This window comes from Lissotriton vulgaris, chromosome 10 (genome assembly GCF_964263255.1).
Source record: "Lissotriton vulgaris chromosome 10, aLisVul1.2, whole genome shotgun sequence".
Lineage (NCBI taxonomy): Eukaryota > Metazoa > Chordata > Amphibia > Caudata > Salamandridae > Lissotriton > Lissotriton vulgaris.
Window position 1 is genome coordinate 162532557 of NC_141698.1, and position 1006147 is coordinate 163538703.

Here is a 1006147-nt window from a genome sequence, read left to right on the forward strand (position 1 = left end):
TACCTCCCACACCGGTTAACAGTGTGGGAATATGATTCCAACATGTTTGACACCAAACACGATAGGGTTTGTTTCAGCCATTTTAGAGTTGGTCATCATGCCGTCGCATAATGCCACTCTATATGTCTTAAATTGCTGCTTGACTGACAACCTGGGAGAATAGACTCTGTAGGCCGTAGGGGTGTTCTGCTCATGCAGTAGCACCCTCTCACTTAGAACAAAGCACCCTGCCCTCAGGATTGTAAAGGCCGGCCAGAGGGGTGATTTATAGTTTTTAAGTGCAGTGACCCTTAGATATAGTAAACCTATATCTTAAGTAAGTGGTGCATGCACCAACTTACACAGGCTGCAATGGCAGGCCTGTAGGTTCCTTTTTGGATGGCCTCTCATGGGTGACATAATACATGCTTCAGCCCAAGGGAGGCCTCTGGGGTACCCATGCCCTGGGTACATGGGTACCATATACTAGGAATTGGCAAAGGTACCCCAGTATCCAATCTGAAGTGTACCAAAGTACATAGCACAACCAATTTAGGGAGAAAGCAAATAGACTGGGTTTCTGATTAGCAAGATCGCAGTCAGACCAGTCAAAAACCAACACAGCACCAGGCAAAAAAGCAGAGGGTAGCCATGCTGAAGGATCCTACCTACAGTGACTGATTTGAAGAGACCGTAATTGTACCAAAACCAGTTATTTTAAGTCAAATTCACAGTACGTGTGTTGGATAAGCTAACAATAGTACAAGGGAGAAAATGTGCACCAGTGTTACCGTGAAATGCTGGTGGAGCTATTGGTATCTGTCTTGCTTCTAGGCAAATAAGCTGAGGGAATGTTTCTGAAAATACCATTCTCCAAGGATATAGGGCCTGATTTAGAGAAGATTTGATAACATACTATCATCTGAAGGGGAAAGGCAATCTCATTTTATCCATAAGCGAATTTTCCAATAGGAGATTCTCTGCTGGAGGATTTGCTACACAAATTTGCCCCAGCAAAGTAGTGGTAAGTGGGGAATTCTCCGATGGCGTTTACACTTGTAATGATGGTTTACTGATCTGAATATATTGATTAAGATGGCATTCTGATGTAATCACATTTACTGGATTGGTGTTTACTTGCTAGAGTCCTCCGGTTTCTTCGTTAGGGAGTGCACTCCATGTATAGTAGTTGGGTTCCTATTGCATGCCATTTGTAGTTGAAACTTTGCAAAAAAGGGAAATCAGCCAACAGTTTTTTTTCCTGTAGTAAATATTATTATTTGTTTTCCTTATAACGCCTCATACCCATTCTTTTTATGAGAGGTAAATGTATTTTATTTTTATTCCAGGTGAGAACATTGGAATACATCAAGAAGCAAAGTAAACGACCTGGAATGAGTCACTTTAATGAGCTGGCCCCAAGACTCCCTCTGCAGTCTAGAACGTGATGCCTGTTTTGTGTTCTTTTTATAAACTACAGGACAAAATGACGTCATGGTTCACTTTCGTTTCCTATATTCATCGAAAAATCATGTCATCTGATGAACCGAAGGCAGGGCCCGGGGGTAGAACACGAATCTTAAGAATTACCAGCATTCACTCTTCACCAGTATTGACTGTCTCCGGAAACTTTCATGAAGACCACACATTTTTATATTTTCAATGTTAACATATTTGTTTCGCTGTTCTAAATCAAAGGAATTTCACTTCAGGTTTAGCCAATTTAAGTTAAAGAAACGTAAGGCTGCTGCTTGGAATGCGTACGCAATAGGACAATTAAACAGTTGCATTTTCTCGGCAAAAGTGATTCGGTTAAAATTAGAAGTATTAATATTCACTCTTTATAATAAAAACAGTGTATGTCTTGTTATTACAAAGCAAACCTTTGTACCTCATGCTTTAGTGAAAAATAGACAAGAGCACTTTCAATGCAGTCAAAAATGTATTATTTTGAAATTGTAGTTCGTTAAAGAACTGATCTGCTGAAATATTTTGGGAGAATGTAAAATTCCTCGGCTGACTTAAAATGTTCTTATTGCCTGAGAAACGCTTAGCTGTAAGCTAGATGCTGAAATGTTGCTATTGCACTGATTCTGCCTTAAATCACTAACGTCATTCTACCTATTCTCATAATGATAGAGACGGTGTTAAACTCAACGTTATCAGCTCTATTTCTTCTGTTGTTTCTTACCTAATATTAGGTACTTTTTCACAGACTTCAAGCAAGGAGTATTTATTTTATTTTACAGTGTGATAAAAAAATACACACTAATGCACGTTGATGGGAGTGGATGCTTCAGGGGTAATCATGTTCACTTTTTCTGTTTTTTTTTTCTCCCTTTAGACCTGTTTATAGTTTGAGGTTATTACCTAGATGGAGTAGTTCATTGTCATCTCTACCCCACTTACCAAAACAATGATAAAAAAAATCAGTAAAGGAATGCAGATTTTCTAAATTCTGTTTATTTGCCACACGGTGCAAAATTAATTTATGCAAAATCTGAGTAGTACTGTCGACCATTTCCATTTGATTAAAATAAAATAAATACTTTTTGTAGCATTTTGTTCAAATTCCTAATGCGGAGTTGTTCATAAATAAATGCATTGACTTTATCTCATGGAAAATATTTTGCCCAATAGCCACTCAAGTGTATGTTTGCAGGTTCGTATGTGTTTGATTAATATTTCATCTATGCATTCCCCACCTCTTTCTACCATGGCAGGTATTTTTGAGTACTTGTTGAAGATCTAATAATAGTGAGGTTTGATGCATGTAGAATTACCTGCTGTCTATGGTTAGGTTCAGATTATCCAATATGTTGTTTTTAGTTTTGATGTCAGGTGTACATCGAATAACTTTTGATTGTGTTTCCTGTAACCCATAATGCACAATTTTCCCATCTTCTGAAACATCCCCTGGTGTCAGACTCGAACCAGGAACTTTTAATCAAGCAATGGAAGCTAGTTAGGGGCAGATCAACATTGGTCACACAGCTGTCAAGGTGTCGCCCGTTGTGCTGACAGCTCCATACAGGTGCCAAGGGACTCCCATAATGTTAGTTTCTGATAGATACATCTGCCGTGTGGATTCCTCAACTTATGAATATCCCCCTTGCGTCAGCAACATTCGGAAATTCTTTTCGTAGCCTCGCGCCGACGTGGATAGGACGTCACAGAGACACGGCTCCGCTCGCGACTCCGCTGACGTCACCGACGCCTATATTAGGCCCACGCCGGCGTGATGACATCAGTTCCCTTTTTTCCGCGTCGTCGACGCTAACGGTTATCGGGAATCTCTGTAGCCTACTGGTACATTGTTGCCATTTTGTTGCATATTTCTGCTTCTCTGTATCCTGTCTCTTCGACGATGTCATCCAAGAAGACCGGCTTCAAGCCCTGCAGGGAGTGCGGTAAAATGATGTCCATTACCGACCCCCATGAAGACTGCATCTGGTGTTTAAGTTCCGACCATGATGTGGAGGATTGTTCTTCATGTCGGAAGATGAATCCGAAGGCCCTGAGGGAGAGAGAAGCCAAACTTCTGGTTGCTAAGGTGAAAGCTGGAAAGGAGAAGTCGTCGAGGTCTCGTTCTCGAAGAGCGAGGTCGAAGTCCAGGGCGAGGTCGAGATCTGCTTCTCGAGAGAGGTCGTCTTCGAAGTCGGCGTCGGATCATGTTTCGAAGTCGAAGAAGAAGCACAAGAAGAGGAGACATGAGTCCCGACGTCGGTCTGGTAAGGAGTCGGGCTCGAGGTCGAGGTCACCGAAGAAGGTACGTTCGAAGGTGGTTACTCTCGAAGTCTCTGAGCATGAAGGTGAGGCCTCTCCTTCCGAGTCGCATGGGCGGTCTCCCACTCCGGCTCCGAATACTTCTCCGGTTCTGAATCCGTCTCCGGCGCCGTCCCCGGCCCGTGAAGAGGAAGAGGCTCGGGAGGTTGTGGATTCTGCGCCTGTTGATGAGCCGAATCCGATCCCTCCTCAGGACCGGCCTGATGGTTTTCAGCCGCCCTTTCCTGCTCCAGGCCAGGACCCTTCAGCGTTTCTTAACGCTATGTATGGCGTCTTCTCAAGGGCGTGGTACCCCTCTGGTGCACCTTCGGGCCCCATGGGTCCTTTGGCATTCAGCCTGGGAGTTCCTCACTCCTATCCTCCGGCTCCGTTTGTGCCTTACATGCCGGCTCCGACGCCGCATTGGCAGTTCCCGGCTCCGCCGAAGTCGTCGACGCCGATTCCAGCGTCGCCTGCTCGTGATCGTCCTCGAGGGCATTCTTCTGTGCCATCGGATTTGATACCGGCGCCGGCCCCGAATCCGTCGGAGCCGCAGGTGGATCCGTCTGCGAGGCGTGTAAGGGAGAGATCCAGAAGGGAAGCTCAACGCCTTTTGGAAGAGCAGAGATACATGGACTCAGTCTGATGTTGAAGAAGGTGAATTAGAAGAGAGCTGTTTTGAGGAATTGGCGGATTCAGGGACTCTTGATTTCTCTCCAGAGTGGGAGTTGCCCTCAGGCTCAGGTGCTCCTTCTAAGGATATCCAGCCTTACCATCTGGTTATGAGGAAGGCTGCTGAGCTTCTTCAATTGACTCTGCCTACAGTGGAGTTCAAGTCTAATATCCTCACTGAGGTCTTGCATTCACCGAATTCTGTGGTTGAGCCTTTACTTCCATTCAATGATGCTTTGACAGATCCTATAATGGAGGTGTGGAAGAAACCTTTGTCGGCTCCTGCGGTTTCTAAGAGTGTTGCGAGGAGGTACAGGGCTGCTCCTGAGGACCCGGCTTTTCTGTCTTCTCATCCTTCGCCTGAGAGCCTGGTCATTCAGGCTGCCTGTTCAAAGAAGAGTCTTAGTGCCTTTCCTCAGGTTCCTTGTGAGAAGGAAGCAAAGAAACAGGACCAGGTTGCAAAAAGACCTTTTCATCGGCTAGTATGGCGTTGAAGTCAACTAATGCCACATGTCTTATGGGAAGGTATGTGCATGCCCTGATGGACTCTTTGCGTATCCTGGCTCCAAAAATTCCTGACGCCAACCGGAAGGATTTTGAGGAGGTGATTTCTGACACTCAGGCGGCAGCCCGCCAGGTTATTCAAAGTGGTCTGGACACTGCTGACTCTGTGGCTCGTATTATGGGCACTGCTGTCGCCACTAGGAGGTCAGCCTGGTTGAAGTCATCGGACTTTTCGGCTGATGTTCAGGCGACTTTGCTTGATCTTCCTTTTGATGGATCAGGAATCTTTGGGAAGAAGGCAGATGCGGCTCTTGAGAGATTCAAGGATTGCAGAGCAACAGCTAAGTCTTTGGGTCTCCAGATCAGAGGCACTTCTTCCAACAGAAGGTTCAGGGGCTTTGGTCGTTCCTTTCGGAATTTCCGGCAAGGCCAACAGCAGCAACAGCAGCAGCAGCAAAATTCAGTGTACAGATCGTACAGGGGAAAGCAAAGAGCGCGTCCTCGTGGACGTCAGCCCTCCTCTTCCTCCACCTCTTCCAACCCCCCTGCCGCAGAAAAGCAGCCCTAGATCCGCTATTCTGGATCATGTAGGTCCGGTTGGGGGTCGGCTTACCCATTTTCTACAGGATTGGGAATCGGTTACGACAGATCTTTGGGTTCTCAATCTTGTAGAAAATGGGTATGCCCTTCCCTTTCGGGAATTCCCCCCTGTTTACTCTCCTTGTCAAAGTTTTTGCACCGAGGAACATCTGTCTCTTCTGCAGGAGGAGGTTCTAACTCTGTTGCGAAAGGGTGCGATAGAGGTGGTCCCAGAGCAGGAAAGGGGTCAGGGATGCTACTCCCGGTATTTCTTGATCCCCAAAAAGGATGGCAGGCTTCGTCCAATCCTGGATCTCAGGATCTTGAATCTCTATCTGAAGCAGGAGAAATTCAAGATGCTCACCCTTGTTCAGGTTCTTCAAGCGTTGATGGAAGGAGACTGGATGGTGTCGCTCGACTTGCAGGACGCGTATTTCCACATACCCATCCTGAAGTCGCACAGGAAGTATCTCCGTTTCACGGTTGGGTCGCAGCACTACCAGTTTGCGGTCCTTCCGTTTGGTCTTACTACTGCGCCTCGAGTCTTCACCAAGGTGATGGCGGTGGTGGCAGCTCATCTCAGGAGGTCGGGGATACCTGTATTCCCTTATTTGGACGACTGGCTGATCAAAGCGGAGTCGTCAGAGAAGGTGCTCCATCATCTGCAAGAGACAACTCAGTTGTTGTTCAGGTTGGGTTTTTCGATAAATGTACCCAAGTCTCACCTGGTGCCCTCCCAGCACAACCTGTTCATAGGTGCCGTACTGGACACTACTGTTTGTCGTGCATTTCCGCCTCCTCAAAGGATTCGCGACATTCAGGAAATGATTCCTTTATTTTACAATGGAGCGGTCGTTCCAGTCCTGAAGGTCCTTCGCCTGCTCGGTCTGATGGCTTCTTGCATTCTGTTGGTCAACCATGCATGAGGGCACTCCAGTGGTGTCTCCGCAGGCAGTGGTATCAGCACAACGGAGATCTCGGGGAGTCGGTGAAGATCTCCAGAGAAACTGCGGCGGATCTGTCTTGGTGGAGCGTGGTAGGCAACCTGTCGCAAGGAAAGCCTTTCCATCTACCTCCATCGGTGGCCACGGTGATAGCGGATGCATCCACTCTAGGGTGGGGTGCTCATCTGGGGGATCTGGAGGTCAAGGGTCTTTGGTCTCCAGAGGAAAGGTTGCTTCACATCAACCTTCTAGAGTTGCGGGCGATACGTTTGGCGCTCAAGGCCTTCCTCCCTTCCCTTCGCGGTCGGTCGATCCAAGTCCTGACGGACAACACAACCGCGATGTGTTACATCAACAAGCAGGGAGAAGTGGGGTCGCAGTGTCTCTGCAGAGAGGCTCTGCGTCTCTGGTCCTGGGTTCAGGACCGCCAGATTTGTCTGATGGCAAATCATCTGGCCGGAGTTCTGAACGTGCGTGCAGACCGTCTCAGCCGGCAGTTCTCTGCCGACCACGAGTGGAGGCTTCACCCGGAGGTGGTTCGTCACGTCTTTCGGACGTGGGGGACTCCTCGGGTGGACCTGTTTGCCACTCGCGAGAATGCTCACTGCCCGTCTTTCTGCAGTCTCCAGTATCCGATGCAAGGAGCCTTGGGGGACGCGTTTCAGTTGAGTTGGGGAAATCAACTCCTTTACGCGTTTCCTCCCATACACTTGATTCCTCGGGTTCTGAGGAAAATTCGCCAAGACCGGGCCCAAGTTTTATTGGTCGCCCCGGATTGGCCAAGAAGGGTGTGGTATACAGATCTACTCCACCTCTCCTCTCACCCGCCGCTCCGTCTCCCTCTCAGGGCAGACCTCCTCTCTCAGATGGAGGGGCAGGTTCTACACCCCCACCTCCAGACATTGCACCTTCATGCCTGGAGATTGAACGGGGCAACCTGATTTCCTATTCTCTCACTCCTGACGTGGTGGATGTCATTTTGTCTGCCAGACGTGACTCAACTAAGACTGTCTATTCATATAGTTGGTCTAGGTTTGTTATTTGGTGTGGTGAGAATGATATTGACCCGTTGAGAGCCCATTTATCAGATGTGCTCCGGTTTGCTTTGACTTTGGCGCAGCAGGGGCTTGCAGTTGCCACGGTTAAGGGCTATCTTTCGGCGCTGTCGGCTTTTATTTGTTTGCCTGATCAGCCCTCTCTTTTTAAGTCTCCTGTAGTTATGAGGTTTTTGAAGGGTCTAGTAAACAAGTTCCCTCCTACTCCTTTTATTGTTCCTCAGTGGGACTTGAATCTTGTCTTGACTTTTCTGATGGGCTCTCCCTTTGAGCCTCTTCATAAATGTCCAATGAGGCTTTTAACCTTTAAGGCAGTTTTCCTAGTTGCAATTACCTCGGCAAGGAGGGTGAGTGAGCTTCAAGCTCTTAGTTCCAAGCCCCCGTTCCTGACCATACATGCTGATCGGATGGTTCTAAGGACCAGGGCTGCTTTTCTTCCTAAGGTGGTGACTCCTTTCCACCTTGGTCAATCCATTACCCTCCCTACCTTTTATTCTCCCCCGCACCCTTCCAAGGAGGAGGAGAGGTTACACCGTCTGGACCTTAAGAGGGCGGTGTCTTTTTATTTGGACAGAACTAAAGACTGTCGCTTGGATGATCAACTCTTCATTGGCTTTGCTGGCTGCAAGAAGGGAAGAGCGGTCCATAAAAGGATTTTATCAAGATGGATCATCCTCTGCATTAAGATCTGCTACTCTTTGGCCAGTAAGGAACCTCCAGAGGGTATTAGGGCTCATTCAACTAGAGCTAAGTCGTCAACCTCAGCTTTGGCTAGAGTTGCTCCTGTGGAGGACATTTGTAGAGCGGCGACTTGGTCTTCCCTCCACACTTTCGCGAAGCATTACTGCTTGGATTCCGAAGTGAGGAGGGACGGTCACTTTGCGCGCTCTGTCCTTCAGGATTTCCTGGTTTAGAAGAGTGGACACCCTCCTCCGGGAGTGGGGACTGCTGTGGGACTCTATTCACAAGGTGAGGAATCCACATGGCAGATGTATCTATCAGAAGAACAAGTTACTTACCTTCGGTAACGCTTTTTCTGGTAGATACTATATCTGCCTGTGGATTCCTCACTGACCCACCCGCCTCCCCGTTGTCCACTCTTCTATGCCAGAGTTATTGTACTGTAATGTATATTTATTTTGATGTCAAGGAAATGTTTCAATTGCTTTCCTGCATTTGCTTTGCTCTGTGTGTTTTGCCTTGGCTATTGTGTACTGTGTATACTTTGTATATATCTACTGTCATTGGTCCGTCCGTGTGCCTCGATGGCACGGAAAAAAGGCGGAACTGATGTCATCACGCCGGCGTGGGCCTATTATAGGCGTCGGTGACGTCAGCGGAGTCGCGAGCGGAGCCGTGTCTCTGTGACGTCCTATCCACGTCGGCGCGAGGCTACGAAAAGAATTTCCGAATGTTGCTGACGCAAGGGGGATATTCACAAGGTGAGGAATCCACAGGCAGATATAGTATCTACCAGAAAAAGCGTTACCGAAGGTAAGTAACTTGTTCTTCACCGCCACTAACTAAGTTCTTATTCTCGCCTTGCTTCAAATGCAGGAACCATAGATTGGTGACTGACCCTTATAATGATTCATGATGTGTCTGTGGGCTTGTTCATGACCACCACGCCTGCACCACATGCGGCTAGATGCACCTAAAAAACTTGAGGGTGAATAAAGGCACACTGATGATTGCTGGATAAGGGAGTCTATGAAACCTCTTCAGATTGAAGTTCAAAATGCATGAGAAGAAGCATTGATCAGAGGTACAAATAGGATGATGAAAGCACCAAAGGTCCTCTTCATGTTCCGTAGTACATAAACAAAAGCAGGCGCCAGAGATAGCGATGCCATTTGAGGAATTGAAGTATCGTCCTCTTTAGAAAGGTTGCCCAGATTGGTGCACATCACTTGCTGTAAAGAATGTGACATAGATTATTTTTAATCTCATTGCAATTAAGAAAACGCATTTAAATAACCTAAAACATTCATCATTTGTAGGCCAAACATTGTCTTGCCCAAAAAAGAAAACTATGGATTAGCACATCTAAAACTTGCACACCTCCATTTCTAATGGTTGTTTATACCTGCTGATTTCCTCGCCTGTAGAAAAAGACCAGGCTTAAAACTGGATCTGTAAACTTCAGCGCCATCAAGCGGCATGAGGCAAAACTCTTCATGACCCGAGCCAGGAGTGAGAAGAGAAGTCAACTCCAGACCTCGCTCAAGGTCGCCGTTGTCGCACTCTTGAGGCGGTACAAGTTAAAATACAGAAGGCACTAGAAACATTTTAAAGGTAAGTCACCTCAACGTCCTTCAACTCCCACAGGATCTTCTTCCTCGAAATTAGAGTTGGTTGTCATGGAAACGGTTGACCCATCTCCGATCAGCCCTGCTCTAGTGACTTTACTGGATCCGGCCCCCAAAAACATTACGAACGCCAGTGAAGTCCTCTTCAAACTTTCTGGATCCCTCGGTGCCAGGGCTATCTCTTCTGACAGTTTTGATGCCGACACCTGCCTTCCCTGAGTTCCCAGCTTCAGATATGGCAGCATTTCTTAATGCCATGTACTCTAGTTTCACCAGAGCATTGGCGTCATACCATGCTCCTCATAGTCTGCCCATGTTTGTCACGAACTCCAATGCTGATCCTTTCAAGACCTAGGCCCACTCAATTTATCGATCATGCGCTCAGATAGTCAACTCAACATCCTCCTCCTACATGGCTGGCCCCATCAATACTGATGCTGCCACCACACCCACCTATGGCGCCAAAGGCACTAGTCCCTAAAGTTGTACCTCATAATAAGTCATGCGTGGAGCGAAAATACTTTTGAAGGATGAAAAGCCTGTAATAGGATATACAGCCTGTTTGGATCAGATTCAGACCCCTTGAATTTATATGCCTTGGCTTGCTATGATGGCACTGACCATGGACAAGAATTTGCGGCCTATCCGCTTAAAGAAGGCTAGATAATGCTCTGGAGATAGAAATGGAAATACTGGCTGGGCCCCCCATGCCGGAAGTGATATCTGCCCATTCAATAGTGAAGAAAGCAGCTGAGGTTCTGGATCTGCAGCTCCCGACAGTGGAAGAGAAGACTAAAGTCCTCACAGAGGTGCTCTTGCAGACAGCACCTACTGCTAAGCCCGTAATGCCCTTCTTTAAGGCTCTGCTGGATCCAGTGTTGGTGGCCCGGAACAGATCAACCTAGGGACTAGGCTATTGTCCTTCCCTAGGAGACCCTCCATTTCTCTCTTCCTATCCTTCACCTGAGAGCCTGGTTGTCCAGAAATCCTGCTCATCCATATAGGGGGCCTTCCCAACTGATCCGTCTAAGCGACTGAAGGGAACAAACCTTCTCAATTACATAATGTCTCTAAACTCCCTGAACGCAGTCTTGCTGCTAGTGTACTACACCTCCCCTATAGGATATGGCTCATATGGTTGAGCCTCATGTGCCAGAGGAGATGTGGGCGCAGTTCCTTGAGGTGGTCATGGATGATCCTTACGCGCCACCACACAAAATAAATTTAGTTCTGGACAGCCAATACTGCAGCCAGGTCCATGGGTACTTTTATCTCTATTCACAGACATGCCTGGCCTGCGTTTGTGCTTTCCAGGCCAACCTCATGAACCTTCCATTTGATGAGGCAAGTCTGTTTGGAGATGAGGCAGATTCGGTATTGGAAAAGTTCAAGGTAATTAAAGCTACAAGCCATCTTGGTGCGCAACACCAACTTGTCATGATAAAAGTTTGTGAAAAGTGGACAAGAATGAATGGCTTGCAACTCACTCCTCTGGCTGAGGTAATTGCCACTAACAAGTTACAACATGGTCTTTAAGGTCAACATTCCTAAAGGACAATCATGCAGGGGTTCAAACAAACATTTGAAAAGATCAAACAAGGCTATCATCCCATTGGGGTACAACAAAGGGAGTTGGGGGATACACATTTTTTAACCCTTTCAGGAGAAACATTCTAATTTAGGACTTGAATAAGGAAGCCTGGACTGGAAGACAGAGGAATGCCAACACCGCAGACAAATACTCCTTGACAGTGCCTATTTCACATTACCACTGAGAAAAGGAATAGGCAAACTGCAATACATGGGAATTTATCCTGTAAGGCGGTCTATGTTTTCTCCACACCCAACAACAAAGATATGCCGTCTTCCAAAGCAAGCACATTTACAGAAGGGGTGACCGGACCAAAGAGAAGGTCCAGTCTGAATGGTAGCTTGAGCCGGGACATATGAAGAAGACTTGAATGTCGCCATACCAAATACACCCTTCTTGGCCAATCTAGGGTGATGAGAATGACTTGGGCCTAGTCTTGGCAAATCTACCTTAGAACTTGAGAAATCTAGGGTATGCGGGGAAACGCAGAGTGCAGCTAAAAGTTCCACCTTAACTGAAACATGTCCTCCAAGGCTTTCCTCAATAGATGCTGGAGGGCATAGAACGTCTAGCATTAAGCATTTTCTAAAGAGATGAGAAAGTCCACTCAAGGTGTACCCCAGTGGGCAAAGATGTGCTGGACTAGCTCCGGCAGGAGATGCCACTCGTGATCAGCAAGATAATACAAGCTCAGGCTATCAGGTCTGACATTCAAAGAACTTATCAGGTGATTGGTCGTTAGCCAGATCCCTTGGTGGTGTGCCCAAGACCACAGTCTAAATACTTCCAAGCAAAGGAGACAAAACCCTACAATACCTTGCTTGTTTACCGACCAGATTGCTGTTGTGTTGTTCATGAGGATCTGGACATCTAGCGGTGAAGAAAAAGACGTTGTATAGGTTGATCATCCTCTGTATTACGACCTGTTCTGCTTTAGCTAAGAAATACCCCCACGGAGGACATCCAGGCCCATTCCACCATGGCAAAATCAACTATTTCACCTGTTGACAGGTGAGTTCCAATAGTAGAGATTTGCAAAGTGTTGACGTAGATGTCCCTACACAACTTGGCCAAGCATTGCTGCTTGGACTCTGAAGTGAGTAGGACACTTTGCCAGATATGATATGCAGGATTTCCTCATTTAACCATCCATCAACCCTCCACCTGGGCAAAATATTGTTTTGGAATCCATTCTACAGGAGTGGAATCTGCTGTTAAAGTATCCTTCAGAAGAGAAAATTACTTAGCTGCAGTAGCAATCCTACAGATTGCTCGCAGACCAGTCCTGCATCCCCATTTGATCGATGTGTTATAGGGAAAGTTAATAAGATACTGTTGTAACTAGTGCTTTTCCCCCTGCCTGTACCTCTCTCCTTTGCTTGGTTCATTCCTTCCCTCCTCCTCCCTTTTCCTCTCTCCTCTCAGTAGTACATTCCATTCTAGTAGAATCTTGGAGTGAAGCTCACCTTGGAATGTTGGTGTACTTCACTTGGTCAGCTGGTGCTAGAGGATCTGAAGGTGAATAAATGCCCTTCTCTTCTTCTACTTGTGTAGAGGCGATTTATTTAACAGATATTTAATCAGTTATGGTACTGCACCACTCTATCAAGATCAGCCCATTGGCTCCCCTCGAAGGCAGGAGAAAATGGATAGGAACTGAGTTTGCGCCTGAGGGGATTCAGTAGCGTGATCTGACCACTTCTTGCGACAATTGGAAATCTGCACTCCCTACTGTGAACATTAGAGGTTTGAAATTTCCAGATTCAGTCTAAAGCCTGGGGTTATTTTACAGGTGAGGTAGATAACATAGACACCAAAAAAATGCTTCAGTAGATAAGCAACTTTCTGATAGATAAATCTGCCAGTGGATTCCTCACCTTGTGAATATCCCCTTGCTTCAGCAACATTCAGAATCTTTTGTAGCTTTGCGCCGACATGGACGACGTCAGAGGCACGGCATCGCACGCGACTCCGCTGACATCACCGACACTACAATAGGCCCACGCCGGCGTGATGACATCAGCTCCCTTTTTTCCGCGTCGTCGACGCTAACGGTTTTGGGGAATCTCAGTAGCTATCTAGTGACTTTGTTGCCTTTGTCTTTGCTTTTCTGCTTCTTTGTTTCAACACAATGTCGACAAAGAAGACCAGTTTCAAGCCCTGCAGGGAATGCGGAAAAATGATGTCCATCACGAACCCGCACGAGGACTGCATATGGTGCGGGAAAGAGAGACCAAACTTCTGGTGGTGAAGCTGAAGGGTGACAAGGGAAGAACATTTCGAGATCTCGTTCGAGAAGGGCGAGGTAGAGGTCGAAGTCAAGATCCAGATCTCGAGAGTCGACGACTTCGAAGTCCGCTTCAGACCATGCTTCGAAGTCGAGGAGGAGACATAAGAAGAAGAGACATGAGTCCCGGCGTCATTCCGGTAAGGAGTCTGACTCGAGGTCGAGTTCACTGAAGAAGGTACGTTCCAAGGTGGTCACGCTGGATGTCTCGGATCAGGAATGTGAGGCTTTGCCGGAGTCGCAAGCTCAGTCACCGACTCGGGCTTCGAATCCGTCTCCGGCGCCGTCCCCGGGCCGAGAGGAGGAAGAAGTTCATGTGGATGAGGATTCTGCACCTGTAGAAGAGCCGAATCCGAACCCTCCTCAAGACCAGCCTGAGGGTCTTCAGCGACCTTTTCCAGCCCCATGCCAGGACCCATCAGCGTTTTTAAACGCAATGAATGGTGGCTTTTCAAGGGCGTGGTACCCCTCTGGCGCACCTTCGGGTCCTATGGGTCCCCTGGCCTTCAATTTAGGAGTTCCCCACTCCTATGCTCCGGCTCCATTCATGCCGGCTCCGACGCCCAATGGCAATACCCGGCTCCGCCGAGGTCGTTAACGCCGGTACCGGCGTCGCCCGCTCCAGGTCGACCTCGAGGGCAACCCACTGGACCATCGGATTCGATACCGACGTCGGTCCCGGCTCGGTCGGAGTCGTTGGTAGATCCGGCGGCGAGGCGTGTTAAGGAGAGGTCCAGGAGGGAGGCACAGCGCCTTAAGGAGGAGCAGAGATATATGGAGTCACATCCTGATATGGAGGAAGGTGAGCTGGAGGATGACTGCTTTGAGGATCTAGCTGATGCTAGTGGCCTGGACTTTTCTCCAGAGTGGGAGTTACCATCCAGTTCTGATGCGCCTTCAAAGGACGTCCAGCCTTCTCATGTGGTGATGAGGAAGGCAGCGAAACTTCTGCAATTGACTTTGCCAACAGTGGAGTTTAAGTCCAATCTTCTTACAGAAGTTTTACATTCGCCCAGCTCTGTGGTGGAAACATTGCTTCCGTTTAATGAGGCCTTACGGAGCCTATTATGAAGGTATGGAAAAAGCCTCTAACAGCACCGGCGGTTTCCAAGAGTGTGGCGAGAAGGTACAGGGTTGCGCCTGAAGACCCTGCTTTTCTGACGTCTTATCCTTCTCCTGAGAGTCTGGTCATACAAGCAGCCTGTTCTAAAAAGACTGAGTGCGTTTCCTCAAGTGCCTGGTGATAAGGATGCCAAGAAGAAAGATCAGGTGGCTAAAAAGACCTCCTCTGCGAGTATGGCGTTGAAGTCAACTAATGCCACTTGCCTTATGGGGAGGTATGTACATGCCCTTATGGATACTATGCGTTCTTTGGCTCCTAAGATCCCTGACGACAGCAGGAAGGGTTTTGAGGAGGTGTTATCAGGCGCACAGGCAGCGGCACGTCAAGTGATACAAAGCGGATTGGACACTGCAGACTCGGTGGCACGTATCTTGGGCACTGCAGTTGCCACAAGGATATCGGCTTGGCTGAAAACGTCAGACTTTTCAGCAGATGTTCAAGCTGCTTTGCTGGATCTACCGTTCAATGGATCTGGTCTCTTTGGCAAAACGGCTGATACAGCCGTGGAAAGATTTAAGGACAGTAGGGCTACTGCCAAATCTTTAGGGCTTCAAGTCAGAGGTTCTACAGCTAAGATGTTCAGAGACTTTGGACGCCCTTCCTTTCGCAACTATCTGCAAGGTCAGCAGCAGCAGCAGAATCCCTTGTACAAGACATATAGGGGAAGACAAAGGGCTCGAGATCGTTAAGCCTCTTCCTCCTCTACCTCCTCCAACCCCCCAGCCTCAGAAAAGCAGCCCTAGACCCGCCATTCAGGATCATGTGGGTCCGGTGGGGGGTCGGCTTACCTACTTTCTACAGGATTGGGAATCGATTACATCAGATCTTTGGGTTCTCAATCTGGTAGAAAATGGGTATGCCCTTCCCTTTCGGGAATTCCCTCCCAATTACCCTCCTTGCCAAGGTTTTTGCACGGAGGAACATCTGTTACTTCTACAGGAGGAAGTACAGACACTGTTAAGAAAGGGTGCGATAGAGGTGGTCCCAGAGCAGGAAAGGGGTCAGGGATGCTACTCCCGGTATTTTCCGATACCCAAAAAGGATGGCAGGCTTCGTCCAATCCTTGATCTCAGGATCTTGAATCTCTATCTGAAACAAGAGAAATTCAAGATGCTCACCCTTGCACAGGTTCTTCAAGCGCTGCTGGAAGAAGACTGGATGGTGTCGCTCGACTTGCAAGATGCGTATTTCCACATCCCAATCCTGAAGTCGCACCGGAAGTATCTCCGTTTTACGGTAGGATCGCAACACTATCAGTTTGCGGTCCTTCCTTTTGGAATTACTACGGCGCCTGAGTCTTCACCAACGTGATGGCAGTGGTGGCAGCACATCTCAGAAGGTCGGGGATTCCAGTATTCCCCTATTTAGACGACTGGCTGATCAAAGCAGAGTCGTCAGAGAAAGTGCTCCAGCATCTGCAGGAGACAACTCAGTTGTTGTACCAGTTGGGTTTTTCAATAAATGTACCCAAGTCTCACCTGGTGCCCTCCCAGCGCAACCTGTTCATAGGTGCTGTACTGGACAAAACTGTATGTCGTGCATTCCCTCCACCTCAAAGGATTCGCAACATACAGGAAATTATTCCTTTATTCTACAATGGAGCGGTCGTTCCAGTCCTGAAGGTCCTTCGCCTGCTCGGTCTGATGGCTTCCTGCATTCTGTTGGTCAACCATGCACGCTGGCACATGAGGGCGCTCCAGTGGTGCCTCCGCAGGCAGTGGTATCAACACAACGGAGATCTCCGGGAGTCAGTGAGGATCTCCAGAGAAACTGTGGCGGATCTGTCTTGGTGGAGTGTGGAAGGCAATCTGTCTCAGGGAAAGCCTTTTGATCTACCTCCTCCGGTGGCCACAGTGATAACAGATGCATCCACTCTAGGGTGGGGTGCTCATCTAGGGGATCTGGAGGTCAAGGGTCTTTGGTCTTCAGAGGAAAGGTTGCTTCACATCAACCTTCTGGAATTGCGGGCGATACGTTTGGCGCTCAAGGCCTTCCTCCCTTCCCGGTCTGTCGGTACAAGTCCGGACGGACAACACGACCGCGATGTGGTAGATCAACAAGCAGGGAGGAGTGGGGTCGCAGTGTCTCTGCAGGGAGGCTCTGCCCCTCTGGTCCTGGGTTCAGGACCATCAAATTAGTCTGATGGCAAATCATCTGGCTGGGGTTCTGAACGTGGGAGCAGACAGTCTGTCAGCAGTTCTCGGCCGTCCACGAGTGGAGGCTTCACCCAGAGGTGGTTCGTCACGTCTTTCGGGCGTGGGGGACTCATCAGGTGGACCTGTTCGCCACTCGCGAGAATGCTCACTGCCCGTCATTCTGCAGTCTCCAGTATCCGATGCAAGGAGCCTTGGGGGACGCGTTTCAGTTGAGTTGGGGAAGTCAACTCCTTTACGCGTTTCCTCCCATACCTTTGATTCCTCGGGTTCTGAGGAAGATTCGCCAAGACCAGGCCCAAGTTATTCTGGTCGCCCTGGATTGGCCAAGAAGGGTGTGGTACACGGATCTTCTCCACCTCTCCTCTCGCCCACCGCTCCGTCTACCGTTCAGGGCAGATCTCCTCTCTCAAATGGAGGGGCAGGTTCTACACCCCCACCTCCAGACATTACACCTATATGCCTGGAGATTGAACGGGGCAAACTGAATTCCTTTTCTCTCCCACACGATGTGGTGGATGTCATATTATCGGCTAGGCGTGACTCAACTAAATCCATTTATCCTTATAGATGGTCTAAATTTGTCTCTTGGTGTGGGAAGAAGTCTGTTGACCCTTTGAAAGCCCATTTATCTGATATACTACAGTTTGCTCTTTCTTTGGCGCAGCAAGGGTTTGCGGTTGCTACGGTAAAGGGTTATCTTTCGGCATTGTCGGCATTTCTCTGTTTGCCGGACCAGCCGTCTCTTTTCAAATCTCCTGTGGTTTAGAGGTTTTTGAAGGGCCTCACAAATAGGTTCCCTCCGACTCCTTTTATTGTACCTCAGTGGGACTTAACCTATTTGATGGGTTCTCCCTTCGAACCCTTGCACAAGTGTCCCATGAGGCTTTTGTCTTTTAAGACAGTCTTTCTGGTTGCGATTACCTCAGCAAGGAGGGTAAGTGAGCTTCAAGCTCTTAGTTCCAAGCCCCCATTCATGCTGAACGAATGGTTCTCAGGACCAGGGCTGCTTTTCTTCCTAGGGTGGTGACTCCCTTCCACCTAGGTTAATCCATTACCCTTCCTACCTTTTATCCTCCCCCTCACCCTTCCAAGGAGGAGGAGAGACTACACCGTCTGGACCCCAAGAGGGCGTGAGTTTTTATCTTGATAGAACTAAAGACTATCGAATAGATGACCAGCTCTTTGTTGGGTTTGCTGGCTGCAAGAAAGGAAGAGCGGTACATAAGAGGACTCTTTCAAAATGGATCATCCTCTGTATAAATATCGGTTACTCTTTGTCCGGTAAGGATCCTCAAGAGGGTATAAGAGCTCACTCTACTAGAGCTAAGTCTTCGACATCTGCACTTTCAAGAGGTGTGCCGTTTGAGGACATTTGTAGAGCGGCGACTTGCGCCTCCCTCCACACTTTCGCAAAGCATTATTGCTTGGACACTGAGGTGAGGAGGGACGGCCACTTTGCGCGCTCTGTCCTCCAGGATTTTCTGATGTAGAGGAGTGGACACCCTCCTCCGGGAGTGGGGACTGCTGTGGGACTCTATTCACAAGGTGAGGAATCCACATGGCAGATGTATCTATCAGAAGAACAAGTTACTTACCTTCGGTAACGCTTTTTCTGGTAGATACAGTATCTGCCTGTGGATTCCTCACTGACCCACCCGCCCCACTGTTGTCCACTCTTCTATACCAGAGTAATTGTAATGTAATGTGTGTATATATATATATATATATATATATATTATTTTCAAAGGAAATGTTTCATTTTAAATGTTTTCCTGCATTGGCTTCACACTGTGTGTGTGTGTTTTATCTTGACATTTGTGTACTGTGTATACTGTGTATATATCTACTGTCATCGGTCCGTCCGTGTGCCTCGAAGGCACGGAAAAAAGGGCGGAACTGATATCATTACGCTGGCGCGGGCCTATTGTAGTGTCTGTGACGTCAGCGGAGTCGCGTGCGATGCCGTGCCTCTATGACGTCGTCCACGTCGGCGAGAAGCTACAAAAGAATTTCCAAATGCTGCTGACGCAAGGGGATATTCACAAGGTGAGGAATCCACAGGCAGATACTGTATCTACCAGAAAAAGCTTTACCAAAGGTAAGTAACTTGTTCTTTACTTCTAGTGCCTAGCACAAATCCGTCATTAAATAAGCTAAGGATCAAGGTGTTACAGCAGAAAGGGATGTAGTAAGAAATTTATGGATTTCCTTAGTAGGATCTTAGACTGGGCTATTATGCAGTCAATAAAACTGTATTTAATAGTCCAATTTTTATGGTGAGTTCTGAGTAAACTACAACGTTTCTGGCTGTATGGTTGGGGTAGCCAAATGTTGTTTTGCCATGAAATAGAACTAAACACTTGTGTCTAAACTCAAAGGCTTAATGCATGATATGAGAACGTGGGCCCATCGTCCCTGCCTACATTCTGTGACTAAAATGAGGTATGATTTTTCTGGTTTCAAAGTTGGAATTAGCACTATAATGAAATCATAGAACATAGTTTATGACCCCACAGAAATTTACATCACGTTACCCACATCCGACCATGGGAAACAGTCAAGGAATACACCTGGTAATAAAAAAAATGAAAACTCATGGAGTTAGGTTACATTTCTTTGGTCATACATTTGCATTTAGACCGACTTAATGGATTGACTTACTGGACATAATGTGTACTTTTAGAACATCAAAATACACAAGATGATGGACGGAATGTTGCACAATGCCAAAACATTCACCCCCAGTCACAGATCTGGGTTTAATCCATTGTTATTTTGTTCACCAAGCCACCCCAGATCAGACATGGCCATATGCAAATCTGTCTTGACCCTGTGCCTCATGGGAACAGTCCAGACCGAACTGCCAAGCCATGTCTTTCCTGGACCGGAATCAAGCATCCTAAGACTGGTTTCTGGCGATCAGCCGTCTTCAGCCAGGATAGCTTGACTCCAGTGGCTTAGTGAGCATGGGACCCACGTCTGGGCATACCCTTCCCACATAGGGTGAACAGCAAAATACACAAGATGATGGACGGAATGTTGCACAATGGCAAAACATTCACCCCCAGTCACAGATCTGGGTTTAATCCATTGTTATTTTGCTCACCAAGCCACCCCAGATCAGACATGGCCATATGCAAATCAATCTTGACCCTGTGCCTCATGGGAACAGTCCAGACCGAACTGCCAATTGATGGATTTAGGCCCAGATCTCTGTACTGGGGTGAATGTATGACTTTGTTCTGCATTCTGTCCATCATTTGTTGTTTTTACTTTTAGAACATGCCTTGAGTGACGTATATTGGGCAACTTCCTAAACTGTTTACAAATTGCTGGAGAGACCTGGCCACAGACATGAAAAGTATATTACCTGGTAGGGGAAGGGTGACACTACCATGCAAATGTCAATATGGTCATCTGAAGAAAGAAGTAATCCTAGAGTCCAAATCATTTGTCCAACTGAACCAGGAGACCATCAGGAAAGCAGGATAATACTCTGACGATAGAGAAAGAAAATAAGATGCTGGCACATGTACCAATATACTAGCCTTCAGGCTTGTAGTGGTTGGAGTTGGAGCACTGTAACTGCTCTGAGTTTTTGATTATTTCATAAGATTTTAGGGCTTGGATCTTATCCAGTGATCTAGTCACGCAATGTATTAAAGAGGGACTTAACTTGGGTCGCCAAGGCTTATAAAAGCCTGATGCCCACCCTTGCCCCATCCCACTGTCGTATGCCAGGTGATCGCCACCCCAAACCAGGGATAAGGAGTGCTGTTGGTAGGAAGGACACACAAAGTATTCTCCTCTGTGGAAAGAGAAACATTGGCTTCTCGGAGGACTCTGATCTCCACAGGTCCTCACAAGCTGGAGGTGGCCTTGCTACACTCCTTGGCTGGGACTACTGGCTACACTCCCTATGCTCTCTGTGCATGATATCTGTGTGGGACTGAAATAGTATCCTTGTACAACGTTGAGGATCAAGGAAGAAATGGTAGAGAAAAGCAACAAAGGCTTTTTATAAAGCCTAGAATTGTGCAAATGAAGGAAGCATCTACGTGCTTTCATTTGAAGAACGGGATGGCGTTAATTGCGAAAGTGACAATATATTCTTCTGCCAGGCTCCATCTGGTTTGCTCTCGGTTCACCGGGTTAATACTGTTCACCGGGTTAATATAGGTTTAGAAATTATTCATGCTGACAAATGTAATTGGCAAGAGAGCTTTGTGGCAAAGTATTTCTGACTGTCAATTGTGTTGTGCATTTAGCATAAAATCAATAGGCGCAAGTATAATTTTATGCAAAAGTATGCACATATATTTATTTTATTTCATTGGTGGTGGCATAGGACCATAATATTCTGAAAGAAGTATAGCTGGAGAATCAAAAACATTGCTTCGGCTGTTCGGACTGCAGTAGATGCTGGGACACCTACTGTATTTGAGACTTGACCATCTCATTAAAGTTAAGGTTAATGGCTCTCAAATTAGTCTAGCCTGTCTATTTCTTACTTGTTTTTCTAAAGCAAGTACACCATGCATTTACCTTCGCATTCTCTGTAGTACTGTTTGCAGCGGTCAATTGAACTTCTAGCTGAAATGAAGACATTTGTGAAGGAAGCTTACTAGTTCTTCATAGTGTGATTCAGTCTGACCTTAGCTGTGCCTCTGGCTGTAAATGTGTTGGATAACTAACCTGTAGTTTTAGGTGCACGCCCCATATATGTTTAACAAACCTTCAGTTTTCAGGACCTGTGGGCTAGTGGGTCCCATGTTTTGAGAACCTTCGAATTACAAACCATCATCCCTGCGTCTTTTCCCAAATGTAATAACCCACGTCATTCTATGAAGGCAGTCCACCTGTGCCACAAAGCCTTCAATGTTTAGGGCATCAATCATTTAATATTACAATTCACTTCTTAGAGGGTGGTCTTAAGTTACGGAACTCAACGGTGATAAGATGCTGGAAGTGGAACATGATGGATGCATTTAAGGAATTTCTAGAGATTTAAAAGCAGTCTACAAGGTAGGAGGTTAAAACCAGCGTTAGACTGTAGGACAACGGTATGGTCACATAAGCATCACTGGTCTGGAACCGCCTTGAACAAGATTCTGACTTCCATGTGCGTAGAGTGGCCTCCCACTGGCAAGTTCCACACCTTACTAATGCGATTAAGCACGGTTCAGTTTTTACCAGGAGTGGAATTTGTAACTCATTCCATTTATTTGTTTGTTTATATATTAATAGATGATTATTAATGTAGCGTGTCTAGATATTGGGCACAAGGTTAAAAAGCACCTTATCGTATTCCATAGAACAGTGAACAAGCATATGCATATAATTAAAAAAAGAAGTCCAGTATTCAGAGAGCTATTGGCATCTTTGTAGTGCCCGATCTGAAAGAGACTGTAGTTATAGATTCCTTACCTTAGAATTACCCCCAGGCGTCAGACTGGATACAGAGAATTTTTTTTGTAGCACTACCCCTGCGCGTTGGTAGGTGGCATCGGTCAACTCGGCGTCGTGGTCACTGGGGATGACGTTGCGGTGTCTACTTAGACGCCGCCCCTGTGCGCTGACGTCAGTTCTTTATTTTTCCGCGCCACCTTCCGTGTTCTTTATTTTTCCGCAGAGAGGGCGTGCCCCAAGTCACTTTTTGACTAAACCTTGTTAGACTTTTGTCGACATCTTTTTGAGTAGTGGACTCCTGGTGCACCAGGGATGTCCAGCCATCGGCCCAGTTTCAAGCCCTGTTACTCCTGTCACAAGTTGATGATGACCACCGAGCCGCACCTCATGTGTCTCTAGTGGCTGGAGCCACTACCCAAAGTCGTGCTCCGCCTGCCGGGCCCTGTACCTGAAGTCTTTGCGGGAGCAGTCCTGAAAACTTTTATAGCCCCGGCAGTCTGCTCTGAGCCGTTAAAGGTCCCTGTTGAGGGGAATGTCGCGGGACCGGTCACGGAGCCACCACCGTTCATCCTCTAAGTCTTCGCACTCCTCAGGTAAGTCGAAGCACAAGAAGAAGGCGAAGAAGTATCAATGATCTTTCCCTTCTCCACATCCCCCGATGCGACTCAGGACCCGGAGCATCGTCGCTCTCCGGCTTCTTCCCCAGAGCTCGCTAGGATGGCTCCTCGCTTCCCTCCCTTACCCGGAGCCGGAGCGTCCCCTGCCCAGCTTCAGGAATTTTACAAAGCGCTGCACAGAATACTTGGGCAACCCGACTCCACAGGCGCGCCTTTGGGCCCCACAGACTCGGCCGGGGGCCCTGGACCTTAAATGATAGTGGCTTCAGCCTCGGCGCCGCAGGGCGCCCCAGGATCCAGGCCTGGATCCGGATTGGTGCCGGTCGACCTCACAGTACCTTCCCTGGCGCTGATTCCAGTGATGACGCCCCCAATATCAGTTGCATCCCCAACAAGCGTTGACCTCAGCCTCACTCCCACCCCCGACTTGGACACGGTGCTGGACCGACGTCCTTATTCGGCCAGAGGGTACTTAGGTACCGTTGTTCATCCCTGGTGTTCCCTACTGCCCTTAGTGGCAGCCAGAGGAGAATGAGGAGGACTGGGAGGGGTCTGTTGACCCTTTAGCAGACCAACGTGAGGTGCTGGATTGGCGAGAGGTGTTGGGTGATGCCAGTGGTCTGGATACCTCTCCAGACCTTGGGATGCTTTCTCCCACCATGAGGCCCTCAATGACATCCTTCTGGGCACTTGGTCCAAGCCAAGCACTGGGGCTCCTGTGGACAGGATGATTGCCCGACGCCACTGCCCGGCCTTGGGCAACCCACTTTTCCTCTCCCACCACCCTATCCCTGAGAGGTTTGTAGTCCAAGCCTCATCCTCAAAAGACACATTCCCTACTGCTGCCCCGGATAGGGAATCTAAGAAGCTGGACCATCTTGGGGAGAAGATTGTTTCTTCCGCCATCTTAGGACTGCAGTCGGTGACCACCGCAAGTCTCTTGGGCCGTTATACACACACGATGTGAGATACGGTCATGCAAGTGCTGCCACAGTGCTCGGAGGAGGCCCGGGCTGTGCTCACCCACCTTGTTGCTGAGGGTCGGGACGCAGCTAAGTCCAGCATCCGGTGTGGGTTAGATACCGCCGATTCTCTGGGTAGGACGGTTTCCACGTAGGCGCTACTCCTGGCTGAGAACATCTGACTAATCTGGCGATGTCCAATCCACACTTCTGGACATGCCTTATGATGGCTGTCGCCTGTTTGGTTTCAAGGCAGACAACGCGCTTGAGCGCTTCAAGGACTCTAGGGCTACGGCCAGATCCTTGAGCAACTTCTCGCCCCACGCAGTCTGCCTTTTTCCCCTTTCGTGGCTACGGAAGGAGTGCCCACCATGTTCCACCCAGGACCACTGGTCGGCACAAGTGGGCGGCAGGATCCGCCATCACCTCCCCCACTGGCACAACATATTGTGGGACAGGTGGGTTTTGCAGATAGTTTGAAGGGGCTACTACCTCTCCTTCAAGACTACCCCTCCCTCCATGCCGCCAACACTCCATCGCATGTCGGAGGATCACTTAGCCCTTCTCCGTCAGGAAGTTACGGCTCTCTTGGCCAAAGGGGCTATCGAATGAGCCCCTGTGCCAGAAGTAGGTCGTGGTTGCTACTCCTACTACTTCCTGGTAACCAAGAAGGCCGAAGACCTGCATCCTATCTTAGACCTCAAGGACGTCAACCGCTTCCTCCAGAAGGAGAAGTTCAAAATGTTAGCCTTGTCTCAGGAGTTGTCTGCCTTTGACCCGGGAGACTGGATGGCAGCGTTAGACTTGCAGGCTGCTTATTTTCACATCCCCATCTTGCCTGCCCACCGGCGTTACCTATGGTTCATGGTAGGCCACAAGCATTTTCAGTTTACCTTGCTCCCCTTTGGCCTTAACAGCACCCCTCTGGTGTTCACAAATGTGAAGGCAGTAGTCGCAGCTCATCTGCGTAGATCAGGTATTCCAGTCTTCCCTATCTCGACGAGTGGCTGTTAAAGGTGTCACCCCCCTCCAGACTATGGTGGCCCTCCTGCATTCGCTGGGGTTCACTATCAACATGCCGAAGTCTCACCTGATTTCCTCTCAGAAGCTCCTTTTCATCGGAGCAGTTCTGGATACAGCACAGTTTTGTGCTTATCCTCCCAAGCAGCGAGTCCGGGCTGTGATACCGATGTATCAGCTCTGACCTTGAGGCTGCTGGGCCTCATGGCCTCCTGCATACTGCTGGTGGACCATGCCAGGTGGCATATGCGGGCGCTGTAGTGGGACCTGAAGTTCCAGTGGGCGCAGCATCAGGGGAATCTTTCCGATGTTGTCCAAATCTCAGAGGGCACTTGCGGTGGTGGCTAACAAACCAAGATTGGGTCAACAGCCGATCCCTCTCCATTCCCCAACCAGACTTCACAGTGGTGACAGATGTGTCTCTTTTGGGATCGGGTAGCCACATAGGAGAGGCGGAGATCAGAGGCCTCTGGTCTCCGGCGGAGTTACGGGCTCCACATCAACCTTCTGGAGCTTTGGGCGATTCGTCTTGCACTGAAAGCAGTCCTTCCTTCTGTCAATGGAAGAGTAGTGCAGGTGTTCATGGACAATACCACCTCCATGTGGTACTGCAACAAACAAAGCGGGGTGGGGTCGTGGACCCTCAGTCAAGAGGCTCTTCGCCTCTGGCTGGAACATCAGGGCATGTCCTTGGTGGTTAGACACCTGGCAGGTTCCCTGAACGCCAGGGCAGACTAACTCAGCCGCGGGTGCATGATGGATCACGAATGGCTTCTTCACTCGGAGGTGGTGCAAGTTCTCGTTCAGCAGTGGGGAGAGCCTTGGTTAGATTGTTCGCCACCGATGAGAATGTGCAATGTCGGCAGTTCTGCACGTTGGAATTTTCAAGACAGCACGATTAACTGCAACGCTTTTAGTTGCGAGTGGAATTGCAGTATTCTATACGCCTTTCCACCTATATCACTTCTGCCCAGAGTGCTGAAGAAGATCAAGCCCGACTGGGCCCAAGACATTCTTGTGGCTCTGGATTGGGAAGAGTCTGGTATCCTGAGCTCTTGAACATGGCCATCGATCCTCGGATCACACTGCCTATTCGGGAGGATCTTCTGTCACAGCAGCAGGGGACGGTCCTCCCCCCGAACCTGTCCAGCCTCCACCTCCATGCATGGAGATTAAGCAGTGACAGTTGACAGCTTTTGACCTTCCTCCCGAAGTCTGTAACATCATCTTGGCAGCCAGGCATCCCTCCACTAAAACGGTATGCGCCTGTAGATGGAGCAAATTTGTGGCATGGTGCCTTGCAAAGGCTGTGGATCCCCTTTCTGCCCCTCTTTCAGAGTTTCTCCTCTTTATTCTTTCTTTGGTCCAGCAGGGCTCTGCTCTAGGCACACTTAAAGGCTATATTTGGGTCATTTCGGCCCTTCTTCGCCTTCCTGGTCAGACTTCTCTTTTCAAGTCCCCTATTGTTAACAGATTTCTGAAGGGAATTACCTCATTTCTTTCCTCCTTCTCCTTTCGTAATGCCCTATGGGACTTGAATCTTGTCCTTACTTATCTTATGTGTGCTCCTTTGAGCCACTATATGTCCTCTTCGTCGCCTTACTTTAAGAACTGCTTTCCTGCTTGCCATCACCACTGCTGGCAGGGTGAGTGAGCTTCAGGCTCTGTCTTCCAAACCTACCTTTCTTGCTGTCCATCTGGACAAAGTGGTCCTTCGCACATGACCTTCTTTTCTGCCCAAAGTGGTTACCTCTTTCCACATAGGCCAGTCCATCACATTGCCCACCTTCTTCCTGCCTCTGCACCCTTCCAAAAAGGAGGAGAAGCTCCACCATCTGGACCCAAAACAAAACGTCCGCTGTCCTTCTACCTTGACCATACTAAACACTTCTGGGTGGACGATCAACTCTTCATGGGTTATGTGGGTGCCAAGAAAGGTTGGGCAGTGCACAAGCGTACCCTATCAATGGGTTGTCTTATGCATTAAGATCTGATATTCTTTGGCAACAAAGGAACCTCCAGTAGGACTGCGTGCCCACTCTATCAGTGCGACGGCTGCCATCACTGCTGTGAGACGTGGAGTTTGGTTGGTTTACATCAGCCAGGCGGCCACGTTGGCATCCCTGCACATGTTAACAAAGCATTACTGCCTGGACATCCAAGTCTGGAGAGACCGCTTTTTCAGCCATTCTGTTCTCCAGGACTTCCTGGTGTGAACTTTGTTCGCAGACCCACCTCGGTGGTTTCAATTGCTGGGGTATCTATTCTATTCTAAGGTAAGGAATCTATAACTACAGTCTCTTTCAGATGAACAATTTACTTGCCTTCTGTAACAATGTATCTGTAAGAGACATATGTAGTTCTAGATTCCTTACCGCCCCACCCATCCTCCCAGTTCTGCAAACTGAATTCTAGGGATAGGGTCTCCCTTACAGGGCCCTAGTTATGTGCACAAGGGGTCAGTGCCTTTCATGGCTATGCGCTTCTGGTGTGGAAAGTCGTGTCAGAACTGACGTCAGCGCGCAGGGGGCGGCGTCTAAGTAGACACTTTGACATCATACCGGCAACCACACTGCCGACGACGGACGCCACCTACCGACACTCAGAGGTACTGCTACGAAAAAAATTCTCCGGATCCAGTCGGACGCCTGGGGGTAATTCTAAGGTAAGGAATTCTATAACTACCTATGTCTCTGACAGATAGATTGTTACTGAAGGTAAATAAATTGTTCTTGAGGGAGACCATTAATGCAGGAAGTGTGTAGATTATATAAAGTCTATTAAGAAAGCGCTGTTTGATTTGTCTTTTAAAGGCAGCCATTGTCATGGCCTCTGTTGTGACTTGATCTACACTGAGGTTGCGCCCCCGCGCCTCAGTGGTATGTTCCAACATTCCAAGGTGAGCGCCGCTCGTTGACAGCCAGTGACCTTTCGCCGGCTGAAGACGGCGGGCGCGCTGGTGTTGTGTCTGTTACCTGAATAAAACTTAATTGAACAAAGTGATGTCTACGCCTCTCGATGTGATTACAACATCTTCTTGGCAACAAGGACGTTCTTCAGACGGCGGACGACACAACACACAGCGAAGAAACTGACAGAGAGGATCGGCGAAGACATCAGAAGCTATCAGCTGACAGAAGTAAGATGAAGTGAGAGAGCACATTCCTGTCAGTGGTGTCGCGGCTGTGAGAGTAGTAGCGGTGCCTGCAGAGCTATTGTCGACGACAACGTTTATGCGGCAAGCGGCGATGGTGAGAAGTGCCTGAGAACAGCTGAGTGCCCAGCGCTAGTATTCACACGCGTCACCGTGACGAAAAGCGGCATAGAGGTGTGCAGAGCGAGTGAGGAAAGCGCAGCGGAGACGGTGAAAGTTATACTGCGACTGGAAGTGAAGGCGAGAGCGCAAAGACACACAATGAGGGGCACTTTTTGAGAGAAAACATTGAGCGAAGCGAGAGCATTACCATCAAGCGCTGCGAATGCGGGAATGGAAAAGCGGTGAGGCAGAAATATAAAAACTAGGAGCAGTAGCGATCTGGAAGGGCATGCAGATCAGCAGAAATATAAAACTGTCACACGCTAAGCAAAGGTTCGTCATTCTGTAACGCCACAGCTGTGAGAATGGAAGCGCTGCGTGCGTGGGAAATGCCAGAATACTGTTGAATGCCCAGAATGGAAATAACATATGTTTTGTGGAGAAAAGCAGAGTGGGAATACAATTATACAAGCGAAAGGAACGAGTTGAAGGTGAAGTAACATCTGCTGTGAGGAAAACCATCGAGCACAAGATTTTGAACTGTGATTTAAGACAGAAAGTTGAGGGATGTTTGGCGCTGTAATATGATGGACTAGAGACTATCTTTTACAGTGATTTTCGCCTTATCACAGGTGTTTAGGTTTATAAAGTAACGCTGCCATTTTCTGGTGGAAAGTGGTACACACTGTTCACTTAAGGTATCACATAAGCACACATTCAGCAGAACATAATAGGTAGTGTAGCGCAAGGCATGTGTTACTGTGACAAAGCTTCATTTTGTTTTTGTCCATGATGAGTCCTCATATCAGATAAATATAAAAACAAGAAGAAAGGTATTTTTGTCAGACAATTTGGGCGACGCATTCAAATAGAATATGGATGTTAATGCCCTTGATCTTTATGCTGTGTCTACACCTCCTCATTTTTTAAATCAACCAGGTAATCCAAGTATAGAATGGGAGGAGTGGGTTGAAATGTTCGATAATTACCCAAAGGCATTAGACGCACAGGACTATGCTAGCAGTAGGAAGAAAGCTATCCTACTTACTAATCTAGGGAAGGAAGGTCAACACATTTTTAAATATTTACCTGTTGCTAATGATGAAAGAGGCCAACCCATTGCAGATGTGTTTGAAGAGGCACGAAAAAGGTTGGAATTGCGCTTTGCAAAAGAATCTGACATAGCACTGAGGAGATATAAGTTTTATACTCGGCCACAAAGAGTAGGTGAGTCCATTGATGACTTTGTCACTAGATTTAGGGAACTTTCATTGAAATGTAAATTTGGACCCATGACAGAGGAGATGATTAGAGACCAATTAATTGTCCAATGTAGGAACAGGAAGACACAGGAACGTCTATGGGCTGCAAAAGATCCCTCTCTTAAGGACGCCATTGACATTGCAAAAATAATAAAAGAGTCTGATTCATGTATGAAGGAAATGGATCGCAGAGATTCAAATGCCAACATGTCTGGCGAAAGCGAAACTTCTGTTGTGGAGGGTAGTGAAGGTGAAGTGGCTGCTTCAACGAGGTTTAAAGGCATAAGGAATACCCCCTGGTGGTAGGACATATCCCAAAAGAGCCAGTAACAAAATTTGTGGAAAGTGCGGAGGTGCCTACCATGCATCTGACTCCAGGCAATGTTGGGCCATAGGGAAAGAGTGTTTGAAATGCAAGGGTCATTTTGCTAGAATGTGTAGGGATGTCAGCAAAGGTAAAGTAGCTATGTTATCTGAGGAGCCTGCTGACCATTACAAACCAGACAGAATCTTGTGTGTGGAACCATCATCATGTGAGGGTAGCGAAAATGATGAGATTCTTCTCACCGAATCATAATTCTAATGATAAGAGGAGACACAGGCCAAAGGCAGGATTTATCATTGGGGATAAGAGCGTTGAGCTAATGGTTGATTCAGGGTCACTGTATACCATTATTCCCAAGAGAATTTTCAAGCAGGAGTGGCCTAACAAGAAGCTGATGCCCAAAGACATAAATCCGGGTGGATATCATGGTGAACAAAAAGACATTTTGGGTTACATGGCAACAGACATGTTTAAAGGAAAATCTGTGAAGGGGAAGGTGTATGTTGCAGAATCTGGACCCTCCATATTAGGGTGGCATCATCAATTTGACCTACACATCAGAATTGACCCACACGCTATCGAGCAAGTCATGGTAGTAGATGACCTCTCGGTAGAAGACATCTTAGAAGGAAGAAAAGGTGTATTCAGAGAACAACTAGGCAATTTGAAAGGTTATGTACACAAAATTAAACTCAAACCCAATGCTGTCCCTGTACAACACAAGTTGAGAAAGGTTCCAATTACAGTAAGGGGGGAGGTGAAGAGAATGTTGGATGATATGCTGTCCAGCGGAGTTATAGAGCCTATCGAATGCTCTTCATGGATTTCCCCGGTTGTAATTTCACAGAAAGCCGATGGCAAATTACGCTTCTGTGTGGACCTCAGAAGTCTGAACCAGAACGTAATCCCCGACACCTTTCCCCTGTCCAATATAAACGAGATGATGGTGTTGCTAAAAGGGGTGAAGTACTTTTCAAAGCTTGACCTTTGTCACGCCTATCACCAAATACGTTTGCATGAATCTTCCAAACACTTGACAGCTTTTTTCACCAATGAAGGCATATTTCAATTCACGAGGATGCCCTTCGGGCTATGTTCAGCTGCAAGCGAATTTCAGAGGATGGTCACAGAAATTTTTAAAGGTGTGGAAAATATAATATACTTCCAAGATGACATCTTAGTGTTTGGTGAGAGTGTGAGTGACCACAATTCTGCCTTGAAGAATGCTCTTGCGAGAATTTTAGAATCTGGCTTGACTCTGCGCAGGGAGAAATGCTCTTTTTTGGCAACAGAGGTAGAATATCTGGGGCATTCCATCTCGTCAGAGGGTGTGAAACCAAAGAGAGATCTCCTAGCTTCCATTAAGTTGGCTCCAGCCCCCACAAATAAAGACCAAGTGCGCTCATTTATTGGGCTTATTGAGTACTACTCTAAGTTTGTAAAGAACTTTGCAAGTAAAACTGAACAACTCAAAGTGCTCTTGAGGAAAGGGGTCAAATTCATTTGGGGGGATGAACAAGAGAAATGCTTTAAGGAAATAACATTTGAGATATGCAATGCAGGAATTCTAGTTCCATTTGATGTGCAGGGAAGGACAATCGTCACTGTGGATGCGAGTGATACCGGCTTAGGAGCTGTGTTATCACAGAGTGACGGAAACAGCGAAAGAACAGTAGCGTTCTCATCCCGCACCTTGACAACAACTGAGAGATGTTACTCAGTTATAGAAAAAGAGACCTTAGCAGCTGCTTGGGGCGTGGAATATTTCAGAATGTATGTGTGGGGGAGTAGATTTAAGCTTCGCACCGATTACAAGCCCTTGCTGAAAATACTCTCACCAGGAGAAATAGGAAAGGGGTCAGCCAGACTAGCCAGGTTTGCCTCAAGATTACAAGAGTACAACTTTGATCGTGAGTTCATTTCCGGCTGGCGCAACATTCAGGCTGATTGCATGTCACGTTTGTCTTTGAAGTGGGAGGAGGTGGACAGGACAGGTGTGTCTAAGAAAGAGTGTGAAGGAGCTATTTCGTGTGTTGATGAGGTAGTTCAGTGGAGTTGCGGTGCTGCCAGCAAGGAAGAGTGGGCTGAAGCTATGTCTCATGATGAGGTTTTGAGAAATATCAGGGGCCTCATCTCTAAAGGCAGACGTAGGGAGAGTACCTTACCTATTAGTGTCCGACCCTATAATGCAGTCGTTGACGTGTTATCCACCGTCAATGATCAGATCATCATGCGCGAGGATAAGTTGATTCCCCCTGTTGACGTCCGCAAAAGACTCTTCGATTTAGCCCATGAAAGGCATCTGGGCCAAACCATAACAAAAAAAAGTTTGAGGAATGAGTTCTGGTGGCCAGGAATGGATGGTGACGTCGTTAGGTGGGTGGAGAGGTGCAGTGAATGCTGTGAATCTGAGAAGCGACTCCGAGTAGGACCCCAATCCGTCCCTAGTTCCATCCGGGACCCTGGTGTGGTGTGGCACAGTATATGCCTTGATTTTATTGGACCAATGCCCGGCGTCCACCCCAGTAAAAGGTTTGGCCTAGTAGTTATGGATGTTCACACTCGGTGGCTTATTGCTTATCTACTTCCTGAAATTACCACCTGCATCACTATCAAAGTTTTGCGCAACATTTTCAAGGAGGAAGGCTGTCCCTCGGTCCTCATCACGAATAATGGGACCCAATTGTCTTCAAATGAGATGAGGGAATTTCTGAGTGAGTGTGGTATAAAACATTCGTTCACGTCTTTGTACAATCCACAATCTAATGGGATTGTCGAGAGGGCCAATCGCATGATCAAGGGTGCGATAAGTCTGGCACTTAGCAACAATCTTGATGTTGGAATGACTTGGTATGGGCGTATCGCACGACTAAGAATTCTACAACTGGTATGATCCCCTTTGCGGGGCAGGAAACCAGCCTCCAAACTGGTGCCTGCTTGGATCTGGAATGTGATTGATTGGAAAAGTGGAGATTGTGATGCAAGCATTCACGGGCGTGATTAAAAGGAGAATATGTCTAACATACTGGTTGGTGGGTCAAGGTTCGTTCTGGACGGGTGGTCAGAGGTCTGCGTAAGTTCCTTTGACCATTCCAGGTTAAAGAAGTATATCCCTTCTATGTTGTTTTAGAGAATGGTGACAAATGGAATCTGCGTAGGGAAGCAAAGTATTGTTCTGGAGACCATTCTTCTGGAACCTTTAATGGAAATGCAGTCAACAAAGATACATGCTCAGGATACATGCTAGCCCATGATCACCAATTGCTTGACAGTGCCCGCAGAGGTACTGAGACGAGGGCACCAGGCCCCGGTGGGGATAACTTAGGCACAGGCCAAAGAGCAACCAATTCAAATTATGTGCCTCAGAACCCTCCTGGCGCTCAGACATATCAGAGACCCTTACGGGCCAGGAGGCTGCCTCAACACTTGCATGACTTCCTTGTTGGCTGATCTGTTGGTTATTTTACTTGCTTGTGTTTCCTATCATCCCTGTTCCTTTATTGTTCACCACTCATTCCCTACCTGCGTGTAGAGGAAAGGGGGGTATGTTGTGACTTGATCTACGCTGCGGTCGCGCCCCCGCGCTGCAGTGGTATGTTCCAACATTCCGAACGTTCCAAGGTGAGCGCCGCTCGTTGACAGCCAGTGACCTTTCACCGGCTGAAGACGGCGGGCGCGCTGATGTTGTGTCTGTTACCTGAATAAACCTTAATTGAACAAAGTGATGTCTACGCCTCTTGGTGTGATTTCAACAGCCTCATATACCTAGTCAATTTGCTTGGTGCATTGCCAGAGTAAGAATTTAGATAAGTTGGGTTATCAGAAAGAAATGGCCTAAACAATTCTCGCACTATTCTTTCAATATGCATTGTAATTTTTAAGATTTTATTTTGCGGAAGGTAGCTTTCATCAAAGAGATGCAGTGTTTTGACCCACAAATGTGAGGATAGAGGTTTCAGTGCGTGGTCACATTGAAAGCAAGATTGGAAACCGGCTATGTGGTTACTGTTACATTTTTGCTCCTCTAGCTTTTATTTCTTTACTCAGATTTCAGATTTGTTCTTTATTGTTTGTTAGTTGAAACTAAACCATAACAATATACCAATAAAACTAAGTGTGTGCACCAGATAAAATTTATATATAAAAACATTTTTTTCATTTTCCAATAATATATAAAATTCAAGAAGTGTTACAAGGTCTGCTTTGGGCCATATTAGCTTAAAGTGATGTGCTTATCCAATCAGTCTGGTTGCTAGTAGTTTTTCGCACTCTAGTAGAAATGTTACCAGGTTACAATTTAGTTGTGGGTCAGTAGGGTCGAGACATCTTTATATCGCGGATCGACAGGTGCGATACCCCTAATAAAGATTTTTTTAAATAATAAACGTTGGTGTGATTTTAAGTCTGGACAGATACATATTAGATGGAAAAAGTCCTGTTTTGAAGCTCCACAGACACTGCATGACTTGGGTCCATTGTATTTCTGGTTTGAATGATCTGCATTGGACGGTAGCATGACAAATCGTATAGCTGGCAGCTTCGTTTTTTAAGAAAGGGGAGTATGTTATGGCCAAGTATTTTGCATGTTGCAGTTTAGTGTATGTTTGCAGGACCATCTATCCGTGAGGACACTTACTTCAAATGATTTTGTACCACTTTTTTTTTATAGATACATATCTTCTTTGTAGATGCTGTTGTAGACCAAACTCATACAAGACCTGCACCGGTGAGGAGTTTCAATTTTGTAGGTCTGCGTATGTAGACTTTCCAGGATTGCTGCATCTTTCCCATGCTGGACTTCACTTGCGTATGCCCCAGCCGACATAAGTTTTGCTTTGATTTATATTTGCTAGCAATAATATTTAGAAAAGGATGTTAAATAAATGGGCTAGCATTTATTAACCTGCAAATAAATGCTTGCCCGTTTATTTAACGTGTTTTTAAACCTCCTCACACAATCCATGACTCACCCAGACCCCCTTCCGCCACCCTGCTGGTATCAATGTGACCCTCGGACACACCACAAACCGCACTTTGTGGCCCCTGGGCAAATGTTTGGGAGTACCCATGACCTAGTCCTAGATACTTATAATTGCTGGCTGCTTCCAGATTTATATTGCCGAGTTTGAAGGGCCATTGTATTTGGGCACGATGGCTTATGATCATCGTTTTTGTAGTGTTTATTTCTGGCATATTTGCCTTGGGAAAGTGTCCCAATGTCTCAATCGCTCTTGGGAAGCCTACTCTTGTGTGGATTAATAGTACCATGTCGTCAGCATAAGATAGATGTGTGCTGGGTAATACACCTAGGTGCGGGGGATGCGAGTTAATCTGGTCTAGTATTGGTGAGAGATCAGCCATAAAAAGGTTGAAGGGGTGTGGTGCCAAAACGCAACCTTCTTTTAACCCAATCTCCGTACCAATTATTCTGGTCAGCCCCTTACCCTCAGCTATTTTAACTTGCATCCACGTGAGTGTTTATTATTGCATTATGTCTCAGAGAGTTGGTTCCGGAAGACCCCAGTGCTTTAGTTTGTTCCGCATAAGACCTCTTAACTCGGTCAAATGCCACTTTAAAATCTATGAAACATAAATATAGATTTTTTCGTTGCCGTAGACTCTTGTCTGCCATTAGTCCTAGGGCAAGGATGTTTGTTGCAGTGCTATCGCCCCTGAGGAACCCGGACTTGTTTCTTTACTCATGTTCTCATTTCTAAAAACGTCTTTTTATTTTGTCGTAATTTATTCTGTCACAGTCTATGGCAAAGAAAAAATGAGAAGAACACGAATAAAGAAATGAACTTTTAAAGAAAGGTAGCATTGAGTCTGTGCATTATGTGATTAAGTTATAATTGAATTCTTTTAATCTGAATTGATTTGCATATCATTTCAAACCATGATAACTAGTGGTGGCTGAGTCTTTCTTTGTGTTAAAACCATGCCATGACTTCAGAATGCAGATGATATTGAAAGACCTGCACCAGGTGTGTGCCCTCGAAGGCGATTTGGAATTTAGAAGCTATAAGTTTTACATTGCAGAACATAAGTTGTCATTGCATAAGTCCCGCTTTTGCTCCAAGTTGCAGGCACTGACTTGTTCTCTTTCCTGAGGCCTTTTCAGCGAGAGATGGACTATGGTCTAGGGGCCCGTTGTAGGTAAATCTTTTTTACCACTTCATAAATACCGATTCATACCGAATCGGTATTTAAGAAGTGGTAAAAAAGAGAAGGGCAGATGTAGGTAAAATTATTTTAAAAATTACCGAATCGGGAGGAATCGGTATTTACCGATTCGGTAAATACCGAATCGGTAATGCCCATTGATTCCTATGGGCATTGAAGCCCATAGGAATCAATGGGCATTACCGAATCGGTATTTACCGATTCGGTAATTACCGATTTCTGCAAGGGTGCAGGGGGTGTCACTTTGACACCCTCTAGCACCCCCAATACTGGCTTGTGTGCCATGTGGCACACGGACATGCCCTAAGGGCATGTCTGTCTGTCACATGGCATAGGTGTGCATGCACACATGTGCATGCACACCTGGATTCGGTATTTTAACACCCAATTGGATTGGGTGTTAAAATACCGAATCTGAAGGGCTGGTGGGACTGAAAGTGGTCCCACCTACATCCCGAATTTTAAAAATCGGTAAACTTACCGATTCGGTATTTTTCCGATTCGGTAATTTTACCGAATTGGTAAAATACCGAATCAGACAAAAAAACGTCCCCTACATCTCAGTAGGCCAAATACCGGTCGGAAACGGCCGAAATCGGCCGTTTCCGACCGGTATTTGGCACCTACATCGGGCCCTAGGTGTTCTGGAAGTTTAAACGCAAACATAAATAAGTGAATTGAAACTCAACCCTATTCCGCTCTCTGCCCAAAGAGAAGGCACAAGGGCGTCCAAATGACACTTTGTCTCCTTCTAGGTTCCTGGCCGATTCCCCACCGAGTCTGTGCCCTTAGTTTTCCGGGCCATTGCTGATGCTGCAGCAGATGGAAACCTTCAATGAGGCTGTGTTGCAGATTTTTGGCGTACTTCTGGCTCCCTCTGGCACACCTTTGAGCCCCAAGGAATCGCAGAGGCGTGCAGTTGGGTTACTGCCAGCGGATGTGTCTTCAGTACCATCTGACTCCTTAAGACCCACTCTGGGTCTCATACCGACTCAGGTACAGATGTCTACTCCGGCTTCAAGATCTAAGCCAGACCCTTGATCTCAGATGCAGGTATTGGCACTAGGAGGATTCGGGACTGATTCTGATGTCTGAAACTGTACCAACTTCAGTCTGGTTTTGCTCGATGTTGCACTACAAATTACAAAAGTGCAACCAGTCATCATGCATCCTCACTCTGAACTAGTGTTTCTACCTGGGTGAACGTGGCAACAGAGACTCCATCATCTTTTTGGCTCTGTCTCTGAACCAGGTATTCCCCAAGATGGGGATAATGATGGTTGTAGTGAGGGCAAGAAAGACCCATCCCTTCCAGAGACAACAACTTTTACATGGACTTACAGGAGGGCTTTGGTCTGGATACCTCCCTGGTAACAGGTATTGGGGTCCCCACTTGGAGCACCAATGGAAGAGTGCATCATTTGTTCTAATGATCTGACAGGCAGCAGAAGTGCTGGATTTGCAGCTATCTTCAGTCGTGACCAAGATAAACATCCGTACGGACATTTTGAAGCCTGGGCCAGCCACGGCTAAGCCCTTATTCCCCTTTAACAAATCCCTCACCAATACCTTGAAGGACATCTGGGCAAACCTGGTTTCTGCCCATATGCAGGTGGCCAGGGGTAACATACAAGCGCCTAGTGATCCTAATTTTCTCACAAAACATATATTCCAGATACCTCAGTGGTTCAGGCTTCAACAAGCAAGATCACCCCCTAATCCCCGCCCCCTTTCCCCACCCCCAACAACTCTTCAGGGTAGAGAGTCCAAGAAGATTGAAGCATTTGGAAAATGTGCATTCTCCGCTAGCTTGGCATTGACTAAAGCTGAATCGGGAAAGGAAGGAGGCGCTGCTAAGCCTCAGAGAAACCTTTTAAAATTGCACTGAAATACTTTATTTGCACAATTTGTATTTTTAATAGCTGAGAGCATTTTATGACCGACGACAGCGTCGCAACTGAAACCGCTTGGGAAATTTGTTATTTGCACACAGCATTGGGGGCATAACATTGTTACCAGCTAAATTATGTTTTGCTCGCCTGCACACTTCCGGCTACCACCGGTTAGCGGTCTAGCTTGATCGGCGCGAGGTCCCGCCCACCACACTTCAAAAGTGAATGCGCAGAGCGGACACGCGCAGCGGCGCGTCTAAGTCGCGTCAAAGTCAAGGCCTGTCCTCGCCTGTCACCGCCTGAGAACCGACGCACGACGTCACGTTCGTCTGTCTTCCAGGTACCACAGCCAATACTTCAAAATGATAACTTATCCGAGGGACCAGCTACTAGCTCTAAACACCAGCCCCTCGAACCCTCCCCAAACAATCGCACCCCCTGTCCTAACTTGCATTTATGGCAACGTGCGCTCCCTCCCAAAGCACGCCATACAAATCTGGGCAGTGCTCGATCAAGAAGATCCTGACCTGTTTTTTATGACAGAGACATGGATTCAAGACCACTCCACCCCAGATATAGCCACAGCCTTACCTGAGGGTTATAAGATCATCAGGCTGGACAGAAAATCTAAAAGAGGCGGAGGAACCGCCATCATATTTAAAGAGCACATAAAAATCACTACCATAGAGACTCATCTGGCGCCCTGGGGCGAATTCTTACTTTTCTCCTTGCTACTCAATAACACCGAATACTGGAAGGGTGCTTTGGTCTACAGACCTCCCACTACTAAAGTGGACTTCGCCACCCAAATGCTAGACATTCTTGCACCCCACGTCCTTGCATGTAAAAATTTCTTGCTATTAGGGGACATAAATTACCACCTAGAATGTCAAACCGATCACCATACAGTTGAGTTGAACGGAATATTCGACCCATTCATGGTGGATCTGAAAGAGGACATGTTAACGTTAGACGCAAATGTATTTGTGGTAAATTTTAATTACCCATGCTTAATTTATGCGGTAAAGTTCAATAAGAATAACTCAGAAAAAATAAGAGGCAAAATCCGTGATATTTGAGGTTTTCAAAAAGGGGTTTTATTCCTTAAAAAGGAATGGGTATTTGGCTCGAGCCAAAGGTGGCATACCATTCCGTCACCACGTAGGTTCGGGAAGGGACTGACAGACAATACTTTATTGACAATCATTCATATATATAGTCAATGCATTACAGTAAAGGCAGATGCAGAAGGCGTAACAGCTGAGAGGAGAGATAAGAATACACATACGTAATGAAAAGGAGTTACAATAGGCGTGCATGAAGGCGTGTACTAGAAACGTCATTAACATGATGTCACAAGTAGGTGGATCCATAAGTGAATCCTGCAGTGTCAGCAGAAATACATGGCAGAGATGCGCGCGCAGCAGCATGACGTGTGATTGACGTGTAACTGGAGGGTGAAGGGGACTTGACATTTATCCCTACATGTGGAGACAGAAGTCTGGGATCTCAGATCAACCTAATCCCAAATCGTATCTAATATCTCATGTGTAAGGAACTGTATTATCTGGAAGGAAAGGTCTCTCGGACAGAGGCTATTCTATACTGACTGTGAGTGCGTGTATAAGCGTCTACGTGTCTACATGAGATGCGAGGGGGCATGGGCCTACCATGGTAACAGGAGCTATGAATTACTTGCACAGAGACAGTGAGGCCGGGCCCTTTGCTCTGCAGCTGGAAGGATGTTTACTTGAACTACTAGACAGGAATGTATTTTTCGAGGAGCGGAGCAGACAACTTGAATGTTGAATTCAGTCTTGGCAGGCAACAGGCTGAGCCAAGCGCCGTTAGCCGCGCAGGGAGTAAGGCAGAGGTCACGGGTACAGATGCAGGCCCAGGCTGAGGTATTCAGAGTCAGAAGGCAGAAAAAGGCTTAATGGCAGAATTCAGGGCCTACTTCGCCAGAGCTGAAAAACGTGTAAAGTACACCACATAAAGACGTTGGCAAGGCATACTTAGGAACGGAATATTCGACCCATTCATGGTGGATCTGAAAGAGGACATGTTAACGTTGGACGCAAATGTATTTGCGTCTTCATAGCTGGAAGTGGAGGGAACATACATGTACTTGTAGCGCGTACACGGAGTCGTTGGGGTCTAAGATAGGGGACACAATTGATCATAAAAATTCATATTTCCTCAAGTATACATGCATTAGATCTGAAAATACTAGAGACAGGCCCGACGCACATTGCGGGACACTGCCTCGACATCATCTGCTCCAATTCGCAACAATTATCCATTAATGACCTTACCCCTGTACTATGGACCGATCACTCACTCATAAACTTTTCTATCAAACTAAACTCACAGCACCCCAGACCCCCCAAACAATTGAATTTAACCAGATCATGGACAAAAATACAGATAGACACATTTCAGAGGCATTTCATTCCTCCCCCTGCCACCCAATCGGCGAATCAGATGGCAGTGGACCTAGACAAAGCCATCGTAAAGGCCCTTGACATAATAGCCCCCAAGCGCCCAACTAAATGCCCTACAAAAAGCAGTCCCTGGTTTACCCCGGACCTTAAGAGATTAAAAGTAGCTACTAGGGCTCTAGAAAGGCGTTGGAGAAAAACCAAAAACTTAGACGACAAAGCCAAATACAAAACCTCACACCACGAATATATGGCGAATATAGCAACAGCAAAAAAAACCTATCTTGCTGATAAAATAAATCAAGCAGGGAGCTGCCAAAAAACACTATACAAAATAGTGAAAGACTTCACGAATCCCCTACCTTGCCAAGCTACCGCACCTGAATCCCAGAAATGGGCAAACCAGCTATCCGAATATTTTAAGGACAAAATAAATAATATATACATGACCTTCCCTAATTCGACCCCCAATACAGATGCTCCACACCCCCTGTCCCCTTCACATATGGAGAACCTGACACCCACCATGCAGCTACTAGAATTCAATCCCTTCACTATAGACATGGTAATAAGTAATCTAGGAAAAATTAAATCAGGATCCCCAAATGACTCAGCATCATCACAAATTCTAGCCAAAATTGGACCAGCCATTGCGACTGAACTCACCACAATTTTTAACACTTCCCTTGCACAAAGTACATTCCCAAGCAGCTGGAAGGAAGCTACGATTAGGCCCATTCTCAAAAAAATCAATGCTGACCACACAGCTCCTTCAAACTACCGCCCAATAGCCCTCCTCCCCCTGTTTGGTAAAATGATGGAGGCAACTATTAACTCCCAACTAATGAAACATCTAGAAGACAATAAGATACTGGACGCCACCCAATCAGGCTTTAGAGCCCACCATAGCACTGAAACAGCTTTACTCGAAATAGTAGATAATATCCGCCTGGCCATTGATTCGAAGAAATCAGCAATCCTGATTCTGTTGTATCTCTCTGCAGCTTTCGACACCATCTCCCACACAGTACTAATAGAGCGGCTGGTGGGGGTTGGTGTCGGGGGCAAGGCGCTGGGCTGGCTACAAAGCTACCTGGCAGACAGGAAATCCAGAGTAAAAACCGGTCCTTTCCTGTCCGGTACTACAGATAACAACATCGGCGTCCCCCAGGGCTCAATCCTGAGCCCAACGTTATTCAACGTTTATATGTCCCCCCTAGCCAAGATAATCCGGGATCATGGCTTCCAAACTGTCTTGACTGTCTTGGCTATCTGACGCCTCGGGTCCGGATGTGGTTACAGCGCTAGCGCCGGGATATTTGATCTACCATCTTGACAGAGGCGCAGGGAGGGGGGGGGGGCTTGGCCATTATCTATAGGGAATCACTGGGCTGTAAAGCATGGGAGGCAGGGGTGAAAGATTGTGAGAGCTGCCAATTTTCCCTTAAATTCTCCCCTACCTGCACGTTGACAGGCCTCCTAGTTTATCGTCCACCTGGGAGTGTGGGGGAGTTTACATCTTCGCTTATGGAAACTACCACTCTCCTGGCCTCAGCTTCGTCCAACTTTATTCTGTTGAGAGATCTCAACTGCCATTTTGATGAGGCAACTGACCCAATGGCAACTAATTTAATGAGCGAGCTGACCGCCCTGGAGATGAATTTGATAAACACCGGGCCCACACATGTTAAAGGGCACCTTTTGGACCCCTTTTTTACGAACATGGGGGGTTTATTAGCTATGCCCCCTCTCGTTCTTCCCTGGTCTGACCATTCACTGATCATGGCAAACTGGGAGGTAAAGGAAGATGATACCCTCCCACCCAGGAAATTTAGAATAGACAGGGCATGGTCAAGGCTCCCGGTAGAGGCCTGGAATGCCCGGTTGGAGGGCTCCCAGCCTGAGAAAGGTCAGGATCCAGTGACTGCAGACGCTATGATGAGGAACTGGCTGACCAACGCAGTGGACCATGTGCTTCCACTCAAGAAGATGCTTATTAGGGATAAGAGAGTGGGGTCTGCCCCATGGTACTCCCCAGAGCTTAGAACCCTGAGAAAGAACTGTAAACGGGCGGAGAGACTATGGAGGAAGAACCCAGAGACAGAGAGCAGGGAAAAATACCGTAGGGAATTAAGGACGTATAAACTTGCTATACGCGCAGCAAAGGCCTCTTTTTTTGGGGAGAGAGTGAGTCATGCTGCGTCCTCATCCAGGGAAGCCTTTCTAGTGATGAAGGAGCTTCTTAAACCACAGGATCCCATTCTTGTCCACGACAGACCACAGGAAAAATGTCTGGAATTGGCCACTTACTTCAAAGATAAAATTGACACCATTATTAGTTCTCTCCCTCCGGTGATGGGAACCCCGACTCCGTCTAAAGACTTAAGCATGTCGGAAAATTTATTGACGTCTTTTGGCCCCGTAACCTCAGGCGAAGTACTGAAGGTCCTCGGGAGCTTGAAGAGTGGCTCGCCTCGAGACCCAGTCCCAATGCGGTATTTAAAGCAGGCTGCCCCATCGATAGGAGAGCCTTTGACCGATTTGGTCAATCTCTCCTTCGCTCATGGCACGGTACCGCCAGACTGGAAGAGCGCAGTCGTTAAAGCGCTTCTGAAGAAGCCTGGCTTAGATCCACAGAACTTAGCCAATTTCAGGCCCATCTCCTTGCTACCAGGGATTAGTAAGGTTGCCGAGAAACTGGTTAACCGCCAACTGTCCAACTTTCTCGAGGAGAATGGTCGGTTGAGAGACTCCCAGACGGGATTCCGACCGGGTCACGGAACCGACACGGCTCTGCTAGCAGTTGTAGAGGAGGCCAGAAGCACTTTGGATACAGGGGGGTCAGTGGCAGTGATCCTCCTGGACCTAAGTGCGGCCTTCGATACTGTCAACCATGGAGTGTTGACACAACGCCTAGCAGAGACAGGAGTCACAGGAGCGGCCCTGAAATGGCTGGCCTCTTTTCTGGAGGGGCGTACCTTCGAGGTTTGGGAAGGCAACGCAAAATCTCCTCCCCTTCCACTTCACTGTGGGGTGCCTCAGGGCTCATCCCTGAGCCCCACGTTATTTAACGTGTATATGGCACCCCTGGAGGGTGTGGTGTCTCCGTTTGGCTTTAAGACCATAAGCTATGCGGATGACACTCAGCTAGTGGTGGGTCTGACACAGCTGGAGAAACAGCCTGAAACGCTCCATTCATGCCTAAGAGAGGTGTTTGACTGGATGACCAGGTCATCGCTCAAATTGAACGGCTCAAAAACTGAGCTGATGATCTTGGGCCACTCAAGCTTTGCCCTCTCGCCGAGCAGCTGGCCCAACTGTATGGGCACTCCGCCTGACCCAAAGAAGGAAATTAAGAGCCTGGGGGTCTGGCTGGAGCCTGATCTGTCCTTTAGGACACACGCCAAGAAGATCGCTGGCGTGTGTTATGGACTGCTCCGTTCGGCCCGTAAGGTTCTCCCCCTCTTACCTGAACTCTCCCGGAAGCTGTTAGTCCAAGGTCTAATCATCTCACGCCTGGACTACAGTAATGCACTCTTTCTCGGAGCACCGGAATCAACGTTCAAAATCCTGCAACAAGTGCAGAACGCGGCAGCCAGGCTGCTGCGGAACGTTCCGGCCAGGCAATCAGCCAGGCCCGCTCTAAAGGCACTCCATTGGCTCCCGGTCAAAGAGAGAGTGACCTTCAAAGCCCTCTGTATTGCTCACAAGAGCATTCAGGGGAAAGGACCTGCTATTCTGAAGGACATGATTCGGCCCTATAAGCCCACCAGAGCCTTACGCTCCGATAATAAACACCTCCTTCAGATAAAGAGAATTAGGAGAGCCCGTTCAGGTGGCAGGAGCTTTTCTATCCATACTGCACACGCCTGGAACTCCCTCCCACTCTCACTACGCTCTGAACCAAACCTGCTCAGGTTCAGGAAACATTTGAAAACTTATCTATTTCCAGAATAATTCTAAATCTGTTCTGCTTCACATAGGCAGCTTGCTCTGATTCTCTATAAGTGCTGGGATGCCTCTGGGTAACCGTGCGCGGTACAAAATTCGTTAATAATAATAATAATAACTGTCTCATACGCTGACGATACACAGATCCTGGTCACCATAGGCCCCGACCCAGGCGACACCAAAATCAGATTTCGGTCCTGCATGGTGGCCATCAAAAAAATGGATGACTGAGAACTTTCTAATGCTTAATGCAGAAAAGTCTGAAATAATGCTGTTCGGAAAGGCACACCAATTATGGGAACAGGACTGGTGGCCCATTGAACTTGGTCAATGCCCCCCCCCCTAAAGGTACAGTCCGAAACTTAGGAATCACAATGGATGACCAACTCACAATGCAACCGCACATTAATAAAGTGGTACACACCTGTATAGGCCTAATGAGAAGCCTTAGAAAAATATTCAAATGGCTTCTTTTAACCAGCAGAAGACCACTAATCCAAGGCTTAATAACTAGCCGTCTGGATTACGGCAATGCATGGTTTGCTGACATAAATGCCTCTAACATAGCCAAACTACAGACCATTCAGAACAGCGCGGCTAGGCTCGCACTGGACCTTCCACCAAGAACCCCGTCTGCCCCCTGTTTGAATCAACTACACTGGTTACCAGTTAACAGACGCATAAAGTTCAAGGTCTGCTGCCTAGTCCACAAATCTTTAAACGGACAAGGACCAGCATATATCAGAGATAAACTGCACCGATACAGCCCAACGAGAAATCTTCGCTCCTCCAACCAGCTACTGTTAAAGACGCCTAGAGTCCGCACAGTGAGGAATGGTGATAGATGCTTTTCAAAAATTGGTCCTTCCATCTGGAATTCACTTCCCCTAGATCTGAGAGCAGAACCCAATTTGACTGTCTTCCGTAAGAACTTAAAAACTCTGCTCTTCAAACCTTAGTCAACCACCTTCCATACCTATCGGTTCTGTTTTATCTATCTGTCAGCGCTATGAGACCTAACGGGTGAGCTATGCGCGATACAAAAACAAATACAAATACAAAATACAAATAGAGATTGGTCTATGCTGTTTGTTTATTAGGTCGCTACACACATGCTTTCTGGGATATGACTGGTGAGATCTTGCTGGTGGTCTTCAAAGACCACAGGGCCTCTCTGGCGATTTGTAACTGACAAGATGCAGTAAAATATGCGATTCTTCTTGTCATAGATATTACTGGTTGTCTGGGACGTCTTCTGACACATGCAGATGTGTTCCACAGGATTTTGCGAGATGTACAAGCCTCTTTAATGCCTTTTTTTGCTACCAGGAGCATTTTAAAGAAAGTGTAGCCATGGCACACCCACTGCATCTATTGACTCCTACCAAGCAGATCCCACATCACTTCAGAGGCTACTCCATGGGCTGGCCTATAGGCAACACGTCGCCACTACAGCACTCGCCCTAGTCCTTTTGAAGCTGGGGACTTGGGTCTGGCAGGGGATGCACAGGTCAGCAGGGGCATTTGTCCTCACAGTCACCATCCTCTGTGGCAATATCCACCAAGTTGCTGTAGTTTGTGCTCATCCACCCTTTAGGGGAATGGATTAAGCACTTCTTCACTGTGGGTCACTTATATGCGGGGTGGTACAGAATCAACGCAGAGCTGCATGATACACCCAGCAGCGCTTAGGAGCATTGCTGGAAATAAGTTTCCAGATCCTCTCTGGTGTCTGAGAAGTTTTCTAAGGTGAAGAAACAATGGTTAGAGTGTGCACCAGAAAAAGCGATAACGAAAGTAAGTAATTTGCTTGTTTTAACTGAAGATGGATGCCTTACCAAATACATTTTTATCGGCAACATATTTAAGAACCATCAGGCAGATTGACTGTTTGCGTCGCTTGTGCATTTCAAAAGTGGGGCAAAATGTTTATTTGGGATTTACTTGCTGTTGCAAACCTTTATTATTCACCTGAAAGTAGCCCTAATGTAGCACTCAGTAGTGTAGGGCTGTTTTGTGCCAAAGGGGCCTTCCATGGATGTTCTTATGAAACACTCATGGCTTTTATATGCAAAGCTCTTTCTACTAACATTTTTAGGCAGGGCTTTGGACAAATAACACCTCCTTGAGGTTGGCATTGAAAATGAAAAATTGTATAATTTCTATTCATTTATTTGACTTCTAGGCATTGTGTATTGTAATTGAATGCTACCCCTCAGCTTTCCTAGGTGGTGCAAAGGTGTGTTTGTGGTGCTCGGCAGCCTGATTGTGCACCAGCGCTAGGGAGAGAGCAGGAAAGTGACATATCTAGTACACATGGCGCAAGAGAGCAGGAAAATACCATCCCCTCGATTCATCAAAGTCCCGTTTTGCGAGTCCTTAATAGCGATTATTAAGGAATCGCTATTAAGGACTTGCAAAACGGGATTCATGTAGGAATCGCTAAAAAATTTGCGATTCCTACACATTCCTGATTTGTGATTAGCAAATTGCTAGTCGCAAATAAGGAATAACTCCCCATTCATTCCTACGGGCCTAAGGCCCATAGGAATGAATGGGGAGTTATTCCTTATTTGCGATTAGCAATTTGCTAATCGCAAATAAGGATGCGATTTCAAGGGTGCTAGGGGTGTCCAAAGGACACCCTGTAGCACCCCTGAAATGTAATCTACATTGGTGTTGCGCACACATGTCCAAAGGACATGTGTGTGTGCAACATGCAACTTAGAGAAATGCATTTAAAAGCATTTTTCTAAGTTTTCGCTATTTACCACGAGGTTTGACCTCGCGGTAAATAGCGGCCCGAAATTGCGATTTCGCAATTTAAACATGGTTAATGAATTGCATTTAAGGAATCTCAAATAGAGATTACTTAAATGTAATTCCTCGCAATTTAGCGAAGTCGCAATTACCGATTTTTGCATTTGGGATGATGAATCCCAAATGCAAAAATTGTGCCCCCAAAGGGCCAGATTCTCAGAATCTGGCCCTTTGCGAGCCGATTTTTCAATGATGAATCTACCTGTAAATCTCAGTAGAAATGCACTTTCCTTCTCTCCATCACCCAACCCCCGCGAAGCAATTTTGGTTGCTGTGCTGGATGAGTTTTTATTAAATCTACCCCTGTGAATTGTGTATATGGGAAATATAAGCCATCAAGAGACCTCTTCGAGGTAGTGTCCGTGTTAAAGTTTTTTAATGAGTCAATCAGTATAATGGAAAACTTATGCAAAGAAATCATCTTTGAAAATGTTTTGTAAAGCTCTTGAACTAAAGCTCTTGTCTGCAAGATGACAGTAATAGTTGCACAACGCGTCTGGAATCTCGATCTGTCAGATGACTACGTGGAAAATCTGTACAGTGATCCATGGGTCACACATTGTAAAAAAAGAATTGTGTGGAATGACTTAGAATCAAGAACAAATGGAAAAAGCAATTCTTGGTTTATCTTATCCAATTCACTGGTTCATCAATCATGAAGATACTCTTCAGTGGCATCTTTATTGAGGTAAAAAAAGAACAAGTATCCCATTTCTTAAACTTTGACTGCCACTAAGCCAAAAATAGTGCTGATTCTAATGTCCCAATGCCATCTGACATTAGCACTGACCTACTGTGGCTGCTGGGGTAACTATTCTTTATAGCCCCATCAGGGTTGGGATAAATTACCAGGTTAAAGTCCTAGGAAATTCCCCCTGGTCCGCTGACTGTAAGTGTATGCAATATCTTCTGTGAGACAATATAAATCAGGAATACATAAGACATACACAATGCTTTCTGTAAGAAGGAAAATCCAAAAGGCTGCATTCACAAGACACTTGTCCGAAAGGGATCTATTGAGTCATAAGCACTAACAGTTGTCTTTTTTGTAGCTCATTAACTTTGGCCTTATTTGCTAGTACTTGATCTGCCTTAGGCCCCTCTCGTGTACCTAGCTACATTTAAGCCATAGTGGTATAGGAGATTTACAGTATACGAGGGCAAAGGTAGGGGGAGGCGGAGATGACATTTATGGCAAATTTTACTAACATTTTGCGCTGGGTTTGCATCACAAAATGTTTTTTTTGTATTATAGTAATTTACTTTCCACTGCAAAACTTGTTTTGCGCTGGAAAGTAGTCTGAAATGAATGCATCCCAGTGACAAGCACTGCTTGGCTTTATTTAGCATCAGGGGGACACAATCCATGGGTGGAACATGGCAATCCCATGCAATCACCCATGGTTTTTAACACAAAACCCTATCTACTAACAATAGTAGACAGGGTTTTGCATCAAAAGTTAATGGCTCTTGAAAGTAGGTGTTAAAACGAGAAATGTTTTCATTTCTCGTTTCTTTTTCTATTTTGCATTTGTGCTGCACAATACAGCACACATACAAAGTAACAAAAGTTTTAAAAGTTGTCTAGGCATAGGGGCCTATTTAGGAGAACTGATGCAATGCTGTTTTTCGGCAAACATTGTGAACAGAAAGTTGTGCTGCGTTATGTGCGACATGGATGCGCCCTATATTTATGATACAGGGCGCCATAAAGCAAGCAGCGACGGTGCGTTAGAAATACCGATGCATCAAAGAGTAAAGCGACGTGAAGTGTTGTAAAGATACTGCAACCTACGTGACACAAATCTGATTTGCATGTTGTAAAGCAACTTTACACACTGCAAATCCGCTTTGCTCACGTAGGAGTGCGTTGCGTGATGTGAAGCTTCAAAAAGCTATGCATTTGCAGGAAAAAAATGATGCACTGGAATTCACAGCATTTCTGGACCACAACAAAACTCACAGATGGAGGCCAACTATACCAACCCCAGCTAAGATGACCAGACAGCAGCCCAGATGAAGACCAGTTTCAGTGAGGAGGAAAATCGGATATTAATAGCTGAGGTGACAAAGAGAGAAGACTTCTCTTTGTCACCTCCAAATTGCCATTAGGGAAGAAGGAAGACATTTGGAAGTCCATATTGGATGAAATCAACAGTGCAGGGCAAACAAAAAGGACAGTGCCGGAGTGCAAGAAGCGATGGCATAATTATAAGCCCAGGACCAAAGAGAAACTGGCCAAGAACCTGAGGGCAGTTATGAGGACCAGGGAGGACCTGATCTCCAGGAGGAGTTGAACCCATTGGAGGAGCAGGTGGCTCCTGTCATACACACAGAGTTGGTGGCAGGAGTGGAATGACAGCACAGTGTTTCAGTCGAGGACTAGGAAGAACTAGAGGGTAAGTCAAGAAGAGGGACCATATGGTCACAACAGTCATGCAGCACAGCGCAGCAACACACTTGGCTGCACTGCACTGTGTGCAAAGTAAAGGGTATGAATGTCTCACTTGTCGACTACCACATCACATTAATGTAAGTTACTTGGGCAGTGATAGCCCAGCCCTTAGCTTCTCAGGGCCATGCGTAATGTGCTGGCCCCGTCAAAGTTGTCCTTTGATTCTTGGGACTTGTAGTCCTGGTCAATCATGTCAAACATTACACTACAAGTCCCACAATACCAAGCAGAAACCCTGGACTGGAGCAGCATGGACCTTGGAAACTTATGATATGTCAGTGATAATGCAGGCCCCCTTGCACCATGAGGTAAGTGTGCATGTCTAGGTGCCATGAAGCCAACAGTAGAATGGAATGCGGTATGCCAGAGGGTAAAATCCTCACACAAGAGGAAATTTAGGTGCTGAGTATTTGAAGGAACAAATAAACTTTTCTGGAGTTCCCTTGGTGTCTTCATACTTGGATTTTACTACATTCTTCATGGTGACGAGCTAATGAGCTGCCAACACGGACTCGTTTCACCATGTCTTCTGGATGAAGCAGTTTGAGATTGGTGCCCGACACAGTTTGATACTGGTTGGCACACAAGCCTTCACACACGCAGGAACAGGAATGTGGATATTGCTAAGGAAATCTATACTGACATCTGGTGGGTCAGCACCCGCTTGCACCTGTGTAATAGTTTGGGGCCTACTTCAGTGACGCATGATCGTCCCCTCAAGGAACAAGTTGTGTCTCCTACGGTGGAAAGGCAGTGAGGAGACGCCACACTACGAGCTTCTACATACTCGTGCCAATTTTGAGGAGCAATGATGCCTGGCAAACGATAGAACGCACTCTCTCCTGGGAGTGCGCAACTGAACTATCTTACATGCTAGATGTAAAAAAAAACATGGCGGCCATCTTAGTTGTACTGAGATTATTCATGGTTTTCGGGGAACGGTCCAGCTTCCTGCTTTAGATTGCCTTTCCTCTGACACTGATCTGCACAGCATGCAAGCGTGTTTATGACCACTTGTTCACACGCGGACCTGCACAGCAAATGACAGTGGGTCACTCGACTTCCAATCATGGCGAAACTGTTCATTTTAGCACCATTGTTACAAAGCTTTGGGCAAATATATATTTCTTTCAAACAGTGACGCACACACCATGATTTCAGCATGTTACTGGTCACAACAAGACGGTGACTCGTACACCAGGAGATTGATGCATGTCAGGGAATTTACTTTGTACAGTGACTTGCACATTAAGAATTTAAACTCTTCCTTCAATAAACTGTTTGGTGACACACACACTGCTGATCCGCACACCTTTATGACATATCAGGTTTACTTTATTGGCTAAAGACGTTGGCTTACAAGGTCCATAATACATATAGGGGGTGATTTACTAAGATTTTGTGCCGTGTTTGCATCACAAAAGTGACGCAAAATGGCACAAAATCTTTTTCTCCTAATTCACTTTCGCGCACTAAACTTGTTTCGAGGTGGAAATAACGTAAAAGTAATGCAAAGCAGTGCGCTGCTTCACATTGCTTTGCACCATGGGGGTGTACCAAGGGTGGTGTAGGGGCATTCCTATGCAATCCCCCAGGGTTTCTTACGCTAAACCAAATTTACTAAAAACAGTAGATTAGTTTACTGTCGCAAAACTGCGCCCTTTTCAACAAGGCGCAAGGAAGGTGAAAATGCTTTACTTTCTCTTTCGTTTTCCGGACTTTGCATGCATGCTGCACTGTGCAGCACGTATGCAAAGTGGGAAAAGCTTTGCATCTTGCCTAGCATAATATTTTGTACAGAAAGAGTACCCTTGCTGTACAACATCTATGCTACACTCATGCACGTGCACTAGCGTTATGGTGCTAAGGTATGTGCATGGCGCACAGCAGCTGAAATCAATGCCGGGTCTAGGGAAATGGGAGGATAGAGCCATATCTTAAAAAATATGGCGCTCTCTTGCTCCCTCCGTCCCACAATGCAGCGCAGCGCAGCCTCGCGGGGGGTTGTGCTGCGTTGTGTGGAGATTTTGTAAATCTTCCCCTTATTGTTTTCAATTCCCTTCTGAACAGTTATATGTTGATCATAGGTGTTTCCAGCCTACTATAATTATGCAAACCCCTTTATAATATTATGGTAACGGTGTGCGTTGCTTAGCTGTTAGGTCACTTTTCTTACTGGTGCTGTCCCATTTATTACTATAATTATGTGTAGATAACTTGTGGGCAACATGATGCAGGCAGTAACCCCACCTCCACCTTTTCTAGAAATGCCGGGCGAGCCACCAATAAGATTGAACTAATGGTTTGGCACCTTCGAAACGTATTTAGGTGCACTCGGGGCACTTTGTTTTTGGTCTGAACAGAGGAAATATTTACTTCTTCATTCATTAGGTTTTGAAGGCAGGGCTATATTAAAACATTTACCTGATGCAACAATAGAAGAAGGGAACAAGTTAGATGAATATTAGGAGACAGTAAAATAATTTGAGACTAGATTTAATGTTCAGCCAAGTTTACTTGTGATTCAGCAGAATTTTTTTTTAAATAGTTCAAGACCCAGGTGAGGATGTGGACATGTATATAACCGCACTTAGGAGGCTTGTTGCGGAAAGCCGGTTTGACACATGTGCGGATCAATTAGTGAGGGATGAGTTTATATGCCATTGCAACGATAAAATGATCAAACAGAAGTTATTGTCAATGGGTAATCATTAGTTGGAGGATACTATCAAAAGCACGAAAAGTAGTGAGACCTCACAAGTGTCAGCCAATGAATTGGAAGGGAAAGACCCAAATCCTGTTGACCTGGTTAAACAACTAATGGTAAAGGTGTTGAAGTCTATAAGCATAGTCATAAAACCAATTATTTTTTTCTTAACTAAATGTATGTTTAAGGTGTGGTAGTTGCATGCATGTAAAAGGAGGAAAGCAATACCCAGCTAAATATATAACATGCTGATTATGGAACAGACGAGGACATTTTCCTTAAGTGTGTTAGTCTTCCAAAACAACAATCATCAGTTAAATGTGTCACCGATGCTTGCATTCAGGAGGAAGAAGATGTGAACTTCGGGAAAGATTTATTAGACATGTGTAGATCCATATGGTGAAATCATGGTGAGTGACAAAAGTTGAGATTGTTAGTATGCTCCGGGGCACGAATGTCCATGATCTGACCCTATTCATTCTCTCGACCAGTCCATTGGTTTGAGGGTGGTACAATGAGCTCTTCAGATGTTTAACACCACTAGTCTTCAAGAAACGCTCCACCTCACCCAACACAAATTGTGTTCCATTATCCAACCCCAAGATAGCAGGGAAACCTTCCTTCAAGAACACATCTTTTAACAAGCATTGGAAATGCAATAGGTCTCGCAGCATTAGAGTTAGTGCTTTTAGAATTGTTTATGGGTTTTTTTGTATATCTTTAGCATTTTTGTTTCCTGTAGCCAATGCTAAAGAATTAAAAAAAAAAAGCCATAAACATTTCTAAAAGCTCTAACTCAAATGCTCTGAGACCTATTGCACTGTGTGAGGGTGAGGGGTTGAGGGTGAGTGAGGGTGAGTGAGGGTGAGGGTGGGTGAGGGTGAGTGAGGGTGAGTGAGGGGTTGAGGGTGAGTGAGAGTGAGGGTGAGTGAGAGTGAGTGAGAGTGAGGGTGAGTGAGGGTGAGTGAGGGTGAGTGAGGGTGAGGGTGAGTGAGGGTGAGTGAGGGTGAGTGAGGGTGAGGGTGAGTGAGGGTGAGTGAGGGTGAGGGTGGGTGAGGGTGAGTGAGGGTGAGGGTGGGTGAGGGGAGGGGAGGGAGGGTGAGTGAGGGTGAGTGAGAGTGAGGGTGAGAGTGGGTGAGGGTGAGAGTGGGTGAGGGTGAGTGAGGGTGAGGGTGAGTGAGGGTGAGTGAGGGTGAGTGAGGGTGAGTGAGGGTGAGTGAGTGAGGGTGAGTGAGGGTGAGTGAGAGTGAGGGTGAGTGAGGGTGAGTGAGGGTGAGAGTGGGTGAGGGAGGGTGAGGGTGAGTGAGGGTGAGAGTGGGTGAGAGAGTGAGGGTGAGTGAGTGAGGGTGAGTGAGGGTGAGGGAGGGTGAGTGAGGGTGAGTGAGGGTGAGTGAGTGTGAGTGAGGGTGAGTGTGAGTGAGGGTGAGTGAGGGTGAGGGTGAGTGAGGGTGAGGGGTTGATGTTGAGGGGTTGAGGGTGAGTGAGGGTGAGTGAGGGGTTGAGGGTGAGTGAGGGTGAGTTAGGGTGAGGGGTTGAGGGTGAGTGAGGATGAGTGAGAGTGAGGGTGAGTGAGGGGTTGAGGGTGAGGGGGTGAGTGAGGGTGAGTGAGTGAGGGTGAGTGAGGGTGAGTGAGGGTGAGTGAGTGAGGGTGAGTGAGGGTGAGTGAGTGAGGGTGAGTGAGAGTGAGGGTGAGGGGTTGTGTGTGAGTGAGGGTGGGTGAGGGTGGGTGAGGGTGAGTGAGGGTGAGTGAGGGTGAGGGGTTGAGGGTGAGTGAGGGTGAGGGTGAGTGAGGGTGAGTGTGAGTTAGGGTGAGGGGTTGAGGGTGGGTGAGGGTGAGGGGTTGAGGGTGAGTGAGGGTGAGGGGTTGAAGGTGAGTGAGAGTGAGGGGTGTGAGGGTGAGGGGTGTGAGGGTGAGGGGGGGAGGGTGAGGGTGAGGAGGGTGAGGGGGGTTAGTATGCGGGAGTTGAGGGTGAGGGGGGGTGAGGGTGAGGGGAGGGTGAGGGAGGGTGAGGGGGTGAGGGAGTGTAAGGGAGAGTGAGGGTGAGGCTGAGCGGGTGTGAGAGGGTCAGTGAGGGTGTGTGTGAGAGGGTGAGTGAGGTGGTGTGTGAGAGCGTGAGTGAGGGGGTGTGTGAGGGGTGTTGTTGTTACTGTCTTAGCAAGTATGCTAAAACTTTGTGGGAATTAGCCATTTATTTCAATGAGCCAATTGGACAAAACCCGTGAAAACAATTATTTGCAAAATAGGACGCTGGCCGGCGTTTAAAATATTATGTAAGACGACCTCCCAAAAATCTGTTGATGACCCTCCTAACACATGTGTCTGAACTGCAATTCTACAGTTGTAAGTGATCAAATATATTCTGCCCTTCTACTCCTAAATAATAGTACATTAGACTTGGTTTTCTTTCTGGCCTAAACCTTGGAGCATCAATAGTGTGTAAATGCCATTTGTAGGATCTTAACCATAACTACCATTCAAGTTATGATTCTTCTGGTTGTTGAAGGAATGGAGCTGGTGGAGTCACATTTTGCACATTAAAGAAATAGAACAGATACACCATAATGTTCAAAACCATGCAGATCGTTGTGAAGATATTCTGCAGATATGCCAAATGTGGAATTGACTGTACATGAATATCAAACTGGTGCCGAGTAGAAAAGAGCCAAATGTTTAAAAGCATGCAAAATCCTCAAAATGAGACCATGTGCACGCTCCTACTCTGCTCTTTTAAGACATTTGGTGTAATCATTTCTCTGTGTTTTTCCCTACAGAGACGTCGTGAAAAGCTGTCAGGAACTGCACCTCCAGGGCGCCAGTATGAAAAGGGAAGTGAATGTTCAGTGTTTGTCGATCCTTGAAACTGACCTGAAGAGGCTGAAATGAGAACTGGAATTACAGTAATTAACGCTGCGCTACACATAGCCCGTGACTGCGTGTTCGAGGGATGCAGTGAAATTCGAGGCCGTGGATGAGCAGTCGCTGATCGGGAAGGCCTGAAGGAGCTGTGCGCCAGTTGTTTATACACGCGCGTGGTTCAGCTGTTCGAGCCCTGCGCGCGCAGCTTAGATCCTCCTTCGCTTCACGTTAATGAAGCTGTGCACAAGCAATTGAGGCTTGACTTAATACAGGCTACACGTTGAGAGGTGCGCACGCCTACAAATCTTCAGGGCTGAAGGCGGTAAACTGTTCACAGCATCTTAAATCGCCACGGTCAATAATCAAAGGCGTGCCACGCACTAACGACCTCTGGCCCCGGCTGGGCTGGGTGCTGCACAAAGCGCACAGAAACACGAGTTGCGCAGAAAACCTTTACTCACAAAACATTGAGCCTGTAGCAGGACAGTGGAAGTGCTGTCTTGATCCTAAAATTAACAAGACAGAGGGGAGGGGGGAGGAGAGATGCGACACGGCGGGAAGGGGAGGGGGCGGAGCGGGTCAAATAAACAAACAAGCCGGAGGGAAGAGAGGGGAGGGGGGAGGAGAAATGCGACACGGCGGGAAGGGGAGGGGGCGGAGCGGGTAAACAAAGACGGACATGCACGCGCTTTTAAGCTCAATGCGCATGCGCATTGAGCTTAAAAGTCACGGGCACTGCAAGGAATCGCCACGATTCCTTGCAGTGTGGATAAAGAGTAGATAAGTCCCAATACTCTCGCCTTGCTCGATGCGCATGCGCATCGACAGGCGAGACCTAAAAATCAACCTCCACTCCTGACGTAACCTCTTTAACAAATTTGACCTCTGCCCACCTGGTATAATAATCCTTCTTGAGCAGGGCAAACCTAGTTGATCTGAAGAGTTAAATGACCCTACAATATCAAGCCCCACTCTCTGCCATGATGCAGAAAGTAAATTCATTGAACACAAAGGTAGTGTATGCACTCGCATTGCTTTATCACAGCTAGGACATACAACACACTCTTTTACAACTTGATCTATTTCCCTGTCCATGGAAGGCCACCAAAAGGTTAATCATAAATATTTTTTAGTCATGTTAGCCCTGAAATGACCTTCATGGGTTCTAATTAGATCAGCATCCCTCAAGGCAATAGGTGGCACCACCTTGGCAGCTCTCACTAACAGAGCATCTTCAAATTACAGCTCCTCCACAACCTTTATGTAAGTGTTTAAATCAAAATTGTGATTCTTCTCCCTTGTCCAACCTGACTCTACATACTTCAAGAGTATGGTCAAGGAAGTCATTGTGCCATTCCTGCTCTGAGAAAGAACACATTTGTGGTAAAGCTACAACTATACAATCTTCCTTGTCCTCATCACTCACACCATAATTGTTCACCTCAACACATTCAGAAAACCATGATAAGCAGTCCGCCCAACCATTCTTACTACCAGGGATGTATTCCAGTACAAAATGGAATTAAAAGAGTTTCGAAGATAATTGGCCATGCCTCTAGCATTCTTCCTACTCAGAATATGTCAGGAGTTTGTGGTCGGTCTGAATAACACATTTTGCTCCCCACACAATTCCTAAACTTTATAATCACCCACCAAAAGGCAAGAAGTTTCTTTTCAATGACTGAATACTGCTTTTCTGTACCTATCAAAACATGTGAAGCATAGCAATTCGTCCTCACATCACTATTCCCTTCCTAATACAAGACCATCTTACATGAAGTACCCCTAGACTTCTTCAGACTTTGATCCTGTCAGCTATACACCAAATCGAAACGTGAGAAATTTCTGATTCCACCCAATCAGTCATGCCTGCATTTCAACATGCAGGTATCCAATAAACTTTGAATAATTCTCCCTTAATCTTTTCTTAGGTAATGGCAATTATGTGGGATCTCAAATTCCTAGTGAACCACCTCTCTCCAATAACAGGTGTTTCGTCTTACAGGGAGTACCCCTAGACTTCTACAGAGCTACAAAACAAAAACAGTTCACCCTCCTCACCTAGTCATCGACCGTGACATTTTTAACAACATGATGAAGTGGAGTACTTGGGACACATGGCTTTCAGCAGAGATATTGTGCCCAAATCAAGTCTGTTGGAGAGCATCATTCAGACTAAACAAAGCTGAAGTAACATCTTTTCTAGGCTTGTGTGAATTCTATTCACGTTTCATTCTGAATTTTGAAACCAGGTTGAGACCTTTATCACATATGTTAATGAAGAATGTTGTGTTTGAGTGGAATGATGAATGACAAGAGGTGTTCAAATGGGTAAAAGAACAATTGATATTTCCAAAGGTTTTGAAACACTATGATTGAGAATTCCAGTTCATCATAATTGTTGATGCCAGCAATGTAGGGTTAGGAGCAGTTCTCTATTTGATTGGAATGGGTGTTTTGTCGGGGATTTGGCGCTCAGGTACAACTGCACTGAAAGTGCGCACCCAGTCTCTTCGTCATTGATCTTTACAAGCAGTGGTCAAAGAGGGGGAGGAAATTCAACCTACTTCCCCAAAACCGATTAGATTAATCAGATAATTACCACACAAATCTCTAGCACACGCTAATTCAAGAGTCCAGATTCAATAAATACATATCAAGTCAAGTGATTTTGCCTGTGCTCAGGAATTCTTTTCTTTTCTATATTCTTTTGATCTCTTGCTGGACTCTTGTCCTGTTTCTGTAGCCAACACGTGTTTTGTCTTACAGGGAGTACCCCTAGACTTCTCCAGAGCGTTGATTCTGTCAGCTATACACCAAATCGAAACCAGAGTAGGTTCTGATTTCACCCGATCAGTCACGTCCTGACCCATGACGACAAGCAGGTATCCAATAATCTTTGAATAATTCTCCCTTAATCTTTTCGTGGCTAAAGCCAACGTTGTGGTATCTTCAATTCCTAGCGAACCACCTCTCTCTAATAAGGTTTGGGTTTTTCTCCAATTAGTTGGGGCGATTAATGCAGACATAAAATTGACATTTACAAGTTTATCAGGCGTTTAAAAATTAAAAAGAGCTTCAAAATGAATCCTGTAATGAATAAAGGTTCTACTTTAATGCAATCAAATTGTGTGTCTAGTATGTTATCTATACAAGATATACAGGACACTCAAACATTACTTTCCAGCACAGAACATGAGGGTGATCCTATCACTATCTCAAACATTTTGGAAGACTTGGAAGTGGTGGTGGACACCAGTATCACAAGTGGTTTAAACAATAGGTAAAAATGGTCACCCACACTTACGGCTGGTAATAATATAGACCGACTGGTTACGGGTGACATGGACAAATTGGAACAACGTGGTAAATTCCAGTGTCACGGAGCTAGACGGAATTTAAGCAATGGGGAGCTGAAAGCCCTTGAGGCTTTGATCACTATCAAAGAAGCGGACCAGGGTGGCAATATAGTGATAATAAATAGAATGGACTATGAACAATCAACTATGATGCGAAAAACTAACCCAAAATCCCGGTTGGACACTTACGGCAACCATTATTAAACATTCCAAAATATGGAATCAAAACTGTTTACTGGACGATGATGAGTATTAGTATCTAAAAGTGAACCAGCCACAGATTGTAAAGCAAGAAAATGCCCACTTTCCAAAAATTTGAAAGACAGAATGCACTCCTTCCCTTTTCATTTCAAAAGTTAATCTAACTCAATGGAAAAATTACTCGTGATTGCGTGCTAACATAATGCGATCTGTCCCAACAATCACAATTCTAAAAGAGTGTCCAAAAGGGTGCGAACTTACGCACCCATATGTCACACTGCGAATTCAGGAATGTATCCTTGCCAGCAACAACTTCTCTTTTCCTTTTCCTTATAGCACTCTTTTTTTTCCACACAGTAGACCAATCTGTAATCAAACATTTTTTCCAGAAATTCATCCATACTTCCAGCATCACTGTGATAGCAGCGAAATTCCAGCATGATTCATTTTAATATTTTCACATATCTCCTGCATGCCCTCCAGGCCTTCAACAGCGACACGTCGAAAAGAACCATTGGAAACTAGTTCAGCTCAAAAGATGTTTATTTCTTATCACCCAATGCATTTTAGGCCGCAAGGGCCCTTCGTCAGGGGTCACTGAAATGGATAACAAAAGACTTCTCAACGTTTTGTGCGATGCAAACTCTGCAATATGATGAAATTATATCCTTAGTGTAACATAAACCCACATATTCAAAACCAGCTGCAATTTAAACCTTAAAGCTCCTAATACTAATCTCCACCCTCCCACAATTTACCCCCTGCCCAAACTAAAAATTAAATACTACGCGGTAAATACAACATTTGGAAACCAATTGGTGAACACGTTAAACCACAAACCTTTCTCGCATACCCTTTAAAATACATAGCCTTCCACGATTGAAACCCACAGTTAGATTCACCCATTACGCTGTTATTGACGATAACCATCCCCAAAGTGCACTGCAAGATACGAACAGATCAATCACCTTAAAGAACCACGAATGGCAGTTTCATCGTAACTTTTAATTCACATTACCAATGTCAGCATTCGGTTTGAGTGAAGACCTTTCGACCGCGCTTTTAAATTCATACTCTATGGTAAACAGGTGTGGTTCTACTCGATGACCCAAACCCCCTCGAGTTTCAAATCCTTAAAGAAACAGGTCCCAAAGTGTTACTGAAAAGCTAAACAAAAGCAATCACACCCATGCTTCACGTCAAATACCAACCGGACCATGCTTTTAAATTATTAAAATGACAATGCAACCCTCCCACATTAAAACCATAAAATAAACGATGAAATAGTGCATGAAATACAATCAGGTGTGAATCCAAATACATAAAAATAACACAACTACAAATAAAATACGACTCTGAATGAAAAGCAATAATATTTGCAGAGTCGTTAATGCCCCTTGCAACAGAATCCGTTGTGTCCTTTCAGTTCGTTCACAATATCCATACATGAGCATCACTGATGTTCTTCATATTCTCGCGCTGCCTTCGGAGTGATGTATGTTGCTAAATACTTTAATTAATAATCTTCAATGATTTAACCTCGGGGTGCAAACTGACATAGGGGCAGTCTGTTTTGTTTTACAAAAATTTGAAAGACAGAATGCACTCCTTCCCTTTTCATTTCAAAAGTTCATCTAACTCAATGGAAAAATTACTCGTTGTGATTGCGTGCAAACATAATGCGATCTGTCCCAACAATCGCAATTCTAAAAGATTGTCCAAAAGGGTGCGAACTTACGCACCCAAATGTCGCACTGCGAATTCAGGAATGCATCCTTTCCAGCAACAACTTCTCTTTTCCTTATAGCACTCTTTTTTTCACACAGTAGACCAACCTGTAATCAAAAACTTTTTCCAGAAATTCATCCATACTTCCAGCATCACTGTGATAGCAGCGAAATTCCAGTATGATTCATTTTAATATTTTCACATATCTCCTGCATGCCTTCCATGCCTTCAACAGCGACACGTCGAAAAGAACCATTGGAAACTAGTTCAGCTCAAAAGATGTTTATTTCTTATCACCCAATGCATTTCAGGCCGGAAGGGCCCTTAGTCAGGAGTCACTGAAATGGAAAACAAAAGACTTCTCAACGTTTTGTGCGATGCAAACTCTCTGCAATATGATGAAATTATATCCTTGGTGAAACATAAACCCACATATTCAAAACCTGCTGCAATTTAAACCTTAAAGCTCCCAATACTAATCTCCACCCTCCCACTATTCACCCCCTGCCCAAACTAAAAATTAAATACTATGCGGTAAATACAACATTTGGAAACCAATTGGTGAACACGTTAAACCACAAACCTTGCTCGCATACCCTTTAAAATACATAGCCTTCCACGATTGAAACCCACAGTTAGATTCACCCATTACGCTGTTATTGACGATAACCATCCCCAAAGTGCACTGCAAGATACGAACAGATTAATCACCTTAAAGAACCATTTTCAAACACAATTTCAAAACCACCTTTCCTAAAAGATGTGTTTTTAAATCCTGAGCTCAGAGCCCAAACTCCAAATCTCTAGCTCTTCCCCATGGAAAGTTACACTTGTAAAATGTTACGAGCAGCTCCAATGATAACCTATGGGAGGGCTAGTCTTTGCAATAGTGAAAAACAAAGTTGGCGGCAGTTCAATCTGTACATGTAAAACACATGAGTACATGTCCTACCTTTCACATACATTGCACCCTGACCATGGGTCTATCTAGGGCCTACGTAGGGGTGCCTTACATGTAATAAAAGAGTAGGCTTGGTCGTGGCATGTGGTTGCACTCGCATGGTCGACATGTCAGTTTAAAACCACACTTACAGACACTGCAGTGGAATGCCTGAGGCATGTTTATAGGACTACCCGCGGGTGCCACGACCAGTGCTGCATGCCCACTAGTAGTATTTGTATTACAGGCCCTGGGCGCACACAGTGCACTTTACTAGGGACTTACCAGTAAATCAAATATGCCAATCATGGATAAACCAATCACAAATACAATTTACACAGTGAGCACTTGCGCAATGATCAGCAGTGGTTAACCCCTTCCCTGCTGGCCCGTTTCCGCCGCTGTGCGGTAAACAAATGAACAGGGGCGGGCCATGACGAACCCCAGCCGTCATCAGCACACGAGCACCGTAGTGCATGACGGCTGGGGTTCGTCATCAGCATGGAAGGGGTTAAACTGCCCAGAGTACACAAATCAGCAAAAACTAAGTCCAGCATAAAGTCAAAAATACAGGTGTAGAGGCAAAAATAGAGGGGAAACCACACCAAGGATGCCAGGTCTAACACTGACCCTCTTCAGAAAGGGACTCGAGACCTGGCTTTTTGACCGAAACCTGCAGCACAGCGCCTGGATACCCTCTAGGGTGATAATCCGTCCTATACAAGTACTACTTGATTAATTGATTGATGGTGGAAGCTCGGACCCCCATATTCTCAAGAGTAGGATGCTTCGTAAGGGGCTCAGACCAAGAACCCATCATAGTGTCAGTTAGGGCTTCACTGAATTGGGAGTAAGGACTTGAAGGAAGCAGGACCTGGTTGTAGGACCTCTACAAGGACATTTGTGGTAACTTCAACAGAAGGCAGTTGTGTGTCCAGGACCTCAGTATCATGTCTAATTACCTTAGCAAAGGAAACACTCTCTTCCATTGGTGGACCAAGGGTGGATCGCAACCCTGTATCAGGGTAAGCATCAAGACCACTGGCCTCCTGTAAATCCATGTACAAACTGTCATCATCATAATGTGGGGTTAATTCATCCCCATCATCACCATTGTCATCTCTGTTAGGTGGTAAACTCTCGGCAGAATTGGAACTAAAAAGCTGATGGAGCCTCTGAGGACAGCTCCGTGGTAGTGTATTGTTTGAAGCAGGCAGTACAGAAACCGGGGGTGCCGGAGTGGAGTCAGCGCACAACCTCAGTTGATAATGAGATGGATTAAGTTCAGAGTTCAACATTGAAGTCATCAAAGGATCCCCCTCCGGTAGCGTTGGGACTGGCATTGATGAAAGGGAGACCAGCACAGGTTTTAGAGGTTAAGATGGCACAGAGAATGGATAAACCATTGGTAACCCAAAGGACATTCCAGAAGATCCTTGGCCCCGAAGGTCTATCAGAGGGACCCGGAAGAGTGCTATGTATACAAAGCATGACCTATTTAAAGGCGTCAACCTGCATCGTCGATGGACCACAGAACTTGGAGCGCATCAGGGTCAATTGTAGAATCGTTTTCTTGATCAGGAACAAGATTGAGAGGGACCTTCACACTTCAAAGATTCTCCTTAGATATAAAGTGGAAGGATGGGGTCAAGTCCTGCTTCGGTTTCTTTTGTTTCAGGTTCAATTTGGACTTTTATTGTGAAGAAGACCTGTCGCGTGACTAGCCTCAAGAGTGGGATCAAGTCCACGCCATTAACTAGGAGTGAGAGCAGGACTTGCACAAGGTACATGACTTTTTCCTATGTTTGGCTGTGTACAGCTGTGCTTCACAGTCCCAGATCACCTTTGGGTACATGAGGGCACACTCATTGCATGTCTTGGAGTCGTGCCTTGTGCCTTGAGCCCAAACACCACACCCACACCTTGTGCAGGTCCCTTACTAACAGTGAAAGCATGGTTTGAATCCTGTAGTTTGAAGCAGGGATACAGTTCCCTTGCACACTGGATTTCAAGTTGAAAAATTGTCAAAACCGACAAAAGAGTGAGCGGAGATCTGGATGATCATTCTAAGAAGTGAAAAGGAAGGAAACGATGTTGGCACACAAGGGGGGTGCTTACATGGGTCTCCGCTCTGTCACTATTGGAGTGGAACAAAGCCAACATGCATCCACACAGCACACCAGTAGGCGTACTATGTGGCGTGCAAGAGCACTAGCGGCATGTAGGGGTACTGCCATAAAAAAACTCTAAATCCAGTCTGGCACCTGGGGAAATCCTGAAGATGAGGAATCTGAGGTTTGAAGTTTCCATCTGAATACATGGACTTAATCATCAGTACAGTTGTTTCTAATGTTGAACACCTTACTAAATGTTTTATTAATGACAAACATGGCATTTGCCAAACTCATTCGTGGCTCATAGAAGTATCACCTAGTCAATGGGAATATAGTGCTAAACGCCATTTTGATATTCAGATTATATTTTCTACAAACAATTGCTGGCAGGTAAATTCTTGGACACAACTCTCAGAATACTGCATACTTAATTCTAGTCAACCTATAACTAAGGTGGGCTACGAGCTTAATGATACTACCAGATTTCCTGCACACAGATGGTGCCTTACTTTCTTATCAGTGCAACTTGTCAGACAAAGATTGATTAGCCATCTCTGCGTTCAATGCCAATATGAATTTGACAATGTATACTTCCATATGTGCCTGCACATCTGGTCAAGCTTTGTCAGCTTGTGGATTACGGCTTCTGGTTCTGACATATGAGAGGTTATTTATGAAGGGTTTTCATTTGGCACAAAGTGTCGCAAGGCATTGCATTTTTTAACTTACCATTTAAAGAGCCTGCAGGCACAGCCCGTGTCACTCTTAGTTTATATTCCCCAGGCTGTTCAAGGTGTCATACAGACATGGCAGGATTTGGGTCTTCTTTGCAACCCTCAGTTTGAGAGTGATCTTTCCTGGCTGGCTCTTCCAGAAGGTTTTGTGATGAAGAGTGTAAACAGAGTGGGTAATAGAGGGGGCGGTATTGCAGTCATTGTCGAGGACGCATACGCCTGCAGTTTTATTAAGGAGAATGTAGCGGACTGCGAAAGTGCCCTTTACAAAATTATGCTGAACCATAACCTGACTGGTACCGGCCTCCGTATTTATCGTCCCCCAGGACCATCTAGTGTGTTTAGGGAAGATCTACTAATAAAGTCATGTTACACGCAAGTAGAGCAGCGAATTGTACCATCTTAGAGGACTTAAATCTTCATCTTGAGAATAGTAGGAAAGCGGAGTTTGCCAGTTTTCTGGCTGATCTAGAGGTTTATCAGCTGGCTCAGAGTGTCCCTGAGTGTACGCATGCTGCAGGGCACACACTGGACCCCATATTCTCTAACCTAATTTCGCTAAAGGTTCGGCCACCTGTTCTGCAGGTCTGGACAGATCACTTTTTGGTTTCTTTCGCCTTGCGGTGGCAGGGAAAGCCGGTCCTGAACCGTCCCGCTCCAGTTTTAAAACGTCCCAGGCACAAGCTGGACATTAGTCATTTGTCAGTCTTTTTGACCAGCCTCAGGCCTCAGCTGCCTCCGGATATGGAGGCTGCAAATATGCGTTTCCATGACTGGCTGACGCTAGGCTTGGATAGCTGCATCCCGGCTAAACTGAGTGGTAATAATCGGGAGCAGTCTAACCCCTGGTTCAATGACTCGTTGACCAAAGCCAAAAACTATTGTAAACAGCTTGAGCGTGCTTGGAGACACTCGTATGATTTGGTAGCAAAAAGCAAAGACACAGTGTCTATGAAGCACTATCATAAATTAATCCGGAGATCACGAGTTGAGTTTATTGCCGAAAAGATTTTGGTAAGCACCAACCCCTCTAAGACAATATTCTGTCTGCTCAAGGGTAGGAAAGGCACGTGCGCAACAGGGGACTCTCCGATTTCATCGAATCGTCAGTGTAATGATCTGAACAGCTATTTTGTGAACAAGGTAGAGAAGATATATAAAATCCTTCCTACCACGGCCTTCTCTAATGTTGTGGTTGGGCCAGGGGATACTGGACCCTCGGTGGGCAACAGTTTGTCATCTTTTCCCCTATTGTCCTCCACTGATTTTTAGTCCCTCTGTTTGAAAATCAAATCGGGCTCGCCGGCCGACCCTTTGACACCCGGCCACTTCCGTCAGTTTCATGTTTTGATTTCACCGGTGACCAAAGATCCGGTTAACCTCTCCCTGTCTACAGCATCTGTACCAGTGGTGTGGAACCATGCTAAAGTCATCCCTCTTCTAAAGAAACCGTCTCTGGATCCTTCTGAGCCGGGCAATTATCGCCCTATTTCGAAGCTGCCTTTTTTGGCTAAGTTAGTTGAATCTCATGTGAACACTACTCTCACTGAGTTTATGGAGCATAATGCCATCTTGGACCCTTCGCAGAACGGTTTCTGAGCTCGCCACAGAACAGAGTCTGCTCTGCTGGCAGTGACGGAAGAAATCCGGGGGAGTCTTGATGTCGGTGATTCCGCGGCCTTAGTTCTTTTGGACCTAAGTGCCGCCTTCGACGGTCTTCCACGTGAGACTTTTAAAGCGCTTACAGGAAATTGGAATCAGGGGCTCGGCTTTGGCCTGGTTTCGGTCCTTCTTGGAGGGGAGATCCTTCCAAGTCCTGGTGCCACCTTTTTATTCGCAGGAGTGCGCCCTGCAGCACGGGGTGCCCCAGGCTCAATACTGAGCCCCTTACTGTTTAACATTTATGTTCAACCCCTTGTGTTGGTGGCTAAAAGAAGAGGGATGTCACTGGTGTCGTATGCCGACGACACCCAACTGGTGATTGCCTTCTCTAAGATATGTAGTTTTAACCTGGAAAAGTTTAAGGAGGACCTGTTAGAGGTTGCGGATTGGATGGCTGCAAACTGTTTGCAGTTGAATGCCAGTAAGTCAGAGGTTCCGCTGTTCAGGAAGGACCGGGATATGTGGTCCGAGCAGTGCTGGCCGGATCGTCTCAATCCGGCTCCTTCGCCCAAAGAGGCAGTAAAGAACCTTGGTGTTTGGATCGACAGTGGTCTTACCTTCGACACTCAATCGAAGGCTGTGGCAGGGACCTGCTTTGGGCTCCTGAGAGGTTTGAAACCTCTCTTGGGTTTTTTTCCTTTCAAAGTGCGTCAAACCATTGTCCAGGCGACAATTTTATCTAGACTGGACTATGGTAATTCTCTCTATCTTGGTGCTAGTAAGTCCAGTATTAGGCGCCTGCAGAGAATACAGAACGCAGCAGCACGCATTCTGGTGGCACTCCCGAAATCTTGCTCCATTTCTCATGTTCTTCCTAAATTACATTGGTTGCTAGTCGAAAAGCGAATCCAGTTTGAAACACTTAGTGTGTCTCACAGGATTCTGACTCAACAAGCACCTTAGAGGCTGGCTAATTTGCAAGAGTTCTATGTGCTGCGGTGCACCTTAAGGTCTGCTGACCAAGCCTTGGTCAGTATTCCTCGCATCTTGAGAGCTAGAGCCGGAGGTCGCTCTTTCCGCAGTCTTGCGGCGAAACTCTGGAATTCGCTCCCTGTTTCTATCAGAGGGATCCAGAATCCCTTTGCATTTCATAAAGCCATAAAGACCTGGCTCTTCCCGGCCTAACTTTTTTCCTCCATGCTTACTCTCAATGTATTTGGTGGCGCTGGGACGCCACATCGCTGGGGCAGCCATGCACATTACAATTCCGACTATAATAATAATTATCTGCACTAGTACTCTTGTCATCGGCAACTTGATAAGCTTGATCCAGTTGATGTTTTAGTTTCTGAATATTTTATAGACACCTGTGGACAATTGCAATCAGGACTGGTTCCAAAACACAGGCCAACTGGGGAATGAGCATCTCATCTAAACATCAGATAGTATGGAGTAGATCAGCCATTTAATGTCTCCATCTTGGCTTCTTTCAGATGTACTTTTTCAACAAAAGCATTATGCTTGTGTGTGAAACAGTGACCTAGGATTTGTATCTCGCTAACTCCGGTTGTGTGATCTACTGATCATTCCTTGCCTTGTAATGGCTAGCATGTTGGTAGCACTAGTGTACAAACTAGTGTTAATATTGATAAAACTAATGCAGATGTTAATGATCCACTCGCATATACAAGAAAAATTGCATCACTATTATCAAATTTGCCTGACATGAACACACCATCAACCCCGGCTCAGAAATAAGTGGTCTGGCAGGCTCTACGACCTAGGTTTGAGGTTACTGATTGACAGGTTGTAGGTGGGATAGCACATAGCCAGTAGACAAACGCACAATACCCCAGATAAGCGCAGCAACATCACAAAGGTCCAGGGAGATTGGCTCCAATAAAGCACATATGGCAAGAGGGGTGTGTGCTTTCCCAAAATACGACAAAGTCAGATGCCACTTGTAGGTAGGAACACACAGCCAATCCGGACACTGCCAGACATGTTACCCACTGGCCCCCATTGTGTCCACGCAAGGTCAAGGCCCACCTGCATTTGTTATCAGGGACCTTATTTATGACTCCAAAGACAAGGCCCGCATTCCTTTACCAAAAAAGGATTGTCTGAAGTACTTTATGATACCCAAAGAAATGTATAAAAATTTGTTCAGGCTAATTGCACTTTGAGATAGTACTCAGACCCGTTTCTGTAACTGTGCTCCCGGCTGAAGTGTTTAATTAAACCAACAGTATCTATTTTGCCAAATGCCTCTTGTCTTTTGTTTTTTTCAAGGCAAATTCATATTCAAGCAAGACTAGATCACCTACATTCAGGGAAATATTAATCCTCAAATGTATATCTGGGTCTAATATTGAAATGAGGCACTCTTTCACACGGACATATTCTACGTTCCCTCTTCAGACTGGGGCTCCACCAGCCATCCGAGAGAATAATTGTGCAAGTCTGCCAGACTTGGCCTAATTGTACTGGATTTCACTGTGTTCATGGTATAACGCAGAGCCTACCCCATGCGTATGAGTGGGCCCAGCTATATCCACTCACCAGGTCACTACCCACAAAGAAGTGACAAGATACCAGTGAAATATAATAAAAGACACCCTGCAGTCTTGCACCCCAATGTAGCGGGCTTGTAAGTACGAGACTGGAGTCCCATTCTTACTTACATAGTCGTTAAGATGAGAACATTAAAAAAGAAATCAAGTCGGAAAAAATTGTGTAAAAACATGAGGAACAAAGGAAAAACACCCCACTGCAACATGAAACTAAAAAACAAAATAAAGCATATCATTATGCCCGCTCCATATTGTAAAATTAAAATGGTGTAAATCATATATAACAATATTTTAATATGCACTTCCAAATTAAATGAAATAGCAGTGCGATATCTGTAAGGAAGGAGTATCTGAATGGAGAATTCCCTTGCAGATACCAGAATGTCAATTTATTAGAGCCTATACCATAGCTCAGTGTTTTCGTGAACCGTGATCACTACTACGTGATAGGAAGGTGCAGTCTCAGTTTCAAAATTATATGCATACAAATTATTAAAGGCTAGCACAAGGTGATGAAATAGCAATCAGCAATACTACGAACAAACCCGATTAGTCAACGGTGGTCTCATTTGAACCGGAAGTACAGAAAAAAATGACTATGTGTGAATTTCAGGACCTTTTCATAGAACCAATGGCCACAAAATGATGACCTAATGCCAACCTGCAATTTATTTTGATAATGCAGTATGAGCATTAGTAATTATCTTAAATAATGTCTACAACTACTGTAGTTATACAGCCCTTTGACATAAAGTAACATCAAGCTAAACTCAAATATAATATTATCATCAGGGAAGGAACTGAATGAAATAAAAAAAAAGAAGGAACTATAGGAGACAAATGACCACAAAAAGCATTGCCAACATACAAATTACTTCCCTTTAATTTTCATAAGGTGTCATTTTGAATTCGCACTCAAGTTTCTAACTTTCAGAACTCAAAGCGGTCTCTCTACATACTTTGTAGCACAGGTAAATGAACATTTGATACGTTTAGAACTTAATTTAAAAAAGTAGAAATTTGTTGGTGTGTAAATCATTAAAAACAATAATCCCATTTCATGTTTAATAATCAAACTTTATAGAAGTGGACTTATTTTTATCTATGGAAAATGTTTTCTTAGTAGTCGGCTGGAATCCAAGGCCTATTCCACGGTTTTGCTTCAGATCTATTGCCTTCTCAAACTCGGAAAGCAGGTTCTGTTTCAAAGTCTCCTCTCCAGTCCGGCTGAGAGCCATGATTGGTTTTTCTGTTACTGCCGACGAGAGAGGTGTCAACGGGCTAGACTTCTTGAAGCCACCCATAAGTCTCAAGAATTTCATCTTCTGTTCTGGATTGTCAAAAGTAGCTGTCTGCCACTGGCCAACGTTCACACTCTGTTGGAAAAAGGGATATAATTAGAAAGACCTAATGCACAAACTCAACAGCAATAGAGGAATATTGGCCAAGAACGGGAGAAGATCAAATATCCTGCAATTAAACAAATGTGCACGGCCTTATCCAACACATTAACTACTGGCGAGCAATGTCATTGTGGGTGTTGTGCTATGGTATGTCGGAGGAAGGCTCTGGATAATATCAACAAAAACTATGACACAGCAAATCAGTCATGAGAATACACTGGAGCCTCTGGCACCCCAGCCAACTACCATGTTAGTAGGTGACACATGCTTCTCTCCTTAGACCATGTGAACAGTTGGGCCTCCGCCCGCATGCCAAACTGTCAAATCTATAAGTAGGTCTTAGACAGCAAAGGCATCTTGCATCGAATCCCCCTCCCATCCCACCCAAAGACAATTAAAAGAAAAAAACGTTCTGATCCCACCGGTTTATAGACAGGTTGGTAAATTAATCAACTAGGATGAACCGAAAACTGCCTAGACTCCGACAAGTTTTTCTAGAATGCAAGGAAAATGAGAAGAATACCATTTATATGCACCTGCAGGTTCAGTAGCCAATGAGAACCTTTCAGACCGTACCAACTTGACATTCTCCCAACTCGTTGGAGGTGAACCAGTGGATCTAACAGCAAAGGCGTGCAGCAACAGCAGATGTCATTGTGATTGGTACTTATATCCAAACATACCGAAAAAAGAATCACAAACCAAATGGTTCATATTCATTTTAAATTACTTGACTGGCTAAGCTGTCTAAGAAGGCTGAATGAAATCCTTACCAAATGTATCTTCTGGTTTCCAAATATGTTGTGCCTCATTTTGTGGCCACCTGCTGCACTGGTTTGCTTTTCATTTATATTTTTTTTACAACTATGCATGCTGCCTTTAGATGGTTTAATGTTTACTGGTTACCTTTTGACTTCTCTTGCATGTGCTTGGAATTTTTATTTTTTAAATGGCACCCAGCCAAGGTCAAACCTATTGATTTTGCCAATGCTTTTTAATCATTGTTAATGTTTGAAATTAATACTGTAGAGGAAAGACAAAGTGAAGGAAGTGTAACATAGCCTCCAGCATCAATATCAAATTTTCAGTCTTGTGGTTTTTGAGTGATTCCCTAATACGTTAAGTTACTGGCATTTGTTTTTTGCACAATCTGTCACTGTTATGGCATCTTAGTGCTTTCGGTAGTCTTGGTGACTTCACAAACATGAGGCAGGGATTCTGAAACACATTTTAAAGCGACCCCTTCCTTTACTAAGTCCTTTTCCTCATACACCATAGGGCTCCATTTCATGATTTCGGAGGCTTCCTAATAGGATTTGCCTCTCTAGGCCAAATCCTTTTTCTGAGCATTCAATTAAATTCAGTTGTATCTGTATTGCGCATAGCTACCCCAATGGGCCTCCCAGCGCTAGATGGCACACAAATATAAATGTAAATGTAAATGTAGGTGTACTTATATAGCGCAACCTGTCACCCAAAGGGCATCCTGGCGCTTGCTTAGGGAACCCGTCCTGGCATTCCCCTGTGAGAAGCCCCGGCAGGGTGTCCACAGGGTGAAAGCCAGGCATCACGCCGCGAGGGGCCGTAGTGGAGATTAAGCAAGCTATTGCCCAGAGTTGCAGAGTGAGACCCCGTGAGTCGAGTAGGCACCGGAGCGAGAATTGTCGAGGCCGTGGAATTTTGAGCCGAGACCCGCTGAGGCGGGGAATCGAACCCTGGTCCACGGTCGATCCCAGCTTCCGGGTCTGCCGCCTCTAACCACTGAGCCACACTTCTCCACAACTCTTCCACTCAATCAGAGCATTTCCTTAACCAGTTTAGAATAGGTGGGGCTTCAGCATTTCCCTAAAGCAAGCTTCTCTGGCTGATTTCTAAGGAAAGCGTGAAGAGCATTCCAGAGTTTAAGAGTAAGAAATGCAAAGGAACGGCCTCCACTTTTTGCTCTTTTGATCTTGGGCACCACCATGGGTCCTTAGTTGCTAGAGCGGCGGGCCCTTCCTGATGCATAAGGAATGAGCGCAGAGCGAATAATGGGTAGGCCTGTTTCCCCGTTAGGCACTGCAGGGAGCTTTAAACTGAATTATATTCTGAACTGGCAGCCAATGCAAGGCAACCATAGCTGGAGTGGCTAACTGATGGTTCGGAGCTTTTTGAAGGATTTTTGCAGCGGCATTTTGTACCACTTGGAGCCTTTGATACCGTATTTCGAGCTCCCAAGGTACAGCGAGTTGCCATAATCGAAGTGAGAATTTACTAGACTCTGCATCACTAATCTTCTAGTGGGAGCAGGTAACATCTTCAAGAATTTCCTTACGGATCGTATAATGCCAAAGCATGAGCCTGCCAGTTTCCTTACTTGAGTCTCCATTGTAAGCTTGTCATCAATCCAGACTCCCAAGCTTTTCGCTGCTTGAGCTCCAGCCACCCAGGACTGTTATTGCTTACTACTAGAACCTCTGTTTTCTCGCCATTGAGCTTTACCCTACTGCTAGTCATTCAATCTGTTGCATAAAAAGGACACTGAATGATAAGATGCCTTTGTTGATGAGGAGGCAGGTAGGAATGCATAGGACTCTTGAATAAATGTCAGGTGAAGAAAAAACATAACATCTCTACTTCAAGGAGGAGAAACTTAAAAATATCTATACATTGAACTGGGTTTCTGCAGCTTTAAACCCACTGTGTGTACTACATTGTATTGCGTGCAGGACTATGGTGCACATGTCTGTGCGTTCTCTGGTGTGGAAGTCACACTTCTTTGTTTTGGCCGGGTACAAGGTTGAGTAGTGGGGCTGACCGATGATTGATGTGTTGCATAGTATGGTTGGTTGTGCTTTAACCCCTTCCTTGCTGCCGTCGGCCATTGGCCGACGGCAGCACTACCTCCCCAGTGCTGCCGTCGGCCAATGGCCGACGCGGCCCCGCCCGTTTTGCGGAAGTGCTGCACTGCGGGAAAATCGGGGCTGCAGTAAACGGGTTAATGTCACTGTCATGCAACGTTTAGGCATAGTTTGATTTTGTAGTACTCATTGGTATGTCCCATTTTGATCATCTATGCAAGTGTGCCATACATTTCTAGGCTTTTTAGTTGTCCTGCGCTGTTGTCGTCCTTAGACAGAACCTATTTTTTTTTAGTACCACAAAATACTCTGCAGGCCAGAGGCCAGTAATGACACCTTCTTTGTGTTTTGTTATGCAAGATAAACTTTTGAATTAAGAGATTAACGAATGGATGTAAATAAACACTCTCCCCCCTGTGGCTGTATGAAAACCTGTATGATGGCATGGAGTTGGTCGAGTGAGAGTTCATGTTACATTTTGTAAAATACTTTGGGAGAAGCGTGAAACGTGGGCTGAAAAACTCCCTGTCAGTTTGTGCATGCACAATGTGGCCTATAAATTGCTCCAGCACTGGTCTTTGTAATACACACTTCCTGCTTTGCTAAACAACGGGTTGTAAGATGCTCTTTTGTAAAGTGTTGCTCTATGCTCATTCCTCTAGGTTGAGTGTGGGGTTAAAAGGATAAATCAGGATCGGAGAAGGGTTACTGTCATGCCTTGTAGTCCCAGTGGAGGTCAAATGTGGTTAATGGGCCCCTTGTGTTAAGTTGGAGGTCTGTGGTTCTCTCTATCTGAAAAGGAAGCGACGATTACATCTTGTAAACCTGTGTGTTTACCATTCCAGACCAGCTCATTCTAACAGGTATGATATAAGACTGAATGCTGTAGTAGCAACTGTTTGAGAAACAGCAGAGTGGACTTGGAGGATCTGCTATTCCTAGCGGGGTGTCCATAATAATAAAGAGACCCTGTTGAATATGCTGAATCTAGCTGAATGCTTCTTTACTATGAACCTCTAGAATTATAACCCTTCAAATGTGCTGGGATTAAGTTCCTTAGGTTCCTCTTGGATAAAAGGAGAGATTTAGCTACCACAAAAATGATGCAACTCAGGCTAAAGCATCTATGGCGTTTGAATTATAACAGAAAGAGCTTGAGCAAAAACCTTATTGCTGTGTATGCACTGCAGTTACAACCAGAGATACACACGACCACACTGAAAACTGCGCTTGCGTCCCTCCAGCAAGCACACGCAGTCCCAGCCCTCTTGTCTGATCTCATTAGTTGAAAGAGACCCTCTGGGGCCTTTCCACTCATGAAACAACCCTAGGCTTCAAGCTAAGAGAGTGTGTCCATTTTTAAATATAATGGCTTTAGGTATAGGTTTATAAAACGTCCATTTATGGACACTATTATGACACTTCTACACGAACTATCAAAAGGGGTCGTTTAGACGGCTAAGTACAAAAGAAGATAAAATGGGAAGTTTTCAGATTATATACCCCATTGGTACAGCTGGATGGACTGGACAGGGCAGGCAAATCAACATAGGTCATAGCAGTTTGTGTCTGGCCACGAGAGGGAGAGGGCAAACTCCGCCAGCATTACTTGAATGCTGCGTCCCATTGAGGATGGACTTAAGACACTAAGCGTTCTGCCTCTGCATTTGCTGTTAAGCATTTCAGTTGAAAGGATTGATAGGCTGTCCCAAATATTTCTCCGGTATAGGGCTAACACGAATGAGGTAGACTTTGTTACCTACTTTAGTATTAAGATAAAACTATTGGCCAATGAAAGCAGGGCACCGTATGGTTAATGGCAGATACAAAAAATTGTTGGAAATCTATAGACGGAAAGATATTTTCACCGGTATGGTATGTTGTACATACATTTGTTTATGAAAATGTAATGAGAAAACTCAATGAAAGTAACTAATTAATTACAATTCGTGCACGCTCCATGAAAATCCATTTTTAGGCCAGACTCTGGGGCAAGTTTGTTAAATGTCTGAGATGTAATAAATAACACATCTAGCTATGAACGAATATTCAGGGTCTCTAACAGGTTGTCTCTTTGAAAGTGGTCCAAATGTTGATGTAATTACAGCTCATTAAATCCTCGGTTTTAAGTCAATTTAGCAATTACTTTGCAAGCAGTATTACAGTAATCTTCTTTGGCTCGCTTTACGCAGCTGGATAACTAAAGTTATTGTTCCCCTGTCTTCTCTATCACAAAAATGCTGATATCGCCAAGTAATTTATTTTGAATTGCAAGCGAACATCATTTCTGCCTTATTTAACAGATGATTAAATAACTTCTTCTTCAAAATCTGAGAAGCTTCAATTTATTTTAATTTTGTTTCCTCGCCCTTTTAGAGTTCTCCTAGGTTCTTTGATGTTGGCAATAAGCAGGCACACATGCCTCATAAGGTTACTCATCTACTTACACTTCAAAGAGCCAATCATTGAGATAATTTTAGATGTTAATAAAGGGGTGCTGCTAAAGACCCACCCCCTCTTAAAGACAGTGATTACATCTGCTAAGACCAAAGCGCTATTGTTGAGAACAACGCCGGAACCAGACTGTATTGTAGATTGATGGACACGAATCAAGATGTCAGATACAGGGAAGCAAAACACTAAGGGGCACATGCATCAACCTATTTAGGTAGTGCAAACGGTGCGTATCAGTAAATTCGGCCGTTTGCGATTCCTAAACAGGTTTTTGGGATGCATCAAACATTTTTGGGAAAATCGCTATTTTTAGCGAATTCCAAAAATGCGTTTGCTTTTAAGGAATCGCAAATTTGCGATTCCTTAAAAGCAATGCATGATTGCTTTTAAAATTGCGAATTCGCAATTAGGGGGTGCAAATTACCACAAGGGTGAACCTCTTGGTAATTTGCGAAGAACTATTAAAATGCTCAAATTAGCATTTTAAACACTGTCATGTTACAGACACACATGTCCTTAGGACATGTGTGTGTGACACATGCCCTTTAAAATACATTTCAGGGGTGGGGTCCTTTGGACCCCCCCTTCACCCATGGAATGCATTAACATTTTGCGAATCGCTAATTGAAATTCGCAAAATGTCAGTGCTTTTCCATTGATTCCTAGAGGAATCAATGGGAATTGTGAAATCGCAAATTAGAATTCGCATAATATTTGCGATTCAGTAAAAATTGCGATTTTTACCAAATCGCAAAAATTATGCGAATAAATTGATGCATCCCGTTTTGCGATTCCTTATTTGCGATTCCCTAATTTTCGCAAATAAGGAATCGCAAAACCTTACATTGATGCATGTGGCCCTAAAACTGTTAAGAAAAAACTACACAGATTTTAGGAACATTTAGACTTGAAAATAGATTGAAGGGGCTTGTCCTTCACTGTCCTTCTGCATGCATGATCTCAATATGTTCACATTGCCAATATATCTTCAGACAAGGCAATCAATTTGTCTTTTTCATCTTTAAGAGGTAATCTGAAAGGGGATAAATTATACAGACTATTTGTTCAAACTAGGTCTCTGAGCAGAAAAGGGAACCCGGGGGATCGCGGAGGCTCCACGCGACAGAGGCAGGATGCTCAATCTAAAGAACTGTGGTACCATGAACAAGAACAGCATCACATGGTGACTGCACTTGACAGCATCCAACACCCTGCACCTGAACGATGCCATTAGGAAGCGTAATATGGTTGTGCGAGGGCACAGGCTGCGAAAACAAATAGGTTTACCCAACATGTAAAAAATCACTAAAACGTTAACAGGGCCTGAGGGGATGCAGGTCAGACATTTCCCTGGTGCCCAAAGGAAACTCAGTGAACCACAATAAACAGCTGTCTGCCCTAGTTCCTCAAGTTGGATATGCTAAAGCAGTGCACAGGTAAGTCCCAGTTGGCAGAATAATGAGGGTGGTGTGACTAAATATGGTATCTTGAATGTTCAAGTCAAAAGAATAAGTCACCAACCAAACAAACAGGATTCCATTGTTTCTTCTGAAGTTTTATAGAGCGCTGCACATGTTCTTTCACAGCCCAGGATGAGGTTTCCAGTGCTCTTCTGACTCTCACTTCAAATACTCTCTTCCCTATGCAAAGGCTTAGCATTCCACCATCACCCTAAACATCAGTAACGCTCATCTCTGCATACCTTAGCCACACACAAATGTGCACACACTGGACATGCACAAGCCTGCATTCTCTTTTCACAATGCCTAATAAAAAGTGGGCAATAGTGGTGTGCCCTTGGTCTTTCTTACTGTGGAAACACAAGGCTCTTCAAATGTTTTGGCGTTCAGTTCTTTAGATAGCAATTTAGATGCAGCTACCACATAAAATCGTAAATCTCAAAGCAATGCTAGTACCCATTCAAGAGAATAATACTATAGAAGAAATGAGACGAAAAGTGATTACTGAGATGATGGTACCTTGGGAAGGACACAATTCTCCTGTGGCTAGATCGAGGTGGTGTGTTCAAGAGAGGAGCTGGAACCTCTGTGCGTTTCCAAGCATCGATCTGTCTGCATTCAAAGTAACGCGGACAACCCATATTTAAGTGACCGCTCCAGGGCGAGCAGTGGCCTTTGCTCCCTATGTGACACCCTTCCACATAAGTAAGTGACAAAAAGCCTCAGTTAGGCTTGAGGATGTCCCTGGTGTCTAGGCTAGTGAGGGCAGTCGAGAGCATAAGGACAGTGAGGCAGCTGAATGCAACCTATTGGTCACCAACTGGACTGGAAATGTCTGCTGCACAGATATTTAACATGTGTTCATAGTGCGCCCCTGATGAGCATAACCAGATCGCTTACCCATGCTAGAGAACAAGACAACCTGTGCTATCCTCTTTCTATGAGCCTGGGTGCTAACAGATTAAAATGCAGCTTTTCTGAGGCATGGTTTGGTTTCATCAAGGAAATACCCAACTAATCAGATTTGCTGCTATACATGAAAGTGGTTCTTTAAATGCCATGTAAGTAATTATTCAATTTGTATATTTAACACTGGGTTTAACTTTGGAATAATTGTGTATACTTGGCTAGTCCAGGCCAAATTATTACCTCTTTTATAGTTTACAGCATCTTCTTTTGAAGGAGGTAATTCTCTATCTCATGGGAATTGATCATGCTATAGATTCACATGCTGTGTCCAATCACGCTCCGCCATCTAGTGTTGGGCTCCGAGTATTGCAGCTTACTACTCAAAATCAGTCATGTGAGTTGGCTGTACCCACAATAACAGGCACCCTGAGACCCACATTGCACTTTGGGACACAGGTTTTAATGTTCACATGGTATGGGGCTTCTGACAGGACCAGAAAAAACAGAGGACATTCAATAAGCAGATCACAGCAAGTATGGGAGAAGAAGGACTGCAACAGAACATTGATAAAAAAGATACTGAGTGCGGATGATGAGGACTGCCAGCCATATGTGTTCAACCAGTTTTCCTGTAGCAACATCAGAAGGAAAATCATGTGTTTGTCTCTGCTTTTTTGAATCAAGTATTGTTTTACTTATAAAAGGTGGATCCCACCCTTCGTGTGAAGAACTTCCTTAGATCACGCTTACGTCTTCTCCACCAATTTCATCAGAGTAAGGACATCATTTAGTATTCAGCTGAAAATAAAAGTCACTGATGGCCTCAGACCAATGCCCATGGTGTACAAACTCCAGCAGGAGGAAGCAATGGGTGTCATGGATCAAATGCACACGGGTAACTTCGGGAGGAAGCAATCATAAGTCTCTTCGAGATATGCCTTCAGCTCAGCGTCAATGCTGTGCTATTTCATGACAGTTTAAAGGCTGACACCCTGACATGCTGGCATCTGACTTGCATTGTCTCTGCCTGAAACTCAACTCAGCCTGCTAAACCGTGCCAAAATTTGAGATGCTAATCAATGGATACTCCCCGCATAAGTTGCTTTGCACATGACAGTCGTATTCACTAGAAACTGTTCTTGGACCGCTGGTCAATGGAGCTGTTTTAGCATCAGTGACGCGTAGTCTGGCCTCCGACATATGAACTCTATGGAACGGGAGGAGAGCTCATTTTGAGAGTATAAATATGCAGGGTGCTCGAACACCTGCGGCAAGTCCCCCCCTCTCAAATGAACCAAATGTCTAATTGCATTTCTCATATCTAATGACAGGGAATTAAAATTCATTCTGATCCCATTTGTGGTGGGCGGAATTATGGGCCATTCCCTTTGCCCCCAGAGAATCAACTCAATTATTCCGCAGCATGACCTCAAATGTGCAATCAGGAAGGAGGCGGGTCTGCCGAATGGTGCACGTGACAGGGCTGCAGATGACAGGTGGATGGTTCTAACAAGGCACATGGATCAGAAACAGTACTGTTTAATATGAATTTCACATTTATGAATACAACCTTTATTTTGCCAGATTCTCTGTCCACTTCATCTTGTAAAGCCTGTCTTCGGATCTAGATGGAAACAACACATGAAAGCACTGGTCTAAAACATACAGTCACAAACCATATTACAAATCTACTTCATGCTAACTCTTACAAGCAACCGTGTTTAATTTAATATAAGCCGAAACACATTTCTCAAGTCATCACAAGCCATTTTAAAATATCTTGGTTTCCGAGCTGATGGCACCACTGTGTTGGTTATGAAAATATACCACGTGAGAGGCTCTTTATAATTGCAAATATCTTAATCAATACAAATATTGTAAATATATTCGTTTAAATACTGTTGATGTTCATATGTTACTTAAATAACGTGGTTCTATAGTTTTTTTTATTCACTTGATATTATTTGAATGAATTTTCTGATAGATATATTGTACAAAAATGTATCTTAGCTTTTACAATAAATAATATATATGTTCAGATCTGCATTGAGTTTATTGCAGACTAAACACAAATGTAAAAAATTATACATATATGTTATATATTTAGACAAAATTGGAGTTAAACAAAACTTACTATGGCTTTTAAACAAACTTGCTTTTGCCCGTGTAGCCTTTATTATTGGTAATTGTTTATGGTATTAGATCTCTTTCGATACCGGGGAAATGCTTGAATTTTCTGTACAATTGCCAAACTTTTTCCTTCAGAGATGTGCTTTGGTAAACAGTTGAAGGCCTAGTATTTACCCCTTTGTTTTAGCAGAAACAGGTTTGGTAAAACATTCGACCGCCAGGGCACTGAAACGTTGTTCCAACGTGAAAAACAGTACGAATCTCTGAAACAACATTTCTAGAAACGGTACAGCATACTTTTCTTTGTTTCAACTCTTTACTGGACTTTCTGTTTGTTAGTACATAAAACAATAGAACAGATAGACACTCGCAGTACACGATGCAGCAGCACATACTTACCCGTATGATGGGAAAATACAACTATAATAGTCAGTGCCTACAATCATTCCTCTACCAGACCCGTACTTAACACATCTGAAAAATATCAGTATATTCGAGTAGAGAGCCATTTTTCGCTAACAGAATTGTGGGTATTAATTTGGCCCCTCCCCTATATATTTCCCATTTCTCTCAGACCCTGACATTTTTTTGTGGTAACCCCAAGCTTCCTATATCAGGAGCCCCAGGAAAAGACAGGTATTCATTCATCCACTTGTCCATCTCACTATACCAGGATTGGTGGGGTCAGTTTCCTCTGATTTTGGGTAAATGGTCTAGCATACTGATACCATTTGAAGGTGGTTCATATTAGAGAGAAATGGATTTTCCAAATGGGATATAAACAGATTGTTGTTAACTTGGTTTATTAAAGGTCAACGCAGGGGGAGGAGCCAAGATGGCGGTCGGAACGGACGTGTGGGCTCCCGGCTCCGCAACCCGCCTGCTTTCAGACTAAAATCCTGCTGTTTATTCTTGCCTGCACCGTCTTTCACCGAGGCCATGGACACACTGTGACTAATGGCGTTCTCCTGAGGTCTCTCCCGGCTGGATTTATTGGGAACTCGTGGCGTTTGCCGACCTCCGGCGCAGCCCCTGGGACCTGCCCCGATGTGCGCTGCCGGTCGCCGCTGGACTTGGTCGGTGAGACTGGCTGTGGCAGAGCCGATCTCTTTGGGAGTGTATTGACTACAGAACTGGGCTGAATGCTCTTAATTATTTGATGCGACCCTGATTGACGGCTGAGCGTTTATTTGAGGGACTGGAGCTGTGCAGGCGACACTTTCCTTTGTTCAGGGACGGGCAGCCGAAGCGGACTCCATCTTTGACCGTCTTCACCGCCGTGAACGCCCGCACCCACAGCGAGCGAGGAGGCTCTCGCTCCGCTCAGCCCCCAGTCTCTGAGCCGAGCTACCTTTAGTGGCCCTATCTGCTGCCTCACTTGGTGCTGTGGTCGCCCCCCCCCCCCCCCTCACTCCATTGTGGGTGGTCTGGACGGGTGGTAATGGCGCCTGCATATCGGAATGGAAACATTGTGGCTCCCCTGTTTTCCACTTCTGCCGCCCTGCCTGTCCCAGAGTTCGAGGCTGTTCTGAGGGCGCCACTGAGCAGCGCTGCTCGGCCAGTACTGCGAAGGGACCTGACTTATGGCGACATCCTGATGGCCCTCACGGATCTGAGGGCGGCATGGCTAGGGAACGCCCGAGAACTGGAGTGGAAGATCGATAATGCTACTTCTGGCGTGGAACAACTACGGCTGGAGAAATTAGTTACACCTACTGATACTGTCCAAGTTATCAATCTTTCTTCATTACCTTTGACACCTGACATGATTTCCCTACTAAGCAAAGGCCTTAACTTTAACCCCTATGCCACAGGTGATTTGTGTCAAACTAAAATTGATTTATTCAAATTCACACGTAACTTGAAACTTAAAAAACATTTTGTGGGATCACAACAGTCACAAAGACAGCCGACTCTTGTTCCAACTGTATTTGACGATGTACCTGTAACGATTAAAGATGTACAAGCAACACATCTGCTTCTTTCTTTGACGGACAGGGAAGACAGTCCTTTAGAAATGGAGCAGTTACTAGAAGAACTGGATATAGAAACAGACTACAATATTACTAGTGGTCTGAAATGTAAATCAAAATGGATACCAACACTATCAGGTTGTAACTCTATAGACAGCTTTCACAAACGTGTTCTAGAAGATCTAGATAAAACCAACACCAGAAACCTAGACAACAAATTCAAATACAAGGACAATCTGACTAGAGGTGAACGATCGGCCCTCTCCACTCTCAGTAAGAACTCCAACATCATTATCAGGGAGGCTGACAAAGGGGGGAATGTAGTGGTCATGGATTTAGTTGACTACAACAACGAGATCCATGGCCAATTGAGCGACCTCGCTTGCTACGAGTCACTCAACTACAACCCTACAGGTCCACTTACCAAGCTAATCAATGAACAACTGTTACATTGGAAACAATCAGGTCTTTTAGATGACAACGAATATCTATATCTCAAGGTCCACAGACCAACACATCCTTGGCTCTACACCCTTCCCGAGATCCACAAGGACCAACCATTCCCACCTGGCAGACCCATAGTGTCAGGGATTGGTGGTCCCACTGAAAGGGTCGCGGAATACGTAGACCTATTCTTGGGACCATTAGTGAAAAACCTTCCCTCGTACATACAGGATTCAAAACATATACTAAATATCATGGCTGACGTAGATTGGCAGAAGGACACCATACTGGTCACCATGGACGTGGTGTCCCTTTACACCAGCATCAACTTAGATCTAGGAATTGAAGCCATCACTAAGGTTCTCTCTAACAGACCGGCTTCACTATGGGCACACACAAACATGTTGATTCAAATGATGAAGATCATATTGGAGAACAACTTCTTCATGTTTGATCGCAAATGGTACAGACAAAAGAAAGGAGTAGCGATGGGCTCTAAGTTTTCACCCTCCTTTGCAAATCTCTTTATGGGAGCATTGGAGGCTGATCTCATATGGGGCACCAAAGGAACACAATACACTGACTCCATAGTGTTTTGGGGTCGATACATAGATGACTGCTTTCTCCTGTGGTCCGGGACAGAGGAACAGCTCAATTCCTTTTTCGATTTTCTCAACACCAACACCTGGGAAATCAGTTTCACCATGAAACACAGTCTGACTCACATAGAATTTTTAGACTTAGAATTTTATGTAAAAAACGAGCAGTTACACTCAAGACTTTACAGAAAACCTACTGCATGCAATTCTATTTTGCATGCTTCAAGTTTTCATCCCGAACATCAGATACGATCAATTCCCTATGGAGAATTCCTTAGGGCCAAACGCAACTGTAGTGAAGCCTGTGAACTTGACAACTGCATTACGAACATGAAGAAAAGGTTTCAGACCAGGGGCTATACCAAAACTTGCCTTAAAAAAGCAGAGTCGAAAACTAGAGCTACCACTAGACCTGATTGTCTAAAGACACGTACTGAGATGAAATCCACTGACAAACACGTCAGATTCATTGCTGAATATAATGCCCTAAACCAACAGACAAAAAAGAGTCTGAACAAACATTGGAAACTCTTACTAGAGGATCCCACACTGAGAGAATTCATCCCAGAGAGACCATCTATCACCTACAAGAAAGGTTTCACTTTGAGGAACAAACTAAGTCCTACCGTTCCCAACAATGCCGCAGCTCAGAACTGGCTTTCTACACGTGGCATTGGTTTCTATAGATGTGGATTCTGCTCTATGTGCATATGGGGTAAACACGGTACAAAAAACTTTACAGGACATGATGGTATGGTCTATCAGATTAAACACAACATCACTTGCCTCAGCAAGTTTGTAGTGTACGTCATTGAATGCCAATGTGGCAAGAAATATGTGGGTAGCACCATTAGAGCTCTCAAAGAGAGGGTAGCTGAACACATGAGAGCTATACAAAAGAGGGACCCCAGATACCCAGTAGCCCTTCATGTGGCAGAATGTCAACCCAATGAAGATGACATCAAAGTACGTGTCTTTGGAATCGATCTAATTCCCCTCAACATTAGGGGGGGCAACCGCGAACTGACGCTCAGGCGTAGGGAGGCCACGTGGATCATGCGCTTACGTAGCGTAGAACACGGGCTTAACTATGATTCTGAGCTCCAGTATTTCCTTGGAGACTAATAATGTACCGGGGGGATCCTTGGTGCACACAGGATGACATACAGCACAAACACCCGGAGCCCTAGAGTGAGGTTAACAAAGGACTACGTGAAGGTTTTCCCACTCTTTAGGGGCCAAATGTATTCTACTACTATGCTTGTACATGTAAAGTAATCTTGAAAAAATGTACCGTTTAACATGGGCAAAAAAAGTCTCTTTTTCAACTATGTTATGTAATTTTGAGTATTAGGAGTGATGGCGCTGACATCTTTTACTATGTCGTTAACTTACTGTTCATATGCATATCCATAGTCCTGTATACGCAATATTTTAAGGACTGTAATTATGTACTAGTATAGATGGACAGGATGTCTCACTATTTCTTTCACTTTGGCGCACAATCTACAATTCTTTGCACTCCCAATACACATGCACAATACATCTAAACCAATCCGGCCGCACCCAGGCCTTGCCCTGCATGTTTTTAACGTCACATTTACTCTTTAATTTCTATTTGCGTTTTAAGGATTACTCTCACGGAAGTAAAAATGACAATAGTGTTTTTTGGTCGCCTTGCGACTCATTAACGTTGCTGACTATACAACATCATGCATCTAATCAAAATGAGCAGTTAGTAGGAATTTACTCATTACTTGCATTCTAGTAGCATGCATTCATTCCTTTTTCACCAGTTCCCTTCTTTTGGCGACCATTAAATTATAGGACGATTATCATTTTTTTACACATAGACTCAACACGCCCACCCTTTTCGCCAAAAGTTTCTCCCTTTCCAAAATGGCGCGGCGTTTTTACTTTCAGTGAATTACTTTTTCTATTTCGCTCTTTCTCTTCATAATCCCTCCTCCCCCGGGGTCACGTGTCCGTACACGAGAGACGACCGCCGGGAACTGCAAGAGGAGGGATTGCCTAGAGCGGGTAAGTTTCGTTTTCCTTACCGCATACTGAAACACCGCGCACCGGCGTCTTATACTCTAAGCGTTGGGTGCGCTACGATATACGCGTTCACACAAGAAAACGTTTCTCATCGTAGAATCTGCTTTTCTTGACAGAACACCACCGCTAAAGAAACGTACCCGTTTCTTCTTTTGGCGCCATTCAAGAATCCCCTCCCGGCTTTTCTGTTTACACCATAGCAACAAACAGGTAACCCTGCACATTCCTGTCAGTAAATTTTATTTTTATTCCTGTAGAGCATTTTGGCAAACGGTAAATCCAACCCATAAGAACTAGCAAACCTGCTTTTAATAATCCAATAGCACTTTGTAATATTAACTTGTGTCTCACTCATTTCCCCTTTCTGCTCATGCATAGTGCTATTTCGTTTTATGAAAATTACCAAAGGAAAAAGAAAGTCACTGTCCATAAACTACTACAGAATACGGTACCACACAGCACCTGCTGTAATACAAGCGTATAGAAAACCCATTGGTAAGGGATAGTTTGTTGTTTTTTCCACCGTTGCCCTAACTCTACAGAGTTATAAATACAATTCTCTCCTTCAGAAGCCTTCCTAAAAATCCCTTCTTCTTTTCCCTCCTTTTCCTCTTTGCACTCTAGTTTGATTTTGAGCAATCAGAGGTCCAGACTTACTCCATCCATTCTTTGGAATTAGAGTGGAAGGTAATGGCTGTTATCCATTGCACAATAGATAATGCATGATGTATGCCTTCTGGATCTTTATCACATATAGGCACCCGTATCATCACCACTTCATGAGGCCACACATACACCTCTTGACGCAATATATTAAATAGAATGTTTTGACATCTCACTTTTTTCACCCACCATCACTATAGATGCCCTCGATAATATAGGACCACTGTGTACGAGTGACACATGACCACACATGGGTCTTCTTTAATTTCCTTCTCACTCACTACGTACACGCTAGCACAATTGATTAATCACTTGCTCTACCATGCAAGTGTTATCACCATTGTTTCACCAACCATGTGCGACATCCACGCACGTCACAAACTGCATGTTGGTTGCACAAGTGTCACCATATGCAGTATTTAGCTGAATATGTTTGGTCAGTAAAATGCATACACTATTTTGTATTACTAGCCCTGAAGAGTCGTGTGACTCAACCGCACACGACGAAACACGTGTCGGCGTTTGTATCATTTCCAAGTCTGGAGAAAATTAAACATCTTGCAGAGACAAGAAGAATCACATCAAAGAACCTGCTTCTGCGTTTCCTTTTTGAACTTTTGGTCATTGTACCTTGTTTTATGAACATAAATGTAGTTGCGAGAGCCTAGCTATGTATCATTGTTTTGTCTTTTGACTTACCTAGACGGTTAAGGGTGTTTATCCGTCTGCTCTTTACGCACTACATAAACAACTATCTTGTATCTCACACACTTTGTAACGTAGCAACCCAGGCAGCGCGCCCATCTAGTCCTTTTGTCTAAAAAACCCCCACGTCTCATAACTACGGCTGGCTGATCCCCTGCTGCCCCTCACTGCTCCCGGGGTGGATACAGTGTTGCAGCGTGAGGATCCGGAGGGCTGCTCTATCCCTGGCTACAGTGTTGAGTGTTTACTAATTGACGATGCTACTGTTACAGAGTCTCCCTCCACTCCGACAACTGAGACTTTGCCTTTACAATTGCTGTCATCGTCCTTTCTACATTATCGGAGTGTATGCCATCCTGGGACAAAAGGAGAATCCGTCACTTTGGACGCTGCACTGGTGGGAGCCCGGGGACACTCCCCTCTTCTTCCCCTGCTTCTCTTATGTCGAGAGCGGCCATCTTGCTCCTTTGTCCGGTCTGAAGTGCGCTCACAGCAGCGGCTGTGCCTGGTGAGATTTCGACGTTCAGGACAGGGCTGATGACTCTTCCCTCGCTGGTTCTGATTGATTGCCTGGTTGTGACATTGGACTGCCACACTTGTATTGATCACGTATTATACGCAATTGTCACCCATTTCAGATTGTGATTCCTGTTCTGCGTGTTGGCCTCCTCTCTATCTCAAGCCGCAATTGTTGTGCTTGCTTAGTTCTGTTTCTTTTGTATGGGGTGACTGTTTATGCGGGCTGGTGGTTCAGGAGCGAATGTTATGATTGATGGTTATGGACCTTGTACCTGTTCAGTTGAGGGGATCCGGACTGGAACGCTAATTTGATAAGTATAAGATTTCTTCTTGTGATATCCCTCCTCGTTGGTGGCTGCCCGCTGGCGCTGTTGCTATTTGTCTTGCCCGTGGATCACATGTGGGGTGAGACTTTCCTCGATTATTTTACCCAAGGTAGGGCGACATGGGGAGCAGCGCTCTGGATCGCTATCGTTACATCTGACTGGTGGTGTCCATTTTGTGTTATGGGACCTTCTGTTACTTTCCTTTGATGTGCGGCCATGTTGGTTCTTTGTCCTGGTGGGGGCGGGCCTTCTTCATGTGCTTCTTTTCTGGGTCTGTCTGAGGTCGGGTCGAGGCTAGGTTCTCCTTGGATTGTCGGTTGCTGGGCGGGTGGGACCGGGATTGGACGTTGTACATTCTTGTTTAAGTCGCACAAGTTATAATGTCTTTCCCTAGCGCTTTTGTACTAATAACTGGTTTTCAATGACTGTAAATTGTATGGGGACTGTGTTTCTGACTGGGGTACTGGGAATGGCTCGGTTGGCTCCTCCTCCCGCTTCACTTGTGGGGTTTTTTGAGGGTTGTAGATTAGGATGGCCTTTTCTCACTCTCTATATTTCATGGTAACGTTTTTATTACTTTTCTTCTTTTTTCTTTCTTCTTCCTTTGCTTGAACTATATTTCGGGTTCTTTATGGGGCGACAGGCACATTGTCGGGGGGGGTAGGCCGTAGCCTCCGCGTTGGTGCAGGGTGGGGGGGTAGATTTTAATTTCTGTATTTGGTTTCTATGGGCCTTTTCTCTTCTTTTCCTGCGCTTTCTTATACTGTTTTCCTTTCTGGGTCTGTGATAGAGGATGGTTGGGAGTGGGTGGCACTGGGAGCGGCACGAGTTTGGCTTCTGCTGTCCGCTTTGTTTTTCCTATTGTCCTGTCGCTTTGACGAAGAGCTCTACGTAATTGATATTATTTCTATTGTTGCCTACTCATGTGGACTTAATGTACGGACTCGGATATCCTTTATACCTATCCTTTATTGCCTTTATTTCATTTAAAACTTAAAAATTTGACCTCACTGATCCTTCTTCCTGGCGGCATGCCCTTTCCAGTGTAACTGTTATTAATAGTTGTTGTATCACTTGATGCCGTCGGAAGGCTGTAATGTTGACACCTGTGCTCATAAGTGTTGTGGCCGGCCGGATGGTTGTAGGCCCGTATTTGTTATTCTGCAACATGCACAATAAAGGTCTTCAAAAATTAAAAAAAAAAAAAAAAAAAAAAAAAAGGTCAACGCATATGTGAGTGGCGCGTTAAACAGCCTATTCTTGCGCATGGACTGATAGCTGTCGTGACTGATATTCTCATACTGCATTTCCTCCACTCAAGGTTCCCCTTCACTCATATTGTCCCAGGCAGTTACAGGTTTTGACCATATCAGCCCCATTTCTTACCCCGCTGCTCTCCACGGATGGCAGAAGCATTTATAAAATAGTTCATTGGTGCGTGCAGGCCTGCACTCTGGCTCCACCCACTGCACAAACGAAACATGTCAGTGGATCTTTACTCTACTGAGCATAAAGACTCTTCTGTAGACAACTGGCCTGAAGAGACACCGCACCATTGTGCCTCGAGAATCTGGAAGATACCAACATTGCCCCCTCCCCATGCACCCAAAAGGTCTAACTTTTGTGTGCTAACACATAAAAAACCTGCATTCACAAATGCTGCTTCGATGGACTGCATGCACAAATTATGCTAATCAGATCAAGATGTGCCTTACTGGCTTTGCCAAAACTAGAAAAAGGTAGCAAACATATTGTGTGATGTACAGAACGCGTACAGGAGGTAAAGAACTGAATCTGAAACAATGCAATTGGGCATATTTTTCAGATGTAAAATAGTCCATCAGGTACTTCACTGGCAGCACTCCTTGGAAGGTGGAATGAAACAGCAGCTAGTCAAAATCATTAGATGGGAGAGTCAAACGTCTCTGGGTGTAGCCAAAGCCCATTCTATGTACATGTGTTACAGACATCTGCACAGTCACGCCAGACCTAAACCCTTCCTTGTTAGAGGTAAAACCATCTTGGGGGTCCTGTTGTTGCCCAAATTTTATACAAGGTAACTAAAAGGGTTTGGGGATACTCATTAATCTTATAGCTGCTGCTCTACTGCACTCACCGCATGACTATTTCCCTCAGTTTGACCTATAGTGCATTTTACTTTTGTACAGTGCACATGTAAATAATAGAAATGTTTCATGAATACCATCTTGTGTGAACGTGACGCTAAATTAGAACTAGTGAGTGATCTCTGTGTAGCTGTGAAACCCTCAACTTCCAGGCTTGTGCTTAACAAAAGTATAAATAAATAAATACTTAAAAATACTACAAGAAACATCGAAATGCAGTACATTTCTTTTAAGGAACAAATGTCATTATTAGGTTGACAGTCCCTCTGACTAATTTTGTTACTGTGTATTCTTTACCAGCGACCAATTTTAATAATAAATTGGCATCAATTTACCCATTACGGAAGGATGTAATGCTGAATCTGCCTTGCAAGGATTCCACCAAATTACCTCTGGCACACTAAATTTTGTCTGTGCTCACAGAGCCACCCTCCCTGTGTAAATCCCTAAGAAAATCAGGTAAATGTCAATTTCATTCCGCAAGGCTACAATGCTTTTTCAGCCTAAAAGATGGATGGGCCTAGGTCCAACCAATGCTGGATGTGAGCCAGTGGTCTTTTTTAGGTCTCGCCTAAGTAGCGCTTGCGGTGTCTCATTTGAGACATGCTGTGTTTAGGATATGGGCTTTAACCTCCGCCCATTGACCACCCATATTTTCAATTGGCTCTTGTGTCTTTCTTTAGTAAATGTTTTTTTCCTTTTGTTAGTTTGCTTAGTAGTCCCTCCTCATTCTCTCCTTTGCTACTCTTGTAACTTCCCAAAAGGACTGCCTCTCTTACATGTGCTCTTATTTCATTGACAAATGCAGAGCACTACTTTCTTAATAACCTGGTGAGAATGCACGAAGCTACCATTTCCCGACTGCACTTCCCCAACCCTAATTGTATTTTTAATGTATTTTATTTCTTTTAGTGCAGCGTGCCATGCTGCGCTTTATCTTGAAATATGGCAGCCGCGCCTTTCTTTTGTTCTGCACGGCGCAACTCGCTCATCTCCATTTTTTAAATAAATAACTTCAAAAATACTTTTACTCTCAGTGCTTTATCTCCCGGTTCGGTGCCCTCCTTCCCTCCACAGAACAAAACCCTGCCTATTCTACACTCTTCCTGCCCTGCTGCCTGCTTATGGAGACAGCACCTTTAACTTCAGACAGCCGCTCTGCTTGGAATGGATGCACAACGGCTGCCACTTTTTTCTTTTGTTGCTGCGCAGCATTTTTGCAGAATCTTATGAAATGGGATTTTTTTTATTATTTACTTTCTTTTGCTGCAACGTGGCATGCCACTTTTATTCTATAAATGCAGTTTCTGTCGCTGAGCATGATCCCTCACAGGGTGCAGTACCTTATGTGGCCAAAAGAGGTCCTAAGGGAAACCTAGTAATAACCTGTGGTACTTCACCCTTTCACTGCTTCGTGCACAGTAAAAAATTACATGTTGCCGTACCCACAATAAAATGCTGCATAGCTAAATACTTCTAAGGTTCAAAGGTGGGACATATTACATTCCAAATGCTTGTTTTAATACAATGTTTTGGTCTTATCTAAGACAACGCATGCAGTGTCTCTTGCAAGACCTTTTTTTACCTTACAGGAGGCTTAGAGGCCACCCATTGCCTACTACTGGTTGGTTTCATTATAATTCTCATTTGCTTGCTTCTTAATTGTCAGCTTTCATAGGTTTCTTTCCTTTTTGTGTGTTCGACCCACCCCTGGAGCATGGACGCATTACTTGTGTCCTGCAACTGCTCATTTTTCAGGCTCTACTTTTTTCTTTTTGCTTAAACACCGTACAAGAGTCTGTATGTTTTTTCTGCTGTTTCCCTAAATCCCACTCTGTTGTCTGTGTGCTTGACCCAGCTCTCCTGCCCTACACCCTCTATTATCTCTGTGTGCTTATCCCAGCATCCTCCCAACCCTATGTTTCCTGTGTGCTTGTCCCAAACTCTGCCCAACCTTCTGTTGTCTGTGTGCATGCCCCAGCCCCTCCTACCCGTCCCCTGTTGTCCTTGTGCTTGCCCGAGACCCCCCACCAATCCTCTGTTGTTCGTCTGCTTGCCCAGCCCCACCAGCCTTCCATTTTTCATATGGTTCCCCCACCCCTTCCGCTCACTGTCCGTTGTCCATCAGCTTGCCCCCACTCCTTCCGCCCACTGTCTGTTGACGATGTGCTATCACCCAGTCAGTGCTTAATTTTGATGGTGTTTGCAGGTGGGGCCCACCAGCATTTAATTTTGGGCACATGCACTTATTATTCCTCATCAGACTTAGGCCCAGAACAAAAGAGAGAAAAACACAAAAGGGGAAAAGAAGAAGGAAGATTAAGACATAAAATGACCGACAACGACGGAAAACAGGGACGAAAAGGACGTGCAGGAATGAGATGGAGGCCAGGGATGGTCTGCTGATGGTTGCGTCATAATGCTTAAAAAAAATGTTTTAGCCATGTTGCACAGCAGCTGCGTCATTGTACAACATGGCTATGAAACATTGTCAAAACCAATAGCTCTCGTGTGTGAGACCTATTGGTTTTGCCAATGCTGGTTAGTGACGTTATACAGTTGAGATACTGTCTGTTGGGGGGGGGGGGGGGGGGGGGGGGGGGGTCTAAGATTCTGTGTGTCTTTTGCTTTCTCACCCTAAGTGCGCTGGGCATGCCCAGACGTGGGTACTGGGCTCACCGTGCCACTGGATTCAAGCTAGCCTGGCTGATCAGCGGTGATGCCCCGAAACCGGTCCCAGGAGGCTTGTTTCCGGTACAGGGAGGACCTGGCTTGGCAGTTTGGGCTAGACTGTTCCCATGATGCATAGGGTCAAGACTGATTTGCATATGGCTGGGTCTAAACTGGGGTGGCATGGTGAGCACAAGTACAATGGATTTAACCCAGGTCTCTTGACTGGTGGTGAATGTTTGAATTGCTCTGCATTTTGTCCATCATCTGTGTGTCTTTTGCCTTCTCGCTCTAAGATTCAGACATAGCATTTGCCAAAGTTATGAAATCCCCAGCATAAGGAGTTCAATGAGATGCCAGTAACAGAGTGAAATTCTCAAACAGCGTCTCATTCATGGTCCCAAACATGTCACGTGGATACCTCCTGATGGGAGATCTATTGGGGTCTGTGATCTCGACTGGCCTGGGTGTCAGGTGACTCACATTTTCCTTCAATGCAGCAGTGGAGTTTAGCAAAGGGTTCGCTGCGGTCACCCACTGTGCACATCCTTAATGCTCAGGTGTACGTGGTCTTCCTCGCCCTGGAGATCCTGCATTTAGCCAGTAGCACGGTGAGATCTATAAACTCAACGTGTTTCGACCCAGTGACATTCCTGCAGAATGTGGTGAGAGGCCCCTGAGACACTCATATCTCACAGATATTCACAGTCCTTAGGATGAATCAGCAGGCCCCTACAAGATGGTGTCTTCCCTGCGCCACAGGGGCCTCCGTTACACCTGTTTGGACCCTTTTGGATTCAGTACGTCTAACAGATTTGCCCCTAGGTTGTTTAGGCCAGAACTTTCAGTCAGAGTTTCCAGTTCACCTATGACCTGGAGCCAAAATAGATGAATTACCGGGCACAACCAAATCATATGCATAAGGTCTGCCTTTCCTGACCAATGTATGGGGTGTTGATGCACCAATTGTATGGAAGCTTGCCAGGGGGCTCGCATTGTCACCTGTACTAATACAAATACACATTAGCTCTCCTGGCATTCCCCAGGTCCACTGGAGTGTGTAGACCCTGGTGTGTGGGCATTTTCAGTGTGTAGTTCCCCCAGGATAGACTGGCTGCATACATTAATGTACATAAACAAAAAGTTCAAGTTCAAGTTCGGGCATTTGTAAAGCGCACTACTCACCCAGAGGGTCTCAAGGCGCTAGGGGAAGGGGTTCATTATTTGTCGAATAGCCAGGTTTTGAGTTCTTTTCTGAAGGCGATGTGGTTCTGAGTAAGGCGGAGGTGGGTGGGGAGTGAGTTCCAGGTCTGGGCAGCCAGGAAGGAGAAGGATCTGCCACCCATGGTGGATTTTCGGATGCGCGGGACTGCGGCGAGGGCTTGATTGGACGATCTTAGTTGGCGGGTGGGTTTGTAGAAGGACAGTCGAGTGTTGAGGCATTCGGGTGCTAGATTGTAGAGGGCCTTGTGTGCGTGGGTGAGAAGGCGGAAAGTAATTCTTTTGTTGACGGGAATCCAGTGGAGGTCTTTTAGATGTCCGGTGATGTGATCTTGGCGAGGGATGTCTAATATGAGTCTCGCTGACGCATTTTGGATGCGCTGGAGTTTTTTCTGTAATTTTGCTGCGATTCCGGCGTATAGTGTGTTACCATAATCCAGTCGGCTCGTGACCAGTGCGTGGGTGACAGTCTTTCTTGTCTCGAGGGGGATCCAGCGAAAGATCTTTTTGAGAATGCGAAGTACGTTGAAGCAGGAGGACAAGACTTCGTTGACTTGTCTGGACATCGAGAGAGAGGAGTCTAGGATGAAGCCGAGGTTACGTGCATGGTCTGTGGGTGTGGATGCTGTGCCCAGAGCAGAAGGCCACCAAGAGTCGTCCCAAGCTGAGGGGGAAGATCCCAGGATGAGTACCTCCGTCTTGTCTGAGTTGAGTTTTAGGCTAAGAATCCACTCCTTGAGTGTAGAGCGTATCCTCCAAATGTGGGGAACACCCTTGTTGTTTTTGGTCCCCTCACACATCTACAGGCCCCTTGGTGTCATGCTTCATCATCGGGGTCATCGTACCCCTCTACGTGGTACGGCGTGCTGCGACCTACGGATACGCGGGAGCACTTAAGATGACTATGTGTGGTGAGGATGGGATATTTTAAATGTGAGTGTATAGTGGGGTTTAGATCTAAGTGAGTGAAGTTTAAAAAGAACCTGGCGCGTGGGGTAACAAAAAACTTTTAATGGGCCCCCAGGCTGGTGCTATTAAAATAGAGTGTGGGAGGTTAATAACGCAAACAATGTGTATTACCTCCTCTCTGTGTGCGTCAACATGTTTCGGTGAAAACACCTTCTTCAGGACGGGGTACACAAATCCCCATCTTACTCACGTTTCTCCATCTTATATCAGGATTTCTAATAAAAGTGAGATTTTTAAAGTGCAGGTAATAATGTACCTAACAAAAACGTCGCTTATTGGTCGACTGTTTTGTAGGGGTAGAAATGCCTCATGAGCCCAACGTCAGGGTCCCTTTCTGCTTTTTAGCACGATTTCAGCGAGGAAATTCCTCCCGACCGACCCCTCCGTGGCTCCGGAGCCACGGAGGGAACGAGGAAGAGGAACTAGGGTCAGAGTAAGCCCTATAGCTTTATATATATCAGCCATTAAATGAAGCAAAGCAGTCCAGGTCCCAGTGGTTATGCTATTTACCACAGCACATACCAGCAAACAAACCAGACTACCCTCCATAGTAGGCTGAACATATTATCAACAGAGTCAATAATTGTTTTTGATGTCCATACTTAAAATAATTGCAAATAGTGTAGAACGTGGATTTGAAAATATCCAATCATACCTTGTCGATCTTCACCTCATCTTTGTTTCCCTTCTTTACTGAAACAATTTCCACATCTGGATCATCCTCCTGCAGCACAAAAAAAATCACAATGAAATTGCGTTGGTTGCTAAATCTAAAGCATCTTTCCAAACTGGATATTACTGTGCAGTCCAATAATGCTATGTTGGTGTGGTTTCCAATTACTACACAAGGAAAGATGTGTGTACTTTCAGAAACTCCAAAGCATTAATTTTTACCCTGTGGGCCTAGTCTTTAACTGCTCTGTTCTCTTTGGCTTTGGGGGTCACAAAAAAATGCTGCTTTTATAAAAACAATATATATATTATATAAAGAAGCACACAACTGCTGTCACATACACACAGGTAGATGCAGGCATGTGGATGTCGGTGAAATATACTGATCGTTCTAAGGTTTTTCACACAGATGAATAAATGTAGATGGCTCGGGGGGGGAGATGGATGCGTGTGGGTGTATGAGGATGTTATGTTAGGTTATGTTAATTGGATTTTTGAACGCAGCGGTTACCCTGGGGTGTCCTGGCGCTAAGTACTGCCTGTGCGTCAGCGGAGTGAAGGTCAATGAGTAAACAGCCATGTCTTCAGTCCCTTTCTAAAAGAGAGGAGATCTGTAGCATTCCTCAAATGGAATAGCAGGTCATTCCAAGCCTTGGATTTACATGTAATAAAACTCCTGCCTCCCCAACTGTTTTTTTAAAAAGTGGGTATTTGGACATTTTTTGCTCCAGCGGACCGAAGAGTTCTACCGGGAACATACCACTTGATCTTTTTCCACAAATGGTCAGGGCCTGTTCCATAAGGGCCTTGAAGGCTGTGCATAGGCCCTTAATGCAAACCCTTTATTTCACAGGAAGCCAATGTAGCCTAGTTAATTCTTTTTTCACCTAGACAAATTTGGGAATACCTGACAACAGCCTGGCTGCTGCATTTTGAGCTATCTGAAGCCTATTGATGTGCTGTTTTTGGGCATTCAGATAGATACTATTGCAGTAATCCAGTCTAGACATTACAAGTACCATGACCACTGTCCTGAGATTTCCTTCTGAGAGATAGGGTTTTATTTTCCTTAGGATTCGTAATATCAGGAAACATGCGGATACCACGGAACTTATATGATCACTAAATGTCAGGTCTGTTATCTAATGTCTACCCCAAATTCTTTGCTTTCAGAGTCGGGGGAGGACAGTTGCCCAAATCTGCTGGCCACCAGTCAGGTGTCCATGAATGAGAATTATTTCCGAATACAATAATCTCAGTTTTGCTGGAGTTTAATTTTAAACAGTTTGTCGCCATCCATCCTGCTATATCCTTCATACAATCATCCAAGCGTACTTCCGTTTCTTTTTCCTCTCCATCATTGAAGGATAAAACTATTTGGGTGTCATCCGCATACGAGGTTAATTGGAAGCCGAAAAATCTTATCAAGCCCGCCAAAGATATCATATAAATATTAAAGAGGGTTGGGCTCAGTGAGGACCCCTGGGGGACCCCACAAGGAACGCAGTACGGAAGGGATTTGTTATTGTCCAAGTCAACAGTTTGTGTTCTATCGGATAAAAAGGATTGCAGGAGTTTCCCAGCAATCCCGTGTACCCCTACCTTCGACAGTCGGTCCATCAAAACCATATGATGGACCGTGTCGAAGGCTGCTGATAGGTCTAACAAAATCAGTAAAGCCTTCCCTCCACCATCCAAAGCCTCCCTTACCTCTTCTAGAGATTTAATTAGGGCCAGTTCTGTGCTATTTTCTGCTCTGAAACCGTATTGAGTTGGATCAAGTAGATTATTGGTTTGGAGAGAAGTGCTAAGCTGGGTATTCATAGCCTTTTCTATGATTTTTGCAGGCAGTGGAAGCAGCAAAATTGGCCTGTAGCTGCTAGGGTCTGTGGGGTCCTAAGTAGGTTTTTTTCAGTAGAGGATGGACTCAAAACGTAGTGCATTGATGGGTAACTAGATAACTGCTTGGATGTGGCTGGATAGATAAAAGCCTGGGTGCAAGTAAAAGAGCTAGATGAATGCAGGATTGTGAGCAAAGGTAATTTAGGATGTAATTCATCCATTTACAGTTAGTGAGATACAGGTCTGGCTGACCTCATTCAAATCAGTTTCTCTAGCTGACCCCGGCTAGTGTCGGTCTTAAAAGTGATGGCCCTTATCGTTCCTTCTACCTTAAGAGCCCTGCGGAACACATTTTCTCCTCATGGGTAGTCCTGCCCACAATATGTCTGAACACAAAAGAGTCAAACTATAAGCTAATCTCCCTGTAGCAAGCATTTAAGAAGATTGGGGAATATATTTGGGCTCTTGGCTCACAAAGCATCATGAAACTCTTCACATATTAGACTCTGTTAAGATGGGATTACAGCCTGGAATGGGAACTGAAACTATCCTGGTAACTATGCTGAAATATCTCAGAATGTTTCTGGAGGCTGGTCACCCTACCACTCTCATCGTGTTGATGCCCTTGATACAGTTAACCAAGTCTTCCCAATCCACAGTTTAGAGGAGATTGGTTTGCAGGGTTCCGCGCTGACCGTTTTATATCTTTCATATGGGGACGTAGTTATTCCCTGGCCCTTGTCCTAATTTAGTGTCTGTTTATGCAGAGCCCGACCAAGTTTCAGACTTAAAAAATAATTTTGGTTAGTCACTACATTGATCTTCTTTTTGCTTATTTCGAAGGGAGATTAGATGTTTAGTTATGGAGTAATGAATATAATAGATTGTTATTCAATTACTGAATCATTGCCTCAACGAGTACATTTTCCTAAAACAGGATAACAAATCCCTCACACATGAGCAATATTATAAAGTACAACTAGCCCAAAAGACTACTTTGAAGGACTCTACAATTACTGAGCCTTCTATCCCACTAGCAGAACTGCGTAAACAAGAAAGATTTTGCAAGAAGCCCCAACTAATAATATTCACTTTTTTAAGTTTGAGACAATATTGCTTTGAAATTGGGTTGTCTATAGTTTTATTTAACTCATTACCTTTCACTAGATTGCAACATCAGTAAAATGCTAGACATTAAGATCCCTTGTAGTGAAACAGAGAGAGCTGAACTGATGAGCAGGGACTGATGAGAGCTAAAAATTATGCAATTCCCTACTTGCGAGGTCTGCTAAGCTATTATAGCTGATGGTGTTACCACTATGCAGGCCATAACTTCTATGCAATTATAGCCCCTAAGAAACTGAGCTCAGTGACAAGAAATATCCCCACTACATTCAGTGACTCTCACATCATCAACTTCGACCTTAACCATCAAACGGCACCCACCACCAGCCTCTTATGAAATACATTCATCAGATGATGGACTAAAACTGAAGCTGAATGGCTTCATGTAGGTGTCTACTAAGCAGTCGCTGGACTGTCTAATGAGAGTTAAACAATTCTAATAAAGGCTTTCAGACACCTCGGATAAAGTGGTTCCCCTGAAAGGCTCACAAAACCAACATCATCATCGAGAGAAGGGCTTGCTCAACCTGGATGTGAGCTAACAAGTGATGTCCTTATTCAGTGTACCTCTGTTTTAAGAAACAAACTGATACAGAACATGGTGTCCTATAGGCAAAGATCATACCATAAGTGTTATATAGGTAAGCTAGAGTGGGGTTTAAATTAAATGAAATGAAATCCAGTATTTGTAAAGCGCACAATTACCAGAGGGTCTGAAAGCGCTGGAGGCCATCGGGAAGCTTAAGTGAGCTACTGCCCAGAGTCACATGGTGCTGGGCTAGCCTGCCGCTGACGCCGAGGATCGAACAGTGAACCCCAGAGTCAGGTGCCCTGGCCGCTGTGCCACACATCTTCCCTAAAGGTGTAAAGGTTGCAGACGATAAGGAAGGCAAAATACCAACTTTTGCATTAAAGTCACACACCAGTATTAAAGTAAAAGGTCCTCGTGAGTGAGCATAATTTGCTGCTAGTTCACCTATTGGTATCAGGGGTGTGGAATTTTTGAAAAACTGTACTTGTCCAAGGGACAAAGGGATACAATAATCTTCTAGCCCTGTAAAGAAATCCACTAGTCCCACGCACTCTATAAAACCAAAAGCTATACAGACTAGCAAGGACTTATTACTAGTCAACTATAAAACCCAAAGTATACATGACCATCTCTACCTCTTTGCCCTTGCAAACTCTCTTATTATAAAGTATTACCTTCCACACTGTTTTCTTGCTATCAGCAGTAATCATTTGCCTTTCCACTAACTTGCCATACGGCCCATACCAACTCCACATCTTCATCATAGGGTTCATAACCCGCCTGTTCTCTTTACTCATAACAAGGGTTTCACACACTTACTGTTAAATTACACCACTTCCTTACTACAAATATACCTTCACACTATAGACATTGGAATGGATATCCCTCTCAGTACCCATCCCATGACCTTCTCTCCACTCCCTCATCACAGGCTCTGTACCCCTTGCACATTTCACTACAAGTTCTCCTCCCCTCTCATAAGAGGTTTTATTCCATCTCCAGTTTCACCATAGGCTTCGTCCCTTCTAAAACCCTCTCTTGTCTACTGTTGCTACCTTGCCTCCACTTATCACAGGCTGCTCTGCCTTCTTTACCCCCTCTGCAATCTCATCTAAGCGCTCTGAGCAACCCTTTTACCTTAACCAGCTCACTCTGCTTCCTGCTTTCCATCAGCCCTGCCAACTGCGTCCACAGAAACAGAGAAAGAGTCAAAATTAAGAAGCCCGCACAATACAGCTCTGAGAGGGGATATTTCAATAGCATCATACCCGAATCAATGAAGGGAATGTTATGAGACTCACAGATGGCACGGAGGTAGACCTCAAGGGGACCAGGCTTGATTGAGGTGGAGATAACAAACACCCAAGCTGTGAGTTATTGAAGAAATCAACAGGCAATATTCAGTGAGCTATAAACTGGCATCAATCACCTGCATGCAAACTGCAAGACATGGGTTTAGAACCTTGTTTGTTCTCAATCTGTTATTATAAGGCTGCTAAAAAGTTTTTGGGAGCATTATTAATAGACCATCCAGGCAGTGTCATATTTTAAACTCCAACTTTCAATTTCTACCAGCCAAACAATCCTGGCATATAATCCCTACCAGTAAAGACTGTTTATGACACTACACACTTGTATGATTAATAGTCAGTGTATAATGTGTGTGAGATGTAAAGCGCTCTGGCATCTTACAGTGGGATAAGTAGTGCTATGAAAGTATTAAATTAAAAATGTTAGGAATTGCTATTTATTTTGTCATTCCTATAAATACTCATACGTACTTATACAGCTGAAATTATACTCTGAACAGAAGGAGGGATGATGGCACTTTAAATGTTGTCTTAGTTTTGGGCTCGAGCTGGAAGAGAATATTACTAAAATCCTGGCAGGGCAGCCTCCGTCATTCAGCCTTCTAAGGTCACTGATTATCATCTGATTAAGTAGTGGTAAAGTCTGTTTTTATAGTGCTTGAAAAAAACACGAGTGAAGTGTGAAGCACTATACTATCAACAAGTACTGGCTAGTAGGGGAGAACTTGTGAACGACTGAGATATAGCACTGTAGAATATGGTGCTAAAAGTTCAGTGAAAGTGGCGGGAGGAAGAGACAGGCTGGGCACAGGCAGCTGAAGGATTCAAAGCAGATATGTGGGCACTAGAGAACAGCTTGAGGTGGGCATTTATGATTATGGGTTGGCATTAAACAAAGGAGGTATTTAGAGAAAAGGATCCAAATACCTGAGGAAAGTGGGGGAGAGCGCGCAGAGCGGGTCAGACTACTAGCGTTTCGCCCGGGGAGCCTGATCATCCCCATGAGAGTCTAGGCTCGAGCTCAGGGTAAGTGAGCCACGTATGGTGAAACACAAATTGTAGCAGCTGATCAGATAGGTTACTTGAACGGGAACAGAAAACAGTGAAGTTAGAAAACTGGGAAAGACAGGGAGAAGGAGGAATGGGCACCTTAGGGGATTCAGAGGGTGCATCAACCACCAACAGCGAGCTCCCAGTGAAGAAAGGTCAGTACCACCTCCATTGGGAAACATATGCCTTTAAGACAATGTACTAAAAGAAGCATTGAGCATTTTGAAACGCCAACTGAAGGACTGGGTTCTTTTGGACCCAGCGGTGCCAGGGCACAACACCTGAAACCTTCGTGGGTAACCTGCTCCGGCGTACAAGTCACAGAGACACGGGACACTTCCTTCGGCGTCAAAGAGTCAAGGTTTATTTACTGCAGGGAACACAGAAGTCACAGGAAGTACATCGAGTGTAGTTCGGGGAGACTGCTTCAAATTGGTTCTGTGGATCGCTCCTTTTATACAGTTTTTACCCATAGGATAACATGATACACAATAGTTTACAACCCGGTTCCCACATTTAGCTCTCAGAGGGGTCGCTTTGGTCACTTTGAAACACATAAGGTCCGGAACATAAGTGCGGAAACATTTGGCGGTTCCCAACTGTAAAAACCCATCTTCCCACCATTAGCAAATTCCAATCAGCAGTAAAGTAGATCGAAATAGGAACGAAGACAGGTGCAGAGGAAGACGGAGACAGTGGGGAGATCGGAAAGGGTGTAAAAGGGGAGGTATCGAGAAGCACGAGATACAGGCATCAAAGGGACGTGCCTAATGAGATGCACGGCTGAGACAATAAGTCCGTGCGGCAAGATGAGCCTCGAGCGGCGCCATCTGCCTTACAGCAGCAACCCCCTCGTCATAAAGACACTTACAAAGAACATGTGTCTTCCGCAAATATCTTGGGAGTCCCAGGGTCGCGAAGCGGACAGCGTCCGTTCGCTGACTACTTGAGGGCAAGAGACAAAATGGATGCCGTATCTAAAATGGAACCCGTGGGTACAGATGAAAAACCCACGTAACAAACGAACGGTTTAAGTTAGCACAGCGAAACTGCGCACACTTACTAAACTCGTCATTTGCGGTTCATAGATACCAGACTCGACCATATTCGTGCGAGTCGAAAACACCACTTACAATTGTCACGGAACCTCAGCTGCCTGCCTCTTTGTTGGGATTTTGTTCCCACTAGTTGAGTTTTTTGCGCTTTCGGTAATTGCCTCCTGGAAGCTCCTGCATTTCATATTTATCAACCTTGACACTGAGCCTACGCAAATGAGACGATCTATTCCCCGGGACAGAAACTGCTTTCCTGTGGAAAATGGCATCACAAATAGCAGCATGCATCTTTCTGCAAAGTAAATTGAGGAATGTCCCAGCAGTTCCTTGAATCGGGGACTTCAGAACTCTCTACAAGTGCATCAAATATTTCCTGCATTACTGGTTTTAAGGCTCTCTGGTGTTAGTTCACACACAGCTGACTTCAGGGGCTTTTAAGCAGTGAGAAATCTGTATATGTTTATCAAACAAGTACATCTTATATCCGTAACCCTTTATGTAATTGAGGGTGTCCAGTGGCACCACATCCTCCTTGTTCAGCTTCCTTGCCTTCAACTTCAGCTCGCAGGGCTCCTCTGACTTCTTACTCTTTTCGAGAATTTGCATACAGAGCATTCCTGTACACTCTCAAGGAATTGAAACGTACGACATGCACCTTCCCTGACCCCACTCACGTAGGCATCTACCACTGCAGGGGAATCCACCCAGCACCACTAGTGGCATATCTTTATTGTTTAACTAAGAGCGCATGTGCAGCAACTTTTAGCACCTGGAAGCAAAACTAACATGGGAGCCGGTGTTCTATCACAGACCTCAGGGCCGGCTTTAGCATTGTTGGCGCCCTGTGCGACAATGTTTGTTGGCGCCCTCGAGTGACCATCTCCACCACAGATTCCTATTCCCTCACTACCACCAGTTAACAGTGCCCCTCAAACCTCCATAACCAGTCTCTCAGATTTATTTCGTTTTATAGCGCCACTCGTACCAGTGTGAGGTGTCAGAGCACTGTACATCATACACACATTTAACAGAGACAATCACGCGTGTAAATCAGTGTATAAGAAACACGTTACATAAGACAGAGGATTACAAGATGTAAGACTCACAAGTCATCCATACTTTACTGATAGGCAGATATAGTCCTTGGTCTGGAAAAGCACAAATTCAGAATTTAAATAACACATAATTGTTAGGGGTTTTCTTCAATAGTAATAATTCATTTCTACCCAAATTACCCTTTTTAGCTAGATCAGGTTAAGGAAAAGCCGGGCAAAAAAAAACATGTAGGTCTGATATAAACCCTGCAGTTTGCATGCAGAGCTTTGATGACAGTTAATACCTCATTGTTCTCTATTAGGATTCTAACTTATAAACTACAAAATAACAAAAATATCTCTCTGACAATACCAGTAACCTATTTACCTATTAATATTACATGCACTTTGCAATCTGCATGGCACACGTTTTTAGCAGCAGGCATAGTAACCCTCTGAGCTAACTTACGAGTTCAAACTTCCACTAGACAAAACTCCTTCTCTCTCCAAGAAGAACATTAATCACCGGAGTAATCTTGACATTTTTATTGATATCTGAAAATTGCTGGAGGGAAAGAACGAGGCAGCAGGTGGTTTTTAAGCCAGAATATATTTCCAAACAGGGCGCCCTTTCCAAGTCAACGCCCGGTACGGTGGCACTGATCGCACCGCCCTAGAGCCAGCCCTGACGGACCTTACAGATACAGTGAGCAATAATGGTATTTTTTGGCTTTTTGGCAGGGCCGGCTGGGGAGCTCAAAGACATGCCAAAAGTGTATTTTTGCAAATGCACTTGCAGGGTTAAATACGCGTGCAGATGCGAAGGGGAGATCATTCCGATGGGGAGATTAAAACAACGGAGGGAAGATTAAAACAACGAAAGGAGATTAAAACAACAGCACAAACTTTCTCACAGCTGCAGCCAGGCTTTTAGTAGTTACCGTAATTACCTTAAAAAAAGGTGCATTCGCTAAGATTGCATATTCCAATCGGATACAAACTGGTTTGTGATTATATTAGAGGCACAAGGGTTAAAGAGAATGTCTACTTGTCCGGAGGACTAAGCAGACAATAAAACTTCTTGTCTGCAACAAGAATCCTCATGTCCAGGGCGTCGGGCGATACAAATTCCCCACCCCTGCTGGTATAAACAGTCCAATCAGAATCCAATTATCCCTATCAGAGATATCATCATTATTATAAAAATGAACCATTATAACGCCAAGTTAGTTCAAACACCTGCATGTATTCCGCATACAACCATATTGGATTGATTTTGCAGCCAATACCTACTCTAAACCATGCAGCCAAGCTACTGTTTTCTCATCCCCTACTGGACTGAAGAGGCAGAAAGATTAAAACAGGTATACCCATCAAAGCAAATATCCTCCTGCAGGGGTGTGGAATTAAATAAAATATCTACTTGTCCCTGGGGCAGGTTGCTTCATAAATCTACTTGTCCTGTAACAAAATCCACTTGCCCCTTTGGTGCCATTTAGTGCAGCGACACATTATGGAAGCAATCTCATATAAGAGCTCAGATATAGCCTCTCTGATTATGCCAGGGCTCATGTCCTAGTAGTGTTCGAAAACTTGAAATCTCTTTATGTTGCCACGTTTCTGCAGATCTACATACTGGGGCTGAAGGTAGAGGTAAGCAATAGTTCCAACTATTCTCTTATCTTTTCCCATACTGAGAAATGTTGCAAATTTACTCCTGACAATGGCAGACGCGAACCTTATTCCAGAGTTGGAGATAAAGTGGTTGGAGGGAAAGTGAACTTGCAAACACTCACATGAGCAAATCTACACATGCATTTTGCTCAGGCTAAAATGCATTTCACAAATTTTTTCTAGGAGTACTATTTTTTGTCCTACTTCTGTAAATTCTTGGGAATTCACGAAAGCCATATAGCTGCACTTAATGTAAGGACATATACAATAGGAGTACTTTTGAGACTTTCTTTAATAATTGGGCACCTCATTGTGTCTGCCGTGGACAGTGACCTTTTGTGTTTATTAAAATTCTTTCCCTCTCTCTGTATCGGCTGGTTTCACTGTGAGTGACCACATTCTGCTCTTTCACAAGGAGCATATCGGCACACAAAGTAGTTTTGTTCAGTGCCAGTAACTACTGTGGCAGTGTGTGCTTTTTGAGACCAAAAAACTATTTTTGCTTTTGCCAATGTTAGTTATAATGGTGAGGGCCCGGCAACTCCCACACCAATAAGGTTTTACAAAAACTATGCCAAAACAAGCCACACATTGACAAAACTAAAAAGCTGACCACCAATTTCAGACCTACTGGCTTTGCCATTGCTTGTTTATTTTTGTTTCCCATAATCTTATTGAAACTGGTTACACTGATTTTCCATTATGAATATTTTTGGGAAATACTAGCATGCATCAACACATGTTACTAAATGATGCTGCAAAGAAATGGTACCTGAAAGCTTACAGTATTTCAGCAAAAATACATTATTCCTGCTTTCATTTTTTAATGAACATTTTATTTTGAAAGCAAAGAATCATCAATCGTGCTTTCAAGCTTCTGCAAATATTTCCATCAAATTAGAGAGCATTCTGGGAGCATTATACATAGCCTCATATTGCTAAACTTTGAAAACGTGTGTACACATTTTTATACTGGAACCACTGTGAGCACTGCAGTCAGAGCTTAATACATGTACTTAGAACACTCACCCTAATAATAAAGGTTTTCAAATAATGAACCATAAATACAAGTTTGAACAACATTAACAGATGGACAAAAATATTTCCTTATCTGCAGACAGTACATTTCCCTGATCCATAATGTGGTACTGCAAACTAGCAGCCAAAGGGTTTGTGCTGCAGGGGGTTGGGCCTACTTGTTCCAAGGACAAAAAAAAACATGAAAACGTGTTGCCCTTGACCCCAAACAATATGTCCTGGGCGTTGGGCTATAGGAATTCCACGTCCCTGCTCCTGTAACCATGTCTACTGAAAAAATACAATATCGTAGGCCTTAACAAGGGTAGTCCACTCGTCAATATGTAATTTAGAAGACAGGCCAGAGATATTCCTGCTAAGAAATTTAAGATTGGTATTGTCCTTGTAAGTGACAGGTGACACCTGACCCTTCAGACTCACCTCCAGGTACAGATTGTCCCTCGAACACAAGTCCAGGGGCACATCCGGGTGACATAGCTCAGAGGGGGAAGTCAGGGAGTATGTCAATGGATTATGGGGAGCTCTACATTGGTATAGGAGGTGTGGTATGTTTAGGTGAGAGATGATGAATTTATAATTTATAAACAATAACAATCTACTTGACGACACCCAATTTGGGTTTAGACAAGGCCATGGAACGGAGACAGCGCTTCTCAAAGCAGCAGATGAGATAAGAATTACAATGGACAAGGGAGGATCCGCGGTATTAATACTTTTAGATCTCTCCGCAGCTATTGACACAGTTGATCATGTCACCTTGATCGACCGTGTCTCGGCCTTAGGAATAAAAAACAAAGCTAAAGAACTCCTTGCCTCATTCTTGGCCAACCGTCCTCAGACAGTTAAGATAGGCAATTATACCTCCCAGACCTTCTCTCTCCCTTGCGGAGTACCACAGGGCTCCTCGCTAAGTCCGACACTTTTCAACATTTATGTTTCGGACTTAGCGAGGGTTATAAAATCTTATGGAATTGCCCTAACAACCTATGCGGACGACACCCAACTGGTGTTATCTGTATACAATGATGGTACTTCGGTCGCGGCTAACTTCTAGGAGGGAATGAAGGCAATAAGTTCCTGAATGTCATCTAACTGTCTTAAACTAAACTCTGACAAGACAGAGGTGATGACATTCGGGAACTTGCAACCTAGCTGGTCACCCCCAATGGTGGCCACCTCAGATGGGAGTGCCCCCCCCACCGGTAGCCAAGGTACGCAATTTAGCAGTCATATTTGACAACAAAATGACTTTCCTCCAACATGCCAACTCTGTGGTCTCCTCATCCTTTTATATTTTAAAAAGGATTAAAAAACTTCTTCCATATCTACCTCCGTCTGCGGGCAAAACTCTAATTAGTACCTTGGTGTTCTCGAGAACAGATTACTGCAATGCCCTCTTACTGAATGCCCAAGAAAAGGTCCTCAACAGACTGCAGACGGTTCAAAATGCCGCGGCCAGGATTCTACTAACCATCCCCAAATTCACATCCATTTCCCCTTACATCCGTCAGCTGCATTGGCTCCCAGTGAGGAGTCGGATTAAATTCAAGTCTTTACGCATAGCCTACAAAGCCATCAATAATCTAGGCCCACTATTTCTAAAAAAAGCCTTTTGCCCGCTTGAGCATTCAAGAACTCTACGTTCATCATCAGCCCATCTGTTGAGGGTTTCTCGTACAAGAAGGGCCAATTGGGGAGACAGATGTTTTACCACATCGACAGCCAAACTTTGGAATACGTTACCCCTCCATATTAAAACCGCTCCTACGCTCATTAACTTCAGAAAGAAACTCAAGACTTGGCTGTTTTCAGCATAAATTACCATTTTTCTTCACAGGAAGAGTTCTGTTACGCTAGCGCCGAGACACCCTCCTGGGTATTTTCGCGCTTTAAAAATCGCATAAAATAAATAAATAAATAAATGAATGAATAACCGCATGTGTTACGTTTTTAGCAACCACAGCTTTGCTAGAGACACATTTCCTCTTTCTCACGGAGAAACCGACCTGGGTGCTGCTGGTCTGCCAAAAACGCCAACTTCTCTCACACTCAGCCTCCCCTCATCCCTGGAGGGATCCGCCGCCTTGCCGCTTGACAACAACTTGCAGCACCTGCTTCGCGGGTGCCGCTGCGCGGCGTGTGGCGAGGGGTTGAGGCTGCAGGAGCGTCTGCTGGTCTAAGGAAGGAGGAGGGAGCACCTGCGAGTCTGCTGAGGGAGCACGCCAGCAGGGACTCACAAGACCAGGAGTCCCTGCGCTGCACAGGTGTGCACGGCCGCGCCCCCAGCAAGACACGCCCCCCTGTCTGTCCAGGTCACAAAAAGCGGGAGCCTCCTAACTATCAGCGGGACCCTTCTCACGGAGAAACCGACCTGGGTGCTGCTAGTCTGCCGAAAACGACAACTTCTCTCCCACTCAGCCTCCCCTCATCCCTGGAGGGATCCGCCGTCTTGCCGCTTGACAACAACTTGCAGCACCCGCTTCGCGGGTGCCGCTGCGCGGTGTGTGGCGAGGGGTTGAGGCTGCTGGAGCGTCTGCTGGTCTAAGGAAGGAAGAGGGAGCACCGCGAGTCTGCCGAGGGAGCGCGCCCAGCAGGGACTCACAAGACCAGGAGTCCCTGCACTGCACAGGTGTGCACGGCCGCGCCACTAGCAAGACACGCCCCCCTGGCTGCAACGCCCCCTATTTAACCAACGGACTGCCGCTCAGCGGGACGCGAGCAGGATGCCGAGCGAAGCCAGAGCAAAGGGCGGGCAGTCTGTGGCAGTCAGGGGCTGACAGAGGCTGGGCTGGGCCACCCTCCTTTTCAACCACCGCTTCTGGTCCAAGAGCCTGGGTTCTCCCTGCGGATACAGTGGCCCACATGTCTACCCGTTCTGGAAAAGCACTGAGGGGTGGGGGAGAAAGTGCTACGGGGAGCACAATGATAGGCACAATGGACAAATTTATTACAAGGGTAGCAGTGGTTATTGAAAAAGAAATTGTGATGACGGAACGTCGTCTCTCACAAGATTCCTTCCCTTCCAAACGCTCCTCCTTGGGAGCTGTTGCACATGCCCTGTCTCCAATCTCCACCTACCCTACCTCCCCTCTGTCCAAGAACCTGTCCGTACAGCCACGGATTGCAGCTATAGGGGCAGGTATTGACTGGCTGGAAAGTTTAATAATAAATCCCCTTCCCCCCAGCCCTAGCCTAGTGGCTGCTGATCCCCGCCCTGACTCTCTCATAACTACCTCCTCTGGCCACAATTCCCAACTATCCACTCAGGTTCCCTCACCAGTTCATAACCCGTTGCCCCAGGCGCAAGCTTGTCTGGTCCACAAGAAAAGAAAAAGGGTTATTAGTACACGGAAGGGGAGTTACTCCTCGCTCCTCAAGCGACCAAGGAAACATGTCCCCAGAGGTTCTACGCAATTGGATGCTGGAGGGCCAGGACCATCTGGGGGTACTGCTCCACTAGTACCAGCGGCAGAAACTCCCCTATCTCATTACTCGGTCCCGGCATTACCCACATTACCACACGAGGAGCCCTCCCCTGAACTCATTGAGAAACTGGTCAAGTCCTTGCTGGCACCGCTTATTGACCAAGTCAAGAGTCTGGGGGACAGGCTAGATAGATTTGAACAGACCACCCGGGACAATTGTTTCTCCCTGAAAACCTTCATTAAACTACAGTCTAAGCTCAGGGAGGACACTGCGGATGGGAATGATGGGAAAGGGGATTCTGGGGGTCTATTACAGGGAACCTCACCGTCAACGTCCGCTCATGCATAAGCCACTGGGAAGGCTTTGACATCTGCGCCCCCTGCTAGTGCAAAGCCGACACCCACTACCCATGTTGTCCAGGTCCATGCCAGTGCCCCCCCAGTAGAGAGGATTGCAAAGTGTAACCCTGACCAAAAGAAGCTGCAAGAGGGAGGGGCTGGCTCTAAGTCTAAACCACTGGTCGTTCCACCCACTGAAGTCAGGGGAGTAGCCATGGCTCTAAAGGCAAAATCAACTACTTGCCAACCTAAAATCCCTAGCCCAGTGGTTATACCACATAAGGTGGCACGAAAGTGTCCCCCAGTTAATCTCCCCCCTGAGTGCCAACCATATGTTGTTGTCCTTATCAAGGTTCCCGCCTTGAGGGACGCCCAGCAGGAAACCCATCAGGCACTGAAGAATAAAGTCATCCACTGGTTGAAAGCCAACAGACCCCTTCCCTTGGGAGTGGATGGCTTGATTCTTGGCGTGCGCAGGGTGGGATGGATTGGTCAGGGGAAAAAACTGTTCGAGGGGGACTGTGTGGTGGTTAATTTCCAAGACGTGAGAGCTGCCCACACAATATGTAGCTTAGGGCAGGCCACGGCTGGTCCTGGTGTTGAAGCAGTTGATTTAACATACTTCTACCCGCGGCCGGTCATGAACTGCTCAGGCCAACCCCCCGTGTATACCTCCCAAAATAGTGCTTGTGGCCAATGGCATTTAGCAACAACCGTAGCCCAGCCACACGCAGTTTGGCCAATGCTGAGCTGGGGTCCCAGGGGGTACTGACTCCCTGTTGGACAGGCCACATGAAGGGCTCGTTCCCTCCCCGCACGACCAGGCCCAAGCCCGGCTCCTCCAGTGTTACACACCACCACGACCCGGTTGCCGTCCCCTCCGGGACCCCTGCCTCTGAACATCTCGACCTCGTGGGCACGATTCCCTACCGGCCTGCTCGCCCGACCTGGGCGCCATCTTGGACACAGCACCACGCGGCCGCGTGGCCTCCGATCGACCCTAACCCTGGGCCTGGCCAGGCCCCGACATTCCGGCACCACCATCCACCCAGGAGGTGAGCGGCCCACTTGGCAGGTCAATGGGAGAAAGAGGTGTAGATGGCTCTCCCCCGCCAAGTGCCGATCGCCCCCAGCTCCCCCAGGCGCTGGCTCCACCCCCCTGCTGGGTGTCTGGACTCCCTCATCCCGGACCTCCCGACCCCCAAGTACGAGGGTCCGGACATCAAAGGGCGCCAGACCTATAACTGGGGCAGCTCCAGAGCAGGAAGGCAGTTGTATCCTGGAGTCGAGAGACGCAGTGAAGAACTCATCCTTGACGGACTACTGGCGCTGCCGTAGCCCTGCCTTGCGAACTATCGTCCTGCCTGCTGGCGCTGCCGCAACCTTCTGAAACCTTCATCGTCGTCGGGACCTGCTGGCGTGGCCGCGGACCGTTTGTAACCACCACCTTCATCGGGACCAGCTGGCTCCGCCGCGGACCGTCGCCTTCAACCATCTCGGGACCTGCCGGCTCCGCCGCGGCCCGATCATCTAGAACGCCGAGCTCGAGGATTGAGAGCTATTTCATCTAACCAATTGGTAACAAGACTGTCCCGCTACCCCCTCTTCCCATCCAGAGACCAGAACCGAGGGGACCCCTGAGTCCAGACCTCCTTGTACCATTTTACCGTACTTAAAGAATTGCTATAAAGTATCGTTGAACCTTATCCTTGTGTGGTGTACGTCTGTGGGGGGGAAGTTACTAGTCTGTACGATCGTTGGAGACGGCTCTCCCCGGAGACCTCTCCCCCTATCCTCGGCCGACCCTCCCGGTCCGTCTAACATTGGTGGCCAGCGGCGCGATCCGAATCACCGCATAATCGTACAGAGAGTAGCTCACCCCACGACGAAATCACAATGACAACCAAAGAAAGCGGATCCACCGAGAAATTCCAGATGGAGAAATTGGAAGAATATAGCCATCGTGAGTTGAAACAATTCTGCATCGAACTAGGTATCGCTACCACCGGTCTAAGTACTAAAGACGATTTCAAGCACGCCCTTGAGTCCTGGGCAGAAACCGGGGCCGTCAGACCCCCGGACCAAAATGTCGCAGCAGCAGAAAAAGACACCACGGCTCCCGAGGAGCGAAGAACGGGTCTCTCGCAAGACGAGATCCAAGAACGAGAAAGAACCCGACTACACGAACTAGAAATGGCCCGGCTCAAAATGGATGGTGAACTCAAGTTAGCAGAACAGAAACTAAACCTAGAACATCTGCGGCTCCGAGAAGAACGGGAAGAGAAACAGAGACAAAGGGAGCTCGAGGAAAAGAGACTGGCATATGAACATGAGCGCAAATTAGCTGAGATAGACTTACGCAAGCAAAACAAAGAAGTAGGGGTGCCCGAGCAACCTCGCACCCCAGGGACAACAGAGAAAAAGGTACACATCCCCAAGGATGTCGTCCGAGAATATTTCCGAGAGGACGACATCCAGCAATGGTTCAAGGCCTACGAAATCGTTATGACCTCCCACCGGATCGATCGAAGCGACTGGGGAGCCGGACTATGGGGGAGGTTCCTCAATGAGGGCCGCGATGCCCTGCTACAGCTCCCAGACCATCTAATGACCTCCTATGACCACATGAAAGCTGCCCTCCTCACCCGCTATGGGCTCACACCCGAAATGTACCGCCAGAGGTTCCGAGACTGCACCCGAATCCCGGGTACGACTTGGGTGGAATACGTGAACTATTTCAGCCGGGCCTTCGAGGGTTGGATCAAAGGAAGCAACGTCACAACTTATGAACAGCTCTTCAATCTCATGGTATGGGAGCATCTATCAAACAACTGCTTCGTCGAGCTCAGGCAGCACCTCCTCGACAGTAAATTGACTGATCCACGGCAGCTCGCCGCCGAGGCTGACCGGTGGGAAATCACCCGAGTGGGCCGAAATGGGTCCTATGAACAGAACCGGAACCACCACGGTCAGCACCGTCCCCGAGGTGGAGGAGGGGGCCAAGGACGAGGAAAAGACAATGCTCCGGCCGCACCCGCTACCAGCACCCCACCCCCGGCCAACCGGGGCAACACCCCGGCGCGGCCGGGATACAGAGCCAATGTCACGTGTCACCGATGCCAGCGAGTCGGCCACTACGCAAACGACCCAAATTGTCCACAGAGCCAGACTCTGAGGCCCCGCCAGATGGCTGCCGCCGCCCTGGGGGAAGAACAAATCTCCGAGGAACATGAAGAATATGAGCAAGAACACCAAGAATGGGAGCCAGCCGCCATGGCTCTAGCCTGCTTAGGGGGGAAAGACATGGTCCCGCGGGTCCCCCTCCCCGCCAACACCCGGAAGTACAGTCAATGGGTGAGCATTAATGGACGCCGGGCCGAAGCCCTACGTGACACCGGGGCCAGTGTGACAGCCGTCCGCTGTCACCTGGTGACCCCAGAACAGATCCTGCCGAACATTCTCTGCCCTGTCCGTTCAGCCGACAATTCGGAGAGTCTATGTCGGATGGCTTGCGTCCCCTTCGAGTGGGGAGGAGTCTCCGGCATGTTAAAAGTGACGGTCCGAGATGACGCCCCCGTAGACTGTCTCCTGGGGAATGACCTTGAAAGCTCCCCGTGGGCCGCCGTCGAAAGAAGAGAGCACCTGGGGATGTTGGGCATCCCGGACTGGGCGTGCGTCACCACCCGGTCCATGGCTGCCCGTGCCATCCCCTGACCCGAAGAACCTGAATGGCCGGCACCTCCTCCACCGGTTGCTCCAGTAGAAGACGCCGACCGTGCTGCCTCCCCAGAACCAACTCCCGAGGGGCCCGTTCAGTCTCCGGACCTCTCCGGCCTGGATCAGTGGCAGCAAGAGGGGGGGCCCACCCAGGAACAGTTTCGCCAAGAACAGAAAACCTGTCCCTCCCTCGAGGGACTCCGCCAACAAGCCTTCGCTCAGAGCGCAGGGGATACTTCCGGAACACATTGGGTCTATTGGGACAATGACCTGCTGTACAGCGAACAGAGAATCGCGGAGTTAGGGGCCAGTCGAGTGCTAGTGGTGCCCCTCCGCTTTAGAGACTTCTTGCTAAACCTGGCCCACGATGTCCCCCTGGCTGGCCACCTGGGTCAGGATAAAACCTACAGTCGCCTAGTGACCCACTTCTTCTGGCCTAAGATGAGGAACGACGTACTCCAACACTGCCGGTCTTGCCCCACGTGCCAAGCCAGTGGGAAGAGCGGCCGCAAACTGAAAGCCCCCCTGCAACCATTTCCAGTGGTCACCACCCCGTTCGAGAGGGTGGGGATAGACATTGTGGGGCCCCTCGACCCCCGTACAGCACAAGGACATCGGTTCATCCTGGTACTAGTGGACCACGCCACCCGCTACCCTGAGGCTGTTCCCCTGCGAACTGTGACAGCCCCGGTAGTCGGCCGGGCCTTGATGGGGATCTTCTCCCGTGTGGGCTTCCCCCGAGAAGTCGTCAATGACCGGGGCACAAACTTTATTTCGAAATACATGAAGTCCCTCTGGCAACAGTGTGGGGTCACCTACCGATTCACGACCCCCTATCACCCTCAAGGAAACGGACTCGTTGAGCGGTTCAACCGCACGCTCAAAGGGATGATTGGGGGGTTGGAAGAGCCCCTCCGTCGCCAGTGGGATGTGCTACTACCGTGCCTTCTCTTTGCCTACCGAGAAGTCCCCCAGAAGTCCCTCGGCTTCAGCCCGTTTGAACTCTTGTATGGACACCCGGTACGAGGGCCGCTCAGCCTAGTCAAAGAAGGCTGGGAAATGCCTCCTCTAAAGAACCCTCCAGATGTTTTCAAGTACCTCCTAACCCTCCGCAACCAGACCCGACGATTCCGAGAGATGGCAAAAGCAAACTTGGAGGCCAGTCAGGAAGACATGAAAAGGTGGTACGACCAAAATGCCTCCTCCATCGAATTTGAACCCGGCCAACAAGTATGGGTGATGTCCCCCACCGAACCATGCGCCCTGCAAGACAAATGGACGGGGCCCTTCAAAGTAATCGAGCGCAAGGGCCCTGTCACCTATCTCATCGATATGGAATCTTCACGGAACCCCCTCCGGGTTCTCCACGCTAATAGACTGAAACCCCATTTTGTGCGTTCAGAACTCAGCCTCCTGATGGCAACAGACAATGGGGCCGAGGAGGACTCCGAACCCCTCCCTGACCTCCTACGGACCCGGGAGAAGGACGGCTCCGTGGACGGGGTCCGACTTTCAGAGGCCCTCACCCTGGAACAACGCCAAGGATGCCGAGACCTCCTGTTGCAGTTCGCCAGCCTGTTCTCCCTCACCCCCGGGGTCACCCCCTGGTGCGTACACGATGTAGACACTGGGGACAGTCCCCCTATCCGCCACCGGGCCTACCGCGTACCAGATCGGGTACGGGCCTGCATCCAAGAGGAGGTGACCCGGATGCTCACGCTCGGAGTCATCGAGCCCTCCGACAGCCCCTGGGCCAGCCCAGTAGTACTGGTCCCCAAAGCAGCCGCCCCCGGCGCCACCCCAGAACTCCGGTTCTGCGTCGACTACCGGGGCCTGAATGCGGTCACCAGAACAGACGCGCATCCCATTCCCCGGGCAGATGAACTAATCGACCGCATGGGAGCTGCCCGCTACCTCAGTATCTTCGACCTGACAGCGGGCTACTGGCAGATCGGCCTCACACCCCGGGCCCAAGAACGATCTGCATTTTCCACTCCGGATGGACACTATCACTTCAAAGTCATGCCCTTCGGCATGAAGAATGCCCCAGCAACGTTCCAGCGGCTAGTAAACCAGGTCCTGGCGGGACTCGAAGGATTCAGCGCCGCCTACCTGGACGATATCGCTGTGTACAGCCACCACTGGTCCGACCACCTCCACCACCTCCGAGAGGTGCTACAGGCCCTCCAACGAGCTGGCCTCACGATCAAGGCCAGCAAATGCCAAATTGGCCAGGGGTCCGTGACCTATCTCGGACACCAGGTGGGAAGCGGTCTGGTGGCCCCTCTGCAACTCAAGATCGCTGCCATCCAGTCCTGGCAGCCCCCCATCACCCAGACCGAGGTACGCGCCTTTTTGGGACTCACAGGCTACTACCGGCGGTTTGTGAGAGACTATGGCAGTATTGTGGGGCCTCTCACGGAACTCACATCCAAAAATCACCCAAAGAAGGTCAACTGGACCCCAGACTGTCAAGCGGCCTTCGAGAAGCTGAAGGCCGCCATGTGCTCCGCCCCGGTGCTCCAGGCTCCCGACTACAGTCGGGAATTTATCGTCCAGACGGACGCCTCCGACCATGGCATTGGGGCAGTCCTTTCCCAGTTGAACACCGAAGGACTTGACCAGCCAGTGGCTTTCATCAGCAGGCGTCTCCTGGCCCGAGAACAACGCTGGAGCACCATCGAGAGGGAGGCCTTCGCCGTGGTATGGGCCCTCAAAAAGCTCCGGCCCTACCTCTTCGGCACCCACTTCCGGGTACAGACCGATCATCGGCCCCTGCAGTGGCTAATGCAGATGCGGGGGGAAAACCCGAAACTACTACGCTGGTCCATCTCCCTGGAGGGGATGGACTTCACTGTGGAACATCGACCTGGGCAAGACCACGCCAACGCAGATGGCCTGTCACGCTTTTTCCGCCTCGACGAGGAGAGTCCCCAAGAGGATGGGTGACTCTCCCCGCCTTATTTTATTTTATTTTATTTTATTTCGCGATTTCTAAAGCGCCTGGTGACCCGTGGGCATCCCCGCGCTATTGAAACCTGTCACTGTCCGAAGAGGGGGGAGGGAAAGAATTAGTTAGGAAACAAGAATGTTTTGAGTTTCCTACGGAACACTATGTGGGAGGGTTCCAGACGTAGGCTGAGGGGGAGTAGGTTCCAGGCTGTGGAGGCTTTTACCGAGAAGCGGCGTCCGCCAGAACGAGCCTTCCTGAATTTGGGCACCGTTGCAAGGTGTTCGGCGTCGGAGCGGAGGGATCTTGAGGCCTTATATGGGGTAACCATATGTCTAAGTGCGTCAGGGCCGGCTCCATTCATAAGCTTGTGAGTGGTACATAGGGCCTTGAACTCTACTCTCTGGCGAACAGGGAGCCAGTGTAGGGCTTTGAGGGCGGGCTTAGCCGACACTCTGGAGGAAAGGTTCATGATAAGCCTGGCCGCCGCATTCTGAGTACGTTGGAGTTTGGACAGAGAGTACTCAGGGGCCCCCAGATAGATGGCATTACTATAATCGATCCGGGCCAAGACAAGGCCCTGGACCAGTAGTTTCCTGGATGGGAGGGGAAGAAGAGGCAGGATTTTGCGAACGGACCGTAGTAGACCGAAGCAGATGCCTGCTGTCTTGGTTGCCTGCGTTTTCATAGTGAGCTCCGGTTCTAACCATACTCCTAGAGTCTTAATTTCATTTTTAGGGGATGGGATTTCACCGAAGGAGTCGGGCCAGGAAGAAGGCGGAAGGGTTATCCGTTTATTACCTAGGAGCATAATCTCTGTCTTTGCGCCATTTAGTTTCAAGGCCGAGTCACACATCCAGGTATGAATGTCCTGGAGACAGTGGAGCAAACTGTCCGGATGGTTATTCAGGTGGGACAGGGATACGACAAGTTGGGTGTCGTCGGCGTAGTTAACTATTTTAATACCGTAGGGGGCTACTACGTCTTCCAGGGGCGCCATGTAAACATTAAAGAGAGTTGGGCTGAGCGACGACCCCTGGGGAACTCCGTTCTTCAGTGGAAGAGGGTCAGACCGAGAGTTGCCGTCCCACACCTGGAAGGATCGATGGGATAGGAAAGATTCGATCCATGCTCGCGCCGAGCCCTCAATTCCTGCCTTGGCCAGGCGATGTAATAGGACACGGTGATCCACCGTATCGAAAGCGGCGCTAAGATCCAGGAGGATCACTGCCACTGAGCCCCCTGAGTCTAGGATGCACCTTGCCTCCTCGATGACGGCGAGGAGTGCAGTGTCCGTGCCATGGCCAGGTCGAAACCCAGTTTGGGATTGGCGCAGGATGCTGTGGGTTTCGAGAAATTGGGATATCTGAGCATTGACCAATTTTTCCGCCAGCTTACTGATGCAGGGGAGCAGAGAGATCGGTCTGTAGTTGGACATGTCGTCCGGATTTAGTTGGGGCTTTTTGAGCAGAGCCTTAACGACTGCGTTCTTCCAGTTAGGGGGGACCGTTCCACTGACTAGGGAGGAGTTGATCAGATCCCTGATGATGGGGGCTATGGTAGCGGACACCTTTTTTAGGAATCTTACCGGGGCTGGGTCCAGGGGGGAGCCACTTTTCATTTTAGCAAGCGTGGCCGTCACCTCGGGGAGGGAGACTGCTCTGAAAGATTTCAGCTGTGGCCCCTTATTTTCATCCGCTGTGGTAAGTATAGGGGGGCTGATGGTCGGAAGGGAGTCAAGTATCCGTAGAATTTTAGAGTCGAAGTATTTGGCTAGATCCTTGCTTCTGTCTGTGGCGGGGGAATGAGGGGGAGGTGCTGTAGGGGTGTTTAATAATTCCTTGACAATCTGGTAGGATTCTTTGGCTGAGTTGGTCGAGGTTCTTATTCTGTTGTCGTAGTGTAACGATTTAGCTGATTTCAGGGCAGTCTTGTATTGTCTGACCGCGTTGCGGTAGGTATCCTTGTTGCTGTGGAGCCAATCTTTCCTCCAGGCTCTCTCAGCCTTTTTGCATATTTTGCGCAAGGCTGTAAGCTCAGCATTGTACCAGGGGGCATGTCCTTTGGCTTTTATTTTCACCTCTCGGTTTTTAATTGGGATAAGGCTGTCGAGGGAGGAGGATATCCAGTCTCTGAACTGAGTATCCGCCGTGGTAGAGTCGACTGCTAGAGTGGGGGTGGAAGCGTCGAGCGCCAAGGCCCAGTTGTCAGTTGAAAGTCTGGCCCAGGCTCTGTCTTTGGTGAAGGTTGGAGGGTTATGGGGTTTCTTGAAGGCCCCCGGGAGATGAGTCAAAACAAGGAAGTGGTCTGACCACGGGAGGGGAATGGATTTGGTGAAATGGAGGGAAGGGATGTTCGAGAGTACAGGGTCGAGAAGGTGACCTTTCACGTGCGTGGCTCCTGCGTTAGTTAGGGAAAAGCCAAGGGCACCAAGTTCGCTGATTAGATCGGACGCCCCGGTGTCGGAAGGGTCATCGAAATGCATGTTGAGGTCGCCTGTAATCAGGAAGTTGGAAGTGTGGAGGGCCAGGGAGGATACGGATTCCAAGAGAGCGGAGGAGAAAGGGCCGGAGTGACCAGGGGGTCTGTAGACCAAAAGGCCTGACAGGGAGTAGGTCGGGGAGAGCGTCAGCGTGAACCAGCAGCTCTCCGACTCCTTACTCTGGATCTCTGTAGAGCGGCAGGAGAAGTGGTCTCGGTAGACGATGGCTATCCCGCCACCTCGACCAACCGGGCGGGGTTGGGACATGATGAGGAAGCCCGGGGGGAGGGTAGTGACTATGTCAGTGTTCGAGTGGCTAGTGACCCAGGTTTCGGTGAGAAAAAGTATGTCCAGGTCGTGGTCGACAATTAAATGATTGATGAGTAGGGCATGTTTGGGAAGCGATCTACAGTTAAGTGTCGCTAATTTGAGGCCCGGTAGCGAAACAGCCAACCTGGGAAGGAGCAAGTTTCCAGGTATGCAGGTGTTACGGCCGACGAAGGGGACATTAGGGTCGTGTAAGTCGTGACAGTTGTTGTTTTTCGACGGTCTGAGGCTGAGGAGATCACGCCGAGAGTAGAGTCTCCTAGTGGTGGTGGAATCCGGCATAGGGGCTGGCCCTAGGCCCGGTCGTGCGCGGACGGGCGCAGACGGGCTTGCCTTAGGCGCGCCTTCGGCGCGCAAACGGCGCTCCCGCTGCGCTCGTCCGCTGCGCTGGTATGGCCGGCACATTTGTGTTGGTTAAGGGGGCGTGGCCTCGCAGGGGGCGTGGCTACACCTTAGCCGCGCTAGCGGTGAAGTCGTTTGCTCGAGGCTGGGCTCTGTCAGGCGCTGGGGAATGGCGCTTGAGCACAGGTAAGCCTGGATGTCTTTAGTGAGTCTAAAAGCAGTGAAAAGTGAAACAAATTTTAAAAATCGAGCGAAGGAGTTACACTAAACCTCCGGCTTCCGCCTCAGAGGGGTGCAGGTGAGTGAGGAATCGTTGCGCTGAAGGCGTTTTTTATACTCGGATTAGATTGGTGGGCGTGGCCTCGCAGGGGGCGTGGCTACACCTTTAGCCGCGCTAGCGGTGAAGTCGTTTGCTCGAGGCTGGGCTCTATCAGGCGCTGGGGAATGGCGCTTGAGCATAGGTAAGCCTGGATGTCTTTAGTGAGTCTAAAAGCAGTGAAAAGTGAAACAAATTTTAAAAATCGAGCGAAGGAGTTACACTAAACCTCCGGCTTCCGCCTCAGAGGGGTGCAGGTGAGTGAGGAATCGTTGCGCTGAAGGCGTTTTTTATACTCGGATTAGATTGGTGGGCGTGGCCTCGCAGGGGGCGTGGCTACACCTTTAGCCGCGCTAGCGGTGAAGTCGTTTGCTCGAGGCTGGGCTCTGTCAGGCGCTGGGGAATGGCGCTTGAGCACAGGTAAGCCTGGATGTCTTTAGTGAGTCTAAAAGCAGTGAAAAGTGAAACAAATTTTAAAAATCGAGCGAAGGAGTTACACTAAACCTCCGGCTTCCGCCTCAGAGGGGTGCAGGTGAGTCTTCAGCTGGGGGGGACGCATGTTGGACAGGCCACATGAAGGGCTCGTTCCCTCCCCGCACGATCAGGCCCAAGCCGCGCTCCTCCAGTGTTACACACCACCACGACCCGGTTGCCGTCCCCTCCGGGACCCCTGCCTCTGAACATCTCGACCTCGTGGGCACGATTCCCTACCGGCCTGCTCGCCCGACCTGGGCGCCATCTTGGACACAGCACCACGCGGCCGCGTGGCCTCCGATCGACCCTAACCCTGGGCCTGGCCAGGCCCCGACATTCCGGCACCACCATCCACCCAGGAGGTGAGCGGCCCACTTGGCAGGTCAATGGGAGAAAGAGGTGTAGATGGCTCTCCCCCGCCAAGTGCCGACCGCCCCCAGCTCCCCCAGGCGCTGGCTCCACCCCCCTGCTGGGTGTCTGGACTCCCTCATCCCGGACCTCCCGACCCCCAAGTACGAGGGTCCGGACATCAAAGGGCGCCAGACCTATAACTGGGGCAGCTCCAGAGCAGGAAGGCAGTTGTATCCTGGAGTCGAGAGACGCAGCGAAGAACTCATCCTTGACGGACTACTGGCGCTGCCGTAGCCCTGCCTTGCGAACTATCGTCCTGCCTGCTGGCGCTGCTGCAACCTTCTGAAACCTTCATCGTCGTCGGGACCTGCTGGCGTGGCCGCGGACCGTTTGTAACCACCACCTTCATCGGGACCAGCTGGCTCCGCCGCGGACCGTCGCCTTCAACCATCTCGGGACCTGCCGGCTCCGCCGCGGCCCGATCATCTAGAACGTCGAGCTCGAGGATTGAGAGCTATTTCATCTAACCAATTGGTAACAAGACTGTCCCGCTACCCCCTCTTCCCATCCAGAGACCAGAACCGAGGGGACCCCTGAGTCCAGACCTCCTTGTACCATTTTACCGTACTTAAAGAATTGCTATAAAGTATCGTTGAACCTTATCCTTGTGTGGTGTACGTCTGTGGGGGGGAAGTTACTAGTCTGTACGATCGTTGGAGACGGCTCTCCCCGGAGACCTCTCCCCCTATCCTCGGCAGACCCTCCCGGTCCGTCTAACACTCCCGGACTCCCCTGAGGTTCGGGTGGTCCGAACATCTGATGCCCAGTCCTCTTCATCTGTAGAATGTATTGATCCCCCGACCACTCCAGGGGAGCAGGTTGTCTTAGTGGATACAGGGGAACCAGGGGTGGGGAGGGACCTAACTGAGCCTGCCATTGTCTGCCCTCCCTTGGGAGAGACAGACTCGGATGGCTCTGTCGAGCCCCGTAACATTGCGGCTGTGGCGGACCCATCTATCAGGGTTCTCAGCTGGAATGTGGCTGGTCTGGACAGGAAGCTGGCCCTGCCTGACTGGAACGCACTTGTGGAGGAGTACTCCATATGTCTGTTCCAGGAAACCTGGAGTAAGGAGCCCCTACACAAGGTAGGATATTCTTCCCACCATATACCAGCTGTACACTCCGAGACTGGCAGGGGCCGCCCCTCGGGTGGCCTCCTTGTTTGGGTAGCTTCCTCGCTTAATTGTAGGGTGTAGGAGCACGATACAAAATGCCCGGACCTCCTTAATATCATCCTAAAAACCCCCAAGGGACGTGCTATTTTAAACATCTTCAATATTTATGCACGAGGTACGAAGGGGGGTAGAGAATCCCCCACCATAGCCTGTCTTGAGGATCTGGTTCGATCCTCTCCCCACAAGTCCTGTACCCTGGTAGCGGGTGACTTCAATTGCACCTTTGAGCCCCTTGGCTCAGAAGTCACCCAAGACCAAGAGGATGATGACTACAGAAGGGGGATACCGGCTCTAGAGCTTAGCCCCATTAAAAGATGGACGGAAGTGGCGCTCCAGGTTAATTCCCTAACAATGGAGTTCGACCTGAGGGCCCTCAATGGTAGGACTAGTTCTGACAAAAAGGGAGCACATACATATAATAGGCCCAGCCATACGTCAAGAATTGACTATATTCTTCTTGACGTCCACCTATGGAGTTCGGTAAAAGACATGGAGATTATACCTTCCGTCGAGAGCGATCACAACCTGCTCTCGCTTGCCTTGACTCCTTGGTGGTTAGAAGGTATAGGGAGCCGAACCCCATGTGCCACCGTCCCGGACCTGTCATCTGTCTCTAGCTGTGGTCGACGGCTAAAGTGGGCCAAGCTGTCGCTCTCAGTCGAGAAAATATCCTCCATAACGCAGCTCTTAGCCGCAGCCCTAGATAATCTCGACTCTCTTGAGAGTGGGTTGGCGGAGGTGTCCGACAGGTTTTGTAACCTAACCCAGGCTCTAAGCGACCTTTTCATTGTCCCAGTTAGTCCCAACGGGAAGAAACTACGTCCCCGGGCCAGACAGGGCTGGTTTAATCGTAAATGCAGGGAAGCAAAGACTCTGCTTGTTGAAGCAGTAACATCTAAATCACAAATTAGGACCAGGGAGGCCAGAAGGCTAGACTCACACTGCCTAAAAAATGCCAAAAAGGAATGGGAGGATAATTTTTGGCTGGACCTCTTGGCCGCTAGCCGAGGGAGAGATGCCAAAGGGTTCTGGGACTTGGTGGGTAGTAGGAATCGTCCAGATGACACCTTGAGGACCTGCACTATCACTTCCCTGGTGTGGTTTAATCATTTTAAGGCTCTTTATTCTGCCGTTGAAGGCACACTCAATGACCCCTTCTTCCTTCCCCCCCCTTATCCTTGGACAGAGGCACTGACCTCTTTTCTGCACGGGAGGTTACGAATCTGATTAAATCTCTAACACCACTAAAAGCAGCTGGTCCGGATGGGTTGCCAGGGGACCTTCTTCGAGCCTATCCGGGTGAATGGGGGGTCTTGATCTCTGCCCTTCTTAATGCTATCATCGAGGGAGGTTCTGTGCCAGAGTCTTGGAAGGGGGCAGAGGTAGTCCCAATTTTTAAAAAGGGTTGTCGGGACCTACCGGGGAATTACAGGCCAATAAGCCTCATTGACTCAACCCAGAAGGTGGCGGGAAAAGCTATTCTAGGGAGGATTCTCCAATGGGTGGATGATAACCACATATTGTCTGACATGCAAGCTGGTTTTCGCTCAGGTACAGGAACTATCGAGCAAGTCTTTAGACTCCTGTTACTTTACTGGAAGGTGGTGGAGCTGGGCAAAGGCAGTCTCTACTTGGCCTTTATAGACCTGAAGACTGCCTTTGACCTGGTTCCCAGGGAGGAACTTTGGAGGGTGTTGTATGGTCTTGGGATGCCCCCTTACATCTTAATGCTCCTCATCAAACTGCACAACGCCAACTATCCTCAGGTGCGATGGGGACTGAACGGGGAAAAGACCAATAGGATCCCGGTTGTTAGGGGCGTCCGGCAGGGCTGTGTACTAGCTCCCACCTTATTCTCTCTGTATGTGAACGGGGTGGTAGAGCACCTGCTTGGTGAACCAGCAGACGCCCCCTCCTTGGGGGGCGTAAGGATTCCAACCCTGTTGTTTGCCGACGACACCCTCCTCATCTCCAAAACCCCCCAGGGCCTTCAGAAGCTTTTGAACCGCTTCCAGGACTTTTGTGCAAAAAGAGGACTTGTCATCAATGTGGACAAAACCAAATATCTAACCATGCACCCCCCCCCCCCCCCCCCGTAAGCTTGGCCGCCCTCCTATCCTGAACTCTATCCCTCTTGAAAGAGTGTCAGAATTTGACAATTTTGGAATTCGTATGAGCGATGTCATGAGCTGGACTCCCCATATCAACAAAATGACCATCAGCCACAAAAGGGCGGGGGAGCTTTGTTGAAGGAGTATAACAATTCATCTAAACAATGTGTAGCTCCAATAATTGACATCTACAAAGCCCGAGCTGTAACCGCATCACTCTACGGAGCTGAGTTATGGGGCCTAGGTAACATGGAGACTTTGTCCAAGGCAGAGAACAAATTTCTAAAGGACCTCTTGGCCATCCCGATGAGCACCCCGACAGTTCTGGTGCTTCTGGATGCGGGTTGTAAAGCAATTAAGGACCAGGCCCGCCTCCGGCCTCTTCTCCTTTGGGCTCGCCTGTGGAGGGTTCCGGAACTAAAATCATATGCAGACGGGCTGTCAGCGGTGATGGGTTCGGACGGCTGGCAGAAGATTAAATGGCTGAGGGACATTAAAAATCTCCCAGGGGACCTAGGATTGGGGTCTTGTTGGTCTACCCACTCTGCTCCCCCGAAGGCGACCCTAAAAAAACTATGCTGGGAATGGGTCTCTGCCAAGCTCATCAGCAACCAGCGTCACTGCAATTCCACCGCAGCTTACCTGAAAATAAAAGAAGTCGTTGCCTTCGAGCCTTATCTGGACATAATCACAATATCTGTGGACCGGGCACTCTTTATCAAATTTAGACTAGGCACTTTACCTCTAGCTGACCTCCTCTCTAGATGGAATATGCCTATGCAGGCATCACGCCACTGCGCCCTATGTACTAATAGGCCCGAAACCGTGGCCCACTTCCTTTTTGAATGTCCTGACTACGCCCGCCCAAGATCCCACTGGCTTAAACCACTTTGTAGACAATTGGGTACTCGCCAGCATCTGGTGGCTCTACGGATTTTACTAACTGATACATCCTCTCCCATTGTTTGTGCTGTATCCAAATTTTTAAAATGGGCATGGTTGATCCGCTCAAAAAGACTGTCCATATCAATTTAATTCACCTTTTAATTAATTTATTTCTGATCAAATTGCCACTTTTTATCTGTTCTGTTTTTAAAATGTACAGTTTTTTTTACGATGTGCTGTTTTATATACTTTTGTAATGCTTTTAAGATATTTGCATATCGAAATAAAGCAATCAACCAACCAACCTTTCTTTATCAATCAATATCCTCAAGGTTAGCAAGGACGGTGTATCTGTTCCCATACAGGGGTTGATTATGACAACAGAGTTGGGGTTGACATCTACTCGACATGGGGGGTATATAACGCCAGATGCCAATAAAAGTATCCCACAGGGAGAACTTTTATTGCTCCGGGATATGAGGCACCTGTTGTGGCCTGGAGCAAAGTTTCCTCCGCAAATGGTGGCTTAAGAAAGTTTATAATGATACAATCACCCTGAAATATTCTGGGTAGTGGCTGTGTGGGATTTTGGTGAACTTGGTGCTGAGAGTGACTGCCCTTTACTTTTATAGTTTTAGGATCACCCCCTTGAATTTAGATGGAACTTTGCTGTGCTTAGCCACAGGATCAGGGCCAGGTGAATGGGCATTATTGATAGACCTGCTAGAGACCTCTCCATCATAAATCCCTCCAGTGTTGTTATTGCCAGAGGCTATTGTACCCCCAGGAGTTGCAACTTGAGCACTACAACTGGTGCTACCATCAGTGTGGACCTCTCTGCAAGATTCAGCCAATGGTAGGGGCATAAGAGAGGGTAGTCCGTATGGCTCATCAGATCAGGAGCAACTCCTCCACACTGCCCCAAAAGCCCCAGAGATGAAAAATAAAATGGTAAAAAAATGACCATTGTATTTTTTATCCACCAGTCCCGATCCGTCCCAAACCGAGGGGCGGGGCTTGCTGAGTCAGCAGTAGTGAGGAGGGTGGGCTGTCTAGGCACTTTTCAAAGTGAACATGCCCCTTTTGGCCAGCTATCTTGCGAAGGCCAGCCAGACAAGCTCTAACCCAGCTGTCTTGTTAGAGCAAGTGCAGGCCTCCAGTGTGCAGCAGTGTGCCGGTAGAGGCCACTCTCACCAATCCTGGCACTTCTCCCATGCTGGTTGCGAGTAGCACCATGATTGGTTAAGGCAGTTGGCTGGGGCCCATGCTGAACTCCGGACTGCAGCAGCAGAAGGACATGTAGCGAGGAGGAGGATGTGTTGAAGGTAACTTTTTTTTTTATCCTCCACCCATTAGCCTGCCCTACCACTCCCCATTGATGCCAGCCGTAACTGATTATCCCTCTGTTTGTCCTAATAATCTTTCTGAAACAATCTAGACAGCTCTCAAATACTTTCTAACTCATTTATTTGTGAAGTGCTGTTTTAGGTATATCATACAGAAGGGGTAATATTGGCCAGTTTTGCAGTGTCTTTACTGCACTGGACTTCATAATACAGGTCAAGGTGTTACAGAAATGGCCCTGAGGCTATCCTAACAACCACAGATCAATCAAGTGACAAAAAATGCATTCTTTGCCACAAGTATGCTATGCAAGTTGTTCTCACCTTGGACTTTATTACAGGGTCTGGCCTGTAGCACTCTAGTGTCGTCAGGTCCACCTCCAGAGACACTTAATCAGCTAATTACAATGGATCCACAATATAACAGCAAACCTAGAGAAACTTGAGCATGCATGTCCACTTCGCTCAAGGCTATGCACTGGCTCCGGATAGTTTAAAGGATCCCAAGCTCTTTTCAGTGCACACAGGACAACCATGGGGAAAAGACCACTCTTCCTTCTATCAAATCTAAGATTCTACTAGCAAAGGAGAATTATCAGTCTTGCAATGGCACCATTCCTTACCACCCACCCATATTAAAAAAAAACTAAAACAAATTTGATTGTGGGTAGACTTACATGCTCTGGAACAACCCCCTAAAGAATATAAGTATGACTAGTAGTCTACCTGAGTTTATATGGGCTATAAAAACCTTGCTGTTTCTCTGAAACATAATATTAACTAGAAGGGAACTCTTATGAACTGCTGGTCATTATTGTGCACATACAATCCTTATTCAACACACTCCTTCTGCTACACACATTCCCTAAAACTGTGCAGTGACATAACTCCCAGCCACAGACAAATGCACAGCGATGCACAATGTAGCATCCTTACACGACGTCTCAAACCTCATGCAACCCACCTACCAGCTCCACTTCACAACCTTGCCTGGGATACGAATCACTATATACCGATACTACATATTTCACCATATTAATTCACCACTAATCCTTTATGGGCTTCCTGAATAGCGTGTCAACACCCCATCAGGGGTAACAAGCGCTATATAAATACAAACCTTTTTCCTACTCTATCCTCCTGCTATCACTCCAAATCCAAATAAGTGACTAGCCTATCCACTACTTAAAATGTACTTGCATGTTTCACTATACTAATTCAACACTAATCCCTCTATGGGTCCCAGAGTAATGAAATGAAATGAAATGAAATTGGATTTATAAAGCGCATGGCTGCCCGTAAGCGTCCCAGCGCTACCATGCGAAAATAAGAAGCTCTGAAGGGGGGCAGGGGAATTTAAGAGGCTTTGGGAAAAAGAAGGAATTTAAGACATTTGCGGAATTTGCTAAGGGATGGTGTCTACTCGCCAAAAAAGCGCGTTGACGCCTCGTCATGGGTAGTAAGCACTATATAAATGCAATTAAAATACAATACAATACATAATAGAAGTGGAGTAGTTTACTTACTTAGCCCCCACAAAGCGCCTTGGACCAAAGTAAGGGGTAAGAAATAACTATACAAATACCGATAAAATACAATAGGAGTTAGTCCAGTAATGAATTCAAAGCCTACTTAGGTTTTTTGGAGTATGCTGGAGTGCCTATTGCTTGACCTGGATGCTACGATACTCAATATGTCTTCAGCTGCTGAATATCGGATTCTACCATCACTATGGTAACATTTGGGAGGCAGAAGATAGGATGGAAATTTACAGAGGAGGAGGAGGGTTCATTTTTCAAGGGTTTAAAATAATTATTTTTAATATTGCAGAATTCTTTCTGTCAATAAAGAGGAGTTGATAGTAATGAAGTGCGGTGAAAAGTTTCCTAACAGAATGACTACTATCGTTGGAAAGTGGGCTGAAAGAATCCATGTAAGTTGGACTAAGCCCTTTGTCAGAATTCAAGTAAGATTCTGTATACAAAAAACCTAAGATGCTACATAAAATAACTGATTTCGTTTTTCTTAATTTGCCTGATAAATATATAATGCATACAAAATAATGATCTTACCATGGTAAATTTTCTCAGTAGGTCCTACTTGTGATTGTAATGTTCAGCAGGGATAAGGTTCCCAAACTATGCTAAAAATAAAAGCAGTGTTCTACAGGCCTGCTGGATCCGGACCTGCCGCATACCCAGCAAAAGCTGCCATTTTAAGCCGTATATTACTGTTATATCATAGTTTCTGGAATTCTACCCTCGATGCAGTCAGTATTGCCTAAAAAGAAGGCAGGCGGTGGGTCTTGTGGAGAGATGAAACTATATGTCAAGTACAGAACAATTGTAATTAAGTAGGTAACATGCTCCTAAATATTGCCCTAAACTAGAATACACTGGGCTGGATCACAGAGCACAGTTTAGTCGGCAAACACCTTTTACTACTATGTCGAGAAAGTGTCTTTGAGGAGGTGGTGTGCGACAAGTGTGTTTGTGCACGTTTCAGCAGAAGAACTGCAGTTGAGGTGCAAATGAATGCAGTGCAAGAACACAAGACAAAAGCAGAACAATATAGCCAAGCACCTAATTACACAACAGTGCAATATGCAGCACCACAAATGCAAGAGTACTCAGCACAAATGCTCACAATCACACTGCACACAACAATGCAAAACACAATGGCAACACACCCCCACAATGCAACAACACAAACCACAAACCTCTCCACAAGAACTTAGCACAATACACCACATTATAGACTAACCCACACCAAAATAATACCAATAAACACAACTAAACAGCAGAGCAACAACACACAAGAACTCAACTGATGTATAATTGTGTTTTTGTGATATGTTGTATTGTGGTGCATTTTATGTAACTGTATTTGGGGCGGTTATTACGACGTTATAATATTGTGCTGTGGTGTGTTGTATGTGAGCTGAGCTGCTATTTTGTGGTTTCATTGTACTTTGATCTCATGGTGCTGTTTTGCTGTGGTGCTTTGCAGTGTTCCATAGTTCTGTTTCTGTTGTGCACCTATTGAGTTGTTGTAAGCACAGCAATTGCATTTAACATACAACAATCCTATGCTTAAAAACACCAGTATTAACAATGTAAATCGAGGTTTTAATTTTCACATATATCAGGGGTGTGGCATTTAATAAAATAGCTAGTAATCCATGGAGCAGGTTGCTTCATAAATATACTTGTCCTGTAACAAAATCCACTTGTCCCTTTTGTGCCATGTAACACAGCGACAAATTACGGCAGCAATCTCATAATATAAGAGCTCTGATATACCCTCTCTGATTATGCCAGGGCTCATACCATAGTAGGGTTTGAATAGTAGCAATACTTTTATGTTGCCATGTTTCTGCACATCTACAACTGGGTCTGAATGTAGTGGTAAGCAATAGTTCCATGGTTGGAATGCCCTTTTTAGTATGTACAAACCTACTAACTTGCTTATTTTAAGGGTTTTCACCAACTCTTCTCTAATTAAGTTTTAACATACAGGTCTTAGCAGAGAGCAAAGGAGAAATTTGGAGGGAAAACTGAATTGTCACCAGGAATGCGAGGGATAAACTACAGAGTTTGGGCTGCAAATCCCACAATTCAACACGTTAAATGGAAGCAATCATGGGCAGGGAAACCCACTAGTTTAAAACACAAAACAGGTGATAAAATATGCAATCACAGGCAGGTTATAACTACAATTTTAAACTGTAACAATCACAGGCAAAGACAGTAATCACAGGAAGGGAAAATGTTTTTTTTAACAACTTTTGTTTTGGAGAAGAGACAGCACTAGTCTGTCTCTTTACCACTTCCTGGACTCTGATCACTGCAATGTGGGGCACAGGTGGTCTGCAACTCATATGAAGAGAGAATCATAGCAGCCGCTAACTCCCCACGTGAAATCTTTGACATTACGAAAGCACTGCTTATTCCCCTCTCTCCTCCTATTGTACCCGATGATACTTTAGTTCTTTCCAATAATATACAAGTTATATATAGCTCCTTTTCACTGGTGGTAGCCCAAAAATACAGTATTGAGGGATAATAGGTCCCAAGACAGGGATGGTTTAAATAAAGAAATTCCCCCTCTTGATCTGACTACTCTGCTCTCCTATAGACCCGGCCTCCCCCAGCATTTTAGACTTAGTTTCAGAGATGATGTGTCCAGTCATTCTTAATCTGATCAATGCTTCATTTACATCAGGACTTGTCCCCCCTTTATGGAAGCGGGCAACGGTGAAAGCACTCCGAAAAAAACCTGATTTGGACCCGGAAGTGTGGAGTAATTATTGTCACTTCTCTCTGTTACCAGGCATCAGTAAGATTGCAGAGAAACATGTGAACTTTGTACTCTGCTTTCCCGGAAAACAACAATTGTCTCCACCCTCGCAGATGGGTTTTAGACCGCAACAGGGCACGGAAACTGCACTGGTGGCAGTGGTGGAGGAGTCCAGAAAAATTCTAGATGCTGCTATTATTCTTCTAGATTTTAGCGCAGCCTTTGACACGGTTAACCATCAACTGCTGATCCAGAGGCAAGGTGAGGTGGGATTGTCCGGGACAATGCTTAAATGTCTTCACTCCTTCCTGGGAGATTGATTCTTTGAAGTCTTTGAGGATGGAATTACTTCAAAACAGACGCCTCTTAAATGTGGGGTCCCACAGGGGTCCTCCCTGAGCCCCACTCTTTTTAATGTTTATCGAAGTTCTTTGCGCGTATCAAGAGAGAGAGAGAGAGCGGACTAGAAAGCTAGTCCGTGTACCCTCTGGATTATATGTATTATCTAAGAAGACTAGCTCAATATGACCATTAGTGTCAAGACTCTGATTAGTTTTGTCATGGGCGCCTTGTTGGTGAGTTCATAAAGCCCTCACCCACCAACCTAGTTGGTGGCATGCTTCATCATCGGGCCCACCCAGTAACACCTAATGTGTCCCGGGTGTGCTACAACGCCTGATTACAGCGGCCGTTTTAACTGACATTTCACTAAACACCCCACACTGCACTCTCAGTAACATACCAGCTCCGCTGTAATCAGGCGTCGTAGCACACCCCGGACACCTTAGGTGTTACTGGGTGGGCCCGATGATGAAGCATGCCACCAACTAGGTTGGTGGGTGAGGGCCACCCTCACCCACAGTAAGTTTGAGAATAGAGGTATACAGTAATGGGAAAGGGAGTAGTGACAGGAAAGGTGGCTGATATGAGAGATGATCATTGATAAGAGAGAGGGACATTAACAGGTGCAAGAAACAGAAAGGTAGAGGTGAACAGCGACAAAGGAAAGGGGTAAAATGACAGGAGAGAGTTGGGCTGTGGTGTGGAGAAATAGATACTGAGCAGTTGTATAAGATTTGGATAGTGGGCAGTACTGAAGAGATATGCCATGCCAGAAAAGGCTGTGATAGGAGGGGATTCACAAGGGAATTAACAAGAGAGTTTACATGGAAAGTAGGAATAGGGCATAATGAAGAGAGAGGTCCTTGAGCCCCCACTTGCCCTACTACAAACCAACTGTGAAAATAATAAACTTCCTTTCCTTCAACACCATCTGCGCTCTGCATCATTTTATCCTGTCCATTACTATCTCATCCCGAGGATATTCAACTGAAACAAAGCCTATTGTCTCTACTGACAAGCATCATAAGCTAACCCTCTTCCAAACCCCCATCTCCGCTTTATCACATTCACAGCCTCAAAGAACAAAATCAGACAGTAAAACACCAGTAATAAATAAAAAGTAGCCTGTAATATAAACTGGAACACGAAAAAAGCCAAAACACTGTCTAGGACCAAACCTACAACAATCCAGGTAGCCACTACCACCATCTTGAAACAACTTCCCTCTGTCAACCAACTTCTTGGTTTTGCCAAGCTACATTAAAACATCACACAAACTGACTTTCCACTGAAGGACCAATCACCCACATGTATGATTCATATTTTAGTTGTGATTTCATGTCTCAGACTTCATTTGAGAGACTTACTACTGACCAGAGCACAAATTGCTATCCACTGGCTGAAATGAACTGCTTGACGTTAAGTTGAAACTGGGTCACCTTCATGAGATGATACAAAGTCTGCATATTGCACTCTCCATCTGCCTTTACCCCCACACACTCCCCTCCCAGGGACTGCTCTCCTGACCTTCTTCCAGTGGCCCTTCATTTGACACATCTATTCCTGAACAGCCCAACAAGCGAGTCAACCTCAATGCTTTTGAGTGTTTCCTAAACAAATGACCTTCAAATACACTTTCTTAGCGCATTCTCTACATTTAAATGCCTAAGATCAATCTGCCCAAACAAGAAATGTCACCTCCTCTAAAAGCAGTGTCCGATCTCCTAATCATCTCATTAAACCTGCCTTCTCGGACTGTAGATCTGCAGGTTCAATACAATATCTGCCTTCATCAAAGACAGTGAAAGTTGATGCTACTACATTCAGAAAAAGCTTTTCTGCTCATCCTCCATACCAGTATCTAACCACTAGCCATTAACATCCTCCAATTTTCTACAACAAATGGGGAGTTGCCTTTATGCCCTATGAGTGCCTTAAATGTAAAATGATTAACTCAATAGGCTCTTGCTCTTTCTAGTGTCTGACTGTGGAGATTACAAACATGACCACCTAAACTGCTTTTGCTGAATATCTTACACTGTATACTCTGCAGCAAAGAGAGATCTATTGACAGTTTCCTTGCTTATAATGGTGATCCACTCATCTACACTTGTAATCTGTATTTTTTTGGGAGATTTTAAGCTTTATTAGAAAAAAACCTCAAACAAATCCACACAACCTTCCACGAGTCCTTCCATTCAGAAGATAACCTATTAAAACATTGCACCTTTCCTAAAAAACAATTAAGGTATTTTCTTAAAGCTGATTTTCGTAAAGAAACACCACACAAACCTCTCCTCTTTCCGACTAGACCAGTCAGACCACTTTCTTTATTCGTTTCAATATAACTAACTTAAAAACCTAGCGCACTCCCCATGCGAAACCAGAGGTGGAAATAGTAAAACGTAGAGATGTCAAATAAACTTACAAAAAGCATTGCAGACTGCCCTGGCTTTACTGGGCTTAGATAGGCATGCACGTGATAAAGCTTAAACAAATAGTTGTTCCGTATCTGTATGTAACCCGTCTCTTTTAGTCCATCCTTTGTCGGTGTCATGTGTTTTATTACCAAAGACCTCAGTGCTGCTGTTTTTACCATTCTCCATACATGCTGTACTGGTGCCAAGCAGTAACATAAGCTTGGGTAACAGAAAATAAAGTTCAGACAGGAGACACAGACAGACGCAGATTTCACAATGACATGGCACCAATGGTCTGTACCAATTGAGCATGACTGTATTTGAAGCAGGGAGATAAAATGAGGCACAGTCTATCACATTTTCTTGCTTGACATATGCCTCAGCCATCTTTTTCATAACTCAGTCAGACTAAAAGAGAAAGAGTCACTGGGAACACCTACTTCTTAGGAGGGTGACAGCCTTCATTCGGGAAATCTGGCCCCAGGATATGTAATTTAGATAACATGTTTGGAATCAAACAAACCAGCGAGGCTCAGCCCGTAGAGAGCCTTACAAACAATGTTTTTCATAATTTGTGCCAGTTTGTTTCTTTCTGGAACACCCATGATAAACATATTATTTATATGCATGTGATTATCAAGCTCCTCAAGCTTAACATTTTTCTCCTAGTCATGAGGAGGCCTGATTAATAAGGTGTTCGCCTCCCGCCATTAATCACATTCATGTACTGATTGTTCATGTTTATCAGTGTTTATTCTCTTGATATGTAACCTTTACGGATCCCAGGAAATACTCTACATCGCTGAGAAATCATACTTGATCTAAGGGTGTTCAACAACCTTTGGCTACGAAATACCTGTATCTGACTTTTGTTTAATACAATACAGAAGTGTGGAAAAAAAAGTCTGTCTTAAACTCTCAGCTCAGTGTTTTACTGCAATACCCGTGTTTCTGACTCAGGACAGTACAAGGCATCATTTTATTATTTTGATATTTCTCAGAAATATGAATATTTTTGTGAATATTTTGGGTAGTAGAGAGATGACAAAATTCAGGTTTTCATAATGATACAATCTGAAAACACCTGCATTTTTGTTTCATGTCACAATGCCTGCTAAACTTACCGTTACTTCTTGCGCTCCTTCTTGCTTCACTTGGGCATTCTTTTTTTTCTTAGATGTTGAGATTTCTTTCGGAACTGCGCATTCTGGTGTGGGTCGTTTCTTACTATTTTTCATTGTGCATTTGTCAGCCTCTATTGTATTCTTACTCAAAGTTCCTTCTTCACTGTCCAAAGTCCTGTCCAACTTTTTCTTTTTTTTCTTTTTAGTGATGTTGTGTTCAATAAATTCGCATTCCTCCTTTTCAGTCCTATTTTCAGACAGGTCAGACTGGATTATTTCCTCTTTCTTTTTTCGTTTTCTCTTCTTCTTTTTCTTTGTTATGTTATTGTGGTCTTCTTCAGTATCCCTCTCAATAGACTCCGGCAATATACTGCTGAGAACATTTTCCTGAGTAGCAGAGACTCTTTTTTTCTTTTTGAGCATGGAACTTGTATGAGCACTCTCCATTTCCAATTCCTCTTGGTCTACTTCTTCTGTGAGGTGTAAAATTTGTTTGTCTTTTTTTTTCTTCCTTTTCTTTTTAAAAATTTCAGATTCGGCATTTTCATCATTAGGCACCAAACAGTTTTGATCTAGAGTGTCATTGCCCAGTTCCTCATTTTCTGCAGAGATAAGTGAGTCAGTTATGTTTTCGTTCTTAAACTTCAATTTTTTCTTTTTTTTCTTTTTTTTAACAGGAGACTCTGCAACATGTTCTTCCTCTGGTTTAGGGACTATTTCCTCTGCCAAATAGTGCTTTCTTTTGCGTTTAACCAAACCTTCATTTTCTACTTCAATGTGTGATTGTGCCTCCGAAGAAGGCTCATTTTCTGCTTCTAGAGCTTTCTTTTTCTTCTTTTTCTTTTTCTTCTGAATTGGCTCTTCGTAAGTGACTGAGTTTGCTTTCTTTTTAGTAATCATGCTGTAAAAAAATAAAACATACATTTTGTCTCCCCAAATGAAGGCGATGCTGTGGAATGACATACTTTACTTAAATTCCCAAAGGCAAACACGTTTTCAGACAAACACATTTTCAAAACATGAAACATTTATGTCTCATGTTACTGGAATGTACTTTTCTTGAAATACAACATGAATGTTTGTTTGTTTAGTTTAGCTATTTATATTAAGTAAAAAACAAATGTTTATGTTCCGCTTTGAAAGTATATTAATACCTATTAAACATGTATAAAGTGCTCAACTGCCAACAGCTTCTTGGTGCTTGCTGAGCAAGAGCAACATAGAGTACAATAATTAAAGACAGGTACTTACTGGGTGAACTGCTAGACTTGAGAAGTATGTAACTTGAGAATTGGGGAGTGTGGGTGGAAATGTATTCCATAGTGCTGCCACCAGAATCATGAATGCATGAACCTTGGTGCACATCTTGGAGGAGTGCTGTATCTTGACAACTTTCTGTCTTGGAAACCAAAGAGAGCAGGAAGATTGCTAGCACTCTAAGCAGTTTAACAAAAGGTGTCTATATAACTCAGCCAGAGACACTTTAAGGTACAGTGAAAGTGGCTCTGGCCCAGGGCCCCAGGCTTCCAGGGGCCCCCTGATAGAGCCAGCTCTGTTCTGCAAACAAGCCTGCCCTGATAAAATTGACGGATTCTTAAACATAGATGGTTATAAATCCTGTAGTCCTTTCATTTATTTTTAATGTAGGTAACATGTGGGACTCTATCACAGATATTTTGTAGAGACATGTTGTGTTTAAGTTTTTCAACACCATGCATCGTCCATAAAAAAGTTTCTTTTACATTGAAAAAGGACACCACATATTAGCAACGGGAGAGGGTCACAGAGATTATCTGTAGTAATATTAGTGTGCTGCTGATGTGACAATATTGAAACCCATGTTACTATCCCTGCACATTTAAAATGTGGACCAGTGTGTTTGTCAGTGTGTCAGGGACCTGGCCCAAGAGGACCTGCGAGAGCTGAAACTGGCTCATCAATTCAAAACTTTCCCAAACAGGAGCTCCCAAAATACAATTGGCCCAAAGCCCCAATAACTCTTAAGACGTGCCTGAATTCAGCACATTTAACACCTGACAAAGGGCCTTGAATGTAACACATTGCGCCTCGGAAATAATTAAAGCTGCCTGACCAGTGGTTATGCATTCTCATGCCACAAAGCGTGTGCGACCAGGTGCACTGACACATTTGCAGCCCGTCCTTGGAATAAGAGGCAGTGTGATACTTCAGCAACAAAGGTCCACTGAATAACACTGTGTGCCAAATGTAAGGAGCCCTGCCCTGTGCAGCCTTTCTTGCCTCTCAAGAACACCACTGTCAGGCCCTTATAGCATTTACAAAGGTGCTGTACACTCCCGGAACACCGTGTGCCTGGTACCCAACTGTATTCTTGATGTGTTGCAATATCGATTGGCAAGCTGCTTCCATCTGGAAAGGAAATGGTTTGCAAAAGGAAGTGATGTCGCCCCAAACACTGCCCCTTAATCTGCTGTCAGATTTTGCCAAATTTTTCAATCTACTCGGCCTACAGATGCAGTACATTTGTATGGTTTTTATTGCAGGGGCTAAGCTGGATATTTAAAAATAAAGCACCTGATCTTCACAACACTGAAACAGTAACAACTTGACGTTCTTTTATGAACACTCCAGTGATCCTAATCATTAAACCAATAACACGTATAGATAAGTATTGCATTACACAAATCTCATTAGCCAGACCAGACCTCACGTCATGCAAAATGCATAGCCTGGGACTCATAACAAATCTTGTGTGTCAAAAACACAAAATGAGCCCTGACATAAGTAATGGTTAGTTTGGCCAAAGAATAGCTCCTGAACCCCTTTATTTGATCTCATTTACTATGGTTGGAACCCCAATTGCAGCCACAAGATTGACATAAGTTTAGGAATATAGCTCCCTGGATATCTTCTAAGTGCCCAATTTTGTAAAACAAAATGTGTCATAGTATAGTGATCACATACACCCCATAAACTACAAGCACTATTGGGATTTTTGAATTTCAACAGACATAATTGTCGCAGTACACAAAAGTTCCAAGCCCCTATAAAAATACATTTCACCCACGTTTTCAGAAGCAGACTAGAAGGAAAAGTACATGAGCAGTTAAAAGCATTGCAGGCATAACGTTAGCAGCTTAATACCTATAAGCTAGGGATAAAAATGTGCTTTATTAATTAATGTGGTCCCTAGAACTACCGGAAATACTACAGTATGTTCTTCATAATGAAGGACAGGCGACATATTCCATTACATACAAATCACCTCTACACTAGCGCAAGAGAGAAAAACAGTAGAAAACTATTACAACATTAAAGACAGCCATTGTTAAAGAAAAAGCAACAGTGCAGGGAAAGGAGTATTGGAGCTCTCCTATACCTATATTGAAAGCTGATATCAAAGAATGCATTCCTAATTCTAAAGCCTTTTCCCTTCTTGTGGTGCAGTGGGCTTTAACATGAAGCACAATTTGAGAAAGAGCTATACTGAGGCATTAGAAACTTTTGCTACACCAACAGACATTTCAACACACTTCTCAGATATTGAATTAGAAGCCTCCCCTGCTGTCTTTTACCTAGATGGGAAAAACAAGGGTGTGCTGTTCCTAATGGCGGCAACAGGGTGGGTCTAGGGGGTTGGAGGGGGAGGAGAAAGGTTCTATTCCAGGTGTCAAAAAGAGAGAAGGACAGATGAGGAGTAGCTTCTTTAAGAGCAAGGGCCCTCACACAGCCCAAGGGGTGCCATGCTTCATCATTGTAAGCAAACAGTGGTCCAAAGCAGTGGATGAATAAAAAAGAAATATTAAGCAAAGCCTTAATAAGCCGCTTGCATTAATCCAAGTCTAGCTGGACAAGGAATTTATTTTCTCAATGTAGGAATATTTGTAAATCACGTTACAAAAATGTACAAGAGCACAATCCTGTGCTTTACCACAAAACAGAAAAGGTTAGGGAGAGTTAGAGGTAAGAAGAGGTTTTACAGGCAAGAAAAGGAGCAAACTGGACACTTTTTAAATCAAAAGTGCAAGTGTTTTGCCAGAGTAGTATATGCAGAGAATGGTACACATTGTTTTATACTGTACAACTACTGTAAAAGGTCGACGTTTCGATCCCCCGCTCTAAGGTACATGGGGATCATCTTCAGGACTTATTAATATTGTATTGCCTGTTGGGAAAAGTTTTATACGCCTCTTTGGAGGAGAGGTGCATGTGAAGAGGCTTTGGTATCAAATGTCTCGATCCTTGGGTTAGTAGCCAGCAATCCTGCAGGGTTATGCCGCATGAGTGGGCGAGCAAGGTCGGCAGACGATGCTAATGGCCGGGGCCACGTTTATCGCGTCGGGGAACTGCTAATTAGTTAATCCTGTGAGAATCCAGTTATTTTGCCGAAATGCGTATACCCCGGTGCGGCTGATGCTGCAGACGGACTAACTGCAGCATCAGCCGCACCGGGGTATACGAGGACATCGCTCCCGTTACCAGCGGATCCGTGTATTGACCCGGCACCGCTATCATTTTTGCGACTCTGCAAAATAACTGGATTCTCAAAGGATTACCTGAATAACAAAAAAGCCTGTAGGTCAAGTGGTGCTGAGATATATCAATTAACACTGGTATAATTGCAGAAAAAGTGAATCAAACAAAGACTATCAACTGTTGCTGATTAAGTCCTATCAGCCCACCTGATGCCGGAGCCTCATCATCTAGGACTTCCGAAACTAGGTCTGTGTGCGATCACCCAGTTGTATATTAGCGACGCAACACAAGACCAAGGTATGGTCACCACAGTTGTTAGTCCAGAAGGTGGGACTGATATGTGCAGTGCAAAAAATTAAAGTAAAGTGAAGTGTATTAAAATGGCTATCAAAGCAAACAAAGACCTTTAATAGTGTTTGCCTGGACGTCAGATTAAAAAATAGTGGAATGACAGTGTGAAAAAAATCACTGTCTAACTTGCTTGGTAGAAATCAAACAAAGATCTATACAGGGCCAACATGTTTCTGCCTTACTGTGAAGTGTCACTGGCATTCGTCAGGGCCAAGCTATAATCTGCTACTGCAAGGGCACTATCATATGTGCTCAAACTAAGGAAATAAGAAAATAAACATGAGAGTGATCAATTAAAGACCATCCTACCACATCTTCTCAGTATTGTTCTGTTGATGCAATAGGTCTTTCCTGTGTGAGAACAAGAAAGGAAAGAGAACATTGTAGACATTGCATGTGTATAATCCTCATAATTACATCTACAGCAAAAATTATGTAGAAGTTGCTGTAACTGTGCAAAACCAGTGATAATTTAAAATACCCTCAGACTAGACCATCACGCCTCTGTGATAGTCACATATAAAGTGCATTGTATTACATCACCAAAAGATAATAAACATACAAAAGTTTGACACTTACCCATCAGTTTGTGGGAAGTGAACCTCACCTCACCCGGCAACTGCTCTAAACAATATAAAGACAATCTCTGTGATAGATGCATGTCTTGAGGATACGACCTCAATGTGCTGTTAAAGAAACCCACCTATTTTCTTATCTGTCTATAACATGTAACCCACCGGTGTCTCTGATGGCTACATCGGACGACTAAGGTATCTGATCCCCTTCAATGTGTACAATGGGGTACTCCATGGTTGTACCACGGCATCTGCTGATGCCTATGTAAACAGCTGAGTGATATTGCTGTTTATAACTGGTGGAAAAGTGTCCCCCCAATCTTAACTATACATCAAGTAGAGTGGCCAAATTATGAACTGTTAAGCCCCCTAGGTCTAGGCAACCCGGTCCCATCTTACCTGTCCGTCGGTACCTTGCGGCGGAATCACGAGCCGAAGGGGAGGCACCGCTTAGTTGTGCGCACACGCGGGGTATAGTTGTCCTACACAGCGCAATGGCAGCGCAATAGTAGATTGGCCCAGCTGAGTTCAATCTCATACTTAGCTGCGCTATAAATAGACGCCAGACCTGCCCATCGGTGCCTCCCCTTCGGCTCGTGATTCCGCCGCAAGGTAAGATTGGGGGGACACTTTTCCACCAGTTATAAACAGCAACATCACTCAGCTGTTTACATAGGCATCAGTTGATGCCTTGGCACAACTATGGAGTACCCCCCCTTGAACACATTGAAGGGGATCAGATACCTGAGTCGCTTGATGTACCGGGTTGTTTAGGCCCAAGGGACTAATCAGTTTATAGTTTGGCCATTCCACGTGAGGAATAGATAAGTTTTGGGGAGACACTTTTCCATCAGTTGTAAACAGCAACATCACTCAGCTGTTTACATAGGCATCAGCAGATGCCGTGGTACAACCATGGAGTACCCCATTGTACACATTGAAGGGGATCAGATACCTTAGTCGTCCGATGTAGCCATCAGAGACACCGGTGGGTTACATGTTATAGACAGATAAGAAAATAGGTGGGTTTCTTTAACAGCACATTGAGGTCGTATCCTCAAGACATGCATCTATCACAGAGATTGTCTTTATATTGTTTAGAGCAGTTGCCGGGTGAGGTGAGGTTCACTTCCCACAAACTGATGGGTAAGTGTCAAACTTTTGTATGTTTATTATCTTTTGGTGATGTAATACAATGCACTTTATATGTGACTATCACAGAGGCGTGATGGTCTAGTCTGAGGGTATTTTAAATTATCACTGGTTTTGCACAGTTACAGCAACTTCTACATAATTTTTGCTGTAGATGTAATTATGAGGATTATACACATGCAATGTCTACAATGTTCTCTTTCCTTTCTTGTTCTCACACAGGAAAGACCTATTGCATCAACAGAACAATACTGAGAAGATGTGGTAGGATGGTCTTTAATTGATCACTCTCATGTTTATTTTCTTATTTCCTTAGTTTGAGCACATATGATAGTGCCCTTGCAGTAGCAGATTATAGCTTGGCCCTGACGAATGCCAGTGACACTTCACAGTAAGGCAGAAACATGTTGGCCCTGTATAGATCTTTGTTTGATTTCTACCAAGCAAGTTAGACAGTGATTTTTTCACACTGTCATTCCACTATTTTTTAATCTGACGTCCAGGCAAACACTATTAAAGGTCTTTGTTTGCTTTGATAGCCATTTTAATACACTTCACTTTACTTTAATTTTTTGCACTGCACATATCAGTCCCACCTTCTGGACTAACAACTGTGGTGACCATACCTTGGTCTTGTGTTGCGTCGCTAATATACAACTGGGTGATCGCACACAGACCTAGTTTCGGAAGTCCTAGATGATGAGGCTCCGCCATCAGGTGGGCTGATAGGACTTAATCAGCAACAGTTGATAGTCTTTGTTTGATTCACTTTTTCTGCAATTATACCAGTGTTAATTGATATATCTCAGCACCACTTGACCTACAGGCTTTTTTGTTATTCAGGTAGTTATACAGGGGGTATTAGCCTGTTTGGTCGTTAAACACCTCCCTCGGACCCTCTCTTACGAGTTGTTATGATATTCTCAAAGGATTAACCAATTAGCAGTATTGTGCTCTTGTACATTTTTGTAACGTGATTTACAAATATTCCTACATTGAGAAAATAAATTCCTTGTCCGGCTGGACTTGGATAAATACAAGCGGCTTATTAAGGCTTTGCTTAATATTTCTTTTTTATTCATCCACTGCTTTGGACCACTGTTTGCTTACAAATTGTTAATAACCCTTGGTCCACAGCCAATAATAGGGTCCCCCTTGTTTCCTAAAAAAATGCTTCATCATTGGGCAGCTCCTCGTTGGGCCGGCGCTGCAATGTCCAATGGGCCCCACAAAGGGGCTCTTTGCAGGAGGTCTTTTCTCCAAAGACGTCATTACCTGTGTCACATCATTTACACCGCAGTCAAACTACATACAGAAAATCATCAAGAAACACTGGGTCATACTTCACTCGGAGCAATGTCTCCTGCCACACCCTGTTTTGCCTACAAATGGACTAATAGCATTAAGGACATCATTGTGCACACAAGACCTCTCACTAAGAAACCAGGGTCCCAACACTTCCTGTGGGGCCTGCCTCCAGTGACAGGCCACCACCCTTGTGGCTCATGTAGTGTATGCCCCCTAACGCGTTCCTCAAAAGAGATTAATTTGAGCCCCACTGACATATGAATTCAAAAAGCCCACACAAACTGCAACACAAAGAACTGTATCTAAGTTATCACCTGTCCTTGCTGCAAACGCTATATAGGGATGACGACAAGGGCAGTGAAAACAAGAATAACTGAATACTGCAGTAATCTAAGATACGGTAGAACAACAACTTAGATGCTTACCCATTACACAGAAATGGGACAAATGCCAGAAGACATACACTGGACAATACTTGAAGCCCATGCACACATAACCAAGGATGTCCTTTTTTTAAAAATAAAGAACAAAAATGGCTCTACCGTCTCGTGACACACTGCACAGGGCTCAACAACAACATACTTCAGGTAAAGGTATCATGGTAACACTATCTGTTACCTCTTGATTTCTGCCCCAATGGCATACTGATATCAGCACATGAACACACACCCCTAAGCAGCGCATGACTCTCTGCTATCCGGCTTAGCTTGCCATGTATCCCTAATCCCTCCCATTCCATCTAGGAATGAGATGTCCCACTCAAAATTGGCTACCTCCATAAGCCTCCTACCAGCTAGTTGAGCTCAGCTTCCCATGTATACCTAACCCCTTCTAGTCCACCAAGGAATGAGATGTTCCTCTCCCAATTGGCTACATCTACAAGCCTCCAACCAACCCAACCAAGTGATTGAGCACTATTGTAGGTGCCACCCCTTTAAGTGATATCTAATAAGAGTATGGGAGCCCCGACATCTCCTGGCACTTCAAATTACTAACTATTCAATTGATTCACATGTGAGCTCCTGTTTGCACTATTCTCTTGAGTACTGTCATGCAGGACATACCCATAGGGCCCACATACCATCTGACCAACGTGACACACACACACACACGTTAATAGCTCAATTGGGAAGCCTATTCCTCGTTTAGGGCTCCGGTTCACTTACTTATCCTTATTTATTTTTAATTCCTTAAATTCTGAATTCTCCTGTCCCAAACGACTTCCCTCGACACCACTCCAAGATGATGCCCGAATATGGAATCACAACAGGAAGCCTAATTGATGGCCACTTTCAAAACCCCGTCCCCACTCTAGCTGTTTAGATCTTGTCCTCCCCGGTGATGTCAACTTCCCTGTCCAACTTGGACTCCATCACATTCCGTGACACCTGGATAAAGAGTAGGCTCCCTACCATACGGAGTACTAACTGATATGAGTATTAGCTGGATCTACCCACTCATACTTCGGCACCATGAGTGTTCTCAACAGCCTGCTGCTTCGCTGACGCTTGAGCATGTGGTGCGGCTGTATTATTGCTGCCCGCACCTTCGCACTTTAAGAATCCAGCCGGTACCCATGGCCCGCATTTCCCTTCCGGCGAGTGAGCCCTGCTAGAGAGTCCCCCGAGGCCCAGCGTTCCCGTCTCTCCCGGAGCTCTCACAGGCCGCTACCACTTGGCTTCTTTTGATCATGGCCCTCATCAGGGTCCCCCGCCTGCCTGACTATTCCTGCACCGAGAACCGGATCTGTCAGTCTAAGTTACCAGTTCTATGGCTAATCAGCTGGCCACCAGACAAGTCGTGTTACAGAAAGTAGGGAAGAGAAAGGCATCTTCTGACCACACCTGACTCCACTTTGCATAACCATCGGCAACTGCAATCCCTAACTGTACTTTTCCTTGCAGGCTCCTGTTCATGCCAAAGTGCTAGCGCCCTAGCCATAACGACAGGCGCAAGTAGCCCTCTCCACTGAGTAAGTCATCATGAAGCCTACATGCTATTGTTTGGAAATTAATATGGCATGATTTCAGGGGAGCATGCGCTGAGGCTCACCTGCGATGGCATACCACCACTGCCCTCGCAGTCGAGCCTCAGACTAAGTGATACACTAACTTACTTGCACCATCATTACCTTATTCATATCAATAAGATCAACTGCATGAGTGACTAACAAATGTTTTTCTCTGTATTTCTATAGGTTCATACCGGTTTTTAAATTAATCTTCTTAATTTTATAAACACTAGTACATTTTTCACCACCAATATGATTATTTACTGTTTTTAGAGTGATGTGCAATGATCTCTAGCCAATTATCATCCACCTAGGCATGACATCAAAGAGGCCTTGATTACTTAATTGTGTCATTATTTGTTTCACCCTCTAGGGGTATCCAGAAGGTACATTGTATGTCTATATAAATTATATAGCACCACAAGTTAAAATTATAGGGTACAGTACCACACAGACACACACCTAAATCTCTACATGAGTAGACAAGGATTCCGAGGGGTGTGGCTTGATGCCGATGTAGGGAGAAGCGGACCTCGGAGCTCCTCCGTGGTCTCCCTCCATTGTAACTGATCCTGACATGCTGATGGGGCCCCTTGTCACCCATTCTGTGGTGGAACACCTGGTGCCACTGCGGAATATCTGTTGACGAGCGAGGTGGCTGTAGCGCAGAGAAAAAAGCAATTCCTTGCTCATCTCGCACTCCGACCGTGGCGACCCAAGATGGTGGCCGCGACCGGACGGGGAGGTCTCCGCGGGCTGCGGCGACGAGAGTGAGGTTGGCTTTATCTGAGCCGAGGCAAAGTGCTCCGGACCTGCACTCACGCCAGAGGATTACGGAGGCACTGGTGTGGGGAGAGTGCGTTCAAGCGACGGAGCATCAAGACCCGGCGCTGAGTGGCGACCCCAAGATGGCAGCTCCGGGAGCTGGAAGAGAGACCTGGCGAGCGTGTGTGCAATCGGCGAGTGCGGCGCTGTGCTGGTGACCACTGTCTCCGGAACGGCGAACAAGCATTTCCAAAGTGCTCCCTGGGACTGGAGTGGCTTCACGGACGGCGGATCAGGGAAGACACCAGCGGAGACGCTCCGAGATCGGACCCTACTGGGTGCCCAAAGGCCCATGAGCGGGGTTGCACGCGAGGGCGCAGAGCTTATGTGAGATGGCGATTGAGGGCCGAGCAACACCTGAAATCTACTTGGGACATCAGTGAGCCCTCAAGAGTCTTGACGCCCCCCCCCAACCTGGTTACGATCGGATGAGAGGTGCAGGTGGGCAAGGCGACCCCTCTGGTGACACAGGAGCCAGACGCAGGTGCTGACAGAGAGGCCAGACCTGCAGGATTGATAGTTGCGCAGGTGATGAGCTGCGGGGGCCTCAGTGGATTGGAGGGCCTCGGTGGGTGTGCGCTGAGCTACCTGAAGAGGGGACGTCCACCCTGTTTCCCTGCTGAGCTGGCACTCCTAGATGGTGCTTACTCCCTGCTGCGATGCCCAGGGAGAACGGACTACTGTGCTGGAGTGCATCCCGTGACCTTCCCTGTGTTCCCTGCCTGCTCTGAATTTCCCTGAACGTCCCTGTGCTCTCTACCTGGAGGCCCGGCATGACCCAGCACAATTGATCAAAATGGTCCGATGTCTAGCCGGAAGGGCTTTGCGGCCTTGCATGTGGACCCAACGGGGCACTGATTTGATGATGAGGAGGAAAGGGCAGACAGTCGGAGGGACGAGGCAGCAGAGGGCCCTAGCTCGTGGACATAATGGAATGGAATGGAATGGAATGGAAATCGATTTATTAAGCGCGATTGCTGCCCGGGGGCGTCCAAGCGCTAGGGGTAAGAATCGGAGGGACAATGCCGTGACACATTAAAGCTCGGAGGCTTGGGAAAATAATAAAGTCTTCAGTTTTTTGCGGAATGACAGCAGGTCCGAGTTGGAACGGAGTGAGAGGGGGAGGGTGTTCCAGAGTTTAGCGGTATTCAATGAGAACAGCCTACCCCCGGATCTAGCTCTCTTCACTCGAGGAACCACTGCCAGGAGAGCCTCGGAGGAGCGGAGATTCCTGTTTGGGAGGTAGGGAATGACAAGCTTGCTGTTAATAGCAGGTCCTGTTTTCCAAAATGCCCGGTGTGCGATGCACAGCGCCTTGAATGACACTCTGTGTTTAACTGGCAGCCAGTGAAGACTTTTCAATGCCGGTCTGGCTGACTGGGTTCGTGGAATCTTTAACAGGGTGCGTGCTGCGAAGTTCTGCACTATCTGGAGTTTCCGGAGAGTCATCTCGGGGGCCCCTACGTATAGAGCATTGTTTGAGTCGAGGCGGGACTGGATGAGGCCTTGGATTGCCACTTTTTTTGCTTCTAAACGTAGCAGTGGAAGGACCTTCCTTAGCGTTTTGAGAATACCGAAGCAAGTGGCGGACAGCTTAGTCGCCTGGGTGGAAAAGGACATCTTGCTGTCCAGCCACACTCCTAGGCTCTTAACGCTTTCCTTGGGGGTGGGAGGAGTGCCCAGGGCTTGGGGCCACAAGGAGATAAAAGATGTTGGTGAAGCTGGGCCTAGGAGCATAAGCTCTGTTTTATCTCCATTTAATTTGAGGGAGGAGCTGGTCATCCACTCCTTGATGTCCTCTAGGCAGCTCAGCAGGCCTCCTTGGGGGTGACTGATGTTTTCTTGAGCCAATGACACCACTAACTGAGTGTCGTCGGCGTACGACACAATTTGCAGGCAATCACCTCCTCGAGAGAGGGCTTGGAAACCAAAATGGATGCCATAGGGGTGGATCTCTACCTGCTGAAGGACGATCACCGCAAGCTCAAGGAGCGTGTGAAAGCTACTAAGAAGTCCTTAGAGGAGGTACCGGACGCACTCTCTACCTAAAACTGGTGGAGGCCAAGTTCAGGATCTTAGAGGTGATAGCGAAGGACAGCGAAAGGCGTGCTCACAGGAATAACCTGCGCATAGTGGGGATTCCGGAACGGGAGGAGGGAGATGACGACGTTCAGTACATGGAGAATTGGCTCTGGGCTGCGGTGGCACCGGAGAGTCTCTCCCCCTTCTTCGCCCTTGAGTGCGCACACAGAGTCCCGGCCAGGCCTCCTAAGCCGGGTGCGCCCCCGATGGTTGTGCGCTTGCTTCACTACCGCAACAGGGACCACTTCTTACAGCAAGCGCGGGGAAGCAGAATCTCCACATCGTGAATGCCAGGGTGATGACCTTCCCGGACTTCACCAGGGAGGTGCCAAAACAACGCGCTTCCTTCCTTGCGCTAAAGCGGAAACTCCGGCAGCTGCAGCTACCATACGCTATGTTGTTCCCAGCACACCTCAGAGTGGTAGACGGGCCCACTACACATTTCTTCACTGCCCCGCAGGATGCATGGCAATGGCTAGAGGCACGCAAACCAAGAACAAGGCCTGCTTCTTCGTCGAGCACTGCGGACCGCGGATCTCTTGCACGTTCGGGGACACAGAGGTCCATAACATCACCGGATCTTCAACTTGAGAGGGACAGAGCTGTGCAGGCGGTTGCAGAGATCAGCCGAGGTGAGACTAGCCCGATTTCCACTGTCGCTAGCCATGGCATGAGTAGACTTGATAGTAGAGGTTAACAGTTTCCCTTGGTAAATTGTCTAGAGAATTAAGCCCAAATATTGATCTTGGACACAAGACTCAAATTAGTAAAAATATAAACATAAACAACATTGTATATAAAAAAGTAGGAACATTTTATTAAAACAATATTAGCATAAATTTAAAAAGCACATACACAAAGCTTAAAATAGAGTTTGTCACTCTTTACACTATTCCTTTGGACATAATCAAGTATTTGTCCTGTAGTTCATACACACCCTATCTAAACAGCAATATTACACCAATGTGGGAGAGGGAGCCTACACACATACTCTAATTCATCCAATATAAGATAGTAGGGAAAAGGGAGAGAAGGAGGGACACAGACATTCACAATTTGTCATACAGTTTATGCACATTAAAACCCTCAATGTGACTCAAGCCCAGACTTGTCTTGTTTTCTCAATGTTCATGGGATGAGTTGGGTTGTTTAATTGTGCAAAGGAAGGGCGTCGACGCGTTTCCATGGACTCATTGGATGTGGGCCATCTTTTTCAAGACTTTCTAATAAGCTTCTCTCCTATTGAGGCACTGGATGGTTGCCTATACCTTGAGGTCCTGTTGGTAGATATATTTGTATCAATACATCACTTCATGGTATTATTCAACAGTACATTTAAATAGTCATGTTACAGTTCAGATTTACTTTTGTCAACTTAACTTATTGTCAACGATCATCTATTTATCCACATTTTACACTGATACACTCTTTACTTGAGTACAGCTCTTGTTGGTTTACTCTCGGTCTTTACTCATACCAATATGTGGGCTTTCATTATAGGGGATATCTTTAAATAAAGGTTGTGATTTTAGAGCCCCCAAAGAGGTGGAGATTACTGTGGGTTTGTCTTCCCATGTCAGCCATACAAAAACCTCCCACTGATTAGCTGGCCTGGTTAGTCAGAAGTGTTACCTTATTGCATGGTCCTTCTAGAGTTCATTCTGATAGGATTGTTGTGGGAAGATATTTGCATCCTCACTCTTATGTTTGCGGTTGAATCTAGAAATGTTTTTAAGGGGTAGAATTATTATAGCCCCATGGTTGTACCTGATGCTTTCTCTATGATCTAAGGTTTCTTGTAATGGTTTTTTTACCTGTTTTTTTTAAAAAGTCCCTCGGTATCTTGAGACACACCTACAGTCTTCATGGGGAGGATGGGTGAGTATCTGCCTCCTGTTGGAAATAGTTGAGAGTGGTTTGTAAATATACTATGGTTTATGTTGGTAAAGCTTTTGCCATCTGCTGTTCCTATTTATCCATATACCTTTTTTTTAAAATGTTCACGTTCGTTGGTTTCGATACTCCGCCCCGCTTGCACCTCGTCCTATGCTGATATTCTGTGCCTCGCGTTGTAATCTGGGGAATGGTTTGATATAATGATATAATTGTTACTTTGGTGTTTTCTATAGACCTTCGCTACAATATAATACAGCATTGGTGTTTCCCTTACCCGGTCTTTGTTTTTATCGCATCCTGGGGTGGGTCGGGTGAGATATTGTTCTTTAAACAGATTCGGCTGGCGTCCCTTCAAAACAGAGTAGTGAGAGGCTCCGTTAGTTAGGGCTCCGTTAGTTAAGGTCCCCCCTCTTATGGGTTCTAAATCTCTGCATCTCTCGGCTCGGACTCCTTACCTTGGCTGTTAGTAGTCTGTTCGCTACACCCGACCGAGTCACTTCATCCGCCTCGCTTTCTGTCAGGGAGTGTTGGTTTCCCAATGCTGTTTAGAGCCTCTCACTACTCTGTTTTGAAGGGACGCCAGCCGAATCTGTTTAAAGAACGTAGCGTGCCCAATATCTCACCCGACCCACCCCAGGATGCGATAAAAACAAAGACCGGGTAAGAGAAACACCAATGCTGTATTATATTGTAGCGAAGGTCTATAGAAAACACCGAAGTAACAATTATATCATTATATCAAACCATTCCCCAGATTACAACGCGAGGCACAGAATATCAGCATAGGACGAGGTGCAAGCGGGGCGGAGTATCGAAACCAACGAACGTGAAAAATTTTAAAAAAAGGTATATGGATAAATAGGAACAGCAGATGGCAAAAGCTTTACAACATAAACCATAGTATATTTACAAACCACTCTCAACTATTTCCAACAGGAGGCAGATACTCACCCATCCTCCCCATGAAGACTGTAGGTGTGTCTCAAGATACCGAGGGACTTTTTTAAAAAAAACAGGTAAAAAAACCATTACAAGAAACCTTAGATCATAGAGAAAGCATCAGGTACAACCATGGGGCTATAATAATTCTACCCCTTAAAAACATTTCTAGATTCAACCGCAAACATAAGAGTGAGGATGCAAATATCTTCCCACAACAATCCTATCAGAATGAACTCTAGAAGGACCATGCAATAAGGTAACACTTCTGACTAACCAGGCCAGCTAATCAGTGGGAGGTTTTTGTATGGCTGACATGGGAAGACAAACCCACAGTAATCTCCACCTCTTTGGGGGCTCTAAAATCACAACCTTTATTTAAAGATATCCCCTATAATGAAAGCCCACATATTGGTATGAGTAAAGACCGAGAGTAAACCAACAAGAGCTGTACTCAAGTAAAGAGTGTATCAGTGTAAAATGTGGATAAATAGATGATCGTTGACAATAAGTTAAGTTGACAAAAGTAAATCTGAACTGTAACATGGCTATTTAAATGTACTGTTGAATAATACCATGAAGTGATGTATTGATACAAATATATCTACCAACAGGACCTCAAGGTATAGGCAACCATCCAGTGCCTCAATAGGAGAGAAGCTTATTAGAAAGTCTTGAAAAAGATGGCCCACATCCAATGAGTCCATCGAAACGCGTCGACGCCCTTCCTTTGCACAATTAAACAACCCAACTCATCCCATGAACATTGAGAAAACAAGACAAGTCTGGGCTTGAGTCACATTGAGGGTTTTAATGTGCATAAACTGTATGACAAATTGTGAATGTCTGTGTCCCTCCTTCTCTCCCTTTTCCCTACTATCTTATATTGGATGAATTAGAGTATGTGTGTAGGCTCCCTCTCCCACATTGGTGTAATATTGCTGTTTAGATAGGGTGTGTATGAACTACAGGACAAATACTTGATTATGTCCAAAGGAATAGTGTAAAGAGTGACAAACTCTATTTTAAGCTTTGTGTATGTGCTTTTTAAATGTATGCTAATATTGTTTTAATAAAATGTTCCTACTTTTTTATATACAATGTTGTTTATGTTTATATTTTTACTAATTTGAGTCTTGTGTCCAAGATCAATATTTGGGCTTAATTCTCTAGACAATTTACCAAGGGAAACTGTTGAACTCTACTATTTGGTAGTACCCTATTCCCCTGGTTTCCAAAGGGGTCTCTCTCTATTCTTCTTCAAACTATGAGTAGACTTGAGCCTTCTCCTACCAGCAGCACGGATGGGGACACTGAGCCTGAACTTCCCGAGGTTACACCCCAGACGGCGGATCTACTCATGTAAGATGGGTGCATGAAGTTGGGTGAGAGAAGGCTCGGTTGGTGCCAGGGGCTGGCTTTTAATTATGCAAACCTCTGGGGGAGGAAGGACGAAGGCACCAGACATGTAATGTAACTGGGGGCTCCCCTGTTTGGTATGGGCGGGGGGTGGACGGAGGGTCTTTGGGTCCTATTGGGACAGCACACGCCTCACCACGGTCAGTGAACAGTTGATTGTTGCATTAGTTTTGATGGGAGCTCGTTTGATTGTACCTGTACTGGTGAGCTGGAGTTGGGGAGTTCAAGGGGTTGATGGGGTTCTTATCCGGGCAGGCATGCCGCTGGGGGTGTTCAGGATGAGAAGACGCTGAAGAAAGTGCCATGGGATCCACCGTAGGTATTAAATGTGTGACCTGGAATGTCAGGGGAATGCACACTATGGCCTTGCTGAGTGCACCCCAAATCATTCTTCTCCATCTTGTGAGTTGCAGCCTACCTGTGCCCCAGATTGCAGTGAGCAGAGTCCAGGAAGCGGTAAGGAGACAGACTAGTGCTGTCTCTTCCCAAGACAAAAAGTTGTTTAAAAAACGATTTTCACTTTCTGTGTTTACTGTCTATGCCTGTGGTTGTTAGTTTAAAAATTGTAGTTTTAGCCTGCCTGTAATTGCATATTTTATCACCTGTGTTGTGTTTTAAATTTGTGGTTTTCCCTGCCCATGATTGTCTCTATTTAGTGTGCTGAATTGTGGGATTTGCAGTCCAACCTCTGTAGTTGGTCCTTCTCATTCCTTGGTGACAATTCTGTTTTCCCTCCAAATTTCTCCTTTGCTCTGTGCTAAGACCTGTATGTTAAAACAGTGCACTCCCAGCCACCATTTTGTGTTCTCAAGCCAGTGAAACCAGCCCCCCTGCCTCCCCCCCAGCCACAGTGATTTTGTTTCTGCATCAGAGGGTGCTTTTGTGAGCTGTTTGAACTGTGTTTTACTAGGGCATGTGCACTTCGTTTTTTTGGCCAGCAAGGGGAGTAGAGTTTTATTCAAGCAGTATTGTTGGATTTCAAGTTAGTGAGGCCCTTGCCTGCTGAGGTCCAAGGTGTGGATTGAGCCTGTCTTCTGGGAGATTCTGAACGGAAGGGGCGGCTGCCCAACCCCCACCCCCAGGCCAGCAGACCTTTGGCTGTTCAGCTGCCAGGCAGGTCTGGGCCCTCCTCTCACACCTGCCTAGGCCCCTTGGTGCCTTGCTGGGTGCACCCCAGTTTGTTTTCCTCCGTCTTGTGAGGTTGCAGCCTGCCTGTGCCCCGGATTGCAATGGGCAGAGTCTTGGAAGTGGTGGGGAGACAGACTAGTGCTGTCTCTTCCCAAGACAAGGGGTTGTTTGAAGGGCGATTTTCACTTTGTGTTTGCTGTCTATACCTGTGGCTGTTGCAGTTGAAGGTTGTAGTTTTGGCCTGCCTGTGGTTGTATGTTTTGTCGCCTGTGTTGTGTTTTGGATTTGTGGTTTTCCCTGCCCATGATTGCCTCCATTTGGTGTGTTGAATTGTGGGATTTGCAGTCCAGCCTCTGTGGTTTGTCCCTCTCGTTCCTTGATGACGGTTCTGTTTTCCCTCTGGGTTCCTCCTTTGCTCTGTGCTAGTACCTGTGTGCTGAAGCAGTGCACTTGCAGCCACCATTTTGTGTTCGCGGGCCAGTGAGGCCAGCCCCCCTGCCTCCCCGCACCCCAGCGGCAGGAATTTTTTTCTGCATCGGATGTTGCTTCTGTGAGCTGTTTAGGCTGTGTTTTGCTGGGGCCTGTGCACTTCGTTTTTTGGCCAGCGGGGGGAGTAGGGTTTTGTTCAGGCAGTGTTGTTGGATTTCAAGTTGGTGAGGCCCTTGCCTGCTGAGGTCGAGGGTATGGATTGGGCCGGTCTGTCTCCTAAGAGATTCTAAACAGGAGAAGCAGCTGCCCAACCCCCAGACCAGCAGACCATTGGCCATTCAGCTACAGGCAAGTCTGAGCCCTCCTCTCACACCTGCCCAACCCCCTTAAGGCCTTGCTGGGTGCACCCCAAATCATTCTCCTCCATCTTGTGAGTTGCAGCCTACCTGTGCCTCAGATTGCAGTAAGCAGAGTCCAGGAAGTGGTAAGGAGACAGACTAGTGCTCTCTTCCCAAGACAAAAGGTGTTTAAACAAGCATTTACAATGCAATAGGTCTCACAGTTGTTAGAGTTTGAGCTATTGGCATTGTAAATGGCAATGTCTTTTATTTATGTGTTGGTTTTTAAAACATAAATAAAAGGCATTGTCATTTACAATGCCAATAGGTTAAACTCTCACAAATGCGAGACCTATTGCATTGCAAATGCTTTTTTTTATGTAGTTGTCTGTGAACTTCCACTTGCAAGTCATGGAGCACGCCCAGGTCAAGCAGAATCTGTGGTGTTTCTAGACAACTGAAACAGCCAATTGTTTTATGGCCATTTCTTGCAGGGGCTTCACAAAAAACAACCACGAGGATTGACAGGGGAGACCCCTCAGCAATCCTGCATATTAATGTTTTAGGAGAAAAGATAGTTGCAAAAAAATACTAGGCGTGACCGTCTGGACAAGATTGGACAAAACCAAAGAAAAACAGCAGTCTTTTCCACGTTTGGGGTGTCTTTAAAGCCCTAGCCTAGCAACATTTTAACTGCACTCTGCATCTGCACTCTAAATCTGCACTCTGAATCTTGAATCTGCACTCTGAATCTTGAATCTGCACTCTGAATCTTGAATCTGCACTCACAATCTGCACTCTGCACTCTGAATCTGCACCCGCAATCTGCACCCGCAATCTGCACCCGCAATCTGCACCCGCAATCTGCACCCGCAATCTGCACCCGCAATCTGCACCCGCAATCTGCACTCGCAATCTGCACTCGCAATCTGCACTCGCAATCTGCACTCTGCACTCGCAATCTGCACTCTGCACTCGCAATCTGCACCCTGAATCTGCACCCTGAATCTGCACCCTGAATCTGCACTCGCAATCTGCACCCGCAATCTGCACCCGCAATCTGCACCCGCAATCTGCACCCGCAATCTGCACCCGCAATCTGCACCCGCAATCTGCACCCGCAATCTGCACCCGCAATCTGCACTCGCAATCTGCACTCGCAATCTGCACTTGCACTCTGCACTCGCAATCTGAATCTGCACTCTGAATCTGCACCCGCAATCTGCACTCGCAATCTGCACTTGCAATCTGCACTCGCAATCTGCACTCGCAATCTGCACTCGCAATCTGCACTCGCAATCTGCACTCGCAATCTGCACTCGCAATCTGCACTCTGCACTCTGAATCTGCACTCTGAATCTGCACTCTGAATCTGCACCCTGAATCTGCACCCTGAATCTGCACCCTAAATCTGCACCCTGAATCTGCACCCTGAATCTGCACTCGCAATCTGCACTCGCAATCTGCAATCGCAATCTGCACTCGCAATCTGCACTCGCAATCTGCACTCGCAATCTGCACTCGCAATCTGCAATCGCAATCTGCACTCGCAATCTGCACTCGCAATCTGCACTCGCAATCTGCACTCGCAATCTGCACTCTGCACTCGCAATCTGAATCTGCACTCTGAATCTGCACTCTGAATCTGCACCCGCAATCTGCACTCGCAATCTGCACCCTGAATCTGCACCCTGAATCTGCACTCGCAATCTGCACTCGCAATCTGCAATCTGCACTCGCAATCTGCACTCGCAATCTGCACTCGCAATCTGCACTCGCAATCTGCACTCGCAATCTGCACTCGCAATCTGCACTCGCAATCTGCACTCGCAATCTGCAATCTGCACTCGCAATCTGCACTCGCAATCTGCAATCTGCACTCGCAATCTGCACTCGCAATCTGCACTCGCAATCTGCACTCGCAATCTGCACTCGCAATCTGCACTCGCAATCTGCACTCGCAATCTGCACTCGCAATCTGCACTCGCAATCTGCACTCTGCATCTGCACTCTGAATCTGCACCCTGAATCTGCACCCTGAATCTGCACCCTGAATCTGCACCCTGAATCTGCACCCTGAATCTGCACCCTGAACCTGCACTCGCAATCTGCACTCGCAATCTGCAATCTGCACTCGCAATCTGCACTCGCAATCTGCACTCGCAATCTGCACTCGCAATCTGCACTCGCAATCTGCACTCGCAATCTGCACTCTGCACTCGCAATCTGCACTCTGCACTCGCAATCTGCACTCTGAATCTGCACCCGCAATCTGCACTCGCAATCTGCACTCGCAATCTGCACTCGCAATCTGCAATCTGCACTCGCAATCTGCACTCGCAATCTGCACTCGCAATCTGCACTCGCAATCTGCACTCGCAATCTGCACTCGCAATCTGCACTCGCAATCTGCACTCGCAATCTGCACTCGCAATCTGCACTCGCAATCTGCACCCTGAATCTGCACTCGCAAGCTGCACTCGCAAGCTGCACTCGCAAGCTGCACTCGCAATCTGCACTCGCAATCTGCACTCGCAATCTGCATTCGCAATCTGCACTTTGCACTCGCAATCTGCACTCTGCAATCTGCACTCTGCAATCTGCACTCGCAATCTGCACTCGCAATCTGCACTCGCAATCTGCACTCGCAATCTGCACTCGCAATCTGCACTCGCAATCTGCGCTCTGCACTCGCAATCTGCACTCGCAATCTGCACTCGCAATCTGCACCCTGAATCTGCACCCTGAATCTGCACTCGCAATCTGCACTCGCAAGCTGCACTCGCAAGCTGCACTCGCAAGCTGCACTCGCAATCTGCATTCGCAATCTGCACTTTGCACTCGCAATCTACACTCTGCAATCTGCACTCTGCAATCTGCACTCGCAATCTGCACTCGCAATCTGCACTCGCAATCTGCACTCGCAATCTGCACTCGCAATCTGCACTCGCAATCTGCGCTCTGCACTCGCAATCTGCACCCTGAATCTGCACTCGCAATCTGCACTCGCAATCTGCACTCGCAATCTGCACTCGCAATCTGCAATCTGCACTCGCAATCTGCACTCGCAATCTGCACTCGCAATCTGCACTCTGCACTCTGAATCTGCACCCGCAATCTGCACCCGCAATCTGCACTCGCAATCTGCACTCGCAATCTGCACTCGCAATCTGCACTCGCAATCTGCACTCGCAATCTGCACTCGCAATCTGCACTCGCAATCTGCACTCTGCACTCGCACTCTGCACTCGCAATCTGCACTCGCAATCTGCACTCGCAATCTGCACTCGCAATCTGCACTCGCAATCTGCACTCGCAATCTGCACCCTGAATCTGCACTCGCAATCTGCACTCGCAATCTGCACTCGCAATCTGCACCCTGAATCTGCACCCTGAATCTGCACTCGCAATCTGCAATCTGCACTCGCAATCTGCAATCTGCACTCGCAATCTGCACTCGCAATCTGCACTCGCAATCTGCACTCGCAATCTGCACTCGCAATCTGCACTCGCAATCTGCACTCGCAATCTGCACTCGCAATCTGCACTCGCAATCTGCACTCGCAATCTGCACCCGCAATCTGCACCCGCAATCTGCACCCTGAATCTGCACTCGCAATCTGCACTCGCAATCTGCACTCTGCAATCTGCACTCTGCAATCTGCACTCTGCAATCTGCACTCTGCACTCGCAATCTGCACTCGCAATCTGCACTCGCAATCTTGCACTCACAATCTGCACTCACAATCTGCACTCACAATCTGCACTCACAATCTGCACTCACAATCTGCACTCGCAATCTGCACTCGCAATCTGCACTCGCAATCTGCACTCGCAATCTGCACCCTGAATCTGCACCCTGAATCTGCAATCTGCACTCGCAATCTGCACTCGCAATCTGCACTCGCAATCTGCACTCGCAATCTGCACTCGCAATCTGCACTCGCAATCTGCACTCGCAATCTGCACTCGCAATCTGCACTCGCAATCTGCACCCTGAATCTGCACTCGCAATCTGCACTCGCAATCTGCACTCGCAATCTGCACTCGCAATCTGCACTCGCAATCTGCACTCGCAATCTGCACTCGCAATCTGCACTCGCAATCTGCACTCGCAATCTGCACCCTGAATCTGCACTCGCAATCTGCACTCGCAATCTGCACTCGCAATCTGCACTCGCAATCTGCACTCGCAATCTGCACTCGCAATCTGCACTCGCAATCTGCACCCGCAATCTGCACCCGCAATCTGCACCCTGAATCTGCACTCGCAATCTGCACTCTGCAATCTGCACTCTGCACTCGCAATCTGCACTCGCAATCTGCACTCGCAATCTGCACTCACAATCTGCACTCACAATCTGCACTCACAATCTGCACTCACAATCTGCACTCACAATCTGCACTCACAATCTGCACTCACAATCTGCAACTGCAAAGCTGTGGGGCGTAGGGCAAGGCCGAGTGTGTTTTTTTGTGTTTTTACATTGGCACACAAACACTACTCTGTGTTTGGGAAACGTTGCTGCTATTGGTAAAACCAAACCACATTCGTGATAAACCTGTATGTGTTTGCATTCCGGAGGAAGCCTGGACCACGCAATGAGCTTGTGAATTGTTTGCGATTGGCATGCTGCATTCCTCATTCTGTAATATGAGCTCTTGGGCCACTCGTCCCCCTGAGTTTATGTGACTTTTGCGTTCTCTTCAAAAGATTTACGACAAACACTACATAGGAAAAGCGATGACATCACTCACCTACGAAACCGAAAGCAGCCCGGGCTGAGAGTGAGGGCGGGGGCTGCCCGCGCATGTGAGATCCCAGCCCCGGCGCCAAAGCTGAGAGCGGCATCTGATGTCCCGGGTCCCAGGAGGGGGCCCGGGTGAAGACCAGAGCTGCGGAGGGAGATCGAGGATCGAGACTGACACCCTGGCTGACGAGAGACAGAGACACGGAACACGCTAAAAGAGCCGGTGAGTTTGGGGGGGGGGTGAGGGGGGGGGATGTGTGTGCGTGCGTCTGTCTGTGTGTGTGCCTGCCTGTGCCTGCCTGTGCCTGCGGGTGTGCCTGCCTGCGTGTGTGCCTGCCTGTGCCTGCGTGTGTGCCTGCCTGTGTGTGTGCCTGCGTGTGCATGTGTGCATGTGTTGTGAACAGCCGGCCGGGATCGGAGCGCGTGACCTGATCCGATTCCGGACGGCTACGTGCGCGTGACAGTCTGTTGTCTCTGCCTAGTCCTTGAACGGGAAAAGGACTGAAATGATTACAATAGATCGCTTTGCAACAGCAGGCGCGACCTAAAAACGATTTTCACTTTGTTATGTTATGTTAAAATAAATGTATCAAGCGCGCGTTCACCAAAAGGTTTCATGGCGCTAATCATACAAAAGACTACTGCGAGAGACTAATTTAGCAGGGTTGCCCGAAGCCAAGTTTTCAAGGCCTTTCTAAAGCCCAATAGGCTGTCACAGTTCCTAACTGAGAGTGGGAATGAGTTCCAAAGCCTGGGAGCCAAATAAGAGAACCTACGTCCACCCTGCCTTTTTAGTTTAATTGATGGAGTAGTGAGGAGATGGAGATGAGCGGAACGAAGGTTACGCATGGGGACATGTCTGGTGATCAGGCTGTTAAGGAATTTAGGGCTCGTGCAATGCAATGCTTTAAAGACTATACAGCCCGTCTTAAAAGCAGTGCGTTGTACTATGGGCAGCCTGTGTAGTTTAGACAGTAAAGGCCTGGCCGATTGCCATCTCGGCTGTTTGTAAATCAGTCTCGCTGCCTGATTCTGAATTATTTGAAGGCGGTTAAACATGCCCTGAGGAAGGTCAGTGTAAAGAGAGTTGGAAAAATTGAGACGAGAAAGCACCAAGGCTATTACTACCTGGACCAAAGCTTGGTGTGACAGCAGGTATGCGATTTTCCTTATTTTGCGTAATTGAAAAAGGCTGGTGGAGACCACGGTGCCCACATGTCCCCTCAGTGAGAGATCGGAGTCTATAGTCACCCCTAGACTTTTTACTGATGGGGAAGGGACAGGAGGAGGGCCTAGTTCGCCCGGCCAAAAATGAGGTCCCCAGCAGGTGGAGCTCTTTCCCGGCAGCACCAGTTCTGTCTTGCCAGGGTTGAGCTTCAATTGATTCAGATCCATCCAGCGTTGAAGATGTAGCATTGTAGCTTGGAATTCGACAACTGCGTTTGGAGAATCCAACTTAAAGACCAGCTGGAGATCAACAGCATAATTGAAAAGAATAGTTCTCATGGCTTTGAGTGAGTGAATCAAAGGACGAATATACAGATTAAACAATAGTGGGGAGAGGGACGAGCCTTGTGGAACTCCACATGGGGTGGAAAAGTTAGGGGCAGTATAGTTCCCAAGACGCACTGCTTGGGGTCTGCCAGTTAGAAAAGACTTTATCCACCTAAAGGCTGTTCCTCGGATGCCAGCTTGTTCGACACGGTGCACTAAGATGTTATGGTCGACCGTGTCGAGTGCAGCCGACAAATCCAGGAGCAGAAGTGCCTGCGGGGTCCCCATGTCAGCGTTGGCCCTCAAGGTATCCATCACAGCCAGGATGACTGACACTGTAGAATGAGCAGGCCGAAATCCGGCTTGATTAGGTTCGAGGTAATCAGATTTTTCAATAAACTTGGAGAGGCACCTAGCCACGTGGGCCTCTAAGATTTTTGAGAAAAAGGAGAGAAGGGAAATAGGACGTTAATTAGAGGAATTAGAGGGATCTACTCCTGGCTTCTTAAGAAGAGGGACTAATGTAGCGTTTTTGAAAGCTCTGGGTACTTCTCCTTTACTAAGAGATTCATTAAGGAAGGAGAGGATACTATGAGGTAAGGCTGAAAATATTACCCTCAAGATAGAGGGGGGCAACAGTCTTTAGGAGAGCCCGACTTTACTCAGGACATTAACTCCAGTAGAATGTCGGGGCCTATGATCATGAATTGATTCATAGTAGATGAATTATAAGGATTGTCATCTAAAGGTTTCCCATAGGCTGTGGAGGGAATACTGGCCCTGATGGTTTCTATTTTATCCACAAAGAAGCTGTTCGATGAGTCGGACAGCTTTTGAGTGGGGGCCAGATAGGTTGAAATTCTGTCACTGCTACTGAGGTCATTTACAATCCTAAAAATCTCATGATTTGTTAGGGGCCGTAAGAATCCTTGTGAAAAAGTACGAGGTCTTAGCAGCCAATAAAGCTTTCTTATAGTCCCTGCGAGCTGACAGAGTTGTCTATCTTCGCTAGCGTAACAGTGCCTCCATTTCCTCTCGGACTGACGCAGCAATAATTTTTGTATTTTAAGTTCAGTGGTGAACCATTTATGTCTGGCCCGTGAGAATTTAATAAGCGCGGCATGGATATCACTGGCCGCCAATAGCCAGTAGGTGATATTTATTTCCATGGAATCAACATTAGAGTTAGAATTAGCAGTGGGGAGGGAACTAGCCAGTGTATCGATAAATTCCTGGGTGTCGAGTGTTCTCCACTTTCTGGTCAGGCCTCCTGCTACCTTCGGAGTCTTTACCCTACCATTAAAGGTGGCTGTGAATTCGATTAAAAATGATGGTCCGACCATATGCACGACTTTCTGTGTTTACTGTATATGCCTGAGGTTGTTACAGTTATGTAGTTTTAGCCTGCCTGTAATTGCATATTTTATCACCTGTGTGGTGTTTTAAATTTGTGGTGTTCCCTGCCCATGATTGCCTCAATTTAGTGTGTTGAATTGTGCGCTTTGCAGTCCAACCTCTGTAGTTTGTCCCTCTCATTCCTTGGTGACAATTCTGTTTTCCCTCAAAAATTTCTCCTTTGCTCTGTGCTAAGACCTGTATGTTAAAACAGTGCACTCCCAGCCACCATTTTGTGTTCACAATTAGTGAGGCCCTTACCTGCTGAAGTCCAAAGTGTGGATTGAACCTGTCTGTCTCCTAGGAGATTCTGAACAGGAGAAGCAGCTTCCAACTCCTTGGCCGGCAAACCTTGTCTGAGGTCGCTGGGACCTTATATGGTCTGCTAGTGGTTGGTACATGTCTACACTGATTGGTGGCTGTATCTGGTGTTTCCATTGGATTAGGGGTTGTATCTGGTGTTTCTATTGGATTAGGGTTAATGTCCTCATCGGTTAGGTATTTGAGGGTTCTGATGGTTTCTGGGTCTGTGATTCAATCATAGTAGGGTTGGGACTAGGGCTAGGGTTAGGCTTTCTATTGGAAGTAGGGACTAGGACTACCTGTGCCATTGGTTGCATGGACTTGTTTTGGGACTACTGGTAAGGCTAGGGCCTTTATTGGACGTGGAGATCAGGGTTTTTGAACTGATTGGGTGCTAAGATTGCTGTAAGGTTCTGGTCTCCTATTGGTTCCTAGATTTTAGGGCGAGTGTTGTGATTGGATAGTGTTATGTCTAGGGTTCCCATTGGCAGAAGTGGTCACCTGATTACTAGGGCTATAAAAAAGGCCAGGCTTAGGGCGTCTCAGCCCAGGCGGAGAGGCTAAGGGCAAAGAGGAGAAGGGCAGTTGCCTGTTTGATCCTGTTCGAGACTGGTCAGGATTAGGGCCAGAAATGCTGCACTTTTTCTCATTCAGCAATACCCACCCACACCATCCACATCCACAAACAGAGCAACAGACTCACACCCAATGTACACCACGCACAACACTATGCATAGATTAATGTACCAACCTGCACTACAAACTCAACCAAACCACATCTACACACCCTACTATCCCAACTACCACACATATCCACCATCACCTACAAACAGTATACACAACTCTATCCTATACCACTAACCAATACACTCATCACTAACTTCTACCGTAATAACACTAACGCACAACACACACACTGCACACCACCACATTTAGTAACTCTTGCAAAACATATACGTTCAATGTAATTATGGATCTATACATTTATCACTTTCTTCTAATTTAGCATTTCCCATGCACTACCCTATTTCTCAGCCTATACTTCGCTCAATATATCTTCTAGCCCAACCTTCTGACTCATCTCAAACTTCTTCTACTACTCCTTCCAATGCACTACCCTATCTCTCATCCTATACATCTATCAATATATCCTCTACATCCACTCTCTCACTTATCCCAAACCCCATACTACTACTATGATTGCCAAAATAACCCTTTCTAGACTCTCTCCTACTCTACCCCTCCTTGTATCATCTGACACCTCTTTTACTATACCGATCCCCTAAAATAAACCTTTCTAACCTCTTTCCTGAGTCCTCCCCCCAAACCTCCTTTTTACTCATCCAAAAACCTCCTCCTATTGCTATGACCTAAAAAAAAAAAATCTTTCACTCTTTTATCCCTCCACTATCCTTTCAATCGAAATTATCAGACTAACATGTTCACTTCTCAAATTCCATATTAAACTATACTAATATACTACCCACATAACTGAATAACATATCCACTACTCAAATTACTTCATATTTTTTTTTTGACTATACTAATTTTCAACAGTAATCCTTTATGGGTTCCAAATCCAAATAACTGACTAACCTATCCACCACTTAAAATGTACTTGCATGTTTCACTGTACTAATTTAACACTAATCCTCTATGGGTCCCAGAGTAGCGTGCTACTCGCCGAAAAAGCGATTAGACGCCTCGTCAGGGGTAGTACGCGCTATATAATTGCAATTACAATACAATACAATAAGATGCACGCTTACCGTGTGTGGAGAGGGGTGCAGATTGCACTACTACAGGAGACGCACCTCACAAAACAAAGAGGGGGAGGTTCTACAGAGAAGATGGCGGAGATAGGTGTTCTGTACAGCTTATTCGGCCTTTGCTAGGGGTACTTTAGTTTGGATTCGTGTAGGGGTTCCATTTTAGAGTACTAGACAGCTGATTGTGCCGGACGGGAGGTACGTGTTGGTTGCAGGGGGGCGCCTTAACGGCAGGAACATTGTGTTGGGCAGTATCTATACCCCTAACATAGATCAGGCTGCATTTTTTTCGCGTCTCTCAAGGCAGCTGGCGACCATGCTAACAGGGTCGGTATTACAGGGGGGAGACTTCAATTGTACTGAGGACGTTGACCTGAACCACTCGCATCCCCCTCTTGCGGATGCCCCAGCGACCAGGCTAGCGGCAAAAAGACGAATGTGGCGGAACCAGTAGAGACTAACGGACACTTGGAGGGCTTCTCATCCAGGGGAAACGGACTACTCTTATTTCTCTTCAGTGCATGACTTACATGTTCCCCTAGATTCCATTCTTAGTTCGCTGGACGTGCATGGAGGGATTGTCCACAGTGAATACTTAACTAGAACGATATCAGACCATAATCCCCTGGTTACGGGGTCGCCCCGCTATTCCGACTTGGCGGCTGCGGCTGGAGGCATTGAAAAATCCAGTGTTTCAGGGCACAATAGGCGCAGCGATAGAGGAGTATTTCAGGGCAAGTGCTGGGTCGGCAACAAGTCCACTAGTAGAACGGGATGCTTTAAGGCGGTGATCAGGGGGCGCTGAATTGGGGAAGTGGTGGGAGTGAGGAGGGTACTGTTACAGGAGGTCCAAAGTGCACAACCTGACAAGCAGGATGATCTCATTGCGGGTCGTGAGGCTCTGGCGGTACAAATAGAACGATTATGATGCTTTGACTATAAGACTTTGCTTTGACTACAAGGCTTACACTGCTCAGGCGCATGCCGACCAAGACAAATCTGGAGCACTACTGGCATGGCTGGCCAATCCAGCGACGAGGGGGATGTCGATATTGGAGTTGAGGGATCCGGGTGGTGACGCAGTGTATACTCAGTGTGCAATTAATGAGCAATTACTGTGGTACTATACGGGGCTCTACCAGAGTAAGCTTGCCCCAGGGCTCCTGGGCGATGGAGATTTCCTGACTGCTGTGGAACTCCCCAGGATTGAGGAAGAGGCGTCTCTCAAGGCAGCTGGCGACCATGCTACAGGGGGGAGACTTCAATTGTACTGAGGACTTTGACCTGAACCGCTCGCATCCCCCTCTTGCGGATGCCCCAGCGACCAGGCTAGCGGCAAAAAGACGAATGTGGCGGAACCAGTAGAGACTAACGGACACTTGGAGGGCTTCTCATCCAGGGGAAACGGACTACTCTTATTTCTCTTCAGTGCATGACTTACATGTTCCCCTAGATTCCATTCTTAGTTCGCTGGACGTGCATGGAGGGATTGTCCACAGTGAATACTTAACTAGAACGATATCAGACCATAATCCGCTGGTTACGGGGTCGCCCCGCTATTCCGACTTGGCGGCTGCGGCTGGAGGCATTGAAAAATCCAGTGTTTCAGGGCACAATAGGCGCAGCGATAGAGGACTTTTTCAGGGCAAGTGCTGGGTCGGCAACAAGTCCACTAGTAGAATGGGATGCTTTTAAGGCGGTGATCAGGGGGCGCTGCATTGGGGGAGTGGTGGGAGTGAGGAGGGTACTGTTACAGGAGGTCCAAAGTGCACAACCTGACAAGCAAGATGATCTCATTGCGGGCCGTGAGGCTCTGGCGGTACAAATAGAACGATTATGATGCTTTGACTATAAACCTTTGCTTTGACTATAAGGCTTACACTGCTCAGGCGCATGCCGACCAAGACCAATCTGGAGCACTACTGGCATGGCTGGCCAATCAAGCGCCGAGGGGGATGTCGATATTGGAGTTGAGGGATCCGGGTGGTGACGCAGTGTATACTCAGTGTGCCATTAATGAGCAATTACTGTCGTACTATATGGGGCTCTACCAGAGTAAGCTTGCCCCAGGGCTCCTGGGCGATGGAGATTTCCTGACTGCTGTGGAACTCCCCAATATTGAGGAAGAGGAGGAACTTGGCAGGGATATTGAGGTGAGGAAAGTTCGTAGCGCCATCAAGCACATGGCTAGATACAAGACGCCGGGGACCGATGGGCTTCCCATGGAATTCTACTCTGCATACATCGACTCACTGGCCCCGCGCTTGGTAGCCCTGTATTATAGAGCCTGACAGGAAGGTGTCCTCATGGCCTCTAGGCGAGAGGCAACAATTGTCACCCTTCTGAAACCGGGAAAACCGGCCTGGGATCGGACCTCTTACAGGTCACTGGCCATACTCAACTTGGATCACAAGATACTGAGCCGTGTGTTGGCTAGTAGATTGCGTACCCATATGTCAACCTTAATACACTTGGACCAGGCCGGGTTCATTCCGTCTCAGAATACAGCGATGAATGTTCGGAAACTCCTACGCATTTTAGGGGCCGATACTTATTACAAGGAAGAGGCCTGTATTTTCACGGTCGACATGGAGAAGGCTTTTGATAGCCTGGAATGGCCGTATCTTTTTAATGTTTTGAGGGTATTTGGTTTGGGGGACCGATTTGTGGTGTGGACGGCGATCTTGTACAATAATTCCACTGCCAGGGTCAAGACAGGGGGACTGATCTCCGCTACCTGTCCAGTGGATAGGGGTACAAGACAGGGGTGACTGCGGTCCCCCCTGTTATTTGCTTGGCACTGGAGCCCATGGCCCCATGGCGGTCCATGCCAGGACGGGTAGACATTATCAGGGGCTGCTAGTAGACGGTCAGGTGCAGCAAATAGACCTTTATGCAGACGATCTGCTTTTGTTCCTAGCCAACTCGGGTGAAGCGTTTCGGAGCGCTAAAGACTTGTTAAGCACACGGGGAGGATTGCGGGGCTCCGGGTCAATTGGGCCAAATCATGTCTGTTCCCTGCCAGTCCTGGAAGAGTTTATATGCAGAGTGTGGAGGGGGTTTCATGGGAGTCCAATTGCTTGCCGTATCTGGGGACTCGAAGCTGCCACGACCCCGCGGATCTCCTGGAGGGTAATGTAGGGAGAGCGGTGCACAGAGTTAAGAGCTGCTTTGAATTCTGGGTGACACTCCCGCTGTCTGTACCAAGGGTTCTGTGTAGGGTTTTCACGTATACAGGAAGATTGGCGCCTGGCTGATAGCTGTAGGAATTTAGCGAAAAAGCAACAGTAATGACACGGTGCTACAAGGTCAGAGGAGACCCCAAAACCTCTGCAAGGAGTGGCAAGGGCCCACACCCGGTGAATACAACAAAAGTCCTGTGCACACCTCAAAGAAAACAACCAGCCGACACGTGTTTCGTCAAGCGGGTAGTTAACCCGTGACTCTTCAGGGCTGTGTTAAGTCATAGGGTAAAGATTTGTTAGGCCAGTGATGCTTCCAACCCGGCGTAAAGCGTAATGGTAAAGTATCAGCGCAGGTGCCTCACTGAATGCGCAGGGTGACGGGCGGGTAGATCCGTCCAACCAGGGATCTATGGTTGTGAAGCAGGAGAGACGGGTGGTGTCTTTCTCGGAGTTGGAGTCGAACTCCGAGGAAGACACCACCCAATACTTTACCCTATGACTTAACACAGCCCTGAAGAGTCACTGGTTAACTACCCGCTTGACGAAACACGTGACGGCTGGTTGTTTTCTTTGACGTCATCCTTCCAGAAAGGAAGGTCCAAATACATTTCCAATTTTGAAAACTATTCAAGTGTGTCCACCTCTCGTGGGGCCTGTTGGGCTTTGCAATGCCAGGCCAACGAGGAGCAGCCTGATGATGAAGCATGACACCCCTTGAGGTGTGTGGGGGCCCTTGCTCCTATAGGAGCTACTCCCCATCTGTCCTCCTCTCTTTTTGGCACATGGAATACAACCTCCCCCCCTAATCCCAACATGTTGCCGCAATTAGGAGCTGCATAACCTGCCTAGTTATTTCTACTGACACATAGGGGAACGTATACTGGACCTGTCAAGCCCAAGTCCCTTTCTTTGTGAATTTTACCCAGATGGGTCAGCTCAGCCAGATAAGCACAAATAGTCTGCAGCAAATGCCATAGTTCAGAGGAAATCTGAAGGATTAGAATAGAACATTTGTGGATACAAAGACACAAAACAGAGCGGAAGAGAATAAGAATAATGTTAGGTATCAAACTTAATAGATCTCCTAGCTGACGCTATTTTATTTAAGGCAGAAAGCATTGTACACATATTCATTTCACAGGGATGCAGACTAACAAATAGATCAGTGAAAGCTATATTTAAGCACTAGTGTTTCAGGGAAGTGCTCTGAATCAGTCTGTGGTATTTCAGTGTAATTTTACTGATTTCGCCAATTGCAGCATTTGGAATTTCTTGTAATGTACCGCAATGTGAAGAGGATATGTTGATGAATAAAATCCAAGAAGTATTTAGCAAAACTAGTTGATCTGGCTTTTATTTAGTGAAACACCCTTCAGCTAGGTTTGCAAAACATAAATACCACACAGACACATAGTGAGATGAATGAAGCATGATGGCAGAAAGATAATTTCTGACAGCCTGCCCTGAAATATGGCTTTTGCATATTACAAGTTAAAAATGTGAGCATTGTATATCAGTGGGTTAATATCTAAACCTGAGATTTGTGCATGCAGCTCACTAGTTACAGAACAATAGTTTAATTCAAATGCAACACATCTGTTTGCAAACTGCACCTCACAGGTTCTAATCCTAGTATGACCTCTCAGACCCACATTTACTAATTATTTATGTTGCTGTGACACAAACCAGGGGAAAAGTATCATGGTGGGATTTACTTTCCAACACAAATCAACATTTGCAGTGGAAAGTTGCCTATAGTAACCAGATGCGTGGAATTTAATAAAATATCTACTTGTCCACTGGGCAGGTTGCATCATAAATCTCCTTGCCCTGGAACAAAATCCACTTGCCCCGGAACAAAATCCACTTGCCCCTTTGGTGCCATGTAGTGCAGTGACAAATTATGGCAGCAATCTCATTAAATAGGAGCTCTGATATAGCCTCTCTGATTATGCCAGGACTCATACCATAGTAGTGTTTAAATACTTGCCATCCACTTATGTTGCCACGTTTCCGCAGATCTACATGCTGGGGCTGAAGGTAGTACTAAGCAATAGTTCCAGGGTTAGAATGCCATTTTGAGTCCGTGCAACCCTACTAACTTGCATGTTTTGAGGGTTTTCAACAACTCTTCTCTAAACTTTTACCATACTGAGAAATTTTAAAAATGTACTCCTGGCAATGGCAAATGTAAACCTTCTTCCAGAGTTGGGAAAAAAAGTGGTTGAAGGGAAAGTAAACTTGCAAACACTCAGATTTTCGCATGAGCAAATCTACACATGCATATTTGATCGTGCTAAAATGCAGTTGACAAATATTTTCAAGGAGTACTATTTCTTGTCTTACTTCTTTAAATTCTTGGGAATTCATGAAAGCCATATAGCTGCACTTAATGCAAGGAAATATACCATGGGTGCACTTTTGAGACTTTCTTTGATAATTGGGCGCCTAATTTGGTCTGGCGTTGACTGTGTCCTTTTGTGTTTATTAAAATTCTGTCTCTCTCTCTCTCTCTGTATCGGCTGGCTTCACAAGGACCACCAAAGTAGTTTTGTTCAGTGCCAGTAACTACTGTGGCAGTAGGTGCTTTTTGAGACCAAAATCTATTTTTGCTTTTGCCAATGGTTGTTGTAATGGTGAGGGCCCAGCAGCTCTCACACCAATAAAGTTTTACAAAAACCATGCCAAAACAAGTCACACATTGACAAAACTAAAAAGCTGACCACAAATTCCAGACCTAGTGGATTTGTAAATGCTTGTTTATTTTTGTTTCCTATAATCTTATTGAAACTGGCTTCACTGATTTTCCATTATAAATATTTTTGGGAAATACTAGCATGCATCACATGTTACTAAATGAGGCTGCAAGGAAATGTTATCTGCAATTTTACAGTAGTTTAGCAAAATGTTTTTTTTCCTGCTTTCAAGTTTTTGCTCACTTTGCCACTGGATTCAAGCAAGCCCGGCTGAAGACGACTGTAATGCCAGAAACCGTTTCTGGGAAGCTTGATTCCGGTCCAGGGAAGACATGGCTTGGCAGTTCGGGCTGGACTGTTCCCATGAGGCACAAGGTCAGACTGATTTGCATATCGCCATGTCTGAACTGGAGTGGCGGAGTGAGCTAAAGAACGACGATGGATTAACCCCTTCAGTGCTGCGAACGTCCAACGGTTGTCGCGTGCACTACCTCCCCAGTGCTGCGCACGACCATTGGACGTCCATTCAGCACTAGTTCCAATGGACAGCGCAGCACTGGGGAGGGATATTTGCGCCGCATCAGAGGGGTTAAACCCAGATCAGTTGACTGGGGGTGAGTGTTTGTATTGTCAACGCTCCGTCCATCATCCCATTTGGTTTTTCTTTGTTCGCCCTAAGTTGGCAGGGTATGCTCAGACGTGAGTCCCTTGTTCACTTTGCCACTGGATTCAAGCAAGCCCGGCTGAAGACGGCTGTAATGCCAGAAACCGGTCCTGGGAAGCTTGATTCCAGTCCAGGGAAGACATGGCTTGGCAGTTCGGGCTTGACTGTTCCCATGAGGCACAGGGTCGGACTGATTTGCATATCGCCATGTCTGAACTGGAGTGGCGGAGTGAGCTAAAGAACGACGATGGATTAACCCCTTCAGTGCTGCGAACGTCCAACGGTTGTCGCGTGCACTACCTCCCCAGTGCTGCGCACGACCATTGGACGTCCATTCAGCACTAGTTCCAATGGACAGCGCAGCACTGGGGAGGGATATTTGCGCCGCATCAGAGGGGTTAAACCCAGATCAGTTGACTGGGGGTGAGTGTTTGTATTGTCAACGCTCCGTCCATCATCCCATTTGGTTTTTCTTTGTTCGCCCTAAGTTGGCAGGGTATGCTCAGACGTGAGTCCCTTGTTCACTTTGCCACTGGATTCAAGCAAGCCCGGCTGAAGACGGCTGTAATGCCAGAAACCGGTCCTGGGAAGCTTGATTCCAGTCCAGGGAAGACATGGCTTGGCAGTTCGGGCTTGACTGTTCCCATGAGGCACAGGGTCGGACTGATTTGCATATGGCCATGTCTGAACTGGGGTGGCGGAGTGAGCTAAAGAACGGTGATGGATTAAACCCAGATCAATTGACTGGGGGTGAGTGTTTGTGTTGTCAACACTCCATCCATCATCCCCTTTGATTTTTCAAGTTTTTATGAACTTGTTATTTTTAAAGCAAAGAATCATCAATCCTGCTTTCAAGCTTCTGCAAATATTTGCATCAAATCAGAGAGCATTCTGGAAGCCTTATGCATAGCCTAATATTGCTAAACTTTGAAAATGTGTTTACCCATTTTCATACTGAAACCACTGTCAGTAATGCTCACCCTAATAATAAAGGCTTTCAATTATGAACAGCATTAGCATATGGGCACACATATTACCTTAACTGCAGACAGTGCCCACCCTGATCCATATTGTGGTACTGCACACTGACAGACAAAGGGTTTGTGCTGCAGGGGGTTGGGCCTACTTGTCCCAAGGGCAAAATACACATGAAAACGTGTTGCCGTTGACCACAAACAATATGTCCTAGACTACCAGCGGCTAGGCATCAAGGGGGTGTAACATGGGTTCTACTCTACAAGTTTCAGGCAGCGTAGAAACTTTTGTTGCTGCGTTGGTGTGAAGTTAGTAAATCTGCCCCATAGCAATGCTAGAATGAAAGGCGGCCCGTCTGGATCCCAGATCCGACCGTTATTATTGCGCTGATTCAGGGATCTGTCTGGCCCCAGTGAAATATGCTGAATTTATACCCATGTAATTTGCCAACACTGGGGCATAATTCAGCAGCGATTGCACGTTGTCTGCGAGGAGAAGAAAAATGCAGGCAGCAAGAAGGCTTTCCTACGTAAGGTTCCAGCTGGTCCCAAAACAAAGGGCAAATTTAAGGGGCCATAGGCCCTCCTTTTGCTAGAGCATGATCCTGGCTGGGAGCTATCTGGAGCCTAACACCTAAGTGCCAAAGCAATGTAGGGAAACAAAGGCATACAGCTTGTTATCACTACGCAAGTACTTAAGAGATACTACAATTTGGAGCCAAGTTTTGACTTTGTTCAATTGCTGTATATAAGAGCTATGCAAACACTTTATGATTACCAGATGTATGGTTATATATGAGTATCTACATGAAATCAATTTTAAATAGCCTTTCTTAATTTGATTTACATTTAATTATTTTATAGCGCTTCTCATTGCTGCATAGAGTCTGAGCTATTTACATCAAACGTACACAATATACATTGCCAATAAATCATACAAGTGTGTAAATCAATGTGCAGGATGCTACTACATAAGACATCGAAGGTTTCGAAGTGTACGAGTCACACATTACATTGTCTTTACTGGTAGGGATTATTTGTTAATAGTGCAAGGGCAGGAGAAACACACACTCAGGATTTAAAACGTAGAGCATTGCTTGGGACTGTCTGTACTAATAACATGATCTGTGTGTCAAAAGCAGTGACCTACTTACCTATCTAGATAAAATGAAAACCTGTCATCTGCATTTGCAAGATGAGCTTGGCTGGAGACACATGCTATTTCCGTGCTATTTTATAAGTCAAATCTCTTAATAGACAAAACACAGATCTGGACAAGCAAAGCTCTCTGGGCTTTACTACCTCATGCATTTTTGGTTGCTCACAATTTTTACTACCTCAAGTATTTTGTTTGCTCACAATTGTCACTATTACCTTTACTACCTCATGTATTTTTGGTTGCTCACAATTTTTACTACCTCATGTATTTTGTTTGCTCACAATTGTCACTATTACCTTATGTAAGTAACGTATGCTTTTGTAATCTGCTCTTTTGTAATGTTTCTCATTATGTTTCATTTCTGTTCCTAATGTGAAGCGCTCTGACGCCTTCGGGTAAAGTCCGCGCTATATAAAAATACATAAATAAATAAATAAACAGCTGTCATAACCCCACAAAATATTGTGAGATACAGCCTTTGCCACCCATTTAGTCAGAACAGATTTATTTCCCCGCTTCTCCTTGTTGACCATTTCTTTGAGGCAGAGATTTTTAAATAATAAATGTTTACATTGACTGTCAGACTGCTTTTCACGACTCCGCCCCCTTTTTATTGCCAAGCACTGAATTCCAATGTATTAAAGTTTTTCCCAATTTCAGCACTGCCCCCTTCCAATTTAAGAGGGTAACCTGAAAATGCCAGGTTAAAATCCCAGTGATGCATCTGAAGAGCCTAAAAGGAGAAATGGAAAACTCACGAATAAACAGTTCACGTTTTGAGGGGGGGTGGCAGGAAGCAGTACCGATCTCCCGGTCCCTGTGAGTATAGAAGGGTTTCTTCGCGCGCCCCTGCCTGCGGATGTGTTTTCAAGCCTATTTTTACTAAAAAACCAGGTCTCCTTATGCTTATGCTCCCGCTGCTCCCCTCTCGTACCTTTCTTCCCGAGCCATTCCAAGAAGCACGACCGGCCCACGTGTGAAAACACCACGCTCCCTAACCCGGAAGTGATAGACGGGCTTGCCGCTGTGATTTCTGGGTAGTTCCCAACAGCGTTTACCGGTTGCCTGGTAACCCGCTCTTGCAGCAAGGCTGGACCATGGCTGCAGACAGTGTAGAAGCTGAAAAAAGCCCTGGAGACGATGGAGGGGTGGCAGCGGAAGGGAGCGCGACTGTCAAGACCAGCCTAGCAGAGCGGAAAAGCGTGGGGGCAGAAGGGATTATGCCAGTCCAAGGAATCCTGGAATTGTATGGGCGCATCCCAACCAATGGGAGCATCGGAGTCGAGAGCGTCGGACTGGAGGGGAGCGTGGTACCCAAGCCCATGAGCCTCTGGGAACGGGTCTGCTTAGGTGAGATGAGGGGTGTGACTGTGAGCCCACCTTGGAGCCCAGAATAGCCGTGACTTCAGAGTGGGGCGGGCATTAGAGAGGGGAGAGCCTGTAGTATGTTGACCCAAAGTCTGTACTGAACTGCTCCCGTGCATCTCTAGGATTATGGATTAAATGAAAGCAAAATTAATGTATGGGCTGTTTCTTCTGAATTAAAGGTGTGCACCTGTTATTGAAATCACACCTGCTGTACGTGCCACAGAGTTAGTTTGGAACGGTCTGTGTTACTGTGCTGCCACATGATGTGATTATACCAGACCCTAAATTTTTCTAGTGTTAGACGAGGAAACTATACTCCTAGGTAGGACATGTAGTGCAGATTTTCCACAGTTTTAATGGGTAGACAATCACGATTTTATTAAAGGGAGACAGGCTAATATTATGCAATGTACCTTTTTATTGCCCTAAAACACAGCAGCAAACAAACACTAGAATTAGAACACATATAAACTGCATATAATCATAGAACATGCAGCCATCTTCCTCTTTTAAACGCTGCTAAATCAACAGAGTCCAAAAAACATAGATCCATCTGCTGGGTCAAAATGTGCAAGCCAGAACTTGTCCCTGACATCCAATTCTTCTTCTTTAACCCAAATAAAAAAAAGTATAAAAAAACATTAAAAACTGTGCGGGTCAGTGGAGGGATAATATTAGCCTCGGTGCCTTTAATAAAATCATGAATTTCTACCCATTAAAACTGTGGAAAATCTGCACTTTATGGCAAAGCCCGGAGGCCAATATTATGCATGTTCAAAGTTCATCTTAAAACTCTTTCCAACACATTTTTCACAGGTTTAAAATAGAATCTTTTAAACGTTGAATCGTTCGGACTATCACCAGCCCTCAAAATACCACTCAAACTACAACCTCTCATAAATGCCTTACTAGCCAAAGCACCGTAACAGAGTGTGCCCCAAAGAAACTCACATCCACACCAGCCTTACACATAACTTCCTTCACCAACCTCGCCAAGGTAGGAGCTGAAACACCCTTAAATGGCTTCCTAACAGAAATTAACAACTGAGAACAACCACTCTGCCTCAATCCTATTGCCCTCTTCTCATATTCTGTTAGACAACTAACCACACACAAATTACTATGCTCCTCCAAAAGAGGATAAAAATAGTCCTAGACATCGTCTTCGTCCTCTTCCTCAACTCAAAACACACACTTTCCAGTTGATAAGATCTAGAAATCACCTCTAAAGCCCTAATATCGGAAACACTCCTAAAAGAGACCAAACACAAAAGCAAAGCCAATTTCCAAGACAAACACTTCAGATCCAAAACCGAATTTGCACTCCAACTGTCCAACTCCTTCAGAACAACTGAAACATCCCACAGAACACCATGCTTTGCTCTTTGAGGGAAACCTACCCGAACGCTCTTAACCAACCTTTTAACCAAGGCATGCTTTCCCAACGGCAAAACATCCGCCAAAACATGCCTTGCTGAAATCGCAGACCTGATTACATTCACAGTACTATATGCCAAGACACTATTATATTGAACCGATAAAAAATTCACAACCTCCATTAGAGGTGCTGATACAGGATCCAAACCCCTTTCAACACACCAACCACACCATTTTCTACATGATGACTTTTAGATCCTTGTTGTCCCTGTAGACCATGATCCCGCAATGAGTTCCGCAGCCTCCTTTGATAGGCCATGCACTTGCCAAACTCTCCTGAAATCAGTCAAGCTATAAGCCTCAACTGACCTGACACTACCAACTCGTAGGAGTTCCCTTGCACATCCAAAATTACTTCTCTGAAATCCGGCAACAATACTGGATCCTCCATCAACAAACTCATCACATCTGGGAACCACACTAGGGCTTTCCAAAATGGTGATACCAGAACTAACTCCGCTTTCTCCCTCCTGACTTTCGTCAACATGCTCTGAATCATTGAGAATGGTGGGAATGCATAATGCCTCCCCACATTCCACTCCTGAAGGAAAGCATCTTTGCCCTTTCACATCCGGATCCGGTTTCCAACTATGTAACTCCATCAGTTGAGTATTCAGTCTGTCTGCAAACACATCCACCTGCAGAGGACCCCACCTCTGCTGTAACCTCTGGAATACCCCCTTGTTCAACATCCAATTGTTCACATCTCTGCGATACCTTGAATTGTTCACATAACGCACCGCCAACAAGTTGTCCATTTTTAACCTACCACAACATTTCACCTGATCCTTCTTGAAACTCTTGATTGCAAACGATCCTACCAGAAGCTCCAGATAGTTTATGTGTAGCTCTCTTTCTTCTTCGACCACTGTCCCCCTGTAGACACTGTGCCACAGCTTGCTCCCCAACCGTGCAGACTTGCATCTGACTCTATCTCTTTCTCTGGTACCTCTCCAAATATAGCCCTTCCATTCCAAGCTTCCAGACTCATTAACTACCAATCCAACTCTTCCTCAGTCTCCTGATTCATCCTCACTTTCTTCGAGTATTTTGCCCTCTGTCTCAAATGAAAAGCTTTCAACTTCTGCAATGCTCTGTAATGAAGGGGGGAGGGAATGATGGCTTGTATCGACGCTGATAACAGACCCAACAGCCGAGTTAACTGCTGCAAAGTAATCCACTCTGCATTCTTCACTCTTTTCACCTCTTTCCATATTTTTTTCACCTTCTACATTGGTAACCTCAACACACATTCCAATGTCTGTATCAGAAAACCTAAAAACTGCATCACTTGCTCGGACTCCACACATGACTTCTTGTTCACCACAAAACTCAGATCCTCCAGAACCTTCACTGCAAACTCCGTCTGCTCCTTTGCCAAAATCCTCTCTTCTGTCATAATTAAAATATCATCCAGATAAACAATTAATCGAATTCCCCCGAACCTCAGCCACACTACCACTGGCCTCATTACCTTGGTAAAACACCAAGGAGCTGACGTCAACCCGAACTGGAGACTTTTGAACCTCCATCTTACTCCCTTCCATCTGAACTGAAGGTAGTCCCTTTGCTCCTCGGACATCGGCATGGTCAGATAAGCATCCTTCAGATCTAAACGGGTCAACCAATCCCCTTTCCTCAGCAAATCCCTCAACATATGTATTCCCTCCATCTTGAAATGGTTGTAACATACCCAATTGTTTAGCTCTCTGAGATGTATTACAGGACTCATTCCTTTCTCCTTCTTCTCCACTAAAAACAAATTGCGTACGAAACAACCTGAAACCATCCTTGCAGGCTCTATCACCCCTTTTGCTTCCAAAGCTTCCACTTCCTTCATTACCAGATCTTCCATCTCTTTCGAAAACCTTAAAATAGTGGGACTCTTTACCTGTACTGGCGTCTGTATAAAATCTACTCAATAACCTACCACTGTTTCAAAGACCCAAGGATCTTGAGTTATTTCTTTCTATCTCAAAACAAACTGGTCTAGTCTGCCGCCCGATTTTACATGGATAGAAATAGGGTCTGGTAAACAACTGCCCTGAAGCACCTCTCGTTCTCCTCTCTGAACGCATGCTTCTCGTCCTGGCCCTCTGTCTCTGTGTGTAGAAACTACCCTGCTCCGTACATGGCTATCCATAGTTCGCTGCATAGTTTACTCCATAGGGCCTAAAACCTCTACCAAAGGAACCCTTGGTAAACCCCTGTCCACGGCCAGGGAATCAACCCCGTATTCTCCCGGCCATTCTAAAAACCTCACGGATATCTTTCTGTGCTTTCTCTAGAGAGTTAAAGGTACCCACGTACCTTGACATGTCCTTTACTAATGTATCCCCGAAGAGCAAACCCTCGCTTTGCTCCCCCAATTCCACGTTAGCCAACTCCGCCAGCTTAGGGTCAATCTTAAATAGGATGTTTTTACGTCTTTCCACACATAGGGCTGCATCAGAATTCCCCAGAAGACAAATCGCCCTCTGCACCCATTGACCCAACTCAACTACATCAATTCCTGTGTTAGAAGAGTGTGCCTCCTCACATAAATCATCAACTATCTTTGTAAGAAGACCAAGCACAACCAGCAGCCTATCTTGGCATCCTTTCAGCCCTTTGTCCAGACCCCTTATTGGATCTGTCCCTGATTTATTCAGAAAGGCCTTCATTTTCGGATCTAACTCTGGCGTATACGCTACTTTGCAGTCCAAACTTGGACTTGGGCACTCTGATCTCAACCTAGTTCTCACCTCTTTTGGAATCTCTCTCCTTATCCAAAAGCTCACATACTTAGCCACATGCTCCGCAGGAGTCCACTGAGGAGACAGATGGTGCTGAATCAAGAGAGGATCAAATATCTCCTCTCCCTGAGGATCTGCAAAATCCCCTAACTCTATCTTAATTTTCTTTTCAGCCACCTTTTCTCTTTTTGAGCGGAACTTCTTCCACGTCCGAATCCTCAAAACTTTTAGTACACGTCAACTCTACATCACCACTAGTAGAGGAGGAATCACAAGCCACCACACTGTGGCTTCTCTTACGGGCCTTTGTTGCACCTCCTTTTGCCTTTATAGCATCATCCATTTGAACCTTATGTTAATTCTCCTTTTCTTTTCCTCTCTGCATGTTTTCTTTTTTGCTTTATTTACGCCCTGACCAGATCCTCCTGCGACAACCTCCACTTCTTCTGTTGTCCAGAACCTCTCATCCTCTCCAGACAACTTTCTAGAGTCCCTTTTCATTGCACACTTCTCCACACCACTCTCAATCTTTTTATCAAGAGGTGCTGACATTTCTTCAAACATCTTCTCCATATATTGCTTCATCCTATCCTCAAATCCTGTCTCACTATTTTCCATCTTGACAAATTGAATTAAAGTTTCCTCACACAAAGTTATCCTATTTATTTATTTTCAATCCACCTATCTCTTTAAATCAACCAAAACAACCTACTAACAACACACCTAGTCTGTTCTTCAACCCAATGTCTTGCACAAAATACTACTCAATAATAAATCCTCACTGCGCTACGAAACAACCTCTTCCTTAACTCCTGACAAAAGTCTGTCAGAAACTGACTCACGTCCTGACAGACTCTACGATATTTGCCCAAAACATGTCCGTTTATTTCCACATTTAATATAAAGGCTTATCCCCAATCATCCAAGATGGTTGCCATATGTAGCGTATACACAGTGGCCTCGTTTGTCCAAAAACTCCCCAAAAATCCTTCTTCGCACTCCACAATACCAGAGTTACAATAGGAAACAGACGCGCTCGAGCACAGCATCCGAACACAGAAGCCTGCTCGAGTGCTCAAACCGATTTGAGTTGCTTTCCGCTACAAACGATCCCACGCACTCTGAGCGTGCTACGCTTTGAACATCAATACTCCAACGCTAACCAGCTAAGACTATAATAAAAAAATACTCCTAACTCTTGAACGCAACTATTTTCGTCCGTAAATAAGCCAAAATAAACGCGATGCTAACCAACGAAGCAAAAGTCTTTAAACTTTTTTAACAAAACAAATAAAATGACATTTGTAAAAGGAATATCTAAATAACAACAGCAAAGCTTTCTCCTCTCAATACTCAAAATCAAAAATACCAAATCATTTATAAACCTACTCAAAGCCAAACATACCAATTATTAACCAAGATATCAAAGGACTTATCTGTGCTTGAGCAGCAACAAAAGAGGAAGATGGCTGTCTGTTCTATGATTATATGTGTGTTCAATGTTCTAGAGTTTATATGTGTTCTAATTCTAGTGTTTGTTGCTGCTGTGTTTGAGGGCAATAAAAGGTACATTGCATAATATTAGCTTCCGGGCCTTGCCATACAATTCAGTTCATGAGGGTCAGCATCCAGATATTGCCCATCATCAATGTGATAAACATGAAAAATGGTCCTAGACCTATATTTTGTATTGAAAGCAAATCAATTATTTGAAAAATACTGGTAAACAGGAATTAATCCTAAACAAAGGAAGAAAAATGTTCTTGTCTATACATAAATATACAAAGCACCCACCAAATGTTCCAAAAGATGTTCTGTGCGAACATCAACATTTATTGGAATATTTACAGTTGCATAAAAATACTTTATACATAAATCAAGAAAAAAGTACTGCCAGGCGCAATAGCAAGGTGCAAGAAAAAATGCTCGTGAAAAAGAGAAGATTAATGAAAGAATTTAAACAATTCACATAAAAAAGTAAGGTACAATTCCTTATAACCGAAACCTGACCCAAACAATTAAATCAAAAAACTATATCTTATTCCAGAGACAGAATATAATGAACAGGGAAGGGCAGGGAATGGATTCAGGTTTCAAAAATTGGGGTGGAAGGATGTCGATGTTTCGACCCTGGCGCATTGGTGGGTGGGTTAACACCTCAGCTACGGGTCTTCATCAGGACAAGGACGGACAAGGGAACCTGGGGTAAAACGAATAGATCATCAGATCAAAAGTTCTATATGAATAAAAAAAAGTTCAAAAGGCCCAATAAATAAGTAGGGTACATTACCTAAATTGTAAAAAAAGGCAGCACTGCAGATGGATGAGTCACCTAAGGATAGACAAGAACAATGGACTTAGTGCCAAGATTAAATATTGGCACTAGACAACTTTGTGGAATGCTCATTTATGATATTGAGAGAAAAAAGAAGAAGAAGCACTCGCCAATCAATGATGTGCTCCACCAGTAAAAGATGTCTACACTGGGTGACCTCAGGTCTATCAATTACGAGGTTTGTCTTGAAAGAAACTCAATTCATAGAGCTACAATATAAAATGGGTAATATGAGTCCTATGTACATACCACACAAATAGTTAGTGTACAAGAATGCCCCGGTCCAGATATAACGAACTCACCACATGAGTGTATTAATTTGAAAGGCACTCATAAGTTGATTGTGCAACAGGCAAAGCGAATCTCCCCGTCAGTTCTAGGGAAATATGCATACAAACATATAAGAATGGTTTTAACCAGTGGGTCTTAACAATTAAAATGCCACACTGGCGAGCATGTCCCTGATCATGCATACCCTTTAGAATCGATCGAAGAGGCAGCACATAAATGGGGTAACCACAGATAGACAGCCGAAGTGTTCTTGGCGAGGTACCTCGTTAAGCTCTAAAAACATAATGTAGAACGCTCCATTAGTTCAAAAACGGCGTTCAAGGGTACACTCATTGTCCTCAAAGAACGTTGGAATAGAATATATATTTATGTCACCATAAAGCCTACCTCTAAATATTCAGTAGGTGGGTTTCCTTCGTATTCACAAAGTGCCAAAGGTAGACAACCGAGGTGTATGGCGTTCTTGGCGAGGTACCTCGTTAGGCTCTACAAACGGAAAATGTAAAGCGCCCCATTACATTGGCACATTGGCACTATAAATATATATTCTATTCCGACGTTCTTTGAGGACAATGAGTGTACCCTTGAACGCCGTTTTTGAACTAATGGAGCGTTCTACATTATCTGTTTTTAGAGCTTAACGAGGTACCTCGCCAAGAACCCCTTACACTTCGGCTGTCTATCTGTGGTTACCCCATTTATGTGCTGCCTCTTCGATCAATTCTATAAGGTATGCATATTTGTGTGGTATGTACATAGGACTCATATTACCCATTTTATATTGTAGCTCTTTGAATTGAGTTTCTTTCAAGACAAACCTCGTCAATGATAGACCTGAGGTGTCCCAGTGTAGATATCTTTTACTGGTGGAGCACATCATTGATTGGTGAGTGCTTCTTCTTCTTTTCTCTCTCATTATTATAAATGAGCATTCCACAAAGTTGTCTAGTGCCAATATTTAATCTTGGCACTAAGTCCATTGTTCTTGTCTATCCTTAGGTGGCTCATCCATCTGTAGTGCTGCCTTTTTTACGATTTAGGTAATGTACCCTACTCATTTATTGGGCCTTTTTGAACTTTTTTTTATTCATATAGAACTTTTGATCTGATGATCTATTCGTTTTACCCCAGGTTCCCTTGTCCGTCCTTGTCCTGATGAAGACCCGTAGCTGAGGTGTTAACCCACCCACCAATGCGCCAGGGTCGAAACGTCGACATCCTTCCACCCAAATTTTTGAAACCTGAATCCATTCCCTGCCCTTCCCTGTTCCTTATATTCTATCTCTGGAATAAGATATTGTTTTTTGATTTAATTGTTTGGGTCAGGTTTCGGTTATAAGGAATTGTACCTTACTTTTTTATGTGAATTGTTTAAATTCTTTCATTAATCTCTTTTTCACGAGCACTTTTTCTTGCACCTTGCTATTGCGCCTGGCAGTACTTTTTTCTTGATTTATGTATAAAGTATTTTTATGCAACTGGAAATATTCAAATAAATGTTGATGTTCGCATAGAACATCTTTTGGAACATTTGATGGGTGCTTTGTATATATATATATGTATAGACAAGAACATTTTTCTTCCTTTGTTTAGGATTAATTCCTGTTTACCAGTAGTTTTTCAAATAATTGATTTGCTTTCAATACAAAATATAGGTCTAGGACCATTTTTCATGTTTATCATTTGATACCCAGGTCCTTTGACTGTGTTGGGTGATACCCCATTTTCTTAATCATCATCAATGTGGGCAAGGTAATGCCCAGACGTGAGTACCTTGCTCGCTGTGCCACTGGATTCAAGATAGCCTGGCTGATGCCCTGAAACCGGTCCCAGGATGCTTGTTTCCGGTCCAGGGAGGATCTGGCCTTGCAGTTCGGGCTGGACTGTTCTCATGAGGAGTAGGGTCAAGACTGATTTGCATGTGAGACAGATAGACACACACACACACAAACACACACACACACTCTCTCTCTCTCTCTCTCTCTCTCTTTATTTCTTATTGCAATACAATACAATATTTACAATTTTCAAAGTTACAGTTATAACTTTTATTTATATGTTCTGCCCTGTCCAAAAAATACTATAAGTCACAGAGTTTGGAAAATAGTGCTATGAAATCAGTTGCCACACACCATAAATTATACCTTGGGCCTTCTACATGCAAACTCTAAAATTCTACCAATTGTATTCTTCATGGGCAATTCTTCTTCAACTAATTGTCTAGACCCAGCAACATTTCTCAGTCAACAGTGAGTCTCATGTCCCCTTCTTCAAAACACTTTTTAATACATCCTACTCAGAGTATCATGATCCAAACTCACTGAATCATGCAATGCCATAGCAATATCTGTGCTAAAGGGAAAACTAACCTTGCCACTTTTTTCCCAACCAACTAATGATCCATTGCCAACACATTTTCCACATCTGTTTTTTGCCCACATAATTCAGAAGGAGAACAATTGTCAAAATCATTGGAAAATAGTTTTTAGGTTTCAGCATGACAATGAATCCACCTTGCTCACTACTAGAGAAGAAATCCTTATTGCCTTAGATGTGACTAACCAACACTCCATTACTTACTAGCCCTGTAGATTGTATTAGATGCCATAAATAAAGACGTCTTAAACTGACCTACCAATCTTTTTACTATCAACGGTCCTGCCCATATCTGGGTTTTAAATATTTCCTTAAACATTAGATTCAGGTGGCAGAAATTTGGTGACTACTTGTCCACTATCAATAATCTTGATTATTTAGGCATAGATGCATCAAGCGAAATTGCGATCGCAATCGCTGCGAAACTGCGATTTCGATTGCAAATACCACTTCCACAATGCATCAAGTTGAAAAGCAACAATTTGCGAATTCGCGAAACAAAGAATCGCTAAACCCGTCCAAACCCCCAGTGCAATTCCTTAAAAGCGATTCCCCACATAATCTGCAAATTAGATAGCAAATTCACAGTCAAATAGCGAATTTGCAAACAAATCGCTATCCACATGCATCAGAAATCGCAAATAGCGAAAACACCATAATTCGCAATATACGAGTCGCAATTTAAGGAGAAGCCAAACCAGATGGTAACCATGAAGTCAAATTGGCAACATCAAAAAAATGTAGGAAATAACAAACAGGTGTTGGCTAAATCAAACACACTTAAAGAGACTCATTAGGAGCATGAGGAAAGTCACAATGGCAGGTCTATACATTGTGGCAAGGCGGCTGAGGCTCCAGGCTGCAGCCCAGAACAGACGCAGGATCCATGAACACATCTTCAAGCTGCGGATTACACTACTGAGACAGACTGAAGAAGAGATCTACTCCAAATACAGGCTCAATGGGCCAATGATTAAGAAGCTCATCAGAGACCATGACCCCCTGATGCAGCACCCAACACGGAGGACCAATGCCGTGCCCACCCATGTCCAGGTCCTGTACTGCCTGCACCTCCTGGCCTCTGGCAGCTTCCAGGGGATAGTCGCAGTTGCAGGGGGTATATCCCAGAGTACACTTTCATGCTGCCTACAGAGTTTCCTGGATGCCATGCTGAGCCGGATACATCACTACATTACCTTCCCAACAACCCAACAGGACTTAATGCAAACTAAACTGGACTTCTATCCTACTGCCCATTTCCCCCATGTAAGTGGCTGCATCGACTGCACCCACATGCACATCTGTCCACCCGCAGAGACCGAATATATGTACCGGAACCGCAAGTCATATAACTCCCTCAACATTCAGGTGGTCTGCAATGCGAAGACCATCATTGCAGACATTGTGGCACAATACCCAAGGAGCACGCATGATTCGTTTATCTTCCAGCACAGCGGCATACACACCCGCTTGGCCAGGGGTGATTTTGGCGAGGGACATCTCCTAGGTAAGTACACATGCCCACATACAGTATGTTAAGACCATGCTGCTGCGCATTACAGGCACTGACCCTCTGCTCCACCTTTCAGGTGACAGCGCCAACGCCCTTCGTGAATACCTCCTCACCCCATACCTCAACCCAGCAACACCACAGGAACGGAGGTACAATGTTGCGCATATACACACCAGAAATTTGATAGAGCGAACATTTGGCATGTTAAAGAGTAGATTCCGCATCCTCCACAAGACTGGCGGGGCCCTCAAATACCGGCCCGAGGTCTGCTGCTGCATCGTGGCTGTGTGCACCATGCTTCACAATATTGCCACCAAGCGGAGGATACCTGTTGAGGTGTCTGGTAGTGACTCGGAGGGGGACAACCTGCCACCTGCACATGTGCATGATGCACACGGGGGGAATCCTGCTGAAGGTCACAGGTGCCGCACGCACTTCACACAGAACTATTTCTAGTGCATCCATACCCATCACACAACACTGCACTCATGCAAGCCACATAAAAGATTGACATGAGGATGATTTGTTATCAAAATAAAGCTTGTGTTGATTTCACACAGTCTCAATGAGCTTCCATCAGCAACAAATAAGGGTACTGCATTTAAACAAGGTCATGTAACCTGAGTTGGTGTGAATGGTTGCCTCACCACGGCACAGCCTGAAATGTAATAGAACTAGCGCCTCCTGCTGCGCGCAACCTGTCCCCTCTCACCCTTCACGTTAGGCTGGTTCTGTCGGGATGCAGTGTTGGGCCCGGCACAGCACCTCCTGTCTGTTTGCACCGGCACAGACAGGCTGCTGAGGCTAGATGCCTCTTCGCTGGCATCATTCCCCCCCCCCCTTGCATTGCTATGGTCTGCCGCCTGTTGGTGCTCCACAGCGTTGGTGACCTGCTCCAGGGCCCTCGCTACGTCAGCACAGCATTGGACCATCTAGATTTGCATGGCCAATGATCTTCTCAAGAGCTAGGATGTGGCGTTTCCGATCAGGTGATTTGAACGGGTGTAGGCTGACAGCCATGTGAGCAGCTGCCTGTGGCGTCTGACGTCCTGCTGAGCTACCATCAGCTGGTTGCTCTCCCTCACCGCTGTGGTCAGTTCCTGCACACTCTCTGTGAGGAGACTGATGTTGCGTGCTGTTTTGTATCGCTGCAGCTGCATTGCTGCCATGTGCTGCACCTGTTTGCGGTGTACATGCAGCACCTGAGCCTCAATGCCCAGGCCCACGTTGTGTGCGTGTTGCTCCATGGCTGCTGTGGTGGGCACGGAGCGCTGCTGCCTTGACCTGCTGCTGGCGTGGGCCCGCACACTTGCTGTGGTTTGTGTCTGCCTCCTGAGTGGGGGTAGGGTCTGCTCCACTTCCTTATGTGCCGAGACGTAATGTTGTGCTCCGGCTGTAGCTGCAGGGGTGCCTCTCCCCCTCCATCTCTTCAGGTGTCTCCACGATGTGGAGGATGTCACTGTTGGAAGTGTCCGTATCCGCAGCACCTGTGATGTGGATGAGTGCATGATTACTGGTATGATTAAGGCACCTGGGATGTTGCAACATGCATGCAGGCTCGCTATTGGTTAATGCCTGCATTCCCTGGCTGGCTTTAGGGATCTGTGCATCTTTACTAATCTGCCTGTGTTTGGCTATCAAGGCACCTTTACACACTACAGGTTCCACAATGCATTTGGGCGTTTAGGAGGAGCAGGGACTGGAATACTGTGCTCACAAATATGGATTGCACTGGGGGCATGGGCATTTTTAGGGTACAGGGTTTCAGTAGAATGCCTCTTACCTTGAGATTGTTGTGTGGTGTGGGAGGTGTCCAGTTGTGTGACGCGCACGCAGGCTTCAGGGTGTATGGTGTCCTCCACTAGGTCCTCCATGGGGGTGTTTTCAGGCACTGTGGAGTGTCCCCCTCCCGTAGCCAATCTCTCCCCCAGTCTCTCAGCTAATTACTCCTTGGCACGGCCTCTGAGGTCATCTCACCTCTTTCTTTAAATCATTGATGGACCGGTGGGTGACTCCCACCGCGTTCACCTTTGCCTTGTTGCGCACCCAGATGCGCCTCTTGGTTGCCTCGGACACCTTCCGGGTCAACTTCCCGAACAGTTGGTCATGGTCCCTGCTCACTCCTTCAATGAGGTACTCAAGTTCTTTCTCACTGAACTTGATTTTGCGCTTGCGGGCTTTTTCACTTGGTCCTGCAGCTTCCTGGGACATTGTGGTGTGATTTCCACTCCTGTATGGGCACTGCAGGGTGTGGCTCCTGGAGCTCAGTTCTATGCCTCCTCCTGTATCCAGCTCTGTGCTCTGAATGACGCATGGAGCAGGCTGTTTCCTGGTAGTGATGTCATCATTGTGCTCGAAATGCGACTTCACGTTTTTGCGATCTCGCAATGTGTGAGATCGCTATTAGCGAAATCAGTATTTGCGATTTCGCAATTAGGGTGTTGGAAACAGCCGGTTTTGCGATTTTTGAAGGATTTCTGAGAAGTCGCATTTGGAGATTGCGGCAGGGTGCGAATCGCAAATATTTAGCAATTTTGATGTTGCATTCCATTCTGCGAATTCTTAATAGCGATTCGTTATGTTTCACTATTTGGAATTCACAGAATGGATGCTTGATGCATCTATAGGTTAGTTCCCAAGGCTAATCCATGGATTTCCTCTGTTTCAACACCAACCTGAAACCACTGAGGTCATCCAAAATGCAGGTTAACATTCAGTGCTATGCCGATGGCTTTCAGCTTTGTATTCGACTTAACACGTCTACCTCATGTGCTACCTCAGTCTCTAACCCATGTGGCTCAGTAACTTGTTTCCCTACATATATTTGTATGCATGCAAAAGAATTATCTTAAAACCATTTAATTGAAAATGGAGATCATTAACATCAGCATACCCAACATATTGTTGCTTTTCACGTGCCCCTTTTTCTGTTAGCTAAGCTCCCAAACAAAACAATATGGGTAACAAATATTGGCTTTATTTCTGACACATGGTTATCAGGTACTGAACAGATCAATGGTGTAATCAAACAAGCTAACTTCAAAAGTAAGTAGGCGTAAGTCCCAATACCAGATCTGTTATCCAGGCACCATTTGATCCAAGCACCGGCATCTCCACATTTGGTTATTGCACCTCTTAATATCACCCTCTTGTCAATCATCCTACTAAGTGGTTCAAAACTGAGAAGCCCAACTAATTTTCTGAATCAAAGTATCAGACCATATTCACACACCACTGCAAACTCCATGTAAAAGAAAGGATTTATTTCAACACTCGCAATGGTCCACAAAGATATTTGGGATTTAGATCACTGATGTTTTCAAGCACTCTGCACTATATCTCATTGGTCATTTCCAAATGTAGTGAGACAGTCTAGTGCTGTATGAAAGCAAGCAACAATGATAATACTACGAACTAATGACCTTTCTCATATTTTTGGGACCTTCAAGCTTTCTAATTCTGCCCTGTTCTGAGAACATTACATTATTTGTTCTGCCCTACAGGGACTAATCCTGTTCCACAATCACCCCACAGAACCTCCCATTGGCACAATTTCCACTCTTCCATGTCTGGCATTGTCACATGTCACACTGTAGTACGAAGAACCCACAAACTTTGTTAAGATACCTTCAATGCAGCTCTTATTCTACCAACAAAAGAGGAGCGAAGAGGCTCAGAAACATCCCTTTCAGTTCAATTGGTCTCTTCACTTTCAAGTATTCAAGCGTTGCCCCACTGCTTTTAAGCAATGGGAAGCAGAAACAAAATGATAATAACTTTCCCTTATTATCGTTTCAGGCTGCTCCTGCTGCTTTGCGGGCGGGTGAGTGGTCGGGGTTGCTTTGCTCTTGGAGCAGGGCAGGGGAGGAGTGGTTTGCTCACTCCTAAGTGCACAATTACTGTTTGGACGGCCCTCTCGGGCCAACCAAACCAGTCATTCGCACTTTCCCCTTCTCCATGCAGGCTGCATTACAGCCTGCATGGAGAACATGCCCACCCCTACAGCTCAGACCAATCGCAGCGCTGCATTGCAGTTTTGTGATTGGCTTAGGGGAGGGAGCCTGGCTGCCTGCTTCCCTTTCCTCTCAGAGACAGATTTGAGGGTATAAGGAAGGGTTTTTAGTAAGGTTCTAGAAAAGGGCGCACAGCTGGGTATTAACAAAATATTAACTCGTTAGTTCCTGTCAGAGACAGAGGCAGGAGAGCAGAAGCAGAGAAGACACTGGAACCGACTACCACCCGCAAGCCATGCCGGCCCCCACTGTTTCTATATATATGACCCTTTTGCACAGAAGAAGGGGTTTAAGTATTGACGAAATATGATGCCACCTTCAAAGCCCAGCTATTAGTCCAGCAGCACCAGTTTGTACCAGTTGCAGGCGAAACAGGATTTTCTCATATGCTGCAAGATATATCGAGTTCCTGTAGTACAGATAAGACTGAATGAGTGTGTTGGCTGCAGTGGCATGTAGGTGAATGTTCAAGGAAGGGCAAGAGCAGGGCACGTCTGGGGAATGAAAAGGAACCCAGGCAACAATGCCCGTTCCGTTTATCTCTCTCTTTCCATCAACCCTTTCTCTCACTCTCCTTCTCTACTCTCTCTCTTACCCCTCTTCTCTTCTTTAAAATCCTCTTTTCGCCCTCTCTTTCTCTGTTTCTTGAAGCCACCTTGTGCCTGCTGTAAATACCTCAGTGAGTTGGGAAAGTGACGGTGGCACCAGGAGTGGGCCTGGACTTTCACAACCGGCCTCCATGGTCTCCATCCCATCAGGGAAATGCCTGGTGGATTAAAAGACCTGTCAGGTCATGGGGAAGAATCTTTTCAGAATTTTGAGCGGACATGACAAACTTATGCGGGCGGAACATTGTCTCATAACTGCTCACTAGACGCATCTTCCCAGGTGATGGTGGTACCTGTTGTCAGTAGGACCACTGTTTCTTCTGGTGTGAAATTGAACTGAATTGTTTCTGCTTTCAAGTACTTTTTGGAGTGCTCTTTCTTAGTAACAGGATGTACGGGTTACTTTGTTGCATGTTTTTTGAACAATGGTTTCCATTTTCTGCAAAAATATTTTCTTTCAGTAGTTGTAATTGGTACAACACAACCAGTATTTCATAATAAGTTTAAAAAAACATTTATGAGTATAGTAAGCATGTGGCGGGCTGTACTGCGTTCCACCAGGGTGGCAGAGGGGTGGATCCGTGGCCTTGGCAGACTTCTGCTTGCCGTATATAGAGTCCTGTCCCAGGCAGGGGGAGAATTCTGTACCTCCAGAAGAGCTTCTGCCACGGTAGCTTCTTCAGAGGCACTGAAGATTTGCTGTGCACATGCCATGTTAAATGAGACCACACAGCAAATAATTTAGTTTTTTTTTAAAAAAACTCCCAAAGCAGGAGTTATATTTAATTAATAATAAGTGTCCCTCTCATGCTGGGGGTTTTCCTTTGAGTGTGGTGGTCATTTGTTTGATTTCTTTTGCGGGACCACCAGTCTTTCCCTGGCAGCCTAAGTCCCAAATATGCAAATAATATGTTAGAACATGTGCCCTTAAGGGAAACAGCCTCTACAACGAAGCCGTTTCCACGAAAACCTTAACCACGCATGCATTACAACGCATGCGTGGTTACCACGAAAGCCTTTACCACGCATACCTTTACTACGAGGTACGTAGTAAAGGCATGTGTAGTAAAGGCTAACATTAAAAAGGGGGCTTGGGGGGGTCTCCCCCCCCCAAAAAAGAAACTCACCTAAAGTCACTCAGCGTCATTTAAGAGGAAACGGAAAGAAACTTCCGCTTCCTCTTAACGACGTACGACGTCACCACGAACAAAGAGAGGAAAAGGTTCTACGTTGAAATAGCATTCCGTTGTAACGCATGCGTGGTAAAGGCATGCGTTGCAACGGAATTCGTTGTAATAACATACAACCGCCCTTAATAGGACGGATAGCCTGAGGTACTTTGACCAATGACCCAACGTCAACTGGGCTACCAGTCCAAGGTTTTCACAAGCGAAGCCTGTGGAGGCTCTGCCAACAGAAACATGGCATTCCCCGGCTCTAAACAAAGCAAGAGAACGGTGAGCTTGACAGGCAGGGCACTCTAGTGAGTTTATGCAGAGGTTGGTATCCCCTAGAAACCTAATATTGCCCTCAGTTTTTATTAATTGAACATAAAGTAAAAAGTCACATTCAGCACAAAAGAGTGTTTCGCAGATTCCCTTACAGCAACATTGATTATTTTGCAGAGACTTTTTCAGATATCAAATGCACTGTCACAAACAATCCCGTACACCGTCTTTTTGATAGACCCTCTCATGCAGACTTTCTCTTCCTCTTACACAAGCATGTTCTCAACAACTAATGTCTCAAGATCACTTCTTCTCTCCTGGTCAACAGACCGCCTTAGATGGGGACTGTACTGGAGACTGTTTGTTGCTATGTGGTACCTTTGCATTCCTTTTGCCCAGAAGCAGTACTCTTGACAACACCACACACCATAATGGCCCTGCTTTCCCAAGTGCTTAAATTGGAAATATATTTGCTCTAGTACTGCTTATCTCAGAGTACCTGTATGCTACTGAGAAATCTGGGACTCTTCAATTAAAAGTATTGAACCCCCACGTCACCTTTTAAATAAACACGCTGACGGAAAAAGTTAGTATATTTTTTTAAGAGGAAGCAGGGGGTGACATCTGTTATAGCCCGCCGTAGAGGGCTATACCGGCTATTAAAGGCCCTCTCCAGCGTTAAAGGCCCCGAGCCGAAGGCGAGGGCCTTTAACAAGGGAGAGGGACTTTAATAGCGGTATAGCCCATCTACGAAGGAATATAAGGCTATTAGAACATTCTGTCACTAGAGGGCAGAATGTTCTAACAAAAAAAAACAAATCCCTATGGGAGCCTGAGGGGATTGGAATCCCCTCACGTTCCCTGAAGCCTTTGTTCACAGCCAGAGCTGTGAACAAAGAAACATTGGATATTGGAGCTCCAGGTTTATACCAGCCATTATAAGCCCAGAGCACTCCATTGTTTTCAATGGAGCTCCCAACATTCCAATGTTCTAATTTAAATTGAAGCATCGCAGACACCGTAAGAACGCCAAAGATGAAAATGTTTACAGTGCAGATTGTTGTTAGGATATAACACTACTGCTGATTGAGTTTTGTGAGTTTGTCAGTGACTCAAAAGCTCTATATTACTGGCCTTGTGCCCACCAGCCTTTTGTGTGCTGAGTTGTGAGATCACTGTGGAATCAGGTTGAATACGAAACTCACATAAGCATTATTAAAAATCATGGCAGAATGGAAATGATGTACTGGAGGTTACACTTAATACTTTCTCCTTCAACTGTATCACTCCAGTCGCCCTCTGACACTGTAAACATCGAGGACAAATATTTTAAAATATGCTTACTGAGTATTCTTTTGTTTTTTGTTGTAGAGTACGATATAGAGCAACTCAAGCTGCCAGAAGGAATAAAAACTGACAAGGCACCAGTAAGTAACTTGTTTGCTATTTGTATTTCGGTCTAAATCAGACAAATGAATATCCATTTAAATGTTAGAAATAACTACTTTGCATGGTAAGAAATTAATCAATGTTATTCTTAACAAAAAGGCTGAAGACTCCAGTGACATCAGAAGATAACATTATAAGAAACCATTCAAAAGCTTTAAATCAGACATTATACTATATTTCCCATAGGGTGGCGGACGATACATCGCATTTACATTGCTAACCCCTGGGCAGGGAATAACAAAGTGAAGTATATTATAAGGGTATTATTTTATTGCAACTGCAGACCTCTGGATATTGCTCCCCATAATGTTTATTTAGTTGCCTAGGGAACAATCCTCTGTAGGGAAGTTTTAGTGGTGAAATATGGGTCATTGCTTTCAAAAGAACACACATCCGAAATAACTTAAATCGTTAAATTGCCATCTTCAATTAAATAACAAGGAGTGTCCCGAGTGTAAAGTATGGAATTCATCTCATAATTTTCCTACAACTTAAGCAAAAAGTTACGTTTCAATACTACCCACATATTTACAGTAGGCTGTAAAGCCAAACCGGCTCTTATTAGGTTTGGCTTAACGGTTGGCAAATCGTTAGGAGAGAAGTGAAGGGACTCACATTTTCGAGGCTTCCTGAATGGAAAAGGAGAGGTATGTAAGCAGCTTGGCAAGTGGAGTGTAGCTTTTGCACCATTCTCATGTAGTGTCAACTGTTTTTCTTTAGATTTTGACATTTACTATGGTAACCCCTCTGTATGTCACTGCGTTACCTGATAACAGAAGTCCGCTGCGGAATGTAGCGCGTATGTGGGTCTTGCTTCCTATTGCGTTACAATGTATTGCAGATGGCCCTTTGCCTCTGTAGGGAAACTTAACCACACCTAATGAAAATGTTTCTGAGCCAGGAGCCACGTAACTCCGTCTTTTCCCATTACAAATTCAGAATATGAGATTTTTACTGCACGCCTTTAATACCTACTACTGCATAGGAGAATTTATTGGAGGAAGTAAATGCTACTTCCTATTTCGACAATCTCAAAATTGAAGCCATACTCTCCTAATGCTTAGCTCTGCCCCTGTGAAGAAAATAGGGAGAACAAGGCTCTCTCTCCCAGTCCATCCCTGAGGAGCCCTATTGTGCTGTAGGTGGCCAGTCTCAGTTCTCAACGCCCACCTGTGCCCAGTGTGCACACATGATAGAGAAAGGAACAAGCCAATTTACCAGTGCATCATTCTGTTCCTATCTATATATATATATATATATATATATATATATATAAAAACGAAAGTACGTCTGTCTGTTTGTCCTTTATGCATTACGACACCATTCATCCGATCGGCATAAAACTTTGGGGAAGTTGTTGAGTACACTTCCGCGAAGGTTTCTGGCAAAAATAAATAAATACATTTGTTAAAAGTTGTTGAGTACACTCCCGCAAAGGTTTCTGTAAAAAAAAAAGGAACATTTGTTAAATATCGCGCCCCCCCCCCCCAGGCCCCCCAGGACCCTCATAATCTTTCCAATACTGAACGTTTACAGTTTCCGGTGTGACTCGCTTTTGCAATGACCATCAACAAAGCGCAAAGACAATCGCTGCAAGTGTGTGGACTAGATTTGGAGAATCCGTGCTTCTCACATGGACAACTGTATGTGGCCAGCTCACGCGTTGGAAAACCTTCGGATTTTTTCGTGTACGCACCAGACGGAAAAACAAAAAATACCGTGTATCCACAAGCACTCGAATAAATAAACAGAATTAAAACAACACTTTAAAATGTTTTCCATATTAAAATGAATAAGTTTCAATACAAATGGCACAATGTAAATTGAATGTTATCATAACAAGTTTCCTTAAATTTCCTTCTTCTGAGATCGTAGCAACACGCGACGGGTGAGCTAGTGTGTCTTAAAAAAGACCTGGATGCTTACACCTTGGAGAACATATATGTCTTTCCTGTATACCACACTTTCTATACTCCTCAAAATCAATTCTTTCTTTACTGCCATTAGTTTTCATTTCCTGAGTAGGCTATCAAGAGCCAAGCTATCCAGACCCAAATCTGGGACCTTGAGAAAGTGGTTATTTTCATACATTACCATCTTGGTATGCACTAATGCTCTCTTGCAGTTGTCTGTCTAGTCCAGATTTACATTACAAATCCGCCTGTCAACCAGCTTTCACTTTGCCTTTTCATATGGAAAATGTAAGCACTAGGTACTTTAGTTTGTCCAACCACACCATCATATCCTAGCAGTTTCATGGGCATTCCTGACATCTAGACTTTTAGTAGCAAGTGCAGGACAAAAACAGGCACACTCCACACTTGAAGCTGGGTGCCCGTTTTTAAATTGTCTTGAATTTGACATTTTTGCTCCAGACCTCACCAGGATTTCCATAGCACAGTTCTTAAACATTGTCAACTGGTCCAAGGCCGCCTTGGTCATACCATCCTGATTGTTCTTTCATCGCCTTCATAGTTATTGACTTTGTTCCTCAAGGATTCTAGCTGCCAATTGGTCTTTCTTTCTTTTCTTCCACACACTCCGCTGCTGTGTCTTTGCTAGTCCTCTTATTCATATCAGCAGGAAGGTCATCAATAGAGTATAGGAAGGTTTTTTTCCCTTTACGCAGTCCAGCATTCTGGTAGGTGTATTCATCTCCTGTCCCTCACAATTTTCCATGCAAGTTTGTGGTCTGAAAAAAATTGCCAGTTCACTTCTCTGCCTTGTTGTGAAGAGGCATCTGTTGAGGCAAAAAATGTGTGTGCACTGAAGATGTCAAGTCAAGATCAATGACAGCAACGTGAGGCTGTGAGAGCAGAACTATTTTTTCTGATCACTCTCTGTGTTTGGGAGTGCAGCCCACAGAACCCACAAAAAAGGTAAAAAGACCACTTCAACTCAAAGTTGGGGCAAGTTCTGAGGATTGCGTGAGCGCCACGCCACCTACGTCAACCTCGGTTCGCTCCTGGTCCTGCTTTCTGCCACCTCAGCACATGATAGTTCTGTGTCTAGTCAGTTTTGAACAGTGTGCCCCATCATCATCTAAAAAAACAAGGCTTCCCCTGTGCCACATATCCCATTTGATGCCCTCTGATTCTCCTGAGGCCATACCGCAGCAGGGTTGTTCATTCTGGACTTACTTGCATCCATCTGATCAATAACGTATTCTGATTGAGTTTATAGCCTAGCATTAATCTCCAGGACTACTCTTAGATCACCTACCACTTGCATGCCTCAGTTTTTTTTCCATGTAGCCATTTAGAACATGCTGCTTTTCAATCATTCGGGATGTTCTATTGGGTTGTGCCCTCAACATTGCAAAATAAAATTAACTCTTTATTTAGCATTCTCTGTGTAAAGAATAAAATAATGAAACCAAATAAATAAATGAAGGAATTAAGCAATAAATTCAACAGCTTAATTCACCAAAGAGATAGAAAAAGAGCACACTCTAATCACAATGTTTACAGAAAAGCTATCCACCACAGATGAAAGCAAAACACTGCATTAGTGGAGGTCAACCAGCCCATTGGATCCCGAGCTGTCACTCACTATTAAAAGAGGATCCTGCCAAAAAGGTCAACAAATAATTAAAAAATATATATATTAAAACGAAAACGACATTTATAAACGGTTGTATGACGTTACAACGCATGCTTTTACCCCGTATTCCGTTACAACGCAAGTTTTTACAACGACTTGCTGTCGGGGGTGTGCTGGAGTTTGGAACAGTATAATTTACTATTCCATCTCCAGTCTGTGCAACATTAGGGAAGGTGTTGGAGTTAAATCCAACCCCTTATACCCCTCCAGCAAGCCATTTCATTGTAATGGCATGCAGGATAAAAGCATGCGTTGTAAAGCATGCGTTGTAACAGTTGATTCCCTTTATAAACTGTTATATTAAATGTATATCGCTAGTACATATCAACACTGAAAACCAACAACAACCTAAAAAGAAAAAACCTTCGACAGGTACCAATAACAAAGGCACACAAAAAAACAAGAAAAAATAAGGCACGTCAAAATTTATAAAACAATAACATTTTTCATAATTGTTACTAACACATAAACAGATGTAATTAAAATAAATAGAAATTATATTTATATTCTTAAATTATTCACAGATGCAAAATGGCCAACACAGCCACATAGATCACTTCACAAAAATAGAAACCTTTCCTCACATATATGGGGTACATATACACCAAGGAGAGCACCACTAATGAGAGAACACAGTGGACGTGTACCAAAATATTGTGAAGAAGCTGCTATTTTAGAGCAAGCTCAATGATGTAGTAGAAAATATAAAAGAACATAACCATCATCCAAATGCAACAGAATTCTTAATTAGAAATATAGCTGAAGACCTCAAAGAAGCAAGCAATTTCTCTTTGTAACTCACTGGAACAATTTTAAAGGACTACATTCCGAATATTCCTGAAGAAGTAATGGGACAATTACCATCAATCCCAAATCATAAAAGAATAATAACGAAACCCTGTAGAGCACAAATAAAACCTCCTAAAGCTCGTAAAACATTTAGAAACATAGACATAACAGACCACTTGACAGTAACTCATACACATGAAATCTTTATCATATATGACAGCAAAACAATGAAAACATACTAATGTGCATCACTACTAACAATATACACAACATAGTTAAAGGACAGCACATTTAAATCATATCCAGCACACTTCTACACAAGACATAAGCAGTATAAAAAAAACTGTCATACCTCTAATATATATCTACTACTACCAAATAAACAAAAGAGTTCATATCAAGAACTACTAAATGTCATAAAAAGTAACGATTATTAACCCTCAAAAATAATCATGGTCTTTGAACAAACCATGACTGAAACCATCCTAAAGATTTATCACACACATCAATACAAGACAGCTACTTCCATTTCAGTCAAGCTCTTTGGAAACACCTGCAGTAAATAACTTTAAGCACTGATTACTCCACAAACACTAAAGGCCTGATTATGAGTTTTGTGGTCTTCGAGCCTGGCCCCTGCTGTAGCAGTTCGAGGCAGACCGCCAAGCCTGCAGCATCTAGCGCGCCTAATTACAAGTTTGTATCTAGGCTGGTAGGGCCGCAGAAAGCTTCGGCTGAGGATTACTGCTGGCAGTCATGCCGCCGCTGTGAGACCGCTGCCATGTTGGGCGCACTGTGTGGCATGCACCATGTTGTGCATTCAGAACGGTGAAATTCTAGGAGGGCATAATATGTGCCCCCCTCACGCATCCCCATGGGCAGATTCGCCCAGGGGCCCTGTTTTTGCCCCCTGCCTTTCCGCCACCCTTTTCATGGCAAGGTCCCCACCATGAATTGGGCGGTGGAAATGCAGGCTTTAATCTGCTTGGCGGTGCGCGTATTAGCACCACCACCATTTTAAGCTCTTCTCACCAACCGCAGGATCCTGAATCCCGGTGGTGGTCTTTTGGCGGTCCCACCATCGTAAAACGGTGGGAGGCCTAACGTAATGGCAGCGGTCAGACCACCGTTGTTGTAATTCAGGCCTAATTTTCTTATGAAACAAAGAAAGAAATTTCCCTAGCTTTGTACCACCAACAGAAGCAGTAAAACATTATGATGTACTGCTTGAATCCCATCTCTAATGACCGCCCGCCAATGTTACGGGGGTCCGTCATTGTCATTAGGATGCGCCCGCCACACTGGCGCGCGCATCCTGCATTCCTGACATTGTGGCGGGCGGTGCCCTCAGCGCCGCCGGGCTACAATGCCAGGAAGGCATGTTGTGCATTGGACTGCAGGGGGGTACCATAGGTACCCCCCAATGTGCACCCCCCCGAATCCCAGGGGGCCCGCTACAGGCCCCCAATTGCGGAAAAACGCCTGCCCAATGCCGCCACGGAAAGGCACAACCCTGCAGACATGCTAATATGGATGGCGGTGTCTCCCAGACACCGCCACCATGTTAGCAGCTTTTCCGCCTGTCCGACTCTGCGACCGGGCAGAAAACCGGCAGACGGTCTTTCCGTCCACCCGGTTCTCCCCTGCCATGGTAATGTGGCGGGTGGTGGCGATCCTCCCGCAATCCTAATGGACCCCTTGGATTGAAGGAATGTACCGTTCAGTTCACTGCTCCAACCGAAATTCTACATCCTCTGGTGGAATGTATAACAAAGCAAAAAATCACAATAAGCAAAATACAGTAGTGCGATGGAACGGTGGCACAATTAATTTCAAGGGATTCTAGGAATAAACCATTCTACACTCTATCCAATTTATAGGAATACTTAAAAAAGAACACAGCCACGGGACGTACTACAAAAAGAATCCTTTGCATAATGACTGAGGCATAAATTATTAAAGCAAACTAGACAAATGCATTACATATTAGCCTCCAAAGCACACTTATTATAAAATAACCAAAGTCTGCCCTACTTTCAAACAATTGCCCTAACATTACTGTAATTCTAGGCAAGTCATCCGTTATCTATATATAACAAAGCATTACAATAAAACAAAAATGCATTAAAAGTATCAAAGATTATATATTTTTTACTTATTAGTGAAAATATAATCTATAATAGTCCATTCTGGAAACAACCATTGACATATGAACAAAAATAAGTATCAGAATGATATAAAATAAAGTATACTTGATAAACTGAAAACTTTATCCAAACAATTGAAATAACATATAAAGCATAAGATTATTTTAGTATAGCTACAAGCCAATCACAAGCTCTATATTTAAAGTGAAAACAGGACAACAAAATAAATATTAGAAGCACATTTAATATAGCAATGCATTCAGGTACATGGTAACAACATCAATTAATGAAAGGACAGATTTCAGTTATCATATTACAATTAAATAAAATCCCACTGCACATGTCCAAGATAAGTATAAAATAAAACAAATAGTTCAGTAGCAGATAATCAATGGAACCAAAATTCCCAAAAATAGATACATAAAAAGAAATTCCTAAAAAAAATGAAATCCATCTTTAAAAAGATAAAGAAAATGATATTAAAAACGTTGACAAAGAATGGCTAATCATTTATGTTCTTTAAAAAACCCTAAGCACACTTTTAAACTCTTCTCCAAATAATAGCATTATATCTGTTCAAAAAATTCCTGTTCTCAAATGACCCTAAAAACAATATCATGAAATACATAAACATAATATACATGCTAAAAATAAATTAACTGAAACACAATACTCCTAAAAACGTAATACACCACACACTAGGTCCTACTGTAACTATGAAAAAAACTGTAAATTATTTAATTACCTTGACTAACTCATGATAACTCGAGTAACTAACCTTACTAACAATCTACTGTCCCATTTGTACTACTTAGGAAGAGTAAAATAAAGACCTTGTAGAAAACATAAAGCCACTTCCCCGATTCTGCCATCCACACCATCATTTGCTTCAACAAAAAAGACCAAATGGAGTAACCAAAATAATAATTGTGGCAAAATTGAAATATGAGTGGACCTCCAAACAGTGAAAAAGTCTTTGTAAAAATATCACGTGAAAAAAAAGTATTATGTTGTGATTTTTTTCTATAAATCAAATCTATTGATTTGTATATTTGCGATAAACATTGGAAACAAAATCAAACAAAGTAACCAGTTATTACATCACTGCTACGTATATATGTGTCTGTAGACACAATTCCATCATATCTCATAGTGCTCATTAAGCAGTCCAAAGTAATGCTATAAATGCCTCCAGATTATGGAATGTTTTTGGGTGCAGCCCCTAGCTCAGTAGTGGGTCCTTTTTGCTTTGCACACCAGTAAAAAAGAAGTAATTCATGTTTTCAAGGTAACTTTCCCCACCAGGGCCTATTATCTGTTCATCTGTGATGCCACCCTGGGTGGGCGGTGTATGAGGTTCACTACTAAAGTTGATTCTGGATCGACTCTTATCAGTGTCAGATGAATCTAGGGATTACCTGGGTTGTTGTCAGCCCCTGTAGGATCTCGGTATTCGCAGTGTGGCCCGGTAAAAAACTGGAGATGGCTGAGCACGGCGTTCAGATTGATCTCATCTGGGTTGGGTATGGCACCGGAGTTCTTTTTTCTCAGCTGCCCTGCCCCAAGCTTCTTTAGGTGTCTCAGAAAGTGGGCGTATGAATTCTGGGTCACCATTAGCTTAGCGGTCAGAATCAGCATATATTTAGGTTCATAGCTCAGAGTTTCTGTTTAATCGCATCAAAGGATTTCCTTCACTGTAGGACAAGTTTAGTATAGTCAGGAAAGACTGTGATGCAGGTAGATTGGAAGAGCTGTTGCCGGCCTTACTCGACTCACAGAGTATTGTGTTATGGCCCTGAAAGTTAAAAATACAGGAACTCATGGGATTTGGGGACTCTGAGCCATGGATCTATGGGCCCTTCCAGTGGCAAACCATTGCGAAATATTTACAATGGGATCTATGATTTAAGCGAGAGTCCCAGGAATTTCTCTGAGTTGGTGAATTCAACGTCGTTCGGGAAGCCTACAATTCTAAGGTTATTGCACTGTGATCAATTTTCAGCATCTTCTGTGTCAAGACGTTTATTGGAGAAGTGTAGTTTAGTCTTATTAGATAAGGCCCTCAGCTTCAGCGACCTGGCCAGCCATATTGCGTATTTCTTGATGGTGAAAAGACACATCCGTCCCTACCAGAACAAATCTTTGTGTCTACGGCCTCCTGCAAGGCCTGAATCACCTGCAGAATAGCCCTGGCAGCACTTCGGTCTGTCAAATGCTGGCTCGAAGGACCCCTAGTGTGAGGGCCTGAAGCGTCTGGAGGTGAAATGCTGAATTTGTCGATATTTGAACATTCATGGATGGTCGTTTCCCAATGTTCAGACCAGAATGAGGACAGGTCTAGTCGGTACATAGGGGGGGTAAAACGGCTCTAGAAAGCCACCATGGCAATTTATTTATTTATTTATGACATTTAATTAAGTGCGAACAATTGCCCTTGGGCGTCTCGGCGCTGCGACTTCTGCAAAATTCTCCCGAGCTAGTTCCTGGGGGTTTACTGATTAAACAGCCAAGTTTTTAGCTTTTTACGAAATAACCAGAGAGAGTGACTAGTCTTGATCGACTGAGGTAAGGTATTCCACAGTCTTGGTGCCTTGACCATGAACCAGCGGTCTCCCCAGGAGACGGTCTTTGTACGAGGCACCACCAGATCATTATAGGTAGTGGATCTCAGTAATCTGGGGGGGCAGTAGGGAGTCAACTGGTCTTTAAGGAACTGAGGTCCTTGCTTATGCAGTGCTTTGTATATGATATATAGAGTCTTGAACTTGATCGGGTTTCTGATTGAGAGCCAGTGATAGTTTCTAATTGTATCAGCAATGGGCTTATGTTTGGGAATTCTGGCGAGGAGTCTTGCTGCCGCATTTTGTATAGTCTGCATTTTGTTGATTTCACGGATCTGAGCGTTGGCAAAAAGGCCGTTGCAATAGTCCAGTGAGGATAAAACCAGGAAACTTATCAGGGTTTTGCCGGCACTATCAGGTAGGAAGGGAATAATTTTCCTTACTAGTCGCAGTTTATGAAAAGCTGTAGCCGCTATTGGTTGGCATGAGCAACAAAGTTGAGTTTTTCGTCAAAGACAACTCCTAAGTTACTTACTTTGGGAACCGGTTTGGGCAGTGTTCCGAAAGACACGGGCCACCAAACAGGCAACTAACTTGGGGTAAGTTGTCCAAATATGACAACCTCCGTCTTTTCGGAATTGAGCTTGAGACAATTGGAGGCCATCCAGTCTCCAATTGCCAGCATACCTGCTTTAAAACTCTCGGCCACCCTTTTACCATTGTTTTTGATGGCTAAGACTAACTGAGTATCATCTGCATATGAGGTAAGGCTCATCCCATGCGCTTTGATGATTTTGGCTAGGTCCGACACGTAGATATTAATGAGTGTCGGACTCAGGGATGAGCCTTGTGGGACCCCACATGGCAGAGACAGATTAGTCGACTGGAACGTTCCCAGGGTGACAGCGTGAGTTCTTTCGGACAAAAGGAGGCCAATAGGTCCTTAGCTGCCTGTTGAATGCCCATTTTTTCGACACGATCGACCAAGATCGAATGGCCGACTGTGTCGAAAGCTGCAGATAGATCTAGTAGCAATAGTACTGCTGTTCCTCCTTGATCTCGAATGACTCTGATGTCATCGGCGGCTTTGATCAAGGCAGTTTCTGTGCCGTGAAACTTTCGGAACCCAAATTGGGTACTATCCAGTTGGTGATGTTCCTCAATGAATTCTGATAACTGGGAATTCATCGCTTTTTCTACAACTTTTGCCAAGAATGGGAGGCTGTAAAAAAGGGGGTGGTGATGGACGGAGCATCTTAACCAATCAAACACTCACACCCAGTCAAAAGATCTGGGTTTAATCCATCACCGTTCTTTAGCCCACTCTGCCACCCCAGTTCAGACATGGCTATATGCAAATCAGTCTGACCCTGTGCCTCATGGGAACAGTCCAGCCCGAACTGCCAAGCCATGTCTTCCCTGGACCGGAAACAAGCTTCCGAGGACCGGTTTCTAGCATTCCAGCCGTCTTCAGCCCGGCTTGCTTGAATCCAGTGGCAAAGTGAGCAAGGGACTCACGTCTGAGCATACCCTGCCACACTTATGACGGCCAAAAGCGGTAAAAAAGGAGGTGGTGATGGACGGAGCATCTGAATCAATCAAACACTCACACCCAGTCAAAAGATCTGGGTTTAATCCTTCACCGTTCTTTAGCCCACTCTGCCACCCCAGTTCAGACATGGCTATATGCAATTCAGTCTGACCCTCTACCTCATGGGAACAGTCCAGCCCGAACTGCCTAGCCATGTCTTCCCTGGACCGGAAACAAGCTTCCGAGGACCGGTTCTGGCATTTCACCGTCTTCAGCCCGGCTTGCTTGAATCCAGTGGCAAAGTGAGCAAGGGACTCACGTCTGAGCATACCCTGCCACACTTATGGCGGCCAAAAGCGGTTAAACAGGGGGTGGTGATGGACAGCGCATCTGAATCAATCAAACACTCACACCCAGTCAAAAGATCTGGGTTTAATCCATCACCGTTCTTTAGCCCACTTTGTCACCCCAGTTCAGACATGGCTATATGCAAATCAGTCTGACCCTGTGCCTCATGGGAACAGTCCAGACCGAACTGCCAAGCCATGTCTTCCCTGGACCGAAACAAGCTTCCGAGGACCGGTTTCTGGCATTCCAGCCGTCTTCAGCCCGGCTTGCTTAAATCCGGTGGCAAAGTGAGCAAGGGACTCACGTCTGAGCATACCCTGCCACACTTATGGCGGCCAAAAGCGATAAAAAAGGGGGTGGTGATGGACGGAGCATCTGAATCAATCAAACACTCACACCCAGTCAAAAGATCTGGGTTTAATCCATCACCGTTCTTTAGCCCACTCTGCCACCCCAGTTCAGACATGGCTATATGCAAATCAGTCTGACCCTGTGCCTCATGGGAACAGTCCAGCCCGAACTACCAAGCCATGTCTTCCCTGGACCAGAAACAAGCTTCCAAGGACCGGTTTCTGGCATTCCAGCCGTCTTCAGCCCGGCTTGCTTGAACCCAGTGGCAAAGTGAGCAAGGGACTCACGTCTGAGTATACCCTGCCACACTTATGGTGGCCAAAAGCGGTAAAAAAGGGGGTGGTGATGGACGGAGCATCTGAATCAATCAAACACTCACACCCAGTCAAAAGATCTGGGTTTAATCCATGACCGCTCTTTAGCCCACTCTGCCACCCCAGTTCAGACATGGCTATATGCAAATCAGTCTGACCCTGTGCCTCTTGGGAACAGTCCAGCCCGAACTGCCAAGCCATGTCTTCCCTGGTCCGGTTTCTGGCATTCAGCCGTCTTCAGCCCGGCTTGCTTGAATCCAGTGGCAAAGTGAGCAAGGGACTCACGTCTGAGCATATCCTGCCACACATATGGTGGCCAACAGCGGTAAAAAAGGGGGTGGTGATGGACGGAGCATCTGAATCAATCAAACACTCACACCAGTCAAAAGATCTGGGTTTAATCCATCACCGTTCTTTAGCCCACTCTGCCACCCCAGTTCAGACATGGCTATATGCAAATCAGTCTGACCCTGTGCCTTATGGGAACAGTCCAGCCCGAACTGCCAAGCCATGTCTTTCCTGGACCGGAAACAAGCTTCAGAGGACCGGTTTCTGGCATTCCAGCCGTCTTCAGCCCGGCTTGCTTGAATCCAATGGCAAAGTGAGCAAGGGACTCACGTCTGAGCATACCCTGCCACACTTATGGCGGCCAAAAGCGGTAAAAAAAGGGGGCTGGTGATGGACGGAGCATCTGAATCAATCAAACACTCACACCCAGTCAAAAGATCTGGGTTTAATCCATCATCGTTCTTTAGCCCACTCTGCCACCCCAGTTCAGACATGGCTATATGCAAATCAGTCTGACCCTGTGCCTCATGGGAACAGTCCAGCCCGAACTGCCAAGCCATGTCTTCCCTGGACCGGAAACAAGCTTCCGAGGACCGGTTTCTGGCATTCCAGCCGTCTTCAGCCCGGCTTGCTTGAATCCAGTGGCAAAGTGAGCAAGGGACTCACGTCTGAGCAAGAATGGGAGGCTGGCTACCGGTCGATAGTTTTTCAAATCGTCCTTGTCTAGATGTGGTTTTTTTAAGAGTGGTTTGAGGAGAGTTTTTTTGAGCATGTTCGGATAGATCCCTGATCTAAACTTAGAGTTGCAGATTTGAGTGATGACCGTTATCAAGGAGTCCATGACCGGGGGTAGAATTTTAAAAGGGCACGGGTCCAAGGCTAAGCCGCATTTGATGGTAGTGATAATGTCCGCTGTTTATGCCTCCGTAATGTCTCTGAACTGGGTGAATAAGGAAACTGTAGGGGTGGAGTTTATGGTATATGTGGGTTTATTGGTATTGGAGGAGAAAGCTGAATAGATATCATTAACTTTTATAAAAAAGAAGTTTGCCAGTGTGTCACAGAGGGATTGAGAGGGAGGAGGGTTTAAATCAGGGGTATTCCCTACTAGCTGCTTAGTGATATCATAGAGTTGTTTGTCGGAATTCTTAGCTTTCTCAAATCAAATCAAAAAGGCTTTATTCGATTTTAGGTTTAAAATCATAAAAGCATACAGACAAATAATACAATACATTTTAAAAAACATTTTAAAATAAATCTCATAATGGCTTTAAATTGCACAGTTAAAAGATTAAGCATGCTTTACACAACCTTTAGGCAACGTTGTAGGTAACAGTGTTCTGAAAGATTTAGTAATTACAATACATAAAACTGTTGTACGACGGTTTGGGACAATTAAAAGCCACTGAAAAACTACTGCCATTACTTAAATGGGTTCCTCTACCCACTGGGTTGTTGTCAATGCTCCGGGGACTAGGGGAAAGCATGTAGGACGTATTAGGGTAAAATCATGTAGATTCCAGGTAGAAATAAGTCCATCGCCATTTTGAGATAGCCATGTGTGCATGTATGGCACAATGTGTCTGCTCCTAAATCGTATCAGGATCAAATCGCCCAAGATGTCTTTTTTAAGGGGTCCAAGCCAGCCCACCCTCCGGACACTTATTATTCGGCCATCAAGATGGTAGGGCAAAGGTCTGTTTTTAGATAGCCAGAACTTGACCTTGTTCATAAGTTCATGTTGTCTCTCAGCTTTACCTTTTGTTATTTCAGGAACTCCAGAGAGAACAATTACAAAAGGCGCAGCTTCTGGAGGTAAGTGTATATGGGTGGTACGCACATGTTTAAATGGAATGTGACGTGCTGTTGTCAATTTCGGGGGGGCTTTGGGATTGATAGGCAACAAGGAGGTGGGAGTTGGCAATTGAGTAGGCACCGCTTCATAAGGTGTGATCAGATTAGATAGGTTTAAAAGAGCGGTTGTCGGCGGGCATTGAGTTGTTGCAACGTGGGTTGAGGATTTCAGGAGAGATTCAACAGAGTTCTCCAACCCCGTCAGCTTCTCCCTCAACGTAGTGATTTTGTCCATCAAGGGGTGTATTAAAGATTTGATCAGGTGCTCGATCATAGTCAGAAGAGCCTGATGGGAGGATGGTGGTAAGTCGTCTAGGTTAGCAACAGGTGGCGAAATAAAGGACGAATTAATTAAAGGTGGTATAGGACTTAGAGAAGGTTTATCAAGTTTTTGTGTTTTAGGAAGACTCCCGTTGTCTTTGTCCCCATCGATCTTCCTTTTGGCAGGTGTAACCCTGGGAGGTATTTTATGGGTATCAGGAAAGGATTTCAGCTCCCTTGGACATGGTGATAAGCTGCAGCATTTTAACGTGGGGGAAAGTGCTGCTGGAACGTACTTAACCTTACACAGGCTATTTAAGTCATCCAGCCATAGAAAACTAGATGGAGAATGTATAAATATATCACCCGGGATTTTGTCGGACATATCCCCTGTTTTGTGCTTAAGCATAGTTTAAAAAAGTACAAGTCGGAAATTTACCTCTAAACAGACAAAGGGGGTGGCCCGTCCCCGTCCTCCTCAGTCCGATGAGGGCCGTAGAGGGCCCGCCCTTTGCCCGGGCTTAGCCCGGCGTCCCGCAAAGCGGAGCGGAGCTCCCCTTTTTGGCGCCTCCTGGCGCTTCCCTGGTGAATCAGGAAGCAGCGCCGCCGGGAGATGCAGTCCCGGAGCGGCGGCGCTGTGGGCTGCACAATTGGACTCCTGGCGGTGGCGTCAATATTGGGGTCCTGCTCTTCTCTCCCCTCCTCCTGGCCGGTAAGTAGAAAATGCCCCCGCGCTCCGCCGAGCGGAGCTCCCCTTTTAGGCGCCTCCTGGCGCTTCCCTGGTGAATCAGGAAGCAGCGCCGCCGCTAGGGCCGCCGGTAGAAGTAGTCCCGGAGCGGCGGCGCTGTGGGCTGCACAATTGGATTCCTGGCGGTGGCGGCAATATTGGGGTCCTGCTCTTCTCTCCCCTCCTCCTGGCCGGTAAGTAGAAAATGCCCCCGCGCTCCGCCGAGCGGAGCTCCCCTTTTAGGCGCCTCCTGCTGCTTCCCTGGTGAATCAGGAAGCAGCGCCTAGGGCCGCCGGGAGATGTAGTCCCGGAGCGGCGGCGCTGTGGGCTGCACAATTGGACTCCTGGCGGTGGCGGCAATATTGGGGTCCTGCTCTTCTCTCCCCTCCTCCTGGCTGGTAAGTGGAAAATGCCCCCGCGCTCCGCCGAGCGGAGCTCCCCTTTTAGGCGCCTCCTGGCGCTTCCCTGGTGAATCAGGAAGCAGCGCCGCCGCTAGGGCCGCCGGGAGATGTAGTCCCGGAGCGGCGGCGCTGTGGGCTGCACAATTGGACTCCTGGCGGTGGCGGCAATATTGGGGTCCTACTCTTCTTTCCCCTCCTCCTGGCCGGTAAGTAGAAAATGCCCCCGCGCTCCGTCGAGCGGAGCTCCCCTTTTAGGCGCCTCCTGGCGCTTCCCTGGTGAATCAGCTTAGCTTTCTCTATTTGTTCGCTAAAATACTTCCTCTTTGCATCTGTGATCATAGATTTGTATTTAGCGAGCATCTCCTTGTGGCGGGATTTACTTTCTTCATTGTAAGATTTCCGCCAATGCCTCTCCCTATTCCTACAGAGTTGTTTCTGATTCCTGAGATCTTCGGTAAACGAAGGCGCCGAAGGGGCCATCCTGTTTCTGGTCACTGTTTTGAGGGGAACCAGAGAATTTGTGGCAAGACCTAACCAATCCTGGTGTTGCTTGGTGGCTATATTAGGATCAGTGGATAAGATAGGCTGAGTGCTGTCAAGTAGGTGTTTTAGGCTTGAGTTGTTTATATCTTTCCAAGCCTTAAAAGGTTCGCGACTGGGGATTGAAACGCTAGCAGTGGGGGCCTCATTGGTTGTGATTGTACCAAGAATTACATGGTGGTCCGACCATGGGAGCGGGAGGATATCGGTTATTTGGATGTCCTTTAGATTGGAAAAGATGCCGTCCAGGATGTGACCGGCATCATGGGTGGGGGAGTTAACCAATTGAGGGAGCCCCAGGGTTTCCATGTCTGATAAAAGAGAGAGCGTGTCCCTATCATCTGGTTTCTCTAGATGGAAATTAAGATCACCAAGTACCGTTAGTGACTCTTCAATTGCTAGGGATTCCAAGATGGTGCTTAGGTCGGAAAGGAATCCTGAGTGTGCTCCTGGTGGTCTGTATAGGAGCATACCTCTAAAATTATGGGACGGGTTACAGATTGATGGCAAATTGTTCTGGCTCCTCCTTCACCTATGCCTCATAGCCTCTATGGCTCCTCCCAAGGAATCCACAACCATGGTCCAAAACACATGTATCTAGGGAAGCAGGCCGCTCAGCATCATGGCCCACCCAAGCTGAAGAGGATCCAGGATAGCTTGACCCTTCTTGCCTCCCACTCAAAGGACTTTGGAGGAGGATAGGCAGCATGAACATCCGGGGATCACCAGAGGCCCACACACTGTACAGGAATTCTGGGACAATCCACTTGTAGAGGTAGTATCAGACAAAACTCTCTAGAAGAAAAGCACTGGTTTCAGTCAGCTGGTCACTGCAGCGCCTACCCTCAGACAACTCCAGCCCACAGGTCCCTGGGAACTAGATAGAGTCTGACCTGCCTGGTCTGGATCAGCACAGCCTCACCTATAGTCATTTGCAGGTCCAAAGCTGCACGAGTCAAAGTGGGGCGTACAGTCACATCACGGTCTGCAACCCGTGGCACCAGGTGTAGAATTATCTATGGCCTCAGTCGTTTGCCAGTCTCCAAGCGGGTGGGGGGGTGTAAGAGGTGGAGTGGCCCATGCCCTGGGATATTCCAAGTGCTGCCATACCTCGCCGGCCTTCAGAATCACATTCTAGGTGGGGGCCAACATAGAATGACAAAGAGGCCACAAGATCAGACCGGGCAAGGCCGGAAGCCAAGCTACACGCAGCAAGTCACAGGGAGGGGACAGTGAGGAAAACCCCCTACTCACCACCCAAAAGATTGGGCATTCAGGCCATGAACTTGTCCAGGAGACCTCTTTGTGGCTTCAAACAAGATCTCCGTCGATGTGGCCATCTAAGTCCCAGGCTGTGCAGCGACGCAGTTAAAGTCTGCGGTGCTACCTCCAGCTACACCTCCCAAGGAATCTGCACTGCAGCCTGTTTTGTCAAGCTGCATTCAGCGCCGATTGCCAGCACTAGAACTGCCACCCCTTCTACCAGTTCCGCAGAGTCAGTGAGTCCAAATTGTTCAATGTGGCCTGGGAGTCTGGACACCATCCATCGGCGAAGACAGGGGAAAGAGATTTAGGACGTGGGCCCCAGCTACCCGGCCCTCCCACAGCAGTGACAGCTAGCCACCACACTACCAGACCACAAGGTCAGTGTCTGGGGGCTTCTAGATAAACAACTGAGGGACCCTGAGAAAATTACTTCTAGGGAACATCCAACCAGGGGAAGAAACAAACTAAAGAACGTCAAAAGATGTCCCCAAATATAGGTAACAAAGGGCAGTAGCTCCAAAATATTGAAAATTCAACAACAGATCAGCTCATATGCTTTTTATTTATTTATCATCATGAAATGTTTTATCATTTTTTTTAAAAAAAAGAGTCAGCCAAACAAGTAGGAAATATTCATCAATAAAGGTACATAAAGTGTCACATGCAAACATATTCATATATATTAGCCACAAATATTCATAAAACATGGAAACAGCCCACAGCTAACTATGTGCAACATTAGAGGTACACACTATGGGCCAGATGTAGGTAATCTACATTTACAGATTCTAAAATACAGAATGTTACCGATTCAGTATTTTAGAATCGGTAAATGGTATGTAGGGAAAGATTCGGTAAAATGTACCGAATTGGTAAGATACGGTATTTAAGAATCGGTATTTACCGATTCGGTAATTCCCATTCATTCCGATGGGCCTGGAGGCCCATAGGAATGAATGGGAAGCCATAATAGGGGGCACATATTCAAGGGTGGCAGGGTGTCACATTGACACCCTGTTGCACCCCTGAATAGTGCATGGGTGCACATGTGGCACACATACATTCCCTAAGGGCATGTATGTCTGCCACATGGCACTTCAAATTAAATTCAAAAGTGAATTTTTAAAAAAGAATTCTGTAATTACCACCACCTTGAAGTTGGTGGTAATTAACAAATTCTTACCGCACATAAGCCCTCTTTAATATGCTTTCTACATAGCATTTACCGATGCAGGAAATACCAATTCGGTATTTACCGAATCGTCACCTACATTGGAAGGGGCTAAATACCGGTCGGTAATGCCGAAATTCGGAAATTACTGAATTTCAGCCGTTACCGACCGGTATTGGACTACCTGCATCTGGCTCTTAATGTCCAGCAACCTAAAGGCAAGTACAGTCAACACATACAATAAATATGATTCACATACAATTACAAAGATAAAAAACATAAGACATTACATTACAACAAAATCTACAGTTCACAATATAACATACAAAAGGCACACGAAGAGAAGCGCCGACGTGCGTTTCGGAAAGTACCAAAATGTTACACAAATTCCTTTGTCAGGGCACACATTTCATGCTTTCATTTTTTATTTGTGACCCAAAGGTGGTCATCAATATATAGAAGTGAAATACAATGTGCAACCGCAGGGCTGAGAAGGTTGTCTTAAAATTCATAAAGCTCAGGCTCACTCTAAGCCTGGGGTCCGGTCTGAACTGGATTATGCCCCGGAGAAGATTTTTCTTGAAGAAATAGAAAACTGTGCTTGGGGTCCTATTGTGGATACACGTAACCTGGGCTCCAAAGAAAAGCGGAGAGTATAGTCGTGCCCCAACGATAAAATAACTCCTACTACCTCAGAGATGGCAGGCCACTGAAAGCCAATATTAGAAGGCTTGATTATTTGTGGAAAAATATGCAGGCACAATCTTGATTGGAAAGCCCGAATAGTCAGTGCAGGGGGGCCCCAGATGTAGACAAAAAAAATTGCCCGAATTTGATGAGAACGGAGATATATGGAGTTGGGGCCTTGCCACAGAGTCCCGATGTGACGGACCGCCGATGGTGCCAAAAAGAGCAGGCCAGTGTCTGGGGGCTTTCATCATGGTGGAGAAGGCTTCAACTGGAGGTCAGGGGTATCAGCGGACATCCAATGGGGTCAGTGAAGCGCTGCAGAGGATGAAGAAGGATTATCAAGAAGGCCCAGGAGCATTTTCAAAGCGCTTTTTCTATCTTGGCTGCACAGACTACACCCTTCTGTTGTACATTTTTTTAAAACCTTTTAATTAAAAAAAAATGCTGACTATGTTTAATATGATCAATAAAATTCTGTTCATAGATATTTCCTTTAATTTTTAATACAACGTTTATTACTTTAAAATTTAATAAACTATGTACAATTTCATCTTCCTTATTGTTGAAAAAATATTATATTATAGGGAACATTATTATTATTTCTTAATGAAGTAACCAAATTTCTTTAATTGTTTAAAAATATGAAGAAAGTTTATTCATTTGAAAAAAAATATAGGTGCATATATATGAATGTTATACATATATATGTATATGTAATTACATATATAAGGAGTAGTGGGGAAACAAAAAAATGAGTAAGTATTTATGTCTTATTCTAGTATAGTTTGTATTTCATAAAAATGTATACATATTCACAGTAAACATTTGTTTTTTTAAAAGTTTTAATTGTATTAACTATGTTTACTCTAACTCCAATTATATTTGAAGAAGTATTTTTATATGGCGGGTATACTTACTACTCTAACTCCAAAGCCACACATATTGATGAAAATGTCTCATGTGGGAAGCTCTGTTTAAATTTACCATACTAAACCCAGCTCCACACATTTACTATTGAACTGCATACCCAAAAATAACTGGGAAAAGGCTTAAAGTTGGGGGGTCATATTCACTATTCTGACCCACTCATATTAGAGCAATTGTTTAGTTTTGGCAGTAATATTTATGGTTCTACGTGCAATCCAAAACACAATTTGAGAAAGTATTTTCATCTTTGGAAAGTGTATTAATAGTCTAACTTAAAACCCAAACATATTAGAAAAAGTGTTTTGTAAATGGGAGTTTCTTTCTGTTAATCTCACTCAATCTTTAAACATAATTGGCAAGACATTTAGAGTAGAGTTAGTTTATGAATAATGTTCTATCTACATATATTGGATGAAAGTGATTAATGTTGGGGGATCATATTTACTACTCTAACTCCAACTCTGAACAAAATTGTGAAAGCGTTTAAAGTTTAGGGGATTGTATTTATAATTCTATTGGCAAACCCAGCATATATTGGAGAAAATATTTAACATTGGTGCACATGGATGGGGAAGTGGCAAGAAAATGTCATATTCGAAACTCAACTCCAGACAGTAAAATATTTTGGGGTTGGTGGGGTTTAAAAACAGAACTCAGCTCCATACAAACACACTTTTAATCTATTACATGAGTGTAAAACATTTCAAAAAAGCTAACTTTTTAACATAAAAAATACTCTAAAGTAGAGTGATTTACTATCTTTAATTTTACTAAAAAAGTACAAAAATATCTAATCCTAAATTTGAATATATAATCTACAAAAATGTTTTAACATGTATCTATCTTAACAAAAACATGGTTTATGTAGCTGTTTTGTAAAAACATCTCATTGAACCATTAATAATTTACAGAAATTACATACTAAAAATATTGCAAATATTTATATTCATTTTAAATAACAGAACATTACATAATCTTCCAAATGCCACACAAATGTATAATGCCCAAAGATGAATTAGCAAACAAAAAATTCAATAATTAATTCATCAAAATGAAAAACAATCAATTATGCTTTTTTATTTGAAAACCATTCCCACCCTATTTCTCTACAAACCCAACAACCTGCTACATAAACAAATTAAGAAGATACACAAATATCTAAATTCCTTAGTAAAAAATTCAAACTCCATTAAAAAACGTAATAAATTACTGTTATACAAAATATATATTGAGCAAAATTAGTATTGCAAAATTTAAATAAAATAAACTTTACATTAATTTAAAAAAACTAAAAACAAACGTATAACATAACAAAAAAAATAATACACAACATTTAAGTAAATGATATTATTAAAAATAAAATTTTAAACATAGTATATCATCTCCCACAATGATTTTGACACCATAATATTAAGGTGGCGGTATTATGCCCCAATGATATTTTTCATTTGACATTTTGAGAGAACACCAGCCGTGAGTAATAAGAAAAAGTAAAACTTAAATCCATCGGGTCTTCCTGAGCCAAACTGTTGTCTGCCTTATTTCAAGCTTCATGCCTATCTCCTAATCTGTTCAACATTTGCCTCGTCCAGCTGTAATCGGTGTGTCTTCCAAATCCATTTCCGGATGTATGCAGTGATACCAAGGTTGTAATGAAAAAGAACTGGTTCCATGACATTTCCACCTCTCCCTGCCTTCAAGCCATTCATACCTGAACTAACCAAAATTTTCTAGCCTTGAATGGAGATAAAACTAGAATTCTGGTAGTGTGATTACCCAAGTCTCCAAACCTTATTCTTCTGTTCTTCCATTGTGGGTGTCCAATCCTATTCCCATTTAAGACGGGCAAACATCTAAGCGTAGTATATGCTCATAAAATCACCTTCATTAGCGCAGTGAACAATGTGGTCAAGACCCGCAACTAATATCCTTAAACACATAACATCACTGGCTTCCTCCACTCCAAACACAAAGGGCCTGATTGCGAGTTTGGCGGATGGGTTACTCCATCACAAACGTGACGGATATCCCGTCCGCCCTATTAAGAGTTCCATTATATCCAATGGAACTTGTAATAGGATAGCCATCACATTTGTGATGGAATAACCTTCCCATCAAACTCATAATCAGTCCAAAATATCAGCTCATTAGATTCACAATCCTAACATTTGGGGGCCGATTCCGATCCTGGAAAAAAAACTTCCGTACGATTTTCATCCGGAGCCATCGCCATACAATTCCTACCCGTCCGTCCGATTCGCGTAGTACGATCCGTATTCCGTCAAACCGTCCGAATCTTCGCGATCCGTACGTATTGCAAGGCTGAAACAGTGAACCGTACGACTCGTACACATGCTGTATGACCCGACAAGTACGATCCGGACCGGGGTATGAGGACGCGATTTGTACGGTCTACTTCAGGTAAGGGCGATTTGTGCGGAAAAGCACACATTCACTCACACGGTACGTGCACCCCATGATAGCAGGAGTACGGTGCGTCCTGCTCCTGGTACGAATCGTACGTCGTCGTACGTATGGGGGACGTTGCAGGGTACGATTCGTATGGGAAAAAAGCTCCAAACTGCTATTCGGAGCGGTTTTTCCCGAATCGGAATCGACCCCCTGGTGTTTACAGCAGTAGGTGTTACGTCATAGTCATACCTCCTCGGGATCTATTATAAATGTGCAAACCATGCAAAACTGAGCTGTCAAACTAATCTTTGTCCTGATATCTTTGGGACCTTATCTAAATTACTTTCAAATGGCTTCACCGGCTTCCAGTTTCTACCTCCTTTCAATTCAAACCCTTGACATTGCCAGCACAATAATTTGACAAAAGGGTCCCTTCTACCTCAGCTTATATGTCCAAATATAAAACCTAACTGAGGGCCTAATTAGGATGGCAGTCGGACGGACCTCCATCCCTTCAGGAACGGGACAGACCAACTAGTCATCGGTGGTCCCGCCATAGGAATTATGATGCGACCGCCTGCAAGGTGGTTGCACCGTGTATTCTTTGTATTTGGGCGGGTGATGCAGGCTGTAGAACATGCCGCAGTACAAAAAATGAACCCTGTACATATCCCTGCACTATGTGGCAGGCACCATGCAGTGCCTGCCACATGGTGCAGGGACATGTAGAGGGCCTGAAGAAAGGGGGGCCCGCTACGGCTCCCTAGTTTCCCTTTCTGCCAGCCTTTTCATGGCAGATAAACCTCCATGAGGTTGCCCTTTGAGCCACTCATAGCCTGTCAACAGCCTCTTAATTGCTGTTGATGAGTTAGGAGTAACTAGATGGGTAAGAAGTGGCAAATACAGGAAGTAAATGCCACTGTTATTGCACTGTTCACTCAGTAGTGGCTGCTACGGGGCAGCAGTGGTGGGGGTATAAAAAAAGAAATGTAAACTTACCTTACCGACAGCCGCCTCTCCTCTGTCTTCTTGCCACGATGCTGGAAACAAGAAGCACACAGGTTCCCAGACTTCCTTAGCCAATCACAATGCTGCTGAGCAGCGCCATAATTCGTCTGAGCGCCATGGTTTGGTGCTCAGACTGGTACTGGGGACCTGTGCATGTCCTCCACCCAGGCTGTGTAAAGTTACCACTTCTTAGTGCAATGCCTTAATCCTACCCTTCTGCCGCTCCGAGGGATACGTGCTCCCTGTCTCTGCCGTCTTACACGTATCCCTCGGAGCGGCAGAAGGGTAGGATTAAGGCATTGCAATAAGAAGTGGTAACTTTACTGTGTGGAACACCCTTCGTTTGCCAGCTCATGAGGCACGTTACACTAGCCTCACCAAGACCACAATAGGTCTGTTTTTCTACGCTTCGCTTTGAGCCCACTCATGCCCAGAAGCTCAACCAGGTAGCTAATTTGTGTTACCTAGTTGTAGGACTTTAGGCTTACTTCTTTGGAATCAAAAAACGGAGTATTTGTCTGTAGGGACCATCTGAGGTCCTGATGAATAAGCAGTAGGGGACTGCTTATGAAACATGTTGACCGGGTAGCAAGCTAATAGCTCTACCACAAACCCCCCCCCCTTTTTTAACGTTCCCAGCCAGAGAAGTTAATAAATAATTTTTTTCTACTAGCCAAGGAATTTTTAAGTTTTATTTTCACATACACATATTTAGGTCCCTACACTTCATTGATATCACCCACACTGCACTACACATAGCCTTTTGTCATAACAAAATCAGTGCTCCCACGAAGCTCGTAGGTCGCAGCACGCCCCGCCTCGTAGAGGGACGGGATGACCCCATGATGAAGCATGACCCTAAGGGATTCTTAGTGTGTGAGGGGTATTTTAAAATCACATAGTGCCCTCATCTTGTCATCCTAACAGAGAGCCTAGTTCCACACCTAAAAAACAGATAACCATCACAATTTTTTATTTTTATTTTAGTCACTATAACACATTGATAGAATCCTGTTGTTTATATAGATCAGTTAGGAGGGTGATTCTATCATTACCTCTACACTTCCTCTATTGTTGTTCTGAGTATACTAATGACCCTCATGTGAGGTGGGTCGGTCACAGGATGGAGTCTTTATGTTGAGGTAGTATGACTGGGGCAGTGGGTACCAATTATGATCAGAATTCGAAAAAAGTACTTCCTACGAATATGTGAATGCTTATTTTACTATTTTAGATTCCACCTGTCTTCATATTTTTTTCTGTTTGTATCATTTGGAACAAAAGCGAAGATTATTTGCCCAGAACACTTTCAATGTGAACAGATTCTGTGACTGTATTTCATTTAAAACAATATTTTGACAGTAATTGCCATTATACTCTTTTTCTTTTTTAAAGTCACTTATCAGTTTAGAAGAGTTTCCGCTGGATTTTACCTGTCTGCTAGAACAGCAACCAGCACAACGGCTTCCAGTTCGTTCTCCTTCAAAAACACGTAAGAATCAAAATGGGGTATATTATTTATCTGCCCATGTACTGTTTTGTTTTTACATTATTTAATTTAATGTAATATTCGTATTTATGCCTTCTACTCCTATATTTGCTATTGACAGACATATTCTCTGTGAGTGTGTAGTAATGGTTCAGCTGCACATTGAAAATAGATTTTTTGATCTGCCAATGGCTTTGGCACCATTTGACGAATTTGCATGAAATGTGCCACTTGCTTGCAGGTTCTGCTTTGGCGCTGGTGGCGCCCTGTACAACAATGTTTGTTGACTGCCCCCTCCACCCCGCCCCCAATCGACCACCTCCGCCACAGATTCCCTCACTACCACCATTTGACAATGCCCTCAAGTCTCCATAACCACTGTCCCTTAGATTAATTTAGTTTTATAGCGCCACTTATACCAGTTTAAGGTGTCAGAACACTATATCACACACACATTGCACAGAGACAATCATATGTGTGTAAATGAGTGTATAGGAAATGCTACATAACACAGAGGTCTACAAGGTGTAGGAGTCACATGTCATCCATACTGGTAGGCAGTATACTTGGAAAAACGCAAATTCGGAATTTAAAATGTAACTCAATTGTTAGGGTTTTTTTATTAATAAGATTCTACCTATATGAACCCTTTTTGCAATATTAGGATAATGATAGACTAGGCAGAAAAACACATAGCTCTAATACATTCCTTGCAGTTTGCATGCTGCTCTTTGATAACATTTATATATATTAGGATTTTAACTTATAAACTGCAGGTAACAAAAGGATCTCTCCGACAAAAGAGGTAACCCATTGACCAATTTATATTATATGCACTTTGTGATCTGAATGGGACACATTCTTTTCAGCAGAAGATAATCCCTCTGAACTAAGAGTCAACATTTTTTAGACAAAACTCTGGTTTCTTTCCAGGAAGAACATTAATCAAATGAGTTATCTTGACATTTTTATTGCTGGGACTAGGAACGCGGCATCAGGTACTTTTAGGACAATAAACATGGCGCCCCCACCCCAAGTCAGTGCCATGTGCGACAGCACCGATCGCACCGCCCTAGAGCCGGCCCTGCTCGCTTGATGCAAACACCTCTGAAAGACGTTGCTCCAAACTTGGCCTGAAAGTAGTATGTTATTGGGAAAGCCTGCTTTGGTGTAAGCCATTCAGTAGATGTTGTGGCATTTGCATTACAAAAAGGTGTCAGACATGCTTTGAAGAATTAATTATTTCTTTATTCCTTTTTTGCTGATTTCTTAAGTATGAAACTCAGAGTTCTGTTAATCACATCTGGATTTTTAATTAGTGTGATGGGCCGATGAAGCGCTTGAATTATTTTTTTCTGCCATCTTGAAGCTCACGTGTTCAGCCAAACTCGTTCGCTCGGCGTTGTAAATAAGAGAGTACAGCAGGCGAGGGAACCATTTATGAGCAATAGAGGGGAGGGAAATAAGTGGAACGAGACATCGTAAAAGTATTCTAAAATAAGAGAGAAAACCCATTTTGAATACAGTAAGCGTACATTAATCTTTAAAAAGTTGTAAACTCATGCCCACCATTTTGTATTTGTTAACACTTAAAAAAGCCATTTGAAATGTCTTGAAATTAATTTAAAGAGGGGTACATGTAGGGCCTCATATAAAAGTGCTGGGGCCACTTGCAGAGGTCATATTATGCATACATTCACACACACACACACACTCTCTCTCTCTCATTCTCTCTCTCTCTCTCTCTCTCTCTCTCGTTGGGGCCAAAGTTTCCATAGGAAAAGAGTTCTTTGTCTTGCCAATAACTTTGGCGCTGCCTGACGAATCGTTACAAAATGTTGAAAGAACTTCCACTTTTTGGTTCAGCAGCTGTCTTGAAAGTTTTAGGGTGACCCGTCAAGCGGGACCTGAGAGAAAAGGGGGATCCCAAAACATGATTTCCCTTGCTATATCCCTGGGGATTGTTCATTTTTAGGTCTCGCCTATGCAGTGCTTGCACTGTCTGTTCGAGAGATGCTGTATTAAGGATATGTGGATAAAGCTCCACTTACTTCCTACCCATCTTTTTAAATGGCTTCTGTCCCTTTCCTTTGTAAATGGTGGCTTTTCATTGGTGATTAGGCTTTGTAGTCCCTCCCTAGTACCGCCTTCTCTCTTCTTGTAACCTCCCAAGAGGACACCCCCTGTTACATGTGTTGTTACACCCTAGGTTTTAATTACAGCCTCAAGGCACTACTTTCTTACAGGCCTTCAGACAGGACACTCACTTGGTCCTAAACTAGATTGGCTGAGATTACTTTACTCACTAGCACATCTCACATTTATATTAGACCTTCTATAAATTTCCCTTCATCATCTCCACATAGAGTACAACGTAATCTGGAATAAATATAATTATTTTGTCACATTTCAAAGCTACTAATTGTATACATGGACATTGCTATTTCAATGTACTCATGGTACTGTCTTGCATGCAATGCATTATCGGTAGGGTAGATTTACCATATCTTTAAAGTTCATGATGCTCACTAGGGACCTCTAGGTACAGATTGTGCTACTGTACCTAGACAAGCAGTGCTGGTGCTGTGTTCACTAGGGACATCTAGTTGCAGCATGCTGTACTGCACCTGCCACATCTCATTCATATTAGACCTTCTATAAATTTCCCTTCATCAGCTCCACATAAAGTACAACCGAATCTGGAATTAAAATGATAAATTATTTTGTCACATTTCAAAGCTACTAATTGTATACATAGACATAGCTATTAGAATGCACTTGTGGTACTGTCTTGCATGCAATGCATTATGGGTAGGGTAGATTAATCAATCATTCAATCAATCGGAGTACTTGTAAAGCACGCTACTTACCCATGAGGGTCCAAATGCGCTGAGGGGAGGCGGGGTGCTGCTACTGCTCGAAGAGCCAGGTCTCGGGTCTGCCGTATGTGGGTAGGGAGCGTGTTCCAGGTCTTGGTGGCGAGGTAGGAGAAGGATCTGCCGCCGGAGGTCGTTCGTTGGATGCGGGGGACAGCGGCGAGGGCAAAGCTGGCAGAGCAGAGCTGGCGGGTGGGGGTATGGAAGCTGAGTCTGCTGTTCAGGTAGGCTGGTCCGGCGTTGTGGAGTGCTTTGTGTGTGTGGGTGAGGAGCTTGAAGGTGATCCTCTTGTCGATGGGGAGCCAGTGTAGGTCTCTCAGGTGGGGGGTGATGTGGCTGCAGCGGGAGACGTTGACGATCAGTCGGGCTGAGGCGTTTTGGATGCGTTGTAGTCGTCGTAGGTGTTTGGCTGGGATTCCTGCATAGTCTGCGTTGCCGTAGTCCAGTCTGCTGCTGACGAGGGCCTGTGTCACCGATTTGCTTGTTTCGGTCGGGATCCACTTGTAGATCCTGCGGAGCATGCTGAGGGTGTTGTAGCAGCAGTAGGAGGAGACTGCGTTGACCTGCTTAGACACGGAGAGGGAGGAGTCGAGGATGAATCCTAGATTGCGTGCATGGTCGGTGGGTGTTGGTGCTGTTCCCAGTGTGGTCGGCCACCAGGAGTCGTCCCAGGCTGAGGGGGTGGGTCAGAGGATGACGACCTCCATCTTGTCCGAGTTCAGCTTCAGACGGCTGCTCCTAATCCAATCGGCGACGGCCTTCATTCCCTTGTGGAGGTTGGTTTTGGCGGTGTGTGGGTCCTTGGTGAGGGAGAGGATGAGCTGGGTGTCGTCAGCGTAGGAGATGATGTTGAGGTCGTGATGGCTGGCCACTTGTGTGAGGGGGGCCATGTAGACGTTGAACAGCGTTAAGCTGAGGGATGAGCCCTGGGGACACCGCAGATGATGCCGGTGGCTTTGGATCGTAAGGGTGGGAGGCGGACGCTCTGGGTTCTGCTAGAGAGGAAGGAGGTGGTCCAGTCAAGAGCCTTCTCATGGATTCCGGCTTCTAGGAGGCGTGTCTTTAGAGTGCGATGGCAGACCGTGTCGAAGGCGGCTGACAGGTCCAGGAGGATGAGGGCTGATGTTTCGCCGTTGTCTAGTTGGCGTCTGATGTCGTCTGCGCAGCGATGAGGGCTGTTTCGGTGCTGTGGTTTCATCTGAATCCGGACTGGGACGGGTCCAAGATGTTGTTGTCTATTAACCATATATTCAAAGTTTATGATGCTCACTAGGGACCATTAGGCACAGCTTGTGCTTTTTTTTTTCTTGTCAGTGCACCGTTGTGGTTCAGATACATCAATCGTTACCACAAAAACAACAAAAGCCCCTGCTCTAGGAAAATAGCAATAAAATCACAGTAGTTTCTGGTTGTGGAAACAGTAGTAAAATATGCACATCAACATGTTTCAAAGTCAATAGATAGCGGTGTGCCAAGAAAAAGTTTGAAATGGAGTAGAATCTTTGTTATGGAAAACAGTTTATTGTTCCTCTTGTTGTGGCCAAGCAATATAAGTGGTTGGTGAACCCTTCGTGATAAATTGCGGGCATGCCATAAAGTGACATAGTGTCATATACGTGTGACTTGAATTCTGTAGCATTGGTGACTTCAGTGTATGTGAATGGTGATGTTTTTATACCGTGATTATACAGGTTGTGTGAAAGTGACTATAGACAATCTATGGTTGGGTCACTCTTAAAAAGCAAACACATTGACCAGTATGCGTAGATACACTTTGAATTCGAAAATAAATCGGAACGAGTGAAAAAATGTATGTGCTAGTGATCAGGTATACACCCCATTGTAACCTGTAGTGACTTCTTAGTGAGTTCTTTTAAAATCAAAACATATGTCAGGACATTTTGTAGAAGACATCGACAATTTTATAAATTACGACCGGCAAGCGTTGTATAACCTGTTGTACATGCAGAAAGGGGTGTTTTGAGGTTGTATAAGTTTTTGTATTTGATTGATGGATATTGTCGATTTACACTACAGAGGATGCAGATGGATTGAGTAATGCTACTCTTCCCCTGGTGTTTAGGACACCCACGAAATGCTCAAGTTATCGGTTTGTTGTACAGCCATGTGGTGGTGTCAACCTATTTTATGGAAACAAACGGTCATTCCGTACGCCACTGGTCAATGTGAGCGTTTAGCACGGAAAAGGAGGATAGTTGCTATAAAGGTGTGTTAGAGAAAAGCACTAATATATCTTGTATCAGAACACCAGACGCGAAATATTTCTTGTTCATGAAGAACACATTATTTCGTTGAAGTTGTTTAGGCACGTTCCCTAGTGGTGGTGGGTAGTTAGATTATAGAAAAAGGGAACGATCAGGTCCTAATCTTAGACAGAATTTGAAACACCAAAACTAAGTAACTCACCCTTTTAAAGTCAAAAGCCGGGATTAGTGTTGTGGCCAACGCCCAGAGGGGCGAGAGTATGAAGAATGCGCTGTAAACGCGTAGTTAGTTAGTTCCTATGAGCAAAAAAAGTTTATACCATGAGAACATGATGAACCCTTGTGGGAATTAGTGTCCACAGGAACGACGAAAACGTAGAAATGTACTCACACCTTATGGGGCTCATAGAGGTGGCCATTACCGGGAGGAGAATAGGTTAAAGCTGTAACGCTCGGAAAAAGGAAATCAGGCGGGTGCACCTGTAGAGAGAGTAAATGAAGAACCAAGCGGTGTGGTATGATTCCCTTCTATTCAATTTTGGGGCGTTTCGAAGAAGCGCAATGGCCGGTGTATAAGGCTAGATGAATTTACCTGTTTCGATTCGTTCCCCCTCCTGTGGTTCCCGGCGCCGTTTTTCGAAAACGGTCACCTGACAGGAAGTGGGGACGTCTATTTAAGCTTCGCTTCCGTTTTTTTGCCCTCAAGGTTAGAGAGAGACTAGAGCGGCGACTTGTCGTTTTCTAAACTAAAATATTGGCTATGTTTAGAAAAAATACTACAAATGAAAAAACGGAGAGGGTGAACCACCGGTATTCAGGTTACCGGGAGAAAACCAGTATGTATTAGAAGTATTAATTAGCATGTCGGTGTTCTGATGGGCAGTGTCTATTAGCCAGTCGGTGTTCCGATAGGCAATGTAAATTATACGGAAACCAAGAATCGGTGCTTGGTTGCTTAATTAGACGTTTGTTTAAGATTAAGATTCATGGTTTCTAAGGAAAGAGGTGGTTATCTGGTTATCAAGTGTATCAATCAGCAGACGATTTGACAGCAAAATACATAAATGTTCAGTACAGTAATACACTGAGTTTATATAGTTAAATAAGTATGGTTCAAGAAAACAATAATAAAAAGGCGTTTATGTCTACAAGCTTAGCAGACATATTGTGGTATGTAAGTAGGGTTGTGACCTATGAGAACATTTTTGTAATTGTTATAATGTGGAAATGGGTTTTTAGTTTATGCTGACTTCAAGACTAGTCCTAGTTTTAGTCCCCTAGGAAATATTGCATCTCAGGGTCATAGTTCAAGCCGAATTCAATACTGCGCAGACGCATGATCCAGGTTGCTTCTTTGCGTCTCAGGGTCAGCTCACGATTGCCACCCCTAATGTGGATGGGTACTGTATCAATGCCGTAAAAACTGATGCGAAAATCTTCTGTGGTTGATTGGCATTTGGCTACATGTAAGGCAACAGGATATTTAGGGTCTTGCTTATGTATCGCCCTCATGTGTTCAGAGATTCTGTCTTTTAGACACCTTATTGTGCTACCCACATATTGTTTTCCGCAGTGACACTCAATTATGTAAATGACATATTTCGTAGTACAGTTAATGTTCACTCTGATGTCAAATGTGTCTCCATTGGGACCAGTAAACATCATTGTCTTGTGTTTCGCCCATTTACACATTGCACAAAAGCCGCATTTGAAAAACCCTTTACTGCGTTGTGTCAGCCAGTCCGGAGTTGTGTCTGTTCTAGGAACAGTTGGACTGAGTCTGTTTCTCAGAGTTCTTCCTCTACGGAACGTTATTTGGGGAGTTGGAGGAATGAGATCCTTGAGTACTGGATCATTTTTTAGCAGACTCCAGTGCTTGGTCATGCTAGTGCGAATTGGTCTGTGTAGGCTGTTGAATTCAGTAATCATCCTCACTGTGGAATCTTTCGCCTTATTATGGTTGTTACATTTGAGTGTCTCTGGTCTCGTGATTTTGTTAAGTCTCTTTTTGGCTGTGGACAGGATGGATGGGGGATATCCACGTCTTTCGAATCTCCGTTCCATGTCTTGTATGCTGTCTGCCAGGTCGCTGTCCTTGCTGCAGTTTCTTCTGGCTCTGAGGAATTCTCCAAAAGGTATTGATCTAATCTGGTGTGGTGGGTGGTAGCTGTCCGCTCGAAGAATAGCATTACACGACGAGGGTTTTCTGTACAGTTTGCTGTGCAGTTTATTGTCGTGTACATAGAATTCCAGGTCTAGAAACTCTATACTGGTTTTGCTGGACTTCATGGTGAAGTTCAGTTCCCATTCGTTGTGGTTAAGATGCTCGAAGAAACTTTGGAGATGATCGTCTGAGCCTGCCCACAGTAAAATACAGTCATCAATGTAACGACCCCAAAATAGTATGGAGTCGGTGTATTCGCTGCCCTTGGTGCCCCAGATGTGGTCGGATTCAAAAGCACCCATGAACAGATTGGCAAAAGACGGCGAGAATTTAGAGCCCATGGCTACTCCACGTTTTTGTTTGTACCAGTTCTTTTGAAACATAAAGAAATTGTTGTTGAGAATAAGGGTCATCATAGATGTTAACATTTGGGTATGTGCCCACAGGGTTGCTGGTCTGTTGGACAGAACTCGTGTTATAGCTTCTATACCTAGGACAGGATTGATGCTCGTGTACAGGGCAACTACATCCATAGTCACTATGGTGGTGTTGGGTTGCCATTCTAGGTCACTGAGTACACTCAGTATATGTTTGGAGTCCTGAATGAATGAGGGTAAGTTTTTGACCAGTGGGCCTAGAAACAAATCCACATACTCTGCTAATTTCTCAGTTGGTCCCCCTATGCCCGAGACAATGGGTCTGCCTGGTGGGAAGGGGAGATCTTTGTGGATTTTAGGGAGGGTGTAAAGCCATGGAAATGTCGGTTTGTGTACCTTGAGGTACAAGTATTCTTCTTCATTCAGTAAGCCATCTTCTTTCCACTTGTGCAGATGGTCGTTAATTGATGTTGTTAGAGTGCCCATTGGGTTGAGTGTAATCGGTTCATAACAAGAGGTGTCAGCTAGTTGGCTTAGTACTTCATTGTTATAATCGTCTGCATTCATGATCACAATGTTCCCTCCTTTATCCGCTTCGCGGATCACAATGGTGGAAGTCTGTGTTAGTGTGGCGAGGGCAAGACGCTCTCCTTTGGTGAGGTTATCTTTGAATGTGAATGTCGCATTGAGTTTTTTTGTATTGAGTTTGTTGATGTCATCAAGAACTCGCTTGTGGAAATTGTCGATGTTGTTACCACCTGGTAGTGTTGGTGTCCAAGTGGATCTGTTTTTTAAACCACTAACAACCCCCAGATCTGTGTCTATGTTTAGTTCTTCTAAAAGTTGTCCCATCTCTACGGGGCTGTCTTCACATTCAGTAATGGATAACAATAGGTGAATTGCTTGTATATCTTTTATTGTCGTTACATTGTCTGTTAATACATCAGGAATATTTTTAACATTTCTTGTGTTTGTGGTTTTTCCTGCAAAATATTTTTTCAATTTCAGGCTCCGTACAAATTTAAAGAGATCTATTTTCGTTTGGCATGTGTCTCCTATTGAAAAGGGATTGAAATTCAAACCTCTGGAAAGGAGATTGGTCATATCGGGAGTTAGAGGAAAGGAAGAAAGGTTAACTACTTGGACCTCGTTGTGTCCGCTCCCTATTTCCTTGCTGTTCCTGACCTCAGTTTTTTTCTGTAGTCTTCGTTTGCCACCCCTGCTGCCTCTATGGGTCTTTGATCCGTTGTATCTCGTTGGGGTTGGGCCTTGTTCCCTTTGCGCATCCTTTCTAGCTCCACTAAAAAAGGGGTACTGTTGGTGTCTAGTAAGTCCCGATCGGGTTCGCTTATACCCGCTGAGTTAAGTGAAGCATTACTGGATGAGACAGAACTTGGGGCGGATGCTATATTGCCACCTTTCTTAGGGTTTTGTGGTCGAATCAGAGAGTCGTATTTTCGATCGTAGGTGAAAATACGACCATTGCGGTAATCGGCGTCATCTCTTTTTATTTGTCTGGCCTTTCTGTTCTTTATTTCTTCCTGATGTTTAAATAGTACCTCATCCAAAATGGTGTAATTTTTCACAGTTGGTTCTGGTAGGTTGAGGTCTTTAATTTCTTGCTCCAGTATCGCAATTTCCCCCAGTAGTTTGCTGGACTTGCGATCTGCACTTTCTATCAGAATGTCCATCAGGGAAAAAGAGTTATTAGTGACAGACTCTTCCCATTTTTTCACTAGATCTAGATCGAGATCATCATATGTTGGGAACGTATTGGAGCGCAAGCCTCTCGGTATTTGTTTAAGACGCATGTATTGTTTTAGGGTCGTAGAGTCCCACCAACGTGAGTTCTCTTGTTTTTTTAATCTCTCTAATTTCTTGAATTTGTCTTTAAGGCCCTCCATACGGGGGGGACCAGCATTCGCCGTAGCAGTGTGAGTGGGCATGCCTTTGGCTAGATTTTCGAACAGATCTGCCGCTATTTTATCTCTATCCATGTTGGTATAGAGATGTTTTCAATTGGTTCTAAGTCGATGTGCTTGATGTATAGATTTGATTAGTGAAAGGTAGGATTGCGTGGGGCAGCCTTAACTGGAAATCAATAAGCTATTGATCTACTGGGAGGGTTTCAGGTATTCCAGATTAGGACAGGCGCACAGCCGTGTGACCGCAGGGTATTGAAGTGTAGTAAAGTAACAGTTTCCAGGCAAAGGGGCGGGCGGTAATCCCTCGTAACCGCTCAAAGGTGGATAAATCCACACAGATAGCACAAAAACAACAAAAGCCCCTGCTCTAGGAAAATAGCAATAAAATCACAGTAGTTTCTGGTTGTGGAAACAGTAGTAAAATATGCACATCAACATGTTTCAAAGTCAATAGATAGCGGTGTGCCAAGAAAAAGTTTGAAATGGAGTAGAATCTTTGTTATGGAAAACAGTTTATTGTTCCTCTTGTTGTGGCCAAGCAATATAAGTGGTTGGTGAACCCTTCGTGATAAATTGCGGGCATGCCATAAAGTGACATAGTGTCATATACGTGTGACTTGAATTCTGTAGCATTGGTGACTTCAGTGTATGTGAATGGTGATGTTTTTATACCGTGATTATACAGGTTGTGTGAAAGTGACTATAGACAATCTATGGTTGGGTCACTCTTAAAAAGCAAACACATTGACCAGTATGCGTAGATACACTTTGAATTCGAAAATAAATCGGAACGAGTGAAAAAATGTATGTGCTAGTGATCAGGTATACACCCCATTGTAACCTGTAGTGACTTCTTAGTGAGTTCTTTTAAAATCAAAACATATGTCAGGACATTTTGTAGAAGACATCGACAATTTTATAAATTACGACCGGCAAGCGTTGTATAACCTGTTGTACATGCAGAAAGGGGTGTTTTGAGGTTGTATAAGTTTTTGTATTTGATTGATGGATATTGTCGATTTACACTACAGAGGATGCAGATGGATTGAGTAATACTACTCTTCCCCTGGTGTTTAGGACACCCACGAAATGCTCAAGTTATCGGTTTGTTGTACAGCCATGTGGTGGTGTCAACCTATTTTATGGAAACAAACGGTCATTCCGTACGCCACTGGTCAATGTGAGCGTTTAGCACGGAAAAGGAGGATAGTTGCTATAAAGGTCTGTTAGAGAAAAGCACTAATATATCTTGTATCAGAACACCAGACGCGAAATATTTCTTGTTCATGAAGAACACATTATTTCGTTGAAGTTGTTTAGGCACGTTCCCTAGTGGTGGTGGGTAGTTAGATTATAGAAAAAGGGAACGATCAGGTCCTAATCTTAGACAGAATTTGAAACACCAAAACTAAGTAACTCAGCATAAACTTTTTTTGCTCATAGGAACTAACTAACTACGCGTTTACAGCGCATTCTTCATACTCTAGCCCCTCTGGGCGTTGGCCACAACACTAATCCCGGCTTTTGACTTTAAAAGGGTGAGTTACTTAGTTTTGGCGTTTCAAATTCTGTCTAAGATTAGGACCTGATCGTTCCCTTTTTCTATAATCTAACTACCCACCACCACTAGGGAACGTGCCTAAACAACTTCAACGAAATAATGTGTTCTTCATGAACAAGAAATATTTCGCGTCTGGTGTTCTGATACAAGATATATTAGTGCTTTTCTCTAACACACCTTTATAGCAACTATCCTCCTTTTCCGTGCTAAACGCTCACATTGACCAGTGGCGTACGGAATGACCGTTTGTTTCCATAAAATAGGTTGACACCACCACATGGCTGTACAACAAACCGATAACTTGAGCATTTCGTGGGTGTCCTAAACACCAGGGGAAGAGTAGTATTACTCAATCCATCTGCATCCTCTGTAGTGTAAATCGACAATATCCATCAATCAAATACAAAAACTTATACAACCTCAAAACACCCCTTTCTGCATGTACAACAGGTTATACAACGCTTGCCGGTCGTAATTTATAAAATTGTCGATGTCTTCTACAAAATGTCCTGACATATGTTTTGATTTTAAAAGAACTCACTAAGAAGTCACTACAGGTTACAATGGGGTGTATACCTGATCACTAGCACATACATTTTTTCACTCGTTCCGATTTATTTTCGAATTCAAAGTGTATCTACGCATACTGGTCAATGTGTTTGCTTTTTAAGAGTGACCCAACCATAGATTGTCTATAGTCACTTTCACACAACCTGTATAATCACGGTATAAAAACATCACCATTCACATACACTGAAGTCACCAATGCTACAGAATTCAAGTCACACGTATATGACACTATGTCACTTTATGGCATGCCCGCAATTTATCACGAAGGGTTCACCAACCACTTATATTGCTTGGCCACAACAAGAGGAACAATAAACTGTTTTCCATAACAAAGATTCTACTCCATTTCAAACTTTTTCTTGGCACACCGCTATCTATTGACTTTGAAACATGTTGATGTGCATATTTTACTACTGTTTCCACAACCAGAAACTACTGTGATTTTATTGCTATTTTCCTAGAGCAGGGGCTTTTGTTGTTTTTGTGCTATCTGTGTGGATTTATCCACCTTTGAGCGGTTACGAGGGATTACCGCCCGCCCCTTTGCCTGGAAACTGTTACTTTACTACACTTCAATACCCTGCGGTCACACGGCTGTGCGCCTGTCCTAATCTGGAATACCTGAAACCCTCCCAGTAGATCAACATCAATCGTTACCTTCCACAACACTCTATTTATTCATCAGCCATTGGTAACAAACTTGGCAACCAGTGCGCACGCTATCCCATTGACCTTTTCCTGTGAAGGGAAAAGGTCACGTTAGTTAAATACATACAGTAAATAACTACATTTATTCCACCTGTCTTCATCCGCCTCCTTCTCTCCCCTATCGCCAACCGGTTCCTGAGTTAAAGAAAAAAAAGGACAAAACAAGGTAAGTGCCCCCTCCAGGGACCCCCCAACCAGGGTACAAGGGGACCCCTTTGGGTTCTCAGTCGTAGTTTTCATTTGATCCGTCCAGTGCTGCGTAGATGCACAGGAGGCTGTGGACCATCTTATGGCATGCCAGGGTCGATGTCTCCTTCTTCCCTATTACCAGGCCATTTCTGCAAAACAGAAGAACATTTTTAAAACAGCACAGGAGCCTCCAGCAGTTCTGGAGGTCACTCAGTGGGTGTGTCCCTGGGAACAAACCATACATCACAGAGTCCACAGTGATGCAGGGTTAGGTATCCAGGCCCTAAACCTTGCGCCTAGGGCCTTCAGCAGGTTCTGTGCGTACGTGCAGTCCTAGAAGAGACAATATGTCGTCTTGTCTGCAATGCACCCTCTTGGGAAGGACTTGTATCGGTTGAATCCTCTTGCGTGCATGAAGGCTTTCACGGGAAGTCCTCCTTGGATGTCCATCCAGGCAACGTCTTTGTGCTGGCTGGTCAGGCTCTTGGATTCAGCGTTTTCCCACATGTGGTCCACTGTGACAGAGGGGAGGTGCCGATCGGTTCGCTGATGTCTTTTGTTCATATCTGGAGTTAGATAAGCTACGGGGTTCATGTGGTGGGGTGGCAGCCTCCAGCCCGAACTCCTTCATGAACTTCTCCACTTCCTTGTAGAACCAGGGGTCTCCCAGTTGTACGGGATAGCGCTCACCCACTCTGCCCATCAGAGGCACCTCCACGTTGGCAACAGGAAGAATCATGCCATCAGAAAGCCGATGTGGCTCTCGTCTTTGTTCCTCAGGGTGATCCTCACACAGTGGCACACAAAGATTCCCCTCAGGATGATAGTGATTTCTGGCACTCCCTTGCCTCCCTTGTCGTGGATCTTGAACATCACTGCCCTCTTCACCCTGTCCATCTTTGAGCTCCAGATGAAGTAGAAGATCATTCTTATGATGGCCCTGGCTGAGCGGAACGGCAAAGGTCCCACTTGGGTGACTTACTGGAGCAATGGTAGGGTCTCGTACCGTAGGACCAAAGACTTTCCTTCAATCGTCAACTTCCGGAGGCTCCAGAGTTCCAGCATCTGCCTTCTCATTTCCATTGTCTTCTCTGCTGTACGTTCTCTGCCAAACCAGGCTGCCAGGATCTTCAGGAAGTCCTGATTGTTGGGGAATGGCAGTGGGTCTTGGGTGGGGGGTCCAGTGTCCTAAGAGTAGGGTTTCCGACCTGGCGCTGATCCAAACTTGATACAAATCCTCTCCAGTTCTCTCACAGATGGTTCATCTGCGCAGAAGACTGAGATGTCGACCATGTAGAGGGAACAATTCACTTCGCCCTTTCCATTGCTTCCTGGGGCTATCACTCCTCTTACGTTCCTGTTCTCTCTGATGCGTTCAGCGAAGGGTTCAATCACGGGGAGGAGAGAGTGGAAAGCCTTGCCTGACAGGACAGGGAAGGGGTCGGTTTTCCAGCTGTTAACCAACACCATGCTAGAGATCTCTCTATACATTGTGGTCACCACGTCACTGAAGAAGTCCCCCAGCCCCAGTGCTCTGGGTGTCCGGTCCATGAACTCATGAGAAAAGTGGTTGAACGCCTTCTCCTGATCCAAGCTGATCAAGTCCATCGAAACCTTGCGGCTCTTGACATACTCGATCGTGTCCCGAACCAGGGCCAGGCTGTCCATGATTTGCCGACCTGATATCCCGCAAGTCTGGTCTAGGTGGACTATATTCGCTATTACCTTCTTTAGGCGGTTGGCCATAACCTTCATGAGAATTTTGTAGTCCGCATTGAGGAGAGAGATGGATCTCCAGTTCTTGAGGTCTTCTCTCTTTGCTTTCTTCTTGTACAAAAGTGTTATCATACCCACTCAGAGGGATTGCGGCATACTGCCCTAGCCCACCATTTCCTCGTAGATGTCCAGCAAGTCCGGCCCAATTAGGTCCCATAGTTCGGCATAAAGTTCCACTGAGAGACCATCAGATCCAGGCGTCATGCCTCTCTTGGAGGTCCTACCGGCCAAGTGCAGCTCTTCCAGGGTGAAGGGCACGTTAAGGCTCTGTCTCTCTTCCCGACCCAGTGTCTTTGAGATGCCCTCCAGGAACCTATCCACCTGGGCTCTCTCTTGACGACTTCGGTGAGTAAACTCGCCATAAAAGTCGGCTTCCGACTATCATGACTTGCTCTTTCTCACCTTGAAGGTTGCCCTCTGAGTCCCAAAGCTCTATCAGCGGTGTGTGGGCTGAGTGAAGTTTCTTGAAGAAGAATGAGTTGCATTTCTCGTCCTTCTCGAGGTTCTCGATTTTGGTCCGGAAGATGATTTTCCTGGATTCCTCCCTGAAGTACTCGGTAAGCCCTTTTCTGGTTTCCTCCAGTTCGTCATCCACGTCCCATCCCCCGAGCTCGAGTTTGTACAGTTGCTGCAGTTTGCGCTGCAGCTTCCTGAACGACCTCTTCTTTTCCAATGCAGCAGCTCTGTTTGCATCCTGGAAAAAGTTCCGGAAACTGTCCTTCACACATTCCCACCACTTACTGGCGGAGTGGAAGAGGTCCTCCATGTCTCTCCACTCTATATACGAGACTCTAAGGTTCACCACTATCTCCTCATTTTCCAGCAACAAGCAGTTCAGTTTCCACGATCCTGGGCTGGCGGGGAACTTCCCTGAAAGTTCCCCCTCAAAACTGACTGCTCTGTGGTCATAGAACTGGACGGCGACCATGGAGCTTCGCCTAGGCTTTACCGTCGGGGAGGTTAATAGGAAGTCGATCTGTGAACACACGGATCTGTCCGGCTTACTCCAGGAAAAATTCCTGGTGTTCGGCCCCATGCTCCATGTGAAATCCCGGAGGGGCGCCTCATCTACCATCTCCACCAACAGCCTGGACATCACGTCCATCCCAACAGAGTCTGACCCAGTGCGTCCATCCAACTCTAATATGCAGTTGAAATCACCAACCATCAGATGGATCTGGAGGTCACGAGTTGCATCCTGAGCACTCTGAACATCTCGAGTTGCTCATTCTTCCCTGGGAGGCATAGACATGACCTGCTTAGTGACCTTGTCCACGGTGAAATGCCTCTCCTTGATCAGAATGGCCACTCCAGATGATTTGTACTTGTTTCCTCCAGACCAAAATGATGGCCCATGTGCCCACTGCCATTGGGCTGGCTGTACGACTGGGCGTACGGAATCCCTCATCCCTTCAGAAAGTAGATATCTCTGTTCTGAGCGGCAAGGAAGCACAATGTGCCAACCCGCCTAACCTGTTCCTTCACACCTCTGACGTTCAGGGTGAACAATGATACAGCCATTGTCTGTGCTAACCGTCAGTGTCCGTTTCGAAACCTACTGGGGTTGAAGGCCCTGGGATGCTCTACTTGGGGTGCTGAGCCACCTGCTGGTCCTGCTCTCCATCTCCTGTGCAGTCTTCAGTGTTACCGATGAACATCTCAGATCCCACGCCTGGGAACCACTGTGCTGTCTCTTCTGTGGTTCCCATGATGTTGAGCTGCTGATGGAGTTCTTGGAGTACCGACTGGAGCTCCTCCTTGTCTTCTTCCTCGTCCTCCATCTCTTCGTTGTTGTCATCTTCCTTGCTTTCAAGCTTGTGCTACTGCACCAAGACAAGCAGTGCTGGTGCCTTGCTTACTAGGGACATCTAGGTGCAGCTTGCTGTACTGCACCTACCACATCTTATAGAGTACAACCTAATCTGGAATTAATATAATAATTATTTTGTCACGTTTCAAAGCTACTAATTGTATACATGGATATAACTATTTGAATGTACTCGTGGTACTGTCTTGCATGCAATGCATTATGGGTAGGGTTGATTTACCATATTTTCAAAGTTTATGATGCTCACTAGGGACCTCTAGGCACACTTGCTTGTGCTGCTGCACCTAGACAATTAGTGCAGGCGCCAGGGATATCTAGGTGCAGCTTGCTGTACTGCACCTTACACATCTCATTTATATTAGACCTTCATCAGCTCCACATAGAGTACAACCTAATCTGGAATTAATATAATAATTATTTTGTCACATTTCAAAGCGACTAATTGTATTTGTACTTTGTACTTATAGTTGTTGCTTATAAGAAGCAAGGCTGGCAGTAACTGCGCTTCTTTACTGCCTGTCTTGCTGTTCATAAGCGAGTACTATAAGTACAAAGCACCGCTTGCAGGTTTTCAAAACACATAAATACAAGACATTGTCACTTACAATGGCAATAGCTCAAATTCTCGATTTGCGAGACCTATTGCATTGTAAATGCTTGTTTTTTAACATGACTACAGCCAGAACCGCTGACCAGAATACACCCACTTTGGCAGAAAGCTAGATGTTGATCCAGAAACCGTGCTTTTTGATTTAGAGTAAATCCGTTCAGTAGTTCCGCAGAACATTCAGGCCTGTGCTGAGCTATCCAGTTTTAAGAAACTACTAAAGACCTGGCTGTTCTAGGTGATCCTTACCTAGGAGTATCCATTTCTCGAAGCACCAAGAAATCCCCCAGGGGATGACTTGTTCACGCTCTACAAATGAGTAAATAAATAAATAAATAAAATGTAAATAAAAAAACATAGATATCTGGTAGCCCAAAATCCTACTGAAATGCTACTGTATGGCCTCCTCCGCTGCCATGGGGACCACCATCTCCCCGGGGGATATTTCTTTTTAAACAGGGGGGCCTCTCGGACCACTCCTCCAACCCTGGGGCACGACACCTCCCCGGGGCTTTATTGTAAATTATAACAGGGCCCCCCCTGCAGCCCCAAGGGCCGATACCTCCCCGGAGCTTTAATTTGAAAAAATGTAGGGGGCCACATGGACCTCTCCTGCAGCCCTGCGGATATCCACCTGTCTGGGGCTTTTTGTTACTTTTAGTGCGGGGGCTGCGTGGTCCCCCGCAGCCTGTGGGACCACCACCTCCCCAAGGCACATATAAACAAAGGAGGGGGCTGCACAGAGCCCCTCCTGGAGCCAATAGATGTCCCTGGAGACTGCCACCCCCCCAGGGCCGGCTCCAGCAATGTCCTGGAGTGCCTACCCCTGGGACATTGCAGCTTGTTATGGCTGCTTTTCAACAGAGGGAGCAGCATGTAAGCAGCTCCCTCTTTCCACAAGCAATGCCGGCTCCCACAGGATGTGGGGACCCGGCAGGGACTGCTGGGCCTTCAGGCTCCCCCTGCGGTTCCCAGCTTGAAAAACTGGGTGCACTGGATGGGACCTGCGCTCCTGGGGATGGGGCCCCCAGGGCAAAAATCGGCCCAGGAGGGGGGGCGTGTGGCCGCCTTCCTATGTTTTAAAAAGGGCAGGCCCCAGGGAATGGGATCCTGGGACCAAAATCAGCCTAGGGAAGAGGCAAACGCGCCCCCCTTCCTTTATTAAAAATAAAAAAATTTAAAAAAGGAAAGGCCGGGCCCTGGGAGAATGGAGTCTCAAGGTCATAATCGGTCTGGGGAGGGGCGCCAGCCGTCCACCCCTCCCCATTTCATAAAAGGCTGGCCCCGGGGGATGGGGTCCCAAGGTCCAAAATCGGCCCAGAGAAAAAAGATATTTAAAAAACTCTGGCAAGTCGCCGAAGGCCACACCCCCTTCACCACCACTCTGCAAACCCTCCTCCTGGTGCATGGATGGTTGGGGAATGCAGTTCCCTTGAATGCTGATGGTCTGTAGGGGCCAACAAGCCCTCCTGTTACCTACAATAAGTTAAAAACAGCGGTATTGCGGAGAAGACTTAGAGCTCACGCCCCCTTTCTCCACCACTGTGCAAATATGTCTCCTGGTGCGCTGCTGGTTGGGGAATGAATTCCACTTTACTCCTGAGGGCCTCAGGACTAAAGTGGACTTCTTTCCCCATCTAGTAGGGTGCCAGGAGGCGCGTTTGCAGAGTGGTGGAGAAAGGGGGCGTGGCCATCAAAAACCTTTCAGCAAATCCACGATGGGGGACTTACTGGAGGGGTAGTTGGCCCTCAAGGACCCTCCGGAGCCAAGGGGACTTTATCCCCCTAATAGTAGAGTGCCAGGCGGCACGTTTGCAGAGTTATGGAGAAAGGGGGCGTGGCCTACAACAACCTCTCAGCAATCCTGCTGTGTGGGAGAATGGGGTCTCAGGGCCATAATCTGCCTGGGGAGGGGGGCCAGTCAACCCCCTCCCCATTTCATAAAAGGCTGGCCCTGGGGGATGGGGTCCCCAGGGCCGAAATCGGCCCAGGGAATGGGGGCGGCACAGCCTCCCTTTCCTAGAAAGAAAAAAGATTTTAAAACACTCTGGAAAGTCGCCGGAGGCCTCACCACCACTCTGCAAACGCTCCTCCTGGTGCATGGATGGTTAGGGAATGCAGTTCCCTTGAATGCTGAGGGTCTGTAGGGGCCAACAAGCCCTCCTGTTACCTCCAATAAGTTCAAAACAGCGGGATTGCTGAGAAGACTTAGAGCTCATGCCCCCTTTCTCCACCACTGTGCAAATATGCCTCCTGGTGCGCTGCTGGTTGGGGAATGAATTCCTCTTTACTCCTGAGGGTCTCAGGACTAAAGTGAACTTCTTCCCCCAACTAATAGTGTGCCAGGAGGCGCGTTTGCAGAGTGGTGGAGAAAGGGGGCGTGGCCACCAAAAACCTTTCAGCAAATCCACGATGGGGGACCTACTGGAGGGGTAGTTGGCCCCCCAAGGACCCTCCAGAGCCAAGGGGACTTTATCCCCCTAATAGTAGCGTACTAGGCGGCACGTTTGCAGAGTTATGGAGAAAGGGGGCGTGGCCTCCAACAACCTCTCAGCAATCCTGCTGTGTGGGAGAATGGGGTCTCAGGGCCATAATCGGCATGGGGAGGGGGGCCAGTCGTCCCCCCCCCTCCCCATTTCATAAAAGGCTGGCCCTGGGGGATGGGGTCCCCAGGGCAGAAATCGGCCCAGGGAATGGGGGCTGCACAGCCTATCTTTCCTAGAAAGAAAAAAGATTTTAAAAAACTCTGTCAAGTCGCCGGAGGCCCCACCACCACTCTGCAAACGTTCCTCTTGGTGCATGGATGGTTAGGGAATGCAGTTCCCTTGAATGCTGAGGGTCTGTAGGGGCCAACAAGCCCTCCTGTTACCTCCAATAAGTTCAAAACAGCGGGATTGCTGAGAAGACTTAGAGCTCATGCCCCCTTTCTCCACCACTGTGCAAATATGCCTCCTGGTGCGCTGCTGGTTGGGGAATGAATTCCTCTTTACTCCTGAGGGTCTCAGGACTAAAGTGGACTTCTTCCCCCAACTAATAGTGTGCCAGGAGGCCCGTTTGCAGAGTGGTGGAGAAAGGGGGCGTGGCCACCAAAAACCTTTCAGCAAATCCACGATGGGAGATTTACTGGAGGGGTAGTTGGCCCCCAAGGACCCTTTGGAGCCAAGGGGACTTCATCCCCCTACTAGTAGCGTGCCAGGCGGCACGTTTGCAGAGTTATGGAGAAAGTGGGCATGGCCTCCGACAACCTCTCCGCAATCCTGCTGTGTGGGACTTACTGAAGGTAACAGGAGGGGTAGTTGGACCCCAAGGGCGAACTGAGCCTAACTATAACGTCCCTGTAACCTGTGGCTTTTTCTTTGAATTTCTAAGGTTTTTTTATATGCTAATTCCTAACCATAATTTTTCTATAACCTTTGGTTTTTTCAGTGAATAAATATATAAATATAAACATATTCACGGAAAAAAAACAAAGGTTAAAGTGACGTTATAGTTAGGTGAAAATTACAGTTAAAACTTGCCATTTTAAACGTACAAAACCACTGAAATTCACTAGTTATAGTTATACTCAAGTAACTATAACTTGCCTTAAGGTAGCTGTATAGCTCGTGCCCCTGCCATGCACAGTTTTCCCATCAATAATTTCATTGAAAATGTTGCTGTGATATCATCAAGGATGTCATAGAAGATGTAATGAGTGATGTAATAAGGAGGGTAATTCACAGATTTGAGGATCCTCTGCACATTTGTCGTGAAATTAATAACAAAAAATGTTTGGGAGGCCCTATGGTGGTCCTCAGAGACCCCACCACCAGGGCTGGGGGATCTGGGTATCCCTACCCTTCCCCCTTATGTCTTTTTCTCACTTTTTGCTAGGACTTGGGCTGAGTCCCGAGTACTAAGATGACTGGAGATATGTGGGCCCTTTGAAATTCACCAGTTACAGTTATTTCTTATAACTATAACTTATGCTTCCGCCATGTACAGTACGTGTTGGCCTCAGTAATGTTATCAATGATGTGGAGGTACAGAGGGAGAACATAGTGCCCAAAGAAATTTTCAATTAACGTTTTCATGTAGCGACGTAATCCAAAACACATTCCGCAGTGTTTGTGATTATTTATTTGAAACAGATCCAATGAGTCAAGACAAAAAGAGAACAGCCGACACGTGTTTCACCCGTGGGGTAATAGGCCAAGGGCTTTTTCAAGGCAAAGAGTGATGTTAAAGGTCATGTGCCTAGAGAAAGTTTCTTCTAGCAGTCTTTGCGGTTCTAAGGAATGGAGATCAGTGATGTTATCAATGATGTAATAGAACATGTCATCAGCAGTGCATTGCAAGGGGGCAATGTGGATGAACTTTTTTGGAAGGTTTATCAAGATTTATCAAACGGCACCAAAGGTTTCTAGAAACCATCTATCTATCTACCAAACTATCTATCTATCTATCTATCTATCTATCTATCTATCTATCTATCTATCTATCTATCTATCTATCTATCTATCTATCTATCTATCTATCTATCTATCTATCTATCTATCTATCTATCTATCTATCTATCTATCTATACACACACACCATATATTCATAAATGTTTAAATCTGAACTAACATGTTTCTATTGAACTCTATATTTATAAGTATATTTAGGTATTTACATACATCCAAAGTCAGATTTACATTTTTTCTACAAACAGTGCTTCGAAGTAAAAGGAATTTGGACATTGATAGAATCATAAGGAAGCAAGTGCCGTAGAGGATTAGTACATGAAGATGTGCTACTGAAAGCAGAGTTATCTTTTGTCCAGCAATGATACTCAGAGGGAAACTCCATGCGTGTTGTTGAAATGTGTCATGTATGCTTTCATACCAATCATCATGCCAAGTTTGGTGTAATCCCATTCAGCATTTTATTCTGCATTGGAGAACAAATATTCCTATGGGAATTAAAATGTGAAATTCCTATAGAAATCAAAATGGGAAACCTTTTTGACCCACGCACTATTTTTTGTCTCCCACTTGATAGAACTAAACAAAACTTGTCATGCCAAATCCAAATTGGATGTACTTTCTTATTGCAAAGCTTCATGCAGATTCGTTTAAAACCGCCAAAATTATTAAGAGAACCAAAAATGCCTTTTCACTGGAAAGTCAGACCTACCATAGCCACACAGGCTCTTCTGCCACCTGTCTAATACTTATAACATTTGTGCATGCACAGCTATACAAAAATGCCATGAATATATAAGTTTATTCAAAGAAAATGTTGCGTAAATTCACAACAAATGCAATACTATGCAATAAAATTAATAACTTCAATATGTGTGTTTGAGTGACATAGAGGACTGGCTGGAAGAATCAGAGAGCTAGTTCATTAATAATAATGAATTGCACTGTACTAGCCGCGTCAAAAGGTAACAATTCAAGCTTTTGAAAATTGAATAGCTCAAAGCTTGAGAGTTAGTTTACAGATTTATTTTATAACAAATGTTATTGGGTTTTTGCAGAAAAGCGTGGCCGCACTGGCAGATTGAGTACACATAGGATGAGGAAATTGGTATACCCATCAACATGAACAAACAAATCTGCACAGATGACCCCACCCATCCCCCCAAACACCAAGTGACAATGCAAATGTCCAGCGCCAATCATGTGTAGCATTCCCCTGTTCACCCGTCCCATACCCCTGAATTTCTGCCTCAAGTAATGAGCTTACTGTGTTAATGGGTGGCAAAACAATCCCTCTGTAATATGCCAATTTTTGCCAGATTTTGGGCTGCTTCTAAAGACATCCCTTTGCCTGGTACATCACAACCTCTAGCCCCATACAATATTCCATCCCCTTTTTCCATGCTGCAAGAGACTGTGGGGATTCAGCCTTCCACTCCCTGGCTATATCCCTTTGCTAGTATTAGTCCCAGAAATAGGAGCAACCATTTATATTTGTCCCCCCATGCTGTCAGTAATATGAAGGAGAATATGTTTTGGGTCCAGGGGGATGGTCCAGTAGAGAACCTCCCCAAGGTAGGAGGTGCAAGAACCTGGCCAGAGCCGTGTAACTCCACACAGCATAAAGGAATGTACCCTCTTCTGTCCCACACAAAAATATTGATGTAAAAAACATAGATGTAAAAAAAATATATATATATATATATATATATATATATATATATATATATATATATATAAATAAATTAATATATATTAAATATTAATATTATGTTAACAAAATTAATTCATTAAATTTAATATACATTTTTACAAAATTTAACAAACGATGTAAGGAAGGCACTGACTCCATGAATTATACTCAAGAAAAAGTTTTTAATCCAACATGCTGCACAGACACGTTTCGGCGGAAGCCCCCGCCTTGCTCACTTACTCTGCTGTTAGTAACGTCAGTATATATAACACATGAAATGCTGACACATCAAAAACAGAACCTATGGCTTGATTGGTTGTCAATTGCCATAGTTACCATGAGTCATGAAAATAGCAGTGATAAACATAGAAGAATTTTTACCTCTACGTCATGCTACAAACACCATGTTTAAACTATAACCAACACGAAAATAAAAAGAGAATGTTGATTAAATAATATATGTGTCCTTCGTGTGAAGAAGGGTTGCGAAAAGACATTACATTTGGTTAACTGTGTTTCAACATTATATACGTAAATGAACATAACAGGGCCTCGCAACAAATTACACAATAACGCTCATTAAATGGCCGGTAACATTCTCAAGCACAAACATGGTCAGCTCATCTTCGAGACATTTTCATAACATGAGTCAAAGAAATAAAAAGTTATGCCATACCGCTCCTATGTTAGCGAGTCTTTATACCTGGCATATAGACATTTTCATAGATTGCTCGGGGTGGCTAGCCTATTAAACATTTTTTGGGGAGATAAGGCTTTATTTTTAACTTGTGTTTGCTACGGTCTCATAAATATTACAGACTCTCCCTGAATATAGAATCAACTATATTATAATATTACTTTACTTATACACATCGTCTCCCAGTGGAGTAAGTGAACCATAGGCGTATATGTAAGAACGCTGAATTGGCGTTGTTACACTCTATGAGGTTTACATGGCAGTAAGCAATGTCTCTTACAAGTATTCATGGCATACTGTTATTGACTATGCATCATAAGAAATCAAATAATAACATTAATCAAACAGAATTATTTACAAATATTTGTGTGCAGAGTTGTTCATGGAATGGATTATTAAGCAGGAGAGGCCTATCACTGGATTATAAATGTACTGTTAAAGCTTCGTCTGAGTTAAGACCATTAGGCAACTTGGAGTTTAAAAAGATAATGTATCTTGATTCAAGATGTCTTGATGTTCCCTTCATGTTGTGTATTGATGTGCCTGGCCACTGGATAGGTTGGGTCATTGTTAGTGATAGCGCGCAGGTGTTGAAGAATCCTAATGTGAGCTTGATGGATTGTGCTGCCCACATAGCGCTTACCACAACTACAGACCAGAACATATACGGCATACTCGGTCTTGCACGAGTATCCGCCCCTGATGATATAGGGTTTCTTCCTGAATGGCACTATTACCTCTTTCATGTTTATACCCTGTTTACAGGCTTTGCACTTCGTGCATTTTCTAAACCCTTTTTGAGGTGGGGGCCATGTGGCGGGTTTTACCAATGTTGGTGCATTACAGACTAATTGGCTGCGCATTGACTTCGCCTTCCTAAATGTTATGGAAGGTTTGTTGCCATTCAGGTGTCCTATCACTGGGTCATTTCTTATTAGTGGCCAGTGTTTTTGTAAGATTCTCCTCACGTGATTATGGTACATATTATATCCCGTTATCATCCTAGGGATATTCGATGCGGACTTTGATTGTTTCTCTTTATTTTCCAAATCTTTGGAGAATAACAAATCCTTCCTGTTTTTGGTTTTGCAATTTTGTTCAGCCTTAGCTAATGTTCGAGATTTGTAACCCCTCTTACTCAGTCTCTCAAATAGGTCAGTTTTAGCCTTCTCTGCGCCTGCTTCAGTGCTGCAATTGCGTGTCATGCGTAAGCATTCTGCATAGGGGATAGACTCTTTCAATTTTGAAGGGTGAAGGCTGAGTGCATGAAGCACTGCGTTCCCCGCTGTCTCTTTTCTGTAGGTCCTTGTCTGTATTTTATTATGCTCTACATAGAGTTTCTATGTCTAAGAATTGGAGCATTTGTTTACTTGTAGAGCACGTGAATTTCAGGTTTAGGGCATTCTCATTTAGATCTTTAGCAAAGGACTCGGCACTCGCTGTTGACCCTCTCCATAGAACATAGGTACTCACAAACTTTCTCTCGGGGGCCAAATTTACAGTTTGGTTTGTGTCCGAGGGCCGCATCGGTGGGGGGCGGGGTCAGTGGGGGAGGGGCGGGGCTAGAGCAACAACATAAAACTGACCATGAGGTTGATCACAGGTCCCTGCAGCGGACGCCTTCGTCCACTGAGCTGTCACAGCATACACACATCTCTCTCTCTCTTTCTCTCTCGGTCTCCCTCCCTCTCTATAGCTCTCTTTCCCTTTCTCTTGCTCTTTCTCCCTCTCTCCCTCCCTCTCTCCTGTCTTTCTCTGTCTCACTCCCTCTCTCTCACTCCCACTCTCTCTCACTCCCTCTCTCTCTCCCTCTCTCTCTCCCTCTCCGTCTCCCTCCCTCTCACTCTCCGTCTCACTCGCTTTCACTCCCTTTCCCTCCCTCTCCCTCCATTTCCCTCCCTCTCACTTCCTCTCCATCTCCCTCCATTTCCCTCCCTCTCACTCCCTCTCCCTCCCTTTCACTCCCTCTCCGTCTCCCTCCCTTTCCCTCCCTCTCTTTCCCTCCCTCTCCCTCCCTTTCCTTCCCTCTCCCTCCCTTTCCCTCCCTCTCCCTTCAATTCCCTCCCTTTCCCTCCCTTTCCCTCCATCTCACTCCCCATCAGTCTCCCTCCCTTTCCCTCAATCTCACTCCCCATCAGTCTCCCTCCCGTTCCCTACATGTCATTCCCCATCAGTCTCCCTCTGTTTCCCTCCATCTCACTCCCTATCAGTCTCCCTCCCTTTCCCTCCCTCTCACTCCCTCTCCGTCTCCCTCCCTTTCCGTCTCCCTCCCTCTCACTCTCCGTCTCACTCCCTTTCCCTCCCTCTCCATCTCCCTCCATCTCCCTCCCTTTCCCTCCCTCTCCCTCCCTCTCCCTCCCTCTCACTCCCCCTCCCTTTCACTCCCTCTCCGTCTCCCTCCCTTTCCCTCCCTCTCACTCCCTCTCCGTCTCCCTCCTTTTCCCTTCGTCTCCCTCCATTTCCCTCACTTTCCCTCCCTCCATTTCCCTACCTTTCCCTCCATCTCACTCCCCATCAGTTTCCCTCCCTTTCCCTCCATCTCACTCCCCATCAGTCTCCCTCCCTTTCCCTCCCTCTCTCTCCCTCTCTGTCTCCCTCCCTTTCCATCTCCCTCCCTTTCCGTCTCCCTCCCTTTCCGTCTCCCTCTCCCTCCCTCTCTATCTCCACCTCACTCCCTCCCCCTCCCTGTCCGTCTCACTCCCTGTCTGTCTCTCTCATTACCTCCCTCTCACTCCCTCCCTCTCACTCTCTCCCTCTCACTCTCTCCCACTCACTCCCTCCCACTCACTCCCTCCGACTCCCTCCCTCCCTCCCACACCCTCCTTCCCTCCCTCCCACACCCTCCCTCCCACTCCCTCCCTCTCACTAACTCCCTCCCACTCACTCACTCCCTCCCTCTCACTCTCTAACTCAACCCCTCCCACCCACTCACTCACTCACTCCCACTCACTCACTCCCACTCACTCACTCCCACTCCCTCCCTCTCACTCCCACTCCCTCCCACTCCCACCCCTCCCTCTCACTCCCACCCCCTCTCTCTCACTCCCTCCCTCTCACTCCCTCCCTCCCACTCACTCACTCCATCCCACTCACTCCCTCCTTCTCACTCCCTCCCTCCCTCTCACTCCCTCACTCCCTCTCCCACTCACTCACTCTCTCTCACTCACTCACTCACTCTCTCACTCCCTCCCTCTCTCCCTCTCACTCACTCACTCCCTCTCACTCACTCCCTCTCACTCACTCCCTCCTTCTCACTCACTCACTCACTCCCTCCCTCTCACTCCCTCCCTCTCACTCCCTCCCTCCATCCCACTCCTTCCCTCTCACTCCCTCCCCCTCCCTCTCACTCACTTTCTCCCTCCCTCCCTCTCACTCACTCACTCCTCCCTCTCACTCACTCCCTCTCACTCCCTCTCTCCCTCTCACTCACTCCCTCTCACTCACTCACTCCCTCTCACTCCCTCCTTTTCACTCACTCCCTCCTTTTCACTCACTCACTCCCTCCCTCTCACTCACTCCCTCTCTCTCACTCCCTCCCTCCCTCCCACTCCTTCCCTCTCACTCCCTCCCCCTCCCTCTCACTCACTTACTCCCTCCCTCCCTCTCACTCACTCACTCCTCCCTCTCACTCACTCCCTCTCACTCACTCTCTCTCCCTCACTCCCTCTCACTCACTCCCTCTCACTCACTCTCTCCCTCTCACTCCCTCTCCGTCCCCCTCCCCCTCCCTTTCCCTCCCACTCCCTCTGTCATTTCACCCTGCCTGTGTGCCAGCTGGGGCGCACACAACTCACAGCCGCACCCGAGCACTTAACAGGCCATTTGCATGTTAATGTGGCCTTTGTATTTCACCTCTTCTTAGGCCCCTGCAGCTTTACTCTGGCCATTGCTTGGATCGCCCTGCCGGCAGCTCCCACAGAGCAGCAGAGTCTCTCGCGCTGCTGCAGACACTTACAAAAAAAAACGTTAAACACAGGTATGATGTCTCGGGGGTCCGCGGGCCGCCAGGAAAGGCTTGCCGGGCCGCCACAGGCCCGCGGGCCGTACTATGAGTACCCCTGCCATAGAATGAAAATATCATCTATGTAGCGTTTATATAATACTACATTTTCAGATAAAATTTCAGCATGAGTGGTTGCTAGTACTTGCTCCTCCCACCAGCCCATATGCAGATTCGCATAGCTGGGGGAGAAGCAAGTACCCATAGCCGAACCCTGTAGTTGTTTGTAATGCAATTTGTCGAACAAGAATGGATTATTGTTCAGACACCATTCTACCATTTGTAATATCATTATCGAGTGTTGGTATAGCGCTATTTGTCTTTTATTTAGATAGTATTCTAATGCTCCTAGACCATCTTTATGGCGGATGCTCGTGTATAGTGATTGAACATCTAACGTCATAAACACATACTCATCATTCCAATCAAGGTCATACAATTGTTTGAGAAAATCCCCACTGTCCTGTATGTAAGTGGGTAGGTCTTTTACAAATGGCTGCAGGAAGTTGTCCACATAGGTGCTGGTATTTTCGAACAAACCGCCAATGGCGGATATGATTGATCTTCCAGGCGGTCGCGTTGGGTTTTTGTGTATCTTTGGTATCAAGTATAGTTGTGGTGTGGTGGGATAATCGTTTTTCAAAAAGTTAAATTCAAGCTTACTGATTAAGCCCATATTCCTCCACCTGTATAGTTCTGCATGATACCTTTCTTGTATTCCAATGATTAGATTGGGGCTCACTCTGCAGTAACATTCCTGATCCTGCAATTGTAACATTGCTTCCTCATTGTACATTTTTAGTGGCCACAGTACTATATTCCCACCTTTGTCCGACCATCGTACCACAATATCAGACCTGGCTTGTATTTTTGCAATTAGAGCATTGTATTCCAGTCTCTGGTTATGGTTTTTGGTGCAAAATTGTCTTGTACTTAGAAGTGACAGTTCTTTTAAATCCTTTATAACATTTTCAGAAAAAAGATCTAGACCATCTTTTAATAAAACTGGCATAAACACAGATTTCGGTTTGAAATGTGTTTGCGTTGTTTGGTATGTATTCGAATTGGCTTGATTTGCTATTTCACCGGGTGTCAGTTGGCTTAGTGATTCTTCATATTCCAGGGCATTTAGATCTCCTAGGGTTGCCATGTCCGCAATACATAAGATATTATCAATTTCTTGGCCAGGTTCCAAAATGTTAGTTTTTTTGTTTGTCCAATTTATAAAATATTTTTGTAATTTTAGTTTTCGTGTAAATTGGAACAGGTCTATTCTGGTCTGGGCATGGTCAAAATTGGTAGCTGTACAGTATGTTAGTCCTAATGAAAGTATTTTTGTTTCACTCGGTGTCAATTCAAGGTCGGTTAAATTAATAACCGTATTGTCCAGGTTACTCTTTAATTCGTCATCCATTATCGTTTCTTGTTCTTTCTGTATTTTGGCTTGGTTTGTTTTGTGGCACCGCCACCCCCAGCGTCTGTCCTTTCTTCTTCTGCTTTTTGTTTTTTGTCTTGATTGGACTTGCCTTTATATATATATTTACTTTAACATAATTAAGAAACTTATCTTGAATTTATTTTAAGTGTTTAAAATAATATAAAAATAAAATATAAAAAAATCTACAATAATTTAAGACATTAACTATTAAAAAATATTTAAACTTAAATTCCCCCACACAATCAGTGCAATAGTAGGGAAAATGTTGGATAGCTAAATAATTAAAACTACTATTCCAACTCCAGTGAGTGTAACAGTAGGTAAAGTGTTGGATAGGAAAGGGGTACAAATTACTTTTTCCACTCCCGTGAGAGCAACAGTAGGGAAAGTGTTGGGTAGCGGAGGGGAAAAAATTACTTTTCCCACTCAAGTGAATGCAACAGTAGGTAAAGTGTTGGATAGCGGAGGGGTAAAAATTACTATTCCCACTCCAAGCAGTGCAACAGTAGGGAAAGTGTTGGATAGCGGAGGGGTAAAAATTATTATTCCTACTCCAGTGATGGCAACAGTAGGGAAAGTGTTGGATTTCGGAAGGGTAAAAATGACTATGTCCACTCCAGTGAGTGCAACAGTAGGGAAAGTGTTGGATAGCAAAGAGACAGAAAATATGATTCAAACTCCAAAAAGTGAAAACTAAAATTCATTAAAGATTATTAAAAAAATCATTTAAAAAAATGAGCAATATTTAAAAATGAATAATTAAATAAATTAAATATATATACATTAACATTATTATAATATTAATTACATATAAAAAAACTAAAAATAATATACAATAATAAATAAATGAATAAATAAAAAAGTTTTTAACTAGAAAATATTTACAAACAAATAAATTAATTAATACATAGATGTATTTATTGTATTTATCACCACACTAATAACAAACACTTTAACATTTCTAATAAATGTTGTCCAAAATTAACATAATTAATAATCAATTAAAAAGATATTATTAATAAAGGGAAAAACGAATAAACATTAATTGACTACAAACACTTTAACACTATGATATCCACAACACACACCTAAATTAAACTCTAATACACAAAACGTATTTATAAATAAAAACTATTGCTATTAACAACTAATAAAGAAGTAATTACATGCATTTAATACCCACCTGTTACCCCGTTAAAAGTAAAAACAACAGACAAAAAATTAAATTACCCAAAATACATATCAAATAATTAACATTAATTAACAAGTATATATTAATTGATTAAATACAAATTACTTCCCACTCTTTACTCCTATAAACATCAAAACAAACACCTAAAATTAATTACACAATTCCCATAATTAATTACCAATTTTTTAAAATTAATTAACATCTAATTATTAATTCATCAATTAAAAATAAATTACTTCTCACCCTTTACACCTATATTCACCACAACACACCCCTAAAATAATTATACAATTACCATAATTAATTAATTACAAATTAATTAATTTAATTAATTGATGGGCAATTATTAATCCATCAATTAAAGAATGACTTCACACCCTTAACACCTATAAACACCTCAAAACACACCTAAAATTAATTACACAACTACCATAATTACTGATTTATGAATTTAAATAAATTAACAATTACTAATTAATTAATAATACATTACTTTATACATTTAACACAATAACATCTTAATTAAACAAATAATAATAAAAAAATCAATAAATGTAATATAATTAAATTACTTTCCACCCTATTCCCCTATAAACCCACAACCCGCTATGGAACTAAAATGCAAAATTAAAATATTTTTTTATAACTAGTAAAATTAATTAACATCTAATTATTAATTCATCAATTAAAAATAAATTACTTCTCACCCTTTACACCTATAATCATCACAACACACACCTAAAATAATTATACAATTACCATAATTAATTAATTACAAATTAATTAATTTAATTAATTGATGGGCAATTATTAATACATCAATTAAAGAATGACTTCACACCCTTAACACCTATAAACACCTCAAAACACACCTAAAATTAATTACACAATTACCATAATTACCGATTTATGAATTTAAATAAATTAACAATTACTAATTAATTAATAATACATTACTTTATACATTTAACACAATAACATCTTAATTAAACAAATATTAATAAAAAAATCAATAAATGTAATATAATTAAATCACTTTCCACCCTATTCCCCTATAAACCCACAACCCGCTATGAAACTAAAATGCAAAATTAAAATATATTTTTTTATAACTAGTAAAAATGTAACACATATATTAAAAATATAAACAATTCTGATACAAAAAAATACAACACATACATATAAAATAAATTCTAAAATACATAACATTAATATTTGTAACAACTATATTTTTGCAAACGATATTAAACAATTAGATATTTTTAACATTGAAATTACTTACCTAAAATCGATATTCTTGACCACGAGAATTTGTATGTCGATATTTCTGACCCACGATATTTGCAACTCGATATTTGTGCAAGTAGATATTTTTGCATCAATATTCTGTGTCTGCACCGAGCTGTATCATGTGATATTTGGCTGAGATTGCCGCCTCACTATGAGTCCCCAATGCCTCTGTCCAGTCGCCGTTGTCTAGTGCCCTAATGTCTGCCTCCCATGTCACTATGAGGGTGGGTAATGTGTTCAAGCTATTTGTGACTAGTGTCTGGTAGACTTTTGCTATTTTGTGAGGCCCCAAGTCTCCCAGGAGGAGTTTACCCTCCAATGGGCTAAATTCTGGATGTCCGTGAGATCTTAAGATAGGGAGTGAGACCATGGCGGAGCTGTAGGCATGGATGGAATTGGCTGCAATGCAGTTGGTGACCAGTTTCCAGCTCTTGAAACGATTTCAGAACTGTACCCCACATTACATCCCCCAGAGTGGAGATCCCATTCATGTCCCACTCCCGAAAGGCCTCCAATTGGGCCACCTGCCTGAGCATGCCACCCTTGCCATAATGGCGTCCTCTCCATCAGCTTCCCCCACCAGCCCATTCACTGCAGAGAGCTCCTCCAAACATTAAATAGCACCTGCGTCCCCCCAGCATACAGGTAGGCGAGTATGGGGGTGTCACCCATCTCCCACCTCTCAACTGCATATGTTGGGCCGCTTTGTGGGCCATACCACCAACAGTTTAGAATCAAGAGGAGGGATAAGGAGTAGTATGAGTATATGTCAGCTGTGGCAATACTCCACAATATGTGGATTGAAAACAGGTTCTGAGGGTAATGCAGGCAGCCCCCCTTTACAGGAATGCACCCGAGAACAGCATCCACCTGTCTGAACCACGACCAAGGAATAGCAAAAGTATAGTTTTGTAAATGATATACGAATCGGGGCAAGGAGGCCATCTTAAAGATTGCTGACCAACCAGTCAGTGACAATGGCAGGAGCGACCAGACGCTCACCTCCTCTCTAACGCGTTCCAATGCATCCCCTAAGTTTCGAGACCATGCCAGCCTCGCGTCCGGAGAGACATATAGCCCCAAATATTTAAAACAACCATTGGTTAAAGTCAGTCCTGATGCCCACTCTGTCATCTCAACATAGCCATTTGCAGGGAATATCATGGATTTCGAGGCATTCATATAGAGACCAGAGGTCTCGCTAAAAATACGCTTGATCTGCAGGATTCAGGCCTGAGGTTTCTGGGCTGGTAAAGAAGAAAAGGGCGTCATCCACGTAAAGGGCGAACCTATCAAATAGCCTTGCACTCCAGTCAAAGCCACTCACCTGTCTATCCAACCTGATCCATAGGGCCAGTGGCTACATGGCTTGTTCAAACAACAGTGGTGATAAGGGACAACCCTGCCTCATCCCCTGACTGATTGGAAATGGGTCGGATGAGGCACCCGCACCCCTCAACATTGCCAAAAGATCTGTATGCAAGAGCACAATATAGGAGAGAAATTGGGGGCCCAAGTTCAACTTCTGGAGCAGAGTAAACAAGTAATCCCAGCTGTTTTGGTAGAAATGGGGAGATAAGACTGAGGGTCAAAACTATGAGAAGAGACCAAAAACAAGAACGTGGGGGAGAAGATGGCAAGAACACAAACAGAAACAAGAGAGTAAGGAATGAGACCATCGCCATGACGACCAGGTCCAAAAAGAACTAGCAAGTCTATATCAGAGGAACACACTGAGCCTACCACACAGGAGCTAACCATTATAAACCTTTCAGACAGAGTTTTGACTGAATCTGATTTATCTGTATTGAAAAAAGGTTTGGGGCTTTGTCCGACCCAATATGGCAATGATGTGGACATATTTTTGTTGATTTATACAAATGTGTACGTTTAGTAAAGCTGAAAGATCACTTAAAAAAAAAAAGATATCCCAGTTGACGGAGTTGAATGCCCTGTCGATGTCAGCAAGAAGCACTGCCGACGGCCTCCCCAGTGGACCAGCAAGAGCGAGAGCATTGTATACATGCTAATGTTATGTCGCATGGCCCGGTTTGGCATGAAGCCCGCCTGGTCAGGGTGGACCTGGTCTGACATGTACTGCATCAGCCTATTGGGCAATGTTTTAGCAAGGAGTTTCAACTCTAAATTCAGGAGGGAGATCGGGCTGTACGAGGAGTGCTCCTCTGGTGGTCAGCCCTGTTAAACTACAATTTCTGCTTGCTGCCAGTCTGGTGGAGGTAACGCCATCTCACATGCCAAATGGAGTGCCCCAAAAGGTGTTTTCCAAGCTGAGGCATAAAATCTTTAAAAGAAAGTTGGCATGGGAATCCATTTGGACTGGGAGCCTTCCCCGGCTGTAGCTCCGCAAGGGCCATGGAGAGCTAATCTACAAACACGGCAATAGGATCATGGATCAGGACCTCTTTCGGGTGTAAACCACTATAAAATAGATGGCAAAGCTCTGAGCTACCTTGCGAGAGCACTCCAGCAGTCGCCCTTGCGCTTCTCGGAGTATGGGTAAAAAAGATTGGTGTTGGGTGGCTTGACACAGCCTGTGTAGTATTTTGCTTGATTTGTTCCCCTATTGGTCTATTAGACTCTGCGCTGCTTCGCCTCCTCTAAAAGCAGTTACTGGTACTGCTGTTGAGAAAGGCTCAGCTGTCACCACACAGCATGCCTGTCAGCCAGACGACTATGGTTGTCAAGCATCCACATTTGCAATTCAAGGTCTGCATAGCCCTGTGCCTGACGTTGGGGCTCCCCATACAGTAACAGATATCTACTCCGTCGGCTTAAAGGCCTTCCGCAACACCACTGCTGAGGACACCATGTCAACATTGAGGGTCAGGCACTCTTCTATAGAGCATGCGATATATAAACCATAAGCAGGGTTCCACAGATGCCACGACGAGAGCCCCCAGCGGAAGGTCGACCGCCTAGGCCCCATATGAAGCTTAAGGGTTATCGGGCAATGATCAACAGACCCATTGTTAGGATGTTGACATCTGACCCCCTATGTCTATGGGATTATGCGCTAGGGAGTAGAAAGCAATTGTGATGGGAAAAAAAACATGAACTGTGAAGAAGTAGGTGAGGCCTCTTCTGGAGGGGTATCACACTTGCCACACGTCAATTAGGCCTAACACAGAGACCCAGGACCCAAGCTTGGACCTGCCTATCTCCACGGTGCTGCCCTGGGTGCACCACCAATCCACCTGGGGATCCATCACGTTGTTCCAGTCTCCCCCCCAGTACTATCTGGCTCCCTCGGCAGATCCCTCCACAATCACTCAACCAGCTCTACAAATGTCTGCCCCAAGGAGGGAGGGGCATACATACAACCGAGAGTAAGTGAATCTCTGTATGTGGTGCCAGTGACTAGCATATATTTACTGTGGCAGTAAGCCCATGTCTTAACGGGGACACTAGGATGGATCAGTATGGCTATAGCCCTGGATCCCCCTGTGAACCCGGAATGGAATCCCTGATTGTAGCCTTGTCTGGCAAGCCAGGGGGTCTTAGTATCAAGGAGATGTGTCTCCTGCAGCAACAAGATATCAGTCCCCATTCCTTCAGCATGTTTTAAAACTACCCCTCATTTGATCTTATCAAGAACACCCTGAACATTCCACGATATTACACAGAGGCTTCCTGCGGGATCCCCACACCTTGTGTTACTCATCATGGGCAGGGTGTGTGTGTTCCAAGTGCTGCATGTTGGCCTGGGACGTTGTGTACAATGGGTCTGTGCAGTTCAACCATATAAACATATATTGTTCCCCAAACCATCCACCCCATACTTAAATAAACAAATAGTACCTATCGCGGGAGGTGTTGACGATGAGCTCCAATGAGGGTTGCTGCATGGCCATTCTCAATGGATCGCCACACCCCACTAAGAAAAACTACTAGAGATTATGGACCTGTATCTAAATGATTGTGGTCCTGCATACTGTGTCCCACACTGCTACCCATGCAAATATTAACAGACACTCCAAGGGTACTGAGTCTCTGCACTGTCCCACTGTTCAGAAGTGAGCAAGAGCCTCTAGGAGGCCAACCATGCCCGAATCTACGGCCTCTCCTCGCATCGCAAACCTGGTCAGGATTTTTTGTTGAGCAGTCTCTCTTGTCCCCTTGTGACAAATCAGAGTCCATGCATGGGGGGGTGAGACTTCAATGTCACAGTTTAGTCTTCCCAACGAAAGACCTTCTTTGGTGAGTCGAAGAACAAAGTCTGCAAATTATACACTACTCTCAAACATGCTGGATATAGAGGCATGTATTAAAGCTTCAATTCCCATAGATGTTGTTTGGATGCTGTAAAAGATTGGTGCTGCTCTTGGACAATTTTCGTGTAGTCGGGGAAGATCATGATTTTTTGAGACTGGAACTTGATCTCACCCTGAAGCCTGGCATGTTTGAGAATTGCATTGTGGGTCCGATCCAACACAGAGCAAGAGTAGAGGCTCCAGCGAGCACCACAGATTGGATCCATTGTGTCAGGAACGTGTCCATGGAGGACCCTTCACAGCCCTCCGAAAAGCCGACGAATCGCAAGTTGTTAAGGCGAGTGCGGTCCTCGGCTTCCTCAACCCGTGCAGTCAGTTATTTTGTGACCACCGTAAGTGTGTTTACCTTCTGCTGTAGGGTCGCCACGGTATACACCTGTTACAACGCAACTTTTACAACTACCTACCATTACAACGCAACTTTTACAACGCATACCATTACAACGCATTGCGCTGGGGGGCGCTCTAGGATAGGGAATAAGTTTAATTTACTATCCAACACCTTCCCTAGTGTCCACGGGGACTGGAGTTGGAATAGTAAATTATACTTACCACTATCCAGCACCTCTAAGCGCTATGCGTTGTAATGGTATGCGTTGTAATGGTCGCGTTGTAATGGTAGGTAGTTGTAATGGTATGCGTTATAACGTCATACATCCTTCGCCACTGAATCGGTCTACCGGCTTCCTGAGGTCCTGATAGAGCATATTTACGTCGGAGCACACTGTCCCAGTCCTGGCCGTGAGCATATCACAGGACTATGTGATGGCTGCCTGGAACATTGCATTATCCGGGGGGTCCGCTGCCGGTCTGCCTGCCCCAGTGGCCGGGGCTGCACCCCTGTGCTGCACATATTTGTCCCTTGTCATGGTGAGTGGTGATCCTTTGGCTAACCAAAGCCACTCACAACGCTCCAGCCATGCAGCCAACCCGCCAGGCCCCCTGTTAGCAAGCACGAGGGGTGGCACAAGCAGCCGACAGCCAAGGATCCTGCCACAGGCTCCCCGCACAGAACAATAGAAGGCCCCAAGCACGAGCAGGTCGGCCCACTTTCAGGTATTAGCGGATGCCGCACCGTAAGCCACACCAGGGCCTGGCCCGTCTGCTTTTGCAACATAGGCACCCACTGTCAATGACACTCCCTAAAGGAGTCTTGACCCAGCTGATCCGATTTCTGGGCCGAGTGCCGGGGGCAGGCCAGCGCCCCCGGTGGGAATGTCCTCCACAAGTCTGCCGGTTGGCTCACCTCCACAAGAAGTACAAAGGGACGCTCCTCTCAGGGGGAGGGGCAAAGTTCGTGCAGACAGCTAGTAGTCAAGACAGCACCATATCCAACTTTTTTCGTAAGCCAGAGCGACCAAGGCTAGCAATCCGCGTGTGTATGTCCAAGGGTATATCGACACCCCAGGCCTCTGCAGGGCCTGCAGCACCAACTGCCAGGCAAAGGGGGGGTGGGGCACAGGGTGTCCCACTTAGATCTTCACATGCAAGGAGCAGCCCTCCAGCCCCCCTCACCAGGATCCTTATCCACTCGTACCTGTATGAGGGCCCACACCATCCTCCAATGTCCCTGGCCAAGGTAAGACCCACCCAATGCACAGCTGGGCTCCACAGTTCCTGGGGGGGGGGAAGGGTCCATCTATGCCAGCTGATGCCCGGCACTCCAGGGCTGCAGGGCAGGGTGCCAACCACCCAGCAGGGCCTCACTCAGCCCCTCCAAGCCCAAGCCTGGGCTCCCTGTGGCCTCAGCCACACCTCTGACAGGGCTGAGTCCTTCCGCCTCAGCAGCCCCAAGGACTGGCAACTCCTCCTCTGGAGGCCAAACACAGTGGGCGGGAAAGGAGAACAAGGACAGCACCTCCAGCACTGCGCATCCCGTGCAGCGTCACCCTCATATACGGACACAGGCGTTGGGCGGTATATGTTGATTCTCCACCTTAGTGTACCGTAACAGCATGATCATTGGGTCTTTTCCTTTGTTCAGTATGCTGCCCTGCGCATGGACGAAGACCAACTGGGTTGACAGTAGTGGCCAGGAATAAAAAAGAGGGCTTGCTTGTGCTAAAAAATGTGAGATAAAATTCCTAACACCAAGTCTTGTGTAGTTTATTCCTGAGATCTATGATGTGGGAAACTAAAAACAAAGTTGTGCGTGTATAGACCCAGCTACTGGTCTATCGCTCTGGTGATCGTGGTCAACATGTTTCAGCCTCTTGGGACTTCTAGAGGCTTTCGTCAGGACCAGTAGGTTAAGAGTTCTTTTGTGGCTCTTAAGGTGAAAGAAAGGGGAGTTTGTAATCATCACCCTTGTTGTTTAAGGTCAGATCTATGGTATCTGTACCTCCGAACTTGGTGTATATTGCTACTTCGGGACACCAACTAGCCAGAAGGACCTATTACGGTACTCTGTGAGAACAACTTGTTCTGACTCTGCTCGTGGTTCCCCGGGTGGAAAAAATTAAATGCCGGATGTTTAACACTACATGTGGGGAAAACTATAATTTAAATAGTCAGGCCACCATATGGCCATTCTCTAGGGTCTGTGTTATCCTCCCTACTAAAAGGTGGCTACCCCTATTTGAAAGCTGGTGAGGTGGCCCATGTTCTGCAGTACTTTGCCAGTCATCCGAAGGAACCTCAAGACATGGTTCTTCCAGCCAAAACAGGCATGATCTCTTCCTCCCTCCTCAGGCCTGCCCTACTCAGCGCCTGGATACCCTTACGGGAGATTAGGCGCACTCTACAAATTTAAACAACAGTATTCATTGTCTAGTTTTGAAGGGAGACCTGCAATGTTCCATGGGACTACATGTAAAGCAAAAAGTGTGCCCTCCAAGTTGGCTGCCACATTTGTCTTCCACTCAGGCTGCAGTGTAATTATTGTAACCCTTTTGCCCTGAGAGCTATTCTAAAAAACATGGAACTGAAAAAGTAGGACAGAATATGGAAAAGAATGGCGACTAAACCCAAGAACTGGGAAGGCAAGACAAACACCGAAAACTAGGGAAGTTAGGTAAGCAAATGGAGCAAAGGTGGGTAGTATGGTGGTACAACAAGGAACTCTAGAATACTGTGCAAGAACTCTGCTCACAGAAAAGAGTAAACATGGAACTATCGTGACAGAACAGGCAGCTCTGGAAAGAAAGACAAATGGTGATACAAAATCAGGGGCAAAGGGGCTAAAGAAGCAAGACTGTTTCTGGGGAGATCAAGTACGAATGAAAAGTGCTAAGCACGCAGACACTAGGAACAAGCCTTCAAGTCAAGCAGCAAGTCAGACCAGGTCACACAGAGTCTCTGCAGCAAGACAGTTGCAAGAACACTGATCACTGAACTCACTGCGAGGATATAGCTGGCAGCTCTGGGGAGGAGCATAGGTGCATAGAGAGCTAGATGAAAGCAATTAACCAGGTGCTGGAAAACAGAGATGCACCTAGAGAAGGAAGGCTGCATTGGAACTTGAAGAGGACTCAAAAAGCCACAAACACAGGAAGGGAAACAGAAAAATCAGAAACAGAGTGTGATTTGGAGTTGGGACAGAGGAAGGTTGAGCAAGCATATGTGTGTGAGCCAGAGAATCCCTAGGGACTAGGAACCATAACACACAGAGCTTTATCTGTAGGAAGTAATTTTGCCACGTTTTGTCAATGGAAAGAATGGTGCTGCAGCATCCCCGCCAATAATATTGTGACCTGGTGGTCGGACCACCGGTGTGGCTGTGCCCACACAGCCATCATGGCTACTGTGGTCCATCGGACCACTGTAGTCATAATTAGGCCCTACATCTGGAATGATATGTGGAGCAAGATGTGCAATGTGCCATGCAGAGGTCTGTGATAAACTGAGGCGAGAGGCATGACCCCACAGGATCTCATGGGTGACACCTGTTGACAGAATTGTAGCATCTAATATCAGCCTACAGACTTGTATTTCTCAACCAGTTGACCCATTGGTGTTGAACCCCTATCTAGCTTAACTCAGCCCTCCCAAACATCTCAATATTATGAATACATTATCTTTCATCATATAACTTCCAGCTTTATATACATAAGCTGGATAAAAGGACAGCAGGCAATGCAGGCCATTATTCTGAGTTTGACCGATACAGGCCATCACCAAACAGTGGCAGATGTCCTGTTGCAAATGTATTGAGTGTATAGATGCCCTATATATTCTAAATAAGGAGTATGGGACAAAGCTTTGGTTGATGTCCGGCATGACCCACACTATAAATAAAGTCTGTAAACACAGAGCAGGGTCTCACACAGAGGAGACGCATCCACAATGGAGGACAACCTTACGTAGAAAGGAAATAGCAGTGTTCCCACTAACATTTTCGCATGCCTTGTACATCACGCAATCTTCCAAAGACAATTTATATCAGAACTCTCTCTTCCATTCTTTTTCATGCTCTTTCAGTCATATTTTTCTAACAGGTTTCACAAATATTTCCTCAATAAGTGTTTCCACACCACCTTCTTTCCTAAGCACATTCCTCACTTTGGTATTTCCTTTTTCCCAAGGGCAGTTTCTACTACACAGATAAATTCTGAAAGCAATTCAGTCTTCCTCTCCTGTTCAGGAGTCCTCCTTCTAGTTGGCACCTATGCTGGTGAGAGATGTTTGCTGCAGGGCCCCAACATAGGCTGATGGCTGGACCAAAGCTATTGATAGCGCAACAGGCTCTATTGCACTGGCAGACATGTTGTTGTTCACCAAACCAGATGATTGGGGACCCATTTATCTTTCTTGCACTGGGGTCCATGCACCTTTGCTAAACCACTAACTAATGCTGCAGCCTATGTGCTCTCTTCAGCGGAGAACATGTACAGTGTCATGTCCCTTACCAAAACCCCATTGGCAGGCATTTCCACATCAGGATGATGCCATTGGAGCGAAAGTAGGTAGTAAAGAGCAAATTTCTCACATGATTGTTCAACCTCCTCTTACCTTGGCATTTCCCAAATGTCTGATTTCACTAGAACAAAAAAAAGTATCATAGCCACAAAGAAGACATGGTTCAAATTATATATTTGATTTAGAATAATACATCAACACAAACAGTACTTTCTTTACCATGCTTTTTAAAAGTTCTCTTTTTCTTAGTCCTAGGTCCAAATCCCTTAAAAAACCTTATAAAAACCTCTTTAGATTTAATTGGGAATCACTGCATAGTTAAAATGGTACAGTCCACATAGCATTTGATACCTTAAGGTACTCCAGCCAAACTCTCATACTGTAAAGATCACGCATAAATGTTTAAAATGTGATGCTTATTACTCCTTTTTGTTTTTTTTTGTTCTAGATCTCGAACTAGAGCGGACGTTATCAACTGTGAGTAAAATGTTTGCTGCTCATATTTAGGTTTGACTTGAGAAACCTTAAATCTTTTAAGAATGTACTCAGTGCGCTAAGTGAAACTGTAGGCTTTGTGAAGCTTTGCGAGCAAGTGAGGTATGCAAGTGTCATGCATGTCTTATGCTGCACTATGCTACCATACAACTGACTGTTTTCTCTTAGGGCAATGTTACTGCTGTTTCAAAGCTAGAAACTAACCTTAATAGCCTGTGTGAATTTCACTATATGGCCTGACATCACACGCATTAAAGTACCTCTGGGGGTTGTACTTCCGTATCCAAGAACCATGATTTTTATAGCATGTAGCATTGTGTCTGTAGATATATGTAACAACAGGCTAATGAAACACATTTGGAGCCATCTGTCATTGCAAAAACCACAGTATGACACAATGTATTCCATTGATAATATAAAAATAAAAATAAGTGGAATTGTCAAAATCACAAACAGCTGTTTATTTTGTGAAGAAAATGAAGACTGGCAAAGTGGATGCAAGCAGACTGAAGGGTAAAATAAACAGGTCGTTTTTGATAACAGCTCAGGGCTGTTGTTGGGTGTACATGACGCTGTTTGGTATCCCCAAGCCTTTTATATCTTGGTATTACAAAGATGCATATAAAGAATTGCAGTGCTTCATCTGTACAATTATACCAAAAATGCCAAGACTGAAATGGCCACACAGAATGCACCGAATTTTTACCTAAAGATGATCTATACAATGAGAGCATGGGGGAAATGGGAATGTATCATTAAATATCTTGTCATTCAGTTGAAGTGATGTCTTCAATGGAGTGCCCAAGGATTGAGTTGGCATTGGCAATCCTTTCTTCACTACAAATGTTATTTATTTGCGTAGGCAGTGAGTTATAGCTTTAAGTGGACATTAAGCTTGCATCACCACAGTAGTATTAGCACCAATTATGCATTGATCTGCCCATTCATCTGTATTTCCTGCTTTCATTCTTCCCACCAGCCATGTGTGCCTGTTCTTGTTATCTGTGACTCTGTGTGTGTGTGTGTGTGTGTCTTATGTCTGTATCTCCGTCTATATGAGTGTCAGAGTGTATGTTATCTGTTTTGTGTCTGCATACATTTCCTGGGTACCTTTACGTCTATTGATCTGTGTGCAAGGGACACTTTGAGCCCCATTACGAGCCTGGTGGTCTATGGACCACTGCAGTGGCGGTCTCCCGACTGCCCTATTAGGAGTCGGGCAGTCTGACCATCACAGCCCACTACAGTCTCCTGGGAACCGCTGTTCCCTGGCGGTATTATGATGGTCAGGAGACCGCAATATGGTTGGCGGGACTACCGCGGTCCCGTCAAGCATATTACAAGTCTCCTCTTCGCCAGCGGTGTCATGGAGGTTCCACCTCTATGAATACCGTGCCTCCCCCACATGGGGATGCATGCAGAGGGCACAACCTGTGTGAATGCACCCGGGTCTCGAGCCCCACCGCTTCTTATATTTTTTATTACCTTTATGAGCTTCCTGTGCTGCAACTCATATGACAAGACCTCTTCCTCTGCGGCCGTTCATTCTGGTCATGGGGTTCTCCTACTGATTTGGGACCCAGTTTTCATCGTGTAGATTTGTGCCGTATGTGCTAACCAGGCTTCCACCGTCACTGAGTTTCGCCTGTCCGTTTTTTCATTTTCCATCTTGGCTATGCATTCCCAGAATTGCTTCTGTTTGTTGTTTTTACACAGATCAAATACTTTAATCCATTCCCTCTTAATCATCAAAAGTTTTTGTTTCCATATTAGGTGTTTATGATTCTGATGGGCTTCTTTGTACGCACTCTCTGCCTCCATGGTCCCTTTTTTTGATATTCCCATTCAATGTGTCTGAGAGTGCAGGTGCTGTCCCTCCGGCTTCTGTTGTATTTCCAGTTTCGTTCTGGATTCCCAGCCATCTTGTGTGTTGTCTTCCTGGCTCCACTTAACAAGACCGCTCGCAGCTCTTTTATCCAGGTTATCCAACACCAGATGGATGGAGTGGATGGCACACTGTTTCTGTGGATCTTGGTTCCTGAGTCCAAGTCTCCCAATTTACTGCAGTAAATGGATTCCATCTGATCCTCCTTAGTAATTTATATTCCTCCACTCCTCCTGTGTGACTTATGAGCTCCAGTTTTTCTCGATGTTCACTCTGGAAATTGAATTCTGGAATGAGCATTGCGGGGTCGCTTGCTCCTTGTTAGTATGTCCCTAGGCCTAAGATCCAGTGCCTGATGCTTTTCCTAATGAAGGTGTAGTCAATTATTGTTTGATTGTTGAAGGTGAGAAAATTTGATTCCATAGGACTCAATTGCTCGAGCCAGACCTGAGCTGAAAATTTGTTCAAAAGCACTTAGGGAAGTTATTAAATGCTCTCTCTGCCGGCGTACCATTTCCGTTATTCAAGCTGAGATGGTGAAGGTTAAAATTCCCTGTAATGGTCATATAAATGGGGGCATGTTCGCATAGCACTTCCTCTAAAATTGCAATAATCCGTTTTGTTGTCCCCAGCTTCGAGGAGCCATTGCTAATGAGATATGAATTGATGATTAAAAGTTCCTTTCTGGATTTGCCATCAAATAGCCCATTTATCACGATATACTGTAGCATATCCAGAGGTTTCCTAATCTCTTTGATGGAAATTTTGAGGGGAGAGGAAGTCGCCTTACGGCTAGAGCGGGCGACCTCGAAGCTGGGGAACCGCGTTTGAGTCTCTGCAAGAACGCTCAACATCCTGTGATTCTAAGCAAATCACCTAATCTCCCCGTTCCTACCAAAAATGAATGTGTCCATCTGTAACGAAATTAGTGCTCATGTAAAGCGCTCTGATTTCCGATTTCTCGAGTCTAGTTCACGCTATATGAAACTCAAAAAAAAAAACAACAATGAAAATCTTCTATTGCATGTTTTACATATATTGCAATGCCGCCCAAGGGCTTGCTGTAGGAGTGTAATTTTCTGGCTTGTATGTATGTGCTAAAAAGCCGTGTATGTGTACTTCCGTAGTTGCTCTGGTTTCCTGCATGCAGAGAAGGTCACCCTGCTGCATCTTTTCCATTGCCGAATTGCTGTTTAATGTACTTGTGATTCCTGCCACGTACCATGTTATAAGCTTGAGGCTAGGTTTTTTTGTTCTCTTTGAGGGGCCTTCACTGTTGTTTCTTAGTGTAATTGCTGTTTTTTGCCCTTTTTGGCATCTTTGGGCTAGGAGTAATTATCGTGCCTGCCCTGCATCGTAGTGGCCTTGTGGGTCTGGTTACTGTGCTAGCCTTTATCTGCTGTGTTACCTTCAGTTACTTTTCTCTCAATGTGGCCTTAATTTTCACTATATTCTATGATGAAATTGTGTAAGGAAGAAGAGATTTCTAAGTGATGGGTCCCCCTTAGCAAACGTTCTCAATTTTTTTGTTGTTCGGGGCAACCAACCTCTTGGATATCGAGCACGTGCGGGTATTTTTCGTCGCCTGGCTTCTGGACCACAATGCCCCATTTTTCAAAGCTGATCATTTCCCGCAGGCCAAATGAGCGTGGGCAGTTGTCTTCCATATTGTTATCGTGTTTTCTGTGGTACTTCACTGTCAGTAAGTAATAACTTTATTCGCCATAGTAGTATGGGCTCAGCCCTTATGATGTCAGTGATATAGGGCAAACCCAACTCTAAATGGCATCCAAATTTAGAAGAACCCTGGGGAACGGCAAGCAAATACCTTAGAAAACTATTTTCTATTTTTTGGAGGGTTTCTACCTGGACATAGCCCCACACCCCTGCCCCATATGTAGCAGTACTGATACATTTTGCTTTATAAATATGTGTCAGCTCTTCAGGCGCTCTTTTTCCCAATTTCTGTGTACATTTTACCAGGGCCATAGTTGATTTTAAAAACTGCAATTTTCTTGCCTCAATGGCTTTTTTCCAAGTGCCCTTCTCGTCTATTAGGACTCCAAGGTATGGATAGGTCAGGGAGTGCTCTATTCTGGTATTTTCAAGATAAATTGCTTGGGTTTTACCTCTTTTATGGCTACAATTCATAATGAAAGTTTTTTTAACATTAATTTTTAGATCAAGATTTGACATAAACAAATTGTATCGGACAGTGAGCGCTGGAGTGCGGGCGTGCGGGCAATAATCACTGCGTCATCCGCGTAGAGGAGAGCGGGGATCTGACGATGTTGATTTAAGGGTAGATCCTTGGGCCCCTCCAACATGGCTTCTTCTAGGCCATTGGTGTAGAGAATAAAAAGGAAGGGGGCCAATACACAACCTTGTCTGACTCCCCACTCAACTGTAAACGGTGCCGTCAGCTCACCACCCGTGCCAAATCTAACTCTTGCTGTGGCATTTTAGTACATCTCCCGCAAGAATTTAACCAGCAGTAGGTGACTCCCATTTCTTCCAAAATAATCCATAGCTTCGAATGGCCCACGCAGTTGAACGCAGCAGTAAGATCAACGTCAGCCAGATGAAGGCTTCCCCCTTTGCGTCCACATATTTACCCTTGATCAGGGACAGATTTAGAACCTGCTCAACGGTGCCCAGACCTTCCCTAAATCCGTACTGAATGTCGGATATGATCTTATTTTCCTTGGACCAAAATTGTAATCGTTCTAAAAGGATACGCCCCACAGTTTTTCCAAAAGTATCCAGTAGGGAAATAGGGCGGTAACAGGTTGGATTCTGACGGTCGCCCTTTTTGAATACTGGTACCAAAATTGATTTTGACCATGAATCCAACAGGCCGATTTTACAGGTTGCTTCCAAAACCCTAAATAATATTGGGGCCCAGAGATCTATGTTAAATTTATAGAAATCAACCGGGACCCCATCGGGGCCTGGGGCTTTTCCCCCTTTACTGGCTCCTAATGCATTCTCCACTTCGTTTAAAGTAAGTTCCAAGATGAGTGGAAAAGAGGGGAGGCTATTTATACTTGAGTTTGTCCCCGAGAGGGGGAGTTCAACGAGCGTGGCATCCACGATCCTGAACATTTTACAAAAATGAACAAGCCATGACGGTTCATCTGTTGTAACCTCTATTTTTTTTGAGTCACTGGGACCTGAGAGAAATGGGGTATTTAACACTTTCCAAAAAGCGGCACTGTCTTTTAAACGGCAGCTTTTATGCAATTCTGCCCAAAGTTCCTCCTTTAGTTCCGACTTTCTTAGTTGTATGGCTTTATGGTAAATTTTCCTAAATTGCTCAATCTGTTTTCTATCTCTAGTCTGTGCATTAAGAGCTTTTTTCAAATTTGAGTAGGCTTTGGTGCAGTTAAAGTTAAACCAGTCATACTGGTTATTTTTTACTCCTTTCAATTTTATAATTAATGCACGTTTTATGGAGTCAATTATCAATAATCTCCTGTGGGGAAGATTGGTCTGCCAAACAAGTGGTTATTTCTCTCATAGAGCTCTTCACTGCTTTTTCTGTAACCTCTACCAGATCGACCTTTGCCCGCTTCAATGCATAACCATTCAATCTGCTCATTAATAAGTTTTCCTCCCCATAGAGATAATTCTGTTTATTTCTTCCTCCTATTGTCGGGAGGGAGAGGATAACTGATATAGCGAAATGATCGCTAAATGCACAGTCATGGGTTATAAAGTTCGAGATAAGAGAAGAAGATGTCCCAGTTAAGAAAATAAAGTCTATACAGCTAAAAGCATCGTTACCGTTAAAGGTTGGTGACAGCGGAACCATAGGGGATACTAATTCATTGGCCAAAGTTAGTTGAAGGCTCGTAATCGTTTCATTTAGACAGGCCCAACCTTGGGAGTGATTAAAATGGGTGATAGTTATATAATTCTCATCTAAGAGGCCGCATGTTATATTTTCATTTTTTAGGCAAAGTGTCAAATTAAAGTCACCCCCCAGATGATGATAGGGTTCTTTCCTTGGTGATGAGTGTTAAAATCTAAAAGAAATTTACTGATTTCCTTTAATGTGGCAATCAGCTGAAGCTGGGTTAGATTATTATAAAAGTTAACTAACACAAGGAGATCAGCTTTGTTTATATCAATTAAGATTATCTGGTAATTAGTCTCTATTTTTAGAGAAGTGATTTCCCGGATTTCAATTAAGTTTGTAATGTATACTGCTAGTCCCTCTTTTACGCGCCCCGATGATGATGGTAGTGCGGGAGAATGGTATGTTTAATAGCCACTTAGATGTATAGGTGCAACAGCCCAGGTTTTTTGTAAACGTACAATTTCGTAATCCCGGATAAAAGTGAGCCATTCTCCTAAGTTTGCTTTTGAGAGGAGTCCAGCGATGTTCCAAAAAATAATTTTAAGCGGGACTCCTTAAACATAGGCGGGTGACGGACCCCCCTGTCTAGTGGCGGTGCGGGTTTAGAGAGAGAAATCAGGTGGTAAACCCCACTGCTTGCTTCCCTTGTCCCTGGTATAAGCCCACCGCTTTGAGCTGGTTGTCAGTCTATTTCCTCAAGGGAAGATAGCTGCTCAAATCTATTTGTTGTTAATACTGAGCCATTCCCTTCTCTCCTCAAGGTTACTTGGGGTTTATAGAAAAAGCCCAAGGGAAGCGCCGAAATACTTGGGTGAAAAGATGAACGGACCTCTTTGTTGTTTAGAAGAAGGCAAACCAATTGTAGGGACCTAAAATGTACAACAATACAATCACCCTCAATTGTTTTATGTGTAAATGTAAATGTAAATGTATTGCGATTTATATAGCGCACGTATCACCCGAAGGCATCAAGGCGCTTGCTTAGGGAACCCGTCCTGGTATTCCCCTGTGAGAGGCCCCAACAGGGTATCCGCAAGGTGAAAGCCAGGCATCCCGCCGCGAGGGGCTGTTGTGGAGATTAAGCAAGCTATTGCCCAGAGTCGCAGAGTGTGAACCCGTGAATCCAGTAGGCACCGGAGCGAGAATTGTCGAGTCCGTGGACATTTTAGGACTCAAGACCCCGCTGAGCCGGGAATTGAACCCTGGTCCCGGGCTGACCTCTGCTTCCAGGTCTGCCTCCTTTAACCAGTGAGCCACACTTCCCATGTCCCATGTGAGGGACCTAACCAGCCCACCCTACAAACCATAAGTATTTCATTGGAATAATCAGGATTGAAACACTTATATTTGGACAGCCAGTCTACCACCTTGTTTCGAAGTGATAACCAAGATTCATTTTGTCCCTGTTTTAAGGCTGGGACCCCTGAAAGAATGAGAACATATGGACAAGAGGCTGGCAGTAAATCCAATGTCACTGTGTTCAATAGAGGTCTGGCATTCGGTTCATTTACCCTATGTAATAACTCTTGACTACTTGTATTCTTAAGACTGGAAGTGGGCATTGAGGTGTGAGGTAGTGCGTTGTGTCTTAAGGGGGTTCTCAAATCTAGTTCCCTTTGTGGTCCTAAGATAACCTCCCGGGAGGTCTGGTTTAAGCCTTCGCTTTGTGCTATAGGATCATCACTACCATGTATAATGGGATTTAGATTAGCTGTGGGTGTTTTGAATGATTCTAAATCCTTCTTTAATAGGTCTAACGTCTGCTCGATGGCGCTATATCTTTCATTAATAAGAGAGGTTAGTGTGGTCATCATGGACTGCATGTGTACTTCCACGATACCTTTAATAAGGTCTTCTATGGCTGTGTTTGAATCATTTGGGGATTGTGAAGGGGTATTAAAGATCGTAGTAGGTGGATCAATGCTAGCAGTTGCTCCACTGCTTATTCTCCTCAAAGTGGATGCTGAGGAGGTCTTTACTCGTTATATGTGCCAACGAAGGGATGTATTGAAACGGTTTCAAGATATTTGGCCTTCCTGGTGACGTAAACTGTGAGCAAAACAACACTTTCTGTGGGGCCACTATGTAGACCAGAGGAGCAAATTCTTTATTTCTAAAGAGTTGTTTGGCCCTATTTTCTGTCTGGACCCCATTCATTCAGTCGCTTGGCAGTGCCCAGTTTGGCCAGTCTCTATTTGTCTCCACTTGCCCGTTGGTCATTCTTCTTGTTTCATTTAGCTCTTCCTGCATCGCCTGACAGGCTACATCTGTGCTCAGAGCTCCTACTTGTCTCATGGACCCTCCAGTATCCTCATGCATGGGCCTGCAATCTTGTTCCAGGCCCCTTCTGGCCGCCACTTGGGCTAGCTTGAGCTCTTTTCTTTCTGGGTTTTAGCCGGGGGCTTGAACCGCTCTCTCTCCGTCTTCCTCAATGGTCATTTATTCGTGGTCTCGTATAACCCTCTAGGGGGCCTCTTTTGTTTTTAAAAAATTGGGAAGAATTTTTTTTCTTGCGGGCATCTTCTTTCTTGACTGTTTTTTCTTCAGTCTTGAGATACTACTCCCAACTCCTCTGTGCTTGGGTTTGCCGCAGCGTTTTTTGCCTTTTCTTTAGCCTTTTTTCTCTCATCTTGACAACAGTTTATTGTCCTTATTTGTGGGGCTTGTGTTGTTAGTGCTCCCAGTTTTGTTGCCCTCTGAGGTCCCACTCATCCACTGGGGTCGTTTGTTGTTATTAATGGTATTAGGGCTACTGGTTCTCTTTACCTCAGCTATATTTGTGTTGCCGTAACTCTGTAGGATGGTGGCAGTTGCTTGGACCTCACCTGAGTTTGCTTCTTACCTTCGGCTCCTTGGGCTTGTTTGAATTTCATGTGCCTTATTTCTTGTGGCCATTACCTCTATTTCAGTGTTTGTTTCTGAGTTTATTTTGAGTCCATTGTTTAAATTCAGATTTTTCAGATCTGTGATCAAGGTTGTCAAAACGTCCGGCACTGTTGAGAGCTTCACCACAATATCTCTACAGTGGCAGTCCTGTATGATGACTTGTTTTTCCAGGTTTTCCAGCTTAATGATGATGTTTGCAATGGCCAAGGCTATAGTTTGCATTGTGTTCATTTGGACCTCAAATTTGTGTGTCTGCCTGTTGAGGGTGTTAGTGGATGATGCAAATGTGTCGTTTCTCGAAGACAACCGGTTGTCTTGATCTTTGAGCAGGTCCTGGCTTATCTCTTTGCCCTCCTCCTGATAATTTTCGGGTTGCATGTCTATTGTATCCCTCCTGTTGAACAACCTTGGTCCTTGCTGTAGCTCTTTCTCATATGACCATGCCGAGGGTAACCTCTGCTCAGGTCATCCCATTCCCTTGAGGACTGTGCGCTGGTTTGTGTGGCTTCAATTAGTTCAATTTTATCACTTTCTACGTCGGCTGCTTTCATATGTGTTTCCGTCGCGGGACCTCCATCGCCTGTCTGTTGTAATGACCTTTAGCACGACGGCTTTAAAGGCAGCTCACTGAATAGATCACGCTCTGCACAAGGCATTACTAATAAACCAGAACAAAGTTCTTTCACACTGGTGTCATCCACACTTGCCTGTGGGAATTGGAAAATGGTATAGGCACCGCCTTTGTTGGTGTTGTCCGTAATGTATATTTCATGCGTTGGGACTACAGCTATGTTTTCGCCTTCAGCGTCATGGCTGGCAGCCTGGCTGGCACCTCTTGATACCTTCAAATTTCCCCACAGGTCCAGCTTATTGCCCGTGACTTGCTGGTCTTTACTGTTCTATTTAAGAAAAACGTCAATAACCACATAACATACACACACACACAACAAAGTAGCTTCAAACCATCACATAAATGTGTGCAACAAGAAAGAAGAAAAAAGTGTGAGAAATGGTTAGAAAACACCTCACATACGCAAACCTAAGGAGCTGTTGGATGGTACTCGTCATTATGCCCACGCTATCATCATCTGTTGCTTTCGTGGCCAAAAAGAAAAAAGGGTGTGTGTGCTTAGACTTCCTCAGAGGTGAGAAATCAAACAAGAAAAGAATCAAGAAAATGTGACAAACAACACTGAGAATGTATGACTTACTTAGTGCCCACTGGTCCACAACCGTGAAAAGAGAAAAATCATTCTCACAATTAAAATGGGGTACCCCTCACATGCAAAACATACCTTGATTGAGTGCCGTGAGTGTCCTCAGGTTAAAAGAAAGGCATGTATATGGTCACTCCCACCTACAAAAGGATATCTGTGCCTGTATGCTTTATCTGTGACTGATACACTCCATTGGAGCTAATTTCTCCACTTCACTTACAGTAAGCGTCTGTTGCTAAAAAATAATGTCATCAACTTCATAGAAGCCAAATATATCCTCTGCCTGTCTCTTGGTCTGCGGCCCACCAAATCTCAGGCTGCCTGAAATCTGATTCTTGCTACTTCCTTCCCGTGTCCTGATTATAAGAAATCTGGGTTATGTTTTAGGATACAAAGGCGATTCTGTCATTGCCTCAATCAAATGAGACAAGAGGTTCCTTGTACCTTTAGAAAACAAACTGGTGTCAACTTGCCTTCCTGCATAGAGTGCTGGAGATAATGGCACTCATGCTCCCTAGCTGGACCTTACAATATTGAGTATTTATGATTCCTCTCACAATCTGCTTAAAATGCTGTGCCTACAGAATGTGGTAGTGACAGCCCTGTTGTATCTGAGACGTACGAAGATCAATACATATTTTTGATTAATTCATTGAGTTCTACTTAGCAACTACCCCAACCTCCCTGGTCAATTGATTCAACTGATACAGGACACATATGAATCTCTAATAGACTCCTTCACACCGCTTGTCTGTTCTTGGTTTCAAGGAGGCTGTTGTTGGCGGTTTAGACTTCTCGGAGGCTGGTGTTGGCGGTTTAGACTTCTCGGTCCAGACTGCGTGACTTTAGAACTCTGTCTTTTAGCATTAAAGCAGTAATGACGACCATTTATTCCCATAGGTTATTAAGATCTTCCCCTTTAATATCTAAGCCATTAATACTATCCACTGATTTTCAGTAATATCTTTGACATTATTCCAGAACACTGGTGGGCAGTTTGATTACTGGACTGGATATGAGGAAGGAGTTCTATCTTTCTCTTGAAAGAACACTGAGAATGTTTCACTTCTTTATTTGGTGGCGTTAACATGTAACTTAGAAAGTGTCATGTTCCATCCTATTGTCAAAAAGATTATGTGGCGTTTTTTTGCTTGGTCTATCTAGCATCTGAAATTTGAGACCTTGGCCTCAAGGATGCCCATTATATATCTTTTTCTCTAATTTCAGGTTGTTCAGGTTTGCTGTAGATGGATGTTGTTGCCATAAAAGTTCTGCCGCTCAGTAAGGCTTCCTTGCTTCTGTCAGATCTTTGGAATACCATTGTGTAGATTTTATTGTTTCATTTTTTTAGAACTTGGCTACAGACAGTTTTAGCTTTCAGTGACCTGACTTATCATTTCCAGTACACACACAGTGGGCTTTGGGTCAACACCCTGCTTATGAGTGATTGGGTTTATTGTCTCTCTCAATTGTCTCTTCCTGATTTAAATATTTTCTCCCTATTCTTGTGTTTGTCCCTGCCAGGAACATTTTCAGTCTCACAGTGTTCTAATTGGTTGACTTGTATTCTCACTGCTGATGTTGAGAACTACTTTTTTCTTTCATTCTATGCCCTCAGTGGCAGCGCGTGGGTTTTCATGCTCTCGCCCTGCTTCCTTCTTGCTTATGTACATACATGTGAGCAGAGCTGCAACTTGCACTGCCAGTGTGCTACGTGTATCTCCGTTCATTGAACTATGAAACAACAGCCAAAGGCCTCTTCCTGCCCATCCGTTGTTCTAGACAACCTCCCTCCCTCCCTCCCTCCCTCCCTTCCTTCCTTCCTTCCTTCCTTCCTTCCTTCCTTCCTTCCTTCCTTCCTTCCTTCCTTCCTTCCTTCCTTCCTTCCTTCCTCCCTCCCTCCCTTCCTTCCTTCCTTCCTTCCTTCCTCCCTTCCTCCCTCCCTTCCTTCCTTCCTTCCTTCCTTCCTTCCTTCCTTCCCCTTTTCTGTATTTAAGCTAGGCCTGCCTCCCCACATGATGTAATAGTTGTGTTTATGTGAGTACCAACTGCTGTTGCTATGCACATATTTCTCCTCTTTTCTGTGTGTGATGAAGGCCTGCCCTGCTGCTGTCCATGCTGTACCAGTGTGTTAGAGAAGCTTTTTGTTCCTATTGGAACTAAAGATAAGTGCATGTACCCCGAATGCTATTAATATAAACAACCTTCTGTAGCTTCTATTATATTTAAGAGAGATATTCATGACATTGATTTCCGTGTATATATATTTTTAATTAAAAAGCAGGCTTCCTTGGAGTCGTCACCAGGTCTGCATGTGGAGCGAGGACAGACTCATTTGGCTCTGACAGATCTGACCAGTTTGACAGACCAGCATGTTGCAGAACCACTCTCACAAGTGCCTGCATCAAAAATATGTAAGAACCAAAAATGTATATTGTATTTTATATCCTGTATTTTTTTTGTCCTTTATTTTCTCTATCTATCTATCTATCTATCTATCTATCTATCTATCTATCTATCTATCTATCTATCTATCTATCTATCTATCTATCTATCTATCTATCTATCTATCTATCTATCTATCTATCTATCTATCTATCTATCTGTCTATCTGTCTATCTGTCTGTCTGTCTGTCTATCTAAAAAAAACAAAGGTTAAAGTAAAGTTATAGTTAGGTCAATATCTCGGTGACAATAATAATGTTTTGAACCGAAACAAATGCAGAAATAACTCTAACTTGCACTCCCGCCATGCACTGCTTAATACCTCGCCTATGACATCATTCATGATATGTTGTAGAGGCATTGAAGAGTTAGGGCAGCCGAGTGGGCCACCCATGCCAGACACAGACAAGAAATGGCCAAAAGGAAGCTAGAAAGAAAATGGGGTCTGACAGGAGCCCGTTTAGCCCCTGTATAGTGAGAACTTGCACAAGAATCCCCATCGAATTATCGCAGATTCCCATCTTCCTCGCTCTGTGACCTGGTTCTTCCTTTTCATCCAGTTTTCTTCCCAGCACCCTTGTGCTTTTCATTGGGTTTTTTGGGCACACAGTTTACATGGCAGTTTATATACATTGCTCTGCATTTTAGCACGGAAAGTAGTCACGAAAGAAACTGCTGTCAGCACATCAGGCGATGGCTTATATGGACTCTGACGATGTCATATCCGGTGGACGACATCATGTGGAGTCATCTGGTGCCCTCTACAGACAGACAAGGCACTGGTGTAAAAAAATCTCTGGATCCGGCCTGGTGCCGGGGTATAATTCTAAGGTAAGGAATCTGCAGCTAGATCTAGTCTCTACCAGATAAGGCGTTACCAAAGGTAAGTAACTTATTCTTTAAGGTGTTTCATTACTCTTGCAAGAGGCTTGCGATCTCCTTGTGGGACACTTTTCCAGAGTTACACATTTCATTTTAAGGTATTGTATAGAGTTCTGTTTATGTGTTCAGTTATTGATTAATGGTAATCTATAATAAGGGAGTCATTTAGATATGTTTGTTATATTTATTAATTTAGAAACTGACAACTCTCATGAGATGCTCATGGGAGTTGAATACACAGTCCTCTGCATGGACTCTGAGGGGGCTGTACTTCCTTTTTAGCGGTTGCGAAGCACCTGTGAGATCGTACATTTGGAATTAAGTTAATTACAGTGTTTTCTTGTTATTCTGAATAAAGGAAGACATTAGAGGTGGTGATTAAGTTAGAAAACATAATTATGAATTGTTTGATTCAATGTATAAAGCAATAATTTATTTGCGATCTCGCAAGATGATCGCGAAAGTCTCACAGTAGGTCCAGGAAAAGAAACACACCCCAAGCAAGAGTTGTGATTGGTTGATATGGATGTCTTTATTTGCAAAAGGCAGAATCTATCTTTTCGGTTTATTTGCTTATTGGAGATGGTTTAGGTAGACCTTGTTGTTGTGATCTGTGTGCCTTTCTGTTTTGGAATCGAAGAATGCCTTCCTGAGAAACTGGTGAGCAACCTGGTGCTGTAGCAGAAACGGTGCTGTGGCAGAAACTCAGCCACCTAAGCCTGCCAAAGAGTCTTTGATATGACAATTTATTGACATGAGGCCAGGCAGCAAAAAAAATATCTGCAAAGTATGTCATCTACAAACTTTGCATGAAGGATTTTAGTCAGCATGAAAACGATAGGCTTGTGGAGGCGCTTCAGATCTGTGCATCCACAAAGGCTTGCTCGGGCAGAGTTAGCTTGTGCTATGGAACTGGACAACTCTTCAGGGGTTTCCACCTCTTTTGCACCTAGAGATACTGTGCCTGCCCAGGTACTGAGTGCTGAAGCAGATAACAACCCTGCTTATCTTAATAAAGCACTTTTTTGCTACTTATTTAAGCAGATCATTTTTCATCGTACGCGAGCAGGTCTGCACAGGGCAAGCTTGTCCAAGATCTCAAATGCCACCCTAAGCCGTAGCTTTTTTTTATAACAGTTATTTTTTCCTGAATTTTCTTCTTTTTGTTTTTAAGGTGATGTTGTTGTCCCCACCCCAATTTGTATGTTTTAGTCTACCCTATTCCAAGTACTTGAAAAGACAAAAAAAGTTTTTAAAAAGTTAGAAAGCACAAAAGAAAATTTTAAATTGTTAAAACATGTTAACAAAAATGGCTCTTTTTAGAGCTACTTTATAATTTCATTATTTATGTTGTATGTAGTATATTTCCCTTTTTTTCCTTCTTAAAAACTCTTGGGAGGTCTCGCAAAAGCCAGGCAATGTACATTATAGTCCGTGGCTCTCACAAGTCTCTCACCAGATTTTGTAAGAAGCCAGAGCGAGCCAAGTAGACAATCCCTTGCGTGCAGTTCGTGGGGGCAGTGCTGCCTGCTTTACTCGGGTGAGCCTCTCACGAGACCGTGACAAAATGTGAAAATCACCCAATAGAAAAGCTCATACTGTTTACCATGAAACTGTGCACCAATGCAAATAGATGTTGGTCTCAACCTAACCTACTTTTGTAACTGCCAAAAATCTATCAATTTCATTTACACTTTTGCCATCGTCCCATTTTATCCCTCCTCATATAACAGTGCCCTGTTTCTGGAGCTTACTCATTCTGCTGACCACTCGTTTTGTGACTGCGATATCCATTCTGTGCCATGGTTCACTTCTAAATTTTAGGACACAGATTAAACCACTGGGCTAGAGATGATGCCATCAAATTTTGTGGTATGAACAATAATCTTGGATTTCCAAACTTGGACATAACTTGGATTGGTTCTAGAGGTGTGAAGTGGCATCAGTTGTTACCAATGGTTGAAAGAATTCCGGATTGTGAGCACCCAGACCTGTTGATTGTGCACTGTTGTGGAAATTACCTAGGCACAATCACAGGGGCTGTGCTTGAAATCAAAATAATGGAGACCTTTTCACAGTTGATGTCTCCCTTACCTCACACTGCGTTTGTATATTCTAATATATATCAAAGGCGACAAATGCAATGGTCAAATGAGTTTTGGCCTAAGATTGAGAAATCACAGAATCATCTCAATAACACAGTTTCTGCATTTCTTTATGACCATGGCATGGGCTTTATATATCCATAAATACAAATGAGGGAAAAGGGGCGCTTGTAGGGCTGGTATACAGGCCCCAAATAATACAACGTAGCTATGAAGGAGTACGTAGTTCCAATAGGTGGGGGAGAAAGATGTAGGAGACTGGGTTGGTCAACACCCCTTCTTGTTCCATTAGACCTTTAACATATTAGCGCGCACATGCACACACATTACCCAGGCTCTTCCGGGTCTATTGTAACGCTGACTGGGAGCGGGTTACTTAAGCCTACCGGCCGCTCTCACCATGCTTCCTAATGAGGTAGAGCAAGGAGTAGGTTCTCGGCACCTATTTTCCATGAAAACTGTTAGTAAAAGAACTCTATGACATCCCGCACCAAAGAGCCTTGTCACTTTAGCAGAACGCCTCTTGTGGGCTGCTCATTATTGTCTCTCATATCCATCGTGTTTTTTATCTTCCCCTCTCCTCCTCAAACCAGCATGACGTTAACTTTAGTAACGTTTGTTGCTCTGCCTACTAATTGATGAGGTGTGACTTGAAACCAAATTGGGTGAGTTTTAACACGCCATGTTCTACAGTGGTTGGTATCACCGATGGCATTAGAATGTTCTGTGTATGTTACGTGTGCAACAATTTTGCTTATTATGTCTGTCCGGCCATACACCTCTTATGTTGCACTAACCATTTGTGGATGTGTTTGTGGCTTGCTTTTACATTTTGTTTTGGAGGTATAATTACAGTATGTGAATACCTTAATCATGTATCGTTGTTTCTTTCTTTGTTTTTTGATCTCATTAAGTGGGACCTACTATATGATTAATTAAAGTACCTCATTGTCAGTTCGACTGAGTGATTGGTTAATTTCTATAACCAACCACCTGTGTAGATAGTGCATCACTATAGGTCCTGAATTGCCAAATGACTTTTACACATAAGGCGAGAAACATGTTGACCACGACTACACACACCTCCGACCAGTACAATTGGCGGTGACTTTCCTGTTGGTTTTAATTGAGACGAGTGGGCTCACAGATCAAACTCATTTTGGAGCACCACGTGGCCTCATTTTATTTTCCCTCACATTACTTCACATCTACACCACTAGGCCCCTCACACATACCTTACCCATACGGCTTGGGAAAAAGATCTCTGACAAAGAGCTCCTCATAGGGTGCCGGTCAGGCATTGCAGCGCCGGCCTGACGAGGAGCAAGCCCTGTGATCAAGCCTGACACCCAATTGGGTGTGTGAGGGCCCCACTTCCCAAATTGGGAGTCACCCACACTCCTCTCTAGAGTAGGGGTGTTGACTAACCCAGCCTCCTTCCTCTTTCTCCCCACCTTATTAGAACTGCATACGCCTTCGTTGCTACTCTAAATATCATAACCAGGGGTCTGCGGAGTTTGTGGAGTTGGACTTCGTGGAATCCTGTGGAGTTGCAGAAAAACTCAGTGGAATTCCGTTGAGTACCACTCCGTCCTAGAAACGAGTACGGATACACACTGTAAAGCAAAGCATGCCCCACCAGTGCATTGCTGCAGAGTCTGTACCCTCCCTGCCCCCACTGGCACTGCCCCATCTCCCACAGAGGTCCCCCTTACCAGTCATGCCCGCTGCTGGTCCTGCCATTCCAGGATCATGGCTGCCTCAGGTAAGGTCTCCACGCAGTCCAAGCTCAGCACAAAGTAGGGTAACAACAATATGAAGGGAGCGTAGGAGAGCAGGGGAGGGACAAAGCCTGAGCAGGAATAAGGGAGGAGTGCTGGGCTATAGGGGAGGGAGTGGAGACTGGAGATGCGCTGATAAAAATGCCCGTCAATTCTGTTACGGGTATGGGACGTTGAGAAAAGAACACATGCAGATTGTTCAGCAGGCTTTGCAAACGGCATGCGTTTGATTGGCTGCTATATGATATCGCGTTTTGTTTCGAGTGTTTTTTTTTATTTGTTTTTTTATTTATTGGCATTTCAATAGTTGACAGTAACAACCCTTGTCAAACTCATAGTTTACACAAACTTCAACAACTCCACTGCATTACAACACTCCTTCTCCATCCGGGTCTGTACATGTATCTGTACTGGTAATACATCGTAAAAATTGTCCGCCGACATTTACAATTGCATCTCCAATTCAGCTAGATAAGTTATTAAATACTGCCAGTAGTCTTAAGGCCTCAATCGTAATGGCAATTCCTCTTCATAGGTTTGCAAATTGTCTTTACAATATACCAAGTCTTGTATTCATTGTTTGCTCTGAGGTGCCAGTTTACTACCCCAACACATTGATTCTCTACGTTTGGCCATGAGCAGGGCTATAACGCAAAATTTACGTTTCAATGCACGTATACCTGGCAACAGTCTCAATAAACATGATCGAACATTGCATTCAATCTCGACTCCCACCATCTCACCCAGCATTTGTGTCACCTTCTGCCAGTATGTCGCCACCCCTCCACAGTACCATGCCAGATGTATAAAATCAGCCTCCTCCGCTCCACACCTCTGACACTTTGAGTCTGCCCGTAAACCACATTTGTGTAACCTTCTTGGCGTGTGATAGGTTTTATGCAGGTATTTAATATGTCCCATTCGTAAATTCCCATTTGGGGTCAATAGCCCTGGTTTTGCTCCTGTCACAGACCACTCGTCCTCTGTCAACGGCGTGTCTAGACAGCTATCCCATCTTTGTATCGCTCTTCTTGCCGTGTGTCCTATCTTAACCTGCAGTGCCGTGTAGAGCTTAGATACTAGGTGTCTAGGGTCTGGTGTCGTAAGCAGTAACTGCAGGGTTGCCATAATTGGCGGTTCCAATGGATACGTCGGGCATAGTGCCTTTACCGCCCTTTGCAACCTATAGTATGTGAATTTGAACAGCATTGTCTGATTAGTCACATATGCTATGTCTTCCAGTGTCTTGAAGTTCCCCTCTTGATATAGGTCTCCCATGGAGTCTATGCCCGCTAGTTTTAGTAGCTCCATCCCCACCTTCTCTTGCGTTACCGAGATTTCTGGGTGATGATGTAGTGGCAAGTCGGGGGCATATAGTGGCTTCTTTGCCTTACGGGCCATAATCTTCCAGGCTTCAATAGTCGCAACTATAGTATTTATATCCTGCTTGTGTAGAAGGGATCGTTAGTGCGTTATTACCGCATCTAAGGGGATGGGCAACGCGTCACCTTCTTCAATGGCCACATGGGTAAGGAAGGGCACCTTGTGATACCAGAAATGCGCATACTGGGCCTGGGCGCATAAATAGTATAATAGGAAATCCGGTACCCTGAATCCCGCCTTAGTGAACGGTAGTGTTAGCGACTGTAGGTCAATACGAGCTAATTTCCCAGCCCAAATTAGTTTCAGCGCCATAGTGGTTATCCTACGAAACACCTCTGACGGTGGTTTTATAGGGATATTGTTAAATAAATATAATAGTTTCGGCAGTATCACCATCTTAACAATCGCCAGTCTATCTGCTAGAGAAAGGGGCAGTTGGATCCATCTATCTATTTTAGTGTCTAGAGCCGATATCACTCTGCCATAATTTGTGTAATCACCACTTCTGGGTCTCTATGGAACCACACCCCTAAGTATCGCACTGGATCGTTCTGCCAGTCTAGTGGGTATTCTGTTTGGAAGGTCTGTGTAGTATCGGTTAGTGGTAATATAGATGATTTTGCCCAATTGATTTTAAGTCCTGAGTGCCTCCCGAATTTGACATATTCTCTCAGTAAGGGATTTAGGTTATCTGCTGGGTCTCGCACATCTAACAGCATGTCGTCAGCATACAACGATATATATACAGTGGCCTCTGAGGGAATTGTAGTGCTGAGTAATGGTGTCTCTGCCTTATTTTACAGGCTAGTGGCTCCAGCACTATGGGGAACAAGAGGGGGGACAGGGGGCATCCCTGCCTAGTTCCTCTGCCTATAGGTATGGCATCAGATATGAATTTATTAATCCGGATGCGTGCGGTGGGTGCTGTGTATAACAGTCGTATCCACTGGAGAAACATCTGCGGGAATCCCATTCTGGCTAGAATCGTGTGCAGATAAGTCCATGCTATAGTATCGAACCCTTTAGCAGCATCTAGCAACACCGCTGCTGCTTTTGTAGAGGGGGTAAGGTAGTGGGACACTGCGAATAGTGTTCTGGTATTGTGGGACGTTGATAGTGTTGGAATAAAGCCCGACTGGTCAGGCAATATTAGCTTAGTCATCAACTGTTGAAGTCTATTCGCCAATAATTTAGATATTATTTTAGTGTCCATATTGATTAATGACAGTGGTCTATACGATTCACAGTCTTCCAGATCTTTGTCCGGTTTTAGGAGTGCCAGGATTAGAGCTTCTCCCAGGGTTTGTGGTAGTGTCATTTTCTCGTGAGAATCCCCTAGCATGGCCACTATGTGCGGTGCTAATAAGTCTGCATATGCCTTATAGAATTCCCCCGTGTAACCATCTGGGCCAGGTGCCTTTCCATTGGGAAGGGATTGAATGACCTCAGTTACCTCTTCAATTGTTACTGGGAGCGATAGATATTTTCTCTGTTCATCGGATAGCCAGGCTAAGGCTATGTCATCACAAAACTCCGCTATCTCTTCGACTGTCGCCGTATTTTCAGCCGCATATAGTTTCCCAAATGTATGCATGAAGGCCTGTAGTATCCCCTGCGTGTCCTGTCTCAGTTCCCCACCCGCTCCTCTCACTGCTAGCACTACAGGCGGCGGCTTCTTTGAACAGATTTTGTCCGCCAGCACTGCCCCCGGTCTGCCACCTTCCCCGTACCGTCTTGCTACATGGCGTTTTTCGACATATTTGAGTTCCTTCTCTGCACTATCCTGATATTCAGAAATGGCTGTCCTGATCTGACCTAATATGGAGGGATCTTGTGTGCGTTCATAGTCACGTTCCAGACTTTGTATCGTAGCTTCTCTGCGTGTCAGCTGTTGCCTTAAATCTCGCAATATACCTGCGTTTGTGCTGATGCAAACATCCCTAATTGTAGCCTTAAACGCTTCCCAGAGGAGGCCATGATCTTCTGTTGCTGGTGCGTTAATCTCAAAGTATTCTACTATAGCTTTCCTAATCGCTTCTTAGTATTGTGGGTCTAGCGGCGCTTTCCCATTAAATCTCCAACTGAACGGTGGGGGTATGTACTTTGGCAGTTTAATCGTCAACACTACTGGATTGTGATCAGACAAGGTCCGGGGCTGATGCTCAATCGTTTCCACCCATTGGACACGTCTGGGGAACCCAGCCAATAATCTATGCGTGACCAGCTGCCATGTGTCGCTGTTGTATGTGTTGATTCTAATTGAGTTGGGTGTTGCATTCTCCAGAGGTCTGTGAGGCGTTTTTCCTGCATTATATCACGTAGCATCAACGCCCTCTTATGTGTTTCAGACGACGTTTGAGATCGATCTACCTCTTCATTCAGTGCGATGTTAAAATCCCCTCCCCACAATATAAGGACATCTGGCAGATCAATTAGTTTCAGCCAGAGTGTATGATAGAAGTCAGGATCGTCTGTGTTTGGTGCATATATGTTAAGTAGATTAAGTCTATGCCCTCTTATCATGCCTGTGACCGCTATATATCTACCCTCACTGTCCGAATGAACCTGTTCAACCCTAAACTGTAGTCCTTTCCGAAATAGAATTAGCACCCCTCTGGAGTACGACGAGTATGCTGCCCCATGTGCAGTTTCCGCCCATCTCTTCCCTATCTGTGACGTGGCAGCAGGGTCAATATGCGTTTCCTGTATCATCGCAATGTCTATATGTAGCCTCGTGAAGTAGGCCAGCACTAAACTTATTTTTTTCGGATTGTTTAGGCCCCGTACATTCCACCTGATCAATCTCAGTTTGTTGGACATCAGTATCTCAGCCATGTCTTAGCCTTTCCTTATGCCTTTCCACCATTTCTAGTTGCATATCGCTCACAGTCCACCAGTACAGTATATTTTGTAATTATAAACCTTTTGTGTCCCCTTCCTGGATTTTGGCAGTGTTTCTCAAATACAGCAGTACATTACTAACATCCCCCACATCCCCTTCCCACCCCCCACCCACTTCAGCACCCCAATCATGCCAAAGCCATTCCCCTCTGTAACCAAACAACACAACATAACTTTGGTAGGGGAACTCCCTGTTGGGGGGTCCACTCAGGTCACACACTCTCATCCAACATAGTGGATGTGGCCAGGTTCCTAATAGTATTAGCATTCCACACCAACGGTCTTCTCTCATAACATAACCTTGTAGACCAATCTGATCGTTCCTGATTTTCTTAGTCTCTGATTGTAATATTTTACTCTGTAAAACTATGGACTTCTCACCCAGGCTAACCCTCCGAGTACACCACAACAACAACCCCTGCAACTATAATATAACTCCAGGATAGTGCGGTAATGTGTATAGTCCAGTACCCAATAGTTCCAGGCGTGCCCGTGTTCACATATCTCGTCTATCATGCTGTAGTCTTGTGGTGGCCTCAAGTATCGCTGCCACATTAGTCCCTCCGCAGTTCCTGCGTAGCAGGTCTCTCAAGTCTCTGAGTGCCACACACATCAACGTTACACTATACTCACTTTTTATGGTGCAGTTCTGTACCTTCTGATCTACAACGCCGACTTGTACCACCTGTGAGGGAGTGCTGACTCATCCACCCGCCATTCCCTTGCTTCATGGGATCACGGATAGTTCCTAAAATGCATAGTCCTTAGATCTGAAATTGCCTTCCTGCCATTGTGGTGGTCCGGGTAGCCGTTCGTCATCTCTGCTTGACGTTCCCTGTGGATAATCATTCCAAGTCATGTTGTTGTTCCGCTTTACGCTGTTCTCGTCTCCGCTTTCCACATTTTTTGACATATTCCATCGCCTCTTTAGGTGTCTGGCAGATCACCGCTTTGCCCTCCTGCGTGATTTTAAACGTGCTGGGTACAACATGGCATATTCTACTCCCAGGTCACGGAGTTTTTGTTTTGCGGTATTAAATTCTCTTCGCGCCATTGGATGTTCATTGTGAAGTCCGGATAGAACTCCAGCCTATTGCCCTGGTATTCTATTGCTTTCTTTTCCCTCGCAAGTCTGAGAACCGTATCACGATCTCTGTAATTAACAGGCGCGCAACTACCGGTCTCGGTGTGGCCCCAGGTTTCGGTCTCGGCGCTAGGGTTCTGTGCGCCCTTTCGACAATAAATACTTCGGACAGTTGTTCAGCCCCAAAAATGTTCTTTAACATGTCCTTCACATACTTCTCCATCTTACCAGTGTTCGTTGACTCCGGAATTCCCGCAATTCGGACGTTGTTGCGGCAGGATCTCGCTTCTAAATCCTCCGACTTGTTTTTAATGACCTCTAGTAATCTGTCCATTTCAGAGCACTTTTGCGTTGTGGTACGTGATTCATCCTCTACCGCTGACAGCCGGGTTTCAGCTTCCTCGAGGCGCTCTCCATGTATGTCAAGTTTAGCTCACAATTATAGCGTTATTCCAGTCGGGAATGACGTCCTCACATGCACACTGGAAGAAATTTCCTTAGCAACTTTGTGTTATGTTCAAAATAAAGTTTTATTGAAACTTTTCTTTCAATTTCAATCTCATTTTTTCATGATATTCTTGTTCATCCAATATTTTTATCACATGGCCCAATGCATTTCGGGCAAGTCTGCCCTTCCTCAGGAGCATAAATAAAGCTGTACAAAAATAAATGAACACGACTGTAATATATTCATATCTGTAAACACAATATAGAGTTCAAAGAAATAATCATCTAGCTTTCAAAGGCCAATATCCCTTCAAATCATGCAATGCAGTTCAATATGGACAGGTAAATAAGGAGAATAATGATAAACAATAAACAGTGTATGTAAATACCCATCACATCGCATGTATTCAATTTTCCATATCTGTTTCATGAGTGTTATTCACGGTATAGTCATTAGATCGATCAATGAAAACAAACAGCATCACTCGGGTGTTGCATAGTTTTTTCATGTTTAAAAAAACCTGCTATTCCTCGCTATGTCAATAAACAGTCGATTCTAGTACGTGTTAGGTTCAGGAGCGCAAATTTGAATCGTACCTGTACTGTTTTAAACATCTGTTAAAGGTCGATCTTTGGGTTAAAATGTATACGCGATGTCATCAAGGTTTCACAAATCGCGTACTAGAAAAAAGAGGGACCCCCGGTTTAATGTGAGGTATTCGTAAAATAGCCTCCAACAAACAATGCATCTCGATTGAACTAATGAAATAGTGGAGCTCCACTCACCTAGTTTGAACGGCTTGTTCCGCGCTAAGTTGAAGCGGGAGACGAGGATACGTGGTTGTTTACACGGGCGTCGGATATAAACACTCTAACCCCGGAAATGTTTCGGAGTTCAATGGAAACGGAAAAAATACTAATGGCTAAGTTTATCGTGCGAGGTTATGATAAACGTAAACAAACACATCGAGTGTTTAGAAATTAATTTAAATTGATATGAAGGGTGTACGAGCGATTACATGTCTAAAAAAGGTGAACGGAATTATATGTCTGAATACTAATAGTCAATCTGTTATCGACTCAAAATTCATGGTTAAGTATGTATTATACCAATCACTAAAACACAATTTTATAAATCATACGGGAAGCACAACAATGTTTCAATCACATAAATACAGGAGTTGTGTGAGGCACAACTGTTATTCTATGGTGTTCCATTTAAACTCCTGTCAAGTTTAGCTGCCATATTGTCCACCCTTTGTGTAATGGTGTCCAACTTACTGTGCACATCCTGTAGACTTTTCTCTATAGCTCTAAGCACTTGCTCCATACCATTTCATGCCTCAGAGTCGTTGTCTAGCTCCGTATCCGAGTGTGTAGTTGCTCCTTTCGCAGTCTTCTTGGTATCAAAGAACAGTTTAGTTTGTAGTTTCTCCGGCTTTTCCATGTTAGCGATAGTTGAGGTACTCCTCCTGCGTTGGCTATAGAAGATTTTATCGTCGCACCTTTGACGCTGATCTCCTCGTGCGTCAGATTCCACCTGTGTCCCCTGTTCTGCTCCGGTGTTTTGTTCCTGTCTGTATGGATTTGTACCCCGCAATTACAGAAGTTCTCGCTATGGCACTCACTCCCGGCCTGCACCTCAGTCTCTGTAGAAGTTGGGATTGTACTCACGTAGTAGCTATGTCCAGCTCGTGCCCTCTCGCTTCGGCGGAACCACCCGCTAATTGTAGTGGTGGATCGGTTCAGGTACGACGCGCTTTATTCCAGCGGTGCTTGTTACTGTGTGTACCAATATATTTTCAGTAGCTCTTCGCCGCCGCAGTAGACCACGGTAACCTCTTGCCACTGCTACATGCACCTGCCTTTGCGATGCGAGATGTTTTAGACCACCTACTGCTGCAGCTCCTGCTCAATGTGAGTGTTCACAGCTCTTTGCGCATTTCACACGCTCTCCTCTCTGGACATAGATCTATCATGTCGCGCTCCGTAGGGATACTTTGGCGCCGCCATCTTGTGTTGTTCACACATCGTACACGTTATGCGCTCAACGTTATGGTAGCCACTCACACCCTCACGATCTACATGGTACCTCTTGATTGATGCAATCGCACCTTCAGCTTATCCGCAATCCCGTATGTTCCGTTGTCCTACAAAGCATCAGCCTCCGGTGTTATGCATTTATGGGCGCTGCCATATTACCGCTCGCTTCTCTGTGTGTTGCGGTGTCTTTGCGCTGATAGTACTTTCTGTCCCCCTTATGCCGCGCTCAGTGCTCCCATGATTTCTGCACATCGGCCGCTCGTGACAGCATGACTATATTTTCCCTCCATATTGAATTCAGTACGGCAATGTGCACTTTCCTCACCGCCGGTCGGGCGCCGCCATTTTGTGAGAGCAGTATGCGCCTAGTTAGTCTAATAACAACACCGACTTACTGCCTTCCACTCCACTGTGTGAATTCGGCGTTCTGCCGCGTATATCATCAAAATTATTACCGCGTTGCTTCGGACACTTCCGCAGCTGTGACGGGGGATCAGCGTTCTTGTCCGGTGCATCCTCGGTACTCCGCCATTTTGCCCCGTTCTGTAGCTCCGAGTCTCAGGACTTCTATCTCGATTTCATGTGCGCTACCCGCTGTATTAATCTTGAAGTCCTCTCATCCTGTTCTCCACACCTTCCGATATGTCTCGTTACCATTATGCCGTTTTTACAACCTGGCCGGTGGAGCTGTCTCACGAGGCAGCCATTCCGCTGTGCGCCCTCTAGCACCCCCCTTGTTTAGAGTGTTTTATTGGTGTGGGCTCCTTGGTCCACGCCCCGGTGAATATATACCATATTACAGAAAGCACAATCTGTAGACCAAAACCTAGAGTCCTGCTGAATTTCGTGCAATTTCGTTCAACATTTTTCACTGTAGCCTGTCTTTAAGAAGTCTATGGTGATTTTGCATTTTGGGACCCCCTTTTTTTTACCTCCTGCTTGATGCCTTGACGGATCACCCCGAAACTTTCCAGGAAGGAGCTGATATGAATTTTAAAAAAAATCCCAAAGTTTTGTGAAGATTTTTCAAACGGGCCAAGTTATTAGCAAACCAAAAAATGCTCCTCTAGGGAAAGGAAGGCCTAACTATAACTACCTAGCAGAAACCACCACTAGGATATATATATATATATATATATATATATGTGTGTGGGTGTGTGTGTGTGTGTGGGTGTGTGTGTGTATGTGTGTGTGTGTGTGTGTATATATATATATATACACATATATATATATATATATATACACATATATATATATATTCCGATTACCACATTAACGATAGGTAAACGTCAAAGATTTCCAGGACACGGACCAGTTAGGTGCTCAAACTTTTATTCAAAGCAGAGTATGCCGCATGACGTTTCAGCTCCCTGGAGCCTTGCTCAATTGACAAAGTGCTAGTGACTGATTAGATCAACATCACGTGACGTGAATATCGAATGATAATAATTAATCAGAGGAGGGATAAGGGATCGAGGTCTCCGTTTCGTTCCCCAAGGTTAGTTGCTGGTTATCAAAAATAGAAACGGACACTAGTTACACCTTATGACCATTGGCATAAGGAATAAAGGTCAGAGTAGCCTCAAAAAACTCGATGTTTTTTTGTTGGAAAGAGGTGCGGTATATCTGGTTCGTCCGCCCCACATTAGAGTTATGGCAGTTATCATTGGCTACTCCGAAGTGAATGTGCCAGCCTCACCCGAGGCGCCTCTGGTCTAGGGTGCAGTGTCCAGAGATTTGGAGTGAAAAAAGGGGTGCGAAGTAAAAATGTGCAAAAAAGGAAGAAATGGTTAAAAGGGGGAAAAACAACCCGAAAGTTCTTTAATGGGGGTTGTTTCTACCACATTAAAAATTGGGTGGTACGATTTTAGACCGAGTTACTAGGTCTGATAGTATGATTTTATAAAATACGTCGACATGTTTCAGCTCCGTTGGGCCTGGAAGGGTCTGCGGAGCTTTCGTCAGGACTCACAAACATAAAGGTATGGTACTTACACAATTTGTGTAGTCAAATTTGGCGTACAAGTACTCTTGTTTTGGTTATACAGTTAGGGAAATTTTCCTTCTTAATCTGTGGCCAAGAGAGCTTCGCTTTTCCGGGGTATCGCTTTTATGGTAGTGTGGAGCTCAGAGCAGCGTGTATGGAGGATTTCGCCTTGTGCTGACTCTGCCCCGGGGTGTGGCTGTTTTTTGAGGCTACTCTGACCTTTATTCCTTATGCCAATGGTCATAAGGTGTAACTAGTGTCCGTTTCTATTTTTGATAACCAGTGAATATCGAATGGACATAGAAAAAATACTTACACTCAAATACATTTCATAGTTAAATATAGTACATTATTCAGTGACCACTCCTCTGATTGTAATACAATATTGGTACAATACCTAACCCAATCAATATTAAATATTAAAATAGGGCAAATATGTGCAAACATCTGAAAAAATTCCCATGCAATCATAGTCAGATTTACTCGCATTATAATGATGATCTTATTCTGTGTAAACTATCGCAATATGTGCAAAGTACGCAATGTAAACAATTTCTTACCACGAAAACCTATTATGGTTATCAAGAGTGTAACTCCATTTGATAATGTGCAAAATCGCCAATCGTGTTACAGGTTACAGTTAAGAAATCACATTTTTAAAAATGTTGAAATTCACTGAAAAAAACGATGGTTAAACGGATGGTATAGCTAGGAAATATAATTTTAGTAGAAATTCCTTGAAAACATCAAAGGTTACAGGCACGTTATAGTTAGGCTCAGATTTCCCTCGTACAAAACCGGTTAAATTCAGCAGTTATAGTTACCTGAGCCAACTATAACTGACGCCCCCACAATGCACTGCTTAAGACCTCACATATTACATCACTCATTACGTGGTCAGTGCCATCACTGCCGGGCCAGTTGTCGGCATAAGGCCTTTAGCCCATCTGACTGTAACAGACTGAAGGGGAAGAGTACCATAGCGTAGTTGCAAGAACAGACGTCTAGCTGAAGGAGGTTCGATCTCATCCAAGAAGTCTTCTCTGCTGTATGAATCCTATACAATAAGAAATCCTTCAGTCCTAGAACCTGGGCCTTCCTTGGAGTGTATTGCGAGATCTTTATGCTACCAGTAGGCTGTTTTAATGATGTTCTTAGATATCCCTTTAGATTCACTAGGTGCAGTCCATATAATTGTAAACCCAATTTCTCCAAGGATAGCTTTTACATACTTAACCCAGGGTATTTTACTGGAACCCGCAGTATCTCTATTTGACCTGCACAATACATTTGGCTCGCTGGGGTAACCCAGATCCTAATCCAGTACAGGACAGGTGCATGCCAATCTTATCTGACAATGCTCTCAACCCAAAATCAAGTCTGAGGGTAAGTAAGGGAGTGTTTATTGGAACACCTACCAGTTGCCGAATGAACTGATTTTCCACTAAGCTAGATGACCCCATAGCTCTGCGCCATACGATGCTGCTCCCAGGGCGTGAAGTTAATAGACTTGTAGGACCGGGGAAACAGGTCGAAATTGCTATCTAAGTACCATATTACATATATACCCCGCAACTTTATCTAACTTTAGCCTATGTTGGGTGACATGTGCCTGCCACCCAAAGCGTTCAGTCAAATAATGCCCAGATAGGTAACAGTATGAACCCATTCTAAGGAAATCCCTTCAAAGACTGGGTTGGCCCTTGTTGAGTGCCCTGGGAAGGCTGCAAATGCTACAAAAATGTTCAAAGCGATCCAGGAGCTTTTGAAGACCTATGGGAGATTTAGACAGTAAGAGGGTATCGTTGACAAACCTGAGGACAGGAATCCTCATGTTCACCAACCTGGGAGCATCATTGTCATTCTGCACCAGAAAATCTATAATACCATTAATATAAAGAGAGAAGAGCGTCAGGGCAAGTACGCAACCCTGCCTTACCCCCTGTTGGGGGGTAATGAGTAAGCACACCTCACAATAATATCAAGTAGGTAGCTCTGTACCCCTAACTCTTGAAGCACCCGCCACAGGATTGACCTGGGGACTAAGTGGAATGCAAAACGAAGGTTGACAAACACAATGTACAGGCGTCCACCCTCCAAGATGACCTCCTTCCAGTACACCATCAGGAGCCGTAACACCTGATCAATCATGCTTGTTGCCTCCCTAAAGCACGCCTGAAGAGGTGACAAAATGTCATTTCCATCCATTCACTCCTGTAATCAGCCAAGTATGACCCTACAAAACAGCTTTTGTGAGCTGTTGATTAAACTTATAGGTCTATAGTTGGCAAGTGAATCACAAGGGCCTTTCTTGTATATGGGAATAATTTCAGTCCCAGCCCAAGTGGGGGTCAAGTGGGGGGGGTGGAGGGGGGCTTTTAGGAAAGCTGTAAATAATGGTGAAAAATAAGCACCCCAGATGTCTACCTCTTTCCGAAATACATCCCCAGGGATTTTATTTAAGCCTGGTGCCTTTTTGGTTACAGTACCCTGTATGGCTAAGCAGATTTCCTGAGCTGAAATTCCCTGATCATTAAGAACATCCCCAGGATTGACACTTCAATGCCACCCTCCTTATCACCTGGGTCCAGAATTGTTGGCCCCGGGCCTGTGAGATCATTAGCTATCAAGGTAAATTCAATTTATTTATTTATGATTTTGAACTCCAATGCGTTCCACATAAAAAAGAAGAAACTTTCCAATATATCATATCACACTGTGCTTAATAACAGAATAAAATACATTTGGGGACATAGCAATTATAATTTCACTGTACAATTGAAAATTAAAACATATTTTAAGAAAAAGCAACCTGTGTCCATGTAGAGGAGTGCAATGCAATGATCAATCTTATCAGATGCCCCGGAATATCCATTGCGGCCAGTTTCCTCCACAGCATCCCCTGGTCAACCCGGCAGAAGTCTGTGGCGAAATCTAGAAAGGCGGCATATAAGGCCATTCCTTTACCTATTGGATATTTTTCAATCAAGGTTTGTGAGACAGAGATGTTATCCAAAGTACCGCTGTGCTTACGGAATCCCACTTGCTCGCCAGGTACAAGGTCATTACCAAAAGCCTGATCGTGGAGGTGAAGAAGTATTCTCTTGGTAAACAGTTTTCCAGTTGCGTCCAGTAAGGAAATCTTCCTAAAACAGGCTGGAGAAGTCTTAGGGCCCTTTTTAGGTCTCGCCTGCCAATGCACCTGCGCATTGCTGGCGAGAGATATAGAAGGGCTCCAGCAAATCCTACCAAGAGGGCTTTGGAATGCGGATTATGCCCAATGCATGTGAGGCATTCAAGCGCGAAGCTTCGCCAGCGCGCGCTCGGCCTCACTTCCTGCTCCCCCTCTTATTTCGTTATCGCTCACACCCCATATGCTTGTTCCGTCCCACCCTTCTAACTTCAAAGGAATGCCGCTCTCCTGCCCCCTGCCACGCAATGCCGAGAGCTTGTTAAGCAGTGCGGCACGCCACACTTACTCTAATGTTTTTTTTTAAATCCGCGCTTTCTGCCCACCCCCCCGCCACAGCAATGCTGAGAGCTTGTTTTTTAAGCAGTGCGGCACGCCGCACTTACTCTAATGTTTTTTTTTTTAATCCGCGCTTTGTTTTTTACCAGTGTGGCATGCTTCGGGTACAATAATGGAGACCGCGGCTTTCTTTTCCTATTTGCGGCTCACCCATAAGACAAGGACATGAACAACATGAAAGGCAAAATTATTTTGTTTACAAAGAGGCCCACCGCGCTAGAACTTTAACAATGGTGGCTGCATCCTTTATTTTGTTGAGTGTGGCTGTCAAAATACATTCAGTCCTTGTGCGGCAACATTCTAAATTATATTTCCCATCGTGGCACGTGGCATATAATTCTACACAATGGCGTCCGCGCGTCTTCTGTGCACTGAATGTTTGTTCTTTCCTTCATTGCATCCCCTCCTTCAGCCTACAGTGACTATACTTTCGACACAGTGGAACTGGAATAGAATTGTCATGGTGGCTTAGCGCATGTGCTCATCTAGTTCTACTTGGAATAGCAAGGCAGACAATAGGCGTTTGAAAGGTATCATGTAACTCCTTGCCCCTGTAGTGGATCAAACCAGATTCATTATGCACACGACTTGCATGGTCTAGTGCTTGTTAGAGTGACAAGTTGCTGTTTCTGTTGCACATGCACGTGGTGGATCAGAGGCGCTGAGGGCTTGCATCGTGTTTTAAGTTTCTGGATCGCGAATTGAGCCTCTCTTACTACTGACATCATGAATACTGCCCTATGCCAAGCCAACTCTCTCTTCACTTTCTCCATAAGCACCATTGCCGAGAGGTTCGTCCCTGTTGGCATCCACGTATCACAGGTCATGCTGTGAGTACTGTGCATACTGGAGCTAGTTGTTAAGCCCCAATAGCCTCAGGCACTAGCATCATCACTCTCCTCTTGCTAACATTATAACTCAAGCTTATTGCCACAAACTCAAAGCATTGGGAGCCAAAACAGGCAACCTCTATCCTACATAACTTCCTTTCTTTCCCCCTCGTACTGCGGTCTTCTACATCACTGTGCTTTTCTGTATCACTGTGCTTTATTTAGAAAATGTTTTTCCCTTTCTCTTATTTTGCATGGCTCGAACAAGGACATTTTGTAAAAGTTACATTGTGCTCTTTTAGTAACATTAATGGCGGGCGCAAATGCACTAAGCTAGTAAAGGGTGCAGTGCCACAAGCTATTACTAGTTTTTTTTTACAACTCTCATGCCTGCCTGGCTGCCCTTCTCATCTCAATTCTGACCCCAAAGCTGGTCGTCCGCAACAAGGACTCAGGCCCTGCCGGCCCTCTCTTTTATTAAACACGGTCCCCCCTGATTTTGTTTTTTACAACTCTCATTCCTGGCTGCCCTTCTCATCTCAGCTCTCACCCCAAAGCTGGTCGCCTGCAACAAGGACTCAGACCCTGCCCGTCCTCTCTTCCCAATCCTTTGTCAACTCTCCGGATCACCAGGGGCTGCATTAGGCTACAACCCACCCCCATTCACTCCAACTCGACCATCCAACTCGACCATCCAACTCCACCCTCCAACTCCAAATCCACCCTCCAACTCCAACTCCACCCTCCAACACAACCCTCCAACTCCACCCTCCAACTCCAACTCCACCCTCCAACTCCAACTCAAACTCCACCCTCCAACTCAAACTCCACCCTCCAACTCAAACTCCACCCTCCAACTCCAACCTCCAATTCCAACTCCACCCTCCAACTCCACCCTCCAACTCCACCCTCCAACTCCAATTCCACCCTCCAACTCCACCCTAAACCCTCCAACTCCACCCTCCAACTCCAAATCCACCCTCCAACTCCAACTCCACCCTCTAACTCCACCCTCCAACTCCACCCTCCAACTCCACCCTAAACCCTCCAACTGCAACTCTACCCTCCATTTCCACCCTCCAACCCCACCCTCCAACTCCACCCTCCAACTCCACCCTCCAACTCCAAACTCCAACTCCACCCTCCAACTCCACCCTTCAACTCCAACTCTAACTCCACCCTCCAACTCCACAGTCCAACTCCACCCTCCAACTCCTAACTCCAACTCCACCCTCCAACTCCAAATCAAACTTCACCCTCCAACTCCAACCTCCAATACCAACTCCACCCTCCAACTCCAACTCCACCCTCCAACTCCAACTCCACCCTCCAACTCCAACTCCACCCTCCAACTCCAACTCCACCCTCCAACTCCACCCTAAACCCTCCAACTCCAACTCCACCCTCCATTTCCACCCTCCAACTCCACCCTCCAACTCCACCCTCCAACTCCATCTCCACCCTTCAACTTCACCCTCCACCTCCACCCTCCAACTCCACCCTCCACCCTCCAACTCCAACTCCACCCTCCAACTCCAACTCCACCCTCCAACACTACCCTCCAACTCCACCCTCCAATGCCACCCTCCAACGCCACCCTCCAACTCCACCCTCCAACTCCACCCTCCAACTCCACCCTCCAACTCCACCCTCCATCTCCAACTCCACCCTCCAACTCCTCCCTCCAACTCCACCATCCAACTCCACCCTCCAACTCCACCCTCCACCCTCTAACTCCACCCTCCATCACTTAGGGGCACCACCACATCACTCGGGGACACCACCACATCACTTTGGGACACCACCACATCACTTGGGGACACCACCACATCCCTCGGGGACACCACCACATCACTCAGGGGCACCACCACATCACTCAGGGGCACCACCACATCATTCAGAGGCATCACCACATCACTCAGTCCAACCACATCATCACTCAGCACCACAACAGCACTGTCCTTGCTTGCTACCAACAAGCATTGCCAAAGCCAATAGGACTCGCATTAGGAAAGTGTAAGCTATTGGCTTTGTGAATAATAATGCTATTAATTTATATATTTTCAAAGCCAACACATATTTAAAAAATGTGCCATTTACATTACCAATAGCTCACACTTTCCTGATGCGAGACCTATTGCATTGCAAATGTTTGTTATATAGTGGAACTACTATGCTTCCTCTCCAAGAAACCAGAATAATCCCTTAAGTGTTGCAGTAGAAAAACATCGACTGAAGGAAATGAGCCCATGCCAAGCTATCTTTTTTTAATGATGGCTATCGGGAGATCGTCCGGAACCATCGCACCAGAGTACCTTGCCCCTTTAATAAAGCTCTCTATTTCCTTACAGGAAGGAGGGCCATAGGTATTCTCCAGGGAAGGCTTAGGAATTGATTCCAAATGTAACCTGTGCCACGTGTTTACTGCATATAGCTGTGAAACATATTGTGTCCATTCTGCATCAGATATTAAAATGGCTTTTACCTTAGTTCTGCTATCACAGAATTCAGCTAATAGATTCCAATATTTACGTGAGTCACCAGAATGTGCGACCTCTCTCAGTTTGATCCATTTGGATTCCTCCACCCATACATTCATAAGACTTGAGTCTGGTTCTTACCCACTTTAATCTCTTAATTCCCTTTGCCTAGACAATGATGCCTGCTTCAATTGGTCCCTTACTAAAGCCTTCAATTCCGAATGTAGCTTTTTTTTTTAACCTTTTTTACCTTCTAGCAATTAACCGCCGGGAGGTCAGTACTATTGACTACTTTTTCACTTCAACATGATATAAATGGAGCCAAATACCTCTCAAACCAACTAATGGGATTTTTCTGACCAGGACCAGAGCTCACATTTTTAACATATCTCCCTAAGCATGTCAGATTTTTATTAGACCAAAAGGTACACCCATTTGTTCTATTGAACATAATAGTTTCATTTCTCGGATTCCAAGGATCAAGCATCTTAAATTCCAAATTAACATCCATTGATATAATACTATGGTCACTCAGATCCGTCCTCAGTATCTTAAACTGAGTGCATGCTCCAAATAGTTGATATGTTGCCACCATATAGTAAATTAATGAAAGCCCCAAGCAGCATGGAAAGTAAGGGAGGCGGGGGAGTCCTCTGGAAATCTACCATTTAATATAACTAAGTCATTGGTTCTCAAACAATCCAAAAGACTCAACCCTCGCCTATTCGATCATGTATGGACTGGCAACATTATTTCAGCGATAGACCATACATCTTCCAATTCTCTGTTGCTAAAGGCCAACGAAAAAAAAATTGAGAATTTAGCAATAAAATCATCTACCAAAATTATCAATGTGCAATCTTCAGAGGTGCTGATTCTATGCAAAAAAGAAAAGAGGGAGGAGGAGCTACGCGGGCATCCAAGATGGTCGCGTGAGCAGAGAGCTCCCGAGACCCGCGCCGCCCTCATCGATCTATCCTTTCGATATCCTGATTATTTTGATGGGCTTTTGAAGTGCTACTCTTGCTGCTACTGCTGCACTTTTCAGGGCTGGGATCGGACTCTGGGAACCATCTCTACGTCGTCCTACGTTTTCTGGCCTAGCCCCGGACGGGACCGGGGTCTCTGCTGCTCTGGATGGCTGAGACGTAATTCAACAACAACGGTCGCCTGGCATCTGCTCAACCGGTGATGTTGTCACTTTCACTTTCGGTTTTCCTTCCACCTCCGAGCTGACTACCTAGGAAGCAGTCCGCATTCCTGGCTCCGGTAGTCTAGCCAGCTGTGCTCTCTGACTATAGCCCTGGGCCGGCAGGATGCGATTCTTCGTGTAAGTGCTGCTTTGGTGACCAGCGGTTCGCTGCCATTTTCACCAGATCCAGGAAGACCCTTCGGGGTGCTGATTCCAATATGGCGACTACACCCGAGACGGAGAAACGCAGGACGAAGGTGACCACCCGTGGGGGATCAGTCCAGTCCAACGTAATGGACGCTACACTCAACCAAAAGGCTCACCCAATGCTGCCGGCCGTAGTCTTGAGGACCAGAGGACGTACCTGGTGGCTACATCGAAGGTGTCCCTTCAAGATCTCATGGCCGCCATTGCTGGGATCAGGACGGACATGGGACAACAGTATGAGGCCATCGTATCCAAGATTGACACGGTGGCGGTAGATGTTACCCTTATTAGAGCTGATTTGGCTAAGACCAATGAGAGGGTCAAAGCCTTGGACCTTAAAGCCACCAGTCTGGTTACCGACATAGCGGACGCACAATCGGAGATCGGTAATTTGCGGTCATCGCACGATCTACTGGCCAGACGCATGGAAGAGTATGATAATAGGGCCCGACGGAACAACATTCGCCTGGTTGGGGTGCCAGAGGACAGCAGTGCTGCTTCTATCGATCTCTTGGTCGAAGAATTAATTGTGACCAAACTTGCTCCCGCAGGCCTCAGTAAGTTCTTTGCGGTCGAGCGTGCGTACCGCTTCCCGGGTGGACAAACCAAGCCGGGGGCTCCCCCGAGGCCTATTATTGCTAGGCTATTCCACTTTCGGGACAGGGACGCCATCCTTCAGGCCTCTCGCAGACATGGCCCGCTGAAATTTGAGAACAGCTCCATTTCCATCTACCCTGACTTCACTCCTCAAGTGCAGCGGCAACGATCGGGATTCCTGGGTGTGAAACGTCGACTGCGGGACTTGGGACTTAAGTACGCGATGCTGTTCCCAGCTCGCCTTCGCATCGAGTATAGAGAACGTACTTTCTTTTTTGATCAACCGGACAGTGTTGGCGATTGGTTGGACTCATTGCCCAAAGAGGACACCGAGAGCGGAGGCCTCGGAGGCGCGGACGGAGGTGCATCGGCACAGGAGTGACATTTTGGTTCCTGAGGTTCAATTCTGGGTCGTAGTTATCTACAGAGTATTGTCTATATGCTTTCACTGTTAGGCCCGGGGGTGGGGCGGGGTGGGATTGTCTCTCCCTTCCTCCTCAGGCGTTCTTTGTGTAGAGTTTGATGAAGGGGCGACAGGCACACTGCAGTTTGGGGTGGCTTCTAAGTCAGCAGGGGTGCAGGGTGGGGGGTGTTGTAACGGGTTCTTGGTTGGGGTGGGGAGGGGGTTCTGGTTGTTCTTTGTGTTTTGTATATGGTTTCTCACATGGTACTTTTTCATTTGCTTGCATCCTTAGTTCTGGGGTTCCGGGAGAGGGTGGTTTGGGGGTTTTACGGGGATGGTGGGGGTGACATAAAAGTGCTGTCTTGGAACGTTAATGGTCTGGGAGACAGGATTAAGCGTGGTATTGTGCTTCAATTTATTAGACGCCATTCCCCTGATGTAGTTTTGCTACAGGAGACCCACTTGATAGGGAACGCTTGTAAAGCCCTAGATCGCCGAGGTTACCGACTGGTGGCACATGCGGGTTTCACATCCGGTTCCCGGGGGGTTGGTATAATGGTTAAATCCTCCCTGTCCCTTGAGATAGACGAAGTCTCCCTTGACGATCGGAGCCGATATGCTGCTGTTTCGGGGAGGTGGGAGGGGATGCTGATTATAATTGTTGCTGTTTATGTTCCTCCGGGACTCCAGGCTACTACTTATGCTGATCTTGGTAGGACCCTCCAAGGGCTTCCGGACGGTGTCCTTATACTGGGTGGGGACTTTAATTTGGTGGTTTCGGGTGAATGTGACCGGCTACCCCCTACGGTTTTGCCGTCATCCCAGTTGTGGCTGACTGAGCTGATTGAGACTTTTGGGTTAGTGGATGTCTGGCGGATGTTACACCCTACACAAACTCAGTATACTTTCCACTCTGGTGCCCACGGCAGCCTCTCGAGGATTGATTACTTTCTGATGTTAACTGCTAATACCTCCTTGGTGCGTGGGGTCCGACATCTTCCATGGGGTATCTCTGACCATTCCCCCCTGTTACTTGAGGTTTCGGTGGGAGGCTTTTCTGGAGGTAGGGTCCCCCTTCTTCATCCCTGGCACTTTAGGAATCCCCAGCTTCATTCAGACCTGGTTAAGGCCATTGACTGTTATTTTGATGAGAATGAGGGATCCGTCTCTTCCCCTACTATCTTGTGGGAGGCTTTTAAGTCCGTCATACGGGGTTCCGCGCTGTCCTTTATCGCTGCTGATAAGAATGCCAGGAGAGAAAATGTGGCAGAAATTACTTTGCTTGAAAGTGACTTGGGTGGTGACGATACCCCAGCAATCTTGCACTCCTTAGCGCTGAAACAGGCAGACTATAGGGCCCTGGTGACTGACGCTGCTAAAGTGATGCGTGTGAATCAGCTGGGCCGGCTCTATGATGTGGGCGATAAGGCTAGTAAGTTGTTGGCGTGGTTGGATAAATCTGAGCTACTGAATCGTGTGGTGCCCGTAATAACCCGTGAGACTGGAGTGTGTGTGACTGATCCGGGGGAGATTGTCGAATATTTTGTGGACCATTTTCAAACAGTATACCGGTCTGTGAGTGATCGGGATGAGGCTGACTCCCGCTTGCTTTTGCGTGATATCACGCTTCCCTGCGTGTCGGAGGAGGATAGCTCCGCTCTAGATGCGCCTATTACGGTGGATGAGATTGCCATTGCCATTCGGTCCTTGCGATCAGGTAAGGCTATGGGGCCCAACGGTTTACCTATCGAGCTATACAAACTGCGACCGGACAAAATGGCGCCCATCTGCGCACTATGTTTGTTGATGCATTTGAGGCGGGCCGCCTCCCTTCCGACCAGCGTTTGGCCACTATAGTAGTCATTTGCAAGGACGGCAAGCCTCGTGATCGATGCACCTCTTATCGCCCTATCTCGTTGCTTAACGCCGAGCCTAAGATCCTGGCTAAGGTCCTTTCTAATCGCTTCCTGACAGTTATCTGTGACTTGATCCACCCGGATCAGTCCGGTTTCATTCCTCATCGGAATACGGCGCTCAATCTTCGTAGACTCCACAGCATTCTCGCGAGAGCTGGGACCCTCACGGAACCCGCTGTCGTGGCCTCCCTGGATGCCATGATGGCTTTTGACACCATTGAGTGGCCATATTTGTGGGCGGCCCTTTCGAAGTTTGGTTTTGGCCCTAACTTTATCGCGTGGGTGCGGCTCCTGTATGAACAACCGTTGGCCCAAGTCGTATTTAACGGCAGAGTTTCTGGACCGTTCACATTGGGGCGTGGCACCCGCCAGGGATGCCCGCTCTCTCCACTTCTCTTTGCTTTGGCATTGGAACCACTGTCGGCGTGACTTCGATGGGAGCCCTCGATTAAGGGGATCCGGTGGGCACTGGACCTGGAGGATCGCGTCTCTCTATACGCTGACGATATTCTTCTCTATTTTACCTCACCTCAGAAATCCCTCAACGTGCTCTTTGATGTTCTTACCTCTTTTGGGAAGAACTCGGGGCTCGTTATTAACTGGACCAAATCGTGTGTGTATGTTATAGCGGGGGACCTGCCTACGCTACCTCGTAGATTCCCGATCCAGGTGGCAGAGACTGGGTTCAAGTATTTGGGAATTTCATTTCTATGGATTCCTTTGTGCGGTATGATCGTAACCTCTATGCTCCTCTTCGTCGCCTTAAACAGGATGTGCGGAGGTGGCGTGGCTTGCCTCTGTCCCCATTGGGACGCGCGGCACTTTTTAAAATGATGTCCCTTCCTAGATTTTTGTATGCCTTGCAAAAATTTTTTGATCCTGTTCCCTCCCGTTACTTTCGCGAGGTTGAAGGTCTTCAGAGGCAGTTAATCTGGGACGGACGAGCTCGCATCTCCTTATCTAAACTCACGCTCCCGTGGTATGATGGTGGCATAGCCCTCCCGGACATCAGACGTTACTATTGGGCCTCACAGCTCAGTGCGATTAACCACGTGACGTATTCCCCGGGGCCCACTCCCGCCTTCGCTATGGAGAAACTCCTGTTGCCGGGCGGCAACTTTAATAGGGCCTTATATTCGAAGGCACCACTCCGCCTTCTGACTGGACCTACGAAATGCGCCGTGCGTGCATGGAAAGATGCGACTGTGGCCACAGGTTGGAGTGATAGATTGACGCGAATGACTCCGATATATGACTCAGAGCGGTTGGGTGGCCTGTGGCGTACGAGAGGGTTTGACAGATGGGAAATGATCGGTATTAGCAAGGTGGAGGATCTTTGGGCCAGAGGCACAATTAAGTCCTTCGAGGCCCTGAAGGTGGAGTATCAACTGGATGACAGGGAATATTTTCGTTATCTTCAGGTGCGTCACGCCCTGCTCTCTGTTTTCCCTCCTGGGACGGAAATCCCCCAATCATCCCCGCTCGAGGATCGGATTCTGGACGGCCCTGTGCCGGACAGTACGATTTCTCTAATTTATAAAAAGCTTATTAATACCAGGGCTGATCTTCTGGTGAAACTTAGGACCTCTTGGACAGCAGATGGCCTCGAACTGGATGACGAGGACTGGCAAATGGCGATTTCCTCCCCCAGGGAGGTGGCTATTCCGGCCCGCCTTCGCTTTGTGCAGTTAAAGATCCTCCACCGAGTTTACATAACTGGTACGCATCTGGTTCGGATGGGGTTTTTGACTGATGGGTTGTGTAAGCGTGGCTGTGGTATGGATGGCACCTTTCTTCACATTCTATGGGAATGTCCGGTGATTTCCGCTTTCTGGTCCAGAGTGCATGATGTAATGGGGCGAGTCACCGGGGTCTCTCTCCTCCCTAAGGCGAGGCGCTGCCTGCTTAATGTGTGGGAGCCTACGGATTGTACGGCTGCTCAGACCTTTTGGATCACTCTTGGCAACATGCTTGCCAAGAGGGACCTAGCGCAACTCTGGGGCTCCCACAGACCACCTGGGATACGTGCTTGGAAAGAAAACATGGACTGGTGCATGTTTCGGGAACAGACGGTATATGACGCTCGGGCCGGCTCAGGAAATGTGGTAGATTTTGGTCACAATGGAATGAATGCCGTGGAGACATCTGTACCCCACCACTTGATTTCACTGCTAACATTCCCTCGTCCCCGTAATTGACGTTCCTATAGACTGACCACTATGCTTTTTCAATAATCCTCTTCACCTTCTCCCCGCCCCTCAGAAAGTTGCTTTTATTCTTGGAGATTGATTCCCCCTACCCCTCTCCCGTGCCCTAGACACTGTTCTCACCATGTGAATGTTTGTGTTGTTTGTTTCAAATTTCATCAAAATTATAAAATGAAACCTACGTGATCCTTCCTATGATGTTTGATGCCAATGCACCGAAGAGATGCTATTTCTTGCTTTTTCCGCAGCGCAATGTGGTCTGGTATCCTGTCGATTGTCATAGCGGCCGACCCGATTGGGTTGTAGGCAGACGCTGTGTACTGTGCATACGATAATAAAGGTTTAAAAAAAAAAAAAAAGGGACCTAAAAGAAAATCGAACATCCTACCAGGAGGAATGTATACGTTTACCAATTAAAGGGTTGCATACTGACCTCACATTACATCACCCAAGGTCAGTTTAAAACACATACAGAGATCGGACGGGTGAATAAAAACCAAAGGATTCTAATTTATGCTGCTACTAAGTAGGATAGCTACCCCCACTTGTGTGACCTTTTGGTGAAATCAATGAGCTTGGTGGTTATAACTGGCACCCTAAATATCAAAATTAGGATTCTCTTTCCTCAGAGAGTTGTCTCAAACGCCCCAGAACAAACACTGTGGGGTTGATTGTAGCTTTGACCCTGGGGATTTAGAGGACATTACACTACCGGATATTGTTTCGACTTAATATATATTACAAATATTACTGTATAGCATTCTACCTAAAAGTAAAAATTGTAGGAGTGTTATTTTATACATTTGTAAAACCACATTGGTTTGAAGCAGTACATTGTATCTATAGCTTCACGTGGCATGATTTCCCGATTCTGCTTGCATTCATTATGTGTGTAAAATTATGTTTGTGCACATGTGAAATGAACAAAACGTTGGTCTCCGTTTACAAACTTGCTTCCAAATATTGTGCAAGAGGGTAACTGCTGGCCTGTGATTCATATAAAGCAAGGCCAGCATTAATGCCAAAGGTGTAAGCTAGAACAGAGGCACCGCTGGACCAGCTGTGTTATCATTAGGACCCTTTCCACCGACGATTGAGAACATCTGATTTCTTTTTAACAAAGGGGTTCTTCTTTTGCATGACAGCAAACTGTTTACTCAGTTGTTTAATTCTGGACAAGATCCATTTTTGCTGCTTTTCAAGTCTTGTTTGCAGCCTTGTTCTACATTTCACATCTCAGCATCCAGGACCCTATTCGAGTAGGCGTTTTGGAGTAGTAAGGCAGTAATCCTGCAGGACTCTTTCACATACTCTTACATACTCTTCTGAATGGGAATCAAACAATCTGAAATGGCTATGAAATTGGATCACTCAGTTAATATTCAAATACAATAGTATATATAGAAAGGACTGTACCCTCTATGCACTTTTATTAATAAATAGTTGGACATTTCGGGGCCGATTCACAAAGGCATGTAAAAGGAGATAAAAGAGTAATGCAGTAGTACCAATTCCCCTACTCATAAATGCTTTTGTGAATAGACTTCTCGCGCCTGTTAATTGCAAGTGTTTCTGCTTTTCCCCACTTTGGGTGTTTTGTTATCAAATTATGGTACCGATTACGGAGTTTATTTATTTATTTATTTATAATGTTTTATGTAGCGCGAACTTAAAATGGATTCAATAAAAAAAATTTTTTTAATGAGGACTTGCAAAGGTTGCAAAGCGGTTAAAATTCACAATCTATGTGACTCTGTAGCTGGTCCCATGGCACCAGTGGTCTGCATGTACCTTTGATACTTTTAAGTTTGCACTTTAATAGCAGTAGTGGAGGGACTTTAGAGCAGGTGTCATATGGTCATTGCAGTTCAGGGCAACTAGGAGATCAGTGGTAGGATTTTTAAGTCTTTGGACTTTGGAGGTTCATTTCTTGGTGATAACAATATGAAAAGCAGGAGATAACCACCCTGTGTATTATGACAGCTGTCAGAGAGAGGTGCATGAGTGATAGAACACCTCTTAACAGACGTAAGTAGTGGAAAGACAACTTTGAAATACCACTTAATTGGGGGAGTGAAGAGAAGATCACTGTCAGACTGTGTCACAGGGTTGCAAACTTTTACCACAGGATCTGGTGGTGGATTAACCCAAGGTCTCAGCCCAAGAGAACGGCATGGACCATGATCGACAAGCATCGGAAGCTGATTTTCACACAATGAAGGCATAGCTCGTTTTTCTCCATCCAGTGGTTACTTGGGGATAGAGGGTGTTATAAGTTTGGTAAGTTTCCATGGTTCTCAACAAGTTTGGCCGTCAACAATGGGATCTCCTCCCACTCCCTCTCTCTCGGTGATCACCATCAACTCCGATCTCTCTTTGAAAAGCCAGGTGGGAGCGGTGATCTCGTCCAGCTTCCTTCAGCTACGCAAAATTAAGAAAATTGCCCATCTACTCACACACCCTGCTCTCATTCAGGTGGTTCTCGCGTTGGTCCTCTCCCGACTAGACTTTTCAAATTCTATCTATTTGGGCCTTGCCCTGTTTTTGTCTAAGCGCTTGCAAATTGTGCAGAATCAGGCGGCCAGATGAATCTTCAAAAGCCACGGTAGGAGTTCAGCGAAACCACTGCTGGTTACTCTTCACTGGCTACCAATAGCCCAATGGGTAATATTCAAAGTAGGATGCCTGGCCTTTAAGGCTTTCCACGGGAAAAGCCCCATGTTTATCAACAGCCTCATAATCAAACATGAGCCGACCCGCAATCTCTGCTCTGCCTATCAGTCCCTTCTCACTCTGCCCTCCTTTAAACGGAAACGTCTTGGTGGGTGTCGATTCGCTCATCTTTCTCCAAAGGTTTGGAACTCTTTCCCCTTGTCGCTCAGGAGATGTACGAATCTCATGGAGTTCAGGAGCGCACTGAAGACCTGGTTATTCAAGCAAGCTTCGGGTTGGGTTAACTGTTGTGTTATCTCTCCTCACTACCAGCGCCATGAAACCCCTGGGTGCCCGAGCGATTAACAAATTCAGAAAAACATAACATAACATAACATAACATAACATAACATAACATAAGATAGAGCTGGGTATCATTTGCATACATGTGATTGACTATCTCAGAGGAGTCTAGGATCTTGGCAAGAGGGGTCATGTGAACCTTGAATAGTGTCTGTGATTATGCAGAGCCTGGAGTTACCATTCACACAATGTTGGTAGGTTTGGGAGTGTTTAGACCCAAGTTCACATGATGAGTGGGGTTGTGTTGGAAAAAATAAAACCAAGATAACAAAATCTGCTCACCTGCCAGTCGTAGTCTTAAAGGGTTTATCAACTAAAGAAATAATAATAGACCTGTGAATCATGGGTCCAGCTGGCCAGAGGTTACCCTAGAAACCTGGAATGGAGCATGCTCATTGTGTGAAAGCAAGATACACATAGCGCGTCATAAGCCATTCCGGACGTGGTACATGTAAACAAAGGAAGCATACAGGTTACCAAAAGTGAGATCACGAGAAAGAGAGAAGATTACCTTTATTTAGTTTGTGACAAGAATCGAATGTAAGCATTTCGACTGAGCAAGCTAATCAACTCAACAAAGACACCAGGATTTGCAATTTACACAAAAAAACGCTCAAAATCTGATTTGACTGAATGACACCGACTTGAAGATGCTGTTGATGTTGACAGTCATTCAATAAATGCATTTATGCAGCACTACTGGTGGCGATCCAAACCTCCAGGAAAGCCTTGTAATCCAGAACTGGGGAAGCGCGCTTTAAGGTGTTGCTCCTGCACTCGGACTTGCGCAATGTTGCGGATTGAAAAATCACAGCCGAGGGCAGAATTGCTGACCTGGAGAATGTGTTCCATAGGTGACTGAGGTCATGGGGACATGAAAGATCTGGCCTGGAGAGCTGATGATGCTCACAACGGGAAACCGCGTTTACAACGCTGCCATTACATCGCGTTACACCTACAACACCCGCTATGTTAGAACGCGATACCTTTACATCGCAAGTCATTAGATCGACTTGCTGTAGGAGGCACTCTAACCCAGGGAATATTATAATTTACTATTCTAACACCTTCCCTACTGTTGCGCACGCTGGAGTTGGAATAGTAAATTTTACTATTCCTAAGTCCAGCGCGCCCCCCTACAGCAAGTCGATCTAAGGACTTGCGATGTAAAGGTATTGCGTTTTAACAATGTGGTCGTTGTTACGACCGCGTTGTAATAGAACGCGATGTAATAGCATGCATTTTAACATGCTATATTCACTTACAACAGGTCAAGGAGGAATAACCTACACCTGGTAGGCTTTCCAGATGGGTTTGAAAGGGTGATATGGTGAGATTTTTGGACCAGTGACTCTGCTTCACCTTCTCAGCTGATAAATTATCAACTTTTTTTGTCATTGAAAGGGCTTGTAGGGCGCTCGGCGGTAGGCCTCCACCTAGGGACCCCCAAGGCCAGTCTTTGTGTGCTTCCTTAACTTTCAAGACTGATACACGATCCTCAGGGAAGCCAGGCTCCTGGAGGTCATCAAATATGACAGCTCCACACTCATGATATTCCCGGACTATTCTAGAGAAGTGCAGAAACAAAGTAGGACATACGATGCACTTAAGGCCAAGCTTCATGCTCTAAAGTTGTAACGCATGATGTAATTCCTGGCAAAACTGAAGGTGCTCTGTCAGGAAAAGGCTTTTGTTTTCTAATCACCCGAGGATGCATGGCAGTGGCTTGAGGAATGGCCTCAGCTCAAGGTAGTTCGATAGCGTCCGCTGCCATTGACGGGGCTGGAGGATTTGGGAGCCCAACCTAAACCTTTGCACACAGTGAAGAGGAAGAAAAAGCGGTGCAGAATGGGCAATGTGAGAGGCACGCCGAGCGGCCCCCAGGGACAGGGCGATGGGATGACTGATTTGGAGGTGGGCGTGCCGCTGTGAGTGCATTGGACTCTCTTGGAGGGAATTGAGGGGGCCAGGACTCAGCACGAAACAGACGCCGGAATCTTTCAAAACTTAAATGTAGCTGCAGTGACTCCTGACATGGAAGGCAGATCCTTGGATGAACATGTTGAACCCTAACATCGGTGTGAACTGGATGGGTCCTCGGTGGTTCAGTTAAGTGGACATTATAGGTGTCTCTCTCTAGGCTCGGGCGTGTCCCTCCTCAACACCCAGACACCTGGGCTCGGCTGAGATAGCTAAGCCAACCAGTTGGTGAGTGTGTCTAGGACATTCAAGCCCTGTTCTTCTTGTACAGAACTTGAAGTAGTTGTTCTTATCTGTTGGAAGGGTGGGGTGTGCTACAGACCTCTCTAACCTTGCTTGCAAGTAGCTGTGGTTCGGTAATAAGGTTGTACACTCACAGGCGTGGGGGGGGAGGTGGGAAATTAGTTATGTTATTGTTTTCATTTTCAATATGTTATATTGTTCATGGAAGTTTGGAGACTGGACTGGGTGCAGCACACTGGGATTCACAACAGGCAATCACTTGAGCACTACTACACTCCACATCAATATTACAGCCTAGAACCTCAGTGGATGTGAGAAACTCAGTATTAACATGGAACGTCAATGGGCTAGGGAATAAGGTCAATCAGGGATTGGCAGCGCAGTATTTATGCAGACCAAAGCCTGACATAGTTCTTCTTTAGGGAACACATCTTCTGGGGACCCAATGTCGCTTCGTTGGTAGAGTAGCATACACAGCACTGACAAATGGATTTTACCTCAAACTCATGTGTGTAGCTATTTTGATAAAAAAAAATAATTCCCCCTTCCTGGTCATGCACACATGGATTGACACACAAGGTACCTATGTGGGAGTCCAGGGCTTTTAAGGAAGAACCATATAACTTTGCTGAGTGTGTATGGGCCCCCTCAGTTGCAAGCACCCACATTGGAAAAGGTGTCAGCCATACTCTTGGATTTTCAATGATATTTTGGCCCCTGATTTGGACCGTTCTGGGTCCAATGTGGTGCCTGACGAGACACACCTCTGGGGTGATTTGCAGTCACTCCTGGACCTGTGGAGGCATCATCATTCAGAGATATGCTATTCATATTTTTCTGGACTACACAGGGTCTTCTCCAGGCTAGACCATGTGTTTGTCCCGGCGGGGAAGGTAGACCATGTAGACAGGGCTGAGTATCTGGTGCGGGTCTATCTGATCACTTCCCCCTTTTGGTCTCCGTGGGTAGGAAAGGGAGAAGGCTGGGAACTAGTTGGAAACTGAATCCCTGGGAATTGCGCGATGTGGAGTTGGCCCGGGAGCCCCAGTTTGACACAGATCTCTACTTTATACTTTACTGAGAATGAAAAGTCAGTGGACTCTGCGATCGTTCTCTGTGATTCGCAAAGATGGTAAGCCAAAGAACAGTTTTGATTCATATCGTCCATTTTCGTTGTTGAATACTGAAGTCAAAATATTGGCCACGATATTGGCCATCCGGCTCCTGAAGGTTATGGTCTCAGGTATACACGGAGAACTGTCTGATTTTATGCCTGGTAGGTCTACCAGATTCAACTAGGGATGGCCCCATAACTGGATGGCTGAGGTTTGGGATAGGCGGGAGCCTCGTGTATTCCTCTTGTTAAATGCTGAAAAAGCATTTGACGCTATACACTTGCCCTTCCTAAAACAGGCGCTACAGACATTTTGTTTTGGACCCAAATACAGGAAGTGGATAACATTGCTTTATCAAGCCCGGCAGCAGCGGTGAGGGTTAGCGGTATTGTTTCATCAGTGTTCCAGATTGAGTGGGGGGCCCCACATGGATGCCCCCTATCCCCTCTTCTCTTCACCTTCACCATTGAGCCCCCTGCATGTATGGTTCAAAAATATCCTGACATACGAGGCTTTAAGATAGAGCCCTCTGACGTTAAGGAAGACTGTAAGAGATGATATTCTCCTCTACATCACCAAAACCACAACAATGATCCCGGTCATTTTTCAGACTTTTGAAACATATGGTGACTGCTCCAGGTATAGAATAAATTGAGGAAAGTCAGCACTTTGTCAGCCCTGCGGCTCACCAGATTTGACCGTCCTACCCAGTGGTTGGTGGTAGATGGAGAGGGCTTTCAATGCCTTGGCATCTAGGTGACCCCCCTGTAGAGAACTATGCGTAGCCCAGAACCTGGGGCAGTGAGCCCAGCCATTTCAGGGAGATGCAGCGAGATGGTGAGGGGTTGACCCTGATGATTCTTGGGCGTGCTGCTATCTTTAAGATGGTTACACTTTCCAAGCTCCTATATGCCCTCCGAAACACATATTTCAAAATTCCGGAGTAAATGCTCCCCAAAATGGAGGGAAAGCTGAGGACCCTACTGTGGAACAAGGGTCACCCCAGAGTATCACAACAGACGTTGCAGCACACCCTTAAGGCGTGGCCATCACAGGTAAGAGCGGTGGGGACGGGCGAGGTGGGGGTAAGTCGACAGACGACGGGATAAGTAAAATTAAATAAAGAATAAAAATTAAACCACTGAACTTGCGCTCGCCGCATCACACCGCCCTACCGCACTTACCTGTGCCAGCCACTCCTGCAACCCCTACAATGGCAGTATTGCCCTCCCAGACGTTAGGGTCTACTATTGGTCTACACATTTGATAACTATCAACAACTGGATATTTACACCCCACACTCACCCAACATACCATCTAGAAAGGGCTCGACTGCGGGCGCGATCACACATGCACTTTCTTTATGGAAGGAAAGGGGCCCAGCAGCTGATGCCAACTACACAAGTGGCCCTGGAGGTGTGGGCGAAGGCCACCAGACACATAAGGTGGGGGAGCACAGAAGGTGACCAAGGAAAAGCACTGTGGGAGGGGTCAATGCCTTATGAGAATTGGGAAAGGGGATGGACAAGTACATGGCCGCAGAGAAAGTCGCCTACAAGAGCAGGGGATGTCCTCGCACATTTTACACAGTCGGGGGTCTGGGTAAAATATTATGAGCTGGACCTTAGTGACGGTGAGACTGGGTCTTGACTGTGGCCCGATGTATGTGGATATAATGATGTTGATGTGCCAATCACAAGTCTCTTACTGTCGTTAATGTATTGCTGGAAGACCTGCTTTATCTGTGTACACTGTGCTACTGCATTGTTAAGTCCCCTCTGCTGTTTATAATTGTTATGGGTGTGTGTTTGCATCCTGTTATGTTGTGTCTTTAAATGATAAAAAAAAAATACGACTCCACAGCAAATATTTGGTGCAGACAAGTCAAATAATCCTGAATTCTGTACCTGAGCATATGTACGTGAAATATAACTTTGCTCGTCCCATCCAACCCTCAAAAATGGCTTCTGCCGGCCAGAGTGTTCATTCGTTTCCAGAGTTTAAATGCGCAGTGTGTGTTTGATTATTCCATACCTGTTTGTTGCTGTACTTCAGAAAGTTCTAGTGTGCCTTGCTTGGGCTTTTGGCTAGTCTGCTTCCCAATGTTTATGCTGCTGTAGACGGTTTGATTTGCCACTCCGCTATCACGTTACCAGTTTTGGGCTTTCATTTAACTTATTGGTGCATTCTGGGAGTTGTATTCTTCATTTGCTTCCATCCGATACATGTAAGCACTGAAATATTTTATATAGTGAATTGTTGTTATGGAATCATCTGGCAACCTTGAAAGCAACCAGGGGCGGCTCTAGGCTCATGGCGGCCCTGGGCGGGGAGCATAGGTAGAGGGCCCCAAAAGAGGGGGTCCAGGCGGGGCGGAGCGCGGAGGGAAGTGAAGAGGGGGGTTTCAGGGTGTTCGGAAGTGGAACAGAGGCCCCCAAATCCCTGCCAGGGTCCACCACGCAAATATGCATCCATCCTCAGAGGATTATTATATTAAGGCTATATATTGGCATGGTGGCTCCTGGGGTTTGGTGGCCCTGTGCAGGTGCACAACTTGCACATGCCTAAGGTCGCCCCTGAAGCAACATCACCCTCCACCGCTCTCAGTGATGGAAACAAAAGCTACCTGCGAAGCCGCTGTGAAACAAGGCAGTTCATTTACTCCACCTCCCTGACGCACTGGCCGCCTGTGAAGCCACACTGCTGGTGATAGTGCAGTTCACACGGTGGACGAATACGATAACAGCTGTGCAGGGGTGCTGGCATCTGTGCAGGGGTGCTGGCATCCGTGCAGGGGTGCTGGCATTGGCTCTGTGGAAGAGACCCGGGAGGCATTTGCAGAAGGTCACATTGGAGAAGAGAGACTTGATTCTGAGGGTGGAGGGAACCCTGAGAAACACAAACAGCCAGTGACAGCATGACAGCCACGTGGCAGATCTGCAGAGCCATGGTTGGAAGCAGTGCTTAATTTGAGCCGGTGATATCCAGTGCTTGACACCAGCACTTAACTGTCAACACCGGTGCTTGTGACAGGCTGCCACAAGGTGGCGCTGTCTTTCTTCTTTAGAGAGGAGCACAACAACAGTTAATTATTAATGCAATGTACATTAAAAATGATTATTACTTGCTGCTCATTACACTCATAGCTTTGGGGGTCTGAAATTGTCACACTTGTAGCAGTGTGATGGTTAATAGTTGTGTTGTAAAGAAGGGTGGCCAACCATCCATAAATTTCACGGACCGTCCGTAGTTTGGACCTCACTTCTGATGTCCGTGAGGATCCATTTTTCGGACGCCTTGTGTCCGTTATTTTGGGCCTTGCAGGGCAACAGAGCTGTTCCCTGGGAGAGGCCTCAGCTCCCCGATGGGGCCAACTCGCACTCAGTTTAGGAGCATAAGCAGCCACACCCCGCCCATTGTCATTCTCTGTGCCGCTGATTGCCACATACAGAATGACAATGGGCCAGTTTAGGCTCTTACAGCATGTAGTGGCCTCCTCCTGCTGTGGTCTAGGGCAGTGCATTCGGTTAGGGTTAGATGGAAGAAATGTACAAAACAAAACAAACGTACAAAGTTAAAAAGAAGAGGCTATAGTTCTTACCGAGTCTCATCATTTCAGAGCTGAAGCATTTTTATTATTATATAAAACGAAGATATAGTTGCTGCTTTTCTTTTTTTAAAGACCTTTATTGTACCGTCAAAAATACACAGCTTCTGGCCTACAACCCCTGGGGCCGGCCGCAACATTTTCTCATGTATGTAGTAATATCTGTATTACACAGCCCATGTGCCGACAACCCGGGGGGACGGCGGCGGTATACATCCATGTGTGTATATGGTTCACGTTCATAATGCGGATTTGTGTAGGTCCGATTTTATATTTTTATAACATTAAACAGTATTAACAAAAGTTAACACATTCGGTCGTGAGTCATATAAGTAACAAGTGCACATCCCATATTCGGCTTGCAGTCGCCGAGCGTCTGTTATATGTAAGTGGAACCGAGACCACTTAGTTTGCCGTTACCATATTTACAGTTGGGATTCTGTATAGAGATCAAATGTTTTAGGTTAATCCGCCCGCCCTCCTCTCCCCTTCCTACTCATGCATCTGGTTATGTCCCTGGGTCCCTACCCCTTCCCCCACTATCACACCCCCTAGTCTTCTTCCCCCTCCTCTTCTGATGTCAATGCGTCATCTTTCTCCAGATGTTCACATATTTCCCCCCTGAAAACATTCCACGGGGTCCATATCTTATTCCATTTGCGTGGACACGCTCTATTGGTGTACACTGTCCTCTCTATTATCATGACCCTGTCCATATTTGTGCACCATTGTGTCAATGTGGGGGTATCTACCGCTCCCCATTTCTGTGCTATGTCGCGTTTTGCTATTATCATGCCTATCATGGACCACTGTTGTCCGTGTCTGGATAGGTCATTAGGCTCCCATATGTTTAACAAGCATTTCCGTGGTTCAGGGACCAAGGATACCCCCAATGTTGGTGATATAGTACGCATTGTTTGTCTCCAGAACTCCTGTATGCGGGGGCATTCCCAGATAGTGTGAAACAGTGTTTCCTCCTCTCCACAGCCGCGAAGACAATATGGATGTTGTGCCCTCTGTATTGTGTGTAGCATCTTCCTCGTATAGTACACCCTGTGTAAGATTTTAAGCTGCACAAGCTGAAATTTTGCCGATATGCCCACCTCCTTAGGTGACGCCAGCGCTTCGTTCCACTCGGACTCGTCCATTTCCCCTATGTCCTCCACCCATTTGGCTCTCAGTTTTACCGTCGGATCCGCTAGGTTATTAATCAATTTACGATAGGTGAGTGACGTTGCCTGCTCCTGCATGTAGTCTGTGAGTAGGCGATCTTCAAGGGGAGATGCCTCTGGGACCTCTGTGCCACGTGGAATGGCCGTTAGCAGAGCGTGCCGCACCTGTGCGTATCGAAACGATTCCGTGGGCCTCAGCTCATACCGTTGTCGCAGCTGGTCAAAGGAGGTTACTGTGCCTTTTTACCACAGGTCTCCCACTGTGGATAGACCAATATTATCCCAACGTGTGAATCCCTTACTGCGTCTCAGATTACCCAAGGCCCGCGTGTCCCACAAAGGGGTGAGTTTCGTGAGACTCCCCTTCCACCCCAGTTTAGCCTGTGCCGTATGCCACAGTGATGCGGTAAGCTTCGTGGGTCCCGTGAGTGAGCGCACTCTTCGCTGGTCATAAAGAGGTGCTAGTATGCTGTTGGTACCCAATTGCACCCTATCTGCCTTGTATGCTGGGTCCTCCTGAGGTGTATGCAGCCACTGGTTAATGGGCTTCAGTTGGGCGGCCCAGTAGTATAGTTGCAAGTTCGGCAACGCAATCCCTCCATCATACTACCCCCTGTGCAATTTTGCCTGAGCTATGCGTGCCGGACGATTGTTCCACATGAGACCGGCCATCAACGCAGACACCCGCCTGAAGTACCCCGGTGCCACCGGATATGGCGTATTTTCTAGGATATACAAAAACCGGGGCAGTGACATCATCTTGTAGAGCGCCGCTCTGCCCAACAATGTCAGCGGCAGCGCTGCCCAGAATTTAACGTCTTGTTTCAGTCGTTCCAACGGCGGTGTTAGGTTCTTCTGAAAGAATTCAGTTGGATCTTTAGTGACAAGGACACCCAGGTATCGAAAGGAGGACCCTGCCATCCTCAGGGGGCAATCATCGCGTAGTGCGGGGGCCGGGCCTTGTAGGACATATATCTCCGACTTTGCCCAGTTCAGAGTGTATCCCGATACTCTCCCCTGTTCGTCGCACAACGCCAGCAGCGCCGGTATACTGCGCTCCGGTTCCGTCAGGTACACCAGCATATCCTGTTGTCAGGTTGCCCCTGCAAGAGCTAATCACAACATCCAGTTGTTTCTAGAATAAAATCGATATATGCGTGTTTCGCTCTTGTAATGAATTGGCTCTTTTCGTGTCAATAATTTTGATTGTTAAATGAATTAATGTATCACAGATATTGCTATATTGCGATGTGGATTGTTTGTTGGATGTAATGTTGAAGTTTCTTTTTGAAAATTTTTGTAAAGTATTGTTGTGTCAAGTATTATTGAATAAGATTGTTAATAATTTTGATTGTTAAATGAATTAATGTATCACAGATATTGCTATATTGCGATGTGGATTGTTTGTTGGATGTAATGTTGAAGTTTCTTTTTGAATATTTTTGTAAAGTATTGTTGTGTCAAGTATTATTGAATAAGATTGTTAATTGTCTTTTTTTACTGTGTATCCTTTTTGTGCCATTTTTTGAAAAGTTGTTTTGTACAAAGAAAAAAGTAAAAGGTATAAATAAATATACCGGACCAGATTTAATTCATTTGTTTATTTGGTCTTCACTTAAAACTATAGAGAAAGGGGGCATTTTTCTTGGTGCTACATTTATATAGGGTCCAGCCCTCCCTCAACCCCGTTAAGGACCTATCTCCGTTTGTGTGCGGGCCTATTAATGCAGCGGTCCCTCGCCGTCTTCCACTGCTAAGGCGCCACAGGTCGCGCTGCGCACCTCCACCCGACGCCTTTTCCAAGTTGCCGAGCGGAGGGAGTAACAGCGTTGCCGCTCCCCCCTGTCGATTACCGGCCTCCCGCAGGGTCTTTTCCCGATGCCGGTGTGGGTCGTGCTGCACTCCCACTCCGTTCTTGGAGTCTCCGAGCAGTGTCGCCGCTTCTTTGCTGCCCGACGGGCCCCCGTTTATGTCTGCTCCCTCCGCTGGTCTTTCGGTCGGCGGCGGCTGGTGCTTGGTTCCCTCCGTCGCGGGTCTCACTCGTGGTTTCGTTTTCTGCGCTGGCTTCCGGCGCCGGGGTCCCGCTGCACCTCTACTTCCGCCCGGCCAGTTGCTGTGGGACAGTCCGCTGCTTGAAGCCGCTTCCAGGTCTCACCGTGTAGGGTTTCACTGCTGCGTTTCCCGGTGTCGAACGGCGTTTAGACTTTCCCTGCCGGGCGCCACTCGGTCCTCGACCCAGTTCGCCCATTCGGGGTAATTATTTTATTGGATATACATGCAGGATTGCCGGGGATGCCGCCTCGCTCCTGGAGCCTCGCTGTTAAGCTGCCGCCATGAACGGCTTCTAGCCACGCCCGGCTTTTTTATTTATTTTATGCAACTAACACCAATTGACAAAGTCAATAGTCCTGGCTTGTTGTAAGTCTAATGTTACTGGATGCAATGATAGAAACAGCAAAATACCAGTCGGGCGGCACATTATGCTCAGCATATATTTTACGGTGAGGTGTTTTAAATCATCCCCTTAATTACATCAGACACACCCCATGGAGAGACCCCCAGATTTTTCATCAACATAAAGCCCTGGAAACAACACCATGCCACAGTCACCTCGCATCCTGGCACTGTGCATCATGCATGATACATGACTTCCACGTTTTCAGATTGCCTATGTACAGGGGATAGTGAACCCTCCCCCACCCCACCCTTTGCTTTAGGTACTACAGCATGGGCGAAGTTCTAGATGGGCCTCTCCTGTCTGCAACTAGATGGGTGAAGGATGGGTGGCTAAGTGAAAGGGGAATGGAAAGAGAAAGGTGATGATTACAAGATGTAGAAATCGTCCATACCAGTAGGCAGTATATTTTAAGAGCGGTTGGTTTGGAGAAGCACAAACGCAGGATTTAAAAAGTACCACAATGGTTCGGGTTGGGTTTACTAATAAGACTGTATTTCTACCCTAATAAACCCTTTTTAGAAACATTAAAATAATGAAAGAATTTGAAAAAATATATAACACTCTAATCTATTGTATGCAGTTAGCATGCTGCTCTTTGATGACAGTCCTTACCACATTGTGTACTGTGCTATATTAGGATTATAATTTATGAACTGCAAGTAATAAAAGGATCTCTGTGACAAAGGAGTAACCCACTGAGCTATCCCCGTAAAATGCAGCTCTGTGATCCAAATGTTGCAGGTTCTTCGCAGCAGGAACTTTAGCCCTCTGCCCTACATTATCTTGAGCCAGAACTGGCACTTGACACAACTCAATCTCTCTCCAGTACGAACACGAATCAAAGTTATTTTAACATTTTCATTGCTGCCTGGAAACTGTCCAACACACAAGGAACTCTGCAGCAGGCGCTTCCAAACCCATAAAGTTTTTCTAAACACGCCCCCCAACCCCCCACACAGGCCTGCACCAGGTGCGGCTGCACCGGTCTCACTGCCTGCAGGCAGATGGGTGGCTCGGCAGGACTGTTCTGAAACGACTCATTCAGCACATAGGACTAAGAGCCCCCACCCCCAAAAAATACACTCATCCCACAAAAAAATCCATATGAAATTGTGAGCCCTGTATTTTTCGTCCTTTAAAGTTTCTCACTTCTACCTCAAACTGTAAGGCTCAAGCATAAGTATTTCAAACTTGTCTATTGGTTTTTTTCGTTTTTGTTGTAGACTTCCAACGAGCTCAAGCTGTACCATCAGAGGAATTTAAACCAGACTCACAGTTTGGGTCATCTGTAAGTACATATTTTGTACATATTTAGATGTGGTTTAAGGAATGTCAAATGTTTTGAACATACAAGAAGACAAAACTGGGGTGTGTTGTTTGGAAATAGAGGCTTTGTAATTGGAAGAGCAAGGGTGAGATGGAAGGGCCATGCAGGCCTTGTACAGTTTATCAGCTGCCCTATGCTCAGTCGCATCTGCTGTTTTTTTGGGGGCATAGTTCAAGTTTCAAGCTTATTAACGATTTAGACCCCTACAGAGACAATGCAATAATAAATAACAATGAATACAAAATGCACAAAGACGTCTTCGCGGTTCTATTTACAGTTAAAATATATAATTTGTAAACTTTTTTTAAATTTAACTTAAATAATTGTAATAAGTACTTCTCAATGCAGTGCAAAAATGTGCCCCATTAGTGCCTCATTAATGTTAAAGCGAACATATATTAAAGAAATACACTTTTTTGGATTTTGAAGAGACTTTATCACATTTCAGATTTGTACTTTTATGTGTGTGAATTCTTTTGCAAAGACTTTAAATAACTATGCAATAAACATTTCCACTTGGAAAATGACTTTATCATATTTTACGTCATGTTTGTTGCTTGATTTACATCTCAGTGGAACACTTAGTGCTGGACAATTATACAGTCCAAGATACGGATCTTGTTTTCCTCCTTAACAAAGGTAGCAACTTCAGGGGTAAGTTTGTTTTGTCCATTTGCTTGGTACTGGTTTATATGGCAAATTGTCTACTCTAAATGTTATTATCAGTCTTCTAACTCCATGCTCAAGAAAAAATGACAAATATGACTGTGCCTGGTTGAACAGTTCTTTATATATGTTTTTAGATTTGCACCAGGCTCACCATCAACCGACTAGCTTGATAGAGGGCAGATTTCTCAGTAATAATCGTAGCTATCATGGAGACCAGAGTGGAAGTGATTCAATTTCACAGCCAAACGTATCTAGTGCATATTGAATGTTGGAAGAAATGGTACTTATGGTATTAGTGACATTAAACATTTTATATGTAGAATTTTTCTCAAGGTTCTCTTTAGGGCATGAATTCTACAAAGTCCCATCAGACTATTTGTGCAACTGCCTGTTAATAAATTCGACAAAGTACAAATTTGTAGCTCAAAGTTCGAATTGAAATTGCAATTCCTAACGTACACAATTTTGCAAACTCTTTCCCTCATAAAGATTTTATAAGAATCAGTTATCATAATATTCTAAGGCCTCACTTAGAATGGGAGGTATTTTTATATTTTAGACTTTTAATAGTTTAAATGTCTACTCTCCAAATACTTACACAGATTCTTTAAAGTACCAGCATAGGCCAAACCCTACTTCCTAATTGGCTATAAGAATGTTTCTGAATCATACATATGCCTGTGGATTCCTCACCGTTTGAATGACCCTTTGTACAGCATTCCATGGACAGATCCCTCCCATAAGAGAAGAATGGACTTTTCTCCGGTGCTGTCGGGCTCCGTTCTGGTGCTGTCTCAACTTCAGGTGGTGCTGCTGCCCTCTACTGAAGGACCTCTGTCAATGCCGGCTCCGAGGTCATAGGCGCCGCGTCTGGCGGCGCATACGCTGATTCCGGTTCTGAAGTCGAGATCAAGGATGAAGGCTCAGTGGCTTCTGGAAAAAGAGGGATTCCAGGAACAGGAGGAGCGGGCTGAGGAGGAGGAGATACTGGAGCCTATGGATGACTTTGAAGGGCTTCAAGAAGCCAGTGGACTGGACATATCGCAAAAGAGGGAAATCTCTTCTCCCAAAGCTCTTCCTTCTCAGGATGTGACCTCATACCATTCAGTCATAGGAAAGGCTGCTGACCTTCTAGATTTGCAGTTGGCAACTGCAGAGGTCAAGTCTAACATTATAACTGAGGAATTGCACTCCCCTTCATCAGCGGTGGAATCTTTGCTTCCGTTCAATGAAGCCTTGACAGATCCAATCATAGAAGTTTGGCAGGAGCCAATGTCTGTTCCTGCTGTGTTGCGAAGAGTGGCAAGGTTGCACCTGGGGATCCAGCATTTTTATCATCGCACCCTTCACCTGAAAGCTAGATGGTTCAAGTGTCTTGTTCCCCTAAGCAATCCACTGGTTCCGTCCCCTCCACTACGGGGGATAGAGACTTCAAGAAATTGGAACAATCTGCAAAAAAGCTGTTTTCATCGGCCAGCATTGCCTCGAAGCCAACTAATGCCACATGCTTGTTGGGGCATTACATCCATGCATTGATGGACTCAGCTAAGAAGGTGATACCTAAGCAGTCAGAGGATGTCCAAGGTCATTTTGCTGAGGTACTGTCAGACATGCAGGATGCAGCTAATCAGGTGATCAAGTACGGGCTCGATACGGCTGACATTGCCAGGATAATGGGCTCTTTGGTGGCAGCTAGGAGGCATGCCTGGTTGAGAGGGTCAGGATTCTCTCCGAATGTCCAGGCCACGTTGTTGTATCTTCCCTTAATGGCTCAAGACTCTTTGAAACCAAGGCTGACTCAGCCCTTCAACGATTTAAGGATAGAAGAGCTACTTAGCTCCTTAGGCTTACAATCCCAGCCTAGGGAGTTTGGTTACTGGAGATTTCGGGGCTTTGGGAAGGCTGCTTCATTTTGGGGCCGACAGAAACAGCAACAACAGAACCCATTGTATAGATCATACAGAGGGAAAGGAAGAGGTCATCTGTGAGGGACTGCTCGCCAACAGGTCTCATCCGCCTCCTCCCTGTCCCCACCACTGGCTCCGCAGGTAAGCAGCTCTAGATCCCACACCTTGAGGTCGGGTGTCCCATTTTCTACTAAATTGGAAATCTGTTAAGTCAGATCTTTGGGTATTGAATCTTGTAGAAAATTGGTACGCCCTTCCATTCTGGGGTTTCCCCCTCCTTATCCTCCTCACTATGGTAGGTGTTCAGGAGACCATCTGTTGCTTCTGCAACAGAAGGTCCTGTCCTTGTTACAGAACGGTACAATATAGGTTTTTCCGGAGCAGGAATGAGGTCTGGGATGCTACTCTTGGTATTTCCTGATCCCAAAAATGATGGGTGGTTGAGGCCGATCCTAGACTTCAGGGTCTTGAATTTTTAAATCAAACAGGAGAAATTCAAGATGTTGACCCTAGCTCAGTTTCTTCCGACGCTGCAGCAGGAAGACTGGATGGCGTCGATCGATTTACAGGATGCGTATTTTCACATTCCCATCTAAAAGTCGCATCGGAAGTATCTCCTTTTTACGGTGGGGTCTCAACATTATCAGTTTGCGGTCCTTCTGTTCGGTCTTGCATCTGCACTACGGGTCTTCACGAAAGTGATGGTAGTTATGTTATGTTAGTTTATATTTATAGAGCGCCAAATCACCAAAATGTCTCTAGGCGCTAGCAGCATAGACCAGGAACCCGGGGATCCCTTAATCCTGCTGATACTCAGCACACAAAGAGATGGATTATTCAAAAGCCTCAGTAAACAGGATGGTCTTAAGTTTCCTCCTGAACGGGAGTAAGGTGGCTTCCCTGTGCATACTATCCGGGACAATCCTGTCCGTGAGCAAACACTGTCCAGGTGGATCATCCTCTGCAGCAAGATCTGCTATGCCTTGGCCAAGAAGGAGCCGCCTGAAGGTATTAGAGCTCATTCCACTAGAGCTAAGTCTTCTTCTTTGGCTTTGGTTAGAGGTGTCCCTGTTGTAGACATCTGTAAGGCGGCAACTTGGGCCTCCCTCCACACTTTTGCGATGCATTACTACTTGGATTCAGAGGTGAGGAGGGACAGCCATTTTGAAATATCTGTTCTGTAGGATTTTTTGGTATATCAGGTGGACACCCTCCCCCGGTAGCATGCCTGCTTGGGAATTCAATTTAGGTTTAAGTATTTTATTAAGGAAGTACAATGGTACAGCAATGTAAAACAGGAAATCATAGACAGTTCCTAGCGTGAAAAACTGATGCGTCCTCCAGAGCACGCCGCCACCTGCAGAGTTCTACCGTCCTTGCTAGGCAAGAGCCGCCATGGGTGGTGTCCTTGAGCATTGCATTCGAATGTCGATCAGAAAGCAAATAACAATCCCTCTGTACCTCACATTTAATGTAACAAACTACCCCAACAGTCCCTCATGCCCACCCCAACCCCACCCCTTAACTCCCCGTCCGGTGTTCTGCAAAGAAGATCTCTGGAACCCACAAGTCCTCTCCTGTTATGTACCCAACATGCGTATCCGACCTTCCCCCTCCCTACCGGCCGTTCAAGTGATCGGTGGTGTAAGCCTAAGGAGTCTCAGGTATCTGGGGCACGTAAGCTCCCTGAATTCAGTAGCTAGTAGTGTATGAAATCGTTGCCACAACTCAGTGAACTGGTCGACCTCCCCAGCCAGTGTAAGCGAAATTTTCTCCATGCTCAGTACGTGCCACAGCCTATGCAGCCAACCCGTGATCGAGGGAATAGTAGAGGTGCGCCAATGTATTAGAATGTTCTGCACAGCCGAGCCCAAAGCGATGGCTATGTGTCTCCCTCTCCGGGAGTTCAGCGGGAACATTAAGGCATTAGGCAGGCCCAGTAAAGTATAGGCCGGGAAACGGGGTAACTCTATCTCAAAACATTTATCAATTTCATCGATCACCTCCCTCCAGTAGTCCTGTATCAGTGGGCAGTCCCATAAAATATGTGTCAGTGTCCCAGTGTGTCCACAAGCGCGCCAACATGTTGAATCTATGAGCCTGTTCATTTTGTGCAGGCCCTCGGGAGTGCGATACCAGTACGTTGACACCTTGGTGAAGGTTTCTGTGAGCCCCACGTGATAGGCAGAATGTCGCGCCCGGTATGAGATGTGTTCCCATTCCTTGTGGCTGAGCGCTCTCCCCAATTCCCTGTACCATCTCTCCCTACCTGGATTATAAATGTGTGTAGGTGGAGGCTGTAGCATTTTATATAGATCTGATATGAGTTTTGCATCCGATGTACGCGTCGCCATCCATCGTTCATAAGGGAGCAGGTTCCTGTCCGCCGCGTCCCGCACCTGTGGTTGTAGTGCCCAATGTCTGACTTGCCAATATCGCATCCTATCCGCCTCGGCTAGCTGGTAACTTTCTTTAAGGTCCTCAAAGGGGAGGATCCCATCCCTCCCGTACATATGAAAAAGCGCTCTGCAGCCTTTCTCTCGCCAGTGCGCAAAGGCACCCGGTTCCGTCCCTGGCGTAAAGTCTGGATTGTTCACAATGGGAGTGAACGGAGAAGGGATCGAGGTAAGCTCGAATAGTTCACAAGTGGCATCCCACACCCTCAGCAGCACCCTAGTAACATGGGAGGCATAGAGATTCGGGGGTCTGTGTTGTCTGCGCAGGAACAGTATTTCCTGCAATGGCCGGCCCGCCACTGCCTGATCCTGGAAGAGCCAGTGCTTGTCCGATTCCCACCTGCTCCATTCTACCAAGTACCGCAGCTGTGACGCCTGGAAGTATTTGTGTAGGTCAGGGACTCCCAGTCCACCCGCTTCCGGCGCTAGAGTCGTCAATGCTCTCTTCATTCGGGGTTTACGGCCTTGCCAGACGAATTGGGATAGAGCAGTCTGCATCATCCGTATCCAGCCTTTAGGGGGCTGCAGCGGAAGTGCCCGGAAGAGATATAGGATCTGTGGTAGCACTGTCATCTTCAGCGCTGCTATCCTACCCAGCCACGATATCGTCCCCTTATTCCACCTTCCCAGTTCCTCTTTCACCTTCTTGCCTAACGTCTCGTAGTTAACTGCCACCATCGCTGACAGCGTGGGAGCCAGCAGGATGCCTAAATAAGGCACGTGTTCTCGTGACCACCCTAGTGGGTAACGCCTCTGCAGCTCTCGTCTCGTTCCAGGTGTCAGGGAGATATCTAATGCCGTGGATTTCCCCAGATTCATCCTAAACCCGGCTGTTCTCGCGAAAGCCCGAGCTCCTCCAGACACGCGGGTAAAGCCCTCTGCGGATCTTCTAGCGCAAAAATGACATTGTCTGCATATAAGCTGACCGTGTGGGTATAACCCCCCATCCGCACTCCCCTAACATCTAGGTTTTGTCTCACTCTCTGGGCAAAAGGCTCCATATAGAGAGCGAAGAGTAGAGGAGATAGCGGGCATCCCTGCCTCGTGCCGCGCTCAATAAAAAAGGGCTTCGATCCGCAGCCATTGACACGCACCGTTGCCGACGGGAACTTATAACAGTTAAAGATCATGCACCTAAATTTCTCCCCTATGCCCATTCGAGCTATCACTCGCTCAAGATACGGCCAGTGCACCCGGTCAAATGCCTTCTCGGCGTCGACTGAGAGTAGCATCCTCTCCCCAGGGATCCGCGAAGCTTTCTCCAGTATGTGTACCAGCCGCTTGGTGTTATCTACCGTTTGCCTGCCGGGTACAAAGCCGGACTGGTCCGGTTCAATCAGCCCGGGGAGATACTGTGCCAGACTCGCAGCCAGGATCCCCGTGTAGATTTTAAGGTCAACGTTTAGGAGTGAGATCGGCCTGTACGAGCCACACTGAGCACTGTCCTTCCCCGGTTTCGGAATGACTGATACCGTGGCATGCAGAAGATCCGGTGGGATAGCGCCGGGGCAGTCGAAAGAGTTAAACAGCTTGGTCAATATTGGAGCCAGGGTAGTGCAAAACGTCCTATAGAAGAGGGTGGTGTACCCATCTGGTCCCGGAGCCTTCCCGAGTTTCAGCCTAGCGATCGCTGTAATAACCTCCTCTATCCTAATCTCTCGGTCTAGGTAGTCAGTCTGTATTTGAGCTAGGGATGGGAGAGTCACTGAGTCCAGATATTCATCAGGGTCTCCAGTCGTTGCGCCGTCCTCCGCATAGAGCTCAGAATATAACTGTCTAAATGCTTCAGCTATTTCGACGTCCTCTGTGACTGTGCGCTCACCCGGCACCGCAAGTTCTTTGACTCGGCGGCTTTGGTGTGCGATTCTGAGCTTAGCTGCTAACAGCCTGCCACAGCGGTCCCCTCCCGTGTAGTATGCGTGCTTCAGACGAAGAGCCGCATATTCAGCTCTGTCTAGGTCTAGAGACGACAGGAGTTTCCTCGCCGCCTTTAGTTGTTTCCAAATTCTAGGAGCCCCCGTACGGCGATGCACCTGCTCTAATTCCCTGACCTTGTGCGTGAGTTCATCCCGTTTAACTTTCCTCTCTTTATTTTCAGCCGCCGATATTGTTATAAATTCTCCCCGTAGAACCGCCTTAAGTGCTCCCCATTGAGTCGCCAATGTGGTGTCGGGGTTAGAGTTATGCAGTTGAAATTCAGTCACTGCGTCAGTAATACGCTGCACCACTACTTTTTTGTGCAGAAGGGTGTCCCGCAAACGCCAGACTCCGCGCTGAACCGGGGTCGACGGGGCCAGGAAGGTCCCCGAGACCGGAGCGTGATCTGATAGGGAGATGACCCCTACCTCAGAGGCAGTGGCCATGTCCCGAACTGGGCCCGAGACCAGCAGATAATCCAGCCGTGCATATGTTTTGTGTGCGTGCGAGAAATAAGAATAGTCCCTATCTGTGGGGTGAAATCCTCTCCAAAGATCGTGCAGATCGAGGTCAGTTAAATGTGTTTTCATAGTGGACGACAGCTCCCCGGTCTGTGGAAAGCGCTGCGCTGATCTATCTAGTGAGGAATCAAACACCAGGTTCAGGTCCCCCCCCAGAATGAGATGCCTGTCGGGAGAGGCCGTGACATCCATCAATGTAGTGTGGAGGAAATGTTCCTGACGCTCGTTTGGGCAGTAGACCGACCCCACCGTGAATTGCAAAGGCCCCAACTTGAATCTGTACGCCAGCAATCTCCCTTTTTGCTCAGCCAATTTGTGTAGCACCTCACCCCTAAAAGAATTAGAGACCAGTATAGCCACTCCTGCCGTTTTAGTGTTGTTTGAGGAGAAGAGTTGTGTGGGGAAGGAACGGGACCGCAACCTGTGACAGTCCCCAGCCAGCAAGTGCGTCTCTTGCAGCAGACAAATGTCTGCCCGTGAGGCCTCCAACAAGGAGAGAACAGCCCTACGCTTCGTGGGATTATTTAGCCCTTTCACATTCAAAGTCACTACTTTCAATCCTGCCATACCAGATTAATGTGACCCTCCAGCACTTGACGGGCAAAAGCAGCAAGCACCAATCCCGCCTTTGGATCGGCCCGTGAGGTTTGGCTAAGCTGAGCGAACATTACAGCAACACCGGACAGAACTTCCCCGAACTCCCCCACCCGGATCCCGCGGCCCCTGGACCCCAACTCCCCGATCCCCGCAGTCCCTTCCCCCCAACCCCAACTTGAACCTCCCAACCCATCCTTACCAACCGTCAGTAGTCCAAGTAGTCCCAGGCCTGCCCCTCTCGGACAAGTCTGTGGTGAGTTACCTTAGTGGGCGACTTGCCACCAGCACTCCTCCCTCGCCTACCCGCGCCCACCCCCCCCAAAAAGCCCACTCCATCAGTAATGCATTGTCAATCTCCCCCCGGAGACATGTTATGCGGTCAGCGCCACTTCCTCCTCAACCACCGAGGACTCAGCCGCTGTTCGAATGGCGTCCGCCATCCCGGACCTAATTGTAGGCGAAGCCGGTCTTTGCGAGGCTCTCTGTGTCCTGCGTCTCGAGACTCTCCGCCAGCCTCCGTCGGTCGAATTCCTCCTCCCCTGTGGCGTGGACGATTCCTCTTCTTCTGCCGTGATCCCTAGCACTTCACAGACATCCTGAAGAGACCGCAGCTGGTGCGACTCTCCATTCCAGCGGAATATGAGGCGGAAAGGATGCCCCCAGGAGTAGGGCGTGTCGTGTTGCCTCAGGAAGTCCGTCGCAATCTTGAATGCCCTGCGCTTCTGGAGCGTGGTTGCAGCTAGGTCTTGATACAGCGCGATCTGGTGACCTCTGAAGGCTATTGTCTGTTTCTTCCTTGCCTCATACATAATCCGCTCTTTCAACGGGAAGTCCGGAAGGAAAGCCAAGACATCCGGCGGAGGCCCAGTTGCTCGCCGTTGCGGGCCTACTCTGTGAGCTCTATCGATCTTGACGGGGAAATCTGCAGGTTCGCCAAGGACAGTGCGAAATAGTTCCTGCAAGTTGTTCATCATGCCGGAGGCCTCTTCTGTGGACGGCACTCCCCGGACCCTAATGTTGTTCCGTCTTGATCTGTTTTCCAGATCCTCATTGTGCAGCTGAAGGTCTATGTGCTGGTCCCTGAGGCGGAGTACCTCCTGCTGCAAGTGCGTAATCTCCTCATCTTGTCTTTGTGTCGAGCTCTCAACTGCTTCCACCCTCTCCCCGAGTCCATCCACCTCTCTGCGCAGTTCACGGACTTCGCCTGCCACTTCCTTTTTCAACTCTTGAAAGTCGTCTCTCAGTGTCCCGAAGAGGGATTCCAGAAAGGATCTGGTGACCGGGGGTTCTCCGCTGCTCCCCCCTTGAGATCCGCATGCGCCTCCCGACTGCGTTGAGGTCTTGTCCCCTTTGCCAGGTGGTTTGTTGAGCATTTCCGTGAGCGTGCGGTTATTGCCCTTGCCGCCCTTCTGCCCAGCCATCGCCCTCTCTGCTCCGCAGCTCCTGAGTAAACTACAGTAGGCCCCGGCCAATCCGTCCCCCGACCAAGCTCTTGTCCCTGGCGTGAGCCCCCGATAGTTCCTGCTACGTGGGCTTGTCCCTGTCGGCCTCCGCAACTCAGGGCCGGGTCCCCTGCATTCGTTCACTCGTTGGGAGCCCAGTGCCACTTATCAGTCCCCAGGCCTCTCCCCCAGCCCTGCTGTGCACCAGGTATCAGGCGTCGTCGTGCACTCCAGGCCCCTTTGGAGCGATATATCGCCAACTCTGCACTCCGCTTGGGGCAGTCTGTAACTCCTCTGGGAGCTCCGCTTCCCTATGCACACACCCAGCTCACACCTCACCTCGTCCGCTGAAATCGTGGGGGGAGGGGAAAGCTCTGTCCAGGGCCTGGTCCAAGGAACCCGACTCAGCTGCTCCAACCTGCGCCTCTCCGTCTCCAGGCGCGATCCACAGGGCACTGCGGATCCTCCGCTACCAGAAGTCGACCACTCTAGGGGGGCCCCCTTCCCAGCCACGCACCGCTCTCCTGGGTAGCGCCCCTGTTCAGGCTCGGCCCTTAGGCCCTGGGTCGCAACGGTGCCAGCCCCCTGCCGAGGTCGAGCTCCGCCAGCTCTGGCTCACCTTGCTGTCTATTCGCAATGCCTCCGGTCGCTCTGTACTCCCCTCGGCACCCCGGGGGCGCTTCTGCCAGGTCCTGGGGGGAGATATCGCCTGGGGCCCGGCTTCACCACAATCCGGCCCCGTTATCCCTGGCCAGGAACACTGCAGTGCTCGGGGCAGGCCGCCGAACGCCGGTGATCAGCCTGACAGGACTCGCTGCTCCTCTGTCGCCGCCTCACTGACGGCCTCCTCCGTCGGGCGTCTCCAGCTGGGCCGCAGCCGCGGCCTCGCGTAGGTTCTGGGCCGGGATCGAGCCTCTCTCACCACCGGGAAGCCGATCAGCGACTGGAAATCCAGGTACACTGCGCCAGCGGGACGCCAAAGTCCTTCCGCGCCCCCCCTGAGCTTTCGCCCGTACCGGCTGTTGCACCTGTGCGGCCTTCAGTGGACCCGGCTTGCGTCTTCTTCCAGCACTGCCGCAGCCGCGGCCTCGATTAGCTCTGGGGGCGTACCCGGGGCCCGCCACACCGACCACGGGCCGCCCAGCTCACAGCGGTCCCGGGTCACCGGCACCTTCGGTCCTTTTGCGGGCGAATCCGTCGTAGCAGACCTTCCGCCGCAGCCCCTGGGTCTGTATTAGCAACAGCCGGGCTTCCAGGCGGGGCCGCTCCGCCACCGCTGCCCGGGGCACCAGCAGTCGGGGTCGCTGCACTCGACACCGCAGCCGGCGAGGGAGCCGGAACGCCACTCAGCTGCGCTCCTACGCTCTCCCGATCGCACCCGGACCTCCGGGCCGATCAGGGGGGAGAAAGGCGTAAATTCAGGGCTCAAGGCCTGGGCGGACGCGGGAGCTCAGGAGGAACCCGTCCGTTCACTCCGCCATCTTGGCCACGCCCCCGGGAATTCAATTTAAAAGGTGAGGAATCCGCAGGCAGATGTATTCATCAGAAGAACAAGTTACTTACCTTCGGTAACGCTTTTTTTGGTGGATAAATTATCTGCCTGTGGATTCCTGACTGACCCACCCACCTCTGCGTGGCCTACCTACTTATACCGAAAACAAAATTGGGTATGCCCGTCTTGTATTCATTGTCATTGCAAATCATATGTTACTAGTCGCTAGGAATTTCCACGTTCCTTTCTTTTTGAATAGTATGTGTATATTTTGTATACTATGTATACTTGTGAAATGTTGTCTGTTCACCCGTTCGCCTCTATGACACAGAAAAAATTGTTGGAACTGATGTCAGCATGCTGAAGAGGCCTTCTTATGGCTCCGATGATGTCACTAGAAGTCGTGAGTGGAGCCGTGCCATTGTGACATCCTCATCGACGCGGGAGAGCTATGAAAAACGTTTCAGTGGAATGCTGCGCACGGGGTAATTCAAAAGGTGAGAATCCACAGGCAGATAGATCTGTATCCTCCAGAAAAAGTGTTACCGAAGTTAAGTAATATGTTCTTATAGCTCAAGTCATGAGAAAAAATCCTACCCATATATGTGTATGTGTTTACAATCTCGAGATTTTCATGACCTAAGACCCAAATACAAGATTTACATTGTTTCTGTTCACTAAAAGTCACAATCTTTCTTTCAGAAACATTGATACATTTTTTACAGCATATTCGTTAAATGTCTCTAGGTTGAGTTGCAGACCATTAGGGGGTAGGTCAAAAAATAACTATGTTGTCTAGATACATCAGTAAGTGCAGTAAGTAAATACCTAATTTCGGGCGGGGGGAGGGGAGGAATTCTTCAAGTTTAAAAGTTAAATTTGCACATCATACAAAAACACAAAGAACAAAAGAGGAGGTAATATGCAGGCTTGTTTTAGGCCATTCACCGTTTTTTAGATCTAGCTTGGGCAGCGCATGCTCTGTGAGGCATGTTGTATTAAGTCTATGGGCTTATAACACGCCCAGAGCTTCTGGTTAGTTGGTGGGCCTGCCTTTCGAAATTCCTTTACTCAGGTTGGTCAGTAGTGTCCATCTGTACTGGCTTTGGCTGCTTGGGTTCTTCCCAGGGGACGTCACTGATTGTTTCTTTTGATTGGCCAGCTCTGGCGCTCTGTTGCCTCCTCACTTGCACCCCCTCTCTCCCGTCTTTGCTGCTGTCCTTCCTGCGCCACATCTTGTTTGTTGATAACCGCAGCTGTGTCTGCTGAGCTTGCTGTGCCGGTGCTCCAACCATTTCACAACACAGGACACCGGCAAACAATGACAAACAGCTTGTTACAGTGAGACACCCACTCGCCTCCTTTGCCACCCCGCACCACAGCAGTCTTACATTTGGAAGACAGAGCAGGTTAAAACAAGCTTCTAGAAGAGAGTGGAGCCTAGAGTTGCTCCAGCATAGCAGCCTATCTGTGGCAACAGCAACTCCAAGAGCCGCAGAGAGGGAAGATCAGCAAGGACAGGTAAGTAACTAGAGTGCCTCACTAGAAACATGCCTTTGCTTTCGCCACCATGGCCTCTGAGGGGGGGTGTAAGGGACACATAGCACTGAGCAACTTACTATACCAGGACCAGTCCATGTCACATGTACTGTATCTTTAGCATCAGACCCAGAGGGGAGGCCAGAGACACATATAGCATTTCATCAGCATCCTGTCTTGAGGCTAGTGGTTAGCTGTGCAACGTATACCTATGGTAACATCATCAATCCAAGCTGAAACCTTGTGGTTCATATAACACAACACTTTGCAGTCCCAAAACGACATCATCATGTGCGCGCATAGCATGTCTTGTTCATCAAGTCAGTTGCATCATCATGCAAAGGTCCTGCTTTTGCAATGAAGAAGATATTCCTATGCTAAGGGATAGCCTGCTCCACATAAAGCATTCTATCATTATTTCAAGTTTCTTGCCATTGGCAGCTAATACAGTGAGCTTCCTTTCCAGCTGCGCTATGTGACTGGCTATGTAATAAGCATGCTGTAAAAAAGTTCTACAGACAAAGACTACAACGAAGTTCCTTGTTCTATTAAGATGGGGAGGACAGATCCTTACCAAGTGTATTAATATTTGGATGTTTACTTCATGTATTATGTAATTCTAAAAGTATTATTTATATGTGTTTTTGTGCCATGGAAGGCTGCCCACAACAGCACATCACTTCATTAAACTCCACTACATACCACTCCACAACACAAAATACCATTCCACATAATTACACTCCAGAACACCCAATCACACCCCTCATAATTCCAGTACACTCAATACCACATAATTATTGTCCACATAAGTAATTCCATAGCACACCATGACACATAATTCAAATGTACAAATCCACTCCACACCACACAATGATACACCACATAATTACACAACTAACTAATCCAATCCAACCCACATAATTCCACACCGCATACATACACTCCATAACAAACATTGCCATTTACAATTGCAATTTTATATTTATTAATTTATATATGGGCCCGATGTAGGTAAATCTAATTTACCACTTCTAAAATACCGAATCATACCGAATCGGTATTTAAGAAGTGGTAAATTAGAGGGGGGGAAATGTAGGTAATTCTGATTCGGTAAATACCGAATTTGTAAGATTCGGTATTTACCGATTCTGTAAATACCGAATAGGTATCCCCCATTGATTCCTATGGGCCTTGAAGCCCATAGGAATCAATGTGGAATACCGAATCGGTATTTACCGATTCGGTAATTACCTATTCTTGCAAGGGTGCAGGGGGTGTCACTTTGACACCCTCTAGCACCCCAATTACAGGCTTGTGTGCCATGTGGCACACATACATGCCCTAAGGGCATGTCTGTGTGTCACATGGCACAGGTGTGCATGCATGCACAGATGTGAATGCACACCTGGATTCGGTATTTTACCACCCAATTGGATTGGGTGGTAAAATACCGACTCTTGAAGGCCTGTGGCACTCTTCAGAGTGCCACCTACATCTCTATTTACCGATTCTGTACATTTACCAATTCGGTATTTTACCGAATCGGTAAATGTACAGAATCGGTAAAATTACTGAATCTGTACTTATGTAGCCCCCTACATAAGAAAACCGTAATACCGGTCGGAAACGTCCGAATTCGGCCGTTTCCGACCGGTATCAGGGCTCCTAAATCGGGCCCCTAGTGTTTTATATAGCAGAAACGTGACCTGTTAGGGCATCAGAGCAATTCACAGTAATATAGTAATCCCACTCGGTAGCAAGCATTCATACCTAACTCTCAAGCGTAACATTACATAAATGAACAAGAAGACATATGCGATTACAATAAAACCTGAGCCTAAAGGATACGTCGTATTACCTTTTTTTTTATAATCAACTGAACCCCATGAAAATACTAGCCTCTGTGAATTACGTGGTTAGACTATCTGATGAGGGTTGTATAGTTCCTATGAGCTTCTATTTGGAAGTCCCGAGGGGCTACCAGATTACATACCCGTAGAGGACAGGTGATAATCACTAAGAAAAATATTAGATGATTGCTCTAAAGAGAGTTATGGCCGGAATTTGCCCATTAGAAATATCTTAGCTTCCTTCTTGAATCTTGACGTGGTCAGGATTCTTCTGATGTTTGGAGGTAGCGAATTCCAGATTCTAGATGCGGCACCTGAGAAAGGTCTATTGTATGTTTTCTTCTTCCTGAAGAACAGCGCTTTTAGTACTAGATCTCTGGCACTCCGGCAATACCTGCCTCCTCCGGATATCTCAATTTTCTGAGCTAGATACGGCAGATCGGTGTGTGATAACACCAGTTTGAGTTGGATTCTGGCTTTGTATGGCAGCGTATTCGGAGTCTTCAAGTGCAGAGAGATGTGGCCTAATTTTCTAGAACCTTTTATGAGTCTTGTGGCTGCATTGAGACAGGCTTTTAGAGGCGCTGTTGAGATCTTGGGAAGTCCTGATAGAGTTGTACATTCTTATTCGATCCTCGCGATCACTAAAGCTTGGACTGCCTTTCTGAGGTCCGACGTTTCTAAGAATGGTTTCAATTTTCTAAGATAACCTAGGTGAAACCGGGTGTTTTTAGCCAACAAGTTGATGTGGGTTCACAAGTTCAGGTTATTCTCCAGCGTGATTCGGTTGAGTCCACTATGATCGGTTGCAGTTTAGGGTGGTGATCAGCTTGGTCCATTTCTTTATATCAGAAGAGCTTTTGGGCGGAGATATTAGCAGGAATTCTTTTTATATGGCGGTTCGTTTAAGCTGATTACCTTTTAATTATTAAATGGTCATTTTTAATGCTTCATTCATTGTTTTGATCTCCTCCAGAGACGAAGTTCTAATGTAGATGTGTGTGTTATCTGCGTAAATATGGAAAGAGAGGTTAGCGTGACGAAGTATTTCAGTTTGTGGTTCCATACAGAGGTTAAATAGTGTTGGGGAAAGAGTTGAGCCATGCGATACTCCAGTTGTATTAGGGGACGGTGATGACAGTTTTTGATTTACTAAAAATCTTTGCATTCTGTTCCACAAGAAAGATTGAAACCATTCGAGAAAGGTTCCTGTTAAACCCACCCTGTTTTCAAGTCAATCTAGCAATGTATCATTGTTTACTGTATCGAAAGCAGACAACAGGTCCGGAATAATTAAGAAACAAGTATTATCTTGGCCCAGTGCTTGTCAGGCGTCATCCACTGTATGAAGTATTGTAGTTTCCGTACTATGATCTGGCTTGAAACCCGAATGGTAGTCATCTAGCAATTTAAAATTAGCAATGTGTTGGCTCAGCTGTTATTGCACACATTTTTGTAGAACTTCTGCTAGTAAGGGAATATTGTTTACCGGCCTAAAATGATTTGGGTCAGAAGGAGTCACTGTCGGTTTTGTTATGATGGGGATGACTTGACCTATTTTAGGCAGTCTGGTATGGAGCCTTGGGACAAAGAATCGTTTATTATCTCTGTCCAAATGGGTATGACAAATTGCTTGGTTGTCGTCATACATTGCGAAGGTAGGGAATCATTGAAGTGGTTATTTGGTTTTTGGGCGATGCCTAACAGGAGTGTATTGATTCATTAAATTGTGAAGTCGCGCCACGCAGATTGAATATCTCTGACCTAAGCCCACTATCTTTCTGGGACAGGCCAGTTACACCAGGGTAAACAAGCGATTAAACCCATTCTGGTAAATTAAGAGCAAGCTCAAGCAGGTTGTGATAGTTAAAACTAGATTTAGTCACCCCTCTCCCCGAGTGGGCAAATGGTTTCAGATTCTTAGATGTAAGAATATAATCTATTACTAAATCTTTGCCCCCACCAATAGAGGTGGGAGACTGTTTGTGAAGATCTCCCACAATTTCCACTATATTAAGTAGGCCGAAGTTACATAAAGCAAGAAACAACTTCAAACCCCTGTAGTCAAACACTTGGGTACATAATGGATTAGCAGTTTTCAGAAAGGGGTCATACATTATTGAGTTAGTGCCCAACTTGGCACTGAAATTACCCCCAACAACCATATAAAAAGTCATTGAAGAAGCTAAAGTGCCTTGATTTTAAAGCCGATAGCGCCTGAAATAAAAGGTCTATCTGTCAATCTATGTCAATGACTGCAATATAAAAATTAACAAGAACAAAATTAAGCTTGTTAGATAAAACAATCCACGACATTTGGATCCCACCATGATTACAGACAAGTGGGGCACTATTATAAAACTTTGAGACTCAAATCATAATGGCTAGGCCCAACCGCCCTCTCTGTCCAGGTGATCCACCAGCAGAAACTGAAATTCTTTCATAACCATCTCACACAATTTCCACTAAGGACTAAGGGCCCGATGTAGGTAATTCCGATTTACCGACTCTTAAATACCGAATCATACCGATTCGGTATTTAAGAGTCGGTAAATTGGAAGTAGGCAGATGTAGGTAATTATCATTTTCCAATTACCGAATCTGTAAGATTCGGTATTTACCGAATCGGTATTTCCCATTGATTCCTATGGGCCTTGAAGGCCATAGGAATCAATGGGAAATACCGAATCGGTATTTACTGATTCGGTAAATACCGAATCCTGGCAGGGGGGACGGGGTGTCACTTTGACACCCTGTAGCACCCCAATTGCAGGCTTGTGTGCCATGTGGCACACATACATGCCCTAAGGGCATGTCTGTGTGTCACATGGCACAGATGTGCATGTACACTGGAATTCTGTATTTTTCCACCCAATAGGATTGGGTGGTAAAATAAGAATTCCTAGGCTCCTGTGGCACTGCAAACTGTGCCACCTACATCTGGAATTACCGATTCGGTAAATATACTGAGTCAGTATTTTACCGAATCGGTAAATTTACAGATTTGTAAAATTCTGGCCCCCTACATCTCAGTAACCAATTACCGGTCGGTAACGGATGAAATCGTCCGTTACCGACCAGTAATTGGCGACCTACATCTGGCCCTAAGTCTTTTGTAGCATTATAATATCAAACATAGTAACAACGGGCCTGAATACGATTGCGGTGGAACCGCCACCGTCAGGCCGTAGTTGGCGGGCCCACCACCATCGCCCCCTGCAGGTCCGCCTACCGCATTAGGATGAGGCTGGTGGAGACATCTGCTGGAGAGACTGTCTGACGTACAACCGACGGGCTCATTAGGGAGGACAGTAATCCCTACAATAGGGGTGGTGCAAGCTCAGGCACTGCTTTAGGGATTACAATGTCCCTTTCCGCCTTCCCTTTCAAGTCGTTCCGCCCACCATGAAAAAGGCAGGTGGAAAGTGACTTTTCGCCACTGGCCAGTCGCTACGGGGTCTCAGGAGTACCTATGGTGCTACCCTAAACATCCCTGCACCATGTGGCAGGCACTGCTTGGTGCCTATCACAAGGTAAAGGGATGTTTCAAAACCTGCCTCGTAGCAGGGAGGCTTGTGCTGCAGCCCTTTTTCGGGCGGCAGCACAAGCCTCAGTGCTAAGAGGCATGTTTCCGAACACCTCCATGGCGGTCAGATTGTAATTTGCCTGGCGGGACCTCCGACTCCCTGTCGGCGGTTCTCGTTCCTAACAGGATGGCAGTTGAATGCTCGTCCGACCGCCATCATAATCAGCCCCAAAGTCCAACTACATTGTGCCGTGCTGTTTACACCGAGTGCCAGCCATATTCCAACTGACAAACTTTGCAATGGGCCCTTTTGCAGAATCCAAATCTGTTGATAACCGACCTACAAAGACAATGGCAGGTCAGTGATGTCATAGTTCATTCTTGGGTGGGGTGGAATCCAATGCAAGTCAGTCAATAGATTCTAAGTCTGACAGAGGAGAAAATGCTTAAGAACAAAGAAAGTGTGCACTGCTATTACATTTTTGTGTGTAAAGGATGCGTATATTGTTGTTGCTTCCAGTCCTATAACTGTTTTGTGTGTCTGAGGGAAATTTACATTGCAGCTTGTAATGCTGTACTTATTTGTGTGTGTGTGTGTGATGGAAGCTGGCAGTGCAACCTTCCATCTGCTTGTACTGTGCTTTTTAGGTCTCGTGACCTATCAATGTGCATGCGCATTGAGCGGAGCGAGAGATAAAGGGGCTTAAACAGAGCTTACCAAGATCGGGCGATTCCATCCAGTGCCCGTGAAAAGCTCGCTCAATGCACATGCGCATTGACATACAAAGCGCGTGCACATCAAAGCGAGCCATCTGCCGCCAGCAGCTTCACTTGAAAGGTATCCACCGCTCCGCCCCCTGCTGCATCAAAGGCTTTCGGCCGTGTTGCATTTCCCGGTGTGGCAGACTTGTTCGCTGCTCCTTTTGTTCCAACTCCACTATCCGCATGCGCAACTGTCTTAACCGAATGTCTCTCCTCAGCATCAACGGACAAGAGCTGTTTTCCGAGGGTCGGCACCGCTCACAGGATGTTAACAGATGCGTTTCATCACTGTAGTACAGCAGTGATTGTTGCAGGGAATAGTTGCAGTGCTGCTGAAGGGGGTAGGACGCTGGTTTATGCGAGGTCATGCTGGCTGTGGTTGGTATTTTCAGCAGTCGCCATAACTCGTTTCCTTTGCCTCGGCTTCAAATGTTAATTGCCTGCTCCAAGCCCTCTTTTCATACAACGCAGCCTGTTTTCTTTCACGGGGTGTTCGGTGTCGGTGTTGGGTTGCCTTTAGTCCCTCCCCATGCCGTTCAAGTTGTACATTTTCCACTCCCCTCCTGTTTTCCATGTTTCTCTTTACTCCAAGCATGCCCCATATTTCACTTTTCCCATCACCTGGTAGTGTTGCCTTTAGCCCCTCCCTCCCCGCCTCATGCTGTTCAATTTGTATATTACTCGCTCCCCTCGTGTTGTCCATGTTTTTTCTGTGGCTTGTTTTCTTTCTAACTCTCATATCCCAGCCGTTTTTGTAAGTATTGCCGAGTTTGAAGCCAGCCTGGAGTTGACCATGCTTCTTCTTAGCTTTCTCTGCTTGCCGCTAACTAGGTCGCCATTATTATTATCGGAGCACTGCAAGGGGGGAAGTTGAGATGTTGGTTTGTCGTCCTATCTGTCTAAGACATTATTCTGAATGTTGACTGGAGTTCTTCGAAAGCGTGTACTATGTTGCGCAACATGATTTGCTCTCCAGGCTCCCCTGTGCCTTACCAGAACGGAAAGCTGGACAGTGTACTGCGCTCTGTGTATACTGATTTCAAACAGTGACTTGTGCATAGTGATTAGCATTTTTTTCAGCACTGAAATCATAGAGGAGGGAAGTGAAATAACCCACATTTTCTGCTAGAAACGTAATTTGACTAGTTGTACGTGGTTTCTGTTGGATACATTTAGAGCATTTCTGGACATTGTACTATCGAAAAAAAACAAGGGGGCCAATTACTCGGCCTCACTTACTTCTCCCCCCCCCAATTACATCCCTGCTGTCTTTCACGGCCTCAAGGCCGTGCTCTGCCGAGAGCTTCACTTCAAAGGGCAAAGGGATCCGCCCCTCCCCCCACCTGCTCACACCTTGTTAATGTTTGAATCATTTTGGCCTCTAGACTTTTCTGGTAGAATATTGTCAGCCTCGGACAAACTCAGTGGGGCTCAAAATATAGGTTTGTGTAGCAAGAGCTGAAGAAGGCTCCTCAATGTCTGCACTTTCTATAGTTGATCACACTCCATTCGTATTGATCAGAAGCAGTCACGTATTTTTTAGAGCAGCCTAGTTTTTGACTACCAACACTACAACCCAGGTCTCAATGGATGTCTTTGAAATGAGCACACAACCCCTGGCTCCTGGGCACTACGTCAACGAGCGTCTGACGAGTCAGCTTCTCACCTCTGAACCCATTGTGAAACATAGTTTGTGTGAGCCATTGATGGATGCAGTAACTGAGAAAATCTTTATTATAATCAGCTTGTTAAATGCACACTTACAATTTCTTATTTCAACATTGAGACGGAGAAAGTGCGTTTTTTTCTTGACACTTTAAAATTATGCTCAACTGAAAAAAAAGTAATCAATGACGATTTTGGAGCTTTATTGGGGGCACGGGTTGGGTCGCCAAAAAGTTACATAGAATGAGAAGGTGAAAATTGATGCCCAGAGTGCTTGTAAAATAATTCACATACATATATGAAGAACAGAGCCCACAGTTTCCGGTTTTACATGTTGTATGTGCACCACACACAGTGCAGTTGTTCCTTGTGTTGCATTTTACTCAATGCTCTGTTGTTGGCTTTTTTCAGTGTGTGTGTTACTGAGTGCATGCTCAGCTCTAGGAAGGCAAAAACCTTGTAATCAAAATGGCATCTAAACATTTATGTTGAAGACCTATTTCCTGCAGTCAAGAATAATATTTTATGCTTATATCATTAATCTCTACCACCCTCACTCTACCACTCTAGTGCCCTCACTCTACCGCCCTCACTCTACCACTCTACTGCCCTCACGCCCTCACTCTACCACTGTACCGCACTCATGCCCTCACTCTACCGCCCTCACTCTACTGGCCACACACAACCGCCCTCACTCTATCACTCTACCGCCCTCACTCTACCACTCTACTGCCCTCACTCTACCGCCCTCACTCTACCGCTCTACCGCCCTCACTCTACCGCCCTCACTCGACCACTCTACCGCCCTCACTCTACCACTCTAGCGCCCTCACTCTACCGCCCTCACTCTACCACTCTACCGCCCTCACTCCACTACCCTCACTCTACCACTCTACTGTCCTCACGCCTTCACTCTACCGCCCTCACTCTACTGCCCTCACTCGACCACTCTACTTCCCTCACGCCCTCACTCTACCGCCCTCACTCTACCACTCTACCACCCTCACTCTACCGCCCTCACTCTCCCACTCTACCGCCCTCACTCTCCCACTCTACCGCCCTCACTCTACCACTCTACCGCCCTCACTCCCTCACTCTACCGCCCTCAATCTACCACTCTACCGCCCTCACTCCCTCACTCTACTGCCCTCACTGTACCGCTATCCCTCTACAAATCTACCGCCCTCACTCTACCGCCATCACTCAACCACTCTAACGCCCTCACGCCCTCACTCTACCACAATACTGCCCTCACTCTACCACCCTCACTCTACCGCCCTCACGCCTTCACTCTACCGCCCTCACTCTACCACTCTATCGCCCTCACTCACTCTATCGCCCTCACTCTATCACCCTCACTCACTCTATCGCCCTCACTCTATCTATCGCCCTCCCTCCCTTTATCTAGTGCCCTCCCTTTATCTATCGCCCTCCCTCTATCTATCGCCCTCACTCTATCGCCCTCCCTCCCTCCCTCTATCTATCGCCCTCCCTCTCTTCCACCCACCTCCTTCTCTAACTCCCTGTTCTCTTCTCTTCTCCCATGCTGATCTGCTGCTCTTTTCCACCCTGCCTCCTTCTATAACTCCCTATTCTCTTCTCCTGTGCTGATCTGCTGCTCTCTTCCACCCCGCCTCCTTCTTTAACTCCCTGTTTTCTTCTGCTGATCTGCTGCTCTCTTCCACCTCGCCTCCTTCTCTCACTCCCTGTTCTATTTTCCTCTGATAATCTGCTGCTCTCTTCCACCCCACCTCCTTCTTTAACTCCCTGTTCTCTTCTCCTGTGCTGATCTGCTGCTCTCTTCAACCCGCCTCCTTCTTTAACTCCCTGTTTTCTTCTCCTGTGCTAATCTGCTGCTCTCTTCTACCCGCCTCCTTCTTTAACTCCTTGTTCTCTTCTGCTGTGCTGTTATGCTGCTCTCTTCCACCCGACCTCTTCTCTAGCTCCCTGTTCTCTTCTCTTCTCCTGTGCTGATCTGCTGCTCTCTTCCACCCGCCTCCTTCTTTAACTCCCTGTTCTCTTTTGCTGTGCTGATCTGCTGCTCTCTTCCATGCCGCCTCATTCTCTAACTCCCTGTTCTCTTCTCCTGTGATGGTCTTTCTGCTATCTTCCATCCGCCTCCTTCTCTAACTCCCTGTTCTCTTATCCTGTGCTGATCTGCTGTTCTCTTTCACCCCGCCTCCTTCTCTAACTCCCTTTTCTCTTCTCCTGTGCTGATCTGCTGTTCTCTTTTACCCCGCCTCCTTCTCTAACTCCTTGTTCTTTTCTCCTGTGCTAATATGCTTTTCTCTTCCACCCGCTTCCTTCCTTAACTCCCTGTTCTCTTCTCCCATGCAGCACCACTCAGCACCACCACAGCACCACCACAGCACCACCACAGCACCACCCAGCACCACCACAGCACCACTCTGCACCACTCTGCACCACCACAGCATCACTCAGCACCACCACAGCATCACTCAGCAACAGCACAGCAGCAATAAGCACAACACCAGCATCACTCAGCGCAACACCAGCATCACTCAGCGACACCCCAACATCACTCAGCGCCACACCAGCATCAGTCAGCAACAACACAGCATCACTCAGCACCACCCAAAAATCACCATTAGCGCCAACACTGCATCACACAGCACCAACACAGCACTGCTCTGCGCCACCACATTATCACTAGGCAGCAACACATTAACACTCAGCGCAACACCAGCAACACCACAGCACCACTCTACACCACAACAACACAAATCAGCACCACCACAGCAACACTCAAAGCAAAGACCAAAGCCATTGGGATTTGTAATATCAATACATGTAAGTCAGGGAAAAAATAAACTTTGAGCTTTACTAATGCTATAGGTGTCACATTTGCTAATTTTATAACTATTGGCATTTCAAAGAACAATATTAATAATTTTAATATTTTAAAAACCTAAACATAACTTTAAAAAAATTATATTTACAATACCAATAGCTCCAACTTTTCTAATGCGAGACCTATTGCATTTCCAATGCTTGTTAATCTTTCTTCACAAGCTAATTAGCGCTCCCCTATCTTTGGCAGACCACAGCTACTACATCTGCTTACTGAAATCCTCAGAGGTGGTTTTGGTTTCTGTAGGAAGCTGGCTCTGTATGTTGTGTATCAAAAATCTGATATACAGTGTAAAGATTCCAGGGGTTCCCTTATAAGTGGACATGGGCTTGCTATGCAATCCCAATGTGCTCTATTAGGGGGGTTAGTGTGGTTGAGCAGCCTTAGGCACACAGAGTAGTGCAAGACATTTGCAAAATTCACAAAATGATTAATAAATGACAACACGACTCAAGAAGGAGATCCACACCAATCTATGACAAGCAGTTACAATGCAATAGGTCTCGCATTTCTGAAAGTTTGAGCTATTGGCGTTGCTAATAATAATGCAATGCCAATAGCTTAAACTTTCAGTAATGCGAGAACTACTGCATTGCAAATGCCTTTTTTTTAGGTCTCGCCAGTCAATGCGCTTGCGAGAATATAGGGGCTTACCCAGAGCTTATTCATCAGGCGATTCCATGCAGTGCCCCTGATAAGCAAGCTCAATGCGCAAGCGCCTCCCACCACATCCTGCCCCAGCGCCATCGGCAGTGCCTGCATACCACTCCCGCCTCCCACCACAGCCTGCCCCAGTGCCATCGGCAGTGCCTGCATACCCCTCCCGCCTCCCACCACAGCCTGCCCCAGCACCATCGGCAGTGCCTACAGGCGCCTCCCGCCTCCCACCACAGCCTGCCCCAGCGCCATCGGCAGTGCCTGCATACCCCTCCCGCCTCCCACCACAGCCTGCCCCAGCGCCATCGGCAGTGCCTGCATACCCCTCCCGCCTCCCACCACAGCCTGCCCCAGCGCCAGTGACAGTGCCTGCATACCCCTCCCGTCTCCCATCACAGCCTGCCCCAGCGCCATCGGCAATGCCTGCATACTCCTCCTGCCTCCCACCACAGCCTGCCCCAGCGCCATCGGCAATGCCTACAGGCGCCTCCCGCCTCCCACCACAGCCTGCCCCAGCGCCATCGGCAGTGCCTGCAGACCCCTCCCGCCTCCAACCACAGCATGCCCAAGCGCGAGATGCGTGAGGTTCGAAACCTCACGCAAGATGCGTGAGGTTTAGCACGTCACGCGAGATGCGTGAGGTTCTGCACCTCACGCGAGATGCGTGAGGTTCGGCAGCTCACGCGAGATGCGTGAGGTTCGGCACCTCACGCGAGAGGCATTTGGTACGGCACCTCACGCGAGATGCGTGAGGTTCGGCACCTCACGCGAGATGCGTGAGGTTCGGCGCCTCACGCGAGATGCGTGAGGTTCGGCGCCTCAAGCGAGATGCGTGAGGTTCTCACGCGAGATGCGTGAGGTTCGGCAGCTCACGCGAGATGCGTGAGGTTCGGCACCTCACGCGCGATGCGTTAGGTCTAGCCCCTCACGCGAGATGCGTGAGGTTCGACACCTCACGCGAGATGCGTGAGGTTCGGCACCTCACGCGAGATGCGTGAAGTTAGGCACCTCACGCGAGATGCGTGAAGTTAGGCACCTCACGCGAGATGCATGAGGTTCGACACCTCACGCGAGATGCGTGAGGTTCAGCACCTCACGCGAGATGCGTGAGGTTCGGCACCTCACGCGAGAAGCGTGAGGTTCGGCACCTCACGCGAGAAGCGTGAGGTTCGGCACCTCACGTGAGAAGCGTGAGGTTCGGCACCTCACGCGAGATGCGTGAGGTTAGGCCCCTCACGCGAGATGCGTGAGGTTCGGCATCTCACCCGAGATGACCTTACGCGAGATGCGTGAGGTTCGGCACCTCACGCAAGATGCGTGAGGTTCGGCGCCTTACGCGAGATGCGTGAGGTTCGGCGCCTCACGCGGGATGCGTGAGGTTCGGCGCCTTACGCGAGATGCGTGAGGTTCGGCACCTCACGCGAGATGCGTTAGTTTCGACGCCTCACGCGGGATGCGAGAGGTTCGGCTCCTCACGCGAGATGCGTGAGGTTCGGCTCCTCACGCGAGATACGTCTTGCGAGATGCATGAGGTTCGGCACCTCACGCGAGATGCGTGAGGTTCAGCACCTCACGCGAGATGCGTGAGGTTCGGCACCTCACGCGAGAAGCGTTAGTTTCGGCGCCTGTTAGACGGGGATCCGGAGGGTCGGCCAAGGACAGGGGGAGAGGCCTCCGGTGAGGGCCGTCTCCAGCGATCGTACAGACGAGTAACTTCCCCCCCACAGATGGACACCACACAAGGATGAGGTCAACACTCTTTATATACGATTCTTGAAGCAAGGTTATCAGCGATACAGTGAGGTCGGGACACTAGGGTCCTCTCAATTCTAGTCTCTGAAGGGGAAAGGGTAGCGGGACAGTCTTGGTACCGGTCTGGTACGGAGGTGGCAAGATGGATAGCTCACAATCCTCGAGCTCGGAGTTCTGGAAGGTCGGGCCGCGGCAGCGCCGGCAGGCTAGGATGATAAGTCTCGTTTGAGAAGGGCCGCGGCAGCGCCAGCAGGCAAGGCGATGGTTCACACAAGGATGGGCCGCGGCAGCGCCAGCAGGTCCCGACGAAGGTGTAGGTTGCAGAGGGCCGCGGCAGCGCCAGCAGGCAGGAACGATGGTTCACGAGGATGGGCCGCGGCAGCGCCAGCAGGTCCCGACGAAGGTGTAGGTTGCAGAGGGCCGCGGCAGCGCCAGCAGGCAGGAATGATGGTTCACGAGGATGGACCGCGGCAGCGCCAGCAGGTCCCGACGAAGGTGTAGGTGGCAGAGGGCCACGGCAGCGCCAGCAGGCAGGAACGATGATTCACAAGGCAGGGCTGCGGCAGCGCCAGCAGTCCGTCAAGGATGAGTTCTTCTAGGTGTCTCTCGACTCCAGGATACAACTGCCTTCCTGCTCTGGAGCTGCCCCAGTTATAGGTCTGGCCTCCTTTGATGTCCGGACCCTCGCTCTTGGAGGTCGGGAGGTCCGGGATGAGGGAGTCCAGACACCCAGCAGGGGGGTGGAGCCATCAACACTCCTCTCTCCCATTGACCTGCCAAGTGGTCTCTTCACCTCCTGGGTGGATGGTGGTGCCTCGATGTCGGGGCCTGGCCAGGCCCAGGGTTGGAGTCGAGCTGAGGCCACACGGCCTCGTGGTGCAGTGTCCAAGATGGCGGCTGGGCCGGGGCATTGATGCTGAGGGTGTCCCGGGCCGGCTGATGTCGGGGTGTTCGGGAGCAGGCGTCCCGTTGGGGACGGGTTGCGGGTTGCTTCTGTGGGTTGCCAGGGTGGTTCTTCTGGTGACACCGGGAGAGCCGGTGTTCGGGCTTTATTATGCGGGGAGGGAGCGGCCCCTTCACGAGGCCTGTCCAACATGCGTCCCCCCCCAGCTGAAGGCAGGGAGAGTCACCCATCTTCTTGGGTACTCTCCTCGCCGAGGCGGAAAAAGCGTGACAGGCCGTCCGCGTTGGCGTGGTCTTGGCCAGGGCGATGCTCCACAGTGAAGTCCATTCCCTGCAAGGAGATGGACCATCGCAACAGTTTTGGGTTCTCCCCCCGCATCTGCATCAGCCATTGCAGGGGTCTATGGTCTGTTTGTACCCTGAAATGGGTACCAAAGAGGTAGGGCCGGAGTTTCTTGAGGGCCCATACTACTGCGAAGGCCTCCCGCTCGATGGTGCTCCAGCGCTGCTCTCGGGCCAGCAGGCGTCGGCTGATGAAGGCCACTGGTTGATCGACTCCCTCGGCGTTGAGTTGAGAGAGTACTGCCCCAACGCCATGATCTGAGGCGTCCGTCTGGACGATGAATTCCCGGCTGTAGTCGGGGGCCTGGAGCACGGGGATGGTGCACATGGCGGCCTTCAACTTCTCGAAGGCCGCTTGGCAGTCCGGAGTCCAGTTGACGGTTTTGGGGTTTTTCTTGGAGGTGAGTTCTGTGAGGGGCCCCACAATGCTGCCATAGTCCTTTACAAACCGCCGGTAGTATCCGGTGAGCCCTAGGAAGGCTCGGACCTCGGTTTGGGTGACAGGAGGTTGCCAGGACTGGATGGCAGCGATCTTGAGCTGAAGGGGGGCCACCAGACCGCTCCCCACTTGGTGTCCGAGATAGGTCACGGACCCCTGGCCAATCTGACATTTGCTGGCTTTGATGGTGAGGCCGGCCTGCTGTAGGGCGTGCAGGACTTCTCGGAGGTGGTGAAGGTGGTCTGCCCAGTGACGACTGTACACAGCGATATCGTCCAGGTAGGCGGCGCTGAATTCTTCGAGGCCCGCCAATACCTGGTTCACGAGTCGTTGGAAAGTAGCTGGAGCATTTTTCATGCCGAATGGCATCACTTTGAAGTGGTAGTGGCCATCCGGGGTAGAGAAGGCGGATCGTTCTTGGGCCCTGGGGGTGAGGCCGATCTGCCAGTAGCCTGCTGTTAGATCGAAGATGCTCAGATAGCGGGCAGCCCCCATGCGGTCAACCAGCTCATGCGCCCGGTTAATGGGGTGAGCGTCGGTTCGGGTAACAGCGTTCAGGCCCCGATAGTCTACACAGAACCGGAGGTCGGGGCGACGCCCGGGGCGGCAGCCTTGGAGACCAGTACGACTGGGCTGGCCCAGGGGCTGTCGGATAGCTTGATCACTCCTAGGGCCAGCATTTTAGAGACTTCGTCCTGGATGCAGGTGCGCACCTGATCTGGCACTCGGTACGCCCCGTGTCGAATAGGTGGACTATCCCCAGTGTCCACGTCGTGAAGGCACCAGGGGGTGACCCCTGGGGTGAGGGAGAACAGATTCGCAAATTGTAGCAGGAGAGCCCGGCAGTCTTGGCGTTGTTCCGGGGACAAGGCCTCGGAGAGTCTGACCCCTTCCACTGAGCCATCTTTTTCACAGGTCCTCAGTAGGTCAGGGAGGGGCTCGGAGTCTTCTTCCGTCCCACTATCTGTTGCCATTAGTAGGCTGAGCTCCGAGCGTACGAAGTGGGGTTTGAGTCTGTTGGCGTGGAGGACTCGGAGTGGGTTCCGGGGGGACTCCATGTCTATTAGGTAGGTGACAGGGCCCTTGCGCTCTATCACCTTGAAGGGTCCTGTCCATTTGTCCTGCAGGGCACAAGGTTCGACTGGAGACATCACCCATACTTGCTGGCCTGGTTCGAACTTGATGGAGGAGGCATGTTGATCGTACCATTTCTTCATGTCCTCCTGAATGGCCTCAAGGTTGGCTTTGGCGAGCTCCCTGAATCGCCGGGTCTGGTTGCGGAGGGTCAGGAGATACTTATATACGTCCGGAGGGGTCTTCTGGGGGGCCATCTCCCATCCTTCCTTGACCAGGCTGAGGGGGCCCCGGACGGGGTGTCCGTACAGGAGCTCGAAGGGGCTGAAGCCGAGGGATTTCTGGGAAACTTCTCGATAGGCGAAGAGGAGGCACGGGAGCAGCACGTCCCATTGGCGACGTAGGGGTTCTTCTAGGCCCATGATCATTCCCTTGAGAGTGCGGTTAAACCGCTCGACCAGTCCGTTTCCTTGCGGGTGATAAGGGGTCGTGAACCGGTAGGTGACCCCGCACTGCTGCCAGAGAGACGTCATGTACTTTGAGATAAAGTTTGTGCCCCTGTCGCTGACGACCTTCCGGGGGAAGCCCACTCGAGAGAAGATCCCCATGAGGGTTCGGCCTACCACGGGTGCTGTCACGGTCCGAAGAGGAATGGCCTCGGGGTACCGGGTGGCGTGGTCCACCAGGGCTAGGATGAACCGGTGCCCCTGGGCCGTTCGGGGGTCTAGGGGCCCCACAATGTCTATTCCCACCCGTTCGAACGGGGTGGTGACGACGGGAAAGGGTTGCAAGGGTGCTTTGATCTTTCGGCCGCTCTTCCTGCTGGCCTGGCAGGTGGGGCAGGCCCGGCAGTGGTTGGAGACATCATTTCGCATTTTGGGCCAGTAAAAGTGTGTTACCAGGCGGTTGTATGTTTTGTCTTGTCCCAAGTGTCCAGCAAGGGGGACATCGTGCGCTAAGTTCAAAAGGAAGTCTCTGAAGAGGAGGGGCACCACCAGCACCCGACTGGCCCCCAGCTCAGCAATTCTTTGCTCGCTGTAGAGCAGGTCATTGTCCCAATAAATCCAGTGGGCCCCTGCGGTGTCTCCTGCGCTCTGGGCGAGGGATTGCTGCCGGAGTCCCTCGAGGGAGGGACAGGTCTTCTGTTCTTGTCGGAATTGTTCCTGGGTGGGACCACCCTCTTGACGCCACTGGGCCAGTTCGGGAAGGTCCTGGAGTTGAACGGGCCCTTCTCCGGTTTGTTCTGGGGGATTGGCACTTAGGGCGTCTCCCTCCGGGACAATCGGGGGAGGAGGTTCTGGCCACTCGGGTTCTTCGGGACTGGAGATGGCGCGGGCGGCCATGGACCGGGTCGTTATGCAGGCCCATTCAGGGAGGCCCAACATCCCCAGGTGCTCTCTTCTTTCAACGGCTGCCCAGGGGGAACTTTCGAGGTCGTTTCCCAGGAGGCAGTCCACTGGGGCATCATCGCGGACAGTCACCTTCAGCATTCCGGACACTCCTCCCCACTCGAAGGGGACGCAGGCCATCCGACACAGGCTTTCTGAGTTGTCGGCTGATCGGACGGGGCAAAGGACGTTTGGCAAGATCTGCTCCGGGGTTACCAGATGACAGCGGACTGCTGTCACACTGGCCCCGGTGTCGCGTAGGGCTTCAGCCTTGCGCCCATTTATGTTTACCCACTGGCTGTATTTTCTCGTATTGGCGGGTAGGGGAGCCCGCGGAATCATGGCTCTTTCCCCTAGGCAGACCAGGGACATGGCGGCTGGTTCCCACTCGGGCTGTTCCTGTTCGTATTCTTCATAATCCTCTGGGGCTTGCTCTTCTCCCAGGGCGGCGGCAGCGACCTGGCGGGGTATAGGATTCTGGTTCTTCGGGCAATTAGGGTCGTTGGCATAGTGGCCGGTCCGCTGGCACCGGTGGCAAGTAACGTTGGCTCGGAACCCCGGACGCATCGGGGGGTTCCCCCTGCCGGCCGGGGGCGGGGTGTTGCTGGCGGGAGCCGCCGGGACGGCGTCTCTGCCCCGACCCTGGCCTCCTCCTCCTCGGGGGCGATGGGGACCTTGATTGGTTCGGTTTGGCTCGCTGGGCCCGCTTCGGGCAACTCGAGTGCTTTCCCATCGGTCAGCTTCGGCGGCGAGTTGCTGAGGTTCAGTCAGTTTACTGTCGAGGAGGTGCTGCCTGAGCTCGACGAAGCAATTGTTGGAGAGGTGCTCCCACACATTGAGGTTAAAGAGTTGTTCGTAGGTGGTTACCTGGCTGCCCTTGATCCACCCCTCGAAGGCTCGGCTGAAAAAGTTCACGTACTCCACCCAAGTTGTACCCGGGATCCGTTTGCAGTCGCGGAACCGCTGGCGGTACATCTCGGGCGTGAGTCCGTATCGAGTGAGGAGGGCGGCCTTCATGTGGTCATAGGACGTCATCTGATGGTCAGGGAGTTGCAGCAGGGCGTCGCGCCCTTCGTTGACGAACCTCCCCCATAACCCGGCTCCCCAGTCACTTCGAGAAATCCGGTGGGAGGTCATGGCTATCTCGTAGGCTTTGAACCATTGCTGGATATCGTCGTTCCGATAATATTCTCTAACGATATCCTTGGGGATGTGGACTTTAGGGTCTGTAGTGCCAGGAGTGTTTGGGCGCTCGGGCACCCCGAGATCTTTATTCTGTTTCCGAAGCTCTATTTCTGCTAGATTGCGCTCATGTTCGTAGGCCAGTTTTTTCTCTTCTAACTCCCTCTGTTTTTGCTTCTCTTCCCGCTCCTCTCGGAGCCGCAAGTGTTCCAATGTTATCTTTTGTTCCGCCAATTTCAGTTCTCCGTCCAACCGAAGTCGTGCCAGCTCTAATTCATGGAGTCTGCTTTTCTCTCGTTCTCGGATCTCCTCAGGGGAAAGACCCGATCTCCTTCCTTCTGTCGGAGTGGTGCTCGTTTCTGGTGCCTCGAGGCTTTGGTTTTGGGGTACAGTCGTACCAGTCTCCGCCCAAGATTCTAGGGCCTTTTTGAAGTCTTCTTTCGTGCTCAGTCCTGTGGTAGCAATGCCTAGTTCTATGCAAAATTGTTTTAGCTCTCTGTGGTTGTACTCTTCTAATTTCTCCATCTGGAATTTTTCTGTGGATCCGCTCTCTTTGGTTGTCATTGTGGTTGAGTCGTGGGGTGAGTTACTCTCTGTACGATTACGCGTTGGTTCGGATCCCGCCGCTGGCCACCAATGTTAGACGGGAACCCGGAGGGTCGGCCGAGGACAGGGGGAGAGGCCTCCGGTGAGGGCCGTCTCCAGCGATCGTACAGACGAGTAACTTCCCCCCCACAGATGGACACCACACAAGGATGAGGTCAACACTCTTTATATACGATTCTTGAGGCAAGGTTATCAGCGATACAGTGAGGTCGGGACACGAGGGTCCTCTCAATTCTAGTCTCTGAAGGGGAAAGGGTAGCGGGACAGTCTTGGTACCGGTCTGGTACGGAGGTGGCAAGATGGATAGCTCACAATCCTCGAGCTCGGAGTTCTGGAAGGTCGGGCCGCGGCAGCGCCGGCAGGCTAGGATGATAAGTCTCGTTTGAGAAGGGCCGCGGCAGCGCCAGCAGGCAAGGCGATGGTTCACACAAGGATGGGCCGCGGCAGCGCCAGCAGGTCCCGACGAAGGTGTAGGTTGGAGAGGGCCGCGGCAGCGCCAGCAGGCAGGAACGATGGTTCACGAGGATGGGCCTCGGCAGCGCCAGCAGGTCCCGACGAACGTGTAGGTTGCAGAGGGCCGTGGCAGCGCCAGCAGGCAGGAACGATGGTTCACGAGGATGGGCCGCAGCAGCGCCAGCAGGTCCAGACGAAGGTGTAGGTGGCAGAGGGCCGCGGCAGCGCCAGCAGGCAGGAACGATGATTCACAAGGCAGGGCTGCGGCAGCGCCAGCAGTCCGTCAAGGATGAGTTCTTCTAGGTGTCTCTCGACTCCAGGATACAACTGCCTTCCTGCTCTGGAGCTGCCCCAGTTATAGGTCTGGCCTCCTTTGATGTCCGGACCCTCGCTCTTGGAGGTCGGGAGGTCCCGGATGAGGGAGTCCAGACACCCAGCAGGGGGGTGGAGCCAGCGCCCGGGGAGGCTAGGGGCGATCGGCACCTGGCGGGGGGAGAGCCATCGACACTCCTCTCTCCCATTGACCTGCCAAGTGGTCTCTTCACCTCCTGGGTGGATGGTGGTGCCTCGATGTCGGGGCCTGGCCAGGCCCAGGGTTGGGGTCGAGCTGAGGCCACGCGGCCTCGTGGTGCAGTGTCCAAGATGGCGGCTGGGCCGGGGCAATGCTGCTGAGGGTGGCCCGGGCCGGCCGATGTCGGGGTGTTCGGGAGCAGGCGTCCCGTTGGGGACGGGTTGCGGGTTGCTTCTGTGGGTTGCCGGGGTGGTTCTTCTGGTGACACCGGGAGAGCCGGTGTTCGGGCTTTATTATGCGGGGAGGGAGCGGCCCCTTCACGAGGCCTGTCCAACAGCGCCTCACGCAGGATGCGAGAGGTTCGGCTCCTCACGCGAGATGCGTGAGGTTCGGCTCCTCACGCGAAATACGTCTTGCGAGATGCATGAGGTTCGGCACCTCACGCGAGATGCGTGAGGTTCAGCACCTCACGCGAGATGCGTGAGGTTCGGCACCTCACGCGAGAAGCGTGAGGTTCGGCACCTCACGCGAGAAGGTTCGGAACCTCACGCGAGATGCGTGAGTTAGGCCCTCACGCGAGATGCGTGAGGTTCGGCACCTCACCCGAGATGACCTTACGCGAGATGCGTGAGGTTCGGCACCTCACGCAAGATGCGTGAGGTTCGGCGCCTTACAGGAGATGCGTGAGGTTTGGCGCCTCACGCGGGATGCGTGAGGTTCGGCGCCTTACGCGAGATGCGTGAGGTTCGGCACCTCATGCGAGATGCATGTGGTTTGGCGCCTCACGCGAGATGCGTAAGTTTCGGCGCCTCACGCGAGATGCCTGAGGTTCGGCGCCTCACGCGGGATGCGTGATGTTCGGCGCCTCATGCGGGATGCGTGAGGTTCAGTGCCTCACGCGAGATGCGTTAGTTTCGGCGCCTCATGCGGGATGCGAGAGGTTCGGCTCCTCACGCGAGATGCGTGAGGTTCGGCTCCTCACGCGAGATACGTCAGGTTCGGCTCCTCACGCGAGATACGTCAGGTTCGGCACCTCACGCGAGATGCGTCAGGTTCGGCACCTCACGCGAGATGCGTCAGGTTTGGCACCTCAGGCGAGATGCGTCAGGTTCGGCACCTCACGCGAGATGAGTGAGATTCGCTGATGCGTGTGATTTGGCATCTCACGCGAGATGCTTGAGATTCGGCACCTCAAACGAGATACATACACATGGATGTGGGATGTTCTTAACTAAACTGCAACTAACAATCGTTATTCACTTTGTTTTAATAACATTATTTTTGTACCTTACAAGTCACGGGATTGGAGGTGTTTTGTTTGGGTGCAATCACTAGCGCGCTAATGCTGCTAGAGTTAAAACGTTGGTGCTGAAACTGCATGCAAGCATCACGTTCTCAAGACGAATGGAAACGGAAGTGTGCGGCCGATCCCTGCACTCAGCCCATGTGTTTGAACCACAGCACGGTGTAAGGTGCAACACCCATTCTTTTACTCGTTATAGCAAGTACGTAGCTGAATTTGAACAGACTCGTTCTTTTATTAGAAGAATACATCTAAGTCACGTACATACAAAACATGTTGCATAACAAATGCTATAGGTGTCACATTTGAAAAAGTTTAAAGTATTGGCATTGTAAATGACAAAGCTATTAATTTGGCTATTTTCAAGACCAACACATTAAAAAAAATTGTCATTTACAAAACCAATAGCTCCAACTTTTCAAATGCGAGACCTATTGCATTTCCAATGCTTGTTTTGTTAGGTAAGATCTTATCTCCTTTTGTGACTGAATATTTGTACCTTTGGAACAAAAATGAGGATCAAGGTACTCTAAACACTACTAATATGAAAACCTTCTGCAAATTGTATTCCTTGAAGAAAAAAGCAATATTTTTCTAGTTGTAATCTTTTAAAACCGACTTCTTTGCAGCCTTCAGTAGAAGTGCTTTTCAGACGAGAACTGTCTCAGTTGGCACCAGCAGGTTCAACAAGGGTGTCTCAAGCAGCTTTGACCAGAGAGGGTCCAGAAGGTTTGACCAGTGTGGCTGAGCCAGGTTCGACTACTGTGATCGACCAGCCTCCTCAAGAACAACTTCCGGTTCTTCCTGATCCAAAAAAATGTAAGAACCACAACGGTAATAAATTATTCATTCATGCTGCATCACATAATTGTGTTTTTTTGTTTACTTTTATTGCATTTTGCTTAGTGTTCTTTTTCTTCTAATCATACTTTTGCTGCTGTAAGCAGGTGTTGGTATACATTAATGTCATAAGTTGGCAAAAGAATCAGAGCTATGGGATTTTTTTTTATTTTAAAAACCTTTATTGTGCAATTCAAATACGGTTACAACTATGGGCCTACAACCACAGGGGCCGGCCGCTAGAGCACAGAAAAGCAATCATTGAATATCACAAAACTACGGCCAATCTCCTAAAGGTCTGGCAATAACATAGGATACAGTTCTCAGCAACACAGGATGGAGTCAGGATAGAGTTATTTTTGTTTTTTAGAAAAGAACAGAGAGAAAAACAAACAAGTCTCAAGGAAGAAAACATTATGATCAAAGTGGTGCTCCAACGGGGAGACCTTCAATACAAGATGAACAACTAGGTAAGCAATAGAGATGTCCGGGGGGGGGAGTCAGTGGGGAGGTAAAAAAAATAAAAAAAATCAGTAGAGAGAGTAGACTATACCAGGAATGTCGGATCAGGGGGATAGGGAAATGTCCGGATTCTCCTCAAACGGGGGTGTACAAATGTTCCCTCGATATGCGTTCCATTGGCCCCAGATTCTATTCCACGCCCCAGGCTTGCCCCTAGCCAAATACACAGTCTTCTCTCTAAACATACAGCAGTCCATATTCTCCTTCTATACCGACACGGTGGGGGGCCGTTGGGAACCCCACAACTGCGCAATGTCTCTCTTTGCGATCATGTTCCCAAGGGCCGCCCACCGGGCCTGAGCAACGTTGTAATCATTCGGCTCCCACACATTCAACAAACATCTCCGGGCCTCAGGCAGCAGAGCAACCCCAGTGACACACTCCATTACAGCATGGACCCTAGTCCAATACGCAGCCACCTCCCAGCATTCCCAAATGATATGGAGAAAAGTAGCACTCAAACCGCATCCTCACTTACATAACCCATCCGGGGAGAAACCCATGGCAACCAAACGAGGACCGGTTACATACACCCGATGAAGAATTTTGAGTTGGACGAGATGGAGACGGGCGGGAATGGCTACCTCTTTCGGGGAAGACAATGCTGACAACCAGTCTTCATCATCCAGTTCCAACCCGTCTCCAGTCCAGGCCTCCCGGAGACGCACTAGGAGATCTGCCCGATTGTTGATTAACTTCTTATATATCAATGAAATCGTACCATCGGGCAGATGACCATCAAGTATTTGGTCCTCCAGTGGGGAGGACTCAGGAACATTGGCATCGGCAGCGAAGACCGATGTCAAGGCATGGCGGACCTGTGCATACCTAAAAAACTCTCTGGCACTCAGCTCATACTCATTCTGCAGTGCCTCAAAAGTCTTAACCGCACCCTTCACCCAAAGATCACCTAAAGATCACCTACTCTGCTTATACCAATCATATCCCATTTCTCAAAACTTTCGTTGTCCAGAGGCACCCCAATCTTTCCGACGCATACAAAGGGGTCGCTCGTGACAATCGATCATTCCACCGCATTTGCAGGAGAGCAAAAAAGAGATTAAGAACACGTTGGAGAGATTAAGGGCACGGGGATACCCCCCACCGATCCTGGATTTGGCTGCCGACAGAAGCGAGAAAATGATGAGGAGAGAACTCCTTCACCCTAAACCTAAAAAACATTCAGACCACATGGTGGTGGTCTCGAAATACTCTGTGATCTCCAACCATTTTCAACGCATTATTCGCAAACACTGGCCAATCCTCACCATGGAACCAGATTTCCATGGCCTTTTCAGCCACCCTCCGATGTTTGCCTTCACCAGAGGCAGAAATGTGAAAGAAATCCTAACCAAACCCAGTGGATCAGACACACAGACTACGTATAAAGGCTTAAAACCCTGGTACAATTGTAGTAATTGTAATAACTGTATTCCAGGTAATATGACCAACCATCCCATAAAAGGCCATCCGATCAAACTAGGAGTCAATGCCACCTGCAACAGTAGTAATGTCATCTATTTATTAAAATGCCCCTGTGGGAAATGTTACATAGGTCACACAGAAAGAAAGATCCGTGTCAGGATCCTCGAACATAAGAATAACATTAGAACCCAGAACTTGAAATCCACAGTGGCGACACACTTCCATGAGAATCGACACAGTGTTGCTCAGCTTAAATTCCAAGTGTTGGAGCAAGTCAAGGTTACCCCGAACAATAAGAACACTCTACTTAAAAGAGAGAATTTCTGGATCCGATTTATGTCCACCATGGTGCCCCATGGGTTAAATGACCGTATGGAATTCCAATGTTATTTGTAATCATCACACTGACTATGTTCTTGTTCATTTCTGTATCCTTAGCATTGTCTGACATTGATTTATTTGTTTACCTTTTTAGCCCATGTTTCATATATTCACACGGTGAAACTTGCCCGTTACATCATGGCGCCCACAATAGTGCTCTTTCCACCGTAGTCTGTTTACTACGTTGACTCCTCCGTGCACTTTAACATAGCTGCTCAGCTGTTAGCCTGGTTCACTGTCTGCGGCTCGGAACTCCGCGGAGTTCTTGCGTAGTTACGCTATTGTAAGTACCCTGTTGGGACCTTAGTGTTTTATACGTTTACCAGTATGTCGAGCGTTGATGCATGTTTGGCACACGTAGTTTGGCCTTACCATACGGATGTATGACGTTAGAACGCATACATTGACAACGCGTACCTTTACAACGCGTTCGTAACAACGAAAGTTGTTACCACGCATTGCGCTGGGGGGCGCAAAATTGATTAATTTAATTTACTATTCCAACACCAGTCCCCGTGGATAGTAGGGAAGGTGTTGGGATAGTAAATTAAATCATTTACTATCCTTGAGCGCCCCCCAGTGCAATGCGTGGTAACAACTTTCGTTGTTACGCCCGCGTTTTAAAGGTATTCCGTGGTAATGCTTGCGTTCTAAACGCTGCATACCTACCATACGCACCGCGAGTGCTCATCATTACTTTAGACGCCTTGCTTTCACTCCCTCGGGGTGAATATGGGGTACCTTGGGATTGAGTTTTTTCCGTGAATACAATGGGTTCTTGTATTTTTACATGTTATTTTCTTTACACCCCTTAGAGTCCTTTGCTCACTGGTTGTATATTGCTTAATTTTTCTTTAAGTTTTCTCTTCGCAAATAGGAGATGTGTTGCATTGATTGATTTACTTATTGACTGTCAGAATGAGGATGCATAGCTGATGCTTTGACTTTGTTTTTGCTTGTAGAGTAAACCCCTGAGGAAGGGCGTGACCCGAAATGCATCGGGATTTGCTATTATGTGTAACAATGCATTACTGATCAAGATATTTTGAATACCAACTACCCAGTGATTCACTTTAAACCATGAACATACAATGAGTTTAATAAACTGTGAATGTTGGAAGAACACCATCGTGTGTCTGGAATAAACTTTTGTTGAACCTTACATTTATGGAATAAGACCGCGTGATCCCCCTTAAGTTATGCTTGAAGGTGCTCTCTCCCAAGAGGGGGAGCAATGTATTAGTTCTTATACCAATCTTATCCCATTTCTCAAAACTTTCGTTGTCCAGAGGCACCCCAATCTTTCCGACGCATACAAAGGGGTCGCTCGTGTCAATCGATCATTCCACCGCATTTGCATCATTCCACACACGCACAGCAATCTTAGTGGGTCCCGTCAGGTTCCTCCCTGCTGCCCTAGAGTAAAGCGCCCTGTTGTAGTTACCACCCGGCAATTGATGCTTGTCCATCTCAAAAGCCGGATTTGGGCTGGGTGCATACATCGCGTGATTGATCGCGCTCAGTTGGGAGGCCCAATAGTACCGCCTGATATCCGGGTGTGCCATGCCCTCATCATGACAGGCGGAGGGTTAGTTAAGCAAGAGCAATCCGTGGGCGGCCATCCCAAATGAGCCGCCTCTGCAGGCCTTCCGCCTTCCGAAAGTAACTCGCCGGAATGATGTCAAACGAATTCTGGAGTGCGTATAAAAACCGGGGCAGGGACATCGTTTTAAAGAGCGCGGCGCGGCCGAGCTGCGACAACGGCAATCTACGCCACCGAGCCACGTCTAGCTTCAACCTCTGGAGTGGGGTAAGAAGATTGTGCTCATAGCGGGCAACTGGATCTAGCGATATAAAAATCCCCAAATATTTGAAGCCGGACCGGGATACCTGAATGGGAAATCTACTTGGCAAGGGAGGGAGGCCACCTGAAATGACATATACACACGACTTAGACCAATTTATGACCAGACCAGAGTTCCTGCTGAGCGAAGTGAGAAAGTCAAACAAGACATTAAGGGATTTACGAGGGGAGGTAAGATACAAGAGAATATCGTCGGCATACAACGAGATTCGGTCCTCAAAATCGGGAGCCCACTGAATGCCCTTTATCGACGGCTCCCATCGGAGCCAGGCTGCAAGGGGCTCTAAAGCAAGAGCAAAGAGCAGGGGGGACAGCGGGCATCCTTGTCTCGTACCCCTCCCAAGAGTGAAGGACTTGGACACTCCACCGTTGACGACAACCTGAGCCAGCGGTTCCCTATATAAAAGCTTCACCCACCCGATAAATTCGGAACCGAAGCCAAATTTCGCGAGGGCGGCCCAGAGATAAGGCCATTCTATTGTGTTAAAGGCCATCGTGGCGTCCAAGGAAGCCTAGATGGCCGGTTCCAGAAGAGACCCCGCCCTCGCGAGAACACCATGTAAGCGCCGCAAGTTGAGAACGGTGTTCCGATGCGGGATAAAACCGGATTGGTCCGGATGGATCAGGTCACACATCACTGTAAGCAGACGATTGGCGAGAACCTTGGCTAGGATTTTAGGTTCAGCGTTCAACAGGGAGATGGGCCTGTACGATGCGCAGCGATCCCGAGGCTTGCCCTCCTTAGGAATTACCACGATTGTTGCCAAACGCTGATCACAAGGGAGGGTGCCAAGGTCACGTGACTCTATGAACATATCGCGGAGATATGGTGCGACTTTATCGGGGCGCAGTTTGTACAGCTCAATAGGCAAGCCGTTCGGGCCCATAGCCTTGCCCGAATGGACAGAACGAAGTGCGATCGCAATCTCCTCTGCAGACAACGGAGCCTCCATGCACTCTCGGTCCTCCTCGGATAGGCAGGGCAGCGCAATATCACGCAGCAATAGGTGGGGGTCATCCTCATCTCTATCAGACACCGGGGAGTACACAGTACGAAAGTAATCCGCAAAACACTCCACAATCTCACTTGGGTCAGTCACACACTCACCATCTAAAGTCTGAATCACGGGGACCACACGATTCGCTCTTTCCTTCTTGTAAAGCCACGCAATCAATTTTCCCGCCTTATCCCCAACATCATACAGTCTACCCTGCTGCTCCCTGTACATTGTCTTGGCAGCATCTGTGACAAGGGATTTATAATCTAGTTGCTTCAAACCAAGGGCGTGGAGTCCATCATGGGTAACGCCTGATTCTAGGTCATTCTCTAGTTCCAATAGTTCCGCCTCAAGATGCACAACCTCTTGATTCCTAGCTTTCTTGGTTTCAGCAATTAAGGATAAAGCCTGTCCACGAATAACAGTCTTGAAAGCTTCCCACAGGGACACAGAAGAGGAAACAGACCCTTCGTTTTCCAGGAAACATTGGTCTAGGGGCTTTACCAAACTGTTACAGGTCTTGGGATTACGCAAATACCAGGGGTTAACAGGGCGACACGCCCCGCAGCATTCACCCCAGTGTCCATACAAAGCCACAATGGAGAGTGATCTGAAATGCCCCGGGCCAGGTGTCTGATCTCTCTAACAGAAGGAGACTGGGCAGCGGGCATGAGAATGTTGTCAAGTCTGGAGAGACTCCCATGGGCCCAAGAGGGAAAGGTGTACTGACTCTGTGTCGGATGCATCAACCTCCAGCAGTCTACCAAACCAAAGGTGTCCAAGAACCCACCTAGTCATGACTGGGACTTAGGAAGATCCCTGGGGGGTTGACGATCTACAGTACCAGAGAGCACAGAGTTAAAATCCCCACCCATAAGGAGAGTGCAATCAGGGAGCTCTAGCATCACACGGCCGATATCTGAGAAAGTGGATGTCTGGAGACCCGGGGGAACATATACAGTAAGCAGAGAAAGAGTCTTACCCTCCCACTTACCAGTGAGGGTGGCGTAACGCCCTCTGTCGTCGAGAATTACACCATCAATCTCCAGGGGGAGGGAAGACCGAACCAGGATACCCCCACCCCTAGAACCAGTAGTGAACCCGGAGTGTGCGGCCAGACGATAACCCCACCTATTCATGGCCTGACACATATTTCCCACCAGATGCGTCTCCTGCAAGAGTACCACTTCAGGAGACAGGCAACGCAAATACTGCAGTACCACTCCCCGTTTTATGCGATCACCCAATCCATTGACATTCCAAGATATTAACCTCAACCCACTACCCCCCATCCCAACAAGTGATGCAGAATTCACCCCACAAAGAGCAGAACACTCGAAGCATAGAAGAAACCAATATGTCGCCTTGAGAAAGAAAAACAAACTCACAAACACCCCTTCCCACCCCCCAACCAACTCCTGTTACAACTCCCCCCTCCCTGCACCCCTGCAGTATACTAAAAAGCCACCCCAACATGCAGTGTGCCTGTCGCCCTAACATTTCCCACTCTACAAAAAGACCCTGGAGGGAAGGGAACACCAGTGAAACATGTGCATACAGAAGGAACAGAACCCAGTTGAACAATGTCTAGTATTCGGAGATCGGGGGCCGAAGCATAATTTCTGTTATGGCCCACCACCTTCGGCACCACCAGGGTGCTCAGTCCGGTCGGTCCGGGCAGGCAGGGAATCCAGCCAGTCACTCACATTTTCCGGCCGGTCAAAGAAGAATGTTCGTTCCTCGTACTCCACACGAAGCCTGGTAGGGAAAAGCATAGCGTATTTCAGTCCGAGGTCTCGAAGACGTCGCTTTACACTCCGTTACCTCTGGATGAGCTGAGTAAAGTCCGGGTAAAAGTTAACTGTGGAGTTCTCGAATTTCACCGGGCCGCTCACCCTCGACGCCTGCAGGATAACATCACGGTCCCTGAAATGAAAAAGTTTGGCGATGATAGGCCTCGGGGGTGCGCCCGGTTTAGGCTTTCCACCCGGAACGCGATGGGCACGCTCCACTGCAAAGAACTTGCTCAGTCCAGAAGGGGCAAGATGATTCAGGACAAAATCCTCCACCAGGAGATCCATCGAGTGAATCTCAGGATTTTCCGGAACACCTATGACGCGGATGTTGTTGCGTCTTGCCCTATTCTCAAAATCCTCCAGCCGATGAGACATAAGATCATTGGCTGATTTCAAATTACCAAGTTCGGTTTGAAGTTCCGACACATCGGCCGTGAGGCTAGAAGTCTTCAGATCCAGCGATTTCACCTTCTCGTTGGTTTTAGAGAGATCGGCTCTGATCAGGGTGACATCGACGGCAACCGTATCGATTTTATGAGCAAGAGCCTCATACTGTTGGCCGAAGGTCTCCCTCATGTTGGTGATGGCGCCCATGATGTCCTGCAGAGACGGATCAGTAGGGGCGGTTGAGTCCTCCTTGGCGTCCTCTGGGGTACGGCTCGTGACTCCAGGGGAGCCTTTGGATTGAGTATACCGGTCCATACTGTTGGATTGGACCGGTCCCCCACGAAGGGGCGTCTTAGTCTTCCGTTTCTCTGCTTCGCCCCTGGCTGCCATACTAGAAGATGCGCCCCGGAGGGGCCCGCGAGACCTAGTGAAAATGGCCGCCTACAAGCAAGTCACCAACAGTTCACAAAAACAGACTCGTGTGGCCAAGGCAGAGACACAACTTGACCCAACTGCATAGAGGATAGAGTCTCACTCAAGCTGAACAGGGGCTGGACAGATCCCAGGCCGAACGGAACCTTCTCGCAATCAGACCATGCCAGGGTCCAGAAATGAAACCGAAAGTTGAAGTAGGGCTGCTGGGGAGACCCTCTGCCATTGTTCTTCAACTCCGTCTCGGCATCACAATTCGCCAAGTCCCCGGCTTGCCGCTGTGTGGGACTCAAAAGTTCAAATCGATGTAGTTTCGGTTCCCAGAGTCCGAATTAAAATTTGAAAAGAGTTATGGAATCAGCCAAGGTTCCTCTTCAATAATCCGTCCAAGAATTCAGGATGTTGTCAGGATAAGTTGCGAAGAGTGGCGAGGGTGCGGGGAGCTCTGTGCTCACGCGGCCATCTCGGATGCTCGCGTAACTCCTCCCCAGAGCTATGGGATTTGTTTCTCCAAGTTGTTATTTTTCCAAATAATTCATGCATAATAATAAAGAGGGGCTTTTGGGGGGGCTTGGCTTGCAGCCAAGAGCGATGGCTACAGCCTTAGAGTGCTCCTGCCCTTCCGTGGCTGTTTCCCAACATTTAGCCATCCAAAACCGAGTGCGGAGAGTCAGAGGCTGGGAGCATAACATCTAGGCCTCCCCCCACTCCGTATCGTGGATGACTGTCTGACCCCCTGGTGCGACATCAGCTAGCTGGTGCAGCCCGGGCCATGAAGCTCTAAGAATCGAGGATGGCGGCTCCGGCACGTGTCCGCTGACTGCGGCCGCCCGGTGCGATCCCTATTGCCCCTCTGAAGTGTTGCAGCCTGCCGGCGCACTACCGGTGAGCAAGAAACAGCAGCGGAGGTCACGTGGAGGCGAAGTGGAGACGCCCCAAGAGGTACGGCGCGAACTGGCTTGCAGCGCCGGGAGCAGCCAAAATCGAGGCCCCGACTTTTGGGCCTAAGCGAAGCCCCGGGGATAGCTAGATGCAGAGCGGGAGAGAGATGTGATTGGGGCCCAGCCTGGCAACCAGTAAGAAAGCGAAGCGAGTGCGTGCCACAGGGGTGGGGGGGGTGGCGCTGCAGTCGGCCCGCCCCTCCCTTCTATAGTGAGGAGTATTTTGAAGGTCTAAGATGGAGGTGCAGTGTTGCTCCAGTCTCGGGTGGTCTTGTGGTAGCGCTGAAGGGGCCCTGTGGAGAGATCCTGGTGGCGGCAAGCGATTACAGCGGCAAAAATCCTGGGAAGCAGCTGTGTGGACCACACGGATTGAGACCGTAGCCACCCAGCGTGAAGTTTTGGTGTCCAGTTTGAAGGTGAGTAGAGCCAAGGGGGTGGCACGCCAGTGACAAGAGTGGTGTGAGGGATGGCCAGAAGAGGTTAAAGTGAAGCCCAATAATCAATCCCAGCAGAAGATAGGTGCGCGGATAACGGCCTTTGTACAGAGGGGAGGTTTACTGGAAGACGTTGACCGGCCTGATAGTCCTGCTTGGGGCCGATGGGTGGGCCCCTAAATGCGGATCCCAGAACCGTGCTGCGACTTCCAGCGGCTCCTTTCCGAAGTTCTAGAGGGGAGCAGTGAGTGGTGGATCTTCCAGGTGGGCCTGGCTGAAAAGCTTCCTAAAAGAGGTGGTGTGTTGTTGCGAATACTACCCGGCCTCTGGGGCAGGACCGGAGGTGACGAGCCCTAAGATGTAACAGGGACTGATCGCTCTACTACCTGGTGGTGAGAGTGAAAGACGGCTGGACCAAACTTCGATAGGTGGTGTACCCGGGCAGTATAAATCTACGAGGCCTGCTGTCCGCATCCAGCTGTGAGAGGTTAATGGACATCTGTAAAATGGCGGCAGGAGGAAAAGGAGCAAAATCCAACACCCAGAGGCCGCTAGCGAAATTTGCTTGGGCTAAAGGGGGAGAAAAAGGTGATTCCCCGCGATCGGACAAGAAGGGACCAGTGGTGACCCAGGCACCAGGACCAGAGTCGACTCTACATGATGTTATGGCGGCGATAGGTGGAATACGTACCTTGGTTGACTCGGTCACAGTACAGGTCTTGTTGCTCAGAGCTGACTTTAGGAAAATGGATGAGAAGGTGAAGGAATTGAAAATTGTGACGAGTGCCCTGCAGGTGGACACCTCGGAGCTCCAGAGCCAGATGCTAGAGCTGCAGAAAAAAACAGGAAAGGATGTCGCAACAGCTGGATGATTATGAAGGGTGGGCCCGCAGCAACAACATTCGAATTTTGGGGGTTCCGGAACGGCGGAAGGGCCAGCAGCAGATCTATATGTGGAGGACTTAATCATGAAGCACCTGAAGCCCAAGACATTGTCTAGCTATTTCTCTATCGAGCGAGCTCACAGGGTGCCAGGTGGACGTCCTAAACCGGGCACGCCCCCGAGGCCGGTGATTGCCAGAGGGTTCGACTACCGGGACAGGGATATAATCTTGCAAACTTCGAGGTCCGGCCCCCCTCTGAAAGTGGATAACTACGAGGTGTTGTTCTTTCCGGACTTCACGGCCAAGGTCCAGGTGCAGAGGAGAAGTTTTCAAGCGGTCAAAAAGGAACTGAGGGAACAAGAGGTGAAATATGCGATGTTCTTCCCGGCGCGGCTGAGAGTGGAATCAGATGGCAAACTGTGGTTCTTTGACTCACCAGAGGCCATGTAGGACTGGATGGAGGGCTGGAGCACGGTAGGAAACTGGAGGAGAAACCGACCTGATAGACCTGGACTGCAAAAAGCCACTCGCGCAGAGGCGGCGGGTACGGAGGCTGCTGTGGAAACAAGCTGGCTGGAGGATCAGGAATGAGCAGCTCCTGTGTTCCACGGCGAGACCTGGATTTGCATCTATACGCAAGTAAGGGGTTTATTAGGGGGAGAGACTCTGGTTCATTGACCTGAGACTGTTTTTTGCACTCGGAGTAAATTATGTAAATTATCTGTTGACTATATTGATGTGATATGATGTTGCTTAACTTTGGCATTACAAGGATGGCTGTGACTTTAGATAACTGTATAGTGTATCTGCGGGAGAGGGGACCGGTTCCCTCTGCATTTCTAGCATTTTCGCGGGGTTGAGAGGCACTCTGCGATGTTTGGGGGTGGGTAGTTCTAAATCCTCAGGCAGGAAAGCAGGGTGGGGGGGGGGTATGAGGGAAGGGGGGGTGTTGGAGGAATTGTGGTTATTTTCAAAGTTCTGATATGTGTTTTCATGGTGGACAAGCTTATTTCTTTACCAAGGGTCTGATAGACTGTCCTCACTGTGATTGTAACGCGCTATACTGTTGTATTTCTTATGTTTAGTTTATATATGACAGACTTCAGAATGTTGCGAATTACTTTCTATGCAAGTTGCCAATGATATTGTTGACCGTGTTTCCGACCTGGGATATGATGTGTATCATGTTGTTAGATGATGGCTGACCGTGATTCCGTGCTCTCTGTCCTTACCTGGAATGTTAATGGTCTGGGTGATAAAATAAAAAGAGGTATTATTCAACAATACCTAAAGAGACAAACCCCGGACTTAGTCCTCTTACAGAAAACCCACTTGGTTGGTAACAAAAGTAAGGCCCTAAATACATTGGGGTACAAGCTCCTTGTGGATGCTGACTACACCACTGGCTCTCGGGGTACAGTTCCCTTGATAGTTTGTAATACATGGGCAGACTCTGCTGGGCGATTTTTAGTGGTTGAGGCTCAGTGGGAGGGGAGAGCCTTAAACATAGTTTCAGTTTACTTGCCGCCGGCGCTGGGTAGGGCGGCCTTGTTAGAGCTGTGCCGGGTGCTAACTGATCTTCCAGATGGGGTTCTATTAATGGGGGGGGATTACAATATGACCATGAACGACGCAACTGATAGGCACCCAAGACGGCAGGGCACAAGGCCTAATGAGCGCATGGCAGAGTTTCCCACGGCACTGGGTCTCTCAAATGTGGGACCGGAGATACAAGGTGCTCCTATAGACTTTACCTATTTCTCTAATGTGCGTGGCAGCCTTTCCCGGATTGACTACTTTCTAACGTACGCGGCCTCGGATGGCAACTTTAGGCGGCCTAGGACATATCCTCGAGACCTATCGGATCATTCCCCAGTAGGGATAGACTTTACTCATGGGGAAAGGCAGCAGAGTCGAACTATAGTTATTAACCCATGGTTGCTCAAAATCCCAGATATCAGGGAGGAGCTCGGGGTGCAGACTGGATACTTTCTGGAGGAAAATGTGGGCTCGGTAGCGTCGGCACAGACGATCTGGGAGGCTTACAAGGTGGTTTTGAAGGGATATGTCCTATCGCTTGATGTGTTTTATCCAGGAACCCGAATCAATATTGCTATTTTATGCCCTTGTACGGCTATAATCAATAATATCCCTATAATGGCATAAAGAATCAGATCCATATTTAGTAAATAGCCCCTGCAGTCCAAAGCACGACAGGAGCTACTTCCTTGGATTCCTAGAAAGCACAACGAGTTCTTTCGACACACCAAACCTCCAGCAACCTGGGAAATCCCCGTTTGCTTTTGTTTTGATTTGTCATTAAAACTCCTGCGAACATTAAAGGAACAGTCAGTTCTTAGTGACATCTTTATTGACATCTTATGTCCAAACCTTACGTCAAACTCAGCACCTTTCAGGTATAAATATACCAACGTTGCCTTAAGCAAACACACAGTGGTGGTTTTGGAGCCGAGCAGCCATCTACTTGCCCGAGAGCCCAGCTGATGCGAGAGCCCACGGACGCTGCCCCTCCTCTTTGACGCGCTGAGAAAGACGCTGTCTTTTTCTCCAGCCGAGAAAATCCAGCTCCGGCGTTTCCAGCCTACCCTTGCGGGTTGCTGGAATATCGAGTCCTGAGGAAAGAGATACCAGACCTCCTACATTCTATTCCCAAGGTACGGTGCTGACTAAACCCTTAAAGAGAATTCTTGAGTCAGATTCTTGGCAAAACCAACTTAACTTAAACTACTACTTACTTACTCCTTCCCACGTATTAGGCTTAGGTCAGGTACACCGGGGTAGGCGTATTTAGAAGCACCAGTTGAGTACGTTAGTCAATGCATATATATATGTATATATTTTATCCATTTTAAAGTGTCGTATGGCTAAGAAACCATATCAATGCTTTTACAGTATTATTTCATAATACTCCTTTTACTGTACGCACTTTACTTTACATTAAGTATTGCAATTGTGGCAATTCATTTCTCTTGCATGAGAAGGAAGACTGCGCAATAAATTATACCTTTTATTGAAAACGCCCGTCTCTCTCTTCTCTGCACTCTGGTGAAACTTAGAACGCACAATGACTGAGTGAAATAGCTGTCTATTCTTTTCACACGACTCTAGAGATACACTCTTATTCTGGGGGAGCAAAGTTGTCATGTTATATGGTTGTCAGAAGCTAATCCCTTCTTGTCTATCCAGGGAGGTTAAACTCCTCCTCGTTTATTCGAGAAAGTTTCTAGTGACCTCTGAGCTAGCTGGCAAACCTTAAGTCTAATATAGTCAGTAGAGACCTAGTCGACCTCAGTCCTACGTCTACACTGCTGAATATATTATTCCAATGCGCAGAGCCTATTGGGAACATAGGAACTGCACTACATGGCGCCCAACGTTTGGTAAGGCGATAAAACTAACTCAACGCGTTAGAGTAACTCAGTCGTGCTTTTTCACACAGACCCTTTTTCCCGTAAATACTCCAAAAGACGTCTGGAGTGGGTAAAAGGTTAAATATCCGCCGGAACTTAGTAGGAAGAGATTCCTATGTATAGTTTTTGGTTTAGTCAACATTGAAGGATACAGTGTTCCAAAATATTGTGTACCTAATCTTTGTTTCCTTGAAACCTGATCTGCAACAAAAAACTTTCGACCAGTAAAAATGGTGGAAAGTGAAGACGAGAGGGAGACAGCTAGAATAGCAGCTCAACTCCTAGAGGAAGACACGAGTCTCCTACAGACTGACCCGAATGCCATACTCATTCCGGTCAACATAAGAAAAACTATAACTATTAAACTTAATGAAAAGGGACTGACACCACGAGGTGGTACAGTCATATTCGTGGTAGAGGCCCATGAATATCGGCAGACAGGTATTCTATTCCTGGATAAACTTTCTAGCAGCAAATGCTGTAACACACGAATTCCACTATTAGAAAATAGAAGAACCTCTGGATGAATACACTCCTTTCGAGGACGTTTAAATCCCACTAAATTACCAAGAGCACCTGCTCTGGTTTAAAGGCGCCCTAAAACATAATAATCACATAACCAGGCTTGGTCCACTAGGTAGACCAGGAGCAACGTGGCCGGTACTAGCCAGCTACTCACCACATCCAGACATCGAAAAAATGTCAGACCAGGAACTTTTAGCCCAACTAAAAATACTAATTAAAATAAACAGACAATTAGTCCAATATGTAATGCGGACTTCAACAGTCCAACCAGCTATTAACATTCCACAGCTGACCCCTCATCCGGGAAACACAAACAAAATTACACCACAAAACATACAATCATGTCTTGGCAAAACACCCGCAAAACGGGAACAAATTCCATTCTGGCTAGCACAAAAAATAACTCAAATAGAGGCTGTATTTCCGAATACTACCCCTAGTGAGAAACACAGAATTCTGACTATCTGCCTTCCAATGGGGGTCGCACCACATGTGGAGGATTGTGACACTTGGGGCACAGTCTTTGCTTCCATTTACACAAAAACACATGGTGTTCCGTCCATGGCGGTAATACCAGATGAACTAAGACAAATTCAAAATGAATACGGTCCCGAACCTGCTTTAACTCTGGGTATGAAATTACTGAAAGACTTCAAGCAGGTCTCAGCTATATTATTAGCCAACATTAAAGGAGAAGCAGCATCTGTGGCGATCCGCCAGAAACTGAAGGAAACAGATATAGCAGAACACCCATTTGAACTTGCCAGAATCATAGAAAAATCCTATGAAGAACTAGGAAGAGATAGTCTGGGTGGTAAACCGGTAAAACCCCAACTAACTGAAAATCCTGAAAAGATAATTAATAAAAATAATTTAAACACTCCAAGAAAGAGCTGGGATGGAAATAAACAATCCACTCCCAAAGGGAAAAGATTCCAGTCCAGAGGAAGGTCTCCTCAGCGTAGAGAGAGGTCTCCAGGCCGAGAAGACAAGTCTCCCCAAAGGGAGCCCTCTGAAAAAAGATACAACCTTAGAGATAGGGATAAAAGGAAGAGCACGTCAAGTCCAAAGACAAGGAACCTGCTCAAAATAAAAAATTACAGTTTCCAAGAAAGAAGGTAGCCAGTAGTAAAATATTCAAACATGCCGAGAATACTGAGGACACAGCTGAAAAACGGAGAGTGGGCCCAGACAATGCTAGACAGCGCAGCGGAAGTGACAATAGCTCGCAAGATCCTGATGAATCATCTGGAGACAGTGGACACAAATGAATATATTCTGGTGGAAACTGCAGATACCAGAGTTAGCAAACCTCATAAAATATACGAAATAACATTGCGTATAGAGGGTGATAAGACTAGGAAAGTAAGGGGTCTGTTTTGGGATAACCTTTCAAAAGGATATGACATCCTATTAGCTGAGAAAGTCTGGCCACCAGAGTTTGTAAGGGAGTGCCCTCATGGCGAAGAAATGATTATGCCTGCCTTCTCAAATCATATTCCAATTCATAGAAAATACATATATGCAAGAAAATGGGCAGTAGCTCAAGCTCCTGCATTATATAAAAATCATGTAGGATGGGATGAGGACTCTCCTCCTCACAAAATCCAGTTAAAATGTCAACCAACTGCACAAAGGCAGTACCCAATTAAGCAAGAAGCTAAAAAACAAGTCAGGGAGATATTAGATCAACTTGAATACCAAGGGGTGATCGAAACATGCACCTCTCAAATGAACAATCCTTTGTTTCCTGTCTCCAAACGATTCATATCGTCTAGTCTTGGACTACAGACATCTTAACTCATGTTGCAAAACATTTGCTGTACAAAACTCACACAGTGCAGCACTAATGAATAACATAGTTCGCAAAAAATACAAAACAACATTAGACATCTCTAATGGTTTCTTTTGTCAAAATATTGCACCTGAAAGCATTTATTAAACCGCTTTCTCAATAATGGGGTCACAGAAACATTTCTGTCGACTCCCACAGGGATTCAAGAATAGCCCAGGATTATTCTCAACAAGGGTAACAGAGTTACTACAAATATATTATGATGAGGCATTATCTTATGTCGATGACATCTATCTCACAGATGATGACCTGGATACTCACTTGAAAAGAGTAAACACCATAATACTTGGGTTTGCAGCTGAGGGTTACAAATTCAACTTTAAAAAGTCACGAATTGCCCATTTAACAGTCCTGTTTTAAGGATATGAAATATCAAGTGAAGGCAAAAGCCTAGCAGACAACTTCTTAGAGAAGTGTGCTGTACTCCAAGTACTAAGAAGGCTGAAGCACTTACAATCAATACTAGGTTTCCTGAATTTCGGAAGAACTTACATCCTAAATTATGCAGAGAGGGTTAAACCTCTCTATGAAATAATAAAACCTGATTTTAAACCAATCAATTGGACTCAGAAACACACAGAAATTTTGAGATCATTGCAAACAGACATGTTAGCTAAAACAAAATTACAGACTCGTGACAACACAAGCAACCTTGTAATCAGAATCATCCCAGGAAGATGCGGATTCACGTACCTGACCTCTAATGAGGGAGAAACGGTACCAATAGCTTACACACACATGCTGAAAAAACATTCAGTCTTACAGAAAATATAGTAAATGCGGTTCAAACTATTGTAGCAAAAGAAAGAGCCCAAGCCCAAGGCAAAAGACTAACAGGTACATGCATCAAAGGATTTTGCTATCGCAAACAGTGCGAATCGCAAAAATCGGCCGTTTGCGATCGGAAAATCCTCTTTTGGAATGCATGAAAGTTCAAGGCCCTCGCAATTTAAGAATTCGCAAATATTTGCGAATTCTCAAATTGCGATTGCATTTAAGGAATCGCATTTTGCGATTCCTTAAATGCAATGCAAGAAACCTTTTTAAATTGCGAATTCGCAATTAGGGGTTTCAAATTACCACGAGGGTGAACCTCGTGGTAATTTGCGAAAAATTATTAAAATGCTCAAATTAGCATTTTAAACACTGTCATGTTACAGACACACATGTCCTTAGGACATGTGTGTGTGAAACATGCACTTTAAAATAAATTTCAGGGGTGCAGGAGGGGGTCCTTTGGACCCCCCCTGCACCCATGGAATGCATTAACATTTTGCGAATCGCTAATTGCAATTCGCAAAATGTCAATGCCTTCCCATTGATTCCTATGGGCCTTTTGGCCCATAGGAATCAATGGGAATTGCGAAATCACAAATTAGAATCTGCATAATATTTGCGATTCGGTAAAAATTGCGATTTTTACTGATTCGCAAAAATTATGTGAATAAATTGATGCATCCCGTTTTGCGATTCCTTATTTGCGATTCCTTAAAAATCGCTAATAAGGAATCGCAAAACGTTTTGTTGATGCATGTCAGTGCAACTGTTTTTACAGCAGAATCAGCCCTTGAGGCGTTGTTTACGCCAGTTAATCTAAAAACGGTGGCATTAGATCCAAAATGGATACAGTGGGAAAATTCTCTTGCTGCAAAAGACGTGACACACTATTTTGACCCGAACATGAAAAAACTGAAAGATCTAAAATATGAAGAAGAATATCCTCTGCCAATCAAAATTCTGCCTCTCCAACAGTACTCTTGTGTAATCTATATGGACCGACTTGCACAACATTACGATGTGGGTAATAAATCCTACAATGCAGCATGCGCGATTGTTAAAGGCCGCTGGCGCTGTGGTAAATTCAGACCAAAAATAACAAAAACGGAATCACTGGGAAACTGTTCGGCTCAGCGAGCTGAAATCAAATCTTTAAAGATGGCGCTTGAAAATGCCAATTGTGAATTCCCGACACTAATAGTGTGCGATTCACATTTCTGCGTCAAATCTTACAATAATGACTTGCAGAGCTGGATTCAAAACGATTACAAGGATGATACAGGTACCACAATAAAGCATAAGAAGCTTTGGGAACAAGTAGTTCTTTTGCAGAAAGAACTACGAAAGACTCACGTGATACATACACTGAGTCATCAACGTGATGGCGTTCACGTTGCAGGGAATTCATTGGCCAATACAGCCACAGCGGAAGCAACTAAACCGGCTTCCGTAGCCACAAAAAAGCGTTCAGAAAAATACATAGACGGGAAAGCCATGCTGGCGGTAAAAACGTCTTCAAAAAACGACTGTGCATAATTGATGCAAACTCTGTTCCTTTTGCTCGAATCCCTGGAGTGGGGGATAGGGTGATTCCAAACACGAACAGGAGAGTCTTCTTAATAGCGGACGCACACATGGGATTGGGTCTAAGGCACCAAGAGATCAAAGAATCTCTGAAAGAATTACAATCGGAATACTGGTGGCCGGGGATGAGCCTACAACATTACAAATTTGTAAAGAGCTGTCCAAACTGCAACAGAGATCGCAGCAGTAAACCGACCGGAGTAATGCCATGGCCATTCTTATAGTTAGCATAAGGCTATCTATACGTAAAATCCAGCATCCCATTAAATTCCTTTTAAGACTAGATATACTTAAAAATGTAGACACCAGCGCTCGGCTGACGCCAGAACTGTTATAAAAGATTTGCGAGTCTATATCGGCACATACGCAATTGGCATGCTACATTCTGACCAGGGTCCTGCTTTTAGCTCTCGAGCTTATAAGGAGGCCATGACCAGCATGGGCATTGCGTTGCGGTACTCTTGTCCCTTCCATCCTGAGGGAAATGGGATTGTGGAAAGAAAAAACCGGGACATAAAGCAATCTATAACGGCAAGGGTATTAGGTTCGGGTGATGGGTGGGTCCAACATTTAACAAGTGTCCAACGTAGTCTTAACAATCTGCCAAGAAATTCTCTAAAAGGTTTCAGCCCGTACGAACTATTGTTCGGAACTAGAATGTATAATTCAGGATTTAGATAGTCAGACTTCAGTGGTAGAAGATAAGAAAAAATGCTTTGACATCAAAGATCGTTTGGCTGTTTTACAGGACTTAAATGAAACAAGAAAGGCCCTGAGCAACATAAAGTTAAACAGCAGCCAACAGCCACTGAAGATAAACCACCTGTCCCAGCAAGGCCTGTCTGGATTCCAAAGATTGGGGATCTGGTCAGAGAGAAGATGGCGGTGAAGAAGGAATTTGTGCCTTCTAACAGAAAAGCAGTACCTGTCTTAGCTGTCAGCGGAACAAGATCAGTAGTACTACCGCCCCTTGCTGGTAAAAAGGAGAACTGAGTTGTATCCATCGACCTGGTAAAACCACAATCATGTGGCCAATAATAAGTAGTAGGCCCAGTGGACTCCCAAGAAATAGCAGAATACCAAAATTTGCTACAATACAAGAGGTTCAAACTGAGATACTAATCACATTTGATAAACCTGCAGTGAATAAAAAAAGGACTATGCAACAATGCCATGGAACTTGTGCCTCTTGAAACCCAAATTGAAACAGTTCGTCAAAAAACACCTGTCTACGACGATGTAGCTACAGACTATGCTAATGAAATTGAAAATGAAATAACAAAAGAAAATCCGGAAGCAATTCCAACAATTGACAGAACTGCATCTGGCTACTTCATCAATTTCGATAACTTTTCTGAAGATCCAAGCGAACCTGAAGAAATGCCAAAAATAAATACCTTCAAAGACAAATTAACTGAACTTTTTCATAAACTCAAAGAAACATATCTGATTTCTCCATGGATTGAATTTTGGATTGTGTTAGGTGTACTTTTCCTCCGGCTTTGGCTCATCATGGTACTTTGTTTGGGAAAATTCATTGAGGGAAAATACAGTACAATGGACACAGCAAGTCAGAACATCAACTTGGTCCTAAAGCCACACAAGTCATCTCACATCGAGAAAAGAGAACTATCATCAGTAAATGTCACAGCCCTTCCAATACCCGGTGGGGTAGCTTGGGACAAAACGGATTACGAAATCTATGGCCCGGTTGAACTCATGAAATATCCACATCAGTTCAAGGTTTCATTAAGTGACTTTGTAAAACCAAGTACATTCTCTGATGATTGGGACTTTGAAAGCATAAATAATATGATGTCTGATTTAGTAATGTCAGCAAAATTTACAGACCATGATTATTTACAGGGTTCATCGAACTATGAACAGATGAATTGCTATAACCACTTCGCACATCACTATTTGCATAAATCTGATCAACCTAGAAATGTTTTTAAGTATAATCAATGGGAACATTGTGCAATTCTACCTAAAAGCAGTTCGAAAACATTCTATGAGAAATTCCCATACTTCTCAGGGTTTAACACAAGTGATGCAGAAACATTTTATTTTAAACTGTTTAATAAGACAGGGATAAAAACTATGTTGACAAATACTAAACTGATTTATCCTGAAACATTTTATGAAAAAATTATTACATTTGGTTTTGATTTCTGGAAAAACAACATTGAAACAAAAACCATCTGGGGTACAAAAGAATGACAGGTCCGAGATTTAGAAGCATTATTTAGAGCCTGCATGATCCCAGAACAAATAATATTCTTAAATGACACCATCCAACAGACTACTTGTCTTGGCCTAGCTAAGATTAAAGACTTAAACAAACTGTCTATTCCAAAGCCAATACCTGATAGTAATACCACTACAGATGTTGAGATAGACGTATCCCATATTTTACAGCAAAACAGAACACATCCTGATTAGAAAAAATGGTTGATCTGGCCAGCAGACACAAACAACTGTCAAGATAGATTCCTGAACAAAAAACAGGGGTTCAAAATGACCAGACCAGACCCTAGATACTCCCAGAGACAACATCTGGGGATAGTAACAACATACAGTGTAGGGGCAACTATGCCTTGAATGGCTACAGACATCCACACTGGCTGAAATTAAGCAACACTTGACTTTACTTAAAGACTGTGCTGACTTGCGTGATTTCATAATGGGACCGCGCAAACAGCATCAAAAACGTTTCATAGCGACCGGTATATATGCTGCATACAACGAAGCTTGGAAAATAACTCAAATTGAGACAGCAGAACAAATACGAGAAATTGATCGTATTAATTTGGAAAAATCACTTTCTGTTGTGGACAATGGGTTAATGACTCTGTCCTCCAGAATATATTCACTGGACAGTATTGTATCATCTGCTATCGATATAATAGATCAGGACTTACTAATGTTACAACACGGTCAGTCCCAATTACGTTCTATTGTACAGCTTGGCTGGACGTTGCAAAACCTGCGTTCAGGCTACGTGCCATGGCGTCTGATAAACACAACGTCATTATTCTCTATCTTTAACCTTACTGATAAACAAATCAGTTTGGCACAAAAAGGAGCAGACTATACAATTCTGAGCATTGAAAAACTTGAGAGAGTACCATTGACAATGTCAGAAAGACCTGTCATTGAATGGATAATACATGGGATAATTACAATTCCGATTACAACATTCCAATTTAAATACTGCAAAGAGTATATACCAGCAGGCCAGTATGAAAGGTTGGGTAAAGGGTACATTAAGTCATCATGGAAATTGCCTTACACACACACATGTTATAGTGAAAAGAAACCGAATGTATTTCTTAGTGGTAACAATTGTAAACAATCACTAAGCGGTATACTTCTGTGCCAAGGTATTAATTTGCATGGGGCCTGTGAGGGGACTTCAAATAACCTTTCATGTCACCAGCACGGCACATCTGCAGCACAGATAGAGCCATTCTTTAGACGGCTTTCTAACGGGAGCTATATTCTAATAATGGACCACAGCTGTTGTGGCATGGTGCCAGGGAAAGCCTATCTCGTAAGCGTTACTTCCATGGTCACTTGCTGTATGCAAGTATTGTATCCAAACAGCTCTCCAGATACGGAGGCGACAATTTGGCCTTCTTTGAATATCTCTTCTATACGAATTGATACTTTAAGCAGAATGAAGTCTGTTCTTTTACAGACAACAGTGCCTTTAACGTCATCAAAAGAAACGTATGATCTCCTAGTTGCAAGGACAACAGAAGAGATACATACCCTTTTATCAACAAATTGCCCCGTGCATTTTGTAGAAATGCTAAGCCAAATCCTAAATATGTCTGATGCCAGTGGTATCCCACATATATTTAAGACGATTTTTTCGGGACTGCTAACACCCTTCGAAGCAGTTCTGGGCATCTTTCCCAATTTTGTCCATTCTGTCTTTGGCGGCCTACCACTACTTTTGGGACTCGTAGCAGGAATTTTATTTTTGACCCTTCTGCTCCGATATGGCAAGCCGAGTCGCAGACAAGACTCCAGCAACGATGGAAGAAACGATCCTAGCTATACGCTATCGGGACCGCATAACTAAAGTCCTTGGATTAGCCCGGCTGAGAGATCTGAATATGACCTGGTTTCTTTCATTCAGACCTATCTGGCAAAATTGCATCTTACCTGTGCTTCGATGTATGCTATGCGGAGAAGAATGCGTGTTGGACACCTGTCTTACACTACAATCAACATTACCAATGGATATCGATACTTTGCTAAGTCCAGTGCATCGTGTTGTCCCCAGCGGTTACCAATCCTGATGACGGCATTTGTTGAGACTTCACCACTACGATTAGGTGGCAGTGAAGTACGAGATGAGAGCAACATCACCCAGGTACGACCTTCTGTGAGCATTGCTGATCCTGACATCGATGATAGCAATCATTCTCACGACTGCACTGTTGCGGCATTTGCGAGTCTGTCTGAAATTATTTTCTCCCCTGAACCGAAAGAATAACTTTTTAAGCAACAAGCACACAGCGTTCCCCTGAACTCTGAATTCGGCCTTCAGCTTTGATAAACAAGAGCTACTGAAAACATTTGGAACTATTTTTTCCCCTGAAAGCGAAATAATTCTTTAAAATCTCCAAAATATTTACCTCTTTTTCTGGCACATGAACTTTGCTTAAAGTAGAACCATTCTTAAAGAACAGAGCTTCTATTTTTAGAAAACTCTAGAGACAAAATATTACCTCAGCCTCTAGCACATTTTACAGCAACTGTATTTATATGTGATGGAATGGTCTCGACCTTCTTTTCTGTATTAAGAGCCATTTCATGTGTAATTTTCGCAAATCATTTAGCTAAATCTATATAAGCATGCTTAACTGAATGATTACACTGCTTGAAAAGCGTACAGTACCAGTAATCATTTTCGTGTATTCTGCATACACCATTTCAAATGCATAAAATGTATTTTGGGGTGGGTTGAAATACACATGCACATTTAAATGTTTACTATTGCTTAGTTTTAGTAAAGATGGACATTAGATCGTGGAGTGGGTGATGTGTTTTATCCAGGAACCCGAATCAATATTGCTATTTTATGCCTTTTTACAGCTATAATCAATAATATCCCTATAATGGCATAAAGAATCAGATCCATATTTAGTAAATAGCCCCTGCAGTCCAAAGCACAACAGGAGCTACTTCCTTGGATTCCTAGAAAGCACAACGAGTTCTTTCGACACACCAAACCTCCAGCAACCTGGGAAATCCCCGTTTGCTTTTGTTTTGATTTGTCATTAAAACTCCTGCGAACACTAAAGGAACAGTCAGTTCTTAGTGACATCTTTATTGACGTCTTATGTCCAAACCTTACGTCAAACTCGGCACCTTTCAGGTATAAATATACCAACATTGCCTTAAGCAAACACACGGTGGTGGTTTTGGAGCCGAGCAGCCATCTGCTTGCCCGAGAGCCCATCTGATGCGAGAGCCCACGGACACTGCTCCTCCTCTTTGACGCGCTGAGAAAAACGCTGTCTTTTTCTCCAGCCGAGAAAATCCAGCTCTGGCGTTTCCAGCCTACCCTTGCCGGGTTGCTGGAATATCGAGTCCTGAGGAAAGAGATACCAGACCTCCTACAATCTATTCCCAAGGTACGGTGCTGGCTTGACTTTACTAAAAGACTGTGCTGACTTGCGTGATTTCATAATGGGACCGCGCAAACAGCATCAAAAACGTTTCATAGCGACCGGTATATATGCTGCATACAACGAAGCTTGGAAAATAACTCAAATTGAGACAGCAGAACAAATACGAGAAATTGATCGTATTAATTTGGAAAAATCACTTTCTGTTGTGGACAATGGGTTAATGACTCTGTCCTCCAGAATATATTCACTGGACAGTATTGTATCATCTGCTATCGATATAATAGATCAGGACTTACTAATGTTACAACACGGTCAGTCCCAATTACGTTCTATTGTACAGCTTGGCTGGACGTTGCAAAACCTGCGTTCAGGCTACGTGCCATGGCGTCTGATAAACACAACGTCATTATTCTCTATCTTTAACCTTACTGATAAACAAATCAGTTTGGCACAAAAAGGAGCAGACTATACAATTCTGAGCATTGAAAAACTTGAGAGAGTACCATTGACAATGTCAGAAAGACCTGTCATTGAATGGATAATACATGGGATAATTACAATTCCGATTACAACATTCCAATTTAAATACTGCAAAGAGTATATACCAGCAGGCCAGTATGAAAGGTTGGGTAAAGGGTACATTAAGTCATCATGGAAATTGCCTTACACACACACATGTTATAGTGAAAAGAAACCGAATGTATTTCTTAGTGGTAACAATTGTAAACAATCACTAAGCGGTATACTTCTGTGCCAAGGTATTAATTTGCATGGGGCCTGTGAGTGGACTTCAAATAACATTTCATGTCACCAGCACGGCACATCTGCAGCACAGATAGAGCCATTCTTTAGACGGCTTTCTAACGGGAGCTATATTCTAATAATGGACCACAGCTGTTGTGGCATGGTGCCAGGGAAAGCCTATCTCGTAAGCGTTACTTCCATGGTCACTTGCTGTATGCAAGTATTGTATCCAAACAGCTCTCCAGATACGGAGGGGAAAATTTGGCCTTCTTTGAATATCTCTTCTGTACGAATTGATACTTTAAGCAGAATGAAGTCTGTTCTTTTACAGACAACAGTGCCTTTAACGTCATCAAAAGAAACGTATGATCTCCTAGTTGCAAGGACAACAGAAGAGATACATACCCTTTTATCAACAAATTGCCCCGTGCATTTTGTAGAAATGCTAAGCCAAATCCTAAATATGTCTGATGCCAGTGGTATCCCACATATATTTAAGACGATTTTTTCGGGACTGCTAACACCCTTCGAAGCAGTTCTGGGCATCTTTCCCAATTTTGTCCATTCTGTCTTTGGCGGCCTACCACTACTTTTGGGACTCGTAGCAGGAATTTTATTTTTGACCCTTCTGCTCCGATATGGCAAGCCGAGTCGCAGACAAGACTCCAGCAACGATGGAAGAAACGATCCTAGCTATACGCTATCGGGACCGCATAACTAAAGTCCTTGGATTAGCCCGGCTGAGAGATCTGAATATGACCTGGTTTCTTTCATTCAGACCTATCTGGCAAAATTGCATCTTACCTGTGCTTCGATGTATGCTATGCGGAGAAGAATGCGTGTTGGACACCTGTCTTACACTACAATCAACATTACCAATGGATATCGATACTTTGCTAAGTCCAGTGCATCGTGTTGTCCCCAGCGGTTACCAATCCTGATGACGGCATTTGTTGAGACTTCACCACTACGATTAGGTGGCAGTGAAGTACGAGATGAGAGCAACATCACCCAGGTACGACCTTCTGTGAGCATTGCTGATCCTGACATCGATGATAGCAATCATTCTCACGACTGCACTGTTGCGGCATTTGCGAGTCTGTCTGAAATTATTTTCTCCCCTGAACCGAAAGAATAACTTTTTAAGCAACAAGCACACAGCGTTCCCCTGAACTCTGAATTCGGCCTTCAGCTTTGATAAACAAGAGCTACTAAAAACATTTAGAACTATTTTTTCCCCTGAAAGCGAAATAATTCTTTAAAATCTCCAAAATATTTACCTCTTTTTCTGGCACATGAACTTTGCTTAAAGTAGAACCATTCTTAAAGAACAGAGCTTCTATTTTTAGAAAACTCTAGAGACAAAATATTACCTCAGCCTCTAGCACATTTTACAGCAACTGTATTTATATGTGATGGAATGGTCTCGACCTTCTTTTCTGTATTAAGAGCCATTTCATGTGTAATTTTCGCAAATCATTTAGCTAAATCTATATAAGCATGCTTAACTGAATGATTACACTGCTTGAAAAGCGTACAGTACCAGTAATCATTTTCGTGTATTCTGCATACACCATTTCAAATGCATAAAAGTATTTTGGGGTGGGTTGAAATACACATGCACATTTAAATGTTTACTATTGCTTAGTTTTAGTAAAGATGGACATTAGATCGTGGAGTGGGTGATGTGTTTTATCCAGGAACCCGAATCAATATTGCTATTTTATGCCTTTTTACAGCTATAATCAATAATATCCCTATAATGGCATAAAGAATCAGATCCATATTTAGTAAATAGCCCCTGCAGTCCAAAGCACAACAGGAGCTACTTCCTTGGATTCCTAGAAAGCACAACGAGTTCTTTCGACACACCAAACCTCCAGCAACCTGGGAAATCCCCGTTTGCTTTTGTTTTGATTTGTCATTAAAACTCCTGCGAACACTAAAGGAACAGTCAGTTCTTAGTGACATCTTTATTGACGTCTTATGTCCAAACCTTACGTCAAACTCGGCACCTTTCAGGTATAAATATACCAACATTGCCTTAAGCAAACACACGGTGGTGGTTTTGGAGCCGAGCAGCCATCTGCTTGCCCGAGAGCCCAGCTGATGCGAGAGCCCACGGACGCTGCTCCTCCTCTTTGACGCGCTGAGAAAGACGCTGTCTTTTTCTCCAGCCGAGAAAATCCAGCTCCGGCGTTTCCAGCCTACCCTTGCCGGGTTGCTGGAATATCGAGTCCTGAGGAAAGAGATACCAGACCTCCTACATTCTATTCCCAAGGTACGGTGCTGACTAAACCCTTAAAGAGAATTCTTGAGTTAGATTCTTGGCAAAACCAACTTAACTCAAACTGCTACGTACTTACTCCTTCCCACGTATTAGGCTTAGGTCAGGTACACCGGGTAAGGCGTATTTAGAAGCACCAGTTGAGTACGTTAGTCAATGTATATATGTATGTATATATTTTATCCATTTTAAAGTGTCTTATGGCTAAGAAACCATATCAATGCTTTTACAGTATTATTTCATAATACTTCTTTTACTGTACGCACTTTACTTTACATTAAGTATTGCAATTGTGGCAATTCATTTCTCTTGCATGAGAAGGAAGACTGCTCAATAAATTATACCTTTTATTGAAAACGCCCGTCTCTCTCTTCTCTGCACTCTGGTGAAACTAAGAACGCACAATGACTGAGTGAAATAGCTGTCTATTGTTTTCACACGACTCTAGAGATACACTCTTATTCTGGGGGAGCAAAGTTGTCATGTTATATGGTTGTCGGAAGCTAATCCCTTCTTGTCTATCCAGGGAGGTTAAACTCCTTCTCGTTTATTCGAGAAAGTTTCTAGTGACCTCTGAGCTAGCTGGCAAACCTTAAGTCTAATACAGTCAGTAGAGACCTAGTCGACCTCAGTCCTACGTCTACACTGCTGAATATATTATTCCAATGCGCAGAGCCTATTGGGAATATAGGAACTACACTACACGCTGAAAGTGCAATATGTTGTGAAACGGAGTGAGATTTTGGAACAGCTGGAGGATGCACTTAGACAGCTTGAGGCGGAATATGCGATACATCCTTCGGATGGGGCACTCCATAGCCTGGTGCTTAAAAAGGAGGAATACAAACTAAAGGCTCGGGAACATATGTTGGCTAAGCAGGCGGCTACCCACCACAGGCTGTATGAGCTTGGAGATAGGGCAGGAAAAACGCTGGCATGGTTGGAAAGGAAGGAGCAAGGTGCTAGATAGGTGCCCCGATTGACGATGCTGAGTGGGGAAGTTCTTTACCGCCCAGGTGAAATAGCAGAATCATTTGCTACTTATTTCTAAAAAGTATTCTCGCCCTCTGCTGTATATACCGTGGAAGACTCACACCAATTGCTGGCAGAATGCGACGTGCCGACTCTTTCGGAAGGGGATAGGGAGCTACTGGAGGCGGACCTTTCCGACAAGGAAATTCGGAAGGCCATTGGTCAAATTAAATCTGGAAAGGCGATGGGGCCCAATGGTACCCCAGTAGAATTTCTTAAGGCAGTGGCTTCCCAGATGGTCCAGCAGTTGCGAGGAATGTATCAGGAAAGCTGGGAAAAGGGAACCCTACCGCCAGATCAGCGACTGGCAAGCATTGTGGTGATACACAAAGCTGGTAAACCGGTGGATGATTGTCGGTCATACAGACCGATTTAATTGATTAATGTAGAGGTGAAGGTCTTGGTGAAAGTGCTCGCCACGCGGCTGGGAACAGTGATATCCTCCCTTGTGCACCCAGACCAGTCTGGATTTATGCCAGGTAGAAATACGGCCCTTAATATCCGTCGGCTTCATTTTTTTTTTGTAAACTGTGTTTTTATTGCAGATTCGGAAAATATTCAATCACTTGTACTGACATGCCAGCCGCTAAGAGCTTTTTCCCATATGTCAACCAGAAAGCATCACACAGCCATTCAGCCCACATCCCGGGGGCCGGGTGGCGTTAGCTAGCAGTTACCAGAGACATAAAAGTGAGAAACAATGGCATCAGTTTGGCATTATAATCATGCTTCTGCTTTTCTTTATCTCCCTGTTCCCCATTTTCAACAGTCAATCTGTCACAATCCCATTAGGTAATTACTGATTGTTAGCGCAAGCACAACTCGGTCACCCTAACCCACAGTTAACCTCCCCTGTAGGAGTCTCCCGATATGTCATACTCAACGTACCATACCCCAATGCGGAAAACATATTTAACAATTAAGCATCCCAAGGGTCAACAAAGGACTCAGTAGACCTGCAGTTACCCCACCTGTCCACATTTGAACCCCCAACTTGCTCCCCCTCAACCCCCCCCCCAACTGCTGCTGGTGTGGGTGTCGTACACTCATCTATAATCATATTCGTAAAGGACCTGATTGATCAACACTCATCTGCCACTGTATCCCCTCGAACGCCATTTACTGCACTCTTTCCCTAGTCCACTCCCTCTGCTTGACGATTCTGTAGCGCCTGCACTAGCTCCTCCCATGCCGGTGCCATTTCTAAACTCTTTTCATTCTCTGTGCGAGTGGCCTGTCTAAGTCTGACTGTACTTTCACTACGGGCCCATTTACATAACTCAGTCGCCCACTTCTTACTAGATGGACCTTCTTTCGACTTCCAATGCCAGGTTATTTCCCTCTGGGCTAAAATGAGGCCTAATTCAATGAACTTGCTAGTGATTTTTGTTTTAGACGTGTGAGGAAACCAAAGCAACAGACACGTCGCCATATCATATTCAACCTGCCGTTCAGTAACCCCATTGAGAAGCGCCCCCACCTCAGACCAGGACAGCCCCAGTTACGGGCAATCCCACATCATATGATCTAGTTCCACATCAGGCATCGAGCATTTAGGGCACGCTGCATCCTGTACGTGGAAATACCTCCGGATCTTCCCCGGGGTAAGGTAAGCTCTATGTACTATAAACAAATGCACTTGTTGAAACCTCGCATTTCTACTCCCTTTCCAAGTCCTCCTCAGAATATGGCCCCATGGTGTGTCCGGTATGGGTTTCCCCACGCTCTCCTCTCATTTTAGTTTCAGCTCAGTCAGTGGTTCTAAGCCCTCATTCAACATTTGAGAATGTAGACAGGTGACTGCTTTAAATGTACCCGCTGCCATGACCACATATTGGCAAGCCATAGTGGTCGGTGGTTCCGACTGCCCAGTCTTCCAGTGCGTTCGTATCGCCGATGTTATTGCCGCATGTAATAGGAAGCCCCCATCAGGAAGGCCAAATTGTCCTTACACCGCCCTGAATGGCAATAATACGCCATCTGTATACAGATCGCCTATCATGTTAAGTCCCAATTCCTCCCAGTCCATGAGCGGGGACCAGTCCCCCCATGTGGAAATGCTGTCAGCATACCCAGGGGAATATCGGGTGCGTATGGATGTGCTACCCCTCCTCTCTTTTGGCTTCTGTTCCAGCATAATCGCAAAGTCCTCTCCTCTAACGTTAAGTCCCGGAGATCAAGCTTCTGCTGCATGACAATATATGAGAGTACATGTCTCTGTATCCCTGCCCCTCGGGCCTGGACAGGGCCCCTAAATTCTTTTGCCACATGTTGTGTAAGGATCTGCAGTTGCGCTGCCAAATAATAGATTTCAAAATTAGGGACTGCCAGTCCCCCCTCCACCTTTGGCCTCATCAGCTTATTCAGTGCTACTCGCCGCCTTCCGTGTCCCCATAAAAAGTCAGTGGTGAGCATTCTCAGTTCTCGGAAGATCCGTACCATCTTAAGCAGCGCCGCTCTCCCCATCACTGAGAGGGGAAGAGTTGCCCAGAACGCCATACAGACAGTCAGGGCTCTAATACAGCGCCCTATGTTCCCCTCCAACATGTCGTCAACCCCATGGTAGATACGGACTCCCAGATAGGTGAAGCACGATTGTTCCCATAGAATGTCCCTTTCCGTCTGTGGTTGGGGCAAATCCTCTCGCATTGGGAAAATGCACGTTTTACTCCAGTTAACCCTGAGGCCCGACAGTTTCCCAAATTGTGACAGCATGTCAACCGCCCCCTGCAGTGCTTCCACCGTATCCTCCAAGAACAACAGCAGATCGTCCGCATATAATGATATGTACTGCGGGATCCTGCTACACACAAGACCCTTATATGCCATCCCTGTCCTAGCCTGGGCTGCCAGAGGTTCAATCGCTAGCGCAAACAGCAAGGGGGAAAGTGAACACCCTTGCCTCGTTCCTCTCCGTACCGGATATTTGGCAGATACTACTGATCCCAACCGCATCCTGGCAGTCGCTGAGGAGTATAGGACCTTCGTCCAATGTCCAAATTGAGCTCCTAAGCCGAATTTCTCCAGTAGCCTATTAAGGTATTCCCACTCCAGGCGATCAAATGCCTTTTCTATATCGATTGACAACACGGCCGGTCTCATGTCCACGCCCACGTCGCTCCCCAGCACCCGCATTAAGTGTCGGATATTAGTCGTGGTGTTCCTGGTTGGAATGAACCCAGCCTGATCCTCGTGGACCAAGGTGGTCATGTGTGGTAGCAGTCTTGTGGCTAGTATGCGACTCAGAATTTTATAATCCACTGTCAACATGGACAGCGGTCTATAGGATGCCACATCATTGCTTTCTCTTCCAGGTTTTAACAGGGGAACAACCAGTGCTTCTCTCATCGACCTGGGCAAATACCCCAGCTTCGCAGCTTCTGCATAGACCTCCAACAAGTGAGGTGCCAAGATGTCAATATATTTTGCATAAAATTCTATTGGTAGGCCATCTACCCCCGGCGTCTTATTCCGGGCCATCTTCTTGATCGCACCCTTAATCTCTGTCAATGTTATATCTTGACCCAGACCCTTAGCGTTTTCCTCATGCAGAACAGAGATGGATGCAGGAGGCAGAGCCGCCTTGATCCTGTTGAACCTCTCCACGGCCTTTGATACGGTCCACCACAGGTTACTGGTGGTCCGTTTAGGGGCCTGTGGGATTCAGTGTAAAGCTCTCAAGATATTGCAGGCTTTCCTTTCCAACAGAAGCCAGGTGGTGGCCTTAGGAGATCTAGAGTCGGACCCGTTTGCGCTCCCTTGTGGGGTCCCTCAGGGGTCATCCCTGAGTCCGACACTTTTTAACATATATGTCTCCACTCTGGCCTCAGTTATTAGATCATTCAGCTTTAATTTAACATTATATGCGGACGACACGCAGATTGTGGTGTCACTGCTACCTGGGGAAGAGGTATGCACGGCCAACAGGTTTAAAAACTGCATGCGTGCGGTCAGCAGTTGGATGGCAGGGAACTGCCTAAAGCTGAACTCATCAAAGACAGAGGTTCTGCTGTTTGGGGCCAGAGAGAATTTCTGGACACCAAGGTGGTGGCCAGAGGAAATGGGCGTCCCACCCATCCCAGTCGCTAAGGCTAAAAATCTTGGGATCCTGATGGACGATACATTGTCATTCAGGCCTCAAGTAAATGCGCTGTCCTCTGCAACCCACTACGTTCTGAAAACAGTACGTAAAGTCTTGCCTTTTCTTCCGGATGAGTGCAGGAAGACAGTGGTGACGGGACTGATTATGTCCCGCCTGGATTACTGCAATAGCTTGCTGCTTTATGCTCAACAAGGGCTGCTCAACAAACTCCAAATCCTGCAGAACGCGGCAGCCCGGCTGATTACGGGTACACTGAAATTTGCCTCGGTCACCCAGGATTTGGTGAAACTATACTGGCTACCCGTGCTCAAAAAAATTATATTCAAAGCGCTCTGTGTAGTATTTAAGGCACTCAAAGGAGTAGGCCCTCACTGTATGGCCCAGCTCTTCCAGTGGTACAAACCAGCCAGATCGCTGAGATCAGCCGACCAGGGGACAATTGTGGTTCCAAGAGTCAGGAAAGCCCGGTGGGGGGGAAGGAGTTTCTCCCTGGGAGCAGCGAAAGCCTGGAACGCCCTGCCACTGGTCCTCAGACTAGTACCGCATCTGATGTCCTTCCGGAGGGCCCTGAAAACATGGCTCTTTAAACAATAAGCTTCAGGTCAGGTTAAGGAGTGGTCAGTCAGCGCCAGGACACCGTCTGGTAACAGTGCGCTTTAAAAATGTGAAAATAAATAAATAAATAAATAGTTGTGGGAGCTGAATCTCTGCCAAGTAGTCTTCAATGTCTGAGTCCTCAGACTCCAGGTTGCTTTGATAGAGGGTCGTATAGTACCCTAAGGAGCGTGAGAGGATTGCCATCTGGGAATAGACCGTTTCCCCCGTCGCCGCGCGCACTGTCATAATCGGGCAACCTCTCGGCACTGGACTCTTCAGTTGCGCCAGAAGTGTACCCACCTTATCACCCTCATCATGAACCTTCGCTATATACTGTTTATAATCATAGCTCCTCAATCTCTCCGTTTCCGCTGCCACTAATCCGTCGGTTTCATAACGTTCTGGCGCGTCAGAGATATCTAGAAGAGGATGCAGTCATACTGTCCCTTGATGCCTCCATGGCGTTTGACTCGATTGAATGGCCATATATGTTTGAAGTTCTGAAAAGAGGAGGATTAGGCCCTAAATTCATACGGTGGGTACGGCTACTTTATACGGACATTTTTGGGCAGGTCATAGTGAACAATTACACATCCAGGCAGTTCTCTCTCCGAAGAGGCACCAGACAGGATTGCCCTCTATCGCCACTGTTGTTCTCGCTCATGCTTGGGCCCTTGGCGGCCTGGATACGGCGTGATGTTATGACAACGGGTCTGAGGTGGTCCCCAGATTGTGAAGATAGAATATCACTCTATGCAGATGATATACTGTTATATCTTGCGAACCCATACAGGTCCATCCATATGGTCCTCAATATTTTCACAAATTTTGGGAAATATTCGGGGTACGCGATTAATTGGGGCAAGTCGGTGTTGTATGTGCTTCATAAACAGAACCCACGTCTTCCAAAAGACTGTGCTTTAATGGTCTCGGATGACTGTTTTAGATACCTGGGAATTTTTTGTCACGCCGGATCAGGCCCTCTTTCATAGTCGCAATTTAGCGCCCTTGTTGGCACGGTTGCGGGCTGACGTCCAACATTGGAGATCTTTGCCATTGTCACTGGTTGGCCGTGCTGCTCTTTTTAAGATGCTCGCCCTTCCGAGGTTTCTTTATATTCTACAAAATTGTCCACATAGAGTACCAGATGCCTATTTTACGGCAGTGGAAGGGGAGGTGAGTACGGTACTATGGGATGGGAAGGCCCCGAGGATTGAGCTTCAGAAATTGATGAAGGGATGGTATGATGGGAGCATTGCGCTACCTGACATACCGCTGTATTACTGGGCCTCGCAACTGGTGACTGTGAATAGGTGGCTATACGCCCACCGGATGATCCGACATGTCCTTTGGATAGATATCAGATGGTTAGGTCTGGATATCTTGGGACACTTTACTCTAGTACTAGGAAGAAGCATTTTGTGGGTCCCACTCAACACACGAAGCAGATATGGAGACTAGCCAATTCTCGTTTGGGTTGGACAGGCAGGCTTACCAAAATGACGCCGCTGTGGTATTCCCAGAAGTTAGGTATGCTTTGCCAGTACCCGAGATTCGATAAATGGGATATGATCGGTATCTCGACGGTTGGTGACTTGATTAAGAAGGGTAAAATCTTTCGGTTTGAGGAGCTACAGAAGACATACCGGTTGGCGCCCAGTGAGGTATTTCGCTATCTACAAATACGGCATGCTTTCATGACGGCGTTCCCTAGTTGTGTAGATATACCGGAGTCGTCCCCTCTGGAGGACCGTCTGTTGGATGGACAGCTGCACACCAAGGCGACCTCCCTCACTTAAAGGAAACTTAGTAATAATGTACCTGATTCCTTCGGAAAGCTTAAAGAGAAGTGGGAGGGGGACATAGGGACAATGGAGGCAGGTATTAATGTCTCCCAGAGAGGCTGCCATCACGCTTAGATTCCGCCTTATCCAACTCCGTGTTTTCCACCGCTCATATATTTGACTGGGGTCACTCTTGCGAGGATTAGGTCTAGGTCGGATGATCTTTGTCTAAGGGGCTGCCGGCAGTCAACCACCTTTTACCATATGATATGGGAATTCCCGATTGTGCAGAGCCGTTGGGAGAGGATCACAACACATATGCATTCCGCGCTGGGAAAGCCGCTTACATTGATGCCACAACTGGGCCTGCTCAATATATGGGAGGCGACTGATCATACGGAGACAGAACAGCAGTTTGTAACATTAGGTTTTACACTATTTAAGAGGGAAATTGCTAGGGAATGGGGTGGAATACGACCGGCTGCAGTGGCGGTTTGGTAGAGGGAGCTAGATAGTTGCATGATAGCTGAGAAAGAAGTGTTTGTTGCGAGGGGGTGCCCGAAGAAGTGGTGCAGGAAATGGTCCAAATGGAACTTGTATAGGGGGAGATTTGTGTATCGCCTGTGGTGGAATTGGAATTGCGAAGGAACAGAGATGGGGAGCAAAATGTGTAATATGTATGTCTAACTGAACTTGATTCCTAATAGGACACTAAATGTAACTTGCATTGTGAATTGTGTGAGTAACAGTGAATTTGTCTGTCATCTTTCAAATAAAAATATTTTTTTAAAAAGAGGGGCTTTTGGTCAGTGGATTTCATCTATTGGTCGGCTGAATTGTCCACCAATATGTTGCTTCTGCCCACCCCAGCAAATCAGATGGGGTTATAGGCCAGCCCACTTTACCTACAGACTCCCTTCAATTTGATTGGCTGCACAAAGCCTGTAGGTGTTGTAAACATCTCCTACAATAGTGTTTTTCTTCAGTGATATAACTGATTCAAATAACTGCTATTTATTTTGCCTGCAGTTGGGTGCCCAGGGATATGTGATTTATTTTCCGTCTCCTTGTAAATGTGGTTTCGGAAGTGCTTAAGTGATATTGTAATATTGTAGTTGCCTGTGATGAGTGCTTGGTCATGTCCTTATTTATTTGTGTCTATTTCTCATAATAAAACACAAGTCTCAACCTAAAGTCTTGTTTTTAAAAACATCACTATTAAAGATGGTACATCAGTGAATGGGTTTTACATATCAATTTGTTATCACCAGCATTTGCCTACAAGTTTAGGTGGCAACATTTTCTATTCATTTTGGATTAGTGCCATTTTCTTGCAATAAAACTTTTTTACAAATGTAATCATTGCTCGAGGTTGCCAAGGTCAGACTTTTTGGCTTTGCCAAAGCTTGTTTTTTTGGATAATCTTTTACTTATTACTCTTTTTAGTCCCACAAAGTCCAATTAAGAATATTTTGTTGCGCACAACTCACTATGCAGAACTTCAAAGGGGCAAATTAAACTGCTGTTAATATAAGGTTACGATTAAAGGTGCGCTACATATATTATGTATCCTCGCATCACAAAAAATGGTGAAATTAGTTTGTAGGTTTATTTTTCGTATTCTATGAATATTTATCATTGTTATTCACCTCATTACTTCAATAAGCTTTACGAAATGCGCTTTGTATGTCCGACAAAATGTCACTCAAAATGAGTTTGTAGGAGCTCCTGTGTGTGTAATCCTGCCAGATTTAATTTGAAATGATCTAAACATGATTAAATTCACATGTTGTGACCTTGTGCCCGCTTAATGCAATGTTGGCATTAAACTGGAGTATATTTGTCCAGTGGCATCGACTCGACCATTTCTGCATAGATGGTGCTCCTTCACTATGTCTCCATAACTCAGAGTTAGACTCCCACAGGATCAAATGGTTTGGCACAGCCTTGGCAGAACCCAAACTCTTCATACTGAGAAAATCTGTGTGAATCTTGAATATTGAAACCAGACTACCAATGGCACCGAATATAGAGGACAAAATATCGAAACTGGTATATCAACAGGCAAGTACGTATAGATTTTCTATACCTAACTCCACATATATGAACCTAGGCGATCTATATGTCTTCAAGGTACGTAAATGTATAATTATGATGGCTAAATCTATAGTCCCTTGTAAGCACTTACCATTCAATATTTTGGACCTCTATATTCTGACCATAAATATACTTGTTGGTCTGGGGGTCAATATTCATTGCAACCGAGAAAATCGAGGACTGATGCTGTGACACCTCTAAATGGCTGAATGAGAGAAATGGTGACAATTGCTTCTTATGAGACTGGTTTTCATTCATCAGCTCCTGATATTTTATGCAGATTGGAGATACTCTTTGCAAGAAGACGAAGCTGGATTAGAGGCTACATTACTAGAATGTGAAGAATCATATGCAACTGTATAATTTTGTGCTGGTTTAGTTTTATGTATAGTCGGTTGCATCATGTTTTTGCACAGGAGACTTGATTTGGACAGAAAATGTCCTGCCAAGGTTGTGAAAATACTTGTGTATTTCAACCACATGTCCTGCACTTAACAAGGTTTCCCACATGACTTATCAAAATGGATGGACATATGTAGGACCTTTCTAACACAAGGACATTAGCCAGCTACGATGTTCATGTTGGCCCACGCGTAGCATGCGTGCATCCTATTAAATGTATATGTGCTACACTTGAGAAACATTACTCAGCTTCAAATGGCTGACACCGGCGTTGCTTCCCTTATTTTTTATGCATTTTAATCAATTTACCTAGTTTAGGAATGTAAAGTCCTAGCATTGTTTATGGAGACACTCCAATATCACTGATGTTGGAAATGTCCCTTTCTGCAGCCCCCATCCCCAAACATTTTGCCTTCCTTCTCCCCTTTTCGCTGGATTTGTTTTTGTTGCCCTTAGGACTCTGTGCACTTTACCACTCTTAAACTGTGATTCAGTGCTTGTGCTCTTTCCTTAAAACATGGTAGAATTGGCTTATACTCAATTGGCATATTTAATTTACTTATACGTCCTTAGTAAAGTGGTACGATAAGTGCCCCGGGCCTGTAAATTATATGTTACTAATCGTCCATCGGCACTGATTGTGCCATGCACTTAAGTATGTTATGTTATGTTATGTTATTATGAGCTTGTAAAGCGCTATATCACCCAGGGGTATCTAAGCGCTGAAGTAGCCCTTCAAACATGTCAAAGGCCTGCAATTGCAAAGCCTTCGTGTGCAGTTTAAACTGCCATTTCGACCTGACAAAATAAATATTTTCCCGGGCCCAAACCTTTCTTTTTAATACCTATAGGTCACACCTAGGGTAGTCCCTAGACAGCCCGAGGGCAGGGTGCAATGTATTTAAAAAGCAGGACATGTACTTTTAAGTTTTGGATGTCCTGGTAGTGAAAAACTCTCAAATGTGTTTCTCACTACTGCAGGTACTATATCTCCTATTGGATAACAATGGGATTACCCTTTTTCCATTTTATAATTGTAATTTCCAAATGAGAAGATATAACTGATTCAAGTTTGGTGTCTGCATTATTAATGTAAAATCCTAATTTTGGTGAAGTTGGATTTTAACTTACAATTCTGAAGTGCACTTTTAGAAAGTTGGCATTTTCTTGTCTCTGGTCACATGACTGTGTCCTCCTAGACAGCGGCAGACAATGGACCCTATATCACTTACACCTGAATAGTCTGTGTTTTGTCCCCACACAAAGGGCTGTATAACCCCTGTAATTAGTCTTGAGGCAGAGCTGGGGAGACAGGGCATCTGTGCACTTCACAGGCATGCCTCTGGAAGCTTCTCCCCACTTCCAAGGCACAACTATGTATAAAAAAGGACCTCTGCCACCACCAATTCACTACACTTCAGGACCTGCGGATACTCTGCCAGGAAGTACTGTTGGGCTGCTGAAGGACTGTTACTCTGCTAGACTCCTGCTTTGCTGTGCTGGTCTGTGCATGCAGCCTTCTTGCCTGGGTGAGGGACTAGTCCTGCTTCTCTTGAACCCAGAACTCAGAGGGGCTAGTTGGTTGGCCTCCTCATCTGAAGCCTCAGGGACATAATATGCTTCCAAACATCTTACATTTGTACTTGGACTCTGCCTTTCGTGTGTCTGCCATGCCAAGTGGTGCCACCCCACTCGGGTTCCCTTTGAAGTGAGCCTAAAGTGCTTGCCAGCAGAACCAACACATCTTCTCTGCTGAGTGGGGCATCCCCCAGCAGAACTGACACATCTCCTCAGCTGAACAGCTCATCCCGAGCACAACCGACGCATCGCCAATGATGTGTGGATTAGGCCCGTCGCAAAGACCCGCATCTCCCGCCACAGCTTCTCAGAACTGACAAATCGCCATGGTGGTGCATTGCATCCACAGCCCAGTTTCTCGCATCTCTCGTCAAAGGCAGCCTCGACGACGGTGACGGACTCCGCATCTCAGCCTCACAGCTCCTCGGAAAGGATGCATCACCAGATGCCTGCCCCATCCCCTAAACTGAACTACGCATTGCAAGCCCCATCAACAGGACCCTCCATGACTAAGCAACAGGACCTCACACAAGAGCCTTGCTTGTTTTATTTATTACATATTGCTTTATTTTTCTAACTTTGTTGTGGGTTCCTTTTGTGGTGTGTTTTCACTATTTTACTGTTTGAAGTGTTGCACAGATACTTTAAACAATGTCTCTAAGTTAAGCCTCAACTGCTCTGTGCAAAGCTACCAAGGGTGTGAGCAGGTTCATTTGGAGTTTGCTTATGCTTTACCCTAACAAGGATTTTGGTTATTGCTTGACCAGGGCTTACACCCCAGTCAACCAACAACCCAATTTCTTACAGCTGACTTCCCATCATACCTGGTTCTGCTTTAGGACTGATGGTTCTGCTATGAAAAAGATGAACTTTGTTGCTTTCATAATTCAGAAATGATGTAAGGCAAGCATGGGTGATATCATTCTGGCTCAGAGTGCCGGGTCTTTCAGCACCTTGTGACCGAACTGTGCATGCTGGAACCCTTTTCATCATACGAGCATAGTTTCCAAGTTTCTCATCCTTACACCGCAATTCAAGGATACACAACAGTTGAACATTATTAAAAGTCCTATTAACTAGGAGAACTTGGGCTCTAAGCCAAAAAGTACGAGATTTGTTTTCTGCTTGCTCTCTTAATGTTGAGTTCTTGGAAGTTTGTTTGTACACTGGGTTTAATACCAAGTTCAGATGTTCTATTTTTTTGGCAGGGTCTTTAATTTGGTTCACATGTATCGGTCTTATATGTATTCAACGTGGACTCAGCAGTTACAATTTCTTCTGTTGCATATTTAGACTTTTACAGAAAGTATTCTGACAATGTCTTTATAAGTGAATGTTTAAGTTGGCAGTGTATTCTTTCCTGACAAATTTGATTATTGTTAAATGTTTCTTTTTCTTTCAGTACAAAAAGTTGAGCTATAAGTATGTTTAACCTAAAACATTCATTTTCCAGGTCCCACTCGAGAATATCTGGAAACCTTTATATTTCCAATTCTCCTTCCAGGAATGGATGAAATGCTAAGGGAGGCTTACAGGCAAAAATGTTTTGAGGTAATTACATGTTACGTTGTACGATGTTAAGCAATGTTTTTTTGGCTCATAATAGTCCCTTTCTGTACAATCTGACTGCTGCCTTTGTTCATTTTTGCAGGGTTTTCCCTTTAGTTTCCTGTTAAGTACCATTTCCTTTAGAAATATGAGCCTTATCAGACCTATGTTCTACATCCACAGGTTGAGGTTTGCCACCTTTTCTTTGACAGTGTAAATCAGGGGTCTCCAAACCGGTCCTGGAGGGCCGGATCCATGCCAGATTTTTAAAATTACTACATGTATCTCAATGGGGATATCCAAAAAATCAGGCATGGATCCGGCCCTCCAGGACCGGTTTGGAGACCCCTGGTGTAAATGACCTCAGTGACAAGCAGACTTAAGACTAGACAGACTTATATCAGGGAAACTATTCAGTATACTTTTAGTAAATGCAAGGGAGCACGCCTTCAAAGAAGAAGGGGACAACTAAAATGGCCAATCAATATTTCAAACGAAATTAAAAGATACGTACTGAACTGGATTATATTTTGAGTATGTATGTTTAGACTACGATTGAGAATCCAGGCCATTTCAAGATATTTATCAAGGTAAAGCTTATGAGACATTTGTAATTTGCTTTTCTTTGGAGGTGGCTGTATTTTACACCTCCAATTGCTAAATACAACCAAACACAGAGATGCACAAAGTTGAGGGGTATTGGAATTTTTCAGTGGTATTTCTGTTATTTTGTCATATTTGTGTTGTCTCCAGGCTGTGATAAACAGTTGATAACATGCTGCTAGCCTAATTGATCTTCATTGCGTGTTAACTGGGGCTTGTGTGGTATTTTCCATCCAGTTCTTATTCATTCGTTTATTTTATGGCTGTTATGTGGCTACCATCCTAAGTCCTTTTTCTAAAACTGGAGACTTCAGGGGATTTACAATTAAGGTTCTACTATTTCTATTATTTTGTACAGTCACAAATAGTAATTTTATTATCTCATTTATACCTGTCAAGCTACAATTATGGCTGTCATTCTATCCCTTGTTTTTATTATATTTATTACTGTTGGAAAATGTTCCTCCTAAACATTTTGCCTTCCTCCTCTTTTTCTGACCTTGTTTTGTTGGCCTTGGGATTCTGGGCATTTTCTCACTGCTAACCTGTGCCAAATTGCATGTGCTCTCTCCCTAAAATGTCATAATATTGGCTTGTCCACAATTAGCATATTCAACTTACATATAAGTCCCTAGTAAAGTGCACTACATGTGCCCAGGGCCAACACATTGAATGCTACTAGTGGGCCTGCAGCACTGATTGTGCCACCCACACAAGTAGCCCTTTAAGCATGTCTCAGGTCTGCCACTGCAAAGCCTATATGTGCAGTTGTATTGACATGTCGACTTGGCATTTAAAACCCCTTGCCAAGCCTTAAACTGCTGTTTTATTACACATGAATCACCCCTAAGGTAGGCCCTAGGTAGCCCATAGGGCAGGGTGCGGTGTAAGTAAAAGGTAGAGCTTGTACTTTTTAGTTTTACATGTCCTGGTAGTGAAAAATACCTACATTTGTTGTTCACTACTGTGAGGCCTACTCCTCTCATAGGTTAACGTTCGTAATTCATTTTTAGACTTTTAAGCTGTAATTCTTGATTGTGAAAGAAGTAGTTGCTCTTTTTTTATTTTTTTATTTAAAACATTTTTATTGAAGTACTTTGGAATCAAAATAAACATAACGTATATAAGACCAATAAGCAGATAAAAAGAATGGAATATCAAAGATTCCGGATAACAGATACAAGGAAAAATCATAATATACTTTTTAGACACCAAACATATATACAATTAATCAAAGAATGATTTCCAAATTTTGTCAAACTTTCTAATCCCTCCAATTCGTTGGGCATATAGAAACTCAGTCTTTCTGACTCTTTTCATTTTATGCAACCATTCCTGGAACAAGGGAACCTGTGTTGACTGCCAGTTCTGTAGTATCAAAGATCTTGCTACAGCTGAAACTATGTACAGCAGTTTAACCAAATGATCTGCTAAGCCAAGATCGGGGTCGTAGCCATAAAGCATTAATTGAAGGCTGTGAGCAATCCTAATATTGTAGTCGGTACAGAGGGTATCAAAAATGTCATTCCAGAATGTCAGGATTTTCGGACACAATGCCATTATATGGGACCAATTGGCTGGAGCAAAATGCTGACATCTAAAGCAGTTAGCAGAAGTGTTGTCGTACATTTTAGCGATAAGAGCAGGAGTGCGATATAATAACCATCTATTAAAAAAGAGCATTCTGCGCCACTTGGACCCTCTCAATACACAGAAGTTTAATTTATTTAAGGTCTTCCAAGTATTAAGAGATATGTTATGATTCTCATGTTCCTGTCATTTTTTGATTGCTTTTAAACTAAGGTCTTTCTCAATGCTCTGAGCGAGACAACGTTTCCATTTCCCTGGCTTTCTAACCAGTGAGGCTACAAAGAGATCATTCCATAACTGATTAGGGGTGCTAATATGTGTAAGATCAAGTAGTTCCAGCATTTTGTAAATCCTAATATAAAAGCCACTTAAGAGAAAGTTTCCTTGAATAAGTCGTGACATCTGTACTGGAGTTATCCATCTGCCATCTTTGCAAAAGTCTGCTAATATATGAAACCCTGCGCGATGCCAGTTACCTACGATTTCCGAGCTGATTTTTAACTCAGTATGTGCAAAAACATATCTTAAAGGAGTCATAAGGTTAAACTGCGAAAGAGAGCATCTTTTAAGCATGGCATCTCTTCTTTTAAGAAACCAGTTCATAATCTTATATCTGACGAGTTTCGGAGATGTAGGCACATATAGCGGGAGGGAATTTGAGCTTCAAGATCAAGACACATTAAATCCACAAAAAAGTTAATAAATAAATCTGGGCCTTGTATTTCAGGTTTAAATCTGTTTAGGTATTGTGCTAAATAGGCATTATAGTAATCTTTAATGTTTGGTAGCGCAAGACCTCCTTGCTCTGTATCCGCATATAGTGTCCCTATTGCTATACGAGGAGTCTTCTTACCCCATATAAAACCAGAAAACAAAGACTCTACTTTTGAGAAAAAAGAGCCTGGAAGAAAACAAGGAATTGTTGAAAATAAAAAATTAAAAAGTGGGAGAATAGACATTTTAATCAGAGCGACTCGGCACAAAATGGATAATGGGAGCGAGTTCCATCTAATAAACATGGAGCGAACCTTCTGAAGAAGCGGGTCAAAATTGAGCACATATAGATCCGAAACAAGCACGGAAAACAGAACTCCTAAATACCTTTTAGGCCTAGGATTAATACAACTAACTAGATCTGGGTGTAACTCTGGATCTGTGCCCCCGCAGACCAAAATTTCATTTTTTTCTTTTTATTGATCCGATAGCCTCCTAGAGCTTCAAATTCTTCAAAAATCTGTAAGACCTGAGTCTGGGATTGCAGGTCAGGTTGGATTAATAACATAATGTCATCCGCATACAATTTAATTTTTGACATAGAGGTAATCGGAGGAGTAATGTTCTCGGAATTCCGAATTGCAGTGGCGAATGGTTCACTATAAAAAGCAAAAAGAATAGGTGACAGAGGACATCCTTGTCTGGTTCCACGTTGCACTACCACTGAGCCCACCATGACGGAATTAATAATGATATTAGCTTTGGCACCAGTGTATACATTTTTAATTAAAGTAATAATCTGTAAAGGAATTCTAAAGTGCGTTAAAATAGAAAAAAGAGTTTCCCACACCACCAAATCAAAAGCTTTTTCTGCATCTAAAAACAGAATTAATGCAGGAATACTCCTTATCTGCAAAAAATCTAATGCCTCAATTTAAAAGTGTGTGCTAGTGATTAATTGACGACCTGCTATGAAACCGTTTTGATCAGAGTGTATTAAATCAGCAGCAATGGTGTTAAAACGAATAGATAGTAGTTTAGTAGTAATTTTATAGTCGGAGTTTAACAAAGTAATCAGTCTGTATGAACTAGGATCGTTAGAGTCTTTCCCCTTCTTCAGAAAGCTTACTACCATGTCTTCATGAAAATAATCTGGAACTCGACCACCATTTAGCATAGAATTTAATAATTTTAATAACAAGTCGGAAAAAGAATTTTAAAAAACTTTTAAAAATTCAGAGGTCAGCCCATCCGGGCCGCAAGCCTTACAGAGCGGTAAATTCTCAATCACCAATTCTAGTTCAGTTTTAGTGAATTGACTCGACATTTTCTCCTGCTCAATCTTTGAAAGGAAGAGAATTGGATATCTACCAAGAAAATTAGAGAGCTTTTGATGGTCTATAACTTGATGTTTACTTTAAATCTGTTGTTAGTGTGAGAGCATTATGGAGCAGATTGCCGCCGGTTGTGATATCTCACTATTTTGAACGGGACATTTTAAACAGCGAATCTGGTTTGCAGCAGCTTGTTCTTTAGCCTGCCAAGCTAGAAATTTTCCTGTGAAATTGCTTTCCTCGTAAATTTTTTGGGTTTGTCTGCGAAAAAATTGCTTCACTTTGCGAGAATAAATTAGAGCAAAGTTCACATTTGGCTTCATTCAATTGGTTCTGAACCTGACTAGAAAAATCAACTTGTCGTTTCAAAATTAAAATCTGAATTTTTTCTTGTAGGTAAGTTCTATCTTTCTTTTTTTTTTTTATTCTTTTTATTGTAAAACATAAAAAACCAACAGCAGGTGCCTTACATCAGGAAGTCAACCACAATATTCAGTCAACATGGCTGGACAGACGGGTAACCCCTCAGGGAACAGAAGTCATATTGCATGCCGGTGGGCAGCCCAAGAACATACAGTAGATTACGGGCAGTGCTAATAGCGACTTTGTGAGTCCCACCACCCGAAACAACAGGATATTGGGAGACAGGATAATAATGAGTGGCAAGAGAGTAAAACATGTTTGAGAAGCAAGCAATCGATTAGCACAACCGATACCAATAAAACGCCGGCACGTAAGTAAAAACAAAGGAAATAACGCCACCCGAGGCCTGTCCACCCGATGGCTAGGATCATCCGTCTAATGGCACCCAATAACAAAAGCGATACAGGAGATTGAACATACAGAACAAAAAGGGAGACAATACAACAAACCCCAACCCCCCACCCTGCACCCCTGCACCCCTGCATAAGGCTTCCGTCCCACCCCAACTAGCAGTGTGCCTGTCGCCCCGACGAACTGGGTACTAAAAGTAGAAAAAAGAGTGAGGGAGGAAATCGACATATAGGCTCCCGGACTCCCCTCCCCCCCCCGCCAGAGACAAACAACCCCCAACTATAACCAACAGCTTCAGGATATTTAGTCAAAACAATCAGGGGAAGTTATAAGCATCACCCAACCCTCCGCAAAATAAGGTAGCAAATCCCGTATCCATCGTTGCCATAGTACCAGCCCCGTTTAGACAATCTCATCCTTGGCCCTTCCGATCTGCAATGCGGGCTCTCACAGGCGGAACCACTCCCTCAACAGGAGAAGCGAAATGAAAAAGGAGTTTAACAAAGTTCAGTCCAACAAAAGTCAAGAGTGGTAGGCCATCCGGAACTTCAGGCGCGCTCAAACACCCCCTCTCCGACACTGAATCCCGACGCTGTTTCCTCTGAAAGTATGATGAAACTGCCAGGGAGGAAAAACAGTCCAAAAGTCAGAAAAGAGAGACACCGGAAACAGAGAGCCGAGTGGTTCCACCTCCATTGAACAAGATATCAATTGCAGCATTGCGCACACGAGTACAAGGGTATCCGCGGGTACTTTCTCACTGGCCAAGGGCTCCGATACTGCATCCAACTCGGGCCATCATCTACCGACCAGGCGAGCACCGCGGGAGACCCCGCTCGCGAAAAATCATACAGCAAATCAGTGTCCATTCTCAGGCCCACAGACCATGTCTTCCACATGCCAATGTAGAGCCCCGATGGCCGCCAAGACGGTCCTCAGCGACAGTTCGCAGTCCGTCCGACCGATCTCTGCTCGCTCACTGGCAGGCAAGTTCTACGTCCCCAGAGTGACCAACTCTCTGAGGGAACAGGCGAGAACGGAGCGGACGGCCACGCAGGGTGGCCAATCAAGTACCGCCACAGCAAGCGATCCTCCGTTGCCGCGAGCGAGGACCCCAACCCTTCGAACCTGGGGAGGGACCGCACCCGGTCTCCGGGACAGGAGACTCCCGCCCATGGCCACAACAGCCTTGCGGCACCACTTCTTCGATGTTAACCAGGCCGATTGACCGCCATCAGAATCGGGCAAAATGACCTCCGCAGCGAGAGACCGGACCCCGTCCAGGTCCCACAGCCGATGTTGTTCAACTGCAACCCGGCCGGGCCAGTACTCGAGGTCCCGGCTCACCAGCTGGGCTAGGCCGAGAATTACAACAGGTTGTAACTCCGTCGATCGAGTCGGTAGAACACTCGGGATTGTACCATCAGACTTAGCAACTGTTCCTACAGATGGAGGTCGGGCTTAAAATCAGGATATCTAGCAGGATAGTCCGGCGGGAGACGGAGGCCGGCGGAGCCGGGAGCCTAAGCGGCCATCTTGTTTGCGAGCGTAGCTCCTCCCCCAGTTTCTATCTTTCTTAATATTTGACCACTCAGTTGCGTCCTTACCTATAACAATACCACGGATAAACGCTTTCAGGGAGTCCCAAATGATATGTAAAGGGGCGGTATCAAAATTACGAGCTATGAAGTCTGAAATTTCTAATTTAAGGAAAGTGACCCAATCATCATCTGGTAGTTATAGTTTGTTAAATATCCATCGCTTCGGAGTTCTGGAATCTTCTCCCAGAACAAACTCGGCTACCAGCATTGCGTGGTCTGAGAAACCATTATAAAGAATTCTTTGATGGGAAAATTTTAATTGCCTGGAAGCCAGAAAAAAATCAATGCGTGAGGAAGATTTGAACCTGCCTGACCAGCAAGTAAACTCTTTTTTTTGTGGGTTCTGTACTCGCCATGGATCACAAAGATCAAAAGTAAACATATTATTATTAATTGATCGATGTGACTTAGGTTTAAGCTGTTTTTTAGAAAGTGTGGTGGAATCCAGCTTTGTGTCCATCAGAATATTAAAATCTCCCCCAATGACAATATCCCCCCCCTACCATAAGCAGTGATTGAAACAAATCCTCATAGTCTTTTGGGTTATCGTCCACCGGAGCATAAAAAGAAACAAAAGTAATCGGTCTACGTCTATTCATAACTGAACATGTAGCCCACCACCACCTGCCTCCGCTACCCTCCTCTGACTGCATAATTTCTGCATTCAGATTCCGATTTAAGAAAAGGGCGACACCTCGTTGGGATACTGTAGTGGACGAAAATCCACGGAATGTGGCCCATGTCTTAAACATAGAAAAAGCATAATTTTTTGCGGCGGGATATGAGTCTCTTGTAGCATGATAACTGCAGGATTTTCTGTTTTAATCCATATTTCGATGGCTCTCATTTTTCTCTTATTATTTAGGCCATTGACGTTAAAAGAAATTATTTTAAGCCCCCTATTGATAGATATTCTGATTCTGATTTATACAAACTTCCAGTACGCATTCCAACAAGATATACGTTTTTTCTGTCCAAATAGTTCTTTCCCTATTAATAATATATGGTGAAAAAAATCTTCAGCCAAAAGTACAAAAAAAATCCAAAATACGTCAATATTTTTTCTTTTTTCACCCCCAGCACCAGTGGTCCCCCCCATACTACACCCACCCCTATGGCCCTGTCTCCACGCTGGCCATACAGGAAAGCCCCTAATCATTGAGGCGCCTTGTTATTGCGCCCCTTAACCCCTCTAAGAGTCCTATCCTGGTCCCCCAACCCCTCCCCCGAGAAAATAAAAGAAAATAAAAGTACTCTACAGCACTACCTTGAAAATCATTGAGTCCGAGTAGAAATCCCCCAGCAAAACACAAGACTGAATCAGAGAAATTATTCAAAACACGTCAATTCTCACTAATCTTGTGAGATCTTATGAAGCAATGCTTGTGCTTCGTCTATATCAGTCAACATATGAAATTTGCCTTTAACAAGAACTTTTAAGTATGATTGCTGGGCAATCATGGCTTGAGCGCCCTTATCTTTAAAAAGTTGAAGGATCTTTACAAATTCCTTCCTCCTCCTGGCTGCGGCAGCGGACATATCTGAAAAAATCCTACATTTAGTGGTAGCATTAGCTGCAAATTGCCTTTGTTTAAAGGCTTTAGAAATAATTATCTCTTTGACATGAACATCCGCAAAATTCACCAGAATAGTTCGAGGAAGTGTAGAGTTTGAGAGGGGCTGCGCTGGAACTCGGTGAGCACGAGTAATCGTCAGATCTCCTTTGTATTCCGATATAACCACGTGAAGGAAGAAGGAAGTGATCCATTGTTTCATATCTCATCCCTCAATTTTCTCAGGAACTCCAACAATTCTGAGATTCGACCTCCTATTATAGTTTTCCAAGTCGTCAAGCTTGCATTCAAGTGATTTTGAGTTTGTAGAAAGGCTTTTAACCTCCTTTTTCACTTCAGTCATGTGATCTTCAAAGCCCGATATCCTGGTTGCGGCTTCTTGCAAACGGGCGGGGAGGGAAGACATAGATTCTTCAATTTTGTCTAAGCGTTGATTAATAACAGCAAGTTCCGTCCTTTGAAATTGCTTCATTTCCCTCACCTCACCTAGTATCATATTTAGCATGTCTTTGACCGAGATCTGAAACTCTCCTGTGGTCTCGGTTTCCATCCCAAAGATTGGACTATGAGAGTCAGTGAAAGGAGAGGATGCAAGATCAATATGGGATATTGCAGTGACTTGAATTCCTGTGCTCTTTTCCATTTCCTTTAAATCGGCAGGACTGGGTAACAAACCCAAAGTCTTGGAGACAGGTGTGGGAGCTCCAGTGGCTCCCACAGCAGGAATCTCCGGAAAGGAACTGGAAGTCATGCCAGAAACTGACGGTACAGGAGTAAAAGACGTCGGAATGATGGATTTTCTCTCAAATAAGGGAAATTGTTTAGGAGTTTTAGGGGCTACCGGAATCGTCCCCTCTTTAGATACCTGTGCACCAATTTGAGGAGGAGGTTCAGTCAACTCTGTCAACGTAGTTCCATGATTGTTGTTAGCCACCGCAGATAGCTCTGGCGCCGAATTGTTCCCTGGATTAGGTTGAGTCAAGAGGGTGGAGACAGTATCCGGAGACTCCTCCTCCTCTTCCCCAGAGTTTTCAGAGATATCAGCTCCTCTGTCTGCATTTTTTGCGACATCAGCTTCATCTTTCATTTGCTGGCGGCGGATTCGCGCCTTTGCGCGTGCAGTTAATTGTTTCTCCATCACCGAACTGCTTGTGCGCTAGATAAATGATCAAGAAAGAATCGAAATATATTTTAATTTTAATTTTTAAGAGTATACCCGTTGAATGGTGATAGTGGAAAGTCCAGATTTATAACCCCCCAACTGCTGCTCTCTCAGCGCCTGTCCGCTGCTAATGCCACAAGGAATGCTGGAACTTGTAGTTAACCCAAACTGCGGCCGCTGCTTGGTTGTATGCAGCTTCAGCGGCAGGGGAGACTCTCAGCACGGCAATAGAGCAGGTTCCAGGGACAGTATGCAGACAGTACAAAAAGTAGAAGAAGAAGCAGGCAAGAGACACACTGCGAGCGTTATCAGCAATAGCAGTTCCTTCAGTCCCACACTAATACAGTGTGTCCCAAGTCTGTTTAGAATGCAGAGCCGCCCACCTCACATCTCCACGTGAAACAAGCTCAGTCTCAGGCTCAGGCTCAGTCTCTCTCAGGGCTTGTCTGCTGTGAAGACCGCAAGGAGTGCAGGAACTTATAGTTAGCCCCAACTACAGCCGCTGCCTGATTGTATGCAGTGTATCACAAGTCCGTTGAAATGCAGGGCCGCGCACTAGATTTTCTAAACTCCAGCTGCTGCTCTCTCAGGGGTTCTCTAAAGGTGCATTATTGGATTAGTGGTATTTATCTGCTGCGAATCTGCTACGAAGATCACAAGGAAAGCCACAAGGAATGCTGGAACTTAGAGTTCACCCAGACTACTGCCTGATTGTATGCAGCTTCAGAGGCAGGGGAGACTCTCAACACGACAATAGAGAAGCGCCTGTATGAAGACAGTATGCAGAGAGTAAGAAAAGCCAAAGAAGAAGCAGGAGATACACTCGTTCTCAGCGTTGTCAGCAATGAGAGTTTCTTCGATCCTGCCCTGATACAATGTATTTAAGTCCGTTTTGAAATGCAGAGCCGCTCACCTCACATCTCCATGTGAAACAGGCTCAGTATCAGTCGGTCTCCCTGTCGGCGCTGTAAGGGCGGCTACCGGCTACCGGTGGCGGGATCAACAGGAATTCAAAGCCGATTCAGCAAGCGCACAACAAGCAGCGGGCGACCCGCCAAATCGCAGCAGTCGCCATCAGTCTCGAGGTGAGGGGGAGGAGCCAGGAACAGGAAACCCCGGGCTACGTGGAGGCGTGGAACTCCACCGTAGCGGCCAAAGAAGTAGTTGCTCTGTCAAGTTTCATGTCATTGGAATGGTAATGATAAATCCTCTTTGCAGGCAAAGTTGGATTTAACATTACTATTTTAGAAATGGCACTTTTAGAAAGTTGCAAAAAGTTTTGTTTGAAGCAGAATGCTCTCCTTTCCTTGAACTGATTCATTATCTCACTCAATAATTGCGTGCAAACAGATTCCATGAACTATCTCGAATTTCACGGGTTACGATAAGTAATCAAAAAAGGCACGTGTCTGGCGCGCCGATCAGTTGCACTGCGAAATGTAGGACCTGATCCTCAAGATAAACAAGTTTAGTAGTCGTACTCCACATTAAACCAGTAGTTTCACAAAATTCTTCTTTCAAAAATGAATCCAAAAATTAATCCAATATATCATAATCACAACGAGGACAGCGTGATGCCACTGTAGTTCTTTATTTCATGTAATTTTCAACTGCCTTCTGCGTGCCCAAGTAGGCTTCAACATCGACATGAAAACATGGACAATTCATGCTGAAAGCCCTCCTGCTGTTTTACCTAATGGAAGAGATAGACCTTCCTTAAACCCAGAGTGAGCACCAAGGCCTTGTTGGCTTGTCTCCTGCTTCCTGAGGCTCAGCAATATCAAAGTCTCATCATCTGATCCTGTGCCTGGTCCATTAGAAGTGGACCCAGGTGCTTGCTACAGTAAAATCGATGCATCTCTAGTCTGCGTGTAGTAGAACCGGTGCATCGACCCTGTTGCAGAAGCAGAATCGGCCATCGCACTCAGAACCAGCACTTTACCTAATGAACCGATGCATTGGAACTGCTGCATCTCCACCACTGCAGTGTAGGAAGTTTGACGTATCCCCTCGAGTGCGTGGAGAAACCTGCCACATATTCTACGGAACCAACGCCTCTCGGCTCAGTACATTGTCATCGGAACGGGTGCATCGCCACCACAACGTTAAGAAAATCAACACATCCCCTCGACTGCGGAATAGACACCACCACATAACTCAGCTGCATGCCAAATCTCGCAGTTGCGACCAGGATCAAAGTACTTTGTTCAGCGGGCCTTGCGTGGCTCCTGCCTCTGGCCAGCACTCGATTGCGGTCGGCCTGAACTCTTGACTTTGCCCTGGTCCAGAGCATCCTGTTAACCCCCTCAGGTGCGTATTGCTTTAATCGCTATTTTTCCTTTTAATCTTCAGAAATTCATGTTTCGACTTTTACTAATTGGATTTTTGTCGTTCTGGTCTTGTTTTACTTATAAACATCAGATCTTTTTTTTAAACTGATGTGGAGTCTTTTTGTGGTGTTTTCATTGTGTTACTGTCTGTTGAGTTGTACAAACACTTTACACGTTGTTTCGTAAGATAGGCCTGCCTGCTCTGTGCCAATCTAGCAGACGGTGAGCACAGGTTATTTTCAAGTTTGTATCTGACTTACCCTGACTAGGATTGTGTTTCCTGCCTGGATAGATTTCTAGAAATTACTATGAGCTACTAGAATGATAATATTTTATGTGAAGAAAGAAGGCTCCTATTTAAGGGCCTAGACTTTTATTACCCCCAGGTCCTTCCTGCCCTCGTCTCATTCTGTAACTAAGTGGAGATTACCATCTCCGCGACAGAATAAAATAATAGGAGCATGCTGGGATACCCAACCCACTCCCTCTCACTGGGGGTACATAAGCGGTACCAGCCCAGCATGCAGCCTGTTCTTTTTTTCTGTCTTCCGACAGTATGAGACGTGTTTGGATTCACCTGCTGGGATTCTTTGCTGGACTTCTTGTCGGGCTGCTGGGCTGTCCTCCCCGTCCTCTTACTGCATTCTTCTGGCCTGCCATGCTTGCCAGGAGCCGCATTGATTGCCAACCGGCCCTTTACAGCTGGGTGACTGTTCCTCTCGGTCTCTTCCGGGTTGCAGTGCGCATCTCTCTGTGGCTTGGCTGGTCTGGGGGACTCGCTACTGTGCCTGTTTGGCGGGTCCTGGGGCTCTTTTGGGCGATACTCCTGGACTCCCTGCCTGGCATTTTGTATCCCGCCGGCCTCCTCTTCTTCCTGGCGCCCCTGCTGTTGTTCAGATGGTGCAGGGCTGGCCTTACTGTGGCATCGGAGGCCGTTTTCGGCTGGCTTCTCTGCCCGGCGCTGGTTTCCTGGATGGCGCCTGGGCTGGCAATTGGAGAGGCAATGAGCTTGTGGTGCGCTCTTTCTGCCCCCTTGGTGAGTACTGCGTAGCGGTTCCATTTTTTTCCTGGTATGGCACATTAAGTCCATGGTGTGGTGTTTTCCACATGCCCTCTTCTATTGTTTGGGATGTTGGCAGGATGGCCTTCTGGGGGATACATAGTTGGGCGGCTGAGCTTCCAGGAGTTGTTGGGGTTGCACCCGGGGCCTCTTACATGCACTCTTCCACATTGCGCTGGCCACGGCTGGTCTCCCTGCGGCCTTGCCATGTGGGTTCCTTGCTTTCTTTCAGGTGCCGGTGTATCCCGTCATCCTCAGGTCCCTCCCGGTGCTGGTGGATTCCTGTTTGGGTTTTCTTTGCAGGCTCCTGTTCCTGCGTACTGGCCCTCTGTGCTTTGCTGGTTGTGTGAGGCGTAGGTCCGAGTGCTGTCTATGACCGGGGCCCTGGTTGTCTCCGGCCAGGTTCTCTGCCCCCTGCTCCCGGGGTCCTCGCAGACATTCGGCGTCTTCGGCGGCCTGGGGCTTTGACTCCCCTGCCTTCTCTGTGGGTCCTCTGTTCTGTCTTGGGCCGTGGTTTCCCCTGTGTCGCTACCTTTTGTTTTGGGTTCTACCTGGGGCTGGTCCTTCAGTGGGCTTCCTCCATGTGTGTTCCCAAGCCTTCTGGCTTTTCGCTTGCTCAGCGCTTTTTGCTGATTGGCGTCTGGGCTGGGGGTCGGTCTCTGTGGGACTGCTGTTGGCCTGTCCCCCTGGTGCATGCCGCCTGGTAGGTTCTTGCTTGCTGTGCTGGCCTGCGGCCTTGGCTTCTGTTCCTCCTGCTGCCCGCTCTGTGGTTCGACCACGTCGGCCCTGGTTCGTCCCTGGTGTGGTGTCAGCTGCTGGGCTGTGGCTCGGTTTGATGCGATCTCTCCCGGGGATTGTTGGCTTCTTTTTGTGGCTTCTTTGCTCTGTCCTCTGGACCTCCGGCCGTCCTGCCCCGCAGGTTCTGTTCTCCCTGTTCGGCCCTAGTTGCTGCCTGGTTCTGGGTCCACCGGGGTTTGCCTGTTGCTGTGGCCTGCTCTGGTCGTCACTGGCAGCTTGTCGGGCGTTTTTGGCTTATTTTCGGGTCCTGGTGCCTTGCTATTCTTGGGCTTCCTTCAGCTGCCTGCTGCCCTTCTGCCCATTGGTTCCTGCCCTTCTGTGGGTTCGGGCCTGGTGCATGCCTGTCTGGGTGCCTACCTGCATCTCGCCTGCCGCTCCCTTTGTCTCCTGTGGTGGCTGGGTGTTATTGGTCTTCCTTGGGTGGCCCCTTGTTCCTCGGGTGCTCGGCCCCTGTGCCCCGCCCGGTCTGCTGTGCCATTTTCCTGCTTTGTGGTTGTTGGGTGTCAGTCTTTCTTACTATGTGTGGGCTGTTTTGCTGTTTCCCGCTTCTCTCTTTCCACCTTGGGGTTGCGTTAGGAATTGCCTCGGGCCGGGTGCTCTGGCATTTTAATTTTGGGGGCTTGTCGTTGGGCCTGTGCGATTTTCTCGCTCTTGTGCGGGCTGCTTCCGGCCTGTGGTGTCTGTGGCCCTTGCTGTCTTGTTGGCTCTGGGGTATTCGTTCTCCCCTTGTTTGAGTCTGTTCCCGTGCCCCTGGTTAGTGGTGCACCTCTGGCTTCTCCAGGCTGCTCTCCTTTGGTTTCTGGTGCCTGGGTTGTTCCTGTGTGCTTTGGGGCCTGGGCTCTGCCTCTGTTGGGTTTGCCCTTGCAGTCCCTGTGTTTGGCCTCCGTTCGCTTGTGGGTGTGGGTCGCAGGTGAGTCTCTCGGCTTGGCTGGGTCGGGCTTTGTGCTGTGGGGCCCTTGGTTGCTTTGGGGTCCTCTTTTAGTCCCTGCTTGTGTCCTTTCCTGGCCGCTCATTCTCTTGGCTTTTGGCGTTCTTTTGGCTTCTTGGTGCCCGGTGGTTCTGGCCCTGGTGTTCTCGGTCCTGGAGTGGTCTTCTGTCCTTTCCTGTTCTGCTCCTTTGCGGCTAGCTGTTGCATTGGGGCCGTTGTGTGGGCTGCTGTGCTCCCTCCCTGTATTCCTACTGCTTCTCCTTTCTGGGTGGCCTGGATGTGGTTGGCTGCTGTGCCTTTACCTGTGCCCCTTCTTGGTTTGGGGTTTTTTGCCTCACCTTCCGGGTCCTGGTGGTGCCGTGTTGGGAGCTTCCTGGCTGGCTGGCCTGTCGGTTTCTCCGGCTGGCTTCTTGGGCGTTTGTGGGTCTCCTGCGGGGTTAGGCTATTGGCCTCCCTGCTAGTCCTTCCTGTTTTGCCTTTCTGCAGCTCCTCTTGGGGTTCGCCTTCGGTGGTTCCTTGGTGTCCTCCTTTGTCCTCCTGGTGGGTGGTTCGACTCTTGGTTGGTGGCTGTTCCTCCTTCCCGGTTCTGGAGTTTGGTTTCCCCGGTTCTGTGTTTGGCCCCTGTTGTTGTCTTGGTTGTGCCCTGGTTTTGTCAGGTCCGCTTCGGGCTGCGCTTCTTTGCGCTCCCTGGCTTCCGTTGGGCAGGTTGCTGGGTTTCGTGTCCAAGTGTCTCCTGCTTTGGTTGTGTGTCTCGGGCCCGACCTCTTGGCTGGTTCCTGTACCCCCGGTTCTTCTCCCGGTGTGGCGGACTTTTTGTTCCTGCGGCTCTTCGGTGTCTTGGCTGGGTTTGGCTGCTGGTCGTTCCTGCCTTGTGGCCTGGACCTTCTGTGTGTTTCTGAGCCTCCTGGTTCCCTGATGCTGCTGTTGTCGGCTGGGGGCGTGGCCTTGCTTGGGTTCCCTGACCCCTTTCTTTCTCCTGACTGTTCCTCTGGGTTGGTGCCTGTTTTCTTGTCCAGTTCTGCCCTTTTTAGGGCTCGCCTGCTGATGCGCATAGCGCATAGCTGGCGAAGCTCTAAAGCGGCTTATCCAGGGCTTACCAAGCACGATTCCACTGGCGATTTCTTGAAGTGCATGTGCTTTTTAGGTCATTGCTCAAGCGCAAGCCCTAAAAAGCGCGTGCACAATGCCACCAGCCGCCTGCCTGCCTGCCTCGCATTACCACATCAAAGGCAGCTTCTCAGCTTGCGCTCATCCCCTAATTATTCACGGCCGGCCGGCCGTACTTTCAGTTTCGCACCATGTCTCCTTTTATGCTCTCTTCCTAGTAAAGGAAAGTTCATCTGCAGAACAGCTGAACTTCAGATGTGGAGGCCTGTAAAATGACATCAAACGTTGTGGGTGACCCACACACGTTTCTTCGGCTTCTGTTGTTGTTTTCGCTCTTTTCCTGTTGAGCTTTCCTGGAATCGGCCTGTTTCTTTTGCAAGGGGAAGCCAGTGATATTAACATAAAAATAGTGCTTCATGTCTTGCCGTCTCTTCCATAAAACGCTGTGTTTTTCTTCATATAGATTGATTTAACATATGATATGCAAATTTATCTAACATGTTCTAAGTTATCTCCTGAATGAATTAAACACAAAGCTATGACCTTCGGTTTTGAACAGAAGAATGAAGGCTATTAAGACCCTTTGGCTGCATCACACTATGTGTAACCAGTGAACCTAGTCTCACATCCTAGCTCTGATACTTGACCACATTCCGTGACCCTGGGCACATCTTTTACTACTTTTATGTGCCTCATTTTCCTTGGCAGCCAAATCTCAGAACAGTCTTAAACGATGTAAACTTTGAAGTATTGATCAATTCAGCTCCATATCTAATAACAATATCGACACCATACATAGTGCACGTGACAAAGACGAAACAAAGTCGTGTAACTCATGGGAACGCCATTAGTGCAATGGCGAGATGTGATAATAAATATTTCCACGCTTGTGTTCAGAAACTATTATTTTTAATAAATTGCACTCCGTGTAGTGAAACCGTCTAGTATATTAAATTGGCACACAGATATTGAAAAAATGCACGTTTTTGTAATTACCGTATTTATCATATTTTGGATGCCGCTTGTTGCGCGCACTACAAACCAATGTTTACCATACGGTGTGTGTTTGCAGCTGGGCGAGCACAGCTCCATTGTGGCCTCTGGCCGGTGTGTCTCTTCTCTGGCCCCCTCCTCGTGTCAGGGGGGAGTGCGGTACTCACCCTGTACCTGCTACCCAGACACAGAGGAAGCATATTGCCGCTGCCCCCAAAGCACAAACTCTTTTTCTTTCTGCTCGTTCCAGTTAAAGACAATCAGCGCGTCCGATCATATAATTAAAACCGAGATAAAGGGGGGAGGAGCCTAGCCTGCAGCCGAGATGGCCGCCTAGCTCCTCGGCTCCGTCGGCCCTGGCGCCCTTCGCTGAGATCCTGCTCGACATCCTGTGCCTCCTGGCAACACGTTTCCCGGCGCTGCTCTCCTGACCACGTTGCAGTGTCCCCGGTCCGAAACGGAGCTGCCAGGGCGGAGTTCCACCCCGGTCACCACTCCGGCCTTCAGCAGAGGGAGCGGCCGGGCCATTGTTAGTGGGGACGGCCGGAGGAAATTGCGACAGCGGCGGCCGCTGCGGAGAGGGAGGAGCTGGGGCACCGGCCTCGGAGCTCGGCGCTGGTGTAATTTTCGTAGCAGCCTTCTCCTTGCCAGCAGCCCAGCGCGATTCGATCGCAACATTGTTGCCGGCTCCTGCTTCATGTATCCCGGCCCGGCTGCGAGGGTCCGGGATTGTTTCTTTGTCGCAGTTTGTAGCAGCGGTCGCCATCTTCTGCAACAGGCGCCCTGCTCCTGCCGGTGGGTCTCCCAGCGCCACAGTTGCTCCTAGCATTCCTGCCTCTTCATATTCGGCTGCCTTCACGTTTTCTGCACCACCGGGGCCTCACAGAGGTTTCATGGATTGCCTGATGTCGATGGCTGATGCCGGGGGCTTGATCCCGAGGGCGCTCCATGGCAGATTACCCAAGATGGCGGACACAGCAGCACCTTCCGTCCTCTATCCACCGCTGAGGCTCTGTGACATCCTGGCGGCACTGGGGGACCTGAGATTGGCCTTTCGTGATTTTGCTACCGATTTGGGGGCCCAGCTCGATGGGGCCCTGTTGGCTGGCCAAGATGACTCTCCAGAGCGGTGCGTTAAGCCATACCCTGAGCCGACTGTCGGCGGATTGCCCGAATTGGGGTGCGGATCGGTGGCGGAGGGACGTGCCCCGGGACCCACTGCGGTACTCCTCGGTCCTTTTCTGGAGGAGTCTGACGACGTTGCCTCTCTTGTGCTGCCGGGGCTCGGGTCCCCGTCGCCGCCTCGCCCATTTCTTTTGTTCACGGGTGCCATGTTGCCGAGCGCCCTCCTGGACTTGCTCTCTGTGCACCGGCCGGCTGCTATCTTGGAACCTATACACCGTTCTGCCCCCTGGAGCTTTAGTCGTGGATTAGCGATGGTACGTCCTCTGGTTCCTTACAGTCAAGCAACGATCCAGTTTGCCTTGTCTCCTGCACCCCAACTTTCACGATGGTCTCCAAGGTGGTCCATTTCGTCCATACTGGCTGTGCTGCGACTAGTTTCGATTGGACTACGGATTCGAAGGGGACAAGGCTGAGGATGGGGACTTTCTTGCTGCACACCGGGACATATAAGACTGAGACTGGGACTTGTGATTGCTGGAGGTACAAGTTGTATGGGTGTTAGGTTGGGGCCGGGGGTTGGGTGGCCGCAGGTATCGCTTATGTTTTGCTTACATTAATCCTTGGCCCTCCTCCGATCAACCGTGACATTTTATTCTTTTCCTTATTTTTCTCTTTATCTTCGTCTATATTTCGGGTACTCTTTTGGGGCGACAGACACTCTGCTAGGGGGGGGTAGGCCGTAGCCTCTGCATGTGTGTAGGGTGGGGGGTATATCTTCTTGTTGGTTTTTTCTTTCTATGGGCCTCATTTTCCTTTCTTTCTTCTTCCTTCCTCTCTTTTTTCTTTCTGCACTTATTCTTCTGGCTAGCTCTTTCATCACTTCTTTCTTGGGTCTGTGGGTGGAGTGGGTGCTTTTGGGTAGCGTTTTGAGATCGCCATTTGCTATGCTTTTAACTATCCTGGTTCCATTGAGTGCGATCGCTTGCCTGTTGGATAATGTTTGCTAGTCCTCCTTGAGACTGCTGCCCTGTATAAGTCCTAACTGCATTGCCCTGATTCATCTCCTTCCGGACCTGTTGCTATGGACTCATTTTGGATCTTTATTTTAAAATTAAACCTCATCATCCTGTTGCCTAGCGGCATGACTTCGTTGGACGTGACTTGACGTATATGTGGTTCTATCGCTTTGCCGCTGGGGGTTGCCTTTACTTGCTGATGTGACCATTATTGTCGAGGCCGGCCTGAGGGTTGTAGGCCCGTATTTGTCTGCACATACTGTTCAATAAAGGTTTTCCAAAAAAAAACAAAAAAACGAGATAAAGCGCTGGTGGGGCTCGCGCCAGAACGTGACCAAACTTCCTGGCTTGTAAATTTCAGCGCGCGCCGCTCCTGGCAGCTCCGGGGCCTGCCCTGGAGAAGAGGGGCTAAAGGTGAGGGGGGCAGGGGGTAAAATTGGATTAGAGGGGCCCAATGTCCGCGGTTCGGGTGGATGCTCGAGTCGGTGTGCTGGGGGCTAAATTTATTATTTTACAGATGTGCACGAGATACCTAACCTGCAGCGCACCGAGGCTCAGGTGATAGTCCAAATATTATCGGATAAATCTGTCATAGTTATCGCATGCCTCCTTCGGTGCAGCAGCTTTTCTTCCTGCATGACATTTAGAGTGCAAGTTTTGACTTGCATGGTGTTTGTACTTCCCACTCCTCTGCAGCTCCTACCGTGCACGTCTTCGCTTCTCATAACATTTTAAGATACACGCGAGTTTGGTTCAGGTCGGTGGGAGATAGTGCGTTGCACCTTTGGCGAAAGGCTCTGTTTACTGGGACAGAGCTGTGCGGTCCAAACCTGGCGAATGTCAGCGGTCACACCGGGTGCCTACGGGTGCGCCCGTGACAGTGCATGTGCTGCTGCAGAAGGGGCACAATGATGAAGTGTATAGCAGGCATATCACAAATAAGTGTTTCTCGTGTGATAGCCTATGTTGTGTCCTGATCGTTCAGGCTTCCATGACATAGCATCTGGTTTAGAGAGTTGTACAAAACGACAGAGAGGGAGACAGACCGGTAGATGCTTGGTCAGAGACAGGCACGAGAGGGACTGCAGACAAACAAGTTGCTGGCAATAACTGAGAGATGCAGGCAAAGCATAGGCGGCGAGGGGGACAGACAGACAGCGATAGATAGATAGATAGATAGATAGATAGATAGATAGATAGATAGATAGATAGATAGATAGATAGATAGATAGATAGATAGAGAGCTCTGCCGATGCACCCACCACACAGCTCCGCCGAGGCACCCACCACACAGCTCCATCGATGCAGCCACCACACAGCTCCACCGACACAGCTACAACGATGCACCCACCACCCAGTTCCACTGATGCACCCACCACACAGCTCCACCAACACAGCTCCACCAATGCACCCACCACACAGCTCCACCGATGCACCCACCACACAGCTCCACCGAGGCACCCACCACACAGCTTCACCGAGGCACCCACCACACAGCTCCACCGAGGCACGCACCACAGAGCTCCACCGATGCACCCACAACACAGCTCCACCGAGGCACCCACCACACAGCTCCACAGAAGCACCCACCACACAGCTCCACAGATGCACCCACCACACAGCTCCACAGATGCACCCACCACACAGCTCCACAGATGCACCCACCACACAGCTCCACAGATGCACCCACCACACAGCTCCACAGATGCACCCACCATACAGCTCCACCAAGGCACCCACCATACAGCTCCACCGAGGCACCCACCACACAGCTCCACCCACCACACAGCTCCACAGATGCACCCACCACACAGCTCCACAGATGCACCCACCACACAGCTCCACCGAAGCACCCACCACACAGCTCCACCGATGCACCCACCACACAGCTCCACAGATGCACCCACCACCCAGCTCCACCGATGTACCCACCACACAGCTCCACCGATGCACCCACCACACAGCTCCACCAAGGCACCCACCACACAGCTCCACCAATGCAGCCACCACACAGCTCCACCAACACAGCTCCAATGAGGCACCCACCACGCAGCTCCACCGATGCACCCACCACACAGCTCCACCGGCACAGCTCCACCGATGCACCCACCACCCAGCTCCACCGATGCACCCACCACAGCTCCACCGGCACAGCTCCACCGATGCACCCACCACACAGCTCCACCGATGCACCCACCACACAGCTCCACCTACACAGCTCCACCGATGCACCCACCACACAGCTCCACCTACACAGCTCCGCCGATGCACCCACCACACAGCTCCGCCGAGGCACCCACCACACAGCTCCGCCGAGGCACCCACCACACAGCTCCACCGATGCAGCCACCACACAGCTCCACCGACACAGCTACAACGATGCACCCACCACCCAGTTCCACCGATGCACCCACCACACAGCTCCACCGACACAGCTCCACCAATGCACCCAGCTCCACCGATGCACCCACCACACAGCTCCACCGAGGCACCCACCATACAGCTCCACCAAGGCACCCACCACACAGCTCCACCGATGCACCCACAACACAGCTCCACCGAGGCACCCACCACACAGCTCCACAGATGCACTCACCACACAGCTCCACAGATGCACCCACCACACAGCTCCACCGAAGCACCCACCACACAGCTCCACCGATGCACCTACCACACAGCTCCACAGATGCACCCACCACCCAGCTCCACCGATGTACCCACCACACAGCTCCACCGATGCACCCACAACACAGCTCCACCGAGGCACCCACCACACAGCTCCGAGGCAACCACCACACAGCTCCACCGAGGCACCCACCACACAGCTCCACAGATGTACCCACCACACAGCTCCACAGATGCACCCACCTCACAGCTCCACCAATGCACCCACCACTAGCTCCACAGATGCACACACCACCCAGATCCACCGATGTACCCACCACCCAGCTCTGCCGACGCAGCCACCACACAGCTCCACCGATGCAGCCACCACACAGCTCCACCGATGCAGCCACCACACAGCTCCACCGATGCAGCCACCACACAGCTCCACCGACACATCTCCAACGAGGCACCCACCACCCAGCTACACCGATGCACCCACCACACAGCTCCACCGACACAGCTCCACCGATGCACCCACCACACAGCTCCACCGATGCACCCACCACACAGCTCCACCGATGCACCCACCACACAGCTCCACTGAGGCACCCACCACACAGCTCCACCGAGGCACCCACCACACAGCTCCACCGAGGCACCCACCACACAGCTCTACCGAGGCATGCACCACACAGCTCCACCGAGGCACCCACCACACAGCTCCACCGAGGCACCCACCACACAGCTCCACCGAGGCACCCACCACACAGCTCCACCGAGGCACCCAACACACAGCTCCATCGATGCACCCACCACCCAGCTCCACCGATGCACCCACCACCCAGCTCCACCGATGCACCCACCACACAGCTCCGCCGAGGCACCCACCACACAGCTCCACAGATGCACCCACCACCCAGCTCCACCGATGTACCCAGCACACAGCTCTGCCAAGGCACCCACCACACAGCTCCACAGATGCACCCACCACCCAGCTCCACCGATACACCCACCACACAGCTCCACCGATGATCCAACTAAGCTCCACCAATGCACCCACCACACAGCTCCATCAATGCACCCACTAAGCTCCACCGATGCACACACCACTCAGCGCAACCACAGCATCACTCAGCGCAACCACAGCATCACTCAGCGCAACCACAGCATCACTCAGCGCAACCACAGCATCACTGGTTCAAATATGTTCTTTCAATGTTTCAAGCTGTTTTCAAGCTTTCACGCTTTATTACAAATCACAAAAAGATGTTAATATTTCATTTCTGTTCTTGGATTTTCGTCACAATAAAAAACACTGAACATAATCTTCACAAAATTTATTTACAAAAGTTTAAGCTATTGCCATTGCCATTGTTATTTGTAATATCAATACATCTAAGTCACGTAAATACACAACATGTTGCATTACAAATGCTATACGTGTTTGCGGAAGTTATAACTATTGGCATTGTAAATGACAAAGCTATTAATTTAGCTATTTTAAAAAATAACACATAAATTTAAAAAAAATCATTTATAAGACCAATAGCTCAAACTTTCCTAATGCGAGCCCTATTGCATTTCCAATGCTTGTTGGTCTTTGTGACTTTGCTGGTGGCTTCCTCTGGTGTGTTGGGGTTGGTCGTGTCTTTCCTTGCTCTCTTGCTTTGACGTGCTTCTTCGGTTTTGTCTTCCTTCTCCTCGATTTTTGGTGTGGTCCTCTGTGGTTCCTATGCCTTTGGGTCACCTTCTTCCCTGTGTTGGGGGGGTGTTCATTCTCGCCTCTGCTGTGTTCCTTCCTGGTCCTTCGGTCCTGCTGCCCTGTGCGACCTGTTCTCCTCTGCTCTTGGCCGTTGGCCTGGTCTGGCCTGTTTGGTCCCTGGTTGGGTGGCTGCCTTGTGGTGCCTGGGGCCGTGGGTTCCGCCTTAGGCGGTGTCTCCCTGGTCGGTTGCCCTTCCTGGCTCAATTGCTCCGTTGGGGCGCTTCCATTTCTCCTGGGGCCCCTTTCGTCGTTCAGGGTGGTGGGGCTTTGTTTTGACTCCTCTGGTTGTTCCCTTGGGGCTTGGCTCTGCGTGTAGGGCCTCCTTCAGTCTTGCCTGGGGGGTTATTGTGCCTTTTTGCTGGTCGTCCCCTGCTGGTTTGGGGGTCTCGGCTCTGTCCGCTTGGTTGGGAGAGTGGTTGGTTGTGTGCTCCTGCCTGCGTTTTTCTCCTTTCTTGTGGGCTCCTTTTGCTCCTGTGGGGTGCCGCTTTTCGGTCTGGTGCCCCTGGCGTTGGTGGGAGTCCGGAAAGTCCGGGTTGTCTGCTTTGGTATTCTCCACGTAGTTACGGAATGGGACGAGGACCGGAGTGACCTAGGGGTAATGTCATATTACTTACCGGTAATCTTCATTACTCCTGGTCCCGTTGTCCTCGTCCCATTCCTTATGCCCCTCCCTCCCTCCCTGGCGGACGGCTTTCCGGTTGTTGGCTTGGTATTTCCAGGCTGCATGCTGGACTGGTACTGCTTATGCACTCCCAGTGGGAGTGGGTTGGGTATCCCAGCATTCTCCTGTTCGTTTTTTCTGTCGCGGAGATGGTCAACTCCACTTAGTTACAAGATGGGACGAGGACAACTGGACAAGGAGGAATGAAGAAAACCAGTAACTAATTGGACATTACTACTCTCAAAGTGTCCAGTCTTTTATGGCTACTCTCAAAAACCATTCTTAATGATAGAGCACTATATAATTTGGCAAAGCTAAATCCTATACTGGAGTCTGACTTATTAACAAGGTTGTGGCCGTGCTGGAGAGGAGGGGGAGTTTAGTTTAAAATCGTGATCATTTATCCAACCAATCACAGAGTGGATCTGGTCTTCTCCAGTCATTATCTGGCAACTGATGCACGAAAATGAGCAAGATATAGTCTGGGTATTCACAGCAGACAGTGCAGCTCAGACAGACTGGGCACAAGAGATAGACAAGTTTCGAAAGGAGTGCTAGAATATTTCATCAGAAATCTAACTCCTGCAAGAGGTAAAACTGAGCAGCATCTAAAATTAACTTTTATCATATTTTCAAAGGGACCACATGTTTTAGCTACTTTCTTGAAGTAGGAACCCACCCTGTAGGAAATGCATAATGACTTCATATTCCATTTTATTTTATTCTTCGACTTTTGTTTCACGGTAGGCCATTCTTTACAATGATCATTATCTGCACTTACAAGGGACTCGGAATAGGTTAATGTCATTTTTATTTCCTCTTCTTGAAAAGCCATTGTGTCCCAGGCAGTTCAACAGATGTTTAGAAAGTGTCTCATTTGTCAACCCAAATTGATCTTCATATGTTTGGAAAGTTCAAAGTATGCTTTATAATTCTATAACTATAAATACATGGCAGTATACATGCACATTGTTCTTCTTTGAAGTTGTATAAATAAATAAGAAAATAATTTAATAGAATGACACGGCTCATTATTTTTTGTATCTTTAATTTAATATTAATATGTTCCACCTTCTGTTTTGTGTAATCGAGGTTTCACTTTCTAAATTGCTTCAGTTGTAGCAACTGAAAGATCACTGTGCTTTTGGTTTGTTTCCCATTCGTAGCATTCAACACTGACAAAGTGAAATATCACGAATAAAGAATGAAAGATTAAAAGAGTTACTGTATCTGGTACATTTTCATTCAAATTTGGTACCAAGTTTTAGGAATTTCATATTGTTGTTGCTCATTTACTAGTAATGCAGTAATGTGCGATTATGCTGCTTTTCAGAAAGCTGTTAGAGTGAAATCACCCAATTCCTACTTAGTTGGTCGGTTTAACCTCTTCGAGGCTATTGACGGAACCGTTCCGTCACGGCTCGCGGGTGAGCTGTGCTCATGACGGAACGGTACTGTCACGGCCCGGCTGCCGCGCCTGCGCGGCGCGTTTAATTGAGCGGGCGGGGCCGTGACGGAACCGTTCCGTCATGAGCACAGCTCACCCGCGAGCCGTGACGGAACGGTTCTGTCACCCGCGCAGCTCACCTGCGCGCCCCCCCCCCCGCGACTGTTAGCGCTGCGACGGAATAGCCGCCGCAGCGAAAGAGCTAAAGAAATCTTAGGCTATTTTGACTAAAGCAGGGATGCTACTGCAGAAGAATCACGTATTTTGCCCCTTTTTCAAAGAAATACATTGAGATAATTTCCTCATATCGTGTGTTTCTAATCCTTATTCTTGACCTTATTGAAGCCTCTTTTAAGTATATGGTCTGTTGTGTGTGTCCTCAGCAATAAATTCTAACTTTATATCTGAAAAGTGCCTCTATTGAGGAAGACTGTTGTATGGCCTTGTGATATATGCTTACCATGCGGGCAAATTCAGCTTCACACCACATTGCAACTGCATTAAAATATTGAGGTGGAAGCAGACCATGCACACATCAGTATAGCTTTTTAAATTCTGAAACGACTTTGATTCTAGTTCGTTATTTTGTAGAACTTTCCAAACCGTACTCTTCTTTTCAGTCAGAAGTTGTATGTGGGTATCCATATGAAAGTCAATAATAGTTTAGGATTCCTCTCATAAGCAATTAACTGGAAGAACCTTCCTTTGGTCACACTGGTGGAGAGGACAGGGACCTTCCTCAGTCTACCCTTACTTGAGAGCATCTTTAGTAAAATGATCTTTGACAAAAGGGCTCACGCAACAATCTTCTCAAACATGAGTCAAAACTATAGAATCACTTGCAAGAATGTTACGATTGAATTAGTTGAAAGCTGGCTTTGTTGTATTTGCATGGGGGAGACGATGCGTAACACCATATTTCCACCAATGCAGAGAAGCTATTAAATTGTGCCACCTGGAAACCAGTAATACTACTACTTTGTAGCTTTCTTCCATCCTCCACATGTGGAACCGTGTCACTTATTAACAAGGTAATGAGCTATTCAATTTTAGCACTGAACGGCTGGTAATAGATGTACAGACATGCATCATATGTGCCCATGGCCCTCTTTCCCTACATCAGTGCACACCTTTCCCCTGTTCCCTTTTGTTTGCTCACTTGTGTGGTTCGGAGCCCCTCCTGATGAAAGTTGTTGTCATCCTTAGTGATGAGAACCAGCGGGAGCTAGTAACACTAGCAACAGTTATAGTCCCCTGGTATCCTGCAGTTTGTTTCAGCCTTTCCTCCTTACCCTACTTCAGACAGTGTTTAGAATTTAGTGCTAAATCCTCTAAAAGGCCGAGAAAGCCTAGAAGAAGCCACTTTCTGAGTAACTTATTTCAATATCTTCGGACAACAAAATGTGTGCACCCATTAACGTTATGGTTTTTGTCTCAGGTAGCTCCCAAACTCATTTGCTGGTGATAATGGTGGCTTCACTAAAATATAAACTTCCTCACATGTGGAAAATTCAGAAAAATTTATTGAGTCTTGCGGCAAGAAAACCTTATCACTTCTTCAGCTTTTGAATCAAGCAGCCTTATTTATTTCATTGTATCTTTAGAACAGTAGCAAGAGATTGGCGGCAAGAATTGCTCTACATAGCATCATATTTTGTAGTGCAGGGGTAAAAAGTGAACAGTTTATTATAGATCATAAACAGGATGATCTTACTAGGGTTGATAAGTGAGTGGAGTCCAAGACAATGCATACATTAGAAGACTTTATGTACATTAATATATCTTACAGCTTGTATATTTACGTGGGGATATGATTGGCATAAGCACATGGCAACAGGGGCAAAGGGAGGTGAATATGGTGCTGATGTCCAAGCTGGTTAAACGACTAGAATTTTGACTTTGGTCATGGAGGTTTGGGATTGAGTAAAAGATAATGGTTAGCTGAGCAAAGCTGGCATGAGGTTGATTACCATTTTGAAAACAAAAGTAAGTAGTTTGAAGTAGGTCCTGGTTTTGGCACAGAGCCCTCCAACTTGGTGACAATAGTGTACAGTAGTGATGTGTCTAGGTACTTTTTAGAGATTCCTGGCGGTGAAATGTATTACCGTATCCAGTCCGCAGTCCACAAAGTTAAAAATACAAGTGACCATAGGTTGTGGTGGCTCTCTTGGTGGCAGGCATTGGGCCAGTGACCTGTCAGCGCTCTCAAGCAGAAAGCAGACTGATACTTCATCCGCTGGGACCCAGAATTTCAACCAAGTGGGGATGGATTGTGTAGGAGATGGGCCCTCAGATGCCTCCGCAATGCCAAAGATCCTGATATTTCTCCGGTGTAAACGCCCTTCAGCATCCTCCAGATGGGCCTATAGTTGGCAAATTACTTTCTTGAGTCCTGTAAGTGTTGTCCAGAATGATTTGATAGAGACCTCAGCCTCGGACACTCTTACCTCATTTATGCTGTCAATTGAGTTTTTCAGGTCTTGTTAGAGCTGAGGGAGATCAAGGCTCAGCTCCCTGGTTTTTCTCTCCCATGATGTGAAGGAGTCTTGTATCTCCTGTAGAATCAATGACGTTGACGTGGGGTCCAGGGGAGGCTCACCTGCTGGTCGCTGAAGCCTATGTAGGGTCTTCCCACCTGACACACTGCCAGGCCTGGCAAATTGTCTTGTCTTGTTTTGCCTATGAGGGCTGTTACATGTTCCTGCCCAAGAGAGCAAAGTGCTGCAGGCGGGATGATTGACAGTGCTTGGTTAGTGCCACAAGCAAGAGTGGCACGATAACCCCCACCAATGATGCTCAAATACGTCATGTTAATCAGTGCACAGGAGGTGGGAGATGTGTGCGGGCCCCCAGAGAAGGTCTGCTGTTTTGCCAGCATGTACAAGTGTGTAACAGCAGTGTAATTCTTCCAGCAAGGAGGGGGAGATGTCACTCGACATCATGGGAGTCAAAGGGAAGTTCAGGCATGCCATCCCGTAAGGCCAGGGGCCTACCCAGCCCCCTAGAGCCCTCTCATTTCAGGAGCAAGGCTCATTCGCAGACTTCACCAGGTCCAGAAATAGGCTGGGCACTTTTCTGGAGTATTGCATCCCACCTGCACTCACCCAAGACTTACAGGGCTGCCAGCTGGCACCACTTCTCTCCCTGCAGGTCCCTCACCTTGTGTGGCTCCTTAGTGCTCAGTCAAGCATTAGCAGGAGCACCAAAACCAGATCCGCTCTGGCGATTCTGTCTCTCCCTCATTACGAAGTGCCAAAGGAGACAAGAAATTAGTATCCCCAGCCGCGTTCACCGCCAGCACTTGGGAGCTGCCCGGCTGGCTTCCTCTCACAGGATAATGCCGGAATACAGGTTATGAAATGAGAGCTCAGCAAACACCATCGCCATCTACAGCCCGCTGGTCACGCCTAACCTTTTTTTTTCTTAGTGGCAGGATGTAGAGTTAAAAGGGGAAATGGTAGGGATTGTTTTAAAATGTGTTTGGCAAGGTAATGTTAGTTTCTTTTTATATCTGTTGTTTTAATATTAATTATTTAGAATTTTATGTGCATTAAGAGATTTCTTTAGAATGTAGATTTTTTAAGAAATATTCTATATTATATATTCAGTTTTTGTTCATAAAATGTTATTCTATGTATAATATTTTGTGTTTTTTTATTTTATTTTTTAAAAGAGGTTTTAGATTGGATTTAATGTAAAATTAATGTAAAATAAAAAAAAATATTTTTAAGAAGTTTATTTTAGAGATCTATTGTTTACTTTTTATGCTAATTGTTATTTTTTTAAATAAATGTGTAAGGTTTTTTTTCAGAAAAATTGAAAAGTGTATTCTAAAGATACATAATTAAAAAGATTATTTTGCAATTCTGTTAAAATTCTAAATAATATTAATGTATTTAAATTAAATTGTATAAATAATATAGTACATTTAAGATTATTTCTTATTACTTTTAATACATTGTTTTTTTACAATCAATAAATGTTTACTTTTGGTGTTTTTTTTTAATAAAACATTGCTTATTTGAGTGGGTATGGTAAATATAACCTCATTAAAGTCCAACACTTTTCTCAGTGTAGACTTCTTTGGTTAGGAAATCGTAATTCTAACTACTTTAATTACCAACACCTTCCCCAATGTAGCTTAGATTGGAGTAGGAGTAGTAAATCTACCCCGTCGAACACTGTCCCCAGTGTGGCTTGGATTGGTGTGTGACTAGCAAATCTATCCCTTTCAATGTCCAACTCTTTTCCCATTAGACTAGATTGGGAATAGTAAACAACCCCATATTCTAGTGTGTAGCTTTCCCCCATGTGGGTTAGGATGTGGTGTTGTTGTATGATCAAAAATAATTATGACACGATTTTATAAGTCACCTTCATTTTTAAAATAGCAGTAACTTTTTCACAGACAGTACTACATTTTAATAATTGTTACGTATTTCTATTCTCTATTATATTTTCATTACAATTATGTTCACATTCATTGTTATAATAAATTGTTTTGCATTTTTTTATATTTTTACTTTTTAAACAAAAAATTTACATATATTTTATCAAACAATATTTTGTACAAACACATATTTAAATACTCTAAATTGATACATATAATTATGTTGGATTCATCTTTGGATTACTCCTGAATTGAGGGATGTGATGATCGCGCCAAAGAGATCCTGTGGTTAAGGTCTGTATAGGACTGGGGCAAAAAATTGGGTTTGATCAGAATGTGGGATTCGCCGAAAGTACTTTGTAGGGCAGATAAGCAAATTTTATAATCGACTTATTGGCCCCTGGTGTGGCAAGAGACAAGTAGGGGGCTCTCTGGGCAACTTTACCAAGCAGTTCTTGGCATTTAAACCGATTTCCAGCTTTTGAGAACGACATGGACATTATTATGCCACCACTGGCCAAGAGCTTGTTTTTCAGATTTAGAATAGGTTGTTGTAGTAACATGATGCAGTCTAGTGGTTGGGGTGGAGCTAAGGAGAGGAACAGGAACAGGAGGAGCCGGGGGACAGGAAGTAGGGCAGTTAGAGTAGGGACGGGGAACCCAGAGGAAGCATAATAAAGCACTGTGTGACATGTGCTGATCCTGTGACGCTGCATGACCCTGTTCCCCGGCGGCGTGAGTGAAAAGCCCGCCATCGCGACTGTCGCGATTAAGAAAAGTGTTGCGGCGAAGAGCAAGCCGTCAGACATACTGGTCCTGAAGCTCCATGGCTGCGTGGAGCGGTAAATGCCGTGAATGAGCATTTGAGCATGATCGTGCGCAAGAGGACCGGAGCTCGCCTGCGTGTGGGGGTTGGAGCGTAAGGACAGAAGAGCCCACCGGGAGCCTACCCCGGCGGCGATTAACCTGAAGCTCGCCCCGCGTGTGGGGCTGGAGCGTGAAGTTGAAAACGCCCACCGGGAGCTCACCCCAGCGGCGACTGACCCGAAGCTGCTCGCCCGCGTGTGGGAGCTGGAGCGTGGAGCCTGAAGCGCCTGCCGGGAGTCCACCCCGGCGGCAATGGCGAAAAGACAGCGATAAAGGACAAAACAGCCTCACCTACAGCGGTGGCTGTGCCTGAAGGCGGAGACCGGTGAGTGACATCCAGCGCTGATGGACCCGGTGCCCCGGTGAAGGAAAAGACGAAATCTCATTGCACACGAGAGTCAGGCGTGAGATTTGCCCAATCCCTTGTTAAAGATCCTCGGCGGCCATCTTTAAGTCAGGCCAAGCAGAGTTTGGAGACAAGCACTGGAGAATACAAGAAACAAGCATTGGCCCATACCAAACAAGCATTGGCACATACAAAACAAACATTGGCAAGTGTAAGAAACAAATAAAGACAAGAGATGAAACAAATAAATAAGCACAAGTAAATGCAAGAAGTGCAATATGTACACAAGCACAAGGAAATGCAAGAGCTGAAACAAGTGGCCAGGCACAAACAAGGACAACAGTAAGCACAACAAGCATTGGTGAAGGCAAGAAATACAAATGAAGCAAGCACGAGCAAGCACAAGTAACAAACAAAGACGACCTTCAGCACAATTGAGCACTGATACAAGCAACAAGAAGTGTGATGAATCGAAGTGACTTTAGCAACAAGCACAAGCCAAGGCAACGATAAACACAACAAGCGCTGGCAAAGGTAAATGAACGAACATTGACAAACGTGAAGGAACGAGCAGTGATGAATATAGATGAACAAGCTGTGGCAAACGTAATAGAACAAGCCCTGACAAACATACAAGAACGCGCAGTAGCAAATGCAAGAATTGCAACGAAACAAGTACAAGCAAATGTAAGGCGCGATTACAAAGAACGCAGGTAAATACAAGTCGCGCATGCAACACGCATGCCAATACCAAGTACAAAGGCAACAAGCACCAGCTCATACAAGCCTCAGATGCAACAAGCCTGAGCAAATGTTAGTCTGGAATGCAACAGGCACAAACGAATCCCGGTCCCGAAGTAAGTTCCAGCGCTAAGTGAAAGCAAGCGATTAAAATCAAAGAGGAAACAATTATACATAAGACCTCGACTGCAGAGAGTTCTAGAATAACGCGGAAAGCATAAGGGAACAGTCTTGTGACGATAGCATACTAGGACTCTCCTCCGCCATGTCGGTGAGAAAAGGAAAACACAAATCCAATATCCACATTGAGGTGCCACCCCCAGTGACACAGACCAGTGACCAGAGTCTGGGTTCTAGATGGAACCGGTGGCTAGAATCACTAGATGCATTTCTTGAAACAACCGGAGAGCAAAGAGATAACAACCGTCTACAGTTATTACTACGGCTGGTGGGTCACGAAGGCCGACGCCTAATCAGGACATTCTCAGCAAAGGACACAGAGACTTATAGAAACCTCAAAGAGACGCTACGCACTCATTTCAACGCACAGAAAAGCGTAGATCATTAGCGCATGGTTTTCAATACAGCACGGCAGGAACCAGGAGAATCATTGCCAAGCTTCATCACAAGGCTGAAAGGTCTGGTACAATGCTGTCATTTCAACATATTCTCAAATGAGGAGGCAGTTCGGCTATGGGTAATCGAAGGCTGCTCGGGTTCTAATACAAAGCGCAAGATCCTTCGAGGGCAGTGGTCACTAAAGGAAATCATCAAGAAGGCCGAAGTTGGAGTGCGGGTCAAAGCAGGAGAATTATCAAAAGAATTAGCCCCAGAAACAAACAAAACAAGAAACAGGGAGAGTGAAGGCGAACCAGAGATAAGACAGCGGGAGAGACAAAGTGACATGAAATACTCTGAGACGAAGACCGGGAGGATCCAGGATTACGACAGCCGCAGTGATACAACCTCAAGGAGTTCTTCAACCTCAAGGAGTTATTCAACCTCAAAGAGTCATTCAATGTATGGTGCAAACGATTCTGAAGCCGACAAAGTATCCAGTAGGACAGATCGCATTAATGGACCAGATGACAGTCTACCCAAAAAAGGGGCAAGAAAGACAAAGTATGGAAGACCGGACCAGCCACGTCAACACTGGAAATCGGTACACGAACACGCCAGAGCACCTCACCGCTCGCCAAAGTCTGGAGATGAGTCGGAGAAAGCATCAAGCAGTGAGACACATCGCACCTGTAGCCCAGATGTCAGAGCACCAAACAAGCGTGAAAAAGAAGCAAACCACATAAGACGGAATGAGTCACTCAGGCACCGAAAAAGGGAAGACAAACGCATACACGACACCCGAGACAACGAGGCAAGTGAGAGGAGGCCATCACCATCATACGAGAGAGGCAGAGACAAAGTGCCCCACGATCAACCACAAGAAATAAGCATGTGGTTATCGAACAACCTCTCCATCGAAATGACAACAAAGGCACATCGAGAAAAGTACCCGGAGAAATATCCGAAAGATAACTCTGACTCGAGGAGCAGCTCGTCATGGCCTACCCGTTTCCGAAATCTACCATTCAAGACACCCTCAAAGGAACGTTCTCAAAGAGCATCAACAAAAGACTCCTCCGATCCAGAAAGCATGTCTGTCCAATCTCGGGTCGACCGAGTCATGGTCCCGACAATGGCCATGGCATCAGCCACTCGAACACACCACAGAACCACCGGACATTCTTCCCATCCAGAGCGACACAGCTCTCACCAATGTCTCTAAATACCCACTCACCCCACAAGACAACATGTCACGTCAGTCGCAGGTATGTCAAGACATCAGTAATATACCGTTACCCCTAAAGGGGTCAGCGAGGCTGACTCAAAGGGCCTACAGAAGGAAAACAGACATAAGGGGCATTACCAACTGGATGGGAAAAGGCTATCCAGTCACTCTGCAAGGAAGGCCGGGTGTGGTGAGAGCGACAGATCATCATCGGATGAGAGAGAAACAGGGCCATGCCCAGATAGTTAAAGGGTTCACCAGTCTCGGGGCGAGACAACCAGAGGCAGCAGATGAGACCCCTAACAAAATTAGGATGACCCTTTCAGATAGTGCCCTACCGGCTGCCATGCATGACTCTGAACAGGAGGACAGTGTTGCCCTCGACCGGACGAGACAAAAGGAAGTAGAATTATATGCGGGTGCTCGGAAGAGAACCAGAACAACATCCACTCACAGAGGAGATCGAGTGTCAATCGAACAAGAGCCACAAAAGAAGACGGAGTGCCGCCATCAAGCTGAGCCCTTCACGGTCACCTCCCGAGGGGCAATCATGGTCGCCTCAGAAACTGAAAATGAGTGGATAACCCAGAAGCTCATGGAAAACCGCCACGGATCTAGGAACAAGAAGATCACACGAGACATTTCGCAACTTCAAAGATGCACTCCTGTGTTCAAAGACGATCTTGTCAACGGAAAGACACACCAAGGAAATGGATACGCGTCTCCAGAGCCTAAACAGGCGGCCTGCAGACCCGTGTCGCTGATTGAGGAACTATAGACATGGGGGACGCGAAGTTTATTTTTTGTTAACAAGGGGGGAGATGTAGTAACGTGATGCAGTCTAGTGGTTGGGGTGGAGCTAAGGAGAGGAACAGGAACAGGAGGAGCTGGGGTACAGGAACTAGGGCAGTTAGAGTAGGGGCGGGGAACCCAGAGGAACATAATAAAGAGCTCCTAAATACATATCTTTGTGTAGCGTCATCATTAGTAGATAGATGCTACAGTTGTTTGCCCCTTCGATCTTTATCATGTGATGTTTGTAAGTCCTGAATATTGTGGTGCATGCAGAAAATGGTTACACCCAATATGTTTGTCCTTGGGGGTACTTCATTTTAGAGAGGCAAAAAGAATAGTAATGACTGATACATCTGGTCTGGTTTTTTTGTGAGCTGGTTCTTGTTTAACATCTGGATCAAGCAGAAGTTTTTTGAAAGTATTGCAAAGTCAAGTATCCTCAGTGCATGTGTTGTCTTGAGTAAACAATTTTCAGTATTTATGCGTCATGTATACATGTTTTATAGTTTTTACTTATTGACTATTTTCCATTAATACACTTTTTGGAACTTTGCACTTTTCAATACATAACAAATTTTAGCCATCAGGACCTGGGGAAAATGTAAACATTTTTGCAGCCGTAAGATTATAACATGATCGACTAGTTGCCAAGTTTTACAATTGCATTTTATTGTTTTTATTCGTTATATTTATATCGCAAGTTATTGAATGTAGCAGAATTTGTTGTATGTATTATATGGTCGTTTTTTTGTTGTTCCTTTGATGGTTCGACACCGAAAAAAGAATTGTGAAGAATTATCTTGGTACCTTTTATGATATTTTCTTTATGTTACCGTTAGTACATTTATTACAAATTTGATAACATTTGCAAACATTTAATAGCATTTTATTCCAACACAGGAAAGCAATCATTAAAGTTTATTAAGTATTTTCAATGGATAGGTAGTTTTTTTTAATGTACATTTAACAGTCATATTTTTTTTACCATAAGCTTTATTTCTTAGTTCCAACCCAACCTCATTTTGGAGGTTACACCACTCAACTATAAGCTAATACACTCTACACCACTCCATTCTATGACACTGCAGTTTACGCCACTCCACTCTATGCTATTCGACTCTAGGCCACTCCGCTTTATGGCACTCCACTGTATGCCACTCCACTCTACCATCCCACTGTATGCCACTTTACTCTTTGCCCCACTACACCACACCACTCTACAATACCCCACTGTACAGTAGGACACTACATTGTTGTACAACACTGTCCTCCACTGTACTCTATAATACTTCACTCGAACACAGTACACTCTATAGTTTAAAGCACTATTTTATTAAAAAATACAAACCATTAAAATTCAGTGAGAAAAACAAAAGTTGACAGTTATAGATAGGAAAATTCTATTTACTCTTTCTATATAAAATAAACATAAACTACACAAACATTAGAAATACTAGTTATAGTTATAACTTAAATTTATCATTTATGCAACAGCTCTAAATTATTATAACTCACGCACGTCCGTGCACAGTGTGGTCAACTTGCTAGCCACACTACATTAACTATAACTAATGCCCTTAAGTAACTGTAACTCGCGCCTTGTATGCATAGTTTTGGCATCGATGATGTCATTTGAAATGTTGCAGTGATGTTATTAGTCATGCCATAGAATGTGTCATGAGTAATGTAATATGTGGAGTAATTAGCAGTGTATGGTGAGGGCGTGAGTTATAGTTACTTTAGGTCACGAATTATAGTTAATATGGTGTGGCTAGCGAGTTGAGAACACTGTGTATGGAGGTGTGCAAATTAGAATAATTCAGAGATCTTAACAAAAATCTTTAAAAATTAGAAGGACATCAAATCTGTAAGTATAAAATATATTACAAATTTAAAGCACATTCAAATGTTAATTCTATTTATAAGATATAGTTATTACAAACACATAGTTATTATATGATTTTATAATTCCCAGTTATAATGTTGGAAAAAGCGACTTACATAAAATGTTAATAAAAGTGTTATTGACTCACATGGGATGTACTTAGTCAAGAGACTAAGTAAAAAGTAAAAAGGATTAATCAAATGCATGTCATGGGAGAACTATGCTGGGAAATGCAAGTGTACAAAATGTTAAACAGCATAATCATCTGACGGGTATTCCAAACTTTAAATAGTGAGATCCAGAAAAGCCGCCACAGAAACTATGGTGCCCCTAAAAAATTTGAAGACATAAATATTTCTGAAAATGTAACTACCACATACAGAGGGACCTTTCCTATTTTTTTTATTAAGGAGGAGCCCCCTCCCTGAGCCTTGTTTGACCCTGGAGACCCCAACCTCCAGAGCTATTTCTAAAACTAAAGAGGAGGAGGGCCGCGTGCCCCCCCCCTTCCAGAGACATTATCATCATTGAGGCTCCATCCGCCGGGGCCACTTATTCAAATAAAGGGGAGGGGTCTGCACGGCCCCCATCCCTGAGTCTTGTTTGGTCTTGGGGACCCAATTCCCCTGAGCCATACCTAAAAATAAAAGGGAGAGGGCCAATGTGGCCCCCCTCCCGGGGCCATTATTGGCCTTGAGGATCAATGGAATGGTCCGTACTATCCTTACGAATAGTGTAACTTAGGGTTTGGCCATGAACAAAAGCCTACCAAGTCCATCGACAAGGTGAAACAGAACCGACGAGCTTATTTGACATCACAAATAATGACACCAGATTATTGCCTGACACGATCCTTGGATTATTTCTAATAGTCAAACCAGGTATATATTGTGGCTAGTCCAGAGTATGTTGATGCAAGATGAAGTGCCGTGTGGAGTTGAATAATGCTTAAAACTACATTTACCCCCCACCACCTGGCAAGCACACCAGACATCACTCAAACATGAGTCTCCAAGATTTGTTTGAATGCCACTCTGACTCTACTGTACACCCCTGGCTTGAAATGGGCCCCGCTGTTGAATCCACCCATCGGTGGATGGTCAAATTAAAAGTTAAATACGGCTGGAACATCTATATTCAGGTTGTATATTGTACAAATTGTGAAGCGTTGGCTACCATTACAAATATCTGCAATCAGCCAACACCCAGACTGGTCCAGTTTGACCTAATGTGTGACCCACTCCTTACTCTTAGACAATAAGGTGGCCCCTCATTTAGGAGCATCAATCCCAGCTGCTGTGAGGCAATACAAGCACAAATCATGGAGTTTGAGGCACTCACTAGTGGTAAGATGGGTCTCTTGAAGACAAAGAATATGTGGGTTTAAAGCGGAGAGTTCTTCCTTCATATATTTACCCTTTAAGGCAGAATACATGCCATTGATATTCCAAATAAGAATATTAACCCCCTGGTTACGTGTACCAAGAATGCAACCAATCAAAGAACATAATTAGCACATGCATGACATCCAATGCACCTTAATATATACTGTCTGGTTTCCTTTTCTGCCCTTATACCTCTGAACTCCCACTTTAACAGTTAGAGATTGAAATAAATATCTTGCCCAAGCCATACCAGAACCCAACCTCAGCTCAACCCCAAGCCACCTTATCCCACCCACATCTCAGCAAAATCAAACCATCCACAGCCCTACCCCACCCTTACCCGTTCCTATCCAGCTCTCCCACCAGAGATCAGAACTCATGGGAATAAGGTGTGAAACAACACTGAACCCTCAAGCTCCACAGAAAGCCAAAAATATGGTAACCCCGCCCCCCCATAGGTCAATAAAAGTTTTAGCAAATCATTGACCTTTTCAGGATCTTGGCAATAGTTAATCTGACCCTTGTGATATATTGTTAAGTTAGCTGGCTCTAATAATGAAATGGTGGTGACAAGTTTCTGGAAAGACCCAATTGTCTTTTATAATCGCCATCTGCATGCGCCAGTTTCATTATAAAAATCCAACCTGACGAAGAATTCAACCCCACAGGCCTTTAACAGGTTGCGAGTATGCCCCAGCTAAAATATAAGCTGCCTGAGATTAAAATTCCCCACATAGAATAATGTGACATGAGGGTACTGAGCTGCCGATCCTGGAGCGGCTTACGAAAGGGAAACCTATAGGCACACTGAATCCGGCAGTCAATGTTCCAGTAACTAAGCTGAGGAAACGGCTGTTTGAACAGATGTAACCACTGGGATTATCGCCCTCATTACCCTCTTGGATTCCCAATATCCATAGGTTATTCCACCTCATACAATTTTCAATGTCCTCCACCTTACATGAAACATCCCTGATTTCCCATCATGTTGAGCTGTCTGGTTTGTAGTAGCTTGAAATGATTCATTGCGAGCACCAAATTGCGATTCTATGTTATTTTGGCGACCCTACAATAGTTATATATTTTTTTCTATTTTCCTCATAATTGCATGCTTTTTCAGATGGGAAGTTTTTAGAGCCATAGAATCCTTCTTATACTTCTCTCAATGTAACTTGTGTTGGTTGAAAATAGATGAAAGAGAGGGTGAAGAACCCTCCGGCCTGTGGACCTAGTGATCGGAATTGGAGTGAGCCATAATTTCATATGTTTTTATCTCACGCCTGTCCTGAATTTTAGTACCAAATTACATTGATGCACTGTTTTCACTTTTTACCCTGACATATGTGTTTGATTGTCTTTTGAGATTTCCTACTTTACCTTTCTAGCGTACCATATTAGAAATATTCCTGTCCATCTTCCCTCCATTCTGAGCTTCATTTTTGCATGTGCCCCTACCCCTTCCATACCTGCCAACCTAAGACTATGTTTAGTGCCACTTGAAATATGCGACTCTGCAGCTACTGTTTTTTTCTCATAATTATGGATTTGCCACATCTGCCACATTTGCCGCATGGCTCATCATCTACTGCATAATCTGCAGATTAAAAAAAATTATTATTCTACCTTAATCAGATCAGACAAAATGCAGCAGCATGTGTTCGCACAGTGGAAGGCCCTTCGTGAAGGTTATCTGGCCTTGTTTTATTTTCTTATTTCTGTATTGGTTGTTAAACTGGTGCTAATGAGGTGAACTATTTGCCCAGACAGTATTACCATGCGTAAAAATGACAAAATAGTGAAGTAACACTGTAAAAAAAATCCTCTTTATCCTTCATAATTTGCCATTTCTTTCTGCAAAATTTAGTCAACCCTGCCCATTATTTGGTGTTCCCCTGCACATAATGTCAGTGGGTCTGAATATATTTCATTGCTGGAGTGTACAATAAGAAGCAGGTGTGGTCTTTTTGGGAGGGTGTGGCCATTTGACCCTTTATTCTGCCCAAACAGCCACAGCTACACTCCCCTAAAAGTAATAAGGAACTCATGTGGCACCACTTGCCGTGCTCTCAGAGGTTTACACTGGAGCTCAGCTGTGTAGAGTGTTCTTCACGAAAAGACAGGCTAAATGGAAGATGGCTTTCTACTCAATGCTCAAAATCGTCACATCCAATAAGACTCCCCACTGGCTTAGACTTATCGTTGTCCCCTCTCCCTCTACAAACTCGATGCAACCATCTTACGCTACAACAATGGTACCATCCTCGTACAATCATGTGATCACAACCTGGGCATCTTCGACAACATCTTCCCCAACATCAAGAACACTTTGTCTAAGTACAAACCTTCACCCTCCCCAGATCCCCCTTCCCCTGCTAGCAACCCCCTTAAGTCTCAGCTGGTGTACTCTCACATCCTCAATAGCCCAAGCAACCCTACCCCTCCCCTCCAGAGCTCCGCTATAGAAACCTGCGAACTAAATAGCAACTCTCCCTAGACAAGAGCCAGGTCAGACCACATCTCTCTCTCCTCCACAATTTGCCAGCAGGATCGCCAACCCCCTGAGACTACTGGGTCAGAGGTCCAGAACCCAATTAGGCAAACCATCCCCGTCTTACTTCCCTGTCCTCCTCGTTCATGCCTATAGTACACACGGCTCTCCCTCTCACCACACCGGTGTTACCCCCACTTTCATACCTACCTAACCAGGCCAATAACATGACGGATAAACCCCAGGTACCTCTTCACAACCAGACTCCTCCCTTACCACCGTATGATGCATCCTATGTATCTATTATGACTTTAAACCTCTCTAACCTTTCCCCCTCCCACTTTCCTACCTCCCTATCCTGTCCACCAACGGGGCACCGAAACCCTTGGTACTTCTTCACAACCAGGTACCTCCCCTACCACCGCATGATGCATCCCATATATCTATCCAGTCTACGATCCTCTCTAACCTTCCCCCTGTGATGCATCTCCTCCGCTAAGCTCCTGTTCCCAAGTACCAGGAACATGTCCCCACACCAGACTGAAAGCTAGGATAGATAATATCTCACGTACCCTTCAGCAACTCAAGGCAGTTGTCCAAAGCCTCTTTCTCCTCACATCGGAATTGTAAGGTATTGAGAAGTCTAGGGGGTCTTCGAAGTCTTTGCCACATAACTACACACATCCCTTGAATTCCGGGACTAGGCTGTCTGTATGTACCATACCCAACTTGACATCACCTCTAGGATGGAAAACATCACCCTTCCCTAATGACCCCTCTCAACCTTTCAGAGTAAAAGTCTCACTTCTAGACTTGAGTTTTAGAACTCTTCTTCGGTCCTTTGACCCATCATTTGCTGTGAAGATACATAAAATGTGCCAAATCGAAATAACCCGTTCTGACCCGTCTAGAGAACCTACGGATAGCGTAGATCTTTAAATAGGAGCAACCTCACCATAGTCCCCACCACTATTCTTTTCTCAGATGATCCCAAACCCCAACTTAAATAAATGCTTCTCAACTGCAGATCTGCAGTTCGACATGCTGCAGACATTGCTACCCTTATCCTGGCACATGATCCAGACATTTTAGTGCCGACGGAAACCTGGCTTAACGAATCTTCTGCACCAATAATCGACATTCTAATGCCCCTTAACTGTAACATAATCAGGCTTGTTAGACTGAGTGGACTTGGGGGAGGAATAGCATGTACTCATCGTACCAATCTATCGGTTAGACAACTACTTACTGATTCCCTATCATCTTGCAAATACATGTGTTTTGAGGCCTCATCCAACAGCAAGCATGCTTGCAAATTCCACTCATTCTATCATCCTCCAGGAGACAATCCCCCTTTCATATACCAGATCATGGAAATCATCTCGACGAATGTGGATGATCCTGTCATCCAGATCTTCCTGGGAGACTTTAACCTTCACTGGAATGACCGGAATGACTTGTCAGTCAAATGCCTCAAATCCTTCATCTCTGACCTCAACCTCACCCAAATATGTGATAGCCTATGCACATCAAGGGAGCTGCTTTAGATCTGGTCATTAGCAAGAGCAGCTCCATTCAACTTGAATCTATCGGACCATGTGACTGGATGGATCGTCATTGCATCTCCTTCCTTGTCTTAGAACTGGTGAGAACCATCAAATCACCACCAAAGAAACCAAGACGCTAGCAAAGAAACATGAAAAACATTAACCTATATGACCTGTCCTCCCACATGGACAGCATCCTGCTTCTCCTCCGGACATGGCTGATGTTGGCACCCTAGTTTAGTTTAGTTTAGTTTATGACATTTGTTAAGCGCTTGGTTGCACAGAGAACAGTGCGTCCCCACGCTGTCAACCCTACCTACATCTCTTCAGCTTAGCTCACAGAGGGTGAGCAAAGGGACACGGCCGAACTATGCTGAGTTTAACATGGGGAAAAGATGGGTTTTCAGCCTCTGTCTGAACCTGGTTTCAGACGACTCCATCCTCAATTTGATAGGTAGGTTATTCCAGTCGTTGCTGGCATGGTGTCTGAATGAACGTCCTCCCATCCTTGCTCTATGTATCCGCGGCACCACTAATAGCATGCTACCCATCGACCTCAAAGGACGTGAAGGGCGGTAGACTGGGAGCAGGTCCTGAAGATATGTAGGTGCTTTTTTGTGAGCTATACGGTGGGTGATGCACATAGTTTTAAATTTGATTCTTTCCTTTATTGGGAGCCAATGAAGGGAGCGTAATGCATGTTTCCCAGAGGCTCTCCTAGGGAGGTTAAGGACCAGCCTAGCAGCTGCGTTCTGGACGCGTTGTAGCTGTGTTAGGCCCTTTTTGCTAAGTCCACATAGGAGGGAGTTCCCATAATCTAACTGGGAGGTGACCAAGGCGTGTACCATAGTTTTTCTGGAGCTGGGGGGCAATAGGTCCAGGATTTTCCTTAGGACCTTCAGAAGTCCATAGCATTTTCCCGTGACCTTACCAACATGATTGGTTTAGGCTAGATTAGAGTCAAGAAGAAAGCCAAGGTTCTTAACTGTGTCTACTGGGGTCGGGACAGAGCCCAGTTCAGTGGGCCACCAGGCAGAGGTCCAGATGGAAGGACATGGACCTACAATAAGAACTTCCGTCTTGTTACCATTAAGGCGGAAACAGTTCTGTTTCATCCAGCCGTCAAGTGCCACAAGACAAGCCGAGAAATTCTCAGCATCTACAACTGGATCACGGGACAGATTGATCACCAGTTGTGTATCAACTGCATAGGAGACTATTGCCACACCATATGACTCCACCAGTTTGGCAAGGGGTTCCATGTACAGATTGAATAATGTAGGGCTCAGAATCGAGCCCTGTGGAACCCCTTGCCTAAGACACCTTACACTGGATTTGCATGGTGGGCAATGCACTTGAAATCTCCTGTTCTTAAGAAAGGATACCAGCCACTCATGAGCAGGTCCGGTTATTCCCTTTTCACTCAGGCGGTCCAGTAATACGGGATGTGATACGGTATCAAACGCCGCACTTAAGTCCAATAGGACCAGTGCGGCCGTGTGACCTTCATCCGCCTTGCTCCGCAGCAATTCTGTAGATAGGAGGAGGGCGGTCTCTGTCGAGTGTTTAGCTCTGAAACCCGATTGAGACGTGTGCAGGAGCAAGTTTTCCTCCATAAAGCTCACCAGCTGTCGGTTAGCCAATTTTTTTACTACCTTCGCACAGTAGGGGAGAAGGGAGATTGGTCTTAGGTTGTCTAATTGCGTTATGCTTATGTGGGCTTTCTTTTTTATTGGGACGACTTGGGCCAGCTTCCAGCTCTCCGGAACTAAACATTCATGGAATGAAAGTGAGGCCATATTGCCTATGTGCTTCGCTACCTGGGGAAGATGACGTCGAAGAATTCTCGCTGGTACCGCATCCAGGGGAGAACCTGAGTGAATGTTCGATAGGATGTTGATAAGCTCCTCAGTTTGGGGAACCACAAATTTCCTACGTTCTTTTCTGACCTTATTTCCGTGGTTAGGGTAGGGCAAATTAGTAGCATCCGAATTAGTCTGAAACAACGCATAGATCTTCTCTACCTTCCCTATAAAGAAGTCTGCGATCTCATTGCATGACTCGGTCGTGGGTGGGACTTCCCCTGAACTCGCTGGAGGGGCGGAGAGTTCCTTCAGAATCATAAAGAGCTCTTTCGATGTATTCTCTGCACAGTCTATCCTGTTGTTATAGTACTCTCTTTTAGATTTCCTGATCTGGCCAATCACTCGATGTCCAACATACTAGTCTCTATGGCACCACTACAACTGGAAAGAATGCCCGCCAAAATCTCCAAACCTTGGTATAACGGGAGCCTAAATATGGAGAGAAGAAATCTAAGACTAGCTAAACGGATCTGGAGATCCTCACCCTCCGTGGACCATCTTACTTGGCTGTGAGCTTTGAGAAACCCATATAACAAATGCATCAGAAGCTCTAAAGCTAGCTATTTCAGTGAACAACTAGATCAAGCAAAGAAACGGCCAAAAAAACAGTTTGAACTCCTCAAGTTTCAATCTAACAACCAACGTATCCCCCCCCTCCTTAGAACCCTGTCAGCAGCCGAACTGTGAAGAGTTTGCTTCCTTCTTCCGTGATAAAGCAACAAATTGAACAGGAACTACTGGCAGCCTGTGAGAGTATTCATGCCACCTCTCCATCCCGTGGGCTGGATTTGTCCTCACAAAGACTGATTCTCCCTCCCAAAAACTATGCCTCTTAGAGCTTATTCCAAACCATGGATGAGAGCACCATTCGAAAAACTCTGTCTACTCTGAAACCTTCCAACCATTTTAGCGACCCCGTACCTCCGATCCTCTTCAAGGACATAAGATCATCCATACTCCCTATCTGGATGAAGATAGTTAACGCCTCACTGCTCCAAGGGTCAATCCTGGATTGCCAAAAGTCAGGGCAAGTCACCCCATCCTAAAAAACCGACTGCTGACCAGACTAACCGCCACAATTTTCGTCCATTCTCCACCAATTCTACGCTAGCAAAGCTCATTGAGAAATGCGTTCGCACCCAACTATGTAGCTATATTGAACAATTCCAAATACTAGATAAATTCCAATCCGGCTTCAGACAGGGGCATAGCACGGAATCCGCTATTACTCTCATTGTAGATGATGCACTACGAATGCTGAACCAGAAGGAGTCATCTCTTTTGAACCTCCTCGAACTCTCGTCTGCTTTTGATAGTCAAACACGATACCATCACAGGTCTACTGGAGCACAGGATGGGGCTATCAGGGACTGTGCTCAACTGGTTTTCCTCATTTCTACACAATAGAAGCCAAATGCTGAAGGTAAATAAGTCTCTGTCCAACCTCTCTCCGCTCACTGGGGGTTCCTCAGGGGTCCATTCTTTCTCCCACACTCTTCAAGTTGTTCATGGAGCAGAAATTCTGAACCCATCCAACATCCATTATCACATGTATGCCGACAACACACAACTGTTCATGAAAATTTCCTCCCCAGAGGACATCAGATCTCTCAACTCTGTACTTCAGGAAACGCAAAGTTGGCTGACACTCAATCATCTGAAATTAAATGCTCTCAAAACTGAATTCCCCCTCATCGCCTGACAAGCAGTCTTCAGTCATTGCGAAATGGTTGCAACAACTAACAGCCCTTAACTGTACTCTAAATATCATCGATTCCATAAGCTCACTCAGAATAACACTGAACAAACATCTAAACATGCAGAATCACATTAGTGCTCTTACTAAAGGAGCAAACGTCCATCTGAGCATCCTAAGGAAAATACAACTGTTCATTCCACACAACAAACCTTTTGGGTGTATGGGAGAATCTTGGCGCTCATGTGACAATACACTCATAAATATATATAGACAAACTCCTTATTCCCTTGGGTGCTTGCAATGTCAATGGGAGAAGAGAACATCCTACTTCTCACTACACAATCCTAGGATTGAAGACAATTTTATAACAATGATCGCAGCACACCACTTATCACAACAATAATACTCATTTCGCAAAAAAAACATAGGACATTTAATTGGGCTCTTGAAGAGTTCTTCTTTTTCTTTTTTTTTTTTCAAACTCCAATCCCCTTTTGTCATGCCAACGTGTTTCGCCGAGGTTTACTCAAACCAACCGGCTTCGTCAGGGCTCAATCCTTATGTTACTCCTTGGTACCTCCATAGTAAATTTCCTTTTCTTTCTCTTCAATCACTACTTTTCTATGAAGCAAACCAGGTCGCCTGTACTCGGGTGAGCAGGAGCACTTTGAAAGGGGAAGACCTTATGAAAGAAGCAAGCGGCGCCGTGTTACTAAGGAGTGGAGTATAATCTGTGGATCACGGAAAAACTGGGAGTGTTTGGCATCTTTTGGAATAGAATTTTACGACAGCAGCCCAAAATTTCCTGCCCGTCTTTTATGAAGTTGGAAGAAACAAACACAGGCGCCTTTTGGATTGGTCGGAGTAACCTTCAGAGCAAAGTAGTGATTGAAGAGAAAGAAAAGGAAATTTACTACGGATGTACCAAGGAGTAACATAAGGATTGAGCCCTGACGAAGCCGGTTGGTTTGTGTAAACCTCGGCGAAACGCGTTGGCATGACAAAAGGGGATTGGAGTTTGAAAAAATAAAAGAAAAAGAAGAACTCTTCAAGAGCCCAATTAACTGTCCTATGTTTTTTTGCGAAATGAGTATTATTGTTGTGATAAGTGGTGTGCTGCGATCATTGTTATAACATTCCACACAACAACCTCAAGACCACAGTGCAAACATTAGTGATCTCTAAACTGGACTATGGCAGTGCAACCCTTTGCGGACTTCCGAGATCGAAGATGGCTCCACTTAAGGCCTCTCTCAATTCCGCTTCAAGGCTCATTACAGTCTCCAAACGCTATCATCTTATCTTGCCCGAGTTAAAAGCTCTCAACTGGCTCCCGTAAAAAGCAAGGATTCATCTAAAAATTGCTTGCATGACCACAAAGCTCTACACTTCAACACCCTGTTATACCTTGCACAAAAACTTGAGCTCTCTGGAGGCTCCAGATCATCTGGGGGATCCAAAACCTTACTACTTCAACCTCAGTAATTCCATAAAAAGAAGACTTACAATCGAGCAGTCTCAGGTATTGCACCCATAATTTGGAACTTCTTACCTCCTGAACAAGTCTGAATAATTACACAGCCTCCTTCAAAAGGGAAGTCAAACGGATTCTGAAGAATAAATTCCTGGGCTAGTCCCCTAGCCGACCTGAGGTCTCGCTATCTCACTCTTCTCTCTAGCGATTCTACTAAGATGGTTATTATTGGTTTTGCCCCTGTACTGTTCTCTTCTGTTATGATCTTTGGCTTCCTTCGCAAGAAAGTTCAAATATTTTTGTTCTGAAGAAATCCTGGGTTAGACCTTCAGTTTCACCCTAGGATTTGCTTTCTTACTCTTGCCTTTATTCAAATGTTGGATTGTTTTAACTGATGTTGGCCTTTCCTCGCTGTCCGTGTGCTAATGTCGTTATTTCTTGCACCACCATAACTACCCATCTGTAAAGCGCTCTGATACCCCCTGTGGTCTTGTTCGCGCTATAGAAAACTCTTAAAATAAATAAATCCCCAGGGTTTGGATGTACCTCCTTTCTAATGAGCTGGGCTCTGTTGTTGAATAGCTGCTGGTGAATGGTTGAGCACCTAAAGTGGGCTAAGTCCACATAAAATGGTTAGATGAAAATGGCCAGTTAGTGTAGCACTGCTTTTTAGGTCTCGCACTGCGAACCGGATCGCGAAAGCGATCCGTCGCTGCGAGACTTATTGTGATCATTTCATCTTTCAAGGGCTCAAGGGGAACAGACAGCGGACAAGCAATGTGAACGCGCAGCTCCTTGACTGGGATTAGGTCGCGCGCGTCAACTGTGGCAGTTTCAGTTTTACACGCGACCCTCTACAGTTTGTGCCTCATGCACTTCTCGCATACACACACACAGCCACAGCTTTTCGCACAAGCACGCACACACACACACGAGCACACACACAGAGAGACACACGAGCGCACATGCACGCAGACACACACACGCACACATACCGCCCGCCTGCCTGCCGCCACCCCCACCCGCCCAGGGGTGAGATGTTCCCCCCCCTTTCCTCACACTCACCGGAGAGGTCGGCGGGGGCCCCGCCGAGCAGCAGGAGGCAGGCGGTGAGCAGCAGCAGCGGCTCCATGGCGCTCGGTCCGTCTGTCTGCCTGACTGACTGCCGGCGCGTGCCCCCTCTCGCCCTCCTATACAGCTGCGAAAGCTCCTACGCACTGAGTGAGCGCGCGCGTGCCCGCCCGCCGCGGAAAGAGAGACCCGGATCTAATATCAGCTGCGCCTGCGCCCGACCGAGCCCGAGGACAGCGGGCAGACCAGGGCCATGGAAGTACAAGGTACAAGGGCCGCGGGCCCGCCTGCGCTCGTTTGAATCTGTGGTTGGTTACCTTGTTTAATTACCAATTCATCATTGCACCTATTGTCCTTTTGTTCATGCTGTACAGCATCAGCGTTTTTATGCCGAGCCTAGAGACAGCGTGCATTCGCTGTGTCGTGAGGAATGCTGTAATACCACTGTGGAGTTTGAACACATCATCACACGTCCACTGTTGTTCATTGGTTGCTGGTCTGCCTTCATAATTTTCATAGTTTTCATTTATGACTAGAGGACATTTGTCCCGCATTGTGGTTGTTTTGTTCCCGCCCTGCGGACCGCCCGTGCTACATGGATCCTTTCAATATGGGCCATACGTTTTGGTATGCGCACTACTTTTTCTTTTGCCTCGGCCTGTTTTGTAACGTTCCTATTCGTGTTTTGCTTTGCTCCTGGCCCCCTCCGATTACCTGTGTTCACTTTGCTCCCGCCTCCCCTCCTGCAGTAGTTTGTTTTGTCTTTGTTCCTGCCCTCTCCCTTTGTTCGTATTCCTTTGTTCCCGCACCCCTCCCCATTGTCCTTGTTGTCTTTATTCCTTCCCAGTCCTGTTGTCCTTGTTCTATCTCAGGGTTACCTTTACATTTTCTTCTATGTAGGGTTACTGAAGCTATAGTAGAAGTTTTTGGGGGGTGAGTATATAGTCATATACCTACCCTTTCATCTTGCACCTCTGCTTGCCGTACGCCTTTTTAGGATTTTTCATGTATCCACATGTATAGCAGCCTTGATGTTTTGTCATAAAGAATTTTTATCAGGTCCATTTTTTAGAGTGACGTGCGTTAAGAGGATTTGGCACACCTTTGTTTTAAGAGTTAAGATACGGAAGGGAGGGGGTGTACCGCATTCGGCAGGTGTCTGTGGGGGAGTCTTCCACATGTTTTTAATGATACAGACAATCAGAGACTGCATGAGCACCGTATCTGTGTAAGTCCTGGCAGAGAGTGCACAGGCCTATGCTATCCCCTTTCACCCACTTAGTGCCATATTAAACAGAGAGTCTAGCGGGATGTGCCTCGACGCTGCCCGCAGCGCTGTCACCCGGAGTGCCCCCCCGCCCCCCCCCCCCCTGTCGTCTCGGTATTCCTAAAGTGTCAACAAAACCACAAGATCCAATGCAATGCTAAGCAACTAAGGTGAAAAAAGAGGTAGAGCGAGATGTTCACGCGATTTGCCTTAAGCTGTGGGCAGTCATACATGAATATTGTGTGTAGTGTGTTATGAGCACACACATGTACATATAACACTTGTCAGTAACCGTATACAGTTGCACACACTTGCATTCTATTACTGTACTATATTTAAACCACAGCCCGAGGAAGTTGTGGGCAAAGTTATTTATAATGAATACATCTTTAAGCCCCTTCGCTGCACTCCACACTAGCCGATAATCCTTTAGCCAACTCCATACTTGCGCATAGCAGAATCATGCCCGGCCTGCAGCACTGCCCACTGTCTCCAAGAAAAATCCCTTACCCTAATCTACCACACCATCTATCGCCCGCCCTCAATTACAAACAACAAACATCTACCCGTTATATTTGCTGTTTTGCATTCCCACAAATGTTGTACTCGCAGTTACGCAAGTTTCAGCTATTGGCATTGAAAATAACCATGCCTTTTATTGGTTTTTCAAACAAAAAAAAGAAAGGCATTATTATTTGCAATGTCAATAGCTCAAACTCGTTTTTGTACAGCCCTCTCAACACTGACTGGCAACCAAGCTTTAAGGAACCCTTTCCAATGCCACTCAAGGGAGCATAGAGCGAGGATACCTAGGGTGAGGTGTCTACTTCTGAAAGGGTGAGGCCTGGTGCTTTAAAACACTGACGCACGCACGCAATGAAACGCCTCAATTCAGTCGTCATCGAGCGCCAAGAATCTGCCTTTCTGATTTAGGAGCACTCGGGCCATTTGTAGTACAGTGCATGCAGTAAGGACACCGTGTTCAAGCTGCATGAACATACCACAGGCCTTTGCAAGCGTGTCAGCACTTCCTTTAGGTATACAAAGATGTTTTTGTTAACTTCATGTTGTAATCGAATTAGTTCCTCGTTATTAACAGGCGAACTATCCCTTCTGGCCTCGAGTATATACATACTTGGAAGGAGTTAATCCCCAGGGTGTGAATACTTGAAAGAATTAAAGCATTACACCCACCTTCGAATAGTGTTTCAGGTTTACTATAAACCGCCACTGACCAGCTAATCGTTTTAGCATTTGTATAGCGAAAATGTTTTTAGCAAGCATTGGAGCAGCAGTGCAACCTTCCCTAACATAAAAGGACTGGTGCATGCAGGAGGCAGCTGAACCATTCCCAGTCTCTTGTCCCCTCATTTTACATGCAGCAAAGTCGGCTCCTATTTCGCTCCTCCTGCGCTCAGCAATGTGACCTCCTCTTCCCTCTGCCCCCCTCATTCTTTTTCCCACATCCTGCTTTATTTCAAACTTGAGATGGGGCTGCTCCTTTGTTAAAAAAAAAAAAAGAAATGTTTAGTGGGCCGCTCTTAACAGTTTTTGTTTTAATTTAGCCCTCCAATGTGGGTGTCTAACCATCTTAAAATGGTAAATTAGAACATAAAGGACACCATCTCGTGGTGTATTTGTATGTATATATACTTAAACATGAATCCCTATCTGTCTGTCACCGCGTTGGTGCCAGCCACTTTCCTGAAGTTCCCAGGTTTCACATTCTATGTAGGTGCTTTTTCTATATGTATTTTTATTAAACGATAGGTAGTCGCTGTCACCTGCAACACATTATATCTTGCATTTTAAGACCCTTTTTTTTATTTTCATTCATCCATTCGCACCCCTTTATTTTAACATAGCCATAACTTTACTGCAGAGTTCCTATAAAAGCTTATAATGTGGTATATGTATATGTGTGTGTGTGTGTGTATATATATATATATATATATATATATATATATATATATATATATATATATATATACACACACACATATACCACATTATAAGTATATATATATATATATATATATATATATATATATATAGTCCACTGAAACAAAAAATTGCCATTTACAATGCCAATAGCTCAAAGTCCAACTAATGCGAGACCTATTGCATTGCAAATGCTTGTTCAGGTTCTGCAGATTACTTTTGTCCCAACACAGGGCACACATAGCTCAGAGCTGTAGTAGCACTTTGATCTTCGTCTGTGCGAGTTTGGAGCACTTGCAAGATGAGAAGTTCCCCTTTCCAGGTTGGTGGTACTGCACTCTCCAGACCCAGTGGTCTAATTTCATCCCAGCACCTTGTTGCAGCACTGAATATAAAGGACAAAAGTTAGGGCTGAGGGGGACAACTGACCCAAAATATTGCCCACAAAGGCAGTGGATAGTTAGGGGTCCATTAGGATGACGGACGGACTTTGTCTGTCCGCCATCCTGGTGGAAACGGGACCGTCTGCCACGTGTGCGGCGATCCCGCCATAGCAATTATGATGCGCCGCCACAGTGGCGGGCGCATCCAGCATTTTTAACATTGTGGTGGGCGGTGCTCTGAGCACCGCCCGCCGCAATGCTAAAAATACACGTTGTACATTTCAATGCACAACATGACAGGCACCGTGCGGTGCCTGTCATGTTGTTTTTTTTTTTTTAATTATATTTTTATTGCAGAGTTATAAACCACAGGATACAATTAAACAGCCAGCACACTTGTGGGCTCCCCCCATCCAATGATAGTTCACAGTCGTACACAGCCATTCAGCCCGCATCCCGGAGGCCGGGCGGCATGTCACATCGCTCAAAAAGGAACACATCACAGTGTACGTCCCATTGGGACCCTGGCTGGAAGGTCGTTTTGTGTATCCGCTTTTACCCCCCCACCCACAACAACAGTCCCGTCAGCCATCTCCGTGATAATCAATGAAATCGCCCTTACCGGGCCTGCCCTAGGCTATATGGACCTTCGCACCTGGCCGTTCCACCCAGTCGGTCTACCCTCCACTCAGTGCCCACCGTCCCAGTAGATCCAAGGCCCTAACAAGCAACCCTCCCAATGGCTTCCGGCCCTCCCCAAACCCCCTACAACCAACCCCCCCAACGCCCCCCCTCCCCTGGCAACTGCTAAGGTGTGTGCTTCGCCCTATCGAATTGGATGGGTCCACTACAGTGCGTAGGACCATACTTCTGTGTTCGCCCCGCGGTGTCCAGCGGCTTAGTTCTCGCCTTCCTCATCCTCAACCAAAGAATCACGCAAAGCCTGTACCACTAACTCCCATGCACGCGCCGCATCCAGTGCCTTCTCATTCCCCAACTTTACTGCTTGCTTCATCCGGAGCACACTCTCGCAGTCAGACCACCGCAGCAGCTCATTCTTCCATCTACGCAGTGAGGGACCTCCCCTGGACTTCCAGTGCCACGATATTTCCCTCTGCGCCAATATCAGACCCAGGTCTATGAATTTACTTGTCACCTTGGTGTGCTTAGTATGCGGGAACCAGAGCAGTAGGCACGCCGCCATGTCGAATTCTACCTCCCTGTCAGTCACTTCATTCAGGAGCTCCCCTACCTCTGCCCAATAGGTCCCCAGTTGTGGACACCCCCAAAACAAGTGGTCCATGTCCGCCCCTAGGGACGAACACCGGGGGCAACAGGCATCCGGCACCCGAAAGTACCGCTGTAGTTTCTCAGGAGTTAAATAGGCCCTATGGAGCACATAGAAATGGACCTGCTGAAAGCGCGCGTTTCTAGTGCCCTTCCATGTGCGTCGCAGGATATGGCCCCATGCCGTATCCGGTATGGGCCGGCCAACGCTCGCCTCCCATTTAGCTTTGAGCCCGTGGAGTGGTTCCAGCCCTTCGTTCAGCATCCTATTATGGAGGCACGTCACGGCTTTGAATGTGCCAGCCGCCATCACTACATATTGGCACGCCATAGTCGTCGTGGGTTCCAAGAGCCCCTCTTTCCAGTGCTTTTGCACGGCAGCCACAACTGCCGCATGTAGGAGGAAACCCCCCTCAGGCAGTCCGAACTGGTCCCGGAGCACTTCGTACGGCGCCAAAGCCCCATCTACGTACAAGTCGCCCACCACCTGCAACCCCGCCTCCTCCCAATCCAACAACGGGGACCAATCTCCTCCGTGCGGCAATGCCGTCAACATCCCGATCGGGATCTCCGGGGCATAAGGCCGCGATGCCCTCGCTCTCCGAAGGCTCCTCTGCCAGCACAGCCGGAGCGTCCGCTCTTCCATGGTGAGGGCCCGTAGCTCGAGCCGCTGCTGCATGATGATGTAGGACAGCACGTGGCGCTGTATACCCCGGTCCCGGTCCTCCTCCGGACCCCGGAACACCCTGGCTACGTTCTGCGTGAGGACCTGCAACTGCGCCGCTAGATAATACAGCTCCAGGTCGGGCACGGCCATGCCCCCTTCCAGCTTGGGGCGAAATAGCGTGCTCAGGGCTATTCTGCGGCGGCCATGCCCCCATAGAAAGCTAGTTATCATTGACCGCAGTTCCTTAAATACCCCCTGGGGTATCCAGACAGGCAGCGTCCGGAAATAATATAGGAAGCGGGGGAGCGCCACCATTTTCAACAGTGCTATCCTGCCCAGAACTGTCAGCGGGAGGGTCGACCAGAAAGTCAAGCTGCCCCGCAGCGCCCGGACACAGCGGCCAATGTTACCCTCCAATAGGTCCGCGGCCGAGTGGTAAATGCGGACGCCCAAGTAGGTGATGCAAGAGGGTTCCCATACCAAACCCAAATCGCTGCTAGGGGCTGGGGATCCCGCTCTCAGCGGAAACACGCAAGTCTTCGCCCGATTGACCTTAAGGCCCGACAGCCGGCCGAACTCAGACAGCAGATCCATCGCTCCAACCAATGCCCCCGAGGTGTCAGCTAGGTACAGGAGCAAGTCATCCGCATAGAGCGATATATAATGCCATTGCCCATCACTCACTATCCCCGCGTATCGGTCGCCTGACCTCGCATGGACCGCCAAGGGTTCCTTCGCCAGGGCAAACAACAGAGGGGAGAGGGAGCACCCCTGTCGTGTTCCCCTGCCCACCGGGTACGCTTCAGACACCAGGCCGCCCAATCGTACTCTCGCCGTCGCCGAGGTATATAAGACCCTCGTCCACCTTCGGAACCCGTCACCCATGCCAAACCTCTCCAGCACACCATCCAGGAAAGGCCATTCCAAGCTATCGAAGGCCTTCTCGATGTCCACAGACAGAACCGCCGGCACTCCCTCCCCATCCAAGATGGCGTCCATTATTCCCACCAGGCGGCGGATATTCATCGCTGTACTCCTCGTGGGTATAAACCCGGCCTGGTCCCTGTGCACCAGGCCCGTCATATGCGGGGCCAGTCTGGTGGCTAGTATGCGACTCAGGATTTTATAGTCCACCGTCAGCATGGACAGCGGGCGATAAGACCTCACGTCCGCGGCATCCCGGCCAGGCTTGAGGAGCGGTACTATCAAAGCCTCCCGCATGGATCCAGGCAATGCCCCCTTCTCGAAGGCTTCCGTATACACCACCAGCAGCCTGGGCGCCAGGTTGTCCACATAGTGTTGATAGAACTCAATGGGCAGTCCGTCCACCCCGGGCGTCTTGTTACGGGCCATATGTTTGATGGCCACCCGAATTTCCGTAAGCGTGACTGGGCTACCCAGTTCCCTCGCGTCCTCCTCGTCCAGGACCGGGAGCGGCCTCTCCCCCAAGTACTCCGCGATGTCCTGAACCCCCACTCCCAGCTGGCTCCGGTACAGTTCCTCATAGTATCCCCTGAAGCGGTCCAATACAGCCGCCTGGGAGTACACCATCTCTCCCTGCGCATTATTAATGCTGAGAATCGGGCAGCCCCTAAGTTCCGGGTTAGCTAGTCTGGCCAAAAGGGTACCCACCTTGTCCCTCTCTGCGTGTGCCCTGATAATGTACTGCCTATAGTCATAACATCTCAACCGTTCCGTCTCCGCTGCTACCACTTCCTTCGCCTCCAACAACTGGGCCTGTAGGCCCGGCCTAGCTGGCCTGCGGCGCTCCAAGTCCCTCAAAGTTTCCTCCGCTTTCATTAGGTCATTCAGCACAGTCGTACGAGCATTCGAGAACCTGCCCAAACACACCCCTCTCACCACCACTTTCATTGTATCCCATTCAGTAGATCTACTCGCAGCCGTGCCTTCATTCACACCGAAATAACTATCAATGCCCTGCCGGACCGCATCGGCAAACACAGAATCCTCTAGCGTCTCCGGGCGAAGCCGCCATGTTGGTATCACTGAGCGCTCCCTCTGCCACTGAATATGCACCAATAGGGGGTTATGATCGGATATAGTCCTAGCCAGGTACTCCGCATGGGTAATCAATGGGGCTAGGGATCCCCCGCAAAGCACCGAATCGATCCTGACATGTAGATCATGGAGAGCGGAATAGAAGGAATAATCCCTGGTTCCCCTGTGCCCCTCCCTCCAAACATCCAGCAACCCCCATCGTTCTTGCCAGTCCTTCCTGTGCGCGGCCAGCCTGCGCACAGGAGAGTCTACCAGGGGGGGATGGGACCTATCCAGAGCAACATCCGTAATCGAGTTGAAGTCCCCCCCTAGCACTATCGGACCCGCCAGGAAAGAGGCCAAGGACCCCGAGAGGCTATCAAAGTATCGGCCTTGGTCAGTGTTCGGTGCATAAACACAACAGAAAACCACATCCCGTCCATATAATCTCCCCTCCACCGCTACAAACCTGCCATCCGGATCTACTACTTGATTCAGCACTTGAAAGGGTATCCCCGCCCTCACCCAGATCAATACCCCCCTGGCATACGCCGAGTAAGTGGTGCCAAAGACCTGGCCCCGCCATCTTTTCTGCAAGGCAGCGCACTCTTTTTTGGTGAGATGAGTCTCCTGGAGCATAGCAATCTGAACCCCCCTGCGTACCAGGTATGCATGTACTTTGTGACGTTTCACCATAGTCCGCAGCCCCCGGACATTCCACGTTAGGCATTTCAAGTTAGGTAATGTCCCCATTCCAACTCCGTACAATCCGAATCAAATAACAACGATCCACGGCCCCCCCAATGCAGTTGCCCCCCCCCAAACAGTCCCAAAACTGAAACATTACCCAAACCCCACTCCCCAGGACAGAGTACACGAACCCAATGGCCGCCCCCATCCAAACCTTGATCCAACTTCCCATACACTTACCCTGTGGTCTCCACCACAGTCGACCTTAAGGGCCTAGGGGGGGTGAGTCGCCGCCGACCCCAGCTTGCGGAGCCCGCGTCCCGCACTTCATCCCCTCCAAACACACAGCTCCCCCTCCCGGCAACCCGCCCCCCGTCAACAGGATATCACCCTACCATGAAGTCCCGATATAGTCCCAATTCTATCTCAGCCGCAGAAAACAACATCCGAAGTCTGTGGGGTTACTATCGGCCCCTTCTGGCTCTCCGCCTCCGAAAGTTCCTCTCCTGTTCTGCTGCCTTCCCCTCCCGAGTCCGTTCACTGTTCTGTTGCGACCCTGTAATGGCCGCCGTCGCTGCGAGTGCATCCCTCTTCTCCGCCGCCATTTGAGCCTCCCGTTTCTCCCGCTGGCGCCTGTTGCGGGATCTGATGCGTTGTGACTGCCGCACCCGGGGCTGCTTGGGTTGGTCTCGCCGACTTTGGTGTGATCTGTCCGTCCCCGCTCTATACGACTCAAGCCATTGCCAGACTTCGTCCGGAGTCTGGAAAAAGTGCGTGGTGCCATCCATGATAATCCGCAGTTTGGCCGGGTAGAGCAAGGAGTACTGGATGCCTTCCTCCCTGAGCACCTTCTTCACAGCAAGGAACGATGCCCTGTCCTTCTGGACCGCCTGCGTATAATCCGGAAAGATCGTTACCTTGCTGTTCTCCACCTCATAAGGGCCCGACATCCTGGCCCGCTGGATGAGGAGATCTCGGTCCTTGTAGTGGAGGAGCCGCACCACCATCGGTCGGGGGGGGCGGCCAAGTCCTGGCGGGCGAGCGGGCACCCGGTGAGCTCGCTCCAGAGTAAAAAATGGAGTAAGCCCCTCCGGCGCCACCACAGTGCGGAACCAGTTCTCCATGTAGGCCACCGCATCCTCCCCCTCAATCCTTTCCGGCAGGCCTACGACCCGCACGTTGTTCCGCCTATTGCGGCCTTCGGCATCCTCCGCCCTCCGCTCCAGTGTGTCCAGTCGGGCCAAAATGTCCGTGATCCTGTGCTCCGCGGTCACCACCGATGGCTTCAGGTCCAGCAACAGTTGGTCATGATCCTTGACCCGATCCGCCAGCTTCGCGTGATCCGCGCGTAGCAGCCCCAGGCCCGTGGCCACTTGGGCAATGTCATTGTGCAATGCCTCCTTAGTGGAGGTAATCGCCTCAAGGATGGCATCCAAACGCCGGTTCAGCCGCTGTTCCTGATCAAGCTCCGGGGAGGGACTCTCACCCAGCCGAGTCGATGTCGCCGAATCCCCCCCGCGGCTCCCGGGCATCGGCCCTCCGATCGCCGCCATGTCAGGTCCGGCCACCCGTACTGCGGGTACACCCGTGGGTCCGTGCCTGCCGCCGGGCACCGGGCAGTGCTATGTACCCGCCGACGTTCTCAGGAACAATGGCCAGGCGGACGAGCTCCGTTCCGTGTCCCCTCTGTGGCCTGCGGGGGGAAGGACGGGTCTTAGGGTGGCGGCCAGCAAGGGGCCCCGGTCTTCTGGGTGAGTCGGGTCAGCGTCCCCTGGTCTCAGGACATCGCGCCGCCAATCCTAGTGTATCGGGCAGCCGGGTGCAGGGTCCCTTGCTACTTGGCGACAACCGAACTCAGGGCTGAAGTTCGGGGCCGTCCGACCTCCTCGCTGCCATTTTCTTCACACCCTAGGTTACACCTCGGCCACCTCTTCTCTCGATCTCCTCGGGGCCAGCAGTCCCCCAGCGACTCCCCGATTACGCCCGGCTGTCCCCTTACACTTCAGAGGACAGGAGCGTCGTCTCCGGGTCGCCTAGGGTCCCGAAAAACAGGAGAATTAGCGGGATTCCGCGCGGAGCTGCGAGCTCACGCCGCCATCCCGATCGGCGTCCAAGCCACGCCCGTGCCTGTCATGTTGTACATTGAAATGCTGGGGGGTACCATAGATACCCCCCATGTGCACCCCCCATCACCCCTTCACCCTGGGGGCCCACAACGTAGACCATATGCCTTTCCGTGGCGGCATTGCCGCCACGGAAAGGCATACCCCGAAGCCCATCCTAATATAGCTGGCGGTGTCTGATAGACACCGCCACCATATTAGACCTTTTCCGTTGCGACCGCGGCAGAAAAGCGGTGGATGGTCTATCCATCCGCCGTGGTCCCCCCGCCACTTTAATATGGTGGGGGGTAAATTGCTGGCGGACGGTGACGGATGGCGGACAGATCGCCACCGCCTGCATGGCGGTGGCGATCCGTCTGCCATCCTAATCGGCCCCCTAGTTTCTGTAATCACGTAGTATGTATGCGAGGGTTAAGGACCAGTTTAATAGTAAGGCAATACTGAACTTGTCTAAAACATTTGTAGGAGGTAGGGGCAACCAAAAGGTAAAATATAGCACCTTTGCCAGGATGGAGTATGAAAAATAGCACTTGGTTTCAGGTGGCCAAATTCATCTCAATTACTAGTTATATCGCCCTCATGACTAGTGGCCCGGGAAATGGGCTGGCTCTCCTGTAGTTACCAGTAGTGGGGTTACCATGTAACTCAGTGGAGGGGGTGAATAGGGCCCATTTCGAGTTGGACCATGAGGATAAACTAAGAAATGAGACATTTCCTGGGGAATTGGTGATTCGGAGTCTTATTACCCCCTGCAATTCTACATTTTGCCTCAGATGTTCGTTCACCTGTTGATAAAAATCTCTAGGACAAAATAAACAGGTCGGAGTGTTCCCACAGATCTCCTAATTCCAATGGGCTGGTAGCTGACATTCGTAATGAGGGCCCATGTTGGTATTCATACTGTGCTGTGTATAAACAGAATGATGTAAAATTGAGGGTGTTAATAAAATGGCTTGAGATCACATACTATTGAAGAGAAAGATGGAGTCTCTTCTTTTAAAGGCTGGTTAAGCATATGGTTTGGGGAATTCTTTATCCATGATTGGTGAGATGCTCCTTGAAGAGATGATTCTGCAACACTTTTCTGAACAGCAAGTGAGTCTGTGGAAGCCTGAAACGTAGATTGTGTTGTTTCTCTACTCCTTGATTTACTGCCCTATGTATGCGATAGAGCCCATAGGGCTTAGTTATCTATACTACTATTATAAAGAGAGAACACAAACCTTTGAGCTAGGTAAACTCGGGAACCACAGCGCCAATCTACACACTCGATACATCGTCGAAATTGTCAGGGTGTGCAGATGGACATAGGCTATAAAATTTTTTAAATAAACGTAAATTTAAAAATATAAGTTTTTAAAAAAAGTAGTGCCCTGAAAGTAGCGCCGGCCGCGACGCTGCGCTGGCCGCGACGTAGCGCTGGCAGCGACGTGCGTGATGACGAGGAGGAGCGGCGGACATGGAGCGGCGGTGAAGTGAGGAGTGTGGGGAGAAGCGGCGGCTCAGGTGCGTCATGACGAGGAGGAGCGGCGGACATGGAGCGGCGGTGAAGTGAGGAGTGCGGGGAGGAGCGGCGGCTCAGGTAAGGTAAAGGCACACATTGGAGTCGGGCGGGAGGGGGTCGGGGCAGGAGTGGGTGCACACACAGGGACGGGCGGGAGCCCTTACTGCACGCAAGCCTCAAATGCTGCCCCCAGCCCCCAACGGCGGCTAAGGGAAGGTAAAGACATACATTGGAGTCGGGCGGGAGGTGGTCGGGCAGGAGCAGGTGAACACAGAGGGACGGCCGGGAGCCCTTAGAGCACGCAAGCCTCAAATGCTGCCCCCAGCCCCCTTCTGCCTGGGCAACGCTGGGGCGGGCTGCTGGTTACCTATAAGATGGTTCTGGGAATTAAGGGCTAGATGTACGAGACATTTTACTAGTTGGAAACCCTGTGATTTACTACATTGTTGGGTTTGCGACCACTGAAATCTTTTTCTCTGTGTGCTGAATCTATTTTAGGAATAAGTCAAACTTTACTGATTCCTAAAATTAGTTTAGAATGGCTTATAAGCCATTATTGGGAAGGGGAATGTTGTGGGTGTCTCTTCTAAATGGCGAATCAGTACCCCATGTATCAGTCAGTCAGATTTTCTTTATTCGATTTTCAATAGCAATCATAAAAGCTCAGTATAAATCATTAAAACTGTTAAAAATCTTTAGTAAATACATGGGATATCCAGATGCTACAAATTCATATATAAGAATGAAAAGCCCCATTCTGAAAATCTAGATGAGTAGCAACATACATCACAATTATCTAAACATAGCAAAATGAGAAACATCTGATAATAAGACACAGGTGGTTGTGAGTAAACTGTAAGGAGGCTCATCCTAATAAAACCTAACAAACTAACACCTCAATTTTAGGGTCCGCTATGGTGGTAGGAAATAAAGGGGGCCATCTAGATCCATTAATCTAATCACCATCATCATAAATATCTTTGTACAATTTGCGTATGTAATCTTGAAGGGCACAGTATCAAGAGAACTTATTATTAAAATGACATTGTAAGACAGAATTAATATTATGATCACAAATTAGCAGAATACACCTTTGCCAGAAACCGCAATAAAAAGCAGCAGATTTAGATGAGTCTGATAATTGCAGGTACAAAAAGGCTGGTCTCACTTGATAAAAATTTAAAGGCACTAACAAAGGGCGAACACACTTATGTCTTAAGGCTGGCCAGTTAGGACAAATAAAAACAACGTACATAGGGAGTCATTATGATGACGGGCGGACTTAGTCCGCCCGCCATCATACCGGGACTCGGGACCGCCCGCCATAAGGGCGGGAGTTCCGATCAGGGCATTAGGATGCGCCCGCCACACAGGCGGGCGCATCCTGTATATGTACCAGTGCAGCGGGTGGAGCAGAAATCTCCGCCCGCCGCAATGGTAAAAGTGCAAGTTGTGCTTTTCTAAGCGCGACATGACAGGCACCGCGCGGCGCCTGCCATGTTGCACTTAGAAATGCGGGGGGGTACCATAGGTACCCCCAATGTGCACTCCCCAAGCCACGGACTCCCAGGGGGCCCGCAAGGGGCCCCTGCAGGGAGTCTCCACATGCCTTTCCGTGGCTGCATTGCCGCCACCGAAAAGCATCAGCAAAAGCCCATTGTAATATGGCGGGCGGTGTCTAACAGACACTGCCTCCATATTAATCATTTTCCGCCCCGGCCACAAGGCGACCGGGGCAGAAAACAGGCGGGCGGTGTTTCACACCGCCACGGTCCCCTCCGCCATCCTAATATGGCGGGGGGAATTGGGCAATAGATGTCTGGCGGATATTCCTCCGCCAGGCTGGCAGTGGCCACTGCCAGCCTGGCGGAGGAAATCCGCCCGACATCCTAATGACCCCCAAAGTGTCTAGAGCAATAGTTTATCACATGAGCAGAGAGGGTGATCTGATGGTTTATGCCACCCCGTCAACAGCTGTGGGAACAGGTTTAATCGAAAATATGTTAACATCCTTCTGTGCTCAATGTATCAATTCCAGTTGCAAACCATTCATAAGATACAGACTCCCAAGTTGTGCTGGTAAGTAATTCACAAAGGGGAAATGTCCAGTGGGAAAGGGTCCTTTCGGGACCCTTTCCCCTTTTCAAATTGTGTTACAGGTTTCAGCGGGAGTAGGTAGAGGTCCAGGGGACTACTGCCAACTCTTATTGAAACTTTTCAACAAAACTTTTTTTCCCAACAGCATTCCAGTTCCCTTTGAGGAAATCAGACTGCTTTAAAAAATATTATTTTTCCAAAAGCAATCACAGTGGATGTGTTCTGCTGACGCTTGCATGCCATCATCCCTGTGACTAATCTTAGTAAGTCACAAATGAATGACTATCCTTTTCAAACAAAATAACAGACTAATATGTCCACTTCTCAAATGTCATATTTCACTATACTAACACACCACTAATACTTTATGGGTTCCAGTATGGGTTCCAGAGTAGAGTGCTACTCGCCGAAAAAGCGCTTCAACACCCCATCAGGGGTAACAAGCGCTACATATATATATATGAAAACCTTTGTCCCTCTTCTATCCCTCTGCTACCCTTCTGAATCCAAATAACTGACTAACATACCCACCTCTCAAATTACTTTCATATTTCACTATACTAATTCAACACTAATCTTTTAATGGGTTCCGGAGTAGCGTGGTACTCGCCAAAAAGCGCTTCAACACCCCATCAGGGGTAACAAGCGCTATATAAATGCAAACCTTTTCCCTCCTCTATCCCTCTGCTATCCGTCTTTATGCTAATAACTGATTAATATCCGCCACTCAAATTACTTTCATATTTCACTATACTAATTCACCACTAATCCTTATGGTTCCGGAGAAGCATGCTACTCGACAACAAAGTGCTTCAACAACCCATTAGGGGTAGCAAGCGCTATATAAATGCAAACCTTTTTCCCCTCTTCTATTCCTCCGCTGTCCTTCTCAATCCAAATAACTGACTAATATCCACCACTCAAATTACTTTCCTATTTCACTATACTAATTCAACACTAATCCTTAATGGGTTCCGGAGTAGCGTGCTTCTCGCCGAAAAAGCGCTTCGACGCTTCGTCAGGGGTAGTTAGCGCTATATAAATGCAATACTATACAATGACCGTTAAGTCTGTCACTCAGTACAGTTCCTTATTTTTTGCCAACCCCTTAATACATGAGTCAGTTCGAAATATAAGTTTCTAGTCGCCCAAAAACGGAAAGTTAGTAAATCTGGCCCCAGGTGCCTACAGGAGAGTTTTCTGTGATTGTGTGGTCCAAATTTGATTCCCTGTGAGGTCCCCTTAGCAGTTCACCTTTCCAAGGTCAACAGATTCAACATGATGGAGATAGGTGACATGCTAGTGCAGCTGTTAGACCGTGAGCAATCCAGGTTGAAAACTTATTTAGACGTCATGTGTATGCTTTTCTCTTCGGACTGATTATTCTCATGGGCTAACCGTGGTCGGGCTGACCAGAACTGCCTGGGTCGTTCTTTGGTCGTTTGTCTCGCTTGAGGCTAATATATGTACGTACTTACAAGTCTTCGCAGCTGACTGTGCATTGATCCGGTGGTTGGAACTAAATAAAGGACTAATTATTCGGAAGCACATGGGACTCCATTACATTGTAACATATGACAGCCTGCGCTCTTCGTATTAAAGCTGTCTCTAATTTTCCAGTTACGGTCTAATTGTGGCATCTATAGTCAACTGTAATAAGAAAATGATAATGTTACTCTGCTGTAATAACTTGTTACATTTGAGTAGTGACTTTACACTGCCAGAATCTGCTGGGAATGCAAAAGGCCGGTAAAAGAGCAGAATTATGATCGCTGCTTAAAAAAAATACAAAGCTAACTTTTTTGACGTTCTGAATGTTCTTGCTAGAAATTCAACTCATTGGGGATAAAAAGTAGACATTGATGCTAGCTGGTGGGTTGATTTATTAAACTGCAAAAGTTTATTTTAAAAAATCTGAAATATTATCTACTTGCTACCTCACATTTGGAAAGTGACTTACATTAAACTGCTTAGTTTATGTTTGCAACAAATTACAAACTACATTTCGACATGCTCATGTTTCAGCAGAACAGATTTCAAATGTGTTCTACATACTTGCAATCAAAGGGTGTCTTTCGTGAGGAGAATCGCATTCACAATGCATGAATTTAAAAGTGGATTACGTGGAGACTGATGGCGTGTTTGCTAGCATGCATTGAAGGGAATAAAATAGCCCACCATAAGTGTAAAGGATACTACAAATCACCTTAATGTTCCATAACTATTTAAAGGAACTTGACCTTCAGCTTCGCTCCTTAAAATGTTAAATGTACAGATTCCTTGGTGAATTGCAATATCCTTTTTTTTGTCGTAATTCTTTATTGAGAGATTAAAGGTATATACATTCATAAAAGTATAATACATTACAGTAGACCCATACAAGTCTAGGTATTGAACATATATAGTATAATATGAAAAAGAAAAAACTTGCATATAATAACGGAAAGGGGAGGAAATAGGAGAAATGAAATAAAAGACAAAGTGTAAAGAAGAGAAAAGGAGAATAGTGGGCATTGTAAGTTAGGATATCTACTTGTGTGTGCAGCAGGGGGTACTTTATCCTGTATATTTTGAAAGATTCTTTCACATGTATTATTTTTTTCAGAATCATAAAACGAGTGCCTTTTCCTATTTCTTCCACTAACAACACATGCTTGCCTTGCATGGGAGAGCCTCTTCATAAGACATAAGAGGATCCTTTCTTGGAGGAATTAAACCTTCTTAATGGTTAATTCGCAGCGAACAGTTGTAAGTTAAGCAGCATTGATCCTCGAAGTCATGCTGTTCTCCAAGGCTGTCGTTGCCTCATTTTAAGTTCCCACACCAATGTGCCGCCCCTCCCCCGCCCGCCTTTTTGACATTTCTTTATCTGGCCCGCCACCCCTGTCTCTCTTCGTACCGCCGCACCCCCTCCCTCTCCCCGGCCTCCTCATGCGGCAAAGAGGAGAAGGGAATGAGCGGCGAATGCTATGTGTATAGTGAGGCCCCCCAGTGGAACCCTTGCGCGGAAAGGCCTACAAGCCGGGCTCGAGTCGGGGGTACCACGCGGGTGGACGGCGTCCCCCCCACTTATTGTACCGGGAGCTCGATAACTGGAGCTAACGGAGACACACATTCATTCTTTGGCCTCTCTGGGGTGAGATCAGAGCCCATTCAGTGCGCTGCCCATGGGCTGGCTTTCTGATGCAATCGCATCTAAGGGGTGAGCGTGAGGAGGCAATGAGTTTGATGGTGCATGGCACCTTTTGTGACGTCACTTCCTGTCGTGACGTCAGCATCCCCCACTTTTTTCTTTAGGACTTGTGCCCTGCCTACAAGGCCTAACTTTAATTTACCATAAGAGCAATATCTTTTTTTAAAAAAAACGTCTCCTTCCTAACATTGTTACCATTTTACCCACTTCCTGCTCAGAGCGAGTTTGCGCTGAGAACAATGAACCACAAAATGTTTTATTATTTTCAATTTCCAGAAATTACACGAAAGAGGCGCATAATGCTCGGCTTTACCCGCCGGGCATATATTTTAATTAGTCTAAAATACACTTTCAGCGAAGACCCGTGACGAATGTATCCTTGCCCCCAATGGCGCACTCTTAATTCTGATGCAGACAGTGTCCATATTTCAAATCACAACCTAAATAAAAAGACCTTCCCTCAGATTCTCTGCGTTTAATTTCAATTAATAGCTGCCACGCCGTTTATTGTTCTGGGCAGCTATATTTTCTTTTCAACGCGTCTCAAAATAGCAATTAATGCCTCTACATCACGGGTATTATTTGGACTTCGCTATTTAATCAATGCAGTTTTCGAAGGTGCATCTATTTTATTATTTTCAAGGCGGGTCTTTTGGTATATTCTCCTTCGCACATGCCAACACGCACTCGAAGCTTGCCCCTTTGTCCTTTAGCATTTGGTTTTGTGCCAGTATTGTATTTTATTAGAAACACAAAACACGCGGGAGATCTCCCCCATAAGGTTACGGCTCCCAATGAGTTCCACATGTGCTGTGTGCACGACTCCTAAATTCAGGGTAATTTTCCATGCTGCTTCCTGGACAGAGCCGGTCTTCCTGCTGCAGCCGGCGCAGCTGTGCTGTTCGTCGCAGCCCCCCTCATTAACCAAGAGGCAGCCCGAATTCACACGGATTTAATAATAGGTATTAGGCGAGACTGTCGTGATTTGAGTCCTGTCTCTTATTGTGTGCTTCTGTTGTCTTTCGCGTAGGCCTGTGAATTTTAATTACATGTTCGGCTGTGTCATAGTTTACCAGGGGCGGCCTTAGGCATGTGCAAGCTGTGCACCTGCACAGGGCCACCAAACCCCAGGGGCCACCACACCCCAGGGGCCACCACGCCAATATATATCCTTAATATAATAATCCTCTGAGGATGGATACATATTTGCGTGCGCAGCCCCTGGCAGGGATTTGGCGGCTTCCGGCTCTGTTCCACTTCCAAACACCCTGACCCCCCCCCCCCCCCCCCCCTTTTCACTGGCCTACGCGCTCCGCCCCGCCCGGACCCCCTCTTCCGGGGACCCCTACCTGCGCTCCCCGCCCAGGGCCGCCATGAGCCTAGAGCCTCCCCTGTAGCTTACACACACAGTGAGACACGCAGTGTTTCCTTTTGTCATCTGAAATTCGTTTAGTTGTAAGAGGTAAGCTGTTATGACCTAACCAACGCGTTCACTTCCTGTAAGTGGGATATTCCATTGGGTGTAACTGCCTCCTTGGCACCGACACACTCTGTGTAACGTTTTTGGAACACGTTTGCAAAGTCCACATGCGTCATCCTGAAGGTCTTTAAGACATCTGTGGATCGCCCACACAATACATCATTTCTTAATCAAACTTGGAATCCATTATCATGAAGGAAACACTTAAGAAGTGGCTGTTGTCCACTTTTGGTGTGGAGGCTTCACTGCTTGCCCTCATTACCAGCAGCCTAGTAGCTATTTTCCCTCTTATTTCCGCCTTTCTTTCCTGTATCCCAAGCTTTTTTTTTTAGCTTATTTTGGTTCCTGCTCCCCGAGGATGCTAATTTTGGCACGTGGTGCTTTTGTCCAACCCGCGAACAACTGCACATTGGTAATTTTAGTTATTAAAGAACGGTTGCTGTTTTGCGATGAATTAGTACTTCTTTCGAGCACATTTGCTGCTTCTTGAACATGAGGAAAATGCAGTGAATAGTATTGTATTACGATGATAGTATTGCCTTATTCTAAAATAATGAGCTTTGCCAATCCTCCACCTCTTCTAGGCATATAAAAGGCGCAATCCTGGAGCTTGTGGTTGCTAAAAACAGTCTAATCAAAATAGAACCCATGATACCAGTGAACTGGTCTGACCATTTCCTAATTCCATCCTCACTCGATTCCTCCAAAACGATCACCAAAGGCCAAGCTTAACACCTCAAGCAGTGGGTCAGAGACTTTTCAATATAAGCTCAATGGGTCTACGTAGCAGCATTTCCACATTTCTCTGTACCATTCCTTCCTCCCGCAGGGTATATATCTAGATACCATGTCCCTGATCATCAGTGACGCGGCCTCATGAAAGTATGTCAAAGCTAAGCCCCTGCATGATGGTTCACTACATGCTTGAATCTTGACCGTAAAGCTATGAGATTAGTCAAAAGGAGATGGCACCAATGTCCCACCATATAAAACATTGAGTAACTATGGGTTGAGAGAAAACAATGGCAAAACACATCTTGGTAGTTAAAGCCTCATATACATTTGATGAGAGACCATCTTGCCAAAAATCGACCTAAAAAACTATTTGAACTCATCAGACATTCTATACGTCCTTCATTAATCGCCCTCCCTAACAATAACCCTGAAACAATCTGCAAGAACTTTGCTGTATTTTTTAAGGACAAAAGTGAAAATGTTTAGCTCTCTCTCAACCAGACTGAATGTACTTACTTCCCTTAATGATCTTACATAGAAATCTGCTGTCACCTTTCTCAAGCAGATCTTTGCGGCACCATCTTCAAACTGAAAACATCCTCACACTTCTCAGATCTCATTCCTCCTTCCATCATAAAGAATACGAGCCCAGTCATTGAACCTTTTTAGACAAAGCTTATCAATGCCTCCATTTTCCAAGGCAGCATAGCTCACACCCTGAAAACCAGTCAAGTTACCTCCATTCTGAAGAAAACAAGGATCTGACCCAGAAAAAATGAAATAAATACCAGCCGATCCCAAACCTTCCCTTTCTGGCCAAAAATCTCAAAAACTGGGTTGAAACTCAACTGAAACAATTCATACACAACAACATTCTACTCAACCAATTACAATCAGTTTTCCGAGCATGCTGCAACACCAAAATGGCAATACTCCATATTGTTGATGATCCTCCACTTATGTTGGACAACAGTGACTCCTACCTTGTCATCCTCCCTGACCTCTGTATGGTGTTTGACACAATCCACAAACCCATTCGACTAAAATTTCTGGAAGTACGATCAGGACTGAAAGGAACGGTGCTTAATTGATTAGCCTCCCAGCTAGACTATTGCCCCCAAACCATAAACGTCCTAAGTGCCACTTCTTACCCCATTTCTCTCCACCAAGGTGTCTTCCAAAGATCTATCATTTTACTCTCTATCTTTAACGAATACATAAGCCACTAGGTGCCTTCCTTAACAATTCCAACATCTCCTAGCACTTCTATGCAAAAAAAAACATTTTTTCTATATGTACCTAGTATTGTAAATACCGTTGATTGTTGCTCTGTCTATTCTGGTACTGTGCAAGCTTCATTGACTCTTAGTCTGTGCTGTATTGAACCTACAGTACATAGGGCCAGATGTATCAAAGGGTTTTGCCCATTCTGTGTCTATTGGGAAATGTGTTGATACATATGGCCCATAAATACATGCCTTATTAACCCCTTCCATGCGGCCGCGATTCCCCTGGTGTGCACAGGGGCGGGCCGTGACGAACCCCAGCCGTCATCAGCACACGAGCACCGTAGTGCATGACGGCTGGGGTTCGTCATCAGCATGGAAGGGGTTAAATTGTGCTGTAGCATTTATATAACGCTTCATAAACCTAACCAGGCCTGGAAGTCCTCCGATTTGCATCAGTTTCCTGGCACCTTTTCGAAGTACATGTTTATAGGGTGTTGGAAGTAGTTTGGACTATGTGGGAGGAGTTGTGCATGAGGTTTAAAGATGAGCTTCAAACAGGGTGCAGAAAGCACCGCTGTCCATAAACATCAGATGTTATGGAGAGCATAAGAACTGAACACCCTATCATGCTCCTTCCATTTTAGGTGTGATCATAGGCCCATAATAATCCCTCGTGGATAAGGTGAGCCTTCTAAGATAGAATCTTAAGTAAGAATTGTTGGTGTAACAGCTGTGCATAGAACCTTCCCGTCCTGGTCTTTTAGGTACAGTTCTCAGGATTGTGTTCTCCGTTTTGATTTTGCTCCAGAATGTGTTATGGCCCTGTCAAGTTCTCCATAACAGTCTGCCATGCCACTCTCAATTTCTTTGCTACTAAGCCGAAGATTTGGGTTTAAAATAAAAATGTGATATGAAGCATGGAAGAAGCCCAACAAACAATCACCATGGATTGTCTAAAAAGGGAGCTGTGCAAAATACAGTCATGCTTTTACTCAGGCATGATTCATTTATGTAGGAATTTCAATTGTTTTGCAGTTTTATACAGTGCGAACTCGACCCGAAAGTATTGGCGCGCTATACATGAGCACCATTTATGTTGCATAAGGATGCATTCATTTACGTTAGGCAAAGGGATATTAAATGATTTGCCCATAATCACAGGATGTTGAGCCGATGCCAAGACGCAAATCTGGTTCTCCAGCTCCAAAGTTGGCAGCTCTGCTCGTTACACCACATCCTTTTTTTCTCCAATTGTAGGATAGTATACAGTACCAATATAATGGTTTATGATTTGCTTTCTAGACACTTTTATTCCCCTTCCCCCAAATAAGGCCTTCCACATATAGAATGATATTCTTGTTAAATAAGAGCTTCCTTAGTAGCATTAAACATGAACACAATTGAAATCCTGTTATTCACTGCAGTGACGTCACAACAGTTGGTAACCAAAGTGCTTACCCACTTTACTTACAACATAAAGAGAAGTGCTTGCTTCTTCTTTGTTCCGTTGCCTTGCCCTCCAGAAACACGACCAATGGCAGCGAAATGGCGGTCTCACCTGCCGTCAACAGGTCTACATAGACACACTGTGTCTACAACTACCTTCTCCCATGTGAGCAGGCGTCTCGGCACATCCACACTGAGAACACAGAACTTGTAGCACTGACAAGCTACTCTCACCGAGCCACTTGTCATTGCAGTACTGTCTCTCCGTTCTCAGTATGAGAGTAGAAAGCACAGCTTTGGGCAGGGAGGGGACAATATGGGGCTGAAAGTGGTGGGTGGCAGGAAGCCATGTATTTTTTTATTTAAAATATAGATTTCGGTGGGGTGCATACTTTCTCATAACAGATTTAACCAAATAGGATGCCGAAGCAGGGTTATCTACAGGTCCCCTTGCACAGTATGCCAACAACATTTTGATCTGAAATAGAACCTTCATCTATCTTTTTCATCAATTTAGATCTGTGCAACACTATAGACATTTGAATAGATGAGGGTAAATATAACTAAAAGTAACATCATGAAATTTGGTGAAGAACACTGGCCCGCTGATAAATGGTAAACGAGCAGTTTACCCTGGATCACACATCTTCTTAAAATAATGTGGGTGTTTGGTTTAAGAACTCAGATTTCCAACACTTACATCTTTCCACTGTAAAGAAGAAGTATTGGGAAGGCCAGTAGGTCTTCCCTATATAATATGAGTGCTGAACTGTTGGCTTTGCCAGTGTTTGTATATATAGTTTAATAAAAGAAGCAGAAAAAATATTTAAACAGTACAGGAGGAAAAGCAAACACATATCTGGTATCTGAAAACTATTCACTCAATTAAATGTTTCACATTGTATGAATGGCATTTTTTTATTTTTCAAATATTTTTCTCTCAGGAAACTGAACAGAATGTAAAAACAATAAGGAAGTGCCAGAATGTCGAGGGAAACAGTTGCCAAGACCTATTTTGTTTTCCACAGGATTCAGCCATTTGATTCTTTCTACTAACTCAGAGAGCAGATTTATAGAACAGGTGAAGTGTCATGCTAAGTACACCTTCTGCATCAGTCGTCAGCTAAGCAAGTGCATCAGGTGTGCCTTCCACCAGTGCCATTTAAGCCTTTTGTATGAGAAATGATGTGCTTTCATGCAAAGTGTGAAATACAGGAGCCAAAATATAACAATTATTAAAGTCTGCTTTTCTGTTGTATCCCAGCAAAAATATCCTTCTTGCTGTGCGTTTTGAGACAAGCTTGGAGGAGGATATTTGGAAGGGGAAGCAGAAAACAAGGGCGAAAGCTCGAAAACACATGTACTCTTACAGAGTGCTGAATGAAAAGGAAAACAAGTAGTTCCCTAAATGTGTGTAGTGGAACAATACAAGTCAGTGGATCAAAAGGATCTTAAAGAGGTGGTGCATCAGGGAAGGGATGACAGACACAGGAAGAAAAAGGCAAGCCATCGAATAAAAAACAAGCAAATGAGAGGGATAATAAAGTCAACCAGTGGGTGGCCTGCAAGCCCACTGTAAGCTCACAATAGGTCTTTAGCTGCCAGACAGCTTACACTGTTTGGTAAGCTTGACCTAAATAGAATGGGGAGCCTTGTTAATATTTGTCATGGGCACACTGTACAAAAAATTGCAAAACCCTTCAGCAGCCCCATTCATGAAGGTAGCTGACACCAAACCACTCCCCTCAATAACATATAGAAAAGAGGCCTTTCCTGCCAGGATCACAAAGAGTCTTGGAATGATTAAGAGCTCCACATTTGGGAAGATTTTTTACCATCCCTAGAGTGCCAGTTAATCTTACATTTGAATGGAGTTTGGCCTGGTTAGACCAGCACTGATATGCATGGCATCTTTGTGTTAGAGAATTAGGCCTGCTGATCCAAATTAACTGAAAGTTCCCTATGAGAAATCCTTGTATAGGAAGCAAGTTCTATGGTGTTTTCCTGGGTCCAATGACTAAAGTGCTCTTTAGAGATGCTAGAAAGTGGCGAGGCATTGCAAAACAAGAATCAGTCCCTGTTTTTAACTATCTGGCATGATCTCAATTGAGAATGACATTTCTGGCCATTGATTAAGCACAATTTTCATGAATAAAACGCCCATTGTGTCAGTCAATTGTAGGAGTCTCCCGGTGGACAGAATATCTGTCCCAAGGTTGGATCAAATAAATGGTACAAAATCATAAAAATGTGCTTTGTTCAGGCACAGGTTACAAACTAAGACAAAACTGATATACTTTGAAATTACATAGCGATAAACGTAGACTGTGCAATTTTAGGAAAGAGCCCCATGTCCATATCTTCTGATGCTGCACTAGTTTTTCAGAAGAAAGGAAAAAATAATGCTCCAACATGATTCCCCGAAGTGTGAATTAGGAATTGCTTTGATGCAGCCTGTTTCAGTCTAAATATTCAAGACATATACAGGCTGCAAAATTATTTAATTTTGACTTTGTGACGCAAGGAAAGAGATTAATTAATTAAGCATTATCTGGATCGAAGAAACACAGAAGAAAGGGTCCTTTTTTAACTTAGATGCATTGGTTTCTCTTAATATGTCATTCTCATATTGTGACTAGCTTAAGGCAATTACTGGAAACTTGCCCATCTGGACCTGATTATTCAATGTTTATTTTCTTCAAATCAGGACCAGTAGATGTTCCTTGCCTTTTGTTTTGAAATCCTTTATTAATGCATTCATTTTCAGATGGTTTTGAATTTTAAGATTGTAATTATTATGGGGGGTAAGGGGTTGAGGTTGAAGAGTTAGAATGTAAATGGGTTGGGGGACAAGATCAAACGCGGAGTGGTGTTGCAACTCTTGAAGCGGCACTCTCCGGATGCGGTTTTGCTTCAAGAAACCCATTTAGTGGGTAATATGTGTCACTCCATGGATAGAAAGGGATACCGTTTGGTGGCTCATGCAGGGTTCTCATCTGGGACCCGGGGGTTTGGAATTCTCCTTAAGAACTCTTTTCCATTTGAAGTAGAATCCTCGGTCCTTGATGAGAGGGGGCGCTATGTAGCGGTTTCTGGAAAGTGGGAGAGCTGTGTGCTTTCCCTTCTGTCTGTTTATGTTCCTCCTGGCCTGCAGTCTACGACTTTTGCTGATCTGGGACGGGTTCTACTAGATCTCCCTGGGGGGCTTCTGATTCTGGGGGGGGACTTTAATGCAGTGGTATCTGGAGAATTAGATAGGCACCCTCCTCAGACTCACAAGGGGGCTCAGGGTTGGTTGCCAGACTTCATTGACACGATGGGCCTAATGGACGGCTGGAGGTTGCTACACGCTACTCAACGACAATACACTTTTCATTCCGGTGCCCATTGTAGTCTCTCCAGGATAGACTATGTTTTGGTGCCAGCGGCACAGGCGTCCTATATTGCCGAGGTCAGACATATGGCTCAGGGTATTTCCGATCACTCCCCACTTTGGTTGCGGTTTGAACTGGCGTCGGGCTCTGGGGGGAGAATAGCTCCCATTAATCCTTGGTATCTCAGGAACCCCAAGACTCGCAGCTCTCTAATTAAGGCGCTGGACCAATATTTTCAAGAGAATGTGGGTTCGGTCTCTTCTTCGGTATCGCTATGGGAGGCTTTTAAGACAGTGATTAGAGGTCAAGCTCTCTCTTTAATAGTTGGTGCTAAAAAACAGAAGGAGGAGGATGTGGTTAGGATGGAAACGGTGATAGCTGCCTTGGAATTGGAATTGGAGCTAGAGGTTACCCCCTCTAGTTTGCATGTCCTGCACTTAAACCAGTCGGATTACAGAACGTTAGAAACAGATGGTGCGAAGGCTCTTAGTCGGGAACAACAGGGGCGCATTTATGATGTAGGGGATAAGGCCGGCAAATTGATTGCATGGTTAGATAGGAAGGACAGGGCTAGTCGTGTGGTACCCGAAATTGAGATGGAAGACGGAGCTCTGCTCACCGACCCGCAAGAAATAGTAACATGCTTTGCCTAACACTTTCACTCTGTTTACTCTTCCGCATCGGATAGACCGGAGGAAGATTCATGCTTGTTGTTGCGAGACATCGCTCTTCCGTGTCTGTCCGAGGCGGACCGGGACCTTCTGGATAGTAAGATCTCTGCTGATGAAGTGGCATTGGCAATGCGCTCCCTGCATTCAGGAAAAGCGACGGGTCCCGATGGTCTAGCGATTGAATTATATAAGCTTCGACCGGATAGGATTGCTCCGTACTTGAGGGACATGTTCCTGGAATCCCGGGATCGTGGTCTCCTCCCCCGTAATCAGAGATTGGCTTCGATAGTTGTAATTCACAAGGAGGGAAAACCGAGGAATAGATGTGCCTCATACCGACCGATCTCACTGTTGAATTCTGTGCCTAAAATTTTAGCAAAGTTGTTGGCTAATAGGCTCATAAAAGTTATCATTGATCCGGTTCACCCAGACCAGTCTGGCTTTATCCCACACAGAAATACGGCACTTAACCTTAGGCGTCTTCATGGGGTCCTAACGCGGGCCTCGACGCTACGTGAGCCGGCCATTTTGGCGTCGTTAGACGCCACGATGGCATTCAATACTGTTGAATGGCCATATCTGTGGGCCGTGCTAGCTAAATTCGGTTTCGGTTCGGATTTTTTTTAGCTGGGTGCGCCTTCTTTATGTAGATCCTCTTGCCCAGGTCGTAGTTAATTGTCGCGTATCGGAGCCGTTTTGCCTCGGGCGAGGTACTCGTCAGGGTTGCCCATTATCTCCTCTTTTATTTGCGTTAGCTCTCGAGCCTCTTGCGGCTTGGATCCGCTGGGAGCCCTCGATGAGGGACATTTATTGGTCGCCGCAATTTGAAGATCGTATTTCCTTTTATGTGGACAACATTTTATTGTATCTGACCTCTCCCAAGAAATCTCTAATGGTACTTTGTGATGTTCTGGCCTCCTTCGGAAGAAACTCTGGTCTGGTCATTAATTGGGCGAAATCCTATGTCTACTCTCTCAGCGGCGAAATACCGAGCTTGCCTCGTAACTGCCCTATCCAAATAGCACAAGAGGGGTTCAAATACCTTGGAATCTATATTTCCATAGACCCTATGATTCGATACGAGAAGAACCTCCTCCCTCCCTTGGCTCGATTACGGCGAGATGTTGCGGGCTGGCGAAAACTTCCGTTGTCTATGCTCGGGCGGGCGGCCCTTTTTAAAATGATGTCGCTCCCTCGTTTTCTGTACGCCCTTCAGAACACGTTGGATGTTGTTCCGGCTGGTTACTTTAGTTTGGTAGAGGATTTGCAGAGGAAGTTATTATGGGAAGGTAGACCGCGTATTGCGCTTGCTAAATTAACTCTCCCATGGTATGATGGGGGCATCGCTCTCCCTGATATTAAGAGATATTATTGGGCGTCGCAGTTGGCGGGCATTAATCACGGTATGTATGGCCCTGTGTCAAATCCTGGTTTCGCCATGGATAGGTGGTTGCTGCCTGGTGGCAATTATTATAGAGCGCTCTATTCTAAATCTGGGATGAGGGCTTTGACTGGACCGACCAGGACGGCTGTACGGGTCTGGCGCAATGCCACCAGTTCATTAGGGTGGAAGGACCGTTTAACTTTGGCTATCCCATATTTCGGCTCGGACAAGTTCGTCAAACTGTGGAACACTAAAGCGTTCGACAAATGGGATCTTATTGTTATCTCCAAGGTCGGAGACATGTGGGTGAAGGGACAGGTGAAATCATTTGCGGCCTTGCAGACCGAGTTTGAATTGGGAGGGACGGAATACTTTCGTTATGCTCAGATCAGACACGCACTGACTTCCGTTCTTTCGGAAGGGGAAGAGATTCCGGAATCTACCCCATTAGAGGATCGTGTCTTGGATGGCCATATGCCTGACAGCACTATATCCCTAGTATACAAGAAATTGATTAATCATAGAGCGGACTATTTTTTGCGGCTGCGTGATCAATGGACCTGTGACGGCCTTGAGCTTGATGACGAGGACTGGCAATCGGCGATCTCCTCTCCGAAGGAGGTCGCGATTCCAGCGCGATTGAGTTTGGTTCAACTGAAAATATTGCATAGAGTATACGTCACGGTTCCCCGTTTGATTCGGATGGGGCTATCAGAGGAAGGTCTGTGTCGGGTCTGTGTCGGAGGGGTTGTGGTCAACTGGGAACGTTCGTCCATATCATCTGGGAATGTCAGGAAGTATTTGTCTATTGGAGCAGAGTGCATGCAGTAATGCAGAAAGTCACTGGTGTGGCTCTCTTACCAGAGGCCAGACGCTGTTTGCTGAATGTCTGGGAACCTACTGATCATAATGTGGCACAAACCAAGTGGGTGACTCTAGGGGTCATGATTGCCAAACGGAATATTGCGCAGTTATGGGTGTCCCAGAAGCCTCCTACGCTTGATGTGTGGATAAAAAACATGGATTGGTGTATGTTCCGAGAGAAAACAGTGTACTTGGCTCGGGGGCGCCCCCGGAAATGGAGCAAGATTTGGGGCCCTTGGAATAGATATAGAGGGGATATATGTGTACCACCAGTTACCGCGGTCCTCGATGTTTCGCTTTCTCCCTGACCCCTTGTTTTTTATTGGTAACTTTTGATGTTCCTATGTGTCCTCTCCCCTCCCCCTCCCCCCCCTTCAATATATTGTTTATTGTAACATTTGAGGATATGATGCTCGACCCTCGTAAAGTCTTTGCAGTCCTATGTTTTGTATATGCCTTGCTTGTTTTTTTCAATAAAAAGAAAAAAAAAAAGATTGTAATTATTCAAACTACCACCTTTTTACTTATTTGTGAGACCCGGTGGAAGCATCAGAAAAGGGTATCGCCATTCTAAACAGTAAATTACAACAAGTAATATCCTACGCTGATGTCTCCAGTGCAGTACTCAATGCTCCATGCTAAAAAATCTTTGTAAATTGATACCAAATACAATTTATGTTTAAAGCACAGGCCTTTTCAACAGATCTAGACAAAATAGCATGACCGAGGAATCTCATGGTTGATGGCCCCTTGTGCACGACAACTTTAATCATCAATGGCCAGCACGCATTGTTTGTGTCATTTGCTGCATTTGAAAAATAATTCTGACTAACTCTTAAAGGGCCTGTTGTGGAACATGCTTCTATAGGAGTTTATTTGAAGTTGGATGAAGAAAACCAAGATCTGATTAGCAACATAGCCCAGTTCAAACACCTACTTGTAGGTTTAGATAGGAACAATACACCAGTTGTTGCCTATTTCTGCCGTGAGTTATGAGATGACAGTAAGAGTGAGATATCCAAGGGTCTAATATCCCATACTAGCTTGATAGATCTAAAAGTTCAGATCGACCAGCACATACAAGAAAGACTACAAGAGAGGAAGGCATCCAGTGTTCCACTTGGGAGACAGCGTTTACATCGCTGTGAGATCCATTTTCGTTGGTAACAACGCGGAAGTTACATCGTCGGCGTTGTTACCACACATGGCATTACATCGCAATTCGTTTTAACGACTTGCGCTAGATGGCGTGCAACACCAGGGAATGTGTTGGATTTTAAGATCAACACATTCCCTGCTGTTGCGCTAACTGGAGTAGGAATACTAATTTATACTATTCCTAACAAACGCTGTGGGGGGAAACTAATTCCAAACAAATGCTGTGGAGACCCTACCTGGGACGCTGCTGAGGAGACCCTGCTTGGGACGCTGTTGCCGTTTTCCCTCTAACACCGCGTCAACAACTTGCAGCACCCGCTTCGCGGACGCTGCAGCGCGGCTTGCTGACTGCCGCTATCTGGAATCTAGCTGACCTGTGCCTGGGGCTGAGGAGACATCACATCAGGGGCGGTGCGCTGCAGGGACTACATTTCCCAGGAGTCCCTGCCTGACCTGGGTCATCTGGTCTGCGCCCCCTGGTAGCCACGCCCCCCGGACGGCACTACCTACAAATCCCCCAGCACTTCCTGAAACAGGCGGGAAACTAATTCCAAACAAACGCTGTGGAGACCCTACCTGGGACGCTGCTGAGGAGACCCTGCTTGGGACGCTGTTGCCGTTTTCCCTCTAACACCGCGTCAACAACTTGCAGCACCCGCTTCGCGGGCGCTGCTGCGCGGCTTGCTGACTGCCGCTATCTGGACTCTAGCTGACCTGTGCCTGGGGCTGAGGAGACATCACATCAGGGGCGGTGCGCTGCAGGGACTCCATTTCCCAGGAGTCCCTACCTGGCCTGGGTCATCTGGTCTGCGCCCCCTGGTAGCCACGCCCCCCGGACGGCACTACCTACAAATCCCCCAGCACTTCCTGAAACAGGCGGGAAACTAATTCCAAACAAACGCTGTGGAGACCCTACCTGGGACGCTGCTGAGGAGACCCTGCTTGGGACGCTGTTGCCGTTTTCCCTCTAACACCTCGTCAACAACTTGCAGCACCCGCTTCGCGGGCGCTGCAGCGCGGCTTGCTGACTGCCGCTATCTGGAATGTAGCTGACCTGTGCCTGGGGCTGAGGAGACATCACATCAGGGGCGGTGCGCTGCAGGGACTCCATTTCCCAGGAGTCCCTGCCTGACCTGGGTCATCTGGTCTGCGCCCCCTGGTAGCCACGCCCCCCGGACGGCACTACCTACAAATCCCCCAGCATTTCCTGAAACAGGCGGGAAACTAATTCCAAACAAACGCTGTGGAGACCCTACCTGGGACGCTGCTGAGGAGACCCTGCTTGGGACGCTGTTGCCGTTTTCCCTCTAACACTGCGTCAACAACTTGCAGCACCCGCTTCGCGGGCGCTGCTGCGCGGCTTGCTGACTGCCGCTATCTGGACTCTAGCTGACCTGTGCCTGGGGCTGAGGAGACATCACATCAGGGGCGGTGCGCTGCAGGGACTCCATTTCCCAGGAGTCCCTACCTGGCCTGGGTCATCTGGTCTGCGCCCCCTGGTAGCCACGCCCCCCGGACGGCACTACCTAAAAATCCCCCAGCACTTCCTGAAACAGGCGGGAAACTAATTCCAAACAAACGCTGTGGAGACCCTACCTGGGACGCTGCTGAGGAGACCCTGCTTGGGACGCTGTTGCCGTTTTCCCTCTAACACCTCGTCAACAACTTGCAGCACCCGCTTCGCGGGCGCTGCAGCGCGGCTTGCTGACTGCCGCTATCTGGAATGTAGCTGACCTGTGCCTGGGGCTGAGGAGACATCACATCAGGGGCGGTGCGCTGCAGGGACTCCATTTCCCAGGAGTCCCTGCCTGACCTGGGTCATCTGGTCTGCGCCCCCTGGTAGCCACGCCCCCCGGACGGCACTACCTACAAATCCCCCAGCATTTCCTGAAACAGGCGGGAAACTAATTCCAAACAAACGCTGTGGAGACCCTACCTGGGACGCTGCTGAGGAGACCCTGCTTGGGACGCTGTTGCCGTTTTCCCTCTAACACCGCGTCAACAACTTGCAGCACCCGCTTCGCGGGCGCTGCAGCGCGGCTTGCTGACCGCCGCTATCTGGAATCTAGCTGACCTGTGCCTGGGGCTGAGGAGACATCACATCAGGGGCGGTGCGCTGCAGGGACTCCATTTCCCAGGAGTCCCTGCCTGACCTGGGTCATCTGGTCTGCGCCCCCTGGTAGCCACGCTCCCCGGTCGCCTTAGATAGCAACAATAAAAGGACCAAATACACGCTCCGCGGGAGCGCGCGGGAGCGCGCGGGAGCGCCCGGGGCTAAGCCCGGGCAAAGGGCGGGCCCTCTACGGCCCTCATCGGCCAGAAGAGGCTGGGCTGGGCAACCCCTCTAAAGGCTTCCAAGACGTCGCGCTAACAAGGTAATTGTTTGTGTATTACATCATCTGGCTTATTGAAGCTATTGACATTATATCCCTTTTGTCATACTATGAGGAAGCCAGTCAAAAAGTCAAAGATGCCCACACTTAGATCAAGTACAAAATTGAAATCGGACCCACCGCAACCACTACCAACTCTAACCGCCATCGATAAGATGTTGAAACAAACAATAGGGGCGGTATCTAATGCCATTGCAAATACGGAGAGAAGGATGTCTCTACCACCAGTGACTATCATCCAAGACACGCAGGAAGCACCCATTAACCTATCAGTAGTCACTTTAGACCCCGCAGAAGACCCTGATATTAGTCTGGCGAGCACTCCTTCCTCCTTTGTTGATCTCCTGAGTGCCCAGGCTCCCACCGAAACTAGGAGGGAGCAAACGGCCGCACACAAAAAAAAGAGGAAAACAAACACTATGGCAAATAAAGGGCCCAGGGAAGATCTGAATGGCGGGAAAAATAAAAGCCAAAGCAAAACCACAAATCACAACCTGGTGACACCTATAAACCCACCAACAGCAGGAATACCTTGCTGGATCACCAACATGGTGGCTGATCTAAAAACGGACCTTGAACATACCATCACCGTGCTGATTAAACATCTTATGGTCAAAATCGACAGGCTAACATCGCTGTTAAATAATAAAGGTGTTGGCCCCAAAGGTCAACCAGCCCAAGATGGAGTACCAACAACAGTAAAACAGGATGGGGGCCCAACCAAAAAACCAACAAAAGATAAGTCTACCCCTACAACGGAACCTGCATCAAACAACCCCCCTAGGGCACCACAAATGAACTTAAAAGATGCACAAAATGATATCACAACATCGAAGACTGGCAAGACCAATTGCCAAACAACCCCCCAGACAAATAAAACACGTCAAGGAACCGCCCAAACAAAAGCTGGAACTACCGATCAAACCACAAAAGTCGACCCCAAGACAATTCCGACCCCATCAGTAAAGGCTACGGATAAAAAAACAGCAACCCGCTTCAGGACAATCAACCTGCCTCCTGAAGCTCTGCCTTTTGTAGTAGTGCTGACAGGAGTCCCCCCATTAAGAGAAGGCAAAAGGGAAACACAAGTGGAGTTAAAAAGCAAATGTGCACAGTGGCTACAAATACACAGACCGCTACCCCCCACCATTTACGGAGAAATTCTGTCAGTAAGAAGGGGTGAGTGGATTGGTAGCGGAATAAAAACAATAGCAGGGGATATAATCACAGTGAATTTTAGAGACATGGCAGCAGTTAACTTTATTTGCAACGCACCCCCCAGTAGTGCCCACTCACAAATCCACCCTGTACATTTATCTTACTTTTATCCCTACGCAACTCAAAGATCTGCGCAGAGAAACAGACCCCTGACAAATAGGACCTATCAAATGGAACCCCAATATAGACCTGTCCAGTGGCAAATGCCATTCCATGTGACCCCAAATCATGATCCTTTTCTAATGCAGCATGCGCACTGGAACAGGTTTAGTGCACTCGAAGAGGTCGATTGACATGCATGGGGATATCCCCCTGGCATACCAATAAGACCAAGGGAGAAGGACACTCGATAATAGGAATGGGAATAGGGGCTGTGAATAGCATAGGATCCGCAGACAGTGAGGGAAGTAACAAACAGGCCGCAGAAACTAGGAAGGGAAGATGCGATCCGATAGAACCCCCAGAGCATAGGATAAATAACGAACAAAGCAGACTTGATATTAATAGCAGTCCACAACCCCGTATTGACACATTAACCACAGAAGTAGATCAGGTAGTGTATCTAGGGAGCGGAACAACAGAACAACACAGGGTGGACAACCATGAAAATTTACGAATTGTATCCTGGAATATAGCAGGATTAGCGGCCAAATTTGAATCCCAAGAATGGATTAACTATATAAATAAATTTCAAATTATATGCCTGCAGGAAACCTGGGCTGCTGAGCCAAACGACTATAGCCTAGAAGGATACAAAAGCTTTTTCGTACCGGCTAGAAAGGCATCAACAGGGAGAGCTAGCGGGGGTTTAGTAATATATGTTAATTTACACATCCAGGGTACATGGGCAAATCTTAACTGGGACTCACACAATTTACAAGTAATAAGGTTTCGTTTTAAAAGACTAAACCTTTATTTGGTTAACTGGTACAATGCCACTGGCACAATGGCAAAAGGAGCAGCAGTTAATGAGCTGGACTCATGTTTAGAAAAACTGATTATTTCGAACAAGACACCAAACCCCCCAAGTTTAATACTTTTGGGGGATTTTAACTGTCACCTCTGTGACAAACTAAAACCATTTAACAAAGACTGGTCAGGTTGCACCATAGTGAAAGGGCCGCATTTTGCTCATGTAAAAGAGGGATGGGACCCTGAGAGACTAACTAAAAGGTATAATTTGGTCCACACCTTGGATCTTGTTGAGCTGGGCGAAAATGGAGACCTCAACCCAACATTTAGAGGTAGAGGTTGCCAGTCTTATATAGATTTTATCTTAGTCTCGCCCCCACTAAAAAGAAACATTAGTAAAATTATAATTGATGCAAGTATCTTTAGTGACCATAACCCGCTAATACTTACCATTAAAGGGTTTGACTTTAAAATAGGTCCAAAGAGAACGGACGTGATAGAAAAGGCAGTGGATCAAGGAAGGAAAATCAAGTGGGCAAGGACTGACGGGGATCAATTCTATAAAAAATTGATATTAGAGGGTCTAAAGGCAATAAACATATGCCTTGACCCCAGAGTGGAAGGAGCTTTAGTGGTTAGGGCATTTGAAGAAATTGCATGCCACGTAAATAATCTCCTGACGACCTCTAAATCTGGCAAAGCGTCCTCCACCCCTCGCTGGTTCGATTCCCTCTGTACCAAGGCGCATAAAAAACTGAAACTCAGCCTTCATGCCAAACCAAGAGATAAATCTGTAATAGCACAGAACAGATTAGAATATAAAAAAGCCCTAAACACTCGCAAAAAGAGCCTACAAACTCAAGCCTGGGAGGACTTAAGGGACGCCGCAGAAAGGCGAGACACATCAGGTTTTTGGAAGATCATCAACACCCCATGCTTCCAGGACCAAGGAGCACCGAAAATAACGAACACCATCCTACCAGAACAATGGCAGAATCATTTTCAGGGCCTTTATAGCCACACAGGACATCCAACCCAGGGTGAGGAACCAAGGTTAACACAGCCCAGAAAACTGGTCTTTTCCCTAAAAGAAGTCGAAATGGGAATAACAGGGCTTAGCAAAAACAAAGCACCCGGCCCGGACGGAATACCACCGGACCTCTTCCTAAGCAAAATCGAACTATGGGCCCCGTTACTAACAAGGGTACTGAATGAGGCAGTGGTGGCAGGACTGCCTCGTTCCTGGTCAACAGCAACCATAGTACCGATTTATAAAAAGGGGAACCGTGACGACCCTCAATGCTATCGCCCCATCTCCCTCATCGATGTGACAGCGAAAGTACTGGGGGGAGTCATTTTACACCGCCTGCAGGAATGGGCAGTGGAGCACCAGGTTTTCTCAGACATCCAATATGGTTTCAGGGAGGGCAGATCCACCACAGATCAATGTCTGAACCTATATCTTCTGGCAGCAAAATATACCATAGCTGGCAAGGGGTCCATTTTCATGGGGTTCATGGACCTTTCCACGGCCTTTGACCGTGTAAACAGAAGAAAACTCTGGTCACTATTGATAGAGCTAGGAGTGGATCAACCCCTTGTGGATACCCTACAATCTCTTCACTGGAATACATCGGCATGCGTGAGGTATAACCAAGAGGGAAACAAGACCGACCCCTTTGCTTGCACCAGCGGAGTGAGGCAGGGCTGTATCCTAGCGCCTTTCCTTTTCTCCATTTATATCAACTCTTTGGAAAAAGAACTCCTCAAACTAAAGGTGGATTCGCCCCGAATTGGCCACCGTGCAGTGTCGGTATTACTTTATGGCGACAACGCAGTACTACTAGCCAGAACCCCCCTAGGCCTACAAAAGCTGATTGACGGTTTTGTCGAGTTTATGGATAAACTGGATTTATCGACAAACCTGGAAAAATCCTATATCATGTCAACAGGGCCAATGAAAAAGGGGAATTTCATTTACCATATTGGATCACATAAGATTGACCAGGTCAAAACCTTTAAATATTTGGGTGTACTGTTCGACAGCCTTCTTAACTTTAAACCCTTGGCGGAGAAACACGCAACAAAACTGGCGGCCTCAACAGGAGCCATCATGGGGTACGGCCAAAGACTAGGAAGGTGGTCTCCTGAGCAAATACTAAACTTGTATAGATCAATTTGCTGTGCGAAGGTAACTTACGGTGCAGAAATTTTGGGTTTTATTGACAACAAAATACAGCAAATACAGGTAGAAGAAAATAAATTCCTGAGAAGAATCCTGAAAGTGCCACAGAGTGTCCTGGCCTATGTCATTCACGAGGAAGTCGGAGAGCCATTTATAGAAGATCGCATTAAAGTTAAACCTTAATTGGCTTGGGTCAAAATATGGATCAACCCTGAGGCGGCTCTAACCAGACAAATCATTAAGGACTGCCTCAAACGCGATAAAGGACATAACATCCCCTGGCTAAAGTATGTTAAGGACTCTCTAGAAGAAATTGATTGTATAAACTTTTTCACATCCCCAGAAGCCCTAACTGTTGAAAGTAAAACAATGGTAAAAAAACTTTTTCCAGAACGGTTACGGATGATCAGGACAGAGAGAGAAAGGTACAAACCTACTGTTTTTTCCTACTGTCAACTCACTGCGAAGCAGGGAATGGAACCATACCTGAGGGTCATGTTCAATGCTCAGGATCGTTATCATATGACTCGTTTCAGACTCAACATGCTCCATCACCTATTTGCGGTTCCTCCTGGATTCACTCACACCGTGGCGGAGAAGGGTACCTGCGGCTGCGACAACAGGTCTCCGCAGGATACCCTTCACTTTGTCTTATTGTGTTCCTCTTACTCAGTTCCAAGACGCAAGTTTTTAGTGGGGATTCTCAAAGAATCTAAGCTAAGACAAGCAAAATTGGCTGTGAAGTTCCTACAAGAAGCAGAAGATGCCCACACACTATTTTGTATTATAAACTTTATTCGGGTAGCACTTCGGCTAAGAAATACCAGAGAAATTGGACTCTAATACTAGCAGATCCCCGAAAAATGAATTCCTTTCCCCACCAGTCTAAATTGTATTACAGTTTTAGCTAATTTTTAACATTTATACTCTTTTTAATAGAAATTGTTTTTATTAATGTGTGTATAATGTACATGTGCTTTTATGGTGTCTTTTTAAGCATCGAATAAAGATTACAAATTGAATTGATACTATTCCTAAGTCCAGTGCGCCATCTAATGCAAGTCGTAGAAACGACTTGCGTTGTAATGCCATGCGTGGTAACAACGCAGGCGATGTAACGTCTGCGTTGTTACCTACCGCAATGTAATATGTGGCGTTGTAACGTCACATATTCGTTCCACTCACACATGTTCCTTGAAGTAGGAGGATATTATTAGGCTAACTGAAAAAAATATTGAACCAACTAAGCCAAGCCTAGCATCATGTACGAAGTAATCCTTTCCTACTATAGACGCCAGCATTACAAAACAACCAACAAAGCAGCCAGTATCATTAAGGGGTTGAGTCTATCTCTTGCAATGGGGACTGTTTCTAGTAAACTGAATCACACCATCATCATGTGCCTTTGAAAAAATGATGGCAAGCTATCAATCTTGGTCAGCTGCTAGTTGATCTTGAACATAAAGTATATTAGTAAACATTTCCAAAGAGAGATGGTTGGCAGCTTCAAGAACAGCTGGAAAAAGATCTCTTGTCCCCAAATTTTGGTGAGATGCTTTCTGTTCTTGAATGTGACATATGCTAGTAAAAACCTGCAAAGGGAGGTGACTAGGTAGTTCACAAAAAATCTGGAAAAAGATCCCCATCTCCACAGTCAACAATCTGGTTTTGCCTCCAGGGTGGGAAGCAAAATAACTCTGGCAGACATAAGAGAGGAACTCCTCCCTACCTTGGACAGAGACAAAGAGGTACCGTTGTACTTCCAGGAACATATGATGTCGTGGACTATAAAATCCACCTTTTCAAAACTACAAGACTGTGTCTGAAACTGTTTTAAAATAGTTCTACTGCTTTCTCACCGAGTAAAAACTGCAGATGTGGATTGGCTCTTTGGCATCTTCCTCACTTATTATTATTATTATTATTATTATTATTATTATTATTATTATTATTATTATTATTATTATTATTATTATATCACTTACTGTAATGTTTGGATTACCGCAGTGTACTCCCTGCTCTTCACCATTGCTGAATATCTATATGTACCCACTGGGTGCCGTTGCTGAAGCAGCACTTGGTGCATTTTAAAAGTGTGTGCACCGTACCCATATTTACATCTGCTGAGAGAATGACTAAGGCAACCAGACAAACAGCATCAACTGCCTTGATCACATCTACAAATAGTTCCTCCTCTTAAATGGAGATAAACCTGAGATATTAGTTCTAGGTGGTAGTGAACCAGAATCCAGTCCCCTTGAATGGCCATTAAGACTGGATTTACCCCATGTCATATACAAAATAAAGTAAAACAGCAGGTCTGATCTTCAGCGTAGATTCCATCTTTACTTCTCTAAATCAAACACCATTGTAAATAGCATCAGTTATAATCTCTCCCTGGCTCAGAATACACCCCCCACTCCTTCAAAACAAAACTGAGTAGAACCAATAAGGACTCTGGTGATGATGTGCCTTGAATTTTCTAATGTAGTTTATACTGGCCTACCCGCAAAACGTAAGACTAAGGCCAGGTCTAGTGGCCTATTTGGCTAATGCCTCTGCTTCTCTGTCTAACCCACATGGTAACAGTTCAAAATCCAGGTTCTCTTAGTCTTTCAATCTTTTGTAGCTGATAAAAATGTGTCAAACTGTAAACAACTGTTGTCTGTAGGGAGAGGATGTGCCCTAACGGCTAGCGCAGTCATCCATGAAGCTAAGAAATCGGGTTCGAGTCTCGGCAGGAACGCTCAACATCCAGTGATTCTTGGCAAATCACTTAATCTTCCTGTGCCTATAAAAAAGTGAATGACTGTATTCTTCTGTAACGCAACTGGTTCTCATGTAAAGCGCTCTGATACCTTCGGGTCTAGTTCACGCCATATAAAACTCCCCCCCAAAAAAGAAATCTATCATTTGCACCATGAGGCCTCGAAGGAGGTGGACAAGTGCTCTAAAGATACACTAGGTATTATTAACAGGAAGCGAGATGGTGTGAAACTTGCCGTGAAATTTCTGCACGGGCTGCTGATGGAACGCAGAATTAAATTCAAGATTCTGTGCATCATTCACAAGGCCTACTTGTACAAATCTCTGGCTACTTACAGAAACCCTACTTTGAGGTCTTCAAGTAATCAAACATAAAAACAAACTGTGTAGGCTGATCCGTGTAAATCCAAGTCTCTAGACTTTGGAATAGCCAACAACCTCATCTTTATGGTAGACCTCAACACCTTTCACTGCGATTCAGAACATTATTGAATCAGAAGCTGATCGTCCAGGCTTTCAACGCAGAACATGCCCTTAAGAATGTAGCGACGGAAGGATATAGGATGTGGGATCACTGGACACAACAAACCACCCGCTGAGTGCCATTTATGCAGCTTCCGGTTATCCTGAAGTGCACCCAGTGCTCCTTAGTTACCACAAGGGGACCTTGTAGCTCTGCAAACTTAAGAGATACACATTTTACATCCATTTTTCCGTGTTACTATTGGTGGACGGAATTGAGTTCATAATTTACTTGTATTCAGTTTTTCAGAATATAAAGTCAGTACTTTAAGTTACAGAATTTAAATTCATTTTTTTTAAAATTCTATGAAATATATAAAAGGAAGTTATCCAAGTGTCCCATTGCACGCAAGGGAAACTGTGGTAAAGCCTGATCCACGCTACAGTATTTTATTGACACCATGTGTTGCAGATTTAAAGCCAGTTTATTTACAGTATGTGAGGTTTGGCGTTCCCCGAAGCTTTTTGGTTGTCGTTTTCGTATCCGATAATTTATTAAGTGTAGTTTGGGCTGCAGCTAAAACTTGGCAGCAGATGTTTTTTTCCTTGGGCTTCTCGCCTCTTACCGAAGAGTCAGACCTGGCCAAACAATGAATATTTCTTGAACTGAGATCCCCCCTGACTTCACATTCCTGCCAGAATATTTGCTTCACGAAAGAAACAATGCACATTGTGCAGGAGCTTCCGGTGTGTTTCCTGATATGAGCGATGGAGACAAGCTGAGCCAAAGGTAAGAGCGAGCAGGGGTCATTTCATGGTCATTGCTTCCCTGCCGCCATCAGAGGAAGCCTCCCTGGCTGCTAGCAAGTGTCAGCAGAGAGGCCTTTCATTTCCATTGCAGATTATGTAATCGTGTTGTTTATTTGAGCTACATGGGTTTCTTTTGAGTTTAATCAGGGGAAAGAGGAACTACATAGATTACTTTGCAGATGTCTTGTTTGCAGATCTTCGTTTTAGTTTGTTTCCGAAGGAAAATAATTAGCTGTATATGTTATTATATGGATAAAACAGTGCCAAAGACAGAGGATGAAACTGATTGCCTTTGCCCAGATAGCGGCATCGTCATTGATTTCCTCCCAGGCCAGTGGCACTCTAAGATGGGACTTTTGTTTTCTGCAAACAGCTCACAGGGGCGCCCAGAGTTGGCTCGCCCCCACATAACTACAATACTCAAACATAAATATACAGCATATCCCTGTGTATATAAGCATTGCTTTGGATTATATATGCGTACCTAAGTATGTGTGTTCTTTTTATAAAAGATTATAATAGTTATGCTCATAAATATATAGATATTCGTTTGTTTCTGCTTAGCAATTGTACATATTACTTATGGTTATATTACTCAATTTTTAACATGTATATAGGTCACTGCAAAAATAAGTAAATGTTTATCATAACTATTATCTGCAATTGCCTCACTACTGAATTATACTTCTTATTTATTACTTTTCTCGTAATTCAGCATCTCCAGTGCCCTCCCCTATATCTCACCCTATACCTCCCTCAATATATCATCTACCTCCACTCTCTGACTCATCCCAAACCTCATTCTATTGCTCTCTCCAATGGACTGCGCTATTTCTCACCCTATACCTCACTCAATATATTCTCTACCTCCACTCTCTGGCTCATCCCAAACCCCATTCTACTACTATGATCCCCAAATTAACCCTTTATGGACTCCTCTCCCCTTGTTGCATCATCTCAAACCTCTTTTACTATTCAGATCTCCCAAACAAGCCTTTCTAAATCCTTCTCTCTGGCTCCTCCCCGCGCCACCTCACCTCTACTCACCCCAAACCTCCTCCTACTTCTATGATCTCCAAATAAACACTTCAGTTGACCATACCCTCTTCTATCCCTCCACTATCCTTTTCAATCCTACTAACAGACTCACATGTCCACCGCTCAAATTAATTTGATGTTTCCCTAATCTAATTCATCACTAATCCTGTTTGGTTTCTGAGTGGCGTGCTACTCGCCAAAAAGCTCTTCGATGCCTCATCAGAGGTAGCAAGCACTATATAAATGCAATTACAATTACAATGACTTGGAATAGCGTTAGACATGAACCTAATCTGCTGCTATATTTTAGTGTGGCTCTCCCAATGAGGATTCCTTTGTCCGAAATGTCCAAAAGAGATAGGACATGGGAAAATATCCAATTTCTGGGGGGGGGGGAGATGTGTTTAAATTATTTTTCTCTTCAACCACATTCAAATGGACAAAGACAATTAGAAGCATAAAAGTTTAGCAACAAACTGATTCACAAAGCAACAATCAAGAGTGTTTGATCTTTACCATAAGACAGAGAATTTTGAGAGTGAATGCATTGCAAGCGAGTTCCATTTCCTTTTTCTGTTGCATATCTTCCATTCTAGTTTCCGTTCCTTTTAACCCCTCTTTTCTGCTGTTGTGTATATTGGCCTCTCTTATTCTCCGTAATTTTTCATGGCTAACCAATTATTGGATCTCACTTTCAATAACATCCCTTCTTACTTTCACTAATATTCCGCGTCTATCGTCCTATTGTCCCTCATTTTGATGCATTTCCCTCTTACTATCTGCAGTGTTCAAAAGCTATCAATGACTACCTCCATTAATTCACATTGTTTTCCATTAGTTTGCTTTCTACTATTCCCTGTTTTGGTGGCTGTCCTCTTACTTTCATCATTTGACATGGCTATCTCTCTTCCTCTTCTATATTTTTGATGGCTATTTCTACTCCTGTCTTCTCTCATTTGGCATGACTTCCCTTCTAACATTACCTTATTTTTTCATGCTCTCTCTCTGTCTCTAATATTTACCTAGCTATTCCTTTGGTCCCCATTTTGCCACAGCTGCCCCTCTTGCATCAACCTCAGTTTCTATGATTATTCCAGCTAGTTTTCCCTCTTGACTATGGCTTCTTTCCATGGCCATCCCGTTTTACTTTCCCTCTTTCTTGTATGGCTATCCACCTTTGTTGTTGCTATCCATCTTACTATACCTAATTTTCAATGGTTATCTATCTTAGTTTCCCTAATCTTGTAACAGCTATCTGTTTCTTAGTTTTCTACATTTTCCAAATGTACACTTCTTATTTTCGCTCCTAGTCAGGGGCCATCCCTCTTGCATGGTCCCTTTTTCAGTTGGTTTTCATTGGTATCCTTCTTTCTTACAATCCCTTTTGCTAGATTCCTTTTTTTCTTTCCTGCATTTCCTATGGCCACATTACTTACTTTCCCTTGTTCTCTACAATTATCTCTTTAGATTGTTTCATACCTTCCTGTACATGTTAGAAGTTCTCCTCTTCCCTCTATTCTTTCACATGTGATTGCACCTCCTTTACAATAAGTCTGCATAAAACCGGTGTTCAAAGCTCTTAATTATCAAGGCCAGAAGCAGTTTCCTTCCTGCCGGTAGATGGCATGGTGATGCAAACTTTGATAGGAGCAATGGGTCTATGAACCGAGAGTAACAGGGTCGCCTTATACGCGAGTTTGCACTTCAGAATTTCAATTTGAGTACTTTTTGATTTCACTGTGTACAAATTGCTAAAAAGACTCATAACTTGGAAAGTCCACTAAACACCAGTGAATATGTATACATTTCATTGGGGGCTGTCCACCATATTAATGGCCATGCCTCCACTCCAAAAAAGGTGCAACTGTCTTTCTGCTTCCCGCCCCTTTTGTGGCAGATTCGATATTTGCCCCAATCTGCCTCCTCAAGGGTGGCAGAAGCCCACTAGACACCAGGGAATTTACAAAGAAAATAGGGGTAGCGGCTATGGGCATGGCCATGCCCCCAACCCTAAGAGTATGCAACAGTCTATTGGAAGTTTGCCCCAATCTACCTCCCATGGGAGGGGTTAGAAAGTCCACTAAACTCCGGGGATATTGATTAAAAAAAGAAAGCATGTGGGTGGGGGATGTCCCATTGGCATGGGCCCTGCCCCCTCCCCAAAAAGGGTGCAACCGTCTTTCTGCTCCCCGGGGGACAGATTGGAGGTTTGCCCCAAAGTACTTCTCCTGGGGTGCGGAGATGGTAGGAATCTTACTATACACCATGGGTTAGGAAGCCCAAAAGACACCAAGGATTTTGCCTTTGGGGCAAAAGAAAAAGGTGCAGGTGTCGAACTGACATTGGGCAACACTTCCACCGCAAAAGAGGCAAACCATTATTTTGGCCTCCATGGAGGCAGAGAGGCGGTTTGCCCCCAGTTTCCCCACAGGGTGCAAAAAAGCCCACTGGATGACAGGAATTTTTTGAAATAAAATAATAGTGTGGGTCAGGCCCATCCTGACATCACACCTCAACCACACCCCTGAAGCCTAAACGGTCTTTCCACTCCCCTGCAGACTAAGACGTCCCAATCCCAATGGCAAGGGAGGGGATATTTGATTCTTCCGCTTGTTGTTTTTACATATGGGCCTGGAGGGTAGGGCTAAATCCCAATATCGTCCCACTGGCTTTGCTGAACTGATGCACATTTTGGGATTGTGTAGGCCACCACCTGGGGAAACCTACCAGACCCAGATTTTTTTTTTTAACTAAGCATTGATGGGAGTCTAAATTAGTATGTCTAGTGTGGATTCCATTACATTTTCCTACATATAATGCTCTGCATACCTCAAACTCTGCCAGAAATCACACATTTCCCTTGCTTTTCTGTGATGTAAGCTTCTTGAATACATAGGTACCCACAAACCTTCCACTGCCTAGTGTTCACCCACTTGTTCTGATAAAACACTACTTTGCTTGCATGGGTGGACCTAGCATCCAAAACAGGAATAGCACAAAACATAATATGGAGACATCAACATTTTCTGTCAAAAACTGATCTGATTTGGCAATTGGGGTAGCTGAGCTAACTGGGCCTGAGCCTGGGCTCAGCCGCTACCAATGGAAAGCTACAAAACCCAGACATTTCTGAAAACTAAACACTTGGAGGAGACCAAGCTGGTGCGCTTTTCATTGATTCCATGATCTTTTCTTACCTAGAATACCCTGCTAACCTCAAACTTTGCCTAAAATCACAAATCGTCCTGCATCTCGGCGATGTAAACTTCCAGCATCCACAGGGATCTTTAAAAGTCCTATAAACATGCGTTCCCCCACTTATCCTGATAAAAATGCTATCCCAATATTGTGACTGGGCCTAGTGCCCATAACAGGAAAGGATTAAACCAGGGTCAAGCTAATTTTATCTGTCCATGTTGCATTTTGAGCCCTCTTATGTCGAGAGCACTAAGCCCACCCACACAAGTGAGGAAACATTTTTATCGAGCGACATGGAGAAACACTGGTGCTAGAAACCGTGCTCCCCGCAGATTCCTGACTTTTCCTCACAGAAATATGAGGAATAAAAGGGTTTTAGCCAAAAATGTGAGGTTTACAAGGGCTTATGGGTAAGAAAAACTGATGTGAGCCACACAATGCACCCCACCGTGGACTCCCCTGGGTATTTAGTTTACAGTCATGTGCAGGTTTGGTAGGTTCCCCTAGGTGTCGGCTGAGTTAGGGCCCAAATCCACAACTGCTCAAATTGGAAAAAAGTATTAGTTTTGTGAGGAAAAATGTGATCTGTCCATGTTGCATTTTGGGTCATTCCTGTAGTGGGTTTCTGATAGATACATCTGCCGTGTGGATTCCTCACCTTGTGAATATCCCCCTTGCGTCAGCAACATTCGGAAATTCTTTTGTAGCCTCGCGCCGACGTGGACTCGGACGTCATAGAGTCACGGCTTCGTCCGCGACTCCGCTGACGTCACCGACGCCTACAATAGGCCCACGCCGGCGTGATGACATCAGTTCCCTTTTTTCCGCGTCGCCGACGCTAACGGTTTTTGGGATACTCTGTAGCTTCCAGTTACTCTGTAGCTTAATTTCTTCGTTGTTTCCAGTCCTCTTGTTACTTTGTTCGTAAAAATGTCGACAAAGAAGACGGGTTTTAAGCCCTGCAGGGAATGTGGAAAAATGATGTCCGTTACGGACCCGCACCAGGACTGTATTTGGTGCTTGAGCTCCGACCACGACGTGGATGGGTGTTCGTCGTGTCAAAAAATGAATCCTAAGGCCCTGCGAGAAAGGGAGTCTAAGCTTCTTGTTGCTAAATTGAAGGCCGATAAAGAAAGAAAGTCTTCGAAGTCCCATTCGAAGAAGTCGAGATCGAGATCGAGGTCTCGGGAGGCGTCGGCTTCGAAGTCTTCCTCGGATCATGTTTCGAGGTCGCGAAGGAAGCACAAGAAGAGGAGACGTGAGTCTCGACGTCATTCAGGTGATAAGTCTGGCTCGAGGTCGAGATCACCTAAGAAGATAAGATCCAAGGTAATTCCTCCACAAGAGGCTTCGGATCAGGAGGGCGAGGCTTCGCCTTCGGAGTCGCCAGCTCATTCACCGGCTCCGGCACCCGATCCGACTCCGGCTCCGTCTCCGGTCCAGGAAGAGGAAGAGGAGGTTCCTGAAGAGGTTGAGAATTCGACTCCTGTTGTTGAGACAGATTCGAATCTACCTCGAGGTCGACCTGAGCATCCACCATTTCCAGCTCCAGGTCAGGATCCTTCTGCGTTTCTTAACGCTATGTATGATGTCTTCTCTAAGTCTTGGTACCCCTCTGGAGCGCCTTCGGGTCCTATGGGTCCAATGGCATTTAATTTGGGGGTGCCTCATTCATATGCTCCGGCACCTTTCATGCCGTTTTTGCCGGCTCCGACCCCGCTGTGGCTGTACCAGGCTCCACCGAGGTCGACGCCGATGTCGACGCCGGCTCGTCCGAAGTCGACGACTCCAGCACCGGCGTCGCCCGCTCCAAGCAAGTCTTTGGAACATCCTTCTAAGCCTTCGGGTTCGGTTCCGACGTCGGCTCCGGCGCCGTCGGAGTCGACAGTGGATCCGGCTGCACTTCGAGTTAAGCAGAGATCTAGAAGGGAGGCTCAACGTCTGCTAGAAGAGCAGAGGTACTGTGAGTCTCATTCTGACTTGGAAGAAGGTGAGCTGGATGAAAATTATTTCGAGGATCTAGCAGAGGCTAGTGGACTTGAGTTTTCTCCAGAGTGGTCCTGCAATCAGGCTCTGATGTGCCGTCTAAGGATATTCAGCCATATCACGTGGTAATGAGAAAAGCAGCGGGTCTTTTAGGCTTAAAATTGCCTACTGTTGAGTTCAAATCGAATCTGCTTACAGAGGTTCTTCATTCTCCGAGCTCGGCAGTGGAGCCTTTGCTTCCTTTTAATGATGCTTTGACTGATCCCATTATGGAGGTGTGGAAGAAGCCTCTTTCTGCTCCTGCAGTCTCGAAAGGTGTGGCTCGGAGGTATAGAGTGGCTCCTGAGGACCCTGCCTTTTTGTCGACACACCGTTCACCTGAGAGTTTGGTGATCCAAGTGGCATGTTCCAAGAAATCAGTGGGTGCTTTTCCCCAAGTTCCTGGTGACAAGGAGGCTAAAAAGCAAGATCAGGTGGCCAAGAAGACTTTCTCTTCCGCTAGTATGGCGTTGAAGTCCACAAATGCCACTTGCCTTATGGGAAGATATATCCATGCTCTTATGGACTCAGTACGTACTTTGATCCAAAGGTTCCTGAAGACTGTAGAGGTGACTTTGAGGAAGCCTTATCTGACACTCAGGCAGCAGCTCGTCAGGTTATTCAGAGCGGCCTTGATACTGCAGACTCTGTGGCGAGGATTATGGGCACTGCTTTGCCACAAGGCGGTCTGCATGGTTGAAATCCTCAGATTTTTCTGCTGATGTGCAATCTGCTTTGCTTGATCTGCCTTTCGATGGAGAGGGACTCTTTGGCAAAAAGGCGGATTCGGCCTTGGTGAGATTTAAGGACAGCAGGGCGACTGCTAGATCTCTTGGTCTGCAAGTGAGAGGCTCTACGACCAGGAAATTCAGAGGCTTTGGTTGCTCTTCCTTTCGTACATTTAGACAAGGACAGCAGCAGCAGCAGCAACAGCAGCAGCAGTCTAACACCTTGTATAAGTCGTACAGGGGAAGGCAAAGGGCGCGTCCTAGAGGGCGTCAGACCTCTTCCTCCTCCACCTCCTCCAACCCCCCAGCCACAGAAAAGCAGCCCTGGATCCGCCATCCAGGATCATGTGAGTCCGGTGGGGGGTCGGTTTACTCACTTTCTACGGGATTGGGAATCGGTTACATCAGATCTTTGGGTTCTCAATCTCGTAGAAAAGGGGTATGCCCTTCCCTTTCGAGAATTCCCTCCCAATTACCCTCCTTGCCAGGGATATTGCTCAGAGGAACATCTGCTACTCCTACAGGAGGAAGTTCAAACTCTGTTGAGGAAGGGTGCGATAGAGGTGGTCCCGGAGCAGGAAAAAGGTCAGGGATGCTACTCCCGGTATTTTCTGATTCCCAAGAAGGATGGCAGGCTTCGGCCGATTTTGGATCTCAGGATCTTGAATTTTTATCTAAAACAGGAGAAATTCAAGATGCTCACCCTTGCTCAGGTTCTTCAGGCTCTGCTGGAAGAAGACTGGATGGTGTCGCTCGACTTGCAGGATGCGTACTTTCACATCCCTATCCTCAAGTCGCACAGGAAGTATCACCGTTTTACGGTGGGTTCGCAGCACTATCAGTTTGCGGTCCTTCCGTTTGGGATTACTACTGCGCCTCGAGTCTTCACCAAGGTGATGGCAGTGGTGGCGGCGCATCTCAGAAGGTCGGGGATTCCAGTATTCCCTTATCTAGACGACTGGCTGATCAAAGCGGAGTCGGTCGAGAAAGTGCTCCATCACCTGCAGGAGACAACCCAGTTGTTGTTCAGGTTGGGTTTTTCAATAAATGTGCCCAAATCTCACCTGGTGCCCTCCCAGCGCAACCTGTTCATAGGTGCAGTACTGGACACAACTGTATTTCGTGCATTCCCTCCTCCTCAAAGGATTCGCGACATACAGGTTATGGTTCCTTTATTCTACAATGGAGCGGTTGTTCCAGTCCTGAAGGTCCTTCGCCTGCTCGGTCTGATGGCTTCTTGCATTCTGTTGGTCAACCATGCACGCTGGCACATGAGGGCGCTCCAGTGGTGCCTCCGCAGGCAGTGGTATCAGCACAACGGAGATCTCAGGGAGTCAGTGAGGATCTCCAGAGAAGCTGCGGCGGATGTGTCTTGGTGGGGCGTGGAAGGCAACCTGTCTCAGGGGAAGCCTTTTCAGCTACCTCCTCCGGTGGCCACAGTGATTATGGATGCATCCACTCTAGGGTGGGGTGCTCATCTGGGGGACCTGGAGGTCAAAGGTCTTTGGTCTCCAGAGGAAAGGTTGCTTCACATCAACCTTCTGGAATTGCGGGCGATACGTCTGGCGCTCAAGGCCTTCCTCCCTTCCCTTCGCGGTCAGTCGGTTCAAGTCCTGACGGACAACACGACCGCGATGTGGTACATCAACAAGCAGGGAGGAGTGGGGTCGCAGTGTCTCTGCAGAGAGGCTCTGCGTCTCTGGTCCTGGGTTCAGGGCCACCAGATTTGTCTGATGGCAAATCATCTGGCCGGAGTTCTGAACGTTCGTGCAGACGTTCTCAGTCGGCAGTTCTCTGCCGATCACGAGTGGAGGCTTCACCCAGAGGTGGTGCGTCATGTCTTTCGGACGTGGGGGACTCCTCAGGTGGACCTGTTCGCTACTTGCGAGAATGCTCACTGCCCGTCATTCTGCAGTCTCCAGTATCCGATGCAGGGAGTCTTGGGGGGCGCATTTCAGTTGAGTTGGGGAGATCAACTCCTTTACGCGTTTCCTCCCATACCCTTGAATCCTCGGGTTCTGAGGAAGATTCGCCAAGACCGGGCCCAAGTCATATTGATCGCCCCGGACTGGCCAAGAAGGGTGTGGTATACAGATCTACTCCACCTCTCCTCTCACCCGCCGCTCTGTCTCCCTCTCAGGGCAGACCTCCTCTCTCAGATGGAGGGGCAGGTTCTACACCCCCCACCTCCAGACATTGCACCTTCATGCCTGGAGATTGAACGGGGCAACCTGATTTCCTTATCCCTCACACCTGACGTGGTGGATGTCATCTTGTCAGCCAGGCGTGACTCCACTAAATCTGTCTATTCGTATAGATGGTCTAAATTTGTCAATTGGTGTGGTGGGTATTCTATTGACCCTTTGAGAGCCCGTTTTTTTCGTTCTCCGGTTTGCTCTTTCTCTGGCACAGCAGGGGCTTGCTGTTGCTACGGTTAAGGGTTATCTTTCGGCACTGTCGGCTTTTCTTTGTTTGCCTGACCAGCCGTCTCTTTTTAAGTCTCCAGTTGTTTTAAGGTTTTTGAAGGGGCTCACGAATATGTTCCCTCCTACTCCTTTTATTGTGCCTCAGTGGGACTTAAATCTTGTCTTGACTTTTCTGATGGGTGCTCCCTTTGTGCCTCTTCATAAATGTCCTATGAGGTTTTTAACCTTTAAGGTAGTCTTCCTCGTTGCAATAACCTCGGCAAGGAGGGTAAGTGAGCTTCAAGCTCTTAGTTCCAAGCCCCCTTTCTTGACCATTCATGCTGATCGGATGGTTCTTAGGACCAGGGCTGCTTTTCTCCCTAAGGTGGTGACTCCTTTCCACCTTGGTCAATCTATTACCCTCCCTACCTTTTATCCTTCCCCACATCCTTCCAAGGAGGAGGAGAGGTTGCACCGTCGGGACCCTAAGAGGGCGGTGTCTTTTTTTTTGGACAGAACTAAGGACTGTCGGTTGGATGATCAGCTCTTCATTGGCTTTGCTGGCTGCAAGAAAGGAAGAGCGGTCCATAAAAGGACTTTATCGAGATGGATAGTCCTCTGTATAAAGATCTGCTACTCTTTGGCCGGTAAGGAACCACCAGAGGGTATAAGGGCTCATTCTACAAGGGCTAAGTCGTCTACCTCTGCATTGGCTAGAGGTGTTCCTGTGGAGGACATTTCTAGGGCGGCAACTTGGTCCTCCCTCCACACGTTCGCAAAGCATTACTGCTTGGACACTGAGGTGAGGAGGGATGGCCATTTTGCGCGCTCTGTCCTCCAGGATTTCCTGGTTTAAGAAGAGTGGACACCCTCCTCCGGGAGTGTGGACTGCTGTGGGACTCTATTCACAAGGTGAGGAATCCACACGGCAGATGTATCTATCAGAAGAACAAGTTACTTACCTTCGGTAACGCTTTTTCTGGTATATACTATATCTGCCTGTGGATTCCTCACTGACCCACCCGCCTCCCCGTTGTCCACTCTTCTTTACCAGAGTTACTGTATTGTATTTTATAAGGTAATGTTAAGGAGTTGTTTTGGTTGCATTTGCTTCACACTGTGTGTGTTTTTCTCCTTGATTATTGTATATTATGTATACTATGTATATTTCTGCTTACATTGGTCCGTCCGTGTGCCTCGATGGCACGGAAAAAAGGGAGGAACTGATGTCATCACGCCGGCGTGGGCCTATTGTAGGCGGAGTCGCGGGCGAAGCCGTGACTCTATGACGTCCGAGTCCACGTCGGCGCGAGGCTACAAAAGAATTTCCGAATGTTGCTGACGCAAGGGGGATATTCACAAGGTGAGGAATCCACAGGCAGATATAGTATCTACCAGAAAAAGCGTTACCGAAGGTAAGTAACTTGTTCGTTAGCCCACCCACACAAGTGAGGTACCATTTTTATTGGAAGACATGGGGAATGCTGGGTAGTAGAAAATATGTCTCTCCCTGCAGTTCCCGAAACTTTTCGTCACAGAAATGGGAGGAAAATTTTTATTTTTAACCAAAGTTAGAGGTTTGCAATGGCTTCTGGGTAAGATAACCTGGTGATAGTCACACAGGCCACACCTCCCTGGACACCCCTTGGTGTCTAGTTTTCAGAAATGTCTGGGTATGGTAGGTTCCCTTGTGGGGCGACTGAGCTAGTGCACAAAATCTCCAGCTACCCACATTCCAAAACAAGCTTTGGCATAGCCAATAGATCTCCCCTTTGGGAACTAATGAGTGTTTAGGCAGAGATATTGAATTTGTGTTTGTTTTTAAGCTCTGTTGTTCTAAAGTCTGCAGTATGCTGAAAAGTTATAATAAAGAAGTGTGAGAAGCATTTTGTTACCTTAAATATGACCAAGAAAGTATTATGTACAACAGAATGACCATAATAAAAAAGTATTAATAATAAGTAATGACTTGAATGCTGGCTACTTGTATCTGCCTGTCCCAGTGGCTGTTTATTATTTTTTTATTGTTAAATGGGTGGGTATAAATAACAGGAGAGTGAAGGTTAGTTAATTAGTTAGTGAGAGTGATAGATTTATTGAGTTAGCTAGTGAGAGTTAGTGAGAGAGTTAGTTACTTAGTGAGAGAGAGTGAGTGAGAGAGTTAGTTAGTGAGAGTGATAGTATTAGTTAGTGAGAGAGAGAGATTTAGTTAGTTAGTGAGAGTGAGAGAGTTAGTGAGTGAGTTAGTTAGTGAGAGAGAGGGAGAGTTAGCGATTTAGTGAGAGAGATTGAGACTTAGTTATTGAGTATCGCGCCGTAAGTCAGTCATGGGTGTATGAACAGATATTACTGTAGGATTCAATACTACACAGCGCTGTGTGAAGAGAAGATTGTTATAGTGCCTAAAGCCAGAAGAGTACAGAGTGAACGGATATTACTATAGAACGTAATGCCAAGTAGCGCTGCATGCATTTAGAAATATATGCGACAATCCCCTATTGGCAAGCAAGCTGTGTGGACAGATAGCACTGTACCTAACGCCATACAGCGCTATAGGGACAGACAGTACTATGGCACCTAGCGCCAAGTAGTGCTGCATTGGTGCATTCTTGGCTCTCCAACAGATTTCTCGGGGACCTGTGATACTAGCAGATATCCAGGGGTACAGGTGAAGTTTTTCTCAGATGTTGTTCATGGGAGGGGGCGTCTCGCGGTGCTTGGACTCGAGGCGCGCAGCGCGTGCGTCTGCCGCGCAGGGTCCCTCTGAAGATAAAATTACCCCGCTGGTGAATATGCGCAGATATCCCTTCTTATCCCAGCAAGTGGTGTGTCAATCTCCCCCCAAATGGCTTCTTAGCCGTATGATTTGCTGGACGGCGGCGCTGCTAAGATGTCGTCTACACAATGCCGGTGCTGGCGATGAGCCTTTTCTGGTAAACATCGGGTCCACAGGTAGCCATTTAAGTGCGCAGAGAGCAGCGCACACATAATGTGGTAGTTTGTTAAGTCCTACATATAATTACCGTAAGTGTGTGTCTAAACACGAGGGAAGAAACCGCGGCAATCTTATGTCCTGGGAAATTTAAATGAGCCCAAAGCTTTCAGCTGCTGCTTCCCTGGGGAGAGCCAGAGATCAAACATGGCTCTGTGAGGCACTGCGTGGCCCGAAATGCAAGGTAGTGGGTCGTCCCGCTGCTCGCCTCGGCAGACCACGGACTGCAGAGCGGAGGGAGGAGTGGCCACTTCTAGAGACTGCCTCGTCGAAAAGAAGCAGGCCAAGGAGAGCGGAGTCAGACACACGGAGAGGCCCATCTGCGTCAATCCGCGAGACGCCCATTATGTGTCTAGAAGCCCAACGAGCCGACCTACCCAGTGAGACGGTTGGCAGGGCTTTCAAAGTCCTACACTTGGTGTAACAGTAACACTAGAAGGTGTGGTGTGCCACGATCGTTTCAATGCGCGCTCTGGGTGCTAGAGTGTCACGCAGCGTGGGCTCCGGCACCTCCTCCTCTGGTGTCACTTCCATAACCTGCCAGTCAAGATGATTAAAAAAGCGGGTGCGGTCGCACTGCGAGAAATGTGAGGTATGCAGCTGGCACCCGGCCGCGCTGCTGCTCGCTCCCGAGCTTCCTAGGCCAGGGGAGAGAGAAACCGGGACATGCACCCGCCTTTGGCCAATTGCATGCTGTCTTTCTTAGAAAGGTGCATGCAAAGGCCAGTAGCGTGTGAGCAAAAAAAAAAGCACATGCACGAGAATGTGGTCTGAGTTGAAAGTCCTTATTAGAAGCCTCGCAGAGCAGCGCGTGCGCGCTGGCTCAGGCGAGACCTAAAAAGCGTAGATTCTGCAGAGTGAACTGTCTCCAGGTTGGGTTTTGGTGCATTAGGTGTCACAGGCGCTTGCCATACAAGTGGGGTGCCATTTTTAGCAGGAGGTGTGTAAACACAGAATAGTAGGACATTTGTTATTACCAACTGGAATTATCAACTGGATTTCTCTGCATTTGTGGTCTCCAAATGGAATCCTGTGTGCAAGAAAGAAGATATTTAGCAAAATGCCCTATAAATCACATGATGATATCAGTAACCCCAAATTCAGAGGTGTAAAAATAAACACTGCTCCAAAACTCAGTATCTGGTGAACATTTGAGAAATACATAAGTTTCTTTCCTACACACAATGAAAAACCATTGTAAGGGGTAGCTCAGTTTGAGGCTCTGGTCTCTTTGGATTCTTGACCAACCTACAAACTCAACATATCCATTCGACCAGAAGGGTCTAGTGGAAATAATGGTATATTTCTTTTGTAAATTGGCCATTGTGACAAGAAGGTACAGATGAAAACACTGTCACAAATGGGTGTTTTTTCCTGCTCATTTTCTGTTTTTGTTTAAATTTCAACAGTTAGTTTCATTGGGAAAACCTTGAGGAATCTACTCAAATGTCCCCCTGCTGAATTTAGAAGAATTGTGTCTACTTTTCATAAATATACAGCTTTCTAGGATCGCCCATGTGTTTCACACCTGTTTCTACCACAAAATGGAAGTAGGTTGAAAATACAGAAATTAGAAAAATGGACTGCCTCTTAGACAAATGTCAACACTGTGGTAAAATATGTTTTTCATTCAGGTTTGCTTATTCATGAAAGCTGGGAAGATGGTGATGTTAGCACAGCAACATTTTCATTTATGCTGTTTTTAAATAAAATTGAATCACTTTCTTGCGCTGCAGTTTTTTCCCACAAAAAGAAAATGTAGCTATATTTTAGCTATTTTTTCAGTCCCCACCTGAGGGATCCACAAACGCTGGGCACAAAGTACCCCATATAACCAAAAAAGAGTTCATCACGGGGATGGAAAGCCTCAGAAGATAAGGGGCTATTGAATGGTTTTGTCATGGCTCCTCTGAATCAAAATGTAAATATAAAAGTTCTGGGGATGTTGTGCAATTAAAGCAACACAGACTATTTTCTGTTTCTTTATAAGTCCGCCATTGTTGCAGTGATCACACCCAATTCCACACTTAGGGGCCGATTAGGATGGCGGTGAATCCGCATCCTCCGGGCCGGCGGAAGCCACCGCCGGCCTGGAGGATGCGGATTCACCACTGCGGACATTGGAAACACCCACTGCCACATTAGAATGGCGGTGGGATCAGCGGCGTACGGCAAGTCCGTCCGCCGCTGATCCGCGGTGTATGCACGCAAATATGGTGGCGGTGTCTGCAGCGGAAACATGCTTTTCCACGGTGGCTTTTCCGCCGTGGAAAAGCATGTGGTCTTTTGTGTTTGGGGGCCCGTTGCGGGCCCCCAGGGTGTTGGGGGGTGGGGGGTGCACATGGGGGGTACCTATGGTACCCCCCTGCTTTGGCATGCACAAGGTGGTAGGCACCACGCGGTGCCTGCCAAGTTGTGCATGCCAAAGTTAGACATGAATATTTTACATTGCGGCCGGTGCTGCTCAAAGCAGCATCCGCGCAATGTAAAATATACGGGATGTGACCGCCAGGGTGGCGGTCACATCCTAATTGCTACGGAGGGACCGCCGCTGCCCCTGCGGTCGGTCCCTCCACCTCAGGGGTGGCGGACGGACGCAAGTCCGTTCGCCATCCTAATCGACCACTTAGTTCAGCCATCAAAAAACAATTTAAATATAACGCTTCTGCTTTTCTCATTATAGAATTATGACAAATGAGGTAGGTTTTAGAACTGGACTGAACAAATACAGTGTGAATTAAACTGCAATTAGTCTTGTATTTATTTATTGATTGTTTGATTTGTTGATTGATTGTTATTAACTAATCTATGGATCTTGTGCACACAAACGAACACATTGCCAGGTATCACATAGCTTAAAACTATATTTCTTTTCTAGAGAAAAAAGACCAAATTTATTGCCTTGGATTTCCTTTCTCAGTGGTTATACAAGTGAGTATGTACCTTTTTTCGATGACCATGTAGGACACATAACAGTTTTTATAACTGACACTGTTTAATGTTTTACTGTTTCTAAAACGTATTTTTGTTATCAGCTATAATCAGAAGAGGAAGGATCAGCAGTCTACCGACTTCTTTCAGATTCCATTTGTGGCTGCCTGGCTCAAGGATCAGTAAGTATTGTAGATACTCAATGTTCTTTTATTGAGGAATTACAGATGGGATGTGTTCAACTAATTACACCTTGGTTTCTAGAGGCTCAAAACTCTACCCTCACTTTCTCAGATTTGTCAACTTTGCACAATCTGTCCATGAGCCTTCTGTGTATCCAATGTGAATACCTTTCGTGGTTTCCAAAATACCAGATCACCCAGACCATTTACCCCCTGGTTCTTCAAGCCCTACAGATCCAGTCTATTGCATTCAGATAAAGTGTGCACGTTCATCAGAAGGACATTCCCCTATGTTTCTTAGGGACAGAATTATGACGCATTTTACCAGTTGCTAACGGCCCATCGGGCTGTCTGCAAGTGGTAAAATGCCTTTTCCTATGGACCAACCCTATTTTGCGAGTCTGCAACTCACAAAATAGGGTTTGCTAGTCGGTGTTAGGAAGAGGCGTTTAAAGGGTATCCCTTCCTAATAGGGAGTCGCACTGGTATGTATGAATGTTTTGCAACCGGGAATACGGTCACAAAACGTTCACAGATTACTACCAATTTCAAATTGGTGGTAAACCATTCGCAAACGGGAAGGGCTCTTCAAGTGACCCCTTCCCCTTTGTGAATAGGGCGCCAACATTTTTTCAGAGCAGGCCGTGGTCCGTGGGAAAAGGAAACTTTTAATTTGTCTATTGTAAATGCATCCCATTTTCCTTTAAGGAAAACGGCTGCATTTTTTTTTAAAAAAAGCTTTATTTAAAAACCTGTCCCAGACATGGTGGTCTGCTGACCCTAGAAGGGAACCATCCCTGTGAGTGCTGGATAATCTTCCCAATGGGTCGCAAATTGTGACCTGCCTCGTGAATATTAATGAGGCAGGTCATTTGAGATCCATTTACAAATCCCAAAATGTGATTTTGTGAGTCTCCAAAAATCACAATTATTGTCTCGCTAGATCAAATGGTTGTACATCTGGCCCTATAAATTCAGCCAACACCGCATACTCGTTTGATCAAATGCTGGTTTTGCACTATGGCAAAATTTATTTAAAAAGTATAATAAAGAATTTGATCAAACTTCACAGTCCATGCTGTTCTGGAAGTTCTTTTGTGTTCCCATTGCGGTGCCCGTTTTCAGGGCACTGACGTGGGAACAGCAAAAGAAAAGCCCACCAGACACAAGTTGTACTCGTAATCTGGTGGGCGGTTCCTGTACGGCTACGGCGGTGGTGTGCTGGCGCAGAGTCAACGCAGCACCACCAAAGTCATAATCGGGCTCTTAGTCATTAACATTTCAGATCATCTTTTATCTTTTCAACAATTAGAATTATTGAACCAAGGCTCATCTTTTGCTCTAACATATTACACTCATCCTTTGGCATCAGATATTGCAATGTTCAAATTCATGTGAAATTTAAGGCTGAAATATTTTTTCACTACTATAGTAGATTCGAGCAGGGGTGTAACAAACACCCCCGCAGCCCCCGCGGTGCGGGGGCCCCCAGTCTTCAGTAGGTGAAGGGGGGCCCCCTCAGCTCATCCGTCGAGATCTGAGCCAGCTCTGAGCCCCTCGCTCTGACCCAGGACTGAAGAGAAACAATGTAACAACTTACATTGTTTCTCTTCATTTAGAGCCAGGAGCCCTGAAAGAGGATGGGGTGGGGGCCCCAGAGAGCAGAAGACAGCACGGAGCACTGCTCAGGACCCTGACAAGGGTGGGAGTGGGGGCCCTCAGAGACAGCATTCTCTGCAGGGCACAGCCTCTGAGAAGGGAGAGGACAAGGGTGGGGGTGGGGCCCCAGAGAGAGCAGGAGGCAGCACAGAGGAGAGCTGACAGAGGAAAGGATGGGGGTGGGGGCCCCAGAGAGCAGGAGGCAGCACAGAGGAGAGCTGACAGGGGAAAGGATGGGGTGGGGGCCTCAGAGAGCAGGAGGCAGGACAGAGGAGAGCTGACAGGGGAAAGGATGGGGGTGGGAGCCCCAGAGACAGCATTCTCCACAGGGCACTGCTCCTCTGAGGCAGCACAAAGCTGACTTCAGCCAGAAAGTTTGCAGCTCCAGAAACAGGATTTGCTGGGACACATTGGAAGGTGAGAGTTTGAGCTATTGATGTTGTAAAGGACAATGTGTTTACCTATTTGTTTTCTGTTTGGAGTGGAGGGAATGTGTGTGGGGTGAAGTGGACATTTATGGTTTGGATTGGAATTGTTTGTTGTGGAATTGTGTGGAGTGGATTGGATCTGTGTAATGAAATAATGTGGCATAGTGTGCAGTGTAATTATGTGGTATTGAATGGTGTGTTGTGCATTTGTGGTGTTAGTCTGAATTATGTAGTTTGTTGTGAATTATGTGGTGTGGAATGGAAATGTGTAGAGTTGAATTGTGTGATGTGGAATTCGCGGTGTTGAGTGAAATTATGTTGAGTGGTATTATGAGGCTTGGTGTGAACTGTAGCTATGTGGAGTTTTGCTATGTGGCATAGACTGGATTTTTGTGGAGTGTATGTATGCAGTACGGAGTAGAGCATAATTATGTGGAGCTGAGTGGTATTATGTGGAGTGTTATCATGCTATGTGATAAATTGTGTGGGGATGAATTGTGGAATTGTGTGACGTGTGAAATTATGTGGCATGGTGTGGTGTATAATTATGCAGAGTGGAATTATGCAACATGTTGCAGAGTTGTATTTTGTGGAGGGTAATTATGTGTTTTAGAGTTGAGTGTAAATATGTTGTGTGAAGTGTAATTATGTAGGTTGAAGTTCAAATATGTGTAGTTGAGTTGTGTGGAGTGTAATTATGTGGTTGGGAGTGGTATTAAGTTGTGTGGAATGTTATTCTGTGATGTGGAAATATGTGGTATGGAGTGAAGTGGAAATATGTTTTTTTTTAGGATTGCAATTATGTGGTATGGAATGTTGTAGGGTTAAATTATTTATAGTTTAATTGTGTGGCGTGGAATTATATGCAAGACCTTAACACAGGCCCCAGGGTAGTAACACAGGCCTCCGCAGGCCCCGCTTTGAGGGGGACCCCTGCGCTCCAGGTGCCCCCTCAGCAGTGCCAGCAAGCACTACACATCCATGACCTTCTGGGATAGGTGAATAATTAATATAGGCAGGTTATGTAACTTACGCTCGCTCTAGACTTTTCTTCATAAATTAAATGGTAAAATGTAAAAAAAATGGTAATGGCGCACACAGCACAGCGTGCAGATGTCTTTGCCGCCACGTCGGCGCGGTCTTACTCCTAACCCTTAGGGTGGGGCTGGTGACCAATTGTCATGCGCATTGCTGACTGGTGAAGCGAGGAGGCATCCCAGAGTGGAGACAATTGAGAGGTAACGTACGACGGCGACCACCGGCCATAATTTAAATTATTACTCTGGCTACCCTTGTTTGCCCTGTCTTCTGCTGCCCGCGCAGGTGAGTCTGTCTGTTCCCCCAGTGCATGCTACCCCCCGCAGACAAGTGCACCCCACCCAAAATTCATTGCGATGACCACTTGTGTGCGTATGGTCTCCAGTTTAGAGTGAAGTCATTTAATAAAAGAAAAGAGCCTTTGGTACATGAAGGTTGGTTGGAAAAGAGGGGGGGTGTTATGTTACACATTAAAGATTAAAAGTGTGTGTCATCAGTGCGATTTATGTTGATTTGCGGATTTTAAGAAAACACAAAAATTGTCATTGAAGTTTGTGGGTGCAAGAAAAGGTACCCTTCACCTATGAATTTACACCTTTGTCTGTGACTTTGGGAGAAGTTTCCCGGTTTCTCCCGACTTTTTCAAGGTAAAGTGGTACCCACTTCCCCCCCAAAAACTCACCCGATTTCTTGTTGCTGGTTTCTAGTTGCTGAGTGATGTCAGTTATGAAGGGGCGGGACCAGCTGAACTGGACATCAGGGTGTGAGTGGGTGGAGTGGGAGGGAGGGAGGGAGGATTCGGACAGAGAGGGTGAGGATTGGGGCTGTGGTTGCAGTGGTGCTACATAAATTGCAGCTTGCAGAAAAATGTTTTCTAGCTGAAACAGATAAAAGTTACTAAAATACAGCAACATGCATTGCTGCACAGTCGAATGCCCTTCGCTAAAATTGACAGGCCACCTTTCAGTTACTCTTTGCTATTTGGTTGTTAAACTGAGGTGAAACGTTTGCCAGAACAGTCTTAAAAGGTGCAAAAATTACATAAAACTAAGTATAAGTATCACAAAATGTGCGGCATTAGACCGCATAATTTGCCTTTTCCTGCTGCATAATTGAGTACCTGCAGCATAATTCTCATGGTACTGCATACCATGTACTTCCCCTCTGTTTACTGCTGTCGCAAAGAGCCACCAATCCTACCCCATTGATATGAAAGGAAAAAAATAACATTTACAGCCTTTCTACGTTATGGAGCATGTTCTACCAGAGGTTGCACATGACTTCCGTGGAAACAGGCACCAAAGCGTGTAACTCTCTTCTCTTTCTGGACTTTTATTTTAACACCACCACAACAACCTACCTCACTTGCGATCTTTGAACTGTGGGGTGCTTCGTGCACTTTTCCGCCCTGAAGCCGTTGTACTCCGCTCAGTAGCAGTAAAAGGATCAATGTTTCTGGTCCATAAATGTCTCCAAATCCTTGACTCTGTGGTGTGACAAGATCACCCAGCATCCTCCCCCAGAAACCTGCCAGCCTCACAGACCTCTCCGGGCACAGAAACCGGCCAGCCCCACAGACCTCTCCGGGCACAGAAACCTGCCATCCTCACAGACCTCTCCAGGCAGAGAAACCTGCCAGCCTCACAGACCTCTCCAAAAAGAGAATCCAGCCAGCTCCACAGACCTCCCCAGGCACAGAAACCTGCCAGTCCCAACGACCTCTCCGGGCACAGAAACCTGCCAGCCCCACAGACCTCTCCAGGCAGAGAAACCTGCCAGTCCCACACACCTTTCTGGGCACAGAAACCTGCCAGCCCCACAGACCTCTCCAGGCAGATGAACCTGCCAGTCCCACAGACCTCTCTGGGCACAGAAACCTGCCAGCCCCACAGACCTCCCGGGCACAGAAACCTGCCAGTCCCTCAGACCTCCCAGGGCACAGGAACCTGCCAGTCCCACAGACCTCACTGGCAGGCACATGAGAACGTTTTTCTATTTTGTGCTGTGGCCAAAATAGAATAAGCTTACTATGGGCTAATTATTGTTGCAATGTCAGTGCAAAATAAATTTGTTCTGTTTTTTTACCTGGTGTCAAAGTGGATGTCTTATGGCCCGAAGTTGTAGGTCTGTTGTTTTTCTAATGAGATAGCTCCATAACTGAAATAGGAGGCCTTTCTGGCATCTTCACAGTGGCGTAAGATAAGCCCCCACAGCCCCCTCGGTGCAGGGTGGGCCCTCAAGCTCCAGGGGGCCTCCTCTGTAAAAGTGGTAGATGGTGGCACAGGGAGGGGGCTCCCCTCCATGTACTTTGCAGGGGGGCCCCCTCAACTTTCGTTACGCCACTGGATTCGAGCATAGAAGCAAAAGATGAAATATACAAAAAAATGTAACCCAAAAGTTCTTTTATCAGTCAGATATCCCACAAAACCTTAGAAACATTTGAAACCTTGGTACAACATGATTTACAGACGTTTCACCCTGATAAAAAAAATCATTGAATTAAACAAGCAAAGAATGGAAGTTATTGCAATATGTGACTGGAAATGACAAAATAATTTTCTTACCGGCTGACAAAGGAGGAGGATTAGTACTGTTGACCACATCTATCTATGAAGCTAAAGTTTGGGCTTATGTTAATGATGAATGAATTTACATGAAATTGGATAAGGATCCCACCATCTCCATTCAGAAAACCTTGGATGAAATTCTATAGAAAGTCATGGAAATAGATTGTAGCTCAGAATAAAAGTGAGATATTTATCTACAGCATTTCTCTGTAGACCAAAATTGTATCCCCTAGATTCATCAAAGTCCCGTTTTGCGAGTCTGTAATAGCGATTATTAAGGAATCGCTATTACAGACTCGCAAAATGGGATTCATGTACAAATCGCAATTTTATGTGCGATTCCTACGGCTTCCTTATTTGCGATTAGCAAATTGCTAATCGCAAATAAGGAATAACTCCCCAGTCATCCCTATGGGCCTAAAGGCCCATAGGAATGAATGGGATGACAAATCAAAGTGCGAATCGCTATTAGCGAATCGCATTTTGAGTTTGCGATTTCAAGGGTGCAGGGGTGCACCCCTGAAATGACATTGGACGCTGGTGTTACGCACACACATGTCCCAAGGACATGTGTGTGTGTAACATACAACTTAGAAAAATGCACTTAAGTGCATTTTTCTAAATTTCCGCTATTTACCACGAGGTTTGAGTTTGCGGTAAATAGCGGCCCAAAATTGCGAATTCGCTTTTTTTAAATGTATCATGAATTGCATTTAAGGTATCTAAAAAAGAGATTCCTTAAATGCAATTGCTCGCAAATTTGCGAATTCTATAATAGTGATTTTTGCATTTTGGATGATGAATCCCAAATGCAAAAATTGTGCTTGCAAATGGCCAGATTCTCAGAATCTGGCCCTTTGCGAGCCGATTTTCGTTTCATGAATCTGGCCGATAATGCTTCCTCAGATACAAAAGGATTTGAAAGACCCCCCCTTTCAGACCTAAAGTGTGTGCATGTGTTTCCATCCACGAACCATTGGGAAAATACTTGGATTATTTTCTCCAGCCAATAGTGCAATCCATGTGTTCTTATGTAAAAGACATTGCTTCTCAAAAATTGATCTGTAATGTAGTTGCAACCTGAGCAAGAAACTTGGTTATGCACTTTTGACCTTTTAACTTTAGGCATGTTTATTTCACCTCATGAAGGCATTGAGGCAGTATATTGGACATTGTTGCATTAAGATGACATCAAGGCGAATAAGGGTTTTCTTCTTGAGTTATTGCATTTTCTTTTATATCACAGTTACTTTGCATGGAAAAAAGATTCTTCATCCAAAAGACCAGAACTTCAATGAATTCACTGGGGCCCCAAGTTACACCAACATCATTATCGTCAAGTTTAAAACTGATTACATAATAATAACTGTGAGAAGTTGGCCTGGTATGTGATGCTCACTAGTTCTAGTGATCACCTTGTACCATGCCAAGCAACCCTTATGATGATTGGTTGTAAGTCAACCTTATAGACCAGCTATCCTAGTGGTAGCGTGGATGTAAGTCAACCTTATAGACCAGCTATCCTAGTGGTAGCGTGGACAAAGCAGTCTTAGGCTTAACTCTGAAAGGCATGTGAAGCAAGCTGCTTTACCATATACAACCCCCTTGAATACCAAATGAAAGGACACCACACAGATATATATTGAAAATATATATATATTTATTAACTACAAATATCCCCTATACTCTTTATGAGCACAGAAGCACAAGCGTTAAAACAAAACACAGTTAAAATACACAAAAGTTGCACAATATGGATGAGGGCGGGGGGCCACTCAAACCATATATTAAGAAAGTGGTATAAGAGATACCAATCGAAAAGGAAATAGGCCTAGGGCCTTGGGAATCACTGGAGCTGATCGGGACTAGCAGTGACTAAGTCGGGAAAGGCTCGCGGGACTCGGGTGCAGTGTTTAAAGTGCACGCATTCACCAATGCATTGTCTATGGTGCGTAAAAGTTACAAAGTTAGTGTTTTAGGAACCTTCCGAGTGACCTAGAGGAGTGAAACTTTAGACACAGACACTAGAGGTGTGTACCAGTGTAGAAACACCGGCGTTGATGAGTTACCTCACCCACAGGTAGCGGGTGCACAGGTGCGAAGTAGTGTCGGGTTTCGTCACGCAATTCGATGGTGCTTGGAGCTGAAGATGCTGCAGGCGGCTCGATGTGAAGAGTTCCGGTGCATCCAAGGGTGGATCTGAAGTGGTGAAGACCTGAAAGCAGAGGGGACAATGTTCAAAGTCACTAGCCAGTGACTACCGTGGAACCAGATTGGAACCAGGCGATGTCGGGTGCAAACAGGCGATGAGGTGTAGCTTCTCTCTGCAGCCACGTGGACATGAAGAGGTCGAGGACGTCCAGGCGTCGGTCACGAGCTGTACCAGGAAGGCTCTAGCTGATGGCGGTGTCGGCAACTTGATCGGAGCAAACAGGCCTTGGCTAATGCAAGCCACACAGGAATCGAAAAAGGCTTATCACTCGGACCAGCACGGTCAGAGCAGGTGCTCCTTTTTACAGGAGCGAGGGCAAGTCTGGAGCAACCAGACCCGCAGTGTAATTTGTAGGTTTTGTCGCCAAGATGGCCGCTGACCACGTGGCAAGTGGCCGGGATGGCGCGTCGAGTGGCACAATGCAAAAGGGCCCCACGCAGATCGTGGAGATGCTGGGGGGCTGATCTTCGGTGCAAGGGCTGCTCGGTTGTGGGGCATCTCAATCCCTAAGCACAGCATCGAGGGTGCCTCGGGTGCTGCACAGTCAGCTTTTCGGGGGTCTTCCGAGATGTCCGGTCCCACGTCTCTCGATGCCTCCACGGGTCTCTTCTTTGCAAGGACTGTGGATCGGGCGGTGAGAAGTCTGGGAGTCTCGTCAGGCTCTGGGCTCGGGCTCCGGCAGGAGGCGGCGGCAAAGCAGACGTCGAGTTGCTGGATGGTGCCTGTGTTCACAGGGTGGCCACTCCTAGGCCACAAGGGAGATGCTCTTCAGTCTTCTGTGCAGCAGAATGTCGAAGTCCGGCGTCTTCTTAATTTTAAGTTGATTTCAGGATGATCTGAGGTGCTAGGGCACTGCTCCCACTCTTATTCCCAATCTGAGGGGTGGATCACCTGCTAGGTCCCTCCTCTGGGTGGGACCAGGAAGGGGGGCGGTTACACCCCCTTTCCTTTGTCCAGCTCCTCGCCAGGCCTGGGTCTGGAAAGTCCCAGGACCGGTTTGGACTGGCTTATGCACGGGGACACCTTGTGTGCCCCGGGCATCTCTGATTCTATTCAGCCCTGTCCTACCCAATACACAAAATCCTGTCTGGGGTATTGCTTGCACCTCCCAAGGCAGGAAACCCTTTGTCCAAGCCTCTCTCGCTGGAAGGACTCCCAGCAGCAGGAGGTCAGACTTGTGTCTGTGGTGGCAGCATCCATTTTGTGATGCTGAGGCTGTGGCTGTGGTTAACTTTAACCGGGGTTAAGGGTATGTACATGTCGTGTCCCTCTAGAAGGGTGGAATGCTATCCCCGTCGACAGAACTGTCGAGGGGATAGTATTCCAAATCGTATGACACCTTACTCGACATGTTTTGATAAAGCCAAACCAAAGTTAGCATATAACCGCGAGGATTATAATGCACTTAAGAGTATATGGTATGGCAATATCCCGGAACAGCTAAGGGAGTTGTTCCCGACAGCTGCAGACAGGCTCAGCTCATGCTAGAGCACCATCTCACATGAAACCACGCACTCTGCCCCTAGGATTGCAGGGGCCTTCCATAGGAATGGCTTATAGGTTAACATGTGTCCATTTAAGGTTAGATATAGGGATACTATATCTAAGCAAGAGGTGATTACACCAACTTACCCCAGCTGAGTGATCAGCCAGTTGTGTCAAAATATGGAGGCCAGGCCAGGGGTGGCACAATACCTGCTGCAGCCCCTGGTAGGCCTTGGCTACACCTATGCCCTGGGTACCTATGGCACACTGTTACAGGGGCCTATAAGGTGAACCAGTTCCAATTCGTAATGCACCTAGAGTGCATTGGCAATAATTTTGAGAGAGAACAGCAGGCTGTGGGTCTGATTAGCAGGCCTACAGCCATATTAAGTCATAAACCAGTGAAGCAAAAAGCAAACATTTGGGGTGACCATAGGATAGCAGACCCTACTCTCCTACACAACCCCCCCCCCCCCAAATGCAGGGACATTAGACTAACCTTGACCAGTTGTGTCTTCATGTTCTAAGTGGAAGTACCTGGAGAGACCATCTGCGTTGCCATGGTCAGTCCCTGGTCTGTGCTCCACTGTAAAGTCTATCCACTGTAGGGAAATGGACCACCTGAGTAGTTTGGGGTTTTCACCCTTCATCTGATTAAGCCATAAGAGGGGCTTATGGTCGGTCTGAATCTTGAAGTGAGTGCCAAACAAGTATGGTCTCAACTTCTTCAGGGCCCACACCACAGCAAAGGCCTCCCTCTCAATGGCTGACCAACGTTTCTCTCTGGGGGTCAGCCTTCTGCTAATAAAAGCAATGGGCTGGTCTTGACCATCTACATTAAGTTGTGAAAGCACAGCTCCCACTCCCAACTCAGAAGCATCTGTTTGGACAATGAACTCTCTTGAGTAGTCAGGACTCTTCAGGATAGGTGCAGAGCACATGGCCTTCTTCAGGTCATCAAATGCCTTTTGACAGTTTACTGTCCACTGAACCTTTTTGGGCATCTTCTTGGATGTCAGATCATTAAGAGGAGTCACAATGGACCCATAGTTCTTAACAAACTTCCTGTAGTACCCAGTCAGGCCCAAGAAAGCTCTGACCTGAGTCTGGGTAGTTGGAGGGGACCAGTCCTTGATGGTCTGGATCTTACTCTCCAGTGGATGAACTTGGCCTCCACCTACAAGGTGGCCCAAGTACACAACCTTACTCTGCCCTATCTGGCACTTTGTGGCCTTGATAGTGAGGCCTGCCTTTTGCAGAGCCTCAAGTACTTCCTTCAGGTGGACCAGGTGATCCTCCCAGGTGGAGCTGAAGACAGCAATATCATCCAGATATGCTGCGCAAAAGTCATCCAACCCAGTAAGGACTTGATTCACCAACCTTCGGAAGGTGGCAGGTGCATTTTTCAAACCAAAGGGCATCACCACAAATTGATAATGCCCACCTGGGGTAGAAAATGTAGTTTTGGCTTTAGACTCCTCAGCTAACCTGATTTGCCAGTAGCCAGCTGTCAAGTCAAATGTGCTCAAATATTTGGCAGAAGCCAACTTGTCAATGAGCTCATCTGCCCTTGGAATAGGGTGTGCATCTGTCCTAGTGACAGCATTGAGTCCTCTGTAATCCACACAGAACCTCATCTCTCTCTTGCCATCTTTGGTGTGAGGTTTGGGGACCAGAACCACTGGGCTAGCCCAGGGGCTCTCTGAAGGCTCAATAACACCTAATTCCAGCATCTTTTGCACCTCAGTCTTTATACAGTCCCTGACGTGGTCAGGTTGCCTGTAAATCTTGCTTTTTACAGGAAGACTGTCACCAGTGTCCACCACATGGGTACACCAGTTAGTCTGACTGGGTGTCCAGGAGAACATATGTCTGTATGACTGCAAAACTTGTCTGCAGTCATGTTGCTGATGTTCAGTGAGGCTTCCATCTAAGGCCACACCATCAACTGAGCCATCCTCAGGGTTCTGAGTGAGCAGGTCTGGGAGAGGGTCACTCTCTTCCTCCTGTCCCTCATCTGTAGCCATGAGCAAGCCCATGTCTTCCCTGTTAACATATGCCTTCAGTCTGTTGACATGGAGCACCCTATGGGGGCTCCTGGGAGTTCCTAGGTCCACCAAGTAGGTAACCTCTCCCTTTTTCTCAACAATTGTTTGGGGTCCAGACCATTTGTCTTGGAGTGCTGCTGGGGCCACTGGCTCCAACACCCATACCTTCTGTCGTGGCTGATACTCAATCAAGACAGCCTTTTGGTCATGCCAAGCTTTCTGCAATTATTGGCTAGCCTCAAGGTTTTTGGATGCCTCTTCCATATACTCAGCCATCCTGGAGCGGAGACCAAGTACATATTCCACTATGTCCTGTTTAGGCTTTTTGAGAGGTAACTCCCATCCTTCCTTCACCAGACATAGGGGTCCTCTTACAGGGTGCCCAAACAACAATTCAAAGGGGCTGAAGCCAACCCCCTTTTGAGGGACCTCTATGTAAGCAAACAAAAGGCAGGGTAGAAGAATGTCCCATCTCCGCCTGAGCTTTTCTGGTAATCCTTTGATCATACCCTTTAGGGTCTTGTTAAACCTTTCAACAAGCCCATTACACTGTGGATGATAAGGAGTGCTGAACTTGTAGTTGACACCACATTCCTTCCACATAGCTGTCAAGTATCCTGACATGAAGTTGGCACCTCTGTCAGATACTACCTCCTTAGGAAACCCCACTCTGGAGAAAACTCCAAGTAAGGCCCTGGCCACAACAGGAGCTGTTGTGGTCCTAAGTGGAATTGCCTCTGGGTACCTGGTGGCATGGTCCACCACCACCAGTATGAAACTGTGCCCAGATGCTGTAGGGGGATCCATTGGACCTACAATATCAATCCCCACTCTTTCAAAGGGAACCCCCACCACAGGTAGTGGTATCAGGGGGGCCTTTGTGGTGCTACCTGCTTTACCACTGGCTTGGCAGGTTACACAGGAGTGACAAAACTCCTTGGTGTCTTCAGACATGTGAGGCCAGTGAAAGTGAGGGACAAGCCTGTCCCAAGTCTTATTCTGGCCTAAGTGTCCTGCTAAAGGAATATCATGGGCCAAGGCAAGAAGGAAGCCCCTAAATTGCAGAAGTATAACCAACCTCCTGATTGTACCAGGCTTGGGGTCTCTACCCTCTGAATAAAGGAGCCCATCATCCCAATATACTTTATGGGTACCTTGAGCATTCCCAGCAGCCTCAGCAGCAGCCTGCTGTCTGAGGAGTTCAAGAGAAGGACAGGTTAACCCCTTGGACGCTCATGACGAGCTCAGCTCGTCATGATGTACACCTCCATACACTCATGGCGAGCTGTCATGAACAATGGGAATCAAGAAATGTCAGCATTGACGATGATTCTCCTAAGCATTGATGTGGTTAACTGAGCCTGCCCAAGTGTGCCCTAGAAGGTCCCCTGTCCCCAGAAACTCAACCTGATCAGGTTCAAGTTCTTCAGAGACAGTTCCTTCAGGGGTCTCAAGATCAGCTTCCTGTGAAGGCTGATCCTCACTTGTAGGCAGTTGGGAAGGCACAGCCTTTACCCTCCTGTTCTTCTTCTTGGAAGGTGCTTGGTCCATTGTTGCAGGATCCAAGACCTGAGGTTCAGAGAGGCACTTTTTGGCCTGTGACCTGGTCACAGGAAGGACATGTGATGATATCCCTAACATCTCTGCATGAGTCCTGTACTCAACTTCTGACCATAGAGAGCTCTCCAGGTCATTGCCCAACAAACATTCAACTGGGAGATCAGCACTAACCACAACTCTTTTTAGGCCAGTTACCCCTCCCCAGGAAAAGTTAACAATTGCCACACTATGTGTAGTGGTGACATTGCTGGCATTGGTCACCAGGTAATTATCACCTGGCATGTATTGTCCAGGGTCCACAAAGCTAGGTGTCACCATAGTGACACTGGCACATGTGTCCCTGTATGCTTGAGCCACTTTGTCATTAATCAAAGGCGTCTATCTGTATTTGCCCAGATTACTGGGACTTATGGTAGGGGCCAAATCTATGTCCCCCTCACAAATCAGAACAGCCTGTGTAGGGGTTCTGACTAGGCCAGAATCTCCCTCAGTTCCTAAGGTGATACCCACTACCCCCTTAGTTTGTGGACCAACACTGCTAACTGTACTAGTGGGTGCAGGTGCCTTAGGGGCTGCAGTGTTGGGGGCTCCACCCTTTTTACACTCACTTGTCCAGTGAGAGGTGTTTTTACATGTACTACACCAGGGTTTTCTTTGACCTTCTTTCTTCTTCTTCTTGGAAGTTTGGGACCCACCCTCTGTATTAGTTTGGGGCCCTGTTGAAGACTTCTGGTCTTTAGCTTTCCGCTCCCCACCCTTCTGGTCTGTTTTCTTCTGGTCACCACCCTGGTTCTGGTTCTGGTTATTTTGCTAAACTCTGGTTCTAACCCATTTATCTGCCCTCTTTCCCAATTCTTGGGGAGAGGTCAAATCTGAGTCAACCAAATGTTGATGCAACTGCTGGTTCTGACAATTATTTAAAATTTGTTCTCTCATAAGCACATTGTACAATCCTTCATAGTCTGTAACCTTGCTTCCCAGCAACCATCCCTCCAGAGCCTTAGTGGCACATTCAACAAATTCAGACCAGTCCTGAGTCTGTGTCTTCTGGGTATCTCTGAACATTAACCTGTACTGTTCAGTGGTTAAGCCTAACCCATGATTTAGAGCACTCTTCAGGACCAGGTAGTTTCTAGAATCCCCATCACTAACTGTGAGGAGTCTGTATCGGCCTCTACCTTCAAAGGAGAGCCACAAGATTGCTGCCCACTGCTCCTGAGGGATCTGCTGTACTTTGCAGGCTCTCTCAAGTGCAGTCATCCATTTGTGGATATCATCCCCAGCTTTGTAGGGGGGCATAATCTTACTCAGGTTTCTGTTATCAAAAGACCTGTCTTTATCCTTAGGGATAATGCTGCCACCAGTGGGTTCTAACCCACTCTCTCTAGACTACCTTGCTCTAGCAAGTTTCTCTTGGGCCAGGGCAACCTCTAACTCTTGCTTCTGGATCCTAAGTTCAGCCTCTCTCATTTTGGCCTCATGTTCCCTTCTCTGAAGGCTAGTCAACCCCCTTCTGGAATGACCATGAGAACTTCTAGAAGCCTGGGAGGTATTGGATTCGCCTGAGTGATTCCTCCTCCTCCTATGCTCCTGGTTAGGTCCACCTGGGTGTCTGGGCAAGGTCATCTTTGCTTCAGTCCCAAATACACTTAAGTTAGTCTGGTTAAGCCTGCTGACTAGCACCTGACTATTTCTGCCATCATCAGAATCACTGCTCCCCCCTTCTGTCTCCTCTTCTTCTTCCTCCTCATCAGGCTGAATATCTCCAGTGACTTGGTCACCCTCATCTACCTGGACTATGGGGACAGGGGCATCAGTATTGTCATCATCAGTGGGAGAGCCTCCTTCAGCATTCCCTGTGGGGTCTGCTTTAGAGGTCTTTATGTTTATGTTTGAGCCATTTTTAGAGCGCGCAAATACCCGGGGGTGTCTCGGCGCTAGAGCCGAGAGCTAGGCTTTAGAGCCTCAGACTGGTCTAAGAGCTCTCTAAGGTGGTCTGTAGTAGGGGTTGGCCCTGTCCTAAGACCTCTTAAGGCACAAAGCTGCCTTAGTTCCTTAAAGGAGAATATAGCAAATTTGGATGGTGCCCTTGGAGGGTCACTCTCAACAGAGACATTCCCAGTGGAACCCTCTGCTCCAGACATTGCTCTAGTGTGGGTGGATATGTTGCAATCTACCTACACTGGTGTTTACCTACTAAACCTATCTAGTAGTTGTAGTCAGGGTGTGCTACTCCCTATCCTCTACAACAACTAAGTTCAGTAGAACTTAAGTATACTAGTCTTGTTTTATATGTACCTAGCAGGTACCTGTATGATCTTTCAAATGATACTCTCAAAGATTGTAATGGTAAAACAAACAGCAAGCTCAGATCCCAATCCGCTGCTCACCAATGTGAGAAGTTGGCCTGGTATGTGATGCTCACTAGTTCTAGTAATCACCTTGTACCATGCCAAGCAACCCTTATGATGATTGGTTGTAAGTCAACCTTATAGACCAGCTATCCTAGTGGTAGCGTGGACAAAGCAGTCTTAGGCTAAACTCTGAAAGGCATGTGAAGCAAGCTGTTTTACCATATAAAACCCCCTTGAATACCAAATGAAAGGACACCACACAGATATATATTGAAAATATATATATATTTATTAACTACAAATATCCCCTATACTCTTTATGAGCACAGAAGCACAAGCGTTAAAACAAAACACAGTTAAAATACACAAAAGTTGCACAATATGGATGAGGGCGGGGGGCCACTCAAACCATATATTAAGAAAGTGGTATAAGAGATACCAATCGAAAAGGAAATAGGCCTAGGGCCTTGGGAATCGCTGGAGCTGATCGGGACTAGCAGTGACTAAGTCGGGAAAGGCCCGCGGGACTCGGGAGCAGTGTTTAAAGTGCACGCATTCACCAATGCATTGTCTATGGTGCGTAAAAGTTACAAAGTTAGTGTTTTAGGAACCTTCCGAGTGACCTAGTGGAGTGAAACTTTAGACACAGACACTAGAGGTGTGTACCAGTGTAGGAACACCGGCGTTGATGAGTTACCTCACCCACAGGAAGCGGGTGCACAGGTGCGAAGTAGTGTCGGGTTTCGTCACGCAGGTCGATGGTGCTTGGAGCTGAAGATGCTGCAGGCGGCTCGATGTGAAGAGATCCGGTGGATCCAAGGGTGGATCTGAAGTGGTGAAGACCTGAAAGCAGAGGGGACAATGTTCAAAGTCACTAGCCAGTGACTACCGTGGAACCAGATTGGAACCAGGCGATGTCGGGGGCAAACAGGCGATGAGGTGTAGCTTCTCTCTGCAGCCACGTGGACACGAAGAGGTCGAGGACGTCCAGGCGTCGATCACGAGCTGTCCCACGAAGGCACTAGCTGATGGCGGTGTCGGCAACTTGATCGGAGCAAACAGGCCTTGGCTAATGCAAGCCACACAGGAATCGAAAAAGGCTTATCACTCGGACCAGCACAGTCAGAGCAGGTGCTCCTTTTTACAGGAGCGAGGGCAAGTCTGGAGCAACTAGACCCGCTGTGCAATTTGTAGGTTTCGTCGCCAAGATGGCCGCTGACCACGTGGCAAGTGGCAGGGATGGCGCGTCGAGTGGCACGATGCAAAAGGGGCTGATCTTCGGTGCAAGGGCTGCTCGGTTGTGGGGCTTCTCAATCCCCAAAGCACAGCGTCGAGGGTGCCTCGGGTGCTGCGCAGTCAGCTTTTCGTGGGTCTTCCGAGATGTCCGGTTCCACGTCTCTCGATGCCTCCACAGGTCCCTTCTTTGCAAGGACTGTGGCTCGGGCGGTGAGAAATCTGGGAGTCTGGGTCTCGTCAGGCTCTGGGCTCCGGCAGAGGCAGAGGCGGCGGCAAAGCAGACGTCGAGTTGCTGGATGGTGCCTGTGTTCACAGGGTGGCCACTCCTAGGCCACAAGGGAGATGCTCTTCAGTCTTCTGTGCAGCAGAATGTCGAAGTCCGGCGTCTTCTTAGTTTTAAGTTGATTTCAGGATGATCTGAGGTGCTAGGGCACTGCTCCCACTCTTATTCCCAATCTGAGGGGTGGATCACCTGCTAGGTCCCTCCTCTGGGTGGGACCAGGAAGGGGTGCGGTTACACCCCCTTTCCTTTGTCCAGCTCCTCGCCAGGCCTGGGTCTGGAAAGTCCCAGGACCGGTTTGGACTGGCTTATGCACGGGGACACCTTGTGTGCCCCGGGCATGTCTGATTCTATTCAGCCCTGTCCTACCCAATACACAAAATCCTGTCTGGGGTGGTGCTCGCACCTCCCAAGGCAGGAAACACTTTGTCCAAGCCTCCCTCGCTGGAAGGACTCCCAGCAGCAGGAGGTCAGACTTGTGTCTGTGGTGGCAGCATCCATTTTGTGATGCTGAGGCTCTGGTTAACTTTAACCGGGGTTAAGGTTATGTACATGTCGTGTCCCTCTAGAAGGGTGGAATGCTATCCCCGTCGACAGAACTGTCGAGGGGATAGTATTCCACATCGTATGACACCTTACTCAACATGTTTTGATAAAGCCAAACCAAAGTTAGCATATAACCGCGAGGATTATAATGCACTTAAGAGTATATGGTATGGCAATATCCCGGAACAGCTAAGGGAGTTGTTCCCGACAGCTGCAGACAGGCTCAGCTCATGCTAGAGCACCATCTCACATGAAACCACGCACTCTGCCCCCAGGATTGCAGGGGCCTTCCATAGGAATGGCTTATAGGTTAACATGTGTCCAGTTAAGGTTAGATATAGGGATACTATATCTAAGCAAGAGGTGATTACACCAACTTACCCCAGCTGAGTGATCAGCCAGTTGTGTCAAAATATGGAGGCCAGGCCAGGGGTGGCACAATACATGCTGCAGCCCCTGGTAGGTCTTGGCTACACCTATCCCCTGGGTACTTATGGTACACTGTTACAGGGGCCTATAAGGTGAACCAGTTGCAATTCGTAATGCACCTAGAGTGCATTGGCAATAATTTAGAGAGAGAACAGCAGGCTGTGGGTCTGATTAGCAGGCCCACAGCCACATTAAGTCATAAACCAGTGAAGCAAAAAGCAAAAATTTGGGGTGACCATAGGATAGCAGACCTTACTCTCCTACAATAACATCCAATGAATTAACAATCTGAAGCTTTATTTAAGACACATAGAAGATAAACTCATCATGTGGATTGGGGCGTTCAATGTGTTGCTAAGAAACGTTGTTGAACTAAACAACAAATACTGCAACATTATGTTCATGCACAGGAAACAAAAGCACATGATTTCATTTCTAGATGTTGAAATATATATATAGAAGGGGACACAATGTTCCCCGAATGACAGCAGGGTCTCTGCAGGCCATGGCACCAGCTGCTATCTGGTGCCTCCTGTGATTGTGGCCTGTGTGGGAGAGGAGTGCTGGCCCTGCTGACGGAAGACTGAGGGAAGCGCCTAGTGCCTAAGGACATGGGGGGCTTTGTCCTGTGGTGAGCCCCCTCTGCTGGATTCCCTAGGACCTGACTAGAGGGACACTTGAGGCCTTGGCTGAAGTGGCCACGGGTGGGACGGAGGGTATCTGAGGCAGTGGAGCAGAGAAGAGAGACAGCCGCTAAAGCCTCCCTGGGTGAACTGATGGCCCTCCCATGCGAAAGTGGAAATTGGCGCTGGTTACAGGCACTTGGTGGGGCCTGGTGCTTTGACTGTGGGCCTCATGCTGCCACCTTCATAGGAGTAAGCGGGTCAGTGAGCACTAGAGGTTCCACCTCGCACCTCGACGGCTCTAGCCTGTACGTGGCCTTGGCAGCGTACTTGTCTGCCGGTGACTGAGAAACCCCCTCAAGGTACATGCCACCCATGCCGGGTGAAGGAGCGAAGAAGCAATGAACAGTTGAGGCCCCGGGGAACTTGGCCCTAATGTGGTCCACCTATTATTAATATTAAGCAGCTTGTATTATTATTTAGCAACTGGTTACTCCCTTATGGAGTGTCTCCACGCTGGATTCCTTCAAAGCTGAGTTCATTTTAAGAAAAGACGGGGCGAAGTATAGCCAGGGAGTGAGATTTTTTCTCAAAACAGCCAAGTTTTCAGATGTTTCCTAAAGGCTTATTCTGATGTCTCCAGTCTAAGGTGCAGAGGTAGAGAATTCCACTGCTTGGCCGCCAAGTGCCTAAAGGAGATGCCACCAAAGCATTTTCTATTGTATTTTGGAATGCTAACCAGTCCAATTCCAGCCGATCTCAGACAATGCTTAGGGTGGTAAGAATGTATCATAGGGCCCATGCCCTTTAGTATTCTATGGACATAGCACAAGGCTTTATAGGAGATCCTCTCCTCAATAGGGAGCCATTGGAGAGTTTCCGGGGCCCGGCCTATGGGTGCAAATCTAGGGATATTTAGCAGCATCCAAGCTGCTGCTTTTTGCACCAGTTGGTGCATATATATGCTCCTTTTTGGTGCCCCCAGATAGAGAACATTGCAGTAATCTAATCGGGATGCCACCAAAGCCTGGACCACTGTTTTTTTAGAACTGTCCAGGAGGAGCACTAGAATTTCTTTAAGCATTTTTAAAATCCTGAAACAGGTGCCTGTGAGAGCGGAGATTTGGTCGAAGAAGGATAGTGTGGAATCCAACCAGACTCCAAGATTTCTGACTTTATGTCTCAGAGAGGGTGGAGACCCTAATATACTAGGCCACCAACTTGGGGATCAAATGGAAGGTTGTTTCCCTACCACTAAAATATCCGTTTTACTGCCATTTATTCGAAGGCAATTGTGTTTCATCCAGTTAGCCATGTCCTCAAAGCAGAGCTTAAAATCCTCTGCCGCTAGTCCGTTGTCCTGAACCAAGGTGAGGATCAGTTGCGTGTCATCAGCATATGATACTGTCTGCACCCCATGCTTGTCCAACAAGTCTACCAGTGGAACTTCATTAAGGCTGCAAGGTACGTAAGTTTATGATGTTCTTTGTACTCTTAGCACCATGCATGCTCAAATCTTTTACAGGATCTCTATTTCTTGGAGAACCAGGGTGCAGAGCGTTTGGACCTCTTGCTGGTAACTGGCTTGAGAGGTGCTAGGGTATTTAGGGCACGATTGATCCAGCCCTTGATCTGTCCATTGGCTGATGATGGACAAACTTCAAGAGGTGGACTATTGGAGTTTAACCCCTTCCCTGCTCATGACGAGCTCAGCTCGTCATGCAGTACACTGGTCGTGTGCTTATGATGAGCTGAGCTTGTCATGAAATAAAGCCTTTCAAGCTTTTCCTGCACAGGAGGGGAAAAGCCATAGCAGTCATGTGGTTAAGACCCTAGTAAAAGAGGTGGGCGTGATCCGGGCCCATTTACGCGAACTGCGTTTTAGAGACGATGCCACTGACTGAGGGGGATTTGTGGTCCCATATGGAATCAAGTTGTTATCTGACCATGCCACGGGATGGGTTCGGCCACAGCTAAGGAGTGTGAATTAGTAAAAATGAGGTCTAGAATACGGCCAAAAGCATGTGTGGGGTATTAAACAATTGGGAAAGCTGGAGCATGCTCAAATCTTCCATTACGTTTTTCGTGGTTGACCAGTTCTTATTATCTATATGTATATGGAGGTCACCTAAAACTAAAAAGTTGGCGTATCTAACTGCATAATATGGGATTGTGTCTGCTAAACTTTTTTATAAAAGTCGCAGCTGGGCCTAGAGGGCGATAGATTAAGAACCCAGCTAGCATTAACGGACTATTCAGGGTTAGGCTGAAAAAGGCTGCCTCAGAATTAGTGAAATTTATTGGTTTTAGCTGGCAATGCAAATTACGTTTAAAAATGATCGCCTGGCTCCCCCCCTGAGTATGGGGCGGTCAAGTCGAAGCATAGCGTAGCTGTGAGGTACTGCATCTAATATGTCAGGGGCTGAGGCTTCTGTCAGCCATGTTTCAGTTAGAAAAAGTGCATCGGACTGGAGTTCTAAGATTAAGTCTGCTATCTCCGTTTTGTGTTTGCTTAGAGAACAGCAGTTAAGTAGTAGACATTGCTTATTCCCAAGGTCTGACTGGCAAGTCCTATCGGGGAGATTTGCTGTATGGGGTTCGTTCAGATGGAAATTGCAGCTGCGCATTCGTTGGGGCTTAGAGATAGGTTTAAAATGTGAGAGCACATATCTCTCACCGGGCAGTTAAGCTTCATTAGTTTGTTTCTTGAGTAGCAACCAAGCCTTCCTACCTTTGACCTGCTAGCGAGAAACTGGCCGGGTTGTGGAGCATTGGTCCTGGCGCCGTCCAGGCGCGGACGGGTGTGCCCTGGGCGTGGCCGCGCAGCTGCCATGAATTTGTAGCCCGCCTCAAGGAGCGTGGCTACGGTCCGACTTCGGAGATAGGAGCCGCTAACTGATACACAGGTTGGCAGGCAGGAAAGGAACAGGCCAAACTGCAAATTAGCAACAAGAAGAAAAAACAAGCCTCACAAGGTGAGATTAATTAAAACCATGCGGTCTATACACATAGTGCAAGGGAGCCAGGCACCTCCAAGTGCCTAGTACGCTTACAAGGAACAAAACACAAAAGATAGATAATGAGGACAAAAACAAAAGTGAGAGTGATGCAGGAGCCAAGCAACTCCCAGCGCCTAGTGCGCTTACAAGGAACATAAAAGATAACGGTTTAAAAAACATGGGCCAGTTAGGCTCAGTGAGTTTCTCACCAGGAAGGAATCCCTGCTAGGTGGACAACACCAGCCGCGGGCTTCTGGAAAAAACGGTTGAAGATCCAGCATTGGAGCCCTGGAGGACACTGACTGATTGCCTGGGCTGCCTGCTGCGGACTCCCAGGTGTGCAGGATGAAGTACAGCGGCCCCAGTTTTGTCTCAACAAGGGAGTGACACTGGATGCTAATATGATAACCCTGGCCTGCACAGCAATCACTTGGCAATTAACAGATCCTGCTACCCCCCTAGGGGGACCAACCTAATCTCAAATAGAAATACACTGAGCCTCCCCTCTTTCTGGCACCAAGATGAGGAAGGATAAGGCTACAATGCCCCACACCAAGTCCAAGATTGGCAAATTTGCTGCTCCATCTGGTGGTGTGGGTCAACTGGACCCGAATCCATGGCCCTCATAGACGTTTGCCCCTACGGACATGGACGCTATTCTCTCGGCTATCCGATTATCCAGAGAAGTGGTTGAGACCAAAGTAGGAGAAGTTAGGACTGTTATAGTGCTCCTCCGGCAGGACCTTTGCAACATGGCTGCTAGGGTGACTGATGTGGAGGATAATATCGCCATGGTTGAAGACAATGTCACCACCCTTAAAACTAACATTACAAAGACACTCTCCTTAACTGCTACTCTCGAGCACAGCTGGGGGAGGCTGAAAATAGATCAAGGGGGAATGACCTGTGCTCTGTGGGGTTCCCTGAGGGGGGGGGGGGTGCAGTCCCCTGTGACACTTCTCAAAACCTGGCTAAAACAGTGGATCCCATAGTGGGAGCTGTCGCCATGGTTTATGCTGGAAGAAGCACACCGCTCCCTGGTCCCTCGACCTCCCTCAGGGCCCCCGCACCCAATGATTGCCTGGTTGCTTAATTACCGGGACAGAGATTCTATCCTTTGGGAGGCCTGCAAGGCAGGAATCCTGAAGTTCCAGCCTAACCATGTCATGACCTTCCCAGACTACTCCAGCTCGAACCAGCTGTAAAGGAAGTCATTCGACAGGGTCAAGCAAAAACTCAGAGCTTTAAATATCCAATACATGCTGATCTATCCTGTGTGGCTCAAAGTGCTTTTCCAAGACCGTGTACACTTCTTCGATACCCTGGAGGCGGCATGGGAGTGGGTGACAGAACACTGAAACCTCCATTCGCTGAAGATGCAGCCCCAGTGGAGCCCCACTAGGCTGTGGGAAGACCCTGGCCCCACACCTGGCACTGGTATTCCCCAGAAATCGCTCTCCCTGAGAAATCGTACCGAAATAGGAGACAATTGGGATCCTTGTAATCCGAAGCATGTAATAAATCTGTTCCCCGGAGGTGGGGTCTCTCCCTGAGAAAGGGACAGGCCTCCGGCCGGTATTGGAACCTAGAGGCCATCGCTCTGGAGGGGGATGAGATGCCTGGGAACAGTCAAGCAATTACAGGTCCCATGTCTCGAAATCCTTACTATTTCAGGAGGTCCATTCCACACGTTTACCAACGGTTTGACTGTTTTTCTTGTTCTTACTGAAGGGAATGTTAAGGTGACAGATGCTTCTGGGAGGGAAGTATGGGGAGGGATAAATTCGGGGTATTGTGTATGGTTTGTGGTTTGTTGTTTATTAGTGCCTTCTACACCCTCAGCCAAGCCTAGAAAATCTCCTAGAGACAAGGACCAAACACTGCCTACCAAACCCAAAATGATCCTGAACACTCTTATATAGTCACATCTACACATACGCTTCATCCTCCCTTTTCTCTGCACAAACTTAGGAAATGAGGCTCCGCGTTATGTCTTGGAACGTGAATGGCCTCCTAGATTACATTAAGAGAACAGCGGTCCGGTAATATGCCAAGCGCTACCAGTCCCTCATCCTGATGCTTCAAGAAATCCACCTATTTGGGTCGCACTGTCTCATTATCCGACACTATGGCTATGAGAGGGTGTTCCATGGGGGAGTTACCCAGAGCAGGTAAAACCTGCTCAAGTGTGCACTGTTCCTAATGAACTCACTGTTCACAATTTTTAACTCGCAATTAATTCCAGTATCAAATTATACTTAAACTGAATATACCACAAACATCACTTTTGTTTGTACTGTTGTTTACTTCATTATTTTTTTCAACATTTAATCATATAACCTGTATTTATACTGATCTGCAGTAGTTCAACATACAATTACAATTACTATGTTGCAATGATTTTCCATATTATATACACTCATATGCATTTCCTCATTGAATAGTTTAACATCATTATTTAACTGCTGAACCACGATTAATAGCTGGCCCAATGCATTTCGTAACCGAGGTTCCTTCCTCAGGGGCTGTATTCTGTAAATTAAAGAATTACAATTACTGAACGCATATCACAACCATTAATATTTACAATACATAAATTCTAGAAATTTATTTTTGGATCTAACAATGCATTAATCAAACCTTCACTTACGCTAACGATATTATGCCTAGATATCTCAATTTGCAATCTGTCATTACTCTAAAACAACATTAACATGTATATGGTTCCTCATGTTGAATTGTCCTATAACAAACTTACATAGACCTGCAATGCATTATCCTGCCAGTGTGTGTCTAGCTCATAATAACCAGTCAATGATAACATACACCCATATGTAAAAAATTAGACAACTCATTAATAATATTGCATCAAATCTGTATTGTGCTGTATACTCATTGAACCATGAATGCCTGCCTATTACACCCATTAATTTACGTACCTATGACATACGAGGGAGAACCCTTCCTGATTTCATAGCCTCACTGAATATTTAAACAACCATATGTAACTAGTCTAGAGACTCGATAGATTTGAACCCCATTAAGATAGTGTTACTACATAATTGCTAGGATTATCAACTGCCTGTAAAGTGATGACTTACTCTAATAACGAAGATACGGCTCGTGTAGCGACCTAGTAGTAGGTAAGGTGAAAGAACCCGGTCGTCAGTTCTTCTTAATGACGTGCTATAAAAATAGACATGAAGCTATTATCGCTAACTTATTCAGATAAAATCTAGAGAAACTGATAACTAATCTTGTGTGATGTGCACTTACTTGTGTGCTTGCCAACTAGACATATACATGTGGAGCCAACACATAAGTTAAGTGTAGCACCCTTGTTAAAAAAGTTAAAGCAAGGAAAATTTTAGAGTGCGCCTCTCTACCCCTAGTGGGTACACTTGGGAGTTACCCAGAGCTCCATGGGGTGACTGGCTATCATCCTTCATAGGAACCCACCTTTCACCATGACTGCTATGACTCTGGTTCCATTATGTAGATAGAAAGGGATGGCAGGTATTCGGGAAGGGAAATACTATAACTTCCTCAGTGTATACGTTCCTCCCCTCCTATATCATTATAGACTTTTACCACCCTGACACATGTTGCTTTCTAAGATGCCCCCTGGGACAACATTGATTGAGGTGACTTTAATGCCGCCCCAAGACTCAATTTGAGCACCTCTGACCACCCAACAGCAACCTGCCGGCCCTACCAAGTAAACTGGGAGATTGAATGCATACCCTGGGTCTGTGCGATAGCTGGAGATCCCACCATGGTTCCAAGAGAGAATACACTCACACTTCAGCCTCCCATAAGGCACTGTCATGTATTGACCTCATACTTCTCTCCAAGACATATATGTTAAAGGTTACTTCGGCAGACATACACCCCAGGGGTATTTCTGATCGCTCTTCGATGGTAGTGGAACTAGGGGGCGGGACGAGGCACTATGATCAATACGACACCTCAGCGCTTGATACCTCCAGGATGAAAAATGCATTGAATTGCTCTCCACTGAACTGGAACTACTTTGCACCCAGTGAAGGAACAGTGGACTCCCCAAGCATCCTGTAGGCAGCAGGCAAAGGCCATCATTAGGGGGTTTGCCAAGAGCTATGTAAGACGAGCCGAATAGAAAAGGCAAGCACAGTGATTACCCTTGAAATACAGGTTTTGGACTTTGAACAGGAATACACTGGGCGTCCGAGTTAGATCCTCCACCACCGGTTGATGGCAGTGAAATAGACCCTCTGACAAACTACAATGGAGGAGGCCCACCAATGCTGGATGGCCTCCACGCAACGGTTCTATGAACATGGTACAAAATCAGGAAAACGTACATACTGGCTAGTTACCAGGGGTATGGAGTCCCGAATAGTGCCCACAATATGTAGTGATCCCCATTCCCTGTGACAACATCTACAGCTATAGCCACAGTTTTTGCCTCCTACTTTGAATCACTCTGGGTCCACCAACAACGCTCACAATGCAAAAGACAACACTCAATCCTTGACGATATCCCCCTTGTCACACTTCCCTCGGTGGACCGTGCATCTATAGATGGCCTGATTACTGAGGACGAGATTAGGGATGCGATCCAAGAGCTAAACTCTGGCAGGACACCGGGCCCTGAGTGCTTCCCTGCAAATACTGCCATAGGTATTCTACCCAGTTAGTCCCCCATCTGCTTAATTTGTGTCAGGATGTGGCTGAAAAGGGTAAATTCTTCTCAGCCAGTGACACAGCCACAATCATGGACATACCCAAACCAGGGAGCCCAGTGGATCAATGCACCTCCTGTAGGCCCATCAAATTGATCAATGCAGAGGTCAAGATCTTCACCAAACTCCTAGCAAATAAACTCTGCCCAGTATTACCTACATTGATCCACCTAGACCAATGCGGCTTCCTGCCGGAACGCGGCACACAGCATTGTATCCGACAGCTCCGCTTGGCCATACCCTGCATGGCTGACCTCCGAGACCCAATGGCTCTTCTCCTTCAGGACTTTGAAAAATCCTTTGATACTGTAAACTGGTCCGTCTTGATCTGAGTACCTGAAGGGAATGGGTCCCAGGCTTTGTTGCTATATTGCCGTCAGAGCTGCAGGCACGAGTACTGGTGAATGGGGTTCTGTCACGCACCTTCCCTATCTGTAGGGGCAACAGATAAGGCTGCCCCTTCTCGCTTCTCCTTTTTGCCTTAGCAATAGAACCTCTAGATTGACTGATACACTGTGTTGCCCGAATGACGGGCTGGGAAAGGGTAAATGGCTCGGAAGACAGGTTTGTCCTGTATGTGGAGAACATGCTGCTCTACCTGTCCTAACCCCAGAGCTCTGGTCCCCCGGTGTATGGAAATACTGGATCTCTATGAAGAAGCATCAGGCCTTCGAAGTAACCTGAAGAAATCCCTGCTGGTGCTGATGACTGAGGGAGGCAGGGACACAAATTGAAAACCACCAATGCCTATTTGCACCACTAGTTTGAAATACCTGGTGCTCCACATTGCCAGGAACACCACTGTGACTGAAATCTTCATCTTCATCTTCCCTGCCTGACCCATAAGATGAAAACAGAACTCAAGCTGATGCTTCTCAGAGAGATCTCCCTAGTTAAAATGATGGTACTCCCCAGGTATCTCTATGTCTTTCAAAAACTAGTGGTTTTGTGAACTGACATCCACACTGCGCTCGTTTCTTCTGGACGTGCGGCCCTTCCCGCATTTTACGACAGGCTGAGTAAATCGGTATATGACGGGGTGTGAGTATGGCAGATCTCCAGCTCTATTATAAAGACAGGCAACTACTGGTTATTAATGAATGGTTGAATGGGGGATGGGACGATTCTGCCTATCGCCATGAACTCTTTCTCCCTGGTCTTGACAGGCTCTCGGAGATTCTATATGATAACCACATCCCCAACAATCTCCCCAAAGCTACTAAGTTGGTCCTCCATAGCTGGAGGAATGTGACCCGGGGTGTGGGCTGAATGTAACACTCTGACATGCCAAACCCCACTGTGGTGAGTACGCCATCTCATGCACGCAGCCCAACTGCAAGGCTTTGCAGAAAATGATAGGATCTGTATCTGAACCCTTGGGGACATCTGCACGATGGGTGTGATTGGGTCCTTTCATGATCTTCAGACACATTTCTCTCTCGTAGCGGCAATTTTACAAGTACCTCCAATTGCGGCATGCCCTACAGCCATATAAATCTCAGATCTCCGCTCATCCTGATCATAGTCCACTTGAGGCGAAGATATTAATGGAAACATTTGGCAAGGGAGAGTCTCCCAAATCTGCCTTACACTAGTGATAAATGCCCCCAACAATTTCTGTCCGTGAGACAAAAGTGGGAGGGATGGCTTGGGAAACTCGATGACACAGATTGGACTCTGGCATGAATAGCCCTATGTAGACTATAGCAATGTCCGCAAGGCTTCGGCTCATAGAACTAAACTACCTCCACAACAACTACCTCACTCTGATCTAATTCTGTCAAGCTGACAAGACTCCGTCCCTGCAGTGCTGCCAATGCCCATGCCCGAGCATGGACTTTTATCATGTGTGGTTATGTCCCCGTATTGCATCCTGCTGGCAGTGTATTCTGGTCGTCCTACCAGGGTATTAGAGACCCATATCATGCTTATACCCACACAGGCACTCTCGGGCATTCTTGACAAAGTTGGTAACAACCATGGGGATCGCTTCCTGTTCAGATTGACAATGGTGGTGGCAAAGAAGGAAATAGCTCGGAGATGGAGATATGACGCATTGCCTACTATCATCAAGTGGTGTAGGGTCCTGGACTGGTGCGCGCGATTGAAAAAACCTATAGATGTCGCCAGAGGCAGGCCCACACAAGCACTCCCTGATTTGGGACAAATGAATGGACTACTACAGACAGGGCAGCTAAGCTTCTTATATGTTGTGCCATGTATTACCAGCGAGCCACACAGGGCTGTGGGGGGTGAAGGTGCAATTTTAGGTTGCTGTTGTAATTGTTAAACTGTACATTCGGTAACTGACAAATCAATAAAATTGTTTATCAATAAAAAAGTGGGACACAATACACACAAGAGTACATTGAAAACTCACTGACAGGGCTAACACCCAGGATCACTTAAAAAAAAACATCTCCCTTACTCACAGTTCATAATCCTAAAGTGCATAACATCGGATGAATTGTTTTTTGAGTACACTCATGATAAATATTTAGAGCCGTTTGGGGCAAAAGGGTACCCAAAGACTCTCATACAGGATTTGGCTAATTTACTAAAATTGATAAACAAAGGGACACTTCTGAAACAACACTAGAAAAATTGACAGATAAGATTTACATTTGTACTTACATTTTCCACCATTTCCAATTAAATTAAAAGAATTATTTTGAGGCGTTGGGGAATCTTGCCGCGTGAGAAAGATTTTCATAATTTATATAAAAAGAGACTGTTATTTGATTTCCAGCGATCAAAGAATTTAAAAGACATTATATCCAGGAAAAACTGCACAGTTATCCATAAATATTTTCAAACGGCACAATGAGATGTGATAACTGTATCTACTCTAATAACGTAATTTTGGGTAACACAGTCATCTATCCACATCGAGGACATGAAATCATTTTGGAACACACAGCAAGTTGTGATAGTAACAATTGGATACATATGCTTTAAAATGTCCATATAGTTACTTGTACATAGGTAAAACTACACGTAAAATCGAAGTCAGAATCACTTCAAACATCTAGTGTTACAACACACTGGCTCAACTTCAATCATCCAGTTACGTCTTCAGGTTCTAGAAATTATACCATTCAACCCTGAGATAGGTATAAACAAAAAACTATTGCAGAGAGAAATCCATTGGATAAAACTGTTGAACATTATTCAACCAGATGGTTTGAATGACAGATTAGAAATGTCATGCTTTTTGTAAAGTTTAATTTTGTCATTAAATAGCTTTTTTTGTGTGATTTGTGAATCACATTCTGTTTGTTGGTTTTCGTTTACTCAACAGATACTCACATTATAATATTTTTTTCTACGACTGGGTGTATTTTTGCAGTTGACACCATGTATTTACTAGGTTCATATGGGTCATATTTATTAGCTCAGGACACCTGCATTTTACATTGCACACGGTTTGACTTTTAAAGGTGTAACACATCATCTTAGTTCACAGTGAAGTATTTTGCTGTATTTTTTTCTGTGGGCTTCATATTGCACGGTTAAACTTCAGAGTTAGCAGCAGTTACAGATAGGCTTATTCAGTTTGCAGGAGTTGCATGTTGTTTTGGTTTTCACACTTATTTTTTTCTTTTTATCATCACTATTTATTATAAAGGTAGCATGAGGTATTGTTTCTTTTGTGCCACGTAACACACTCTAAGATGGTGTTAACAGCACCAAGCAGTAGCATCACTCACATGTCATCAAATAGCCTGAGTAAATTTATTCATAAGCAAACGAGGTTCGGGCTATAATGACGGCCATCTGGAAACTTTCAACTAGAGCACAATTCACAGATTAGGTAAGACTCAGGGGCATTCATGCACAATCTGTTTTACTTACTGTCAGAGATTTTGTGGATAGTGATTGGAGTTCACATGGCACTAAATGGATTTACCGTATGTCATTGTTCCCAGTGACGGTTTCATTCATTCTTCTTGGCGGGCAAACTTTGGAATACTCTGGCTTCCTCCCTCAGGTCTCAACCGAACAGGCTCTTTTTTAGGAAATCGCTCAAAACTTGGCTCTTTACCACTAAGCCTATGTCACACTTTTTCCTGACTAGTAGCAGCATCACTTTTAGCACTAAGACGCCTCAGCATATGTACACTATTTTCTTACTTACTTACTTTATATGCTAATGGACGTGAGATATACTATTGGCACAGATCACGGAGGTGAAATGAAGGATTTGTGGTTCACAGTGTTTCAACACGTCTCAACAGTGGGACAGAAAGTGGTTGCGATCTTCTAGAGTAAAATGTACTATCTCATAACTTAGTGGAGCTCATTCACATTGGATACTGGGTGTCTAACAGGTGGTGGTTCTAGCCACTGGTTATCGTTTACTTTGTTATACATATGGTTGCAATTTTTTGGTAGCTTTTTTACCCTGATGAAGGCAGGAGTTTTCCTAAATGCATTGTAAAATACGTAACTTCATGAAATAGAATGGGAAAATTATGTAATCTCATGATACAAAATGTTCAGATTGCATCATTATTATAATCGATACATTATGAAAAAGGATTCAGCTTGGATATGTATGTAAAATCATTGAAGTCAATTATTGCATCCAATTTATTGAATATTTGATGAAAACGCTTTTTTAAAGCAAGAATGAAACGTTTGGGAATGTTTCCCTTAGCTTGAGTGCAGTAGGTTTTCAATCTAGTTGGCATAAAGCAATATTTTCAGTTTCTCCTGATGTGTCTCGGAGCAGAGAGCACACTACTGCAGCTCAGAAAAATCGGCCAAATAACAGATAATAGAAAAGCAGATAAAGATTTGGTTGACTGGGAAGTGAAATTTAGGGGCTTTTTGATTTTTGAGAGGAAAATAAGAGCATTCAGAGAACCGTACGACCCCCAGCTTACACTGTATTTAAGTGGAACAGATTAAATAAGGCTATCACTGTGTTTTAGCTCGAAAATAATGTTAACTATTATTGTAACGTATTGAAGGGGGGTCTCCAGAGATAAAATGGACTCTGCTGGCTCTCCATCAGGTTCTCTCTCGGTTAGTTGGATACTTCAGTTCAGTCCATCCAGGAAACTGGCACCAAGGGAATTAACAGCTTTTTGCAGTCAGTTCTTCTGACTTTAGGCAAGTGTCTGTCAGTGTCATGACTTCTGTTAATTCTATATGAATTTCTCCTGATATTATCCAGTTTTGCTCCTAGATTATCATCAGTAACTATGGTCCAGACGTACTAAACACTGGCCACAATTTGCAACCATTATATTTGAGAGCAGTGTGGTATTTTGTGAACTGACCTGCCTCCTAATAGGGTGGTTTGTAAAATACCTAATCGTAGTGGGTGACAGACTAGTTCGAACTATCTTATCAATGTTAAAAATGAGGTAGCAAATTGCGACCCACTATGATTCTCTGCATTCACAACAATGGTGCCCTGCTGGGGTAAGCAGATCACCATGTTGGTGATTGCGTTTAAATAAAGCTTTTTTTTTAAATCCAGTCCGTGGTCCTTAAAGGAAAACAGGATGTGTTAAAAAAATTAAATGAACATTTTAGAAACATTGCCACTGCCTTCTCTTAAAAATATTTTAGCCAACATTTCACACAAAAGGGAAGGGGTCCCTATGGTAATATTTTGAGGGGCACAATTGGACATTCCCTTCCAAGTGATAGGATCAGGCTCTTCCATCCATGATTCCTCTGGCCTAGACAGCAGCATCCTCTTGCATCTTCCCACAGCCCTATGCAGAGTCAGAGATGCCTTATCTTTTCTATGGGTGGATGCAGTGCAATGTCTACCTTGCAGAAGGTGTTGCGGTATGAAGAAAGTGTGTTGTGACTTACTAGTTTTGTTTCCTTTTCTTGATGCGCTACATCTGACATATTATAGTTTGTTAGCTAGATTTATCAATGAAATTCTATCAATTAAATTCTAGTGGCTCCTACCATCTAGTGTGTATTGGATATAGCACTTTGATGGCTTATGAACAAAACATTGCAATTAAAGAAATACATGAAAGTTCATAGCTTCAGCGTAATACACACATACCCTTTTATCTTAATTTTTAGATGTAGCACTTCCAAGGCTAATGGTTGAAGCTTTCTGATTAAAGAAATACATGAAATACCATAGCTTCAGTGTAATCACACAAATACCTGTGTTCCATACTTTTTGGATATAGCCCTTTGAAGGCTAATGATTAAAACGTTACGATGAAAGAAGTACATGAAATACAATAGCTTCAGTGTAATAGCAAAAACACCCATGTTCCATCTTTTTCGATGGAGGGATTTGAAAACTAATGGATGGAACTTAAGAATTAAAGAAATACATTAAATACTATAGCTTCAGTGCAATAACACACACACCCATGTTCCATAATGTTTGGGTGTATCATTTTGAAGGCTAATGGTTGGAACTTAAGAATTAAAGAAATACATGAATTATTATAGCTTCAGTGTAATAACACACACACACACCTACTTCTATAATGTTTTGGGTATATTACTTTGAAACCTAATGGTTGGATCTTTATCATAGCACAAACAGCAATGTTGTCAAATTAAAAAAAAAAAAATTATAGTCGGTTGCTCTTTCATTTTCTTCCTTTCTCTGCCAAAAGCCATTTTCATTGTCTGTCTATACAGTTAGCTTTTCCATCGCATCAACTGGATAAGAGGAACACATTTCTGTGCCTGACTTCAGTCTTTCCAGGATGTGCTTTGTTTTCGCCAGTTCTGAACCATGGAAACTACAGTGTTTTATTTGCTGTCACTGAGCCTTTCATTTGATAGCTTTGTTTTTCAATTATTCATACCGCAAGCATTTCATTTTTCTTACATTTGAACTTGGCCCAGCGCTCTTAATGCAGAGATGACAAAACAAAGATTTTTTTGTTTAGTGAAGGTTTCCAGAGGAACAAGAGCTTATGACTCTGCCTAACTAAGCAGTTAAGTTTGTTCAGGGATCAATGGAAGGACTCATCGTATTTCACAGACCAGATGGGCACATAGCTGGAAAATTGCAATGAACCTAAAAGGAAGTTGTGTAAAGAAAGAAGGTCATGGTGTTGGAAAAAGAAAAACAATAAGTAAAGCCAACATAAATACGAAGTGCTAGCTGAATAATAAGTGAATTTATAAACCTGTGTCCCTGGTCTAATAAATTAGTACATTTGCGTGTCCCAGGCTCAAGCCTTCTATTTGCATAGAATTAGTAGATTCGATTTAAAGCCTTTATTTTATTTTCAAATAAAACCATAAAAGTACAAATAACATTTCCCAAAATACATAAAAAGAAATACCTTGTCATATCGGTGTTGCATCTGACGTAGTACGACAACATTGAGTGGAATATTTTTACCATGCATTAAATGTATTAAAACTCGCGGTTGATAGATGACAAAATATAAAACATAATATATAAAATACAGAGTATAAAGTAAAATAACAAATTACTGGCAGTAAAAACAGAATCAAAAACACATTAGAACAGAGGGGTGAGAGGAAATATACCCCCTTCGACCTCCCGCTCAGGCTTTTATCACAAAAAGAAGGGGAAACAGTAATAAAACAAAGAGAAAGAGTGACTAAAAGTGTGTCAATGGAAAAGAACCTTATTTTTTTTAAACTGCCCTCACACACAGCAAGCTGTCTCATGCTTCATCATAGGGCTGCTAACACACCTCCGTGTTTACCCAACAACGGAGGTGGAGCAATAGGGAGGGGGAGACAATACAACATACTGTGCAATGTTAGTACGAACTCAAAGGTGAAGAAATAATGTGCAGGAACAGTGTGATTAAAAGCTGGTCCCAAGGGATCCTTATTACAATTTTAATATTAGGTACCCTGTCCAGGGTTAAAAGAAAAAAGACGTGGATGCTAGGAAGGAGAACTTTTTATGAGATTCCTCCTGTTCCACCCTGCTTCAATGTCGAAATGTTTCAGCCGTCGAATGGCAGTGCCTCGGCTTTCTTCAGGACTTTCACCTTTGTGAACCTAGGTGACACCCCTAATCCTTCTACCAAATCAGCAGTGATAAAGGTAAAAAATCACCTTTTAGAAGAGCCCTTCTCTATGTGAAGGGGAACCGAGTTTATGTTAATAAAAAACTCGAAATGGCGGGGAAGGGGAACAGCTTCTTATAGCTCCCTTGCTTGCCAGGTAAGCTGTTGGCCGACTTCCGAATATCCCACGATTCTTAACATATTCCAAGACTCATCAGCTGCAAGTTATAAGGCCAGCCAACTCACTGTAAAGCGCTAATGCGGTTGGGTAAGTTTAAACCAGACCGATAGTGTGACAAGGTTTCCTGTGCAGCTTAGTGCATTAAAATATCTCTGGTTAGAACCTATCGACAACTGATGAGGTTGCCGTGCTATGATGACCTCTGGTTAACCACTATACTCTTTAAAACAAAAACCTCTAACCACTGATTAATATGTAAAAAAAATAAGTGCCGGGCTGTCGTGAGGAGGCAGCTTGCACCAGCATTTCCTTAAAACAGAACCAACTACAAACAAAGAAAGTGGGGAGAGGATGTAGTTAATTGGCTGGAGCTGCCGACTTTGGAGCTGGGGAACCAGGTTAGAGTCTCGGCATAAAGGAAAACGGGATGCATTTAAAATGGAAAAATTAAACTTTGAAGTTTCATTTTTTAAGAGTAGGCACTGGCCCATGGGACCTCTGCCTGCTCTTAAAAAATATTTAAATTTACATTCTTAAATGTGGAAGGAGTCCCCAGGGGACCCCTTCCCCATTGTAAATGGGTTACCACCAGTTTTAAGCTGGTGGTAAAGTATTACTGTATTGCGACCGGAATTCAGTTGCAAAATAGTAATGCATACTATATCGATTCAGTATTTGGAAGTGACGCCCTAAACACGCCCCTTCCAAATACTGACTTCCAAATGCAAAATGCGATTCGGAAATAAGTTACTGAATTGCATTTTGCATATTGTACAATTAAAAAAGAATTTCCCTGCCACAAACGTCCCGATTCGCAGCGACAGAAAACATGCTTTATACATCTGGCCCTAGCTCTCTAATTCCTAATATTGTTTATTTATTTATTTATTTTGACAGTTTTGTATAGCGCGAACAAGACCCTTGCGGGTTTCAGAGCGCTTTACAGGGCACATAACGATGATTGACAAATACATAAGAATACAATGGGTTAAGTGAGTACATACATGGTAAAAATTTAGCGACTAGCACATAGCAACAAGAATATATAAGAAAGTTCCAGTGAATCTGGATAAGAGGATCACTTTCACTTCTTTTTTGAAGAAAGCAGCGGACGGATTCAATCTTGTTTCTGGAGGCAGGGCGTTCCAGATCCTGGGGGCCATTCCTGAGAAGGTACGATTGTAAGATTTTTTTGGGGAGAAACGTTGTGGTTTTAATAGAAGATTATCAGCGCTCCTAGTAGTTCAGCTACCACCCGATAGTACTAGTTTTTCGGCAAGGTATCTCAAGTGTTTTTGGTGCAATGCCTTATGAGTCATACATGCGATTTTCAACAGGATTCTGGCCTCATAAGCTAACCAGTTGAGGGCATGGAGGTCAGGGGAAATGTGTCAATTTCATATGGAGCCTGTGATGAGTCTGGCAGCTGTGTTGATTGAGGCTCTTAGCGGAGTGGTTGTTGATCTGGGAAGACTGCAGAGAGCGCCACTCCTGTAATCCACTCTGGGAATTACTAGGGTTTGGACTGCCTGTTTAAAGTCATTCGTGGGTATGAATGGTTTCAGTCTTCTTAGTGTGTTCATCTGGAAATTGGCTGCTTTAGTAGCCGCGCTGATGTGTTTCTGCATGTTTAGATTGTTATCCAGAGTTATTCCTAGGGATTTTGCCGACTCAATAATGCAAGGTTGACCATCGAGTGCAGTTAGGTGCTGCATCCATTTGCAGATCGTGTTTGTTTGTTTTTGGGGGGAGCGATAAGGAGGTATTCAGTTTTTTGTGTGTTAAGTTTTAAATGGTTGTTTGCCAGCCAGATCTGTGTTTTATGGAGCGTTGAGTTAAGGGACTTGATGTCTTCAATAGAGTCGATCTTAATGTAGAGCTGTGTGTCGTCGGCATACATGTGATATTGGATGTTTGAGGAGTTGAGAAGCACAGTGAGTGGTTAAATAAACAGATTGAAGAGTGTAGTGGAGAGGGAGGATCCCTGGGGTACTCCCAAGGTGACTGGGGTGGGATTGGATAAGGATTGGTTAATCTTGAAGCGTTGCGTTCTGTCTTGGAGGAAAGAAGTGAACCAGTTTAACACTGTTCCAGATAGACCCATTCTATGTTTTAGGAGGTCTAGTAAGTTGCTGTGATTGACTGTATCGAAGGCTGAGGATAAATCAAGTAGGATTAACAAATAGGCTTTGTTTAGATCCCGTAAGGCGTCATCTATGATGTTGGTCATGGCTGATTTGGTACTATGCCTCGATCGAAAGCCTGATTAGAATTGATCTAACAGATTGAAGTAGCTGATGTGGTTACTAAGCTGCATGTGGGCACATTTTTCTAGCAATTTGGCCAGGGTCGAAATGTTGGATATAGGGCGATAGTTATTCAAGTTTGACGAGTCAGCTGATACTTTCTTTAGAATGGGAGATACCTGACCCATTTTGAGGATGTCGGGGATGGTTCCTTGAAGAGGAGAGGTGTTTATAATCCTGGTCCATAGCGGCACTAGCTGTGGCAGGAAGATCTTTATATGGGATACAGGGAGAGGATCTGTGAAATGGTTAGAGGGATTCAAGGCCATGAGCGTATTTAAGATAGTTTCTTCACTATAGAAGTTGAAGGTGGACCAGGAAGCGTTGTTCTTGAGGTTGAGCTTTGAAGAGCAATTAGGCGGGGTCACTGGTATGCTCAGTGTGGTAATATTGTGTGTGTGGGTGTGGGATAGTAGGTCATTACGTAGGTCTGTCTTTAAATTTTCAGTCTTTGTATTGAAAAAAACTGCAAGCTCCACGCAATTGGGGAGTGTCTCTAGACTAGCTTGTGGGGAGTGGGAGACTCCCTTTGATTGTTTTTTGATTATTTCAAATGGTTTTTTGGGGCGGTTCTCGGCTTGGTCTAATTGTTTACATATGAAGTCCGCTTTTGAGCATCTAACCTTTCTGTAATAGGAGTTTCTGGTGCTTCTTAATAGTTTGAGGTGGGCAGCGGATGGAGCTAATCTCCATTGTCTTTCAATTGCTCTCAGGGTTCTTCTGTCATCGTTTAGCCTGCCATCGTACCAAGGGTTTGCGTCTTTTGTGGTGACTCTTTTCAGTTGTAGGGGTGCTAGGTCGTCGAGTATCGTGTCATGGAGTTGAAGTAGTGATTGGTCAAGTCCTGTACATCATCCAAGCCATCCAGTGGTGGCGTGAAGATGTGGCTGGCGGTTGTGGTAGGATTGAGGTTATCTAGGCTCCTCCTCCAGATTGTTGTTCTCTTAGGTTGGATAGAGAGTAATTCTTTGATACAGAATGTGATTATTTGATGGTCGGACCAGTCGCAAGGAAGAATCGAGTCAAGTTGAATAGAGTCTGCTTTGGAGATCACTAGATCAAGGGTTGAGCCCTTATCGTGGGTGAGACTATCGCAAAATTAGGACAGGTTGAGGTCGGACAGGAAATCTTTGTGGCTTTTGACCTATGGGTCATTTAGATCGTTCCAGTGGAGGTTGAAGTCCCCCAGGAAGATCTGAGTAGTCTGTTTACCGACATTTGTTGCTAAAATATCCATGATGTGCTCGATGAAGGTAAGGTTGTTGCCTGGATGATGGCAGAGAGAGTGAAATGAGCATATTGGTTTGTTATTGCTCGAGATGTCTAGGCAGAGGTATTCACATGAAGAGAATACCGGGGAGTTAATGCGGTTCACAGAGAGGTTATTCCTATGAATGCAGGCAATGCTACCCCACTAGTTTATCAGGTCGATCCAATCTTGAGATGTAATAGTTTGGGGTAACTAAAATGTCTATGACGGGTTTCCGTCAGGATGATATGGTCAGGTTCGTTAGTTATAATGAGGTCACCTATATCGGTGGCATGCCGAGATGCAAAATTGGATAAAATGCATTGTTGTTTGACTGGATCTTCCATCACATGTGAATTTGACAGTTGCCCCAGGCAATTGTTTCAGTTTTGGAAAGGCAACCAAAGCATGGGCTGTACTCTTCATAGACATGTCAACACAAAATGATGTTGGGTGTTAGATGTAAGTGTAAGATACCTCTGGAGGCCCTCCTATCGTGCAACAAAGAGGTATCTAACAACTGAGGGTTTAGTACTATCTTTGGCACGTCTAACTTCAGCCTTTTTTTAAGTAATAAAAGTTTTAATGCTCTTTTACTATAGTGTATTATACTATAAAGTTAATTCTGTAATGGAGAACCATTAAACTGGGCTAGCTGTCTTGAGATAAACGAGAGCCACAGGATTCTCAAGGCATTGTCTAGACCTAAACAATCCCTTATAATTGCTTTGTGAACTTTGTCTATCTTTGCTTCAAATAGAATGCCACATTTGGACGGACTTTATTGCTAGTAGATCCTCCAAATATTGTATGCCCAATTCCCTGTGTATTATATAGGCTGATGTAGATTGTGTTGTGGCAAGCAGTCGGCGAAAAAAATATTATCTTGCATTTGTGAAGTAGGGAATTCTCTGTAACCCCATAACTCATTCCCATAAAAAGCTGCAGATGCACATTTGATTCTATTTATTGAGACCATCTCCCGAATTGGTTTACAGCCTAACTTAGGGGGTCATTAGGATGGCGGACGGACCTGTGTCCGTCCGCCACCCCGAGGTAGAGGGACCGTCCGCAGGGGCAGCGGCAGTCCCTCCATGCCAATTAGGATGTGACCGCCAACTTGGCGGTCACATCCCGTATCTTTAACCTTTCGGCGGGTGCTGCTTGAAGCAGCACCCGCCGCAAGGTTAAAAATGCATGTATTGCATTTACATGCACAAAGTGGCAGGCACCGCGCGGTGCCTGCCGCTTTGTGCATGTAAATGCAGGGGGGTACCATAGGTAGCCCCCATGTGCACCCCTCACCCCCTGACACCCTGGGGGCCCGCAACAGGCCCCCAAACTAAAAAAACCACATGCTTTTCCACGGCGGAAAAGCCGCTGTGGAAAAGCATGTTTCCTGCCCCATCCTAATATGGCTGGCGGTGTCTGATAGACACCGCCACCATATTAGGGCTTTTCCGCCACGGTCGGAAGGCGACCGCGGCGGAAAAGCGGCGGTCGGTTTTCCCATCCGTCGATGACGCCCCAGCCATCCTAATCTGGCGGGGGGGTCTTTAAAGGCACTGCTGCGGTGATTCCGCATCCTCCGGGCCGGCGGTGGCTTCCGCCGGCCCGGAGGATGCGGAATCACAGCAATCCTAATCGGCCCCTTAGTGGCAATCCTGCAAATGCCTCCTCAGATACGTATCATCTTTAGCCTATTATTTTCTATATGCTTGATCCAGGAACCATTACATCTACAGGGAATACACAGATAGGAAAATTAAGTGACTGTTTCAATTGGTGTGCCATTGATATAATGAACATGTGATTTACAAGCTTGCTTTCTATAGATGATCGTAACATTTGCATCAGAAATGTTGTTCACAAGAGTAATTATCATACATTCCAAGAAAAGCAAATTAGATGGATAACATAAACCAGAGTGCCGAGTTATTGTACGCTGGTGCTGTTGTGGGTCAATTAAACTGAAAATACAAAAAAACTTTTTTTTAAAATCTGCATTAGAGTTTTACATATGACATACTTTGGATACATTGAATTAGTTACTCCTTTTTTTGTGGTCGCATGAGGTGACTTTTCAGGGAAGTTGTAAATTAACCAAGAGGCAAGGCTTGATATCAAGACCATACTCTTGGAGTGTTACATTTTAAAACTCACGTTGCAAAACTTTTGTAAGCAGAATATCATCTACAAAAATATCAATGCTGTAAGTATATGTAGGTAATTATAAATTTATCATACTTATCTCCATATGTTTGTACCTTGACGACAAGTATATTTCCAGTGTACATAGGTACTTACATTTATAAACGTACCTTCATATTTTGGTACCAAATATTCTGGCTACATTATTTTTGACATAGAACTAGAGGTAGCAAGTTCCAGTGAAGGCATCTTAGTAGGTGGTGCGATCGAAACCTGATTGCTACATAAGATGTGTTGGGTGCAACTAGAAGATTCACATTGACATTTCATAGATTATTGTTAAGGACTTGGCAGGCCAAATTGTCAGCAATGTACTGAGAGGAAAGGCCATGAACTTCTCTGAATTATAGTGTCAATAGTTTTTTGCTGCAAGCTATCCGCTCTTGTGTCGAAAAGGTGTGGTAGCGTGTGCATTGAAAGGCTCAGTATGTAGTATGAGTAGCACAGTTTGTCCATGATTATTGTTTTGACAGTGTGTAATGTGAGAGATTGGCATGGTTTTCTGTTTATTTAATACTTGATACTGTGCTGTTGTGGAAAAAATTTGAGCCCCTTGCACCTATGTTTTTTTTACAAACCCAGCACTGGAGGAGGTGTAAAGGAGTGGGCATAAGACTAAGCCCTTGGAACACCAGCTAATATAGATCTTATTGAGGATAGGTTGTATCCCTACACCACAGTGAAAGAGTAGTCTAAGAGATAAGCTAAGCACTATCATAGAGTATAGGCCAGATGCCGATAACGTGAAAGCAGGAAATTTTGTTAACTAATCTACTGTGTCAAATGCAACAGAGCAAGGAGGGTGAAGGTAGATGATAGGTGGTTGTAATGAGCTGTGGTAATTAAAGTTGGCTACATCAGATAATTCAGTGCCTCATTAAAGCCTGATTGGACTAAGAAGCTTATCAGGAGGGAGGTGTTTTGTGAGACAGTTAAAAACTGGTTATTCCATTATCTTGGAAAAGACAATGAGCTGGGATACTGAGTGATAGTGGAAGAGAAGGGATCTGCAGTAGGCTCTTTTTGTAAATGCATATTTAAAACATTGGGGGCAGCTAGCAGATGAAAGGGAGTAGTTGATTAGTTATTTACGGCAGAGGAGAACCTGAAGGAGGAAGCCAAATGCTCGCCAAATTGTGTGCTAAAGTTATCATGTGCATTACGCAATTGATTTGCAGATTTCAGTATAGGGATAAACTGCAAAGGTGAAGTTTGTAGAGAAATCAGATAGTAAAGCTGAGTGAGATTGGGAGTGTGTGGTGAGGGAGAAGGGAGGCATTGCCCTAATTACACTGGTGAGGATGTCTCTGATAGTGGTGATCTTGGAAAAAACATATGGTGCAAAATGTTATAAGTAATTGAAGAATCAGTTATAGAAGACTAGGACAGAAGATTATGTTGATAGTTGTATGCGCAAGATATTGAGAATGCGTCCACCGTGACCATATGAGATTTGGTGTTGTTTCCAGCTATTGGCAGTGTGCCCAAAACTTCTTTGTAAAACGTCAACATCTTCTAGAGTTTCATGTTTATGCAATTAGTGAAGAAACGTCATAATTTCATTGAAAATCTATCCGGTGATGCTGAGTTGTAGGCATGACATAAGGGATAGTTTTGTCAAATTGGTCAAAGGATGTAATGTGCTGCAAACGTGTGCAATTGTGCATAAGGTTGTTGAGAGCAGGAAAGGAATCAAGAGAATGATTCCTTCTTAAGATAGGAGAGGAGGTGATAGATAAGATAGGGTGAGGGTTGTTAACAGTAGTATGTAGTATGTTATGGTAAGATGGCTAGGGGTCAAAAATTGGACGACGTAATGGAAATTTGATTGATCAGATGATGTCTTTGGCTCCTCCAACCTGCTTTGTAAGATACGGGAAATGGGTAAAGAGCATCCCATGTCTGTTTCATTCAATTTCATTGATGCCCACCCCCAAATTAAAAGCTAGACACCACGAAGTGCTAAATGGGGAGAGAGCCAATAAGCTAACAAATAACAGATGGACACATTTCTTATTTTTTGCATTTTTTATATAGCGTGAACTTGGCCCAAGGGTATTAGAGCACTGTACCTGAGAATCAAATTACATTACGCAAGGTCAGACATCGGGCGATTGAGTTATTTTCTCAGATTTACAGGATATTAAGTTGATTACGGCACTCAAACCTGGCTCCTCAGTTCCAAATTTGGCAGCTCTGACTTGTTTGCCACATTTATTTTTATTTTTTATTTATTTAGTGTTTTCTATAGCGCGAACAGGACCCTGCATAGGGTGTCAGAGCGCTTTACAGGAGCATGTCAACAAACCGACACTTACATATTACAAGACATTACTGCTTTGCGACATTTACACTTCCGGAAAGTAAATAAACATATATAGCATGCAACAGATAGATTACTGTCATTGGACAGTGAGCTGCTTGCGTGAAAATTAGAACAACATGACAGGTTAATATACAGATTGTTCAGCTGTAAGGATTTAGGGGAGAAATTTCCTCATATAAAACAATTTTCCTTCCTTTTTAGGTTTTGCCTGGCGTAGGACTGCGCAGCAGTGCTCGCGCAGGCGAAATCTTATGTTTACCAGTATGGGGCTTTGTCGCGCCTCTCTCTTCCATTGGCTAGCTCCATAAATGGAGGCTAGCCATTGGAAGAGAGATATGTCCGTCGTTGTCGGAGCAGATTCGTGGGCGTTCCGGGGATTTTTTCGCTCTCCGCCCCTTTTAGAACGTCATTGCGGCGGTGTTTTTTTTTTTAAGGTTTGTTTTGTCATTCTTTCAGGTCGACCGCCGCCGGAAGAAGTCCAGGTGAGTGCTCCCCTCCCCTCCCGCTGTCCGTGTGCCCGTTCCCGCCCCCCCCTCCCGCTGTCCGTGTGCCCGTTCCCGTCCCCCCTCCCGCTGTCCGTGTCTCTGGCCCCACTTGTAAATGCTTGTGTTTCGTATTGCACTCCAAATTGACTAATTTGGTTAGTTTCCATGGTGGAGGAGAGGCGGTACTGTGTTTTCTCTAACTGATGCTTCACGGGGGTTACTTGCTTTAAGAAGTTTGGGTGTAGTCACATTATATCTTAAACCACCACTTTTATAGTCCGCAATGTCAACTGCCTTTCCTAACTTTTAATTTAGCATGTCTGACTGACGAGGTGGGGTTAATGTCAGCTTATTTGACGCTTTGCTCTTCCTAATATCACATTACGCATCTCTAATCTTTGTGACACTTTGTTTTGTGAGTGTCCATTAGCATAGTCAACTTCTATCGTTATCTGGGTTGGTTTAGTTGGGGCTTCTTTTCACAGTCCTTGGCTCTCCTTTTAGGACTCTGCTTTTGGACTGGAGACATTGGCGGTAATGGCTCTTGCTATTAAGAAGGGGAGTAAGTAGATGTTTCTGGAGTCCAACTAGGTTCCCCCTCAGCCACACCTGCAGGTACTAGGTGACTCCGTGCGCGCATGCATGATCTGTTTGTGCGTCGAAGCTCAACGAGCCACGGCGAGTTCCCCGCAAGACTGCTTGTTGTATTTCTAATCTTACCTCCTTCGTCAAAGTTCTGCTGTTTCGGGACCCGATCATGTCACAGTCACAGCGAGAGAGGCAGCTACCTAATATAGGAGTGACGTTTTAACTGAGGGAAACCTATTTTGAATGTTGATAATTATGTCTTTATTCTTTACATTTTATTAGTTGTAGATTCCTTTTTCACAGCCAGCAGTACTAAACTCCAAAGTCTAAAACAAAATGAAATTAACTACTCTCATTTAACATTCTTTTGTCTGCTGTGGTATAACACAGGCTTGGCTCTAGGAGCTTGCTTCTTGGAGAACCTTGAAGAAGTAAACGGAGTGGGCTACAGAGAAAGGTTGGCAGGTGAATGTCAGTAAATGGCTTCAGAGTCAGTTTTAGACAAATTCTGTTCAATGTGTATAGGTCTAAAAACCTTTTTGAAATGGTAACTTTGACTTTACGGATATTGTGTTCATATGTTTTCAGGGTAGGCCGCTTCCCACGCCGCACAGCACCGCCTTTGTGTGCGTGCCTCAGCCTGCTGCTAATGTAAGTTTACTGCTGCTGTTGTTAGCTCCCTGACTCTCCTCTCACGCCTGTGGTACCCTGCGCCAGGCTGGCTGGTTATGAATGGTTTCTGTGACCTGTGACACTTGCTTCCCTTGGTGGCTTATTCCTGTGTGATCAGTCGTGCGGTGAACGACACAGCCCGATGCTCCTCGAGCTTTCTGACCTCAAGAAACAAAGCCTCACGAGGGCAGAGGGCCTCTGCTCCCTGCCCCCTCCCTGAAAACAACATGTCACGGGATGCCGATATTCTCGGGGTGTAAGAGGGGGCTGCGCGACTCCAGCCCCCAGTAACCCATCGCATTCCAAGAGCGGTGCGGGACGATATCGGGAGGGCATCCCCGCACACACGAGAAAGGCAGGCTTATGCTCCACGGCCTCCAGGAGCCTCCAGGATCAGGGGGGCATCAGAGTCTTTCCAAAAGCAAGTCTCCCTCCCCGGGCCGGGAGCCCGACTTGATCCCAGGCAGTTCCTTCCCCCGGCTAGCGGGCTCTGAGCCAGTCACCCCCTAGGAGCCCCGGGCGCGGACAGCTCCCAATGCAGGTCCCATCTCCCGCAGGCTGGAGAGCTTCATGGGGGACAGCGATGGCGAGGATGGTCGGACCCCGGCCACTGGGACCGGCTCTATCCAGCCTCCCGAGGGGCCTGCTCCAGCCTGCAGCCTTCCCGACAAGAAGCCGAGCACAGAACAAGAACCGGTTACTGCACAGCGGAGCCCCCGGCCGGCCTCCCGCAGCCACAGGTGGCTGTGGTCCGGGCCGAGATGGTGGTACTGCTCAATGAGACTTTGGACAGCGGCCCCATCACGTTGAGTTTTGTTGTTGTTGTTGTTGTCGACTTTGTTTCCTTTTTGTTAAGTTTATTTTTTTATTTAATGTTATCCTAAACCGGTTTTATGTGCTACGTGCAATGATGCTTTGATCGTTACTTAAACAACATGTAACCAACGGGTGATTTGCATAACACGTGATCTAAAGCTACAAACATACTAACCTGATTTACTGCATTCCGCACTAACGAGTAGACACGCTGCACGCAGGTTGAATCCACAGTAATGGGTATTTTAGAGTGTTGCATGCCAGATAAGTAATGTCCTGGTAACGTAATTCATAAGTGTTTGAATCATCAGCGTAGTTCTCAGGGGCCAACGTATGTTTTTCTTTGAGGTACCCCAGTCACTGCCACACCGCCGTTACTTTGACGGACGCGCTAAACTGGCATCCAATTATTTACAAATTAGGCACCGATTTTATCAACGGACCACGTCTGGGTGAAAGGCTGAGACGGCTCTGTCTGTATTTATGCCACTGACTTGCACACCATACCCAGATCTCACTTACTAGCGTTTATTTCGTTTTATTTGTTTTACGGAATGAAGTAGGTCTGTGTTGAGCATAGGAGAGCTACATTTTATTTAGCCGCGAGTCTTCCTGTGTGTGTGTGGCTCTGTGTGTGTGTGTGTGGCTCTGTGTGTGTGTGGCTCTGTGTGTGTGTGTGGCTCTGTGTGTGTGGCTCTGTGTGTGCCTCTGTGTGTGTGGCTCTGTGTGTGGCTCTGTGTGTGCGCGTGGCTCTGTGTGTGTGTGGTTAGTTATTAGCAAAAATGATGGGACCCCCTCAAGACTTGTTCAAGCCAGGGAAGGAGGGGAATAGAGCAACATGACAAAGAGAGCAGATTTCCCTTACCTACCACATAATTATAATATAACAATAATTCAAATAATTAATCAAATGTTGGTGACAAAGGCTGAACCACAACTTACAATCTTTCAAAAAATACATAATGTATTCCATATTTATAAATATAAATTCCATAAGTGTGTATCAGTTAACATTCCTTTGTGAATTCATCAAATATTATGAGACTTGCAATTTTTATAAAGACAAGGCATTCTTTTATAAAAAGTGAAAACATAGAAAAGCATAATAAAGTGCAAATAAGTCAGACATGTAAACCAAATTAAATGGCTACAAATTGATACATAATTCATTGGAGCCCTGGTAAAAGAAAATAGTGCTAACATCTACACACATTCATAGCAGTCTCCACATTCTCACTCAAACTCACACACTCCCACAAAATTTGAAACAAGGAAGTAAGATCATGAATACAGGTCTCCAAGATCAATGTGAGACCCCGCACTTGGTCGACGCGCGTTTCGGCGGCTCAAGGCCACCTTCTTCAGGACCACTTCCAATAGAACAACTCAGATATCCAGGGGTTCTACAATATACAAAGAGTAACATTGTCACCAAACAGTAAAATACCATATATATATATTTCACATTGTTGAAAGCAACAGTTAGACATCCCGATAAAATCGTCCAGAAGAACAGATTAGAAAGAACAACTGAAGTAATCCCTACACATAGTCACAATACTAATATGCATAGGTACAGCAACACAAACAAATTAAAAGACATTCACTGATTTGCTAGATCAGATAATCAAAAATCCTATTGTTACTATCAATATCTACCCTCAGTTTAGAGATCAAGGACTCCCTGTTGTAAATTGTACGTGCATGGTACTTACACAAAAGAATAAGTATTGGCGATTCAGAAGGAGTTCTAATGGAATAATCCAAATATAAAGTTCAGATGTTCATTTTGTATCTATTTTCCAAATTAAGATCTGAAAGAAGAAAATACAAAGAACCATGCCATAAGCCTAAAGTGTGACTGGGCTATCTCGTCAACAAAGATGAGTAAAGTATGCACAGATAGCTCTTACCCCTTTGTAGGTTGTTGTTGGAGTAAGTTAGAATTTCAGTTGTTACTTCATGTAACCCGATTCTTGACTTTCTTTTTTTAAAAAGACCAATTTTTTGTTCCCAGCTGAGGACAAGAAGGAAAGAGGACTACATTGAAGGGTCATTGTTGGTTTCTGACTATCTAAAGCTGGTCTACGAATATATTATAGTCCTTACCTCTGGTCGGTGACAAGAGTGTCCACAGGGTTTTATAAATCCATTTTCTACACAGAGACCTGAGAGGGTATGCCAACCAAACCTTTAAATGTCCTATTAAGTAAAGGGTACAGTTCTCTGTGGGATGAAACTATCGTATACAGGGGTACATCCCCTTCATCGTGCATGCATATTTAAAACACAGATGTATATCTGCTCCAGTGATGTATTAAAAACGTTTCTAGCATCTGGTTGCTTCAACTAGTTGATAAATGACGAACACGAAACAAAACTCAGTACAACTGTTATCAGCATTTGTAAGCAATTATGATTGATTGAAAAAGCTTTATTCGAGTTATTCACTCATAAAAGCACAAACATCTATTTATACATTAAAAAACACTTTACATGCACAAAATAACATATTACAATTAAAATTCATAATTTCATAGATAAAATATTTAACAATGATGATTAGAACAAGCTTTCTTAAAAATGCGAAGGCACAATATATGATGGCAGTTGGAGCCCTCTGCCTTACGGATCACGCCCAAAATCCATACAGACGGTACTCTTTGCATACATTTAGCAACATATCGCGATTTAAAATTCACAATTCACATACATAAGATATTTAACAGTTTAACAATGCAAGCTTTCACGTGGAGTGGTGGAACTCAATGCGTGTCGGGAGATAGAGCCCTTCGCCTTATGGACCATGCCCACCCCAAGTATTTTGCTGTTCCTACTACGATGGACATTTCGGTGGAGGTACAAATAATTCTCAACCCCTCAACACCACTTAGAACACCAAGGTTTCTACAGACGTTTCTAGCATCTGGTTGCTTCAACTAGTTGATAAATGACGAACACGAAACAAAACTCAGTACAACTGTTATCAGCATTTGTAAGCAATTATGACTCATCTCCTAATGCGACTATATATTTGGAAATTCCTTAACTCATTGTGCCAATAACAATATGAAGATAGAATATATTCGTGGAAAGAACCGCAAAGTACCCATGCAGAGTTGAAGAAGGGAGGAGCAACTGGATGTAAGACTGTAAAGGCATTTAGGAAATATCGACCAAAAGGCGGCGCACGTCATTGGTGATTCCTTAACAGATCGTGCCTTTGTGTGTGTGTGTGTGGCTCTGTGTGTGTGTGTGTGGCTCTGTGTGTGTGTGTGTGGCTCTGTGTGTGTGTGTGTGGCTCTGTGATTGGTTCCGTGTGTGTGGCTCTATGTGTGTGTGTGGCTCTGTGTGTGTGTGTGGCTCTGTGTGTGTGTGTGTGGCTATGTGTGTGGCTCTGTTTGTGGCTCTGTGTGTGTGTGGCTCTGTGTGTGTGTGGCTGTGTGTGTGTGTGGCTCTGTGTGTGTGTGTGTGTGGCTCTGTGTGTGGTTCCGTGCGTGTGTGGCTCTATGTGTGTGTTTGGCTCTGTGTGTGTGTGGCTCTGTGTGTGTGTGGCTCTGTGTGTGTGTGTGGCTCTGTGTGTGTGTGGCTGTGTGTGTGTGGCTGTGTGTGTGGCTCTGTGTGTGTGTGGCTCTGTGTGTGTGTGTGTGTGTGGCCCTGTGTGTGCTTGGCTCTGTGTGTGTGTGGGGGTGCTCTGTGTGTGTGGAGGGGCTCTGTGTGTGTGTGTGTGGCTCTGTGTGTGTGTGTGTGTGTGGCTCTGTGTGTGTGTGTGTGTGTGTGTGTGTGGCACTGTGTGTGTGTGGCTCTGTGTGTGTGTGTGGCTCTGTGTGTGTGTGTGTGTGTGTGTGTGGCACTGTGTGTGTGTGTGTGGCTCTGTGTGTGTGTGTGTGTGTGTGTGTGTGTGTGTGTGTGTGTGTGTGGCTGGGTGTGTGTGTGTGTGTGGCTGTGTGTGTGTGTGTGTGTGGCTCTCTGTGTGTGGGTGCAAATGCAATAGGTCTCGTATTTGTGAGAGATTAAGCTATTGGGATTGTAAATGACAATTACATTTATTTATCTGTTTTCAAAACCAACACATAAATAAAAAGTTTGTCATTTACAATGCCAATAGCTCTACCTTTTCCGAAGGCGAGACCGTTGCATTGTAAATGCTTGTTGAAAGTTGCGATGGATGGAATTCTTGTAATGTAAGGGGGGAGGGCATTCCAAATTCTCGGTGCTGCCCCTGAGAACGCTCGGTCATAGGTTCTTTTCTTACAGAAATGCCGGTTTCAGTAGTAGTTCCGCTTTACTCCTAGGGGGTTTGTGTCCCTCCCGAAAGCGTGAGTTTCTGAGCAAGGTAGACTGGAGTTTTGTTGTGTATTACTTTATGAGTGATGCATGCCAGCTTGAAATGAATTTGTGCTTCGAAGGGTAGCCAGTTGAGAGCTTTCAAGTGAGGGGAGATATGGTCGAAATTTTTGGATCCAGCTATAAGTCTTGTGGCTGCATTAAGACAAGCTTTTAATGGGGCTGTTGGGATCTTAGGGAGCCCTGCTAAGGGTGTGCAACCATATTCGATCCTTGAAATGACCAGTGCCTGAAATGCTGTTTTGAGGTCTGCTTTATTTATAAAAGGTTTTAGTTTTCGGAAGTAGCTTAAGTGGAACCTGGCGTTTTTTGCCATGTGCTGACATGTTCAGGTTTTTGTCCAGAATGATACCCAGTGATTTAGTTGAATTAACAATCTTCGGAGTGCACTTTAGAGCAGTGATGAGGTTGGACCATTCTGCTATCATTATTTTTCTTTTCTGGGGTGTAATCAGTAGGAATTCAGTTTTCTGAGGATTTAGCTTTAGGTGGTTCTTGGTTAGCCATAGAAGTGTTCTCATTAGAGCTAGGTTCATTGTATTTATATCATCAGTCGAAGCGACCTTGATGTACAGCTGAGTGTCATCAGCATACATGTGGAAAGAAATGTTAGCTTTTTGTAGTATTTCTGTAAGAGGTTCTACGTATAGATTGAAAAGTGCCGGAGATAGCGTTGACCCTTGCGGAACTCCTACAGTATTGTTGGTTGCGCTTGAAAGGATTTTGGTTGACAATGACTTTTTGCGATCTATTCTCCAGAAAGGAGCTAAACCAGGGTAGCACTGTACCCTCAAATCCCATTCTGTTTTTCAATGGATCAAGTATTTTGGCATGGTTCACGTGTCGAAAGCTGCCGACAGGTCCAACAAGATTAAGAGGCATGTTTCGTTCTGGTCGAGAGCCAATAAAGCGTCATCTACTATGTGCAGAATTGCAATTTCAGTGCTGTGGTTTGGGCGGAAACCGGATTGGCAATCGTTTAACAGCTTGAAATCAGAGATGTGTAGACTCAGTTGTTGTTGGACCCATTTTTCCAGAATTTTGGCCAATATGGGAATATTAGTTACCGGTCTGAAATTGTTCGGATCTGAAGGGTTCTCTGCTGGTTTTTTAAGGAGTGGAATGACTTGCCCTGTTTTTAAGCCCGCCAGTATTTGGCCTGTGACAATTAGGCATTAATGACCTTAGTTCAATACTGGATTAGCAGGTGGTTTATGGAAGACCAGCACTTCGCCAGTAATGGATCGTTATAGTGATTGTTTGGTTTAGTGGTCGACATGATCTTTGAAATGTCTAATTCCCTGACCGGTATAAAACCTGACCATCGGGTATTGTTTTTAGGTTTGACTAATTCTTGTTCATCCGGAACTTCCTCCCCCATACCCTTCTCCATTTCAATGTCTTCAGAGGCTTTTTAGGTTTAAAGCATTTTATTGATACAAAGAAAACATAGGGAAAGGGAACAGGAGGTTAGGGTTACATACAGTGCAATAAAGGGAAGAAGCGCAACTCCTGGGTATTGGCGAGGAACAGTTCTTCAGTCCAAAGGAGAAGCAATGATAAATGGCAAAAGAAAGTGCAACCCGTGCATCCCCTGTGCGCATATCCAACACCCCAATCTGAGCAGTGAAAGCCATTAGCAACCCCACGAAACACAGCCCAATCCCCCTGCCCCCCCCCCTAGAAAAGGAAACAATTCCCAAACTCCCCCCAACCCCCCGTCCAATGGCCCATCGCTAGCAATATTCGCCCCAAGAAAACGCACCCCCCACCCCCAGGAACCCAACCCCCACTCATCCTACTCTGCCGGGACTACCGGTGGCGTCAACCTAAGAAGCCTGAGGTACCTTGGGCAGGTGAGCTCCCTGAATTCGGTGGACAGCAGCGCAAGGAAGGGTTGCCACAGCTCCTCAAATTGATCTCTCTCCCCCGCCACTGTGAGCGACAGTTTCTCCATCCCTAACACATGCCATAGCCTATGCAACCAGCCCGTAATGGAGGGGACAGTGGCGGTGCGCCAGTGGATAAGGATGTTCTGGACCGCAGATCCCAGCGCAATTGCAATCTGCCTACCCCTGCGGGACTTCAGTGGATACATCAGATCATTGGGGAGGCCCAGCAAGACATACGCCGGGAGGCGTGGCAGCTCGATTTCAAAGTGCTTATCCACCTCATCCAAAACCTCCTTCCAATAGGTAGTCAGCACCTGCCCGCAGCCCCGCCAGCACCCCTTGTCGGTGTGTCTATGCATCTCATACAATCTATCCGGGGTATAGTACCAGTATGTGGACACCTTGGTGAAGGTCTCCGTAAGGCCAGTATGGTACGCTGAGTGCCGTGCCCGGTATGCTATCTTATCCCATTCCTTGTGGCTAAGTGTCCTACCCAATTCCCTGTGCCATCGCTCCCTCCCTGGGTTGTAATAGTGAAACGGCGGGGGCTGCAGATACTTGTATAGATCGGAAATCAGTTTAGCATCGGAGGTCCGAGTCACCAGCCACCGCTCATACGGTGTAATTTGACGAGCAGCGGAGTCTCGCACCTGGGGCTGGAGGGCCCAATGCCGAACCTGCATATAGCGCAATCTATCCAGCTCCGTCAGGCCGAAGTCCTGCCGAAGTTGCTGAAAAGGAATCACGCCTTCCGGCCCGTAGAGCTGGAAGAGCACCCTGCAGCCCGCGGTCGTCCAATGGGAAAAAGCCCCCGGCTCCATCCCCGGGGAGAAATCCGGGTTGCCCACTATGGGCGTGAACGGCGAAGGGAAGGTGGTAAGGCCCCGAACCTCGCAGACCGCATCCCACACCCTCAGGGGGACCCGCGTGACAAAAAAAGCGTAGAGGTTAGGGGGACGGTGCGCGCGGCGCAAAAACGGAACCTCCTGCAGGGTGCGGCCCGCCACCGCCTGATCTTGAAAAAGCCAGTGCTTGTCGGACTCCCACCTGCTCCATTCCACTAAGTATCGTAGCTGCGCCGCTTGAAAGTATTTACGGAGGTCCGGGATACCAAGCCCCCCCGCCTCCGGGGCAAGCGTGGAGAGGACCCTCTTCATCCGCGGTTTGCGGCCTTGCCAGACAAAGCGGGAGATGTCGGCCTGAGTCTGTCGAATCCAGCCCACCGGGGGCTGGAGAGGCAGAGCACGAAAAAGATACAGTATCTGGGGCAGCACCGTCATCTTAACCGCCGCGATTCGTCCCAGCCAGGACAACAGGCCCTTACTCCAGCGGCCGAGCTCCTCCTTGATCTTCCTGCCAAGGGAAGCGTAATTAGCCGCCACCATCTCCGATAACGTAGGTGCTAGGAGAATCCCTAAGTATGGCACTGTGGACGAGGACCATTTCATGGGGAAGAGGCGCTGAAGGTCCCTCCTAGTATCCGCAGACAAAGACACGTCCAGGGCCGCCGACTTGCTCATGTTCATATTGAAGCCGGCCACTCGTGCAAAGGTTTCCAGCTCCTGCACGCAAGCGGGCAGTGATCTCCTAGGGTCGTCCAAGGTCAGCAGGACATCGTCCGCATAGAGGCTGACTGTGTGGACATACTGGCCCATTTTAACCCCGACAGCATCCGGGTTGTTACGAATCCTCTGGGCAAACGGCTCCATATAGAGGGCAAACGGGAGCGGCGAGAGGGGGCAACCCTGCCTCGTGCCGCGTTCGATGGCGAAGCCGCGAGAGCTACATCCATTGACCCGCACCGACGCCGAAGGATGTTTATAGCAGTTGAATACCATAGTGCGGAATTTATCACCGATTCCCAGTTTCCTGAGAACCAGTTCGAGATATGGCCAATGAACCCTATCGAAGGCCTTCTCCGCATCAACTGACAGCAGCATTCGCTCCCCCGGGATCCTCGAGGCCTTCTCCAGAACATGCACCGCCCGCTTGGTATTGTCGACCGTCTGCCTTCCGGGTACAAAGCCAGCCTGGTCCGCTTCCACCAGACCGGGGAGATGCCGGGCCAGCCTGGACGCTAGAATCCCCGTATACAGCTTGAGGTCAACATTTAGGAGCGAGATGGGTCTATACGAACCGCATAAGGCCCGGTCCTTCCCAGGTTTCGGAATCACCGAGACCGTCGCATTCAGGAGATCCGGTGGGATGGCTCCCGGGTCGGAGAAGGAATTATACAATCGAGCCAGCACAGGGGCCACGACCGGGCAAAAAGTCTTGTAAAACAGGGACGTGTATCCGTCCGGGCCCGGGGCCTTACCATGCTTCAGTCGAGCTATAGCGGAAATCACCTCCTCCACATGGATGTCCCGCTCCAGATACTCCGCTTGAGCGGGATCCAGCACCGGGAGGGTCACCGACTCCAAATAGTCTTCAGCGTCTCGAGGCGAGGAGGGCTCCCCAGCGTATAGCGACTCATAGAAGCTGCGGAAGGTTTCCGCCACCTCGGCGTCCCCGGAAACGGCCACCCCGTCCGCACCCATCAGTTCCTTCACTACACTACGCTGCTGCGCAACCCGGAGCCGATGTGCCAAAAGCTTGCCACATCTGTCCCCCCCTGTGTAATAGGTATGCCTCAAGCGCAAGGCAGCATATTCCGCTCTATCAAGGTCCAGCGCTGACAGGAGCTTCCTTGCAGCCTTCAGCTGCCTCCACACCCTTGGAGCCCCCGTACGGCGGTGGACCTGCTCAAGCTCCCGAACCTGAACAGTCAGTTCATCCCTCTTCCGCTGCCGTTCCTTATTTTCGGCCGAGGAGATGGAGATGAACTCCCCCCGGAGGACTGCCTTCAATGCTGCCCATTGTGTTGCTTGGGAAGTATCGGTGTTGCTATTGTGAGTCTGATAGTCCTGTATGACCTCCTCAATGCGTTTCACTACCGACTTTTTGTGTAAGAGTGTATCTCTGAGGCGCCACATCCCCCGAGAGGGGGAGGACGTCGGCCACACGAACTCGCCAGCAACCGGTGCATGGTCAGACAAAGTCAGGACCCCAATGTCCGTCGCCGTGGCGGAGGCACGCACTGGACCGCTAACAAGGAGGTAATCCAATCGAGAGTAAGTGCGGTGTGCATGCGAAAAATAAGAGTAGTCCCTATCCGTGGGATGCATGGAGCACCAAAGGTCGTGTAGGTCCATGTCTGCAATCCGGCCCTTCACAGCCTGGGACAATTCTCCTGTCTGCGGGGAACGCTGCGCCGACCTATCCAGAACAGAGTCAAAAACAATATTAAGGTCCCCCCCTAAGATGACATGCCGGTCGGGAGAGGCAGTGACGTCCACCAGCACAGAATCCAAGAAGCGCTCCTGGTGATCATTTGGGCTATAAACGGAGCCAACTGTGAACGCTATGCCTCCCAAGCGCAGGCGATATGCAAGAAGCCTCCCCTTCTGCTCAGCATACTTATACAATACCTCCCCCTTAAAGGAGCGCGCTATAAGAATGGCCACCCCCGCGGTTTTGGTCGCTGCAGAGGAGAAAAACTGGGTGGGAAATTTCGCAGAGCGCAACCTGTGGCAGTCCCGGGACAGTAAGTGGGTCTCCTGCAAAAGGCAGATGTCAGCCTGCTTCCCCTCTAGCAAAGACAAAATCGCCCTGCGCTTCACGGGATTATTCAGTCCCTTAACATTAAGGGTCACCACCTTCAGGGACGACATGCCTCCCAGGGAACAGGAACGCTATGTTGCGGGTGGGGCGCGCGGGGCCGCTGCGCGGGATAGGCCAAAGTAGGCCAAGCACGGGCATGGACAAAATCGGACGGGACTTCCCCCAACTTTGAAACAACCCCTAACCCCCCCCGAAACACACTCATGGCAACCAGCCAAATACCAACTTAAACACCCCATTGTCCCAGTCAAGCCCCAAAACGGGCAAGTCCGTAGTGGACGTTCAGCCACTCACCTCCGTCCGCTCCCTCCCGACCCCCCCCAGCCCCGAACCAGGCATCGAAGAAGCTAAGAACATCTCCCCCCGGAGTGAGTTTAAGCCGTCATTGCCACGCCGTTGGAGTCGGCCAAGTCCCTGGCTGCCGCCCTCAAAGCGTCGGCCATGTCAGCTCTGATAGTAGGGGAATCAGGGCGCCCAGCGCCAGCCGTCGACTGTCTCCTTGCTGACCTTCGCCGGCTCCTTCTCTCCGAGCGCCTCCACGACGGAGTGGCTCCCTCCTCCTCTGTGGCCGTAAGCCCTAGGACCCCACAGATGTCCTGCAAAGAGCGTAGTTGATGCAACACTCCATTCCATCGGAAGATCAGGCGAAAGGGATGTCCCCAGGAATACGGTGTCTCGTTTCGCGCAAAAAGTCAGTGGCGATCCTGAAGGACCTGCGTTTCTGCAGAGTGATGGCGGACAAATCCTGATAGAGCGCGACAGGCCGCTCCCGGAAAGTCAGGGGCTGCTTCCTACGGGCCTCAGCCATGATGCGTTCCTTAAGCGGAAAGTCGGGCAGGAAAGCCAAGATATCTGGGGGGGGCGCCGATGACTGGCGCTGTCGACCAACCCTGTGCGCTCTGTCAATGCGAATAGGGAAGTCTGCCGCTTCCCCCAGGATCTCTCGAAACAGGTCTTGCAGATAGCCCACCAAATCAGCCCCGTCGTCCGTGGACGGCACACCCCGTCCTCGGATGTTGTTCCTCCGTGACCTGTTCTCCAGGTCCTCAGAGTGGGCCTGAAGTTCAACACACTGCTCCCGGAGTCGGAGAACGTCCTGCTGGAGGTGGACTATCTCGTCGTCCCGGCGCTGGACCGCCGTCTCCACTCGCTCACCGAGGCCCTCCACTTCCCTGCGCACTTCACGGACCTCACTGGCCACCTCACGTTTTAGCGTTTGGAAGTCCTCTTTGAGGGAGCTAACAGTTCTTCCATAAAAGACCTCGTGACCGGGGGTTCTCCCCCAGTCGCATCCGCCGAGGCCCGGGAGGACCCCGGCGACGGCTGCGTCCTGTCCCGCAGCTGCTGGGCCCTGCCAAGCATGTCCGGCAGGGTGCGGTCCCCCTTCCTCGATCCACCTCTTCCAGTCATTTCAGGCGCTGTAGTCGATGAGTGGGCACAGGGCCGGTCGCTTCAGGAATGTCCTGCAGCTAGGAAGCACTCGGCATGGGAGCTCCCAGCGGATTCGGAGTGCTGCGTCACAGGCGACAAAATGGCGGGCAGCCCTGGCACTGCCAGCCATTGGCGCCAAGTCGAGGCGGCTGTAGGGAGCAAAATCAGGGGCCACCCGTCAGTGTGCTTCACCCAGAGGTAGCCTTGCAGCGGCGAAGGGTGCAGACACCCGCCAGCAAAGGACTCCGGAGGAGGCCGACGACACCGATCCCTCGGGGACAAGATGGCGGCCGGGTGGGACCCGGCAGAGCGACCAAGTTCGGCGACACCACCCGGGCACCTCAGGAACCAAGCAATCCGAGAAGTTCCACAGCCGGCACCATACTGTTATGGCGAAAGGCCGGTAGATCCAATCCCGGCCCTCAGCCGAACGTCCCCCGGGCACGGGACCGGGTCCCTCGCAGTTCGGGGTGGCACCGCCTCAGGTCCGGGCGCCAGAGAACACGGCCAAGGTCCTCCGCGTAGTCGGTTCTCAATCTGTAGCTCCCTTCGAGTCTCCGGCAAGTGCTGGGACGGACTCCCTCCAGACGTTAGCTTTCAGCACCAGGCCCAGCCGGGACGCCTGGTCAGCACACCAAAGCGCTCCGCCTCCCGGGCGCTCTGTTGGTCCTCGATCTTCAATCGATCTTTTGAGGTGCTTTCGCCGGGGCGATTGTGACCAAAGTGACCTCAATGTGCGCGCCAGGTTCTCCGCCACTCTCCTCTCACACGCTGAGCATCAGCGGGGGGAGAAAAGCGTAAGAAAAGGGCTCGAGCCTAGTCGGGTCGGAGGAGCTGCAGGAGGAAGCGTCCGCTCACCCCGCCATCTTGGCCACGCCCCCCTCAGAGGCTTTTTTGAGTTCCCTCTCCAATGAGTTAGCTTTGTCTGTAAAGAAGACCGAGAAATCTTTGCTATTTAAGCTTGTTTTGGGAATGACTGGTGCCGCTTTGGCCGATTTATTTGATTGTTCTTTAAGTAGATCGAATAATTTCCTAGGTCTATTTACTGCGTTATCCAATTCTTTCCTGAAGAATTATTTTTTTGATTTAATACTGCTTTTATTATACGCTTTCCTGGATTGTCTCAGTAGGGTTAGATGGGACGAAGAAGGGTGTTGTCGCCATTTACGTTCTGATAATCTCAGTGCCCTTCTTTCTTCATTCAGGGTACCATTGAACCACGGGTTTTTGTCTTTGTCCGAGATCCTTTTCAGTTTTAGCGGGGCTATGTCCTCAATAATGCTGGACATGGATTTGTTATAATGCAGCGTGAGGTCATTGACGTTAACCATGCTCTTGGGTGGCTGCAAATCAATTTTGCAGCGCGCTGCTATGCTTTCCATATTAATTCCTCTAGTGTCCCATTTTTTGGGTTTAAAAGCTTGTGAAGATGATTTAGTTTTTCTGAGAGGAATTTCGAATGTAATTATGTGGTGGTCCGACCAATCGCAGGGTGTGATTACAATGTTCTCAATTGATTTCTCATTAGCTATGATCCAATCTAGGATGGAGCCTTTATTGTGGGTGGGGAGATGACATCCTTGGACTAAAGATTGCTCATCCAGGAAGGTTTTAAACAGGATGATTTGATTGCCATCTTGATCCTCCTAATGAATATTGAAGTCTCCTAAGAAAATATTGTTAGACTGCAGATTAGAGTTAGTTGTAATGATTTCTATCATCTGGTTGATGAATTTGGTCTTTGTACCTGGGGGGTGGTATAGTGCATGGAGGTTACAGTTCTGGTTATCTGCTGATCTTAAGGACATGCCTAGATATTCACAGGACTCTAAAGGATCCGCCTGTATTTTTGTGATGGAAATGTCATATCTATGTATACAAGCAATGCCTCCACACTTTCTGATATTTCTATCATGCCTCAAAATCTGGTAGTTCGGGGGGACTAAAAGGTCTAGGCAGGGCGAAGAAGAGTCAGAAAGCCATGTTTCCGTTAGAAGGATTACGTCAATTTCATGGTTAAGTATGAGGTCACCTATGTCAGCCGCGTGTCTATTTTCTGAGCGACAGTTAAGTAGGTTGCAGCGAAAATGTTTCTGCTCATTGCTCAAAGGTGGCAAATATTCTTCAGGCATTAATGACACTTTCATAAGATTGTTGGCATTGATCCTTCTATTGTTTGCCTGTGAAGTTCTACCAGCGTTCGTTAGTTTGAATATTGTTTTCGCCTATCTTAGTTTGAGAGGTAGGAGTGGGTTCATATGTAGACACAATGGTTAATATCTCACTATCAGCCAGATAGTTCAGTTGCGTGCGTGGACGGTAAATTCTGTTAGAAAATGCCATTGGGGTGGGACGGTGTTTAACTTGAGTTTCAGGGGAGGAAGACTGAAAAACCTCAATTTTTGCAAGCCATTTTTTAGACAAGCACAGCAGGTTTTTCATATCTTTAATAGCGGCGAGAATGGATTTGTAAGTTTTGCTAGATTGCAAGCGGAGGTTTATGAAATCACTATTTGTTCATGGGGTTCTGATCCTTTCCGAGTATAACCTATAGGGGGTGCTAGTGGGCTGTTGAGTGGGAGTTTCTCTTGGAAGGTTTACTTTGGTTATCACAGCAGGATCTGAGCATGTTAGAGACAGTTCCTCAACTCCCTTTGGGGTTCACCAATGCTCCATTCTCTTTTTTTTTTTTTTTTTGGTTCCAACGCTCCATTCTCGATAACTTGATTGTGATCTACTTGTGAGATTTCCACCCTGCTAACTGTTCCCAATAGTGGGTCTAGATCTGTGTTAGGGGTAGGATGGGAGCTCAAGTCAAGAGTTGACGGAACAATTTGCTAGGTGTATGTTGTTGTCCCTATCTACTACTTGATTGGAATCATGACATAGATGTTGTTCAACATTGGGTGAGATGATTTTAAATGCCAAAGCAAGATCCGTCTGCTGTGATTCTATAGCCTTGGCGGATTCAGTTTCCTTATCATTCAAGTAATTGTCATCTTGACGTAATAATTGGGGTTCATTATTGGTGTTTATGCTGATTAGCGCAAAAGCGCTACCATTAGCATTAGTCTGTGAATTACTGATTTCCTGGTATAATGTTTGAGTTTCATCATTATTGTTTTTGCAATCAATCGATATAATTTAAGTAGGTTGATTAGGTTCACTCTCCCGGACGATTTCAGCCATAGCCGGTATGTTCCCAGGTGGGACGGTGATGGCTTGGGACGTAATGTTAGGATGGATTCTTTTTAGATTGGAGCTCCTGAGGACGTGTGTTTTTTAATGTTGAGAAACTTTCGTCAAAGCGTTCCAGGTCTTTATTTGCCGCTTGAATGAGAAACGTGCCATTTTTATAACACGTTATATTTAACCCCTTTGATGCTGATGACGGCTGGGAGGCGTCATGGCACACAGTGCTCGTGTGCTGATAACGGCTCCCAACCGTCATGACCACGCCCGCGATCGGAATGTGCCGCACAGGAGCGGAATTCCGGCCGCGGGCAAGGGGTTAATGTAGCCCTAAGTTTTCCCGAAGGAGTAATGAGCAACTTAGTTCCATAGGGAATGTTTTTTGTTTCCTGAATTTTCAGTAGGTTATTTATTGCGCTTCTCCATTTGGCTGTTTTAAGGGTAAAGAAAATAAAGTCATTAATAAATGCGCCTTTTTTTAGGTTAAAGGATGGGTCTAGTATAAGGGGTTCTGGATTAGTTCTGAGAAGGTTGTGTTTAAAGGCTTTGGAGGCATTTTTAGAGCTAGTGGGAGGGTAAATTATAGAGTATGAGTTCGTTCCTTCCGGTTTTAGGTGGTGACCTGACATTATTATAGACTAAAAGGATTCGGATCATAATATACTGAAATGCTACTGTATGTAGTGACACTTTCTCTAGATTAAATGGCGGAAGTCCATGCTTGCGACTGAAATACTATAGCTTAAAATACGTGCAAGTAGTCTCAGGAGTTACGCATACTAATGCTTACCATCTAAACAACATATGCAAACTGTAGCAAAGTTTTGCCCAACTTCTCAGCTTCACTAGTAAGCGAAAAGACAGAGTTTCTGTTCTTAGCAGTGTTCTGCCCCTTTCAAGATGGCTACCAAGTAGTATTAACCTGGAGTGAAGTCCTATGTCTCTGTTAGTGAGACCGATTCCCTGAGCGTCTTCGTCCTCTGTTTATTTCTATATCACCTTCTCCTTGGTGTAGTCCTCTGTTAACTTCTATTCCTGAGACCTACTATTGAAGACCTCTGATGATTTCAAGGTACACAAGTCCAGCCTCTATTTTCTTTCTACTCCATTATGCACACTGCCAGAGTTGAGTACAAACAAAGCAGCTAAATAGCTCCCCAAAATGGTGGCTGCACTTCTTGGATCAGTCACTTACAGCCTGAAAAGTGGATCATGAAAGCTGACCAGCCTGTGTGCAAATAGTCCAGGTAGCTGATCCAGTTACTCAGTCCTGGGGATGATTATTAACACAACATGAATAAATAAACTATACAAGTAGAGCCTGCATTGAGAGGTCCCTCTGAGCCTCCCCAGCTCACAGCCTGACCTGAACCAGAGTGTCCGCGTAAACCGACCAGACTCGCCCCTCTTTATTGACAAAGAACTATTGCCACCTACTAGCATCCATAAGACCGAACTAAACTAAGCAAAGCCCCTCACCACTTAGGGGTACAGCAAAGCGCCTCCCCGTCAGTACTGAAGGTGGTTGTCGTCTTTTCTCCCGCCACCTGCTGTGATCATGCTGCAGCCTCCTGTTTCACATCCCCGCCCTTACTCACTCCTGCCGAGTCCACATAACCTCGCATTTCTAGTGAGGGACGCATAAGGAGGAGGGCTAGCTGGACATGCTCTTGTTCCTTCGCCTTCCCGGGATAGAGGTTAATGGCGGACCAGCTCCCCGACGTGCTCCTGCATTTTCGACGTCGTCCAAGGATTTCAGCCTTGTGTCGCATATCCCGCCTCCATTACTTTTCTTTTCCTCAGTAGCGAGCGGTCTCCTCTTGCCTTCTCCACTCTCTTCACTGGCTCCACGGGCTCTTGGCACTGCCCGCCGGCTTGCACCGCTGCCTCTGCTCCACGGACCTCTTGAAATGCCGGGGGCTCTTGGCTTTGCCTACCGGCTCGCACCGCTGCCTCTGCTCCACCGACCTCTTGAGATGCCGGGGCCTCTTGGCTCTGCCCACCGGCTCACACCGCTGCTTCCGCTGCCAATGCTGCACGACCCCGATGCAGGGGGCGCAATGACTTCCAGGTGTAGAGCCAGGGGGCTCTTGGATCTGCCCTCCGCCTCACCTCACGTCGCAACTGCCCTCAGCCGATGCCCGGCACCGATGTAGGGCTCGAGCGGGTCGTATTAGGACACCGATTTCGCTATGGACGCACCAGCCTCGGGACCTCCTCTTCTTTTTCGCCGCAGTCGGGAGGATCCCGTCAGCTAATTGATTGAGCCCTCTCATCCACGATCACCTCCCCAGCTTTCAAACCGTAGGTAAGTTTCTTCCATTGACTTTCAATTACTTTATTTCCAGTTTAACTCCAGTTTCGTTTCTGCACGGGATTCTTTCTGGCGAAATGAGGCTAAATTGGGATAAAATCGGTATTTAGATCCCAAGCCAGCGGAGCTCATCTCCCGAGCTCCATTCCGACCGCCATCTTGGATCGTCTCCCTCTTTACTTATCATCTCACTCTCTAGCCAGATGTGATTCGGAGGAAATTATCACCTCACCGAACTATCCAGTTATCAACTAGACCTGTTTCCCCGAAACCTAGCTATATATGCCATCACCTACCTAAGCCTCCACAGGTTCAAATTTGCTCCACTTGACTAAAGCATTGTTCACACCACAGTAATGAAGGAAGTAATCAGTCCGATATTCAGAACCCCAAGACTAACCCTAAATGCAACAAAAATGATTTTCACACCATCGGTTTATGTATTGTTGCAAACATCTTGGAGAAGTACATCCCCTGGGGTAACAGCCTCTTATACAACTATCAACCAGGGTTTTATTGAGGGCATAGCAATGCAAATGGTCACACCCAACGTCATAGAGGACACCTACCAAACCAAAAGTTGAATACAAATTAAACGTTGCTGTTAATCCTGCTTGACATAGTCACAGCAACCAATGGGCCAGATGTATGATGCATTTTACTGGCCGCGAATGGCTGATCGGGCCATTTGCGACCAGTAAGATGCATTTTTTGATGTATAAACCCTATTTTGCGATTTGGTAACCTATCACCGACTCACAAAATAGGGTTTGAGACTCACTATTAGGAAGAGGCATGCCAAGGGCGTCCCTTCCTAATAGTGAGCAGCAGAGGGATGTACAATTGTTTTGCAACCGGAATGCGGTCGCAAAACAATCATAGTTCACCACCTACTTCAAGTAGGTGGTAAGCCAGTCGCAAATGAAAAGGGTCCCATGGAGACCCCTTCCTTTTTGTGAATGGTAGCGATAACGTTTTTTAAGAGCTGGCAGTAGTCCCATGGACCACTGCCTACCCTTAAAAATGTAAACAGAAATGTTTCATTTTCCTTTTAGAAATGCATCCAGTTTTCTTTTAAGGCAAATGGGCTGCATTAAAAAAAAAGTTGCTTTATTAAAAAGCAAACAGAGCCATGGTGGTCTGCTGTCCCCATCACCATGAGGCCACAAATTGCAGCCTGCCTCATGAATATTGGTAATGTGTCTGAGGCACATTAGTACATTTCTTTGAGAGTCTCTAATTGCGAGTCACAAAAAAATCACAATAAGAGACTCGCAAAATGAAATGTTCGTACATCTGGCCCAACATGCTTAGCTTTGATGTAGTGCTGATTCCCCTCTTGTCGCGTTTTGATATGGTGGGGCTTCTTCACCAGTGAGTCAAGTGTTATTCATGTGATAGCTGCCAGATGGTGAAAATAAATGACTCCCGGACAAACCTTGTAAAAACACTTTTTTGGACCTACCAGGCTCAACACTGGCCCTACCATTATTCATCTACTATATTGAACGTCTTTGGAAATTCTTAAATACTTTTGGCCTCTTTTACCACAAATACGCAAATGACACCCAGCTTTAGGATTAGAAATGACAATTCCATCAATAACTGTAAAGAATACTGTTGGGAACATTGTATGCTGACACGAGTAGACACGAGCGTGACACTTTGTCTTAGCTCGTGACTGACTCGTGTCATTGGAAGAATGTTGTGTTTCAAAATAGGTTGGAAAGTTGGGGATTGGTCTGATGGGAGGTTAGCTTATTCTTGACTTGTACTTCTTTACGAATAGACGTGCCATTAAATGACGTCGCTTTTACCTTTGACTTTGTGTCTTCTTTTATGGACCTTTGGATTTTCTAACAAATACATTTCCAAAAATCAAAATTGGAAGACCAGAAGGAAACTTGTAACAAGGTGGCGCATTCCCCTCAAAGAAGCAGGTCTTCGCTTTGAGGTGATACACTATTTATCGGCAAATCTGTAGGTTTAGTATTAGGAACTGAAATAAACCTAAGCGCCCACTTCACGCTGTTGATAAAAGGGGCTCAACACCCACTAAGACACATTAAATTGGTACAAGATTTTTTCGTAAAGACGATCTTAAATAGTTTGTGTATTGGTTGGCCACCTTCAGACTGGAATACAGGATCTCTGTCTTCAGCGGCCTTACCACCAACCGCTCAGCCCCACTCAAAGTTGCCTTTCCTTGCATGCAACTAACCGAAGGGCCGACTTTGGAGCTGGAGACCCAGGTTCGAGTGTCGGCATAGGCTCAAAGTTCTGTGATTCTGGGCGAATCACTTAATCTCCCCGTGCCTAACAAAAATTAATGTGTCCATCTGTAACGAAAACTGGTGCTCATGTAAAGCGCTCTGATGCCCGATGTCTTGGGTCTAGTTCGCGATATATAAAAACTTTTTTTTTTTTTAACTTTTTTAAAAAGCTGGAGAAGTATTTTGTGCGCCTGGTATGAGGAAGTGTGCTCTGGAAAATGTGAACAGCTCCAAAGTCGGCCTATCATTTTTCCTCTCTAGCCTGTTTTTTTTCCCTGAAAAGTATTCCTTGCAAGCATCAAATATGACCTTGCCTTCTGATTTTATAAAAACAGGGCAAAATATAACCTGCTCCTGAAACTTCTGGCCTCCTCCTGGTGGGCCCCTTTTAACTCTCTTGAAACAACTCGCAGCTACCCCTCATAATTCCTTAATGCGTGTAGCTCCCTGAAACCCCACCCCTTGGCCAAATACATGGACCTCTGGCCTACTAAATTGTAATTGGATTATTGGAACCTATTTTGTTGTATTCCGTCATCATCTGCCTATAAGCTGCCAAAATGTAACCATAACAACAAAAATTATTAGAACAACAATTATAATTATTCTTTCTGAGAATTGCAGTAAAACTGTCATGTTTATTATTTTGCCACATCTATTATTCAAGTGTTTTGGGTCACTTTATATCTTAAAATTGGTTTTGTACTGCATACATTTTATTTAATGTTAAACGCTCAAATTTGCGCTTGGATTATGTCTGTACTGTATAAAGATCTATATAAATAAATAAAATACTAGTTAAAAAAAACCTGGTATAAACCAGAGAAATATAGCTGACGTAAGAGAAACCAGTGGGAGAGTTTTGAGCGCTGAGCTAAGCCTGAGACATGCCATGGGTTTCCAAATGGTTTTTCTTTGAACAGCACAAACGTGGGGATGTCTCCACTCTGTGCTGGGACAAGGCCCAAGGCTGCAGGAAGGCCGGCCATTCGATCAGGAGTACAGGTGGGGTTAACCCCTAGCCAATGCCATACCCATAATCTATCGCCATTGCTGTTGATATGGTAACCATGGAGATCTTTGATTTCTGCCCCAGTCACGTGCATTTAAGGCATCTCTGGAAGCTGGGGACGCTTTGGTGCTCAGGATAAACAGGCAGGCCTCGTGTTTGTCTTGCCTGCACTCTGCCTGTCAGTTCTGATCTCTCGTGGTGTGTCACAGCTGTCGCCTGCCGTCAGTGACATCCCCTCCTCCTCCCCGGCGCCCTCTTTGAGGATGGCTGATTGCGCGCGCTCGCTTTCTATTTTTATTTGACCCGAAGCCAGTTGCATATTTTTCAGTCGCCCAAAGAACGGGCTGGCGCGGCTTCTGTTCCATCAGGCTGGCCCGCTGGAGTGAGGAATATTTAACGGCGACTACCGCTTCCACACTGTGAAATCCTCTTCCAGCGTTTAGTTCATAAATTGGCCTTTTTGATATATTCCATCTCCCGGTGCCAGACGAATCCCCATTATTGTGCAATTTAGAGGTAGCCTTGCCTTCAGGCTTCATAGGCCACCTGACGTCACATTCTTTCCGAGTGGAACTACTGTTCTGATGTGATGTGCTAGATGTTTATTTATAGTTTTCTCTTTTGCTGTCTCGAGCCATGATGCTTTGTCACAGAATGTGTTTTTAATCGACATAAAATGTTTACTATAAAAAGATAATACAAAAAAGCGTGCACTCCTAGGCAATCTACGCCCCTGTGTGAATTGATTGCCTTCGCCTTCTCACCGAGCCTAATCTTGAATGTCCAGACGTCTGATTTCCCCCGAGGATGGACATGCTAATGTGAGAGTTATTACCGTGCAGCGTTCTGTAGACAGCCCTTTCTGCGCTCTTTATGCCTATCAATAGCCTCCAGCTTCCTTAAACCACAGATAAATAAATGCCTTTTCTGAATCTCCTAACAGGGACGGGCCTGGCTCCTCAGAGGTACCTTACCAGAATAAAGAGTTTTAAATATTGTTTTACAAAAATATGGTTTCCAGAATACCGGCTACAAAAATATTGTCAAGGTAAATATACACAGTAGAGATTCATAATAAGTAACTGCACATATACGTACCTTGCAGTGCATAATTTGAGCCGGTGGTTTCCCGGTGCTCAGCACCGGCACTTAATCGTCAACACAGGCAGCTATAGCGCAATCTCCACCCAAAGCACCTGTTAAGGACACATTTATTTTTCAGTTTTTGTAGGCCCGGGGAGGTTAAGTGATTTGCCCAGACTCACAGGATGTTGAGCCTATGCCGAGACTCGAACCTGGGTCCCCAGCTCCAAATTAGGCCGATCAGGCCTTTATGCCACATCTGCTCCCCACTTGTAGGGTTTCGGTTAGTTCTGTTATAGGCAGCGCTTACAGGAGCAATGGTCTGGTGGAAGCTGCCACCTGACGAGAGCCCCAGCACTTAGTATTTTCACAAATTAACCACTGGTACCTTGACGATCTACATACCTTTGTGGCACGTAAATGTGGGCTTAACTATAGTAAATCTATATTGTCCGATGTCCACTTACCTTCCCAGAAGTTTGACGGTGTGATACTCTGGCTATGATATTTTCGCACTAACGTCATCCCAGTCCATCGTTATGTTGCACACCGCTCAGTTTACTCTAGACCCAGTCATTTTTCTTTTGAAAAATATTTTTATTGGCATTTTATGTATTCACGTACATCACAATAGTAACAATGGCATTGGTAGACACGAGAAATCTCACATTCATTTTACATCTTGGCATGAGGGTAGGTAACATCGTGGTCTATAACTCTTGCGTAGCTTCAGAGTCGATGTCTCCAAACCGGTCCTAGAGGGCCGGATCCATGCCAGATTTTTTGGATATCCCCATTGAGATACATGTAGTTATTTTAAAAATCTGGCATGGATCCGGCCCTCCAGGACCGGTTTGGGGACCCCTGAGGGATAAGTGGTGGGGTAGTGTCAGCACCCAAGCGAGGCAGCCTTTGGTGTACGCTGGGAGGATGTGAGGCGTGCTGTGCTCTCTCTGCTAGCACTATATCGTAGGGGTGGTGATATGCCAGCATTAATATAAACTTGAACAAACTTGGGGTGTAGAACTGGGGTACACTGTGTCGCACACTGCTGCAGTTTGGGGGTGATCGCCTGTTTGGTGCATTGCGGCAGGCGGCTGGGCCGGCATGGGGGGAGGAGGGGGGAGAGTGCCGGAGGTCACCTCCATCGAGACATGGTTATGGTCCGCTCACGGCTGCCAGTTGTGACCCGCCGGGCGACCTGGCCCTCCGCAAGTCTCCCCGGGCAGCCGCAGGGGCCACGAGCGCCCCCGGAGAACCGGTAGACTGGGATCCCAGTGTCGGCAGTGTTTCTTGTGTGAAGGGGTGGAGTAACACGGCCCAGTCAGTATGATATTTTCGCATCACAATATTTTTGTGCTTGGTATTCTGACATACAATTCATTCCAGCCTGTATCCCTGTCACACTTGGAATGTCTCATCCAAATTGTTGTGCAACTGTTACTTGGTTAGTTAGGTACAGTTAATATCCAGGGATGTGCTGGACGGACGCAGAGCTATATTTGCTAAGCAAATTGACACTGGTATTTTCTGCCTGGCTTTGCCAAATTATGAGGGAATAATTAATTTGCTTTGGCGCCTTGAAGATGGTGAGCCCCATGTACAGAGCAGAGCATCAAGAGATATTTATTTGTCATGCCTCCCAGAGATGCTGTCATATGTTAAAGTCGGTGCATAGTCCAGGGTGAAATGAGAAACAAAGAATGTTTAGGGCTGGTGGCAGGAAAGCATTGGGCGGGCACAAAAAAAGAATACAAACTAAAGTGACTAAGTACTCTAGCTACAGAATTACTTGCAAAGAAAAACATCACAAGCATGGAAATAAAATCTACAGTTTTATAGCGGCTGTTAGTTCCCTTATGTTTGACCTGGCCCTTTTTTCAGGGTTATCCCCAAACGTTTTGCCTTCTTCCTCCTATTTTTTCGGACCTGTTTTTGTTGGCTTTATGACTCGAGCAGTTTACCTCCTCTAACCAGTGTTAAAGTGCATATACTCTCTGTCTAAATTGTATTGGTGGTTGGTTTATCCATGATTGGCATATTTGATTTACTGGTAAGTCCCTAGTCAAGTGCTCCGGGTGTGCCTAGGGCCTCTAAATCAAATGCTACTAGTAGGCCAGCACCACTGATTATGCCACCCACAGCTAAGGCAGCGTTCTGGGAGGATGTGCGTTTCCTGCGGAAGGAGGACGGAGGAAGAAGAGGCGGCGGTTGGTGGTCGGCGGTATAGGGAAGTGCTTTTTAAAATTAATTTTTATTTCCTAACACCTCCCTCCGTCGGGAGGACTCACCACCCTTGTTCGGTAACAGCCTCTACTGGATTACTAGTGTGTCGGGGGCATTGGGTGGAGTTAATAGGTCTCCCAGTGGATTTTCTGCAACCAGGGATTATGAGATGGAATCTAATGCAGGCTCTTAACTAACCCGTTCCACTGCAATCTTACCACCCTTTTGCCACCCCACCATCCCATCCTTACTTAGCAGAGGTTCGACAGGCCCCTGTCCGAGATGGGCATATCGCCAACTAACTGGTACTATCACTGCCTCTGCCACCGCTTTGTAAATTCTACTTGGTTGGCAGGTGGGGGAACCAAAGGGCTTCCTCCCAGCATCAAGGTATCAACGGCGCTAAATGATTTTGTTTTACATGGAAGTCCAGGAGCTCAAAGTACGTATTTATGTTTATTTGTTGATTAATAAAAATCATACAAATAAAATCATCAAGAATTAAATGCTAATTGCATTGGTGAGATAATTCAGAACAAAAAGAAATCCGCAACTGGCGGCCCTAGAATACAGACATTTTAAAGTGCTTCATCATGATAGGTTGGCAAATTTACCGGTATGACCAGTAAAGCATGTGGCCACTTAAACAATCATTCAAATTAGAGACCTCGTCAAAAAACAGACATTCTATTCATAAAAGACAGCATTATTTAATGTGACGAAATCCCGAATAATTAAAATACAATATAAAAGTATACATACTTTTGATTAAAATGCTTCAATTAATTCTCTTCTATCAAGCCTCATACCAGCACGATTAAAAATTGTCACCGCACTACTGAGTATAACAGTGTCCTGATTATTAAAACTGAAACAAATTTCACTTGGACAGTTCCTAATTCCTGTTTAAAATGTGTGGCGAGAGCAGTTTCCTACGTACCTCCTGGTGAGTAGGGTAATAGCAGAAAATGTGGACCTGCTACTCATATTTACAATTTGCACCGTCTGCATTTGCCACCATAACAGATAAAACAATCTCAGTTTCCCTTTATCTCTTTAATGAGACTTTGAGTAAACCGTATTAACATAATTTCACGCGCTATTACGCAATTCATGGAGTGAGACATCTATTCTGTTTGCTGAAGACTCATAAGATTGTAAAATCCAACTGACATATTCTTTTTACAAGAAACTCTACAAATCTGCCACCAAAGATTTCATTCTCAATTGAGGTCTGACTTGATGTTTAAAAGCAGATAATGATTTGCCATGCCTCATCAATCTCATACTCCTTTCATTGAGTCCAGTCATTTTTTTCCAGGGTATCATACATTGCCCCTTTTCCATCGAAAGAGGGGACCTCATTCTGTGACATAGGTTTGTGAACGAATGAAGCTATGGACATCAGATCTTGCCCAATCAGAACAAACTCCAACAGGATTTGACTCTGCTTTAGGCTCCTAGGGAGATTACAGATTTTCCTGGATGCAGCATACTGAACCAGATCTAAGCATTGTGATATCTGGTCAGGAAAATCTACCTTTAATAATGGGGCAGCAGGATGACTTATTAATTTTGATAGTCTTCCTAATGCAAAGGTTGACGAGGCCCAATTTTTTGTCATGGTGCAAAGGTATAAACAAGGAAGGCCAGAGTAATTAAATCCCAGCCCCCAAATACTGGAAAGGTGAAGCGTATAATAGGGTTATGCTTCCCATATACCATTTTTTTATATTTCTGCAACCTTTTCCGAATATTATGATGATAAGTTTATTTATGTTTACACTCAGTCTATTCTGAATGATCTAGTGTTCCAGGGCTTTGAGAGAGAGCAGGAGGTCAATGTGAGCTCAATCTAGGATCTCAATATTGTTGGCATGTTGTAAAATTTGTATGGCCTTCCCCCAAGTACTTGGGTGGATAAGCTCTCCTAGATTCCAACTGAGAGCTGAGGTCGGCAGTGCAAAGGGACTAGAACTACGGGTCTTATTTCAGACTTCTGTTTGTATCAGTCCAAACTGAGACATGCAAACTTTGACCCAATTTTACTCTGAACCATGTGTTAGAAACTTGTCATGTGGTTCCCTTCCCAGACGCCACCCAGCTGGAAAATGTAAATCCCATCCCAAGCCTGAAGCCTTCTAGATCCGCCGCAAAGCCCAGCCAACTGCCCACCCATAGGACAGTCTCCAGCATCACCCACCGGTCCCACCCAGTCCACCACAGCACTGCATTCCAGGCCAGTAGGATGGGCTTGGTAATCTCTGGAAGTGAGTGATGGATCCGGGCGCCGTACAGCATACCCATGAAGTCATCACGGCCTATCAGTGATAGCTCCATTCCTGCTGCTGGATGTGCCCACCTCTGATCAGCCAGTTGTTCACCACTAGGATGTGCCCCGCACACTAATATGGGTGGATGTCGGCCATGGCTAGACCTCCATCATAGATAGATCTGACCCATCTTTCACAGAAGATCTATGGGGCTTTATTAGCTTAGAGTAATTTTCACACCTGGGAAGCCAAAATTGAAAACCACCGGCAGGGTAGGGAGAGAGGAAAAGTTTGGACAATGTACAGGAGTTGCGGGAAGACCATCATTTCTTTTAGAAGGCCACCCTTCCCAATATATTAAGGGGCAGTTTAGCCCACGTATCAAGATCCGCCTGTATTGTGCGGGTGAGGGGCCGATATTGAGGCTTCAGGCCCTGCAGCTCTGATCTTATGGAGCCTTTCTGTAACAGCTTGGGAAGTTATGTTCTGGAAATCTGGTTCTATAAAACTACTAATGGTAGAAAAAAGTGTGAGGTTACTGTGGGAGACCGCAATTATGCATGTATCTTTTTCTATAGTATTGGTGTAGAGGAGTTAAACATGTCCCACCCATTTTGCCAAATTTACACCATTCCTAATGACGGAGCTACAAGTCCCATCGAATGCATTAATGGAATCCCAGAATTTCTTTTGATCGATTTAATTTATTGATGCGTAACCATTGAAACTTTTTCTGTTCCATTATTTCCACTGATCATTTATTTTTTACAGTTTTTTCTGGATTTTTATATTATCGGGAACACCTAACGTCCTACTCTGGTGTAAAACAAGCCTCTTTTTGCGCATTTACCTACTTTCTCCACTGTTACAGTGATTCTGATGGAGTTTAATTGGGATTTGATTTCCTGGATAGTTACATTATGTACATCATTCGTATAGAGATGCTCAGATAATAATATATACAGGATAAAAATAGACAGGTCAGAACAGCCAATTTACTCTTAGAAATATTGGTGTAGTGGCATCTAAGGTCATTCATTCATTAACACCTCTCATATTAAGTGCACGTATTGTATCAATAACTGTTTCTTCTGGCGCATCCTTTTTTTGGAGTGCTACTTGACTTTCGTTTATCCCTTATTGTGCGTCAATTAAACAGAGGCAATAAGAGTGAGAGGTAGATTAAAGTCTCCTACCATGATTACATTTTTGTCTTGTGCTTGCATGCTATGCCTTCTATGGCAGATTGAAAGGATTCCATTATTGACCATTTGATTCCCTTATAGATGTATAAATATCTATTTATTATGATAACAGAAGGGCCCATAGCGCCCCAGATCCAATCACGTATCAGGATTGAAATTTGGATTTATCTGTGACAAAGGATGCACCTTTGTGTTTGTGGCTGTTCATTTGTATATCGCAAGCCACCAGAGGGTCTGTTACATTTCTGTTATTTTTGTTGTTGCTGCAGAAAAGTATTGAAACCCCAAAATGGGAGGGATTCCAGGCAACAAATGTTTTATGGAAGCTGTAAATGTTGCATTTTGCCAGGAAACTCAGTATGTCATGAGACTTTTAAATTGTCCATAAGCCAGCTATGCTACAATAGATCCATTTAGAAAGACGCCATTTTGCCTCTAAAGAAATGAATGTTCTTGTCCCAGGGCTAGCCATGTAATCTTGTGTCCATAGAGCACTTGTGACCAAGCCCTAATCCTGTTATTTTATTTCAGTAATAAAGATGCTATTTCTCACTAGGCAGCTTTTGCCACAATTATATATGTTTATTAATTGTGGGGTAATTACCATGCAGGGTATTTGCCACTTGGGGTCAGAGTGCACCCTTTTATATGGAGTAGCTAATAGTCCAGGTAGCTTTGTTTAGCACTGCTGCATGACAGTATAGTTGGATTTTGTTCTGGAGATGCCCCAATCCTGAAATAACTCCTTTATTTTCTAAAAAACTAGCTCTGTTTTGCGCGTCAACAAAGTAACCAGAATTTGCTCTTTTTAGGGTACACCAGCAATTAGTAAGAATTCAATTGATGTTATATCATTGGATTTAAGATGTACTAGGCCATTTATATTATGTAGTAACCTCAAATGATTATTTGGATTTAATAAGTAATGTTGGCCAATGGAGGTGTGTTGTGGGCTAAAATATACTTCACTGCTATTGGATGACGAACGGGTAGGGTATGAAATCTATCCTATTTTCTGATGGCTTACTCCACAAGAAATCCGGATTTCATGTGGCTTATAACAGCCTTCCCCTTTTGTGGGTTGTTAGTGGAATCGCCTTGGTACCATCTATGAGTCAAAGGCAGCGAATATCGAAGCCGATCTAGCTACACCAGACATCAGGACTTTGGTGAGTTTTAACGCCTTGGAGGCTGAAACATTTTTAGGATACTTTACATAATTAGTTGACTGCCAGACCATGGAGTGAGAGGATAACGGGTGTATGGCAGTGGTGTAGCTCAAAACATAGGGTTTCCTGCAGAATGAGGTGAGGAGCCTGAGTCTCTCATGTCTCACAGATATTCATTAGACTTGGGCTGAATGGGGCCCTCCTTGAAGTGACTTGGGGCCCCTGGAGGGTAAGGGTCCCCTAGACTGCAGGGACCAGTGTTACATCCATGGTGTATTGTGTGAATGACTGTATAGTCAGTTGCCGTATTTGACGTTGAGCTTGAAGGATATACCCACCACGAGCACTGCAGGAATATTCCTGTGTCCTGTCAAAAGTGTGAAATACCGGCTTCTAGGGTTTTAGTTACTGGGATCCCTGGCAAGTTCTTAAGTGGATGATCTCATTGTATCTGGGAATCTCTACCATAATATGGTTTCTTTTAGTGTAAGGGCTAACTATAGTGCTGTCATTTCTCTCCTGTCTAGAAGCTTGGTGATTTTGAAAGTGCAAAGCTCTAACCTTGAGAACCCAGCCTTCCTATTTTGCCCTGTTCTTTGTGTCTTAGGCTAGTTTTCCACAGAGTGTGCCTTTCCTCATTTCAATTCAACTTTTTTGACAGGTCTGCAGAGGTTATTGCAGAAAATCGACGAACAGTTTGGCCGCTGTGTTGTCTTGCAAACTTAATTTTAATCTACAGTTCCCTGAAACTTTGGACATTTGCAGGATGGACTAATTTCAGCTTTTACAGCATGAATGATTTTCTGGATTCACTTCCTATGCGTTATTCTGCCAGCCGGTAATTGGGTGTAGAACTGTCTTTTTTTAATTCTTTTTTTCCTCTCAGTGTTCTTGGCCATTTGGTGGTAAGTCCATCCTCCTTTGATCTCATGGTCACCATCTTCCAATTGTTGTTTTTGACATTGGGTCAGGAAGCATATGTAGGAGCTCCAGGAATGTCGCAACGGAGTTGAGAAGTCATTGATGGATCTTCGAGGAAGTAACCAGTAAACAGTATGAAAATGATGAATCAACCATGCATGTCAAAGAAACATTAAACAACTCTAAGAGAAGCCAAATTCAACATCAGATATACTGTCATGAGAATGCCGTCACTTATGTCGGAGAATGCAAAGCTGGGCAGTCGGAGATGTCGACTGAGATGAAAAACACCCCCTTTTAGTCGTGACAACAGTGCTAAGGGATGGGGGGGGGGGCGAAGCTTCTGCAGAATTATAACCCAAGACCCTTAAATTCAGAAGAAACATAATTGGGCACACTATGTAATGATGCAGTTGCAACAGAAACAGACCACCATCATAGACCTTGATCTGTCCATAGACAAAGAGAAAAATTCAGAAGAGACTGAGCTGCCACAAGGAGAAGGATTTGACAATTAAGAGGGAGTCGTCGGACTACAGAAACGGGGTGCCTCATTTACAACAAAATGAAGCAGTGCGTTGTGCCAAGCCATGTTTCTCCGCCAAACTGCATCATTTTAAAAGCACAAGGATGCGTCGTATTTACAATACAATGCATCCCCGTGCTGGTGCACAGTTGGCTGCTAGCACCAACACAGGCACCGTTGCACCATGGTGCCAGGGTGCCAGCGTTGCGGGGATCATTGTTGTTGTGCAGGTAGAGACACCTTCCTGCACAAAAACAATCATTAATGGCATTTTCCTCTTTCTATACAAGCTGCAGAATGCAACATGCATAGAAGGAGGAAAAAACTAGGAGAAATTAAAGTATTTCTCCGTGTTGCGCCTTCCTACGCCTCCCCTGGGGAGGTGTAGGATTCTGATGCATTGCCAGGTTTACGCGTTGTAAACCTGGGAGTGTGGGAGAATCCATGGGTGTTGAGTTGGAACACCCACAGCAACACCCATGGCACGCCCCTTTCACGCAAAGTGATGAGTGTGAAGGGACCGTATTTACAAGCCCATGAAAAGCCACGCAAGGTGGCTTTGCATGATTTTGTAAATACTGGCCAGCATACTGTGCCGCCGGTGCATCAAAAAAGGTGACGCACCAGCGGTGCAAGGGGCTTGTAAATATGCCCCATAATTCTTTGAGAAAGAAATTTAGAGAAGGAGAGTTCAAAAGGTGACCTCAGGTAACATCGCAAAGAGAGAGAGGCCAGACCTCAAGGAGATCAATGCCCACAACCAAGTGATTTTTTGCTAAAAGGCCCCCCAACATGCAATGCCAGTAGAGGGAAGTATAGGGAGATTCTTTCAAGAGCAGAGAGCAATCACCTCAGAAAATTTGATGCTAAGCATCACAGAACACAGTTACTGTATAAAACTTTTACAACCACCACTGAGGAGATGTTCAAATTGTCAAACCAAGGAGGAGCTAATCCACTTGCAATAGGAAGTGCAGGAACTCTTAGCAAAGCAATAGAAAAGGTGCCAAACAAAGCAATCAACCAAAGAGTATACTCAGGTTTTTTCCTGGTACCAAACCCAGATCCGATACTAAGACCTACTAAGATTTCTGAACAAGTTCATCAAAACGCCGAAGTTCAAAATGTCGACATTGCAAGAGATCATCCCACTCCTGGGGAAAGTAGATTACATAGTGACCACAGATTCTTGCCTACACGGAGTAAAGAGATTCCTGGAAGCAAGGTTAAATTCACGGGAGGTCAAAGCACTTTCCATCCCAAAGAGGGTCACGGCATTGACAGAACAAATTCGTCTATTCTGGAAGGGATAATCTCAGAGTGAGGACTGTAATAAAATTAATAGCCATGATGGCATCCTGCATACCCCTCATTCCCTATGTCAGGCTCCACATAAGACCAATAAAGAACTGGCTCCAACAACAAAGGTTGTAGGCAGCCAGGAGTCTGGCGGATCTAGTGGTTGTCACTGAGTGTGCAAAAAGAAATACCGTGGTTGAGTACTGAGAACATTACAATAGGCAGACACTTTAAACAGCCAACTCCCTCTGTAATCATCCTCACTTGATGCATCTCACATGGGGTGAGGAGCACACATGGGAAAAGTGAACTTCAGGGGCCAAGGAGTAAATTATATATATGTGTTGGAATTCAAAGAGTGGCTTCCTAGCTCTGAGGGGCTTTCGGGCACAGGTCATGGTGGAAACAGTACAAATCCAGATAGACAATACAACCACAATGGTTTATCTCAACAAACATGGTGGAACACGATCACATGCTCTGTCCAAACTAGCCCAGGAAATTTGAAAATGGATCATTTAGAGAAACATAACTCTACTGCTTTTATATCTTCCAGGCATTCAAAATACAGAGGTAGAAAGGATAAGCAGAGAAATAGGCTCCTCGCATAAATAGGAGCGAAAAAAAGACATAGGGATAAAAGTGTTTCAAAGGTGGGGCACACCACAAATAGATCTCTTCATAGCACAAGGGAACACAAAATTCCAAAGCTTTGCATCCGGTACCCATTCTACTAGTCACAGAGGAATCCCCTATCAATGGATTGGTCTGAGGAATTTGGATACACTTTCCCCCAATTCCACTTGTACAGTTAGTGCTAAGAAAGTGCAAACACACATTTATGGCACTAACACTAATAATCGTGAAAGTGCTCTCCTGGAAGAAAGAGGGGCGTCTCCTGCTTGCACTCAAAGGAATATGTTCAATCTTTTCTCTTTTGTTGAATTAAACTTTTCACAAAACCTTAGTTTTTAGTGAATTATTTATTTATCATTTGTTTTTCAAGGAATTCAACGATTTTCCATCCAAATTCGTTATTATTATGTCATAAAAACTGATGATGTAAAATGAACTATTGTTTATGCCCAATGCATTTCGGGCAAAAAATGCCTTTCTTCAGGGGCTATACACTGAAATATAGAGGAAATTAGATTTTAGTACCAGACATTCAATTAAACTACTTTTATGTCAGTTGTGCAGACAATGTTCACAAACACAGTGAACCCATCTCCGGTGATACACTCGGTTGGTACCCTAGTGTCACATGCATGTGGAAGTAATGAAGCTTGTGAGAAGTCTCCATTTCGTGACATTCTGGGTAACGTCATGCGATAAACCAAAGTGGAAAACGAAAATGAAAAGTGCTCGGTGTACTACCATAAAAAAAAAGACACAACGTCAATTTGTGCTTTCAGTGACTTAGACCAGGCGTGTGAAAGAATTTAAAACAAACTCACATAGGCTTCATTAAAGTATGTGTCATCACAAGACCCCTGTAAGCTAAACATGGTGAGCGAATGGTTACCAAACACGTTTACCATGGTGGCCAAGATAAATGACGGGGACAGGAAACGAGTGCACTTACCCAACTGAGTACCTGAGTTTGTTGTCTGTTTCTATGATTACATTACGCTGACTTATTATTTACTTCAGGTCGCGAACCGTGTTCACATATCGAAGCACTTCACACTCTCGTAGGAAATGCCGGTACACAGTTTGGTAAGTGCACTCGTTTTGTGTTCTTTCCATCTGTTAGCTGCAGACGGCGTTCTGAAGCTGGCTGACCGCTCACCCGTTCACCCACACACCCACTCGCTGACAATAACAAGCAGCGACGGTAGCGGGAATCACACTGCTTTGAAAAAGCTCCAATAAAATGGGCACAGCTCCTATTGTTTACCTCCTATGCAGAAAGTTAAACAAGCTGTCGCCATTGCCCGAGTCTGGAGCCAGGAGGAATAAAGCAGAAGCAAAAACAAAATCCTCACATTAGTGAGAGGTTTCCCTGTGCAGTACAAGCATGTAAACAAGCTGGCGCCATTGCCCGAATGAGTAAAAAAAAGTGCGCACAGAGTAATTAAAACAGACTGTAACGCCGCGAGTAAAAGATCCAGTCCGGGTGGGCGGGGCTAAAAGAGGACAGGGAGGTAACCAGGAGGGACTAAAAACCTCCTTTTTCAATCAAAAGACACCATTTAGCATAACTTATGACGCAAACCAACCAAAATAACGGGCAGAGACGAAACACCACTTCTGAAACTGTATTGATTCCAAGAAGCCCTCGTAGAGCGAGTAGCGTATGCGTGCTGCAACGCCAGGCGAGACCTAAAAATGGGCAGAACATTGGCAGAGCTTAATGCCCATATACTGAATCCAGCCTGTCACAAAGAGACAGCGCAAGCACTGCCTAGGCGAGACCTAAAAAGTGGGAGCACTAGCCTTCACCTCCAACAGTCTTATAAACATCTGTATGGCAGCTTCATGATCATCCAAACATACATTCACAGAACACGGAGGTGCAGGTGGGACACCTGTTTACAAATACTTTTTTCATTACAGCAGGAGTGAGAACACTGCTATAAATCAAATGCACAACATAGTGGCATTGGAAGTAGGTGTGAAAAAGTAGGAAACCCAAAGAACAAGGGGTCCCCAAAGGAGAAAAGAGAATCTGAAGATGGTGACCCACTTATGAGGATTCCATGCTATACTTCTGACATCACAGGAAGATGGACTTACCAACAAATGGCCGACAACACCCGAAAGGAAATGACATGGGCTAGAAAGAAGACCAACCGCTAAATGGTGGAATAATGCACAGCATGTGAATCCAGAAATTTCTTCAAGCTGCAAAACTATTCCTAATAGTAGGTAACCACATGACACAAGCTTTCAATCTAGTGGTCAAAGTTGCTTTTCTTTTTCTTAGCTTCTTTTACTCCTTTATAGAGAGCTGTGGTCTCAAGTCATTACTATCCAAATTGCTTTCCTTCTTACGTTGTTTTGGGCTGGTTGTCAGTTGGTGTTGGGTCACCACATTGTCACCTTCAGGGTCATTGTGCACTGAAGTGGAGTGAATTGTTACTTGTTCCTACTTTACCTGTCAATTTGCTTCTGTTTCGAATATTTATGAATTTTAAACTACCATTTGGAGCATTTGAGGCAGCAAACAAATGTTTTCTTCTATTTCTGAACAACCAGAATTTTACACAGTCCTCTTGTGTACCGCCACACTTTTTACTTTTCTGTGCAAACTTTGTAATTAAAATCAATTATGGCTCCTTAATTTGCTATAGATTGCAGTAAATCTATTTGCAATGCAATTCTAATTTATTTAATTGCCAGCTTAGGGTATCTGTTGTGGTGGTTAGAGTAGCAGGGTGGATGAAAGAGTGGTCAATAGTGATTCAGATCCTACAGTTTCCAGATAGGTTTGATCTGGACCTTTTAAAGACATCCTATTCAGTCTTATGTAATAGCTCAACATCAGAGTTGTTCTCTAATTGTGAGTGGGACATATGAGGTTTAATGTGTATTCTGTCACTGTTGTCAAATTAAAGTATGCTATAGAGGTATTGGGGCATCCCTAGTCAACCACATGAACTTTGGCAACAGTTTAAATAGTAGGAATATTAGTAGAAAAGGTCTGCTGACTAGAGTGTGTAGCTGTTGCTGAATGCCCTAAGTAAAAGAACAAGTGTGCATGCTCTTTGTCAAGCTCCTAAGGAAGAGGCTCGTTTAATTTTCCAGACTTCTTTTATCGGGATTGCCTCTGGCGGTATACACACACACAGGTTTAACCATTTTAGAGGGGATTTGCATGAGTGGGTCTATTATGGCATGCTTACCCCTGAGTTGTCCTATCTTCAGACAGAGCGTATAAATACACCTCTGTTGGAAGCTCCACTGGGCAACAAAGGGTGAGTGCTACAACACAGCGGATAGCATGGCTGGCCCTTGAACCCCTGGCCTTCTGGACTTCCTGCCACAATAATAGCACATGCCACCATCACACCTCCATCTCACTGCTCCATCGCTTCCCTTTATTCTATACTCTTTGAGGGCCAAACACAGAGAAATGGCACCAGGCTGTGCCTCCTCCGACATATTACCCTGCTAAGCTGCTACAATCTTCAGGGGTGAGAGCTTACTTTCAAGGGGCAGCTCACAGTAACACCATTTTATGAACACTAGAGTTTTTACCCCAATAGTAAACACGTTTGCACAAAAGATATATAATTTATATGCACTTATCAGAAAACCAGCCTGCATGTGAATCATTCTCCTAATACAAGAAGTGCCTCTTTTTTTCAGCTTTTCAAAATCATAATTTTAAAGTTGTTTGTGGTTTTAGGTTTACACTGTATTATCACTATGGGTCGTCTAGAAGCACCTCTTTCCATTAAGAGCCAGCCCTGTAGAACATTATTGCACATTGTTTATTTATTTGCTATTTAATTATTTACTATCAAGTTGAATTGTATTCATGTTCGATTACTTAAAATCATTACATGTAAATTACATACACAGTACTATCTCATATATACAATAAGAAGCAATAATTAAAGCTTATAAAAAATATAAAATGCAATCTGTGATATTTCTTAAAAGGAAGCAACCTTTGTGAGTAGAGTTAAAATTATTAAGAGAAAGGATATCATGAAATGTTATCACTCGTATTATTGCGTGAAAATTGTAACCATAGCCACGGGGGTGTGCAATGAGGGAGAAAAAGTCTGAGGTGCTTGAAATGCACACATGACGCCAAAGGAGCCGGATTGCATCAGCTTGTGACTCTTAGGGTAAAAAGGGAAAAATTCTTGAGACACTTTGAAATTAGCCCATTGTTGCTTTGATGATGTATTAACGACTTCAGGATTCTTAAAGGAAAAGAGCATGGTGGGTTTTTTCTAATCTGATACTGCATTCCAGCTACTCTGTATGAAAAAGTCCACAGGGTTGGTGCAAAAAATTGGTAGAAAGCACAATGTTCGTGTCGCAGTTCTCTTGACCACCTGGGCTGGGCTGACTTTACTTGTGGCCCTCTGGATGTTCAATGTGAGATGTCTCTAGTCCCCTGAGAGGGAGAGAAATAAGTAAATTTGGCACACATCGGCTGTGCCCTTATCGCTCTGTTGAGACTTTGAGAAGTGCAGATTTTTTTATAAAGTTTTATATAGCGCCAAGAAGATCCCGAAGGATATCAGAGCGCTTTACAAAAGTATGAAAGCGAGGACAAGAATGAGATATCACTATCAATTGGGAAAAGGGAAATAATATAGTAAATGTAGTGCATTGTGATTGTATACTTTTAATTTAAAATATGATAATGTTCAGTTTACTGATATTGCCCTATCATGACAAATTTTGGAACATTACCGGGAAGTTGTTCCCACAATTGGGATAGCGTCTGTGAATGTCCCCAGCCTAGCTAGGATCTTGGGTGAATTGGGGGAGAAACATAGATCTGTAGTGGACTGGTTTGTGACTTAAGGGGATTAAGGGAATGTTGTGCATGTCAGTTCATTTAAAATGCTTGGATTCGATCAGCTGTTGGTGATCGTGATCCGAGGGAACACACTGCTCCGCACGTGGCTTAACAAACCTTTGAATTGATTAAAGAAGAATACGCTCTTCAATCTACCTTTTGTGAACTTTCTTCTTTTAACAAGATCCAAAGCTTTTTTACAGATTCTGGTGCCGTTGGCCCGGCATAAAGGAACTAGTAGACGGTGGCGGTTGCTAGTATGTTTGGGGCAACAGCACAACAGGTGAAGCCAGAATTCTCTGCTGCAGTTGCATAATCTGCAAGATGTTGCCTCGTCCCATCTCGCCCAGGCAGGGTTGAAATCCATATTTGGTAGGGCGAAGAGCTAATGAAAAAGACTTTTCCTGCATTCATGGGCTGGGAGAGCTTGCGGGAGTAGGGCTGGGACCTTCCCAGATGTGTAAGAGGTGTCCAGTGTCTCAGAGATAGAACTGCGACAGAGCCGTTCGATGTCTTGCTCGAATGAGGTTTTCATAGCCTGCCCATTCACTACTTTTTTCATGTACTATTATATGGCTCAGAAGACAACATAAAGCTTTAAATGGGATTCGGCCATCAACTTGTGCACTTGAAATAAATTAATACAAATAGAAAATATAACAAAAAGGAATCATTCTTTCGATTTATTGAACGACCTTTGAGTGTGTTAGAATTTTGCAGTGTGCGCAGATTCGTGACCCTCTCCATGGGTTGGGGAAATTAATACCACCAGGTTAAAATTTTATGTTGTTAATCGCCTAAAAGTGGATCTCAATTTTCACTGCCTGTCACCGCCAGAAAAACCCTTGCGGTTAGGGTCAGTTAAAACAGATAAATGCCATGGCAAGGGGAGCATTTTATTTCTTATTTTCAAAAGGAAAAACCCGCTTTGGGATTTTCTTTTTGAAAATAAAAAAGAATACAGTTTGTTGCAGGGCTTCATCATGTTGACAGAGCCCAGCAACAAACTGTAACAAGCATTTACAATGCAATGGTTTTGCCTTTGTTAAAGTTAGAGCTATTGGCATTGCTCTTGACACTCTGAAGCTCCACTCTGCACTCTGAAGCTCCACTCTGAAGCTCCACTCTGAAGCTCCACTCTGAAGCTCCACTCTGAAGCTCCACTCTGAAGCTCCACTCTGCACTCTGAAGCTCCACTCTGAAGCTCCACTCTGCACTCTGAAGCTCCACTCTGAAGCTCCACTCTGCACTCTGAAGCTCCACTCTGAAGCTCCACTCTGAAGCTCCACTCTGAAGCTCCACTCTGCACTCTGAAGCTCCACTCTGAAGCTCCACTCTGCACTCTGAAGCTCCACTCTGAATCTGCACTCTGAAGCTCCACTCTGCACTCTGAAGCTCCACTCTGAATCTGCACTCTGAAGCTCCACTCTGCACTCTGAAGCTCCACTCTGAATCTGCACTCTGAAGCTCCACTCTGAATCTGCACTCTGAAGCTCCACTCTGCACTCTGAATCTGCACTCTGCAGCTCCACTCTGAATCTGCAGCTCCACTCTGAATCTGCAGCTCCACTCTGCACTCTGAAGCTCCACTCTGAATCTCCACTCTGAATCTGCACTCTGAAGCTCCACTCTGAATCTGCACTCTGAAGCTCCACTCTGAATCTGCACTCTGAAGCTCCACTCTGAATCTGCACTCTGAAGCTCCACTCTGAAGCTCCACTCTGCACTCTGAAGCTCCACTCTGAAGCTCCACTCTGCACTCTGAAGCTCCACTCTGAAGCTGCACTCTGAAGCTCCACTCTGAAGCTCCACTCTGAAGCTCCACTCTGAAGCTCCACTCTGAAGCTCCACTCTGAAGCTGCGCTCTGAAGCTCCACTCTGAATCTGCACTCTGAATCTGCACTCTGAAGCTCCACTCTGAAGCTCCACTCTGAAGCTCCACTCTGAATCTCCACTCTGAAGCTCCACTCTGCACTCTGAAGCTCCACTCTGAATCTGCACTCTGAAGCTCCATTCTGAATCTGCACTCTGAAGCTCCACTCTGAATCTGCACTCTGAAGCTCCACTCTGAATCTGCACTCTGAAGCTCCACTCTGAATCTGCACTCTGAAGCTCCACTCTGCACTCTGAAGCTCCACTCTGAAGCTCCACTCTGCACTCTGAAGCTCCACTCTGAAGCTCCACTCTGCACTCTGAAGCTCCACTCTGAAGCTCCACTCTGAAGCTCCACTCTGAAGCTCCACTCTGAAGCTCCACTCTGAATCTCCACTCTGAATCTCCACTCTGAATCTCCACTCTGAATCTCCACTCTAAAGCTCCACTCCGAAGCTCCACTCTGCACTCTGAAGCTCCACTCTGCACTCTGAAGCTCCACTCTGCACTCTGAAGCTCCACTCTGCACTCTGAAGCTCCACTCTGCACTCTGAAGCTCCACTCTGCACTCTGAAGCTCCACTCTGCACTCTGAAGCTCCACTCTGCACTCTGAAGCTCCACTCTGAAGCTCCACTCTGCACTCTGAAGCTCCACTCTGAAGCTCCACTCTGCACTCTGAAGCTCCACTCTGAATCTGCACTCTGAAGCTCCACTCTGCACTCTGAAGCTCCACTCTGAATCTGCACTCTGAAGCTCCACTCTGCACTCTGAAGCTCCACTCTGCACTCTGAAGCTCCACTCTGCAGCTCCACTCTGAATCTGCAGCTCCACTCTGAATCTGCAGCTCCACTCTGCACTCTGAATCTGCACTCTGAAGCTCCACTCTGAATCTGCACTCTGAAGCTCCACTCTGAATCTGCACTCTGAAGCTCCACTCTGCACTCTGAAGCTCCACTCTGCACTCTGAAGCTCCACTCTGAAGCTCCACTCTGCACTCTGAAGCTCCACTCTGAAGCTCCACTCTGCACTCTGAAGCTCCACTCTGCACTCTGAAGCTCCACTCTGAAGCTCCACTCTGCACTCTGAAGCTCCACTCTGAAGCTCCACTCTGCACTCTGAAGCTCCACTCTGCACTCTGAAGCTCCACTCTGAAGCTCCACTCTGCACTCTGAAGCTCCACTCTGCACTCTGAAGCTCCACTCTGAAGCTCCACTCTGCACTCTGAAGCTCCACTCTGAAGCTCCACTCTGAAGCTCCACTCTGAAGCTCCACTCTGAAGCTCCACTCAGAAGCTCCACTCTGCACTCTGAAGCTCCACTCTGAAGCTCCACTCTGAAGCTCCACTCTGAAGCTCCACTCTGAAGCTCCACTCTGCACTCTGAAGCTCCACTCTGCACTCTGAAGCTCCACTCTGCACTCTGAAGCTCCACTCTGAAGCTCCACTCTGAAGCTCCACTCTGAAGCTCCACTCTGAAGCTCCACTCTGCACTCTGAAGCTCCACTCTGCACTCTGAAGCTCCACTCTGCACTCTGAAGCTCCACTCTGAAGCTCCACTCTGCACTCTGAAGCTCCACTCTGAAGCTCCACTCTGAAGCTCCACTCTGAAGCTCCAATCTGCACTCTGAAGCTCCACTCTGCACTCTGAAGCTCCACTCTGCACTCTGAAGCTCCACTCTGAAGCTCCACTCTGAAGCTCCACTCTGAAGCTCCACTCTGAAGCTCCACTCTGCACTCTGAAGCTCCACTCTGAAGCTCCACTCTGAAGCTCCACTCTGAAGCTCCACTCTGCACTCTGAAGCTCCACTCTGCACTCTGAAGCTCCACTCTGCACTCTGAAGCTCCACTCTGAAGCTCCACTCTGCACTCTGAAGCTCCACTCTGCACTCTGAAGCTCCACTCTGCACTCTGAAGCTCCACTCTGAAGCTCCACTCTGCACTCTGAAGCTCCACTCTGAAGCTCCACTCTGAAGCTCCACTCTGAAGCTCCAATCTGCACTCTGAAGCTCCACTCTGCACTCTGAATCTGCACTCTGAATCTGCACTCTGAATCTGCACTCTGAAGCTCCACTCTGAATCTGCAGCCTAGGTCATGTGCTCTACTGTTTTACAGACTAGCGCCACGAGTCTGGGTTCTAAGAGCAATCCATCAGAAGGGCTGACATCTTTGTCTCACAAATAATATTTTTAAACAGCACTTAATGCTTCCGTGCATTGATTTCTAAGCACTCTAAATAACTGACAGGGTCTTCCTATTTTGGGATAAAATGAGAATTTCTTCAGTCTGTAAGGTACCTTCTCCTGTGAGTACTCTGCATCGTGCAGATTACGGGCTCCAGAAACAGATCAGTGGTTCCGGAGTCAGGTCAGATGTTCCAGAGACAGATCAGTGGTACGCCTACTGAAGAACTGCCTGAAGTGCACAGGACACTGCTTCTGAGCCCAGAGAGAACATTCAAGAGGGTCAGAGCCTTCAAGGCAATATGTGCGTTTCTGTCACCTATATATATATGTTGAGGTGGCCAACTCTCCCCCTTCCATGCCCACTGTCAAATAGGGTCCCAAACTAAAACTCAGAATCCCTATAGAGCTACGAATTATGGATGAAGACCACCCACAGCAAAATGTATGCAGTTTTAGAATTTAGTTTACAACCCTTTACATAACTTTAGACAGAAGTGGCTCTCCCAACTTTGGACTATCATTCATGAAACGACCTGAACAGACCCTTCACATAATCGCTCACTAGACGCCGCCTGCATTATTTCAGTGACAAATCTAATGTCCTTGCCCCTTCATGCATATACTGAGTATGTATTGTTCGAGTCTCTAAACACACCTGAGTCTAAGGAAAGGCCTCCTGACACAAATGAAACAGGGGCCAGCTGTTTATTGAAGTGCTGAAGCTTACAGGGACCGCTTTCCGAAGTCATTCATGCAACCAGTGCCAATGACCGTGCGCACAGCGAACATGCTAAGCATCTTTTCGAAACCAACGGGAGGGTTACTTTTATGCAGTGACCGTGGTTTAGATAATCAGGGTCGAATTCACAAAAGGTGTGAACCCGAATGACTCAAAAACACTATTCTTTTTTGCAGGGCCCCGTGGCTCCAGGAAATGCGAGCAGCCTAGTTTGTAATATTTGTGTGGTGATTTACCCTCCCAGTAACACTTAACTAGTGAGGAAAGCCCTTGAAAACGTGCCATTGACGAATGGCTAATATTGCTGCTGAGGGTATGAGCGAATAGCTGACCCTGAAGTGGCAGACAAATATAGGAAAAAGTGCTTGGCGAAGTACATAGACGGATAATTGAGGGAATCGATGAACACACGCTTGAAGCAGGTTGACAATTTATAGGGGGAATGTAAGAGATGTGCAGATAAACGGGGGGTGCAGGAGAAGGAACAGGTGGGTCGAAGGGGAGATATCAATAAGGAGACATGTACACAAAAGCAGATACGAACGACTGGGTGAATTAATCACTATTCAAAAGAACGAATAAGTGAACTTGATGGCTTAATGCGACAACAAACAGCGTAATTAACAAGTGGACGGCTATATTACTAAGGTCACAGGGGATTAACTGGTTCAGTGAGTGAACTGACAGGGGACCAGACGAACACATGAGGTGAATGTATGGTAGAGTCGTGGATAAACAAAAGAACAAGCTGTGCAAGGAGTCGCAGGTCATGTTAATGAGAAGGTAACCTGTGTGTGCGAACGAATAGATAAATAAACGCCCCGTACCTCCCCACGCTGGTAGAGCTTGTCAAGGGCCGCCCTGGGTGCCAGGAAGTCCAGGTGCCGCAGATTCTTGGCGCTGCTCTCCTTGAACTACATGCCCGGCACTGGAGAGGCGCCACCAGGAAGTAATGCAAGGCTGCGCACCCGGAGAGTATCTGACACTCGGAGGCCTTGGTGAAGCGGGTTCCCGCCTACCGACTCCATAGTAGCAGACCCCCAGCGGGCCGAGAGCGGCGCCCTACAGGTGGGGATAACGGAAAGTGGGACCGGTAACCATAGACACGAGGGGCTAGAGCGGCTCAACCAACTGCAGCTCAGGATACCAGAGTGAATAGAGCCTAGAAGGGGCTAGAGCGTCTCAACCAACGACTACAGCCGCCTAGAACCTAGAAAGTCGGCAGCTTGGGCCGGAGCAGGAAGGCGGGCATCAGAGAGAAGCGGGAGGGGGCGGGAAAGGGGGAGGAGAGAGCTGACGACGGCCGGCCGGAGCAGAAGATGGGCACCAAAACAAGCGGGAGGGGGCGGGAAAGGAGAGGCCGGAGCAGGAAGGCGGGCATTAGAGAGAAGCGGGAGGGGGCGGGAAAGGGGGAGGAGAGAGCTGACGACGGCCGGCCGGAGCAGAAGACGGGCACCAAAACAAGCGGGAGGGGGAGCAAGGGAGGTGCCGGCAATGCCGGACCAGAATCGGGGGCGTTCCCGGCGTCGCGTGACGTCGGCAAAAGCCAAAGAATGTCGGGAACGCCCCCGTGTCTGGTCCGGCATTGACGGACAGGCCCCTCGTCCAATGGCTAGGCTCCATTTATGGAGCCAGCCAATGAATGACGAGGGCCGACCCAAACCCACACACACAACTCAAGAGGTTTTTTGGCACATGCGCAAAGCGCATGGCCAGTCAAAACCTAAAAAGGTATTGCTTTCTCTCGACAAAAAAATGTGATATAAAGACATGCAATGATTCATTGTATTTTAAGATGACGTAGCTCTCCAATGCATGACACTGTAAGCACTCTTTTGGAGGCGGAATGATACATTAAACAGCTCCATCATGAGGGAAGAACTACTATTCCGCCGAGCAACCCCAAACTTCACTCTCTGTATATTTTAAAGAACTGTAGGTCTGACAGCTGTGCCTGTCAAGCAGCCAGACCTAAAAACACACAACTTCCTCTGATTTTACCCACCTGAGTACCTGAAGGGCTCCCGGGGCGGGATGCCGAAGGAGCTCCGGCGCAGGCCGCCGTGGTCCAGGGCCCGCGTGCTCTCCATCAGCGGCTCGAAGCAGCTGGGCTCACCCGAGGAGTTGGAACCGAAAGCACTGTAGCGCTGCGAGGAGCGGTAGGTGGACGAGGAGCTGCGGGAGGACATGACGAGCGACGAGTGAAGGTAGGAGACAGGGGGAGAGAGGTTGGGGCAGGAAGGCAGGGGAAGAGAGGAGGGGAACAAGTTTAGGAAAGCCGGGCCACGAGGGACGGGCGAACGGGGAAGTGTCAACAGAGGTGTGCAGAGGAAAAAACAACGAGAGATGGAGGCAGAAAGATGCGCAGGGAACAGGAGACGCGGCGAGCCTGGCCGAGAGACCGTGAAGGGGCAAGTCAGGGGCGCTGCTCTCGGGGAGGCACCTCTGGGAGAGATCTGCGGTGGGGGGCCTCGACATGCCTATTTTAAGATGACGTAGCTCTCCAATGCATGACACTGTAAGCACTCTTTTGGAGGCGGAATGATACATTAAACAGCTCCATCATGAGGGAAGAACTACTATTCCGCCGAGCAACCCCAAACTTCACTCTCTGTATATTTTAAAGAACTGTAGGTCTGACAGCTGTGCCTGTCAAGCAGCCAGACCTAAAAAAACACAACTTCCTCTGATTTTACCCACCTGAGTACCTGAAGGGCTCCCGGGGCGGGATGCCGAAGGAGCTCCGGCGCAGGCCGCCGTGGTCCAGGGCCCGCGTGCTCTCCATCAGCGGCTCGAAGCAGCTGGGCTCACCCGAGGAGTTGGAACCGAAAGCGCTGTAGCGCTGCGAGGAGCGGTAGGTGGACGAGGAGCTGCGGGAGGACATGACGAGCGACGAGTGAAGGTAGGAGACAGGGGGAGAGAGGTTGGGGCAGGAAGGCAGGGGAAGAGAGGAGGGGAACAAGTTTAGGAAAGCCGGGCCACGAGGGACGGGCGAACGGGGAAGTGTCAACAGAGGTGTGCAGAGGAAAAAACAACGAGAGATGGAGGCAGAAAGATGCGCAGGGAACAGGAGACGCGGCGAGCCTGGCCGAGAGACCGTGAAGGGGCAAGTCAGGGGCGCTGCTCTCGGGGAGGAACCTCTGGGAGAGATCTGCGGTGGGGGGCCTCGACATGCCCATACTTAGAGGTGGCACTCCGCAGAGACCGCTCCTCTTCACAGAATCAGAGTGAGGTGCCCGCGTCGGACTCCGAGGAATGTCAGATAAGCAGAAGACGGGCACCAAAACAAGCGGGAGGGGGCGGGAAAGGAGAGGCCGGAGCAGGAAGGCGGGCATTAGAGAGAAGCGGGAGGGGGCGGGAAAGGGGGAGGAGAGAGCTGACGACGGCCGGCCGGAGCAGAAGACGGGCACCAAAACAAGCGGGAGGGGGAGCAAGGGAGGTGCCGGCAATGCCGGACCAGAATCGGGGGCGTTCCCGGCGTCGCGTGACGTCGGCAAAAGCCAAAGAATGTCGGGAACGCCCCCGTGTCTGGTCCGGCATTGACGGACAGGCCCCTCGTCCAATGGCTAGGCTCCATTTATGGAGCCAGCCAATGAATGACGAGGGCCGACCCAAACCCACACACACAACTCAAGAGGTTTTTTGGCACATGCGCAAAGCGCATGGCCAGTCAAAACCTAAAAAGTATTGACAAGAACCGCCCTCACAGTGGTTCCTGACAATTCTTTATAAATGACCACCTGCTTGGCAGTCATTTATAAATGTGGCGGGTGGTACCTCATCCAAGGTGACGGAGTAATTTACTCTGCCGCCAGGATATAAATGAGACCCTCTGTATTATTTCATCTAGATATCCTGACATTAACACTGTTATGCAAATCTGTGTGATTATTTTTTGTAATTATGCACAGCCGCTTGGGTGGGAGGGTTGCTGTGATTTTTAGTAGTCAAAACAATTCTGCCAACATGGATGCTCACTGAAACATTTGTTATAGAAAGGAATGTTTCTGGAACACTGACTCTTCACTCCCTCATTGTGAATACTGGATGGGTCTTTTCCTATACGCTACGCAGCAGGTATTTTTTAAAGTTTTCAACTTTTTCCAGAAAACATGTGACACAGCATTTACTTAGTCTCCATCAATTTATGATAAAGAAAAGTAAGAGGATAGCAATGGGTGCTGTGTTGGACTAATAGAGCAAAACATGGACTGCACCCGTCCTGTATGCAATTTACAACTATTTACTGTACTCCACTATGCAGTTATCCCAGAAATTCAGGATCTCTTTTTTAAATTCCCTGGATAAAAATATCAAGAACGGGAGGATGAGCCTTCTTCTACAATGCTCCGTCCCAGATTATGGTACAGGCTCCCTCTTGACATCAGAAGAATAAAGATCAGACCCTCTCTGAACTGAGCTTCTAAATCTATCTCTATAGTTATGAAGTCTGGCATTACCAATCACTAATGTGTTCCCAAGATTACTGTCCTCTACATTGTTAAGTAGAATTAGCAACATGCAACAGTGTCATGCCAAGTTCACTTTTCCTCCATCACAGCCATATGCGATTGAATTTCTGTTTAGGTGACCACAGTTAACTGTTAGCAAATATGTTGTTGTTTACTCTATTGATCTAGAGCATTGATACTCAAAGTACGGCCAGGGAGGAGCATTCGTACCTCCTGATCTTTACATGCGGCTGCTTGGTCAATAGCAGCACTGGGCTGCTGTTTACTCGACTCAGCACTAACAATAAAAAGATTTCAAATAAACAGGCAAGCATTTATTCAAAGGTTAATTGGAGTTAAAGAAAGGAAGTTATTGGGGAGCTCTTCACCGCTTCACTTTAGGTACACCTTCATTTTGAAAGACCTTTTGCAGCAAAAGTGTAAAAATAAGTCTCTTCAAAATTCAAAAAGTGTATTTCATTAGCACGCAGAACCTTTTCACCTTAGCACATCAAATAACATCAGTGCATTGAGAAGTATGATTTAAAAGTGACAGTTTTCAAACATGAATTTAGAAACATTAACTCTTCCCCTCCCATCCTTACAACAAAGTCAATAGTGAACTTAAAGGCAAGTGAGTTGTTACGTGCACTCTTTGAACAATATTATGGCTTAGTAGATCAAACACAGGGGAAGGATTTGTACAATGCACATCCTGAAGTCATGTATTTCAAGGTCTTCTTATATGTGATATTGAACAAAAAGGAGGGAAAGTGAAATAAAACAATTGCTTAGGATCACACAATTTGGTAATGTTAGGAAGCTGGAATTAATTCCTGTTTTTCTAGTTTCACATTGTTCAATTCAGCCATTAGATATATATCCTTCGCTTCTCGGGCACCCACCTTACCGCCACCCCACTGGCATTAATGCGACCCACAGACCAAAAGTTTTGGCCCTTGGGAAAATGTTTGCGAGCACCCATGATCTAGAGCATCATGTAATCGTGTAAACTTGTGTAAAAGGACCTACAAGGGGCATAACACATAATAAAAATACCAATATCACTGTGTAAACTGTTTCATTGCTTGTTTGGTGCAATCATTTTTTAATCTAGTTTTGGCTCTTTACCAATTTTCATGACACAATGGGTCTCTGCGATCTAGTTGGGATTCTGTCACCTCCTTTCCAAGCATTTTAAGTCTAAAATAGCCCAAAGGAGGGAAGCTCCGAGCCAAACTTTTTTCTGCTTCCTTATTCTCTTTGGCGCTAATGTAAATGAATAAGGGGGCTGAAAATACATTGTTAAACCAGGAACATTCATAAGGCACAGAAATCTACAATTTGGTCTAAACGATCGTCTGTCATTAGCTCGTTGTTCAATTTCGAAGTTGTATCACTCCTTTGTTTTATTTCTTACTTAGTTTGTTTCTCACTTTGAAATGTAATGTTTTACTTTTTGCTGTTTTCATTTTGGTCAGATGTTCATATCAGTATGGTGCTAGTTCACAGTTTTGTCTGGGTGGGGAACTCAAAGCTCTCTTTTCTGGGAGTTGAACTTCAACTATATATTTTCATTCAGTCATGCATTTTAGACATGCATGTGGTTATGCTTATGAGACTGTTTGTGCATTCCATTTTCAGGTATATCTGGGGGTCAACCGAGCAGTCTGTATGTTCATCCTGGCGTTCTCTTTTCCTTGGTCAATCTGAAATCCATTGATCGTCTTGTACAGTGGTTGTATCCTTGCTGTAACTTTGAGTTAAATCGCAAAAGAGTACAAAGTTCCCCCACTTTGAGTTGCCTGTTTATCCGCGTTCCTAGAACTTTGACCTAAATTAGGAAGGATGAAGTTAACTGACAGTTGAACAGATTGTTTAAATCCAAAGTTGTTTCTTTAGGCAGGTGGATCATTAACACCCTTTTTATGTGCTCAAGGGCCATATTGTGGTGTAGGGATGCAATTGTGATTTCTGATAATGCTCAGTTGAAGGTGAGTATTGACTCTTTGGTGCAGCTGGCAGCAAATGGTTCTGTTGTTAGGGTGACCATGGTGTAAACCTTCCTACTTCCGACAAGACTACACTACAGCCTTAGATTACAGATCTAAAGCACAGAGGAGAAGACTTGTGAAAATGTTTTCCTTGTCAGTGCTAGCAGAGAGTGGAAAAAGTGCCTTTTTGACTTATGCTGATATGCAACGTGAATATGTACACATGCAAATGCCCCGGCACAAAATGGGTGCTCAGGGACAGATCATGTGTGTTGCAGGCGCATCTTGCTGTGTCCATTATTCATGTAGGAATGCAGTATGATCACGAGCGGGCCTTGCAGGTAAGCGCAGCGGGACGGTGGGGCTGGGTTGGGGGGGATTCAACAGACAACCACAGGGGGAAATTAAATAAATAATTAATTGTACCTCCCTGTCATCGTCTGTCAAAATCCCACCCCACCTGACCCCACCGCTTTTATATGCACGGGCCGCGGCTGAGTATGATGTGTGCCGCTGTATAACCCATTCCACTCTGCTAGTGTGTTGTGGTGCAGGGCTGGTGCATAGACATGTGAAAAACTCACAGCAGACTGAAATATCTTCTGTTACAATTACAGCCCCAGTTTACTCCACTGCTTATGGGCAGCAGACTACACCATTGCATTTCTACCCCTCACTTAGGGGTAGAAATGTAATTCCATGGAGTCATAGCAAAGCCTTTAGAAAGCCTTTAGATGTGAGCAGCTCCAGGAGTTGATGTCGGTGAAGGGTCCAGAGAATTCACAAACTGACAGGCTCCTCATACTGACCTCCACTTGGCTCATGAGATATAAGGTATTCAAAAATATATTATTCACTGCTCACTGCTATACTATGCTAGCAGCACTAGAAGGGAAATTTGAGGTGTCCTTGTCCCAACCCTGCCTGTCAACCATAAGGAAAACAATGTTCCTCGGGCGCCTGCTTCCTTTAACACCCAATGTATGAAAGCATCCAGTACTTGGGACTCAGTAATACTGCATGTAAGCAGTGAAGTAGTCACACCTGTTAGTGACTAAGAGGCAAGTCTTTGCCTTCTCAGTACAAAACCCTAGTTAGATGCTTTACAGTACTTCTCAAGAACCATGATGGCCAGAACACATGCCAGACACGAGTCAGTGGTTTTGCAATGCATTGCTTTGCGTATGGGTAAATGTTTGTATGACAAAGCCTTCCTGCAGCCCTTTGACTTCAACAGGACCTTACATCTTCAAGATTTCTATTTGCTAGTTCAACAGGCTGATGAAATTGTCACTGGTTGGCACGTGGTACATTTGGATTAATAGTTTACCTGCTTTGGCTAACACTGCCTGTCGCCGTCTTATTCTTAAGGTGGAGATAATAAAATACAAGATAATAAGAGGTTACTTTGGACGGGAAACAATCAAATATGCTTGCTATATAGTATTATTTTATAAAGTGTATTTCAGAAGACTGCCAGCATTCCAAATAGCACTGAGCAGCCTTATCACTGCATTACCTGATTATGAGGCGCTATTTAGCAGATGAGTAAATTAAATCGAAGTGTGGTCTGATCAATGTTCTTGTTTTCCTTTACAGTCCAAGACCACCAATTCCTTTGTCTCTGCTGTTAGAAGATGAAGAAGCAGCCTTGATTATTCAGTCTTTCTGGAGAGGTTATAAGGTATGAGCCATCAAAAATGTTTCCTGTGCAGTAGACCACTGTGCCTCATCTAAAGCCTGGTGTGGGAGACTTTGGGTAATGATCAATTACTTGATCGATTACTTGACTTGACATAACTACATACATATTATTTGGCATTGATATAGTATTCCCAGTGGATAGGTGTGGCGTATTGTGCAGCATATGTGCACCACAACAAGATTTTGGTCTTCAACCTGGTCCTCTTTGCCCCTCTCAATTTCAGCTCTCGATTTATGATGTGGGGATTTACAGCTTGTTGGTGGTTTGACAGTTGTCCCAGCAATGAAGGTATGGGATTAGTGCAGAGGTTGGCTGCCCATTTTAACACCTAAAATATGATTACCTAATCACAGCTGTGACTTCAGGTGCTCTTTTTTTATTTCAAAAGATTTTATTAAAGAGATTTTAACAGAACATGTGAAGTGAAGGCAATACTGGTGTCTTATGCGCCGTAAGGTTACAGTGGGCATAAAGTTGACATAGCCTAAGAAGATGCATTTTTTTTTCTAGCAATGTTTGTTGGGTGTGAGGTAAATCGTGAAGCTAACAGACCCAAGTGACTGAATTGTGGATTGTGAGAAGTGTGAGTCTCACCATCTAGTCTTAATCTGTTGCTGTATATTCAATCTCAGTTTGCATTTATACTCGCAATTGAAAGTTTTTTATGTTTTTTTCTGAATATCAATGTAGAAAAACTTTTAAATGATTTATTTCGGGATTTTAATACTGACGTGCACTTTTGCCCACTTGGATATTTAAAGACTGCCTGCTTCTGCCTCATGGGAATCAATATGTGATATTAGACTGGTCCCTTGGATGTGCAATAAGAGTTGCAAATCGGTGATTCTGCAGAATGTGCTTGAAAATGGCAGGTGGATAGATGGATTAAGAGAGGGTAGTTTCATTAAAAACAATGATATATATATATATATATATATATATATATATATATATATATATATGAGAGAGAGAGAGAGAGAGAGAGAGAGAGAGAGAGATTTTGATGAATTATCTTCTGCGTTTTGTCAAAAGGGAAATGTTCTTGTGTAAAAGGTAGATAAACAAATTCGGAGAATCAGTTCAGTAATCTTCGGGCTGTGAAGCTGTGTCATAGGGCGTGAGAGGATTTGCTCTTCGCTGAGCTGAATAGGGTTGTTAATCTTATGTCCTGCGGCTGCAACAATAAGGCTCCGCAGGACAAGCTACATTTGATGATGTTTTCTATTTTCTATAAAGTACCCAGGAAACATTATATTCTCCCTTTACCGAAAAAGGCAAATTTTACTCCGGTTCGCCCCGCACTCATATTCTTGCAAATGCTTTCGGTAGACATTAATCTTAACGTTCTTAGTTTAAGTCGCTGTTAGGTTGAGAAACAGCTGCGATTAAACCCCTTGGAGAGTGGGACATTCGTCATCTTTTATATCTTTGTAGGACCTTTTTAACTGTGTATTTATTCTATGTATTTTTAAATTGCTGATATTGAGGATGATTTTAAAGTGTGTGTCATGGATTGTTTTACTTTTATGGTATTTATTTCAAAGACCGAATAAAGTTTATATTGGTTGATTGATTGAATTTGTTGGAACTAAGAAGATGGGATTTGTTGCGATTATGTGGTCAAAGGCAATCCTGTCCCAGAATCAAAGTGGAAACCTCTTTTGCAGAAAAAGAAAACTGAATTAAGCTAACCTGACCTGTGAGAAGGAGGGGAAACACATAAATTCAGAATGGGGAAACGCGATAAGGCATTTCCAAGTTAGAGTTACTTTGTGATGAATCTTCATGGTCGAAAGGAGACAGTTGGTTCCAGGGTCTAAATGTGCGAGCAGAGAGAGTGCAATACATCTCGCAAAAGGAGCGCAAGTGGCAGGTGCAATGGAAAATGTGCGGTAAAAAGTAATTTTGTTCATAATGGGAACAATGGAACAATGAGTTAAGGGTCAGAATTTACCACTTTCACACCGAATGGGCCGAATCCAGATTTTTTCTGTGGTCCCCTCCAGGATTGTGTCTTGAACTTTTCTTCATTATATTACTAAAGAACAAGGGAACCCTCTAGGTAAGCAAGGACCTGGGGTATCAATTAAGTAAAGAACAACGGTCCTTGACAAGGAAGAATAACAATTTCAATAATTATAGGCCACAATATGCACTATAATGAATATAAAGTCCAGCCGGACTTCAGAATTTATTCGATAACTAAATAAGTCAAATCAAACAAAACAACAATAAAGCAGTGGGACACAGTCCTGTATTCACAGTGCTAAACATACAATACACAGTACAATTAACTAGAGGTTTTCAGGCATTTAGAAGGTACAGGAGCAAAGAGGTAATTTTTCAATCTATTTGCTTCACATATGTAGAAAACACATGATTTTTGGCACATGATAGTGAACTAGTGTTTAGACCACATTTGTCGACGGCTTTTCGATCCAGTTAAAATTGTGGATCATCATCAGGACATTCAATGCTTGCCTGAATTGAAAGCCTGTATTAACAGGAGGGAACAAGGAGACATATAACAGACGATTAACCAGCTGTATTACTCATAGAACAATTTCAACACGTTAACATACCATGCTCCGAGGTGGTATTTGCCATTCATGTGAAAGAGTGTCAGGCAACCAGTGCCAGGCAAACACGGCGCATTTCTTATTGGTGACCAAAACATGCCAAGATGGTACATATCAACCGTGACGCAAACACAACGCATTTCTTATTGGTGTACCATCTTGGCATGTTTTGGTCACCAATAAGAAATGCGTCGTGTTTGCGTCACGGTTGATATGTACCATCTTGGCATGTTTTGGTCACCAATAAGAAATGCGCCGTGTTTGCCTGGCACTGGTTGCCTGACACTCTTTCACATGAATGGCTAATACCACCTCAGAGCATGGCCTGCGACTTATGCACCTCCGTACGCGTGAAAGCCGTCAGGCAGCGGGAAAACAAAGTATAGTTTACTTTGACCCGCAGGATCTATAGCCATAATGTAAGTCACCTTCTAAGGGATGTTCTCATAAGAGTTCTTCCCACGAAAAACAACCCACCAAAAATGGCATTTTAAAGAGAAGTGTTCTCCTTCTAATAAACAGTCCCATTCCCGGGACCATTTATAGTTTCAATATCATTCCCGGACACCAAATTCTTCCTTGACAACGGCCACTCCGAGGCATTTAAGAGGATGAGACTAGAGAGTCTTGGTTGTTGACCAAAGTAGCGCAGGTCAAAGCCTTCTGGCTAGTGATACTGGATCTTTTCAGAATGACTCCACAACTCCATTTGAGGTCCCTGCATGCTTGAGGATTCCGGTGGCTCACACTCCAATGCCTTCTGACGACATGCCTCTACAGTCTTCAGGCAACGTTGAAACAAGCTACGATGCCATCTTCTTTTTCTTTAGTACCAATTTCAAAGCTGATGACAACAACACCAATTGAGTCAGCTCTGGTGCCAACCAAGCACATGTTATGGGAAAGTATCATCTGTGAGTCAAAGGGAAGATCAAGGCTATTTTAATGATTAACTTAATTATAAGTTTCTCATCAGAGCTCAAAGATTTGGCCCATTGGAGGAGTTTTTCAATTCAAATGTTTGGCTATAAAGACTATGAACGGACGGAGGATTAAGACTTCGAGAATGATCGCCTCCTGCCATCCTACAGTACTTATGCTGACATCTACTTGGACTTGGGCTTGGAAAATGCCTGTGGCCTAGCTATTTCTCCATAAGGGGTTATTTCATACCACTCTAGTCCTGCCTCAGAGGATGTCTCCTCTTTTACAACAGTTGTTCAGAAGGCAGCAGAGGCCTTGAATCTGTGGAAGTGAAGTCTGATATTCTGACTGAAATCATGCAGTCCTCTACACCTCTCCTAGAGCCTATAATGTCTTAAAAGGAGACATCTTTGTCTAGCTGGCAGCCCATGGGCAATTTGCTAGATGCCATAGTCCCCACCCCCTTGGGTGACTCGCACATTTTGTACTCTCAATCGTCACTGGAGAGTCTGGTTATTCAAAAATTGTCTTCAAGGTAGCACTCTAATGCTTTCGCACTGCTCCCCTGAATAGGGAATCCATGGAACGTTGAGTTGCAAACTTTTAGCCTCTGACAAATTGGTTCACTGCACAGCTATTGCTACTTGTCTTTTAGGTCAGTAATTTAATGCCTAGTGGTAAATGGCAAAATTAGTCACTATCAGCCAACCAGTTGATCTGGAGAAGCCATTCTCTGACCTTGTGAGTGATGGACAAGATGCATCAAAAATGTGGGTGGTTCCAGTCGTATCTCATAGCCCTTTCTCAGTGAGAAACTATTCACAGAGAAGGCCAACTCCTTCTTAGAAAGCGGCCTCTACTGCAAAACAATTTTCAACAACAGTTTAGGGTGTTTTGTGGTTAATTGGCAGATGTGTCAGTCCATACAACCACCACAGCAACAATATTGCTTCATTTGCAGTCAGGGTGGCATGGAGTGGAGTGTCATTGCTTACAGTCTCATTACAGAGATCAAATCTACAGAATGCCAATGGCTGTCTCTGCAACACGTTCCTACTCTATCAGTAGTGTTTTCCTCCCTTCCTTTTAATTTTGGGATAGCGTAACTGCATTTTTCTGTTCATACAATGGGTACTGTTAAATTATTTTGCATTGACTGGAGTCTGTATTATTATATTCTGAGGTGGTGACATGATGCTCACAAAAGAGATGGACTGCAGGTGTGACGTGTTTCCTCTCTTTCCTACTCTATAACAGTGCCTTTTGGTTTAATGCAAGGCTCCTTTGGCAGTTAAAATCTGAATTTTTAATGTATAAGATGCATATTCATTAAGGAGTTATTTCCTATTAATACAGTTAACACATTCAATACAAATGCTAATATGATAATTATGAAAAGAAAATATCAACATTGCTACTTTTTTATTTTTATCAAGATGGTTCTTGTCTGTAAACATCTGTCTGGCAAATACTAGACTGGCATTTTCACTTGTATTTGTCGAAATACTTTCTTTCTGCAAACAATTCCTGAAAAGAGATGTTTCTTCTGCACCTCAGTATCAAAGCAGACATCTCATACATATGCAATAGACATTTGAGAAAGGTATTTTGTATGACATTTTTGCAGACAAAATTGTCTCTTGGCTTGTGATGAATCTTACATCACATTTTTTTTGTCCCAGCAACATATGCGGAATTTGTTATACTACACCAGTTGACAGATTGGGTCAATTTCCCCGTCTTGTTGTATTTGTGCTTTTAATAGCTCCATTCCAGTTTTCAAAAATTCTAATTTCTCTTATCAAAGATAACAGTGCACAATATGATTATACCACTGCAAACGCTGCTGGTGAATTTGTTTTATGACATTACAGAGAGCAAATCTACAGAACGGCAACAACATTATGGAAGAACAGTTGTTTGACGCAGTAAACAACAAGGGACCTGTTAAATTTGGGGTTATGCCTTCAAACAAATTGATTTCATGTCATATATTGTGAACTTTTCTACCCTTCAGAGAACTTCACTACAAAAATACTCTTGCATGTTATGTTGGTAATTTATGTAACATTTACCAAATTCTCTTGGCGAAGTGAAATAAAGAGATCCAAATACGTTAACCCCTTAAGCGCTGCCGTCGGCCAACGGTCGTTGCATGCACTACCTTGCCAGTGCTGCGCACGACCGTTGGCCGACGCGGCCCCACCCGTTATTCGAACGTTCAGCACTGGGCGCTGAACGTTCGACTCTCTAAACGGGTTAAGAAAGCATGATTGTGATACAAGTATGGAAACAACCAGGTTTCAAACTCTTTCTAAATTTCTGGAGCCTCCACACCTACCAAATGGAGAGGGGTAGAGTTTTCCAGAGCCTTGCTTCGGTCACAGAAAAAGCTTCACACCTAGGTCTGGCTAATCTGAATTTTCATTTACTAATCCGATCTAGGAGCCCAGAAGTGAGATTGTCAAAGGTTGGACTTTCAATGTAAATCAGAGAAAGCCATGAACAAATTAGTTTGTGGTTATTAATGCACTCAGCACGTGAATTCACTGGAAAACCCACAGTGTCCTTTCTAACTATATCAAAATTGAGGATCAAGCCACCTAATGGACACTTCCTTAATTTCCATCGCCTACTCCGTAAATCCTCTGCTTAGTGGGTAGATTAGCCCTTTGCAGCATGCAGTAACCGTTGAACACTGTGAAACCTACATTTCTTTAAATTTGGTAAATGTAAAAGATGTAAGTTAAAAGGAAGGACCGCCGGTTTAGATCTCGACCACAGTGATGCAGCCTTCGATTGGTATTAGGAGGATATAATGGACTCTAATTGCAATTGGGTCTATTCCATTTGTCTTCTAATGCTGCAAGAAGTGGAATGGAAGTACATTACCCTAAATAGTGTCATTGGTGAACTGTGCAATACAACTGGGAACGAGCTTCACCTACATCAGAAGTGTCAGAGGACCATACCCTCCTGAGTGGTTTAGTTTGACTTGAATTGTGTGCCTTGCTCATGTCCAGGCTGAACCATCCTCCTCAAAACAATTTTCCATTGCATTGTAATTGGTCATGGATTTTAGTTTACTCAATTAAACACTGTAATAATGGAATGGTAAATGCTTAAGCAATTTTCTTGCTTAGTGTGAGTAGAATTTCACTCACCCATTGCTCAAAGAATCTGATTAAAACTAGCACTTGGGTAGGCAGAGTATAATTGCTGGTAGATTTAGGGTGTTTCACTGGGATTGAATACCCCTACATTTGCGGTGCCCCGAAGTCCCTTCTGTGTTCTGCATAATTTTAATTTTTTGAAGTATGCAACACTCTCCGTAATCAGAAGGTTTGCTTCCACATTTCTAGAGTAATTAGCATTTGTACGATATTATTAATCACCACTGTGCTATAATTATGTGAGACAGGCCAAGGCTATTTTATATGCTAATGACTTTCTAATTGTTGGGTATCACATATCAACTGCTTATTTCATGGCATGCATAATTGTATTTGAAAGAAGTGCAATTAGAAATAGACTATATCAATAGACGAGATATTGTGTGATTATGTTCCATTTCGTTGTAGCGGCTGTTCACGAAATCAGTTGTAGTGTTTTATTTTCCACTTTAAAACTGAATGTAGACATGGCGCACTTAGGACAAGCGAGATGTGACTAGAATGCGCGCCGACAGAAGCCATTGTCTGTTTAACAAGCAGCAACCAACGTCTGCTCATTATTTTGTAAAAGAAAAAGACGATTTTAAACCAGTGTTGGCTGGCCCAAATAGTACTGAGACGACTCGGTATAAAATATTCGTCTGAAAACTAACACGCTTTGTGTTTCGCTTGCTGTGGTGTTTTCCTTGCTCTCTCAACTTTCAGCCACTGAGGCGCGTGACGTTAATAAACGCTGACAGCGTCACTGCGTGCCCCTTTCCATCTCCGTGACACGGAGTCAGCCATTACACAGTGACTCTCTGAGCCGCCTTAACGCCACAAGGCGTCTCCGATTGCTAATTCCCAGGCCAAAGGTTCAGAAGGGCGTCCGTTGGCAGGAAGGTCGACAGTTCAAGGCTCCCTGCTTTCCTCCAGAGTAGACCAGAATGACAGTATTGTTCACGAAACGGTCATGCGAGTCATATTTTCAGACATGCCAAGTTGGAGGCCAGCGCACTTAAAAATAAACTCTGCTCCTCGCGGCAGATTTAATATTTAGCATGCCGTTTTTTTTTCAAATAATTGCTACATACACAACTGTAGGAAATTACATTGGGACCGACCATACACTTCTGATGAACAAAGAGTGTATGTGGTGATTTTAGAGAATTTCAAACATCTGTTTGCATAACTGGGAAGTGAAAAAAATCAATATTTCCATGTTTTAACTGTCAAGATACTGTGCACAGAAATGATTTTTCCCCACACACAGAGCTAAAAATAAATGTAAGTTACATTGTTAATTTAGGTAAAAATAAGCTGTAAGAGTCTATGTGGATCTTAAACCAGGTAAAACATAATAACTCTTTGGTTCCCATGACACATTCCCAAGATGAAATGAAATTGAAAGGATGCCAGGTTAGCGCTCGGGTATCTGACAGGTGGCTTGTAACATTCTCATTTTTAAAGCAAAAGAGAAACACTTTTTATTGGACTTTGAGGATTTTATGGACAAAAGGTGTTTGAATAATGCAACATATTGGGGGATTATCAATTCTTTCAGGTTTCTGATGTTTGCCTGCTAAACCGTCCTCAGTCTATTACCTCTGCTGGTTAGTCTCTGCATGAGTACACGATTGATGAAGTGAGACACCTACCATCAAAGAACAGAAAGCGAGAGATTGTTTAAACACACAAACATAACCCACAAAGCATACTTTTTAAACATTCTATTTAGAAACAACATGCTGATTTTTTAAAAAGCACAGCTACTACTAATTGTGGGACCATGCCATTAGTTGCAGTCAACAAACACTTGAATCATTATTGTAAAAATAAATACTATAGTAGAGAGGTGTGGCTCACTGGTTAGAGGTGGCAGACCTGTAAGCAGAGAACGGCCCGGGACCAGGGTTCAATTCCCGACGCGGCAGGGTTGTGGACCAGGGGTCAACGGACTCGATAATTCTCGCCTCAGTGCCTACTCTAACCAGGGAACACACTTGGTAACTCTGGGCATTAAGCTTGCCTCATCTCTACAACGGCCCCCCACAGACGCCGGGGATGCCTGGTTTCACCCTGGAGATTCCCAGAAAGGGACCATCTCACAGGGAAAACCAGGACGGGTTCCCCAGCGGTCTACAGCGCCAGGACACTCGGGTAGAGTAACAGTGCGCTTTACAAGAATCCCACATTTACATTTACATATATGGTGGTCCTTCCCATTGATAGATAGTCAGAAAAAGAAAGGAAAGGTAGTTCTCCCAATATAAATAAAAATAGTTTAGTAATTTCCAATAACTCTTCATACAACGAGAGACAGATAAACTAATGGTGGAAAGGCAAGGTGGAAGAGTTATACATGTGAGAATTAACCAGTCAGTTGGGAAAAACAATATGGCTGAGATACCCGCCACCCCCTCTCGACACAATCCCCAAGGATGGGAAACCGGAAACCGTAATGAACTTTTGGAAGGCGGGAGGGAGTGACCCTCCCGGCCGCATTTATTAAAATATGAAACAAAATCAAAACATTAAAATTAACAGTTTCATATTATGTACAATTTCATTTCCACATTACGATGTTTGGCTAACCTTAACATATTTCTAATACAAAGGTTCTCCTAGCCGAACTAACATCCTTCAAAACATTTTAACTTGAAATTGTACATCCTAACGTTAAGGGCCAACGGCAAGGTCGTAACCGGTGTCAGATCCCTAAACCAGAATTACCCCCCCCACTTGCGAGGGGCGACCGCACAGAGGCTGTACCTCATGTGCATCTACCAATTTCCCTTGACTTGACGGGGGCCCCAATGAACTCGACGCCATTTAATGGTCGTCCGAGGACTCGTGTGAGGTGTCTAGAAGGTAGCGTAAACCCCCCTCCCCACCCCACACAACTTACCACATCTGCCGTCGCAGGTGTCCTGGCCCCGGGAAATTCCCAGGAGGGGCCCGTAGCCCCTCCTATCCAGGAAGGGGCCTTGACCGCCTTCCCTTTCCTTTCGGCGGCCCATCCTTAGAAGGGACCGCCTCCCCGTTGAGGGGCCAATGGCCACCTCCCCCGGGCGCTCCCATCCGTAATGGGTGACGCCCCCCCCCATAGGGATCTTCCAATTACTGCTCACCGATCATGACCTTACCGCCCGACCAAAATAAATACGACAATTAACTAGAATTACTAAAATTAAAAAAAAAAAAAACAACCATAACTGCTTCACGTATGATTACTGATCAACACTAGTGCAAAATACTTTATTCGAAAAAACATACTGAAAAGAACCATTCACTTTATTGCATACTCAAATAACACTTCAATCGTAACAACCTGTAAGAAATAGAGTTACCACATCAAAACTTTATTTCAAAACCACTTGCTGTCTTCAGGGGCTGGTGGGTGGGTCAAAATTGGCTCTTCGTTCCGTCTCGAGCTCACGTGCAGCGGGGAGGTGCAGCTTCAGAGCACAGGAACAAGAGGATGCTTTCTTGGCTTGTTGCTCCTTTTATCCGTCTTCGGGCGGGCGTAAACCCGCCTCCGCCCGCCTCCGGGGGCGTGGCTGGCGGCTTCAGTGTCTAGGACAACCCACTCCAGGGCGGGAAAAAGCGCGCCCCGGCTACGCCACTTCGGGCATACCAGCCGAGACTCGCCTCCCGCCCAAGATGGCCTCCCGGGGGGATCGGGGTACTCCACCATACGTTCGGGGGGACCGGGTGGTCGCCCCTTTCCATATGGCTGAGATACCCGCCACCCCCTCTCGACACAATCCCCAAGGATGGGAAACCGGAAACCGTACTGAACTTTTGGAAGGCGGGAGGGAGTGACCCTCCCGGCCGTATTTATTAAAATATGAAACAAAATCAAAACATTAAAATTAACAGTTTCATATTATGTACAATTTCATTTCCACATTACGATGTTTGGCTAACCTTAACATATTTCTAATACAAAGGTTCTCCTAGCCGAACTAACATCCTTCAAAACATTTTAACTTGAAATTGTACATCCTAACGTTAAGGGCCAACGGCAAGGTCGTAACCGGTGTCAGATCCCTAAACCAGAATTACCCCCCCCACTTGCAAGGGGCGACCGCACAGAGGCTGTACCTCATGTGCATCTACCAATTTCCCTTGACTTGACGGGGGCCCCAATGAACTCGACGCCATTTAATGGTCGTCCGAGGACTCGTGTGAGGTGTCTAGAAGGTAGCGTAAACCCCCCTCCCCACCCCACACAACTTACCACATCTGCCGTCGCAGGTGTCCTGGCCCCGGGAAATTCCCAGGAGGGGCCCGTAGCCCCTCCTATCCAGGAAGGGGCCTTGACCGCCTTCCCTTTCCTTTCGGCGGCCCATCCTTAGAAGGGACCGCCTCCCCGTTGAGGGGCCAATGGCCACCTCCCCCGGGCGCTCCCATCCGTAATGGGTGACCCCCCCCATAGGGATCTTCCAATTACTGCTCACCGATCATGACCTTACCGCCACAGGCCGGATAGTTGACCGGCTATCCGGACCCCCCACAAAACTCCTGCCTAAAGGTCATGCTTTAAACTCTTTAGCCAAGCTATGAGGTCTCCTATGAGTAACTCATTCCCCACCCGGGACAAATGGACCCCATCACCCAAATACATACTGTCCCCCTTGATACAACCATGAGGAATACAATGCAGTGCACTTGAACGAAACAATCTACCCAATTTGTTATTTACTTTCTTCACAGAATGATTTAAAGCAGAAACCGAATTCGCCCCCCGCCACACTTTACGTGGAATCATATGGGACCATGCAATTGTGCACCCTGGAACCCTTCTCGCCAACCAACTTACTGTGGAAAGTATCGCCTCGAGAAGAAGTCGTCTACCAGTGGTCACCAAATCGTTGCCCCCAAGATGAACTATGATTATAGATGGCGGTGACCTTGTCCGCCCTAACAAGCCCTCGAATAAGGATTGAAACTGGTCAATACAGAGCCCGCCCCTTCCGTAGAAGGTCACCCTGTACCCGTATTCCCCAGCCATGTGAATCATGTCACCTGCTTTGAATACGTCCGCGGCACGCCTCACGTATGAGTGGCCCACGACCCACACCACTTTTTCCGCAGCCGGTGATGTTTGACCGCTGGTTCCCAGGTGTCGGGTCGACTGCACAGTCCGCCCCGCCTCGTAAGCTTGCGAAACTGTAAACCAAACAAAAAACAAGAAGCGTGAGTACATAATAGCAGCTTCACAACATGTGCAACCGCACATACCTTTTGTAACAATTCGAGGACCAACGCCCCAAACGTTTCACTTTTTCTACACTCAGACCCCTGGCTGTAGCCTCAGTAGCAGCCCCTATCCGAAAGGAATGGGTCCCAAACTCGCCGCGGTTCAAGCCCGCGGCCGAAATTGCCATTGTAAGCACCCGCTGGAACTGAAACCTCGTCAGTGGGGTGGCATCAGCGTGCCTCAACAAGGTCCCCCCCCATGATGACGCCCTCTGCGCTAAATATTCCTCTACGCAAACAACAGGGCACATGGGAGATCCGGGAATCCGATGTATGACTACACAATCCCCAATCGCACCCTGATCGGCCTTGGACCTGACAAACGAGACAGTCATCTTCTCCCCCTTAACCTGAATGTGCTCTCGGCACAGTCCCCCCACCGTATCCAGCTTGTTCTTCGCCACCAGTTCGCTTACCCGCATTGCCCCATGGAATGCTAACGCAAAGGCGGCCCGGAATAACACTGTTTCATACTGGGACGAACATGTCGCAGGGAGTACGGATAATAACAGGGCCAACCTATCCAGACCTATCGGGTGCCTCTCATCTACTCTGCGACCCTCAAGGCGTTGCCACCCACGTAGCGCTTTCTGCACCACGAAAGACGCTGTCGGGTCCTGGATCCCATGAGCCCTTGCCATAAAGGAAATGGCGGCCCGATGCCTCTGGGCCGTAGCTACTGATTTGCCTGCCTGATGTAAAGACAGCAAAAATTTTACGACAAGCTCTTCCTGGCCCCAAAGCTCCCCCCTAGCAGAACCCAAAAAGGACCAATAGGAACGGAACGCCCCTTCATATGCCTTCCTTGTCCTGGGTGCTAAACTCTCTCCCACGAGGTTTTGTAGTTCGGGGCACCGAGAGACCAGAGAGCTTCGGGAAAGGGTGCCGCTACCGGGTCCGCTGTGGGCAGAAAACCCCAGAAGGCCTGCATACGGAAACGAGAAAGCGCATCAGCCGCTTGGTTCAGTACCCCCGGGACATGTCTTGCCCTAAAGAGCACATTCAACTGCATACACAATAACACAATTTCTTTGAGCAGTCTCAGAATCCATTTGCAACGTGCTGCCTGACTATTGATACACTCAACCACGGTCATGTTATCAGACCAGAACACCACAGAGTGATCCCGAAACCCCTCAGGCCATGTTTTCAGGGCCACCAAAATAGGGAAGAGTTCAAGAAAAGCAATGTTACTCGTCAGCCCGCACTCGTGCCACCATGACGGCCATTTTTGAGCCGACCATTGCGTACCGAATATGGCGCCAAAACCCATACTCCCCGCCGAATCTGTCCACAGCCCCAGCTCCTCGGAGGACACCGCCGGCTTGTTCCAGACAATTCGACCATTGAAATCCGCCAGAAATGCCAACCAAATGCGCATGTCCTGGCGAATCTCTGCCGAGAGCCTCGTGCGGTGGTGTCCTTCCTTAAGACCGACCATGGCTTGTGCAATCGAGCGGGAAAAGGGGCGGGCCATTGGCATTACTCTAAGGGCAAAATTCAACTGGCCCACCGTTTGCTGCAATTGATGCAAGTTTACCTTAGTCTCTCGAATACATGTTTCAAGGGAGGCCCTGAATTTTACCACCTTTTCTTTGGGTAACCGAAAGCAACCTTCCTCTGAATCGAGCTCTATCCCCAGAAACTCGAGTGAAGTCGAGGGACCCACAGTCTTACCGGGTGCCAATGGCACACCAAAATGATTCATTAAGCCACAAAATTCTTTTAAAGCCTGTCCACATTCTGGATCCCCGGCTGCTCCAGGAACAGAAAGTCATCGAGATAATGCATAACATGCTGACAACCCGTCTTTCTCGTGAATACCCATTGCAGAAAACAACTGAACTTTTCAAAATAAGCACAAGATATGGAGCATCCCATTGGCATACATTTATCCATGTAATAGCGACCCTGAAACATGAAACCAAGGAGACGCTGATCGTCTGGGTGTACCGGGAGCAACCGGAACGCTGACTCGATGTCTGATTTTGCCATCAGCGCCCCGGGCCCCAGGCGATTCAACATGGCGACGGCCTCATCGAAAGATGCGTACCGCACCGAACACACTTCCGGGTCTATCGCATCATTCACGGAAAGACCTCGCGGGGCTGACAAATTATGTATTAGCCTAAACTCACCCGGGTCCTTCTTGGGGACCACCCCTAAGGGGGAACAAACAAAGTTAGCAACCGGTGGTAAATCGAATGGACCGGCAACCCGCCCTCGAGTCACCTCTTTCCCAATCTTTACCTGTACCACCGCCGTATGCTGCAGTACCGACAGTTGGTTCTTACAACTTGTTTTACCCTGAAAATTCCCCACTGGAATGCGGAAACCATACGAAAACCCGTCTCGCAACACCCCAGCGGAGACATGATCCGGGTATTCATTGAGCCAAGGAATCATTGCCATGGTATCAACCGGGGTAGGTAAAGGCGCCCCTCGGACTATTTTAGACCTGTTTGGCGCTTCCCCTACCACCGTTATCACCCGTTTTGGCTCTGCACATGGTCTCGGGATGGGAGGACTGTCCACACCCCCCACAGTCGTGTCTAAACTTGCATGACCCCTGGGGCCTCGTACATTTTCCCCTGTTAAAATTCCAACAAATCCCCTTTTTACCTGTGTTGCCACTCGACTTCGAGTGATGCTCGTTACCTGCACCCGTCCGAAAGGGCGTCCCAGAGGATTGGCGGGAAGACTCACCCCCGTTACCCCCCGACAATGGTACCTTTAACATGCCTGAATTCTCCATTTTTTGCCAAGAAATAGAGTCATAACAATCCCAGGTCAGAGCTGGGTCGTGCTCTTTGGCCTTCCTAAAAACATTGTCATAACAAAACCACTGATTGCCCTCGTATGATTGAGAATACTCCATGATCCGTGTCTGATATATGGGTAACTCGGACAACAACTCAGGCCTCCGCTCCCCCATAATTGAGGTGAATATGCCAAACGCTCTGCCCCAAGTACCTATGTTCTCATCAACCTTAAAGGCGGCCATTTTGGCGCGCCAAACACTCGGATGCAGAAGCTCTTTTTGGCCCTTCACATGTTCGATCTCGTAATGGTCGGTAAGCAAAGAAAACATGTTCACATACTTATCAGCCCAAATCTTTTCCTTAACTTCGAGTGGAACATGCTGGGCCACTTTCTCCCTTCGTGAGGGTACAGACCCCTCCCCCGCAATCTGCAGTAGCCGCTTACCTGAACTAGGAGCTGTAATTGCTGCCGAACTCGTGCCCGCTGCGGTCTCGGCCACCGGAACCTGTGGGGGAACAGAAGATGGTGCCTTCGCAGCCTCTCTAGATTCTCGCAATTGCCTTATTACTGCCCTGGCGTCATCCGCCGTGGTGCCCTCACTATCTTTTCCCAACCACGCTGCCAGTTGTGCAGCCAACTCGGGAGGCATATCCTCCCCGTTCACAGGGGTGACTACCACGGGGATCGGATGCCCCTCCTTCGGAACCGGGATTGGCTCCTCTATCGGTGCATCGGGAACCGGGGCCTGCCCCCCAGGTGCCCCCCTCTTGGACCTCTTGCCTCTCCCACTGGGGACTACTCCCGGCAATGCTGGTCCGATGATTAGCTTCGGGCCTCCCACCCCGTTCATTGCCGCCATCTGCTTTTTCAACTCGGCTATGTCCTTTACGAGCATGCGGAGCATCTGATCGGTACCGACCCGCTTTCCGACCCTCTTGCCCGGCATTCTCCAACGAAGATATCTGAAAGAACAAGAACAAAATTACAACGCTCAAAATTGGCTCTTCGTTCCGTCTCGAGCTCACGTGCAGCGGGGAGGTGCAGCTTCAGAGCACAGGAACAAGAGGATGCTTTCTTGGCTTGTTGCTCCTTTTATCCGTCTTCGGGCGGGCGTAAACCCGCCTCCGCCCGCCTCCGGGGGCGTGGCTGGCGGCTTCAGTGTCTAGGACAACCCACTCCAGGGCGGGAAAAAGCGCGCCCCGGCTACGCCACTTCGGGCATACCAGCCGAGACTCGCCTCCCGCCCAAGATGGCCTCCCGGGGGGATCGGGGTACTCCACCATACGTTCGGGGGGACCGAGTGGTCGCCCCTTTCCATAAGATCAAGTCAAACATAAATTATTTCAAATTCATTCTACATTGTTTCGTATTCATTTGAGTTGCTGGTGCTAAATAGAGATTTCTCAAAGTTCCTAAACAGCATAAATCTTGCATCCAACTTTACACTGCACGTTTTAAGCTGATTTCTTCGCTCTTTGTATCAACTTTTTGCCATGAGTTTAGATCTATTCCAGAAGATCTGCAAAGATTCATTAAAGTGAAGAGTAATCAATGTAGGCATGACCACCGACTGGAGATACACCTTCTTTCTAGTTGTTTGTTATCGGGGTTTAGGTCCCACGCATCAGAATGAATGTAGATAGGAGCCCTTTTCCTTTTACAAGTTAATCAAAGGCTACTCTCCTTAAGTTGTCAGTAGTGCAACTGAAGTGGTTTACAGTATTTTAGAAAACAGTGATTTGTGCCGATAAAACTAGAATAGCAAGTGTGTGCTTCAGTATTACAAGCCAGTGTTCCTTGTCCTTACACTTAAAGACAATCAGCCCAGCATTTATTATTATCATAGCTAATTTAAATCGATTTCCCTTGCATTTTCACAAAATCAGTGGAATCCTCTGGCTATATCACTCCTGTTTATTTTCTAGGGACACATTAGTAAATTAGCCAACTTTTTAGTTTAGTTATGGGAGAGCAACTTCTTTTCCTTAGTAGCTAAAAACGTATCTGCCTTTGATGGTCTTTAAGAGATTTAATAAAAATGTCCTAAGTATTCAGCTGTAAGATGGATTCCACAATTTATATTGGCTACCCCTGCCTTCTGGGATACATTTCATGTTACTGAAATGTGGAGTAGAATGGCAACAAGGAAAATAAGTTGAATTCTTCCACTGAATCAAGATGACATGTTAATCAACCAGTGTCCTGAGACAGGTGAGAGGACTGTTCATGAGCTAGAGTTAAGCAGCTTTCTCCTTAGTCTGCTGACTCTGGAATCCAGCACAAATCCACACGGAAAGCATTTTATGTACACACTTCCAAATCAGCATACACTTTCATTCAGTTAGGCTGTCTCTCTGCTACTCTGATGCCCCTCGTGTCACTGATATACTGCTGTACCCTATCACCACATCTTGCATGGTTCATCTCGCTCCATAAAACCTCTCCCCTTACCACCTTAAGCCCTATAAGGCTCACACTTAGAGAACAGGGCTGCAACCAAACCTATCCTGGCCAGATACCTTTGCGACCAGCTCAACCACCCACTTCATTCAGTATCCCCTGTCCCCCATGAAGACCATCATGGGTTACAAAGTTAGTGTCCAAATTGCAGATTTTGCCAAGTAACTCCACGTCCCCGTTTCTGCCAAACTATCGGCATATCCTTCCAATACCTCATTTCATGCATGTTGTTCACAGAGAAGAGGTTCAGTGACTTAACATCCAGAACATCTTGTCATTTTACACATAACAATACCGTTATCTAGGGTGCTAAACCATCCAACTGGAAAGGAGAGTGAATTGAAACCATTGTGGAAACATGTCTGTTTGGTTTCTGAAAACACTTGCTTTATATTTATGTAATGCTTACACTACACCTATTTTAAACACCTTCATAGATTATTTCTGAGATTCATGGGATTGAAGGGTTGGCTCTGCTTGTTTCGATTTCTTCTTATCTAACAAGCCTCAATCTGTATCTCTTCCCACTTTTCTTTATGCAATCACGACGTCTCACTGCAGAGCCCACAAAGCATCTCTCACTCGCCCATTTTGTTCAATCTGTATATCCAGCCTCTCTGTCGACTTAACCGGTCTTTTGGATTTAGCACATTATTGTATGCCAGTGATAGCTAGTTGCTACGGGAATCTGATCAGCATACCTCCACTTGTGTCGGACAGCAGCAGGAGTGTGTACTGGGTATCCAATGTTCAATGTTTAGAAATGTCCTAAAACTAAATGGTGAGGAAACGGAGATCTTGGCAATAGTAGATGATACTGGGTGCTCTACTGATGACTTGTGGCTTCCTTCATTCTGCTAATGTCCTACCTAAAATTAAGAACTTGGGCATCCTGTTCGATCAGGAACTGTCTTTTCAGCCACAGATCCAAAAAGGATGATCAACAAGTTTTGTCCAAGTTAAAATGCTGAGAAAACCCTTTCCTTTGTCTCTGAAGACACATGGACAAGTGGTTTGGGCCTGTCTTATGACCCATTTAGGTTATGGTAATACCCTTTACCAGGGGCTCCCAGAACAACATGTCTCTAGTCTTCATTGCCTCCAATATGTGGCTGTGAGATTGCTGGGTGGCCTGTGCAATTCAATTCTCTCTCTCAGACATACCAGACCCTGAAGTGGCTGGCAGTATAACAGATAACTCAACTGAAAGTACTATGCTTGATTCACAGAGCATTCTTAAACATTGGTCTGGCTTCTCTACCTCGAAACAGTGACCTCCGTAAAGAGCAGCCAGAGTTCTGCGGTCCAGCTCCTCTCTCCTTCTGGAAGATTCACGATTACAACATGTGATGTGAAGCAGAGCATTCTGAGTTTGAGGATCCAAGATTTAGAACTGCTTGCCATTTGACCTCCAAAGAACCCCCAATGTCACATCAATTCAAAGCTGATTTCCCTTTTTTAATTTTCAGGGATGTTTTGAATTCTTTTTATATTTCTTTTAATGTCATTTTTAATGTTTGTTCTTCTTCGACCTAAGGTGATCTGGTGAAAGAGCAATTAATATTAACAATAATAATAGTAAGAAAAACAACAGCAATAACTCAATGAGGAATACTTGTTAATCTATCTGGATGCTCTTAATATCTATGCCATCATTTCATTGACCAAATGTCAATGCCAAAAACTCATTGCACCCAATAAAAGTTCACACTTTCCCCAGCCAGATTTAGTACCCAAATCTGAATCACAACTATGTTACCCATTAACACATAAGTGATTTTATGTTCGTTATAAAACCTTTGGGTGCAATGAACAGTGTGAACTTTGTTAAAAAAAAAACGAAAAATAAATAATTTCTGGGCCTAAAGTTTTGGTTAGAAGCCCACTACAGACAAGGTTGAAGATCGGAGTGCCAAGTACCAAGGCTACGTAAACTTGATTTCACCTCATGGCTCTTTATTCTATCACCAGACACTCTCTGCCCCTAAACTCACTCTTGCATTTTATTTTTCGTTTCTGCTTCCTCCCTTTGTCACTGTTTTCCTTCTTCTTTTTCCTCTTTGCTTCCCCTTTTACGGTTGTCTCTATTTTGCTCTGTATCAATGTTTGTTGAGGAGAAATGAGTGCTGGCGGGCTCCCACCTCCAACCATCAGCTCATACTAAGCACTGGCTGTACGTCTGATGTAGTATCACAAGTCTACAACACAATAAGAATGGACTATTTACAAATACGAGAAAATAGCCTAGCACAGGCTTCTCCCAACAAGAAGCTTGTGAGCTACTGGTAGCTCTGCAGCCACCTGTAAGTAGCTCTCCTGTGTGCAGCCAACCCTATTAACCCTTTAAGTGCCGCCGTCGGCCAACGGTCGTCACGAGCACTACCTTGCCAGTGCTGCGCACGACCGTTGGCCGACGGGTCAGCATTCGTTATTCGAACGTTCAGCACTGGGCGCTGAACGTTCGACGCTCCTAAGAGGTTACATTAGAAACTTTTGCTTGGTTGAATTAATATATGTATACCAAAACTGAGGATGTGTATTAGAGATGAAAATCAGTTTATTTTCAGTACTCATGACTGATATTTGAAGGAAAATGGCTTAATTTCTAAAATGTATTTAAAGTTGATAATTGAGTGATATATCATGTGGCAATGAGGTGAGTTTTTACAAATGTTATTACCTTAGTGGCAGAGGCATTGCTGCTATGGCTGTTTATGAATAACCCATGTAGAGGCATTCCATATTGACAGATCCTTTTTTAACCCGTTCTGTGCTCCCGTCGGCCGACGGCAGACAGGAGCACCCCCTCCCTGGTGCTGGGAACGACCGTTGGCCGTCGCACCCCCGCCCACCCTTCAAAACGCCCGCACCGCTGCGGAATTGCCGCCGCGGTAAAGGCGCTAATTACATTTCAGCTGGCAACCGAGCCTGATGCACTGAGATGAACGCTAGTAGTAACCCTGCAAATGGTGCCCATTGATGTAACATTGTCTGATGGGGACACTGTTACAATATTAGTAACATTGGTAGCTCCCGATGAGTTTCATTGAACATAAGTAGCTCGCATTACAGAAAAGGTTGGAGATCCTGGCCTAGCACATACCATTCTGTGATTTGCTTTAGGTCTGTAACGCATTTTCTGTCTGAAAACATTTGTAGTCAGTGTGTAATGACCTAAGACTACAGTGAGCCAGATCAGCTGATTTAACCTGTTCCTCCTTTTCAAAGGAATTTTGAATATAACATACTTGACAAGTTCCATGTGCCACAGGGAAAGAACAACTGAGAAAAGCAGTGAAACGCTGGGTGTTGTATAAAGCATGGAATTGTGCAGACAACAAAAGAATATCCGCGGGCCATTAAATACAAAGTTCCCCTGAAACTCCAGATGTTTTCAATGACTCCACAGGGGCCTCAGTATTCATATTTTCCATGAACAGGAAGGGATATGGTAATGACACACGTCGTTCCCCTTGCTGGTGGTTACTGTAAATAATCTAATATTTCCAGTGTGTGTTCTACTGTAAATATTACAGAGCTGCCGAGGTATTTTTGATACTTGTGCATTTCCTTTTAACTACACTTTTTGGGGAAAATTAGATCCTATGCATCTAGGCGAATGCTGGACACATTCCTGATTCCACTTAATTTATTTGTTGTACCTGTTCCTTTCCTATTCTTATTCATATTTAATATAGTGATTGTTTTTGTAATACTTTTTGGGTGCATTTATATAAAGGGGTGGAAAGCTGATTGTGTTCTGCAGTTACCACTTTAGAAGCCAGGTAAACGAATTCCTATTTATTTGTATTTATTATAATTGTATTTCTTTGTAAAAGGAGCACTTCTACCAGAAACGCCTTACATAGTAACAACATTGAAAATTGTTAGAGTTTTTCATACACAGAAAGAGGGTGTGATTTTTTTGCTACTGGAAGGCTGTTGGAATTTTCCTCAGCCTCCGAACCCTATAACCAGTCTCTCGTGATTGTGAATACCTGGCTAACTAAGACGTGGTGACATATTTGACACTGTTAATGGCAAAATATTTTAAGATCTTGTCATACAATAATGTAATATTATATGAATTGATTTCACTTGAAAAATGTAAATGTAAATGTAAATTCAAGTGTACTTGTAAAGCGCACTGCGACTCCATGGAGTATCCTGGCGCTGAAGACCGCTGGGGAACCCGTCCTGGTTTTCCCTGTGAGATGGTCCCTTACTAGGTATCTCCAGGGTGAAACCAGGCATCCCGGGCATCTGTGGGGGGCCGTTGTAGAGATGAGGCAAGCCTAATGCCCCGAGTTGCCGAGTGTGTTCCCTGGTTAGAGTATCTTAAAAGACAGGGATGTCCCCACGAGAGAACAGTCTTAGACTGAATTTCACACCTAGTTCTTAAGTTCTAGGGTGAACATTTCATTCTAAAAGAAAAATATTTATGAAGCATGTCATTAATATGGCGGGAGAGGTAAAGTTACAATGATTTATATATGACTTCTATCAGTGTATGGTAAGACCAATTACTTGCTTATATCCCTACAGATGCCAGATTCATAAGGAGATGACTGTTATACACCCTTGTTCGAACTGCAGTTATTAAGTACTCCCCACTATGAACACAATATTTGGTTTTTAAACAGAGAGTATAAACAAGACACAATGTCAACAATGCAAAAGATAAAGTAAAAATTTAAAATAAAATTTTTCACACCATGAGTTACTCTGTCAAACATTTATTGTATATATACATTGTTAAAATTTCATTGTTACACAGTATAAAATTTTTTCAAAAAAACATCATTAAATACATTTGAATAAACACAGTTAAAAACAAAGAATCACAGGTCGACGCGGCGTTTCGGTTTCTTGGATTAGTACCTTCTTCAGGACAGATTCTTAAAACCAGTGGAATAGATTCTCCACCGGACAGCGTTTTCTGTTCAAAAACTTGTTGCCGTCTTACTTATGGGCTTAATAACAGTTTCTGTTTGGTATTTCACCTTTCATTTGCACTTGATATGCTTTGTCTTTGACTACCAGGAGGAGCCACCGTATTTTTCGTATTTGGGTTTCTTCAATGACCCAAAGAAGTATTTCTGCTTGTTGCAGTTCCTTGAATGTTCTGATTTTCAGTCCCTTTTGTGGATATCAGAGTTCGTGGCTTTTAATTAGTAATCGGCCTCCCTGCTCCTTCGTCCTGGCAGTCTATTCTGGCGTCTCTTCGTCGGTCTGCTCCGATCCGGTAACAAGAACTTTATTGTTATTAAGCCCATAAGTAAGACGGCAACAAGTTTTTGAACAGAAAACGCTGTCCGGTGGAGAATCTATTCCACTGGTTTTAAGAATCTGTCCTGAAGAAGGTACTAATCCAAGAAACCGAAACGCCGCGTCGACCTGTGATTCTTTGTTTTTAACTGTGTTTATTCAAATGTATTTAATGATGTTTTTTTGAAAATTTTTTATACTGTGTAACAATGAAATTTTAACAATGTATATATACAATAAATGTTTGACAGAGTAACTCATGGTGTGAAAAATTTTATTTTAAATTTTTACTTTATCTTTTGCATTGTTGACATTGTGTCTTGTTTATACTCTCTGTTTAAAAACCAAATATTGTGTTCATAGTGGGGAGTACTTAATAACTGCAGTTCGAACAAGGGTGTATAACAGTCATCTCCTTATGAATCTGGCATCTGTAGGGATATAAGCATGTAATTGGTCTTACCATACACTGATAGAAGTCATATATAAATCATTGTAACTTTACCTCTCCCGCCATATTAATGGCATGCTTCATAAATATTTTTCTTTTAGAATTAAATGTTCACCCTAGAACTTAAGAACTAGGTGTGAAATTCAGTCTAAGACTGTTCTCTCGTGGGGACATCCCTGTCTTTTAAGATTCACTATCCCCCCAGTCCCCTATTAGCCTGTGCGGGGTCCTCCTTTACTTTTGAACCCTGGTTAGAGTAGGCACCGAGGTGAGAATTATCGAGTCCGTTTCGACCCTGGTCCACGACCCTGCCCGGTCGGGAATTGAACCCTGGTCCCGGGCCGTTCTCTGCTTCCGGGTCTGCTGCCTCTAACCAGTGAGCCACACCACTCCACAGGCTATATGTTGCTATTGCTTGTTTTTTGTTTCATTGAGTTGGCTTGCTGGTGAGAGAAACTTACAGCGGACTGAAGGAAAAGTGCTGGCTCTTCCCTAACTCTCACTGCACTGCAGGATCCTGTGTTGAAGGGCAGATCATAATAATTAAGGCTCCCTGTTTTCCGTTGTTACTCATTTTTACAGATAAATACAGACAGAAAACATTCATTTTCTTGTCTATTTATTTTTAAATGTGGATAAAAAAACGGAAATTGGGTTGCTTTTTGAGTAATTCTAAATACTGTCTGCCATATCTGCCAGGCCAATTGATGCGTGTGGATTGATAGGTAAGCGGGTTAAAAAATAAATGAATTTTAGTAATGAGGCTTTAACAGCAGCAAAAATGCACAAGGCTAAAATTTGTATCTTTTCATATAAGTGCACTGATTTATCTTCTGCGGGTGCCCACAGCACTGAAACCTGGCAGACCTTCAAGCATGAGTGCATATTTATCGGTTAAATAAATGTGGAAATATGCAAATTTTAGCTTACATTTTCCACAAAATCCAAATTAAATATGGATAAATACAGATAAAATTAGCAAAAAATAAATATGGATAAATACAGACTGAAATGGCAGAAAAATAAATACCATAAAACCGGGAGCCCTGATCATAATTCTTGGTGCTAGATTATGCACTGACGTTGTGAGTGTTGTGTAAACTTGGAGCATGCCCTGCAGCAGGGAGGGCCCTGTTATTAATAGGGAAGTCTTTGATGGATGTGCTGCAGGTGCCTTTGACGCCTGTCCCACGTGGGGGCTCCAGGCTTCAATGTCATCCCTTGCATGTTGTTCCTCTTTACATGCATGGCGACATCTTCAGCAGGTGTCCTGGTGGGAGAAGCCACAACTACAGTAGTGATGCTGACTGCTTTTGGGAGTCACAGTGGCAGCAGATATTGGTTGGGAGGGAGTAGAAGTGGTTGCATCCTGTACAAATCAGAGGCTTGTTGGTGGTGGTGTGGTGACACTGACTGTGGCAGGCTGGGTGGTCCTTGGGAGATGATTGGTGGTTTGGGAAATGGTGCAGTGGTCGCAGAAGAGCCACCCAAAGTGGGTCTTGAAGTTCCAACTGCCTGATTGGTGGATGGTGGTGTGAAGGAAGAGGTAGGGCCTAAAAGCGATAACCTGCTTGTTATTCTTCGGGTGTGGAGGTGCACAGCTTGTAGCGAGCTGCTCATTTTTCTTGTGTGCAGTGTTGTCTGCAATTACAGTAGAGGGTGAGATGCTGTGCAGGTACTGCCTTTGACATTCCCATTGCGGTGCTATTTTATAGGCATCGTTGTGGAAACGCCAACGAACTGCCTGGCAGTGACTGGAAACATCTTAATCTGGCGGGTGGTGCGCACACCAGTTTGGTGGTGCGGCGGGTGCGAAGGGGTGGTTTCGGTCCCGCAGTGCCAAACCCGTAACCAGGCCCTAGGTACGGTAATGTACCTCATAACTCTGACTCCGTGGGATCGGAAAAAAAGTGGTAAATGCATTTCCAGAATTCGGATTTTCTAGCTATAATTGTTAATCCCTAGAGTGGCAGTAATTTACACGTTTAATCACTCGTATTTGAAGCCTTCGTATGAGTCAGTGGGCAAGCTACCCACCATACTTCATCATTAAACTAGATGTTGTTTGGGAAGGGCAACCTATATTGTAGAGGGCTTCGAATGGCCCAGACCGGTGATTATATCAATATGGCGGGGTCCTAAGTGTTAGTCCAGACATTTGCCTCTGTTAAATATTAATTATTTAAGCCGGACACATTATAGGGAACACACAGGCACAGATAGTTTTAATCGGATGGAACACTATGTAAGGCGCATAAAGAGTTAAAACCTTGTTGATCACCTGGATTTCTGTGAAAGTAAGAATCTTAAGGTATTTGTTTGCAAAAGGGACTTTGGACAGTTTACACATAAAACTGCAAAAACGACAATTACATTAATAATGTAAAATGGTAAATATGTTGAGGTAAAAATCTGTTTTGGTGTTTTTTTTACAGTTTTATATAGCACAGGGAATTTAATTGATTTCCCCAAAAAAAAGGATGTTGAGCGACGCCGCCCCAATTCCGAAAATGGAACTCTTTCATTTTCTAAAACGGTCAGGTTTCCCTTGTTTGTTATTGAGATTAGAGTCTAAAAGACTCAGATGTAAAATGTACTAGCTGAGAAAACCATGAAAAAGGAAGAGCATGTAGAAAGAGATGGAAGTTCCACGAATAGCAGTATACCGGCTACCACAGAGAAATATTCTTGACATTCAGTTCTTGTATGTAGTTTATTATTCAGGCAATTGCATCTGGCTAAGTAACATGTAAAAGAGTTCTGTTGGTCACTATTCTACATCAAATATTTACTTGGTCACTTAGATTATCGGTGTTTCATGCTTTCTAATATTATTCTAGGATGGGGCTCTTTTATTGATTTTTATTGTTAAATGAGGTTTCAGAATGTTTTATGAAGAATTACCTAAATAAACTTGTTTTCTACCTACCTACCTACCTACCAACCTATTACATTAAAATGTATTCTTGAAATATATTTCTTGCTTATACATTGAGGTGCAACCAGAATACTAGGGACCTTTATTCCTTTAAAAGCACTACATTCCCCAGGCCACTATGGATTCCAGGACTGCCTTGTGTTATTAAATGTACATTTCTGGGGGCGTGGACAAGGGAGCCAGCATGGCGGACGCAGCCTAAAAGAGCTCCGTCCCGCCGATCCTTCATCCGCCTTATTATCCTGGTCCCCCTTCACCTCTTTGTGCCCCGGAGGTGTAGAGCGAGTGTGGAGGCCAGCGGCAGACCCTGGGAGCAATCCTGGCTGACGGAGTGTACACGGGGCCGGAGAAGGCGATCCGGTGCTGTTGGGCCTACCCTGGGAGGGGCAGCCGGGGACCTTTCGTGGACCCCGGAGGCGGCTGTATGCCGGTGCGGGCGGCGAGGGACGAGTGACGCTGGCCTGGACTGGGCGCCCCTGATCTCCGGGCTGTTTGGACCGGCCCTGGGCCCCACTGGATACCCGGGAGTGGCGCGGATAGGAGGCTGAGGAGCCAGCCTTGGGAGCAGACGCGGTGGTGCGGCCTGGTCCGCCCAGTGAAGCTGGGCCACGATTTTGGTGCTTCCCCCGGGGGGCTGACCCGGGCACCGGTGTATGTGGGACCGCAAGTAAGAGGGTGCCTTTTTCATCTCCCCCCCCCCCCCCCCCCCCTACGCTTGGGGTGCAGGCAGCAGCAGCTCCGGCGGTCGGCTCGGGCCGCAGTGGCGACGAGGGGTAGGCGGGGGGGGGGGGGCCTCCTATTGGTGTGCCGTTGGTCCCGCGACCTGACACTTGGTGGCAGCTGTGGAGAGTCCTAGTCCTCCCTGTATAGTGCGGACTGTGGGGGCCCACTTGCACAGACTCCAGGGCTTCCCACGAGGCTGTTATTGAGGGGGCTGGCCTCTGACCTGTGCTGGACTTAGGCGCGACTGGTCGAAGAGGGGCTGCATGGAGCGGGCATACATTGGCCGCATTGGGATCCTATAGGAGGCTTGGAGGCAGAACGTGGCACCCTGTGGAGGACTGACATAGCAACGGGCGGCACGCCCTGGAGCGGGGGAACTGATCACTTCGGTGGAAGGCCAGCAAGGGGCTTGGAGGGGCCAAAGCGCGCAACGGAGGTCTCAACGTGGTGGAGCATAGTGCTTGGTCTCATCGTTGGTATCCGACAGATTGCTGGGGGATGCCTGAATACTCTTTCAACCGTTGGGGTGCCGGAAACAGGCACTGGTGAGGGATATAGCGGCGCCCTCAGCGGGGGACTTTGCCAATAGCCTACGATGACGAGGGGTGGGAGTGGTGGCGCAGACACGAAACATGGACCCATAGACAAATACACGGGACAGGGTGGAGGTGCCGGGGCGACTGGGGGCCCCCCAATCCGGGGCCTGATAATGCGGCGTTGATGGCAGCCATAACGCAATCTAGGGACATGTTAGATGCGAAGATCGGGGCTGTGCGTGCGGATGTTACCCTCCTGCGTCAAGACTTGCGCAAGGCAGTGCCCCGTATTACAGAGGTGGAAACAAGGATTTCTGGCATGGAAGACAACGTAGTGACCTTGAAACGCAAAGTTGCAACCATGGAAAGTATCCAGAAAAACCTGGCGCTCCGGGCAGAGGATGCAGAAGGGCAGGCCCAGTGGAACAATCTACGCTTCGTTGGACTCCCGGAAGGCTGCGAGAAGGGCAACATGGAGAAATTCTTGGCCCAATGGCTGGAGAGCTGGCTCCCCCCGGATTCCCTCTCAAGATGCTTTGTGAAAAAGCGGGCACACAGGGCTCTGATCCAGAAGCCTCCCATGGTGTCCCGTCCTCGACCGGTGATAGCTAAGCTGCTGAACTATCATGATCGGGATGTTATCCTGCAGCAGGAGCGGGCAAAGGAGCCTCTAATGTATGACAATCAGCGGATTCTTATCTTTCCTGACTATACGAGGCTTGTGCAACAGCAAGCGCAGTCCTTTATGGCGGCGAAGGCACGACTCAGGGATCTCAAGCTCCCCTATGCATTGCTCTATACGGCCCGCCTGAGGGTAGTATTTCAATCTCGTACTCATTTCTTTGATACCTCGGAGGAAGTATTTCAATGGACTGATGAGACAGTGAAGGTTAGGGCACATACCCCGCCAGGCCTTGACTCCGACTCTTCACAAAATGAGACCCGCTCCCACACGGCCCGGGGGCCGAAAGGGGGCAGGCATTGGCGGTCCAGATCTAGGAAACGCTCTAACTCAAGGGGGGCTGCTGAGGATGCGCCTGATCTCCAGATGGTGGAACCCTGAGCTTTGGACGCACAGCCGGAGAAACGCTAGCCATTGCAGCGATTTGCTGTGTTTGGCCTGCCTGAGGCGCCGGTATGGCGCAGGTCCTGGAGGGATCAGAGACATACGTGACTTCTGGCTATAGTGCATAACACTTTCAATGTATATGGGGCGGTGGGGTGGGGGGGACGTGTGGGGGGCGGGACCATTTTTCCCCATTAGTTTAGGGGTTGTTAGGGGGGAGTTGGGTACATGGGTAGGTTGACGGGGATCCATTGGTGTGGCTGTTCTCTGGGCTCCCGTTTTGGGCCGAGGGGTGTCTATACCGCAACAGGTACTTCATTGTTTTTGAGGTATGGGGGGGCTGGGGATGGGGGGGAGCAGTTTAATGGGTTGCAGGGGGGATTTGTGGAAGTTCGATCGCATGACAGTAAGAGAGTTTCCAGTGTTCCTGTGTGCTTCCTTTCGTGGCCCGCCTTGGAGCGATTTCCCTTCCTGGGTTCTGAATGGTGACTGCTGGGTTGAAGGCCTTAGGTCCTAGAGCATCCCTCCGGGTCCTGAGCTGGAATGTGAGGGGTATGCTAGACAAGATCAAGAGGGGCGCAGTATTGCGGCAGGCGAAAAGAGAATGTGCTGATGTACTGTTTCTGCAGGAAACTCACCTGTTGGGCAACAAAATCCTCTGCCTACAGCGCTTTGGCTATTAGCAGGTATATCATGCAGGCTTTGTTAGGGGATCCCGGGGGGTAGCTATTCTAGTCCACCGTAGGCTCTCATATGTTCACTTCACCCAATGGGTTGATACACAGGGCAGGTACATATACATTAGGGGCATGGTGGGGGAAGAGTCCCTGGTTCTGGGTAGTGTGTATGCCCCGCCCCCGCTGCAGTGGTCATTAGTGGAGCAGTTGTTCACGATCTGAGCTGATATCCCCGAGACGCCGGCGATAGTTGGGTGGACTGGAATGATGTCATGGATACGTTGTTGGGTAGATGCAGGCCCGGGGAAGGCCAGCTGACTGGTGGGGCCACAAAATTGGGGGATTTAGTACGAGGTCTAGACTGGGTGGACACATGGCGATACTTGCATGCGCGCAGGCGGGAATACACATACCTTTAGGCTGTCCACAAATCCTTCTCTAGGCTGGATTATATATTTGTCCCCCGCTCGGTTATTGGCAGGGTGGAGTCGGCGGCAATGTTGTCCAGGGGGCTCTCAGATCATTCCCCTGTGGCTATAGAATTTGCCCTGGATAGGGGGCGACAGCCGTTTCAATGGCGCCTCTCTACATGGCATCTCCAGAACGAGGACTATCAGAGGCATATTAGAGAAGCCATAGCTCACTATTGGGTGGAGAATGCAGGATCTGTTTTGGAGGCTGGTACTATGTGGGAGGCTTTGAAGCCCACGCTCCGAGGAGTGGATATTGCGTGGTGTGCGGTGGCGCGCCGGCGGCGTAAGGCAGAGTTGATCCGGGCGGCGGCAGAGATGGAGGCCCTGGAGAGCCGCTGTAGCATGGGCGGTGATGGCTAAGCGGTAGGGCAGCTCCTCTTGGCGCAGCAATCCTATGCGGAGATATTGTTGGACGAGGCGCGGCAGGTTTGGCTGGCGACGCGTGGCATAGTTTATCAGTGGGGAGATAAGTCTGGGACGATGTTGCAACGCCTCTGCCAGAATACGTTTCAGGTGCAGGCCTTACCGGGACTCCTAGATGTGGCGGGAGATCCGATCATGGACCCGCGGGAACTAGCAGAGAGCTTCGCGGCATACTACGCGGTCCAATATGCTCAGAATGAGTGTCTATCGGCGGACATGGTGGACAAATTTATAGCGGACTTGCCGCCGCGGGCGGTAACGGATGATGTACGTGACCGTCTGGAGCTCCCTCTCACTGCGGAGGAGCTGGGCCAAGTGCTAGGGGAGCTTAACACCGGGAAAGCCCCTGGGCCCAATGGGTTCCCTAGTGAATTTTTTAAGAAATATCACTTACAGTTGGGCGCCTCGTACAGAGCTGCTCTGGAGGAAGCGAGGGAGAGAAGTACCCTTCCGGCAGATTGACAACATGCAGAGGTGGTGCTCCTCCATAAACCGGAACAGCACGTGTCGTACCGCCCCATATCTCTCCTAAAAATTGAGGCTAAGATTCTGGCTAAAGCGCTTGCTAACCGGCTCAAGCCTTATATTATGGGGCTTGTCCACCCTTATCAGGCCGGGTGTATGCCCGGTAGGGCAACTAGGCATAATATACGAAGGGCACACGTCGCGGTGGCGGCTATTCAAGGCACTGGGGTCCAAGCGGCACTCCTTCTGGCGGACATTGACAGAGCCTTTGACTCCCTGAGCTGGACTTATTTATTTGCGCTTCTGCCTCGGCTTAACCTAGGACCTCACTTTTTGTCCTATTTGAGACTCTTGTATACGGATCTGACGGCGTCGGTCAGGGTGGCAGGGGCCGTATCATCCAAATTTTCCATTGCACGCGGTACGCGTCAGGGGTGCCCCCTTTCCCCGTACCTGTTTGGCCTGGCGATGGAGCCGCTGGTGGCTTGGGTGCGGCTGGATGCGCAGCTTCATGGCTTCGTGTGGGAGCGAGGCCTGGCCGACAAGATTGCCCTCTATGCCGATGACGTCTTGTTCTTTCTCACGCAGTTTGATAGGTCGGGGCAGCGCTTATTAGAAATTATGCAGGTATTCGGCGAGACCTCGGTCTCTACTTAAATCCTCGTAAATCAGTCATATGGGTGCTGGGGGACGGCCCAGGTGTCGGGGAGTGGGCTTCCACGCTGCAAACGGCGGTGGGAGGTATTAAGTATTTGGGGGTGTTCATCTCCGCGAGTCCCGCGCTCTCCTGGGAGCGCAACCTGATGCCGGTTTGGGATAGAGTCCGCGTGGAGATGAAGACGTGGTCCAGAATGCCCCTTACTATATTTGGCAGATCAGCCATTTTTAAGATGGTGGCTCTCCCCCGATTACTCTATCAACTGCAAAATCACCCATACCCGATCTCGCCCTAGTGGTTCCGACAAGTAAATTCAGCATTGGGACAGTATTTGTGGGCCGGGGAAATGGTGCGCACCTGTTTCCTGTCCACCTATGATGGGGGTCTGGCAACCTCCGATATATTGTCGTACTAGCACAAAGAATTCACCAATAAGTTTCTTCAGTCTGAAGAAACTTATTCATTTTACTATTTTGAACTTGGACTGGATAATTGAGTGCTTGGTGAATTCTTTGTGCTGGTTGTTAGCCACTTTGTGGCTATTCATGAGAGTCTTGGTGACAGACTCTTGTTCACTTTGGGCACCACCGATACTTGTAACCTAATTTACTTACACACGCTGTGCGCTCCGTGTAAACTGTTACCTTTGCTGTTATATTGTCGTACTATCAGGCTTCTCAACTCTTAGTTCTAAATGAATGGTGGTATGGAGATAGGGGGTATCCGGCATATGCTCTGGAGAGACATCTCATGGGCTCCAATACGTTACATACGGGTCTCTATGCGCCGCGGTTGCGAAGGGGACTGCCCCCGGCCACCCAGGTAATTTTTCAAGTTTGGAGACAGGCTCTACGTCGCATGGGATGGTGGGATAGGCTGACGCAAGAGACCTCGCTGTGGCGCAACGGCCGTCTGTCTGCTCTGGCGTCCCTCCAAGGCTTTGGGGGCTGGGATGCCATCGGCATCTCGTCCTTGGGAGATGTGATGTCAGGGACGACGCTCAAATCCTTCCAAGATTTGCGAGGGGAGTATGATATGCCCCAGTCCTAATTTTTTAGGTACCTACAGTTCCGCCATGCCATCAGGCCGAGTCTTGAGGGTCTGGATTCCCTACCGGAGTTTAGCCCACTGGAGGCCAAAGTTTTTTTGGGGGATCTGGTGGACAAAAAGATCTCCCGTATTTATCGCACGCTGGTAGTACATTGTTCAACGACACTTCAGAAACTTCGGGAGTTGTGGGAGCGTGATGTAGGGGCACTTGAAGAGGAGGATTGGAGGGAGGCGCTGGAGGCCCCAAGAGGCACGGCAATAGCGATAAGTCTGCGACTGATCCAATTTAAATACTTGCACAGAGTATACTTTACAAGGGAAAGGTTGTGGGAGGCTGGCCTCATTGCTTCCCCAGACTGTCTCAGGTGTGGTAAGGAGATGGGGACACTGATCCATACGGATTGGAGCTGTGGTGCGCTGGTTGGATTCTGGAATGGGGTGTGGAACTGTATGGCCGAGGTGTTGGGGTGGGAACTTCTCCGCACACCACATTTAGGATTACTGCACGTCTTGGAAGGGGTGGGGGGTAACATATATATGAGGCATCTACTGCTGTTGGGTCTTACCCTTGCCAAAATGGATATAGCCAAGGCGTGGAAGGACCCCCGCTCTCCCTCAGTTTCGGTGTGGAAGAAGGGCCTTGATTTCTGTATGGGGCTGGAGCAGTCAATCTTTGTGGCCCGTGGGTGCCAGCGAAAGCATTATAAGATATGGAAGCAGTGGGCAGAGTATCGGGCCTTTGGCTGGAGCTCCTGATAGGCCGGGAGATGGATCAGGAGATGGGATAGGCGGGTCATGAGGAAGGGGTACACATGCTATTGGATGGTGGTTTATATTGGAGAAACTGGGAAGTGCTGTCATGCGACCGGGATGGGTGGGATCCGGTGGGGGGCGTTGGAGGGGGGTTGGGGGGAAGGGGGGGGGGGATGTTTGGTCAGTTTGATGAAACATTGGATTCTAAAATGCTGCCTAGATTGCCGATTTCCTGATGCTTCATATTTGATGTGCAGTTAACTTCGGTGTGCGAGGTGCTGCTTTTACTGTGCGATCTATCAATAAAATCTGTTTTCAAAAAAAAGAAAACGTACATTTCTAATCCTAGATGTAAAAAGGGGCAATAACGAATATCATGGGTGCATTTGAAACAGACACAGAATTTGTACCAAGGTGTCTGTGAAATCCAGTATGGGCGCTGTCATGTTGAAAATAAAGTTATTTAAACAAGGTTAACTACTTTTTTGACATTTGTGCAGCAAAATTGCATTCCTTTCCGTTTGTAGTCTTTACGATAAGTGAGGCAAATATTACGTTTGTATAATTTGTATTTGTAAAAAGCTTTATTTCGATATGAAATATCTTAAAAAGCACATGGCAGTTAAAATACAATTCATTTATAAAAGACAATACATGAGCACTTAAACGAGGATACAAGAATAAAGAATCATTAAACCAATTACAGCTTTGGACATGATTAAGAAGCAGTCGCCTTATAAAATTATCTTAGGACTTTCAGTCTGATCACCCATGCCCAACTAAGAAATTTGGCCACCCCACAAGCTAGGGTGGTGTTAGGATCTGTCTGCAAGATTCTAAGGGCAGAGGCATGATTCTTGATCTCAAGCTGACGGCAAACAGGTTTTAACCATTTCGACCTAGGTTTGTTATAGGCGCGACATACAAAGAAAAAATGTGGGATGGTTTCAGGTGCATCAGTACAAAACGGGCAATTGGCAGGTGTTTGGTTGGGGGGTTTCCACTTGCAGGTGCGTTCACGAACCGGAAGAGTTCCCAGTCTGAAATGAATATATAAGGCCCTATCTCTGGGTTTCCTAATGAAATCCAGATAGGGTTCAAGACGATGTACTGTCTTGTGTAGACGGAACTCATCTGTCAACCTGCCCAGGTTGGTATCTCTAGAATCTTGGACATCAACCCATAGCCAATAAGCTCTGTTGATCTCCAGTTTAGACACCGATACACCTGTCTCCATGCAATATTAAAACCAATAGCCAATAACTTCTTTACCCCAGTAAGCCAAACAATTTTATGGGACCCCTGCATGTTCATGACTTCTCTAAGACCATCTGCGTAGCTAGATAGCTCAGGTGTACCCCACAGACGAGCCCAATAGAGAAGTGGGCGCAAGATAATAAGATCTTTAATTGATCGGCGTCCAAGGTCATATTGGAGTGGTTTGCTAGGAGTACCCCTAGGTAGTGAAACAAGCTCCCTAAAAAACTTATTTTCAGCCATAACAAGGAGATCAACATTGTTGAAACCCCAGAGCTCCGTTTGTATAATTGATATTGCACTCGTCCACCACTAAAAAAAGGTTTATCTTGGAAAGAAACAACTTTAGTTGAAATTGATGTCGTTGTAGGTTTTCTGACAGCTGTGTAACCTACCATCCAAAATAACTCTGCCGTCCATTAAGTTTTTATTGAGAGCTGTGTAACCCAAATCAACTTGCGTGGGGCTGTGATAAAAAGGAAATTAGCTAGGGCTCTCCGCTCCCCAAATTATTCTGTTGCCTGCCTTTTCCTTTGTCATTCTGTTTAGCTCTCTGAAGTCATTGCATGATGGAACCGAGAGCTTTACCTTTCACGTTAAATTACTGAACCACATCACATTTATCACCCTTCTAGCACCTCACTTGTCACTAACTCATCCCAAGTCTTAATGGCCATTCATTGAAATTAACCTACTAAGGTGCATTCTCCAGGTTAATGCCCTAAGAGCACTGCTCAGTGGGTTAATGCCTCCAGTTCAGGGGTTTGTGTGCAGTCAGCAGGTCTCAGGTTTCAAGCTCCTTTGGGTGAACTTAGCCTGTCATTTTTGGAGATCAAACACTACTTACTTGGATATTTATTATCTTATGAGTATTTGTTTGGGAAACAGCATTTACAACGCTGTCATTACATTGCAGTACTATTACAACGCAGTTGTTACAACAACTGCGTTGTTAGTACGAGATGCATTTACATCGCAAGTCATTACAACGACTTGCTGTAAGGGGCGCTGAGGTATTGGAAATGAATTCCAACACCTTCCCTACTGTTGCGCAAAGTGGAGAAAGAATAGTAAATAATACTATCCCTAAGTCCAGCGCCCCCTACTGCAAGTCGTTGTTCTGACTTGCGATGTAAATGCATCGCGTAGTAACAACGCGGTCGTTGTAACAACCACGTTGTAAAAGCACGCGATGTAATAGATCGCATTGCAATGTACTTTACTCCTCAGGTTACCATTACACACTGCCACCTGCTTCAGCTCATGATTATGTGTAAAAGGTGTTCTGTTCTGGCCCTGTTTTCAGATGGGTGGCTGTCTCCTATTGTTTGAGGCATTGTTTTTTTTAAAGAATTAAGGCAGAGGTCTTTGGCATTTGTTTGTGCAAGTTCTCAGTCCATAAGTAGGCCTACTCCCACCATGGATGGAGATGATGTTGCCTCTGTGTGCATGTGTGGTGTTTCTTGGTGGCAAGTTTTGTTGGGTACAGTGACTGGCATATTTAGGTTGTGTTTGATTTACATAAGATGATCTGTCCATTATGTTCTACTGGGTATTGAAGTGTGGCTATTCGTGGTGGGAAGTGCTATTGTGAGCATTATGATAGCCGCCTATATAAGGCATATATATATCTGTGCTGTATTGGATGTATGTCAGGTATTATGTATAACCGGTGCTTAATTTGTAAAAACATTTGTGCAGGCCCCCAAAGTTTCTATTAGGTGACCCACAGCAAGACTAGCCAGCATGGTACTCCTTTTATCCAGGCTGAAGGCTCCAGGAAGACGAGTTGGCTTCTGAGCAAGTTGGGGGTGTAGACCGAGAATGCAGGTCCTACTTCGCTTACTTTTTGAACCGGTCAGGTCCAGTCAAGAGCTCCAGCGCCATGGCCCCCGGCCGCCTCAGATACCTGCTTGCTCTAAGATGTGCACTCACCCTCAACGGACAATAGCAAGCATGCCATCCTGGAGGGAGAGCAACAGTCCTTCTTTTATTTCTATTGGGGATTGTGGAAACAGAAGAAGCGCTGCTAATACACTGAATGATGAGGGATCACAGGGTTGGCTGCCCTATTCGATTCGAATGCTTGGGTCTCCGTTTTTTTGTGTCAACTTTAAGAATGCCCTGCAACACAGACAAATGCATGCACTGATTGCTATAAAATGAACAAATAAATTATTACATTTTTTAAAAAGCATTCTATAATGAATTTGTTAATTTATTCATTTTTTGCTTACTCGTCGCTTCTCTATATGCCCGTTCGTTGTATATCCCAAAAATTTGACAAGATCTTTATATCCTTCAAGTATTATTAAAATTGCTGTATAAATTGCAATACAATGCAATCTCCAAAGGAACAAAGGTTTTCTAACATCAAGTTACTTCCTGCAGCTACCTTTGACCTCAAGAAATGGAGTATTTATACCGCTCTTTTTGTAAGATGATCTGCCACACTGTCTTTCATGGAGGGCTGTTCCATTGACATGCTGTGGATGGAGTAAGTGGATTGACAGTCATCACATCTAGCGATGCCGCCATGAAGTTGGGTCATTGAGGACCGTGGAACGGGATTTGCTAATGATGGAGGATCTTCCGCCAGTGCGTAATCCAAAGAATCACAGCATTGGTTCAACTATTGACTCGAACTCTTAAGAAGAGTCTTACCGGGCGATGGAGCTCTCACGTAATGTTGTTTGACACGACAGGCGAGAGAGTAAGGCTTACACAGATTGGATGCTGGACACTTTGCGCTGACCTGGAAATGCACTGTGAGTAGCAAACAGAATTAAAGGTTTTCAGTGAGGAGAGACGAATTGTGAGATTGACACCGCATGCATTTATAGATATATAATGACTGACATTTTTTTCTCAAACTAAATAAAGGGCCTAGTTACAAGTGTCCCTAGAAGTGATGACTATCGCACCCTATAAAATCTAACACCTTTGTATTCTGAATTTATCAGTGCAATATTCATCACCTATTCTGACTTTTTTGGGGAATAACATGCAGATATTGATGCTTAACACACCAAAATCTACATGGCTCTGTACATAATGGACCTTTTTTTCTCTTTTAATATGTTCCGGCCGGTTTGACCTGCCAAAATGTAAGGGAGAGTGCAAAATTAATTGCAACCAGAAAATTACCAGTTGTGATAAACATAGCAGCATTTGTAATTGTGCACGGATTGCAATTGAATGGGTCACTTATAATCTGGACCCAAGTGTATGTATAACTTAATTTAAATAATATGACAATCCTTGTCTTAAACTGTAAACCGTTTTCAACAGTCTATCTCTTTTCCCAAGACAAACCAGGTCCAGGCAAAACATTCTCCATGTAAATATATCTTTTTTTTCAATAAAAAATTACTGAAATAAAAAAAAGAAAAAAAAAAGATGACCAGGCACTGAAAAATCATGCCTGGACTCAAACCACTATCTCCTTATAGTGTAGACTAAGGTTTTTGTTGCTCAACAATGCAAAGATGTCTCTTATTCTCAAACAGCCGTTCTTGTTCCGTACAGTATTGCCTTACATAAGTAAATATCATTTTTAGAATGTTTTTATAGGGAAATAAAAATACGACACACACGTAGGATGAGCGTTTCGAGATTTACAAAGGAGGATTAGGAAAGGGCGGGAGCGGCTCCTATGAGCAGATTGTGCATTATCCCTAAACTCTTTTAAAATCTTGGAAAACGGGCTCAGCCTGCTGCGCGCGCCAGTTCAGTCGGTGTCAGCACTAAGCAGATATCACGAGCTTTGTCGGCGCTGCGCGTCCATATTTGCATAAGAAGGGCAGTTTGTTAAGAATTTGTCTAGTGGACTAGATATTAACAGGATTTTCTGAAGTGGCCCCCAACCATGCCCTCTATTTGCATATTCATGAGTAAGCTGGGAACAGCCCGCATTACACGGCTTTGTGTGATCTGGTGCTTTTGAAGAGCTAATGAAAGAAAGTTCCAGCATCTTGGCTGTTCACAGTAAAACAGATTTTCCTAGCGCTGGTGTAAAATGTTTACTCTGTGGGGATGTGAACGGTGCCACCGGAAGTGCGCCGAGGATGAAAGCCGGCATATTTTAGGGATCTGGGCAGCACGAGAAGTGGGGTGCAAGCTTGCCCTAGGTACAGGGCCCACAGCCAGGGATTAACCCTATGTGTGCACACTTCAGCAATAACGCACAATTCCCAAGCCTTACTGAGCCAAATGCACAAAAGCATTAGCAAATAGGTGCTGCTTCTGTTCGGCCAAGCCATGGAAACTATACCCTGGCCTGACTGACAAGAGCAATTGGCCATTTCGAGGTAACTGAACAGAGCAGAACGGATCTAAGCTGATGGACTGCTAAAGAAAGATTATCACTGAAAAAAATCTTGGTTACAAATGTTATGGTTACCGAGTGTTTTAAATATAATGTAAAATCCCATTTAACGTGCCCTTCACTGTATTTTTTTTTACATAATAATGTTTTTATTTTTTCATATTTTCCAATCGTTAAATTGATTTGATGCCTGTCTCTGACCCACCAAACTATCCAAGAGCCAATAATTGACTACCTCACATTCCACAAAGGCTTAGGAGGTTAAATCGAGACTGACAGATTCTCAATTTTCTTTAAATTTGATTTCAGCATTGAAATAGCTGAAGCGCTTGCCTACTTGGGTAGCACACTAGACCATGTAGGGTGTGTGGTTGGAAGGATGTTGTCTTTGTTTTGATCTTATGTTGGCAGTTTCCAGGTCCTGCGTGATGACAACCGAGGTGCAGTTATTGTCGGATGCAGCACGTAGCAGTGTGGTGGATTATAAAGTGTGAGAGACAGACGTTCATTTTTATGGTCTTCAGTATGCTGGTATCTTTAAAAAGCCCTGCAGGTCTCATTATGGTATTTCATGACATGCAGTCTGCTAAACTGGGTTGTCCAGTGGGGGATTGTGTGTGTAGTTGTGGTCCTGAGTTGGAATAGTTGAAGACCAAGAGAAGTGGAGAGATCTGTTGGGATTGGCATTGTTATTATCATATGATATCTGAGCGATTTTTGTAAGATGTAAAGAAGCGGTGAGATTGTGTAGATGTTTGGTACCTTCAGTGATGGACTATATTAAAGTCCTCAGAATTGTCCAGCAATGGCTGACTCATCTCTTTGGTTATTCTATGTCTGGTAATTTGGTGATGCTTGTTTTTTGGTTTTAAAGATCAGTCTCATATGAATGGAAGAGGTATAAATCACAATTTATTGCTGACCGCTTCGTATGATGGTCTTAGTATTAATGTGGGCTATAGCTGTTAAATATGAAAGTACAAAACTTTATAATGGCACTGCGAACCATATTACCATTTACCTGTTTCTTTGTGCATTAGGTTTATTGTGCTCTCTTGTACATGCTCTTCCTTGCCTGGAGCGGAGGAGTGTTTAGCTTACCCCGCAAGGCCCCTCAAATGGTTTTGTAGAACGGTATACACCTGTTACAACGCATTCGTTACTCCGCACTACCATTACAACGCGACTTTTACAACGCATACCATTACAAAGCATTGCGCTGGGGGGCGCTCTAGGATAGGGAATAAGTATAATTTACTATCCAACACCTTCCCTAGGGTCCACGGGGACTGGAGTTAGAATAGTAAATTATACTTACCACTATCCAGCACCTCAAAGCGCTATGCGTTGTAATGGTATGCGTTGTAATGGTCGCGTTGTAACGGTAGGTAGTTGTAATAGTATGCGTTGTAACATGGTACATCCTTGTAGAACAGATTCTTGTATCAAATGTTTTGATCTGACAACTCTGTAATGGTCCGTGCAGTGAAATATTTCATTCCTCTTGAAGCTGTAAGGTGCTTTTTGATTCTTGGAGCAATACAAAAACAGCAAAGAGCTCTTGGCTAATTGGTTTCCACTTCATGTTTGAAAATATTCATTCTGGAATCTAACGGTAGAGGCTGCTCAAAAATAAATCCTTTGGCTTGTTTTCAATTTGTACACAACTCAGAAACCAACGTCTAGATTTACACCAATCTTCAAAACCAACTTATGTTGAGCCAAACCCTTCATTCCTGCTAAGCCTCTAGAATTCTGCCCTGCAGTTTCGGCCACAGTTATTGGACATCAAAAAATACTTCTTCCTGTGTAAATTGCAGTGGCGGTTGGTGAACTTTCAAATAGGTGGGGCGTAAATGCCTACACTGGATGGTCCCGTATGTCCATAACGAGGTAGCCCAAAGTCCATGCGGTGAGTTTGGGGTTCTCCCCTTTCCCAAGAAATGTTAGTGAAAAATGTAGATGCCGACCACTGCATTTATGGCATTTTTTTAAATGATCTACCACCAAATGGTTCAACAAGTCGATATGAGGAGGAACTGTTGAAATATACTAAAAGGTCAGACTGCAACAGCAGACACTATGTACTTCCCTGGCTTTGTTCACTAGAAAGTAATGCCTATATCACAGCATTTTTATATACCTGTGCAGCGTCAGTTGTAACTCACTGATCTTTGACAATGCACAAAGAGAAGATACAGAGAATACTACAAACCGTATCCAGACCTTGCCCTGTACAGACAGGACCATGTTTCCCTAATTTACCAAATATAACAGCACACTGGCATAGTAAAGCCACCATGAGGCTTAAATGCGAGCAAGAAAATGTGGCCTCCCTGTCGCAGATTGGCTGCAAAAACGGGTGAAGAGGTCCAGAGGTGCAACTAGAGCCAAATTTCGGGGGGGGGGCCTGAACCTTTAATCAGTAGTAAACAAGAAAAGAGTGTCAAATGGTGATACCAGACCATAGTCAGGAGCAGCTAAGAAAGGGGTTGACGGCCTCACTCAGGACGTTAAGGAATCAGTAGGCAGAGTGGAGCTGCAGGGGCTCTTAGAAGGGGTGAAACAACTGCAAGGCCTAATTAGCATTCAAATGGTCTTTTAAAGACCTGTAAAACGTTCGGGTGTGGCTGTGTGTGTGTGTGCCCGGGATCTGTCTCATCCCGGGCTGCCACACACGAGCGGGGGGGGGGGCTGAAGCCCGGTGAGTCCAATGGGTGTTGCGCGCCTGAAGAGGTCCCATTACACTACAGGGTCCCAGTTCAACGGCACCTTTTGCACTATTGGTAGCTACACGCATTTAATCTCAAGTGCTAACAGTTCCTATGTTACACAGATTTATTTTGCATTCTGGTTTGTGTGGTAGTAATAGTGGTAGAAATAAACAGGTTCGTAAAAACCATAAAGGTCTATGAAATCTGCACTCAGATTCGTTCACCAATTTAGCAGACTGTTTTTTCACAGGCCTTTTTATTATGCAACCTGGATTATTTCGCTATTTTTACCGACAGGTTAAACTGCAGGCTCCTGTCCTGGCTATCCACTGGGCGCAAGACCTCCTACCTCCATTAGCCTCACCACGCCCCTCTTACCAGATAAATACATTAGACACAGTTTTAACTGGTTGTCTAAAAGAAATATTTACAAAGCAGACTTTTGTGATTTTTTTTTTAAATGTACAGAGATCCGTTTCAGGCTTCCATCTTGGAGGAAACCCAAAGCTTGGCAGCTGCGTTGACATCGAAAACAAGCAGGAAAACGGTAAACCTGAAAGCAGTTCACCTTTAATTACCCTTTGCTAGTACTCTTCCACCCTACAGGCTTTCCTATAGCACGCACTTATGCATATAATCATATACACTCCCAGACACGCATTCGATGACAATCATACTGACATACATGCACAGTCATGGGCGTCCGCAGACATTTTTCCAGGGGTGGACAAAATGTTAACATCATCACCATCCTCCGACATGATGTGTGCCAGGTGGGGCACAAGAAACACTGGGGTGCAGAACTGGGATAGACTCAATTAAATGCCAGGAATCCAGGACATGTGACTGACCCTGCCACAGGCCAACAAACACCACCTGTATGGAAAACGCTAAACTTTCTGACAAGGTGCTTTATCTTGGTCTGCTAGGTGTGGAGACTTCCGGGTCCTCAATCCAACACCAATCAAGGCTGTCTTCGGCACAATTCGATTTTTATCAGAATACTTTAAAACAGCCTATGATTAAAGCACCAGATTGAATATACTGTATGCACAGTGTATGTTAGGAATTATTTGTAGCACACATATGTACCAATATTGGCTTCTTAGTGCTAGAATTCATGATAACTCAAACATATCAAAAGTTAATATAAAATGTGACTTGTTTTGCTGCGGAGTGGATGGATGGCCTATTGTAAAGGTTGATTGGTCACCTTTCTCACTGCTGCGTTTGTATGTTACACTGGTACTAATAAGGCAAAATCAAGCATGTGTACACACGTCAAAATAAAAAAAATCTGAAAATATACTGCATTACGCTGCAGCCTTTTTTTAATGCAAAATTTAGTCAACAGTACGGCATAATGTTGTCATCCTTTACTGCATAATTAATTCCAGTGGCCCCACAGCAGGCAACACATGTTAAAAGTGCTTGTGAATGAAGCCGGGTGACTGTAAGTTTGCGAACTTAGTTTGGTGTGCGTGCAAGTCCTGCATTGCCAATCCCTGGTGAGTTGCAGCTACTACTGCTGAAACAAGGCCAATGGAGGTACCTATGGGTGAGGCAGACTGGCCTCAAGGGCCGGGCCAGCCATAGCACTGGTGGTGTCCTGTGCATTAATGTTTGTTAGTGCCCCCCAATGACCACCTCTTCCATGGATTCCCTCACTACCACCCTTTAACTGTGCCCCCAAGTTTCCATAACTACTCTCTATCAGATGCATTTAATTTGGTTTACAGCACCACTCATACCATTGTAGGGTATCAGAGCACTTTACATCACACACATTACACAGAGACAATCACTATGTGTGTAAATAACTGTATAGAAAATGTTACATAAGACGTAGGACTACAAGGTGTAGGAGTCACATGACAACCATACTAGTAGCCCGTATAGTTTTATAGTTATTGGTTTGTAGAAACACAATACCCAGAATTTAAAACGTAATACCATGGTTGGGGGTTCTCCTTCATAATCAGAATTGATTTCTGTCCAAAAGAACACTTTTTGGGACATTAGGATAATCAAAGACTGGGGTGGGGGGGCTCCGGGGGGTTGGAACATAACGCTCTAACTTATACCTTGCAGTTTGTATGCAGCTCTTACATGACAGTTAATAGCTCACTGTTCTAAGTTAGGATTTTAACTCATAAACTGCAAGTAACAAAAGGATCTCTCTGACAAAAGCAGTAGCCCACTGACCTATTTACATTATGTGCACTTTGTGATCTGCATGGCGCATGTTCTTTGCAGCCAGTACATTAACCCTCTGAGCTACCTTTCCATGAGTCAAAACTTCCACTAGACAAAATTCTGATCTCTCTCTAGGAAGAACATTCCTCACCAGAGTCATCATGACATTTTTATTGTTGCCGAAAATTGCTGGAGGCCAGGAAGGAGGCAGCAAGCGTTTTTAAAACCATAATATACTTGCAAACATGATGCCTCCACCTAAAGTCAGCACCCGGGGCGGTCACACTGGTTGCACCGCCCTAGAGCTGGCCCTACTCAAGTGGTGTTTGTTGGCCTGTGGCAGGGTCAGTCACATGTCCTGGATTCCTGGCATTTAATTGAGTCTATCCCAGTTCTGCGCCCCAGTGTTTCGTGTGCCCCACCTGGCACACATCATGTCGGAGGATGGTGATGATGTTAACATTTTGACCCCCCTGGAAAAATGTCTGCGGACGCCCATGCAAGCAGCTCATCAGAGCTAGGTCGAAGAGCTTCTACCCAATCAGAAGCTGGGATAGGGTTAGAGGTAAACTCCTTTTCTCTATTCTGACTTTTGATAGGGTAAAAGGACGCATGATGTACAAGCCGGATCACTGACATAATATAGAATGACAAAATATAGACTTACCAAAAAATAGTCACCAAAATATAGAATGCCAAAATATCGAATTCCTATCTACAAACAGGTAAGTACAAAAATATCGAATCCAAAATATAGTCTGTAAAAAATATAGTCAGTCAAAATATCGATTTTTTTTAAATGTCTTAAAAGTAATTTAAAATTAATGAAATAATAAATATAATTAACTAAAACATACTTAAAAATACTCAAATAACCTTAAAATTAAGATATAATTAATTTAAGTTATTAATAAAAAATGTACAATATTTTACCGTAGGATAGCAGGAGGGTAACATTTAATATTACCACTCCAGTGAGTGCAACAGTAGGGAAAGCGTTGGATAGCGTAGGGGAAAAAAATACTATTCCCACTCCAGTGAGTGCAACAGTAGGGAAAGCGTTGGATAGCATAAGGGTAAAAATGACTATTTCCACTCCAGAGAGTGCACCAGTAGGGAAAGCGTTGGATAGCGGGAGGGTAAAAAATACTATTCCCACTCCAGTGAGTGCAACAGTAGGGAAAGCGTTGGATAGCGTATGGGTAAAAAATACTATTCCCACTCCAGAGAGTGCAACAGTAGGGAAGGCGTTGGATAGCATAGGGGTAAAAATTACTATTCCCACTCCAGAGAGTGCAACAGTAGGGAAAGCGTTGGATAGCATAAGGGTAAAAATTCCTATTCCCACTCCAGAGAGTGCAACAGTAGGGAAAGCGTTGGATAGCGGGAGGGTAAAAATTACTATTCCAAGTCCAGAGCGTGCAACAGTAGGGAAAGCGTTGGATAGCGTAGGGGTAAGAATTACTATTCCCACTCCAGAGAGTGCAACAGTAGGGAAAGCGTTGGATAGCGTAGGGGTAAAAATTACTATTCCCACTCCAGAGAGTGCAACAGTAGGGAAAGCGTTGGATAGCGTAGGGGTAAAAAATACTATTCCCACTCCAGAGAGTGCAACAGTAGGGAAAGCGTTGGATAGCGGGAGTGTGAAAATTACTATTCCCACTCCAGATAGTGCAACAGTAGGGAAAGCTTTGGATAGCGTAGGGGTAAAAATTACTATTCCCACTCCAGAGAGTGCAACAGTAGGGAAAGCGTTGGATAGCGTAGGGGTAAAAAATACTATTCCCACTCCAGAGAGTGCAACAGTAGGGAAAGCGTTGGATAGCGGGAGGGTGAAAATTACTATTCCCACTCCAGTGAGTTTAACAGTAGGGAAAGTAATGATTTAATATATTATTAAAAATAAATTAAATATCAATACCAATAAAACATTAATTGAAATTGATAACCAATTTAATATTATGTAATCATTAATTAGAAATACAACTACATATTAGTTATTAAAAATTAATAACGTATTCATAATTATTCAACAACGAATTAATTTTAAATAACAAAAACTAATTAATAATAAAAATTAACACCAATTAAAAATTAACAGTAAATTAATTATCAATACACAAAAAGTATTTTTAATATGTAATTAATTACAATTACATTACTTCCCACCCTATTCCCCTATAAACCCACATCCCACTACAGAAAATACATTAATACAATTATCATAATTATCAAATATTTAATTAATACAAAATAATTACCAATTAATAAACATTAATTGCCAATTAATAGAAATTAATTACCAATTAAAAATTAATTAACAATAAATTTAAAATCAATACGAATAAATGAAAAAAATTATTTACTTTATTACAATTAAATTACTTCCCACCCTATTCCCCTATAAACTACAACCCGCTACAGAAAAGAAATTTAGAAAATTAACATAATTAACAATTAATCAATTAATACAAATTAATTGGCAATTAATAAAAATTAATTACCAATTACAAAATAACAATAAATTCAAAATGAATACCAATAAATAAATACAAATATTTAATTAATTACAATTAAATTACTTCCCACCCTATTCCCCTATAAACCCACAACCCGCTACAGAATTAATTTACGCAAAAATTAAATAACATAAAATTCATTACTTAAAATACATTTCACATACTTTACAAAAATTAATATACACTTTTTCACACATATACTAACATACAAAACACTTTAAAAAAATGATATTATTAAAAAATCGATATATTTAATGCCTATATTGTATATTTCGATATTTTGACTTCTATATTTTGAAAATCGATATTACTTACCTTAAATTCGATATTTATATTTATAACCACTATATTGTGTCCATTCGATATTTTGTCCATTCTATATTTTTACTTCGATATTATGTCCATTCTATATTTTGGAATAGATATTATGACTGTTTACCGTACAAGCCCTGAAGCTCCATTATCTGACATGCTGCACTGCGTGACGCTTGTACAGCATGTAAGATATGTATTTTAATTGTGTGAGGCCGGGCTGTAACAGCCCCTGCCTGACACATGCGCAATACAACTAGTGAAGCTCTCTTCTGCTGCGAAGTGCACATTACAGCTTTTATATGCTAAAAAATGCTCTGAGATCGTTTGTTTTCATGTAAAATCTGTATGCCACACCTGAAGCAATTATCTCCAGAGCGAGGCAGTGAGTTAACGCCCTGGCACCCCCAATGGAGGTGCCGCTCCTGGTAAATTGAAATTAACTGTAACTACAGAGGAGCAACATGTGCATCCACCCCACCACTGTGGGCCTCCAGAGATTCCAGGAAAGTAGAGGAGAGGTGATTCTAATCCACCACCTCCTCCACAAGCCATATTAAATATACGGCACACTTTTCCAGTTTGCACCACAGTGCACCTTTCATAAGGTGCACCAGGCGGAAACAAGGAAAATGCACCTATTATGCAGAATTGAAATATGGACCGGCTGTTTCGAAGCCAATCTGTGTTTCACTGTGCAGGCGGCATGCCGCCTCCACTTTCAAGAGGGAAAGAGATCCCTGACTGCACCCACTTGCAAGGGGGATATCTTGGAGGTCCATTGCACTCCCTTTATTCCCCTCGAGGGCTGCCTTTAGGAGGCGCACTTTCAGGGTGCCACCTTTTTGTGGTGTACTTTCAGTGCACCTCCTAAACACCTGTTTGCCTCTGTGCCCAAGTTGGTAATACGATGAGGGTGCAGAGGCAAAGTGATTCGCTTGTTTGATGGGGCCACACTCTCTCCTGATATTGCTGGTGCTTAATGTGTGCCAGCACTATTAGTATTTCAGAAGGGTACACACAAGCGTCTGCAGCCCCTCCTGAAATACAATTGTGACCCAGGTGTGCACAAAACGGGCACACACGCCCATTGATCCCCCAGGGCACAATGTATTAATGGCCCCAGGTGTCCTGAGACCTGAAGAAGGTACTGGATGTTGGATGGTGATCTGTAGTCTGCCCGGCGTTTCCTATTTTATTAAGGTCCCCACAAAAAGAGGATAGTGTGCTAGCAGATGACACTGAGGTGCCATCAACTTCCTTCAAACATTTAACTCAGACCCAGTAAAGGCGGCAGATCTAGGTCTCTTTGACAGAACCACTGCCAGCATAGTGGCTGTGCCTGCTCCACCAGTCTGAGAGTGAAAAAGCAACACAGTCATGGAGTGAGGCGAGATACATGCATAAGGAAGAGAAAGTAGCAAGATAAGAGTAGTTAAGGACAGTAATTTGTAAGTGGAAATTTCAGGACTAGAGGCAGTGTCCCTAATGACCTGGTGCAAGGTTGTCCTCCTATGAATTGAGAAGAGCTGCTATGTGACATTGGAGAAAATGGTGACAGGATGTCAGGTAGCAGGGCGGACTGGGAACCAAAACCGGCCCTGGTAAAGTGCTCAGCCCCCCCTCCGGGAGTTGGGGGTGTCGCCGAGCTCTTTGCCAGGGCCGATTTTCTTACAGGGCCTATTTTGCAAAAAAGGCCCTGGAACAATATCGGCCCCCAGGGGCCCAAAACTGGCCCCCACCCGTGCGGCGCACCGGGGGATTGCCCGGTGCTTGCTACTGCCAGTCCGGGCCTGTCAGGTAACCAGGCATTTTTAATAATTCAAAAGAAGGAAAGAAAGAAAAACCTGAGGATGGTGGAAGACGGGAAAAAGTATTTCTTTTAATATGGTTTCTGTTCTGCTGGTGGGGGTTTAGGACTCATCGGGGGCACTTTGAATAGTATTAGACAACTACAGGCTCTTTCAGGAAGACATATATTTTATGAGTTGAGAGGGAATTTGTAGAGCGCTACTGTGCCCAAGGGCGTCAAGGCGCTAGAGATGGAATAAAGAGCTGTTTGGTGAAAGAGGGGAGGGAAGATCAGTGGTAAGCCTGCCTGAAGAGCCAGGTCTTCAGAGCCTTTCGGAAGAGGGGGTGGGAGGTGAGTTCCTTAATCTCAGCCGGAAGACTATTCCAAATTTTAGGAGCACAAGAGCTAAGGGCTCTGTTGCCCCATCTGACTTTGCTGGTTTTAGGAACAAGCAAAATGTGTTTATTGGAGTGGAGAAGTGTGGCTCAGGGGTTAGAGGCGGCAGACCCGGAAGCTGAGATCGGCCCTGGACCAGGGTTTGATTCCCCGCCTCGGCGGGTCTTGGGCTAAAAATTCCACGGACTCAATAATTCTCGCTCCGGTGCCTTCTCGACTCACGGGTTCACACTCTGCGGCTCTGGGCAATAGCTTGCTTAATCTCCACAACGGCCCCTCGCGGCGGGATGCCTGGCTTTCACCTTGTGGATACCCTACCGGGGTTATCTCACAGGGGAATACCAGGACGGGTTCCCTAAGCAAGCGCCGGGAAACCCACTGCGGGTAGCTGTGCGCTATATAAGCTCAAATACATTTACATTTACATTTACATTGGCTGACCGAAGTGCCCTGCCGGGGACATACAGAGTTACCAGGGGTTTAATGTTTTCAGAGCCAAGCCCGTGCAAGGCACGATGGGTGAGACATAAGACCTTGAATTCTATTCTGGCCTGGATAGGAAGCCAGTTAAGGTCCTTCCTAATAAGAGTGGCTGAGGCGAGTTTCGGGGCATCAATGACAAACCGAGCTGCTGCGTTTTGAACCATTTGCAAACGCTGTATCTGGGATTTGTTAATTCCCAGGTACAGTGAATTACAATAGTCTATCCTTGAGGAGATTAGGGCTGTCGTAACCAGTTTACGGGCATCGGTGGAAAGATAATGAACTAATCTCCTCAAGGTTCTGAGAACACCACAGCAGGTAGAGGTCGTTCTGCTGACTTGTTTTTGAAAGGAGAGTTTGGTATCAAAGATGACGCCTAGGTTCCGGGCGGATTGAGAGGGCAATGGACAGGTTCCTAAAGAAGAAGGCCACCAATTAATTGACCAGATCTCCTCCTTGCCTTCGAAAACCAACACCTCCGTTTTTTCCCCATTCAATTTAAGGGAATTCCTCACCATCCAGTTTGCAACCGATTCCATGCAATTCCTGAAGTTTCGAGATGTAATTTCAACCGTTTGAGAAAGGGAGACCAAAATCTGAGTGTCGTCAGCATAGGAGAGAACTTCCAGCCCAAACGATCTTACAAGCCTGGCAAGAGGTGTAACGTAGATATTAAAGAGCGTGGGGCTCAAGGACGAACCCTGAGGCACCCCGCACTGCACAGGCTTGGCTGGGGAAAGAAAGTCACCCAGCTTGACCCTCTGTGCACGGCCATCCAGTAAAGATTTTAAGAGACTGAGTGCAGGTCCGTCCACTCGTATCTCCTTGAGCCGTTCGACTAAGATGGAGGGGGATAGGGTGTCGAAAGCGGCGGTAAGGTCGAGCAGGACCAGAAGTGTAGCCTGGCCACTGTCGACCTTAGCACGGATGTTATTGGTGACGACAGTCAGGGCGGACTCAGTGCTGTGAGACCTGCGAAAGCCGTGCTGAGAGGGATCGAGAAGCCTGGAGTTCTCCAGGAAGGCACTCAGATGGTGATTTAAGTGGGCCTCTAGCATTTTTGCGGGTGCTGGGAGTAGTGAGATAGGCCAAAAGTTTTTAAGGATCCTAGGATCAAGTGAGGCCTTTTTAAGAAGGGGCTTAACTATGGCCATTTTCCAGAGGGTCGGGAAAACACCTTGATGGATGGCCAGATTGATGACTTCTAGGAACACAGGGAGTAGGACATCTCTGCACTCTTTGAAGACCTTCAGAGGGCAGGGATCAGGAGGGGAGCCTGATTTAAGCCTATCCAAGTACCCGTTGAGTTGCTCTAATGTGATCGGGGGGAAAGTAAGAGAGCTACCCTGTAGTGACTCTGTGGGGTCTTCGGTGAGAGGATAGGGCGGAGGGGTAGGGGGGATCCTAATGCTTGGTTGCAAGCTTCTAAGCTGGTGTAAATATCAGCTATCTTTGTATGAAAGAAGGTTGATATCTGGTCACATAGCTCCTGAAATTCTGTTACCGGACTGGGGGCTTGCAGAACTGACAGAGAGTCAACAATTTTGAATAGTTCCCTGGAGGAGGTGAGGGAAGCAGTCAGTTTAGAGAAATGTGATTTTTTTCTGCGAGCACCGCAATTTTATAATCTTTAAGTAAGAGTTTGTGTTTGATCTTTTCATCTGGGTCTCGATTGACTCTCCAGAGCCTCTCTTGTCTCCTACATCCCTGCCTCAGAGATCTGAGAGAATCGGAGTACCAAGGGGCCGAGGGACGTTTTCTAGCGGAATAGGTCTGTTTAATAGGAGCAAGTTTATACACCGCTTTTGAAATAGCGTTATGCAGATCGGAAGCTGCAGAGTCAATGTCATTTGTAAGAGATTGGGGTTGGGTGGGCAAAAAGGGGGCTAATAGGTGACTATTTAACGCTGTGAAGTTTCTTTTGAATTCCCACTTGCAGGGGCTTGCTAGGGATATGGGGAGGTTGGGATGTATAAAATCCAGGGGGATTTTATACATGTGGTCTGACCAAGACAGAGGAAGGGGGGTCCCGGGTTCTACCCTGGGGTCATTAGTGAAGACCCCGTCCAGGGTATGGCCGGCTGAGTGTGTGGGGCCTTTTACGATCTGGTTAAGACCGAAGGATGCCAAAGAATCCATCAAGGAGGCGGTATCAGTGGAGTCCTCTATGTCTAAGTGAAAGTTAAAATCTCCAAGAATGGTGAAATTAGGGCTGTCTATGTAGGGTTCAAGCAGCTTGAGAAGCTTCTGAATGAAAGGAGGCCGGGGGCCAGGAGGCCTATATATCAAGATCCCCGCAAAAGAGATTGATGGGGAAGGGTTGAGTACAAAATAAAGAGCCTGAAAGGAATTGGATGGCAGGGAGAGGGGCTCAGTTCTGCATCTTATAGAAGATCTATGTAAGATGCCCAATCCTCCACCAATTCGCCCGACTCTATCCATTCTGGACAGTGAGTAACCCTCCGGGATCGCATCCAGGAGTTCAGGTCCAGAATGGTCTGCAGCCCTGGTCTCCGTAATGAAGACCCAGGGAGGTCTCTTATTGGAAGTAAAGTCTCTGAAGGCGAGATTATTTTTAATGAGGGATCTGGTGTTCATAAGGAACCCTGTCTCAATAGTGGGCTGGGGAAGCTTGTGCCTTCCCGATCTCGAGTGTCTACTTCGGGGGAGATGTGGGCGGTGGCTAGCCTTATTTCCCGAGCATGAGCAGTTAAGTGCTTCCGTAAAGCCCGCTGGAGGGACCGAAAGATGACAAGGCATCTCTGAGGATTTGAAAGACAGCAGGGTATGTAATGGATAAGTGCATCTACCAGGGATGAGGGGTACAGGCTGGGCAGCGAGGCCGGCTTCCAGCGTTTCCTCAGCGCTGACGGGCGCAGACGGGCAGGACTCTGGCACGACTCCGGCACAGGTCCGGCGCGTCCGCTGGTCGCGTCCGCTGCGCGGAGGCATGCCCGCCCCCCTATGTACGTGACTAGAACGCGTCACAAGCACTCCAGCACACCCACTATGTCTGCCGTGCAAATCCTGGCCGGGACCAACTCGACAGCGTCAACGCTCGGCTGCGAGTGGCCCGGGAAGCAGGGAGGAAAGGAAGGGGAGAAAAGGCTTTGCAATCAAGCCTGAGCCCTTGGAAATACATTTAAAAATTCGTTCCTCAGTTTTAAAATACGTTCGTTTTAAGATCTGATCGTGGCTAACAACATGCACAACCTCCCGGCTTCCGCCTCAGGAGCATACACACACACACAAACAGCTATGAGTGTCATATGACTCCCATCCTCTTCCATGGCGGGTTCATCGGATCAGATTGAGGGCGAAGGGCCATCAACTCACAGGGGAATACCCAACCTAAAAGTATGAATTGGAAGCTACAAACAATGGGATTTATTTCACTTTGCAGTTATTAGTGATAATTCACTCTCATTCTCTATGCCTATGGTATCACTTAGAATCCTTTGGTGAAAATTAACCCTGTTAGTGATAGCTGCCCAGTGCTACATTTTATATAATCACCATGAAGACATCTGTAGGCTGACAGTGGAACTACAACCTGATAATTCCATGTAATATCCATAAGGACATTCATAACTTCAGAGTGAAACTGCAGCAGTCTTTCTTCCCTACATGGTGCCTGCGGGAACATCTAATTGCTGACAATGCCATACCATCATTATCACTGTAATGAGATCCAATACTTGAGAATGGATCTGCAGCAGCCTTTCCATTCTCTCTATAATCTCACAAGCACTCCTGGGTCTCGATTACAGAACATGCGCACTGGCCTGTTCTGTGCCAGGCACGCCTTTCAAAAGGTGTGCATGGCACACAAAAGCAGTCTGCCATATTGTGAGAAAGGAACTGGCCCGATGGCAGCCGCAAACACGTGACTCCCCTGGAGTAGCCTATTCAGTTAAAGACAGAGCGGCTGCTTACAATTCTCTCCATGTTTCACAGTACAGGTGGCAGCTGCCTCCATTTTTTTTGTCAAAGGTGTTTTTATTGGTATTTTTAGAACAGAAAACAAGCGACAGTCCCGCACAACTTCCCACGCAGGGGGCAGATATGGAATCAAAATAGTACAAAGCCCACGACTCTAGAGCGGCACCGTGAGTCCAGGCCTGAGCAAGGCTGCCTCCATTTTAAAGACATAACAGAGATCCCGCTGCATCCGTTTGCAGTGAGTTATTGCACCCACCTGCGGTAAGGTATCTGGTAGTTCCCTGGGGCTTCTTTTGCCCCCTCAAGATGTCTGCCCTCAGTTGGCGCAGTAAGAGTGCACCACCTAGAGGCCTGTTTGGATCTGCATCTGCACCCATATCAGGCAGATGGAATGTTATTCTCTTATTTTCATGGGGCTGTGCCCCCATGACTAGTTATCACTCAGTCCAACCCCTTGGAACAGGGTGTGTGGGAGAAGGGGTAAAGTCACCTCAGTGGAAAAATACCCGGTGTGGTATTGCATTTACCCATGGCGGTTTTACCTCCTGGGGCCGTATTACACATGTCTGCGCGGTGCTGGTTGTCGCTGTGCGCCAGAGTATGCGCCCGATGGCTTTACAGAGGATCGGTTTCTAATGCGCCGTGATGTTGGTGCAGACTTTGAGCTCTGTGTTTATGTGCGTTTGCGTCTGTGCGCATATTGTATTAGTGCACAGATGCCAAAGCACATAAACACAAACATACTCTGGCGCACAGCGACAACTAGCGCTAGCGCAGTCATGTGTAATACAGCCCCAGATATTTCTGCTGGATTAATCCACAGTTGATACTGAGATACACAAGTAAAGATATTTGTATGCTGATGCTTGAGCCACCAAGATATGAGAGTCATATTTTCACGTGCTTCCTGTCACTTTTGAATTTATATTCAGAATGGGTCAAAGCTTCAAGAAACTTTGCATGGGTGAACAGAACCCAAACTATTATGCTGAGTCATTTTATATTCGTGATGTTAATTGAATATTGTTCATTCTTGCTTAGAACTGCTCCATTTGCATTATTAATGATCGTTGAGGATGTCATAGTGTCAGTGTGCAGCACAACATAAAATTCACTTAATACCTTGAATCTCTCGAGCTGTTCTATTTATATGTACCTATTGATTAGTTTGAGGCATTACATCTGAAAAGGGCTGACTTGCATACTTGCCCTGAAACCTAATCTAATGCTATGAACGTGAAAAAGGGAGGCACCAAATATTCATCAAATATACATCAAAACTCTTCTTAGTGTAGGCAATGGTGATCTGCAACTGATCAAATCATATATATTCCCTAAACAGTGAGATTGTTGATAGTGTATCCCACAACAGTGCTAGTCTCAGGAGAGTAAATTTGCACAGATTATTGTCAAACTAAGTCACTGCGTGGGTGGCTGTGGTCCCACACCCAGAGCTGAATCAAGAATTGAAGTCTTCACGTTAACACTTGGACTCAAGAAAACCTACTGTTCAGTAAAATGCCTAGTTTGTGATCTTTGTCAGTTATGATGGGTGTACTGGCCCATCTAACGACGCACTGTACTCTTGGTGCTCCGCACCCATGGGCGTCCGCAGACATTTTTCCAGGGGGGGGCAAAATGTTAACGTCATCACCATCCTTCGACATGATGTGTGCCAGGTGGGGCACACGAAACACTGGGGCACAGAACTAGGATAGACTCAATTAAATGTCAGGAATCCAGGACATGTGACTGACCCTGCCAGGGCAACACCACCTGTAGGGAAAACGCTAAACTTTCTGACAAGGTGCTTTATCTCTGTCTGCTAGGTGTGCAGACTTCTGGGTCCTCGATCCAACACCAATCAAGGCTGTCTTCAGCATGATTCGATTTTTATCAGAATACTCTAAAACAGCCTATGATTAAAGCCCCAGATTAAATATACTGTATGCACAGTGTATGTTAGGGATTATTTGTAGCACACATAGTTACCAATATTGGCTTCTTGATGCTAGAATTCATGATAACTTTTACCCAAAGTTAAAGCACTACGTCAAAGTTAGTAATAAATAATGTAGCAATCACACACGCTAGTAATTTGACAGTGGGTGCTCCCTTTACTAGAATTCCCCGGGCATTGCTAAATTTTACACACATTCAATTAATTTATACAAAATAAAATGCATAGGTCCAAATGTTAGCTATATTTTTAAAAAGAAACTTAGAGTCCCTCTACGTGTAGTCAATGTCAAACTTACATCGTGCGCACGTTTAGGGGTACAATAATGGCCTGCTCCCTTATGCGGAAACCCAGCACCGTAAATGTGTGGCACATGCGGCACCCGCAGCTGCGCCACATCACAGGTCCAGGGATGCTGAGTCTTACACAGTGGTCGAAGTTCAGTGAAAAAAAGTAGGGGAACAGAGGGCGGAGAATCAGAGGGCGGGAATAACCCAAGGATTGGATCTGTGGGTGGAACCAGAGGTGTGGCTTGAATGCGCAGACATCCCCATTTTTTGTATTTGTTTGGCATTTCACTGCCCATTTTAATCAACCAATGGATACACATGATTATTTAAGGTTATAATGAGTTATTGACATTAAAATATATTCACAAAGTGGGATATGCGTCTAATCACAGAATGTACCAAATACGATAAAATGCGGAAACACAAGCCATTTCTCTCCGAGCCATGGAGTTTCTGTCATCATCACTTCACCCTTTTTCAACAACAGCAGTTCAAACATGAATGGCAAAATATCCTAGTTTGCAAATGTTTTCTCTAAAATTATGGCTCTGCCATATTTGCCTCATAATGCAAGATCTGCTGCATGATCTGACCATTTAAACTAATAAATTGTTTGTAGCTCAAACATATCAAAAGTTAATATAAAATGTGGCTTGTGTTGCTGCGGAGTGGATGGCCTATTGTAAAGGTTGACTGGTCAACTTTCTCACTGCTGCATTTGTATGTTACACTGGTACTAATAAGGCAAAATCTTTCCAGCGACTGTTAGCATGTGTACACTTTGCTGCATACTTAATTCCAGTGGCCCCACAGCAGGCAGCACATGTTAAAAGTGCTTGTGAATGAAGCAGAGAGACTGTGAAGTTTGCGAACTTAGTTTGATGTGTGCAAATCCTGCATTTCCAATCCCTGGTGAATTGCAGCTACTGCTGCTGAAACAAGGCCAATGGAGGTACCTTTGGGTGAGGCAGACTGGCCTCAAGGGCAGGGCCAGCCATAGCACTGGTGGTGTCCTGTGCATTAATGTGTGTTAGTGCCCCCCAATGGCCACCTCTGCCATGGATTCCCTCATTACCACCCTATAACTGTGCCCCCCAAGTCTCCATAACCATTCTCCTCAGATGCATTTAATTTGATTTACAGCGCCACTCATACCATTGTAGGGAGCACTTTACATCGCACACATTACACAGAGACAATCAATATGTATGTAAATCACTGTATAGAAAATGTTACATAAAACTAAGGACTACAAGGTGTAGGAGTCACATGACAACCATACTAGTAGCCCGCATAGTTTTATAGTGATTGGTCTGGAGAAACACAATACCCGGAATTTAAAACGTAATACCATGGTTGGGGGTTCCCCTTAATAATCAGAATTGATTTCTGTCCAAAAGAACACTTTTTGGGACATTAGGATAATCAAAGACTGGGGAACAGGGGAGGGTGGGGGGGCCACATAACGCTCAAATGTATACCTTGCAGTTTGTATGCAGCTCTTAGATGACAGTTAATAGCTCACTGTTCTAAGTTAGGATTTTAACTTATAAACTGCAAGTAACAAAAGGATCTCTGACAAAAGCAGTAGCCCACTGACCTATTTACATTATGTGCACTTTGTGATCCGCATGGCGCATGTTCTTTGCAGCCGGTACATTAACCCTCTGAGCTACCTTTCCATGAGTCAAAACTTCCACTAGACAAAATTCTGATCTCTCTCTAGGAAGAGCATTAATCACCAGAGTCATCGTGACATTTTTTATTGTTGCCGAAAATTGCTGGAAGCCAGGAAGGAGGCCGCAAGCATTTTTAAAACCATAATATACTTGCAAACATGATGCCTTCACCTAAAGTCAGCACCCATTGCGGTCACACTGGTTGCACCGCCCTAGAGCTGACCCTTCTCAAGGGCCCTGTGACCTCAGTGACTGTTGTTCTATGGTGTGCTGCTTCATAGGCCTGCCCGCAAGACTGGAGGGGAAATTCAGTATGGATAGTGGTGGACAAGTGTTGAAGGTTAACCTACACTTGTCATGCTAGGTCCACCTGCTGGTGCGAAGACACCAGGACTCTAAGGTGTTGTGAAGCCTTCTAAGGTCTAGCATGTGATTGTGCTCTCGCAGGAGAGCGGTCTGGTGGGTTGGTTATTAAGGCTGAACCTGGTTCCCAGTTACAAATTCAGCAGCTCTGACCATAGTGCCACATCCTCTCCCCCACTGAACACCGTACTGCCCCACTGAGAAAAACTTCCACTGTTTTCAACTACAACCCAATTGTTGCCCGCTATAAACACCTGAATGCGCAATTTAAATTACGCACTAGAAAAGAGCAATATGCGGCCTACAAAAAAAAAGGGAACAACATCCTGGAAGAAGCAAACACTTATAGGGAATGCAAAATTTAGCAAACCATGGGAAATGTAAGCGGGAACAACATGGTTACCTTAATGCTTTTACACTCACTATTCAGAAATCAGTGAGTGCTTTTGCCTGAAAAGTTAAGGACACGACTACAGGGCCCTGAATGGACCCATTTCAATGGCCATTGCTTATATCTTTACAAAACATACGCAGTATGGAAAAAAGACCACATCCCTGGACGCAGTGCCGCAGCACAAATTTGTTTTCCAATCCACACTAGCTCCAAGTCCAGGGAAAACAAAGACAAGAAAACAAAAATAGCGCTTCACTGGCAAACTCTGGAAAAGTGGCGCTAATGTATTTCAGTGTGAATAAAATCAGTTTGGCCAGTTTGCTACCACTCTGTCTTACTTTATTTAGTTATTTATCTATTTCTCATATTTTTAGCCTTTTTTCCCAATGCTGCACTTTGGAATTAGAATGTCAGAAAAATACTACATTTCCATCAAAAGCATCTTTCTTTTTTGGATCCATTTCACAGGGAAGCAAATAAAAGAAAGGAGAGGAAAGAGAGTGAGAACAGCGTCTTGAAGTCACGGTTTTCATGGGCGTCTGCAGGGGGCAAGGAGGGTTGCTCCAGGGGGGGCAAGCGCCCCTCCTTGCCCCCCCTGCGGACGCCCATGACTGTTGCTGCAGATTATTTTTAATCCAACATATAATTTTCACCATTTCTCATAATGCATTCAATATTCAAACAATATACATTTGCAACAATTACATTTCTAGTGAAACATTATTTCTCAGATACTCATTTCAGCGTTACATTACAATGTGACCATAGAACTTTTTTGCTGAGCCCAATGCATTTCGGCACCTTACTGGTACCTTCATCAGGGAAAATTCTGTGAAAAAATAAAAATTTCAAAATATAAGTGTTCGTGTATTATTGCCCATGGGAGCTTTTGCTAATGTGTTTTATGTTTGATTCATACCCGAGTGAAACAACCTCTCAAAATGATGTAACCACGTCAATGTCACAGTAACCGCTATTTTTCTGTCAAAAGAAAATGGTAGGAACTCATTTGTAACAATTCCTTGTTTAGATAAATGATAACTTCTCGTTGTAACTACTCACTTCCAGATTCACAATAGTAAGACATACCTTTCTCTGATTCCCGAAATTATGCCACTGCAAAAACAAATTACATGCGCTTAGTTAACGTCTCTTTCACTGCTATGTTACCTCCGGAACACAGCTTAATTATGTAAATACCTCGTTCTCTTGTACTGAATCTCATCTGAAAATATACCAGAGAGATTTGTGTCATTATCTCAGACACCCGCAATGAATCGTTATCACCACTATATAGAAAATCGCCGCTTTCTGTACCTGTATTCACGAAAGTTGCTCGTTAAAAGAGAAAACGCTACTCAGGGTCAGACGCTACCGATCTCCGCCATACGCCGCCATCAATGCACCTATTGTTAAACCCGACGAGGTGGTGTGAAATAAACATAGGACTATGACCATTGATACTTCTTCTGATAATCTTCACTACATTGGGCGCCATCTTGGTGTGGTAGATTATTGTAAAAACTTGTTTACGATCCCGTGTTACTTTGCCTACTCCTTCGTGGTCCCCTTTTAGTCTCTTACCCTTTCACAGGTGGACTCAGCCCTCATAGGTCACTTCAGCCTGCCTTAGGGCATGCGCACATATCCAATGAGTGGGGGCATGTCAGCAGGCACTCCTTGGGTGTGTCCCTCCTCAGTCACTGCCCGCCTGCAGTGATGTGCTCGCTCCAAGGCTTCTGGTTCACATAAGTGGGTAGTAGACAAAGAGGAGCTTAGAGGGAAAAATTGGTCATTGGTCACCCTCCACTCAGTTATAAACTGATATTTCAATGCCTGGTCGGTCTAGGTCTTGTTTTGGAATTAAATCACATAAGTGGGTGCCAGCAGCTCTGAGGTGGCGCGGTCCTCCTGAACTGACGGTGAGCGTCGGCGTCCTATCACCTCTGAGACTGGTGGAGGGCCCATACAGGGGTGAGAGGGGCCACTACAAGCTCTTGACAGGGCCTGGTGGCACTAGGCAGATGTAGCCCCCTAGTGGGCTGATCAATATTTTAGCTGAAGCAGCCCTATTTGTGCCGCTCACACCTACAGCAATTGTAGCCCTGCATTTGCCAATCGCAACTTCAGAAGTTGCAGTTCTGCATGGGCTAATCACAATTTTGGCAGCTGAAGCCCTGACAATCTGATCACTGCTTCAGCAGTTTGGGCTCGTATGCAATGATCACGACTTCAGCAGTTGCAGCCCTGTAAGCGGATACAAAATTTGGCAATTACAGCTCCAACCGGGCCTCTGCAATGGTGCTGTTGTGGGGTCACATGTCCCACTTGGGGGGGAAGGGTCCTCCCGCTAGATCGCTCTCCAGCTATCTGCTCCTCTGAGCACCCTACAGCCACCAGGGCTGCACTGCACCTTGCTTCTTCCTGTACAGTCTCTATGGCTGCAGGGTAGACAGGCTCCTTCCCTCTCTAAGCAGGTAGTCAGGCAGACTTCTAAGTGCTTCTGGACAGGCATACAGGTCTTCCAGCAAGTTACCCAGACTTTAGTGATGTCCCCATACCCACGGGAGACTGGCTATCAAGCAGACTCAGCCCTGGTTGCTCAGCAGCCTTCCGAATACTTTGAGGAGCAATACTTTTCTTGCCCATAGAGATCTTGGAACTAGAATAGGGTTGGGAGTGTGGTCCTACTTTTATGCATATCTTGGAGACAGGAGATGTGGATCCTCTGTCTGAAACAGTAGAACCAATTTAGGGTAATTCTTACAAGTGTCCTTTCTAGGCGTTCTAGGTGTTCTCCAGACACCCATCTTGTTTGGAGTGATGCTCCTGACAACAGGTTTATCTCTATTCTGCTGCACCATTAAGAGAGGCACAAAGAGATGTGAAGGCTGTATACTAAGCTGTCTTTACCTCTAGTGAAGAAGTAATTGGGGAAAGAGAAAAGGGCAGGCCTCATCTAAAGATTTCCTCGTGTTTTGCAACAGAGACTGCAGTCCTTCCCCTCATCGCCACCACCCCCCAAGTAGCCCACTGTCAGTAAAAGGGCAAGCTAACTTGTTGCTCCCCACCTAACGGTGGGACAAGTCTAAGACCTACTTATAGCAGGGGATGGGCCTTGGCCTTTGCGCATAGTCTAGATTAGTTTTACGGCAGGGCTAAAATCAAAACATCAGGTATATCAGATAAACACAGTTGGGCACTTAGGGAAGGACACCAAGTCCATTTGCTATACAGGAGGCATTCCTATCCCAGTATATGTGCTAAGGTAAAAAAGGGTCAAATACCAGAGACTTACTTCATGGGTCAGTCGGTGCAGAGGTGTTTGTTTGAAAAGTCATGCAGGTGGACGTTCTCATACCCACTACGTCTCCGTCAAATAGATGCCAAACTGGAACTTTCGTCTCTCTTGTATCTGCTTCCTAAATCAATTTGTCGTGAGCATCAAACAATGTTGAAAACAACCACAAATCGTCCAATTGTTGTAAGATCTGTTTCTACTCGTTTTTGCCTTATTTCTGGAATTGTTGTATATATTATGCATCATTTTGAGACCCTTAAGGCCTGGTTTGCTTCTTTAAAGTAAATAAATAAAAAGTATTGCAGGTACCAAACATCTCTAATCTGTGGCATGTAGTCAATGATATCCCAAATCAATGTATATACTATTATACTACCCAAATAACTGAATAACATATCTACTACTCAAATTAATTCATATTTATGCTATACTAATTTTCAACACTAATCCTTTATGGGTTCCGGAGTGGCGTGCTATTCGCCAGAAAAGCCCCTCCACACCTATCAGGGGTAACAAGTGCTATATGAATGCAAATCTTTCTTCCCCTTTTATCCCTCCGCTATCCTTCTCACTCCAAGTAACAGACTAATATCCACCACTGAAATTACTTCAAATTTCATCATATTAATTCACCACTAATCCTTTACAGGCTTTCTGAATAGTGTGCGTCAACACACGCTAAATAAATACAAACCTTTGTCCTCCTCTATCCTTCTGCTACAATTCTAAATCCAAATAACTGACTAACCCATCCACCACATGAACTTGCATGTTTCACTATACTAATTCAACACTAATCCTCTATGGGTCCCGGAGTAGCGTGCTACTCGCCGGAAAAGCACTTCTACGCCTCGTCAGGGGTAGTAAGCGCTATATAAATGCAATTACAATACAATACAATACAATATATCAAGGTGTAAATCACTGTTCGAGGCATATGGGCTGCAGATGGTACATTATGAATAGATCGCCATCTGGTGTTGGCCTCGGATGATTGCACTTTGTTTTTCTCTTGGAGAGTCTTTTGTATCTTGGTGACTCCTCCCTTGGTTGGTAGTGCGCATGGGCATCGGCTCCATCCTTAGATTGTTTTTTTCCGCCATCGGGTTCGGATGAGGATCGAGACGCTCCAGATCAACTTCAGAGAAAAGTGATTAATCGGCGCGTATTCCCTTTCCAATTCGACGGTATTGTTATCGAACGCGTTTCATTTCCATTCCGACGCGTTGCAAATTCAAAATCGAAGAAAAAACTTAGACCTACGTCGACGAACAGGAGAACTTTCTCGACGCAGTCAAGCCCGGAGTCCATGGAAAGGACTCCATTCAAGAAATGTCCAACGTGTGGTGCTAAGTTCCCACACAAGGACCTACACGAGGTGTGCAACCTCTGTCTATCGCCTGAACACGAATCCAGGGACTGCGAAGCCTGCGCAGCATTCTCCTCCAAGCTAACGATTAGAAATCGTCGAGCTCGAAGACACGAGGTTTCAAGAATGCAGTCGGAGGCGATCTCGGAGCTGTTCGGAGACGAGCTAATGGAAGAAGAAGAGGATCAGTCGGGGTCGGAAGGGGACCAGTCGGAGGTTGAAGAACTCAACGAGCAACAAACCGTGAGTGACAACGTCCCCTTACCGAAAAACCGACCCCGTGCGGTAACGACCCCGCCTTCGAGCCCGGTCAAACCGCAGAAAAAAGTTTCCGACGCCCCGCCCTCGGGCCCGGCAACGAAACCGAAACTGAAACCGAAACACTCGGACTCCCACCATGTCGGATCCGAGAAAAGGGCGACATCGACTTCGACACCGAGGCTACATACAAGGGAAAGCTCGGTACCGAAACATTCCATGTCGAAACATAAACATGGTTCGTCGTCCAAGATTCACTCGATACCCAGGAAGCCGGAATCGAGTAGACACTCGGTGCAGAAAGCACCGAACACTGACGATCGAAAACATAAGCACCTTTCGGAACCAGGGCCTTCGGTACCGATTCAGGAGCAACAGACAGATCCCAAACAAAAGATCTTGTTTATCGATCCGCAAACTGGCAAAGTTGTGACGAAGAAGAGAAAGAATGAACAGACAGAAGATAAATCTCTTCCTTCAAAAAAGAGAACACTGGGGACAAATACAACTCCTCCTACTTCTCCTAGACATAAAGTCACACCCTCTTCTCCTATTCCTCACACTATGCCAAATATTCCTACACCTTCCACACCAAGACCATCTACACCTCAGTCTGATGTAGACAGTGATCTAGGGGAGGGAGAACCTCAAGGGGATGACGAAACCATCCCAGATGAGGAGGACCCATGGGAAAATTATGACGTAGGGTCAGATGAAGACAACGACCCAGAGTTATATCCCTCAAAGCCTTCACCACCTGATGATAACACAGGGTTTGCGCAGCTCATTAATAGGGCAGCAAAATACCATAAGGTAGATATACATACAGAACCCCAAATAGAGGATTTCCTGTTAGAGACGCTACCTAATGCACAAAGAACATCAGGTACCCTTCCTATGTTGAAGGGTCTTCTCAATCACACAGAAGAAATATTCAAAGACCCAGTGAGGGCTAGGGTGTTAAACCCAAGAATTGATAAAAAATATAAGGCGGCTCCAAAGGATCCAATCTTTATTAAAGGACATGTACCCTTGGACTCGCTGGTGGTCTCAAACGCTCGTAAAAGAGCAAACTCATTATCTACAGGAGAGGCTCCTCCACCTGATAAAGAGTCAAAATTAATAGATGCATCAGGCAAAAGAGTAGCATCACAGGCGGCAAATAGCTGGTGTATAGCCAATACACAAGCATTACTCGCACGTTATGACAGGGCACATTATGATGAATTAGAAAAACTCATCACACATCTCCCCAAGGAACATCAGAAAAAGGCAGATCAGTTAATACAGGAAGGTAAAATAATAACTAATACTTCCATTAAGTGCGCCCTAGACGCAGCAGACACTGCAGCAAGATCCATAAACACCAGTGTAATGTTGAGGAGACATGCATGGCTTAGAATCTCAGGATTCAAACAGGAAGTACAAACGGCACTACTGAACAAACCATTTGATCAAAAGACACTGTTTGGTTCAAGCACAGATGAGACCTTAGAGAAAATGAAAAAAGATACAGAAACGGCTAAGTCAATGGGAGCATTGCAACAGCCAACACAAAGAGGTTCCTTTCGTAGATCCACCTATAGAGGGGGCTCAAAGAATACAGGAAAAAATCAGCAATCCACCTCTTTCCCACCAACATCACCCAGAGGTAATTCAAGAGGAAGTTACAGAGGTAACAACAACAAGGGTAGAGGCCGCGGAAATAATAACAACCGCAACGCCTCAACCCCAAAACAGTGACTTCATAGAACTCCCCCCAGACCACATTACACCGGTCGGGGGACGTCTAGCACAGTTCCTACCTGTCTGGGAAAACATCACATCAGACAAGTGGGTGAGACAAATTATCCAACATGGTTATTGCCTGGAACTCACAGCTACCCCACCAAACATCCCCCCCAAACAGCGTTCAATGAGTCAAGATCATCTGACGTTATTAAGAGAAGAAGTACTAGCACTTCTACAAAAGCATGCAATAGAGAAGGTCCCAAAAGATCAACAAGGAACAGGAGTATACTCTCTATACTTCCTAATCCCCAAAAAAGACGGGTCCCTAAGACCAATATTAGACCTCAGACCTCTCAATGCTTACATAAATTTGGAGCATTTCCACATGGTCACGCTCCAACAAGTACTCCCTTTACTGAAGAAAGGGGACTTTCTTTCTACACTGGATCTAAAAGACGCTTACTTTCATATCCCAATTCACAAAGCCCACAGAAAATACCTAAGGTTTGTTTTAGAAGGACAACACTATCAGTTCAAAATCCTTCCGTTCGGTGTCACAACAGCACCGAGAGTGTTCACAAAATGCCTAGCTGTGGTGGCAGCACACCTAAGAAGACAACAAATACATGTCTTCCCATACTTGGACGACTGGCTAATAAAAGCCAAGTCAAAAGAGGAATGTCTTCACAACACACAGAAGACAATTCAATTGCTGCACCACCTAGGGTTTACGGTGAACTACAAGAAATCACACCTGCAACCAAACCAGATTCAGCAATACCTGGGGGCTACGATAGACACAGAAAAGGCAATAGCATACCCCAACCCAATCAGGATACAGACAATGGTCGGGTTAATACAAAGATTTCAACCACAACACTCACTACCAGCACGAGTGTTTATGCAACTATTAGGCATGATGTCCTCCTGCATACTGCTAATACCACATGCAAGGCTACAAATGCGTCCACTACAAGAGTGTCTAGCGACACAGTGGAATCAGGCTCAAGGTCAGATTACAGATCTGGTGTTGGTAAACGACCGGACGTATCGCTCTCTGAAGTGGTGGAACACAGAAAACATTTCCAAGGGACGGTCGTTCCTAGAGCCAATTCCACAAGTGATAATAACAGCGGACGCATCGCTCTCCGGATGGGGAGCGCATATGGACAAATACACAGTGCAGGGGAAGTGGAGTGTGCAGCAAAAGAAACTGCACATCAACTACCTAGAATTATTAGCAGTATTTCTAGCACTAAAAGCTTTCCAAATACAAATAAAAGGCAAAGCAGTCCTGATCAGAACAGACAACATGACTGCAATGTATTATATTCAAAAACAGGGGGGGACACACTCTCTCCAACTATCCAAACTAGCACAGGACATATGGAGATGGGCCATTCCTCAAAAGATCTACCTGTTAGCGGAACACCTACCAGGAGTTCAAAATCAGATAGCAGACATCCTAAGCAGACAGTCAGAACAGGTACACGAATGGGAGCTGCACGACCAAATACTGCAGCCATTCTTCCAAAAATGGGGGCAACCAGAGATAGATCTGTTTGCCAACCATCAGAACGCAAAATGCAAAAACTTCGCATCCAGGTACCCACACCAACGGTCCCAGGGCAATGCACTATGGATAAATTGGTCCAACAAATTTGCTTACGCGTTCCCTCCTCTACCACTAATTCCGTTACTGGTTCGGAAACTGCAGCAACACTCAATGACAATGATACTAGTGGCACCCACGTGGGCAAGACAGCCGTGGTTCACCACGCTGCTACAACTCTCACAAGTACCACATCAAAGCTAAAATTATTACCCATGCATCTTACACAGAACCATGGAGAAATAATGCACCCAGACCCCAAACAACTGAACCTAGCGATCTGGCTCCTGAGGTCATAGAGTTTGGATATTTAGATTTACCTCCAGAATGCATGGAAATCATTAAACAAGCAAGACGTCCTACCACCAGAGCATGCTATGCAGCAAAATGGAAGAGGTTTGCTATACACTGTAACAGTAAGCACATCAACCCTCTGGACGCATCCACTAAACAAATCATTTGCTATTTACTACACTTGCAGCAATGTAACTTAGCATATACCTCTATCAGAGTTCATCTCGCAGCCATAGCGGCGTACCTACAAAACAGGCAACATCTTTCACTGTTTAAAGTACCAGCAATTAAAGCTTTCATGGAAGGACTCAAAAGAGTCATTCCACCAAGAAGACCACCTTCCTCAGTCTGGAATCTCAACATAGTACTTACCAGACTAATGGGGCCACCATTTGAACCTATGCATAGGTGTGAAATACAATTCCTCACATGGAAGGTGGCCTTCCTCATAGCTATCACGTCACTTAGAAGAGTAAGTGAACTGCAGGCTTTTACGATTCAAGAACCATTTATGCAGTTACACCAAAACAAAGTGGTTCTTAGAACAAACCCAAAATTCTTACCAAAGGTAATTTCAGCATTCCACATCAATCAGTCAGTGGAATTACCGGTTTTCTTTCCAAAACCACAAACGGTAGCAGAAAGAGCCCTACATACATTGGATGTTAGAAGGGCCATATTGTACTACATAGAAAGGACACAAACTTTCAGAAAGACAAAACAGCTATTTGTTACGTTTTCTCCTACACATAAAGGCAATCCCATCTCCAAAGCGGGCATTGCCAGATGGATTGTAAAATGCATCCAAATATGCTACTTAAAGGCAAAGAGAACATTAACTGTTCCTCCTAGAGCTCACTCTACACGTAAACTAGGAGCATCTATGGCATTTTTGGGAAACATTCCACTAGATGACATATGCAAAGCAGCTACCTGGGTTACACCGCACACCTTCACAAAACACTATTGTGTAGATGTGCACACAACACAACAAGCTAGAGTGGGACAAGCAGTATTAAAAACCTTGTTTCAAACAGTTGCAACAGACACGGGCGACCACCGCTAGGGAGAGAACTGCTGTATAGTCTATTCATAATGTACCATCTGCAGCCCATATGCCTCGAACGGAATATGCTACTTACCAGTATGCATCTGTTCTTGGCATAGAGGGCTGCAGAGTGGTACATGCCCTCCCAGCCTCCCCGGAAACCTGTGTCTGTTCCAACATTATCTTATTTAGATACACTTACATGGGCATTCTTATCTGTATTCTACTATACTACTCCATCTAACCCTACTATGGCAAAACAATCTAAGGATGGAGCCGATGCCCATGCGCACTACCAACCAAGGGAGGAGTCACCAAGATACAAAAGACTCTCCAAGAGAAAAACAAAGTGCAATCATCCGAGCCCAACACCAGATGGCGATCTATTCATAATGTACCACTCTGCAGCCCTCTATGCCAAGAACAGATGCATACTGGTAAGTAGCATATTCCATATTATCGTGATCATGGTGAGTTGCTTTGCTGTCTTATCTAGGAAAAACACACATTCTCCAGGATAACAAGACTCCATCAAATCAAAATAAAACTAATAGTATTAGACTCAAAAGTAGAAGAAGTTTAATCTTGTAATGACTTTGCTTGCCATATTCAATCATATGCTCAGCAGTTCACGTTTAAAAGAAACTTAAACAAACAGCTTTAGAGCTGGAATGAAACACTTTAATCGCATTAATGGTGGATTTACAATGACTCCTGTTTAAAAGGCACACACTAGGTTTGAAACTTTTATACTGCAGTGCTGTATTAGAGTCAATAAGATATTGGATACAATTGCTTTTAATTTTATTTGTTGTATGTAATGTTCAATCTTCACAATCTACGTCTAAAGCAATAGAATAGAATTTGGCTTTCCTGCCGTTTCTACAAATCCTGAATTAATACTGATATTATATTCCCGAGAGGCAGAGAACATCTGTTTGCCTGTTTAAAGAAATTGCTTGTAATGAACTATTACAGTAGTAGGAAATGTACCACAGTATTTTTAGGCATAGGTTACAGACAGCTGTGAAAACTCATGTCGTCATACACCCATGTATCTACATAGTACAAAGCAGGAGCATATATATAACAAAGGTTAAAGTAACGTTATAGTTAGGTGAATATGTCAGTGACAATGTTAACGTTTTGAACTGAAAAAAAAACAGAAATTGACCAGTGTTAGCAGAGCTGCTTATGACCCCACATATTACATCATTCATGACACGCTCTATGACAACATGTATGACATCGCTGATGACATCATGGGTGAGACAAAGTGGTGCATTGGTGCTGTGCCAAAATGAGGGTGGCATATAAAGGCCCGGGTATCATGCCGCAACATGTATATGCTTTATGATGCATGCATGTCAGGCATCCTCACGGTGCCTGCCTGATTAAAAAAATATAATAAATTATGTGAGTGGGTGTTGAGACTTCTTTTGAAGTGCTTGCATCCTCGAAATGCTGTAGGCAGATAACCAACTCTGATAGATAGCACTAATAGCAAATGGCTAAAATCAGTACAATCACAATAGCTAATGAGAGCTAATAGGGGAAGTCCAAAAGCCCTTTTCCATATATATATTATATGTGTGTATATATATGTATGGGCATGCTGTGGATGGTCTAGGTATATGGGTGTGTGATGATGTGAGTTCTCAGACAGACAGCTACAGCTGTCTATAATCTAGACCTAAAATTCAGAGGTACATTTCTTACTATTGTAACATAATTAATCACAAGCAATGTCTTTAGGGGGCAAACAGATGTCCCCTACCTCTCGGAGAATATAACACCAGAATTTGTTCGGCTTAGGTAGAAATGGCAGGAGAGGCATAATCTAATCTATTGGTTTAGAAGTAGAATGCAGAAAATTGAAGATAAACAAATAAAATTAAAAGTAATTTTGCCCAATACCTTATTGACTTCACCTCAAAGGCAGCAGTGCAGTGTAAAAGTTTGACCTAAGTAGGACTCTAGGCTGTATTTATCAGCAGGCACCTAGTAGGTGTTCATGAAGCCCTCACCCACCAACCTAGTTGGTGGCATGCTTCATCATCGGGCCCACCCAGTGACACCTAGCGTGTCCCAGGTGTGCTACGACGCTTGATTACAGCGGAGCAGGTATGTTACTGAGAGTGCAGTGTGGTGAGTGAAGTAGTGAAGATTAAAACGGCTTCACTGTGATCCCAGTACCCGAGGGTAAATAACATTTTAATAACTGGGTCTCCATGAGCGGTTAAAAACAAGGCAGTTGGATGTTGTGGTGGTGAAGTTAAGACCACCTGTATCCGGTGTAGGTCGACATGTTTCAGCCAGTGCCTTTTGTTATGCTTGCTTTCTTCAGGACCATAAAGAGTTCTGCATCATTGACATGGGTGGCCTCTGCCTCTTGAACCTCATAGCACCCTGTAATATTGTTGATAACAAGTAACTTATCAACATCACCCACTTGCGTAATCATACATGACAAATTCCTAGAATATTGCTAGTAATTTCTAGGCAATTGACAACAGACCATCCACGTGAACCCTACTAGGCAGTGACATCCCTTTGCCTATAGTAGTGTTTCCCAAACTGTGGGTCGATCCTAAGCTGATTTTGGTGTGTCCCGAAAGTCAGAGCAATACGTAAAAATGCCTTTAAATACAGGGCCTGATTCACACAGTGCCTCTGCACTCATGAAGAAGGCCCGCAGTTGTGGCGGGGGGCCTGCATTCATTGCAAGACCTCCAGAATGAGAAACTGCAATGTGGAGGTCCCACCACAAGTGCAAGTCCCCCTCCACCACTGCAGCGCCTCTGTCACAAGTGCGGAGTGAGCCCCTTTGTGAATTGATCCCTCTGTGTTTATCTTGTCACAGAGAGAGGTCAAATATCAGGACACTTTATTCTTTTAACAAGGGTATTGGTGTTTACTTTTCTTTCTCTGACTGCAAAGTGAGAGTTTTTAAAGTGAAGTATGTGACAAAGTGTTGTCTTTTTGCAATACACAACAAAATCTAATTCCCTGTAAGTGAACTGTATGCATCCAGCAGTTAGACATGTAAAAATGAAGCACAGTTTGCTGGAAACAGTTGTTAATATGATGAAAACAAATCAAGACACTTAGGGGCTGATTAGGATGTCGGTCGGACTTTTGTCCCACCACCATACTATCAGAGGTGGGGCCGCCCAACAGGATGTCTTCGGTCTCGCCAATGAAATTACAATGCAACCGCCTCCAAGGCGGTCACAATGTATTTGTTTTGTATTGTGACCGGTGCTGCAGCACACACCGCAGTGCAAAACATAGACATAAAACATATCCCTGCTCTACATGGCAGCCACCATGCGGTGCTTGCCACATGGTGCTGGGATATGTAGGGAGGCACCATAGGTGCCCCCCAACACCCAAGATCAAGGGCCAGGGCAGAAGGGCGGCCCGCTACGGGCCACCAATGTCCCTTTCTGTCAACCTTTTCATGGCTGGTGAACCGCCATCAAACGGCTGGCAGGAAGGAACATCATAATCCCTATTGCGGTGCCTGGCAGGCATCGCCAACAGTGGAGGGATTATGGCAGCCTCCAAAGCACCGGCTGGCTCAAGGAGCCCGTCAAATGGGTGGCAGTCGGTCTTTCGGACCGCCATCACACTGTGCGCCATTGAATATGGCGGGCGGGAAACTTGACTACGATGGCGGTGAGACCGCCACCAATCGGCATATTGGTGGCGGTCTCACCACCATAATAATCGGCCCCTTAGTGATGAACAAATGATAAAAATATTCACATAAAACCTATTTCCATACAATATAATTTGTGTGTTATGTAGTTTTATCAGTAAAACTGCATGTCTGTGCAAATTTAATGGCCATTTCAATGTACATGTTCTGTCTGTAAGTGACAATGCTCTACCATACAATGTTTTATTTATATAAAAAAATCATCCTGCCTCATGTCCATTAACCCCTTCCATGCTGGTGACGAACCCCAGCAGTCACGCTCTGCGGCGCTCGTGTGCTGATGACGGCTGGGATTCGTCACGGCCCCGCCCTGTTCTTTTGTTTACCGCACAGCGGCGGAAACGGCCCAGCACGGAAGGGGTTAAAGGTAGGAGGGTCGCAAAACGTTTGTTATTCTAAAAAGTGGGTCTTGGTTCTAAAAAGTTTGTGAACCACTGATCTATAGAGTGCTGCAGGGCTCCTTTGTCTGCAGTGATTGTCAGTCATTCTATTCCTCCCAAATAGAACATTTATATTCACCAGTACAGCAAGCAATCACTCTCTGATAAGGCCTAAGTAGGCTGAAACTGTTTTGCTGTTGCTTGTGTTCCAGTCTGGAGGGGTCTGGCAATGTCGACTGAATTGTTTCTGTTGAAGCAGGACCAACACTGATTTACATGATGTCCAGTGACTGAGATTAGTTTAAGGATTCCTTCCATCACCTTGTTTTTCCTTTTGTCCCATCAATCCCCATCCCGCTCAGCTTTTTTTTACCCTGTTCCACTGACTCCTCTGTTGCACCCCAACATTCCCTGCTAACTGCTGCTTGTCAGGTGTGGGTGAGTTGATACCCCCCACCTCCTATTCCTAAATTGTACCTCAGCCCCTCCATTCCCTATTTTTTAATGTAAACCTTTTTTTTTTACTTTTAACGGAGGGACTGCTAGGTGTAATTTGCTATTCTGACACTCATTTGCTTAATGCACATTCACACACTATTTCTCTTTAAATTATGTTACTTCTCTAGGACTTGCATCTTCCATTTGGAAACAGTAATTTATTTTAAAAAAAATGACCGCTGCACCATAAGATTTGCACATCATGCATCATCTTGCTGGGAGATTTTTGTTTTTTTTATTGATGCTATTCAACAAATACAAAATGCATTGGCAAGGTCAAAAGATCAGCAAACGTCTTTCAAAGCTGAGATCCATTGGCTTTGAGATTCTTGTTTTAAAAAAAAAACACAAGATAGCTATGAAAGGAAATGCCACCAAGCATAGGGCCAGATGTAGGTCGCCCAATACCGGTCGGTAACAGCCGAAATTACTGAATTTTGGCTGTTACCGACCGTTATTAGGCTACTGAGATGTAGGTGGCCTAATTTGCAAAATCGGTAATTTACCGATTCGGTATTTTAAGGAATCGGTAAATTACCGATTCCTTAAAATACCGAGTCGGTAAATTACCGAATTTGCAATGTAGGGAGCACTCAAATGAGTGCTTTTCCCATTTAAGGATTCGTTATTTACCACCAACTATAAGTTGGTGATAAATAACGAATACCTTTGAAAATGCAAATCTGTGCATTTTCAACTGTGCCATGTGGCAGACATACATGCCCTTAGGGCATGTATGTATGCCACATCTGCAATCAAGCACGATTCAGGGGTGCAACAGGGTGTCAAAGTGACACCCTGGTACCCTTGAATGTTTCCCCCATTTTACCGAATCGGTATTTACTGATTCGGTAATTGCCATTCATTCCTATGGGCCTCCAGGCCCATAGGAATGAATGGCAATTACCAAATCGGTAAATACTGATTCGGTAAATACCTAATCTTACCGATTCGGTAATGTTTACCGATTTTTTTGCTAAATAGCATTTACCGATTCTAAAATACCGAATCGGTAAAATTTGGTATTTTAGAATCGGTAAATGTACTTTACCTACATCTGGCCCATAGTCTTTCATTACAAGTTGAGCGAAACAGGATGGGGAATTTACCACACCCATAAATACCACTGTCCCAGTGTGGGGTATTTACTGGATGGGGTAAGTATTGTAACTATACCAAGTTTTCAACATGAAAATTAAGCATAACAAGCACATTTGCTTTTAACAGACTGAGTTTTGCATGTTTTGTTTTTTTGTTGGTCTGTTTTTTTGATAAATTTTACCAGATTTGACCTGCCGGAATCCAACAGGGAAAAAGTGCAAGGGTGTGGTAATTATCACACAACTCATAATTCTGATACCTGTGAAAACTCTTACTTGCACAAGGGTCAGAATTCGGCCTTGATCTTGTACTGAGGGGTCCGATCTCCTTTGATTTGGGTAGAATGGAGGCACTGTAGTTTGCTAAGAAAACAAGAAGGCACTATCATGGGAAGTCCATCTTCCCCAGGTGTAGTTTTTTGGCAGTTCTTTAGATTGTCACTTTAGGTTGCTTTAATATAGAAGAGACTGAGGTGCTGACTATCTGCACAAAAAACACCCCTGTTCTGCTGTCTATGTTGCAGTTAATCTTTTACTTTGACTAAGTCGATGACGCAGATGTTGGTTGTTTGACTAAAAACAATTCCAAACCTTGATCTCCGGTGAATTATGGTTATTGAAGAGGACCCCAATTAATGTTAGATTTCAAAAACTGTCCATATGTAGAACTGGGGCTCATCTAATTTCCCCAAACCTGATTGCGGTCGTCATTCGTGCAATTTAAAATTGAACGGTTTACAAGGTAAATCCTGTTTTTCATAGATAAGACAGCTTGTTGTTTACACGTTCAGTGCATTATGATATTTCGACGATAAATGGTGAGGTCATCACAAAAGCCCATCTTCTGGCAAAGTGGCCTACGCTATTGATACTCGATATACAAAGGCAAGTGAAGCAGAAAGGTACATCCCTGGCTTCTGTTTACATTTCTAATCTGGGGCAGGGAGTGGTGTACCGGTGTCTGTTCATGCTGTGACGCACCTCACCTGTTCCTCTTGTCACGCGTTGCTTGTACACATACACTTTTTGTTGGCCCTTGGCGCGTGCTCAGGAGGTGAATGGAAAAAGCGCGAGAACAGCAGGCGTCTGGGGACCTGTTGCGTACGCGAATTAAATAAGCATTTTATTTGACTGAATATTTTTTTTTATAAAATGAGGAAAGCTAACCAGCAGTAAGTTTAAATGCACGTGAGAAGGCGACAGTCTTAAGAGCACTGCGTACATTTTGCCTGTCAGCGCCGAAAGATTGTCCCAAATTGACAACCACTCAGTCTTAACGAGACAAACATTGTCCGATCACTGGTACTTCATCTCTGTTCATTACTGAATGCCACTGGTCAAAAAAATCCAACGTCACATATGACGTAAGAAAAGTAGTGAAAGAAAAAGAAAGAAAGCAGAATCATGCAAAAGTTTTTTTTCTGTTTTGGACATATAGCGTGAACAATGTAAATAAAGCAGTGTATGCAGCGTGACGCTCCTATATTTTTTTGTGTAAGACAATACCTTTCATTTGCACAGCTTCTTGCCGCCGATTTGCAATGCTCTGCAGATTGCCATCTGCTTTGGTGGCTGGGACTTCTGTGGCCAGCGGGTGTGCTTTGGGATTTCTCTATGGCAGTAGGTTCATGGGGTATTCAGATCTTGCCATGTCCCCCTACACAGGAGTGGTCAGTAGGTATTGAGCTTGACAGTGGCTTTGCAAGGACACCATGGGCCCTAATGCATGGTGGAAATTGCCCTTCAACACCTTCTGTGGTAATAAAAAACAACCACTAACTCGTTTCATGTGGACCCTTCTCACCCCGTTGCCCAAGTGCCACCGCACCTGCGGCACTGGTGATAGCTAAGCCTCTGGTCCTTGCGACATTTAATTTCCCATCAATGGATTCTCTTTACGTAGGCTGGTTCTCATGATCTTTAAAAAGTGTGGTCAGCGCCAAGGTGATGCACACATTTGTTTTGGGATTCCCTATGTTGGCGCCTACAGGTGGATTGGGTCTTTCAACCTAAATCAAAGCCTACTTATGTGAGGAAAAAAGAAATTGCGGGCCTTAATTGTAGTTTATCATACTGCCTCTGTACAATAGCCAGTGTCTCGCAGCGCCAGTCTGTGTCGCCCTGCCCCGTTGCTCATATCTCCAGGAAGTAATGTTTGTGACTCCCTGCCTCAGTATCCATGTGTCCCTTTTTTCTTGCCCCACTTGCCAAGTTTCCTGCCCCATTTTCTGAATTTGCTTGTCCCAGTGTAATAGTAAGTCTTCTTGCCTCAGAGGTATGGATCCCCAACCACATTCGGTAGAAACCCAGTAAGGCTTGCCTTCCTTTCCATTAGGTTAAGGAGGGTTACCTGAGAAAGTGGAATGATATACCCGCTGCAACCAAATCTCCCTTGATTGCTCACACTGTTGGCCCTTTGACAGAGTTCCCTTTCTTTCTTGCCCTTGATAGGGTAAATATCACAGGGCATTGGGGGTGTAAGGTTTGTGGGGGGTAATTGAGGTGTGGGTTCAGGAGTGAGCTGCAGCCAAGAGACTGAGGGGCATATTTACAAGCCTCTAACCCCACTGGAGCATCACTTTTTCTGATGCTTCGGTGGTGTTGCTCTCTACTTCATATTTAAAAGGTGGTGTTAAGCCACTTAATGTGTTTTAACACCACCTTGTAAATACGCCTTGTAGGGCAGCAGTTCGCTGCCGAAAAAGGGCAGGCATTGGGTGTTGTTGTGGGCGTTCAACCATAACACTTGGTGCTTTATGACGCTGCCCCATATTTACATGGATGGGGCAGAGCCAAAAATTAAGACCAGGTAAAAGCTGGTTTTAGGATGGCGTTAAGTGGAGAAATTATTAATTTCCCTTCGTATTTTGCTATTTCTATGTTTGCTGCATTATGCAGCACACATAGAAACAGCAAATCGCCTTTCAAGATTGTGTATGTGCAATATCCCCAGAGTTCTCACTGAGGGAGGGTACCAGCAATGGCCATGTGAGGTGGGGTTTCAGGGAGACAACACAAAACTGGAGTGGCCCAATGCGCAGTAGTTATGGGGCAAGCAGGTAAAACGACCCAGTAGATGTTGGGATTGTGTACAGTATGCATTTCATGGTATTTCTTTAGTGTGAACCAAGGTGGAGCGTAAAGAAAAGCTCAAAACAGGGCCTGGCCAGGGTACACTTCTGATCGTTCATAACACATAATCGTTCACAATAAGCCACATTAAAAATGTTCCCATTGAGGGGGCAGGCAGTGCTCTTTGAAGGGACGGGCCTTCTGTTCCTTTCTGAATTGCAGGAGGGTAAAATCCATTATGATTTTTCTGAGGATGTGGTTTGAGATCTAGGGTGTGTAGGTGGAGAAGATACGTCTTCTGTACTTTTCGATTGTGCATTTCTTCAACCCCGGGCTGTTGAAGTTCCACCTCTTAATTTGGCAGTGATTGGATGTGCTTTATTTCTCGTCTAAGTATGCTAAGGGATCAATTTCTGATGGCTTTGTATGTAATGCAGTGGAATTCCCTCAGTGCTGGGATAAAGTGATACGTATTTGTGTGTATTGGGGGTTTGACACAGATGAGTGATGGACTAGGTTTTTTGTTTTGTTTTTTTTAAACCATTTTATTGGGTTTTCCATTTCGTATATGATATACAACAACATTTGCAAAATATGTCCATTTTAGTCTTGGTTTGTGTTTGAGGAGGTTATCGATTGTGCAGGTCTGAGTGGAGATGTATTGGTTATCCAGTATTAGGGGTGTCTTTCATAGATTCACATGCCTGAATCATTCCCCGTTGTCGGAATGGGAGTCCCCGGTACATAAATAAAGTAATGTCCCATAGACATATAGATAAATAGGCCTAAAGGCCTCACATTAATAACCTAACCATGTCCTTTTGTAAAAAGGACCAAACTCTAGAAAAGAGCCAATCAGCTGTCACCTCCCTCTAGAACCCTCCTGGAAGGAGCCTCAGTCCCTCAGATTTTCTACCGCACGTTGTGCTAAGGGAGTCTCCTCTGAGCTATGCTCAGTTTTTTCTTGACAACTGGTTTTCAGTGTTCTTTGGTATTTTATTCTGTTCCATCTGTGATTGCTGATATCATCATGGCTGACACACCAAAAAAGGGTCTTTTTAGGTCCTGTGGTTCCTGTGGAAAGAAAAGGTTGCATATAGATGACCAACATCAAGACTGTCTGTATTGCCTATACCCAGACCATTCTTCCAAGGACTGCAAGGTATGTCGTACCTTTTCCACTAAAACCCTCAAAGACCGTGAGGGACGCCTCTTAATCTGGCCCCAGAGGCTAAAAGACAGAGACAACCTGGAATCTTCTGAGGAAAGTGAAGGTTCTTCAGTCTCTTCTAAATCTTCACTAAAGAGACCAAGGGTGGCTTCTCCTAGCCCTACGGTGCCTCCTCAAAAGAAGACGTCAAAAAAGTCTTCAGAGGTTCTCTCCAAAGCTACTTCTGCGAAGGTTTCCTATCAGGAAGTTCCCACCTTCAAAAAGCCTGTTTCGACTCCGTCGACGACAGTGTCGTCTACGACGCCTTCATCGTCGAGGAGAGCTGTGTCTACTGCATTGTATGTTTCAAAATCGACGACAACTGTTTCTACGTCGATGGCTTTGACGTCATTGTCCTCGTCGACGACTGCGACCCCGTCGTCGACGGCAGGTAAGACTGTGTCGTCGACGATACACATCAAGAAAACGCCGTCAATGTATAAGCACCCGTCGACGCTGCACTCTCCGTAGACGGAATCAGCGACAACCTCGACGACGAAGTCAACATCGTCGACATCGGCACTATCGACTAAGACATAGTCGACGAAGATAGTGTCGACGAAGGCACCGTGGACGAAAATACCGTCGACGAAGTCTCTAGTGATGTCTCCACCGTCGATGGTGGCCCCGTCGACGATGAATCCTCCGGCTACGACACCCGTCGATGCTCTGATGTGCACTTAAAGATTACAAAAAAGGCGATTACGCCGGCTTTAACATCGCCAAGCAGAGTCCAGCCACTGCCTCCAGCATGTCTTCTTCAGGAGGAGGATTCAGATGAAGGGGATATGTTTCAGACGGCGACAAGCCCGAGCTTTACGTCAAATGTCAGAGTTCAGACGAAGAAGGGATCAGGAGGAGGAATATCATCCACCACCTCCAATGGTTTGCCTTCCAGCCTCTTTGGTTTCGTACTTGCGGTACCTCATACAAGACCATAAACAGAGGTTTCCAGAGTCTCCTGCTCCTCAACCTTCCACAGTATCGCCCTCACCAAGACCACGGCCTCCACCTTTAAGTGTACAGCCGGAGCGGATTGATCTACCGCATCCTCCTCCTACTGATGAGGAGGAGGAAGAAGAGCAGCAGGAAGAGGGGGAACTACAAGATACACAATCGAACCATGATGACTGGGATTACTATGTCTTTACCTCTCCCGCATCTCCAGTACCTTAGCCCGCAGATTCACCACCCGGCGACATTGGAGGGTTCCATAATGTGGTTGAGAGGGCCGCTCAACGTTTCAAAATTCCAATGGTCATTCAACAGCAAGACTGCTTCTTATATGATTTTAAGGTGCCTCTTAAAAAATCAGTAAGATCAATACCTATTATTGAATACCTGTGGGAGCAGGGTGTTAAGGTCATGCAGAACCCTTCCTCGGTCCCTCCTGTAGTACCTCGCTTAGATAAGAAGTATAGGGCGCCTGATACTGCACGGCGTGTTTAATAGGACACCCCAAGCCGGATTCGGTTGTTACACAGGCAGCCCAGAAGAAGTCCAAAAACCCTTCTGCCCCGTTATCAGCCCCTCCAGATAAGGAAGGCCGAAGATTAAACAACATTGGGAAGCGGTTCTCGTCAATGTCTGCAGTAACAGTGAAGGCGGCCAATGCTTTGGCGCTTTTGGGTCGCTACAATAGACAACTATGGGCAGATATAGCTCCATATCTATCAGAATTGCCTAACGAGTCAAAAGAAGAGGCTAAGAAGATATTGCTAGAGGGTGAAGCCTCGGCGTCAGAGATAATAGACTGTGTGATGGATATCGCAACTACAGGGTTTTGTCAGCTGGCTGGGGCAGCAGTCCTGCGGCGACAAGGTTGGCTAAGGGCAACTTCCTTTCGTCCCGATATACAAACAAAAATACTGGATATGCCCTATGATGGCCCATTTCTCTTCGGCTCACAGATTGATGAAGCGCTGCAGAGTATAAAAAAGGACACTGACACCGCTAGAGCATGGGGCACTCTCCAGTACAAAAGTCAGTCCTTTCGTGGGTCTAGAGGTAGAGGACAGTCCTCTTATAGAGGGGACTACAGTACCGGTCTTCATATTCTTCAGGCCAGAATCGATCCATGTATCAATAGCGCCAGCAACATAGCCAACAATCCTCTTCTGGCAAGACGTCCTTTCGTGGTAAAGGCCAACGAAAAACTAACGGACGTAGACAATGACCTCTCACTTCAGCCAGTCTCAGATTCATTTCCATCATTAAAGATTGGAGGAAAGATCTTCCATTTCATAAAAAATTGGAAGCAAATTACCACGGACTGTTGGGTTCTACAATTAGTTCAATTCGGCCATTCGATTCTGGCATTCGGAGTCACGATCGTCAGCTACGCTGACGACACCCAGCTGGTGGTGACTCTCTCACACCCCAAGCTAAAACCCTCCAACCTGCGTGACTGCCTCTCCACCGTCCACCAATGGATGAGCGACTCTGACTTAAAACTCAACGGGTCAAAAACGGAGATCCTTATCCTCGGCCATAAAACCTCGAGTCTCCCACCTGACATCTGGCCCGCCTGTATGGGCGACCCCCCGTCCCCCAAAACAGAGGTCAAGAGTCTAGGAGTGTGGCTGGAGACAGACCTAACCTTCAGGACTCAGGCGAGGAAAACTGCTGGCATCTGCTATGGGCTTCTGAGATCATGCAGAAAGGTACTCCCCCTACTACCATTCCAGTCTCGCCTTCTGCTAATTCAAGGTCTAGTGCTAGCAAGGCTAGACTACAGCAACGCCATTTACCTCGGCGCGCCGGAAGCCACCTACCAGATCCTACAAAAAACCCAAAATGCCGCAGCCCGCCTGCTCACAAACACCCCATCAAGAACATCGGCCAAACCAGCGTTGAGAAAACTTCATTGGCTCCCCGTGAGAGAAAGAGTCGTATTTAAGGCCCTCTGCCTAGCCCATAAGACCCTGCACAACGCTGGCCCCCCCATCTTGAGCACGTGGATCACCCCCTACAGACCACCGAGAGCGCTCCGGTCTGAACAGGGCAACCTTATCGTTGTCCCTAGGGTGAAGAAAGCCCGCTTTGGCGGTCGCAGATTCTCGGTAAACACGGCCAGAAAATGGAACGCTCTTCCCCCGAACCTTAGAGCAGAACCTAACCTCCTAAAATTTAGGAAGTCCCTCAAAACCCTCCTTTTTCCTTGATCTACTTGAAGTTTCCCTTGCCCCCCCCTGTAGGAATACGAGGTTCAGCGCTGGGATACTCGAGGGTGACTATGCGCTCTACAAAAACCTAAATTAAATTAAATTAAATTAAATTAACTTATGCATATACCTCCCCAGACACCTCCCCGCCCTATGCATCACAAAAATCTAAAACTGCTTTTCCGAGAAGTCTCTCTTATGCTCCATAAAGGGGCGATAGAGAAGCTTCCTCTGTCTCAGCGAGGGAAAGGATTTTATTCCAGCTTCTTTTTAGTTCAGAAAAAAGAGAAGAAGTGGAGACCAATTTTGGATCTCAGAGCCCTCAACAAATTCCTGAAGAAGCAGTCGTTTTGCATGGTAACAATCCAGGAGGTCCTGCAACTCCTGGAGGGGGGAGATGACATGGCGTCCCTGGACCTTCAGGACGCTTACTTCCATATCCCGATTCACAGAAATCACAAAAATTATTTAAGATTTGCAGTGGCAGGCAGACACTTTCAATTTCGCGTCCTGCCCTTCGGGCTCAAGTCTGCACCTCGCATCTTTACAAAGTGTCTCTCCCCAGTAGCTGCAAATCTCAGACAGCACCATCATCAAGTCTTTCCATATCTGGACGACTGGCTGATCAAGGCTGCATCCTAAGAAGACGCGTCCAGGTCTTCCAACGCCTGTCTGCAGCTTTTCAATTGTTTAGGACTCACGCTCAATCTGGAGAAATCAGTCCTTCTACCTTTCTCAGCGCATCAACTTCCTAGGTGCAACCCTCGACACACAACTGAGGGAAGCCTTCCCATCTCAAGAGAGGAAGGACAAGCTTTTGGCACTGGCTATTCTCGTGGCTTCAAAGAAGACCTCAACTGTCTGCCTTCTCAAATCCCTTCTGGGGATGATGTCATCATGTATCCTCTTATTACCTCAGTGCCGTCTGCGGATGCGCCCCTCGACAGGAGGCACTCTCAAAGCAATGGGTCCAATGCACAGGGTCATTCGACGATCTCATAAAAGTGACACCTCAGATGGTCAAGGCCCTGCAATGGTGGATGTCTTTTCGGAACCTTTCTCTAGGCATTCCTGCTTCCAGCTGCACTGCATATCATCACAACAGATGCCTCCTTGGAAGGTTGGGGAGCTTTTCTCCAGGAGCTACAGATAAGCGGAAAGTGGTCCCCCTTAGAAAAAGGGCTCCATATCAATCTCCTCGAACTGTGGGCAGTCTTCCCTGCCCTTCAGGCCTTTCTTCCAAATATAAAAAATTCCCTGGTGCTCGTCGTACAGACAACACTACGAAGATGCACTACCTCAACAAACAGGGAGGGACTCGCTCTCTGGCACTCTCGCACAAGTCGCAGAGGATCTGGAACTGGTTAATCGGACACAATATATCTCTTCGGGCGGAGTACGTCCCAGGCATGGACAATGTACTCGCCGACTCATTAAGCAGACAGAGGACAACGTCTCACGAGTGGGAACTGGATCAAGAGATCCTCAACCAAGTCTTCTCACGATGGGGCACTCCTCGGATCGACCTGTTCGCCACAAGATCCAACGCCAAATGCCCACACTTCGGAAGTTGGCATCCCCAGAAAGGGTCTCCATTTTCGATCGCATGGTGCAACGTCTTTGCATACGCCTTTCCACCATTTCCAATGATTCCCAGAGTCCTCAGGAAATTGAAGGCGGAGCCTTGTACACTCATTTCGATAGCCCCAACCTGGCAATGCCAACATTGGTTCACCGAACTTCACCGCCTGTGTCTGGAGCCGCCAATACGCTTGAAACAGTTTCCGTCTCTACTCACGATGAGCAACCAGCAAGTCCAGCATCCGAATCTAGCTTCACTCAAATTAGCCGCTTGGCTCCTGAGTTCAGAGAACTTTGGAATTTGAATATTCCGCCAGACTGTAGAGCCATCCTGGCTCGAGCATGAGCAGATAGTACCAACAAAACATACTCTTTGAAATGGAAGAGGTTTTGCATCTGGTGAAAGGCTCAAGGGATACATCCTTTCTCTTCCTCTCCGGAACAAGTATTGCCTTATCTTCTCCATCTGGGAACCTCAGGCCTTGCTCATGCTTCCCCCAGGGTCCACTTGGCTGCGATATCCCGTTAGAGAAGATCTTCTACGGGTCCTTCTCTTTGGTCTCACAGATTGATCAAAGAATTTTTGAAAGGACTCTACAGGACCTTTCCCCCTGTGGAAGTTTTGCCGCCTACCTGGCACCTTAATCAGCTCATGAAGCATCCCTTTGAGCCGGTACACAGGGCTGACCTGAAATACCTCTCTTGGAAGACAGCCCTCCTGCTTGCACTCACCTCCGTAAGGCGGGTGAGTGAACTCCAAGCCTTCTCGATACAGGATCCCTTTCTGCAATTCAAGCAGGACAGGGTAATTTTACGGACAAATCCAAAATGTATTCCAAAAGTCTCGTCGGACTTCCATCTCAACGAACCTGTGGTCTTGCACTCTTTCTTCCTGAATCCCAGTACTGCAGCGGAAAGGTCGTTACACTCTCTGGATCTTAAACGTTGCCTGAAATTCTATATCGACAAGACAAAAGCCTTCAGAAAGTCGAATCAGCTATTCGTGGCTTACAGTAGGCCCAGGAGGGGCCTTCCACTCACCAAACAAAGTATTTCCCGCTGGATTTCGGCAGCTATTTCATTTTGTCATGAACAAGCAGGGCAACCCCTACAATCTAAAGTACGAGCCCACTCTACCAGGGCAATATCTACATCCATGGCGCTTTTTGAAGGAGTGCTGGTCATAGACATTTGTCGAGGGGCAACATGGAAGTCGCCACATACCTTCACTAGGCATTTATGCCTGGATACAGAACTCATGAAGGATGCTGCGGTGGGACAAGCAGTACTTCGTCATCTGTTTCAGTAGAGGTGAGCCTCTTTTCATCCATCCATCCTTCTCATACATGCACATTTCTCTATTGTATAATTTGGTAGTATTTCCTGCTTGCAAATGCATGATTAGTCGTTTGATATGTTGTTATCTAATGATATTATACTATCCGAAATGTGCTTTATTCATTGCTTGCTATTCTGATTCAGGCATGTGAATCTATGAAAGATACCCCTAATACTGGATGAGAAATGCGTTACTTACCTGTAACTGCAGTTATCCAGTGCATTGGAATACGGCGCCGCAATCCAGGGTGGATCTTCGCAGCGGGAAGAAAGTCCCACAAGAAACCGCAGGGACGAGCAACACAACAGCCTCGTAATGAACCTCAGTTCCTACACCTTATCCCCAAATGAGGAACGTCTCTTAAACAAAGGTCTGGGCTTTGTGGCAACCCAAAAAGGAGATCCTTTTGTAGCACAGATGGAACTGGCCAAACTGTTTAGGAAAATAAGATTGCATTATTTTTTCTTGAAACCTACAAACACTGAATCTATTGTGTTGGACAAAAACACGGGCCTGAAAAAACCATCTACATTCAACCCACCAAGTGTTGGTCTACTACCTAAAGTCCTTACTTTTGAAACAGCAGTAGAAAATGACATCAAGCCTCTCTACCAAACCGACAACAGACCTTTCATGAATCTCTCCAGAGACGAACAATCAGCTCTACGTTCATTATCCTCCAATGAACAAATTATCATCAAACCAACCGATAAGGGCGGGGCGATTGTAATCTTAGACACCGAAACATACAGAAACGAGTGCCTTAGACAACTAGGCGATCGCAGATCCTACCTGCCTTTGAATGAGGATCCCACTGAGAGATTAAAAGTGAAAATAGCCAATCTTGTAGAAGAAGCGACAGCTGAAAGCTGGATTACTCCACAAGAGGGACAATATCTATTGACTAGCCACCCTACTACACCTTACTTCTACTGCCTACCAAAGGTTCACAAGCCACAGAGACCGCCACCAGGGAGGCCAATCATCTCAGGGATTGGGTCAATACTCGAGCCTTTGTCGACCTTTGTTGACCACTTTCTAAATCCTATGGTAAAGGCCATGCCCACATACCTTCAGGATACCAAGGACGTTTTGAGACTCCTTCCGACAATAATGTTCAACACCGATACCGATATACTGGTATCGTTTGATGTAGAGTCACTCTACACCTCCATCCCGCAGACCGAGACCCTGGAGGTTGTAGGGAGTCTTCTAGAACAAAGTGACCATCAATCAATCACACCAATACGGTTCATCATGACCCTTGTAGAGATCGCTATGAAAGAGAATTACTTTCGCTTTGAAGACACTACCTACCTACAAACATCTGGGACAAGTATGGGTAGTGTCTTTGCGCCGAGCCTAGCGAATCTGTATGTTCATAACTTCGAACAACAAGATGTCTTCACGCCTGACAACCCCTACCTACAGTCGCTACATGTATGGAAGCGTTATATCGATGATATTCTGGTGGTATGGCGGGGGACTGAAGAAGATCTTATTTCCTTCCATGCTTGGCTTAACACCAGAAATACATATCTTAGGTTCACCATTGAGTCCAGTCGCACATCACTGTTTTCCTGGACTTGAGAATCAACGCAACTGCCAACGGTCTGGAGTCTGAACTCTATGGTAAACCTATGGCGCGCAATGCCCTCTTAAAATATGATAGCTGTCATCCTCGCGCACTAAGGGACAATTTACCGTTTGGCCAATTTCTGAAGGTCCAAAGGAATTGCTCGAATAAAGAAACCTTCAAAAACCATTCAAATAACTTGGAACAACAATTGATTGCAAAGGACTATCCCAAGAAAATAATACGCAAATCCAAAAAGAGGGCTTCGAACAACAATCGAGAATCTCTACTTGAGATCCAGCCACCTAAAGAGCAAACAAACCGCATAACCTTTGTGAATACCTTCAATACCAGATCTAATCAAGTCCAAAAGATCGTGAAAAGACACTGGTCGATCTTGAAAACAGGTGGAGACGACATCCCTTTACCTCTTTTTGCCTATAAAAGAGGAAAAAATCTAAAGGACCAGTTAGTTCATACACGCCCACGCAATAAGGAACCCAGACAAGTGGGCACTCTGTGGGACTTACCACCGGTTCAAGGCCATCACCCCTGCGGGGCATGTACTGTATGTCCCCAAACCTGCAAATCCACAAGTGTAGACATTGGCACTAACCGACCATGGATCCAAACCAGGTTCACAAATTGCAACAGCAATAACTTAATCTATCTGATTACCTGCCCTTGTAAACTCCAATACGTTGGCATGACAAGTATGAAGGTTAGAACAAGAATTCAAGAGCACAAAAGCACAGTGCGGTGTCGTAAACAAGCGACCCGCCTAACCGCACACTTCCTAGAGAAGGGGCATGGTCCCAACAATTTCCACTGGACCGATTTAGAACAACCACCCATTCCGGAATCCTGTCCAGATGCCAGCCGATTTCTGTTCAAGATTGAACAGAAATGGGTTTACAGACTAAATAGCGATAAAGCGGGACTGAACGAGCCAATACCGTGGATGTCCCTGTAATAGCTTACGCATTTTGCAGGCTTTAAGGTATACACCTTGAATATTCCTTGCTGTCATTGATGTATATCCAACACACGATAATGATCACACACCATAGGTACCAACGCTAGCTTTTACTAGATCTATTGAAACTACAACACCTTGTACCTAGAACTACATTTCCCGGCATTACCTGTGACCACGTGATTGTAGCCGGTCATGTGACTCGATCTTCAGAAACAACTGCATATAACACAAAGCGAGTCGCACAATCGGTGCCCCCCCAGACAGCTCGGATGACTGTCGGAGACACCGACGGATAGGTAAGCAGTGTGCATGTATTGATTATATCACATACAAACATCATACTCGGTGTGGTATAACACCACGCGATCACACCGCGATAGACCTTAGTCTCAGCCCACCCGATAATATCCAGACTCCCTATGAGCAGGGGTATATAACATACAATAGGCAGGTCTTATATTTATGATCAGCGTACTTCCCAATTATAATCGGCAAAGACAGCGATTGTTCTTAGATATAATCCATTTAACACCGATGGATTCTAAATGAGCGATGACTGTCTCTTTTCTTTCATTTAATCTTCCTTCTGTAGAGCGGTGCTCCTCAAACCTGAGCCGCAGCCAGGTGGGGGGAAGCTCCTCAACCATCATTTATGGGTGAGTGTTGATAATGGAATCTGTTCCCTCCTATACATATGGATTTGGTACCTTATATTGCAGGTTGTATCTGACATTGTTTCAAAAAACCGCGGGAAAAAGAAATACTGATGTTCTCCCATTTTGTTGTTTGTTTGTCTTTCTCTGTGGATCCTATGTTCTGATGCGATGCGATATCAGTCCTTGGTTGAGCATAACCTGATCCTTGCAGGTGATATCTTTTACCTTTCACTAAAAGCAGTAGTTTTAAAATCTTGGTCCTGAGGAATGCATGAAAAATCTTTTTCAATCAATGCTGAAACATGTCGACCACTACTCAACGCGGTTATTATTTCTAACACCGCTTTTGCACATATCTTTTTAGCCTGAGGGACTGGGAGACACTAATAAACTCCGTTTTTCTACCCAGTTCACCTAATTTTACACTCACTTTCTCTTCTTTTCACCCTACACTGCTTTTTTCAGTTGCCATTCATTTCTTGTGTTACTCTCCTCTCACATCTCCATTTCGGCACTGGTAATATCTGCCGGCCGTTGTGTTTAGTCTCCTGGGCAAGGAGATCCCAAATGATGTAAAAGAGGGCAGTACAGTGTGGCTTCTGATGGGAATTTTTCCATATGTCCTTGAGTCCTAACTTGGCCAATTTTGCACTTAAAAAACTGGTGTGTTGTGTTCCTGTGGGTGTTATCTGCACTGCACTTACGTTATGATTCCGGATGATTGACTCCCTTGACCACTAGGTACCATTGGTTGTTTGGGTATTGCTTTCTGGGGCACGTACCTTGGTGGTCGTTAAACTTGCCCTTGGGCCCTCCTCAAAAATTGTGTGTTGTGTGAACAGTACAGCTCAGGCTGTGGGCCCCTTGTTTTACAATAGTAGATCAATCTTGGTCTTCTACACTCTATGAGAGTTTGCCTTTCATTGCCTTCTTTTGAACTTTTTCTGTCTTTGCTGATTCCCCTACAGTACGCTAGCTATGGCCACCAACTGGGGCTTAGCCTTTGAGAATGCTGAAATTCAAAACATCCTAGACGAGAACCCAAGTCTTTTAGATAACGTCCCAGTCCCAGTAACGACTAACGATGATGGATGGGCAAAAGTTCTAGTCCTAAAAAAATCACACTCTAGAACCACAGTCCACGGTATTGTCATGGCCCAATATCTCCGTGACAATTGTGCACCCTCTGGCCTCATTGTTAACAACGCGCCACAACTATTCCTTGATGATAAGGGTTTTCTCAAGGATTGGTCGATGATTGCCTGGAGGTGCACAAGGGACTGGCTGGTCCTTATTATCAAGACTGCAAAAAGAGTAGCAGATAACATACTTATTGAAATCCAAGTACTAGAGGGCCAGATAAAAGCCACATTAAAAAGTGGCCTCTTCAAGAAAGGACAGGACGACAGTGATAAGAATAATAAGGATTTTAAAGAATCGATTCTCTTCACGAAATTAGAAAAATTTAAAAAGGACCTAGCCAAATTTTCAACTGAGAAAGTATACCCCTACACTAGTGAGTCATACACAGCACCCACATTCAATCGAGGTGGCAAGAAAGGTCGCTCAACATATGGAACATCCAGCTCAGATGGAGCATCCAGTGACTCAGACTCTTCAAACAATGGGTCTACAAACAATACTCCAAGAGGACGTGGGAACCGTAGAAACTGGAGAGGTGGACAACACCCACAAAACTATAACAGCTACCAACCATGGTGGCCGGCTAACCCCTGGATGTTTGGGCCGTCGTATCCCCCTCAAATGGGTCCTTTCGGTCAACCCCAACCACAACAAGGCCCCGGAGCATTTCCTTTTATAGGGTTTGGCCAGAATCGAGGCAGAGGCAGGAGGAGACAAGGAACAACACCTCAAGTGCATTGGAATACGACGCCGCAATCCAGGATGGATCTTCGCAGCGGGAAGAAAGTCCCACAAGAAACCGCAGGGACGAGCAACACAACAGCCTCGTAATGAACCTCAGTTCCTACACCTTATCCCCAAATGAGGAACGTCTCTTAAACAAAGGTCTGGGCTTTGTGGCAACCCAAAAAGGAGATCCTTTTGTAGCACAGATGGAACTGGCCAAACTGTTTAGGAAAATAAGATTGCATTATTTTTTCTTGAAACCTACAAACACTGAATCTATTGTGTTGGACAAAAACACGGGCCTGAAAAAACCATCTACATTCAACCCACCAAGTGTTGGTCTACCACCTAAAGTCCTTACTTTTGAAACAGCAGTAGAAAATGACATCAAGCATCTCTACCAAACCGACAACAGACCTTTCATGAATCTCTCCAGAGACGAACAATCAGCTCTACGTTCATTATCCTCCAATGAACAAATTATCATCAAACCAGCCGATAAGGGCGGGGCGATTGTAATCTTAGACACCGAAACATACAGAAACGAGTGCCTTAGACAACTAGGCGATCGCAGATCCTACCTGCCTTTGAATGAGGATCCCACTGAGAAATTAAAAGTGAAAATAGCCAATCTTGTAGAAGAAGCGACAGCTGAAAGCTGGATTACTCCACAAGAGGGACAATATCTATTGACTAGCCACCCTACTACACCTTACTTCTACTGCCTACCGAAGGTTCACAAGCCACAGAGACCGCCACCAGGGAGGCCAATCATCTCAGGGATTGGGTCAATACTCGAGCCTTTGTCGACCTTTGTTGACCACTTTCTAAATCCTATGGTAAAGGCCATGTCCACGTACCTTCAGGATACCAAGGACGTTTTGAGACTCCTTCCGACAATAATGTTCAACACCGATACCGATATACTGGTATCGTTTGATGTAGAGTCACTCTACACCTCCATCCCGCAGACCGAGACCCTGGAGGTTGTAGGGAGTCTTCTAGAACAAAGTGACCATCAATCAATCACACCAATACGGTTCATCATGACCCTTGCAGAGATCGCTATGAAAGAGAATTACTTTCGCTTTGAAGACACTACCTACCTACAAACATCTGGGACAAGTATGGGTAGTGTCTTTGCGCCGAGCCTAGCGAATCTGTATGTTCATAACTTCAAACAACAAGATGTCTTCACGCCTGACAACCCCTACCTACAGTCGCTACATGTATGGAAGCCTTATATCGATGATATTCTGGTGGTATGGCGGGGGACTGAAGAAGATCTTATTTCCTTCCATGCTTGGCTTAACACCAGAAATACATATCTTAGGTTCACCATTGAGTCCAGTCGAACATCACTGGCTTTCCTGGACTTGAGAATCAACGCAACTGCCAACGGTCTGGAGTCTGAACTCTATCGTAAACCTATGGCGCGCAATGCCCTCTTAAGATATGATAGCTGTCATCCTCGCGCACTAAGGGACAATTTACCGTTTGGCCAATTTCTGAGGGTCCAAAGGAATTGCTCGAATAAAGAAACCTTCAAAAACCATTCAAATAACTTGGAACAACAATTGATTGCAAAGGACTATCCCAAGAAAATAATACGCAAATCCAAAAAGAGGGCTTCGAACAACAATCGAGAATCTCTACTTGAGATCCAGCCACCTAAAGAGCAAACAAACCACATAACCTTTGTGAATACCTTCAATACCAGATCTAATCAAGTCCAAAAGATCGTGAAAAGACACTGGTCGATCTTGAAAACAGGTGGAGACGACATCCCTTTACCTCTTTTTGCCTATAAAAGAGGAAAAAATCTAAAGGACCAGTTAGTTCATACACGCCCACGCAATAAGGAACCCAGACAAGTTGGCACTCTGTGGGACTTACCACCGGTTCAAGGCCATCACCCCTGCGGGGCATGTACTGTATGTCCCCAAACCTGCAAATCCACAAGTGTAGACATTGGCACTAACCGACCATGGATCCAAACCAGGTTCACAAATTGCAACAGCAATAACTTATTCTATCTGATTATCTGCCCTTATAAACTCCAATACATTGGCATGACAACTAGGAAGGTTAGAACAAGAATTCAAGAGCAAAAAAGCACAGTGCGGTGTCGTAAACAAGCGACCCGCCTAACCGCACACTTCCTAGAGAAGGGGCATGGTCCCAACGATTTCCACTGGACCGTTTTAGAACAACCACCCATTCCAAAATCCTGTCCAGATGCCAGCCGATTTCTGTTCAAGATTGAACAGAAATGGGTTTACAGACTAAATAGCGATAAAGCGGGACTGAAAGAGCCAATACCGTGGATGTCCCTGTAATAGCTTACGCATTTTGCAGGCTTTAAGGTATACACCTTGAATATTCCTTGCTGTCATTGATGTATATCCAACACACGATAATGATCACACACCATAGGTACCAACGCTAGCTTTTACTAGATCTATTGAAACTACAACACCTTGTACCTAGAACTACATTTCCCGGCATTACCTGTGACCACGTGATTGTAGCCGGTCATGTGACTCGATCTTCAGAAACAACTGCATATAACACAAAGCGAGTCGCACAATCGGTGCCCCCCCAGACATTTCGGATGACTGTCGGGAGACACCGACGGATAGGTAAGCAGTGTGCATGTATTGATTATATCACATACAAACATCATACTCGGTGTGGTATAACACCACGCGATCACACCGCGATAGACCTTAGTCTCAGCCCACCTGATAATATCCCGACTCCCTATGAGCAGGGGTATATAACATACAATAGGCAGGTCTTATATTTATGATCAGCGTACTTCCCAATTATAATCGGCAAAGACAGCGATTGTTCTTAGATATAATCCATTTAACACCGATGGATTCTAAATGAGCGATGACTGTCTCTTTTCTTTCATTTAATCTTCCTTCTGTAGAGCGGTGCTCCTCAAACCTGAGCCGCAGCCAGGTGGGGTGAAGCTCCTCAACCATCATTTATGGGTGAGTGTTGATAATGGAATCTGTTCCCTCCTATACATATGGATTTGGTACCTTATATTGCAGGTTGTATCTGACATTGTTTCAAAAAACAGCGGGAAAAAGAAATACTGATGTTCTCCCATTTTGTTGTTTGTTTGTCTTTCTCTGTGGATCCTATGTTCTGATGCGATGCGATATCAGTCCTTGGTTGAGCATAACCTGATCCTTGCAGGTGATATCTTTTACCTTTCACTAAAAGCAGTAGTTTTAAAATCTTGGTCCTGAGGAATGCATGAAAAATCTTTTTCAATCAATGCTGAAACATGTCGACCACTACTCAACGCGGTTATTATTTCTAACACCGCTTTTGCACATATCTTTTTAGCCTTAGGGACTGGGAGACACTAATAAACTCCGTTTTTCTACCCAGTTCACCTAATTTTACACTCACTTTCTCTTCTTTTCACCCTACACTGCTTTTTTCAGTTGCCATTCATTTCTTGTGTTACTCTCCTCTCACATCTCCATTTCGGCACTGGTAATATCTGCCGGCCGTTAAGTTTAGTCTCCTGGGCAAGGAGATCCCAAATGATGTAAAAGAGGGCAGTACAGTGTGGCTTCTGATGGGAATTTTTCCATATGTCCTTGAGTCCTAACTTGGCCAATTTTGCACTTAAAAAACTTGTGTGTTGTGTTCCTGTGGGTGTTATCTGCACTGCACTTACGTTGTGATTCCGGATGATTGACTCCCTTGACCACTAGGTACCATTGGTTGTTTGGGTCTTTCATAGATTCACATGCAACCCTCTCGCCTCCCCTGGAAGGGCTCAGCTACTTCTCTCAGTAATTCGCCTACTTAGCATTGTGCGTACGAAAATCTGAGGGACTGAGGCTCCTTCCAGGAGGGTTCTAGAGGGAGATGACAGCGTATTGGCTCTTTTCTAGAGTTTGGTCCTTTTTACAAAAGGACATGGTTAGGTTACTAATGTGAGGCCTTTAGGCCTATTTATCTATATGTCTATGGGACATTACTTTATTTATGTACCGGGGACTCCCATTCCGATGACAGGGAATGATTCAGGCATGTGAATCTATGAAATACACCAATACTGGATAACTGCAGTTACAGGTAAGTAACGCATTTCGCCTGCTTGCACTGTCTCGGATGCTAAGGCTCAGATGTTGGGCCTGTATGCAGTAGGTGCGAGGGGTACTATTGCCCAACTGGAGGTTAAACTGGGCGTGGGTGGATGGGGGAGGGGTGTGGGCCGGGCAGTTACAGATTCTCCTTTTTATAGAACTACTGCGTTGGGTGCGACTTTGTGATGATGGTACTAGAGTGATGGACTAGGTAACAACATGGAAACCTGCTGAGATGCAAGTGCCATGGGTTTAACCGTTTACCATTCGAGGCCATAACGCAGCAAATCAGGCGTCATACCAGTGTTGCGCATAAATGGGTCGGCCCTTTGCTCGTACCCCTTAGGAGCTCAACAAGGAAATGATGCATTGGGGCACGTGCCCAGACTGGGATAATCATAGGAACTAAAGACCAGCAGGGTTCTGCTGGTAAGATAGTGGGAGAGGCAGAGAGAACAAGGTGTCATTGTAACCTCCCGATAGGGAAACGAGGTCCTGCTCATGATTTGCAACTGGACTTCTTCTCCCATAATGCTCTCTGATTTACTCACTACACCCACTACTCCACTGAAAGGTGAAAGAGAACATGACGTGAAAGTAGATATTCCTGTGGGTGCCAGGGAACCAGTACAGATCAAGATACAAACAAACACAGCTAAAACAAATGGAAAGAAAGTAAACAGTTAAGTAAATGCAAATATAATACATGCCATATCTTCCGACAGTCATTAAATACTATAATGCAGTGGTTGCTAAACTTCTTGGACACACAACCCACTTTTTAGAAAGCAAACGTTTGTGACCAACCTACCTTTTCATGGGCAAGTGGAGGGGTGTTTTTTTAATGTAATCAAAGCATTGTGTGGTAGCCCATTTTCAATTACAGACAGCTCATTTTCCATTGAAATGGCCACTAACTTTGAACAGACATATAGTTTTACGAATACAACTGTATAGTGCTTAAATGATAATGTGTGGAAATCGGGTTTTTGTGAATATTCATCATTTGTGCATCGCCAAGCAAAGTGTTTTGATTTGAATAACATCTCTGCAGCACACTTCAGGCTTAAAAAAATATGCTTCATTTTTGCTTTCTCTGGTGCTAAATGCATGCAATTCATTAACAGATATTTACTTTTTGTTGTGTGTTGCAAAGCACGCAAAATCCTACAGCCTCTCTTTTCACATTCCCTCTATCACAGAAAAATGGTCACATAATTAGGGTGCTGAAATATAACAGAGCACCACCAACTCGTATGTAGCAAGAGAGCCAATATGAAAGATGATTGGAAATTAAGGGTCAATAAGTCAAAAGATAAACAGGAAGTGCAGGCAGGTGGAAGAAAGACCCATGAGGTGAAATCAAAAGTTTGGTATGTAGCAGCCTTGACATTCAGTAGTGCTGGTAGTGGCATGGATGTCCACCAGTGGTCACAGCTGCGACCCCTGGCTTGCCCCTTGTGACCCCTGACCTTAGAGGTTGCAAAATCAATGCCAAAATAACAGATAAAACCCGTCCATATTGGTGTCGGTGATAACCCTTGTTTTCTGCCCATTTTCTAATACACTAATTGTGAATAATCGTTTATTATTCCCAGTTAGTGTTATAAAAGTGGAGCACCAGGATATGGAATGAAATCTCCAGGGGCAGATGAAGTAAGTAAAATATTTTTTTTTAAATGTATGTTTTGTGCGTGCTTCTTGATTGAATGTGTGCTTGTGAGAAAGAGAGGGTGTGTTTGTGAGGGAAACATCCTTTACGACGCAACTTTTACCACGCAGTGCCTTTACAACACAGGTTTTTCAACGCAAGTCATTACAACGAATTGCGCTGGGAGGCACTGTAGGATAGGTAATAGTTTAATTTACTATCCAACACCTTCCCTACTATCCACGGGGACTGGAGTTGGAATAGTAAATTAAACTATTCACTATCCAGCACCCCCCAACGCAAGTCGTTGTAACGACTTGCGTTGAAAAACCTGCGTTGTAAAGGCATGTGTGGTAAAAGCATGCGTTGTAACAACGAACATCCGTTTGTGAGCATGTAACTGTATGTGTGAGTATGTGTGAGTGAAAGTGAGTGAGAATCAGTGATAGCTAGTGAGTGATAGTTAGTGACAGGTAGTGGGTGACATTAAGTGAGAAGGAGTGTAAGAAAATATGAGTGAGTCATTGAGTAAATAAGAACGAGTGCAAGATAATGAATCAAAGTGAATGAGTGCAAGTAAGTAAGATTGATTCAGGGCATGAGTGTGAGTGTGTGAATGCATGTGAGCGTGGGTAAGAATGGGGTTTTTTGGTCGTGAACCAGCTGTTGGCCCTGGCATTTTGATGGTAATTCTTGGCTCATACAGGCATCCATGTAAAAATACAGCTGCTGGCATACTGCGAATGGTAAGCATGTCGGTCACCTCTACCAAAAATACTGACTCTGGCATACTGCAATGAATTCTTAGACTTTTGGTCACCCTTGGTAATACACTGGCATTGGCATACCGGAGGCAATTCTTGGCATGCGGGCACCCATTGAAAAATTTGTGTACTGGCATACTTGAGGACATTTTTAGCATGGGGCACCTATGGCAAAATACTGAAACAACCTCATTGGAGATACTTTTTGACATAAGGAAGAAACCCATGGCATATTGGGAGGGAAGGAACCATGACAAAATACTGGCCCTGACATACTAGGCATGATTTTCACATAAGGTATATGGATGGCATTAATAGCAAAATTCTGACACTGGCATTCTGACACTGACAAGAAACCCAAGGCGGACCCTAAGGACCTCAAGAACTTCCGGCCCATCTCCCTACTCCCGTTCCTGGTGAAAGTGATTGAGAAAATTGGCAACAGGCAACTGACCTCCTTCCTCGAAGAGAACAACATATTGGACCCGTCCCAATCCGGATTTCGCAGCAACCACAGCACCAAAACAGCCCTCATCACTGCCACCGATGACATCAGAGCCCTGCTGGACAACGGAGAAACCACAGCCCTCATCCTCCTGGACCTTTCAGCCGCATTCAACACCATCTGCCACCACACTCTTCGTACACTCCTGCACAACACAGGGATCCACGACAAAGCCCTGGACTGGACCTCCTCCCTCCTCACCGGCAGAACCCAGAATGTCCGCCTCCTTCCATTCCGATCTAAAGACACCAAGATCATATGCGGCGTACCCCAAGGATCGTCTCTCAGTCCGACACTCTTCAACGTCTACATGGCACCTATCACCAAGATCGTCCGATTGCACGACCTTAACATCATCTCATACTCCAATGACACCCAGCTCATTCTCTCCCTCACCAAGGCCCCCACCACCGCCAAAACCAACCTCCATAAAGGTATGAAGGCCATCGCAAAATGGATGAAGAACAGCCGCCTGAAACTGAACTTGGACAAGACGGAGGTCCTCGTCATCGATCCACTCCCTCCGCCTGGGACGACTCATGATGGCCGGCGGCACTGGGAGCTGCACCAATGCCCACCGACCACGTACGCAACCTGGGGGTCATCCTGGACTTATCCCTGTCTATGACCCAGCAAGTCAACGCTGTCTCCTCCTCCTGCTTCAACACCCTCTGCATGCTCCGCAAGATCTACAGATGGATCCCCACCGAAACGAGGACGGTCACCCAGGCCCTCGTCAGCAGCAGGCTGGACTACGGCAATGCCCTCTACGCGGGAACCTCAGCCAAACTCCAGAAACTACTACAACGTATACAGTACACCTCTGCACATCTCATCCTCGACATCCAGAGCCACAGCCACATCACAGCCCACCTGGAAGGCCTGCACTGGCTCCCCGTCAACAAGAGGATCACCATCAAGCTCCTTACCCACCCTCACAAAGCACTCCACAACGCCGGACCAGCGTACCTCAACGAACGACTCACCTTTTACACCCCGAACAGCCAGCTTTGCTCCGCTGACCTCGCCCTCGCCACCGTCCCCCGCATCTGATGAGTGACTGTCGGAAGCAGATCCTTTCCCCACCTCGCCGCCAAGACTTGGAACACCCTCCCCCTCCGCCTACAACAGACCCAGGACCTCCTGACCTTCAGGAGACTTCTCAAGACATGGCTGTTCGAGCAGCAGCAGCCCCCTCCTAACCCCCGTGCCTTGAGAGTTGAGACCCTCACGGGTGAGTAGTGCGCTCTATAAAATGGAATGATTGATTGATATTGTGGGTAATTTTTAGCATATGGGGTCACTTATGGCATATGAGTGGCTCCAATTTGTTTGAACATTGCTTTTAAATACACTATTTGACCAACGTTTATTCAAACATTTCTCCGGGGAGTACTACCCTGAGCCCGCCTAGAAGACATATGGCTGCTACAATTCAGCATAATTACTGCTTTTCACCACTTTCAAAGATCATATCAGTGCCCTATTTTATTTGGTTACTAAAATGGAAATGTATCTTATGGTGATCATGCAGTTATGGAACTTTAGCAATGTCAATTATTCTGATATCTTTAGGGTTAAGGCCATGTGACACTACTTCCTGGGGATTTTTCAGGGTCAAGGTAATATGATGTCACTTCCTGTGATGACATTAAGGTCAAAGGTTGTGTGATGTCACATCAGCTACCCTAGGTGTTTTGGTGAATCGACGCTAATGGGCATTGGGGCTCCTATGAAAAATGTTGGGCTCCTGCATTTATTATTATCGTCATTAATATTTTATTATTATTTTTACAACTCAGGCACTCCCGCCTAAACTTCTATGCTGTTTTTTAAAAAATGGTAAACAACTTCTTTTGTATGAGTACTCTATTGTTTTCATCAGCGGTGGGGGCGGCGGCAAGCAGGGCTTCATTTGTAAAAGAAAAAAAAATATGCAGGGGCCCAAACTTATACCGCCTCCTTTTTATCCTTACTGTAGGTTCTCAAATCAAACTATTCTTTCTTCCTCTTTCCCTCACCCAACAGATTCTTTTTCATCCCTGTGTCTTGGCTTCCTGGCTTTCTCTACCTCCTTTTATCTCCCTTTTCTGCCGTTCTCACTCTTGTTCAGGGTTAAAGTGAAGTTGGAGAGGATATGGGTTTACGCCCAGAGTCCCCAACTTTGGAATTAGGCAACCAGGTTTGAAACTCGGTGTTGGAACAACATCCTGTGATTCTGGGCAAATTACTTAACCTCCACGTGTCTAAAAATGAATGTGACCGTGTTTAATGTAACCAGTGCCCATGTAAAGCTCTGCAATACCTTCGGGTCAAGTTCGCAATATACAAAACTGCAAAAAAATAAAATTAAAAAAACAGTCGCAAAAAGGAGTGCCAAACTCACCCCCTGCAACTATAGGCAGAATAAAGCACTTTCTTTAAAAAAAAGATTGTATTTCTTGGCAGAAATGAAGCACTTAGGAAGCCGTGCTTGAGGTTTCCTCTGAAGGGTGAGAGTTTGGGATTGTGGGCTCGCTGCTCATTGAGTTTCAGGCAGCGTCCTGCCACTTAGCTTTCCTCTTTGTTGTGTGTATGAAGAGCGAAGATTGAGAGCTTTTAGCTGTCAATACAGCTGCCAACACAGCCTACGCATGCGCATTCCGTCCTCCAGTCCCCACGTTGCTCCACTTCTTTTAGTTCTATAAGCTGAAGCGGAAAAGGGGCCTTTAGAATCAGAAAGGATGTTAACTCCATTTTCGCTCTTCGGATGTGTCATGCCCTCCATTACGTGCCCTGTATTTTGAGGGGCACACAATGGCAGCCCAAGGAGAGATCCCTGTGGTGAGGCTGATAATTTCTCATGCTTGTAGATTGAAAGCCCCACAGAAGAGAAGCCCATTGAAGCTGTCCTTGTGAAACCAATTTATGTGCTGCTTGCCTGTCGCCCAGACAAAGCGCCCATCACAGAGAGAAGGTGGAGGAAGGGCGAGCGCAGGGAGACCAAACCCCGGCTCATGTCCAACATTATCAACCACATCAAGATAGAAGCGTATTTCCCAATCTACAGATGCATCTGCTCTTAGTCGATTAGGCAAGACTGTTCAACCTGACTGAAGTGGTTTAAACATTATAAGTTTTCTAAACATTTGCTACTCAACTAAATCATTCCGCAGCATTCAGACCTGGCGACACCCTATTTACTTCCTTTCCCCAACTAAATTGCTGAGGCCTGAAGTCTACTCCTGCAAACCCCATTACCCATCAAAATGTTGTGCTACCTATAGACTATACATAGTTCCTGGCCAATTCTAGATGTTGATACACACTTCTTGCTTTGTGAGTTAGAACCTCACCTTCCATTCCACAAATGTATTCATCTCATTTGCTTGCATTTCCTTAGAGGCCCCACTCTCACATTTTACCTCCTATCCAATGGTGTACGATTCCATGCGCCCTCTCAAAACTGATTGGTTGACTACAGTCTACTTCGAGGCCACCCTTTGGTAAGCGCGCATACGCTCTAATTTCTGCTTGCGTGGTGCCCCTGCGACCTTAACGTGTTGTCAGCTTTCTGTGATCGAGCCCTTTTCCCACAGTGAGCCAATATCTATAAGTCAGCAATCTGAATAGGACACTGACTATTTCTATTGCCTAGATGTGGCTTTTTGCCCCACTTGCTTACCTCATCATGTATATTCTCATTTCTAATAGTTAGCAGCTCTGTTATCATTGCAAAGTTTTATATGTGATAACCTAACAGCATTTTGTATGCAAATGCCTTTCTTGCTTAGATGTTTCTCACAAGTACTTAGGAACCATGCTCTGCTGGAAACTAGATATTTTCCACTCTGGGATACTTTTCTTTTTTAGCCTAGGAAACTTTTGTTCTATGAAAATGATTGAATAACCCTGCGTAGGGAGCGGTAAGGCCCAACAAAGGTCAACAAAAACATACATTTAAAAAAAAGGACCAAATTCCTTACCCACAGTAGGTGGCATCCTTCGTCATAGGGCCTGTGTGAGTTGGAGGTTGCTCAATTGTTGTGAGTGGTGTAACCGTAAATCCCTTTGTAGCTTTCAATTTCATCGTTAAAATTGCCGAAGTGCTTCTCTTAATCAAGATCTCTTTGGATCCAGAGGATTTGCCTAATGTACCTGAATGTAATCCTGTCTTGCCCTGCAAGGGTATTAAAAGTAGGTAAAGTTTTTTCAAATTTCTCGCCTGTCCCAACACAATCTTTACATTTTTGCCAGTAACAATTTCTCTCTCACTGTAACATTGATGCAGCTACCATTCAGGTTATGGATGATGTTGTGAGCTTTCTGGAAGCAGTAGCTTCTGGAGCTCCTTGAATGTTCATAACCTTTTGATTCTGTCTGCTATCAGGACTTATTTTTGTCTTCATCATCGTTTGAAGTCTCGGGAGCTACAGAGATGCATTGAGCACAATTCTAGGGCTTCCCTTCATCTGTATATTATTTTGAAGTGTCTTCCTTTGCAAATGTCCTCCACATGAGTGACTACCTCTGTGCCACATAGGGCTTGATGTGCATACACTCCTAAAGCATGTCTTAGTATAAGCTGCTCTTCTGTGTTAAGCTTTGGCTCTGTATTTTGTAGTCTTCCCCATCCTCGTTCCTTTATCCTTATCTCTATTGTTCACTCTTGACCTGCCACTTTCTTTTAAAACTTCTTTATTTTTTGAGCTTAACATTTCTTAAAGGATATTTAGAAAACACAACATCAGTCATATCATTAGCAACAGATATGTCAAATAAAATAGTGGCGAAAACAAACATTTAAGTACCGTATTTTCCGGCTTCTAAGACGACTTTTGAACCCCTGAACATGTTTTGGAAAGTCGCGGGGCCTTTTATACGCCGGCTGCCAAATTAGACCCTTTGTTTTTATGGGTTTTTCAATAGCGCGGACTACTCTTGGATGCGAGTTCGAGCTGCACCATTTCCCGCCCACGCTTCCGACGCAGCGGCGGGGTGGGGGGGGGGGGGTGGGCTCTAATCCGCCATCCGACACAAACGGGTAAAGTCCGCGCTATATAAAATCGCATACCATCTAAAGATTGCAGCCGGGGATACCGAGCAGCTTCCACAGGCGTTTCTGTAGGCACAACTACCGTGGAGCGGAACCGTTTATTTCATAAACCCAAACTACGAGCATATACCGGTAATAGGTAATAGTACAAAATGAACAAATTAGAAAAAGCAAACGTTAAGTTACATGGATCAAAAGTGCCTAGACTGACCTGCACACGCGCCTCCACATCCCCAGGCAGATGAGGCAGCAGGATGAGGCAGCAGGAGGTCCTGAAATATAACAGGCAGCTCTGAAGATGGCGGCCCCCACTGTGTTCCACATGTGCTGATCTCTCTCTCCTTCCAGAAATCTCATGCTCATCGGAAGGAGGGGAGTGTCAGTACCATGTGATCTCCTCAGTCCATGGAGATAGAAAGTTGGACTGCGCTGGAAGTGGGGGTAGTCTTATACGGCGAGTATAGCACGAAACCTAAATTTTATCAAGCAAAGTAGGGGGTCGTCTTATACGCCGGGTAGTCTTATACGCCGGAAAATACGGTACCCAACATTCCAGTTTGGTGGACTGAACATTTAGCTTTAGGAAAATACTTTGTAGCTTCATGACAAATTAAGGATATGCACAGAAGTTGGGTATGCTTTCTAGGCATAGATTTCTAATTATATGACCATATAGCAGTGAATATTGATTTCTTATTTTGAGACAATAGGAAATGCTCTCCGAACAAGCTTGTTTAATTATATCTCCGATCATGTCCTCACTTCGCAACTTCTATGGGGATTTACAATTACATAGGGTAATTATTTTTGTAATAACTAAACATTTGAAAATGCAAAGAACACAAAGTACCTAGAATGGCAATGGAAAGGAGAAGTCCTTACCCATTAGGATCAAGGGAGATATCCATAGCTGTATGCTGACAATCGATTTACGTCTGTTTAGGATTTCTGCTCACCAATTCTGACCTGTATGACATTCACCATACATGTATAAAACTAGTGTTCTACCTTTTACATTTCCAACATTGAAAATTCTCTTTTAGTTGGAGCTTGTGAAGTTTCAAAGATGATCGATAATGTCTGCCTATTGTTCAACTATTGGAAAATATAAGGGCCTAATTATGATGGCTTGATATCGGAGACGGGACCGCCCAACTTGCTGTCGGCGGTCCCGCCAATGGTATTACAATGCAACCACCTTCTAGGTGGTCGCAAAGTGTATCTTTTGTATTGCGGCGTGTGCTGCAGGCTGCAGCACATAATGCAGTACAAAAAATACACTTTTAACATATCCCTGCACTAGGTGGAAGGCACCCGACCGCCACCCATCCATTTCCCACCCATATGTGGCGGGCGGAAAACATGGCTGTAGGTGGCGGTCCCACCATCATAGTAATCAAGCCCTACGTTAGGATTGAGTTTTAGTAAAGGGCTAAGTTCTTTAACTCCGATGACACATATTTGGACTGATTTAGTTCACTATTCAAACCCTTAGAGTTTTTGAGACATATAGTAATATCCTTATACAAAAACCTATAAAATTAAGAACCTTACCTTTTCTTCCAGTTTTCATTCAGAAGCAAATTTATGAGTTCAGGTGGTACACATAATAGCCATTCTGCCCTTTCATATTTAAATGTCCAAACGTTTTTCAACTGAATAATTCCACATATCAGCTTTTGCAAGATTATATTTTCTACATACTTTATTGAAGGGTATTACTTTGCCACTTTTCTGTGCTTGGTTGACATGATATATTCACTCACTATTTTAAGTGCTTTATTTCACCTGAGGAGTGAGCCATAGTAGCACCTTATCGTGTAACTAAAAGTTACAGTTGGGTTGCTTGGCTATTCTTAGAAAACCTGTCTTGTTGAATTTACAGTGTGTAGCAACTCATTATATATTTGATATGCAGGGGGAATAATACTGTATCCGCACTATGGTCAGGCAAAAATACTTGGCCAACATATACCTACGTAGGGGTTTTGCCAGTTATTTGTTCGAAGAAAGTGTCATGCTTGGTGCAGAACGTAGCTAATGTGGCATCTTTTAATGTCAGCAAAGCTAAAATCACCTATATCTAACACAATACTCACCCTATTTGTAGATGTCTTGGCTTTCATATCTTGTCCGTATGTCAAAGATGTTCACAGTTTCTCAAATTCAGGGTGTATCTATCTTGGTAATAATAGTAATCACCAGGTAGGGAGGAGGAATATCTGTCCATTCAGTTCCCCATAAAGACATTCAAAAAATCAGGATTAGAATGGATACTTGTAACTGTGTTACCTTGGTTTTCTTAGGAAACCCTCATAAACGCGGTGGTCAAGTCGTTTGCGATGTATCTTGTTTCTCCGCCCCACACACGCGTTATGGCATTATCATTGGGTTTCTTAATTGTGCTGTATGCCGGCCTAAAGCCTGAAGCAACCTCTGGAGAATGCAAAAGTGTCCAGAGATAGGTAAGCGCCCACAAAAAATTTATAAAAAGCAAACCTGCATCCTGAAGTGAATTTCAATTAAAAAATTGGATGGGGTTTGTGATTAAAATATACTCATTGGGTATACTGGTAGATCGTGTTACTAGATCATGTTATACCACTTTAAAAAACTGTCCGGTCTCAAGCTTGAGGCAACCTCTGGAGAACGCAGTAGTGTCCAGAGATAGGTAAGCGCCCACAAAAAATTTATAAAAAGCAAACCTGCATCCTGAAGTGAATTTTAATGAAAAAATTGGATGGGGTTTGTGATTAAAATATACTAATTGGGTATACTGGTAGATCGTGTTACTAGATCCTGTTATACCACTTTAAAAAACTGTCAACATGTTTCTGCCCCTCCTTGCCCAGCCGGGTCTAGGGGGCATTCGTCAGGACTAAACAATTATACTTACACGGTTTGTGCAGTAATGGAAGTGGATTTTGTGTGACTACTATGTTTCTTGTCGAGGTAATTGTGTACCTGTAATTATAGAAACATAAACAAACAATGTGGGGTGCACATACATCACTGTTTACATTAATTTTTAACTATAACCTCAATTTAAGGTAAACGTATCATTGGCCTAATTTAGCCCTCATTATCACTAGAGAAGTCCCTGTAAGGAGACCTTCATGTTTCAGCTATACTTGGAAGAATTCTTAAAGTTTCTTAAATGACCCATAAGCTTTACTACTCTCCTTAGGGATCGTGTTCATTCTGTGTCTGGTGGTGTATTCTTCAGTAAAATACGATTCCATTTAGTTTGTCTATACTGTTATTAAGAGTATCTGGTTACATACGGTTCAACTCGACTTGTCTCTACTGTTATTAAGAGTCTCTGGCTAAGTACTGCGCTCGTTAGTAAACACTTATACTTGGCCCATTCACTACCCGTATCGTTAAATTTACCTCCCTCCTCTTTATGGCACGTGTCTTCAGGGGTTTAAAGGATACGTTGATCCCAGGCTGTAAATAAAGGATCAAAGGTATCCATAAATACAAAGCTCTCGGCAAGATTGAGAACTTTCACTCCGGTACCCGTCTTACCCGCGTAGGGAGTCTTCTCCGCGTCTTGTGCTGGCTCTGCCCCGGACGCGGAAGCCGCCTCTCGAGAGTCTTTTTACTCCGTGTACTTGTCGTGATAGAAATAGGACTGAGTTCTCCTCCACCGTATCTATTCTCGTTTCCGAACTATCGGGAATAGTTTTAGTCTATATTGTTTGGCAGAGGTTGTAATACAATTTCAGTTTACATTTTATGTGAATGCACATTCATTCATTAGAACGCATTGCAGACTATTGTTTTCATTTTGTGGGCCTCGTTCTACATTGGGGCAAACGTACTTCGTGTCAAATTAATCACTATGCTCTAAGTTATTGTGAAATACTGCTCAGACGTGATATGATCTAACTGTTTATCTTCTGATAGGCCATGAACGCTAGTAGCACACTAATTTTTTAACGTCATGTCGCCCAGTTCTTCTTTTGCCTCCAAGTTTTTGACTTGAATACTATCCAAGTATTCTAGATCTATTGTGGAACGGTCTATTTTGGGGCGAAGATCCTATATAGACATTTATCATGAGGTACTCCTTTCAAATGGCTATAGATATTCTTAGATATCTATCTTGGGCCATGGATTAGTAAATGTGAGGGAATATATACAAATTTAGGTAGTAGACACATTTTGATAGTATTGTGTTTAGCTCAAAGAGACAATCCAAACGTGGTCAACCTAGTCACCCCCTTTATTGGCTATCTTCATAACCTGATGTATATAAAGTGAAACCAGGTTCTCTACATTGGACCCTAACACAAATTCTAGGGTTTGAAAAACGTCTTTTGTTCAAATCAAATTCCAGGCTGTAAAATAATTCTTTCCAATTTCTGCTCATAGTAGTAGGCATTTGACTTAGACCAGTCGATGGGGGAAACAGCCATTACAACGAGGTCATAACCACGCGTGACCGTCACCACGAAGCCATTACCACGCATATGCCTTTACCACGCATGCCTTTACCATGCATGCTTTTACCACAGGTATGCATTTACCACGCATGATAAAGGCATATGCATGGTAATGGCTTTGTGGTGACGATCACAAGCGGTTACTGTCATTCGTTGTCATGGCTGTGGCTCATTAAAACTAACTGTGGGCTTCAAGGACCCACACCGGGGTGTCTGTGGCTGGGGATCTCCTGACTCTAGGGGGTGTGTGGCAGGTAAATTAAGATTGACTGCGGGAAACTACTAAAATGGCGGTGGTCGGCGTTTGCACTCCTGGTTTGGCGCCCCAGACGACACAACGCAAATACGCTGAAACAGGTTGAACATAGAGGGCGGACTACACTAATCACCTGTGTTGCAGCGGATATGCCCCACGGCCCGGGAGAACAAAGCGGCATGACAAAAAACGTACAATTTAGTACCTGCAATGACGAGAGGGTGGCTTGGCGAACTTGCAGCTCATGAGAGTAGCGTAGTCTTGGGAACGAGGCTGCACTTGGGTGGACACTACAACTGCTGAACCTCAACCGGAAACTAACGGTCTTGGAGGTGTGGCCATGGCACATGGTGGAGCACACAAGGAACTGCTGGGTATATCACTGTGCTGGCTAAGTGGTAGGTGCATCGGCATGAGAGGGAGTATGGGGGCAAGAGTGCATGTTTGCCGCATAAACGGTAACCTTGGCACGGAGCCGATGAGCTGCCCTGAGTGAAACTTTCAGCGCTTTAGGTAGTTTTGTACATACCACAATTTCATTATAAAAATTTGCATGAAAGTGGTATGCGTGGTTAGTGTATGCATTGTAATGGCACTTTCAATGTGTCCTGATGCATGTGTGATGAAATGGTATGCGTGGTAATGGGATGCATGGTAGTGGGTCATGCGTAGGAGTGGGCGCGTTGTAAAGGCATATGTGATGAATGTGTGCGTTGTTCAATCATACAACCGTCGATGGTGTAACTTTAAAAAATCCAAATCTATCAATTGTATTTAAGAGGTGTGGAATCGATAATTAGAGTGAGGTTAGCAATACATTTAAGCTTTATGGCGTTGGAAAACATTGATATTTACCTTATTACTTATTGTCATTGTCATAAGTTCTAATGCTAGTATAAACATAGGTGAAAAAGAATAAAGAACAGCATTCCTTTGTCCCTTTAAATAGTTCAATTGGGTCAGATTTATTTCCATTTATTCAAATTACAGAGCTGAAACTGTCATAGAAAGCCTGAACGGTCCTTAAAGAGCCCCCATATTAATTTTAAGTAGAACCCAAAATAGCTATTCCCAGTTAATGCTGTCAAGTGCCTTTGAGCATCTGAGCTGAGTGTTGCCTCCTTCTGATCGTTAATTTATTTATTTGTAACATATTAACTACTTGTCTAATGGCATTAAAGTCATGCCTTACTATTATCTCTCGTATTTGCGAATTTACAAAATACTCAGATTACCAGAGCAAGTTAAGGCTCAACTAAAATGAGATATCACAATAACAGGAATTGTCAAAATCAGCAAGGTTCTCAGGTCCTAAAAGCCCCATGACTGATGGCTTAAATAATTAAATATTTTTTAACCAAAATATTTAATAAGTAATGAAACAATCAAATATCATCATAAGGAAAGCAATGATCTCTTTAGTTTGCTAGTTACAGAACAGTGTTCAGAGACTATAAAAGCCTCACAAAAACATAGGCCGAAATCCTACAACATTTTATTTAAAAAAAAATGGTTCACAAAGATTAAACTGAAAGCTCATGTTTGTTAACGTCGATTGTTGCTTTCAGTTGCATTTACGTCGCCAGACGAAAACCTTCACAGTGCTTTTTTTCCCCTTTGTTTGGGTTTATGCAATATGCATGGTGACAGCCCGGACGCGGATCCTGATGTCGCGGTTGTTACTTCTTATCAAGGGGGTTATATGCATATTGTTCATTAATTGTTTGCATTGTTCTTTCTGATGTCTGCAGGATTGGGATTGCTTTCATACTTCTTACAATACGAATTTGTGGAGACTTACTTGTCTTCACACAAGTCAACCTCATCATCTTATTTGACAACTATACCTTTTTGTCCATTGAGTACCATGATATGTGTTTGTTTTCCCTGAAGAAGTCTTATTCAAGACAATACACGTGCATTGAACATACCGCAACAACTATGTTTATGATTACATGTGTTTATTGCTACCTGTATTAGGGACATATACCTTGTGTATCTGTCTACTAGATCATTATAAATGCATCATGTATTTGTGTGCCCTGTTGAATGCCTTTGTACTACATACAGACTAAGAGAACCATATGTGTCATGCTTTACAACTAGAAGAATATTGACAATAAATCAGACTTTTTTGCCATCAAATTAGGTTTTGATTGGATTTATTGAAACTGGGCATGTGCTCCAGACACTTATCGAACATTGTATGAGTCCGGCAGTGTATCCGAGTGCACCTCTTTGCAGCAGGGGTGCTGTCTGTGGCAGCACATTACATTTTATTTGTTCTTCTTATTACTGGCCACACTTGTGGGGAGGTCATTGTGCTGGAGATTCTCTTCCACTGCTGCTACGTTTGTAATGTGTGACTGTATGTATGTGCATAAGTTGCATGTGAATGTTTGTGGGTGTGTGCACATGTATGTGCAAAAATCTGTGTTCGAATCTGAGCAGCTCCACTCAGCCTTTCATCCTTCCGAAGTCAATAAAATGAGTACTACCATTGAGCTGGCTAACAATAAAAACCTGTTATTCAGTGCCCTTATACCTCACAGGGTGAATGCAGATGTTGATGCACTTGAGTATGTGCATGCGCACATGTGTTAAACACCTACGTCTATCACAATGGCTAGTGCAGAATACAGCAGTTCACAATTGAGTAAATTAGCAAAACTATTAATATGCAAGTCATGAATGGATGTGTGAACGGCTTCTCCAGGTAGGGAACAATTCATTCTTTGGAAGGTGCAGGGAAGGAAAAATAGGGTAGATTTGTAGCTAGATGCTAAGGTATGTGATAGGCCTTGTGCATTTAATGAACTCATTCTATACCCTATAACCTTTTAGAAATTAAAAAAAATGCACAATCTTACCACTATTTTCTCCAAATTCTCTTGAGAGGAGTAAATCTGCAACGCTTTTGGGAAGGGTGAGGCATACTGGAAGATGAACAAGTGCCCTTTAAGGGCATATAGCTTTTTAGCAAATTACCTTAGAGTTAAACGTTCCAATATTATACAGGAGTTGTTGGTGACTTATGTTGGTAGATGCTGCTAGGTGTTTGGCATATAGAATGTGTAGCTGTTGTTCTTGTTTCACCTCTAAAAGCTCTTTCTTCACTACCTAGCATTCTCTTCAGCTGTTGCTTGGCCTGGTTTCCCTACTTCTGGTCTGGTCTACTGCTCAGTACCTAGCTTTTGAACATGTGATGGTAGTGGCAGGGTGTGGGTATTAAGAGATAATGTGCCATTGGTACTTGTATTTGTTTAAGTTTGCATAAGTACACGTCTTGATCCTTTAAATGCCTAGCAAAGATGTTTCATATGTCACCCTGCATTGACCCTTTTTTTAAAATTAGGGCCTGTTTTAAAAAAACATTAAAAAATACAAAATTCAGTCATCCAAGCTAAGCACACATTGTAATACTGGAGTGGTAGAATGCTTCACCTCTTGTGTATAAATGCTAGCGGTTGCCTATTAAGTAGCATTGCACTGTGCCACTGTGTAAAAGCGTCACTGTGTTATTTGCTTGACCCTCACAGTTGTCTAGCATTAATGTATTATTCTACAGGTCTGTTGTGCAAAGTTTCTTTGTCAGCTTGTGGTTCTATTTATTCATTAAAGCTACCAAGAATGTTCCTCGCATTTCCAAATGCCAAACAAATTCCTCTAATTCCGACAAGATACAATCCATGCGGATGTATGACGTTACGACGCATACTTTAACAACGCGTACCATTACAACGCAATTTTTACAACGCAGGATCCTTTACAACGAATGCCTTTACAACGCATGACATTACATCGCAGATGCTATTACAACGCATGCCATTAAAACGTAAGTATAGGTAAGTATATCATTTTAATTAAAAATGTAATTATTAAATATTGAATTAATTTAATTTATTTAATAATTTTTGTAATGTATTTTTAAATATATATATATATATATTTTAAAAATAGTGTAGGTTGTTTAAAATTACTATTCTAACTCCAGGGGGGAGTAATAGTAGGGTAAGTGGTGGATAGTGTAGGGGTAAAAATTACTATTCTAACTCCAGGGGTTGTAATAGTAGGGTAAGTGCTGGATAATGTAGGTGTGAAAAATTACTATTCTAACTCCAGGGGGGTGTAATAGTAGGGTAAGTGCTGGATAGTGTAGGGGTAAAAATTACTATTCTAACTCCAGGGGGGGTGTAATAGTAGGGTAAGTGCTGGATAGTGTAGGGGTAAAAATTACTATTCTAACTCCTGGGGGGTGTAAAAGTAGGGTAAGTGCTGGATAGATTAGGGGTAAAAATTACTATTCTAACTCCAGGGGGGTGTAATAGTAGGGTAAGTGCTGGATAGTGTAGGTGTAAAAATTACTTTTTTTATTTTTAGAATTTTTTTTAATTAATATTAAAATTACTTAAATTAATTTATTTAATTTATTTTAAGTACTTTTTTTAATAATTATTTTTATTTTTAATATTGATTAAATTATTAATATTTAATTAATTATTTTTTTTAAATTAAATAAATGTTTTCATAAAATGATATACTTACCTATACTTACATTGTAATGGCATGCGTTGTAATAGCATCTGCGATGTAATGTCATGCGTTGTAAAGGCATTCGTTGTAAAGGATCCTGCGTTGTAGTAGCGTAAAAGTAGTCCGTTGTAATAGTTGCGTTGTAACGGTTTTTTCCCAATCCATGCCACAGACCGCCACTGTCTTTTTTAGTTGGATGCCCTAAGTCGCTGACTTGAAAAACTCAGGCTCACACAGCCTAATGTTATTGTCTGTGATGCACTCCTGGATATCGGTAATTTCCTGTGCAGTATTACCCCATAACTTTACCATTGCACCCTTGCTGATATTGTGAGGAAGTATGGATTCACACCGGTGTCCTACGCCGATGACACCCAACTTCTCTAACCCTTCCACTCCCTTAACTCTAATGTTAGGGAAAACTTTGCTGAAGGTATGAGGGCTGTTTCTAATTGGATGGCCTCCAACTGCCTCCAATGTAACGTCGGGAAGACAGAGGTAATGCTCTTTGGAAAAGCTACTATACTCTGGTCCCCCGACTGGTGGCCTCTGGACTTAGGACCAGTGCCCTCCACAAAACTGACTGTCAAAAATTTGGGTGTGAAACTCGACCAAAACCTAACCTTAAAGGAGCACGCAAATGTGATCGTAGGAGCCTGCTTCCGCACCATTGGCCTGCTGAGACGAGTCTTCCCTCTCCTGCCTGACACCTACAGAAAGACCTTTGTACAGGCCCTGGTGATAAGTCGATTAGACTATTGTAACGGGCTCCTGACATTAGCTAACGAGGATGCCATTAATCGACTACAGGTGGTTCAGAACACAGCGGCAAGACTGATTCTGAACGCTTCTGCAAGAACCCCTTCCAGACCCCTGCTGAGAGAACTTCATTGGCTCCCAATACGGCAACGTGTTAAATTTAAAATCTGCTGTACCGTTCACAAATGTCTGTTTGGAAATGGCCCCAACTATTTGACCCAAAAGCTACAACTTTACAAACCAGACCGCTCTCTGCGTTCAAGCAATCAACTGCTTTTAAAACCCCCTCTTATCAAAAAGTCCAGACAAGGCGGCCGCGCCCTTTCCCTTGTGGGGACGGCCCTGTGGAATAACCTGCCCTTCAGCCTCAGACAAATCTCTAACCATCTATCCTTTAGAAAAATGCTTAAAACCAACCTGTTCCTAGAGGAATAACTAGCTGTAGCTCAACCACTAAAACTCCTGCTCATCTGCAAAGTCCTCCTCTTACCATCTTGGCGAGTAAAAGCGCGGAGATACCCCGACCGGGGTCGATTCTTGCGCTATACAAGAAATTAATTAAATAAATAAAATAAATAAAGAGGCACTAACCAGGGAATAGATGTGCAAAGCCATTTCTGATGGATAAATCTGCCTGTAGATTCCTCACCTTATGAATATCCCCTGAAAGCAGATACTGTATCCACCAGAAAAAGCGTTACCAAAGGTAAGTTACTTGTTCTTTGCGATCATAAACCAGGCGAGTCACAAAATTACAGGGGTTGTGACTGCAAAATGACTTTTTTTGTATGTATTCCATCTAATTTAGCTAATCAGAAAAGCATTTCCAATTTGCAAAATGGGTTTATCGACCTTTACCTAATCACAATTGGGGCGGGAGTAAAAGGGGCATTGCCGCTTAATCACGATCTGGTAGTCTGTAGCAATTATTTGCAACCACAACAATTATGGTTGCCAGACACTGATCACTTAGGGCCTGATTTTAAGTCTGGCGGTCCGAGAACTGCCAGACTCGTGGTGGTGCGGTGGTGGCGGTCCAGCCACCACCACACTGGCGACTGCCGCTAGGGAACTGGCGTTCCCTGGCGGTGCAATGGTGGTCCATATGCTGCATTATACTTGACGGGACCACTGTGGTCCCTCTAAGCATATTACGAGTTTCTTCTCCGCCAGGGTTTTCATTTCGGTTCCACCGCCCTGAAAACCCGGGCAGAGAGGAAATAAAGGGGGTCCTACAGGGCCCCCTTTGCCTCCACCGCATTTGCATTTACACAGGGGGGCATAACAAGTGCCCCCATGTGTGCATGCACATAGGTTCTTGCCTGGCATGGATTTTCAATTCAGTGCCTTGCAGGAACCTTGTTGTGCGGCCCCATTGTGGTGCCTTTTTCAATGGCACACCTGCCTTTGAAAGAGGCACCGCCGCGCGACCGCTACACTGCCCGCTTGCCAGACTGCATAAAAGTCGTAATCTGGTGGGTGGCGATCTTCTGCGGAGTGGTGGCGCAGTGGTTTGCACCTCCGCACCATCGCTCCGCCAAAGGTAATTATCAGGCCCTGAATTACACCTCAGAGGAGGTGGTATTTGATTCCCAAATGGGAAGGCGTCCTCGTGAGACTTCTTATCCTTTGAGAATCGCTGCCTGTTCCGCCAATGCTCACCCAAATTTGGAAAATATTAATTTTTTAAACAGCTTCCGCTCCTTTAGGGAACATGGGCTTCTTTAAAAAAATATTTCCCTATTAGGAAATGCAACTACAGTGAAAGTCGTCTGCTGTTTCTTGCGAGTCACTACCTCAGTGTTTGTAACCAGATCGTCAGGTGATCCCCTGTGATTGGAGATATTCTGATGTGACCTATAATATACAAGGTCACTTCTCAAAATGACAGACTGCTTGTCAAAAGTCAGTGAGTGGTGGCACCACGTTTTTGGACCAGTCTTTTAAAACATCTGACCCTAGATTCCTCTGATTTTTTTCTTACATAACTGGCTGAGAAAGAGGAGTCGTTGCAGTAAGTGCCTATTTGATTAAATTATATTAACTGCTCTTTATCCTAGGCTCGCTTTTAAGTGCTGAGGCTCTGAAATCCTATTAGTGCATTTATTGACTGAATCTTCCTCTATGATTCACTTTGTTAAGGTTTCTGGCAGCTCATTCGTATCAATGTGTATTTAAAATTAGATGGACAGTTTATATCAAGTGTGTTTTAATATTTAATAAGTTCCTGTTTGTCTGCTGTTGGCCTTGGCGTGCTGCCATCCTTATAACACTGGCTGGTTGGTCTCTGTTGTTGCTTCTTCTGTTTGTACTTTCTATCGTTCAACCTTGAGCCCTTCTGCACTCCTGGATACTAGGTCCCCACTGTTTAGCAATATATCAGATATCCTTTTCGCCCATGATCACATCATAACGCTTTTAAAGTAGTTGCTAGGTGACAAAATGTGTTTTTATTTCCCTGTGCCACTGCACCAACCGATTGATAGCAATTCACGAGCTAATCCTTTTATGTGCTGATAAAACCTGGAACCTGTGCTTATTTTTACATTCTACCGACCCTTTTCACAATAGGCTTTTGGACTACACTTATATGCCTGTGAAGAGGGGCCCCAAAGATTTAAAATAGAAATATTCAGGGAATATTCAGTTAATATTCATATATAATTAGTACAGATGGAAAGGATTGTGCACTCTGTGCACTGCTGCTAAGAGTGAGTTTGACATTTCGGGGCGGATTCACAAAGGAATATAGAAATACGCAAAATACTACTCCTGTACTACTACTACTTGCCGTAGTCATAAATGCTTTTAAAAATCAGCCACTATGTTTGAATATGAAAAGTAACTTATGTAGACGGTTCTGTTTTTTATACGCTCAATGTTGATGTGACTACATTTTGCTTTTTTCAAATATTCCCATTATTGATCCTGGCAGTTCGCTTCAGGTGATCATGGAATGCCTTGTCATGGACGTCGATTCACTAGAATGCCAGAGGTAGCCGAAGTGACCTCATATACCCTTTGACCTTAATGATGTCACAAGAAGTGACATCATATGACCTTTGACCCTGCATTGTCCCAAGAAGTCATGTCTCATAAACTTAATCTCAATGCCATCACATTAATTAACATTGCTGAAGTTATATAATTGCATAATTAATATTATATATTCTTCTAGGGAAGAACAAAGAGGGGCTGGGAGTTTCTGTTCCCTGAGAAAAGTTTGAAAAAAATGGGTTTTACCTAGTGCATTTTTTTTTTCACAACCAATTTTATTGAGCAAATGAGCAGTGAGAACGTGGCGTCCCCAAAATCGAAGACCACCACGGCAGTATCAATACAGCAAATCATGCAGGCAGCAAGTGATGAGACAGATTCAAGAATAGGCTCAGTATAAAAACCCCCCATTTACCCAACCCATCCCACAACTCTGGCCCCCCCCCCGCCCCAAAACTCCCCCCCCCTACCACCCCAACCACACGTGTAGAGAAAGCAAAGAATAAAGTGCGTAAGGTGCAGTGCAACCAGAGCGTCGCTGCTTCGGGCCAACAATGACCTAGTGCATTTTAATGCACAATTTTCACATAACTTTGCTAAAAAGCCATAGGCTCTACAAAAACACTCACTAAATATTCAAGTCCTTTCATGGTGTGCCAAGCCACTGAAATCTGACAGTCCCCATGAGTTCAACCAGTTAAGTTTTTTACATGTGCTATGGTTGCCCCCTTATATCAAGAATTACCTCAATTTCAAGGACCAGCATTTTCCCATGATGACCCTTTTCCCCGAACATTACATACTATGCAGTGCTAAAATGTTCCTAATACTGCTTCTCTTGCACTATGGAAGTCCCTTAAGTCAAAGGTTATGTCTAATATATCAAGGACCACATTTTGTCATGGATGGCCCCATAACCTTGCCACAGTTGTCTTCTCATATGCCAAGAATTTCCTCTAATGTGCGATCATAAGCGATTTGGCACGGGTGCCAATTATGCCAAGCATTTCCCTCAGGAGCCAGCACGGGCATTTTCTTCATGGGTCCCCCATGCCAAAATGTACCTACTGAGTGCCAGCAGTAGCATTTTCCCGAGGGTATCCCATATGCAAGTATAGCCCCCAGTATTCCAGTGCCAACATTTTGTCAAGAGTGCTTCTATAAGCCGAGAAGCATGCCAGGTCCAACAGTGGATCTGCAAGGATACCAACATATGCTCACTTACATTCACTTATTCACACTCATTCTATCATTAGCCCTGACCTGCAATCATTCATTTCCACATACCAACTTGCACTCCCTCTCACCCCGAATCACCTATTCACACTCTCACTCACTCTTACACTGACTCATGTATACTTACTCAATCAGAGCAAAATGAAGCCAACTTAGCTGGAGAGTCTTCCGGTCTTTTTCTCATAAAAAAAGTTTAGGTACAAAACCCAACCGAGTTTAAAGGGCTTTGTCAGGAAAATTGTTACATTTGTACCTGAGCACTTTTTCTAGTGTAATCCACACCAGGCGCGCAACACCCATTGGACTCACCCGGCTTCAGCCCCCCCCACGTCGTTTGTGGCAGCCCGGGATGAAACAGATCCCGGGCACACACACAGACACACCCGAACGTTTCACAGGTCTTTAAAAGACCATTTGAATGTTAATTAGGCCTTGCTGTTGTTTCACCCCTTGTTGGAGGCCCTGCAGCTCCACTCTGCCTACTGATTAAAGGTTCAGCCCCCCCCGAAATTTTTTCTTAGCCCCCCCCCCGAAATTTGGCTCTAGTTGCGCCTCTGATCCACACTGACATCACCTCGGGTGCGCATGGTGTAACATCTGTGCACCTTTTATGTATTAGGTTGATGGTGCTGGAGTCTCAAGTTCTCCACAGCAAAGCATTCTTCTTACGTGGCCCCTTACTGCCCATCAACTGCTGAAGCATGGTTCAAAGAAGTTCAGAATTTACTCTCGTTTAGTTGTGAAGAGAATAGTTTGTTCTCTGTGAAGAGAACGGTTTGGGTTTTGTTGGAAAATGCAATGTGAGGGCCCCCAACTATGTAACAAATGAAAGATCAGCAAGGAGGTGGTAAAATTGTTGCTTCATCTAGGGTAGTAGTAATACACCTCTCCACCATTGGGAGTCTTGAGTGATGAGAGTGAAGTGGCAGGTTGTTTAGGGCACAGTAAGCAACAGTCAGAAACATTACTGATACATGTGAAATGCCTTTCTAATGGAGATTGTTGATGTTAACCAAACATGATTTGATTTGCTTGTTGTGGAAGGATGCAAAAACAACAGTTGATGGACAGAATGCAGAACAATGTCATACATTCACCCCAGTACAGAGATCTGGGCCTAAATCCATCGTTTATTTGCTCACCATGCCATTCCAGTTTGAACCCTGCCATATGCAAATCAGTCTTGACCCTGTGCCTCATGGGAACAGTCCAGCCCGAACTGCCAAGCCAGGTCCTCCCTGGACTGGAAACAAGCATCCTAGAACTGGTTTTGGGGTTTCACCCCTCTTCAGCCAGGATAGCTTGATTCCAGAGGTATGAAGAGCACAGAACCCACGTCTGAGCATGCCCGTCCCACTCAGGGTGACAAATGCAAAAACAACAGTTGATGGACAGAATGCATGACAATGTCATACATTTACCCCAGTACAGAGATCTGGGCCTAAATCCATTGTTTTATTGCTCACCATGCCATTCCAGTTTGAACCCAGCCATATGCAAATCAGTCTTGACCCTGTGCCTCATGGGAACAGGCCAGCATGTTGCATGTTGTGGAAGGAAGCAACAAAGAAAGGGTATAATGACATAAAGCACCAGTGGGATACAGGGACAATCAAGCCTTCTGTCTCCAGTTTCAGTCTCTTCCAGATATGTTCTCATGGAGTTTTCGGATATGTTGCATTGATCCAACTATGCTTGTCATGCAAACAAGGTGACATTTAAAAAGAAATTGAAAGCAACAATGTAAATCAGAAGCCTGATTTAAAAAATGTTTGTTCATCTTTATAGGAAGAAATAGTAGCCAAGCATTGCAGTGAATGCCTGCTATGCATGTCAGCATCGAAGATCTTTGTCTCAACCACTCAGACTTGGACGTCAAGCAAGCCTATTGCTTTCAGATTTGAACATATTTGTATTGTCTCAGAGGTATAGGGAGAGACCAACCATTAGGGCAAACAACTGTGTCTCAGGAGTCCAGACCTAATACCCAATAACATTAATCACATGCCATATTGGACGAAATTATTTATGTTTACTCGTGGAAAGCTATTGTATCTTATTAACACTATGCTTCAACACCTTTCCTTTAGCTAGGTGTCCAGAAGCCATCAACAAGTGAAGGATGGCGATGAAGGGAGGGAGATGTAGTGTGTAAGAATACACCTTTAAAAAACTGCCGTCTAGTGTTAATACCATGGAACTGGTCAAAAATGTTTAAACAAGCATTTACAATGCAACAGTTTCGCCTTTGTAAAAGTTAGAGTTATTGGCATTGTAAATGACAAATTTTTTATTTATGTGTTGGTTTTGAAAACAGATAAATAAATGGCATTGTCATTTACAATGCCAATAGCTTAATCTCTCACAAATGCGAGACCTATTGCATTTGCACCCACACGCACACACACAGAGAGCCACCCACACGCACACAGAGCCACCCACACACAGAGCCACCCACACACAGAGCCACCTACAAAAAAAAGCTAGCCACACAGACAGAGCCCCAACACACACAGAGCCCCAACACACACAGAGCCCCAACACACACAGTACAGAAAATAAGTTGAGGACTGTGCACAAACGCTCTGTAATGAGTACACATTTGCAGGCAGCTGCACACTGTAAAGAATGCATGCTTATTTTGTACATATATATTCAACCTAGCTCGTTCACATATTGTAAGCACTCTGCTATGTGACCTATACTGAGCAGACCTATGTCACCAAAATACACTGCAAGCACCCACCTATGTAGCCTATGATGTGCAGTTCAACGACCATACCCTACACTTGAAGCTTTATACCAAAACACACTGCATGCCCAGGCACGTCACCCACGATACACAGTGGAAAATCAGCTCCACCAGCTGGAAAACAAAAACCTAGCTGCCAACCACAATACTTTTCTGAGCACGCTGACATCTGTGTCATACTGAGCACTCAGCTTACAGCCACGGGGCATTACGCACATCAACCTAGAGTACAAAACAGAATGCAATCACATACAGTAAACTGCTCGCTATCTGCCGCAAACTGACCAAATCCAATTGTCATACATGATACACGCAAATCCAGGTGTGACTTACAGCAAACTACAGCCGGCTCTTGCTAACTTTTCTACGCAGTGCACAACCAGTTGTTACTATTTTTGCACAGGAACCTGCTATGCACTGTACAATGCAAGCAGTTGTTACTTTACTTTATGTACATCCATGTGTCACCCATATCATAGTATGCACAGCTGGATGACAACCACTGTGCAGACAGATGTCACTAATGGTGCACAATCAGCTGTCACTCCTAGTACACTGCACAGCCAGCTGTCACCTGTAAAATGTACGACTAGGAGTTGCCTACAGTAACTGTTCCCAACCAGCTTTCAACAATGCACAATCAATCGTCATAAGCAGCACACTTACCCGCCGTCCACAGTACAGCTGTCACCTATAGTCCAATTACACAACCAGCTGTCACCCACCATACACAGTCATCACTACAGTACACTGGGCCAGGCAAGTGCTGTGAACTGCAATCCACTGCACATCCAGGAGACACTGACAGCGGGAGGGGGGAGGGAACGGGCACACGGACAGCGGGAGGGGGGGGCGGGAATGGGCACACGGGCAGCGGGAGGGGGGGCGGGAACGGGCACACGGATAGCGGGAGGGGGGGTGGGAACGGGCACACGGACAGCGGGAGGGGGCGGGGAAGTATGCTTTCAGCAGCATGGACAACTTGAGTGCATGAGGGAGGGAAGCAGCAGCATGAACAACTGGAGGGTGTGAGGGAGGAAGGCAGCAGCATAGACAACTGAAGGGAGGGAAGCAGCAGCAAGGAAAACTCGAGGGACAGAAGCAGCATGGACAACAGGAGGGTGGGAGGAAAGCAGCAGCATGGACAACAGGCAGGTTGGAGGGAGGGAAGCAGCAGTATAGACAACAGGAGGGTGGAGAGATTTAAGCAGCAGCATGGACAACTGTAATGTGGGAGGGAAGCAGCAGCATAGACAACGGGAGGGTGGGGGGATTTAAGCAGCAGCATGGACTACAGTAGGGTGTAAGCGAGGGAAGCATCAGCATGGACAACGGAAGGGTGGGAGGGATGTTAAGCAGTAGCATGGACAACGGGAGGGTGGGAGGAGGGAAGCTGCAACATGGACAACAGGGTGGTGGGAGGGGGAAGCTGCAACATGGCCAACGGAAGGGTGGGAGGTGGGAAGCTGCAGCATGGACAACAGGATGGTGGGAGGGGGAAGCTGCAGCATGGACAACGGGAGGGTGGGAGGGAGGGAAAGAAGGAATGAGGGAAGCAGCAGCATGGACCACGGGAGGGTGGGAGGGAAGCAGCAGTACAGACAACAGGAGGGAGCAGCACTGACAATGAGCAGCACAACGACGGAAAGAAAAACATCATAGCGCTCGATTTCTTGCAGTGTCTAAAATGTGGCCACATCTTGACTGCATCCAGTGACATACAACTTTTCTCCGTTTAGTGACATCTCTTCCTCCCCAAGTTAAAGTTTTACTTTTGTTAATGTCTAAGCCATTTTTTTCTTGAGAGGAGACAAATGGGAGAGTGTGTGGCGTTGCGGACAGACTTTGGAACAAGGGAACCACATTTGAGTCTCGGCGTCGGGCACACGGACAGCGGGAGTCACGGGGGGGGGCGAACAAAGACACGGACAGCGGGAGGGGGGACGGACAGCGGGATACAACCATGCGGGACCAGGACGATCGAACAAATGAAGAAAAACAGCCATGTAAAAAAATAATAATAAGTACACGCCCACAGTGGACACGTCTTCATGACGTTGCGAAAAGCCTAAAAATCGCCGGAACGCCCACGAATCTGCTCCGGCATTGACGGACAGATCTCTGTTCCAATGGCTAGCCTCCATTTATGGAGCTAGCCAATGGAACAGAGGGGCGGGACAACACTCACAAACTGTACACATAAGATTTCGCCTGCGCCGAAAATATGCGCAGTGCGCAGCTTTCGACAGGCGAAACCTAAAAAGGAGGAGTTGGTTTTTATATGAAAAAACATATTTTAGCAAACTTCGCCAAGGCAAAGAGTTTATCTTTGGGGAATCATTGAAGCAAAAAGTGCCCAAATATAGATCATTTCCTATTGGGAAGCATTTCAGCACAGTAAAAGGTGTCTTTGATATCACTCAGATTGTGGAAATTGTTCGAAAGATCCTCGTCTTAGTGCCTACAATGCTAAAGTCAACTTCCTAGTACCTATGGGTGCATCCAAGCGTAGAAACCACCCAAAAAAGCTTGTACTGTGCAGTAAAGGGTTTACTACAAAAGGTAATAACAAAATTAAACGCCAGGCCAATCCTCGCTTTTAATTTTATGTTAGACGCACTGTCAACTGCGTCAAAAATACAGCTCTTCACATTCTATTATTGGCCAGGTCTAGAGGCAACGCAGGAACCACTTTCTTGAAATAAACTTTAAAACCTGGAATAGGATGAGACTTTGTACTGCTTAAAAACTGCTGTTTATTTATGCTGTCCGTTTATGCTGTATATTTGCATTCTTATTTTAAAATACTGAAGCTAAGAGAGAGAAAAAGAAAAAGAGAGAAAAAGGCATTTTAAAGCTTAACTAGAATAAATAGTATAAAGATTGAAAACAAATTTAGAAGGCATAGCATTCCTAGAAATTTCTATTCAAAATCTTTTTATGATCTTTGACCAAAGGTCTTTTGGTTCCCTACAATATTAAACCCGTTCTCTAATTCAATCCTACAGGGAGGAACCCTCTCAGAGTTGTATCATATCCCAACATTTCAGAGGTTGGCTATAAACGTACTGTTACACTACTAGGTTATACCCCATATTTCAGAGTTTGGTATTCCAACTCTTTTTGTTTTGATATAGGATACCGGCGATTCACCATTGCACAGCTAGGTTATTCCACCAATCCTTTTATAAATGGGTTATGCCCTCCCTCTATTCAAATCGGAGTTAATGCCACATCTGTTTTGGGATGGTTCATACCCTCAACCTTTCTTGGCTAGGTCATTCTTTTATAGATGGTTATACACTCATCTTCCTTTAAGAATAGGGCTATATACTCAGGGTCTCAGGAATTATGCCATTCTGCAGCACGTTCCACATAATTATGGACTTGTTGCCTTAGCCCCATAATCCATCATCTCCTGCATAATGTGAAGATTTATACAATCAATGTATTTCTAGCTCATACAGATCAAAAGGTACTAAAATGCAGTGGTGTGAATAAAAGGCTGTTTCTATAGGTTGACTGGTCACATTTCGTTGCTTATTGCTGCCTTTGGGTGTTAAACTGCTACTAATGGAATGAAAGCTTTGCCCAGACAGAGTTAACATTTTTAATAATATGAAAGTAATCAAATACTACTAACACAAAATGTGCTCCATTGCGCCACATAATTTGCCTGTTCTTGCTACATACTTCAGTCAACCCTGCCGCATAAACCGGCCATCACGTCGCAAATCCCAATCTCCCTGGTTAAACACTCATCCTTTCATATTTGGTTGTACGGTCAAGGTTTCGGAGTTGCATTATATCCTTTTCAGCGCTGGATTTTCATGCATCCCACGTTTTAAGACTGGAGTTATACCATCCCCTTGCCAGAGTTGGGATGCGCCCGAGGCTCTCAAAGTTGGGTTCCATGCCCATCATCAAAGTTTGGGACAAGCACCTACCAGAACTGTGATAAGCCATCACTGTTTCAGAGTTGTATTACACCACACTCTTTGAAGGATGGTTTGATACTCTCTCCCTTTTAGAGCAATTATGAGAACTTTCTCCTTCAGAGCGGGGGTGCAACTCCTTTTCAGAGTTCAGAAACGTACCCCCACTTTAAGAGTCGGCTTGGACTCTCCCATTTTCGCCGTTCAGAGCGGTGTTGGATTTATTATGCGCTCCCCCCTTCTAGTGTTGGATTAAGTTCTCCTCCCAAGAATCAACTGGTGTAAGCCTCCACCCCTTTCCCCGCAGGATAGGATGCCCCTCTCCCCCCTTTCAGAGCTGCCTGTGATATCTTTCTGTGAACCACTACCACCCTCGACATTTCCAGGAACTCCCACTCGCACTTTTAGAGCCAGTTCAGACCCCTCACCTCTTAGCCAGGCTGCGCTCTCTCCGGGGCCCCACCCTCGGATAGACTCCATGTCCCGGCTCCTGTTGTGGTTCCGGAAAAGACAAAGGGGCGGGGCTATCCCTTGGGGCGGAGCTATACTCGGACTCACCGCACCTGCCTGTGGGCCGGACTACACCTGGGAGGGTGGGGCCTAAAGCATGATCGAAGGAAGCAGGGCATATCGCGGCGTAAACATGGTGGTAAGTCGCCATGCCCTCAGCGGGCAGTGTCAACACCAAGGGGTGGGAACACCGCGGAGAGGAAGGACTGGCAGGTAAACCCGGCGGGAGAAACTTTCTGACGCCAGCCTTCCTAGAAGGCTAAACCCTGCCAGAGAGGCGGGGCCCGAAACAGGAAGCAACTGAAAGGGGAGGCGTCTGTGCTTATCGCCCTCGCATAACCTCCTTTATCTGAGAGATTTGGAATTTCCTTTTAACTTCCTAATGATTTTCCTCTTTAAAAAAACGTCCTATTATTGGTTTGAAAGCGCTGTTTCTGAACACAAATTTCAATTGCCGGCCAATAATGGCTATGATACACAGCCTTGCGGTCACCTTGCTGCAGCCTACTGGCTGCTAAGCCGACCTGGGCCTCTTACGTCTAGCCTCTAAAATACTACACCGCCACCAGAGAGAACTTTATTGGCATACTTCCCCAGACAGCAGTACCACAATAACAAGTCTGGAACAGAGCAACAGGTCGTTTCGGGATTCGGGGGCGTGTTTGCGTGCTCTCCCCTTCCCATTGGCTGGAAGGTAAAATTCCAGCCAATGGGAAGAGGAGAGGGCGGGACTTAAAAAAAGACCCAGAAACGCCCCCGAATCGCGTTCTGACTGGGAAAGACTGATTGACAACGATGTCTTCCAATGGCTAGCCTCCATTTATGGAGCTAGCCAATGAAAGAAGGGGCGGATTCAAGTCCCCCATACTGTAAACAAAAGTTTTCGCCTGGGCGGAGCACTGCTTCGCAGTGCTATGACCAGGTCGAAACCTAAAAATTGAGTACTGTGCATATTTGCTCTCTCAGTACCATGAAACCCTACGTGATTCCAAGTACTATTCTGAAAAGCCTTTTTTTCTGAAACTGTTTTCAGTGGGAGCAAGGTTAGCTGTTGTATAGGAAGGCATTGGGATAAAATAGTAAGTATAACAAATGCTATCTCTACCTAGGAAACTAGTACACATTTAATTTTGGACTTTTGGAAGTATGTATTACGAGCTCAATGTACTGGTAAAGTTGGATTTGTAATAAATATTTTGGAAAGATGACTTTTAAAAGTCACCTTTGCCCTGCCTGAAATCCCCTCTAAAAGGTTTGTCAGTTTGGTGTAATTTTGTTTAATAAAATTGACTTTATTTTTATAATCCGTTTGGGATTTTCATTGTTTTGCATTTCAGCTTTATTACTATTTTAGTACTGCATACATACTTTACATATTTCCTTTAAGGTAGGCCTGTGTGCTCTGTGTATTAACTATAAGGGGGAGGAGTGGTTCAGCTCAGGTTAATCTAGTAACTTTAAGGGTTCACCCTGACAAGAATTGTGAATATTACTTGAGGTGGGTGCATATGCCCCTCAATTTATAACCCAATTTTCTACAGTGGCTACTGGGGTGACAGTTGGTATGGTAAGTTGTAAGAGTAGCTTTTCAGATGAGTTTGGATTTGTCCAGTTTCACTGCTTTTGGGAAGATGCCCCCAGAAAAAATCAGGTTGCTGTGGCAAAGAGGGATATACGATGTTCTCCAGGAAAGGATTTCATAACTGAAGAATAGATGATGCTTTCTTCGTAAGCGTGGCCTCGAGATGGGTGACACATGATACAATATTATCTCACTATTGCCAGTCCCATAGTTCTGCAAACGTCAATTTCGGAAGTAAAACATTTTCTGTGGTGTTTTGCCACTTGTATAGCTTCTGTAAAAGATAATCATCTTTTTTCTTTTTTTGTGCTTCTTTTGCAAATTCTAATGTTTCTTCCACCACCCTTCTTTTACCTTTGTTATCGGTATTCTTTCAGGAAAGTGTTTGCATGTCACCACAATAATCTTGGTACTGCACTCTCCTTTTTAGTGGCAAGTGTTTTTCCTTGCCTATGGCCTTTTGTTATTGCTTTGATCGTGTAGCTAGTTATTCCACAGGGCAGTTCACTTTTTCATAATTCCGCACTAGCCTTGTTCAAGGGTGATTACTCGGAGAGTCAAAGTGATCATTTCATCTTGAGGAATTCATGAAACGTATGCTTTTTTCGACTACCAAATATTTGCCTCTTATTCCTTTCTTTCAGTCTATGCATGTACTTACGCAGATGAGTTTGTGGTTTATCTAAAACTTTCACATTTTTCTCCAAGTATCATAGGACAACAACCTTTTTTTTGTATTTGAGCTCTCCCATCTTGAGCTTCAAGAGCCATAAATACTTAAATTCCTCCATCCTGCAACAGCAAAGCAAATCATACAATGTTGTTCATTGCCTTTTCCTGAGACAACATTGGCCATGTCACCTCTAAATATTCAACACTTCCATTATCTCTTGTCAATCAATTTTCTATCTGTGTTTCATTTTGATTGCTCACTATTCCACTTTTCCCAGCCATATCAACACTACCTCACTAGAAATGTGGAGAAGAATTGCCTATCCTCCTTATCTGATATGTGATTCTTGCTCCCTCTACCTGCATAAAAATGCTGTTTGTTTTTGTACTCCAAGTACACTTAGAGCCTTCTGCGTCAGCTTCTCTGTTGGTGGGCCATATCAGCAGCAGAAATCTCATGTAATTTAACGTATTGATGCTGAGTTACAACACTTAATCACAAAGAATGAACAAACATATATTTTTGCTTCTCTGTCACTTGTCCTTTAGTATACTTTAGAGAGCATACCTCCATTTTCTGGTTTCGTTACTCTAGTATTAGACAGTTTTAACATCAATCGACAAAGGGATTTGTGGAATCACTTTATGTATTTTAAGAGGCACCTGGGTTTCATGATTGTCACTTTTCGTGCCCAGTTAGTTAATCATGATAATTGTATTGCTCGTTCTTAGTTGTATTTTTACTTTCTAATAGATCATTTATAGTGTATATCCTAGTGAGGTCCAATGTAGGTCAAGAATGCATATTGTAATATTTTACAACTCTGGTTACAATGAAACGTATGTTAGATCACTTCATCATCTGGCTTGAATGCCCAACTCTAATTCCATATCAGAATTCTGTTACCACCACCAATGTTCTATCCTTCTCGCTCACAAACTAAAGATCTCTCTCCCAAGATAAAGTAGGGGACCCTATTCCTTTGGACTGATCATGTGTTAAAACCTTTTTATGAGAATTTGTTTCTTCTAACAAAGGCCTTGGTCTTCCCCTCGTATTCTCCCGGCTCTAGGCTAAAGTGTTTATCATAAATTCAAGACCCTTCTAAATGACAAACTGTGATCCTTGGAGGCATCTGCCACTCTTTTAACAATAACCTCCCGGAGCCCTCAAACATCACTGCACCCATGTGCATCATTAAAGTTGCACCTGTAATCCAATTTGGTTCACTTGGAGCTAGCTGTTCTTCCATACAAACACTGATGTCTTGAATCCCACTGGAAAATATCCTTACCTGGATCATAGCTCACCATGATAAGGATCCTAGGGCCAGATGTAGGTGGCCAAATACGGGTCGGTAACGGCCGATTTCGGCTGTTACCGACCGGTATTTGGAGTTTGAGATGTAGGGCCCTTAAATATTACCGAATCAGTAAATTTACTGAATCGGTAAATGTACCGATTCTGTAAAATACCGATTCCATAAATTTACTGAATCGGTAAATCTAGATATAGGTGGCACTGAAAACAGTTCCACAGGCCCTTAAGAATTTGTTATTTGCCACGAAATAATATTTCGTGGTAAATAACGAATTCCAGTGTACATGCACATCTGTGCATGTACACCTGTGCCATGTGGTCTGACCTGACCTGACCTGGTTGGCCCGGTCGCTCCTCCTGCCACGTGGCCACCCCGAGTGTGCCCGCTCTCCTCCCGCTGCTGCCGCCACTGCCGAGCTCAAGACTGCCCCTGTCCTGGCTGGCCCCTCGTTCTGTAACTGTACCTTCTTGCTGCCGTGCCTGTGCCTGTTTTTAATCGTTTTGCTTTTTATTCTGTAACTGTACTTTCTTGCTGCCGTGCCTGTGCCCGTTTTAATCGTTTTGCTTTCCGTTCTGTAACTGTACCTTCTTGCTGCCGGTGTCGTGTGTGCCCTTTAGTTGTCCTTCTGTCCCTCGTTGCTGCCTGCCCCACCCCGCTCCCTGCCGCTGCTCCCCCGCGGCCCCACCCCCACTCCCTCCGGCATCCCCGCACGCCCCCCCCCCACTCGCTACCCCGCTCCCGCCTCCCAGCTGCTCCTCCCTCCCACTTAGGTATTTAAGGAGTGGCTCACGGGTCCAGGAGCTGTGACCTGACCTGACCTGGTCGGCCCGGTCGCTCCCCCTGCCACGTGGCCACCCCGAGTGTGCCCGCTCTCCTCCCGCTGCTGCTGCCGAGCTCAAGACTGCCCCTGTCCTGGCTGGCCCCTCGTTCTGTAACTGTACCTTCTTGCTGCCGAGCCTGTGCCTGTTTTTAATAGTTTTGCTTTTTATTCTATAACTGTACTTTCTTGCTGCCGTGCCTGTGCCCGTTTTAATCGTTTTGCCTTCCATTCTGTAACTGTACCTTCTTGCTGCCATTGTCGTGTGTGCCCTTTAGTTGTCCCTCTGTCCCTCGTTGCTGCCTACCCCACCCCGCTTCCTGCCGCTGCTCCCCCGCGGCCCCACCCCCGCTCCCTCCGGCATCCCCACACGCTCCCCCCCACTCACCACCCCGCTCCCGCCTCCCACCTGCTCCTCCCTCGCCCCCCCCTCCACTCTCCATTTATGGCAGAGTGCATGCGTACGTGCAGCAGGCGCGCCAATGGTGCGCCGAAGGCGCTCCAAAGGTAAGCGCGTCTGCGCCCGTCCGCGCCTGGACCGCGCCCAGTGCTAGGACCCCTGGCCCCCACCGATGCAAGGCGACCCGACAGACCTACGACGCCGCCACCCTCAACGCACTCAATGCCGGCCGGAACCCCGCCTGCTGCCGGGCCGCCCCGAAACGCATTCACGGACCCTTCACCTGCAGAACCTGCAAGTTCACCTGCCTCCGAACCTGCACCGCACCCGCTAAGCCAAGCACCAGCAGCAACCTCAAGTGCATCCTGCTCAACACCCACTCCGTCCACAGACACGCCGTGGAACTCTGGAACCTGCTCGACACAACATCACCAGACGTCGCCTTCCTCACGGAAACATGGATGAACGCCTCCTCAGCCCCCGACATCGCCATCGCCATCCCGGGCGGGTACAAGATCATCAGGAGGGACCGCGTCAACCAGACCGGAGGAGGCATCGCCATCATCCACAAGAACACCATCCGCATCACGACCGACTCCAACGACACCTTCGCCGCCGCCGAGCACCTCCACTTCCAGATCCACACCGACCCAAAGACAACCCTCAGAGGCACCCTCGTCTACAGACCCCCGGGACCCCGCACACAATTCAGCGAAGACATCACAGACTTCATCAGCCCACACGCCCTCCCCTCCGCCGACTACATCCTCCTAGGGGATCTCAACTTCCACCTGGAGAACAACAAGGACCGCAACACCGCCGCCCTGCTGGACAGCCTCGCCAACCTCGGACTCAAGCAACTGGTCAGCACCCCCACCCACTACGCCGGCCACACAACTTGATCCCGTCTTCTCATCCAGCTAGCACATCACCTTCAGCCACTCCACCGGACTCCACTGGACCGACCACAGCTGCGTCCACTTCTGCTTCAGAAGAACCACAACCCACCACCACCCGCAACAGGTTCCTCACAGAAGCTGTAGCAAGATCACCACCGACCAGCTCACCACCTTCCTCAGCCAGAACCCACCCGCCAGCACAACGGACCCCAACGAAGCAGCCCTCAACTTCACCCAGTGGCTGACCGCCTGCGCCGACGAACTCGCACCACTGAAGAACCCCCCAGCAGACCCAGAAGCAAGAAGGCCTCCTGGTTCACCGACGAACTCAAGGACTCCAAGAAGACCTGCCGCACCCTCGAGAAAGCCTGGCTCCTCGACCGGACCACTGACAACATGACCGCCCTCAAACACGCCACCCGCAAGCACCACCAGCTCATCCGCACCACCAAGAAGAAATCACTGAAGGAACGACTGGACAACAATGCCGACGACAGCAAGGAACTCTTCACCATCGTCAAGGAGTTCTCCAACCCCAGCACCAGCAACAACAACATCACTCCCTCACAAGATCTCTGCGACTCTCTCGCCTCGTTCTTCCACCGCAAGATTGCCGACATCCACAACAGTTTCGGCGCTCCACCCACGCACCCAACCGTCAAACCAACGCCCCCACCGCCACCCTCCGCACCTGGACCACGGTGACCACCGAAGACACAGCCCGCACGATGAACACCATCCACTCCGGATCTCCGACTGACCCCTGCCCCCACCACGTCTTCAACAAGGCCGACTCCACCATCGCACCCCAACTCCGAGACGTCATCAACACCTCCTTCGACACCGCCACCTTCCCGGAGAGCAGGAAGCATGCCGAGATCAGCGCCCTACTGAAAAAACCAACAGCGGACCCCACCGACCTCAAAAACTTCCGCCCCATCTCGCTCCTTCATTTTCCTGCCAAAGTCATCGAGAAGATCGTCAACAGACAGCTTGCCGCCTTCCTCGAGACGAACGGATCCCTCGACCCCTCGCAGTCCGGTTTAAGAGCCAACCACATCACCGAGACCATCCTCATCGCAGCCACCGACGACATCAGAGCCCTGCTCGACAACGGGGAAACAGCGGCACTCATCCTCCTGGACCTCTCCGCAGCGTTCGACACTGTCTGCCACCGCACCCTAATACAGCGCCTCAGCAACATCGGCATCCAAGAGAAGGCACTGGAATGGATCGTCTCGTTCCTCGCCGGAAGAGCACAGAGAGTCCGCCTCCCCCCGTTTCGATCCGAGGCCACCGAAGTCATCTGCGGCGTTCCGCAAGGATCATCACTCAGCCCCACCCTCTTTAACGTCTACATGAGTCCTCTTGCCGCCATCGCACGCCAACACAACCTCAACATCATCTCCTACGCCGACGACACCCAGCTGATCCTCTCCCTCACCAGAGACCCCGACACCGCCAGAACCAGCCTACACGAAGGGATGAAAGACGTCACCGAGTGGATAAAGTACAGCCGCCTGAAACTGAACTCAGACAAGACGGAAGTCCTCATCCTAGGACCATCGCCCTCCGCCTGGGACGACTCCCGGTGGCCCCCAGCCCTGGGCACAGCTCCCAAGCCAACAGACCACGCACGCAACCTGGGCTTCATCCTGGACTCCTCCCTCTCGATGACCAGACAAGCCAACGCCGTCTCCTCATCATGCTTTCACACCCTACGCATGCTTCGCAAGATCTTCCGATGGATCCCTACCGAAACCAGGAAGACGGTCGCCCAGGCCCTCGTCACCAGCCGATTGGACTACGGAAACACCCTCTACGCCGGAACCACAGCCAAGCTACAGAAAAGACCCTCGTCACCAGCCGATTGGACTACGGAAACACCCTCTACGCCGGAACCACAGCCAAGCTACAGAAAAGACTCCAACGCATCCATAACGCCTCTGCCCGACTCATCCTGGACATCCCCCGACGCAGCCACATCTCCGGCCACCTGAGGGACCTGCACTGGCTCCCCGTCAACAAGAGGATCACGTTCAGGCTCCTCACCCACAAACACAAGTCTCTCCACGACCTGGGCCCCAAGTACCTCAACGACCGCCTGACCTTCTACACGCCCACCCGCCAGCTACGGTCTACTAGCCTCGCCCTCGCCGCCGTACCACGCATCCGAAGAGCAACCGCCGGAGGCAGATCCTTCTCCTACCTGGCGGCCAAGACATGGAACTCCCTCCCCATCCACCTTCGGCTGACCCAGGACCATCTCGCCTTCAGGAGCCAACTCAAGACCTGGCTGTTCGAGCAGTAGACGACCCCTTCCCCCAAGCGCCTTGAGACCCTTCCGGGTGAGTAGTGCGCTATACAAGTGTTATGATTGATTGATTGATTGAAGGGCATGTATGTGTGTCACATGGCACACAAGCCAGAATCAGGGGTGCAATAGGCTGTCAAAGTGACACCCTGTCCCCCTTGACAATTCGTAAATTTTACTGAATCGGTATTTACCCATAGGCCCTTAGGAGTCCATGGCAATTACCGAATCGGTAAATACTGATTCGGTAATTACCGAATCATACCGATTCGGTAAAAATTACCGAATATTTTCCTTCATCTCATTTACCGAATCTAGAATACCGAATCAGTAAAATTCGGTATTCTAGAGTCGGTAAATGAGATTTACCTACATTGGGCCCCTACTTTCCAATCCATTAGTATTGTGAAAAGCACTAGTCAGTTGCATATTCATCTGGAACGCATAGAACCTTATCCCAGCATGCACATACTATCACTGTACATATGGCATGCTGATTTTTGAGCATTGTGTACCCACAAACTCATCACTACTTCATGAACTCTGCTTACAAGACTGATATCACATGTGACAGGACAGTGGTACCTAACCTTGTCCGTGGTAACTAATGTTTCATATATTTATCTCATTACCCATCATCCTCGATGTAATCTCCTTTGCATACAAAATTTTGCAGATGTAAATTATACCTCTACCAATTTATGATATTGAAGATATTGAGAAGGAGCTCCCCTCTCTTATAGTAGTCACCTCATTTAAAAAACGGTAGCCCTAGTTCTTTCTCACTGAACTCATGGGCTCCAAAGAAAGATTTCCTGGAATATCAGGTAATACAAAGTGTAGCAGTCAGCTTCTGCTTGAACATAATGAAATTGATCAATATCAGCCCAGCAATGAAATGTTTGCAGTGGCTCCTAGTTAACCATAGAATAAAATTACATATATTTATCTTGTATTCAATGCATCTGATACCAAGACCCCAAAATACCACCTGAAACCTGTTCAGTGCTATTCCGATGGATATAGCCATTGATTACACAATGAAATTATGAACACCCAGACAAGATACAACCAGAAAAGGCATTGTGGCAAATCTTTGAGAATGCTGGGGTCTTAAATTGTGATGCCTTAGCTGTTACTCTTCCGAAGAGCCAAATGTCATACCATCTTGAATGTAGCATTTACCCTTGTTGAGACATTATCAAGACCACCTTGAATACTCTAAACAAAAATGAGGCCAGAACCCACCAGCAAGCTCATTTTGGGCCCCACTTAAAAAACACTTGAAACCTCCTGACACAGGAAACCTCACCATCTACAGCATGCTTCATTTATCACTTAGAAAGGGATGCCTCCAGGGTACCTATTCAAGAACTGTTTAGGTTTGTCAAGTGGATTTTCAGGTAAATACAGTGTATGTATTTCATCATAATTAATAATGTGATGGATCTGGTTGGTAATCTAAAGGGCACACTATGCCTTAAACCAGCTTCTGGTGCATTACATATGGCATAAAGTAAACTCTCCTATATATAAGCTGATTCCAAGACACTGAGTAGTTCTATGACCATTGAGCGGAACGAGGTTGAAGGCTGGTTGCCTTTATAAGGGCATGGAACTCCAAGGTGGCTTCCAGTATCATTTTATCATACAGCAGAGGGCATTACATTCCTTATAATTAAGGCTCCCAGTTTTCCGTTTTTATTGATTTTTACAGATAAATACATTCAGAAAAACATTTATCTTCTTGTCGTGTTTATTTTGAAATGTGGATAAAAACAGAAGTTGGATTGCTTTTTGAGTGATTATAAATACTGTTTGCCATGACTACAGGCCAAAAGCTGTGAGGATTGATAGGTAAGGGTGTTAAAAAAAGAACATCATTTTAGTAAAGAGGCTTAAACGGCAGTAGATATGCACAAGGTTGACATTGAAATGTGCATATTTTCATATAAGCGCATTGATTTACATTCTGCTGTTGTTCATAGCATTGAAACTTGGCAGGTATTCAAGCATGAGTGCATATTTATCAGTTAAATAAATGTGGAAAGATACTAATTTGAGCTTCATGTTTTCACAAAACCTAAAATAACTATGGATAAAAACAGTAACAAAAAATAAATATGGATAAATACAGACGGAAATGTCTAAAAAAATAAATACCATAAAACTGGGAGCCCTACTTGTAATACAGGGTTGTATCATTAGCCTTCCAAAGAAAATCTTAAATAATTGGTCTCTTTTCTTTTCACGTGCAAGAAGATTATGGTGCCAAATATAGGTAAACAATGTGGAATCTGTACTGCAAAATTAAACAGAGCATTACATAGTAATTTGTTGAAATAACATAATATATACACTTTTAAAGTAATCCCCTTACAAAAACAATCCCAATTCTTAATGTATGGTAATATGCAGAGAGATTCCTGCTTTCGTTTAATCAACTATATCTGTGCTAAAGATGAACATGCGGCCATAAATGGCTCCCTTCTGCTAATGACCGTTCATTTACATAAAACAGACCAGAAGAGCTGGAAACAGCTCCTTTTTTAGGGAACTGTTCTTTCTGCTCGATGACCTTCCTTTCGCACTGTCTGCCTGCACTGGCAGCAGGCAGTGTGAGGTTAAAACTGCACTTAATAAGTTATTACAGTCGAGTAACCCTGCCATTCTCTTTTTACAGGTGAGTAGTTCTGTCACAACTAGGCAAGACAATTCAACGCCGAGTACTATTCAGGGATTGCAGTCTTTAACTGAATGACTTAGAAAGTGCTTGTAGAGTGAGCACAGCTTGAGTCTGGAGCCCACACGTGTGATCAGAATATTATGTAACTGACTCATCTCCACACAGCAGGAGACAGATGCAGTCACAAGTCTCCTGAGGGGTGAGGCTGATCTCCTGTGGATTTAGGAAGACGAATGGTATTTTTGCATGGTTTATTGTGAGTCAGAGGTCCAACAGGACTCTGCCCTCCAGGATATCTTACACCACGCCGAATTCTCAGGAACCACACGTAATGTTTTTCCTCGAAATGAGATTTTGATGAGGTTGCAGCATAGAATTGATAGCGTGCCAAGGGGCTCATTAATTGAGAAGCTGAGCACTAGATTCCCTTAGACGTGCAGAAATCTGCTGAGTCAGCACTTGCACTGCACAAAAACCAGCACCTCACAAAAGCCCTACGGACGTACAGGAGTTGCACGGTGCATTAGATCAGCCCTGGGTGCAGGCTGGAGTCTTTCCTTAAGCATTTGTATAAAATGAGGTTCTTGCATGCAAATGTCAGGGTGTCCTGCTGGAGTACTGGGGAAAGGAGGTTAAGCAGGACTCCAGGTCCTACCTTTATCTCTCCACCTCTTTCCTTCTTTCCTTTCTCCAGCTCTCTTTTTTTCCTCTCTCCGCCTCTCCTTTTGCGCTCTGTTCGTATTCAACTCCTGTAGAGTTCCTATTCAACCCCTGTAGATTTAAGAAATGCTTTATATGCATCACTGGAGACATGACCTTCGATAAAAGCAAGTGTGGTCGCCTCAATTCGGGGAGCGCAGCAATCAGAAAGTGTTGGGGAGGACCAGAACTGCAGCTGACTCAATGGAGGTGTCACCAAAGTAATGTGTCTCCTTCATTTGTGTACATAGGGTTCTGTAATGGGTACAGCTCATTTTGCTTTGGTAAAACCAGTGGCGGTTGGCATCTACGGGGAGTGGGGGTGGGGGCAGGGGTGCACGCAAATAAAATAAAAATTAAATATTAAAACACTTACTGGACACATCCTCCGCTCTGGACCTCTTCTTTTCATGACTGCATTGCGGGCATCAGCAAACTCCCTGGCCCAATCCTCGAAATTATGGAGTGGTGTTATTGTATAATGATACTATCACAGACTGATTATTGTAAGTTGCATAGGCACTGGGGTAATCCTTAAACAAGTATATCACAGAAAGGAGATTGTTCCTCTATCAAGCCGGTGCATATCCAGATGCGATGGAGATGAGTAGGTGAGACGGCACTGCCCGATCTTCTCACCAAGTGTCCCCTACAGAGATCGGGACCCTCCTATCCACCTATGAATTAGCACACTCCAACCTTTGAGGTGGAGGTATCATACTGGTTCCACATTGGGGACCAGATACACACTTCATTTGGTTATCCTCAAATAGCGGGGAGACCCCCCCGCCCCACTATGGGGTATTACTTTTTTATTAAGGTCCTGAAGAAGTGCTGTTGGGCCAGACTGGCACGAAACATGTCGACCATGCGCCTATAATGCTATACTGGGACCTAGGGACCCCAAGATACCACCACTGTGTTTACTTAGTCCTGGACCCATATTGAATTAACCCACCACGTACGGCATCCTCAGATCAATAGAACTCCTAAAAGTAGCATCACAATCTGAAATTCATATCTCCCAGCGACTTAATCTCTGGCCAGGCAGCACCCACTAGTGCACCGACTTGATAGAGGAACAAGCTAATTTCTGTGATATACTTGATACTAGAACTTGGAGGAGCTTAGGCGTAGTACCTCTTTAAATATCTTGCTCTTCCGTCCCCCCTTTTTGATTTAAGGTAATCCCTAAACAGCCATGTTACCAGACCACTGTCAGGTAGTGTCGGCTCTATTGAGTAGCTGAGAGTGCATTTTTGTTTACCACACTTGGCCAACCACTGGTACTGCAACACCTTCCCATAGAAATCAATGGTGCAGAGATGGGTAGCCAACATTTGTGTGGACAAATAGTAGCTTCCCATTTTTGAGCCAAGCCCTATAGACGTGGCTCTTGCATGCTAAGTCAGTTTCTGGATAACCCCATCATTCCACCCAGTTGAACTGCAGATGTGTGCAATTGGGTTCCTAGACATACCTGTTCTCAAACCAGTTCCTACTGCCTTGACATCTACCATTGTGTAGAAGGCTATCAAAGTAGACTGAAAAAATGTATTTTCTGTTAACTTTTTGACCCTTTCAAATTTGAAGCACTCTCTACTTTTGTTTGGTAGCTGGACTTATGTTCGACTTCCTGGACCTCGCCATATATATTGCCAGCTGTTTGAATTACTCTAGACTCAAGATGGAAACTCTGAAGGCAAGTGGCATTTTAAGACCTATCATTGTTCTCACCAAAGTTGGGTCCAGGCCTGGAAGTCCTCCTGAAGAAGCCATTATCTGGGTTGATGTGCTGCCTGACATGCACTTTTTAGCGAACCGTACGCTGTGCCCACAAACGGAGGACACTAGTCCACAAAATGGAGCTGTTTAATGGATAGCCTTAAAATCAACAAAGGAAAGCAGCCAAGCTGTCCAGAGCACAAGAAGTATATTACAGCCAGTAGCAGGACTTGCTCTTATTATACGGCGCGTTTATTAAAAAACCTTACTGTGCCTTGAAGAGGTGGCACCGAGGTACTGAAAACATGCCAGTTTTCTGACATTATATTTTGCCTCAAGTGTCTGTAATTATCATATCCTGTAGCCTGTCCCATTTGGAGGGTAGGCATGGCATATCCATGGTTAAATAGGCAGTGTAGGTGTCTGGGGACAAAGTGAGTTTTATACTTCCTAAAACCTCGACTTTTTTGCTGTCACCCATTGGTGAAACACATTTTCAACAGTGCACAGTCATTCTCGAGATATGGTGAACATAGGGCAACAAAATATTTCAATAGTGTCAAAGTTGAGAGCCCATATAGATTGAATTTCAGGAAACCAGGAAATTGCAACTGCGAACATCCAATGCAGAGATACTGCTGCATGATAATTTCCTGGAAATTTATTGCCATCACTTAGAGCCACAAAAGGTTCTGGGGCTCTGAGACTTGAGAAACCTTTGTGGTCTCCAAGACATCCAAGTTCTCTCATCCTATTCTGACTCTTGCAAGCTTATTGGCCTTAGCTGACTGACCAAATCAAGCACTAAATGTGTGTTCCCAGATTGAGGTTACAATTTTACAACATGGTAACAGTTAATTGACTAGCTCAAGAACAGGTTACTGTAGGCTGAAGTCCCATTGGCTAGGAACCTCAGAGATCCAGGGCTCGGCAACAGCTTTTTGATGATCGCTATCAACTGTCAATAAAAAAGCATTACAGTAGGAATACCTCTAGGTTTTGAAGTACAATAATAGTTTCTGGGAGTGATATATCAGTACATACAAATTACAGAGACTTTGGACCTGATGATTCACAAAAGGAAATCTTCACTTTTAAAGCACTGCTGTGTACAAGTGCAGATTTATTTACCCAATGTGGAATTGTATGTATGGTGCAATTCCGCATTGGGGAGAAGCAGCCCTGTGTAATTGTATATGGAAAAATACATAAGATGTTGCGGAAGTGCACTTGATGCTTTAGTGAAACTGAAGTGGTGCATAATCCTCTAGGGATGTGCTTCCCTATCATATTCCTTCCAGCTTAGGAGTAACAACAATAAGAGGTTCAGCAAACCCCTGAGAGGCTGACTCTGAAGGCATAGTTTGATTGCGTGAATAAAGGCATAAATATGTTTTTTTACAGTCATATCATTTTACTCCAGAAATACAGAATTCTATATCTTGATATTGAGTGAAACAACTGTAAGCCATTTAATGTAACAGTATCATGAATATTTGTATCCACAATTCTCAGTGGGTCAAATAATGCTCCAGTGCCTTTTGGAGAACCGTTTGCTAGTCTAATTATAGAGTGTGCTGAACTGCCACTGGGAAATTGCAGGGTTTTTTGTATGTTCTTTTTTAGGTTGAGCCTACTAGACAGCAAAGCTGTCGGGTTGCGAAATATATATTTGGGCTTAACAAGAACAGACAGGGGCTTGGAGCCTGCCCACTACTTGGCTTTCCGGTTGCTCTCATTTGCCTGCTTCTTATTCATGTCCCAGCTTGTCAAACTTGTCTTTGTCCCTCCCATGGAGCATAGCCACTTTACCACATTTTTTGATTGGCTTCCACTAATTACCTTTCAAGCTCCACATTTTTCTTTTTGGTTAAGCATTCCACAAGAGTGTGTTTTCCAGCTGTCTCCCTTGTGTACCTCTCTCCTCTGCACTTTGTGTTACCCTCAATTGCCTGTGTGCTACTCTCCGCCCGTCCATGTTGTATGCGCATTGTGTCCTCCTATCACTGTAACTTTCTTGCCCATGTGTTCTCCCTACCCGCTCCACGTTGCTCTCTCGCCCATTGCTTCTCCCAACCACTACCCTCCGTGTTGTTTCTGTCCCCACGCTCTCTGTAACTTCCCCCACCCACGTTGTCCTTTCTGTAGCCCTGTTTTTTCTCCCCACCCTGTTGCTACCCAGTCCTGCACCCTCTGTTTTGCCCCACCAGCCAATGCTGTGTTGCACCCCCAATTTGCATTTAAAAAGCATTTTTTGTTTTATTTTCCCATCCATCTCAGATCAGCAAAAAACGGTGGTGTTGTTTTGGAGCCATGCATGCCTACAAAATGACTCAGCAAAATAGCATGGCGCTACACATGTAGCCATACTGCTACCACCGAGGATGCTGGTATTCTACATAAGCTTGCTATTCCAATGACTGGATTCTCCTATTGGACATAATAATACTTTTTTCACTGTTGGTGTCACTCTGAATTTTCAAGCTATTGCAATCAGCATGGAACCAGGGAAACGATTTGGGCAAAGCTTCAAGCTCCGAGGGGCCTCAAATTTAGACAGATGATCCTCTTTTTAGAATTTAATAAAGCTAGTAGCATGGTTAAGAACGGTGTGTAATTTGTAATAAATAAATAAAAAATAAGTGCTGGGGCCCACAGTATTTCTGAGAAGCCCATTGCCAAATGAAGGGTCTGTCAAATACCATGGCTACCTCATCTTGATTCCTACTCATGCCTCTTTCATCCAATACTCTAATCTTCCCCTCTCTTTATTGTACTCTTGCAGGTTCTTTTTCATCCCTGCTTTCTACTTGTCACAGTTTTTTTATGTTGAGCCTAGGCAGTGTGCATGCGCTGACTTCAAGACATGCTGTATTAACTCTATGGGCTTTGAACACACCCAGCACTTTTCATTGGTTTTTTCGTCTGCCTTTTGAAATTCCTTTGGTACCGTTGGTGAAGTTAACATTTGTCCCGCCTTTTGGCTTTTATGTTTCTGCCCTGGAGACTGCTCCAGCTCCATGGATCCTTTCACTATCAGCCATGTTTAGTTTCTCTGCACTCCTTTTTTATTAGCCTTTGTTGCAACTGGCTTCTATCTAACACAATTTGCACTCAACCTTGGCCTCTTCGCCGCTATCTTCCTCCATTGGGTGCCCTGTTCACCTTCACCGTTCCTCCTCCTGTCTCATGCCTTCCCTGATTCTCAGGGCCCAACCCAGCTTTTTCTCCCCTTCCTTCTCCCCCTTCCTCGCTTCGGGCAGTGAGGGAGAAGGAGTACTTATAGATCTCGCTTCTGTTGGCAGACGCGATCCATCATAGTCTGGCCAGTTCCTCCCAGGGAAAGTTCATTCTGTCCACCTGCTTCATCATGGCCCCTAACTGGCTCTCTGCTTTCCTCCTCTTCCTATCTTTGTTCACATTCCATCGACCCCCCAAATCCTTGATTCCCCAGCTAATTCACACTTTTAATTCCACAGTGCTTTATTATTTTATTGTCTGAGCTTTGCTTGCAGCAGTCTTCCTTATACGTTTATAACTAGCTGATGTGATGGATGTGTTTTCCTTCACCTCAGCAACTTTGTTGTGTCCCTCCCATGTATTAAGGTTCCTTGCTCCACCCTCCTCTTCCTTGGCCCTCATCTATCCCTCCCATCCTCTGACTCTCCATACTCTCTGTGTCACATCCTCTGTCCGTTGGCCATCCCTCCTCCCATCCAGTAATCCTGCCTGTCCTCTATGGTTTTGCCTTTCCTCCTTGGCCTTCCTCTCTCCCCTGTGCCTCTTTAAACTGGGCTGTGCTGGTGCCCATCCGGCCCAGGCTGGTTGTGTTCCTCAGCCCCCGCCACAGCCTGGTCTCTCCCTTCACTCAAATCTACAGCAGAGCGACGTAGTTGACAGCCTCCGTGGAAGGATCATCTCCGGCGTGAGGTACTGCCCATTTGTAAAGTGTGGTGCAGGCTGTGAGTGAGCCAGGTACCCAGGTGTCTGTACTGGAGCCTCAGTATGATGTGGAGTTGAGAAGTCCATTGGCGTGTCTTTCTCTGAGCACTCTGCTCTAAAGTCGAGGTCGGTGTATGTCCCTTTTTCTAATCTCGAACCCTGCAAATCTCTCTTCTCTTGTCTTGTCTGAAACTAGAGTTTTGTGCCCCTTTTTATTTAAGGTTATCTCTGGGGACATGCTTGTGTCTTCACCCCTGTGACTTTATCCCCCATGTGAGTGAATTGGTGTGTAATTGATCTTGCAATTGTTTCTATGTTTGACTGTATGCGTTTGGTAGACATAGCCTTGCACTTTTCTGGAAATTCCTCCTTGAGTTTCTCATCCAAACCATCTGATGGATGGAAGTGTATCTGCATTAGATTTTTTGTATGCTTTCTAATGTGACCTTGTGGTGGGTGGGTGCATTTCTAACCCTTAGTAAACCCATTGTGTAACTGAGTCATTTTGTTTTTATGACTGGCGCAGCAGGGAGAGGAGCAGGCAGTGGGGGCTTTCGGTGCAATAGTTACTTTCTTTTCCGGGGTTCCTTTGGACTGGATCTGAGTGTACGGCGCATGGGAGGCTGCTGCCCCCCTGGTTGCAGTTCTCTCTCACTAACCCTTTTATGCCCATGTATGCACCTGGTGAGGCGAAACCAGTTCTTTTTACTGACCCTTGTATTTACCTTTCTGCAGCTTAGGATCAGGAGGGCACGCGTTGCATGCAGAGGTGACTACATCTGGAAATTGTGAATGCATAAACTGCCAGTGTCGGTGGATGGTGGCCAGCTAGGCCGACATTCTACTCCCAGGTGTTTATTGTTGTAGATGGACTAGCACCGGTAGATCATTTATAGCCTACTGGCTAACAAGTTGGGGCTGAATTCTGACTTCTTTGTTTGTGTTCGGACCCCAGCAGGAAAGTGGAACCTTCTTAAAAGTGGAATTAGTTTTAATCAATGGTTGAATGTGCTCATTCTTGGGATTCTGTCGCCACTGCTCTGCCCAAAAAATTTTGAGCTCCACTGTTGCAAAGTTTAATCCATTGCTGCCTTGTTTTGCGCACTGTACACCCGCACATCCACACACTTGACACCCTTTGTTATTGGTGAACAGGAACTACAATGCAGAAATATGCAAGTCCCAGAATGTAATGGGCGGGAGCTATTCACACCTGACGTGGGGCGTCTCGGTATCTCTGGCAATGTAATTCCGGATTTATAAAGCAACAGCCAAGTATCAAAGAGCTTGTGAAGGCAACAACCTTTAAAGTTGATTAAGTAAAACTCTCTTTCCTAAATCTTTCTGTCCCACCTCGCGCTGTACAATAATCCTCCTTTCGCCACTCCCACCATCTGGGTGCCCCTCCTACTTGTCCCCCTCTCTCTCTCACACCTCTCCCTCACTCTCTCATGCACACTTCCTGCCACTCTCATATTAGTTCACCTCAAGTCTTCAAACACAATTTCTTTCCTCAGCCTTTTCAACATTTCCGTCCCTCGAAATCATGCTCTCTTCCTCCTCTTCTTTGAGTCACTTCTGCGTGCAAGGGTAGTCTCTCTTTATGCATCTGTAGCCTGCTCTTCCCTTCTTTCTCACACACTCCTTTTGCTTCTCTATCTAGAGTTCATTCACCACTTCGTGCACAAACTACCTATTCCCCCCTATCTTCCTTTCTATCTATCCTGTGCAGCTCTCACCCCTATCTATTCACCATGTCACATGATTCCACTACACGAATACACTACACACCACACAATTCCACCCCACACAATTCCACAACTAACAACTCCAATTCAACCCACATAATTCAACTCCAAACCACATACATCCACTCCACTCTTAACCAAAACAGATAGATAAAAGACATTGGGCCACATGTATCAAAATTGGAAATTGTGATGACCTAATTGCGATTTTCTGAGAATTGCAGTTAGGTAATCGCAAATTCCAATGTATGAAACTCCAAGAGTTTCATATACCGATTCCTAGGGGGTCGCAAATCGACCTACCTCATTAAGATTAATGAGGTATGTCGCAATTTGCGATCCCCTAAGAATCACTAAAATCACAGGGATGGCGGCCTGCTGTGGTCAGCAGACCGATTCAGAAAAGGGGGGTGGTGATGGACAGAGTTCTGAATTAAACAGAACACTCCTACCCAGTCAACAGATCAGGGCTTGATCCATCACCGTTTTTTAGCTCACTGCACCATCCCAGCTCAGAACCTGGCTACATGCAAATTAGTCTGTCCCATGCCAGAAACCGGTCCCAGGAAGCTTGTTTCCTTTCCAGTTAAAAAATTGGCTTGGTAGTTTGGTCTGCCCTGTTCCCATGATGCACTGGGCCAGGGACAGACTAATTTGCATGTAGCCAGGTTCTGAGATGGCATGGTGCAGTGAGCTAAAAAACGGTGATGGATCAAGCCCTCATCTGTTGACTGGGTACGAGTGTTCTGCTTAATTCAGATACTCTGTCCATCACCACCCCCTTTTCTGAATCGTTTTGTCCACCATAAGCGTGGAAGGGTATGCTCAGACATGAGTCCCTTGCTCACTGCACCATCAGGATTCAAGCAAGCCGGGCCGAAGACGGCTGTAATGCCAGAAACCGGTCCCCGCAAGCTTGTTTCCTTTCCAGTAAAAGAATTGGCTTGTAGTTTGGTCTGCCCTGTTACCATGATGCACTGGGCCAGGGACAGACTAATTTGCATGTAGCCAGGTTCTGAGCTGGGATGGTGCAGTGAGCTAAAAAACGGTGATGGATCAAGCCCTGATCTGTTGACTGGGTACGAGTGTTCTACTTAATTCAGATACTCTGTCCATCACCTACCCCTTTTCTGAATCGTTTTGTCCACCATAAGCGTGGAAGGGTATGCTCAGACATGAGTCCCTTGCTCACTGCACCATCAGGATTCAAGCAAGCCCGGCCGAAGACGGCTGTAATGCCAGAAACCGGTCCTCGGAAGCTTGTTTCCTTTCCAGTAAAAGAATTGGCTTGGTAGTTTGGTCTGCCCTGTTCCCATGATGCACTGGGCCAGGGACAGACTAATTTGCATGTAGCCAGGTTCTGAGCTGGGATGGTGCAGTGAGCTAAAAAACGGTGATGGATCAAGCCTGATCTGTTGACTGGGTATGAGTGTTCTGCTTAATTCAGATACTCTGTCCATCACCACCCCCTTTTCTGAATCGTTTTGTCCACCATAAGCGTGGAAGGGTATGCTCAGACATGAGCCCCTTGCTCACTGCACCATCAGGATTCAAGCAAGCCGGGCCGAAGACGGCTGTAATGCCAGAAACCGGTCCCCGGAAGCTTGTTTCCTTTCCAGTAAAAGAATTGGCTTGGTAGTTTGGTTTGCCCTGTTCCCATGATGCACTGGGCCAGGAACAGACTAATTTGCATGTAGACAGGTTCTGAGCTGGGATGGTGCAGTGAGCTAAAAAACGGTGATGGATCAAGCCCTGATCTGTTGACTGGGTACGAGTGTTCTGCTTAATTCAGATACTCTGTCCATCACCTCCCCCTTTTCTGAATCGTTTTGTCCACCATAAGCGTGGAAGGGTATGCTCAGACATGAGTCCCTTGCTCACTGCACCATTAGGATTCAAGCAAGCCGGGCCGAAGACGGCTGTAATGCCAGAAACCGGTCCCCGGAAGCTTGTTTCCTTTCCAGTAAAAGAATTGGCTTGGTAGTTTGGTCTGCCCTGTTCCCATGATGCACTGGGCCAGGGACAGACTAATTTGCATGTAGCCAGGTTCTGAGCTGGGATGGTGCAGTAAGCTAAAAACGGTGATGGATCAAGCCCTGATCTGTTGACTGGGTACGAGTGTTCTGCTTAACTCAGATACTCTGTCCATCACCACCCCCTTTTCTGAATCGTTTTGTCCACCATAAGCGTGGAAGGGTATGCTCAGTCATGAGTCCCTTTCTCACTGCACCATCAGGATTCAAGCAAGCCGGGCCGAAGACGGCTGTAATGCCAGAAACCGGTCCCCGGAAGCTTTTTTCCTTTCCAGTAAAAGAATTGGCTTGGTAGTTTGGTCTGCCCTGTTCCCATGATGCACTGGGCCAGGGACAGACTAATTTGCATGTAGCCAGGTTCTGAGCTGGGATGGTGCAGTGAGCTAAAAAACGATGATGGATCAAGCCCTGATATGTTGACTGGGTACGAGTGTTCTGCTTAATTCAGATACTCTGTCCATCACCACCCCCTTTTCTGAATCGTTTTGTCCACCATAAGCGTGGAAGGGTATGCTCAGACATGAGTCCCTTGCTCACTGCACCATCAGGATTCAAGCAAGCTGGGCCGAAGACGGCTGTAATACCAGAAACCGGTCCCCGGAAGCTTGTTTCCTTTCCAGTAAAAGAATTGGCTTGGTAGTTTGGTCTGCCCTGTTCCCATGATGCACTGGGCCAGGGACAGACTAATTTGCATGTAGCCAGGTTCTGAGCTGGGATGGTGCAGTGAGCTAAAAAACGGTGATGGAACAAGCCCTCATCTGTTGACTGGGTACGAGCGTTCTGCTTAATTCAGATACTCTGTCCATCACCACCCCCTTTTCTGAATCGTTTTGTCCACCATAAGCGTGGAAGGGTATGCTCAGACATGAGTCCCTTGCTCACTGCACCATCAGGATTCAAGCAAGCCGGGCCGAAGACGGCTGTAATGCCAGAAACCGGTCCCCGGAAGCTTTTTTCCTTTTCAGTAAAAGAATTGGCTTGGTAGTTTGGTCTGCCCTGTTCCCATGATGCACTGGGCCAGGGACAAACTAATTTGCATGTAGCCAGGTTCTGAGCTGGGATGGTGCAGTGAGCTAAAAAACGGTGATGGAACAAGCCCTCATCTGTTGACTGGGTACGAGCGTTCTGCTTAATTCAGATACTCTGTCCATCACCACCCCCTTTTCTGAATCGTTTTGTCCACCATAAGCGTGGAAGGGTATGCTCAGACATGAGTCCCTTGCTCACTGCACCATCAGGATTCAAGCAAGCCGGGCCGAAGACGGCTGTAATGCCAGAAACCGGTCCCCGGAAGCTTTTTTCCTTTTCAGTAAAAGAATTGGCTTGGTAGTTTGGTCTGCCCTGTTCCCATGATGCACTGGGCCAGGGACAAACTAATTTGCATGTAGCCAGGTTCTGAGCTGGGATGGTGCAGTGAGCTAAAAAACGGTGATGGATCAGGCCCTGATCTGTTGACTGGGTACGAGTGTTCTGCTTAATTCAGATACTCTGTCCATCACCACCCACTTTTCTGAATCGTTTTGTCCACCATAAGCGTGGAAGGGTATGCTCAGACATGAGTCCCTTGCTCACTGCACCATCAGGATTCAAGCAAGCCGGGCCGAAGACGGCTGTAATACCAGAAACCGGTCCCCGGAAGCTTGTTTCCTTTCCAGTAAAAGAATTGGCTTGGTAGTTTGGTCTGCCCTGTTCCCATGATGCACTGGGCCAGGGACAGACTAATTTGCATGTAGCCAGGTTCTGAGCTGGGATGGTGCAGTGAGCTAAAAAACGGTGATGGATCAAGCCCTCATCTGTTGACTGGGTACGAGCGTTCTGCTTAATTCAGATACTCTGTCCATCACCACCCCCTTTTCTGAATCGTTTTGTCCACCATAAGCGTGGAAGGGTATGCTCAGACATGAGTCCCTTGCTCACTGCACCATCAGGATTCAAGCAAGCCGGGCCGAAGACGGCTGTAATACCAGAAACCGGTCCCCGGAAGCTTGTTTCCTTTCCAGTAAAAGAATTGGCTTGGTAGTTTGGTCTGCCCTGTTCCCATGATACACTGGGCCAGGGACAGACTAATTTGCATGTAGCCAGGTTCTGAGCTGGGATGGTGCAGTGAGCTAAAAAACGGTGATGGATCAAGCCCTCATCTGTTGACTGGGTACGAGCGTTCTGCTTAATTCAGATACTCTGTCCATCACCACCCCCTTTTCTGAATCGTTTTGTCCACCATAAGCGTGGAAGGGTATGCTCAGACATGAGTCCCTTGCTCACTGCACCATCAGGATTCAAGCAAGCCGGGCCGAAGACGGCTGTAATGCCAGAAACCGGTCCCCGGAAGCTTATTTCCTTTTCAATAAAAGAATTGGCTTGGTAGTTTGGTCTGCCCTGTTCCCATGATGCACTGGGCCAGGGACAGACTAATTTGCATGTAGCCAGGTTCTGAGCTGGGATGGTGCAGTGAGCTAAAAAACGGTGATGGATCAGGCCCTGATCTGTTGACTGGGTACGAGTGTACTCTGTCCATCACCACCCCCTTTTCTGAATCGTGGTCAGCAGACCATCATGTCCGTGATTGCTTTTAAATAAAGCAAGCTTTTTTTTGTTATGCAGCTCGTTTTCCTCAAAGGAAAATGGGTTGCTTTTGAAAAGGAAAAAATGAAAAGTTTTCTTTTCATTTTTTAAGATTAACCTGTGGTCCATGGGACCACTGTCTGCTCTTAAAAACCTTTTTTACAACCATTCCCAAAGGGGGAAGGGGTCCTTGGGGACCCCTTACCATTTGTTAATAGGTTGCAACCTACTTGAAGTAGGTGGTAAAATGTGAATGTTTTGGGTCCGCATTCACGGTCACAACACATTCATACATACCATTAGGATTCACTATTTGGAAGGGATGACCTAAACACGCCCCTTCCAAATACCGAATCGCAAAATGGGTTTTGATACATGAGTTCCAATGCCCACCACTACCAGCCTTAAAGGTTGCAAGTGGTATGCTTTTCTCTGGACCTCAGAGGATACCACCATCAGTAAAAGTTAATACCAGGGATACTGCCTACTACGTAAAATAGCTGAGTTGGCCACCAATCAAGACATACAAATACCAGTCACTGGTGTCCTACATAAACTTTAGGGACAGCTTGTTTCAACATTCACACAGGTGGCCCTTCTCATAATTCTATTCAGTTTTAATCCAGGAGGTGTGTTGTTTTGGTGATTGTCGCTTGGGTCTTTGTTAGTGGAAGGTACACACTGTCGTCTGATGTCCTCAGGCTTCCACCGTTTCCATGACAGGCAGTCGAGTTCACTGAAACGTTCATGTGCGTGCTTTTAAATTTCGCAAAACGCATATTATATTAGTTGCATTGGTAATTCTAAGGAGAAACAATGAATGGAATATATTGTTTAATGTAAATGAAGCTGAGGTGCTGTACAGATTTAAAAAGGAGTTATGTAGGACCTGTATTATTTGGGTGTACACATTTAAGAGTGACGTTGGTAGCTGAGGTAGAATAATGCGCATAACATTGTTAAACAAAAAAGTAGACTTTGAGAGGCGGTGGACAAAGCATATTAGACACATAACACAGGTGATATATTTATTTCAGATATAAGTGTGCTATGTTACAAGGAGTGATAGTTCTGTGGGCATCTGCTGTTGCGGGACTCTGTTAGTAGCTGCTACAGGTCTTCTTTCAAAGAGGGTATGACTGTATGGCAATCTTCTGGAGGAAAAGTAGGGGGCTATACTTTACAGCTCATTAGGGGGTCTAAGAGGGGGAAGGTTTGGAATCTAGGAGAGGTGCCCAGGGTTTGGCATGTTTGAGGTTGTAGCTGGCCCAGCCAAATTACAAGAAGTTGTGTAGCCACAGTGTGTGTGGATAAGATGTATTCAAGCATGTTTGTGTTTGGTTTTAAATACAAGGCTTCACATTTTAAATCGAGCCTTGTTTTTGCAGCCGTCCTGTATGGTGTTGAACACTGGTGGTGGGGGTTTTCTAGGGAGCTAAAAAAAAAGGGTATATGTAGCAAAATGTATCACCTTATCAAGCGGTATGAAGGCACAATGAGGGAGGCCATTATGTAGACTATTATCGTTTCTGATGAGGGCTCGAGCATTTATTATGCCTTTAACTATGTACAATGTGCTACGCAAACAATTTGTTTGTGTAGCACTTTTCACCCTAAGTGGGATGGGCAGGCCCAGACCTGGGTCCCTTGCTCACTGTGCCACCGGATTCAAGCTAGCCTGGCTGATGAAGGGTAATACCCAGAAACCGGTCCCAGGATGCTTGTTTCTGGTCCAGGGAAGGACCTGGCTTGGCAGTTCGGTCTGGACTGTTCCCATGAGGCACAGGGTCAATACTGATTTGCATATGGCTGGGTCTAAACTGGGGTGGCATGGTGAGCAAAAGAACGATGGATTTAACCCAGATCTCTTGACTGGGGGTGAATGTATGATTTATTCAGCATTCCGTCCATCATTTGTTTGTGTGGCACTTTTCACCCTAAGTGGGATGGGTATGCCCAGACGTGGGTCTCTAGCTCACTGTGCCACTGGATTCAACCTAGCCTGACTGATGAAGGGCATTTGTTTGCGTAGCACTTTAACTATGTAGATGGCTGGTGGTGTCAATTTTACGGGTCATACCTAGCAGCTGTGGCAGTAGTTGGGATGAAGGTGACCATCCTCATATAGGAGTTAAACAGCAGAGGAAGGTGGCAAGCGTATGTGGCTGAAGAGAGTGCATAGCTCTGTTGATTTGGAGTAGTAGAATCATTTCTGTTTTGTACAAATTCTGCAAAAGTAAAGCGAGGGCAGAGTAGCATACAGAAGTTAGACAATCTCAAACATGGGATTCAAGAAGAGTTGTGAAGGATGGAAAAGGGAATTCTGTATTTCATCCGATTCGTTTCAGTAGGAGAATCCTAATAAAGATATTATGGAAGTAAATGCTCACCAATTTGATAACTTGTTGAGCCAGTCTCATTGTTGCCACATTCATCATCTTTCTTTTATTTACTGCTCCCTCTGCCTTTCTGTCTTTCCTACATTCACTTGTACCTTCCACCGCCCTTGACGTCTCTGTCATTTTTAGGTCGAGACTGAGCAGCGCATGCGCTGCCCTGTGAGGCATGCTGTATTCAGGTATGGACTTGGAGCTCTGCCCACTCTCCGCCCATATTTTTCATTGGCTAGTGTGATTGTCCTTTGTAAACTGTAGCTTTTCTTTGCTCAATAGGCTTAGTAGCGCCTTGTCTCATCTTGTAACCTCAGTAAGGACTGGCCCTCTTACTTGTGTTGGTACTCAGTAGGCTTTAATTACAGCCTCCGAGCACTATTTTGTTATATGTTTCTTACCTGCCTGCTGTTGCAGGCAAGACACGCTCTTCCCTAATGTTTATTTTGACTTTTTATAGCACGGCACGCCGCAGTGACGGCCGCGCCTTTGGTTTATATGCGGCGCTGAACGCGGCCACATGTTTTTTATTATTTATTCACTTTTTTGTTGTTGTTGTTTACAAGCGCCCATGCCACGCTTTCACGTTAATAGAGGCCGCTGTCCTTTCTTTAGAAGAGCTGCGTCCAAAGAAAAGTCCGCAGCCACTATTAAATTGAAACAGTGGCATGGGGTGCTTTTAGGAAAAAAAGCATTTGTTTGTCAAGTTGACAAACAAATGCTTTTTTTGCAAAAGCGCCCCATACCATGCTTTCACTTTACTGGCGGCCGCGCCCCTTTCTTTAGATGCAGCTCGTCTAAAGAAAGGGGTGCAGCGTCTATTGACGTAAAAGCGCTGAATGGTGCGCTTGTAAACAACAACAAATATTTGCAATGCAATAGGTCTCGCATTTGCGAGAATTTAAGCTACTGTCATTCACAAGGCCAATAGCTAAAACCCTCGTAAATGCGAGACCTATTGCATTACAAATGCTTGTATTTAATGAAGGTGCTCCATGTTTCCCACCATTGTACATTGTTCATTCGTTCCTCCATCCCGTTTATAGTTTCCCTAGTCTCACTTTTCTTGTTTACTTATTGAATTCCTGTGGGTGGCCATGCTTGCCCCTTTATGTCTCACTTCAGCCCTTTTCTCCTGTATAGCAGAGAGACTGGCATATCCTGCGCACCGAAGCGCAAACATTCGCATTTTCACACAGTTTCTTTGAACGTCATGATTATCCCATAGGCGTTTGGGAACCATGCTGTTCACCAAGTCGAATTTATGTCACAGTCAAAAATGTGCTGGATCTGGAGGCGAGTGACTATAGGAAACATAAAAGCAGTGATGAGAGAGTGATTTCAGTTGGCAACCCGCTGCTTGTATGCTTTCCTGATAAAAACAAACTGTGCATCAAAACATGTGAAAGTTACAAAGCCCTCTGCTCTGCAAGCTGTGTAGCATATTAACCAGAGCAAAGATAATGTAGTTTTGTCAGGTCACTGAGTAGCTGATTTATACAGGCATTATGCAACCATGGGCTGCTGTGGCATTATATAACATTGCATTGCATGAAAAGCTTGTCACAGCATTACCAGGCTCAAAAATAATGTGCATAATGAGAACTTTGTATGTTATTTAAGATCCAGCAGATGTATAGTTAACCAGTAGCCAGAAAGAGAGGAACAGCTATTGTCCCTTGTTTACCCTTCTAATCCAGTGCAACAGAAGATCAGTGAGCAATGCTTTGTGAATTCAGAATCTGCCTGTACATGCTCTGTAGGAACAAAATGGCCGCCACACATCCTTGTGCAGCTACACATATAACAGTTGAGTAATCTCATTGTTAGGTTATAGGTATCACAGAGTTGAGTTATCAGACTCCATAAAATATCCAATAGGCCAGCTAGTTGCTCAAACAATTACACGCGAAATTAATTAGAAGGTTATTGGTATTGCAAACTCAAACAAGCCCACAGTACCGAGTAGTTTACACTGTATCAGAGTCTTGTTATCTTATGGAACTCAAGCAATTAGGATCTCTATATAGTCAGTGAGGCACACAGGGGCTATTTCAGCTTTTGCTCCATTTCATATACTTTAATGGATGTAGCACTGTGCATGATTTCCCCCCTACATAATAGGATTGTAGGAAAGGGAGTGAACAGTTTTTTAAAATTTTCAGCTTATGCTTCAGAAAATAACCAGTCACTCCGATCTTGACGCCAATGAAAACGTTCATTATTCTTCCATTGAAAAAGCTTGATGCACGCCAAGACCGTCTTAAATGGCTGAAAACTGTTATTTTCTATGTTTTAGAGGCCACATTAAAATGATTTAGAAGATGGCTGCCCCCCCGCCCAATGAAATTAAAATGTATATTTAAACATTCTTCTGGAGAGTGGCAGACTATCTCTACACAAACTCCAAAAATACAACACAACCCCTATTCAAAAGATATTATAAAAAATGTTAATAGCAAGCTTTATGGGAGATTTAGGAGAGGAAAGTCAAACAGTTTAGTTAGTACTCGCAGTGAGCTCGTCCCGTACCTCTATTCTGCCTAAAAGAGCAACTAAGATATTGGGAAAGAGATAAAGTGACAGGCTTCTTCCAATTTCTGCAAAAACATTCTGCCAAAAATGTATTAGGTGGGTGCATGTGAACACCACATGCGTCCAGTCCCCAATTGCTTGTCTGCATATAAAACACCGAGAGTCTACCGCCGTATAGATGTTATGGAGTCTGGCAGGGGTATAGTAAACCATCCATTTATTAAAAAAGCCATCCTTTTTAAATTTGCCTCTCTTACTGCTTTACGGCTCATTCTGTTAAATCCTTGCCAGTGTTGGAGGTTAAGGCGGCCGCCAGTAGATGTAAAAATTATTTCTAAGTGATCTAAAACTCTTTGATTATTCTCTACAGATTTAAATATCATATACCAGTTCCCCAGTCCTTTAGTTCTAAGTATTAAATGGGCTTTCCCAAGTTGAGAACCATTACAATTTGCTGAGGTTATTAAGCCTGAGCAAAATTTCTTAATCTGAATATAACTGAAGAGGAAAAGCATGTTTATATTGGCGTTCTGTTCTCTGATTTTCTGCCTGGATAAGAAATTCTCATTTTTAAAAAGTCTTGTATTTTATGGAACCCAAGTTTAGCTTACTGACCACAGCTCTGTGTAGACCACTGGTGCCTCAAGGGGATGCATTCTACTAAAGTCAGTTGAGGATGCAGTCAAGGAGTTCTGTGCGCTTCCCAAAACTTTTGAAAGTGAGATGTTATAACTCAGGGGATCTTATAACGTAATTTTGTTGGTAGTTTGTGGATTCGTAAGAAAGGAGCAGGGCCAATCTCAGCATTAGAGTAAGGGAAAAATTGGCATAGAACATGTCCTCCATGTTGTTATAATGTCTTATATCTGAATTTATCTGATCAAAAAAAGATTGAGGAACCTTAACCCTTATATTTGAAAATAGGAATAGAAACACTGGGAGAATATTATTTTTAATAGGTACCACTTGTCCCATGTTTGTTAAACGAAGATCCTTCCATTGCTTAAAACATTACGCATCTTATTAAATGTAGAGATAAAATTTAGCAAAAATAAGTCGTCCAAGCGAAATGTTATAAATACCTTATGGGCTGAGTCGTTGAATTATGTCTTTTCATTGGGAGGGGCAATATAACAGGAGAGCAGTAAAAAACTGGTGCTTCTGACTTTGCGTGATTTATTTTATACCACCAATTGCCATAAATTCACTTTATTTTAGAGAACGTTCTCGATATGTTGTCTACCTTGGCAGCCAGATACAGGGCCATATCATTCTCAAACAACTTATGTTTTGTGGATCCAGGGTCAGGAACTAGGATGGCATGGTCCTGCCTAATGATACAAGCCAATGGTTCAATAAACAAGGAAAAGAGTGTTGGAGATAGGGGACATCCTTGTCACGTCCCCCGGCTAATGGAAATAGAGCCGGCCATATTCCTATTAACAACTATAGAGGCCTGGGCATCACAGTATAGATTCTTCACTACTTGGCAGAATTTAGATGGAATCGTAAACTTATTCATAATAGTGAAAAGTACATTTCACTGCACTCTGTCAAAAGCTTTTTTGGCATCTAGCATTATTATTGTTGTTTTTATTTTTCTTAGTGCTGAAATAGTCAATTGAATTAAGTAAGTAGTGAGTATTAAAAGCTAAGAGCCTACCTTGCACAAAGCCATTTTGGTCACAATTTATAAGAGAAGGAGTCACTTGTGCTTATCGATTTGCAAGATTTTTTGAAAAGATCTTGTAGTCAACATTCAGTAGGCTTATTGGTCGATAAGAGTTACCTCTTCCTCGGGTTTCCCCTTCTTAGCAAAGCTAATCACCGCACCTTGAGTAAAAGTGTTGGGCACTGTGTCTCTTTTTAGAATCCCTTTAAATAATGATCTCAAAAAGGTATTCAGTTGGAAAGAGAAAATCTTATAGACCTCGATTGGAATCCCATCTAGCCTGCATGATTTGGCAGATAGTGATGTATCCACTGCCTAACTGACTTCTTCAGATAAAATATCATCAAGCAGGGATTCTCTCTGTTCAGTAGATAATATAGGGAAATTAATCCCATTTAACCAGTTTATAGCTTTCTCTGAAGAGGTGTTATGAGACTCCAAATAAAGCTCATGTAATGATTAAGAAAAATGGCAGCAATTTCAAGAGGCTGAGATATAGATCTCTTAGTGGCTGAGTCCTTTATGTTTTTGCTGACCAAGCCTGATATGATCATTTTTTTAATATCTTTTTTGCAAGACTGAATCATGGGCTACAATCTCTTTGGATGTAAAAAATTCTTGTAATTTATACTTTGCATGACCAAGCTTATGTTTAATTTTCTGAGAAGGTAAAGCAAGCTAGCTTGCCGTAGCTATAAAAAGTTATTTTTCTAACTGTGATCTTTCTTTGTTCTATTTTTTCCTCTTTTTGGTTCTTTAGGAAATTACTTCCCCTTTAAAGAAGGCTTTAAGAGCACCCCATACTGCACATTCTGAAGCAGTATCAGCATTAAAGTTCAAGGAGTCCTTTAGTGCCAAGCGCATATTGGCAACCCACATCTCGTCTACTAGTAGAGCCTTGTCAAATACCAATCTGTACCCAGTTTGGGCTTGAGTTCGAAATTTAAATGTTACTACATGGTCAAAGAAGGGATTTTCAATAATCTCGGATTCGTTGTTAAGGAGAGCGTGGGAGATGAAAGTTGATATGGGCACAGAGCACAAGAAACCTAGACTGATTCGTAGCAAAGTCATAAAGAGATTGCAGTACCTCGGGAGAGCACTGAATAGGACTATAGTAGCTCATGAAGTTAAAGAGTTGTTCAGAGATCTTCATCTGCACCCAAAGCCTTCTAGCACTGTAGTCTCTTTGTACCATTGTAATTTAACACTGTAAATGTTTGCCTACTAGTATCGCTACCCCCCTGATGGCTGCATTAGAGGAAGCGTAGAATTCATGTTGAATAAAGCTGGGGTCTTTATCCCGTAATGATCCTTCATTACAGTGTGTCTCTTGAAGGAAGATTATATTAACTTGTAGGCCCTTGAACCATGCCATCATAGATCATAGCTTCACTCTATTGTTGAAGCTGTTTATGTCACACACTATTACCTTTAGTGATCTATAAGACATCTTTGTGCAAAGGTGAGAACCAAATAAACTATTTTACTCCCTTGAGTTACCTCACTTCTGCTACATTTTACTTTTATCCCCCCTCCCCCAGGGGCTCCCAGCCCCCTTTTATCCACCACCCCCCAGTGACCCCCTCTACCCTAATCCCATGCACTCCCTTGGCTCCAGAGCCCCTTCGTCCAGGGCTCCCTGGGTGCTCCTCCCTCTAAATCCCAATGACCCTACCCCCCTCCTTCCCTCCCAAACCATGCCCACTCCTGCCCTTCCACTCCCCTAAATTGAGGTGCTGTGACATGGCACCCAACAGTGTGGACGAGCGGCTGGTGAAGAAGAAAACAAAAAACCAAACGCAAACAAGAGAAGAACGTTTCAGACACATATATCCACCATCATTCTACCTAGGGGCTTAAAAACAAAGCTATCCCTTATTTCCGCTGTTTGGATCTTCATGACCGATTTACTGCATCATCACCTTAATTTGCCATTTGATAAGCTCGGATTGTAGTTTGGTGAATTGATCTTTTTGCCAAGGTACCTTGTCTTCATGGTCTGAAACGAGCTGTTCTGCGTCAGTAATGCATGATGAAAGTTGCTGGGTAAGATATATAATGGAGCCCAGCTGAGATTTTTTTCTTTTCAGCTTCTTCCTGCAACAGTTTCATACTTTTTAGCTTTACCAATATTTGTTGTAGGAGGATATGAGAGGTGCCCTCTGACCCAGCCATGCTCTTCGAAACTCCAGGCATGGGGGAAGTTTGTGGAACCGATTGGCTTAAAGATGCACTCTGGGCTGGGATTTCAGGCACTATTTCTATGGCAGTGGTGAATAGGGAAGTGTCAACGATCAGACTTGTCGGGGTCTCTCCAGGAGAACTTTCGTCATGGTTGTTCTTGGCATGAAGTTGACTTAGATGTATGATGACTGGTCGAATTATGCGAGTCTTTGCATTGAGACCTGAGAACAGTGAGTAGCTGACCTGATCCATGATGCCTGAGGGCGCCTTCATTACTTCCTTTGATGCTGGCAGGCTTACTTCCATTCCTGGGGGAGAGGTGTGGCTTAATGCATGCACTGGGCCCCAAGCAGTAGCTGGCTCTTGAGTCCCCTGTTGCCCACCCAACTTTTTAGGGCCCCATTGCCCCAGGGCACCATTCAGGGAGTCATTCCTTGGTTCACTGCTAAATAACCTGAATTCCATTTCTTATTCAGAGGGATTCCGGCAGCGATACTTTGTAGTCCGTGTAGAATTCGCTACTAACCGAGTTCTAATGGTATTTTCACTGGAGATACTTTTCATGATGTTCTTAGTGTATTCATTTATTAATTTATCCTCCTCTCTCCCTCCCCCCTTTTCTTTTTTTCCTCTTTTCCCTCTCCCCTCTACATTGGGACGGTGACCTAAAAGAGTGGACGCAAGCAACACCTAACCTGGCTAGGCCGCTTCTGCTTGCACCCCTGGCCCAAAGCCAACCCCTACAGTATCTTAGTCAAAGATGGCAGTCCAGGAGGAGTAGTAGTGCAGATGGTAAAAGATTGAAGTATCCAGTGTAGTGAAAACACTGTTTAGTAGGGTAAACAACAAAGGATATCTCTGATCTGAAAATGTATGTTTTCAAACTTACAGGCCTTAGAGCTGCTCTTGACCGCAGCGTGGTGTCAGCCCCAACTCCAAAAAGGCACCAAACTCACGATCCAAGAGAAACAGACAGGCACTGCAGCAGCTACAACAGACCTGTCTGTGTCTGTGACCTGTCCATGTCTGCCTGCAGATGGTTCAAACTTCCCCCTTCAGCACAACCAGCATCCGCCTCTTCCACCGCTGCATTACGCCATCCCTCTACCAAGACTGCCCCGGCCAAACTGAAAGCCCCTTGCAGCGGCGTAAACTCTGCTGCGTCCTTCTCAGCAGAAACCGCCAGATGTAGTTTGTACGAACTCCCACCAATTGCCGACGCCGCCACGCCTTCAGTCGTGGAGCATGACGGGAGCTCCTGCGACCTCCAATAACATCACTTACATCATCATTGTGCTAGTCCTCTGATCTAGGAGTCACCTTTGGAAATTGATTGTTTTTTGTCTTCATGTGAACAATGTGGTGAATCAAGCACTCTTTCATATATGCTCTCTCAAAGGGAAATGCACCTGTGATTAATGTCAGCTGAGTAACTGGGGTCCTTGAAGCTTTCATCCCCCTAATCGACTACTGCTTTAACATCCGTGGAGCTATCTTTCCAAAACATGGGCTAGCTTTAGGGATAGCAAAGTGATAATCCCAGGGCACATTCTTAATGCACTCATTGTGCTCCTTTGCATATTAATCAAAGAGCCATGTTGAAAGTCTTACTTCTCAAGCACAAAGTCTTGCATGCCCATGCACCTAAACTATTGCTCAGTCGCCAAGAACACACTACATCCCAGCACGGTTCAATAAAAACGTTTTGGTGGGAGATCAATTCACTCTCAGGGCTCATCCTTATAGAGTAGCTTCAGCTTTAAAGTAAAATATTGTAAGTACCATACATGACTGAAAACTCATTACCGCTACCAATCATTCGGACTTGTCGATTATTTGCTGCGTATTGTACTGCCCAACTACGCTGCTCGAGTTCCCCTTTCCCATGATACCATCTGATGCAGCTGAAATGCATTGTGATGGCTGTACAAAAACAAACATCTCAAAGCATGTTCCTCTACATTTGTTGTTCTTCCTATTTATTTTACTTCATGAAGGTAGTGCCATTGGGCATGGTAATAGGACATGCTCAGGGTTCTAGGCAATTCAAAATCAGATTGTAGACTCAAAGCTGTATTCGGTCTCTGGCATTGGTCAATATTTACTTGCATGTTCTGGATGACATTCATATCATGTCTGCAGCTGGTTACCAGATGTATGTGGATTTACTGACAAGCTCTGAAACCTCCTGCATCAGCCCAAACCTACTCAATGAATACCTATGCTGTTGATAAAGCCAAGAGTCTCAGAGTGGCACTCTATCCGACTCTGTTCTTTGTGGCTCACCTAAACACTAGAATGACTTCCAGACCTACTAACCCTTTTATTCTTACCCCAATTGGAATACTGCAGTGCTATCCTAGAATCTGTCAATGATGCAGTTTTTTTAAAGAAACTTCAAGCCCTACAAAATAAGTCAGAAGGACTCATCGAGGAAGAGCATTTATATAAAACCTTCAAATAAATAAATAAATTATTACACCTCTTTGTTGGCCCGAGTGAAAGAGTGGTGCCAATTTAGGTTTATAGACGTCTTACACAAAGCACTGTATAATATGTTCACATAATACGTGCCAGGCCTTATCCCACACACCTGTAAAGCCCTCTCTGCCTGTCCGCCAGGAACTTAGGGCCCGATTATGAAGGCAGGCGGACTTATGTCTGCCTGTCACTCTATCGGGGATTGGGACTACCTGACAGGCTGGCGGCGGTCCCGCAGTAGGCATAAAGATGCGACTGCCACCACGGCGGTTGCAATGTTATGGTATGTTATGTTATTTTTATTTGTATCGCGCACAGCTGCCCCAGCAAAGGGGCGTCCTGCCTATATTTTGCATCGTGGCAGGTGTCGTTGGCTGCAGCACCCGCCGCAATGCAAAAAAGGGACTGTATATATCCCTACACTATGTGGGAGGCACCATGCGGTACCTGCCTCATGGTGCAGGGGTATATGGTGCCCCCCAAGTCCCATGCCCCTTTCCAACAGCCTTATCATGGCGGGCTCACTGCCATGAAAGGGCAAATGAAAAAGATTATAGTAATGCCTCGGTGGTGCCTGGTAGGCACTGCTGCCATTGTAGCCATTACAGACCGTCCGACGGGCTCCTTGAGACTGTCGGATTAGTGTTGTACAGTGTTTCTGCCACTGTCTGCCCGCCATCCTAATATGGCGGGCGCTATTCTTTATTGCAATGGCGGTGGGGCGGTGGCGGTCCCAAGGTCATTGTAATCGGGCCCTTAGTAACTAATTCTTTACATGAGGAAATAGGCTCTTGGTGAGGAGCGTCTGCCTGTTGGATTCAATGCAAACATGCACGATTCAGAAAATCTGAATGTTCTGGCAAGTTTTTCATTAACTGGCATCTGCTCTTCTGTTTTCACCTTTCCTCCTCTCCTACTACTATAGTTCAAATTTTGTTCAATGGGCCTTGACTCATTAGCAAGATGTTTCACCTTATAAATCTTCAAAATGAATACATCAATAAATAGATCATCTAGATGTATCATCCTCCTTAAAGGCACATTTGTAAGGCATAAAAAGACATTCCAAAATGACATTACCAAATAAAATACACAGTCATTTTCACCCGAGGGCTTCTTGGTGCTAAAAGTACTAAAAAGTAGACAATACAAGTGGAGGTTGCACAAGAGGTATGCTTTCAAACCTGTGCAAAACTATGTGTATTGTTAAAGCACGCATGCCCAAAAACAGTGCATTCTACTGCTGGGTACCCAGGATACGAAAGGATTGGTCATCATACCAGGCTCTGTAACAATGCAGAGCTCCAAGGAGAATAAGAACCACTTATTTTGGGAATTTCTAAGGTTTTTCAAATTATTTTTCCTAAACTTTAGCATCCCTGTAACCTTTATTTTGTACGTGAATTTCTATGGTTTTTTAACTAGCAGTTGTGTTTGCAAAGTGGTGGAGAAAGGAGGTGGGTCCTCCGACCAGCTATCAGGAATCCCACTGTGTTGGACCTACTGGACGTAACAGGATGACTACTTGGCCCCCAAGGCCCCTCAGCATCCCAGAGGACTTCATCCCCCAACCAGTAGTGCACCAGGAGGCACATTTGCAGAGTGGTGGGAATAGGGGGGACCCTCTACCAGCTCTCACCAATCATGCTGTGTGGGAATTACTGGAGGTAAAAAGAGGGGTTCTTCCCCCCAAAGACCCTCAGTATTCAAGGGGAATTCATCCCCCAACCAGTAGTGTGCAAGGAGGCTCATTTGCAGCGTGGTGGAGAAAGGGGTGGGGCCTCTGACCAGCTCATAGCAATCCCACTGTGTGGGACTTACTGGAGGTAATAGAAGGGGTTGTTTGCCCCCAAAGACCCTCAGCAGCCAAGGGGACTTTATCCCTCAACCAGTAGTGCACCAGGAAGTGTGTTTGCAGAGTGGTGGAGAAAGGAGGCATGGCCTCCGAAGACCTCTTAGCAATCGCACTGTGTGGGACTTACTGGAGGTAGCAGGAGAGGTTCTTGGACCCTAAAGACACTCAGCATCCATGGAGACTTCGTCGCCCAGCCAGTAGTGCGCCCGGAGGCGCATTTGCAGAGTGGGGAAGAAAGAGGTCGAGCCTCCATGACTATGACTTCTCAGCAATCTTTCGTGTAGGACTTGCTGGAGGTAACAGTAGGGCTAGTTGGCCCCCGAGGACCCTCAGGAGTCAAGTGAACTTCAATCCCTAACTAGTATTGTGCCAAGAGGTGTGCTTGCAGAGTGGTGATAAAAGGGTGCTGCGCCTCCAGCGATTTGCTGGAGCTAGCTTTTTTTTAAACAATTTTTTTAAAGAACAGACGCGGGCTCCCCTTCCCTGGCCCGATTTCGGGCCCAGTGACCCCATCATCCAGCCTTTGATTTATTTATTTATTTATTTTTTTGGGGTGTAAGACTTTATTTGCAGTTGCCAAAAATACATTGCATTCTGTTACAACCCGGAGGTCCGTCATCTTTCACATAATAGTTCACCCTCATTGTTACACAGCTCTTCAGCCGACAACCTTCCGGTCCGGCAGCATTTGTCGACAAATTACAAGGCATTTGTATAATGTCTATTTAATATGTATCGTCTTACTTTTATATATTTCTTAACAAAACTTTAGACTCGGTAAGATTAGATGTTTCCTTGCATCAAAGTCAATGTATGTTCAGCACCACACGCTGGTCGGGATTCCCGGGCATTTATCCTATCCCCTCTTGTCCCCAAGTCCTACAGTAACTCAGATATGTTCGTGTCCCAGTCCTCCTCCCGACTCCTCTCGACGACCTCCCAGTGCATCAGTCATCCATCTCCTCCTCGTCCCCTGAACTATCTATATCTTCTTCAGGAAGAGGTTCGCACAGATCTCCCCTATAACTGTTCCATGGTTGCCAGATCTTATTCCATTTGCGAGGGTTAGCTCTCATTTTGTATACTGCTCGCTCAATCATCATAAGTCTGTCCATAGTCCTGCACCATTATGCTAAAGTCGGTGTCTCTGCCACTCCCCATTTCGGCGCTATGTCTCGCTTGGCAACCATGACCCCAACCGTCACCCATTGCTGCCCCTGACGCGTCAGATCATTCCTTCCCCACACATTCAACAGGCATACCCGTGGGTCCGGTTTCAGTGATGTCTCTAGAGTTTGGGAAATGGTGCGCATGATTTGTCGCCAGTAGTCAGTGATAATTGGGCAACCCCAAAGTGTGTGTAGCAGCGTCCCTTCCTCTCCACAACCTCTAAGGCAGTTCGGGTGATCTGCCCTGTGTATTTTATGCAGGGTGGTTCTAGTGTAGTAGACTCTGTGCAGTATCTTAAATTGCACCAGTCTAAATTGGGCCGAAACGCCTGCTTCTCGCGGTGATGCCAGCACGGCTTTCCAATCTGTCTCATCCATGGCACCTAGCTCATCCTCCCATTTCTCTTTTAGTTTAACCAGAGGGTCTGGTAGATTATTCAGTAGTTTTCGGTAAGTGAGGGACGTGGCGCCTGTTTGCATGAAGTCAGTGAGCAGATGGTCCTCCAGCGGCGAAGATTCCGGGATTTTCGACCCTGGCTCGATGGCTGCCATCAATGCATGCCGTATTTGTATGTATCTGTAGGTTTTATTGGGGCCCAGCTCATACTGCTGCTGTAGGTGTGAGAAAGAGACCATTCCATTGCTGGTCCATAAATCTCCCACTGTTGTGATTCCAATATTATCCCATTGGGTAAATCCCTTACTAAATCTCAGGCAGCCTAGTTGTTCGGCGTCCCACATTGGTGTAAGTTTAGTTATAACCCCTCTCCATTTGAGTCGTGTCTGTGCCCTGTGCCAGAGCATCACAGTGTGTTTGGTTGGGCCTATTAGCTTCGCCGTGAGACCATGGTTATATAGTGGGGCCAGCAGGCTGTGTGTACGTAGCTGCGCTCTGTCTGCTAGATATGCCGGGTCGTCCTGTGGGGCGTGGATCCACTGGTTTATCACCTTAAGTTGTGATGCCCAATAATACAATTGTATATTCGGCAAGGCTATCCCCCCCGTCATACCACCCTCGATTGAGTTTTATATGCCCTACCCTGGCTGGGCGCTCTCCCCATAACAGACCTGTCACCACTGCCGTCACTCTCCGGAAATAAGAAGGTGGTATCACAATTGGAGTGTTCTCTAATATATACAGGAGACGTGGTAACGCCATCATTTTAAACAATGCCGCTCGCCCCAGCAGCGTTAGAGGGAGGGCTTTCCAATGTCTCGCGTCTGCTTTCAAGCGAGTGAGTGGCGGTAGTAAGTTCTGCTCATAGAATACCTCTGCGTCTCGAGTGACGTAGACACCCAGATATTTAAACGAGGTGTTTGCTATCGTCAATGGGCAGTCACTAGGAAGATTCGGAGCAGGACCCTTTAATACATAGATGACCGATTTTGTCCAGTTAATCGTATAACCAGAGTTTATTCCATGTGTATCACATAGTGCCAGCAACTTCGGGATGCCGGCCTCCGGGTCAGACAGATAGATTAGCATGTCATCGGCATATAGGGAAACTCTATCTTCCCATATGTCTCCCCAATGCACTCCTTTTAATAATGGGGTAGTCCTAAGGACAGTGGCCAGTGGTTCTAGGACCAAAGCGAACAGTAGGGGGGAGAGTGGGCAACCTTGCCGTGTCCCTCTAGCTAGAGGGATTTCTCGGGAGATGTGGCCATTTGCTGCTACGTGTGCGACAGGATTCGTGTACAATAGTCTTATCCAGGAAATGAACCTAGGGCCGAAGCCCATATGGGCTAATACTGCGAAGAGATATTGCCATTCCACCATATCAAACGCCATTCTGGCATCTAATGATAGTATGGCCGCCGGTTCTGTCAGCAAGGGGGCTCGCGCTAGTGCTCCGTGCACACGTCGGAGGTTCAACGCCGTGCTTCTATGTGGCATGAAGCCCGACTGGTCTGGGTGAATCAGGTGTGAGAGGTGGGGCATCAGTCTGTTGGCCAGCATTTTTGCCAAAAACTTTGCTTCTGCATTAAGATGTGAAATCGGACGGTATGATGTACATTCAGTGGGTAACTTACCCGGTTTCGGAATGGTCACGATGGTCGCCATCCGTTGATCCAGGGGCAAGGTTCCCCTCACTTGACTCTCCATAAACATGGTCAGCAAGGGTTTGCTCAGTACGTCTGCCATAGTCTGAAATCATTCAATCGGGATCCCGTTGGGGCCCAGCGCCTTGCCCGTGCGAAGCGCATTGATTGCCGTCTGTATCTCTTCCACCAATAGGTCCGCCTCTAGCTCATCCACAGCCTCCTGTGGCAGAGTCACGGTTTGTACAGTACTAAGCGCCGATATTGCCGCTTCCGCTGTGACTTCTCCTTCTGGGGTATATACCCCTTGAAAGTGATCAGCTAAGATTTCTATAATTTCGGAGGGGCGTGAGTGTAACATCCCCTCTGCGTTTCTTAATTGCAATATGTTTCTGCAGCCTTCCTTTTTTTATCTAGCCATGGCAGGAGTTTACTGGCTTTGTCCCCTATATCATATACCCTGTGCGCTGTCGCCTCTATGTTCTCAACCGTCCGTCGCCTAAGGTGGTCGTCATGTAATTGTTGGCAGAGGTGAAGCGTGTGAAGCGTATCCTCTGTTGGGTTTGCCATGTGGTCCGCGTTAGCCTTTTCTAGTTTTAGTTCTAAATCTAGCAGTTCCTTTTTTTGCATACGTCTGTGTCCTGCTATTGTCGTAATCGCCTGCCCTCGTAGCACTGTTTTATAGGCCTCCCATAAGGTCGTGGGGGGATATTACAGAATCTATATTTTCTGTAAAGTAGTACCTGGCCGTCTTTATCAATTCCTTACGGATGTGCGGTACCCTAAGATACCCTGGGTAAATTGGATATACTCTTTTGCGGGCTCTTTCAGAGCATGACAAGCTCAGCGTTAGAGGAGAATGATCTGAGATACCCCGGGGCCTAATCTTCATGTCATTTATCGTGAGGCGGCCCTCTCCCAATGTAAGGAAATAGTCAATACGGGATAGGCTGTTATGGGTTGCTGAGTAATAAGTGTATTGTTGGCCTTCAGGGTTAAGATGTCGCCATATGTCCTGTAGTCCCTGCGCCTCCATGAATTCACTGAAGCGGGACGGGCCAGGCGTCTTTGTCCGGACCGGAAACCTATCCTGTGTATTATGAGCCACTGCGTTAAAGTCTCCCCCCACTACAATATCTCCCTCCGGGAGTTCCAACAGGAACTTTCCCAAGTCTGGAAGTGCAGCCGCATGTAGCACCGGTGGAATGTAGACAGACACTACGTTGAGGAATTTTCCTTCCCATTGCCCACATGCTGCTGCAAAGTGGCCATGATCATCAATTTTGGTGGTCTGTAGTATGAACCGGGATGTCTTCTTCATTAAAATGCCTGTCCCCCGGGATCCCGAAGTGAAGTCTGAGTGTACTATCATGCGGTAACCTCGTCTGTCTAGGGCCTTGCTGGCCTCACTCACTAGATGTGTTTCCTGAAGAAGGATCAGATCGTGATTTATTCTTCTGATACCCTGCAGAACCAACCCTCTCTTTATCTTGTCTCCCAGCCCCTTGCATTCCAGGACATCAATTGTAGTGGAGTTACCGGCCCCGAGTGAGGACTCCCCTCTATGTTATCAGTCTGTGCATCTTGTGCCATCGCTTGTTTGTAAAGACAGACATGATCCCCATATGGAACGGCACCAGTATTCCTGGCCTATGCCCATCCATATGATTGTTATTTCTTGCCTGTAGTGACGGGCCTATTTGTACTTTGGACTGATGCCGTTGTGTCCAGCGTGTATCGACCAGCACATTGTGCCGTTTGTTGTACCTCGCATAATCTTTAAGAGTCAAACAGTTCAAACAATTAAACTTTGTTACCCCCCCTTTCCCCTGAATTCCCCCCTCCCTGCCCCCCTGCTACACGGACTTTGAACTGCCTGCCACCCCAACTTAGCAGAGTGCCTAACCCAACCCACATAGAAACACAAAGTTACTTGCTCGTTGTCGGTAAAGAACACTCCGGAGTCAGCGACCCCTCTTACCCTCCTCGGAGGTCCTCAGCCCAGTGTCCATGGCAGCCCACGCGGCATTTCCATTACTAATAAATGTTCCGTACCCACCGGACTGCTATTCCTCCGTCTCTATCTCCCCGTTAACACTGTCTCTCGTTGGTGAGCGTCTCGCCTCCTCTGGTCCCACCGCTTGGATGTCCGCGCGGTCTCCCGTACGTTGATCATTTGTGTTCCTGCCCGAGCGGCGGGGTTGAGAAGTCGGTCTCCAGCCGTCTAGCCAGTCTGGGGCTACTTCTGGATTGTCAAAAAACCATGTCCTGTTTTCCACCACCCGCAGTTTAGCTGGGAACAACATGGAGTACGGGATCTCTCTTTGTCTTAGTTCTATTTTAACTTCCAGAAACGTCCTCCGTTTACGGGCCACCTCCGCTGTATAGTCCGGGAAGAAGGCCAGAGTGGAGTTCTGGATCTTCACTGGAGGGGATACCCTCGCTGCCTGTAGGATGGCATCCCTGTCCCGGAAGTTAAATAGTCTTGCCAGAATAGGTCTTGGAGATGCTCCTGGTTTTGGCCGTCCTCCCGGCACCCTATGCGCCCTCTCGACCAAGAAGAAGGTCGAGAGACCCTTAGGTTGGAGTTTTGACTTAATCATGTCTTCCACGAAGAGATCAGTTGCTCTGGTACCTTCAGATTCAGGAACTCCGAGGATTCTTATGTTGCTCCTCCGAGAGTGCCCTTTTTGGTCGTCCAGCTTTTCTTTCAGTGCTTTATTTTCTGCCGTTATTTTCTCCATCGCCGTTTGTAGTTCTGACACATCCTCCACCAATGATTTCGTGACCAGTTCCAGCGACCCCACTTCGCTCTTATGAGAGTTATCTCGGTGGAAATGGAGCCCACCGTGGTTTGTGCCTGCATTAGTGTCCGCATCACATCGTCCAGTGTCGCTTTTTTTACCCCTGCACCGTCTGCCGTTCTCGTGGCGTTTAATCTTCCGTCCGCTGGGGGAGAGGCACTTTTGTCGCAGGCGTATCGTTCGATACGAGTTTGTGTCGTGCCACTTTTGGAGCCTTTACCCGCCATGGTGCCTATTATTTCTCTACTGCTTACCAGTACCGATTGGTATTCGCGAGGGACGGTCCAGGGGGGGGAGCAGCCGTGTTTTCCCCGTTTAGCCGTCACTCAGGCTCATACCCGCACTCCTCCGTTCATCCAGCCGGGTCTCGGTTGATGCAGGCTCCACACGTGTCTCACTCAGATCCTCTATGGTACCTCAGCGTAGGCGCTCACGGTCAGTTCTCCGGTCTTTCCTGCTTGTCACGTGCGGCTATGTAGCAGCGCTCCTACTCAGGTCAGCGTGGCGTAGGGCAGAGGCGCTCCTGGTGATGGCACCTCTCGTCGCTGTCTCTACCGGGACTGCGCCCCGTAACTGCATTTAATGGCGCTCAGCTGTCTGTTCAGGGCAGATGCGCATCCCGGCGCGTTCGCGGCCTCCTCCGATTGTTTGCGCTGTGTGCTCTGGTGCGCCACCGAGGTCACTGATCCACAGGGCTTATGTTAGTTCTGTCCGGGCTGGTCAGTAGGGCCCCCAGCAACTCGCGTCGGTCACCACTGTCACCAGGTTTGTGCCCGTTTTCTGAGCCGCAAATGCCACCGGAACCCGCCCGCCACTCAGCCAGGTTCAGTACGGAGGGAGGGGGGATCTCTCTGAGTTTGTCCGCCGCCTTCGCGGTCTCCGTTCCTGCTCCGATGCTCCCCTGTGTCGGCACCCGACCGTCCGGCCGTGCCTCGTTTCTTTTCAGTGTGTTGGCGGCGGCTCTCTCCGCTGCCCCACCGCCGATGGTTCGCTACCTGTTGTGTCACTTCTCCGCCTCATTCAGGGTCGCCGCAGCAATCTTGCAGGTCGCCGCGATCTCCACTCTCCGGTCACCGGGCACTTCCGGTTCTTCCTTACCGGCTCGATGGCACTTCCGGTCGGCTTCTCCGATCACTGGAGTCCCCGGATCCTGGTCAGATCCCGGGCCGTTGGGACACTCGGCTGTATCTCTGCCGTCCAGTGTCGGATTTGTGTCGGAGTTCTTGCCGCCAGCACTGCCCGGTCCTAGGCCTTCGGTCCCTCCTTTAGAGTTCGAAATTAGCCACGGATTAGGTTACGTATTTCAGGAAAGGCCGCTTCTCTCTCGGAGCTGGTCCTCTAGGCTGCCGCCATGCTCGGCTGCTAGCCACGCCCCATCCAGCCTTTTTTTTTAATTTTGTTTTTTAGAGGATCGTAGGGGGCAGCATGCCCCTCCTCCTGGGCCAATTTCTACCTCAGGGCCCACATTCCCCTGGGCCTGGCCTTTTTTTTTTTCTAAAGAGTTGGGGAGGGGGGCCTTCCCAAGCTGATATCATCCCTGGGGACCCAATCCCTCGTATGGGTCTGTTAATGGGTATTTGAGTAGTTTTGTGAGTGTGAGTACGAGAGTTTGTATGGAGGTGTGAGTGGGTTTATGAGTGGTTCTGTGGATGGGGTCATCAGTGATTTCATCAGTGGTGTCCCTGACCAGGTCATGAGTGATGTAATATGTGAGCTCATAAGCAGTTGCATTGCTGGGGCGTAAGGTACAGTTAGCTCAGGCAACTTTAACGGCTGAATTCCTCTGGTTTTATGCTAATGAAATCTGAGTATAATTATAACGTCCCTGTAACCTTTGTTTTTTTTAAGTGAATGTCTATATTTTTTTAACTAGTACTTGCATTCGCAAAGTGGTGGAGAAAGGGGGCAGGCCTTTTGCCAGCTCTCAGCAATCATGATGTGTGGGACTTACTGGAGGTAACAGGAGCGGTTCTTGGTCCCAAGGACCCTCAGCATCCAAGGGGACTTCATACCCCAACCAGTAGTGCGCCAGGAGGTTTGTTTGCAGAGTGGTGGAGAGAGAGGGCATGTCCTGTGAAGACCTCTCAGCGATCCTGGTGTGTGGGACTTAAAGGAGGTAGCAGGAGGGGTTCCTTGTGCCAGAAGACCCTCAGCACCCCAGCCAGTATTGCGCCAAGAGGCCATTGTGGTTGCCCTGGTCCCACCTAGGACACCCACTCACATCTGTTGGGGGCTCTGGGGGAAGCATCAAGGCCCCTGCGGTCCCTGCCTCCTGCGGGAGCCTGGATTGCTTTCACACACAGGGAGCTGCTAGAAAGGCCGCTCCCTGTGTGTGAAAGCAATTCTGCTCCACTTCCAGCAAGCAAGAGCATTTTTTGTGCTCCCACTTGCTGGAAGTAGATGTAAAGTTGCCGCCAAGCCACGGCAAACAGCTATGTCCTGCAGGTGGGCACCCCGGGACATAGCAGGAGCCTGCCCTGGGGGCCTGCCCTGGGGGACCCCCCAGAGCCATCTTTGGCTCCGGGGGGTGGCATGCGGCCACCCTACTTTATTCTTGTAGGGCCTGCTTCGAGGAGGTGGCAGTTACCGGGCTGAGAAAATATAATGCAGTTTACACATGCAAATTTGTATTAAACAGTTTAGGTCAACTGGGTTCTCAGTAATAGTATCCCATGATTTGTTATCTATGAAGTCATATATATCTTTGTATAGTAACAAAAACTCTATCACAATCATTGACTGGTGCACATTTACCACCAAAATGGATCTTGTGCATCTTTATCCGCCATCTCAGTAGTATTGATTGTATTGCGTTGTTTTGTTGGGCCCTTTCAGTTGGAGTGTGGTGTTTACGTTGGATCTTGACAATGTGTACTGTATGATTGTCGTTGCAGGTACGTCGTAGCCCAGAAGTGCAGGAATTGCGTCAGTGGCAGAAGTCCCTCAGAGAGAGTGAACACATTCATGAGAAGGTGGAAGCATTTTGGGCTAAACAAGCAACCAAAAGTAGGTGATGTGTGTAACAATACAGACTTACAATCAAATCTGAATGTTAATAGATTTTTATTCTTTATTTTACAAAGTTGTGCATGTCTTTTTTCCCTTGGGAGAACCAAAACAGCCAAAAGCCAGCATTTTTTAAATTCCCATCATTTAGAGAGAAGAATAAAACATAAGGCAAAATAAACTCCTAACACATTTTTTATAAATCTAAATTGGTAGTGACACAGACGTCAATGATAACATAGAATACCTTGTCACATAGATCAGAGTTTAGAGTGTCCTTAGTCACACAAAAAAAATTGGTTTATGCTGGGATATCAACATTGTAGGTGATTGTTTGAATAACTTTGGGGAGGAGTTTCAGAATTTATCTGCGTGCACCAGTAAGGAAAAGGTTTGCAGCCAAGAGTTTTCATATTTTCATCTGTCAGCCAACTTCTCCTGATCCTGCAAACATTTGCAGAAGATGCACATGACATACCTTTTGCACCGCACATGTTTCACTTTGTGAGTCAGGTACCAAGGGTTAGGGCTTACATGGCATCAGAATGTTGAAGGCAACATCTGCACACTGTCTTATCCGCCAGTAGCTCTTTTCATAAAATGAGGCACAGCCAGAAGAATTAGCGGCAAAGTTACAATGAATATGATTTTGGCTTGAAACCAACTGGGGATTTATGGCTAGGGTTGCAAGAAGTGCACGTTCTAGGACATGTACTAAGCATGATATGTCTGTGAAGTGCTTCAAAAGAGAACAAAGTTATCAAAGGGGTTTAAGAAAGAAAATGCTTTTACCACCTAAGAGAATATCATTGTTCATGTGATCAAAAGCACAAACTTTTATTCAAGCAACTGGGAACTAGTGGGAGTCCTCATTTTAAAGTGAAGCTTTGCTTTTCCACCGAAATTGATTTAGCATCAATACAGAGCCTGCCAAAGTCAGCTTTGTTTTTGGGGTGATTTACTAAGGGTCAATCCGTCCAAAAAGCAGCATCAGACATCAGAAACTGAAGACCTTTTGATAACGAACCCAGTCAATAGCATGTCGAGCGTATGTTAGTACTAGCAAGTCTTCCACTTACTGTATATATGGGAAATTCAGTACACACAGAAGGGGGTGGAATCATGAAGCTTTCAGTGGAAATCTGATCAGTGGTTCTCAAGTCACTTTGTCCTTTGAACTAAAAATACAAAGGAAGCGTGTCTCGGGATCCATCGTGCCCTTTAGAATGCAAAAATATCTTTGCATGCGTTTCTTTTATCATACAAGGTTTCCTTTTTGTGTACAGGCACATCAGTAAAATGCCTCTTTTTAGCGGCTCTTTCTCAATGTTCTCACGTTTTCCTTCTTGCGATTCTTGACTTTTTTTTCCCACACTCTCCTATGATTAGCTGAACACGGTAAGGCAGTGTGGCATGATCAGGTTCCAATAGTTGACAACTCTTAGAGTAGGTACATTTCCCAACTTTTGAGAGGACCAGGTGCCGGGTCTGAAACTCCTCAGATATGATTGAAGAGTTTGCGTTTTGACATAGGGAAAAACTCAACCAGTCTCTGTACAGTGGGTGTAAATTATTTAAGTATTTCCATAATAGTTCATACCACAGTGCATTAACTTACAAATTATGGCACATTTTCAATGTGATGTTTTTCTTTTTACAGCGTATGTAGGTGTTGCCCCCTATGCTACAAGTTTAAGGAACAGTTTAGTGGTCATATTCAGGCAAACTTTCAGGAAATCCAGAGTCACGGTGCAAGGGTCAGATGGCTTTGTACATGCGTATTCGCAAGCCGCTTGGCTTCCTATACAGAATTGTGAGCATAAGTAGAAGGATGCAAGTCAAAAGTGAGTGTAGGGGCACAATCACCCAGTGGCGCATACCCAAGTGCATAATTACCCTAGTCCAGATTAATGTAGATAAACAGATGCATTTACCAGGTCTTTGCCTTCTGTGGCGAGAGCAAATCCTTACACACCATGGACATGCTTCTACTGCCTATGCAAGTGAATCCAGTTGAAAATGGTATCTATATATGCCAGTACTTACTTTCTGCCATTCTCTGTACCATGGCTAACTTCCTTTGTTAGTATTCTCCCTGATGCTCAATACAGCCAGAAAGAAAATGGAGTATGTATAGTGCAGATAACAGAAAGTTTCCTAAAATCTTGTATTAGTTCATTGCATGTGTGTTCGTTTGTGGGGTCTCCTATGGAGACAATGTGCCTTCTTCTTCAAGCTTTTCCTTAGTCCCGGCTGGGTCATAAGGCATTACAGTCAGTAACCTCTTGTAAGACCGGGCATTGATTTCATTTGTCGATCAGCCAGTGCTTCAGACCTGGCTTTTTGTTCCTTCCTTCTGGTTGAGGATGAACTGCAGCATATCCTATAAGAGAAGAAAATGTTGAGATATTCAGGCGCACAATTTACTCCTATGCAACACATGTATTAATATAGGTGTGTTTGTATGTTGCGGAAATGTCGCTTTGCAGACATCTTAAGAGTGCTTAAAACATTATACAGATACAGAACTACAAAACGCATAACGGAACGTAGAAATAATCCAATAACAGAAGCAAACTGAAAGGAATATGCCTCCTTTTCACGCATGCCTTCACTCCGCATGCAATTACAACGCGGTCGTTACAACGGCCGCGTTGTAACAACGCATACCATTAGCCCACAAGTCGGAACAACGACTTGCGGAGGGGGGCGCTGGATGTTGGAATATTATTATTTACTATTCCTACTCCAGTCTGTGCGGACAGTAGGGAAGGTGTTGGATTTTAAATCCAACACCTTATCCCCCTTTTGCAAGTCGTTGTTTCGACTTGCGGGGTAATGGAATGCGTTGTTACAACGAGTCGTTGTAACAACCGCGTTGTAATTGCATGCGGGGTGACAGCTTAGTTGTGAGGGCTGTTTACGAACTGAAAGTGCTGGGTATCAAGGGTCTACAGAGGGCAGTGGAATCAGAGCATTTACCACTGTGTAATCGCCATTTAAGGTATAAATTGCCTTATTAAGTGACAGAAAAACAAGACCACTTTACTGTTTTAGTACCTGGATAACTTAACTAGTCCAGGTTTTTCTATTAGCCCCCACTGGTTGAACATTTTGTGGTCTCCTCCGAAGACAGTTTTAGCACTGTCATAGATAGCATTGTATCCAGTACTTTAAAATATGCGTAGAGAAGGCTTCAGGATAGGCCAGTGCTTGTGACAGATGGCTTTCTCATCTATCTCAATTTCCTGCTCCTTATTCAGTGGCTTTTCTCCCCATTTTTCTTTGTAATTCCCCCCAGGAATATTTCTTCTGCACCATGGTCTGTGTGTGGAGAAGTTGTATCCTTCCCAGTTTCCACTGCTGACGTGAGGAAATTATTATTTTTATTTGTTTGATTTCTTTTTACTCCCTTCTGAACCCCACTCCCTTCAGCTCAACTGATATCTTCTGCATCTGCTTTTTCTTTTCTCCCACTCACTATTTTGACCAATTTTTGCAAGAGCACGACAGATGCACATGGCTACCTCACCGATCACTTCTGTATATTTGTGTATCATCTCACGCATACTTTATTTGTTAATTTTATATTCCTAGTGGCCCTTGGCCATCTTAGACCAGTACAATAATACTAAAAGATTACAAAATAAATTAAAGATTACTTCTGGCGTGTGAGCACGCATGAGTTGACATCTTGGAATGTTTATCTGAAAATAAATTCCAAGATGGCCGCCACCTTGTGCACTTGTATTGAAAGACACTGGCGGGCACTTTAGATTTTGGCTATGAAGTAAAAAAAAGTATTCCAATCTTTTTTCATGCTTTGCATGTCTGCAAAGCAAACAGGCATTATTTTGTATTGTATTTTGCTCACATTTATATAGTGCTTACCAGTAACAATGAGGTGTTGAAGAGCTTTACACCAGCCAGCACTGCTCTGAGAACCTAAGGTTAGTGATAGTCCTGTGTTTATTGGGATTAATTATGTAGTCTTGAGGAAACCATTCTGTGCATTACTTAAGTTTCCTATTGGTACATGAAATTGATATGAGTTAGGTGTGATCATTAGTAGGCGAGTATCTGAGTTCATGCAGATGGTTGGTGGGATTAATATATTAGCTAAAGAGGATGCAGTACTATTCCTTGCAAAAGAGATTGTAATGATTTAAGGAATGTTGAATAAACAGCTGTTGTTGTGCTCATATCTAAATTAAAAAAAAAACAGACTGTCATAAGTGCTGGTATTGTCAATTAAGTGCTGGTGCAGTGCACCAGAAACCACTGGCTGGCTCAAATTAAGCACTATAACCAGGCCATATCCCAGTTATAAGATTCTTAACTCCTGTGAACAGACATTAGGCACACTCCACGGAGACAGATGACTTGGCTCTTTACTGTGGGTTGGCTGATATGCAAAGTCATGGCAGGCCCTTGGGCTGGTGATTGCGATAGCACTTTCTTAAACACAAAGGAGTTTAAAACACCAGCCAGTTCACCATATTCCACATTGTCCACAAAATGGAAGCCATCCTTAAGTTCACAAACTGCTTGTAAGAGTTAAAATAAGTTAAATTGAGTACATGTATAGGTGTAAACAAGAAGATAATTTGTTTTGAAAAAAGCATGTCTCCTTTTCATAAAAGAAAAACTTCAGTATATTCGATTTGGTCCTAGAATAGTGCAATAAATATATTTTTTAAATAAAGACTTCAGTAGCTAATTCTGTTACATCCTTTACTTTAATACGTATAGCTTGTAGAAACTTGCAGTGTTTGCATGCCTGTGTCTTTACATTTTAACTCAACGGAGAATGTGTGCACTTTGTTTACATAAAACTGCTTACTCACGTCTCATTATACATTTGCAAAACTTTTACTCATATATTCATGGTCTCTCCTATCCTAACAGTTGGGTGTCCAGTCTCACAGTGTGGGGCCTGGAAAATACTACTTTGGTGCAAATCTCTCCATGCATGCGTCAATGCATATATACTGCCATGTTGCATTTCTTAGCATAGGTTGCCCTCTTGTATGCTTGCTTTTGTATCATTAAATCTAGAAGGCAAACTACCTCATCAATTTTGTGCAGCAGGACTCCTCCTGCATAGTGCCTTTTTAGGTCTGGCCTTTGAGCCAGCTTTAGCTGTTTCATCGGTCCACTGGTTTAAAAAAACACATTAACAATACAATGGACCAACAGTTTTTTTTTTATTAAGGCCCATCTATTAGTCTGTTATATTGTCATTCACATTTTGCTTTCTGCCCACTACCGCATCCAGCACAGGGCAACGGGTCGATCCTCTTTACCCATTCGGTTCTTTCACTTTGAGTGACTTCACAAACCCTGTGCATATTGTTCACCTCCACCTAAAAATATTTCCTTTCTTTTCAGTGATATACCTTATTCCAAGTATGGTTTTTCATTTTAGTTTTTTTATATCAACTTTAAATAGTTATACCCGTCTAAATGGTGATTTATTTTCTGTTTCCTTTATAAAGTTAGAAAGTGTTTAGGGAACATTGTGGCAGCCTTTGATCTGTATGCTTGATTATCCGGTGATTGATTCTTTCTCCGTCAAAGATAATAATGAAATTCATGGCACAGCTGAAAGACTAGTTAATAAAAACACTAATAAAATGGCCATATCAGTGAATGTTTCTTAACTATAATATTTTTAATGCAAACACATGCTGGCCACGTTTAGGTATTTACCTTTTCTTTTTTGTGATACTTTCTTGCAGTAAAAAAAATGTACCTTCTCTCTAGCCTGCCAAGGTCAAACCTATTGGCATTGCCAGTGCTTGTTACATTTTGTTCCACAAAGCCAGCATAGTGATGTTGGCATGAAGATGACCCCTCGGCAGGAGGCATTTCGAGCCAACACATCTTGCTGCATCTGCCGAAGAATTAACCTATTTTCCATTGATTTAAGAATGACAGTTCTGATAGATACATCTGCCGTGTGGATTCCTCACCTTGTGAATATCCCCCTTGCGCCAGCAACGTTCGGAAAATTCTTCGTAGCACGCCGGCGTGGACGACGTCATAGGAGCACGGCATCGCTCACGACTCCGTCTGACGTCACCGACTCCATATAAGGACCACGTCGGCGTGATGACGTCAGTTCCCTTTTTTCCGCGTCGTCGACGCTAACGGTTTCTGGGATCTTCTGCGATACTTTTGTATCTTTTCGCTGTTTAGCTGATTCTGTTTCTCTGTTGGAGTTCACTTCAACGCCGAAGATGTCGTCGAGGAAGACAGGTTTCAAACAATGTGGTTCCTGTTCCCGGATGATGTCGATCACCGATCCGCATTCCGACTGTCTGTGGTGTCTTGGTTCGGGTCACGATGTTAAGAACTGTCGTTCCTGTGACAAGATGAACCCCAAAGCCTTGCGTGAGCGGGAGGCGAAGCTTCTGCTTGCAAAGGTGAAGGAAAGGGAAGCCGGAAGGTCTTCGAGGTCAGTGTCCAGGCGCTCGAAGTCGAGACAGCTGTCGCGGTCGAAGTCGAGGTCGGCTTCGAGGGGCAAGTCGAGGTCGAGAGAGAGATCGAAGTCCAGAGGGAGGTCGAGGTCCGGATCCAAGTCGGCCTCGGGCCATGCTTCGGGCTCCTCGAGAAAGAAGCATAAGAGGAGTAAACATCACTCCAGACACCACTTTGGCAAGGAGTCTTCGGATTCGAGGAAGAAGTCACGTAAACATCACAAGGACTTCGTGTCTCCTTCTCCTGCTCGATCTCACGTTGGTTCTCCAGTTCAAGAGCCGGAACAGGATCTGGAGTCGCACCATTCATCGGTGCATGAAGAAGAGGTTCCTCGAGCACCGACTCCGGTTGTGGAGCCTGAAGAGCAAGAGGACCAGGGTGCGCCTTTGCCAGATCAGCCTCCTTCGGAGCGGCCGTTGGGTTCGTACCCACCCTTTCCAGGTCCAGGTCAGGATCCCTCGCAGTTTTTAAACGCCATGTTTGGTGTTTACTCGAGGGCAATGTACCCCTCTGGTGCGCATGTTGGTCCCATGGGTCCTTTGTCTTTCAATTTGGGTGTGCCCCAGGCTTATGCCCCGGCCCCCTTTATGCCGTTTATGCCGACGCCTTGTACTCCTTGGCTCGGTACGGCGCCGCCGAGGTCGTCGACTTCGCATGCGGCTTCGCCGACTCCGGATCGGCCTCGTGGTGATTCGGATCGTGGTGCTTCCCGTCCTCCGGCTCCTCGCTCGACGTAGGCTCCGGCGCCGTCGGAGTCGTTGCCGGATCCATCGACTTCGGTCCGTATGGAGTGGTCGAGGCGCAGGGTTCAACGCCTCTTGGAGGAGAAGGAGTGTATGGACTCCGAGGTTGAGGAAGGGGAGTTGCAAGATCAGGGGGATTGTTTTGAGGACCTTCAAGATGCAAGTGGCCTGGAACTTTTTCCTGAGTGGGGTTTGCCAACCGTTTCAGACGCTCCTTCTAAGGACTTGGCACCCTATCATGTTGTTATTAAGAAGGCTGCAGAGTTGCTAGGCTTGACTTTGCCCACAGTTGAATACAAGCCCAACATCCTTACGGAGGTTTTACATTCGCCTTCTTCAATTTTGGAGCCTACTCTTCCTTTTACAGATGCATTGACTGAACCAATTAAGGAGGTCTGGAAGAGACCTTTGTCTGCTCCTGCGGTTTCCAGGTCTGTGGCAAGGCGTTACAGGGTGGCTCCTGATGACCCTGAATTTCTTTCCTCGCATCCTGCACCGGAGAGTCTGGTAGTGCAGGCCGCCTGTTCCAGCAGGGCTGCGGGCTCTTTCCCTCAGGTGCCGGCAGACAAGGACTCTAAGAAATTGGACCAGTCTGCAAAAAAGATTTTCTCCTCAGGTAGCATGGCCTTGAAGTCCAACAATGCTACTTGCCTTTTGGGGAGGTACGTTCATTCTTTAATGGACTCTGTTAAACAACTTTCTCCTAAGCTTCCGGAGGACGATAGGAAGAACTTTATCGAGGCTGTTGCTGATACTCAGGCTGCAGCTCGTATGGTTATACAGAGTGGTATGGACACGGTGGACTCTGTTGCCAGAATTATGGGCTCTACTGTTGCTACAAGAAGGGCCGCATGGCTTAAGTCCTCTGATTTTTCTTCTGATGTTCAGTCTACATTGTTGGACTTGCCATTTGATGGGACAGGCCTCTTTGGCAAGAAGGCTGACATAGCTTTGGAGAGGTTCAAGGACAGCCGGGCTACGGCGAAGTCTTTGGGCCTTCAGATGAGGGGCTCTGCGGCTAGGAAGTACAAGGGTTTTGGCAGATCCAATTTTCGTACCAGGGACAGCAGCAGCAGCAGCAGAATCCTCTGTATAAAACCTACAGAGGAAAGCAAAGGGGCCGTGGTCGTGGACGCCAGGCCTCCTCCTCCTCCTCCTCTTCCTCTAATAACCAACCCCCTCCCCCTGCAGCAAAGCAGCCCTAGATCCGCCATTCTGGATCATGTGGCTCCGGTGGGGGGTCGGCTTACTCATTTTCTACGGGATTAGGAATCGGTTACATCAGATCTTTGGGTTCTCAATCTCGTAGAAAATGGGTATGCTCTTCCTTTCCAGGAGTTCCCTCCCAATTACCCTCCTTGCCAGGGTTTTTGTTCGGAGGACCACCTTGTTCGCCTGCAGGAAGAAGTCCTGGCTTTGTTCAAGAAAGGTGCGATAGAGGTGGTTCCAGAGCAGGAAAAGGGTCAGGGGTGCTACTCCCGGTATTTCCTGATCCCCAAGAAGGATGGCAGGTTACGTCCAATCCTGGACCTCAAGATTTTGAATCTCTATCTCAAGCAGGAGAAATTCAAAATGCTCACTCTTGCGCAGGTTCTTCAAGCGCTGTTGGAAGAAGACTGGATGGTGTCGATCGACTTGCAGGATGCGTATTTTCACATCCCAATCCTGAAGTCGCACAGGAAGTATCTCCGATTTACGGTGGGATCGCAACACTACCAGTTTGCGGTCCTTCCGTTTGGTCTTACTACTGCGCCTCGAGTTTTCACCAAGGTGATGGCAGTGGTGGCTGCACATCTCAGGAGGTCGGGGATACCTGTATTCCCGTATCTGGACGACTGGCTGATCAAGGCGGAGTCGCCCGAGAAGGTGCTTCATCACCTGCAAGAGACATCGCAGCTGTTGTTCAGGTTGGGTTTTTCGATAAACGTGCCCAAATCTCACCTGGTGCCCTACCAGCGCAACCTGTTCATAGGTGCGGTACTGGACACTACTGTATATCGTGCATTCCCTCCTCCGCAAAGGATTCGCGACATTCAGGAGATGATTCCTTTGTTTCACAGTGGAGCGGTTGTTCCGATCCTGAAGGTCCTTCGCCTGCTCGGTCTGATGGCTTCTTGCATTCTCCTGGTCAACTTTGCACGCTGGCACATGAGGGCACTCCAGTGGTGCCTCCGCAAGCAGTGGTATCAGCACAACGGAGATCTCGGGGAGTCAGTGAAGATCTCCAGAGAAACTGCAGTGGATCTGTCTTGGCGGGGCGTGGAAGGCAATCTGTCTCAAGGAAAGCCTTTTCAGCTTCCACCATCGGTGGCCACGGTGATAACGGATGCATCCACTCTAGGGTGGGGTGCTCATCTGGGGGATCTGGAGGTCAAGGGTCTTTGGTCTCCAGAGGAAAGGTTGCTTCACATCAACCTTCTAGAATTGCGGGCCATACGTCTGGCGCTCAAGGCATTCCTCCCTTCCCTTCGCGGTCGGTCGGTCCAGGTCCTGACGGACAACACGACCGCGATGTGGTACATCAACAAGCAGGGAGGAGTAGGGTCGTGGTGTCTTTGCAAAGAGGCACTGCGTCTCTGGTCCTAGGTTCAGGTCCACCAGATTTGTCTGATGGCAAATCATCTGGCCGGAGTCCTGAACGTACGTGCGGACATTCTCAGTCGGCAGTTCTCTGCCGACCACGAGTGGAGGCTTCACCCGGAGGTTGTTCGCAACATCTTTCAGATGTGGGGGACTCCTCGGGTGGATCTGTTCACCACTTGCGAGAATGCTCACTGCCCGTCATTCTGCAGTCTCCAGTATCCGATGCAAGGAGCATTGGGGGATGCGTTTCAGTTGAGCTGGAGAGGTCAGCTCCTTTACGCGTTTCCTCCCATACCCTTGATTCCTCGGGTTCTGAGGAAGATTCGCCAAGACCGGGCCCAAGTCATATTGGTCGCCCCGGATTGGCCAAGAAGGGTGTGGTACACAGATCTTCTCCACCTCTCCTCTCACCCGCCGCTCCGTCTCCCTCTCAGGGCAGACCTCCTCTCTGAGATGGAGGGGCAGGTTCTACACCCCCACCTCCAGACATTACACCTTCATGCCTGGAGATTGAACGGGGCAATCTGAATTCTTTCTCTCTCCCTCGCGATGTGGTGGATGTCATACTTTCTGCCAGGCGTGACTCCACCAAGTCCATTTATTCGTATAGGTGGTCTAAGTTTGTATCTTGGTGTAGGGAGAGGGATGTTGACCCGTTAAAGGCTCATTTATCTGATATCTTGTTGTTTGCTCTTTCTCTGGCACGGCAAGGGTTTGCTGTTGCCACTGTCAAAGGTTATCTTTCGGCCTTATCGGCATTCCTCTGTTTGCCGGATCAGCCCTCTCTTTTTAAATCACCTGTGGTATTAAGATTTTTGAAGGAACTCACTAATAAGTTCCCTCCTACTCCCTTTATTGTTCCTCATTGGGACTTGAATCTTGTGTTAACCTATCTGATGGGTTCGCCGTTTGAACCCTTACACAAGTGTCCAATGAGGCTTCTTTCTTTTAAGACGGTCTTCTTAGTTGCAATTACCTCGGCAAGGAGGGTAAGTGAGCTTCAAGCTCTTAGTTCCAAGCCCCCGTTTTTGTCCATCCATGCTGAAAGAATGGTTCTTAGGACCAGGGCTGCTTTTCTGCCTAAGGTGGTTACTCCCTTCCACCTAGGTCAATCCATTACCCTTCCTACCTTTTATCCTCCCCCACACCCTTCCAAGGAGGAGGAGAGGCTTCATCGCCTGGACCCGAAGAGAGCGGTTAGCTTCTATCTTGATAGGACTAAAGACAATCGAATAGATGATCAGCTCTTCGTGGGTTTTGCTGGCTGCAAGAAGGGCAGAGCGGTGCACAAGCGCACACTTTCCAGATGGATTATTCTCTGCATCAAGATTTGCTACTCTCTGGCGGGTAAGGACCCTCCTGAGGGTATTAGAGCTCATTCAACTAGAGCGAAGTCTGCTACTTCTGCATTGTCTAGAGGTGTTCCTGTTGAGGACATCTGCAGGGCCGCGACTTGGGCCTCCCTCCACACTTTTACGAAGCACTACTGCTTGGATGCTGAGGTGAGGAGGGACGGCTACTTCGCGCGCTCTGTTCTCCAAGATTTCCTGGTGTAGCAGAGTGGACACCCTCCTCCGGGAGTGGGGACTGCTGTGGGACTCTATTCACAAGGTGAGAAATCCACATGGCAGATGTATCTATCAGAAGAACAAGTTACTTACCTTCGGTAATGCTTTATCTGGTAGATACAATATCTGCCTGTGGATTCCTCACTGACCCACCCGCCTCCCCGTTGTCCACTCTGCTATACCTGGTTTTGTATGCAAATGTATTTATGGTTTTATCTGATTTTGTATAGTTTTGCACTTTAATTGCTTTTGATTTGCATTTGCTGTGCACATTGTGTATATACATATATATGTACTTGTTGGTCCGTCCGGGTGCCTCGAAGGCACGGAAAAAAGGGTGGAACTGACGTCATCACGCCAACGTGGTCCTTATATGGAGTCGGTGACGTCAGACGGAGTCGCGAGCGATGCCGTGCTCCTATGACGTCGTCCACGCCGGCGTGCTACGAAGAATTTTCCGAACGTTGCTGGCGCAAGGGGGATATTCCCAAGGTGAGGAATCCACAGGCAGATATTGTATCTACCAGAAAAAGCGTTACCGAAGGTAAGTAACTTGTTCATCAACCCTAAACCTGGCATATGGGGATCTCGGCTGCAGTAGGAAAGGAAGGCCATGAGTGTTGAACAGCACGAGGTTTACTTTGCAGCAGTTGGTTGGGTATCCTTTTATCGTAGCTGTGAAGATCCAGCTTGTTTTCTTTCATTATTTTATTGTTAGTCGTGGAGTAGCATCATTTTGACTCCATTCTCATATGCCATAAATATGCAATTGCAATTAGCACTACATATTTGTGTGTCCTAAAGTTATTAACGGAGAGTGTTGCACTTAAATTCAGTACTGAACAGCATTCCCTGTAGGACTAGAAAATCATATACACTGTGTCTTAAATTTATGAAAATGATAGTCTTTAGAGTTTTGATAAATTATCCTCACACTATTAAAACATATTTACTTTAGAAACAAGATAGATTTATGTAAACGTTTGCCCCAATGTTTTCGCGTTGGTATTCATAATGCAGTTCTCAGTCAAACTTGAATTTGTGTATTCAAAGTTATTCTACATTTATTTAAAGTACAACGTAAATCTAATGTTGAATTTCAGTTCTTATATGTGTCATGTAACTGTGGGTAACAGGTACGCTGATGAGATCCCCAGATATTGTGCCTTAAATGCTTGTACTTTCAATGGTGAATGTCAAAATGAGGCAACAGATGAGGCCAATTAAAACCTCTTGCTAACCAGAGCTGATACATGGAAGGGAAGCTAAGAGACTTCAGGAGGAAGTGTCAGAACAGCAAGGCTGGGTTAGAGCAGGTTGTGTTACGAGGGATGAAGATGACATTTGTGTTTCAGGAGATGGAAGACCTGTGTTGCCAGACAGCTTGTTACCCCCAATGGTGAGACATTATCATGGACCTGCTCACGTACATAGCGATGCTATGGTGTGTCTGTTTCAGCAGACGTGGTTTAATCCTAGGGTCAGATTCATGGCTGAAGGGTTGTGTCACAGATAACTGCAGTGTGGCAGAGGCTACACTGCAGTTAACAACCTGAGGCTTCAAGCATCGTGGAGCTTGTCAAAGGGATGCTGAAATATAGACTTGCTAAAGTGTGTGCTTTGATATCTCTGAAGTGGCCTGATTTGTTGCCCCTTGTGTTGATGAGTCTTTGCAGTACTCCTGACAGGAGGACAGGATTATCTCCCCATGAGACAATCATGGGCAGAGCCATGAGGTTGCCAGCTGTGCCTGCAAATGCACTTGTGAACATTACAGAAGACATGGTTCTTGATTACTGCAAAGGACTGCCTGATGTGGTACGTTTGGTGTCTCATCAGGTTGGCGAGGCTACAGCCCCACCTCAGTCCTGCTAACTAGGTCATGGTGAAGAAGCATGTGCGGAAAAAGTGTTTGGAGCCTCGGTTGCGAGGACATTACCAAGTCATCTTGGTCACTACAATACTGTAAAGTGTGAGTTCTCCCCAACTGGGTACATGCTGCGCATACTCACAGGGTCCCATGTCCCCTTGATGATGTAGCAGCACCACTCCCTGAAGTGCTGGTGGCTACAGTGAGGTAAAGGGAGCAGGTTAGTCAAGCTGTTGGGGACCAGTAAGAGTCTGGGACAGCACGTTTGCCCTGAGAAGGGCTGAACGAGTCAACAGTTGAAGTCAGAACAAAAAGGGTCACATCCTATAGTGTTGACTGCATCCAAATCAGACCTTGGTGAAATGCCTAGTGCTGCAGTAATATGAGTAGTGCCTAGAGACCAGAGGACAAGAGGGAAGAAGGCAAAGTTTGACTGAAGTGCGTGTTCCACATACTATCCCAGAAGATACTGAGGAATCTGGCCTATGTGACAGTGATTATAAAGGCAAACAAAACAGGTGATGGACCGAATGTGGATCAATGTCACACATTCATCCCAGTCCAAAGATCTGGGCCCAAATCCATCGTTTTTTTGCACTCCACACCACCCTGGGTTAGACAATGGCGATATGCAAATCAGCTCTGACCCTGTGCCCCATGGGAACAGTCCAGTCCGAACTACAAAAGCCATGTCCTTCCCAGAACGGAATCAAGCATCCGAGGACCGGACCGGTTTCAAGGTAACACCTCTCATCAGCCCGGCTAGCTTGACTCCAGTGGTGTGGAGTGCCTGGGACCCACGTCTGGGCATCCCCAGCGCACTTATGGCGGCAATTGCAAACAAAACAGGTGATGGACCGAATGTGGATCAATGTCACACATTCATCCCAGTCCAAAGATCTGGGCCCAAATCCATCGTTTTTTTGCACTCCACACCACCCTGGGTTAGACAATGGCGATATGCAAATCAGCTCTGACCCTGTGCCCCATGGGAACAGTCCAGTCCGAACTACAAAAGCCATGTCCTTCCCAGAACGGAATCAAGCATCCGAGGACCCGACCGGTTTCGAGGTAACACCTCTCATCAGCCCGGCTAGCTTGACTCCAGTGGTGTGGAGTGCCTGGGACCCACGTCTGGGCATCCCCAGCGCACTTATGGCGGCAATTGCAAACAAAACAGGTGATGGACCGAATGTGGATCAATGTCACACATTCATCCCAGTCCAAAGATCTGGGCCCAAATCCATCGTTTTTTTGCACTCCACACCACCCTGGGTTAGACAATGGCGATATGCAAATCAGCTCTGACCCTGTGCCCCATGGGAACAGTCCAGTCCGAACTACAAAAGCCATGTCCTTCCCAGAACGGAATCAAGCATCCGAGGACCGGACCGGTTTCGAGGTAACACCTCTCATCAGCCCGGCTAGCTTGACTCCAGTGGTGTGGAGTGCCTGGGACCCACGTCTGGGCATCCCCAGCGCACTTATGGCGGCAATTGCAAACAAAACAGGTGATGGACCGAATGTGGATCAATGTCACACATTCATCCCAGTCCAAAGATCTGGGCCCAAATCCATCGTTTTTTTGCACTCCACACCACCCTGGGTTACCTCGAAACCGGTCCGGTCCTCGGATGCTTGATTCCGGTCTGGGAAAGATATGGCTGTTGTAGTTCGGACTGGACTGTTCCCATGGGGCACAGGGTCAGAGCTGATTTGCATAAAGCCATTATCTAACCCAGGGTGGTGTGGAGTGCAAAAAACGATGGATTTAGGCCCAGATCCCTGTACTGGGGTGAATGTAAGACATTGATCTACATTCTGTCCATCAAATTGTTTTTTGTAATTTTCTCCCTGAGTGTACTGGGGTAGCTCAGACGTGGGTCCCAGAGCCTCCACACCACTGGAGTCAAGCTAGCCGGGCTGATGAGAGGTGTTACCTCGAAACCGGTCCGGTCCTCGGATGCTTGATTCCGGTCTGGGAAAGATATGGCTGTTGTAGTTCGGACTGGACTGTTCCCATGGGGCACAGGGTCAGAGCTGATTTGCATAAAGCCATTATCTAACCCAGGGTGGTGTGGAGTGCAAAAAACGATGGATTTAGGCCCAGATCCTTGTACTGGGGTGAATGTAAGACATTGATCTACATTCTGTCCATCAAATTGTTTTTTGTAATTTTCTACCTGAGTGTACTGGGGTAGCTCAGACGTGGGTCCCAGAGCCTCCACACCACTGGAGTCAAGCTAGCCGGGCTGATGAGAGGTGTTACCTCGAAACCGGTCCGGTCCTCGGATGCTTGATTCCGGTCTGGGAAAGATATGGCTGTTGTAGTTCGGACTGGACTGTTCCCATGGGGCACAGGGTCAGAGCTGATTTGCATAAAGCCATTATCTAACCCAGGGTGGTGTGGAGTGCAAAAAACGATGGATTTAGGCCCAGATCCTTGTACTGGGGTGAATGTAAGACATTGATCTACATTCTGGCCATCAAATTGTTTTTTGTAATTTTCTCCCTGAGTGATTATAAAGGGCCAGTAGTAATGAGATCAAAGAGAGCAAGAGTACCCTGTTCAAGGATATTTTTCACCTGAACAGACATACCTTGCAACAAATGCCCTAGAGAAAGTATGTTGGTACTAGGAGAGTCAAAGTGCAAATCCAGCCAAACCTCAGTGAATTTATAATTGTGTTTTGACTTTACTTTGCCACAGAACAGACTGACTTGAACTGCCCTCTATTTGATTTCTGGATTGAACTTTGAAATGCACTTTTGAACAGAGATATTTTAAACATATTTTGCTATAAAAAATTAAGAAGAGTCCCTAGGTCCAAGTCTGCTGATGGAGCATAAGGTTTTCACTTAGAAGACCATGAAGTAGGGATAAAGAAGGTTCACAAAGAACTTGTAAACTCTATAATTGCATTTCGATGACATGGTCATTGCTGCTATTTGCTCAGTTGGAAACCGAAGGAAAAGACTCTACTGCTGCTGCTTTTCACATAAATGGTCTGAGTTCAGAAAGACTATGGAACCTAATAGTAACACAAACAGATGTAGGTACATAATGGCAGGGGTGTTGATAACTGTAAGCGTTGTACTAATTATGCTGCTTTTGGTATTATACTTCCCAACTTCATCTAGTTTAGAGCAGACTAAGGCTATCTTTACCCCAAACCCCTACTTTATACTGACGATAGAATGTACTTACTCGATGAGAAAGATTTACAAATAGATGCTTCTAGAGGAGACCTTTCTTCAAATGTTTATTACAAATAGCTTTATGAGTACATTGACACAATGGATTCTAGGGATTGCTGCGCTTATACACAATTACCCGCATTAGCTGAAGAGGGTGTCATGTAACATCAGATTATTCTGACTTATGGTGTTAGTTGTAGTTTGCTAATGAGTCTTTTGTATGGACAGGGTCATTTCCAGTATTATTTTTCAAATTATGATTTGATTTTTTAGTAAGTTCACATACTTAAGCATTTAAATCGTCACCCTGAACTAAAAATGTAGAGAGAGCTGATGGATTTTTCAACCCAAGGCACTGTTTATGCTCACCGAAACAATCTGACCTGTATTTTAACCAATGTAGAGAAGAGCTTTATAAATTCAGGTGAAGACAGAAAGAGAGGAACTGAATCCAAACCAAAGAAAGTTAAATTGAACATAAGTGGGCTAAAGAAGAAAGTGAGCATCAAGAACCAGGGAATCAAGCTGCAGTTAGTTTAGATTGGAGAGACAATTGAAGCTAGTCATATCTGGAAGAAAGTCCACAACAGACACAGAACGTGGGGAAACTAAAGGACATTGGAACTCATTATTGGAAGGGAAGGATCCTGCTATTCCTGGAGTTTATTATGTTTGTGGAGCACAGGCATGATTTAGACTGCCCAAAGGAAAGCATGGTGCATGTTATATAGGTTTAGGTTTTTATAAAGATTTATCATGTGGAACATTTTGAGGATCCTGTGTGGGAACAGAAGTCTAGACCCAAAAGAGGAACTAGTGCTGGAGAAGTGGTAGGATATATTTTTGTTGCAATTATTCCATCTGTGGGTGTGATTTTGAATGACTTAAAAATTAGAAAACTGTCCACCATTGTAGAAAAGTAGTCCACCAGAACAGCCAGGCACCTTATTAGTTCTAGGTACTAAAACGGTAGCTGTGCGATCCATGGCATTACAGAACCATTTTGCATCAGACATTCTTCTCGCAAAAGAGGGCGCTGTTTTTAGGATGTCAAAAGTTCAACAATGTTGTACTTACATCCCTGACAAAAGTAAGGACTGGAAGAAGTTTATCAAAAAGCATCACTGACTTGAAGGGAGATTTGAAGGAGTTAGAAGCAACAGGTTCTTGGGACGCAGTTGGAAATTGGTGTTCTGCTATCAGTAGTGGGTTTCGAAACCTAGGGAGCGGAATTGTTGAAAGTATATTGAAACCCCTTGTGATAATTGTTCTCTGTGGATTATTGCTGTTTGCAATCTATACGGGATACAAACGGGCACAAGTGAAGAAGGAAAACAAGAGAAAAAGAGCAAACGTAGAACTAGAAGACAGACAGAGCAGATACTACGATGATATGACACAGTTTGAGGAATCCAGACGAAAATGTATGAAACCTATGAGGTTTTAAGTGGTTTGTCTAATAAGAGATTGATATCCTAATGTGATGGCTTGATTCAACATCAGAGGGGGATTGGAGTAGCGTCATTTCGGCTCCATACTCATACATCATAAATATGCTATATATATGTGCACTTAGCACTGAATTTTTGTGTGTCCTAAAATTGTTAATGAAGAGTGTTACATTTATTCAAGTACTGAAGGACATTCACTGTAGAAATCGAAAATCATATACACTGTGTGTCTTAAATTTATTAAAATAAAATATAGTCTTTAGAGATTTGATAAACCATCCTCACACTAATAAAACATATTTACTTTAGAAACGAGAGAGATTTATGTAAACATGTGCCCTAATGTTTTCGCATTGGTATTCATAATATAGTTCTAAGTCAAACTTGTATTTGTGTATTCAAAGTTACTCTATATTTTCTTCAAGAGCAACGTGAATCTAATGTTGAATTTATGTGCTTATATGTGTCTTTTATATGTAGTTGCATGTGCATAAATGCGTATTAATCTGCACCATTGCATAAAATGCTTAACTTGACTTAACTTGACCTGTATTTCTTTCTGCATAATTACTGTTCTCTATTTCTGCTTGCCTGTATCTTCCTTGCAGGTACGTTAACATGGTTTGTTAGTTTGAGAATAGATGTAACTTTGTACTAGCGATAGAGAGCCTGAGACGAAGCCCTTGAGAAAGAACATGGAAGCAAGAGCATTAACTCCAGTAATGTATTGAAGTGTCACAGGTGACCAAGGACAATGTTGTTCTCAGGACTGGCCTGGGAGAGTCTGCTAATGTTGTACCTCACAACATTAGAATAGAAAGGACAGTGGAGCCCCTGATGGTGTGATCAATGGGTGTTTTCACAAAGATTCTTGTGGTACCCACTAGTGTTCTCACAAGTTGATGTTGGCTGCTTTTTCTCTGGACTTTGAGAGGTAAAGACATCTATGTTTACCCCTTTGGTTCTCTGCTGAATGCTGCTTAGGCTAACATTTATTTCCCTATCCCTAGAAGACTCCTTACCGAGCTTCTGAAATGCTGACACCTTTTGGCATACTTCTCACAACTTTTCTCTTTTTTCGCATTTCCCCGACCTTTGAGCCTCCTTCAGGTTAAATTGCCTTTAATTACTTTAGACTCTAGATTTGAGGACTTTAGATATCACTTATGTTTAAGAGAGAAGATCAAGAGGGGGCGTGGCTAACCACCAATCATGGCGGACGCTTTCTAGCTGAGTTCCGGGCCGGGCCCTTAATACTGTTAAAAACTACGCTATTGCGAAGCTATCCAGTATCCCAATCCGACCCAAGCTTGCCTGGAGCCCGGGGCCATACAGTGAGCGCAGTAAGGATTCTGATACTGGCTGGGCAACCGTAGATAGTCATACCGGAATTGCTGTGGCGGCACTTTCTGCGATTATGCTGATGGGAGAGAGGAACACATAACGTACTGCCGGATTCCCGCTGAAGCTATGGCCGTACACACAGGCGGTGTGATTATGACTGGGGAGACCGGCTCCGGGTGAGGTAACCCGTTGGTGGTCTTCAGGCCTGTGTTTCTGGGAACAGATTGTGGAAGTGGCCTTGCCCCGAGCGTCTGACATTACGGATCATGGTACCGCTCCGAGCTGGGCCTGGCTTGGTGGACAGGTTAGTTAGGGGGCGCCACTGGTGAGAAATGCGCCACAACTCTCTCTGACCCTAATGATGTACTTCCCGCCTGGCCCCAGATGCGGTTTGTGCGCCATACCATCTGAGGTGAAGCGGGCTCGGGGGGGGTCCCTTAGGCATGGTGGAGGCTGGAGCAGGGTACAGATTAGCAGGCGCCAGGAGGTGCAGACAAGCGCTGAGATTATAATTGAAGTGTGTCCCCGAACGGGGGCCTCGTCCACCTTGGCTGCCCTGAGAAGTGAGGAGTGCGACCACCTGAGCAGTATTGTGCCATCAGTCAGGCCTAGACTTTCTACACGCTGTGTCTCTCTATTTTTAGACTGCGACTTTCCCTGCTATCGATGATCTTGGGCTGCTGGAGAGCCAGCCAGTGCTGCGTGGTAGTGAATGGGCACTGGGGTACCCCTTGATCACGGGCCCATTGCTGTGTTTCCTGGTGGGCTCTGATCGGCTTGGGGCATAGCAGAAAACTTCACTTGGTGATTGCTTAAGAGTATGCTGCGTCACAGAGTAACATTCAACTCGCCATTGGACTCACACTCACCGGGAGATGGGCTGCACCAGAGTGAAACAGCCGGAACCACGCACATCCAGGGGGCTAGAGCACAGCAAGCAGGACGATGCGGCCAGTGCCCTGGATCCGGACTGCATTCCGCAGACTGCATTGGGATGCCCCCCAGATAAACTGGATTTAATCCTGTAAGACGTTCGCGATTCCAGGAAGGCTATCAACCGCAAATGAGCGCCATAACTATGGGCTTCACGCTCCTAAAGCTGATCATCATAAAATAGCTGTGAAAAAGAACAAATTACTTCCTGCAGAGGTGGTACCACAGCAGAAAGCTCATTCTGAACAGATCGAACAATTGCGACGCCAAATATCGGGCCTACAAGACAGGGTAGATGATGCTGAAGGACGGGCACGGCGTAATAACGTGTGAATAGTGGGATTACTGGAACGCAGCGGAGGATAAAATCCCGACCCACTTTATAGAACAATGACTGCTGGACACGATCACGCCAGAGATTCTTACTGACTTCTTCAGTGTGGAAAGAGCGCACAGAATCCCATTGCGTGCCCCGATCTCTGGTGCACCGGCAAGGCCCATAATAGCAAGAATACTCAATTAGAAAGATCGGGACACCTTATTAAGATTCGCCAGAGAGAAAGCTCCTATCCAATTTGAGAATAATCGGATCTCACTGTATCCAGATTTTACATTGGCAGTACAGCAACAAAGAACCTCATTTCAAGAAGTGAAAAAGCCACTCAGAACACATAATTTTAAATATGCCCTCTTATTCCCAGCTCATCTAAAAGTTCTTTAGCAGCAGAAGTCTCACTTTTTTGATAACCCAGAGGAGGCCGAGGGGTGGATGGAGTTACGCTGTCACCGAATCACAAACATCGATTGACTCTACCACACAGAAGCCGCAGAGACCGAAAAATTTGGGGCAGGTCGGGACGAGCCAAAAGAAAACGTTCAGCCCAGGCAAGAAGACGGACCCATCTCAGGAGCAGATCATCAAAGGCCGGAAATCAGCAATAATAGCGGCAGCAGCGTTGTACGACCAGGACACAGTCTCGATGCCCTTTAGCTCCTCTCCTTCCGTCTGCACTCTGACCCTTCTCCACAGCGCGGGGACACGCCGTGAGGCGTCACCAGGCGCTTTATAAGCCCCTTTATTATTATTATTATGGCTGATTCCAGCGAATCTTCTGAAGACACTAATGTACATTCTGACTCCGAAAACAGTTTGGCCCTCTTTCCCTCCATTACCCCGCAGATGGTAAATGACTATCTGGGGTAGTATTCTTGGCCTGCGGACGTTTTGGACACCACTTGAAGGTCAAACATAGGCTCAATTATGTGCACACTTGTATAGCAATGTTATTTCATGGTACTATATAGGGCCCAAGCTCTGCCAGCTGTGTTAGCAGTTCGGTGTATTGCATCCATATAGACACAGTTGACTATGGTATCCAACTCTCCCATTGCAACTGCACGAACATGTAAATTGTTTGAGGTTCAAATTGGTTTTATAGTTTGGTTCTCTGCAGGTTTGCAAGGGAACCTTGTATTGGGAATTGTTTGGGGTGAACGTAAATCAGACTCGCTCATAGGTAACTCCTTAGGCTATTATAAGTGAGAGCCCCCGTACACACACTATACCTCTTGGGCAATGGAGGACGCTAATCAGGTGGTTGTACAGAAGTATTCGCTCCCATGAGGCAATTCCGCTTCCGGCGCGCAGGGAAAAATGGAATGTAGACTTAGGCCAAGAACTAACAGACAAAGAATGGCAACAAATGCTGGAACATCCCAAGAAAGTATCCAGTAATCCAAAATGTAAATGTATTCAATATATGGTGTTACATAGGGCGTACTTGACTCCACACCGATTAAGCAAGGTGTTCCCGAAACCGACTGACCAATGTCCTCGGTGCCACATACAAAACCCTGATCTGTTACACATGCTGTGGGCGTGCCCACAATTGGATGCATTTTGGGCAAATGTGCTCAAAATACTACGTTTTGTAGCGCCTGTAACTGCGGGAGATACCGTAGAATACTGCATTGTAGGATTGTGCAACAAACGAAAGTAGCAAGGGATGCACTCCCGATTCGCCAACCTGGTTTTGATCTTGGCGAATGGCGAAGTACTCAGATGGGGTAGGGACGAAAGTATGGAAATCCAGAGGGAAGAAATAGGGGATTATGTAAGAATCCAATCTCGCTGGGTTGGGATGCAGTGTTAGAACTATATATTTCCACTGTACCTTCCCCTTCCAAACTAACGTGATCCAGTAAATAACAGACCCCTTATGAAAGCAACAAAGTTGTGATAAAAACACTCAAAATGTGGTACTTGGTAACATATGCATGAACTCAGATCTGACCTCCGACTGTAGACCTATGTAAATAATGTAGTGAATCTGGGGTTGGGAGGATGGTGGGATATTTAATCTAATTTGTGTAGGGAGGCGGAAGGGTATTTAGTTCTTGACATAGGTGCGTTAACATAACTTAAAAATACTTACTGCAACAAATTTGTTAATAGCTTATTAATACTGACAATGTACCGAACATATTTGTTGTTGGAGACATGCCAGCAGTAATGATCCTTCTGTAACTATAATATGTTGCTTTTCCATGATTCTAGTAATGAAACACCTAATGCTTTGTTGGTTGGTTAACCTTGAAAATCAATCAAATATGTTGGTTTTTTTTAAAGAGAGAAGTTCAAAGACTTTTCTCTGAGCATCAGATTCTGCTATTAATTCCTTATATTGCTGTGACTGAACTTGTTTGTTGCATGCTGATGTGCCTGAACTTCTTCAGGAGGTCTGCCTATTCAGTTGTTATTCTGTACTTTTACAGCATGGTAATGAGATTGATTTATATTAACCTGGCTGCTGCTAACTTGCAATAGAACTTCTTGACCTTATTAACTGATTCCTGGTCCTTTTTGTTTAGCCCAAAGGGTGCACTGGTAATTATATGTGTTTGACCAAGTGCTAACTCCCATACTCTCTAAGTCACATAGAAAGACTCATTGGATGGCCCAGCACTGGATGAGTTGCATTGATAAAGAAAACAAACATATTTTAACCCTTTAAGTGCTGTCATCGGCCAACGGTCGTCGCGAGCACTACCTTGCCAGTGCTGCGCACGACCGTTGGCCGACGGGCCAGCACCCATTCTTCGAACGTTCAGCACTGGGCACTGAACGTTTGACGCTCCTATGAGGTTGTAAACAAAGAGAATTGTACAGAGTTCCTCAGTGGGAGCTAGTAGTTTAGCTCAGGGTGTTTTTTCTCTCACTGGTTATGGGAGGGTTGTGTGAGTGCATGGTGTAAAACCCTTTTCAGAATATAAGGATACCTCACACAGGTTACCGGTAGGATGGCAACTGTCACCCCAACCGATGACCGTCCAGCGTCATCATTGGTATCCTGCTCCTACGGCAGGCTGGCGGTGCAATGCCCGTCGGGCAGCGCGGGGAGCTGCACTTTGGCGGAGATCTTTTATTCCGAGCCAGCGGGTGTCTGCGTGTGAGGGGCCTAAAAAAGTGCAATAGTGAGCGTGAGGGAGTGTGTATTAAAAAAAAGTCAGTTGAGTCCATTGAGGAATACTTTAATGATCGGGCTCACTGCTTTATTAAAAATAGAGGGGTATTAAGGAGTGATGGGCAATGGGACCAATCCTTAATCAACCCTTAATGTGAAAAGCGGTCGACATGTTTCTTGCCATAAGGGCAATTCGTCAGGACCTTGGTGCTCATATAATTGCTGGGGTCCTTTCAAAAGTAGAGGACTCCAATATACGGCCTGTACCGTGTCGTATTGAAAGTAGTTCCTTGCGGGGGACCTCCTGGAAACCGTTGGGTTCCCGTTGTAGGTCTAACGAGCTGTCCGGGTGGGGCCAGCGGCGAGTAAGGAGAACCTCAATACATGCTGATGGCAGGCATCTAGGCACCTACCCCTCCCACGAGTCCGCCGAAGTCGGGACAACCTATGAGGTTAACACAAAGAAAACACATAAGTAAATCCGGTTTCACTATTATGAACAATCACTGGTTAGAATAACATAAAGGAATAATTCCAACACTTGATATACAAAGTCAATCATATCCAGCGTACTTCATGAGTTAGTGAGTGCCTGGGTTCCATAGATTCTCCTGCTGAGAGTCTTTCATCCACTTTAGAAAGGTTCTGGCAGCCTGAGGCTGTAGGAGGGTATGTGATATGCCGTCACTCTGCACTCTAAGCTGTGGCGGAAACCACTGCAAAGCCTCACAGTTCAACAAGATTTCACTCTTTTTTGTTTTTTAGCAGCCGACAATTCTTTCCTCCTTACTGTGTTGTCTTGATGAGATCAGGGAATGTAAAGATTTCACAGTTCCTGAATGAAAAAGTTTTTAGGAGGAAATCTTCGAGATTTAATCGGACATCCTTGGCTGTGATTTTGCTCGCCCGAATCACTCGATACTGCATCTACTGGGTGTGGGATCATTGGGCCTGATTTCCCCAGCCGGTGAAATTATTTGCGGTTCATGTTGCAAGAGCAGCGTGACCACACTCCCCACGGACTATCTCTTATGGCAAGGGTGGAGCATAAAATGCAAAACCGTTCCAGCCTACAGTCTCTCCCACATCATTACATTCTCCCCATCTTCCACACAATCATGGTTTTACTTCCAGCTTTTTCTGTTGTCACGCCTAGAGGCTACCAGTGGCAAACATCTCACAGTGCCATTCCACTGCAGGGGCATAGGTTCCAAAGATAAGGGATAGTTCTCACCATGCCTTGCCACTAGTAAACCTCACTAAGGTGTACTTGTTCGAACCCCATGCCAGTCCTCCTGTTTTGCACTCCATCATCAGTGCAGGGATGAGCCCTCTGACCTCCATCTTCTGCAACCCTGCACTATTGTCAGGGGTACAGACACAACTGCTTGTACATTTCTTAGGTTCCACCACCAATATGGACCATCCACTGTTTCCTTATTGGCCACAGTCCACTCTGCGAGGGCCCAAAATGGAAGCAACGTGGGTTCTCTTCTTGAGAGCCTGCCTAGCTCCAACTGCCAGTTCAGCTTGTTTTGAGCTTCAATTTACATTTAGTGAAACCCTTTTGTTTAGTGTATGAAGAGAGCAAGGAAGTAACCTTCTGAGCAATGTGGACCTGCCCAGACTCTTCCTCTACCAATAGTTCATCTTCCAGTTCTCAAGGCTGATGCAAGACTAAGAGCTGAAAGATCAGGACAAGGCTGGTTGGCAGAACAAAGGTGAATCCATTCCTCAGGAGAAGCTAAACTTAATTTTTAAAAAGGGAATTTTGAGGTACGTACAGGTGCCTTTAGTCTTGCATATTTTTGGGCACCTCTGGTCACCCGTGAAGCAAAGCACATTCTCCAGTGATCCATCCATGTGAACGTCACCCTCAGGGACCAAGAACAGTTTTTTGTGACTTCAATTTCTCCTCTGCTACTGGGTCCCACTTATCCATGGTGCACAAGGTCCCTGAAAAGATGAAGACTATCATGTCAAAGTGTGAATGTCTGGACCTCAGGAACTGTGAAAGAGGCAAAGTTGTTCCAACTGCCCTGCACATCACATAATGTTCAGGTCTGCAGAATGCAAAGGAAAAAACAAACACAGGTAACAGGAGTTACAGGAATGAACTGAGTCCTCCTCTCTATCCAGCCACCTACACTATTCTGAGTTGGCTGTTCTTTGGTCTTTTACCCTCAGTCTCAGACCCTGGAGGTTAAAGACTGCATAATGTGAACTCCCTGTTCTTCGAGACAGGCACTCTACTGCACTACATTGCTTTCCCTGTTTCAAGAGAGACTAGCTACATAGACAGTGCACTTGCTGACTCTGTTTGCACAACCCAGAGCACTAGACTGATCTGAAGGTCAAGATTTGGTTTTACCAGCCACACGCTATGCAACCAAAAGGCACAGTGCCAGCATGTTTGCGCACAGGCACACCTCAATGTCAGCAGAGAATGGTACCACATTCTGTATCAACTCATGCCCTACTGGCCCTCTTAGTCCCTGTGGTTTTGGGGCCATCTCCACCTAAATTCCTATTGCCAGTGCTTCCAACAGTGGTCTCATGCCCAGTGTATATCCTCATTCTGGAGGGCAGGGAGGCCCTTAGAATCCCTTCAAGGAACAGCTCATCAATAGCATCTCCCAGGGTAGGTTCAGCAGTCTTGTATATTGCTGGGATTCTGAATCAAAGAGGGCAGCTAGATTAGACCATACTCAACACTTTTTAAGATCTCTGATTAAAAAATAAAGGTGCTTTCACAAGTGACTCGGGCAGAAAGAGAAACAACTTTTCCCATTTTGAAAGGCATGTTCCTCAGATGGCCAGGACACAGGCTCATGTTGGTCTGGCTGGAGAACTTTTTCTATTCTTACCCCTACTGCTTCTCCTTCCGAGAGACCTTTAGAAAACCAGAGACATCAGGTCGTTCAGTTATACTGGAGATGTTCGCCAACTCCCATCAGGTTGAGTTCTTGGACGTCATGCATCTCCTTCGCAAGGAGTCCATCCAACAACCATTGAGGCATGACTTGCTGGTCATGAATAGGAAGGGAGTCCTCCACCACTTCCTCCAATTTCTCAGCTTGAACACCTGTCCTTCTGTAGTTTGCCCACCTAGACCGCACTGACATTCTGGAAGTTCTGAGGTTTAAAGCCAAATTTTCCACCAAGCTACAGTATTGGAGCAAGTGGAGTGGTTTCGCTATTGGAACTTACTCCAGTGTGTTAATTCTTTCATGTGCTCTATAGAGAATGTATGTTCTCTATCATGGACATTGCCTAATTCATAACAAGACAGACACTGCAGAACCTACTTAGCAGCGTTCAAGATCCATAGAAGTAGGCTGAGTGAATCCTTTTCCATTGCCATCAAATGTCATTTGATTGGCATATTGTATCCGTGCCCCCTGTGAAGTGACCTACTTTGAAACTACAGACTGAACCAGATTTCAACAACATTTTCGCAGATGAACCGTTATTTGCTTTCACCAGAGCAAGAAATGTGGGAGAAATTATCAAGAAAGCTACTGTAATCAAACCCAACACAAAATTCAAAGGTACAATCCCATGTAAAAATTGCAGTAATTGCAACACTATAATGGAAGGTAATACCATTACCCACCCAATGAAAGGGAATAAAATCAAACTAAAAGTCAACGGTACTTGTGACACTAAAAACATTGTTTACATGATGAAGTGCCCGTGTGGAAAAGCCTATGTTGGACAAACGGAACGTAAATTCAAAACAAGGTTAACCGAACATAAAAGTAATATAAGAACCAAAGTTCTAAAATCAGCAGTAGCTACCCACTTTGTTGAACATAACCACCAAATAAATCAAATTAAAGCTTGCATATTGGAAACTGTGGAAAAAAATGAAGAAATCGACAACAGAAAAGCTCTTTTAAAACGTGAAAACCACTGGATATACCATTTACAGACTTTAAGCCCCCATGGGATTAATGAACGGACAAAATTCAGTTGCTATTTATGAACTCCTCGTTTATTTTGTATTAATCTATGCCTGGTGCTGTGCTACTTACCGATATTTCACATATGTCAACAATCTTTAGTGTAAATGTGTATGATTTACGGACACCATAATATTATGTTTTCATTAAGTTGTACTTAGAACGTGTCGCCTTTCGATGCGTTTTTACACATTTTATTGTAAAGCCCCTTTAAATGTTATAGCTTGGCTCCTTTAAATTAAGACCCGCGTAACCTTTTGTGTAATCACACCTCTAACGCGTCACACGCCAACATCCCTGCAGCGAAGGCAGTAATTCAGGTAGCGCGATAGAACAGCACGAGTAATCTGATTCCGGTAAGCATCCCACGTTGAGAAATACAGTTTAAATCTCTACGCGGTATACGGATTAATCCATGATTAGTTTATTATGATTGAGCACAACTATTACGCGCCAAGGCGGTTTTTGTATAAACGCACGAAATGTTAACCTTTCATAGTGAAGTAAGCAATCCAGGCAGCGCGATAACATGTCATGCCATGAGTAAGTTGATTTTGGTAAACAGCCCGTGTGGAAAGTTATACCTAAGATTACAGCGCGTAACGTGGATGTGCCACGATTAGCTTTAGGATGCGGTTTCAAACAGACCAAGTATAACAAAAATGTGTCTAGATAAATGACAGGGGGTGTTATCAAACACAGCTAATTAAGTAACGATTTGCTTGTTTAGTTTAGTCAAATGGACAGCATTTGTTAACATTATTTTATACATTGTTTTCTGATATATATTTGTGATAATGCAAATAGGTGATGGATACAACTTTTGTTTCATAGATTTCCCCGATGAAGGCCCCTAGGCTGAAATGCATTGGAATGTTATTTGAAATATAAGTCGGATGAAAAGAATGTGTGTTGAAAAACAAGTGGAGAAGTGTGGCTCACTGGTTAAAGGAGGCAGACCTGGAAGCAGAGGTCAGCCTGGGACCAGGGTTCAATTCCCGGCTCGGCGGGTCTTGAGTCCAAAAATGTCCACGGACTCGACAATTCTCGCTCCGGTGCCTACTCGATTTACGGGTTCACACTCTGCAACTCTGGGCAATAGCTTGCTTAATCTCCACAACGGCCCCTCGCAGTGGGATGCCTGGCTTTCACCTTGTGGATACCCTGCCGGGGTTATCTCACAGGGGAATACCAGGACGGGTTCCCTAAGCAAGCGCTTAGATACCAGGTCGGTGATTTGCGCTATATAAATACATTTACATATACATGATACATTTTGAACAACCTTCCTGCATCTATATCGAATAAATCTCTATGAGTATGAATAAAATACTGATGAAGAGTCAAAAAGAAAAACTTTGTTGAAAAACTTTATTGACTATAGTTTTGCTGGACAATCCAGCACCCACCCGTCAGTGCCCTAGGAGACACTTGCACATGTAGTGCTAGCGCAGTCCTCATACATTATCCATACTCCTGAGCGGGGAGTATTCCTAAGGAGCACGACTCACGCCTCAAACCTTCCAATATAAAGTGCAGTGCACGGCCATTATCTTCAACTACTTTGAAAGAAAGCCTTATGAACCAATGGCTTAAGTTGCTTTCCTGGAAAACAACCATCTGAATGATGATATATGCATGATTTGCTTTAGTGCCTCGGAACATACACCATATTCCACTGGAACATGGCGGGACTTCGGAAGCACCTGATCTTCACCCCAATAGTGTTGGCTGAGTTTCATATAAATTGTTTTGTCTCCAGATTTTCTTTCTGTGCCTTTCGCTCCTGGTTGGCTGAGATCTTACATGACATTATGATTATGCTGATATTGATTTTTGATATGGACAGAATAAGCAGCATACTTTCTAGCGACTGGTGTTTCCTTAAACTATCTGCATCTAGAAACACCACTGTCCAACAGATCACCTCCCATGTCTCTGATTGCAGTGATCTGCAAGGGAAACTTCTTGTAAATCTGAAACACATTTCACTGGAGGCAAGGTAATACTTCTGGCAGTTTCTGGGAAAACTCCAGTTTGAGAAATGTTCAGCGCTGCTAGGACATCCACATCAGAAGCTTTTTCCAAGCACTACAAACTGATGGTTTTTATAGAGAGTGCACATAGCTAGGAGGTCGAGGAGTCTTTTTGCTTCAATTGTGTTACAATGCTGTTTTTACCTCCCCCTTATTTTTTCTTGCTATGGAAGCCACTCGCAGGTTGGGAAGATGTATGACATGGGTATAGTTACTTTTCTGGTTATTCCGTTACTTCTAGGCCTCTGGTCTTATTCACAATGTCAGCAAAACCATTTGTAAAAGCCGCCATGCCCATATGCTTCATTTAAAAAAAGTGTAAACTGAAGAGGGTTCACACCTGTGTGTGGAACGGAGTACTACTTTTTTTTAAGGCAAGATGAATGTATACTGTAGGCTGACACAACTCAGCCAAAAGAATGCATTGGCAAAGCCAGGAAGTCTGGTCTTGGCAAATCTGCCATATTTTTTCATGCATATTTTTAGCATATGCAGTAGGCTTTAAAAGTTTAAAAGTACTAAAAAGTAAAAATGCCACCATCCTACGGTGGCTTGCACGTTTGAAAAAAGAAATAAATGAGCCATCATGAAAAATAAATAAAAAAATATTAAATGAAAGCAGTGAACTACTATTTAGAAAGATGTTTGTAAAATCACAGATCCAGACTCCATCCCTTCAGAATTCTATAAAAAGTTTTGTCTTGGTACCTTTTTTTTACTATACCTATTCAACTCGTTCAACAAGGATTGTTCTCTCTCCCTTCATGGACATGGAAAGAGACTAACATTTTGGTATAAAAAAGAAAGGAGTAACGGGCTATTGCTGCTCTAGAAGAGCAGGAGGTCCAAACACGACGTGCCCAAATATTATGTCTAAACAAGATTGTCGTGTTGTTCCTAGGGAACAGAAGAGAATGACAGTCTGTGATGCAGATGATTTATGGCAGGGTAACCAGGCGGTAGCCCTGGGAATCCATTTTGTTGGATTTAGTGCCCTCACACACCCTTTCGGGTGTCATGCTTCATCATTTGGGCCTGCTCCTCGTGCTTTTAACTAGAGCAGTGGCCCTTCTGAATAAAGTATTCCTGGTACCACTAGCTTTATTTTAACACACAATATCACGTCTACCCCATTGTTCTGGCCTCACACCCGCACTTCATCTATACGGCTGTTGGAAAAAGATCTCCGCCAAAGAGCCCCTCTATGAGGTGTTGCCCGTTGGGTATTGCACCGCCGACCCAACGAGGAGCAGGCCCAAATGATGAAGCATGACACCCGAAAGGGTGTGTGAGGGCACTAAATCCAACAAAATGGATTCCCAGGGCTACCGCCTGGTTACCCTGCCATAAATCATCTGCCTCACAGACTGTCATTCTCTTCTGTTCCCTAGGAACAACACGACAATCTTGTTTAGACAAGAGACTAACATTGTCATATTTCTGAAAAAGGATAGATATCCCAAGAATTGTGGTTCATATTTTCCAATTTCTCTTATAAACAGCAGTTCAACAATCTAAATGAAAATTGTATTCAATGGAATGCATCCCTTGAGAAATGAGTGTGTAGGTCCTATACAATAAGGCTTTGATCTTTCACAAGACACTGCTACCAATACTAATCTAACTAGACATTGTTTTTAAAATTACTCCAATCAGTGGCAAAATGGCAGGGAAGATAATTTTAGATATTGAAAAAATTTTCAGCAGGGTGTTCTGGCCATTAGTTCAGCAGGTTTTAACCAAACTTGGTTTTATCCTTTATTCTTAAATAAGATACAGTCCCTCAATGGTGGTTTAACAGCGTAAGTCGTTTGTAAGGGAATGATGTCATCAAATCGCCCAAATTCTAGGGGGAAATCATAAGGGATGCCCTTTGTCCCACAGCTGTTTTCTTTGTACCTTGAACCATATCTATAGGCTTTACCACAACAGACATACCGTCAGTGAAGCTTCACAAAGCTGATCCTCAGTTAGCTGCTTATGCTGATGACGCCACTATTTTTACTGCGATCAACGGACAATCCTTCACTGAAGGTACACAAAGCTGTTCTTAAGTTTGCCGCTTTTGCTAACAATGCCACTGTTTACACACCAACAGTTCCTTTGTAGTCCTCTCGGCTTTAGAGTTTGAGGCTTGCTGATATGTAGCTGTCTTAGGATTTTCATGAATAAAAACAAAACTCAAGTGTATACAATCATAAAAGCTCCTCGGTATATCTCTTCTGCCATAAATGTGGGTGTTAAAATATCTATGTCAATGAGATGCTTCAGCTAAATTATGAAGCTATGTTTCCTTCAGTGGCTACATCCCTACAAAAATGGAAGCAACTTTGCCTCGCTATTATTGGCCAATGTAATTGCATAAAAATTAGCATTCTTCCAAACGTTATATTTTTTGGGTAGAGCTGCCTTTACTTATATCTTCAAACTTGTTTAATAGAATTGACTTTGCATGGTCTTGCTTCTTCTGGGAACACAATACACCTTGCAGAGTCCTATGCTATCTTTAATTTACTTTACATAAGGGCTGATGGCACTTCCTTGTCTTAAATGTTATTACTGGCTTGCTTTTTGTACTAGTTTTGTACAGCCATTTACTTCCCATAATACCCCATGGTCTCCACAAAAACCCTGGAACCACCACATTTCAAAAGGACGTCTTAGGACTCTAGTGCTATATACCTACATATGGTCTTACATTACGCTAAAGCTCTAGATCCCAAACCTCACAAGATATACTACTCTTTGGCACAACCCGCCTCCTCCTGATTTCTTGCATGATACTTTGTATCTTAGTGGTTCAACCCTGCTCTCCAACATATGCATCAACTTTATGACAATTCAACTTTGTATTCCTTTTCTGAACTTGCCACCACAAACTCAATCACAAAAATAGGATTAAAAAAATGCAGATGTACGAGTTCTCTGTAAATATTCCATACACAAATTTGAACCTTGCATCCTTTTCCTGCTTGGATCACCTTTTCAGTATATTCCGCAACGGCATCATTGGTCATATTTATCACATCTTTCTTGAGCAGTATCCAGACAACTTACATCTCTCAGATCATTGGACGGATAGAGCTCCGGAGATATTTATGGTAGATGAAATTATAAAAAGTATACATTTGGGCCACAAAATGATCAAAGTTGCCGACTCAATGCCCATCATTTCAAACTTATTCAAGATACTTAATAGAAACCCAAAGGGCTATATATCTGGGGAAAGCTACATAGTTCTCTTTATTTTCAGTGTTCCACTCTAGATGCTGATACAGCCCATATTTTTATACATTGTGCTAAAATCCAGGGCTATTAGTTTGATGTTATTGACAAAATAAATAGGCTGCTTGACATCTCTCTGCCAGTCAGCCAAATTGATATCCCTTGGGTCTCCTAAGAGTTTTCATCCAATTATGAGTTTAGCTTATTTGTTGTAAATTACTGGTGAGATTATGCATAGCCAGACTATGATTAGATGGTAATTCTCCACATACGCACGAAGAATGGTCTAAATCTTAGACATAAGCATGTTAGAGATGGTTATAATCCAAAAAATTCCTGAAAGTAACTATCTGATAAAAAATCTCGGGATCCAATCATTTGTTGGTCTTGCTTAGCGTCGCAGCGCCATGCGATGTACGCGTAAGCGAGACCTATTGTTGCCGACTTGCTTAGCATGCGGGACAGGATATGTGCACGCGCGTAAAAGACATGAGCTGTGCACACGTACGGCTCGCGGCGTTATTACAACTCCTGCTGGCACAATACACGTGCACATCTCTTGTCAAGGCTCAAGGAGAGTTCAGCCTCCGGTTCACACTCGGAGCCTCAGCGCAGATAGATGGCCTGTCTTCTCCAGCGATCCTCAGCGTGCGCCGGGACAGCCAATGTGCACGCTCAAGGCGTGTTGTGCGCTCCCACCGCGCTTTCAGTTTTGCGCGCTGAGACAATGCCCCCGCTGCACTCCTGACGGCTCCGTGGGCTAAATATGTTACAGTACCAGGAGGGAAGCTGTGTTAAGGTTTGATCCCTTTCTGTTGCCCCCCCCGTCCCCTCCACTGCCGCGTTCCTTTTCTATTCAGCGCAAGCAGTATTAGGGTTTGATCCTTCTGTTTGTCTTTTTTTTTTCTTTATAACTTTAATCTAAGCGCTGCACCGCTTCAGGGACAACATGCTTGTTCAATATACTTTTGCGAGTGCGAGTCTCTCTTCTGTTGTGTTTTGACCCACCCCCTCCCATTCTCTGATGTGTGTTCAACCCTCCCAACTCTCTGCTTTGTTTTAAACCCAACCCACCCTCCCGTTCTCCGTTATGTTTTGAAACATCCCCTCCTGCTCTCCATAGTGATTTAAAACCACCAAGCCCCCTCCGCTCTCTGTAATGTATGCAAACACCCCCACCCCACTAATGCTCTCCTTCATACTTTTAAACAAGATGAAATGTACATTAGAGATGTGTTTTCCTTAGTGGGCGCCTTTCGCATTAATACTGGACAATATTATGAAGTGCCTGTTAAAGTTGCATTTTTAACAATGAGTGCCTATGATATTTGTACCTGGGGCTCTGATGACACTCAAGCATTCACCCAGAGCAAGAGCAGCTGAACTCTCCATGAATTCTTACATTTTGAAACAGCACTTTGGAAATTGTTTTAATATATTTTGACCTCACCCTGTTGTGTGAAAGAATAACACCGTCGGTTCTCGTCCCTGGGCAGCCCCTTTACTTAACATGCTGCTTATTAGCTTTGTTGGTTAACGTTCTCATAAAATTCAACAGTAAATTAAAACCTACGCCCGCAATACGTTTTGAAATGTGCGGCAGAGTAAACTAAACATTTGGCATACCACAAGAGAAGGAAACAACCTCAAGCATCAGTCTGAAGGTCGGGCTGACCAGAAAACATCATGTTTTAAGGGAAGACATGGCGCATTCCTCGCAGTGCGGTCTGACACGGGACTGGAGCCACCGAGCCCAAGGATGCCGGATATGTTTGAGTCTTTAAAGGACAAATTTGTGTATGCCTAAGGTAACAGGTGCACTGCATGCCGCAGCGGAGTTCGGCGCGCGACAGGAGTTGCTGTACAAACAGCTCAAACACGGATAAACGCACACGCAGTTGCTTCTTGGGTCAGAAGACCAGTTAAAGCCAAGATAGTTTTTTTCATTTTGACTTCTATTATTTTGAGAGCATGCCTCGGTAAAAGGCTATCCAAGGCCACAACACACAGTAACGTGATTTATGTTTGTATGACTTGAAAAATAAGAAACAACTTAACGACTGCTCTAAGACGTTAGCATGGTATTAGTCGAATGTCCATACCGTGGTTGGCCTCTCTTCAGAATTACCAGTTATGTGCAGAACTTCAATTAGAATTCTCATTTTAATTGGTGGTTTTAATAGTAATAATGAAACTAGAGAGGTGACCCCACTGTCCAAGGGAACAGGGCACTGGTAACCAGCATAACAAGCATTTGCAATAGAATAGGTCTCGCATTTACACAAGTTTGAGCTATTGACATTGCAAATAACAATGCTTTTTATATATGCTTTTGTTTTAAATACATAAATAAAAGGCATTGTCATTTAAAATGCCAATAGTTTTAACTTGTATAACTGCGAGACCTATTGCATTGCAAAAGCTTGTTCTTTTTGCAGATACTTTTCCATTGAATTATTACTAATCATTTGTACTGTTCTAGTTGATGGCTTGTTTTGCTTTCTTTCTTTTAAAAAAACATGAATTCCGTATTGCCTCTATTCTATCTTGCAGTATTACTGTATACACCATACTTTCTAAAAATAATTTTTTTTAAAAGGAAGATAGGGCCAGATGTAGGATGGCCAAAATAGTGCCTTGCAAATTTTGCAACTCGCAATTTGCGAGGCGCTATTTCGGATGTAACACAGTGTATAACACACTTGGCGATTCCCAATGGGGTCGCAAATAGAGAGGCTAATGAATATTAATGAGCCTCTCGCAATTTGTGACCCCATTGGGAATGGCATGCCCTCCCAGGTATGGTGGCCTGCTGGGCTCAGCAGACCACCATGTCTGGGACTGCTTTTAAATAAAGCATTTTTTTCAAATGCAGCCCGTTTTCCTTAAAGGAAAATGGGATGCATTAAAAAAAAAAAAACATTTGAAACGTTTCTGTTTCATTTTTGAAGGGCAGGCAGTGGTCAGTTCAGTTCAAGAAGTCTTTATTCGATTAATTCATCATAAAAGACATAAATATACAATAGACATAAAACATATAAAACCAGTATTAAATCATCGACATCGAGTTGACTTCATACAGAACTATACTAAAGTTTAAAAGGGTGTCGAGTACGACCATACTACCACAGTTTATACAAAAATTTAGACAATCTCCGCTAATTTGTTTTTAATAAACCTACATCTGATCACCCAAGCCCACCCAAGAAACTTAGCAACCCCCACAACAATAAGCGGATCCAGATTAGTTTTTAACAGTCTCAAGGCTTCAGCAGCCGATCTGGTGCCTAGTTGTCTACATACTGGTTTGAGCCACTTGGTTCTGGGGGCTGAGTATAGTGGGCACACATACAAGAAGTGAGTCAGACTTTCTCCAATGCCGTGACAGTTAGCGCAGAACCCCGATCTATCAGTTCCCCACTTTTTGGTAAAGTCCCCTATGGGAAGTGAACCACATCTAAATTGAAAAAAAAGTTTGCGGTCCAGAGGTTTAGTAATAATTTCCCAGTACCCTTCTAACATGGGAGAATCTTTATGTACCATAAACAGTCCTGAAAGACTGCTCGTACTCGTTTTTAAGAAAATGTTGTGCGTCACCCATTCCCAGTAGCATTTTTTGAGCTCATTTTTTGAAGGGAATTTGGCTGTCTCGGGCGAGGACCACAACTCACTAAGGCCCAAAGATAGTAAGATGGCCCTAAGATCTCTCAGCCATCCGATTTTAGTGGCTCCAGGTCTATTTTTTACCTCCAGACAAGCTTCTGCGTAATGGTGTAGTTCTGGCGTCGTCCACAGGCGTCGCCAGAATGATAAAGGTCGAAATTTTGCATGATCGACAACCGAGTGGCACCCCAGATCATATAATAGGGGGGTTAGTGGAGTTGACTGAGGCAGACCTGTTGCCATCCTTAGGAACTTGTTTTGGGCATATTTCAAGGACTCCAGATTGCTTCCACCCCATAGCTCTGCACCATATAACACCGCTGATAAAACCTTTCCTCCATAGATCTTCATCAGCGGTGACATAGGCTTCGTAAATGACCCTTTGTGTTCCTTAATCAAGGCTCCGCCCAACTGTTGATGTTTCAGGGTCATGAGCTCGATCTGGTGGGTCCAGCTCAAGGTGTCACTGAAGGTAACTCCCAGGTAGGTGAAGTGCTTTGTCTGCTCCAGGGGGGTATCCCCCATGGTAACCCTAGCCTTAACCTGTTTGTGCCCCCTCAAAACCATAAATTTAGTTTTGGCCACGTTCACCTCCAGCTCATGTTCGCTGCAGAAACTCTCAAACCTCGACAGTGCGAGCTGTAGGCCCTGTCTAGTTCGTGAAATCAAGAGAGTGTCGTCAGCGAACATGAGCAGGGGGATTTTCATGCCAGCCAAACTTGGAGCATCAGTGGGAAAGCCGTCAAAGTACTTGGTAACTCTATTAATATATAGAGAAAACAAGGTGGGTGCCAAAACACATCCTTGTCTGACACCTTTCGACACAGGGAAGTTCTTAGTCACCTCTCCGGGTTTGCCCCATCTTACAAAAGCATAAGTCTCAGTGTGGAGGTTAACTATAAGGCGGACCAGAATGGGAGGCATACCCATCTCTAGTAGGCAATTCCAGAGCCCTGCCCTCGGGACAAGGTCAAACGCAGACCTGAGGTCTACGAATGCCGCAAATAAATTTCCTTTACCCAGGGTAACCGTCTTCCAGTGCAGGAGCATAAAACGAAAAGCCTGATCCAGGGTGCTTACATGAGGTCTGAACCCTGCTTGGAGGGGGGTGAGAACGTTAAATTCCTCGATCCATGCCTGGACCCTAGAAAGAACAAGTCAAGATACTATCTTCTGTACCGCATCAATAAGACTGATCGGCCGGTAGTTCGATGGAACCGACCGATCACCCTTTTTAAAGATGCGCAGGATCTCAGCACCAGCCCATGAATCAGGTACCTTGGCGCCCCTAGCCAGCGTGTTTGCCAAATGCAATAGATACGGTACCCATAAGTCTTGGTCCTGCTGGAAAATATCTGCTGGGATACAGTCCGGACCGGGCGCTTTGCCCCTAGGGATAGCATTCAAGACATTTTCAACCTCTTTAGCTGAAAACACAAGGGTATCAAAGGTTAATGGCCAACTAATGGGGACTTCCCCATCCCTAAGACACCTAAACTGTTCCTCAAAGTGGGACACCCATTTTAGTTGATCAACTGAAGCGGGGCTGGGACGATCATCCTGGGACTGTCCCCATCTGAGGAGATGCCAAAATTGCTGTAGGTTCCTAGAGCCGCAGGCCTCAGCTAGGAGAGCCCAGCGCTCATCATCCCATGCGGCTTTAGCCCGCCGTTTAACTTCATTATAAGCCTTCCTGCTGGTTTTAATTAGGGCTGGGTTTTTAGATTTTAAAGCTTTGAACAAGATTGAATGGGACTTGCCACACTCTTCGTTAAACCAGTTAGCAGGTTTCCTCGCCTTTCCTAAGCCCTTGTTGGCTACGTATTTAACAAATAATGTCTTTAGGGACAAAAACAGGCTGGCATGAATGTCTGAAATTTTAGGGGTTGTCCGATTCAGGTTGTCACACATATCAAGTTCCCTTAGAGAATTAGAAACCAGAGTTCTTATTTTACAACGTGCATTCACATCTACAACTACCTTTGGCCAACGAACCCTCCTCATATCATTAGTTAATACCATGGCCTCTTGAACGGGATTGGAATGTTGCACAATCGGCCCGGCAAAACTAAAGTCCTTCAGTTCTGCTATGAGTGGTTTGTGATCACTTTCTGGTCGTGGTTTAATTGTCATATCCGATACTATGGGCCACAGGGTTGTGTCGACTAAGATATAATCAATGCGACTACTATGCCTGCCATTTAAGAATGTTGGGTTGCCCAACCTATCCGATCTTGTACGACCGTTTAGGGCACGCAGTCCCCAATTCAGACATAAACCTTTAATGAAAGTGGCGCATTGGGACCACTTAGTGATCGGAGGTAGCTCGAGTTGTGGAATACCCCACATCATGTCCTCTGCCTCAGTTAGCAACCCATCCTCCCTGCTCAGAGGTTCAAAACATGTATTAAAATCACCCATTACAACCACATGACCCACTTGTTGGGTAGAGCCAAGGAATTCATCTAAGCATGTAAAGGTGGATGATACACGACCACCCGGAGTACCTCTGGCATATACATTAAACAACAAAATGTCCAGCCCGCTATTAGATTTCATGCTAACTATTAAAATATCAGGGCAGTCAATATGAATTTCCTTCACAGAGACCCCTACAGTTTGACGAACCCAAATAGTGAGGCCCCCCATGGCCCTGCCTCTTTGGCCTCTAACTGCGGGTTTATTAAAGCTCAGGAAACCTGGGAAAAAAACTGGAAGGGTTGACCAAGTCTCCTGAAAAGACCAAACATCACCTTGTCGGATGAAGTCAGCCTAGTCAGGTATACATATACAGGATTCTATACCAGCCACATTCCAACATCCCAAAGTAGTACCCTTAACACAAGCTTGAACACACGGGACTATTATATCTGTAGGGAGGGGTTCACAGGGTTGAAAGGAAGATTCTTCAGATGGAAGTGCCTCTGTGAGCAACCCTTCCCTTGTCAAGCTTATTAACCCAGCCTGAGCTGCTTGCACAGGAGATGTGCCCGTGGGAGAAACAACCTTAGATTGCAGTGTGGCAAGAGATGGTGTTGATATGACTAGCTCTCTTGGGTAAACTAAACTTCCCTCCTCGCAGCAGTGGTGTGACCACTATCTGCCCTTAAAAAATGTTTTCCTCTGCGTTTGCACAATACGGCCGCAAAACCTTTGTACATGGGGTTGTACTCGCTATTAGGAAGGGAACAGCCCCTTCCTAATAGCGACTCGCAAAAACCGTTGTACATCTGGCCCTTAATGTTCCGTCGGCAACTATTAGGGTACTTTTACTGTAAGGTAATTTTAAACTTGATTTTCTTCTTATTTTCACCAACTGCAAGTTTAATGGCACATCAATAGGTACCTCAATACACTATTGTTCTTAATATGTTCACAGTTGGTATAATTTGAAAAATATGTCCCCATGGGTTGAGTGCATGCTGCAGACACCTACATGTGAACGTTATGTAAAAGTTTTTATTTAAAACTGTGAGATTTTTTGGTGCTACAAAAATAAAAACTACTACTTGGTACAAACTTATTAAAGGTATTTCTAGCTTTTTACCAATCAATACAAACTTTTGTGGGCGTTGGGCAAGGGCTTATTTCATGCTGTGGAGGTAATGGTGAAGTGAACCTTTCTCAAGTTTAAATCCTGGGAAGAGTTCATCCGTCTTTTAACTTTCTAAAGAAGGCAGCATAAGTATTATCAAATTGGGTGATAATACAACTTAATATTGAAATCAGCAGGGGATAATTTAATTAAGTTTGTGGTCTGTTCTAAAAAAATCCTAAATGTGATAGAATGTAACAGAATTTGTAACTAAAACCAAGGGAAAATACGAGAAATCACAATAAATATTATTAATTATAAGACTTTATACCCTCGAAACACCTGAAATTCTTGGTCCTCATCATGATGTAATCAATCTGGGCCTGATTCCCAAAGGTGAACTTACACTTTTGTGTAAGTTTATGATTGTTTACAATTCACAAAGGTATTTTACAAGTAGTATCTTTTGTTTATTTATTAGTTTGATATCTTATAAACAGACACCAAACAAGTTCCACAGTTAAATACCATGTATACCACAAAATAGTACAATATGCACATTAAGCACATAACTGGCATTCTGCACATTAAGCAGAAAGCTGGCATTCTGCGCTCAGGCACATAACCATTAGTAGAATCTTTACAACTGGGGAGTCTCCACACATAAAAAGATATGAGAGTTCTATTGTATTATGAGCGAAGACTCAGCAGTCGTAAATATACTACTAGTAAAATACCTTTGTGAATAACAGAAAAGTGTAAGTTTACCTTTGTGAATCAGGCCTAGTCTTTAGAGTGGCTTTTGAAATAGTTTCTGTTTTGCAAAGTAGATGAGTTCTACTCTTCCCTCATCTCAGATGATTGATGTGCTAAATGCCGAAATATGTGAATTATTTTGCCCAGTTGCTCAAATGATGTCTGTAAAACAGTATCATTAGAGATGTATAGGGGCTGATTACGATGCAGCCCGGAAAGGATCTGACCGACATTCGGAGCCTTCTGGGCTGCATCATAATGGGCTCCTCGGTTTACTTTCTCACCTCATCGCCGTATAACAAAGTTGGTGGTCGGAAACTAAACTGGCTTACTACGAGCTGAAGGAGCCCGTTTCCCAGCCGGACTGGCTTGTAATCCGAACCAGCAGGCTTTTCCGCTCTTGGGATTACAATGTACATTTTCCAGAATGGTTTACATGCGTATAACAAAGTTGGTGGTCGGAAACTAAACTGGCTTACTACGAGCTGAAGGAGCCCGTTTCCCAGCCGGACTGGCTTGTAATCCGACCCAGCAGGCTTTTCCGCTCTTGGGATTACAATGCACATTTTCCAGAATGGTTTACATGCGGGCCTGTCCCACATGGAAACAATGTCAGAAAGCGTGTTTGGGGCCCCCAGCAGGGCCCCTTATGCATGCAGCCTCTAGTTGGGGGACGAGGGGGCACCTATGGTGCCCCCCTGTTGATCCCTGCACTCAGTAGCAGTGATAAACAGCACCTCTCATTTCCATATGGGGGCAAATGTGTGCAGTTGTATCCTAATTCGGTGGTCGGTCGGTCGGCCGACCAGAGGTTGTTCGGTCCCAGGACCGAGACGGTGTCGGGCGGATATTAGGCCTTAAGTCTCTATTTAGTATTGCTCTCACTTTGATTTATTTTAGGATTTCTAAACTGTGTCATGCAGCGGGAAGCTGCCTCCGAGCGCTTGGTGACATATAGAAGCGTTCTTGAGTAGGCCATTCAGCCACAGTACTTCACAATGTCTGTCCTCCAACTAACTGCAAAGGATATGAGGGACAGCCTTAGTTAGGACCAAATAAATCATGCAACAGACTGAGAGAGATTATGACCCTTAATACGAGTCACTTGTTATAATCCCTTTAATTTCCCCACCTCATAAATTACCGTCACTGGGGTCGCAATAACTTTGGAGGGGTGGGCGGAGAACCACATGGATTATTACTTATTTGGAATTGCTTTGAAGGAATAAGACTTCCAGTGACAATTGTGAAATGTTTCATCCTCAGTATTCCACCCAGAGACTTCGCCTATGTGAAATCTCTGAGTGGTATGGCACTCACAAGTAGTGTTCCAGTTGAATTTATAGTACCGATGGGTCTGGAAACAATTACCTGGCACATCAGAATTGAGGGGCTACTCATAATGAGGGCCTAATTTGTGATTTTTCCTTAAAAGATAACTTGCTGGATCCCCAATCATTTTTTTTTATTAAACTTGTATTCCAAAATGTTAACAAAGAATTCAGTATTAAAAATGATAAAATCACTAATATAGAAAGTGCTGGAAGTGTTACATCTAAATCCTTTGTCTCTGCAAATACATATGGTCACACTGTACCCTAGCATACATTTATGAAAACTTTGCAGTGGTAATGGAAGCTAGTATTTATTATAACTACCAGTCAGATTTGCTTGGTCACAGCTAATTACTTAAAGAAGAAGCGTTTTTAGGTGTGTTCGATGCTTGGAAGCTACGCCTTCCATCTAACTCAGTCAAAAGTGTGTTACACACAATGTTGGCTACATATGGAATATGTTATAATCAATCGGATTGAGTCTGTTTTATCTTGTGATTATTACCTGTCCTTCTATATTTTAGAAGAATGCATCTGTTAAAGCAGGTTCATGTTTTGCTTGGGTTGAACAGTTTATTGTAACTCTTGTCTACAAAAGAACAACTCAGTTGTTCTCTAGTTCAGTTGTACTGTATTCCCAATATCTCACCAAAGTTATGCTATTTGGTAGTTGACTTCCTTGTCTGGAGTTCACATTTGTTACCTTGTTCATACACGTGGCTCTTCTTGGCAGTTTTGCCTGTAGCTGATTAATTTCTCCAAGCAGTTCAAGATCCATAAAGACTGTTTCAATTAAACTGAATTGCAGGGTAAATTCAACACTCATTTGAGTATTAGCAAAAAAGATACATCTGTCTACAACTTCTTGTCTACAAACACATCCTACAGACCCAGATTAAGCTCAGTAGTTCGTACTTGTGTCATTTTGCTAGTACCATATTTTATCCATAGTTAAAAAATGAGCATGCTCTTAATCAGTATGTATTTAGTAATTTGTGCTAGTATATTATTTAGTCCTGACTAGTAGAACACATTTTCAAAAATTACCTCAGTACTCTGAATCCTATGTTTATGTAAATGTAGAAATATTTTTCTGTCAGATGTCATGAACATATAATTTTGGAATCATAGTATTTTTGCGAGTCAATAGAGGGCGTACTCTGTGCCTTGTATAGAGGAAGAAAGAGTGGAAACCATTGGTGTATCAGAGATATCTATCTACCAAGATAGAATTTCTCCATGGGAACTGATCCTTGAAATAATCGGTCTGCGTGGGGGAACCCTACTAGCTTTGTGATACTGTACGACGGTGGTCGAAATAATGCTGGCATAATTGAAGGCCTAAACTCATGTCTTTAATTGGCCAAATCTAAAATATACCACTAAACCAAAAATATACATTTACATTTGAATCTCATGTAGGGTAACATGTTTAGTACTTGTGAATGATGCTTTATTATTTTATTGAGCTGATGCTTCTAGAATGCAATCATCTGTGGCAAATCCACAAGACCCCCTCATCAGTATTTTTATTAAAATATTTTCATCCTTGCTTAGTAGCTTGATTGTCATTGTTGTTTGTAGAACTAATATTGCTATAATTGAAGATTTGCAAATTTGTGTTCAAAAGGTTCAAAGTCCTTCATAGCTGACTTAATGAACTCTCTCCTGATTTAAATGACTAGTTCTTGGTGTTTTGTAAATTGTCACTGTTCTCAGTAAATGCTCTCCACTAAAGAATTAAATTAATATCCATGCACCTTCAACGTCATTTATGCTGTAGCTCAATAGTTATTTACCCACCAACTTACAGAGCAGACTTTCTATGAAAGATTTGAAATAATTTCTTTAATTTAAATCTTTGGATGCATTTCTGTGCCTGTGTTGGTGAAGGCCACATTCATTGTTTGATTTAACAAAAACCATCAGTAAGTGTTAGACCTGCCTGCCTTAGATTGGTCCAACCCTAGTCTTTTTGCCTCCACGTTTAGCTGAATCCTTTTGTTTGCCTTAGGACTCTGAGAACCTTGCCATAGCTAATCAGTGCTAAAGTGCATGTGCTTCTTACCTAAACATGTGTGAAATTGGTGTACACTGATTTACCCAGTTAATCTACTTGTAAGTCCCTTATAAGATGGCATACCATATACCCGGGCCTGTTAGTTAAATGCTACTAGTGGGCTCCAGCACTGGTTCTGCCACCCACAGAAGTAGCCTTTCAAACATGTCCCAGGCCTGCCACTGCAGTGCCTGTGTGTGCAGTTTACTGCCACTTTGACTTGCCATTTAAAACTACTTGCCAAGCCTTAAATTCCCCTTTTTTTATTATTACATATAAGTAACCCCAAAGGTAGGCCCTAGATAGCCATAAGGGCAGGGGGCTATGTAAGTAAAAGGTAGGATGTGTACTTTTATGTTTTGCATGTCCGGGTAGTGGCATCTTGTTTTTCATTACTGTGAGTCCTACTCCTCTCATAGGTTAGCATTGGGAATTTATTCTTTTAAAATTCAATATCTCAACTTCAATACATTGGATTGTTTTGTGATTTTGGTCTTCTTTTGTTTATAATATAATAACATATCTTTATAAGGTTGTATGGAGTCTTTTTGCAATCTTTTCATTATGTTACTGTGTGCTTGTGTTGCACAAATAATTTATACATTGCCCCTCTATATAAACCTGCCTGCTCTGTGCCAAGCTACCAGAGGGTGAACACAGGTTATCTTTTAGTGTGTATCTAGTTTATCTCTGACTAGGATCGTGGCTTCTAGTTGGACAGGATGCATACTTTTGCCAACCAGAAACCTAATTTCTAACAGCAAGAAAGGCACTGGAGAAGGGGGGAAGGCTCAAATGTGTACCAAAAGGTGGTGGTAGGTAAGATTGGGGGTATATTGGGAGTAGGTTGTGAAACTATAAGGCAATGAAGTGGACATAGACATAATTGTGAGCAAGTGCTCCTTATTGGAAAACTATCAGCTTCCTGTCCTCTTCCAGGGGATTCCTATGTCTATCCAAGTAGGTTGCTGAGTATTTTTCAGGAAAATATTATTATTGGACCAAGTAAGGTATTCCATCTGGCTTAAATGTTCACTTTGAAGTTGCTCTAGTCAATTATGTTCCACCTCCTAAAAATGGTTGACACTGTTTGACCCCTCAGTTATGCCTGGGCTTTCTCAGGACAATTGTTGAAGGCCCTATTGCTAGAAGGAGATATAAAACAAATGTTTTGCTTATAAATAAAATTCCTTCTTTCAGCAACTATATGCTTGCTTCTTCATACATATATATATATATATATACACACACACATATATATATATATATATAATATATATATATATATATATATATATATATATATATATACACATATATATATGTATAGTCACAAGAACAATTTTCTATATGTAATAGATTTTTAAAACTCTTTTGATGCAAATTATTGAAGTCATAAATTGTGTTCCTTCAGTTTGTTGTTTGGTATCTGACATACATTTGAACAGTCCAATGTTGGTGAAGTTAAATATATTGAACAATAAATATAGTATAAGCACATAGAGGGTAGATGATATATGAGCTAGTTTATGTAGAAAGAAGTATGAGACTGGTTCACAAATTGAGCATATTGTTGCATGCTTTTTCCACCTAATCTCGTGAGTTCAAGGGCATCACCCATGTACATATTACATTGAAAAGTGCCAAAGTATCTGTAATCAAATTATAGACACATACACTATTTCTAGAAAATAAAATATAAATGCTAGAAACCAGCAGTAGTGAAACAGATTTGTGATTACATTGGAAGCAGATTAAAACAGTGACAGGTATCATCCTCATACTATTAATTATTCCAGATAATGGTCACCAGAAATATTTTCCAAGAGGAGTTGGGGGTTGTTCTACTTTAAAAAGGGACGTCAGAATGGAGAAGTGATGTCCTATTTTAGTGATCTTCTTTGGGCACTTCACAAGGCCTGTTCAAAAGACTTCTGCGTGCTGAGAGTTTAATGTTTCATCGACAGCTGAGAATGTAAGCAATAAAGGCCACAAGACGCAGCAGAAGCAAAATCAATCTGCTCTCATGAATCTGAATTATTTGGAAGTGTAGAATTACAAATGTGTTAACTTACCATGGAACGTGTGCCAAAAGGCCACATACTTATTGGGATGGTGAGTCCAGGGGATGTAGACAGGCCGACTGGGTGTATGCACTATACCTGAGCATCAATACACAACTCACAACAGTGTAGTGAATGATTTTGCAGCTCATTTCAAATGAACATTTGAGGAAAGAGAGAGACCCAGGTTCGTCCCCTGTAAAATGCAGCCCAACACTTGCAAAAGCACTCTAAGGAAAAAGATTCTTAAAATCTCTGCAGGATAAAAATGGCGCCTCAGTACAGATATTGTATGGTTCGAATATCATATGCCATCAGAAAATGTTCTAAAATCTTATTCTAAAAGCTATTATATCTTTGACATTCCAAATTTTTACCTCAGCTATCTTTTATTTTTGTTGGTGATAAATGTACTCCAATAAAAATCGTAATTCCAACAAAAAAATTAAATAACCCGCCACTAAACAGGATAGGTGATATGTAATATCATACACTTGACTGCTGCACTTCGTATATTTGCAGTAGGGAAGTAAGGATGACTGGTGACACACTCACGCATGTGGCATGGCTGTCCACATTGTCAATGGTTTAATAAATATGATATTGCACTGGTGCTGTTCACACGATTCACAGAAGACTGCTTCGGAGACGGCCATGATAGACAAACAAATGTGATTGTATTTGACTATATGGCGTGGGACGTACGCCAACGAAGGGAGACGGGGAGTTCTGCTTGAGTGGGAGCATGGCGTTTAAGACAATAAGTCACATTGACAAGCTGAATAAGTTTTGAGTTGGCGAGGAAGCCACGGTGTTGAACTTCATAAGACACTGGCCATGAGACAAATGACGCTGGCAAATGGCGTTAATTTTAGGGACTGGACGGCTGACCATCGGAAAGCTTCAGTGGTTTGAAGGAGGGGACTCATCCATCTTCATCAGTACCACTAGGAACGAACCAGGCAGGAGGGGAAAAATGAGGAGGTTCTTTAAATAAAATCAAAAAGTGGACAAAAGGGTGAGAGCCATTGAGCTTTCACTGGCTACCACCTTTTTGGGGAATTAACAGATTCTGCCTCAGAATGCTTTAAGGAGACTAGGACCAAGGTCCACTCTGGGTCTTCCGACGCCTGCCATGCAGTTGACTTGCCAGTTCAGAAAGTTCTGAGGCTGCTCGAGGGGGTTTGGGTACAGGCGACACCAGTCTCTCCAGTTCCCACTGCAGTCACCCCTGTCGTTTCCTAGCCGAGGATGTGGAACAGGCAGACAACGCACAAGTCACCATGGGCATCAGTCTTTGCGCCCCCCCCCCCCCCCCCTCCACGCAGCAACAGCCAACAGTCTGCTTTAGTTTTGACACACAACTACCCTCTGGTGGCAGGATATAGCACTGTCTCTATGGGTGGTGATCCATCACAATTGACAGATGGACTTTTAAATCCTACATGGTGGGAATGCCTAACCACACCTTCCTCCCACATCAGAATGGCTCTCAGGGGAGCATCAGTCCATTTTCATGCAAGAGGTGTGAATTTTACTTTCCAAAGATGCCCTCAAGAGGGTGCAGGTTCTCACACACAACACTACACGGAGTGTCTATCCTTGACATCTGTCAGGCAAAATATTTGATCTGAGCCCACTCCACAGACCCTACTCCAGGGAAGGCACTACTTTAGTATCTATTCTAAAGATGAGAATCTGTGATTAGAGGTATCTGTCACAAGAACAAGTTAGGTACTTGAGGTAACACTCTTTCTAGTGGATAATCTATCTAACCGCAGATTCCTTAATGCTCTCACACCTTCCTGTTATGTGCAGTGGTCTCTTTTTAGCATCTGAAAATGTCCCAAATTAGAGATATACACCCTGGTACTGCCAATTTGTTGTGCTCCATGTCTGCGGATGTGAAAAGAGTCAAGCTAGAGAATGACATCAGTGCATAGTGTGTGTCTCTTATATGCAGCTCTGCTCCATCACTTCATGGGTGGATGAAGCTAAGGTGGAACCGCATTTCCCCACCTAGCAGCGTAAGCGATCACTGCTATGAACAGCTTCTGATAGATACATCTGCCGTGTGGATTCCTCACCTTGTGAATATCCCCCTTGCGTCTGCAACGTTCGGAAATTTTCTTCGTAGCACGCCGTCGTGGGCGACGTTACAGGAGCACGGCATCGCGCGCGACTCCGTCTGACGTCACCGACCCCATAAAAGGCCCACGCCGGCGTGATGACGTCAGTTCCCTTTTTTCCGCGTCTCCGACGCTAACGGTTTTCGGGATCTTCAGCGATACCTAGTATCTTTCTACTAATATTTGTCACTGTTTTCTCTCTTGCGACTTTGTTCCTCTCCGGAGATGTCGTCGAGGAAAACAGGCTTTAAGCCATGTAGGTCTTGTGTCCGCATGATGTCTATCACGGACCCGCATAAAGATTGTTTGTGGTGTCTTGGATCAGGCCACGACGTCAAGAACTGCGAGTCCTGTTTCAAGATGAATCCGAAGGCGCTTCGGGAGCGTGAAGCAAAGTTGCTCTTGGCGAAGGTGAAAAAGGACTCTGGGCGGCTTTCGAGATCTACGTCACGGAGATCGAAGTCGAAGCAGAGGTCTCGGTCGAGGTCGAGATCGGCGTCGAGGTCCAGAGCAGGTTCGAGGTCTGGTGATGACTCGAGGTCCAAGGCGAAGTCGAAGTCCAGGGAAAGATCTAGGTCTAGATCTAAGTCGGCTTCCGGGCATGCTTCGAGCTCTTCGAGGAGAAAACATAAGAGGAGGAAGCACAGCTCGAGACATCATTCGGGGAAGGATTCCTCTGACTCGAAGAGAAAGTCTCACAAGCACCGTAAGGACTTTGTCTCTCCTTCACCTGCTTTGTCAAGAGTGGGTTCTCCGGCGCCGGAGCCGGTTTCCTCGGAGCATGAAGAAGAGGAGGTGACCCAAGAACCGGCTTCGGCGGAGACTCCTGTGAATCCAGAAGGTCAGGGTGAGGATGTGTCGGGTCGGCCTCCATTGCAACATCCGGTAGGTCCGTACCCTTCCTTCCCTGGTCCTGGGCAGGATCCCTCGCATTTTCTCAATGCGATGTTTGGAGTGTATTCAAGGGCGATGTACCCCGCTGGAGCGCCTGGTGGCCCCATGGGTCCGTTACCGTACAACCTGGGTATTCCTCAGTCGTATGCCCCTGCTCCATTTATGCCTTTCATGCCGGCGCCTGTTTCACCTTGGCTCGGTACGGCTCCACCGAGGTCCACGACTCCGCGTGCGGCTTCGCCGACTCCGGATCGACCTCGCAGTCGAGATCGAGGTGCCACTCCTGTTCTTGACTCTCGTCCTTCTGCTTCGGTTCCTCGAGCGACGTCGGAACCGGCTCCGTCGGAGTCGTTACCGGATCCGTCGACTTCGATTCGAATGGAGTGGTCGAGGCGAAGAGCTCAGCGTCTCCTCGAGCAAAAGGATGATGAAAGTTCAGATGTGGAGGAAGGCGAGCTCCCTGATCATGGTGATGACTTCGAAGAGCTTCGGGATGCTAGTGGTCTGGAACTCTCTCCCGAGTGGGGTCTGCCTTCGACTTCTGATGCACCATCAAGGGACGTGGCTCCTTATCACGTAGTCATTAGGAAGGCTGCTGACCTTCTTAACTTAAAGCTGCCCACGGTGGAGTACAAGCCCAACATTCTCACGGAAGTCCTGCATTCTCCATCCTCTATTGTGGAGCCAACTTTGCCGTTTACTGATGCCTTGTCAGATCCAATTAGGGAAATTTGGAAGAGGCCGTTGTCTGCTCCTGCAGTATCAAGGGTTATTGCAAGGCGCTATAGGGTGGCTCCTGATGACCCTGCATTTCTTTCTACGCATCCGTCTCCGGAAAGTCTTGTGGTTCAGGCGGCTTGTTCTAATAGGGCGGCAGGCTCCTTCCCTCAAGTGCCTGCTGACAAAGAGTCTAAAAAAGTGGATCAGGCTGCGAAGAAGACTTTCTCTTCTGGGAGCATGGCTCTAAAGTCGTCAAATGCCACTTGCCTTCTGGGTAGATATGTGCACGCGCTGATGGACTCAGTGAAGCAGCTGTCACCAAAACTTCCTGAGGAGGATAGAAAGAACTTTAATGAAGTCATCTCTGACACTCAGGCTGCGGCCCGCATGGTCATCCAAAGCGGCATGGACACTGTGGATTCGGTTGCCAGAATTATGGGCTCATCCATTGCAACTAGGAGAGCCGCATGGTTAAAGTCATCTGACTTCTCAGCGGATGTACAATCTACTTTGTTGGACTTACCCTTTGAAGGATCTGGCCTTTTTGGTAAGAAGGCAGATGTGGCCTTGGAAAGGTTTAAAGACAGCCGTGCCACTGCGAGATCGTTGGGTCTGCAGATGAGAGGGTCTGCAGCCAGAAAATTTAAGGGTTTTGGAAAATCTTCCTTTCGTCCCTTCAAGCAGGGCCAACAACAGCAGCAGCAGCAGAACCCTCTATACAAGTCCTATAGAGGTAGACAGAGGGGTCGTGGTCGTGGACGTCAAGTCTCCTCTTCCTCCACTTCCTCCAATAATGCCCAACCCCCACCCGCATCAGCAAAGCAGCCCTAGATCCACCATTCTGGATCATGTAGGGCCAGTAAGGGGTCGGCTTACTCACTTTCTACGAGATTGGGAATCGGTTACATCAGATCTTTGGGTTCTCAATCTCGTAGAGAATGGGTATGCACTTCCTTTTCAGGAGTTCCCTCCCAATTACCCTCCTTGCCAAGGTTATTGCTCGGAGGACCACCTGCTTCTCCTGCAGGAGGAAGTCCTGGCTCTGTTTCGAAAGGGAGCGATAGAGGTGGTTCCAGAGCAGGAGAGGGGTCAAGGGTGCTACTCCCGGTATTTCTTGATTCCCAAGAAGGATGGCAGGCTTCGGCCTATCCTGGATCTCAGGATTTTGAACCTCTATCTCAAACAGGAGAGGTTCAAAATGCTCACCCTTGCTCAGGTTCTTCTGGCGCTGATGGAAGAAGACTGGATGGTGTCGATCGACTTGCAGGATGCGTATTTTCACATCCCAATCCTGAAGTCGCACAGGAAGTATCTCCGTTTTACGGTGGGGTCGCAGCACTATCAGTTTGCGGTCCTCCCGTTTGGACTTACTACTGCGCCTCGAGTTTTCACCAAGGTGATGGCAGTGGTGGCGGCGCATCTCAGGAGGTCAGGGATTCCTGTATTCCCTTATCTAGACGACTGGCTGATCAAAGCGGAGTCGCCGGAGATGGTGCTCCATCATCTGCAGGAGACAACTCAGTTGTTACACAGGTTGGGTTTTTCGATAAACGTACCCAAATCTCACCTGGTGCCCTCCCAGCGCAACCTGTTCATAGGTGCAGTACTGGACACTTCTGTATGTCGTGCATTCCCTCCACCTCAAAGGATTCGCGACATACAGGAAATGATTCCTTTGTTTTTTCCTGGAGCGGTCGTTCCAGTCCTGAAGGTCCTTCGTCTGCTCGGTCTGATGGCTTCTTGCATTCTGTTGGTCAGTCATGCACGCTGGCACATGAGGGCACTCCAGTGGTGCCTCCGCAGGCACTGGTATCAGCACAACGGAGATCTCAGGGAGTCTGTGAGGATCTCCAGAGAAACTGCAGCGGACCTGTCCTGGTGGGGCGTGGAAGGCAATCTGTCACAGGGAAAGCCTTTTCAGCTACCTCCATCAGTGGCCACAGTGATATCGGATGCATCCACTCTCGGGTGGGGTGCTCATCTGGGAGACCTGGAGGTCAAGGGTCTTTGGTCTCCGGAAGAAAGGTTGTTTCACATCAACCTTCTGGAATTGAGGGCGATACGTTTGGCGCTCAAGGCCTTCCTCCCTTCCCTTCGCGGTCGTTCGGTTCAGGTCCTAACGGACAACACGACCGCGATGTGGTACATCAACAAGCAGGGAGGAGTAGGGTCGCAGTGTCTCTGCAGAGAGGCTCTGCGTCTCTGGTCCTGGGTTCAGGACCATCAGATTTGTCTGGTGGCAAATCATCTGGCCGGGGTTCTGAACGTGCGTGCGGACAGTCTCAGTCGGCAGTTTTCTGCCGACCACGAGTGGAGGCTTCACCCGGAGGTTGTTCGCAACATCTTTCGGATGTGGGGGACTCCTCGGGTGGATCTTTTCGCCACTCGCGAGAATGCTCACTGCCCTTCATTCTGCAGTCTCCAGTATCCGATGCAAGGAGCATTGGGGGACGCGTTTCAGTTGAGTTGGGAAGGTCGACTCCTTTACGCGTTTCCCCCCATACCTTTGATTCCTCGGGTTCTGAGGAAGATTCGTCAAGACCGGGCCCAAGTCATTTTGGTCGCCCCGGATTGGCCGAGAAGGGTGTGGTATTCGGACCTACTCCACCTATCCTCTCACCAGCCGCTCCGTCTCCCTCACAGGGCAGACCTCCTCTCTCAGTTAGAGGGGCAGGTTCTACACCCCCACCTCCAGACATTACACCTTCATGCCTGGAGATTGAACGGGGCAACTTGAGTTCTTTTTCTCTCCCGCACGAGGTGGTGGATGTCATTCTCTCTGCCAGGCGTGACACCACTAAGTCCATTTACTCCTATAGGTGGACAAAATGTGTTTCTTGGTGCAGGGAGAGGGATATTGACCCTTTGAGGGCTCATTTGTCTAATATTTTACAGTTTGCCCTTTATCTGGCGCGGCAAGGTTTGGCTGTGTCCACGGTCAAGGGCTATCTTTCGGCCTTATCGGCGTTTCTTAGTTTTCCGGATCAGCCTTCTCTCTTTAAGTCTCCGGTGGTTGTGAGATTCTTGAGGGGTCTTGTGAATATGTTTCCTCCTACCCCTTTTATTATTCCTCAGTGGGATTTGAATCTTGTGCTGACCTTTTTAATGGGTTCTCCCTTCGAACCCTTGCACAAGTGTCCGTTGAGGCTTCTCTCTTTTAAAACTATTTTCCTCGTTGCAATCACCTCGGCAAGGAGGGTAAGTGAGCTTCAAGCTCTAAGTTCCAAACCCCCGTTCCTGACCATTCATGCAGAAAGGATGGTTCTTAGGACCAGGGCTGCTTTTCTGCCTAAGGTGGTGACTCCTTTCCATCTTGGGCAGTCCATTACCCTTCCTACCTTCTATCCTCCCCCTCACCCGTCTAAGGAGGAAGAGAGACTGCATCGCCTGGACCCTAAGCGGGCGGTGTCCTTCTATCTGGACAGGACTAAGGACTTCCGGATGGACGACCAGCTGTTTGTTGGCTTTGCTGGCTGCAAGAAGGGCAGAGCGGTGCACAAGCGCACTCTTTCCAGATGGATAATCCTGTGCATCAAGATCTGCTACTCCCTTGCGGGTAAGGACCCTCCTGAGGGTATTAGAGCTCATTCAACTAGAGCAAAGTCTGCAACATCTGCTTTGTCTAGGGGTGTGCCTGTTGAGGATATTTGCAGGGCCGCGACTTGGGCCTCCCTCCACACTTTCGCGAAGCATTACTGCTTAGATACCGAGGTGAGGAGGGATGGCCACTTCGCGCGTTCTGTCCTCCAAGACTTCCTGGTGTAGCAGAGTAGACACCCTCCTCCGGGAGTGGGGACTGCTGTGGGAATCTATTCACAAGGTGAGGAATCCACACGGCAGATGTATCTATCAGAAGAACAAGTTACTTACCTTCGGTAACGCTTTTTCTGGTAGATACTATATCTGCCTGTGGATTCCTCACTGACCCACCCGCCTCCCCGTTTGTCTACTCTGCTATACCTGGTCTTTCTGTATATATGATTATAATACTGTTGTATTGATTTGGTTCTATTTGTACTGTGTACACTGTATATTTGCATATTTGCTATCGTTGGTCCGTCCGTGTGCCTCGAAGGCACGGAAAAAAGGGCGGAACTGACGTCATCACGCCGGCGTGGGCCTTTTATGGGGTCGGTGACGTCAGACGGAGTCGCGCGCGATGCCGTGCTCCTGTGACGTCGCCCACGACGGCGTGCTACGAAGAAAATTTCCGAACGTTGCAGACGCAAGGGGGATATTCACAAGGTGAGGAATCCACAGGCAGATATAGTATCTACCAGAAAAAGCGTTACCGAAGGTAAGTAACTTGTTCTTCAGCATCCAGTCTCATATGGTGGAATATTCTGAAGGTGAAGAATCTGCAGTTAGAGCATCCACCAGAAAGAGCGTAAGAAAGGTAAATACCTCTTTTGATGAGATGCAAACATAGCACACATTTTAAATGTAATTTTGTTCAGTGAATTTCCTTGTTTTTTATGATTTACGTTTTTTTAAAAGCCAGTGCGCAGTGTGTGCTGGTGGCAGGGCCAGCAGCCAAGCAGCTATGGAGCCAACTTACAAGTTTCTAGATGGCTGGAAAAAAAATCTATCCCTAATCCAGCCAATCACATTGTCAATTTGAAAATGCGATTGACAGAACTGACTCGCAATTTAAATAGCACAAATGGGTTGAACATTTAAATCCCACCCAGCACCTTTTCTAACAGGTAATATCTGAAAAGTACAAAAAGGATTTACACCAAACAAAACAAGCATTGGCATAGCCAATAGGTCTCGCCTTTGGAAACTGCTGTATGACTAAATACTTATAAGGTCCCAAAGGCGAGACCTATTGGCTATGCCAATGCTTGTTAAAATAAGTTTTAGACACAGTGCAAAGCATAGCCACTGCTGTACATCATGGCTGTGAAACATTGACATAGCCAATAGATCTCATAGGGGAGACGTATTGGCTTTAAAAGAATTGATTGCATGAGAACATCCAGTCAACCACAGCTCTGTCCGTAGCCAGACCTGAAGAGGTACTGCCATTTCATCAACCAGAAACCATGGAGCAGTCCTTCAAAAAACCGGCTGGTCACTCTTTTGGGGGAGGCTATGTCAGTTTTTACACTGCTGCGTTCGGGAGAGGTAACTTATAATGTAATAATAATGCAGTAGGTAGACACATGTCATACTAGTTCAAACCTGTATTTTTAGCCTATGCATCTCCTTATCACACAGCTGTGTGCCGGAGATGTATGTACAAATGTGCACTTTTCTTGCCAGTTTAGTCTCACTACCCATTCCTCTTGGCTGTCCGTCCGTTCCACACCCAGGAATGGCGCACCAGACACCAACCTCAAGCAAACTGCACAAAGCGTCTCTAATTTACTCAGACACCGCGCTGCTGTTGTCAACGCCATCTCCACAGGCTAGTTAGTTGAGCGCATGCAAAATGATAGGTGTGGACAGCGCTGACAGAGCCCTGCAATTACCTAAGTGGATGTTATTTGGCAAGACTTCTTTCTCATGCTGCGCCCCCTTCTAAACGTGGCTAATGACCTACGATACGATTGCACGAGTTTTAGCAGCAGGGACTTACAGGTGGTTGCTTTTACTAGTTTTCTATGGAACGGGCCAGAAGCTTCTAGAAATAGTGTTTTGGAATGATTACGAAGGTGAATCATTTCTGTTCTCTTAAGCCCTGAACCTGGGCGTGCAACTACGGCTCTGGTGAGAGGAGAGAACTGCGAGGGGAGGTTGATTGCCCTTAAGTTTCCACCATTTGCAAATACACTAAAGAGTTGTGGAGCCTACTAGACATGTTGCACCGCATGTGAATCAGGGGCTAAAACGGCGAGGCAACAATGCATTTGCTTGTGCTCTGCGCTGTCTTTTCAGTTTAGGGAAGTATTACCTTCTATTAGAAGTCATGCGATTCTCGATTTTAGCTGTCACTATCAAACAATTGTGAGGGGAATTTCAAGAACAACCAGCACAAGCGTGCAGCTCACGCGGCAGTAGGGGGCCTGTGCGATTCCCTGGCGGGAGCGTGCAGCAAGGCGCGATAATTGCAAACATATGGTGATGCGCGCTCCCGCAAGGGAATCGCCAGACGTGCACGCGTTGCCATTGCAAGCAATGCAACGCGTGCATGTTTTTGACCCCAAAGCTGTGCCGATGGCTAAAGGTCTCTCTCCTATGCGGCTCATGCGTGCTGCGTAGGCGAGACCTAAAAAAGCACGCTTTCTGTGTAAAGTTCAAATTTCATTGCAAAGTTTGTTTAAATACATTTAGCTGTTCGAGTTGTAGGTGGGAGCAAAATTTCCTACGAGAGCAAAATCACAAATATTTTGACTTGCATATAACTTTTTCCCCATGGGCGATTCTTCATAAAACTTGGTATGCAAAAACGGAGCTGACTGAACTCGCTGCCAAGTTTTGTGCAGTCTGTCCACAGGATCAAAAGTTATAGGCAAATCACAAAATGTTATTCAATCAAAAGTGAAACAAAAGCAAACCTACACAGTTGGTATTGTCACGGTCCATAATGTTTTCGATATTTAGACTAACAACAATGTACAGAGTTAAAGCATGTTTGCAAGAAATATCCTTTAAAGTTCGGTCACAATAAATAGTTTTGTTTATACAAATACCGATACACCTGTTTACTAAGCAGTGGGTTAGTATATAGAAATCATACATGGCAGTAAGTACTTTTTCTGATAACCAGCATTTTAGAACACCTGTGGTGCATACATGCTTGCATACCTTGTGATCTGCCTTCTCAATATTGATATCTAATAAAAGTGTACGTTTTGTTCATCAAGTGTTCCTAATTTCAAAATTAAGAGTGAAAACAAAGGTTCAAAACCTGCCATTGATGAATATAATACATTAGTGGAAAATACTTTTTCTTGTAGGTTTTTGTTTTAACGCATTCAATTATTTTTGTGATTTATTTAGAAAATGTAGAGAGCGCATGGCTACCCAAATGGTGCATTGGTGCTATCATGTCTTTGGGTTCGCCTTCCGATGGTTATTTTTTACATTCTGCCACGGCCACTGGAATTATGAGATTGTGCGGCATAATTATAGATTTGCCGCATGAACCACATATTCTATCATCTGCAGCATAATCTGCAGATTGTAACCAAAAAATTGATTCTAATTTTAACTGTTCAAAGGTTACTAACAATTTTATTGCTATATATGGGTATTAAAATTATACTAATAAGGTGCAATGAATGCTTAGACAATGTTACCAAGTTAAAGAAAAATCCAAAATAATCACTCTTAAGAAGCCAAGACACAGCCAGTTGTGGAAATTGGAGGTCTTTATTAGGCAGCGTAAAACGACACCTGTGACATCTCAGCTCCTCAGCAATTGCCAGCTTCCCTAGCCTCCTGTATTGCAACACTCCAGAATCCAGTAGAGGAAGCATGCATTTGCCAGGATACAACACATCCTCATTCTTTAATATAAGTTGCTCGAACCAGGAAAAGATGGGGTAACCGGCTATTAAAGTCCCGGTCCCTTGTTAAAGTCCCTCGCCTTCGGCTTGGATCTTTAACGCGAAAGCAGGCCTTTAATAGCTGGTATAGCCCGCTACGGCGGGCTATAAGGCTATTAATACCCCATCTTTTCCTGGTTCGAGCAACTTAGCATGATCTTTTGTGACCTTGTTTTCCGGACATACTCTCTCTGGCTGGCTTGCCACAGCACAGGGCACTCTTCCTCTAAGTAGGTGAAAGGGACACTCTCCTGAGGAATAGAGTGGAGTGGTTCTACACTTCCACAACATGTCTTTAACCTGACTCCTCTAATCACCATCACTATGTCTCGAATTGTTGTTTAAGCGCTCCAACACTCTCCTCCCCTTGGAATGGTACAACAAAGTCATAGAATGTTTAATTCCTTTTTTTGCCAGAAAAACCTCAAACTCATCCTAAACAAATTCGGAACCATTATTGTTCAGTATGGAGGCAGGACAACCCTCTCGACGGAACACCTAATCACAAAAAGCAATAGCTTTTGACGTCTCTCATATTGCCACCTCTGGCCATACAATTCATTATAATCACTGCATAGCTCTCACTCATACTCAATTGGTTATAGTTACCACAGTCAAAGGGACCACATATTTCCATCAACAAATTTACCCATGCTTGCTCCAAAAAGGCTAATGGTGCTTTGGGGTTTTTACCCACTTGTTTCAGGTGATTGGGAATCATGCCCAAAAAACATTGCTCATTCCACTCGAACAAGGTTCTTCCCTTCTCCACCACTTAAATCCTTCCCATCGCCTTCCTGTCCTGAAATTGCAGCTCTACATGAAAATACCCTAAAGCTGCAATTTGTTCCCACAATATCTTTTGGGTTCAACATCAGAGAAACACAAATCACATTCATCCAATCTTTCCCACGTTAATTTATCAATGATGGTATATGGTGAGCATGATTCAACCCATACATGCACCTCTTCGCCTTTTACCGTTATTGCATACTTAGGCGACAATATCCTGCCAACCGCCCATGACTGACTTGTGCATAGTGGTTCTTTCTCACTCACTACCATCACTTCATTTTTTCCCTCATCGGTCGGTTCTGAATGTATCTCTTCTCTTAGTACCTCTTGTCCATTTAATAAATGTACTGCATTCCTGGACTTCGAGCTGTCTATCGTCTTGCACACACTAGAGAAGTGGCCCATTTTTTATTACATTTGAGACACCTACTGTCAGTAGCAGGACAACTTTTCACCCCGTCGTGTGTCGCTCACTTCCACACCTGTTGCCCACTCTCCTTCTCTCAATATTTTGAGTTTTTTTTCCTTCTTCTCTCCTTTGGCACTCCTGTGTAAGGATTTCTTCACTACGTTCACAATGCAGGCATTCTCCGATTTCACCTGCTTCCTTAACTTCAACACCTCCAAATTCCTTGACATAATGAGAGGTATTCTCCATCCACCTTGCTACTTCTATGGTCATATCTAAAGTAGGTTCTTTCAGTCCCAATAGCTTCTCTTGAATTCTAACATTGTTTGTCCTGTTAATCATTTGATCTCTAATAATTTAATCTCGGAGAGCTCTGAATTTACGAGACAGCCAACCTCCTCAAGACTGCCAAAAGCTGCTCAAAAGTTTCGCCTGGTAGGAAAAATTATTTGAGTCTTTGTAAATTATAAAACTGTATGTCATATATATATAATTTAATATGACACACACGTGTTTATGACAATAGTATGTTCCTCCACCCCTTTTCCCTAATTATAAGTTAAAAAAAACAAAGACAACTGCTTTAGGATATTCAGGTATACGACAGCTGTTTATGTTGTGGCGAGTGGATGACTGAATAAAGAAGACTCCATACTTTACCGTTAGTCATGTCTTCTTCATTTATGCTTTACAATACTGGTGACGAGCTGTAGCTGCGCAGGGGGCAGTTTAGTCATCTCCCTTTTATGTGTGCTCTCTCACATATTTTCAGCCTTCAGTACTTCCTGTCATAGAACCCGAGTAGAGTAATTTTCTCAGCATAAATGCGAACTTTGGAACCCGCTGATTTGTGGAGTCCAGTAACTTGAGCGCTGGTAACTGTGTAGCAGGAGGTGCCTTTCCGCAGTGCTCTCCTCATATTTCTTCTGCTGCCAGTGTCTTCATATTTATTGTTCCTGAACAACACAAATTATTCCCTGGCAGCGTAACCACTTGATTCAGCGGCAGACCAGCTACCGCAGAGCCGGTGACTGTGGAACAGGAGGAGCCTTCAACCTGTTTTTTGCCATTGGATACTCCCGCATCTGACAGGAGAATCATTGTTAGCATTTCCTGTGGGCTAGCTTCCTCGTAGCCACATCCTCTGCTGGCGAGCCATTGGCTTCCCAGCTTGCTGCAAGCTGCCTACACAAGACAGTCACACTCGAGGGTATGCTTGATATTGCCAGCGCCCGCAGTGTTTGCTGTGTGGCTGAAGGGCATTTCCTTTGTTTCAGGGTCCGTCGTTGAACTGCATCAGTGTTGGTAGGACGGTAACATTCTAAATTGCACTTACCTTTCTATCATCTTTAAGGTATATATACTGCACATTTTCACCAGGACACACTCACCTTAAAGCAATAATATAGTACTCTATGTTCATGCACGGTGACACACACAATATTCAGTATAGGGTGTCTCTAGGATTTTGTACACGGTAACACCTCATAAACAGCATCTAAGCAAAGGAATGTTGGCTTTAAGTACTAGATTTTTGTTAAATTAACATTTGAGAAGTAAACTCTTCCAGAAGTACCTTATTGATCGCAAGTAAATGCATAGAGTATACACTGCCACAATGATAAGTTCTTAGTAATCTGCATTTACTGATTTTAGGGACTTTTGGTTACAATATAGTAAATACATTATACCTTTCTCAGTTTTATTGGGGATCCAGATTACACATAAGTATATTAGTTCTCCTTCAAAGCACATTCAAGAACTGAGTAGTAAGCCAGAAATACCTTATTAAACGTAAGTAAATGCATAGAGTAATACACTGCTGCAATTATACGCTCTTAGTAACCTGCAATCAGTGATTTTAGGCACTTTTGATTACAGCATAGTAATTGCATTACACCTTTCTCAGTTTTTGGGGTATCCAGATTACATATTAGTATATCAGTTCTCCTTCAAGGCAAGAAAAATAACTTTCTTACTATATTTTTCGCATATTTGTACAACTATGATGCCCACTGCAGATATGAACCAACCTCCTTTTTTAAACGATATTGGTTAACCGACATTCTTTGGAAAGATTGGATAAAATTGATGCAATTTTTACCTAATCGCAATTGGAGTTTCAAAGCTGTATGTAAACAACACATACTCCTGCATAATTTAAGAGTACATGGATGTAAAATTTATGAAACACTTCCGGACCCAGAGGGGGAGGTAGAAGATGCACAGGATTTATGGTATAACTTTTAAAGCAGGAAATTCATTTAGGTGACAAAGTAAATGTAGTTTAAGAACAGCATAACATTTTTAGCCGGGTAACAGGCAAACAGGAATCTATTACAAATGACGTTGCAGCATTGAGAGTGTTAACTAAGTTATGTGATTTTGGAAATCTTACAGATTCTCTAATTAGAGACCAGTTAGTATGGTGTGCGAACAATTCTTGCATTCAAGAAAATGTATTGGCTTAAAACCCTGTATTAGGAAATGCAATTGATATAGCACAATCTATAGAACATACAGATAATTGTATTAAGGAGATGAAAACACATAGGGATACAGTAGCCAGTGTCTAGAGTAGGTAAGACAATGAAATCTGTAAAGTAAAGAATAAAGATGTAAATATGAACAAAGTAATGAAAGAGAATAATAAAATTAAATGTTTCAGATGTGGTAGCAGAAACCATTTAGCAAATAATTCAGTGTCCAGCCTGGAATGCTTCTCCTAAGAAGTGCAATAAAAGAGGACATTTAGCTAGAGTCTTCAGGGATTGGGAGAATGATCAAGTTAAAGTTATCACAAGTGATGAACAGCATGAGTAAAAGTATGTCTTCCAAGTTAGAGTTACAGAAAATGAGATGAAACCAAATTATCCTAAGTGCAAAGTGTATCTCAATACCAATCCAGTGCTGATGTTTGCTGATTCGTTTTCCCCTTACACATTGTTACGACAGGTAGACTTTGACAAAGTATGAGGAAGTAAGAGTTTAACCATAAAGAAGCCTGATATTTCTCCAGAGGGGTATACGAAAGAGCCTATACCACTAGTGGGCATGATAAGAATGCATGCATGTATGTTTTAAAGGTAGATCCATGGTTCTTAGAATATATGTAGTAGAAAAGGGTACAAACTTATTGGGACGGAAACATCCTGAAGAACTGGGAATAATCCTGGATCCTAATAATAAGGAACAAGTGCTCCTGGTAGACAAAGCTATTGGTTAGATGGATAGTTGTGAGGAATATCCTGGTTTACTTTCTGATAAACTTGGTCAATTACATGATTACTAATATGAGATCAAATTGACAGAGGGAGCCAAACCTGTGGTACACAAGCCACGGCCTGTACTCCACATGATGAGGAAACTTCAGAATAAAGAATTATGCAAATTGTGTGAGATGGGAATTATACAACCTATAGAATCCTCTGAATGGTTAGCACCCATAGTCATTGCCTACAAAGCAAATGGGGAAGGTATTCGCTTATGTGTGGACTTGTGTACTTTAAATGGGAACATATGGGTAGAAAAACACCCACTTCCACACATATATTGTATGTTAAGCACTATGGGAGATGCATAATACTTTAGTGTCATTGATCTATTTATGACTTACCACCAACTCCACCCTGAGTCCAGACCTTTAACAGCATTTATTGCACAGATGGGAGCCGTTATGTTGTTAAGGATGCCTGTTGGACTTGCATCTGCAGCTGCAGTCTTTCGGAAAATAATGCATCTGAATTTAAGGGATGTAACCAGTACCTTATGGTTTCAGATCAACATATTGGTCTATGGTTCCTCTACAGAAGAACATGACAAAACATTACAGGTGGTGTTTAAGAGGTTGATAAATTCTGGGTGTACTGTGAAAGAAAACAAATACCAAATAAGAGTTAGTGCTGTTGACTATTTAGGTCATACTATATAGAAAGAAGGTTTCAAACCAAAAAACAGTTTAATTCAAGCAGAAAAAGATGCTCCCTACCCCAAGAGTAAGGATGAAATGAAATCCTTTATGGGTTTGATTGAATATATGTCAAAATGTGTAAGAAATTTCTCTGACAAGTGTGAGTGTCTGCGTGATCTTGTAAAATAAAACATGGAGTTTGTTTGGGAAGAAAAACATAAAGAACTAGTTGATAAAATAAAAGAAGAAAGAATGAATTCACCTGTGTTAGGAACATTTGTTCCTAGGAAGAAAACCATACTTACAACGGATGCCTATAACAAATGTCTAGGTGCAACTTTATCTAAGAAAAGAGAGGGAGGTGAAAAAATAACAGCGTTTGCATCCCGGTGTCTAACTAAAGCAGAATGTAATTATTCTGAAATTGAAAGAGAGGCCCTGGTCTGCTTTGGCTGGAAAATATTTAAAAGTTTTCCTATGGGGTATAAAATTTACTGTACGTACATATCAAAACTGCTTACATTTATGTTCTCCAGTAAAGGGGCTGAACACAGTATTCCACGCATATCCAAGTAGCTTCTGGGCTATGAAAATGTTTGCTTTACATTGGAATATGTACCTGGAGGTGAAAGTAAAATTGCTGACTATCTTTCTAGAGCACATTTAGAACAAGAGGTACAAGAAGAAGCATTTGACAGTACCATTGTGTCCATAAATGTGTCTGCATTATCTGAGGATGAGTGGGATGAGTGAATGAAGAAAGATGACAATGTAACCAAACTTAAAGACATGACCATAAAATGGTGGCCAAACAAATGCAGTAACATTAAAGAAGAACTGAAGGACTATTGGGAAATAATACATGACATGACATTCTTGTTGGTAAAATTTGCCGTAATGAGAAAATTGTACCGCCAGAAGAAATAAAAGAAGAAAATATTGAATTAGCTCATAAAAAAACCTAGGCAGAAGGCTTACAAAAAATAAAGCAATAAATAGGTTCTGGTTTCCTACTCCCTAGTGGAACAAATCGTGAAAGATTGTGCAAGCTGCACTAAAAGTGACAAAACTAAAATCATATGTAAAGCTCCTTTATCCCGTCTAGAAATACCACTGGAGCCCTGGAATAATCTAGCCATGGATGTAATTGGGCCCATGGAAATCGTGGGAGCCTACAAAAGATTCATGTTAGTATCTCATTGGATACTCTCTAAGTTAGTTCATCGTACTACTACTACAATATTGATTGAATTCCTAAAAGATGCTTTTAGCAGTTAAGGTATACCTTCCACTATAGTCACAGACAACAGGGTTATTTACATCCTAAGACATTCAAGAGTTCCTGCAAACTCTTAATACAAAACATGAGAAAACTGCTTTGTAATGCCCTAAAGCTAATACCCTGGTAGAAAGGATGAATCTTATGATTTTAAGCCTATGTTCTGGGACTGCCTGTTCTTTGAAACTTATTAGGAAGACATAACGACGTTACTGGCTAACATCACTGACAGAGTTGCAGAACAGACTCAGAAATACTGCATCCTGCACTGGTTCGCTCACACGTCCAAGAATAAAATCACAAGCAAGTTCCTAGACATGGGTCTACTCCTGGACAAGCAAGATATCTCTATGCACTGGAAGGCGAAGAAGGGCCCAAGTGTCTCTAGGTGGAAAGTAGAGCTCCTCAAATGGGCTGAATGTGAGGGTGTGATTAGGCTGCAGAAAGTGAGAGGGCGCTTGAGGCGGCGAGAGCTTGGGTAGGGTTAGTGACAGAGCTTAAATCCCCCACGAACACTGAGGATGGAGAAACTTTAGGAGCCTCCCCAGAAGTATTAGATCGAGTCGCAGACAGTTGTAGGTATGTAGGTATCTTGGAAACTAGAGAGTTGCTACTAGGAACGTCATTTGGCCGCCTGTAATAGTTATGTTCCTCTGTGGTGCTACCCAATCCACGCTAGCACACACAATGGAGAACTGATTTACTGTAGATTAATGTCTTGAATGTACGTGACACGCCTGGGGGCGAGGGAAAGGAGTTCTACACTAGGGACTGCGTACCTGTAAGGGACTAACACCGTGAGTGAATACTGAGCTACCTGAATATTCTGGCTGGTCATTATTCTGTATTAAACTTGCTGATTTAATTGTATCCAATGATGGCTAATGACTATGCCACTGCACAGCATAGTTGTGGCATAATGCCTCCATGTAACCTATGTGAAACTTAATAAAGTCTGTTTACAAAAAAAAAGAACATATTCAGTTAGCTATAGTCAACGGCTGGGATGTAGAAAAATTCTTGTGTGACTGTATTTGGTCATACAACAGTTTACCTAACCGCATCACAAGTGTTTCAACTTTTGTATATATTAAAGGGAGAGAACCTGGCACCAAAATGAACCCCTTTCGGTGGGTGGAGGAAAATGAGTGAATATAGATGATTCCAAAGCTCATAAGAAAATACAGCAACATCAAGAAAAATATTCAAATTGGTATGACAACAAACATGGGGTGAAACGACACAACTGGAAAGAAGGGTATTGGGTAGAAGTAAGAAGAACCAAAAAGCACCAAAATCTAAATAAATACTAACCTCCTCGTCAAATAACCAAAGTGTACCGTAATGTGGTACAGTTAGACTATGAACAAATAGGAAGTTCAGACAAACTTGTTAAACATGATGGTAATTAATGTTCCATTATGTATGTTCCTAAAGTAATCCCCTCATTAAGGAAGGAAGATGTGTTGTATTTAATTAAGTTATCAAACTGTACATCAAATATGTATAATTTATTATGACAAACATGTGTATTTTACAACAACAGTAGATTCCTTCACCGCTTTTCCCTGGTTATAAATTGAACAATCCAAAGGCGCCCGCCTTAGAATGATCAGGTATATTACAGCTGTTTCAGTTGTGTGGATGACTGAATAAGGAAGACTCCATACTTTACCCTTTGTCGTGTCTTCTTCATTTATACTTTTCAATAATTTTTTCTTCTAATCTTTTGTTTTAATGCGTTCAAATCTTATTTTGATTTATTTAGAAAATGTATAGAGCGCACAACTATCCGAATGGTTTACTGGTGCTAACATGCCTTTGGGTTATTATTTACATACTGTCAGGGCCACTGGAATTATGCAATTGTGTTCCATAATTATAGATTTGACGTATTTGCCGCATAATATATCAATTGCAGATTTTACCAAAAAAATAGTTTCTAGTTCAAACGGTTCAAAAGTTTCTAACAATCATGTTGCGTATTGCTATATTTGGGTATTAAATGGTACTAATGAGGTGCAACCAATGCCCAAATAATGTTACCACGTTTTTTTAAAATGTCAAAATACCGAAGTAATATTGTTACAAATTGTGCTGCAATATGCCGCATATTTTGCCTTTTCTCGCCGCATAAATTGCTCAACTCCGCTGTATAATTTGGCCTGCTCCTGTCGATTAATTCCAGTGGCCCTGTATATTGCATGTATATTGCACAGTATTGCTTACATGCACAAAACGGCAATTGTTACTCTCGCTAGAAAAACGCTGCTTTCTTACCTACTGATAGGGAAGAGTTTTTCCTTTTTGCCAGCATGCTAAATTTGCAAGTTATTTTCCCTGGCAAAAAAAGCTTTTTCATCTTGCCCTGGGGCAAGTTAACACCACTTTGTCATGGCATCTTTATGCAGTACTACATACCCCCTTACCCTTGTATGTATTCCCAAAGTTGCGATTAAATTTGTTGTTTTATGCCTAATATTTTAGGATGAAAACATAAAACCTGATTCAGGAGAAAAGGATAAAACTATGCAAGTAGTTTCACGCTTCTCTTAAACATACTTTTGAACTGTTTTGCCATTCACAAAACAGTCCCAATACTGTGCCTGAGAGGCTGGATCAAGGCCAGGTTTCCGGGTGTACTAGAAGGAATATCAGGTGGCCCTTCCCATGGGCTCCCCTTTCTCTGATACGCTGAATCATTTGTGAGTACGGGAACCTGTACTCCAGGAATGATTTGTCATGTACTCTGACATGCCTTTGTGAATCAGCCCTGAAATGTCCAACTCCATATTGGTAAAAGTCCAAAAAGGCCAAGGTCATTTCTATTTGTACTAAGTGTATATTAATATTAAAAAATATTGTAATTTTAGATCTTATATGGACGAATTTACCAAGGCATGGAGAAGTACTTAAAAAGTACAATAGGAGTACAGATGTATATATTCCAAAACGGATTTGTGAATAAGTCCCACAACGTAAAATTATGCACAGAATAAAATGCTGCCTGATGTGAAAATTCAAATGTTTCTTCTTTACTTCTCTTCCAAGCAAAACCCAGACCCTTTCCGGGGTGGGAAAGGGTCAGAGTAGGATGTCAGTTAATGACGACACCTTCAGGCACCAACTCCACACCCCTCGCCTGGTGCTTACTGATTTGTAATTCTACGAAGTGGTGGCAGAGAATTACATAGTAGTAAAACAATTTACACATTTTAAGAATCCTGACAAATATAAAATGTATTTTCCAGCTATAAACATACTTTTACAGTGAAATGTTCACATGATATTGTAGTTACCACTGCTTCGCTTAAATTGTTAAGACTGTCCATTATTTAACGTCTTGGAAACTGTGTCGCACTGTAGAGTTTGCCCAGTCAGCTCTTTGCTTTTGTGTGCAGTAGAGAATTGAGGATGCCTGCAGAAATAGTGGTTATGTGGGTATACATTCATCCGGCACTGTATTCCAACAAATTATTCAGTTCAATTGCTGTATGCCAGCTAATCAAACAACATTGGAAGGGCTTTTACTTGGAACCGGTGTGGGTCAGATTTAATAAAGAATTTAACTGTGTCACGTTGGATACAGGCATGAAAATCCTATTGCCCGACTCGACTCACAAGCTTACTTCCATGCGTGTGTTTAACTAATCTGTCGAAATCTGGAACAAATCAACGGTAAATCACACATACTTACAAGAAATGTTTTGTGAATCAGGCCCTTGATACCGGAGTTGTACTATTGACATATGCTCAAGGCATAGACGATTTTCCATATTTGGAATTTAGGAAAAAAAAGTGCTGCCCCTTTGTTTGACTCTCTCTGCCTGATACATTATGTACCGAAATGTGGAGTATCAGTTTGGTTATGTGTGCTTCTTCTCATTGTAATTGTATGCTTAACATTTTGCAACACAATTAAAATGGTGCTCACAATTCTATCTAATTTATTGTCTCATTGTAATGCCTTAAGGAGTTATTTAATTCTCATGTTGATTCTATTCTTTTTTAGTGGGTGCTGCAATGAGTATCTCAGAAGTAGAACATATACCCAATCATTCAGGAGTCTCCATTCAAGTGCTGTCGCCAACTCCACAAAATTCAGTCATCCTGACCTGATCTGTCCTTGCGGTCTTCATACCTTACAAAGCGTGTGTATAAAATGCATTTGTCGATAAACCTACAATAAAGCAGTACTGGGTATAGTATTTGATGAATGGATGCTGTTGGAGTAGTTTATCTAGGGCTTTCAACCATGATCTATGCCTTTTTAAATGTTTACTGCATTTTAAAGACTTCTTTGCATTTATTATCTGCACTGACTATTATACATACATGTGATGTGTTCTCTGAAATGTAGAAATAATTATATACACTCCCATTTCCTTCTTCACAAATGCGACTATTTAAAGTTTGCCACTACTAGGTAAATTGAATACTGTGGTAAACTGTAGTCTGGAAGATTTGTCCTCGATCAAAATGTTTATTGATATACTGATACTGAATAGCAGAGCAAATCTGCCTGTTTTGAAACAAGGAGATATCCTTGTCCTACTTTAAAATAGAGAAATAGTCCAACTCTGAGTTGGCAACATATGTGCATTATTTTTTATTTTTAAGAATACCCTAGACAATAAACAAATAAAACAATAACAATAAGCAAAGTTTGCCGCGTTTGTCATCTGTTACCACACATATTTGTTCTCAGGTCATCAACTACACCCTTGTTTACTTGGTACAGCGGGGTACATCTTTGTGATTGGTTGGATTGGGACGCTGCCATAGCAAGTCACAGTGTTTATCTTTGAATGACTCAATGTATATAATAGCAAATCTATAGCATGTGTAGATGGAAGCACCATCCTTACATAATCTCCTTTGATTGTACTAGTTTACGATTTTGAAGTATATTAAAGGATGTTTCAAAGGAGCTCCATTAACCTTCACCCGCCAAATTGCCAGATATGCCCTAGTTAAAGGAGCGTTTGCTCAACTGATTCACCAAACAGAAGGGATGTCTACCATCTCACATAATTAAACACCCACCTCGTAGGATTAAGTAAGCTAAAAAGATTGCAATTTGCCTAATTGGGTGAAATTAATAAACCTTTGATATAAGAGAATGAATTCTTAATTGAGTGGTTCAGAATGTTAAGGATGATTGTTAAAGTGGTGGATGGAGAGAAGGTGTAACAAAATACACACAGAATGACACAGAATGACACATGAATATAGTCATCATAAATTACATCCTTATTATGGAAATTTATAAAGCTTTGTTCAGGATCTATGGTGCTGGAACAGTGATACCTTCAAAGGCCATATGATTCAACTAATGAACACTTGAAGACATCACCATTTTGTAATTCCATAAACTCGGTATGTTACCTTTATCCACAAACACATTGTAGGATATTACGCTAATACAACAATGGAGGTGAACCTTAATTGTAGGAGGAGATTCTCATTGTATACTCTGCTTTGCCTGACTAAGCTGCTTGGAATTCTCCACTCACCCATGCAGTGGAACTCCACATCACCTTGGTTCCTGTGGGAGTAAGCAAAGTCTTCATATGCCCAGACAAGCTTCACTGTAGAGAAATATGGCTAGGCAGTTCCTACCCTCACTCGTGATCACAGGTAAAAAAGCCCATGTGTCAATCATCGACATAATGTTAAAGCAGTATACGTCCTTGTAATATTTTGTTTTGTGTAGCTATTGAAAAACCCCTTGTTTTTGAAGCGAGCACCAAGAACTTCTGATCTTGAGATGGATCTCTTGTTATTCAATACAGTGGTATAACACAAAATGATGGTCCTTTTCCAGAGAATGTGACGAGGGGCCATTTAGTCTCCCATATCTCACAGACAATAATTGTTTTTTGGCTAAATGGGCCCCCGAGGGGTTGAGGGGCACCTGAAGGGTTGGGATCTACCATCTACCGCAGGGGCCTGCGTTATGCCCATGAGCCAATAATGGCATGTACAGTGTACAAGAAAATGTTATGTTATATGCCATCACATAGCGTATCATAATCTTCTGTTTAAGTAAGACAGTTGCCACAAACATAGTAAGTAAATAGTAGAACCTTTATTTTCTTGAGAACAGCATTTTGAAAATAAAACATATCTGCCCATGCATGACAGCCTTTTTCAGTCTCAATTCTTATATACAGCAATTATAGTACATAGTGATTGTCTTGAAATTCATTCAATTCTACTTTTCGGATATCAGGATGCACCCCAGGAGGAAAAAATACATTATAAAAATACATACAATAAATAAACCATACATTCAAAACTAGTTTTAATTCTGACCCTTTTTAACAACGTTACCATTAATTAATTTTGTCAAGATGGTATGAAATTAGACCTCTTTCTGAAAGCTACAATGCTCCCTTTCAGTTGACATGACATTTTCAGAGGGGACACAGGTGAAATGTCTAAATAATGAAGGTCATTGAACTAGGAACCCCAAAAACATATGACGACTGCAATAACAAGTATGAGCATGTGTATAAGCTGATTACGTTACTTACAACTTTGTGTGCATAAGGGTGCAACACGGTATTACTCAAAATTGGCTATTGAGATCCCTTCTGGCCTGGTTTTAGAGCAATGTTAGAAGGTGTTCTATGAGAATATTATGATTTACATATTGTCCTACAGAATATGTGTATCTAGAATACTGTGAATATTGCGAAAGTAAGTTATTTAGGAAAGGATAGTTTTACGTATTTCAAGGATTGGTGATGTGGATTCATGAAGAGAAAATCTATGCTTTCCTACATATACTTACCTTCACAGTATTGTGGTAGTCAATATTCTGGTAACAACATTTTTGTAGGATAATATTTTTGTATTCGAAATTTTGACATACAACTGATAAGTGTAGGCCGTTGCAAAGATTGCCACCAGAATGAGGGGCCAATACACACACCATCATAAGCAGCAAAGATTCTGCTTGTACTTGGGGTGGGGGTGTAATGGGCCCAGAAACTCAGAGTTAAGTGTGCAGGACCATCACTTCACTTATAATATCAGAAATATTAGTACAGGCTCTAAATTTCTTTCAATTGACCCATACTAAATTGTTTTTTCAATTAAACATTTATTTTGCTGAATGAGTAAATTTATATGTCAGCCTTGGAAAGGGGCACTGTAGCTTTCACAGCATTTCCGGTTGAATGATTACTGGAAAACAATATAGTAACAATTGTGCTTCAACGTATGCAATGCTTAATCAAAGATGATCTATATTAGATTATACTGATGAAAGAAAAATCTGTCTTCATTGTACAACAGAGTACCTTAAAGTGCCTTATTCTTTAAAACATGGTAGTACATGATGTAATATTATAAATTCGTTTTGGCAAAGAGGAAAACAACTACTCTTCATACTTGCTCTGCAGACATTTACAAAGGGGTTATATTATATTGCCACTCTATCACTACAGATTGTATTGCTAGGATCTTTTTCATAATAAAATCTATTTACATCAAAATACCAACAAATTAAACCAACAGATTTTGGCTGAACTCTGAAAGTCACTGTATAGCAGTCAATATAATTTCAGCGTGAACCCTACTTGGTAGTGGAAGCAGTTCAGCTTGGTTCCATGTGAAAACAGACATAAACTACATCAACTACAAAAACACAGGCTCAAAAAAACTGCACTACCAAAACTTCTACAATACATAAATATTTAGCTCCTAAACATTATACTAGTGTTACGCTCCTGCACAGACCCAAACTCACTTCACAGATAGTGAACAAATGGGATATTTATTTCCCATTGCGAATCTAGCCCTAAAATATTTGGGGGACATAACGGAGAGTGAATTTAATTGCATTTCAACATTTGTAGAGAGATATTCATGCATGATAGATATTTTAGTAGAAGCCCTTTTTGGAGCTGTAGTTTTGAGGCATGTGTTTCTGATTTTCACATTTACTTTTCATCTATTTTTCCTATTCACACTAATTCAACATTATTTCACTACAATGATGAGATGAGCGCATTTTACGTGCAGACGCTTTAGGGAAACCTACTCACTAGGCTCCATGCAATTGACGAAAGTGCAGGATATTTGTACAGGAGAAATGGCATATTGGATAATTCCATTCCATTTCCAGATGCATAGGGTAGGGCAAACAGCGGTTGAAAAGACTGGTGACTATGATTACTTGGATGAAAGGTCACATTAAGAGAACACCACGCCCATGCTGCTTTTTATGATTTTATATATGAACAAAGTTGCCAGTGTTTTATAGGTATAGAGGTGCCATTTGCATAAAAATACCTATTCGAGGAAAGACCACGAGGAAGAAGTAGGTTGAAACTATGTATTGCTGCCATAAAGATTATAAAAAAATATTTTGAAAACCACGTTCTGTGATTTTTAGGAAAGCACCATGTATTATTTTACAGATTGTAATATATGTTAGTGGCGTATGATCTCCTTGAACCCTTTGCCACAGGTGTTTTGTTGACAGAAATGTTTATTAAACTATGTATCGTTATATTGGGAGATGAATTTTACCTTTTTTTGTGCTAGTTGATCCTGTGATCAAAGGATATTGGCTTATAATGCACAACCTCCTATTCCCCCTACCATCCCTAACTACATGTCCCGCCTCCAACTACTTCATGTACATTTTTGGGACTGGTTCTCCATATTTCCAGAGGATATAACAGCAACTGCAAATCAAATCAGCTTGTCAATATGTAATTGCATAGAAATGCTAGGGACGTCAAACGTCTACCTCCCTTTCTTCAAATACATGTCAAGTATTTACATCATTCAGTGACAACAGAAGTGCAATCTGTTCCAGGTATTGACACACATTATTGCAGCATTACCTCTACAAAAAGCTATATATTTAGTAGTATATCCTTCATAAATGAAAACATCATACATTAGTACATGTAATGAAAACCACAAGTTCTCTTACAGTAAAGTGCAGAACCTTCAGATGCCTCAAAAACAATAGAACCACTTAACAGTTCAATGTGTACCATACAGGTGTTTAAGGTGAATTAATAATTAGGTATTATAAATTAATTGATATTTCTCTCCGAAGGAGATTTGTGAAGTTTTCTTTTGCCAGAGATTAACTTTTTTCATAAATGTGTTGCTGGTAAGATGCACCACTTGTGCTCATAACACCTATGTTTTGGGAAAACACTTAAGAAAAGTGAATGTTCCTAGAGTATATTTTACTCTGTTCTGGTTAATAGCAGAGCCTGCACTGAATGCTGCTTAAACCGTCAATACCCTTGTCAACTTGGTTAGAGAATGTTGGCAGCTTGAAAGTTGTAGTAACAGAAAACATATCTGCCTTCACACTCCTATTCAGCTCAACTCTGTCATGGGAAGCATCAGGGTCTACTTCAGGGCAATCCAATGTGGATTAGGAAGGACAGGTCCAAGTCTGGTTGGATTTATCGTATGAACAATTTTCATACCTGGCTATTCCAAAACCTGAGATGAATCCAGCCGGCCTGGATCTATGTGGGACTTCATTTAGTGAGTGAGAGGATGCATTGCTTTTAATGTGGTAGTATTGGATAGCATCATGAAAAACATTGATGACCATGTCAAATATGAGATCAAGTTTCCAAATAAAGAGACCACCTACTTCCAGGTCATTATGAACACTGTTTCCAGTCCTTGACTTGGGTGTGATAGCCTAATGCATTGTGAGTTCTAGTATTGTTTTACTTCCATTAAAAAAAATTGACTACCACACCTGAAACCAATGATGTGTATCAATGAAAAGTTCAGGACTGAAGATAATGTTTGTAATGACCTGGCTGGGGAGGTCACTTTTTTTCCAAACCTGCAAACTCAGTTAATGGCCATAAGATTTGGAAGATGACATTTTCTAGAGATAGCTGGGGAGCTATTTATAGAAAGATTGCTGAAAAATCACCAGCTTTGCACAAGGGTGAATTTTATGTCCTATTCTAAGAGCAAACATGAAAGAGCACCACAGCTGATGACAAACCCTGCAAGCAGATGTGAGAGGCCAGCCCAGGTTTGAATAGCGGTCATCCTTTGACTCTCTGCTGAGAGTTCAGGGGATCCACACATTGTTATGCTGGTTGCAGTGAACTGGACATCTGGACTAAACGTTGGGTGTCCTGCAGTGACTCGATGGCAATTTTAATACCTGGTCTTTTGCTACCTCGATCTGATTTATTCAATCTCTAACCTTAGTTTCCACTTCGGTTCTCAAGAAGGAGATATTTCATGTAAGGTGCAATCATACACCAGGTAGAAGACAACTGGGTCTCCCTTGCCATCATCCTTGCCCGAACCCTTGATCTTAATCACTATTGCCACAACTTTTGAACTTGTAGTCTGGCTAGGGAGACTTCTGGACACTGTTTCAAAATACCAAGCAAGCCAGTCCCCATAAAAACCTTATAAGGTCTGGTGTTATGGGGGGGCATTAACCAAGACCTTTTGATTTTGCTAATATTAGATATATCTTATACTTACTTATAGGGCCTTCAGCCAGCCCTTTTCATCTACTGGTCTCTTATTGTATCATTGACATTTTATTTCCGCCCTCTAAAGCGCACAGCATGGTGCAAAGAGTCAATCCCCTACAGACATTGGCAAACTTCACTTTTAGGGACGACATTCTGCCCTTCCATTACTATGGCAATGAGTGCTTTTAGAGACCAAATAAATGTTTGCTTCCGGGCACAGTTTTTTTTAGAATGGCCAGGTCCTAGCACCTTCCCCAATAATAAAGGTTTGAAAAAAAAATCCCCAAATAATCATTGACAAAGCCAAAAGCCTGGCAGATGACACCAGACCTATTGGAGGTGGCAATACTTGCTTTTTAAGGTGCAAAGACTATAGAATGTTCGAGCTATGTGAATATTGAAACAATACAGGAGAATTACTGCTTTTAGATTGGACCCAATAGCAAGAGCAAGGGTTAGCTATGACTTTGAGAAATACCCATAACAACATTTGTGGTTTGTGATACTCTTTTTGTGGTGATGTGATATAAATTCTTTCATTTTATGCACTTTTCAGTACACCTTGTTACATCATTGAAATGATTACCAACTAGAACACATGTAGCTTTAACAAATGATCAAATAATATCTTTCATTTACATACATTCCCCACTTTTTTGCGCATACATTGTCTATGTTACATGATCATGAGCACAGAGACAGTAGAAAAGGTGTCAAACAATGAGGGTGTTATGAAAATTATATGCATTCAATGTTAAAGAACAGGTGGAATGGTTTGCTGAAAATGTAGGTGACCAAGGTAAAAGAATGAACTTGAGAGAAAATGTCTGCTAGTCTTATAACCCCTCCTCCATCACCCAAATCACTAAAATGCCTATCTGCACCATTGAGAGTAAACTAGCTGTGCCAATGATGCTTAGGAGAAAGGTCCTTCAAGCGTACATGGTTACATAAGATGATCTCTGGCTATCCCAATCTGTGGTATGGCATAAACAAAATGTTGACTGGGCCCATGCTTTACGCATAGAACACCAAGATTGTTCACCCACAAACTCCAATACCTCGGCATCATAAACCTCAGTGTTGCCTCCACATTCACTCTGCATTAGACTAGAAGTAGGTTATCTACCTCCATCTCTTGAAATCGTTTTGAAATTGACTGCAATTTCAAAACATGCATTGCACAAAGTATGCCAGGTGGGGGGTCTTTTCACCAATCCTGGTGGTTATATAATCCTTTATATGAGGACGAGTGCTCAGTTTGCCATATTGCTTTGCTTAACCGTCAATGGATTGTTACAGCTCTGCACAACTAAATGCCGCACACAAGTGTAACAGTTTCCCCCCTCTCCTGTGTGACCAATCCAGTTTAGGTTTGGCTAATTTGTTGCAGGTAGTGGTAACGGCTGGCCCTGATGGGCCTATGGAGTCTTCTGGTCTAGGTAAATATTTGTTCTCGTGAAGGGGAGCACCTCTACAGTGTTCCTGTCTGGGGGCACTTCACTATCTATAACCTTGTTTGGGTATGGTTTGAACAAAGGGTGTCAACCCGAGTAATAATGTATGTAATCAAGGTACTTCTCCAGTTAAGAATAATATTGCTAACCATACACCACAAACCCTGCCTACTTGCAGACCGTAGTGTCAAATTAACGTTATGTAACACAGTGTGTTTTGATTTAAATACCAAAAATATTGACTTTTCTGGCACAATGTAGGTTACAGATACAGCGGGATATACTTGTCCATTTGAAAGTGAGTATAATACAATTCAAATGTAATTCAGATTTGAGTTACTACAACATTAGCCTCTTGTGGTTAGCTTATCATTTCAACAGTGTTCACATTTACAGAAGATCCTATTGTTTATGACTTCCAAAGCTTCAGGACGTTTTGCATCTTTGTCAGTTATAGATTCTCCCTTTCATAGACAGTACCAGTGAATAAAATCTGTGGTAAAGACACTTATTCCCTGGAATCTATTGATTTTCACCAGTGGGGTCTTCCAATGTAACTTGGTGGAGCAGTTGGGATCTGAAAATAAGGATATAACAAGTCCATAACCAGAAACTCTACTGTTCATCATTGTTAGCGTACAATACTTTAGGCATCTAACAGCACAGAGATATGATTCTACAGTAATACTACATGTCATATGATAAATAAGATTCCCTCCTGTCTTCCTAGAGAACCCTCACAGTGTTGGTGATCGCCCAAGGACATTACGTCTTTGGTACACTTTTTCCCCTATTGATGCTGCCTAATGGAAACTCTCATTAGACTATATTTTATGTTGATGGTTGAAAAGGAAGGAAATGTAGAGGACAGACATGCATTGTAAGCAGAGATGTGAGACAGAAACCTTTTATTTCTCCAGCACTTAACTTAGCTCCCACATCCCCCTTTGGTTTGTAGCTAAAAATACGCTGGTCTGTGTTAATTGCATGGCCATCGATGCAGGCATGCTGAAGATCTATTACATGCAAAAACAGGGATCTAAATCATTCAATACATTTGTTAACTACTTCTTGATTTTCTCAAGATTTCTGTTGTTCTTCAGATGTTCATGAGTATATTACTTTCAAAAGATCTCCACCAATCTCCATCCACACTGGAAACAGCCATTCTGCATGCTCCACCAAAGGTCAACCAATGTTCTTTGTGGGACCACTGATAAATGCAAGGTCTTTGACTGTGATTATTTTAGTGGACAGCTTTGTGTATGACACTTTGCACGGCTACAGACAAGCAATGAATGACAATTCTAAAATATAAACTGTGACATCCCTAAAACGTGTAAGAATGTTTTGAAAGAAAGGCATGATAAAGCAGCCTGGCCATCTCTGTTAGACATGTCTACATTCAAGTAAATATACTGTCCCAATATCTCCCAATTATGTTGAAAGAGATTGTTGTAGCAAGGAGCCATAGAAGAAACATGCTGTTTGGGCTTGAGGAAAAGTCATTTTCCTCCCACCCTAATAAAACTGGAATATTTACAAAGAAGAGCAAATATTGATTGTTATTGCTGGTAATGCTGTCTCTTCTCTTCTAATACAGAGCTAACTTTTTCTCTGTTAGGTCTTAGAGATGCTCGTTTCCTTGTCTTTACTAAGAGGATACCATTTTATACAAAATAGGTTCCAATTAGGTTGGAAACTTCTACCCCTCTGGTAGCAATGAACAAATATGGATTTTTACATTGGGACATGTCCTATAAATGCCCTATGATTCTTCTAAGATGGGGAAAACAGAAATAAATCATGGTTCATCATTTTGCTGCTGGCGCGCTCATAAATACTTGTAAATACAGAAGATTCCTTATAATAATGGTGCATACCAAGGTATAAGGGTATAGACACAGTCCACCTAATCAGCCACTACACCGATATGAATGACATGTTTGTCTTCACAGAAACCACTAGTCTACACTATTTCTCTGTCTTTACAAGTCTCATTGACGTTTTTCGAAACAATACATATTTTAAACTAACAGGAGACGCTACTGAAAATGAAGGTTACGTTGACTTGTTCCATGGCCCAACAGCTTTCTATAGCCAATTTCGAAAGATGTGTCTGTAGCACTCTGAAAGTTTCTACAAAATGCCTCACTGATACTGCACGAGCACGCCTGGTTCTTTAACGCTGGCTCGGACATCACAGTAGCAAGAACTTTTTTAGTGGAGGCAACTGTTTTCCACCAGAAAACAGCATGATTTCAATTGCTTGTACGTCTTTCCCGCATAGACATGCTCTACCCAGCGCTTCCACAGGTTAACAACTAGACCGAAAATGGAGCTCCTTCAGCAAGATGTGCTACAAAGAGCAGTGTTGTGGGCTACAGGACGGGGAGACAGGTACAGTCTGCTGGCTGCATACGCTCACATCGTACTGTCTAAGGTTTGGATTTGCTTGTACAAAATTTGCATCCCATCTTCATGGTAGTGTCAGATTTTCAGCTTTATCAGCTTATTACTTGCTATCCATCTCTTCTGGTTGGACATCTTACATTCAAGGACTTGCAAATAAAAAGTAAAATAAAAAATGGCGCAGGTGCCCAAAGATATTCCTAGTAGCTGACCGCTGCCTCTGCCAAATGTCAAGGCTATAGTCTTGATTCCAGCTCATACCTCATTCTTCCACCATCCTGCACATGCTTTCTCTTTAACTCACTCTTGTGGTTACTTTTTCCATTTCTGCCTTGCCGCATGTTTCCTATCCTTTGCTTAAATAAACTTTTAGATATGGCCACAGAATGCTTTTGCTTCTGTGCTGTAAGTGAATCTTTGCTTAAATATTAGATGCGCACATCAGGAAGTAAGACATATTTGTAAGCAGAACCTGAGGACAATTAGGCAAAAATTTATCCAAAACGGACATGCTGAATTGTAATTTCTTTCTGAAATGTGTTCACGTGAGTGTGAACTTGTTTTAAATTTCAGGCAAATGACTATGAAGCTAGGAGTACAGTCAGCTTATCCTAAAAAAAAACACACTGTCCCTGCAGGCCTCCAGGCATACACCTGAGGGAGTGAAGCTGGCTTCCAGTTATGTTAGGTGTCTTTCTAGGAATGTGGCACATGGAGTTCAGACAAGCCTTGGTGTTTGCAGGGTCCAGATGTGGCAGTACTGCAAATGATTCTCTCTGACGGAAGGTGCTTAAAACCTATTTGATAAAGATACATCCACTGTAGACGGCCTTTGCTGCTAAAAGTAATGTTCCATAAATGGCACTGAAAAATAGGAGAAGCTATGATTTTGATTATGCAGATTAGTACTGCTTTTCAAGAGCGCATGTTCATCAATGGGTTTCAAAGAAAATGTAGCATTGAACAGGAAATTGCTGTGGGTATAAGGGGCAAGACTAATATTGGATACATAAACACTGAATGGACTTGCCCAAGGTCTGGACTGTTGATACAGGCAATAAATAAAATGTATTTGTCCTCTCGCTTCTATGACATCAAGGATCAGTCAAACTGACAGATTTATCAGAGATCACATACCATCACACAACAATACCTTGCTACTTTGCAAAGTCACAACAGATGCTAAAAGCTTTTGTGTCAAATAACCCTAGATGATCCCGCAAAGTGATCACAAAATTGACTAGTTCAACATCCAAGTTAGATCTTCCAAGGATGCAACTTCAATGCATTGTGATAAATATTCATGTCAAAAGGATTGAAGCATATCATCCAAAGACATTGTCATTTGCTGCCACGACAAAACTATGTGTAGTTTTGCTAGTGACCTGTTAGGTATTTCAAGCACTGTTGATACAAAATGCCTTGTCAAAGCTTTACAGCCATGAAATAAATATCTTGCTGAGATTAATACTGCACAGATTACTGGAAAGTATTCAACAGTATGTAGTAAAGGGTCAGTATAGATACCCGTCACTTCTTATTGCTACAAATGAATGTCACCGTAGCCTTACACCACCATAAACTTTCATGTTTACTCCACAAAGGTTCTATGTGTGAAGTTAACCAACTCTAACAAAGACTCATACCACTACCTTTTTCAGTCAATCATCAACATGACAGTTCGGGGGTAGAAATGACATGTGAGCAACACATACCTGAATGAGAGTGTGTGCTAGCTGATGGGTGACGTTGAACTATGTACATATGCATTGAAATGTCATGGGCAGTTCCTTTCTTGACAATATATTTTGAGCCTTCGAGTGAAGGACAAACACAATGCATTGTAGAAGGAAACCGCGATTTAGGCGGCAAAACTTCACAGAAATGTTTTAATACAACATGTCAAACCACACAAAAACACAAAAGTAGACGAAATGGTAAAAGACAGTCACTTGACTCTTTTTCCATTCGGCTAACGATCCGCTGGCCCCATGCTATGGTATATTTCTGTTGGTCAGTTTATTACGGAATAGGGAAAAGCTATGACAAACGCCAACCCTTCAACATAAATTAGTATTTGCAAATGATTAAAATGCAATCCACATGCAGAAAGCACTATTTAGTACCACATTCACGATGGGTTAGGGTTTTCACACTTACATGTAGCTTAGGTGCATTTAAAAATCATTTTTCAATTCAAAAGTCCACTTCCTGATTGTCTGAACAGGAGATGTGGAATTTATGAAGCATAAAATGAACTTACAACAATAGAAAACCTGTTAGAAAGACAGATGTTACCTTGTTGTACAGGATAGAGGATTAAGGGATGGGAAAGGGGGCATTACAGGAAGTGTGGCCAAGCAAAATTCATTTGAGCGCAGGGTGGTTTCCGACCCTGAAAATGGATGTAAATCTACCCCCACTGAAGCAGGCGTAATGGACTTTCCATGGTAGGAAATGAGGCACAACACCCCATGTTTAGTAGGGATGTAGGCCGAGGGGTTTCACCACAGTGAAAGATACTTTCCCTGCTGAGAAAAGAAACAAATGTGTAAATGCACATTTCTTCATGATTTGTTAATGCCGATTCTGCACATGGTTGGAAATCTAAATGTGTACTTTTTAGGAAGCAGAATGAATCTTGGAAATATACCCAGTAACTTTCCAAAAGCAGCCCTGTGAGTCTACGAGAATACTTCCAAAAGTCAATCTGTTCCTGCAAATGTGGGAGGAAACTTAAAGAAGCAAATTTGTTTCTTTTTCAAGCAGAGGTTTCAGAGGTCAACTATTTTGGCGCTCATTAAAATGGAATACAGGATCACTAATTCTGTACACAAAATTACCAATACTTAGACGATCGGTCATTTCTGGATTTGGAATTACCGCTTTATTGCAACTTTTCCTCTCGAATTTGGAATTTCCGTGGAAATTATGTTTCTGCACTGGTTTCCACGTTATTGCCAAATTCCAGGTTATTTTCCGCAAATGTATTTGCTCAAGTTTTACCTGTGAATACGTCAGTGGAAAACTTTGTGGATGCTTTAATAGCAAATGCAGAACTTCTAAACATCTAAGAATTTGGATTTGTGTTGTTACTGCCCCAATTAGACATTCTGAGATTTTCAAGCGGCCCCAGTGTAAAGGAAAATCAAAAACTGCACAAGCAACCACAGCCAAGCGGGTTACCTAGTCAAACACAACAGCATAATGAATATCAATCGATTACAAAAGGTTCCAATGAAAAGCTACGTAGCAGGCAGCGCATTCTCTAGCGCCCTAGGGGCCCCGCCTTGTACAAGAAGGGGTAAGGACATTTTCATACTTACAGTGCCACCGTTCAAGACCACCGCCATCTCAGTGGGTTGATAGACATTGCTTCTGAATGGGGCCGACGGCCGGTTTCCCACGCTGCCATTTCGAAAGCCAGCATTTCTCAGCGCTGTTAAAAATAAAGACACGGCTCTCAGCAGACATATTTCCACCAAAATAAAGTATTAAAAAAATAGTGCGCTAATCGGGTTCCCGCAATAGCATATGTTTTCAGTTGCATTACGAAAATAAACTTCTTTCTCAGACTTCTACTTGCAAGCAAAGTTAATGTATTTTTTGTAATCTCTTGAGAAAAGCAAAAAAATCAGGTGTAGGGTTCTTGAGTGCCTGCAACCTTTAAATATTGTAAATTCCTTAAAAATATAATACAATTTGCTAAGAGGAATCTGCTTTCCTTCTTACTTTAATATGTTAGGGATAATTTACTGCCTTCCTATTTCTCTGGTGAAGTGAAGAATAATAATAACATTTTATTTCCAATCCTCCCAACCTCCACCCACCTCAAAAAAACATAAAGAGAGCGTGAGGATGTAATTGTTGGGTTTGTGCCACGAGTTTCACTGTGTTGGAGACCGATTGTACTATCAGTTGGGAAGTCTGGTCTGAAGCAGTGGTGGCTGAGGACCATTTGACAACCAGTACCACTTACTGAATTAAACATTTTCATGTCAGAAATGGAGTGTTCAGAGTTGCAGACTCATAAAAAAAAATGGAGACGGTTTTTCTAATCATACTTTGCAATGAGCGAGGTTTCAAATATATTGGCGCTGTGTGCCTGCAGCACTGGCCCTGTTACATGTGTATTCCCTATACAAGCACATAGTATTGGCCCGACCTAAACCTAAAGCAATAAATGGGCTAAGACAGAAGGCTGGGGTGTATGGCTGAGGGCAGGTGCAGGTGATGAAATTAAGCACAAGTCAGTACGTGGACATGGCTGTGCCAGAGCTAGGAACATGTCCCACAATTAGTTATGCATCTGCCAGGTTGTCCATATTGTGGTGCCAAAAAACAGGATATGAATCATGCTTAATTTTGTTGCCTGGGTCTTCTAACTCTTCGGAGAAAATCTATCCATCCAGCTATTTCTAAATACTTTATAGCAGCGGAGAAGGTAGCACTTTATCTATTGTTAAATCCCCCCACAGTGAATATCTGTTAACGCCTGTCGAAGCTCTTAGGTGCTTTTTTATAACGGTTGTTTTCAATGTTGTGTAGTATACCGTTTGATGATATACATGAATTTCATTACAAGAACGGAGGCTCACATTATACATTATGCAATGACTTTTAATTGCAGATCCAAGCCAGTCGCATCACAATATAAAGGTTCCAATAAGAACACTGAGATGAAGTAATAGACAATACATAGCAACCAAAAAGCCTCTTTTAAATGCGGCTCCAAGCAGATAAGTAGCTCATATATTTCTCCTTATCTTAACACTATTGTCAACTAATATTGTAATGGTTCTTATTTTCTGGGGAGGTTTAATTTGTTTAAGGTATTTCACACTGCTTTAGACTGTTGTATTCTCTCTATCATACCTTTATGTAGGTTTATCTACACTCCCTCAATCCCCCCTCCCACCTCCCCGGATCTGCAATTTACGGAGATCCTACCCTCCCCCCTTTACGTTTAGGCGCTGACTTTGTCCCCCCTTTTCACTCGTGAGCACCTTCGTTAATATTCTTTTGCCGATTTATAGTTTTACCGGAGAAACCACTTATCTCCGCTCGCTCATCTTAATTGGTTTCTGTTTCCGCTTTCGCCCCTCTCAAACCCTCACAGTAAATAATGCGCGTTTCACATGCGCTACAACATGCTATCTCGGCAAGCACGGAGACAATCCGCTCCGGAAGCAGTACCTTTCTAGTCCGATTCCGGCCTCACGTGGAGCTAGTCCGATAGTCCGACTCCGTGTGGAACAAACTGCCTGCTTAAAAGGCATACCTTCCTCACGCCGAGCCTGCTCCTCTGCCGACTCGCGACGGGCATGATCCATTAGAGGAAAGCTCACTGGCGAACCTCACGCTTCGTGAGTGTCTCGCCTAGGGACTTTCCTCTCACCTCACCTCATGACAGTTGGGACTCAGCTGTTATCGTTCACGGAGCCTCGCTACCTTCGCTGCAGAGATAGTTCCTGGCCTAAAAAGACATAAAAATATATATACAAAGGGACTTAAAGGCATTTCCCATATATACAAAGGGACTTAAAGGCATTTCCCATTTACCTCATATACAAAAGGGCTTAAAGGCACTTGCCATATACCTTCTCACCTACCTCCATTTCATAATTTTATATATATTCAAAAAATATATATATATATATAATAAGGGTGAATAGTCCCATATAAAAAAAAAAAAAGTAAAGCACTATGGAAAACATTTCTGATTCAGATTCAGAAGGAAATAGTGCTACTATTCCTAGCTTTAATAGGGAGGATTTCCGGTCTATGATCCAGGAAGAAATGAAATCCTGCCTTCGAGAAACCTTTTCCCAATTTACCCCCCTTAAGAGATCAATACCTCCACAAGAGGATACTTCTGATGTTTTGAATGGTGAAAAGGTTCGTGCTAAACGCACTAAAAAAAGTAACACTATTTCCGAGACCCATGTGAGCACAGGAGGTCCTAGCACCTTTGATATTGTTGGTGGTCCTAGCACCACAAAATTTTCGGATGGTCTTCGCACCTCAAATAACAGAGATGTCTTCTATGACACACATAATTCGGGTGCCTCTTACGGCCCAAATACCTTGGACGCCCTTAGCGGCTCATTATCACTAACTGCTCAAAACTTCCAGGAGGGCTCGGATAATGATGATGACCTAGACCCAGACGAATACATTCTGGATTTAGATGACGGGGATTTTGGAATTTTTGACCAAGAGGATGAAGCCCCCTCTACATCCAAGGATAGTATTCTAAACCCCTTGGGAGAGGAGATGTTTTCTCCCCTAAATTTAAAGCACCCACGCTCCACACAATGGTCCCCTCAGGACCACGTATCTAAATTCATCAAAAAATGGATTTGGTTCCCTCTTGAAAGAGGAACAAGGAATATTTTAAGGGCTGAATGTTCAAGACACTCAATCGATGAGAAGGCATGCTTTGCTCCTAATTTAGATCCTGAACTAATTAAATACCTATTTAGACTCGGTCGCGACCCCAGAAAAGGTCTTGAAAAAGCATTTAAAGGGTGCCAAGATCGTCTATTAGACGTTCTTGGTCCATTGAGTAGAATTCTTGACTCCGCTGAGGAATGCTACCTTAAGGGTACCCAACTCGATACTGATCTAATACGAGGTTGGAGTCAAAGAGCCCTCATTCTCCTAGGTAATGCCAATACTAGTATCAACGCTGAAAGGCGTAGGCTCATCCTTTTTAAACTAGACCCTAAACTCACAGATATGGCCGAGAAGGAACCCTCTTCGAATCCAAAGGGCCTACTCTTTGGCGAAGAGCTTATAAGATCTTTAGGAAAGTACGTCTCGACTTTTACTGCCCTCGATAAGGCCCAAAAGAATATGAGGAGAGTATTTAACAATAATATTTTTGGAAGGGCCGGAAGAAGGGGCCTCCCTTCCGGCCGTTATAACCAAAGGCCCTACCAGAGATCACGTTCCTTCGGAAGAGGCTCATACCAAAGCAATTACTCCAACACCTTCAACCGCGGAAGAGGAAATCGAGCAAGAGGTGGAAGATCTCGCTCATCCTTCTCATCTAACCCTCCAAGTAAGTTCCCTTCCTTTACTCTCTCCTTCTTTCCCTCCAAAAGTAGGAGGCAGACTGAAACTTTTTTCCAAAAAATGGGAGGAAATAACTCGAGACCCTTGGGTTCTGTCCACAGTAACAGTCTTCTTCATAGATTTCATTCAAACCCCCTTTCAAACCTCTTTCCCGAGGGATATTCCCATCTCATTGGAGAAGGAGAAAATAGTAGAGGAAGAGATATCCTCTATGCTCCAAAAAGGAGCAATATTAGAAGTCCCCATGGATTCTCTAACCTTCATAAGCTCCTTGTTTCTTGTCGAGAAAAAAGGAAAAGGTTGGAGACCGGTTATAAATTTGAAGGGCCTGAACAAATTTCTCGTTTACAGGCATTTCAAAATGGAAGGGATACATCTCCTGAGAGACCTTCTTCAAAAAGGAGACTGGCTAGTCAAACTAGATTTGAAGGACGCCTACTTCACTATTCCAATGGCGGAAATACATCAACCTTACCTACAGTTCCTTTGGAAAAATCATCTTTATCAGTTCAGGGCTCTCCCCTTCGGTCTTTCGTCCGCCCCTTGGTGTTTTACCAAGGTAATGAGAGCAGTAGCTTCTTTCCTAAGAGAATGAGGTGTTCGTCTTATTATTTACCTCGACGACATTTTAATAATGTCCCAGGACCTACCACAGATTCACATCGACCTAGAAATGGTTATGAATCTGCTGGAAAGTCTAGGTTTTATTGTCAACAAAGAGAAGTCTATTCTAACCCCCTCCAAGTCTCTGGAGTTCCTAGGTTTCACTCTAGACACTTCCAAGTGCCTTCTTCTTTTACCTCCTTCAAAAATCTCAAAGATCAAGAAAGAGATTTGTCATGTTTTAAGACAGGAAGACATCCCTTTAAGGGAACTAGCAAGACTTCTAGGTCTTTTATCTTCTTCCATCCAAGCAATCTTCCCAGGTCCTCTGAATTACCGGGCCTTACAGAGGATAAAAGGAAAGGCCTTGAGATCCGGTCTCTGGTACGAAGACAGAGTCACCCTAGATTTAGAGGCCAAAGTAGAACTGAACTGGTGGTTAGAGAACCTGGAAGCCTGGAATGGGAAAGCAATTTTCGGATCAGAACCGGATTTTATCCTAGAATCAGACGCTTCCCTTCATGGTTGGGGTGCTTGTTTCCTAGACCAGAATACGGGTGGTATCTGGTCTCAGGAGGAGTCATCTCACCACATCAATTTCCTAGAACTTACTGCTGGCCTATACGCCCTTATGAGTTTCAGACACTCAATTCAAGGGAGATCGGTTGTTCTGAAAATGGACAATGTTTCAGCAGTAGCTTACATCAATCGGTTAGGAGGTACGAAGTCTGCCGACCTTTCGAACCTAGCAAAGAAACTCTGGATGTTCTGTTTAGAACACAAAATTACCCTCAGAGCAGAATATTACCCGGGGAAATCCAACGTTTTTGCCGATTGGAATTCCAGATTCCTTTCGGACTACAGCGATTGGAAACTAAACGTTGCTGTCTTCGACTCATTAAATTCTTGTTGGGGTCCATTAGAGATAGACCTATTTGCGAGTCGTCTCACCTTCCAACTAGAGCGTTACTTCAGCTGGATGCCAGATCCTGGCGCACAAGCAGTGAACGCTTTCCTACAACCCTGGTCAGGGATCAATGCTTATGCCTTTCCCCCCATTTGCAATGATCCAGAGAGTCTTGCAGAAAGTGAGGCAAGACCGTTCCTCTCTAGTCCTGATAACTCCCTTTTGGCCATCACAAGCGTGGTTCCCCACTGTTCTGGAACTTACCTTCGAAATTCCACTCCTCATTCCCTCCCTGAAGGATCTTCTTACAGACGTAAACGGAGATCCACACCTAATGACCCTATCCGGGAGTTTGAGCCTTCTTGCCTGGAGAGTGTCAGGCAATCTAACGAAGTCTCAGGACTTTCGTCATCAGCTTCTACTCTCCTCAGAGAGTCATGGGCACCCGGAACTCACTACAGATACAACAATATCTGGAAACGCTGGTTTCGTTGGTGCTTGGAGAGGAATTTGGATCCCACTCAAGCACCTATTGTTGATATAGTAAATTTTCTCGCTGAACTCTTTGACAAAGGATTGAGTTATAGATCAATCAACTGTTATAGATCGGCGATCTCTGCTGGTCATGTCCTTATTAATGACAAGTCAATTGGTAAAAATGTTATTGTTTGTAGGGTTATGAAGAGCATTCGTTTAAAGAGACCCCCGAGACCAAAATATTATTCTCTATGAGATGTGAACTTAATCTAGATCTCTTTACTTCCTGGCCTGATAATTCCTTTTTAAGCAGAAAGTTTCTTTCTATCAAACTTGCAACTCTTCTTTGCCTTATCTCCTGTAGAAGAGTCTCTGATGTTAAAGCTCTGGAGATTTCTAAGAGGTCATACAATTTATTCGGAGTTAAATTTGAGGTCTATAGAAGAACAAAGACCATGTCTGATTCAATTTTCTATCCTCGTTTCGACCCTTCTCCAAAACTTTGTATAGTTGAATGTATGAAAGCGTATGATACGACAATGTCTAACCTTCGTCCCCTTAATGAGAATCAACTCCTCATTTCCTTTGTTAAACCTCACAAGGCTATTTCCTCCGCCTCGATTGCCAGATGGGTTAAATCTGCTATGTCTCTAGCTGGTATTGATATATCCAAATTTCAAGCTCATTCCATTAGAGGTGCCATGGCAAGTAAGTCTCTTTGGTCCGGAGGTAAGCTAGATGATATCCTTAAAGCTGCTGACTGGTCTAACGCTAATACCTTTGCAAGACATTATTGTAAACCTATTGAACATATGTCTAATGTAGTTCTACAGGGCTACCAACATGCATAATGTAGCCTCCGTTCTTGTAATGAAATTGCGATTCTCCTATTAACATGACCAGAGACTCTAGATTTCATTAAAGACACGGAGGCTCACATTATCCCACCCATCCCGTTCCCTGTTTGGTTGTGGATATAATATCTTTATTCTGAATGTTATTTGAATTTTATGTATTCTATATTTGTATTGAAATGGTATTTATTATGATTGTTCATCTTTCCTTTTATTTCAGGATTTGTTGGTTTATGATTACCTTTTTTTCTAGGATACAATTTTCATTGTCTCCTTTCTTTCAGGTAATCCATCTACATAAGTTTCTTTGGATGTTTCATCTTCAAGGAATCGTCTGGTTATGTTTCATCTTCAAGGAATCGTCTGGTTGTCCTCTTCATTCTCGTTTATCTTCGAATCTTTTGGAATCTACTACATCTCCTTTCTTCGCCTGATTTAAAAGAGGCTTTTTGGTTGCTATGTATTGTCTATTACTTCATCTCAGTGTTCTTATTGGAACCTTTATATTGTGATGCGACTGGCTTGGATCTGCAATTAAAAGTCATTGCATAATGTATAATGTGAGCCTCCGTGTCTTTAATGAAATCTAGATTCTCTGGTCATGTTAATAGGAGAATCGCAATTCTTTATTACTTGTATTTGAATGTGTCACCTTTGTTAACTTTCAAACTTTGTATTATAATAATGTTATTTATCTTTGTGTGGTTTTAAGCATCTTCTGTGGAAGCACTTTTATGACTAAATAAATATTCAAGTATGCACACGTACTAAAGCGACACAATGCAATTTAGTGTTGAACGTGCAGGCCTTTATAATATTAATATTAATAGATGCTGAATTTTACATTACGTTGTGCTACGTAAGTGCAACATTTGAATACATATGGGCCATTGTTTCAGGTCTTTGCCATTCACTGGACAACGTCCTCCATTAGTTGCAGTGATGGGTTTCTTCCACAGAACTAAATATATTAAAATCCCTCCTAACAACGATTCGTAACCTAAACTCTCAGGCAGGAATTGTGGTGTCCTGTCAAACGGGACAGGTGGCAATCATTGTCAAACCTGAAGACCTCAGACCTTCAAATTAGTTTAGTATGCATAACAAATATTATGCAATGAATTTCCCTATAAAATTCCCACCATTTCAGATACACATCCCTACCGTACAACACAGCACACCCAACAGTTACACAAACCTCTGTTCCAACCAACTTTCAAACAATTATAAAATATGGATCAACAATTATCCCCCGTGCCTGCTCCAACACTTGGTGAATGTGCTTTGGCCTCAGAGGGTTCACAAATCTAGCCCGCATCAGGGTGAGATTTTAACTAAAAAATGATAAACGAAAGCTCACAGGATGACTGTTCATGAATCTGAAGTGTCAGGAAAACCGAGTTCAGAGATGTAACAGATTCAATGTCTAATTGAGTGGAGACAATGATCCAACTGCCTTTTCTTAAAAAATAATTTCTAAATTATTGATTATAGTTTGAAAGTGCCTTTGAGGTTCAGTGTGTCGTTAGAATAATTCCTAAGGGAATACCACTACTGCAAAGGAAAGCACTATAAGGATTAAATAAAAAAATATTCATAGGTTCTGTGGTGAGATCACAGCTGCTATCAGAAAAGTATTTACTTGAGTCAGTTAGCTTTGGGTTTGTGAGGGGAACAAAAAAAGAGACAGAGGTTTGTTTTGGAAACAGATAATAAATTGTAAGACCTATACATATCAAAATCCTGCCTATCTAGGTCCATGGTGCCAAGTATCTTTCTCCAACTGCAGTTAAAAGTATAAATGTCACTAAAGGTTTTTCATGTAAGTGATTTTTGACAATTTGAAGTAGAATATCAGTGGATGCAATCTGCTTTGAAATTGGCATATACAGTATAGAATGAATAATGCAATTCCCAGATCATTTGAATGTAGCATCATTTGCTTAGTGCGAAGAAGTGACTGGTGGTTGGCTACAAAAAGCAACTTGTTAGTGAAGTTTCAACCACGATTTGGAACATAGTAAGCTCTCACCGAGAACAGACTACACCGCTCTTAGAGAGGTGAACTATTATTCAAAAGCTGAACTCAATCTTTATATAAAAAGGAGGGCATCCTTTGGCATCCAATATGGGGGCAAGGAACCCAAAAGGAATAACCCTACTGAAATCATATTTGTCCATTAAAGAAGACTGGAGTTAAAGATATTCAACATTTTCCTTGCTTACCCAGTCTATAAATTGGAATGTACAAACCTAAAAAGACCTATTTTTATAATAAACACATTTTTACTGTTAAAGATACAATGAAAATTTCCTATGAACCAATCCTAAAACTATAAAAGTTAGTTAACGACGTTTTAGATTTTTAGTTGTGTCAAGATAACTGTCATATCTCTGTATGAGTACTACTGCATATCACCTATACAATTAAAGGTTCTGCCGACCAAGAGAGAAGATGGGATTGTCTCACCCAAAGTACGGTACAAAAGGGGGTGGTGATGGACGGAGCATCTGAATCAATCAAACACTCACACCCAGTCAAAAGATCTGGGTTTAATCCATCACCGTTCTTTAGCCCACTCTGCCACCCCAGTTAAGACATGGCTATATGCAAATCAGTCTGACCCTGTGCCTCATGGAAACAGTCCTGCCCGAACTGCCAAGCCATGTCTTCCCTGGACCGGAAACAAGCTTCCGAGGACCGGTTTCTGGCATTCCAGCCGTCTTCAGCCTGGCTTGTGTCTACTTGAAAAGTAGTACAAAAAATACAACACAAACTGACATACAAGATGAAAACTATGGAAGCCGGATTAAAATTACGAGGATAAATCAAGTAGAGACATGTAAACAGGGGCCCAACAAAGGATATTAGCCAATTAAAACTTATTTTATGAACACCAAAAGGTACTGGCCTGTTGGGAAACATTTTGCTGCCGAAAATGCCCATATTAGGCTGTTATTGAAACCTATCAATATTAGTGGTCATATTTAATTGCTTGCTATTTTATTCCTGGAGTACGTCATGTGATGAGTAAGAAGACCAGGATGATAATCACTAATCTAATCTCCACTACTCCAATAGTCTTACTGCCCTCTGTAGGTCCCTCCTATACAGCTCTCACTTTTGGTCATGAGCAACATTATATTACACTGCTTGGGAGTCAATACAGATGGGGTAAGGCATAGTGCAAGCTGCAAATGCCCCTTTCGAAGATGTGTATTAAAAAGTATTTGACACACAATATGCCTGTCACAAGGGTGTGAACACGCTACATCAAAATAACTGTGACAGAGAATGGCTACTACTCGGAGTGATGACGATTACAAGCTAGTAATCAAGGCATCAGTGATTACAGACATTTTCAATATGACAACTATGAAACAAAGTAATATATACAAGGTGATATTCTTTCTTTAAGACAGTCAGCGGCATCTGCGTCTCAGGAGTCAATTTAGTTGGAACTTAGGTAAAAATGGAAAACCCTCAACCTAAATCCAGTCATGGCTCTGTCATGCCTGTATCACTTCACTGAGATGGCAAGCACATAAGATATTAAACATTCCCCAAATGAAGAGTTAAAGTCTGTAATGTGGCATTAGCTTGAAGAATGATGGGCGAACTAGTAAAAAGGGATATTTGACATGTCCCAACAATAAGATTCAGCCACATCACAAACAAGCGTAGTAATAGAGCTCCTGCGAGAATCCAGTTAGTGCTATTAAGTGCATTTTGTGTTCCCGCGGTGTGGGTGGACTTTGCAAGGGACTCCATGTCCTGAGATCCTGCTGAGCTCCTGGAGACGGCCCCATAGCACACTTGTGATAATCCTGCTAGCGCTAGAAAGAGCATCTCGTGTTCCCGCAGCATGGGACATGACAGGGCCACGCCGGGGCTAATGGTGTGTCCGTCTTCCACCCGTCATCCACCGGAGGAGGCTTGGCTAGGATATCTACATTTTCAAAAGGATGCTCTTTCAGTGGGAACTTTCCTTTAATTCTTCTGTGAATGTGTGGTGGTGACGTCGGCCTCCCTGCCTGTATTTTGCATGGGGTTAGCAGGAAGCGGAGACAGGACCATCTCTAACAGTACATTAGATGGCTTTCGGCAGCGGGCGGCAGTTATATTAAACATAGGAATCTAAACAGCCGAGAGGCAACTATCGCTACTCCCATCGCCCCCTCCCCCAAGTGTCCCCTATTATTTCCCCAAATGTGTGCTCTGAACAACGGGGGAAACATCAAGCCGATCTCAGCATATTGATGTTGGTGAATCCCCACGGGTCCCTTTAAATTTGGAGTCTACCATTCCCTTATAGACTGTCATTGAAATTAACCCACCTGCTTCCAATGATACCAGAGGAAAGAGGAAACAAACTGATCTCGACTTCAAAGCTAAATGCCGTCGGACAGTGGGCCAACATTGAGTTCATACTGGGGCATCTTATTGCGAGGGTCACACGGAGGAACTTGAAAGAAGGTTCAGGTCAATAAATGAACGATTAATGGCAATAGAGTTGGCTCTGGGGAATCTTACGCCACCCACCACGTCCACCAAAATGCCTATGACTTCTCCTCTATCTGTGCCACATCCCAGTGGCGCTGATATAAACATTCCTTCAATGACAGGGGTGCTGAGCGTTTGGAACAGCAGATTGCAATTAGGGACAATGTTTAACCCTCCTACACGCCTTGGAAGAGAGCCACAGGAGGCTAGCTATTTACATTTGCAGAAAGGCACTGTGTGATGGGTTTGAGACAGTTCAAATCATAGGGGGGAAATGAGCTGTAGGGTCGAAATGGGAGATGCCTGTAACAGCTCGGGTATCCGAAATGACTACACTGCAAATAACCTTCCTCCTGAACCTTGCCTGCTAGTGGCGGCAATAGCTAATGTACCAAGTTTGCCATCTAGCACTGCAGAATCTTTTGCACAATTGAAAAAATAAGGTTCTCCATTGGTTGCACTTGAATGCAAATTTTCCCTATCAAATGGCATCTACCATACTCATGGTGCTGAGGGTGAGTTGAGAGGGCCGACTGCCAAAGCAACTCCCAGGTGTTTGTGTAATTATTAACTTTAGGTCTGCTTTTATTGTCCACCAATTTTTCTTGAATTGCAAAGCCAAAGGAAATATGCCATTTGGTTAGGTCCTACGCCCCATGAGCTCTTTTTACCCTCCTACAAATACAGAACTGATCCCTACATCAGTTCAAGGAATTAGATGGTTTTCTCCCAGAATTGGTCTTGGAGTGATGCTTCAGTAAGGTATCCATCCATGCAGATGGAAGGGTGCTCACCCTTGTCCGAGAATCATTGACTCTACGGGGCCGGCCCCCTATACCTCCTTGCACCACTAAACCATACCCAGCCCTCTAAGCAGCAGGGCCCACTACCCTAAGCATATGTTGGACGTGATCGAGCTAGTGGATTTAACAGGGGTGATATTGCCTGTCTCACAAGCATCTGACAAATCAAAATATGATCCCACAATGGAAAGCCAGGGTATGTTGTAAGTATGTGACCTAGACAGGATAGAGGAACAAGCCTTGGTGATAGTGCCAAAAGGGAATTATTTCACCCCCAGAGACACACAATCCGTGCCCTCTGTGATAGGAGGTCTTTCTTTGACAAGTGTGGCTTACTGGTTAAAAGCGGCAGACTCTGAAGCAGAGTCGGCCCGGGACCAGGGTTCAATTCCCGACGCGCCAGGGTCTTGGGTCAATGTCCGCGGACTCGATAATTCTCGCCTAGGTGCCCTCCGCTAACCATGGGTCCCACTCTGCAACTCTGGGCAACAGCTTGCTTAATCTCCACAACGGGCCTAGCAGCGCCGGGGATGCCTGGCTTCACCTTGGGGGTGCCCTCTCACAGGGAAAGCCAGGACGGGTTCCCCAGCGGTATACAGCGCCAGGATGCTCTGAGTGATGGGGTAACAGTGCGCTTTACAAATATACATACATTTACATTTACATTTGATGGTACCGCTGAGAGAAATGTACTACTGTTTCAAGGAATCATCAACTATCTCTCTGTTGACCAGATACCCTGGTAAGAATTTTGAGCTTGAACATTGTGGGGATTTGGTCTAAACCGCAGAATCCATTATAGGGGAAATTTACTGGCCAGTGTCAAATATGCGTGTTTCAAAAAACTTTGGCAATTGATCCAATATATAACAACGGCTTCAAGAGATTTTGGATGCCAGCTAGTGGGTCAGTCGCCGAGCAGACTTCGGGCGGCTTACTTGTGAACTGTAACCGAACTTAGTTTAGTATGCAATGACTTCCTAGGGCTAGTTCTTTCTCTAGATAAGGGGGTTTCCATATTTTTATAGATTTGTACAACAGTAGCGTGGGGAAAAGCTACGAGTCGGCTACATTGCACACAATGGATAAGGTTTCAAGGGACCCCAGTATACGATCATTGTGGGAGACTGCAATCTAACCTTTGATCCAAATTGTATTGCCCCGGAAATATCCTGCGAAGAGGACTAAATCTGGGGTATTCCGGAGCTGAAAGCTCCACCTAGGTGATGCTTATCCAGAGCAGCTTTGCAGGTAGTGGATATCATCCATGCACATGGGCTTCATGCATATAACACCGGTCACCCTCTGACTCCTACCCTGTCCCAACATTTAGGCGTGGGTCTTATAAAAGCCATATTGACTACATCCTGTTAGACATTAGATTATGAAAACACATGGCTGACATGGAGGGAATTGAGCATGATGAAAGCGATCACAACCCCCTAGTATTTTCTATTGGTAAACTGCTAACACTAGCCACTCCACCGAATCCTGGGAAATATGATCAGCAACTTAAACTGATCAGCAATGGTAGGAATGTTAGATGGAAGGCCGTAAACCATTTCCCTACTGTAACAACTGCACTATAACAGTCTGTTGCTTTACATATGGAGGCCATGCTTATATATTGGAGTGACTGTTAGAAGATTAGTAAGAAACATACAAAACTCTATAACACACTGATGGATCTCTTTGTGTCTAGGTACTCCAGCTCGACCAGGCAGATTTGTAACAGTGGGTTTTTTAGCAAAACCTTGCGGAAAGCTAATCATAATGTTTTACTAGCAATTAAAGCAGGGAAAAGTTGAGAGATTAGGACCACCAGAGGCATTTATAGGCGGAAACTAAAACTGGTGAAAAGAGATTTACTTGAAGATGCCAGAATATTGACCAAGGAAGTTTCTGGCAGCGTGTTAGCAGTGGTAGTTGAGAGCCTACAATTTCCTATTGGGTCCTCAATACTTCAGTGCACATGGACTGCCCGTTTTAGCAATCTCTGGGGCGTATTACCAAGCAATAGCGATAATTATCGCTATTGCTTGGTTAGAGACAAAAATTTACCGCTGAGCTGCGGCGATTTTTATCGCAGATAAACCTTGGTATTACCAAGGTTTATAGCAAATGCGATAAAAATCGGCCGCAATGCATGAATATCGCTGAAAAGTCAGCGATATTCATGCATTACCGAGCTAATGCTCTTAGCCATGTTATCCACCTCCCATTGGATAACATGGCTAAGAACTGCTAAGGGCAGGTGTTAGCTTTTGGAGATATTCGCGCTTAGAGCGAATATCTCCAAAAGTTGGTAAAAGGAAATAGCGATGTTAGCGACTGTTTCCAGTCGCTAACATCTTGGCACGCCCACTTTGCATGTCATTAGCTGTCGCTAACTGGTGTTAGCGACAGCTACGTAATAGGGAGATCACTTTATCTCCGCTTTCTTGGCTTTTAAAGCCAAAAAAGCGGAGATAAACCCCCTTGATAATATGCCCCTCTATTCCTGACCCCTGATACTAATTACACCCTAGAGAGGCCTCATTCTGACAGCCCTGAGGACGCGGTCTACTTTCCAATAGAGTTTTCACTCACAGAAACCCTATCAGCAGCCACTCAAACAATGGCAGGCCCTTGGCTTGTACAAAATCCCAGGTGACTTATATCAATCTAATACCAGCATCTGGGTGCCATACATCAACATCATTAATCACACAATTGCTGCTGGCACACCAATACCCCCAATGTGGAAGTGGGCTGAGATTGTGCCCCTATTTAAAAAGGAAAGCCACAACAATCCATCCAACTTCCATTCAATTAGCTTTCTGGATAACCTCCAGAAGGTTTTCTGTAAGCAAATTTTGAATCGGTTATTGGAGTGGATTGATGAGAATAACAAAAATCTCAAACCTTCAAGAAGGATCTAGACCTCTAAATAGCTCCATAGACCAGGTATTCAGTTTAATGCAGATTAAGTGGTATACTGTGGATCTAGGGGGCGGAGATCTTTTTATTTATTTTTTAGATCTCCAGCGGCATCTGACCTAGTTCTGAGAGGGAAGCTATTGGCTAGGTCCTGACAGAATTACTAAGCATTATTGTACATTTGCATGAAGGGGACCACACCAGGATCGGCTATGGTACCAAGGGTGAACTAACGTGGTAACTGTTAATAAGGGGGTCCGACAGGGATGTTTCCTGGAACCTACACTCTTTCTCCTATTCATCAATAACTGCATAGGTTACCTAAACAATTGTGTCAATGACTCCCCTTCATTGGCTGGACAATAAATTCCTGGCCTGTTCTATGCTGATTATACCCTCCTATTAGCTAAAACTAGGTTGGGTCTTCAGAACATAGTGAACAGTTTTTGAGCATTTTGTCAAGAGTTTGGCTTGGAATTTAATGTTGCTGATGGTATGCACTAAAAAGAGGAGGCTGAATGGTGTGGTCACGTTGAATAATGAGATATGTGGTCACGTTGAATAATGAGATACTGGAAAACGATGCTGAGATCGATTACTTAGAAGTAAGATTGGCCGACTCCGGATACTGGTTCCCTCAGATAACCAAAGGTCTCATGCCACAAGCCATAGAGCAGGGGCCATCATTAAAATGGCAACAAAAGCACAGTGGTTGCCAGTCAATCCTGCCGTTGACATCTATAAAATGCAGGCAAGAGGAGCGGCCCTGTATGGAGCAGAACTCTGGGGACAGTGCATTCTGAGCACTTTGGGTGTGAAGGAGAATAATCTCCTCAGAGCTATCACAGGGGGGTAAGGGGACCCCCCTGCTGCCCCTAACATTAGACCTTGGAATCCATCCTGTTGCAGCTTTAAGACCGCTGCTCTATTGGGTCCGTATATGGACCACTAGGGAATTGCAAAGATACAGGTCTGGCCTAAGTGATGTTATGCGTCACAAACAGGCAGTGCAGTAGATTGAGTGGCAAAAGAATCTGAGGAGTTCATGGACTGAGCTAGGATTTGGGACGATCCAGTGTCTATCCCGAGGAACGCAGCTCAAATGGCTAAACAGAGATATTGGGAAAAGACACGCTCACGGATTGAACAGGCTAGCTGTAGAGCTCACTAGATGTTTTTTAATGCATAGAGCTGTACCTAAGGCAGAGGAGTTTTTGAATTATATTAGTCCAATACGCATCCGTACTCTGTTCCTGCTGTTTAGGTATGGGACCCTCCCTATTGCTGCCTTCACTGCACACTGGGTTTCCTCTGTCGATGGCACTAAGAGCTGCAGACTCTGTACCAGTATTGATGAAACAGACGAACACCTACTCTTCTTTTATCCTGAGTACGTTATGCCCTGATGGAGGTGGATCGCTCCTTTATGTAGAAGTTTGACAATCGCAGATCAAGCTAATGTCCTAAGGACCTGCAAGAGTGTATCCAGCTCAGTGGTAGTGTTTTCAGTTTCTACATTTCTTTTTGCAGCCTAGGCCAAAAACGTACTACTTTTGGTATTCACAGAAGTTAGGATTTTGTCTTAAGTTTGTCATAAAACAGATTTAAGACAAAATCCTGTCTTAAGACAAACTTAAGACAAAATCGTAACTTCTGTGAATACCAAAAGTAGTAAGTTTAGGATTTTGTCTTAAGTTAGTTCTGTGAATCGGGCCCATTGTTTTTATTGTTGTGTGGCGATTGAACAATGTATTTCGACATGTCAATAAACTATGAAATGAAAAAAATATGTTGCTGTGCCCACGCTGATTTTAATAGCCTCACGTACATGTACGTATTTGATGTGAAGGAGGCATGTGATATCAGAGTACACAATTATTACTCATCACAGTTAAATCCCAAATAACACTGCTAACAGTCACTGCCCATCAACAATTCCCAATGAGTTTAAGTATATTTATGTTGGTAAAATATGCCTAGCTGTTTAAAACGTAGCCTTTGAACACAAGAGCTCATGCATGCTGTCCCAATCTGAGAGTAGAAAGACTACCCTGGCCGAGGAAGCACACAACAAAAACAAATTGATAACAATAGCCTTCAAGGCAAATATAACCTCGTTAAGACTTGCTTAGAAAAGTCGAGCACAAACAGTTTATAAAGTTTGTGGCACAGTAGACATTTTAAGGTAACCATGGGCGGAAGCATTGTGGGGGCTTCAGAACGGAGGAAGAATGGGAAAAGATTAAGGGCAAGGAGAATACATCTCAGAGAGAGAGATAAAGTTCACCCATGCATGACAGCTGAACAAAAATGGTGGATACATTTTGTACAGATTACATTAAAATGGGTATGTAAAAGTTGTTGTAGAATTACAGTCTGGCTTATTTATTTAAATGAGTAAACATTGACGCGTTTCGGCCGTTACCTCACAGCCTTGTTCACGATGTAGAGACACACACAAAGTTTTGTTTAAATACACAAAAGAACTTCAGTGCAGAGACATAAACACTAAAAAAGGACAATCCTTTCCCATAGTTGTAATTGCTATAGATATATAGACAGACCCCCCCCCAGGATATTTCAGCATGGATTAGCAAATTTAGCGGCACAAATATGGAAATTTACCTGCACAAATATGTACATTTTGCTGCACTTTTGCTGCACTTTATTTTACTCATAAGCATTCATTTTCAGCCTGAAATCAATGGAAGCTGTTTTAGCAGAGTATTCCACTTTGAAATAGGCATGTGTATAGTGTCTGCAGTTCTACAGAAGCACAGCTCCAGTCCTAACCTCGTGGGAGGAAGCTGTATTTATCCCTGGGATGTTCTAGTGCCATGTATGCACCCCTGTTGGGGATCCGCTGCCTATGGATCCGAGAGGCAGAACACCTCTTCCTCAGGCACCCTCTTTTGCCACTTACTCGCAATGTCATTCTCCGTCCAGTTCCCTTGTTCATTTTCTCCGTTTTCTCTCCTTCTCTCTTTCCTTTCTTTCAATAATTCTGTTATCTCCATTTCAATCATTGACTCATTCCTTCTCTCTCTTCGTTTTCTTGCTTTTCTGTTATTTTTCTCAATCCTTGGCACTCCTCTTTCTTTACTCTGGTTTCATTGCCCCTTCCCATTCTCTTCTCTTTATTTCCTTCCTCCCCTTTCTCTTTTCCCGTTTTCAGTTTCGTTCTTGCTTCCATCACTTCTCATCCCTGTAATTTCCACTCCAGTGCTTCTTATCGTTCTCTTTCAAATTCTCTTTCCTCCTTACTCGCTCGGTTCTCATCTTCGTTGTTTTTTCTCTCTTCTTCACTCCAATTTTCTGCCTTGGTTCTTTTCAGTGCACAGCTCTTCCTTTCATGCCTTTCCCTACTGATTTCAGTTTGTCCAAACTCCACCTCTGGACTACTAGCCATTTTCTCTTCTCTCCCCCTGGATCTCTCTTCCTCTCTCTTAAACTCACCCCTCTTAACTCTGCCCTTTCTTATTCCCTCTCCTCATCTCCTTGGGTTACTTCTCTTCTTCTCCCCACGTCTCTGCCTCTCTAGATTTCCCTCTACCCCTTTTATTTCTCCTCCCGGGCGTCCCTCCTCTTCCTCTCTCTTTCATCCTTCTATACACCGTTCACCCTTTCTCAAGTCCTCTAAGTTCTCTTCCCCTCTCCTCTATACCTTCTGGCTCCCATTTCCTCCGCATCTTTCGCTCCTTCCCTCCCCATATTTCATTTTTTCCTTCCCACCTCTCTCGCGCATTCACTTCCTGCACTTTGTTCTTTGTCCTCTCATCCCTTCTATCTTTGTCATTCGTTTGGATTCCATCTCCCCACCTTTCCTCCTCTTCTCTTCCCTCCTCTTTGCCCTCCCTCCCACACCTCAGCACTCAAGCGCTCACCGCTCACCTCTATTTCTGTTCGGGAACCTTTTACTCATTCTCCTCACATCTCTATTCTCCTGTCCCACCACTCTCTACATCTTGTACTCTTTCTCCCATCTTCTCCCATCTCTTCCGCTCCTCTTCGCCCAACCTCGTTCTGCCCCCCTCAAGGCCTCTGCCTTCCCTCCCCTCTTTAGGCTTGGCCTCCTTTTGCACACCTAATTCTTCTATACCATCTCTCCTTTGCCATCTCTATCTTCCTTCCCACCCTCTCCAACTCACACCTTCCATTTCTTTCCAATCTTCCTCCTTTCTAGCTCCTTTACTCTTCCTTCACATCTCACCCTTCTCTCCCCTTCTTGTCTCTTCACCGTCCCCCCTCCTCCAATCTCTCTTCCCCTCACCTCTACATCCTCCAGCCCTCCCCATTTGCGTCCCCTTAAATCTTTCTCCCACCCCCTCTCCTCCAATCCTCGTCCTCACGTCTCATTCGCAGCTCCTTCAACTCTTCCTTTTCAGCCCCCCCCCCACGCTGCACATCTTTCCGTCCCTCGCAGTTTGTTCTTCATCTAAATGCCGCAGTTGCCGCTGGTCCCTCTTTGCTGTGGGTTTTGTCAGCTGTCTGTCACATCAGCCACCCTCTCCCCCCGCACTTCCTTCAGCTGCTCCCCTACAGGATGCTCAGGCTGTCCGAAATTTCGCTTTTCTGGCATCTACCAGAGATTCACGGGGGTTACTTCTAGGAGTGAAGCTGGCCCTTCTTCCCCATGAGGGCGACGTGCAGGAATAGACACGTGGGGGCCAATATACTAGCAGATCGGGCGAGATCTGCTAAAAAGAGACCTTCCCCTGGCTCCTGAAACATTAGAAAGACATATCTCTAATACCGAACCATGTACTTCTCAACCACTAGAGCATGTACCATCTCATCTGCTGCAGCATTCACATTGTTGTAACGTTTATCTGCTGATGCCTGCAAAGGCCTAACCAATAAGCCACACATACTGACATTGCAGAGCAGTCCAAATTCCGCGGACAGTTTTGTAAAAATTGCGGCATTTTTACAAAACTGCCAATTTCGCATTCTTTTTGCAAATCGCGAAACCCTGGAGGGTCTGTGTAGAGGAAACATGGCGACCATCTTAAAACACACAGTATCATATATACTTCATGTATTTAACCTAATTTGTTGATGGAAAGTTCCAAATATAACGTTTTTGCATCTCTTCACAACATTCTAATACACGATTTCTGGTTGTATTCGATATTTCTTTAGGTGCACAAAGTACACAACATTTTTCAGCTACCACATTCAATTATATTATCATTACTCATCATCAACTATGAAACTACAAATCAAAGTTTCTTTTCTTATCATTCATTTATAAAGTATAAAGTGCTAGTGTTCAATTCCTCTAAAGTGCTAGTGCTCAGTTGTGCTTCTAAAGTGCTGTACTATTATTCTTATATAGTGCAGGGCTATTTATTTATATAAATATATATATATATATATATATATATATATATATATATATATATATATATATATATATATATATATATATATATATATATATATATATATATTGTCTCTTACTCCTTGTATATGAATTATTACTAAAAATTGCCTTTTTCTAAAGTGCACAGTTTTTTCTCTTTATTTTTTATGTGCTAGTGCTCATTATCTCTCTTGTAGTCCTCTGATTGTTCTAAAAATAATACATTCTTCTAACTCTCTTCATGATGCTCATTCTGACGAATATTACATTACAAGATTTCATTGACCATTGTTCAATACAGGCATGTAAACAAGTCTTCAACCAGATTAAAACCATTGGGTTCTGTAGTATCTAATTGTATGACGTAGTAAGTTTCTAATTTTCTCAGTACCCTTTCTTTATCTCCTCCCCTCCTTCTCTTGGGCACTTGCGCTAGCCAGCTGTACATCATAGCTGGCACCCCGATGTTCCTTTTCACAGTGCCTAGCTATTGGAGAGCTCCTGTCTTTATTGATGATGGCTCTCCTATGTTGTAGTTTTCTTTTGTGGACTGGGAGTGTAGTGCTCCCCACATACATTTTCTTACATGGGCACCTCAAAGTGTACACCACAACATTCGATGTACATGATAAAATTCCTCTGATCTTTACTGTCTTCTTGAAGGCTGTTTTTAATATTGACAAGTTTCCCCATGTTGACAAGCCTTACACTTGGAACATCTTTGAAAGACTTCCCTCTGCCATAGCCATGTTTGTTGTGGGACTGTCGAAGCAAACACAAAGAGATGATGGACGGAGCGCTGAAACTTTGCAAACACCGACCCCTTGTTCACAGATCTAGGTTGAATCCATCATCGTTCTTTAGCTCACTTCGCCAACCCAGTTCAGACACAGCTATATGCAAATCAGTCTTGACACTGTGCCTCATGGGAACGGTCCAGCCCGAACTGCCAAGAAATGTCTTCCTTGGACCGGAAACAAGCATCCTGGGACTGTCCCCACATATTCACTCTTGACTAAATAGTCCCTTAGAGACTTAGATTTTCTATTTGTAATTTTAGGTCTCTTTCTCACTTCCTGTCCCAGTATTGGATCTTCTACAATAAAGTGCTAGTGCTTGTTTAAAACCTGTCTCACTTTATTATGATTAACATTATATGTTGTTATGAATCTATGTGTGCTACTCTGTTCCTTTTTCTCAATGTTGTTTTTGACCGTTGGAACAGCACCTCTTCTCTATTTAGATTTCTCGCTTACTTTGATGCTGTTTCCAAAGCATAGGTAGAGTAACCCCTCTCGACAAAGCGATGTTTCACTTCATGTTCTATTTTATCATATCATGAAGGGTGCTCCATGATATATATATCAAATTCATGTAATTTACCTGCATTATGCTCATCCATTGAGAAGGCTTTATTCTCCATGTAGCTCCTTGGAAGTTGAACATCTTCCTCAAAAGGTGTTTCACGCATTCGCGGTTGGGATGTATCAAAATAGTTTGGTGCGCTCTCTTGCGGTGCTGGAACAATGGAGCAGTGGACTTCAATGATGGAGTGGAAGATAAGAAACACCCAACCGTTTGACACCAGCGCAATTGCCAGGGTGGGATCAGTCCATAAGTCCTTTTTATTTAGTTCTTTGTTCCCATATAAGTACATGGCCATCCACGCTACCCAGATCAGGACTGAGAGAAAGAGTGTTATGATAAGAAATATTCCATTTTTCTTCCATTTCTTAAACTTTCCACAGACTGTAAAAAGAGACACTGTGAAAGCAATCACCATGAGGACCATCACATAAATTAAAGCCATGGTAAAATCCATCGGTTCAAAATCGCAAGATAACTTCTTGTCCCTGACCACTGTCAGTATCAGCCACTCTGTTGCAATGATGACCTGAACCAGCATGAGGCACAGTGCCACACAGGTTAAATGGCACCCAGAGGGACTCTTGCCATGCCGGACCAGCTTGCGTATCCTCCAGCCTTGAACTAGCAAACAAGAGAAGCACAAGGCAAACAGAACTCCCCATAGAAACCTTCTGGTAGAGCAGATCGTTTCATCGATCTTTATGATGAAAGCAAACGCCAAGCCAAAAAGACCAAGAGTTCCCATCAGAAAGAGGAAATGGATTCCTAGTGGGCTCCTCTTCTCTTTCTCTTTGATGAAGGGGAGTCTCACCAGCAAAATCAACATCAGCAACAAGGTGGTCAGAACCCCGGCTCCGGCAACGGCCTCCACCACAATTCCCCAGATAGAATCCAGATCACACAGATAGATGTACTGCGGGAAAATATCCAATCCACACCCCCGGGAAGTGCTTGAGTTTTCAGAGGAGCCATAACTGATCACGAAGAGCAGAAGGAAGACGAGGGCTGAATGGGTGTTCATTTTTTTTTCTGCAGAGAAGAAATAAAGATAATGTGAATGGAAATAAATGGATCTTCCCAGTTCCCAAGAGTACATTTTGCAGCAGGTGCGATTTAAATGCTGAAAAAAACAGATCACCATCTAACATTTTATTTCTTCCATCTTCCCTCAGCCCCCTTCATCACCCTTCTCATGACCACAGGCATTCGGAAGAACAATGTCTGCCTGGTTGCAGATGGATTCACAAAAGGGCATCACTGTCACAGATCTTTAAAGAAATGCAAGCTGTCAGTCACATCTTGAGACAGGAATGAAAAGACAGGCAACCAACACACATGCATCAGATTATCACATTAGGCAGTCTGTTACGGCTCTTTGTCCAGTCCCAATGACCAAATGCTACGGATCCTTGTGCGAAAAGAATAATTAGTAGCATACCACAATGGGCCACAGAATGAAACACAGCTTAAACACAGAGAAACGACGGGGGAAAGGGGAAGGGAACAGGGAACCAGAGCGGTGGGGGTCGCCGGGGCATTCAGTGCCTGTGGGAAATGTATATATTTATCAGACGACAATGTTTTTTTGCTTCTATGTATACGAATAACCTCTGGGCATGAGCTCTAATCTCTTCCTTACTTTCAGGAGCTAATGCTTGCAGCTGCAAAGGGCTTCCTCTGTCCTCTTCTAACAAATGAAAAACGTGTGCTTTCCTCTGCAGGGAATTCTTTACAATTTCTCACTCTAACTTGTGCTTTACTGTGGAGATACTCTCTTTGCTCTAAACACTAAAAAATGTGGACATCTGGAAGGCATTGAATAAAAGTGGGTGAATTTGTGTTTTTTTCCAGGCACTATGCGAAATGGCAGGACAGGTGTGTGAAAATTATATGTAAATGATCCATAATGCACTTTGGGTTTCTTGAGTGAAAACTGAGCACAAGGCACACCTCTTGTTCAATTTAAGGCTTGAACCCGCTATCTCCCACAAAAATGCGCGCAAAATTTCACACTGACATAATTTCTAACATTTTATGTGACAAGGGTAGTGCAAAACTGCTTGAATTAAGCATACAACTTAGAGTAACACAACATCATTTTGCTAAGACCTAGCATTAATTTATTCCAACAACTTAAAGAGATTTTCCAATTTGAGGAATTTCACAAAAATCTTGCGGTGTAGATTTGGGAATCCCCACCTGCCGTAGATTTGCAAGTGTACTCTGACCTGTACTCCATCTGGAAATTACTTGAGAAAGCCTTCCCCCACTCTACCTATAAATATAGGAGTGTCTAGAGAATTTGTCAAACATAGTGCCTGATTCACAAAGGTAAACTAGCATTTTTATGTAAGTTTACGTTCACCAACTACGAATTAATAGTACTTTTATACTGCAGAGACTCTGTAGTCGGGGTGGAGAACACTAATAAGGTAGGCCTGTCCTATGTAGGTACTTAGATGAGAGGATAATAGAAAAGCAATGGGAAGTCCAAAGTCCAGATGGACGGGCCCTGAAGCGGGTTCAATGACAAAGTACGTTTTGGGCTTCCTATGAAAAGTGTTATGATTGGCAATACACTGGAAAGTCAGATACATTTGATTTTAAGATTTTGCTCTAGCACAGGAAAGGATCTCCTTTCCAAACGAGCTGCTGTAAAATTTGAAACTACCGAACGGATCTTAGCAGAGCAGCGGACATATTTGATGATGCAGACTCTGTCCCATAAAATGTCTTCTGGACCAAACAGAGTGCCTTGAACTGCATTCTTTGGTTAGTAGGAAGTCAATATTCGACCCTAAGAGATTTTCTGTCCACGTTGCCACAGAGAGCAAGAGCGTTTGTGTTACTTTGTTGGGCCTCTCTAGGGTTAAATCCATCTGACTGGAAGTCCTTCTCCATTACAGCCTTCCACAGATGCAGTGTTGTTCTTGGGCAAACATCATGGGTCTCTCTTCTCCATGGAGCTCAGCAGTTTCCAGACATCTCCTGTGTCCCAAAAGATGTATTGCATGCCACTATGTACTTCCGACCGCTTTGCTAGGAAGAAGATCTCTGCAAGGGCCTTCTCCACCATGTAACCTCCAATATCAGCACTAACTCTCTACTCTAAGTCTCAGTGGTGTCAGGAAATAGGGTGAACCAGGTTATTCCCCATTAGAGCACTGCCCAGCTACCATTCTGCATCCAGCTTTGTGTATCCCAGAATTTCTCCCTCAAAAGTAACATGATTGTGGAGCCTCATCTCTCTCAGGGTAGAGATGGTTTCAGCGGCACTAGCCTGTTACACCAGCATATACCTACAGTGAGTTTTTTGTTAGGGTTGTCTATAGGCCTCCAACATACTTAACGTTAGGAAGCCTTTCAAATCTTCATTTTCATTACTACTCCTCTCTATATGCTGAGGAGCCCACCTCTGCGGAGGCACGGGAGGCCGTTCTCGCGGACTTCGAGGGATCCCCACTGTCCCCGGCGTGTGCAGCCACGCTAGAGGGCCCCCTGCAGGAGGAGGAAATAACGGAAGCTGTCAAAGACCTCCCCGTGGGGAAAACCCCGGGGCCAGACGGCCTGCCGTTGGCCTTCTATCGCCTATTTCTGACCCAGCTCCGCCCGCATCTGCTGCGGCTCTACAGCTCCTTTTCTGACACCACTGGCCCGTCCCCCGATATGGGCCTGGCGGAAATTGCCCTGATCCCCAAACCTGGGAAGGATCCCGCCCTATGTGCCTCTTACCGCCCCATCGCCCTCCTTAACACCGATCTCAAGATCTACACTAAGATCCTGGCCAAACGACTGGACCCGCTCATGCCGGGATTGGTGAACCCGGACCAGGTGGGATTTATACGGGACCGCCAGGGAGCCGACAATGTTCGCAGGTTGGCGCATTTAGTGGGGAAGGTGCAATCCCGGCCTGCCTCCTCTCGCTAGACGCTGAAAAGGCCTTCGACCGGGTTGACTGGGCCTTCCTACGGGCAGTCCTCGAGAAGCTGGGTCTTGGCCCTAACATGATCTCCAGGTGCATGGCCCCCTACCTTGGGCCACAGGCTAGAATTCGGGTCAACGGCCAACTGACACCGCCGCTCTCGATTCACAGGGGCACGAGGCAGGGATGCCCGCTCTCGCCGCTCCTGTTCGCTCTAGCGGTTGAGCCGCTGGCGGAGCTGATTAGGCGCGCTCCTGACATCCATGGCATCCCCCACGGGGGGCGCACTAATAAAGTAGCGCTGTTTGCGGACGACCTGATTCTTACTCTCACGAACCCCCGGGTCTCCCTCCCAGCGGTGCATGAAGTCCTCTCAATGTTCGAGCAGGCGTCCGGCCTTAAAATTAACCACACCAAGTCTTGGGCGCTTAACCTCACCATCCCCGAGGAGGAGGTCTCCGCCCTGAAGGGGGTCGCGCCCTACCGTTGGGCGGATGACCACATTAAATACCTGGGTCTGGACCTCACACCCCACCTTGACTCGTGGTCCTCGAGGAACTGGGCCTCTTGCCGTAAGGAAGTCTTGGCGGACCTGCGGAAATGGAAACCCCTGATGATTTCCTGGCTGGGGCGGCTCAACGCGGTCAAGATGTCGGTCCTCCCCCGCATTCTGTACGTTTTCCAGTGCCTCCCCACCCCGATCCCGATTCACTGCATCAGGAACCTCCAACGCGACCTCACGTCCTTCATATGGGGGGCAAACGACCCCGGTTCTCGCAGAAAGTCCTCATGGAACCGAGAGACAGGGGCGGCCTCGCCTGCCCAAATCTTCTCCACTACTATTGGGCGGCACATCTCCGGTTCGTGATAGAATGGGGTGCACGCGAAAGCGACAAACACTGATTCCACATGGACCGAGTGGTCACGGGGCGCACCATATGGGACCTGCCTTGGTTACCGCGTGTGGCACGCTCCAGAAGCGCATACATGGCGGTCCCCACGAGGACGGTTCTTGAAACATGGGACAGGGTGGCAGTGTCCAAAGGCCTAACCACGTTCCCCTCTCCACACACCCCCATTGCAGGTAACCTGCACTTTCCCCCTGCTGCCCAGACCCGAGCTTTCGAGAGCTGGATACAAGGAGACTGCAGGGTTGCAGGAGATCTCTTTCTTGGTGGGTCGCCTAAATCGTGGCTGGACTGCCGGGAAGAATTTAGCCTCCCTTTAACCGCCAGCTTACAGTATGTGCAGCTGCGCCACTGGGTCTCGGGAGACGACATGTATCAGGCTGCTACCAGGGCATATACTCCATTTGAGAAGCTGGCACGTTCCCTCGGGGGACTGAAACGGCTCATCTCCCAGATCTACAACATCCTCCAGCACCCCACCACTCCGCCCGCGCATCCCTACCAGAGACAGTGGCAATCGGCGACTGGCGCTGATATCACGTCATCTCAATGGACTCGGCTCTGGAACGACATTCCCAAAATCTACCGCAGCATCCCACAGAGGGAAAACGCGTATAAGATGCTAACGCAATGGTACTACACCCCCCTAAGACTCAGCAAAATGTTCCCCACTTCCTCGCCACTGTGCTGGAGGTGTGGCACTGCGACTGGTGACTTCGTACACATCTGGTGGTCGTGCCCTGCCCTGGCTGTCTTTTGGAAGGAGGTCCTTAGTCACATTAAAAAGATGTTGGGGTTTCCCCTCCCTGAAGAGGTTTGCACACTCCTGTTGGGCATTCGGCCCCCCACACTTAGGGCCCTCACGCGCAGCGACTGGATCCTCACCCTTCACATGTTAGGCGCTGCCAAGCAACTCATTGCTCTGTACTGGAAGCGAGCTGAGGCACACCACCGATAGCATCCTGGTTCATGCGCCTCTGGCAGGTCCTGACTATGGAGCTGCTCACGGCGCGGATACAATCGAGGGGGGTACGCTTCAAAGCAGTGTGGGAACCTCTTGTGCGTCACTTGTGCTCCATCACCTATGCCCGCCACATGCCCCCCAGGCTCCGCGCTCTGCAACTGTTTGAGGACGCCCTTATCCCTGCTGACCCGAGCAGACTAGGCTCTTAGGCACTTCCCCCAGCACTGGCTTGCGTTTCATATCTCTTATCGGCGACCGCAGACACACCCCTCTGACCCCTCTCAGCCCCGCCACTGCTCACTCCTCTTCCGACTTTCTCTTCTTTCCTGCTTGCCACTCTGGCTTCCGCCCCCCTTCGGGGCAGTTTGGTCCCTGTTGGGCCTCTGAAAATGTGACACCATTGCTCTCCCTCACATACGCGCCTCCCCCACACAACGACACATTACCAGCATATGGCCGCCTCCTGCTGTATTCTCCCCTAAGCCATGCGGCCGGCCCCCTTCGGGGGTTGTAGGCAGGGCGCTGTGCTAATGGTTCCACCCCCCCTGGCTAGCTACGCCTACTGGTATTTCTCTGCGCGGCCGGCCCCGACACGGGGTTGTAGGCTTATCGCTGTGTTCACAATAAAAACAGATTTGAACAAATCTTCATTTTCTGCTTTCCCTGGGACACCTTGTACCTTCAAATTCTTAGCTTTGTTTAAGTTTTCCAACTGTTTCAAATTTCTCTTCAAGTCATCTTTGGGATTTAAAAGCAGTGCCACTACATCATAAACTTAAATCACAACTGAGTGTAATTCCTTGAATTGTGGGGCATTTTGGGATGCATGTTTGAGTTGCATCACCCCTTTATCAAATGTCACCAGTGTGTTGTGCAGAGTGCCAAATGTGGCATTCAGCCGTGAGGTCTTCTTGCTGGCACACTGAAGCATTTGCATTATGCCCATTTCTGGAGAAGAAGAATACTCAATGAATGTGCAGGGGGAGTACAACTCAGTGTCTAGTCTTACCCCCTATTTGCTGGCCAACCTTTTTTGAGGTAAAAGTCAGCTTTCTTTCTATATCTGATAGACTTTTTACAGGGGTTAAGCATACTGACAGGGTCGCTTCCTCAAATCTGTCATTGATGTCACCGATCAAACTTTTTTTGTCAGATACTTCACTCCTTTTAATGGGTGGGTACTGCCAGTTACAGAGCAGCCGCACTGTGCGAATATGAAAGGGAGATATTAGTATTGCTAACTGGGACGCGATACTTTTATTGGCACTACTTTGAGGCAATTCAATTCTGTGGGATTAGCGAGCACATGTTCTATATTTCCGTATGGAGGACTGACTCCACTACAATCTACCGCCTGCTCCTGGCCACGCCCTGGTCATGCGTGGGCCTTCCCCTGCAGTGCCTTCTGCAGCATCACTGCCTGTTTTATGGCATCCCCAGGATACTGCTGTCCTCGCCGATCGACATTCTCAGATCATCGGCGGCCCGCAGACCATGGTTTGAAAAGCTCTGATTTAGAGCCAGGTGCTCCCCTTCAGCTCAAGCTCTAAGGGTTTACTTAACACCCAGTTACCCCCTTGACCATACATTCTGTCCTTTCCATTTTGCTGTTTAGTTTGAAAATGGAGAGGCTGGGTGCTAATAAGGGCTGGTACAGATCTTCTGCTTCAACATTCCAATATTTGTCTTTCTGTTTCTTTCTTTATAACTCATTATAAAATCCTAATCTCACTGGATGGATGATATGAATAACTTAATAGCGCATATGGCTTGGGCTATACCAGTTGTTAAATCTTGTCTACATTGTTGTAGGTCAATGTCTATGGCTCAGACCTTTAAGTCAAGTAGACAGCCCTTAATGACTGGTTTAGCCATCTTCGGTAAGCTATAAAGCTATTACAACACTGGAATGTTGCAAGCTCCACTGAAGACAATGGTGTCGCAGAGGGCCAATAAGGCTGAAATAGACTTTTGACTCCAACATTTAAATGTTTATCTTTCTGTTTCTCCCTGTTTAATTTAAAACATTCAATCCCTGGTGGGTGAAACGTTCTTGCAGTCTTATGACGTGTATGCCGTGGGCTACTTGAGTTATCGAAGGCCCTCTCCCTCGTTCTAAGCCCTCGCCTATGGCTTGGGTCTACAACTCGGGAGAGGGCCACTAACAACATTTATAGCCCTTGGAAGCAGGCAATAATTCTATAATCAAGGAACATTTTTGTGTGGCAGCTCGAAATATGAAGGTTAATTAGATCTTAATGAAGGGTTGTGTACAACTGAGTGAGAACGACTTCTTTCTACTATTTTTGTAGAGCTCTGAATGTGTATATGTGTCTATTTTTTTTTGATGCAGTAAACACGCACTGTTCAACTGTATTATTAACGTTTGTGAGAAAAAAGCAAAGTAATAACATATCTGATAAATACGTGGATTACTGCGGATTGCGTGAAATGTCAATCTATCATGAAACCATCATGTGCTTAAAATAACTAACACAAAATAAATAATACAAAAATATAAGCAAATACAGTCTTTGAAAAGAAATGTGATTATATCTGACAACTTGAGTCTCAGTTTTTTAGAATTTCTGGGATACCATGACAGGATGTTACAAAACCTACATAAACACACTTGAACAAAATGTTAAATAATAGGCAGATAACAACCAGAAAGCAACATAATAAAACAAAGAGTGTCTTCTATTTAGAAGCTGTTATCAACCTTCGGTATCTGCAGCACGTCGAAACAATATAACTAGTTTAAATCGGAGAAAACATTTCACTTAAGTAAACCCCCATTTTATGTCAAAGAAAGTAAGCTGAGGTTCAGGTGTCTGCTTTTGCAGACCTCGGAGAATGAAGATTTACCAGGCCTCTCCGCTAGAGTACAGATACCTGTGCCGGAATAAACAGTATTACAGGAGTAGTGTGGGTAATATAGGACTAGAGGGAAGTTGCTGTTGAGTGTCCCTAGTCGCAGTGCTTAATTTGTAAAAAAAAAACAAAGTAAAGTAGGTGCAAGGGTCCTTTTTGGGAGGCCACAGCAGCCTCCACCACCTATTGCCTGTGCCAGTGCTGGTAATGACAGAACCAGCACAAGTACAAGCCGCTGCACTCCTACAAGTGTGACAATTCATACTATCCTAGGCCACCCAAAGCTATAAGAATGGTGTGAGGGACAGATTTTATTATGTTTTAATGTATATTGACTTATTAAACACAGTTGTTGTGCTAATCTCAAAATTTGGCAGACAGCGCCTTCATGTGGTGGACCGTCACTAGAGCCAGTGCCCATATTTAAGTGCCAGTGCCAAGGACCGAAAACCACTGGCTCAAATTAAGCACTTGTTTTATTTCCGACTACGCATTGTGGTGTCCGCATTTATTTCAGATTCACAGAATCCCGAGTATGCCACTAAAATCTAAAAAAGTTGTAGATTTCGTATGCAGTGCGGACAATCTGCTAGGGGTAAATGTTGAGAAAATAAGCATCTGCACATTTAGCTTATTTTCTATGTTTTTGCCACATGAAAACGTTTTGCCTCTGGACAAAATACACTCTGGCACCCACACAGTGTGTTTGAGGCACTCTATCACCCAGAGGGCACATTTACGAGTGCAAATGGGGTGTGAACATTAATTGGGAATATCTGTGCATTCTTCCAACAGTACAACCTTGTAGGACTCCCCGACATTCCAAACGGCTGCTTCCATTAGAACTCCCCTTTTCACATCTCTTTGATCGACCTACAGTGGAAGAAAAATTCACAGATTTGGCAAACTTTTCACAGCAGTAAATATATATATATATATATATATATATATATATATATATATATATATATACATATATCCACCATGGAATGTCTGTCGGAAAGGGACATCGTAATCCCTATGGCGATGCCTCCACAGGCACAGCCTTAATTGAAGGGATTTCGATCCGACCGATCCGATGGGTTCCTTGAGCCTGTCGGAAGCGTTGGTCGTCCCTTGGACCAATGCACTCCGACCACCGGTATCCTAATCCGGCGGTCGGACCATAGCCTCAGATGTCAGACGAACCGCCACTGACGGTCTGTGGGTCACGATCCAACCGATATCATAATATAGCCCTAAATATTATTATACTTAAAAAAAATATGACAGATATTTTTACAGGATTTGGAGATAATATAATACTACAAGTAATAGAAGGGGGCATGGCTGCACGATAAAAAGGTTCTATGCCGAACTTATAGCACACAGGAGAGACGACTTGGGTAAATTTGAAGCAAAATGGATGGATGCGTTAGGGATTACGGAGGGGATCTTTGAGAAGTCATTACAGATGGGACAGGAGGTTCTCCGCTCTTCTTCATTGCAAGCCCAGCACTATAAGACCCTGTATAAGCTATACTATACTCCAGCCAGAATTGCACAGTGGGGGGGGGGGGGGTACACAAGGGATAACATGCCCAAGATGCGGTAGCCAGGAGGGAGACATAGTGCACATGTTTGGCGAATGCCCCAACCTGGCTCCCCTGATAAAAGAAATCGAAGAGTTTTTAGATAGATCTCTGAACTGTAAGTTAGGGATTGGATTGTACTGGGGAGCAACCACAGTTGGAGAACTTTCTGTTTGTAGCTATGGCCGTATTTCATCTATGCATAGTTTCGGCATGGCGAGATAAGCTCCCCCCACTATGCAGCAATGGTTGGCCAGGCTTTTGTGTATATATACAACATGGAAAAAGCGCTATATGCTAGAAAAGGGATGAAGGGCAGATCCCTTGGTCTTCAGATCTGGAAACCAATAACAGACTGGAAGAATAGGGTGGCAGGAAACATAGAACTTCTATAGGGTTTTCAGGCGGGTGTGCAATGTAAATCAGGAATATTAACTACGCTGTATCCAGGGGCTTATGTTTATTTGATCCTCTTTTCACGGTTTTTCATTTCCAGCTGTTTTCACTGATGCTCTTACCCATTATAATTTGCTAGGCTGAAATATTGTAACCTGAGATATAGAAATGTCCTAGAAAATCGAAACTTGATTTCATATTTTGCTTTTTTCATGTCCTGTGCAGGGGGTGTTGGGGGGGGGGGGATTTAGGGGAATAAATGCTGTAAAAAAATAAAATAAAAAAAAATAATATTTTTACCATTTTTACTTAAAAAATACTTATTCAGTTTAAAGATAAAAAATATCATTACTAAATATCATTTTATTTTAAAATGTAATAATAAAATTAATTTAAAAAAGTAGATAAACAAACTTTTAAACTACTGTTTAACCCCTTCCGTGCTTCGAACGTCCAACGGTCGTCGCGCGCACTACCTCGCTGGTGCTGCGCACGACCGTTGGACGTCCGAATCCCGTTAGCGCGATCGAACGTCCGCACTCGGGCGGAATGTTCGACGCGCTAAAGGGGTGAAACGTTGATTTGTTTACATTAATTTTACAGATAGCCTTAAACAAAATACGCATATTAAAGAAAAATGTTACAATCCATACTGAACAAACAAAAATCTGGGGGGGTAGGGGATATTTTATTTAATCATTCTAAATTAAATATCAATAAATTAAATAAATATTTTCTGCCTAATTATTTAATACACTTTTAATTTCATGAGTTAATGTGCTGTAACATTTCATTTTATTAATTCTCCGTTAATTAAAAAAATAGTTTATATGATTTACAATGATACTTTCTATTACAATATTTTAATACTTTTTTAACGAGTTATAAATATTCATATTTTACCTATAACTTCCCACTACGAGATCTCTACTAAGGTGGGAGGGAGCTTCAGCCACATGTGAAAATTTACTATTAATAATTTTGCACTTATAAATTCAATCCTACATGTCTCCACCCCGTGAACTGAGGAAGTGGAGGACATGTAAGTCTACACTTAGGTGTAAATCTACACTTGAAATGGTGAATAGCAAAGAGTGTTAACATATCTAGCTGTAGTACTAAATATATCAAAGAGCAAACCTACAGATTCACATTTACTTTTGTGAATCCAACCCTTAGGGCCTGATTAGGAGTTTTGGCGGTGGGGGCGGGCTGTACTCCACTGCCATGCCCACGCATGCTGAGACTCGCTAATACTTTGAAAAAGGCACTGCAATGGGAATGCCTCACAAGGTCCCTGCACAGCATGGACTCGAAAGTCCATGCCGTGGAGGAACTTTTGTGCATGCACACAGGGGGGTGCATGGTATTTCCCCCCTGTGTGCATGCACAAGCGGAGGAGGCACAGGGGGGCCTGCAGGGCCCCCTTCATTTCCACTTCTCCAAGTTTTACATGGAGGAGGAACTGCCATGTAAACCCTGGGAGAGGAAGCTCATAATATGCTTGGTAGGACCAAGGTGGTCCTGCCAAGCAAATTGCAGCCTCTGACCGCCACACCACCTCCAGGGAACGGCGGTTCCCTTGCGACGTCGGGGGTCCCAAAGCAGTCCGACTGCCCAACTCGTAATGGGGTAGTCGGACCACCACCGCAGCGCCACCACCATGCTGGCAGTCCCCTGACCGCCAGAATCATAAGCGGGCCCTTAGTGTGTATTTTATATTTTTGAAAAATGCCAGGATGGTCACATCAAGACTAGCTAGCTGCCTTTGGTAATACTTTTTACCAATTAGAAAAAAGGCAATTTTTAGCTGCATATCCTTTAACAGTAATGTTATTAGTTACAAATAGTGTAAGGTTTTCTCAATAATAGCCTATACATTTGAATTACAACAGCCTTCTCAGAAGTAGGTAAACAGGTTCTTCCTGCTGATGTTGGGTTTTCATAGGTTTAAAGATCTCTAAAAGCTAAAAACATGCATAAGAAGCTTCCCCTTCTCAACAAGAATGCTGATGAGACAGTGTTGCATCCTGGATCAGTACAACTTGTGCTTCTGTCTTTCCTCTGAGTGACCCCTTGTGTCTTTGGCTGCTTACCAGTGTTTTATTGTCAGGAACACTCATGAGAACTCATCATAGTATACTATAGCGGTAACTCTTTCCTAACTAAGCCAATGCATGTGAGGTAGCTGTAATTGCATAGTGCCTGTGCAGAGTAACCAATGAATATATTCAGGGGAATCACGATCATAAAATGCATGGACTGATCAAATGTGCTGAGGATTCCTCGACCATACGATACATGGACTGATCAAATGTGTTGAGAGGACTTGCAATGTCGTATATTAGAATAAAGGAAGCAAAAGGGCAACCCAATATATCCTGTGTGTAAACAGTCCTGAAGATGGTCTTGCGTATTATACTCCTTTGCCGGGAATCATCATCTTGGGATCAATACCAATAACCCACCAGTTTTATTTAATGGACTGATCCCCTATAAGGAGTGGAATGGTCATACATTTACCTAATGTCATCACGTATATAAAAATGTGGGTTATTTGTGCATGGTGAATGTATGGCAATTATTAGCCACCCATCCCATGTAGATATATTCAGTGTATTTAATTTTTCATTATAAACATTAATTAACTGAATATTTGCATATGCCTATGACTTTCTTATTCTTTGTTATTCTTTGTTTTTTTAATTGTGCAAGTATTTGTGTGAATAGTCCCGTTTGTCCATTTACATGATTTAGTTTAAAATAGGGCAGAGGGGTGTCAAAATTAATCTGTAATCTAATGGAAATACCCATGTACAAACCGCTTAACGCAACGTAGCACAAAGCACTATATTGCATTACTTTGGGTATACTGATCAATGCAACTCAGGATTTGCACTGGAAATTAAATCCTAAACTAACACCTTGTGCTGGTTTGTGTCAGTTTTGTGATGCAACCCAGCAAAACGTGTTTTGAAATGTGTTCCTTGAAATGCAGATGGATTCTTGCCTCGCAATGAAAAGCCACGTGAATTTCAAGTCAGACAATATTTTCTTTCTTCTTTCATCACTAACTCATTTGCTATGGGATCTATTCGCAGGAGTAACCGTCATTTTTTCTAATTGGACTATGCTAACACTTTGTATATGGATATTAAGGGCCCAAGTACGATGTGGTTCGGAATGTTCTGACCGGTGGTCGGACCCTTCCGAACCGCATTGTATTGTGCCAGTTGGATTAGTTTCCGACTGCCTCATTTTAATGGAGGTGGAGGGAAAGGAATCTGACTGGTCATTCTGACTGGCTTCCAACAGGCTCAGAGAGCCCATCCGCCAGTTGGAATGTGGCAAGTAATCTAAAGGGCGGGCCTTTCTGCCCTTGAGATAACAATGACGGTTTCCGACATGGTTTCCATGCCGGTCTGTCTGACATGGAAATCATGTTGGAAAGCGTCTTTGGAGACCCCCAGTAGGGCCTCCTTGGGTGCACCGCCTTCGGTTGGAGGTTGAGGGGGCACCTATGGTGCCCCCCTGTTGATTCCTGCACCTTGTGGCAGGCACCTTGAGGTGCCTGCCACGGGGTGCAGGGATGAACTGCAGGTCCCATTTTACTATGGGAGCATGTATTACAGCCAGTTTATGGCCGGAATGAATGCTTGGATAGTAAAATGTAGGAATGTGACCGAACAGTGTTCAGTCACATCCTAATTAGGGGGTCGGGACCGTCGACCGAGTGTCGGTTGGTCCCATGAACGATGCGGTGTCAGGCAGAAGTGATTCTGTCCGACATCATAATGAGGGCCTAAATGTATGTATGCATGTAAATGGTATTTCCATAGCGCAAACCGACCCAAAAGGAAGCAGAGCACCATACAAGGTCTAAGACAAGCATGAAATCAGGGAGTACTATGAGAGGAACCTGGGTTGTGGAAGGTTTATTCATTTTAATATAGCATTTTTTAAACAAATGATTCTTCAACTTTTCCTGAATTGGAGCAAAATTGTGGCAGTCCTGATGGACTCGTAGATGTTGTTCGACATCCTGTGGTGCATAGATGGAAAACGCCTGAAGTCTTATTTGAATTTTTTACACTTCTTAGTCTGATGGAGAACTGTCTGCGGGTGTGTGGAGGACCACCGGAGATGGTGAGTTTGTCTGCAAGATAAGTGGAGGTGCTGGTTGAGATGGCTTTGTAAATGATGTAATTGGTTTTGAAGATGGTGCGGGCTGGCCAGGGTACCCTATGGAGGCCCATCAGAATGGGGTTGATGTGATCATATTTCTTCAGGCCCTGGGTGAGATGTACTGCAGCGTATAGGATGCCCTTTAGGGGTGCCAGTGTAAAGCTTGGGAGGCTATGGGGTAGGGCATTACCATAACCAGATGCAAGAGTATGAGGGCTCGAATAGCAGTTCTGAAGTCGCTTTATGAATTAAACGGTTTGACTTTCTTTAGAAGAGAGAACTGGTATAGGCCGGGTTTGTTATGTTTTGGCATTCAATCAATCAATCAATCATAGCATTTATAAAGCGCACTACATACCCGTGAGGCTGCTACTGTTCGAAGAGCCAGGTCTTAAGAAGTTTCCTGAAGGTTAGAAGGTCTTCGGTCTGCCGCAGGAGGATGGGGAGGGTGTTCCATGTCTTGGTGGCGAGGTGGGAGAATGATCTGCCACCGGCGGTCACTCTTCGGATGCGGGGGATGGTGACAAGGGCGCAGTTGGCGATGCGGAGCTGGCGGGTGGGGGTGTAGAGGCTGAGCCGGCTGTTGAGGTACGCTGGTCCGGTGTTGTGGAGTGCCTTGTGTGCATGGGCGAGGGGTTTGAAGGTTATCCTCTTGTTGATGGGGAGCCAGTGCTGGTCTCTCAGGTGGGGTGTGATGTGGCTGCGGCAAGGGATGTTGAGGATCAGGCATGCAGAGGCGTTCTGAATGAGTTGGAGCTGTTTCAGGAGTTTGGCCAGGGCTCCTGCGTAGAGTGCATTTCCGTAGTCCGGTCTACTGCTGACGAGGGCCTGGGTGACCGTCCTCGTTTTGGTAAGGATCCACTTGAAGATCCTGCGAAGCATGCGGAGGGTGCTGAAGCAGGAGGAGGAGACAGCGTTGACCTGCTTCACCTTGGAAAGGGTAGAGTTGAGGATGACCCTTAGGTTACGTGTGTGGTCGGTAGGTGTAGGGGGTGCTCCTAGTGCAGTCGGCCACCAGGAGTCGTCCCAGGTCGAGTGGGTGGATCTGAGGATGAGGACCTCCATTTTGTCTCAGTTCAGCTTCAGTCGGCTGTTTCTCATCCAGTCGGCGACGGTCTTCATTCCTTCGTGGAGGTTGGTTTTGGCGGTCTTTGGTGAGGGAGAGGATCAGCTGGGTGTCGTCGGCGTAGGAGATGATGTTGAGGTTGTGCCGTCGTGCGACGTGGGCGAGTGGTGCCATGTAGACGTTGAACAACGTTGGGCTGAGCGATGAGCCCTGGGGTACGCCGCAGATGATCCCGGTGGCTTCGGAGCGAAAGGGGGGGAGGCGGACGCTCTGTGTTCTGCCGGAGAGGAAGGAGGTGGTCCAGTCCAGGGCCGTTTCTTGGATTCCGGAGTCATAGTGGCGTGTTTGTAGTATGCAGTGGCAGACCGTGTCGAAGGCGGCTGACAGGTCTAGGAGGATGAGGGCCGCGGTTTCTCCGTTGTCTAGCAGGGTACTGATGTAATCGGTGGCGGCAATGAGGGCAGTTTTGGTGCTGTGGTTGCTGCGGAACCCAGACTGAGACGGGTCCAGGATGCTGTTCTCCTCGAGGAAGCTGGTCAGTTGTTTGTTGATGGCCTTTTCTATGACCTTCGCCGGGAACAGGAGCAGGGAGATGTGTCGGAAGTTCTTGAGGTCCTTGGGGTCTGCCTTGGGTTTCTTGAGTAAGGCGTTGATATATGCGTGCTTCCAGCTCTCCAGGAAGGTCGCTGTCTCAGAGATGTTGATGGCTTTCCAGAGATGGGGTGCGATGGTGCTGCTGGCTTTGTTGAAGATGTGGTGTGGGCAGGGGTCTTCCGGGGATCCAGAGTGGGTGGTGCTCATGATTTTGATGGTGTCATCATCGTTGATGTTGGTCCAAGAGAGCAGGTGGTTGGGGCGGGTGGAGGTTGTGGGAGCGGGGTTTCAGTGGTTGCTGGGGTGGTGACAGCGTCAAAGCTGTCGTGGATGTCTGCAATTTTGCGATGGAAGAAGGTAGCCAGCGAGTCGCACAGGTCTTGTGAGGTTGGGATGTCGTTGGTGTTGGAGTGTTGAAGAGTCCCTTCACGATGTTGAAGAGCTCTTTGCTGTTGTGTGCGTTGTTGTCTAGGCGGTCTTTGAAGGAGGTCTTTTTGGCGGATCTGATGAGGTGGTGGTGTCTGCGGGAGGCGTTCTTGTGGGCTGTGTAGCTTTCCGGTGTTCGTTCACGGATCCAGTTTTTTTTCGAGTTTTTGGCAGGTGCGCTTGGAGGTCTTCGGTGAACCAGCTGGTTTTCTTGCTGGCGTTGGTGTTGGAGGGCTTCTTGAGCGGGGCGAGGGTGTTGGCGCAGCCGCTGATCCACTGTCTGAGGTTACGGGCTGCGGTGTCGGGGTCGGACGGGTCTGCGGGTGGGTTCTGGGCAAGGGTGGTGGTTAGCTGGTCTTCGGTGACTTTGCTCCAGTGGCGGCGAGGCATCTCCTGGGTGCGGTGGTGCGTGGTGGGTTTTCCGAAAGGTGAAGTGGATGCAACGGTGGTCGGTCCAGTGGAGTTCGGTGGTGTGGTTGAAGAAGACGTGGGAGCTTGCTGAGAAGATGGGGTCAAGCGTGTGGCCGGAGGAGTGGGTGGGTGTTGTGACGAGTTGTCTGAGTCCGAGGTTGGCGAGGTTGTCGATCAGGGTGGAAGAGTTGGAGTCGTTGTTGTTCTGGAGGTGGAAGTTCAGGTCCCCGAGGAGGATATAGTCCGTGGAAGTGAGCAAGTGAGTGCTGATGTTGTCGGCGATGGAGTCGCTGAACTGCGGTCGGGGTCTGTAGACGAGGGTGCCTCTGAGGGTGGTGTTGGGGTCGGTGGGGATCTGGAAGTGCAGGTATTCGGCGGTGCATTGACTTCATTGAGGCCGAGGTTAGTGTCCAAGATGAGTTTGAGTTACCTGGCAGTCGGTGAAAGTTAGGGTTCGAAGCCATCAAGGTTCATGTCATTGAACTGGGTAATCCGAAAGCATGTTTACAAAAATTGCAGGTTCCAAGCACTCCTCATCAGCCAGGAATTGACTAGACTGGCTATGGTGAGAGGACTAAATTCGTAGAGATGGTAATGTGTACATTACGTTGGTGGTATAAAGAAGCAGAGTGCCGAAGTGGCATAAGAAAATACGAAGGTCAAAGATTCTTTGAGATATGGATACTTTTAATAGGTGGACCACGGAATGTGACGCTAATAATAGGTATTGGTTGACGTGAAGAGCTTGGGGTAGAGGCACGTAGCTTTTAGTCGGGCATTTATAATGGGCGGACTAGAAAGGGAACTTGTCACAGTTTGGTGTAAACATACTTGAGGTGATTTTGTGTGTTTTGATTGGTGGGTTGAGAAACAAGAAATACTTTCTCCAGAACGCAGGGTGGGCAGGTGTCATGACGGAAAGATCATGAATGCCGTAATCCGGGCCCAGGTGAGAACCGCTCTGATTGGTTTGCAGGAAGAACAGGAAATACTCTCCGAATCTTACGAGAGGGAAGCTTTTCTACAGGAATGATGCCGGGGTCGGACTTAAGAGGGAACCACATCTTTCATTTTAGGCGTGAACGTAGGGAAGTGCTGATTGGTTGAGGGCAGGTTTAAATACGGGCGTAATGAGAGAAGCAGATGCACATTGGTTCTAAGAACTCCCGGTGTCGCCGGCCAAGACTTCCCGTTAATACGAATCAACAATATGCGAACAGGTGAGGATCGAGATGCTGTTAGGAACAGGTTTTGGTATTGCAGGGAAGGTGTACAATGAATATTAAGGGACAGTTTTTCTTACGTTTACAGAATCGGATTTGCTGGAAATATTTGGACTAGGTGAGGAGAGTCTGTGAAGTGGGGTGATCACTCCTAGGAGCTTTGATAATAATGGAACAGTTTCTGACTCAAAGCCTTTTTTGATTTTTCGTTTTCAGTGTATTCGTATCTTTGAGGACAGAGTGATGAAATAAATAATTTTAACTGGAGGATATTTACATAGTGGTAAGCATTAATTGACTTAGTTGGAAAATTGCGATTATGCATAGGTAATACAAATCTTTGTGTGATTTAATAGATTGTTGAAACAAAAACTATTTTGTATTTCAGCGGTCAAAACGGTGGAAAGAGGACAAGGGGAAGTTGAGGCATGAATTCCATTTGAGTTAGGAATACAGGTGAGAGTATATTGTGGGATCAAGATTGAAGTTGAGGGGTAATACATTCCATTAAGATGAGTGCAGGCAGTTTTTTAGGCATGCCTGAGGTCAAGATTGGGGTTGGTGTAGATGGCACGTGGGCATGCAGTATTTGAAATATGGAGTAATAATCGATAACAAATGTTGCAGAAATTAGGATTGGTGTAGAGTAGGGAATTACCACTATTTTTCACAAGAATGTGTTGTACTAAATTTGTGTATTATGATTACAGATTTTTGATGTGGTACTGATTTTGCTGAATAAATGCATGGATATACGCTGGTGGGATGAAGTCTACTTCCACGGATAATTAATACTGAGAGGTAGGCTCACCATATATATTAAACTTGAGTTGAGTTCTGGGTTGGGGGTTTGGAGTATGGATCCAGTGGAGACATATCATCCTGATAACATAGGATGACTAAGATTGTTAACGAGGCAGGTGTGCAGGGTAAATGCATTTTTCTTGTAATTATGGTGTTACTATGTTCATGTTGTAACAATTGCTGAATATGTATAGGAAGTGTATGTTACATAATTTGTACTAAATGGATGTGTAACCTGCATCTTTTTTATTTGTGTTTTGATTTCAACAGCCCTGATGATGTCCTGTATTGGACAAAACGCGCCGGCTGTTTAATATATATTTTGGATACACAAAAAGTAAAGTTTGGGACTAAGTGAACAATCTGTCGCCATTTTTTGTGGAATATATGAATAAAGAAACTTTGGGAATCAACATCGTGGAACCAGTGATACATTTGTGAACTTTTGAGTCGCTCCCTCAACTCATTGGACACTAAATTCACTGTTTATACACTCCGTAGGACTGTAATTATTATGATGTCCCACAGAATCTATCAGAAAAAGCCCCACATATACCTGCCAATTTGGTGCCACACTCGGTAAACAGCATATCGATTGGCCTTAGAGGATGATCAACATCTATTTACTTAGGAAGCTACACTCTAGAACACACTCCCGGAGAGCTGTGCCAAGAACCCTATTTTCCTAAATTGAAAAACAGCTAAAAAACACTCAACTATTTCCCCAATATTGTTTATAAATACTTTTCATAATATTGGTTAAATAGAGTTATAGCATTAATTGTTTTATGTTTTTATACTTTTTATTTTTAAAATTGTTTTAATGTTTATAGTATTAAAAAAAAATATTACTGTGTTTTTGGAATGTTAAGTTTTTTAACATTTTATTTATTGTCTACATTATTATAGTTTTCTTATTCAATTGTTTATGTTTTATTATGTTTTCTTACTGTGCATGTAAGTAGTTAAACATATTTAATAAAAAGATGTACTTTACATTCTATTAATCAAACAAAATATTTATTAATTGTATTAATATTTAACATTTATTACTGTGAAAAAAAACAATATATATATATATATATATATATATATATATATATATATATATATATATATATATATATATATATATATGCAAAATTAGAATCCGATCCACTGAATTCAGACAAGCCCACAGTTCAACCTGTAAAGTTTATATATAATCACACACAATCCATGCAAGCAGGGAAATTAGGTCGCACTCGCAAAAGGGAAGGGGCCAAAGGTCATTTATTTTCAAATCACTACATGTCCTCAGTGGAGAACGAAACGCGTCTGTATGTTTTTCATCCTGAAGTGATTTGAAAATAAATTAACTTTGCGAGTGTGATGTAATTTCCCTGCTTGCAAGGATTGTGTGTGATAAAGAATTGGCATGGTTCAGCCTTGAGGCCTGCACAGTATTGAAGCGCCAAGGGTTTCAGCGAATGTGAACCAGTGCAGGAAGATATATATATATATATTTTTTCTCTCAGATTAATACATGTAAAATATTTTTAAAAGCTAATGTAAAAAAAATAGTAATAATAATGTCATATATAGCCATGTAGTAATACATTAAAAATTCACATAATGGAAACAAATAGTTTTATTAATTATGTTACACTATTTTAAAATATTTATTTTACATTATTTTAATTGTATTATTATTTTAAATGATAAATGAATGTAAGTAAATTTAAAATATTCAAAACAATCCCATGATGTAACATAGTTTTAGTAATTTTATTGCACTATATATATGTATGTATATATTTATATACATTATTAAATACTACTGGAATGTGTGTGAATTACAATATATTACATGTATACAATAAAATATTTAACATTTACTACTTTTAAACTCTATTTATATAATAATATCGATCTTTTTCTATTTTGGACGATATTGTTGTCAACAATATTTTATGCCAAAATATTTTTTTAATTACCATTATAAGTATAGGAGCACGATGTTGGGGTAAACAAAAGGTTTGACAAGATATTTTTGTCAAAGATATTGTTTACCTTAATATTGTATCTGTGATCCTAATATTACGCCCATTGTGCTTTTACATGGGGAAACCAAGCTAGAGGAATATAAACTCCTGACTTTAGTTTTAGCACCAAACTAGCTGCATTATGCTGAATCAATTGCTGTAGTTCAACCCAAAGGAAATAAATGCATTTATGATCAGACCCTTAAAGGGAAAAGGAAAAAGATACACAATGCACTTAGATGTTTTGCGGCTGAAAATAGTGAGATTTGACTAATGCATTTACCTGGTCCAGCTAGTTAGTTAAACGTGATCCTTGAAGACACTAGTCTAATTACAGCAAAAACAAGTCTCGCCTTTGGGACCTTGTAAGTATTTAGCCACTATATTGGCTGCTGTACTATCTACACTTCTTTCACGCACCAAAAATTACCGGTTACATAAAGCCAAATCCATCACCATTCTATTGAAGAGCGTCAGTCATGCTACATGTCGGTGATCGCATGAAAGATGGCAGAATCTGCCAACGCTCAATTGTAAATTATTGGCCATTTTTGAGTCTGCAATGCTATGTGTGGTGATCCTATGAAAGATGTTAAAGTAGAGGAGTTGAAAAAGTACTCCAATCCCTTGGGGCAGAGTCCACACAATGTGATTTTTTTTTTTTTAAATAAAGAATCCAAAAGACAAATACATGAACGTGGGAAAACCTTACGGGGGAATGAGAGCATGAACAAATAAGCACATCAACAACTTCACGCTTGGGGCGGAGCATGAGCGATGCAATGTTTTTTTTTTACAAAGAAAGCACATACATAATGCTAAATATCAATGCTCGGAAAACTCCCGTTAGAAGAGGAGTCGATAAAAACGAGTTCCAATACCTTGGGGCGGAATTCGCACAATGTTCATTAATATTTTTAATTAATCACATAAATGACAAATACATGCATGCAGGAAAGCTTTGCAGGAGGAATGAGCGCCTGCGGTAGAGTGAACAAACATATAAGCACATCAACTGCACCATGTGAAGAGAAAGTCTATTTGAGGGATATGGGGCTGTGGCAGCCAACATTACGAACAGCTAGCCTAAACAAGCCTTAAGAAAAAAGAGTGTGCCGACAAAGACATGCATGAGCAAAAGAGTAGGGGGGACATGCACATGGAGCAGTTCCCACAAAAGTCAAATTACACCCAAATGCGAGACAACGAGCAATGTTTCCCCAATGAAAAGAGAGCAATTTTGACAGGCACAGGAAGCAACAAATAGAAAGCGATGGGCGTGGTCTAAGCCTGCAGAGTAGATACAGCATGCATAGCAGAGCAGTGCATGTGCGCTGACAGGTTTGCGCTAAAAAGGTACCTAAATACAATGCAATGATCCTCAAACAAAGTGCATATTCTTACCTATGCATCCTTGTTTGGGAACTAGTAGAATAGGTTAGAGGAGCACTGGAATGTGTAATCCCTCCTTTTGAAGTTTTGCTGACACATTGTAAGAGGCCATTCATTTATTCAGTGCTTTCCCTTTCATTAGATTAAATTGTGAGTAGAAATATCAAATTCTACCAGTGTTTCTGGTGCTGTCATTTATGAAGTCTCCTGATGATTTACAAAGGTTAGAATAGCAGGCCCCAATTGGTCTCTAAGGCCAATGTTTATGAAGCCTTTGTGTTGCCTTTGCGCCACGCACACTGATGCAAGGACACCACAACAGACCCAGACTGGCCGTTGCGGGCACCGGGCAATCCCCCAGTGCGCCGCAAGGTGGGGGCCGGTTTTGGGCCCAGGGGGGCGTTTTTGTTACAGGGTCGTATTTTAGGCGTAATCGGCCGAAAACCGGCCCCGGCAAAGAGCTCGGTCGCACCCCCAGGGGGCCGGCCGAGCACTTTGCCAGGGCCGGTTTTGGTTCTCAGTCCGGCCCTGCACCACAAAGACTTCAGTAATATTTGCAAAGCCACAAAAGGTGTAATTTGTATGGCCTCGCGTGCTTTGTAAAGAAATTTAATGCAAGGCAGCTGCTTGCACTTTGTTACGTTACATTTCAACTTGGGAGGCTTTCCGTACATGGAGCATGGGCGTTTCCATGCATCCTCTGATGGTTTTTGGCACATTCCCAGATTTACAAAGACTGGTAAACCTGGGAATGCCTCAAAATGATACGCCTTCCCAAGTGATTTTTTCCATTTGAATAGTTTGCCAATGTAATAGTGCATTCTATGCTTTTTATGCTGAACATAAAATGAGTATGCTAAAAAATGTTTTACTATATCCTGGCTGACTGACCTCCAGCAGGAGTATTCAATAAAATATGTTAAAAAAAGACCCAGATCAGAAATTTGTAATAATGATAATGTAAGAACAAAGGCAGGGCAGGAGAGTAGAGTCTCTGGTCCAGAGTCAGGACAAAGAGTGCATTTTTCACATCACACATTTACCAAGGGTAGCAGTGCATCCACAAAATGTGATGCACCTGCATAATCTGCTTTGATTGAACGTATCTTTCAACAGCACAAATGTAGCACTTTTGCAACATGTCATGGGTGTAGCACATCCAGATTTTAGAATAACTCTACTTCATGGAGGTGAGCAACTGTGCCGGTACTCGACTGCTTATGTGCTACAGCAGTGGTGAAGTGTTAATTTATAGCGCCACCTGTTAGAAGTGGAAATGTTCATCTAAACATTGAAAGGAACAGGTCTTTAAAGACCCTGCTTGGGTGTCATTTCTACTCCTATGGGTGACGTGTTTTTGGGTCAGTACAGGGCTTTAGTGGGATGAAAAATAAGTGGGGGGGGGGTCCTCTAAAAGTTTCGTGGCATTTGTAATTTAGGGTGTGGCTTAAACACACAAACTAAGAAGCATATTTACAAAAAAATGTCGGAGCGCGGGGGTACGCCAAATTTGGCAACATCGGGCTCCACCATTTAAAAAACATAGGGATGCACCATATTTACAAAAATACAGCACACACTTGTGTTTTCCCTAGCACTGGCACAAAAAAAGCTACTTAGAGCCAGCACAGGCACCGTGCCGACATGTGGCAAGGGTGCCTGCGCTGCAGGGGTGATTGTTTATGAGCAGGAAGGGACACCTTCCTGCACATAAAAACAATCATTCATGGCGATTTGCTATTTCTATGTGTGCTCCATAATGCAGTACACGTAGAAAGAGCAAACAAAAGAGCAGAAATGAATACTTTCTGCGTGTATCGCCGTTCTAAGACGTGGTATAACCTGACCTTCGTTTTTGGCGCTGCCCCAGTCTTGTAAATCTGAGGACACGTCGAAAATCAATGGGTGTTGCGGTGGAACGCCCACAGCAACACCCATTGCACCCCTCTTTGCCGCAGCAGACTGCTGCAGAAAGAGACATATTCACAAAGGTGGGTTAAGCCACGTTATGTGGCATAGCGTCACCATGTAAATGTGGGGAATGGCACAACGCTACTGGAGCGTCAACAAAAGTGACGCTTCAGAGGCAAAATGGGCTTGTAAATATGCCCCTACATTTCTGTGATTCCTATTACAGCACAGCAGGAAACCAGTTTTTAGTTCCCTACTTTGCTTTCTGTTATTGCATCAAGATACATTACGCAATAAATGATTTACATTTAAAACCAGCCAGGACTAACTGGTTTTGTCAGTGATTGTTAGTTCTTTAAGATAATTGAGTAACAACAATCATTTTGCTTTAAATAATAATTATTGAAAATGTTTAAATTCTGAAACTGAATTAAACATTACTGCTGAGGCCTGTGGAAGGACTAGTGGTCTACAGAGTGTCTTAATCACAGCTGTTATGTTCACTCTGGGATGTACGTTGTTACAATGCATGCTTTTACCACGCATGCCTTTACAACGCAGGTTTTTCAATGCAAGTCGTTACAACGACTTGCGTTGGGGGGTGCTGGATAGTGAATAGTTTAATTTACTATTCCAACTCCAGTCCCCGTGGATAGTAGGGAAGGTGTTGGATAGTAAATTAAACTATTACCTATCCTAGAGCGCCCCCCAGCGCAATTCGTTGTAATGACTTGCGTTGAAAAACCTGCGTTGTACAGGTACTGCGTTGTAAAAGTTGCGTCGTAAAGGATGTTTCCCTTCACTCTGTGTTACACATGTACGCTCTTTTTCTTTCTACATAATCTTCATCTATATATATCACACACCTCAGTGTTTCGCTTCAGCAGCCTCTTTTCACTGTCTTCTAAGAATGCGCTTCCTCGCTTATGCTTCACTACACCACCCTCAAACACACAACACACCCACTCCCCTGTAAGCACAGCATTTTCTTTACTTTAGCCCCGTCCATATTTTGACAACTGTGCACCTCCGTCATACATATCTGAATAGAATCACAATTGCAACTGAAATATGTGACCATTTCTCTGTATGCTCAGTAGAGAGGCCACGGATTGGAAGGCCATCTATTCTAAACACCTTTCTGTACTATGAGAAACTCGCACTGTCTGCAGCCTTCAGCCTCAACTCCAGAGCGCTCAGTCGTGGCCTGTTATATATACATCGAGGCGACTCAAAATATCACTTTCGGGGGCAGAGTCAGCACAAGTCAGTGAAGCACGTACCACGCGGCTCTGCACTTCAAGAAGCAGTACCCCCCGTTGGAGATTGAGACTCCTCAAACACAGATTTTGGAGAGCGAGTTTCCATAATTGAGGACCAGAGAAGGTACACTCAAAGTTTACTACACGAATTGTGTAAGTGACAAATCTATATGTGTGTAAGTCCTGACGAAAGCTCCATAGACCCCGCAGGGCCAAAAGGAGCTGAAACATGTCGACAAGTCCATTGGAATACTAAAGAGATCCAGTAACTCGATCTTGTTGTAGTATCAATTAATTTTATGATAATTGAATCTCACCTCACATTAAAACACAAGAGTGACCTTCTCTTTTTTAACATTTTTGCTTTTCCATGAACTCTTGAACTGTTTTGTTCATCATTTGGTGTGGGTAACCCATAATCTCTGGACACTGCATTCTATACCAGAGGTGCCTCTAGATGAGGCTGGCACTAAGCACGTATTGGAACGCCCAATGATAACTGCCACAACATCAATGTGGGGCGGATAAAACATATATACCGCTATTTTCGATTAACATTGAGTTTTTGAGGACGTTTCATTTTCTAACCACTAGTTCAGAACTGTTACAAGTGTCCATTTTTCTTTTGATTAATTTGATACTTACCATGGGGAAATAAAATGGACACAATCATTTTCCTCCTCCCTACCAGTTGATTAATTATTATAATAATATAATATGACTCAAAATATAGCACTATACCAGTGAAATATGCTAAACGAAAAAATACAGAAACACAACATCCTGGAAATAGCTATCACTCTTAGGGAATGTAGAATTAAGTAAAACGTGAGAAATATCACCTGAAACCAAATCTCTGACATGGATAACCTAAACGTGTTTTACATCTATTGTTCAAACAAAGATCACTGCACTTAAGGACATGACTATGGGGGCCAATATGGAACATGTTTCAATGCCCATTTTTAATTACTACCGGGTCTGAGACCCGGAGTGACCCGGCCCACTTAAAGCCCTGCCCCAGTAGCCTGCTGACATTAGTAAGTCACGTTAGTAAACACCCTTCTTTGCTCACGCCGAGGATGGGAGTTGTTATGCATAGGGAGTTTGTGCAAGAAATGCATATCTGGGCCTTAGATTTTACTACCTTCAAAGAGGCAGACTAAATACAATTAGTATATGTATCTGCTGTCAATATTTATCTAAGGTAATAAATCCGCAGACTGTGAATTTTCTAGTGGAAACTTAGCTTCATTATTTACTTTATAATTGTGTTAATTGTGGACCTGGTCTTTTCAAGCATTGGATCGCCCCTGCATGACCTGTCATGCAATAAGTTCGGGTTTCAAATCAGTACTAATCAGCGGTGTCTAATTGTGTCAAGAGTTTCCAATTTAGATCTTAAACAGTCTGTTATATCAAACTACGCCATGTTAAGTAGAATATTCATATTGGGCTTATTTTACTATATGTTTCTATTTAAAAATGTACAGCCATTATGTTGTTATATTATACTATGCCTGATCAAGTAGAATATTAACATGCCTCTTAGTTTTGCTACGTACCTGTGAGTGGCCTATTTAAATCAATAGCCACATATTAAGTTGTCATATCTGATACATTCCCACAGTGAAGTGGTTGTTGGACAACCTCCTAGTCCAGCATCTGTCAGTTTCGTAGAATGAGGCTTTTATCGAGGTTCTCTGGCTCTCTTTTACTTCAATAATTTGCAACCCACACTAGCCTGTCGGGTTATGTGTGTATTTCATTATTTTTATAAATCTGTTATAGCGCTATCCCAACGGTATTGGAGCGCTTTGTATGTGCACTGGTGATATACCCTAAGTGGACAATCACCCTGGGATCACATTTCCAGCATTTTACATGCCTTTCCGCCAACTTGCATATGGCGGTGTGCCTGCCAGGATAATGTCGGCAGAGAGGCAAGTCATAATTTGGATGGCGGCCCACATGCCTGCACTGCCTCCATTGACCGCCTCTGCCTCTCCTGTCGCGGTACTAGCAAATGTCACCAGTGGTGGCAGTGTTGCGGCGGTCTTCCCGCTGTGTTTGTAATCTGGCGGTCAGACTGCTAGGGAACCGGGCGGGCCGACTGCCGAAAAGCGGCAGCGGTTCCTTAACCGCATCGCTGCGGTGGTTATTTTCGCGCTACGCGGCTTTTTTCTAAAAGCCGTGTTAGATGACGAGCTCAGCTAGTCATCCGCATCGAAGGGGTTAACTGCCAAAGTTGCAATCAGGTCCTAAATCAGTTCCTATGTCATTTGGACTGAGGTAGGTTGAGTATTTCCAAATGTTAACATTTTGGAAGGTGGTGCATAATGCATATAGGAAATTTGTTAGTTCTGTGAAAAGGCACAAGTTCCTATGTACTTTTGGCACTTTTTAGATCAGTTCAGAGCTGAATCCAGTAATATGGCTGAGATACCCGCCACCCCCTCTCAACACAATCCCCAAGGATGGGACACCGGAAACGGTTCTGAACTTTTGGAAGACGGGAGGGAGTGACCCTCCCGGCCGTATTTATTAAAATATGAAACAAAATTAAAACATTAAAATAACAGTTTCATATTAATGTACAATTTCATTTCCACATTGCGATGTTTGGCTAACCTTAACATATTCTCTAATACAAAGGTTCTCCTAGCCGAACTAACATCCTACAAAACATTTAACTTGAAATTGTACATCCTAACGTTTACGGGCCAACGGCAAGGTCGTAACCGGTGTCAAGATCCCTAAACCAGACATATCCCCCTCACTTGTGAGGGGCGACCGCACAGAGGTGTACCTCAAGTGCATTTACCAATTTCCTTTGACTTGACGGGGGCCCCAATAAACTCGACGCCATTTAAAGGTCGTCCGAGGACTCGTGTGAGGTATCTAGAAGGTAGCGTAGACCCCTCCCAAACCCCACACAACTTACCACATCTGCCGTCGCAGATGTCCTGGCCCCGGGAAATTCCCCAGGAGGGGGCTGTAGCCCCTCCTACCCAGGAAGGGGCCTTGACCGCCTTTCCTTTTCTTTCGGCGGCCCATCCTTAGAAGGGACCGCCTCCCCGTTGAGGGATCAATGGCCACCTCCCTTGAGCGCTCCCATCCGTAATGGGTGACGCCCACCCATAGGGATCTTCCAATTACTGCTCACCGATCATGACCTTACCGCCCGACCAAAATAAATACGACAATTCTAACTAAATTACTAAATGACTAAATTACTAAAAGACAGTAACAATTACCACTTATAAAAAGGCATGATTACTGATCAACACTAGTGCATCATTACTTTATTTGCAAAACATACTACAATTTGACCATTCTTTATTGTATATTCAAAGTTATCACGACAATCATCACAACCTGCAAAAAATTAGCGTTACCACATCAAACTTTATTCAAAACCACTTGCTGTCCTCAGGGGCTGGTGGGTGGGTCAAAATTGGCTCTTCGTTCCGTCTCGAGCTCACGTGCAGCGAGGAGGTGCAGCTTTAGAGCACAGGAACAAGAGGATGCTTTCTTGGCTTGTTGCTCCTTTTATCCGTCTTCAGGGCGGGCGTAAACCCGCCCCTGCCTACCCCAAAGGGCGTGGCCGGCCGCGTCAGTGTCTAGGCCAGCCCACTCCAGGGCGGGAAAAGAGCGCGCCCCGTCTACGCCGCTTCGGGCATACCAGCCGAGACTCGCCTCCCGCCCAAGATGGCTTCCCGGGGGGATCGTGGTACTCCGCCATACGTTCGGGGGGACCGAATGGTCGCCCCTTTCCATATGGCTGAGATACCCGCCACCCCCTCTCAACACAATCCCCAAGGATGGGACACCGGAAACGGTTCTGAACTTTTGGAAGACGGGAGGGAGTGACCCTCCCGGCCGTATTTATTAAAATATGAAACAAAATTAAAACATTAAAATAACAGTTTCATATTAATGTACAATTTCATTTCCACATTGCGATGTTTGGCTAACCTTAACATATTCTCTAATACAAAGGTTCTCCTAGCCGAACTAACATCCTACAAAACATTTAACTTGAAATTGTACATCCTAACGTTTACGGGCCAACGGCAAGGTCGTAACCGGTGTCAAGATCCCTAAACCAGACATATCCCCCTCACTTGTGAGGGGCGACCGCACAGAGGTGTACCTCAAGTGCATTTACCAATTTCCTTTGACTTGACGGGGGCCCCAATAAACTCGACGCCATTTAAAGGTCGTCCGAGGACTCGTGTGAGGTATCTAGAAGGTAGCGTAGACCCCCTCCCAAACCCCACACAACTTACCACATCTGCCGTCGCAGATGTCCTGGCCCCGGGAAATTCCCCAGGAGGGGGCTGTAGCCCCTCCTACCCAGGAAGGGGCCTTGACCGCCTTTCCTTTTCTTTCGGCGGCCCATCCTTAGAAGGGACCGCCTCCCCGTTGAGGGGCCAATGGCCACCTCCCTTGAGCGCTCCCATCCGTAATGGGTGACGCCCACCCATAGGGATCTTCCAATTACTGCTCACCGATCATGACCTTACCGCCACAGGCCGGATAGTTGACCGGCTATCCGGACCCCCCACAACACTCCTGCCTAAAGGTCATGTAATAACGTTTTTAACCAAGCTATCATGTCTCCTATGAGTAACTCGTTCCCCATCCGAGACAAATGAACACCATCCCCCAAATACATACTGTCCCCTTTAATACAACCATGCGAAATAGAATGCAGTGTACTTGAACGGAACAGTCTACTCACTTTATTATTAATTTTCCTTACTGAATGATTCAGAGCAGAGACTGAAAGAGCCCCCCGCCACACTTTCCGTGGGATCATATGGGACCATGCAATTGTGCACCCTGGAACTCTTCTCGCTAACCAACTTACCGTGGAAAGCATCGCCTCAAGAAGAAGTCGTCTACCAGTGGTCACCAAATCATTGCCCCCAAGATGTACTATGACTACAGACGGCGGTGACCTTGTCCGCCCTAACAAACCCTCGAAAAATGATCGAAACTGGTCAATACAGAGCCCGCCCTTTCCGTAGAAGGACACACTGTACCCGTATTCCCCAGCCACGTGAATCATGTCACCTGCTTTGAATACGTCCGCGGCACGCCTCACGTATGAGTGGCCCACGACCCACACCTCCTTTTTCGCAGCCGGTGATGTCTGACCGCTGGCCCGGTGTTGGGTCGACTGCACAGTCCGCCCGCCTCGTAGGCTTGCGCAACTGAAACCAAACAAAAACAAGAAGCGTGAGTACATCATACAGCTTCACAACATGTGTAACCGCACATACCTTTTATAACAATTCGAGGACCAACGCCCCACACGCTTTACTTGATCGACATTCAGACCCCTGGCTGTAGCCTCGGTAGCAGCCCCTATCCGAAAGGAATGGGTCCCAAACTCGCCGGGGTTCATGCCCGCGGCAAAAATCGACATCGCAAGCACCCGCTGAAACTGAAACCTCGTCAGCGGGGTGGCGTCAGCGTGTCTCAACAAGGTCCCCCCCCATGATGCCACCCTTTGCGCTAAACATTCCTCAACGCAACCCACCGGGCACATGGACGACCCGGGAATCCTTTGTATCATTATGCAGTCCCCCATCGAACCCTGATCGGTCTTGGACTTGACAAATGAGACAGTCATTGTCTCCCCCCTGACCTGAACGTGCTCTCGGCACAGTCCCCCCATGGTATCCTGCTTGTTCCTTGCCACTAGTTCGCTTACCCGCATAGCCCCATGGAAAGCTAGCACAAAAGCGGCTCGGAATAACACTGCTTCATACTGGGATGAACACGTTGCAGGAAGTACAGATAACAACAAAGCCAACCTATCCAGACCTATCGGGCGCCTTTCATCTACTCTGCGACCCTCAAGGCATTGCCACCCACGTAGCGCTTTTTGCACAACGAAAGACGCAGTCGGGTCCTGGATCCCATGAGCCCTTGCCATAAAGAAAATGGCGGCCCGATGCCTCTGGGCCGTAGCCACTGATTTGCCTGCCTGATGTAAGGACAGCAGAAAATCCACTACTTGTTCTTCCTGGCCCCAAAGTTCCCTCCTAGCATCCCCCACAAAGGCCCAGTAGGATCGGAACGCCCCTTGGTATGCCTTCCTCGTCCTGGGTGCTAAACTCTCTCCCACGAGGTTCTGTAATTCGGGGCACCGAGAGACCAGAGAGCTTCGGGGAAGGGTGCCGCCACCGGGTCCGCTGTGGGCAGAAAACCCCAGAAGGCCTGCATACGAAAACGAGAAAGCGCATCAGCCGCTTTATTCATTACCCCTGGCACATGTCTTGCTCTGAATAGTACGTTCAACTGCATACACAATAACACAATTTCTTTGAGCAATCTCAGAATCCATTTGCATCGTGCTGCCTGGCTGTTGATACACTCAACCACGGTCATGTTATCAGACCAAAACACCACAGAGTGATCTCTGAACCCTTCGGGCCAAGTTTTCAGGGCCACAAGAATGGGAAAAAGTTCCAAAAAGGCAATGTTACTTGTCAGTCCACACTCATGCCACCATAACGGCCATTTTTGAGCCGACCATCGTGTGCCGAATATGGCACCAAAACCAGTGCTCCCTGCCGAATCTGTCCACAGCCCCAGCTCCTCGGAGGACACCGCCGGTTTGTTCCAGACAATTCGACCATTGAAATCCGCCAGAAATGCCAACCAAATGCGCATGTCCTGACGAACCTCTGCCGATAACCGTGTGCGATGATGACCCTCCTTCAGGCCGACCATGGCTTGAGCGATCGAGCGGGAAAAGGGGCGGGCCATCGGCATGACTCTCAGGGCAAAATTCAGCTGTCCCACCAATTGTTGCAACTGATGCAGCCTGACCTTGGACTCGCTAATACAAGCTTCCAGGGCAGCCCTGAATCTTATCACCTTCTCTTTAGGTAATCTAAAACAACCTTCCACAGAGTCGAGTTCGATCCCCAGGAACTCGAGGCAAGTCGAGGGACCCACAGTCTTACCTGGTGCCAATGGCACACCGAAATGCTTCATTAACGTACAAAATTCATTCAAAGCCTGTCCACATTCCGGACCCCCGGCCGCCCCCAGAAACAAAAAATCATCGAGATAATGCATGACATGCTGTAAACCCGTCTTCTTTGTGAAGACCCATTGCAGAAAACAACTGAACTGTTCAAAATATGCACAAGAAATAGAGCAACCCATTGGCATACATCTATCCATGTAATACTGACCCTGAAACATGAAACCAAGGAGACGCTGATCGTCTGGGTGTACCGGGAGCAACCGGAACGCTGACTCAATATCTGACTTTGCCATCAGCGCCCCGGGCCCCAGGCGATTCAACATGGCCACGGCCTCATCGAAAGATGCGTACCGCACCGAACACACATCCGGGTCTATTGCATCATTTACGGACAGACCACGTGGGGCTGATAAATTATGTATCAGTCGGAACTCACCCGGGTCCTTCTTAGGGACCACCCCCAAAGGAGAACAAACAAAGTTAGCACACGGTGGCTCATCAAATGGACCGGCGACTCGACCTCGAGTAACCTCTTTCCCAATCTTTTCCTGTACCACGGTCGTATGTTGCAAGACCGACATTTGATTTTTACATTTTCTTACCCCCCGAAACCCCCCCACTGGGATGCGGAAACCATATGAAAACCCGTTCCTCAACACCCCAGCGGAAGCGTGATCCGGGTATTCGCTGAGCCAAGGAATCATTGCCATGGTATCAACCGGAGTAGGTAAAGGCGCCCCTCGGACTATTTTAGACCTGTTTGGCGCCACCTCTCCCCCCGTTATCACCCGTTTTGGCTCTGCACATGGACTCCGGATGGGATGGCTGCCCACACCCTCCACATTCGTGACGGAATTTACATGACCCCTGGGGCCTCGTACATTTACCTCTGTTGAAGTTCCAACAAATCCCCCTTTTACCTGTGTTGCCGTTCGGCCTCGAGTTGTATTCGTTACCTGTACCTGATCGAAAGGGGGTCCCGGCATATTGGCGGGAGGATTCACCCCCGCTACTCCCTACTAGTGGTACTTTTAACATACCAGTACTCTCCATTTTTGACCATGAAACAGAATCGTAACAATCCCAAGTTAAGTTTTTATCGTGTTCCTTCGCTTTTCTAAAAATATTATCATAACAGAACCACTGATTGCCCCCATATGATACGGAATATTCCATGATCCGTGTCTGGTATATCGGCAATTCGGACAGCAACTAAGGTCTACGTTCGCCCATGATGGAGGTAAAAATTCCCCACGCCTTCCCCCAAGTGCCAATGTTTTCATCAACTTTAAAGGCGGCCATCTTTGCGCGCCAAACACTCGGATGCATGAGCTCCTTTTGGCTCTTAACATGCTCCATCTCATAATGATCGGTAAGCAACGAGAAGATGTTTATATACTCATTTGCCCATATCTTCTCCTTAATAGCCAGAGGGACATGTTGACCCAACTTTTCCCTTCGTGAAGGTGCAGACTCATCCCTCGCAATCGGCAATGGCCGCTTACCTGAACCGGAAGCTGTATCTGCGGCTGGACCTGTTCCTGGTGGTTTTTCTACTGCCGCAGCCGGCGTGATAACTGGCGATGATGCCTTCGCCGCCTCCCTCGTCTCACGCAGTTGCTTCATCAAAACCCGTGCGTCGTCAGCCGTGGCGCCCTCGTTTCCTTCCCCAACCACGCTGCTAATTGTGCTGCCAGCTCGGGCGGCATATCCCCCCCGGACACGGGGGTGATCACCACGGGAATCGGATTCCCCTCTGCCGGCACCGGAGTTGGCTCTTCGAGTGGGGCACAGGGAACCGGGATGACCCCCCCAGCTGCTCCCCTTCTGGGCCTCTTGCCTTTTCCTCCCGGAGCTGCTCCTGCCAAAGGTCGTTTCGGTCCCCCTTCCCCGTCTCTATCCGCCATCCGTTTCTTCAGATCGGTCACTTCTTTCATGAGTATACGCAGCATCTGGTCGGTAGTCATTCGCTTTCCGACTTTCTTAGGCATTCTCCGACAGAGTATCTGTAAGACAAAAGAAAGATTACCACGCTCAAAATTGGCTCTTCGTTCCGTCTCGAGCTCACGTGCAGCGGGGAGGTGCAGCTTTAGAGCACAGGAACAAGAGGATGCTTTCTTGGCTTGTTGCTCCTTTTATCCGTCTTCAGGGCGGGCGTAAACCCGCCCCTGCCTACCCCAAAGGGCGTGGCCGGCCGCGTCAGTGTCTAGGCCAGCCCACTCCAGGGCGGGAAAAGAGCGCGCCCCGGCTACGCCGCTTCGGGCATACCAGCCGAGACTCGCCTCCCGCCCAAGATGGCTTCCCGGGGGGATCGTGGTACTCCGCCATACGTTCGGGGGGACCGAATGGTCGCCCCTTTCCAATAGTGGTGGGAGACAGTGTCCTGCTTTACATTTGTAAGAATTTTTTAGGAACCCCATCTTCTGAAATTTTAAAGCTGAAGGGTAAAATAAGGAAAGAGATATGGGGTCCTATTCCCAAACTGCTGTTTGTAGTATACGAAGTAGAACTACACTAGCACTACAAAATGCCTCTGCCATCCTATCTTTTCTGAGCAGAGGACATTATGAAATACAAGGCACTCCTCTAAAATCTACCAAACTACTGCATGTGTTTTCTCAATAATCTACCCAGGCAGTTTATCCTGTAGCTACAATCTTTCAACAAGTTTGCATCATTTCAACAAAATGGTATAGAGACAAAATATCGACTCCAAAATATCGACTGGACATAATATCGAGTTTAAAATATAGACTGGACAAAATATCGACTGGACATAATATCGACTACAAAAATATCGTTTTTCAGGTAAGTGAAGTAATATCGACTGTATAAAATATAGATAGCAAAAATATCGATTTTTTAATAATATATAATATTTTATAGTGTATTTTTATGTAATAATATGTGTGAATAGTGTGTATTAATGTTATTAAATATTTTATTACATGAATTTTGTTTTGATAATAATTGCGTAATGTAATTCTGTAGCGGGTTGTGGGTTTATAGGGGAATAGGGTGGGAAGTAATTTAATAATAATTAATTAATTAATATATGTTTGTTATTATTTTTAATTAATAATTAATTGATAATTAATTAATATTAATTAGTTAATTAATTAATATAATTTTGAATATATTTTGTATTAGTAAATAATTGTTAATTAATTAATTGTAATTAGTTAATTACATTAATTAGAGTACATTTTTTATATATATAATTTTGTGTTATTTTTAAGTAATTAATTTTGATAAAATAATATTAATTATTAAAATAATTACACCTAATGTTCTAATATATTTACTTTATTGTTATTGTTAATTAATAATTAATTGGTAATTAAATAATATTGATAAATTTTGGGTAAAGGAGCATTTTTAGGGTTCAGGGTCAGTTTTCAGGTCATGGGTAAAGGGGTATTTTTAGGGTTCAAGGTCAGTTTTCAGTTCATGGGTAAAGGGGTATTTTTAGGGTTCAGGGTCAGTTTTCAGTTCATGGGTAAAGGGGTATTTTTAGGGTTCAGGGTCAGTTTTCAGGTCATGGGTAAAGGGGTATTTTTAGGGTTTAGGGTCAGTTTTCAGGTCATGGGTAAAGGGGTATTTTTAGGGTTCAGGGTCAGTTTTCAGGTCATGGGTAAAGGGGTATTTTTAGGGTTCAGGGTCAGTTTTCAGGTCATGGGTAAAGGGGTATTTTTAGGGTTCAGGGTCAGTTTTCAGGTCATGGGTAAAGGGGTATTTTTAGGGTTTAGGGTCAGTTTTCAGGTCATGGGTAAAGGGGTATTTTTAGGGTTCAGGGTCAGTTTTCAGGTCATGGGTAAAGGGGTATTTTTAGGGTTTAGGGTCAGTTTTCAGGTCATGGGTAAAGGGGTATTTTTAGGGTTCAGGGTCAGTTTTCAGGTCATGGGTAAAGGGGTATTTTTAGGGTTCAGGGTCAGTTTTCAGGTCATGGGTAAAGGGGTATTTTTAGGGTTCATGGTCAGTTTGGGGTTTTTGGGTAAAGGGGTATTTTTAGGGTTCAGGGTCAGTTTTGGGTTTTTGGGTAAAGGGGTATTTTTAGGGTTCAGGGTCAACAAATTTATTATTTTATTATTATAATTTAATTTGAGTCGTTTTAAGTATATTTTAGTAATTAAAATTAATATTAATTTAATTTAACACTGTTTTTAATAAAGTCGATATTTTTTACATCTATATTTTTGTTAACGATATTTTGTACTCGATATTTTTGTACTTACCTGTTTGTAGATACAAACTCGATATTTTGACTGTCGATATTTTGTCCACGATATTTTGGCAAGTCGATATTTTGGCAGTCGATATTATTTCAGTGATCCCAACAAAATTAGTCATCCCTGTATGTTGGCCATGAGCACCCACAAAAATAACTGTGCTGGAGTTCAAACAGTGAATGAGCAATAAAGATGGCTTTACATTTTGTGTTTTTCATGTCACCTTTGCTGTGCGTTCAAAGACAAAGGTCAGATGTCAGGTTACATCTTCTGACAAATTGCTGCTTATTTCGAAACTGTTGTTTACTTTGTTTCTCAGACTGCAAGTGAGAACATTTTGTAAAGGTGACCTTGGTGCCTATCTTGCTGGCGTTCAGGAAGTGAAAGGAAAGGCTGTAGGATATCCGTCTTTTTTTAAAATCACAACATTTAAACATCTATACAGAAACTATATACATATTTCAAAATATCACAGAATTTAGGGAAGCACAAGTGAGGCAAATATTTTGTAATTTTGAAGTGTGATGGAAACAAAGATTTTATTAAGATCAAAACAAATCAAGACGATTTTTTGGGTGCCGCGCAAATGATAAATATTTGCTGGAAAATGATTTCCACACATTTTGTCCATGCAAATTTAGTGCCCGTGTCAACAGAAATGTCTGCTGTCTGTAAACAACAGTGTGCTGCCACACCAGTGCTCCAAAATAAACCTTCAGCTACATACCACACCCTCACCACTCTCCTGCTGAACGCGCGCAGCTCATTTGCTGCACTTGTTCTTTGTGTGACGCTTGGATTGTTCACAATCCCTAAAACTTTAGGAATATAACATTTTTGGCTGCATACCCTTTCTGAAAATTGTTCCAGCACCACTAATGTTAGTAATCTAGTTGGGAACACAAAAAGCAAATAACAAGATGGCTTGCACTTTGTCACCATGGTCTGTTGCCCCCGCTGCCACCACTGCGTCTGGTTTATCCAGTGCTGTGATCAGTCAAGACAGGTGTTAATGCAGTTCAATGTTGTTCAGCATTTGAAGCCGGGACAACCTTGAGCGTGTGACCTTTCGGGAGTCCAGTCAATAAGTCTCTTCAAGGCGTGCATCTGCTGCTGCTCTAGAGTCGCCTCTAACTCAGCTCAGCTCAAGGAAATTGAATATTGAGATCTACAGGCAAGAGCGTTCAAGTGTTAAGCATTACAAGCAATCATTTGTGGGGAGCTGGACTTAAATCTGCAAGATGCACAAAACCTTTCCTACAAAATGACTTATCTACTGCTGAACTATCAAATTAGAATTTAGAATACTAAACCCTTTCACGGTCCCCTGGAGGAGGAACTTGAAACACAAGAGCAAACAGTGCTAAAGGCAATAGGCCACGACTTATGTTCATGAGGCAAAACATTTAATTATTATGGAACATGGGAACTATTACGGCACAGACTGTGCCAAGCTGCACCACAAAATATGACAACCTGAAATAATTTGTATTTGGGTAAAAAGGTAGGGGCATGGAAATGTGGTGCATTATACCACATAATTTACCTTTGCTTGCCGCATAATTTAATCAACTCTGCAACGCATTTTGGCCCTTTCTCCCGCATAAGTCCAGTGGCCCTGATCGTTTCCCATGGACAATTTCTTTTATTTGCATGAATTAAAAAAATGACACGCTTGACGAAAATTGCGCCCTGGCTGTCTTTTTTGTATTGGAAGGGAAGACTGCTTTGTGGATTTAGGGGTCGCCACCCCATCACGGCCACCGTTGTAAGTGGCGAAGGGATCGGCAATAAGAGGGATATATGTATATATATATAGCCAACAACACCCCACTTCACATGGAATAGAGCACGCGCACGAGGACTGCTTGGTATAAACGGCATTTTTTATTCCAGAGAGTTTCCTCCGACCCGTCAACACAGAGAGACACGCTTCGGCTGACGCAAAAGCCTGCCTCAATATATACACATATACACACCTACACACACCCACACACACACACACACACACACACACACACACACACACACACACACACACAACACACACACACACACACACACATATGTGAATGTGTGTGTATTTATATATATCAATGGGTTCATGGTTCGGCCTTGGGATTGTGTATTATAGGCACTAAAAACCTATGGTCCTGGTCATGAAACTCTGCTACTTTGTGGTTTTGGAAATAAAAAGTAAAACCTTTCAGCTGTGAAATATTTGACTCTGAAGTATTTTGTACTGGAAGCAATTCCTTTAACTAAGAAATAATTAGGTTTCAAATCAATGATTAACTTTTAGTTAAGTGATTCTATGCTTACTAAAGGATTAACTGTGAGTTAACTCACATAAAAAACTAGGATTGCCTTTAGTTCTCCTTATCGGTTCGGAACCGGAAAGGCATGCAAGCTTGACTCATCTTCAGTAGGAAAACTGTGGATTTGAAGCATCTTGGACATGTTTGCTCTTTGTAGTCCTACAAATATTGTACTAGTGTGGAGGAATATGGAAAGAAGACTGAAAATAGAACAGGGAAAGAAGACTTTAACTTTTTCTTCAGAGGAGGCAGTACATTAAGCCATTTTTGTAGCTGGAGGTAAGTACACTTTGTATGGCAATTATATCCTTAAAATGGAATGGGACACGGTTATAAGCATATTATGGCTCTAAACAACAGAAATAATTTTAATTTTATTTTAATTGTAATAATACTTTAAATTATAAATGAATGTAAGTACATTTAAAATATTCAAAACAATCACATGATGTAACATAGTTTTAGTAATTATATTGCACTATATATATGTATGTATATATTTATATACATTATTAAATACTACTGGAATGTGTGTGAATTACAATATATTACATGTATACAATAAAATGTTTAACATTTACTACTTTTAAACTCTATTTATATAATAATATCGATATTTTTCTATTTTGGACGATATTGTTGTCAACAATATTTTATGCCAAAATATTTTTTTAATTACCATTATAAGTATAGGAGCATGATGTTGGGTTAAACAAAAGTTTTGACAAGATATTTTTGTCAATGATTTTTTTTACCACAATATTGTGTCTGTGATCCAAATATTACGCCCATTGTGCTTTTACATGGGGAAACCAAGCTAGTGGAATATAAACTCCCGACTTTAGTTTTAGCACCAAACTAGCTGCATAATGCTGAATCAATAGCTGTAGTACAACCAAGAGGAAATACATGCATTTATGATCTGACCCTTAAAGCGAAAAGGAAATAGATACACAATGCACTTTGATGTTTTGCGGCTGAAAATAGTGAGCTTTGACTAATGCATTAACCTGGTCCAGCTAGTTAGTTAAACGTGATCCTTGAAGTCACTAGTCTAATTACAGCAAAAACAAGTCTCGCCTTTGGGACCTTGTAAGTATTTAGCCACTATATTGGTTGCTGTACTATCTACACTTCTTTCACGCACAAAAAATTACTGGTTACATAAAGCAGAATCCATCACCATTCTATTGAAAAGCGTCAGTCATGTTACATGTCGGTGATCGCACGAAAGATGGCAGAATCTGCCACGGCTCAATTGTAAATTATTGGCCATTTTTGAGTCTGCAATGTCATGTGTGGGTGATTCTATGAAAGATGTTAAGTAGAGGAGTTGAAAAAGCACTCCAATCCCTTGGGGCAGAGTTCATGCAATGTGATTTTTTTTTTAAATAAAGAACCCAAAAGAACAAAACATGAATGTGGGAATACCTTACAGGGGAATGAGAGCCTGCGATAGCATGAACAAATAAGCACATCAACAACACCACGCTTGGGGCGGAGCATGAGCGATGCAATGTTTTTTTTTACAAAGAAAGCACATACATAATGCTAAATATCAATGCTCCCATCTCCCGTTAGAAGAGGAGTTGATAAAACGAGTTCCAACACCTTGGGGCGGAATTTGCACAATGTTCATTAATTTTTTTAATTAATCACATAAATGACAAATACATGTATGCAGGAAAGCTTTGCAGGAGGAATGAGCACCTGCGGTAGTGTGAACAAACATATGAGCACATCAACTACACCATAGGGTCAATTCCGATTAGGGAAAAAAAACGTCTGCACGATTTGTATCCGGAGCCCTCTCCGTAAGAATCGCACCCGTCTGTCCGAGTCGCGTAGTACGATCCGTATTCCGTGAATCCGTCCAAATCGTCGCGATCCGTACGTATTGCAAGGCTGAAACCGTGAACCATACGACTCGTACACATGCCGTACGACTTGTACACATGCCGTACGACCCGACGAGTATGATCCGGACCAGGGTATGAGGACGTGAATCGTACGGTCCACGTCAGGTAAGGGCGAGTCGTACGGAAAAGCACACAAACACATGCACACCGTACGGTCCGTACCCCTACGATCATGGGGTGTACGAACCGTACCCCATGATCGTAGGTGTATGAACCGTACCCCTACGATCATGGGGTGTACGAACTGTACCCCATGATCGTAGGTGTACGAACCGTACCAGGGGGTACCGTTCCGTACCTGTTTCGGCGCTTTTACGGCTGTTTTCAGCTCCCGTAGAAAAAGGGTCGTACGGTGCGTACCCGACACGTATCGTACTTGCTGGGTTGTAAAAAACAGCCGTGAACCGTACAGATGTCACGTACAGCGGGTTCCGAGGGAGAATCGTACGGAGATTAGAGTCGTACGGTCTCTGTACGACTCGTACGGAGTACGGCTCCTGGTACAAATCGTACTTCGTCGTACGTATGGGGGACGTTCCAGGGTACGATTCGTACGGGAAAAACGCTCTGAACGGCTATTCGGAGCGGTTTTTCCCAAATCGGAATTGGCCCCATGTGAAGAGAAAGCCTTTTTGAGGGATATGGGGCTGTGGCAGCCAACATTACGAACAGCTAGCCTAAACAAGCCTTAAGAAAAAAGAGTGTGCCGACAAAGACATGCATAAACAAAAGAGTAGGGGGAACATGTACATGGAGCAGTTCCCACAAAAATCAAATCACACCCAAATGCGAGACAATGAGCAATGTTTCCCCAATGAAAAGAGAGCAATTTTGACAGTCACAGGAAGAAACAAATAGAAAGCGATGGGCGTGGTCTAAGCCTGCAGAGTAGATACAGAATGCATCGCAGAGCAGTGCATGTGCGCTGACAGGTTTGAGCTAAAAAGGTACCTAAATACAATGCAATGATCCTCAAACGAAGTGCATATTCGTACCTATGCATCCTTGTTTGGGAACTAGTAGAATAGGTTAGGGGAGCACAGGAATGTGTAATCCCTCCTTTTGAAGTTTTGCTGACACATTGTTAAGAGGCCATTAACTTATTCAGTGCTTTCCCTTTCATTAGATTAAATTGTGAGTAGAAATATCAAATTCTACCAGTGTTTCCGGTGCTGTCATTTATGAAGTCTCCTGATGATTTACAAAGGTTAGAATTGCAGGCCCCAATTGGTCTCTAAGGCCCATGTTTATGAAGCCTTTGTGTTGCCTTGCGCCACGCACACTGATGTAAGGACACCACAAAGACTTCAGTAATATTTGCAAAGCCACAAAAGGCGTAATTTGTTTGGCCTCGCGTGCTTTGTAAAGAAATTTAATGCAAGGCAGCTGCTTGCACTTTGTTACGTTACATTTCAACTTGGGAGGCTTTCCGTACATGGAGCATGGGCGTTTCCATGCATCCTCTGATGGTTTTTGGCATATTCCCAGATTTACAAAGACTAGTAAACTTGGGAATGCCTCAAAATGATACGCCTTCCCAAGTGAGTTTTTCCATTTAAATAGTTTGCCAATGTAATAGTGCATTCTATGCTTTTTATGCTGAACATAAAATGAGTATGCTAAAAAATGTTTTACTACATCCTGGCTGACTGACCTCCAGCAGGAGTATTCAATAAAATATGTTAAAAAAAGACCCAGATCAGAAATTTGTAATAATGATAATGTAAGAACAAAGGCAGGGCAGGAGAGTAGAGTCTCTGGTCCAGAGTCAGGACAAAGAGTGCATTTTTCACATCACACATTTACCAAGGGTAGCAGTGCATCCACAAAATTGGATGCACCTGCATAATCTGCTTTGATTGTACGCCTCTTTCCACAGCACAAATGTAGCACTTTAGCGGCTTGTCATGGGTGTAGCACATCCAGATTTTAGAATAACTCTACTTCATGGAGGTGAGCAACTGTGCCGGTACTCGCCTGCTTATGTGCTACAGCAGTGGTGGAGTATTCATTTATAGCACCACCTCTTAGAGGTGGAAATGTTCATCTAAACATTGAAAGGAACAGGTCTTTTAAGACCCTGCTTGGCTGTCATTATTACTCCTATGGGTGACGTGTTTTTGGGTCAGTACGGGGCTTTAGTGGGATGAAAAATAAGTGGGGGGGAGGGGGTCCTCTAAAAGTGTTGTGGCATTTGTAATTTAGGGTGTGGCTTAAACACACAAACTAAGAAGCATATTTACAAAAAAATGTCGGAGCGCGGGGGTACGCCAATTTTGGCAACATCGGGCTCCAACATTTTTAAAACATAGGGATACACCATATTTACAAAAATACGACACACACTTGTGTTTTCCCTAGCATGTGTGCTCCAGAATGCAGTACACATAGAAAGAGCAAACAAAAGAGCAGAAATTAATACTTTCTGCGTATATCGCCGTTCTAAGACCTGGTATTACCTGGCCTTAGTTTTTGGCGCTGCCCCGGTCTTGTAAATCTGAGGACGCGTCAAAAATCAATGGGTGTTGCGGTGGAACGCCCACAGCAACACCCATTGCACGCCTCTTTGCAGCAGCAGACTGCTGCAGAAAGAGACATATTCACAAAGCGGGGTTAAGCCATGTAATGTGGCTTAGCGCCACCATGTAAATATGGGGAATGGCCCAACGCTACTGGAGCGTCAACAAAAGTGACGCTTCAGAGGCAAAATGGGTTTGTAAATATGCCCCTACATTTCTGTGATTCCTATTACAGCACAGCAGGGAACCAGTTTTTAGTTCCCTACTGTGCTTTCTGTTATTGCATCAAGATACATTACGCAAGAAATGATTTACATTTAAAACCAGCCAGGACTAACTGGTTTTGTCAGTGATTGTTAGTTCTTTAAGATAATTGAGTAACAACAATCATTTTGCTTTAAATAATAATTATTGAAAATGTTTAAATTCTGAAACTGAATTAAACATTACTGCTGAGGCCTGTGGAAGGACTAGTGGTCTACAGAGTGTCTTAATCACAGCTGTTATGTTCACTCTGGGATGTACGTTGTTACAATGCATGCTTTTACCACGCATACCTTTACAACGCAGGTTTTTCAATGCAAGTCGTTACAACGACTTGCGTTGGGGGGTGCTGGATAGTTAATAGTTTAATTTACTATTCCAACTCCAGTCCCCGTGGATAGTAGGGAAGGTGTTGGATAGTAAATTAAACTATTACCTATCCTAGGGCGCCCCCCAGCGCAATTCGTTGTAATGACTTGCGTTAAAAAACCTGCGTTGTAAAGGTACTGCGTTGTAAAAGTTGCGTCGCAAAGGATTTTTCCCTTCACTCTGTGTTACACATGTACGCCCTTTTTCTTTCTACATCACCTTCATCTATATATCACACACCTCAGTGTTTCTCTTCAGCAGCCTCTTTTCACTGTCTTCTAAGAATGCACTTCCTCGCTTATCCTTCACTACACCACCCTCAAACACACAGTACACAACAAACCCACTCACCTGTAAGCACAGCATATTCTTTACTTTAGCCTCGTCCATATTTTGACAACTGTGCACCTCTGTCACACATATCTGAATAGAATCACAATTGCAACTGAAATATGTGACCCTTTCTCTGTATGCTCTGTAGAGAGGCCAAGGATTGGATGGGCATGTATTCTGAACACCTTTCTGTACTATGAGAAACTCGCGCTGTCTGCAGCCTTCAGCCTCAACTCCAGAGCGCTCAGTCGTGGCCTGTTATATATACATGGAGGCGACTCAAAGTATAGCACTATACCAGTGAAATATGATAAACGAAAAAATACAGAATTACAACATCTTGGAAATAGCTAACACTCTTAGGGAATGTAATATTAAGTAAAACGTGAGAAATATGAACTGAAACCAAATCTCTCACATGGATAACCTAAACGTGTTTTACATCTATTGTTCAAAATTCAAAAAAAGATCACTGCAGTTAAGGACATGACTATGGGGGCCAATATGGAACATGTTTCAATGCCCATTTTTAATTACTACCGGTCTGAGACCTGGGGTGACCCGGCCCACTTAAAGCCCTGCGTCAGTAGCCTGCTGACATTAGTAAGTCACATTAGTAAGCCCCCTTCTTTGCTCACGCGGAGCATGGGAGTTGTTATGCGTAGGGAGTTTCTGCAAGAAATTAATATCTGGGCCTTAGATTTTACTACCTTCAAAGAGGCAGACTAAATACAACTAGTATATGTATCTGCCGTCAATATTTATCTAAGGTATTAAATCCGCAGACTGTGATTTTTCTAGTGGAAACTTAGCTTCATTATTTACTTTATAATTTTGTTAATTGTGGACCTGGTCTTTTCAAGCATTGGATCGCTTTGCGTGACCTGTGATGCAACAAGTGTGGGTTTCAAATCAGTACTAATCAGCGGTGTCTAATTGTGTCAAGAGTTTCCAATTTAAATCTTAAACAGTTTGGTATATCAAACTACGCCATGTTAAGTAGAATATTCATACTGCGCTTATTTTACTATATGTTTCTATTTAACCCCTTCGATGCTGATGACGGAACGGTTCCGTCATCAGCGTCGGTTGAGCTGTGCTGATGACGGAACCGTTCCGTCATGACTCCGCTCGCGCAAGGCGGAGTCAGCATGGGCGGGGAATTCGCGCCGCACGGATGCGGTTAAAAATGTACAGCCATTATGTTGTTATATTATACTATGCCTGATCAAGTAGAATATTAACATGTCTCTTAATTTTGCCACGTACCTGTGAGTGGCCTATTTAAATCAATAGCAACATATTAAGTTGTCATTTCTAATACATTCCCACAGTGAAGTGGTTGTTGGACAGCCTCCTAGTCCGGCGTCTGTCAGTTTCGTAGAATGAGGCTTTTATCGAGGTTCTCTGGCTCTCATTTACTTCAATAATTTGCAATCCACACTAGCCAGTCGGGGTATGTGTGTATTTCATTATTTTTATAAATCTGTTATAGCGCTATCCCAACGGAATTGGAGCGCTTTGTATGTGCACTGGTGATATACCCTAAGTGGACAATCACCCTGGGATCACATTTCCAGCATTTTACATGCCTTTCCGTCAACTTGCGCATGGCGGTGTGCCTGCTAGGACAATGTCGGCAGAGAAGCAAGTCATAATTTGGATGGCGGCCCACATGCCTGCACTGCCTCCATTGACCGCCTCTGCCTCTCCTGCCGCGGTACTAGCAAATGTCACCAGTGGTGGCAGTATTGTGGCGGTCTTCCCGCTGTGTTTGTAATCTGGCGGTCAGACTGCTAGGGAAGCGGGCTGGCCGACTGCCAAAAAGCGGCAGCGGTTCCTTAACTGCCAAAGTTGCAATCAGGTCCTAAATCAGTTCCTATGTCATTTAGACTGAGGTAGGTTGAGTATTTCCAAATGTAAACATTTTGGAAGGTGGTGCATAATGCATATAGGAAATTTGCTAGTACTGTGAAAAGGCACAAGTTCTTATGTACTTTTGGTACTTTTTTGATCAGTTCAGAGCTGAATCCAGTAAATAGTGGTGGGAGACAGTGTCCTGCTTTAGATATTTAAGAATTTTTCAGGAACACCATCTTCTGAAATTTTAAAGCTGAAGGGTAAAATAAGGAAAGAGATATGGGGTCCTATTCCCAAACTGCTGTTTGTAGTATACGAAGTAGAACTACACTAGCACTACAAAATGCCTCTGCCATCCTATCTTTTCTGAGCAGAGGACATTATGAAATACAAGGCACTCCTCTAAAATCTACCAAACTACTGCATGTGTTTTCTCAATAATCTACCCAGGCAGTTTATCCTGTAGCTACAATCTTTCAACAAGTTTGCATCATTTCAACAAAATTAGTCATCCCTGTATGTTGGCCATGAGCACCCACAAAAATAACTGTGCTGGAGTTCAAACAGTGAATGAGCAATAAAGATGGCTTTACATTTTGTGTTTTTCATGTCACCTTTGCTGTGCGTTCAAAGACAAAGGTCAGATGTCAGGTTACATCTTCTGACAAATTGCTGCTTATTTCGAAACTGTTGTTTACTTTGTTTCTCAGACTGCAAGTGAGAACATTTTGTAAAGGTGACCTTGGTGCCTATCTTGCTGGCGTTCAGGAAGTGAAAGGAAAGGCTGTAGGATATCCGTCTTTTTTTAAAATCACAACATTTAAACATCTATACAGAAACTATATACATATTTCAAAATATCACAGAATTTAGGGAAGCACAAGTGAGGCAAATATTTTGTAATTTTGAAGTGTGATGGAAACAAAGATTTTATTAAGATCAAAACAAATCAAGACGATTTTTTGGGTGCCGCGCAAATGATAAATATTTGCTGGAAAATGATTTCCACACATTTTGTCCATGCAAATTTAGTGCCCGTGTCAACAGAAATGTCTGCTGTCTGTAAACAACAGTGTGCTGCACCACCAGTGCTCCAAAATAAACCTTCAGCTACATACCACACCCTCACCACTCTCCTGCTGAACGCGCGCAGCTCATTTGCTGCACTTGTTCTTTGTGTGACGCTTGGATTGTTCACAATCCCTAAAACTTTAGGAATATAACATTTTTGGCTGCATACCCTTTCTGAATATTGTTCCAGCACCACTAATGTTGGCAATCTAGTTGGGGAACACAAAACGCAAATAACAAGATGGCTTGCACTTTGTCACCATGGTCTGTTGCCCCCGCTGCCACCACTGCGTCTGGTTTATCCAGTGCTGTGATCAGTCAAGACAGGTGTTAATGCAGTTCAATGTTGTTCAGCATTTGAAGCCGGGACAACCTTGAGCGTGTGACCTATCGGGAGTCCAGTCAATAAGTCTCTTCAAGGCGTGCATCTGCTGCTGCTCTAGAGTCGCCTCTAACTCAGCTCAGCTCGAGGAAATTGAATATTGAGATCTACAGGCAAGAGCGTTCAAGTGTTAAGCATTACAAGCAATCATTTGTGGGGAGCTGGACTTAAATCTGCAAGATGCACAAAACCTTTCCTACAAAATGACTTATCTACTGCTGAACTATCAAATTAGAATTTAGAATACTAAACCCTTTCACGGTCCCCTGGAGGAGGAACTTGAAACACAAGAGCAAACAGTGCTAAAGGCAATAGGCCACGACTTATGTTCATGAGGCAAAACATTTAATTATTATGGAACATGGGAACTATTACGGCACAGACTGTGCCAAGCTGCACCACAAAATATGACAACCTGAAATAATTTGTATTTGGGTAAAAAGGTAGGGGCATGGAAATGTGGTGCATTATACCACATAATTTACCTTTGCTTGCCGCATAATTTAATCAACTCTGCAACGCATTTTGGCCCTTTCTCCCGCATACGTCCAGTGGCCCTGATCGTTTCCCATGGACAATTTCTTTTATTTGCATGAATTAAAAAAATGACACGCTTGACGAAAATTGCGCCCTGGCTGTCTTTTTTGTATTGGAAGGGAAGACTGCTTTGTGGATTTAGGGGTCGCCACCCCATCACGGCCACCGTTGTAAGTGGCGAAGGGATCGGCAATAAGAGGGATATATGTATATATATATATAGCCAACAACACCCCACTTCACATGGAATAGAGCACGCGCACGAGGACTGCTTGGTATAAACGGCATTTTTTATTCCAGAGAGTTTCCTCCGACCCGTCAACACAGAGAGACACGCTTCGGCTGACGCAACAGCCTGCCTCAATATATACACATATACACACCTACACACACCTACACACACACACACACACACACACACACACACACACACACACACACACACACACACACACACCACACACAACACACACACACACACACATATGTGAATGTGTGTGTATTTATATATATCAATGGGTTCATGGTTCGGCCTTGGGATTGTGTATTATAGGCACTAAAAACCTATGGTCCTGGTCATGAAACTCTGCTACTTTGTGGTTTTGGAAATAAAAAGTAAAACCTTTCAGCTGTGAAATATTTGACTCTGAAGTATTTTGTACTGGAAGCAATTCCTTTAACTAAGAAATAATTAGGTTTCAAATCAATGATTAACTTTTAGTTAAGTGATTCTATGCTTACTAAAGGATTAACTGTGAGTTAACTCACATTCACATGAAAAACTAGGAATGCGTTTAGTTTTCCTTATCGGTTCGGAACCGGAAAGGCATGCAAGCTTGACTCATCTTCAGTAGGAAAACTGTGGATTTGAAGCATCTTGGACATGTTTGCTCTTTGTAGTCCTACAAATATTGTACTAGTGTGGAGGAATATGGAAAGAAGACTGAAAATAGAACAGGGAAAGAAGACGTTAACTTTTTCTTCAGAGGAGGCAGTACATTAAGCCATTTTTGTAGCTGGAGGTAAGTACACTTTGTATGGCAATTATATCCTTAAAATGGAATGGGACACGGTTATAAGCATATTATGGCTCTAAACAACAGAAATAATTTTAATTTTATTTTAATTGTAATAATACTTTAAATTATAAATGAATGTAAGTACATTTAAAATATTCAAAACAATCACATGATGTAACATAGTTTTAGTAATTATATTGCACTATATATATGTATGTATATATTTATATACATTATTAAATACTACTGGAATGTGTGTGAATTACAATATATTACATGTATACAATAAAATGTTTAACATTTACTACTTTTAAACTCTATTTATATAATAATATCAATATTTTTCTATTTTGGACGATATTGTTGTCAACAATATTTTATGCCAAAATATTTTTTTAATTACCATTATAAGTATAGGAGCATGATGTTGGGTTAAACAAAAGTTTTGACAAGATATTTTTGTCAATGATTTTTTTTACCACAATATTGTGTCTGTGATCCAAATATTACGCCCATTGTGCTTTTACATGGGGAAACCAAGCTAGTGGAATATAAACTCCCGACTTTAGTTTTAGCACCAAACTAGCTGCATAATGCTGAATCAATAGCTGTAGTACAACCAAGAGGAAATACATGCATTTATGATCTGACCCTTAAAGCGAAAAGGAAATAGATACACAATGCACTTTGATGTTTTGCGGCTGAAAATAGTGAGCTTTGACTAATGCATTAACCTGGTCCAGCTAGTTAGTTAAACGTGATCCTTGAAGTCACTAGTCTAATTACAGCAAAAACAAGTCTCGCCTTTGGGACCTTGTAAGTATTTAGCCACTATATTGGTTGCTGTACTATCTACACTTCTTTCACGCACAAAAAATTACTGGTTACATAAAGCAGAATCCATCACCATTCTATTGAAAAGCGTCAGTCATGTTACATGTCGGTGATCGCACGAAAGATGGCAGAATCTGCCACGGCTCAATTGTAAATTATTGGCCATTTTTGAGTCTGCAATGTCATGTGTGGGTGATTCTATGAAAGATGTTAAGTAGAGGAGTTGAAAAAGCACTCCAATCCCTTGGGGCAGAGTTCATGCAATGTGATTTTTTTTTTAAATAAAGAACCCAAAAGAACAAAACATGAATGTGGGAAAACCTTACAGGGGAATGAGAGCCATGCTAAATATCAATGCTCCCATCTCCCGTTAGAAGAGGAGTTGATAAAACGAGTTCCAACACCTTGGGGCGGAATTTGCACAATGTTCATTAATTTTTTTAATTAATCACATAAATGACAAATACATGTATGCAGGAAAGCTTTGCAGGAGGAATGAGCACCTGCGGTAGTGTGAACAAACATATGAGCACATCAACTACACCATAGGGTCAAATCCGATTAGGGAAAAAAAACGTCTGCACGATTTGTATCCGGAGCCCTCTCCGTAAGAATCGCACCCGTCCGTCCGAGTCGCGTAGTACGATCCGTATTCCGTGAATCCGTCCAAATCGTCGCGATCCGTACGTATTGCAAGGCTGAAACCGTGAACCATACGACTCGTACACATGCCGTACGACTTGTACACATGCCGTACGACCCGACGAGTATGATCCGGACCAGGGTATGAGGACGTGAATCGTACGGTCCACGTCAGGTAAGGGCGAGTCGTACGGAAAAGCACACAAACACATGCACACCGTACGGTCCGTACCCCTACGATCATGGGGTGTACGAACCGTACCCCATGATCGTAGGTGTATGAACCGTACCCCTACGATCATGGGGTGTACGAACTGTACCCCATGATCGTAGGTGTACGAACCGTACCAGGGGGTACCGTTCCGTACCTGTTTCGGCGCTTTTACGGCTGTTTTCAGCTCCCGTAGAAAAAGGGTCGTACGGTGCGTACCCGACACGTATCGTACTTGCTGGGTTGTAAAAAACAGCCGTGAACCGTACAGATGTCACGTACAGCGGGTTCCGAGGGAGAATCGTACGGAGATTAGAGTCGTACGGTCTCTGTACGACTCGTACGGAGTACGGCTCCTGGTACAAATCGTACTTCGTCGTACGTATGGGGGACGTTCCAGGGTACGATTCGTACGGGAAAAACGCTCTGAACGGCTATTCGGAGCGGTTTTTCCCAAATCGGAATTGGCCCCATGTGAAGAGAAAGCCTTTTTGAGGGATATGGGGCTGTGGCAGCCAACATTACGAACAGCTAGCCTAAACAAGCCTTAAGAAAAAAGAGTGTGCCGACAAAGACATGCATAAACAAAAGAGTAGGGGGAACATGTACATGGAGCAGTTCCCACAAAAATCAAATCACACCCAAATGCGAGACAATGAGCAATGTTTCCCCAATGAAAAGAGAGCAATTTTGACAGTCACAGGAAGAAACAAATAGAAAGCGATGGGCGTGGTCTAAGCCTGCAGAGTAGATACAGAATGCATCGCAGAGCAGTGCATGTGCGCTGACAGGTTTGAGCTAAAAAGGTACCTAAATACAATGCAATGATCCTCAAACGAAGTGCATATTCGTACCTATGCATCCTTGTTTGGGAACTAGTAGAATAGGTTAGGGGAGCACAGGAATGTGTAATCCCTCCTTTTGAAGTTTTGCTGACACATTGTTAAGAGGCCATTAACTTATTCAGTGCTTTCCCTTTCATTAGATTAAATTGTGAGTAGAAATATCAAATTCTACCAGTGTTTCCGGTGCTGTCATTTATGAAGTCTCCTGATGATTTACAAAGGTTAGAATTGCAGGCCCCAATTGGTCTCTAAGGCCCATGTTTATGAAGCCTTTGTGTTGCCTTACGCCACGCACACTGATGTAAGGACACCACAAAGACTTCAGTAATATTTGCAAAGCCACAAAAGGCGTAATTTGTTTGGCCTTGCGTACTTTGTAAAGAAATTTAATGCAAGGCAGCTGCTTGCACTTTGTTACGTTACATTTCAACTTGGGAGGCTTTCCGTACATGGAGCATGGGCGTTTCCATGCATCCTCTGATGGTTTTTGGCATATTCCCAGATTTACAAAGACTAGTAAACTTGGGAATGCCTCAAAATGATACGCCTTCCCAAGTGAGTTTTTCCATTTAAATAGTTTGCCAATGTAATAGTGCATTCTATGCTTTTTATGCTGAACATAAAATGAGTATGCTAAAAAATGTTTTACTACATCCTGGCTGACTGACCTCCAGCAGGAGTATTCAATAAAATATGTTAAAAAAAGACCCAGATCAGAAATTTGTAATAATGATAATGTAAGAACAAAGGCAGGGCAGGAGAGTAGAGTCTCTGGTCCAGAGTCAGGACAAAGAGTGAATTTTTCACATCACACATTTACCAAGGGTAGCAGTGCATCCACAAAATGTGATGCACCTGCATAATCTGCTTTGATTGAACGTATCTTTCAACAGCACAAATGTAGCACTTTTGCAACATGTCATGGGTGTAGCACATCCAGATTTTAGAATAACTCTACTTCATGGAGGTGAGCAACTGTGCCGGTACTCGACTGCTTATGTGCTACAGCAGTGGTGAAGTATTAATTTATAGCGCCACCTGTTAGAAGTGGAAATGTTCATCTAAACATTGAAAGGAACAGGTCTTTTAAGACCCTGCTTGGCTGTCATTTCTACTCCTATGGGTGACGTGTTTTTGGGTCCGTACAGGGCTTTAGTGGGATGAAAAATAAGTGGAAGGAGGGGGTCCTCTAAAAGTGGTGTGGCATTTGTAATTTAGGGTGGGGCTTAAACACACAAACTAAGAAGCATATTTACAAAACAATGTCGGAGCGCTGGGGTACGCCAAATTTGGCAACATCGAGCTCCAACATTTCAAAAACATAGGGGTGCACCATATTTACAAAAATACGACACACACTTGTGTTTTCCCTAGCACTGGCACAAAAAAAGCTACTTAGAGCCAGCCCAGGCACCCTGCCGACATGTGGCAAGGGTGCCTGCGCTGCAGGGGTGATTGTTTATGAGCAGGAAGGGACACCTTCTTGCACATAAACAATCATTCATGGCGATTTGCTATTTCTATGTGTGCTCCATAATGCAGTACACATAGAAAGAGCAAACAAAAGAGCAGAAATTAATACTTTTTGCACGTATCGCCGTTCTAAGACCTGGTATTACCTGGCCTTAGTTTTTGGCACTGCCCCAGTCTTGTAAATCTGAGGACGCGGCAAAAAGCAATAGGTGTTGCGGTGGAACGCCCACAGCAACACCCATTGCACGCCTCTTTGCCGCAGCAAACTGCTGCAGAAAGAGACATAATTATAAAGCGGGGTTAAGCCACGTTATGTGTCTTAGCGCCACCATGTAAATATGGGGAATGGCGCAACGCTACTGGAGCGTCAACAAAAGTGACGCTTCAGAGGCAAAATGGGCTTGTAAATATGCCCCTATATTTCTGTGATTCCTATTACAGCACAGCAGGGAACCAGTTTTTAGTTCCCCACTGTGCTTTCTGTTATTGCATCAAGATACATTACGCAATAAATGATTTACATTTAAAACCAGCCAGGACTACCTGGTTTTGTTCAAAGACAAAGGTCAGATGTCAGGTTAAATCTTCTGACAAATTGCTGCTTATTTCGAAACTGTTGTTTACTTTGTTTTCTCAGACTGCAAGTGAGAACATTTTGTAAAGGTGACCTTGGTGCCTATCTTGCTGGGGTTCAGGAAGTGAAAGGAAAGGCTGTAGGATATGCGTCTTTTTTAAAACTCACAACATTTAAACATCTATACACAAACTGTATACATATTTCAAAATATCACAGAATTTAGGGAAGCACAAGTGAGGCAAATATTTCGTAATTTTGAAGTTTGATGGAAACAAAGATTTTATGAGGATCAAAACAAATCAAGACGATTTTTTGGGTGCCGCGCAAATGATAAATATTTGCTGGAAAAGGATTTCCACACATTTTGTCCATGCAAATTTAGTGCCCGTGTCAACAGAAATTTCTGCTGTCTGCAAACAACAGTGTGCTGCACCACCAGTGCTCCAAAATAAACCTTCAGCTACATACCACACCCTCACCACTCTCCTGCTGAACGCGCGCAGCTCATTTGCTGCACTTGTTCTTTGCGTAACGCTTGGATTGTTCACAATCCCTAAAACTTTAGGAATATAACATTTTTGGCTGCATACCCTTTCTGAATATTGTTCCAGCACCACTAATGTTGGCAATCTAGTTGGGGAACACAAAACGCAAATAACAAGATGGCTTGCACTTTGTCACCATGGTCTGTTGCCCCCGCTGCCACCACTGCGTCTGGTTTATCCAGTGCTGTGATCAGTCAAGACAGGTGTTAATGCAGTTCAATGTTGTTCAGCATTTGAAGCCGGGACAACCTTGAGCGTGTGACCTTTCGGGAGTCCAGTCAATAAGTATCTTCAAGGCGTGCATCTGCTGCTGCTCTAGAGTCGCCTCTAACTCAGCTCAGCTCAAGGAAATTGAATATTGAGATCTACAGGCAAGAGCGTTCAAGTGTTAAGCATTACTAGCAATCATTTGTGGGGAGCTGGACTTAAATCTGCAAGATGCACAAAACCTTTCCTACAAAATGACTTATCTACTGCTGAACTATCAAATTAGAATTTAGAATACTAAACCCTTTCACGGTCCCCTGGAGGAGGAACTTGAAACACAAGAGCAAACAGTGCTAAAGGCAATTGGCCACGACTTATGTTCATTTAACTATTATGGAACACAGGAACTATTGTGGCACAGACTGTGCCATGCTGCACCACAAAATACGACAACCTGAAATAATACGTGTTTGGGTAAAAAGGTAGGGGCATGGAAATGTGGTGCATTATACCACATAATTTGCCTTTGCTTACCGCATAATTTAGTCAACTCTGCAAGGCATTTTGACCCTCTTCTCCCGCATAAGTCCAGTGGCCCTGATCGTTTCCCATGGACAATTTCTTTTATTTGCATGAAATAAAAAAATGACACGCTTGACGAAAATTGCGCCCTGGCTGTCTTTTTCGTATTGGAAGCTAAGACTGCTTTGTGGATTTAGGGGTCGCCACCCCATCAGGGCCACCGTTGTAAGTGGCGAAGGGACCGGCAATAAGAGGGATATATGTATATATATATATATATCCAACAACACCCCACTTCACATGGAAGAGAGCACGCGCACGAGGACTGCTTGGTATAAACGGCATTTTTTATTCCATAGAGTTTCCTCCGACCCGGCAACACAGAGAGACACGCTTCGGCTGTCGCAACAGCCTGCCTCAATATATACACACACACACACACACGCACACACACGCACACACACACACACATATTTGAATGTGTGTGTATATATATATATATCAATGGGTTCATGGTTCGGCCTTGGGATTGTGTATTATAGGAACTAAAAACCTATGGTCCTGGTCATGAAACTCTGCTACTTTGTGGTTATGGAAATAAAAAGTAAAACCTTAGAGCTGTGAAATATTTGACTCTGAAGTATTTTGTACTGGAAGCAATTCCTTTAACCAAGAAATAATTAGGTTTCAAATCAATGATTAACTTTTAGTTAAGTGATTATATGCTTACTGTGAGTTAACTCACGTTCACATAAAAAACTAGGATTGCCTTTAGTTCTCCTTATAGGTCCGGAACCGGAAAGGCATGCAAGCTTGACTCATCTTGAGTAGGAAAACTGTGGATTTAAAGCATCTTGGACATGTTTGCTCTTTGTAGTCCTACAAATATTGTACTAGTGTGGAGGAATACGGAAAGAAGACTGAAAATAGAACAGGGAAAGAAGACTTTAACTTTTTCTTCAGAAGAGGCAGTACATTAAGCCATTTTTGCAGCTGGAGGTAAGTACTCTTTGTATGGCAATTATATCCTTAAAATGGAATATTATGGCTCTAAACAACATAAATATTAGGGCCATGTTTCAGAATATTATTGCTGAAGCAAGGGATGAAAAAGACTGAACAAAAGTGCTAAACCTTCTCTCTTCTTCTTCTCTTTCTTTTATTCTTTTCCTTCTTTCTTTCCTTTTCTCTTTCCTTTTTCTTTTCCCTTAACTTTACCTATCTTCTTTCTCTTTTTCCCTCTTACTTATGCATTTCTTTATGATTACGCATGTCATGTAATACTTCTGCTTATGTACTTTTTCCCAACATTTAAGACATGTCTTTTGTATTATCTTTCAAATGATAAATACAAATTTCCTAAACTAAAAAAAAAAACCAAGTGCTAAACCTACCCTGGTGTGCCCAAGCTGCATCTAGTTTACTCAAAACAGGAAAAGCTGATAATTATAGCAAAGCTATACTATTGTAACAATGCCAAACCTTAATAGGTGAAAATTGAATAACTGCTTCTTTCCACCTCAATCGTGCTTTTTCTCCTAGCTCTAGCTATCAACAATAAACATTAATGTAGTTTCTTGATATTCCTCGCTTTCCATTCGCTTATTAGCACAGCCAGTATTATGAGATTGCCGGAAACGCTCTTGGCACCAGGTTAGGATCGCTATTTTAATGCATCATTCACCTGAAGATGACCAACAGGAAGGAGAATGGTCAACTCGCTCTCCGAAGCTTGCCCCTTGGAACTCACACCCGTCACTGAAATGTAACTATGCTTATGACTGAATTGGTGTTGGGGACTTGCAGAGTCCAAGGGGACACATCAAACTACCAATCACCACGTCAAACTACCAATCACCACATCAAGCTACCAATCACCATGTCAAGCTATCAATCACTACATCAAGCTACCAATCACCACGTCACATCAACCTACCAATCACCAGAAAAGACTTTGAAATGCTCCATTTTATGAAAGTTCACTTCATTGCCATCACACCCAACACCGAGTGTAACATGGTATTATATGGGCCACTGTATGATGTCTGTGTCTTTGTGAATGTTCTCTGTGTCCCCAACTGTGCCTGTAGCATGTTCTTTAAGAATGAGTGCATGGACTACAATGAAGCAATGGCTATTGGCTTTTCTAATGCTTGCTAAACAGTGTTGTTGACACTAGGGCGTAGAGTGGAGTTGCCAAGTGGACCCATCGTAACCCAAGGTTGCCAGCTTGTGGGTTATAAAGCATATTCGTGGTATTAGACACTGGCAAGGCTGTGCCTTCCATTATAACCCCATCCACAGGCCATCTCCAGTTATAAAGACAATTTGGCATGTATATTTGATGTGAACATGCTTGCGGGGGCCAAAACGCCTCGCTCGACTGCTGACAGGGCCTCGAACAGCCATCTGAAACAGATGTGTTTCTAACATATGGTAAACTATAAGAAGTTTTTCGGGTCTCTGATAACCCTATTGTTAGTTTATGGCACATGTACTGAAATACAGTAAAAATATAAGATGGCTGTTCCACCAAACCGCTGAGTTTGGAAGTGTTTAGCAAATTGGCTCATTTCAGCCTAATTTATAGGTCTGCTGGCTTTCTAGGGCATCCTAAACACACTCACATGTTCATGACGTTTTTAACTCGCCATGTTGATCCCTTACTGATGTGTGTGTGAGCCATGTTTGCAGATATGTAAGAGGGGCTTTGTTTACAGCTCCTGTTTTGTGATGACTGCATGCATTCAGGGCATGCAGCTCTCATGTGATGAGATATTCCAGGGCAGTCTGTTTCTATGGAGAGTTGCTGCCTCCTCCTATTCGTTTAGTTATAACAACTACGACTGCTCCTGTACAAAGATATACATACACGTCTGTTCCAGACGCGTATGTGCGCTAACATAGAACATACAGAAAACATATATGCCATTGGATTGGTAGTTATACACGGATCTAATAAATCTTTGCTATGTCTTTGCAGCACGCGATCTCTGTAAAGGATTCTGATGCTCAATGGCCCATTTATGCGCTATAAAAAGCAAAAACAAAAACAAAAATGTATTTCGCTTAAACTGTCCTTGAAGTAAGTAACCAACCGAGTTCACTTCTGCCCTGGGCGCTACTGCTGAAGACTAGCAACTCCCTTCAAAGCCAGTCCAAAGTAGAAACAGTTTAGTCAGTTTACCAGTACAATGGTTACACTCACATTATACAAACTAACAAATTATAAACTTGGAGACAAAATTGCAAGTTTGACGTAGTCAAACTGTGCCTCAGTTCTGCTACAGTCAGTTGGAAAAGAATGTTCTCCTGGGCAGTGCAGTATCACGTTTACTTCAAAAGGCCTTAGTCGGCAGCAGAATTACCTACTGGGATGTAACAGCTTGCTGTGCTGTCACAGCGCACTAAAGGTAAGAACATTCACATAAGTGGAATTTAAAGACAGGGCCTTGGAAATAAAATGAACACACATAAGAAAGCATTTTTCTCACACTTTAAACACAGATCCTCGAAAGATTAAAGGGTGTTAATACTGTTATTAGTTTTAAAGCTATTGCAATGTAAAACCCATTGTTATTTCAGTATACATCTCTCTATAGGAACACGATAACAAACATTTGCACCGGTGCACTGCAGTTTTGCTCTGAGATTTGTGGAGAAGTGTGGCTCAATGGTTAGAGCGGCAGACTCTGATGCAGAGGTCTAACCCGGGACCAGGGTTCAAATCCTCGCCTCGGCGGGTCTTGGGCTCAAAATTCCACGGACCTGATAATTCTCGCCTTGGTGCCTATTCCAATCATGGAGTCCCACTCTGCAACTCTGGGCAATAGCTTGCTTAACCTCCACAACGGCCCCCACAACGCTAAGGATGCCTGGCCTCCACCTTGGGGTGCCCAGGAGTGGACGCCTCACAGGGAAAGCCAGGATGGGTACCACAGCGGTATTCGTACAAGCGCCTTGAGACCCTTGCGGGTGAGTAGTGCGCTACACAAGAATCAATTTACTTTATTTACTTTACTAGATTTGTTCTGATTTACCACTGCGACAACTGAATTGACCCTAAAAAGCAGTCAAAACTTGCAGCTTTTAATGGGTAGTAGTGTTGTTTTAACAAGGATCTGTCACTGCAAATGGCAGGTCGAAACCTCACTTCATCAGAATAAAGTTTATGGGCTAGAGCTACTAAGCATGTTTTGCGGTCGCAAATGCTCCGATTCCGAGTTTGAGACTGGACAAAAATCTTTCTCAGAAGTATAATCAGGTATTAGGATTTTGATTTTTTTTCCTATGAATAAAATGGGTTTGTGAATGGATACCCCTTTTGATATATGGAAGGGATATGCTGTAGGTTTCCCTTCCAGGAAAGGAATACTGTCGCTTTCTGAATTAAAAAACAAATTGTTGGGAAATAGGCAGTGGTCCAAGGAACCACACACAACACTCTCTCATTCACAAAAAAAAACTTTTATTATAAAATGCAGACACATTTCCTTTCACCCCTTCGATGCTGATGACGGCTGGGAGCCGTCATGGCACACAGTGCGCGTGTGCTGATGACGGCTCCCAGCCGTCATGACCACGCCCGCGATCGGAATATGCCGCACAGGAGCGGAATTCCGGCCGCGGGCAAGGGGTTAAGGAAAAAAGAGTGCATTTTACAAAAAAATTTACTTTGCTTAAAAGCGCCCGCAAACATTTATGTCTGCAATTTGCGACCTACCTCATTATTATTCATAAGGTTACGACCCATTGCGATGAGGAATTTTATGAAATGACCTCTTAATACAAAGGACAGTGTGTCAACATCTTTAGTGGTCGCAATTTGTGACTAGTATTTTGCGATCAGTTATTCGTACATCTGGCCTTATGTTACATCACCATCTCCGCACACCCACTCGGACACTGCACCAACAGTTCATGCAACCTTTTGAGCACATGGAAAACATGAGCTTCCATATGGTCTCTCCTTCGAACTTTTACTGACAATGTTCAAGCTGCCAGCTGTCCAGGGCACAGTAACTGTAACATCGCCTGTGCTCAGAGTTTAATTTTAGCACCTCTCCGACATCTCATGTTTCTTTGGTGAACCAGGCATGAGAAAAGAGTGTTTGGCAAGTCCAGAAAAAAAGGATAATGGGGCAGATTTACTACCACTTTGCACCAGTAAACTGACAAAGTGTAGAATTTGGTTTTTCTTTAGTAAACAAAATAATGCTAAGAGGTACTTTGTATCAAAGGGGACATCCGGTGGTTGGCGTTACCATGCAACGATTCCATGGTTTTAACATAACTTTTCCAACTTTGCATGTGTGCTGTACTGTAGCACATACAAACTTGGAAAAGTTGTAATGTATGTTTAGTAATAATACTTTGCACTGTTCAATAAACTGGGTCTTTGGTTCATCGATAGAAGGTTTGTTTTCACACCAATGGGCGACAAGAGTGAACTTAGTCAAATGCACCTGCGCAGAGTGTGAAAAACCGGTTTTTGTAGCTCGTCGATGCTTCTGGGTAATAAATAAGGAGCACTGGTAATCCAAAAGATCGTTCATTAATGATTTACGCGCTAAGGATCAATAGAAACGGAATATGCAATCCAACATATTTATTTTAAAATACTTCTTTTAAAATGCTGAGATCTAATGCACTTAATATTGGTGACATCACAAAAGATAATAAAATGCAGCTAAGCTTTTCAGTTAACAGTCAAAGCAGGGAAAAATCGTAACATCACAATTTATATCCCTTACACCCTTACTGTGCTATCTCTAGTGCTATGCTAGTTCTAGCAGATGAATAAATAATAACCCTGAGTTTCATAGGTGGTACGCATACCTGGACAAAAGGGTTTGTTGTCTGTTTGGCATAGCTTGGCAGCTATTCCGAGCGCAAGGCCAAGAGCTAGCAGATTGTATCTACGAGAGAACACAATCCTGGCACCAGTTCATGAAGGCAGAATGGAATGCTTTGCAGAGCTTTGGGGAGTCTTCTTCGGTGGAGATGGAATCTGGTGCTGTGCTCCTCTGCGGCCTGTGTCTGTGACCTGGGTGAAGTTTCTCTCCTAAATGGTCAAGTGTTAGACCTTATATATTGTATCTTATGTAAGATATTTGCAATGTCACCTTAGGAATGTTTTGACATAATCATATACATGAGTGTAGAACTAATGAGGTACAAATACGTCAATATGTACTACATTATTTGGGGTATGTTTGTTATGACCTTGAAAAAGGCATCTATCCCAGACAGATGTTGCACTGGGGGTTTTGGTGATGTCTATATCTGATTGACTTGACACTTTCAGAGTTCTTGAAAAGATAGGCACATGCGACATCTGCGTCAAAGGTAGACGTTGTTGATTCTGCATAATTTGGCGAAAACTGGCAGCTTTCATTACCTAGGATGAATTAAGGGACAAAGATAAACGTGTTGGACAGGCTAACTAAAGTGGAGCCTATAGCTAAAATGGAACATGTCCAGTATGTGTTTAAGAGCCGAAAACTAAAAGAATGCAGCCTAACAGAAAGTGATTTAAATAATAGAATTATGGAGGGAAATAGTCATAAGATTTAAGTCATTTCTGGAATATTGTCTAAGCTAAATAGTCATTAAATTATTATTGAATGTGTTCTTGAGTATCAGACATATTAATTATACTTTTGCAGAATAGAAGTGCATACCAGAAAGGTGCATTTGTCAAAATATTAATTCATCACTTGTTACATGTTCAATAACACGTCTTCAAACTGAAATGACAAAGGGGCCTGCGCCTGAAGACATGATCCTTACAACAGTATTGGATGGGTTCCTATACCATCCCCACACTAGACATCACACACACACCATCTGCAAGGGGCCAAAGTTTGGGTGTGGTGCAAGATAGCCTGAAGTGTTCTAGTACATGGAATGACACTAGCAGCGCTACATCTTAGTAGATCTTGCACAGTTGTACCAATGAGTGCTGGACTGTTTTAATAAAGTTGGTCTAATGTTGACAATGTATCAACAAATAAAGAGGGTGTTATCTGAGAGAATTAATAAAGACTACGCAGTGAAGACCAGCCACTTTGTATGGTACCTTTTGTGGGGGGCAAAAGGGGAGCAAAGCATGGTGAGACGAATTGCACGTTATATGCCTACTATGCGTTACGTTCTAGTATATTTTCTACAAAGTCCAGAAAAACAGTCCAGCTGGACTGCAGTACATGAAATATTTGCAGATAAATATATATCTATGTATGTAAAAAAAGTACTTCTTCTAATCAATAATTTAACCTTTTATGACTCAATGTGCTCTTGTATATCCTCTTATACATGTACATAATACGAGAACACGTTTTAGCCGTGTTTCGGGTTATTGCCAGCATGCCCAGCGTGCGCATAGAAAGATAAGCAGCACAGTGTCTAAGAATAAGGTAGCTCTCGAAAGTGAGATTTAACAATATATTAGATTTCTGTGGCAGAGATGCATTCAGTTCCAAGGTAACTAGAAGACAGGCGTACTCTATACACAAACTGGTTGACAGGAAGTACATGCTGAGTTCCTGACACATAATCATTATGCGCCACAGTACAAGATGGGCTGGCAATCACACACTGCGCAGGAATGAATGGAGTGAAATTCTCTATAGAATGAAACAGATAGGCATGGATTCTGAATCACAAACACCAATTGAAGAGCAGCTATTCTATGGCACAGTAACAAAGGCACAGGTAATAACTGACTGACAAATATTCTATGGAATAGCGCTAAAGTGCAGACAACAATTGATCGACAAATATACTGTGGCACACTAACTGAAGCATTGGCAATACTTGGTGGACATACATTCTGTAGGCAGTAACTGGAATACAGGCAATTACTGATGGGCATATTTTCTATCGCACAACTGAAGGGCAGAGAATAATTGATGAGAATGCATTCTGCCACAAATAACTTGGGATGCATTTTGTGTAGAATAACAGATGGAAAATCCACTTCTGGACCAGTAACTGGTAGACAACCGTTCTGAGATACCGTATCCGATGGCAAAGCAGTCTGAACTACAAAGGTTATGGGAGGAATTCTTGTAAAATTCCATTGTTTTCTGTCCATTACGCTGCTTCAGACATGGACCAGCAAACTGCAAATCAGAGTTGTGCTCTAATAGGTACAGTCAAGCTGGAACCACCAGCAGAGGGCACACAAAAACCACAAAGCGGTTTAGGCCTTTTGGGGCGTATCAGCTAAGTGTACCTTGAAACTTGTGGCACAGCAGCTATGTGACCTTTGTCTGGGCATCACGTTCTGCTTCCAAATGAAACACAAAGTACTTTGGTGGAATACTTGTAAAAGTCTCAGCCATTGGCAAACTCTTGAACTGCATTCCAGAAAGCATCCAACTCCAGACTGGGCCTGGCTTTTGGCATAGTCAGCACTTGTCTTGGTACAATTAGAACGGTCCAGCCTGAGCTGCCGGGCCAGGTCATTCCCACATAGGAGCCCAAGCAACCCTAGACCAGATATGTATTTATTTATTTTATGCGATTTTTAAAGCGCGCAAATACCCATACGGGGCTGGCGCTGGCGTTACAGAACTCTCTCATGAGATAAAAGGTGAATTATGCTGAAAACAACCATATCTTGAGATTCTTTCTGAAGTTTAGCAGCGTGGGGGCGGTTTTGATATGGAATGGTAATGTATTCCACAATTTGGCTGTCGCTATAGTAAAGCATCTATCTCCCCAGTTGGTCTTTCTTGTCCGTGGAACCTTCAGCAGATGGGCAGATGATGATCGTAAGGTTCTAGAATGTTCAAGCGGGCAGAGAGCTTTTTTTAGGAACAGTGGGCCTGGATTATTGATGGCTTTGTAGGCTATGCATAAAGCCTTAAATTTAATCCGACTCCTAACTGGGAGCCAATGCAACTCTCTAATGTAGGGGGATGTAGATGTGAATTTGGGGATGGTTAATAGAATTCTGGCCTTGGTGTTCCTCATCAGGTAGGTGCAAGTTGAGTCTTGTCGCACAGCGAGCACAGGAAAAGCATTTGGATATACCTTTCACATTTAGGCATACTGCTACAAAGTAAGTGAAAAGCCCACATGCCCATGGTACTGTCACTGGTGTGTAGTATTATTTGAAGAGTAACTGACTGGCTACCATCCAGTGGCACCATGCCTTATACACATTCTATTGCTCAGTAACAGATGGGTAGTCTTTCTAAACAATGTAGGAATTAATGAGCATAGTAACTTATTACTAACCGCCTCACCTTCCCCTTATTGCTGGATACGTAATTATTCTACAGGGGAGAAGCACAAGCACACCTTGCAAATTTTCAAGTTGCTCGGTTACACAGTAACACAGATCACCAAAATGACAAGTGCCCTACACCTTCAATTATCCTACTCAGGAATATTCACCCCACTTTACTCCTCTCCACGTGGATCGGCTTAAAGCTTAACCTTGTTGGTTAAGCTAAATGCTTAAACACACAAATATGATCCAATAGTTGCTGGTTTAAGATGATTTCAGGCTGTGATACTAAAAGAATTTCTCTGCCATATAGTGGTTTATTTCTCCACTGGACACTGCCTCCGGGCTACTAATGCGTCTTCTAAAGCCCAAGGAACACTCACCCCAGGCAACCAATAACAGAGTCGCTGTCCAGATCACAATCCAGGACGCAGAACCAGGAGCCTGCAGCCAAGTTGGGCGCCTGTACCAGCACTTCACTGCCAGCAAACCAACAGGTAAAAGAGCACCAGGAACCAGCTCCAGCACCAACAGCAGGAACCACAAAAGAACAGCATTACTCTGTTTGCACCCCTATCTTAGAACAGCAACCACACCACCCACTTTATTCTGTCACACGTGGGGCCATTGTTCTCTATAGGTTGTAATGTTAAAACAACGTCTGTACAAGCAGTATAGCGTGAAGAGATGGCAGGGTGGCAGTCAGCTCAGCCTCCGACGCTGCTCGAAGCACCATGTACAAACTTAATCAGGCGGCAATTAAAATAGAATTACATTGGGTCCCCTAAAGAGGCGTATGGGCCAAATATTAGGGCTGAGAAAAAGAGTGCGCTGTAGGAGCAAGCCACACCGGGCTAACGCCAACCGATTCCGTCCCTACTCTGAGAGGATCGCGGCTCTAGGGCCCGCCTGAACCCGCACTCTAAGCTCCTGAAGCACATACCACACTGCTCCAGCCCTACCCTGATATCTGATGTGCCCCCACTGTGGTCAAGGAATCTGGAACGGGGCGCCAGGAGCCTGGGGCCCGGAGCCTGGAGAAGACGGTGTTCATGTCGAAGTTTCGGTGTTTGGCATTTCGGCGTGTAATGTCAGCACGTCTACGTTAGTCGTAGGAGTAAAACATTACTGGGATGACCTCTCTACAGACACACATATACGAGTACCTCCACAGAAGAGCCGCATACAGAAAGACAAGTCTGTGGTTGTCCCACTCAAATGTATCATGGTAATATCCCTCTAAACAGGTTTCTTACTTTTGCTACTCGTCAGAAGGAAACAGTCTCTGTGGTAGTGCAAGACTTGCAGCTTTAGTTCCTCTAGTAAAATACCCGCCAGCACTCGCTTGCGGACACCAGGCTTAGACAAGCATCATCATCACATCCTGGCCAGTATGCAAAATTTCTTTTGAAATAAATATATGACTATTTAATCGAAGAAGATGCATCCAGTGTATGTTAACTAGTACACAAGCATGAGCTCCAGGCTCAGGCCCTGTGGATATGGAAATCTTCCATTGTGTCATCATGACAAGGGACACTGACCCTTCTGTCGGTGCGACACATACGTACATGTGTTTGTTTTGGTTTTTATAGAACGCAATTCTGGAGAACAGTAAGTGGTGTACAATCTGGTGTGGAGATGATATGAGACTGAGTTAAAAAGGTTTCAAATGAGGGTGAATTGCATCCAAGTTGGTGCTGAACGGGCAAAGGGGACAACAAAACACTATTGACCATGGAACCCTTGAGTCCCTTTAAGCTATTGTAATAACACTAGCATTCATACTTTCTCCAAAACATTATCTTGGATCATAGACTCAAAATTAGAAAATCACAGCAAAATATGAATGACTATATAAAAACTATCAGTTCAAAGTTTGACTTGAGAATGTTACCTCTAAAGATCCACGTATAGCTCTTGCTTGTATCTTTTTGTTGTGTAGGAGAGCATTTCCCTAACGGTTCTTCTCACAACCTACCCAGTGGTGCAATAATTATTTTACAATGGACAATATGGGGGAGGAGCCAAGATGGCGACCGGAACGGACGTGTGGTCCCTCGGCTCCGGAGACCATCTCCTTCTTTGTGTCTATCCTGCCGGCGATCCTGTTTTTGGAAGGCACATTGCGGAAGCCGATGTGCTCAGGCGACCCGTGGAAAAATCCTGAGGCTTGCGATCCCTTGCAAGCGGGTGTAATGTCCGACTGAAGTTTGCGGCCCGCGGCGGACCCGAGACCGGGGCCCCGAGTGGACGCTGGGGCCGGCTGCCGGGTGAACAACACCGGGCGTCAGCAGCTGTTTGGAACCGGTCGGACCACTCCCATTAGACGCGGCCGAATCTGGAACGCGCGCCCCACTGGACTGCAGGTACTGGGTTGGATGTGCCTGGCGGGTTATCCGGGGGGATTGCACGAGTGCAGAAACCCACACTGCGATTGCGGAGGAATGCTTGAACACAGCCCCGCCAGCGGCGGGAGGCTCCCGAATTTTCTACCCCTTCAATATCGAGCGGGGCGGCTTGTTTAAGGGACAATGACTACGGCCACTCTTCGGACCTGTTTGACGCCCTTCCTTGAGGTGTAAACCTGAGGCCCATTGTCAGCAGCCCTGCATTACTCGAGGTGTTTCCATTGGTGATCGCGAAGCGCATAATGGAGGGCAGCCTTGGGGAGCCTGTGTCATGGAGTGATCGTGGACGTGTGGTGCAAGGGGACTCGATCGGAAGGGAGCGTGGAACTGTTTGGGGCTATGGAGACCTATTGGCGGCTATTGACTCCCTTCATCACGATGTGTTGCACTCTGCACGGACCCTGATCGGCAAGGTGGACGCTATACTAAGTGCTCCTGGTTGCTTGGAAATGGCTGCCTCGCCGGACTGTAGCGATGTTCTTTGTTCCACGTCTGACTGAGACAAGATGGCGGCTTTGCGTAGCGGTGATGGCTCAGTGACCCCAGGTCCCTGAGTAACTCGTGCTGCTGATGGTTATTGCCCGGGCCGAAGTGAAAACCACGGACTGCAATCACAACGGGAGTTCTCTCTCTGCACCGTGTCTCCCTCAACCCCAAGATCGCTCCAGAAGGGGCCGGACATTGAGACTTTTTTCCCTGGATCGGTCTTGCTCTGTGCCACAAGTGTGGTGTACTTTTGGTCCAGCATGATAACATTGGTCCCGTGTATACACGACATGGTTGAGTGCTCAAGTCAATGTTTCCCGTTTGGACTATCTTGCACGTCTCCCTGGGCTATCTGGGTTTCCATGGTTCGCAGTGGTAGAAGAGAGAGAACGGGCCAGGGGTGAACATTTACTCTTATGGTTTGGTGGTTTCCTGTTGCTGACCTGGGCATGTGGGTGGTGTGTTGCTGCCTTTGACTGCGCTGTGTGTCGATTCTGCACCTCCAATTTACTCTGATTGTACTGATTAATATCGCCGGGCTTTCTACATTGTGTTGTCATTGAACTTATGGGATGGTGTAGCCGGGGGGCGGGTGGTGGGCTCCTCCCCGCCTTTCTTTATTTACTGAGAGTTATAGATTAGGATTCTTTTCTTACTCTCTATATTTCGGGACTCCTTTTACTGGGCGACAGGCACACTGCTAGGGGGGGTTAGGCCGTAGCCAGCTGCAGGGGTGCAGGGCGGGGGGTGGACAGGGGGGGGGGGTTTGTTTTATTCCTTTTGGTTCTATGGGCCTTCTATTCTTTTTCTTTTTCTTTCTTTTCTGGGTTTAGACGTTTCTACATGTGTGATAAGCAGCGATTCTGGCATTTTATTACATTTTGTACTTGTCCATCCTATTCCTACGAGGCTGGAACCAACTCGTTGTTCTGCGATATCCTGCTTCTGTCTATCCTTCAGAAAAAACCTTTAAAAATTAGACCTCAGTATCTCTGTACCATATCCTTTGCGCCTTTCTCTGTTGCAATGTACTGTATCTACGAGCCCGAGGGCTCCTTGCTGACTGTATGTGCGATTTTCTTTCAATAAAGGTCTTCCAAAAATTTAAAAAAAAAAAAATACAATGGACAATATTTGTAATCTGAAATAATCTGGGTGGAAGGATGAATGCATCACAGCTACTTGGAATTCGATATTTGTGGTGTGACATAATATTTCAGTTGGCTGTGATTTCTTATCTGGCAGGTAACATGTTCTGCTGTCCACCCCCTGTTGATAATGAGCAGGGAAGCCCTCTAATGGGACATAAATCACTTTCCTTCTGGGTAGTGTGGGAACGTTTTAAGTACTGGAGTATTTCCTACACTATGCTTCAGAACTGTTGGTAGATAGATATGTTTATTGATTGATTATTTAAAATCTTTACCAAAAGAGAATGCACAATATACAATTTCAGTTATAGTAACACAGTAAAAGTAAAATAAGCGATCATTTCATAATCTTAAAAATTCAGAAATATAAACAGTATCATAGTAAAAAAAAAAAAATTTATTCCAGTTTTTTCCATGCACTTATTAAAAATTTTGAGAGGGCAGAGTTAATATGTATATCTTCCAAGCAAAGACATTTGATTAGTGCTTGTCTACATGTCCTTATTGATCTTTCATTGAAATGCCTTTTTAAAAGTGTTAATCTTTCATTTTTTAGTTCCGGGCAAAGGCACAATAGATGTATGAACTGTCTGAACAATACAGGGTTTTTTAATAATACAGTGGGAGAAATTTGCTATAAAATGCAACATTTAACCTCATTATGCCAAAATATCTTTTTGGTTTTATAATCCTCCAAAATTCCGTTGGAAAGGGTTGACACTCTTCTGGTGCTTGTTTAATTGGAATTTCTGACCTTGTTGCCAACCGTGATGATTTTGTTTGGAATTAAACCCCTGCTGTACTCTCCAAGCTTTCAGTGCCTCCTAAGCCTATGTGTGTATTAAAGATGAAGGGATGAATTAGGTCGTAGAGAAAGAGAGAGGCTGCACCACTTCAAGTGTGGCTTGCTACACATATCACACAACATCTCTTGAATTGAATAGAAATGTAGCACAAGCAATTTCTCCAAGCATAGTGAAAAATACTACAACTTGCCAAACTTCTTTAAGGCACAGCTAGAATTCAGCAAAATAAAATTTCCAGAGTTTTATAGAGCGCAAACTTGACTCGAAGCGGTCATCAGAGCGCTTTACATAGCACCAGTTGCATTACATGTGGACACATTCATTTTTGTTAGGCACGGGGAGATTGACCTCTTCGACGCTGTTGACGGCTCCCGGCTGTCATGAGTCACGGTGGGCGTGAGCTGATGACGGCCGGGAGCCGTCATGACCACGCCCGCGATTGGAATGCTCAGCACTGCGGCGGAATTCGCGCCGCAGTGATGAGGTTAAGTGATTTGCCCAAAATCACAGGATGCTCAGCGTCATTACCGAGACTCAAACCCAGTTCCCTAGATTCGAGGTCGACCGCCCTAGCCGTTAGGCCAACTCCTCTCTATATTCGGTAATGGGAATGCTGCAATTACTTTACTGGACTAGAGAGTGTGGCTGCCCCCTCCCTCCTTGCCATGTCAGTGGCCTTGTATTGTGAACCTACAAAGTCGGTGTTGGCCACAGTGCTATTGTGCCTCCAATGTCCTCGTTCAAGTGCAATGAAAATAAATAGTATTTGCATTAAACTGTACAACCATACCATGTGTAGTTTAATCACTGAACAGGTAAAAGAACTGAGAGATGTCTCAATAAATAAACAGGATGTATCTAATATTGTTTCTTTGTTTTGTATTTCCCACTAGACACCGACACAAAAGGCCAGATGTAGGAACCCTAATACCGGTCGGTAACGGCCGAAATTACCGAATTTCGGCCGTTACCGAAACAGGGAATCACCGAATCGGTATTTACCGATTCGGTAAATACCGAATCCTACCGATTCGGTAATACTTACCGAGTAATTACCTACATAGCATTTACCGATTCTAAAATACTGAATCGGCAAAATTCTGTATTTTAGATTCGGTAAATGTAGTTTACCTACATCTACCCTAAAAAACGTAATCAGCCAAGAGCTTGGGTCCCTGTACAAAAAGTTCTCTTAAAGCGTCAAAAATATCCCTTAGGTTTTTTCCTACATTGGTAGTAAATTTTCAATGCTTATTACATTTACAACAAAAACAGGAATTACTCTTGGAAATGTACTTCGTTCATAAAGTCCATATACCATTTCATGAATTGTCCTATAAATAGAATATCCACCTCACTTTTTGGTGGTAATGTGCATTTTCATATTTTCGCATGTCTACTTTTTTTTCTATGGCCAAAACATGCCTACTAGACCTTAAACGCTGGCCCATTGACTTTCCATTCCCGCCTTGGAAATAAAGTTGCCCCTAAATTTACAAGCGTTTTCAGAATGGAAACTGCCATGCAAAAGTTAGGTGAATGTCCTCAAACATAAGAGTCTGGGGGCCAGATTTACCACGTAATCCTGCAGTGCAGCAGAAGCAAATGCTGTGCTGTGCGAAAAGGAGTGAGGAGGAGAGTGCCTTATTTACCGAAATATGGCCCGCTCCTCCCCTTTCCCTATTGCCAGTGCTGAAACATGATGCTATGCGCCAGGGAGACACCTTTGATCCATAGTGCCAGGATGTCTTTGTGAGTCTAGCAAAGATTTTGTACTGGAAAGGTACCCTTCCAGTTCCAAATACTTTGCATAGACTGACTTTAACCCTTTTTTTACCTCGTTGTATGTGTGCTGTAAAGTGCAGCACACATACAAAGTTGGAAAAGGAAGGAGAAATAAAAGCATTTCTCCTTTGTTGCGCCAACTTCAAAAGGGCTCAGTTTTCTTACGCTAAACCCTTCCTACTTTGTTTAGTAAATAGGGTTTAGCGTCAGAAACCTTGGAGGGTTGCATGAAAACGCCCATACTTCACCAATGGTGGGCGCCCTTGGCGCGAAGTAAGGCAAAGCAGCGCACAGTGCTCCTCTGCGTTACTTTCACATTATTTCCAGCGCTAAACACGTTTAGCGCCGATAAGCAAATCAGAAAAAAAGATTTTGCACAGATTTTCATCACTTTGTGACGCAAACATAGTGTAAAATCTTAGTAAATCTCCCCCTGTGTGTGTATCATGCATTTTGTGTCAGAGCCCACCACTGTCAGAGGCAATAGGAAACGCCCACCATTCTTATGTCTTTCCACCACTGTAAGAGATAAGTTTTGATCTTGAAATGTTTAAACCCTTCGCTGCGGGGTGTTCCCCCCAACCCCCTGCTGTGCGGGGGGAGGGGGCCCGTGCGCGGCGCCGCCGTGCTGGTGACGAGCTCAGCTCGTCACGGCCACACCCGACTTTAGAATGTTCAGCACAATGGGGAAATTAGCCCTCATGACGAGCTGGGCTCGTCAGCAGCACCCATGTGGTTAAACCGTGATGGGGACATGGAAACATTGCCTTTTTCCAAAAATTCTTTATAGCAATAATGCCATTCCAAAACTGAATGCCCAATCAATGGTCAGGGGCTTCGGCACACAATGCCATCTCGGCTTTGTGAAGATACGTGTCCTACCCTTTATGCCAGCCCCTGTCCAATGACCTCAGTTCTTCTTTTGTTCTGCTATTGGAGCACGCGGAACGCCCACTGAAACAACACGCTGTCCAAAGAACAAAGGGACGGGTCAGAGTAACAAAGGTGAAAGCGAGCAGGAAAGGGTCAAGGGAAACACAGAGACAAGAGGAGCCCCTGAAAACTGAAGTCTGTCTGAGTCCTTGGAATACAGAAGTGGCAGGGAAGAGCTTCAGAGGGTCATTCCCATGACAATCATTCTGTAATAAGTAAACAGTCAATCTCTCTCTCTCTACACTCAACCTTCCACTCAATACTACTGCAGATATTACTTGTGTACTTTAGTTTACATTTGCAACCAATGTTTATTTTTCATAATCCACCTCAAACGTGTTATACTTTGCTATTTCCATAGGCAACAAATGTTTATTTTGCATAAGCCATTTCAAAATCCAAATTAGTGAACGTATAGGAAGTCAAAACAAGTCAAGCTTCACACAGACTTTTATTTTTCTGATGGAAAGCCATGTTTAAAAAGTAACAATAATATAATTGTACTTCTACAGCCAGTGGGCTAACAGGTTAGAATATAGCTGAAAGAGTTGCTGGGTCCTATTGATAAAATAAGCTCTGTGTCCATATAAACATGCTCAATGTGTCCTAAACTGCAAAAGGACGTGGTTAGGTTACTGAAGTTAGGTTTACCATGCAGAGAGATTTTGTTTGAGATGTAGGAAGAACTAGGAACGCAATGATTCCATGTTTCTAAATATGGATTTAGGCAAACATATTTAGCGTTTAGTAGCCGGTAGTGTTAACATTATTGATGTTGAAATCGATTGTTATTTGAATTAAAATCTACAACACTTTTTAAAGCTTTTTTTAACTCCAGTTGATAGTGAATTCTGAATAACTGAATGAGACACAAACATGTTGGTTTAGAGTTAAGGTATATGATATTCAGAACCTTACTTGCTCTGCCACTGGCTAGTTGGAACTTGATGTACTGTGTAAAATTGAAAGGCTTGGCCAATTTCTTATTGTAAAGATGGCTTCTTTCAGACCACCTGAAAATGTCCATAATGAAAGGAATGAATGGAAATTGTCCAGCCATCCTTAAATAAAGACAGCTAAAACATCAGTGCAGTAAAGGTCAATCAAACTGAGCTTTAGGGGGACAAATGTGCCACAAACTAATGTAAATGTAAATGTACAGGAATTTATATAGCGCAAATCACCGAGCGGTTTCTAAGCGTTTGCTTAGGGAACCCGTCCTGGTATTTCCTTGTGAGATAACCCCGGCAGGGTATCCGCAAGGTGAAAGCCAGGCATCCCGCCGCGAGGGGCCGTTGTGGAGATTAAGCAAGCTATTGCCCAGAGTTACAGAGTGTGAACCCGTGAATTGAGTAGGCACGGGAGCGAGAATTATCTAGTCCATGGACATTTTAGGACTCAAGACCCCGCCGAGCCGGGAATTGAACCCTGGTCCCGGGCTGACCTCTGCTTCCTGGTCTGCCTCCTCTAACCAGTGAGCCACACTTCAGGAAGATAAGCCCTCCAGCGGCAGGTGATCGTGCACAATTGGCACAGTCCAAACATCTCCTAATCCATCAGGCTAACTCCATACCATGGGTTAAAGCTGCACGCATTATCCATGGGTGCTAATCCAGAAGTGCTGCTCCATCTTGTGCTCATGCCGCTAGGCTCTACATTTTCTATCCAGAGTCTAGGCTAGGGTCTCTTCTGATATGACATGTTGGAGCAGTGATTCTGTCTCGCTGACACAAGAGCTGGTATGGGACAACCACCTCATTCATAGATACTGCTTCCACCGAAAATTTACAGAAAAGTGCTTCTGCTAGGCAGTTCCGGATACAGCAATGCCCCTACCTTCAACCCAGGCCTGCAGGACATCAAGAACTCACCTCTTCTGGTCAAGCATGAACAGCTAGCCCAAGGGATTCCCGACTTCAGAGAGGAGTGATGGAGGCTAGAACGGCCCCACAGTGGAATGGTTCTCACCACGCCAATTACCAGCCACCAGCCGCCACCAGTTTCCTCTTGCAAGAGCTACTGGCCCCTCTTGTCATTCTCGAAATAGGAACTACACTCTCTCCAGAGCGCAGTCAGTAAAAGGTACAAACAAAAGATCGGGTGCCATTGCGGGCACTCATTCACTGGGTCTGAGAGTCGTCTCCCATGGCCCCAGGTATTACAGCATGGAAGCCAGTGACTCCTGCCAGACGTAGTTCTATTTCGGATGGGCTCCAAGGAATGGGACTGGCTATCTTTCTACAGTATCTCAAACTGGGAACCTTGCAACATCCATTTTTTAAATGTGTTTGTATTCTATCATCATTCCGTTCGTAATTTTTTCAGCTTGGTGACCTGGATAGTTCCTTTTATTCCTGGTATGTTTGTTTGTGCGAAAAATATTTTTTAACCTTTACAGGTACTCCAGTCAATAAGTCTTGAGATCTCCAAATTGACGCAGGTCTGGTTTTGAGCCATTTTAACTGTAATTGATCAAGGGCCATATGTATCAAGCAAAATTGCATTTGCAAACACCGAAATTCGCAGAATTTCGGCGTTTGCAAATGCAATTTTACCAAATGGTATGTATTAAGGCAAAATAAGGAATTGCAAAATTTGCAATTCCTTATTTTGCGATTGAATTTTGGGAATCGCAAATTTTGTGATTCCTTAAATGCAATGTAAGAAGCACCAAAAAAGTGCCATTTGGCCTTAAGGAATTGCAAATTACCACCAACTTCAAGTTGGTGGTAATTTGCGATTTCTTCGAAAAATGCACTTTTTTGCATTTTTCAAAGTGCAATGTGAAGCACATACATGCGCACCCATGCTTATTTCAGGGGTGCAACTGGGTGTCCTTTTGACACCCCTGCACCCTTGAAATTGCATTCTCAATGTGCGATTCGCTAATTGCAAATCGCAAGTTGAGAATGTCTTCCCAGTCATTCCTATGGGCCTCCATGCCCATAGGAATGAATGGGGAGGTATTCCTTAATTGCGAATCGCAATTTGCGATTCGCAATTAAGGAATATGTAAGATTTGCAAAATTTATTGCAAATCCTACATACATAGCTTTTTGCGATTCTCAAATAGCGATTCGCAAAAAATCCCTATTTGAGAATCGCAAAATGACTTCTTGATACATATGCCCCTAATACCACAAACACCGTACAATGAAACTCACTGTTTTTTTGTCAACACAGTAGTAAACAATCCAGGCCCTACCACCTGCCTGCTTTCGGGGCAGGAAAACATCCATTCGGCCCTGACCAACATTTTTCACTCACCAAGCCTCGTGGAGAGCCCAGGTGCCTGCTGACTAGGGGAGAAAGTTCCAGATCTCAACCCTTTCATCCCCATGAGAGCACATACAGACTACCATGCCACAAAGCTTTCCTCAGGAGCCAGGCAAGTGTCCACCATTACTATTTAACCGTGCATTGCTCCCTTTCCTCATCCTCGCTATATAGCCCATACATAGCGCAGTAAGTCAAAAACTGCGACATGCCCTGCACATTCACACGACTGTTCCCATGAGGCACAGGGTCAGACTGATTTGCATATGGCCATGTCTGAACTGGGGTGGCAGAGTGGGCTAAAGAACGGTGATGGATTAAACCCAGATCTGTTGACTGGGTGTGAGTGTTTTGAAATTTTTATGTCCCATGATTAGGCGGGGGTTTGTTGTTCAACGTACAGCTGCCAGGATTAATATTTTGTGCTAATTTATTTACTCCTGTCTGTACGATTTTAACTGTCAACTTCTATTCCTTTTGCCACTTTTATGTGTTTTTCTTAATTATGATCCAATATAAACGCGTGCTAGTATGTGTCCTATCTTTACATGAATTTTCTCGGATTTCCGTATAAATTTTGTATTTTCTAAATTTTTAATGTAATGGATTGATTTCATATTTTGCTTGTATGGTTTGTTTACAAATCGAATAAAAGCTTTGAAACCGAAACCGATTGGTTCAGATGCTCCGTCCATCACCCCCTTTTGTACCGCTATGCACTGCACATTCTCACGTGCACGTGGCTGCTGCCTTTTTATGACAAAATTCTACCCCACGTTTCAGATTTGCTGAACACTCCTGATCCCACATAAAAGAAATAACATACATTCCGCTCAACATGCAGGCTCCTATGCTGTTTTAAACTCTGAATCATCTTTTCTGACTCTTTTAAAATGCAATATTCTATTTTGTTAAAAATTCACGACCCCGTTCAAAGGAGGAGGAGGGGGAGGGGTAGCGTTCTTGCCCCGTTCGTTTCTGGTGCTCCATATATGTGCGAGAACAAACAATGCCTTCATCTTCACTCAAAACACCGAAAATCGAGAATTCATGTGTGTTTTTTTTTAATTCTACACAGACACATAATTACGGCATAAAACACGCCAACTGAAACGGGCCTTGAATTCCGGTACACAATCCACGCTGTAAACAGCCCTGCTATGTGTTATGGGGCTCTACATAAATATGCGATGTTAGGCAGCGTCGGCACAGGGGTTAACATATCTACATACTCATTTACAGTGAACAGTCGGGGCTGATTGTTTCCTTTCAAGGCGGCAAAATTGGACCTCCGGTCGCGGCAAATTGGTCAGCCCGCCTGCCCTCGAGCTCCCACCAGGAGATGGGATGCTGTGAAATGTCTCGAGGTCCTTCGATGCCCGCCCAAACATCCCCCCCCCCCCCCCCCCCCACTCACACACACACACTTCCTGCATACAATCCGCGGGTTAAACACCCCAGGAAACTGCGGTACTCAACTCAAGCTCCCACCAGGAGATGAGATGCTGTGAAATCTCTCGGGGACCTTCAATGCCCGTCCACCACCCCCCCCCCCCCCCCCCACCCCCACCACCAAACACTTTCTGCATATAGTCCGCAGGTTAAACACCCCCAGGAAACTGCGGTACTCAGCCTCCCACCAGGATGAGATGCAGTTAAATATCACGAGGTCCTTCGATGCCCCCCCAACCACACACACACTTCCTGCATACAGCCCGCGGGTTAAACACCCCAGCAGACTGCGGTACTCTGCACCATGGAGGCTGTGGGTCTGGGGCAGGATACATTTACAGGAGTGGTATGCAGGTTGGAAGGTCTCCCCGCCCGTGATAAAGTGTGTCCCATGTATATAGCCTTGGACAGCACGGCTGGTGGGCTTCACTGCTCACTTGCGTTTGTGATTGTGAGCGCACACTAATATATGCGCCACATTTCCCACAGATAACCAGGAAACAAAAATGCACAAATATGTTAAGTATTTCCATAGCCAAAATGTACTAGTGCCCCGTTTTGTTTCGTTCACAAACAGTGCATGTTTTGCTGAAAAGTTTCCACAAGGAAACAAATGATTTCTTCTGGGTAGGTCCTGACGCGCACGACCCAAATGCGTACACGGAGCGGGGCATTTCTCATTCAGAAAAATCTTCGCCCAGCGCCGTATTTAAATAACATCACACACCGAGCCCATCTTTCGCGCTTTTTTTAATTTTTGTTTTTTTTAATCCAGCCTGGTATTTGCGACAATGCATCTAACGGGAGGACTGAGGCGGACCACTGTCTCACTAATAATCCCCCACCCCATTTCTTTGGTTTCCTCCACGGCGGTGGGAGGGAGGCTCGGTTTCTATTTAAAATGCTTTACATTTCGCTGCCCCATGCTAGGTTTCAAGTCTACGATGTCCTCGGCGTCCAAACAATGGAGGCTGAACGTGGGCAGGGCTGAGACATATACATGCATGATTATGGTAATGTGAGTGCACCCCAGGGAAGCAGGGCCCAAGGGGGCGGAATTCCCCGGTCTGGGGTTTATGGACACAGCAGTGCCCACTCACAAAACAAATGCAGATGCCAGTGTGGGAATGGGGGAAGGGGGGCTGTCTGGGTTATAAAAAAAAGCCATGCATGTGAAGAACTAGGCATACGTTTCCCCGCTGAAATAAACTGCAGGGATACCCCCCCCCCCCCCCCCGCCCATAAAATGCCTGTGAGGCAGCAGGACCCCCCCCCCCCCCCTCATTTTCTTGGAACCTTCGCGAGGGGCTCCTCCACTGAAGCTTTTATGAGGGAAAGTCCTGGTAGAAATGTTATTCCACCAATTAGCACGTGGTCCAGTGGCGGCAGACGGTATTTAGGTAGCTGCGAAAGCTGGAATCCAGTCCCCCGGTGACCGTAACATTGAGGAAATGCTACTGGCCGTTCAAAACCACCGCCCAACCTGAATTATGAACTGAATGGGATGCTGTTATTGTATTTGTCCTGTGTGCATGTATGCAGTTATGCATGAAATAAACACTGCATTTATGCAAAGGAGCGCAACATCATTACGCTGTAAGCGAGTTTCAAGTCGCAGCTGGCATTCCCACAACAAAGTTCGCACCGTCTCTTGCTATTAATTGGCACTCCAGTGCTCGGTTTGACTAAAGCACCTCCAACACCCCCCCCCCCCCCCCCCCAAATACCGAAAGCCCCCATAGGGCGCCCCCAGTTCATCCATCCAGACAGGCTTCACCACCACATTGCTATCTTTTTAACACAAAAAAATGCAATCCGCAATATACCTTCATAAACACTGTGTCAAATAAGCGGGGCACTTGAGGGGTGTAATGCGAAACAACCAAATCAGTACTGAAGAATAAATCTATTTTCTGCCCTTTTTAAGCTCAACAAAGTGCAATTGAAACAAAGTTCCCGGCAACACGGACACACTTGCTAGTGTAACCAGGCGCTTTACAAAATACTAATAAATAAAAATACAGAACATCGGAACCCCTCGCGGCTGTCGGTCATAAATCAGACACTTATGATATTAATAGGACGAGGGAACTGAGGCAGATGATGTCATGTGTGTGCAAAATAGCATACGGAGGTAGTCGTGTCCCGTACGTAGTCATAGCAGTCGGTACAAACTTTCGTGTGGCCATACGTGCATGACAGTGTGTGGTCAACCTCAGTGCATGACGCATAGGCACTGACAGACGCGGAGGGTCGCACTTACATATCTAGTGACATTGGACATCACGCACCACAAAGCTCTACCGGCAGACATGGATGGCTGTATGTATACTGCTGACCGTGGGATATTTCCAATGGATGCATCTGCGGCGATTGTCTGTTTGCAGACACACCGCATGTCACCGCGCGCTCAGATTCTCCCACACAGCCGCCGCAAAGCACTATATTTCCACGCACTTGCTTTGGGGAGCCATCCATGCACGCACCAAAAAAAGCACCCCAGCGTTATAAAGCACGTTGCAGTTAGTTTGCCAGGCGTGCTCATGGCATGTTACATGATGTAAGTCTCGCTTAGAATGATTGACGTCTTGTTTGATACCAGGGTGCTGACGCGTTGTGTAACATCCTTCACGGGGACAGACATTATGCCGTGTTTGCATTGATAACGGGAGCTTATTGCATGCACCCTTTGAGAGATAATTGCAACGGGCATACAAGCGTGTTGCACGTCGCTAGGAGAAGGTGCACCCATTACAAATAGCGTTATGCTTGTGCTATAATGATGGATATAGTTTTTTTATGCAATGTGACAAAGACCACAGCGCTGTGCGTGATGATATGCTGGGTTATTGCTTGCCCCCGTTGTCTGTAGTATCCGAGGCATCCTATGCAATACTGATCATATTACACAGCGGGTCATATAGTTATAGATTGTGTATGCCATTGTTCGTTGTGCCCTCATGGTGCGTCGTTGTGCGCTATGGTGTGGCGTTGCATAAGATGACAGTGCCATAGACAGAGCTCTTGAACTCCAAAGGGGGGCGTGGGCTATGTGAACGTGGACATGTATGAAAAACAACATCCCTCAGATTGGAGCGGTGCAGCAGAACATGGGTAGATCACAGTATCTCCCCTCCTCCCCCACCCCCACTGCAGAGCATCTGTTGGGGGGTTAGAGGCACAGTGACAGACAGGGGACACTTACAGTGCGTCGGAGAGAGCCTGCAGGGCCGCTTGCTATGTCCAGGCAGAGGCCACGGTCACATTTCTGCAGGGGGGGCTAGGTGTCTCCCGACCACCCGACTGTGTCCAGCAGATTCTGCGCCCGGAGCCCGCGGTGGGCTCTGGAGAATAGAGGAGGGTCGTAGATCCCTGCAACGACGGCTATTTAATTTCCAACCGTGTTCTTCTCTGGGGTCGGGGTACTGAGCGCCGTCGCTTCCCTACCTGCAGCAGGGCGTACTCCGTGCCCACTGCGCTTAACCAGGCTCCTGGGGCTAGGAATAACTGGGACTCTGGGTTCAATCTCCGCTCTGCGGTGCGTCTGGCTGAGCCCCGCCCCTCTGGACTCTATTTCCCGCCCTCTCCTCTAGATGTCACACCCACCCATGACGAAGGCTCTGTCTGCCCCGCCCCTGCTTCCACAAGTCAGGACTATCCTGTCCTTGTACTGTTGAAGTCTGCTTTCGGGACCACCACAAGGAGACCGCCATTTGAAAGAGCAAGGGAGGGTGTGCATTAAATAGTTGAAAAATGATTTTAAGTGTAGCTATATTTATTCAAGAGCACTGAAATCTCATGACAATGACAGATGCCCATAAATATTTTAGAATATTTTTGAATTACATTTGTAAGTACAAAATTTGTTAACAAATATAGTTTCCTTTTCAATTAAGTTATCTTTCATACATATTTGATGCTAACATGTGCAAATGTAATTCAGACTTTTCGTGAGTTTATGTTTTGTTGTTTATGTGAACTCCAAAGCACATTTAGAAAGACGTTTTTAAAGATGGTCGCCTTACTAACCATCGTACCCCTTGGGGTCCGTCGAGCCCGCTGATGGGCTGGGCCTTCACCGGCGGCCCCGCCCTTCTCATGAATTTTCCTGCATTGTCCCCGCCCCTGTCTGAGTATGCTTTTTACCGCACGCGTGCTTCGGTGCCCTGAGCAGCTTTAGAGGTAGGAGAATGTTTCGCATGGAATCACACAGAATATTTATTTTCTATTGGACGGTTCTTTGGATACCGTTAACCCTTTTTTGCTCACCATTGTTTTTGTTTTTAAAAAAATATTTTTATTTTGGTTTTCAAAGGAGTAAACAGCCAGTGTGCATCACGCTATTTTTGTTTGTTCTATTCCTGCAACAGTTCTCTCATGTAATGTAACTGATTCTATTGTACAGTGCTCTGACACCTTTGGGTAAAGTCTGTGCTTTATAAAAATGCATTAAATAAATAAATAAAGAAATAGCAACAGTGTATGGGACTCTGGGTTCAATCTCCTGGACATTCTAATATACCATCTGCTAGAAAGGATCATGTTCCAAGTTGTGTTGAAGTACGAAAGAATCATTCCTGCGGGGATACTTTTCCTCCATCTGCCGTATCCATTCCTTAGTATTTGCACCAAGGACCCAATATTTTGACGTGTTTTTTTGGGACAACCTCTAGCTTTAAATGCAACTTATTCGGCTGCCATATAGAGATGCATTCCCCTCCGCCAATCCCCAGAGTCAGTGCTTAAAATGGAAAAAAAGAAGTGCAGGTACTCTGTACCAGAGTCCCTGCTTATTTCTGAGAAGTGCCTGTACTCTCCAATTAAAAGTATTACATCTCTCGTGAGAAGTGCCGGTACTCTCCCTGGTAAAATAAAAAAGTGCCTGTACTCCGTACCGGACAGTACCGGCCCATTTAAAGCACTGCCAAGAGTAGGCGTCTGGGGAGCCTCTTGATTCTTGGTTATGTCCCTTTACCCATCACTAGACCAAGGTTGTAAAAGAGGAGCTGAGATCTCGGGATACCCACGTCCGTGGGGATGCCAAGGGGCATATGTTTGGGACCTGCCTGAAGGGGTGTATTCAGGATCTTGCCCAGTCAGCTAGTATTGTGGACCAGTACTGGCGAATATTGGGGTCAGGGCTTTAAGTGGGATGAAAAAAACTGGGGGGTATCTCAATGGGGTCAGTGGCCTGCTTAATTAGGGGTTCGGCTTAAAAACACTTAAATAAAAATCTGTGCTTGGCAAGTGTGCCCCTGACTGGTAAATTTGCTGCTTTGTAAGCAAGGACTGTTGGCTTTGTTAAAGGTAGTTAGTGGCATAAGATAAATAAGCAACAACTACGTCTTCATTGTATATAACATTGAAAATGCTTCAGTTCTGACATGATGAGACTATGAAAGAACTATGACGAGCCTCTTTGAAGCTGCATCAAAGGCAGTGAAGGGTGCTACTGTTGCAGAGGTAAGATTTTTTTTCCACCCTGAGGGCAAAAATGGAGAACCGTATAGAGACCCGAGACTATGGGAAATAGGGAAACTGAAAGGCTTTAAGACTTGGGACCTCATCGGGATTTCAAGACTGGGGGACCTTCTAGAAAATGGGGAACTAGTCTCTTTTAACTCCCTCCAACAGGACTATCAACTGAACACCACACAATATTACAAATATATACAACTGAGAGAATAAATATGATGGACATCCCATAAAATACCCCTTTAGAGGGGATATTGCTCCAAGGGAAGATTTCAAAGAAGGTTATCCCCTACACGTGTAACACAATAAACAAATATGCCAGACAAATTAAAGGGATTAAGAGAGAAATGGGAAAGGGATCTTGGAGAGCTGGATAATTCTGATTGGGAGGCAGCCCTAATACATCCGCGGGAAGTAGCGATCAAATCACGTCTCAGATTAATACAATTTAAAAACCCTACATAGGGTGTACTACGATCGAGCCAGACTGCACAAATTTGGGAGGGATGAGGCACCAAACTGTCTAAGATGGGGGGGAGGGGTGGGGGGGGGGTCAGGAGGTTTCATTCTTCCACACACTTTGGAAGTACCCCAATCAGGGCTTTAAGTGGGCCAGGTCCTTCCGGTGCTCAGCTTCAGCAGTTCTGAAAAGCAGGTGATTACTTTGATCCAAAAACATAGTTTCATTTCATTTCATTTCAATCTTTATTCGGTTTAAAAAACCTTGTAAGATACAATACATAAAAAATCACAGTACATCATTATAATACATAGTAAGTAGTAGCAGTGGGTAAAAATTTATCATCACATCTTGTTTGTGCAAAATACGCAAAAGTCATCCACTAGTTCCTGGTCGGTCCCCTTTCTATAAGGAACACTAACTAATTATACACAGAGGTAAAATAATAAATTAAATATCTGTTATGTTTAAAAAGTGATATACACCATAACAATAAGACAGGCAGCATTATACTAACAGACAATCAATAACATAGCCCCTTTATATTTAAATTCTCTGATTTTTCTTTTTCCTAATCAGGGCAACACATAGGAAAAAACGACTTAGGCTAAACACAATCGGTTGTGCAGTATCACCTTTAAATATTCTTAGACCAACCTTGGTTTGTCTAAGGCCTAGCCTATTACAAATCGGCTTGAGCCATTTTTTCCTTGCTTTAAGGTATGCTGGGCATATAAATAAAAGATGGGACTCATCTTCTTTCACCCCCATTTCGCATGACTCACATATGTTAGAGCCCGCAACCCCAGTTAATCCCTTATTACAATTCCAGCCAGTTGTTCTATCTTTTAATGGTAAAATGCCATAGCGGAATTTTAGGTATAGACTTTTAGCCAATGGAGGGTGGATTTCGTCCATGAGGGGCTCTAGTTGCATGTTCATTTTAATTTCAAAAAATTTTGAAGTTAGAGTCCCTGTTCTGGGATTTGCAAGCACTGAGTCTCTAATATAGTCCCAGTACCTTTGCTTCAAGATGTGCTTTGAACTACTTGTAAGGGAATCGGGGTCAAACCAGAAATCGCGTAACCCTAATTTTTCGAACCATTTTTTGACGTACTCTAGCCATGGCAAGGGCGTGATGTTCTTTATTGCCAATATCTCTTGCAAAGCTTCTCTATAGACAGCCAGCTCCTCCGTGGACCATAGACGGACCCAATAGAGTAGCGGGCGAAGAGAAGCATAATCATCAGTACGCCTAAAATTAAGGTCCCATAATATGGGCGTCATTGGAGTTGACCCAGGTATCCCTAGGAGTTGCCTAATAAAGGAATTTTCTCTCACTCGGAAGGTGTCCTTTAAAGCATAAGTCCAAAGGTCCGCACCATAAAGTGAGGAAGATTGCACTTTATATTTGAATAATTCAATAGCTTGTGAGACCGCTTTGTAATGGCTATTCTTGTGTTTCCTTAAGATTGGTGCCTGATTTTGGGTTAGCCTTAGTTTTGAAATCTCCAATTGCGTTTTCCATGTGACGTCACTGTCTAAAATAATGCCCAGGTATTTAAAATTAGGGACTTCTTCAATAGGTTCGTTGTTTATTTTAAAAACCTTCTTAAAACCTTTGTGGGGGTTGATTGTCATGATTTTAGTTTTTGAGGAATTAATTTCTAATTCTTTATCATGACAATACAAACTGAATGTATTTAAAAGGTTTTGGAGCCCCCTAGGTGTCTGAGAGATTAAAATTGTGTCGTCTGCGAATAATAGTGCCGGAACGGCTTGCCCACTCAATTTGGGAGAGTCATGCTCGCAGCCCAAAAGAGTATCAGGGATGTCATTGACATATAGAGAAAATAAGGTAGGTGCCATTACGCACCCTTGCCTTACCCCTTTTGCTATCTTTATTTTCTCAGTGACTTCTCCATTCGGTCCCCATCTTACACGTGCATAATTGTTCTCATGGAGTCTAATTAAAATTTGAAGGATATTTCCAGGGACACCCATTTTATTTAATGTCTTCCATAGGGCTGCCCTAGGACCCATATCAAAAGCTGCCTTCAAATCAACAAAAGCCACGTATATATGGGAACTCCTTATAATGGTATATTTCCAGACTAAACATAAAAATCTAAAAACCTGGTCAACAGTACTTATCTTACATCTAAAACCTGCCTGATATTTTGTAAAAATAGAGTGCTCTTCAATCCAGGAGGTAAGCCGACCAAGAACCTGTCGTGCAAAGATTTTTTGTAACACGTCAATAAGGCTGATAGGTCGGTAATGCGAGGGATTTGACCTATCACCCTTCTTGAACAGAGCCACAATCTCTGCCCCCTTCCAGGTTTCCGGAATAGCAGCTCCTTGAGCGATTTCGTTGGATAATAAATTGATGTAAGGGGCCCAGATGTAGTTTTCGTGTTTCCAAAGATCACCTGGTATTCTGTCAGGGCCTGGTGCTTTCCCTGACTTAACTGCCTTAATTGCAGAGATAGTTTCTGTTAAAGAGAATACAAGAGGTACATCATGCACTACCAAGGGGGCCTGCAAACTATCCCATCCTCCACTTTCACCTGAGCTTGTACAAGAATATAGCATAGTGAAGTGCTCGACCCATATCTTTTCCTCTAAAAATGTATCTTTACATTCTGTCACTCCCCTCGTGCCTCTAGTAATGAGGCTCCAAAAAGTGGTCTGATCTTTGCATTTGCATGCATCCAGTAAATCGGACCAAACCCTTTCGTCCCATTCCTTCTTGGCCTTTGATAAAATTCTTTTGTACTGTGCTCTCTTAGTTCTTATGATGTCCGTTGAACCCCCCCTGACTGCTATAATTAAATCTGTCTTGGCTTTCCGGCAGTCCTGGTTGTACCAGGTAGCCCCGGTTTGTTTATTCTTTTGGGCATTGTGTGGTCTTTTTATTGCCCTGGTCAGGATCCCGCCAAGTTGGTTAGTTAAATGTTCATGGGATTCTATCAAACTAAGATTTTTAGTGACCGTGCTATTACCTAAGAGAGAGGACATATGATTCACAAAAACATTATAAATTTGGCTAATGATTTTGGTATTGTCTAGTACTATTGGCCATTTCAGGGATCTGCGATTGTTTACCACTAGAGGATCTTGTGGCAAGGACATTGTACTATTAGCGCTTTTATCAGGGGTTTTAAAAGTCTGGGTTTTGACAGATAAAATCAGAGGATAGTGGTCGCTTTCCGTGCGATCGTCTACCAGTAGATCGATAGTCATAGGCCACAAATTCAGAGAGACTAATAAATAATCTAAGTGGCTGGAGTGTGCCCCTCTAATAAACGTTGGTCTACTGGGACAGTCTGAGGGCAACCGCCCATTACATGCACGTAAGCCTAATTCTAATGTCAAGTTCAGTATTTGTAAGGCGCTCACTGAGCAGGGTGCTTTGTACTTTGTATCTACTAAGGGAATGTTGTTTACCATATCCTCATCCCTATGGATGTCTTCCAGTCCTATTATGGGTTCAAAGCCTCTGTTAAAATCACCGCCTATAATCATTTGTGCATTTTGATCAAATCCCGCCACAAGGTTGCTCAGCTGGGTTACAATAATTGATTCTTTACATGATCGATGTGGTCTATTGTAAACATTGATCACGTAAGTGCAGCGACCCTTTGTGTCTTTTAACTCGAGCAATAAAATGTCGGGATTATTAATGTCAATTTGCTTAATGGATAGGCCACCTGTGATTTTCACCCAAATTGTTAATCCGCCAGAGGGTCTCCCCCCATTTTTGTTTACTGCGGGTATAAAGAAAGATTTGTAGTTCACCTTATAGTAGTTTTCGAGCCCCCATGTCTCCTGGAACATAATGATATCCCCACCTGAAATGTAGTCGTGCCAGGATGGGTCTAAAAGGTTTTTTTTTCAGACCTGCAATATTCCAGCAGATGATTTTTATGCTTCCTAAAGCCCCTCCTGTTTCTGCTACCTGGCAAGGTGGAGTTGCCCTAGGTATCTCTGGGAGCAGTTGTTGTGTTGTTGTTTCAACAAGATGTAGTGGCTGTTGCAAGATTATATTAGGTGCAATATGCTTTGAATTGGTTTCAAGACATGAACTAGGGTATGTGTGGTTGATGCTGCTTGGCGTTGTCAGGGCCCTACCCTCAAGTCAGTCGCAGTCAGCTAAACCAGCTAGAGCTGCAAACCTATTCGACGTGCTAACTCCCAAGTTGTAGGATGGAGCCCCAAAGCCCCAACCATTTGTGGGGGCATTCCATCTAGGTGCAGGGGTAATGGGAAGGGGTGGGTTCTGAAAAGGGCCCAACCATCCTCCGTTAAAGTCAGTATTACCTATGGGTACTGGGGTATTAGGATACAGTACATTCTGCTGCATGCCTGGCCATCCTCCATTATATTTAGCATTTCCTGTAGGCCCACAATTATTAGTTATAATACCAGGCCCTCGTCTGCCCATTTGATTCCAATTTTGCCCTGGGGTAATGTTTTGAAAACTATTGTGGTGGTATGGTAGCCATGGGCCTGCCCTACTTTGAGGAGCGTAATTCATGTCAGGAGCTGATGGACCCCCTCCCCAACCATGATCTCGCATTGACCAAACAGGCTTCCGGGGTTTTTGGTTATTGGCTTTTTGTGAATCAGTATAGAAAAATTCTAATGTGAGAGGGATTATAGAGCTACTTCTTTTTTGTGGTGGAAGGATATTTTGCAAGATATCAGGAAGAGCAGCTGCGGTCGAGAAATTTAATATCACACAGTCGCCCTTCCATTTTTTTTGTTTTTTTCCTATCCAACCTACCCTCCTTGCTGTTTTGATTTCATCAGCTAACCTCTGTTCACCCCCCTGTGCTAGCCTCATATTATTTGAGAGCCAATATAATGCCTTACTTTTAAGTGATGAGGCTGACTCAGTTTGGTCCGGTAATAGGGTTGGTGTATTGGCTAACACTAGCACTAACGGTGCAGCTTCAACTACAAATTGTGTCTGGTTTTCATCCAGACTAGTGGGCACTGTAGCGTGTGTTGAATCAATTTGTCGGACAGTTGGGGCATCTAATGGCAGGTTATTAATATTTTGACTAGAAGTTTGTGGGTCTTCTGCAGGGGTTACCCCTGGAGGAATGACATCTGATGTTACCCTGGATTCACTATCATTCCCTGGGGGATCATTGTCTTTGTTGACATTACTTAAGGCATTACCTATTGCATCTACTAAAACATTTTGAATGCTTCCAAGTTTCTTTATCTCTGCAGAAAGTTTGTCAATCTTGCTAATAAGTGGCTGTATTTTTATTTCTAACAGCTCCGCTATTTTTGACATTAGGTCCTCGTCCAAAAAGTCCCTCAAATTATTAACCTCCTTGATCTGGCAAATGTTTTTGTCCTTTAGTGGTGATATAGTCTTGTTTTTTCCAGAACGTGCCCCCCCACGTTTGCTTTGCAATCTACGACTGGCTCGGACTGCCCTTGAGGACTGCTTGGCCGGTGGATCATCCTCCGTATCTTCTTTATCATTGTTTTCTTCATCCTCAATAACTAGCTGTGCATCTGAGTCAATTACCGCATGTTGTTCAGTATCCCCCACATTCACTATACTGACATCAGTGTTGATAGTGACTGGGGAGGCTGGTGCATGTAAATCGTTGTTAGAGTCTAGCAGCAGTGACTCATTTATTTGCGAGGAAGTGGGTGGGCTCATAGGAGGAAGAATAGGGGACTGGGACAGACCTAACGATTGTCTTTGTTCGCTGTTTATTTTGCTAACCACTTGGACAAGGTAATTTTCCATGGTGTTCTTTGGAACTTCGAGTGCCGTGTGTGTATTTTTTTTGCGCATAATTTTGCAAGGTGTATGAAAGTCTTATGCCCACTGTTCAGATAAATGACAAAATGTCACTCCCAAGATTAAAACAGAAAAGTCTTACTTCAAACTTGTGCAGATATCAAGCTGACTCCTTTCCGCATTCGTCAGTGTAATGGCGTTTCACGTGGACCCCCTTCCTAAGCCAAGCTCCTGGGCGATTCGATAGAAGCTGTATGGCCTGCTTACCGACCCCCGTCTGGATAGCCTGTGCGCAAAGAAGGCGGACAATCAACGTCTGGAACGCCACTGCTTGATATGATCACTCACACGATGGTTTCCTGGTGCGCAAGGATAAGATATTTGAGGGGTGGCCTAGCCTAGCCGTTTTGTGCCGATGAGGGCCGTAGAGGGCCCGCCCTTTGCCCGGGTTTAGCCCCGGGCGTCCCGCGATGCGGGGGTTCCCGGTCTTTATGTCCGCGTTGGCGCTCTCTGGGCGCGAGGCGCGTCACTCTGCACGCGCCGCCGCGTTGCCTGCCGGGATTTGTGGTCTCCCGGAGCGGCGGCGCGGAGTCCGGTGCCTTGGGACTCTTGGCGGTGGCGGCGATGTTTGTTGGAGCTCCCTGGTGCTCCCTGCTACTGTTTCTGCCTTCCTCTGACTCTCGGCGGTGGCGGCAAAGGTTAGTGCTTCCCAGGATCTTGCCCAGTCAGCTAGTATTGTGGACCAGTACTGGCGAATATTGGGGTCAGGGCTTTAAGTGGGATGAAAAAAACTGGGGGGTATCTCAATGGGGTCAGTGGCCTGCTTAATTAGGGGTTCGGCTTAAAAACACTTAAATAAAAATCTGTGCTTGGCAAGTGTGCCCCTGACTGGTAAATTTGCTGCTTTGTAAGCAAGGACTGTTGGCTTTGTTAAAGGTAGTTAGTGGCATAAGATAAATAAGCAACAACTACGTCTTCATTGTATATAACATTGAAAATGCTTCAGTTCTGACATGATGAGACTATGAAAGAACTATGACGAGCCTCTTTGAAGCTGCATCAAAGGCAGTGAAGGGTGCTACTGTTGCAGAGGTAAGATTTTTTTTCCACCCTGAGGGTGAGGGCAAAAATGGAGAACCGTATAGAGACCCGAGACTATGGGAAATAGGTAAACTGAAAGGCTTTAAGACTTGGGACCTCATCGGGATTTCAAGACTGGGGGACCTTCTAGAAAATGGGGAACTAGTCTCTTTTAACTCCCTCCAACAGGACTATCAACTGAACACCACACAATATTACAAATATATACAACTGAGAGAATAAATATGATGGACATCCCATAAAATACCCCTTTAGAGGGGAGATTGCTCCAAGGGAAGATTTCAAAGGAGGTTATCCCCTACACGTGTAACACAATAAACAAATATGCCAGACAAATTAAAGGGATTAAGAGAGAAATGGGAAAGGGATCTTGGAGAGCTGGATAATTCTGATTGGGAGGCAGCCCTAATACATCCGCGGGAAGTAGCGATCAAATCACGTCTCAGATTAATACAATTTAAAAACCCTACATAGGGTGTACTACGATCGAGCCAGACTGCACAAATTTGGGAGGGATGAGGCACCGAACTGTCTAAGATGGGGGGGAGGGGTGGGGGGGGTCAGGAGGTTTCATTCTTCCACACACTTTGGAAGTACCCCAATCAGGGCTTTAAGTGGGCCAGGTCCTTCCGGTGCTCAGCTTCAGCAGTTCTGAAAAGCAGGTGATTACTTTGATCCAAAAACATAGTTTCATACTGAAGTTGTTGTTGACGCTAGTCCCGTTGGGTTAGGCGCAATCCTTGTACAGCACATCAGACACCCAAATGCTCGAAGACATATTGTGGCATATGCAAGCAAAAGTTTGACCCAAAATGAACGTGCGTATATACATCCTGAGAAAGAAAGGTTAGCAGTGGTGTGGGCATGTGAATATTTCCTTATATTCTTTTTTTTTTTTTGTGTCCTCATTCGCCTTTAACCCTTTCAAGAAAAAAAATAGGAAAAAGAAAAGAAACCAACCACCATAGGTAACCCTACTGAACTAGTTCAGGAGTCTTTGGCAATTTATTAACTCGGACATGGGTATGTTTAGTAGGCCGGAGGAATGTCAAGGGGTGAGGATAGGTTTTTTAATCCAACTCGGTCTTTGCAGACCTGACGGACCATATCGGTGACCTGGGAAACCAAAGCAGTAGTCCAAGGAGTAACCAAGAGAGGCATAATCATAGGACCCGGGGAAAAAAAAAGAAAACCCCAGGCTCTCTATCTCCACTGTATCAGTAAGTCCCAGAACGCGATCTTATTCTTTCTTCAGGATCTAGCCATGTCCATCTTGGATACTTCATATAAAGATGTCAACCATTCTGAGTGGGTTGGTGCAACTGAATCCACCCAATACATGCAACTGATCAGTGAGGATGAAGACATCCAACCATTTCTGATTTTTTAACATTTCTTTTGTCTCTATTTTCAGAAGATGGGTTTCCTGGATGGCAATGACTTGAGCCGGAGATTCTCTTAGATATTGTAGAATTCTAGCTCTTCTACCCTTCGTGCGCAGGCCATTGACATTCCAGGACAAAATCTGCAGTGAGGTCATGGTGTTTCTTCCTTCACTTCGACAGGTGTCCCGCTGACCTTCCAACACCCGCAGCCTGGTTCTAACCCTCCTTGATCACAAACGGCCTAATAGACTCCATCTCTAAGAACACTGCTGTGCTTTTGGCATAAGCAGCACTGGCAGGGCCTCGGTGAATGAGGAATTTTTGCCCTTAACCCCTCTGTGCCCCTCCGCCTAACACCCCCCACCCTTTGGGAAACCCATCCCTTATTACTCTGGCCTGATGAATGACCAGGTTTACGTCCTGCAGCTGCTCTCCCCACCCCTTTCCCCTGTGTTGTGTTGTGACTGTGCCGATATGTTAAAAAAGATACAAAACCAAAAGCCAACCCACCTCAGTATGTATTAATGTGTACTTTCTCTATAGAAAATTCTTTCCCTTTTTTTTTCAACCCCGAATCCGTATTGTAATTGTTTTTATTTTTCCTCTCTTTTCTTCTCCTTTTTGCCTTTTCCTTCCTTTCTTTTTTTTTAATTGTTAATTTTTCGCTTCTCCCATTTCTCCTTCCCCCTTTCTACCCTTCATTTGGCGAAATACTGCACTAATTAAGCATCAAACCATCAAACCAATTCAACACATGCCTTCCAATAATTGATTTTCTTATGTCAATGCCATTCCCGAAACATACAAAAACATACAGAAACAGATTAGAGCAGAGGTCTTCAAACTTTTTGATGCCGAGACCCCCTTGTAAAACCTTTTTAGGCGTAAGGACCCCCTTCCGACAAAAGATTCTAGAAACTAGTACTCCTCATCATAAACAACTATCGACAACCATAAATGCGCCTGTTAGACCTCATCACATCCATACATCCATCATTCATCCACCCACACTTCCACACATCCATCCATCCTTCATCCATCCACCCTTTCATCCTTCCATCCATACATCCATCCTTTACCTATCCACCCGTCCATCCACACACCCACCTTTTCACACATCCATCCATCCATCCATCATTCATCCATGCAACCTTTTATTCATCCATACATCCATCATCCATCCACCCTTTCATCCTTCCATCCATACATACATCCATCCTTTACCTATCCACTCGTCCATCCATCCATCATTCTTCCACCCACGTTTTCACACATCCATCATTCATCCATGCAACCTTTTATCCATCCACCCATACATCCATCCTTCATCCATCCACCCTTTCATCCTTCCATCCATACATCCATCCTTCATCCATCCACCCTTTCATTATTCCATCCATATATCCATCCACCCTTTCATCCATACATCCATCCTTCATCCACCCACCCTTTCATCCATCCATCCACCCACCCATCCATCATTCATCCCCCACCTTTTCACACATCCATCCATCCATCATTCATCCATGCAACCTTTTATCCATCCATACATCCATCATCCATCCACCCTTTCATCCTTCCATCCATACATCCATCCTTTACCTATCCACCCGTCCATCCATGCACCCATCATTCTTCCACCCACCTTTTCACACATCCATCCATCATTCATCCATGCAACATTTTATCCATCCATCCATACACCCATCCTTCATCCATCCACCCTTTCATCCTTCCTTCCATACATACATCCTTCATCCATCCAACCTTTCATTAATCCATCCACCCGTTCATTATTCCATCCATATATCCATCCACCCTTTCATCTATACATCCATCCTTCATCCACCCACCCTTTCATCCATCCACCCACCCATCCATCATTCATCCCCCACCTTTTCACACATCCATCCATGCATCCATCATTCATCCATGCAACCTTTTATCCATCCATACATCCATCCTTCATCCATCCATCCATCCACACTTTCATCCTTCCATCCATCCTTCATCCATCCACCCTTACATCCATCCATTCACCCATCACTCATCCACCCACCTTTTCACAAATCCATCCATCATTCATCCATGCAACCTTTTATCCATCCATACATCCATCCCTCATCCATCTACCCTTTCATCCTTCCATCCACCCTTTCATCCATCCATACTCCATCCACCCACCTTTTCACAGATCCATCCATCCTTCATCCATCCATCCACCCTTTCATCTTTACATCCATCCACTCATCATTCATCCACCCACTTATCATTCATCCACCCACCCTTTCACTCATCCACCCACATTTTCACACATCCATCCACCCTTTCATCCTTCCATCCGTCCATCTATACAGCCATTCACCCTTTCATCCAACCATCCATACATCCTTCATCTGTCCCCCCGTTCATCCATCCATCCACCCATCATTCATTCACCCACCTTGTCTGTGCCTCTCTCATGGGGGTCAGTATCTCTCTGCTTCGTCTTCCTCTCTCATGGGAGGGCATCTCTGTGATTCCCTGCTTGGGGGGGGGGGGGGGGGGGCGGTGGCAGCTGGCTGTGAAAACATCTCACCATGAAGAACAGACTCTCAGCCACATTTCTCCTGCACAGGCGCCAGGTATGAGGGCTCGTGGGACTTGAACCAATGATATGATTGTAATGTCCTTCTGCTGTCCTTCTGCTGTTTACTGTGTATTTGTAAAGCGCTCTGATACCTACGGGTTAAACTAGCGCTATATAAAACGTTAAAAGTAAAAATAAACCCACAGCTAAGTCCATTGAACTCAAAGGGCTACAGCCTCCACCCCCCTCCCCTCCCCCCCCCCCCCCCAGCTCGTGTATGTCAGCCTGGCTGAAACATCTTGGACACACACAAAGGCACACCAGAGTACTATCACAGGTCTTTAAAATACCTTTACTTGTTAACGAGGCTTTGATGTTTTTCACACCTCGGTGTGAATTAGGCGGCCACCGTCTTGAGCACCCTCGATCAGCCTGACGCCAGGAACTGCACTCTGGCAGAATCTGCGACCCCCTTCCCAGGACTCCACGACCCCCCTGGGGGTCGCGCCCCACAGATTGAAGACCTCTGGATTAGAGGATTAGAGAGGGATTAAGAGAAAGAAAGGATTCAAGAAGCCTCGATCTCCACATAGTCAGTCCTCAAAACAGAGCAGATCGACCCTACCAAACCCTAGTCATTCCTTCCCAGGAGATACATTGCTTAGAGATTCTAGTAGCTCGCCTGCCTCATATGGAGATCTGATGTTCTACATCTTGTTATTGAACATAATTTTTAGAAAAGCGGGAAATTTCAGTTGAAGTGTAGCACCCACTTTCCTAAATTTGTCCATCCTTTGACCCAATTCCCACTGGCGCTCTAGTGTAACTTTAGACGCACCTCAAAGGAGAAGTCAGAGCCTCTTAAAGATTTAGCCTCCAGGGCCAAATTCAAAATCTTCTCTTTAACCGCATAGGTAAGGAAATTTATAAGGATCTTCCTAGGTTTAGGTCTGCTGGGATTGAGACGAAAAGGGTCTCTGTGGATCCTCTGAATATCCTTCTCCAAAAAGCCCACCGACTCCTCAAGATTTAAAGAATTCTTAAGCAGTGCTACGACAAAGGTCTCAATGTCTTCCCCTTCCTTGCCCTCTGGAATCTTCAAAAGACGAAGATTATTTCTACGAGAATTGTTTTCAAGTGTCTCCATTCTTTCCCGTAGGGCATTTCCATCTCTACGTAAAGTTTGAATTTTTTTTCTCTGCAGACCCTAGATTTGCCTTAAGCTCATCGACCGAGTTCTCCAAGGATTCAGTCCTTTTTTTTCCAGGATTTCACATGCCGCGCTAATCTCGGTCTGGTTATCTGCTGACACTGCAAAACCTTGTTTTATGTTTTCTTTTAGAGAAGCAAAACGAACTTCTATCGAGCTCCCAACTGAACTCTCTACTCCCCCTCTTTCAATCTGACCCAGTTGCTTAGACTTCTGTTCCAGGGTTATCCCAGAGACTTCCAAGGACCTGGGTGCTGAGGGTAGTACTCAGGGTGACGTAGAGATTTCAGGAGTGGTGGAGCTGGAACTGGAGTTTGCAGGCGTGAGCTCAGTCATACTACTAGCGATTTCGGGGGGCTCTTTAGATTCCATAGTGGCAGAGTTTTTAAGAGGAGTGATAGGGCCGTGTGGTCGAGGGGGCTCCTCCTGTTTTGAGATAGTCAGGATCTGAGGCTGTACCCTGAAGAATGAGTGTGGGGATGGAGTGACCATAACAGTATTAATTTTGGAGGGTCCTTTGGTAGAGCCTTTACTCCTAACTCCCTTTATGCTCCTCCCCTTCACCTGGTAATTCTGAAAAGCAGTATTGTGGACAGAGGGAGTTTCTTCCTGTTGTTGAACCTCCGATATCTGTTTTGCATCTGTTATATCTGTTATAACTGTTACATCTTTCGGGGTGCACTGCTCTTTATCCTACCCCTCAAGACCACCTGACTGTGCAGCTTGTCTGGGTGTTTACTTCCCCCGCTTCCCCTTCCTCTTACCACCTGTCTTACTGGCGCTGATATTTAATATGGGGGGCCTGACTTTATCGTCTGCTCCTGCACTGCTGTTTGAGACCCCTCTTGTAAAGAGGGGGTCTCGCTCCTATCACCTCCACCACCACCGCCTCTGCTGCTAAACTCCTCGTTGCCCTCGATGTCCTCTTTGTCTTTAGTGCAGCATGCCTCTCCACCGACCACTGGAGGGAAGAATGCGCCTGCACCTGTGCCACCACCGGTGCTTGTTCTAGCTCTGCCTAATTCACCAGGAGGAGACAGCGGGATGTAGCTCTAAGACCGCGTCTCAGCTCCAGGGCGGCTCCGGACCAGCGCGGCAAGAGGAGGAGAGGCGGGGGACCTGAGGACTCCTTGGGAACGCCAACACACATCAAGAGAGACTCCACAAAGGATCCGCTTTAGGAGAAAAAAGGTGAGGTGGAACTACAAGGCTCGGCACACATCAAGAATGGCTCCAAACCAGGAGAGAGACGCTAGCATAGGACGTGCGCTACCGCTCAGCTGGCGGGCGCCATGTTTCCCCGAATATTGCATTTTATTCTTATATGGAAAGCCTTTCACGCTTGTGATAGATCATCAAGCATTGTTGACCATCTTTGCCAATCTAAAGGCAAAGGTGCATCCTCACATTGAACGTTGGGGTCTATGATTGCCCTTGCTTCTTAAAAGGAAAATTAAGGCCTACGCAGACAAGCACCGACATGCAGAAGACATTACTTTAAGTGGAGGAGATCGAGTGCTAGGAAAAGAAAATCGTATGCTCTCTTCGATGCTGAGCTCTTTCATGTTGTGACCAGCAAAGGACACATGGTGACTACCCAACGTCCTGGGAAGTCCATGATGCGAGATCCCTCACACTTCTAACATGTGGCTCATCATTCATCAGGCATTTATGTCAATACAGAGACTGGGTCTGAAAGGACAATTGAAAACCGCTTGATTACTGTCATTCGTACATCACCAACGCAGATCATAGACACTTCTACCGACTGTCCCCAGTTTACGACAACATGATCAGGACGTCTGATCAGAGTTCCACAAAGACTCATTGAAGAACTATGATTGTATATATGTTTGTAAATATTTTTAATTTTTTATTTAACAGAGGGTGAGATGTTGTGTAATGTGAGTTGACAATGACGGAACCGTTTTGGCTCCTGATGGACTCTGCGAGTGTTAGAGCGTAGTGAACTGAATACATGTTTAGAATGTTGAGTTCACGGTTACATGCAGATGAATAAAGACATGTTCTACTAAACTACATGTGTGGGGTAGTCACTGGCGAGTAGCCAGGCTATGAAAGACACTGCAACATCCACCTTATAATGTGAAACCAAAGAATGAAAGAAAGCCCTAGATACACTTTTACAGGTATTGGACAACAACACTCCTTTACATTGTTCCTAGGAGGCTTCCATCTCCCTGGTAAAACAGAAGAACCCCATATCCTGCCCACACTAAAGGAATGGCTGATAGAATCCAATCGCGGACAGTAGCTGAAGGTTGATTATCACTGTACTTACAAGGCTATTGAAAGCAACAAGAATATCTGTCTTACCGAATGCTTTGGTCCAAGCCAACTACTACAAACTGATCAGTTGCCAATGAAATGTACTGGACAGTCATACCAGAACACAGATGAGCAATTGTTGGTAACTCTAGTCTGAATAATGTGAAAACATGGCGTGATCGTAGGCCTGAAGGTGGTGGAAGTCTCCGGTACCAACAACTCAGGAACAAAAAGTAAATACTGCTCTCTGACACAGAAGAATCCCAAACTCCCCTAGGTACTTAGCTGAAGTGATGACAACTAAAAAAATCCACCTTCCATGTAAGAACTTGAGAGGAACCTCCTCCAGTGGCTCAAAAGAGTGCATATCAATTCCCAAAGGATCCAAGGAAGATACCTTGACGGCACTACAAGACAAACTGTAGGGTGTGCCAATTCAAATTCCTTCCTCAGACAAGAAGCATACTCCTCAATAGAGGGCAAACTCGCCCAATGTTCCTTAAACATTCTTATAGCTGCCAACTGCACATGGAAAGAAGAGTTGGCCAAACCCAAGTCAAAATCAACAGCTAGAAGGTCCTATATATATATATATATATATATATATATATATATATATATATATATATATATATATATATATATATATATATATATATATATATATATATATATTTACAGACCAGCGCAAAAGACTTTTGAACCTCGTACCTGGTGTAGGAACCTCGGTAATTCTGCATATGTGCCTAAAGAGTAGACAGTTGTAAGGCAGCTGCCACCTCTCTGAGCCTCCTCAAATAAAAGACACCTAACTGATGACTTTTCAGGTCATCAGTTATAACCAGGACACCTGATTGACGGACAGGAATGGACAACTAAACAGCACCGGGTACATAGGTCATTCAAGCCTCATTGTTATCAAGATGTAAAAATCGAACTAACAACTTTTAAAACCAGGAGAGAGTCACAGGAAGAGGAGGACTAAGCTGTATCTTGCGTAGAGAGGGGACTTCACTAACAAGCAGTGGAGAAAAACCCTCAAGGAATGATGGGGACCTAGAATGATAAGATTATAGTCCGAGTAATACAGGATATGCCGTATTTTATCTTTGGCTACTCCTGCCACCCGCCCGACCACTGGGTTGACATTCCATGCAAGTACCTACCTGGGAGCTCTGTGCTGCATCCTGGGAGTTGCAGTCAAGGACTACGCCAAGAACTGCAACAGGTGGGCTGATCACATAGTGGGCGGAGCCTGGGTCACTGGGCCGTTATAGGCAGCAGGATTATGGAAGCGCATTGATGATGAACCTCCTGAATTCTTGTGGCGCTGAGGAAGGCATTGTTATGCCGAAATGCATTCGCCGAATTCCGAGAAAATAAATGACCCCCTTGTTGTCCCCAGCTGAGGCTTCTGCTCTTTTTTCATGAAGGGGCTGTTCGGACATTTGCTGCGTGTTGCCAGATACGCATTTGGAAGCTCCCGCTTTTCAAGTTGGCCTGGACCCTTCTGGCGCTGCTTCGGCGTTGTGTATACTAAGGATTGGTAAGGCCCGGGCCCGCCTCGCTGTGCAGGAAAAAACAACGCGGTGGCGAGGACATTGTTCTTCGTCTTGGGCGGCGTGCTTTGACATTGACACCCCCGCTGACATTTGGACCTGTGCTAAGGGGTTAAAGCGGTTTGGGGACCCAAGGAGGCACATTGTTTTTATTGCAAGCAGGGGATACAGACTTCATCTTTGGCTACTCCTGCCACCCTCCCGACCACTGGGTTGACATTCCATGCAAGTACCTACCTGGGAGCTCTGTGCTGCATCCTGGGAGTTGCAGTCAAGGACTTCGCCAAGAACTGCAACCGGTGGGCTGATCACATCGTGGGCGGAGCTTGGGTCACTGGGCCGTTATAGGCAGCAGGATTATGTAAGCGCATTGATGATGAACCTCCTGAATTCTTGTGGCGCTGAGGAAGGCATTGTTATGCCGAAATGCATTCGCCGAATTCCGAGAAAATAAATGACCCCCTTGTTGTCCCCAGCTGAGGCTTCTGCTCTTTTTTCACGAAGGGGCTGTTTGGATATATATATATATATATATATATATATATATATATATACAGACCAGCGCAAAAGACTTTTGAACCTCGCACCTGGTGTAGGAACCTCGGTAATTCTGCATATGTGCCTAAAGAGTAGACAGTTGTAAGGCAGCTGCCACCTCTCTGAGCATCCTCAAATAAAAGGCACCTAACCACTGACTTTCCATGTCATCAGTTATAAGCAGGACACCTGATGAATGGACAACTAAACAGCACCGGGTACATAGGCCATTCGAGCCTCATTGTTATCAAGATGCAAAAATCGAACTAAGAACTTTTAAAACCAGGAGAGAGTCACAGGAAGAGGAGGACTAAGCTGTATCTTGCGTAGAGATGGGACTTCACTAACAAGCACTGGAGAGAAACCCTCAAGGAATGATGGGGACCTAGAATGATAAGATTATAGTCCTGTAGCCCGGGTCCGAGTAATATAGGATATGCCGTATTTTAGGATGGAGATGGAATATATCCTAGACCACCACAAAGGCAGAGGATGTCATAGCCCCTTGAGAGTGCAGCAATTGATGGATCTGAATCCTCTCCAGAGTCATAAGTGCTCTTAAGTGAGCCCATCTTCACTTCCCTGGAAGGTGGTGGAAATACACAATTAATGAGATTGTGCTTCAGAAAATTCTCTCTGACGGTACGAAATCATGTTGTAGTTCTTCTGTTTCAGCATCCAAGTAAAAACCTAAAGCACATTGCAAACCCAGGTCGCGTGCAAGAGAGCAAGGGGAATACATGCAATGTTTCCCAGTCTTTCATCCAGGTATGAATGCATCTGTACTCTCATATACAGTAGACTGCATAAGAGCTCTTGAAGCCTACCTCATTCTGATGTGATGGGCTTGGAACAGGAAGTGCCCTACAGGATTTGTAAATGTCATTCATTTTTTATTTCAACATGAATAAGCACATGAAAATAGGGATCCACTGGTACATGGAAATCTGGATACATCAGATCGAAGGAAGGCAGGTAGTAACATGGCTCAATTAAAGATCTGTTTACGGAGAGACACTATGAGAAGTGCCACATTCCTGATGAATTAATTTACCCCTTTAGACTGATGATTGGGTAAAACGCACCCACAGACATGGAGACTTGGAAGAAACAGTACATTCCTCCATTTAAACTGGATGTATCCCCTTTTGAATAGGAGATACCCCATACACTTTTGTAAGACAGGTTTCTTGAGAGGGTCTGTTATGTGATGTGTATTTGTAAAGCACACTATCACCCGCTGTAGTATCCTAGCACTGAGCAGGTGTGTACGCCTATCCCAGCCTGTGGTAGGTTGGTTAATTGAAAAGCAAGGTTTTCAGCTAAATGCGAAATTCAGAAGGAGGCTCTAATGTGGAGTGGGAAGCCATTCCTACTTTAGGAGTGATGTAAGAGAACACCCATCCTCCTGATCTGGTTCTTTTTATGTGTGACATGTGTTTAAGTAGAAGTTCTGCGGATCAGATGTGTCTGGGTGGCTAGTAGACGGGCATGCAGCTGTTCTGGATGGTGGGGCTTAAGTTGTTTAATGCCTTGAGTCTGTGTGTGTGAGGATTTTAAAACAAACATGCCTGTGTATCTGGAGCCAGTGGAGCTCCTTGAGGTGTGGTGTGATGTGAGTTCTGCGTAGGAGGTTGAGAATGAGTCTGGTTGCCAGGTCTTTATGGTTTGTAGACTTCAGGTGAGTTGCTTAGTGATCCTGGTCCAGAGGGTGTTCCCCTAGTCCATCTTGCTGGTGACTAGGGCGTGAGTGACAGTTTTTCTAGTGTTGCTTGGGAGCCATTTGAAGATCTTTGTCAACATATTCAGGGTGTGGAAGTAGGATGCAGTGACAGCATTGACTTGTTCGGTTGAGAGGTGTAATTATCTTAGGTCCCAGCTCTCTGAGGAAACATGTTGGCAGAATGAACCCTCTTTAAAGAAGCAATTACTTCATTATCATCTGGGTCTGAGGCAGTGGTATCCACATTCATGTATCTTACCAAATTGTGAAAAAATAAATAAATCTTAAAAAGTAACAGGAAATTCCTGCAAAGTCCAGCAGAGATTACAGCTTTTTCAAACCACAGGTTTCTCTGAGTCTGGGGCCATTCTTTAATTTAAACAAAAAGGGTAGCTGAACCGTTCCTGGTAGAGAAGAAGCTGTGTATTAGGCGTGACCATGGGTGCGTATGTGGCACCCTTGGGCATCCATTTTGTTGGAAATATTTGCCTCACACACCCGAATGGGTGTCATGCTTCATCATCGGCGTTGCTCCTCGTCGGGGAGGCGGTGCAATCCCCGACGGGCTCACCTCAAAGAGGGGCTCTTTGGCGGAGATCTTTTCTTCCAACAGCCTTATGGTGAAGTGCGGGTATGTGGGCAATGGAGTAAGAGAACTAAAAGGTGATTAAAATGTAGTAGTGGGTACCAAAAAGTACTACTTTATTCTGGGGGTCTCCCTCTACGGTTAAAACCGTGCAAACAACTTCCTAAGTACCACCAAGTTAAGTGTGGTGGGACTCGGTGAAGTTGGATATTAACATGGTCAACATGTTTCTCGCATAAGGAATTTTCCGCGATTCTTCAGGACCTAGAAAATATGTACTATGCAGTCATTCAACAACATGCAGGTGTCATGTGTGTAAATGCAAGCACTATCTGTTTAAATTACCTCTGTAGTAACATCCTCTGCCTGGATTGGAGAATAAAAATCATGTAAACAAGGTTAATTGCATTAAGACATAGCAAATAACTCAAGTGTGATCACGCCAAAGTCACACACAGGGTGTCATGCTAGTGTGGAAAAAACATTTGTCTACTAGCTATGGTGAACTAAAGCTGCCAGATGGCAGCGTGCAGTGAGCACATTACACCAACCAATTGTGTCTATGAGAGTGCTCTAAAATTAAAAACAAGAATATAAAACCAGTTAAAAGTAGCAGTATAATGAGGAACATCTATTGTGGTGCACATTGATTTATAGGGCGTGCTAGTCCGGTAATGGTGAACTATAGGGGCAAGCACACATCCAGCTCACCTAAAGGTCGGGGATTTATTACCGCATGAGTGTTTGGCGGTAATAGAACCTCGGGGGAGAGCCATAAGATGTAGCTGTGGGGGAACAAAAGTATAGGCTTAGAGAGACAGACAGGGCGGATTCAAGTGGAACAACCCCCATTCAAATCTAGGGCCAAAGAGCGGTACCTCGGGGGCATCGGTCAAGGATGGACCCGTCATCAACGAACCATGCCGGTTAAAATAGAACTACCCCATAATACAGTCTATGTTTTGGTCTATGGTCACGGGCAAAAACAGGGAGGCATGCGTCATGGACGGGCACGCCATTACAATACCAAGGGTCGCCTTACCTCCGTCAGCCCGTGTTCCTGCTCAGTGACCTACCCGTCACCGCCGAGCTCGGATAGACGGTAGAGCTCGGCGGTGCCCGCCATATCAACTCTTTCGTGCTCATGGAGCCCCGCAATGCTCCGCCCATCGGCGGGGGTCACGTGATGCGTCTCTGTATTGCTTCCGCCATATTGGAATGGTAAGGATACATCCAGCGTACTCGAGTGAATTCTCGGATACTGGGATAGAATTATTGAGTTCAATAGTATAAGTGCTAGGTGCATCTGTACCAATATATGTAAGGCTGATGTGGGTTACTTGATGTTGCCTTTGGCGGCGTGGTGCAATAGTCTTCGTATGTTGGCCATATAGTGAGGGTGCTCACCGCGGTCGCCATCTTGGAAAGGTAAAATATTAGTACACACCGGATCACCATATGTAACCACATTAGGGCTATGCAGATATGAGCGTATGTGCTCGGGTAATCTGCAAGAGCACAAGATTTGTGAGAAGACAACGGTGGAGGGGCTGTGCCCTGAATGTATTCTTTATAAGTGGGCGGTCAGTAAACTCATAAGGCATATCAGTAAGTATATAAATAACAATGACGGTTGAGTATGGGCCCTGGCCCTATAATTTATCTGTCATGAGTAAAGGAGCCAAAAGTCATGATCTAATGGATTTATGGTGGCATGAGGACTATGGGTATGTCCAAGTTGTGTATTGTCATGGTTGATACGAGGTGTGGTGTCCCCATCTTGACACTGGAGGTGGTGTAGTATCGGAAATGGCACTTTATCAGCGATCAAACTGGAGTGTATTGGTTCTGAGTACCCTCGTCAGTTGTAAGGCTCATGTGCCTTCTTGGTGTATGATGTTGTGGTGGTAGTTATAGCAGTGGGGAGACAGTGGGGCCTGTGGACGATTATGATAGAAGACACAGCTTCTTCTCTACCAGGAACGGTTCAGCTACCCTTTTTGTTTACATTGACTTGTTGGGGGCACAGGCTGACACTGGACCTTCCACTTGCTTGAGTGGTAACGAGTGCCCTGCGGATCTATTGATCACCCTCCCCTCTTCTTGATAACAACTGCCATTCTTTAATTGTCAGGGAGTGTATGCTAAACAGAAGAAGTAAACTAGGTTGATAGAAAGGCTAGCAAAGTCGAAATGTATCCTGAACTTGTGCCAGAGCCTCAAAAGTAGAAGGAGCTTGAAGCAAAGTCACTAGTTGTCCTGGATATGAGTCCCAACCTCAGTCAGCACTTCATCACTCTTATGTTTACCCTCAGAATCAACTTCATTTGTACTCGGTGGTCCAGAGTGTCATTCCATTTTAGGGTCTACAAGGACAGCCGGAAGAGACATTCACGCACACAGAACTGCTTGACAAGGTGCTTTAGAGTTTGAAGCTGCAAAACAGACATAGGAGCCAATGACTGTTCCATTAGTTCAACTGGTTCAATGGGAATAGACACATCCATAGGCGGCATGACTCATGTCCACAAGGGTGAAACAGAGCAAGAGGAGGAAGAACTGTTATCCTTATGCCATTCTTAGAGATCTTATGCTTAGAGCAAAGTCTTCTCGTATAAGAGGAACTAGAGACGTGCCCCGACACCAACTTGCATCGCAGTGCCAGCCACAAGCTCAGAAATGCCAAATCAATGAAATAAAGGGCAAACTCGCCTATTAACAGGATACAGCAAGAAGAGAAAGAACAGCAACACTCCCATGTAGATTCCAATTTATGAAGCCAGAAGTAAATTCAACTTCTCTACTCTGGTCCATATTAACCTATATGCAGTCACCCCAAAAAAATTAGATGCACGTGTGTCAATGGTTTCACCTTCTTCATGACACATATCAGGCGCATACCGACAGCCTACGTAGAGGGCCTGACCCAGAGGGAAACCCAAGAGCCAACCTGACATGTTACTGCACAGTGCACAGGTGAGACCCTCCTCACTGGAGAGTGCGTTTAGGCAATCACAAATGATTCTCGCATCAGATATTTGATGACATTCCTATACAGGTCCTCAAAATTTTAGGTGAAACATAGAAATACAAGCACGCTTCGGGGAACACCTGCATTTCTGCACGATTCAACATAAGGTTTGCCACTGTGCCCTACCCAAACCCCTTCAGTTCAGGGGCAGCAAATAACCAGAGAAAGGCAACCTGCAGAAAACAAGAAAATAGAGACATTAGAAAGCACCCTACCTGCAAGTGACTGTCTATGAGGACGGTGAAAAAACATGAAATTGTAATGACTGCTCTCATTGGTGGCCATTGGGGGTGGAGTTTCTCCATTTCTCCATTCTCCATTTTTGTTGTTTTTAGTCTCTCTGCTTGTGTGTTGTCTCTGCTGGAGGGTGGAGATTTCAATGGATTTCCGCAATGTCAGTCAACAATAATGCCTTGAGGCAGGCACCTTGTGTCACCAACTGAAAGTTTTCTTCTCTCCTGTTTACTTGATGACATTTAAGTGTTATTGGTGGCAAGAGATTCCTTGATAAATGATCAGTAGAATTATTTGCCTTCTAAGTGATACTGCACCGCAAAGTCATAAACTTGAAATTCTCTGAAAAAGAGCTTCTTTATATCACATTAAGTGTCTCACCCAAAAATTACCATAAAAAACATTTCTAGTGTACTGACCCCCAACACATAGAAGTAAAGTTTAACATGCCCATCCTGAGAATATTTCTCTACTGTGCATCTAATATAATAACTTTCTCATGTTTCGGGACTTCAGTCTCCATGTCTTTAGTCTCCATATCGAACCCTTCTGACACATATGCAAATTTTCTGATTGACTGTTGTTTACAGTTCATCATTACACAGTATATCAATGGCTCTACTCACCCCTGGGGACACACCCTTGATCTACCTTCTTCTGTATCACTCAACATAATTTATGATTGCCACACTTACCCTCTTGTTTTGATCAATCACTTAGAAATGTCTTTATCTCTTCCTAGTGCACAACCTAAAATCCAATTTATAGTCTTTTCCATTCCTCCAGAGAAAGTTATCCTATTCCTTGCTATAGTTACGACTCCCTTTTGCACAGATCTTGATGTCAGCACATCTGCCTTTAACATTTGGATTTCTGATGCTTTTGATTAATCAATTCCTGTTAAACTCATCGTTCAATGCCATATTTGCCCTTCAACAACTTGGTTCTGTCCCTCCCTAAATGTCCAAACGTCCTTGTAAACATTTGGAATGCAAATGGTGGTCCTTCTATCAGTGTAGTGATAAACTGATCTACCAAAAGCACTGTGCCATTACAAAATCCTATATGAACCATTAGAACTACTTTCTGTGGCAACTACATTCTCCCCAATAGCAACATTCTTCCACATATAATTGTTAATGTTAATGTTAATATTAACTGTCATTTATTGAGCGCTCGTACGCCCGGAGGCTTCATGGCGCTGTAGGAAGGAACAGGGCGCGTCAGTCGTTTGAAAGTAGGAAGCAGCTCAATGATGTGTCTGGGAAAAGAGCCAGGTCTTCAGAAGATGTCTGAAACTAAGGAGATTGTCACTTAGTTTTAGATGAGGGGGGAGAGAGTTCCAGAAGGCAGCTGCAAGATGGTCAAAGCAGCTGCCTCCGAGACGTTTCCTTTTGTACGGAGGAACAATCAAGAGGGATTTATGGGTGGACCGGAGATAGCAGGGGGGGCTGTATCTTTGGAATAGATCTCTAATGAATTGGGGGCCAATGTCATGTAGGGATTTGAATAAAATGCAGCCCACTTTAAAGGCCACGCGTTGCTCCACCGGCAACCAGTGTAAATGTTTCAAGCCAGGTCTAACTGATTGCCTTCTGGGGATGTTCGGAAGCAGTCTGGCTGCTTGATTCTGAACCAACTGGAGGCGTCTAAGCTCTCCTTTTTGGAGCCCAAGATAGAGACTATTGGAGAAGTCCAATCTGGATAGGACCAAGGAGATAACGATCTGAGTGAGAGCGGCAGAAGAAAAGAAACATGCAATTTTTTTGATTTTTTTCAGCTGGAAAAAACTGGAGGATACAACTGCTCCCACCTGTTTCTTCAAGGAAAGGTCTTCACTGATGTAGATGCCCAGGCTTTTGACCGAGGGTGACTTAGATGGAGGGGCACCCATGCAGGAGGGCCAGAAGCTGGGATTCCAACTATGTATACTCTGTCTATATTGTGGTCACTCCACTTTATTTTACTTTTCAGTAAACTGAAATAGAGGAGTCACAATTATACCCCTTGAAAGGAAGGTCCTCTTAAAGAATCTGTAGGTCATTTAATACAGGTTATAGTCACCTCAAAGAGATAACTTCTAAATGGTCTAATGATCTACTTTTCCCGATCCCTTTCAAGGATTTTTCACCAGCCCTGTTCTAAAGAGACCCTTAAAACAATTGACGTCGAAACGCACAGACAGTCATATGATCAAGAAAATTGAACCTGAACACCAAACTTTTAAAACCATTGCCTAAAAGGATCCATCTTCGTCAATGAAGCATTGTGGGTCTAAATATCATAGATCTTATTACCATCTACAATTCTCTCATAATAATTGAACTGGTCTTTAAATATTGATTTGCCCGCCTCTTTTCAAGTTTTTATTTTCATGTTTGAAAAAAACTTTCACATGCGCATTCCTTTCAATAGGGAGCACTTATATCGATTGACTCACTTTGCACTATTGGGATCACAGCGTGCGTGTCCCCAAGCCTCCAATAGTTTTTGGTACGTTGTTAAGTGTCTAAATAAATGTGAATGGGCTTGTACTTATTTGTAAACAATTAAGTGAATTATGTGGATAAAGAACGAATGAATTGTGATATGTGATAGAACTTTCTTTCACAGTAACATAGTAGATTAAGGTATGCTACATCTTATAAAAATCTCTAAGCTTTTGGTGAAGCACAGTGATTAGAATTAGGCCAATGATCGCTACTCTTAAAAGCTAAAACCTTAAAGTTGTCATAAAGAGCAAATTAGTACGCTAAAGCAATAGCATAATCAATTGAGTAATAACTGGAGGCCTGATCTTATTACCATCTACAATTCTCTCATAATAATTGAACTGGCTTTAAATATTGATTTGCCCGCTTCTTTTCAAGTTTTTATTTTCATATTTGAAAAAAACGTTCACATGCGCATTCCTTTCAATAGGGAGCACTTATATCGATTGACTCACTTTGCACTATTGGGATCACAGCGTGCGTGTCCCCAAGCCTCCAATAGTTTTTGGTACGTTGTTAAGTGTCGAAATAAATGTGAATGGGGTTGTACTTATTTGTAAATAATTAAGTGAATTTTGTGGATAAAGAATGAATGAATTGTGATATGTGATAGAACTTTCTTTCACAGTAACATAGTAGATTAAGGTATGCTACATCTTATAAAAATCTCTAAGCTTTCGGTGAAGCACAGTGATTAGAATTAGGCCAATGATCGCTACTCTTAAAAGCTAAAACCTTAAAGTTGTCATAAAGAGCAAATTAGTACGCTAAAGCAATAGCATAATCAATTGAGTAATAACTGGCGGCCTGTACTGAAGGGTTGCCTACCTGAAGAATCAAATACAAACCTTCTATTCAATAACCACCCCAGTTCTTTCCACTCAGCTTCACTTTTGTTCATCACCCTGTGTAACCCAGCAACCAGGAAAAATGGTAGATGGAACATAACAGATTTCCAAAACGTCTTCCAAAAAATTAATCAGTCATACAAGCAGATAATTGTTAGTCAAAATCACATGTAATTATAATTTTTGTGTCTGGATAGACATCTTTAGTTCTCTCAATCACCCTATCAGTTTTTTTCAAAACTTATAACACGTTTGATAGAACAAATTTACACATGTAGACATTTTTTCAAAAGCATAGTTTTAATTATTTCATATTGAACTTTAAATTTTATTATATAGGATAACATCCAGTGGGTGTCCACCACAATTTTGGTTACATCAGTGGACATTTTTGAGTGAAACTAAAGTAAGCCCCCCACCCCTCAGGTGGTCTGTACAATTTAGGCATGTAAACCATTTCACAATTGGGTTCTCTTGTGGCCAGGTTTCTTAGAACATAACAACATTGTTATCCTTCAAAAATATATCTAAAGAATGATCTTTAAAAGAACATAAAGCCATGTATATTTCAACTTATCATACTAAGTTTTAGAACGAATGAATGAATGAAAGGAAATTTGTATAGCGCGGACTAAGCCCAAGGGCATCAAGGCGCTATGGACAGACAAGCCTACAGGCCCAACCAGCATACATACTCAAATCCGTCTTGCAGGAAACAGCCAGGTCTTGAGGGTCTTACGAAAGATTGAGTGAGCTTGTTGACCCGAGAGGGAAACAGGGAGAGAATCCACGCATTGGCAGCAGCCTGTGAAAAGGCTCTTCCACCCCATCTCATCTTTTTGTATCTGGGAACCACAGGCAGATTTTTATTAGCTGACCTGAGGTTCCTAGAAGGAGCGTAGGTATGGAAGATATTCTTGATGCCCGCTTGGGCTATGTCCATAGTATGCATTGTGGGTGAGGCATAGGGTCTTAAACAAGACTCTACGGTCCACCGGGAGCCAGTGCAGCGAACAGAGAGCAGATGAGTCCGAGTAGCGTTTGGGAAGATTCAGCACCAGCCTTGCAGCGGCATTTTGTACCAGCTGAAGGCGGCGCACCTGATCCTTGTTAATACCCAGGTAAAGGGCAGTGCAGTAGTCCAGCCTGGCCAATATTAGGGCCACAACCACTTTTTACGAGCTTCAAGTGACAAAAACTGGGAAATTGTTCTTATGACTCGAATAAGTCCAAAACAAGTGGGCACTGTTCTGGAAACCTGATGAGACATGGAAAGGCAGTCATCAACCACCACTCCAAGATTTTTCCCATGGGAAACAAGGATGGGACAGGTGCCCAAAGAATTGGGCCACCACTCGCTCGACCAGATGTCAGAGTTGTCCTCAAAAATCAAGAATTCTGTCTTCTCACCATTTAATTTAAGGTAATTTTGAACCATCCATGATGAAATAGCTGTCATACAGTCTTTAAAGTTTTGCGCGGAATCCCTGATCTTTTGTGTGATAGAGACCATGATCTGCGTGTCATCCACATAAGACAACACCTCCAGTCCAAATGATTTCACTACCCTTGCCAGCGGGGCTACATAAATATTAAAGAGGGTGGGGCTCAAGGAGGAGCCCTGAGGCACTCCGCAAACAAGGGGAGAGGGCTCAGAGTAAAAATTGCCCAATCTAACGATTTGAGACCGCTGACTAAGGAATGAGGCAAGAAGGTCCAGGGCCCGGCGGCCAACCCCTATCTCCTTGAGACGCTCCACCAGTCTCAAAGGAGACAGGGTGTCAAAAGCGACGGTGAGGTCGAGTAAGATAAGGAGAGTGGTATGCCCTGCATCCACCTGAACTCGAATATTATCCAACACCATGGTGAGAGCGGTCTCCGTACTGTGTGCCCGTCTGAACCCATGTTGGGAGCCATCCAGAATCTGGTGGTCCCTCAGGTAAGCACTCAGGTGTGAGTTCAGATGGGATTCAAGGATTTTAGCAGGGAGAAAGAACTCCTGTCCCTAAGCATACTCATCTACAGGATGGAGTGAAGTTACTCCATCCAACAGTTCATATCTATTTAGAAGCAAAGCAGGAAATATCTGGCGTTCCCTGCCTTCTCTTTAATTATTCAGCACAATAATCTGAATATTGCCTGATTTTTCATAATGTTATGTTATAATCTCCCTAGCTTACGTCCAGTTGGGTCTGTAAGAGTGCTGGTTTTATGAAAATTTTGGATGCATCATTTCACATGAAGTCTAACTGGCTTGACCGGTAAGTTAGGACTTAATTTTCTCCTGCTACAGTTATATAGTTTTCAATGTAATTTTACGTTGCAGTGTCAGTCTAGTGAGAACTTGCATGTTGGCAGTCAGCCAGTCAGACAGTCAGTAACATTTAATTTTGAATCATATCTGAAGCATAAAAAATACACACATACTGGGATGGAGCGAGGGTGCACCCCTGTCTCACACCCTGTTCTACACCAAAGAGTTTTGTTCACTCCCCCTCCCTGACGAAATGTACACACGTCGTAGCCCTTGAATAGAGCTGCCTTATAAATAGGATAATAGGTGGGTCCACTCCTATGCTCTCCATGATTGCCCATCATTTACTATGAACAACACAATCAAATGTGTCCGAGAGATCCATAACGGCCATAAAAAGTTGGCTTTTTCTTGGCCACAGTATATTTTGCAATCACCATACTCAAATTTCAACATTGATTGACGGTCCCCTTTACTTTTCTAAAGCCATACTGTGCTTCGGTTAAAGGTTTCCTTTCCACTACACATTCCTCCAGTCTATTGAGTAATAGGCGTACCATCAACTTGGCAGTGCTGTCAATCAAAGATAGTAACCTGTAATTTTTTGGATTTGCCTTGTTCACCTTTTTGTAAATAGGATGGATTATTGATTGCTTCCAAGTTATGGGACGCGTGTCTTTGCAATGGAGTTAAAAACATTTGTCAGTAGTGTGGTCCGTAATTCTGGTGGCTCAACAAAGAAGTCTACAGGAACCCCATCTGGACCATGGGCCTTCAGGGAGCTACAATGAGCTAGGACACTCTTTATCTCTGTCACCATAAATTCTATGATCGGATCATTTTGCACCCGGCCATTGCTCTCAATGCTGGTAGAGGGCTCATGAGGGTTTCAATAAATGCTTTGAAAATATGCCACACATTCCACGTTCTCAATATGTAATCTAATGAGGGATTTGCAGCCTCTTGCAAGAATGGGGCCATCAATACCTCCCAAAACCCTCAAGTGTCCTTATTCTCAGTTGCTCTTCTCAACTCTGCACAGGCTTCCTTCCTTAACTGACTTATCCTGAACTCTCTAGCCTCTGTGTATGTATCCCGTAGGCTCTGCACCAAGGAGATATCTCTGGGAACCTTACGTAAGACCATGTGCCGATTAGATAAAGCCTTTGTGCAAATTGCTTCAAACCACCGTACAGATGGAGGCTTCCTATTTGAGTATGACCTTGTCATATGCTCTCTGCTTTTCGCCAAGAACTCCAAAAAGGCTGAAGTTACCTGAGCTGGAATTGCAGTAGGATCTGTACAGGTCATAATATCTGCCTGTTTGTGTGTAAGCACTAAAGTGAGGAAAGTAGCTTTATGCACTCTATCCCATTTTATGATATAGCCGTTGGATCGGCCTAAAATCGGCTTAGTGACTTTACTGCCGTCTTTTTGGAGTTTCCTTCCCATTTAAAATCACAGTCCAGGGAGGCATGATCACTAAACCTCAAGAGGGTCACCTGCATGTTAGACAGTCTAGCCGTGATTGTATATCAGGCTCTTATATAATCTATTGTGGACCTTATGTCTACACTTCCATAAGTCCTGTCCATGGAATTTGTGATATGATTCATCACATTCATTATTTCCAAGTTCCATCCAATCATCATCCTATTTAACACATTCCCCTAATCACCATGGTCAATGTGGGTAATTGTGCCACCTTCCCAATCTGTTAACCCGCAAACCGCCTTCCCTATTTTTTGAAATTGCACACATTAAAATCTCCCACCCAAATAAAATGTATGGCCTTTGGGTGATGGGAGCTAATATAATTTATCGCCATCTTCAGTGATAATGCTACCTGTGACACATCACCGTCAAAACAGTTGTTATAGTAATTTATGATTATCACATTCCAGTCTCTTTGCCCCTCACATACCAATTAATGGGAATAGGGAGAGTTATTAAATCACGTAAGAATTCTGAGTTTAATGGTATTAGCTATCTATGTCAGAATCCCACTTCTTGCTCTGCCAGTCCTTAATGGTATCGTGGGGTTTGGTAGGAACGGCAAACATCCAGGGAAATGAAGCCCATTTCCCAGGTTTCCTGGAAACATAAAATATCTGATTTAATTACCTCACTTAACCACTCCTGATTGTCCATTTTTCGCTTAAAGCCTGCTACATCTTCCATGATACTATCTTGATCAAATCAGACCCCACTTTCTCCTCACCCTTCTTCCCTTCTGCAGGTTCCCTTACCTCCCCCCGCCTCTACTGCTTTGTTACCACTATTAACCAGTCTGTCACATTCCTCTAAACTCTCTAATGGGGTGAACCTGTTATTGGTCACAAGCCTAGCACTCCCCGTCTGGGGGGGAGGGGGGTACTATGGTAATAGAGGGGAACAGAATTACTGACTCTCCCTGACAGTGGGTTCTGACCATCTTGTAGTTTATAAAAGAATTCCTAGGGGATTGCAAATATGTGGAATCCTAAGGAGGGAGCAATAGGAACCTGATGTAATACATCTCCCACTAGACCAAGGGTATCGAAATTAACCACACTGCAATCCCAGCAATGTATTTTGGAGCTGACCTCACCCAGGAGATTCTTCTAGACATGAGAATATGCCCAAGTGAGAGTCCACCCTCTTGGAGAACCAGTGTAGGGCCTTCCCCATACGTTGCTCAGTGGATTTAGACTGAGACTGCCTTAGCTCGGGGAAAGTAACCAGAATGAGAACGTATGGCCTGGCTGCGGGTGGCAATACAGGTGTCTGTCTCCCTTGTTTTGCTTGACCCCTACGTATGGCGTGGTCTTCTCTACCCGTCAATTCCCTGCACTTAGACCTCCTTTCCATACCTGAAGTCAAGGGGGAGTTTACCCTAATGGGTACCGGTGTGCCTTCTGAATCAGTATTATTGGTTACACCTAAGGTTGCAGACATTTGAGCTGGAATATTAGGCACACTGAGTGTCCAGATCTAAGTGGGTTGGACTCTCCCCTCTACCCAGTTCAGACCATAGTGGCATATCAGGCCCCTTTTGCAAAATTATATGGTGGGAGTCCATGGGCCCTCCCCCAGCTCTGGGCTTGCCACCATGTACTAAAATTGGAACAAATTATTTTGAATGTGGGTTTAAACCAACACGTAGATTAGAGGCCAGAGTGTTCTGTGTAGCACCATTTTGTTTATCAATTGAGCTAGGCTCTGGTCTATTTATTGAAACTGGGATAAAAAGAGTTGTAAGTGAGAGAACAGTAGAGTTCCCAGTTTAAGGCAGAGTTCGTCCATATTCGCACCAGTGGTCAACTGGATCTGAGCCTCTATTTTGAGTATCTTCTTCGCTTTTGGGAGTTTAGTTGCCTTCACCTCCCATCTCTCCCTGTACTGGGGGTTCAGTCGGGGAAATAGAGACACGCTCTTGTTCAATCTGATTGTCAATCGGTCTAGCGGGGAGTCCCTTAGAGCTCCTGTACCTGGTGCAGTGTTAGTGATTTGCCCACCTCTTACCTCTTCGAGGGATAATTGCCATTCTGTCAGTTCAATTTCCTTGGATAAGACATTTGCGGCTCTCACAAGAAAGGAGTAACGTGTTGTTATGATTTCTCCACCGAGATCAGGTTGCTTTATCTTCCTTTTCCTCATGGCAACGAAAAATGGAATCACCGGAACCTAGAAGTTAGAGAGGAGGGATGTGCACCTCTGGGCTCTGACGGGTGTGGACATGCCCACCCTTGACACAGGCTTTGCCCAGGTGCGACCTGGGCACAGCCCGTGCCACAGGGCATAATCACACTTTTGAACATGTGGGCCTCACAGCAGGGGTATATGCGGAATATAATTCCACAGCGGTGCTTGACTCCTCTGGCATGGATTCCCCCTCCTCACAGTCAGCAGCATGACTGTTGTCAGTCACTTTCTTTTCACCAAGGATATCTTGATTCCATTCCTCAGGCAGATGTCAGTGGAAAAGGAATGGATTCCCCCACTGATACCATCTCTTGTGAGGGTTCTCCTTCATCAGTCTTCCACTCTCTAGAAGCTCATGGTGATGGCTTCGGTCTTGGATTTGTAAACTGCAATGCCTGGTGATTTGCAGTACAGAATCCACTGAAGTCCAAAAAGATCGCAGGGAATCTACTTTGAAGGTTGACAGTGACCACTGGGCCTCCTTTCAGAACTATCCTGTGCATGGGATCGTTTAGAGGCCCTGATTCTGCAATTTCTTTTGGATGGTTGGTTTTAACAAGGGTCTCTCTGTTTCTACTGTAGTAGTCCAGTGGTTGGTCATCAGGGTCCTGGAGCAAGGACTCGTGAAAGAGACTTGCTTGGAAGCAATCTTCTCATGTAACCACTAACACCATACTAAAATTGTACTGCGGAAATAACATATATTACCCAAAGATTTAGGAATAAGAATGAAGCTTGCCTATGTGTCTTGTTAACCATTAACTCGAGGGTGATTCTAAAATGGCCGCTAACCGAAATTCTTTAGTGCGCATGTTGCTACTGCATCTAAGTAGTATGATATATCTTTCCCTTGGAGGGAACTTTCTGCATTTGCACAGTTGTTAACAAAAGGGCCGCTTGAAACTGACATGCTTGCCACCTGCTTGCTGAAAAACGAAACCCAGCTATTCTATTAATGCTAATGTAGGGAGAATAATAATAAGTAAATGGGATTAGAATAGAGATAATGGTTTTCGCAATAGGAGTGGTACTTGGGCTCATTCGATTGGTCCTTATGAAAAAGCCTTAAGGGATAGGCTTGAAACATGTTGACTGTGAGAAACACACACATTAACGTGTGTTTCTCATCTCCCCCTTTTAACAATACCAGCTATAGGATCAAATATACATTTAACTTTCCACATAACCAGGTATTTTTTAACCCACTAATCTGACCATTCCACTCCTATACTACCATTAACTTTATAACCTATACCCTACAAAGTGCTCCCACTTCTCCTTTGGTCGTAGCACGCCTCATCCCGCAGCTGCGGCAGGAAGAACCAGAGGATGAAGCATGCCACCATGGGACAACTTTGGTGGGTGAGGATTATTTTCAGAAAATGTATTGCTTTTCTTAAAGAACTATATGAATTACTGGGAAGATAGTCATTTTGAATACAGTGGTACTCCTCTTGGTTATTCATTAAAGTAAAGAGGCTGAATCATCTGTAAGCCTGACCTCTTTCTCCCCCTTTTCGTTTATTTGCAAAAATCCAACATACACAGATCAAGATATCACATTTAAAAGAGGTTGGTCCATGTAAAACTATGGATGCGTCACTTATACCACAAAGAACCTGGGATGTGTCAAAATCAAAGACGAAAACAAGCATAGGGGCGGTGACGGGCCAGAAAAGCAAAGCAATGCGCTGGGTTCTTACTCTCAGGGAGGGTGATGGGTCGGTTCTTTACTCGCTGGGAAGGTGATGCGTCAGTTCCTTGCTCCCAGGGGAGGTGATGCATCGGTTCTTTACTGCTATGTGGAGGAGGTGATGCGTCTGTTCCTTACTGTGAGAGGAGGTGATGCGTCGGTTTATTACTGCAAGAGGAGGTGATGTGCTGGTTTATTACTGCGAGGGGAGGTGATGCGTCGTGTCTCCGGACACGCTTCTTCGGTTCCTTACTGAAGGCCACGGTCAATGTAGAATTGGTGCACAGGTGTAGACAATCCGAATGCATGTTAGTTCTCCCAGCTGCGAACAGGTGATGCGTTGATTTTTTGGTCGCACTGAGGTGATGGATTGGTTTTTCAACCTCTTGCAAAGCTTGCGGTGGGAAAATCAGGTGCTGCGGACTGGTGCGGGGATTTCTTCCTTTCTTTCAGCAGAAGCCACCTCAAAGGGCTCAGAACTGGAATTGGCACCACTTGGCAGGTCAGAACTCCCAGCAGAGGAGTTCAGGGGTTACAGATGAAGTCTTTGCTGACCCTGAGACTACTTAACCGCAGGCAAGAACACACAAGCCCTTGGAGAACCTTCATAAGCAGGATAAAAAAGCAAAGTCCAGTCCTTTTACTCCACAAGACAGAAGCAGCAACAGTAGGTCAGCACAACACAGAAACAAGCAGAGTGACAGTTCCCCTCCTACAACTTCTCCAGCTCTTCTTCTTGGCAGAATCTCCTCTTAATCCAGAATAGTTCTAAAAATGTGGGGTCACAGCTCTAATACTTATACTCCTTTCGACTTTTGAAGTGGGCAGAATTCAAAGGATAGTCTTTATGGTGCACAGATCTTGCCTTCCCCTGATCTGACTCCAGACACACTACATGGGGTGGAGACAGCTTTGTGTGAGGACAGGCACAGCCATATTCAGGTGTCAGTGACAACACTGTAGATCAGGAAGGCCCATCAGCCCGGTAATGGGCAATCAGGATGCAGGGCACACCTCAGCTCTCTCTGTGTGACTGTATATAGTGAATGCACAAACAGCCCAACTGTCACCTTAAATCAGATGTGGATTCCACAGGCAGGCAGAGGCACAGAATGGTAAAGCAAGAACATGCCCAGTAAAGTGGTACTTTCAAACACACAATTTAAAAACCACGTTCAGAGAAAGATGTGTTTATAAATCCTGAGTTTAGGGAACTCAAACTCCAAATCTCTATCTCTTCCCAATTGAAAGTTACCTTTGAAGAGGTTACAATGCAGCTCCAATGATAACTTTTGGGAGAGATATGCCTTTCAATACTGAAAAATGATATTGGCTGTATTTCGCTACCAGGACATACACTGTACCCTGCCACGGGGCTACCTTGGGCCTCCCTTAGGGATACCGTACATGCAATAAAAGGAAAGGTTTGGGCCTGGCAAGTACTTGCCATGTCAACATAGCAGTTTAAAACTGCACTCACAGACACTACAGTGGAAGGTCTGAGGCATGGTTGCAGGGCTACTCATGTGGGTGGCACAATCATTGCTGCATGGCCCACTAGTAGCATTTGATTTACAGGCCCTGGGCACACAGAGTGCACATTACTAGGGACTTATCAGTAACTCATATATGCCAATCTTGGATAAACCAATCACCAATACAATTTATGCAGAGAGCATAGGCACTTTAGAACTGATCAGAAGTGGTAAAGTGCCCAGAGTCCTAAAGCCAACAAAAACAGGTCAGAAAAAATAGGAGGAAGAAGGCAAAAGGTTTGGGGACGACCCCGCAAAATGTGCCAAGTCTAAAACCTAGCTTGTACGGTGCATCCAATAGACAAGTCTCCTGGAAGAGGCAAAGTTGGAACTGATCGACATGCTTGTGCCATTTAGGGTCCTTTAGCTTGTGCCTTAATCCTGTAACATTCCACGACACTAGGGATATGGTTTCCGGGCCAGTCATTCCCTGTGTGCTTAGTGTAATCTCTTGTCCATCCTCAGTGCTAATATTGTTATTGGGCTTCTATCTTTCTTCGCTCTATACTACCTGGTTTGTTATCCTTTCCGGACTTGTATTTGTGTTTCCCTTCAACTCTTAGCCCATATTGCAAGATAACGTTTTAGTGTGGGTACTAGCTAACTTGGACATGCTCAGTCAGTCTGCAGCCTTGTGGGTTGTCATGTTGTGTTTGTTGGCTGTTTGGGTTTGCTGGTTCCTCAGTAGTCAATCTTCGGCAATCAATGGTCTTAGTAACTTGAACTTTATTGTGGGTTCTAAGAATAGACTAAATCTTAATTCCATAGCAATCAGTCTATCTACTACTTCTTTATTGCTAACTGTGAGGGTGAAGGTGTCATTACTTCCATTCCCACTGGGTGGCAGCGCTGCTTTCACTATGTCTGAGCGTACAACCAACAAACATTGCTGGTTGTGTCTAATCCAGTGTATAATTATATTTTTGAGAGAATCCCCATCCTTAAAACTAGCATGTCTTAGCTTCAGGACATTTGATAAGTACACTTTGTGAGCCCTGGTTTTATTTGAGTGCTCGCTAGAAGGCTGCATATTTTTGAGTCACACTCCCTTCTATACTGGGTCATATTAAGTGGCATGCTCACATTTTCCATTGGCTGCATGGCAGCATTTAATTTACAGGCTGTGGGGACATGTAGTACCACTTTACTAGGGACTTACAAGTAAATTAAATGTGACAATTGGAGGTAAGCCAATGTTACCATCTTTGAAGGAGAGACCACAAGAACTTTAGCACTTGTTAGCAATGGTAAAGTGTGCAGAGACCTAAAGCCAGCAAAATTGAAGTCAGCAAAACAGAAGGAAGGAAGGCGAAACTTTGGGGAAAAAAAACACACAAAGGAAGACAGGTCCAACAGGTTAGTTATTCGTATTTTAACATTTTAAAAATAAGTTCCTTTCAACTATGTTAATTTAAATGGTTTACTTACTTTCCAAAGGTAGCTGTATATTTTCTACCAGTATTCGTCTTTGATTTTCTGTTGCATTGCAGCTATGGTATTTATATGTTAAAAGTTCATTTTAATGTTATAATATTTAAACAATGTAGTTAGACAATTTATTTATTTATATATGTTGAGTTTAATTTTATTTTTTGTTTAAAATAAAATTGAGTTATGGTATATTGTTATATTTTGGTGATATTAGTGTTGTTGATATTGTGTATTTTGACATTTTATATAGCTATTTTTATTTTTTAATTTAATTAAATGTTTCTCCCAGAGAAGAGCTTAACATCAAATACATTATGGCAATACCAAAATACAGGCATAGCACCATATCTTGAGCATAAATACAGCACTACATCCATAGATTTCATATATATATTCATTATATACCACTTAAATATAAAGAAATCAGCATAAATATGAGTTTAAGTATAAATAAGAATAAAAGAGGCCTTCTATTTCATATGCTCCCTAAATGTTTTGGCTATTAAATAATTAAGAATCTGCAATAAACCGGAGACAAGCCAATCTCTTGAGTTATTGTCACTATTCATCCAATTCGACATAGGGGACCAGTTCTTTTGACCCCACCGCCTATCCTGTCTACCCTTACAATTAGCTAAACTTTTTTCTTGATTGTATATAACTATTAATCGAGGAGCCAGGCCTGTAATAAGGGAGGTTCTGGGTCCTTCCATCTTGCTGCAATTAGCAGTCTAGCGAATGTGACTGATATTAAGACAAAGTTGGTCTGGGTTGTATTTCGTCTACTGCGATTGTCATAGCCCAGTACCATCAAGGGAGGACTGAGACAGATCCTTCCTGAAAGTAATTTCTCTCAGAATGGCTTTAGACCATTTTTTAAAGGTGATAGCTTATCGTAGCTATAAAACATATGAACCAACTCGGCAAGGCCAGCGCCACACCTGGGGCACTTATCATCTTCCCTTTAGGCCCACCCAAACAACATACCCGGGGTAAAGTACAAGTTAAATATTGTCCTGTAATACTGCACCTTTAAACTGGCTGAGAGGAAGATCTTTGAGGCTAGCCCAGTGGCATATATAAATCAACATCTGCATTGTCAAGTTTCCTTGCCCAGGTTGTTTCAGTCTTCTCAAGATCATCCGGCATACTGTCCAGCAAGATATTATAGGTGTTTCTTATCTTGCAGTCCGTATAACCGATTACCTTCAGAAGGGGGATTTTTTTCTAAGGGCACAGCCACCCTACGTGTGTTGAAGAATTCATTTCTTGTAGACATTTGAAGTGGAGCTATCAAGTATACAAACATTCTGCTGTAGATGTAAAAAAAGAACATAATTGTTCTGATAAAAAATATATCCAATCCTTAGAACGACGATCGCCACAGAGGTGTATATCTGCTATAGTTTGGGATCTTCATAATCGTTCGAGTCTTACTCTAGATTTAGCATCTTAAATCATACTTTCTTAAAACAGCTCAGCTGTAGTTGTCAAAGCGAAAAGAACAATTGATGGACAGAATGCAGAACAATGTCATACATTCACCCAAGTACAGCGATCTGGGTCTAAATCCATCGTTATTTTGCTCACCATGCCATTTCAGTTTGGACCCAGTCATATGTAAATCAGTCTTGACCATGCGCCCAATGGGAACAGTCCAGCCCGCACTGCCAGGCCAGGTCCTCCCTGGACTGGAACAAGTATCCTAGGACTGGTTTCGGGCTTTCAGCCCTCATCAGGCAGGATAGCTTGACTCCAGTGGCATGCAGAGCACAGGACCCATGTCTGGGCCTGCCCGTCCCACTCGGGGTGACAAATGTAAAAAGAACAATTGTTAAACAGAATGCAGAACAATGTCATACATTCTCCCCAATACAGAGATCTGGGCCTAAATCCATCGATTTTTTTGCTCACCATGCCATTCCAGTTTGGACCCAGCCATATGCAAATCAGTCTTCACCCTGCGCCCAAAGGGAACAGTCCAGCCCAAACTGCCAGACCAGGTCCTCCCTGGACCGGAAACAAGCATCCTGGGACCGGTTTCAAGGCATCACCTTCATCAGCCAGGCTAGTTTGAATCCAGTGGTGTAGTGAGCACGGGACCCACGTCTGGGCATACCCTTCCCACTTAGGGTGACATACGCAAAGAAACAATTGATGGACGGAATGCTGATATGTGGCTGTACCCACTCGCCGTATATCCAGATAACCAATGTTCTCTGTACATATTATCAGAGTTTTCTCTTTATTCAGTAAATATCCTGTACCACATCCGTATTCCCCAGCCATTGCTTCGAACTCCTTCATTGTGATTTCAGGGTCGGTTGTTACTATGGCAATGTTGTCTGCATATGCTAATATCTTCGTTGCGTGGCCATTTGTAATGACCGGTTTTATTTCCTGGTTATGTAGAATGTTCCTCAATGAATGGGTTAATGTAGAGGACAAATAAAATAGGAGAGCAGGGACACCCCTGTTTTGTTCTTCTAGCCACCTTTATGCTTCCCAATTCTTCGCACATTAATTGGAGTCTAGCATACAGGTCTACATACATTGCCTTAATACTAGTGATCCATTTATGTGCCAAATTCCTTTGCTTCTAGTATACCCCATAGATAGTTTCATGCCACCTTACTAAATACCTTTTCAGCATCAAGGAGGATCATAGTCATCTGGCTCCCAGGCGCTTTGATAATATCAAACAGCGATATAGCCCACCTTATATTCACCACATTCGTAGCTCTCATTCTTATGAGTCTGATACTCTTCCACGATTTTCTGGGCATAGTAGCTGTTTATCTCTGCTTTTACCATTATAATTTTAAGCTGAGTTTGTGTTACGATATGCCAACACAGTCTTTCGACTCATTACTGAAACTGAGAGACGAGCAGTTGATACCGTCATACCTTCAACCTGAAGAGGGGGAGTCCTGATCTCTGCAGAAGCCTTGTCCGTGCTGAGTGGGGTTATCTTGCCATTCAATGCTTTAGGCTCTACTGTTACTGGTAACAATTTCTCTGATGTATCATCAAGCTGACTGTTTCCAAGCGCTTCTTGTTGCATTGAGTCGCCTTGCTTCCCTGCCTGACCTCGCAGCAACTCCAGCACTGTTGAGTTAACCGGGTGCTGTCTAGAGGCTGCCCCACATCTCCCCCTCCTTTGCAGAGTAGTCTCCACCTTCGACGCCGGCAATGCGTGTCTCCTGTTCTGCCGCAGCATTGGCTCCCCCCAACCTCCGTTCCATGATCCATGGGACCTGGGCGGGGTCACCAAGGGAGGGGGGCACCCTTCCCCTTCTGTGCGGCCCCTACCACTTTAGGGCCCATCCTTGCTGCCGCAGGGCGATCTCGGCAAAGACCACAACCAGAGTCATCCAGCACAGTTGCGACCAGTTGTCCGAAAGCAAGCATGCTTTCCTGGATCAGCACTACCCTGGAGCAGCCACCTGCAGCCTCAGCTGAAACGCCCAAGGTCATAGTCGCATTATTAGGTAACTAATACGAAGAAGGGCCCCCTGGGAACTAATGCGGGGCAGACAAGCAGGGGAAAAATACAAACTTCAAAGTCACAAAATAGTCTACCCCCTCTGGATACTAGAATGGCTCAAAATGAGTCCACAATTTAGAAAAATTTGAGCCATTAGTTCCCAGGGGGGCCTTCTTCGTATTAGTTGCTATTCCCAGCCCTGTGCTGTGGGGTGTGTTATTTCTGTTGATTTGGAACCCTTGGTGTTTGTATGTGATTTCTGTTGTCCATTAGTCGTGTTGATTGAGTATCTTAGTGTTTTGACTGAGTGGTTGTGATTGTAGGTGTTTTGTCTTATTATATTGAGTGAGACAGACTGACTGGATTAACGGACATATTTTTCCCTCTTGACGCGATTTACCTTTCCTTTTAGAAACATGGAAAGTATCAAAACCTTTGGTTTTACGGACGAAGATTTTGCGCATATGATCGGCGCCACTGAAGGGACAGGAAATCAGTTTATCCTGTTGAAGGGTAATGAGGGCGCATGGAATAAGCTCCTCAATCTAAAAAAGAAATCTCTTAGAACAGAAGCCCATGCCAAGTTTATGCTTGACTACCTGAAGGCAGGAACTATTCCAATTGGACTCAGAGTCCGGAATATTCCGAGTCTTTTTGTAGAATTGCGTCACTTCTTAGAAAAATGGGCTCTCATTTCTAATAGATGTTCAAGAGACTACATGATGCTTATCACCGAGACAGCACGTGAGGTTCTATCTATTTTGGCTAAAGAGATAGAGGAGCTTGAGGAGAAGCTTAAGAAAGATAATCCAGTTGACCGTGGCAAGAAGAAATTGGAGGAGATTAGTTTGGAAATTGATTCTTTTGCTGAGTATCTTTTGAAATGCAAAATGGAAAAATTTAGGAAGGAAGTCAGACTGTTCTCCCAGGAGAGAGCCTATCCTTATTTAACTCCCCAATTTTACGCGAATTCGGACAATATGGACCGTAATCAGGGTCCCCAACGTGGTGGTAACAGAAGGGTCAATACCTTTTCCGATACCACAGATTCTGATGGGGAAAGCAATTCCAATTATGATCCCAATTATAACACAAACTATCAGCCACGCCAGGATTCGTTAGATAGATCTATCGGACAAGATCATTTTTTATCGAATCGCAGAGGCAATTCCAGTCCAAGGAACCGGACTCCTCAAGCGAGGCAATTCCATCAGGGTCAGGGTCAGGTACGACCCCAGAGATACATTCAAATGAGGAACACTTAATACTGGAGAATGTAAGTACCATTCCAATATTTAACCTTTTGAAAGTTGATATATCGTATGAATCGATGTCTCTTTTGTCTCATTGCCTTTCGTTTGTTCCATCAAGGAATTTTGACAGTTTTGAATTGACCAAAGATCTTCACTCTTTCTTTAGGAAAATCCACTTAAAGAAATTTTTCTTAACGCACCCTGCCCAGGTGGAGGCGGAGAACATGTTGGGTCTAAAACCTCCCTCAAGTTTTACCCCGAGTCTGGATCTTCTTGGACTAGAGGTTGGGATTTTTGAGAATGCAGTAATCAATAAAATGAACAAAATGACTAAGTATGTTCCTAAGCTAATTCACAATTTATCCACCAAAGAAAATGGGGCTCTTAAGGAATTGCGCGACAACCCTGACATTACGATCAAACCTTGTGACAAAGGTTGAAAAAATGACTTCCCTCCTTTCCTCGGATAAACACTATAAACGCATTGTGAGATGCCCTGAGGAGGCGTTGAAACGTCGCATTCTTGCTCAGGTTACTTCTGCTGTGGACGGAGGTTTCATCCGCACTAAAGAAGCAGAATATTTGACTCCTACTTTCACGAGAATGCCCATTATCTATGGTCTACCGAAGGTCCACAAGGACAGTGGGAACCCCCCGATGCGACCCATTGTATCTACCACCGGGGCAGCCACTGAGCCTCTATCTAAATATATTGATAGGTTTTTGAAAGCTTTGGTGGGCAAACTTAGATCATTTATCAGAGATACTGGACATTTCATTTCAAAAATTGAAAAGATGCCTTTCGACGAGAACACTGAACTGTTGGTCACGATGGACCTTGAATCCCTATATACAAATATCCCCCAGGGGGGTGCCATCCAGGTCCTGGAAGAAATCCTCATGAATCAAACTGACCTTCCCAATGCCCCTGTGATCATTAATTTCCTCAAGATTGTATTGGGGGAAAATTATTTTGAGTTCAATGGGGACTATTTCCACCAGGTACAAGGCGTAAACATGGGGTCCTCCTGTGCGCCAAGTGTGGCTTGCCTTTATATGGGCAAATTTGAGGAGACCAACATTTACAACGAGATGGCTCCCTTTTTTGAGAGCGTGCGAACCTGGTCGCGCTTCATTGACGACATTTTCTTCATATGCAGTGGCGACCGGGAAACGCTTAACAAATTTGTGCAGTTGATCAATTCTGCTGATCCCAATCTCATATTTACTGCGAATGTCAGCAACCTGATATTGAAATTGCTAGACGTTCGGGTTAAACATGCTGATGGTGAGTTGTTGGTATCTCTATACACAAAGCCCACCGCTAAGAACACTCTACTGGAATATGGGAGTTCCCATCCCCGGTGCCAAAGGGATTCCATCCCCTTCAGTCAGTTCCTTTGTCTTAGGAGGAACTGTACTAAAACAAGGGAATTTTTGGAGCAGGCTGATATCCTTAAAGCCAAGTTGGCTCTACGGGGATACCCCATGCTGCTCTCTTATGAGAGCAGCACGGGGATTGGCCTGAGCGGGCTGAAAAGAGGCTTTGCTCAGGACAGGGAGTCTGTGGTGTTTCTCCAGCCCGGCTGTTCAATGCAGTCGGGTTGGAGAAACCTAAGTGTGCATGTGTGTTTGGCCGGCCTGAGAAAGATGGCCAAATACACATGAGCACGTACAAGTGCACATAGCACTCCTCCCCCCCCCTCATGCCTAGGCCTCGTCCCTCCCTGCACCCGCTGACTCAGATCTTGCAAATGAAAAATAAAACAATGAGATAAAAATATATGAAATAGATGATCCGTGATAGAGCCATTGGCATAATCGAGTTTAGACAGAACAAGAGTGATAGTAGCCCAGACCTTGTGTGGAAATACCAGGTGGGGGAAGATTCATTGCAGAGTTTTTATAGTAATGAAGTTTGATCTTCCTAATTTGTTGACTTGGGCATTCATTGATAACTTGGAATATATGGTAATTACAAGGTTTCTTACTTTCTTTGATACTTTAGGAGGTGATCTCAGAACGTCAGGCGCAGATTGGGTCATAATTTTTCCAATTGCAACATGAGTATTTCAGTTTTGGAAGCATTCAAGTAAGTTAGGTGATGCCAACTGGGGACAAGCCAAACAAATATGCACCACTTCAAGGGCCAGAGCATACACCCCAAGCCCTGTTCAGCAGGGCTCATGTGCACCCCAGAACCCCCACACCAGCACCTAGCAGTCAGTGGGTAGCCCTTTCAGAGGGATGAAATGGGCCATTTTTGTTAGATGATCCACAGTAACTTAGGATTGTGTTCTGACCTTCAGTGGAATTAGGTATTTCCACAATGAAGTCCAGTGATACTATGTGCTGCGGTCTTGGGTGCAGCAGAATGGGATAGAGCAATCTGGCTCAAGCTAGATGGGAAGTTTTTCCCTGGGCACATATGACACAAGTATCTATAAAAAGATTTGCATCACATGCCTTGTTTTCCCCTGGATGACCCGCCAAAGGGCTTGAATGGTACCAGTACAAGGTTTGTACTTAGAAAAAAAACTTGCGTGGAATTACAACACCTTTCAGAACAGAGAACAAATTCTTGTTTTTGACCCCCGCATGGTGAGTCACTTCCCCTTTTACCTTATCGGAGTCTTGTTCTTTTTGTAACTGGTTCATAAATTCTGCAAGGGTCATAGATAGCTCCTACAAACCTGTCAGCTGGCATTATTGGGGAAAAAAAGTGTGATGTTCTGTCAGAGATCATCCGTAGTGTAACAACGGATCCTTTGTGCCATTCTTCTTTCCTGGTTGGAAAATAATCATAAAATAGTAATCACCAACGAATTGCGTACAACGTGTTGTCTAGCAGAAAGAGCACAAGAAAAATTAAATAAATGAAGGTTTTGGTGGTCTGCCAGGATTGTTACTGTGTGTTGAGAGCCTATGAGGTAGTGAAGCCACTTGTCTAAAGCCACCTTTGTAACCAACAGCTTCCTGTTGGCTACTGCCTTGTTGACTTCGGTTGGACTTAACTAGCATACAAAATGTGCTACATGATGCAATTGCCCCGTGGTTGGATCATGCTGTAACAAAACCTTCCAAAATCATTTTAAGAAGGGCCCGTTTATTTTATTTATTTATTTATATTTTATTTATATTTAATTTTATAGAGCGCGCAGCTACCCGGAGGTTTCCCGGCGCTAAATCAACAAGGGAGGTGTGCATGTCGCAAAGATTATTGATCGAATAACTATCCAGTTCCAACTATAAAGGGGCATGTAGGGTTTGGGTGACCAGCAATCTGGACTGTGATGAATTTATTTCTTAAGGTTTGGAAGGCTTCTTTGGCCTCAGAGTTCCCTTTTTATGTAATCATGTTATGGGAGTTACTGTGGTAGAAAACTGGTTGATGAAGCGTCTGTAAAATTAGTGAAGCCTAGTAGCCATTGCACTTACTTCATGTTCAGAGGGGTCTGCCAGGCTTCAATAACTTCCACCTTCTTGGGATCCATTTGTATGTCAGTAGGTGTAATGATGAACCCTAGGAACTCCATACTGAAGGACACTTTTTTCCAATTTTGTGAAAGGATGTTTTTTGTTGTTGCAATTTCAGTAGAATTGACCTCACATGAGCAATATGATCAGTAACTAAGTTTGAATAGAAAAGTATGTTGTCGATGTAAATGACTGCACATACATCAATGAATTCATAAAGTACTTCATTAATAAAGAATGGAAGGCGGTCAGGACGTTATACAGCCCAAACAGTGTGATGAGGTATTCATAAAGATCAAATCTTGTTCTAAAAGTGGTCTTCACTCATCACCCTCACGGACGTACACATGTGGTATGTACCACGAAGAACCAGCTTACTGTAAATCGTGGCCCCTTTAACTTAGTCTAGCAGAGAGGGAATTATATGCACAGGGTACCTATTTTTGTTGGCTACCCCATTGAGGGCCCTGAAATCTTTACATGTTCAAACTTCCCCTCCCTTTGGGAACAAACTACAAAAGGGAAAAAACTGGGGATTGCTATGGGCGAATGAAGCCTATTTCCAAATGTTCACCCAGATATTCTCTGAGATGTTGATTTTCATGCTCCGTTAGCATGTAGATCAGAATGCAAGGGAGCTGATGTTCTGGTTGCAAGGTATATCCTGCAATCAAAGAGATGGTGTGGTGTAGGACTCTGGTCTTTCCTTTGTCAAAAACATCAGCAGAATCTTGGTATTTCTTAGGTAAAGAAGAATCTATTCATTCTAGGGTACACTAACTTGAATTTGGTAGGTTTAAGATGCTCTGTAACACAGTTTCTGACAATTGAAGGATAAAAACATATGGAGTCTGCAAGTCAAGTCAATATTTGGGTTATGTTGAAGCAACCATGGGATCCTTAGTATAACTTTAAATTGTGGTGTTGTGATTAAGTCAAATTTTATCTTTTCCATATGACTCCCAAAAAATAGGGGCATATTCTCAACAAACTATTGCCACGTTATCAGCACTTTATTGCAGCCAAAGTTGTGATAAAACTAACCCAAGTTGGTGCTAACAGCCCATTTTACCAGTTTACCTGCAATAGCAGCAGCAAAAAACATCCCCACAGATGACCCCCCCAACTATCACTAATGAGATACAGAGTATGCGTTCCAGTGCAAAAAGCCGTGACAACACCACTCCGCAACTTTCTCAACGACCAGCCGGAACGGCGATAAGAACACAAAACAGGCGATAAGGCGCGGTAGCTACATGAAATTAACGCCTGCTCTGACCTGGTGTAAAGACGGACGACAGGCTGCACCAGAAAAGGGAGACAAGGCCAGACCCACACCTGATGGGCAACAGATGCCATGGAACTACTGAGCATGCAGGACGGACACCCAAGAGGGCCACAACACCCACTGCCACCACCCCCAGGACCACCCCCCGGACCCCCACTGCCCCCTCCCGGATCAACACTGAGGCAGCACAGACAAAGACAGCGACCCTCAGAAAACGCACTAACCTCACAGACCCAACACCAGAGAATGCCATTGCCCACTACAGGCTCAAAGGGACAACCATTCCCCGCATCCTGTCCACCACTGAAGGACTTGGTTCTTTAAGACCCAGCGGTGCCAGGGGACAACACCTGAAACCTTCGTGGGTAACCTGCTCCGGCGTACGAATGACAGAGACACGGGACACTTCCTTCGGCGTCAAAGATTCAAGGTTTATTTGCTGCAGGGAAACACAGAGATCACGGAAGTACAACAAGTGTAGTTCAGGGAGACTGCTTCAAATTGGTTCTGTGGATCGCTCCTTTTATACACGATTTTCCCATAGGTTTGCATAGCAGACAAAGGTTTACAACCCGGTTCCCACAATTATCCCCGAGAGGGGTCGCTTTGGTCACTTTGATACTCATAAGGTCCGGAACATAAGTGCGGAAACATTTGGCGGTTCCCAACTGTAAAAACCCATCTTCCCACCATTAGTACATTCCAATCAGCAGTAAAACAGATCGAAATAGGAACAGGGACAGGTGTAGAGGAAGATGGAAACAGTGGGGAGATTGGAAAGGGTGTAAAAGGGGAGGTATCGGGAAACACGAGCTACAGGCATCAAAGGGACGTGCCTAATGAGATGCACGGCTAAGACAATAAACCGGCACGGCGAGATGAGCCTCGAGCGGGGCCATCTGCCTTACAGTATCATCCCCCTCGTCATAAAGACACTTCCAAAGGACATGTGTCTTCCGCAAATATCTTGGGAGTCCCAGGGTCGCGAAGCGGACAACGTCCGTTCGCTGGCTACTTGAGGGCAAGAGACAAAATGGATGCCGTATCTAAGATGAAACCCGTGGGTACAGATGAAAAACCCACGTAGCAAACGAACAGTTTAAGTTAGCACAGCGAAACTGCGCACACTTACTAAACTCGTCATTTGCGGTTCGTAGATACCAGACTCGACCATATTCATGCGAGTCGAAAAACATCACTTACAATTGTCACGGAACCTCAGACGCTCCTTTTGCCCTCATGTAGGCAAGCACTAGTCGGAATCATACTCGATATTCATCAGACCATCTAGATGTTGCTGTAGCATAGCTCTGTCCAACCGAGTTCCATTGGTAACAGGCGGCTGTCTCATACACGTTGTAGCACAGAGGCCACATAAGGCAGGACCGCACTGCACACAAAGGCAACACGTGAACAGGAACGCCACAACGACTCCGATGATCATCAGAATCTTCCAACCCCAAGTCGACATCAGGCCCCAAAACCACCCAAGTAGCGTCCAATCCCCTACATCCACGTGTATGGATTCTGAGATCTTATGCAACTTCGAGATGGCTTGATAAACAGTCGGAGCGTTATCAGGAATGAAAATACAGCAGCTCGAATGGATCACCTTACATACCCCACCTCGATCTGCTAAGATCACGTCTAAAACCATACGGTTTTGTAACATCATAAGTCTATCCGCCTGAAGTTCAGTGGTGATATTACCAAGGGCACTGGCAGTAATATTAGCTGTCGATTCTACCACTCGAGTCAACTGTCTTAGGTTCCTACTATTAACCATAGGTCCCCAAAACGGGAGGAAACCCTTGAAAAAGTCTCCTGCCTCTTGACCGGCAGTATCCTCTTCGCTAATTACGCCTCTCACAACTCTAGTCTTGTGATAATCTGCATCTACAGTGAACGTCGGAGGCAACAAGTTTGCGATAAAACATGAGCCCATGAAGTCAGAGGGCAACCATGCATACGCACGATCATGACAGATAAAGTATGTACCCTTGGCAGCCAGAAACACAGGGGACGAGACCATCGGCAGAATGTAATTTTCAGTGCAAGCACTCTCTCCAAGTCGGGCTTTCGATCTTCGGCCACGACCTATTAGACAAAAATTACCAATGTGGGGTACGACCCATATCGGAGGCGAGCTTTTAAGCTGTTTTTCACTAGTGAACACACTATACTCGCCTCTACTCAGGACCCTATAGGCTTGTACCTCTTCTTCTGGAATAAGCGAGGGATCATAGATATCGCTATCTAAGTCTTCAATCGCTATAGACAAAGGTTTTTGATACGAGGTAGGACCAGAGTAGGGGGAACGTGGTTCTCGAATGGGGTGGAAGCCTAGTGCGCTTCGAAACATTGTTTGAAATGCTCGAGCAGACCCTTGGGAACTATACGGTAACACCAGATATGGAATTCCCTTATCCGTAGTGTGTGGCATCAACCCACACACCCAACAATTAGTAGTGTTAACCACTAACTGATGCTGATGAAGGAGCTGAATAAAGGAATTGTTGCGGAATTCTGCACGTCTAGCCTGCTAGTGTTCAGGTAAGATATGAAAAGAATGAGGAGAAGCAGTGGAGGTGAGTTTAGGGTCAGGGGTAGGAGTAGGTATGGCAGAAGGTAAGAAGTAAGACATCGTATAATACACCCCACCCGCCAATAATGCAGAAACAGTCAAAAGCAATACGAATATTTGGAACATAAAACATTTGGTACGACTAAGTTGTTGCAACTTGAACCTTTTCGCCTGAGCTCCTTCCAAGTCCATCAGCTTCGAAAATGCCATCCCCTACAACCGTCCGCAACGTTTCTTGACGCACTTCGTTCTGTGTAGCAGTAGTCAATCCCTAGGAGTTCCCAGGAACCGACGGTCTTTAACCTAGTGTCAAGACCTACTAACCAGAAGGAAGTACACGCGCGGCCCTACGGCCTTTATTCACAATTATGTGTATGCAAAAGTGTCTCTCAGCTGTGGAAGCAAAAATATGAGGAACGAAACTCAATGTACATATACAAAAATAATTACAGTGATACGAGTGTTCAAACTGATCGTGGAAAACGGGATAATGCAATTGTCAAGGGACAGAACAGGATCTTTTATTAGTCTTTAGTGCTGGATCGCAAAAAGTATCGGGTTTTCCCAGGACGTGTCTGTTCGTCAAACAAAGGATCCGTTGAAGAGACAGCGTTCTGTTGATCAGTTGAATGTTCTGGTCTTGAGTCTTTTGATGACAAATGTTCAACAGTGTCTTTCTGCTGCACTGAGGATTCTCCGACAGGTTGTGCGTCGCTGAAAGGTACAAACGCCGGCAATCCTTCGGTTTCAGTTGATGCAATGCCTCTCCTCACCCACGAGTCTGCTGGCAACGGAATAGGGACTTTTTTGGTATGGGTGGCATGCACCCAGTTTTTCCGACCCTCTAAACGAACTGCAGTTCTCGTGGCAAGGAGGACCTGGTAGGGTCCAGTGAATCTTGGCTCCAAGTTTTTCTTGCGCGAAAAATTCCGCGTCACCACCCAGTCTCCGGGCTGGAGCTGGTGGCCTGGACCCTCCGTCTGCGTCGGCAATGCTTCGTAAACCTGTTGGTGAATTAACCTCAGTTTAGCAGTCAAGTCATGAAGATAATCGATCAACATTGAATACTCAAGATCACAGAACACACCCGGCCTAGGGACCCCCCAAACATTGGCAGGACGACCGAACACTATTTCATAGGGACTAAGCCCTACTCGGGAGTGTACAGTTGTCCTTGTTGACAATAATGCTAAGGGTAAAGCGTCAGGCCACGAGAGACCAGTCGTTGCCTGAATCTTCGCTAGCTTGAGTTTAAGGGTGCCATTGTACCCTTCAACCAAACCAGCTGACTGGGGATGATTGGCGCTATGGAATTTCTGATTAATTCCAAGGCCCTTACACACACTCTTCATCACACTCCCCACAAACTCACTTCCGTTATCGGACCACACAACTCTAGGCATTCCGTACCGAGGAAAGTATTCCTTCAGTAGGATTTTCGCAGTTGACAAAGCAGTGTTGTCCTTAAGAGGGTAGGCTTCGATCCATCGGGAGAACGCGCAAACCACAACTAAAACGTATTTCAGGTTATTGCATCGCTCCATATGGATGAAGTCTAATTGGATCACCTCAAAGGGACATGAAGGGGGAGCAAAACTACCAGGAGGAGTTGGGGTTCCCTTACCAGGATTGTACAACATACATACCATACAATTCTTGACCAATCGTTCAGCACATTTCGTGATACCATCATTCTTCCACACAGGAGACAGCAACTTGCAAATACCTTTCGCGCTAATATGTGCTAACCCATGCGCCATAGTCACAACAGCCAGCACATACGCATCAGGCAACATCCATCTTTTCTGATCCGATAAGTCAATCCAACAACCATGCACATCCAACTTCCCCGTACTTTCTTTCCACTTCATCTTTTCAGTCTCGGTGGCTTCATTCTGAATTGCTTTCACACTCTCAATAGTGTCCTCACACATACTCGATTCTGTAGGCCACCTAACCGAACTCGTCACATACATTCGAGTGCTAAGGTTCCGGGCAGTCTCCTTAGCAGTCTCATCCGCAAACGCATTACCACGACCAACATCATCCGTCACCTTACGATGCGCACTACATTTGACAATCGCCACTTGCTTAGGCAACGTAAGTGCATCCAAAAGATCATTCACAAGCTGGCCATGCTGAATCTTCGTACCATGCGATGTTAGAAAACCTCTCTCTCTCCACAACCGTCCAAAACTATGTGCGACGCCAAAGGCATATTGGCTGTCGGTAAACACATTCACACGTTTCCCTTTCGCTAACACACACGCTCTGGTGAAAGCGATCAGTTCTGCAGCTTGGGCAGAATTCTGATTCAATCTTGCAGTCTCAACAACAGTATTCAACGTTACAACGGCATATGCAGTAGTCACATCGCCATTCGGTAATTTAAAACATGAACCATCCACATACAGCGTTCCATCTGGGTCTTCCAAAGGAGTGTTTTTAAGGTCCACTCGACCTTTTGTTTCCTCTTCTGTCCTCAAATAACAATCGTGTTCTGTTATTTCATCTGACTCTGAGCTAATTGGTAACAAAGTCGCCGGATTCAGGACATTACAACGTTTTATCTGAATGTGGCTTGCCAGCAGCGTCAACTCGTACCCAGACAATCTCGCACTCGTCAAATGCTGAGTTTTCGTACGATTCAAAAGAGTGTCGACTGCATGCGGAACCATCACCGTAAGCATATTATCCATGACCAGTCCTGCTGATTGTCGGATGGACACCGCAGCTGCCGCTGTTGCTCTCAAGCAACTCGGCAATGCTCTAGCTACCGGGTCCAAGGTCGAGGAAAAATATGCACATGGACGTTGCTTACCACCAAAAGGTTGCGTTAAAACACTCAAAGCACAACCTTCCCTCTCGTGAACATATAATGTAAACGGCTTGCTATAGTCAGGAGTACCTAACACAGGAGCCGAACACAATGAATCACGTAATTCAGAAAAACTTTTCTGACATTCTTCCGTCCATGGTAAAGGAGTCGAAACATCCTTGCACGTAAGAGCTACCAATGGTTTCGCCAGCAATGAAAAATTTGGAATCCATTGCCTGCAGTACGACGTGATACCTAGAAAGGCACGCACATTTCTTTGGGTTGTTGGCACAGCCATTCGTGCAATTGCTGCAATTCTCTCCGGGGTCAACCGCCTTCCCTCCTTTGACAATAAGTGACCTAGATAGGTTACTTCTTGACAACAATATTGGAGTTTAGAAGGTGACACCTTGTGATTTAACTCGCAGAGATGTTGCAGCAACGACACCGTAGCAATTTTGCAAATGTCCTTAGTATCTGCAGCTACCAATAGGTCATCGACGTATTGGATTAAGGCCGCACCAGCCGGCAACCTAAACGCATCCAGTTGACCCTTCAAGGCTTGACTGTAAATCGATGGACTTTCACAGTAGCCCTGAGGAGCGCGTTTAAACCGGAAGCTGCGTCCACCAAGAGAGAAACCGAAAAGGTCTCTGCTCTCTTCTGCAATAGGAATGCTGAAAAACGCATTCTTCAAATCAATCACCGAAAACCACGATGCAGAAGCTGGAATCAGAGTCAGTAGTGCCGTGATGTCAGGCACAACGGGGAACTGAGGAATCACAATTTTATTCACCTCCCGTAAATCGATAACAAAACGATAAACAGGTGGTTTCGAAGGATCGGTACGTTTCAGAATGGGCAGTACAGGGCTGTTGCACACGTTTCCCCGTGTTTCCTCAATGACGTCTTTCTCGATCAAATCATAGATGATCGCTAACAATGCTCGTTCACCATCAAGAGAGATACGATACTGGGGAATACGTGGCAACCGCACATTAGATTTCAACTGAACAACATAAGGGGAGATGTCAAGCAGGCCCACGTCATTGGGACCTGTTGCCCACAAAGATGCAGGAAGAGAACTCAATTCCGGTGGAAGCTTATCGAGAGACAAGTACATAGGAGAGACAACCCTCTCTCCCAACGTAAGCTTTACACCCGCAGGGGAACAATACAGAGTTGCATACAAACGTTTAAGCAAATCCAGACCGAAAAGATTTTCACCACAACCAGTAGTCAAAATCAACGGAGCTTCTAGCTCACGAGGCCCAATTGTAAGGGGCAAAGGGCGCGAAACTGGATTGCTAACGGGGGCGCCAGAGAATCCAACGGAAACATTTGTTAAGCCAGACAAAGGTGCGCCAGGGAGTTTCGAATGCTTTATGGAACTTTTCGCTGCACCAGTGTCCAACAGAAAAGGCTCAACGACGCCCGATGTAGCAACTGCGACGTAAGGCCCTCTCTGATCAACCGGAACTGATACCACTCCCTCTCCTTGTCTTCGGCTGTCCTAGTAATTACTGTCGTCAGTTCCCTGATCGACGTAATAATCGTCTACATTGTACTGCGCAGATCGTCCTTGCGACGATCCACGTTGATCAAAGCAATTATCGGAATTTGATGAGTTATCTGAGCGATCATTCTGAGCACCACGACCTCTACCACGTGGTGCCTGCTGTGAACCACAACGACCTCCTCTAGATGAATTACCACTATTACGATCGTTTAGAACAGGACAATTGAATTTGATATGACCCTCCTGTCTACAATAGGCACATTGATTGTACCCTAACGAGGATCTTTGGGAAGAGGAGTCATTACGAGATTGTGATCGGTTCGATTGTGGCTGCGATCTATTTTGTTGCGAAGCATTCTGATTCGAACGTGGAGGATAGGCCTGCTGTAACAACACTTTAGTTTTAAGTTCTTTCGTCTTTTTATCAGCACGGTCGTTCTCTTCTTTCTCTCTATTCTCATAATATTGTGCCGTGGCCAATATTTGAGCTGCAGTAGAAACGGCCCACGCACTTTCTGAATTCTTTAATTTATTGCTCAAATCGGGCAATAAGTTTGAAACGAATTTGTCCACAAATAACCGTTGACCACCCTCAGTGCTCATATCCTGGCCACTATGGTCGATGAATGCCTCCTCGAATCTCGTAAAGAAGTCGGAGACACTCTCGTCCTTCTTCTGTTTACAAGCTGACAATTTGTCCCAGTTCACTCTCATAGCTGGCATAAGAGTTTTCATTAACGTGATTATTCTTTGAGGGAGAGCAGTAATGAGTTGTTCAGGCTTAGCCCCACCAACTTGTCGCGTATCGGCCGCAATAAGAGCAGCCCAATCGCCACCGAATTCATTGGGATGATTCTCCTGACGAATCTTAGCCCATACCGGTTGCGGTACAACATTGCCAAATAGCATATCTATATCAGCAAGATTCATTATCGTAGCGTCTACGAGCTGCGATAATTCTTTATAGTACCCTGCAGGATTTTTGCGAGGGTCAGGCAAAGATTGCTTTACCTGTAACACTTCTGATCGTTTCCATGGGAGATGTATCCATACTCTCTGGAAATGTGGCAGAATAATAGGAATAGCATTAGCATCACCTGGCATCCATACTGGTGGAACTTCACGCATAGGAAACTGACCAGACTCATCTGGCTGTCTTTCAACATCCTCAACAAACAAGGCTTGAGGTATAGGAGTGGGACGAAAAGATAGCAACCGTTCAACCGCACGTCGAACGTTGGTATCCACTATCAGTCCAGTCGAGAACTGAAGCTGCAAATCAGACAAAACGGTCAGCACCTCGTCAGGTGCGTCGGCCGATATCTGATCACGAAGGACCTTACACATTTCCTCGAACACAAATCTCTGGGTTGGTATATTGAATTGGCAAAATGTGTCGAGTACAACACGAGGTGGATTTCTAAGAGGATGCATCATCCAACCCATCGCCATATTATATAGCGAAGCGCGTTCCCTGTTACCAGGAAGCTGACTACGTCTCTGAGGACCATCTGAACCAGCGGACCCAAGAACAGGTCCGAGCGAATGAAAGAAGCTAGCCGCAAGAGGAGAATTACGACTGCGAGTAGAGGGAGAAGTATAGGACACAGGACTAACGAGTGAAGGAGTAGAGACAGAAGCAACAGCAGGAGTTAACAGAGCAGGAGCAGTAGCGGGGCAGGTGTATGTGGAAGCGGAGGAGCAGTAGGGATAGCAACGGTCAAAGGAGCAGGAACAGTCGGAAGAACGGGTGCAGATTGAGGAACAGGCAAAGGAAGAATAGGTGGAAGAATAGGTACAGGAGGAACCACAGGAGCTGTGGTACCCTGTACATACGGAGGTGGCGACTTCATAAGATAGGACATTAAGGGATCCTCAACTGCCTCTTCCTTCTTTTCCGACTCCGTAGGCAAAGTAGGATAGCATTTATCTATAGTCATACGCTGTAATCTATCAAACACTTCCTTTTCCTTAACCTCCTTATCACGCTGAAATTGCTCTGCTTTCTTCACAATAGTAGCAACACCATCCCTCTGATTTCGTTTAGTCTGTCTGATTTCTTTCTGTCGGGCTTCTTTACGCCACAACCGAAAGGCATCAAACATGGCCGGCCTTGACTTTTTCTCGAACAATTTAGCCTCTAGGTTGTCTAAAATCGGGGTCTCAAAGCTACCATGAGGTGGCCAACTAAGGACACCGTCCTTCTTAGTATAGCGAATCCAGTAATCATTAAAAGTAATCGGGCCTAGCCCATGTTTACTGTACAGTTCATAAGTCGGAGTTCCAACCGGAGGTATCGGACACGAGTCCTCCAGTCGGGAATCCGCACCACAAGGTCTGAAACAACTAAACAAAGTACTGCGACTAGGCATCTTGCACACTAGCCGAGTTTCACAAACTTCAAGGGTTACGGGATTTACCAAGTCCCAGCAAAAGCAAAAAACCCTCGGTTTTTGCCGGCTGCAGTCGTCAAACAACACAACAAAGTACCAAGAACTACAAATGCAATGGAACCATGCAACCACTAAGCAACCACAACCAAGAACTCTGGGAGCGACCCACAAATACTTAACTCAAAGATCAATGGCGTCACCAGGAAGGCCCGTCAATCGTCTCGCTCTACTAAGGTCTACGCCAGGCGCCAAAACAGGTCTACAGTCAGGGCAGCAGTCCGTCGCAGCCGTCAGGAGGCGGGAATCTTCGCGGGAAAAGTCTTCGGGCCACTTATTTCGACAACAGGATCGATGAAGCGGAGTGCACCTTCCCTCGGAGATTTCACACAAAGTTCCTCACGATCGTCGGGCTTGGACCGGTACCACTGATGCAGCCCCACATTGGGCGCCAACTGAAGGACTGGGTTCTTTAAGACCCAGCGGTGCCAGGGGACAACACCTGAAACCTTCGTGGGTAACCTGCTCCGGCGTACGAATGACAGAGACACGGGACACTTCCTTCGGCGTCAAAGATTCAAGGTTTATTTGCTGCAGGGAAACACAGAGATCACGGAAGTACAACAAGTGTAGTTCAGGGAGACTGCTTCAAATTGGTTCTGTGGATCGCTCCTTTTATACACGATTTTCCCATAGGTTTGCATAGCAGACAAAGGTTTACAACCCGGTTCCCACAATTATCCCCGAGAGGGGTCGCTTTGGTCACTTTGATACTCATAAGGTCCGGAACATAAGTGCGGAAACATTTGGCGGTTCCCAACTGTAAAAACCCATCTTCCCACCATTAGTACATTCCAATCAGCAGTAAAACAGATCGAAATAGGAACAGGGACAGGTGTAGAGGAAGATGGAAACAGTGGGGAGATTGGAAAGGGTGTAAAAGGGGAGGTATCGGGAAACACAAGCTACAGGCATCAAAGGGACGTGCCTAATGAGATGCACGGCTAAGACAATAAACCGGCACGGCGAGATGAGCCTCGAGCGGGGCCATCTGCCTTACAGTATCATCCCCCTCGTCATAAAGACACTTCCAAAGGACATGTGTCTTCCGCAAATATCTTGGGAGTCCCAGGGTCGCGAAGCGGACAACGTCCGTTCGCTGGCTACTTGAGGGCAAGAGACAAAATGGATGCCGTATCTAAGATGGAACCCGTGGGTACAGATGAAAAACTCACGTAGCAAACGAACAGTTTAAGTTAGCACAGCGAAACTGCGCACACTTACTAAACTCGTCATTTGCGGTTCGTAGATACCAGACTCGACCATATTCATGCGAGTCGAAAAACATCACTTACAATTGTCACGGAACCTCACCATTGCCTACAGGCTGACGGTATCAACACAGCGGACAACCAACTTACCACCTCAAACAAAGCTGCTGGCTGTGCTGCATGTGTGGGCCACTGGTACCCTCCAACCAACAACCGCCAGAGTCGGAGGAGTTTCACAGCCAGCCCAATACAAGTTCCACACAACGGTCATGGATTACATCATCAGCTTGGTACCACACTATCTATACTTCCCCTACACTGCGCAGGAACAGCTGGAGACCAAGCAAGGCTTCCACGCCATAGCTGGCTTTCTGCACGTGTGAGGGGGCAATTGACTGCGCACATGTCGAACGTGTGCACCCGGCAACACTGCACACAATAACCGCAGAAGAAAGCACACGTATTCCATCAATGTGCAGGCAATAGTGGACCACCCGGGAATCTCCACCAACGTCGATGCCAACCACCCAGGAAGTGTGCATGATTCTTACATCTTCAGAAAGTCCATCATCAACCAGCTCTACCAGTATGGCACCTACAGAAAAGCACTGCTCGTTAGCAAGTACCAAATGAACAAACCACACACTTCAACTCCACAATCATGCAACGCACACTACTGGGAATGCACACATTACAAACTCACATACAACATGGCAAACATCATGCCCACCCACCAGACACGACAGCACAACTTACTGTGGGAACCTGGGCCAGCCATGCACATAAGCCAACAACGGCATGGCACCTCAGCCACACAATAGCAGATTGTGGGGAGAGGTGGGGACCAGGCATGTGCGAAGGAGGCAAGTGACCCATGATTGAGACTATACACAATGCCAAGTGTGGCGTGGATGTGCTGGCCAGACTGCAGTATGCAGACCACACACATATCCATGTCGAACCACACTGCTGGTTTTTGGATTGTAGTATACAGTGGACGCAACCATGTCACCCCAGCCAGTGGGGAAGCGCACAGAAATGTAGCTTGTTACGTCCCCCCCATAAGCGTGAGCAGAGTGGGCTGGCCCTTCGTACGACAGGCCAGGGTAGGGGTGTGAATAAAAGGCACGTAACTCTGGACGTGGCCCTCTTCCGGAATGCCCAACGTGTCTGCCAGGGCGGCACCTCTCAACCCACCACGAGGCTAAAGCTGTCAATGTGAGGGGTGTTGGCTGCGATCCTGTGCGCCTGCTGCACGCTGGGCTGCTGGTCCCCGAACCAGTCTTGCCCGCCCCTGTGCACACAGGCCTCAAAGCTCACCTGCCGACACCGGCGTAAGTCATAGAGGGCCGACCACCTGCCGGTGCAAGCTCCAAGCCCGAGGCCCGCAACCCTGGCAACCTGCTACGACCATCACGGCCTCCGCGGGCAAGGCCCGCAGTACTCCTTTCTCGTTGACGTACTCTACCGGCATACACGGTGGACTAGTAGGTCACACATTTGGAACTGAGTCTTGATTACACTATGGCAGAGAACATTATTTATGGCAGATTTTATGTCGCTATACTCCCTTCGTTGTGGTGCCACCAAGTCTGTGCATAGCATTACAACCACACGTGTCTGTGGGCACATGCAAACTACTGCCCTCGGGCCACACTAGTATGTCACACATTAGGAACTGAGTCTTGATTTTGCAATGGCAGAGTACATATCATTTTATGGAAGGAGAGGTGTAAGAGGAAGATGCGTTTCAGTCATGAGGAAAAAAGGATCATCGTTACGGAGGTGTTCAAACACTACCGACAACTGCCCTGGTATCACTAACTCTGTGCCTCGCAGGCCAATGACACGTGGCTGTGGGCCACTGCTGAACGCTGCCTCCGGCCACCACTGCGGTCGAGTAGGACACACATTTGGAACTGAGTCTTGATTATGCAATAGCCAAATTCATATAACTGTACCGGCATCATCGCAGACTGCATCCCCTCTCAGTCCAGGTGCCACTAAGTCTGTTCCCCGACATTCATGGACACTCTCTGGTTGAACTTTGGTTGCATCTGAGTCTATGGACTGGGGGTTGTCTTCATCCTCATGTAGCTGATACCGACATGCTGGTAATAATGACGCTGTAGCATTCCACTCGCAATTTGCTGCTTTCGGATGGCGTCTGCCCTCTGCATCATGCCCTAGAGGACACCCTCCACTGTCCCCCGTACCCCTTTGCCACATTCACCTCGGGCATCGATGAGGACCCGCTCAGTCTGCATGGCCCTACCTCAGTGCACCGCAAGTCACCGTCCCGTGGCGGTGTGCCTGTGCCAGCCGCAGTGCATCCGGGGCCACTAACTCTGTGCAGCTCAAGTCATGGACCCTGTCTGATTGAATATTGGATGGCCTCTGAGATGATGGCCTTGGGCTAATCAACGCCATGTGTATGTGGCCCTGCGCTGTCCGCTGCCTCCAGCCTCAACTGCAGCCCGCCAAGGCTCACACATCAAATCGAGTCCTGACCTGCCCGGACGTCACATCACTGCAGGAGGCAAACGCTACCACTGCCAGGTCCACCTCCAACCGCCAACTGCCCGAGTCAAAACAGTCGTACTGGCAGACTAACGGAGTTGCTCACACCTGTTGTCGATGCCATCATCTGCCTGATACCCTGCTCAGCACTCCAGGTGCCACTAAGTCAGTGCATCATGAGTAATCCTCCATTTCTGTTTTGGTTATGAGCTGTGGAGAGCTCACGCAGCAATGTCACCTCAGGCAGTGTGAGAGACCTGGGACGATGATGAGGAAGATGATGCAGGTGTGACACCCCCCCCTGCAGCTGCATCAGGAATATCCTGAAGGGACCCAATCCTACATATTTTCTTCACATGATCGCGTCAGCTCTAGTGCCCCAACCTCAGTGCACTGCAACTCACGGTCACTTCTGTTTGCTCATTGGGTGACCTCTGTACTTGCTCCGGCTACCACCATAATGCGCCGCTGTTGTCTCTGTAATGCTGGTGTTTTCTGTTTCCGTCTTAATAGTGTTCACTGTTGTATTTGTTTCCAGCACCAACAACTCCCTGAGGGCTGGCTTACACTCACCCCACACACATCCAGCACAGGCGTCACTGTACATGTGACCCTGCCGTAAAGGGGCAGGCGCACGTGCCCGTGGCCAGTTCCACATACTATTTGCGTGTGTCCGTGTGGTCATGATTTGTGCATGAGGGCCCCGGGCCCTACACCATTACATTGTGCTGTGTACAGCGGACGCAACCATGTCAATGCAGGCAGCAGGTTAGAGCTTGGACATGTAGCTTTGTCGTCAGCCACTCAATACGTAAGAGTAGTGTACTGGGCCGTCGTACGGCGGTCCAGCGTGGGTGTGTGAATGGTAATTCCGGGGCTTTGGGCGTGGTTCATTACAGGAAATGTGCAAATGCATGTGTCTCTGTAGCAGTGTGGGTCTCCTTTGTGGGGTGTAGGTGGTCCCTGATGGGACTTAGACACCCCGTATGTGATGTAGTTCGGCTTCCATGAGCTCTGACCCCACCGCACCTGTTCGGACACCTCTTTTTGGCATTCTTCCACCTGGCTTCTGTATGCGACAAGTGCCTCGTGGAGTGTTGGGAGCCAGCCGTGGTGGCGGGTGCTTCCTGCTGTGTGGTCTGTGTAGGGGCTGGGGTCTCCTCTATGTAGCTTGGCTGCCCTGTTCCTGGGGGTGGATTGCCTGAGATGTCCATGAGCTGTTGTAGTGTGTCGGTGTCGAAGATGTGGTGGTCGTCTCCAGCATCACTGATGGGTTGTCTGGTCTGCTCTGCTGGAGGTGTTGTTTGTCCCTCTGCAATGTGAAGGGGAGATGCATGTTGATATTGTGTTGTCATGTATGTTGGCGCATTGTTCTTGTTGACATGCAGACTGTATAACAATGTACATTGTGACTGTTTGGGTGGTGCTGGCAATTTGATGTGGGACAGTGGACATTTGGACTACGTGATGGATGTGAGGTTGTACACGTACATATGAATCTCAGTTTCCTGCTCTGTTAGATGTGATTGGCCTGTTTCTGCACATGAGCGGATCCAGTTGTGTCCCCTGTTCTGCAGTGTTGTTGTTGCACTTTGTACCACATTGTTATGGGATGTGCTGTGATTGCTATGCGTGTGTGCTGCAGTGTGGCAAGGGGATCAGGGACATGATCCAGGGTCATTGTGGGTGTGCAGTGTGCTACACATCGTTGAACGTGTGTGTCGTTGGGCCCATCTCCCCCTGTCCCCCCAGTCCCTGGTCGTTACTCATCCTGTTGATGTGTAGGTCCTATTGAGCTGTGTCCGTACTCCCACCTCCTTGCACCGTCTCCAAACTGATGACTGTGGACTCCATTTCCTCCAGCTCATCCTGTGACACAGGACTCCCACCTCCTGTGGCCTTTTCTGCCTTCCTGTTGGCAGCAGGTTTGTGCTTGGTGTGGCTTTTCACATCATGCCAGCACCTCTTGACCTCCTCGACACTCCGACTGCATTCACGTTAGTCTCATTGTGGGTCAGTTGATGGTGGTGTACTGTCACCTCTGTGACACTGATCTAGTTTTGCTGCAGACTGCACCTCGTCTTCCTCTTCCTCTTCTACTTGGCCTTACACGACCCCGAGGTTACTTGCTGGTGGTCTGTGGGGCTTGTGGGGTTAGCGTTAGCCTCTGCACTAGGTCTGGGTGCATCCATGGTGCTACTCAGTTTGAATTGTTTTTGGTGTATTCTTTTTGTTGCTTTTATAGAGCATTGTCCAGCCTGATGCGTGGGATTTGCAGGCCTGTCGCCGGTTTTCGCTGCTTTTTGTATCGCTGTTGGCCTCATTGCAACTTTTTTGTGTTGATGTTTCGCATTTTGCGGCGTCGCGTTGTCTTTATCGTGGACATTTGACGCATTGTCGTGGGCCTATCGCATAGTACCTCCGTGTTTGAATACTGAGTTAACACGGTGTTGTTTTCTGTGATAGACTGCGATATGAAGAATTGCGTTAAGCTAATTTTGTGGTAATTATCACACGTTCTTGAGAATAGCCCCCATAGTTCCTTGGATAGAGTGGGTGGAGGCGGTCTTGGCACAATTTCTGTCCGTCAGTTGTACAAATTGTGTCCATGTTAGGTTTAAATACATACCTAACTTGGGCAAAAGAAGAATCCATAAAGTTTCTTGTTGCCTCTGAGCCCAATAACATTTCCAATAACATTTAATCAGGAACTTTTTAATTAGGTAAACACCCTAGCTCTACTGGGATATATATGAAAATGCTGTAGTAAAACTTCTTGGTTAGTACTTTGAGGAAATGGCCAGCTTTACCACAGTATAAACAGTGTTTCTGATCACGCCATGTCTGTCTTTCATCCTTGGTCAGAGGCTCTCATAAGACACCAATTTGCATTGGCTCACTGTCATCAGCTATCATCTTGGGCTTGGACTTCTTTTCTTTAATGACCATAACCTTTTTTTCAACTTTTTCACGGTTCAATTTTCGTTTGGCTATCTGATGATCTAGCTTGACAACTAAGTCTATCAGCTCTCTGCAATCTTCTTGGGGAGAGGGACGGATGATCACCTGAGTTAACAAATCTTGGAGGCCATTGCATAACCCCCAGTAAAAGAGTGAGTCCTTTTTTTCTTCTGCCCATTTAGATTTGGTTACCAACTGATTGAAAGCTGTCAAATAAATAGGAGGGTCTCTACCGCCTTCTTTAAAGTTCAGAAATTGTGTGTCCAACAAATGCACTGTGTGCTTATTGAAGAGATTTTTTTTGCATCTTGAAATTTAGGTAGTTGTACATGTGAATCATCCCTCCCCTCTAATAGTATTAACCATGGAGAAGCTGGGAGTGGAAGTCGGGGATGGACCGGTACATGACAGCTGAGAGGATCACATATAAAGCTAGGGGATGCCCCAAAAAATGTAAGAACGTTTGGGGAAAGTGGAGAATATATTATGGCTTAGATGGGGAGATAGACCAGCGATCCCAGCTAGACGGACAGGCACTGCGAGGATGAGGCAGAGCAAAAAGGCTGTTTGCACCAAGAAGCAGGGGGACCTGAGAGACCGAGGCTCAACTGACACGAAGAGGGAGGCGGGAGTGGGTCCTGGCGGGCAGATAGGCTATATAATTATTGGTGTACGAGAGGGATCTGATGGCGATGTAATGTATCCAGCTCAATTGATTGACTATATGGCATACCTTGATTGTTTATGGTTTGATTTACAATGTGCGCAGAAAAACAATAAAAAAAAATATATTTTTTTTAAAACCATGGAGAAGCTGTTCCACTTAAATATAAGAGTACGAAACCAACACAGGAGTTGATCATCTGGGAAGTACATAGGTCTGCACTTTAAGTAGAACTGACATTGGGTTAGAAAGGTTACAAACTGCACTGGCTCACAGTTAAAGCGTTCAGGGGTGCTAGAGGAACTGTTGGTGGAGATATCACATGAATTACTGCTCTCGGGTAAGATTCCCCTCTAGCCACACCCGCTGCTTCAGGAATTGCATTGGAGCCTAAAGTTTGTGTGAAGAAAGCTGAGTGGTTTTAGAATTGTCTAGGTTTTTGCACCCAAATAAATTGTTGTCTACAACCCTAAAAGTCACTGCTAGGTTGGTTTTGGAGAGTGTTAAGACTTTGAGTCAGCAGTCGTGTTTCTTCATGTGAATGTTGGGGAGCCTGACGCAAGTCTTTAGTATCATTCTGTAGGGTTAGTAGTTAGCTAATTTCCTCAGACCATGACGGGCTCAGTGGATCCATCTCGTTCAGGCATTATCTTTAAACTTAGGTCTGCTATTCTTTCAGGCCGGAGTACTAACCTGTTGGGGCTTGTTATCCCATATGTGTGAGGTTGCTCCGCTGAGGCTGACTCCTAACTCCTCTGTGATACTACCTCCACTTCAATGACTTACCTGCACTTGAAATCCAATCAGCCCCACATAGGAGAGGGGAATAAAATGTAGAGAGATAGAAGGCTTATTTGAATATGAGTTTATCCACCAAGAAGACTAGTTTATCCACAATGAAAGATGTCTCTACTGTGAGGTTGTTCAACATTTATGAAGGCATGATGACTTGCATCTGTATTATCCGTGACTGAAATGTAAAGAGAAGTTGGTGGATGTGAGGGACCTGCTCCTCTCTTCTTAGCCCTTCCTTCCAGAATCTGAGTGATTCTGACTTTACCTTTACATTCCATTTTTCCCGTTTTAATTAACTCTGGTTGATCTGGCATCTGTTTTTGTGATTCTATAATAAAAAAACAATACAGTTATCTCTAATTGATTAAGAGCAACCTTCCATTTTCTCCCCAAAGACTCTCCTTCTAAGTGACTGGCTTTTCGACTGTGAAATTTCTTTCCCAGGTCTTCTTAAGCAGAAATGATCCTCAGTCTTTTGAACCCATAATCCCTAATGATTTCAATTATAATTCACAGATTTCTACCCAGAGTTTTTAATTCAAACAATTGTTCACTTGACCTCAAGGTATTACAGTGTATAATGCTTTTCAGGACTTTTAACATAACTTTAACATTTGTTTTTTCCTAACCTTGGATTTATTGCTTTTCTTTTTAGGACTGGAGTCAAGCTATCCAGGCTGAAGAAGGCTGATAGCCAGAAACCGGTCCTTGGATGCTTGATTCTGGTCTAGGAAAGACATGGCTTGGTAGTTCGGGCTGGACTGTTCCTATGAGGCACAGGGTCAAGGCTGATTTGCATATAGCCATTGTCTGACCTAGGGTGGTGTGGAGTGCAAAAAAACAATGGATTTAGGCCCAGATCTCTGTACTGGGTGAATGTAAGACACTGTTCTGCATTCTGTCCATCAACTGTGTTTTTTGCAAATTTCACCCCGATTGGGCTGGGTATGCTCAGACGTGAGTCCCAGGCTCTCTACATCACTGGAGTCAAGCTATCCAGGCTGAAGAAGGCTGATAGCCAGAAACCGGTCCTTGGATGCTTGATTCCGGTCTAGGAAAGACATGGCTTGGTAGTTCGGGCTGGACTGTTCCCATGAGGCACAGGGTCAAGGCAGATTTGCATATAGCCATTGTCTGACCTAGGGTGATGTGGAGTGCAAAAAAACGACTGATTTAGGCCCAGATCTTTGTACTGGGGTGAATGTAAGACATTGTTCCGCATTCTGTCCATCAACTGTGTTTTTTGCAAATTTCACCCCGAGTGGGCTGAGTATGCTCAGACAAGAGTCCCTGGCTCTCCACATCACTGGAGTCAAACTATCCAGGCTGGAGAAGGCTGATAGCCAGAAACCGGTCCTTGGATGCTTGATTCCGGTCTAGAAAAGATATGGCTTGGTAGTTCGGGCAGGACTGTTCCCATGAGGCACAGGGTCAAGGCTGATTTGCATATAGCCATTGTCTGACCTAGGGTGGTGTGGAGTGCAAAAAAACGATGGATTTAGGCCCAGATCTTTGTACTGGGGTGAATGTAAGACATTGTTCTGCATTCTGTCCATCAACTGTGTTTTGTGCAAATATCAACCCGAGTGGGCTGGGTATGCTCAGACGTGAGTCCCAGGCTCTCCACATCACTGGAGTCAAGCTATCCAGGCTGAAGAAGGCTGATAGCCAGAAACCGGTCCTTGGATGCTTGATTCCGGTCTAGGAAAGACATGGCTTGGTAGTTCGGGCAGCACTGTTCCCATGAGGCACAGGGTCAAGACTGATTTGCATATATCCATTGTCTGACTTAGGGTGGTGTGGAGTGCAAAAAAACGATGGATTTAGGCCCAGATCTTTGTACTGGGGTGAATGTAAGACATTGTTCTGCATTCTGTCCATCAACTGTGTTTTTTGCAAATTTCACCCCGAGTGGGCTGGGTATGCTCACACGTGAGTCCCAGGTTCTCCACATCACTGGAGTCAAGCTATTCAGGCTGAAGAAGGCTGATAGTAAGAAACCGGTCCTTGGATGCTTGATTCCGGTCTAGGAAAGACATGGCTTGGTAGTTCTGGCTGGACTGTTCCCATGAGACACAGGGTCAAGGCTGATTTGCATATAGCCATTGTCTGACCTAGGGTGGTGTGGAGTGCAAGAAAACGATGGATTTAGGCCCAGATTTTTGTACTGGGGTGAATGTAAGACATTGTTCTGCATTCTGTCCATCAACTGTGTTTTTTGCAAATTTCACCCCGAGTGGGCTGGGTATGATCAGACGTGAGTCTCAGGCTCTCCACATCACTGGAGTCAAGCTATCTAGGCTGAAGAAGGCTGATAGCCAGAAACCGGTCCTTGGATGCTTGATTCCGGTCTAGGAAAGACATGGCTTTGTAGTTCGGGCTGGACTGTTCCCATGAGGCACAGGGTCAAGGCTGATTTGCATATAGCCATTGTCTGACCTAGGGTGGTGTGGAGTGCAAAAAAACGATGGATTTAGGCCCAGATCTTTGTACTGGGGTGAATGTAAGACATTGTTCTGCATTCTGTCCATCAACTGTGTTTTTTGCAAATTTCACCCCGAGTGGGCTGGGTATGCTCAGACGTAATTCCCAGGTTCTCCACATCACTGGAGTCAAGCTATCCAGGCTGAAGAAGGCTGATAGCCAGAAACCGGTCCTTGGATGCTTGATTCTGGTCTAGGAAAGACATGGCTTGGTAGTTCGGGCTGGACTGTTCCCATGAGGCACAGGGTCAAGGCTGATTTGCATATAGCCATTGTCTGACCTAGGGTGGTGTGGAGTGCAAAAAAACGATGGATTAGGCCCAAATCTTTGTACTGGGGTGAATGTAAGACATTGTTCTGCATTCTGTCCATCAACTGTGTTTTTGCTAATTTCACCCCGAGTGGGCTGGGTATGCTCAGACGTGAGTCCAAGGCTCTCCACATCACTGGAGTCAAGCTATCCAGGCTGAAGAAGGCTGATAGCCAGAAACTGGTCCTTGGATGCTTGATTCCGGTCTAGGAATGACATTTCTTGGTAGTTCGGGCTGGACTGTTCCCATGAGGCACAGGGTCAAGGCTGATTTGCATATAGCCATTGTCTTACCTAGGGTGTTGTGGAGTGCAAAAAAAGATGGATTTAGGCCCAGATCTTTGTACTGGGGTGAATGTAAGACATTGTTCTGCATTCTGTCCATCAACTGTGTTTTTTGCAAATTTCACCCCGAGTGGGCTGGGTATGCTCAGACGTGAGTCCCAGGCTCTCCACATCACTGGAGTCAAGCTATTCAGGCTGAAGAAGGCTGATAGTAAGAAACCGGTCATTGGATGCTTGATTCCGGTCTAGGAAAGACATGGCTTGGTAGTTCGGGCTGGACTGTTCCCATGAGGCACAGGGTCAAGGCTGATTTGCATATAGCCATTGTCTGACCTAGGGTGGTGTGGAGTGCAAGAAAACGATGGATTTAGGCCCAGATTTTTGTACCGGGGTGAATGTAAGACATTGTTCTGCATTCTGTCCATCAACTGTGTTTTTTGCAAATTTCACCCCGAGTGGGCTGGGTATGATCAGACGTGAGTCTCAGGCTCTCCACATCACTGGAGTCAAGCTATCTAGGCTGAAGAAGGCTGATAGCCAGAAACCGGTCCTTGGATGCTTGATTCCGGTCTAGGAAAGACATGGCTTTGTAGTTCGGGCTGGACTGTTCCCATGAGGCACAGGGTCAAGGCTGATTTGCATATAGCCATTGTCTGACCTAGGGTGGTGTGGAGTGCAAAAAAACGATGGATTTAGGCCCAGATCTTTGTACTGGGATGAATGTAAGACATTGTTCTGCATTCTGTCCATCAACTGTGTTTTTTGCAAATTTCACCCCGAGTGGGCTGGGTATGCTCAGACGTAATTCCCAGGTTCTCCACATCACTGGAGTCAAGCTATCCAGGCTGAAGAAGGCTGATAGCCAGAAACCGGTCCTTGGATGCTTGATTCTGGTCTAGGAAAGACATGGCTTGGTAGTTCGGGCTGGACTGTTCCCATGAGGCACAGGGTCAAGGCTGATTTGCATATAGCCATTGTCTGACCTAGGGTGGTGTGGAGTGCAAAAAAACGATGGATTAGGCCCAAATCTTTGTACTGGGGTGAATGTAAGACATTGTTCTGCATTCTGTCCATCAACTGTGTTTTTGCTAATTTCACCCCGAGTGGGCTGGGTATGCTCAGACGTGAGTCCAAGGCTCTCCACATCACTGGAGTCAAGCTATCCAGGCTGAAGAAGGCTGATAGCCAGAAACTGGTCCTTGGATGCTTGATTCCGGTCTAGGAATGACATTTCTTGGTAGTTCGGGCTGGACTGTTCCCATGAGGCACAGGGTCAAGGCTGATTTGCATATAGCCATTGTCTTACCTAGGGTGTTGTGGAGTGCAAAAAAAGATGGATTTAGGCCCAGATCTTTGTACTGGGGTGAATGTAAGACATTGTTCTGCATTCTGTCCATCGACTGTGTTTTTTGCAAATTTCACCCCGAGTTGGCTGGGTATGCTCAGACGTGAGTCCCAGGCTTTCCACATCACTGGAGTCAAGCTATCCAGGCTGAAGAAGGCTGATAGCCAGAAACCGGTCCTTCGATGCTTGATTCCGGTCTAGGAAAGACATGGCTTGGTAGTTCGGGCTGGACTGTTCCCATGAGGCACAGGGTCAAGGCTGATATGCATATAGCCATTGTCTGACCAAGGGTGGTGTGGAGTGCAAAAAAACGATGGATTTAGGCCCAGATCTTTGTACTGGGGTGAATGTAAGACATTGTTCTGCATTCTGTCCATCAACTGTGTTTTTTGCAAATTTCACCCCGAGTGGGCTGGGTATGCTCAGACGTGAGTCCCAGGCTCTCCACATCACTGGAGTCAAGCTATTCAGGCTGAAGAAGGCTGATAGTAAGAAACCGGTCATTGGATGCTTGATTCCGGTCTAGGAAAGACATGGCTTGGTAGTTCGGGCTGGACTGTTCCCATGAGGCACAGGGTCAAGGCTGATTTGCATATAGCCATTGTCTGACCTAGGGTGGTGTGGAGTGCAAGAAAACGATGGATTTAAGCCCAGATTTTTGTACCGGGGTGAATGTAAGACATTGTTCTGCATTCTGTCCATCAACTGTGTTTTTTGCAAATTTCACCCCGAGTGGGCTGGGTATGCTCAGACGTGAGTCTCAGGCTCTCCACATCACTGGAGTCAAGCTATCCAGGCTGAAGAAGGCTGATAGCCAGAAACCGATCCTTGGATGCTTGATTCCGGTCTAGGAAAGACATGGCTTTGTAGTTCGGGCTGGACTGTTCCCATGAGGCACAGGGTCAAGGCTGATTTGCATATAGCCATTGTCTGACCTAGGGTGGTGTGGAGTGCAAAAAAACGATGGATTTAGGCCCAGATCTTTGTACTGGGGTGAATGTAAGACATTGTTCTGCATTCTGTCCATCAACTGTGTTTTTTGCAAATTTCACCCCGAGTGGGCTGGGTATGCTCAGACGTAATTCACAGGCTCTCCACATCACTGGAGTCAAGCTATCCAGGCTGAAGAAGGCTGATAGCCAGAAACCGGTCCTTGGATGCTTGATTCTGGTCTAGGAAAGACATGGCTTGGTAGTTCGGGCTGGACTGTTTCCATGAGGCACAGGGTCAAGGCTGATTTGCATATAGCCATTGTCTGACCTAGGGTGGTGTGGAGTGCTAGAAAACGATGGATTTAGGCCCAGATCATTGTACTGGGGTGAATGTAAGACATTGTTCTGCATTCTGTCCATCAACTGTGTTTTTGCTAATTTCACCCCGAGTGGGCTGGGTATGCTCAGACGTGAGTCCAAGGCTCTCCACATCACTGGAGTCAAGCTATCCAGGCTGAAGAAGGCTGATAGCCAGAAACTGGTCCTTGGATGCTTGATTCCGGTCTAGGAAAGACATTTCTTGGTAGTTCGGGCTGGACTGTTCCCATGAGGCACAGGGTCAAGGCTGATTTGCATATAGCCATTGTCTTTCCTAGGGTGTTGTG

The 1006147-nt window shown here is 45.4% G+C and overlaps 4 protein-coding genes across 6 annotated transcripts in view; 2 read left to right on the plus strand and 2 right to left on the minus strand.

Annotated features, from left to right (window-relative positions):
* VPS35L (VPS35 endosomal protein sorting factor like) overlaps positions 1 to 2550 on the plus strand; it is a 495721-nt gene extending 493171 nt beyond the window's left edge. The window contains exon 31 of the mRNA XM_086940786.1: positions 1329 to 2550. Coding sequence (XP_086796912.1) covers positions 1329 to 1427 — 99 coding nt within the window. The 3' untranslated portion in view covers positions 1428 to 2550. The remainder of the gene's footprint in view (positions 1 to 1328) is intronic.
* Positions 2551 to 69233: 66683 nt separating this feature from the next.
* On the minus strand, positions 69234 to 171958 carry KNOP1 (lysine rich nucleolar protein 1). 2 transcript variants are annotated; one of them, XM_086940787.1, is made up of 5 exons: positions 171888 to 171958; positions 133656 to 134556; positions 94497 to 94565; positions 79009 to 79062; positions 69234 to 69748 (listed from the first exon to the last, which is right to left on the minus strand). In XM_086940787.1, exons 1-5 carry the CDS (start codon positions 171902 to 171904, stop codon positions 69437 to 69439), a joined length of 1353 nt encoding a protein of 450 aa, XP_086796913.1. In that variant the 5' UTR covers positions 171905 to 171958; the 3' UTR covers positions 69234 to 69436. The 2 variants fall into 2 exon arrangements, with proteins under 2 accessions (XP_086796913.1, XP_086796914.1); XM_086940788.1 differs by lacking the exon at positions 79009 to 79062.
* Positions 171959 to 172007: 49 nt separating this feature from the next.
* On the plus strand, positions 172008 to 819459 carry IQCK (IQ motif containing K). The gene is made up of 14 exons (XM_086940789.1): positions 172008 to 172303; positions 190449 to 190504; positions 204232 to 204273; positions 215111 to 215207; positions 256363 to 256391; positions 268541 to 268673; positions 311492 to 311556; positions 346050 to 346239; positions 386221 to 386318; positions 489342 to 489394; positions 489499 to 489576; positions 583751 to 583835; positions 750802 to 750913; positions 818831 to 819459. The coding sequence occupies exons 1-14, from the start codon at positions 172051 to 172053 to the stop codon at positions 818935 to 818937; spliced, it is 1398 nt and encodes a 465-aa protein (XP_086796915.1). The 5' UTR covers positions 172008 to 172050; the 3' UTR covers positions 818938 to 819459.
* GPRC5B (G protein-coupled receptor class C group 5 member B) lies at positions 750954 to 934748 on the minus strand. 2 transcript variants are annotated; one of them, XM_086940791.1, is made up of 4 exons: positions 934437 to 934748; positions 854085 to 855098; positions 832516 to 832628; positions 750954 to 753296 (listed from the first exon to the last, which is right to left on the minus strand). In XM_086940791.1, the coding sequence occupies exons 2-4, from the start codon at positions 855088 to 855090 to the stop codon at positions 753243 to 753245; spliced, it is 1173 nt and encodes a 390-aa protein (XP_086796917.1). In that variant the 5' UTR covers positions 855091 to 855098; positions 934437 to 934748; the 3' UTR covers positions 750954 to 753242. The 2 variants fall into 2 exon arrangements, with proteins under 2 accessions (XP_086796917.1, XP_086796918.1); XM_086940792.1 differs by lacking the exon at positions 750954 to 753296 and adding an exon at positions 825880 to 827354 and having other exon boundaries at positions 934437 to 934745.
* Positions 934749 to 1006147: the final 71399 nt, after the last annotated feature.

Excerpts from the sequence above, each read along its gene's own strand:
- KNOP1 (XM_086940787.1), bottom strand. Across the intron at positions 79,063-94,496 it reads ATGAGGTGAAGATCGACAAG|ATCCGAAGACAGGCTTTACA; the intron begins GTATGATTGGAT and ends GTTTCCATCTAG. Across the intron at positions 69,749-79,008 it reads GAGAATCTGGCAAAATAAAG|AGTGTGAACGTTGGCCAGTG; the intron begins GTTGTATTCATA and ends TTTTTCCAACAG.
- IQCK (XM_086940789.1), top strand. The coding sequence starts at position 172,051 with ATGGCTGCAGACAGTGTAGAAGCTGAAAAAAGCCCTGGAGACGATGGA. Across the intron at positions 204,274-215,110 it reads AAAAGGCGCAGCTTCTGGAG|TCACTTATCAGTTTAGAAGA; the intron begins GTAAGTGTATAT and ends TCTTTTTTAAAG. Across the intron at positions 386,319-489,341 it reads ACAGGCAAAAATGTTTTGAG|AGAAAAAAGACCAAATTTAT; the intron begins GTAATTACATGT and ends TTTCTTTTCTAG.
- GPRC5B (XM_086940791.1), bottom strand. The coding sequence starts at position 855,090 with ATGAACACCCATTCAGCCCTCGTCTTCCTTCTGCTCTTCGTGATCAGT. Across the intron at positions 832,629-854,084 it reads AATGGATGAGCATAATGCAG|CGCTGAGAAATGCTGGCTTT; the intron begins GTAAATTACATG and ends TATTTTTAACAG. Across the intron at positions 753,297-832,515 it reads TGGTCTTGAACGGTGGCACT|GATATGCTGCAGTTCATCCT; the intron begins GTAAGTATGAAA and ends CTTCTCTTATAG.